This window comes from Panthera pardus, unplaced genomic scaffold, assembly GCF_024362965.1.
Source record: "Panthera pardus isolate Hobbes unplaced genomic scaffold, ASM2436296v1 HiC_scaffold_8, whole genome shotgun sequence".
NCBI lineage: Eukaryota > Metazoa > Chordata > Mammalia > Carnivora > Felidae > Panthera > Panthera pardus.
The window spans coordinates 126,200,941-127,354,373 of NW_026527013.1; the positions used below are offsets into that span (position 1 = coordinate 126,200,941).

A 1,153,433-nucleotide genomic window follows, 5' to 3' on the forward strand; every position below is an offset into this window, starting at 1 on the left:
AGGTGCCTCCCTAAGGGAGGAATTGCCTCCCTGAAGCAGTTCTGCCTCACTGAAGAGGAAGATGGCGGAACGGTTCCCCTGGAATTATTCAAGGGCACGGCCTCTGAGAAGTCTTCCTGCTGAAACTTTCTACTTTTCATGTATTTTAAGCATGTTCGTAGGTGCTCACTGAAGCATTTTTACTATGGTTGCTTTAAAATTCTCATTTGGTAATTCCAACATCTGTGTGATTTCGGTATTGGCATCTATTGATTGTCTTTTTTCATTCAGTTTGAGATTTTTCCTGGTTCTTGATTTTTTTTTTAAGGTTAGTTTTATTTATTTTTTTTTTTATTTAAAAAATTTTTTTAATGTTTATTCATTTTTGAAAGAGAGAGACAGAGCACAAGCAGGGGTGGGGTGGAGGGGGGGTTGGGGAACACAGAATCTGAAGCAGGCTCCAGGCTCTGAGCTGTCAGCACAGAGCCCGATGCAGGGCTCGAACTTACGCATCATGAGATCATGACCTGAACCCAAGTCGGATGCTCAACCGACTGAGCCACCCAGGCGCTCCAAGGTTAGTTTTATTTTTTAAAATATTTTATTTGTTTTTGAGAGAGAGAACGAACGTGAGTGGGGGAGGGGCGGAGGGGGACAGAGGATCCAAAGCAGGCTCTGTGCTGATAGCAGACAGCCCAATGTGGGGCTGGTAATCAAGAACTGTGAGATCATGACCTGAGCCGAAGTCAGACACTTAACTGAGCCACCCGGGTATCCTGATATAAGTGATTTTTAAAATTGTACCATGTATGTTTGGGGTGTTATATTATGAGACTCTGGATCACATTTAAATCTTCTGTGTTAGCAGACCTCCTCTGACACCATGCTGGTGGGGAGATGGGGGGATTGTTTCTGCCAGGCGGGTAGTGAAAGTGCAGTTCCCCACTCAGCCTCAGTTGGCAAGAGGGGAGGGGAGGGGCTCCTTGTCAGTGCTGGTGGGGGTGGGGTGCTGGCCCCTGCTAGGCTTTGCTGCATCACTTTGGCTGGGATGGAGGGTACCTGTTACTGTCCCTCAAATGATCAATACTGACACCCAGAAAGGGAGGGGAAAGCCTTGTTACAACTGGATGGTGGTAAGAGGTTCTGCTTCCCCTTGGCTTCTTTAGACTCTGGCAGGGAGGGAGAGGGATGCCTCATTACCACTGGGTGGAAGTGGAAGCCTAGGCTCCCCACGTGGAGTCTCCTGACACAGTAAGTGTGCTTCCTTACAGCTAGTGGAGGGTAGAAGTCCAGGCTCCCCACTCTGCCTTTCCTGGCATGGGTGGTAGTGGGGCCATGTTTTCTTCTGTGGTATTTGGCTAGAGTAGGGTGGTTATTGTCCAAAAGTTTGCTTTCTTTCTAAGTTGCCACTTTTCTGCTCCTTTGTCTAAAGACAGCTGGCTTTCCTTTGCTGCCATTGGCATTTCTAGGTTGCTTCTCTAGCATTCAGTCCAGAATATATCACATAAAAAGAAAGTGCAGAGAATTTACATCATGTTGTTCCTTGGGTCTCAAGGTCTCTAGATAGGTTTCCTTTTTCTTTCCACCTTTTAGAGCCTTCTGATGTTTGTTTTATATAATGCCTTGGGCTTTGGCTGTGCATAAAGGAGGAATAGGGAGAAATACATCTACTACATCCTGGTTCCACTGATTGAGTTTTAACAGTCTGTAATTTCCAGAGTTCTCGAGCACATCTTGTGGGGCTTAATTATGTTAATTTAAATGATCCTCTCTATTATGGAATAATTTTTTTTCTTTAATCAATTCTATCAAGAAGTGTCCCAAAGCTGATGAGCTCTTTTTAATTACTTAGGCAATTTTGGTAGATTCTAGTGAGGTTGAATATCTTTCCATGTGTTTATTGGCTCTATGTATTGCTTCATTTGTGAATTTCATGTTTGTGTCTTTTGTTTATTTTTCAATTGTCCATGTTAACCGATTTATAAGATTATATGTTAGGGATATTAATGCTTGGGTATATGTGGTTAGATCTACAAGCAACTCCTTTATTAGCTGTGCATTCTGCAGCTACAAATTGGATATTCTAGTACCCACCACAAAATCTGTTGGGTACACTAAATAAGACAATCAATGTTAAGGCCTCAGACCAGTAAAAAGGCAAAGAGTAAATCCCTAATACGTGACAGCGATTGTTTATTGTGGAATTAGCAGCCCAAGAAGATCTGGACAGAGGCAGACATAAATCTGGTTGGACTAGCTATGTTCCCATCAAGCTTTCTACTCTTGCCCTCTGCAGTTAGAGGTTGCTGGGAATTTGAAAGTGGCTAGAAATTCTCTTGGCAAAGAATAACACTTTCTGGCATTATTGAAGTTTTGTCACAGAGAACATAACCGTAATACTACAATTTTAGAATTGCCTACGTGCAATATAATATTTTTGTGTGTGTTTTCAAGACCTCCTTGAGGAATTAAAACAACTTTTACTTCTATAAAAGGATGCATAAAATAGACTTAATTTGATTTCTCCCAAAAGTTAATTTTTTGTGTGGATGAAGTGATTTCAGAAAAATGACATGTACTTCATAAGATCCTGGAGTTTGGGTGTTGCATATGAGGTCTAACAAAACGTGAGGCTCCAGGCTGGAAAGAGGAAGACTAGGAGGGGATAGAAGATGTATCCTTATGAGCATTCTGGAGATGCTGCATATTACCTATGGTTTTGTTCAGAACATTTAGAAATGTTATGTGCCTCTGGGGACTGGTACACAAGGTCCAGTTTGCTTGACTCTGCTTCCCACAGTGCATTTGAAATAAGCATTATAGGGAGAGCATTTTCCCATCTTCTGGTTTCAGATTGTACTGGAAAACTTATAATAAAATCTTAGAATATGAAGCCCCAAACAAGGTAGTCCAAATCAAAGCAAATATTAAAGTCAATGAGAAAAAAGTACATAGAGCGTTCACTGTACCAAACAAAAACTTGTAGAAATGCAGGAATTCTTATATAAGAAGTCTGAGAATAAAAACTAAAGGAAAAATACAAGCTGATCCAATCATTCACCCACTTTCTGGTTACCCAGTTGAGGAAGGAAGAGCATAATGAAAGGGCACACGTTGGTGCAGAACACACAAAACTAGGAGGGTAAAGAAAGACTTGGGTATGAGCTTCTTTTCTATGGCTTAATTCTGTGCTTACCTCATTTCAAACTACTCTGTTGCTCTGAAACTCTGGCTTCCTGATTTGTAAAATGCAAGAAAAGCTCTAGAGGTTTTGTGATGGGAAAAATCTTTTACGATGCTTCTTGACCTGGCGCATGCAGCTGTGAGCCCCTTAATGGAAAGAATGAGGTATTGCTCATTAACCGAGAAGAGGATCAAACACAAAGGTGTGGTACACACGTTGGTGCTCAATCAATGTTTATCAAGGAAGGTGCATTAAACCAATCAAAATCTACTGCTAATTTGAATGTGGTCTTGGATAAATCACATTCTATAGGCTTCATAGAGTTTGCCTGTAAAATTATCAGACAGCGCTAGGAGATCTGTAAGGGTCTTTACACAGAATTCTACTGTAGCAAAGTTCAAAAATGTGTTTAGCAGTGGCTCACATCCTCCCCTCCTCCCATCTTTTTTTTTTTTTTTTCCCTTCCTCCTTTTTTTTCTGTGGATTAGGTAGGAATTAAGAAAAAGGAACTGGATTCTACATCCAGGTCAACCAGGAGAAAAGCAAACAGAGTTACTTCACATGAGAAGAAAGGAAAATTTAGAACCCAGCAAGGACAGGAAATTGGGCCGTGGGAAGCTCTTGGAAATAGGCAGAAATCGTGAGAGCACTGGAGGCACCAAAAGATACTTGACTGAAGCCAAATTTATCTCAGTTTTATATGACCTGCAAACCATCACTGACCATTAAGCTTACAGGCACATCTTACCATTCTGACAGTCTTGAGTTCAACCTGAGTGATTCTTCGAATATCAACACACATCAAAGACAGAGAGAGAGATTGAAAACAATTTTCACAGGCAAAAAAAGTCTCAGAAAAAGAGACTTTCCTTCCACTTAAATACAAATTGGCTTTTAAAAATTAGTGTTTTTTTATGGCCCCCCCTCTTTTCCCCCCTCAAACTCCAGCACTGTCAAATTCCACAGCTCCTGCATAGGATAGTCAGTCTCAAAGTGAGAAGTCTTTGGGGCATATTTGTGATGTGCTGAAGCTAATTCTTATTGGAAATTGTATGCATCTGTTCCCAAGTCCGTGTTTAACTAATGTCAGTCTGACAGCTTGAAATCCATCATGGTGGAGGTATTTATAAATACCAGGGAGACTGGAAAACACTACAAATAAAAAATCAGGTTCCCAGTTCCCTCCCATGATATACCAACAGACCACCGGACATATCTCTACTCTTGATGGGCAGTGATTTAAGGCTGATGTGCCTTCCTTCAAAATTGATTTTGTTGTTACTGTGGGAGATGGGATACCAGGACTCACGATTAGCCAGAAAGGAGATTTTTAGCTGGGAGGTTGCCATTTCAGAGGCAGGTAAATGTTTTGAATGGAATAGCAAGGCTGGTGCCATGGAAGATAGTAAGGAACGTCTGGGCCTAATGGAAATGAAGTGGAGACATGACCTGCTGGTAAGTAATACTGAAGACAGAACGGGCTGGAGAACTGTGCATGTGATATAGCAAAAAACATGCTGATTCCTAGAAAATTCCAGGATTATTTGGTCAGTTTGACCTGGTGGTTTCTGGCACCCCATATGTGGACATTATGGGGTCACTTTTCTGCCTAACTAAAATGTGCCAACCTTCAAAATGAAATAGCCAATTTTACCAGCAAAATGAATTTATTTGGGGATAACAGAGAAATCACAATTCAGGACATGCAAGCTGTGGCGAACCATAGGCAAGTCCAACAACACAAAGGGAAGGTGACCTTTTTTTAGGTTTAGGAGGATGCCAGGGAGGGCTGTTCTGAACAAAAGTTCGTTTGAGAAGAACAGGAGCTCCAGGTGGTGGTGGTTGGTGCTTTGTTGGATCTCCCTTACTTTTCTTAAAGGCAGGAGACAAATTCCTATGTGCAAAGTCCCTTTGCCCTCCCTTTTCCAAGTGATTCTGTTTCTTCTTTCTGTTGGTAAGCAGGCTGCAAGGAGTGGTATGTATGTGAGTGCCCGCTGCAGGGCTTGCCGACTCTATTTTTAAGTGAGGTTTCACTTATTTTCACAAATGTAACCTCATTGTTGGACCTGAGGTGACCAGGAACACCATCTTCCTTTTCTCCATGTCTCTGAAATTGCAGCCATTTCTACACGGGACCCTGTAACTGGTGTAAGCAGCAACGATAAATTATGTAGATTTTCTGGGACTTCTTCCAATGGTGACCCAAACATGATTCCTTAGATACATGTGGCTGCACTAGACTGTGTTCTGCACAGTGCACACTTTCTGCTCCAGCTGTTTGTACCAATGGCAGCTGTTGTTATGATTTGAACTTCATGTCTTGTTGAGGCTTGGGATGCATCTTTGGGACTCCCCAGACTTCTCCTGAGACTTCTTCCCTTTGCCGTCTGGCATTCTTCGGTCCCACCCATTGTTGGGAGGCAGTTCCCACGGCTCTCTTGCATTTCTGTCCAACTTGCACTTCTTTTGCAGGGAGAGGCACTGACTACTTTTGTTCTGGACAGTCCTTTCAAGGATGTTATATAGTGAACAGCCTTGGAAGATAAAGCATCTGCCTCTGGAGCAAAGAGCAAGTTTGCTTGGCATACACAGACAGTGTTGTTCTCAAGTACAAAAAGGAGACTTACTTCTCATTATAAAAGATGTAATTTTCCTACGCTAAGGGCTCCTCTCTGTAATGCAATGCAGAGTACTAGCAGGTATTATCTGGCATTCTTTGTGTTGCCCTGGGAGCCAGCACAAATGTTGATACTTTGACTAATGTTATTGCTATAATATAGTACTTTGTCTCTGACCCAGGAGTCCTGTATCTTTTGTCAGCATCCATGAAACTGTGGCAGGCCACCTGGTGAGTGACAGTAGGGCAAATCTCAGACCCTTTACCTACCTGAGTTTGTCTGATCTGCCTCTTGTTTCTAAACACCAACCTGGGGTAAATATGGAGATGCAAGGAAAAAAAAAAAGCCTAGATTGTGAGAAGCAATGTTTACTGAGGACTGAAGGACACCCATTTCTAAACGTTATCCTCAGAACATGTACTTTTGGCTCTGGGACTTGTACTAAATTGTGTTTCCATTTTTTGCCATCTGCCTATTTTGATGGACATAAGAAAAAACAACGCAAAATTTACTGTTGTAAATATCGTTGGGATAGTTTCAAGGACACCGACTGCAACATCATGCAGTGTCCTTTTTATGAGAGCCCACGGGAGAAATTCGTCTCAGGTATCAGGAAAAGCTGCATTTCTGCTGAACATCTGTGGTGTGTTTGTCCTATGGACACTATAAATCTTATAACTGATTGTGTATTTCTATTGCCCCAGTATCTTGGAAGAATGGAGCCAAATTTGTGATCCAGCTCTTGGAATTAATTGAGGCCAGACAGTATGTATCTGAGAGTACTAAATTTACCCCAGGTTATTTTCTTCACTCCATTTCCTCATTTATTTCTTTTTATATTTTTGCAATGTATGTTATTAAAAATTATCTTAATCAAATTTTAAGGGTCTGATATTTTTATAAAGCTTATCATAAGACCACATCTCTCCCCCTTTCTCCCCCTTCCCATGGCCCCTCCATCCTGTCTCTTTCTCACCTTTGGTTTAAGTTCTGTTTTGGGAAAGATGCTGGGAAGCATATTTATGGGAGCTAACTTGTCCAACAATGTCATTGGTCTACTATCACACTTAATGGGTGATTTGGCCAGTTATAGAATTCTAGACTAAAGTTTTATATAGACTTTTGAAGACTTTGCTCCATTCGCTGTTGGGTTCCAGCTTTTCAGTTGTGTAGTCCAAAGACATTCTGATTCTAGATCCTTTGATGAGGCCCCTATAGTGCACACCCTCTTACACCACAAATCTCTTACTTAGTCTTTTGCTTTCTTCTGCAGTTATGGGCTAATGTGATTACACTGGCCCTACTTGATAATCCAGGATCATCTTCTCTTAAGACCTGAGGTCCCTCCACCACAGCAGCATCGAGGTTAGCATTTGTATCATTAGGGGATGGAGATCTTATCAAGACACTTTTGGAAATCTGTTTATCACACTCCTCAGCTATATATTGCAACTCTCTTGTTTCCTGAAAATTTCTTTTTTATAGTGTTCTGTTCTTGGGACTTGTGGACAATATCTTCTTTTCCTTTGAGAGTCTTAGTGAGTTTTTTCAAAGTTTTCTTCCTTCTGCATTTCCTATTTCCCTAGGTTTCTTCTTTCAGTTTGTTAGTGTGGGGCTCCCTTTTTCCATGTTACAGGCTTTCCCCAAGTGTTCAATGTCAATCCGTGGCTATCTGTCCAGGTGTATAACTAACTTCTGAATGCAAACTCTTCATGGCAGGCTCCACCGAGGCATCATCAGGTGGGACATTTCACTGGAGAACCTACAAAGTCAGTATACATGGAATTTTTTTCTAGGACTGGTTCAAATCCCCAGAGAAGGAAGTCCCAGTCACTTGGTGGAATACCTGACTCCCAACATGGCAGGGACTGTTGGGACATCTCCAGATTCAATGGGCAGGCTTCCCAAGCCCACCTGTTTCTAGCACGTACCTTAAACCTCAGCTCTGCCCAGTGTTTGGGGGCAGAGTCCCTCCTGCTCCCTGTTTTCTAAAAATCAACCCACGCCATTTTGCTGAGGCTGGGGAGGGGATTTAGGGGATCTACTGCATCTTACTAGATTTTCAAGCAATCCTCCTGTTTTCAATTCTGATTTTACTCCAATTTTAAGGTACCTGGCGCTCCCTGTCTCTGAGATTTTGTGAAGTTCTGTGAGGCAGGTTGCTTCTGGGCTTCCTCTCTGCATGTTTGGCTCTCACCTGTTTTGGGTTGATCTAGTCAGCTGCTTTTTTACCTCAGTCTCCATGTGCCTTGTGAATGTTTCCTCTCTCATTCACTTTGACCCTGTAACTACATGTGTCTTTACAACAACCTCATTGCTGTAATTTCATGGGCCTCCAGGAGACAGCCAAGGTGAACACATCTGTCCAATGAACCATCATGAATCAGAAAGGCCTACGTAGAGTTATTTATTTATCTATTCATTCATTCATTTATTTATTTTAGCAAAATCCACACCCAACGTGGGGCTTGAACTCACAACTCCAGAGATTAAAGTTACATGCTTTACTGACTAAGCCTGCCAGGCACCCTCGGTTTTATTTTTAAATGAAAAGCCTTGAATCCCTTTTGGAATGTGGTAAGGAAAAAAAGACCCAATTCATTAAATACATTAATTAATATTGTATTTGGGACTCTGGGAAGTTACTTAGCTTCTGAAATGAACCTCATTTTCTCATTCCTGAAAATCCAAATAGTTTTGTTTGTAAAGATACAATGTGATGATATTTGAGAGTACCTAGGACAGCACCTGACACGCAGTTGACATTCCCTTGATATGCTTGTTGAATGAAGGAATAAAACGCATTCACTCAGAACTAAAAGGAAAAAAATAATACTGGGACTAGATATTGTAAACAGGGGCTGTATGCAGACATGAGATGCCCAAGGCAGATTAGGAATGTGGGCTTTCTCCAAACCAATGGACTTCCCATGTTTGCTCCATATTCATTTAGTTGGTAGCTGAAGGAAAGAAATTGATTTTCTCTTATAAATATTGTATGTCCCTTTCTTCCAAATTTAGGGCTTATTATTTAGCCTAAATGTAAGATAATATTTTAACTTCCTTAGAAATGTCTTTCATTTCACAGTTTTCCCACCACTCAACTCTACAGAGTTATCCATGCCTAATGATAAAGGATAACAAATGAATATAGTTGTAAAATTTTATTAAAAAATATTATGGGGTGCCTAGGTGGCTCAGTCGGTTGGGCATCCAACTTCGGCTCAGGTCATGATCTCAGACCTTGTGAGTTCAAGCCCCACATTGGGCTCTGTGCTGATGGCTCAGAGCCTGGAACCTACTTCGGAGTCTGTGTCTCCCTCTCTCTCTCCCTGCCCCTCCCTCACTCACTCTGTCCTTCTCTCTCTCAAAAATAAATAAAAACATTAAAAAAAACCCTTTTTATGACTTTCACAATAGCAAATATGTTCCATTTTTTGGTAGATCCTGTATTCTTCGGTTTTATTTTTTTCTGAATCAGTGTTTTGGGTGACGTATTAGAGGGTTACAATATATACAGCAAAGTAGAAGAACCCTCACTCTGTTGACATGTGCCAGAGCGTTGCCTGACTTTGTCCTCATCATATGACTGTGACCCTATCCACACTCCATCACTGATGGATGAATAAGTGGCTTATGGGAGGATTTCTTTTCAAATGTCCACTTCTACTTTGGGGGAATTGGAAAGAGCAGGACCGATTATAGTTTTCTAATAAAGCAAGGAACTACATGCAAATATCTGAGCTAACTGGCACCTTTCCTCTTACTCCAGTGATACCTTGGTGACTATAATGAGTTGGCACCTTGAGCAGCCGCCAGACTGACCTGCCCCTTGATCTGGTTCTGTCCTCCACTTCTGCATTTTCTGCCTGCTCTCCCAGATGCTCAGTGTCCTGATAATCTCTATCCCACACTCCATGAAATAGCTTTCAGTGCTATTCACACTCAGGTATAAGTGCTTGATAACAGCATAAAGACCTATCATTTCTCAGGGAGTTCTGAACTTTAGTAAAGATCTAAACTTGGAACCATATACATGGCATTTATAGGATGGATTTTTGGTAATCAGCCCAGAGAAGAGCATCCAGCACCAGTAACTATTTCCCATTGTCTTTGAAATACACATTATAGATCCCCTCTCCCAAATTTCTAGTCCTGTGGCATTCCTTTAAGCAGCACCATTTGCTTGGGAAATACCTTAGACCACATGAAGGTAAGCTTCAGGGTAGATTTGCCATTTAACACTATGAATCACCTTCGGCCACTTCCTAACTCCTTATTCTGCCCTGAGTCAACCTTCCAAAATACTGTTTTTGCTGCTTTTTTCTTCCATTTGCATCTTGGTTCCTCTTTGGGTACAGTACTTAACTCTATTTGACTTCTGTGGGCTGTAATTTTTCACTAAGCTAAGCTGCCTCAGGTGAGCATCCTTCCTAGTTTCACTTGGCCTCCTATTTTGACCTTCCCAGGCCTTATGTGTAGGGTCTAGGAAGCACATGAAGCTAGGCCAGGATACACACCCGAGAGCCCCAGCCATGTAGAACACATTATATGCAGAGTAATGCCTAGAGAATCTGTCTGAGGGACCACTGGCTTATCTTCTGGGCAGCTAAACCCATGGTGGTCTATACTGCTAGATGCCTACCAGTGTTTATTCTCTCTCTCTCTCTCTCTCTCTCTCTCTCTCTCTCTCTCTCTCTCTCTCTTTTACATCAGAATTGCTATATAGGGGCGCCTGGGTGGCTCAGTCGGTTGAGTGTCTGACTTTGGCTCAGGTCACGATCTCACAGTGCATAAGTTCGAGCCCCGTGTCAGGCTCTGTGCTGACAGCTCAGAGCCTGGAGCCTGCTTCAGATTCTGTCTCCCTCTCCCTCTGCCTCTCCCCCACTCATGCTCTGTTTCTCTCTGTCTCAAAAATAAATAAACATTAAAAAAAATTTTTTTAAAAGAACTGCTATATAATTGGGCAAGGTGTGGGGGTCAGAAGGGTAGGGCAATGTGCTGAGCTAAGTTTAAGACTATATTTCCTAATCTCCCTTGTATCTAGATATGGCCATACAACTTATTTCTGGTCAATGATATGTAAGGAAGACTCAAAAGGAACTAACAATGAGGGGAATGTTTTTCTTTTTCCAGCTCTTTGGAATAAAGGCATGATGACTGGAGCTACAGCAGCCATATTGGATCAAGAGGGTAGTAGAGGCCATGTCCCGAGCACAGTAAAGCATAAATATAAAATAAACATAGGTCCCTGATAGTTTAATGATGCCACCACACCTTCTTAGACTATACCTCAATTTTCTCATATGAGACAATAAACCTTTGTGGATTTATTCACAAGGTCGCCATTGCAACCTTGGGTTTTCTGCTATATATTGCCAAACCTAAGCCAAATTTACACCAACAGCTTCCCTTTCCCTACTTTTATCTTGTTGCCACCTCTGAAAGGGAGAGGAACACCTGTATTGATGTTGATAACACAAGATCTCGGATTGCTCTTCTAGGCTTGCTGTCATCACTACTGTTGAAGCAAAAGTAAAGCACATTGTTTTTTTTTTTAAAGATTGTAATAATATCCATGGCCAGAGACTCTGAACCCCACATACTCAACATACTGGCATCTACCAAAAATATCTAAGTACTACTCCTTAACTCTACCTTTTACTTGTGGAAGTGTCTCCTGCTTGGAAAATGTGCACATAATCTTTGCATATAAGCAAAGGTTTGAAATCACTTTATCAAAGGCAGTGTAGGAGAGTAAGACCTCTAATGGGAATTCCTAGTATTTGCTGAAAACGGTCTGTTGTTCAGGTTCACTCTTCCTCCAGCCTCCAACTTTTTACTTAAAACAAAAATTTTAAACATGCAGAAGCATTCCAAGAACATTAAATGAATTGTAGTCATATTCCTACCCCTGAGATCAATAGTTGTTAGCATTTTGCCATATTGCTTTCTCTATATACCTCCATATTAAAAAAGGTTTTTTTTGACATTTATTTATTTTTGAGAGACAGAGCATGAGCATGGGAGGGGCAGAGAGAGAGGGAGACACAGAATCTGAGACAGGCTCCAGGCTCCGAGCTGTCAGCACAGAGCCTGACGTGGGGCTCGAACTCATGAATTATGATATCATGACCTAGGCAGAAGTCAGATGGTCAACCAACTGAGCCACCCAGGGGCCCCATATATATCTCTCTATTTTTAAAGCTGAAATCTGTATCTAAAATAGCATATTTGGACCATTGAAAGTAAGTTGCAGACATTATTTTTCCATTCTTAACATATTATGAATTTCCAAATTGTGTTTTACCCGGTCAAGACAGATTTCCTAAGTATTTTCAGCCCAAGAGTGTGTGGGGGCTTTGAGGAGCCCTTTAGCATGGGCATGGGTCAGGGGAGAAAAGAAGAAATCCAGAGAGCAATGTTATAAAGTGAATAGCTGGAATATCTGTGCTTTGTCGACTTATTGTAGGGAAATACTTGCTTTGTTCCTAAAATATTGTAAATTTAACTAAATTCCACCAAATCAGTTCAAAAACACCTGAGCCATAATGTTGACTCCCAGATAGTACTGGAAAGCCTTAAGTAGGATGACCAATTTTTCCTGGTTTTCCTGGGACTTTTCTTGTTTTAGCATTAGGTGTCGTGGAGAGCCCTCGTCCTGGGAAAAACTGGCTTATTGGTTACCCTACTTAAAATAATTCTCTGACTTAAACTCCCCAGGGAGAGACCTGACAGTTGTTTTTTGATTCACTTAACAAACTCTTCTGGAACAGTGGTTAGATGTGGCCCCGGGCTGGCGATGCGCTACTGTGACATGCCTCTGTTCTGGAAGGTCTGCGCGTGACCCTCTATATTTGCTCCAGCTAGGTGATGACAAGCGTCTGTGTCTCAGAATTGAAATTTCCTTTCTGTTCAGAGTCACATGGAGGAGAAGGAATGAGGATGGATTTATAGAGAGAATAGTCCGGATACTTGAACACATTTTGTCCAATTGTGGGGAATTTAGCTTTCTTTTACCTTATATTTCCAGCTAGGGTTCCTCAAATAGAAAAGTCCCTGAGGAAGAGAAACTGTGGCCACAATTGTTTGGTGTCTCCTGAGAGCTTTCCCACTCTTCCGTTGCTCAGTGCCTTTGGAAAGAAAACCTGCCGGCTTTTCACAGCCTAAGAGTCCATTTGCAAAAAAAAAGCTGATGAGAGATTCCTGGCAGGTTTCTGGAACTCACTAATTAATGAGGGTAGTGGTGAGATACTAAAACCAGTTGAAAGAGCACTCAGGAACTAAGGTATTTAGACATAGTGTTTGGGTAAGTTTGCTGGGTTAGATACAAAACTGGTTAATGTCCAACAGGCAATAAACCCTTGGGGTTATCTGTTCTACTAAACATAAATTATTTGCATTTTCACTAGACAAAAATCTACAAATTAACCTCTGCCTCCAAAAATTTGTGAAATGGCTCATTCAGTAGGAAGTCGAGCCCAGCACAGTACCGCACAAGCACCCTATAATCTTTTTCATCTACTTCTACATCTTGGATAATTTCAGATGGTTGTTGAGACATGACTTTTGGTTGAATTTGAGAGACACATGAGGAGAAAGCTAACATTCTCTTCCTTTAGTGAAGAAGGTACAGGGACTGATGGCAATCTCTTTATGCACCATTCAGTTTCCTTTCTTATGCCACATGGGATACCTTATTGTTGTCAACAAGAGATACACATGCCACTTCAAAACCTTCAGGAGATCTGTCATCAGCTTTCTTGTGTAAAGATAAAGCTGTGAAAAGCTTTCACGATTGGTGAGAAAAATGCCTTTTGAAACACTATGTGATTACTACTCCAGAAGTCTTATGTTCTCATAGTAACTCAGTGAATTTCTACTTAATTGAAATTTTAAGGACAAAAAGCAGATGTTCTCCTATATTAGACAAATTGTATTTACCTGAACAGTTTTATCTGCTATAGTGGAAAGAGTGAACAGAGTTGGACTTTTGCCAATTAGATGAACTTATTTGAACCTTTGTTTCATTATCTAGAAACTGGTAATAATAGTGAACTAAATACATTCTTCACTTTAAAAGCATGATGAAGTGTCTCCTAATCTTTATGCCATAAGTAGCACAATATTTAGCCAAAATATAACTGGACGATTTTTATTTTAAAATATCATGCCATTTTCTGGTAAGATCTCTTGGGGGATGTAACTTGCTTTGGCTAACTAGCCACAACTGATGAAGGTCCATCCATTTTAACTGCCCCATAAAGTTAGAAGTTAACTTATAGAAAGTTAATGTGGGCTGTGTGTGTGTGTGTGTGTGTGTGTGTGTGTGTGTGTGTGTGTGTGTTTTGACCTGATAGAGGACAACCCCAAATATTATGGTATTATTGCTCTAGAGAAAGTTCATCGGTTTTATATCTAACTAGACTTTCTCATTTCTGCTTTCATTTTCCCACTGACTGCTACATCCCCATTTTTCAAGTGTTCTTTTTGTCAGCTCTTCCATTTGTCTATTTCCTCCTTAAAAAGTTACGTAAAACTTTGCCATGTTTTCTATTTGTAAGAGAAGTAGATTTTTGTCAGTCTGAGAATTAAACTTTTAACCAACTATACAGAATCCAAGAAAAACAATAACCCACACCTGATTCCAAAATTTTTGAAGAACAGTGTGGATTTTTACTGAAGAATATTCTCAGAGACGGAGTACAAGGGATTATCATGCCACACTGACAAAATGTTCCCTATAAGTTTCTTTGTGTCTCCCAAATCCCAGACCCTTAGCTAGCTACCTAAATTCCCTGTGTCTCTCCCAACTCATTGTCCCCCACACCCTACCAGTCAATTCCTAGGCTCTTCCAGCACCTCCCTTCCTGGGGCAGACACATCCTATGGTGACCCCCCCACCCCCAAGTGAGATACACATTACAGACAATCTCCTCCCTGGGGGAGTGTGGAAGGAACCTGTGACCTGCTTCTAACGGACAGAAAACAGCAAAGTTGATGGGATGGTACTCCCTTAATTAGGTTGTGTTATATGACAAAGGTGATGGAAGGTCATTCCCATGATTATGTTATCTAAGACTCTGCTGTAGCAGGTTGGAGAGATACACTTCCTACTGGTCTCTAAGAAGCAACCTGCTCTCATGTGACCTGTCTATGGAGAGGGCCACAGGGCCCTCTAGGAGTCGAGGAATTCTGCCAACACTCATGTGAGCTTAGAAGAGTACCCCAAGAAAAGAAAAAAGAGAACTACAGGCCAATATCCCTGATGAATATGGATGCAAAAATTCTCAACAAGATACTAGCAAATTGAATCCAACAGCATATAAAAAGAATTATTCACCATGATCAAGTGGGATTCATTCCTAGGCTGCAGGGCTGGTTCAATATTCGCAAATCAATCAATGTGATACATCACATTAATAAAAGAAAAGAACCATATGATCCTGCTAATAGATGCAGAAAAAGCATTTGGCAAAATACAGCATCCTTTCTTAATAAAAACCCTCAAGAAAGTCGGGATAGAAGGAACATACTTAAACATCATAAAAGCCATTTATGAAAAGCCCACAACTAATATCATCCTTAATGGGGAAAAACTGAGAGATTTTCCTCTGAGATCAGGAACACAACAAAGATGTCCACTCTCACCACTGTTGTTTAACATAGTGTTGGAAGTCCTAGCATCAGCAACCAGACAACAAAATGAAATAAAAGGCATCAAAATTGGCAAAGATGAAGTCAAACTTTCACTTTTCACAAGCGGACATGATACTCTACATGCAAAACCCAACAGACTCCACCAAAAGTCTGCTAGAACTGATACATGAATTCAACAAAGTTGCAGGGTACAAAGTCAATGTACAGAAATCGGTTGCATTTTTATACACCAATAATGAAGCAACAGAAAGAGAACTAAACTGATTCCATTCACAATTGCACCAAGAACCATAAAATACGTAGGAATAAACCTGACCAAAGATATAAAAGATCTGTACAATGAAAACTATAGAAAGCTTATGAAGGAAATCAAGAAGATGCAAAGAAATGGAAAAACATTCCATGCGCATGGATTGGAAGAATAAATATTGTCAGAATGTCAATACTACCCAAAACAATCTATAAATAACGCAATCCCAATCAAAATTGCACCAGCATTCTTCTCAAAGCTAGAACGAACAATCCTAAAATTTGTATGGAATCACAAAAGACCTCGAATAGCCAAAGTAATATTGAGGAAGAAAACCAAAGCAGGAGGCATCATAATCCCAGACTTTAGCCTCTACTACAAAGCTGTAATCATTAAGATAGTACGGTGTTGACACAAAAACAGACACATAGACCAATGGAATAGAGAACCCAGAAATGGACCCACAAATGTATGGCCAACTAATCTTTGACAAAGCAGGAAAGAATATCCAATGGAAAAAAGCCAGTCTCTTTAACAAATGGTGCTGGGAGAACTAGACAGCAACATGCAGAAGATTGAAACTAGACCACTTTCTCACACCATTCACAAAAATAAACTCAAAATGGATAAAGGACCAGAATGTGAGACAGGAAACCATCAAATCCCTAGAGGAGAAAGCAGGGAATAACCTCTTTGATCTCAGCTGCAGCAATTTCTTACTTGACACATCTCCAAAGGCAAGGGAATTAAAAGCAAAAATGAACTATTGGGACCTCATCAAGATAAAAAGCTTCTGCACTGCAGAGGAAACAATCAACAAAACTAAAAGGCAGCCGATGGAATGGGAAAAGATATTTGTAAATGACACATTGGATAAAGTGCTAGTACCCAAAATCTATAAAGAACTCACCAAACTCCACATCTGAAAAACAAATAATCCAGTGAAGAAATGGGCAGAAGACATGAATAGACACTTTTCCAAAGAAGACATCCAGATGGCCAACAGACACATGAAATGATGCTCAATGTCACTCCTCATCAGGGAAATACAAATCAAAACCATACTGAGATACCACCTCATGCTGCTCAGATTAGCTAAAATGAACAAATCAGGAGAATATAGATGCTGGAGACAATATGGAGAAATGGGAACCCTCTTGCACTGTTGGTGGGAATGCAAACTGGTGCAGCCACTCTGGAAAACAGTGTGGAGGTTCCTCAAAAAATTAAAAATAGAACTACTCTATGACCCAGAAATAGCACTGCTAGGAATTTACCCAAGGGATACAGGAGTGCTGATGCATAGGGGCACTTGTACCCCAATGTTCATAGCAGTACTTCCAACAATAGCCAAATTATGGAAAGAGCCTAAATGTCCATCAACTGATGAATGGATAAAGAAGATGTGGTTTATATATACAATGCAATACTACTTGGCAATGAGAAAGAATGAAATCATGCCATTTGCAGCAACATAGATGGAACTGGAAGGTATTATGCTAAGTGAAATAAGTCAGTCAGAGAAAGACTGATACCATATGTTTTCACTCATATGTGGATCTTGAGAAACTTAACAGAAGACCATGGGGGAAGGGAAGGGGAAAAAAAAGTTACAGAGAAGGAGGGAGGCAAACCATAAGAGACTCTTGGATACTGAGAACAAACTGAGGGTTCAAGGGGTGTGGGGGAGAGGGGAAAGTGGGTGATGGGCATTGAGGAGGGCACTTGTTGGGATGAGCACTGGGTATTGTATGGAAACCAATTTATCAATACATTATATTAAAAAATAAACTTTAAATTTCTAAATTCATCAGTATAAAATAAAGGAAGAGGACCCCAAGTTCCAGGAAGAAACATAACCTGGCTGGCCCCTTGATGTAGCCTGTGAGACCGTAAGTCAGCTCAGCCAGCCTGGACTCTTGATCCACTGGAATTGTGAGATAATAAATGGGTGTGATTTCAAACTTCTTAGTTTGGGTGAATTTGTTACCCAGCAAGCCCCTTTAGCCCTCTTGGCTTCTTTCAGATAAAATCCTCTTGGTCTCCTGGCTTCTTTCATTTGTATTCAATCAACTGCTATTTCCCATCAAAACTCAAGGATCTTCCTTAGGATCCACACTTCTGAGAAACCAGGGAGTGTGTGTGTGTGTGTGTGTGTGTGTGTGTGTGCGCGCAGGTGCGCACATGTGTGTATATATCATAAAAGGGCCGCACGTCTCATTTATATATTAATATTATATCAATATATATTATTATTAATGTATATTAATCCATCTAACTATATTAATTTGCTCATTCCCTTGGTAAAATCTATTGATTAACAACCACCCAGATGCCAGTAGGCTGCTTTCCAATGTGTGTATGCATTTCTGTTTCCACAAGCAAATGGCAGAAGAGTCAATGTGGTTTGTTCCCAAATCTGATCATATCAGTTGTAAATGTTTTTGTAAATGATATAGTTAGATCTTACATAAAGTGTGAAAAGGGAAGTTTTTTTCTACAAGAACCATGAAAGGGTCTATAATATTAAATAGAACAGAGGATGGAACACCTGGGTGGCTCGGTCAGTTAAGCGTCTGCCTCTTGATTTCCGCTCAGGTGGTGATCTCACGGTTTGTGAGTTTGAGCCCACGTGGCTGGCTCTTTGCTGACAGCATGGAGCCTGCTTGGGACTCTCAACTCCCTCTTTCTCTGCACCTCCCTTGCTCATACGCAGGCGCGCACGCGCTCTCTCTCTCTCAAAATAAATAAATAAATAAATAAATATTTAAAAAAAAGCAAAACAGAGGAAAATAATAGAAATCTAGAAGACTTTGCTCTGCGATTATTTCATAAGTGTCTTTAATTTTTTTTTTTTTTTTTTTTTTTTGCACAGAGTACATTGGTTGTTTATATGAGGAAGACGCGGTATAACTCATTCTGCAAACTTCTGCTCAAAGAAAAGGGCTTGTCCTTGTAATATGTTTGATGAATGAAAATGAATATTTGAAATGTGTGTGCAGTCTTTCATAATGCTTTCCCCGTTTAATTGGCTTTTTCAATTAATTGATTGTGTTAGACAAAAAGATTCTTTCTGAATTTTAATTTTAACATTTTTTCCTCTGTCACAATAAGATTGCATAAATTTCTATTCTGTCTTTAAGAAAAGGACTATTTTGTGCTCACCAGCTGGAAGTATTTTAGGAAAAGCTCTGAGGCCTTGTCATAAAGCTGACTCTTGAAATCTGTTTGTCTTAGAGCAGCAGCAAGTATAGCTGAAGGGTTAAGCGATAGGTTTGACAACAAAATAGGAAAGTCATTTCCAGGTAGCTCTTGACATGTTTTCACATGAATAACATAACAGGGTTGGAAGATACTGTCATTGCCGACCTTGAGAAAGAATTACTGGCTAATGGGAATTAATTTATAAAAGGTAAATAACAAAGGACTCCCAGGAAGGATTCCCTTCCTCCCTCACTTTCTCCTTCCCTCCTTTCCCCTCTCTCCCTTCCTTCCTTCTTTACTTCCTTCCTTCCTTCTCCTTAAATCTATATAACACACATTTGTCTTAAGGCATAATGAAATCCTGATGGCCAACACAAACACATAGAATGACTATCTCTCTGGAACTAAAAATCCACATAACTAGCTTACCAGTAGGGACAGACTATTTGGAATCGGGACATTAACTTCATTTTTCCTATGGATTTATATAAAGAAGGGCTTGTGACTGTTGCTAAGAGCATTAAGAATCTGAATTTGGACACTGCCTGAAGGAGTGCCTGCAATATTTCTATTCTATCCATAGGCAGGCCTTTGGAGAAGACAGATATGTCTCTTAGCCAAGGGAATATTCAAAATCCTGCTCCAAAATCTGCACATAAGAGGCGGTTAGAAAGTGGGAAAAGGGCATTGTAGGAGATTTACTTCTTTAGGAAGATTCAAGAAAGTGGCTTCCCAGACAATAGGGCCCTTTCTTTGGGTTCCAACCCCTTCTTCCTTTAGCTCACCTCCAACCATGCACTTCCTCTGCAAGGCCAAGGGGATACCCATCCAGACCCTGCATCTCCCCTTCTAGATCGTGCTCCTGGCAAATGTGTCTTCAGAATCCCTTGCCCAAATGACCAGAGTCTGCTTCTAGAGGCTGTTCCAACCTTTCCCCTGGGTCATTCTCTCAAGGGTCAACCATGATGCCTGTGCTTCCCTGACCCTGAGAGGTGGCTATGCATAGGGTAGTGTGAAAAGATCTTGGCGGTGTGAGCTGGGGTGTCTACAATATGTGAGTACAAGGCCCCTGAATATGATACAGAGACAGCGATGGAGAGAGAAGTTGGCAGCTGCAGACCAGAGGCTGCTCACCACATTTTGACACAGAACTCTGAGAAATCCATGGTTTCTAAATTCAAATCTGGACCTCCAGGTCCTCAGGAAGGTGTATTCATCATGGCATCAAAATAGAGCATACATAATTTATTTAGCAGCTTGTTAGTTTAATTTATAAGTTTTACATGTGCTTTTATGTAAACAGTATAGAGGTCTTCACTGTACTTTGTCCCAGACCCTGCTTAGAGTTGAATTGCTGGTAAAAATACAAAGCAGGACACCCTGCATGGGGCAAGCTGTCAGTATGTGTCAAAATTGTGAAAGTGTATCCTCCAACTCAAGAAATCCATTTCTGGGAATTTGTTCTACAGTACAGAATTCTGACCCACAATCTGTAGCCACGAGGTGAGAAAAGCCACTTATTACCTACAAAAACCAGCTCAGGAAGGCAGTTTGCTACCCACAGGCCAGTCAGGCCACCATCTCCACCACCTGATCCAGGAAGCCAAACGATAACCTCTGTAACAATTGGCCCCAAATGGTTAGAACTCTGTTAATACCTGTAGCTTCCCTAATGTTTGTTCCCAGTTCCAATTTAAGACGAAGCTGAGAAAACGAAACATGCATCCCTCGCCAGTCACATGGGATGCTGTATTTCTAGTTGGCCTGTCTACACTTCCCCATGCCAACAGCCTCCAACCAGGGCATGCCTAAGCCCTCCCTTTTTCCCCACCAGAGAGCTGTCCCACTCTTCTGCCTGCCTTTACCCTCTGCTCACACAAGTGATGGTGGCTGACTCCCTTGCTATAGCAATCCCTAAATAAATACCCTTTGCCTCTTCTCATTTACATGGTCTTTGTTTATTCCCACGATTACCACAGCTTCTCTGATCTCCCACATTCTCACATCTAACCCAAAGGCAACATTTTAATGTTCAGAATAATTACTCACAATATCTGTGTCTTTATTACTTACTTAACACATTAAGCCCTATTTAAAGTTTTCTGAGGCAGAGTAAAAGGATTCCAAGTATTGAATGCTGGGGACCTGGGAGTATATATACGTGTATTTTAATTCTTATAAACTAGTTCTTTATAAACCTTTTTTCATTTGAGTCTTCTTTCAGCATAGACTTGGCGAATGTGAATTTGCAGGGCTGAATGTAGAAATCCTGGAAGGAGGGCAGCACTTGAAGAAGGAACACTGGCTGGTGGATCAATAACCTGTCTGGCGTAAGGTCTGAGTTTGTTAACAGCTGAAGGTTGTTCACGTCTACTTGCAGTTTTCAGTCTTACCAGAGGATGGCGCCAATACTTCTCCAGTGGGTCGTGCCAAGCTGCTTTGGTATCCTCTCAAGCGGCATTTGAGAGACACTGAAAAGATTGGTGACTTATGCTCTTAACCAAATAAGGTTTTTATTATTAATTCAACTTTATATGTAGTTAAAAATGAGTATACATGTATCACATCCTTCAGAACCATTTATGCCAAAGAATTAAGCAGCCTGAAATGAATGGAGAGCTACTTATTTCCTGTAAATGTACTCACACTTTATATTTAATTTATACAACTTCCAAAAACCAGTTTCTACAAGCGAGATCTTTCCGAAATTTCCATTTGCGTGCCATCTGCTGCATTTTAGACCAGCCATTTAATATTAAAACTTGTTCAGAAGCTGCACTCTTTAATGCACACACCGGCACACCAGGGTGTTTCCTGCAGCAGGGCTGTTGGGGTGGGGTGGGAGGTGGAGGCAAAGGGGAAGTCACTTGTCTATCTTCTCGGTCTTCCAGATGGAACTGAGCCATGGGCGCAGCCATTCCTCTGTTTCCCCTTCTTGGACTCCACGCATTTGTTCAATGGTGTCTTCTGAACAGGAGTGGTTGTAACTTTTCCTCCTTAAACTCTGTGTCCTGGAGACTCAAGGGCTGTCCGGACGTAGCAGATGGGTTTGCTCAGAAACTGTGCTTCTCTTTTGGAAGATGACCCCAAACTCACTGGTATTCTATAATGCACTCGAAAGCAACCATAGTCAACCCGCAAAAACTGTTATAAGAGAAACTGAATCCATACATATCCAATCCATGGTTGGTGCAAAGAGCCCAACTAGAACAAGCACTGATGAGCTGTCCATGAATTAAAGACTGCAGCTTCGGAACAACTTTTAATAGGGGGTCTTAACATGCCATGAAGCAGAATAGAAAATTCATAAAGTAATCATAAAATAGGGATGTCATATAGGTTCACTATACCTTATCTGAAATTCTTGGGACCAGATGTGCTTTGGAATTCAGAATATTTTGAATTTATAAAGCTAACATGGTCTATATGCCATATATCATGCAATACTCCAGAAGGGTCCAAGGCAGCTCCCTGTAAGCAAAACGTTAGTATTTCTTCAGAGACAAATGAATATTCACATCAAGTGGGATAAATAAATGCGAACTGGCCTCATGTCAGGGTACAGGTCAGGTTTTGCCTCCAAATGAATTAGGAAATAAACCTTGGTTGTAGGAGTTTTTGGATTTGGGAAATGCAAACAAGGTATTGTGGGGCTGTAATTAAGTGCTTTACGTGCGCTATTTCATTTAATTCTCACAGGTGGCCTATGTTAAATACAAGGACATAAGAACATGGGGAACCTGAGTGTCAGCGTGGTTAAGTAACTTTCCCAAGTTCACACAGCAGAGCCAACGTTCAAACCTTGGCCTGATTCTAAAAGGCAAAATGCTACATTGCTTTCTATGTGTAATATAAATGCTAGATATTCTAAAATAATGAAAACTCTTTCACTTCCTTGTCAACTTTTGGATTTGCACCCATATTCTGCACTATTCTTTATTTTCCCTGTGGTCCTTGAGAAAATATAAGATGGCAGAGTGAACTATTCCACCCTAATGGATGGAGGTAAAGCCTCTGTCTGGCATCCTTTCAGAGCAGCCTCGCCTGCTTAGGGAGGCAGCAGGTCTGCAGTGCTGAAGAGCAAACAGTCAATGCCCCAAATGTCAGGTTTTCCAGCGGTTAGTTTCCTGTTCTGTACTTGGTCTGTGCAGCTGATCAGCCTTGATGTCATCTGCAATATGATCCAAACATCTAATTAATGTCTCTGGCCTCCTTTTGCAAATTTTGCACCAGCCTGGCCTCCCATAAAGGGATTCTGCTTCTTTGCATTGATCGGGATATCAGAAGTCACTTGGCTTAATAAAGTTGTCAGCAGGGAGGAATCCTTGATTTTTTTTCTGTCCGTTTTCTCGTGATGGGAATGAATTAAGATAATCATATTTTAAAATGGTGATTTCAAGGCAATTCATGAGCCATGTTCCCCCCTTTTTTTTTTTTTTTGCATTGTAATTATCCCTTTTCTCTTTTCCTTTATGTCTTTCTCTTTTTCAAATTATAATCCTATTTATAGTCTAAAGTTTAGGAGCTTACAGTCTCTTGTCCCCCATCCCCAGGGATATTTCTTTCTTGTAATGAAACCAATAGCTTAGCAATTGCATGGACACAAAACTCTTTTTATATTCCTGTAAAAATATTACAAGTCACAATAAGCTGTGTAACATTTTAATGGATTTTTCCAGTGGCCTTTTATAGACTTTCAAGATCTGTTAGAAAAATGATTCATCTATATAGGTGTACATATATCTATCTGTCATGCTTGAGGTACTTAAAAAAAAAAAAGAACCCTTGACATATTTTTATAAAGGAAGCTAGCAGATACAGGCAGTCCTGCATTTGCACACCTTGCCTCCCATCTGGCCATAAAATTCACATACAATAAAGTGTGCAAATCTTAAGTGTTTCATTTTGATAAGTGCGTGCCTCTGTGTAATGCAAAACTTTTATGAGGATAGAACCATCACTCCTCAAAGTTCTTTACTGTTCTTCCTAGGTTCCCTCACTTTAGGCAAACACTTTTCTAATTTTTTTCATCATAGTTTTGCCCGTTCTAGAATTTTCATATGTATACACATACATACAAATTATATGGCGTATGCTCTTTTGTGTAAGGCTTCTTTTCTTCTGCATAATAATTTTAAGACTCATTCTTCTTGTGTGTGTCAGTAGTTTCTTTTATATCGATGTGTTTACCCATTCCATTTTCCTATTGATAGACATCTGGACAGTTTCCAGATTTTAGCAATTATGAATAAAGCTGCCATGAACATTCTCATACAAGTCTTTTTGTGGACATATGCTGGTAAATAATTAGGAGTAAAGTTGCTGGGCCATGGTGTAGACTTACAATCAGTTTTGTAAGAAACATTTTTCTTTTTTAAAAATTTTATTTCAATGCTAGTATAGTTAACATACACTGTTATATTAGTTTCAGGTGTATAATATATTGATTTAACAATTCTGTACATTACTCAGTGCTCATCACAATAAGTGTACTCTTTAATCCCCATCACCTAGTTTGCCCATTCCCCCACCCTCCTCCTCTCTAGTAACTGTCAGTTTGTTCTCTATAGTTAAGAGCCTGTTTCTTGGTTTGTGTCTCTTTTTTTCTTTGTGCGTTTATTTTGTTTCTTAGATTCTACACATGAGTGAAATCATACGGTGTTTGTCTTTCTCTGACTGACTTTAATTACTTAGGATTAAACTCTCTAGATTCATCCATGTTGTTGCAAATGGCAAGAGCTCATTCTTTTTTTGGGCTGAGTACTATTCCATGGTGTGTACATACCACTTCTTAATCCATTCATCTATGAATTGATGCTTGGGCTGCTTCCGTAATTTGGCTATTATAAATACTTCTACAATATACACAGGGTGCATAAATCTTTTTGAATTTGTGTTTCATAAGCAACTTTTTCAAAAGTGCTTCTATGTGAGAGTTTCATTTGCTCCACATAACTTGCTAACACTTGCTGCTGTCAAATCTTTTCATGCTTTGGCCATCCTGGTGGATGTGAGCTGATATTTTATTGTGGTTTTAATTTGCATTTCCCTGATGACTAAGGATGTTGAGAACTTTTTCATATACTTGTTGGCTTTTCATATGCCTTCTTTTGTGAAACATATTTTCAAATCTTTTGCTCACTAAAAAAAAAAATGGGTTGTCTTTTTATTATTATAGTTGAGTCGTAGGAGTTCTTTAAATATTCTGGAGTCATCTGTCAGATACACATTTTGTGAATATTTTCTCCCAATCTGTGGTGCCTTTGGATGAGTAGAAGTTTTAAACTTTTGGTAATTTAACAGAATAATGTTAATTCTGTCTAAAGTTTGTCAGGTTTTTTAATTTTTATTTTTGTTAATTATTTCTGTGTCTTGGCTAGAAAACTCTTACCTATCCCTAAGCTGTGAAGATATTTTTTTTTTTAATGTTTTCTTTCTAGGGGCGCCTGGGTGGCTCATTCGGTTAAGTGTCGACTTTGACTCAGGACATGATCTCACAGCTCATGGGTTTGAGCTCTGTGTTGGGCTCTGTGCTGACAGCTCAGAGCCTGGAGCCTGCTTCCGATTCTGTGTCTCCCTCTCTCTCTGCTCCTTCTCCGCTCATGCTCTCTCTCTCTCTCAAAAATAAATAAACATTAAAAAAATTAATAAAATGTTTTCTTTCTAGAAGCTTTTTAGGTTTAGCTTTTACATTAAGGTCTATGATCCATCTCTAATTAATTTATATATATGGTATGATATAGAGGTGGAAAGTCATGAAAAAATATCCCCTTGTTCCAGTAATATTTATTAAAGAACTTTCTTTTTCCCCTTGCATTTCTTTGGCAACTGTGTAAAAAAAATTAAATGACCATACATATTGGGATTTGTTTCTAGGTACTGTGTTCTGTTCCATTGAGTTATTTGTCTGTGTTGATGTCAGTAACACACTATCTTGATTATTGTAGCACTATAGTAAGTTTTAAGTCAGGGAGTAAAAACACTTCCACTGTTTTTATTTTTTTCTCTCTGAAATTTCTTTGGCCAACCTAAGTTCTTTGTATCTCACTATAAGCTTTAGAATCAGCTTTAAATTTTATTAAACAAATCTCTGCAATTATGTTTAAAATTATGTTGAATCTATGGATCAATTTTAGTAGAATTGACAAGCTAATAATATTGAGTTTTCCAGTTTATGAATGAGGTAGATATCCCCACGTATTTAGGTCTTTTTAATTTTCTTCCAGCAAGACATTGTTTTTGGCAGAGAGGTCTTGCCTGTCTTTTGGTAGGCCTGTACAACCCACCACTGGATGCCTTTTATGTGAGAAACAATTTTCTCTCTTTTTTAAAGCACTGTTATTTTTTCACACATAATGAAAAAATACCAGGATTAGCTGAAACTAATTGGAGAGATTCTTATACCCTCCAGCAGATTAGGTGGGTGTCTGTATCTTTTCATCTGTGACAACAGTGGGGCAACCTGGGTCTTGAAGAATGAATAAGAGTGTTCCAATCAGGGGTACCTGGGTGGCTCAGTCAGTTGAGCATCTGACTTTGGATCAGGTCACGATCTCGTGGTTGTGGGTTCGAGTCCCTCATTGGGCTCTGTGGTGTCAGCACGGAGCCTGCTTTGGATCATGTGTCCCCCACTCTCTCTGCCCCTCCCCTGCTTGCACTCTCTCTCTCTCAAAAATAAATACAAGCATAAAAAAAGAGTGTTTCAATCAGAGAAGGGAGTGAAGGCTGAGGAGACAGTCTGTGGGAGGACATGGTGCTGTGAGAGATCTAGGCCTGTGTTTTGGTTCACTGTTGCTGCATAACAGCCCCCTCAAAAACTCAGAGGCTTGAAAGAAGAAGTGGATGATACCCCATGACTCTGTAGGCTGGCTGGGCTCCATGTGGTCTCGGCTGGGATTGCCCGTTGGGCTACATCCAGCTGGTGGAGGGCTGGGTGGGAAGTCCCAAGAAAGCCTCTTTCACGCCTCTGAGGTGTGGCCTCTCTCACGCCTCTGAGGTGTGGCCTCTCTCCTCCACATGGTGTCTCCTCCACGAGGGCCTCTTTCATGGAGGCAGAGCCTCAACTTCCCTTAGGGTGGCTCTATGACCCAAGAGGTAAAGAGGCCACTCTGCTTCCTTGTGCTAAGCTTGGTGTGGAAGTGCACCTCCTTCTCTGTGCCAGGCCAGCTTCGAGGGGTGGGAATAGATGCTGTGCGTCTTCGTGGAAGGGGTGGCATGAACATGCAGGTGGGGGCAGCCATGATTGGCAGCCATCTTTGGACACCTACCCACTGCCTATGTTTTTAATGACAAGTTTTCTGTGGCTGGGATGTAGGATAAAGGAAGGAACGGACAGGAAAAGAGGGAGCCTGCATAGGCCTGGGCTTTGTCAGTTGATGAGTTCTGGTTTTACTCTTTTTTTTTTAAATTTTTGTTTTTAATGTTTATTTGTTTTTTGAGAGAGAGAGAGAGAGAGAGAGAGAGAGACAGTGCAAGCTGGGGAGGGGCAGAGAGAGAGAGAGACAGAGAATCTGAAGCAGGCTCCAGGCTCTGAGCTGTCAGCACAGTGCCCGACGTGGGGCAAACTCATGAACCATGAGTTCATGACCTGAGCTGAGTCAGACGCTTAACAGACTGAGCCACCCTGGCACCCCAGCTAGTTTTACTCTTTAGACAAGGCAGATTCCAGCCTGTGTGGTGGCCAGACTCCATCCTGGTTGTATAGACCATCAGCAAGTTCCGAGTGATTACTTGTCATGTTGGACACACATTATCTTACTTAATAAAAGCGGTGTTGCCTAGAGCAGTATGGAAACTGGAGCCAGAGGGCTTGACTTCAAATTCTTGATTCATCATCTATTAGCTGTGCAAACTCCAGCAAGTTACTTAACTGCTATCTGCCTGTCTCCTTACTGTGAAAGCAGATAATCATGGTAGACCAGCATTATGCAGCTGTGTAAGGGTTAAGTGCGATTATATATGTCACTTAGCCCTCTGTAAGCACCAGCTTTTATTGTTAATGCTCACAATAGTGCTGGGAAACAGGTATTATTGCTCCCATCTTAAACAAAAAATGACTGAGGTACCAGGGGCTTAAACAACATTCAAATGCAGATGAGTGCCTCCAAAGCCTGTTGCCATGAAGTTCCCACTCGTGTTTTGATGTGTCTCTCAGCTCCAGCCGGCAGCAGGACAGAGTTTTGGTCTTTCCATAGGAGTTGTATGAGCCTGAAGTCTCCACTTATTATCCCTCAAAAGCTCTCTGCTTCCCCAGCAGCCTCACTCAAGGTCCATGCTCTGGCTGATATTTACAGTGTGGAGGTCACTGTAAAAATATTAACACTTTTTTTTTTTTTTTTCCTGAGCCTGTGCAAAGCGTGAATCTCTGAGGACCGAATCCTCTGGTGAGACTGCGAGTCTCTGGGGTCTGAAGCTGCCTGAAGCCTCTCCTGCCACAGAAGCTCTGGCTGCGCCCTCCCAGCCGTCCTTCTGCTGCGGCTTATTGACTGCGGCTTTGTGAACCCGCAAGTTACATTTGTAGCAATCCCAGGCTGAAAGGGTTCCTATAAATGCTCCGTGTAATTAATTATAAACAAAGCAGCCAGCCAGAAGCCCAAATGCCCAAAGAAGTCCTTAGCAAGCCTCATTGTGCGCTCTTTATTTCTCCTCTGCATTTCTATCCATGCAAGAGCTTCAGAAGCGTAACAATCCTCCTTAACGACAGATTCGTGATGATGAAGCCATTATTGTTTGATACTGTGGTTCTAAGAAGTGACCCAGAAACAGCCTTCGAAAGCAACCTCTCTCCACCCCCTTTACCCCAAGCAAAGGACCAGATTAAAAGAGCCCTAGCTTGTATGAATATTTATGCTAGAACCTCTGCCAGATCAGATTAGAGGAGTTCATCCTGCCGGGCAAACAGCGATTCTGTACTCCGATTTAATGAGAAACTGACATGTTAATAGCATACTGATGCATCCATTCATCAGCAAATCCATAACGCACAGTGAATGTGCCGTGCCTCTCAGGGGCCCGGAGAGGTGATGCTTTTGTCGTTTTAACTTCAACCAGGAAAGTTGTTGCAGTGAGAAGGATTGCAAAGACATTCTGCCTTACAGAAAAGATGAGGGGTGGGATTCTAGTCTAGATATGCCTGGGAAATTGCTCTCTCACACTGCCAGTGAGAATGTTAGACAGAGGCTAATTCCTCTAAGCAGGATCTCCCAAGGTGGTTCCATAGAGCATGGTACCCACAGGGTGTTAATAGCTATCATACAGAGAAAAGGCTTTAAGTAAAAAATGTGGCGTAAATGGTGAACTGAACAAATTTCTTTACGGTAGAACTTCCACCCTGTGACTTTGCAAGGAGCAGAGAAATTATGCTGTTCTTCCAGCTTTTTTGGACTGTGGAGTTCTTCCTTCGAAAAGCACCACCCCCCAAAGCATACATCCTTTTGAGTTCCCAATCCCTCTGGCAGGCCGGGTAAGGCTGGGGAATCCTTTCTCAGAATAAAGTGGTTTTTTTAAGTAGTGTCTATACCCAATGCAGGGTTCGAACTTACAACCACGAGATCAAGAGTTGCATGCTCTATGGACTGAACCAGCTGGGATCCCCAGAATAACATTTTTAAATGCAAAAAATATAACACATAGGATTACAAAGGAAACCAATTGTATTGAAACCAAATATCAAACTACTAAAAATACGTTGAAATAGTGAGAAGCTAAGATGGCAAAACAGCATGGAAGTTTTTTTGTTTCTCGCATCCATGAAATATAGTGAAATACAGCCAGATCAACACTAAACCACACTGTACACCTAGAAAACTGATCTGAGGATTCACACAACAGTCTGCACAACCTGAACCACGGAACTCAGCGGGTACGCGGCGCAGAGAGGTAAACTGAGGGAGAGGGAAGCCGCGGAGGGCAGGGAGCCGATTTTGTGTGCGGAGAGAGGACGGAGACGGGGGTGGGGGGGATACAGGAAAAGCACGCCCCCAAAAAGCAGCTGGAGAGAAAGTGGAAAAGTGTAAACAGCCACAGGGACCGAACTAAAAAGGAAGAAAGGAGAAAGGAGAGGGTTTAACTTCCATTAAGACTGTAAACAGGGGAGGGCAGAGTCTGAAACGCCGCAGCTCCATACCTGGCGGTGCTCTGGTGGGAAGGGCGAATCCCCAGGAGCAGAGTGGAGTCCGGTGTTCTTCAGGCCACACGGGGAGAGGCGGTTCCCCTGCTGGGAGGACTCCCCACACGCAAAGGTCCCAGTGGACTCTGGAGAACAACCACATTGCTGGTGCTGGAACAAGGTCGTTAAGGGTGAAGCCTGGTGCCAGACGTGTGCCGTGATTTTCCATAATCCCTGAAACGCTGCTGCTACATGATCGCGTGAACTTTTTCTGGGGCAGGCTGGCACCCGGCCGCAGTCTCTGGGCATCAGCAGCAGCACAGACCTGCAAACGTTGCTGGGTGCGGCTGGCACACGGCCATTGCCCGGTGAGACCCTCTGCAGAGGGGCAGCATGGGTCAAAGCCATAGTCCCTCAGAAGTAAGGGGTCGGGAAAATCAGCCGCATTGGAGACAAAACTCAGGAGGGAGGTGCTGCCTGCGGCTTGGTCACGGACAGTGTAAAAGCGGAGAGTGGAAGAAGCCGGAGACAAAGGACGGGTGCGCAATTGCTGACCCTGGAGAACAGAATTCTGACATTGGAGGCTGGGGCGCTGGGTGTCGCCATTTTCACCGGTCTCACGCATGCGCATACGCATGTACGAGCACCACAACAATCTACCCCAGTAAGCCAAGCAGCGCCATCTAGTGGAGAACAGAGACGTTACACTAAGCCCCACCTAACTGGGCCAACCTCGCTCTTCAGGAGCCTAAGTCTCTCCACCTGCTTAGTTAACGGACTATGAAATACTTCATAGGTTGACTTCTAGGAGAAAATGATGTAATTTCAATCATATTTCAGTTTGTTCGCTGGTCCATCTATTCAATTTTCTTTTTTTTCTTTTTCATTTCTTTTCTTTCTTGAATATAGAAAGAGAAAAAATTTATTTTTCTTTTCAGTTTTTATTAAAATATTTTTCTTTAAATTTTTTCTACTATAGTTTTTACTTTTTTGTAAATTTTCACATTTTATTCTATTTCATTGTATTCATTTTTTCAAATTTTCAAATTTTTTCCTTTTTTTTCTTTTCCCCCTTTTTTTTCCTAATACATCAAACCCCTTTCAACATCCAGACCAAAACACACCTAGGATCTAGCATCATTTATGTGATTTGTGTGTGTGTGTGTTGTCTTTAATTTTTTAATTAAAATTTTTTTACCTCATTAATTCCCTTTCTTCCTTCAAAATGGTGAAATGAAGGAATTCACCCCAAAGAAAGAGCAGGAAGAAAAAACAGCCAGGGATTTAATGAACACAGATACAAGCAAGATGTCTGAACCAGAATTTAGAATCACAATAATAAGAATACTAGGTGGGGTTGAAAACAGATTAGAATCCCTTTCTGCAGAGATAAAAGTTAGTCAGGATGAAATAAAACTGCTATAACTGAGCTGCAATCTCGATGGATGAGGCAGAGCAGTGAATCAGTGATATAGAGAACAAACTTATGGAGAACAATGAAGTAGAAAAAAAGTGGGAGACTAAAGCAAAACAGCATGATTTAAGAATTAGAGAAATGAGTGACTCATTAAAAAGGAACATTAGAATCATAGGGGTCCCAGAAGATGAAGAGAGAGAAAAAGGGGTAGAAGGGTTATGAGAGCAAATCATAACAGAAAACTTTCCTAACCTGGAGACATCAAAATTCAGGAAGCACAGAGGACTCCCATTAGATTCAACAAAAACCAACCATTGACAAGGCATATCATAGTCAAATTCACAAAATACTTAGGCAAGGAAAGAATCATGAAAGCAGCAAGGGAAAAAGAGTCCTTAACCTACAAGGGAAGACACATCAGGTTTGCAGCAGACCTAATCACAGGAACATGGCAAGCCAGAAAGGAGTGCCAGGATATATTCAATGTGGTGAATTGGAAAAATATGCAGCCAAGAATTCTTTATCCAGCAAGCTGTCATTCATAATGGAAGGAGAGACTAAAAGTTTCCCAGACAAACAAAAATTAAAGGAGTTTGTGATCATTAAACCATCCCTGCAAGAAATTTTAAGGGGGACTCTCTGAGGGGAGAAAAGATGAAAAAAAAAAAAAAAAAGATCAAAAGCAACAGAGACTAGAAAGGACCAGAGAACTCCACCAGAAACTCCAACCTTACAAGAAACATAATGGCAATAAATTCATACCTTTCAGAACTCACTCTAAACGTCCATGGACTAAATGCTCCAATCAAAAGATATAGGGTAACAGAATGGATAAGAAAACAAGATCCATCTATATGTTATTTACAAGAGACCCACTTTATACCTAAAGACACCTTCAGATTGAAAGTAAGGGGATGAAGAACCATCTACCATGCTAATGGTTGCCAAAAGAAAGCCGGAGTAGCCATAATTATATCACACAATCTAGACTTTAAAATAAAGACTGTAACAAGAGATGATGAAGGGCATTATGTCATAATTAAGGAGTCTATCCACCAAGAAGATCTAACAATTTGCGCTCCAAATATGGGAGTACCCAAATATATAATTCAATAGCCACAAACATAAAGAAACTCATTGATACTAATACCATAATAGTAGGGGACTTCATCACCCCACTTACAACAATGGACAGATCATCTAATCAGAATCAACAAAGAAACAATGGCTTTGAATGACACACTGGAGCAGATGGACTTAACAGATATATTCAGAAAATTTCATCCTAAAGTAGTGGAATATACATTCTCCTCCAGTGTACATGGAATGTTCTCCAGAATACATCACATACTGGGACACAAATCAGCCCTCAACAAGCACAAAAAGATCGAGATCATACCGTGCATATTTTCAGACCACAACTTTATGAAACTCGAAATCAACCACAAGAAAAAATTTGGAAAAGTAACAAATACTTGGAGACTAAAGACCATCCTACTAAAAAAATAAATGGGCTAACCAAGAAGTTAAAGAGGAAATTAAAACGTACATGGAAGCCAATGTAAACGATAACACCACAGCCCAAAACCTCTGGGATGCGGCAAAGGCCATCATAAGAGGAAAGTATATAGCAATCCAGGCCTTCCTAAAGAAGGAAGAAAAGTCTCAGATACACAACCTAACCTGACACCTAAAGAGCTGAAAAAATAACAGCAAATAAAACCCCAAACCAGCAGAAGACAGGAAATAATAAAGATTAGAGCAGAAATCAATGCTATCAAAACCAAAAACAAACAAACAAACAAACAAACAAAAAACAGTAGAAGGATTAATGAAACCAGAAGCTGGTTCCTTGAAAGAATTAACAAAATTGATAAACCCCTAGCCAGTTTAATCAAAAAGAAAAAGGAAAGGACCCAAATAAATAAAATCAAGAATGAAAGAGGAGAGGTCACAACCAACAAAGCAGAAATACAAGCAATAATAACAGAATGTTATGAGGAATTATAAGCCAATAAAATGGGCAATCTGGAAGAAATGGACAAATTCCTAGAAACATATAAATTACCAAAACTAAAACAGGAAGAAATAGAAAATTTGAACAGATCCATAACCAGCAAAGAAATAGAATTAGTAATCAAAAATCTCCCAAAAAACAAGAACCCAGGGCCAGATGGCTTTCCAGGGCTTTCCAGATGGCTACCAAACCTTTAAGGAAAAGTTAACACCTATTCTCTTGAAGCTGTTCCAAAAAATAGAAATGGAAGGAAAACTTCCAATCTCTTTCTATGAAGCCAGCATTATCTTGATTCCAAAACCAGACAGAGACCCCACTATAAAGGAGAACTATAGACCAATTTCCCTGATGAACACGGATGCAAAAATCCTCAATAAGATATTAGCCAACTGGATCCAACAATACATTAAAAAAAAGTATTCACCATGACCAAGTGGGATTTATACCTGGGATGCAGGGCTGGTTCAATATCCACAAAACAGTCAATGTGATTTATCACATCAATAAAAGAAAGGAAAAGACCCACATGATCCTTTCAATAGATGCAGAGAAAACATTTGACAAAATACAGCATCCTTTCTTGATAACAACGCTCAAGAAAGTAGGGATAGAAGGATCATACCTCAAGATCATAAAAGCCATATATGAAAGACCCAGTGCTAATATCATCCTCAAGGGGGAAAACTGAGAGCTTTCCCCCTAAGGTCAGGAACAAGACAGGATGTCCACCCTCGCCACTGTTATTCAACATAGTATTAGAAGTCTTAGCCTCAGCAATCAGACAACACGAAGAAATAAAAAGCATCCAAATCTGCCAGGAGGAGGTCAAACTTTCACTCTGCAGATGACATGATACTCTATATGGAAAACCCAAAAGATTCCACCAAAAAACTGCTAAAACTTATCTATGAATTCGGCAAAGTTGCAGGGTATAAAATCAATGCACAGAAATTGGTTGAATTCTTATACACCAACAATGAAGCAACAGAAAGAGAAATCAAGGTGCATTTACAATTGCACCAAAAACCATAAAATACCTAGGAATAAATCTAACCAAAGAGGTGAAAAACCTATACACTGAAAACTATAGAAAGCTGATGAAAGAAATTGAAGAAGACACAAAAAACGGAAAGGTATTCCATGCTCCTGAATAGGAAGAACAAATATTGTTAAACTGCCAATACTACCCAAAGCAATCTACATATTCAATACCTATCAAAATAACACCAGCATTCTTCACAGAGCTAGAACAAACAATTCTAAAATTTGTATGGAACCAGAAAAGACCCCGAATAGCCAAAGCAATCTTGAAAAAGAAAACCAAAGCAGGAGGCATCACAATCCCGGACTTCAAGCTGTATTACAAAGCTGTAATCATCAAGACAGTATGGTACTGGCATAAAAACAGACACTCAGATCAGTGGAACAGAATATAGAACCCAGAAATGGACCCACAAACGTATGGCCAACTGATCTTTGACAAAGCAGGAAAGAATATCCAATGGAATAAAGACAGTCTCTTCAGCAAGTGGTGCTGGGAAAACTGGACAGCGACATGCATAAAAATGAACCTGGACCACCATACACAAAAATAAACTCACAATGGATGAAAGACCTAAACATAAGACAGGAAGCCATCAGAATCCTCAAGGAGAAAGTGGGCAAAACCTCTTTGATCTTGGCCGCAGCAACTTCTTACTCAACACGTCTCTGGAGGCAAGGGAAACAAAAGCAAAAAAGAACTATTGGGACTTCATTAAAATAAAAAGCTTCTGCACAGTGAAGGAAACAATCAGCAAAACAACCGACAACAGAATGGGAGAAGATATTTGCAAACTGATGGAATGGGAGAGATATTTGCAAATGACATATCAGATAAAAGGTTAGTATCTAAAATCTATAGAGAACTTATTAACCTCAACACCCAAAAAACAAAAAGTCCAGTGAAGAAATGGACAAAAGACATGAATAGACACTTCTCCAAAGAAGACATCCAGATGGCCAACCGACACATGAAAAAATGTTCAACATCACTCATCATCCGGGAAATACAAATCAAAACCACACTGAGATACCACCTCACAGCTGTCCGAATGGCTAACATTAACAACTGAAGCAACAACAGATGTTGGTGAGGATTCAGAGACAGAGGATCTCTTTTGCACTGCTGATGGGAATGCAAGCTGGTGCAACCACTCTGGAAAACAGTGTGGATGTTCCTCAAAAAATTAAAGATAGAACTACCCTACGACCCAGGAATTGCATTACTAGGTATTTATCCAAGGGATACAGGTATGCTGTTTCTAAGGGACACATACACCCCAATGATTATAGTGGTACTATCAACAATAGACAAAGTATGGAAAGAACCCAAATGTCCATTGATGGATGACCGGATAAAGAGGTGTGGTAAATATATACAATGGAGTATTACTCGGCAATCAAAAAGAGTGAAATCTTGCCATTTGCAATCATGTGGATGGAACTAGAAGGTATTATGCTAAGCAAAATTAGTCAGTCAGAGAAAGACAAATATCATATAACTTCACTCATATGAGGACTTTAAGACACAGAATAGGTGAGCACAAGGGAAAGGAAGCAAAAAAATATATATAAAAACAGGGAGGGGGACAAAACATAAGAGCCTCTTAAATATGGAGAACAAACAGAGGGTTACTGGAGGGGGTGTGGGAGGGGGGATGGGCTAAATGGGTAAGGAGCATTAAGGAATCTACTCCTGAAATCATTGTTGCACTATATGCTAACTTGGATGTAAATTTAAAAAAATAAATAATAAAAAAATAGTCATTAAAAAAACGTTGAAATATTTAAAAATGGGCATACATTAATACATGTGCTTCTTTTATAATGGGTCTAATAATGACAGTTATTTCAAAATATTTATGGCCATAAATGATATTTTAAGAAATGGTCAATCCTCATTATTCAGGATTCTGTATTTGTGAATTTGCCTACTTGTTAAAATTTATTTGTAAGCCCAAAGTCAATACTCATGGCACTTTTTCAGTTATTTGAACAGTGAAATTTTCGGTCATTTGACCTGTATGTTCCCAGCTGAGGTTGAATCAGGAAGTGCTCTGCCTTCTTGTTTCAGCTTTTACACTGTAAATAAGTGTCCTTTTCAAGGTATATTTATTGTCATGTTCCGGGCATTTTTATGCTTTTCATTGGTGGTTTCACTGTTTAATATGCAAGCGCAGTGCTAAAGTGTTCTCGGGTGTTCCTAAGCGCAAGAAGGCTGTGATGTGCCTTATGGAGAAAATAGCTGTGTAGATAAATTTCATTCAGGTGTGAGTGAAAGTGCTGTTGGCTGTGAGGGGCACCCGCTTGGCTCAGTGGGTAGAGCGTGTGATGGTGACTCTTGATCTAGGAGTTGTGAATTCAAGTCCTATGTTGGCTGTGGAGCCTACTTTAAAAAAAAGTGCTCTTGTCTATGAATTCAAGGTTAATTAACAACTATACATTAAGTAAGGTGTCTTTAAACAAAAGCCACACATGAAACAAGATTATGTATTGATTGGTTGATGATAATGTTGTGACCAGAGGCTTGCAGAACAGAATCCTGAATTTCCCTTAGGAGCAATGTTTCACTATTTGCTAATTCAGTGTTCAGGATGACTTTATGGAACATAACGCCTATGAATAATGATAACTGACTGTGTCTGCAGCAAATATAATGTGCTATGTAAAATATTAGTGACAGAACTATGGCTGTCTTGTTGCCTACATTCATAATAAAAGGAAATGCTCTTTTAGAAGGTCTTTTACTTTTTATTTTTTTAAATGTTTTATTCTTTTGGAGAGAGAGAGCATGAGCAGGGTAGGAGGCAGAGAGAGAATCTTAATTTTAAAAAATCTTTTATGTATTTTTGAGAGAGAGAGAGAGAGAGAGAGAGACAGAGGGACAGAGTGTGAGGAGGGGGAGGAACAGAAAGAGAGGGAGACACAGAATCTGAAACAGGCTCCAGGCTCTGAGCTGTCAGCACAGAGTCAGACATGGGGCTTGAACCCAAGAACCATGAGATCATGACCTGAGCTGAAGTCAGACGCTTAACCAATGAGCCACCCAGGTGCCCCATAGAGAGAGAGAGGGTATCTTAAGCAGACTTCACGCTCAGTGCAGAGCCTGATGGGGGCTCAATCCCACAACCTTGGGATCAAGGCCTGAGCCAAAATCAAGAGTCAGACCCTCAACTGACTGAGCCACCTAGGCACCCCAAGAAGGTCTTTTTTTTCCCCATTCAAGTTCATAAGCACTCTTAATTCTGGGGGAGTAAGGTCCCCATGGACTCTAGTTAAGAATCTCTTTTCTAGTGGGATTAACTTGGTGAGAAAGTAGGGTGGGGAAGCAGTTCAAGTTCCTGGGGCTTAGATCCTGCTATGTTGTGTATCAATACAATCTCATATAAAAATTTTTTAGCCGATCTACTTTGGGGGCCCTGGAAATTTTTTTCACCAAGGCCCAAACCCAAAAGGCTCTATCCCAAATGAAAAATGCCTAGCAGTGGTGGTGGGGAGATAAAAGTTCTTGATAATTGTTAATGCAGAAAATGAGGAGCTCTATTTCAATAGCAAAGGGTAGACAGGTCCTTCATCTGAAAACAGGAGAAACAAATGACAGTATAGTGTTGAGGTATTTAAATGAAGATTATAAAGGAGCCCATGCCTCCCCACCAAGGGTCTCTGGGAGGATGGCATCTTCTCATTGATTGCTTTCCTTTTTTACACTTTCACACTTTTTACCCAAGTGTGATCCCGTGAGGCTAATTTAAATATGTCAAAAAAGAGGCTCCTTTTGTTTTTATTTTTTTTTTAAATTTTTTTTTTTTCAACGTTTATTTATTTTTGGGACAGAGAGAGACAGAGCATGAACGGGGGAGGGACAGAGAGAGAGGGAGACACAGAATCGGAAACAGGCTCCAGGCTCCGAGCCATCAGCCCAGAGCCTGACGCGGGGCTCGAACTCACGGACCGTGAGATCGTGACCTGGCTGAAGTCGGACGCTTAACCGACTGCGCCACCCAGGCGCCCCATCCTTTTGTTTTTAAATAGCAAGAAATAATGGTGTGACTTGGAAGGCAAAATTAATGTCTCATTCATTCACTCACTCATTCATTAATGTATTCACTCATTCACTCATTAATTCATTCATTCATTCCCTCTTCATTTAGTACTTCTTACTGAGCACTTATTGTGGGGCAGGCATTGTTGTAAGGCTGTGGATACAGGACAGGATATAAATCATGTGAACATGACTGACCAGGCGGTTATCTCCTGGAGCTTCTGTTCTGGTGCATCTGTCCAGGAGACCACTACAGGAATGAGGAAAGGGGATGGAGAGGGATGTGAGCCACCCTGAGGAAGTCTTTCACTTGCCTCCCAGAGGCTAGTACTCACACACTGATTCTGAAAAACTGGAGGCTGAAGACAGTATATCAAGAGGAACCAGTGCAGAAATATAAGAATAAAGCTGTCCCCTACAGCTATCTTGTAAATTCTGGACACTCAGAAGTTATAGGAAGTACACAAAGCACTTTATGGGGACAGGACACCCCTAAGCTAGAGAGAAAGACGTGGTTGAATCTCAAAGAAGGAACATGTCTGGAATGGAGTGGAATATACAGATGGAGGCAGAAGTGGACATACCTCACCTATGGGCTCCTGACCCCAGGATGAGGGTCTGGCCTTGGACTCTAGTTCTTAAGGAGATAATAGTATTTAGTACTTATTTCATGCAGTATTTGTGATATATATATATATATATATATATATATATATATATATGATGGGAGCACCATTCTCTCCTTTGATTTCATGGGACCATGCTGTAGGAGTGAGGTCAGGGCTCAGGATCCAGGCACCTCTGCCTCCCCACCTGCACCTGTTCAAGTGGAGAAGGGGAATGGTGGTACCGGTGATATTATTCCCCAGGGTGGGGGCTTCAGTCCCTAAGAGAATTTAAATAGGAAAAAGTGGCAGGGACAGAGATAACCTCTAGGGTTGGAGAAAGAAGGTGGTTGGCCTCAGGATAATTCAGTCTGGGAACTCCTTCCCTGTACTCTCTGAATCTCCCTATATACTCCCTCTAGTTTCCTCCAATTTTAAAAATAACTCTAGTCCTTCAGGGCCTTCTGGGAAATGACTAGGTCTAAAATGAATTCTCTATCCCCCCAACAAGAGCAACAGCAATACAAGATTACCAACTTCACAAGTAGTCTGGGAAATAGAAATTAGAATAGCAATAAAGTAGCTTGGAAGCATTTTAAACAGAGGGAAGTTGAAATAGAATTCTTTCTGAAGGAATAAAAAATTTTACTGCTGTGTTCCCTGGGTATATCTTGAGACTAAATGATTAAGATTTCAGATTTAAAAAAATAAAACAACACTACAACAAGTATTGGTATTTTGGTGCTTAAAAAAATAACATGAGATATTGAAACACCAAAACCAATGATGTACTTACCAAGACCCTGTTAGGGGACACATCCCGCAAGAGGAGACAGATATACCAGGTTTCCAGAGCCCCACACTTCCACACCTCATAGTCTCCAATTCGTTCCCCTCATCTGTATTTCTTGCTGGCACCAAGCAGTCTCCTGGCAGCATGTTGGTCCCCTGTTGATCCGCCTCCCCGGGACGTGTACTGGTCATGCTAAACCAAGGATTCTGTCCAAGTGACATAAATTAATGGTTTGACAACATTTTGAGTGTTTTGGCCCCTAAAACTGAAGCTTGCCCGCAAACTGGCAAATTAATCTTGTGAGCAGAGGCAGACTGACCATAAAGCTAATAAAGATTAAGTTTTAGGGTCCCTTCCAAAAGCCTAGAAGGGGACCAAGCAATGTGTTTGCATGGTTATATACTTTGTAAAATTTGCAAAAGTGGGATATTCTATTTTTTTTAACGTTTATTTATTTTTGAGACAGAGAGAGACAGAGCATGAATGGGGGAGGGTCAGAGAGAGGGAGACACAGAATCTGAAACAGGCTCCAGGCTCTGAGCTGTCAGCACAGAGCCTGACGCGGAGCTCGAACTCACGGACCGCGAGATCATGACCTGAGCCGAAGTCGGCCGCTTAACCGACTGAGCCACCCAGGCGCCCCAAAAGTGGGATATTCTAAACACAATTGCTTCTTCTCTGTTATACTTTCCTTTACATCTGGTGGCTGTGGGATAGCCATGGGCATTTGGAGTCAGTTGAAGTAGAGATCCATTTAGGTTGGATTTAGGTTGAAATATTTATATGGTTTGCAGTCATTTCTGTGCACAGCTGGGTTACTGCTAGCCATTGTGGTATAGGTGGGGCTTCCAGGCGTGCCCCTACTGTCCATCAGTATTGTGACAAAGGTGCAGGGCCAATGGGTAGAATCACAGTATGAAATTATGCTACAGCTCCCAGCGTGGGAAGTGTGTGGGTCATGGAGGAGAAACAAGGCGTGAAATGCACAAAGCTAGAAGCTGGTCCATGTCAATTGATGGTATACAGTGAGTGGGAGATTTGGTTTGTATTGGTGCCTAGTCAAAACAGAAGTATAGGGGCGGGGGAAAAACAAAAACAAAAAACCAAACCAAAACAGAAGTATATTCATATGAGGAATATATTCAATAATAAAGCATACACTATTATACACACACCAACATTTTAATTTTGTCTTTATTGAGACAAGGATTTAGGTGCAGGTGGTTTATTTGGGAAGCATCCAAGAAAGCAGGAATGAGGGAGTAATGAGTGATAGAAGGCAGGAGGAGGCACCATCGAAGGCATCATTGCCATGAACAAAGGGGATGATTCTGTCCCTGAGAAGCACACTGAATGCCTCCCAAACTGACCACTAAAGGAAGATGCTGATGCATTTATTCACGGTTTCCTGGGACCACTGGGGTAGACCTGCCCCACATCTCTGGGCTCTGTCAAGCAAGTTTTGAGGGCAGAATGTGGGAAGATGTGCTCATGTGAGGTGGGATGCTGGCAGTGTGATGTGGGTCTCGATATACAGCCACTGACCCCTGAATCCATGGCTGCATCAGATATGGGCAAGGGAGGTGACACACCAATGAGAATGGTGTGCAATAGAATTTACCAGAATTCCTGTGCTTATATGGACGCAAAACTTTAACAATACTTGAACAATTCTACAAATAGGGAGTGTGACTGTAACAGATCCTACTCAAAAGAAATTGGATAGAGGTCTTCCCAATGTGACAATTCTAAAAGTTTACATGACTTTACCAATAATGAATTGTGGAGCTGCAAGAAACTCTTCTAAATTATCAGTTAAAAGCAAGGCATTTCACTTTTCTGTCCTTTCTTTAGACAATGATATCACCAAATCATTGTTCTGGGAAAAGACGATGAGATTGTGCAGCCAAAGAAAGTAAGAAAACATTTTAAAGAAAGAAAAATTGTCACATTTTTCAATCATCTGGATTTTAAACAAATTTGTAATTTGTTGTGATTTCTTTTCTCATTCTAAATAAACATTCAAGTCGGTAACTAATTTTGTGTTTATAGTCTTGTGCTCTGATGTGAGAGTCCTTGGCAGCCAGCCACAGCCTCCCTAGGGGCAGTACCCACTTGCTGGCCATCTTGAAGAAGCAGCAACAGAGCAAGGGCAAGTCCTGGCACACCAAGACCCGGGGTAAGGTGCTGAGCACTGCTGGACTTCTCATTTGTTTTTAGAACAATTAGCTGTGAAAGGGCACACTCTCTTGTTTGGAATGGCATCCAAAACACTTTATTAAAGGTTACTTGGAAGGTCAATTGGAGGGAACTGATCCTTGAAACACACAGAATCACATGCTGTCATTTAGATACACTCCAAAATCAGAGAAAATCACTTTTCAAAGTTGCTGCTGGAGGAACCAATGAGTCTGTCAAATGGCAGCCCTATAACCATTTGTTGAATGAATTTACCCAAGTTTTTGCCTCACTGAGCTTTCCAGGAATGCATATCCTGAAGGCACTCAGTGGCCCCCTTGATCTCCAAACACCTGTTCAATCTGAGGGTTGAATGGATTCTCCTTTCCCAGAACCTGGGGCCAATGAAGTTCCACTTTCTTCCATAAGCGATCTGCCAACAGCAGCAAAGCCACCTGCAAGAGAGAACCCAAAGGAGGAATAAAAGGAAAATTACAACAAAATAAAGAATTTAGCAGCAGGATTTATTGTATTCTTTGTATGGTGGGCAGACTCCAGAATGGTCCCCATGATGCCTACATTTGTGTCTTTGTATGATCCTCTTACTTTGATGTGGGTGGGACCTATCACTTGGTTCTAAACATGGGATATGGATGTCACTTCAGTGATTGTGTAACATTGTCTAAGACTCTGCTTTGCTAGCAGTCTTGCTTGGGAGACTCTCCTTGTGGGATTGATGAAGTAAGAAGGCTTGTCAGGAAGTCCACACGGCAAGGGGCTGACATCCAGCAAGAAGCTGGGTCCTCAGTCCTACATCCACAAGGAAATGAATGAATTCTGCCAACAACCCAAGTTATTCTAAAGTCAATTCTTCCTCAGGTGAGTCTCTGGATGAGGACGTGGCCTGGATGACACACCTGGATATTAGCCTTGTGAGGTCCTGAGCAGAGGAGCCAGTTAAACTGTGCCAGCACTCTGACCCACAGAAACTGTGAGTTCTGGATTATTTTGAGCTGCTACCTTTGAGGTGATTTTTTATTTAGTAACAGACAGCAGGTGCACATTTTCATTTATCTGTGGGCAGCTAATACCGACTGCAGGCCTCAGTCTTGGTTGGATCTTGGGATGGATCCTTCCTTCAAGGAACTCCAGTCTAGGGAGGGAACCAGACATGCAAAATGACATCATCAAACCCACAGGGGGCGCTGTGCGAGGCTGGAAGGGGAGGAGGTGCCAACTCTGCTGCGGGGGGGCAGGGAAGGGGGGGCAGGTCCTCTCTGAGGAGGGTGATGGTGGAGCTGAATTTTCAAGGGGAGTTCACCAAGAGGGATTATGTGGGAAACATTGCACCTGGTCGAGGACACAACGTGTGTAAAGACAGATGGTGTGGGAGAGAATGGCATGGTGGGCAACTCTGGGGGTCTGGGAGATGAGGCTGCATGGTCACTGGGTTGAAGCAGGCTGTGAGCACGAAGAGTGTGGCTGGGGTGCCAGGGTGAACAATGATTGGCTTAATGCACAACAGGCCTGTCTCTGGCTTTCCCAGCTTAATGCCCACTCTCAGGTTGCTTTGTTTTACAGCAGGTCTCCCTTCACTCGTGATGTTAGCAGGATCCATTCTTGGTTGTCCCATCCTCTGGCTTGTCATTAACATGCTTGCGATGAGGAGTCTTTCTCTGCAGATAATGCCTTATTTAGCAAATGGGGCCTGGCCAGACATTGAGGCCCTAGGTGGCTACATCTCCAAAGGGTTTTTTAATACTGAAAGATAAATGTGATTGCTGAAGACCTTAGGGGGGGCACACATTATTCATGGCAGATGCTCAGGGATGTCCCCAACTTTACTCAGAAGCATGTGGACTTTGCCTCCAAAGGGCAGGTCCCGTTCACCATTCCTATAGGCAGGGCCTCCAGCTCCCCGTGTGATGTTTGGCAGCCCCCTTCTACTCTCTCGGCTGCAATTCTCTCACTTGCAAAATGAGCGGACTAGAGCAAACAGTCTAAAGACCTTTCTGGGTCTAAATGGTGTGTAAGGTTTTAGCAGTTGTTAGAAAAAACTAGAACTGGCTAAGTTGCTACATTAAATAGCCCCAGTATTTTAATACATTCCTGAGCCTTCTGAGGTACACCCGAAATTCTATCTATCCAGAAATGTAATCTTGATCATATCCATGTGGTGTCTAATAGAAACTCACCCTACCCACCCACCACATATACACATACCACATACACACCCCTAACACCACACACATCACATCACACCACACACACCATATCCACCCTCTTCCCCCACATCACAGACACACACACACACACACACACACACACACACACACCCCTCTACACTCATACCACCCCTCCCCCTAGGCTGTCAAGCCAGCAGATTCCTGGGAAGGGGGTGATCATCTCTCACACACTAAGCAATCAGTGTCTTCAAAGCTCTTGTGGCTGTTTTTCCTGCTATTTCTCAATGAAGGAGGCTGCTGCCATGTCTGTGAAAGATCACTGCTTCTTCTTTTATGTTTTTTGCCTTTCTACTTGGTACACTTAAGCTGTCTTCTTAACAATTATGTGAAACCAAGGCATTTGTGGTTATTTATTTCCCAATCTAAATTAATAGAGGAGGAGATGGGGTGAGGATATGAAAAGGAAAGTTAAAAGGAAGGAGATCAGCTTTCAGCATGTGGTAACTGTTTGGTTTGAAAGCAATTAGTTGGCTGTCACTCTAATGGAGATGAAAATATTTATGAATGTGCACTGCTAATACATTGGGTCTAAAGTGAGAGTGGCATGGCTATTATTAAACTAGAGACTTGTGACAAAATGACCTACTATAATCATTCACTCATGTGACAAACATTTATTGAGCACCTACCATGGGCTTCTCTTATAACCAACTTCCTATTATAACTCCCATGATGCACAGGGCAAGGCACAGTCACCCTCTACCCTCATTACTCCAACTTAGCCATTCCTTGAACATGAACCTTCTTCTGTGCTTCCCTAGTCATAGTTTAAAATAGTAAAGCAATACCTATTCACTGGAGAAAAATTTAAAAAGACAATTAAGCAGAAAGAGAAAACAATAAAAGTCATCTGTAATTATAATAGAGGTAGCCAATGTTAACAGTGGGTGTAGAGCCTTGCACGTGCACACACATACACACACAAATTGAACCCTTCTGTAAATATCATTTTATAATCTGCTCTTTCTGAGGTATGATTTACACACAGTAAAATTAACTTCCTGTGATAAACAGCTTCATGAGTGTTGACAAATGCATACACTTGAATAATCGCCCCCACAATCTGTAATCTGCTTTTATTTACTTTGCTTTATATTACAAACATATTTCTGTGTCACTAAAGGTAGATCTACATCATTGTTTTTATTCAGTGCACAGTACTCCATCACATGGGTGCAAGATAATTTACTTCACCGGTGGAGACTTTTGTCACACGTCTCCCTAACATTTGTCCTCAGGACAAGGGACAGGGACAGCCTCCTCCTGCCAGCATACACAACCTCTGCAGCACGGAAGGGGTTCAGAGGCTGCCTTGCTCAGTAACCCTACCAAACACATGCATGGGATGAAATCTGGTCTAGCAGAAGGCTAGCTAATAGGAGGTTGTAGTTAAGTGGGATTTTCTGGTTAACGGAGGTAGGCCCTTCAGAGTCTCTTCCTTTGCAGTTGACTCAGCTGCCTGCATGCTCTTGCACGGCCCCAGCTGCAGTGAGTCCAGATAGCTGCCGCGTGGGTGGTGCTTCTCTGGCCCACACACCACTGCCAACTCCAGCAGGTGTGCCCCTTCCTCTGGCTAAGCCCACATCTGAGGAGCACTGGTGCTTTTTTTGCAGGCACACCTGCAGCCTCAGTGCTTTTGTGGGATATTGCCACGCACCTGTCCGCCTGCTGCTGCTGCTGTTTAGGGGCCCTCATGCTACCAAATCCATGTGGTGGTCAGGGGTCCACCGCAAAGGCTTCTCTTTGAGGTTTTCATGAAAGGAGCAACAAAGCAGGGTGACTTAACGCCCCAATGTCCTATGTGAGTTTGGCAAAACAGGTCTTTCAGTTTTTGTCTGTAGCCCCAGAATCTCTCAGGATTGAGGTGTGAGTCCAGAGAGAGGAGGATGGGAGGAAACTGGTGTAGTTTCTTGATTGGATTCTTGCTATTAGCCACCATATGGCTTTTAGAATCTCTCTCCCTTCTGATGACAGTTTTTAAATTGAGCCACACTTCTTTGCTCAACCACATTTATACTTATGCTGAGTTCCTCTCCAGGAGAGCCTCTGGTCCTCCAAGCAAACATAACTGTGTGGGGTCCACCCCACAAGTTCATGAGACACATCTGGACACAGCAGAAGCCCAGCAGTGGTCACTGCTGCACATAATCCAGGATTCTTTCACGTGCCTGTTTCGTAAACTAATTTCATGTATTTTGCTACAAAAATAGAACTCTTTAGTAAGACAACTATAAAATCAAACCCTAAACAGTAACTACCTTTTTGCAATATTTAAAAGAAGAAATGCAATTCAAAGCAAGATTACATAGGTTTTACCAAAAGCTTATCATCCCTGATCCCTTTTAAGTTGAACCCTGGCTAAATTTAACTCTGGGGTTTTATGAGACCAAAGTTAAAAATGCACTCTGAATTTATTTTTCCTGTAGGAAGAACATTTCTGGGCTATTTTGGTAAGATTGCTTTTTAAACGCCTGCAGGGAAGTCCTAACTAACCACAGGGAAGGCATGGCTTTGCTTCTCGGGGCTCTTAATCTGCCCACAAACACAATCTATTGGGCCTGGTTACCTTTGGTCCCAATTAATTTTAAATTTGTAAACTGACAACATGACAATGATGTAAGATGGATTTAAACACTGACATCTATGGAAAAAGGTAAAGTCCCGGCTCTAGCCCCTCTGTGCTGACTCAGTGTGTCATTCCAGAAGCACTGCTACTAGCTGGCTTCATGTAGAAAGCAAAGTGAAGAGATATGGTCCCTGGTGCCTAGGCAGGGCCAGCCTAAAATGACTGGGTTTGAGGGTTCCCTGGCCCAGAAGGCCCTCCTCTCCACCCTACCCACTGCCAACATTGCTTCCTTCTTAGAGGAACTCCACAAGTCTGCTCAGGACTTCGGGTTCCCAGGGGCTTACATGCTGAGATAAACAAACCCCTGCAGACTATTAACATTTAATAGCCAATTATATATATATATATATATATATATATATATATACACACACACCAAGTATATATATAATTATATATAATAATATTATAATATATATTAATATATAAAAATATATTATATATTATAATATAATATATTAATATATTATATATTAATATATATTTATATATAATATATTAATATATAATATATATTATATATTATATATTATACATTAATATATATTAATTATATATATTAATATATATATACCAATATATATTTACAATACAAATTAATATATATATATACCAAGTATATATATAATGCAAAACCAATCCATTGATTATTTATCTTTTGTCTGACTCTAGTATTGTACAAGGTCCAGGGCTCAAGAGAAGGTGGAGATGATGTCATGGAAACTTTATTGCTTGCAACGAGAGGTTTAGGAGGATGGTTTGAGTTGCTGTTGGCTTTATGAGAGCAGAGGGCTGTGCTGGGCAAAGCTGCTAAGGCAGGAGGGGTCAGGTATGTTTAGCTGAGTGGTCTCAGAGTAGTCAAGGAATCTGGACTTGATGTATGTCTGTGGCTCTTTCAGCATTTTTTATTTACTATTGTCTGGTTTTAGGCAGAGATCTCCTAAGTGTCTCTTCAGAGGCTTAACTTCGCAGATATTTTAAAAAGTGATTATTTGAACTGGTAGAATTGTTGCCACTTCTACAGGCCACAGACCTGGGTCTTGGGTCTTTGCAATATCATTTCTTTTATAAGTCAGGCTTCCTTTGCATTTTGTCAGCAGTTTGGCTGCCATTTTCCCCTCTTCACTACATCTGCTCTTGCTGGAGGCAATGGGCAATGGCCACAATTTGATCCCGTGGCCCAATCCATCCTTGAGAGTGCTTCCAGTTCTCAACTAGATGCTGGTGATTTCCAAACCTGTGTCCCCTAGCTGGGCCCCTGTCCTGAGATCAGAACCCATCAATTTGATCTAATGCTGATTTAGACAATTCCATCTGGATTTTGTGCAGGCACCCCAAATTCAGAATTCTCAAATCTGCCCCTTCTTCTTTGGGGTTCCTTGACTTGTTTTTTTTCATTTCTGTTCATCCAAATGCCCAGTCCTGTGAGTCATCTCCTTCCTACCCACCAAACCCCATCAACCATCATGTCCAGCATTATAACCTTCTATGTCTCCCCCTCATACTAAAGAAGTTATTTTTTAAATTTCTGGTTCTACATTTGGGAAGTGAGATGAAAAGATAAAGCAGTTCTCAGTCTATATTGGGAGTTTTCCTTTGCCTGGTTATTTCCATTAAAATATAAGCAAAGATGGTGGATGTAATTTGGTTAAAAAATTATAATGTATCAATCATAACACAACTCATGTTTGTACTTAAACTTGTCTTCCTAAGAAAATTGGAGAAGTTGAGTCAATAGTGGTTAGACACTTCCGCTGCTTCTCTAGCAGAATTTTAGGAAGAATAGGCCAATAAGATAAAGCCTGTTCCCCCTTTGGTGGTTAAGGGACCAGGACCAGCTGTTTTTGCTTGGATAGGAATTGGTGAGATGGCATTTGAACAAGTCCCGAGTCTACTCCTTTGGTTGGTATTCTGTCCATGCCATTAGCATGAGGTCCTTAAACCAACATTGCCCATCTTGCTCTTTTAAGATGGAAAAGATGTGGACTCCCATAGCTGACCATGTTTTGTGGACCATGTGCTTGTGTGTGTGTGTGTGTGTGTGTGTGTGTGTGTGGCAATTTTAAGTGTTAGTTTTTAAACTATTAACATAAGGATCTAAAAGGATCCATTAACACTCCCTCTGCTGTAAGGTGCTTCATTGGGAGGGGAGTTTGCAGGTTCCTCCAGAGGCTCCTCTTCAAGGCCTCAAGTCACAAGTCTATCCTGATGTGCTCGCATCTGCAGCTCCCACCCAGACCCCTTCCTGAGCTCTAAGCTTGCATATTATCTGCTAAAAGGACATCCTCATTTTGGATGTCCTGTAGGCAACTTGAGTCCAACATGTGACAAACTCCTCAAACCACTCCATCCTGTGTGTTCTTTACCTCAGTGAGCAACAGAATCATCTATCCAATCTCTCAAGTCATAAAAAGTGTTACGCTAAGCATCTCTTTCTCTTTCACCCTCACATCCAATAAACGACCATGTTCTGTGGACTTAACTGTGAATGAAACTCAATACAAACCTTTCTCTTTCTGCCTATTCCTCCTGGGCCATCACCTGTCACACACAGAAGCTTCTCCAGATGGTCTCCCTCCCTCTAGCGGGGCCCTACTGCACCATTCTCCAGGATGCTACCACAAGTCTGGTTATTTTTCTTTCTTGCTTAAAAACCTTCAGTGGCTCCCTCTTCCCCACAGGAAAAAGGTCAAATCCCATACAGGCATTACGTAATCTGGTCTCTGAATACTTGTCTTGATTCCTCTCTCTCAATCCCCCTCCCATACTCTTTGTCCTGGCCTCACTGCGGCACTTTTACTTCCTCCAACATGCCCTGTTGTTTTTTTGTTTTGTTTTTTTTTTCATTCAGGTCTTGGCCAGTGCATTTCCTCTGCTCAGAACACTTTGTGCAGACCCTCCCTCTTCTTTGCACTTGACTAGCTCTTGGTCTTAGCTCTGAGTGGGCGCCTCTGAAAACTCTTCCAAACACCCCTCTCTCCCATCCCATCCCTCACAGTGCTTCCATATACCGGGCTTGCACAAATGGAAGCATCAACCACTTTCTATTTAATTATCTGTTCACTTGTCATTCTTTCCCTCTATACTATAATCTCCTTAGATGGCAGGGGCAGTTTCTTGTTCACTCTTGAATTCTCACTGTGTTTGATATGGGGTGGGCACTCAATAAACATTTTTGGATGGCACGTTGCAGTCTGGACTCTTCAGTTCAATATACATGATGAATAGGCAGGTTTTCATCATGGCTACCCATTGGTGCCCACTTGCAATGTGGCTCCACCACGCCATCATCCACTACCAGCATGTGAACAAATCTCTCAGGAATAACATACAATTATGGCACATACCGATTTTCAGCTTTTTTATATTTATTTATTTATTTATTTATTTATTTATTTATTTATTTAGAAGTAGGCTTCACGTCTGACATGGGGCTGGAAGTCACAACCTTGAGATCAAGAGTTGCATACTCTACTGACTGAGCCTGCCAGGTGCCTCCCTGATTTTCAGCTTTTGACCCTGTTCTCAATAATTAGTTATAGGCAAAACTGTTTGAGTGCAAGATAAAGCCTTAATTTGACACACTTTGAACCCTAATATTATTTTAAGTGTCAGGGACAGGATGGTCTTTTGATGGATCAGACAGATAGGTCCAGAAGGATAAAACAAAGCTATTTTTGACCCTCTGCTTTTTAGTCTGTTCCTAATTAACTCCTTCTATATTTCTTTATATCCTCAATTCTCTACAGAATCAGAAAGGTAAAATTCTGTGACTTGTGGGAATAACAAGAACCACTACCTAATTATTGCCACAAAGAAAGTCTCCATATTAAAAATTACTCTATAATGAAAGTCATCATTTCTGTGGGGAGAAGAAATCTAGTATTTAGCCAATTTCTAGGCAATAATTCTGTTGGATCAGTTCATCCAAATGAGACACAGGAAAATTAGATATTCTGAGGTGGATTACTTAGATTTATTTATTTATTTATTTATTTTTGGTTGTTGAAAACAGGGAGATGGGTATTTAAATGCTTACTTTAAATTTTCCCAGCATTTGTGGGACTCCACTGTATATTCATCTGTCAGTGGAGCGGCACTTTTTTGTTTTTCCCAATGAGGCAGTTCTTAGCCCTGTCTGTAGGTGCTCCCTGGAGCCTAAAGTGCATTTCACTCAAGCTCCTGAGGGGATGGTCAGCTCTCCCTGTGCCCCAGCTGACCACCGAGACAGGGGCCATGACGAGAGCACACCAGGATGCTTCTCTGGTTTAGACCCTTGTCATTGCCACACTGTACCCACCAAAGGCTAGGCCAGAAAGACTACAGTTGCAAAGGATTGCCAGCTTTCAAAATTTGAAAAGTGACAGAATTACCCCCATACTTATTCATTTGTTTTTTAAAGGAAGATACATCATGAGCAAGTCTAGTATGTATAACAGATAAAAGTGGAGCTTCCCTTGTTGAAGTTCGGATAAAGGAGAGCATGTGGGTAGGAAGGGACAGAGTCCCTCCAGCTCCCCTTGCTCTGGGAAGAGGCCAGAGTAGAACTACTTTCTAGAATTGTACCTTGGAACCCTAGATAAGACACAGCTCTTACTGCAGGATATTGCTAAGGACACTGTTCTCCTCTCATTCAGTGTCCTTTCTGGAAAGATCCATAGAAGAAATTTCTCATAGGTCTCTCTTCCAGGAATCCTTGTGATTGTTTTTGAGTATGTGACTTATTTATTTATTTATTTATTTATTTATTTATTTATTTACTTATGTATTTATGTATGTATGTATGTATGTATGTATGTATGTATGTATTTATTTATTTATTTTAATGGGGGCCATGACTTATGCCTCTTTTTACATCAGTCCCTAGACCACACAGCTGATTTTGTAGGCTCTCACCAGCAGTTTCTCAGGACCACCCTGCACACATTTTATCAACTGTAGACATTAAGTGAGGAAGCCAGGTATCATTTCTATCTTATTGGCTTTTTACTCTGATTTTCACTTTATTTTACTGAATCTTCTATTTTACACATGTGTTTACATTACCTCAAATTTTTTCTGGAACAAAATGGGATAATGATAAACATAGATGCATAACTATATTTTAAATGTAACCCAAGATATAGCCTTCAGCCACTGCTGTGTGATTGCACTTACCTTATTGGGGTGGAATCCATCCACTGGTTCAATGAGCTGCCAGGGCTCCCCGCCTCTCTTCTGCCACTCCTCTGTCACTGCAGGGCACACACACAACCAGAGGATTAACTGCATGCTTCTATGAGTGACCAAGTGACTGCCAGCTTTCGATGTTAGAGAGCAAGGACCAAGTGGAAAATGTCAGAGCTGCCCACCACCCCTGGGGTGATGCTTACTCAATTGTGGCTGCTCTGGGCTATTATCTCTGTCTGGAGGCTTTCTGAATGGAAGTGATCTTCCCATTGTATGGTCTTCTTTTTCTTAACTCAGGAAGAAAATGTGTGAGGGTATTAGGTGAAGATGGTTTGTGCAGTGAAGAGGGTGGTGAGAAAAGGTGAGCTCTGAAATATTCAACATCAATGTAAATTCACCTCATTTCTCAGTGGGTGAGTATTGCAAGAAAAGGAGGGAAAATTAAACATTTGTTAACATCTCTTTATGTAGGCTGCCATTTCCAGATACTGCCTGTGTATGTCAAGCAATCACCATTAAAAGTCATATAGTTTGCCAGAAATATAATTACATAAAATTATCTCAACATCACATTTAGAGTGAGTATGGCAACAAAGGAAATATTATGAGCCCCAAAGTGATGAAAAGCAATAAAACTGCCCTTCAACAGGAGTAAGAGATCAAGAATATCAGTTGCTCCAAGGCAACAGCACCATTAACTCTACAGTGTAATACTACACAGCCAGGAAGAACTCCTCAAGGAAATTCCAAGTCCCTAGAGAGCCTCCAGAAATAAATATTTGAAATGTACTGCTCCCAGCATCACCAATACCTTCACTTCCTTGCTGTCCAGAGAGGGGAGCAAGACATAGATTTTTCCAGTTCTTCCCCCTCCACCTGACAAAGACTCAAGAGCAGGGATGTGCGCTCTCTTCGTTCCCCCATGCCCCTCATCTCACCCCAAGGGAAGGAATGAAAATTCTACTGGAAGCTTTGACTGGGCAAGTGAAGCTTGTTCCAGAGCTGAATCAGTACATTGCTGCTTTTGTAATTAGTCCTAATATCACAGTGTGCCACCCCTGCTTGCTATCCAATCCCTGTACTCTGAGGGGCTGCAAATACTGCTGCTCTTCTCAGAGCTCAGGGAAAAATTCCTGCTGGTGGTTTGAATCCCTAGACACAGGATCACCTATTTCTGTTGTCTTCTTTCCTGGCAAAATGGCCACCCTTGAGCCATTCCTTCATATTTTGCATCTGGATTTTATTGGGAGTCAGTGACAACATATTCCTTCCTTCCAGGAAACATGTTCCTGCTGCTGCACAAGTCCCCATCCCTCACCACTACGAGGGAGTCCAACTTTAGAAGAACTGGCTTAGCATATAGAATAATCCAGTAAGTGTTAAAATAAATGCCACAGGTTACCAAGGCTACGATCAGACTATTAAGAGTGAAAACCATTGTTTTCTCACATGATTATTGTGTCTGCAAGGGTTACCAGTCATTGCACATCTGCAGACATCAGTTTTATAACACTCAAAGGGAGAATCGATAACTCACAGGCAAAAGGCTAAGGTTTTACCTGTGTTGTGCCCAGTGTTAGAGCGACCCTTTTACATTTGTTTATCTCAGGGAGAAATTTTGCTTTCTTAGAATAAATGCAACACCAGACAGTGGTCTTATTTCTTCTCTGATTTTAGAGGTGGAGGTCCAAGCAGGGGCAGCATGGGAAGGTGGTCTGTTTTCCTCCTACTTGGGACCATAATTAAAAATAGGTAAACAAATTGCTATTTGTTCAGAAGACCCAAATGAAGCTTCTTAAATGATTATGAATGATCTCTCAGGATTTGGTGCATAACGTATTTTCTGTATCTGCAAAGTCAAAGTAACTCTGCTAATGACCAGTTTTTCAAAGATGCAATAGAAATCAATGAGGAAGAGTCACAAAACACTTGATAGCATCTTGATGAACAGTAACACTAGTAGATATTTAAAACAAGAAATCTGAGCTCTGGTCAGTACCATGAAGTCATTGTTTGTTTTACAAACATACACATGGGAAGAACTAAGAACCCAGTTTACCCGATTGAGTTGTCTTGGAAACTGAGGGCAGGTGGTATATTTAAGCTGTCAGTGTAAAAATGGCCTTGTCGGCCAAGCAGCATTTTCCTTCCTCTGTTTGGGAGGTGTGGTACAGACAAAGAAAAAGGACATCACCTGCTCAAGCTGGCATTTCCTGAAGGAAGGAAAAATTGCTTCCTCTGTTTAGCTTATAACCAGTGAGAGGATGAGTCAGCAAGAGACAAAAAAGAATCTTTGGAGATGAGCAATAGCCTTTCACGGTGGGACTGAGGCTGTCAGAGTGGAGAACAGATAGGTCTCATGCCTGCCCTCAAGAGACAGGGACCCTCAGTTGCAATTTGCTCTGCCACAGGGTGTGGACATGTAAATTTTGTATGAAAAAATGAGGATATTTGTGATGCAACAGTCAGCTCAAATACAGCACTGAAAGGAGCGGGGAGATTTTCTTGTGACCATTAAGACTGCCGGTTTATTTTGGGATGAGCACTGGGTGTTGTATGGAAACCAATTTGACAACAAACTTCATATATTGAAAAAAATAACTGAGAACAAACTGAGGGTTGATGGGGGGTGGGAGGGAGGGGGGGGTGGGTGATGGGTATTGAGGAGGGCACCTTTGGGATGAGCACTGGGTGTTGTATGGAAACCAATTTGACAATAAACTTCATATATTGAAAAAAAAAAGACTGCCGGTTTAATATGTGGCTATGCAATTTTTGGGTCTGGTAACAGAAGACCGCAGTGCCAATGAGATACATTCTACCACAGCTTCCTCTAGGGAACTCAAAGTGATCCACAGGTATGAGTGGTGATAGGAGGTGGGTTGGATGTTGGAAGAGAACCAACATTTAGTCTCCTTCTATAATAAGCCTTAGAAGAACATACTAGGTGCTTGGCATACACTGATGGCAGTGGTGGTGGGAGGCTAACAGAGTTCTCAGTACATAGCAGAGTTGGCTCTGTGTTCACATAGCAGCCCTCCTCCCCAGCTTAGTTCTTGCTACCTTACACAAAAGAAGACAAAGCAGACTGGTTATTTAATTTACTTAAGGTTGGTTACACAGTCATTCTGTGTCTGAGCTGGGCTAGAGGCACAGTTATACCTGGGCTCTATCATAGCACATTGCAGCTACAGGATTTCTGGGACGGTGAGCTGCCCAGGTGTGGCGGTTACCATGGGGATGCATCTGGGAGTAGATGATCCCTCTGCTGTATCAGATGTTCACTGGGGGGCAGATCCCAGGCCACCATTTCCTCTGCCTGCACCATCCCTCCACTGTGCCCGCTAACTTCACACGGAGAAGCCAAAGAAGGCCCTCGACCAAAACTGGGTCTTCAGATTTATTTTTCATAAGTGCCTCTCAGGAAATTCCTGAAACTATTGATGAGAGTTGCCAAGCAAGGACAAATGCCAAGGAGGTTTCTCAGTAATAACCTACTGCCATTTTGGTTTAGAATGCTCAGTTCAGTTTAACTGAACGTTTTGCTTCTTTGATGCATTTATTGTTGCTGTGAGGACAAGAATGGGCTGATGAACCTCAACTTCAAGCCTGTTAGGTTACCAGTGGAAAGCTGGTAGTACTAAGTCAAGGGTAAAGCTCTTCTCTCTGTATCCTTCATGAAGATAAGGACTGTTTTGTTTTTCTGACAGCTGTATCCCTAGCACCTACACGGTACATAGTAGGACTTAGGAAAAATCGGATGACTAAATCTTAATCTTGTAGTATTATAGAGCCCCATTTATTAAATTTTAACATGCATATGGTTCATCTGTGGATTATGTTAAAAGGCAAAATTCCAGTGAGGTAGGTCCTAATTAAAAGTGGGGCCTGGGAGCCCTGCATTTGTAACTAGAGCCCAGGTGGTGTGGATGCTGCTCATTCTGAACCCCACATTGAGTACAAGGGTGTGAGGGAACGGTGCTCTTTCCTGGGCACTGACTATGTGTGTACCAGGCACAGCACTTAGGAGAATTACACATTTGTTTCATATAATCATCACAAAGATCTGTTATGAAGATATGGTACCCCCAGTTCCAGGTCTGGAAAGGAGAGTTTAGACATGTTCAGGGAACTGCCTACATTCCCAAAGACAATAAACGACAGAGCTAGAGATTACTTTGGAAAATGAAAAGTCCCATGTGAATGTTAGACATTATTATATTTTTAATAACTTTATCTATATTCAAGGTTGATGATCATCAAAGATCACTTGGTGGTGCATTTGTTTACACCAGGAATTCATTAATGAGTCCTTAGCTCTGCATTTTAATGAGAGGTTATTTATCAAAATGTCTCTCCCCATGAGAGAATTATGTATCACCCGGGCAGGAAATCTAGTTAAGGGAGATCAGTCCTGTTGAAAAGATGTTCAGACTTGAAGTGTTAGAGTGTGCAATGCAGTACTTGTCAGCTAATGTAAAATTTGATAATTCATGATGGCCATCTGCTTCATCCCAGATGCTGGGGCTGGGGTTGTTGGTGGTGGGGAGATGGAGATGATAAACTCTGGGTGAGACACCTTCCATCATTTGCATACGCTGTAAAGCTTTCCATTAGCATCATCTCAGCTGGCAGTCAATCAACAGGAGGTTTTTCTCTTGTATAACAAGTGCTTAGCAATGAAAACGAGGCTGAGAGGAATAAAGTCAATAAATAACCATTTTTCAGAGTCAAGATGTAAAGGATAAATCAGTAGCTCCGATAATCATGCCTATTTTTTGCATGGCCGTCCATCAGTGACCCCAGTGTCTGGACAGAATGCTAGGAAAGAAACAGTGATATTCTTTCCAGAAAGCTGAGATATGGATTGTCCACTTTACCACAAGCAAATCTGAGGTCCCTCCCTTAAAGACTCTCATAAGTTACATCATGTGTGGTGTCTGGGAGTCTGCACTGCTATTGACTCTGTAGGTAATTTCATGTGCATCTGGGAGGCACCACCTTATCCCTCCTTCCTGCCACACTCATCTTTAGGTAAGCAAGGCATTGGTAAACAGGCAAGAATGAGTTAGGTGATTCCACTGATCTGCTGGCTCCTGGCCCAAATTTGTTTCCCACTGGTCATGGCTCTGTTGCTTCAGGAATTCTAAAACGATGCTGAAATGAATAGGTGATGGTAAACTTCCACTCTCCCAGAGAGGGTCTCACACTTCACCTTTTTCTAATACTCAGAGCTATTAGTATGTCAGAACATACAGGAGCCTCCCCACCCAACCTACTGCCTGTTGCCTTACAAACACGTTGCCCAGTCAGGCTCTAAACTGTAGCTGCTACTTCTGTCTTGTGCCAACACCTCCTTCCAGCAAAACTTACCTTCTTGGAAGTCAAAATCTGCATAGAAAAGATCGAAGTTCGTAAATTTCTGGCTGGTTGCAATATTTTTCAGTGTATTGGAGAGTTGTTTTGCTCTCTGAATACAAAGGAAACAGGGAGAATTCTGTAAAGCCTACACTTCAGTGAGACAATTCAGGCAGAACAAAGAAATTGATAATCATCACCCTCACTCCAAGCCCTCAGCAGTGGGTTGCTCTGCACATTACAGTCTAGTCATGTACAAGTGGCTAACGAAGACACAAAACTGTTAAGATTCATTAGGAATAAATCAGTGAAAATTAAAGTAATAAGATACCACTTCTTTCCCACGGGATTGGCAAAGAAAAGATGAATAATCATGATAATACAGAATATTGCCACGGAAGAGGTGACTGAGAATGTCAATTCGTTTAAACTTTCCAGAGAGCAATTTGGAAATAGGGATCAAACCCTTAAACCTGGCATACACTTTGACCCAATAATTTTTCTAAGAATTTGTCTGAAGGAAATAGACAGGGCATAGAAAAAATATATACACACAGAGGTTCATCACAATGCTATTTTTCATATTGGAAAATTGGAAACAACCTTTATGTCCAACACTAAGGTGAGAAATAAATCATGGTATATTCATATATTGTATACTTTAAAATGATTATAAAATTATGATGTGGAGAATAACTTATTAATGTTAGAAGGCACAAAACAATATGTGTATTCTGATACTATGTAGGCAAAACCCCCAAAATATCTATGAAGGTAATATTGGAAAAACATACATACATATTGACTTTGGGTGGTGGGATTTTGGGTAATTTGTGTTGATATTCTTTGTGCTTTTTTACATTCTCCAAGTTTTTTTAATTGAAATATACTTCTTTTGCAAAAAAAAATCAATAAATCTCTTACAAAGAGATTATTCACCATCAGTGAAAGAAGTGTATGAACCATGTATTCCATCAGAGAAGAGAGGAAGGCTATCGAGTACCTGGTCCTCGTGTACCTTGGGAGAACACCAGTCATACATGGGCCTATCCTTGCTCACTTCTCTCTATTTCTACAAATACGCCTAAGACCAGCTTCAAAAGGGGTGTATGTGTGTACATGCATGCACAAGAGAGGCAGGCACACACAGAGACAGTGACCGAGAGACACAGCAAGAGCCAAAAACCCAGAGCAAGGCAGAAAGAGAGAGACAGGGCACCCCACATTCTCTCGACTTCTCAAGAACCCTAGAAGTTGACATTTTTATTCATCAGTTTGGAGGCCATTGCCTTGCCCAAATCCCATTCCCAGCAGAAATGCTGCAGTAAGCACCAGGAAGGAATAATCAAAGATGGCATCAAAGGACCTACTACAGTCCTACCTCTGAAGTGAGATTCCGGAGTGTCTTGTTGGAGGACATCCAGCTGTGGCAGGGGCTGACCTGAGAGTAAGAAAACACCACTTTGATGACAGAGGAACAAGGCCTGTAACAGGGAATGTGGCCTTGGAACAGGTCAGTGTGGGCTCACCTGGAGACAGTTCAGGAAAGAGTAGAAATGTGCATAGGTCACATCCTTATTCAGCTGACCTGGAAGACAGAGAGGTCTGGTGTGTTGTACATATTCAAATCTAGCAGCCAATGAAACACACTTGTGGGTGACCATGTCTCTCCTGCAGAAGGGCAGCACTGCCAGGGACCTCCCCCGATTTTTCATTCAGCATTGCTCTTGAAGAACACTTGTGCATTCTTTCTTTCTGAGCGCCCTACAAATTCAGACTGAGCTGGGGAGTGGCCCTAGGGACTTTACTCCCATCTCGATCTTCTGGAGTGACTAGGGCAGGCCCTGAAAGGCCTGACCTTATTTGGAACCTAGGTAGAAGGATACAAAGATACCATACAGACTGAAACGCCACTGACAAAGGACTTGTGGAGTGGTGGCTTTCTCCTGGCAATGATATGAGATGCTAAGTTCCCCTGGGGCACAGGGAGCATTCAAGATGGTAGTTGATCAAACCCTTCTTTTCAACTTTATGTAACCCAATTATCTGCCCAATTATCCCATGCTAAGGACCTGCCAGGACATTCTGTGTGTCTTAAGTTCTGACCATGCACTGTCCTGCAGTTTAGTAGACTGAAAGCCTACAAAAGAGCTTGGGTGGCCATTGGATGGGAAAGGACAGTACATCATATCCCTTCACAGCCCAGTGCATATCTTATTTGAGCCCTAATTAGTAGATATACCCTACATTTATTTTTTGGTGCAGGTTAAAGAGGTACATAAGAATAAAGATGGGGGCACCTGGCTAACTCAGTGAGAAGAGTATGCAGTTCTTGACCTCAGGGTTGTGAGTTCGAGCCCCACATTGGGTGTAGACATTACTGAAAGAAATAAAATAAAACTTAAAAAAAAAGAATGAAAGTGTTAAGTGCTATATGTGAGTTCATCCAGAGTCTTTCCAAACATCAATTACAGACCCAGAATCTGTGGGGGTTATTTCTTCTCTCTCCCCACACACCGCCCCTCTCTCCCCACCCCCACCTCCCAGCCTATCCACCCAGGCTTTCATGCTGGGGCTGAGACACAAAACCCAGGCCCTCCCAGATCTCAGGGCTGAATAACTGATGTCTCATCCATTAACACTTCTCTCCCGCTTGAAAAAATAAAGGAAAATAATAGGACCTATCTCGGAGTGAAGAGAAAGATTGAAGGTGACGGAACACAGTCTTATTTTTCACTTATACCTCAGATCGGTTAGACTGAAAGATAGATTCAATTTTCTTGTCATAGAGGAAAAATATATTCTCTCTGTGTGGGTGAGTGAATCCAAGACTGGAAAACCACAGGCTTATTACCACCATTAAAGTCACAATGACACGCCAGGCCTCCTCTCTTCTCCAAAGGTGCCTGCATCTTCATATTTTAGATAAATCCCAAGCCACTGGCTTCTGTCTTTGCTTTCATTTTCTGCTCAACATGGAGCCCTGAGCTCCTGTCTTTCTCCAAGATCCTGCTTTCTACCACTGAGGCTTCTTTTCCTCTATTGTGTGTGTGTGTGTGTGTGTGTGTGTGTGTGTTGTAATTTGTCTTTGTGGGGGCGCCTGGGTGGCTCAGTTGCTTAAGCTTCCGGCTCTTGATTCTGGCTCAGGTCATGATCTCAGGGTTTATGAGGTTGAGCCCTCTGTCACTGCAGAGCCTGCTGGAGATTCTCTCCCTCCCCTCCCCCGCACTCTCACACACTCTCATTCTCACAATAAAAAAACTTAAAAGAAAAAAAGTGTCATTTGCCTTTCTGTATGTGTTCCCATCTGTCTTAGCCTAGACAGCTGCAGCGACTGACACCTCCAATCTCCACTCCCTATCCTCTATCCTCTGTGTCCCAGTGACTTGGCTCTTGCCCCCTGCTGGTACTACCTCTGAGTAGTAGTACTACCTCTGCAGCCTTCCCTCTGCCATCTTGTTTTTTGTTGTTGTTGTTGTTGGGCTGGGGCTTTGTAATAAACCTTAGGTAGCTTAGCTGGGGCCCTGTCAACCTGCTTGGCCCTGATGAGTCCCCTCTCCCTGAGAAGTGGCCTCTCTCTCTTTCCCTTGTCCAATGGCTGAAGCCTTTTTAACCTGGGGGTGATGGCACCTAAGGCCTGACTATAAGTAAAGCTCTTGCACCTTCCCCTTTCCCACCTGGATTACTCTGCTATCCAGAGGGTCCAGAGACTGTCCTTCTCCTGGATATTGGGAACTCATCTGCTGACTCTCCTCGAGGGGTTAAGTCTTGACATAGCCTTGTTCCATCCTGGCTTACTCTTCCCTCCCTGCTGTCCTACTGCTGAGGTCCCAGCACACCTGAGCATGAGACCACAAGATGTGTCTTTCTAGGCCTTTTCCCAATCCCTGTTCCCTCCCCCCCCCCCCATTTTCTTGCTTTTCTGGCACTAATTTTAATTAGACAAGTCAATATAGGAAAAATCCTTAGGTGAGTAGGTGGGTCTGTTGAATGGGATTAAGGCATTCTAGCTGTACTTGGGGGAGGTAACTGGGAAAGATGTAATGAGTTGGTTTCCCTTCTCTCTGGGATTTCTGCTGTGGAAGGTAGGGTGACTCTGGGCTGGCCATGTGGAAGGTCAGTTGGGAGTGCTTGTGATAGGCTTATGGTTTAAAGAAAGGGAAGGGGGGAAGTAGTTCTTTTCTCCACTTATTGGTGCTGTCAGTTCACTCTTTCTTTTTAGGTATTAGTTTTTATCTCTGTAATTTTAATGGTATTTTTGTAGATTGAGGAGCCTGGTATAAAGAGTGATCCTACCTATGTGTCATACCTATAAAGAGGCAGTGTCTGCAACATCCTGTTTAGAAAGTGAATCTGGTGAAGAAAGCTGGTCAAAAATGCCAGGACAGGGGCAAGAGGACTAGAATTATCAGGGCTGAGGAACTAACAGTGTGTGTGTGTGTGTGTGTGTGTGTGTGTGTGTGTGTAAGGGGTGGGGAGCCTGTGGACTGGCATCCAAAGATTAAAGGGCATGTTTTACCCCTACTGCCTAGAGTAGCAGCTTGTGTCTCAGTCATTTGTCAGTTCTTTAGGGCAGAGTCTTTGGCATTTACTCAATGCTGGGACCGTAATTTAAATTTTAGGCACCATACCAACAAAGATCAGCTACACCTCCATGAAGTACCATCTGAATGTATAAAACCTTAGTAAAACCACATGAAATCAGACAGGGAGTAAGCCAGTAATAAAATAAGAGGCATACTACAAGGTATTTTAGAATATATTAGGCTTCAAGTTTAAGAATAATTGGGACAAAATTAAGCTGTTGTTGATGTTTTGTGGCAGAGGTCTTTGAAGGAAGGCCTACTTGCAGGCTTATTTGTAGCCAGAAATCCTGAACTTTTTGATTATATAGTCTAATCCTTCAGGTAGCTCCCAGCCTATGACTTGTACCAGTGTCATTGACACAAGGTGATTTCACTGTCAGGATCTATATTGTATTTTCCCCAATGGAGTTTTCTTTTCTCTCTCTTTTGAGGACAAGGGCTCCATTTTAGTATCGTCTTTACCTCCAAAGTGCATAATAGGTATCTCCAACATATTTATGGAAAGATTGCCTTTCTCATAGACTGTGCCCGAGAGGACTTATCCCTGGTCAAGCTTGAAAAGATCTATGTAAGTAGAATCCTAATGTGTGAGATTTACTTTCTGGTGATTCTTCAAAAAGCCTATGCATCTTGCTAGGAATTTTAATTGCTGGTAAGGATTGTGGGGCTGTCACAGACGTTGGCATTGAGGCATTGACTGGGTAGTGACTCAAATAGGGCTAAAAGATGCTAAGAGGGATTTATTATCCCCTTCTCCTTGGCAGGAGTGAGCTAGGAATCTATTCTTGCCCCAGGCCTCCATTACCTGCCAATCTGATGTAGCATTGAAACTTTTCCTAGGTGAATGGTCAGGCTGAGTTCCTACCTGTCCTACTGAGGCAGCAGAGAATGTATCACTGACCCAGGGGTTCTCCTTGACCCCTTCTGCTTCCTGACAGCAGGCAGCCAGATGTAGGGTTTGAAATCATGAACTGTGAGATCACGACCTGAGCCGAAGTCAGAGACTTATCCGACTGAGCCACCCGTGCACCCCCTGACCTCTTTCTTGATCCTTAATGGGTGGCTACAGTCAAGTCTAGAGAGTATCCTCATCGTGTTTCTAGGCTCAAAGACAGAAGTAAATGGAACACCCTGTTTATTCGCCTACACAATCCTTAGCACTGTGCCCTGGGAATCAGACTTGGCATTTGACTATTGACTAAGATGAGACCGACCCTAACCTAGGCAGAGCAGCCAAACCCTGAGGCTGGCCCAGAATTAACCTGCTTTATTGCTGGCACATGTCTGGTGGGAGTAAAGGTCCAAAGATTAGATTTGAAGCCAGGCAGAACTGGGACATAGGGTGATAGCCCTCCCCTCAAGCCTCTCATCTTATGTGAGTTATGTGCCAGCTCAAGGAGAAATGGGGAAGCTGGGTAAATCCCACCTACTTTCCTGGGCTGTCTAGGAAGGACACTGATGCTTCGTTGAGGAATTTATAATTTATTTCCCATGGCAACCAGGCAGCAGGGATAATTTAAGATATGAATAATAACTTAAAAACATTAAACAAATTTTAGAGGGTTTCAACTTTCTTCCTAATTGGATTTTTTTTTCCAAAACCAGGGTTGTTTATATGTAACAAATTTGTTCTACCTTTTCCTTCTTCCTCTTTTGTACTGTGAAATGCTAGTGCCTGATTAGTGGCTAGAGAAAGGCCATTTGAGAACAGGGCAAAACCTAAATAAAACAGGGTTTCTCAACCTTGGCACTATTGACATTTTTAGTTGTGGGTGGTTTTCCTGTGCATTGTAGCATGTTTGGGAACATCCCTGGATTCTACTCTTTAGATGTTAGTAGCGTCCCCTCTCCAGTTGTGATAATGAGTAGGATGGGTAGGTTGTCCCTGGATGAGAACCACTGGCCTAGGGACTCCACCAAAGTGATTGATAAGTCCCCCAAGTCAACTTCTTTCCTTCCCTTGTTCCCTTCCAAATTGCATGGTGTCATTATTGCATACTGTGGTTGAGTGAAGTGAATTATGTGTCATATATGAGAGAATTTATGGAGTTGTCTAACCGGAGTTCATGGGAAGAAAATGGAATTTGAAGTCAGAAAACCCAAAGTCAAGTCACCGTTGATGTGATAGAGTAAATTGGAAGCACATCTCCCCTGCCCTCAACTCTTCTTCCCCAGGCATTTCTTAGTATGGGAGAAATCTAGGAATCTGAAAACATCTGTTAAGGGAACTGAAATTTTCAACCCCAATGACTCAAAGAGACATTCTCGGCCCAAATAGTTGTCCATGGCATGTTCAAGGCAGCCCAGAATGGAGTTAAGCTCTCTGTGTAAACATGTTACTATCTCTAAGGGTCAGCATGAAAGCTGTGGGAACAGAAGGAATATGTTTTCCTTGTAGGAGCCTGGACAGTGTTTTTCTTGGATGAAAATGACATTTGGGGCACACTTGATAATTGAAGAGCAAAATGACTTCAGTCTTATTGGTGGGAATCCTAGAAAATGGGTATTTATTGTTGTCCCCCTGGTGACGGGACCAGACTCCTTTGACAAGTGGTTAGAGGGAAACTGCTCATTTTGTGTGTGAGGAGGGGTGGAACTTTCTGAGGGAGGTGGTTGTGAGGGGTTGGCTTAAGCAAGGACTACAGGAGGAGGAGGAGGAGAAGATACTGGAAAGATACAGAGAAGTTATTAATACAAGGGAAAGCTCTCCACCTCCACCCTCTAAGGTGGGCACTGAGGAAGGAGTTTCAGGTTTTTCCCTTTAAATTGCTCGTCTGACTCATTAGAAACTGCTTGGACCTCCAGAACACTTTAGTAGGAGTTGGTCTAAAGAGGAGGCTATGGCAATACCAGGGTAGGGGCAGACCTTTTAATGAGAGATTGGCACAGGTGTTGTTGACGTGGGGCTGAGGGGAGGGTACACAGGCCCCTTGTTGTCGGTGCCTGTCAGAGAGGACTGAGGCCAGCACTTCCCATCCCCCTTCCCTACTTAATTTTCTCTAATAACACTTATCATCCTCTGACATGCTCCCACTGGAATATAAGCCTATTGGTTTTGATTACTGTGTTCACTGTTAGTTATGCAGTGCCCAGAACAGTGCCTGGCATATAATAAATATTTCTTGAAAGGACTTTCTCCCCCCAAACACCGAGAGAGCCCTGCTACACCCACGTTACATATACAATAAGCTATGCAACATTTGGCAAGGTGCCTGCCTGTCTGAGCCTTAGGTTTTTCATCTATAAAATGGAATTAATGAAAACATCTTACAGGATTGTTTTAAGGATCAGCATGTCAGCCCTTCCTGATGTGAATTACTACTACTTTTACACTGTGTATAAAGCGTATGGGTGCTAGAGATGCTATTGGAAGTTTCTGGAGATCTTTAAAGCGTTTTAGAGCCAAGGATTCCGAGTGAGTGTGGGAGCAGGAAGCAAGGCCGCTGGAAGATGTGTTGCGTAGAATTTTAACTGTCCACCAGAGTCCACAGAATTTGTTAGAATTCTGGCCACCAGGGGGCACTCACCATTGAGATTTGGAGAAATCCTTCTCTTCCACAAGAGCTTTATCCGCTCATTCTAGATTTCACTTTTTGTTAAAGGAGTTTCTTGACTTAAACTCTTACCTTTCAATTTGTCCTAATTCTACATTAAAGATTTCTGCCCTTTCTGTCTTTGGATCCGGTTCTGCTCACCTTTAGATACTGACCTTTTATATCCACACCTCAGGGCTCTTGTCCTTACCTGTTCTGACCTGTGCACTGTGGTGGCATTTTAGGTGTATTCCTATATGGTTCGGACCACATATATTTGAACTATGTATAGCTAACATTGTTAGTTAGTAAACTAACTATATGTAACTAACATTGTTAGTTAGTACAATTAGTAAAAGTATCTTCAAACTAATACCGAGAGGATAATATCTGTTGTGCAAATTATCCCAGAGAAACGTTCCATTTGGTAAGCCGTATAAAATAACATGGCTGCCATTTGGCAGGTGGGAATTTAGATACTTCAGAGTCTTCATGACACTGGAGTATAATTTCTTAGGAGTAGTCATTTCTGGGACTGGGTCAGCTTTCCTGTTGGTGAAAGAAACAGAAAATATTTTAGTAGATAAGGATAAATGTGTACACATACATGATCCCCCCCGGCCTCCTCCCCATGCCCCATACATACAATGTAGTAGCTATTGGTGCTATTTGCAAAATACTTTGGGCTTCCTGACTCTCTTGTGGTTGGGTGGGCCATGTGACTGGTTTAGCCTATCAGACTGTGAGCAGAAGTGTCATACGTCACAGTTGGTGATACGAGAGCCACTAAAATGCTCTTTGCCATGAGTCTGCACTATGTTCCATATAGCAGCTGCTTCACTAATCTGAGTCCTAGAATAGAGCCCCATGGTGATCCCTGGTGGACAGTGGAGTATGAGTAAATGTTTTTTGCTTTACGCGACTAGGATTTGAGGCTGTTTGTTCCTGAAGCATGAGCTTACCTATCCTGACTGATATACACAGTTAATGGAATCATAGGAGTCTGGTATTATTATTTGTTTGACCCTTTGAATTCTGTAACTTCGTCTTTAAACTCTTCACATATATCACAGTTTGGAAAATACAACCTCTCTGAGAAACAAAATGACATTATGTATCCACACAACATCCTTCCTTTCTACATTGAATGTGAACATACACACATTTAGGAATATATCAAGTTTGAATTAAGGTACTAACTTGCATTATCCTGGGAGTAGATTATAGAATTCTCTAAGATTTTCATCTACTCTTTAGGGTTAAAACTGCCTTTTGTTAACCTAAATGGAATAATAAGTTGTTTTCTATTTTGAGCCCTTAAAATTCCAAAGTTACATAATAATGATCTTATAGTGGTTTGAGTGGTGTCCCTCAGAATGTGATCTTATTTGGAAATAAGGTTTTTGCAGATATTAAGATGATGTCAAACTGGGTTAGAATGGGCCCTCAATCCAAAGACAAGTGTCTTTATAAGAAGAGAAGGTGTTACACAGACACACAGGGAAGAAGGCCATGTGAAGCTGGAAGCAGAAACTGGAATTATGTTGCCACAAAACACAAGGAAGGATTTTCCCTTAGACCCTTCAGAAAGAGCATGACCCTCCTGAGACCTTGATTTTGGACTTCTAGTCCCTAGAACTGTGAGAGTTGTTTGAAGTCACGGAGTTTGTGGTATTTTGTTATGGCATCCCTTGGGAACTTAACACAGATTCCAAACCAGGCAAAGGAAGTCTATTACTCACAGGCTGGACTCAAGGCATGAGTGACATGGAAGGAAGGGACAGAAAGAAGCCCTGGGTAGATCCACTTTAAAAACTTTTTTTTTTTTTTAAGATTTTAAGTAATCTCTCCACCCAAAGTGGGGCTTGTACTTACAACCTCCTGAGATCAAAAATCACAAGTTCTACCTACAGAGCCAGCCTGGCATCCTTCCACTGTTATGTTTTAAGGGAGCTTCTAAATGACATCGGAAATGTACCAACATCTCAAGTTGGCTTAACTTTTGACCTTGAAATTTATAGTAACATTTCCACAAATGTGCAAAGATGTACATATAAGTATTGCAACATTGTGTGAAATAGTGTAAAGTTAGAAAATGCTAAAAAGCCTGGCTATATAAATTATAGTACACTCATGAAGTAGAATGGGATACAGCCAGTAAAAATAATGAAGTAACTAGATACAGGTGATGGTTACACAACACTTTGAATTACTAAATGCCACGGAATTGTTCACTTTAATTTAATTTTTTAAAATTTGCATCCAAATTAGCATATAGTGCAACAATGATTTCAGGAGATTACTTAATGCCCCTTACCAATTTAGCCCATCCCCCCTCCCACAACCCCCAGAATTGTTCACTTTAAAAAGGTTAATTTTATATTATGTAAATTTCACCTCAATAAAATAAAATTTTTTTTAAATAATGAAGTAATCTGTAGGTGTTAGCATGGAAAAGTATTGTTGATTGAAAAGAACAAATTATAGAGTAGTAAGCATAATATTATTTCATTTCAATGAGCATTAATCAGTCTGTAAATTAGAATTTGCATAGACAAAATCTGGATGCAAATACGTTGAACTGTTTCCATTGGTTAGCTTGGAGCAAGGTGGTGGGGTGGTTGGTAGGCAGTGATGTTGGGGAAACTCACTTCCTATGCCCTGTATTATTTGAACTTTTCATAACAGATGTTATTTTGTAATCAGAAAAATAACAACAATAAAACAGATTCTCATATTATTTTTATTCTTTCTAAAGTAAGGGGGGGAAACTGGACTCTACCTAAATTTTAATGGGAGGAGCAGAAAGCATTGTAATTTTACGTCATTCCCCCCCCCCCCCCCCCAACCTAGTTCACTTAGTCAAATAAAATCACTTTCTAAATTGCTGCTATCCAGAAGGGACAGGTTGATCCTGGATGCGAGGTTCACTTTGGCTAATTTGTGACAAGCAATATATACCCATACAGAGGAAAAGGCAGAGAAAGTCTGATTTAGGGCTTGTGGGTAGGGTGTTAGTTGTGGATTATACACATGCTTCTACACTACATAACAGGTTTCTTAGGCCCCCTCTCCCCTGCCAAATAAAAGAAAAAGAAAAGAAAAGAAAGAAAGAAGAAAGAAGGAAAGAAAACGTTGTCCTATTTTACCCTAGCATATAGAACAGACTGCTAAATTCATGTTTTTTTACCTTGGGAAAAAATATACTACTTTATGAGTAAAAATCTTCCTAATTTGCATATAAAGCTCTCATAAGGATTTGACAATAGGTTGCTTACCTACCAAGCGCAGAAGGCTGTGTAGGGGTTTTGGCTTGACTTGCATATGTGTAGAAGTGCTAGAAGGATCTCCGTTTGTGAAGGGGATTTAGGCTGCCTTGTGGGTTTGCTCAATGCAGGAGGACCCACCCAGAGTAACTGGTTTTATTTCACTGTGTGTGTTGAATGTGACCGTGAGGATGAAAGGGAAGCAAGCTGGGTGTCTATACCCTATGTTCAATCACCAGTGAGGGTACCACATACTGCTTATTAACTTTTGCCTTGGTACCTCAGTTTTTTGTTTTTTGTTTTTTTCCTGCTGATACACTAGCACTTTGGCACGAAGCAATTATGCTGGGCTATGGCTCTCCACTCACATAAAGCCAAGATGAGTTAAGATGGAGAAAAGTCTCCCAAACTCCCTATTTAATGATTATTTTTTGGCTAGAGACACAGCCCTGATGATAACAAAGAATCTGAGCTAATTTGTGCTTTTGCACCAGCACCCCATAACTGAACCAAGCATTACCCAAATGACTAATTACTTAGTGAAATCAAAATGGAAGCCTTGGTGTTGCTGATGGAACATTCTCCAGTCATCTTTGCTCCATCATGTACAGCACATGGATATGTGCATTGTCAATCAAACCCTTCGATGTGCATAGCAAAATTACCTGATTTTTAAAAAATTTTTCTTAATGTTTATTTATTTTTGAGAGGGGGGAGGGGGAGGGGCAGAGAGAGAGGGAGACAGAATCTGAAGCAGGCTCTAGGTACTGAGCTGTCAGCACAGAGCCTGACGTGGGGCTCAAACCCACAAACTGTGAGATCATGACCTGTGCAGAAATCAGATGCTTAACAGACTGAGCCACCCAGGTGCCCCCAAATTAACTGATTCTTAAAAAAATTTTTTTAAGTAAGCTCTAGGCCCCATGTGGGGCTTGAACTCATGACCCTAAAATCAAGAGTCACATATTCTACCCACTAAGCCAGATAGGGACCCCAAAATTAATGGATTCTCAGTTCAGGCAGGGGCACATGGGTCTAAGTGATAGGTGGTGGGTCACTTCTTCTGGATGCCATAGAAGGTGCCTTCTGACTCTGTCCCTGAAAAATCCTCAATGCCATTTTGGTCTGGGTACTGTTTCTCCTCCAGTGGTTTTTGAGGAGAATTAGCATTAGCGTTTTGGAGACCACAGTTCCAGTGGTTTGGGAAACATCTCTTAGGCCTTCTCTGATGTCCACCAAAGGTTGAATGGGCTGAACTGCAAGCGTCTAACCCTCTTCAACCCACGTTTTCTGGAGCCTGTGTGGGGTCCACTCTGCCAGCCTGGATTTGCCTGCACACCCCAGCGCCCTGCACCCCTTCTCACTCACTGATGAGCTCCTGCCAGTCACCCAGACGGAGAGGTGAGGGGTTAGGGGAGCTGAGCTCACAGAGGGAAAGCCTGGGACATGTGAGGCTTCCACCAGGGAAAATGATGAGAGAGCAGCCGGCGCCCTCGGCTGTGCTTTCAAAGGTCAGGAACACACGGCGGGGGAAAGACAAAGAGGCTCACCTCCTGGGTGGCTCAGAGCCTGTCCTTGTCCTAATGAATTGCGTCTGATCATGAAAATAAGCCCCGTGACTTGGGTGCAGGGCCGGCTGTGATCTTTTCATTACCCTGGCAGCTATTCCAGCCAGATTTCATCCGGCCGATGCCAGAGAGATGTGCCTCCTCCTAAGGATGAAGGCAAACAGCCTCTGTGGAAAATAGTTCCCAGAACCTGAGCGAAAGCCCAGAGGCTTGTCATGACTGAGTGCTCAGACCTCATGCACAGCTAGCATTTGAGCTTCTAAGCGGCCAGGCAATATAGTCAGCCCTTTCTGCAGGCCAGCCAGTTGTAATCACATCTCTGGCCTCACACTCAACCCCCCTCTAAGAGGCGTCTTGCCGCAGACTGGGAAGGAGATGGGAACGCACTGGGCCCGCACTACCTCATGCCTAGAGATCCTGGGTCCCTGGAAGTGGGTGTGCCTTGGAGCATGCTGGCTGCTTGGGAACCTCCTTAGCCTTCCCATGGCCACCCATGCCTCAACTGAGGAGGCCGGAAGATAGAAATGCTCTGAGCATTTCTTTCCCTGCTGGTTTTCCTACCATTTGACTGGATAGAATGGATTGTTTCCCTCTCCTTGGGGAGCACATTGGTACCTATCAGCACATTGACTGGTTTCTTCTTAATGCAGTGCTGATCATCTGCCCTAGGTGACATCAGAAACACTGACATTGCAGACAAAAAAATAATGCTTGGGGGCAGGGGAGGCAGACAACCTGTCATAGGGGGGCCCTGGTTCTTTCCATTAGGTGAAAAACGTACAATTAATTATTTCTAGGTCCACTATAAAGAAAAATGGACCATGTCAATCGATGTGGATAGTACTGGATGTTTTCATAATTCTATCACATTGCTGACAATTGCAATGTTCTTGTCAGGGATGTCATGTTGGGATGGGGGCGGAGGAAGGGTTTATGATTTGAGGCCCTTAAGGACATTCCCATTTCCCATGCTGCCCCTGCAAGGTTCTGCTGCTGTAGCTCACTCAAATCTTCCCTATTTCCAGGAATTTTTCTCCTTCTGTATCACTGACCTTCCATAGCTTTTAAGGGCAGTGACAGGAAAGGCCAGGGGAAGCTGGGTTAGCTTTGGCCAAATTGACTACAATCACAATGAGAAAGCTGGATGTGTCTATGTTACCTTTCTTCTTAAATTCCAGATACTAAAAGCTGTCTTCCAATCCTGGCCTTCATTCATTTAGCAAGTATTCATTGAGTAACTGCATGAGTTGAGTGAATTGAGAAAGAAGCGTATAGCTACATTATTTCAGTATATCCTAGCTAGCATCCTCATGTAAAAAAAAAAAAAAAAAAGAAAAGAGAAAAGTCAAGCAAATATCCCCAAACTTGTTCCAGGATGGACTTATTATGCAACTCATTGCTAGCTTGAGCTTTTTATGAAATTGCTTTGCTCATTTTGGTTTGTCTACTCCACCTTGACGTTCTGGCAGATGGGGAGGTATAGCTGCCATCTGCCTTTATTTTTCTAACCCCACCACAGGACATTGCAAAGTGGGCACCACAGGGACATCCCACACTGCCAACACTGTTCTTTCACCCAAATGCTTGCTGCTTATCTGCCCAGATCCCTGGCGGGGGGAGCGGCTGGCACAGGTCTCTGGCTGATGTCTGCCTTGCCCTTTGGCTCTTTGGAAAAGGAAAAGCAGGACTGGGCTGGAAGGGCCTCTGAGTAAGCAGGTTCTGTTGCAAAAGTGCAGTTTCAGGGGTTTGGACTCTTGGAGTCAAAGCTGCTTTCCACAGGTGTTCTTTACTCAGTATCACTGGTTTGCTCTCTATCCCCCCCAGGGGAATATGATCCAGAGGCTATCAGGGCACTGGCTGATCTGACATGGGTTCAGTCTGTGTGGTGATAGGACTGGGGTTCCTGAAGCTCAGTGCTTCTCCTTCTAGAAGTTCCTTGTGATCAGGCACTGTGGCCTGTTTGCCATAATGCCCCAGAGCCTGGCACAGCATTTGGCACATCATAGGTCGTTAATATATACTTTTCAAAAAGCGACTGTCTCAAAGAAAGCAAATAAGGCAAGTGTGGATTGTGGAAAGAGCACAGAACTGAGTCAGAGAACCTGGTCTGCATCTCAAACTTGCTACTCATTCAGTATTAGTGAGTTCCTTCACCTTGCCGAAACTGTTTCCTCATCTGTAAATTGGGGACAATCATACTTTTGTCTTAAGGCTGCTGTGGGGATGAGATAATATAGAGTGGTGCAGCTCTTGGCTCATGGAAAGTTTTGTGGGTGTTTGTTATTTACCCAGAGAGTTCCATGTGGCTCATCACAGAGGTTGGGACTTTGGTCCCCAGTGTGTTGCTTTGGGAGTCTTGGGGTTCTGGGGAGGGTGGTAAACCAGCCCAAGGTGTGCCAAAGCAGGGTCTGGCACTCCATATCTTTGCAGGACAACATGGTATCTCTTGGCCTGAACTCACTTCACTAATTAAGTTTACAGCTCCTTCACTGTGAGAGTTCCAGGGCTCTCACAACTTGTGGAGTTATTGGTGAGGGCAAACACATTTTCATAATATTGAACTGGGTCTTTAACACAGACTTAGAAAGCTTGGTGAGTGAAAGCAAAGGGTGGGCAGTGAGTAGAATGACCTATTTCTAGTACCACTTGGCTTGGAGGCCAGATCTGCCATTAATCAATTAATCAAGCAAGTCACATAATGTCTCTTGGCTCTGCTTTTCTGTTTTCTAAAATGGTGGGTGGGTGGGTGGCTACTGGGGAGTTGTTCTAGATCTGATCTCACCTTTTTTTTTTCTTTTTGGCCACAATCACAGGACAGATGGCATTCACATGTGCAGCATATTCTTAGGGGTACACACAATTTTTGAAAAACCTTCCAAAATGGTGTGGGGGAACTAAGGCATTCAACACTTTGAAATCACTACTGATATTAGCAGTTTAGCAAAACTGCTTTCTTACTGTGGGCCATGGGCATACATAAAATTGGCCATAAATGATACACAGTCCTTTTGCAAATGCTCTAAGCCTATGCTGTCTCTGCCATGAGTACCTATATCATAATATAAGTGAGGAAGCTATTCTTATGGGGTAGCAGAAATTCAGCCTTATTTTATTTAAAAGGCCGTTATATTCAGTTTGGATTCTTGGCTAGTAGCAGCATCTATCTTGTGCTACAATTGAGAACTTGTAGCATGGCATACCCATTTGTTGTGAGTTGGAACAGAGAATTAATGGATCAGATCTTTTTAAAAGGGCCTTTCAGCTTTACAGGTTGGTTCCGTTGATTTCACATATGTCTGGGACTTGCTAAGACAGAGAAATTCAACTCAACAGCAGGTACTGGGACACAGTGGAGTGCAGTGGAGGACAAGGAATCCAGAGTCCAAGAATTTAAAACTTTTTTTCTCCATAACTCACCCATTGCAGACATCATTTCCAATCATGGCGTATATAATGATGGCTGGATGATCCAACAGTGGGTCCCTGGACAAACTGAGAAACATAGATGGGATATGAATGGCAAACACTCAGAAGCTGTGCTTTGGAACTGATGTCACAGCCTGGATCTGTGAAAGGATCTTTGCGTGCCCCCCCTTTTGGATAACATTTTGCTATTTTTCTTTCATTCCAGTACCACCATTCTCTTTCCCTCTTCTTGTGTATAATCTGTAACCCACCTCCCCATTAGGGAAAGACCACAGAAGTAAACAGAATTGAGAAGAGTGGATTGAAGTCTCCAGTAGGCACACGTGATGCCATCTTTTTAGGACCTTTCCAAGTGTTTTTCATCAAGTGTTACTTGGTTACTTCTGTCCAGATTTGTAGGACATCCCAACATCTGTGTATTGAACTTCAAATTCAAGGTTTTCTCAAGCTTTCTCTCTGGAAACCCAGGGCCTTGCTTCTGAATTTTAAGCTCAACATGAGCACATAAAGCAAGAAAATGAAATACATTTTTTTGGTCTTTTGTTCAGCAACTTTGGCCAGACCTAAATTTGATCCCCTTTGTATGCGTTTTTTATGATTCTTCTTAAAGAACATATGCAAATTAATCACTTCCTATGCCCACGGGTCCAAGAAGTGATAATGTCCCAATGTTTGGGAGTGTCTAGTAAGGTACTGGTACTCAGTACAAGTGATTACAGGGTAGCCACAGAGGGTTTTCATTCTTTGTTTTTAAATCAGAAACCCAATCTAAAAACAACTTCTTATATCCCACTTTCACTTACCTTTCTATAAATCTGTCCAGGTTTTGGGAAGATGCACCTGAATAATTAAAAGACAATAATTAAAGGTAGTGAGCTCAATTCAACACGAGTGGGATGATAGTCTGATTGACTGAAATCATGGAAAAAGCATCACTGTGCAACCAGACATTGTCTGCACCATCACACAGATGGGAAAGCTTCATTCTCCTTAAAGAGTTTTCTGTTTATGTGGCATTATATTAACATGATCCTAAATTCTTTGGATTTCCAAGTCTCAAGATATTTCCTAAGCATGAATGAGTAAGCTTTCTAGTAGATGTGAGAACATGATATACATCTATCACCAAAGAGAAACTACTCCAAAGATCGTTAGGTGAGGAATGAGAAGAAGTAAAAAAGGATTCTTTGAGAACTAGCCATCTCCTTAGAAAGCCCCAGTTAATCACCTGCTGGGATCCCTGCTCACTCCTGAGGCTCCTCCTGGCTGGCTGGTCTGTTCAAGGTTCAGATTGTACAGCTGATATATTTAAACTCTTGTGATGAATGACCACCCTCCCCCTCTCCTTGCTACCACCTGTAATGTATCTCTTATGTGAAAATTGTATTTATTGGATACTCATTTTATTGTGGACACACTGTTAGGTACTTATATAATTAGTTCATTTACACCTTGGCACAACTGTGTGAGGTAGGTATAGTAGCATTCCCATTTTATAGATGAGAAAAGTGAGGCTTACTTAAGTGAATTGCCTAAAGCCACACAACTAATAATATGGAGAGCTGCTTAAACCCAGTCCCTTCTGTCTGTAATGCTGAGCTCTGGCACTGCTCCTTTAGGTTGGGGGTCTAGAAAGAGTGAACCCATATAGGTTTATTGCTAGTTTGTCCCTTGGAGGCTGGCCGGCAGTAACAAGTAATCACCAGCTGGGTGACAAGGGACGAGGAAGATTCTCCTATAATTTCCAGCCTTAGAAGCCTGGGGACAGGTGCATCTTATGACAGAGTCAGTGAGTGTTCTTAGAGATCTGCAAAGAGAAAAGGAGAGTGCACAGCCATGAAGGCCATGATGGCCCGTGTTTCCCTGAATCAGTGTGACCACAAAGTGACTGCCTCTTCTTCAAGTGCAGTAGAATCAAGCTATATGGGCAGTGCTCATGTTCCCTTGGTTGACTCAGGAATGTCAGCACATTAAATGGATGTTGCTTTATTTCCCTTTTTTTTTGTGGTAAATATACAACCCATAAACTTCACCATTTTAACTTTTTTGAGCATCCAAGTGGCTTTAAGTATATTCACATTATTATGCAACCATCAGCATTATCCATCTCCAGAACTTTTCCAGCATCCCAAATTGAAGACTTATACTCATTAAGGAATAACTAGGTCCCTCATATAGGTGGAATCATAATATATTTGTCTCTTTGTGCCTGGCTTATTTCATTTACCATAATGTTTTCATAGTTCATTTGTAACATGTGTTAGTATATCCACTTTTTTAAAGGCTGAATAAGTTTCCATTGTATGGATCTATACATTCATCCGTTGATAGGTACTTGGTTTGTTTCTACCTTTTGACTATTGTGAATGATGCTGCTATGAACATTGGTGTGCAAGTATCTGTTTAGGTCCCTGCTTTCAATTCTTTTAGGTATATACCTAATTGAAATTGCTGGACCATATGGCAATGCTATGCTTAATTTTTTTTTTTTGAGGAACTGTCATACTGTTTTTTTATTCCCTTTATGTTAGTGAGGTAGGGTACATTTGATATGAACACAAACATAGAAATTAAGAGCAGTCAATTCATCTCGGCATGCATGCATCCATTTACCCTCTCCATTGGTTTGCTGAACACCTACCATGTGCCTGACATACAGTAGGGAGTTGACAAATGGGTTGGATGCAGACTCTATGTCTGAGGAGCAGCATTTAAAGGGGGTAAACACATAACTGAGTGCTGGTGAAAGTTTTAATGCCCATCCAAACCCAACGAGAATGTGCCAGATTTTACAACACTGAGTCCTAAATGTACAGACTCAAAGACTTTCTGGGTGTTAGAGGGCTCCCATCATTCTCAAGAGGAAAGAGAAGGAGGGCAGCCATTGCCTGCTGACATATCCCATGGTGTCTCACTCATCTCATTGGCTGGCCTTTCATTCAGTTCCAGCCCCATGACTCTCAACTTCCCATTTTCAATAGGATAACAATCAAGAGGTGTTTAATTCTCACTCTTTGATTTTTCTTTTAATGAGAAATGAAAACTAATGAAAGCTCAAGCCATGAGTGGGAAAAAAATTAAAGGACCAGGTCAGGCCAATAATTTTCCTCATTATCCAGACTGCAGCTGGGAATTTGAGGTGCTGAGCACCCACAGAGCTGGAGGGAAATGAAAATGAAAACCTGTCATGGCTTGCCACATGGGCCGCCCCCTCCCAGTGCCCACACCACCCACATCCCTTTGCTGCTCAGGACAAGGATGGCAGGCCAATTGCAACTGGGTGTGGCGAATTTCAAAACAACAATCACAAACTTCCACTCAAGGGGAGAGAACATGCCTACTCTTCTTTACTCAAATGTTAAGGGTTTTTTTTTCTGCTGAATATTTATAATATGAGCACAGAATTTTCTGTGCTCCAGAGTTGTTGTGCCTTCCATGATTTATATTTCCTTTTGGGAATCTCAGTTTTATGAAATTATGTAATTAGTTTAGGTAATTTCCACATCATTCTCTCTTCTTAATTCCCTTTTCCTGTTGTCCTGCTACCCTTTTTAAGCCCCATCAACATTTGCTATCTCTCTCCCTCCCAAGCCCTCTTGTCTTCCTCCTCTTGTATATAGACTTCTTCTCAGCTGCTGATTTTACTGCTGCTGTTGTAGAAAATACTGAAGCATTTGGAACTGGAAGATGTGAGCAGGAAAGAAAGACAGCCCCTAGCCTGTGGGATGTGGCAAAACAAGGGGGACATTTGAAGAACTGTAACTACCCTTAAGAGATCCATAGTCTGGTCTCTACAATTACAGTTCAGAGAGATGGAAAAGGTGTGACTATGAAATAGGGACATTTTATTTATTCATTGAAGTGGTCCAATGGAGAATTAAAGGAATTCTTTCCCCAATTAAAGGAAGAAGGGGGTCTTTTTTGGCCATCAAAGTCTGAATTCTGGCTCATTTAGTGCCTTTTTCCCTAACATTTATTTATTTTGAGAGAGAGAGAGAGGGGGGGGGAGGAGGGGCAGAGGAGGGAGGGAGGAAGAGAGAGAGACAGAGAGAGATAGAGAGAGAGATAGAGAGAGAGAGAGAATATCCCAAGCAGGCTCTGCACAAATTGTGAGATCATGACTCACATTGAGCTGAATTGAGCTGAAATCAAGAGTCAGAAGCTTAACCGACTGAACCACCCAGGAACCCCTCATTCATTGCATTTTAAATGAGGAATTGTGGGGGCTCCTGGGTGGCTCAGTCGGTTAAGTGTCTGACTTCAGCTCAGGTCACGATCTCACGGTCCGTGAGTTCGAGCCCCGCATCGGGCTCTGGGCTGATGGCTCAGAGCCTGGAGCCTGCTTCCGATTCTGTGTCTCCCTCTCTCTCTGCCCCTCCCCCATTCATGCTCTGTCTCTCTCTGTCTCAAAAATAAATAAACATTAAAAAAAAATTAAAAAAAATAAATGAGGAATTGTGCATTGCAAGGAGAGAAGAAGGGTTTCACATAATCTCAGCATTGGTTGTTCTCCCATAAATAAATTTCAGTGTACATTTCCACTGCTGGATCAGTGTTGACCATAGCAGCAATTCCTTCATATTCTGGGCATTCAGATCAACTGGTAAGATGCTTTTCATGGTCTTCTAAATGAGCTTGTAACTTTCTGTGCCTGGCCCAGAGCGGAAGTGCTCTGTCTCAAATTCTTCATGGGAAAAGATGAAGTTTATTTAAATACAACAGGTCTTCAGAAATTAATGCATTAATTTGACAGCACTTATGGACTACTTCCTGTGTGCCAGGCATTGCAGTAGATGCTGGGGACACATCAGTAAGTAGAACAGATACGGTCCCTATTTTTATGAAGTTTATAGTTCTGAGGCAAATAATGAACATAAAGTGTGAGGATTCAGAGAAGCCCTGAAGAAGTGTTAAGCTGTGCACTGAAAGAAAACTAGGTGTTTCCTTTCTTGATGTTCGAAGACAATAACTTGTTAATTAATTTCTGATAAAATATTTGATGCTTTTTTATACATGATGCAGAAAGAAATCCCAAGTTTAAGGCCATTTTGTTATAACTGTCTGAATAGGACAAGGGAAGATCCAGGTTTCAAGTTCTAAAGCTTATATAATTTGGGGAATCCTCTTTAAGGAAAAGGACACAAAACAGAAAAATGAGACCTGACATAAAGGGAAGCCAAAGTGGGAAGAGAGAAGGGTCTGAACCAATTGTGGTTAGATATCTTAAGTTGGAAAATTTTACAAATTCATATGGTCGCCAAGCTTGGGAGGCCCTCAAGCTAGAATATCATTAGCTTCATAACTCTGCCTCTTGATGCTCCTTAAAGGTCATGTGTGAAGTCTTGGGGCATCAGTGCCAGGTGGGACCTCCAAGAGCATATGATCAGGCAGCCCACTTTCCAGATGAGGCCCAGGGGCAGAAAGAGACTTGCTCAAGGTCCTACAGCTGGTAAGTGGTAATCCATTTCAGATGTCAATTTAACAATACACATTAGTAATGATTGAACTAGATCATTTTAGTTCCTATATGAGAATATGTGAGTTATATTATTCGTTCTTCTATGAGACCCTGTCGCTGCCAGGAGACCCCTTTCCTACTTCCTGAGTGAGAACTGAAGGTTTTTTTCTCTGTGCCTCTGTCCACGTCCGGGTTTTGGGGAGCCTTGAGACTAGGTCGGGAGGTATCAGAAGACAATAAAATGCTAACCTCACTGCCGGTTTGGTGGTACTCATTCTGGTCTTCTTCTTCAATCGACCTGCTACTATTTACTTTTCAGAGTCTTCTAGCACCTGCTCCATACTTTCTGACAAGGCTTTAGAGCAGCTTTCAGGGGGGCAGGCTGGGTGGAGCGTACTTACTCTATTGTACCCAGAACCAGAAACCTAAGAAGTGTTATAGAAAGTATAAAATGTTCATGGAAAATGTGCTATCATACACAGACATAAAGTAAATCTAATAATGTTTTTTAACTTTCATTAGATTTTAAATAATGCAGATTTTGCTCGTATTTTTATAATTGAAGCATTTTGAAGAGTATGATGTATATAAATCCAGTTAAAAAATCAGCCATAAGAAATTTAAATTCCTTCTTTTCTCTAAAAATGTTGCTTGCAATGAGTAGAAACATTCAGACTAATACATTGACCTTGAGCTCAAAATAGTAGGCACTTAATAATTGTTGTGACAGTTTCTGCTGGTGTTTCTACTACTGAAAATGCTTTCAAATTCACAAGTGTGGTTCTGAATTTCTGTGACAAGCTAGATAAATGATTCCCCAAAACATATATTTTTTAAAAGAATATAATAGCCTTCCCAGAATGGCTCTGATCTCCCTCATAGTCTGATAACTTGACACAGCTTCACAAGCATCCCTCAGCCACGCTGAACTTCTCTCATCCTCTTTCTCAAAGATATTTTGCCCTTGGAGCCTCTTTGCACTGAGTCACCATCTCCCTCTGCTTTTTGGATTCCTATTTTTTTTTTCCTGCAGGGAAGTCTGCTCAAACGTACCTTCTCTGTGAAGTTTTCCTCTCCTTCTCCAGGCAGAGGTAAATATCTCTCACCTCCAGAGACCTCAACCTACCTCTATTTTAGTGTCATTTCAGAAGAACACTGATTGTCTCCTTATTTGTCTCTCTTTTCCGTGTAGTTATGATCTCCTTGAAGGCAGGGGCTTTGTCTTGTCCATCTTTCTATTTCTAGCACCTATTACAATATCGGAGAGGAAACAGAGGGAGTAGTGGGGGCAAAATCAAGTGGAAAATGAGAGGATGGGAAGTAAGAGAAGACCAAAGGTAAAAGGCACATGCCAGCATGCTTCAGAGCTGATAAAAAAACATGGCAAATTCATTTAAGCTATCAACACAAGTAGCAGGGAGCTTTCCCCACAATGTCCTTTATCTCAAACCCTAAACAAAAGAGATCTACTGAGGGGCCCCTGGGTGGCTTAGTCTGACTCTTGATTTCAGGTCATGATCTCACAGTTCATGGTTTTGAGCCCCATGTTGGACTCTGTGCTGACAGCACAGAGCCTGCTTGGGATTCTCTCTCTCCCTCTCTCTTTCTTGCTGACCCTCCCCCACGTGCACACTCTCTCTCAAAATAAATGTTTAAACATTTAAAAAAAGGGGGGATCTATTGAAAGGAAACCCCCTAGGACTTCAGCAACCTTTGCCATTGACAATTACATAAAAAAGTAGAAGATATTTGCTTCTGAATTTGCCTTCTGTAGGTGGGCAGATTCAAGAGGTACAGGATGGAAATCTTGACCTAACAGAAGAAATGAAAACTCATTCTCTTCACATTATAATCATTGTCAGGTGCCCTGCTTCTATCTAGATGAGTTGCATGGAACAAGGAGAAGCCAGGCAGGGCTGCGTAGATAAGTGCTAAGAAATAGTTCCACTTGGATCAGAATGTCTCCACTGTTTAATGATTCTTTGAGATTGAAAGCCTTGAAAATATTAAAAATGGGAATAAATCCTGCTAACATAAGGAGGGAAATGTGCCCCTCTATACAAAGTGTATCAAATTGAAATGTTTTTAACTCAAAAGTTTCTATTAAAATCAAACAGTGTATCTTGGAGATACGTTTGGTCCTTAGGATGAATAGGAAGTTTTGATACCTTGCAGGCATTGAGCATATCTGCATTTACCTTTTAGATCAAGCAACTCAAAAACTGGTATTAAAACCTGGCTTTTTTTTTTTTTTTTTTTTTTTTTTTTTTTTTTTTTGCTGTGAGCACACTGGATCATGGCTCCCAAATAGAAACATCCCAGTTGTTTTGTTATAAACAATTTCTCTCATTGCCTCCCAACATTCTGGGTTGAGATTAAAAACTTGACCCAGTGGTTGGGTTTACTAAATACTTACTGAGGGCCTACTTCTGCTTGGCAAGATAATTTCTTTGCTTCTCTCCTGTGCTCTGTGGCTTTTAAAAAATTGTTTTAAAATTTCCATTTTAAAATCATTTCCAAGAAGTTAACATAATTTTCAAAGGTTGAAATAGTTTACAAAAGTTGCAAAAATAGAACAAAGCATTTGCACATATCTTTTATCCAAACTCCCTGAAAGTGAACATCTTTCACAGTCATGGTACAGTTATCAAGATCAGGAAATTCAATACTGTTGTCAAATCTATAGGCCTATTTAAATTTCACTGATTGTCCCACTCATGGGTCAGTCCAACTCAGACCCCACACTTTCTGGGTCAGTCCAACTCAGGATCACATATTGTATTTAGTTTTATGTCAGCCCAGTCTCCTTTAACCTGGGCTAATTCTTCAAAGTTTTATGACCTTGACACTTTGGAAGGGTACTGACCAATTATTTTATAGAATGCCCTTCAATTGGGTTTGTCTTATGTTTCCTCCTAATTAAATTCAGGTTGTGCATTTTTGTCAAGAATACAATAGCAAGTGTTCAGACCGCTAGTTAAAGCCACAAAATCTGTTTTGTTAGAGAATAGAGATCATGGTGGGGGGAAGTGATAATAAAAATAATATGTTCTTGTATGTGTAACTGAATTCAGCTCTACCTGGATTAATACTCATTTCTAGTTTGTTTCTTCATCCTTCTTTTACTTTTTTTTTTCTTGCCTCTCCCTTTCTGAGAGGACCACTTTTGATAAAGAGGGAAGGCTAACAGAGTGCTGGGTCAAGGTATCTAATTCTGATGTTCAGCTGCCTCTGGGCAGGTATGGGTCATCTTGACAGTGTGACAGTGAAGTGAAGATAGTGGCTTTAGAAGCCAGAATCTGAAAGAGGGACAGCATGGCATGGTTGGGAGCAGGCATAGACACTCTCTGACATGGCTTGTACGAGACAGACATGGGTTTACACTCCACCACTGATTTTGGGTGAGTTATTAAACTTATCTAAGCCCCAGTTTCCTCACCTGTAAAATAGGGTTGCTTTGTGGATTAAATGGGGATAAAGTATGCAAAGTACTTAGCAGAGTGTCTGGGTGAGAGAAGGTACATTTTATGAACTAAATATTTGTGTCCCTCCAAAATTTATACGTTGGAACCTAATTCCCATCATCATGGTATTTGGAGGTGGGACCTTTGAGAAGTAATTAGGTCCAAAGGATGGAGTTCTCATGAATCAAATCCGTGCCCTTTAAGAAGAGGCAGAAAGCTAGGGTGCTTTCTTTCTGCCATGTCACAAGAGGATACAAGGAGAAGTCAGCAGTTTGCAACCCGGGAGGGGGCTCTCACCCAGAACTCCCCCTGTTAGCACTCTGATCTTGAACTTCCAGCCTCTAAAACTGTGAGAAATAAGTTTCTGTCATTTATAAGATAGTCTATGTTTGTTGTTGTTGTTGTTAAAGCAGTCTGAACTAAGCCTGCGGTACTTAATATCAGCTAAAATCTATAAAAGTAGTAATAACAATAGCAACCTCAAAACCTCTCCAGCTAAATCCACCCATCCTGCTAATGGATGCTCCTGGGGAATCATGCCCTGACCAATGGTCCCTCCTAGATGGTATTCCCCAGGTAGAACACATGATTAGCTGGCCAGGGCCTGAAAAGACATCGATGTATTCTTTCTGGCTTGGAGCAAGGCCTGAATGGTGGTGTGTCTGTGTCCAAGGCAAGCTCCTTCCACAGTTCTTTTGCTTGTTGAGGAAGCAAGCTGCTTTCTGGCAAGTCTCTGCAAGTCTAACAGCAGGATGGATGGTTCTCTCATGTTCACTCTTATTAGAACATCCCCCAGAAGTGTCTTCTCTCCTTCTGCTTCTCACCCCGGGCCTGGTCACCTTGTAGGAGCTCTTCCCACTTTTGACTTGTTGTACATTGAAGTCCTACTTTTACTTGCACAGTCCCTGGCCACTTAAGACTTGGGAGGGGGTCCGAAGCCTCAAATGGCCACAAGGGCCAGGTAGCTAAGCCCATAGTCCACCTGAAGGGCAGGCCACTACTCAGCTCCAACCAATCGTTGCCAGGCAGGGGTGTGGCTGTGTTGCCAGATTTTCATAGATAGATAAAAATGGTATTTTTATGCAAGAGCTCTTGAGTTTTAAATATGAGCAACAAATCAGATTAAAAACAAAACACTTAAACATGGAGTGACCCTGAAGATTGCTGGTCTAAAACAGTCTGATTTAGAATTTCAGAGTCATGGAGCTTGGATGGAAGTTGAGATTATCTGGTTAAAACCCTTTATTTTACACAGAGGGAAACTGAGGCTCAGAACAGGGAGGGACTCACGGAGGCTATGGAGCCAGCCAGTGAGAGGTCAGGACCTGAATGTGGTCATGCATCCGTTAATGGTTAGTCTTTTTTATCCTTTGTGCCTATTACAGCAGCTGGTGCTCAAAAACACCAGCAGACTTAATATCAGCATGGAGATGAGTTTAGGGTTCGCCTCTCCCCTCACTTTTCACTGGAGAGCAACAGGAATGAGTTGTACTGTGCTGCGGTGCATGAATGAGGTGATTTGCTTTGCCAGTAATCTTGTGGGGTTCATCTCAGAGCAGTGATTTGCAGAAGAAACAGTTGAGCGGCCATCAGGAGGGAGCACAGAGCTGAGCTCATAGCCGTCATGGACACGTAGTACCCTGCTCTCTTCTTCCTCCCTCTCCCCTCCCTCTGCTTCTGCTCCTCACCCCTCTGCTTCCTGCCACCTCCCGCTTAGCCTTCCCAGCACATTACCATGTAGATGGCCTGAATATAAATTTCATATGCTGCCCTGAATTTTGCCCCTTTACCCTAGTTTCTCTGGTCTGCCAGATTCTCTCCCATTCTCTAGATGGTTTAATGCAAGCTGAAAGAAGGGAACCAGCAAGTTCTTGGAGTGGGGGAGGGGCAGTGGAGTTCAAGCTCAAATCCGGTTTGCAGCAAAAGGATTGAGGTGGGGTCAGGTAGGTAAGGCTGTGACACATGCTCTGTGGCAGCATGTTAAAATTCTCCAAGTTTTGGGGAGCCTGGGTGGCTGAATCGGTTAAGCAACTGACTTCGGCTCGGGTCATGATCTCACGGTGCGTGGGTTTGAGCCCCACGTGGGGGCTCTGTGCTGACAGCTCAGAGCCTGGAGCCTGCTTCAGATTCTGTGTTTCCCTCTCTCTGTTCCTCCCCTGCTCGTTCTCTGTCTCTCTGTCTCTCAAAAATAAATAAAAACGCTAAAAAAATTTAAAAAAAAATTCTCCAAGTTTCTTATCTATATACTTCCAGCTGGTCCCCTGCTCCCACTTCTGGCGTGTGGGGGAGCACATGCGTGCACAGAGAGGGGTGGCCTCACACTGTGTGGGAGATCAGGCCTGGAAAACAGAATTCCTGTAAGCACTTTTGACTTTCTGAAAACAAAAGGACTCCAAATAGGGGTTTACACTAAGGTTTTGCTAAACCTGCAGAATCAAAGTGAGGAAGGCTACCAGTGACAAAAGACATTCCAGGCTAGTAAAGTCCCTTGGGAAACTGTGGAGATGCTACGCGTGGCCCAGGAACGGGTAGGTCAGAGTGCCCACCTCTGTAGGCTGTGTGCTGTGGCCATGGGGGCTCAGGGGCTGGGATCTGTGTGTCTTTTAAAGCATATGAGTCTTGTTTATTTTAGAAGTGGATGACTTGTGAATTTTTATTTACTTAAAAACACATGTTGAATACTCCTTTAACATTTGTTTCTCTTCTACCTTTTATTTTAAAAATGAAGTGCCAATCGTGGCTTTTGCCCACTGTGGAGGTATTCAGGTTGGCAAAGGATTACTGTGTGTGCTTTTCTTCTCTTCAAAGGCTAAATGTAACTCCTGAGAGTTATTCAAGTTTATAAGAAAAAAAGTGCGTTGGCTTGACTTTTCCCTACTACGTGCAGCAGAGGCTGAGCTCAGTGCTAGAGTACAAATATGGTTCCCTCGGGGCTCATGCTCACTGTTGCACTGGAAAGTTCCACTTGAAGCAGCTTCAAGCCAAATAAAGGGTGACCAGAGGCAGCAACAGAGGACTTGTGTAAGGTGGCAGGAGTTTGGCTCTGCTGGACGTGTGAATGGGAGCAGTGAGATCAGGCAAGGACAGTGAGGGCTAAAATAAAAGCTAGCATTCATTGACTCTTTACTGAGCATGAGGCTTTGAGGCCCAATGCCAAGGTCTCCAAACGTGGAACATGCAGCATGGGTATGAGAGGTAGTTTGGGGGTCCATGTTTGCCTCACTGGACTCTCAGATGGATATTGATTGGCATCCACATTTATAGGTCTAGCCTCTGAGAGGTGATCATCTTTGAAAACCTTCATCTGCTCCTCCACCTTCTAGAATATTCTTGGGCTCCCAGCTCAACCAGTCAAAGCTTGTTTTCCAGACTCTACTACCCCACAGCTTCCATCCTTTGCCCCACCCATCCTTACTGCCCCATACTGTAGCTCTCACTTCCCTCCACCCCTATCCTGCCTTTGTCCTACTTTCCTCCAGCCTTGCAAGGGGAGCCCTAGCCCGCTGCCCAGGATGCACCCATTCCCCAGGGCTCCCTTGAAGTCCTGCCCATTTCTCCTCTGTTCCTGGCCCCAGATCCCCTCAGTCACTCTCAGACCTGCTGTCCACCAGGCTCCAATCATTTCCCATTCTTATCCCTTGCTCAGCCTTTTCCTCCCAGAGGAAGAGCCCTCTTTTTCTGTGAGATTCTCCTGGTCCAGCCAGCCGCCCCTCACCCATGACCCTGCCCACTGCTGTCTTGAGGGGCCTGTAGACCCAACCCCAGATATCCCCTTGTTCTGTCCTTACACTCGGTGAGCAACAGGCTTTCCCATCATGGACGTTCATCTTTTAAATGTATTTTTGTGTTTTCAAATCTACTTTTTTTTTTTTTTAAGAAACAATGTACATTGAAAAAGTGACTGATTTTTTAAAATGCTGAGGAAATAATAGGACAGGTGGTAGGTGGAGTTTGCAATGATGATGGACATTTAGAAAGCACTGTGTTTTTCCCATTCAACCTTAAATAGCCCTGTGAAGTTCAAGTATGTCCTGTTATTATCCCCACTGTGCAAAGTGGGCCCCATCTGGGTTTTGTGATGAATTCTGCATGTCATGTGATGTAGTTTAAAAATTGGCTTTATTGGAGAAGGGGCAAACATACAAGGCAAGGCTTGTTCCCCGAACCCCATCACTCACTGACTTTGGGCGCAGCCTTTCCCTCCGCAAAATAGGGTGAAGGCAACCTACTGGGGCTAGCTTGTTGTCTAGGCAACCCAGAGTGAGATCCCGGGTCAACTTTGGCAATTGTGTGCATTGAACCATGACCCACATTCTATATAGATGCAGAAACAGGCCAGGGAAATTAAACTATTTGTCTAAGTCACACACCAATTCCAGCGCCTAAATTCAAAACCAGTCTACTAGTTTACACGGCAAGGAAATGAGATGATTTTAGGAAGCAACAAGAGTGGGATAGCTCTGCTGTTTGTTCTCTGGGAATCGCTTTGCATCTCTGAGAAGTGAGGTGACATTCTGTGAGGACCCAGCCAACCACAAGGTGTACTGACCCTTTCCCTGTCCCTATGCGGCCCCGCCCCGCAGGTCCTCTGGGCAAGCTGGGAGCTGTAGGAGTTTGCTGCAAATCTCCTTTGCCCATTGTAAAGATTTAGCTGGAAGCTTGCTGGGCAATCAGTACCCAACTTAAAGATGACTTTGGCATTGTACATCTTAAAATGCTTTATAATCACTGGCAATGGTTCATGGTAGAGGTAACTCTAGACATTTTCCAGGTCTTGTTCAGAAACATCAAGATGAAACTAAGAGCTGTTTCTTTAATTCTTACTACACAGTTTTTAAGAAAGTCTTTAATATTCCATTCAACTCTTTCTTCTCTTTCTCCTTTCTCCCTCTCTCTCCACCGCCCGCCCCCTCGCTGGTTCTAAAAAATAAGTGTAGCCATAAATATGCAGGGCGTAGAAGGCTGACTTTTCCTATATCCAATAAAAACCCTGGGGAGTAATTGAAATAACTTGGCACAGCTAGTCAGGTTACATTCTGCATAATAGCAAAGAAAACCCATAGTGAGGAAAAGCTGCAGTAAATAGGAAGAAAGGCTGGAAGTAAAACCAGAACATTAAATAATGAGTAATTATGAGGGACTAAAACAATAACAACAGCAGCAATAAAAACCCTTGTAGAATTCCATCCTTAGAAAAATAGTCAAGGAGCATCTTCAAAGAAGTTATACTAGACAAAGTCTACATTTTAGGCATTTCTAAGGACTGCAAATTTAAAGAAAAGGAAGGAAATAAGCTCTCCCCCCACTTACACTCTGGCACCTATTTATTAGACTTAACTCTGACAGAAGGCACAGGTTTTGATCCCATTTTGACATGCCTGTTTTTTTTTTTTCATGATTAGGCTTCTCTCCCATCTCTTTTTCCCTGTTTTATCTATCTTCACAATCTGAATTTTAAAGGAATGCTGTCAAGACAGCATACCACAAAAGGAGAAACATCTACTACAAATTGTACTTTGTATTTTTGGAGCATCTTACTTTGGTCTTTTTGATTTTACAAAAGATCACTGCATTCATTGTGGGTAGAAAGTAATGTTGAGTTGTCAAGTCTGGGGCTTGGGAGAGAGGGAAATGCTGGCATCGTAGGCACAGGGAGGGTGCAGCTTAGAGTCCTATTGCTTGTTCCTGTCCTAACCTGACCCCCTCAGCTTTGGGATCCCAGGCAAGCCCTTCACGGTTCCTGTACTCACTTTCTTCTAGGTTTTTTTTTTTTTTTTTTTTAAGTTTATTTCTGTACAAACATAAAATCTTTAGGAAACAGAAAAGTATATATAAAAAAAAGATCATCCATAATTGATCAAACATAATGATTTTGGTATATTTTCTATGATCTTCATATGTGAAGCTAGTTTTTTCTCTTATTTAAAAAAAAATATAGTAGGGGTGCCTGGGTGGCTCAGTGGGTTAAGCATCCGACTTCAGCTCAGGTCATGATCTCACGGTCTGTGGGTTTGAGCCCTGTGTTGGTCTCTGTGCTGACAGCTCAGAGCCTGGAGCCTGCTTCAGATTCTGTCTCTCCCTCTCTCTCTGCCCCTCCCCTGCTTGCAGTCTGCCTCTCTCCCTCTCAAAAATAAATAAACATTAAAAAAATGAAAACAATAAATAATACACTATAAATTAAACTATACCATCCAACTTCGTATCCCGATTTTTCTTTTGGCAGTGTTTTGTCTTTCTAAATAAAAATATATGGCCTCTTCACCATCATTTTCTAGAGTGCATGATATTGAGCACAGGTGTTTTTGTTCTTTGTGTTTTATTATACATTGACAGAGAGCTTTTGACAGCTTTGGGGCTGTTTGTTTAGCTCACTAAAGGAAAAGAGAAAGTGCAAGGGGCTGATATTCACTTTGTGTATATGATGATTCATAGCCAGGTTCAATTCTAACTTTCCACTACATTGTCCATTGTGTTCATCTGCAGAGAGGTGAGGCCAAGCTCTTTCTGTAGATCATCTTAGATCACAGACCAGTGACTGTGGTATCTTTGTTGGTGTCTGAGTGTGGTGTAACAATCTGGCTACAGATCCCAGCCCTGCAACCTTCTCTGTGATCCCAGGCCATGTTCTTGGTCTCTGTATGTCTCTGTTTTCTCAGCTGTAACAGTGTGGATATCTATCATTAGAATTCCTCAATTCTGAGAAATACATTTTAGCACATTTGACATTGGGTTGAGTCCTGCAATCAATGTGTAAACTGTAATTCTTCCTTCCTTTTTCCTCCCTCAACACCCCCTTGAGCTATTATAATCAGTGGTATCATAGAACTGAAGAAATATACTGATACTTGCCTTACAGTTTGTTGAAAAAAAAAAAGCTGAAATATTATACGTAAAGTATTCTTAGCACTTGGTAAGAGAGTAATAAATAGCAACTGTTATTTCATTAGTAAGAAAACTTATATTGTTCTTAGACTAGCAGAACATTTATTCTGTGTAGAATACGTATGATAAGACATACATTATTTGCTGCTCATATATTTGGTTAAAACTTGTACTGCCCGGAAAAAGCCTTAGCAATCTTGTGAATTAGAAATGGCACAGGGATGGCAAATAGGTTTAACTTTACGTGCCAAGTCTAACCTGTTGATGGTGATTGTCAGATGTGCTGTATTGTAGGAATTGCTGAGGCAGAATCTGGGTGTAGCAGAGAGGAGCGCCAAGGTTGACTAGTGACATCTTAGGAAGATGGAGTGGCAACACCCACCCTAAGTGTCTGCCATCTCTACATCACGGTGTCACAAAACATTACTTGGCAATTCATTTGGCATTAGCCAGGCATTGGTTCATCAGTCAGGAGTTTCACTGAAATCCTGTGGCAATGGACTGTCTCTGGGTCCAAGGTGGGAGCTGAGAACCATGTAGGTGAGAGGCAAGGACACTGATGTCCTGGGAAACATGGGAAACTGATGGAGACCTGCAAGTCTCCACAACACTCTGAAAATACATTCATTTTCTTAATGGCTTTGGGGATTTCAGATATAAACACTTAGCCATTTATCTTAAAACTCCAATCTCAGGGGTGCCTGGATGGCTCAGTCCGTTAAGTGACTGACTTCAGCTCAGGTCAGGATCTTGCGGTTTGCGAGTTGAAGCCCTGCGTCGGGCTCTGTGCTGACAGCTCAGAGCCTGGAGCCTGCTTTGGATTCTGTGTCTCCATCTTTCTCTCTGCCCTTCCCGCACTCATGCTCTGTCTCTCTGTCTGTCTGTCTCTTTCTCTCTCTCAAAAATGAATAAACATTAAATAAAAAAACTCCAAATCCCAGTAGAAATGTGGGAGAATTTGCATCACAAGGAAGGGCAGAGCCTTTGCAATGATCTTGATTTTACTCAGCCCTTGTTCTGCTAAGGCTTGCTTAAGTCTTGCCTCCTGAGCCTTGAATGCCCTGCCTTTCTAGAACTATGCTTGTGGATGACTGACCTGCTCCCTTGCCTTGGTGTACATCCTCACCACATCTTTTTCTTTCTCTCCTCTGCTGTAGGTAAGATGCTGTATTTGAAGGGCCCTGGTGCTGGAAAGGGAGACTGTTCATTTTATTAGGTGGCCCTTGTTTTCTAACTCAGCTTTTGTGGAACTTATGAAATAAAATCAATCAGTAAAGGCACACTGCTGAAGGCTTCGATGGAAAGCTACATACCATTTCTTGAAATATTCTGGTAGTCTCTGTGATTGCAGTGGTTTCTTTTCCGTAAGCGAAGGTAAATAGATTTTTCTTTAATTCTGAAACAAATTACAAAGGTGTATATCAGGACAAATACAAAGGTGTATATCAGGACATTCACACAAGTTCAAAAACCTTGATTTTATTATGATTTTTCAAAATGGATGGTTCAAATGAACTCAGAAGATCAAATCTTTGCACACATGTTTTCTCTAAACTGTCAGTACATTATTAAGAGTTGTGGGGTGCCTGGGTGTCTCAGTTGGTGACAGCTCAGAACTGGAGACCGCTTTAGATTTTGTGCCTCCTTCTCTCTCTGCTCCTCCCCAACTCACGCTTTGTCTCTCTCTCACTCAAAAATAAATAGACATTAAGAAAATTAAAAAAAAGAGTTGTTACAAATAACAGTCCTATAAAATGGTTTGCATCAATGTAGTAAGACTAAACTTTTTCACTTTTGTGAAGTTCTCCAAAGTCATCCCTTTCTAATCTTTTTACCAAGAGCTACTATAAGTTGCTTGAGCAAAGGTCATCTTGACAACTGTGTCCATTTTTAAATTTTATTAGGTTTTTAAAAATTTAATTCCAGTAGAGTTAACATACAGTGTTATATTAGTTTCAGGTGTGCAAGATAGTGATTCAGTGATTCCTATACATTGTTCAGCGATTTTGAACCTGACCTTCTTCCCTTTCTTCTTTTGGTTGCTATGAGGCCGTGGCACACACTCTTGTTGTCCTTCAGATCTAGCTCTCCCCTTCATTTTAATAGAAGTTTTAGTAGGACATGATAATGTCACAGTGATGACTGCTTTACTCAGCTTCCCTTACAGCCGCAATTGGCCACCTCACTAATTTCTGGACGATCAGATAGAAGGAGAAGTATCCAATTTCTGGGAATATTTCTTAGGAAACAATTGGCAAGTGCCCCTTGTTCCTTCTTTATCTTCTTTCTCCATTTTGGTGCCCAGAGTGATCCCATCTTGGACTATGGGGGTATCTCCTACATTGGGAAGGCAGAGGGGTGAGCTGCAAGAACCCCGAATCCTTGAGAACCAGTGGAATTGAGCTCTCACACTAGAGCTGGATTCCACATTTCTGAAATTTTACGTGTGAGAGAAATAAACTAAAATATTATTTTATTTTAACCACCCATATATTGAGTTTCTTTGTTTACTTGTAGCTAAATCTAATACTAATGGACACAGAGTTTAGAGACAAATTTGTGACCAGTATCAGCTTATAACTGCATGTATTTTAAGTCGTTTTCTTGGCTTCTCTTTGTCCCATCCTTGATTTTCTATCTTCTCTTGCCAAGGTTTAATTTAAGTGTAATTTAATGTTATATCCTTTATACTTTTATAGGCTTCCCTAAAATCTTTTTTGAAACAAGACCAGGTATAGACTAATGAATGATAATTAAACTCAGAAGTACTTGATTACTCCTCAAATGTTTGTATCTTCTCTTTATTATAATAACTTCATATCTCACAACCTTACATAAATCATCATTTATTTTTAAGTGTTATGTGAGCCTCACTTATTATATTTTAGTGCTTGCCAACTGTCTCAGTGTTTCATAAAGGTAAACATGTATCAGGTTGGGAACTTGGGATGCACTGAAGGAGTATTCATTTCGAAGCCTGAGAAAATTAATGATAACATTTTTTGATAGACGAGCAAGTTGTATGAGCAATATTTAAGTATGGGATTTTTACTTTGTGGTAGAATTTTTAGGCGAATGATTTATTTTATTTTTAAAAATCAAAGCTACCCATGCAAATAATTTTAAAAAGCCAAAGTTGTTTTACTTGAGTGATGTTTAATGGGCCCTACTATGTTCCAGAGACTGCTCTAGGCACCTGGGTCATACTGGTAAATGAAGACGATGAAGACCACTGCCCTGTATTGTTGAAATTCTATCAGGAAAAAAACAGTAAGAATCCTGAATGAACAAATTAGAGAGGATGCTAGAAGGCGGTAAGTGCTATGAAAAAAAGGAGGCAGAAGAAATAGGGTTAGAGCGGTCAGAGCAAGGCTCAATGAAATGGTGAACGTAAGCAAAGACAGTTAAACTATTTATGTCTATAAAGCTTAGAGTGATTAACAGCAATCCCACACTCCCCTACCCTCCCCATTTCTCCATTCCCAGAGGCTACTAATTTCAGCCTTAACTGACTCTTTGGGTATATTCTTTCTTATCTCTAAATAACATACTTTCAAGTCCACTTCTTGATTTGTAGTCTATTTACTTCCCACCATAGAGCAGGGGGTTTGGCTATTCACAATTGATGTATGATTGCTTTCTCTTTCCTTCTAAATTCTTTTATTTCCCTGGAGTTAATAGTTGCCTTTTGTTTGTATGCTTAATTTTCTAAGTATTTATCATCAATTTACCCTCAAATTTTTTACAGTTGTTTGATCACTTTTGAATATACTCTAATGGATAATTTATTCATTTTATCTTGCAGAAATCTCTCCTGAAACCTCTGAACCTGCTTCCTCTGGACTTGCTTCCCTCTCACCCTGGTGCTCAGTAGATATCCTGAGAGCCCCCATCTTCATCATCCTGGAGATTGTCTTCACTTCTTCCCAGCTTAGTAGATCTATTTTCTAGAAGACCACATTTTTATTGTTTCTGATGGAGAATATTTTAAAGTAATGTTTGAAGGATGTGGGGAAAGTAACTTATTTTTTTTTATCATTTGTATATCTAAAAATGTTTCTATGTTTTGAGTTGGTGAGGTATAATGTGGGCCCAGAAACAGCTTACACCGTAAGTATAAACATAAATAAGGTAAAAAAAAATTAAAAACATATATAAGGTTAATAAGACTTGTTGGGGAGAAACTTCAAGTTCCACTTGGTCTCTGAACACTCATTATCTTATACAAAGGTCTTTAAAATTTTTTTTTAATGTTTATTTTTGAGAGAGAGTGGCGGGGGGGAGTATAAGTGGGGGAGGGGCAGAGAGAGACAGAGACAAAGAATCCGAAGCAGTTTTCAGGCTCTGAGCTGGCAGCACAGACCCCGATGTGGGACTTGAACTCACAAACTGCAAGATCATGACCTGAGCTGAAGTTGGACATTCAACAGACTGAGCCACCTAGGTGCCCCTAGAAAGGTCTTTTAAACAGGACATAGCTAGACTAGATATATCAAGGACAGCCTACATATTTTTAGGGAAAGAGGGTTCTGGTGTTTGTAAGTCACTATTTAACAATAATAGTAGATTTATGGTATAGGAGATTATCTGTTAAATAGGAGGAGTCCCAAACATGATGAATCATCTTCTTGCTAGGGAATCAATAGGAAGAAGGAAATAAACCTCTGAGACCATCAGAGTTTGTCTCTCATTGACTGGTGTGGTAGATTAAAGATGGCCTCATTATCTTTGACACCCTTACCCTTAAATCTTGGCTGTTAAATGACTTTTTGACCAGCGGGGTACATTAGAAGTGATTCTATGCCAATTATGGCCCCATTTTTAAGATTCCTGGCAACTTTGTTCTCTTGAAGCCCTGATTCACCATGTAAGAAGTCTGACTATCCTGCTGGAAACCATGTCAAAAGATCCTTCAATGGAAATAACCAAAATGTCTTTCAAAAGGTGAATGGGTAAACAAAATGTGGTGTATCCATACAATGGACTATTATTCAGCAGTAAAAAGAAAAGAGCTATCAAGTCATGAAAAGACATGGAGGAAGCTTAAATGCATATTGCTGAAAGAAGCCAATATGAAAAGGCTATATTCTGTATGATTCCAACTAGGTGGCACTCTGGAAAAAGGCAAAACCATAGACACTGTAAAAGATAAGTGGTTTCTAGGGATTTGGGGAGAGACAGGAGGGATTAATAAATGGAGCACAGAGGTTTTTGTGGGTAGGGGCAGTGATACTGATATATGATACTGTAATGGTGGATACATGCCATTATGCATTTGGCAAAACCCATGCAAGGTTCAACATAAAGAATACACCCTTAGGTAAACTGTAGACTTTAGTTAAGAATAATATATAAATATTGGCTCTTCATTTATAACCACACTAATGTACCACATTAATGCAAGATGTTGATAATAGGCAAAATTGAGGAGGAGATGACAGAGTATATAGGAACTCTGTACCTTCTGCTCAATTTTTCTGGATATCTAAAACTGCCCAAAAATTAAAGCCTTTTTTTAAAGTCTCTATCTGGAAAGGAAACAGGACCCAATATTCTACAACAAACCCAATATTCTAACTCTCCTTCTCAAGCCTCAGTTATGTGAGTCAAGTCATATCTGACCCTTTAACCCAACCACTAGGTAGATACCATCAAGTAACCATGGTCAATATCACATGGAGAGGAAGAATTGGCCAGCCACACTCTTCCTGAATTCCTGATACCCTATACTGTGAGAGGTAATGAAAATGGTTGTTGTTCTAAGCCACTAAAGTTTGGAGTGTTTTGTTACACAACAATAGTTAACCAGAACAGATGGTTATAGAATTCTAGGTTAAAATCATTTTCCCTCAGAAGTTTGAAGCTATCAGTTCATTGGCTCCCAGCCTCCCAGTGTTGTTGTCTGAAGCTGCTCTGTGCCTCCATCCTTTGAAAACCTGCAGTAGCATCTGTTCAAGAGTTCTGAAATGTTGTGATGATAGGCTTGGGGTGGCTCTATTTGCATTCACAGTGTTAGTCACCCAGGGACCTTTTCAACCTGGAAATTCACATGTGTCAGTTCTGAGAGACGTTCTTGAATTATTTCATTGATGATTTCTTCCTTTCTTTTTTTCCTTAGAACGCTTATTATTTGTATATTGGGTCAGCTGGGCAGGTCTTCTAATTTTCCTAGCTTTTCTGCCCTATTTTCCATCTCTTTGTCTTTTGTTCTATTTTCTGGAGGATCTCTTCAATTTCATCTTTAATCCTTTTATGAAAACTATCTTATGCCACTAGCATAACTTCCAAGTGATATTTTTTGTTTTTTGAATATTTCTTTAATTTTAGTGTAACATTCTTGTTACACGAATGAAATATCTTTTCTTATCTTTTTGGAGATACTAATTCTAGTTATTATTGTAAAAATTTTTTTTAAATGTTTATTGATTTTTGACAGAGAGAGAGAGACAGAACATGAGTGGGGGAGGGGCAGAGAGAGAGGAGACACAGAATCTGAAGCAGGCTCCAGGCTCTGAGCTGTCAGCACACAACCCAACGTGGGGCTTGAACCCACAGACCGCGAGATCATGACCTGAGCCAAAGTCAGATGCTGAACTGACTGAGCCACCCAGGTGCCCCGAATTCTAGTTATTTTTTATAGGTAAGATATTAGAGTCTAAGAAAAATGTTTCTTCCTTAGAAAATAGCAATAGTTTATTTTCTTGAAGTTGCTTCTTCTCTTTTTGTGTTTTCTTTCTACATTCAAAATTTCCCTCTGATGTCCGATGATCCTGGATTGTTTGTTGGCTTGTACTTAAAAGTGGAAGCTGGTTAAAAACTTCAAAGCTGATTGGAAAGTGGACCTCTGGGTGTGGCTTTTTGACTCAGATCCTCACTGTAGCATGGGCTGGTGGGGACTTTCTCGGGGAAGCCCTGCTGTCAGTGTCTGGGGCTTTCCTCCCTGGGATGTGTAGACTCCCTACAGAAGGATCTTCTGCCCTCCAGCCAGGTTACCAGCACCCTGGGGCTAGGGGTGGGTGGTTCGCAGCATTCAGTATGCATGTGGAGTGGGGTGCTCCTCTCTTCACTTATGTCTGGTGTCCCTCAGTCCAGAAGCTTTTGATATTAGCATCTCTAGAGAATAATAAACCTCTAGACTTATACCAGAGTAAGGAGAGGCAACTGCCCACCTGTGTGAAGTTGGGAAAGAGTCTCAGGATCTAACTGCTTCTTCAACAATCTTTCAATCGACCCTTGTTTTTACTCTCACCTCAATTTCTAGAGCTACCAAATATAACCAATCCTCAAGTCTTCTGGGGAATCTGCAGTGTAAACCAGGTTGCTTCTTGACATTCCTTCCCACTGGCTTCAGATGCAGCTTTCTGAGTCAACTGAGTCAGTTACCACTTGTTCTGCTTTCTGGTTTCCAATGTTTTGTGGCTGTTGGCTCTTCCTGTTCTCTTTGTCCTTGTGGACAGATTCATTTACTGTCATTTCAGTGGAGTTTCTCAAGGGACAGAAGTAAATGCTTTGCTCAATCTGCTATCTTACCCAGAAGCCTGAAATGAATACTTTATACTCTGTGTCATTTACGCCCTCTGCCTTGACTGTTTTATTATATTTTGAAAAAAGCAGATGGGAAATGGACATTAGATCTGAGTTCAATCCTAAAATAATTTCACGGTCAATAAAGAGGGGTTATTTTACTTTGGGAAAGTAATTGTTACCAATATTTAGCCATAAATGTATTTTTGATAATTCTAAAAATGGAATTTATGTACCGAAATACTGTTTTGCTCATGACCTGCTCATGGAGAGCGAATAGTGTATATTAATATTATAGAAACAGTTAGTTGCATCTGTCTTTGCAATAATACAAAATCTTTGCCAATTGGTGAATAGTTTCATTAACATTTCTGACCAGAAATAGTATCTAGACTTTTGAGATTAAGGTTTTGTACTAGGCATTAGCAATCATTTCACATAATCAAAGATATCGTTTTCTTTCATCCCACCTCGAATGCATAATCTGTCTTATAAATACTAGGGATTGAATTTCTCATGGAGTGTCCAGGAATCCTGAGGAGACAGAACAATCAATACAGTACTCTGAGAAGCCCATAGCACAATATTTTTGAGATGCTAACAAATTGAGAATGCTTGATAGAAAGGCATCTGTATACAGGGTCAGGTGAATTTGAATTAATAGGAGAAACCAAGGATACTGTGCATAGTAAGGTTAACTGTGATGACCTTTCTGAGATTTGAAACCAGTCCAGTCTACCCCTACTTGGACTCAGGTTTTTCAGTGTGACCTTCTGTTTTTTCCCTTTGCCCTCTGTTGTACATCAAAACAAAGCCCAATGGGCTGGTAGAAGAGGTGATAGCATCAGTGCTGTAGTTTGATGGGGGCAGAGAGGAGTACTTGAAAGTTCTCTTTCTCCCACCTTCCCCAATGCCCAAGATGCTGGTATCCTCAATGTACGGGGCTGACGTGGAAGCATGCCATATTCAATTCCCGCTGTGACTAGCTCTACCTACTCCAGTGCCCAGGAAGTACAGGCATTTCACGTGAGGACACACTGGTCCGCTTTTGATTTCTAACATCAAAATTCAAAACAGGTAAACCTAACACAGAATGTCTACTGGTTGCTCTCCCCAACATAGGTTCAGGTAAACACACATACACACACAAACCACTTTCTCTGATAGCCTTCTTATGACCTACCACCACCATACCATTTCACTATGACCAAATGGAAAACAAAACAAAACAAAGAAGAAGACCAAAAAATGAGCCTTATGCATGATGCAGATAAATTAAAGGAGTCGAATTTAAAACTGAAAAAAGTCATCACCTTCTATGTTGACTCAAAGCAGAATGTACTTGGAGAAAGGCAACAGAACAGCTTCCCCAAAAGGCTTAGCATATCCGAGGTTTTGGGGATAAATCAAGTCTGATACTATGCAAACAACAGTGATGTATCAGGTCCTGGTGAAGTTTCTGAGGCTATTTCTGTCTCTCTGCAGAGCACTGCTAGTTTGGGTATAAGTTCTGACACCCTAATTAAGGCGAATCGTAGAGAATGAGACACACGAAAAAAAGACTAGGGCATGTGGAAGACTAGTAGCAGGGACAGTGAGAGATACATGGTAACATCTAATGTGAAGGGTTAGGGCAGGGGAGTGGATTAGGATAAAACTGAATCATTTAGAGACCAGGCAGGCTTCATCCAGGGACCACTACTGCTGGGAAGCTTTAAGAAAAGAGTGAATAGTTTTCTTTCTGATGTGGGTGGAAGTCAGACTAGCATGGGGCCGGGGAGATGGATTAAAGAATTCTTAAAATTCCTTCTAGTTCTTTGATACTAGATCCCTGTGTAACCTCTAATTCACCACATCATGGAACAATGAAGATTTCAGCCTCAGAGAGAGATAAACATGTAGAATATGACTCGTTGTGTATTCAGAGAGACTAGCAGTGGGCTAATTATGCAGGGGTGTGTGTGCAGTGGTGAGGCTGGCTATAGAGGAGGTCCTAGGAGTTCAGACATGAAAAGATTAGTCAGACAGCATGATAGATTTTGAATTTGGAGCAGCAAATAATGCAGGGAAATAGACTTCATGGGCATTGTGTTCAATAATTCATGAGCTGCGGTACTCAGACAAGGCTTCTTACCTGTTAACTTCCCACTAAGGTTCCTTCCTCTGTCCTCTGAACTTAGAGCAGCTGTAACTGCTTCCTTCCTGGCTTTTCTTGGCCTCAGATTTGATTGTAGGCCACTGCATCAGCATAAATATTAAACTATGATAAACTGAGAGATTTAAGGTGTTGAGGCTTATAATGTACGAAGATCACTTGTGATACACAAAAGATTGTTTTAATAATCTAAACAGCACTTCTCAAAGGATGCTGTGAAACACTAGTTTCTTGAAATGTATCTTTCTCATTAAATGCATACATATAGAGAGAAAGGGAGAGAGAGAGATTTTCTACATAGTTCGGCGGTCAAATAAGTTTAGAAACGGTTTCATATTATACCTTGGAGATACATAAGGTTTTTTGCCTTATTAAAGGCTCTAATAAGCCTTATACTGAATAAATGTGTTTCTCCTTATTTAAACCAGCATTTCCAAAACTTAGTTGCCCTAGGAATCTTTTAAAAAATATGTATGACATCTTGTGGAACTAATGTTTCACAGAAGTATGTTGGGGAATATTGATGAACTATTTCTGTGCTCTCTATGTAAGCATTGAGATGGCCTAAAATCTCGGGTTGAGTTGGTTATAGTAATTTTGCTAGAGAAATTTGGAGGTTGTTCATTTACTTTGATCAATCTGGATTGAAAAATTATATCATTCTGGACAAAACTTCACACCGAGGCTTGACTTATCTATTATTGACCAAATTCACTTGTTAGCAGATCTCTCATTTGTTTTATTCCTTCTATCTGGCTATTGAGTTGATTATTTTACTTGAAAATTGTTCTCTCCAATTTGTTGACTGTGTGGTTATTTTAATACTTAAATGAATTTTGCTAGTTTCTTGTAGAACATTTATTATAGAACATGCTTAAAAGTCCAAGGGCTTAAGCTACACTGATTTATTTTTACATGCATCACATCATGCAGCTGGTGATTCAATTCATTCTGTTTATATTCCTTTTCCCTTATCCCTAGCGTTTTCCCTGAAATGTTAATTCCTGCAAATCTGACTTGATTTAGGCAATCTGAGGAAATGCAAGGGAAGGAGCCTTGTAGATTGTAAAGCACTCTACAAATGTAAAGTGATATCAATATGAACTTATTCAGTTGTTCTCTTTTACTGAGTACCTATTATGGTGCCACATAATGTGTTAGGGTCTAGGGCTAGAGAGCAAAGTCAAGCCTAATTCCTGTACTCAAGATGCTCAGAGTCTGGGGTGGGGTGGGCGGAGTGGAGAGACAATAAATAAACTGTTTTGACAAGTGAGGTGACATTGAGGTTGAAGGAGCACACTAGGAGCACAGGAGAGAATCATCCACTCAGGTGGGGGTTGGCCTGAGGAGGCTGTCTAAAGGAACTGATCCCTGGGTGGTGAGCGTGGAAGCGTGAACAAAGGGTAACTAGATAAGACAAAGGTGAGTGTGAGTGCTCATGAAGAGATGCTCAAACTCACTAGTAACCAGGTTACATATTATCAGAATAACAATAAAATATTGTTAGATTGGAAAAAATTAAGAAGATGGACAATCTTCAGTATTGGCAAGGATACGGGGAAACAAGTATTCTCACAGACTATTTGTGGGAATATAAATTGGGATAGCTTTTTGGGGAGATTATGAAAAATTAAAATGTATACATTCTATACATTCAGATCTATCCATTTTTTCTTAGATGTTTATTTATTTATTTAGAATTTTTTTTAACATTTATTTTTGAGAGGCAGAGACAGAGCATGAGCAAGGGTGAGGCAGAGAGGGAGGGAGACACAGAATCTGAAGCAGGCTCCAGGCTCTAGCTGTCAGCACAGAGCCCGACACGGGCTCGAACCCATGAACTGTGAGATCATGACCTGAGCCGAAGTCAGATGCTTAACGGACTGAGCCACCAAGGCGCTCCTCTATCCATTTTTTTCTAAATAAATTGTCACATGTATTCATAAAGAGAACTGTAGGATGTTCATTATGGCATTATTGGGTATCGTGAGGATTTGGAATGGACTGTCCATCAGTACGATGCTATGAAATACCACGCAGAATTGTTCAAGAATGGAAAGTGCTTTGAGAAGTATTGTTAAAGCAAAGCATTAATTTACAGTGTATTATACACTGTTTAATGCCACTTATGGGGAGATTTTAATGAAATATTTCTTTATGTACCGATTTACACATGTAATCACACAGAAGGGATCTGAACAAAATCACGCTAAATTGATAATAGGGCTTTCTCCTGGGAAAGGGGGTGGAATTGGGGGAAAGCTTTGGCTTTTTACTATAAATATACCTCAGTATGTTTTGTAAGATGAAAATGTATTCATTATTTGAGTAATTAAATTAAAAAGTGAAAATTTAGAAATGAGTGGCATCAAGGGAGAAGTTTTGCAGATGGAGAGATTTGTCAGTATATGGCAGGAAGAGTCCTTGGCTAGGAGTTACGGCTTCTACAGATGGTCCTTCTGGCCCAAAGGGCAGTGCCCTGAGCCTTCATTCCATCCCTTCTTGCTTTCTCCATCCTTCCTTGCTTCCTTCCTTCATCCACCTTTCTTTCCCTGTTGGAACTTCCTCTCACTAACAGCATACTGTAGGATTTCTCATCTAAAAATGATTCCCCACAAGCTATCACACCTTTTCTCTTCTCCCTTTAATGGGGAAGGTTTTAATTTTTTATTTATTTTAATATTTATTTATTTTTAAGAGAGAGAGACACACATACAGAGCATGAATGGGGGAGGGGCAGAGAGTGAGGAAGACACTGAATCCAAAGCAGTCTCCAGGCTCTGAACTCTCAGCACAGAGCCCGACCGGAGAAGGTGGAGAAACTCGAACTCAGGAACCTTGGGATCATGACCTGAGCTGAAGTCAGGCAGTTAACTGATTGAGCCACCCAGGTGTCCCAAAGGGAACTTACTAAATAAGTTGTTGATGCTCACTTCCCTTATTACCTCCTGGAAACTACTCTCTGCAGTCAGGTTTCCATCTTCCCCCACTGAGACATCTCTGGCCAGTCTCCCTTGATCACCGCCCTGCACCCACAGTCCTCTTTCTCTGTTCCAGTCCTCCTCTGCCTCTGGCAGCATTTGGCTGAAAGTCACTTCTCCTTTGGAAACACTTTCTTCCCTTGGTCTCTAGGCTGCTGAACCCTTCTAGTTTTCTCTCTACTTTGAGAGCTATTTCTTCCTTTAAAAAATTTATTTAGCGGTTTATTTACTTAGAAAGAGCATGAGCAGGGGAGGAGCAGAGAGAGTGAGAGAGAGAATCCCAAGCAGGCTCTGCACTGTCAGTGTGGAGCCCCATGCGGAGCTTGAACTCATGAACAGTGAGATCATGACTTGAGCTGAAATCAAGAATCCCACCCTTAATCCACTAAGCCACCAGGCACCCCAAGGACTATTCCTTCCTTATCTTCTCTTCCTGAACCTCTAAATGTTGGCACCCCTCCCACCAGCTTCTGTCCACAGCCACATTTCTTTTTCCCACTCATTCTCTGAAACAGAAGTTCTCAATTTGTTGCTCTCAGAACCATTTTATACTCTTAAAGTTACTGAGGAACCCAGAGAGATTTTTAAAGAAAATTAAATGTGAATTATACCTGTCAATATTATATGTTAGAAATCAAAACTTAGAAATTTAAAAGAATATTTAATTATTGATTCATTTAAAATAATAATAAAAATAAACCCATTACATGTTAACATAAGTAACATATTTTTTTCTGAAAAATATGTATTTTCCAACCCTTCCTCCAATTAGTGGGAAAAATGGCATCGTCTTACACTTTTTCAAGTTTCTTTGCTGTCTGACTTAATAGAAGACAGTCTGGGTTCTCATCTCTGCTTCTGCATTAAATCTGTAGTGGTATGTTGTTTTGATGGAATTATGTGAAGAAAGTCTCATCTTCAACATATAGTTGTAAAAGGGAGTAACATTTTAATATCTTTTTAAAAATGTTTATATTTATTTTTGAGAGAGAGAGAGCACAAGTGTGTGCACACGTGCACATGCATGGCAGAGGGGCAGAGAGAGAAGGGGACAGAGGATCTGAAGTGGGCTCCATGCTGATAGCAGAGAGCCTGATGGCTGGACTTGAACTCACGAACTGCAACATCATGACCTGAGCCGAAGTCAGACCCCTAACCGACAGAGCCTCCCAGGCACCTCTACTTTTTTAGATAAGTATGGACAGTCTTCTTTGATTCTATACCAAAACTTGAGATGTGGTATTATTTTAAAGATTGATTAGTTGTCATGTGGAATCTGAAATTATATCAATGAACTTTTGTACCACATCACATTAAAATGCATTGGTCTATCTTGTACTTTGAATGGATCTTTTACCCATGCATGGTTTTATACATCATATACTGGTCATTTAGAAAATATTGGCTCACTGAGTTATGTGGATATTTTAAATGTTTATACATTTTATGATACAATATTGAAAAATCATACTTGTTGCTAGCACTACATATCAGAAAAGTTTTGGGTATTAGGAAGCTGTCAAGTTCATAACAGAAAATACAAGTTTTCAAAAACTCAGAATTTTCTTTGAAAGCTGAAATTTTATGATTAACGGTCAATACTGTCAGTTGTTTTCCTTGAAGCTCCTTCATTTCAGATACACTATCTGCCACATATCCAATCTGAATAACTATAATTTATTTTCTAGATCTTTTAAATAAAACCAGTGTTCCATGAAAAACTGACTAATTCAGCTCTCAACTCCCTCACAAAAGTGCTTTTTCTTAAGAAAATCCTATTTTTTCTTATGCAGTACAAGTGCTTTATGCATACCTCCCATTTCATCTGATGAAATTATTAAAAAATCATGGAAATACTTTAAAAAAATTAATAATTCTTCTGCTCAATAGGTGAACTTTTCAGGGGAGGCTGCCCTCCACCCCCGGGCTATGTTTTAAAACGAGGGTTGTGTAGAGGTGAAGATCACAGTGACTATAAACATAGTTTGGCGCCACTGCCTTTATTCATGCTCAGATGTCAACAATTTCACCCACCATGTTTTTGTGCCATCAGTACCAATGGCTACACGGTGCAAAAGGCAAATACTGTTTTGGTACTATGTGAAAGTAATTTTTACCTTGTGGATCCCTCGAAAAGGCCTGAGAGACCCACCTCCCAGCAGTCCACAGACCACACTTGGAGAATCTCTGATGTAGACTGTATTTCACTCCAATCAGCCTCACCTAACTTCAAATGACCACCTCTCTGGCTAATTATTTGTTTTGCAAAGTATAATTATAAGATGACTAATGATTTGCACTTACATCACATGTAATTTTTGAATAATGGATTTAATAAGGTTATTAAGTCCACTAGTGTTTAGTACTTACATGTCTTTTTTTAAAACATGAAATTAGGTTAGCAAATCTTAGCTGCAAATCCCTTCTCTCCAATTTTCTGTTTTTAACACCCCAAGTGACTTGGTTTGGAATTATACACTGCTTTTCAAAATTGTTCTCTCATATAACGTCTATTGGGTTGGAGAGAATAGATAACCTTTAACACTCAGATTCTAGGACACCGCTCATCAAAGATGTGTGTTTAAATGTCCTTGAATAGCATTACTGTGCCTCTTTTCACAGTAGCTTTGTCTATTTCTCTCTAAGCGTGTACTATGTTTCTGGCCCCAAATAGCAAATCTAAGCCAGTGGCAGAGGGATCAACATTTGTTCTACAAAATTCCATGTAGTTGGCACCCACTTATGTTGACCTACTGATCTCACTCTTCTCTTTCCAGCTTGATATGGTAACTTCGGTAATTGCTTTTGGTTCCTTTGGCTTTCATGATTTTTAATGGCTAACTTCACCTTTTATTTTTAAAGCTCTGATTACTGCCCTGTTTTTCCTCCCTCTGCTCTCCAGCTTTGAAGGACTTCTCTACCACTTACCCCTGGCCTGCAGAACTCCACTGACTGGACCATCTCCTGGACCCACTTTCAGAAGGGGTTTTGGGCACCATAAATGCTCACGTTAGATGTGGTTAGGTTCAGGTGCTTATGTTTGTTAAGGGTTTGGAGTTACTAGGTTCTCTGTCTGACTTTTGCTTAGAGGAAATAGTACCCATAAAGGACAATCAATTATGGAGTGCTACTTAAACCAGTAGCTGGTCAAGTAGCCAGCACCACACAGTGCAGGGCTTATGATGCAGATGCTCAAACTTTATGGCACAACAACCCTGGCCCTAGAGAAACATGGTTCCTAGAAAATTTCAGGCTCTGACCCATAAAATTAACCAAGTCTTATCTGAAGGCATGGTCAGTTAAGGGGTGGAGAAAAGCATATTTGGTGGGGAGAAGCAGGAGCATATTTTCTCAACAGCTTCCTCCAATGCTTCTAAACCAAGGAGCATCAGGAGGGTAGGATGTGGACTTCAATAACACGTTGCCCTAAAGCCACTAAACTTTAATACTGGGGAGAACTTCAGAGATTGCTAGGTGCAACTCAACTTCAACATATAAATGAGGTCCAGGACTGCTGTATATTCCACTGAAGGCCATGCAGAACCAGAACCCTTATACCTGTAAAGGTGGTCTTCCTCCTACTCTACCACACCAACTCACAGGGCTCTGGAGTTTTAGATATTGCTTTAACTAGAAGTCCTTCCTTCCTGAATTTTGGTATTGTTTCCCATACTTCCATATGTGTTACTGGGCCTTGTGTTCTTTAACTTAAATAGGATTTTTCTCTTACATTAATTGCTTTTGAACATGATCTGAACATGAAGTACTATTTTTAATTAAAAAAATACCCATTTCTTCTCACTTACAATTATAGTTCCCTTCTCTAATGTTGGCTATTGGGCTCCCAGCTCCCATGCTACCAACCTCATAGGGTGGGTTTTTGTTTTGTTTTGTTTTCGGTTTTTTTTTGTCTTTGAACCACTCAATTACTTTCAGAATCACATTGGGAAAACAAAATAAAACACATGGTTTTAAACGATATTGTTTTTTGAATTTTCTTGAGCCTAAGAGTCAAGAGAACAGATTTTTGTTAATGTCGAATCAACTGAAGGATGTAAAGATTTGTGAAAGTAAGGGGTTGTATTTGTCTTTTAATGCATGCATGTAATTTCAATTAGTTACATTTACCTCATAAAAAATATTGAATTTTGAGGGAGGAGGGTATGTTGGAAAAAGAAAAGGAAGGTAACCATTTTCTCTCCCAAGCAACATCTTTTTGCTTTCTTTCTTTCTTTTTCTTTCTTTCTTTCTTTCTTTCTTTCTTTCTTTCTTTCTTTCTTTCTTTCTTTCTTTCTATCTTTCTTTCCTTTATTTTTTAAGTTTATTTATTTATTTTGAGAGAGACAGAGAGCACAAACAGGGGAGGGGCAGAGAGAGATGATAGAGAGCCAATGCAGAGCCAGATGTGGGGCTAGAACTCACGAAACTGTGAGATCATTATCTGAGCCAAAACCAAGAGTCTAATGCCCAACTGACTGAGCTACCCAGGCACCATGCATCCTTTGCTTTCAAAGGTACATTTTCTTTTTTTTTTTTTTTTTTTTAATTTTTAATTTTTTTTTTTTTCAACTTTTTAAATTTATTTTTGGGACAGAGAGAGAGACAGAGCATGAACGGGGGAGGGGCAGAGAGAGAGGGAGACACAGAATCGGAAACAGGCTCCAGGCTCCGAGCCATCCGCCCAGAGCCTGACGCGGGGCTCGAACTCACCGACCGCGAGATCGTGACCTGGCTGAAGTCGGACGCTTAACCGACTGCGCCACCCAGGCGCCCCTCAAAGGTACATTTTCTAAAGAACATTGTTAATACCCAAAGCATGATGCTGATCACAGATAATAAGAAGCACTATCTACAGATCCAGTTGAAGAGAGAAATCCATAAATTCTATCCCATTTTGATAAGCATTTGGACTCAGAAGGACATGCTCAAAATGCCCGTGGAAACTGCCCATGTCGTTCATACACGTTGCTTTCTGGGTCAATATTCTTTTCATTCTCCTGATTCCAGCAGAAGAGGATCTTCTAATCTCTAATCTAATCTTCTAATCTCTCTAATATTTTTTACATGCTTTATAAATCTTTGTTATTTTAAGAAGGGATTGGCCCAGCCTAGATTATCTGCAGTATATAATTTGCATGAGATTATAGAAATGGTTTAACAGGACCTACTGCTGGGAGGGATGTCTTGAATGGTGACACACACATGACTATCATGCTGCTATGTGTCTGTTTACTGGCGGAATCTGCTGCAACTCAGATTTCAGAGAATTTCCTTTTCTGTCAAAAGGAACTGAATATATTTCCCCCATTCCAGCTGGGTGGCAAAGAACACAGGCATAGTACACACAAACAGGTGGCAGAAAGAGCTCTTGGAGAGAAACGACTAGATAGCCTGGGGCCCCACAAACACATAGAGAGAAAAGCCCTTGCAGGGTATGTGACCCTACAGCATGCCAGCTGTGCTGCACACATCCTTAGAAACACAACAGATAAGGACAGTACCTGGAGTCAGTGATGAGTAAGTTGCAGAACCAGATGGAAGTTTTGTAAATGGCAACACAGAGCCTGATACAAGAAGGTGCTAAGTCAGCACCAACTAGCTTAGGATAGGGATGACTTTCACCTAACGCACACCTAGCCAGTCACCTCCTTTGTGAGATGGTGTTAGAATGTCTCTGCACAGCCCTTATAAGGATTATAAACCATGAGTGGCTAAAGACTGGCAACTCTCCTCTCCCTTTCTCCCCACTGCCTTTCTCCTATGGACATCTGTCTGCTGCTGGGCTCTGATAGGATGGTGGTGGATGCAGCCATGGGACTGGAGGGCTAGTGGGATTTCACACTGAGAAGGGAGCAAACCCCTAGTCTGAGGACAGAAGAGACACAGAAGGACATTGGCTCCCCCTGTCACCCCCTCACTAAAATCTAAAAACAACTGAACAGCCTGCTTGGGAGCAGGAGCTATTTTGGGGCAGAGTTTTTGGGAAAATTAGATGTAGGAGATGTGGGGCAACTGTTGGTGAGTGTGAGCTATAAGTGGAAGAGATAAGGAAACCAGTTTTCCCTTCAACTGGGCCCTGCTGAGTGGATTCTTCTTTCACCCTTTGGATGACTCCAAGGAAGATTTAAACTACTTGGCAATTGTTTTATTTTTTATTTTATTTTTTTAAATGTTTATTTTGGAGACAGAGAGAGACAGAGCATGGGTGGGGGAGGGGCAGAGAGAGAGGGAGACACAGAATCCGAAGCAGGCTCCAGGCTCTGAGCTGTCAGCACAGAGCCTGACACGGGGGCTCGAACACACAAACCATGAGATCATGACCTGAGCCGAAGTCGGTCGCTCAACCGACTGAGCCACCCAGGCGCCCCATTGGCAATTGTTTTAAACATCAGACTGGCATTTCCTCAATGGCAACCTTGTGAAGCTTTAGGTCAAAAGGTGGCTGAATTTTATAGGGTTCAACATAAAGTTAAACTTCCATTAAAAGTGTAATAAACTATATCCATTTCTCATTCATAATGTATTCCTTTGTTGTTGTCATAAAAGCTTTAATTTAGAGAAATCTCCAGGTGTTTTTGTACTGGATTGGTGGAGGCCAGTTAAATTTTGTTTTCTCACTTTCAGTGTTGACAGTGGGGAGATAGGTAAGAGTCTTTTTTCCAGAAAGCTGCTTCAGCTTGGCTATCTCTGGATGTGTTCCAGGCGACAAAAACAATAGCAAGTGCAGCTGAAGAAAGAGAGGCTAAGCCTGGTGCTCAGGGGGCCCCAGACCACCGGGAGTAGGGGGCCCATAGAAAGGGAGCCCCTGATTGACCTTTGAAACAATGCATGCCATGTCTCCCCGTGGAGAGGGCTTCTTTGATTCTTAGTCATTTCTCCATCCCATCGCTATTCTCTCAAAGTGACAAAGACTACAGAGAGCAACATTCCTGCAGGTAGAATGAAAAAAAAAATCATACAGTTTGGGCATTGGGGACCAGGAGGACCCCTGCTCACCAAATTACTCCCTGGTATAGTGTTCCATGATGACAGATCCCACCATTTCACATTAATGTGGGTCCCTGGTCAAGTTTCTTAACCTGTCTATGTAACCCTTAGATTCCTCAACTGTGAAATGCAGAAATTAATGCCAGCTCCCTCACAAAGAGATGAAATGAGAAAAATCTCTACATAACACTCAGGGTAGTGATTTGCATACAGTGAATGTCTCATGAAGGTTACTTCTTGCTCTCCCTATCACTGATACTGTTAACATTATTACACTAACCTCATTTTTCATGTGATTAAACTTGAAAACCTACACCTAAACTTGCAAATGCATCCCCTTTGCTTTCCCTATATTCACAGATGATTTCTACATTATTGTCAATGCCCTTTCCTGAAGATTGGTTATCATTTCCTGTTTTTTCTCTACCTCTTTCATTACACCAATCTTGTAAATCCTTTAGGGTTTGGGCCCCTGGCCTGACACCCCAAAAGGAAGAGGCTATTGACTAATTCTATGAATTATTTCTTCAACGAATCTGTAGCTCTGTGTTGAGAGTTGTCTTGTGGCACATCTTTCTTGTATTATCATTATTTGTACATTTGTCTAATCTGCCCTATTTGATTTTAATTGGTTGCAGAGATAGGTCAAACCCCATTTACCTTTGAAACATCTATAGCATATATTCCTGATTAGGTAGTAAGTATTTAGTAAGTATTTTTAGATGAATGAGGGAAGACAATAAGGTAATGATCGAATAATTTATTTATGATATATAATGTCCTCCATTAAATAAAAAAATGGGGTGCTAACCTATGAATGGCTGCCCCCAGGCTCTGAGTCAACGCCTAATCACACATAGCAAATTGGGTTTGTGTGTCACTCAGATTTGCCATACATTGTCTCTACCTTCAAATCCAGAGCATTGAAGCCAGGGTGATTCCAGGACCTTGAGACTTGCCTATTAATTTTAGCCATTACCTTTATGGATATTAATTTCTGAGAGTAAATAATCAAGTAAACTTTCTTGTCCCTTGAATGAGAAAAAGTCAGTGATGTGTTTATGTCTTATCCATTAGAGGTCAACTCTACAGCCCCTGCAATGAGAATATTCCCTCCTTGTGAACACTGATAAAATTCAATTTGCATTACATCCCCCTGCATAGTGGACTCTATGTCAGTGGTAGGTTTCTTGTATGTTACTCATGTTCTAGAAGCAATTCCTAATAATTCTCGTTTCAACATCTTGGGAGCAAGCCCCGTCTCTTGTTCTTTCCTTACACAGATACGTTGAAATGTTTAAAGGTACTCAAACATACATACCCACTAATGGAGTCCAGAAACCCAGTAGCACCAGAGATTTGGGGCCAGTTGAGCTCATTGGTAAGAGCTGTTGGTAAATTGACGAAGGATTTCTAAAGAAAACATAAAGTGGTGATTATAAAAATGGTCATTTGTTTTTTACAGGTAGTAACATTATCCATTGCCTAGGCGGCATTCTCTGTCTTTCTCACTCTCTTTTTCTTAATCTATTTCTTTAAGAGGCTTTGGTATATAAAGCGTATGCCACTCTATCATCAGGGACTTCACAAAGATCAGCATCACTCATGAACTGGCTTCCATTCAGCTTCTGTGAAAGATGTGAAATGTGTGGCAGCTTATACTCATCCCTCATTTGAAAGGGATGCTTCAGTAGATGGGTAAACTTTCCACTCTTTTAAATTTGCTGAGATTTTCTCCATATTTATTTTAGATATTCAGGAAATCAACTGCTCAAACAATAATAATACCCAAGCCCCCAGCAAGAATGCCTTCCCTGAGTTCAAAGCCATGTCCTCAGTCAATAAGATAGTGTCTCCTGACCTCCTTGGGAGTCTCAGGCACCTTTGAGAATCTAATTTTGGTTTCTTTCCTCACAAAGATGCACATATATTCAACACGGCCTATGATTTCAAGGGGTTCACATACCCCCTGTATCTCTTACACAGTCTCGGGTTCAAGAACTGTTGACACAGAGTGTTGACAAAACCAGGATTCATTTGAACCATGTTTCTATGGCTTGTGCAAAATCATAGAGAAAAAACATTGCCAGCTATGTCCCCTTATTATTCCTTTTATAAATGCCCTCTGGGGTAAACCTCTACTCTGGTCTAATTTCTACAAAAAGCTTATCTAGACTGATGTTTTCAGAATAGGGTTGCCAAATTTAGCAAATAAAAATAGAGGATACCCAGTTAAATTTGAGTTTCAATACACAAAATGTATGGGGTGCTGTTGGTTAAGCATCTGACTTCAATTCAATTCATGATCTCACGGTTCATGGATTCTGGGACCCATGTAGGGCTCTGTGGTGAAAGCTCAGAGCCTGGAGCCTGCTTCAGATTCTGTGTTGTCCCCTCTCTCTTTCTGCCATTCCCCTGCTCTGTCTCTCTGTCTCAAAAATAGTCTCAAAAACAAAACCAGGCGCCTGAGTGGCTCAGTCGGTTAAGCGTCCGACTTCAGCTCAGGTCACGACCCTGTGGTTTGTGAGTTTGAGCCCCGCGTCAGGCTCTGTGCTGACAACTCAGAGCCTGGAGCCTGCTTCAGATTCTGTGTCTCCCTCTCTCTCTGCCCCTCCCCTGTTCACGCTCTGTCTCTTAATAATAAATAAACATTAAAAAAATTAAAACAAACAAAAAAACCCCACAAAAAAACCCCCAAAATGTGGTGTCTATATACAATGGAATATTATTCAGTCTTCAAGAAGAAGGAGATTTCTGACCCATGCTAAAACATGGGTGAAACTTAAGGACATTATCCTAAGTGAAATAAACCAGTTTCATAAAAAGATAAATACTGTATAATTTCACTTATAGAAGGTATTTAGAGCTGTCAAATTCATAGACACAGAAAGTAGAAAGGTGGTTGCCAGGGGCTGGGAGTGGATGTAGAATGAGGAGCTGCCATTTAATGGGTACAGAGTTGTAGTTTTGCAAGATGAAAAAGTGTCGGAGATTGGTTGCACAGCAACGTGATATACTTAACACTAATGAACTGTACACTTAAAGGTGGGTAAGATTATAAATTTTACGTTGCAAGTATTTTATCACAATTAAAAAAAATGAGTACAAAAAGATTGAATTTCAGGTAAACAAAGAATAATTTTTGGCATAAGTGTGTCCTGTGCAATGTTTGGAACATGTTTATACTTAAAAAGTTGTTTGTTATGCATCTGAAGTTCAAATTTAACTGGGTGTCCTGTATTTTACCAGGGGATCTCAGTTTGGATACACACTCTGAAATCCAATGCTTCCTTTTTGCCCTGGCTGACAGGAAGCCTCAATGCCTGGCTGCAGGAAGCAGTTTATCTCAGGTACATAGTGTCTTCTCCTCCATGTGCCCTTGAGCTTCTCAACATTGAAAACCTATGCCTCCTTTGGATAAACATGAAAACCTTGGGTCCTCCTTTAATGTTTATTTTAAAATGAAAAATAAACTAAGGATAATGTCTAAAGGCAAATCCTATCAAAGCAATTGTGGCACAGAATACAAGTTTTCAAATTGCATATGGCCCTTCCCCTGCTGGCTTCCTTGCTTATGATGATCCTTATCCTGTCTCCTAAAGAGAACCTAAATGTGGAGGCTATGAGGGAAGGAAAAGCCACACTTCTCTCTCATTAACCACTTGAAAATGTATCATTATTATTTTTTTCTGATTACAAAGTATACTTGTTATAGAACTGAAATATATAATAATTTACAATATAGAAAGTCTCTCATCACTTCCCCTTAAGAGATAATCATTATGAGGTAACCACTGTTAACACCTTGTGAGCTACCTATCGACATCTATATCATATCTGTATCTATGCCTATATCTATCTATATCTATATCTATATCTATATCTATATCTATATCTATATCTAAAGCTATCTATAGATGAACATTATATATGTGTTCAGAATAGGGTTGCCAAAGGTTATGAATCTACAATCATTCTTTAAACTTGGAAAACCTCAAAACTCAAGTAGTTTTCCTAGTGTCAGAGTGTGATGGTTCCTACCATCATATAGAGAATGAGTACTCAAAATAAAATAAAATTTATTTCTCAACTGTGGACTGTAATGGGTTGAATTGTGTCCTCCAAAAAGGCATGTGAAAGGCCTAACCCTCAACATTTCAGAATGTGACCTTATTTGTAATAGGGGGCCATTGCAGATGCAATTAGTTAAGATGAGGTCATACTGAAATAGGATGTGTCCCTAATGCACTATGACTGGTCTCTTCACAAGAAGAAGAAGAGACACAGAGACACAGGGGCAAGACCATGTAATGATGGAGGCAGAAACTGGAGTCAAAGAACAAGTCAAGGAGCACCAAGGATCGCCAGTGATCACTGGAAGCTAGAAGAGAGGCATGGAACAGATTCTTTCTCAGATCTGTCAGAAGGAAACATCCTGCTGACACCTTGATCTCAGATTTTCAGCCTCCAGAACTGTGTGAACAATTTTTTTTAAAGCCATTCAGTGTGTGATACTTTGTTGCAGTGGTCCAAGGAAACTATGGCATGGTCTGAACTGGACAATTTGCTTGCAGTTCTTATCATTCTTATTCAGAGGTCCAAGATACGAACCTTCTACTGTGTTCATTTACTTCTCAAAATACGTCATGTAACAAATAATTCACACGCAGCAGTTGTCCTGTGGTGCCTTGCCCTGTTTTCCTTGGCTCTGTGAGCTTTCTCCTTCCACGTGTCAATCCCAAGGACCCCATCCTTATTCTTATCCCAAGGGTGATTTTCAGCACAGTGGGGGCAGGAAGTGGAAGAGAGGTGACCGGAAAGGATGGCTTCTTGGGATTAACTATGCTGGTTAGCAACAAAATAATGTATTATCATTAATAATTATAATAATTATGTATTAATAAAATAACAATGTGTCAATTATGGTTTATCTCTATCTAAGGAGCAGAAACAGGCGATGGAAAAGAGGCTCCTGATGAATCTTGAAGCACCATGCAGTTCCAGTGACTGGCACTTTGTCACCCCTTAGCAGGAGGCACCTGCCACTTTCTGCTCAAAACTCCACCATTATTGTGAGTCAGATACTCTCTGTTTTGGTTTCTGTTCCTCCTGCCACTATAACTCAAATGTCTTCTCTGTGTTTTTTTAATCTTATTTTTTCCCTAGGTCTTGCTGTTTACAATGTGTGTTTGCTGTTGGATTTGAGAATATTCAATTCATCCAGAGAAGACAAGAAAAGTAAACAGAATGGATGAAACTCATAAGATTTGTTAGGCAGAGATAGTGAATAAGCAGGTGGCTTGTGATATGTAGACAGAATACGTGAGCTGTGTTAAGTGAGTCAGTAGCCTATAGAGCATATTGAGTTAAAGGAACAATACAACACTCCCCAATACCACACACTCTCTCTCTCTCTCTCCTTTTTCTCAGTCCTCTGCATCATGACAACCCCAGATTTGGGGAACTGGGCACAGAACTAGGCTTCTGATTTGGGATGGGCCTGCTCTCTCTTTCATAGGGAGTTAGACAGGAACCCTGATGGCAGGGAGGTGTGCCTGATGCTCTCTGCAGCCTGGAGCAGTAACGGAGGGGATGGCAGTTCTGAAGCGTGCCAGCCAAGTAGGGAAAGGCTTTACTCTAAAAATGCAGAAGCTCTACTTCTGTGTCTGGCTCTACAAAGACAGTGAAACTCCACGGTTTGGATATGACACATTGGAAATGGGTTCCATAGTCTATCCAGCCCCATTCTCAGTCAGGGGTGGGTGATAAAGTGTTTATCTTCCCAGTGGGGGGGGGGGGAGCAGATGTTGAGACAGAGTTAGGACAGAGGAGAAAATGGCTGGCAGCCTTGTTTTGGGTAGTGGGGTCTCTCAATTCAGTCTCTCTGGATCAATCCCTTCAGATCTCAAATATCTGGGAGAATCCTGGACTTCTTGCTGCTCTTGAAAAAAGCCCCAACCAGTCCTGGAATCATCCCTACCAGGATTTAAGCTGGAGCAGATGGCAGCTGATGCTGAATCACAGCGGGGACCAGGGTGGCTTTGTATCTCACAGACGAAGTCCTGGAAAGCCCAGGAAGGTCAGCTGCATAGGTTTGTCCTGGTCACTCAATTAACCTTGAAATAACACGCATTTGTGCTTTCCTGGTTAAATGTTTCAGACTTCATTTATGGTGTTATGGTGAAGTTTTACCATTCTTGGCTGTGCAAAACCAGGGGCTTTACCTTTGTGTCAGTTTTGGTATCTCCGATGGCTGTAGAATATTACTCTCTTTAACAGGAATGTTGGGAGGGTCAAAGGACAGTGAGGGGAGCAGCCTGACAAGTAGAAGCCCCACACTGTGTAAAGAATCACGTTTGGGTGGATTATGTAGTGTCCCCTCCAAGTGGATTGTCCCCCGTTTAAGAGGAATGAATTTTATTGCAGATAATAGAAAACATTTGAGCAGACAAATAGAAGCCCCAACATACTTTTTCTTCCTTAGTAAATTTGGTAGATAAAAATGAGAAGTAATGGCCATTAATAGCAAAGGTTTTATAGACCCTAGCAAAAAGAGAATGTTTAAGTCATATCACATTAAACACTAAAAGCCTTATTCACGCAACATTGTACCCAAGATATTTCAGGCATTTAAGGCAGGAAAGATGCAAATTAGGATCTCCCTCATCAACTCCTGCTTATTCCTCTTGAGCATTTATGTTCTCAGAAAACTTGTCTTAAATGTACCTTAAATGTACATATGTAGAAAGACAATGTTTACCAAGAAAAATTTCCCAAATTTGTAAAGAGCATCAGAAACTCAATGAGTGATAAGCCAACTGCCTCATTGCTTCAGATTTTCTTCTGATTTTATCAATGATACACAATGTTTTATGTCATAATTGACATGTATATACCATTTTTGTGTAATATTTTAACATTACTCTGTGTGTGTGTGTGTGTGTGTGTGTGTGTGTGTGTGTGTGTGTATTTCCATGAATTGAGAAAGCCCACTGGTTCTCATTTTTAATGCATATTCAGTAAATATAAAACTTTGGATTTGGGAATATTTTAAGCCCTAACTTCAATAAGCAACTTATATTTGGGTTTCTTAAAACCATATGAAGTGACGGAGAATAATGGCATCAACCAGAAGTTCATTTGGTTCTGCCAATCTTCCAATGATAAAGGGAATATTCTTGGAGCCTTTATTTCACTGTTTCCATTTGAGCCCTCTCTGTCCGACAGTGCCATGGACAAATTGTACAGTGTATTCCCTTCTGTAGTACTGTTAACTGGGTTAGATCTAAGTTGTTTATTTTCAAATAATACAAAGTCACTTGGAGGAATCTGTAGCTAACTTCTGTTGGAAAAAGATATGAAAAATATCATCAGTTAAATAAGTTTTTAAAAATTTATTTATCAGGAACTAAACTCTCAAAGCAGACAGGTTTTGTTGTTTTACTCAAAGAGGAAAATAGCTCTTAGGTTGGTCTTTTGATAATGGAACAAGAATCTCAAGGCCTAGGAATCAGAGATCGCTGTTTAGTTTTGGGACCACGAGCCTCCCAGCCCTCTTGGTCGGCCACTATTTCACCTGTCCTGCAGGTGGCCTAGATGAGGCTGTGCTCCTGCTTTGTGCCTTTTTCCCCCTCCTTTGAAAAAATTTTAAATTTACTTATTTAAATTCAAGTTAATTAACATACGGTGTCATCTTGGCTTCAGGAGTAGACCCCAGTAATGCATCTCTCACAGATGACATCCAGTGCTCATTCAACAAGTGCCCTCCTAAATGCCCATCTCCCACTTAGCCCATCCCCCTCCACCTCCTCTCCAGCAACTCCCAGTTTGTTCTCTGTATTTAAGAGTCTCTTACAGTTTGCTTCCCTCTTGGTTTTTCTTATTTTTCCCTCTCTTCCCCTATATTCATCTGTTGTATTTCTACACCTTTCAATCTCACAGGCCTGCTCTATGACCTCCTGCCTTCTCAGGCCACTGCCTGGGACTCAGTCTCATCATCCACCCTCCCCCCCTCCTATCTCCCGCCACTACCTTAGTGCATTTCCTTATAGAAATACCAAGTCATGAAACTTCAAGGGCCCTCCTTGTCCTTCGCACAAACTTTCTTGCTCTGGTCCCTTTCCTTTAGGCTTTGATATGTGAATAAATCCTATAAATGAATGTATATTCCTTCATGATGCTTGAATGTGCTACATTTCCCAGGTAACTGCGTTTTAGGCCAGAGGAGAGAAAGGACTAATAATGAATTCCCCCTATGTGCCAGGCACTGAGACGGGAAACTTGTACACACTGTGTAACTTCATCAAACAACTCTGTGAGGCAGGGGCTAGTCTTCTTCCTTCCTTCCTTGGTCCCTTCCGCAAACACTGTTTGAGCAACTACCATGTCTCAGATGCTGGATACTACCTTTTAGAAAAGGAACAAGCATCCAAGCCTCAGATGAACAGCAGTAAATTAAATGAGCACACCTCAACCTACTTGGAGATACTAGAAAAAGCCCATTTTGTGGTGGCACCTCTTGTCACTGGTCCCGGGCCACAGAGGACTCTGTATTTTCTGTGCAGAAACTGGGCCACGTGGGACTCAGGAAAACTGTGGCAAACAGAACTCAGAGGGAGTTTGGGTGACTTGCCAAGGTCACAGAGCTGGTACGCAGTGGGGCTCGGATTTGAACACAGGTGCTGGTGGGATTAGGAAGGGAGAGGCTTGGAGCAGGCCAGAAGAACCTCAGCTTTCAGTAACCCCTTGTATCTGGTCCTTGGTTTCCCCCTAAGCTGCCAAATCTCATGGAATCACAAACTTGGCTAAGCTGGATTGGCTAGTTGTTGAAAATGAGGCTTCCTGGGTGTCTACTGAGAGGATGGTCTCTCAGATACTACTTTGGGTAAAAGGTTCAGAAATCTACAGATAATCCAGGAGTGGCTGCTATCTTTTCCTCTCTGTTTCTCTTATGTGGAAGCCAAGCATACCTTAAGAAGAGTACAGAATGGATATTTTTGGGATACATACTGAAATGATATGTGAGCCTACACAGACACATACATACACACCCCACTCACATATTCCCAGGGTCTGTTCTGTCCTCACATCTGCTGGGGAAAGGCAGACTCAGAGAACCACTACCAATCTGGAGGTTTATCTTCCAGTGCAGCTGGCAGATGAAGGTCTGGGAGAGCAGGGGAAGTATATTTCCTCTGGTTTCTGCCTCTCAATCTCAGACTTTACTCAGTCAGGCAGCATCATTCACATAAGCTAATACTTTGATATAGACAATTTCAAGAATGTAATTAAACTCTGAGTTTGATTCATAAACCTTAGAATCCTGTACACAGTGAAATGAGTCTCCTATTGATGTCCTGGTGGCCCTATAATTCATTAAACATACAGAGAGAGAGAGAGAGAGAGAGAGAGAGAGAGACAGACACAGGGAGAGAGAGAGAGAAACACATCAAATGCCATCCTGTGCTAGGCACTCTGTTTACCACTGTACCAAGCAGTAGTAAGTTCCTCCTTTGTGGAGCTCACAGTCTAGAAAATAAACATTTCCCAGCCGGGTACCTTGAAGACTTTCTTTACCTCTTCTGTATCTCAGTTTCTTTGTCTATATGATGGTCTAATAACAGCACCTATCTCATCGGGTGGTCTGAAAAGACAATCCATTTAGAATTATAAGTGTTCAATGAAAGTTAGCTCTTAGTGGTAGTGATAGGGAAGTCCAGAGTGATAGAAAGGACACCTGTCTCATATGTGGGGGTTTGAAAAGGAATCTTGTAAGAAATGTCATCCCATGTGAATCCTGTGAGGTTACTGAGAGGGAGCCAGACAAAAAGGGGCAGGGGAAAGAGTTTAAGCACTGGCAATACCATATACAAAATTCCACAGCTGAATCCATCCTATTACATACAAGGAAGACCAACAAACTCTGCCTGTAACAAACCCAAGGAGCATATATGCCAGTTCTCTATTGCTCTATCTATTGTTATGACCAGTAACAACTGCTCAGCTCCTGGGATGATACCTATTGAAGGCACATTTAAACTTTAGCAAGAGCTAAATAAGTAGTTTTCAGGTAAAAAACGTATAGCATTTCATCTTTGACCCTATGCCAGTCCAAAGCCTTATGGGGCAGTGAAGAAAGTCAAATAAAGATTTCTAGCAAATGTGACCAGTAGACATAAAGAGGACAGAATGGCAAGCAACAATCTTTCATCATTTTGCCAGAATATAGCTCTTTTTATTAATCTATTTTTTCACCTTGTCAGCTCCTCTTAGTCTCTTTCATTCCCCTTTTCTTTTATTTATTATTTAAGGTCTAACCCCATCATTTATTTATTCGATGAATGAGTTGAGGGATGCATTTATCTAATCGCCCCATACCAAATGAAAATGCATTGTGCAGTTGGATTTCTTCCACAAAATTCAAGTCCTTCCATCATTATTTCTAGAGTGGTTGAAGAACTGTATCCAAATTCATAAAACTGAGAAAACAAGAGTTTAAAGTGTCCTGCTGCTATGCAGAAAAAAATCACAACCTTTTCTTTCGTGGAGCCAGTGGAACACATTTTTTCACAAACAGAAAAAATAACTATTCTAAGGGCCAGGAACAGGCAACAAGGCACACATATCATAAAATTTCACTCTTCAGATACCTTCATTTGTAAAGGTTTGGTCATTTTTTTGAAGCATTCAAGCTGCTGTTTGTCTGGGGTGGGGTAGTTTTCATTTTTTGAGAGGTAACATCAAACATTAGACTCTAGAAGCCCAAAGTCCACAGCCAAGCTACAGGGGAAGCCATCACGGGGGCACCTAATGACCAGGCCAGAACTGGGCTGTCACTCCCCACTATCTAGCTCATCAAAAATGATCTCATTTTCTTCCTCTCCCCTCTTCCACCTTATACCAAGAAGCTATCACAAAATCTCGCTGATTCTATCCTTCCAACTTGCACATGTGATGGTCCTGGGTTACTGCCACAGCCTCTGGCCAGGGTCCCTGCCTTCTTACACTCCCCCTACCATCTTCAGAAGTCTATTCTAGAATCTTGTTGGGGAGCTTTGTTAAGATATGGATCCTGTTTGGGTAGATTTGTGGTGGGGTCTTAGAATTTATTTTTAATAAGTGCCCTAAATGGCTGCAGTGACTGGCCCGGTTTGGGAAACACTGCTCTTTGGGCTACAGTAGCTATTCAAAGTCATCCTCCACATGGCACCACCCACTGCCCCAACTTCTTCTCACATCCCACTCAACTACCTGTGGGCCACTCAGACCTTCAGGCCTGTCACAAGCTCTTCTTCCTACTCTGCGGTCTTTACTTATCAATTGCTACTCATTGGTCAAGCATTAGCTAAATCCTGACTTCTTTGGCCCTCCTTCCTTTGTGAGGTGCTCTTCTCACTCTCATCACACCCTGTGCATGCTTAGCTAATTACACCTAACATGCCAGCACTAGGGTGGAGTAGGCCAACTTTTTAGTATAAAGGGGCTTTGGTCTCTGTTGTGACTACTCAGTTCTGCCATTGTAGTGGAAAAGCAGCCACTGACAATATGTAAATGAATGTGCATGCTGTGTTTCATTGAAACTTTATTTACCAAAAAAAGGGAGGGACCACATTAGGTTCAAGGGTCATAGTTTGCTGACTTCTGCTCTAGGCTCCAATGTATTCAGTTTGTGTCTGGGCCCCATGTTTAACTGCATTATCTTGGGTAAGTTAGTTATCCTAAGTCTTCATTTCTTCATCTATAAAACACACATAATAATGGGGTCACTTCAGTGCTTTTTTTTTTTTTTTTAGAGAGAGAGAGACAGAGTGTCAGCATGGGAGTGGGGTGATGGGGGGCAAGAGAGAGAGAGAGAGACAGAGAGAGAGAATCTTAAGCAGCCTCCATGCTGATGTAGGGCTTGATCCCACAACCCTGGAATCATAACCTGAGCTGACATCAAAAGTCAGACACTTATCTGACTAAGCTGCCCAGGGGTCCCTCATTTCAGTATTAAATGAGATAATACTAAGTACAATGCCTGGCATTTGGTAAACATATGGTAATATTTGCTTAATGTAATTATTATAATTGTGAGTTAATCTATCTTTCCAACTAGACTTTAAGCTCCTTGAGGTTAGAGACGGCTTTTCATGTCTATGGCCTGAGTTGTTCACCCTTATCTATTTTCTGTGCCTTTAATAATAGAACTCCCACAGTGTTAGCTGGGCACATGGCTGTACTTCCCAGCCTCGGTTACAGCCTAGTGTGAGCATGTGACTGGGTTCTGGACAATGAGGTGTGTAAGAGAGTAACACATGCCACCTCTGTGTCAAATACTTCCAGAGGATGTGTGTGTCCTCACTTGGTCCTTTTTCCTTCCTACAGGAGGGAGGTGAACAAAGCAGGAGCAGCCACCGTGAACCCAGAGGTGGAAGCTGCATGTTGAGGATGGCCGAACTATCCTGCCAGCCCTGGAGTGCTTCCCTCTGGATTATTATATGAAAGGAGACCACATTTTCATCTTAAGTCACTTAATTTGGCGATTCTTTGTTACAGCAGCTGAACCTATACCCTGCTTGATTAATTACTAGTCTTTTAAGAAGGGCTGACCCACCTGCTATTCTTTCTGGCTCTCAAATATGTTACCAACATGCAAACATGACCTTTTTGATCCTTATTGATCTATTTTTTCTCGGGGTCTTTATCAATCAGTCTTTAAATTATTGGCTCAGTGTTGCTGTCCTCAATTTCTCTTCCTGGAATCTTTGGACCTTCTCTTTCAGAATGCTCCCCTTGGTTTTCTTCTAGGAATTATGGCTTAGCCAATCTGACCAATCTGTGAGCCATTGCCTTGAATAGAAAATCCCTAGGAAATCACTCAGAAGCCAGGCATTTGGCAAGGGCTAGGCTGGGTGATCTCCATTCTTTTTACCCCAAGGAATGGCATGGAGGGAATTAGCTGAATGAACTAATGAATGACTGGAGTGTAGCAATCAATTCCAGTCATCCAAAATTATTTCTAAATGCCAGGGTTTTCCTCTTTCCACATCCTAACTGATTCAAGACTCTAAATGTTTTTCCTATGATGAGTCAGTTTCCTGAGACCCAGTTTATGGTTGAGGAACTTGAGGGAGAGCAAAGCTAAGTGGTAAATATAATTAACTAGGGGGCAAGAAATTACATCTAGTCTTCGTAGCGCGCTGGATCACACAGGTGTTTACCGACTCATGCTGCCTCTCTCTGAGCAAATCTCCATCTAATGTGCTGGGAGAGCAGGCATATGGGCTGAGTAATTATAAATGCCTTTCAGAAGTACGGTGCTTAAAATAATTTCCTCTTATAGTTTTTCATAACACCGGGTGTTTGTCTTTTTAATTCTTGCAGAAGGCAGTGAGGGCTAAGATCACAAATGTTTTCAGAAGAATGAGCCTGCAACAGCATCCTACTTTGCTGGCAGATAAGAGCCCCAAACGCTCACCTTGAGTGGGAAGAAAAGGGCATTACATTGATCCGGCCTCAAGGCAAGAGCCCGTCTGGCCTGTGCCCGTGAACAGAGAATGGGAATAGAACACTCTGTCTCTTGTGGCCTGATAGCTGCTGGAGAAAAGGATTCACCATGGTGAATACAACTCTCTTTTTCGGGCAGAATAAATGAGGAGTAACTAGAATTGAGACTTCTCTTCTCACTGTTTAGCATCTTTAATCTACTAGCCGGCAAGGTGTCTAAGGGGCAGAAAATATAATTTTGTCCAATTTTACTGAACTACAGTCTTTCCTCATCTTGAAAAAATAATAATAATAAAGTACTCTAATTCTTAAGTATTTCTGGAGTTGACATGAATCTAGCCGAGGTAGAATTTCCATATTTTATGTGCACCATGAAAATCAGCCTTTATGCTTAATAGAAGCTTTGGGCTCACTGTTAAATCCAGAGAGCAGGAATCAGGGCAGGTTAGGGAGAGTCAGGGTGAGAGCTTTGATACTTGCCTGTGCGGTCTGTGGGCTAATAAAGGTCAACCAAATTTGATCTACACACTCATCTCAAAGAGTCCAGTGAAGCACATGTGGGCTTGAAAGACTGGAGCCGCTTTGCTCTTGGGTGAATATGCATTTTCTGCAGCCAGATTAAGGATTCATTTTGTCCTTGACACAGCACGAAATTCAATCTGCGCCTACTTACCCTACAGACAACAGCCTGCCGGGGGTCGTGCTAAGATTTTATAATAGTACAGGCAACAGCCTTCGCTAGCAACATAAACATTTGGGAAATTGTATTTCAGAATCTCTTCTCCCTCCTCTTTCCCCCAGCCCCAACCCGTCATGCAATTCTGGTTCAGTGAAATGCAGCATTTAATATTTTGGAAATAATTTTCGAACAGATGGGGAAGAGGCAGGAGGGCAGCATCTAATGCTGGCCTTGATGATCTCTCTGCCTCCCTTCCGTTCTCAACAAAACATCTCAAGCAGTGAATGTTTTTCCTTTGAAGGAAAAAAAAAAAGCACGAAAGTGTTTTCAAATCCACTCGTTTTTCTTTGCAATCTTTCTAAGTTGAGATCTTTCCTGTGGCACGGGAAGCTTATTCTGGATCTGACTACTAGGAGACCTCAGAGAGAAGCTAGGGTTGTTTAAGGAGGGAGGAGGGGAAAAACCAGCTTTCTGCCCTCAGCCGAATGAGGCTCAGAACCTTTGTTTCTGCAGAACCAGTAGGGTGATTCTTCACACTCTCTTTATTGAACTACAAATATCTTTCCAGATGAACACACTCCTAATCTAATTAGCTGTAAACAGGCCTCTCGGGTGCCACACTGCTTAACTAGAGGATGGCAAGAAGGGCGGAGAAGAGGAGGCTGTGGCAGGAAAGATACCCACCACTGTGGATTCCTTTCCATAGGCACAGTTGGGATGGGGTGATGTATTTGCAGCAGTGTTTTCTGCTTTTAGGGAAGCAAAGGCCAAGAAATGTTGAAGTCTCATAAAGGGCAGAATTATGAAACAATGAGTAATTGGGTTTCTACAGCACTTCCCTCTCTTTCCAGATGATATGATGTATTCCTTGGCACAGGAGAGAAAGCCAGGGCACCAAAAACATGGGGTCCTGAAGGGTTTTGGTTGATGGTACCTATTCCCACTGTCGAACCCTGAGTGAGGCCACACAGCTGGGTGTATGCCACAGTTCCTTACCCGAGGAACCTTGAGATTCAAGCATCAGTCACATGCCTTCCTCTAGCTTCTGGTAAAATCCCATCTTCCTTTTTGTTCCCTATCCTTGGTGTCAGCAATGATTAATCTCTTCAGAAACTGCCTTTGAGTTCTAATACCTATGTAATCAGTTGTGTGTATGAAATGCAACTCCAGTGTAGCCAGTCTCCTGTATTAAATCCCTTTGGTTGGAATGCTTTTATTTTCCTGATTGGTCCCTGCTAAATGTTGACTCTGACCCTGACTAGAAACCCAAGGCTCCATCTGCTGAATTAGCCAAAAGTTTGGGGGCTCTCTTCCTTTGTGGTGACATTACTAAAAGACTCTCAAATAGTTAGACCCACGGGCAGAGGGTGCATTCTCAGTGGACACTCTCTTGGGGAATCTCACACATTCTAATATGCTCTGGAAATCTTGGGTTGAGAGGCTAGTCCACACTATGCTGAAGGAGTCCCATTTTACCCTAAAACATTTTATCTTAGAGTACCTCTTTCCTGGCATTTATAGATGTAAAGAATTTGGAAAGCCACTGCGGTACTCCACAACCACTTCTTTCTTTTGTAAATCCTCAAAATTTGGACATTAGAAGCAGTAGGAAAACTGTGACAATGGTTCTCAAAATACGGTCTGGGGGATCACTGGGGACCTTTGAGACCCTCACCAGGAGTTCATGAGCACACTATTTTCATCATAATACTGAGACTTGATTTGCCTTTCTCACTTTCACTTTTATTTCATTCATGAGGGTACAGGGTAGTTTTCAAGAGGCTACATCCATATATATTAAAACAGATTGAAGAGGGAAGCAGATATAGGGATCCAGCTATCTATAGGCAGATACCAAAGAGATTCACAAAAGTGGGAAAGAAAACTACTCTTCTAACTTATTTTGTTGTTTGTTTTGGAAAATAAAGTTATGTCATAAAAATATGCCATTTATATTGATGTATTTCTTATTGTTATTGTCAAATGAATTAATGAATAATTCATGGCTGAAACTTCTGACCACAGAGGGTGGTGGGCGGAGGGAGAAGAGGTACAATCAGATATGATTCTTCTGGCTGGGCAGATGTCCAAAGCTGGCTCCCTATAACGAGGGCTCTGAGAGGCCCTGCTGGGAACATGGGACTAACCTCACAGGCAGCTAGTGCATTCTCCTAACCCCATCTAGTCTTTTAGGTTTCATGCTCCAGGCCCTGGTCATCTGGAGTTTACCCTCCACAGTGAAGTCATCAGCAGGCGATCTTCTCCAGGATTTTTAATGATCCAGGCTGGCTCTCCCTTCCTGGGGTCCACATACTTGCCCCGGGACACACACTCTTTCTATCTTGTTGCCTCAGTCACCATGCTTACACTATTCACGAGAGTGTCAGACACCAGCCCTTGTGACCCCAGTCTCTGGAGACAGCTATCTGAGTCTGCTAGTGGTCACCTACACTGAGGGGAAAACATGTTCACCCTTCCCCCAAGGGGAGAGCTGAGCTCCACTGCCATGCTGACTCCAGCCATTCCCTGCCTCAACTCATAGACCTCCGAGGTTGGGCCTTAAGCTACAGGTTGCAGAAATGATTTTCACTCCCTTCTTTTGTATGTCCTGTGGAAAGTGGGAATAGTTGGGGCCTCAGTTGAAACTTAGGTAGAAATAAATACCCCAATTTGTAATATCCTATTATAAAACTATCCCAAATTTCTGATGAGATAGTCATCATTATTTATATTTTTTAGATGAGGAAATTAATTTCAGAAAGGATAAGTGGCTAAGCTAGGACTCGAACTCAGATTTGATTCAAGGTCCAAAATTACTTTAAATAGAGATAACTTAGGGGCTGGAAATGCCCCTCTGGGCACTTGCTCTTGACTCAAGGTGTCAGTTTCATACATGGCTCTCATGCTATCAGTTGGGTGGCCATACATCCCAATTTGTCTGGACCAATCTAGGTCAATGCCCATTGTCCTCATATAATTATCAGTCATGATCCCTCTTCTCTCAGGTTTGGACAACAAATTACAAGTTCACCATAACCATTAGGGGTTGGGGGTATGGTGCAGAAGAACCAGAGGCACCAGAAATTTCTTAGGGGGACAGACTCTTCCAGAAGAGTCTTCAAAAGCTGGCTTTGACACTCTAGGGAAGATCTGCATTAGAGGGGTGAAGTCAGTGAGGCAGTCTTTCCAGATGCAGGGATGCCTGAACAGCCCTGAGTAAAGCTCAGCCAGGTGGGACACTGGCTCTGGAGGGTGGTCTCTTCAGGAGCTGGCTGTAAAGTCCACAGGGTGGGAAGGGTACGAGAAAAATACATGTCTACTGTTAATTCCAGATAACTTCTGCATTTGTCCTTTTCTTTTCTTCCCCATTGTACTCTTGTAGCTTAGGACACTTTCACTAGAAGATGAACAACTAGCTGGTCTCCTTTCCTGTTTTCCTCCCAATCCAATCCATCCTGCTATTGAAATCGGAGTGATTTTTCTAAAATTCAAATAAGACTGCTACTATTTCTCAGTTAAAAACCCTTTGGTGGCTTCCTATTGCCTTCAGGATAAACTCTGAATTCCTTAATGTGGCTTCAAGGGCCTTTGAGATCTGGCTCTTATGCACCTTCCTAGACTCTTCTCGTACCTTCTCCACCTTGCTCCCACTTACCATCTAGTTCAGCCACACTAAACTTCCCAGAATGCTGAACCCTCTTACTTGTGAGCCTTTGCGTGTGCTCTTTCTGCTGCTAGCACACTCCTCACTGCTAGGACCAAACTGCCTGAATTCCTTCTTTCCTTGGGTGTGGGGAGTGTGTATGCCTCACAGCAGCTCTGGAATTTGCTGGTCTGCATTTCCCCCCAAGGCCTGAAGCCCTCTGAAGACCTGGTTCTTTCCATCTTCTTCACCTCTGTGTCATTAGCCCCTATCACACGGCTTGGCACGCAGCAGGTCCCAGGTTAGTATTTGGTGACATTTTGTTTACTTGCCACAAGCATTAAAAGCCAAATAATCAGGGTGCCTGGGTGACTCAGTCGGTTAAGTATCCGACTCTTGATTTCGACTCAGGTCATGGTCTTATAGTTCGTGAAATCAAGGCCAGCGTCACTATCAGTGCAGAGGGTGCTTGGAGTTCTCTCTCTCTCCCTGTCTTTCTCTGCCCCCCCACCTCAAAATAAATAAATTAATTAAAAAAAAAATCCAAAAGCCAAACAATCAAAACACAAGACATCAGAACTCAACATACCTCATGGATGTCTGCTAGGCACAGTACTCATGCATACTCTGACTCCCTGTGCAAATGAGGAGGTTGTATAGATAATAGGTTTTAAAAATGAGAAGTTTTTTGGGGGGTGCGTGAGTGGCTCAGTTGGTTGAACATCTGACTTTAGCTCAGGTCATGATCTTGCAGTTCGTAGGTTTGAGCCCCGCATTGGGCTCTGTGCTGACAGCTCAGAGCCTGGAGCCTGCTTCTAATTCTGTGTCTCCCTCCCTCTCTGCCCCTCTCCCCACTCACACTCTGTCTCTCCTTCTCTCTCTGTCTCTCAAAAATGAATAAATGTTAAAAAAATTTTTTTTAAAAATAAATAAAAATGAGAAGTTTTTTTTTTTTTTTAAAAGAAGTGTGATCCAGAGTAGCCCAGAAATGAATCAGCTCAATATCCAGTCATGAACAGATGGTTCAGTAGATTATGGCTTGTATACTGAAAAGGATACTATAGAACCCTGACAAATATAATGAATGTAAAGACTAAGTAGCAATGTAGGAAAATGATTATAATTAGTGCTAATTGAAAGAAAGAAGAATGGCCAATTGCATACTTGCTACTCTTGTGACTACATAATGTGTGTGTGTGTGTGTGTGTGTGTGTGTGTGTGTGTGTGTGTGTAGTGAGGGTGGAGTTCTGGGAAGGAGAGGAAAAATACTTCTAAATTTAAGATGGTGGGGATGTTTTTTTTTTAACCTCTCAAAATTGGTTCTAATATTGACTTTAAATCTTCTTTTTTTACCCCAATAAGAATAATATTAAAAGAATACTTTTAAAAACCAATCTGATACTCCAAAGTGTTAAAATGGTTCTCTCTGGGTGGTAGAATTAAGGAGAATTTTAATGATTTCTTAATAATTCCTATATTTGCTTATTTTTCTCCATTGAATGTTTAACATTTATAATTAGACAAAATCAATACTACAAATATTTACTTTCTTTTGTCTCTCTCTTTGGGAAGATATACTTCTTTCCCCATTATCTTGGGCATGGCCATGTGACTTGCTTTGACCAATACATTGATGGTGGACATGATGCAGCAAATGTATTTGCATAGGGGGCCTTGCTCTCTTGCATTTCTGCCACTACCATGAAAAGAATATGTTCTGGATAGATTCTAGGAAAAACCAGGAAAAATGAGAGACACGTGGAACAGACCTAGACCCAATCTTTAGCTTGGAGCCAAGACCAACAGAGTCTAAGTTAGGACAGCTGACTCTAGACAACCCACAGATGTGCTAGTGAGAAGAAATGTAGATTGTTGGAAGACATTGAGACTTGGGGTGGTTTGTACAGTATTATTTTGAGAAATAATATTTTGATAAATCTTCATTTTTAATGCTAACTTTCTAAGCAAAATCTCTCTTTTATTCTTGTCACATCTTCCATCATATAAAAGGCATTCCACAGAAGTGGCCCAGGCTTGGAATGACTGTGCTAAATTTTAGCTTGAAGAAGAATGTTAACCTAGGGAGAACTTCTAAGAACACTAGAACATCAGAGGCTTGACGACAAGATGACAAAATGACACTAGAACTGTAGTGTTGTCCCTAGCTTCAACGCATTATCAACATATTGGTGAGATTCATGAATCCCAATTACTATTATGCCCGATCTGTGTTCCACATCAGCTCTATGTTATTGTCATTCTCATGGTCGTTTCTCAACACTACTTATTTATTGCCAAAATGTGACAGGGGATGGGGTGGGAACTACAGGTTTCCCTGGCTATCCAAAAGCGGAGTGTTCCCAAAGCTCAAGTTAGGCCACATTGCTTTTCTCAAAGACCTACGTTAGTATGGTAACAGCTTTTTTTGTGAAAGTGAAAATCTTCTTTAGATTTCTTTTGCTTGGCAAGAAAAGGGGACTAATATAGGTCTTCTGTAAAGGCAAAGAGGCATAAAACAAACTTTCAGAAAGCAGGGCATACCTATAACCTGAACCCCAACCAACAAATGCCAAGTTGCAGGATTTCAAATCAGTTTGTTGTCGCAAATCCCAGATTAAAAAATGTTACAATTCAAATCCCAATTGTCAGAACTCCAGGATGGGGCTAGCTGCTGGGCTTTTGAGAGTGATTTCTTTTAAAGTGGCTTCTCAGCGGGTCTTTCTCTTCCCCAGAAATTTAGCACACTGCAGAACGAGCTGCCAGTTCTGGTGAGAGTTTGTGAGAGGCTGTTCTTTCCAGGAGAAACCCAAGGTGAGAGGCACCGTTCACCTCAGCCTCCAGAGGCCTGGGTGTGGGGTAAGGAGGACAAGCACCAAAACATGGACCAGTTTGCTTAGCTGCCACCACTGCCCTACATGAGTGCACGTCAATCTCCTTTTTATTTGGGTTGAATCTAACACAGATCTCCAAAGCGTTTGCACAGCCCTCAGATCACTGAAGCCGCATGGCCTTGCCTGAGATTGTTCCTACCATCATTTATAGAGTTTCTGGTTACGTGGTTTGTTCAAGATGACAATTACAGGAAGTGATTCTTCCACCTGTTGGCTGTGTGGCCTTAGGCAGTCTACTCAACCTCTCTGAGTATCTGTACAGTGAAGTTACGTTCTAACAATACCTACCTCAGAGGGCTTTTACAAGTATTAATAAAGCAGTACTTTGGTGTTCTTTAGCTATTTGCTCAAAACAAAACACAACAATCCCCCAAATCTTGGATTACAATATTTGGTACATACAAAGTACAAATCCACTGAAGAAAAATAAGAAAAAAAGTTACCCAGTGCTCTACGATCCAAAGATACCAGTGTTAACATACCAATCTACAACCTTCTAATTATTTTCTGTTTTTTTATTTTTTATTTCTAAAATTTTTTTTCTCATGTTTGCTCTTAAAAGTAATTCTTTGATGAATACATGTATATAGATTCTTTGGCGAATGATCATTTTTAGAGGTAAATTTCCAAAAATAGAATTAATGGTCCAAATCACAAATGTTTTAATATCACTTTATATGTATTATCAAATTGCCTTTCAGAGAAGTTCTAGCAACATAAACACTGTTGGTGAATGAACATCTCCATTTCACTATATTTTTGGTGAAACTAGTCCTTTATCATTTTTTAATCTTTATCTGTTTAACAGATGATAAATGATATTCCATTGCTGTTTTAATTTGTCTTTCTTTTGTTATTCTTAAAGATGAAACTATTTTTCTTTTCTTTTTTTTCTTTTGCATGGATGTTTGTTTATTTATTTATTTATTTATTTACATCCAAGTTAGTTAGCATATAGTGCAAAAATGATTTCAGTAGATTTCTTAATGCCCCTTACCCATTTAGCCCATCCCTCCTCCCATAAGCCCTCCAGCAACCCTCTGTTTGTTCTCCACATTTAAGAGTCTCTTATGTTTTGTCCCCCTCCCTGTTTTTATATTATTTTTGCTTCCCTTCCCTTATGTTCATCTCTTCTGTATCTTAAAGTCCTCATATGAGTGAAGTCAAATAATATTTGTCTTTCTCTGACTAATTTCACTTAGCATAATACCCTCTAGTTCCATCCACGTACTTGTAAATGGCAAGATTTCATTCTTTTTGATGGCCAAGTAATACTCCATTGAAACTATTTTTCTATTTAGTGGTTATGTTCTTGATTATTAAAAAATAAAATTTATTATTTCCATGCAGGAACTGTTTGCTATTAGGGGATTTAAATGTTGCCTTATATTTTATAAATTTGTCTTAGTTTTTCATTTGTCTTTTAACTTTATGGATTTTTTGACATTGCATACATTTGAAAATGTTATATAATGAAATCTAGTAATATCTGGAATGGTAATCTGGAATACTTCTTAAAATAATTTGTTTTTTCAGAAGGGCATATGCCTGTTGTTTTCTGAATCTTTGAAAAACTGAGAATAAATTTCTGTGGCCCTCATGTAAGAACAAACAATATCTTGGCAGTTAGGGCCTTTTTCACACACAATCCTCAAAACATCATAGAAACCACTCCACTATTTTCTGAAGCTTAGAATTGAGAGGTAAGTCTGATGCCAAAAGGATTTTTTCCTCCTACTGTGTACCCTGTTTGTTGTTGTTGTTTTGGGGCAGAATGATCGCAAGATGTTTCTTTATATTTGGAATTAAAAAAGAAAAAACAAGACATGGTAAAGAGATGGTCTATTTGATACTTTGGCCTGGTGCTCAGTGCAGGTTTGGGGTTGAAGACAAGGATTCTCTCAACTCAGGAAAGTTACCTTTTATTATTTATTTTGTCACCACTTCCTCTCTGGCTGATGTGTTCTCTTTTTTGGGGTTCCTATTCCATCTCCAGAACCCATCCTGCATGCCTCTTTTCTGAGTTCCAGAATTTGCCCAGCCGGTGGGCTGGTTTGCCTATCTTACTTTTTGCATTGTCCAACTTGCTAGTCAGTGTTACCACTGGATTCTCACATCAGGTCATTACTGTTCTTTCTCCCAAAAGTAGTCTTTCCTGATCTCAAATTGCTCCTTTTTCATGTGTACAATCTTCTCTTGACTATTGTTGAGAATCTGAATTTAATATTTTACAAAATGTCACTCTCTCTCCTATAGCAAGCTTTTTTTCAAAAGAGCACTCTTCTTTTGAGATCACGAGCATTTTTTTTATATGTCCAGATGTTTCCCTGTCTGCTCATCTTTACAAAGGGAGGGCTTCTTCTGAGAAGAAGAGGTCAAGAAAGAATTTATAATTCCTGTAATTTAATTTCTCTGAATCAGAGTTTCAGGGTTCCAGGAGAGGAAAAAGGGAACCATACCCAGAGATGGCCATATGACAAGGGCTTCCCCATTGTGCCGAAGTTTCCTTTCCACCTGGCGGGGCATCATCCCCCTTCTCTAATGGACAGGATAGTTCTTGTTATGAACCTGTGGTGACAATGCCCTCACATTTCTTATCACATTGTTTGAAATGAACTGAGCTGAAATGGCTGTGGATGTGCCTTTTATAGCAGATTTTGCTGAGGAGGGAAATTTGCACCTGTTTGGAGTTGGCATCCCATTTACAGAAAGCAAGGGGGAGCAAACACAAAGGCCAGCACATCCGGGATGATTACTGCCAAAATTACTTACCAAAGACATCTGTGAAGCTGTGATCCATTCGGGAGAGATGTGGAAATGAGCCCCTGCTGAGTCTCCTAGCAAAATGATTCCCCTGGGCTGTGAACCTGGGTGGGACAATTTATTTGCATTATTTATGCACTCGAGTAGTTTGAGCCTCCAGATTGGGTGGTTAGGAGACTAGATACCCTGGTGTGTATTTCATGCACAGAGCATCATAACAGTGATGCATTGCCGCTTTTCAAGTGTTGGGGAGTGAGAGAGATCACATTTTGGAGCTGAATGAGATTTCTAGGCCATCAGAACTGCTAGCTAAGCTGTACAGATGCAGGTGTGTTTCCTAGCTCAGCATAAAACAAACTGCTGTGCAACATCACGAGTGAAGGATGGATGAATAAATAAATCAAAACTTTATCTGAACTCAGAAATACACCCTAAATTTTAGTTTTGGAAATTGCTCTCTTGAATTCTGTTATAATTCATTTGAAGAATTCCTCTTATCATGGAGCAATTTTGATTCTTCAAAAATGTTATGGTCTTTTAAAGCCCTTAATCCATGTACACAACAGCACTGGATGGACAATCCTGGCTGATTCATGGGAGATGAACATAAAAAGGTACCTGCGCAGGCCTATTTGGAGGTTAGGAATCACTTAATCTGCTTCTGAGGCCCATCTACACAATCCATTTACTCGTGGGTGATGCATGTACTCTTTTAAATCCCTTAAGATGCTGAAAGAATCAACTGATGCCTCCCAGAGTCAGGGACGCCTCTCTCCCCTAGCTCCAAATCCCCCAAATCATGCTGGAGGATTGTCTAGCCTCATTTCAGTGGCTCCTTATCTTGGGCATCAGTGACAATTAGCTCTCGGACTGAATGCTGAGTGACTGAGCACCTGGACTGAGAAGGTCCAGGACATCCAGGAGGGCTTGGGATGTGGGGTGTCCAAGAGGCTTCCCACAGTGATCCCAGAGCCTCACATGAAGATCTTTCGCTTAGATCTGAGTTTGTTTATTTATTTGTCATTTGTTCATTCATTGTTTATTCATCCAATAAACATTTCTAAACTGCAAACTATGCACTGAATCTTTACATTTTCTATTCCCTTTCTACCCCTCTGAGATTTTAAAGACAATTAGACTAAGTTGATTGAGGTCAAGGACTGTATCACGTTTGCCCAGGAAAACTCAGAGCCAAGTATAGTATAGCTTTGGTGCAGAATAGGAATAGGTATTCAGGAAATATATGTTGGATGAATGAATGAATGAATGAGTGAATGAACAAATGATTGAAATGCTTTTAAGTTTTACGGAAAAGCATTGCATAAACATAAAAAGCGGTGCTACCAGAGGGTATTGTTTGAGATACTTTAGGTATCACCAGGAGCATATTTTCAGTAGTGTGTCGGTGATTATAGGTTTCTCCTAACAGTACTGGTAGCTCAGATGTCTGGGGAATTTGGGCTTTAGAATGCAGAGCTTTTGCTCAGCTATTTTTGGGAACTCTCAATGGCTGTAACTTGGAGGTCTCCCTCAAGTCACCCAGATACGAATCTTTAGCCCAGTTGACACAGGGACTCAGTCAGTATAAGCCTGGATGTCTGACCTTGTAGTCTATTGAGAAGGACATGAAGAATATGAGAAATGATCACCTCTATTTGTTTTCTTATTTGCAGAAGTGCTAGATTTCAGTTACCTTGTATTCTATCCTACAGCCCTTTCTGGCCTGATCGTTATGGTTTCCAATCCCCACATAAAGGAGTCAGTTAAACAAATTCAGTTTTGCTTTTTCTAGATCCATTTTCTCTTGTCTCCATTTTCTGCAATCTTGTTCATGTCTTTTTCTGATTTTTTCATGAAAATAAAGGTCAAATGGTCAACTTTAAATTGTAGCATCAGGCATTTCCTCACTTTGGGTGGTCTGCTCCCTTCAATCTGACTCAGTCTAGAAAAGTGTCCTGTTGTAATAATCACACGAATTTACAATTCATACCTTCACAGAACTTCTTCTCATATGGAATTCCATCTTTTGGATCAACACCCTTTAAAAGAGAAATGATGAGATTAGCTGTTTGTTTTAAGATTTATGAGACGCATACACTGAGGCCTTCCCTAATGGCTTTAAAAAGTACAAAGGCAAATCGGTGGATAAAACCCATTAATGTCTTTTGAGCCCTTAATTCAACGTAGCAACACTGTGTAAATGAGGTGGGCTTTAAGGAGCTGGGGCAGGAATGAGGAGGGATCCAGAAGCGGGACTAGCAGATTCAGGGCAGCGTCTGGAGTGCTGCAGTGTGACCGCGAGGGGGCGCTGTGGACCCACCGGGTGATGGGGCCACAAGGTCAGTGTGTATTCTGCAGTCTCTGAGCTGGAGCTCTAAGCGTCCTGACATCTCCACTTCCTAAGGACTGATGCTTCCAGAGCAGCGATTCTCGCCAGGGCTGGATCCCTCCCCACTCCCACCCCCCATGGACATTTGGCAATGTCTAGAGACATGTCACAACAGGGGGAGGGGGAGAGACTGGCATCTAGTGGGTAGAGGCCAGGGATGCTGCTGCACATCCTACCATTTCCAAGGGACCTGAATGTCCAAGACTCCAGTACTTGGTTGGGATTTCTTCTATTGTTCTAATTACTTATGTACTTTCATACTTGATTTTGTATTTTGGTATTCTTTTCCTTCATGAGGACTCTCAAATCCTATATTAGCTCAAGACATCACAAAACGTGGGGCTGCTGCCATTGTTGTTCTCAGGTAAGTGCTTGGCCTTCCTCCTTTCTTCCCTCTTTCTGCCTGAAAGCTGAAAATCTGATATTCATAGAGAACTGGGGCACCAGCATTAGATGTCTCAAGAGGTGGGTAGTGGGATAACTACAGGGGAGTTTCCACCCTGCCTGGCTAGGTTCATGAGACAGAAAAGAAATGGCTGGATGGTGTGGTGGCAGCAAGAGGTTTGCTCCAATAGCTGGGTCGCCATTTGGTAACAGCGTTCTTTATTTAATGTCCTATGACTGAACACAGAATAAAGGGGTTAGCGGTGGGTGATCTTAGACAAGCTTAACGGGGCTTTGACTGAGAGACCCTCAACTCTCATCCCATCACTGACATCATGTACGATTGGAGTCTATCCTCCTCTTTAAAGTTGCAGAAAAAGATTTGCTTTTGTCTGTCACCTCCTTCTTTAGGTCTGACTAAAGCCAATAGGTTTTTAAGGAGGGCAGAAAGCAAGAGAACAGGGTTAAATTTGAATTTAGTTGCTTACCCAAATGCCATTACAGTTTGAATCCTCATGTACATCCCAGTTATCTGGCCTAAGAGGAAAACATCAACATTGGTTTTCAGCATATACTTGTTGCTCTGCGAATGTTAGCTGAATGAATGAATGAATGAATGAATGAGTGAGTGAATGAGTGCTCAATGAAGTGTCACTGATAGACAACAGGTTCTTCAAAGAGGAGTGACACACATTATTGTCAGTGGCACACAGAAGCCTCCACTTGGCCTTGTTGCCATGATCTTGATTTTGGATATTTTCTGGGCACCCTGGACCAAATCCAGCCTTTTAACAACGGCCTATATTCATGCACTGTGTTGTTGTGGAACAGTGCTGATGGGCAGAGTGAATGAATCTGCCGTCCGCCTTATTTACATAGGCGAAGCCATTACAGTGATGCCTCTAAAATCCCACACATCTGGTAAATTGAATGCTTTGGCTCTGTAATCACAGCTAAAATGAAGATTGGCGTATCCCCGCCCCCCCCCCCCTTTTTTTTTGGCATATCCAGTTTTTGAACATCAACCTGGGACTAAAATGTGACATGTGCTCCATTCACAGACCTCTGTCCTCACTCCTAGGGGGAGAGGCTGCTGTTTCTGGGCTCAGTCCTGTATGCAGAAGTCGTGCAGAAGGCCAGACACATGTCCACCATAGCCTGCTGCCTTGCTTCTCTCTCCCACTAGATGGTAAGCTCCGTGAGAGGAGGCCCTTCTGCCATTTTGTTTACTGCCCAACATGAGGCAGAGTGTTGACAATTAGCAGGTGCCCGATGAGCACTTCCCGGACAGATGATGAACGAATGCTGTTCTTTCCTCACTGAGCTTTACTTCAGTAGGGACAAGGAGGTCCCTTGTCTCTGTAAATACAAATCCCCTAGGCTGGGGATGGGATTACACCTCAGGCCTCCTTTAAAGAAGGTAATTTTCCAAATCAGTGACCAGCAGAGACGTACCTCCTGCCCGGGTATGCCATCTTGTTGCTGTCATTGCAATCCCTCCCTCGCCAGTGATAGCCCCTCAGCGTCTGAAATTGAAGAGCACACACAGGAAGGGTCATTTCCACTGTTATTATCCATGAGGAAGGACAGTCAGAGCTGTCTGAGGGGTACTGACATGTGCAATTTTTAATTTGCATGCAGTCTAGGAACACTAGAGATTACTAAGAAAATGAAGATTAATATGCTAAGTCATGCTGTGTGAGGTGACCAGGGCTAATACCAGGTAGTGTGTGTGTGAGTGGGTGTGGATGTGCTGTTGGGTGTGTGCCATACATGAGAGCATGGGAGTGTAAGTGTGTGAATGTGTATGTATGTGGGCATGTGTGTACTCACAGGTGCGGTTATGTGGATGCATGCTGTACACACGTGTATATATGAACATGCATGTGTTCGTGTGTGTGTGTCCACTTCCACAAACAGCAGGAACGTCCAACTCTCTGAACTTTATTAATCACCAATCTTCTTAGCCTCCAAAGCAATTTTTTTTTATTTGGTCAAATGATGAATTGTTTTACTGGACAATTTCAAAATCTCTAACAAAACTGGCTAATTGTGTGGATTTATTATGTGATTGACCTGCCTTGATCCTTGATTTGAAAGAATCAAGAGTCATGATAATGTCAAACAATGTTTTTGTTTCCCCCATTCCCAGGTAGCATATCTGAGAATCCCACCAACTTTGGGGAGTTACATCTGTTTCTTGCCTGTTTGCTTTCACAGCGAACATCCTGATATCCAATGTGCTCTAAGTCAAACATGTACACACTCATAAACACACACACGCACGCTCTAAAAGTAGGCTTAAGAATTTCCCAAATAATTCTCAACACCTTTCAAAATAACTGAAACACCCAGCTGGGAATGGCTTCAGGAGACAAAAAACAGCCTCAGCCTAAGACCCACTCTGATGGTTCATGTATTATTAAGATGACAAAAAAGTGCATAAAAATCATAAAATAGTGCATTATCAAATAATTAATACATTCAAATTGAATTCAGTCTTGTCTTATTAAAGGAAAGATATTTGTAGAAAGCAGTACAATATTTAATGAACATCTGGTTACTCTTAACAATACTTACTGGAAAAACACTGTATTTGTCTGAATCTACATCTTTGAATGGCACAGAATTTTTTATAGCTCTAGAAAAAAGAAAACAAAACAGCTGGTGAGCTAAGAAAAAAAAGAAACTGTGTTTGTGAAAACAAACAGAGACATTTCAGATATGGCTATGTTGAGTATGTGTGATAGAAGTCCATTCTAAAAATAAAATTAAGTGCCTCCATGATATGGAAGAGTGCCCGCCAAAGTTTGCCAATCTCTGTTCTCCACCTAATTAGAACTATTTTCTCTCTGATATTAATTTGGCCCATATGGGGAAATGAAACAATTGAATCAACATTTTGGAGAACATGGGATATTGAGGTTGAGATGCCCAGAAAAGAAGGAGACTGCATTTTTGGTCCAATGAGCTCAGCGCCACGGATTGAATTTGTGCCATTTTACACATTCTGTGATGGAAGTCTTTTCTTAAAATTCTACTCTTTTAAACCACTAACTCTAAGAATCTTGAGGCGCTTTAGCTGGCAACGTTCACTCCCATTCATGAGCCCGGAAAACCAAAGACTGATGTGATTGATGACCAAGCAAATTCATGCTAAAGCCACAGACGCCTCCCCCAAGTGAGGCTCTCCCCCTGCGTCTTCCCTACCAAACTTGTCCCAGCTTCTGCAGGGCAAACACTGCTTTCCCTCTCTTATGGGGTAGCAGGGTAGTGCCATCATATGGCCGGCTGAGGCTATTTTTAGAGCCTAGAATGTAGAGAGCAACATGATCCTTTACAGGATTTGTTAAATGGTCTTTTGAATCAGCAGTTGTGAGAGCCTCAAGGCAAATGGATTCAGCAAGAGCCAGCACGGAGACTAATTGGTATCACAGAGCCTGTCTTATTAACTCTGGGATGGTGGTCCCACCAGAAGTCTAGGTGGTAGGCCTCTCTCGGTACTTTTTCCCCATGTACATATTTCCCCCATGTACCTCTTGGACAGCTATCGTAGTCTTTAGTTGAGAAAAGAAGGACACACACACACACACACACACACAGGGTATAGACCCAAACAGTCATATTTTCAGTCTGGGAAAGATGTTAGGTGAAAGGTCACAGTTAGTCTGCCACCCTTTTGCCATCCTGAGGATGAGAGTTTGAGGAAACAACGAGTTGCCTCTAGAATTAGAAAACGAATTCATTAAATTAAACTTCATCTGCTTATTTTAAAGGCTCAAAGTAACTAACCAAAACCATACTTTCTAATTTTTTTAATGTTTTTATTTTATTTTTGAGAGAAAGAGACAGAGTCCGAGTAGGGGAGGGGCAGAGAGAGAGGGAGACACAGAATCCAAAGCAGGCTCCAGGCTCTGAGCTGTCAGCACAGAGCCTGACACGGGGCTTGAACTCAGGGACCATGTGACTTGAGCTGAAGTCAGACGTTTAACTGACTGAGTCACCCAGGTGCCCCTCAAAACCATACATTCTAGACACAAGGGGGTTGATTGGTCATTCAAAGTAGCATAAACTGCAATTTATATAAACTCCACAATCTCTTATTCATAGTCTCCAATCCAAACAGCTATGAAACAGTTTTTTTTTTAACTTTGCAGAAAATTCATTGGTGGAAAACTTGATCTGAACTGATAGAAGGCAATTCATAGGCTTTACCCTACTTAGTGTGAATATTTATACATTTCACTGCTGAAATACAAATGTGTTTTCTCAGAAGGTACTGAGAGTGTTAGGTGACGTAAGGTATATGCACCATATGTCACTTTTCTTAAAATCCGGAAAATTCTGAATTTCCGATCACATCCGGCTCCAAGGTTTTAGACAAGACATTGTTTAACGCTAACATTACCTGTGCAAAACTGTATCTAAATTTGATACTTCATATATCCTTACAGGTGTCTAGTTGTATGCTGGAACATTCATTCATTCATTCATTCATTCATTCATTCATTCATTCATCCCACAGGCATTTTTGGAGTCTCTGCTGTGCACCAGACATGATACTAGATGTTAGGGGAGAATATATTTCCAGAAGAGCTTAATGATGGGTAGGAGTAAACAATGCATCAATAGATAACTACAGTATGATGGAGAAAATGCTATAAAGTGTTGTGCACCAAAAGGGAAAACACTTCTAATACTATACAAGGGAGGAAGTGATCTTAAGTTGAGATTTAAAGGATGAGAAAGCATTTTCAAAGCATGTAATTGGGTGAAGAATGTTCTAGCAGAGATGTAGTAGAACATAGCAGAGTTCCAGAAGAAAAGTCATAGGAAGCCTCTTAACATAGTTCTGGGTTCTGAAATTAGACTCTCTGGGTTTGAATCCCAGGTCTGCTCTCTACTTGCTATATAACCTTAGACAGATTCATTTCATCTTTTGTACCTGTGTTTTCTCATTTGTAAAATGGGGCCAGTATCCGTGTCTGCTTCCTAGAGCTGTGGTAAAGACCAAGTGAGTTGGTCCATGTGAAGCATGAAGATCCATGCCAAGGATGTGGTAAGCACTCACAAAACATGAGCTCTTTTTGTTATTTTGTGCAGTGGTAACAGTTATTCCAAGGATAGTTTCTAGGGCTGGGCAAACAGGAGTCAGGCATCTGCTCTTATGACATTTTAGTTTCTGGAGCCATCTCAAATCCAATCCATGGACCCTCTTCAGGCTTTCAGATTTCCAGGGACACAATATTCTACTCAATGGTCTTGTTGGCTGGAGCAGCTAATCACCCACTCGGGGACGAATGTAAAATACATTTCCAATAGAGCCATTGCTCATTACTGCCAGTTGTTGAGCTAGCAGGCTTGATCCAGTGAGCAACTGTAATTGCAGGTGAATATTATTCATTACATAATAGAATAGCTATTCAAGTTCAAACTCCCTAAAAGCATTTCATGAAACTGGGGCATGACAACAAAAGCAAACTAGGGAGAAAAAAAGTTTCCACGTGTAGCTGCCTCACAACTGAGTCCCAGGCAGCACTCCAGGGCTGGGAATGGGTCTGTTTCATATGCATGTGGCTGCATTACACGCATCCCTGCAAGATGAAATGAGAGCAGAGAAAACCAGGAAAGAATACACCATGGCTCACCTTGGTTGTGGGGATGGGGACTGACATGGTTGGAAGGAGTAGGTCATGGGGAAGAAGGAACAAGTAAAAAAGGCAAGGAAAATAATGATGAACTACAGGGAATTAACATAGGATAGGATAGTCTGTCCATGTTTACGTGAAATTATCCATATGCAGATTAATGCATATGGAAATTAAATACAAAGAAGAGATTATTAAGAGGGGACTCTCTTGACTTGCCATTGTTATGATAAAAAATAGTATGTAGGCACTGTCAGTGCTGACCAGAACAAAACAAAACGAAAACAACAAAAAACTTGATTGTCCCCATGGTAGGTAGTAGTCTGGTATCTTACACAATAAAATAGTGTCTTTTTTTTTTTTAATTTTTTTTTTAACATTTTATTTATTTTTGAGACAGGGAGAGACAGAGCATGAACAGGGGAGGGTCAGAGAGAGAGGGAGACACAGACTGAAACAGGCTCCAGGCTCTGAGCTGTCAGCACAGAGCCCGACGTGGGGCTCGAACTCACGGACCGCGAGATCATGACCTGAGCTGAAGTCGGACGCTTAACCGACTGAGCCACCCAGGCGCCCCTAAAATAGTGTCTTTTCTTGACTTATGCCCTACTAATTGCAAAGCACTGTGGTAAGTACAAGGATAAAAGTTTTGCTGAGAATGGTGTCCCTGATCTCCAGGAGCTGTGGGTATGTGGGAACCTGATGGGAAGCTGCAGTACCAGAGCTTGATGCAGGAGCAGGCACCAGTGAGCTCAGGGTACTAAGGGCGAGCCCAACGTCTAGTAGCAGAGCTGGAGAACTTCCCACGGTGGAGATACCTCACTGTATTTGGCAGGCTTTAGACCAAACAGGATGCGGGCGGGAGAGGCACAGAACAGGAAGGCATTCCTACAGGAAGGGAGTCTATCAAAGGATTATCTAATAGAAGACACGTAGGTCTTGTCTCTACCACCTGCTCACTGTGCTTAGTGGGTCAGACACTCAGTGTGCTAGAACCTACTTGCTCATCTAAAAGTAGGGTTAAGAGTCAAGGGACAGACAATTGGGTGGCTCTGAGAATGGCCTTTGCAATCAGGCTGCCAATTCAAATGTCAGATTTATTTATTACTAGCTCCATGACCTTGGGAAAAAGACTTTACCTCTTTAGATAGGGAAAAATAATGCCATCTGCCTTGTAAAGTTGCATTGACAAGAGTTCCTGGTGCACAGACCTTACTGTCCAGTTATCCAACTTTCAGTTATTGTTATTACTGAGCCACAGGTTGTTTTGAAGAATAAATGAGGCTGCATTTAAATGTGCTTTGTAAACCATAAAGCACTGAATAAATTGTGTTCTGGTGCAAATTATATTCAAAGCACAATGATTTTTAGAAAGAAAATACACCCTGCTTTTGCTTTTTCATAAAAGAAAAATTTCCCTTTTAAATTGGGCCAGGAAAATCCCTGGCCACAGATGCTCTTGAATTCAATTTTTCAAAGGTGGTTCAATTGAAGAGTTGTCACTTTGGGTCCTGCTGGCCCACGTTTGACATAGAAAATGCAATGATGCCTTCAGCAAGAAGGGGACAGGTGTCTCAATTCAGCAAGATCTAGGCATGATGAAATGACTGGGGACCTGGGGAGCTGGCTGCATCTCAGCCTTCCAGCATTTTCTTTCATGTCTTCTATTTCCCCTCCACTGCCCACGTCCTGGTGCTGTGTCCACCCCTATTCATGAAAAGTCATGTTGATACTGTTTCTGGGACCCAGGCCAGCATTTTGCACAGCTGGCTTGCAGGAGCTCATGTGGGCAGATGAACCAGGAAAAGTTTTTCAACTCTTGGATCTCCAAGAAGCTTTGAATATAGGTCAGAAGATAGTTTTGTCCTCTCCTGGGGAACTTTCACAGCAGAGGGAAGATGTTTAGTGGATTTAGCTGCCATGAAACTCATGAGATGAAGGATGGAGAAATGTAGGAAAAGTGAATGTTCACAAAGAGTCATGTTGAAATTCTAACCCTGGGTCCCTGTGAATGTGACCTTTGTTTGGAAATAGGGTCTTTGTAGATATTATGAGTTAAGATGACACCATTAGGCTGGACCCTGATCCAATATGACTGCTGTTCTTATAAAAGGAAAAGGTGGACAAACAGGGGAGATGGCCATGTAGGCTGGAGGCAGAGATTGAGTGTTGCATCTGCAAGCGAAGGAACACCAAGGATTGCCGGCTCCACCGGAAGCTAAGAGGCAAACTGGGGCACCTGGAGGGTTCAGTCCATTAAGCATCCGACTTTGGCTCAGGTCATGATCTCACCATTTCGTAAGTTTGAGCCCCATGATGGTCTCTGTGCTGACAGCTCAGCCTGCTTCAGATTCTGTGTCTTCTTCTCTCTCTGCTCCTCCCCCACTCACACTCTGTCTCTCTCTCAAGAATAAATAAACATTTAAAAAAGTTACCAAAAAAAGAAGCTAAGAGGCAAGGAAGGATTTGACCCAGTATCTCGGAGGCAACCTCAGAGGGAGCAGAGTCTCAGAGTAGTCCCGCCAGCACCTTGCTTTCAGACTTCCAGCCTCGAGAACTGAGAGAGGATACATTTCTGTTGTTCTGAGCCGTCCAGTTTTGTAGGTATATTATTACAGCTATGCTAAGAAACTACTGTAGCCTCTCAGTCCAGATGTGCAGCCCAATTCATCTCCAAGCCCTCACAAGGAGAGCCAGTCAGGACCAGATACACCTGGCTGCTGAGAGAAGCTATCTCTTTAAGACTCAGTGTCCTTCACTGTGAAATGGAATAATAACAATCTCTACTTCGTGGAATTGCGAGGACTGGATACGGAAATGTTTGCAGGCTCCATGTCCAGCACCTAGAGCAACGTCCGTGTACTATGTGACCCTCTTAGCACACCGTTCCATCTTTTAAAGTTCTGGACAGTGATTCCTATGACACCCAGCACAACCTCAGACTCAGAGTAGAGCTGGGGTATGGGATTTTAAACGGAGACAGGAGGTCGTGGGAATTCGGGACAGTGTTTTGTTGTTGTTGTTGTTTAAATGTTTATTTTTGAGAGAGAGAGCATAAGCGGGGGAAGAGCAGAGGGAGAGGGGACAGAAGACGCGAAACGGGCTCTGTGCTGACAGCAGTGAGACCGACATGGGGCTTGAACCCACAGACCGTGAAATCATGACCTGAGGCGAAGTCGGATGTTCAACCTACTGAGCTACCTAGATGCCCCAGGGACAGTGTCTTTGTATTTGCAACCCTGTTCATACACATCTGAGTCAGAGTCTTTAGGTAATAGGTTGCACCCTGTGATAAAATGGTCCCTTTGTAGCCTCATGAGTGCCTTGCACAAAAGATGTTGAGTCCCTTCCATGACGAGTTGCTAGCCTTGACTGTGTCTTACACAGCAAGGAGGGGCTGTCCCCACATGCAGCACGGGTGTGCACCAGGCTGCCCAGAAGTTTCACGGGTCCCAGCCCAGGATAGAAGTCAGGCCTTAAGGTTCAAAGATAACTACTATGCAGTGTATTTCCGAAATGATTTGTTCAGAGCTCATTTGTCCTTTAGTCTCTGTACAAGTCATGAGCAACAAACACTTTCCCCTTCAGGAAGACACTTTTAACATCTGGCGATCATTTCAGTCACTGGAAAACAGAGACAACCAAAGATGCCATCTCATGCCAATACTTGGGGAGATAGAAATAGTATACATACAATTTAATCTTCTGACAGATCTTGGCCAAAAACGGGAGGGAACAAATATCAGCACTGCTTCTGGAATATTTCTGGAGAGAAAAAAAAGATGACAAAAAAGTTGCTTAGTTCAAGGAATAGCCCCACAACTTGTAAAGGCCCTTCTTCTCCCGCCGGCCCTATAGTCTGGATTTCTGGACCCTCTTTCCTTCAGAAACTGGGCCATTGTATTTAACTTAATTTACTTCTTGTTCCTGTGCCCACACTCCATATTCACTCCGTCTCTGTGCCTTTGTTCTTGCTGGGGGCTCAGCCTGAAGGCTCCCCCTTCCTCACACAGCCAGCCACTCCTACCTTCACGTATTCTCCACTTCTTCCCTAGAGGATCTGGCCCCTCGTGGTCCATCCCACTTGGGCAACAACATTCCTCTCCCTCCTTGTACTCAAGGCTTTGGGAAAGGGTTGAAACAAAGAACATTTTCAAATAGAATAAGCCCAGCCTATTAGGAGAGAAAATAAAGACTAATGGGGAGACATGCCTTGGGGAGAAGGAAGAAGGAAGTCCCCTTTCCTTGGGGCGGGGGTGGTGGGCAGGAAGTGGGGGCAGGTGAGGTGTGCAGATGAAATTCCTCAAGCTTCATGAGCAAGGGATTTCAGACAGCAGTTTCCAGAACTCTCTAGCTGTGGGACAAATTAAAAGCCCCGGCTTTTTACTGGGTGGTACTCTTACAGTGATTGTGGTTTCCATGATGTTTTCCTCAGATGAAAGAAAAAGACAACACGGTAGAAAAGTTAGAAAGTAGCATTTATCGGTGAAGGAGGAGAGATCGTTGATTTTGCCAGCCTACAGAGTCCTTCAGGTGGCTATGAGTTGTATCAGTGGTGTTGGTGATATATTAACCCTGGCAGAGGAGAACAAGGCAACCTCCTTTTCACATTATAAATGAAGTTTTTAAGTATCTTTGTGAAGTTTGCCTAACTTTCTAGGATGAGAGAAACAATCCTGATTGGTGCCTCCATCCATATGCACGACACGGAGACAGAAGAGGCTGTCCTTGTCCTCACTGCAGTCACCGTCTAGTGGGGTGGAGGGGTGAGTATCTCAGCTCTTAGCATGCTTTGTGAGGTTTGCAGGGGTCTAGGCATTAACGTGGCTATCTAGGAACCCAGAGGAGGAGGCAGGAGATGAGCCAGAAGTCAAGTAGGAAGGTAGATGTTCTAGGATTTGTGACCTCAAGTCTGGTCCACAGACTTGCCACAGGTGCAATGTGTGAGCCCCACCCTGATCCAATTAAGGAATTGGAAAGCCTGGGGTGGTTCCCTGGAACCAGTGTTTGCATAGCTTGCACAAGGTCATTCTGGTGCTCGCTGAAGTTTGCGAACCACTGCTCTAGCTCCTGGCTGATGCAAATGTGATCACCAACCAGGAGCATTGACCTTGTCTGGGAGCTTTGGGAAATGCAGAGTCTCAGGCCCCACAGCAGAGTCCACATTTCACCATGGTCCCAGGTTACTGGAGCCATCACCGAAGCAGGAGAAGCGTGGCTGCTGGCACAGGGAGCCCCCCACACGACGCCATGGGAGTATCATCATGCCGGGTGTGGCACCTCGGGGGGCGGCCGAATGTTTCACCCTGGCTGGCGTGTAGGGAGCCACGAGGACATGGTGAACCATGGAGGGAAGGAGACATTAGGACAAGTCTAGGATGCTGCACTGTGTGTTATCCTGTGGGGAATTCCTGAAGACATTAAGCAGAGAGATCACATTTGTATTTTAGAAAGATAACTCTGGGGGTGAGAGGGTGTCCTGGAGGAGGTGAGCTGGGGCAGATGGACCTGTTGGCAGATAAACACCCTGAGGCCTGATCCTGGGGTTTCTAATCTCAACACTACTGCTATTTTGGGCTGAGCAATTCTTTGTTGTGGGGCTGTCCTGTGCCTTGTGGGATGTTTAGCAGTATATCCGGGGTCTAGCCACTAATGCAAGCAGCCCCAAAAGGTCCCCAGATGTTGCCAGATGTTCTCAGGGGAGGGGTGGGGAGGACAAAGTTGCCACTGGTTGGGAACCATGGTTGTAAAGATGAAAGGAGAGGGTGGTTGTGAAAAGGAGGGGTGTTTAGAAGGTTGAGTCCAGAGACCCGGCTGTAGACAGACTGTCAGACAAAAGCCAACATAAAATTATACTGAAACATCGGTGGCAGTTTGGAAATACAGACACATTCAGAGTTCAAAGTCAGGTTGCATTTGAATGTTCGAGCTACATCTTTTAATATTTACTTGAATCTGAAGGCCTTGGTCTAATTAACCTAATGACAAGGTAGATTTTAACACAGATGTAACCAATTCATCAAAAAAAATTATATGGACAGTCTTATAATTATTGCACAAGAGGTAAAATAGAATAAAATGTTATAATTGCACAGCTGTTCACTGTCAGAATTCAACCTGAAGGCTGCAGCTGTCTTTGACATTCATTGGGCAGAAACTCAGTCTAGGATGTGGACAATAGATCATGGGGCTTGCCCAGGGATGTCTCCCACCCCCAACCCCACCCCGAACTCCTCCCATTGAGACAGAGGTTTTAATAACCCAGTCCTTTCAGTCCACAATATGGGAAAGACTAACCTCTTCTAATTTACTTGCAAAGAGGAATGAGACAGACACAGAGGGACGTTACTTCTGCAACCCTCCCTTGTAGTGTGCCAGCCCCTTCCTTTCAATTTGAACTTTGCTAGACAGAGGCAAAATGTAGGCTGTGATTGATTCAGCAATGGTTTTAAAATATTGCATCTGGCTGCACGTAATCCCATTTAAGTGAAAGTCTCAATCTGGGCTGTCCCTGGGCACAGAGGTCATGTAGCATCTTCACTTAGCAATCTATTTAAACTGGTTTCTGCTTGTATCTTGAGCTTTTCCACACACCAGGGTGTTAAATGAGTACAGAACAATACACAGGGGTTGAATAAAGAAAAAATGTGGTGACTGGGGTACAGAAGGCCAAAGGGGAGAGAAGAACTATTCTTGCATACACAGCCAAACTGAAGTTGAATTTCTGCATGGTGAAGTACTTTGCAGCCCTTGCCATGTATTATTTTGCTTGAGTTTAATTGCACTGGGGAGGATGATTCTATTAAGTTGGTAGGTTTTCGATCAGGGATGTCATGTACAGCTGCACAGGTCGTGCACTGCACAGTTTTAATATCTACATAGCCTGTGATGTGAATGGTGCTTCCTGAAATTTAGTACTGAGGAGGTCTGGTTGAGAGCTGCTGGCATAGTGGAGAAGGTAGGAACTCAGAAGTAGCAAGATATGGATTTAAATGATGGGTTTCTCACTTACTAGCTATATGGAATGAGTGAATTACTTAACATATCTGGTCTTTACTCCTCTCATCTGTAAAACGGGGTTGATAACAAAAATATTATTGATTGTGTATGAATTTTTGTGAGAATTAAATAAATTGATTCCATAACTCAGGTACTCTAAGCCCTTAGATGCTCAGTTTTCTGCCAGCCTCACTGAGATGCAGATGTTTTCTGGAACATCCCCTTCAACAATATTTAACCTCCCCCCAGTCTAACAGACTGCGCTGAAATGACATGCAACCTACTGTGTGCTGCTTTCTGCATCCTAGCTGGGTCTGCAGGTATGTCAGCCATCACAGTGGAATTAATTGCAGCCAATATCATCTGAGCAGTAATTCAGAGTCACTTATTTGCATTTTCTGATTCCTTTTTCCTTGATCGCTTAAATCCAGAGGGTAAATACATTGGAAGAGGTTTTTGAGGAGTTTTGTATTGTTGTTGGGTGAAAAAAAAAAAACAAAACTTTTTTTTTTTTTTTGGCTTTTCACAAGGAATTACTGGAATCCTGCTCCATGGATTTATGCTTGCAACTCTGATGACAGAAATGAAAAATTGTAAAATCCTAATTAGCCTTTGAGCTAATGCCAAGGCAGTTTTTGCTAGCGAAGTTAACAACGCTGGGAGAGTAAGTTTCTAGAGGCATGTTGAGAAGAAGGAAAGAAGAACCATATTGTTCTCTAGTTTTGTTCTGAAGGTGGTCAAGGGTTGCATGTGGTGTTTCAATTTCTTGTTCAATGGCTTAAGCAGATTAGCTAAACTGGCTGCTGTTAGCCTTTAATTACTCACTGAATTAAATAATGATTGGCAACACAGACATTGTGATTGATTAATTGATTGTGTAGAAATGCCGGAATAGTGCCATTCACCACGTCTCAGCCTTACATCAAAACCCATCTGCCCCCCATGAGCAGGGTTGCCAGATAAAATATTGCACTGAACATACTTACACTAAAAATTATTCACTGTTTATCTGAAATTCAAATTTAACTGAGCATCCCCTATTTTTATTTGCTAGATCTGGCAAGACGAGCCATAAGGGCTTTTCCTCCTCTTTATTTCTGTGTTGTCAAATCAATACCACCTGAGATATATCGCATCAGGGTGAGTGGCGAGCAAGGTGATGAGGCAGAAGCCAAGGACGAGGGCCGTGCCTTCTCATCTCTGATGAATGCTTCCTTATTGCTGGGATCTTCAGCCTCGAGGGAAACCTAGTTCTTTAAAGGTTTTCTTTTCTGCTTCCTTTTCGCGTTGGGGCTGATTTGCATTCAGGGCCTAAGTCCCATACTTGACTCCATGATAAATGATTTAAACTAAACATGGTATTGATTGAGTGCTTGGTAAGTTCCAGGCGTGCCACACATCAGCTCTGTTGGTCCTCACACCTATGCTTTGAGAAAGGAACGCTGCTGCTGTCTCTATCTTGCTGACAGGAAAACCGAGGCTCTGCTCAAGGGCAAGTATTTAGGAAGTGGAGGGGCAGGAGGATACAGCCTCCTCCAAAATGGTCTACTGGAGAGCAGCACTCCTCAACTGTGAGTCCCAGAGGACTTTTGGCAAATGCAGGAGACAGTTTTGGTTGTCATGACTGGGGAAGGGCGTCATGGCTGCTGGCATCTAGTGGGTGGGGGGCAGGGATGCTGCTGTGATGTGCAGGAGGGTGCCCACAACAAAGGCGTAACTAGCCCCAATGTCCGTAGTGCCCAGAATGAGAAACACTACTGCGGAAAAAGGGGGAGGGGCTCACCTTCCTACCTCAACCTCACTGCAACAATGGTGGAAGCAGGCTTGGATCTGGAGTAGCCCCTGGTCTTTGGGGCACGCGAGCAGGGGTGGGGGAAGACCGATGCGTCAAGGAGAACAGAGGCACTGTCCTCAGTTGCTTACCAGAGCTGGGGACTTCTTGACAATCTGTCTCGCCTTCTCTAGTGTAAATTTCCATGCCTCCTACAAAAACAAAGTTAGACAACATTACTGCTTGTGTCTCATCTTTCCTTTCCATGTCTTTTCCAAAGTTAGGATCTTTAAAGTCTGTAAGTTTGCAGTGAAGAGATTATTCCGTAGATTTGTGATAAAATAATTCACAAGAAGGCAATTTCATGCTAATAACCATCTTTATTAAGGGATTTGCTCTGTGCCAGATGCCGTGCTAAGTACTTTGCAAACACGGTCTTATTTAATTTCACAACAGCTCTGAGAGAGATGACCTTTTTATAGATGAGGAAATTGAGAAGCAGAAAAGCTAAGAAACTGGCTGATGATCGCAGCGCCAGTGTCTGGAGAGACGTAGTCTGAACCTCTGCCTGCCGAGCTACGCTGATGTCTTTAAGTAACCGATCCTTGGGTCCGGAAGCATCACGGCAGGAGGTGGCCAACGGTGAACCTGCTGGTGCAAGGTAACACCCCCGTCTCTCGTTCACCTCCTCTTCCAGTTCAACATCCCCATTTTTTCACCATTTCTAGAGCATCCAAGTGCATCTTCTTAGTTTACATTGCAAGTATAAAGAGTTTGCTAACTGTGACCAGTAACAATTGTTATAGAATTCCATTTTTGTAGACTTGTGGGCAGTTTGGGGGACAAGTAGCCCTGGGGGTGAGGGGTGGGGGGTGGTCTTTGCTCCCAGCACTGCTTCCCAGAGCTTTCGTGCTCCCAACACGTCCTGACCCTGCCACAGTCTTCCTCGTGCTGCTTTCTGTGAGACCTGAGCATGGGTGATGGTTTGCACATCTGGGTTCAAACCCCGGCTCTGCTGTTTATTAGTTGAGCAAGTTATACTCTGAGCCCTTCGGTATCCACAGAGGTCCTTCACATGTAAGAAAGCCGTCTTGTAATCATTTGCAACATGGGAATTGATATCCACCTACCTCATAAGGGTGCTGTGAGGATGATGGGACATCATTTATGTAAAGCCCTAGGCCAGAGCCTTCCCCAGTAATCCCCACTCAATAATTGATAAGTTGGTTAGGAAACTTTGGTCTCTCAAACCCTAGATTTCCCCTTCCTAATCGATAAGGAAACTGGATTAGGGAAGAGTGTCATGGTTCTTACTGCAGGAAACTGAGGACATTGTCCCTGCATTTAAGCAGAAAGAATAGGTACCAGGGGCACCTGGGTGGCTCAGTCAGTTGAGCATCTGACACTTGGTTTCATCTCAGGTTACGATCTCACAGTTTGTGAGTTCAAGCCCCACGATGGGCTCTGTGCTGACAGCACAAAGCCTAATTGGATTCTCTCCCCGCCCCCCACTCTCTCTCTGTCCCTACCCCCTCTCAAAATAAATAAATAGCCATTTAAAAAGAAAAAGAAAAAACAGGTACTGGAATGGGACCTTGGAGGTGGCTACCAGCAGGAGAGGCCTCTTGGGAGATGTGACCGTTGTTGCTAATGCATGTTCAGGACTTGTGTCCCTGCTTGGCTCTGTTGTGGATTCTTCCCTCCTGGGAGACACCTTCTTCCATTACAGAGCTCTGTAGTATTCTGAAGACCTCAGCCATGCTGGGTGAACGTGGGCAGAGGAATGAACGCTCAGTGTGAACTTGGGTTGGAATGGATTTTCCAGCAGGTGCTTCAGGAAGGAAGGTAGCAAAGCCAGCCACAGCACAGCCTCTCCGGGCTGGCTCTGAAACCCTCTCCCTGGCTTCTGCCCCAAATCACACTCCTCCAGCTCAAGTTCAAAGGATGGCAAACCATGGCTCTTGTGTCAGAGGCAGCAGGACCGCTGACATCTAAGAGCGCATGTTAGCTACTTGAGAAAGGAGGCTGCTCTCCAGGTCAGTCTGGTCACCAGGACGCTCTCGTACAATGTATGATTCTTAAAACATTGAAACGCTAACGTGTCGGTTGGTGAACAATTGTGCCCCTGAGCCCTTGAGTGTCCCCACCACAGGTCTGGTCGTTCAGCCTCTCCCTAGGACTCCCTAGACTTCCTTAGGATCAGTTCACAAAGGGTCAAAGTTGTGGTACAGCCTTATTGGCACCTGCAGACTGGGCTCCATCACCACACCCAGCGTCCACTCTGATCGGCTGACAACAGGGACAAAACAGACCAATGAAATCCTCACTTTAAAAACATAGATGCATGAATGCAATTTTGGCTTTTTCTGGAAATTCTGACAAATCCTGGAAACTCTCTGGAAAGTCAGCATCTCGGGCAGAGATCTAAGCATCTCGGACACTAGATCTAAGTGCAAATTTCTGTTGTGGTGCCCTTTCTTGGCTGCTCTCGTTAGCCTAAAAGTCATTCTCTGCGTTACTGAAACATGCTGTTGGTGCCCCTCTGCCTTAATTACATGCCCTCTGCTTCTCTGCCTTGGAAATACCTCTTTTGTTCTAAAGCCCAGCTCAAGCCTAATACAGTCCTTGCTACATGCTAGGTGCTCAACACATATAGAAATAAAAAGTGAAAGAAAATAGTTATGATATTATGTTAACCCAGGAAAACAGGCTACTAGATTTTACATGCACAGAAGAAAAGTCTTGCAAAGAAATTTGCCATCATACTTGTGAGTGACAACTTTTTCCTTTTGGTTCTTTCTTGTGTTTTCTAAATTTTCAATAATGAGCACAAATTCAGCAATAAATGCTTTGTAAAGAAGAACTCAATATATGTTGCCCTGTTTCTTACTGAAACAAAACAAAAACATGCTTCCAGCATAGAGATGCAGTGAGGACCCTGGAGATCTGGTGGTGAAGAGACATTCCTGCTCTCCCAGAGTTGCCAGTCTGGCGAGGAGACAGACCAGGAATGAGCATTGCGAGTGCAAGGGGCCAGAGAGATGGCCTTGGCAGAGTCTTCATAGGACAAGCCGCTTGGATCCCCTTCAGAGACGTAATCTGAGTTTCATCCAGCTCAGTTCTCTGAGGGGATCAATGTGTAGTGAGGGACAAAGACAAGCAATCCAAACAAACAAACAAAAAGCCAAGTGGCAAGTGTTTCACCAAATGCCTTCTGACCCCCTAGTGCTGTGAGTGACGATACTTGTGGGGTTGCCCCTGGGAGCCCGAGGGCAGGTTCATCTAGACTGGCTCAACCAGAGCACCACTTTCTTCCACAGTTCAGGTGCATAAATGCCAACATAGAAAAGAGAATCTAGATACCAGGCCTGATCTTTTTCCTCCAGAAGAAAATGGATGTAAGGATTCAAAGACATTTGGAAAAGCTCATTTTTTTCTTGTCATTATGATAGGCAAATGGGCAAATTGTTAGCAATGTGCAAATGAAGATAATTGCTATCTCTCCCCGGTAACCTTTCACTGTTGGCAAAGTACTGCTTAAGGCATCGTTTCTAAAGTATGAGGACCACTCTTCTGTCCCCTGAAAAATTAAAACTCAGAATACAGATGCAACTGTAATTGGGGGTTGGAGAGAGAACTTGGGAATAGATGGTGAGCTGGTTATAAAACTTTGCTGGTTGGAAGCCATACTGGTGTTTATGACTCGGCTAGAGCAATCTTCTGAGGCATGGCCAGATTCTCCATCAACAATGAGGGGCTTGGTTCTGAAGTGCTCATTTGATCCTGAAATTTTTATGGTTAACTCCTTCCAGTTTCTCATTACTTTCTCCCTCTGGTTATAGTGTCCCCCTTATTACCACTTCAAATTCCCTCCAGGGTCTATTTAACATCCTCATGAGTGGGTTACTGAGGAGGCCCTCACATCGGCTTGCAAGATATAAGCCCTCAGCATGGGAGCTTAGAATCTGAAGAACCATGGATACGTATATTGGATTTCTTTACTCAAGAACTTGGAAAATTCCAAGGACATTATGGCATGGTGTCGTAGTAGGCTACAAGAACAGAGAGGCTGACCGTCTGCAACATCATCAGAGCACATAGGAACACAAATCTATGGTAGTTCACGGAACACTTTTGTCTAGAATGATTTAAGTGTTCCTCCAAACCAGAGCCAGCCCAAAGTCTTCAGACAAGAGGAGAGGCTTGGTAACTACTGATCTTCAGTGGAAGATATTTAAATATATAGTAGATCATGGTCTCCGTTGTTATTTTCTATTTAAAATGCATTTGGACTCTAGAGTGTTTGTGGGTGTGAATGCTAGCTTTGCCATTTACTAGTTGTGGGACTTTGGGCAAGGTACTTAAGCACTCCAAGCCTCACTTTCCTCATCTGCAAAATGGGGATCATAACAGCATTTGCGTGTGTGAGTATTGAACAAAATAGCACTTGGAATAGTGCTTTGCATATAGTAAGCATGGCATTAGTGTTAACAATTGACATACTTATTTTGGGTTGTTATGCCACCAACACATAGCTGGAAAAATTACAGTAATGACAACATCAGCCTCTAAAAATGTATGCTATTGTTTCCATGATCTTGAAAACGACCCTGAGAGGAAAGCATTATTTTTCCCTTTTACAGATGAGAAAACAGAGAAGAGAGGTTAAATATTGTAACCATGGTCGTTCTGCAAGCAGAGCTAATGGTGCTGAAGTCTCTGGGCTCCAACTCCTTTCCCACCATTGCCACACTGTTTTCTAAGAATGAAATAAGCCCAAAATTTTAACACAGGCAAAGAAATTTGACTTCTAAGGTTTCATTGAGGCTTAAGGGAATGGCAAGGGAAATTCACATGGAATGTGGATGGTTTAACGCAAAGGATCACATGGTCAGGGGAGAGAACTGACTCTGTACACCAGGGACCTACGCACCTGCAGTGAAACTCATGTACAAGCATAACAGCCAGCATGTGACTGATAGTGAAAGAGAAAGAAATAGTCGTTCAGTCAGTCATTGCTTTGTGCAATCATTCGTTCTATTCATTCATTCCACAAACACTTATTGTTTGTCTATGTTGTGTGACATATTACATACTAGAGATGTAATAGTGAATGAGACATAATCTTCTCAACAAGGGTGTTATAACCTGGGAGAGAAGATTGGAAATAAAATGTAATTAGAATACAATGTAGCAAGAGTTAAGTAATAATTATTATTCCTATTTTATAGATGAGGTAAATTAAGTCTTAGAGTGGATAAAGTTCAAAGTCATAGAGCCAATGAGTGGCACAATCCAGATTCAGTTCAGACCCTTTTGGCACAAAACCCATGCTTTTAATCCCCCTCTGGGGGACGTTAATAGGTATGCTAGACAAGAAAGTTGTTTTAAGTTAAAAAAGTTTGGGAAATCTGCGAACTAAATACTCCTCTGAGAGAGCCATGACACACATTAGTATTTTCAAGGCTTTCAGCCACTTTGTGGTAAGAAGTACTATGTAGAAAAGCATTTCCCAAACATTTAAATGTTTCAGCCAAAGCATAGCATTGTATTGTCTACGGTAGGGGAAAATGTAAACAAGATAGCGTACCGGGGATTCTCCAGAATTCAGTATAATTTCTCTTGACATTTTGGGAGTATTGGTGAATTGGACAAGACACATTCATTAATTGGGTCTTCTCAGGTTTTGTGATGTTAAAGAATTAAATTCTGGTACACTTAGGAGTGAAGGAAGTAAAGAGAAATAGTATTTTTAGGCACAAGTTTCTACCGTGAATAACTTTTAGTGATTGTGTTCTCTACTATCAATTATAGCAGCAGTAGATTTAAAAATTACAGAAAGTGCCTTTTGTTCACTTCACACTTTTGACAGCAGTGACAGGTTCCCACAAAGGAGAAAGCCCCTGGGAAGTGAAACGAAGATTTTAGGTGCATGTTTTTTATTGTCCAAGAGCAGGCATTATGCAGGGGTGGGGAGGTGTTGAGGGTGGGGGAAGATCACTGATCTATTCGGATCTTTTCTAAAAGTTCATTAGGACAGGCTTTTCCACACCTCTAAATTTAATTGTATAAGTTGATTCACAAATGGAGCCAGATTTGAGAGAAGCTGTCTCCAAGGATTTGACCACCCACTGGAGGCAGTGAGTACATAAATAACTGCCGAGTAAGGCAGACTAGTAGAGCCAAGAGAAAGGGGGGAAAAGTGCTTTGAGGTGACTTCAATTCAGTAAAAAGACAAAGGCAGGAAGCTCCTCTGTTTGTAAGGTTTTATCAAATAGTGTCATATCTGGCTTTTGGGTAGGATTTGCTCATCTATTATTGTACCTACATTCCGCTGTATCCTACAGTGGCTATTTTCCAATATGTAGGATAAGGCACACCAAAGCCCAATTTGATTTTCATGTTCTGACAATTCCCAGCTCTGAAGGGCATTTATGATTTCTAGATGTGTGGAAAGAATGAAGTCAGTTCATCCCACTTTCTTCTTCCAGGGACAAGAGGGAGGGAAGGAAGGAAGGGAGGAAGGGAAGAAGGAAGGGAGAGAGGGAGGGAGGAAGGGAGGAAGGAAAATGTAAAAGAAAAAAGCCACTATATTTAAATCCATTCCCTTTGATCACTGAATATCTCTTCCTCACACTCATTTTACCATTAGCTAAAAGTTCTTCTTTCCTATTAGTACCATCACTATATTTAATCATACTATCCACATCCTTTCCCCAAGACAACACCTTTTTAAACAGCATTATTTTAAATGGCACTCTTCCCATCCCAATATTTTTTCCCCCGACATTATTTTCATTGATTTTACCACCATCACCTCCAGCAGCATCAATGCGCACGTACAGAGGTTCTTTCTTCAATGCTGCCACGTCTGTGCCCAGGCATTGTCTATGCTGCATCTCTACACTTTATACCAACTCAGCCAGGCAGGGATTAACAGTTCTCATCCCACTTTAGAGATAAAAAGTCAAAGAGCCAGTGCTGGAATTGTCCAAGGCTTCACAACCAACACTTTTGTTTCATTTTGACTGTTTCTTCCCTAGCGTCTGTGTATGTGAGGAAGCTCTCCAGCGCTAGACTCTATGGGCTGTTCTTATTACAGGAAATTGTCCTACTGTTTAACCCCATGATTTCTAGCAAATCATTGGGTTAGTTAGATAGTGAGTGTGGTTCAGTCATTGGGTTGTTTTAGGCCAATTGTTTTGCAACATAATCCATTATTGTTGTTGTTGTTATTGTTGTTGTTTGACTATTATTCTGTTTGCATTCAGGTTGCTAGATAAGTCTTGCCCAAGGTTTCACAATTAATTTGTATTAGTTTTCTACTTTGCTTAAAGCAACACAAATTTACTATTTCATAGCGTGGAGGTCAGAAGTCTGAAATGAGTCTGAGGAAGTTAAAACCAGGTGTCAGCTGGGCTAACAGTCTGTAGTTTCCAGGGGGAATCTGTGGCCTCCGCAGTGTCTAATGGCTGCACCCCATACTTAGCTGATGGCCTCATCACTCTACTTCTGTTGTCATATTTTCTTCTCACATTCTGACCCTCCTCCCTCTCTCATATAAGGAAGGACCCTTTTAATTACATCAGGCTGATCCAGATAATCCAGGATAATTTTCCCTCATTTACAGGTCTTTAACTTAATCACACCTGCAAAGTCCCCTTTTCCATGTAATGTAACATTCACAGATTCTGGGGATTACGACGTGGACCTCTTTGGAGGGGGAGCATTGTTCTGTGCACTATAGTGTTCATTCAACACATACTTATTAAATGATTAATGAGTACAGTGAGTTGTGCTGGCCTTTGGGGAAATTGCAGGGAACAGCATGTGTCTGGGGAATAAAACAGCTAGGTTATCTGTTCTCATGGAGTTTATATCCTAGAGCAGATGTTAAACAATAATTTTACAATTATGTAGTGTAATGTACAATTGTTTGATTATAACTGTAATACATTCTGAAAGGAGGAGGTATGATGAAAGACAAGAAGTTTGGAGGGTCTGGCTTAAGTTAGGGCATCAGGAATAGCTTCTCAGAGGAAATGACTTGTGAACTGAGCTCTAAAGTGGGTGACTAATTAGATAAAGACGAGGGTCAAGAGTGGATATTGGGAGACCACTGATTAAAACCTTAATATTTAACATATCTTTCAGAACTGTTCGAATTCACTAGTCTTTCTTTTTCTTCCTTCCTTTCCTTTCTTTTCTTCCTTCCTTCCTTCCTTCCTTCCTTCCTTCCTTACCTCTCTCCTTCCTTTTCTTTCTTTCTTTCTTTCTTTCTTTCTTTCTTTCTTTCTTTCTTTCTCTTTCTGTCATTAACTTTTCTTTTTTTTTTTTTTTTTTTTTTTTTTTTTTAATTTTTTTTTTAACGTTTATTTATTTTTGAGACAGAGAGAGACAGAGCATGAACGGGGGAGGGGCAGAGAGAGAGGGAGACACAGAACTGGAAGCAGGCTCCAGGCTCTGAGCCATCAGCCCAGAGCCTGACGCGGGGCTCGAACTCACGGTCCGTGAGATCGTGACCTGAGCTGAAGTCGGACGCTCAACCGACTGAGCCACCCAGGCGCCCCTGTCATTAACTTTTCTTGAGCTTAGGGAAGAAAGAAGCATATGATGAAAAAAGAAATACTTATTTTTAAAAACTTTTTAAAGTAGGCAAAAAACACTTTCAAATCTTGAATACCATATAAGCATCTTTTTTAGGATCATTTCTTCTACCTATCAGAAAAGGAAATTAAAAAAAATTAATGTTTATTTACTTTTGAGAGAGAGAGAGAGAGAGAGAAAGAGAGAGAAAACACAAGTGGGGGAGGGGCAGAGAGAGAGGGAGACACAGAATCCGAAGCAGGCTCCAGGCTCCCAGCTGTCAGCACAGAGCCCAATGACGACAGGGGCAAGGCTGGGGCGGGGTGGGGGGGGGGGAAGCAGTGGAGGAGCTAGAATTCAGGAGCTTGAGATCATGACCTGAGCCAAAGTAGGACACAACCAACTGAGCCACCCAGGCACCCCTCAGAAAGGGTAATTTAAATTTTCATTATTTCTGCTATATTTTGAAGATTTTTAAGGTCTCTATGAGTTTAATGACTGCCAGATTAGTCTTTAAGCAAGTCTAAGTAGATAAATTCTCCAAGATTCCTAATATGGGCTTACACCAAAATGCAGCATGGAATCTCTATCAAGATACCGTGAAATGCCCAGAGAAATGATACAACAGTAGACCGTACATCCAAGCACAGCATCTAATGCTTTCCTCTGTTCTCTTAGAGTTTTAATCCTCTCAGTCTTCAGGGAGCAATTTAATTTAGTGGCCTCTGATATTTATAGTCTTTCTGTTTCTGCGATAATTTCTTATCTAATGACCTTCAAAGGGTTTTGTAGAGGCAAAAGACATAAGAGATAGTTGGAATCTCATTTAATTTTCACTTTGTTAATTATGAGAAAAGGATCAGTATTTCCTCCTACAATTTTGGTTCTTTGATCTTCTTTTTCTGTAAACTAATTGTTTGTGGACTTTTCTAGACTTTTTTTCTTTTCAATTTTATATAAGCTCTTTGAATTATGGAAAAATAACTTTGTGTGGCATATTACAAAAACATGTTCCAGTTTACCATTTTTTTAACTTTGTGTATGGCAGGTTTTTTATTAGTCACATGTATTCATATTTCCTTTTGCAACTTTTGTGTCACAAATTACAAATAAAATTGCTTAGATTTTTCTTCTTTTATGGTTCCATTTTTAATGATTCAAACTTTAATTCATTTGGGATTTACTTTGCTATAAGAAATAAACATTGAGCTTAAATTTTATTTCCAAATGGCTGGTCTTTAGTTCCATTGAGTGAATAAACTAGTGTTGTACCACTGATCTGAATGTTATTTTTATCAAAAACAAGAATGTGTTTGAGTTTATTTTTAGGCAGTATATTCTGTTCCTCTTTAGGCTGACTCTTCCACATCTAGAAGGCCATATTCCCCTGTCATTTATCTCATTGTTCAAAATCTCCTGAGATGTTTAAATAGGAATTTTAAAAACATTGCCAAATAACTCCACAACCGACAATTTGCTTGAATATTGATCTCTCCTCTGTAAAATTAGGATAATAAAATAAGCTTGCAACTGTGTGGAAGGACTTTAGATGCTATATGACAAGTGCCTAGGCCAGCTTTTGTTATGTGTGTCGCTACTTAAATTGTGTTTGCCATTTCCTTTTATTTTTCAGCCCCTAATGTGTGTCTGTCACACAATGGGGGCTTAGTAAAGGTATATTGCAAGAATAGAAGAATGACTGTGTATGCCTAAAAACCTATCAATTTCACCCAAGTCCCTTTTGACCCTAGTACCATTTCTGATTTCAGTTGTCAAAGATATGATTGTCTTCTGGGCACAAATATGGGTTTATTAAGGAAGGTAGTCTGCAAAACTTTATTAACTCTTCCAGAGTATTGAGGTAGTACACACACAAGAATGCCCTGAAATTGTAGGTTACTCTTTCCCTGGAATATATGTTCCTTTCACAAGTAACATTTGATTGTCTAATAGTTTGCCAAGTCACAGTTAAAGATCAGCCATCACTCAAGAAGGAACTTTCTTTAACCTGAAACTGATGATCACAAAAAATGGCTTCTTTATTATTTAATATTTTGTTTTCCCCTAAGCTTGGACATGTGAGAAAACACTCATATTATACAAAGTTATGATGGAGAACAGAGGAAGAGCAAATATAAGCTGGAGAGGTTGGCCAGACAACCAAATAGGAAGAGAACCTTAGTTATTTCTATTTAGTTTAGGCTTTGAGATATTAATTTGCTAGAATTGTCCATGACAGTAGCCATGGAGGCTCCAATGTAGTGATGATGACAGAGGAAATAATTTTTTTCCCTTGTTTCCTTGTTTTTCCTTTTTTTCCTATTAAACTGAGAGTGCTGAATTTATTTTTAAATTCTGTAAACATACTCCTCCCCCCAAAAAGGCAAGTCATAATTATAATGTTGAGAGGATAAAGGCAGACTTTAGAGACTTGGGTCTTATAAAACAGAGATGGAGTAGAGAAATTTACCTAAATACACACACACACACACACACACCCCACCATATTGGACAAAATGGGACTCACTCAAAAAGTTTGGGGAAGATTAGATAACACATTTAGAAGCACAGTGTGAGTTCACAGAGCTAACTAAGCTCATCATTATGAACAGAAGGGCACTGTTGATTGTACCGAGTGAAATTTAGTGATTCATGAATCTTAGAAAATGTTCAACTTCCTATCCATTTGTAATCTTTCCTAAGCCTTATTACCTGAGATTTTCAATTAAAATAGACACCAGATGTTTTATTCTACACTTAATGTTTAAAAAATTAAAGTAAGTTCCTGGGATCAGCTTTATTTCTCAGTTGAACAACAAGAATTTGTCATGTGAAACTTTCTCATAAAAAGAGTGCAAACTTCCTCCTCCTCAAACCCTTTTATGTCAGCTTCATGGTAATTTGGGTCCCAAGGAAGCATGAATTCTCTGTCTATGCATACACCCCCACACACTCAGCATTGGAGAGCCCTGGTTCCAGCAGCAATCAGACTGATCCTGGAAAAGCCATTTCAAAGTCGGGATTGCTTTCCTAAGGCAATGGTTCTCCCTCACAGTGGTTTATTTTATTATTTTTTTAAATAATTTTTAACTTTTATTTATTTTTGAGAGAAAGAGTGTGTGGCTGCATGCCCATGTGGGGAAGGGACAGAGAGAGAGAGAGGGAGACAGAATCTGAAGCAGGCTCTGCACTATCAGTTGAAAACCCTACATGGGGCTTGAAGTCATGAACCGTGAGATCATGACCTGAGTCGAAGCTGGATAATCAACCTACTGAGCCACCCAGGTGCCCCTAAAATAATTTTTAAAATTGGTTTTAATATGGTGTCTGCATTAGAATCACCATTTGCGCAAGATGAGACAGGGAGATGAAGACAAATGAGAAATAACTCGGAAGTTTTTCGTGGCTCAAAGATGACATCATTGATAGATGTCATCATTGATAGACTTAAAAAAAAAGATCATAATTGTATTTCATGTTTAACCCCAAATAAACTTTATGTAGTGCTTATTTGAAACAATATTTTATTTTTACATTGGAGTATGTTTAAGGTATGTGTTAGCGTATTTACATTTTACTTATATTTATGAATTTTTGTATTTGAAATGTATTAAATACTCCGATTTACTGATTTCAAGTACTTAAAATATATTATGTGAAATAAATAGCAAAGTATCCTGAAATTTTACTCCATATCTGAATGACTCTTCAGTTTGGCATCAGCAGCCCTTCCTATCTGCCCCTTGTCTACATTTCCAGCCTCCCTCCCCCATCCCTCTCCCAGGGATAAATATGTCTATCTATGTTTCCTTTCCCAAATAGAGCTCGATCTGGCTACCTCTCTTCCTTTGCTTGAGACCCCTTGTCCTACCTGTGGTGTTTACATTGAACAAGCACAACTGGTAGAATAGAATCTTAAAGCAAATTTATTCTTGACTCCCCCTCCCACTGCCTCACAGAACTTTAAATGGGTTGAAGGCCCTGGGGAAATAAAGAGAATCTATCTCCACTAGAGCACACACTCTGAATATAATTCTCTTTTAATGTAGATCAAAGTGATGTGAAGTAGGTCTTGAGTATGCCTTTGAGATATCTGTGAATGTAGCATGTCCCTGCAGCTCAGGGGTGGTTAGGAAGGGCGTCTGCTGCATGATGTAGGGTGTGCCTTGAGGATCTCAGTGTTAGGGGACCTAGGAGCGAACAGCATAAAGCCGAGGAGGAGGCTCCACTCTTGACCCAATGGGTGCACTCTAACACTGATCTAACAAAGATGATTCAAGGTACACATGAAGGAACTACGTTCAATTTTCAGTGTCCAATTCCTGCTTATGAACACACACACATACACACACATACACATTCCAGCAGCAGGCAATGCCTTGTTTTGTATGCAAATGTAAAGGAGCATATAAATAATCCCCTCAAAGTAGGTAACACAAAACCATCTGGGTGGTCTTTACCATGCAGTCTGCGATTTTCTTCTTTCTGTTCCTTTCCTATCCTTGTCTTGTCCTCCTTTCCACCTCCCCTCACCTCCCCCACCCCCGCCCCAATCCTGGTGCCAGCTGAACACTATAGATTGTTTCTTGCTCAGTTAATCATGGATGGTGTTTGTCATTTTGAGAACACAGTAGATAAAGGTATGAGCCGTGGCTAAAGGATTGGCAAAAACTGGGCTTGGAATGTCAACTGCACTGTAGATGATGAATAGGCAGTTTGCTGAGATCCCTAAATGTGATTCCACTTTTACTTTTGATCCTACCAACATCAGACTCCATTGCTCTGCACTGCTAGGTTCTGCCATGCCAGCTCCTTGGAGCAGAAAGGCCTCCTTCTTCCCTCCACCCTGCAGCATGCATTTCACAGGGGCAATGGCTCCTGTCACTTCATTTGTATTTTACCAGAATCGGAAACACATGCAAAGCAGGTTACAAGCAGAGTCTTGCTTGTGAGGAATTACTGGCCCAGGAGCAGTGGTTCAATTAAAAGTAACTATACCCCAGGAGTAGCAGTGAGGCCTAGAGCACCATGGGGAAGAACTTGGGCTTTCAAGACAAACAGGCCCAGGGCTGAATCCTGTCACTTATTAGCTGTGTAATCTGTGTAATTATTGTCACTTATTAGCTGTGTAATCTGTTAATTTCTCCTGGTCTCAATTTCCTTATCTGTAAAATAGACCCCTACCCCGCAAGAGCACTGTTGAATGAGATCACACGCGTCAAGGTCAGTGCTGATGGATTATCCAGATACCAGGCATGTGCCTTGCACAATGGAGACAGCAAAGACGGGCAAGATGCAGAACTGCCACCTCCACACGCTTACATCTGAGTGAAGAAATCTATGTAAACTTCATATTTTAATATCTCTGGGCCTTCCTTTCCTCCTCTATAACATGCAGACAACAATAATACCTACTCATAAGATTAAATGATTAATATATGCAAAGCATGTAGGGCAATATTGGCACGTTGTAGTATTTGAAAAGGAATTTAGGATGACGGTGGAGAACAGAGTTAAATTTTGTGGAGAGGGTTAGGAATCATTCTACAGAGAAGTTGACAGAGACATGAGCTTGCAGGACGGGCCTGGTCAGCTGAGTGGAAGGGATGATTGAGAACAAGGGTGCAGAGGTAGGAAGGTTAAGGTGAGCACAAGAGAGAGCCAGTCACTCCATCTTGACTGCAGCAGGGGGTCCACAAGGATAATAGTGGAAGTCCAGGAAGGCTTTTGGAGAATTCTGAAATGCTAGGTGAAAATGTGTACCTAATTGTGTAGGCAATACTGAGATCATAAGCTGGGGGAAATAATATGATCAGAGATAGGCTCTGGGAAAATTACTGTGTCCATGAAGTAAGGGAAAGCAGAATTTCCGTCAGGGGTGCAAACGAGAAGCTAGTGGCACTTTGTTTATTCATTCAACAAATATTTCTTTGTTATGTGTGAGGCACCATCCTAGGTGTTGGGCTTACTGTGGGGAGCAAGGTGGAGTCTGTCCATGTGGAGGTTATATCCTAGTGGGAGAGATGGATAGACAGGCAATCACCCGGGTATATCATTTAAAACAAGGCAGGTTCAGTGGAGGGACCTACAAGAGCTTTGACAAGAGGGGTATGTAAAATGAGTCAGGGATGGACTCCCTGAAGAAGCAACATATAAGGTGAGATTTGAGGGATGGGAAGTCCATCAAGGTGAAAGATGAGGGAGAAGGAGAAAATGCTTCCCACGTAAAGTCATTGAGTTGGAGTGACAAGATCAAATTTATCTCATAGAAAGGCCTTTCTGGCCTTGGTGTGGAAAATTTTTTGGAAAGCAGGCAAGAGCAGAATTTGGTTGGACTAACTAAAAGCTAGAGCAGGAATGACATCCAAGGATGATTGTGAGACACCTTCACGCAGGAATACCATTACACACCCAAAACACGATGAACCTTGCAAACAAAAGAAGCCAGACACAGAAGAACATACTCTATGATTCCATTTATATGACATTGACGAACAGAACTTTATATGAATGAACTAATATGTGGTGAGAGATTTTAGAACAGTGGCTACTTTGGGGGTGAGTATTGACTGGGAGAGTCGTGATGGAGGCTTCTGGCAGCAGGCTGGAAATCATTTGCATCTTTAGTAGGTAGGTAATTCTACCCACTAATTCACACCTGCTTTGTAGGTGTAATTTGTGTGCCAAGGAAATGAAAAGAAGGACTGATATACACCATTAAAAATACACACTCAGAGTGTAATGTTAAGGAGGAAAAATTATATATATAACATTATCATAACTCTGAAAAAATCAATATAATAATATTATTTATTTACAAATTAAAAGGTAAACATACAACATTTTGATATTGGTTATTTCTGGTGGTGGGATTTCAGCTGATTGATGTGAAGAGACACCCCAAGAAGGATTTTCAGAAACGTAGCCAATTGTCAAGAGACTAAACCAACCACTGTCAGCAGGACAGGGATATGAATCCCAGTTCTAGTCTTTCCTAAGGGAGTGAGCTTCAGCAAATTACATAACCTCTTCAGCCTGGTTTCTGCAACTTTATAAAAGGGGTCATAATCAATACTGGTGCCTCTATCCCAGAACTGTTTGGGGGACTAAATAAAGTGAAGTGTAAACACAGTGCTACGTAGTGTAGTGAGTCCTCAGTAAATATTGCTATTAAAGAAATCTTGCAGGCAGAAGAGAGTGGAGCTGCCCACATTTGCATGGACTGCCCCTCTTCTCCAGGGCGCCTGTGGGGACGGGGATTTGAGGAGGACGGCAAAGTCCAGAACAGCGACTATGGAAACATCAAGCTGACCCAGGAGCATGCCCTGCTGGGGTGCAAGCTGAGCAGTTCTGGGGTGAAATACCCCCCACTCCATCTCAGCCAGCAAGGATGCTTAAAACACTCCCGAGTCAGGAATTGCAAAGGGTGTTGATGGGAAGACAAGGAAATGGTATTTCGAGGATAAACTCCATGGAGTACGAAAATAAAGAATGTCATTTTACATGGGATAGTTTAAAGTTGAACATTTTGTGACTATGTATAACTGTGGGTGTGATGTATATATAATGTGATGTTATTTAAGGAAATGACAAAAAACCCTTATCATTTGCCTTTGTACATAGAGACACGTTTCTCTGTGCATTATCCAATAGTGAATATTATGATACAATATTTACATGCTATTTGAATTCATGAAAAAAGATTTTTTTAATTAAAAGTGCCTATCTCTTCTAGAAACCAGTGGACTCCAAAGCTTCTCAGGTGGAATTAAGGGAAATTTAATTGGCACATAGTCAATGACTGAGGAAGCACGTCATGGACACATGCTCCAGGTATTTGAATCTCTATCTTCCCTCTCAAGGAGACAAGCTTATGATAGTTAGGCAGCAACATCAGGTTCACTGGTTCAGGCCACAAAATATTAAACTGACTTTATTTCCTTGAGAATAAAAAGGAAATCACATACAAAACAGAAACCTACTGTGTAATACACAGAAAAACTACATTTCTGGGACAGGGGGCATAGAATTTTCTTTTATTTTATCATTTAATTTTATTTTTACAGGCAGCTTCTGAAAAATCAATACTTTGAGGTGGAACTGGATTTAATATTATGCTCTCATTCAGAATGTGAGCTGAGAATTGTGTCAACATTTGCAGCCCTGTCCGCCTGCATTTCAATTGAAAATTGTCCAACATGATATAACACACATGGGGGTTCTGAAGAGCTATCTCTGAATAATAATGATATTGATAATAATTATATTGGCTACCGCTTTTATCAACACTTTTTAATGTAGCAGGTATTGTGCTGAGCATTTTGGATGTATTAGCTCAACTGTTTCCCACAACAAACCTATGAGGGAGGTATTTTAGGCATTTTATTATACCCATGTTATGTGTGAGGACAATTAAGCTCAGACTAGGGTGACCAATGGCTCAGGTTTTCCCAGGATATGAGACTTCAGTGCTTAGCCCGGGAAAGTCCTGGGCAAACTGGATGAGTTGGTCTCTGTGAAAGTGATCTGCTTGATTTTTTAAATAGCAGAGATTTAAGGTCTCCTCTTCTTGGCTGGTTAGATTTCCCACCTACTGCCAGCTGAGCTCTAGATTACAGTCTATGATAGTTAAGTAGCCAAAACATTCTTTGGCAGCATGGGGTGAGGGTCTAGGTTGAAACTGGGGAATATTATTTCACACGATGTAATTGGAAATGTCGTCTTGTCTCTCTCTGTCCCCCAACCGTTGAGCCAGTGAAGCTGAACCTCCCTTTACAACATGTCCAAAGGGCTTGCAGGTTACTGTAATCTGACATTCAAAGTGAAAACCCACTTACCTTGGGAAGTGGGTAGAGATGACACAATGGTTGGCCAGGGTCCTGCTTACAAAACTTCAGGGTGTGACACACCACATCAGCATTCATATCTGTGCTAAGCCTGGAGGGAAATGGGACAAAACAAAGGCTATTTAAGATCTCTCAGGCATTTAGGAAATAGAACCTATTTCAAAGGAAGGTAAATCCCCAGAATGGATTCTAGCATGGTCTTTGAGTCCAGCCTGAAGTAGCTGCCAGATCAAAACGATTTCCTGCCACGTTGCTCTCTTTTCTGTTTGAAGTAAGGTCCTGGGGGTGGGAAGAGGGCATGGACAGCACTGAGCTGTGGTCATCCTCTCACATGGGCACTGTGATTCTTTTCAGGAGAAGCCACAAATAAAATTGGGAAAAGAAAAATGGATAGGCATATAATTTGATGGAAGGAATATTTTAAAGTTTGCTAGGTCTTATAGCAAAAAATCATTTATAATAAAGCCTTAACACCTAAAATTATTTTCTTAGGCATAATCCAAATCATCTGTTTCCCTTTATTTTATTTAAAAATTTTTTAATATTTATTTATTTTTGAGAGAGAGAGAGAGACAGAGACAGAGTATGAGTGGGGGAGGGGCAGAGAGGGAGAGGGAGACACAGAATTTGAAGCAGGCTCCAGGTTCTGAGTTGTCAGCACAGCTCGAACCCATGAGCTGTAAGATCATGACCTGAGCCGCAGTCGGACGCTTAACTGACTGAGCCATCAGGTGCCCCAATCATCTGTTTCCCTTTAAAATAAATATATTTCTAGGGGTTCCTGGGTGGTTCAGTCAGTTAAGCATCTGACTTTGGTAATGTTGTGATCTCACAGTTCGTGGGTTTGAGCCCTGTGTTGGGAATCTCTGCTGTCAGCACGGAGCCCTCTTGGGATCTTCTATTTCCCTCTCTCTCTGCCCCTCCCTTGCTTATATGGGTGTGCTCTCTCTTTCTCTCTCTGCAAAATGGATAAATATTTAAAAAAATAATAAATTAAATATATTTCTTTACCTTATGGGAGAAAATACAATATGTTTGACTTTCCACACCCCAGGATGGTGTAAGGAAAGTGCTCTTTAAACATTTTGGTTTATGTCTAGTTTGAAGGTGCTAACACAAACCTTCCATATGCATTTAATACCTGGCACTCCCAAAATTCTTCTTACCAAGAAGAATGAGTACAATGTGCTGCTTCAAATGAAGGAACAAACAGAGTATGGATTTTTAGTAACTTTTCCCAGTAAATCATTGATTCAAACCCAACCCAACCAACCAAAACAACAAAAAGAATCCATAAACATACGTTGGTCATACCTAGAGACTAATCTCAGAAAAACAGTTCTTGATTTTAGAAGATACTTTTTGGGATTTCTTCCCAGCTCACATGATCATTTAACTGACCCCCTTCTTCCACAGGGGTAGGTTCCTAGCAACTATGTTGTACTTACTCCCTATGTCTTGGCCAGTTGATTGGACCTCATTTGATGACTGTTCAAGTAGGATCAGTCAGATTCTCTCCTATGGAAATTTGGAATTGGTATTAACAACTTCAAACTCATTCTGAGCTGTTCCCAGAATAACAGGAGCTATAGTAACTTGGGACTGTAATGTCATTTTCTGCCACATGGACTGAGAAGTTGGAAAGCTAATCTGTAGGATAGGATTCAGGGGTCAGAACCCAGTGTGTGCAGTGAGAAAGCCTGGGGAGAATGTGCCCCTGTATTCCTGGTGGCTTCCAAGTCCTGCTTCCATCCCTGTCTGAAGCCTGGTAAGATGGCTTCCCAAGCTTTTGTGAGTACCTGAGTTAAGAGGGAAAAAGAGAGTCATCTGTCTGGCTCCACGGTTCCTTGGTGAGAGGTAGAGGGGAAGGTAACTTAAAATATAAAAGGAGTTCACATCTTCTAAGTTGTGGGGCAAGCTGTATGTAGCAGATAAAGTTCATTAGCAAACTAATGTCTACCAAGGGTCAGTAAATCAGGAGAGGTGGCTGTTTTCACATATCTTTTCTCAACTTAATGGTTCATTTATTTAACTGATGACTGCTGTCTTTATGGGGGTTTGATATTTAGTGGACTCAAGAGGGTGATAAATAGGCTCTGCTTAACCTTTTTTTCCCTTTAAACCCTATAGCCGTCCCATCTGTGGTAATCCAGGACCACTAACTAATCATATGATATCCAAGACGTATTCTCTTTCTCTGCAAATAGAGCACAATTTCAAGTAAGTGAACTTGAATATGGGAGTGGAAATGAAAACCCCACAGACAGTGAGGTGGTCTCTACATTGAGGAATAGGAGAGGGGAACAGGCATATGGTGTTCTTCCCAGGGTCCTCTAAGATCAGATCTTTGTCATCAAAAGACTGAAAGTGAGAAGCATTCCTTTGGACAAGAATAGAAAATGCTGAGCCTCATAAATACAGACAAGTGTAAGACCATTAGAATGTGCAAGATGTAAGGAAGTGGCAAAATAGCACATGTGCTCTTTACCAATTGTGGGATAGAAAGCCTAGGCAACACATAAGATGTGAAATCCCTAGGAAATCTCCAAATTCAGAATATCCATTCCCACTCAACATTGTTTTCTTTTTCCCATAGTAGCAAAAAGACCAAAATGGTCACTTTTTAATTTACTTCCTTTTACTACCCTTACAGGTACAGAGGTGTGCAGGAATGAGGCATGTGGTGGGGGACTGGGGAGGAGGGAAGAGGCTTCAACACATTTGGCGGAGCTAATTAACAAGTCTAATTAAGATCATGGTAGAATGAAGTCAATGATGATGATCATCACCATAAATCAAAAGAAGGGAGCAAGGTCAGGGTTAATAGACAGAGTAACAGCCTATGGCAGGGAGTGAGGACAGGGACTTCCACACATGAAAGCTCTCAAATTTAGACCTTGACATCACTTTCAAAGAAAGTTTATATATTAACATATAGTCACAGAGATATATTCACAGCATTGAAAGAAGATCTTCCTTATGCAACTTAATACTTTTATCCCATTTCTGGACCACACGCACAGTGTACTATGAATTTATTCACTTCTATAAATCTTGTACGGTAGTCCCTCTCTTGCCTGTGGTTCTGCCTTCCATGGTTTCAGTAACTAGTAGTCAGCCATCGTCTGAAAGCAGATGATTCTTCTTCTAACATATCGTCAGAAGGTCAATAGCCACCTAACTTACCTCACAATGCCTATATCATTCATCTTCCTTTATCTCATCACGTGGGCATTTTATCATCTCTCATCATCACAAGAAGAAGGGTGAGTACAGTGCAATAAGATATTTAAGAGAGAGAGAGAGAGAGATACCACATTCACATAGCTTTTATTACAGTGTATTGTTTTGTTTTATTTTATTATTGTTGCTAATATTTTCCTGTGCTTAATTTATAAATTAAACTATATCACAAGTATGTATGTATAGGAAAAATAGTATATATAGTTCAGTACTATCTGGTTTCAGGCAACTAGTTGGGGGGTCTTGGAATTTGCCCCCTCTGGATAATGGGGGACTGCTGTAATTATCTTGTGAAATGGCACTGATATTGCTTTGTGTTTGGGTGTCTAAAAACACATTAATTACATCTAAGGTGTACTATGTTATAAATTCTGTTTCACATTTTCTTCTAAAAAATGTTAGTAGTTTAGGCCCCCCATGATCTCTGAGACCTCCTAGTTTAGAATACAAGAGTTTATGATTTAGAGGAAAGTAGAAGTAAATCCCAGGAAGTAAGGTGAGATGAACAGAAGATAAGGATCAGGCTTGCTATGGCAACCAATGGCACAATGGAGGTCAAGACCAGGCAGAGGAAGACCCAGCACATGGCTAAGACTTAGCACTGGCTAGGATTGGCCTCTCCTGGAAGCAGCCCCTCCCTGTATGATCCAGGTTCTTGGGGGAATGCCTGAGTGCTCAGGTGACTCACTTCCCAACAACATCCTGTGGCTTGCCCATGGGTAGGAAATGTAATTGCTGAATAATTAGTCCATGAATCATTGATAATTGACTGGTGTGAAATAATGAGGAGGGATGCCTTCTGGGTTAGAAAACACATTTAATACTGGAAGCCTGAAATTGAGGTAAAACTAAACCATAAGATTGTCATTTTCAGCACTTATAACAACCCCAAACTGTATGTGATTGATTAAAAGAAGTTGTAATAAGAGCACACCATAAGAGGAGAAATGTCTATCAGCAAACACCTAACACAGGTACTGGAAAATTCCTTGCAAACAAAACTAATGGTAGACAGAACCATGAAGGGGGATCATTTATTATATCTGTCTTTCTTCAAATGGCCCACCCCTACTACTGAGAATTAGTTGTCTCGTGACTTTGAATCATCACAAAGGAAAAAAATGTCACCCTTCCCCACCACCTACTCAGAGAGTGGCCCTCTGTTTTGGTGACTTGCTGGGCCCATTCTTCTTTAACACCTTGTGTTAATTTGCTGTTATTTGAGGTGGGACTGTTGTTTGTACAGTTCAAATCTGTAGTACCTAGGACAGTGTCTTGTCTGTCCTCTCTCATCTTTGTCTTAAATGTCTCTTACACTTGCCACTCTGGCCAACTACAGAAGAGCAATGGGTTTCTTAATCAACCCAGGCAATGGCCCTTTCACTGCCAGCATGCTTGGTAGCTAATCTCTGGCTCCCCCTTTTGGATATCTGCATGCACTCTCCTCTTTAGCTTCTATGACTTTTTTCCATGTACCTCTCTGGTTCCATGATCTAGGCCCAACAGAACCTCCCCGCCAAGCTGACATTTCTGCCAGAGCACCAAACTCATAATAGGTATATAGGCAGACTCAATAAATAGGCTAAAAAGTTTTTCTTTTCCTGTTTTAATATGTTCAACCAATTTCTTTGGAGCTATCTAGTCATATCATCTGCAGTGATAATTTTGTTCTTTTAAAATAATTAGTTCAACAAACATTTATTGAAGGACCTCAATATATATTGAAGGCTCAAATATAGCACCAAGCCCTGAAGATACAAAGCCCTCTCCTTCTCCTCCTTCCCTCCCTTCCTTCCTTCTTTCCACATACTCAGTATTTTGCTAAGTATCTGGAGATACAGAGATGAATGAAACGCATCTCAGAAGGTTTTCAATCTAGTTAGCAACTCAGAAAAAGTAAATGGAGAATTAAATTACAAACAGATGTGGTAAGTGCTGTGCTAGGGGTTTGCACCGGATACCAGGAATGTGTGTGTGTGTGTATGTGTGTGTGCACATGCACGTGTGCATGCGTGTGTGTGTGTGTGTGTGTTGATGGTGGTGGGAATATCATCTGTCTTATCCCACCCTAAGGGCTAAGGTCAGGCAAGCTTCCAGAGGAAGTGACCTTGGAACTGAGGTCTAAAGAAGTAGAATTTGTCTGGGGTAGAGGTTTTGAATGAATCAAGCATGGGGGAACGTCTTATGCAAAGGTCCTGAGGCAAAAACCTCTTGGTGTGTATGAGGAGTTACAAGTGGTTTGGAATGTGGTGTGCTGTGGAACAGCCAGGGGTAGTCTGAAGATGTCCTCAAGGACTGATTTATAAATAGCCTTGTGTATGTGGCTAAGGAATCCTGCAAATAGTGTGAAGACTGAAGAATTTTGTTAGTGCCATATTAGTTTGGCATTTAAAATATATTTGGCCAGCTAGAATGTGGATTATTGACTTGTGCCAATGGGCAAGTCTGGAGTCCAGTTAGGAGGCAGTAACAGGAATAGAAGTATGACCTAAAAAGAAATGGTCCCTGCCTTCCCAACACTTGCACTCAGCGGCTCATGAGAAATCATTTACCATAATAGCGTGAAATACATATTAATAGAGGCAGGTGCACAGCATGACCAAACACTTTGGACTTTATGATTTTAAGCTCCTTTTTTCTTTAAAATTCTGCAACTCTAGGCTACCTAGTTGTGGGGAATGGTGCCTCTGAGCCTATCTGTTTTGAGGCTAATGGCATATAAAAGAGGAACCACATAAGAATGTTCATTGTAACACTGTTCACAAGACAGAAAACCAATAAACAACTTAAAAACCCATCAATGGGAGAGTGAAGGAATAGATTCTTGTAGAGACACAATGGAATATTCTATACAGGCAGAGTGAGTGAATTATAGCAATGACACAACATTATGGATGAATCTTAGACATATAAACTCAAGTTGTAGGTCCCATAGACATGTAAACCCAAGTGGTAGGTCCCCTAGACATAGGAACTCAAGTGGTTAGTCCCAAAAGATTACATACAATGTGATACTGTCTTCATAAATTTAAGAAATGATTAAAACAAGGTATATTTTAAAGAAATATACATAAGTACATTAAAATTCTAATTATTTTATGTAATTATATATTACCATTAATTATAATTATTAATCATCAATACCTCAATTCATTGATATTTAATTAAGATTAATTTTCCATATTACATATTGATACATATTTCTTATATATTATTATACATAAATATACATAAATTTAACATATTAACATAACTCTGTGTGTGTGTGTGTGTGTGTGTGTAAACTATAGAAAAAAGAAAACAAGAGAAAGATGAGCATGGGATTTATTACTTGGGTAGAAAAAAGCATGAGAATGAATGAAAGAGGGACTGGGTGGTTAGAGTAAGTTATAACCTAGGTCCTAGATTTAGTTTTGGGTGGTAGGTTTAGATGCTAGTTACATTATTCAAAATAACTAAGTAACTAACTAAATAAAAAATATAAGAAAGTCATGTATGGATTCTTGTTGAGAAAATGTTATGAACAAGACGGGATAGGATTTATCTCATCCAGTGCCCTTGAGCTCAAAAAAGAAAGACAGAGAAGAGAAAGAGGGAAGCAGACATGTGATAACGGCACACGCAGGGGATCCTGAGAGGCAAGGGCTGGGGCTAGGGAAGTAGGGAGGGGCCAGGAAACCCATGAGGGAGGACAGAGGAGAAGAAGCTAAGATGATGTGGCCTTGGAACCCAGTTGGGATTGAAGGGAAAGACTAGTACACTTTGGGGAGCTCAGGGTAAGGGGCCAAATGCCTGGGTCTGGACAGTAGGATCTAGTCACTTGTTAGTAAAATTTCTTCTGGAAGGCTCTTGAGGAGAAATAAAATCAGATTCCATACTGTAATTCAAGGGGAGCCTTTGCCTCGAATGATAGTAGACCTGAGTCAGGTCTGAATGTTCCACTATTAACAAGAACAGGAACACAGCTCAAGTCCTTGTTCAGTGAGTACATCCTGCTGGCAGAGGAGTCAGCTGCCTCTCAGCTTTCCTGTTTCACCCATGTCCCAGCAACTGAGTAAGGTCAATGTGCCGGCATACTCACAGTTTTATGATGTCTGGTCCAAACATTTCTATCACTAAATAGCAGGTTGTCTTCAAGAACAGCTTTTCTAAAAAAAAAAAAAATAAAGAAGGGGAAATAGATTATTTTCATAATCATCTTTACTAAGGATTGATGATAGATGATTAATTTATCATTGATTCCAGTGATTAATTATAAGGGTTTGAGGGAAATGTTACAGTTAATGTATTCATTATTTCAGGTTTATGTGAATGCTACTTTGTTTACAGTACATGACAAAGATTACCAGTTTATTACAGTTAAATTTGGGGGTTTTATTTTCTTTTGTACAGCAAGGAATGTCTGAATGTTGGTGAAGATCTCCTTTGTTGAAATAAAAGAAACAGGATTCACGTTAAAGTAAATAATTTAAAATATAGCTTTGCTAAAAATACTCTTTTCTGGTGTTCATTTGGAAAAAAAGATTTCACTTTGCCTATTTAGTTTTTGCTGTTAGTATTCCAGAGATAAAAAGAGATGGTCAAAATGTCCCTGCACTGCCATCTTCACCAGAGATCACACACACACACACACACACACACACACACACACACACACACACACACTAACAAAGCAATCTCCTTCCTCTCCATTGTGAGAGTACAGGGATGCTTTGTGAATTGATCAGTTTGCACAATGAAGCCTGTTTATTCTCTGGTCCTGTTTTTCCAGTTTGTAAGTCCACTGTGGAGCCTTGGGAATTAGGACCTTAGCACAATTAGGACACATGGGCTGTTCTGGGAAGAGATGGGAGTCTGTCTCTGATGAGAATTTATCTCGTCATGCTCATCTCAAACTGCACTACCCACACCTTGCTTGGAGGGTAGGGTAGTAAAAGAATAGGATAAGTATGGGAAACACTGTCTGGTACTTCATTTTTACTCACTAGTAAATAATGTAAATATTATTGTTACATTACAATAGATCTATTCATAGGACCTTTTTTCCTACAATAAAGCAATGACTTCAAACACGTTGCGTTTGAAGTAGGAACTTAAAATTATATCCCCACATTGACTTTACAGAAGTGAAAAGAACCATGGGGGAATACTATGACATTGCATGACCGCACCTTAGTTAACTAGATGAGATGGACAAATTCCTAGAAAGACAAACTGCCAAAATTGACTCAAAAATAGACAATCTGGATAGATCTATAACAAGCGATTGAATTAGTAATATAAAGCTTCCCACAAAGAAAAGCCCACAACCAGATGGCTTCACTGGTGAATTGTACCAAACACCTGAAGAAAGCATCTGAATAGGTTTTCTCCAAAGAAGATATATGGATGGCCAAAAAGCACATGAAAAGATGCTCAACATCTTTAACTATTAAGGAAATGCAAATCAAAAACAAAATGAGATACCACATCATACCCACTATGATATACTATAATAAAAATGACAAATAATAGGGGCACATAGGTGGCTCAGTTGGTTGAACGTCTGACTTTGGCCCAAGTCATGATCTCACATCACGAATTTGAGCCTCACTTTGGGCTCACTGCTGCCAGGGCAGAGCCTGCTTCGGATCCTCTGTCCTTTTTCTCTCCACTCTTTCCCCACTCATGCTCTGTCTCTCAAAAAAAAATTTTTTTTAATGACAAATAATAGCAAGTATTGATTTGGAGAAATTAGAATCTTCATACACTGCTGGTGGGAACATGAAATGGTGCAGCCACCTTGGTAAATGGTCTGACATTTCCTCAAATGGTTCAACATGGGGTTACCACATGATACAAATCCACTCTTAGGTATATACCCCAAAGAATAAAAAATATATATAAACACAAAAACTTGTGCATGAATGAACACAGTGGCATTATTTAAAATAGCTAAGAAGTGGAAACAATTCAACCCAGATGTCCATTAACAAATGAATGAACAAAATGGGCTACAACCATACAATAGAATATTCAGCTGTGAAGAGTAATGCAGGTCTGCTACATGCCACACATGGGTGGACATTAAAAACATTATGCTAAATGAGAGAAACATAATTCCATTGATATGAAATGTCCAGAAGAGGCAAATGCATAGGGACAGAAAATAGGTTAGTGGTTGTTTAGGGCTGGGGAGGATGGATAAAGACAACTTAGAGGTGTGAGGGTCCTTTCTAGTGTGCTGAAAGTGTTCTAAAATTCACTGTGGTGATAAATGCACATCTCTGGGAATATACTAAAAGTCATTGAATTATACATTTTAAATGGATGAACTGCAGAAGGCGAGAGAGAGAGAGACTCTTAATTTGGCTTCACACCATGGGCAGAACCCAACCCAGGCTCGATCTCACAACATGAGATCGTGATCTGATCCAAAATCAAATGTCAGATGCTTAACCAAATGAGCCACCCAGGTGCCCCCTCAATAAAAAGGTTCTAAAATAAAAACCTCTCTTTCCCCTGGGTGCTCCTTTACAGGGGCAGTGCAATGGAGAGTATCAAGAATCTATGATGTCATAGGATTCAGAGACCTGATTTCAGCATCCATGGACCTGCTTCTGACCTTTGATTGCTTACCCCTTCTGGGTTTCCATTTCCTCATCTGAAAAATGTGGGAATGGAATTCAGTCTCCTTCACTAGACCATCTAGGGAGTTTGGAGAATCATGTAACAGATATTGAAAATTACATGAATTGGCAAAGCACTCTGGAAGCCAGTTTCAAGTGTGGCCAATGTAGAACTAGTTGAACCAAAAGCTGGGCAATATTTACTCTTGCAGTACTGCCTAAAAGCCAGAGGAAATTCATCTTCTTTCTGGTACAATAAGAGATGTTGGGGTGTGTGTGTATTTTCTTAGAACCTTGTTTTGTTCAAGTTGAAATGAGTGGCTGCAAGTTTTCCTCGCTCTCTGAGTAGGACCATCTGAATGATCAATTTCTCAGACAGATTCAGTGATCATTTCTCAGATGGCTTCTGCAATGGTTAAGAGGGAGAGGCTCCTGGAGCAATGGAAGAAGAGATGGCCCCTTGAGAGCTAAATTATAGATCAGCACAGAAAGGTACAGAGTGGAGATGTGCCAAGCCTCCAGAGCAAGCCAGATAGGGCCCAGTCAGCATGATCAGATGCCACCTCACCGTTACTGATACAACCACAGAAAAGATTGGTACTAACATATTGCTAGTCACCTATCTGATATGAAATTGTATACAGTTAAACCATCTGTGACCAGCAAGGTACAGAGCATTGAGTTTCTACAGTGTCAAACAGACTTGGAACAGCATAGGAGGGGGAAAAAAGTGGCCATTGTCAAGGGCAAAGGAGGGTGAAAAAGGAGCAAGTGAGCAGTTGTCACACATTAGATGTACACATGTGTGTGTAAATGAAGCCCAGGACATTCTAGGTTGTAAGTCACCTTCATGTTTTCCATGACGAAGTTTCTCCTAAGACCCTTTGGAGGGAGTGTTTATGTTTACTCTCCTTCTACTTTCCTTCTAGAGAGTTATGTTTACTCTCTAACTAGTTCCTACTAGTTTGCTTGTAGACTTTCAGAACCTAAGAAACATGAGGAGAGTTGCCTTCCTTGTTTTAAATCTACATGTGTTTTTAACTATCATATTCCACAAAGATAAGATTTTTGCATAGGCGACCCTTTCTTGGAAAGGGTCACTTCTAGTGAAGTTCTAACCAGGCTCTCAGGGCATATGAGTCTGCTAACCCCTAGTGAGAATGATTCCATTAGTCATTTTTCCATTAACAATTCTGATATTCTTCCAAGGTGTTTACTAATGAGAGCCAGAGGCAAAAGCAGCAGGTGAAACTGAAGGTCGGTAATGCTTCGCACAATTCAAAAAAATCGTCTTCCCAGGCAAAGGCCAGCCTGATTTACTGAGTGATTATTCTCAAGAATGTCGCTTACATGCTTTCAGACCGCTAAGGTTATGTCTTCTGAACTAGTTCTGCTTTGGAGGTAAAAGCAATACTATTTAAAAATAATAACTGTGTGTTGAAGTGTGTAATTTCACTTCCTCTGTCCCCCACTCTCCTGGCACACCAGGCAGAAAGCAATACTGGATGCAAATAGGCACTATGGCTCAGGCCCATTTCGTTTTCAAGAAGGAGAAATCCTGAGCTAGGAGGCACACTATCTTTGTCACCCTCTACAGTTTGCGTGACCATCCTACACACAAATGTACAAAATACATTTATAAAATGGAAACAGTAATGCCTGCCATGCCTTTATGCATGTCAGGTGAAAGAGCTTTTAAGCTGAACTGAATATATTATTTCTATCCACAGGTAAAATATTAATTAATAACATGAAAACAACTGCAAGCGGCATTCTTAATCCTTTGAAATTCCTCCAGTTGAAAGGAAACCCACCACTGGAAACTGAAATACCAAGTTCGCTTCTCTTGGGAAGGCGTCAACTTTTATTTTACCAGAATCTGACTTTCAACCTCTTATTCACCTTAGCAGACTCTGAAGTTTCCTGTGATGAGTCAGAGGGAGCCAAGATGGTACCTTGCATACCGGCGATCTTGGTCCATGTTGTTTTTCGTTTTGCTAGTATATTAGGTGAAGATAATCTAGGAAGAAGGATTTTTGCTGAGCCTTTCATTTTTGAGCGACATAACTTTGCCTAAATAAAGAACAAAACTGGGTGTCTCCACGAACCCCAAAACACAGTTAGGCAAGGATAAACCACTCACATCCGCAAGACATGTGGGTTATCAACATCTGGGTGGCAAAAAGTAAAGGGAAGCAATAGAATACCAGATAAACCTGAGAATGGGGGCGTCTCCAAATAGTACATAGATATTGCCTAGAAAGTATGTGGGCCAATTAAAGAAGGGAAGCTGAGACTGGGTGGGGTTTTGGCCACTGTGATGGCAGATGACTACAAGGGTCTTAGGGGTAGAAGGACTAAGGGGCTGGCATGGCCAGGCATCTATGATTTCTAGAAAATGACCTACCAGAGATTCCTTTTAGGATGGCATCCATGCTGAGGAGAAATTGCTGGGTTTGGAAACAAAACTGAGCTGGAGAGAAGCAAAGGAAAGAAAATCCAGACAAAAGTGGGCAAGGGAATAGCCAGAAACACCAAAAGTATGCTCCCGTGTGTGTGTGTGTGTGTGTGTGTGTGTGTGTGTGTGTGTGTGTGTTAACACTACATAAGAACAACAGAAAAAAGTTCTGTGCATTTAGAAACGTACCCTGAACCACTTCTCTTTTTAAGAGTTTTAGAAAACTAATTTCATATAAAAATGAGCAACAGAAATGTATCTAGGTCAACTCCCATACAAAGTTATTATAAGAAAAAAAAGAATAAGGAACAGAATCCCATCCCTATAGAGAGCAAAAGCATGCCAGAAAGTCAAGTCCAAAAAAGGATTAAAACATAACATAGTATTTCAAAATGAGCTAAGAAGCATTAATAAAATGCTTTAAGTCATGAAAGAACAACAGAAATCAAAATTAGAAAACTCAGACATGGACTAAAAGAACACAGGGAAGAATACAAGATTATAAGAGGAATGAAATCTAAACGAGAATGAACACAAGAAGTGAATACAACAGCTAATGTCTTAAGAAAAACTTTCAAGATAAAAAATAAATGAAAGGATAGTAGTATTCAAGCAATAGGCAACATATCAAGGTTAGGCAAAGAAGATTCAAAATATGGATACTAGAAATCCCTGAAAAAGAAAACCAAATCAAGGAAACTGAACAAGTAAACAACTTTTCTGAAATTATTTAAAAAATGTATTTGAGAGCACACTGCATGCCTGAGAACATCAATATACCACAACAAACACTGAAGCATATTCTAGTTAGATGACTGAATTTTATAGAAGAAAGGAAAAAAACCTCCTTTGAACTTCTAGGCAAAAACAGCAAGTGACTTATAAGAAAAAGGAAATTAGATTATCAGTAGGCTCTTTAAAGACACATTTAAGATACTTAGAGAAAGAAATTATATGGCAAGGATTTATGTATCCAGAAAAACAACTGACTTTCAAGTGTAAAGGGCACAGGCAGCTTGTTATTAAGATGCAAGAATTCAGGGAATAGTGTTCCCGTGAGCCTTTCCTGAGGAATGAGCTGTAGACAAGTTGACTAGAGAGGCATCCGCATAAGGGCTGGTAGTGAACGTCAATCAAATAGTTGCTGATGGGACTGAGACCAAATGGGGGTGAGAAGGGCATGGATATGGTATGGAATAGCCGTATGCTCAGGTCATAGAGAACAATGATTTCAAAGGGTGGAAAAATGGGAACAGTATACTTAAAGGGCAGTTTTGGTTGCCTTCAGTGATTATAAAGTATATTAATGGTAGCAGTACGAGGATTGATATTGATATTCTGAGACTGTTATATGTCTAATGAGGGATAGGTGAAAGAGTAATTATAGGGTATTTTGTCCCTTTGTCCTTGAGAACTAGGACTTTGGCTGTGGAAAGAAAGATATGGATATGACACAGGAGAGATTAAGAAGAAAATCCTGCTAAAAAAAATCCTATAGTCCTGAATTTGAATTTGAAGTGTCAGTATGACCTCATGAGACATGAGACATGAGATATATATCTATATCTATCTATTCTGTATCTATGTATCTATCTATATATCTCTCTATATATCTATATCTATATATACATATCTCATTATATTGTTATAATGATAGTTTTTAAAGAAAACTAATTGACTACTATGGGACAATAATAGAAAGGCAGCGAATCATTTGAAAACTGGCAAGTAAAGCAAAGGAATCAGGCATTCATCCTGCCTTTCCTACTATGAACAATACCATTATGGACTGTGGGGAAAACGTCTCTAAAATACAATGGGAACACGTGGGTGGCTCAGTCGGTTAAGTGTTCAACCCTGGATTTTGGTTCAGGTCATTATCTGATGGTTAGAGAGTTTGAGCCCTGCATTGGGCTTTGCACTGACAGTGTGGAACCTGCTTAGGATTCTCTCTCTCTTCCTCTCTCTGCCTTTCCTCTGCACGCTCTCTCTCTCTCTCTCTCAAAATAAATAAATAAACTTTAAAAATTCTTTAAAATATGATGACGACGAGGCAAAGTGTCTCTAATGTACTTCCACCACTAAAGATAATATAAATGATATATTAGAATAGCACAATTTTGCAACCCCCAGTGAACTAAGAGATCTGGTTAGTGACCATCGACAGCTGCTAATGTCACAAAAAGAGAAAGCCACTTATAATGGCCTCCTGACTAAAGAAAATATCACCACTTATAGTCTTGCCAAAGAAGTCAAACTGGAGTCTGATCAAGCCTCTGGATCTAGCTGCAATTTTCAGGAAATAAAGAACACAGAGCAATATATTCAATCATACCACAGGGAAGCAATCAGCAAAACCCAGCCTGTGGGAAACTCTACAAGGCAAATCCCACAATTAAATTAAATGGAAAAGGAAGGGATGGAAAGAAAACTTATAGATTAAAACAGATTTAAGAGACATATCAAAAAATATTTTTTGAGAGTCTCATGTGCTACCAGCTGAGCTAGCCGGGCAGTCAAAAAATATTTTTTTAAATGTTTATTTATTTATTTCTGAGAGAGAGTAAGAGCAGGACCAGGGGAGGGACAGAGAGAGAGAGAGAGAGAGAGAGACCTAAAGAGAATCCCAAGCAGTCTCCATGCTGTCAGCAAAAAGCCTGATGCTGGGCTCAATTCCAAGAACCGTGAGATCATGACCTGAGCAGAAACAGCCAACTGAGCCACCCAGGCATCCCAGGCCTTGACATATCAAAATTTTAAGACTAGGCAAGACTAGGGTATAGCAAATGCCCACCTGGAAGATAAAACTATAAAGCAATGCCAAAAAAAAATGAGTACAGTAAAATTCAAGATGTTGTTCCTTTAGGCAAAAGAATGGATTTATGATGGAATGGGGCTTCTAGAGTAGCTACCTATCTGTTTCTTCTTGACCTGGGCTATGTTTACAAGGGTATTCACATTTTAATAACTAATAAAGTTATACATCTATTTCATGTGGTTTTCTAGGTTTGACTTGTTTCCTCCAAAAAAGGTTAAAAGATTACCCACTGAACAATACCATACATTGTTTATGGATTCATACAAGTGAATATGAAAGTATTAAATTTGACAAGAACAATACCCATAAAGCTCATGTGAGTGGTTCCCTCTGGGGAGATGGAAGGAGAATGGAACTGGGGGTGAGAGGAAGCCAAAGGCTGCTTCAAGTCTATCCGCCACGTTCTAATTCCGCAAAAGAAAGACGATGTAAATAAGTCAAAATCTTAGCAATGATCAATCTGGGACATTGTAAACACTTGTGTTTGTGTATTATTCTCTCTTAGACTTTAGACTGAATTCCAAGAAATTTAGCTTGTGAATGCATATTGTGACTGAATGCAATAAATTCTCTGAAAATGCTTTGGTGCTACTGGAACAGCATGCTATGGAAACCAGACACAACCACCATTAGTCTGGCTTCCTTACTTTGAAAAAAATCGTCCTTGATGAATTTGTTCCTTAACATTCAAGGAATGACAATTTGACTCTCAAAGAAGTTTACTCATTGTGGCTGTTCACCTAATAGTATTCTATAAGGGAAATAGAATCAATATTTTTTCAACTTTGAGGAGATGGAGAGAGAAATATACTATTTGTTTAAATCATCAATCCATTCCTTTTTTTTTTTTTTTTTTGAGTATGGGTCAGATGATTTTATTGAGATCCAATTCAAATCCGTGGAAAGTTCCCAGATTATTTTCCCATTTGGGTTTTTTAAAGATCAGTTGTCCTCTCAGCCTAAATAAAGCTCTGTGTGGGTAAGGCTGTACATGTATCTGGGAATGTACATGTGGTTAAATTAACATAAATCATGGAAAATTATTCATTTTTCATTATTTTGACCTTCTTGGTACTTAAGGCAATGAACTCCAGTTAGGCAAATCATTATAAATGTGAGATATGAAGCAACAATTGGCCATTCTACATTTTATTTCCTAAATGTCCTCAACAATCTCATTCTGCCATGGTGGAAAATGAATGTCAGGGGAAAAAATTGCCTCGAGTGGTGTGTGTGTGTGTGTGTGTGTGTGTGTGTGTGTGTGTGTGTGTGTGTATTTGTTTTAATTTCTATGAGCCCCATAAGAATATCAACTCACACAAATAACTCAGTCATATTCTCCTCCATAAGTGTGTGTAGGGTATAAACTCGCTCATGATGACTCAAAAGTCAGAAAACAAATCAGACCCACAGCCACATGACCCTTTCTGTATTTACCAGGAAGGTAGCTGCACAGTCTCTCCATTGAGGTCTCCACCGTGGAGTTGTGAACTTGAGCAAGCTGTTCAATCACAGATACCACCGCCACACAGGCTGCAAGGAGACAGAAGAACATGTCAGCAGTGTCATGTAGAAAACTGTGCTGGAGGGCCAGGGGAAAGGAAGGGATGCGCGTGTGTCCTTGGGAACACCAACCTTTCCAAAACACAGAACTTTTGTTTGCCAAGCCTTTTAACATCTGCTGTGTGCATAAAGGCACCATGAGTTGTAGTGAAATGTAAAGTGTGCTAAGAAGATTGTATGTTTGAGGGTCAGAAAGACTGGTTGTCAGTTCAGTTTTGCCACTTGTAAGCTATAGGACTTTGTGGAGGTAACTGAATCTTTATGTTCATTGCTTTTCAATCGCATAGAAGACAGACATGGCATTTAAAGGAGACAGTGTGGAAATAAACAAGTCAGCACAGAGCAGAAGCTCAATAGACACTGGTTTCTTTCCTCCCCCCTTTTCTTCCTTTCTGCAGCAGCTGGTTTCATTGGGATTAGGATCATCCCCACCCCATACATTCTCAGCTGTGACTTAGGGTCAGGTTTTTAATTTTAGAAAAGTGGTGGAAACTGCTCAGCCTTTAGAGTCAGAAGACCTGGAATTGAGTCCTGCTCTTGAATCTTGGACTCACCATCCAGGCTTTCTAAGACTTGGTCTCCTCACTGCAAAGTAGGTAATAAGTTTCCTATAAGAGGCTGTAATGATTCAGTGAGATAACAGTGCAATTGAACATGCCTTTGAAATCATAACACGAGTGTAAAGTATCATTTCACCTCCCAGCTAGAAAGCACTCTGCTTGAAAGCATATGCCAATATACTAAGTGTCTAAAAGGAACCTCAGATTAAATTAGAAATATATTACTTCACCAACCTTGGTGTATATATGTGAAGGCCCAGAAATGCCAGGCTGACATCCCTTAGAAGTTTCTATCACCAGCCTTGATCTCCTGAATGCCTGGGAAAGCCCAAACTTCCTTTTTCCAAAGAGAGGGGACTCTTTCTTCTACACACAAAGGGTTGGTTGGTCAAAGATCAGTAAGTCTGTGAGAGGAAATTGTTAGGCCTCAGAGAGACAAGAGTGGCATTTATTAGCAGTGGTTGGTTTCCAAGGAGGAAAAAGAAGGCTTATATCCCAAATGAAGAAGTTCCAGGGTGCCTGGCCCAGTAGTAAACTCGCCATTAACCATCTGCTCAAGGTGCTGGGAACCCAAATTCACATGCAGTGTCATTAAAGCCAGATTTCTACCAGGACTCCTTGAGGGAAGGTGGCTGGTAACAGATGTGATAGTACAATTGAGCATTTCTAGACAGAAAGAAATAAAATCTTCTGTAAAATGCAGGATTGTCAATGAGCGAGAGACTTTCCCCTTTCTAGACACTGCAACAGCTGATGAGGATTTTGGCCTCGATTGCTCTGTATCCTCAGATAAAGCCAGACAAAGCTAGGCTCACCTAATCTGAGCGTGATCTTGAAAACCACAATCTCACTGCTCTGAGAGCACCTGCGCATTTATCAACACCAACTATCAAGGTTGATTAGATGTGCTTTTAAGTAATCCATGCATTGAGGGTTCTATTACATGCAATGAATTTAGTAGCTGATACTTATTAGCACTTTATGATCTAAAAAGCATTTTCATGTGTATTTTGTTTTATTTTAAAAATAACATTTCAAAATATAATGCAATGCAATCTCATTTTAGAAAACAAAAAATACCGAATATTGTAAATAAAATAAACATCATTTAACTCACCCAGAGATAAACCAATTTCACTTTTACTTTAAATATACAAAATATACTTAACATATGCGAATATTTTCAACATTTATAATACTTTTACCCCCTAATTTATGCCTCTGCCAATCACCTCTTAAGTAACGGGAGCTAAATAAATTTTAATAACTGCAATTGAAAGACAATGATAAATAATGAGATTGCAGTGTGGTAAGAGGATGCAGTGTGGTATAGTTGAAAAGGGAGAGGCTTTGAATTAAAAAATAAACTTGGGTTCAAATACTGGTTGGATGAGTTACAAACAGTGTAACTTGAACAAGTTACCTCTCCACTGGAACTTCATTTTTACGAGTTTAGATTTGGACCAGAAGTTCCTTGAAGGTGGGAGAAGGGTCTTACTCTCTCTAACTTTGAATGCCTGATGCAGGGTGTGGTTTGGAGTCAGGGGACAGAGATGTGTGCTGACTTGAAGCAAGCTGACTGGAGAACCGGCAGAGTGACATTTCAGTTGTCAGTTGCTGGGGGTCTCCGTAGGAAAAGGTTAATGAGTGCACCTGAAGTTGTGTTCAGACTCAGTCATCTCCCCAACAACGTCGCTTACTCTCATTCCATCTTGTTGCAGGGCATGACTGCACTTCTCATTCTGGTGTGAAACAACCAGTGCCAACTCTTGAGTCAGACAGTGGATCTGATAGCAAATAGTCACGACTTGCAGCTGGGGATCACAGAAGGCGGTGGACATGGGGTTGAAATCTTGCATAACAATCACTTTGTGTGGCATCTCATCAATGAGCTGCTTCACCCAGCATGGACTTGAAACGAGGTATGCATTTGTTTTAATCCAAGGCTTGCAAGGATCAATGCAAAGAGAATTGTGCCACTCGAAACCTCAACCTGCTTCTTTGTACTTATAGATACGGGTTTTTCTTTTACTCAGAGGAATCCCATCAAGGACTCTTATGACTTTGGTGGCTCCTTAGCACTCCTTGCTAAAATTGGAAATCATTAGATAAAAGGAGCCAAAATAAAAAAAAGTCAGCTGTCTCTGATGGGATGGACCTTGACATCACCTCTGCTCTGCCCAGTGAAGAGTTATGATCAAAAGGGCTCTGAAGAAAACTGGGTAATGGGGTTTGAAATATGTAAACGCCCAGGTTGGACTCAGCTTTGATTTGAATCATGCTCCCTTAGACATCCTCACCCATATCCAGGGGCCTCAACTCCCCTTCCAGCTGGATTGTTAATTTAGGGTCTGCGGCGCAGTGTGTTCTGAATCCTTTAGTTGGCAAGAGTGGAGAAATTGACTTGGCTATAGTTTCTAATAAGAGGTTCCACTGTCTTGACAGGCTAAAGAATGTTTTCCCTTAGACACATGGGCAGAGTAATTCTTCGCATTACAGACCATTCTCTGGCTGCTGATAAAAGGCCTGGCTCTGCTAAAGTGAGTTTGTCCAGGCTACTGTTCATCTATAGAGAGTGAGAGCGGTACACTTTGCTCAATGGTCACCATTCGAAACCTCACATATGGAAAATCTCTTCTCACGTGGCTTCTGAAATAATGAGTGTAATAGAAACAGACACTCCTGATATTGTAGGAAAAGAAGTGAATGGGCCCCAATAAAAACATCTGCCACAAGGATCTGCTCCTGGACACATTCCTCTGGTAGTTTGCAGACTATACCCAGAATCCTTTTGAAATGAAACAGGACTCTTGCAAGTCTAATTATAATCATAACCATGCTGGCTGGAAATGCAGCCAACTGCAGAGAGACGGCTACAAGATTTCCCATTTGTGTAAAGCCCACACTTCATCGAAAAGCCCAGAAAGCACTAGGCAGTTGTCAGAGACAGGGTCAGCATGACTATCCTTCCTTTTTGACCCTAAGTGGACACATAAATAATTCATCACATGGCTAGAGTGTGCCCTGCAGTTTTCAAAGTGTTTTGCATACATTATCATCTCATTCAAACTTCACAACAACTCATAGATGTAGGAATCATTGCTCTCATTTTACAGACCAGCAGACAGAGGCTCAGAGAGGTTAGCTATCTTGCCAAGGATGTGGCTAGTTAACAGGAGAGCTGGGACTGGAACACAGTATGTACTGAGTTCCTTCTAGATGGAGGCACTGTGCTGGGCTGTGAGTAGGTGCTGAAAAAAAACTGATACGGTTCCTGCCCTCTTAGAGATTATGCTGTAATGGAGAAAAGTGATGGTAAACAAACAAACACATAATTATAAATAATTTTTAAGAGCCATGAAGAAAAGGAACAGGGTGAAATAGCAGAGGGTAATGAAGATGGGGTGGTATAAACCTTCTTAGCTAGAGCCAATAAAGAGGGCTTATCTGGAGAACGCACACAAAAAATGGCTAATATAATGGAAAGGATCATAAGGAGCTGGGGGCAAGCTTGGTAAGAGGTGGGGGGGAGCTGATGCCACTTCATGGCCTAAAGCTAGGAAAACCTGGCACCAGAACCCAATGGTGAAAGATGAAGTGCAGGGAAAGGAAGATGTCAGTTTCATGGGCTTTGTAGACTGCAAAAGAGCCAGGGATTTTTCCAGAGAGCAATGGGGAACCATGGCTGGGTTTTGTGGAAAGAGCTGCTGCTATTTGATCTATGTCTTAAATTATCACGTTGGCTGTCACAGGGAGGAAGGTACTTAGGGGGCAAAGGTGGGAGCAGAGAGATGAAGTAGAAGGCTATTTTGGTACCGGAGAGAGATGGTGGTGGATTGGAGAGTAACGAGTGGCAGGGGGGACAGAGAAAAATAGACAGATGTGGGATCTATTGTGGAGGTTAACCCAATACAATTTATTAATGAATTGGCATGTGAAGGAAAGAAGTATGAGGACAAGTGAGAATCAAAAATGATTCATTTATTTGTGGTTTGGGCCCCAGGGAAGGGTCGAGCACAGGTTTTGGGACCATACCACACCTGGGTTTGGGTTCCTGAGTCCCTATGCACCCAGGTGACTTTGTATGTCCCACCTCCCACCACAATAGCGCTCCTCAAGCAGCTAAACTCTGTTTTCCTCATATTTCCCTGCTTGTGTGGGAGCAGAAGATATGGCTTTACATGTTTACACTCTCCTAGGCCTTTCTCATGTTGGTGAAAAGAAAAGGAAATAAGGTATGAAAATAGTCACTTAAAATTACCTTCCTACCAGTTTTGTTTCCCTACGATAGTAGTTACTAACTAGTACACAACCCAGATATGAATATTACACCTTCACCCTTTTCTTTTCCTCGTCTCATGAGTCCGGACATGGATAGGGAGAGGTTGGTAAGAAGAAAAGAGAGTGGAAGGAAGGAATGAAGGGAAAAACTATGTTATAGTAGAGAGTAGAAGAATTTGGGGGTCAGACAGACCTGGGCCTGCTTCTCTGACTTATGAGCTGAGGTATCCGGCAGGATGATTAACCTCTCTGGACCCAGATTTTGTCACCTACCAAATGGAATAATAATGCTCACTATTAAACATGGCCATCTATTCCAGTCTTCTGAATCTGGCCTTGTAACTTGTCTTATCAATAGACCATGGAGGAAATGACAGCATGTCAGATCTGAACTCAGGCCTCAAGAGGCCTTGCAGCTTCCATTTTTGCCCTCTTAGAACGTTATACCTGTGAGCTTGAACCAGCCTGCTGGAGAGGCCACACAAAGGAAAATCAAGGTGCCCCAACCAACAGCCTGCCAACATTTGTGAATGAGGCCATTCTAAATCATCCAGCCGCTGTCATTCTGCCATCTACCAAGTGAGTGCAGCAGCAAGAGTGAGCCCAGGGGATCTCCAGTGGGAGGATCACCCAACTGTGTCCAGCCCAAAATTGCCAGCCCATAGAATTATGAGCTAATAAATGATTGCTGTATAAGTGTGGAGTAGTTTGTAACTCACCACAGGTTGTCTGCCATACCTGGCAAAAGCATTGTGGGAATTAAGTGATACAACCCACAAATGCATATGCTATCTAGCAGAGTAGGCATTTAACAAATATCTACTGTCAGTTTCTACTCCAGCTGCTGAGACCATTCGGCCAAGACATATTCTCTGTGATTCTTTTTAAAATAAAAACTCAGAAACTTATCTTTGAAAAACATATTGCTGTACCAACAGTGTTTTTACTTTTCTATAGCTGAATTTGCTTTTATTGCCTGTAGGTAGTATTTTCACTACATTTGGGCAGATTAGGGTCTGTGGCTTAACCCCACCATCACCTAGAACATTGTCTTTATGAGAAAATGTGCAGTGAGTTCCAAACTGCCAAATTTCCCAAGAACACTGACAATGAGAGAGGCACTGTATTGGGCAATTTCCTAGTGAGAACAGAGGCTGGGGGTATTCAAGGGTGAGGAGTATTGGTGAGAGGAAATAAGCAGACTGTGTTGAGAGATCCAGGATGGTTGGCTTGACTAATTTAGAAATATATAAAAAGCTAATAATAAAGAGATGAGAGTAAAGACAGGAACCATTCCATTCTGTTTTTAATTCAACACATGTTTATTAGCACCTACTATATGCTCAGAAGTTTGAGGATACAAACATGAATAAAAGAAATCACAGACCAGGAGGAAAGCCTGATGATGAGAAAAACAGTCTAGTTATGGCAACCTGTGAGTGCTATGGTAGAGGGACCTGTTAGTGTTTTGGAAGCAGAGAGGAAGAAGAAACTAACTCTGGGAGGGTCCAAGATTGCAGAACAGCATGGAAGGTTTTTTGTGTGTCTCTCATCCTTGAAATACAGCCAGATCAACACTAGACTATCCTGAACATGTACAAAACTGACTTGAGGATTAACACAACAATCTGCACAACCTAAACCAGAGAACTCAGCAGGTATGAGGTGTGGGGAGGTGAACTGGGGGAGAGAGAAGCCACTAAGGGCAGGGAGCTGTTTTTTGTGCAGAGAGAGGACAGAAACAGGGGTGGGGGCAGGGGGTAGAGTAGGAAAGCAGCTGGAGAGAAAAGAAAGAGTATGCAAGGGACTGAACAAAAAAAGGGGAAAGGAGAAAGGAGAGGGTTTAAATTCCATTAAGACTCTATAAACAGGGGGAGTACAAAATCTGAAACTCCACAGCTCGATACCTGGTGGTGCTCTGTTGGGAAGGGCAAATCCCCAGGAACAGAGAGCAAGGTCCGAGGGGGTCTCAGTGGACCCTGGAGAACAAACACATTTGCTGGTGCTGGAACAAGGTCATTAAGGGTGAAGCCTGGTGCCAGATGTGTGTCATGATTTTCCATAACCCCTGAAATGCTGCTGCTACACAATCACGTGAACTTTTTCTGGGGCAGGCTGGCAGTCTGGGGCAGGCTGGGGCCACAGTCTCTGGACATCAGTGGCAGCACAGTCCCGAGAATGTCCCTGGGTGGGGCCGGCACTTGGCCATTGCTTGGTGAGACCCTCACCTAGAAGGTCTGAGCAGGTCAAAGCTTCAGTCCTTCAGAAGTGAGGGGTTGGGAAACACAGCCGCATCTGAGATAAAACTCAGGAGGGAGGTGCCACCTGGCAACATGACAGCTTGGTCACAGACAGTGTAAAAGTGGGGAGTAGACAGAAGCTGGAGACAAAGGACAGGTGCACGATTGCTGGTCAGGGAGAGCACAGAGTTCTGATACTAGACACTGGTTAGCTGGGTGATGCCATTTTCACCCCCCCACGCATGCGCATACACAACTACGCCTGCCACAACAATCCACTCCAGTAAGCTAAGCAGCCCCACCTAGTGGAGAGCAGAGCCCTTACACTATGCCCCGCCCAACTGGGCCAACGTCACTCTTCAGGAACACCACAAGTCTCTGCACCTGCTTAGTTTACAGTCTATAAAGTGCTTCATACTTTGACTTCTAGGAGAAACTGATGTAATTTCAATAGTATTACAGTATGTTTGCTGGTCCATCTATTCAAACTTTTTTCTTTTCTTATTCTTGAATACAGAAAGAGAAAATATTTTTATTTTCCATTTTTATTAAAAATAGTTTTAATTTTTTCTACTATATTTTTTACTTTTTTGGTAAATTTTTCAAGTTATATTTTACTTACATCATTTCACTTTATTTCATTGTATTCATTTTTTTCAAACTTTCAAACTTTTTTTTTCTTATCTTTTTGTTTTTTCTCTAATCTATCAAGCTCCTTCCAACAACCAGACCAAAACACACCTAGGATCCAGCAACCTTTATTTGATATTTTTTGTGTTGTTTTTAATTTTTAATTTTAATTTTTTTACCTTATTAATTCCTTTTCTTCCTTCAAAATGATGAAATGAAGGAATTCACTCCAAAAGAAAAAACAGGAAGAAATGACAGCCAGTGACTTAATCAACACAGATACAAGCAAGATGTCTGAACCAGAATTTAGAATCATGATAATAAGAATACCAGCTGGGGTTGAAAACAGATTAGAATCCCTTTCTGCAGAGATAAAGGCTAGTCAGGATGAAATAAAATATGCTATAACTGAGCTGCAATTTCAAATGGATGCCATGGCGGCAAGGATGGTTGAGGCAAGCAGCGATATAGAGGACAAACTTATGGAGAACAATGAAGCAGAAAAAAAGAGGGAGACTAAGGCAAAAGATGACGATTTAAGAATTAGAGAAATGAGTGACTCATTAAAAAGGAACAATATCAGAATCACAGGGGTCCCATAACAGGAAGAGAGAGAAAAAGGGGTAGAAGTGTTATGTGAGCAAATCATAGTGGAAAACTTTCCTAACCTGGGGAAAGACAGAGATGTCAAAATTCAGGAAGCACAGAGGACTCCCATTAGACTCAGCAAAAACTGACCATCGACAAGGCATATCATAGTCAAATTCACAAAATACTCAGGCAAGGAGAGAATCATGAAAGCAGCAAGGGAAAAAAAGTCCTTAACCTACAAGGGAAGACACATCAGGTTTGCAGTAGACCTATCCACAGAAACTTGGCAGGCCAGAAAAGAGTGGCAGGATATATTCAGGGTGCTGAATTGGAAAAATATGCAGCCAAGAATTCTTTATCCAGCAGGCTGTCATTCAAAATAGAAGGAGAGATTAAAAGTTTCCCAAACAAAAATTAAAGGAGTTCATGACCACTAAACCATCCCTGAAAGAAATTTTAAGGGGGACTCTCTGAGGGGAGAAAAGATGGGGGAATAAAAGATCAAAAGCAACAAGACTAGAAAGGACCAGAGAATACCACCAGAAACTCCCAACTCTACAAGAAACATAATGGCTATAAATTCATACATTTCAGAACTCACTCTAAATGTCAATGAACTAAATACTCCAATCAAAAGACATAGGGTAACAGAATGAAAAAGAAAACAAGATCCATCTATATGCTGTTTACAAGGGACCCACTTTAGACATAAAGACATATGAAAGCAAGGGGGTGGAGAACCATCTATCATGTCAATGGTCGCCAAAAGAGAGCCAGATTAGCTGTATTTTTTTATATTAGACAATCTAGACTTTAAAATAAAGACTGTAACAAGAGATGAAGAAGGGTATTATATCATAATTAAGGGGTCTATCCACCAAGAAGATCTAACAGTTGTAAATATTTATGCTCTAAATGTGGCGGCACCCAAATATATAAATTAATCACAAACATAAAGAAACTTATTGATAATAATACCATAATAGTAGGGGACTTCAACACCCCACTTACAACAATGGACACATCATCTGAACAGAAAATCAACAAGGAAACAATGGTTTTGAATGACACACTGGACCAGATGGACTTAACAGATGTATTCAGAACATTTCATCCTAAAGCAGCAGAATATACATTCTTCTCCAGTGCACATGGAACTTTCTCTGGAATAGATCACATACTGGGACATAAATAAGCCCTGAACAAGTATAAAAAGATCGAGATCATACCATACGTATTTTCAGACCACAATGCTATGAAACTCGAAATCAACCACAAGAAAAAATTGGGGAAGGTAACAAATACCTGGAGACTAAAGAACATCCTACTGAAGAACGAATGGGCTATCCAAGAAGTTAAAGAGGAAATAAAAAGTACCTAGAAGCCAATGAAAATGATAACACCACAGTCCAAAACCTCTGGCACACAGCAAAGGCGGTCATAGGAGGGAAGTATATAGCAATCAAGGCCTTCCTAAAGAAGGAAGAAAAGTCTCAGATACACAACCTAACCTTACACCTTAAAGAGCTGGAAAAAGAACAGCAAATAAAACCCCAAAACCAGCAGAAGACAGGAAATAATAAAGATTAGAGCAGAAATCAATGCTATCAAAACCAAAACCAAAACAAAACAAAATAAAAACAAAAAACAAAAAACAACAACAGGAGAACAGATCAATTAAACTAGAAACTGGTTCTTTGAAAGAATTAACAAAATTGATAAACCCCTAGCCAGTTTGATCAAAAAGAAAAGGAAAGAACCCAAGTAAATAAAATCAAGAATGAAAGAGGAGAGATCACAACCAACACAGCAGAAATACAAGCAATAATTAGAGAATATTATGAGCAATTATACACCAATAAAATGGGCAATCTGGAAGAAATGGACAAATTCCTAGAAACATATACACTATCAAAACTGAAACAGGAAGAAATAGAAAATTTGAACAGACCCATAACCAGTAAGGAAATCGAATTAGTAATCAAAAATCTCCCAAAAAACAAGAGTCCAGGGCCAGATGGATTTCCAGAGGAATTCTACCAAACAATTAAAGAAGAGTTAACACTTATTCTCTTGAAGCTGTTCCAAAAATAGAAATGGAAGGAAAACTTTCAAACGTTTTCTATGATGCCAGCATTACCTCGATTCCAAAACCAAAGTCCCCAAGCAAAAGGAGGACTATAGACCAATTTCCCTGATGAACATGGATGCAAAAATCCAACAATACATTAAAAAAATTATTCACCACGACCAAGTGGGATTTATACCTGTGATGCAGGGCTGGCTCAATATCCGCAAAACAATTAATGTGATTTATCACATCAATAAAAGAAAGGACAAGAGCCATATGATCCTCTTAATAGATGCAGAGAAAGCATTTGGCAAAATACAGCATCCTTTCTTAATAAAAACCCTCAAAAAGTAGGGATAGAAGGATCATGCCTCAAGAGCATAAAAGCCATATATGAAAGACCCAATGCTAATATCATCCTCAATGGGGAAAAACTAAGAGCTTCCCCCTAAGGTCAGGAATAAAATAAGGATATTCACTCTCGCCACTGTTATACAACATAGCATTAGAAGGCTTAGCCTCTGCAATCAGACAACACAAAGAAATAAAAGGCATCCAAATCAGCCAGGAGGAGGTCAAACTTTTACTTTTCACAGATGATATGATACTCTATACAGAAAACCCAAAAGATTCCACCAAAAAACTACTAGAACTAATCCATGAATTTAGCAAAGTTGCAGGATATAAAACCAATGCACAGAAATGGTTGCATTCCTATACACCGATATTGAAGCAACAGAGAGAGAGATCAAGGAATGGATCCCATTTACAATTGCACCAAAAATCATAAAATACCTAGGAATAAATCTAACCAAAGAGGTGAAAAATCTATACACTGAAAACTATAGAAAGCTGATGAAAGAAATTGAAGAAGACACAAAAAATGGAAAAATATTCCATGCTCCTGGATAGGAAGAACAAATATTGTTAAAATGCCAATACTACCCAAAGCAATCTACATATTCAATGCAATCTCTATCAAAATAACACTAGCATTCTTCACAGAGCTAGAACAAACAATCCTAAAATTTGTATGGAACCAGAAAAGACCCCGAATAGCCAAAGCAATCTTGAAAAAGACAACAAAAGCAGGAGGCATCACAATCCCAGACTTCAAGCTGTATTACAAAGCTTTAATCATCAAGACAGTATGGTACTGACACAAAAACAGACACTCAGATCAGTGGAACAGAATAGAAAACCCAGAAATGGACACACAAACATATGGCCAACTAATCTTTGACAAAGCAGGAAAGAATATCCAGTGGAATAAAGACAGTCTCTTAAGCAAATGGTGCTGGAAAAACTGGACAGTAACATGCAGAAAATGAACCCAGAACCCTTTCTTACACCATACACAAAAATAAACTCAAAATGGATGCAAGACCTAAACATAAGATAGGAAGCCATCAGAATCCTCGGGGAGAAAGCAGGCAAAAACCTCTTTCATCTTGGCCGCAGCAACTTCTTACTCAACACATCTCTAGAGGCTAGGGAAATAAAAGCAAAAATGAACTATTGGGACCTCATCAAAATAAAAAGCTTCCGCACAGCAAAGGAAACAATCAGCTAAGTAAAAGTCAATCAACGGAATGGGAGAGGATATTTGCAAATGACATATCAGATAAAGGGTTAGTATCCAAAATCTATAGAGAACTTATCAAACTCGACACCCAAAAAACAAAAAATCCAGTGAAGAAATGGACAAAAGACATGAATAGACATGTCTCCAAAAATTATATATTATATGTATATATACACACAATGAAGTATTACTCAGTAATCAAAAAGAATGAAATCTTGCCATTTGCAACTACGTGGATGGAACTAGAAAGTATTATGCTAAGCGAAATTAGTCGGAGAAAGACAAATATCATATAACTTCACTCATATGAGGACTTTAAGAAACAAAACAGATGAACATAAGGGAAGGGAAGCAAAAATAATATAAAAACGAGGAGGGGGATAAAACATAAGAGACTCTTAAATATAGAGGGGGGATGGGCTAAATGGGGAAGGGGTATTAAGGAATCTACTGAAATCATTGTTGCATCATATGCTAACTAACTTGGATGCAAATAAAAAATAAATAAATTATTGATTAAAAAAGAAACTAACTCTGCCTTGGTAGCCAGTGATAGTTTCCTGCAGGAGTTGAGTGTTAAAAGAATGGAAGGACCTTATTTGACAGAAAAAGGTAAGAAAGGCCTTCAAAAAGAGAGGAATCTCTTTTTTAAAGACTTGGTTGTGAGAAAGAGAAGGGTTGGCCAAGGCTAGAGCTCAGGGTCCATGGGAAAGACAAAGTGAGAGAGGTAGAAAGGGATCCCATTGTGAAGAGCCTTGAAGGGCAGACCATAGAGCATGGGGTCCAAACTCTGTAGAGTCTACAGTGTAAACCAATGGTTTCAAACATTTTACCTTGTACCCCCTAAAGGAAATTTGAGAAACTATGTACCCTTTCCACATTTTAATGGATGTTAATGTAATATTAATGGATATCAATTTAAAAAGATGCAAAGAGTATGTAATTCTAGGCAGACTATAAATATTAATGGTAGAAATCATACATTAATCTCTATGTATCCAAAGGAATCTAAATACTGTAGTGATTCATACCTACTCTCATCCACTTAAAAAATATAACCTCAAGCACTTTTTTCACAATGAGAAATTTATGTTGATAATCCCTCTCCTTGAAATCATATTTCAATAAAAAGTCTACCTCCTTGAATTTTTCTTCCAGTATAGAATTGTATCCCAATGTAATATATTTTTATGGTTGAATGTATTTTATTGATGGCACTGTTATACTTCTTAGCACTAAAAATATGAATAAAATTTAAATGGAAATTTTAATTTCCTGTGAATATAACTCTAAGTTTTAAAAAATTCTTCTGGATAGTTTTCATTATTAGTAAAATTAACTTTTCTCAGCAATATGTATTATTGTCAATTTAACAATTCCTAAATAATAAAATTAAAATTTTATTGGAATTGCACTTCTTAAAGAGATGATTGCCCTTTTCAATTAGTACTTATGTCTGATGAAGAATATTACTTATTCATGTAAACAGGCAAAGTTCAACATCATGTCTGTTCTTATTTTTCATTTTTAAAGAGGCAAGTGCTGAGAAAACATGTTCACTTAAGTAAATGAAATAGAAGGACTTTTGGTAGAGAAATGTCACTTTATTCTTTAACTCCTTCTAAGTTAAATGTCAAAAGTCTTAAAGTGATCTATCATTGGCAATTATTTCAAATGATCTATCACCTGAAAATTCCATTAAGTGCCCCTTCAATCGTGTTGAAAGCAAAGAACTAGAAACCACCTGACTTGCAAAAACATTTGTTACCAAATCAATGAAATCTTCTATTTTCTCAATTTCTGGGATATATATATATATATATATATATATATATATATATATATATATATATGTGTGTGTGTGTGTGTACATATACATATATATGTATATATATGTTTTACTAAGACTCTTCTTTTAATTATATCTATTATAATTCACCTCGAGAGAACTTGTTAGAACTTAATACACTCAGAAAGAACTGGGAAGTTGAAATACTATTCTTTTCAATACACTTTTGCGTATATAATATTTTAAGTAAAACCTTTTATCTAAATGCATACTTCATGTATATTTTTGTCAAATTTGGAGCTACAGATTTAGTTCATCAGGTTATGAGAAATGTCCTCTGTATAAACCTAAATGGCAAAGTCAGACCTTATCATTAAAGTAACTAATCAGATTATCTTTCCAAAAATATATGACTTCATGTTTCCTTTCACTTTTATTTTTGAATTTTAAGATACGTACTTAGAGATAGAGGATGGATGGATAGAAAAACAAATGGATGAATGGCTGAGTGGGTGGGTGGATGGATGAATAGAAAAGGATAGACTGATGATGGATGGATGGATTGATAGGTAGATAGATTAGATAGATACGTAGGTAGGTAGGTAGGTAGATAAGATAGATATAAAAGATGAAAAAAATTGAAAAATTTCCACTTGCTAGCAAAGACTTATTACTACCAAAGTTCTTTTATTTTTAAACAAAGTTTATTTATTTATTTTGAGAGAGAGAGTGAGTGTAAGCAGGGGAGGGGCAGAGAGAGAGAGAGAGAGAGAGAGAGAGAGGGAAAGAGAGAATCCCAAGCAGGCTCCAAACTGTCAGCACAGAGCCTGCAGTGGGGCTCAATCCCACAAACCCGCAAGTCATGACCTGAGTCAAGACCAAGAGTGGGATGGTTAACATCCCACTGGGCCACCCAGGCGCCCACCAAAGTTTTTACAAATGTTTTCTTGAAAAAAAAAGTGTTGATTTTAGATTGTCTACTTAGCCATCCAGATTTAGAAATCAAACAAAATAATAAGACGAGGTCCCAAACTCCATAAACACATACCCAGACCTTTTTGAAAGGAAATATAGCAAAATATCAATAGTGATCATCTGGGTTTGGGGATTACAGTTGATTTTATTCTTCAAAAATATTCTTTGCTGTTTCCTAAAATCTCTATGAAAGCCACACATTCTTTTATAATTAGAAAAAACCAATACATAGTATTTTATCAGATAATTTCTCATTGAATAAACTTTTTAATAGTTGCCTTCTACCTTACCAAGTTCTAGGAAAATGTGAAATGCCATTTTCTAAGATACTTTCATTGTTTCAGCTCTCAGCTGCGTGTTTTTACAAGCTATATCTCATTTAATCTTCACAACACCCTCATGAGATTGGTACTTCCCATTTTACAGATGAAAACTAGGAGGCGCAAAGAAGTTAGGCAACATACCCAAGGCCTTTTAGATAAGCAGCGATTCTTCTACCAACTGGCTGACTGGTGATTTTAATCCAGATCAGTTGAACTTTGAAATACAAATGCTTCTAAGTGTCACAATGAACATATTAAAATATGGGATTTTTAAAGTGAACATTATCAATAACATCAATTAAAATAGTCATTGCTATATTGAAATCTACATAGTTTGTGCATATTTTCTCACAATATTCTTTTCAGTTTCCAATGATGTTTCTGGGAGAGCAAAAATGTTTAAATTTAATAAGGTGCGATTTAGAATTTTTTTAAATTTTTGTATGGTTCTTTTGATGTCATATTAAGAATCTTTGAATCCAAAGTCACAAAGATTTTCTTATAGAAGTTTCATAGTTTTTGCTCTTACCTGAGACCCAGAATTTATGTTGAATTACTAATGACAAGTGATCTGAAATAGGAAATCAGATAGTGTCAGTTCTCCAACAGTGTTTTTCAAAATTTTTGACGATTATAGTTTGTGTTTTCATATGAATTTTAGGACCAGCTTGCCAATTTTTACCAAAAAAGGATGTTAGGATTTTGATTGAAATTGTGTTTATAGATACAATTTGGGGAGTAATGCTATTTTAACACTATTGAGTTTTCCAATCCATTAGCATGAGACATCTGTCCATTCCAATAAAGCATTCTTTAATTTCTCTCAGCAATGGTTTGTAGTTTTCAATGTAATCACATTTCTTTTTCTAAATTTATTCCTAGGTATTTTTTTATTATATTGTAGATGGAATTGTTTTCTTCATTTCAATTCTTGAAAATGTGTTGGTAATATAAACAAATGTAACTGACTTTTATATTAATCTTGAATCCTGCAACCTTGTTAAGCTTTCCTATTCATTACAGTCATTTTATTGTTAATATCTCAGGATTTTCTATATTTAGGATTCTGTTGTCTGAAAATAAAGACAGTTTTACTTCTAAAGATAGTTTTACTTATTTCTTTCCAACTTGCATGCTTCTACTATTTTTATTTCTTTATTAAACTGAAGAGAATTTTCCAAAAAATGTTGACCAGCAGTGGTGAAAGTAGACACCCTTCCTGTGTTCCTGATCTTAAGAGGAAAGTATTTAAGTCTTTCATCAATGAGTATGAAGCTAGCAATAGGGTTCTCACAGATGCCCCTTATCAGGTTAAGAAAGTTCCTTTTTATTTCATAATTTGTTGAGAATTTTTGATGTGGATGGGTGATAGATTTGCCAAATAATTTTTCTATTTCTATAGGGATGATAATGTAGTTATAGCCTCTATTCTATTAATTAATGGGATATGCCATTAATTGATTTTTAGATGTTAAAACGACCATGTATTCTTAGGATAAACCCCACTTGGTCATGGTGTATAAATCATTTTATATGTTGCTGGATTCAGTTTGTTAATATTTTGTTAAGGATTTTTGCTGATGTTGAATTTTTCTGTAGAATAAGGGTATAGAATTATGAATTTGGGAGGTGGCTGGGTGGCTTAGTCAGTTAAGCATCTGACTCTTGATTTTGGCTCAGGTCACGATTTCAGAGTCGTGAGACTGACTCCAAGTCAGGCTCTGTGCTGGGCATGGTGCCTGCTTAAGATTCTGTCTCTCTACTCCTCTGCCCCACCTTGTGCACACTCTGTCTAAAAAAGAAAAATAAATAATTTTTTCTCTAAACACTACTTTAGCTACATTCCATAAAATTTGATATATTGTGGTTTTTCATTTAAGCCAAACTATTTTTTTAATTTTCCTGTGATTTCCTGTCTTATTATTTTTTTACAGAAGCGTGTTGTCTTATACACATTTGATTTTTTTCCAGATTTGTTCCTATTGTTGATTTCTAATTTAATTAGAAAAATATTTGTATGATTTCCCATCTTTAAAAATGGATTGATACCTGTTTTTTTGCCTAGTATATGGTCTATACTGGATAATGGGCCATGTGTAGTTAAAAAACAATGTATATTTTGCTGTAGCTGAATGGGGTGTTCTATAGATGTTAGTTGGGTCAAGTCAGAATTGCTCAGTCTTCCACATCCTTACGTACTTTTTGTCCTTTGTTCTACCAATTACAGAGAAAGGAGCATTGACATTTTCAACTGTATTGTTGAATTGTATTTTTTTCTAATTTTTTAATTAAATTTTTATCTCTTGGGGTTTTTTTGGCTCTATTATTAAGTATATGTACATTTACAATTATTACTTCTTCTTGATATATTGAGCTCTGTATCATTATTAAAAATACCTCTTTGTCTTAGGATGATTTCATATCTTAAAGCCAATTTTGTCTGATACTAATATATTAATTCCAAGTATCTTCCATTCAACCTTTTTGTGTTATTGAATCTAAAGCGTCTCCAGCAGACAGAATATAGTTGGATCTTGCCTTATTTATCTAGTCTGATCATCTTGTCTTTTGACTGGCGTGTGCAGTTCACTCACATATGTCAGAGCTATATAAAATAGCTGTATAAATAGAGAGATGGATACATCATAGCCTTATGGGGATTTTACTCAGCTTGATGCTTTGCAACATTCTTTTTTTTTCCTCTTTCCCATAGTACAATTAATCTATGTTCTAGTTTCACACCCTCCCTCCCCACTAAAATTTATTCACATTCTGCCTGAAGAAAAGCATACTGTTAACTTGAGTTCTTTAGGTTTTGCTCACTTTGTGACCTTTCCCCAAAGTGGTAGATCTCTCTCTATAGTGTCTTTATTGGCCTTTCTTTTCAGAGATGTGACCCCCCAGAACAGTCCAGGAAAATAACAGGCAAATGTGGGTATAGTGAAAGTGTAGATGATCAGAAACCTAACATTTGTGCCAAGGTTGGGGTTAAATTCTATGATAATGTAGAAATAAAAGTATGGGAATTAAGGAGGGGAGAAGGTGTGAAAAGTGGGGGGCAAAGTGCAGGGGGCTACAGCTATAGCTGGGAACCAGTAGGTGACAGGCTAGACCAACACAATCTGAAGGCCCCAGCGGGTGACCTGGGGGATGGTGGGGGGATGGAGATGAGCAGATGCTCTGAGAGCAACAGTGGATATTCCCTTGCTGAAAGGAGCCCATGATCTACACCAGCCATGACCATGGGGACAGAGGCCTGCCCTCAGAGGCCAAGAGCTGTAAATGTCAGAATGGTACATAAGCCCTCCTTCAGAATTGAGACCAGCCCTAGCAAGGAAAGAAGAGAGCCCTGAGGTACCCAGAGGAGACCAAATTTAAACACAAAGCGGTAAGATGAAGTGTTTTGTGCTATCAGCAGCAACAGCAGCTTACGAACAAGTGTTCAGTTACAGAGAAAGAGAAAATGAAATTTCTGTATATAAAATTGTGATCATAAATTTTCAAACTTCTCTGCTGGCTCTATCTAAATCTTTCCTATTTTTGTCGGTGACACTGTCATCTTACCATTCACACTGGCACCCCTTTCTCTTTATCATGTAAGCTATTAAGTCACTCTATGTGAGATGTGGGGGATGGGGAGATGGGGTTTTAACTGACTCTGAAGGTATTTTATATATTTAACCAAACATAGATGAAGGGTGGGGGGAGGTAGGTGTTTTTTTTAACCTTTTATAAGTGCTTAAAAAACAAACAAAAAACTCAATGAATTAATTTAAAATGTCAATGACTTAGAAACATAAATATTACTTTGCCCCTAAATCACCCATGGAAAGAAAATGATGTTTTGTAAAAATGAACATGGCTTATTATTGATTCCATAACATTTGGAAAGTGGCAGAAAGAGGCACTGCTTGCTCAAGCACAGTTGAATCAGCATTTGCTTAGTGATCAAATGGGATGTATGGTTCCATGCAAACAAATTGTGGTAAATTTGGAAGGGGGCCACTGGGGCTTTGCACAGCTTAGTTCTGATTTTGGAATATATTTAAGAAGGTGCCCTCCAGGTGTATTGTTTCGTCCTTCCTGCAAAGTCTTCTCGTGGGACTGAAGCTGAAGGTGTTTGCTTATGACAGAGATGTTGGTGCAATCACTCAGTAACTTCTGTGATGGTTTCCTTTAGAGTATCTCTCCAGTCCCAGCAATCCTCACTTCTTGGAGAGCTGTCTTCTCACCCGTGGCTCTGACAGCCACATGTGTACAGCGAGCTCTCCTCACTCCCACTTGCCCCTATTCAGTGGTCTAAAGACTTAGCCCAGTTTCTTTCTGCCAGGAAGCTGGATTAACAACCAGAAGGAGAGTCCATCTTGGTGTGGACTGGACAACTGCAGGCAAACTCTGGACTGTGGGAGCCCATAATTGGCCAAAGGGCCTAGAGCAGTAAAACAAGCTAGTCTATATAGGGTCAGAGATGGAGGTACTGAGAGGCCAGAAAAGTACTCCTTAGGACACTGACAGCCATCATTTTTTGGCTCCTGGCTCATTTTTTAGGCCTAATTGTATTTTTCTGCCTTTTGGTTCTAAAATTCATTCCTGGGATCCTCATAGGAAAGCTTTCTCTTTTTTTTTTTTTTTTTTCTCAGCCTAGCTCAAGTTGATTCCTGTTACTTACAACCCCAGCAGTTATATTCTGGGTCACTAAAATGGTAGTTAGAGACCCAGTGTCTGACAAACAAGGTAAGGGGATGGGCACATGACAAGAAAGAGACAATAGTTTCAATAATTTTTTTTTAAATATGGGATTTAGATATGATACAAGAAAGCCCAAGACAAAAGAAAAAAATAGATAAATTGGACTTCATCAAGATTTAAAACTTTGCTCTTTCAAGGATACAATCAATAAAGCGGGGAAAAAAAACCCCATGGAATGGGAGAAAGTATTTACAAATCTTGTATCTGATAAGGGATATATATCTAGATTATATAAAAACTTTTATCATTCAACAATAAGAAGACACAACTCAATTAAAAAATGGGCAAATGACTTGAGTAGACATTTTGTCAAAGAAAATATGCAAATGTTCAATAAGCACACGGAAAGATGTTCAACATCATTATTATTTTGGGAAATGCAAATCAAAACTACAATGAAGTGTCACTCCAAATCTACGAGGATGACTATAATAAGAAAGATGAATAATAACAAGGTATTGGCGAGGTTGTGGGAAAATGATATGCACTAATAGTGGGGATGTAAAATACTGTAGTGTCTCTAGAAAACAGTTTGGCAGTTCCTTAAAATGTTAACTACAGAGTTACTGTATGACCCAGAAATTCCACCCAAGAGAAATGAAAACAAATGTGCACACAAAAATTTGTACATGCATGTTCATAGCGGAATTATTCATTATAGCTAAGAACTGGAAACAACCTATATGTCCATCAACAATGAGTAGATAAACAATGTGGGGCATATCCATACAATGAAATATTATTTATTCCTAAGAAGAAATGGGAGTGCCTGGCTGGCTCAGTTGGAAGAGCATACAACTCTGGATCTCAGGGTCATGAGTTGGGTTGACCCCGGGTCAACCCGGGGTTGGGTGTAGAGATTACTAAGAAAAAAACAAAAACAAAACAAACAAACAAACTTAAGAATAAATGAAGTTGGTACATGCTACAACATGGACAAACCTTAAAACATTATGCTAAGTCAAAGAAACCTATACAAAAAAACCATATATTGTTATCATTCCATTTATAGAAGTGTTTATAGAGATATAAGAGAGATTAGTGATTTCTAGGGGCTGAAGAGAGGAAATGGGGAGTGACTGGTAATAAATATTGGGTTTCTTTTTAGAATGATAAAAATGTTTGGATTAAATATTGATGATCAATATACATACAACTTATGAATATAACAAATAAACATTATACTTTAAAAGGGTAAACTTTATAGTACATGAATTATATCTCAATAAAGCTATAAAATAAAATAGTATTTAAAAAAATGTGAGGAAGAAATATATTGCCCCTACCTAATCACTGAAAAAAAAACCAAAAAACCATAATCACACTGATAGTGAAATCTAAGGCCAACTTTTAACTGGCTGCGTAAACTTGGCCAAGTTGTTTATTTCTCTAATTCACAGTTGTTTCTCCTGCCAAGTGGGAATAATGATAATATATATCCCATAAGGTCATTTTAATGATTAAATGAGATACTTCATATAAACTTTTTGGAAGACTGTTAATTGCACATACACGCTCAATAAATGTTAGCAGTCTTATATTTATTAACTTAATGAATGTAATTCTTGTCACTGAAAAACCCTCACTTTCTTTATGCACCACTCCAATGAGCCCAGATGCAACTCAGAGAAAAGACACAGGGCAGCAGGGAGAAATGCCAGGATGCTGCAAGAATGGCTGCAGACCAGTAGCAAAAAAACTTTCATGAGTAAGAAACAAATATGATCACTAAATGCGCATCTTCATAAAAATGGATGGAACACAATTAATTCAGTTGAGCTCCAGGAAAAACTGGGAAGCAGAACTACTTCCATGTGTTAAGAAGGTGACTATAAGTATTTTATTTTATTATGCTTTTATAAATCAAGGCAAGTGTATACTTTTATAGTCAAAGTAAAACTTTATTTTGGAATGGTAATTAGGAGATCCCTAGCTGCTAACAAAGATGATCCCTTACTGCTCAATCGGATGATCAGAAATCCAACTGCCTAACCAAGTTTGCTCAAGACTTCTGCAGCCCAGCATCTCTCATCAGGAAGGTAAATGCAAGTGAAATCTTTGGGAATACCTGAAGCTTCCTTCTTTGACTGGCAATACTTGGGTAGAAATATTTCTAAAGTTCTAAAACTTCACCCCACCCTTCTTCCTATTTTCTCCTTGCTCAGTGATGTTATGACTATGATGAGGTTCTTGCAGTCACCAGTTGCCTGCTTCGAAATGGTTTGCGTTTGCTCTGTGTTTCTTGGCTTTCTGCTGGCTGTACCATGGGTGCTACAGTTCAGAGTTCTTTGACAGGTGGAGTATTATTGTGAGCACTAAGCTCTCAGTTTGTGCTTCATTTTAAAGAACTGTAACCTTTACAGCCCAGAGTTTCATTGTTTTCCCCCCTAAACTGAACAGTGAACTTGCTGAGGACAGAGGCGTTTTAAATATTATTCTCATTTGGGGCACCTGGGTGGCTCAGTCAGTTAAGCGACTGATTCTTGGTTTTGGCTCAGGTCATGATTTCGCTGTTTGTGAGTTGGAGCCCCACATTGGGCTCTGTGCTCACAGTGTGGAGCCTGCTTGGGATTCTCTCTCTCCCTTTCTCTCTGCCCCTCCCCCACTTGCTCTCTCTTTCTCTCTCTCTTTCAAAATACATAAACAAACTTAAAAATTGTTAAACACTGTTATTCATTCATCTTTGTATCTCTAGCCCAGAGCACAAGGTCTGGCATGTGGTGGCCATTCAGTGACCATGTGGAGAGGGGACACATAGGAATGTTTGGGAAGTGACTTTGTGCCAGTGAGTGTGAAGTCAAATAGTCCTGCTTTTTTTCAGAAAGTAGTGGAAGCCCAACCAGAAACTCCTTGTATTCTCCTGCCTCTCTTCCTCTTACCTGACGCTCTTCCTCCTACCACCAGCTGCGAATGAGCTAACCCCACATTCAGCCCTGCAAACCCGAGCACCCTCATATCCTCATGTCCCCTTTCAGGAGACACTCCCTCCCCCCGTTGCTGGGACCGTCGGTGCTAATGGCTCCCAGCTAGTGCCTCTGCAGGTATTGCCTCCACTGAAAGGAGCTGCCCCCTGGGGTCAGTTCATATCCAGTGACTGTTCACTGTTGGCAGTTCCAGTGTCTGGACCCACTGCAGGCCACTTTGAAGGGCCATTTTAGCTCCAGAGTGGGATTGGCGTGCGTGTGTGTGTGTGTGTGTGTGTGTGGCTGTTACATAGCCCATATTTTCCTTCTGCCTATTCCTGCTGCTTTACTCCCTCCTCATGGTGTTTTCCTCAAAAGCACACCTCAATAAACACCCCTGTGTGCAAATTTCTGAGCCTGTTTCTCCAAGGAACCAACTCAAACAGTGAGACCCCAGCTGGGACAGCCTGCAGCCCCTGGCTCAGGACAGTCATTGCCCAGTAAATGTTGATCACATGATGGACACATCTTGCACTCACCTTTCTTCTTAACCATGTGGAGTGGCCAACAACTCCAGGCAGTTAGCCAGAAATTGAGAATTGTGGAAGTGGGTGCTAACCCGTCATCAAACCCAAGTAGCAATAGACTCCCTGAGCTCTGGGGGCCGTGGAGTATTTGTATGGGCATCCAAACGAACACCCATGGCTAATGAGGATGGCCACAAATTCCTTAACCTTCCCATGAAAAGGAGGGAACTATGTCTCCTACCACTGAGTCTCAGGGGAGGAACCAGGAATATGGCAGAAGTCATGCTGTCTGATGTCAAAGACCACCTTCTTTCTACTGTGCAACGCTGCCTACTGTCCTGAAAGGGGTAAGAATTTCAGGCTTTTCTAAGGGTTGTCCCTCCAAGAGAAAAAAAAAAACTACAATCACCAGCGAGGTGGAAGACTTACACAACTAATTCAAACTAGCCACTGGATAGCGTCCTTCTGTGCACACATATGTGCTCACTCTCAGGCTCAAGGTTTTCTATGTTGGGGAGGTTATTGTCACCTTACTTGGAATTCAGAGCTATTGATGTCACTAAATAGGTGATTTACTATGCAAGCAAAGTATTTGACCCCATTGTTATGCCCACATAAAAAATATGCAAAACACTTACGTACCTAGACAGGTGTGGCCATTGGGGTTTCTGGTGCTTGGGGAGTCATCAGAGGCTGGAGACGCCGAGGTGCGAAGCGGCAGGAGTAAGAACAGAGGAGTCACCAAAAGGATATTCCAGGGGGACTTCATCTTGGAGCTGTGCACCACGAGAGACCAGCCGGGCTGCAGAGGCTGCCCCCTGAGGGACTCTGAAGCTGAGGCCACAGAATCTGTCAGTCTGGCTTCCCTTCTCCACTCTTCCCTCTCTGATACACACACACACACGTCCCGCACTCTCACATACAGACTTTTCATAAGTGTGAAGGGAATAGAAAAACATACAAACACTCACAGACCCACTCCTTCCTTTTGCAGAAGCCCCGAGAGAGAGCCAGCGGCCTGGGCCCCGGAAAGAGCTGCAGGGAGTCCCTGGTGAGCAGGTTTTCTGAGTTAAAACTGAAGCCAAAGGAAAAACCCAAATGGCAGCAGCTGCAGCCACATACCCTTTTATATTGCTGGCTGAAGTCAGTCGTAAGCCTCAGGAACCTCGAGTCTTGCCGGAATCATCCTGTGGGGTGGTTAGGAGGCCTTCCTCTTTCATTCTTGCCAAACAAAGCAAAACTAAAACTGAAGAAAAAAAGACCCACAGACACACAACTCTAGCAATTTGGTCAGCCGTGTCCACAGCCTGTGGAAATGATAATTTGCTGTATTCACAAGTTATTTCATTTTGCTCTAAACAATTTTGTGTGGTAAGATCGAGCTCCTTATTTTGTTGCTAAAGAATATTCTGGTCAAGTAGCTGTTTTCCTCTGGAGGAGTTGGACTATTCCTTCCAGGGTCAAGTTTTGCCAAGGCCTTCTGTTTGGTGTGCAGGGAATAAGCAATGCAGACAAGAATGGACTGTCAGCATGGCTGGATTTTAAACCTAACGTGAAAAAAAAGATGTGCTGTAATTAACCCACTTGTAGTTACTCAGCTGTATATGATGCATCTCTTTTCTCCAGAATTCCACAACGTGTTTATATTTCCCACCTCACATGATTTGTTCGTTTTCCAGAGACTGATTTTCTGTTTTGAAGATGAGAACTGAATGCAGTTTTTCTGGAGGAAAAAAACTGAACCAGATCATAGATAGAGAAAAGACATATCATCTGAATGCTTTGTTCTAAAACAGGATACAGCGAAGTCACATGCCATGCTCAGACGAGATAAGGGGATTGGGTCAAAGTACCACAATCTAGATATGCCTGGGAGATCCTGCAATTTTTACTCTCCTTGTTTAGGCTCTGAGGAAAGCTTATTATAAACTTTATGAAATGTTATGAAAGCTATCAGACTTGGTAGACATTTCTCCTTCTCCTCCTCCTCCTCCTCCTCCTCCTCCTCCTCCTCCCTCTCCTCCTCCTCCTCCTGCTTTTACTTAAGGAATAGCATTTTAAATAGCAGGCAGAATTTTAGAGTTGTATTCTTTCAAGGATGTAGGAAATACCAATTTTTAGGCTTTGAAGAATTCTTTGTAGGCATTAGTTTAACAAATGCTAATTCATCAAAGCTCTGAATCTGCAGCAGAGATATCACACTCCAGAGTGTTCCGCTGCTTATGTCCTGGCACACGTTGGGCCAAACAGATGCATGATGTCCTTGGACCTGTGACTTTCTTTGAGGCTGAGCTGCTGGTTCTCAAGGTCCCTGACTCTGTGACCAAGGCAAGCTCTGGAGGTCACTAGGACCACCACAGGAGGCAGGGCCTAGAGAAGTTCCAGGGACTTCCTGGAGAGACAGACCAATGGAATGATTATGAGCATATACTGCAAAGACATATGTGCTCATGTGTCATACTGAAAGACCCATGTTCAAATACCATACCTATTGTTTACTTCTGAGTAATGTATCATGCCAGTAATGTAACATTTCAATGCATCAGTTTCCTCACTGATATTGGAATAATAATGATATTTGTCTTACAGGGTTGCTGGAAGGATTAAAATAGATGATGTATCCAAACTATAAAGCAGTGTACCTAGTAAGAAGTAAGTGCTTAGTAAATCAAAGCTCTGGTTATTATCCCAGTAGGAATGTGATGAAATCTGCACCCCAGGCCAGCCTTTGTGAGAATTATAAGACATCGTGGTAGTTTCAGGCCAAGATGTGGGGAAATGGCATGGATTGGAAGAGGCAGCATTTATTGAATGCCTTCTATGTGCCGGGCAGAACTCCAGGAATGCAGTCTAGTTTGCTAACCCATAGGTCAGTAAGGAATTTTCAGGCAGCTTCCAGAAGAGCACTTGGCACAGGCTCTGGGCCTCCTGAGGTTCTGTTGGTTCTAGATTTATAGCTGTGTGCAGGCTGGAAGCAGTCTTCTCAGGGTGAAAGGAGTTTCTTAGTGGAAGGCTGTATGCAAACTTTAAGCCTTGTTATTCACGTGGGTGACCTGGGCAGTTCTAACCACAACCACCCCAGGAACAGTGAGCCTTGAGACAACCTGGTGTGCTCAGGCTTCCAGGCTGGCCAAACTAGGAATTCCTGGTTTAGCTGTGCAGCAAGAAGCAAGTCATTTGCCATTTCCAAGGGTGAGATTCCTCAGCTGTAGAGGTGTATCCCAATTATACTTGACACACAGTAGGTTTTCCATAAACAGAGTGATTTTCATGCTTGAAGATCAAATTCTTACTGGGCAGGGTCAAAAGAGGAACCCAGAAACCAGGAAGTGATTTTGCTAACTGATGCTGAAGTGTGTGTGCCTGCACACCACCAGACAAAACCTTTGTGTCACCAAGGTGGTGTCCCTCACAATGGCGTCCCTCGCAATGGCCCGTCTCATTTCTCCCAGCAGGGCTGCCTTTGTTCATCAAGCATTGAGTGCAAATGACCCAGGATCCCTGCACAACTTGCTGACAGGCCCTGGATATACCCGTGGTTTATAACAACTAGCTGGGCCCTGTGTGATATCCCTAGAGGACCCCTGCTGTCAGATGCTCCAATTCCGATTTTCTCAATATCTGCCTCTGGGAATAAGATTTCTTCCTTGCAGCATTTTGTTACTTTGCTCAGGGAGTTTTGATTCAAACCACAGTCCCTGCAGCAGAAGGCTGAGGGTTTATAATTCCCAAATACTACACCTGTGGTTCTGGTTTGTTCTGTCTGAATATGCTTCCTGATTACTTTTTGACCTACATTGGCCTCAGCTATCTCATTCACAGCGAGTCCTTTAATCAGGGGAAAGAAAAAAAAAAGACCCTAATGACAGGAAATCTTGTAAAAGCTGGTGCTATCACAAAAGCATGTCTTTGACTTTCTCCTGTCTCTGACACCAAGGGTACCTTTTTTTGCTTCTGGTTTCCCAGGATTCTCTGCGGTGGTCCCTGGCTCAGACCCACCAACCCCAGACTCTGTGCTGAGCCTCTTCTCTCCAGTCAGAGCTTATTTATTCTAGCTGTAGCCAATCCTTCTTTCTGTTATGTGGTAGGGAAATAGCAAATTAATCTATAACAAGCCTGCACATCTGCTAATTAAAAGAGTTATGAATTTAGGATGCGGGGACCTACATTTTTACTGTGGCTTCATCACTTCCTAGCTGTGTGCCCTTGGGCAAATGGATCCACATCTCTGGGATTAGTTGGTTTCACTATAAAATGGGTCATAGAATGCCAATATTATAGAAACATTGTAAGGATTAAGGAGACAATGAGAGTAAAAAAATAAAAATTAAAACAAAACAAAAAAACAAACCCTAACAGTAAAGGTTAGATAAATGTAAAGCTAACAATCAATTAACATTATCCTTCTTAAGTAATATTGGAATTTTAACATGCTTTGGCTTTGTACATTTTCGGAGGACATTTAAAGGCATTTCCATTTTAGTAATGCACATACGTAGATACAAAGTAGGAATTCAGAAAGCCCCAGGGGAGTGGTAAGATTCCCCAGTCCAGGGAGACTTGTGATGCAATTTGAGAAGTAAGCACTAGGTGGGCGGTAGGTGAGTGTGGAGACAAGGAACCCCTCTCCCAGAGGTATGCTGGTAGCTTCCAGTAGGAAAAGCCATGCACCAGGAAATAAGCCAAGGATCCTCTAGTGATGGGTGGTCCAGCAGCAGTGCAAAGCAACCCAGACATACAACAGGATGTGTGCTCCCACACTCCCCACTAACCCTACCCACTCACTCATGTGCTTCTAGGTGGTTGAGATTTGTAGAGATATTTATCTGGTAGGGGTGTGCCATTTATAACCATGGCCTTCTAAGGAGGGTGAATTCTATTAGATATAACTTGTTTTTGTCTGCTGGGCACCTGATAAAAGTTTGGAGAAAGGAGATGCTGTGAATGAACTGCTTTTTATAAATGAGGCAAAAGAATGTGGACATAATCCAGAAGGAACAGGGTAGGAGTAGAGAAATGAGAGCAAAGGGAAAATAGGACAGATGACACACTAGGATCTTTCTGGCAAAAAAAACTCCAAAAAACAAAAAAACAAACAAACAAAAAAAAACAAACCCAAAAAACAAAAACCAGAGAGAAGTGCTGGGAAGTGGGGAGGCAAAAGGCTGAGCGAATAGAAAGGTCTGTGGTAGATTTGCAAGTTGTTTGCTGTGCCACATGGGAAATGATACTTTGCCCAGATCTTGAATGGATTTTTGTGGAAATCAAAGGGAACAAGTTTCTTGTTTGGATCAGGGCTGGGAAGAGCTAAGAATGTACCCATAGAAGCAAGTGCAGAGGCAGAGGGACCAAGAGAACAAGAGCTCAGGAGTTCATAGGTGTCTTGGGGAGGGCTTTGGATTCTCATCTGCTATAGATTGGGGGAGATGATGGTCTTAAATCACTCTTACCTACATCTATAAAGTGGAGTTAAGTTTTCACACAGAGTAAGATAAAATTAACATTGCTGAAATAAGTGAGAAGCTCATTCATTCATTCTTTTATTCATTTTTAGATAAAAGAGGTCCAAGGGTAGGCAGTTCAGTGCTAGTCTGACAGTCCTGTGGTGCCTTCAGGGACCTAAGCTCCTTATTTTCTGTCCCACCCTCCTAGAACTGATTTTCATTCTCAAGATCAGCTAAAGATCTAAAGTAGCTGCTAGAGCTCCAGCTATCTTACCTATATTCCAGGACAGCAGTAGAAGAAAGCAGAAGGTGAGTGGAACTCACACCTTCTCTCATAAAGGCGTTTCTTCCCAAGTCTCCCTCAACACGTTTGCTTACATTTCATTGGCCACACCTGGCTACAAGGGATGCTGGGAAATAGAGTCATATGACCACTCGTAGCTGCATGGGAAGCTAGGGCAGGTGGTCTCTATTCTTGTGGTGATGTGCTCAGCTAAAGATCAGGGTTCTTAAAAGAAGGAGAAATTGAATTGGAGGAAACTGCCCACCATGTGTATTATACATAAATGCATGTAAACATTTTTCTTGCTGAGTTGAATATGTTTGATTAGGTTGTATGAGTTTTTGGAAGGTAGAATGAGGAAGCATACTAGCCTGTCCTATTCCTCTCAGTGGAATTTTCTTTGAATACTGAGAAGACCTATGCTCCCCAAAGACGCTTTTCTCTCCAGCTCTTATCCTAGAGAGCTCATGGAAAGATGAGCTGACAAAAATCCTCATGAAAATCACAGCTGAGATGAGATGGGCTAACTTGTCGTGGGGGACCATCATGAGTAAGACAGGCTCCCTCCGTACTGGGGAGTTTGCCACTACATTATAAAAAAACATGGAATAAATCTCTTCTGGAAATACTTTAGTGAAGGAAGACCAAGGAAGATGTAGTAAGGTGCAAATTAAATATAAACAAAATGCTGAACACAACTTTGAGGTTCTTGGTGCAGGACGCCGCACTTGTAGAGGGCCCTTGGATTATATGGTCAACTAGAGTGGCCATGGTCAGATGTCCTGGGAGATTAAGTGGCCAAACAAATGGCAACCCTGGGAACTGGCCTCAGTCTGAGGGGATGCTATTTCATGGCGAGGGCCCCAGATGCACATGGCAAGATCAGACCACCAGGTCTATTGAAGGCTTCTTCCCAGCTCCTACAGCGAGCCTGGAGGTCTCTTGCTGATACATTGAAGTCATTGTATCAAGAGTCAGTGAAAGCGTGAAGAGAGAGGATCACGAGATTGCTTTGCCAGTGCCTGGCACAGAGCATGCTTCATGGGCTGCCTCGGAATTCCTGCTGATGTTTCCCACGAGAGGATCGTTGAAGGAAGAGAGGGTGGGGATGAACACACTTGCATGGATTTGGAAAATAAATAACCAGAATAAATATATCTCTGAATGACCTTGTGTTAAGATAATATGAGCCTTTAGAGAAAAAGAAAGACATGAGGAGCTCAATTAAATATAAAATGAGAATTAAAGAAAAGTAGTAATCTTAGTCAAAACACAGTCCATCATGTTATCCCGTTGCTTACAACTGCTCAAAGCTCCCCAGGGCCACCAAGTGAAGGGTGAATTCCTAGTAGGGCTCTCAGTGCTGCTCATCATCTGGAGACTGTTGCCTCCCCGGCCACATTTCTAGTCATTTTGTTACATGCTCTGTGTTCTGGTGACACCAAATTACCAGTGATGTCCCTAGACATGCTCAGCTGTTCTATGCCTCAGTGCCTTTGCATGAGCTTTCACTCTACCTAGAGTGTTCTCCTCTTTGTCTTCCAGGATAACGCCTCCTTTTCCTTCAAGGCCACCTCTTCTCAGAAGCCGTCCCTGTCCCTTGCCAAGCACGAGTGTATTCTCTGTCCTCAGAGCCCCCAGAACAAAATGGGCAAGGCTCCCCTGGCTCTTGCTTCTGTGGCATGGCCTTTAAGGTGGGCATCTGACTCCCCTGCCAGCTGCTGGATAGTTAGCACTGTCCCCACAGAACATGCACCTGACTCAAGGTAGGAACTCAATAAATGTTCATGAGAATAGGAGTGAACAAAAGGAGAAAAATATTTTAGCTGTTATAGCAGAATAGTGGAGTAGAATATATTTTTTTACATGTTTAAAAATGTTCTCAGGAGTTGTATGTGAAAGGAAGAAACATTAAAGGCAGGCACCATATTTGGGGTTCAGAACTAGACCCTAGCGCAAACGCTTCCAAATCGGATCAGTGAAGGGCCGAGCCACCAAGCAGGATTTGAGTGGCAGTCCCAAGCCTGGGCAGAGAGAAAACGAGAAGTGAGAGCATGATGCAGTCAGGGGTAAAATCTAGAGTCATGCAATTTCCTCCTGGTTTTTCACAGTTTCTGTAAGAAGGTGATAAGATTTATTTCCCAAGAGACTGTGGACCTGAGCTAGCAGAGAGGAGTGGGGAGAGGGAAGCAAGGGTGTTGCCTTGCTTCATTCCAGAATGAGCTGCTCTGAGGAGCCGGGAGGAAGGGTTCAGCCAGCCACAGGCACTGGAAGACAGAGGAGCCTTTGTCCCCCCACCGGCAATAGCAGGTCCTCTGTGCAGCTTGAAGGTGCCTGAACCGCCTTTACAAATTACTTCTTGCCATGACTTGGGATGGGAGGAGGAAGGCCGACTTAAATGGAGATTACAGAAGAGCCAAGGGAAGTGAGGGTGCGGGGGGGTCCTGGGGTCCTGCCAAAGGGACTGGACGATCAGTTTGAATTGGCCTGCATCTTTCTCCTCCTCCCACATCCTAAGTTATGCTTTAAAAGTCACTCTTTCATCAAAAAAATTTTTTTTTATTTTGAAGTTTTAGTGTATGTGTGTGTGTGTGTGTGCGTTGATGTGTGCATATGTATGTTGCAATGACTATGGTCCCAAATTCTTCAACACTCCCACTATTGTGAAATGGGGTTCATTTGCCCTCCTCCTGAATCTGGGCAGGTTCATGACTGCTGACCAATCAGTCTGGAAGAAGTGTTTCTGGGCTAGTACCAGGCCCAGACTGTCAGAGGACTGACAGCTTCTGCTTTGGTTTCTTGGAATTCTGAGCTTCCATGTAAGAAGTCTGATTGCTCTGCTATAGAGACCTCGTGCAGACCCTGAGACCATATGGGGAGGGAGCAGTCCCCTGCTGACTCACCTTTCCAGGTGTCACTCCAAAAGCACAGACATGTGAATGAGACCAACTTTGACCTTCCAAGCAAAAGTGACCCTCCAGACTAGCCAGCTCAATACCGACAAAGTCCCCCACCCCTAACACCAGTTGATATTACTTGGAGCAGAAAAATCTACCCAGTGGAACCCTGCCAGCAAAGAGATAATTAAATAGTTGTTGTTTTAAGACCTTAAATTTGGGGTCATTTGTTATTTAATAGTAGATAATCAGAACAGTGTGTGAGACTGGAGACTGAATTATGGTTGGCCAGCATGCATCATCCAGGTTGTTAAGGGTTTGAGCATATTTGCCCCATTTCTTTGGGTCTGTGCTTTCCAGAACACCAAGGTCCTTCATTTTAGATCAAACCAATCCAGAAACACTGGACTTTTCTAGTGATCAGAGGTGGTTCCTGCATGTCCCAAAGGGACAGCAATCCAGACTCAGAAGATGAAGGAACCATGTAAGACTTTCAAGGACAAACATCTCCAAATTGCAAGCAAAGATCACATTTTCTGACTCACACCTTTCAAGTCCCCTGACAACTCTTATGTTGCTTGCATGGGTATGTGGGTTTTTATTGCAATGAAGGTAAGGAAAGGAGAATGAGGTGAAAGAGAGGTTATCTGTCAGAGGCTTGTTAATATGTTGCAACTGGAGAAAAGACTAGGTTGTAGGATTCTTTGTTAACATTTGCTACCTTTGAACTAGGTTAAGATAACACATAACCTACTCTCAAGCACCACAAGGTTGATAAAAATCTCAGAGCCAGCAAACAAGAAAGAACTTTGCCCTGATTCCATTCTCCCCAGAACTCAAGAGACACCATGTCTCTTGAATTAGGATAGAAGCAGGAAACACATGCAGAACATTATAGAACCTGAAGGCCAGGAAGGTCAAGATGACTTTTCTGGAGTCGAAGCCCAGAATGGGAATCCCATTACTGATTTTAAATCCAGAATCCTTTATGCTGCTTTCTTCTATTCTGCTTTCAGGGGCCATTGTTTTTTATTTTATTTCATTCTATTTTATTTTTTAACTTTATTTTAGTAAATGTTTTATGGAACAATATAAAAATTTAAATATATTACATATATACACACATTATATATGTTACATATATATACATTATGTATATTACATTTATATACATTATATATTACATATATACATTATATATTACATATATACATTATTATATATACATTACATAGGGATACACTATATATATTACCTATACATATTATATGTTACATATATACATTTATATTATATATACATTATATATGTTACATATATGAATTATCTGTTATATACACATTATCTATTACATATGGATACATTATATATATTACATATATACACATTATATATATTACATATGTGTAGATATATATACACTTATATATATATATATATATATATATATATATAATTATTAAATATATATTGTTGTTAAGTAGGAACCGAATGTCAAAATACAGCCAGGAAAAAATAAATGTGTTGTAGTATAGCTACACAATTTTTAAATTCAAAATTCAAGGAAATCATTTATGCATATGTTTTGCTAAAATAATATCTCTTCTCTTCTGTTCCATGTGTTTAGGCAGTGAGTCCCAGACAAGGGCATTGCCACTGGGCAAAGGTCCAGGTGCAGGTGCAGTTGAGTTCAGCCTCCTCATCCCTTAGACAGTCTGGATCTGCCTGAGACCTTGAGGGACACACAGACCCAGGTGAGTTGCTTCCAGGCTGATGGGAATGTGAGTTCCCTTCAAGTGTGTCAATCTTGCATCTCCTGCCTTTTCCCTGAAAGGGCAGTCCTCCCAGATCCTCATCCACTTTATCACAGAGCAGGAAGGTAGGCAGATAGCTGCAGATAGAGGAGTCTGAAATCAAGAACTATTGTATGACAAGGCTGGGAGCTTTGGGGTGAGCCCTGGTGCCACTGGTGAGCCCTGGAGCCCTGTGCTGCCTGCTGGCTCAGTGTCTGGGCCTGACATTGCTTCAGTCCCTGCCAAGTCTCCCGGCGCCAAGCTGATCTGAATTCCCATTAGGCTCCTGACACCATTTGAGCTCTTGTCCCTCTTTATGGAGCTAGAAGGCCTCATCCCCCGCCTTATAGATAGCTGTTGGAGCCTCACTGTGCATGGTGTGACCTCTCAAACCACATCCCCTCTGTTCACACGACTGTGTGTGCTATCCATTGTCTGCATTTCAGTTATGCCTTACCCTCTGGACTGTACCTCTCCCGGGTTCTTGGTGTCTGTCTGAAATAAGCTCTGGTGCTCTATGGCCATTAGGTCTTGAACTTGGGCCCCAATATCTGCCCTGATAAGAGCCAGCCTCAGCAGCAGCATTGAAGCCACCTCAACGTTGTCTGTCTTGGTCTTACAAGCTTTTCCATCCATCTGCAAAGCTGAAGTCCAATTGGTTTTGCATCTGAGGATATCTGAGACGCCTGAGTCCCAGGCTTCCCGTTACTTTAGGGTAAAACTGGAATTTTGCATCATTTAAACACCTCCTTCCTCCCCCTGCCCCGGAAAAGGTGTAAATGCTGCTGATGGTGGTCAGCTAACAAGTCAGCTGACCTCTCAGACATGACTAATTGCCTTTATGCAGAGTACGTCTGCCCCGTTGACTCTGACCAAGAGTGAACTCCAAACCCTCATCTCTTAGTATCCTGGGACTAGACTCTTGAAGGCCATTCATTAGACCTGCCCCCCCCCCCCCCCCACCGCCTCCATCCTGGAATTCACTGCTTTGCTGGAGTATGTTTCAGGAGTGATTTAGTTCCTCCAAAGCCATCATGTCCTCACTGCTCTGTGGCAGAATACTTTCCCAGAATTCAAGCCAAAAGAGAACGAGACCAACTAACCAGTGTTTTTTGTAATATGGCTCATTTGAAGTCATCTCCCTGCAAACTGACCTGTGCAGGTAAAACACACAGCCAGCACCTTGGTTCAAAAGCTCTGGTGAGACATCTGTCCTGGAGGGTCTGAACCTCATGGCTACAGGTCACAATATAAGAAATCTACTTAATATCTGTCTCAGAAACTTTCCTTATACTCTTTGATGTGAGAAAGTGATTAGACTTCAAAACAGACCTGTGGGTTTGGAAGGCTGCTATTTGGCGGTTCGGATACAAGAAACCCACATGGAAATGATCCATGCCCAGCTTATCTCAGCTCTGCCAAAGACAATCCAGTTAGCACATGACAGCGGGAATAAGGCACTTGAATTCCACCAGGCAGGGAAATAGTGCATTTTCAATCAACAAGACCAGAAAACTTTCACCCTGTCACTGTTAGCTCTGAAACCTACATCCGTTATTTCCATGGGGTCAAAAGTCCTAAATTATATGATTATGAATGGAAAGAATCAGGTAGTGATTTTCTTTTGTATGCAAATTTTTACTGTAAATAAAATAAGTATATAAATAAACAAGAAAATACGGCATTGATGAAAGTCAAAATGTTTCAGTGAACAGCTTTCAGACTTTCAGCATGAAAACAATTATAAATAAAATATTAAAAGCTTCTACTTGATGCCAATAGTGCCTTTTAAATAAAATCGAATAAATTTATCAGTGGTAGAATGCATTACAAAGCCAGCCGAATTTAATTGGACCCACAGTCTTTGTAGGGTTTTAGAAAACTCTTTGTTGATTGATTCATTCCGTGCATATTTATTGATTCCCTGCTATTGGTCAGCTTGCAGGCGTGAGAGTTAGGAAAACTTACGAAGATTTCTGTCCGCATTGAGTTGACATTTTTTTTTTTGGACTCACAGTTGACTTGCTATGCCGTCTGGAAAATACATTTATTTAAATATGGTTACATCGCTTCTGCTTTTTGTGATTGTTTATGCACAGGGTCAGAGCAGGCAGCTGTATGCACAGCCCCTCCTTGGGAAATTCACACCCCCCCACAATTTTCCCAGAGCAGAAAGCCAGCTTTCTTTGTATTACTTTAGCCTGATATAAGAAGAAACAACTTCTTATTTCAGGACACTGACACCAGCCCTTTTTATCTTTCCCTAACTGATCACCTCATATAAAAATTTTGTTTTTTAGAGTCACAGACCTCACTGACAATCTGATGAAAGCTATGGGTCCTCTTCCTAGAAAGAAGTAACACACCCTTATTTGTTTTCTAAGGTTTCATAGATCCCAGGTCAAGAACCCTTGGTTTGGATGGCCTTACTTTTCCCAGCTTCTTATTCTGTGTTCCACATATGAGAAACTGCCATGAGCTGGAGTTTTCCTGTTTAAATTTAGCCACTTGGGTTGAGAAATTGTGCAAAATTTTGGTCATACCTACTTCTGTATTAGCACTGTGATATAAGCTCTTCCTATTGAGCAAGGGCATCAGGGCGGACACCATCTGTCATCTGAGACGGAGGCTGTTGTCATGAGGCAACATGTGGGAAGGCCCAACCGGAGGCCTGGTCTCCTTTACCCAAGCCAGATACCATACGCTGGCTTTCATTTTGTCTTTTCAGTTTGTGGCAATAAAACCAAAGTTCCTTTGTATCTTTACTTCACGTATTTGAGTGACTCCTTTTATTCCAGTTTGTATTCCCCTTTTTTGCCTTTTGCAAAATCTGCTGGACACCCTACTTTGGGTGTTCAGAGAACGAACAGGTGGACACCCACCAGTTATAGGCTGTCTCCCTTTCTCCTGCCATGAGGAAATGCATTCAGGGGATAGAATGGTGACATTAATTTAGAATTGGTTATGAAACCCACTTCTCTCTTTTTTTTTAATGTTTGTTTATTTTTGAGAGAGAGAGACAGAGCATGAGCAGATGAGAGGCAGAGAGAGACACACACAGAATCCGAAGCAGGCTTCAGGCTCTGAGCTGTCAGCACAGAGCCTGACGTGGGGCTCAAACCCACGAACTGTGAGATCATGACCCAACTGAGCCACCCAGGCGCGCCTTGTGTGTGTTTTTTTTCATGGTCTCTCTGTTTCCTCCTTCACTGTGTTCTCATAGACAGTATGCATGCCTCCCTGTTTTTGGTTGACATCTTCATTCTCTTGTGGGCTGAAAGCCAAGCAAATCATGATTAACTTTAAATTTTTTTAACGTTTATTTATTTTTGAGAGAGAGAGAGAGAGAGAGAGAGAGAGAGAGAGAGAGAATGAGTGGGGAAGGGGCAGAGAGAAAGGGAGACACAGAAACCAAAGCAGGCTCCAGGCTCTGAGCTGCCAGCACAGAGCCTGATACAGGACTTGAATTCACAAACGGTGAGATCATGACTTGAGCTGAAGCTGACTGCTTAACCGACTAAGCTACCCAGGCGCCACTGATTAACTTTAAAAAAAAAAGAGAGAAAGAGAGAAATAGGCTTTGCATGAGAGCTTAAGGAAATTTATCAAAGGACCACCTGACCTTTAGGGGTTTTACTAAGGCATCCCTTTTAGGAAGGAAATCACATAAAAGGGTTTTGGGTCAGAGAGAAAGGACCGGGAATATCATATTCCTTTTGAGCCGGCAAAGTAGAGAAGAAGAGTATCAGAGAGCGGAGCAAGCTCAGACATATATAAAATGACTCGTCTCTCTCCAAGCCCTAATTGAGGGTTGTGGGTGTTGGAAAGGTTGAGGGGGCAGCCAGGATCGCAGAGGTTTTACCCTGTTTTGTTGTTTGGGACCCTACACCATCCCACAGAGAGAATCTCTCAGCTGCATGAGGTGCCTGTGGCAGAGTGAAAAGTGTGGTGCATCAGATGTGGCATGGAGGGGTCTGAATTAGTGTCCCCCAGCTAGCCTTAGCCTAAGTGTTGTGTACTGGGGGGACTCAGAGATTTACCCATGGCATGTAGACAAGGCAGAAGTTGGCTGAGGATGTGGCTGATGAGGTTTTCAAGGTACAAAGAGATAGTATGGGGCAAAGAGATCCAGGAGCCAAAGGGGTGGGGCAGTAGCAAAGTCCAAAGTGGGGCCAGTGCTGTGAGAAGGGCCATGTAGCTGACATGGAGCTCAGAGACCAACGGCAAATTCACCAGCTATAGATTTCAGACTCAGAGGCCAGCAGCAGTGCAGGGGACATCCTTGTGAAAAACAGGACAGCCAAAGGACACTGCAGGAACTGAGCACGTATAGTAAGAGTCCACTCTTTCCCACGACCCTGACATCTCCTCATTTGCCATCTTGAAAAGGAGAGGGGGGAGATCCAGAAGATTGAGCATATACCCAACAGAGACATGGTCATTCCAAGAGAGACTATTCCAACTCACAGAGACTGAGATGTTACTAATTGGCAAGTGAGAGGCCTGAGAAAATTAAAACTTAAAAGCTTAAGTTACGGGAAACTGAAACCTAACCAAGCTTAACCAGCTTGTTCCGCTTCTGTACAATTGCTTGGCGCGCCCATGTATTCCTGATCAATCATTGTTGCCTGGCACATCCGTATATTCCTGATCAACCATTGTTACTTGGCACATCCGTGTACTCCTGATCAATCATTGTTGCTTGGCACATCCGTGTATTCCTGATCAATCATTGTGATACCTGTACCCCCGGTTGTGGTCTGACCTAAAGGCAGGAACCAATCGAATACTGTTAAGTGTCCAACTTTAAACACCAACCAATCGCAGCTCTGTAACTGTGGAAAATTCCTGATTTCCCCATGACTTGTTTGTACCTGTCTATAAAAGGGGTGTAAAAACCTCTCTCAGGACCTCTCGGCGTCACCGGCAACGAGGGCGCAGAGGTCCAGGTTCGAACCTGCAATAAATGACCCTTGCTGCTTAGCTTTGACTCTGGACTCTGGTGGTTCGTTTTTGGGGGTCTCTTAGACTCTGGGCATTTCACAAGTTTAAATGGTAGCCTCCATTATACCTGTTAGAGTGGCGAAAATAAAAAAGACAAAGAAATAACAAGCGTTGATGAGAAGGGGGAGAAAAAGGAACCTTAACACACTGTTGGTGGGAATGGAAATTGGTGCAGCCACTGTGGAAGAGTGTGGAGGTTCTTCAGAAAGATTAAAGATGGAAACACCATATAATCCAATAATTCCACTACTGTGTATTTACCCAAAGAAAATGAAAACATTAATTTGAAAAAAATATATGTGGTGTTGCTTATAAGTCTATTGTAGCATTATTTATAATCGCCAAGATATGGAAGCAACGTAAGTGTCCATCAATAGAAGAATGGATGAGAAAGAGGAAGACGTGGGATGAAGATGTGAATATATATATATATATATATATATACACATATATATGAATATTTATATGTCATGGAATATATGGAATTCCTAATATATATTATGGAATATTACACAATCATAAAAAAGATGACATCATGTCATTTGAGACAACATGGATGGACCTAGAGGGTATTATATAGGTGAAATAAGTGAGACTGAAAAACACAAATACCATATGATTTCACTCATAAGTGGAATCTAAAACAAAACAAAACAAATGAACAAACCAAAACCAAAATTATATTTATAAATAGAGAGAACAAACTGGTGGTTGCCAGAGGGGATAGAAGTGGGGAGTGGGCAAAATGAGTGAAGGGGAGTGGGGGATACAGGCTTCCAGTCAGTATGGAGTGAGTAAGTACCAGGAATAAAAGGCCCAGCATAGGGTACATAATCAATGATATTGTAATAATGACATATGGTGACAGATGGTAGCTGCATTGGGGAGAACAAAGCATAACATATAAACTGGTCAAACCACTATATTATACACCTGAAACTAATATAATATTGTGTGTCAACTATGCTGAAAAAAAGATGCAAACAGAGTAAACTTCACGTGCATTATCCACAGGTTGAAAGGAAGATTCCATCATTAGTCGAAAATAAGGAACTCACATCTTTTTCACATAAACTGGCAGTGTGTACAATTTTGGATCCCAGTCAACAGGGCAATGATAACAAGGAAGAAGGGGTGTGTAATGAAGTGACCCAGCCCTTGACCTTGAATTACGATGTCTGAGTCCAGGTTGCGCGTGGCCACAGAATGAAGGGCTAGTGCCATGGCAGGATCACGTCAGGAGGACTGGGGAGCAGAGTCAAGGGTGGCTAACTCAGCTCAGGGGACAGAAGGACCTCACTAAGGGAGATGGTACAGTCCTGGGGTTGGGGAGTGTGCTCCCTTCTTGCAGGGTGTGAAGCTCCTCTACACCAGGAAACCTGTGCATTCCTAAGGCTCTTTTGGTTGTAAGTTACAGGAACCCATGGGAGCCAACTTGGGCAAAACCTAATTTTCAATGGAAAGATACCACAGAAGCTCTTGGACTCCAAGAACAGAAAAGCCATGGGGCCTCAGGAAGCATGGGACCCAGACACTCCATAAGGAATCTGCATGGGTATCTTTACTGTTTTTCTCTTAGCCTCCATTTCATCCTTCCCTTTGGCTTTGGACAATCTTCCCCAGTTTCCAGCCTGTAAGGCCACTGACAGCTCTTGAATTTATATGTTGCAGTCCCAGTTTCTCTCTGCCTTGGGTGAAATTCTTCATGAAGGGATTCATTTACCTCTTCTAGATCCGTCTACTCTGGCTAGGAGAGAGGGAGGTTGTGTGCAAAACTGCTCCCAAAGCCACGTTGTGTGTAGAATGGGAGGAGCGAGACATGAATAAGAGATCTAGGTTCTTCCCTCCAGGCCACTAGGAAGGGTCTGGTTCTGTCTCCACAGGGTTAAGCAAATTCTAGAGAGCAGGGAGAATGACTCAAGGGAGGGGAGGGGGCTGGGCAGAGGAAAGCCCTCTCCCACTTTCCCTGGATGGTGGGAAAGCAGAGTCAGCACTCTGCCCACCATAAGCTGAGAAGTAAAGGTATGGGGGATGTGACTCCAGGAACCCTGGCACATTTTATTTCACTATTTCTTGATGTCACCTTAAAGAAATGAAATGAAACTTTCATTAAGGGAAAAGAAAATTAATGGTGGGGAAGTTATCCGAAGGCAGAAAATTTGTTAAACGCTACACCGGGATTTCACAAGAGGTTGAAGGGCTGATTTTCTCATGGCTCCTTAGTGAGTCTTAGGGAAAAATCATGATATAATTTTAATGTGATTTTGATTGCTTTATTCTTAGGTCAGCCTGATACGTTTCTCATGATGCTAAATTATTCATTTTTATAAGAAGCTTTCATAAATAAAAGTATAAGGCCTGAGGTGTCCAGGAGTTTGGAGAATGAGGATGGAGAAAGTGTGGGGAGAAAGTGAAAGGTAGCCAGAGAGAGTGGCTTTGCTCTTTTCCAGAATCGTGGCATCAGAGAAAGCTAGCTTCAGGCATTGCATACAGTCTGACTTTTAGCATTGCCCTGCAGCCCAAGACCACCGGAGTCCACTTGTAGTCAACAAAATTATTTGTATTATTAATCTTGCAGCAATGGAGAATACATATCCCGAGAAGCTCAGGAGCCTCTCAGAAGGGAGGATAAGGAGAGAGGGAGGGGTACTTAAGAAGGTTTTAGGGGCTGGAGTTAGTCACAGGAAGGTCTTGGCAGGATTTGATGAGATTTTGTAAACTAGGGAGTGTCTGGAAAAGCCAGCAGTCTTATCTTTGGGACACACAAGTCTGTGCAGAGTTACCATTAGGGCTGTCTCTCCAAGGTCTTATGTCGGTGCACAGGAGTCTGGAGGAGCTGGTGTTTAAAGACTGAGCCCCAATGGTCTGTCACGATTGATCTGTTTTGTAAGGATAGCTTATGTTTCATAAGTGTAGTTTCTGTTTTCATTCTCAGGCCTCCCCACTTTAGTCTGGCTGTTGGCGGGGTCTGTTTTCATTTTATCCCTATTTTTCTGTCCCGTCGTCACGGTTGTACAGACATGCAGCACGTGTAACGTAAAGAGCTCTATAGCTCTGTAGCTGAATAACCTCCCACAAGATGACTTCCTTTATTTGCAGTGGAGAACCAGCCATAGTGCTCACTTCCAGAAATTCGGCACTCACTCAGCAAATTATCCGATTTGATCACTCCCCCCTCATAGGTCTACACCTTAACTGTGCATGTGTGCATGACAGACATAGTATGTCTTAGACTTAACACACAATTAAATTCAACAAATGGCCATTGCAGGAACCAATTATGAGTTCTAAGAACTATCCTCTCTCCCTCTCTGTTCAGACTCTTCCTCAGGAGGCCTGGCCAGGATGCCAGCATGGCAGGCCGTTTCTTGGGGCTGGATCCTATAGTGCGTGCGCTGGTCAAGAAGTTCAGCAGAACCACAATGAAATACCACCTCACACCCACTGGGATAATTATTATTTAAAAAAAAAAAAAAAGGAAAAAACCAAGTGTTTCCAAAGGTGTGGAGAAATTGGAACCCTTGTGCACTGTTGGGGGGAATGTAAAATGGTGAAACCACTGTGGAAAATAGCATGGCAGCCCCTCAACAAATTAAAAACAGAATTACCATATGATCCAGCAGTTTGACTTCACAGGATATATTACCCAAAAGGATTTAAAGTAGGGTCTCAAAAAGTTATTTGCACTCCCATGTTCATAATGAAGACATTATTATAAGTGAAATAAGCCAGTCACAAAAGGACAAATACTGTATGAGTCCACTTATAGAGGTACCTAGTGTAGTCAAATTCATAGAGAAAGAAAGCAGAATGATGGGTTAGGGAGAATGAGGAATTGTTTAATGAATACAGAGTTTGTGTCATAAGGGAAGCTTCTGGAATTCAAATGTTCTCTATCTGGATAGTAAGTACATGGTACTCACTTTGTAAAAATTTAAGTCAAGATTTATGGACTTCACTATATCCATATCACACATTAAGATTAAAAAAAAGTGAAATAAACACACTGTTTCTAGGAATCACCCACTGCCCACATACCAAGCCATGCACCAACACTCTGTCCATATTTGGCTTACCTGTGGCTTTTAGATGCAGTAGGTCCCTTTTGATCATGAATAAAAGGAATATGAGTGAGACATTACACACACTTATCTTGGCCCTCTCTTTACTCACAAGTCATTGCAGTCATTGCTCTGAGTTCAGAGTCAGTCTAGACTTCAGCTCAAGCATTGCTATTATCCTTTGCTGTTAATCCTAACCCTTCTGAGTGCAGCATGTGCTAGATGTCTAAGATGGGAATGATCAACATTACTAATAAAATTCTCTACTAAGAACAGTAGTGGGTCAATCTTTTAAGTTAGGCTTATGCTTGGAACATATTCACCATACCCACATATACAGGTACTGTATTAGGAAGAAGAACTTCCCAATTCTGGAGATGCAAAAACTACCCAGTTCTGATCGTTAGGAGACGATACATTTATCTCAAAGGATTTGCTAGCCATGGAAACAAAATGAAGCTCAACAATGGAATGCATTCAACTTACCTTTATTGGGCAGTGAAGAAACTGGGTTTCACTTTTCTTCATATGCATGTACACTCAGAGGAGGCATGGATGTTCAGATATTGTTCACAAGCCACTTTACTCCTTTCAGTGACCAACCAAAACTCTCGGTATGGTCTGAGTGTAAATCAGACGTTCAAGAACATCAACTCCAGAAAGGGCTTAAAGTACTTTCTTTACATGGGCGCATGCTCCAATGGTGTTAGTGGCTCATCTATTTCCTCTTGGGTTGACTGAGGTGACAGTGGCCTGGACTCTGAATGGCTGAGAGGTTGGGGATGGTTATACACAGGAAGCTGCCTTATGGCTTTAAAAAATTGCTAATAGTGTCCTTCCTAGGGGATCTTCAAAAGTTCCTGAGCTAATGTCACAGTCAGCAATGTCTAATTGCTCAAAAAGGACTCAGAAACATCAGCCTTGTGGCTAATCCACATTACAAATTATTTGTGGCAAATGGACTCCTAGCCTGTCTGCCTTTCTCCTCAATCCTGGATTTGTTTCCATCTCTTCATTTCTCTAGACTCTCTGGGAGTAAGGTATACAGTCATGTCATCTGTGAATAGTGACACCTTTCCATCTTTCTTCCAAGTCTTCCTATTTCTAAATTTTTCTTTTTGCTTTTTTGTATTGGCTAGGACTTCCAGTTCAATGATAAATGAAAGCAGTGAAAGCAGATATTCTTTTCTTATTCCCAATCTCAGGGGAAAGCTTTCAGTATTTCCCTGGCAGATGTGATGTTTACTCTTTTTTGTTGTCGTTGTTTTATTTTTTGTATTCCATAATTTCTGTTAAAAAATAGACTTAAGACTTACTGTAGAAAATGTATCTTTTTTCTCTGACTGCTTTCAGGATCTTTGCCTTGTCTCTGGTGTTAAACAATTAGTTACTTGTGCCTAGATGTGGTTTCCTTTGTATTTATCCTAATACTTAGGGCTTGCTGTGTTTCTTGAATCTAGCCTCTCCTTGTTGTTTTTTTTTTTTTTTTTTTTTTTAAAGAAACTCAGTTTTGGAAATTTCTTTGCCAATCCCTTCAAATATTATGTCTGTCTTATTCTCATTCTTTTTGTCCATTTTTTTTTACTTTACCAATCTTATTTATTCATTTTAATTAAATTAATTAATTAATTAATTAACTTACATCCAAGTTAGTTATCATATAGTGCAATAATGATTTCAGTAGATTCCAGTGGCTCAATCCTTATGTATAACACCCAGTGCTCATCCAAACAAGTGTCTTCCTTAATGCCTCTTACCCATGTAGCCCATCCTCCCACCCATAATCCCTCCAGCAACCCTCAGTTTGTTCTCTGTATTTGAGAATCTCTTATGTTTTGTACCCCCCCGCTTTTATATTATTTTTGTTTCCCTTCCCTTATGTTCATCTGTTTTGTATCTTATATTCCACATATGAGGGAAGTCATAAAATATTTGTCTTTCTCTGACTGGCTAATTTCACTTAGCATAATACTCTGTAGTTTCATACATGTAGTTGCCAATGGCAAGATTTCATTCTTTTTGATTGCTGGGTAATATTTCATTATATATATATATATATACACACAGATATATATCACATCTTTATCCATTCATCTGTTGATGGATTATCCATTTTTGAACATCAATTATACACTCCCTGAGTGTCTTCACTCTTTTCTGTATTCTTATTTTCCATCTTTTTTCCCCCTCCATTGTTTTCTCCTTGTGGTTCACTCCAGATATTTTCTGTTGGCCAACTTTCTGTTAAACTAGTTCATTGTTCTTCCATGTCTAACATGCTGCTAAACCCATCTGTTGAATACTTAATATCATTTACTACATTTTCTAGTTCTGGGATTTCCATTTGATTTTTTTTCATAGATTCCAATTATCTGATAAAATTCTTCATTTTCCAAGTTTTTTTTTTTTTTTTTTGGTATATATCATAGTTATCTTTAAGTTTGTTTTTGATAACTCAAACATCTATGCGATTCTGGGTGACAGTCTATCTTCTGGGACTTTTGTCTTTTAATCTTCAATGATTTCTTTCTATTTCCTATTATTCATATCAATTTTTTATTGAATATCAAAATGTATGAAAAATAGCAGAAGCTCCAGATGATATTTTCTTCTGAAAGATGTTGCTTACCTCTGGAAGGCAGACAAAGTATTGGCACATCATCTGTGTTCAGTGGCATCAGATCTATTTCTGGTTTCCCCTACTTATAAGTTGTGTCTTTTAAGAATTTCAACAAAAACTTAGAGTTTTATCAGGGCCCCTTCTTTGTGTGTTCTCAACTCATTTTTTTATTCTTTTTTCTCTCTAGCATTTCCAGAAATCAAAGTTTCTGCTTAGATTTTACCTTCTCAAAAATTTCTTTCTTCTTTGTTTCTCAGTATTGAGCTCCACGCAAACACAACATACGGGACAGAAAATACCTCAAGAGCACAGAATGTCCAGCTCATGTCAATGCATTCCCTTCTCTATAGGATTTTCATAGTGTGAAAATTAGGCCTTGATAAGGAAGCATGGTGTCCTTGTTTTTTCCCTGATGACTTCTAATAGTTGTTATTTTATCCAGCTTCCATAGTTGCTTTCAGTGGGAGACTTGTTTGACACCAACTACTCCATCCATCAGTCAAAAGTGGAAGTACTCTTGTGTTCTGGCTTCTAATTGATTCAACATTACAGACCCATTAAAAGCTCAAGATGAAAAATGTGAAATATTTTATGTCATTTTTATGAATGTTTTTATTTTTCTGCCTTCACATTTTTGAAGTATGATTGCCTAATGCAAAATGGGCCAATCTTAAATGTGTAGTTCAATTAGCTTTGACATGTGTATACCCATGTAACTGTGTCATTTAAGTTTTAAATACATTTTCTTTATATCACCTAGCTTCATCAACACTAAAACAGCTTGGGCATGATAGTCAAGGCTCATAAATCAAACAAATTTTCATAATTTGTAATTTAACAAGGTTTATTTAAGCGACTGTGTGAATTACCAGTGTTCCCTACACCAACACACAACCACGCCTGGCTCTTAGATGGATAAATGTCTTCTGGATTGAAGTAAATGGCTGGCTTTATTTTAAAAATTAAGTTGCTCAAGTCTATTCCTTCAATAATAAATAACTCTAAGTTCGGCAATTTTATTTGAGTTATTTTTAAACTACTTTTTATTATACCAATAAATCAGTATTATTGTTCAAAGATGGAAAAATGTAGAAAGGCTTCCCCCAAATTTCTTAACCAGCAAGTTTATTCTAGGTATAACCAGTGTTTATGGTTTGGTGTATACTCTCCCTGTCATTTCATACATATACCTTTTTTGAAATAAAAAATAGTGTAATATTTTTATAAACTTTTTTCTCTTGAAAATTTACAAACAAACATCCGTCTCATGTCAACAGTTATACTTCCATACTTCCCTTTTAAATAGATGCGTATAGTGTATTGTATGGAATTTACTTTAAAAGTACCCAATTGTTGGCACTTTGGATTATTTCTATGTATTCTCCATTAGAAACCACACTGTGTTATACATCCCCAAAGTGAAAAAAATTCTCAATCTACTAATTATTTCCTCAGGATAAATTTGTACCAGTGGAATTGCTTAGTCACTGTTTTACACATTTTAAAAGACTTTTTTCACGCAGTAAAGTTTCCCATGAGGAATCTTTGCTAATCTGCACTTCATCAGCCTCATAGGAGAGGTCTTAATTCACCCCTTACTTCACCTACAAAGGCAGAAAATATTCATTGCCCTTTTAATTTGTATTTCTTTTGTTACTATGATGGTTGGGCTTTTATCCCTTATGTTTATTCTCCCTACATATATTTTTCTGTTTTTGGATGGCTGTTTATATATAGATTTTTATTTGTGGACAGCTCATGATTTGCTTACTGATCCATAGTAACTGTTTACATATGTCATATGCATGAAAACTGTCGGATTTTTATATATGCTACAGATTCTGTCCTGTTTGCCACTTGCCTCTGCTTACATTTCCTGCTGCAGGGCTGCGGGCAGGCCCCCAAGCATGAGATGTCAAGTCGGAGGGTGTCAGAGAGGGCTGAGGCTGGAGAGCTAGGCACGGGCCAGGTCACCCAAGGCTGGTTGATCACTCAAAGGACCCGGGAGGTTCTATGGAAGAGGAAGGGATTTAAAAATACATAGGGAGTGTGGGTGCCTGGGAGGCTCAGTGGGCTAAGTAAGGGACTTCGGCTCAGCTCATGATCTCGCAGTTTGTGAGTTTGTTCCCAGAATCAGGTTCTCTTATGATAGCTCAGAGTCTGCTTCAGATCCTCTGTGTGTCTCTCTCTCTTCCCCTCCCTGACTCATGCTCTTCTTCTCTTAAAGGTAAGGAAAATTTAAAGATATCTAGGGAGGGAAGTCTTGAGGTTTTGAGGTAAGTGAGAGGGATGGAGGTTATGAGGACAAGACTCCAGTTCCTCGGGGTTGTGGGGGGGGGGGTGGCGGGGAGACAGTGGTGTCTTGATGTGGGGGAGGGTCACTAGGTGCAAGCATGCCTGGAAGGAATGAGATGAGCATTGGAGTTGTTGCCTCAGTGTCTTTGACACTCAGGTGTTCAGTGGCCTTTGGGGCCCCACAGCTGAATACAGTCTGTGTACACCGTGGATTGCCCACTGGGTCGAATTTAATTAAAGAGGAATTCATCGTCAGCCTCCATCAAGTGTGGTCTGCTCCTCTTTGGTGCTACTTGATCTCTTGCCTGGTGCCAGCAACCTCACGACTAAATTTAAGAATCTCAGTTCTGCTTCTTGAGAAGCCACAATCCCAAGAAGAATGAAGAATCCCGCAGATCACTTTCCCTTTACATCTGGTTGAGGGCCAGAACTTGCCTAGGGGCCTTATTTACTTTCCTTCTCTATTCTGGGGTTTATGTGGCTAAAGGTAAATGTTCCTAGAGTTGTGCATGGATTTCCTGGTGGAATCTAACCCATGGCTCACCTGTTTTCAATTTTCAGCAACTTCTTTGACTCCAGTGAGGCACATCCTGCAGACGATCTTGCAGCCTCTGGTGAATTAGTCCCTGGAGAAGGCACTGCTCTGATGGACGGTGACACCAAACACTGTTGCCGCACAGACAAGTTTGGGGCACTGCAGGTCAGGTCATCCTGGTGGGCTCGGGGTGAGAGAAACGGTCTTGTAGTTCTGGGGGGAAAACAAAGACAAGGTGGGTGTGGGGTGGAAGGAGGGTGTATAAGAGTGGGATCTAACCAGAAAAGCTTGCAAGAGGTTCAGAACAAAACTTCTTAATTCTGCAGCCCTCCATATCCACAGCTATTATAAAGCTCGCATTTGGGCTCATTCTACAAGTCATTAGTCATCCACTACCAGGCGTACTAGCTCGTGGTCACATTAGAGTTCTATGAGCATTTAAAACTTCTTCCTTGCATGCAGAATGGCCTGACAGGAAATCTCTGGAGAGTTAGTCCATGCAGAAGAGGCTCCGCATCAGTTCTGTGCCCGAGATCCTTGGAATGCATGTGTGCATCTTCTCTCGGTTCCACTAACAGATCTAAAGATTCCGCAGCCTGCCAGGCAGCTCTGTCCTGGGTGCTGGAGAGGGGCTGGAGTTTGGGGGAGAAAGGAATGTGGTGTATCCCATAAGAAAACTTTGCATCCCTCTGATACTTCATACTACTCTTCTGTTTCATTTATACTTAAAACACTACCAGCACCTACTTTGAGCCACACCATTCCAGGCATGGAACATTCAGAGAGAAATAAAACACAGCCCCTGCCCTAGAGAAGCCAATGGGCAAGAGGAGGCCATAGACACATCAAAACTTACAGCTCGGGGTCATTGTTTCTGTACAGCTGCTTGAATAAGGTCCTATGGGGCCATGAAAAATAATGCAAGTAGCTCCATGTGTTCAGGCTACACAGACGTCTATGCAACATGGACGTTCACAAGTAAGAGGGATTTCAGCATGCAGAAAGTGTGGAGGGAGAAACTGCGAGGCAGAGGGAGCGACAGTGTGTGTAGACACACGAGGGTGCCTGGCTGGTGGCTAGTGCAGAGGCTGGTAAGAGGGGAAACATGGGGAGATTGCAGTTGGGGAAGAGGCTGGAGCCACAGGTGTGCACTTTCTGCTGAAGAAGGGAGAAGAAGTGCCCCTTGGGTCATCTTAGGTTGTGTGTAGCGAGGGGTCTGGAAGGCCATACAGAAGTGGACGTGACATAGAGGGCTATTGCCCATCCTTTAACAGACAGTGGCAGTAGAAACTGGAGAGCTTATCCTATTAGCTTTTAATTTCATTTCATTATCGACATCAAATATTTATGCAGCCTCCGTAGGGAAGTGAGTCCCACAGTCAGTCAGGGGTAGAAGATATAGAGGTTAATCAAAAGACGCAGTCCTTGGGTCCTTATGTTTGCAATTTAAAATGGATACCCTGGGGTGGAAACGCATGAGAAGAATTAATAGTGGGACAGATACAACAGTTTTGCTAATCAAATGTTAGCTACAAGACTTTGCTGTGTTCTTTTATTTGGTTAGCACCTTAGCACAATGGCTTTTAAACACTTTTAACAATGGCCCAAAGTAAGAAATATATTTTATGCTGTGACCATACAAAATTTTTTTGTATGTGACCATACAAAATATATTTTGTATGTGACCATACAAAATATATTTTATGCTGTGACCATACAAAAATTTCACCAAGTACTATTGTGATGCACTCTGATATTTTATATCCTCTTTTATTTTACTGGCTTTTAAATGCTGGTCACTGACCCTCTAAATCAATTTCATGACCCCTTGATGGATTATAACTTGCAGCTTGAAAACTGCTGCCTTCCCATGTCCGTGAAGGGGAGATTTGAGGGGAGAGAATGAGATCACAGATTGGGGGGGGGGGGCACAGTAAAAGAGTAAGCATGCCTCTAGTGAGGGAAGGGGTGATATGCACAATCGTCCCAGTAAATTTATATGTCCGAAGAGGGGAATGGAAGATCAAGGGGGACTGCACTAAGAAGAGAGATTTGCTTCAAATTGGAACATAATTTCTTGATATGTGATAAAGGTATGAGTAGTATTGATGAACCTGTGTTGTATGGAACACTTGGAGATAATAATAGATATTCCTTAAAAGAAATCATTGAGTGAGGTAATAACTTTGGGAAATGCTAAAATTTATCTCCTCAATTTGGATTACCACAAAGTATATTTAAAGAGCTGAGAACATTTCCAGTAGCAAAATCATTTTATCCTTTTTTTAAAACCCAGGATTTGATTTACTACAGAACTTTTTCTGCTCCGTAGAACACCTATTACCATTTCATAGAGCAGTTTGGGAAGCTTGCATGTAGACAGACATCACTGCAGAAGACCGAGCAGAGGATATGGAGTCAAATGGGAAAAGGTTAGCGTCCACTGGAGCCTCCCTTCTTGTGAAGGTTCTAAGCAAGGTGAGCATTTTCTGTAAAGGGCCAGATAGTAAATGTTTTAGGCTTTGTAGGCCACTGTCCTCTGTTGTAATTTCTCAGCTCTGCCGTTGAACTGTGAAAGCAGTCATAGCCAATACATAAGGGAGTGAATAGGTTGTGTTTCAATTCAACTACATTTATAAACACCGAAATTTGAATTTCATATGGCTTTCCTGTGTCAGGAAATCTTATTCTTCTTTTTATCTTTTTCCCCAATCATTTAAATATGCAAACACCATTGCCTGGCTCACCATGGATTTGGTCTGCCAGCCACCGGTCTAAATCTTCAGCGCTTGCCTCTTCGCAATTGCGAGGGAGAGTCCAAGATCGGTAGACTGTTCCCTCCCCCCCCCCCCCCCCCCCCCCCCCCGCCAGCTGCAAAACTCTGCTGAAGTAGCCTTAACCCTGGGAGGAAAAAGTCCCAACATGCCTAACCCCCTAAAGATTTCTGCTGTCAGTTTTAAACTTGTTTCTCTTTCTCACACTAGTAGGAAACAGCATGGATTAGGCTGGGAAGACCTGGTCAAGGAAAAGTCTCCTTGTTTGAGGGCCCTTCATCTGTCTCCCATCCTCCAGGGGCATGTGTGTCTGGCTCCTCTTGCCCTGCACCTCCATATCTGGTGGCTGCTCTGGCCAGCAGCTACTCAGGGCTGCTCCTTCTCGATAATTTCCGCCAGAGCCAGAGGAAAAATGATTTGGAGTCTCCAATCTTAAGAAAAATAAATTTCAATTCTGGATCCTACTCCGTGACACTTACCCTAATATAAAAACTAATGTGTTTTCCTCCCCAGGAAGTATTCTAGTAAAACCAATGCTCCATGAAGGGCCTTGCTTACCTGGTTTGAATATCAACTCCCAGCACAGCACCACTTACCCTATGTGTGGAAGTATAGGCTTGTGTGATAGATTGCAAAATCCTAGCACTTAGCACCCAACAAAATCTGGTCCCTGCCCATCTTTGCAGACTCCATTCCCACAAAATGTCTTCTGCTTATAGACGTGAGCCCAGGTGGCAGCCCTTCAGAAAATATTCATGATCTTGTAAGCTGATGTGATTTCTGTTGCCTATGGATCATAATATTTCTATTTGATGTATTAGTACATATTTATACATCTTTTTTTTTTTTTGCTAAATTCTGTCATAAGCTCCTTGAGGCCAGAAGCTATAATTGATAATATGTATATTCTATCTTCCTATGGTAACAGATTCCAATGTGTTCTCCCATAATCCTTGACTCCCAACATATACCCCTTTGTGGAATCCTTCCCCTCAAGTGTGGACTCAAGCTGTGACTTGCTTCTAACCCACAGAGTATAAAAGGTGATGGGCTGTCATTCCTATGATTACCTAAGATGTTGTCATGCTAAGTAGACTCACCCTAGAGATGTTCCTCTGGCTTGTTGAAGTAAGAGGCCATATGGGGGGAGGGGAGGTCTAGGTGGCAAAGACTACAGGTAGCCCCAGCTGACAACTGGCAAAAAGCCAGCGCCTCCAATCCTACATCTATAAGGTAACCTCCGCTAACAATCTGAATGAACTTGGAAGAGGGTTTCCTCCAGAGCCTCCAGTAAGGACTGTACCCCAAATGATACCCACCTGGATTGTAGCCCTAGGAGACCACAAGCAGAGCACCTAGGTAGGATGTGCTTGGATTCCACTTGGAAACTGAAATAATAAATGTATGTTGTTTTAAGCAGCTAAATTTGTGGTAGTTTGTTATATAGCAATAGAAAACTAAGACACCCCCCTCCTCCTCTGGACTGCCTTGACAGCTGTGCCTTGTATGAAGGACATGCTCACTGAAGACTCACACCATGAATTCTTCCCAAATTAGCTTCTAGCTCTCCACACCCGTAACAGATACAAGCCACGGTAAAGTTTGAGGCAAAAACCTAAGCTTGTGCCACATATTTGTTAGTTTCTTTTCCTGCCTCGACCATCCTCATATCCAGGGACATATAAACAACATAGTTGAAGAAATAAAAGTAGGAAATCAAATCACTAGAGGAAAAAAAAGGAACACGAGGGCTAGTGTAGTTGTTATGATGAATCATCTCACTCAAAACCTGAGAGTCCTGGCAGCTCGGTGAGGAAGAAGAAACAGCTGTGAGACAGAATGGCCGTAGCAGCCCTTCAGAGGAGACCATATTTTGTACTGGATCTGGATTTTTTTCCTGTTGTCCTTTAGGGTTAGAGCATGACCTGTAAAATTGGACTTCCTCTGGGCAGAGTTGCCTTATGCCTGAGGGATGAGTATCTTTGAAAGTTCATTGAAAAAGATTACATGTGTGTGATATATATATGTATATGTGCATATGTATGTGTATGTGTTTGTGTATGTGCTTGTGTATGTGTATATGTTTGTGTATGTATATGTGTATGTACATGTGTTTGTGTTTGTGTATATGTATGTGTGTGTGTGAATGTATATGTGTTTGTGTTTGTGCATATGTATGTGTATGTGTGCGTTTGTGTATGTGTATATGTGTTTGTGTATGAATATGTCTATGTCTATGCCTATGTTAAGAGCTGTAGAACTACTTTTTGTCACATCACTACTCCATCCAAACCTCTTCCTACACTAAGATGACCAAACTCTGGCAGGGCTTCTAGTAACATAAGGCCATGTCCCTAAGATGACCCAGTTCTCACTGCTTTTTTGAGAAAGTTCAGGGCTGCCAACACGGTCAAGCACTGGATGAAACAATGATTTACTCACATAGAAAGAGCAGAGACAGAGCTAGATCAGCTCCAATAATGAGTGTTGGACCCCATGGCTAGTGGAGGTCCCCGACAGTTGACACGAGGCAATGGGGCTGTGCTCACCTATCTTTTGCTGCGGTGGAAGGGCCTCCACTCTTCCCCTGGAGCTGGAAATACTGAAGGCTGAAGGTGTGCCTGAGGATGGCTGACACATGCTGACACAGAAGGAGCACATTACACCTGAAACAGGGGAAGATATTCCCACACAAGGTGACAAGCCCAGGGCAGACTGTGTGGGCCCCTTATCTCCCGGCAAGGACTGTTCCAGGCCCAGGGCCCTTTCTTATGCGGCTGAGCAGACTGTACACATGAGATGCCTTGCTTAACAATTTACTACAAAGGGCTTACAATTGACAATATGTGGCAGTGGCATCTTTCTCAAGGACCTGAAAGCGATTTCTCTGGAATGTAATCATCAGGAAGAATAGGGCCTGTGTGCCCCAGTTTCTGTGGGAGGACAGAATCCTCATTTGTCAGCCTCAATTACCAGCCAGCAAACACAGCTGACTTGATGCATTTAACTGACCAACCTGTTGTAATTTTTCACATCTCTGACCACCCCTCTCCCGATTCCCTCATTCCACTTTGAAATGCCCAGTCACCACTGCACAAATTGGAAGGGAGCTCAGCTCTTTCTCAGCTATCAATAGTTGCTGAATAAAATCTATTTTAGCATTTTAACGTCTGGCTTTGTTGATTTTTGACTATATGTATATGTAGGTATATGTATGATATGCACAAGATTTTATAGGAGACCAGAGGAAGAGTCTCCACACTCACCTAGGGAGGCAGGGATGGATTTCTGAGGGTTTTAAAACCATGTCAAGAAAGTCTGTTACTAGAGTATGTGGGAGAAAAATAATTATGTAAATACTGGCAGCCAAATTCTTAAAGGAAATAAGCCACATTTTTGCTTGTCGTTTTGTTTTTATTTCCTCCAGCAATTAACTTGGTAGCATAATTTGGCCTATTAGATCAGGATCAATCAGAAGTGGAAATAACTGCCCTGCAAATAAAGTAGAAAACATTTTGCACTTCCAAAGGCAATGGGGGTAGGGGGTTAATGGAGAGAGTGAGGACCCAGAGAGGCCAGGAGGCAGGATTTGGGAGAGTCCACACCAGAGAAAAGTTCCCAGTGGCAGGTCAGGCAAAGGATGTTAAAGAACAGGGTTCAATTATTCAAAGTTGTTTGTTGTGTGTGCATCCCTAGCCCCAAATCTGCACATGTAACCTGCACACCAATGCCCCATCTTTTGGCTCTACTTTTGTTCCACAAGAGGCCTGACGCATGATGCAACACTTAATTACATTCCCCAAAGGAAAATCCAGTTCACAAACATCATCGCAGATGATTCCAGTGGAAGAATCAGAAAGAGGTTTTACATCATGCAGTCTTCATCTGTTCCCCTCTGATCTGTCCCTTCTTCCCCCGGCCTCACACACCTGCTCTGCCAGCCAGCGAGAGGAAGGACAAAAGGGGTGTACTTCTCCAGAGTTAGACTCAGAGGCTCGTGAACTGTGCAGTCACATAAGGGCCCAGGAGCAAAGAATCCCTTTTGAGATTTAATGCTCTGCTTTCATCCTCTTAAAACGGTTAATATCCTATCTGTGAATCTCTGTATTGTTAGTCTGATAGGACAATAGAGCCTGTGCCCGAGCACAGGAGACAGGTGTAGTAACACATCCACTGTTCTCTGCCTCCCCATTCACAGTCAGTGTTTGCAATACCCCCATTGGTACAGAATTTCAGTGGACCCTGGTGCATGGGACTTCAGCAGGACTCAAAGAGAGAACAAGCCAACAATTTCCATGGCTTCCACTCAAACCAGAACTTGTTTTGAATGCAGAAGGAAGACAATGGTGCTCTAAGAAACATGAAAGACCAAAGAACCCCATCATGTCCTTGCTTACCTGTGTGATGTCAGAGCAAGATGCGATCAGGAGAAAAGTAAGTCTTTCAGGAACCCCAGGAGATGCTGGTAGGGATGGGGGTGGGAAGAGGAGAGCCATGATTTCCCCCTGAAGTATGAGGGAATTTCAGCCTTTAAAATGAAATATCAAAGATCAGGGAGTCTCCAGACAGCTGGAGGACATCTGAACAGTTAATGTCTGTGGCTAAGTCCCCAGGAGGATGAACGCTATTATTGGAAGTCAGTTGTTATTGGTTATGGTAACCCTGGCTGCTGAAACAACCCCTAGATATAATAAGAGTTCATCTCTCCCTTTCCAGAATGGAAATTCCTGATGATTAAAGGGTGGCTATCCTTCAAGTGGAGATGAAAGGACCAGGATCGCTTCTTTATTGTGGCCCAACCACTTTATCACTCAGCTCTCCTGGTGCTGTGGTCCTCTGCATCAGTCTGCACAAGGGAAAGAGGTCTGTTGGCTCAGGCCTATAGGTGACACTGATGACTTCTGCTCTCATTCTATTGGCTAGAACCCAGTCGCATGGCTACAACTTACAGCAAGAGAGGCTGGGAAATGTGGTCTTACCTGTGTAGCCAGGAAAAAGAGGAAATGGATTTGATGAACACTAGCCAATGAAGAAGTAGGGAAGGTACTCCAGTAACTAAAGAGATGGAGGGCAAATGGCTGTGCGGAAGCAGGGAACTCCAACCCTACTGTGGTTTTTGGAATGCCTGTAACAGAGTTCTCAGCCCTTCCCCACCCCATGCCCACCTGCACGGGACTAGAGATGGTTGGAGCATTTAATGTGAAGAATGATATGAGTATCTGTAGAGGATGGGTGGGAGGCTCTCCTCTTCTCCTTCCTGCCTTCAAAGCAGTAAAATCAGTAAGGAGAGAATCTGCTAAGAAGTCCTGTGCTTCTTGACAACACAATCTCAGTTTATCAGACAGAGGCTAGAAGTCAGTGCTGCAAGTATAAAGAACTGGCATTTGGCTGGTATGTTCTTTGTCTTCTCTCCACCTTGAGCCTCAGGTGTGCTGGTGGTTGACACCACAGGAACTGAAGGCAGGATCAGATTTCAATGGGACTACCAGCAGGCACCTTACAACCTAATCTGTTCTCCCAGGCACACCCAAGTTACGCTAATGGTTTTCTCAGGCTGGTGCTGCGCTGTGCTATCTTCTCTTTCAAATGCCTAGAGGAAGAGCCCAGAGCTTTCCAGGGAGACTGTGACATCCTCCCAGAAACATTATCCGTGGCCAGGCTGAGGTGTACTAAGGGTGAAGGAGCCGGCCATCTGCATTAACCAAGTCTAGCCAAGGAAATTGTTTCTGTCTGCTGGGGCTTGACAAATCAATTGATCTATCACGCTGTTCCCTGGGTTTCCTGAGAGGAAGGGCTCAGCTTTGCTGCACAAATACATCCAAGTAGTGAGCTCGAGTAATAGACAGAAGGTTATCAGCAATCATATGAGAAAAGAGCCTTTCTCTAACATCACTTCTCAGCACTAAATTGCAGAGAAATCCATGCAGTTTAAAGGGATGAACCTGCCTCTTTACACTAAGCATCTCTCTTTAGTGATGCTGTCCCTGTCATTCCCGGAAAGCTGCACAAGGGGCACTGCTAAAGGCTACTAGTCAATGCCCCCACCTCCCTTCCAGATCCCTTTCTCCTGTGTCGCCTTCAGTGATGTTTGTGCAGTTTCTCAGCCTTCGCCACTGCCTCCATCAAGTTACCACCAAAACGTCCCAAAGCCACTTGAATTGACGGCTGCTGCAATCACAGGTGGGGCTGGCTGCATAATTGGCAGGGCCTACTGCAAAGTGAAAATCTGGGACCTCTTGTTCAAAATGCAGTAAAAAGTACCATTAAAGGTCCTAAAATACAAAGCTTGTTCTTTCCTCCACAGTTTCTCTCTTACTTTGTTATGGTATTTAAAATTTTTTTGGTTCAGTAGTAATATAAGTAAAGAAAAATGAAAATTCTACATTATTAGTTTGAATTTACTATTTGTACTCATACTGTGCAATACCAATGTTTTTTTAAAAATGTTTATTTATTTATTTTTTGGAAGAGAGAGTGTGGGGGAGGTGCAGAGAGAGAAGGAGAAAGAGACAGAATCCCAAGCAGGCTATGGCCGGCACAAAGCCTGATGCCGGGCTCAAACCCACAAACCATGGGATCATGACCTGAACCGAAACCAAGAGTGGGACGCTTAATCAACTGAGGCATCGCTGTGCAATACGAACTTTAAATGCAAATATAAGAGCATTTACCTCATATGTGAAATCACCAAAATTGCACAATTTTTATTTCATATCTCATATACATACATGTATATATGTTTCATTTTTATAAAACACTGGAAATGCTGAACAAAGAACCCTCACTATTTTATTTCACTTTATATGTGCAAATCTACCAATATTCTCTATCTTTGGCTCCCAGATTTATGAGGAAGGAGTGAAAGAAAAGGTACTATGGGGTGCCATATCTTTTCCTTTTCCTTATATGTGATCATTTTCAGTACATGGTTGGCTACTGCAGGGAAGTGAGAAGAGTAAGAAAGAACATGACAGGATTCCTTGGCCATTCAGGTTTCTTAGAATGCGATTGCCTTCTTTTTGTATTCAAAGCAACTTCTGGCTTGAACAGAGAGCAGAGGCTCTCGGGGCTGTCAGCACCCCCTCTCCCTCCACTGTAGACAGAACATGCTTTTTTGTACTTGCTTGGAGTCTTGCTTGACTCCATGAATGGTGGATCCTTCTGGATTCTCTGCTCATGCACATCTCAAAGGCTACATGCAAATGGTGCAGCAGAAGCAAGAACACATGCATACAGCACCTGTCACTTCTGATCATTCCCGTGTTCCATTGCCCCATTGGATTTCACATACAAAACACAAAGTCAAAGATAAAATTATCAAGAATTTCAGAATGAAAAAAAAAAAGAATTTTAGAATGACCACAGCAGAACATTAAACCAAGGGTTCTTCAGAACGTGACCCTGTGTGGCTGCATAGGTCACCCATCTGTAAAACCAACCCTGATGGTGAAGCACACCCAGAGAGAGTCAAGCCATATTATAATGGCTGGTCCTGCTTAATTTCCCCACCAAAACATTGACAGCAGTAGCCAAGGGAGAGCACCGACATTTGCATCTTACTTTACTTGCATGGATTTAAAAAAAATTCTTGGATTTTGAGAGACAATAAAATATGAGGGCTAAAAATCCTGCACAGTCACGACAGTGTTAACTTAGATGTCATTATAATCAAGACTCCCTAAAGAGCATCCATGGGGTTCTCATATTAATTTCACCAAAGGACTGGTAAAAAGCCTTAGTTTGGTATCACCAAGAGAATGTTCTAGTCTGTTCCAAACTGTATTTTGGTGTCAAAAGGCCTACTCCATTCTCGTTCCATAGCAATCTTTGCTGTAATGTCTACAAGGGGCTTTATCCTCTGCTTCTTCTTATAAACATTTGCATTGTTCTTACTTAAGTGGTCTTGTTATCATAGAATGAACATATTTTTTCCGCCTTTTTCAGGCATAGAAATAAAACATATTTGTGGTTAAAGATTAAAATGATACAGATAGTATGGAGAATTTGGAAATTTCCCATCAAATAATCTGTAAATATAGCAGCCATTAACATTTTTGTGAAGATCTTTCCTGACTTTTTCTATTCACACACACCTGTACTTCTATATTCAGCCCCCCCCACACACACACATTTTATTTGTTTTTTTTCCAAAATGGTAGCATTCTCTACATACCATCAGCAGCTTCTGTTTTTCATTTCAGTATTGTGATCATTTTCCCATAGATCTACAGATCTCCCTATTAATACACAACATTACAATGCATAACTGTAATATTGTTTCTTTATCCAATTATATTGATTGATATTTAGGTTGGGTTTTTTTGTTATTTTGTTTTGTTTTTATGTCTACAAAGTGAAATAAGCACACTTAAGGGATATAAAAAGAAGGAATAAATTCTCTTCTTGCTTATCTCAATGGAGATGGATGATGATGTCTGAATTATCCTTCCAGTCACCACATGATCAGATGACAAACATTCCAGTCACCTGCCCAGTGCACTCCTGGAGCCCATTCCTGGCCTTGCCTGCTTGGGCACCTTCTCCTGCACAGACCCTGTAGCAAACTCCAATTGGGTCGCTCCTCCAGCCTACTTCTTTTTCATCCTGCAGCCAGAGTGGTCCTTCTAAAAATAGTTTTGCTGGTCTCATCTCTACTTAAAAACCTCTTCAAGGGCACAAGGTGGAGGGGTCATGCACAGAAGCTTTTGGTGTCTTTCTTTCATCAGGTCCTAGTCCAACAACCTCTTTCTGCTCACTTTATTGTTGATGTGAGTGGACCTGCCTTATAACCTTCATGTCTCGTTCTATAAATCATTGGAAGGTGAAGTTCAGATCATTTTGCTTCCCTTGTCTTTTCTTTTGACACATTGGCTCATCCTCCAGGATTCAGCACTTGAAATGTGCTCTAGCTATGGAAACTAGTTTGAATGGGAATATTAAGTGGAATTAATTATTGGCCAGAAGTTAGATTTTGGAAATTTTAGAAACATTTTCTACTTTTTCGCCACCTGAGACTCAAATTATCGTTGTTACTGGAAATGGCTCTGATTGATTAGGCCAAAAGTAAACAGAAAGAAAGAGTTACAACAGGAGGAAGTTAGCTCAGTGAGTTGAAGAAAAGGCTGACCAACTTGAGTTTGGAAAGTAGGAGAGCTCAAGCATGGTCAATTTTGGACAGTGCCATTGCAATGTCTGCTTTGGAATTAAGATTCCCTGAAGAGAGAGAGAATTGGTCTACTGGGGGTGGGAAACCTATTGGCTTGGGGTATCTTGAGATCAGGGTATTAATTTCTCTGGCTCCCTCCTTATGCAGGTTAGCAGTGGCTGTAATCCTTACTGGAGGTTACAGCTCTTTCTCAGTCCCCATAACTATTCCCTCTTCTTGAGTTCCAGGGGTTGCTCCCTGATGTTGCTAATCCTGTGTGGCTTCTCTATCCCTTATTGATTTCTGTTAAATCTACCCACACCTTTGTAAAATATCCCTTTATTACATTCTCCAATTACCCTAATTTGGATGTACTACTTGTTCCCTGCCAGAATCTTGACTTACATAGTAATTAGTACTGGAAGAAGTGGGCCCAGGACACAGCCTCTGAAAAAAACAAGATTCCAAGATTGGGTTGTTCAAAGTTGAGGAGTGCATAGATAACCTCCTCGATGGGAGCAGAGGGAAAGGGATAAGCCACTAGTAATCATTGGCAAGCACAAGTGTCTTCTCTTACCCAATTTTCATCTGGTTATTTTCCCACTTCCAGAAAAGTGATATACTCAATTGGCAGAATACTCACATTAGCTCTCTATTATGTGGAATGAAGATTGTATGATAGGAGGAGCCAAGTGGAAGCCCCAAAATAATAAGCTCAATGCAATGTGGCACTCTTTGGAGGAACTGCAAAGATTAGTGCCACCATCAGAGACTTGGGAGATGCAGGGGTGATTATTCCTACCACATCCCCATTTAACTAGTCTTGCTTGGCAGATCCAAGAGCCAGATGGGTCTTAGAGAATAATGGTAGATTGTTCCAGACTTAATAAGGTGGTTATGGCAATCACAGCTGAGGTTTTGGATATATCTTTATTAGGAAAAAAATCAATAACCACTCCTGGCACCTGGTTTTTCAGCTATTGATGTGTAAATGCTCTCAATAAATAGGTAGGAAAGGTGGCTGTCAGTCACTCTCCTTTTTTTGGCAACATTGGTGCTTATTCAATGAGCCCATGTAGAAAGTGGAAATAGAGGCAAAGATGGAGGCTTATTATGGATTTCTTATCCCCAAAGCTTATTTGGCCAGAGCCACTGTTGATTGCCCAGCTTTTCAGCAGCCATGGTCTTTAATAAAGCACAGAGTAGACAGTGATTTGTCCTCACAGGCATAAATGTGTATCTCAGATACACTTTTGCTTTATTTTATCAGAATTCTTCTGCTGGCATTCCTATTTGTGGACCTACAGATGCCTTATCCATTGACATGGTATCTCACAAAAGCACTTATTTGGTGGCAAAGGATGTGTGGCAAAGGGCTCTTACCTTTAGCATTTATGACTCTCCTGTCACCCAGAAGCAGATCGCTTGATATTAATGGAATGGCCTGATGAAGAAAATCTTTCACAAGCAGGTGTCTTAAACCAGTGGTCAATAGCTGGTGGTATGTTCTCTGTAGCCATAATGCAAAGGCCTGGGAACTAAGAGAAATGAGAGTGGCTGGAGTATTGTTTGATGTTATCCCCAGAACTTTAAGAGCTGTACTCTGAGGAGAAATGTTCCATCAGAAAACAGCATCACAGTTCAACTAAATTGGGAGCTGAGGCTATTCCAAGGCCATTTTTGAGCTCTTCATGTCACTGAACTAACAAAGAAGGTGGGAAGTGGTCCCTTTACGGTCTGGGGTAATTGATATAGTGAACTTGTCAAACCAACTTCTGAAAATACTGAAATAAATTCACAACCAACTGAAATAAATGTTTAAACAAACTACCACAAAAGGAAGTGGATAAATGTGAAATATTTATCAAGGACTTCTTCAAAGAAGCAGAAAGTAAAGTCCCAAGAGTAGGGAAATAATTACCTTATTCCCCCTCTTCCAAGGGAAATATCTGCCAAGGTGTTCTGCCATCCTGGCACATATGCCTTTCGATTTTGCAAGGCTTCCATGGCCATCTTTGTAATTGGTTCTTCATATTCTACATAATCTTTATTCATAGCCACATCAGGATTTGATGATTGGCCCATAAAGTAAATACTGAGCCAAAAATTTACAGGCTTTAGCCAAGACTAAAATAATTGCCAAAAAATTCTTGTTTGGGAAGAAGGCAATTTTTTTCTTATTGGCATCAGTGTTCTACTGCTTTCTATTGCAGGATGCCTTAAGCACCATGATTCTGCAAAAACACTGCACTGACTTGACATCAGAGGGAATGACCACTAAACCCCCTGGACTATTGGCTAGTGGTCTGCCAAATATGGTGTGATTCAGATTCAGATTCAAGGTCATAGATCAGGAGTGATAAAGCAGTAGCAGTGAGACAGTAGTATGGTCTGGAAGCTGGGTTGTTGTCCATGACTGGAGACAGCTTGGCAAGGGAAAGATCTTGCCATCCTTTGAGGGTATACAGTGGTATTCGGAGAATCTGCAAAGCTACATTAGGAGCCATGAGCAAAGAACAGTTGTGATTATACCAGCTAGATGAGACTCATGGCTATAATGGTTTCAATAGTCACCCAAAGGCTACTGCCAGCTTTTAAGATGAAGCTACCTGCTCAAGTCTGCCATGTCTGGCCAGATTGTACACATGTAAATGGTCTTTGATGATTATGCCCTCACTGTCCATATCTTCTGACAGAGGCAGTATTATCAGTTGTTTGGAACTTGGGTTGAGCATATAAATCCTAACTCTGACATCTACTGGCTGTGGGTCCCAAGACCTATTACATAACATTTCCCCAATTCTCAGCTTTCTCATAAGAAAAATGGGAATCATATTTCACAGAACTAGAACAAATAATACTAAAATGTGTAAGAACAAAAAAGGAATCATAATATTGACTTCATAAGGATATTGGAAGCATTAGATAAGATCATGTTTGTAAAGCACCTTAAATAGTGTATAGTGCATATCAAGTCTCGATAAATGATAATTTTGTTTACCAGCATTATCATAACCATGAAGGCAGTTTCTCTAGAGTCCAGAGGGGAGGAAGATTCAAACAGCCTTGGAGCTGGTCTTCTCTTTGATGCATCTTTCATGAACTGGGTTGGGCAAGAGTTACACTAATAAAGACTCTGAGATGGTGAAAATGAGAGGAATATATTTGAGTCATTGGTATGACCAATGTATAGTATAGTAAAGACCATGATGATTGAAGGCTACCTGCATTAAAGAAGGAAGAGATATACCATGGCAAGAATACTCTTAGGAAAATGACTAAGGTTAGAGGAATAAGACAACCAGAATAGGAAATGTACTCGGAAGAAAGCCTCAATGGTATTTCTAACACCAAAGAAGAAGCAACCTAAAGAGTGAGGTGTCATTCAAAATGAGGACTGAGAATGCCATTGAATTTGGCAGGAAGGAGGTCTCAGTCTCATTAAATGAGCAGTTTCCATGAAATGGCACATATATTGGTCAGAGTTCAACTAGAGAGGAAAATCCAGTAGGATACATATGTTGATTGTAAATATTATGGATTATAATATTTATTATAATTCGTATACATTATAAATATTAATATAAAATGTGTTAGTTATTGGTTAATTAATAAAAATATTAATGATAAATATAATATGCTAGGGTGCCAGTGTGGCTCAGTCGGTTAAGCGTCTGACTCTTGATTTCAGCTCAGGTCATGATCTCAAGATAGTGAGCTTGAGTTCCACATCAGGCTCTGTGCTGACAGAGGAGATCCTGCTTGGGATTCTCTCTCCCTCCTTCTCTGCTCTTTCCCTGCTCTCTCTCTTTCTGTCTCTGTCTCTGTTTCTTTCAAAAATAACTAAACATTTAAAAATGCACACATAATATGTTAATTCTTCTTAATATATTATGGTATTTATTACAAGAAGTTGAGTTACATAATTGTGGGGACTAAGTTAGCTACCCCAAAGTCCATAGGATAGGCAGTTGAGAAGAGAAGACCATGTCAGGCTAGAAACCCACGGGTCCAAGCTGAAAGTTATTGTCCACAGGCAGGCAGGTAGGAAGGAGGATCTAATGGGAAAGGGGAACCATTGAGAAGCTAGCTGCTGTCTGTGGTCTCTAGCTCAGGAAAGGCCTAAGCTCTCTTTTAAAAGGCTTTTAATTGATTAAGTAAGGCCCATCCACAATCATCTCCCTTTTGTTGAATTTCAAGTCAACTGATAAGACTGTTTACAGTTTACATCTATAAAATCCCTTCACAGTAGCATCTAGATTGGTATTTCGTTTAACTGGGAGAACATGAGAAAATAGCTGCTTCTGTCCTTCTGTCCTCAAATTCACAGAAGGGAATATCCCTTGTAGCCTGCCCTAACTAGAGATACTAGAAAGGTAATTTTCTGGTAGTTCAGAACAAGAAAGAGAAGCAGCTCGAAGAGATATGTGCAAGGGATGATCTCAATGGAGAGCAAAAGAATGAAACTGCAGTTGGAGAGGGTAAGTAGGAACAAGACCTCATTGTTGTCTAGAGAAGGATTCAGTGCTGGGAGAGGCAATTCACCGTGGGCCCTCAGCCTCCCTACACATTCTTGCTGGGTATGCCCAAAATGCAAGGCCCAGCCTCCTCCACACGTAGGATGTTTCTCAGAGTTGTGTTTGCAGAAGGCAATCTTGAGGGATGATGGTAACATCTCCCCCAAACAAAGAATAGTCTTGCCTTCACTTGCTATAAAAGCAATAAATCCCTAGTTTTAGTGTTCCCCTCCTGTAATGTAACCCATACCATGTGTGGGCACTCACCATGGGCTTTCTCTGTCTCCTTCATGGGCCTTGGTGGTGGGGATTGGGAACCAACCGACATAAACCAACATAAAGCTCTGACTACTACTTTTGCCATGAATCATAAAGGCCTTTGTCTCTTTGGCCACGAGTCTTATGTCTTCTGCCAGCATCCACAAAATAGTAACAGCCTAGTTAATTCGTGTGTAAGCAGGCTAAAATCTCAGACCCTTCATGATTCTTGACACCCAGATGAAGAGAAACACACTTCTCTCTCCCTCCTTCTCTGCTCCTTCCCTGCCCTAGTAACTACTAAAAGCACTAGACTTTAAATCTAGCAGAAAACCATTCCCAACAAAATTTTTAAAATTTAAAATTTTATTTAAAATATTGGTTTATTGGTCTTTATAATCTGGAAAGAAAACTAAGCATATCCTCACCTAAGCTCCAAAGTCTAGCTCAAATGTATTTTATGGACAGTGGAATAGTCTAGCGATCCAGTTGTAGAATCTTAAGATCTTGGCTTGACTGTAAGCACTGAGCCTTGTTTTCCCCAAGTCTAAACTGGGGACACTAATACCTGACATTCGCAGCATTACTTCATGGGTTATGTGAGAGCATGCATGGTATACAAGTGAGATACTGTGGACATCTCACAAGTGTTGGTTCTCTTTTCTTCTCTTTCTTCTCCTATCCCACACACAGCCTTAGAATTGTTTTCTAGTTTTTGCATAGATTTTGCCTATGTTTTTACTCAAACCACTGACATTCAGTATTGTCTGACCTTGAGATTCCTTATAGAAGATCCAACCATTAACTGATTTCCATATTTCTCTCTCAAGAGTTCAGTGACTTACAGCCTAGCTTCTCCTTTTCAGTCTATGTTTCAATCCACAGTCTTTTTTATGGTGCTGCTCTCTATGTAATAAGTGCCATTTTCAAGCACTTAACATTTACAAAGAGTGTTCAGAGCATCATGTTATATATGGCAACAATAGGATAGTCATCCACTCTATAGACCATTAAGTGGAAATGTTACGCTGTCATCCAAGGTTGCACCTTACTTTTTCCAAGGTCGTTGGTAAATGGCAGAGCTGGAATATAAACCCTGCTGTTCTGACTCTGAGTCTTGTGCTCTTCCCCGCCTTATCGCCTGCTATATCACTCTGTTTTCTTCCTGTGTCTGTTTGGCCAACCTCTGGGTTGGTTTCTGAGGTCTCTTTTTGACAGTGTTTTTGCAATAACCCTGTGTATTAGCCAGGGCTCTTTCAATTTCAAGTGACAGAAATCCCACTTAAAAAAGATTTATTGGCTCATGTACAGAGAAGGATGGGGAATAAGTGGTGTTAGGCACTGCTGGGTCTGAGGGCTCAGAGATGTCATTAGGGTTGTTTTGTTTTTTGTTTTTTTTTTTTCTCCTCTCCACTTCTCAGTCCTGCCTCTTTCTGGTTTTGGCCCCATTCACTTCCTGCAGATGTGTTTCCTTTTTGTGGTGGCAAACATGGCGGGCAACAACTCCTACATAGCTTTCCACTGCTTCTTATTCTAGGGGAAAGAAAGTCATGTTCTTCATCTGTCTGTATGAAATTGGCTCCATTTGGATCATGGACCTATCCATGGGGCCAATCACTGGCCAGGGTGAAGGCGTATCATGATCAGCCAAGCTGGCATCACACATCTATTCCTTCACCCAGGAATTGGCGTTCTATGTCTGGCAGTTCATGAGGGTCGCGTCATTAGAATGGTGCAGCATGACTCAGGGGTAAGAGTCAGGGAAGGGGATACCTGAGAGCAAAGGAAAACAAAACACAATAGAAGCAAACTGCACCCCTCCACACCAGATGGCCACCAAGCCTTACAGTCTAGATTGTCACCGATAATTCAAATTTCAAATATTATAAAAACTGATATATGTTTTCCCTGAATTTTTTACTTGAGATTTTATTCTTTGCAGCAAAGACTATCCACTAAATTTCATGTGATTTAATTTAATACCTGTGAAAACCTTTTCATAAAACTAAATTAGAACTCGGGAGAAAACGTGCTTGTCAGACCACACATCCTGATTTGGAGCTCATAAAACGTGATTCTGCTCAGTAAGGACAGCAGAGTTGATGGGCTTGTCGGGGGGGTGGGGGTGGAGGTGGGGGTGGGGGGCCGTGGGGGTGGTGTCTGTCAGTTCCTCCACCTGCCCACCTACGGGACTCCATTTCTTGGCGGGGAAGGCAGCCTGCTCGAGCGCTCATTGAATATATATTTAATGGTGCGACATTTACACGATGCCAAGGAGGCTTTGAAATGACTAAATTTAAAATAGATCTTAATACCTAAAGCAAGAGAGAGAGAGAGAGCAGAAGGAAATGAAGCACATTCTGTGAGTTAAGAAGACACATTACAAGAGAGCTAAAACCAAATATGCCTGCAGATTTCCAAAATAGACATTTATTGTGTTGTTTGCCATGTTTTTGTCTCTGTCTCTTCCTTCCCCTCTACCCTAGAGGTATTGGGCAAATTAGTGAACAATAACAATGACGATAATAATAACAGCAATTACTCCTGTTCACAAAGTACTTACTCTGTGCCAAGCAATTTACCAAGATTTTTAGATACAATATCTCATTTAATCCTCACAATCACAGAATGAGTATGATCCCTGTCAATAAGATGAGGCAGGAGGTTTAGGGAGATTAAGTGTCTTGTCCAAGTTCATTCAGTTGGTGATAACTTTTATTCGTTTTCTCTTTCTATTGCAACAAATTACCACAAATTCAGTGTCTGAAAACAACACGTGTTTATCATCTTGCAGATGTGGAGGTCAGAAGTGTGAAATGGGTCTCACTGGGCTAACATCAAGGTGTTGGCAGGCCTGTCTTCCTTTCTGGAGGCTCTAAGGGAGAATCCACTTTCTTACTGTTTCTAGCTTCTAGAGGCTGCCCTCATTCCTTGGCTCACGGCTGCTCTTCATCACCAAAGCCAGCAATATTAGACTGAATCCTTCTTACCCTGCCATCTCTCTGCTTTCTCCATCTTTTGCCTCAATATACCACTTTTAAGGACCCCTGGAATTACACTGGGCCCACTAGATTATCCAGGATAATCTCCTTATTCTAAGACCAACTGATTAGCAGACTTAATTCCATCTGCACCATTAGGTCTCCTTTGCCATGTAGCCAAACACATTCACAGGTTCAGCGGTTTGGGACATGGAATATGTAGGGGCCATTATCCTTCTTTCTATAAGACTGTCCTGATTACTCTCCTCCTGATCTCCCTTGCTCCTGATCCTTGGACTTGGCATTTGAACCCTTAGTCCCAGCTTGCTCCTTCAGCACTCTCTAAAGATACTGGCTACACTCCCAGCCTCTGGCTGTTAGGCTCCTGGTACTTCTGTTAAAATGGCTCAATCCCAGACACATGTACACATATTCACAGATACACACAGACTTCTTCTAGGGAAACTTGGAACATACTGAGCTTCTCTGACTCCTCACTGAGTACACATTTGCTGAGCCCCAACTATATGCCAGAGATACAAGATCACCTCTGCCATCAAGATGCTCATAATCAGAGGGAAAACACACAGGTAAACCAGTGATCACAGACCTTGTGGTAAAATGCGCAGAGTGCTGTGGGGGCAAAGTACGGGGGTGAGGGGCATATTAGGGAAGGATTCAAATGGGGACGGACACTTGACTGGAGTCCTAAGTCATGAATAAGAATAGTAAGGCAGAGATAGGGGCAGACTCTAGACAGAGGGAACAGCACGTACATAAACATGGAGAGTTTGTGGACGAGAACGTGGACGCTTTGGAAATTCAACTAGCCTGGTTTGAATGGAACACAGGATCCAATTCAAGATGAGGGCCACATGGCATGAGGAGAAACCAGTTTAACCAGTTTCAGTAAAGACGAGGGTAAAGTAATAACCCCAAAGTACAACACCCCAAATAAGATAGATCTTCTCTCTCACAGAGTTGTCTTGCTAGCCTAGACTGGTGAATAGCTTTGCTATGTGATGGTCAGGAGCCACCGGTGCATAATTGAGAACAGGTCACTGCAATGTCTGGTTCCAGCTTAAGGGAACAGAAAGTGAAGAAATCTGGGGCAAGCAATTTCCTTTTCAGCAAGTAAGGTGGGGCTGGAATAAGAGGATATTATCAGCCATGTGACAGCATTTAAACTTTATCCTGAAAACAATAAGACATCATTAAGGGGTGACAGATTTCATTTCAAAAATGCAAATTCTAGCACCGAGCAAGAAGAGTAGACTGGACAAAGGCAAAACTAAGAAGTAGGAAATCCATTTTATAAAGATGCCTTTAGCAGAAACCCAGGGGAGAAGTGATAAGAAAAGAGTAGATGGAATTGAGTTTGTGGAAGCAAATACATGAAAGAGTTTTAAAAATGAGAAAGTATTCAATTGTTAAATGCTACAAAGATGTCAAGCAAAAAAAGGACTGGGTTTGGCATTAGGAGGTCATTGATCAGCTTGCTGAGAGGACTTTCAGGGGAGCGTTGGCACAGAAGGGGGTGGAGAATTGGAAATAAGGAATATAGAAAAATTTCCAAGATGTTTGGTTAGGACATAGGCATATAAGGTAGTAGTTTCTTTGTGGTTTTTTGTTTGTTTATTTGTTGGTTTTTGTAAATATGGAAGAGCTTGGAGATGGAAGGTTGAAGATAAATGTGAGAAAGGGGTGATTAATGAACAAAAGTGGTTAGCAGGAGGGAAAGAACAGGATCCAGGGCCCAAAAGAGGAAATAAATTCAGTGACAGAAGATAGATCCAGAGCCATAAAAAAGCCCATTTTTCCCTTCAACTGAGACATTTAGAGAAAATGCCGGAGAGGCTGCCAACCGTCAGCATAATGATGGAAGATCATAAACCAAGGGCAGTAAGGTCCATCTGTGGTCTAAGGGTTTACTTCCCTTTCAGAAAGTTAGTACTGGATGCAGGACAATTTTCGGCGATTAGTAAATTTGACCACAAGGCAAGACTATGATATGAGTGGAGTCTAACTATTACTATGAGATATAATTAATTCCCTGCGGGTACGACCAGAATTATCTTAACAGCCACAAAGAGAAGGACTGGAATGTCAATTTGCTTCCTCTCAATCCTCTTCTTCCCACATCCCCAAGTGTTTTCCCCTTAAGTAGATTCTGTACTAAATCATCATAATGATGGGCCCTCCTTAACTCAGTTTGTTCTTCTGCCTGTGGCATCCATTTCCGCTCTCCTAATTCACGGAGTTCCACGTTGTTATTGAAGCATTTCCCTGGGGATCTTTTAGGTGTCTACATCCTAGTTTCATTTTAGTATCTTCATTGTATCTTTTGCATTACATCAACAGTCTGTTAGTTTCAGACTTTGCCTTATGGTACCAAGTCGATTAATATATGATTTTGAAAACGTAAATATGCACACATACGACAAAGTGCATCAAAGTCGACAGAACAAAAGAAGCGGTTTGTGTTGGCCCACAGGCTGCAAAATTATGCCGTATAATAAGCACAGCACCTATAAAGAGGAATTGGGTTTGGTTCCTGCCCACTCAAATAATGTATATGAATTTCTCGGTGGGATTCGTTGCAGGCATTCAAATGCTAGTTTTCTTTCTTTCTTCACTCTCACAGGGTTCACTTTCAAATGGGGGAGACGTAACTATGGCATAAATACTTTTAAAAGGAGGGGAAGGGAACTATAGAGAAATAGGATTCTATACATGAAGGAACAGAGACAGGAAAAAGCTCACAGCAAAGAAGAATAAGTAAAAACAAGTCTACCCTGCAGTGTTCTCCAGGACCTTGTTAACAACCACATTCAGATGTTAATAAATCATTTTTACTGAAATTTTTTGGGGATGGGAGAGGCACCTGGATTAAAGTTATTTTGTTTTGCGACATCACCAAATAAGGATCTAGGCTATTAAATTACACAGCAAATGCCCATTTTGATTTGGCTTGGTTGGCTACTTATTTATTTATTTATTTGGACAAATACAGTCTGGATTTCATTTCCCAATGTTCCTAGTGGCAAACTTCTTGGTAATATTTGAGAAACATGCTTTGGTATATGACACTTATTACCTAATAGCCTTGTGATCTGGGTTAAGTTATAAAATCTTTCTTCCTCAATTGCCTCATTCTCATAAGGTTATTAGGATTAAATAAGATAACCATATAAAGTCCCCTGGCACATAGTAAGTGCTCAATAAATGGTAGTCACATTGGAGGAGGTAATCAAGAGGACATGACAGGCAGCTGACTTGAGAGTTGGACCCAGGCAATCAGAGGCTCCTCATTCCCAGTCCCGTCCTTGGCATATACACTCTGCCTATCATGCCCACGGTAGGAACAGCATGAGGCATCAGTAGAGACAGTCCGCCATGTATACATGCACTCTCTCACACATTTGTGAAATGCATTACATTTAGTGTGTGTATGTGAGTATGTGAGAGAATTAGAATTAGTATGTGTCTCCTTTCATTCTGCCACTTTATATTCATAAGAAAAAAAGAAATACTGAATAAAATGTTAACTAATTTCCCCAGATTACCTGGTCAATATAACAGTGTGTGGGGAAAGGGATACTGATAGCAGGGAGGCCCTGCAACAATGGCAACAATGGATTGAATATCCCTTTAAAACTAAGCTGATCCTATGATTATTGTGTTTGTAATCACAGCCATAGCTCAGGGGTAAGAAGAGTAGGCAAAGCTCTTTGCCATTACTCTAAAGTATCTAGATAATAACAATAACCCTGCTATTGAAGTAGCAAAAATTATAAGGATATCTTTTATAGCATGGTTAAAAGTAGGGAATATGGAAAAGAATTTAAATTTCCAAGAATTGGGTAAACAAACAATGACAAATTCATACAATAGAATATTTTTCAGCTATAAAAATGATGCTGCAGAACGGTAGGCAATAACTTGGAAAGATATTAAAACATACTGTTAAGTGAAAACAGCAAGTTATAAAACATGTACATTCGATTATTTTTGGCTAGGAAATACCACCTATCATTTATTCACCTCGCTTGCCATCAATCACCCACGTATTGAAGTGTATGCATCAAACTGTGAAAACTAGTTATCTCAGTATGAAAAGATTATTGGTCATTTTATGTTTTATTTTCTTTTTGCTTATCTTTATTTCTTTGGTATTTTTTCTATGTTGACTATCTCTTACTTTTTAGAATGGTAAGAAAAATAAGAAAAAAATAAGAAGAATAAATACTATGGACTATAATGAGAGAGACAGTGAAAGAGAGTGAGCAACAGTGTGAGAGGGAGTATGTTTATGAAAGAAGAAAGAGAACATTCATTCAAAGACAGACTGGTGTCTCCGGGCCCGAAACTCTGGTTCTGGCTTTCAACCTACCTTCTACATTAAAGTCATTCAAGCCTTGTTTCCTGATGGATAACCAATCCTTTTGGCTATGATGTGTCTCCCTATGGCTCATACCTATAACCTAAAACTGACTCCAGCCTACGTTCAAGCCCTGCTTGGACCCCACCTCCCTAAACCTATGTAGTTATGATATGAGAAGATTTTGCTCTAACTTGGAAGTTGGACCTTAGATGATATACCAGCTGTGTCAATTTTATGATTGGTGGGGATTATTTACAATACATATACATATACATATACATATACATATACATATACCTATACATATATATACATGAAGTAAACCTCTAGTTGATAATGGAGGTATAAATTAATTGCCAATTGTCATTTATTAATGCTCTTAGCACTTTTTTTTCTTGACACCTAGATCAGTTTTCTGAATTATATTACCTGCCCCTGATCCCTGGCATATATTATATAAATGTGAGTATAAATTTTTGTAAATTAAAACTTATTTGTAGATAACATTTCAGTAATTGAAATTTTAATATATTGGGAAGTGATTTTAGTATTTATAGCTTTATTCCTTAATGTTAAAAATTAAACATTCAACATTACTTTAAAGCTGGTTTTCTAAATCTTTTCACTTATTCACCGATAATGAAGAACAAAATTTAACTCATCTGGTTCAATTTTTTAAGTTTTTTTGTTTATTTCTGAGAGAGAGAGAGAGCACAAGCAGGGGAGGGGCAGAGAGAGAGAGAGAGGGAGGCATAGAAGCAAAATCAGAATCTGAGCTGTCAGCACAGAGCCCGATGTGGGGCTCGAACCTACCAACCAGGAAATCATGACATGAGCTGAAATCAAATGCTTATCTGACTGAGCTACCCAGACACCCCTCATCTGGTTCCATTTTAATGAAGGGATGGTGCTATGGGCTGAATGGGTCCCCCTAAAATTCATATGTTGAAGTCCTACCCCTCAAAATGGTGGCACTAGGAGGCAGGCTTTAAGATGTGATCAGATCATGAAGGCGAAGCCCTTCTGAATCGGATTAGTGACCTTCCCACTAAGAGAGATCTTTCATCCCTTCCACTATGTAAACTTAGAGCCAAAAAACAGCTGTCTAGTAAGTGGGTTCTCACCACAGAATCAGACTACACCTTCACCTTAGATTTCCCAGCCTCCAGAACTGTGAGAAATAAATTTCTGTCTGTTAAGCCACCCAGTTTATGGTATTTAGTTATAGCAGCCCAAGCTTACTAAGACAAATGGTTTGCTGAGACATGTGCAGGGTCGAAGGAACAAAAAAGGATGTGGAGACATCCAGGAACCAGCAGTGTAGGAAGTTGTTAATTGGGTCTTAGACCTAAAGGGGTAAGAGGAGACAGTACAGCTTCTGGAGCCTAGGAAGAGCTGGTGCCATAGAAAGGGGCCACACAATGGGAGCTGTGGTTGTGGAGGACACAGCCATACCAGAAGCAAAGTGCAGGAGAGGGGCACGGGAAGAGGTACTTACTGTGTCTGTCTTTCCATTTTCCAACCTCTCATTGCCTGTAGCCAACGGGTGGCCACCTGGCAAGAAAGCCTGGGCGATGTGGTCTACAGGGGTCAGGACAGGGACCAAAAGAAGAGGATGGAGAACAAAGAGTGAATGGCAAACGGGGAAATAAAAATAGTGTATTCACTCCACACCTTTTTTTTTTTTAAACTCATTGCTATGTTCCAGACGTTGGACTAAGTGTACTTGATTTGCCGAACTTAGTTTGAGGTTTGTGAATAGATGAGTTGGGCACAGCTTTAGAGGAAATCTCTGTTTTCCTGAATATTATTTCTATTTACAGTATTTCAATAGGGACAGTGCTTCGTGGATTAGACTTTCAATGAGCTTTGCTACCTTTTGCTTGTGCTTGCTGTTCTACATAATGGCACACTTTGAAAAGCCATAAGTATAGAACAGGCACGACTTTGTATAATTAAGCTCAGGAGTAAAATCTTGGAATTTTACATAAGGGATGTTTCTTGGCTCTTTGTTGGCTTTTAAGAAAAAGGACAAATAAGGACACAGAACACAGGAGATAGGAGGCAGGAACCAAAGCAAATAACTTAATGAGCTATTCAAGAGGGAATTCACAAACTGCTTCCTAAGCCTTGATGAAAAATATGGAGGCATGTTGGTGAGGAGCTCGTATTATTATTACTGGGAACATGTTGTATGGAGAAAGGCAATGGATTCTCAAAAAAGAAACATTCTGATAAAAATCAGAAATTACAGAACATGTTGCTTCATTCAGAGCTATACAATCCACACCATGGAGTACTGAATCGGCTGTATTCTGCCCTCTGGCAATTTTGGAAAACATTTCATTGCTTTTTAAGCACTATCCCCTTCCCTCCCTTCAGAGAGGCCAAGCAGAAGACTTTGGATAGTACATCTTGTATCACACAGTTGATTAATTTCTTTGCTACTTTATAGAAACTAGTATTTCTTAATGAATGTATAAGGTTTGAAATTTAGAATATCCACCTTCTGATTCAGGTTCCGTCACTGTGTAAACTTGGACACGATACTTCATTTCCCAGGGCCTCAAGTTCCTCATCTGGAGAGATCAGCTGGAAAACACAGAGTTTACCTAAGCTTTATGAAGTGATTAAATGCATGAGTTGTAAAGAAAATTGTATCAGTACGTATCTATGTGTACATGGTCCCACTTGCGAATAGGGGATCAATACCATTCATCAGATTCCCCAAGAACTTTGTGTTCCCTAAAAACAATTATACAAATCTGAACCAAAAATATTAAGCAGACCCCATTTAATTTTAATTTTTAATTTTTTGAGAGGGAGAAGGTGCACACACGCACAAGTTGGGGAGAGGGGCAGAGGGAGAGAGAGAGAGAAAAAGAGAGAGAGAGAGAGAGAGAGAAGAGAATCTTAAGCAGGCTCTATGCTTAGCACAGCTCAGAGCCTGACGGGGTAGGGGGGCTCGATCTCACAACCCTGGGATCATGACCTGAGCCGAAATCAAGAATCAGACACTCAACTGACTGAGCCACCCAAGCACTCCAGGAAGACCCTGTTTTAAACTAAGAAATTCTACAACTTCATAAAAAATCTTTGGTTTACATAGCAATTTCAGAGCTGTCTCAAGTCCTTTTCTTGAGCTTCAATTTATAGCGGTTTTGCCAATTCTAGCTTTAAGCTTCTATTCTCTTCCCAGTTTTAATGATCTATAACCAAATAAATCAGATTTTTAACAAGGAGATAAGCCATCAAATATATTAGAAATATTCACGTTTAGAAGATCATTTTTAATATTAGAAACATTCACATTTAAAAGATCATTTTTACAATATAAGTAAATATGCCCTATTTTATCTGTTTTAAAAATCATCATTTTAATATTTGGTTTCTCATAACATGCAAGGAACTGTAGCTTGAGATATTTAATAGAATTTTGGAGTAAGAAGTTCTTGCAGCAGCACTGTCTGAAAGAACTTTTTGAGATAATGGAATGTTCTATAAATTTGTACTGTCTGATACAATGGCTGCTAGTCATATCTGGCCACTGAGAACTTGCAGTGTGGCTAGTGTGAATGAGGAATTAAATGTTTGATTTAATTTAATTTAATTTAAATTGTCACACATGGCAAGTGACTACCACATTTGATAACATAATCTTAGAGGATGCCCCATGTAATACATATCAGGAGCTAAAAACCTCACGGCACGTCCTGTGATGCAGAATTTCTCAACAGAAACACTGTTGAATAGGGCCAGATAATTCGTTGTTTGCAGGGAGGGAGGTTGCCCTGTGCACTGGAGTGTATTCAGCAACATCCCTGGCCTCTCCCCACTAGATGCTGTTATTACTTGATCTCCAGACGTGACAATGTCTGCAAACATTGCCAGTTGTCCTCTGGAGGTTATAGTCGTCCCAGGCTGAGCACTACTGCCTTTAAGTAAGTTTTCCTTGAGCTCTGTCTTGAAAGTACTCAGGGACCAGGCACCTTACCAGATGGACCAATTCTGTATTGGATTCTTGAAATTATTAGGACATTATTCCACATAAGTGGATGCCCATAAAGTCTCTTCTCTGGACTTAGTTCTTGTTGGCAATTCTAGTAAACTCTTTGTTGAGGAAGAAGGCGGAAATAAACAAGCTAGTTGAAATGTGTATTAACAGGAAGCTCAACACATAGTGGTTAAGAGTGTGAGCTCTAGAACTAGAGACAGGGGTTCAATTTCTGGTTTTGTCAGGAGCTAGCTGTGAGTCACTTGTAAGGTAATTCAGTTCTCTGTTTCTTAGATTTCTCACTTGTAAAATAGGAATGATAATAGTAATGAGAGTTGTTTTAGAATTACATGAGATAATGTGAATAATATGCTTGGTTATTATTATTGTAAGTAATAATGACAAGAATATTCTACTATCGTGCTGTGTTACTTGTTATAATATTTTACCACATGTGATCCTCCCAATGATTTTACAGATAATGGTGTTCCATCTGATAAATGAAAAATGTGGAGGCTCTCATAATTTCAGTGGTGTGCCCAAGTACATGCTTGGTGAGTTGAGAAAGCTAGATTCAAACCCAGTTCATTCAGTTCCAATGGTAGTGTTCTTTCTGCCATACACAAAGAATTCTGCCTGATCTCACCATCTTACATTCTGTATCTGTGAGGGATCAGTCTATGTGTACCAGGTATGGAGAGTTTTACATAGTCATCAGGGATTTATTTATGTAACCTCTGGAAGGGCCAAGGTGTGAAAGTCAGAGAGGCAACCCTCCATGATCTCAGCATGAAACACCAAAGCCAGAAATTCTCAAGAACTGGTGGAAAGCTGTTGTGAAGCTGCATCTGACCATGCATCTAGACACAATCACCTCTGCAGGATAAGGCCTCTGCTTCTCTTCTGCTTCCAGATATCTCTCACTGATGCTTTTACCTGGATCCTGCAGAGAATGGCATTCTGGGAAATGTAGTTCCTGCTTTGCTTCTGCAATGCAGAGGAGACGTAGATGGGGATGGTAGTGATTCTGAGCTGGCAACCAAGAATCCAGCACCTAGCTAAGGCATTCACATAGTCACCAGTGGATTATATGACCCAGGGTGATATGTGGGAAAGGTCATGGGACCAAATGCTCCCTTTAGCACCAATAATTATCAGTGAGTAAGTCATTTCACCTCTCAGGCTCTTTGCCTATCAGAATTGAGTAAAATAACACACAGTGAATGATTCTCACAGAATCTGGAACACAGCGAATGCTCAGTTAGTGTTGGTTGTTGCTCTGCACAGCTATAGACAGACAGGTATATTCTGAAGGCTATTTTCCCTGAGTGTTCTAAATGGTTCAAGGGAGATGATTTTGGGGCAGAGGTTACTAGTTGCCCCAATATCCACTCTTCCTTTCTTCCACAGTGATAGCCTGATGAAGATCATATTTCTGGCCTCTTTTGAAGCTCGCATTCTCACCTGCAGCTGTTGGGGGAGGTGCTGGTGTACCTTCCAAGTCTGGCCTTTGAAGGGAACTGGGCTTGTGTTCCTCGTCCTCTCCCTCTTTTGGCTGACTGAGATGCCGCCATGTTGGTGACAGCCAACTGTGGGCTAGCAGCCATGGATTGAAGGCAGCAGAACAACAAGCCAGAAGGAACTGGGCTCCTTGTCCCTCTGGGACTGCATGTCAGCCAAGACAGCTTGGGCTCAGACTACTATGTGAGTGAGAAATACACTTCTGTCTTGTTGCCACCACTGAGGCTTCTTTGCTGTAGCAGCTTGGCCTGTCTTCTAACTATACACCATTGGATGCAGACACTCCTACATAATTCCTCAATTATTACATGAAGGCAGCTTTCTGTAGGGGTGTGAATGCTCACTTGAGACAGATTTCAAGCCAGAATGGCCAATATCTCACTTACCCAGCTAATTTTATTTGAAAGACAGGTCCTGAAAATGGTGGGTGAACAACAAAAGTGCAAAAAATCCAGGAGAGGCAGAGAAGCGTCTGGAACCAATGCTGAGGGAGCTCAGATACCTAGCAGGGGAAGCAGGCAGCCCTTTAAAACTACAAGGTATACTGTCCATGATGACAGTACAAGAGGGCTGCTAATAAATGCTTTCAGTGAAGAATTCAGGGGCATTTCTTGGCTTTCACGAATAGTGCTAGTATTAAAAACAAACAAACCTGACGAATAGAGCAATGCTTCCCTCAGCTGAATGACTGGGTGATCATCTGTGCTTAGCAGAGCAGCAAGCATGCTTCCAATAATCGTAATTTAAAGATTCCAAGTGGTAAAAGCATCACATTGAAATATCTGTTGTCTGCATGCTGCCCTGGCTACACAGACACAAAGAAGTGAAAGGTACTGCTGCAGTCACTGGGATCTCGGCTGGCACGATTATCGTGGCATTTACTACGTCATAACCTCATCTGTTGTATAGACGTCCTTTCTCTAGACTGTGAGCCCTCTATGAATTATTTGCCTTTGTACCTTCTGCTCCTATAATGGTCAATAAATATTTAAATGGATGAATCTGCTCAACCTCTTTACTCTTCTGTGACTTGTTCAAAGTCAAAATTAATAATAGAAAAAATCTGATTGTTTTTTTTTTTCTTCTATGTGAAGTGTTCTATTTTTTCCAGGGGATGAATGGCTAAATCTCTTATTAGGCATCCGCTAACCCAGATGCACACACGCACACAAACACCAAGGCATATAAGCAAACACAAAACACACGTAAACACGGAGTCCCACACAGCACACACAAATTCACACACAAAAACATGGGTTCTACACTTGAATTTCAGGCAAATGATGAGCAATATTTTAGGATAAATGAGTTTTAAATATTGCATACACAAACACACATATGGGGCATACTTACCTGAAAAGAATTATTTGCCGTTTACTTGAAATTCAAATTTTACTGTGTGCCCTGTATTTTTATTTGCTAAGTCTGGCAACTCTACCATGAACATACACATGGATATATGTGAAGAAACACAGACAGAAACACATAAGCAAGTACACACACAGACACATACACCCCTAAGATTTAGTTCCTCCTAATAGATCTTGCCACTGCCAAACCGGTCATCAGATGACCTATCCCAGATTTCCTTAGACAATTGGGACATGTCAGTGTCTTGGGAGGGAAGCAGAAGGCTGATTCTCCACTCATAGTAGTTCTGCGTGGAGGAGGGAAAGGGGAGCCTTATTCTTCAGTTATATGACCAGTTGTTTTAGAAAGGGCATACTTCCCTCCAAATATTCTCTCTCTCTCTCTCTCTCTCTCTCTCTCTCTCTCTCTCTCTCATGAATATCCACCCCCCCTTCCGCCCACTCCTCATAATCAAGCACCACTTTGGCCATAATTAGCAATTCCTTCTACATGATTTTGTAAAGAGAGTCAAGCTCCAGAGAGAAGATTGTTCCCCCCCCCCCACAGAAATCTATGACACTGAGTTTACAAATATGTTTGGCGATGAATGATAGGGTGGGTTTGTATGAAATTCCACATCTGTTTAGGGTGTAACTGTGTACCTTTAACTTAGAGATCCTCTGGGTAATTCTTGACACCACTTACCTTATCACCATCTGTCCCATAACCCTTCACAATTAGTGCCTTAATGTCTATTGAGTCCATCTCAGCAATGTCTTGGATATGCTTTTTACCCTCCATTCTCATGGCTACTGGCCATTCCTTACCTCTTACCATCTCTCATCTGGATGTTGACCTCAGCCCCTACTGCATCCCCCTAACCTGCCAACTAATTCATCTTCTGCAAAGATACTCGACTAGAACTCTCAGTGTGCAAGTTTGATCATGATCCTCCCTTCCTTGGAATCTTTTGATGGCACTCCATTTTCTCCACCATGAAACCTGAACTTTCAGTATGTCCTGAAAGGCTCTTCTCTCTCAGAACCCATTCCAACCTAGTTTCCACTTTCACCTCAGATATTCAGCCTGATCCCACAAAAATGAATGATTTTTCCCACAGATGGTCACTTCCATTGTTCAGCCTTTCTCCCATCATCATTCTCTGTGCGTGAAGCATTCCTCACCTCCTTCCTTGCCTACTGAATTAATTATCCTTTAGATCACATTACATATCCTCTCCAACCCCATCCCACAAGGCCTTCCACTCCTGTAGAATCAATTACTCCCTCCTCTGTGTACCCATGGTCTTTGACATATACTTCTCATTTACCACTATAATTATTTATTAATATTTACAAGCCACTCTCCCCTCATCCTCAAGCTTGTGAGCTTTTCTGGGGTAGAGGTTAACTCTTATTCGTATATGAACCACCAGTATTTAGGATAGTGTCTGCCACAGAAAAGGGTCTTAGGAAATGATGTTGTTGGTAGAATGTTACTGGGCAGCAGTGTGGGTTGGGGTTACTAGCAGAGGCTTTGGAATCAAGAGACCAACATTTGACTCAAGAAAATACCATTTATCGGTTCCATGACCTGTAGCAAGTTATGTGATATCTCTGTGGTAGGCAGAATAATGTCCCCCATCTGCCCCCTGAAAAGAGGTTCATGTCCTCAGCGTCAGAACCTGTGAAAATGTTACATGGCAGAGGGAAAATAAGATTGCTAATCAGCTGACCTTAAAAAGGGGCGGGGTATTCTGGATTATCCAGGTAGCCCCACCATCATCACAAGTGGCCTTAAAAGTAAGAAACTGAGGCAGAGAGAGATCAGAGTGATGCAGTGTGAGAGGGCTCAACCCACCATTGCTGGCTTGGAAAATGGATGAGGGTCAGGAACCAAGGAACATGGGCACCCTCTAGAACACTAGAAAAGAGAAGGAAACATATTCTCCCCTGGAGCTTCCAGTAGGGCATGCAGCTCTGCCAATACTTTGGCTTTAGCCCAGTGTGTCCCATTTCAGACTTCTGACCTCCAGAACTGTAAGGTAATGACTTCGTGTTGTTTTTAAGTCACTAAGTTTGAAGTAATTGTTACAGCAGCACTAGGAAACTCATACAAGCTCTAAGCCTGTTCCTTCTTCGGAAAATGAAGACAATGATAATTCCAGTCACACAGGGTAGTGTAGGGAACCAAATAAGCTAATTATGTAATGCACTGGAATAGTGCTTTGCATGGAAAGGGTGCTGAAGAAAGGCAGGAGTCAAAGTAATAGCTATAGTATTAGTACTCCCACTAATAATGTTGTCATTTAAAGCAGGAAGGGGGTAAATTGGGACTTAAAAGAAATACCAAGGAAGCAGCAGTCTGATTGAGTTGTTCATAATATGGTGATGAGAAGGGACTGAATCTGCTGCCCTGGAGATGCCCCAGGACCCTCTGCAATGACAACAAAAGGAAATCACCACCACTCCCCTTCCCATTTGAAATTCTATAATAATTATGGCTGTGCATTTGTAGGATGTCATTGGTTACACAGCTCTTTATATCAGCCTGTAGCTGGTCAGGTAGAGAGTCACTCTATTTCTCAATGATTTTTCTTGGATGGAGAAATTTCTTACCTTTGCCTTTTGAGAAAGCTCAGGATCTTACATATGTTTCAGGGCTGTCATAAAGGTAGAAGAGCTTGCAGCTTACATTCATTCGAGGATCAGATACTGTGGAAGTTGAATACAAATGAGCATTATTGTTGGTGTTGTTATTTATTATTATTATTATTATTCAGTAGGGAAATAAGCCAGATTACATTAACCAGGTTATTCATTATGTATTTGATATGAACTTAGTGTGTTTAATATGTGTTTAATATTGTGTTTAATATGACTTTCAAGATTAGAGGTCTGTATCAAAGTCAATGCCATAAGACAACAAAGACTAAACATACAACTCTTTAAGAATCTATTCTAATTAGTTTGCACAAACACTTAGGTGACTTGTTTTTTTAATTGTGTCTCCTGGCTCTAACTGGATGGAACTGGATAAAGGCATGATGTGTCAAACCTCAGGCAAATTTCACTGATGGGCAGAGATGTTTATATTCAGGAGAAACCCTTAGCTAAATTCTTAGCAGACTAGTTAGCATCCACTCTCACCAGTACTTTGGTCTTCAACATAGAAAGCTTTGTTAATGTAAATTTTCTGCCTTTTCCCATCTCACTCCCCAGTCTCATTTGGAGGGGCTATGGAGCAACAGAGTGGCCACAGGAAGCAAGGAAATGAGGCAGTGAGGGAAGGAACAGGGTGAAGAAAATGGGGTAATTGTTGAGCCCCCAATCTATATTGGGCTCCTACTTTGCAGATGTTAAACCCATTGAAACTTCCTATGGTCCTGCAAGGTAGCCCCCTTGTCACATACGGGATCCTGCCGAACTGTAAGCTTCATAACTATATCATCACTGTATCTCCAGGGATTAGTATGTACATTAATGTCTCAGTTGAATGACTTGTCAGAGGTTGTACAGACAGTGGTGGAGCCAACTTTTAGACCCACATCACATTTTGTCTGCACATCAACCCACAGTGACCACATCCTGGACACCTGAGTTTCCCAGCCAAGACTTTAAACAGGGCAGTCATGGCACCTATCTTGCAGTGTGAAGAGTTATGGCATGAGGTGCTCCTTCTGACCTGCCACGTCTTCACTCACAGCCTGGGTCTGTGTGTGTTTGCACGTCGGGAGGCTGGCTGATCCTGGGAGAGAATGGAGATATATGGGAGGTGGAATCATGAGCTCCACTCCTGCCTACCTGCCTCCTTCAATCGAACACACACATCTGTACTATAGTGTGCAGTTCTGTCGCTGTAAGAGTATGTGACATCTCAGGACAATATTACCCAAATTGCTTTAATCCTTCTGCTAAGAAGAAAAAAAAATAAAGCTGGTTTTCCCTCCCTCCAAGCAGTCCCATGGACTCTATGTTAGTCTAGTTCCTTTGAATAAAAGTTTACCCTGACACAGGAGTCAGTGTTGATGGGCTCTATAGGGTGGCTAGTTCAAAGACGATGGAGTGTCAACCCTCAGGCAAAATTTCTCCTGGGGTGGAATTAGAGGGCTGAAACATCACATGGTAATGCTATTAGATTTGAAACACTAACGGAGGGACTATCTTTGCTTTTGCTTTTTCTCTAATAGAAACATTAAACAGCAAACAAGTGTCATTTCTAGACATAGAGCTAGTGCTCAAAGAAATTTTGCAAACATTACCCAGTCTTTCTGGGTAGGAATATAGAGCTTGGAAAAACTGCCACAGTTTATTAATTCCATTTGTTTTCAAAGAATAGGATGATTTTTCATACGGCAATGTTAAAGAGCCCTAGCCCATAAAAAGTGATTTTCCAAGGGTTTTCCTATACATATCCCAATTGTGATCATTTGTTTTTCATGTCTTTTAGTTTTCCTCTATTTCTGGACTAACACAAGAAAGTGTTATATGAATGTTATTTATTTTTTTGAGAGAGACAGAGAGAGAGCATGAGCAGGGGAGAAGAGAGAGAGAGAGAGAGAGAGAGAGAGAGACACGGAGGGTCTGAAGCAGGGTCTGCACTGACAGCAGAGAGCCAGATGTGGGGCTCAAACTTATGAACCACAAGATCATGACCTGAGCCGAAGTCGAAAGCTTAACCAACTGAGCCACCCAGGCACCCTAAAAAAAGTGTTATTTGACATGGAGAGGTGCATATGTCCACTGCAATTGTACTCTTTTCCATTAAAAATAAGCTTCTTTGTTTTATTTAATCCTTTGCCTTAGATTCTATATTGTCAGATACTATTGCCGCCCCAACTTCATTGTATTTACTTGGTGGATCTCTACCTCCTTTCATTTAAAATTTTCAGATTATTTGCTTTAGTTGTATCTCTTGTTGTTGTTGTTGTTGTTGTTTTAAATTCCTGTTCAATGTGAAGCCTTTGTCTCATCATAGGGAAAGTAACTGATTTATATTCATTGTTTGATCTCTTTCTTGTCATCTCTAAGAATTTAATGTTTTTATGTTTCTACAGTAATATATACTTTTTCACACTAAATGATGTATATTGTTGTTCTCTCTCCTTTGTTTTCTTGGTTGGCCTGCTCAGAATTAAATCCATTTTATCTATCAGTTCTGTTTCAAATTTATGAATTTCAGTTTATATGTTTATTAGTCCTTTTTTAGGGTCAGTATTTGGTAAAAGCATAGCCAAGTATTCTTACTCTTCTTGAAATGTCTTTGAGATAGCTTTGGCCATACCCCATTAAAATGAATCCATTCTAGTCATTACAATGACTTTCTAAATCATCCTTAATTGCAGTTTTGATTTCTTCTTTGGCTCCAGTGTTATTTAGCTGGGTTTTTTTTCACTTTCCAAGTAGAAGTTTTCAAAACCATTTGCCACTAACTTTCAATTTTATTGCACCGTGATAAAAAATCAGTTTGTATAATGTCTTTTTTGGAATAATTGAGATTTGCTCTGTGGCTCAAGATACCAATTTTTATAAATGTACTATCAATAGTTGTAATTAGTGTAATTCATGATAGATAAAAATAGAGATACAAGCTTATTAATTATATTAATTTTGTAAACTTTATAGTTTTCTCTACTACTCTCCAGATTCTTGGACATCCATAGTGAAATTTCCTATTTGTCATATTTTCTGTCAATTTCTCCAGTTTTATATTTTTAAAATATTTTATTTTTTTGTTTGTAATACTTCTATATAATATATTCATATTCATTTTAACAATTAATTTCTTTCTGAATTTGTCATCTTATTTTGTACTTTTAAACATATTTTCCTCCTCTTTTGCTTTTTTTTCTTTTCCTATTTTTCTCTTTCATAGGACAAATTTTCCTAATTTTTTCCTTATTTCTTTAGAAATTAAAATTTGTCATTTTGGCATGCCAATGATAGTCTTTAAATTGAAAAAGTGTATATTTCTCAATTAATACCAAGGATGAAATAATGCATTTTTGATATTTGTATAAACATAACAGATTATAGTACCCTTCTCTTTCCTTCCTCCCTTTTTGCCTAGCATCTCTCCTTAGGTTTTGTCAATAGATAGTGGGCTTTCCATCCAGATTAATAAGAATTGTCATGATTTTTTATGTTATTGATGAGGGAGCAGGGGGCAAGCTGAAGGCAAAATACAGATGAACAGCATTCCCCTCCCCATAAGGTGGAATATGTGTGATATTCCTCGGACACTCCTGGCTACTCAATAACAAAGGAAAGGGGTTTAAGTGCTTGCAATGGTAATGTGGGAAACTAAGGCAAATGAAAAGTTGAATTCCCTTACTGCCTACAGTCCATTGACAAGTCCTTGAAACTGGCAGAGTGGCCTCCCCCTAGGATCTCAGCTACCTGGATTGATGACATTTTACTAGGGGCAAAAGAGAATCTTAGCTTAACGTTATCCCAACCTCGAGGATCCTGTGAGTCTACTTCCTTTATCTTAACTCTCCCAAGACAGATGCTGGCAACCATACTCCAAGCTTATGGCTTCCTGATATACATCTGAAGTGTCTCATGACTGAGGTTTTATTAAACAGTAATAAATGGTGTTTCCCTAGCAACAGCTAGCCTCTCAAGGTCCTGGAAACCTCGTTTCCAAAATTCCTTAGAGACTCATTCTACCCCTGACCCCCTCCCAACCTGAGGGTATATAATGTGTTACCTATCACAACCCCATGCAGCTCTTCCTGCCCCATGGGTCCTATCCCTGTGCTTTAATAAAATCACCTTTTTGCACCAAAGACATGTTCAAGAATTCTTTCTTGGCCATTGGCTCTGAACCACCCCTCCATCACCCCAAAACCTCATTATGAACATTAAAGAATTACTCTTAACATTTGCATTGTTGTATTCCAAGTTAATATCAATTATTTAGATGAATTCAAAATTTTACTTATTTTATTGCTCATCTCCATTAATTTCCTAGCCAACTTCCAGATTTAAGTTTTTGGTCTGGAGCATTTGTGCATCAATACTTCTTCAACTAATTTTTATTAAGGAAAATATGTGGATGCTATGCTTCTTAGTTCTTACATGTATGAGACTCTCTTCTGATGGCTCCTGCACATGTTAAATATCACTTCATTAGATGTGAAACCCTTAGGTCACATATTTCCCTCTCAAATGCTGTGGTTACTCTCTATTGACTTTCAGCATGTGGTATTTTTAACAAGTCTGGTGCCAACTGAGCTATTTTTATATTTAGGAGACAACCTGTTTTTAATCCTTGAATTCCTGTAAGATGTTTCTCTTTGTCATTTGAGTTTAAACCTTCTACCACATAGATGTGCATTCCTTTTCAGACATTTTGCCTAGAGACTCTTTTGTATTTCTTTTCAGATATTTGTACTTAGAGACCCTTTTGCTCTGAAGCCTCCAGTCTTTTCAAATCAAGGCATTTTTCTTCTATTATTTGTTTAATGATTGCTTCTGCTCCTTTGCTCTGCCTTGCTTCCGGAATCTCTCTTTCAGATGAAACACACATACATACACTCACATAATCCTCTGGGTCTACTTTTCATGTCTTTTATATTTCTGCACATTGCACATTAGCTGTTTTTTTTTTTTTTTGGCCTGGCTTTTGGGAGTCTTAATCTCATCTTCTTATGCACTCACATGTGTCTAGAGTTTCCCCATCTGCTGAAGGCAGCTTCTATTGCATGTTTAAAAAGAACAAACTATTGACTTACTTTTAGTAATACAAATAACAAGTTAATTCATCTTATTAAGGTTAAAGCGATTCAAGTAAAACGAAAAACTGCCCTTAACATCTTCTCAACCCACTTCCCTTCCCCAAATTAAAAAGATGTATATGTATGTGTGTGTATGTTTCTATATCTTTTTCTGTATATTTACATCCATATAGAAATGTATGCTTTTGGGTTTTCTTATCATTATTTGCAAAGAATCTTTCTATTCATGCGGTTTTGCAATTTGTGTTTTTCATTCAACAAGTAGTGGAGGTCATTGCATGCTGGCTTGGGTAAGGTTTCCTGGGAAACAGAAGCCTAGGGCGAGAGCTGCGTGTAGGGGGTTGATTGGCTACTGCTCTTAGGAATTACACCTGTGGGAGAGGAGAGGAAGGAGATTGAACAGAGGGAGAAGGTAAACTGCAATGCAGCCACAGCAAAGCTCTCAGTCATCTCTTAGGGGGCTTGAAAGCTTCTCAAACTCATCTCAAATTGGGGTAAGGGGGCCATTGGCACCAGAAATTGGATGCGAACTACCCCTAAAGGGGCCATGACCTGGTGTGAGGCAGATCCCTTGACCAATACCTACAGGTCTAATATTACAAAAGTTATGTGTGGTAACTTTTGAAGTAGATAATCCAAAAAAGAATACTCTGTTCCAGAGGCTGCTCATTGTAGATCAAATGATGAACACATCCATTTTGACTGAAATGTTAGTGATATAATAAAAAAAAAATTAACATGAACATTTTCAAATACACCAAAAGGTAAAGAACAATACAACAAACCCTCATATTACCAGCACCGAGATTCAACAATTATCAAGATACTGCAATATTTTCTTTACTTTTTTTTTCTTTTTTTGAAGTATTTAAAAAAGAATCCCATCAAATATATACCATGGTGACTATAATTAACAATATTGTATTATATACTTGAAAATTAAGGGAATAGATTTTAAAAGCTATCACCATGAAAAATGATAATTATGTGAAGGGATGAAGATGTTAATTAACTTTATTGTAGTAATCATTTCACAAGATATTCACATGTCAGATCATCACGTTCCAGACTATTCCTTAATTTTTTTGATCTTTATCATGGAAATTAGGGAAGCAAGGGAGTTAAATATGGGATTTCTCATAGACCTCATCAAACCTACCAGTTCAAACAAAAAAACCATTTTTTTTTTTAATTTACACAAATGCAATGGGTTAGTGAGCCATTACTTTTGCTTAAAAGTCATACATACAACGCTCTGGTTAGAATATGTGTCAAAAGAGTATAAATACCTCCTGTGTACTCTAAGTTCTGTTACTAACTTAGCTATTGAAGCTTTTATTTTAAAATATTTGCTTATTCACCTTTCTCTCCGTGTATGGGGTTCCCAGGGTTTCACAGCTTTGTGTTTCCTATAGCAAAATGTACTCTTACTATGAAACAGAGGTGTTCATTATCTCCTTTACTTCTTTTTATTCCTCATGTTGCTCCAAAGTTGTCAAATCGTTTATTTTTTTCCTAAGAAAGGAGCACCACCTGAAACTAGAAGGCTCAACTCTCTGGAGACGGTTTGTCTTTTCCTCTTTAAAAAGCCTTTAATATGGTAATGTACAATGTCTGTCTCCCACTGCACCAGTTAATTTGGTTTCCTAACTCCTATCCAACCATCACTGTGCCAGGGAAATACTTTGTTCTGGGTCTTGCTCTCTAGGGGATTAACCCAAACAATTTAATTTCAACCCAGTGACATCTTTAGCTTTTCAGAAAGTCCTGCCATAATATTACTGCATGATATAAATATGATTGGCGGAGTCACAAATCAGGGAGTCATGTGACCTACCCACTCTGTTCTCATACAAAGGCCAAGATTACACAAACCCCTAAAAGGCAGACATCTCCAAGGGAAACTTAAAAAAGAAAAAAAATCATTAGAGAATGTGAGCATGAGAAGTAGAAATAACAGGGACTTAGGAGTTTGACTTCTTTAAATTTCAGCCTTGCTGAATCTCAGATTCCTCTTCTACAGAGTAGGGATATCAACAATATTGCCCAGGACAGGTCAGAGAAGAGCCTCAACTAAGTATCCCATCCCTCAGTAGTTCTTAAATTTTTCATGTGCAAGTAATTTATTGGAATCTGTTTTACCACTTTCCATTGCAAAGTTACTAATTAAAAAAAAAAACTATTTTGTGGGTACTTAATATGTGCCAGGTTCTGCTTTAAGTCCTTTACCTGCATTGTCATGGCACTCCTACAGAATTGGTGCTGTTATTATCCCTGTGGAAATAAACAAAGGCCACCCAAATGAGAACAAACAGAAGCTGTTCAAGGCTTGCTGTAGGAGAGGAGTCAGTCACCATCACTTGCATTAGGTAGATTCAGAGGCAGTCAGAGGGGTGGGAAAGCTTTAAAGACGGGCAGTCTTCAGGTAGGCTCTGACTGGAGGCTGTTGGCAGGGGAAGCAAGAGGTGGGCTAATTTGACGTCGCACATCTTATGTGATTTGTTTGGAGAGTAGACTTGGCTTTCTCTGGTTGGTTCTGAATTGGAAGGAAGGGTAAAAAATTAGAGAAGCTGGCAGTCATTGGCCACATGCTCCAGACCTTGTGGTTTGGCTTCCTGGACTGGTTGCTGCAGATGTAGAAGACCAGAGTTCTACTGTCACACGTGGTCTGACCATTGTCCGTCTGTATATTCGGTCTCTCATCCCCACCTTACAGTTGAGGACACTGAGGCACCGAGAGCTTAAGTGACTCGCTCAAGGCATTGCAGCCAGTACGGGCAGAGTTGGGATTTGGACCAGGCAGGTGGGTCAGAGTCAGAGCTCAGCTCACCAGGCTCCACCCCGGCTTCTTCCTAGCAGCCCCGGGCCTCCCCCAGCTCCTCCCCTTGCCGCAATGTTGCCCAGAGAAGCTTGCGTCACTCTCCTTGCCTCCCTTTCCTCAGCTAGAAGATAATTAGAAAAAATAAAAGCCAACCCTTTCACGGGATTTTTATGAGAATTCAAGGAGCTATCTGCCATGAAGTCGTGGCACACGGTAGATGCTCTGAATGTGTATCTTACTTTTGAGAAAACAAGAATGCACTTTGTAAATACAGACTGGTTTCTAAGTCCAGTTTATAATTATCTGTATCTTCAAATCTTTTTGTTTTTGACAAGGAGGTTGGGGAAGTTTATTTGAAATGTATTTTAGGCAGCTTTTCTCTGGAAAGAATAAGGTGTTATGGCTATACATGCCCACTACTACTTTTAATAAAATACAATATCTAAAAACTTCCTCATCACTTCTTCAAATCCTTTGCATTGAAACTGTCCCAGCTTGAAGCATTTCGGCTGTTTTCCTTCCTCTGGCAGCCCCACGGCAACATCTGCTTTCTATTTACAGAGCCGAACCCGCAGCCCCGAGCCAGTCTGATTAATTAGAAATTACCACAGCAGGGTACATCCCTTCCTGCCCTCCCCAAACACAACAGTGAATCTTTTTTAATCCTCTCAATAACCAGTTCATATCCCCCAAGTTAAAGCACTTGGCCTTTATAGTCATCTTATTCCAGGCCGAATCAGAGGCCAGCGACTGGCCTGATCACATTCCTGGTTAGGCTGCCTGAGTTACTTTGGGGAATGAATGGTCCAAACCAGACTCCTGAGAACCTCAGGCAAGTGGGAGAATTGATATGCAGGAATATGGGATTCTCCAAGAGTTAGTACTAAGCTCATAGGGACAGAAAATACAGGGGAATGAAGGTTGAATGAGATCCAGAAAGTTATTTAGAGCGGACATCTCCTTCCAGCTCTGCACACACATCCTGTGTAACCTACGAATAAGTCACAACCTTAGTACAGCATTCACCCTCCATGGTCGCCAAGGGGTTTACATGGAATTACAGATACAAGTGCCGTGATAAACTCCACCCACTCCAAGAAGGGCATGATATTTTTCCAAGGAAGTCATCTTACCAAATTGTACAGAGATTCCACAGCTGTAATTCACCGGTGCAGACCATAGTCTGAGGCATAGATTGGCTCATGTTATCGTCAGAAGACTGATTTTTCTAGAAAAGAAAAATGAGAAGCTGGTTTTTTAACCTGCGTCGTTTAACCCCCAGCCACTTTCCATAATGCCTCATCTCTATAAGGAACCTGGAACACATGGAGGAAGAAGACTGGAAGCAAGCTAAGATGAGGGGACTCTGAGTTTGTGCCTGACTGTGTGCTTGACATTATACACCTTTTGACATTTTGTCACTTAACACAACAACTCGATGGGTTCAACATCACAAACAAGAAAACTGATGTTGATAGAGGTTATGTGAAATGCCTAAGGTTACACAGGTAGTAAATTTCAACTGAAACTCTCCTCAAGCCCATGAGCTATATGATACACTGTCTCAGAGGGAAACATTTGCTTAAGCATGGAGAATGTAAAATTAGCAACATTTTTTTTTTTTTAATTTCTATGCTCCCAGTCCCTTCCATACCTTTTCTCTAATCCTCACCGCAACCCTATAGGAAAAGTGTTTTCAATTAAGAACTGCTGCTGAGAGGGACTGGCTTTCCCCGTGTTACACAATTAAGTGGGAGAGATGGGATTTGAAGCCAGGTCTGTCTGCTCCCAAAGGAACTGCATCTTTTCACTACATCACACGAAACGAGACAGACTGAAAAGTGATACTCACTCAGCTCTAAGCCAAAGAACGTCCTTTGAAAACATTTCTCAGTGCTCGAACTCTTGGCCATAGCAGCTCTGGGTCACAAGGAGAGGGGCTGGCCGGGCAGAGGGGCTGACAGAAAGTCTCTGGTCTGTAAAATCTCATTTGGCCTTTCTTTGTACTACCTTGTTCCCTTTCTGCTCTGCCATTCTCTCTCACTATCAACTTTGCACGTACCATTGTCCCCGTGAGCCCATGAGCTCGTGAGCCCAGGAGTTTTCTTTTATTTCTCTGAGAATCTTAACTTTGTGGCCAACTGCACATAAAAAGTTCTTGGTGCAGATATTCAGATGGCAAGGGAAGGAGGGTTATCACTGGAGGAGGGCCTGTAGGCTGTATCCTAAGAGGACTGGGTCAGGAGGGGATTTTAGCCAGTCCTCAGTGCAGGTGGCTCAGAAACCTGACCTAGTCAACACACAGTGGGTGTGGCTTCATCTCTCAGAAGCTGAGTCACACTGGTCACACTCATGAGTCTAATGGGTTGATATATAACTGCCAATTTACTTACTGAACTGAGGACTAACTGTACGGATATAGGAACACTTGATGCTTACTACGGTTTTCTGTCCGCAGGATTGAACCAACATTTACTAGAGATGTCCTTTGCTATGCTTTCTTGCCAATGCATTCCCATCCTTGGAGACATGAATAAGTTCTGCCATGTAATTTTCAAGTCTTGAACCAGGGAGCTATATATTTTTTTTTATAACTTTAAAGTAAATCTATATATCTCCTGTAGATCAATTCGGTGTTGATCTTATAGTTTAAATCTAAACGTAATGTTCCTTTCATTTATAAGTTATGGCAGGAGAGGGCATCAGACTGCAGGTTTTAGCTACTGACAACACTGAGCACTTGTTGCATGAATAAATTAATCACTAAATAGGTGTTTATTCCCATCATTCCGATGAAGCTATTCTTGTCAATATAGCCAGTGACCACCAACTGCTAAAATATTGGTTAATTCTCAATTGTAAACTCAACAGCATTTCACACAGCTCATCTCTCTTGTCCTTGATTTGGTTTCTTCACTTGGTTCCTATATCAATGGTTATCCCTCCAGAGCCTCTTTTACTGGTTCATTCTCTTTTTCCCAACTTCTTTACATAGACTGCCTCAGACTGTGTTCCTTTCCATACAAGGGAATCTCATAGTCTTATGGCTTTAAATATCACCTTCATGTGGACACTGCCCCATTTCTATCTCCAGCCTAGACTTCTCTCCTGAGCACAAGGTTCATGTGTCCATCTAATTATTTGACATCTCTACTTGGATACCTTATGAACATCTCAAACATAACATATCCAAACCTAAATTCCTTATCTTGTGGCTTATGTAACTGAGTTTTGGCCTGTGGAATGTGAGTGGAAGTATACAATTTTCTCAGTCTAGGCCATAAAAATTTTTTGTGTAATCCTCTGTTGATTTTATGTCTTCTGGCTGGAAGTTGAATCCATGGGTAATCTTGAATGAAAATGGATCCATACCAATGCACATCATAATGAAATGTAAAAACACTGACTATAAGCAGAAATGTTTCCTAAGAGGAGAAAATAGATGGCCTTCCCATGAATTCTATCAAATATTTAAAGAATTCACACCAATTATTTGAAACATCTTCCAAAAAATAGAATAAGGAACACTTCTTAATTTGTTCTAAGAGGCCAGCATTACTCTGATACCAAAGCTAAAGACATCACAAGAAAAAGTAAAACTACACACCAATATCCTTATAAATATAGATGTAAAATTCTTAACCAAATACTAGAAAACCAGCAGCATATCGAAAAGTTTTTACACATGACCTAGAGGAATTCTCCCAGAATACAAAAGTAATTAAACACACAAAAATCAATCAACGGAATATACCACAATGACAGAAGGAAGGGAAAAAAAAGACCTATATGATTATCATGATATATACAGAAAAAGCATTTGACAAAATCCAATAGCTTTTCATAATAAAAACACTCAACAAATCAGAAATAAAAAGAGAATTTCCTCAACCCAATAAAGGGCATTTATGAAACAGCCACACTTAACGTTTTTAAGGGTGAAAGGCTGAAAGCTTTCCATCAGAATATGACAAGAATGTCCACTTTGGCCACTTCAACTCAACAATGTGCTGGAAAGTTCTTGCCTGTGCAATTAAGCAAGACATCTAAATAAAAGGTATATTGACTGGAAAAGAAGAATTAAAACTGTTTCTAACCATAGAGGACATGTTCTTATGTACAGAAAACCCTAAAACAGCTATCAAAAGTGATTAAAATTAGACGAGTTCCTCAAGGTTACAGAACAAAAGATGGACATACAAAAATTAGTTCTATTTCCAAGTACCAGCAATGAACACTCTGAAATGAAATTAAGAGAACAACCTGATGTACAATAGTGTCAAGAAGAATAAAATACCTATGCATAAATTTAAGCAAGGAACCGCAAGACTTGTATACAAAAATCGTAAAATATTGTTGAAGGAAATGGAAGAGGCCCAAAATAAATTGAAAGAGATCCTGTGTTCATGGATCAGAAAACTTAATATCGTCAAAATGCAATACTCTCCAAAGCAATCAACAGATTTAGTGCGTTCCCTCTCCACCAAGGCCTCTCTGATGGCCTTTTTATAGAAATGGAAAAGCTCATCCTAAAATTCACATGCAGGTGTAAGGAACCCTGAATAGCCAAAACAGCCTAAAAAAAGAACAAAGGAGTACTCACACTTCCTGATTTCAAAACATGCCATAAAGGTTTGTTTTCAAAGCTAACACACACAGTATGGCAGGAAGACAGACATATAGATGAATGGGATTGAACTGAGAGGCCAGAAACAAACCGATGCATACAAGGTTAGCTGGTTTTCAACGGGCATGCCAAGACCTTTCAATGGAGAAGGAACAGTCTTTTCAACAAATGGTATAGAAACAACTGGATATTCACATGCAAAAGAATGAATTTGAACATCTACCTCATAGTATACACAAAAAGTAACTTGAATAGAAGCGCAAATGTAAGAGCAAAAACTATCAAACTCTTTGAAGGAACTGTAGGGGTAAATCTTCACGACCTCAGATTAGGCAACAGTTTCTTAAATATGACATCTGAAGGACAAACAATAACAGAAAAAAAATAAAATGGACTTCATCAAAATTTGCAAAAATTGTGCATCAGGGAATACTATTGCAAAAGTGAAAAAACCCACAGAATGAGAGAGAATACTTGTAAATCATGTATCTGATAAGGATCTGGTACTAGAAATATATAAAGAACTCAAACAAGGATGCAAAGACAAACAACTTATTCTAAACATGGGCAAAGGACCTGACTAGACATTTCTCCAAAGAAGATAAACAAATCAACGTCAGTATCCATTAGAGGAATCCAAATCCAAATCACTTTTACAGCCATTAGAATAATAATAACAGCAGTTTAATAAAATGGAAAATTAGAAGTGTTGACAAGGATATAGACAAATTGGACACCTTGTATACGGGTGATGAGAATGTAAAATGTTGCAGGTTCTGTGGAAATTAGCTGGGCAGTTCTTCAAAGTGGTAAACATGCAGCTAGCCTATGACAGCAATTCCCCTCCCAGGTGTATACCCAACGGAACTAAAGACAGATGTTCACACAAAAACTTGCACAGGAATATCTGTAGTAGCATTACTTATAATGACCAAAAGTAGAAACAACTCAAATGTCTATCAACTGATTAATAGCTAAAGAAATGTGGCGTATTCTTACAATGGAATAGTATTCATCCATAAAAAGAATAAAGTACTGATATGTGCTACAACATGGAAGAACACTGAAAACATTATGCTAAGTGAAAGAAGCCAGCAACAGAGAGCCACATATCGTACGATTCTATGTATATGGAATGTCCAGAAGAGGCGAATATATAGAGACAGAAGGTAGATTTGTGGTTGGCAGGACTGGGATTAGGGAAGAATGTGGAGTGATTGCCTAAATGGTAAGGAGGTTTTTTTCTGGTGGGGGAAAGGATGAAAATATTCTGGAATTAAATAATGGTGAAGGTTGCACAACAGTGTAGATATACTTAGCGCTGAGTTTTACACCTTAATGTGGTTAAAATGGTACCTTTTATGTTATGTGAAGTTCATCTCAATAAAAAAAAAAAAAAAAAAACAATTCCAAAACGAGGGTGTAAACCAAACAACAGGAACTTGGGATCCAGGAATCAGAAGATGAAAGAGGAGAGAACCCAACTGGATGACGGTGACGGAGAGGGCAACCGGCTCAGAGGGCTGGAGAGTATCCATGAGAAGATGATATTGACATCATTCCCGGCATGGCCTGAAGTACTGGGGGAGATTTACAGAACTGAGTCTGGGCAAATACAAAGCAAACCGAATTTAAAAACAAGCCAGTTTTTAACAAATAGTTGTGCATATTCTACGTGGCTCAACTGAGAGTTATGTTTCTATAGTTATAATGTCAATGTTAAATACTGAATTAATAAAAAATTTTGGTGTAAGTGGGATCTGAAGAAATGAGTGTGTGTGTGTGTGAGAGAGAGAGAGAGAGGGAGAGAGGTGAGAGGAAGAGTGAAAAAGAGGCAGGAGAAAGGCATTTTATGCTGCCTTCTGCTGAAAAATGAGTAGCCTTAAAAGTAGCTTTAAAAGCACTATGTAACTTACTGATGTGAGGGTGAAAAACAAGTAATTTGAGAAATGTGAGACTGTGGGTGGGGAACAGGGGATTGTTTCGGCTTGATTTTGGTGATAATCCTGGTAGGACTATTTGACTCTATATGTATAGATGTATAATTTTGATAAAAATAAAAACTAAATTATAAAAATTATGGTATTTGATCAGGAGAAGATCGGTAACATTCTCCTTCTTTTACCTCTTAATTTATTGTTCTGTATGAACTCCAAGACTGAGTAAGGGAGACAAATTCTTTCTGCATGTGGTCACGTGAGTCTGGAGTGTGTGTGTGTGCATGTCTGTCCATGTGTGTTCATGGGCGTGCTAAGATGTGCTTGTTCACTTACATGTGCTGAAATGAAGGAAATACATCATACATATTAATGTAGACTGACTCATTAGCACCAAGAAAGTAAATAATGTGATAGTTATAAGAAAAGACAAGAAACAAGCTAAAATAATGGAATTCATTAAGGAACCACAAGCAGATATTAAGTTTTTAAAAATCTAACTAAACAGCTCTCCTTTAGAATGTATTGGCATTGAGCAGATGAAACAATTGAGATATGAGCATGACTATTATTTTGTTTTACATATTCATTTTCTATAAATAGGGCAATCTGATAATTATCATTGTTAAAATAATCTGTTACTTATTATAAAACTTACAAACATAATTACCAGTAAGTTCTTGTCAGCTTCGGAAACAAATCAACCAAAGAAGCACTGAATGAAATAAATATTTAAATTCCATCTGATATTTTTAAAAAGAAAATTTGTATTCCAAGTATATAAATTTGGGTGATTAAAATCTAACAACAGTTTTACAAACTGTTTTATTTGTGTGGTAGCTTGGTGTTGGAGACTGTTGTATACTCCCAGAAAGAAACAAGCTTTGTCAAGATAGAATTCTGGAAGAGAAAGTGTGCACTGGATTTGAACCCTGGAATTTTGACTCTCCCTGTCTGGTAAGGAACCACCCAGCCCTAAAACTTTCTAGCTCAGACTGGATACAGGTGACCAAAGATAACCCTACCCTGTTAATGAAAACCACATGTGGCTGATGTAAATGTATACATATAAACAATAAACTACAAAAAAAGTAGACAAAGAAATCTGAGGTTAATCCTTGGCTTCTTCTCTCTGAGAGAAGAAAACAACCATTCCCGGATGTTCCTTTCCTGGATATTACACATTGCTCTTGACAAAGGAGATGGCCAGTTGTTCTCCTGTGCTTCAAAACTTTATTAAGAAGTCTTAGCATTTGGTTGTGTTTCCTACAAATACCATATTTGCATTCTGAGTCTTCCTCACTGATTTCTAGCATGGGCATTCCTTGCCTCCAGTGCACTTGGCTGGTGCTAACTGTGGGTGTAGATTCTGTGATTCTCTGTTCTGGCTGTTACACCCGGGGCTCTCAGCTCTGATGACCATGTGCTTGGCATACTGTAACAAGTTGAAGGATGTTTTAAACTCCTTTTGGAGGGTAAAGTCATTTCCGGCTTGGGCTGGAGCTGAAATCATCTCTTGTAAAAAAAAAAAAAAAACAAAACACAGGCACCAAGGTATTTTTTTAAGCAGCACCGTCATATCCTCCCAGCAGCAGGGATTCAGCATGACATCATTCAAACATTTCAAACTTCGTACCATCTAACTTGCAGAAGGGGCTTGAAGATGTCGTGTAACCTATTCTCTTTTCCTCTTTCCAAGCTGGATTACACTATTAAAAGCTACACACTGAATAGATGCTGGTATAATGCCAGCAACTTCTCTGTGGTGTGTATATGCATGGGCCTACCCTGTTGTCCTTTTCCCTATCTTCTGGTAATAAATCCCTTTTACAGTGGAGAACCCACTCCATGAGGTTTGAGAGGGTCTGATTTCCTATTTTAGGGTCTGATTTTCATTTTCCCCTATCCCAGCTGTTTCCAAACTTGTTTGATTGTCAGACTTACCTGATCAGCTTTAAACAAGAGGCAGATTTTAAAAATGAACTTGAAAATTTAGGAATGAAGCCTAGGAAATGGATCTTTTTCAGAAGCTACCCACAAGGTTCTTAATAGAAGCCAACTTTGGAATGCATTGGTCTGCTTAAACTGTGGCAGCCATTAATTAAACCATTAGTTAAATGACCACATTTCTGATGGTTGCAGAAAGGCGGATAGTTGACAGGGTCACATGACTTTCACAGTATCATATTTGCCCATTGCAGGGTATGACCTCAGCTCAGACAAAGGGAAGCAGAAAAACCTCTTACTTCCCACGAACAGAGCAGGCTGAACCTAGGACAGACGCTGAAGTGACAGAATAGAGATGCTCCAACCACAGAGCAGATAGGTCATATCTTACAACAGAACCCACTTTAGGATCAAAGCAATTAGTGGCCAATGTTTTGCAGGTTGTACTGGAGGGAAGTAAAAATCTTTTTATCATTGAAAATGGAAATAATGAAAATGGAAAGTGAACTAGTTTATAACTTGAGGATGAGAAACCTTGTTTCAAAACATAGACATCCCAAGGCAGATAGCATGGAGCAGGACCTACCATAGATGAGCAGCAGCTCTTAGACTATCCAGAGAGAAGAGCGAGCCAGAAGGGATCAGAAGGAAGGGTACTCTCTTTGCCACACAGGGCATCCAGCCTCCAAGATGGTCCCCAGTGATCCCTGCCTCCTGGTATTCACACCCTGGTAGAGTCCCCTCCCACAGTGTACCCAGTTGGTCTGTGTGACCAAGAGCATATGGCATAAGTGATGATATGTCATTTATGAGATTAGGTTGTGAAAGGCTACAGCTTCTATCTTGGGCACTGTCTCCTTTGCCTGTGCGCACTCTCCCTCTCTCTCAGATCACTTGCTCCAGAGTGGTCCATGTTGTTGGCAGTCCTATGGAGAGACCCACATGGGGAGGAACTGATGCCTTCTGCCGAGAGCCATGTGTGTAGGCTTGGAAATGGATGGCTAAGCCTCATTCAGTTCCTCAGAGATGACAGCCCCAAATGACAACCTCATGTGAGCCCTTGGGAAGGAGTCACCTAGCTAAGCCACTCCTAGATTCCCAATCTTCCAGAAGCTATAAAATAATAAATGCTTATTGTTTTCACCTGCTAAGTTCTGGGGCTACTTCCTGCAAAGAAACAGATAACTGATACACCATGACAGCTCTGTAGTGAGGAGGTCTATACACTTAACATCAGAAACTGCTCTCTGTCTATTACAACTTGTAATATGTTGATGCTTTAGCCAATTTAAAGCATATTATTTATATTCCGGAATATTGGCCAGTAAATCTCAACTAATCTTTTTGTCATGCTGATTCATTAACTCAACAAATATTTAATCACCTACAATACCGGATTCTGTTTCCAGCTCCATGAATAAAGCATGAACAAAAGTGACAAAGTCCCTACCCTTGTTCAGGGTTCATTTCATTGGTGACAGACTATAAAAAGTAAACAAGGAATTTAAAAGGTAATTTCATATAGTGCTCATTTTCATGAAGAAAAAAATGAGTGAGCTGAATGAGAGTAACAAGCTGCAGGGCTGAGGTAAGGCAACTTCTCTTGGGGTGGGCAGGAAGGTCTGTCTGGGGAGTGGCATTCACCCTGAGACCTGGGAGTGAAAAAGAGGGAAGGCGTGGGAAGAGAAGCCTGTTGGTTCAAACTTTCCTCTGGAGTTCCCAGGGGTAATCTGAAACCAGTTCCCTTTGTGAAGGGCAAAGAGAGACCCAAGAAAGAGGCAGGCCAGTCCAGATTGGTAGGTGATAGGTCTAATAAGCAAGGGAATTTATCTGCATGGCCTGTCTTCGGATAGTAGATCTCCACACCCACCTGCCAGAATCTTAATAATTAAATGGACGTCTTAACTGGGCTTAGTCATGTATATCATCCATGGTATACATGGTCTCAGCACTACATCACTATACTGGTAGCAGGGAAAGCAAGCAGAATGCAGATTCCAAGGAAAGGGGAGTGGTGAGGATCCTGGGTCCTTGATTGCCCAGGTCGGGCTCAAGGTCAACCGGTGGTCACGTTCTGTCGAACACCACTGCCAACAGGCTCTAAGGTAGTGAAGTAGACCAGAAAGAAATCCTTCCTTACAGATTCCCTATCTAAACTCAGTGGCTCCTACCTGATGTAATGCTCTTTGCCACATAGGGTGGCGAATTGATATCGATGCCCAGGTGAGCAACATTCTCTTCAGCATGTTGCTAATTCACAACATAACATCCATGTGTTTGGCTTTGGCATATTACTAATCACAATTTCCTCTCTCCTCCAACAATTGCCCTTTTTGAAGAGCAATAGGAAATATTCTTATAGATTATTTTACTGGGATGTTGTTTTACAGGCTAGAAGAAAGATATTATTGCCCACTTTACTAGGTAGCATTTGAGAAATCCCTGGCTCCCCGCATACGGCAGTATTTATTTATTTATTTTTTTGCTGTATTTACTCATCTACAGAAATTTAATATTTTTTTTCCAATATATGAAATTTATTGTCAAATTGGTTTCCATACAACACCCAGTGCTCATCCCAAAAGGTGCCCTCCTCAATACCCATCACCCACCTTCCCCTCCCTCCCACCCCCCATCAACCCTCAGTTTGTTCTCAGTTTTTAACAGTCTCTTATGCTTTGGCTCTCTTCCACTCTAACCTCTTTTTTTTTTTTTCCTTCCCCTCCCCCATAGGTTTCTGTTACGTTTCTCAGGATCCACATAAGAGTGAAACCATATGCTATCTGTCTTTCTCTGTATGACTTATTTCACTTAGCATCACACTCTCCAGTTCCATCCACGTTGCTACAAAGGGCCATATTTCATTCTTTCTCATTGCCACGTAGTATTCCATTGTGTATATAAACCACAATTTCTTTATCCATTCATCAGTTGATGGACATTTAGGCTCTTTCCATGATTTGGCTATTGTTGAGAGTGATGCTATAAACATTGGGGTACAAGTGCCCCTATGCATCAGTACTCCTGTATCCCTTGGGTAAATTCTTAGCAGTGCTATTGCTGGGTCATAGGGTAGGTCTATTTTTAATTTTCTGAGGAACCTCCACACTGCTTTCCAGAGCGGCTGCACCAATTTGCATTCCCACCAACAGTGCAAGAGGGTTCCCGTTTCTCCACATCCTCTCCAGCATCTATAGTCTCCTGATTTGTTCATTTTGGCCACTCTGACTGGCGTGAGGTGATATCTAAGTGTGGTTTTGATTTGTATTTCCCTGATAAGGAGCGACGTTGAACATCTTTTCATGTGCCTGTTGGCCATCCGGATGTCTTCTTTAGAGAAGTGTCTATTCATTTTTTCTGCCCATTTCTTCACTGGGTTATTTGTTTTTCGGGTGTGGAGTTTGGTGAGCTCTCTATAGATTTTGGATACTAGCCTTTTGTCCGATATGTCATTTGCAAATATCTTTTCCCATTCCGTTGGTTGCCTTTTAGTTTTGTTGGTTGTTTCCTTTGCTGTGCAGACTTTTTATCTTCATAAGGTCCCAGTAATTCACTTTTGCTTTTAATTCCCTTGCCTTTGGGGATGTGTCGAGTAAGAGATTGCTACGGCTGAGGTCAGAGAGGTCTTTTCCTGCTTTCTCCTCTAAGGTTTTGATGGTTTCCTGTCTCACATTCAGGTCCTTTATCCATTTTGAGTTTATTTTTGTGAATGGTGTGAGAAAGTGGTCTAGTTTCAACCTTCAGCATGTTGCTGTCCAGTTCTCCCAGCACCATTTGTTAAAGAGACTTTTTTCCATTGGATGTTCTTTCCTGCTTTGCCAAAGATTAGTTGGCCATACGTTTGTGGGTCTAGTTCTGGGGTTTCTATTCTATTCCATTGGTCTATGTGTCTGTTTTTGTGCCAATACCATGCTGTCTTGATGATGACAGCTTTGTAGTAGAGGCTAAAGTCTGGGATTGTGATGCCTCCTGCTTTGGTCTTCTTCTTCAAAATTACTTTGGCTATTCGGGGCCTTTTGTGGTTCCATATGAATTTTAGGATTGCTTATTCTAGTTTTGAGAAGAATGCTGGTGCAATTTTGATTGGGACTGCATTGAATGTGCAGATAGCTTTGGGTAGTATTGACATTTTGACAATATTTAGTCTTCCAATCCATGAGCAGGGAATGTCTTTCCATTTCTTTATATCTTCTTCAATTACCTTCATAAGCTTTCTATAGTTTTCAACATACAGATCTTTTACGTCTTTGGTTAGATTTATTCCTAGGTATTTTATGCTTCTTGGTGCAATTGTGAATGGGATCAGTTTCTTTATTTGTCTTTGTGTTGCTTCATTGTTAGTGTATAAGAATGCAACTGATTTCTGAACATTGATTTTGTATCCTGCAACTTTGCTGAATTCATGTATCAGTTCTAGCAGACTTTTGGTGGAGTCTATTGGATTTTCCATGTATAATATCATGTCATCTGCAAAAAGTGAAGGCTTAACTTCATCTTTGCCAATTTTGATGCCTTTGATTTCCTTTTGTTGTCTGCTGATGTTAGAACTTCCAACACTATATTAAACAACAGCGGTGAGAGTGGGCATCCCTGTCGTGTTCCTGATCTCAGGGAAAAAGCTCTCAGTTTTTCCCCGTTGAGGATGATGTTAGCTGTGGGCTTTTCATAAATGGCTTTTATGATCTTTAAGTATGTTCCTTCTATCCCGACTTTCTCAAGGGTTTTTATTAAGAAAGGGTGCTGGATTTTGTCAAAGGCCTTTTCTGCATCGATTGACAGGATCATATGGTTCTTCTCTTTTTTTTTTTTTTTTTATTAATGTGATGTATCATGTTGATTGATTTGCGAATGTTGAACCAGCCCTGCATCCCAGGAATGAATCCCACTTGATCATGGTGAATAATTCTTTTTATATGCTGTTGAATTCGATTTGCTAGTATCTTATTGAGAATTTTTGCATCCATATTCATCAGGGATGTTGGCCTGTAGTTCTCTTTTTTTTACTGGGTCTCTGTCTGGTTTAGGAACCAAAGTAACACTGGCTTCATATAATGAGTCTGGAAGTTTTCCTTCCCTTTCTATTTCTTGGAATAGCTTGAGAAGGATAGGTATTATCTCTGCTTTAAACGTCTGGTAGAACTCCCCTGGGAAGCCATCTGGTCCTGGACTCTTATTTGTTGGGAGATTTTTGATAACTGATTCAATTTCTTCGCTGGTTATGGGTCTGTTCAAGCTTTCTATTTCCTCCTGATTGAGTTTTGGAAGAGTGTGGGTGTTTAGGAATTTGTCCATTTCTTCCAGGTTGTCCAATTTGTTGGCATACAATTTTCCATAGTATTTCCTGATAATTGTTTGTATCTCTGAGGGATTGGTTGTAATAATTCCATTTTCATTCATGATTTTATCTATTTGGGTCATCTCCCTTTTCTTTTTGAGAAGCCTGGCTAGAGGTTTGTCAATTTTGTTTATTTTCTCAAAAAAACAACTCTTGGTTTCATTGATCTGCTCTACAGTTTTTTTAGATTCTATATTGTTTATTTCTGCTCTGATCTTTATTATTTCTCTTCTTCTGCTGGGTTTAGGCTGTCTTTGCTGTTCTGCTGCTATTTCCTTTAGGTGTGCTGTTAGACTTTGTATTTGGGATTTTTCTTGTTTCTTGAGATAGGCCTGGATTGAAATGTATTTTCCTCTCAGGACTGCCTTCACTGCGTCCCAAAGCGTTTGGATTGTTGTATTTTCATTTTCGTTTGTTTCCATATATGTTTTAATTTCTTCTCTAATTGCCTGGTTGACCACTCATTCTTTAGTAGAGTGTTCTTTAACCTACACGCTTTTGGAGGTTTTCCAGATTTTTCCTGTGGTTGATTTCAAGCTTCATAGCATTGTGGTCTGAAAGTATGCATGGTATGATTTCAATTCTTGTAAACTTATGAAGGGCTGTTTTGTGACCCAGTATATGATCTATCTTGGAGAATGTTCCATGTGCACTCGAGAAGAAAGTATATTCTGTTGCTTTGGGATGCAGAGTTCTAAATATATCTGTCAAGTCCATCTGATCCAATGTATCATTCAGGGTCCTTGTTTCTTTATTGACCATGTGTCTAGATGATCTATCCATTTCTGTAAGTGGAGTGTTAAAGTCCCCTGCAATGACCACATTCTTATCAATAAGGTTGCTTATGTTTATGAGTAATTGTTTTATATATTTGGGGGCTCCGGTATTCGGCGCATAGACATTTATAATTGTTAGCTCTTCCTGATGGATAGACCCTGTAATTATTATATAATGCCCTTCTTCATCTCTTGTTACAGCCTTTAATTTAAAGTCTAGTTTGTCTGATATAAGTATGGCTACTCCAGCTTTCTTTTGGCTTCCAGGAGCATGATAAATAGTTCTCCATCCCCTCACTCTCAATCTAAAGGTGTCCTCAGGTCTAAAATGAGTCTCTTGTAGACAGCAAATAGATGGGTCTTGTTTTTTTATCCATTCTGATAGCCTATGTCTTTTGGTTGGCGCATTTAATCCATTTACATTCAGTGTTATTATAGAAAGATACGGGTTTAGAGTCATTGTGATGTCTGTATGTTTTATGCTTGTAGTGATGTCTCTGGTACTTTGTCTCACAGGATCCCCCTTAGGATCTCTTGTAGGGCTGGTTTCGTGGTGACAAATTCCTTCAGTTTTTGTTTGTTTGGGAAGACCTTTATCTCTCCTTCTATTCTAAATGACAGACTTGCTGGATAAAGGATTCTCGGCTGCATATTTTTTCTGTTTAGCACACTGAAGATATCGTGCCAATCCTTTCTGGCCTGCCAAGTTTCAAAAGAGAGATCAGTCACGAGTCTTATAGGTCTCCCTTTATATGTGAGGGCACGTTTATTCCTTGCTGCTTTCAGAATTTTCTCTTTATCCTTGTATTTTGCCAGTTTCACTATGATATGTCGTGCAGAAGATCGATTCAAGTTACGTCTGAAGGGAGTTCTCTGTGCCTCTTGGATTTCAATGCCTTTTTCCTTCCCCAGTTCAGGGAAGTTCTCAGCTATTATTTCTTCAAGTACCCCTTCAGCACCTTTCCCTCTCTCTTCCTCCTCTGGGATACCAATTATGCGTACATTATTTCTTTTTAGTGTATCACTTAGTTCTCTAATTTTCCCCTCATACTCCTGGATTTTTTTATCTCTCTTTTTCTCAGCTTCCTCTTTTTCCATAACTTTATCTTCTAGTTCACCTATTCTCTCCTCTGCCTCTTCAAGCCGAGCTGTCGTGGTTTCCATTTTGTTTTGCATTTCGTTTAAAGCATTTTTCAGCTCCTCGTGACTGTTCCTTAGTCCCTTGATCTCTGTAGCAAGAGATTCTCTGCTGTCCTCTATACTGTTTTCAAGCCCAGTGATTAATTTTATGACTATTATTCTAAATTCGCTTTCTGTTATATTATTTAAATCCTTTTTGATCAGTTCGTTAGCTGTTGTTATTTCCCAGATGTTTTTCTGAGGGGAATTCTTCCGTTTGGTCATTTTGGATAGTCCCTGGAGTGGTGCGGAACTGTGGGGCACTTCCCCTGTGCTGTCTTGAATAACTTGCTTTGGTGGGTGGGGCCGCAGTCAGACCTGATGTCTGCCCCCAGCTCACCGCTGGGGCCACAGTCAGACTGGTGTGTGACTTCTCTTCCCCTCTCCTAGGGGCAGGATTCACTGTGGGGTGGCATGGCCCATCTTACTTGCACACTGCCAGGCTTGTGGTGCTGGGGATCTGGTGTATTAGCTGGGGTGGGTAGGCAAGGTGCACGGGAGCAGGAGGGGCAGGCTCACCTCGCTTCTCCTTAGGTGATCCACTTCAGGAGGGGCCCTGTGGCAGCAGGAGGGAGTCAGATCCGCTGCCGGAGGTTTGGCTCCGCAGGAGCACAGAGTTGGGTGTTTGCGCGGAGCGAGCAAGTTCCCTGGCAGGAACTGGTTCCCTTTGGGATTTTGGCTGGGGGACGGGCAGGGGACATGGCGCTGGCGAGCGCCTTTGTTCCCCGCCAAACAGAGCTCTGTCGTCCGGGGGCTCAGCAGCTCTCCCTCCCTTTGTCCTCCAGCCTTCCTGCTTTCCGAGCAGAGCTGTTAACTTATGACCTCCCAGACGCTAAGTCGCGCTTGCTGTCGGAACACAGTCCGTCAGGCCCCTCCACTTTTGCCAGCCAGACTCAGGGGCTCTGCTTGGCCGGCAGGCTGCCCCTCCGCCCCGGCTCCCTCCCGCCAGTCCGTGTAGCACGCACCGCCTCGCCGCCCTTCCTACCCTCTTCCGTGGGCCTCTCGTCTGCGCTTGGCTCCGGAGACTCCATTCTGCTAATCCTCTGGCGGTTTTCTGGGTTATTTAGGCAGGTGTAGGTGGAATCTAAGTGATCAGCAGGACGCGCAGTGAGCCCAGTGTCCTCCTACACCGCCATCTTCCTATCTCCCTCTCCGGCAGTTTTTAATAAGCATTTTTTATACTCATCGTTTCTTATCTGTTTCCCCAAAACTTTGAAAAACATTGTGAGTTTTAGTGACAAGATCAAATCTATTTTGTCACATCTTTTTGAGCCATTCTCTTGCCTAGCCTCCAGGGAAGCAAACCTACTGCCCTCAGTCTTAGCATTCCACATCTGCTATGTGACCTGAGGAGTGCAGCGGGAGTCGATACATGTCATTGTGACCATGCCTCTCCTTGCCTTGCTGCCACTAATTCTCCCATGGTCCCATTTTGTGAGTCTTGCCATTCTACTTGATGCTTCGAGAACTAAAAAGCCTACGATCGCTGTGAGATGGAGCTGCTGTGCTGTGAGGCCATGAGGTCCTCCGATGCCCTGGCTAGCTCCTCCAAGCATCCGATGAATCACTCCTTCTTTGGCAGTCTGGTTGTGCCACTCTGTCCAATCTTATTATTTAGCAGCAGTTAATTTGGTGGAAGGGTATGTTTTGCATTTGCAGTGGGATGCAGTCTATCATCACTGTTAGCTTGATGCAAATACTGTGTGTACCAGGGTGAGCCTGGGAAGGCACTGTGACCCTTGGAGAGAAGCTGGCCTGTGCACAATCCTTCTGTTTCATATGACAGTGCAATGCCATTGAAAATCTGGCTAATTTCTCTTTCTTGCCCCCTAGACTCCCTGTGACATAAATTATAGTGGTGTTCAACGTGTCACCAGATTGGTAATTGAAAGAACACTTGGCATCCTCAAGAAGGGTTCAGCTGGAGAGATAAGTCTATTGCAACATGGTTGATCTGTCCTTCCCACAGATTTCCTACTCCTGCCTGGATGGTTACAAATAGACTAATAGAGTCATGAAGTATGGTTTATATTTAGATAAAAAGAGATTTAGGAATCAAAATTAATTGTTGCTGAAATGATGACGATGTATAAGTTGGAAAGGAATTAGAGACACAACAAAAACACTAAGTTGAGAGAAACCCTGGATCAGTTTTCTTTAAAGGTTAACAGAGAGAAACATGTCAGCACAGAGCCCGAGGTGGGGCTCAAACTCACGGACCACGAGATCATGACCTGAGCTGAAGTCAGATGCTTAACTGACTGAGCCACCCAGGCACCCCATGATGTTACTTTTTGAAGTGCTGAAAATATTCTGAAATTAGATAGTGGTGTTGTGCAACCTTGCGAATATACTAAAAACCACTGAATTGTATATATTATTTATTTATTTATGTATTTATTTATTAATGTTTATTTATTTTTGCGACAGAGAGAGACAGAGTATGAACGGGGGAGGGGCAGAGAGAGAGGGAGACACAGAATCGGAAGCAGGCTCCAGGCTCTGAGCCATCAGCCCAGAGCCCGATGCGGGGCTCGAACTCACGGACCGCGAGATCGTGACCTGAGCTGAAGTCGGAGGCTTAACCGACTGAGCCACCCAGGCGACCCTGAATTGTATATTTTAAAAGACGAATCTTATCATGTATGAATTACATCTCAATTCTTATAAACCCTCTACAGTGTTAGCATATTATATTCATGAGCTTGTATTTCCACAACCATGAAGACATGCAAATTCTTTGTTTTACTGATTAGCCAACACAATCTGCCTGGCTCATTTGAACTACAGATTCCCGATGGTTTGAATGCATGGACCAGGAATCTTAAACTTTTCTTTTACACAGATGACAGCACTACCATTGAAAGCTTTGTGGATCACCAAACAATTTTAAATATTTAAAGCCAAACCAATAGATTGGGGGAGGTGAAGTGTTATGTACACTGAAGAGCATTAAAGCTTGGCTATTTCTAATTATTTGTAATTCATGTGCCCATAAACACATGTCTGTTACAGAATATTTGTCTAAAATAGGTCAACACTTGCCTGATGAATGGACATGAATCAAAGTTCTCAAAGTTATTCATACTCTTTGACCAGTAATCTTACTTCTAAGAATTTATCTGAAAGAGTTAATTAGAGATGCTTATTCAAACTAACCGCCCAAATAATAAAGGAAGAACAAAGAGGGATGGAGTCAGGGCCTCCAAAGACACAATAGTGATTCTGAGCAGTATTGAGTCTGAGGGAGTCCACCTGCCCACCCTTTCCCCAACTCCCACACACTTACTGGAGAATAGAGAAATGTTGGTAACAGGATAGCATAAATACCAAGCCAGATATGCCCAAGGCACTAATTCAAGTGGACCTTCCTCTTCCCTTCTCCTCTTCAGTCTTGCTGTACTTACTTCAGTTGCTTAGGGCCTGATGCTCCCGAAAATCCCGAGAGAATACTGATAAGCTTTTGGCTTCCACCAGTTAAAATCATCTGGGGAGCTTTGATCTGCAAATATCTCTAGAGGTGGCATGGGGCTGTGTAAATAAATGTTTCGAAATAGGACAGGGAAAGCAGTTGAAGTGTTAAAACAAGGACATTCTCATTCACTCGCACCAATGCATTCTCTGCCAAAATGTGTGATCTCTATTCTGTGGACACATAGAAGCTAAGTGAAAAGAATGGAAAGAAAGAGAAACTGGGCCACCTTGTCCCTCTTCGATTGGCTTCCAATTCTTTGAAGAGGAACATGGAAAGGCCAGAGGGGGTGAATTCCCTTAGTAGTACTCCATGGAATTCTAACTTCTGTCTTAATGTAGCAGGAGACAGTGTCAGTACTTCGTGGCTACATTCTTATACTCGTTCTACTTTCTATTTTAAAGTCAAAAGAGATTCAGACAGCATAAGGCAACATCCAAAGTGGTGTCCAATAACATTTTAAAAATTAATTAAAGCTATTATTATAAAAATAGCACATGCTTATTATTTAAAAAGTGATATTTGGGGGCATCTGGGTGTCTCAGTCAGTTGAGCATCTGACATCGGCTCAGATCATGATCTCACTGTTCATGAGTTCAAGCCCCGTGTCAGGCTCTGTGCTGACAGCTCAGAGTCTGGAGCCTGCTTTGGATTCTGTGTGTGTGTCTCTCTCTGCCCTTCCCCTGCTCGCACTCTGTCTCTCTCTCTCTCTCTCTTGATCTATCTCAAAAAAAAAAACAACAAAAAAACATTAAATTTTTTTAAAAAGTGTTATTTGCCCCAACCACCCTGTCTCACTCCCCAGAAGTAATAATTATCCATAATAACCTCAGTGTTTTTGTATAGATAGATAGATATAGATATAGATAGACATGTTTTAGTACAATAAAGCAATTGCTCTCAAATTTTAATGTAAATGATACAATCATCTGGGAAGTTTGCCTAAAATGAAGATGAGGCCCAGGTTGTTGGGTGATTTTGATTCAGGTGGTCTGCCCACCAGTCTCTAAGGTGGTCCCCCATCATTTACAACTTCTGGTGTTCATGCCCTGTGATTTCCCTCCCATATTGAACAGGACTGAATTTTGTAACCAGTAGAACATTATAGACACAATGAAGTGTCACTTCGATAGCTCCATCAGGAAAGTTGTTGTAGCCCCCACCTTGCATACTTGGATCACTCACTGTGCAGGAAGCAGCAGCTATGTCCTGAGGACAGTCCAGCAGCAGTATGGAAGGTCCTTGGGGCAGGGAACTGAGGCCTCCCAACAGCCAGCAGCAACTTGCTAATCATATGAATGAGCCACCTGGGAAGCGGGTCCTCTAGCTCTAGTCACGCCTTCAGATGAACACAGCCCCAAGCCAACGTCTTGACTGCAGCCTCAAGAGAGACTCTCCACCAGAATCAGCCAGCTCCGCCCTTCCTGAACTCCTAAGCACAGAAGCTTATGAAAAGATAAATGTTTGTTATTTGAAGACACTAAATTCTGTGGTATTTTGTTATAGAGAAATAGATAACTAACAACAGTTACATATTTTGCATCATATATTTTATGCCACAGGTGACTGAGTGACAAGTTAATACTCAACATATCAAGGCTAAAGTTGTTTTTTTAATGTTTATTTATTTATTTGGAGAGAGAGAGAGAGTGGGAGGAAGGGCAGAGAGAGAGGAAGAGACAGAATCCCAAGCAGGCTCTGTTCTGTCAGTGCAGAGCCTGACACGAGGCTCGAACTCACGAAACCATGAGATCATGACCTGCGCCGAAACCAAGAGTTTGGACGCTTAACTGACTGAGCCACCCAGGTGCCCCAAGGCTAAGGTTTTTATAGATGTAACTTATTTTGCTTCCAGATGTTAACAGTACTAAACATTAACACTTTAGAAGGTGATCTTTCCTGCTTTTAGTTAACAATACCATAGTTCTCTGGCAGAAGTTAGACATAGATCTCAAAACCCCCAAGAGATGGGTTTTTTTTTTTTTTGTCAGTGATAGGCCCAAGTATATCCACATGAATAATTCATTATTTATTACCAACCACTATGCTATGAAATTCAATTGTATTATCTCCAGTTTGTACTGTTCCTTCACTAGGTAAGTATTACCAACCCCATGTTAGGATGAGAGGGCTGACGTTCAGAGAGATGAGTTAAATGCCTACACTTCCAGCTGGTAAGAGGAGGAACCAGAATTGACTATTTTTACAATATCAGATCCAGGTTTTGTTATTGGCATTTGATTTACTACTGTGGCCATAGGCTTGGGTGGGAGTTGAGGTAGGTTATTTGCACTGGAACATTCTTTATACATAAGCAATCAGAAAATCAACAAATATTTTTTGAGTCCCTTTTGTTTGCCAGACACTGTGCTAAGGGCTAAGAAGTGAAAAAATGAAGGAGTGGGCTCTCCTTCTACAAAGTGTATAAATTGGGAGGCAACTTACCCAGATGTTACCCTTATTTTTTAGTAGAAGTCACAGAAGCTAAGAATTCCTTTAATAGCAGATGTTCAATACTTGCTAATAATAAATAAAGGAATATGAAGTGGTTTTTAAAAGCATGAATGGTACTCAGAATACATCTAGTCCAACTAACTTGTTTACAGAGGATGAGCCTGAAGTTCAGAAAGGGCATATAGCTAAAGAAAATGAAGTCAAATCTATGCCTGCTTGTGAGACTGAGTCCAGAGCTGCTTCCACTGAGGTCAGGTGGCCTCTAAAATCTGAGGGCTGTGACAGAAAGCCACCTCAGTTCTCTAACTTGTTATGAGACTGTAGACTGGCTGATGTCCCACCTCCAACTGCTTCCTTGCAGTGGTTCACAAACTTGCCTTGCGTGTTTGCCCCGACTGAGAAGCTTTTAAAACTCCAAAGCCCAGTTTGCACCCAAGCCAATTAAATGAGAACTTCCAGAGGTGGGCCCAAGTGGCAGGACTGGACAAAGCAGTCCAGGTGGTTCCATAATGTAGCCAGGTTTAAGAACTCCAGACTCAGATTTTGGTGACAGAGTTTTGCAGGCTCTTATAGGTTGTTTGTGTTACTTTGCTTGTCACCTTATAATAGGTTGGATAGTGTCTCCCCAAAATTTATGTTCTTATCAGAACCTCAAAATGTGGCCCTATTTGGATGTAGGGTTGTTGCAGATATAATCAGTTCATTTAAGATGAGGTTACACTGGAGCCCAGTGGGCTCTTAATCCAGTATGACTGGTCTCCTTAAAAGAAGAGGAGGAGGGCCACAGAGAAGGACACACAGGGAGGAGAATGTCATCTGAACACATGGACACAGAGAGGAGACAGCCCCGTGATGGCACAGGCAGACGGGAGTTACACGGTGCAAGCCAAGAGACCGAGTGTTGCGGGTAATCCCCAGAAGATAGGGGAGAGGCCTGGGCCTGCTGACACCTTGATTTTGGAATACATTTCTGTTGTCTGAGGTCACCCAGTTTGCAGGTTTCTTATTACAGCCCTAGGAAACTGCACATACTTCCAGACCAGTCTGGGTGTGTTTGCACACTGGTTTGCGTTTGGACGGTGCAGTTCCAGAAGACCAGGCCTCGGCTCTCCCTCAGTTGCACTCAGACAGCCCTTTGCTCCCTCGTGGGGCTTCTGATTAGCCAGTTGTTCATGGTTTGATCCGCTACTTTCCATTCACCTCCAGATCATCCCAGCTGCTGAAGAACCTACCGGGCCTCCTCTGTCCCTGACCTGTAGGACCCCTCAGAGTTCCCAAATACCCTTGATGATGGGTCTGGAGAACATTTTCCATATTCTACTTTTTCCTCTGCAATCTTTTGCTCTTTCATCTTTACCAAGGGAAGGGTAGAGAATGGCATTTGCATACAGATGCTAGAAGCAGGGAGAACTCATTCATTTTCTGGCTCCATCATTTAGTGTCCATGTGGTCATAGAAAAATGTTTTGACTTCTGTGAGCTTCAGTTTTCTAATCTGTAGAATGGTAGTAATACCTTCCATGCGGGGTTGCTATTATAAAGATGGAAAGGGGCCATGTTTACAAAGCAGATAGGGCAGTGTCTTCAACACCGAGTAGGGGTCCTGTAACTTCTCTCTTTCACATAGCTCTTCCCAATCAACCCTGACTTAGCCTTCCAGTTATCTCTCCTAACTGGTTCCATTTCCTCTTCCATGGCTCTCATGACATGTATTCTTCCAAATGAGACTGTAACCCCTTGAAATCCTTCTCTTCTATGGTTCTTTGAATTCTCTGGAGCCAGAGATTATAAAACTCACAGCTCCTCGTAATGTGGTAAAGTGATAAACTGTCATTCCAGCTCTTCAGATGTCCCATCTCCAGAGGCATCATGATTGGTTGTGAAGGAATTTCATTTTATAAGGTAAGAGGGGTGTGTGTGTGTGTGTCCACTTTATTTTAGAATTGTCTCAGAATTTATTTCTAAAAATCTATATTGCAAACTGTATTGGAGCCAGATGGAGAGGAAGGGGGTGTGCCCTTAGAAGGGAAAAGACATCCAATCTCTGTTTAGCATGGGACGTGGGGGAATTATTTCCAGAAACGTTTTGCAACAACAACAACAGAGGGAGCAAAAACGACTTCAAGTTAAGAAGAAACAAAAAAAGACATTGAAAGGGGAAAACCTAGTAAGAAAGTGATTGGGAGGGACAGGCTAAGTTTAAGGGTAGAGATTTTGAAAAGGAATAAAAGAACATAAAAGAATTTTTACATGAATCAGTAAATGAAGTAAAAATGTGAATGGATACAAAGGAAAGGTTTAGAGATGAAAATGTAAATGATTAAAAAAAACCCAGAGCTAAAAAGCTAAAGTAAAAATCAAAACAAATTCAAATGTATGGAATGGAATGGAAGGCATCATGTTAATGAAAATACAAAAAGAATAACAAAGGAAACTGTCTCTAAAACTCAGAAGGTTAAAGATTAAATAGGAAAGCAGGTAAATGAGATGAGACATTTTACTTATTTACTTAAAAAATTTTTAATGTTTATTTCTGAGAGAGAGAGAGAGAGAGAGAGAGAGAGAGAGCAGGGGAGGGGCAGAGAGAGGGGGAGACACAGAATCTGAAGCAGGCTCCAGGCTCTGAGCTGTCAGCACAGAGCCCGACATGGGGCTCAAACTCACGAACCACGAGACCATGACCTGAGCCGAAGTCGGACACTCAACCAATTAAGCCACGCAGGTGCCCCAAGATGAGACACTTTAGAAAGGAGGATAAAACACACTAAAATGACAGAACGAAAGGTATTTTAATGCTGATATAATAATAATAATAATAATAATACCACTAATGAAAAGCATAAGCAAACAAGTAAGTTGCAGCTGGTGCAATCTGCTGACTCTTCCAGGCTGCAGGTCTGGACCTTTAGGGATGAGACTGAGGTTCTCATAACCAGGCCTGGAGATCTGGAGCTATGGCTATTCCAGAGCTTGAAGACCAAGTCCCTTAGGCAATGCCCATTTTTGGTTGATGTGCAAAGGCAAGGAAGAAACCAATAGTCTTCTTCCTCTCCCTCCATTTCCCCCACCATGAAAAATCTTACACTAAGACCCTGACTTACCGTTTTGCTTTAAGGTCACCTTCCTATTTACAAGAAATCTTCATTAACAACAGAGCAGTCATTGGGCTTGCCCCAGTGGTTAGGGAGAATGACAGGGAAGTCAGCCTTTCTTGCAGACGGAGCTGCTCTTCTCTCACAGATACAGCTCCTGGCGTGGCCCTCAGTGTTCCAACCCCCATGACCTAAATTCAACCACCCATCTTCCTGCAGATGTGTTCCTCCCACACCACCCTGCCTACCTTGAACTCATTCTGCTGTTTAATGTATACCGTTGTTCTAATCAATGAAGCGAGTAACCTCAGAGTCCCTCTGGACTGCTCCCTCATGTCTACTCCCACACCTGATGGGTCACCAGGCACTGCCTCTTCTACCTTCCAAACCTCTCTTCTGGCTTTATCACCTCTGCACTTGTCCAGCCCTCGCTGTAAGTGAGAGCAATCCAAAGAGATAAGCAACGGTCCAGACATGAAGGACTTTAGGCTCCTTGTTTTCTTGCCAGGAATTTGAGAAGACAGTTTACAGAGATGTGTATTGTCTCAGAGGCAGAGGATATGAAGGAGAAGGGAAAATTGAGAGTCAGAAAAAGAATGATTAGCACTGGACTCAGGTCAATGTGCAGACTCCAGAAATGATTCCACAGCCCTGGGCATGCTTGGTGTTGCCCCACTTGACACACTTTAATGGAAGTGGTGTCATCTTAAGCAGTGGAGGTAGAATGTCAGCTTCTCTGTTGGTTGAAGGGGGTCTGGAGAGACAGTCTTCAGGGCTCCTGTCTTGCTTAACATATGTTTTATTCAAAGAAAAATCAGAAGATCTGAGAGACAGCGGAAGGCTCTGGGGCCAGGAGGCTTTTTAACAATCTGGTCAATCCATCTCTGCCTTTATTCCTCCACAATGGAGGAATGGCTCTTACTGTTATTAATACAGGAGGATCCAAGTCAAGGGACCTCAGGACACAGCCCCAGAGCTTTTTTTTCCCTTCACTAATCTGATTAGATACTCCATCTTCCGTTGCTATCTGATTCAGGCCAGCGCTGAGACACCAAGGCCTTGGAGGGAAGCGTTGGCACTTTCCTTGCATGGAGGCACTTTGAGTTTATCACGCTGTGAACTCACCGCATCTGGAGGGGGCTACAGGGTTGGGAGAGGAAGACATAGCTGCAAAGACTTCTGGCAACACCCTCTGACACTGGCATCCCCAGGAAAATCGCTGTCACTTGTTTGAAAAACAGCTTCACATAGATGTCGTGCTGATGGTAATCAGATTTAAAATTAGCCTTAACGTGCCTTCATCAAGGGAGGCTTAATTGCAGGGACCAATCAGTAGACAAAATACTACAACGACAGTTTTGCTGACAAAGTGATTCTAAACAAACCAGAGGATTTCGAAGGGGTAATATCTTCTCTGTGGAATCACTCAGTTTTGGGTGTTGCTAAAGCCCACCCCTGTTCAGACCCATCTCCTTATGCTCCAGGATTTATAAGGCTTATAAGGCTTTCCTTTGTGCAAACTCTAAGAACTCTTACCTCTTAGCTGGATACAGCAGGGGAGGGTGGGAAGCCCTCTGTTTACCAGCTCTGTGATCTCCCAGCAAGTTACTTATCCGCTCAGCCTCAGCGGATATATATATATATATATATATATATATATATATATATATATTCTTATCCCTGAGCTCCTCAAAGGTAAGGAATGTGCCTTACACACCTTCCTTTCTCATGAAGAACGTTTGAAAGAGCATTGGGAAAAACACTGAAATGGAATTTCTCTGATTATTGAGTGTAAGGTGGGGGAGATCACAATTCAGACTGACTTGGCCTGCATTTCTTTCCTCTTTGGTCTTCCGGTTGGGCTCTGTTAACATTTCTCTAATATCCTGATTCATCTAATTTCCATTGACTTTTCCCAATTTGATTTATGGGATTGACTTGCTAGCCTTCCCATCAGCTAGTACCAGACACAGAAACATAAGAGATATCCTCGTATAAAAAGTTGAGGGTGCTCAGACTGGCCAGGGGACTTTTTCAGAAGTTGTGGGGAGTGGCCACATGAAACAAGATGCCAAACACTAGAAAAAGATGGATAGAGTTTCTGTATGGGACCCCAAGGAAACTTGGCTAAACTGTGGGCAGAGTGATAGGAACAGACTCATTTTCCCTGGCTGATTCCACTCAGTTGTAGGTACAAACACATATAAATATATGGCATATTCTCAATTATACAGTATCTATCTATCTATCTATCTATCTATCATCTATTTATCTATCTATTAATATACAGAGAAATGCCTTGAAGGGGAATATATTAAAATATTAATAATCAATATCTTTATTAGATCATTTTCCCCTGTGTACATGGTTCTGAATTTTCCAAATTTTCTATAAGTGTTTTATAAATTGAAAAACAACAGATATTATTTTTAAAAAGAATGTAAAAAGCCATTTTCAACATGTCTGCCTGAACCTTATATTCGGAGGATTTCTCCTTCTCTGTAAATTGCAAGTGAGATGTTGGCAAGCTGCCGCTAACAGATAAATTGCTCTCCCACCGCCCCAGCTAGGAGTCACGTCTGGGTAACAGCTGCTTCAATAATGACTTTATTTGGTGATAGATGAATTCATGGTTGCTTTACAGATGTTAAAATGACTTAGGCCAAACAAAATTGCACATATGACTCTTTATGACTCCTCGCTTTGCTCATAGTAGGTGCTAGAAAGAGACAGCCCCTAGATGGGGCGGAAAGAATGATGGGACTCAGACGTTCTCTTCACAGAGGCAGGGTCAGCCCTGGGCACTTGCTCTTGGAGGGCTGTGCATACCTGGTAAATGGGTCAGCACAGAAACACTACCCCACAGCAGGCTCTGCTGAGGCCTGAAACTCCACTCCCGTTCTGGCTCTTACTCCCTCTTCTGCTTTGCATTCTGTGGTGATAGCATGTTGCTCTTTTCCAAGCGTAAACAGGAAAATGAAAAATATGGTCTTGAGAGGGAATGGTCTTCTTTCTCAAAGAGCCACTAGTCTGAAATGGGGAAAGTGCTAGAAAGCTGATTACAGGAAAAGCCATGGATGTTCCTCTTCATGAGGGAATGACTCAATGGCACCCAATGATAGGGCAAGTGTTATTTTTTAAAATGCTTATTCATTTATTTTTAGAGAGAGAGCATGAACATGTGCAAACATGGGGAGGGGAAGAGAGAAAGAGAGGGGGAGAAAGAGAGAATCCCACACAGGTTCCGTGCTATCAGTGCAGAGCCCATAGTGGGGCTCTATCTCATGAACTATGAAATCATGACCTGAGCCTAAGTCCAGAGTTGGATGCTTAACCAACTGAGCCACCCAGAAGCTTCACTTTTTTCTGTTGCATTTGAAGCACCTCCTCACAAGTTCTGGGCATATATTTTGGAATAAAATCTTCATAAATACCTATCCTGGCAGCTTTAAAGGACCATGATGACCCCAAAGAAAATGGGGAGGTAGCTAACGAAGTTATCTAAGAGCAAATATAAAAGAGAGAGATAGGCCAAGAAGAGAAGAGTTGGTGGATCCAGGATAAATAAATAAAGGTTTGTGGGGGTATTTTGAGAACAGTAAGGAAGTTCTGTTACAATTAATTACCAGGGTAAGACATTACAGACTCCAGATGAAAGATCTAGAACTGAGGCAGCTGTGAAGACTTGCTCAGATGTGAGGCTAAACAGGTAAGGCATGGCTTAAGGGACCAGGGACTGCAGCACCCAAGCAGGCTGGGGTATAGCACACAGTTCATGGGGTTTCTAGAGAAGCCTAGTGTTTTGGAGGTAAGGGATTCCATCAGCAAAATGTGATTGCCCACTTTCCCCCACTGAAGGGAGAACTGAAGGTTCAACTAGGATAAAAAAAAATTGCTTGGGTATCAGAGTGTGAAGGTCCACCAAAACCGTCCCTTTGAGTTAGTAGAGCCCATGGAGGCAGAGAAAACCACACTCAGCCCCAGATTCACCTCCTTCCTTATTGTGTGACCTTGGAGAGTGACCTAAATTCTCAGAGCTTTGGACTTCTCATCTGGGAAATAAGTAACACTACCAACCTCTTGGAGATGGAAGGGACACAATGAATGCATGGAAAGCATTTTGCACAATGTCTGCCACTGGGTGGTGAGTAAATGGCAGCCACGGCCACACAGGCACCACATTTCTCACGTCCAATAAAGGCCAGTTACAGAGATTACCCCATTATCCTTGGTGCCTCTTGGAATAACCCCTAGCTCCTTGCTTTCACTGTCTGCTGGCAATGCCTGACTCCTGCATGTTGACTCATTTTCCACTTTTAGTTCTATTCCTGCAGGTTGGATCACTGATCCTGGGTTTCCAGATAATATCCAGAGTCTAGCCCACTTATTCAGTATCCACCACTACCACAGAGGAAGGTAGGGGTAAGATTTGAATAGTGAAAATTAGGCTTCATAGTAATTCTTGAAGAAGAGTGTGAAAGTTATAGTTAACTATGAGATCCATATGGTCAGCAGCTAGCTTTGGAGGAAAAATGGAGTGTGTCCTGATTCTCAAACTCAAAGGGACCGAGTGTAGACATGTGTTTGCTGTGGATGTCTGAAAGGTCTTCTGTATTTATTATTTACTATTTTGACTATTTACTATATTGTAGATACTTTCTTACGAAACTTATAAATATGAATTAATATAATCCTTCAACAGTTGTTATAAAAGGATTTTATAAAGAAAGCTTTACAAACCAGAAAATAATTTACCATAAGTCACACAGTCAGCACGCATTACAACTGGAATTTGACATAGGATTTCAAAGCTTATATTTTCTTAACAACTCTACCACCATGACATTGCACAAGACCTGGGATTTCTCTCTCTCTCTCTCTCTCTCTAAAACACACATACAATTAGCTAGAAAAGCACTCATGAGTTATTATTTTTGGGTTCCTATTTTGTGCATTTTTTAAAAAATTATATTTCATATTATCAGAATTTCATATTTAGCAAATATGCTAAATCTCTTAGAATATTTGGTCAATAGTATTACACGGTTCTAAAACTCAAATGAAGGACATGAGTGGGAAGATGGTGGCATAGGAGGGTGCTGGGCTCACCTCGTCCTGCTGATCACTTAGATTCCACCCACATCTGCCTAAATAACTTAGAAAACTGCCAGAAGACTAGGAGAATGGCCTCTCTGGAGCCAAGCGTAGACAAGAGGCCCACGGAAGAGGGTAGGAAGGGTGGAGAGGCGGTGTGTGCTACACGGACTGGCAGGAGGGAGCTAGGGTAATGGAGGGGCAGCCAGCCCGGCAAGGCAGAGCCCCCGAGTCTGACTTGCAAAAGTGAAGGGGCTGGACTCCGTGAGTTCTGACAGCCAGCGGGACTTAACATCTGGAATGTTAAAAGTCAACAGCTCTGCTCTCGGAGAACTGGGAGGGTGAGAGGACACTGGGAGGGAGAATTGTTTAGCCACAGAAGGACAGAGCTCGGCAGGGGAACAAAGGTGCTGGCAAGCGCCATTTCTCTCTCCCATCTCCCGGCCGAAATTCCAAAGGGAACAAGTTCCCATCACTGAACTTGCATGCACCATGCAAACACCCAACACTGCGCTTCTGTGGATCCATCCCTCCTACAGGTCTGCCTCCCTCCTGGTACTGCAGGGCCCCTCCTGCAGGGGACCACCAATGGCAAAGCTAGCTAAGCCTACCCCTCCTGCCCCTGTGCCCCTTGTGGATCCACTCTGGCCAATATGACAGATCCCATCAAAGCAACACCACAAGCCTGGCGGTGTGCAAGCAGCTCAGACAGGGGCCACACCACTCCACAGTGAGTCCTACCCGTGGGAGAGGGGAAGATAAGGTACATACCAGTCTGACTGTGGCCACAGTGGTGGGCTGGGGACAGACATCAGGTCAGACTGCAGCCCCGCCCACCAACACAAGTTACTCCGGAGGACACAGAGGAAGTGCCCTGCAGTTAGTAGCCACAGCAGGAACTACTCAAAATAATGAAATGGAAGAACTCTCCTCAAAAGAAACTCCAGGAAGTAGCGACAGCTAATGAATTGATCAAAACCAATTTAAGCAATATAAAGGAACAAGAATTTAGAATAACAGTCATAAAATTAATCACTGGGTTGAAAAAAGTATAGAGGACAGCAAAGAATCTATTGCTACAGAGATCAAGCGACTAAGAAATAGGAGGAGCTAAAATATGCTATAAATGAGGTGCAAAATAAAATGGAGGAGACCACAGCTCGGATTGAAGAGGCAGAGGAGAGAATAGGTGAATTAGAAGATAAAATTATGGAAAAAGAGGAAGCTGAGAAAAAGGGAGATAAAAAAATCCAGGGGTATGAGGGGAGAATTAGAGAACTAAGCAATGCAATCAAATGGAATGATATCCATAACATAGGAATTCCAGAAGAGGAAGAGAGAGAGAAAGGGGCTAAAGGTGTACTTGAACAAATCATACTTGAGAACTTCCCTGATCTGGGGAAGGAAAAAAGCATTGAAATTCAAGAGGCACAGAGAATTCCCTTCAGACATAACTTGAATTGATCTTCTGCACAATATATAATAGTGAAACTGGCAAAATACAAGGATAAAGAGAAAATTCTGAAAGCAGCTAGGGATAAACACACTCTAACATATAAAGAGAGACCAGTAATACTAGTGGCAGACCTATCTACTGAAACTTGGCAGGCCAGAAAGGAATGGCAGGAAATCTTCAATGTGATGAACAGAAAAAATATGCAGCTGAGAATCCTTTATCCAGCAAGTCTGTCATTCAGAATAGAAGGAGAGATAAAGGTCTTCCCAAACAAACAAAAACTGAAGGAACTCATCACCACTAAACCAGCCCTACAAGAGATCCTAAGGGGGATTCTGTGAGTGAAATGTTGCAAGAACCACAAAGTACCAGAGACATCACTACAAGCATGAAACCTACAGACATCACAATGACTCTAAACCCATATTTTTCTGTAATAACACTGAATGTAAATGGACTAAATGCTCCAACTAAAAGACATAGGGTATCAGAATAGATAAAAAACAAGACCCATTTATTTGCTGTCCACAAGAGACTCATTTTAGACCTGAGGACACCTTCAGACTGAAAGTAAGGGGATGGAGAACTATCATGCTACTGGAAGTCAAAAGAAGGCTGGAGTAGCCATACTTATATCAGATAAACTAGACTTTAAATTAAAGGTTGTAACAAGAGATGAAGAGGGCTATACAATAATTATAGGGTAATTACATCAGGAAGAGCTAGCAATTATAAATGTCTATGCACCAAATACAGGAGCCCCCAAATATATAAAATAATTACAAACATAAGCAACCTTATTGATAAGAATGTGGTAATTACAGGGGACTTTAATACTCCACTTACAACAATGGATAGATCATCTAGACACAGGATCAATAAAGAAACACGGGCCCTGAATGATACATTGGATCAGATGGACTTGACAGATATATTTAGAACTCTGCATCCCAAAGCAACGGAATATACTTTCTTCTCGAGTGCACATGGAACATTCTCCAAGATAGATCACATACTGGGTCACAAAAAAGCCCTTCATAAGTATACAAGAATTGAGATCACACCATGCACTATTTCAGACCACAATGCTACGAAACTTGAAATCAACCACAGGAAAAAGTCTGGAAAACCTCCAAAAGCATGGAGGCTAAAGAACACCCTACTAAAGAATAAATGGGTCAACCAGGCAATTAGAGAAGAAATTTAAAAATATATGGAAACAAATGAAGATGAAAATACAACAATCCAAATGCTTTAGGATGCAGCAAAGGCAGTCCTGAGAGGAAAATACATTGCAATCCAGGCCTATCTCCAGAAACAAGAAACATCCCAAATACGAAGTCTAACAGCACACCTAAAGGAAATAGAAGCAGAACAGCAAAGACACCCCAAACCCAGCAGAAGAAGAGAAATAATAAATATCAGAGCAGAAATAAACAATATAGAATCTAAAAAAAAAAAAAAAACTGTAGAGCAGATCAATGAAACCAAGAGTTGGTTTTTTCAAAAAATAAACAAAATTGATAAACCTCTAGCCAGGTTTCTCAAAAAGAAAAGGGAGAGGACCCAAATAGATAAAATCATGAATGAAAATGGAATTATTACAACCAATCCCTCAGAAATACAAGCAATTATCTGGGGTGCCTGGGTGGCTCAGTCGGTTAAGCGGCCGACTCCGGCTCAGGTCATGATCTCATGGTTCGAGAGTTCAAGCCCTGCGTCGGGCTCTGTGCTGATGTCTCAGAGCCTGGAGCCTGTTTCGGATTCTGTGTCTCCCTCTCTCTCTGACCCTCCCCCGTTCATGCTCTGTCTCTCTCTGTCTCAAAAATAAATGTTAAAAAAAAAATTAATAAAAAAAGAAAAAAAAAAGAAATACAAGCAATTATCAGGGAATACTATGAAAACTTATATGCCAACAAAATGGACAACCTGGAAGAAATGGACGAATTCCTAAGCACGCACCCACTTCCAAAACTCAAACAGGAAGAAATAGAAAACTTGAACGGACCCATAACCAGCGAAGAAATTGAATCAGTTATCAAAAATCTCCCAACAAATAAGAGTCCAGGACCAGATGGCTTCCCTGGGGAATTCTACCAGACATTTAAAGCAGAGATAATATCTATCCTTCTCAAGCTGTTCCAAAAAAATAGAAAGGGAAGGAAAACTTCCAGACTCATTCTATGAAGCCAACATTAGTTTGATTCCTAAACCAGAAAGAGACCCAGCAAAAAAAAGAGAACTACAGGCCAATATCCCTGATGAATATGGATGCAAAAATTCTCAATAAGATACTAGCAAATCGAATTCAACAGCATATAAAAAGAAGTATTCACCATGATCAAGTGGGATTCATTCCTGGGCTACAGGGCTGGTTCAACATATGCAAATCAATCAATGTGATACATCACATTAATACAAGAAAAGATAAGAACCATATGATCCTGTCAATCGATGCAGAAAAAGCATTTGACAAAATTCAGCATCCTTTCTTAATAAAAGCCCTCGGGAAAGTCAGGATAGAAGGAACATACTTAAACATCATAAAAGCCATTTATGAAAAGCCCACAGCTAATATCACCCTCAATGGGGAAAAAACTGAGAGCTTTCCCCCTGAGAACAGGAACATGACAGGGATGTCTACTCTCACCACTGTTGTTTAACATAGTGTTGGAAGTTCTGGTATCAGCAATCAGACAACAAAAGGAAATCAAAGGCATCAAAATTGGCAAAGATGAAGTTAAGCCTTCACTTTTTGCAGATGACATGATATTATACATGGAAAATCCAATAGACTCCACCCAAAGTCTGCTAGAACTGATACATGAATTCAGCAAAGTTGCAGGATACAAAATCAATGTTCATAAATCAGTTGCATTCTTATACACTAACAATGAAGCAACACAAAGACAAATAAAGAAACTGATCCCATTCACAACTGCACGAAGAATCATAAAATACCTAGGAATAAACCTAACCAAAGATGTAAAAGATCTGTATGCTGAAAACTATAGAAAGCTTATGAAGGAAATTGAAGAAGATATAAAGAAATGGAAAAACATTCCATGTTCATGGATTGGAAGAATAAATATTATCAAAATGTCAATACTACCCAAAGCTATCTACACATTCACTGCAATCCCAATCAAAATTGCACCAGCATTCTTCTCGAAGCTAGAACAAGCAATCCTAAAATTCGTATGGAACCACAAAAGACCCCGAATAGCCAAATTTTGAAGAAGACCAAAGCGGAAGGCATCACAATCCCAGACTTTAGGCTCTACTACAAAGCTGTAATCATGAAGCCAGCATGGCATTGGCACAAAAACAGACACATAGACCAATGGAATAGAATAGAGACTCCAGAATTAGATGCACAAAAGTATGGCCAACTAATCTTTGACAAAGCAGGAAAGAATATCCAATGGAAAAAAGACAGTCTCTTTAACAAATGGTGCTGGGAGAACTGGAGAGCAACATGCAGAAGAATGAAACTAGACCACTCTCTTACAATATTCACAAAAATAAACTCAAAATTGATAAAGGACCTGAATGTGAGACAGGAAACCATCAAAACCCTAGAGGAGAAAGCAGGAAAAAAACCTCTCTGGCCTCAGCTGCAGCAGTTTCTTACTTGACACATCTCCAAAGGCAAGGGAATTAAAAGCAAAAATGAACTATTGGGACCTCATGAAGATAAAAGGATTCTGCATTGCAAAGGAAACAATCAACAAAACTAAAAGGCAACCGACGGAATGGGAAAAGATATTTGCAAATGACATATTGGACAAAGGGCTAGTATCCAAAATCTCTAAAGAACTCACCGAACTCCACACCTGAAAAACAAATAATCCAGTGAAGAAATGGGCAGAAAACATGAATAGACACTTCTCTAAAGAAGACATCCAGATGACCAACAGGGAAATGAAAAGATGCTCAACATCACTCCTCATCAGGGAAATACAAATCAAAACCACACTGAGATACCACCTCATGCCAGTCAGTGGCTAAAATGAACAAATCAGGAGACTAAAGATGCTGGTGAGGAGGTGGAGAAACAGGAACCCTATTGCACTGTTGATGGGAATGCAAACTGGTGCAGCCACTCTGGAAAACAGTGTGGAGGGTCCTCAAAAAATTAAAAATAGATCTACCCTATGACCCGCAATAGCACTGCTAGGAATTTACCCAAGGGATACAGGAGTGCTGATGCATAGGGGCACTTGTGCCCCAATGTTTATAGCAGCACTCTCAACAATAGCCAAATTATGGAAAGAGCCTATATGTCCATCGACTGATGAATGGATAAAGAAATTGTGGTTTATATACACAATGGAATACTACTTGGCAATGAGAAAGAATGAAATATGGCCTTTTGTAGCAATGTGGATGGAACTGGAAAGTGTTATGCTAAGTGAAATAAGTCATACAGAGAAAGATGGATACCATATGTTTTCACTCCTATGTGGATCCTGAGAAACTTAACAGAAACCCATGGGGGAGGGGAAGGAAAAAAAACGTTAGAGAGGGAGGTAGCCAAACCATAAGAGACTGTTAAAAACTGAGAATAAACTGAGGGTTGATGGGGGGTGGGAGGGAGGGGAGGGTGGGTGATGGGTATTGAGGAGGGCACCTGCTGGGATGAGCACTGGGTGTTGTATGGAAACCAATTTGACAATAAATTTCATATTAAAAAAACTCAAATGAAAAGAAAATAAAACAAAATAAAAGAAGTTGGTGTCCTTAAGTTTTAATCATGCAAAAATATTCTGCAAATTAAGTAAGGTCTCACTTACTGGACTGTCAAAACACATTTAGAAAAATGTGATTTTTTTAATGGTTTTTTTTTTGTTCATTTTTGAGACAGAGAGAGACAAAGCATGAGCAGGGGAGGGGCAGAGAGAGAGGGAGACACAGAATCGGAAGCAGGCTCTAGGCTCTGAGCTGTCGGCACAGAGCCCGATGCAGGGCTTGAACTCACAGACCATGAGATCATGACCTGAGCTGAAGTCGGAAACCTAACTGACTGAGCCACCCAGGTGCCCCAAAATGTGTTTGGTTTTAGGTGACATATTTTGAGTGGAACACCATCAAACTAGAGTGTTTATTGATGGTGAGCTATAACCCATGTGTCTTACTCCTTTCTGGCTGTTATATCAAAATACCACATACTGGGTGGTTTATAACAACAGACATTTATTTCTGACAGTTCTGAAAATTGGAAGTCCAAGGTCATGGTGCCAGCATGGTCAGGTCCTGGTGAAAGCCCCTTTCTGGGTTCCAGACCACTGATTTCTCCCTCTATCTTCACGTGAGGAAATGGATAAAGTTGCAACCTGGGGTCTCTTTTATAAGGACACAAATCCCATTCATGAGGGTTTCACCCTCATGACCTAATCACTTCCCAGAGCCCCACCTTCTAATACCATCACCTTGGGCACTATGTTTTTAACATATGAATTTTAGGGGACACAAACATTCAACCTATAGCACTATGTCATATAGGAAGGGTCAAAAGAAATAGGAAAAGACTGACAAGGACTATAATAGCTGTTTTCAAATATTCAGAATATTTCAGATATTTTCAAATATTTAAAAGTTGTCATGAAGAAGATGGATTGAATGTATGCATATGGCCTTAAGCGGTGCACACAGGATGGTTAAATGAAAGGTAGTAAAGGTAATGAATGTTCTTTTATTCTTATATCTACAGTAGTCTCCCATTATCCATGGTTTCACCTTCTGGGGTTCAGGCACCCCTGCTCAACTGTGGTCTTGAAGCAGATGATCCTCTTTCTGACATCATCAGAAGTTCAGTGGTAGCTTCATGCTGCTGCCTGCATCATTCACTTCCCTTCATCTCATCACGTAGGCATTTTGTCATTTTACAAAAAGAAGGGTGAGTATGATATATGATACCTTGAGAGAGAGAGGGCCACATTCACTTAACTTTTACAGTGTATTGTTATAATTGTTCTATTTTAGTATTAGTTGTTGCTGTTAATCTCCTACGGTGCCTAACTGATAAATTAAACTTTACCATAGGTATGTACACCTAGGAAAAAACTTCATGTAAATAGGTTTTTGTACTATCTGCAGTTTCAGGCACCCACTAGGGGTCTTACAATGTACTCAGATAAAGGAGACTGCTGTGTTCAGATTTTTCTGCATCAGTAGGGGGCATTTTGGTAACCATTTGGGTTCTGGGCACTATAGTTTTCCAGCACAGGCTTGCTTGATGATGGTCTTCCCACACCTGGATGGTCGGTTAGATTCATGACTACTGATATGACTTGACTCATTAAATCTCATCATCCAAATAGGCAGATTAGGGGCACCCGGGTGCCTCAGTCAGTTAAGTGTCTGACTTTGGCTCAGGTAATGATCTAACAGTTTGTGAGTTTGAGCCCCGAGTTCAGCTCTGCACTAATAGTGAGGGGCCTGCTTGGAATTCTCTCCCCCTCTCTCTTTCTGTCCCTTCCCCACTCCTGCTCTCTCTCTCTAAATAAATAAACATTAAAAAAAAGCAAAATAAGTTTTTCTTATTTCAAAGGCAGGGCATATATGTATTACAAGAATCTGAAACAGAACTGGCAATAAACAAACAAGCAAACAAATCCTCAGAATTCCATCCAAATAGAGAAAACCATTAAAAACACCTTGGTATATATTCTTCTAAATCCTTTTCTAAGCATATTTAATATACACAGTTACATTTAAAAATAAAATACACCTTTCTTTGAGTGTGTGTCGCGTCCATGAAATATAGCCAGACCAACACTAAACCATCCTGCACACCTAGAAAACTGATCTGAGGATTCACACAACAATCTGTACAACCTGAACCACAGAACTCAGCAGGTACGTGGCACGGAGAGGTAAACTGGGGGAGGGAGAAGCTGCAGGGAGGCAGGGAGCCGCTTTTGTGGGCAGAGAGAGGATGGAGACGGGTGGGGGTGGGGTGGGGAGGAAGAATATGGGAAAAGCACCCCCCTAAAAAGCAGCTGGAGAGAAAGTGAAAAAGTGGAAACAGCTGCAGGGACTGAACTGAAAAGGGAGAAATGGAGAAAGGAGAAAGGAGAAGGTATAAATTCCATTAAGACCATAAACAGGGGGAGCGCAGAATCTGAAATGCCGCAGCTCCATACCTGGCGGTGCTCTGGTGGGAAGGGCAAATCCTCAGGAGCAGAGTGGAGTCTGGGGTTCTTCTGGCCACACGGGGAGAGCCGGTTCCCCTGCTGGGAGGACACCTAGTAGTGACTGTGAGGGTCCCCCAAAGGCAGGCCCCAGTGGACCTGGGAGAACAACCACATTCGCTGGTGCTGGAACAGGTCATTAAGGGTGAAGCCTGGTGCCAGATATGTGTTGTGATTTTCCATGATCCAGGAAGTGCTGCTGCTACGCTATATTGGGAACTTTTTCTGGGGTGGGCTGGCACCCGGCCACAGTCTCTGGGCATTGGCAGCAGCATGGTCCTGCCAGCATTCCTGGCTGTGGCTGGCACCTGACCATTGTTCAGTAAGACCCTCTATAGAGGGGCAGAAAGGGTCAAAGCCACAGTCCCTCAGAAGTAAGGGTTCGGGAAAATCAGCCGCATATGAGACAAAACTCAGGAGGGAGATGCTGCCTGGGGCTTTGTCACAGACTGTGTAAAAGCGGGGAGTGGCTGGAGGCCAAAGACAAAGGACAGGTGCGTGATTGCCTATCTGGGAGAACAGAGTTCCGATACCAGAGGCTGGGTAGCTGGGTGATGCCATTTTCACCACTCCCATGCATGCACACACATACCTACAAGCACCACAACAATCCACCCCAGTAAGCTAAGCAGTACCATATAGTGGAGAACAGAGTCGTTACACTAAGCCCCTACCAACTGTGCCAATCTCGCTCTTCAGAAACACAAATCTCTCCACCTGCTTAGTTTATGGACTATAAAGCACTTCATAGTTTGAATACTAGGGGAAAACAAAGTAATTTCAGTCATATTTCAGTCTGTTCGCTGGTCCATCTATTCAATTTTCTTTTTTTTTCTCTTTTTTGTTTCTTTTCTTTTTCTTAAATACAGAAAGAAAAAATTCATTTTTATTAAAATATTTTTCTTTATTTTTTCTACTATATTTTTTACTTTTGTGTACATTTTCCCAAATTCTAATTTACTTCCATCATTTCATTTTAGTCTACTTCAGTGTATTCATTTTTTCAAATTTTCAAATGATATCCTTTTTCTTTTTTTTTCCTTTCCCCTTTTTTCTCTAATCTATCAATCCCCTTTAAACACTCAGACTAAAACAACCTACGATCTAGCATCATTTATTAGATTTTTTTGTGTGTTTGTTTTTAATATTTTAATTTTAATATTTTTTAAAATTTAATTTTTTTAAATTTTAATTTTTCTTTATCTCATTAGTTCCTTTTCTCCCTTCAAAATGACAAAATGAAGGAATTCACCCCAAAAGAAAGAGCAGGAAGAAACGACAGTCAGGGATTTAACCAACACAGATACAAGCAAGATGTCTTAACCAGAATTTAGAATCATGATAATAGGAATACTAGCTGGAGTTGAAAATAGATTACAATCCCTTTCTGTGGAGATAAAGGAGATAAAATCTAGTCAGGATGAAATAAAAAAATGCTATAACTGAGCTGTAATCTCGAATGAAATCCACGGCGGGAGGATGGATGAGGCAGAACAGAGAATCAGTGGTATAGAGGACAAACTTATGGAGAGTAATGAAGCAGGAAAAAAAAGAGGGAGATTAAGGCAAAAGAGCATGATTTAAGAATTAGATAAATCAGTGACTCATTAAACAGGAACAACATCAGAATCACAGGGGTTCCAGAAGAGGAAAAGAGAGAAATAGGGGTAGAAGGGTTATGTGAGCAAATGATAGTGGAAAGCTTTCCTAACCTGGGGAAAGACACAGCCATCACAATTCAGGAATCACAGAGGACTCCCATTATATTCAACAAAAAAACGACTATCAACAAGGCATATCATAGTCAAATTCACAATATACTCAGGCAAGGAAAGAATCATGAAAGCAACAAGGGAAAAAAAGTCTTTAACTTACAAGGGAAGACACATCAGGTTTGCAGTAGACCTATCCACAGAAACTTGGCAGGCCAAAAGGAGTGGCAGGATATAGTCAATGTACTGAATCAGAAAAATATGCAGCCAAGAATTCTTTATCCAGCAAGGCTATCATTCAAAATAGAAGGAGAGATAAAAAGTTTCCCAGACAAACAAAAATTAAAGGATTTTGTGACCACTAAACCAGCCCTGCAAAAAATTTTGAGGGGGACTCCCTGAAGGGAAAACAAAACAAAACAAAACAAAACAAAACAAAACAAATAAAGACCAAAAGCAACAAAGACTAGAAAGGACCAGAGAACACCACCAGAAACTCCCAACTCTACAAGCAACATAATGGCAATAAATTCATATCTTTCAGTACTCACTCTAAACGTCAATGGACTAAATGCCCCAATCAAAACACACAGGGTAACAGAATGGATAAGAAAACAAGATCCATCTACATGCTGTTTACAAGAGACCCACTTTATCTAAAGACACTTTCAGATTGAAAGTAAGGGGATGGAGAACCATCTATCATGCTAATGATCAACAAAAGAAAGCCAGAGTAGCCATACTTATATCAGACAATCTAGACTTTAGTATAAAGACTGTATCAAGAGATGAAGAAGGGCATTATATCATAATTAAGGGGTCTGTCTACCAAGAAGACCTAACAATTGTAAACATTTATGCGCCAAATGTGGAAACACCCAAATATATAAATCAATTAATCACAAACATAAAGAAACTCATTGATAGGAATACCATAGTAGTAGGAGACTTCAACACCCCACTCACAGCAATGGACAGATCATCTAGTCAAAAAATCAACAAGGAAACAATGGCTTTGAATGACACACTGGAGCAGATGGACTTAACAGACATATTCAGAACATTTCATCCTAAAGCAGCAGAATATACATTCTTCTCCAGTACACATGGAACATTCTCCAGAATAGACCATATACTGGGACACAAATCAGCCCTCAACAAGTACAAAAAGATCAAGATCATACCATGCATATTTTCATACCACAACACTACGAAACTTGAAATCAACCACAAGAAAAAATTTGGAAAGGTAACAAATATTTGGAGACTAAAGAACATCCTACTAAAGAATGAATGGGCTAACCAAGAAGCTAAAGAGTAAATTAAAAAGTTCTTGGAAGCCAATGAAAATGATAACACCACAACCCAAAACCTCTGGGATGCAGCAAAGGCAGTCATAAGAGGAACGTATATAGCAATCCAGGCCTTCCTAAAGAAGTAAGAAAGATCTCAGATACACAACCTAACCTTACACCTTAAAGAGCTGGAAAAAAACAGCAAATAAAACCCAAAAGCAGCAGAAGACAGGAAATAATAAAGATTAGAGTAGAAATTAATGCCATTGAAAGCAAAAAGCAAAAAACAAAAAACAAAAAAACAAAAAACAGTAGAACAGATCAATGAAACCAGAAGCTGGTTCTTTGAAATAATTAACAAAATTAATAAACTACTAGTCAGTTTGATCAAAAAGAAAAAGGAAAGTACCCAAATAAATAAAATCAAGAAAGAGGAGAGATCACAACCAACACAGCAGAAATAAAAACAATAATAAGAGAATATTATGAACAATTATATGCCAATAAAATGGGCAATCTGGAAGAAATGGACAAATTCCTAGAAACATATACACTACCAAAACTGAAATAGGAAGAGGGGCGGCTGGGTGGCTCAGTCAGTTAAGTGGCCGACTTCAGCTCAGGTCATGATCTCGCAGTCCGTGAGTTTGAGCCCCGTGTCTGGCTCTGTGCTGACAGCTCAGAGTCTGGAGCCTGTTTCAGATTCTGTGTCTCCCTCTCTCTGACCCTCCCCCACTTGCACTCTGTCTCTCTCTGTCTCAAAAATAAATAAACGTTAAAAAAAACTGAAACAGGAAGAAATAGAAAATTTGAACAGACCCATAACCAGTAAGGAAATCAAATTAGTAATCAAAAATCTCCAAAAAAACAAGAGTCAAGGGCCAGATGGCTTTCCAGGGGAATTCTATCTACTAAACATCTAAGGAGGAGTTAACACCTATTCTCTTGAAGCTGTTTCAAAAAGTAGAAATGGATGGAAAACTTCCAAACACTTTCTATGAGGCCAGCATTACCTTGATTCCAAAACCAGACAAAGGACCCACTAAAAAGGAGAACTATAGACCAATTTCCCTGAAGAACATGGATGCAAAAATCCTCAATAAGATATTAGCCAACCGGATCCAACAATACACTAAAAAAATTATTCACCACGACCAAGTGGGATTTATACCTGGGATGCAGGGCTGGTTCAATATCCACAAAACAGTCAATGTGATTCATCACATCAATAAAAGAAAGGACAAGAACATATGATCCTCTCAATAGGTGCAGAGAAGGCATTTGACAAAATACAGCATCCTTTCTTGATAAAAACCCTCAAGAAAGTAGGGATAGAAGGAGCAAACCTCAAGATCATAAAAGCCATATATGAAAGACCCAATGCTAATATCATCCTCAATGGGGAAAAAATGAGAGCTTACCTCCTAAGGTCAGGAACAAGACAGGGATGTCCACTCTCGCCACTGTTATTCAACATAGTATTGGAAGTCTTAGCCTCTGCAATCAGACAACACAAAGAAATAAAAGGCATCCAAATCAGCCAGGAGGAGGTCAGACTTTCACTCTTTGCAGATGACATGATACTCTATATGAAAACCCAAAAGATTCCACCAAAAAACTGCTGAATTGATTCATGAATTCAGCAAAGTTACAGGATACAAAATCAATGCACAGAACTCGGTTTCATTCCTATACACCAACAATGAAGCAACAGAAAGAGAAATCAAGGAATTGATCCCATTTACAGTTGCACAAAGAACCATAAAATACCTAGGAATAAATCTAACCAAAGAGGTGAAAAATCTATACACTGAAAACTATAGAAAGCTTATGAAAGAAATTGAAGAAGACACAAAAAAATGGAAAAGTATTCAATGCTCCTGCATAGGAAGAACAAATATTGTTAAAATGTCGATACTACCCAAAGCAATCTACATATTCAATGCAATCCCTATCAAAATAACACCAGCATTCTTCACAGAGCTAGAAAAAATCATCCTAAAATTTGTATGGAACCAGAAAAGACCCCGAATAGCCAAAGCAATCATGAAAAAGAAAACGAAAACAGGAGACATCACAATCCCGGACTTCAAGCTATATTACAAAGCTGTAATCATCAAGACAGCATGGTACTGGCACAAAAACAGACATTCAGATCAATGGAACAGAATAGAGAACCCAGAAATGGACCCACAAACGTATGGCCAACTAATATTTGATAAAGCAGGAAAGAATATCCAATGGAATGAAGACAGTCTCTTCAGCAAGTGGTGCTGGGAAAACTGGACATTGACATACACAAGAATGAACCTGGACCACTTTCTTATACCATACACAAAAATAAACTCAAAATGGATGAAAGACCTAAATGTAAGACAGGAAGCCATCAAAATCCCATCAGAGAAAACAGGCAACAACCTCTTTGATTTGGCCACAGGAACTTCTTACTCAACATGTCTCTGGAGGCAAGGGAAACAAAAGCAAAAATGAACTATTCGGACCACATCAAAATAAAAAGCTTCTGCAGAGCGAAGGAAACAATCAGCAAAACAAAAAGGCAACCAACAGAATGGGAGAAGATATTTGAAAAGGACATATTAGATAAAGGGTTAGTATCTTTGATAAAGAACTTATCAAACTCAACACCCAAACAAGCAAAAAATCCAGTGAAGAAATGGACAAAAGACATGAATAGACACTTCACCAAAGAAGACATCCAGATGGCGGACAGACACATGAAAAAATGTTCCACATTACTCATCATCAGGGAAATACATATCAAAACCACAATGAGATACCACCTTACACTTGTCAGAATGGCTAACATTAACAACTCAGACAACGACAGATGTTGGCGAGTATGGAGAGAAAGAGGATCTCTTTTGCGTTTCTGGTGGGAATGCAAGCTGGTGTAGTCACTCTGGAAGACAGTATGGAGGATCCTCAAAAAATTAAAAAATAGAACTACCCTACAAGCCTGCAATTGCACTACTAGGTATTTATCCAAGGGATACAGGGATGCTGTTTCAAAGGGACACATGCACCCCAACGTTTATAGCAGCACTATCAACAATAGCCAAAGTATGGAAAGAGCCCAAATGTCCATCAACTAATGAATGGATAAAGAAAATGTGGTGTGTACACACACACACACACACACACACACACACACACACACACTGGAGTATTACTTGGCAATCAAAAAGCATGAAATCTTGCCATTTGCAACGATGTGGATGGAACTAGAGGGTATTATGCTAAGCGAAACTAGTCAGTCAGAGAAAGAAAAATATCATATGACTTCACTCATATGATGACTTTAAGACACAGAACAGATGAACATAAGGGAAGGGAAGCAAAAATAATATAAAAACAGGGAGGGAGAGAAAACATAAGGGACTCTTAAATATGGAGAACAAACAGAGGGTTACTGGAGGGGTTGTGGGAGGGAGGATGGGCTAAATGGGTAGGGTGCTTAAGGAATACACTCCTGAAATCATTGTTGCACTATATGCTAACTAATTTGGATGTAAATTAAAAAAAATAAAAATAAAAATAAAATACATCTATTCCTACTATTCTATAAGCTACTTTTTTAGTTAACGTTTTTTAAATTTACTTTTTATTTTTTTATTTTCAAGTTACTTAACACACAGTGTAGTCTTGGCTTCAGGAGTAGAACCCAGCGATTCATCTCTTACATATGACACCCAGTGTTCATCCCCAAAAGTTCCCTCAATGACCATCACCCATTTAACCCACTCCCCCACCCCCTCCAGCAACCCTCAGTTTGTTCTCTGTATTTGAGTCTTATGATTTGCCTCCCTCTGTGTTTTTATCTCATTTTTCCTTCTCTTCCCCTATGTTCATCTGTTAAGTTTCTCAAATTCCACATGAGTGAAATTATATACCTGTCTCTCTCTGCTTGACTTATTTCGCTTAGTATAATACCCTTCACAATGCTGCAAATGGCAAGATTTCATCCTTTTTCATTGCCAAGTAGTGTATGTATGTATATATGTTTGTATGTATGTATATATATACACCACATCTTCTTTATCCATGCATCAGTTAATGGGCATTTGGGCTTCTTCTATAATTTGGCTATTGTTCATACTGCTATAAACATTGGGGTGCCTGTGCCCCTTCAAATCAGCATTTTTGTATCCTTTGGATAAATTCCTAGTAGTGCAATTGCTGGGTCATAGGGTAGTTCTATTTTAATTTTTTTGCACAACTTCCGCAGTGTTTTCCAGAGCGGCTGCACCAGTTTGCGTTCCCACCAACAGTGCAATAGGGTTTCCTTTTCTCCACATCCTCACCAATGGCTGTTGTTTCCTGAGTTGTTAATTTTAGTCATTCTGACTGGTGTGAGGTGGTAACTCATTGTGGTTTTGATTTGTATGTTCCTGATGAAGAGTGGTTATTGACATCTTTCCTTTTAATGAAACACTTCATATAGTTTTGAGAGCCAGTCATGTGCCATGGTAGAAATGGATGTCGCATAAATTATTTAATCCTGAGGTTTTAAAGTTTTATTTTTAAACACCGGAATCCCTTCTTAAAACAAAATCATACACAGCAGCTTTGCGTGTAAAACAGATAAAGCAAAACAAACAGAGCAGCTCTGTTTGATGAGAATTACAAGGTCAGAGTCAGTCATATTTTGAAAACTTTGTATATATATTTGCCAAATTTTCTCTCCGGGAAGATTGTGAAAGTCTGTTTCATTATCATTTGTCATTGTTGAATGTATAAAAATTTCGTTGACAAAATTCTGTCTTAAGGTATTAATAATATGCCTTTTAAAATTATTTGTGACCATGAACTTTTTCTTTTTTCAGTGTCTATTCATGATTCTTTAAGGGTTTACTTACTCCCATTGTTAGCCCACATTTCTTTTGGGTTATTCTGTGTTGGGTTATTCTGTTTTTCTTATTGACTCATTTACATATTAAGAGAAAGAACGTGTAATGATATAGCCATTTGCCAATGTAGTAGGCCAAATAGGCATCTCATTTTAATGTGTATTTCTTCACTTTGTATGGCGGTGAATATTTTTTCATTACTATACTCATCATTCACCTTATATCTTGTTAATTGCCTGTTGATATCCTTTTCACATTTTTCAATTGGAGCGTTCATTTTTTGGGTGCTCCTTCTGTTATTTATTATTGAATTGACTTAGTTTTCTTTATTACATTTTTCTTCTATTGATAGGGAAGTCACACATTTTCATTTCTAATATTTTCAATAGTTAATCCTCAATTTCTAATATGCAGAATTGATTTAAAGCCTAAAGATGATCAGTATTCCTAAAATACTGAAAAATAAAAGATTAAAATGTTTCCAGTTACATTATGCCCTTTAATTTTATATTATATTCTTTTTCTGTATTTTAATTTCATGTTGTTTTAATACACCTTGAATTAGTTGTTACTATTGACTTTTACACAGCCCTTTGCTGTTAGATTTGCCCCCAACACTTTCCATTTTCTTCTCACTCTTAGAGATCATCTGCCTGTGACAAAAAAAAAATTAGTTTTTTTTTCACTCTTGATTGTCATTTTAACTGGAAATCGATTTCTAGTTTATAATCTTCCACTTACTATGGATGGCTTCCAAGTGTTGTTTTACCTTTGATTCTGAGCACACTTTTTAATAGCATTTGCTTTTCCTATGGAAATCCCTCTTGGCTCATAGAGGGTCATACCCAGAAGAGCTTTTCATTTATGTCTGCCAGGAGTCCAGCTCTGACCAGCCCAGGACCGTGTTTTATGTTAATCTTTCAAGTGGGCATTCTAGAACACATAGAAGCGGTATAAACGTGAACCCTAAAATCACATAAGTCACAGGCTGAAGGTTTCAAGATCTCATGTTGTCCTGTACCAATGGATAGATTTCTTTCCCCTTCTAACCTGCAACAGAGCCCTCTCAGGAGCCTGGCTTTTATGGGAAGAGCTCAGTTCCATCACTCATCTGGCTTGCACATGACCCCTGGTATCCAACCCCGCCTGGACATGAGAGCCCACACCCTTGTCAAGGCATCAACACCCTTAGCCACAGTTCATTGCTTCCGATTTCAGTTCTCTCTTCATCGTGGGCACCTGTGGATTTCTTTCTTTAGTACAAGCTAAAGTAAATACATTTAACCTCATTTTTTATTGTATTCAAGTTTTTTGTTGCATTTAAAGTAATTTTGGGGAGAGGATGTGTTCTATATTGTCATGGAGCCAGAAATCCTTTATACTTACTTTCTGCCTTACGTTATAATGATTTTCTTTGCTGACAACTATAGTTAATTTTGAACATATTCCTCAGATATCTGAATAGTGTACATTTATTGTAGATTATATATATTGAAATATCTACTGAATCCAGTTAATCGTCTTAGTTAAAGCCTAATACCATTATTTAAGGTCTCTACATAAAGTATGGTGTTCATCAATTCTCTTGTGTTTATAATAGTCTTGGTTTGTGTATTTCAGGACAGTTTTATTTGGCATTAGACATTCTTGTCAGTTACATCAACATAGCAAATTGTACCAGTGTCAAAGAGAATTACAAAATGACTTTCATTGTCCACAGCCTTTTATCTTCTATTTTACTTGCCTGACATTTATTTGCTCCTTCCTTGCCATCTTCTCTCCCCATGTGCACCACTGTGACTCTGAATTTGCTGGTATATCTTATCTATCTCTGTATTTTCAATTACTCCCTATCTTTTTTTTTAAAGGCAGACTATCTTATAACTAGCAATTTGTCCAGATTTTGCTTTTTCCGGTAGCCTGAGGAAGATTTGGTCTTACATCTATTTTTGTATTTATACATTAGACTTCAAAAATGTATTCTTTTGCCTTTTATTTCTGTCCTTGCAATGATGGTTAAACTTCACCTCTTACAGTGCCCATGTCTATAATCTCTGTGGGACTCAGTCTGATCCTAGAAATTTGACTGACTGGCATGGTCAGCCTTCTGAAAAGTGAAGCACCTCTGACACAGGTTCTGCCTGATTGCCCTGCCTCCAGACCCACACTTCTTCAAACTGTGTTTTGCACTGCTGCTGGTATGAGTGTGGTGATATCAAAATGCAAATCTGGTCCTGCCAATTCTCCTACGTGTATATGTCAGTGGTCCCAGCTCACATACAGAATACACTTACATGGGGCCCCTGGGTGGCTCAGTCGGTTGAGTGTCCAACTTCGGCTCAGTGCATGATCTCAGTTCATGAGTTTGAGCCCCATGTCCAGCTCTCTGCTGTCAGTGCAGAGCCCACATCAGATCCTCTTCTGTCCCTCCCCCCTGGCTGTCTCTCTCCCTCTTTCTAAATAAATAAGTAAACTTACAAAAATAAAAGAATACACTTGCAGCTGCTTAGCATGCTATTCAAGGCCCGTCACCCTCTTTCCCAAGCTTGTTTCCTACTGTTCTCTCTCCCATGCTCATCTCTGTTCCAGCCATAACACATTTCCTCTTTCTAGGGCCTCAAACTCTTACCTCTTCCAGGAATGCCCTTTATCAATTATTTCAGAAAGTATTGATGGAGTCCAGTTACACGCCTGGCACTGTGCTAAGGTAGTAGACAAGAGTGGTGAGAACAATCAGCCTGGTTCCTCCTTCACTGAACTCCTGGCTAGTGGGGAAGGTAGTGAAAGCCTCAAACAATTGTGACAGGGTAAGGAGAGGTGTCTGTGGGAGCACAGAGGAGTCCCCAGCCCTGACTTTGGGACCTAGGGAATAACTTCCAGGGAAAGTGATGACCAAAGTGAGGTTCAAAGGACAAGTAGGGAGTGAGCTTGGCCTTCTTTCCCTTATCACCTGGTGGCTTCCTGTCCCCCCTCCAAGTCTGCCAGACCTCACTTCCTCTGGGCGGGGGCAGTCAGTTCCTGTTTCAAGTGCTAGCTCAGTATATTGTACATTATGTTCTTCTTAGCCAGGGATTGTATTCATTTGCCTCTCTTTCCCGTTTCAGGCTATGAGCTTTTTGAAGGCAGAGTCTACTTCTCATTTATTTTTATATCCCTTTGCAGTGTGCTTGGTGCATAGAGAGTGCCCAAAGGAAGTCTTGTGGAATTTGATTCCTGGACCCTGCTCCTCCTGCCCAGCACCTCTTCTGGCCATGGCTTCACTCCATGCTTTCCGAACCTCTTTCTTTGTCCAACCCTTCCTCAGTTGCTCTACTCCCAGGATCCTCTTCTGATTCTTCTATCACTTTGTCCCTAAACCCCCTCCAGCACCCAGATGGTCCCTTCTCTGGCACCTGTTTGCTTCCATCTTTCAAGGGGCTGTAGGGGCAACCCGTTTCTTCTGCAAAACAGAAAGACAGACAAATAGCACCTGCTAAGAGATGTCTATTGAAGGGATAAGTGCTTTTAATAGCACGTCTCCTCCAAAATTTGGTGCCAGGGAAAGGTTGTTTTCTTATGATGGAATAAAACTTTTCCTTTTACTAAGAACATGAGAGCTATACATCCCAGTTGGCTTCCTTATTTACACCAGCTTCCAGGAGGAAATTCAGATTTAGCGTTCAAGTTGGCAACTCTCTTTACATGATGTTTCTGGTAGAATTATTTCCTTCCTTCATCTGGCTGTGTTCTAATTATTTCTGTGAATTAAAAAAGCCTACTTAACTTGAAGTGTTCATTTTACATTTCGATGTCAGAAAACATGTAATTACATTAAGAGAAAAATTTAGAGTAGAACTGTATTTTCATATGGGATTATACCATACCTCCTTTCCCCCAAATTTATTTTAAATTGTGGTTTTACGGCAAGTTACAGAAATCCTTATCTCAAGAAGTATGTTACAATTTTCCATTTTTCCTTCCTTTCTCTCCTTCACTCTTTTATCTTTCTCAGAAAGCAGGCTGCATTGGTTGAAATACGTCATTTTGTTTGAGCTACACTAGAGATGGTTTGCTCACACCAAAGGAAAGAAAGGGGTGGGAGGGAAGGGGAGGCCATACCTGGGGAGGGAGAGGGACTTACTTCTTTAGCACTGATGGCTCTAGCCGCCCCATCCACAGTATTCTCAAGTAATGAGATTTCCATTTTATTAATGAGGTAAGCAGCCTCACAGTGGTTAAATGACTGTCTCAAGATTTTCTTTCTTTGTTTAGAGAAGTCCAACAAACCCAGTTTATGATCTCATCTTCTTATCATTTCCTAAAATCTCTTGTTCCTCCTCTCTTCCTGATTTTAGAGCCAAACAGCTCTGTTATCTGCTTATTCATTCCAGAAGCCCAGGAGTCCTTTGCATTCTTTTCTCTCCATGACTTCAGAGACAGCTATCCTGCCTCTTCTATACCTTTGCTCTCCTCTTTGCCATCGCCTATACCGGAGTCTGGGCACAGTGGTTCTGGCTTGAGACTATTTCCATTCACTTTTTGCTAACATCTCTGCTTTCAATTTCTCCTGCTCCTGTCTTTCCCCTACTTGGGTGTTTTGTCATTGTGATATTTCCGAATGGTATATCTGACAACATCCCTCCTCTGACTGTGCTCTCTTGCCCTCAGGTAAAAGTCCCCTGCAAGCTATGTCATGATTTTCATGATTTGTGTCTCACTCCTCTGCAGTAGTCTCTCCCATATGCATCTTACATACCAGTCACACCTAGTGACTTATGGCTTTGTGAACGGTCATGGGTTTTCATGCTTCCATGCCCTGTACACTTTGCTCTGCCTGGAGTATTCGTCTCTTGCATGGGGAACATCTGCTCTCTTTTGAGACCAGACTCAAATATCTATTCTTTTCTTGCTTTACTTAATCCCATTATCAAAAGTGTTGAGCACAAGCTCCTTTCTAGTTCTCTACCTTGTACATATTTATATAGTACTATTTGTCACACTGTGCTGCAATTATTTGTTTTGTATTTGACTAGCTTGATTATACGTTTCTGATCTTACAGATTTCGTTCTTATTTTTGCAAACTCTAGATTTATATATCTTATTCTTGTTATATTCCTAGTGCTTAGCTCTAAGCACTTTTTTTTATTAGGGTATGGATGTTTCATTTCCTTCAAGCTAAAGGTTTATATTAATTGTAAAATATCGCATAACTATAACAAAACGGATGAAAGGAATGTATGTCATTGGAATACCTGCTGAGTTCATTGTAAGAGCAGGTAGTAGGACATGCTTTGAGAATTGGAAGATGGCTTAGGATGGATTTGCAAATAGACTCAAGAAACATTAGTCTGGTACTTTTCCTTTCCAATGACTGTTAGGTTTTTCTACCCTTGTAAGTAGTTGAGTCTGAGGGGGCCAATTAATTATCCTTCCTGCTTTAGGTTCTAAATAAAAAATTAGACAGGAATTAAAATATCAGCAGATTCAAATGCAATGACCAGTTTTATTGCAGGTAAAGCTGAACTGGGGAATGCGGTGTAGACCTGATGATAAAATTGGGCTTCCTACTTTACCCCTCCCTGGCTTTGGCCGATTTATCCATCCAGGCTTAGAAACCTGAGGCTGCAGGGGCTGAGCTGGAGGGGAAGGCTTGCTGTGTGGGAAGCGCTGTCAGTCAAGACACACAAGATGAGCTGTCCAAATATTGACAGCAACCCTGCTTCATATTGTTGCAAAATGAAAAAATGGTGTCATACTCTGGATCTCATCCATCCGCAGAGGAAGGGGGTCTAAGGAGAGTTAGGAGAATGCTCTCTTCATAGTCGAGAAAGGGTTAGTTTCTATTTAATGTACCAAAGCACGAGTGCCAAAAAAGACAGGGGCTGGTTCTTCCCAGCAAGGGTTCTAGAACAGATCAGTCTCTTAAACCTGGAGTCAGGACCTCAGCTACCTTGATCCAAAGAATTCCCCTTTCAAGGACAGATCTGGTAACTTCAAAGTAAAAATAGTATGACTCTGTCTACTTTCTTTTACCTAATATTTATCATTTTATCATGATGATGGCTGGATCAATAAGTGTGCCTGACAGGAAGGACAGGTGGGTTAACGTCATTAACGCTTAATGACAAAGGAAGCATCTACTTGACAGTCAGGTGTGAGTGTTCTGATGGGAAGCATAATCGCCTGTGAATTACTATGGATTCTAAAGGACTTTTTTTCCCCTGCAATTTATGGAGGGCTCTGGACCATGTCATCTCAACTCAAGTCAGTCTGTAATTGCACATCTTGATGATGGTAAAGAGCAGTGACCTGAAGGCATCTAACACTTCTGCAGCAAGCCCAGAGTGACTTGTGCTGCAACCATGCTTAATTTGCACGCTTGGACCTTTCTGACATCCCTTCCGGCCCTCGGAGTTTATGATCCAGATACACCTCCAGTGGAAACCGACCTCAGAAAAATCCTTTGCTGGGCTCTGACCCATATCTTATTAACTCATAGTTAGGCTTATTTAGTTTTGACTTAATTTATTTCCGGTCCATGGGTTTGCATTCTTTTTCATAGCTAAATGTGCTCCCTCAAAGTATGATGTGTTGAATTTGGCCAGTTCTATACATTATACAATGGTAAGGAAGAAAAAAATAAAAGAGGAAAAGTCCTGGTCAGGAGGCAACAGTGTAACATAAATAGCCATATTTTCACATAGTGGGTCTGATTTTCTCTATCAGTTGAGATGATCTTCTTAGAAATAACATTCCTTATTGATGCTCAGAGTCTACGGTGACATAGCAGTGGTTAAGTCCCCTCAGCCAGTGGGGGATGTGAATCACCTGATTCTGAGGGCTGGGGTGGGGCCAAAGATGCCACATTTCTGACAAGCTCACGAGTGAAGCTTATGACCGAGTAGCAAGCACCTAAGTTACCAAATCAAAACACAGGCTCCCCAACTCATCACAATTAATTTTATTCCACAGCATGTGTAAGGGAATGTTATTCTCAGGAAGATGTTTAGGATTAAAATAATAATTAAAAAAAACCTTGAAAGTACACACATTTATGTATCTCTTCTTTTCATTAAATATATATCTGTTTGGCAAAAAAATGTTAGACTCTTTTGTACAAAAACAAAGCAAAAAAAAAAAAAAAACAAACAACAACCCCAAACCCTTGCAAATTGTCAATACTTGTAATAATTACAGTGATGTAAACTTGGATGTCTGACAGCTTGACCATCCCGTGGAGCCTGTTTGCAGCAGAACCCCCAGCACAAGGTAACACCAAACCTTTAGACAGGGGCCGCCTGCCACAGAGGCATTAGGTTTAGTATATTAGAGATGGGGACGACAACTGATTTCACCATTTGTGCTTTCAGCGAAGGGGCCAGAAAGGTGTGAGGCATGAAGAAGGCAGGTGTGGGCTGGGGCAGAGAGAGGACACCCAAGACTAGCTGGCGAGGAAGGAAGGTAGGTCACAGTCACAGTGCAGATGTGAAGTGGGCATGGGACCTGGGACTGTGTCCGGGAGACCCGGTGCTGGCAAAAGCTAGGACGAGGCTGCTGCTGCTGCTCTTGGGACCAGAGAGGAACAGCACGAGGCAAAGGCCTGGACGGAGGAGGGAAGGGATTTGGAAGCTGATTTCCATTCACATGGAACTGGTGGTGTGAGCGGACTCTAGAGAGAAAGGGAACGAGGAGGTGGTGTTTGGTCTTCTCGAGAAGCTAGGCTGTTTCTTCCAGACGCAAGCACTGGGGCACTCCCTTCCGTCTGGCGGGCAGGTTTGGGGGCAGTCTGGAGCTGCCGGCTTGCACATTCCGGGGAGAGAGGATGTGCCTGCTGGGGGATAGGACGGAAGGGCCCTTTGGATCTCTTATTGGCGGTGGGTTTTGCTCTGCTCCCACCAGTAGACTGTAGCAAGGGAAGTGACCTAAAGCAATGGAGTCTAGAAACAGAATCAGGGCAGTGAGCAGGATGCCAGGTAGGGGCAGAAGAACGCTGGGGCTAGAGGCGAGGCCAAAGAAAGTGTTGACCCACAGCTTCTCTTGACCGCGAGAGGGTTCCAAGGCGTGGGTGTGTTTTCATTCTTCTCTCCCATTAGCTAGATTTTCCAGTTATGGAGGGGGTGCTTCTGGGCCCGGCCACTTCAGTTACAGTCATAGACGAAGTCATAGTTGCTGGGCTCCTTGGGGATGGGTGGAGGTGCGTCAGGGATCTGAATGTTTTCCAGGTCGAGGAGGCGGAGCTTGATTTCCATGCTGAGCAGGGTGTCCAAGTCATTCCGGGTCAGCTCACTCATCATGTCTTTCCCCAGCAGCGCATTCAGCCCATCTGTCCAGATACAGTACTGGTGGAAAAGGAGGCGACAAGTGTAACTACTGATGACAATCACAAGTGTGGTAACAATGGTTAACACTGATTATTCAACATGTGCTAGGCTCTGGAGAAGGTGCTTTGCCTAGATCATCATTTCATAGAGTTGACACTTCTGTTATCATCTCTGTTTTGCAGTCAAGGGAACCAAGGCCCTGAGAGGCTGAGTAACTTGGTAGCAGGTAGTGGGATTCGAACCCAGGCAATCTGACTCTAGTGTCTGCATGCTTCCATGCAAATAATGCCTTCTTACATAATAGCAGGAGGATTTCGGATCTGCATGACTTTGCAACATGACGTCTCTAACATCCCACCAGTGAGTCTGATTTTAAGCTTTTGGTACAATATATTCCAACACTACTGTGCTCGGCATTACATTGAGCTTGCTTCTTTCCTGACTACAAGCATGGTTCCTAGTCTAGTGGCTAATCTCTGCCTCTCCTACGTGGTTCCTAACACTCACTATGACAGTCCACACCTGCCCTGGAGCCAAAGGTAGTCCCACCTTTGCATTTCTCAGCAAAAGCACTGCCCAATGTCTGGTGGACAAAATGGCTAAAATTATTGGGTGATTTTCATGGGAGGTGGGTTGGCTGTCTGTCTCTTCTGCCTGAGTCGTCAGTTTCCAGAGCTTTTCTCCTCCATATCTCTGAAGCCTGGTTCCTGGGGACATGGCTTTTCTGGGAAGGCCCTCCAGAGCACCGAACTAAGAATTTTATTCTTCCTTTCTCATTAAAAGGAACCATGCTCTTTGTTTCTCCAGTTGACTGTGAACTCCTTGAGGGAAGAAACTGTACCTTGTTTATCTGAGGACCTGCTTTGTTCTTGTCAGCTTCCCTCCCAGGGGCTGTAAGTTGGGGACATGGTATTAGAGCCATGATACCTGGTGGAAGGAGTAGCTTCTGCTGCCAGAATCTGAGAAAACCGCCTGCATTCTGGATGCTGTGTTCTTCTCACCTTTTAGGATATTCTAGTCCTACGGAGGATCTCTGTGATACCAATTGCTCTGCTCCTACTGTCAGACTAGTCTTCCTTCTAGAACATGCTCTAGATTCCCCTTTGTCCTGCCCTCACTCAGTCAAGTGACAATTCCAGACCATACTTAGCTTGTCCTTTGCAGTGTGGTCACCTGGGCTGTGGTGAGGAATATAACATATCTCAACATAAAAGGTACTACAAGACTGCAAGGACTTTACAAACCTTAAGTCACAGTGATATGGAAGTCTCACCATGGTGCCCACCGATGGCACCACTTTCTCAGCTGAGGAGAAGCACCGTGGCTGTATTATGAGGTTGTATGTCTTAGTAGTGCAGCCCTGAACTGTAGAACTTTGCCTTGGCTATGTGAGCTCTGCCAAAGCATTTAACCCATCTAAATACCAGTTGAGCGCTAAGAGATCTCTGGAAGTATTAATGTCCTCAGTAATACCTTAGATATATTCTGAACTCATCTTAACATCCATTTCCACATAAATAGCTTTGATAAAAATAGATTCTAAGGTCCTGCCCTGGAGATCATGAACTTGCATATCTTGGGTAAGTAAATTTTATTCAGAAAAACTTCCAGTGAATTCTGATATACCTCCAGATACTGGTACCACTGAACTCCATGCTCTCTAAGGCCCCTTCCAGCTCGAACGCTGTTTCATTGTAAATCCCTAAGTGCTGGGATTACTGCTTTTTGTACAGCCATGCCAGTCCTGGCTAGCTTCCTAGTACAGATTAATGTAACCCACAGGAATACTTCTGTGGCGCCTTTCTTTTGAGAAGGAGCTGGCACAGAAAATTTTATTAAAAAGTACATCAACCAATAAATAAAAACTCTGTAGTACAGAATCTGAGTTTGAAGTATCAAGATGAACTTACAATGTATTTTGTCTTTTAAAAAACACCATAGCTCTTAGCTTTGCCCATAAAAAGACCTAAAAATAATGATGGACCAAGTAATAGTAAGCACACCTAATGCCCAGATTCTGATTGCTAAATACCATTTTCTACCAAAAAGGGACCAAGACTCCAAAGAGAGAAAGCAGAAAACATGCAAGAGGAGCCTGGAATATTTTGTCATAGCAAAATGACTGAAAAGTTGTCAGAGACATCTGGGGTCATGTCAATTGGACACAGAAGTCAACCAGAAGGTGCTCCAACTTTCTCTAGATAGGATAATTTGGACATTGATAATGATAATAACTGCAACCTATTAAAACACTGATATGTTTACATCCATTACTTTATAATGATGCTCAAACGCCAAAACACTTCATTGTTCTCATTTGGAAGATAAGGAATTATTTTGAAGACTAATAACAGGAATCAAGTATTTATCCTGCCTATTATATATAAATTGTATTACCTCAAATATGGGGCCAGTTTCCTGCTAATAAATGAGAAGGGAATGATAGAATTGAGATATTAACCTTTTCCAATGTCTAATGGGTCCAAGGATCTAGGCAATAATCATCAATGGCTGCTAACATCTCCGAAAGATAGACAACCAAATACAACACCACTGTTGCTTAAAGTTGTGCCTGAATTAGATTAATCCTCTAACTATCACCGAACAGGAAACACAGGAGACAGATAAACATGAGAAGTAACAGTGCAGGTTGCAGTAGGCAGAATAAACTCTCCTTTTAAGGGCAACCATGTCCTAATCCCTGGAGCCCGTGAGGATGTTGGGGTACACAGCAAAGGGGATTAAAATTGCTAATCAGCTGATCTTCAAGTAGAAAGGTTATCTGAGATTGTCCAGGTGGGCCTAATGTAATCACAAGGGTCCTTAAAACATGGAAGAGGGAAACAGAATAGGAGTGAATGAGAGAGGGAGTTCTGACTACAGAGAAGGAGGAGGTTGGAATGAAGTGCTTTGGAGACTCAACCTCCGTGGACAAATGGAGGCCGTGGCTAAGGAATGCTGGTGGCCTCCCAAAGTGGAAAGGGCAAGGAAGATTTTCCCCTAGACCCTCCATAAAGGAATTCAGGCCTGCCAATACTTTGATTTTAGCCCCCAAAGACGTGCATCTTCTGACCTCCAGAATTGTAAGGTAATACATTTATGTTGTTTTAAGCCACTAAATTTGTGGTAATTTTTTGCAACAGTGACCACAGCAAACTAATACACATACTTATAATAAAGCAAAATCTAGACTCTCAGCAAGGTTACCAGACAGATGACTTGTTTTTTTCAATGAATAAATTGCAAAGGAAAAAAAAAAAAAGCAAAAGCAGATGCTCATAAGACAGGGAGATAGAGAGAAAGAGAGGAACCTACAGATTCAAAGAAACTGAAGAAACAAGTTAATCAATTTCTGTGCATGGACCTTATTTGGATTCTGATCGGAACAAAGTATAAAAGAAACACACACACACTCACACACACACATACACACACGAGGCAAGTGGAGAAATCTGAAAACCGACTACTGATGGTAGTATCAAAATGTCTAAAAAAGTCAGGTGTAATAGTGGTATTGTAGTTAGGTTTCCAAATGGATGCTATTTTCAGAGATGCACACAGGAATATTTGCAAATAAACACTATAATTGGATTTACTTTGATAGGAATCTGGAGGGGGCAATTGGGTGTGGGTGGAGGTACAGGGGAGACCAGATTGGCCCCGAGTTGATTAACTGCTGACACTTGGTGACAGGCAGTGGCAGGAAGCTGAGTTCAGGTCCTGCTCTCCGCCTTCCTGGCTACACAGTGCAGGGGCCAGGGAGACGGGGTTTCTGGAGCAAGGGTCCTGTGGTTTAAATTCCGGCTCTGTTATGTACTACTTGTTTGACTCTGGACAACTTTCTTAACCTCTTTGTGACTCATTTCCCTCCTTTATCAAATGGGCATAATCACAGTTTGTTTCTTTCAGAGGTATGTGAAGATTAAGTGAGGGGAAGTACAGAGGATGCCTGGCACAGGGCAATCCACACTGGTTGTAAGTACTACAATCTTTACTAATGTTGAGGTATTCGATTTTGGGAGGCCACTCTCCTTATGTGGTAAATGAAGATACCTGTAATAGAATGTTCTGTTTTATTGACCGAGGATGCAAATAAAATGAGGTAATACATATGAAAGAGATTTGAAGACAGCAAAAGTATTCACAAGTGTATGGCATTTTTCTCCTCACTATGTCAATAAAATGTGGCAGTTACAAATAAAATTTGGCAGTCTCAGAACATTTATCCTTATCTGGAATTAATGCAAGCTGGAGAAAACAGCCTTGCAGAGATTTAAATAACATCCACATTTCTACATTTTAAAGCAGTTTTCTATACTACTATGTATAAGCTGTATATGTCTTAAATATGGTGGCCTGTGAATAACCACAATTTTGTTTAAAAAGAGAAATGGTAGGACACAGTATCTATTTTCAGAAAGATGAAGACAAAGTCATACCCTTTTGCAAACTAAATGTCAAGTAACACAGAATTACATTTAAGCACCATTCTAAATGCAGGATTTGCATCTAATCTTTCCTCTCTCTTTGGGATGTACAATTTTATGCAAAAGCTTTAAACCAGTGAAAACTAGATACTGAATAACTTCTAAATGAGCAGAGTCTCCTAGGGGAGATGGGAAACAAAAGTCAGGTTCCATTAAAATGTTCCCTTCCTTTCTAAAAGCTGTTTATGCAACCGCATGTAAAACAAAAATTTGAATGGTATCATCTAAAAATAAGAGTTTCAAACATAATATTGGGCTCTGGTTTACAAGAGAACAAGTTAAATCAACCATAGCTGCTATTTCACCTTACAAATACATTTTCCTAGATCTATGCTAAATATTTTAAATATAGCTGACAGCGTGCTTCAAGAAGAGAAACAAATTATACATATAACAAGATGTCAAAAAGGAATAAAATCATCTCAAAAATAAAATTCCAACAGCAGAGACAGCCCAAAACTCTTAAAATAACTTAAAGAAACATGGTAGAAAACCTACTTCATCAAATGTTTTAAAGAAGAGAGACACGTTTATCTTGGGAAGATCCTGACTAAAAATTAAATACTCAGTGAAAACCAGCACTTGACCAGGGCTGATTCTTCTTCAAATCGACAATTATGTCCTTGCTGAGTATGAAGCATTTGTACATTCTTTTTCTTTACCATGAACTACTGGTCGAGCTAGTAAGAGGTTGAATTGGTTATAATGGGCAGTTTTTAAAGAAGTTTCCATTCTATTCCAAATCAACAAGATGTTCCTTTGTTCATGATTTTTCTCAGGCAGGCTTTTTTTTTTTAATGAAATTTATTTCCAATATTTCTCTCTTGCTTGCTCTTCTAGAGAAAATGTGACACTCTCTCACAAATTAACCCCACTGAGACCCTTACCTCGTGTTTGTCAGGAGCTATGAAGTTCAGCTGGCAGTTTGAGTCATACAAGATCGAGAAAGCAAGTTCAAGCACCTCCTGCAAGGGATGAGAGAAAGTACCACGTTAAGAATGGGTACATTCGTTCCACAGTTACAAATGGTTGCGGACTGACAAGAGGGGCTTGTCAGTGAGGCTGATGGGGGGAAGGAGCATCCTTTATTCCCAAGGTTCACAACACTTTCCTTCTATTCAGGGGAAGTCTGCATGAACCATCTTGTTTAATTCTCAAGATAATCCTTGCACAAGTGTGATAATTTCTCTTTTATGGCAGGGGCTTGGAGAAGTTAAATGACTGTCCAAAGCCATATAGCCCCAAAGCCATGCCACTCTTCTTTCTTCAGCATCTCCTTTCCAGGTCCAGGGAGGCCTTGAGAAATAGTAAACTCTTCCCTAACCAGCAGATTAAGGGCTGCTCTATCGTTGATTACCCCAAATACACAGATGTCCATGTGGGTCTGAGCTTCCTAAAACATGAAAGCTACATGGGAGCCCATGAGGCTTGTGGGTGAACTCATTATCTTTAGGCCCTTTGTTCCTTAAGCTACTGTAGAGCAAAGGCCACATGAAACTTAAATTTTATCCAAAGAGGCTGCAGAGTATAAAGGAGAAGCAAGGGCCCAGTGTCAGAATGCCCGGGTTCCTTCATTGGTGAGTGACTGTTGAGTGCAGGCTATGAGTCAGAACAAAGGGCCAAGGACTAAACACCACTGCCATTTCATTGTAGCCGTATGACCTTGGCCGAGACACTGTCATGTCTAATATGTATGTATGTCTTAAGAATTTAATTATATGTGCTGTACAGTATTGGGCACAATGATTATTCTACTAGTCTGAGCAGTCAGCAGGATACAATCTTTGCAAGATGAGAGTCATGGCACATCTCAACACCCTACCAGCTCCTAATCTGGAGAAGGGCCAAGTGTATCCACATTGGTGCTCTACATTGTTATAACACACAGATATTGCATAATTTCTCAGGAGGGCATATCTTTCCACATTACTCTCTGCCTAACATCTATCAGAGGATTTGCCTTTGGCCACTCATGCACAGCGAGAATGCCCCAGAAAGAAGATGGACCTCATCTGTCTAGATGAGGTCAACACCACCAGATTTCAGAATTTCAAATGGGTTAAAGAGTTCTTGTCAAGTGAATTCTGAAGGCTTAGCATTAGCTGGATGCCTCTCCTGACAAAGTCAACCATCCGGCTATTTGGGCTCTTGTGAGGTTTGTCTGTATCTGACTCATGAAGAAGGAACAGCTCTTGTTCTGAGCCCAGACCTACCAGTATCTCACACTCTTTCGGCCTCCTCACCCTGCCTGAAGTAGGAGCAAGTGAAGGAAAGAATGCCAAGTCAAGAATGGGAGCTTCTGTAAAACTACCCCATCCCCATTTTCCTTTCTTCTCTCTCAGGCCCCCATTCAGGTCTGCCCAGTGAAGGTCAATAATATTAAAATGAAACAAAAAAGAGCTCACCAAACGAAACAAAAATATTTTTTCCACTAAGTTTGGCATCTCCCTTGGGTCTTTTAGTTTGTCATGAGCCCTACATCATAAATTGGTGTTATCTTTTTAAAAAAAACCATTCAGGCAATCCTTATCAAGAACCGGGGATCTCATTCCTGGGATTATTCCTAAAATTCTCAAAACCAAGCAAAAACTGTATACATTATTACCTGTAATAATATGAGAACCAAATAAATGTCCTCCCCACTTTGGGTAAACAAGTAAAGAAACCACAAATGAGCAGAGAAGTATATTCAGCCAGCCATTCAGTATGATAATTATGAAGAACTGATCTGATGTGACAAAAATCAAGAAAAATGAATGTTATTTACATGCTGATCACAATAATGAACAATGTCTACCTGTGAACAGAGATTGGAGGCAAATTATGTGAAATGAAAATCATGTTAAGATGCTGGGATTATTTTTTCTTTCAAAAAGCTTAAAACTTTTTTTTAATAAAATATAAGCTCTGATCTCATATATTCATGAAAAAATTGTTCTTAGATTAGGAACATTGATATAAATGATTTTTTACAAATTTTAGTAACATTCAGGAAAACCCTCTGACTCATGCTTGAGCGATTGGATAGAAAGGGGAGGATAGGCTTTGCTTGTGAACGACCAGTCAGTATATGGCAGCCTGGCAGCCGCCCTAGGTGAGCTTCAGAGGTCACTGGAAAAAGGTGAAATTCACAAACAGATTTCTGGGCGGATGCTGGACAACCGGTCCTCTGCTGAGGGCAGTCACGTGAATCATCCCCTTGCAAACGACAGCCAGTGTGAACACCACCAGGGCCCAGAAGCAGCCGCTTGACTAGGTGCTAAAGTCACTTGAGGCCAGAGTGTCAGTGTGGTTGTCCTTGTGACACCGTCTGTTCTGCAGAGGCACAGAGAAGGAAGAGAAAGGAGGGGGCCTGCAAACTTCAGGCTCTGCCCTCCTAAGGCATAAATCAGTGAGGACGTGAGTGAATGAACGGAGCTGTCATGACCTAGATTCCTGATAAACACAGGCAGGAAATGGGAAATTCGTGACGATGTCAATCCCCACTTTCATTTCACTAAAGCTGCCTAGGAGGGGTGGGAGGAATTAATTCTCGGAACCACATGACTGCATTAAAGGCTGCTATCGCCTGTAATGAGTTTTATTGACGTCTCTGGCTTGTTGTCATTGAGTCGTTGGTGGAGGTCAGCTCTTCAGCACTTCAAGCACAGAGGCTACAGAGCTGGGAGCGATGCCACCTCTCGGACTAACACTCCAGAAGCTGCCACCTGTCCAAACTGTCTGTGAGGAAAGAGGTGCCAGGAGATGGTAGAGTTGTGGTCATGGGTCTGGGGAACGTCCCCCTCTTGGGTTTCATCACGCTCCATGGCACTCAGACATCTGATGCTCTGGGGCTTTGCTATCCACAACCTAAGGTCTTTTATGCCCTCTGGATTTAATTCAGTGAAAAACAATGTTCAGGAGCTCCTTATTTTCATCTTCTATTCCATTAATTCACATCTCTCAGCATGTGAAGGAAGTCCTGGGATGGGAGAATTCTGGGGATATGGGAGGCAGGAGAAACTGAAGATTCCCCCCCAACCCATGCCCTGGGGCCTCTGACCCCATCCTCAACTCCTGGGCCCTAAGACCAGTGATAAGGCATGCTAGATCAGGGGAGCTCAGAGAAATTCTGGGCATGGATGGCACCTTGTTTTAAGGATTGCCATTTTCCAGGGGTCAAATGATGGACGGACTGAACACAAGAGTAGAGTTTGATACAACATATTTTCAGTATCCAGTGTTGGCTGCCATTCCTTTTATTGTTTTGGGGTGACATGCCTTATTTGGCGATCTTTCCCAGCATTCACTTGAACTGTGTTGGTTCTCCACCATGTATCCAGGTCGTCTTGAGGGCAAAGCATTTTGATTAAAGACATAGGGTACAACTTGGCGTGTGTGTGTGTGCTAAAATTGGCCATAGGCATAGCAGTAGATTTCATAGCTGTAACACACTGCTGCTCATCTATATCTCTATGAGTTTGAGTTTCTATTTTAGAAGGCAAAAATTACTCATTCATGTAGTACATAATAATAGAGGATACTGCCTTCTTCAGGCAGCTGTAACTTTCTGGCCCCAATCTATCTTAGCATTATCAGCCAATAGTTCTCCCACCCATTTTCTTCTGTCTCTATCAATCCTATACTATAAATTCAATGTCTCTCAATCAGAGGATATTCTTTCATATATTGGAAAGCCCCTGTGCCTTTTCACATACTCTCTCCTCCTCCTAGAAAGTCTTCCTCTTGCTTCTACCCCTGAACAATTCCTTTTCAAAACTCAGCTCAGATACCATTTCCTCCGGGAGCCTTTTTCAAGTCTCCCAGACTCTCCCTGTATTTAAAGGTTCTGGGGCATAGACAATATTGGATTATAATTGCATGTTGGCACATAAATTTTATACCTACTAGACACCCAAGGCCAGGGGCCAGGTTGTGCTTATCTTTCAATTCCTAGCTCCTGGCACTGGCATGGTACAAGGAAGATACTCGATGTCATATGAGTATGAATGATGAATAAAGTAAATCTCAGTAAAGGGCTTTTGGGTTAATACCAGGGTTTTCAAGCTGATGCTAGAACATTAGCTTCTAGTATAATCTGCTTCTTATTTCAGGTTCATGAATCACATTGGAAAAATAAAAGCTGGATTCTAGGACATGGTGAGAGGGAAGCTTCTGCTATGTCAAGGATAGTCCTATCCATATCAGTGATATCTGGTCAGATCTTCCTTCTGGGGACTATGTTCACTGTTTACGCTCAGAGCTCATCTTGACTGGCATCCAATGCTGACTGAGTGAATGACTCTAGGAACAAGTGCCTGTGCCTTCAGGGAAAGGTTTGGTTCCTTTCCCTTTCCTATTCCCAGGACCTTAGACAGTGCCTGACATATCAGATGTTGAATGAGTGAGAAGTCCTGTCAGTTACCAATATATTGCTATTAATGAAGTGTCTCCCTTATGGACCCTAATTCTCAGTTTGTCTTGCTCAGCGATTAAACTAACCAAAAGACCCATGGCATGAAATGTCAGAACCTACCCTCTAGTTGGAAGAACTGTCTGAGAGCCAGCAACACACCTTAGTTATTTCCTCTACCATGTACTGACAGATCTCTTGTGGACACATTTTGGTCAGGTCTCCTTTTAAGCTGCAGGTCTCCCCTTTTCTACCAGAAGTTCCAGAGGTAGGGAGCAACAGCCCTGTGGAGTACTAGGAGAAGGGGTGTGGGTGTGTGGGATTGAGGAAGGCAATTCTCAGAACCCACGGTTTCCTCTTTGCCTTTTGATGTTTTGCCTGATGAACTGGGTGTGTGAACACTATAGATGTTGCAAGACAAACAATTTTCATGTGTATGCAATGAAAGAGCCAGGCTGGCAGACATACTGCCTGTCTCAGCCCTCAAAGTAGCCTGGAAGAGCTGGTGGTGACCAGAACATCTAGACCAATGAATACCAGGAAATAGCCTCTACTGGCTATTTATCTATGTGTTTATAGCACTGGGCCCCATTTATCCATCCATCCATCCATCCATCCATCCATCCATCCATCCATTCAATTTTCCATGAGTTCCATGACAAAAAAACCAAAAACCAAAACCCAAAATAGATTGGAAAACGCCATTTACTCAGTTTGTTTTGTTGATCTCCTCTAAGGGGAGAGGAGTCTGACACAGGAAGGCCACATCACCCACACATATCATACGCTCAAATGAGATCATCATCCCCACACCTGTTTTGATATTGGTAACTTGTGTCTTTTCTCATTTTTTCTTGGTTAGTCAGGCTGGAAGTTTATAAATTTTATTAATCTCTTCTAAAAACCAAGTTTTGCCTTTGTTGATTTTCTCTACTGTTTTCAGTTTCATTGATTTCTACTCTAATATTAATTATTTCTTTTCTTCTGTTTGCTTTAGGCTTATATTGCTTTTCTCCAGTTTCCTAAGGTAGAAAATTTATTGATTTTAAATCTTACTTCTTTTCTAATATATATGCATTTAATGTTATAATTTTCCCTCTAAGCACTGCTTTTGCCCCATCCCACACATTTTGGTAAGTTATATTTTATTTCTATTTAGTTTATTTTGTAATTTCCCTTGAGATTTCTTTGAACTATGGGTTATTTAGAAGTGTGTTCTTAAACTTCCAAATATTTGGGGAGATTTTCCAGCTATCTTTCTGTTACTGATTTCTAGCTTAATTCTACTCTGGTCTGAGAACATACTCTGTATGATTGTTATTCTTTTAAATTTGTTAGGATATATTTTATGGCCCAGAATCTGGTCTATCTTGGTGAAATGTCTCTTGTGAGCTAGAGAAGAATGTGTAGTCTGCTGTTGTCAGATGGATTTTCTACTAATGTTAATTAGATCAAGTTGACTGATGGTGCTCTTCTGGTCATCAATATCTTTACTGATTTTCTGTCTGCTTCATCTATCAGTTACTGACAGAGGGGTGTTGAAATCCCCATATAATCATGGATTTGTGAATTTCTCCTTTCAGTTCCTTGTCTTTGGTTTTCTGAAGTTGGCATATTCCATGCCCAAGTGGTTTTTGTTTTTGTTTTTGAGTAGTTATCCTGCTTAGTGTCCTCTAAACTTCCTGGATTTGTGATTTTATGTCTGTCATTAATTTTGGATTGCATTAGCCATTCTTTCAATATTTCTTTTGCTCCATTCTTTTTCTTCTGGTATTCTAATTACACATATGTTATACCTTTTGCAATTGTCCCTCAGTTCTTTGGGGTTCTAATGTTTTCATTTTTTTCCTCTTTACGTTTCAGGTTAGAAGTTTCTGTTGACTCATCTTTAAGCCACTAATAGTTTCCTTGGTCATGTCAAGTCTATTGATAAACCTATTAGAAGCATTCTTCAATTCTGTTACAGTGTTTTTACTGATAGTCTTTCCTTTTGATTCATTTCTAGAGTTTCTGTCTCTTTGCTTAAATTACCCATCAGTTTTTTCAGGTTGTCTACTTTTTCCATTAGAGCCTATGGCACTTATAACCTAGTCATTTTAATTTTTTTAATGTTTATTTAATTTTGAGAGAGGGAGATACAGAGCATGTGTGGGGGAGGGACAGAGAGAGAGAGAGAGACAGAGAGAGAGGGAGACACACTCTGAAATAGGCTCCAGGCTCTGAGCTGTCAGCCTGACATGGAGCTCAAACTCACGAACCATGAGATCATGACCTGAGCTGAAGTTAGATGCTTAACCAACTAAGCCACCCAGGCTCCCCCAACCTAGTTATTTTAAAATTCTGTCTGATAATTCCAGCATCTGTGTTATAATGGAGTCTGGTTCTGATGATGATTGCTTTGTTTCTTCGGGCTGTTTTTTTTTTTTTTTTTGTGGCATTCCTATAATTTTTTGGTTGAGATCTAGACATGTTGTGTCAGGTAATAGGAAGTAAGATACATAGACCTTTAGAGTGATGATTTATGTTGATCTGGCAAGGAATTGAGATATGTTTAACATCTGCTATAGATAAGTGCCACATTCAAATTCCTGTAATGTCCCTGTTTTTGTCTCCCCTACTGACTTGGGGTTCCCTAAGTACTCCTCCTCAGAGAGAGTTTATGCCTTGAAGATCTTTCAGCCCTGATCCAACATTATTATCTTGGAGTCTTATTAGTGTGGTGGTAGGACATGGGTGAGGGACAGTTTTCTATAATTTCCCACTTAAGTTCTCATCTTTTAGGGGCTCTATATCTTGCGGTTGTCACCTTCTCAAGTTGCATAGCCTTCCCTTTCCCCTCATACCCCTCCCCTATTTCTTGGCTGCAGAGTTTCCTATCAATTTCCTTGAGGCTCTGACTGCTGTTGACTGTTTCTCCCCTACCCCCAACTCCACAGTTGAGGCAGAAAGGCTAAAATGGGGTAAAATGGGAGAAACTGTCTTCACCTAGATAGGAAAAAGGGCTTTGTTATGAAGAAGGCTCTGGCATATTTTACGATTACTCTTCCCTTTCCCCTACCAGAGACATGAGGAGTGGTCCTTCTCAGTTCTTCCCTGCAAGAATCTCTAGGGTTCCTGGAGGTAAAGCTCATGAAAGTATGACCCCCAGAAGACTGAAACCCCAAGTTCCTCCCTCTCACACTAGCCCTCACTCAGCCTAAAGCAATTAATCAGAATTGTCACTTAACTGATCCTACAATTTATAGCACTGATGCATTTTGCTCCTGGTGAGCACATCTGGCTGTGATTCTTTGGATACACCGGACTCTCCAGATTCTGGGGGTGGGGGGTGGTTTGCCCTGCAACCTCAGTTCTCTGGTAGGTCCAATAAAATTGTGGATTTTCACTTTATTCGATTTCTTCTTACTATAAGGATAGGGGTGAAAATTCCCAAGCACTTTATATGTTGGGACTGAAACCAATCTCTCCACACATATTTTACAGAATTCTCTCTATCCCTACTCAGAGTCCATGAGTCCTGGCAATCTGTTTTGCCAGCAACTACACCCCTCCTGGTCTTCTCTGGGTTATAAACTCTTGTTGCTGTCAATTTCCCCTCATTGTTTCCTGCTCAGCGGCAAGTGTTATATAACCATGGGACCAAGTGGAGCCAGTGCTCCCTGAGACTGTGTTCTGCATCTCAGTGGGTAAAGGAGGCAGACCGTGAAGGCTGGTATAGTTAGTTTGCTGGTAAAGTTAAGGATGCTCCTCTGAAATCTGATGAGAAGTACAACACCTGTTTCCCAATATCATGAAGAAGAGAGAAATGCAGTGTAACGGATGACCCACAGACTCTTAGGCATATGCCCTCGTGTCATTACGCTTGTCAGTCAAGTGAATTGCATGATGGTGTTGTGACAGGCTTGACAAAGAAGGAATTCACATAGAGTTGAGGTGAGTAATACTTATGTAACTTAAAAAACAATGATCTTGCCATCGGCCTTCTTAGTTGTATCTGCTCCCCTTTATCTTCCTATATAGTACTTTCACAGCACTTTTGTTTTTCCTTAACCATAGACAGGGTCATCCTATGCAGACCTGGATTCCCCTTTGTCTTACAACATTTGAAATTACAAAGCAGAGATTGTTCACTTTAACGCTGATTGAGAAGGAGATGTGTATAAGCTTTACATTCCTCTTAGATACAGACATGGACGATGAAGGAGAAACCTATCAATCTGGGTGGTATTTTTGGTGCCAAGGTGGCTGGAGCACCCAGATCAATCTGAATAATTTTGTTCATGGATGGGTACTATGTATTACAAGATGCTGAGAGGGAGAAACAAATAATTGGCTCCCTGATGGCCCTTCCAAGGGCAAATACTTCCAAACTGAGGGCAAAGGAAATTCTTCCATCTTTTCAGATAATGCCTCCTCCCCATGCCCTCTAGTATGGAACATGGTCTGTTAGGATGATCAGTTGGTTGGTAAACTAGGAGGGGAGGGTGAAAAATATTGTGACATGAAGGAGATTTAAGCAGTATTCACCTTTGGGGAAGTTTTCTCCTTTAAGATGGGTTTCAGTTATTTCACAGTACTTTCCATGATGGTGAAGGCTATCAGGCCCTTAAGTTTTCTAAAACATTTTGAATCATCTGGTCTCTGCCTTTCCCAGGCTTCATAGAGACTCCAGAGAAGATACTAAGAAGGTAAGGACAGCAGAAGAAAATGAAAGAGGTTGGGGAGGAAGTCAGGGAAGGGAGAACATGAACATAAAGGAGAAGTTAGGAGAGGCCCTGAGAATGGATGGGGATGAGTGGAGAAGGCTTGAGAGAGGGCTGGGTGACAACAATAAGGGACAATTCCTGCAGTTGGAAGGGGACAGGAAGTGAGAAAATGGAAGAGGTGGTGGGGATTCGAAGTGATGAGGTTCTTTGAAAAATTAAAAATAGAACTACCCTACAACCCAGCAATTGCACTACTAAGTATTTATTTATTTATTAAAAAAAATTTTTTTTGATGCTTATTTTTTTTTGAGAGAGATACAGACAGAATGCGAGTGGGTTGGGGCAGAGAGAGAGGGAGGCACAGAATCTGAAGCAGGCTGCAGGCTCTGAGCTTTCAGCATAGAGCCTGACGCAGGGCTTAAACTCACGAGCTGTGAGATCACGACCTGAGCCGAAGTCGGATGCTCAACCGACTGTGCCACCCAGGCGCCCTAGTCAGTAATTATTTAAAGGATACATGAGTGCTGATTCGAAGGGGCATATGCACCCCAACGTTTATAGCAGCACTATCAACAATAGCCAAATTATGGAAAGAGCCCAAATGCCCATCAACTAATGAATAGATAAAGAAAATGTGGTACGTACACACACACACACACACACACACACACACACACACAGGAATATTACTTGGCGATGAAAAAGAATAAAACCTTGCCATTTGTAACATGGATGTGTATTATGCTAACTAGAGTGTAGCATACTAAGTGAAGTCAGTCAGAGAAAGACAAATATCAAATGATTTTACTCATATGTGAAATTTAAGAAACAAAATAGATGAACATAGGGAAAGGGCAGAAAAAAATAATATAAAAACAGAGAGGAAGGCAAATCATAAGACTCTTAAATACAGAGCACAAACTGAGGGTGGCTGGAGGGGTGTTGGGTGGGGGGGTGAACCAAATGGGTGATGGGCAATAAGGAGGGTACTTGTTGGGATGAGCACTGGGTGTTATACATAAGTGATGACTCACTAAATTCTATTCCTGAAATCATTATTACACCATATGTGAACTAACTTGGATTCAAATAAAAAAAAAAGAACATGAAGAAAAAAAGAAAGTGATCAGTGAAATCATAAGGCTGAGAGATGTAAAAGCATTAGGAAAGGACAAAGGAGGGCGGAATAAGTGATGTGCAATAGCACACGCACGCGCACACACACACGCACACACACGCATACACGCATTGCTACTAAAGCAGGGCTGGGCCCACCACAGTTGCTGACTGCACGGTGTGGATAGAACTATTTGCAATAATTTCGGAATCATACCTTGTTTTGTTTAAGGGCACCTTTCTCTTTCATATGAGGGCAGTCCTTCCCCGTCACCACCGCTTTGATATCTGCCACCGGCACTGCAATTCATAAGAGAAAATGAAAGTAACTACACCATGTGAAAGCTGAGATGTCAATAAAGAGTCAGGAGTGAGCACTGAGTCGGCGGGCACAGTTGTCATTCTGAGAAACTACGCAGAAAGAGGAAATAAAAAAAGAGGCAAAAAGAGAAAGAGGAGTCAGGCAGGGTCCCAGGGACAGAAAGGAAAATAGTCTGCTAAAAAGCATCCCTGGGGAGAAAAGTCTATGTTCACAACCAGAATTTGTGAAACAAATACCCATTTGTGAAACAAATACCTAAGAAAAGCTATCATAGTCATGTAAAAGTGATGGTACTAGAATCAGTAGTAATAATAATGATAATAATACCAGTGGTGCTAATCCTGATATTAGGCAAGACCCCTTTTGCTAGGAACAATGCCGAGTGCTTTGCTTCTGAGAAGCTATTAGCTTCTGAGTTTTGGATAATGAGGAGAAGCAACCTTACCACAAAAAATTGATCTGAATCTGAAGAGTCACTCTCCAAATCCTCACTCTCTACCACCTTGTTAATTCTCACAACTCTGGGAGACAGATTTTTTTAATCTCTGTTTTACAGACAATGAAAGTAAACTCAATTAAATAAAGGGAACATTCCTTTCTGATAGGGAGATGGTAGCCGGTATTTATCTTGGAGAATAATGCAGTTAGATAAAATGATGTTATCTCATGTCTTACTCAGGACTCGGAGGAAGATAAAAGACAGGTTTGTGCATTTCAAACTTTTGTCAAGATCACCTGAGAGAGGGAAGGCAGTAGGATGGTTTGGAACCATAGCTTAAAAAACTGTGAAGTCACCTGTCCCTCTCCAATCCCTAATCTTGTAGTCCCACAAGGGACTGTGAATCTAGAGGCCCACTTAGGATCTGCAGAAACTTCAAGTAACCAATGCCTTAGACTCCCTTAATGGAGAAGATGATGAGAGATTTCATAATTAAAATTCCCCTGCTTTTATTGGGGAATTGGGTTGTGGGGGAGAGATTTAGACGAAGACGAAATTATGAAATATATAGAATATCAAAATGATACAACAGGAAGGCCTTTTAAAAAGCTAACATTTTTCAGGTACCCTAAAATTCCTAAGACTTTGTTCAAATCTGTCGATATCCCCGAGAGCTTTCTTTAGCCCCAGAGAAAAGTGGGGTTTTGATCAACTCTTCCAGGAATCTCTGCATATACTCCCTGCTATCTGTCCCACCATGTCTGCTCCTTCATCCCGCAGTCCTGATTCTAGATCCCTTCAGCAGAAATTACTTGTGCTGAGTGGTATCCGGCTTTCCTCCCTTTCTGGACATATATATGGAAGATTACACTTCCCAGCAACCTTTGCAGTTAGGTGGGGCCACATGATTATGTCTGGCCAGTGAAATGTGAGAGGCAACGGCATGCCAGTCTCTTCTAGACAGAGGCAGTAAAAAGTCACTGTCCACCAGAATCTCTTCAGAAACTGAACAAGCCATATATTCCATCCAGATGGCATGCTGTGGGAGGGCAGAGCAGTCACTGGCCTGTGTCCCTGAGTGACTATGTGGGGCAGCACTTTCACACCCCATGTCAGTCACGTAACATGAATGAGAATATACTCTTAGCGTCATAAGCCACTGTGATCTGGGGGGGGTCACTTGTTCCCGCAGCATAAGTCAGCAATGCAGCCTATCTTCACTGGCAGAATCCTTTACCTGGGATGTCTTTCCTGTCTCTCTTTGGCCCCTTTGAATTGGCAGCTTCCTAAAGACAGTCTCCATAATTCCCGGACCTACTTTTGACCACAACCACTGACTTCAGTTCTTCTGAGATCCATTTTTTATAACCAGTGATCAGCCCTGTTCCCCTCAGTGGTCAATTGGGTTGCCTAATCACTACCCCAGGAGTGGACATTTGGGCCCTCTGGGAAGTTGGGTCGACTCCGTGTTTACTTTTCAGTTGAAAACCCGCCACTGAAGTGAATTTGTGAAAGAGTTAACATCCTAAGTCAAAAGCCTTCTCAAGCTTCAGATGGGGTTTGAGTCACAGTTACTGTGCAGAGAGTCTTTTGTTGTATCATATATAACATGGTCAACGAACTAGAAAGAGTTTCTACAATCTATAAATACTAAGTTACCTTTTGGCTTTGAAAAGCCATCATATGGAACGGGACAAGAGTAACACAAAGGTCTACAGTGGGAGTAGTCTTCAGAATCTCTAATGAGGAGGCTTCGGGGAAGAAAAGGCACTTTTCTACTGTGCTTGTGGCAGTACATATTCTGTTTTTTATATGCATTGTCCCCTGTCAAGGAGACAAGCTGCTATATTACTCACAGGATTATGGCTAAGAGGAAACACAAAATTCTAAAAATACAGCATGGCTTTTAAAGGTTGCTCTTTGCATAGTTTGTCTCTAGATGCATTGGAAGATTAGGCATCAGAAGGCTAGAATGCCGTCCTTTCTATTCCCATGAGCAGAATCAGACTCACGTCTCTTGAATCTACACTCTGAGGAGGCAGGAGCGGGCGCCTGATTACTTCAAAGTCAGGCTAGTGTTTCCATTAGGCATTTTTATGTGGGAGCAGCATAAAGAAAGGGTGCCCAGAGATATGGGAATCAAAAGGGTCCCTGCTGGCACCCAACAGTCCACTCTAAATCTTTGGAGGTATGGCCTCATTTCTTTCTGCCCTTTTTTCTCAGTTTGAGCTGGACTGAGATCATCTCATTCAATATGACCATTTTACAAATGGGAAGACTGAGGCCTCAAGAGAGGAAATAAATTATACAAGGTCACATAGTTAGTGGAGGACAGAGTTAGGACTGTTTTTTCTTCTACCCTACCCTCCCTTGCTTGGTCATGACTACTCCCTACGTTTGGAAGCTGTCAGAATCCTCAAATCATGCTGAACAGAGCCCCAGATGTGGTTATCACTTCAGACTCTCTAGGAAACTCTTGAACTGCTGATATCTGTGGAAGGATCTGTAATTGTGATTCAAAACAAAAATACAATTGAAAAGGCACACATGGCCACCAACATAGTTTTAGCTTTCACCACTGAGAGCCACATTGAGGCAGAAACCACCCCAGGAAGTAGCTAGTAAGCCATGAGCCCTTGCTGCAGACACAGCTCCATAGACGCTCTGGTGAGTGGTGACGCTCAGAGGAGGGACAGGCTGATCCTATCCCTGTTCAGTTCAATGAAGAATCTGATCTCTATCCTGGCAGCACAGAGTGGTGGGAAGGGCTGTGCCCTTGGTATCAGACTGGCTTTGAATTCTAGATCCACCTATTGGTTGTACCACTTTGGGCTTAAGTTCTTGGAGCCTAACCTTCCTCATCTGCAATGTGGAAACTATGGCATCAGCTACTCATATGGTTGTTCCAAGAATTAAGTCCTATTGCAGGAGCCAGGATCATTGTTGGCTTCTAATCGAGGCAGCACAGGTAGTGGGGAAAAGCTTGGGCCATGGAATTGGATGGCTGCAATCAGATCTCTGTTCTGTTTCCCGGCCACGTTTTCTGTACCTCTGTTTCCTTAACTGTAAAACAAGGGCAATGATGTCTACCTCTCCAGGTTGGTGAGAGGGTAATTTATGTAGAGCTCTTAGCATAGTGCCTGGCATATAGTAAGCACTCAATAAATGTTGTCCACGATTATTCTCATTACCAATAATCAAAGTTAAATTGTCTCTATAGATCAAGGGACCTGAAGTATTCACTGTGCTTCAGTGACCCAAATTGCCCACTCTGTTTTGCTGTCTCAGCTGCCCCTCCCACCCTCTGTAATAGGCTTAATCGCCTTGTGCAAGGGAGTGGGCCTTCTCTCTGGCCCCTTGGATGTGGGGGTGAGAAGCTCTGGCCTAGATTCTTTCAAAGGGAGGCACTGAGGGGCCTGGGGCACAGCTGGAAAGCAATGGAGTCTAGTGTCTAGTGAGGGTGATGCAAGCCTGTAAACTTAGCGGGAGAGATGTAGGGCCATATCTCCTGCCAAACAAAAGTAATATGAGAAGAGACTTCCTAAACCTTCAGGGATGAAGACAGCCAAGGAGAGGCCCTCAATCTTTACTCGCACTCTCTATATCAAGAAGATTCAATTACACTATTTGGTTCATCAATATCTCAATATTCAGCACTGATTAACTCAAGGGGCGGAAGACAATTTCCCCCTTGGTCTCAAGAGAGGGCAATCGTACATGACAAGAGCAAGGCACTTGAAATTAATTAAAGGAACATTTCATTTTTCTAGTGGAATGAGGTTTATGACTTTTAAGGGCTCTAAGATGATGGGCAGAATGCCCATGGAATTGGAATTAAAGGCAAACCAGGTGCCAGGCCTGAAGCAGCAGACTTTAGTTTCCCAAGATGGGGCTTCTCATCTCGAGCACATACCAGGTTCATTTTACTTATTTACGTGAATACACCCCCTACTTGGCTCACATGTGCCTACAGATATAATCTCAAGAACACACACACACACACACACACACACACACACACACACACACACCCCTGCATGCATACACCTGTACAAGTATGCATTCCTGGTTTATTTTTCAATGGATAGACTGTTAATGGAGAAACTCTTTTGAACTCCGAAGTACTGGATTTCAAAGGCTGCAGAGGTGAGGTAAGGTAAGGTAAGACTAGAGTTTTGGAGCCATTGTCAGAACGGACGATTGTAACCCTTTCCCAGGACCAGTATCACTCTGCGGCCACTACCAAAAGCCGTTTAGAGATCTGCAGCTCTAACCTTGCTCCTCTGTGAACACCCTGGCAAGCTGGTTCTCTCTGGCATTGGCACTCCTGGCTTATATCCGGTTACTTTTACCCTGGGCTCCTGGGGGTGCAGGCCTTGGTAGAGCTGGGGGTAGGGGCATCAGCTTGTGGCCAAGCCCAGGAACTGCCCCTACAACGTTCAGGAGCTGTCCACCCCTTGACCTTCTCTAGGAGCTGGGCTACCAGTTTCCTAAGCAACAGAAACAGCTAGAATGGGGGTGCTGCATATAACACCTGTAAACAATGCCAATCAAATGCCTATATGTGGGTTGAGAAGTGGATTATATCCCTATAACTACGGGAATAAATAATATGTCCAGTGAGTGGGAAAGCTGATTCACTGGTCCATGCGGGAAAAAAAAATGAATTATGCTGTGTGCAAATGTGTTTGAGTGTGTGTGTGTGTGTGTGTGTGTGTGTGTGTGTGTGTGTGTGTTTCCCCAGACCACTTTCCCTATTTCGTGGTCAGGTGAAGAATGAGACTGTGGCAGACTGTGTGTAGAACTGGTTGCAGGATGCTGGGGTGGCTCAGTTGGTTAAGCATCCCAACTCTTGATTTCAGCTCAGGTCAGGATCTCACAGTTTGGTGAGTTTGAGCCCCATGCTGGGCTCTGTGCTGACAGTGTGGAGCTTACCTGGGATTCTCTGTCTCCCTTTCTCTCTCTGTCCCTCCGTAGCTTTGTCTCTCTCTCTCTCTCACTCTTTCTCCCTCTCAAAAATAAATACATAAACATAAAAAAAAAAAAACCAAAAAACTTCTGCTTGCTTTGAGCAATAGTCACCATTAACTCTTCATTTTCCCACTGTAGCAGTGATTCCAAATTGCTGGCCTCTGGACAGTTCCAAGTTCACGAGCAAAGTTTTGCCAGTAAGTTTTCACCAGTGAACAGCAAAGAGAGGAAAATGAAGACCAAGCTGTGAGTTTTTAATAAAGCTAATTTAATTTAGTAGAAGTAACTGTCCTATATTCCAAGATTAGGTCTTTCAGCTCTTTCTTATTGTTTTTCATGATTAAGAGCCCCTCCCCCTTCTTTTTTTAATGAAAGGAATGTGATATTAAATTTTAGTTAGATCTTATTTCTTACTAGACATTTTTTACCAAAATGAAAAGTTGGCAACCCACTGTCAAATCACTTTTTTTTTTTGTTCTTTTACAATATTTACTTACTGGTAAAGCCAAATTTGGGAAATCATCACGAAGATTATCAGGCAGTATGTAGCTCAGCAGTTCTCATTCTGAGTGTACATCAGAACTGCCTGGAGAGTCTGTTTTAGACAGAGGTTGCCAATCCCTGTCCTCAGAGTTTCTGATTCAGTAGGACTGGAAAAGAGGCTGGAGAATCTGTATTTCTAGTAAATTTTCAGGAGATGCTGCTCACGGGTCAAGGACCATACTCTGAGAACCACTGGCCTGGCTTGTCCATGGTGGAATGGGGGAGGCTTTCTGAGACTTGAAGGGAGGGTCCTCATTATAGGCAGAGGCCTGGAACGCTGCCAATGCAGAGACACTGTCCCAGACGCTGTAGCTGTGGGCTTCAGATTTCTTCCACCTTCCACTAGCGAGGCCAATAATGTGGGTCAGAGAAGCAGTGCTCCTACGAAAGCAAACAAGCTTGCTTTCTGAGCTAAGTGACTCTACAAAGACTAGACTGTTCCATTTCTAAGCTGGAGGAGGAGAGAATGTTCTAGGTTGTCCACCTGGTATGTCAGCGCAGATTCTGAATGTGTCAGGAATTTCTCACTTGTGGTTACTTTTTGCCTTTGGTGGCCATGGGCTGCAAGGAAGGTAGTACAGAGCTGACTTCCTTGGGCCCTGGGGTGATGAGAGGAAAGACCTTGGGGCTTGGGGCTAAGGATTCTGTCTGTGACATCCTGCTGAGATGACTTATGCAGGGTCAGTGTAACTTTTGAAGGCTACTTAATAGTGTTCTTTATTTGTTTTCTCACTCTTTCCCACTCTGATTTCTCTAACTGGGATGTCCTCTGAGGTTATGTTCATTTTATCTCATTTTTCTTCCAAACGAATGTATCACCCTTATGTATTTTAATGTTTATATAATACTTGGTTTAATTCGCACACTTAATACTGTCTAAGAACCTGGACCCTGGTTTGGTGTTGGGCTAAAATAATCTGGCAAATTACTGGCTCTTCAAAAACATACACATTAAAATAGAATTGTACAGAAACAGCAAATAAATACAAATAATATGTGTTTCAGGGATATGTATTTTAGCTGATGATAGAACGTAACTGATCATAAATGTTCTAAGTGTCAGGGGCCCCTGGGTGGCTCAGTCGATTGAGCTACCAACTCTTGGTTTTGGCTCAGGTCATGATCTCATTGTTCATGGGTTTGAGCCCTGCTGACAGTGTGGAGCCTGCCTGGGATTCTCTCTCTCCCTCTCTTTCTCTCTGCCCCTCCCTGTCTCACACACAGGTGTGTCCTCTTTCTCTCTCAAAATAAATGAACATTAAAAAATACAAATAAATGTTCTAAATGTCTGAGTTACTTCTCTGAAGCAGGTTAGTCATCCTGGGGTCTACCATTAGCTCTGCATTCCAGTCATGGGATACACTAAACTATAATGAGTACATGTGGTAGGGACCAAGTACATGATTCATGGAAAATTATTCTGGGTCAACAGAAAAAGGCAAGCGACAGAGTCAGGTTTCTATTGTCTTTGCTCCTTAAAACAGCAACTGGAGAAGTAGTGTGAAAGTGGACATCTGAAACCCAGCTTTACATTTTTCAGGAAAGATATGTGAGCATTCCTTCTGAGCCCTCCCCTTTTCTGTCCCGAAGCCCCAGTCCATCGGGGTCTCGTGCGTGACGAGAATGCTCAGGCCAGGACCTACGACAAGATGAGACACGTCCAGTGGATTTATTTGGGCTGGTAGTTTTCCTGTGTGCTATTTTGTGACCAGAAAGAGAAACAAACAACCCAAACTCAGTCCTCCTACACAGGAGAGCCACTTACATTTGTCCTGCAAGGAATCGTGGGGCACTTCTCCCTGAGGACTTTCTTCCAAGTCTCCATAATGCAGAACCTTGTGGTTGGGTGAAAGTCGACAGTACCAAAACTTGTCTGAAGGAAAAAAACACACAAATTTATAAGGTAAGTGATTCTGATTTCTAAAAGTATCGACATCCCGGGCGCCTGGGTGGCTCAGTCGGTTAAGTGTCTGACTTCGGCTCAGGTCACGATCTTGCGGTCAGTGAGTTCAAGCCCCGCGTCGGACTCTGCTGACAGCTCGGAGCCTGGAGGCTGCTTTGGATTCTGTGTCTTTCTCTCTCTCTGCCCATCCCCCACTCGTGCTCTGTCTCTGTCTCTCTCAAAAATAAATAAACACTAAATTTTAAGTCTTCAGGAAGGAAGGAATTCTAGAGCCCTGGGCAATAGGCCTCTTGATCTTGATATTTAGTTAGCACCGTTCTGACTAAAATACATTGGGTAACCACTGGGGAGGTTATTAAATCCTTCAGGCATAATGGCAGCAGGTGTTCTGCGGTGGTGGCTTCCAGAGCGTCATTTCATCAGTATTTATAATGACTATGGGCATCCTTCCCTATCCTCTTAGGTCTGGCAAAAGTGGGGAGGGAAATGTAGAAAAAGCAGCTTTCTTGGAATTCCTCTGCTTCCATTTTCCTCTCCGAGATTTTAAAACTGTTGAGGTAATTTACTTGTGCCACATCTTAGTTGCTATACCGAACCCCCACCCCTGGGGCTAATACATGCAAATTAATCAACAAATGGATTTTTAGGATGCCAGTGATACACATAAGGGGTGGAGTTTATGAGGAAACAACCTAAATGATTCAGGGATTTATCCAAAGAATGAGGATATTCACAATCATCTCCTCTCTAATTCCTAGAGTGTAGTCCTCTGAATAGACATGACGAGAAGGGGATTAAGAGGTGCAGTCTTCCCTTTATAAATGAATAAGAATGGGGATGTAATGTATGGCACAGGGAAAACAATCAGTAGTATTGTAACAACTGAGTATGGTGACACATGTAACTACACTTACTGTGGTGACCATTTTGTAATATACGAAGTACTGAATCACTATATTGTACACCTGAAACTCAAAAAATAAAAAAAAAAAATTAAGACAAAAAAAAAAAATTTAAGACAAAAATAAAGAACTAGACATGACCAGGGTCTTAGGACCATACTTACAAATAACTCCCTCAACTTAACCTCCTCTGTGTTCCAAGGTAATAAAAATGAATAAGCCTGAGAGGTAGGGGGGAGGCAAAAACACTTTTTATAGATAAGAAATTTAAATTGTGACAGCAATCTTTGTGAAGCTCTCGAGCAAGGCTGTGCTTAGATGCCTCCTCCTCCAGGAAGCCCTCTGTGATTACTACTGCTGAAGGAACTCTCCTCATCCTCTTGGATGCCCCAGTGTCTTCTTTGATTATTAGTGCCCCCATGTTAAGCATCTTAGTATTTCCCCTTCTTTACCACAAACCCTAGGCAACTTGCCCTCGCAGGTGTACTGCTAACAATGACTGATGGAAGAAGAGGACTCAGGATACTCATGAGCCTGGACAGTGTGAAGCCAGAGCGCTCTAATGACAGCCACTGTCTTCATAATTGCACTGTCCCAATCCCTTGGCACAGTGCCTGGCACATGGGGGTTGCACAGTTGGTGTTGGTTAAATTGATAAATGAGGACCCAAGGGGACTTGGTCAAAATGCTTAAGGCACAAAGCATCTATGACCTTGAAAGCATCTATGACCTGTAAGCCCCTTTGTGCAATGATGCAGTTGGCAAACATGGCGGCCTTGGTCAAGTCACCTCATTACTGTGTCTACAAACATGTATTGCTTTGAAACTGCTCTGACTAGAAAGCTATCACAACATTTTAAAGAAAGGGTTTTTCTATCTAAAATCGCCTGCACTGCAAAGCTTATATTTTAACTAGGACTCTTTTAATAGAAAAGAAAGATTTAAAAATGGAACTAAAAGCCGCACAATGAACAAAGAAAATGCCCCAACTTGATCTACAAAAGCAAAACACCTTTGGGATTCCTATCTTCCTCATCTATAAATAGGGTTTGAGAACTCTTGAAAGTACTCATAATATGGCAATCCACATATTTAAAAGAATCTGAACTCTGCTGGAAAAATCTGGGAGGAAAGGAAAAGTTATTTTCTGGCTAGGGAAACATCTGGCGTTGCTCAATTTTCAAAATTATATCCATACACACAACATAGGTCATTTTCCTGGGAGAGTATTTCAAAGGCAGAGAATAAAGTTATTCCCTGAATAATTCACAGTCATTTCAATTAGGCAAACATGTAATCATCAATTTTCCATGAAGAACACATTTGGGAATCGGATTTGTAATTCACAATAGGAACTGTGAATTCCAAGGGAGCAGGCCATGCTTTGGCCGTGAGTAGCAATAGTGCTCAGGGGGTGGGGGGCCTGAATGACAGGCTGTGGAGGTTCCTCCTCCCCAAAGGGAACTTTCACCTTGCCTACATAGCCTGCGGAGACTGTCCAAAGCCAGCTGGAGAGATTTTCTACGAAGCTTTCTTCCCCTGATACCTTGGCGGTGTGATTTTTAGCTAAGTGAGCAACTGAAGGGTGACAGAAAGCCAGCAAGGAGTCAGTGAGCTAGCTGTGCACTGGGATATACAGGTCTTATTTAGAATAAGGTCCCAACTGGTTCTTTCCAGGGATCCCTGGCTTCTTGAGCTGGGATAAACTCTAAGGGTAATGGTAGGAACCTAAAGCCCAAGGGCCAGTATGATGCAATCAAAGATCAAAGATCATTCATTCTCAATATACTGGTGAGTGTTAAAAAATTTAAGTGGTATAACCAGATATCTTGTGAAGTAAAATGCACAACTTGTGTTCGTTTGTAAGACTTCAAAAGTTTTTGCTGCATATACTTTCAAGGGAAGTTTACTTATCCAGTGAATATTTGCAGAGTGCCTACAATGCATGCAGCACTCTATTAGGTACAGCACAAAAACTGTTAGGGTAAAAGGCAGACAATGAGAGACAAAGCCAAGAAGCTCTAGGGCAACGGGCTCCCTTAGTTCTTAGCGGCAAATAAGAGAAACATGGTGGAAACACTTGTTTCCCAGGTTTGGGAAGTAGGGACAGGGACTCAGGGACTCTGGCCATACTGCAAGGAAAAACAGGGACAGGGAAGGTCTCTTGTGTAACATACGCTTCAATTCAGAAACGAAGACAGACCCGTGGCTGTCTGTCAGGGTTCCTGAAGGCCAAGCAACCATTTTTGCAAAGTTGCCGTTGACATCTGCTTCAAAGGAACCCAAAAGGCTACCCAGAATCCCACCTTAACAATAGCTGGTGCACAACTGACAGAATGTCCTCCTTCCAGGAGGCCTAAATTCTCTTGACTTTTAGGATACCACACTCCTCTAGTTTTCCTCCTTCCTCTGGCTAACTCCCCTCCTATCCTCTAGAAGTTCCTCTTTCTCAGTCCCCTACTGCAATGGTAGAGAGCAAAAAGATCGGTATGTCACCGACCTAAGTGATTGCTCTGTTGCTTCCCATCAAACAGGAAATCTTGGAAGGATGACAAAATGTTGGAAGAGGGGCTGAACTGGCTTGGGGAAGCTGTTTTGACTCATAAACAAATGGATGGATACTGTGCCAGTATCTTCCTCAGGATAAAGGCTGGGGTCATTAGTTCTGGGAAGGTTTCAAGGCATCATAATGTGTGTATGTCGGTCTCAAAGGTGGAGCTGCCGTAAAGCACAACAGGGCTGCCAGCTCTGAGCAGCGAACACACCGGCTCATCGCGTGAGACGATTTCAGTGTCAGCCGGCAGCAGCAGCTTGATTTGCAGTTTCTTTTATGGTAAGAAAAATATGTATTTCTTTTCAAAGCCCAGCATGATGTTACTAGTTCCTCAATCCCTCTGGGCAATGAATGAATGGATTATGTCATTAGAAGCAATTAGCAGGAGGCAGTGAGAACATTATCAAAGATTGTTTACTAGCATTTAAAGAATAAACAGGAGTTAATATAGAGGTCTTCCAGTCAATTATGAGTATTAGCACATTAATAGCCATTTCTTCATTCCCCAAATTCAAAAACTGACAATTTGGAGACAATTTTGTACTTCCTTTTCTTGGTCTGTCTCTGTATGTGTGCGTGTGCGTGCATGCATGCGTGTGCATGTGTGTGTGTGTGTGTGTGGGTGTGTGTGTGTGAAGGATGAGAGAGGAAAGCTGGTTTCAGAGCTCACAAGCCTGCTAAGAAGGTCTCCAGGGCTGATTAAAGCTATTCCCAATGTCACATAGATCATTACAGAGCTAATAACCACTGACAACTGTAATTCTTGCAGCACTGCTTGATAGAACTTTCTGTAATGATGGAAATACTCCACAGATCCTTATCCAATAATAAGAAAAGAAGAATTAAATTTTATTAAATTTCAATTAAATTAGCCATAGGTAGCTTTATCCAACAGTACGACTGATCATCTGTCTTCATCATCAAGGCTGGAGACATGTTTAGGGCTGGCCAGTAGGACCGTAGGGGAGGTGAGCAAGCTGAATAATAGCTACCACTGTTGAAAGTGAAATGCTGGGCAGTTCAGGGAGGCACAGGTCAGCTCTGCCATGGACTCAGGGGGACATCTTTGCCTTGGGTGCAAAGCCCCCAGTTGGCTGGTGACTGCTGGCACAGGGAATCCTGAGAGACCTGTGTTTGGGAAGCAGGTGGCCTTTACTAGAATAAATTTTTAGAGCACTTCCCTTAGGATTTTGGAGCTTTCTCAGGTTAACCTAAAATGTGCAACGTCTTCAATGTGTTCAGGTCTTCCTCCTGCCTAGGCTTGAAGCTTTCCAAGTCACAAAACACGAGAGACTTCAGCAATGCTTTTAAAGGGAAATGGTGATGAGATACAAGATTCCTCTGTTGGTCTAATAAAGGAGGACAATGAATATAGATACAGACAAAGGTCATCCTGCTTTTCAAATCTTCCTCATTTCACCAATCTCCAGAAAGAGACAGGTGTTTTGATTCAGAATTCTGCCTCCCTAGAGACTGCTGTCTCCTTTCACAACAGAAGATGACTCCAGAGCCCCAAGTCCTCTTAAAGATGGTTTGGGCTAATCTGCACTTTGGAGTCAAACAGACCTGGGCTATGCACCTGGCCCTCACACATCATCTAAGTGGCCTTGGCCGAATTATAAGAACCTTAGGGATCCCTGTTCTTCTTTTATTAGGTAATGTTAATAATTATATGAGTAAAACATATATAAGATATCCACTTATGCACCTTTCACAGATCTGGCTCACAAATATTAGTATCTTCCTGTTCTTCCAGTTAATGGTAACCCTCCTGTCTACTACTGGTCCCTCCACCTTTCGAGAACAATGATTATCTGTTATTTTCATCTGCAGGAATGTGCTCTGTCCCTGAAAATCAATTGGATTTTCTTCCTTTGAAAATATGCTTTTATTTTCCCCTTTTTGTTAGAAAAATAAGTTATGATAAGGCTTAATTAAGCCTTAAAAGAAAATTTCAATCAAGGACAGTGGAAGAAACAGCCTGCTCCTACAGGGGTTCTGTGCATGAATAGACCACTTGCCACTAGGTTTTCTGGGTGAGCTAAAAGACCAACGTAAGGTATATCACCCTTGGCAGCAGTGCGGAAGTCTGACAATTCCTTGGGGGGGGCATGTTTTGGTCACTCCTGAGCTCCAAATTAAGTTTGTTATGTTAGCGCTTAGAGAAGGGATGCTGGCCAACAAAATGGACAGTGTTTTCAATGAGAAGCAAAAGTTTCATGTTGTCATTTCTTGAAATGACACAACAATGTGTAGCCCTGGGCTCTTGGCAAGACGATGCAACATGAGTGATTCTGAAAGCCCCTAATCTCTATCTCTGAAATCGAAGGAAAATAGGGAGCAGTTTCTGATCCTGCAGATTCTCATGATGCAAATAATGGCCCTAACACAAACAACTTCTGGAGTTTCATCCGAACTGTCTCCTGCAGAAGCAAGGCAATCTATCTCATTGTGAAGCAGTCTGAACAAGAGCCTTCCATACTCTGTGGTAGGAAGAGAATGGAGTGAGGTTGGCATGTGATATCCATTGCCAATCTACCATCTGTGTTTAAAAACCTATATTCTGAGGATCTACAAGCTAAAATTAATGATAACTATCACTAATGAATGTTTGACAATGTGTAAAACACTACAATGAGTGCTACAGATGCAGGGTTTTATTTAACCCTTATAACTGTTAGATGTAGAAACCATCATCCTTTGACAGATGAGGAAATAGGAACGTAGAGCGATCTAGCGGGTTTCCCAAGACTACCCAGCTAGTGAGTGCGGAAGCAGGCACAAGAATGCAGCTTGATGTGTTTCACATGATTTACTGCGGTTCTAATGTGGTCAGAATTCCAGGAAACCCAGATTTGCGAACATCTACCTCAGTCTAACCAAGTAGCAGAGCTGTGACTGAGGCAGGTAGAATTATGGGTAGGTATTAACGCAGGTCTTCTGGCCAAACAGTGTGGTAAAGGACTCTGTCTGCTTCTCCACTTTCCAGTTCTGTGGGACAAAAAACTCTTTCATATTTTCCCCTATAAAGTTAATACTTGAATCAACTCATCTATATCCAAATCACTGTTGGACAAGTTTCAAGGGAGTGCGGCCGCCATTCCTTCACCGCGTGTTTGCTCTTTAAGCTGTGACGCCACATGGCTGCTCCCCTCTGAGAGCTTCTGTGGAAGTACACCTCTTTCAAAGGATTAAAATGATTTTACATCATATCCTCATTAATCTGTGTAAATCTAAATGGAATGTTTTGATGGGGTGATAGGAAACCAATTTCAGCACAGTCTGCTTTGAATCCCTACTTTTAAGCACACAGACCTAGTCATCAGACTAGGATCTTGTGCCGAATGTGGATCTTGTGCTTAAATCCATTTACCAAACACCAAAAGGCCTTCCTTTCTGCATCCAGAAGGATGATTTTATATTAAACACAGATGGCCAGGCTCCCTAGGGAGCTTAACTAACGAATTTATAATCTAGGTGCTAATATTTCTTCGTTCATTAGCGAAGTCATTTTTAGAAAACTGGACAAATTTTCAGATAACAGACTAACACCTCTTTAGGCAAAAAACTTTCATTATTATATCTAGAAACAGGATTATTCTAGAGTCCACTAGAATAATTTCACCCTAAAAAGGGAAGACTCATGGCAAAGTAGACTGGAAGGTTATGCTGACTTCTTTGAATTAAGTTCTGGAGGATCCTAGCTGAACATCAGTGGAGGCATTGGACGGTTTGTGTCTATGTGCCACTTCTCCCCTCCTCCTGCCACTTCTATGTCCTTTGCCCAAGCTGAGTACATAAAAGCTTTATAAATCATCTTATGGGAGCATATGTCCTGACTATTGAGTTTTTCAAAGGTGATGAAGAAATCAGGCATGGAATTGACTCTGGCTAATTGGGCTAAGAGATCATCTAGTCCTATTCTCTCACTTATTAGATAAGAAACTGTAGCCCTGAGAGGTCATGTGTCTGCCTAAAGGCACCCAGCTGGTTATTTAGAGTTGGGAAGCCTAGAATTAAGTCTATTCACTACCAGCTCATTGCTCTTTTCCTACACCATCTCCCTGAAGAGTAGGAGCTACCCTTTGTTTAAGAGCTACATTCATGATCACCCTCCCTCCTTATGCTAACTTCAGGATACAGGCCTTGTTAGCTCCATTTCAGATGGAGAAACTGCCCACAGTCATGCAGCTGGTCAGGAGAAGAGGCAGGACTGTGCCCATTTCATCTGGCTCCAGGTCTCCTGTCCTCACCACCATGCCACATTACCTTCCTGGAATAGGAAGATGTCCAATGCAAGGAATGTGGTGAGAAAGATGTCAATGCAAGAAATGCCCTCTTCCACTGCTCTCCCAAAGTGAGCCTTTCTTAGCACCAGCTGCATCTCAGCCCTTATTATTATTCTGCCCATTGTCCTCTCCCCTGAAGCCCCCTTTGAAGCTCACTGCCATAGCTTTTCAATCTCTGGGAACAACCCGAATTTTCATTCCTCAAGGAAGTTCCGCCATTGGAAGTTCTTTAATATGATTTTTAATGGTAATATTTGAAATAGTTTGAATTTACTCAACATTCAGCACAAAGGCCATTTAAGTAAAGGGCCAGGGGGATGGGCTCAGCAAAAACATGAAATAATGTTTGTCATTAGTGGGTGAGCTCTGTGTCTGAGCAGAACATCCACTGAGTTTCAAAAAGATCTGCCAGAGTTTCTCCTGGGTCGTAACTGGTATCTGTTCTTGGTATAACTGTTAATTCTGATGCTTGTTCCTGGCTGTCCCTCAATCTCTTCACCTCTCCCCAGATCTTATTTTTCAGTTTTACTTTCTGTTTGTTTGTAGGACAATATGATAGGAGTACTTTGACTTTTCAGTCAGCAGCCTGTCAAAAGAAAAAGAAAGCAAATAGTGGGACTTCACTTCCCTAAAAACAGCTGGAAGTGCTTCCCACCTATTGGAACTACTCTAATGGTACCCATTTTGACAAGATATTTTTGGATTAAAATTCGTTGAGACAATTCTTGCAAGAATTGTCAATAGAAGTTCTTCTTGCAAGATTATCAAAACTGATTCTATCCCATCTGGGTTCACTGTTACCAGCATCTCCAAATAAAGTAATTTATATCTAGAAGAGAATCAGTATTGGGATTTGGGAATAAGGGGCATCCAGGCTGAAAGTTTCAAGATCAAACCCAACACTAGGTGCCAGCTCTCCTGACAGCAGAGTGAGTCATTAAAAGTAAGGGCCATAGGGTTGCTGGAGTATGAATCCTTGCTCTTCTGCAAGTTGCTCTTTGAGCAAGTTACTTACTTGAGTAAGTTACTTACTCCTCAGTGCCTTAGTTTCCTTATCTGTGAACTGGGCATAATCACAGGATTACCTATGGTTACCATGAGAATGAAATGCATTAAAATAAGAGCCTGGCACATGGTAAGTGCTCAGTACATGTTAGTTGTTCTTGAACAACAGTTCCATGGGTGTTCTGGTAATTCTTTGATTCTCTCTGGGTATGCATCAGTAGTCAAATCTTACCTGGACTGCTATTCCTGTTCTGAGTACAAGGCTGCACAGCCTACTTGTAAACTAGCACCCGTGCCCTGTGATTCCCCATGGAGTGGGCCACGGTTCACCCTAGCTGAGGGTGGAGTGGTCCCAAACACAGTACCTTGCCTCCGTCGGCAGTTGAGTTTCCTAAAGCAGGTCCCTTCCACAAGGCGGTTCAGGCGTTGTTGTTTGATCAGCTCCAAGATTTCTGGCTGAATCTTCTCCTTTAGTTCCCTGTGAAGGACAAACATATATTCCATAGCATGCCTTGAGAACAGCGGTTGGTTGAAAGGGCATCATGGGCATGGCTTTCCAAGGACTTTCCGTGGTTTTAAATGCTTACCAAACATTTAAAGAAGAGTTAATACCTATTCTTTTGAAGCTGTTCCAAAAGGTAGAAATGGAAGGAAAACTTCCAAAGTCATCCTATGAGGCTTGATTCCAAAACCAGACAAAGACCTCACTAAAAAGGAGAATTACAGACCAATTTCCCTGATGAACATGGATGCAAAAATTCTCAACAAGATACTAGCAAATCGAATCCAACAGTACATTAAAATAATTATTCACCATGATCAAATGGGATTTATTTCTGGGCTGCAGGGCTGGTTCAATATGTGCAAATCAATCAATGTGATACACTACATTAATAAAAGAAAGGAAAAGAACCACATGATCTGCTCAATAGATGCAGAAAAAGCTTTTGACAAAATACAGCATCGTTTCTTGACAAAAACCCTCAAGAAAGCAGGGAAAGAAGGAACATATCTCAACATCACAAAGGCCACATATGAAAGACCCACAGCTAATATCATCCTCAATGGGGAAAAACTGAGTTTTCCCCTTAAGATCAGGAACACGACAGGGATGTCCACTCTCACCACTGTTGTGTAACACAGTATTGGAAGTCCTAGCCTCAGCAATCAGACAACAAGAAAAAATAAAAGGCATACAAATGGGCAAGGAAGAAGTCAAACTTTCACTCTTTGCAGACAACATGATATTCTATGTGGGAAACTAAAAGACTAGACCAAAAAACTGCTAGAACTGATACATGAATTCAGCAAAGTCACAGGATATAAAATCAACATACAGAAATCATTTTGCTTTTCTATATAACAATAACGAAGCAGTAGAAAGAGAAATCAAGGAATCGATCTCATTTACAATTGCACCAAAACTGTAAGATACCTAGGAATAAATCTAACCAAAGAGGTAAAAGATCTATCTCCTGAAAACTATAGAAAGTTTATGAAAGAAACTGAAGAAGACACAAAAGAAATGGAAAAACATTTCATGCTCACAGATTGGAAGGACACATGTTATTAAAACGTCTATACTACCCAAAGCAATCCACACATTCAGTGCAATCCCTATCAAAATAACACCAGATTTTTTCACAGAGCTAGAACAAACAATCCTAAAATTTGTATGGAATCACAAAAGACCCCAGATAGCCAAAGTAATGTTGAAAAAGAAAACCAAAGCTGGAGACATTACAATTCCAGACTTCAACCTGTATTACAAAGCTGTAATCATCAAGACAGTATGGTACTAGCACAAAAACAGACACATAGATCAGTGGAACAGAATGGAGAAACCAGAAATGGACCCATAAATGTATGGCCACTAATCTTTGACAAAACAGGAAAGAGTATCCAATGGAAAAAAGACAGTCTCTTCAGCAAATGGTGCTGGGAAAACTGGATAGTGACTTGTAGAAGAATGAACCTGGACCACCTTATTACATCATATACAAAAATAAACTCAAAATGGATGAAAGACCTAAATGTAAGACAGGAAGCCACCAAGATCCCAGCAGAGAAAACAGGCAACAACCTCTTTGACCTCGGTTGCAGCAACTTCTTACTAGACATGTCTCTGGAGGCAAGGGAAATAAAAACAAAAATGAACTATTGGGACCTCATCAAGATAAAAAGCTACTACACAGCAAAGGAAACAATCAACAAAACTAAAAGGAAACTGACAGAGAGAAGATATTTGCAAAGGACATATCAGATAAAGGGTTAGTATCCAAAATCTACAAAGAACTTACCAAACTCGACACCCAAAACACAATCCAGTGAAGAAATGGGCAGAAGACATGAATAAATGCTTTTCCAAAGAAGATATCCAGATGGCTGACAGATGTATGAAAAGATGCTCGACATCACTCATCATCAGGGAAATACAAATCAAAACCAACTGAGATACCACCTCACACCTCTCAGAATGACTAAGATTAACAACTCAGGAAACAACATACGTTGGTGAGAATGTGGAGAAAGGGGAACACTTTTGCATTTGGTGGGAATGCAAACTGGCGTAGCCACTCTGGAAAATAGTATGGAGGTTCCTCAAAAAATTAAAAATAGAACCACCCTATGATCCAGGAATTGCGCTACTAAGTATTTATCCAAAGAATGCAAAAAACTGATTCAAATGGGCACATGTACCCCAATGTTTATAGCAGTGCCATCAACAATAGTCAAAGTATGGAAAGAGCCCCAATGTCCATCAACTGATGAATGGATAAAGAAGATGTGGCATGCGCGCACGCGCGCGCGCAGCGCGCACACACACACACACACACACACACACACACACACACACACACACAATGGAATACTACTAAACGATAAAAAAGAATGAAATCTTGCCATTTGCAAGACACTAGAGTATATTATGCTAAGCAAAATAGTCAGAGAAAGACATATCAAATGATTTAACTCATATGTGAAATTAAAGAAACAAAACAGATGAACATAGAGGAAGGAAAAAAAAATAAAAACAGAGAGGGAGGCAAACCATAAGAGACTCTTAAATACAGAGAACAAACTAAGGGTCGTTAGAGGAGAAGTTGGTGGGGGATGGGCTAAATGGGTGATGGGCATTTAGGAGGGTGTTTGCTGGGATAAGCACTGGGTATCATATATATGAGATGAATCACTAAATTCGACTCCTGAAACCAATACCATACTATATGTTAACTAACTTGAATTTAGATAAAAATAAAATAAAGTAAGAAACAAAAAGAAAAAGAAAGGGCATCATGGGCAGATGGGGCAGGGAAGTGCAAGTTGCATCTTTCCACGACCATCCCACTACCTCCCAAGTTGGTGCTTTAGAGAATTATTTATTAAGAGTTAGTGGATGGGGTTATCTGTTATAACAACACTATAGATTCTCTGACATTTACAGAATACCCACAAAAGCACCAGGCGCTTCAGTGACGTTTTTCTAGACCAAAGTCTCCTGAGAAATTTCTTCCGTTTCACAAGTCATAGATATAAATGCATGCAGAAACTCACTAGACTCTGCCAAGACAATAAATATTTGGTCACATTTCCCCCCTACAGCAGGTAAACTCATAGACTACACCTACGATCTGACCAAATAGCATTACCGGTCAGTCCCGTAATTACTAATTCCACAGCAAACACTATATCCTGGGCAAACCACAGGTATTCCGTTCTGTCTCACAGATGGGAAAAACACATCGCCCCAGACTCCAGCCTACAGAGATTGGGACAATCATGGGATAAATTAAGGATTATTTGCATCTGGTGTAGGGCTAATATAAAGTTGTTTTAGATGTACTATGCCATAAAGAGATCAGAAAGAGTACAATGGCTTCTAAATCTTTCTTTAAAGAGCATAATTTTTTTATCATGTGAAATTTTATGTAGCACCCTAGTGTTTGAGTCTGGTAAAGCTAGAGCTGTTCTAGCTGATGCTGGGCAGGAAGAACCCTCAGTAGAGGTGAAGTATTGATTTGAACATAGATCTAGAACTCAGAAAACTAGGGTTTCAACCTAAACTCTGCCCATGACTCATTTTTCATGTAGGTCTCAGCTTCCCCATCTGTAAAACGGGGATAAGAATCTTTTCTGGGAAACTGCTGTGACTCACAAGGGACACAGTATGAGTGCAAATGCTCTATAAGCACCGGACAGGAACACAAGGTATTACTGAATTTGCTTTGATAATATTCTCTCCTTTCCTCAGGCCACCTCTCCTTGTGACCATATTTCACTGTAGTCAAGGCTCACATATCTGTCAGCTTCAATTTTAACTCTGGACCTGTTCTGGACTGTAGGCAAGCTGTCTCCACACGGTGTTTGGTTCACGGGTGGGGAAGGCACTCACTCTGGGTAAGTGTCTGCTATGAGCAGCTAGTGTCCTGTCCCATTTTAGCTCATCCCCTTCCTGTTTTCTCTCAAAATAGCTCATGTTTTGGGAATATTTATCAGTGTCATTAGTAAATGGGCAGTATTTCCATTTTACAGGTGGAGAAACAGTTCACAGAGGTTAAGTGTGGAATAGGGGTACAAACTTAAATCTTCTGCATACAAACTGCTCCTATTTATATGTGAGAAAAAGAGAATTAACAAGTTACATCAGGGTGCCTGGGTGGCTCAGTCAGTTAAGTGTCTGACTCTTGGTCGTGGCTCAGGTCATGATCTCACAATTCATGGGTTTGAGCCCTACAAGGGGCTCTGCACTGGCAGTGTGGAGACTGCTTGGGATTCTCTCTCTCTCTTTCCTTCTCTCTCTGTCCCTTCCCCAACTCATGCTGTCCCTGTCTCTCTCAAAATAAATAAATAAACTTAGAAAAAAATTTAAAAAGTTACATCAAAGGATCTGGCCATTATCTAATGGGGTATGCCAGTACACTCTGCTAATACATATTTTAAACTCAAATGGCTTCAAATCTCTTGTCATTTGATACTGTTCCAATTGAGCATTTATAAAGCATAATATGGAGATTCATCCCTAATAATACAGCTTGGTATATTTGTAAAGCTGTTCCTGTGCAGGCCTCCAGGGTCTCATCTCAGGCTTTCAGATCACTAAAGCTATTTATTATCAATGCTCAGCTTTTGTAAAATGGACTTAGTATATTGCAGCTTTGATGAACCCTGCTCTGAATGGGAGAAGAAGGTGGGGGAATTGCCAGGGCAGTCATACACAACAATAAATCACTGCTCCTGACTTCCAAGTCAGGGCGATGGGGCAGAGAGGACAAGACTGTACTGCGGGATGAAGAAATCACTGGAGAGAGGGTTTGGGAATTTCTTTGATTTTTAGGTTAAGATGTATCTTTAAAGAATAGTTTTGGTAGGCTAAAACTCAATTATTAAAAAAAAGGAGATAAAGATGCAGAGAAGAGGACTAAAAGGAGGAAATAAGTGAAAGTACTTCTGAGTAATTTTAGTTGATGATTTATGACATCTTAGTGTGAGCCCCAGATGTGCTCATCATGACACATTCCATTATGGAACCAGCCCCGGGAGACAGACCACTGGAATGAGTGAATCTGCTGCTGCAAGAGTTAGCCTTTCCTTATTATGAACCCCAAAGGCCTCCAAAACATGAATGGACAATGAGAAAAAGGGGACAACTTTTCTGTTTTCTAAGTGATTTTCCTCTTCTTTCCGTGCAAATGGGACTCAGTTGCTATAAAATTCATTCAAATTAGGAAAACATAGGTAAAACCCACATGGTGTGTCTGTGGATGAGATCTGACCTCAGAATAATCCAGGCAACAACACCACGGGCTAGATTTGGGGTTTGAAATTCTCAGCTTGGGGTGAATGAGGCCAAGGTCATGGGTTCACTGCCTTTGCTTTGATAGATATCCTTCTTATTCTATTTAAAGGCCTTGTAAATAAATAAAGGAAGAATGATTAAAGGGGGTAGGTTAAATGAATGTGTGAAGGACAACTCCAAGTCCAGCATGTTTCTGGAAGAGGATCCCAGGTATGAGTCCAGTGAGGCCAGCACCATATACAGAAGACAGACGTACCACTAGACTGGTGCGATGCCCCTCTGCACCTGTGGTCTGCCCTACTGAGCTGCTACTCAGCGCTCACCTACAGTAGAGGTTGGCTCACTTTTTCAGTAAAAGGCCAGGTAGTAAATATTTCAGGCTCCATGGGCCATACACTGTCTGGCAACTACTCAGCTCTGCCATAGCAGAGTGAAAGCAGTCGTCAGTATGTAAACACACGAACGTGGCTGTGTTCCAATGAAACTGCATTTATAGAAACAGGGAGTGAGTGTGATTTGGCCCAAGAGCCATCTATGCTTTGCTGACCCCTGATCTAACATGGCTCTGTGAAGACTTTGGGTGGGTTGAATGACAGTGTCTGTTTCATGGAAATTGATCTGTCTGTGTTGACACTGGAGGGCCTCCAAATTCAGTCTTTGTACTTCCTCTGCTCTTTATATTACAGACTCAGGACTTTAAATAGCAACTTTATGCTGACAACTTCCCAAATTTGTATTTCCAACCTGGACCTTTCCGTTCAACTCCAGATTCATCAATCCAACTGCCTATTTGGATGTCTCATAGACACCTCAAACTTGACAGGTCCAAAGCTGAACTCCTGACCCCCTGTGCTAACATCTTCCACTCTCTCTATCCTTTAGTTGTTCAGCCCAAACAAAACCCTGAGCTCATCCTCAACACCTCTCTTTCTCTTACACCCCACATCCAATCAATCAGGAAATACCTTTCTTATCTTCAAAATCTATCTAATCTATATCATTTTGTTCTTGGATTATTTAAGTAACTTCCTTACTGATCTGTTTCCAAACTTGCCTCCCTGGAGTCCATTCCCAATATAGTAGCAAGAGGGATCATTTAGAAACCCACGTCAGAGCATGCCAATCTTCTGCTCAAAACCCTCCAATGGCTCCCCAACAAGGCCCTCCATACCAACTTCCAGCCTCTTCTCTGGTCTTACTTCCTATTGTTCTCCCCCTTGCTTACTCTTTTCTAGCCACTCTGGCCTTCTTTATTGAGCACCTGGACCTACTCCTACCTCAGGGCCTTTGTACTGTTGGTTCTCTCTGCTGTATTCTTCTCCTAAATGCACACATAGCCTGCTCCCTTAAACATCTTTACTGAAATGTTACCATCCCAACTAGAGGGATCTACTCTGACCACATTATTTAAAACTTCCAGCTCTCCATTCCCATGGTCTTTATCCTCTTTTAACATGCTATCATCTTATTTACTGTGTTTATTGTCTGTTTCTCTCCACAACAATACAATCACGATAGGGTGAGAATTAAGTCCTCTTTACTGCTGAATCACCAACACATAGAACAGCATGTGGCAGGCATTTGATAAGTATTTGTCAAGTGCACTGAACACTGAAAATTGTGTAACTGACCAGACCATTCTACCGGCACTGGTTAAGAGAAAGCATTGAGCAAAGCTTGTGGCCAGTCTTTAGTGAGGAGGCAGATATGCAGCATAGGCATTGGCCTTATTTCTGGCTCTGTTTGATTTTACTTTTTCTTTCTTACCTATACTTCTCCTGTACCTTCCGAGATAAGGCAGGGGAGGCACATACGAAGACATTCATAGTGTCAGTTTTATCATTTACATTTCAACAGTGTGACCACATGTTCAATTCTGGTTATCAGCTAATGGGTAAGAGTGAACATTTCTCTTAGTGGATATTATGTGCCAGGCATATGCTAAATGCTTTTAAAGAACTAGGTCATGCACATAACGATGCAACAATGTATACGCTTTAATCATCTTCCTTTTTAGACATTAACAACAGCAGGCTTAGGATGGGTTACGTAACTTGTCTACAGAGCCATATTGGTAGGTGGTGGCCTTGGAGTCTGATTCCAGATCTGTTAGCTGCCTGGGTGTGGATCTGCTACCTTTTGCTACTATGCTTCATTGGTGTTTATCCCTGCCTCTCTTCTCCCCAATATAGTGTTAAATGACCTATTTTTGGACTATTCAAGCTTTTTATATCCATTAACTCGGATTAATTGTGTGGATGGACTTATTGTCCCTGTAAAGTCATGCTAAGTGGAGAAAAACAAATATCTCCTCTCTGAAACAATGAGTTAAGAGCTAAGAAATAGAACAGAGCTTCTTCACCCCACTGAATATCCCCCCCCCCTAAATAATTACTCATACAGGGTGTGCATTTTTCTTCTCGGGAAACATCAACGTTTTATAATAATGGGATGTGTGCCTCAAAGCATCTTTGTGGCACTTAGGTTTGCCACCGTGTTGTGTGCGATAGTCACAGAGGCGACCAGGCGAGGGGGGGTGCACTATGGGGGTCAAGAGGCTGGTGAGGGTGTGGCCAGTGGGGTTCAGTCAAGCCCCAGGTAAGTCATTGTCCCAGTCCTCAAAATGAAAAGCTTAAACTGGATGACCTTGAAGGTGCTTTTCAGTTCTAAATTTCTAATATCCTAATTCCTGAGCTTGGGTGAGATGTGTCTCCTCTATGTTCTCATGACAACCCCTACCCGTGCTTCTTCCAACCAAGCCCAGTCTGTGGTAACCCTGCAACCCCAGTTTCACAATCTTGGACAGTGGGAGGTCAAGTGCCTCTGGTTCTCTGCCTGTCCCCATCACCTTGGGCAGAGCTGAGAAGGTAGGAGTCATTTGATACATATTTGTTATGTGAATTAATGAATGAATACAAACAATCATACATGTGTTGGCTTTCTCTCTGTTGACTTGAGTTTGTTCTCCGAGCCATTTTGGCAGCTTTTAGGCTTCCTCCAATCCCACACTGAGTTCTTGTCTAGTTGGTCACTCAACAGACAAAGCATCACTGGACGAGAAGCTGGAGGAGGCTGGCTGCCAACTGCCCATCTCAGAGGCCAGGACAATGATCAGGCTGGTTCATGGGCTCCACCCCACTTAAATTGCTATAGTTTCTGACAAGTCTTCATGACTTATTGCAACTATACCAAGAGCTCTAGTGAGCTGCGGTGCTTTTCAGTTCTGTGGCCAAATGATGCTGCCAAAGCTACATACATACCCAAGATTTCCTTTATATTTGTATGGCTCCCCCTTATGTAATAAATGTAAAGATAAGAGCTTCTTGTAATCAAGAGAATACTTCAGAATGTCACGGGCAGAGCCTCAGGAGATAAAGATATGAAGCCAAAAACAGGTGCAAAGGATTCACACTTCACATGCGGTTAACATTTCTACTTAGAATAAAGTCATGGTCAAACATTAATTGGAATCCCTCGGCCTCAACTGAGTGGTCTCTTAAAGTCTCCCTTTAGGCTTTAAGAATTGGTGTCAAAAAATAAGTTTCCTCGTGTTTACACATCCGCTGAAACAAACCTTATGAAATCCAACATTTCAGGACTGTAGGCCCTGGGATGGGGTGAGGCAGAATTGTCCCCCTCTGCAAATAAGAAACTATGTCTCTGAGGGGTCAATCATTTATGTGAGGGGCTTTCTTTCTGGTAGGACTAGCTGGACCCTCTGGCTGAGGACCAGTGGCAAAGCCCTGGCAATGCCTGCTGCACAGCTGGCTGATGCTCAATGCAGGTGTGATTCAAGTCTCACGATGCAAGCCAAAGACCCTCAGGAAGCGCTTCTCTCCCTTGCACCTAATGTCACCCTCACTAACATCTGCAGTTCCGCTCCACAGCCTCTAACCGTGGTTCTTAGGGCCTGAAAATAAACACATAGTAGACAGCTTGGCTATTGTCTTTTCAGACCTGTGAACTTTCTTTTTCTTAAAAAATTTTTAAATGTTTATTCATTTTTGAGAGGCAGAGACAGAGTGTGAGTGGGGAAGGGGCAGAGAGAGAGGGGGACACAGAATCTGAAGCAGGTTGCAGGCTTTGAGCTGTCAGCACAGGGGGCGTGAACTCATAGACCACAAGATTATGACCTGAGCTGAAGTCAGACACTCAACCAACTGAGCCATCCAGGCACCCTGACCTGTGAACTTTCTTAAACCTCATCTTAGTCTTGCACTTTGCAAAGGAGCTCTGATGGGGTGGACAGAGTATTGGTTGAGGGATCAGTGGGCTGGAGTTCAAGTCCTGGCTCCTCACCTCTCTGGTCTATACCTGCTCCTTGAATGGGAGTAAGATCTACCTACTTCATATGGATGTGAGGAAATGAAATAGCGGGAGGGGCTGCTTTGCAAACTGCCAAGTATTAAAAAGGCCAAATATTTAAGAGTAAAAGACAGAAAGAGGGGTAGAAAGAAAAAGGATAAGAGACAGAGACCGAGAGGGTTAGTTAATGTCATAATGACACCTATACTGTAGGTTTGCTTCACCAAAAGTTCAGAAGAAGCTGTGTCCAGTCTTCTGCAGGAAGAATGAGAATAAATATCACTTTCCTTACCACTCCCTGCCTTTTCTCCTGTTTGCTTCTGTATAAATTATAAGGGTAACAAAACTGACCTGGCTCTTAGAAAAAGACAAGGGAAGATCAATAGGCCAGTTCTAAGAAAAGATGAATCAAAAAAAAAAAATCCCCAAAACAAAACAGTCTCTGTGTTGAAGGTGCAGGGCATCCCCAAGATAGAGGTATGTGAAACGGCAACTGGTGCTGCAAAGTCCTATAAAAAGAGGGCCTGCTTCCTCTCCTTCTCAGGCCTGCAGGCTGATGGGCAAGCAGGTGATGCACGATGCTCTGCCACGAGGCAAAGCTGAGGGGGCAGGGAGAAGTCATCTCTCTCTTCCTCTCAATCTGTCTCTTCCACCCATGACTTCAGTGATCATATTGCCCGAATTATCAGTGGCCCTTGCTCTTGTCAATCAAAGGGACCTACCGAGAATAGCTACACAGGCAAAAAAATTTTGTCCCGGGTGTTAGGAAAGGTCCCCCCCACTTTTCGACTATGAATTCTCAGAGGACTCGTCAGTCACCAGGCCACTTCCTGGTTTGGGTCCTGCTGCCAGCACTGTGCCTACCTTCCCCTCAGCCAGCCCTGCCCAGCCTTCCTTCCTCAGGGAGCTGCTGAGACTTGAGGAACCCAACTGACATTGCCTGGAGTGTCTTTTGTTGGCCTTCTGTAAGGATCTCATGAGACAGCCCACGACAGGCCTTCAGACCAGAAGTGTTGGGTCAGAGCCTTCAAGGAGACAGAGGACAGCGGTTACTTACAAAATCGGGCGAGACTGGAAATCTTCCTGGTTCATCCTCTCAGACTGGCGGATTTTCAGGATCTCGGTGTAGCTCAGGTTCTGCAGTTTGCACTTGAACTGATCCAGGGAGCTAGGCTTGGTTGTGAGAGCTCTCATAACCTGCTCCTTCACCACCTGCATTACCTGTAGATGAAAGGAAGACCATAATTTTCCTGGGGGCCGTCCTTGCCCATTGGAAAAAATCTTCCGGAGATAATGGCTCCCTACCTCCCTTGACTTGCACTCTCTGCCCAAACCTTGAGAGTGCTTTTCCAAAGAGTAGACTACCATGATGTACATCTTCAACTTTGTCTTGTACCTGTAGAACCACAAGGAAGGAGATGGATGGACTAACTTGGGGTTGGGGATGAGAGGCCTGGCTGGGAGGAGTGGTCCATTTGCTCGATATATTACATGTCTGTGCTGAAGCCAACACCACGGACAATGCAAACTTGAAAAGCAAAAGAAGTCCAAGAGGCAGTGAGGACTCTGCATTACCATTATTTTTTCTGGAAGAATATCACTGAGACACAATCAACTGTGGAAGTTTGGTTGGCACCGGTTCAAATGAACGCGAAACGATACTCACACTCGCCCTTCCCAGAATGTTTTCCCCATGTAGTTAAGGCCTGAGTGTTCATACAAATGAGGGATTTGAAAATGCACACATGCCTTCTTGAGCCAGGCACAAAAAAAAAAAAAAAAAAGAAGTCTATTAAATAGAACAGACATATCCCACTGGAAGCCTCAAGAAAAAAAGAATATGGTAATGTGCTATCCAGCCCACAAGGAGGCAATTAAACATTGCCTCCATTAATGTGGATTCATCTTCATCAGAATTTATAAAGCAGGGAAAGACTAGAGAACACAGAGGCATCCAAGACACTTGCAGTAATCTCCCTGCTTCTTTTTTTATCCTCTACTGCAAATGAAAACAATTGTTACCATTGACAAGGTAGTTACTATGTGCCAGATACTATGCTGGTGCATTATATATGTTCTCTCTCTTAATCCACTCAAATTTATGAGTTAGATGTGATCATCATTCTACTTAGATATAAAGAAACTGAGGCTTTGAAATGTTCAGTAACTAGTTCAAAATCCTCTGACTGGTTGGTGGTGGATGAGTTGGGATTTGAACCCTAGGGTGTGAACACTCTACTACACTGCCAATCATGCCACCATCCTTGGGGTCAATAGGTAACTTAAAAATACGAAAAATATCACAAATGCAACTCAATTATATGCTAGATTTTGTGCCAGGCAGATTTTTTATTCATCATCTCATTTAATCTTCCTTCCAATCCAGCAGAATAGGTGTTATTACCACTCCTTTAAAGATGAAGAAACTGAGACTGAATGATGGAGGACTTATCCAAGGCTACACATATCTAGTTGAGTTCAATGGCATCAAGCAGTCCAGTATGGTGCATACAGCAGGCACTTGATGGTGAACAGCCCTGGGGTGCCATGTGTGTGCCTTCATCACTATGAATGTGATCCCAGCATATTCTTTATGGCTTCTAATCAGTTCTTTGTTGAATAAGTGATGCATGGTAGATACTTGGTAATTGCTCACTGACTAGTCCTACACCAAGATGACATTTTCATCAAGTGTTATTGTAATAGAGGTAACAATTTTACAGCATGGAAAAGATTGTGGCAAACCTGAACTTCCAAATGTGCCTGAGTGCTAGGTGATGGGAGAATCTCACCGCCTTAGAAAATACTACGCAGCTAAAACGTCCTCTAAACACTTAACAGCTCCTTGTACTTGCTGAGCTCTTTGATGGTGTGGGTTGCTAAGCAATCTGCTCAGGTTTCTTTCTCCAAATATATGTCTCTCTTATAGCTGTCCTGTCCACATAAGGACCTGTTCACTGACCTGCAGGGGTCTAGAAGACACTGGGAGGTAGCATATCCTCCTTGATAGTGGAACTAAAATGGCCTTCAGGAAAACCTGGGGGCTTCCCACCAGAAGTCTGGTGACCCCAAGGACATAAGTCCCCTACCTCAGGTATGCCAGCTGTCCTTACTCTTTACTCATCTGCTGACCCACTGCTTTCAGTGCCCCCATGTTCCAGGGATCCCAGGTCAGGCATATTTTCCTTTAGTCAATTGAAAATGGCTGAACTGAAGAGAAGATGAGTCATAGGTGACAGGAATAAAAACAAATCTATCTATTTTTCAAATTATATCAACCCTCACTTTTCCTTATATGCTTCTGACATTTAGGAACCCAAGTTCACAATGAGAAGAACCTCCATTAGGTAACATATTTGCATTTTCAGGAGGACTTTCTGGGAGGTAGTGTCTTATCACAAAATGGCAGGAAATTTCAGGAAACTACAGAAGAAAACTTGGAGGATGACAGATCTCTGTCATGTACTCATGAATCTGCTTTATCCAGTAGGCACCACAGAGGCCCTGTGTGCCACAGCTGCCCTATGAAGGGGAGGGGTGGTTGCTGGTGACAGCAGTGGTTTAAAGACATGAAGGCAACTGTCCTTTTTTTTTTAAATATGAAATTTATTGTCAAATTGGTTTCCATACAACACCCAGTGCTCATCCCAACAGGTGCCCTCCTCAGTGCCCATCACCCCCCCCGCTCCCTCCCACTCCCCATCAACCCTCAGTTTATTCTCATCCTTTTGGACTCTGATTCATGGGAGTTTCTAGGACCATGGCTGGGTCATGCAGTCTAACTCCACTGGTTACCAGCTTACCATAAAGCAGACGATATTGATTTGAAGCAATTATTACAAAGTTGCTTGAGAAGCATTACTTACAAAGTCAATACAACAAACATCCCTGAATACTTATCATGTGTCTATACTGGGTGAGGCACTAGGAATTCAAAGATGAATAAGGTATGGCCCTTGCCTTCTGTAAACTAACAGTGTAATAAGAGCTAGACATTGGACACAGGCAATAATTGTTACAATAGAAGTGTGGATGTGATAGAGAAGACAGACTGGTGGTCTCTGGTGGCAGACAGGGAGGAGCGGGTGTTCAATGCTGTGGGAAGAGATGAATAACCTGAACATGACACCTAATTAACCCCTTTGAGCCTGGGCTGCATCTGAATTGGAGCCAGTTACATAAGCATCGTTTCATGCCCCCAGCATAATGGCATAAAGGAAAATTTCCAGTTGACCTTCCACCTGATCTGCTGCTTTTTTTACTCAAGAAAAATGCTAAATTTGGGATGCTTGACAAATTTTGAAAATTATGACCAATTTATATTATGTGGCATAAATGGTGGTTAAATTTGGTCAAGGTTGAACTATAACAGTTTGCTGTTTCACGAGAGGGGCATCACAGGAGCTGTCTGTCCCCTTCCCCATTTAGAGAAACTCAGAGTCAAACCAAGGAGATAATTATCATCTCCCAATGTTATTTGACCCTCATGTGGGAGGTAGAGGACATGTAAGAGAGACTAAGAGCGATTAGAATACCAAAAATGAAGAAGCAGTTTTTAAATAGAATCAGGTTAAAGCTGGGGAAGTTTTAGAGACATCTCCACTTCCCTAATTTTATAGATAAGGAAAGAGGGCCAGGGGATTTTCCTACTTCTTGCATTTCTTAAGAGGCTGTCACAGAGATGACAGTCACCAGACCACATATGATTAGACACAATGATTACACTAAGTGGGCATGTGACCTCAATTAACCAATCAGCATCCTTGCCAGACTTCTGACTTGATGTGAAGCAGAACTGAAGCATGCTCTTTTCCCCTAAAATTGACAACTACAACACTGTCCCTTAACATGCAGGAAGAATGGGAGATATTAAGACTGATTTCGTTCAAATTAGACAGAAGAAAGGTGTGTGTGGTGTGTGTGTGTGTGTGTGTGTGTGTGTGTATGTGTGTGTGTGTGAGAGAGAGAGAGAGAATGTGCTAATGGTTAAATTATATTCAACCATAATGTTAATTCAATCCTGACATTTGCTGGTTTTGTTACGTGAACCTTTTTTTTCCCCATTTGAATGGAATTCTTGTCACTTACAACTTAAGATCTCAATGAATACATATAATGAAGTCAAAGAGGAATACCAGCTTATGGGTTGGAGGTTGTCCAGACTGGGGAAAAGTAGGAGAAGGAAGCTGGATAGAAACAACAAAGGTGCTTTAATAAGAAATACGTTTTAAAAATCATCCTCATTTATATGCACATGGTTGTACCTTTGCATGGAAATGATGATAATCCCTTACGGTGGTCTGGGAAATTCTTCAGCTCCTACTTCAATCTTATGCTTAAAGTCTACTGTTAAGAGTTTCAATTCCTCTAGCTTAAGACTTTGATCTTTTGCTAGATGTAAGAATCCATAAGTGGTACAATCTTTTAAATTCCCAACAATCACTTATGATTCAGTTTAAAAGAAAACACAGACCATTTCCTAAGAGTAGGTTGATAGGATAAGAAAAAAGATAAGGATAAGCCAAGGGGCACCTGGCTCCAGGAAAAGGGGTGCAAGTGGTTGGTATGTATATAGCATAGAACAGAGGTTAGGGAAGACAAAGACTGGCTTTCCCTGATTTACTTCACAGTTTTGCTTGGCACCAGCCCTGAGAAGTTCTATGGTCACTCTGTGTGCCAAGGAAAATGACCCCAGTGAAAAATGTTATTGATTTTTTTTTAAAGAGACAAAATAGTTAAATAAATCAAATATCTCTCTATTCCTTTGCAAAATACTTTCCACAAAGGCTACAATTAATAATGTTAAGTCTCCATGAATGCTCTATGTGTGCAATTTAAATCAAGACATTCACAACCACCACGTTTGACTCTGTCTTCTTCGGAAAATATCAAACTTTTTATCATTGTTTGGAAAACCCACAGATGGTGTAGCAGAGGCATTAGCAAATCAATGAACTTAAAACTTCTTAATTACAGAATATGCTTTGCCACAGACAGCAAACAAAACATGCTTTTAGAATCTGCATTCACTTACTGCTATTGACCGATTATTTCATCAAGGTCAAACTGTGCCTGTGGTGTGTTTCTGGAATTTTTCCGGCACATGTTCTCTGTGATAATGTCACACATTACAAAAGCAGTGGCAGTTCCATAAGACACATGTACATCAAATGGAGAAAACCTTTGGGCTCCTTGGAAGGTTGGGTTAATGGTGTTAAGGGCTGGGGAACTCTAACTAGAATCAAACATGCTGGTAATCTAACTGTGCTCCTGTTGTACATTGAAATGTGCTCCTGTGTTTTATTCCCAGATCTCCTGAGCCTCCCTGTGCTCCTAGTCTAATCACCAATTTGACCACACCTTTATACCCACAATCTTCATCCAGCATTATTCATCCGTTCATTCAACAACTGTTTTTCAAGCACCAACAATGTGCAAGGCACTGTGAGACATCTGAAGACTTGTGTCGAATGAGCACCCAGTCTGGGAAAGTGGATAAGACATGTACATACTTGCCTCCTCCAAGGGAGGAAGTAATGTCACAGTGAAGTGAGGGCAAGACATTCATTCCTCAAATACTTGGTCCCTCTCAAGTGCTGATGGGCTGACAGCACAGTACCAGGACTTTGGCTGGGGCTTGAGGAGAGACCAGATGTGGACATGATGAGAAGCAGAGAAGGAGCTACCATTAATGGTGGAAGAAACAGCATGAGCCAACGCTTGGAGAGGGAAGAAGACATCCCTGGGTGGGGAGGAGTGTATGGTGGCTTCATTTAGTTGGAAAAGTGAGTTAGGGCTGTGAGGTAAGCCTGAAAGTCAGGCTGGGCCAGACAGTGGGTGGTTTTGTTGGTTAAGATGAAAAATTTGGATTTTTTTTTCTATAATTAATGATAAGTCACCAGGGGATTTGGGGGCTGTGTGATGAAATTCAATACTATAAAGTATGTTGGGACGCATACAAAAATTGGGAGAGATTCTGCTTGGAGAGGGGTCTGGGGAAACATTACTAAAGAGCCATTATCCCTGTTGCCACTGGGGTGAGGAAGGATGTCAGCAAGTCTGCAAGGCCAAGACACAACTGTGGCTGGGACTTAAAGGATGGATGGGAGTTACTGAGGGAAGAAGAGGGGCAGGAAGTCCAGGAAGAGGTACCAGCAAGAGCAAAGGCTGGAGGGAGGGAGTGCATGGGTCAGACATTAGACAAAATATGCTTTTGGAGTCCATATTACAGCTTTCAGCAAATGGATGCTACTGGTTGCAGGATGGCTTCTCAGCCTTTAGGGCCCAACATACATGTTAGAAATAAGCCCACACACCCAATCAAAGGAGGGACACGGAGACTCAGAGCACAGTGAAGCAAGGCTTTAATCAACATTCTTGCAAAAATGGGGGACTGACAGACATGCACACTCAGGACAATTACAGCAGACAATTTATCTCCTAGCATGCAAGTCCCTCCCTTGGTTCCTCATTGGCTGAGTACTAGAGGTTATAACCTTACCCGGATATTGTCTATGCCCATGTAAGACCAAAAATAGTCTGACGGAAACAAGTGTATATTCCCTGAGGTGACTTTCAGGGACAGAGACTTTCAGTCCTTCCCTCATGCTCATTGCAAAGCCCACAAAAATAAGCCCACGAAATGGAGAGGGGAAGAAGAAACAGGAAGTGAAGTGTCTAAAGATTTGAGACTCCATTGTTGGGGGGGTTGGTTCATACATATTTCCAATAGATTGTAAACCTATTGTTAATTAGATAGCACAGCTTTTATTTGGTATTTCTGAAAAGGAATAATCTCCCTTACTTCTCATAATACACAACTGTGAAGCCAGGCTGTGACTTTTTCCAAGACAGTCTATCTCTCCCAGACTCAGTTTTCTCATCTGTAAACCATAAATACTAATCATTTAGAATTTGTCAAGGTGTTGTTCTTTAGATAAAGCCTCATACCATTTATGGTACCTTGGACCATACATGGGTTTCCCTTCCCAAGCCTTAGTCTGCTCACTATAAAGTGGAAATAATAGTTCAGAGTTCATAGGGTTATTGTGAAATCGAAATAAGATATTATTTCAACACACCAAATAGAACATATTAGACACACAACAAATATGATGTCATGCTCCCTTGCCTTCTGAGAATGAAATGACTTATATCAGAGGTTTCTCCTACAATAAAATATCCTTGAAAGAGTGTTCCGAGACCACATCTGTATCATTTGGGAACTTGCTGGAAATGCAACTTCTCAGACTCACCCCAGATCTACTGAATCAGAAACTCAAGGAGTAGCACCCTGCAATCAGGGTTTCTCAATAGCTCCTCCAAATGATTCCAGCACTCACTAAATGTGAGAAGCTTGGTCTCAGCAAACATTTAGCCCCACTTCTCAGCCTTCAGTGTGGCATCAATGGCAATTCGTGCCATATCCCATTAAAGGAGATAAGTCAGTTACTGGTGTACCTTTCTCCAACTAGATTGTAAATCCCTAGAGGGCAGGTACTGTTCCTTATTTGTATTGTGGTCCCTAGTACTTAACACGGTATCTTGCAGACTGTAATAATGGTTGATATGTTTAATGCCAAAGATTCTTAGGCTCCCACATTTTATCTGTAGAATTAAACAAATACATCCTTAACACAGTTATAAGACTGTTAACATGGTTTTCAAAGTGCACTTTTACAAAGTCTAAAAAGTAAAGTCCATGGCTTTGAAATGCTGTCTTAGGTTTTGAGAGATCGTTTTGGGCTTCCTTTCCCAGGTTGAGTTGGAAAAGGCTGGTCTGTGAAGAGTAGAGAGTTTCTAGAAAAGCCACTATTGGGCATTATCACTAAAGGAGGGAGTCAGCACTTACAAAAATGTACAATCTACCCAATCAGTAGTGACCCATTAAATGGATTTATCTTCATAATGAAGAGAAAAGGCTGTCTCAGAGAAGACAGATGTCAACACAGTCCAGCTTAAAAATGAGTCATGTGGGAGAACTGTCATTGCCAGGTTTTAGGACTGGACCATTTTTCTTCCTAAGAATGTTCCTTACACAAAACAAAATGACTGAAGACTCATAAGGACCAAAAAATTGCAAGGATTCTGCCTGGAGAGGGGTCTCACTGCTCATATGCAGGCAGAATAACTTCCCAGAGACCAGAGATCACTTTGAAGGGCTAATCTCCAAGTTTAGGATGTGGGGAGAAGAGGCCTTGCCCAGAAAAAGTGCTAGAAGTTAGGGTAAAAACTGATGACATTCTAGGCAGGGACAAATATTGACCTAGATGCAGGCTTTCAATCCCCCCCCCCCGCTGCCCCCCCCCACTCCAGCCCCCTAGAGGTCTTTAAAATTAGGACACCTTCTGGAAACTAAAAATGGTTTTACTTTGTAGTTTTGCCACGGCTGGGGAGTGGACTGCCTAGGCTAGTCCACGCAAATGAGACTTTTTGCTGAATGGTCTCAAATGTATTAAATGAAGGGGAGAGAAAAATTAAAAATGCTTTCTGGGCCCAAGGAGAAGCATTTAGGTTTTCTGTATTTATTCTGGGGCAGTATGGGCACAGAGCAGAGGTTGGCAAATTTCTGGTAAGGGCCATATTGTGTCTGCTGCAACTACTTAGCTCTGCCTTGGCAGTGTGAAACTGGCTGCAGACAAGAAGTAAATGAGTGTGGCTCTGTTCCAATAAAACCTGATTTAAAAAACAGGTGGTGAGCTAGATTTGGTCTGTAGGCAGCAATTTGGCAACCCCTGGTATAGAGGAAAAACACCTGGCTTTACAGATAGGCCATGCTCATTTCAAAGTCTTGTTCCATGATATGCTGAGCTAGGTGAATGAATCACTCAGCTTCTCTGAACCTGTTTCCTTATCTAGAAGGTGGAGGTGACCAACTTTAGTCAGGATTAGGAGATGCTGAGCATTGATCCCTAAACACTATCCCCATCATTAGGAGGTTTCCTGTGAATCTTAGTCCTCATGACAGCTCATCCAAAAAATAAAATAGTCCTTGCGGTATGAAGACCCCTTCATGATGACACAGGGTGTTTAGAATGCATGGAGGGCAGTTCAAGATTATATTTAAGTTGCACTGAACAGAACTGATTCCAATATTTAAGTTTTTGTTTTCTTGAAAACAGTGTTCTCAATTGTCCCCCTGAATGGTTTCAGGGCCTCGAAGATACTTTTTCCTGTCCTTGCTCCATCCTGCCACACGTCCTGCTGAGGTTTGACCAATGCAGTCCCCTAATGAAGGGCCCTGTGGGGTCAGGCTTAATGTAAATGGCCAGAAACTGTTCTGAAATCACAGAGGATCAGCTTAGCTGGTGTGCAACCTCCAGCCCCTCTCGATTTCATCATGTGTCCTCAATTATGCAAGATGAATTTGAAACATTTTATTCATGAATCAAATGCAATAATAAATGCAAAAAAGCTCCTTCGCATTTCACAATGGACATGGCTGAATCTTGGCAGGCGGTCATAATGAGAATCAGCAAGTCATTTAGCTTAGTTTCTCCCTTGCTGACTCTGTTTCTCCAGTGGGTCTCTAACAGTCCTCTGAGCTCTCAACTCCTAGGATATCTGTCTGAGGGGCTGATGATGACTTCATTCAGAGCCAAAGGCCACTGCGATGTGTGATGTGAGGAGTGAGGTCACTGTAACTCTTCTTCCCTAAGATAGAATTTCTGAACCCCACACAGGTTAGGCTTGTTGTGCATTATATCAAAGGTCAAGATATGTACCCAAGAGCTGAGAAAAAGGACAGTTCACTGCAGACCAAAACCTTTTCCTGGTTTGACTCCTCTCAAGATAGAGCCTGGAGTATAAACTGCCTGACAGCCAAGGCCTGCTCTTTGGGGGCCATCCATCTGTACTTGTGACCGAAATGCAACTCTGACTTGCATTATGTCTTTAGTGAGTGATGGAAAACTGTGCAGCAATGATCAAAATAATGGAACTACCTGGGCTTGGAAGTTGAGAATTTGGCTCTGAGGATTACACTTTTAAGGGTGTTGTGCTGTCGACTTGCTTCTTGAATACAAGAAGCAATACATTGGTCTACATTGAATACATTGGTCTACTCCATGTCATTTTCACTAACTCCTCCTTGGGCCTCTGGCCCATCATTACCTGTCCTGATTTACCCAAAAGCCTCTGATTTTACCTCTGTCCCCTTCAGACCCTGCCCACAGAGGCTAGATTGTTTCCAAAATGCAAGTCTGATCATATCATTTACCTGCTTAGAACCTACAGGGGTTCAGCACTGCTTGTGGATGACCAGCCTCTCTAGTGTGGCCATGAGGGCACACGTGGTTGCCTTCCAACTCCCGCTCTAGCAGATGCCTCCTCCTTGGCTTCACCCCTCACACCCCATGATCTAGTCACACTGAGATCCTTTCAGTGCCTCGAACTTCACCCCTGTGCCCTCATTTGTGTTCTTCCTTTAACCTGTGACTAAAATCCTCCCAATACCTGCTCATTCTTCAAGTCTACAAAATCCTTCTCTGACCTGCTGCCCTTCCCTCATGTCGGTGCTGGTTCCCCCATTCTCCCATCATGGGATCATACTATGTAACATCATGAACAGTGTCCTTCATTAACTAATGCATATCCAGGGTCTGCACAATCCACTCACATAGTAGTAACTGAGAAAATGTCTACCTATTTATTACAAATGGACCCATCAAGTGATTAAAAGAAATAAATAGCTTTAAAAATCAGCAATTCCCAACTCTAAGTCTAAAACAGAATTTAAAGCAGACTTTTGCCTGGCCTCACCCCCAGAGATTCTGATTCATTTGGTCTGGAATAGGTTCCAGACACTGGGCATATTTTTGAAAGCCCCACAGGGGATGCTAGTGTGTGGCTGGGCTTGAGATCTACTGGTCTAAATGAGGAGGCACAAGAAGACAGGAAGGAGTGATGACTGCTGTCCTTCCAGGGGAAAGAGAGAAGGGACAGGCCTCTTCCCTCCTTCACATGCCCAATGCAACTTACAGATGAGGAACCAAGACCTCGGCTTGCTACTGCCTATAGTTCCCCCAAGGCTTGGTCTTCAGATATTAGCCACAGTGTGAACAGGATGAGTGCTCTCATCTAGGACAGTCAGAGACAGGGTCAGGGGACCATGCTGGCTCTGAGCATACTTTGAGAGGCCACCTTTACTCAGGAACCAGACCACTGTGCCTGGGCTGTTTATCACTGAGGCAGCCAGAGCCACTGTGGTGCTGTGGGCATCTGCCTACCAGGATCAAGTGCTGCTGAGGGACCCCTTTAGCAAGGGCAACCACTTTGTTCCCAATGGGCCGACAATTCCTTGGGTAGCAGTTAGCATCAATGTTCCCAGACACAGGGCAGCAGCCTGCGTGCCAACCTGAGTAGGCAACCTGCAGCCGGTAGTGTCGACACGGGCCTGGGGAACCTGAGGGACAACTAGTATTAGATACAGTATGAAAGGTGACTTTTCAAACATGCCCTGAGAGCAAAGAAGATGGCCCTGGAGCAGTTAGAAAGGGAAGCTAGCTGCCCAGCACTGTTTCCTTGCTTTGTGAGCTTCCTCTGATTTTTAGCCACTAATAAAATAGGAATTGGATGGCAGGAGACAGAGAGATGTTCAGACAACTTCAAGTATCCTGAGAATCTGATCATAATCCAAATTGAGAACTCTGAGGGCCTTGGTGTTAGTCTCCCAAATAGCTCGTTATACAATGCCTGACTCCGTGGTTCCGTGCAGGTGCTAACTGGGCGATTTCACATTCCAAAGACTAAAACACAAGGCACTAACAGCTGTCCTGTTCCTCATGAGAAGGCATTTTACTTAAGGCTTAAGGCATCTTTATGGCCAGTAAAAAAATAAATCTTTCAACCAGGAATTCATCTTAAAATCAATTAGTGCTGGGTCTGTTGAAGAACAATGAATATAGAAGCAACACATTTCTCACTTTCTTCAGCATCTACAGGAAACCAGTTCAAAAGAGGAGAAACAAAGGTGAGGTTTAGGATCACTACCTTCTCTCCGCAGCCTGCCCTTGAAGGGACAGCAATTGAGAGGCAAATAGTGATATGACCAAACTTCCTTTCTCTACTGAAAATAGGGAGCCAAATTAATATAGTAATCAGGGCAGACTTGCTGGTCAGCTAATTGAAGGCCCTGGTTGACAAGAGGGAGCTATTTTCACCAGTGTCTGATGGAGTCAGCCTCAGGCAAGCAGTCTGAGCAAATCACATTAGTGGGTGACATTTAATCTACAGCTTTGAATAAACAACATGTCAAACAAGTCAGTCAAAACATGTGACCATGCGTGGAGAAAGAGGCAGAAACAAATGGGGCTGGTTTTCTTACAAAAGTTGAGAAACTCTTTTCCAATAGGGTTGGGGGAAATGGTTAGTTTTTCTTTTAATACTTATACTACTATTGGTTGACTATTGCTCGCTCACTAAAGTTAGCCATATTTTGTCAAGCATAGATGTTGAAAGCAAAGTCTTTGGCAAATCTTCTGAAAGTTACAAAGAATGATCTTCCCAGTGGGAAAGTCTCCCAAGCTGGAGTTGCTACTGAGGTGTTGTGCTCTTGCAGCCATGGCTAAGAGTGGTGGTGGTAGCACTTGTGGAATAACTCTTCGGAGAGGTCCCCCAAAGCAGAGGAGGAACTTCATTGAAAAAGTAACTGAGCCTCAAAGGATTTTCCTTTTTGAAGTCACACAATCATGAGGCTAAAATACACAGTGCTAAATGATGAGCAATTCTCAACTGTCCTTGTTTATGGATAAATGGCATCCATAGGTAGCCCTTTAAACATTATGGGCTCTTACCAATAAATCTGAGATGGACTCACTGTTCCTTCTTCACTCATTCATTGTAATGTAAGGTGTGAAGGAAAGGAGTGAATGGTAACGTCTGCTCACGTGTTGATCTACCTTAGTGTGTCTCAACCTCTGTGGATGGTGGGATTTTACCCAATTCATCTCTGTGTGCCAGGATCAGTTTCATAAATATGTGTAGAGTCACTGAATAGGGCTAAAGGAAGATGGAGAAGGGGAGTATTGGTGGGCACTGATAAATTAGCCTCAGACTACTCTGAAATTAGTTGCCATTTGGAAAGAAATGAAACATCTACCGTCTCACATGGAGGTGAGGCCAGAAGTTCTGCATGTTGAGGTTTCCCAGCATGTTCTGCATAAACTGTTAAATAGTGACAAATGAAATGGGACAGCCTGCCCCTCTGGAAGGGATATTCAATAAACTTTTCATAAGCAGACTGCTCAGGCAAGACCACAAGCAATACAGAGTGGGAAAAGCGAGGTCTGGATCCTATAAACTAGCTCTGCCATCAGGCAAGGCTGATGGACCCCAGGGAAACCAGAATTATTGCTTCAGCAAGTCCCTCTGGGAGGACAGCGCCATCAAAATGAAGTGTTGGTGGGTGCTCCTCAGCAGACAGATGGGGCAGTGGAAACAGCCACACAGTGGGAACTTAAAATTTAGCAGCACCCATTGTCTATACTCTGTGATATATATGGGGAAGAGGTGTTCTGAATCATCAACAGAATATATTAGGAGTAAATATATTTTTACTTTCTAAATTTTACCTAATGAATTGTCAATTTCTGGTATTAAAATATTTAGAAGCATCCTGTACTTGCTCAGCTAACATTTATTAGGCACTTAATACAAGCTAAACTCGGGGTGAAGTGCTGGGAATACAAAACCAGACCCAGTGCCCACCTTGCAAAACTTCCTCTTAGGGGGAAGAAGGTGTGCAAATAAATAATAATGTTGGACTTTAATAAGTTCTATTGTAGGTATGGGCTAACAATATAATTTGGGGGCAGGGAAAACAAAGTGATTATTAAGTATACCACTGGTTTTTGTGCATACAAATGTGTTTCTATTCTTACCCTATTGTTTCAACAATGGCACCTCTTAGAGTGTATCGAAATTATGCATTCACTACTGGTCTCCCAGTAGGACACCTTGAGCCTTCAGAAAGAAGGGACTATACCTCATTTATCTTTTTATCACTAGTGGATTTTAAAATCCTACATACCTGGAAAATTTCCCACTCAGTCCAGTAAAGCGAAGGTCAACCAGACTATATTTCTGAGTTACATGCTTTAAAAAAATGATTTCTGGTGCGTCTTTGTGAAGGCCAGGGATGAATCCCTGTGATAGTTTTAAGCAGAAGGAAAGAGAGGGTTTATAACAGTAGCAATGATAGATTAACTCTGGTTAACACACTGCTATACCAACGTCCTGCTGTATTTTTCCCAGATGGTTGTAAATTGGGACACCTCATAAATCCCCAGGCCTTTTCTTTTCCATGGCTGGTTATTACAGTGTCCCAGGGCAGAGGAGCACTTTCTAAACTAAAGTAATTGTGAGCCATTTATTATCTTTAAAGGAGAACCTGTCAACCACCACAGCACAAAATTCAGACAATTAAAACAGCCCAGACTGCTCTGATTCTGTAAAATCCCAACAGTCACTTGGTGGTTTGGAGCCAATGAGCCCAAGGAAGATCTGAAATGGCTCCTGTGTTTCTCCACTCATTTCCTCTTCCTTTTTGCCCATTTGCTATTATCTCTCACAGCTGGATGAACACAGCTGTTCCCGTGGTTTCCCCAATCCACTGCATCTGCCACGCTTCGCCTGAATGTGGTCCCTTGCCCTCCTATGCATCCTTTGGAGAAAACCTCGTAGAAGGTAATGATGTGGCATATATACCATCATTGCTCTCTCCCAGGTCAGTGGTGGGCATCATTAATCTATCAGGACACTTTATTTTCTGCTGGACCCAGACTCTGCCTGCAGGCAACCACCAACAACCAGTTGAATTAGGCATTCTTGGTGGCACTCACCCTCCATCTCCGAGGAAATCAATGTTGATAAGCAACCGTTACTCTTACCTAACATATTCAACTGTTCAGTAACCTTGGATCAGAGTATCTTAAAAGTCCCAATGCCCAATTTCTTTGAAGACTAACCATAGGCGTTTTAGGGCCTGGACCTGTGTTCAATTTTATGTACCTCTGAAAGTTGTTCAATCCAATAACTACACAGACTTTCTATCTAACTCACTATCTTGGCAATCGAAACCAATACTAACACCTCTGAAAATGATATACTGTCTGCAGTAAGGACCTAGTCATTGGTTCTAGAACAGTGTCAAACACTCAGAGCTGACACGTATTTATTGACATGGTGAAACAGTGGGCAGACAGGGGTCTCCTAGTTATAGACCTCCTAATTATAGACCTGATGTTAAACACAATCACCTTTTTCTTTCTTTTCAAATTTCCATGATTTTATAACTCTGGAAAAATTTTCTATGACCAATGTTTATGGAAATTGCCTAGCATTTTAATTAGGGTGAAATTCACTGAGGATTTTTTAGAAGTAACATCAGTTTCTATAAATCCACTTGTTCCTTATTTAATAAAAACAAATGAAATGATGTCTAAAAGAATACAATGTAATGTATTAGGGTTCAGGTATATTGGAGAGTCAATGTTCTGCTCTGTTCCTTTTTTAAAAAGAAAGTGTGAAAGAAGGGAAAAAGGCATGAATCGTGTAAAGTGGTACAAGCAAAGGAAGCTTCAAAAAACAAAAGCACATTAAACTACACCTATGACGGTTCTCAATTTCTCACTTAAGAAATGTACGCATGTTATGTTGGATCTCACCAGGCATCCCATTCTTGAAGCAGAAAACATACTCCTGAACTGAAAACAAATTTAATATCCACTCTCTGTCTCACCTAATTAGGCACAGTCATAAGAATCAAATGGGATGGGTGCTCACAAAGCACCTTTTATCTATCAGAGGGGATGGAATGGCGGCTCTTAGCACCTTCTGGCACTTTACTCAGTGGAGGTACATGACTCTAAGCTTGGTATCTTTCCTCTCATTGTATCCTGACAACAATCCTGCCGAAGAGGGACCCTCCATTTCTTTCAGTTCCCAAAATTGAGGCTTAGAGAATTTACACTGGTAACTGACAGGGGAGAGATTAAAAAAAATTTTTTTAATGTTTACTTATTTTTGAGAGACAGAGAGTGACAAAGAACGAGCAGGGGAGGGACACAGAGAGAGGGAGACACAGAATCCGAAGCAGGCTCCGGGCTCTGAGCTGTCAGCACAGAGCCCGACACGGGGCTTGAACCCATGAACTGTGAGATCATGACCTGAGCTGAAGTCGGACGCCCAACCGACTGAGCCACCCAGGTGTCCCAACAGGGGAGAGATTTGAATCCAAGTTCTGAGTTTAGAAAGCCTATGCTTTAAATTATTAAAGTCGAAATACCAAGATGCAGTTGATTTCAGAATACGAGAGTTAAATGAAAAGATGTTTGCAACTTTTACCTATAGTTGGCAAATGCTACCACACTATGTCAGGGAAAAGAGTAGCAAGTTAAAACATAGCTCCTTGTACCTAGGAAGTGCTCAAGTAGCAAGCACACTAGGAAAGTGTTTAGAAAAAAAAAAATCCAGGTGAGAGTTTTACATTTATTATTACTGTCATAAGGGCGTCTGGGAATCAGCATGAACATCTGACAAATGAAAAATGCAGTCTGAGGAATTTGCTGAGGGTTTGCAGGGAGGAAGATGTCATCTACCTTCCAGAATGGTGTCTGCTGATGGGATAAGCAGAACTGCCATCTGCTAAAACAAATGTCTGAGGACCTGCAGGAGTCAAAGGGGACAAGTGTCACTAAATGTGGTATAGAAGATGATAGTCCTTTGAAACCAAAGTTGAAATATGGTGACTTAAATTAACTGATAACCATTCTTTGGGGGGTGGAGCAGGTTGGCAACGTCAGGCTTGTATGTACAGGTGCACAAGGATTGAGGAGAAGCTGAAAACACTGTGAGACTCCAAATGTTACATGGTGCTTACTGGTATTTGTGCAAACTTCTTTTTCTGGGATCTCATCTTGTCAAAGAGACTTTTCCTTCTGTTTTATCTGCTTTGGGTATAAAAAAAAAAAAAAAAAAAAAAAAAAGCAAAGTCCTTGCCCTCGGGGACTTAAGCCCAAAAGTGGAGGTGAGGCCTCTAGAAGATTATGGTGCTTCCGAGATCAAGGCTGAAATATCAATGCTCCGTACATAAACGAACGAATGACTAGTGAATACAAAGAAGTATAGGACTCAAAGCATACAAGAAATTCTATATAAAATACAACTTCAGAATCTTAGAATTTTTGCCTGGATGGGACTTTAGAGGTCAGGTTGCAGCACATGCTAAGAGAGAATTAAGTGATTTAATAAAAATCACACTGGCAGAGCAGGGATTTGAACCCAAAGCTCCTTCCTGCCTTCTACCTGCTTCATGTTATTTGCTCTGAGGCATGATGTCAAATGATCATTCCCACGTACTCTGTGGTTCAAAGGAAGGGAGACCGTTTCCAGTTGGGGGATTAGAAAACATTGTAGGAACAAAGTAGGTTCTGGGTGGAGTTCTGCAGGATGGGGGTACGATTTAGGTCTGAAAAGAAGAGTGAGGGGGGTTAGGGCTCTCCCCATCAATAAAAAGGCAACTGCTTGGGGTGCCTGGGTGGCTCTGTCAGTTAAGGATCTGACTCTTGATTTTGGCTCAGGTCATGATCCCAGGGTTGTGGGATCTAGTCCTGCAATGGGCTCTGTTCTAAGTGTGGAGCCTGGTTAAGAGTACCTCTCTCCCTTGCCTCCTTCCATTCTCAGCTCATGTGCATATGCATGCGCTCTCTCTCTCTCTCTCTCTCTCTCTCTCTCTCTGTCTCTCCAAAAAACAAAAAAGGCAATTGCTCAAGATCACTTTGAATGTAAGGAAGGTCAAAGGAAAGCAGCAAGCACTGGAGTCAGGCAGAACTGGGTTTGAATCTTGGCTCTCACGTTCACCATCTATGTGTTCTGGGGTAAGTTTTTGAAACTTTCTAAGCCTGAGCTCCCCCAATAAACTGGAAATTACAGTATAGACTTTGCAACGTGATACAAGGATTAAAAGAATATTTATCAAGCAACTTTTACAGGGCCAGATATAAATGATAGTTATTGTTTATGCTTATTCACTTAGGAAGGGGGTAGGATAGAGTGGAAGATGGGTCAGGATCAGACTATGGAGGCCTGTAACTGCCAAGAAGAATTTGTTTGAACTGAATTTTGCAGGAAGTGGTGAAAATTTAAGATCTTGAGAAGAAGAACTCCGTGATAAAGTCAAAGATTAATAATTAAGCCAGAACTCCTGGTGCTTACTGGGCTTTGCATCTTTCTTCTTGTGCTGCCTCCTGTGTAACCCTGGGCACACCCTCCTACTTCTCTGTTTTTTTTCCACATCCCCAATGAATAAAGGCATCCTTGCAACTTTTGAATTGAGCATTCTGGATGGGCTGGTGAAAAAAAAAAAGTCCTCTAAACAATGGGTTATCTTCAGGAAATAGGTATTCATAAAGTCTCTGGCTGGGAGTTGCCAAGGGAACTTTATATATGTTTTCCATTAGTTCCCTGTCAGTAATAGGGAGAAAGAGTCTATTTTGGAAAGGACTACAAAAAAATGTGTTGTGCCAGCTGTTGGCATGCCACAAGAAGGACAGCAACCCAATTAGAGCTAAGACATCTTCTCTATAACTTCAATATCAACATGTCTCTCCTCATTGCCCCACTCAAAGAACAGAAAGAGGCAAAAAGGAGAAAATTTGAGTAAAGAATGGATGCCAAACCCACATGGTGCAAGAGGTGAATGGAACGAGAAGGAAAAACAAGAGATAGGAAGTACGTAAGCCAAGATAAATATTATTTATCCTACACTTAATATTACTACACTCAAAGCATTGTTTTTCCAGTGTAAGATTGATTTGGTTAAAAAAAAAAAGTAAAGCTATAAGTGCTTGCTCATTTAGCATAAGATCTTCAAAAGGAATGTTGCAAGATACTTTACTGAGACACCTACATTTTGTTTGAAGGTGACTGGGAAGCAGGCAGGCTCTGTAAGCCCAGTCTACAAATGGTGAGAACCAAGGAACAGAGAAAGGTTGTAGCTGGATAGGCACATCAGTAGCATGCCTCACACCTTATCCTGGGGTGTGTATCAAGAAATAACACCCCAAAGCATCATCTACTATGGAACCTGTCCCTTCTCTAGTTAGGGTAACCAAAAGTCACACTGGTGTTTCTAAATGACTCCCGTTTCTCAAGAACCCACCTCTCATGCTCCCATCAGACAACTTACAGCTATTTGTCTTTGGGTAACTAGGTTTCTACGATGTCTCTGCAAACTGCTCACTCCCCACACATCATTAATCAGTGCCAAACTAAACAGGCTCCAGGTCCAGCTGAGAATACAGTGGCTTGGCTCATCACCCCAAGACCTAATGAACACACATGAGTGATGACTATTGGGTAAATACCACACAGAGAATGCAAGTAAGCTAAGTGGCTATTGCTTTAGATGTTATACCTAGGAAGGCTGTGTGACAAATACTGATATCCAAATTGTTTCAGACATATAGTAATTTTCCAAAGCGCTGAAGCTTGCTGGCATTTATTTAAAGTGTTAAATTGAAAGGAGGATAAGATTTGGGTCATTTAGGGAGTATATTCAGCAATTTCTATGATACTGGATAAATGTAGCTGAGATGTAATAATTCCCATCCAGTAAAGGAAACCAAAAGTGTGGGTTTGTTAGTTTTGTTAAAAAGGATATGAGAGAGGGGGTGCCTGGGCGGTTCAGTTGGTTAAGTGTCTGACTTTGGCTCAGGTCGTGATCTTCTGGTTCATGAGTTTGAGCCCCATGTCAGGCTCTGTGCTGACAGTTCAGAGCCTGGAGCCTGCTTCAGATTCTGTGTCTCCCCCTCTCTCTGACCCTCCCTCCTGCTCATGCTCTGTCTCTCAAAAATAAACATTAAAATTTTGTTTTAAAAGGACATGAGAGGCCCTGAATGAAAAGATGCCAGCCATGTCTATGTCTTATTAAAAAATGTTCTTCCTTTATAAAAAAGATGGCATGCCCATGGACGATCACCCTATAAAGGCAGCACACTTAATTATATCTAATATTAATGCTACCAGGGATTGGGTAACTCATGGGAGGAAGACAGGGGACAGTTGCTGAACCACATCCAGAGGGATTTTTTTTTAAACTATCAGGATAGTAATAATAGTTGCAGCTGGTAAGGGACAAACCCTAAGGATGTTCCAGGGTATATACTTAACCATAATGGGAAGGGGGAAAGAGACAGATGAAGTTAAGAGAAAATTGGAGCATGAGGTGGTGACTAAAGTAGGTCATATTCTTCCTCACTTCATTGTTTTGATGTATTTCCTAAGCTTCTTTAGCTATATAGAGTGGAAATAAGGAGATCTATGGTAACTTGCTTATCATCTCTGAGCCTTAATTTCCTCCTATGTAAAATAGGGATAAGACTTACTTTAAAACATGATTTGGAATATGCAATTAGACAATGTAAATGAAAGTACCTAAAATAATTCCTGATACATACTAGGTATTCAGGAAATGCTGTTTCCACTTTGCTTTACTTTACATTTATGGCATGTATCACATCTAGCTTCCATTGGAGCTTTTTTTTGGTCTATCTTTGTTAAGCTGTGAAAGTTTCTCAAGTTCAAGATTTTTTTTGTCTGAGTATCTACCTCCACAGCACCTTGCAGCCGCTCAGGAGGGGTACAACAAATGCTCACTGAAAAAGGCCTGAGTACCTGCGTCACACAAGGGATAGTACAGCCTGCACTATTTGACATCCTGGGTCCCACACCTCTACTAACACAGTGATCACACTGTGTGTGATTTATAAATCCATATTTGCCTCATTCATTAGACTGGATTCCTCAATGGAGACCTAGTACATAGCAAGTACTCAACAAATACTAAATGAGAAGATACTTCATTACACCTTTGTATTTGTTTGGGGGACTCTGTTAACGTGAAAGACTGTTGCATTAGAGGAAAGGAATGCCAACAAGGTTCACTGGGAGAATAAAATGCACGAACAAATTTATTTCAGGGGAACTTGTACAGAGCTTGTAGAAAAACAGTCAAAATATAGAGGTGAAAACTGCACAATGTTTATTGTAAAGATTAAAAGTGACTTAAGTTCTGGACACAGGTAGAATCTGACCAACTTGAGCAGAGGATACAGTGGAAGATGGAGCTTGGTTGTCCTCACAGTAGGATCCCCACTGTATGACAACAAATTGTAACAAGAAAGACTACATGCACGTTGGTAAATAGTAACAGAATCTGAACACGTGTTCTATCAACTATGCCTTGGAGGAGAATCTGGGGATGATTTTATGACACAGGCAAAGAATGGGACCATAATAAAAAGATACTAAGTAGCGTATGGAAAAGTTAAAATGAGCCTGTGTGCTACAGTTTCTGGGTACTGCTGTCCTTGGCTGATCTGCTATTGACTTGTGTTGATAATAAACCACATGGTTGTAACTGGACTCCTCCAATCACACCACAGCAGCAGAGGACCCTTGAAAGTCTCCTAATATATGACTTGGGAGCTCAGAGATTTGCATGGAATTTTAAAGCTTCAGGTCCTATTTAAGGCAAAGATTATTAACTTGGAGTTCTTTGAATTACCTGAAATTGTGTGTCATGTCTCATGAACATGACATGAGACATATGTGTTTTCCCACTCCGAAGTGAATCTGCTGCTTTCCTCAGATTCTCAGAGTTGGTCATGATGAAGTCCATAAGAGCCACTGATTTAAAGAGGTAGGGTGAGAAAAAGAATGATGGAAACCAGAGCAGAATCTGCATTTCTAGCCTTGAGCTACAAATGGCTTTGTCTATGGAATATTTTCTTCTAGAAGTGTCCCATAAGCACTTCTCATTCAACATTCTAAAGCTCAACTTATTATCTTCCTTTTAAAATGTCCTTCCTGAAACATTCTCTGTAAGAGTTTATTTGTATCCTCCTTTGGACCAAAAATAATGAAGTCATCTTGGACACATTTTCCTTTCTCGCACTCTGTGTCTAATCATCAAGTTATGACTCTACCTTCTCCATGTTTTTGTGTTTTGCCTTTTTCCTTCCACCCCTCCTTCCTCTGCTAGTTGAGGCTCAACGTCCCTTATCTGGACTCTTCAGAAGCCTCTTAGCTTATCTCCCTCCCTCCGTGTTCAACCCCTGCCATCCCTTCTCCACAGATGACGGTGTGATGAGCTGACCACAAATCTGACCCCTGTGGATTCAGGTGCTCAGCAGCACAAAAGCCAAACTTTTCAATAATGAAAACAATGTTCTCCATCACTGGGCCTCTCTGCCTGTGTCTCCTGGTCTCATTGCCTACCATTTCTCAGTTCAGATGCTGCCTTCTAGAAAACCTGAGTTACTGGTAATGTTCTTGTTCGATTATGCTGAGTTCTCTTTTTGAACTGCCCCTCTTTAACAGGCTAAGTGCTCATCCTTCACTCAGGTACAATTGTCACCCCATCACAGCTCGATCTTATTGTATCAAAAGACTTAATTTAAGCCAACATCCCCTCCACCCTCCACCATATGGTTATATTCTTTGGGCAAGGACTCTTCCTATGAATCATGCTTTCCCCGATACCTAAAATATTGCCTAGTCTACTGACAATGGGTAGGATATTCATTTCTTCTGGTTGGGGTATCCTAAAAGCATCCTGGCTGTTCTGGGGGCTTGGCCAACAGCAGCTAGAGGCAGAGAGCTATCCTTAAAGGAAAGGGTAGGGAGAAAAACAGTTCACAAATAAAGGCCCTGACTTTTTACCTGGAGAATAGAAAACCCTGCTTGATTCCACGAGTCGTGCCCTGCTGATATTCAGACATATGGGTCAGCCAGCTGAATGCCATTTCAGTGTTATTACCTCAACTTTTCTTATAGATCAGTTCTCCCAAAGCCAACATTATCTCTCCATCCATGCAGCACTGTTTCTAGAAACAGAAGCTAATGACTTGCATGTACTAGGTCTAGGTGGCTCTGCTGAGTCACCTTAATAATAAAGCAGTTTTGCTTTATAATAAAGCAAAATGCCTTATTGTAAAGTTCAAGGCTTTTTGCATCTGAATTTGCTTATGTGAAATAGGGATGATAAAACTTAGCCCATAGAGTAATTAAGTTAAAATAGAGAACACGTATGAAAACACTTCATCAACTGTAAGGTGCTATACACATAAGGGTACATTCTCATCCTCCATGGTTTTAGAATGGTCAGAGACATTGGTATAAATGGCCTCCTAGTGTAAAATACAAGATTCCAGAAGTTCAAGTTGTGAAATCAGAGAGCTTTAACTTAACAGAGCACAGTTTCTTCAACTATTTGCCCTAATAATAAAGGGCTAAGGTTAAATATGCCTATTTGAAGTAAAAATACTCAGCAATATTATTCTATATGTTTATTCTTTTCTTTAGGAAACAGAAGGGGAAAGACCGATTTCATGGTTTGAGAGATTTTCATTGGAAGAGCGAAACCGAAGCTAACCAAAGCTGACACCACATTCGGCCCCCATTTGTGTCCCAGATGTGCATCCTCTGAGAAGAGAGAAGAATCTTTCAAACATGCAACCCTCCTCAGCTTGCAGCACAGAAAGAATTCATGAATGAAGAGAGAAAGCCAAATCAAATCAACAACTTGGAGAGCCAGAAGGCCGGACTGCTGTTTTCCAATCTTCCTATCTGAGGCAAAACCGAAAATAGCACGAGCTTGTGTTGGAAACCCAGGAAATCAAAGCAGGAAAGATGCTAACAGCTGAGTCATGGCAAGTGACCTCCTCAGTAAGGAGGCTGAATGCAGCTATAAATGACAGATGATGCGGCTTGATCCAAAAGCAGGAGGTAAGGACCTGAGGGAGGGAAGAAGGGAGAGCATGGGGACATGAATATGATGCCTGGCTCGATGCAGAACTACTTATGAAGAACTTCTTTCCAAAAATAATAACTGCTTACATAAAGTTTGGGGAGGCTAATTTTTAAAAAAAGATGCAATGCTTCTGTGGGGGCATTCTTCTGCAGTGGCAAGAGTCCTGATTTGGGAGCTGGAGAACTCTGGGCTATAAGCTTTTCCAACTTAACCTAACATGGTTCAGTTTCATCTCCTTTGAAATGGATACAATAATACCTCCCTCCCAGGGTGGCCGTAGGCACCCAGCACAGAGACCAGAGTGTGGCAGGAGGTCAATAAATGTTCCTCCCCCAACAGACAAGAGGCTTACTGCAGGTCATTCTTCTGATGTTGCTTTCTTCTCTCATCATTTCCAGATATAACATCTCTGTACAAACACAGAGATTAGAGATCATCTAGCTCTACCTTCTACCCAAGCTGGTGATAATCTCTTGACATATGGCCCTTCAGCCTGCCTGCTAGAATGAACGGGTACCGCAATACGGAGCTTCAATTGTGGGAAAATTTTGCTGCAGTTGTTTAAATATACCTACCTTACGGGATTTTATAATTTCAGATCATGTTAAAGTGTTTTTCAAAATGTAACGCACTATATAAATGTGACACAAGCCGAGAGATGAAAATGTATCAGTTTATATTAAGTAGTCCAGCTCTCCAAGGCACTGCTTCTCCCCCCGCACCCCCGCTGCCCCTTTTAGCAGCAGAATCCTTTTTTCAAGCAGATCTTACATATCACGCAGTACACACAACAAATAAAGGCAAAGCCTGTCTGGGTTAAATGGCGGCGGGGGGGTGGGGGTCTGTGCTCAGCCTCCTTCCAGTCCCCAACTTCCTCCAACCATTCCTCTCGTGGCCTGTGAGACACTTGAGCTGTACCTCAGGGATCCTTGGAGAAAGACAGCTGGAAATACCCTGCTCTAAGGAGAGACAGAACTCTGATGTCAGCCCTGTGTTTCCCTAGAAAAGGCAGAGACAGCACAGAGAAAGGACTGGCTTACGGTATTACTTGAGTGAAATGGCTCAATATGAGTACAAGTAGTAATTAGCTTAATGAAGGCCAAAGCTGTAATTACGACTAGTTGTAATGCAATTGGAGACACTTTGCAAGAATTTCAGGGCAGAAAGGAAAATTCTGTGAAATCTGATGGAGAGAAGCTGTAGGTTGCAAATTTTGAAAGATTGCTTGTGTCGATTGCAAACAACAGTTGATGGCTTTAAAAATGCTGTGAATACCATGATTTAATGTATTAATAGCTAATGATTGTTTCCAATCATGCTACTGATGGTGTGACAACGTACAACAAGTCACTGGGATCCTGTTTCCTTGTCTACATAAATGGAAGTCATAATACTTATTCTAAGTGGGGAAGTATTTCATAAAAAAGATCCTAAAATCACTTCCTGTAAGATGGAAAATTGTTGGATTTGCCCATGTTAGTTAGTAAGGATTTTTATTCAGATATAGAAATTATTGGTCAGTTATCAAATAACTAACTGGGAGTTAAGTATTGCAGCAGCTCAAGCTGACAGGGGATTAATGTTTCAAATATAAATAAGAAATGGAAAAGTGGATAAAGGACATGAAAAGGCAATTCACAGAAAGGAAAATCCATATATGTAAAAAGCATGCTCAAACTCACTAGTAATCCAAGGTAGAAAAATTAAAACAACAATGACTCTTAGCTATCAGAATGACCAGAATTTAAAAGATGGTTCATACCAAATGTTGGTGGGGCTGTAGGGAGATGAGAACTCTCATGTACTGTTTCCATTTAGGAAAACAATCTGAAATTAAATATGTGTATATCATATGACTCTGAGATCCAACTCCTGGGCACACATCCCAGAAGTCATTCTCACACAGGTCCCCAAGGATCACAAATGAGGATGTTAGTTGCAGAATTTTTTGTGATAGTGGGGATCTGGAGGTAGCATGGGTGTATATCAACTGAGAAGGATACAAATAAAATGGAGTGAATGCAGACAATGAAATACTATGCAAATGTCAGAAGTCTACACAGCAATAGGGATATATCTGAAAACAATGTTGAGCAAAAAATAAGAAAAATTCTTACTTTTTAATAGTCTATTTATATTATATATTTATCATTTATGTGAATGACCAATATGCACATACAAACACAATAAGATACATTTTATAAGGACACTTGCACATGTTAGTGCTGGCATATTTAGGTAGCTCTCCTTTGGGGAAGGGGAGTGGGTATGGGAAGCAGAGGTAAAGAGGAAAATAAGGGGAAAGTCTTTCAGGGGCTTATGACAATAACAAGCTATGAACTGAAGAGTCTGCATAACTCAGCTCTCTGAGGGCCAAATGATTCTTTAAATTTTGTTGAGTTCTGTAAATATTAAGTGAAATTCATAACCAAATCTCCTGGCTAAGTAGGGGGTGCTCAACACCTATTTGCTTCCCCTATGACTCTCAGAAGATATAAAAGGAATGAAACTGTCTTTCCTTTGTTTCTCTAGTAATTTAATAGGTGGAAATAAAGGTATCAAGAAAATGAGATATAAGAATCACACTCATATGGGTATAGAAGTTGTTTCTCAAACCTGGGTGCACATCAGAATCACCCAGAAGATTTTTTAAAAATACAGATGACCAGGCTCCACTCCTTCCTCCAGGACAAAGTGGATTGGCGTCTCTAAGGGTGGGAGGCAATGGGGACCAGGGCTGGGGTTTGCAGAGCAGAATTTGAAAAGCATTGGCATTATGCCTGAGGGTCTGTCCACTGTGATCTCAGCCACTCACGTCTTTTGCATCATTGCTTTTAAACCCTTCAACGGCTTTTGCTAAATAAAGCAGAACCAAATTGCTCAAAAAGAAATGTATTTCAAAATATATGACTAGTGTATACAGTATGGTACTCCATCTGCTCTTCCAAAATACTTGAGTTTTAGAAAATAATGTGTAGATAGGTCTATAAATTGCTACCTCCCACAAAACAAAGTAGACTCGCTTTAGGGGGTATGGGAAAATATTTTTTTCCTTCGGTTTATCCGTAGCAAGAAAGCTAATCTATAAGAGCAAGCCAATGTGCCTTCACTCATTCATTTAGTCATCCAGCCAACACCTGGGCTAAAATAAAGTAGTGAGGATGTACTGGGGATGGTTCAGCTAACTCTCTGTTGGATGTCACCATGCGCTTCATGGAAGTCAGCATTTGGTTAGTACTGAGGAGGGCAATCATTCATTTCTATTTTATTTCCCACGGCATTTAGCACCATGGAGTCCCTGACTTTTCCAGTGCTGCTCAGATGTAGGCTGGAACCTTGGAGCCTTAAGGCTATCACCAATAAATCCCTGAACCAATCTCCCTCACCAGTGTGTGAGGCCATGACAGGCTTGAGAGAAGCAGCATTTAGTAAAACAGGAAAAATGTGGGCTTTGGAGTCTGCTAACCCAGGGTTTGAAACCTGACTCTGTCACCTACTGGCTGAGTCTCTGCCTCTTTATCTGTGAAATGGGATGATGACATCAACCTTGCTGGGTTGCTGTGAGAATCAGACAATGAAGGCAGAGTGCATGCAACAGTGTGGGCCTGGGAAGTTTGGAAGTTAGGCTGCTTGCTGCTCCGTGTGTTGCCACAAACCCAGTATCTCGTCTTCTGATGAAAGCTCTGGCCCCCCAGTGCTCACGGAGCTCCAGCTCTTATGTCTACACTCTGTGATACAGGCTGAGCTTCTGCGAAAGAGTTTTGCAATCCAAAGCTCTCAGGAGAATGAACGCTCCTGAACCCACTCTACTGCCAACCTGGCTGTAATGGGACAACCCATCTAACCATTTGCAACTATCTTTCCTTGGAGTCCTAGCTCCTAACATCACTAAATCTCCGGACAATGTCTGAAACTGGTATCATAGATTCTGTGGACCATTCAGAACTAAACTGTGTCATTACTGGAAACCCTCCATGGGGTCAAAATCCTCCTATCCCATGTGACATCAACAGTGATATGATCAAAATGCTTGGCTCTTCCCTTTGGGCATACAAGCCCTGACTAATGTCTAATAGCTTTCTCCTCCAAGGGCCAGCCTTAGACTTTATCTTCTAGCCTGGCCTGGAAGACCCAGATCCCACACCTTCGGCCAAGCCATTCCAGAGCCAACATATAGGGTTTTGAACCTACTCAAAAAATATTTGTTGATTACAAGTCAGTGAGTCCATGAAAATAAATGATGGAGTGAATAAGATGTGTCACTCTTCATTTCCGAATGAGTTTCGGATTGATTGGGTAGTTGGACTGTTGCCCAGTGCAGGCAACCGTCACCTGGCACTGCCTCTGGAGAGAGATACTGACCTCATATAGCTCTGAAGGTTCATGTTTTCCCACTCAGCTGATGTGTGGATATTAAAACAATGTCCAAAACTATGTAGTTCTTTAAAATTTAATTCATAACCTAGTGCTTGGTTTGTATCCTAAAACATAATCTCTCACCCAATACATTAATTTACATACCTACATAATGAAATTCCTGCATATATATGTGCACATCTTTTAATGAATATCATTAGATTACTGTGGTTTTATGCATAAAAGTTTTTTTTTTTAATCTGGTAATATTAAATCACCCTTCAAAATGGAAATTTAAGAACAAAATTTTCCATGTTGTTTTCTGTCATTTTACCTTTTGCTGTTAGATTGACCATCTTGCCTCTCCTGAAATGTCACCTCATTTGACTCCCTGACTAGTCACTCTATTCAGTGTACATCCAAAGCTTTCTCTGTAGGCCTCTATGAGCACATTTAGATGATTCATTTCAATGTCTATGTCCTTGAGAAGTGGTGTGGCTTGTGGTCAAGAGCTGGCCCACTGGATCAGAACTTCTGCCTGTAGAACTTAGCTCTGCCACTTACTAGCCATGTGGCCTTGTCAAGTTACTTAACCTTTCTTGGCCTCAATACTTCCACAATAAAATGGAAATAATATTACCCTACCCTGTATTATTATTATTATTAATATTTATTGTTATTATTAGTATTATTATTAGTACTAGTACTCTCTTCCTCGTCTTCCTTGATGGCCAGATGAGGATCTTTTTCTTGCACCTGACTCAAGAGTCAAGAACAATTGTTGATATACTGCAGCCATTCAATAACTATTAATTGCATTCTCTAGAACCCCTTATTTTCAATACAGAAAATTTCCCAAAATGTTCTTCAGTGGACAAAGAGTCCAGATAGGAGTCCGTCTTAGTCTGTTTGAACTGTTGTGACAAAATACCATGGACTGGGTAGCATACAAACACTAACAGAAATTTATTTCTCACAATCTGGAGGCTGAAAGTCCAACATCAGGGTGTTAGCATGGTCGCATGAAGACACTCTTTCTGGTTCATAGCTGGACTTTTTTTCACTGTGTCCTCAGGTGATAGAAGGGGTTAGAGATCTCTGTAGACTCTCTTTTATAAGAATACTAATTCCATGAGGGCAGAGCACCCCAACTTCCCATCTCCTAATACCATCACCTATGAGGGTTAAGGCTTCAACATATTATTTGGGGAGGGGGGCACAAGCATTCAGACCACAGCAGATACATTGCAAACCCCCCAGATTTATGGCAGTCATTTATCTTTCAGCGTTTTGTATCTCTTGAGAAAATGCTCTGAAGAAGGATATCAATCTCTAGGGCATTTGCTGGGCTTTAGCTATTAGAAAGTGCCCGGGTAAGATGAGACCATTCCAAAGGGTGGGAGAACTTCTCTACATAGGCCTACTTGACACCGTCTGGATTGGATTTCCTTCTGTTTCTTGGGGAACTTTCCCCATTCTCCATAAAACACTTAGAATTCTACATATTTGCTTCTTGATGATTTTTTTCTGTTCCCTTATCGGAATGAGGCAGATTTAAGGGAAACAAAGTATGATATTTACTTACAGTAAAACAGTTAACAGGTCCAACACTAGTAGGTACGTGGCCAGGCATCCAATTGTACAAGTGAAGCAATTTAACTTTTATAAAAGAGAGGAGGCTAAGGTAAGTGATGCTATTCTTTTTTTTTTTTTTTTTAATTTTTTTTTAACGTTTTTATTCATTTTTGAGACAGAGAGAGACAGAGCATGAATGGGGGAGGGTCAGAGAGAGGGAGAAACAGAATCTGAAACAGGCTCCGGGCTCTGAGCTGTCAGCACAGGGGCCCGATGCGGGGCTCGAACTCACGGACTGCGAGATCGTGACCTGAGCCGAAGTCGGCGCTCAAGCGACTGAGCCACCCAGGCGCCCCTAAGTGATGCTATTCTTGAAAGAAAATCTACAGATACACTGGCTGTTTTACTACGAATACATTTTCTTTCTACCTGGAAATTCACAGAAGTTCATGAGCTTCTATTTATTATCTTGCTTCATATCCTTAAGGTTTTTTTTTAAAACTATTTTTCCCTTTTAAAATCAGATATCACAGACTGAAGAAAAAACAACAGATAATTGAGATTCTTTTATCAGCCTCCTCCACTAAGCACTTTAAGAGACATTTTATTTATTCCTGGCTTTTGGGAAATTTTCAGCCCACAGATTATTTGTCATTTTTCTCATTTTGGTTAATTTGTCATTATACGCAGTTTTATTCTTGGATTCTGGGATTTTTTAAATTGAAGCAAAATTGACATACAATATCCCATTAGTTTCAGGTGTACATAATAGTCATTCTATATTTTTATACATCATGAAATGATCCCCATGACATCTTTTTTTTTTTTTTTTAAATTGAAGTACATGGTATATCTGGGATCTTTTCTCTCTAAAATTAAGAAACCTTCACAAACATGATTTGACAGAGAAAGGAAAGAGAAGGGAAACAAGGAAGACAAAGAAAAATATGAAAACCTCCATCTTATAAGTGAATATGACTCAACGATTAACTTGCTTCTGTTGGGAAGTATCAAGGGGAAATGAAAGGGTGGCTGAATTCCAGACAATGATACAAGCTTCCACTCTGGCTGCTGCACTTGGCTGCCAGCAGGAATTAAGGTCTGAGTAGCTCCATTTCACATTCATCTTTCATGATAGTTTAAAAAAAATGGCAAGCGTCAGCTTAAAACTTCATCCCAATGACACATTTCCTATAGAAAGTGCTCACAGAGCCTCTCATACCTGCTGCCTTCCTTACAGGTGATAATGAGTAAGAATAACCACGATTAAAGTAGTTAAGGAGGATGAATGAGAAGAACTGATATGGAGAGGGGCATGCCACAGGCATCCAAGGACCTCACCTTTCCCAGCCCAGTCCCTCCTCTGTGCTGTCTGTCTGGACCTTCCTGCAAGCTGTCTCTCCCTCCAATAGGCTTTCCCTATTCCCAGCACATGATTATGGGAGCATGTTCCCTGGACAGTGGAGATATTACATGAAATAGTTATCTCACTGGACTGTGGTCTCCCTGGTGGTGGAACTCTTTTTGTTTTCTGCATCCACTAGATGCCAATTAATTAATGAATGAGAAGAAACAGAGATGAGTCAAATTCATTGGACAGAATACAACTTACAGTATTTATGGGTTTGTTAACCTAACAAGTAAAATTCCTTCTGAAACCAGCTCACATCTTGCAGAAAAACCCTGTATGTCAATATTATATCTTCATGTAGGAAAAAAAAGGGTAGAAAGGAAACCCAATCTCATTTTAGGGAAAACAGTGCCCAAACCACACATAGAGGTAAACCATGATTAAAAACCCATGTGGTGGTTGGGTACACAGCAGCAAAGGGCCTGGCCTATCGGTTTATAATTGGCTGGGATTTCCAAAGAGGAAGAGGTTTGGTGGGAAATCTGGAATTTTCAAGCACCTGCTAGAATTTAGAACTGAAGTTCTAAAATGAATGCTTTAAAAAAAAACCCTCTCAAGAATAACAAATCTTAAATGACTTCTATGGGACTGGGATCATACATTAATTCATTCACTTACATTCAGGGAGTGCCTACTTTGTGCTGAGTTTTGGAAATTAGAAAAAAAATCGTATATAATTTGAATATGTCATGAGAAGAACCATAATATATCACAGTTTATTAGGCAGTGATGTAGCACCACAGATAAGATGTTTGAGGTAGGTCAAGAATGATGAGAAGGAATTGTCCAGATTGAGAGAAGAGAGAGACAGTCCAGGAAAAGGTATGAAATAGCCTGGCACATTGGGAAAACTGGAAATAATTGTGTATAGCTGGAACACAGAGAGTGAGGGAGTTGGTCAGAGGGGAGACTGGCAATGAGGCTTATATGGGCAAATCACAGAAACCTTATGTTCCAGGCCAAGGATATTGGAGTCCTCCTGCAGGAACCACCAAAGAGCTCTACACAAGGAGTGACAGGGCCACCAAGTTGTGTGTTAGGACTGTCACTCTTCTAAATGCTACCTATTTCAGCCAGACTCAACTTCAAATCCTAAGTTTGGATCTTATTAAAACATTTAGATCTTAGACTGTTGCCCAACAGCCCTGGCCTTGACCTCATGGTTTAGTTCATCTTTTCTAGGACAAATGCCTTTCTTTATTCCTTGGAGGTGTGTTGAATCTGGGTAATCTGGGTGCAAGTGTACGGGATGGAGGCTGTGCCCACTCAGTACAAATCACCACCATCTTATATGTAGGTGCTTTGAAAGTGGGGTCCTCCCTCTGGCAGAGCATGTCTCCATGCTCGCATTCTGGGGCCTTAGATAACTGGAGGTATAAAAGAAACCTAACACTGTACAAAGAACAGAACCACAGAGATCTCAGGATGAATACGTCCTCTTGGCATTGCCTGAAAAAACACACGTAAACAAAACCAAATGGAAATACTGAGTGGAAATGTGTTTTCTCCTGCAGAAGCAGCACATTTGGCAAACTTCTACTTAAAGGACATATAGTTGGTAAATACAATGCAAACGTTTCATGACAAGTAGCAGGCATTAAACTTACTGCATGTTGGGGGAGATAGGAGGAGGGTGGAATGTGTTTTATCTTAGGGAGGCAATCAGAGAATGTGCGGGAAGGAGTGGGGAGTGCTCCCTCAGGGGTGAGGGTGGCGGTGGACAACCAGAAGGAAAGTGGGCACAAGGGAGACCAGTGGTCTGGGGGATCAACCGTTCACTGAAGAAAAACTGAATGCAGGGCTATGGGAAAGACTGTTTTCTGGGCAACTTCAGATAATTTTGCCAACCCCCCCCCCCCCCCACCAAGGAAACATTTGGCCATGTTTGGTCATCCCAACTGGAGGTGTGGGTGCTACTGGCATCCAAGGGCACTGCTAAATAAACATCTTAGGATACACAGGACAGCTCCCTCAACAAAGAATTATCCAGCCCCAAATGTCAATAGTGCTGAAGCTGAGAAAACCCTGATACCTTACAAAGCTTTCGCCTGTGCCCATCCTTGGCAGCGTTATTCTACTTTCCACGGCTGCATCTGAAGACAACTGCCAGTAGATTTTTTTTTTAAAAAACACCGTAATGTCTAAAAATAAAACCATTTTTATACTTCAAGGAACAAACAGAGCGATCATTTTTTCATGACTCTCTCAGCGCTTGAACATTTCCAAAGGCTGGGGACAGCAGCCTTGCAGTCTCTCCACAGCTCCCTGCCCCTCAGATCCCTGTGCCGAGCCGAGCCTGGCCTCTCTAGGCTGGCTGCTGCAGCAAATGATAAGACCTTAATTTATGAAAGGATGCTATTCCTGGCAGGTAACAGCCAGAAACTTCCAGGAAAGGCGTCCTTCCTAATGTCCAGAATCCCTTCCACCCTATCATTCAGTCCCTAGCATCTGATCCCTATACTGCCCCCTACTCATTGCAATGTTCCTGGGCTCTAATTCCAGGCCTGAAAACCCAGCAAGTTGTCTATGCCACTTTGCCCCAACCCCTCTGACTCTGATTGCAAAGATAGGGCAGAAAATGAATTTCCTAACAGGCAATTTTTTTTGAAGGCAAAAGGTCTATGTGCCATTAAGAATCCAGAGCCTAGCCTGGCTATTACCTCAGACAAATCACATCCTCGTAATTTTCTTCCAACAAATGTCTGTGAAGGCTGCCAGACTAGGGCAGAAATTTGTTTAATGACAGTCTCTGGGAAATTAAACACTCTGAACAATGGTGATGGATGTGTTCCCCCCTCCAGCCCACCCCCACGGCCTCTTTTCCAAGGGTAGACCCAGCAGTCACACAGAGGACCAAATACAGATGAATGCCCCAGGCCAGAGGAATCAATCTTGATTTTACGTGTGCTCTGTTCCTTCCCATTTCCCTCCGAGTCCCCTTCATCTTCTTCCATCTCCGGAACCCAGCGTGGTACTGGCTTGGCCACAACTTCTGGGTAATATTTTTACCTTCCTGCCCTCCTTTTCCTGACCATGTTATGTAACGAAGATCCCAGCTGCCCAAGGCAAGGAGGTGGAGGGAGGGAAGAACTCTGAATTCGTGATGGAGAGTCCGTCCTCATTTCTCCCCTGCTGTGTAGTGTCAGCACAATTCACTGTCATCAGGACAATGGCAGTCTGTCTCACAGGAGGGCAGGGCTAAGACCCAGGCCTGCCCCTCATCTCAGCTGAAGAACCTTGTATGGGCAGGGAGTGACTTGCTCAAGGTCACACACCCTCTCTCTGGAGTGTATGGCCGTGAATTTTCAAACTTGAGTGGACAAGTTTTCCTTTTGTCTTATGTGTGGTAGGTTTAGAGGCCCTTTGCATGGTCCCTCAGGGTCCCATTGGGGAAATGACTCACTCACACTGAGGCTGGGATCTCGGGTCTTTGCCTTTTTTAGCTCTGACCTTTAGTCGGGATTGCACTTAAACCTCACATGATTAAACCTTTCCCCCTCCTGCCTCTCCCCTCCTGTCAGGAAGGAGGAGATGGAGAAGAAACACAGTACTCAAGGCCTGTGCTTACTCCCTGGGGGGTTGCATTCATGTGCGTTCCCAATACACAGAGGGGCAAGCAGGAGCCATATGTCTACTCTACTCTTGGTGCTTCATCTCATACGTGAATTTCTGAAGCCCAGAGACCTGTCCTTCTAGTTCCCAAACTATTATGTTCAAATTCCTATGGACTTTTATGATTTATACTTTTCTATATATCTAATGCAATGGAATCCCATAATTTATTGTGTTTCCTGCTTTTTAAGTTAATTTTGTCCTAATTCCACACACACTGGAGAAAAATAAATCCCTGTATATCCTAATTAATCTACTGATTTTCCTAGATTCACTCCACTATTTTTGTTGAAGTATCTAGGAACATGCAAAAGGTACACTCAATTTTCCATCAAACCAACCAACCAACCAACCAACCAACCAACCAACCAACCAAACGAGTGGACCAGGACTTGGAAAATGACAAATGAATGACTGAGACATTCTGTGCATCTATGCTCCTCCTGTCTTTGTTCACCCTCCTTAAGGCTATGGGAATTGCTGTTCCATTTCACTTGAAGTGGATTTTGGCTCCATAAAGAATATGAGTGATTCCTGCTAGATGAAGCTTCCAAATAGCATGTCCAGGCTCTTGGCACTTTTGGTAACCAAAACCCACGGTCCAGTCAATGGGAGAGACACAGGACTATAGGTAATGTCAATGGATGGATGTGGCATCCTTGGAACAGGCTCCAAGTCTCACAGGTGGGGTGGGTGCTGCTGTTGCTTATCTTTTAAAATGAGTTTCCATGTTTTATCTGTGAGAGGGACCCACAACTAGCAAGATTTACTAAACACTTAAAATCACCAGTTGTAACCCCTGATAAACAGCTGAAATTTGGGAGTTTCAGAGTGATTTCTGAGGTCTAAGAGGGAAGCAGGGTGATGCAGGAGGGCATGCATGGAAACTGGTGTCAGGCAGAGCTACGTCCAAATCCTAAACTGACCTTTTTAGTTGTACGATTTTGAGAAAGCTGAGTCCAAACTTTGTCACATGTATCATCAAGGCATCATTTTGCACATTTCTTTTTGGGTGTGACTTGAGTAAAGAACAGAGATGGCTTTTCTTGCTCCCAGCACCAAGACACCCAAATGCAACCCCAGGTATGGGGCAATAAATATTCTGTGAATGAAGCAATCTGTATTTATGAGTGCCCTGTCATTCCCCAGTGTATCAATGTGATCAGCCTCTTTCCTTTATCTGCAGTCTGCCACATCCTACTCTTGACCAGGATTACACAAAGCCTGAGGCTGGAGTGACAGAGCTAAAAGCTTATGGTACATAAAGTGGCCCAGAATCGAGAACCCCCCGCTATGGTACCACATCCAGTCTTATTTTCGGGAGACAGTACCAAGCTGTTTAGTTTTTTGTTGTTGTTTGTTTTGTTTTGCTTTGCTTTGCAAAACACATGGCCCTTCCTTCCAAACCATTAGTATAACTCCAGAATTCAAACCTGAAGAATTAGATGACAGTCGAGTATGAGTGATGGACAGAGGCCCATGGGCTGTTTAATGCTTAAAGAAATTGGTTACTTTTAAAGACTGTCATTTCAGCTATTGTAATAGGCTCAAGGGAGAGAGATTTGGGGGTTCAAATAGCAGGAAGTAGGTGACTGGTCTCTCAGCTCTTCTGGGAAGCCAGACTTGAATTTGACCTAAATAAGGCATGCCAATCAACCTCTGATTAATACAAAACCCAAGCTTCATCTCTTTGTTTCATCACTTTTCTTGGGTGTTGGTAAATCTCTGAAAAGCTCAAAAGGCAAATCAGGAAAAAGAAGATTTTAAAGTTCCATTTTTTTGCCACTTGTTAACCAAGAAGATAAGCTCCTTTGGTTCAGGTGAGGCTTCAGGATTAACTCCAGGATTCATAACTGTGTCTTCCCTCTGCCCCAGAAAACAGAAAGCTGGCTGTCTTTCGTCACCTGCACTTCCTATCCAAGAATAGGATTATTTTAAGACACTCTGAATCTCCTTCTACCTCCTATCCTGTGGACTCCAGGGCTTTGGCAGTAATGCTCCCCCTTCCCCTTCCATTCAATAGGACTTTAAGCAAATCATTTAGTGTAACCAGTCAAAAAGAACCATCTGTAAATCAGATGCAGAAGGCAATAAAAACAGCACCAGCGACACACAAACAGCATTCTATATTTGACAAGTTGAGCCTCTGATAAAAACAGTATATTTTGTCATCCCCCCCCCCTCAATCCAGGAAGCACTGACAAGAAAAGCAGTAGGAGCGGCAACACCCTGCAACAAAAAGATAATGTCGACAATCTATTTCCAGCCCTGCTTGGTTCCCACTGCCTAGTTAATAACACTTGCCTCCAAAGAGTTGGCCAGCCATCCTCCCAACCCCATTCCCAGTCCACATGGTAAATATTAACTATGGTCTAAGATTCAGTCAGTCATCCCACCCATGGGGCTGTCTGGAGAGACTCCAGGAATGAGACAGCGCCTGCAGAGCAAGTAGGAGCCTTTTTCTACTAGATTGAATGTGAATGGCAAGAATATTCCAAAGTGAACATTCTGTACATCTTTTCATAATGGCAAGAACATTCCAAAGTATACATTCTGTACATCTGATACAAACAGAGCTGCAGAGTGAGTATGTACACTTGCAGATGCACAGTCATGGACCATGGACTAGAAGGGCCACACTGACTGAGAGCAAGGCAGAATAGCCACTTTCATGGAAGGTTTTGTATGGCCAGCCACTGAGCTAAGTGCTGTACCTGTCCTAGTAGTGGAGATGTTGTTATCGCCACATTACCAAGAAAGGGCAATTGAGAGATGGTAAGAGCTTTACTCGAGGTCACATAGCTAGTAAGTATCAGACTGGGAACCAAATAGAGGACACAGGAGACAGCAAAGCACATACTCTTTACTGCCATACCACTGAGCCTTGCCTGCCCTCCTGTGTGGCTGAATGAGTAGGTGCTGTTATACCTTCTTAGTTTCCTAGGTTCTCTTCTTCTGTTGGGCCTCCTGCCTCCGGCATCTTAGTTTTATGAAGGAAGGGGACTACATAGCAAGGTACTAGTTAGAAACTTTCTCACTCTAGGTTGGAATTAAACTGTCATATAACTATTTCTTAATGGGCAAACATACTATGACTCTCAGAATCACCCTCCAAACCTTTATTAGGCAAACTGCAAAGTCCTCTAGCTTCATATTCAGTGTGGCCCAGCTCTGAATGGTTGGCACTCAGTAAATACTTGTTGAATAAGTGAACAATGAATCGTTCAATCAGCTGATAGATTTAAAATAGGTAAGTCTGAAAGTCATTATAGCAGAAAAATATAAAGGTAGCTGGCAGGGTGTAGTAAAATATTAAACAGTAAAGTCTATGATAGCCAAATCCATTGTATTGGCCTCCAAATGAACTTGAAAAATACTGTTTCCCAGTGAGTTCCCTGGACACGGGCCAATGCTTGCCTGGTCAATGAGTTACTCCCAAAGTGTAAGTAAGGAGGTTCATCAGCTTTGCATACCCCTTCAGGAGCAATTGAGAAAATGAATAGTCTGCTCCTCCATGAGATCCAAGTGGCCTAATGGAATAATGCAACTCCACAAGGGCCTAAATTATGTCTGGGGATTATGTTGCTCATTAGGTAGCATCCCTGCTGTGAAAACTGGTCAACCCAATGCAAAGAGGTGGGAAACACATCCAGTGGATGAGGAGCCATGAGCGCTCTCTCTGTATTGTAACGAAACTGTCCATCCTGTTGTGCAGGGTGTCCCAACCCACAGGCCAGCTGCCATTGACCAAGGAGTAGCCATGGCCCTGGATGTGTCTAAAAATGCTAAGTGGGCTATTTGGGGCCCAAGGAAGTTCTGTTAATAATATAAATAGCAGGCCAATGTTGGGAAATTCAAAAGCTATATTTTGCTTCCAAATTACAGATTCAATAAATTTTATTCCACATGCATATATTATAATATTTTAGAATGTGCTTTTTTAAGATAAAAAGAATTTAAAGCCTACCTGTGTGCAATTCCCCCAAGTTAAAGCTAAAATTTCCTAACCTTTGAAGGTTCATTTCTCTTATGCTGTCATTAAAATTACTTATGCCTTTAATTTGCTGAGTTGCAGTTAGTGGGAAATCTCCCCAGCCACACACTGTTCTCCGTTAGTCACTCCTGGGTTCTGAGGCACTGCTCCTTATAAGAGTAAGCCATAATTGAAATACCCCCTAAAATAGGATAAAATCATCTTCTACAGAGCATGCTCAGCTACATACTTTAAGTAAACTTGGCTCTGTGTTCCGCTCTCGATGAGAAGGTCTATTATTCCAACCATGTCATATTTGCAATTTCAGCTGTTTTCCAATCAGGCAAGTGCAAATAAATAAATAAATAAAAAGAGGCCAGAGTGTGCTCTCTAGAGTGGTAAAGGTTTGCCTCCTCTACTTCTGCACAATGAGGGCATGCAGACAAATTCAGTGACTTTTCACACAGACTTACTTGTGAGGTGAGATTATGAGTACTTTTAGTTTCTTTCTCTCCGTCTTCATCTTTATCATGTTATTAGTTCTTTTAAAAAGTCAGAATGGAAATGAGTTTCTGGCTTTCCTACTGCACTTGATCCATTAGCATCAATTTTACAGTTGATACATTGGGTCTTAAAGAATGCAGAATTTATAAGATGGAAACTTTGGCCGTGATCACACTATTGAGTACCAATCAACTTATAGTAAGAAAGATGGGTTCACATTTGGAAATAAAAGCGCTTCCCTTAGAACATAGAAGGCAGATTTTGGGGGGATTCTTTCAAGAGGGTAAATCTCCTAGGACTGGGACTGGCTACTTGAGTTATACTGAGTGCTCTCAGGAAAGGGGCCTGTCATGTATGAACTCGTGGCCTTACATAAAACTCATTTATCTTCTCAAGGCCTCAGTTTCATAATCTCCCCAATCACAACACTAATATAGACTCTAGAGAGTTGTAGGATTAAATTATAAACACATGGACAGCACCCAACACACGGTAAGGTCCTCAATGTGTGTAACTTAAACATAGATTGAAAACTTGAGCTGTGTGACCTTGGGCACACACAGAATTACCTCCATGAAAAGGAGAATGGCATTACCTCACTCATAGAATTCTTTTAATGACCATCTGTAGGTATCCAATAGTAATTGAGCAAATTTTATGTGCCAGGGACTTTTGTGTATATGTGTCTCTCTTTAAGCATGTAAATTGACAATCAGAAAGCTCTGTATAGTACAAGGTATTATTTCAGGTAACCAGATACTAAATATAAGAAATTGCATGGGCTCAGGTGGCAAACACACACTAAGACATAAGATGACCTGCTCTTTAGAAGGTAAATCTCATTCATTGATTCATTAAACATTTATTGTGTGTGTGTTAGGAGGCAGGCAAGGCACTATTAGACACAGTTTAATAAAACATGGCCCCTGTCGATGCATGAGACAGAATTTACACACAGCTCTTGGCTTCATATCTTTAACTAGAAGTATTAGTTTCCTTCTTTTCCTCCCTCAAGGAGATCTCTGATTAACTGGGAGATGAGTGAAAATCAATTCAAGGACTGGGTGGTAAATGCTAAAAGGCAGCAATATGCCTAATGCCCTCCTGTCACTTCCAGATTCACGGATGAAGGTGAAAAAAGTGTGTCAGGATTGAGAAGTCTATATACTTCTAATGGAATCTTGAAATGCGTGGATAAAAAATGTCATTAATTCAGACCCTGTTAATTGAAAAACTTTGTAATTTAGAAGAGGGTAGTCTACGATTACTTTTTAAGTGGTGGGAGGAACAGAGTGCTACAGAAAATACTAAGTGAAACACAGCTGGAAAGTTCTACGGGCATATGTTTTTGTTGACTGGGGAGAAAAAATGGGCTGAGAAGATAGAGACTAGAGTTAGAGAGAAAGGACAAGAGCTCATTGTGTTCTTTCCTCTAGGTCTCAAACATCCAACAATCTCTTGGATGTTTCGAAGATGAAGATTCCCCATAACTCTTCAGCCTTCTGAGTAACTTGATAACACTTTCCTCTGTGATGCATTTGCCTTTCAGTGCCCAATATCAAGCTTGGTGGCCAGCACAGAAAAGGCTCTGTAAATGTTTGTTGACTTGGCAGATGAATGGGAAATGCCTGTGTGATGCCTCAGGGTTCTTACTGCGTGCAGCAGAGATGGTGGATGGAGAGAAGCCTTCCCAGAGTTGGTGCTCCAGCCAGGGCTCAGGATTTTTGTTTGGATTGGCCTTGAAAGGACAAGAAGAATGAGTCTTGCTCTTCACAGCTATCCAGAGAGGGGCTACACTGATAGAGACACACTGAGGTGTTCATTTGGCTCAGTTAATTCCTGCCTCAAAGCAGCTCAGAGCATGTGTGGCTGCAAATGACTTTTTATGCCACTTATGGCTGCAGGCTGGGAGTGAATGCACTCTACACTTGCTTATATGGGACTATTCACAGTGCCACAGATTTTGTGTAGCTAAAACTTTATAGGAACAGGGTGCAACTGTAGCATTTTCATGGACACTAATCTATTTGGTTCACGGCACCCCAGACAGGAATGACTAGTCACTTTTTTTTCTAGGAACATCAGGCATTTTCTAGTTAAAGAGCTGGGAGGACCCTAACTCTATGCTCTTTTCCTGGAACATGGGTTCTCACCAACACTCCAAGGTGAGATTTAGTGGTGAAATCACAATGATATGAGCAACAATGACCCAAGCTTGTCTATCCAGACACATTTTCAAAAGCTTTCTGTGAAAAATGTTCTGGGCTTGGAGGAGCTATAGTGAGCAATACAAGTCTTTGGGAGGAGAGAGGTCCAGAACCAGGGCAGTAGGATAGGGGCAAAGCTCTTCTGCATGCAAGGGCTAGATCTCTATGGGAAGAAGGGAAGTTCCATGAAACTCTTGCAGGCACATTAACCTGGGGAGGTTTGGGGTCTCTAACTGCTAGGCAGAGAGGGCAGGGAGCTGGGGAGCAGAATGCAGGGGGACCTGAGGGCCCTAGCTAGGCAAGCAGTGATCTCGTGCTTTCAGGTCTGTGGTTTCTACACTGTGTTCAAAGAGGTGAGAGATTCTACCTGAAGGACCAAGGGCCAAGAGCTCAAGTTGTCTCCTCCCATTTGAGTGGGAACAGCTTTGCTTTTATCTCTATTACTTAGGGAACAGCTTTGCTTTTATCTCTATTACTTACTGAGCCTCCTAGTCTTTTTATTTTTAAAGAAGGGTTTGGCTGTGGACATGTTTGAAATATGTTGATCTAGCTCTCCAGGCTGGATCCAAGATGCTTTGCGTTGAGTAAGGGGCTGGTGAGAGCCCTGTGGGACTGAAGTCAAGGGAGCTGGGTTGAGGTCAGGCCTCACTCTTAGAGGAAATTTGTAGGGAGCAAGGTCTTACAGAGACTGGGCCAGCACAGCAAGGGACAAAAATGTGGAGAACTGAGGATAACTCAGGTGGCAAGTCACATTTCTGGCATTCTGCAAATTAGGTTTATTATGTGCAAATTTAATTCGGCCCTTCCCCCAACCTACACAGTAGGACCCAGGCTGCTAAAATACTTTCCCAGAGTGGTCTGAGGAGCAGATATCTGTCTTTGCATTAGAAATTGCATGTGGGGAAGGGCACCGGCTTAACAGCATTCACACTACATCCCTCTCACTGCACATACCTATGAAACCCAACCTGGAGGGAGTGCCTTCCAAAGAGGAGGAGAACTTTTGGGTGTGGCTAGGGAAGGCGGGGAGCTGGTTGCTTTTGGGCAGTACACAAAATTAATGACATTGGGATTGTTTCTGCTTTGGATACAAGTAATTGAAATGATTGAAATGGAAATGAACATGTGCTTTTGATGATTAGGAGATGAAAAAGAAACAATTAGCATGAAGATTAATAAAGGGCAAAATAATTTTTTTCTCCTTGACAATACAGATGTTCACAAGAGAAAACGTCTTCGAAAAACTTTTCAATTTGGCCACCCTCCACTGGAGCCTGGAGGCACTAGAAAAAATTTCAAATAGTCAGGGCCAGACAAATTCTAAATAAAATTCACAGAAGTAGTTCAAGTAAGGGTTAGAGCCAAAAATTCAGGTTGTCCCCAAGGTCTGAGTGTGAAGAAACTCTTTCCACATTTCTCATCATTGGGGTGAGATGCTGGGTATACAAGAAAAGTTTCCTTCCTTCTACCTAGGGTTTCCTGTTCTGTTCAATCACAGTAAACACCCCCATGGCAAGTTTCTCCTGAGAGGTTATTCAGGTATCGCCTTGTCTCTTCTAAAACAGTACCCAACCAGCCTAACTGCAAAGTTGTAGGGAGTACTCTCCTTCTCTCTCTCTGATATTTTAGTGAGCTAGCCTGCCTAATATCTTGATCATAGTGCATTAAAGCAGAAAAATGTGCCTAACAATTCAGTGGTCCTACTGAGGCCATCTATGAGTTGGGAATCCACTCCCCACCCCACCCAGCACAAGCCCTCCTATTCTCCCTTGACACTCAAGACCTCAGCAGCATTTTTCACTCATTCTGCATAATGAGGCTCTTGGTGCTCTTATTAGGAGGTACATGGTCAAGGGTGCAGAATGAAGTTTCTTAGAAGCAGAGAGTAGGCAGTGACTCCAAAAAGCAAAGGAAATGCTTTGTCCCTCCTATAAGAGAATTGGTGGTAGCATGCTAAATGGCAGTCAGAGACATTTGGTGCTGTTAGCCTAATACTCACTCACGAGTGGTGTGATTTTGGAAAGGATTAACTTCCCTAAATCTGAGATATTTCATCTGTACCCGGGGTCTGCTGAGGTGGGCAATTGTTAGTGGCTTACCTAATAGCTGCCTTCCTTCTTCTTCCTACTTTTATTCACATGTCTGTCTATCCTCTGGGCAGTCCCTGAGCCTGAGTCAATGTGGACCACCCCAACCCAGATGTGGATCTGATTGGTCTGAGTATAACCTCCCCCTTCTTTTATATAGCATATGGTTCAGAACTGGGTGTGTGCTCAAATTCAAGCCAAGGAGATAAGCAGAGGGAAGACTGGGTCTATGAATGTTCTTGCTTCTTCTGGGGTCATATCCTAAAGTGACTCCTCTCTCTTTCATGGGATGATATGGTGTGCAACATACATCAAGAAAGCTGCTACACAGAGGAGGGTAGGGCCCCCAAAATTGTAGAGAAATGAGCTGAAGCCCCTGGATTAAGCCAGCCCTGAAGTCCACAGTATTTCTACCTTCTAGTTATATGAGCCATTTTTCTTCTTGTTAAAGATAATAATTGTTAAGTTTTCTGTTACTTGCAAATTAAAGTATATAAAATAATAGAGATAGCTATTATAATTTGGGGGAAGATAAATAAAAAATAAAAGAAGAGATGTGTTGCACTTAGCATAGAACTCAGTACAGAGTAAGCACTCAAGACATGATAGCTCCTTTCACTGTGGTATCTTTTCTGGGTACACTGCCTCATCTCAATTAAGGGATTCTCCCAGAGGATCTATTTCAGTTTTATTCAAGCATAGGGACATCTCCAGGATTATAAATGTTGAGAAGTTTTGTTCCACTCATCGGCCGTTTCTAGAAATTGAGGGTGCTGGGGGCAGAAAGAACTATATCTAGAGGACCCTTAATGCCTGTTATGAGTTGAATTGTGTCCCCCTCCAAAATATGTTAAAGTCCTAAAGCCAGTACCTCAGAATGTGACCCTACTTGGAAATAGGATCACTGCAAATATAATGAGTTAAGATGAGGTCATACTAATCCAATATAACTCGTTTTCTTAGGAGGAGATGGCAATGTGAAGGCACAGACACACAAGGAGAAAGAATGTCATGTGATGATAAAGGCAGAGGTTGGTGTAATATACCTACAAGAAAGGAACACCAAGGATTGCCAACAAACCACCAAGAGGAAAGGAGGGATTTCCCTATAGGTTTCAGAAGATTTTCAGAGTAGGTTTTAGGGGCATGGCCCTGTCAACACTTTGATTTTGGACTTCTAGGCTTCAGAACTGTGAGATATTTAATTTCTGCTGTTTTAAGTCACCTGTTTTGTGGTATTTTGTTATGGCAGCTCCAGGAAATAAAGACAGTGTCTGTTCAGAATTACTAACAAATCGGGTGGAAACCATACATTTTAAATCACCTATCTTTTTAAAAGACTTACAAATGTTATCAGATATCCTCTACCTATGATAGCTCATTCCAGACAGCTAAAAGTTTAACATTCTCTCTCTAAAAGCATCCCAGTATCCCTTTATTTAAAGGTATTACCAATCTCCATGTCTTAAAGAACAAAATCAAAATCAAAGTATACAGATGTATAAAAATAGATAAAAGTGTAGCGCCTACAGGTTAAGGATTTGGGGACCTTCAGATCTGCTGCCAACTCTCTCTTATGATCCTTAATCACCCCCAAAGAACCACTAGGGTTCCACAGCACTTAGGCTGAGAAACACTGTTCTAGGGAATGCAAATCATGGGTGCTTACCGCCACATTCGGAAGTACACTAGGAGTTCTCTTGAATGACGGCCACACAACTGATTTGCCAGCTTAAGAAATGTTCTCCATCCTTTCTGTAAAATATGGTGACAGACACCCAAGCTGAGACTGCAGGCTGTGCCCCTGTGCTTCTGCTTCCACCAGTTGAGATGTGAGCTTTTGGAGTCTGTTTTCAAACCTGTTTCTGCCGGTTGCCTTATTCGTGTAATTACATAATTTGGTTGCAGATTATATACACTGATGAAATGTAAGTGTGAAAAGAAAATGCTCTAAGTTGCATGCTTTGGAACATTGGATAAAAAAAGTTGCTAAAACAAAATCAAAACTGTTGGCAAACCAGGTGTGGGTGGGTCAACCCCAAAGACTGGAAGACTCTGTACTTAGATTGCTTCCTAAGTGCCTTCAAGATCTCACTCCATTTTAAGTAAACTGGAACTGAAAATTGCAGATGGTGACTTTTAGGTATGGTTTACTGGTCATTAAAAACTCCAACTGGCAAACCTAAGAAATGCTTTGGTCTTGTATGAAAAAATTGGTGAGTGAATATGTGTTTATATGCTTTAATTCAAAATAAAACATTGAAGGTACACACATATCATGTTATGATTAACCATAACCATTTTCATGGGTTTTTTAATTAGCTAATCAGTTGGCAGGTCCAGATGCATGGACTGAGAGAGACTTTATGCAGTTGCCTCATTTTGGATGCTATATTTTTTGGATAGGCAAATTCTACTTTTTTGTCTTAGTTGTCATCAATGGCTATCTAGAATGTAAGCTCCATGAGGGAGGGAATACTTGTTTGCTTTGTTCAGTGATGTCCATTTTTAAAAAAATTCTACTGATTCAAAACATCATAGATATTGTCAATAAAACAAAAGGAACATGTGTTTACCTGTCTAATTTTTAAAGCTACTTAAAAAATGGAAAACGACCTATAAATCATCTCCTGCGGGTATGATTATACATTGGGCATGAGTCTCAGAAAGGACTTTGTTGGCTTCCTGGCCATATCATATCTAGGTCAAAGACTCGGCCACTTACCAGAGACAGAACACTAGACCTAACCTAGTCAGGTGTGTGTGGGGAAAGGGAAGCAGCTTAGAATGGCTGTAACTGCCATCTCTGGGCATTTCACCTTCTGCAGGTAAAAGTCTTTAGAGTGTAAATCCCACCCCAATTTGGATTTAGGTTTTGATTCTACTAACTTAAAAAGAATTGCATTTTCTGAACATTCTCAGAAATGAAGTAGTAAATAAAACATATCAGTGTACTGCAATGGTTCTGGAAAGCCATATGCATAAAACGGTACCCATCCCCATTCAGAGTCCAGATAAAGTCTATCCCTGGGAAGATGCTCCCATTCTGAGAAAGTCAGGCTAAGAAGGAGAGAGCAGGAAGGGTGACAGCCATCCTGCTTTTAGCTGAGGAGACTAGGGGCCAGAGGGGCCAAGTGGCTTGCCTGCAGCAAGTGTGGGGTGGCATCTGATCTGGAGTGAGAACTCAAATCTCCTATTCTACTCCCCATACTGTATGGCCCTAGCAAAAGCAAAAAGGAAGAAGAATCAAGATGACTAGGAATGAGTTCACAATGACATCCTATCTTACATGTGTCATGTGCCCAATAAATACTGGTTAGTTTGACATCCTGACCCCATGGGTGGCAATAGGCTGAAAGTCACTGGGTGTGGAAATCATCAAGACTTTTTAAATGAGAAGAATCTGGAGTGGCATATGTTGTTGGCATCCTCCTAACCCCATTAGCAGCTGGACAAGTGGAGAGCAAATAGACAACCATTTCCCAGTTCTGAGGCCATTCTCTCTGGAGGGACTTTCTAAAGGAGAATACTGCCTAAATTGGCAATTAACCCAAACTTAACAAGGGCTTATAGTCACAGCAGGGCAAATCTGGTGAAAGCCAACCTCAGACAGAACAGGCCAAAGGGAACCTTCCACACTCAAACTGTAGGAGGAAAAGCATTGGCTGTTGGCCTATAAGTCTTTCATTTCTGGCTGTGATTATCTCTACATTGGAACTTAATGGATAATGGGGAAGTGCAAAGGTATTTCTGAGGCTGCTCTTTTGGATTGTGAGGATTTGTCTATTCTTTAGCCCCAGACAGGGCAATGCTTAATGATCTGCAGCACAGGTTTGGGAAGCAATACCCATAGTTTGGAGTACTGGTACAGGTTATTTATGATTTCTTACAGCCTCAGTTTTTTATTTGTATACTGAAGGGAAAAGGTATCTACCTCAGATTTGTTGTGAATATTAAGTGAAATAATAAATGCAAAGTGCGTAGCACATAGATGTTCAATAAATATTAGCTAACTAATAACTGATTAGTAACAAATAATAAAAGTAAATAAATAATCTTAGGGAAATATGAGAAACTCTCTCATCAAGTCAATCATCTGAGTGCCTAGCACATGCAAACTCTTTGCTAGACATTGTGAGGCTCTAAGAAGCACTCCACAAGGGGAGTTTCTTCATCAGCAGGGGAGATAATCCATGTACACAATTAGCTCTAGTGTGAGGTGGAAAATTATAAATGCACAAGAGAGGCACAGGTAAAGTTGGTGACAGGTTGAGAGGAAGAAAGGACAACTTCTAACTGGAGGATTGAGAGAAGCTCCATGAAGGAGGTGGCACTTGCCCTCAGCTGTTTTATGAAATATCCTTAACCAATGTAAACTAAACTCCAAGTTAGTTTCCAATTATACAATAAATACACTCTTGGGATATATTCCATTACTCTTATCCACACTGGCTCTAGAAAAAATAAATTGATTTCTGAAATATCAGCTAAACAGAGACCATGTGGGAAAAGAGCCTACTGCTCCTATCACCTTCACTTACTATATGGTATATTCAGAAGTCACATATTTGTACTTTATACATGGTTTGGTATTTGGCATTATCTCTGACACCATGCCTTTCTACTACTACAGGTGTAAAGAGCTGAGGGCAGTCCCTTTAGAATTCCTTGATTCACTTTTCAGAGTATGCCCTGGGTAGCACTAGTTCCATGGCATGCTGCGTAGGGAAAGAAAAGAAGTAGAAGAAGAAGGAAAGAATTCTGTGATGTAGTTTTGAGAAACTTCATTTCTTGTATCTCCCTCTTGGAGGTTCACTACACATATTAGCATATACAAGTTAAATCTATCCAACATATTACACCTAGGATATCATAAACCTATATGGGCATATAAGACTTTTTATCCTCTGGCATAATACCTAATCATTTTCCATTTCACCTTGGAAATTGAGAGATTGGCATAGCATGTCCTAAGAGTCATTAAAATATCATGCCAAACCCCAAACCCATTTAGGCAATCTGGAAACCTAGGGAAAAAGGTCTGTGGCTTCCAGTCTTGTGATTACTCCCGGGTAGATGATCAAACATGAACTTCCAAAGAATTTAACTCATCTTCTCCATTTGGAAGGCACTGCATTATTCACTCTACAAAACACCCTTACCTTACTTTTATAACACCCTGTGAGGTGGGGCCTTATTCCTCTCCTTTTCACAGATGAGCAAATTGAAACTCAGCGATATTAACCAACCTATCTAAGATTGTACCACTGGGAGGTGGCAGGACTTGAATTCTGTTTCCTAAGCCTCCCTGTTCATTTCCTAAGCCTCCCTGTTCATTTCCTAAGCCTCCCTGTTCATTTCCTAAGCCTCCCTGTTCAACACCAGTTGCCGTGGATTCACATTAGTGTTAGAAAGCTAGCATCATCTTAGTTTGGCACTGGGTAATTCCAGTGAACAAGTTAAACAAGTTAAAATAAACAGTTATCTACAATTTACATAAAGCCAGTGGATTATACATTCATCATCTCATCAACAGATATTTAGAGAGAGAGATTTTTAAGGTCACTTAAAATCGCAGAGGTCACTGAGCCATACCCAACTCTGATTCACTAAGTAGCCCCCTCCTCTACTGCGTCTAGAAAATCTCCCATCTTCTACCAGGAAGTGCAGCTGCATGTTACTTCTAAGACCCCTCAGCTATAATATCTGGAAGAAACAAAATGATTTTGCCAAAACATCAGTCAACAACCCTTGAAATAGAAACATGAAGTGATTACAAATGACAGTCCTCAAATTGTGCTAAGGCTCAAAAGTGGCGCTTTCTTAGTCTCAGGAGACAGGGTGGTGCCATTACCATCTAAGAAAGCTTAGGATGTGTGATGGGGATTTCTGGAGAGATACGGAGAGAGCATTTTCTTTGCCACAGACAATGGATTTTCTTGGTTACAGGAAAGCCACAGATTTACACCATGAAGGAGTAAATCTGGATAAACAGCATGATTTATTCCTCTTAAAGGAAGTGCTTACTTTGATGGTGAGTCCACTGTGTTTTAGCCAGAAGGAATTATAATGTGACAGCATACATGGCATTGCATGCTAATTAGGAGGTTTACTGCCTCAGCCAGGATAGTTTTTAGCCTCTGTGAAAAAAAAAATCTATGATGAATACTTGCTAGAAAAGGAACACACGGTAAAGGACGCCCAAGAGTTGTTATACAACTGATAAGATGCTCCCAAGAAGGAGGGGAGAAGATGCTCTAGGAGCCAGAAGAAAAAACAGTGGTTGCTATAAGATGCCACTGAGAAATCCCAGAGTTGTCTTGCATTGATAAATCATCATGACCAACCACCTTCAGATCACAATTGTAGTAAGTTGGCATAGCGGGATAGTGTACTGTGACAGGGACTGCAGCCACCTGGGGAGCCCGGATTCCCATCTTAGAAGTGTTCCCTACGAGTGCTATCCCTTAATTCTCTCTGAGCTTCAGTTTCTTCATTTGTATAGTGGGGACACAAGTGGCTACCTGGTTCGAGGGGAATGAATAGACAAATGGGAATGAAACACACTCATGAAGTCCTCCCACTGTGCCCATTCATAATCACTTATTTTTTTAATTCTTAAAATTTCAAAGTAACACTGGCATTTATATTAACTCAATCTTCCCTTTGCCACATCCTCTGTTATGCTCTGCTCCAGCTAAGGTACTACACTCGTCCTAACTTAAAGCTAACTGCCTTCTCCTTGTCTATAATCTTCCTTTTGGTATTCTGGATCATCATTCATGAACAGATCTTGTCTAATTTCTTGTGCTCTCAAAATTTATTAGCTGACATTGCCAACTTGATTGGAGTTTTGGTGGGAGGCTGGGGGCAAAGACAGTTGTGCTCCTATTTCTGTCCCCAGCACCTGGCATAGGGACCCACTGTACAATTGTTACCTAAGACAGTTTGAATAAAAAAATGAATGAAGTATCTATCAACATCTTGAATAAATAAAGTGTATCATATGCCTCCAAATAGTTCACTCGCCCCTTACTGGATAAACGTGCATTACTTTGGTTTTTAGAATACTTTGTACTTTATTTTTCAGTTAAAGAACATACTTTCATAACAACAAAAAAGGAAGAAAACCCCAACTCCAGCTCTGTGTAACAACACCCTCCCTTCTCTCTCCCGGAGCCTCAGAGGCTTCCTTCCTGGATTTATGTGGAAGCTGACACACTCCCCTCTTAGCGAGGCCATGTGTACTAGATAATAGCTGTGCAATCCTTTATGAAGATGACAATAGTGCGGCTGGTTTCACGATTAATAAAATGATCAAGAAATTGTTCAGGAAAGCAGGAGGAGAGTGAGCGAGTGAGACGGAGGAAAAGAGCATGCGAGGCAGGGCGCCCCTTCTCAGGGCCACCTGATACTGTCATAGGCACACACTGAATACTTACATGCCCCGCTGTTCTGAGCACTTTGCATATATTATTTATTCCTCACAGCAACTCTCTCCATTTTAAAAGTAAAGACACTGAGGGACAGAAAAGGTAAGGGATTTGCTATAGATCACTCAGCTACTAAATGGCAGAGCCAGAATGTCGACCTAGCAATGTGGCTCCAGCATCCCTGCTTGCAACGGCAACATTATGCTGCATCTTGGAGGCCACGATTCTGAGAATTCGATTATTAGCCTGTATTTTTTAAAAACAGAGAAGCCGAGATTCAAAGAGACTCGATAGCTTGGCCAGAGTCCACCAGTTCACACGAAGGAGTGCATAATTCAAAATTTAGTCTGCCTGATTACAAAGCTACTGTATTATATGCTCCATCCTTCTTACAGATTTAGTGGAAGATGACTCATTATTTTCTATGCAAGCATCTTGCTCAACAATACTACTGAATATCAAACAGTAATTTTACCCATGAAAGATTCTTCTGGTCTCTCCCCCAATATGGAAATTAGATTCCTCTGATAACCAGAGCTCACTGTGTCTACTCTACTCTACCAACATTGATCTGTTGCCTGCTGGATGCCAGGCACTTTATAGAGTGCTTGGGAAGTAGAAGGCATGGACACATGCCAACTCATGGTATTCATAGCCATTATTAAAAACATAGATGGGCACCTGGGTGGCTCAGTTGGTTAAGCATGTGACTCATGATCTCATGGTTTGTGGGACTGAGCCCTGGTTCGGCTCTGTGTTGGCCGAAGGCACGGAGGCTGCTTGGGATTCTTTCTCTCCCTCTCTCTCTGCGCTTCCCCCGCTCATGCTCACTCTCTCTCTCAAAATAAATTAATAAACATCACACACACACAAAAAAGCCATAGACATCATGCATAGAGACAGAACCGGAGAAAAAATCCAAAGCTCCAAACCCTAAAAAATGAGTACTCCTTCTGAATGTAGAGTTATAACTAGAAGGTAACCCCACCAGAAAAGCAAAGGAGATCAGTTGCTTAGGAGCAGGAATAAAAAGTCTGGAATTCACTCTGTGAATACAGAGCACAGCAAACACATGCTATATTTTCTAATGACTGCTGACCCGTGTCTGCTTTGCTCTCCTCTCTTGGGATAAGGCTAAAAAAAACCACTACAGACAACTCTGTTTTGGGTATGACACCTCATTACTTCATTATTCACATGTTATTTTCTACTGCACTTCTCCATATTTTTCTCTTAATTTTCTATCAACAAATTGTCTATTGCACAATGTCTATTATCATCACTTGTTTTCTCCAAGCCTTTGTAGGAGGAAAAAATATTATTATTTTTATTACTATTGTTATCTTAGACACCTTCTAGAATCATGTGATTCACCTTCTCTGATTTATACCTTGTCTACATCCAGAAGAGTTTAAAGGGGCTTACAATAAAATGCACTAAATCAATTAGCCCAAAGAAATAAGAAGCAGAAGTAAATCAACATCAGGGAGAAAGGGAACTAGAGTTCCCTCCTTCTCCAAACTAGAATTCAGCCACAATGACAGAGCATTTAATTTAGCACTAAGCTTTCTGGGCATCCCTAGAATGATCGTATAGAATGCCATCACTTCAGTCAGAATTATTCCAGCTATGGGCCCTTAGCTCAACATTTGAGAAATAAGAACGGCTCCATATTTTTCCAATGGTGGCTCACTACATTCTCGTTGGCTCCCTGGATGGGGTGAGATGGTAACTGGGCAAATTTCCCCAGCAAGAGGACTCGCTGGTGTGAATGGCTCCCCACTGTGCAATTCCCCTTCAGGTCAGTGTCCATGGTGTGCCCATAGACAATAGCCCAACATCTGCCCAGAGCCCTTGACAATGCTATTTTTAGCAATGCAACCACATGGTACACAGTGCAGAGTGGCTACATGTCTCATTTCAATTGATTTTCTTTTCAATAGGACCAATTTTAATCACAAGGGGCCATCCAAATCCCCATATCAGACAAATCCCCACTTTTGAGTGCAAAACCTGAAGTGACATTTTTAAGAATGTCTTTAAGAATCCCTTTACAATGCTGGCATGAAAGGCACTGAAGGCAGGTTACTGACATGACTGATCTCTGTCTGTCCCTGCCTCTGCCTGCCAAAGGAGGATAGGATAGGGACAGGCTGCAGGCACAGCAGAGGCGGCCTGAGCTCGCACCGAGAACAGCAAAGCTGACAGCTGTGCTTTCCTGCACCGAGCGCCCTGGGAAAATCAACGCTTGGGCAGCCTTGCTGCCATCTGTGGAGTTTCTACAGCAGACAGGTTATTTATAGAAACTTGTTTGTGCAAAGCCAATATTTACCTGTCGGGGCTGTCAAAATTTACAATTCATCTGTGCTATTAGCCTGCTGTTTCTCCGTCAATAATGGAAATTTCCATCACCAGGAAGAGAGGTGTGGGGTAGCTACGAGGGTTACACTCCCTCCGGTAGGTAGGAGAATGAACAGTATTAATGGTTACAGGGAAAGTGCATCTGTCGTCCAAGTGGCCACTGGACCCTCCTGCTATGCTGTGAAGATAAAGGGTTGTCAGGACAAAAAAGTGGAATTCTATCACCTCTTTGCAGTTGAAGTTTCAAAGCCACTCTTGGTCAAAAGCAGAATGACCTTTCCTGCAACAAGCTCTATGTCGTGTGTGTTGTGTGAGTGTGTGTGCATGTGTAAAGGTGTGCATGTATGTGTTGCTCCCTGCCTTCCAAGGGAAGACCGAGATCTATAGTAGGGATGGGGGTGGGATGGTTTTCCATAAAAGCCAACACCTTCCTTCTGAAACCATTAGGGTCCTCCATTTTCCACTGAAGACAGCCATTTCGTCTACCTCTCTAATCATCCTCAGATGGTGGTGATCTCATCACCAAAATAAAATGTCTTGCAATTTCAGCTCACGCTTGAGACACCAATGTTGTATCTTCAGACCCTCTCACTCACCTTTGCTCATTAGGCTCTCTAGCTTTGAGTAAGAGATTGTCTCCATTTGGATGTGGAACTGAAGCACTTCACAGCTAGCTCAGAAACTGAACTCAACTCTTTCGCCCAAATCCTGATTTGCTCTTACTCCCATATTTTCTAAGTTGGAGGTTCCAATATCTGCTAAGAAGTCATCCTGAATTTCTCATTCTCCAACTCACTCTCAATTCCATCCAATGAATCGCCCAAATCTGCTGATTCCAATAAACATCTATTGACCCAGTTCCCAATTTTGGCCACTACTTTGATTCAGGCCCTTTATCATCTCCTGCTTGGATTAGGCAACCACCTCCTAAACTGGTCTCTCCTCTAGGATTCTTGGACTTTTCAATTCAAGAGTTCTCTTTTAAAGGCACAATTCTGATCATGTCTCTCTTTGGCTTAAATCATTTCTGTAATCTTCAGGAACCTTGGGACAAAGCCCAAACTCTACAGTAGTTTATACAAGGCCCTTTCTAAGCTGACCTGCCTCACCTCTATAACTGCATTCTTGCCCCTCACCTACTCACATTCTGACCAGTGACCTGGAAGGCCATGAGGAAACCACCCGCCTCTACCTGGAATGTCCCATAAGTGCCCTCACACCCCCTAGATTCTTTTGGCTGACTATCCTCCTACAGGATGTAACCCAGGTATATCAGTTACACAATATGACAATTCATGAAGGTAGGGTTCAAGTGACAGAAGATGAGCAAACCCTTGTCCGTGATAAACACAGTCAAGTAGGGGGTTATGTGATGTTTGACTTAATTTCCCCAGCATCTATGACAGTTCCTAGCATGCAATAGAAACTCAATTAATGCAAATTGAATACAAGTAGTAAAAAGTGGTGAAAAGCACAACTAGAATGAATAGGATCTTGATTTTACAGGAAAACTTATCTTAGAGCAGCTTAGGAATACTTTAAAGGAACGTGTCCTTAAAATTAGTGAGATAGGGAAGGGGGAGGAGGATTTGCTTCTGTGCACTGATGGGGAAGGTGAGGAAAACTAAGGCAATATGTGGGATCCAAATTCACATAACTGTGGGCAGAAGGGGCTGGGCTCCTTCAGCTAAATTCTGGAGCAAGGAGAAGCTTCGGCATCTGGTTAGAATGTCAGCCAGGTAAAGGCACTTTGCATATACTATCATTTTATCCTTACAAAGGTTCTACCATGAAGATGAGAAATAAAGGATTTCCAACATGGCTTACTAGACTCTCCATAAATGGGCTGGGCTTCTTACCTCTGACTTCTCTGCCTGCCACAGCCCTGAACATTCCCACTTCACCTTACCTGGTACCTTGAACCCAGATAGAAGGCATTAAATGTTTGTTTATAGCCAGGGAGACTCAGATGAGAGCTGAAATTATAGTTGGCATTTCACTGAATTTCCTCATCTTGTTTCTCTAATGACTGACCAGGTGACATACCTTTCCTAGTGTGGATGGCCACATCCTCTTCGGTGACAGCCACCAGACCATGCTTTCTTATCCTGTTCTCCTCACATGGCCTAGCCCAGGGTTTCTCAACCTCAGCACTACCAACATTTTGGTCCATATAATTCTATGTTGTGGAGGCTGTCCTGTGCACTGCAGGATGTTTAGTAACATCCTTTGCCTCTCCCTGCTAGTTGCTGGCAGTACCCTTGCCCACCCACCCAACTGTGACAAAACTGTCTCTAGACGTTGCTAAGTGCCCCCTGTGGTAAATTCTTCCACCAGTTTGAGAACCATGGGCCTTAAGTGCCAATCGCATAGACAATGTAAACATATTTCTTAAGCAAATTCCCAAAGACCTCCTGTGTAAGCTGATTCTGCTGGATCAACCTCCCAGCTTGTTAGGTCATGGCTCTTTTGGCCAGAGTTAGCAAGCTCTCGATTCTCTCTGTGCTCCTTTGCATCTTCCTTACATCTGCCTCATCCCCATGCCCTATATCTCACCATCTTTGTCAGGGTTGAAATCTAGAAGATGCAGCCACCTGCACACTCCACACATGTTAAATGTGGGGCAAGGTGCACTTCGTGGTACACAAGCAATAAGGCGCGTGGACAATTGGAGGTTTGACTCCTGACTGGTTGGAATGACTGACATGCTCATTGTTCACAGGTATGGGAGAGGAGGTAATGATTCCCTTGCCTCATGAGCAAGACTCGGGAATTGAGCAGCCCACAAGCAGCTTTTTATGTAACCAGCCCACCTTCTCTGCAGGAGATGCAAAGAATTTCAAAATCTGTTTTCCTTCCTATTCCCTCCTGCAGTTCCCTCTTCATGGTGGGTGACTGAGCAAAGGGTCACTCACCACTGAGCCACAGATTTCTCTAATTTCCACCTTTGCCCTTGGCCACTCTGATCTTCTGCTTCTTTTGGTTCAAGGCCTACTAGATTCTAGGGCTGTCTCTGCTTCGTGGATCCATACAATTTATTTCTCTTCTCTCTACTTCTTTTCTCCTTCCTAAAGTGAAGATAACAAATATGCACCTCTAAACAGGGCCAGGGACTGACTCAACTCTTTTCTGAAAGGGACACTGCTTTACACACAGGCACAGTCATTTAGGTATTCCTGAAACCTTCATGCACACAAGACCTTGTGTGGAAGCGATAGAGCCCTTGTGAGGATCAGTAAAATGGACCTGTCTTGGGGGTCTGGATGGGACTGAGGAGGTAGCCTGTGAATCAAGCTAAGGATAGGTTTTCTGATGCAGTTGGCAGTAAGATGCCTGCCAAACACTTTACGGAGAGTCTGAGATAAAGGCCAAGAAGGCATGCCTGCCCCCTTGCTTCTTCAGAGCAGTAATTAACACTTTTATCTACCCAGATACTTAAGACAGAAACAGGGAAGAGCTGTGAACCCTCCCCATTCCACAGTTGCTCTCCACCTATACTCAGACCATCAATGAGTCTTTTTTTTTTAAGTATCTATTTTTTATTTTTGAGAGATAGAGACATAGCATTAGTGGGGGAGGGGTAGAGAGAGAAGGAGACACAGAATCCAAAGCAGGCTTCAGGCTCTGAGCTCTCAGCACACAGCCCAATGCGGAGCTCGAACTCATGAACAGTGACATCGTGACCTGAGCTGAAGTTGGATGCCTAACTGACTGAGCCAGCCGGGTGCCCCTAATGTTTTAATTATTTTTGAGAGAGAGAGAGAGAGAGAGAGAGAGAGAGAGAGAGAGAGAGAGAGAAAGAAAGAAAGAAAGAAAGAAAGAAAGAAAGAAAGAAAGAAAGAAAGAAAGAAAGAATGAATATGAATGAGCAGGGGAGGGACAGAAAGAGGGGGACAGAGGATCCAAAGTGGGCTCTGTGCTGACAGCAGCCAGCCTGATGCAGAGCTCGAACCCATGAACCATGAGATCATAACCTGAGCCAAAGTTGGAGGCCCAACTGACAAAACCACCCAGGCACCCCTATCAACGAATCCTTTTGAACTTCTCCGAAATATACCTTGGAATTACTTTCTTACCTCTATCTCCATGGCTACCACCTTAGCCCAGGCCACCATCATATACTGCTTGCACCAGTGTATCAGCCTCCTAACTGGTCTCCCCACTCCCACTCTGAAGCCATTCTAACCTGCTCTGGTTTCAGCAATGGAGATCATCTTAAAAGTAATTCAGATCGGTGCATGGTATTGCTTTAAATGCTTCAGTGCTTTCTCTTTTTAACTAAGCTAAAGTCCAAACCCCTTCCCCTGATATAAGAACTGGCATGATTTGACCCTGCTCATGATACTAACATCATCTTCTGCCATTTTCCCCCTCACTTCTCTCTGGCCAAAGCAGTCTTGGTTTCTCTTCCTTGAGTAAGCCCAGCTCTTTTTCTTGTCTTGAGTCTTCTGCCCCGTCTTCCAGTTTACTCTCTTCCACACTTTCATATGGCTACTTCCTTCCCATCATGTAGTTGCAACCTAAATTGGTCATTCTCAAACATGAGTGGGCATCAGAATCATCTGGAGGGCTTGTTAAAGCACAGACTGCTGCTCCCCACCCCCTGCCCCAAGTCTTTGATTCAGGGAAAAGGGGAACAGTCTGAGAATCTGCATTTCTGATAGGTTTGCAGGTGCTGCTGCTGGTGCTGGTCTAGGAAGCACAGCTTTCTCCAAGCACGCTCTTCAAACTAAGGCTGGCCAGCCCTAGTGATTCTGTCTCTGCCCCTTTTTTGTTTACTTCATGGCACTTCTTACACTTGAGACCATTTTGCCTTGTTTACTCCTTTGTTTTGTTTTTGCTTGTCTCCCCTGCTAAAATGTGAACTCCGCGGGGCGAGAACCATTACTCTTTGGTTCAGCATTGTGTCCACAGGGATTGGTGCAGGGTCTGGCACATAGAACGTGCTCAATAGGTATATGTTGAAAGAATAACTAAATAAAGGGGGGATTTAAAGGCAGAGCAAGGGAGTCTGAACTCAAAGACCCATATATAGAAGTTAGAAAGTGGATTGAAGAAGGAAATGGTTAGGAACCAGGGAGGAGAGTCTGGGCACCAGAAGGATGTCCCCAGAAGAGGGATAGTGCCTGGTGAACAGGTGTGTCTTACTGGCAAACCCACAACATACAGATGCTCAGTCTCATGCCAAGGACCGTCTCTACCCCTGGGGGCTGCCATCTGGCTCAGTGTAGAACACGGATCCTGAGAAGAAGTTCCCAGAGGATCTGGGCAGATTTGAAAGGAAATCAGTCAAAGAGGCCATCAGAGGGCCTTTAATTAAATGTTCTGCTCGGTAACCTCTTAGTGATCTTTCGTGTCCCCAGGGAGTCAAACACAGCACCTGGCCACGGGAGGTAAGAGAGAGTGATGGCGCTGGCCACCAAAGTGTCAGTGGAATTTTAATGAATGCCGCAGACAGTGAGCAGAATGGGTAGACAAGAGCAGTGAAAGATGACACTAATGAATCTTATCCAGCTGTGCAGGTTTATATGATTAATGCCCAGCACAGAGGAAACGTTTGATTAATAAGACAGCACCTCCATATCATCGCTCTCACCTTCGAGGTCCCTAGGTTACAGGGGCTGTTGTAAAGGAGCTGAGGCACTTTCAAGCAAGGTTCAAAGAAAAAGCAATCACTCTAGACTCAGTTATGAAAATGAATAGAAGGAAAGTGGGGATTGTGATGGTATTCTTAAAGAGAGAGAGAGAGAGAGAGAGAAAGAGAGAGAGAAAAGACAACACATTCTTTTCTATCACAGAGAGCCTCGAGAGAGGTCCACTTACATAAGAGAAATTCTCCTGGTGTGTGAATAGATGGGGAAGAAATTAATACAGACAGCATAGGAATACCAAAGTTTCTTCTGTTCCTTCTGTTCTTGGAGGAGACAAATCTCCTTGTTACCCCCACAGTACAGCTTAGGGGACCCACAGGAAGATGGTAAGACTCCCATGACATTTCAGTATAATGAGGACAGGGTGTCCAATGGAAGAAGATACTGCCTTCTTGACATAAAGATGGGCATCATACAAAAGCCTTAAACTAGCTGCACAAATATTTTTTAACACTGAAGTTAACGTCTGAAAGCCCCAACTGTTTCAATTGGTTAGATATATTTATTACGCTAGTGTATTAAATTCAATCTAATTAAGTTAGAAAGAATAAATAAACAATATTTAAAAAAATGATCTCCAATCCTATCCCCAAAAAGCACTGTTAAAAATTTCGATGCATATCTCTCTAGAAATTTTTATAAGAATAGTTTTAGTATAATATTGTATAATGTGTATTAAAACCTTTTACATATAACAAATAAACACCTTTTCTATATAAATAAATATGCTAACACACCACCATCTTTAAGGAAAGCACAGTTTTCTATTTATTTAACTTTGCTCCTATTGCTGAACATGTAGATTATGTCTAATTTTAGCCTATACAACACGGACCCACTGAGAGTCTGGCACCTCATGGGTGTATATGTTGGATGTTGCTAAACAAATGACTGGGGTGCCCTATTTCTTGCTCCAGGACTGGGATAGTATGTAGGGTGTGTGTGTGTGTGTGCACATACACACATATGTGTGTATACGTGTTTTGTCACTTCAAGGAGAATTTTGGAAAAAAGGAGAATTCAATGTTTTTTTTAATTGTTTTTAATGTTGATTTATTTTTGAGAGAGAGAGAGAGTGCGACAGGAGGGGCAGAGAGAGAGGGAGACACAGAATCCAAAGCAGTTTCCAGTCTCTGAGCTGTCAGCACAGAGCCCGACATGGGACTCAAACTCATGGACCACGAGATCATGACCTGAGCCGAAGTCAGACACTTAACCGACTGAGCCACCTAGGCGCCCTGAAAATTAAATGTTTTAATCCAAAATTACCAACTTTATGGCCAACAAACACATGAAAAGACGCTCAGTGTCACTAGTCATCAGGGAAATACAACTTAAAACCACAATGAGAAACACCTTATACCAGTCAGTATGGGTAGTATTAAAAAACCAAGAAATAACAAGTGTTGGTGAGTATGTGGAGAAAAAGGAAACTTCATGCACTGTTAGTGGGAATGCAAATTGGTGCAGCCATTATAGAAATAGTTTAGGGGTTCTCCCTAAAATTAAAAATAGAACTACCACATGATCCAATAATTCCACTACTAGGTATTTACCCAAAGAAAATGAAAACACTAATTTGAAAAGATACATGCACCCTTATGTTTACCACAGCATTATTTACAATGGCCAAGATATGGAGGCAACCCAAGATTCCACTGATAGAAGAATGAATAAAGACATCATACATGTTCATGCACACATGTGCACGCACATACACAGACACACACACACATATACACACAGGGGAATATCATGCAGCCATAAAAAAAAGGATGCAATCTTGCCATTTGTGACAACATGGATGAACCCAGAGGGTATTATGCTAAATGAAATAAGTTAGTGAAAGACAAATATCATATGATTTGACTTATATGTGGAATCTAAAAAACAAAACAAATGAATAAACAAAAAGCAGAATCAGACCTATAAATACAGAGAACAAACTGATGGTTGCCAGAGGGGAGTGGGGGTGGGGGATGGACAAGACAGGTGAAGAGGAATGGGAGGTACAGGCTATTATGGAATGAACAGTCACAGGAATAAAAGTCACAGTACAGGGAATACAGTCAATGGTACTGTAATAGCGTTGTATGGTGCCAGATAGTAGCTACACTTGCGAGCTGACCAAAACATATAGACTCGTCCAATCACTATGCTCTGTACCTGAATCCAGTGTAACACTGTGTGTCAGCTATACTCAAATAGCAACACCCCAAATTATCATCTTTATTCAGAAGCCAACAGACTTCAGGTGAAAATTTTAGAGCCGTTTTCTGCTCTTGACTCCATGCCTAAAGCTCAGAACCTTGCTCGGACTCCTAGGCAGCCTTGTCACATTGTTGTTGCTCAGAAGAGCGTAAACATCCAAGTTGCTGTGTGGCACAAGCCCATCATGGTCTGGATGGCGGAGCCCACACAGCAGGTTCACAGGGAGCATTAAGCACATCTCATTTCATCTCCTAGCTAGCAGAGCTGCAAGCTAGGTTATGTCATCCTCATTTATGGTTGAGAAATGGACACTGGGAACGTAAATGAACTGATGGAAGTCACAGAACTGCTGAGTATCAAAATGAGGGTTCAGGCCAAATGCTTAGAGTACCTTCCTGATGGCAGATGCCCTTGGGGAAGGGCTGGTGGAGAGGCAGGGGAAGGAGGGGCACCTCCAGAAGGCAGACTGATGCTCAGCAGGGGACAATGCAGCCCCAAGAAGGATTAGGGCAAGAGCTGCAGTTGCCTGAGGGCCACAGCCTGTGCTCTTCAATCCTCACTCCAAACACAATCACCGTGCTTCAAAAAGGTCATCACTTCCTTGACTTGGCTCAAGGTAGCCAGGCAAACTTAAGCTAGGACACCTTGGTCAAAGAGGATCTGCAGAAGCTCAACAGAGTACCTTACCTTCTCTCAGAAGGTAAGGACCCAAGGCTTTGTTAATAGGCTGGGCACTTTCTGGCCCCATTTTGCTGGATGCATCTATCTTTTAAGATTTTTTGAGACAGTTTCTCTAAAAATGGTCTCCTTGGATTACTTTCTTTGGAATCACATGGGCTATTTGTTTAAAAAGCAGATTCCTAAGCTACGTCCCTATTCAGTCCTACTGGATTGGAAATTCTGGAGGAGGTTCCCAAGATTTGATGTTTTTACAAATATACTAGGTTAGAAATGTTTGGGGACATCCCCAAAGTTTGAGAACCATTCTCTAGGTTCATTCTATAATTTATGACCCTGGAGCCTTAACAAAGCCAAGTTTACAACTCAGAGATTAGTATCACCACCAACTCTCAAGGCTGTTGTGCTAAAGGGCTTTCCTGTTACCCCATATATGCTGTAATATGTCTCAGAACAACATACCAGTTGTCCCTCTACAGAGGAAGGAATGAACTCCAGGAGGTCAGGTGATTTTAGGGCCATCTGGCTCATAACTGTTCCCACTAGGAAATAAACACTCCTCCTCTACTTGAACTCTTGTTCTTTCTCTACACCACCTCATCATTCATAATTCTCATCACTATGCCCCTTCGCTCCCATTCACCAAAAGATGGAGAATCCCTTCTTAAGAACAAATTCCCAAGTAGAACTATGCACTGAGCAGGTGCAAAGCCTTCCTTTATGAAAGCACCCACCAAATGAATTATTTAGATTCATTGTAGAAAAATTATCCAATTTCATATCATTTCAGTTCACTTCTAACAGTCTCCAGGTAACAAAAGTGAGTGTTTTCCATAATGTTTTAGAAACATGTATACATCTTTTTATTTTCTCTAAAGCTGTCAAAGGTAGGGAGCCAGGAATCTCTGTCAGAGGTCCCTTGCTGACCCCTGAGGGTCGCAAAAGCTATCCTATTCATGCCTTCATCTTTTGCTCAGGCTGTTGTCTCCTCTCTGAATTCCCTCTCAGATGACCCCTACTCCACTCCTGTCCAAAAGGTTTGGCAAATTCTTAATTATCTTCCAAAGTCTAATTCAAATATCTTCTGTTCTTGGTAGGTTCCCAGCTCCTCACCCTCCAACACCTACCTATTAACTTTCCTCCCTCATGAGGACCCCACACCCCTTACTTAAGTCTAATGGAACTCAACAGTTATTGGTTTATGCGTTTGTCTCCACTGCTAAACCATTTGATACTTGAGATGAGATCCTTTTTCATTTTTATATCTCCCTCTTAGTCAGTACTTGACACATAAATAGGTGCCTGATCCAAATTTATCTATCTCAATATCTATTTCCTTTCTAAAAATTTCTCGTCTAGAGTGTCCTTAAGGCCATAAACATTTTGATTGAGGAACAGGCTAAAGAAAAAATCTATAATTCTCTTCAAATTCTGAATTTGCCTTCTCTTTTTTGAAGGAAAATAATTAAGTCAGAAACTTCCAAAACAAGGTCATGTTCTCTTCTATATCTAAGAAGTAATTTTAGACCCAAATGCCATCAGATCAATCAATGTATTATAGGTTTGTAAAGGACAGTTCTGAAATCGGCTAGACTGCATGTAGGAAAAAAGGTCACTTTATCCAATGAGTTTTATTTTACAGCTCAGAAATGCACCCAGGCGTATAAGAAAACTAATTAGACTTTAAGACTACCAAGTGAGGCCATCTTGCAACAGCCTGTAGTGACAAAGCTCTATAGCAGTTGTTGGAAAGACTATCATCAAAAATATGTTTTCCCTACAAAAAAACCATCAGTTGGGCAATTTTTCAATGACTACTTTGAAACAGGAAAAGCAAGAAAGCTGAACTTATAATAGGTAAATAATAAGCAGTCTATAGATTTGATTATAATGCAGGAAAAGATGGCAAGAAATCATTATTTGAAGTAAGTGCCCATTGTTCTTACACATTAATTACTTCTTGGGCAATCTGAATTTTCTAAGACCAAAATGCCTAGTGGTGAGCAAAGAAAAATATCATTTCCAAGTTATGTTCCATGGTAATGTTGTCGATTTCCCACCAACTGTGATCTCCCCAAGAGATAGCCAAAGCTATTTAGGTGCTGTCAGCCTCATTTCTGTGGAGAGGAATAGCACCAGCTCTTTTCCAATGTAAATTTGAAGTGCTCTCCATGAAAATAATATTTGTTGAAGCATTCAACCAACCTAGTAATTCTGAAATACATTCAGGCAAAGACTTCAATCACTAAATGACAATTTTCCTATCTAGAGAAGTTAATGGACAATTGAAGGAGTACGGTTTTTGGAAACTTTGAGGCTGTCCTTGACAAGATTGAGGCTAAAGCCCTAGGGCTCTACAGCCCCTGACAGACTACTCTCCTTTGTGTCCAAGGAGTCCTCAACAATGCCCCCGCCTTCTGGTGCAATTTCCATTCTCTCCGATCCAGTTCTTCCACCTCACCATGAGAACCACCAAAGAGACCAGTCCCAACAAGTAACAACTTTTAGTATTGAGTATCCCACTGTCTCTAAGACTCCACCAAATCAGCCTTATACCTCAGTCATGAGCACACACCCAGGACTCCAGCTCATCCTCCATCACCAAGACTCTCACAGATCTACATTCCCAAAGGTTCTCCTTAAAATGCTTGAAGCTCTGACCATCCCTGCCCCCATCTCCAAATCTTTCTAGTGCATCCTCTGAAACTCATCGTCTGCCATCAGTAAATTCTCCTGTATCTTCTCCAAGCATTTGTTTCTCTTTCCTGCCCTGATGGAAATTTGGCTGACTTTCTTTTGAAAGTTTCTCTTAAAGTCTTGTCAAGTTTTTTGTCCCTCACTTGATACCACTGATTTTGGAGCCTGGATAAGGTTGTCCTTCCTGCTCTTTGTTGCTGCTTCCAGACCACTGTCTTTTCTACTGTTTAAGTCCCACCCAGTTCCCCTGAGTTGCCTGCCATCAGACTGTAGTACCCACTATCTCTCCTTATGCTATTAGCTCTCCTCCTGGTCATATCCACAATTTATTGAAGATTTTCTTACCTTCTTTATCTTTGCCATCATTCTGTTATCATTCTTAGTAATTTCAATATCCACCCAACCTCTAGTCCTCTAGTTCCATGGCCACCTCAATTCAATGATCTCAACCATTATACTCCTCTCAACTACCTTTCACAGTGATACTCTCCCTTACATTCACTCTCAAATCCCTAGAACCTCTTCCTGCATTATGTTTGCCTAGCAAAACATTGATTTCCCTTAAATCTTGTTCTCTGCCTCCACTCACCTGAACGTGGCTGGAGAAAAGCATACAGTGGTGCTCATCTTAAACTTATGGCCTTAACTAGCAAATGAGTTCTTAGTTCTGTTTGGCAATCTTGCTGTTATTTCCCCAGTTGGTTCACTCTTCACAGCTTCTCCTCCATTAGCAAACCTTTGGGGCCCACCCCTACTTCCTCAGTTTTCATCAAATAACTTTGATTCTCATTTCACTAAGAAACTAAAACCAATCACAAGATAACTTCTTTAATCAGGCAGCGAATTAGAGCTGAAACTGCTCTAATCATGGGCAGTGACCTCCATTAGACCCAATCTGATAGATAATGTATAGTCTTCACTTTACAATAGCATTTGAAACAGATGATTACTGCCTCTTTCTAAGAATGTCTTTCTTCTCCCGGTATTCATAATATCACCTTTTTGTTGTTGTTTGTATACTTCCTACCCTCCAGTATTTATTTCTTCATCTCCTTTACTGAATTTTTCATCATCTTCCCTACCTCTAGCTGTTAGAGTGCCATGGGTTTGGTCTTTGGACCTCTTTTATGTCTTTATTCACTCACTAGATGATCTAATCTGGTGCCATCTATGTGTGGACAACTCCCAAATTATATCTCTTCCTGGGACTCAGATGCATCTATTGCAATGCCTCTCCACATCTGCACTTTTAAGTTTATCAGGCATCTCACATCCAACAGGTCCAAACTCAACTCTTTCTTCTTCCCTTGCCTCAGTCTGTTCCTCCCAAGTGTTCCTCATCTCTGTAAATGGTGCCATCAAAACCCAGAATCATACTGTTGGCTATGCCTTGAAAAAAAATTCAGAACATGACTGCTCTTTCCCATCCCCAACCTTCCCAACCCCTTGTCTAAGCTATCAGTCAGCCCTTGGCTAATCTGCAGCAAGCAACAGCCTTCTCATCTGCTTCATTTCACCCTTACTCCCCAGCAGTCACAGTGACCCTTTAAAACCTGTCATATGTCACTCCTTTGCTCACAACCCTCCAAAAGTTCCTAGTCTCACTCAGAACAAAAGCCAAGGTGCTAACCATGGCCTATCAGGCCCTGCAAAGTCTGACACCTGGTTGGCTCTTGGGACCCATTCTCCTACCACTCTCCTTCTTTCTCTCCAGGCAAACTGTCCTGCTGGTTTTTTTTAATGTTTATTTATTTGAGGGAGGGGGGAGGCAGAGAGTGAAGGGGATAGAGGATCCAAAGCGGGCTCTGCACTGACAACAGTGAGCCTGGTGTGGGGGCTCGAAATCACGAACCATGAGATCATGACCTGAGTCGAAGTCAGGATGCTTAACTGACTGAGCCACCCTAGGTGCCCCTGCCCTGCTGTTTTTAAACACACCAAACTTATTCCCACCTCAAGCCCTTTGAGTTTACTCTTCTCTCTTCCTGGAATGCTCTTTCCCAGCTATCATTATGAAACTTTCTCTTCTCAGTGTCACCTCCTCACAGAAACCATCCATGAGCACTCTGACCAAAAAAGCAGCTCCTATACTTCTCTAACCCTTAACCTTGTTTAATTTTTTTTCCATAGCATTGTTACTACTTGACATAACATTATCTATCTAAATAATTATGTGATTTCTATTAATTATTATTATATAAGTAATTATTAAAGAAATAACCATTTAACAAACTGAAAATGATGCTTTTAAGAGGCAGTTTGGAGATTTTTTTTAAGTAAGCAAGATGTTGATGGAGACCAGTGCTATTCAATGTGTGGTAGTGCAAGTCAACGAACTGTTTTAGAGCTGTCCAGAACAAGATAAAGAGCTTGCATGAGAATGAACGTCAACACCCTGCTTCCTTCATTGACAAAGTCTTATCAGGAAAAAGATATGAACTGAACTAAACTGTACTCAATGACATAATTGATTTGCATTTTATTTTAGTACAAGCTCCTGTTGCAGATCAGTTATAAAGAGCTTGCTGACCAGCATTTTTTTTTTTTAAATTCTTTTTTTCAACGTTTTTTATTTATTTTTGGGACAGAGAGAGACAGAGCATGAACAGGGGAGGGGCAGAGAGAGAGGGAGACACAGAACCGGAAACAGGCTCCAGGCTCCGAGCCATCAGCCCAGAGCCTGACGCGGGGCTCAAACTCACGGACCGCGAGATCGTGACCTGGCTGAAGTCGGACGCTTAACCGACTGCGCCACCCAGGCGCCCCACTGACCAGCATTTTGAATAACACTGATATAGATTATCTAGCTTAGTGTCTCCTGCAATTTCTTGCCTATCGTTTTGAAAATGATTTTTTAATCTATTGACCTATCTGGAGATCGGGGAATGTGTTGTGAAGATGTTACCCCTACCACATACATATAAAGTACACATTGATGACAATTTCAGAATATATGTATTGACAATGTGTTACAAGGGTGATAAGATAGGATAGATAATAGATACAGAAGAAGACAAATAGACTTTCTACTGAGAATCAAGCTGCAATGTACACAGCATGATAATAATTTGATAAATCAGATAGATTTGAAGAAAAGGTATTCTGTACTATTATAAGCTTCCTTCAGGTTGAGGATCAAACTTCTCTCTCCTCTTATATCTCCTCAGAGGAGTATGCTACACAAAATCTTCATTCTTTGGCATGCAAACATAACTCAGCAGATATTTAGTCCAAGCCTACCATTAACCAGGGCTGCAGACACATTGTGAACAAGACAAAGACTCTGGCTTTGTGAAAATTATGTTTTAGTGGAGGAGACGAAAAGAAAAGTAACCAAAATTGTTTTAAATCCCAACTCTGCATCTTTCAGGAGTAATATTAATGATATTAATGATCATATTAACAATGGGTATTCACATTACCTGCTATGAAAATTAGGGATTTTAGTCCATCAAACTCCTTAAGGATTAGCAAAAGAGGAGATAAAATAGCCCACTATTATTGTAATATTTCTTCAGTTTCACAAATGTAGTTTTTTTTTTTAACTTCACCATTAATCCCAAGGAAACACAGAACTTCTCAAAAATTTTTTTCTTTTCTTTTTTTTAACAATTTGATGATATGAATACCCTTTCCTATTAGAAATACAAAGAACCAAATGGCTTCTAAGTATTTTTCTAAGGAACCTAAAATTTAAATGTCTTCATTGAAAAAAACAAAGTTTAACACAGTGCTTTAATAAAATCTAAACAAAATCTCCTCCTGCCCTTCTGTCCCATAGAGCAATACTTGATGCTCTGAACTTTGATACAGTCAAGCACGTGGTAGTATCTGGGGCCAGTCTTTAATTTCAACTACCTGCTTTGCATTAGCCTCGAGTAGAAAATCCTGACTCAGCAGGAAAAGCTTCCATAGCTTAAAAATTGTCACTTAATTAAACTAGGCTTCCTAAATGGAAATGATTTTCTAATCTATACTTGCAAACATGTTGCTCTTTGGTAGAATGCTTTTGAAATTTTTCCTAAAATAATCACAGTGTGCTGGGTCATTTTAAGCTGTGGCTGAGGGAAATTCCTAGCTGCAGCTGGCCTCTGCTCTGGAATGGGTTCCAAGCAGAGGAGCACTTCCTAAGTGCCCATCTCGGGACTTGTGAAGGGCCGGGCTGCTTCCACTGAAATCAAAGGGAAGTTTTAAAACATACAGATTCTTAGGACTCAGTCCAGGTGACTTGATCCAGAAATAAAGGCCTGTATGCCAAGCCGTGAGTTTGAATTTAATCTAGAAAGCGATATGGAGTCATTGCAAAGTTTGAGGCAGAGCACTGGCATCATCAGATTTACATTAAAATGAAATATGAAAGACGGATTAGAGGGTGAGCCAAACCCAATAAGATAAGAGCATGTAGGAAACTCTATAGGGACCCAGGGTTATTGGTCATGGCCTAAGTTGGAGGAGGGTGGCATACAGATTCAGGACACTTTTTAGGAGGCAGAACTTAAGGAATTTGGTAACTAATTGGATGCCATCCATGCTCTGGCTTAGGTTATTGATTTAAAGCAATCAGTGGGGTTGAAGTGGGAAGAAAGGAATAACAAATGACAATCTAAAATTCAGGGACGTGTTCGGTGCTTTGAAGCCTGCCTCCCCCCACCCAGTTCTGTAAAAAGGATAGCTTAGCACTGTCTGTTGTTAGAGCCAGTGAGTAAAAAAGTCTTAAGCAAAAGCTTTGGGTATTTGTGTGATTCGGTTAGAAGTAGGACAGTTACCAAAAATCACTGTTGTCTCCACTTCTAGAAAAGTATTACAGAAAATTGGAAAGTGTGAAAAAATGTATTTCAAGGAATGTTCGTCTCAGTATTGATTCTAGTGGTGAAAAATTGGGGACAAGTTAAGTATCAATTCCAGAAAATTGGTTAAGTAATTTATGATGCAATTATACACCACAGTGCCATGAGGCAATTACTAATGATATCAATAATTGCATGTCTTGAAGTTTAAGGACGCTAGAAAAGGGGGCCACAGAATGGTTTGGATGGTGTGATTCTCTCCCTATCCACATTCATAGAAAAGTGTCTGAGAGGACATAGACGAAAATATCAACAAAGTATCCCTCTGGACAGGTGGATTATAGGCATCTTTTTTTTTTTTTTTCTTTTTGTGATGCCTACAGTTTCTAATTTCACTTAATTTTCATAACAAAGCCAATTGGTCACATACACATTGGACATCCAAAGTACGGATGTCTCTAAATTAGCAAGGCAGAACACCTGCCTCAGGCTCCTGACAAAGAATCACCTTTGGACTGAATGAGGACCAGCTCCTGCCTATGAGAGGAGACAGCAGAGGAAGACAGCCTGAAGACTCTGCCCTGGGCACTGCATGGGAAATCCTTGGATTATGGAAAAGCTATAAGCCTGAGTGGTTACTTTAACGCTTTCTTCTAACCCTTAAATGCTTCCAGTCATGTTTTCATGTTATAACTGTTATGCCCATTTCTAGGTACTCCAAAAAGTAAGATTTATATCTCCTGCCTTGTAGTATAGTTACTTGTGTACGTTTGTTACATACCGCATTAAACTACAAGCCCCTGGAAGGCAGAATTTGTTTGATTAAGGTTTATATTCCCTAGAGTGTCATACAGTTTGCATGTATTAGGTATTCAATATTCATAAAGGGAATTATTGATGTTTCTTGTATATGCCCAATGGAATACATCATGTTTAGAATTTATTTTAGAAGCTTCTTCCCTTAAGAACAGATATAGCCTTACCTTTTAACTAAACAGAATTACATAAGCCATCATTTTCTTTCTTTCTTTCTTTCTTTCTTTCTTTCTTTCTTTCTTTCTTTCTTTCTTTCTTTCTTTCTTTCTTTCTTTCTTTTTCTTTCTTTCTTTCTTTCTTCCTTTCGCCCTGGTTCTGATGGAACACAGAACTACCTTTTTAATTCTCAATCCCACTATCTATTACTTCATTCACCTGCTACACGGTCTTGAGCTTTTATTTGAATGGACCAGTATTAAGGCATCATGTATGTGAATTAACTCAAAGCCATCTTGGAAGTCGGTGGAATAAAAATATAAAGAGCTTAATCACAAGTAGTTTAAAAGTAAATAATTAAACCATGATTGAAAATGAATTTAAAATAAAATGTAAAAATGGAACTTCCATCATGGCTTACTAGACATCTTGTAAAGGAGTTTGCTTACCTCTGACCTCTCCCACAGCCACCAGAACTCCCACATCCTCTCTGTGACACTGAATGTGACTTGAATACCCCTGCCTTAGGGATTTCAGGGGCTTTCTTTGCCTGAAACACTCCCAAGCTCTGGATATGGCCACTCTTCCTCAGCACCCAGGTTTCTTAGACAGACGTTACCATTCTCCCTGTTAACTCTCTCACTAGGACCCCTCTCCTTGCCCCTCCTTCCTTATCTTCTCCATAGCACCAGACATGTCCTAGATGCCCCACTGTCTCCCTTGCTGCCTCCCTGAGAGCAGGCTGTTGATCTTTCCTATTCACTGCTCCATCCCCGGTGCCTAGAAGAGGGCCTGACTTATCACAGGCATTGAATACACACTTGTCCCATCAAAAAATGAATGAATAATTAAAAGCATTTCCCCCACCCCTAGAGATTGTGGAGAAGAAATCTTGTTTTTTCTCCCAGAAGACTATTTTCAAGCCCTGCCATGGGGAGAAGTGGGAGAGGCACTGGAATAAAAGCTCAGGGGCAGGGGTGGGGCAGGGAATCTCTGAGATGTGCAACCTGGTTTCCATCATAGAGTTGCACTTTCATGTGTTTACATGTAAGGGTCCACTCTGTTGAAAATAAGGGTTCTGTGGCTAAAATAAAGTGTGGAAAGCAATGATTAACACAAATGATATGCCTGCAAAAGAATCCTGCCTCTAGTTAGCACTGAAAATTGCGATCGAGTTGCTGTAAGAAACCTAATCCCAGTCACTGTCTGTGCCATGTACAGATGACAGTGAAAAGACTCAAATGCTGAAGCCCATTCAGAACAAAATTTCCTCTGCACTACCTAGTAGATCATTAGCACCTCTTTGAAGCATCGCATTTGCCTATGTGATACGATCTTAATTGGAAGCAAGCATATCTATCCACATAAGGAGTGCTGGGCTATTAAATAGATACTGTCGGATAGAATGCTTACATTTTCATGTCTTGATCCCCCCCCCCCATACTGTCTGTGTTAGTTTTTCTTTCTTTTTTTTTTTCCTTACAGAATGCCTTCAAAGCAAAGCTCTGAAGGAAAAATGAATACAGCTCATTTATTTTTAAACTCTGCCAAATCATTTCAGTCAGGCAATAGAAAGGAAAAGAAGAAAATGCTTGGTGTAATAGAGCCATATTTTTTTTTCTGCAGCTCCTCCATTAATTCTCAGGACCTCTGGCTGCCTTCCTTTCAGAATGCAACCCCATTCAAATCTTACATTATCTTGCCTACTTTCAGACATTCATTATTGCAGAAGTCATGCCATAATGGCATTTTGCCAACATGACTTTTAATGTCACTTTTATACAACCTAACTGTATACTTTGGAAACCATTTGTGAAATGGGAATCAGACCTAAATCTGTGGGTCAGCTCAAAGGTTATTTATATTTGGAATCCTTTGCATAGCACTGAATATTAAGACCACAGGATTTTCAAGTAAGACTCCTGAAAACTCTATCCATATACACTGCTCCCCAAATAGTGCTGTTTCATATGACAAGAACACTCCTTCTTGAGGCAGACACAGCAATGGGAACCACCAGTCTGTGGTTCCACAAGAAGGCTCTCTCTCCTCTGTCAATCAATAATGATGACAAACCTATTCTCTAAAACTTTATATGTAAATGATAAATGATTTGGGAAGCATGTTGATATTAATATGAACAAGTCTCCTCTCCCCTGTGTGTACAATGAACATTAGTGGATTGAATTAATGTGCCATTTGACAGTTCTGAACAAAGAAGTGGTAAAAAGGGATCACCAAAGACCACAGAGAAATAACGAAAAGAAAGTTTGGCCATGAAACAAACTATTCTACAAAAGGGATCAGAATAGAAGCACCAGTTAGAATTAGGGCCAGTTTTATTTAAGAGACCCATTAACCATCTGGAAAACATGATAAGCAGCATGTTGATTAAATCGGCGAGCTGTTCCAAATGGTCTGGCTGTCTAGAAACTGGAGAGAAAATCTAAGGTGTGGAAGATGTCTAGAAATACGAATGGAGAATAATAAAGCAACAATAACCAGGTATAACCCATTTGTTTGTAATTTACACTCCCATATATTTGTAGATAGCATAAGGAATAAAAGCAGAAGCTAGTGTTCTCACAAGTGCTCACTGTAGGAAATTAATACAAACACCACTGACCTCTATTCTTTTTTGGAAATTAATACTAGGTTAGGTTACAAGAATTTCTTTCTTCTCACATTGCCTCTCTTTTCTACAACATTCAGGAATATATGATCTAGGTCAATAGATTCCACACTTGAATATCTTAATCAACTAGGCTGCTTGTTATTAAGAGGAATACATATTTCTGAGCCATACTCTTGAGGTGGAGCCCAGCATTATGTTTCATTAACAAGTGCCTCAATTAACTGAGGCTGACATCAGTTTTCAGCCCTGGCTCTTTGGGCAAGTTATTTTAGGAGATTTGTTAAATTGCCACTAGGGGGAGTGTTGACCAAACTTTATGTATCTGGTAAAGGGAGGGTGCTAAGTGCACCCTCACTATCACTGGTGATACCAAAGACCTCAGGTTTTGGAAAGAACATGTCCTCACTAGTACCTTCTCCCTCCACCTCTCATACATAACCTCTTCCAGGCAATGGAAAAGTATACTAACTACTCACTGAACATTGAGGGTTTTGTGGCATTCTCAGTCTTGATAGGCTATGAACATCATGCTTTTTGTATGTGCTTTTCCTATTAAATGTTTTCCTATGATTTTATATTAAAATTTCTCCTTTTAATTTAGTAATTTTATGGTCTAATTACAAAATATTGCAATCTCATTGAAGAATGAAAGTACCCCAAAATACATAGAAGATAAAGATCACTTGTAAACCCTACACTCAAAAGATGAGTGTTATGAACATTGTAGTGCAGTCTTCCAGAATTATGTCAGTTCATAATTACATGTTTTTTTCTAGATGAAATCATTCTATATTTGCATTTTCCCACACAATCAGTAATATCAGCATACTCCCATGATATTAGTCTTCTTAAACTGTCTCCTATTAAAGAAATTTTTTCCACATTTCTGATTTCCTTATGATAAACTACTTGATTTAGAATAAGAGGGTCAAGGATCATATAAAATTTTAAGTTCTTAATACACATTGCAATTTTCAGGAAGATCACACAAATATATATCTCAACCAACAACACACATGTACCCATGTGTGTGGGTACATACTGTGCTTTTCCAGTGTATTGACATATTGCCACCCATCAAATTCATCAATATTATTTTAGTCATCTCTATGCCTATTTTAATATCATTTTCAATTATAAATTTATTAATTCATGCTTCCTCCATATTTTCTTTGACAAAATTGACAATGGTTATTAGTTATTTAATAGAAGTAGTTCTTGGATTCATTTTAAGATTCCATTATTTTTCTGTTTCCTAGTTTATTATTTTTATTATACCTTTCCTCTTGCCTTATTTGTTCTTTGATTTTTATTTTCTTTCTTTTTTTAATGTTTACTTATTTATTTTTGAGAAAGAAAGAGCAGGTGGGGAAGGGGAAGAGAGAGAGGGAGACAAATAATCCCAAAGCAGGCTCTGCATTGTCAACTCAGAGCCTGATGCAGGGCTTGAACTTGCGAACTGTGAGATCATGACATGAGCCAAAATCAAGAGTCAGATTCAATTGCTGGGGCCATCCAGGTGCTCCTTTATTTTTATTTTCTAACTTAATTTAAATCCTTACTTCATTTTTTCTTCTTTCTATAAAATAACACTTGTAAAATAATGATTTTTAGGGGTCTCCCATTTGAGGACAGCTTTGCCTGTATCTTGTAAGTTTTGTCATGCCATGTTTTCATGGTCATCATTTTCTAAATAGTCTCTAACAGTAGTTTTGATTTTCTCTTTGATTCAGTAGTTATTTACAAGATTGTTCCTTTAAGAATGTATTAAGGACTTTTGGTCATGTAAGTGACACATTTATTTTAAAGTTCCATGGGTACTTGGAAAAGAAGGCATACTTTCAGCGGAAGATGCCAATTCAATATGTACCTATTGGTTAACACTTATTAATTATATTATTAAAACATTTTAGAGGTTTCATCTGAAATAGAAAAATAATGCAATGATGTTTTCTCAAAGCTATATTTTTGTCCATTTCTTCTTGTATTTCTAGTTCTTTCTTCTTATTTTGGTGATACTGATATGTTGTGAATAAAGATTCATGACTGCCCTCATTGTCTTTCAGTTTGGATGCTTTATCTATGAAATGATTCTCCTTCCCATATAAAGTTTTTTGGCTTAATTTCTTCTATGATATTTATATTGCCATTCCTATTTTCTTTTTTTCCTCCATTTGTGTGTTACATTTCTCATTTTAAATTTTTTTCTATCGTTTATTTGGGTGGTTATTTGGTGAGTAGAACATGATTGTATATTGTTTTTCAATCCAATTTAAAATTATTATCTTTTCACAGGTGTAACCTAGTATGTTCATGGACACAATGGATAGTTTTTGTCATCTTTCATTTCCTCTCTAGTTCTGTACTTCAACTTGGGGCATCAGAACCACTTAGGGAAGTGGTGGTGGCAAGGTGTGTGTGTGTTGTTTTTAAGTACACTTAACTAAACCTCAGTTGAAATTCTGTTTTATAAAATTGGGGTAGTTCTGGGGCTGGGTGTTTCAATTTTAAAAGAATCAACAGGGAAGAATCACCACAGGATGAGAATTAATGCTCTTAGTATTTACGAAACAAATTCTAAACTGTTTTTCTCCAATAATTAAAGTCAAGAACATATACACTTTCCTATATTATAATATTGTATGGCATTTTAATTTTTATTAATATTTTATCAATATATTTTAAGAATCCATTATCACGGTTAAATTAAAAATAGATAAATATAGGGGCGCCTGGGTGGCTCAGTTGGCTAGGTGACTAACTCTTAATTTTGGCTCGGGTCATGGTCTCTCAGTTCAAGAGTTAGAGCCACGTGTTGGGTTCTGCACTGACAGCAAGAAGCCTGCTTGGGATTCTGCCTCCCTCTCTCTCCAACCATCCCCCACTTGCTCTCTATCTTTCCCTCTCAAAATAAATAAAAATAAACTTAAAAAATTATTTAAAAATAGATAAATATGAATATAAAATTTTCAGTAAAAATAGTTATAGGAGAATATCATATTAAAAATAATGGTCCTCTTTCTGGGTTCCCCAGCCTCATTTTCCAGAGTTACCCATTGTTGTATTAATTTATTATTCATTTTCCCACATATATGCAAACACACACAAATCTATTCAGACACTCAAAACATACAAGTGCACTCACACACCCCATGGATCATATTCTGTATATCCTACTACCTTCTTTGTTCACTGAGAAATGTTTCTTGGTCATTTTTCCTTTTCAAATACATATACAGTTAATTCTGTATAATAAACTCATATTATCATAATTCATTTAGACAGATGCCACTTGGTATCAGACACGATATCTTGGTTTGGGAAAGCCCACGCAAGTGTAACATATGGTGCTCTTCACCATGGGATATTTTTTCAAACGAACTAGTTACAGAATAGTGGCCTAGGACTTGGTTCACTTGAAGCTTACAATTCTGTTATTAACCAGATAATGCTATTCAATATTGTTTACTGTCTTATAAGCTTTTCACTGTTTTCTAAGATCCCTGAGAGCAAAGTCTAGATTATATTCTCTTTGGATTCTTCCTATTTACCAAAGCACAGGGCTGGGCATTTAGTATTCACGTCACAAATGTTTTTTGTCAATGGATATTGATGACAATGCAAAACAACTACACTTCTACTCTTCTGAAAGAAGAGCTAAACCATTTCCTGTTTTCTGTTTTCTTGAATGCATGAATGAAAATGAAACCCTAATGAGAGGTATGTGGTTGTGCAATGTCAGAACTGACATTCAATCTGGAATCCCTTTTCCTCCAGAAATCTGCCCTGTGGCATGGGGAAGAAGCAGTGATCACTCAGAAGATCATGGATGCACAGCGTACGGATGCACAGCGTAAGACTGCCCATGCAAGGAGACATTAGAGGAGACCAGGAGCCTGCCCAATAGAGCGGGACACCAGGATAGGCACACCAATCCAGCTGCCCTTACCAAGGGGATGGTTGGCCCCAGGGAAAGACTCCCCCTGCAATTCCCTTACGATTCATTGGTGAGGTTGTGCCTATTACAGTGTAAGAATAATTTCAACTAACGGGAGACTACTTGGAGAGGTCTTATTTAGCAAAGAATGAAAGATCTAAAAATACTGAGTTTCACCAAACATTGTCTAAGAGGATATGATAATTATCTACAAGTACTTAACAGGCCTTAGCACCAAGGTGAGGCATGAACTGTTTAAGGTGATTTAAGGAGGTGTGACAAAGTCTTGGCAGGTAGTGATAATTAAATTAAAGTAAGTAAAATTACATTTCATCTGGGGATCTAGGAAAGTCTTCCTTGTCGTTAAACAAGGGTCCCAAAGGATATGCTTAAGTCATTTAAAGTCAAACTGGGCCAGTTATTAGAGAACATCAGAGAAAGAATCATCTTAAATGGTGGTGGTGGGGGGTTAAGTAGGGAGGAGATAGCCGGTTTAATTAGTCACATTTTCCCTTTTGTTTCGAAGGGTTGTAAACACCTCACTTCCAACTCTGGCTCAGAAGGAAAGATCATCGAGATTCCAGTGACTCAGAAAAGCAATATTACTGAGAGATCTAAGCTTGGCATTATTTACCCACCAAATTTACTCTTTGAAATGTGTTTGGTCAGCTGTGTTTGGCTTCTGTGACTAGCTGTATTTGTCCAAAGGCTAATTAGCTCGAAGGGTAAAAAGATCAGTGAGTTAATCCATAATCTCGAGTGACTGATGAAATCTAACTGCCAACTGGTACTGGAGCAGATACTTTTTAAAGGATTAATAAAGCATGCTAGCTATTCTCAAATATGAGACTTTGTAAGAATAAGACAGGATAACACAAGAGAAAAGACAATCTGAGAATTAAAATAAAAAACGCTTCTAACATTTATATGGCAATTTCACAAACAAGGATTTAAGAATTTTAGGGGAACATGTGGGTAGTACTTGCTAGGTGATTCATGGGTCTGGGTAGATCTTAGGCAGAGGCTGTTCTTTTTGGTCCTCCAATAATACAATGAATATTTTATTGTTGAACAATTACTATGCACCAAGCACTGAGTTTTATATGTTATTAACTCAGTAGGTCCCACAATAACCTTACAAGGCAGGTGCTGTTATTCTTCCATTTAACAAGTGAGGCCATACAGGCCCCAAAGTCACATAGCTAGTAAAATTTAAACCCAAGAGCTCTGGCTCCAGAGCTTTTGATCTTAACTGCTCTGCTGAACTGCTCTAAGGGGAAGGAAGGAGACTAGGGGCCAGGATCAAAGTCTCCCTGGTTCCAGTTCTCGGTCTTTAGATGCATCCTGAAAAAAAAAAAAGTAGTTGTGTTCTGATGGACCATGTCATGTAATAATTTCAAAACATAGCTAAACATAAAAATCACTGAGCTTTGGAAAGTCCATTAAAAGAAGCTATGCTTTTGAGTATACGGTACCACAGCCTGGGTCCAGCTTAAACAACAGAAACTTACTGCCTCCTAGTGTTGGAGGTCAGAAGTGTGAAACCAAAATGTCTACAGGGTTGGCTCCTCCTGAGGGCTGTGAGGGAGGGATTTGTCCCAGTCCTTTAGCTTTGGCCTGTAGGTATCCGTCTTCTCCTTATGTCTTTTATTATTTTTTTTATTTTTTTAATTTAATTTTTAATTTTAATAAATAAAAATGTTTATTTATTTTTGAGAGAGACAGAGAGTGAGTGGGGGAGGAGCAGAGAGAAAGACACACACACAGAATCCAAAGCAGGCTCCAGGCTCCAAGCTGTCAGTACAGAGCCTGACGTGGGGCTCAAACCCACAAACCGCGAGATCGTGACCTGAATTGAAGCTGGATGCTTAACCGACTGAGTCACCCTGTGCGTTTTCATTTTCTTAAAGTATGTCTTTCTGTGGGTCCAAATTTCTTCTTTTTATAGGGACACAAACAGATTAGGGCCTATTCTAATGACTTCACTTTAATTTGATTACCACTGTAAAGACCCAATCTCCAAACAAGGTCATAGCCTGAAGTATTGATGATTAAGACCAGTATCTCATTTCTGGAGGAAGACGGAATTCAACCCAAAGCATGCATCAAGGTTGCTAAGCGGGTTTAAACATCCATCTGTGTGGTGCAATCCACCATCAGTGTGGCTGGAGGACAGCATAGGCTCTCATCAATTCTACAGGTACATCCTAAAAAGCCCAGCCTCTACCTCCTGGAATGGCATTGCTGTTCTTTCTTCCTCCTAGTTGGCCAATAGAAGGGCCAACACAGGGACTTGCAAAGGATTTTTCTGATCTTTAAGACAGCCCAGACATTTAAGAGACTGCTCTTTGACATCATCCTGTTAAACTCCAACATTTCCATCAGGTACCCATCAAGGTTGTGGAAGATCAGCTGGAGTGAAGGCTGAGGTATTCACATGGAGCTCGATTTGCTCCATATAAAAAAAGACAAGCTCCCATCCATCATACGATAGCCTTAAATTATGGAAAGTCACACCTTTGATCCTGTCTTTAAGGGCAGTGGTCTCTTAATTCTCTGTTTTGAAAAAAATCTATGTACCCCCCTCTATGTACACATTTTTAAGTTGATGGCTGGACTTTTTTTTATCACAATTGAAATAGCTGCAAAGAATATAATTTTCAGTGTATTAAAATATTGTTGTAAAAAAATAAAACCGTTACACCACTCTTTTAAATGTATCCTTGGATATACATACATCAGGGACTTTATACCCATAATTACTCACTTAAACATACATGAAAAAACTCTTCTTTATAGTTGGAGATTTTACATCATTTTTCTCCTTTAATAACAGGTCCTCAAACTTTCTATGTAAAAGGCCAAATACTATTTTAAGCTTTCCAAGCAGTCTCTGTCATAGCTACTCAACAATGCCATTGGAGCACGAAAGCAGTCCTAAACAATACATAGATGAATAGGCATGGCTGTGCTGCAGTACATTTTATATACAAGAATGGGCAGCAGACTGGATGTGGCCCATAGGTCACTGCCACCCTCTGTCTTAGAACTCAAATTCCCATTCCACTTCCCACTTTTCCCATTCTTTTTTTTTTTAATGTTTTATTTTATTTTTTGAGAGACAGCATGCGCACAGGGGAGGGGCAGAGAGAGAGGGAGACACAGAATCCAAAGCAGACTCCAGGCTCTGAGCTGTCAGCACATAGTCTGATGCGGGGCTCAAATCCAGGATCGCGAGATCATGACCTGAGCCGAAGTCACAAGCTCGACCGTCTGAGCCACCCAGGCACCTCCCCCTCCATTTTTCCCACTCTACCTCAATTCTACTCATACAATTTTATCATGATAGAATGTTATGCTTAAAATTCAACTCTTAATCATACTACTATACTTCTCTAAAAGAAAAACATATATATACCAAAATTTAATTTAAAATACATTCTCTGTGAACAGAGGGCTATAATAAAAATATTCTTCCGCATTGAGTTTAACAGTACAATTATTAATATAAACTAATTAGAATAAATATATTACAAATGTTGATGATTATTAAGCCCAAAGAGAAAGATTTTATTGGGACTCCATCTCTTATTGAGATGGGAACCCATTTTATGGATCTTTATTTAAGGGAACTGACACATGTCTCTGGCTCTCAGAGAAGGTTTCCACGCTTTGGGCCACACACCATTGTAGGACCTAATGGAGGCGAAACGAGGCCTTTCTTTCATCAAGAGGGAGCAGGCTGCTGGGAGGGTCACAGGTGCCATCTCAAGATGGTCTGTTTTAAGGTACATGTGGAAACTGAGAATATGGAAATGGATTACCTTAAAGCTAGTCACACCTGCCTTTCCCTTGAAGAGTTTTCATGCCCCTTAGGAGAGTGAGCACCCCACAATGAAGACTACTTTTCTAATGCATTGGTTATAAATCAATATACAGGTGGTAAGACTGAAATGAAAGTATTAGACGTCAGTAGAAGGAACATGGGCTTGTGAATCAGACAGACCTGGATTTGAATTCCACTCTACCACTTACTGGAAGGATAATAAGCTAACTTCTTCACATCTGTTTCCTTATCTGTAAAAGGGGATACAATGCCTTTTAACATTGCTCTGAATGCTGTAAGGAAATGTGTTAGGAAACAGGACGGAGACTGAAAATCGGCATTGAAGCCTCCCTGAATCCTGCTTTCTGTCCTGTGAGGCTGGGGGATGCACTCTTTGATAAAAACTTGTATCCTAAGAAGGGATGGTATATATGTACAATAAATATTATTCAGCCATAAAAAAACGAGGAAATCTTATCATTTGTGACATGGATGGACCTTTAAGCCATTATGCTAAGTGACCTAAGGTAGACAGACACACATAGTGTATGATCTTACTTATATCTGGAATCTAAACAAACAAACAACAACAAAATACCAAACTCATTAAAAAAAAGAGAGAGAGAGATCGGGTTAGTGGTTACCAGAGGTGGGGGTTGGAGGGAAGGGGAACTGGAGGAAGGTGGTATGAGGTACAAACTTCTAGTCACAAGATAAATCAATACTAGTGTGTGATGCACAACATGATGACACAAGTAACCTGCTGTGCAGTGTACAGGAGAGTCAAGAAAGTCAATCGTAAGTGTTCTCATCCGAGGAGATTTTTTTTCTTTTATTTTTATTGTATCTATGAGATAATGGATGTTAACTAAATCTATTGTGGCAATCATTTCACCATATATGTAAACCAAACCAACATGCTGTACTCCGTAAACTTATACGGTGATGTACGTCAATTATTTTGCAATAAAACCAGGAAAAAATTGTACCTTGATGGACCGCTGCAAGTAGTAATTTCAAAATAATATCTACGTTAAGAATAACGATTAAAAAAAAAGGTTTGGAAAATTCCATTAAAAGAACCTATGCATGTGTAAAGTGCCTCGTGCATAGAAGGCACAATTCTCATAACCATCAGACAAGTGATTCTGACATTGCTCTGGCCTTGAAGCAGGTGACTGAGGGTGAGTCCATACAACTACACCAGGGATGGGAGAGACAGACAGTGCCACACACATTATTATGATTATTGTTACTACGGTGCTCAGAGGACTAAGACATTTTCTCACCCACTGCTTCTTACAGCACCACCTCTCCCCAGGTGACATGAAATTACAGCAGCTCTCCATAATTGCCAATTCTCTCTCCCTTGACAATTCTAACAGTTCAGAAACCTTTGGTTAAATGGAAAATTTTCAGTTCACCTACGTTTCATCTTCTAGGTTGCTTTGCAAAAGTAGGATAGTGTACGGCTCTTGAGTTTGCTTTTAGGGTTCAATTTTTCTTCATTGTTCATTTTCACCTCTGTGCCAGCAAGGCCATATAAAGTAGCAGATCAAGGGGAACAAAGGCAAAAATCAAGGACAGTTACTGGCCAATTTGTTTTTTATCAGTTACTTTCAAGTTGTTTTCAAAGAAGTCTTACAAAAGTCCAAGTTTTGAAAAGTGGGGATATATTCTTTATGTAAATGGACAGGAAAATGAACGCATAAGTGAACGCACAAATGAGTGAATACAGTTGACCCTTGAACAATGTGGGGGTTAGAGGTGCCAACATAGTTGAAAACCTGCATATAATTTTGACTCCCCACAAAACTTAACTACTAATAGCCTTACTAATAACATAGTCAATTAACACATATTTCATACATTATATGTGTTATATGCTGTATTCTTACAATAAATAAGCTGGAGGAAAGAAAATGTTATTAAGGAAATCACAAGGAAGAGAAAATACATTTATAGTACTGTATTATAAAAAATCCACTTATAAGTGGATTCAAACCTGCATTGTTCAAAGGTCAACTTGTATAAATAACTAGTTTTTTGGGAATTTTATTATCATAGCCTCAATATTCTAGGCAACTTTGAGGCTAATGATTGCATGAAAAATAAGCTTCCATGCAGGTTAATCCATTAATGTTTACAGATTATTTATGTTCATAGATAATATCAAGGCCTAGAACTGATACACAGGCATTGGGCAAATAGTGGTTGTTGACTAAATTGAGAGAGCAAGGAAATATAAATGTTGTCCCTTGTTAACAGACATATTAACAAGTCGACTAATTTCTCTAAGCCTTACTCTCTTCACTTGTAATAAGGTAACTGTACCCTGTCACCCTTCCCTCCCCACCCAAGGGCCCCCTGGCCCCAGATGAGAGCTCCACGCTGCCACCATTCAAGTACCTAAGTTGTCACCAGATGGAATCTATTTGCCATCCCTGGGAAATAGATCTGGGAATCTATTCTTTAAGATCTGGGAAGTGATTGGTTTATAGTAAATAGATAACCAGATGCAACAAAGGAAGACATCACCCTTTTTTCTTTTTGACAGAATACATAATCCAAGGGTGTAAAGTGCGTGGCTAGGGGGGAGGAGGCAGAGAATAAAGCTACCAAGAAGTGGCTAGGAACCTCCATATGGATGAACCAAAACCAAGCATGTTTTCCAATGCTTTATTATGTCTTCATGAAGAAGAAAGACAGAGTTGGGGCAGGATAGCTAAAACCCGGAAATACAGAAAGATTTGTGGGCCATATGCAGAAACCAAGAACATCTTGACTTAACAAATGTAAAAGCCACCACTTATCTATGACAGGTCACGGCCTTCCTGAATGCCACAAGGCACCTGCCAAGAAGCACAATATCGTTTGAACTTGACTGGCTTCCAAAATCAGGAAAACATACATCACTATCCTGGAGCTTCTGTGACTCTGGCTCCAGAAACATGTTTCCAATGATTCTTCCTCTATAAACAAGGTTGAATTGTTAAGAGATATTAGATTTGAAATAATAATAGTAATACCTTATGTATTACCTTATGCACAATCCACAGAGCATATGGGATATGTTAATTTTTTTGTTCTCTAAACATTTTTATGTATACTATGGGGTAGATATTATCTATATTTTGTACATGACAAAAAAGGATTATAAAGATTGGAAAGGTAATATGGCAAGACCTAAATTTTACTAGTGACTAAGCTCAGGCTTTGTTCTAAGGGCAGTGGTCTGTACTCTCTGGGTGGCCTCCACTGCCAGCAGAGTTGGGGTAGTCTCTGAGGATCCAGGAGAGTAGTCTGAGAGCAGACAGCATGTGCCCTCCTAGCACTCTGGTTGCCCAATTAGAGATTCTTCCACAGCCAAAGAGCTGAGCTAGACATTCTGCAAGATACAAAAAGTAAATGGCTTCTACCCAAGGAACATAATCATACTATTTTCTCCTTGCATAGTGCATTATGGTGCACTAATCACTTATGCAGACACCATAGTTTAATTTTCATTCATCCACAGCCTTGTTAAAAAAAGCCCCTTCCATTTTTACAGATGAGGAAACTAAGCTTCAGAGAGGTTAAGTAGTCATCTACCTAGTCCTTAAGAAATTTTAAGGGAAGAGAGAAGGATCTCCCATAAGGTGGTTTTTACAAACTTCTTGGGTCTACTCTGCAGAGATGTTTGAGCCTGGCTTATGGAATCCAGAATGAGGACTTTTTCCCATTGACCCCAACTGTTCTCTAAAGCTGGAAGGGTGTGAGCACTAGAAAGAGTGCCAATGGACCGTACCAACATAACATCCCCAGAGCCCAAGCTTTGGATTAAACCCTTAACATTAAGTAGTCTAGATCTATGTGCAGTAGTAGCAGTGTTGGTGGCTTTCAGACCAGTTCTTGCTTTGATATCACTCAATGCATATTGTACATTGTTGGTCCATTAGACATTAAGTGAGCTCCATCTCAGCTGCTGGGACCTGTGGCCTGGCTGGCTCTACTTAGAAACGATTTGCCCAAAGGTCAAGTCTATCAGTATGGGCTGCCAGTATGAAGGCCTGAGTCCATTAGCTGATGGGTGCTTCATTCCAACCAGGCAAGTGGATGTTAGAACTGCCCCAGATGCTATCTCAAATGTTCAGCTATAAAAATTCCAACCAAGTCAGAATGAAACTTTATTTCATTATGCTTCCAGGTCTGGGAATGATGCCAGTGAACTGCTCTCCTTGACAGGTCTCTCATCACTTATAGCTCAAAGGAAAGGAAAAGTGAGCTCCCAAAGTGCCAGGCTGCAGCCCTCCTTGTCAGATGGCAACACCTCCATGGAACAGCTGAGCAAGAAGATGAGTAAAGAACTGTCGTTCCATTATCCCTGAAACCCTGCATACTGATAATTCCCTGTATGTTCCTTTTCAAAGTCTTGCACAATGCAGAGCTGAGAAAAGGACATAGGAGAGGGATGAAAAATCAGTTTCAGCTGTAAGCCAATTCTGACTGCTTGGTAGTGGCTGACTTAGTGCTGTGTTAAGAAGGATTCTGAGGCTCCATCTGGGTACAGTGGGAAAGATTGATATGATCAACGAAATATGGGCCCTAGAGAATAGATTGTTTGGAAGCTTGACCTTGGAAATCACCAGGTCTAAACTTCTCTTTATCCATGTGTAGGTGCTGTGGAGCATAAAGGTTAAATTATTTATAAAATTTAGTTGCTAAACTATACAGAATAATTCAAGGTCTTAGATTCTAGATTACTGCTCTGTCATCTATACAAGTACTTTTCTAGTCCTGAATTTCTAGAATATCACAGATTTAAATTAGCTAGCAAATTAGTGGACTTCAAAATCCTGTGGTAATGCAAAGACAATTACTGTAATGCTGATCACACCAATGCAATATAAAGCTATTTCCCAGCGTCTCTGTGCTCACTGAAATCCCACAGCACTTCTTTCCACTCATGACAGTCTTTGGCTTGGCCAAACATCAGCAGATTCACAAAACAAGTCATCTTGCTCTTGGATTCAACCCTGCCTGTGGTTTAATCTACTTGGTCTGTCAGCGTTGCCTCAGCAAAGATGATAAAGTCCTGCCATGAAGAGAAAGAAGTTGTAAAGGGGCCACACAATGTAATCCAACACATATTTGTTGAGTACCTATGTGCACAAGGCATCCTCCTTGGGAATTCTGTCCAACATGCAGGAAACAAGTATAGTTGGACCAGAAGGCATCACTGACATTAGAGATCATATTGAACTACATGGATTTTCCCCACCTTTCTCAATGTTTTGTGAGATTTCTAAAAGACCTCTTTATTAACTGAAGGTTTAAGAGGACCCAGCTTAGGGGCATCTGGGTGGCTCAGTTGGTTAAGCATCCGATTTTGGCTCAGGTTATGATCTTGCAGTTTGTGAGTTCAAGCCCCATATCGGGCTCTCTGCTGTTAGCGCTGAGCCCGCTTAGGATCCTCTGTTTCCCTCTTTCTGCCCCTCCCTAGCCCGTCCTCTGTCTCTGCCCCTCAAACATAAATAAACATTAAAAAAAAACACACAAAAAAACAAAACCTCAACAAGAAGACCAGGCCTAGAGGGAGCTTTATCACGTCTAGTTGCAGATTTGGCTGAAATTATCAATGTCAGGACATCTCTAGGAGGCTGGGACCAGATGCCTCTAAGAAGGCTTTGCAGCATGATTTTGATCTAGTTTACTTAAAAAGTTGATTACATTCTCATAATTGGTTTTACATTAAAAGAAAAGAAAACAACAACCTTGGGGAGTGGATAAATAGAATAGCATATGATGTTGAAGGTAAGGGTTTTAAGACCAAATTAAGTGTAAGAACTACTTAGTCAATATTTTCCAACTAAACAAAATTTGGAGAATTGAATAAGATGACAGCAATTAAATCATCCCTTACCCTCAATTTACACTTGTCTTCATAAAGAATAATGTTTGCAGCAGACTTATCTTCTCAATCAAGGTTTGCGTAGCTTATTATTAAAACTAAACCCGTGTTTTCTGAACATGCTGAGTTGAAGGTGGGGGCCCAAAGTACAGTGAATGGCAAGGCCACAATATCTGGGGACAGAAAAATGCCACAGAAGGTAGATGCTGACTTTCCACAATAGGAAATGGCACACCTTTTAATTCCCTCTTGCCTAACAGAGTAATGGAAAAACCAAGATTTAGCTACATGTTGAGTTTTCTATGTACAATGGTTAAGGGCAAAAGTAAACAAGGTTGGGAATGCTAATGTTCTGTGCCTCTCTCTGTTGCCTGAGCAACAAGTGCTTGCAGGTACTTCATGGAGGTGAAAGAGATGACAGTGCCATGGCAGGATGATGTAGTGATAGAAGTCACTGGCCTGTTGTGTCAGGAGGGTTCTTTGAGAATCCAGCACTATACTGTCTAGCAGAGTAATCACTAACCACACATGGCTACAGAAACCTTGAAATACGTGGCTAGTAGGACTGCACAATTGAGTTACAAAGTTTATTCAATTTTAGCTAGCTTCAGCTATTGAAAAACTTTCATGTATGTTCTAAACAAGTTTGGTATGGGACTCTACTTTTTTAACTATACATTTTATGAAATCTAAAAACAGATTTCCTGTGAAAATTCAGTATCCAAACTGAGCTGTGCTGTAAGTATAAATTATATGTTGGATTTCAAAGACTTAACATAAAAAAACTGAATATAAATATTTTGTTAATAATTTTGTAGTTGCATGTTCAAATATTTTGGGCATACTGGGTTAAATACATATATTATTAAAATTTGTAGACCCACTTTTTTTTTTTACTTTTTAAATGTGATTACTAAAAAAATGGAAATTACATACATAACTTGCATTATATTTCCACTAGACAGTGCTGATCTAGAAAGAAATCTGCCATATTATCCCTGTAGGGCATTATTTTTTTGAATAGCTATTGAAATTGTCTTTTACACATTCACATACCTAGTGTTAATAGTAGAAAGTGCATAATATCAGGCATGCATAGCAAATAATCCGTTTTTAAAACCTGCTCCTAAGACCCCTACAGATTCCTTTTCCATCTAGCAATGTGATCTTGCTTATATGCTCTGGTCTGCTATTTCTGTATATGTCAAACTGGATATTTTAGGACATCAATAGTTTTTCTTCTTCCTTCTAGTGGCCTAACTCCTTCCACTTCATTTCCATTAGTAAGTCTTCCATGGAAATGCTGGTTGGTAAAACAGATAGAAATGGAGGGGCGGCTGGGTGACTCAGTCGGTTGAGTGTCCGACTTCAACTCAGGTCATCATCTTACACTCATGGGTTTGAGCCCTGCGATGGGCTCTGTGCTGACAGTTCAGAGCCTAGAGCCTTGCTTCGGATTCTGTGTCTCCCTCCCTCCCTCTCTCTCTCTCTCTCTCTCTCTCTGTCTCTCTCTCTCTCTCAAAATAAACAAACATAATAATAATAAAAAAAAATTTGGGAGGGCACCTGGGTGGCTCAGTTGGTTAAGTAGCCGACTTCAGCTCAGGTCACGATCTCACAGTCTGTGAGTTTGAGCCCCACATTGGGCTTTGTGCTGGAGAGCCTGGAGCCTGCTTTGGATACTGTGTCTCTCTCTTTCTCTCTACCCCTTCCCCACTCATGTTCTCTCTCTCTCTCTCTCTCTCTCTCTCTCAAAAATAAATAAACATTTAAAAAAACATTAAAAAAAAACAGATAGAAATGGAGATGCTCTGAAGTGGGAGTGGAGGACTCACTCGCCTCCCACCCTGGTTCCACACTGCCCCAGTCCTGTCAATGTCCCCAACTCTGAGCGACTTTGTTTGAAAACTATGTCACATTCAAAGATTTTCAGGCCTAAACTTCTAAGTTTCCAGTTGTTCCATCAATGTATATCCTCTGGACCTACCTAAAATCTCTTTCTGAGTTCGGCCTATTCACAAGGTCTTCAGAAAACATGGTAGCCCTGGTGATTCCCACATCCACTGTGGGTGACGCACCCCCCAAACCAGCTGCATTGTTGTTCCTGACCCTTCATGACCCTCACTGTTGCTATGGCAATTGCAAATCATTCCTGGCAAATGTGAGCAAAGGGCAGCCATAGAACTGATGACCTTCCACCTCTTGCAGATGGCCCAGGAGGAGCTGGTCTCATGTAGAAACTGGCCTAGTTCTCATTAGTCAAATAAACGCTCCTCAGAATAAGGTAGCACATGATACAATAACACAAGGGGATAAACAAATGGGACATTTTGGTGACAAGGTTTTACTCAAACATCTTTTCCTAAATGGTACTATATATAATTCACCCAACCACCATAAAATGCCTTTCTAATTCGACTTTAATTAATACAATGATTGTTGAATTCAATTCCGTGTGGCCTGGTTCCACTACACAGACAGCCGAGGAGACCTCCTTCCCCTGTCCATCCACACTCCTTCCATCCATGGATGCAGCAAACAAGTAAATCCACATGTGTGAAAATACAAACCCCTTGTCAGTTCCTAGCTTTGTAAACATGGTCAAGTTCCTCAATATTTTGGAGAGTCCATTTCTTCATCTAGAAAATAGGTATAAAAGGCATCCTTTTGGGGCGGTTGTAAAGATTCAGAGAGTTGTTACGTCTACATAAATTGTATTGAACAGTGTCTGGCACACAGTAAATGCTCAAGGCAGGTTAGCTTTTCCTGCTGTGATTGATTTTATTCCACTCGAGAGGAGAAATGAAGGATTCTACCCTTCCAACTCTCAGTGCTGAATTTCAGGGACTGGATTTAACATGTTTATGTTTACTTTGACGTATGAGGCAAGTCTGACGGTCACTTGAAAATCTGAGGGAATTCATTTTTACTTATCCTTACATTTATGTTTATAATACGTCCTACATCTTACAAATGCCATGAAGAGGCAGTACGGAGAAGCTTTCTTCTTCAGGAGTGAACAGAACAGGTACAAGACTGCAGTTAATTCTGGTATTTGAAAGAGCATGTTCATTTCAAGCCCAGTGATCCTAGTTACACCAACACTGCAAGCTGAGAAGTGAGGAAATCTAGATCTAGAATTATTTCCAAGACTTCTTAATTTAAACCTTAACCATTCTAACTTAGAATGCACAGGACCTCACCAGTTACTGAAGCCACTGCATAAGTCAGCAGTTGATTGGCACAGGGCTATGGCAGGATTTAGTGGCCCCTTCTCAAAAAGGAGATAATAAACTTGAGGGTATAATAAATTCTTGGCTATTCACCCAGGACAAAGATCCTACATGACCCTGAAATGGGCTGTCATCAGAGTATTATGTGATTATGCATTAATATATTTTCTTAGGGCAAGAGGAGAGTTTCATAGCTTTCAAATTCTTGGACTTCCACGATCCAAAAATAGGTTAATAACTACTCCTGGTTTAAAAAAAAAACAAACAACATTTCTACTGCTTCCATAAAAGGCTGTTTCTTCTCTCACTCTTGCCAACAGGTGCCAGTACCTCACTCATATAAGTGACGCTACTTTGGGAGAGAAGAGACCAAAAGAGGACGGAGGGCCGTTCTAATGAAATGACATCACTTAATGCACATCCACTAGCAACCAGACTTGCTCAAAATTATACATGCATCCAGGTGTGCCAAGGAACGACATGTAATAGGGAGACTTTACGTGCACACACTTGCCTCCGATCAGGTGGAATTCTCAATTTGGTACACCATCTCGAGCCTCTTGGGATCAAAGGACAGCCTACATTCCAGAGGGGCCTTCAGCTAGCAAACAGGTCTTTGACCTCGTCAAGTTACCAGGTTTCTCCTAGCTGTGACTGTTACCCACAGTGAGAAAACTTGGCCATCTCCTCCTGTGGTATCAGGTCACAAGAGCAGGTCTCTTCCAACTACCCTTGCCCTGCTTTTGGGTCTTCTGGAGGCAAAACCTTCCTCGCTCTTTTGTTTCTTTACTCGCTCATCACAGATTGCATTTAGGACACAGCCAATTCCATTCTACAGCCACATGAAGACCTGTAACACTCTCTTCGGTCAAAAGGACATTGTTATAAAGGACAAGCCAATAAGATTTCCCATGTTCAACTATTTCATGTGCATATATTTTTGAGCCAGATGATAATGATTTATCCTCTTTTCCTCTCTGTTGTTTGAACCCAAGTGAACTGTAAATAGAAGACATGCAGTATGCCTGTTTTCCTGGCACATAAGATAGGAAATTACATTTAAAACAAAGTAACAATGATGAAGCCTCAAAACCAGCAGAGACGCTGAGGAGAGGTTCTCAGGCAGAGATGGAAACCCCAAGTTCAGCCCCCGCTCTCTGCACCCACGCCAAAAGCGATGCTTCTCCTCTCCATGTTCAGAAAGATTATAGTTCCTCTGGAATCCTACACTGTGCTTGAGTTCTGTCTTGCTACATATATTTTTTAAGTTTGCAGCTAGAAGCCTCTCTAAAGGCAAAGAGTTTCCCCCTCCCCATACTGCCCCTCCATTGCCTGTTTACAGCACTGCTTTCTTATTTTTCCTGCTTCTACCCAAAGAAATCGAGAATTTCATCACCAGTGTCAGAAAATTAAACCCCAGGGAGCAAAGCAATAGCTCAGAGCATCCCTTCCCTGGCAAAGAGCCAATCCTTGAATATAACTTTGCAAACCCTCTCTGGTTTTCAGGGGTTTAAAGGGATTCAAAACAGAGTCATTTCGAGGCATGGTTTTTGACAGCTAAAATCTCTCTGTCTGCACTTCAACTCATCTTTGAAATTAATTTTCAAAAAGCGAGAGAACATATTTTGATTTAAAGACTGGTTTCATGAAAGAAGTGAGGGGCATGACCTAGCTCAGTTGCACACTTCCAAGCTGAGATCAGCAGTGCGTGCAGAAGAGATGCTTCCTTTTGTGGTTGGGGGTCTTAAGAAGTGTTTGACAGACCATTGTAATAACATCTCTCTTCACAATGCAAACACCAGTAACACGGTCAAGCAGCTCACCGCTCAGTTCCGTGCTTGCACCTTTCTCTCTCTTCCCAGCAATGCACAGGGTTGACTCCGCTTAATTTAGTTTTAAAAACACCTTCTTTTGAACTGGATCTATACCTAGGGAGATAAAGCAAAACTCCACTCCTCACACTAATCCTTATCCTTACTAGACAGACCAATGTTCCAGTATAATACACAGTCAACTACAAATCCAATCATACCCAAGCAATGCATGCAGGCTTTGGAATACAGAAGCTCACACATCACGGGAACCCCAGAACGCCTGTTCTTCCATGTGCTTGTTCCAATTCATAGTTTTCTCGGCAGACAATAGGACAAAGCTGCATTTTAGCTCAGGCTGCTAATACCAGCGGACAGATGTGTAAGACTGAGGTTTACTCACCAAGCTCCCGTAAGTCCATCTTTCCCAACTACAATACTGCTGCTAAGCCGCCACCAAATGACTTAGAGTCGTCCCCTAGAAGAACAATGTGCTGGAATACCAGATGGTTCCTGAGTAAGCTTGTTCATGAAATAGGTTTCCAGTTGAGCCATGTGAATGGAGACCTGCCGCACACCTTTGAATGCTACACACTTCGAGTCCAGAAGAATAAGCATGTAGCTTTGCTTATGTTTATGGAGCTGGAGCCCAGGGGTGCTCCGATTGGCAGGAATCGCAGAAAGATCAGCCAATCAAAGGGAGCCTCCATTTCAGGGAAACTCCTGCTCATTTATTTAGCATCTTCAGAGATCATCGGCTTTTCTAGGAAGAGCTTTTCTCTTATAGTATCACAAGAGAAAAAATAATAGCTTCATTTCAATTTTAGTGCCCTATGCTCTTTCATCAATATGTATTACATAGCTCCTCTTCTCGGTATTCCTCAATACCTCCACTTTTCCTATAAAGAACTTTAAAAAAAAAGAAAAAGAGGAAGAAGAAGAAAAAGAAAGAGCTGGTGATGGGCTAGAGATAGTTCATATTCATCAGCCTCCACCTTGTTGCAAGAAAGGAGGGGGGAGCGCCTGGGCTCAATAATTACTGATTCTGTTGCCATGGAAACAGACTGGCTGCAGCGAGTTGGATTCGTGTAGAACATCTGCTGCCAGACCCATAATCAACTGCAATCTCATCTCTCCCCCTCTCCCTACTTTTATTTGATTGTTAGTTTGCTTTCTCTCTTCTTGTCTTCACATTCAGTTTTTGTCCAGAAATGTCATGTAACTGCCTTACTTTGTACACATAGCACACACATGCCAGAGGTGCTCACATGCCCAGAAATGTGTGTACACAGGAGTGCATCCCAGCAGGATTCTTACGGAAGGATCTATACTCTGATTCCTATTCGGGATGTAAACGAGCATAAATACTGTGTCTCCACCCCTAATTAAAATTTACTAGAAGTTAACCTAAAGAGTTAGTGGGGCTCTTTAAAAATATTTGTCATCTAATGGCCCTGAAAGGCTCCAAATAAAAGTTTGCAATGGCATTTCTCAGGGGGCACTGTGAATTAAACTGAGAAGCAATTAACCTGAGAAGCTTATAGAAGATTTTTAAGCACAAAATCTTCTTCTCTTGCCCTAGCAACTCACAAGGCACCCTGAACACTGGGGGTCCCCTTGGGGATTTCCTCAGTCCATTTACATCCCCCCTGACTCCTCTCTTGTTTTCTCCAAATTCTGCTAGTTACATGACCAGAGTTAATGTCGGACTCTGGATGTGCTATCTTTCTCATTAACAGCAGGGGCCACCACTGAGCTGCATGGCCAGGTCAGACCCAAGAGGGGACTGAGAGGGTGATAATCTCATCTGTGTGTCTGTGGAAGCCTTCAACTCTGTACAAAGACTGACTGAAGATGTCAAGTGTCAAAGAAGGCTATGATTCTGGCATAAGTTAGAGAATCCTTCAAGAATCCGAATCCTGGTTTTCCATTTTGTCTTTTTGCCCTTGTGATCTTGGGAAGGAATTCTCACCCATGTACTGACTCTCTGGCACCCAAATCCAACTCTGGCCATCTTTCTCAGCATTGTCCAGATGATCTCCACCCTCCAGGGCAGTGGATATTTTGGGGTTTTTCTACTACCTTTCTGGAACATCCCTAACTTCTTCTGCTTACTCTCCTCTACCATGAGGACACCTACCCCTTGCACTGTCACCCTCCTGAGACTGTTCAAATCACCACTTTTTAAATACAGAAACATGTCATTCCAACCTGGTCTTCCCTCAAGCAAATGTAATCAATTATTCCACTGTATACAGTGAGTGTTTATGTGCCAAGCACTGTGCTAGTGACAAAACTAACTGGCATGGTTTTTGCCCTATGGCAAAATAACTTTACTAGAGGAGGCAAAAAAAAAAATATGAAAGTATAACTTTTATATGGGATATGAAGGAGAGCACAAAGGAAAAGATTTAACCTAGTGAGGTTAGGAAAAGTATCTCAGAGGAGGAGATACTTGAGCTAAGATCTAAAGGAAGAGTAAAAGTTGAACGAAAAGTGAGGGGAATAGTGTCTCAGACATAAGGAATGGCACATGTGAAGGGCCTGTCTAGATGCACACTGCCTAGGAGGGAGTGTGGCCTCTTTGAAAACCTGAAAGAAGCCAAATGCAGCTGACTGCAGTGAGAATGATTGAAAGGATGGAGTGAGATGAGCCTGGACGGCAAGCAAAGGCCAGACCTGTAGGGTCCTAGACAATCACATTAAGGAGATTGTTTCTTATCCTATTAGCAATGACAAACCATTGTACGACTCATTAAAATGATTCCCTCCCCCCAAAATACCTATACAACTCAATTTATAAAATAATCTATTTCAAGGCATCCATAATTTGTTGGCCTGATCTACCTAACATTCATTGAGCAATTAAGAGTCCAGATAGCATACTAAGCACTTTATCTGAATTAACTGATTTAATCCTCACAAAAACTCTGTGAGGTATTTTTATTATCCCTATTATACAGAAGGTGGAAACTGAGGCATAGGAGGTTAAATAACTTGACCTAGTTTACCAAGATAAAATGTGGCAGAGCTGCGATTTTGAACCAAGGGATTCTAGCTCCAGCTGTAGTATGATCTATAGGGACTACCTGTGTCAGAACCATTTGGGATTCTCCTCAAAATAAAGATTACTGGGATCCTTCCACAACCCTCCCAAACCAGAATCTCAGGGAATGGAGTCTAGGAACATTTCCCCAAGTTCTCCAGGGGATTCTCATTCACGCCACAGCTTGAGAATCACTGCTAAGAGACGTTTGCATAAAGGAAATGAATTAATCTTCAATGTATAAAATGGAGAAAGTTTTTTTTTTAAATTTTTTGAGAATGGGGGCAGGGGGTTTCACTACTGTAAGCCATCCCAAAGGATGCATCTCTATTAAGCCAAGTTTACCTCCCTTTGATTGACTGCAAACTCTCGAGTTGGGTGTGGGTACCATAGCACAGTGGGTACTGAGCATACATAGCTCAATAGCTTCTAGGAGTACGTATGAAGAAAGAACATGGGAGTTATCATTTTTTTTAATTTTTATTGTTTATTTTTGAGAGAAACAGAACATGAGCTGGGGAGGGGCAGAGAGAGGGAGACATAGAATCTGAAGCAGGCTCTAGGCTCTGAGCTGTCAGAGTCTGACAGAGAGTCTGACGCGGGGCTCAAACCCACGAACCATGATATTCATGAGCCAAAGTCGGACACTTCACTGACAGAGCCACTCAGACGCCCCAGAACATGGAAGTTCTTAAAGACCAGATTCACCAGTGAGGCAGAGATGCTAGCAATAAGACAGGTAGGTCATGTAGTATTGTGGACACTAAGGAAGGTTGTAAGTTTTCTTTGGGTAATTTTTCTCCCAGAAAATTCACTTTGAAGACAAACTGCAAGGTGGACAGAATATTTCTTTGAGTCTGTTCCAACCCTCCTCTTCTATTCAAAAGCAAGTACGCAGGATCTCTGGTTCACCAAGCTGGTCACGGTTTTAGTTCTGAAAGATAAGCAGCCTCATCTACATTTCCATAAGGGGTCACTTTATACCAAACAGCCACATGGTCTTTGGAGAAACTTGCAAAGAATTTTTCCATAGAACCTTGTCCAGTAGTTGTGTTGCTGAGATCACAGACTATCAGTTAATTTGGCCACTGCTGTGTATTCTTTCCTTTCTAGACTGTGCAATGAAAGAGTCTACACAAGCCTCAGAGCTGCTGCTGACCCTCAAGAAAGAGAAACCTACATTTAATTAATTGGTTTATACCTGAACGAGCCCCCAAGAATTGGTACGAAGTGTAATGGACCTGCACTACAGAGGCTCAAAATGCACTATTGGTGGCATGTCATCAAGCTTCTGAACACCTTTGTATTTATCACGTGCTGTGCACAGATCGTAGAAGGGAATCAAAGCATCAAAACCTGGGAAAGAGGGGAGGAGGAAATCACCCCTGGGCATCTGGATAAAAATCAGAAGAAATCTCTCCATTTCAACTCCCACATTATAGCCTGTATTCTCTGTTCCGTGCTTGCTAGGTATTTGCTAGTACCATTTACACTGCACTTTCTTGGCGGCAGATTCAAGCTAATTAAATTCGATTTCTTTCCATAAACATGATTTAGTGAATACATTATTAGCAAATTTAGTGTAGAGTTCACATACCTTTGCAGTGCTTTTTAAATAAATTCACAAATCAAAAAAGAATTGCTGGGTGATTTGTATTCGGGGGTCAGAAAATATAGTGACTGCTGTAGAATGATTTCTAAACTAGCTGGCTAAATTTCTCTTAGTTTACCTACCAGTCTTAACTAAAATGAACACCATTTACAAGGAGTATTTAAAAAGGAGCTGAAGGGGATTCCATGTACTGGGCTATGGGAGGTGGCGCTAATAGCAAATCCTTCCATTTTCCAACTCCTGGTCCCAAACATTATTTCCACAATCTGCACCTTCATTTCATCAGGATGCATGTTCATCACTGGCAATAGATGTGATGGTGATGACTTCCTTAGTTCATGACATGGCTCCACTGAATCCCAGTTTTTCTTTGGTCAACTGATTCTTAAGGAGGTCATGAGGATCACATTGAGCCTCAAAAAAATTCTGAAGAAGTAGGGTGTATATTGTTGAAGGCTTACCTCTAACTACATCTTAGCCTTCCTTTTTTTATTTAAAAAACTTTAACATTCATTTATTATTGAGAGACGGAGAAAGACAGAGTGTGAGCAGGAGAGGGGCAGAGAGAGGGAGACACGGGATCCAAAGCAGGCTCCTGGCTCTGAGCTGTCAGCACAAAGCCCGACATGGGGCTCAAACCCGCAAACCGCGAGATCACGACCTGAGCCAAAGTCGGATACTCAACCGACTGAGCCACCCAGGCACCCCTACTTCTTAGCCTTCTTAAGGCATATCCCCTCTCCTGACCATATATGCAAATATGCACATACATGAGCATACACACACACACACACTCTGACTTTACTTCCACCCCAAACAGAAACAGGCCCAGTGCAGACCAATCCAGATCATATCTTCCAAGGATGTGAGGTCAGAAGTAGTGACTCTGCCCTAATAGGTCAGAAGTATAATTACTACCAGCTCAGTTCAACTGTTTTATTTCATTCAAGAGACGTATTTCTTTAGGTAGTTGGGTTAACTAGTAGATCATTATCTCTGATTTTTTTTTTTACATGATGCATTTTAAAATGAAAACATATGCAAAACTTCAACTAAACATGGCCAGAATACCTTTTACATATCCTTTTATCCCCATGGGGAGATAATCATAACAATATTCCATAGAAAAATCCTCATACAAAAAGGTAGATGCTTCTCTTTCCCTCACCCTTATTGGGAGATGACCATAAGCAGAACTTACCAAGTCTACTTAATGGCACTCTATCTTTAGGTCCCTGGATGCTAAAGATTGTATGATACAGTGCTGACATCTGTGGGAGGATGAGAGAAATAATAGCAAATGTATATGCAGTGCTTATGATGGGCCAATACCATTAAAAATGCCCATTTTCCAAAAAGGGAAACTGGGACCTACAACTTTTAAGTAGTGCATCTACAGTCACCATCCAGTAAGGGTGCAACTCAGGATTCAAATTCAGGTGTCCGTGAAGTACCACAAGCAGTTTACTACACCACAGGCTCAGAGCTCCTACAAGCAAGTTGCTGGGGCAGCTGGGATGATTCCAATAGCATCCTAAGGGAGAGTTCCATTTCGTAACTCATATTCATGAGACATTAATAGGAGTAGGTTTATTTCCCTGGACTTGGCCATTTTTGTATTCTCCTTCAAAATGCCTAAAATATAAACAAAACCTACAAACACCAAAATAAAACCAGATCTACAAAATGCAAACATGTCTATGAATAGATCTTCTATTCTTTCCTCTTCCAGACGTTGACCTCTGATGTGTGACCATGACTGGCATTCATAGGGTTGGAGAGTTGAGGTTTGGAAGTCCTTGAGGTGTGATTAAAGTTGGGCAAATGGGGTGGGCTGACCTGAGAACAACACGGAGGCCAGAAGAGCAAGGCCCAATATCATGCATCTCTTATAATTCTGGAGTGCCTTCAAGGGAATAGTTGGTGAAATTCTGAAAGCTTATCATCTTGCCAGCTTGAATTTTCCAAATATACCAGGGAAAGGCATTCCAGAAATGCAGGCTGATGAAAAATCACGCCAAAAGGAAAAATGAAAATGCCAAAATCCTTAACTCAGCTTTGCCAAGCATGTCCACTGGCAATATGGTGGCAAAAAGCTACTGAGCCAAAGGCAGGGTATTCTTTAGGTGACACAAAATGAGAAACAGCTTCTTCACCATCAGGAAAAGGGAAGCTTCGGGGCTGTTATCACATTCTTCTTGGTTTCCAGATCTAACGCATGAGTAACCCTCTTTCAATTCTGAAACACATATCAATTTCACACACAAGTAATCTACCTTTCGAGAAAAAAAATTAGTTTCTGATATTCTCAATAAGAGAACCAATTTCACAGCAGTTGGTAGAGATTAAATCTATGTCTTATAAAATAGTAACATTCGATGCCGTTCCTTTCTCTGCTCTTTCTACTCACAGATTCACGGATAATCTGTGGCCCTGGTCTCTTGTTACAACAGGGATTATATTGCAACAGAACAGGGCAAGCCAGAGAAGAGGGGGAAGAATGCAGGGTTTGCTGTGCAAGAGAGAACCAAGATCAAGATGAGTAGATGCAGTACATCCAGGCAAGGATGTAGGAAATGGGGGTTCCAGAGATATAGGGAGTCAGTTCCTGAGGGTCACGCTCTGAGGTATGAAAGGGGAGAGAGGCAGAGCAGAATGAGTTTGAGGGCTTGAAAGGGGGCCCAACAGGTCTGAATGGGCCCAGATATGGAGCCACAGGTGAGGACACCCACAGGACCAGAGGTGATCACCATATGGGATTCCATGGCAAGTCCTGTTTAAACCAGTTATTTTTATATTGTCCATTGGTAAAGAAGTTGACTCTGGGGGCGCCTGGGTGGCTCAGTTGGTTAAGCATCCGACTTCAGCGCAGGTCATGATCTCACTGTTTGTGGGTTTGAGTCCCGTCTTGGGCTCTGTGCTGACAGCTCAGAGCCTGGAGCCTGCTTCAGATTCTGTGTCTCCCTCTCTCTCTCTGCCCCTCCCCTATTCATGCTCTGTTTCTCTCTCTCTAAAAAATAAACATAAAAAAATTAAAATCATTAAAAAAAAGGAAGTTGACTCTGGCAGAGCCAGTCAGTCACATCTCAACTATGTGCCCAGAGTTTCAATGAGTATCAGCAACAACCCAGCACCTCCCTAAGAAAACCCACTCGGACTGTGCCTGCTCCTGGCAAACCAGCATTGTCACCACAAGGACAGGTCTGTTCTTCAACTCATTTTTTCAAATCCATCAGCTTGTAAGAGCCAGACCACTTCAAACGGCTCTCTATTGTACTTCCAATTAAATGAAGCTTTGAAATGTGAACCATAACCTCTAGACAAATGATATTGACAGGCTATTCCCAACTCTCACAAACAATGAGCCCTAAAACCTAATTTGTGCAGCAATTAAATTCACACAAAAATATAATTTTATTTTATTGCTCAGTGCTTGCCTGTATCTTTAAGCTAGCAAACTGTAGGAAGGAGTTAACTTGATAATATAAATAAAAATTGCCCCCAAAAGGCAGTAACCAATCCATTTATATGCAAAAATGCTCCTCTTCCAAGTCATCCCAAGGCAAATATGAAACATGATTTCCGAAATGCATCGCCTACAATTCTCTCGACACAGTGACAGGCATGAGAATTGTGGAGCAAAATACTTCCAATAATCACACAGCTTCCACCATGAAAAAGTGCTGCTGCTTATATTTTGGGGGGGGGGGGATCTATTGTGTGTTAGACGTCATGCTGCTGCTTATATTTGGGGGGATCTATTGTGTGTTAGACATCGCAGCGGTTCTTTGCATATACCGAAAAAAAATATTTTACCCAAAAAGTTCAGTTTGGAAGTACGGAATTGGCCTCCAGTCATTCAATTAATGTTTAGGAAGTGCCAATAATGTGCTTTTCACATGTTGCCTCATGTTCCTTTCATGTCTCGGGAATCCAAGGATGCAGCCTTAATATCTTGAAAGTAATAAAGCACCACTTACTAAGTTTTCTCTTCATGTACTTCTTAAATTTCATGGTTTTGTTTGTTTGTTTGTTTCCTAGTGAACTCTGTTCTGCTCACCTGGTAAGTTTCTATTCATACATTAAAGTCTTCCAAAGTAAGGAATTCCCTTCTCTGAATTACTTCCATACAGTGCATTGGACTTTTGCTATTGCACGTGTCATGTTATTTCATAATTATCTCTTTGGAGAGCTATCCCCAATACTGCGAATTCCTAAGAGTCAGACTATTAACACAACACCAGGAATACTATCTCTAGAGATCTTTGATGCCTTAGCCAAAAATACAAAAGCTTATTGCAAACCTTTATACTTATGGAAGTTACAAAAGCCTTCTGAGCACTTGTCGGTCATTCTACCCAACATCATGGATAAAGTTAGGAGACAAGGATAGCTTTGAAAACAACTCAGTGAATCATCTCTTATGTCTCCCATTCCTCCCTCCTCCCAGCCCTGCAATCCCTAGCCTGAGAGGGAAAAGCATGCGCTGGGAACCACATCTGAAAACTCCCTTTCGGAAACCCATTTTATTTATCTATGTATTTATCTATGTATGTATGTATGTATGTATGTATGTATGTACTTATTTATATTCTTTTTTATCACAGTTTTATCTTTTTATTATTTTTTTAAATATGAAATTTATTGTCAAATTGGTTTCCATACAACACCCAGTGCTCATCCCAACAGGTGCCCTCCTCAATGCCCATCACCCACCCTCCCCTTCCCCCCCACCCCCTATCAACTCATTTTATAGGCAGTCCAGGTGCAGGGCCCAGCCCTGTCTGTTATCTGGTTCATTTTTTCAAGGATGTCACATCTGTTCACTACTCCCTTCCAGTTAATGAGTCTTCCTTGAATAGAGCCTCAGAGGGCTTTTGATCTTTGTACCAATCAACTTCAGGATAAAGATACAGGACACTGACTGAGCTAGTACAGCTGGCTTAAACCCATGCTTTATTTCAAGGAAGAATAAACAAAATTTAGCCTGACTTTATAACATGGGGTGTTGAGATCAAAGAATTCCCTCCAGACCAGAACTACTAATCATACCAGATTTGGAACTTGGTGACCGTTCTTCATCCCAGTATTTTAAATTTTTTTTTTAAAACTATGAGTGTAAGAACATGCATGCTCAGTGGAGAAAATGTATAATGTTAAAAACATAATAAAAGTGGGGGACACCTGGGTGGCTTAGTCAATTAAGCAGTCAAGAGTCTGATGTTTAACTTTGGCTCAGGTCATGATCTTGTGGTTTGTGAGTTTGAGCCCCACATCAGGCTATGTGCTGACAATGCAAAGCCTTCTTGGGATTCTCTCTCTCCCTCTCTCTCTATCCCTCCCCTGCTTGTGTGCTCTCTCTCTCTCTCTCAAAATAAATAAAGTTAAAAATCACATAATAAAAAAGAAAAAAATTATAATTAATCACATCACGCAGAAGAAACCATTGTTAAAAAGAAGGTCTAAAACTTCTTAGTTTTGGGACCACCTGGGTGGCTCAGCCGGTTAAGCGTCTGACTTTTGATTTCAGCTCAGGTTGTGATCTCAGGGTCGTGGGATTAAGCCCTATGTTGGGCTCCGTGCTGAGAATGGGGCTTGCTGAAGATTCTCTCTCTCACTATCCCCCTCTTCCCCTCTACTTGTGCATGCTCTCTCTCTTTCTAAAATAAAAATAAACAAATATTTTTTTAAAAAGCATATTAGTTTTTATTTGTATTTAGTAAGATAAAATTTTACATTTTGCTCCCCCACATTTAATATAATATAAAAAATATTTTCTTATATTTAGATATCATTCACATATGTCATTTTCAATGACTGAAACATTTAACATATTAATAAATGTGCCCATAAATGAATTTATCATATCCTCTTTGCTGAATTGTGGGTTATTTTCCATTTTCTTGCTGTTATAAATAATAATGAAATGAACATCTACATACATAACTTTCTTTTTATCCCCAGAACATCTATGATTCTAAACAGCCACATTGTATTGCGTGACTTTGTAAATGAAGTCATCAATTGTTGGTGAATTTCCCAAATGCACTTTGTCCTAATAGCTTTCTTAAAATTCTATTGAAATGTCAAGGTTTCTACCAGCAAAGTGGTAGCAAGGGGCCCTTTAATGTCACTGTGGATGGCAAGTCTTCTGTTCCTTTTTATCGAAGGAGCTCCAGGGTCTCCTGTCCCACATAAACAAGGGAGGGGCAGAGAGGGGGTAATTAACTTCACAAACAACCAGAAGCTTGTTGTCCCAGGCCCAGCCACAGCTTGGTCTGAGATGTGAAAGTTTCTGCAAGCATCTCAGCCCCTGGTCTATGTGCAGGAGTACATGCCAGCATGAAACATCAGTTAGCTTTTGTCAGGAAGTAAATGCCACCACAACAAAATCTAAAAGTGTTTTTAAGACACACACACGCACACACACACACACACACACACATACATACACACACACACAATTCCCTTTTTTTTCTCTCTGTCTTCTGGTAATGCCTTATTTTTTTTTCCTGGTCCTAAAAGAAATCATCACACTGAAGAATCACTTCTCCTGCCATACCTTAGTCACACAATGCCCTTCACTTATGGCCTGAATTTGTTGTATAGTTTGCAAAGTTTGTTCTAGAATGTGATTTTTCCTTTTAAAACACTATCAGCTTATTAAAAAGAAAGACATTATTATCTTCTTTCTTTTCTCCATTAATGGCTGGGTGAAGATTCAATCCAGGTCACATGTGTTGAGCACGTATATAATTTTTTTGGTAGGCCCCCGTGGGGTAGAGGGGTGAGGAAGAATTTGTCCTTGTTCTGAGGAATAAGAGCGATAGAGTGTGGATAACTAAGTCTATGACCGTGGTTTTCAATGGGTTTGTCTAAGATTCTGCAGTATTGTCTCAAAACAGCCATGAGGTGGGCCAGGGACCCATTTTAGCAGGCTAATTTGCTAAAATAAGTTTTCAAACTCAATGTATGGCTGAGTACGTTAAAGTGCTACAAGAGAGGTAAAAAGAAAGTGTGCCTGAGAGGAAACAGTTAATTCTGCTTCCATGGAGGGGTTCCACAGGGCCCATGAGCTGGACGTTGAAGGATGGGCAGAATTCCAACCAAAGGGAGAAGGGTCTTCCTTGCGAGGGAACATGGGTGAGGACAGAGACTTGGAAGTACAAGGTATGTCAGGGAGCCATCAATATGATTAATTAGAGGTTAGTAGGGGTGTGTTGAAGAGTGCAATAGGCATTTTGTTTGTCAAAGTGGTTCGCAATAGAATGAAAAGGTTCAGTTACCATGCTTGAGAAGAGGGAGGCAAAGGTTTTTGAGTGTGGATGCATTATGAGAAGCATTGTATTCTAGAAAGGTGTTTCTGGTAGGGGGAAGAGAACTTACACATGGGCTGAGTCCAGATTCAGGGAAAACAATAAAAGGACAGATAGAGTCCATGTAAGAGATGACGGTGTCAGGAAACAGGGCCATAGCAGTAAAGCCAGATGGCTCCTTCTTACACACGGTTGGATCCACAGGATGTGGGGACCTGGCAGGAGAGGATAGGAAGCCAGGGATCACTCAGAGTTCCACGTCTAAGAGATGAGGTGAGACGCCATGCATCTCCTGGAGTTGAAGGATGGTTGAAGATGAGACACTGTGGGTGGAGGGGAGGAGGTGGGAGAGAAATGAGAAGAAGGGCTTGAGAAATGGGCAAGTTGAAGGGTCAGTGAGAAGTGGCAGTGGTGCCTCAGGAGTCAGGGAATAGACCGGATTCTAGGAAGCACAGGCAGGGCACACAGTGCTTCAGGGAGACGGAGCAGGATGAGCACTGGGAAGAGACCTGACACTCGGGAGGTAACTGCTGACCTAAATAAAGCAGTTTTAGTGGGTGGGCGTGGGTGAGCATCAGACCACAGTGAGTGGAGGAGGCAGGCAAGTGGAGACGGCATTCTCTCTTGGAAAATTTGGCAGTGCAGGGAAGGAAAGAGATTGGGTAAGAACTTGAAAGAGGAACAGGGGTGAAAAAAAATTTTATGGATAGGAGAGATTTGGGTAGCTTTTTAGGTTGAAGAGACAAAATTGAGGGGGAGGAAAGGAGGATGCCAATAAGCATAAAAATGTAAGGGATAAAAGATTTATTTTTACAAATTTTTTGATGTCTATCTTTCTCATCAGAGCAGGGAGTCATAACAATGTGACTTCTTTCCAGTCTTAAATTAGAACAACTCAACAATTCCTCTCAATCTCCACTTGTCTCTTAGAAATCATGTCTTTTGTGGCTGAAGAGGTTTCTGAGTATTCAAAATACGTATTAGTGCATTTTAGAGGCAGGTTTCTTTTCTTGAGCTTAGTTATATATTTTAGTTACCTTTTAATCTTTTTTCTAAAAATATCACTGTAACTGGAACTATGATTATTATCTTATTTCTTCCTTTAATATAGATAGCATATCATGTATCTATTTTGTGTGTGTGTGTGTGTGTGTGTTGTGTGTTTATTTGCAAAGCCACAGGAAGATGTTGTTTAAGAAGGAGAGAATCAAGGGCTGCAAAGAAGGCAAACAAGACAGATTTTAAAATGTCCACCAGAGGCCATTCTTGACTTCGTCAAAACCAATGGCTTTTGTGGCTAAAGAGGTTTTCAAGTATTGACAGCATAAATTAGTGCCTTTTAGAGTCTTATCGCTCTTCTTCTGCTTTAGTTATATTTTTAGGAGGGCAGAAGACAGGTTGCAGTGAGGCGTGAAATTACTGAGACGTGAAAACAAGAGGTGGCAAAATGAGGCAAGTATGTGAGGAAATACGGCTTGAGGTGAGGGCTGGATGGAAGATCAAGAAGGTGTTATTTGTTTTTTCAAATGCAGGAGATGTGAGTACATTTATATGCTGGTAAGAAGACAGCATCAAGAGGACAAGATTGATGATGTAAGGACCAGACTGTGTTAATTGATCAAGTGGTAGCCCAGAGAAGATGAGAAGAGAGAAAATTCAAAGGAGGAATTCAAAGGCCTCCACCTCAGTGGCTTCCAGGAACATCTTCGTCCAGAAAAAAAAGGGGGGTGTGTGGTGAGGGCAGATGAGGGACAAGAGCCCAGGGTTGTGTGGTCAGCTCGAGGCAGAGCTGGAATAAAATCCATGCTTCCCCACACCTCGTCTGGAGCATTATGCCATCCTTTTTGTACTTTTCTTTGTGGAAATGGCCCAAGTGCTTTATATATACTAAGATGAACCATAAAGAATATTTAATTTTCCAATTCAGAAATGGATCAAGTATTGTCCATTTCATATTATCATCCTAATACTGGCTCATTTAACCCTCACAACAGCATATATTAAATTCCATATTTCACAGATGAAAAGGCTGAAAAAAGGGGGTAAGGATATTAATGTGCCCAAGGTCACCCAGTAAGGAAATAATGGAGCTCGGGTCTGAAGCCCAGTCCTTGAGTCCAGGATCAATGCTCCTGACTTACTGAATCTATTGACTGAATGTACTGAACTTATTGATTGAACTTATTCTTCTTTGTGAATTTCCAAGTTCCTCAGGCACAGGAGGCAGTTGGGGAGGGAGGGCGTAGGGAGGGATGTGGAGTGAGGGGTGAAGGTGGGGAGCCGAGGCTCAGGCTGTGTCTGTGGCAGCTTCGGTTCCCCATTATCATCCAACTCTGTCCTAAAGCGTTTTGTAACTTGAAAATTCAATGAATACAAAATGCTGGTAAACTGCATCCAAAAACCACTGATATCTTCTACTCACAGTCTTATTTTTCTGGTATGTGCACAAGTGAATTCTTATCTATCTGAAAAAATTCAAAACCAACTCTACATCCCTGACTGACCAGTGTGTGCTTAGTTAAGGCTTGGAAGCAAAAAGCCAGGATCGCCCATTCCCCTGACCACAATAAAAGAAGTCAACAAGCCAAGCAGCTTTTTCCAACACACTCGAGAGCAAGAGCATCTCCATTTTATATGCACTTTTTATCATGATCGACACATTGTAATAGGAACAGTATCTCTGAGGCATGGGTCTTACCCTTTTCTGCTTCTGCTTGAAGGACTCCTAGTGGCCTGGGAGCTTTCGGACAGAATCTCATGGCTCTGTGATTCACAAAATGGAAATCTGGCATTATATGCCAGTGACATTCACTTCTGTGGCAGCTCAAGCAGCAAAAAGCCATATGCCACACACCTCAGATCCAGCCAAGCCACGCAAACGGAAATGTGAAAGAGAAATAAGGAAATTGGGACCAGAAACGCTCTCGGGAGCTGACTGCCTCCAGCACCTAAAACACATAATCACTGTGGCAAGAACCACATCTTCCTACTCTTACGACACTCTTGGGAAATGTAATTTTTTTTTCCTAATTTAAGAGAACTTTGGGAGATGAAGGTAAAATACAAAAGACAATTTTTTGTGAATGACACGGGGAGCTCACATTTACTATTTAACATGACTGCTACACAGGTACATGTCTGCCGGGTATGTAGTCACCTAAATGGGTGGACCTGCCGGCAGGCACATTTGTCTTCTGCACTGAAGGTCTCTCAGCAGCCATCCTGTGAAAGGATGAGCACCATTATTGACGTTATTTTCCCTACTGGCCTGGGAATAAGACTAGTGGGAAACAGAGTACTCCCCAAACGGCCACCGTATGTGGTTTAAGATCAAGGAAAAAAAATTAAACAGAGGGATTTCTTTTTTTAACTAGGGGTTCTAACCACTCTCCTTGGAAAAAAGAAATTCAGTTTATTTTGTGACTCTTCAATGTCTTTGAGGCTCTCATTTACCTTATATAAAGCTACATAGGTGGAAAAATAATTACTACCACTTTTGTTAAGAAAGGAATGGCAGGTTGCTTGGGTGGCTCAGTTGCTTAAGCATCTGACTCTTGATTTTGGCTCAGGTCATGATCTCCTGGTTCGTGGGTTCGAGCTCTGTGTCAGATTCTGCACTGACAGTGCAGAGCCTGCTTGGGATTCTTTGTCTCCTGTCTCCCTCTCTTTCTGCCCCTCCCCTGTTTGCTCAAAAATAAATAAATAAAACATTTTAAAAAATAATGAAATGGCAAAATAATTTTATAATTCCCTCCAAGTATTGGCATCTGAAGAAGACGATCTGACTGAAGGATCTAGAATTGTTTCTCAGTAAGGCCTACTGGCATTTGGGGTAAGAAAATTCTTTACTTGGTAGAACTGCAGAATAATGAGTACCTATGGTCTCCAGGAATTGAACAAGAGTGACCATTCCATATTAAAACAGTGTAAATTAATTCATCTTATTGGCTAGGTGGACTGTTTTAAATAATGTGTGAATTAAACATTTCTGGCCACTTATTCATTCAATATTCAACCCAAAGTAATTGGGCAGCTACTATTTCAAAAATACCTGGAGAATATTAGGACTTAAAGTTATAGTTCTTGCTCTCAATGCTATATTGACTTAATTTAGAAAGGTAAGTTTGTAAATAAATAACTACTACTATATAGCTAGAAGATATTTTCCAAAAGAAGTTCACGCTTCCATGTTATGGGGGCAGAGTAACAGAATTTCATTCTGAATGAAAAGGAGATGGTAATCAAACAAGGTAGTATCCCTGAGGTGGCAATGTGTAAATTCCTAAAACAGAATTTCAACAAGCAGATGAGGGAAGGGTGGCAGAAGGAATGAGGGTGAGTACATATCTGCAACATGAAAGTACCATGGCATACACAAGGAACTGTGGGCAGTTCAGAATATTACAGAGCTTAGAGCAGGTGCAAGGTGAAGATATGAGGACGAAGCAAGAAAAGTACATTAGGTTAATTAAAGAGATATCTAAACATCTTGCTAAGGCCATGAAAATTTATGAGGCAGGTAATGGACAGCCATGATGGATTAAAAGCAAGAATGATATAGTCAGATCTATGTTGGAGGACACTTGGAAAGTAGGAAGGTTTCAAAGCTGGAAGATAAGTTACTGCAATAGCTGGTGTCTCAGTCAGCTACTGCCATAGTCTGTGTAACAAATAATACCAATAGCTAAGAATTTCTTCTCATACTCACAGGTCTATAGATCAGCCAAGGTTATAGTTTTAAGCTGTAATTCTATGGGATGATTGGGGAAACTGTACTCATATGCCTCATTCTGAGACCTACATTGAAGGAGGAGTGGCTGCCCAGGGAGTATACTTCATATCATGATGAAGGCAGAAGTGCAAGAGCCCACGCCAACCACACATGCAATATTCAGGCCTCTGCTTGCTTCATATTTGTGATCATTTCACTGGCCAATGTGAAAAGTTAAAGGGTATGGGAAATGCGATTCACTCCCCATCGGACTGTGGCAAGGATGTATAGATATATCACCCCTATGGATCAGTAAAGGACTGCAACCAGACATCCCATCTATCAGATTTGGAGAAAAGAGGAAGATCTGAGCTAAGGCAATGATGAGAAGGCAGAGGACCTTAGTTATTGTAGCGGCTTTGGCCACCAATTGGCTTCACAAAGAGGAACTTGTCCATAAACTTCCAAATAGAAACTCATTAGACTGCCAGCTCCAGGAAGTCAGAAACCACCTATTCAGTTCACCTCTGTATTCCCAGTGCCTAGCACCATGACTTCTGTGTTGTGGATACAAAGTAGTATTTGTTGAAAGAATACACAGCATTTGAAGTGTAGGTGAAATAGTGACACTATTTACCAAGATATGGAACACTAATGTGGCCATGCTGTGTGTATGATGGTTGTGGGATAGTAACACTGAATACTGTCTACATCCGAGGCACTGAGTAGATCCTGAGAATACAGAAAAAGCAAGGAACTGCTCTCAAGAAGACTATTAAATAGACAACTTCAGTTCATGGTGGTTAAGTTCTAAGGTAATGGTATTATTAGGGCAAAAGCAAGGGGATCACTTGAGGGTCATCTGAGTATGTCGTTGGCACAAGTGACAGCGGCTGGCTTGAGAACTTCCCCAAGGAAGATGTACACCTAGTGCGGGAACAATATCTGACTTAAGTACCTATCTAAATGACTTCTTCCCACATAGTTTCACTGAGCACCTACTATTATTTTTAATTTCAACAGAACTGTGTGGAAAACACAGAAATAATAAAAGGAAGGGGAAAGGGAAGGAGAGGAGAAGAAGAAACTAGCAGTTTAGAGTTCTCATCTCTCTGATTCAAGTATTCATGTTTACTTTTCTTCCTATAACAAATTTAGTCTTGCTTTGGTACCCTCTTCCTTTGTTCCTGCTTTTGACCTGTTTGTTCCTCTCCCCCTTTGTTCCTGCTTTTGACCTGTTTGACCTGGTGGCTTAGCTCTATGCTGGACATGGAGAGAGCAGCTAGCATCTGGCGTTGAACCAGCAGGTGAGGGTTTTAGTTTCTATTTGGTAAAATAAAAGTGGACTGCTTGACCCATCATTCACTGCTGCTCAGATATAAAAGCATGGTTTTGAAAACCCTGCATAGACATATACGCAATTTAAATCAGCAGGCGAATTGTACACATTTAAATAATTAACTCTATTTTAAAACTTCTGACCCCTTAGATCTGGTATTTCTGCAGGAGATACTTAGAAATTTCACTTGGGATCTTCAACTTCTCCCGGCTCTTATACTGGAGTCTTAACAAACGGCTTCTGACACCACTCTCTTGTTCTGACTCCCTGTCTCATCTTATCTAGGGCACCTCTTTGCCTTCCATCCCTTGCCTCTTCCTAACCTCTGGCACCGTGAGTTGGCAAAAAGAGCATGTAAATGACAGTACCTTTACGATCTTCTGTTCTACCTTAGGAAACACATCCCTTTGTAGAACTGTGTTCTCAACTCCCATATTACATATAAACACTCACCTTCTTTGCAATTACAAGATAAATATTTTCTTTTAAATCAAGGAGGACTCATATTTCATAAGAGATTCTTAGCTGTCCAACTCTGATTCCTACCTGCCCTTTAATTTAAAATGCCTAAATCTCATTATGCCTTACTTAAAATGTAGGTAACTTCTTTTTAATTGGACATATACTAATAAAATGATTTCTGTGCCATTATCAAATCCCTAACACAATCCACAATGGAATATGGAATCCAGGTCATAGGAACCAGTTAACAATTCATTCAGCACCCCAAAGTGTAGTTAACAAAAGGGAGAGAAGTTTCAGAAGTCGTTGAGCAGAGTTACGTAGAGCAGTTAACTTAGAGTCACTATTATTTTCATGTTCAGAGACGATCTGCAGATGAACCGAGGGACTGATGTATCTTACTGCTGTCCAGCGGAAGAACCTATAAATTTTTTTGTCTCCTAATTAGCAAGTGTCAGTTTAGCACATGTTATGCATATAAAGAGACACTGACTCCAGGAAGACTGGAAACTAGGAGAACTCAAAGCTAGACCCTGCACCTAAAGGAACCTCTAAAATGTAGATTTACTATTGTCAGGCTTATCCAAAATTACTCATCAGACTCAATCATGGTAATTATCATTTTTGTAAATGCTCCAGTTAATGTTAAGAAAGAGAACATCAAGAAAGAAAAACACATTAGCAATGTTTCAGCCAACTAAACCTAACAGTTAATTCTTAAACAAATTTTAAACAGTTTAACCATTTCTTAGGGAAATTACATAAACAAAGTCAACAAAATCTAACTCTTTCTGGATGACTCAGGATATAACCCCTTCAGAAGGAGATACCCTGGGCTATTAATGGCACGACCTGGGACAATCCCTAGAAATGGACCACTTTATGAACACTCTCACATTTCTCATAAAAGTCATACAGACCCTGTGCAGCTGGGACCACGAGGACAATATGGTGGGATGGGTATTCTATTACCTTAATCACTAATCCACAGGAAAAGCTTGTTGTTGTTGTTGTTTTTTTTTTCTGGAAATGTCTGCTATTAGTGTTGCCATAACTATCCTTTTCCTTTTCAGAGGCATCTAGAAACATGTGTCACCTAGTGGTTGCTTCAGGCCAGACTGAGCCAAGTAGTTTATCTGCCCGATGTGGTCCAGAGAGCTCAGAGCCCGCCTAGGGGCAGTGATTTCCCATTCTCATCTCACAGATGAGCAATCTGGAGCTCACAGGGCTGAATCCCTTGCACAAGGCTATGCAGCTGGCTGGGGAGAGAATGACAAGTGTGCTGTGCCTCTGAGATTTGGCTAAGCTCCTCAGTCACTTGCAGGGTATCTGTGGGCAGGCTGGGGAGGGGCATCCCTTGTGATCAGAAACACACAGAGAGGACTTCCTCCTTGCTCAGGAATCTGTCCTCATTGCAGTCAACATCTCCTTTTGCAGCCAAACCAAAGTTCAATGGATTTTCACACAGAGGTATGGAAAAATCTGTATTTATAGGTATTTGAACAAACTACCTTGGAAAATCAAAGCAGGCCAACTATACTACACAACCAAGTGCAAATGACTGTCAGTTTAGGTTCTGACTGTTGAGACCAGCACATGGTCCCATTTGTATGGGCCAATTTACAAAGCCAAGCTTTAAGGGCCTCATCTTCTTCACTGTGATTTGGGGAAATATCATTGTTATTATTACTATTGTCGTTATTGTTATTTTTGCTACTGCCAGTTTAAAGATGAGAAGGAATCTAGGGGCTAAAGGACATTCTCAAGGACACACTGCCAGTGGGGAGTGGGGAGCCACTTGGCCAGGATTGCCACCAGATACTCCAGCTGCATTCAGCCTTGGTTCTCTCCTCTCCAACCTTGCATTCTCAATGGGTCAGGGAATCGTGCCCCCAGAGGGAGAAATTTGGTTCTTGGAGGAGCAAAAAAATCTTACTTGGTCTCTTTCTCAGTCTTCCTGCTGCCTCTAGACAGCACAGTTCATATTGATGAGGAGAGTAGAAGACATATCTTGCTTACTGTCCAAATGGAAGTGGCAAATTCCATAAAAAAGAGTAACACTACCTTAAGTGAATAACTTAAAAGCATTCATTTAAACACACACACACACACACACACACACACACACACACACACACACTCAAAACCTTTTGCTACCTACCCACCAGGAAGCCTCAAAGGAAAAAATAAATCTATTCATATAATGCATTTGCTTCTACAGGAAGTACGATTTCCTTTGTGTCAAACCTTAAAGACCTTTGTGAAACACGAGAAGCTTTTTGAATAAATACTTGTAAATGGCCTAGACAGCTGAAAAATGGATAGCCTCCTTGTACATCAGGGCCCTTTAAAAGAATTCTCCTCTACTTAAATATTCATGTTTCAATTAAAACATACACCTACTTTATTAGCTAGCCCAGGCCTGGTTCAGATCAATAACAGCAGCCCTAGATAGAATTCTAATGAAGATAAACAACTCCGAGTCCTCCCCAGCTTCCCCTGGGCACGGATGCACAAAGCCTCCTTTCACAACTTGCTCCAAGATATTTTACAGTCACCTGCCTCATGCAAATGAGGAGATTCATGTTTATTCATGGCGAGAGTTACAGACCACCTTTCATTCCCTAGGCCAGCTTAGCTAACCAACAAGAGCGCTGTCTGCACCACTATGAAGTTGAGCTGGCCTAGGAAGGGGACTCCTGAATATATAATTGCCCCCTGAAAAGCATGCACAGAAAGTCAGTAAACTGGAAACAGTTCGGGGAGTAAACATACTTCCCTTTCTTATTCATGCCATCACTGCCTTTAAGCTTTCAAACAATCCCTTTTCTACACCACACCGTAATCCATTAGAAGTGACTAGTTAGTGGCTATTTTCCATGGATAATCTTCCAGAGGACTTCCCAGGATGTTTCCTCTGTTGTGCTCTCCAATCCTTCCTAATTGAGATTTTCTCCCACTGACTCAGACGGAGCTCGTAGCCTAGCCAGGGGCAGCTGCGGCTTTGTCTGAAGGCCCTGGGTTCTCTCTGTGCACAGCCTCTCCTATTTTAAGGGGTGATTTCTCATCTGCAAGCCTGAGATCCTAACCTCTATCGCATGTGCTTTGCATATTATGCTGCTGGGTAAAGTTTTAAAATAGTGCTTTTGCTCTAGAGTGACTGCATTTTTCAAATCATTAATTTCTTCCATTTTGGCAATTTGAAAGTATGGCAAAGTCATTTGATCTCATTTTTAGTGCTGATTTGGATAACATCTAAAGTAACCCCAATGCCATGAACAAATATTTGGATGGTATCTAGAAGGTGCAGACATCCCCAGAGAGGTCTGGGCTGCTAGGTAATGGCTAGAGAGGCCTTAACTCTCTCCAGCTATTAAACGCCTGATCTTTGTGAAACCTGAGTTTTAGCCTGCTGCTCACGGCCTGTCACATGGAAAACTAAGGGACCGAAATTTTTTCTGCCCAAATCCATGAGATTTTCAGTTTAAACCCTATTTCTGCCAAAGGTAAATGAACTTCATGCCATTCATTCCGTTCAGAACTCAATCTGTGGTACATACGCAGCTTCACTTTTCTCATTGTTTCCTTCTTTGTTTAACATAATGGCCAAAAAAACCCACTTTCTTTTGAAAAGGACAATTTATTCATTTCTCATAGACAGGATTTATCTTATTACATACCAAAAGAATACAACTGCATATGACATTTTACTTCCTTGAAGCATTTTTACATTTAATACTTCAATTTAGTATCATAGCACCACAAGAGAGGGCAATGGGATACTGGTATTCCTGCCTCCTCCCACCCCCTGACCTTTTTATTTTCAGGCATAGAGTTCCTGAGTAGCACAACCAGGTCTTACAAACCAATGGGCATACTACTTCATCGATGTATACAATATGTACTAGTTGGTGATTTGTGTTACATGTATCCACTAATGGTCATTCCACAGATGTGATTCACCTTTAGCGATCAAATCCACCTTAATGAAAAATCTTCATGAGAGCTTTGGCCCCACCCCAAAGATGTAATTGTTATGTTGTGCAATTGGGCACTGGGATAACAGAAGTTTCAAAAGCCCTGCAGGTGATTCTAATGTTCAGGCAAGGCTGAAAAACACTGCTACACATAAATATCAATTTTGAAGTGTATTATACTCTTGTTAGAATTTTTAAAGTGGCCAACAAATGCTTTAAATAAGATTCCCAGACCTGAACTACCCAAATCACTTATGTCTTCTTTCCTACTCTGCTTAAAAAATGAGGGCTTCAATGAAATGATTATGGGGCACTTGTGTGCCGAGGCATTCAGCTGCATTTTGAGCTCTTCTCTAATGCCCATAAAAATGAACAATGCATGCTCTAAAATATTGGTAACAAAAGGCAAAAACAGAATACAAACTCAATGGCCTGAATCAATGGATTATTCTGCAGGGACTGCTATATTAGGAAACTGAAAGAAAGTACTTTTCAAACCATAAATATTTTAATCAGTCTCTAATTCTACTTCTTTCATATAAATAAAAAACATCCCATCTTCGGCTTCCCAAGTCTGGAGCAGCAAGAAGAGTGATGCTTTTCCAATCATTTGCTCCCAGCAGAAGCAGTAACCACTAAGCACGAGATATCTATAAACTAGTGTCCCAAGCAAGGTGGGTTGTAGGAGAAATTCCTGCATCTGCTGGAATCCAGTATTGTTTGTAAAATCAGAATTTTGGATTGAGGAATACTGCTTCTCCAGTAATGAGCTAAAGAAGGCAGATAGCTAAGTCTTTCTTACAGAACTGGGGGTCACAGGTCGACAAGCAAATTCGCCGTCCATGCCTCTGTTCAAAGTGGCAACAGTCTGAGATGGTGGCCAAGAAAGTTCAAAAGAAAGTGTGTCTCATGAAGGGCTCTTTTAAGATATTCGGAATTCGCATTTGGGGAATCTTTGGAAACAAGGAAAGCATTAAACCTACCAATAACCCCAAATCCATGTGTGTTCCTAAATTCGATAGCTTCTGCTACAAAGTTAATAGCAAGAAGAAAAGTGAATTGATTAAAATTTCAGCCCTTCTCTCTTTTCCAACTTATTATTTGGCAAAGTAGAGCAGTGGTTGATAGACAAGCAGCAGGAAAAAAATCAGGAAGACACTGACCTAGAGGCCCTCATACAGAGCCCATCTTTTTTCACAAGGCTGGTAGAAGAAGAACAGAGACATAAAAGAAAAGGGACATAGTTAAATCTGTGCTTGAGCAACCACTAGCAGAACTCTGACTGATATGCTGGTCTACCAGCAAATAGAACAATAACAACAAAAAGCTCATCCGTCCATGTTTCAATATTTTAAATTGACATGCATAAATACGGATACAAATTTAATATACCTACAAATTAAACATATATTATGGTAGGCAGACAAATATCCCCCTGCCCCACACTGATGTCCATGTTCCAACCCCTAGAATCTGTGAACATGTTACTTTACATGGCAAAGGGGAATTCAGGTTGCAGATGGAACTGAAGTTCCTAATCAGCTGACCTTAAAATAGGGAAGATTATCCTGGATTACCCAGGTGGTACAATGTAATCACAGGGGTCCATAAGAGTGAAAGATCCAAGCCAAAGAGGGATCAGAGTGATGAGGTGTGATGTGGGAAGGATAGGACCTGTGGTTGGCTGGCTTTGAAGATAAAAAGGTCAACCAGCCAAGGAATGCAGGTTGGCTTCTAGAACATGGAAAACGCTAGATGGATTCCGCACCCCCCCCCCCTCCAGAGCAGCCAGAAAGGAACACAGCTCTGCTGACTCCTTAATTTTAACCCATGAATCCCACTTCTGGCTTCTGTCCTATGGAACTATACATAACATAGTACATTTGTATTGTTTAAACTATGAGGTCCATAGCAATTTGTTGCAGCAACCATAGAAAACTAGTACACACATGATAAAAGAGTACATTAACTGATACACTCTTCCGTTTACAAAACTAAGGCATGTGTAACACTAAAAAGAAAAAAGCAACCATAGCAAAAACATTTAATATGGAAAATTTAGATCCCTGGTCATTTCCATCACTGGTATTCACTCTTGACCAATGGATATGTATGCATAGGATGAGACCCTCTGGCTCTCAGGCTTCCAGCTGCCTACTCGCAGCCATAAACCGCCATCACTACTTGGCAGCACATATGTGACACTGAACATCTACGATCGGCAGATGATGCAAAAAGACGGCACTAGGGCCACGATGAAGCACTATCCCCCAAACCTGCTGAAGACATCTTGCTGAAGACAGTTTTTACAGCCATATAAGTCAACTATAAAAAGTTGCAGAGTTGACACGTCAGGGACCTCACCCTGCACAGGCAGGATATCATTACCACTGACCCAAGCACATGGCCACGATGAACCACAGGGACCTGAGAGCCATGCTCACTTCCTAAAGACAGAGGCCTCTGGTCACCTTTGCCAACAATGTATTCTTGGGGCTCCATTTTGTAAACTACATGTTCTGTAGGATTTAAGCATCTAAGTGCTAACCGTCTTGAGTGATTCCTCTGCAGTAATTTGGTAATATTTTCCAAATATCTCATCTGTGCATATGTCAACAACAATAATATATACATCATTATCATTGACAAAAATGCCAATTTCTGTAATTCAGAAGAAGCAGAGTGAATGAAATCCTCTCAGAAAGCAGACAGACAGGATGCCGGGGTCCAACTCTTGATTTTGGCTTAGGTCATTATCTAATGGTTCCTGAGATGGAGCCCCGTGTTGGGCTCTGCACCGACAGCATAGAGCCTGTTTGGGATTCGCTTTCTCCCTCTCTCTTTGCCCCTCTTCTGCTCCTGCTCTGTCTCCCTCTCAAAAATAAACTTAAAAAAAAGAAAAAGCAAGCAAGCAGGCACCTGATGCCAGAACACAGGCCAGCCAGTGGATTACCTTCTCCTGAAGGGACAGGTGGCCCATGAACATAGAAGCTGAAGACCAGATGGCTTTCAGAAACACTGTAGTACATGAAGAGTTGCTCTGATCCAGGGGCAGAGTAGCCTTGGCCATTTCAGAGACTTTTTAACTCTCTCTCTCTTTTTTTTTTTTTGGCTTCATTTGTACGAACGTCTCCCCGCTCCTTCATTCCTCTTTCCAGAGGATGATTTGTACCTGAATTGCCACGTCCCTCCTAATCAAGTGAAGTACACTTAAGAGACTACAGAATTACTGGGTTTCTCTCCTTCACCTCCCTTCTTCAATCATACCTGTGCCTGTGCATCGCTGCTGAGACCCTTGGCAGCTCCAGTTGTAGCTTACGCATCAGGGCTCTCCATGTCCCTGGGGCCTATTTCAATGGATTAAATAGATGGCCCAAGGTGACCAAGATAGAATGGCATTTGTCTGCTACAACTGCAGGTGAGATCATTATGCTGATGGGGACAGTCAGGTTAGAACCTAACTGAGGCTCAGCAAAGAGTATCATTTCCTCTTCATGGTTTCCTTTCTTTTCAACTGCTATCAGTTCCAGATGCCACAAACCAGAAACATAGTGGTAAAGAAGGATGGGCTGTAAGTTCAAAGGAAAGGTGACAGGGAGGTAAAGACCAATAAGAACATGAAGCACAGTTGGAATTCTGATATTATATTATGCCCCAAACACAAGCTATGAAGTCCCCATAGGATGACTGTGAGGTCAGACCCTTCGACTCTTGGCGACAACACTTACATGCTCAGTACCAGGTCAGCAGGTATGGGTGATGGAGCCAAGCAAACCCAGATCCATAAACAGTAGCAAATTAAAAGTGCTGAAGAGCTCTCCCAATATACCTGTCCTGAATACACCTGTCTCAACCATCAGTTATCATTAGCGATGTGATTACTGTTAACAAGGCCTCTACCTAAGGATAAAGATTTTGTTTATCGTGAAAAGTTTACATGATACTTCTGCCTTCTCTAAGTTGGTCAACACTCTTCTTGGTACCCAACATTCACTCACAAACAGAAATGGGAAATTTACACTCTTATAGAAAACCAAAGAAGATGTCCGTTCAAAGAATTAAACGCTTTCTGCAAACTAAAAAAATGTTCCATATAAATTTACTAAACTCCCTGAAAGAGATTTTGCATTTTAATAAAAACTCTTTTTGACACAGCAAAGGGCAGATTATCTCAACACATCCATAATCCACAAAGAAACCAAGTTACCTAGAAAGAGCAGCCTTCCTGATCTCATTCTTTCTCCAACAGCCACTGCACAGGGGGAGAGAGAGGCATCCAATGGGTGTTGCAATAACAAGTCATCTGGACTCATGCCGGAATAAGTTAGTCTAGATAATATTTTTCAAGAAAGGGTCTCTGCTGGTGGCTCCAGTTTAGTTAGTCAAAAGGAACAAAACTGCTCCAGGCTTATCCCTAGAGAGATGAGAACATCGCCAACACAAGCTTCCCATCTATACAGGTATGTCTTTCTTTTTTCATTTGCAAGGCAACCTAAAAATCACAGTCGTCCCCATTCTCCTGATCTGCCTTCCACACACAGTTAAGGAACCATGCAAAGGTGAGGCTCCTTGGGAGACAAAGGAAGCTGCCTCTGCCTCAGATTCACCTTACCTTGTTGAAGTCTTCAGAAGTTGCCCTCATTTCCTTCCATGTCTTGTTCAGGAGCTGGATACAGATGCAGAAAAACTCCTCAAAGGATCTGTCATGGGTGAAGAACATTGGGTGGAAGTCGTTGCAGGTCTCACTAGCTGGAAGAAAGAGAAGGGAAATAAGAGAGAAAGTTTGCAGAGTGAAATGAGAGAACACAGTCACATGTGGGTGTCCCAAAGAGAGATGATGGGAGGCACGTTTGGCTCAAGCCACAGTGGAAGTAAGGCATTTTGAAAAAGAAACCTAATGATAGTGTCCATGGGCAACTGTGAAGTTGAAGGTCAGACGGTCAGACCTATCCCAAGGGACATATTTTGACTGAAGGAAGTCAGCTCCTAACCCACCCTAAGACATGAACTTATAGCTTTTGTTCCAGGATCCCTGGTGTTGAATATGGGCTCTGTATCTGCCTTTTTGACGTTATAAAGATGATTCAAACTACCTTCAGTCATAGCTCCATCACTCTTAATTTCTCCTTTCTCACCAGAATAACTGGCAGAGGATGAGCTTTCCCAAGCACACAATTAATTGCAATTTTGAAAATAGCATCCTCGATTATTTCTCCAGGGGGCTCTTTTCCCTCTTATGGCAGTAAGCAGGGGGACATTTGAGATCATATACCATCTGATGCCATTAACCATTTGTTTTACATTTCCAGACACAGATGGCTGGAGGTCAAAGCAACCCAAATGGCTCTGAAGGCCGTGAATGGTCCAGTCCTGGACCAAACCGTGAAGTCAGCCAGACTGCCTTCCTGCCTCCCCGTTGCAGGGTTTCTGTACATCAGACCCAGTGCTCTGAGCTCGAGCTGTGCCTATTTCTCTCCTTCTTCCCAGAACAGTACCGCAGCCACTCCCTTCTTCCCTGCTAACTGTCAAGCTTACATTTTTGTAGTCCTTTTACATACGTCTCATTTGATCTTTACAATGCCTCTTATGGTTCATGCCTTATGGATGAGGACACTAGAAAGAGCCAGATTTTGTGTTCCCCCCAAAAACAGTACCATAAGTTTTTTTTTAAATATAAGCTGTTATGTATAGTGAAATAGTTCCTATTTTAATCAGAATCTCTTTAAATGCCAATTAGTCTTCAGGGTTCCAAATGGTAGAATTTCAAGCCCTAGAAGCCCGGGAGAGGAGTGGCTGCAGGGCATGAACAGGGCTTACAGCAAAGACCTTCTGTACTTGTGGAAAGCCCTGTGCCTGCCATGTGGTTGATTCTGCTTGGAGAGAATCCTCCAGTGCAGGCCCAGCAATTGAACCCTAATCAAACCTAAGCAAACACACTCCGCCCTGGCAAGGCCACAAGCTCTTATGTCCCAAGCTCCTCTATCTTAGTGGATTCCAGTCCTCTATAAGGGTAGATATAAAGCTACACAGAGGCTATTTTATTCCAGACAAGGTAAGGGCACAGGCTAGCAGCAACTTGCAGTCATGTAGAAAAGGTTTGGGTCTGAGGGCAGAAGAAGATGTGGGTTTAAGTCCAGCCCATGCCAATCAGGAGCAAGCCACTTCCTGAGCCTCAATTTTCTTTTCTTTTCTTTTTAACGTTTATTTATTTATTTTGAGAGAGAAAGAGAGAGAACTCTCGGCAAGCAGGGGAGGGGCAGAGAGAGAGGGAGAAAGAGAGAATTCTAAGCAGGCTTCCGAGCCGTCAGCGTGGAGCCCAATTCGGGGCTCCATCTCACCAACCGTGAGTGAGGTCATGACCTGAGCTGAGATCAAGAGTCGGAGGCTTACCCAACTGAGCTACCCAGGCACCCCATGAGCCTTGATTTTCTTAACTAAAAAAATGGAAATGAAATCTCCTTGTCCTTCTCCACCGGTTTCAGAGAGATCAAATGACATGGCTCATGGGCAAGTGCTTGGAAAGGATAAAAGTTGTCACCAACATGGAGCAAGGTGGTGGTGATGATAAAGAATGTTGTGCCAGTGTATCATTTCCAGGAACATGGGTTGTTCTTTGATTTCCCCCCAGCTCCTAGTCAAGCCTGTTCACATCTGAGAAATCAGCAGCAAGAACATATGTCACCCCAACCCCCAGCCTGTGTTACTGGCAGAAAAATGGCAAGAGTGAAGTTCTGACCTGGGACACAAAGCTATTTAAAGAACTTGGAATGTAAACACAGGTGGATTGTGTGTTTGCTGCCCTGGGCAATGAGCTGTCAGTCTCACTTTCCCAAGCACTGAAGCCAATGGAATTTACAAGTCCACAGAAGCACTCTAAAATACTACTGCCATCCAAGTACTCATTATTAATCACATTATCACAGTATCTTTTGGACCCAGTGTGATTATGTGTGTACTTTATGCCCTAGTTAAAGTTTTTATGGGATTACTGAAGCTGAGATAACCAAACAAAACTGAGACCAACAAACCCTGCACTTGCTTAGGTGAAGAGAGAGGGAAGTAACATCATTAATAATAAAGAATATTTATTGGGTGCATATAATGCACTGGGGGCTCTACTGGTATTCTCTTCCCAACAACCTGGTAGGTAGGCATGATGGTTATCCTCATTTTATATATAAGGAAGGTAAATCTTGGAGAAATTACACCTTCCATCATGAGCTTTCTTTAGGTGGCCCTAAATGAGCATTTGAAACCTGCAGTTTAGTTGACCCAGCAGGCTTCCTGCATTAGTTGACAAGAGCTCAGGACACTTCCTTATGACTGCTGATTTGAAAATTAACTTCTCCACCCACTCTCCCAGATCTTCTTGCACTGCTCCTTCAACAGAAACCAGGATCCTGACCCCCCAGTCCAGTGGGACTCACAGCAAGTGTACAGCCAGCACCTGCTGATGGACAACATCTAGCAATGTGACAGTACCAACAACAGCCACTGCCAGACAACAGCCATACCACTGCCACAGCCATATGTCAGGCACTAGGTCTACATTGTTGTTAGTTGCTACAACAAGCACACGAGGAAGATATTATCAATTTCTTTTTTTTTTAATTAGAAATAGAGTTAGATGGATGGGGAAGAGAAAAAAGAAATAAAGAGTTAGAAAGGTTAGGTGACTTGTCCAAGGTCACAGGTCACAAGGCTTGCAAGTGATGGAGCTGGGATTCCAACTGCCATAATCAAAGCCCATCATTGTCTGTTGTTCTCATTTTCTCATTCTGTTTCCCAATTAACTCTTCCTCTGTTGTGCCTCCCCCAGCAATACAAATATTAAAGTACTGCTTTTATATCCAGAGAAGATATTTATGAAGTAAAATCTTACAAGTAGCATCACCTTAACTATTAATGCTTAGAGTATATTTAGAGTCTAGGATTCCTCTGCTTTCTTCCTACCAGTCCTGATCCAAGTAGAGTTGGATTCAAATCACTGGGTCACACTCCTCTTCTAGATCTTACCTTTCTTTTCCCTGGGTCAGGTCAAGCTGCACTCCTGACAACTCTTTTTTTTTTTATTTTTTTTTAATGTTTATTTTTGAGACAGAGTATGAGCAGGGAGGGGCAGAGAGGGAGAAATAGAATCTGAAGCAGGCTCCAGGCTCTGAGCTGTCAGCACAGAGCCCGACATGGGGCTCAAACCCATGAACGGTGAGATCATGACCTGAGTCGAAGTCAGACACTCAATTGACTGAGCCACTCAGGTGCCCCCTGACAACTCTCTTGAATACCCGACATAGTCTACCTGGTTCTAGCTTTTAGTCCACCAACTCTTTCATCTTCTCAAGATATTCTCAGCCTCTGGAACACACCAAGTTTCCCCTAGTCAGTCCCTGGGGAAGAGTCACAGTGGATGAATTTATTTGACCTACTTCAAGAAATTAACAGGTTGGGTTCCATGTTAACAAACCCCAAATTTGTTCATTGCAACAATGCACCCACCTAAAAAAAAGTACAATTTCCAGTCTCTCTTAAGAGTGACCATTATGTCCCAATCACAACCAATGATAGATACAGGGAAAGTGCTGGGTAGAGTTTCCAGGAAAGACCTTTACAAGAGGAAGGACACTTGACTGGCTTGTTCATTTTTCCTCTGCCTTCACATCTCAACTTCTTCAGGTTCAGAACACAACTTCATGTCCAGCACAAAAATGAAGGCTATGCCTTAGAGTAGACAATTAGAAGGAGCTCCTTGGCACTGTGGAATCACCATATCAATCCTGAATTGAACTCCTAAGGAATTCCTTGTATATGATTTGTTTAAGTCACTGCTTCCAGGCTTTCTATTACTCTTAGACACATGAAATTACTGATATGGAAACCTAAACTCATGCAAGCACACGGATATTAGCATAAGAGAACACATGCTCAAGATTACCAGAGGCTGGGGAGAAAGGAGAAAGTAAGAATGAGGAGGCAGGATGGTATAATGGTTACAGTCAAACAGAACTACATTCAAAGACCAGATTTGATGCTCCCTAGCAATCTATGTAGCCTCAGACAACGAAACTCCCTGAATCTGTGAAACATATGACCTTATAAGATTTATAAGCATCAAATTAGATTATGTTTATAAAATATGTGATAAGATACCTAGCACATAGATAGGTTTAGTAAACAATGGCTATTAAGTATTATTTTTATCATCATTATCATTGCACTATATGGCTTCTTAAAGACTTTAACATTTCTAGGAGATAAGGACGGGAAGAAGAAAAATCTGGTGAATGGTCTTTGGGATCCTATTGATAGGGAGGGGTTGGGGCCAACCAATCATTCTTGTTGATTAGATCAAAATCCAGTGGGAAGTTCAGATCCTAAAGCTGAAATGTCACATGCTGAGTGTACATGCACCCATCAACACTGGCCAATCAACACTGTCTCCAGAGAAAAATAGCACCTGACTCTTTCCCACTGGGTTGTATTATGAAAAGAATATAAATTTCAGAATCAGGTAAGCACTGATTTGAATTCTCATTAGGGTTGGTGATACAAGCATCTCTCTCCTTGGCTTCCTCATCAGTAAGATAAACATGTTACTAGTTACCTCCTAGGGCTATAGAGGGTGAAGCGTCTGGCAGAGGCTGGGCCTTGACACACAGTAAGTCTAAGTTTCCATCCTCTCCTTCAAACCTCCAAATAATATGCAAGTCTCATAGGTTCTTTTAAGCTGGTAATATAAGAAATGCTGCTAATGCTCATTAAATAGTACAGGAGGGGCACCTGGGTGGCTCAGAGGTTAAAAGTCCTGCTCTTGATTTAGGCTCAGGTCATGATCTCGTGATTCATGGGTTCAAGTCCAATATGAGGCTCGGCACTGACAGCGCTGAGCCTGCTTGGAATTGTCTCTCTCCCTCTCTCTGACCCTCCTCCCCCCACCTCAAAAATAAATAAATAAACATTAAAAAGAAAAAAAAAAACAAGTACAGGAAACAGTGAGATTGTCCCCAGGCAGAGGGCCACACCCCTGAAGTCAATGCATTAGGGCACAATTCCCTCTCCATTCCAGCGAGGGAGGAAGGAAGAGGCAAGTGGTGGAGGCTGGGCAAATGGAAGCCACACAGTAAGGATCCTGGGGAAAGTACTCTATTTTATTCTTTTGTGTTTTGAAACCACAGGCCTAAGTGACTAAAGAACACTGAGACAAGACAGCCATTGCTAACAGCAGGATCAAGTTAGCATCAGAACACATTCCCTGCAGGAGTGATTCTCCAGACTGACTAGCAGTCATGTCTGTGCTCCTTGTTAGGAATGGCAGCACTGGAAAACACAACTTAAATGGATATATCATGGGGGGATAAAGGGGACTCAAAGAGCAGAAATAAAGAAGGGCACTTGCCAGCAATTACCTAAAGTTATGTGCTGGCCAGGGGTGCCGGGGTGGCTCAGTTGGTTAAGAGTCTGACTTTGGCTCAGGTCATGATCTCGTGGTCCATGAATTCAAGCCCCGTGTCAGGCTCTGTGCTGACAGCTCAGAGCCTGAAACCTGCTTCAGATTCTGTTTCCCTCTCTCTCTGCCCCTCCCCCACTCATGCTCTGTCTCTCAAAAATAAATAAAAACATTAAAAAAATTTTTTTAAAGTTATGTGCTGGCTATTGTTGTAAGAGTTTCACTTGTCCTAACTCTGAATCCTCAATAACAACAAGGTCACTGTTATCACCCATATTTCACAGAGGAGAAAAGTGAGGGCAGTGAAATTAAGTAACTTGCAGTGACAGGGCTTAGAATCAAACCCAGCATTCTCTCACCAGAGACAGTGTTTGCATCCTCCACAAGAAGACACGGGCTTGTCATCATCTAATACTTATTTTTTTTTTAATTTTTAATGTATATTTATTTTTGAAAGAGAGACAGTGCAAGCAGGGGAGCGGCATAGAGAGGGGGACAGAGGACCCGAAGTGGGCTCTGCGCTAACAGCAACAAGCCTGATGTGGGGTTTGAACTCACAAACTTTGAGACCATGACCTTAGCCAAAGTCGGATGCTCAACCAACAGAGCCACCCAGGTGCCCCCATCCTACACCCCTTGAAAAGACTCATCCCTTGCAGTGAGGAATGGGCAAACAGCTCTGAACTATAAAATAAATAAGGCTAGGGGATGCAACGTACATCATAGGGCATACAGTTAATAGTATGTCACAACTTTGTATAGTGACAGATGGTAGCTAGATTTATCAGTGATCACTTTGCAATGTGTATAAATGTTGAATCACTACATTGTACATCTGAAATTAATATAATATTGTGTGTGTCAACTGCACTTCAATAAAAATAAATCAAAACAATTTGTTCCTTGACATGTCATACAGGGAACGAGGAAAAGATTCTTCTGTATTTTGGGGTTCATGACTCCTTGTTTAAGGGTATTCCAGTATGAGAGGTAAGGATAAAGCATTAAGTATTAATATGTTTTTCTTCTAAAATGTTCAAATTGCAGATATTCAAGACCGACGATTATCAGGCAGGAAAAACCCATCCAGGTTGCCTGATCTGCTTTCCTTTCTTGTCATTAAGAGCAGTGAGAAAGGCACATCGGGTTGTCCAGAGTTCACCAAGGCAGAAAGGGGGTGAAGACGCTGGGAGCAGACCGCCAGGTTCCAATCCTGGTTTCTTCACTATTGCTGAGTCACCTGGGCAAGTCATTTCACCTGGGCATACCTCAGTCTTTTTATCTGTTCACCGGGGCAACAACAGTATAAACTCCATTAGTTTGCTGTGAGGATTCAGTGGAAACAGTGACTACAAGAGGCAAGGTCAGTGCAGGGGTAAACCAAAAGAACGATGATGCTTATCGGATATCACGTGGACCCTGGGCCAGGCCATCCCACTGAGAAGTGGGGGCTTGCATCAGCATATAGGGATGGCCTGAGTCTCCAGAATAGAGTTCTTCATTCAGAGGTTTAAACAAACAAACAAACAAAACACAGAGTGTGAGGCTTATTCTGTTGTTCTTTTAAATAATAACATTAAGAAAAAAATATTTAGCTACTAGGCAATGCTTTTATAAATGAAATTTAGAGAGAAACTTTCAATGGGACAAAAATAGTAAGACTTTTTAAAAACCAAATTGTTTTCAAGCACACTATTTTTAACACAATGAGATTCTACTTTGTAAAAAAGAATCAACTTAATGGTCTTTTAAATCTGGAATATTAAGGTATTTTCAGGGCTGAGGGTAAAATGGGTTCTTATTAATTTGCTGACATCTAATTCACTTATAAATAGGCCAGCTTTGACAGCAGCTATAATCCATGCACGTAAGTTTTAAAAATAAAAATAAGAATGCTGTACATACTTTTGTCACACTTTGCCTTTCAAAGTAGATTTGTTCCTATTTTCCGCTGGATAATGTGAGATGAGGTACGTATTGTCACTGGAGTGTCAGAGGTCAAGGGCTACCACTGAACAGGAAGTAAACAATGAAAGATGAGTACAGAAGATGGGTTTTAGTGCTACTTGTAACCTCCAGAAGGTCATGTTAGCTCCCTGGGTTCCACAGTTTTTACCTGTGAATGAAATGGGCCGGTAAAATTCCTGCCAAGTCTAAAATTCTAAAACTACATGTACACTCACACACACACACACACACACACACACACACACACACACACCAGATAATGTATTTTCAACTCCCTAATGCCCAACAACAATTATACACCTTGCAGACTGCACCTGCACTGAACTTACAATTATTTCCTAAATTATTATTTCCTTGAATGACAGGATGGCTACACATTTCATTTAGGGTGTTAAGGCATCAAAATGACATTTGCTAGGCTTCGGAAATGTTTGATGAGCTAGTACTTAACTCTTTTTTCATAAGAAAATTGTTAGATGTTTTTATACCCTTTCAGACCTATTAATATCACCTAATGCAGACCATTACATAAGAAAATTACCTGACTGAAGATAGAATGGCAAGACAACACAGGCAAATGCACAAAATTTCTGCTATTTCATAGGAATTTTGTAAGATAAATATAATTTTTGAGATGCCAAAAAGCTCTGTTCCATGCTGTCTATGACCCTTGTTATGTGAATCCATTTGCGGGTACTAGAGGGACACAGATTCGGGAAGCACTAGGCAAATTCTGATTATTTTTACCAAAAAAGAATTAAGCTCTGGCTTAACACAAAATGCATTTTGTTTTAAAATTATGAGCTGCAGGAAGAAAGGGATAAATCATATACACACAAAAGCGTTTAATACCTCAAAACTGCCAGAGCAGTTATACAATCTTACTAGCTATCTGCAGCATGAAAATTCAAATCAGACCTATTTGTGGCTCTAGGGTCAGTCTAGATAATATATTTATGAATTCTCAGATGCAAATGTATACTTCTACCTTTATACCTTTGTAGAAATTCTTACCCTTGTAGCCTTTGAGTTTTCTATTTTTAGACCTGGTATTCTGTAATGGCTTGGTTTTGGGGCTTTGGTACTGTGTGGGAAGATGTTGAAAGTTCAGAACCTTTTGTAGGAGGGAGAAGTGAACAAAGGAGAGTAAGGGCAAAGAATTTGAAGTTCCCCAACTGCTGCTGAGTTCCACCAATATAGAAGCTAACACCCCCCCTATTTCAGGACAGGGGATCAGAGGCTTGAAACCCGCTCAGCTCTTTCCAGCTCCTGAAGCCTGGTTTAACAGAACTCTAGATATTCTTTTCTCTCCTCTATCATGCCTAAAAATAGTATGAAATCCACACTGAAAAGACACACAGTAGCTAATCCAATGCTTCATTGTTCATTTTCCCTATGGGCTTTTTTTAAGGACATGGAGAGAGGAAAAAAAAAAAAAAAAACTGACTGTAGTGTTAGGGCTGAAAATCAGACTCTAGCACCAAAAGGCGGCCAATTCAGCAAGAAGGACCCAAGGCCTTCCAGGCAACGCAGTGTGTGGTAATTAAAGAGCAGAAATTCTGGAGCGAGGTTGGCCAGTGCAAAACTTGGTGTCACTGCTTAATAGTAACATGACCTTGATCAACTTCTACTACCTCTGAACCCCAATTTCCTCATTATAAGAAAGACAATGCCTCCTATCTCATCAGATTTTTACAAGAATTAAATGTATAGTGATACATGATTCATATATTAACTGGGATAAAATGAGCACTTAACGAATGCCAGTTGTTACCAGATTTAATAGCAAAATAATTATTATTGTATGTAGCTAAAATGACCAATTTGGAGAAATTATACTTTCAGATGCAAAGACATTATAAAGCTACAGTAATTAAAACAGCTTGATGTTAGTCTATGGATGGAAAAACAGAAAAATGGAAGAGAACAGTGAGTTCAGATACAGACCTGTATATACAGACACTAGATTTATGAAAAAGGGGACACTGTAGTGGATTTTCAAAAGCTTTTGCTGGGCCAATTGTATATGCATCTGGAAAAAAAAAAATTATGATTCCCTACCTCACACTATCTACAACAATCAACTCTAAGTGGATTACAGTTCTGAATGTGAAAGGAAAGACAATGAATCTTCTACATAATATAAAATACATTCATGACCTTGAGGTGACCAAAGTTTTCTTAAACTGGACCAAAAAATCATTAATCTGAATGAAAATATTTGATTGGATTATATTAAAACCAAGGACTTCTATTTATCAAAAGATATAGTAGGATGGCAACCACAGGAGAACATTTTCAACACTATCTGACAAAGACCTGGTATCCATGATATATAAATACCTGTGTAAGTCAGTATGAAAAAGACAGACATTGAGAAATGGACAAAATGTAAACAGGCACTCCATGCAATAGGGTATCTAAGTGGCCAATGAACATATGAAAAAGTGCTCAGCTTTTTCAGTCATCAGGAAAATGTAAATATAAATGAATAAACTTTCAAACATCCACTAGAAGGGCTACAATGAAAAGGTAGAAAATACCAGGTGTGGATACAAATGTGGAACAAGAGGAATTCTCATAGAGTGTTGATGCAAGCGTAAAGTGGCTCAACCACTTTAAAAACCAGCTTAGTAATATTTAGCAGAGGTAAAATTTCATACTCTATGACACAGCAATTCTCCCCAAACATATAAATACAATAGAAATGCATACATATGTGCCCCAAAAGAAATGTACATGAAATTTCAGAGCAGCACTGTTTGCTATAGCCCTAAACTTGAAACAATCCAAATGTCCATCCAAGAGATTAATGATAGCTTATTCCTACAGCAGCATATTTACCACAAAGAAATGATTTTTTAAAAATTATACTATCCATAATAACATGAACGAAAACATAATGTTGAACATTACAAAAGAGAACATACTATATGATCCTGTTTATCTAAAGCTCAAAACAGGCAAAATTCACCTACGGTAGTGGAAACAGGTTATTTTTCCAGATAAAAATCGGGGGGAGGGGGGCAACCCAGAAGGGTCTCTGATGGTTGTATAATACTCTCTATCTTGATCTAGATAGAAATTAGCTAACTAGCCAGTTAGTTGGTAGTTGGAAAATTCATTGAGCTGTGTTGTGCTTTTAGGATTTGAACACTTCTATGCATTTAAGTTACGCTCATAAAAAGTTAACTTTAAAAAATAGAATGTGGGCTTTCTAGGTGATCAAAAAGGGACAATAAGATTTTAGATGATAAAACTACTGCAGATAACTTAGATGGGCTTCTCAAAAGTAGTGCTGTGTTTGCCCTACTCACCATCTCTGGAACCAGGGATTTGGCACTTTACCTAGCCAGGTTGACTAACTGGATAAAAAAGCATATAACCTGTCTGTTTAGGCATCCTAGTCCAACTACCTAAAGTGGTATTAGCTTCTGAAGTTGGTCAGGTACAACTCTCTACACCCAGACTTCAGTATAATGTCACCTGTTGGATAGTTAAGTATATGCTTGCTGTTTTGCAAATGAAGATCCTGACCTCAGTGAAGAGTACTGCAGGTGCTGAAAAGCTATCACAGGTTTGGCTGGTTGCTTCATTCACTCACTCATTCACAAATCTTCCTTCCTTGCCCTTTCCTTCCTTCCTTCCTTTCCCTTTCCTTCCTTCCTTCCTTCCTTCCTTCCTTCCTTCCTTCCTTCCTTCCTTCCTCCCTCCCTTCCTTCCTTCTGTCCATCCATGTGTCCATGTCCACCTGTTATCCATCCATTCAACTAGCAAGGTGGTTAAGAACATAGTGCTAGAGCCCATCTGTCTAAGCTTGGATCCTGGCTCTGCTGCTCATAATCTATGTGACCTTGACCACATAAGCAAAGATAGATGAATAAAAGATGAGGCTGAAGGAGCAGGCAGGAAACAGATCATCTAATTCTTTGGAGACCTCATTGAAGACCTCAGCATTGGAGACTCAGAGTGATGAAGTAACGCCTTCCCTTCTCCTTTCTTACTCTATTTTTTCTCTTTTTGATGGAATTAAAATTCAGGTACTTTGAGGGTTGCTGTTATTCGGGAATCCATTTACTTGATATTTTAGTGCATTAAGGACAAGTGGTAAACCAGATAAGAACTTGAGAGCTAAAGTGGCTAGGATCGTCAGTTGTGGAGTTAGGACTAGGGCTAGAATTCTCCCTCTGCACCTTCACTGTGTATCTCAACCAAGCTCTTTAATGTCTTTGAGTCCTTTATTATGATGACAATAACAGTAACTCATAGTTTGTAGAACTGGGTGAAGACATAGTGAGAGGATTCCCATAAAACACTTAGCACAGTGCCTGTCATATAATAAACACTCAACAAATGTTAATCATAAAACCTCGTGCAGAATACAAATATGATGTGTAATTCTCCCCTCCAAATGTTGAATTGAATACAAGGGTTAGCTTGCGGTGAAATCTTATTTATTTTTAATTAAAAAAAAATTTTTTTGAGAGACAGAGAGAGAGAGGGGTGCGAGGAGAGGGAGGGGCAGAGAGAGGGAGACACAGAATCTGAAGCAGGCTCCAGGCTCCAAACCGTCAGCACAGAGTCCAACCCGGGGCCCAAACCCACGAACCATGAGATCAAGACCTGAGCTGAATTCGGACGCTCAACTGACTGAGCCACCCAGGCGCCCCTCTTATTTATTTTAAAATCTTATTTTAACTTGCCTTCGTGAAGGTACTCAGTTCCTGTGGAAAGTTATAGAGCAGCAGCACCATCCTCTCTTGTGAGACATTTAACAAAAAGAAAAAATGCACAGAAATTCCATTAAATTAAGATTTCTGATAAGAGCAAGCTAAGTGACCCCTGGAAGTTTGCTTATAATTAAAAAATCGTCTTGCTGATATGCTCTGCATGCACATTTCCTTTGTCCTCTGGCTGAAACAACTAAGACATTCAGGAGAAGGGAACCTGGGTCCTTGACACCTTGTCTCTTTATCTGCAAAATAATCATTTCTGGATCCATGTATAGGTCTAAGAAAGGGGTTTTTTCTTGGCCCAAAAAGGAAAAAAAAAAGAGAAGAAAAAAAATGAATTCTCTGGGAAGGAGTATCAAGTTTGTGGTGTGTTAGCGATGCAAAAACCAAGGGCAAAGCATACTTACCTTGCTAAATATATTTTACCTACTTTTCTGGGGATGGTGTGGCTGCAGCATTGTGGGGGGCGCGGGTGGTGCAGTGGAGGGTTGGGAAATAGGAAAATTCTGGTTGAATGGTCAATAATCCAGGGCAGGGCAAAGAAGAACATATTCAAAAAGCAAATTTCTGCCTGCCTTTGTTAAAACTTCCTTTATAAGGAAAATTATTCTGAGAAGCGGCACATTAAGAGACTGTCATACAGCAAATTTAGCATGGATATAAATAATTGCCTGTCCAACCATGTGAGATGGGCACTCAAAGGTTATGCTGGGATAGAGGCAGATTCAGGAGCAGCTAGGATGTGCCTCCCTGAAAGTCCAGCAAGAAGCGGGCACGCCATTGCGTGACCACGGACTATACCTTGACCTGAGGCTCAGAGCCTTTGCCAGAGCCAGAGAGCTGGCAAAAGGGGCCGAAAATAAGCAATCCTGAATTCAATAAATGCGAAATTAAGGGAAGGGGACATGCCAGGGCTTGCTCCTCATACCATTCTTTCTCCTCTCTGTTGCTCAGTAAATGACTCTCCTTAAGATCTCAGAGACCACCTGTAGCTCTTCACATAAAACGCGCTTGCTTTAGCAAGTCATTCAGCACCTGTCAGCCTGACCCTACTTCCCCGCCTCTAACTTTTCTTTGGCCTCTGAAGGAAGCCTGAAATCAAGCCCAGTTTCTACCTCTTTACCTACCAAGTTAACCACCCCTGCTTGTATTTCTACGTGTTAAATTTTGGAGTTTTCTCTTCATGGAGCCCATGGAGTTGTCCTCCAAAGCCCATCCCTTTGCTAAGGGCACTTCACTCAAGCCTTGCCAGTCTGCCCCTTCCCTTGTGCCTCTACAGACCTTCAGTTTTCTCCACCTGGTTGGATTCCCCCTCCTGACTGCTGCAGAAACAGGAACCTCTAGTAATTTCTGCATTCCCACATGGCCAGCCTCCCACTAACACCTACCTGCACGTCCCCCCCTTGTGCCTCCAGTGACATGCTTTTCTTCCCTATGGTTTCCATTATGTGCCACTTCATGCACTGCTTAAAGGACAGGATGAGGGATGTCCCCGACTTTTGTACAACACACATCTCAGCACTTGTGCTGTGATAAGGGCACTTGGAAGGCTCCACTCAGGCTTCCCTCTCTGCTTTAAAACTATCAGACCTGCAAAAGAACCCAGTCCTCCTCCTTCTCTCCCCCAATTTTCTGAAACCCAAGCATAGGTGTTCTCTTAGGAGAACAATAAGGAACCATATAAAGAAGGCAAATTAATTACACATATTCAACAGGGAAGAAAACCAAATCTGATGACGTTCCTAAACTACAGAGATGTAACCTTCCTCTGCAGATCAACAGCCAGCACCGAGGCCCTGGCAGGGGGTTTCCCCTTGCCATTCCCATCCCGCCTCATTTACCACACACCCATTCAGACCAGGAACACTAGGTCCAGTGCTTGTCTTGGGCCCTTCTGGGACTCTGTCACAAGGAACATAAGGCCTCAAGGATTGCATAACAGTGTTAACAATGCGTTCACCCTGGGTGGTGGAATTAAGGGAGATACGGGGGATATTAAGGGAATAATCCACTGACAATCATGCTTTTGCCAATGTGGGATCTGAGAAGATGGAGATTTATATCAGTGAACAAAACCAGAGTTAAGTCCCTAATATTTTTGCCTGTATATAGTTCCATTCAGTCCTCTTAAAAAAGAAAGCATGATAAAAAGCACATCTCTCTCTTGCCCGGGATTATGTGGGCAGGCCTGTGTGGAGGGACAGAGAAGCCCTCAGTGTATGAACAGAACACCAGGCCCTAAGAAGCACATCCTCAAGCACTGTGCTAATAATTTAGGAAAAGGTCAAACTTCACACAGGCACTTGACTGAGATTTACCAAAAAAGAGGAAACAAAAGGAAAAAACATTAAATACCAAACCAGAAACAGCTGGCTGGAAAACTTGAAAAGGACATAATCTGAATAACAAGACACCTGGGGAATCTGCTTCAGCAAATCAGAAGGTGAGCAGCCTAGAACAGGGTGTTACTTACTTGAGAATACTGCAGTGAGCATGTGCCAAGAGCTGTTGTAAGCTCCTGGCAAGTATTTGCTCATTTAATTATCATAACAATTCCACGAGGTTGGTGCAGCTACTATCATCCCCACTGTACAGATGAGAAAACTGAGGCCCAGACGAGTGACACGGCTTGGCTCACAGAGCTTACAGGAGGTACAGCCAGGGTTTAACAAGGGTTTGGGTCCAGAGTTCTTGTCCTGTCACTCACTGGGCAGCAATTACCCTCCAATGGAAGATTTTTAAAGCAGAAAGTGAATACTTCCTAGAATTCCTCTTTACTGTGATTTAAAAATAAATTTGATTCCATTTCCTTCTTCTCAGACCCGCCATTTTAATGAAGACTTGCTATTGCTAACTAAGATAATTTTTGGATATGCGATTCTTACAGTTGGTATAAGATGGTATTCCTTTTGCCAATTTATCTATAGCAGACATGTATTCCCATTGAAATGTTACTCTTTAATGCTGGGAGGAAATCAACAATTTGTAGACTCTTAATTTCATGGGCATCGATTGGCTCATTGGCTTAATAGATCCTTATCCTGATAAAGAAGATACAAAATTTATCTTTTTTAATGAAAGGCTAATATCCTGAAAGATTAAGAAATAAAGCTAGTCAGACCAATCTGTTTTTGTCATCAAACAATTATATAGTGCTTCATATATACCAGCCACCATTCTCAGTGCTTTAAAATTATAAAATGATTTAATTATATGAAAATTAAGTGTGAGCCAGGTTCAATTTTCATCTCTATTTCACAGGTGAGAAAACCAATGCACAGAGAGGCTAAGTGACTTTGTCTGAGTCACACAGCCAGAATGTGCTTGCAGGAGGCAATCAGCCTACAGAAGCTATGCTCTGAACCAAATATATGCGTAACCAGTGTACTCACTCAGAGGTCTCCTTGCCCCGGTAGCTTTTTACCTACGTAGTTGCTGCTGCTGCGGTCCTAACCATTACACGGTTATATAAGAATTTACATAATAAATTCTTATTCACAATCTAAGGCTGCTGGGCCCCTTTGACCCTGACGGATCACACACAGATCCATGACTACCCCAGGTATATCAGATCTTAGAATCTCTCATCAATCGGGGCGCCTGGGTGGCTCAGTCGGTTAAGCGGCTGATTTCGGCTCAGGTCATGATCTCGCGGTCCATGAGTTCGAGCCCTGCATCGGGCTCTGTGCTGACAGCTCGGAGCCTGGAGCCTGCTACAGATTCTGTGTCTCCCTCTCTCTGACCCTCCCCCGTTCATGCTCTGTCTCTCTCTGTCTCAAAAATAAATAAACATTAAAAAAAAAAATCTCTCATCAATAAAGAGCCAAATTATATCAAATCTACTCATTTAAAAAATCCCACCCACTCTGATTTTTTTCAAAAAAAGATTATGTTAGGATTGAATCTCTTTATTTCACAGAACCAAACTCATAAGCAAACAAACAAACAAACAAACAAACAAAAAACCAGCTGTCAGTGTCTTGGTGGTATCTTGAAACATAAATTTGAGTAGCATGTGGCACATTCACTAGGAATGCTCCCAGAATGCTCCCAGTTTTGCAGTTGATAAAAACTATTTTACTATTAAAAAGCACTAGGGGCGCCTGGGTGGCTCAGTCGGTTAAGCGTCCGACTTCGGCTCAGGTCATGATCTTACAGTTTGTGAGTTCAAGCCCCGCGTCAGGCTCTGTGCTGACAGCTCAGAGCCTGGAGCCTGTTTCAGATTCTGTGTCTCCCTCTCTCTCTGCCCCTCCCCTGCTCATGCTCTGTCTCTGTCTCAAAAATAAATAAACATTTAAAAAAATAAAAAATAAAAAAAATAAAAAGCACTAATAGAATTAGGTTGAAGCTCTTGTTACTGCTTTAATGAGACTATTTTTTTCATCCTACACAGCATTGTGGACTAATTGGTATTCCAGTGAATTGAACATTGTTTTACTTTTTAAATTTTTTTCAAGTTTATTTATTTATTTTGAGAGAGAAAGTGCACACAAGTAGGGAAGGAGCAGAGAAAGAGGGGGAGAGAATCCTGCACTGTCAGTGCAGAGCCTGATGTGGGACTCGAACTCATAAAACACAAGATCATGACCTGAGCTGAAACCAAGAGTTGGACGCCTAACTGACTGAGCCATCCAGGTGTCCCAACATTAGTTTCTTGTTCCTGGACCAATGGGATGGATGCATGCATAGATTGTACCTTAGGAATGTGTGTTTCTGAAGAATTCAGTCCTAAACTGATGGGTGATGATACATTTTAACCCTTCATTAATTATCTAAGTTCTTCTTATACTGAATATCTGCTACTCCCCCTCCTCCTACCCTGCCTTGCTGATATAAAATGATAATTAACCCCTGCAATATATACAATATAGTCCTTGCATATTTTTGGGTGATTGTTATGCAATTGCAGACTTTGCTCCACTTGAATTCGCCTTAAACCAAATTCAGTAAGAGTTATTTTGGCCTCCAGCTTCTTGGCCATCATCTTTCTCAATCTCTCTCTTTCTTTTTAAACCCTCACCAAAAGGAGGTCATTTTAGATAAGGACACATCTTAATGAAAAACCCAAATAAGGATAAGACTAAAATTAAGGTGCTTTTCACCCCAGTAGGAAGATTCTGATGGAAATTCTCAGACCTTCCTTCTACATGATATAACAGTTAATGCTCTCAGGCACTTTAATTCTCATTTTTTGTAGACAGCTATTTTATTTTAATTTTTGGTCATTCAATTTTGTTCTTCATAGTTTGAAAGCATTCTCTCCTTCTCCCCTGGTAAACATACTCAGGAACTTCCATTTTATAAAAATTTTCCAATTCTCTAAAAACAGAGACCATTTCTGTTATTAGGGCTATTCTCTTACACATACAAATGACTGGGACACCACGTATGGTCACTGGAGTGTACCATAAGATATCCAATATGACACCATATTTCCTACTAAGAAAGTCATTATATCTAGTGTGTATACATGCAAGTGGATTCCTCATGAACGCCTTCAAAATTATCCAACAGCCATCAAGACTTTAGAGGGAAAAACAGAATGACAACAGTTCACTAACACTACTTATATGCTCTTCCCAATCTCACTGTACTCTCTTGTCTCCTTCATAGTCTTGTTCTTTGTTTTCGGGTCTTCTTTCTACCCAACGTCCTGTTCTCATCTTTCTCTTCTCCTCTCTCTTCACTCTTGCCCTAGGAAAACTCATCTAGTCTTGCAACTTCCATGCTCACAGCTGCCAAATCTCCATTTCAAGCTCAGGTAGTCCCCCAGAGCTCTGGACAACCAGCTCCTTGCTGGACATGGTCTACCTGGATGTCCCTTAGTCACCTCAAACTCAAAATGACCCAAACTGAACTCATTATCCAGACTTACTGGGTTTCCCACCTCAGGTATGAATCTACTTGGCTATCCAGGTCAGCCTTGGCTTCTCTCTCACTCCCCTTCATATCCTAAACATATTTCCTCCTTTCCTTTCCCTGCCACTTCTCTTGGCTCAGGTGCTCATCGCTGCTCTCCTAGGTTAGGACAAAAGGCTTCAAAATGGTCTCCCACCGTCAAGATGCATCCGTTTTCCTCACTGGCCTTCATAAGGAGGTTGTTCAAATCTAACTACAGCCACGGCAAGACACAGATATAGCAACAACAAGAGTTTAGTTTTATCAGTGCTTTTCATAGTGAAAATAATTAAGCCATTCTGCTTAAAATCTCTCAGATAAAGTCCAAAATCCTTAATAAATGTGGACCCTGACTAGCTCTGAATCAGCCAATTTCAGGGCAAGCTTTTAAAAAGAAAACTTCCGGAATGCATTTATGAGGAGAGGGAGAAAACAATCTCAAAATTTTGAGAACAAAATAAAATGACGAAAAAGCTCAAATATACCATTTGCAAGACTTCCAGACTTGAGCATATGATTTAATGTAGGACTTCAACACCCTTCCTCAGCTCATTCCCCTTCTTAGTGGTAAGTCCTGTAGGTCTTTAAGATCCAATGCAGTTGTTAGCTCCTCTATGGAATGCTTTTATTACTATTACCTACTGGCTGACACTTCTAAGGGTCTCCATCTCACCCTCTGCCAAGTTCCCAATTCTGTGTGCTTTTGTGTCTCCACATAGGAATCCTAAGAATCTGGAGACTCAGGACCCTGCCTTCTCTGTCTTTGTATCCTCAGTACTTAGGTCTTCAAAAAAATGCTTGTGGAATGCATGGTTCATTGTAAAGTGGTTCTTGTCTGATGGCACGAAGTTGCTGAAGTCACAACATTCAAAAATTCTTCATCTCCTTACACTGAAGTTTTGCACTGCAATCTACTCTTGCCAGTGGCTGCTAACCACTAAACATGCATCCCCACTGACAAAACAAAACATGACCACAGGAGCAGGCTCTGTGGAGACCGTGCCCACACATTTCAGTGGCTGTGCTAAAATAAGCATGTAAGTGTGTAGGACTCATCATCAGATTGTACCAGGAAACGCGCCCTCCCAGATTTAAAAATATACTTGTTTGGCTTGATTCGGGCTGCTCCTCATTCCAGGCCTGCCTGAGTCACTGGAGAAACATCCTATTAGGGTGCACCCCCACTGATTGGCTTCCTTTGTATGTTCTCGATGAGTTAGGAGACATGACTCACAGTTCACTGTTATGACAAAAAGAACTTGCTCTCCCTTCCTTTTCATTACTGATGTTTTGTGGGCTGCCTTGGCACCTCTTAGAAACATCTAAGAGAGCCAGGGGCAGCTTGGGAATTGGCATTATTTATTTTTAACAAGCGACTCTGCTTGAAGTGCCTTTCATCAGAGCAGCAGATACTCTGACGACCTGGCATGTCTAAAGCTCCCACTACTCCCGAGAGGCCAGTAGCTGGCCAGCCTTGCTCTGCCCTGTCATCGATGGGGAGCAGGAACACTCAAAGGAGGTGCAGACACTGCACAACACCCTGCAGGTTTGGCTCCTGAAGCTGGTCTCCCAGAGCTGCTGTTGATAAACGGCTGGCTGGACACTCTTTCCTTGGTTATGATACTCGGATGCTCAGCCAAGGACAGAGGCATTCTCCAGCATCATCAGTGGTCAAGTAGTGAACATGAAGCAAAGTGAGAGGACAGTCAGATGGGTGCCATCTTCTTCATGTCACCCAGGGCACTCCAGAGCTGCCGCTGGAAGAATTTTTAGGCTCCACAATGGTGATACACAATAGAGGTTAATTCTTTTGTTGTCATTCCAGAAAAAAATTTTGAGTGGCTGTTTGCAGAGGTGAATCAGGCACAGACTCTGCACAGAGGAGCAGCAGAATTAAGTACAGTGACTTAAATACCACCAAGGGAGAACATGCAAAGGGTTATGAAAAAATCCAGGGAAAAGATGGGTTTATTTTCTTACAGAAATTGGCAATTGAATTGGACTTTAGGATGGGTAGAATCTAATTCATAGTTCTGAATGTGTTTTTCTTTCAGAACAATTTCCCAGTCAGGCTCATTTCAAATTCCACTTACATTCAGACTCCAAATTCCATAATCAACGTCTCTTGGAAGCCATTTAAATGCATGCATATAAGTCTGCCTGCAAAGATGCTTCTATGCACAGTTCTACCAGGAGTAGGTTTATGGTGGCCAATAAATGAAACAGAGCAGAGACTCACTAAGTCCAGATCGCTCTGCTTTCCAGGGGATCCTGGTGCAGTGAATTCTGCCTCGGCTTTAATAGAAAGCGATAAAAATACTGCCACCCACTTACCTCAGAGGCACACTGCAAAGATGGATAATGTTCACATCACTTAGGATTTTTTAGGAGAAAAGTGCTCTTACGAAAATAGAGCTTTGTTATCATGAATGTTGGGTGAAAATGAAGCAAAAACAATGTCTAGAACATGTGTTTAGGAGGAAAAATTCCAGACACTAGATTATAACTTTCAAACAGGTCAGCATGCCATAGCCAAGGCCCGGATGTTCATTCCCAGAAGGTAGGGGTATGTTGAATCTATGAGGATATGAGGCAAATGCAGTGTCTTTGATGATAGGGGTTTCTATCAGAATACAGAACATGAAACGGAATTGCAAAGCAATTTGTCCCATGATCAGGTATGAACATCCACATCCAAGATAATCAGAATTGATTCTCCAAAAGCCAAGAAAAGGACACACAGAGGACACTGAGAGAAAAACTATCCAATGCCGAAGGCAGCTTCAAAGGGCTAGGTGATCCAGAACATTCAGTGGTGCAGAATAAAGACAACAGAAGATGAAGAAAGGGTGTAAACAGTGAGTGAATCTCTGAATTATACTGCAGCACTGTGCAAAAGAAAGAAATCAGACTTAAGTAGTGGTCCACTTTCCAACACAGAACAGACATATGTTTTCTGGGTGAATTACTTAATTTCTCACAACCTCGCACAGCTGAGAAAATCAAAGAAAATGTATAAAAAGTATCTTCAAAGATGTTCCGGTATCACATGTGGTAATTGAGCTGAGTTCTAGGAATTATTAAAAATCAGAAGAAAGTTCACAAAAAAGAGCCATGCATTTTGGTTGTGGAATTGTTCCCTCTTTTTCAAAATAGGTGCAAGACTGGGGTTGGAGGGAAGCTTCTGGAAAGGATCCAGTAACCTGGAAGTGATATAACCAGGGTTTGGACGTCTGTGAGAGAAATATTCAAAACGGATTTTCGATAAATTGAATGTGGATGAGAAGATGAAAGAAACAAAGATCACTTTGAGAGCCTGAGTTTGCAGAAATCATAGGAGAATAAAGTGGTCAGTGTAAATGGGAGGTGGGGTAGAGGAAAGAAGGTGGTAAAATGGGGAGGAGTGAGGACTTTGCTAGTGAGAAATACCAAGGAGGTTATTACTGAACAAAAGGTAAGCTTCTAACAAAATAATAAAATGAGGAGTTGAAAGTTTATTGCTGGAATTTTCTACATCCCCTAGTCAATCTCACGGCAAACAAAATGGCAATTCTCTTGTGTAAAGAGAGTAGCATATGCCATTTAATGTTTTAAGAAAAGAAAATCTGTGATGAAGAGGTTTCTTATGGGAATAGGTCTGATGCAACAGTTCCTGTGCATTAAGTGGGGGAGTCACACATGTTTTACTATTATTTTCATTAACCCTTAAAAGCTTTTGTTTTTATTCCGGTTGATATTTATGTTTACATTTTCCCTTTCCAATTAGGCCAAACACCTGATCAGCCACTCTTTGACTGGGTTCTGGCCAATTCTGTCCACTAACCCCTATAGCCAAGGAGACTGGAAAATAACTGGGCTACTATCTGGGAAGACAAAACCATCTCCCGTGGTGAGGACTCAGCAGGCAGTGCCAAGAGCCAGGCCATGAAGGGCTTGAGCAGACTGGACGCAGGCCTGCAGCCTCTGGCAAAGGAATGTGACAAAGACAAGCAAGGCCGTCTTTGTTCTGGAGAAAATTCAGACAGAGGGAGAAGGAAGGAGGGGAAATGAGCTGAGGCAAAAAAACAATCTGTGACGGAACCCACAGAAATTGGTCACTGGCCCATCTCCCTCACCAACCCAAAACCAAGTTCGAGAAATCAGAAGTCAAGGTTGGGTTGCTCTCTAAGTGCATGAAAATAAATGTCAGTGGGGATAACATTTAAAATCTGGATCTGTTGATATTTCTCTTCTCTTCTCTTCTCTTCTCTTCTCTTCTCTTCTCTTCTCTTCTCTTCTCTCTCTCTAACGCTATTATATTCCAAACTTCTGAGTGTTTTTCTTACAGAATATAAACCCTTATTAACCAGACAGGCCATTTTCAAAGGGCTTTTTGTTTTTACTTCAAGACATCATCTCATCTTGACTGAATGATATCAAAATGTTCACACAGATACACTAATCTATGGCTTCAGCATACAGTTAATTGGGCAGCTGACACCCTTAAGTGTTAAATATGAAATAAAAAGAACTGTAGAAATTATGGAAAAGTCAACCTATTTGAAAGACACTGATTAGAGACTGCAGTCAAAAGTTTTCAGAGATGACAGCTCTGACTTAACAGACACAATGCTTGAGTGCACCCATCTGCTCTGTCCATCATCCACCAGATCCCCAAAAGATGTATCCCTTAACTGTCCTGCATGGCCCTGTGCTTTTCAATCAGGGAACCACACAGACACCTCAGTGGAAGCCAAAGGAAATGAGCGTCAGGCTATGAGCTTCTTGGCAACAATTGCTGGGGAACATCCAGCTTTACACGCACCCTTGCACTTCCCTTCCCATCAGTTCCAAAGTCTCCCTTGCTTATAACATTCTTGCCTTTTCTCCTGCCTGCTTGGCTCTAGTCTCATGGGACACAATGTGCCTCAGCCCCAGGTTCATCCTACCCTTGGATGCTTTAGGTCTGTGACCTGCCTGTGCTGACTCATGTCCTCGGAACTCCTCCCAGATGTGCCCTGGTTTCACAGGACAACTTCTCTTATGTTAGTACAAACCTTGTGGAACCAATGAATTAAGCCCATGACAGTAACCCAAAGGATGTTCACAATATTTTGGGATAGACTTTCCAGTCTCTTCTTATTTCTTACCATCGAAGTTGTTACTTTTTCTAAATATTCTAAGCATCACCTACACCTTGAATTCTTAGCAATGGAGGCTGGACATGAAAAGATATGACAAGTTTTTTTCTTGCTTACATGTTTTCTTTCTAATATTACTTTCCCAAACTCAGGAAACTCTAATTTTGTTTTTTTTAAAAAACATATTCAAAGGATTAGGAAAAGTTCTGTGTCATATTTAAAGAAACAAATCACTACTGCTATAAATAGATGTGACTTCATTTGTAAGAACACTCACATGGGCACACACAGGCTCACAACACGGGTGGCGTCACATATTTTCAGAGCGTAAGATGGAAGATCATGACATGCCGCGGTCTGAGGTAAAATGGTTTCTTTGATCTACTCTCTCTATATGATCAACATAATGATGGTTTAAGAGAAAATGTAGGCTCCAATCCAGGATAATTAAAAATGCAATGACTTAAAATTTTCATTTTACTTAGGAAAGATGTTACATTATAATGCTGTCTAGCAGAGCTTCCTGTGATAATGGAAATGTGCGTGTGTGTGTGTGTGTGTGTGTGTGTGTGTGTGTGTGTGTGTGTAATGTGGCTAGGATGCCTAAGGAAATGAATTTTTAAATTTTATTTATTTCTACTTAATTCAAATTTAAATAGCCACACATGGCTAGTAGCTAACATATTGGACAGTGAAATATTAGAAAGATGGATGCTCAGCCTAGACATCTACTATCAGACAAAACCAATCTCAGAGCATAAAACTAAAGCTGAATAGAAAGAGTTTGAGATCATTTTACTCATGAGTACTCCCTTTGGCACAGGTTAAACAGGTGACTTTTTTCAAGACAAAAGTAGTTGTGATACTGAACAGAGTTTTTGCATGTTAGGTCTTCGAATCCATGACCAACAGAAGTGAATTCCCATGGGAAGATCTAGTATTAGTATGACGATAACATTTGACTGACACAAAAATAGCAGAAATATAAACACTAGAGCATCTGGCTGTTATGAGTATGTGCCTAATGTGATGTACAACACTCTAAGAGCAGCAAATCTCTCCTCCTCCCCAAGAAATGACTCCATTTATAGTGGGCCCTAGAACAAAAGAAGCCAGTATCAAACTTAAAGTAGTGAATGTTTCTCACATCATGTTACCGCCAGTTAGTGTATTTCTCTACCAGAGAAGGAGGGATGGGACATTATAAAGCCCACCCCATCAGCCAAAATATGGTGAGTGTAAGGAGTGCCTGGGTGGCTCAGTAGGTCTAGCATCTGACTCTTTGTTTCAGCTCAGGTCATAATCTCACAGTTTGTGGGATCAAGCCCCACATTAGGCTCTGTGCTGATGGTGTAGTCTTTGGGATTCTTCTTCCCTCTCTCTTTGTCCCTCTGCCTCTCACTCTGGCTCTCTCCCAAAATAAATAAACATTTAAAAAGATATATATGGTGGGTGTGAGAAATAGGTGTTGTGCCTCCCTTATAGGTGTATCATCAAAATTCTATATAAGTCTGAAAGTTAATTGGGGATAAGAAGTTGGGGAGATGAAAGAAAAGTGTAGCATATAGAACAGGTGATGTTAACATTCCTTATAGGAAAGGAATAAAGAAAAATAACACTCAGTTCCATCATTGCACCACCTTGGCTGTCCGTATAATGTCTTTAGGGAAAAGGGACAATGCAAAGATTGTTACCATTTGTCATTTTTTAAATATTTATTTATTTTTGAGAGGGGGAGGGAGACAGAGAGAGAGCCCGTGTGTGAGCAGGGAAGGGGCAGAGAGAGGGAGGGAGACAGAGAATCCCAAGTAGGCTTGGCACTGTCAGTGCAAAGCCCAACATAGGGCTCAAACTCGTGAACCGTGGGATCGTCAGACGCTCAACCAACTGAGCCACACAGGTGCCCCGCCATTTGTCATTTTATAGCCATGGAGCTTTATTTATAGTGGATGGGCTATAGGCACCTGAAATATATAAGGTATATATATAAAACAATGCTGTTCCAAAGATAACTCAAGAGCTCACTGTTGATCAGCAAGGTAGGCAATGACCTTCCTGGTTGAATGTTCTGTATAGATAGTTATATATATATTCCAATTTCTCCCAGAAATTCTCAGCCAGAGTGAGGGAGTTTGAAGCAGGATGGAGTCATTGTTTGAAAAGTACTACCAAGGAGACAAAAAGGATGAGTTTTTGACATAAGTTTAAAAGAAATGCAGCGAACAAGAATGAAGTCACAACTCCTGAAATACTGGCCAAAGAAAGGGGAGTAAAAATGTGAGTATCAAGCTATGCACAGTGATGACCTTGCCCACAAGAGCACACAGGTCAATATGGCGGAGCAACCACCACGCAGGTGCACATCCTGAACTGAGCTGCTGTCCTTCGAGTTACCCAATGTGGTCCTAGGTGTTCTTCATTCTGTTTGCTATCCTGATGAAATACTTGTGGCTAATTACACTTTTGAAAATAAAGACGTTCATGTTTTATGTTTCATCACGTAGGTACCTTCTTTCATGTGGTTTCAACAGCTCTGTTTTTCTCAGGAGAATTATGCGTTCACAGGTGCTTTTAATTTTCACATTTTATTTTGCATTTCACTGTAAATGTATATGCAGAGCCAGATCTTTTTGTAAAACCTGGTTTGTTTAAGGCAGTATTGTAGTAATTAATCAGAAGCTTCCCTGTTAACCCCATTCCTACTTCTTGGTACTGATTTTTCTCATTCACAGCCTCATCTCTCTCTTCCCTGGGTTAATCTGCAGGAGCATGTCACTCAAGCTGACCTACCCAGTTGCCACATTGGTGATGTCAGGTTTGGGTTATAGCTTAACATCTTTGGGCTCAGCAAGCTATAATAAAGATTCAGGTTATATGGGGAGAGGCCAGTGGAAATCTACCACAAGAGACCATAAGTTCAATTCCACAATCTGAGACTTCTGCACTTCCCCTGGCACTCCATACCCGATCCACTGTAAATCTGGAGGGGTCACTTCTCACACGTCTACAGCATCAGTGGGGCCACTGTTCTCTGTCCCCATGGTAAGGAAACCACTGTCGTCTCACCTCACCAGTCTCTTAACTAGTCTTCCTCAATTCCATTCATCCCCACTCCACCTGCTATAATGCATTCTCCACATGGCACTCAAAGTGAGGTTTTAAAACGCATTACAACGTGTGATTTGCTGCTTCAAATCACATGCCTATTGCACAGAGAATGAAATCTACTTAGATGTCATTCTATGAAGCCCCAGGAGCTCTGCCCTCTGTCCACCTCTCCCACCTCATCTCCACTGCCCCTCCCTTGCCCCTACATCTAGACACTTTGACCTCCTGCTGTCCCAACACCCACGAATTTCATTTCCAACTGTAAGGTCTTTACACTAGCTGTTTCCTTGGCCTGGAACATTCCTTAACTCTTCATGGCTGCTTTCCTTGTGACATTCAGGTCCTGACTTAACAATGTGACCTCTTCACATTCATACCCAGTCTAAAGTAGCCTCTATCAGATCACCCCATTCAGTTCTGTGCACAGCATTTTGTAAGACAACATGACATTTTCTTCCTTGTGTAGGTTTTTATTTGCTGATTGCCTATCTCCACCCACTTGCAGTAAGCCTCATTCAAGCAGGGACATTGTACATGCAGCCTACTGTTGTGTCCACAGTGCTGAGAACAGTGCAGATACCTAGAAAGAACTGTGTGTGTGTGTGTGTGTGTGTGTGTGTGTGTGTGTGTGTGTGGTGACCACAAACTGCACCGGGGCAGGAATGGGTGGTCTGCCTCCCCTGGGCAAAGTCTCAGAGCCCCCTAGTCACTCCATTCCTGTCTCTCTTCAGACCATGACTAAAACAAAGACACAACCACAACAAACACAAGCAACAGACCGGTCTTCTCTCAGCTAATAGTCATAAAGGAAGTCTAGTTATGAGATAAACTGATGGATTTCCTGAATGTATTGACAAGACACTGCAGCCTTCCTCCCCTGTGTCCCTGGATTTTATTAAAGGCTGCCCGGCAGCTCTACTGACCACAGTTCTCAACCTTGGCTGCAGACAAGAATCACCTACGTTTAAAAAATACTGATGCCACAAAAAACAGATAAACAGTCTCCAGGATGGGGTAGGGGGAGAGGTTGACTATAAGGGCACAGTGGAGTTTGGGAGGGGGAGTGTTACAAATAGTCTATGTTTTGATTGTGGTATTGGCTGCATGACTCTGTGTGTGTGTGTGTGTGTGTGTGTGTGTGTGTGTGTGTGTCTCAAAATTCAAAGAACTATACACACAAAAAGGGTAAACTCCACTCTGTATAAATTGTATCTCAATATACCCATTTACAAAAAAACTGCTGAGGTCTGAGTCTACCCCAGATGCTCTAAATTAAACAATCAGAGCCTGAGCCAGAACATGATTTAAAAGCTCCCTAGTTATTCTAACATGCAGCCAGGGGACTGATGTGAGTTCTGTGTGTGTACAGAACTCGTGGCAATAGAACAGTCACACGAAGGAGAGGAAACCAGTGGGGAAGGGGCCAGGCCAAAGGCCAGATGTGCTGCCAGCTCCAGAGAAAGAATTCAGCGTTCTCTTTTTTTTTAATGTTTATTTATTTTTGAGAGAGAGAGAGTGAGAGAGAGAGACAGAAAGACAGACAGAGACAGAGACAGAGTGAGCAGGGGAGGGGCAGAGAGAGAGGGAGGGGACACAGAATCAGAAGCAGGCTCTAGGTTCCAGGCTATCAGCACAGAGCCCGAACTCACGAACGGTAAGATCATGACTTAAGCCAAAGTCAGAGGCTTAACCGACTGAGCCACCCCGGTGCCCCAACAGGGTTCTCATTTTTGAGGTTTGTGAGATGTGTTCTTCTGTCACTTTATTACAGTGATGTTATCCCTACTGCCCAAAAAGGGGCTAGAAATAATGAGTAGTCTTTTTTATACGCATTGGACACGGGCAGAGGGGAGAAGCATGGGATGTTTGTATATATTTATAAGGGAAAAGTGCTACTACCAACTCATTTATTTTTTAAATAATTACAATAAACAGGCATTTGCTTGTATTTTGTTTTGCTTTTGTTTTGTTTGAGATACAGCAAATAGCTATTTTGGAGCAGATGTGAAAATCCTCAGTGAGGCATGGACAGGAAAGAGCTCTGTCTCAGTGTCCTTACAACTTTTCTCTAACCTGCCTGATGGTGAGTGTGCTTACTAACAAACAAGGACAATGATTGTAATGGCCATTCCTGTCTCTCAGGTCAACTGGGGATGCTTGGAATAACCAGTGGGGTGGGGGTTGGGAGGGGTGGTACCGCCTCTCAGGTGAAATAGTAAGTCCCAATTAGTGAGTTGTTTGATTACTTCTAGCTTTTAAAAGATGATTTATAGTTCATCTGTATACTCCACAGAAAGTTCTAGAAAAGTTCCTGTGAGATAAGCAGAGCCTAGATTTAGACATTGAGTTTCACTATCCACATCCTTGAACACTTATACATTCCTATTATCAAGATCATAGGCGCTTTTACTCATCATGATGCTGAATTCAAAAGCTTTTAAAATCGTTAAAAGAATAACACTTTCATCCACACTATCTTCTGGGTCTCCTGACTGAGATTTATTCTAGGATTTTAAGTAACCTTCAGCTGTTTATGGGTAGTGGACTCATTTTGAAAGCTTCAAAACATTCTATGGTACAAAAGGTGTTAGAAATGTGTGTAAAAAATAAATAAGTATGAATTAGAGAAGTAATGCTAGAAGTGATGTTCATGAACATGGTTGACACTCTGTAATTTACTGAGGCTGTTCCAGGCTATTTTTAAATGCCCATAATAGGTTTTGCCTATGTTTTGCTCAGATAAAGTGGTTATACAGCTGAGCTCTGGAATGGAGGTAATTTTACTCGCTCATTATGAGGCTCTGAATGCTTTACAAGGATGATCAATAAGAGACCCTTAGAACCTAGGACTACATTCTGGACTTACTAGAGTATAAGTCAATGACAGAATATAAAATGGTGTCTGGGGTAGGTTCGTGAAAGAATATTAAGTAAAAACCAAGGAAACATGAAGAAAGTATGCACTTTAGTTAATATTACTATTATTCTTGGTAACAAATGTATCATACTAAGATAAGAGCAAAATCTGGGAGCAGAGTATATGGAAACTCCTTGTACTATCTTCTCATTTTTCTGTAAATTTAACAGTGTACTAAAAGATATAGTTTGTTAAAAAAAAATTAGTGGTACAAGAAGCTAAGATTTTGCATTCTCTACTTATTGCCCTAAACTTCTGACATATCATCATTACAAAAAAACTTCTCTATTTTGATACGATGGTACATATTTTTTTCAAATCATAATAGTTCAAAAGCTTTTTTTTAAATGCTTTTTTCCCTTCACTGACTGCTTTTGCTCTACAGCAATTTCCCTGTCCTTTATTCTCTATTAAATCTTAAAAATACCTCTTATTTGAACTTGGGAGGAGGAAGTTACTTATATATTTATGCATTGCCTCATTCCACAAAGGAATTAAGAGAAAAGGAAAATAGTTCAATAAAGTCTTGCTTATCCTAAATTCCCTAAGATAGTCTAAAATTACAGAATAGTCTATATTTCCATGATAAAGAGTATATTTTATGCAATACTTCAGAGTTAACAAAGGATATCCCCACACATTATCACACATTAGGTAGCTACTGTGAGGTTTAGAATAATCTTTATTTTGAGATGAAGAAAACTGAGGCTTTGAGAGGTGAAATAAAACCTTCCAACCCACGTGAAGCTGTCTGCTCCCTGCAGGCCTCATGACCTCTCCTCCACCCTGCTGGCCCTGGAGCCACATTGTTACACTAGAGGCAGCCTTCTGTGGATAAAGCCTGCAGAAACATCTTGCCAAACTCTAAATCAATCCTCAATTTATACTCGTGGTGTCCACCTATGCCTACATACCACTTCCCTGCTTCCTGAACATAAGTAAAGCCAAGAGTCAGCTGATCTTTCACTGTCACCTAAAACATATATTTTACCTGTCTCCTTTTTAAATTATAGACTATGTACAACTGCCCAGCAATTATACACAATTTCAACAGACCAACTCAAGGTCAGCCTTTGAAAGGGAGAAAAATGTTTTCTATACATACATAGTAATATTTGTTAGAAGTCAGAACCATCTCAGATGATTCTACCAGAAACATCAATCCTTCTTGTATTAGCACTAAATAATGAGAGAATAAAGGGTCCCAGGCCTCTGACCAGCCACCTTCTTGTTGGAGAATGACAGCACTGTAAGCATCCCACTTGGGGCTGCCCTCCAGGCTTTAGATCGGCCGAGGAAAGAACCCTAGTGTGTCTGCTCTCATTAGAGCAGAAGTTTAGGTTTGATGTTTTGATAGTTTATAATCATTGATGAATCAAATGGGAGAATGAGAATGATGAAAACAAGACAAAACAAAAAATCAAAGCATGAGACAAATCAAAGACCAAGGCACATGTCTGCTAAAGTTAACCCTAACAATCTGAAACTCATGGAGAGATCAAGGTGAAAGCAACAATATGTACCTTGCATGAGATTTTGATAGATCGAGAAGGGAGATCTTTGAGAGATCAAGGGAATTTCTGGAGCAACATAACAGCTGATATAAATTTGCTTTCTGATTTTTTTAAAGGGAACCTGGGAACTCTCTAAACAATTCCAGTACAAGGCACAAAGGGGTTTTCAAGATCCTTTCAGTTTGTGGAAGAGATTGGGAAAGGCTGGGGACAGCTCACTGTTTGCTTATAATGAAACAGAAATTCTTCTTTTGTGTTTATAAGTCACAGATTCCCATATAAAGAAATTATGGCTTAGGAACAATCAAACATAACCCTTAAAAAAGAGTCTGCACAATTCCTCTTCAGTAGTTGATGTTGGTATTTCTTTAACTTGCAAAGGAGAAAAAAAATTTTGAGTCATATAAGTGAATAAATGTCTAGAAGGGCAGGGCTAGGGCTGGCTCACCCTTCTGTCCCCAGCCTCTAGCAATTTGTCTGCAAAACATGTATGTTGAATACAAATGACCTGGCATTGCATTTTATAGCCTAACTGAACAAAATAGCTTGTTACATACAGAAACAGCTCATTAATCAGGGTACCTGCGTGCTACAGAATTTCTTCTCTATACATATCCGACTTTTGGTAGCTTGTACGAGCTTTAAAACACCACCGAGAGAGCGGGGCTGATCACGAAAGCGGGTCTAAGCCTCAGTAATGAACAGGAACACCAGCCTGGCCCCAGTTAAGTGGGGCCCATTTTGGCCTGTGGTCACTTGAGGCATAACAGGGGATAAGGAGGAGAACAAATACCCAATGAGTAGATGCAGCCACCTCAGTGTCACTTGCTCCCTATGGGATCAATGAATGCATCAGCATTCAAGGATCTGTCTCAATAAGAAGATTCTGGCTGCACCACAGCTGCAAACTCTTCCCCCATGACTAGGTCATGGGGTCTATTCTAGTTAAGTGCCATATGCATAACCATACCTGCCACCATAAACATATCTGAATTCTGCTTAACTTGCAAATAAACATACCCTGTGATGAGTTTGAGGAACTTCCCCAAGTTAAAGCATACGAACTTTAATACTTGAATTTGAAGTTATCTGTTTATCACTGTCTGCATTCGGCTGACACTACTGGGTAAGTGTCCCCAGGAAAGGAATAGTGATTTTTTTTTTAAAAAAAGGTATCTTAGGGGCGCCTGGGTGGCTCAGTCGGTTGGGCGTCCAACTTTGGCTCAGGTCATGATCTCGAGGTCCATGAGTTCGAGCCCCGCATCGGGCTCCGGGCTGACAGCTCAGAGCCTGGAGCCTGTTTCGGATTCTGTGTCTCCCTCTCTCTCTGACCTTCCCCCGTTCATGCTCTGTCTCTCTCTGTCTCCAAAATAAATAAATGTTAAAAAAAAAATTAAAAAAAAAAGGTATCTTAAAATAAGAGAAACTTGTTTTCTTTGATCAAACTAGAACTCACCGTGTTAAATATTTACTATGGCGGTTTATCTGAAAAATCATTATACTTTATCAAAAATTATGGCTTTCACCTTGGAGAACTAAATATTCACATCTTAAAATTTATGATAACAAGTTTTACTGATTAAGGCAAGGGTTTCTCAACCTCAGTACTACTGACTTTTGGGGTTACATAATTTTTTGTTGAGAAGGGGCTGTCCTCTGCATTGAGGGATTTTTTAGCAGCATCCCTGGCCTCTCTATTCCTATGATGCCAGCAGCACTCCCCACCAGTTGTGACAAACAAAAATGTTTCCTGACATTACCAAATATGCCCTGGGGTGCAAAACCAACTCTACTTGAAGCCACTGATTTAGTCATTAACATCTAGTGGAAAACCTACTTTATTATACATTATACACTCACAAAATACATTTCCTTAAATTATAAAAAATAATCTCGTTATATTTGTAGAAGCTGATTTTAATTATTTTATAAGACAGCAAATGAAAAACATTTTTTCCTGTGTATTTGCACAATTATTATGACTATTCTGTTATCTGAAATGCTGAAAAAGATTCTTGTCTCTGTTTATTAGAGAGCAGAAGCTGTTGTCTTGGGATCAGCTCCCCATCCAGCTCACAAAACAAAGAAATAAGTAAAAGTACTTACATTTGAAAGTTGTGGTGGAAGGACTTAGCCTGAACACATGTTTAAAAATATTCCATGAGATAATCATCACAGCGATTCCTAAGTTCTGTAATATATTCAAATTACTTTCAATGAGTTGTCTCTCTTTGGACTCATGTAGCCACTGTCTTCTGTAAGACAGAGCCTAAGCAGTAACCTATCTGGATAATTAAACATAAATTAAAGACCAGTTGACCCAGAATATTGTGCATTCACTGAATGGGCTTGGGTTACATTTCGTGATGTGGGCATTTTTTTTTTCCCTTTCACAGATGTGAAAATGGATGGAAAGGGCTATTCTAGTGATGTGATGCGGCCAGACAGACCCACTGGGAAAGCAGGCACTTGCTTGCTGCTCTCTTTTTTAGCCCTTTGATTTATTCATAACTTGGTACAATTTGTAATTATTTAATTTCTCTTTAACTTGTTTTTTCTTGATCTTCCCACCAGAATGTCCGCTTTTAAGACAGAGAACACCACATTTGCCTTGTTCAGGGATAAACAGTAAGCACTTACTGTACTACTTTGGACAAAGCTGGCACTTATTACATGTATATTGAGTGAACTGGAGAAATAAATACAGGATCTAAGTTGGGGGGATAGGGAGGTTTCCTGCAGCCTGAGAACTGCCAGTGTTGCTCTGGGACTCTCAGGGCCATCTCCCCACAAAGTCCCTGGTTCAGCTTTCCAGCAAGGATTCTCTTTTGCCTGCATCACCCTCCCATGAAAAGACCAGTCTGCTGCAGAAGGATTCAGTTGGTGGCCCTTTAATACTAAGATACAGGACCTGTTCAATGCCTTTTCCTTTGTGCAACTCAGCTTTCTCATTGTAAAGGAAATCAGGTTGGGGGGTCGGGGGGGGGGGATGTTAAAGGTCCTGCTTTCCTTGAAGAGCTTACAGAATTTTGTCTGATTTCTAATCACATACTTGTATAAGTGAATTAGCTGATCTTCCAGGTCAGCTCAGAGAAAGGGTGAATGAAGAAGGGCTTATTGAAGGAATAAAATGGACTCAATTTTCCTTAATATAGTTTTGGGGAAAGAAATATATCCTCAAATGGGATGGTTAAATTTTCTCTCATAAAGACTTCTTATAGGCTCTGAACTTTTACACTGAAGACCTATTTCTATTCACACTGTCAGTACCAGCAAATGCCCCCATGCCCGATGACTGGCATTGCTGAGGACTTTCTCTAAGTTAAGCATTCTGGGGGCGCCTGGGTGGCTCAGTCGGTTAAGCGTCCGACTTCAGCTCAGGTCACGATCTCGCGGTCCACGAGTTCGAGCCCCGCGTTGGGCTCTGGGCTGATGGCTCAGAGCCTGGAGCCTGCTTTCTGTGTCTCCCTCTCTCTCTGCCCCTCCCCCGTTCATGCTCTGTCTCTCTCTGTCTCAAAAATAAATAAACGTTAAAAAAATTAAAAAAAAAAAATAAGTTAAGCATTCTGGAAGACGTTTTACATACATTATCCCAGTTATCCTCACAACAACTCTAGAAGGAGGTCTTCTTATCTCTACTTGAGAGATGAGGAAACTGAGGTGCAGGCTCATTAAATAACTCACCCAGGGCCACCCAACTATTTACCATAAAGTCATAGGGATCTGAACCCAAGCCTTCTTGTCCTCAGTGCCTATGCTGTTGGAAAATATCACTTTTTCACCCCTCAAAAAAATGAACAGCTTTACTGAGATATAGTTTACATTACATAAAACTCACCTATTTAAGTGTGAAATTCAATGTGTTTTTGGCGCATTGAGTTGTGCAACCATCATTATATAATTTTAGAACATTTTCATCACCACCAAATGAAACCTCATACCTATTACAGTTACTTTACATTATCCTCTTATTTTTCCACCTTCTATCATTTTGACCACTGAAAAAGATCTTGTTTTCCTTATAAATTTTCAATTTAGAATTACATCAGACAGTCAACACTTGCGTCTCCAAGGTGGCTTTCTCCTGGGAGTATGTGTTTTCTTCCTCTAGGACAACTGGATAAGCCAAGAGCTTTGTTAGCAGCCCTATTTGTCATATTCAATCATGGTATTCAAAGTAAGCCACCCTGTGGAGCCTCCCCTCAGGAGAAGATGGATCCATCATAGACTTTACTTAGTATGAAGATGTAAGACTTTCAGGGACAAATGATACTTAGGTGTTTGGCAAAAAGAAAAACTTAGTTTGGGGGCGCCTGGGTGGTTCACTCAGTTAACCGTCCAACCCTTGATTTCAAATCAGGTCATGATCCCACAGTTCGTGAGATCGAGCCCTTGTCGGGCTCTCCGCTGACAGTGAGGAGCCTGCTTGGGATTCCCTTTCCCTCTCTCCCCATCCCTTCCTGGCTTGCTCTCTTTCTCTCTAAACAAACAAACAAACAAACGTTTAAAAAGAACTTACTTTGTTAATTTTCTTTTTTAATACTGCTTAACAGAGCTTTGAGAAAAAGGTGGAAAAAACCCCAATAGTTATTGTGCCCCTACAATGACCCAAATGCCTTAGAGCAACTCTGTGAGGTAGCTGATATGACCTCTGTTTGATAGATGTAGAAGCCACATTCAGAGGCTAACTTTAAGTGCTTTCATAACAGTCTCATCTGTGTTTCAGTGGAAGAAAGTCCAACATTTGTTGCTGATATTTAACCTGCTCCAACTGAGGTTAATTACTGCTAGGGAGACTATTTAACCACAGGAGACAGCACATGTGGAGGGCCTACTTTAAGGGTTTCAGGCAGGGTGCCCTGCCATCAACGTGGAATTTCCCATAGGAATTCTTTCTTGGACATGTTCAGCTTCCTTCCTCCTCTGGCTATTACATAGCACTGGATCAAATACTGCTTTCTTTCTGAGTGGATATAAGTAGCACCAAAATGTCTGAAACAACTGTGGTGTTGAAAAATAAGGGGTGGAGGAGATGATGAGAAATGGGCCTTTCTATTTGTTTATCACATTGGGTAATATATGAGAATAAGGGCTTTTCAAGTGGACACTGGGACACCTTAGCTCTAGAGAATATTTTATTCAAGAAAAAAAAAAACTTTCAAAGAGAATTATTCAATAAATGGGCTGCCTCTTTAGTGGCTCTTCCCAATTTGTATAATTTTTCTAAAACTAATAAACTTGCCCTTGAATTTGACCAGCTACTAAAAGATTGGTCTAAATTATGAAAAAGTGTAGATTCTTTCACCCTCAAAGTTCTTTATATGAAATATTATTGAATCACAAAACCTCACTAGATGAATCTTGAGGATTAACTGTTTCATTTGTTGTATTTCCCAAACCATGTTTCTATTTTCCCCCTTAATTTAAAGGGGATCTTCTTCTCTTTCAATCAAAATCACAGGTATCATGGAAAGCATTTACTAACTGCATAACTGGGTACAGCAATATTTTATAAATTATAAATAGTGAACTTTGAATGAATCCTTTCCTCAAGGAATTTTACCATTAAAATCTGGCTATATAATTTATGAACCTTAAGTGGTTTGGCTTCTGTGCAAGTTTTTATACAAGTTAATTACCATTAAATGTAAGAGATTTTCAGGCTTTTCCTTCCATTATGCATCATATTCTTCTTTTCCATTAGTGTTTCCTTTTCCTCTTTTAAGTTTCGGTTTCCAAGATTCTCTCATTTGAGCTCAATCTTAGCTCCCTGGGTCTACAGGGAACAATGCTCCCATCAAGTTCTCTATGTCTGGTGAGACCCGACAGAAGGATAGAAGACTTTTCCACGCTATGCCAACAGTGTCCTCTCATCTGCAGAGCATGACTATTCTGTAAAGCCCAAGTTTATCAGATCTCTGCTTCTATCGTCAAGATGTCCTATCAGTGTGGTTCTTCTAGTTATCATGTGGTGACCTTTACTAAAAGCTTTTCATTTGCATGCAAAGCCATGGTAGTGTAAAGAATTGATATCTACAGCTACCAGGAACAGTGCTTTATATGTATGAGAGAAACCAAATTGTAAGTTAAAAATTCCCATTTTTATGTCTAGTTCATCAGTGGCCTCATCATACCCTTAAGACTCTCTTCTTCAACCAGATACCCACCTTGTCTAATATTTGCCTTCATGTCTATGTCTAAGAATCATTATATATATATGATTATATAATCATTATATATATATAATCATTATATATATATATATATATATATATATATATATATATATATACCATGAGTTTTCAAGTGATTGGAAATTTAAATGCTTAATAAGAGAGATATATGAAAGTCATGTTTCACCTACTGCAGCTCTTCCAAACTTCAAATTTCAAATCTCTTCCATAACTCATCTTTCTTGAGAGGTCAGTGGATTGGGGTCAAGGCAGGCTGGGTGCCAGATTTAAAAAAGGCGGCAAAATGATAAAAAAAAATCTTGATGTAAGGATGTAATCCAAATGGCATGGAGCCATAATATGAAGTCAACTCAATAGGCAAGAGTTGCAATCTGAATTGCAGCAGGGTAGAGATAAGTAAAACAAAAACAGAAACAAAAACAAAGCAATACAAAACACCAGCAAATCTTAGTCAGGGAGGAGGCCCAAAAGGCCCAAGCCTACATTTAGTACCAAGGAGAGTGGCAACCACAGGCCCTGAATATCAAGATTCTCTAAGGATGGCAATCTAGTCTTCTCCACAGAGAAAGCCTGGAACCAGTATGTGGTTTAAGGAATGTTCAACAGATGTCTTGGAGTGGGGCGAGTATCAGGTAGAAATAATACATCTCTTTGTTTTTCTATCTTTGGAGGTACATTTGTTAGAATATCCTAACAATTTGCATTTCCAGACATGGGGGAAATCCATTTTTAGAAACTTCTTAATTAGTAACATCCATGAAAGATTGGCATGTAACTTTGGTTGGCCAGGAGCAGTGCCTCACAACGTTGTTGTAAAATTTCGTGTGTTTAAAACAAACAAAAACCTCTTGTCTAGTTTCCTGAAACTTCCACACATGTTGGTCCTAGTCTACCCTCTAGAGTTGTATGCAGTACATCAAATACCTTTCCACTTGACAATCTTTGAAATACTTGAAGAAAGTTAATGTGTCTCTTCTCAGCTTTCTCGACTTGAGGCTAATCATACCCCATTTCTTCAATTGTTGCTTAAAGACATCATTACTTACTTCTCTATATATGCTCCTGGCTTGCCAAAGACCTCCTTAAAATATGTGTCCTAGAATGATTCCTAGTATTCCAGGCATGTCTGAGGAAAGTATATTTATCATGAGACTTTTAACTCCCTCCTTGGATCTGGAAACTCTATTTCTGTAAGTGTAGTCTGAGACTGCACTGGTTTTACTTAACAACCATTTGCCATGGAATTAGACTGACAGTGTCATCAACTGAAATGCTCAGGCCCTTTGCCCAGAGTTATTGATCAAAGTCACCTCAGTTTTAAACTTGTGCAACTGATTTTTTTAAATACAAGTGTAGAATTTTATAAAAGTTCCATTAATTTTGATATTTGTCCCAAGTTTTCAGCCTATTGTGACATTTAAAAATCTTTAATTATGAAATGCTTCTCTTAATTTGAGTATTCTAAAAAGTCTGATGAGTATAATTTGCATGCCTTCATTCAGATTATAGATTCAAATCCTTAAAAAGATACAGCCAAGGATAGACTCTGTTTCCTCCAAGAAAATGATTCTAAGAAATTCTTAAAACATGCCCTCATGTTACAAACTAGATACACTATATTTAGGGCACCTCTAATTTATCATGTTAACATTTATGACAGAAAAGAAAGTGGGTTTTGGTGGAAATTAAACCTAGGGAACCCCAAACTTCTCAAAGTATTTATTACTTTATCTTCTAAAACCAAACACTACTCTTTTGAATAATCCATTTAAAATTTTTTATCAGTGATAATAGTTTTCAGAATCTACTTTTAAAGATTGTGAAAATGATACCATTCACCCTCAGTCCCTCAGCAGATACTGATTACCTGCCTGCCATGCAGATGTACAAGAATTGGCCTCTGTTTTCAAATATCTGTGAAGAATATGGAATTGGTTATAGGCACAAGAACTTCACTGTAATAAATAAAGTGATTTGTGCTATAATAAAGTAATATATAAAGTTAAAGGGCTACTTTTACCTTGGGGATACTTATAACAGGCAAAATGTACCGATATTTTATTATATACTTTAAGGAAATCTTAAGAGATACTGTGAAAAGAAATACAATTTTAGCTTCCTGTATCATCTTAATTCAAATTAAATTTAAGAATTTCTGTTTACTCAGACTATGCTCATGTATCTGGGGGATCTGTATAACCTATACCTTATACAATCATAGGATTTCAAGATTCACAATAATTTTATCCAAGCCCTTGCAAATAGTATGCATGCCTATGATAATTCATAGGAACGCACCACTATGTAGCAATCTCCAGTTTCTGGCACCTCTCCCATCTTCATTGAAAACCTGCTAAAAAATTTTCAATTTCCATTGCTTGTAAATGTGAAACAGACAAGCTTCTTGGGTTCAAACATCTTTCCAACCATTCATGCACATATTAGCATATGTATTGCATTTCTTGTCCTAGCAATAATGCTACCGCTTACAAACAATAGAGCTGAGTATATTCCATCACCCAGGAAACAGATTTCTAAGAAGCTTATCATTTAGCTCCCCCATGATACCTGTGTCTCCCTGTCAGCCATGTCAAAAAACAGTTGCAACTCATCCCTCAATGTAAATACTGAACATCAAAATGAATACGAGAAAATGGTTTCTGTGGCCAGTGGACAAATACACAGAGATGATAACAAGAAACAAAGAGCTGAAATGTCTATAGAAAAAAAAAAAATTGTTCAAACTAGAAGCAGCAAAGCATACTACAAAGAAAATGGGCTTTAAAGATTTGGGTGAACTCCATTTCTATAACTAACTAGGTACGGAAATTGGGGCAAACAGAGTTCCCTCTCTGAACCTCAACTTCTTCAAGTTTTGGCAATTGATACTATAGCAGGAGCCAGACAAAGACCCCTAGGCCCGTTATCAGATAAATTTAAGAATTTCGGGTTATATGTTTAAGCCTAGAATCAAGCTGTCAAGATACCTACCCTTCCCCTGAAGACTCACTGCCAAGATACTCTCCCAAGAACCAACAAAGCATGGTCACTATCTTCCAGGAACTTCCCCAACCAGCTTAAATATATCAGTGTTCAAGCCGGTGTTAGCTCCAGCCCTTCAGTAGGTAGAATCTCTCATAGGTTCTGTCTCCTGAGTGTTTGAGAATTAGAAGCTGTCTCGGGAATGCACCTGCATACCACATCTATGTTAAGTTTTATTAGTCATGGCTCCTGCTGTGCCCACAACTGCACTACAGTATATGGCTGAGTGGTGCCCAATTCTAGGGGGCACCATAATTACTACTGGCCACATGAATGGCACACGTACAGATGGTCAGTACCCAGCAATACACTGTGGCTATCACAGAAGGTGCGCTGGATTTTCACGTTTCATTTCATGTAATTCATTAATATTTAGCATTGATATTAGTTAGGAAACAGTCACAAAACATTTAATAAACATTGGTGCTTTGAGAAGTACAAGATATATGTAAAGACACAATTCTACCCAAAAAGAACTTATGATTTACAATAGCCTTGCCTCCCTCACTAAAATTTCAGGAAGTATTTTAATTTTAGCAAAATTTGTGGAGTAATTCTTTCATTTTAGAGGAAAGATGATTTACAAATACAAGCTATATTTATTGACTATAGATCCCCAGCCAGTTCTTTATGAGGTCAGTGTACCCAAGAGTAAAGATATGCAGAGATTAAAAAGCAACAACAGTTGTGGTTTCTTCTAAGTGACTCTCTTGATAGAAGCACTAGGTGGGGTCTGCTTTTCATGCATCCATTCATGAGATGACTAATTCTGACAGTGCTACACTTTCAGAATTCCTACTGCAACCACCTCAATCAGACCAAGCACAGTTCCCGTGAAAAAGCTTAAGCCCAACCATGGTCCACTGGACGGAATGCCAGTGCCTGTTAGAAAACAAAAAGGATATCCCTATCACAAATTTGGTCTATTTAATCTGGCAAGTTTTAAATATGAGAGGGATGACATGGAAAATGAAAGAAATATCCATTTGCCTCTGTTTCTTTCTAAGCAAGTAGATTTGATTACCCACCCTACTTGGGTTATAAGGCACTAAAGGTGGGACCCCACTAGACACTAAGAGGAAAGGTATTTTAGGACTAACAGATGGAATTGCCCACCATCAAAGTAGCTTCTTTTGACTCTGTGTGGGTGTGTCTGTGGTGGTGGGGAAGGTAGGAGGGGAAATGAAATGATACACTCAGGGCCAAGATGATGGAATCCAGTACGAAGGGCAAGAGCTTAGAGCCAGAGTCCTGAGTTTCACTTATTACCTGGACCCTTTTAGCTGTGCAATCTTGTGCTGGTCACTGGACTTGTGAATAAATTCTCTCATCTCTAAAATGAGATTAAGATAGTCATGGGATGACTAAGTATTAAATAAGGTAATAGGCTTAAAAATTCTTAGAAAATATCTAACACATGGTAAGTACTCAAAAATATTAGTACTACATTTTCAGTTTATTAGATAAAATACAGCGAGAAGAATAAATAGGCTGATTAATAAATGATTGCTATATGGATTGAGGCAAACATGTAACAAGACAGACATGAATTACGGTAGTTTTGAGGGAAACTTTATTATTAATGGCAGGTTTTTAAATGTTTATTTATTTATTTTGAGAGAGAGGGAGGGGTAGAGAGAGGGAGGGAGAGAGAGGGGAAGGGGATAAGAGGGAAGGGGAGAGGAGGAGGAGGAGGAGGAGGAGGAGGAGGAAGAGGAGAAAGAGAATCCTAAGCAGCACAGAGCCAAATGTGGGGCTCAATCTCATGAACTGTGAGACTGTGACCTGAGATGAAATCAAGAGTCCAATGCTTAACTGACTGAGCCACCCAGGTGCCCACCAATGGCAGTTTTTATATTACTTTATTCCTTTTATACATTCTTCAGTGGGTTTTGCATCCTGGCTCTGATTTAAGGTTAAAATCAATGATATTATGGGGCAGATCTGTCATGCTTTTGAAAAAAAAAAATTAACAACTATTTGTACAAATGTCTACATTTTTAGGATTAAAGAAAATAAAGGGTTAGAAAGAGACTGACTCTTTTAGTGACTTTCACCTGGATTGCTCTTCATACAGTAGGTGTCCTGCCATCTGTTATTCTAGACAGAAAATGGTAAAGCCATTTGGACACAGAAGTCAGGCTCTCCCAAAGCGATGAGGCGCTCATGAAATTGTCTACAGAAGAGATTCTTTCATGACTTTTATTTCTTACAAGGCCTTCATCATTCCTCCTTTACAATGTCTCCAAAATATAGAAGCACTAGCCAGCTCAGTAATACCCCCTCAGCCAGGAATATTTAGAGCATTATCAGAAGAGGAGAGGTTAGTTTAAGCTTTTGATGTACATGAGTGTATATGTGCACACACACACACACTCTCTCTCTCTCTCTCTCTCTCTCTCTCTCTCTCTCTCTCTCTCTCAAAGAGCTGAACATGTATCTATAAGGAAGGGCACATGTCTTCACATTTCTGAGCTTCATCTAAAGAGCTGAGTTTGGTGGGAAGTGGTTGCTGGCAGTTCTGCTAATTAATGTTCTCTATTTTGGGCCTTTACAGAGTAGCAAACATTTTCTTTTAAATTTGGGAACTGGCATAATGTTATAAACTTCCCATTGTGTCAAGTAAAACCATTGAAAAAGTCCTCTACTGTTATCACCAACATTTAATAAAGAGCAAGACATTTTAAACCCTAAAGAAGTTGTCAGGGCACAAATACAGAAAAAAGATTAGTCCTTCTGTGCTATAAGACAGAGGGCAACTTTATACTAACATGCACAAACATACATTATAGCATATATCACTGGCTGCTGAACAGTGAAAATTCTGTTCAGAGTCCTCAGTCCAGAGTTCTTTGTACTCCTTCATGCTAAGATCAGATCCCTACTTGCTCTCACTTTCTTTGATTCTGTGGGGCTGGTTTCATGCAAACGTTAAATTCTTCAGGATATACCACTCAAGTCAAAGCAACAGAGTTATAAAACAAAATAATTTTTTTAAAATCTTCCATTCTTGTGGGAAAGATTTAGCTCATTCATCACAGTTGCATTGTACATTTTAAAATTCACTTTAAAAACCTGAAAGGTGAGGAGCCATGTAGCAACTGTTCTCTCTCTTGCCCTTAAGGGCACTCCTACACTGCACCCCGCACTTTGCTGCCACACTGGCGAGGGTGGCCAGGCATCCATACTCCATCAGGGAAGAAAGCGAGGAAAAGGAATCTTACCAAACTTTCATCAGACTAACCAGAGGAGGTGATGGGAAGTGATTCTGTGTTGCACACGGGTCAATAGACAACTCCCACAGGTTCAACGAGGACTAAACACCTTTCACTGGAGAATCTTTCAGAGAATCTCAGTACAGGGACCTCTAGAGTGGCTTCCCAAGACCAGGACAGCCTCTAGGTATTGAGTACGGTATGAAGATACTTCTAGAAATCCAAGAGGCCCTAGATTCCACATGGATAATATCCACATCCAAAAATACTTCCTTGAAGGATTCCTCAAAGATTGCAAACTATTTGGAAAGTCTAGAGTTGGTGGTCTGAGTTCACCCATACTGAAAAAGGATTTCTGAAATCCATGGTAGGATCCTTCTTTCTGGGGGTCATGGGAGGGGCCAATGCCCTTCAGGCATAGTACCGCTATCCATGAGGTATCCTGTTGGCTTGAGATTTCCCACCAGGGCCACCTGAGGCTCCTGAGGTTTCCTGTAGTTATAGTCTCAGATGAGAGCTGGATGCTAGACTCTTTTCCAGTGTCCAGCGAACCATCCTGAGACAGCTCCCTTACCTTATTAACACCCCTCTGTGCTCACATTTATGACTTTTCTTAATGAACTGAAGGGGGCTAATTCTGATTTGCCCGGAACAATTACCACATCAGTTAGGGGACTTTTACATACAGATGTTCTGTAAATCAGGGAGCCTGGCATGCCTCCATTCTTTACAGCATCTGTCATGAGTGTCAGGTTAAAATGATTTCAAAGCAGAAAAGTGAGCTTAGGGCCAGTGTATCAGCTCTCTGCATATGGAACACCATAAAAATTGGGTAACTTAGCCTTGTTGAAAACCAATAGCATGTGTGTCAAACTTTTAGTATACAGTAGTAGAAAATGTTCTATAGCCTGTTAATTAGCTGTTATATTTTCCTCTTTCATTGTAAGGCAGAGGCCATTTCTGTGTTTCACTGCTTTCCAGTGTTGCCATCAATGGTATCTCACAGAGCCAAAAAATGATTCACTATTATGTTAATCATTAGGAATTATTTCTAACTGGCAAGGAGATTAAACCTTTAACACCCACTTAAGAAAATGTGGCTTTGAAGTCATATGAAGGAGGCCCTAGATAGCACAGCTTAATACTGAGCAGGATTCTTTTTTCTTTCTTTCTTTATTATCCTTTTCCTCTCTCAAATTTTCCCACATGAGACCTCATAGCACCAGAGCAATAATGATAACAATGCCTTTCATTTTCTCATTAGTTCCCAATGGCTCCAAATTACCAATCTGAGATGGAAATGGAGAAAAGGCAAATGGATGATGAATACATGACTTACCAAGGGCAGGTACAGACTTAGACCTCACTGCCTGTTGGCATTTTAGTTTTGGCAATTATTACTTCTGGACGTTTCTGTGATATCACAAGAAGAGGAAGGAAACAAGGACAACATGCACAAGAGAAAACATGTATTGAACACCTACTATGGATTAGGCCCTCTGTTAGGGGCTCTTATCTTTGATCTCCTTTGACCTTTACGTCAGTCCTATGAGTGGGAATCATGTCCCATGCTTCTAAAGGCCAGGATGGAAGGGTTAATGTAGATATTTGTCCAAGGTCACAGATTCAGCAAGAACCCAAGGGGTGGGGGGGGCATTTAACCATCTAACTCAAATTCTGCTGTTAAAAAAGCAACAGAAGTATCTCTTGATGGGGCAAAGCTCCTTTCTCTGTGTCTAGTTAGAAATGGGCCTACAAAATTTTAGGACAATTGACCAAAATATAAAAACTTCAGCCAACAATTCTTTTGAGTTTTACTATTATGTAATATTAGATCACTGGCTTTACTTATAAAGTAAAAGTAAACTGAGTAAATCAATTAATGTGTCAAAATTTTGGATTAAAGCCCCAAGTCACCTGATTCCAGTCCAATGTGGTGATGGTCTGGGGCCAAAGGAAGCACAGAAAAGGAGAGGAGCACTCACACACAGAAGGTTTGTGATCTCACAGGCTCCTCCAACAAAAACACAGATTTGCAAGCATACATCCGAATGACTATTTTGGTCATCAATAGGTTTTGATCTTCTAAATTTGTTTATTGTTTGTATTTTGGTTTGGGAAGGTAGATACCTGACATAATATCAGGCTTCTTTTAGGATAAAATGTTTTACCTTCAGTCGTCACTGATTAACAGAACAGAAAACTCTGAAATATGTAGAATAATGGGGGTGGAAGGTCATTTTGCATGGAGATCAAGTAGGATAGGATCTTAGGGATTAGAAAGAAAGAGAACTTAAATGGTGATAAAGGACAGTTGGTCTGCTACCTACAGTTTACTACAGGAGAGATTTATAGACAGGTAGCCTCCCTTCAAAGCACTAGATACAGCCAGAATTCATTGATCTCCTTTATGGAAAGGCATGTTCTAGAGAGAAACCTTGCTTCATTCTTACTATGAAATGGTGGAAGAAATGACTAGGGCTGCCCAGAATTCAGTACCACAGTGGTAGCACTTTTTAGCCCAAATTTCTTCCTCCCCCCACCCCCCATTCCTCCATCTCTCCTTTCCTCTTTGTGTCCCTCCCTGCCTCCTTCCTTCCTTCCATCCTTCCTCCCTCCTTCCCTTCCCTTCCCTTCCCTTCCCTTCCCTTCCCTTCCCTTCCCTTCCCTTCCCTTCCCTTCCCTTCCCTTCCCTCCTACTACAATACTTTCTTACTGGGATATACAAAGCAGACACCAAGTTAGACTAAAGGAGAACAGAGTGGTAAGTCAGACAGTGCTCTCCAAGGAGGGCACATGTAAGCAGTCAATAAATGAATGGAGTAGTTTGGCAGTGGGCTAATTTAAGGAGGCTGCATTGTCTGCTGCATTTTACTATGAGCATGAATTATTTTATAAGAAATAAAAAAAAAGAAAGTATGTTAGAGTAAGTACAATGAAAGACATAAATACTCATGGGACTTTCTCTGTGACTCAAATATTGAAGATTAATTACCAACCTTAAAAGTTTCCACAGTCTAATGTATTTCAGTCGGGATTTTATTCTTTTAATCCCTAATATTCTGTGACTAATATCACCACAAGTGTTAGATTCATCATCTAACAAAAGGAACAACCACACTGAAAGACAACCCATGACTTTGGACAGAAATAAACCCTAGCCAGGTTATATTTCATTCTATGGAAAGTGCTCAGCATTCAACCTGCAGCGTCCTGGTTGACACAGCACATCCTGTAATTACCCCTAAAGGCCATTTGATTTGATAATATATTCACCACCATGTATAATTTACATAATGTTTTACAATTATCCATTAATATGCAAATGTTGGGCTAAAGATTATGTGGCCTCGAAATGCAATGCAAGTACTTCTCTGACAATCACACTCGATGTGCTTCGAGATATCTAACCCAAAAGGCCTTTCAATTTTACTGAAGAAATGATGCATGGCGGTCAAGATGAAATGTGAATGAACACAACTTACCATAGTACACAAAGCCATGTTAAGTTCAATAAGCAATTACTCTATTTGGGGCAATAGGCTGGGCACCAGGGGTATGAGGATAAACAACATTTTTCTCTCCCTCACTGTGAGGGCCTCCATGACATTAGAAAGCCTGTCAAAACTAGCACAAACTGAAGGTGGGAAGTTGAGTGTAGACACACACAACCTTTGAACATGGGACTACCATGAGAACAACCGGCCGGGTGAATATGATGACACACTAATCAGGTAAGTAATCAGGGAGGTCTGTGAAATTAACTCCTCCTTCTCCTTTGCTTAACAATAATCCATCTATAAAGGAAAAGGACCTCAGAGTGGGGGAAAGGAAGATGTACCTATACCACTATAGCATCATAGTTGATGTGTTAAGTGTACTAAAGGAAGGAAATTCAGTTACTGTTCCCATAGCAACTGCAGCTCGCTTCCTGGACCTTGTAAATTAAGTCCCACTTGGAGCACAAGGAAACACTGCCCCTAAGCAAGGGAACTCACAGTTAGGTCAAGGTTTGCATTAACAAAGCAGCACAGTTTTCTCAAGATGAGGTCCAGGGCAAACAACACTCATGTCAGTAACTCGCTACAGGAAGAGAAATGTTTCCTTCCACCGGCACCACCCCACCAGGTGATTGTATAGTGGGTGTGAGCCCTGGAATTCCAGAGGGATCAAAGAGAATAAACAGACACCTTTTCCCTACACACCAAGGCTTGGAACGTGATTTTATTTCATCCAGCCAGTAAGGACACTGTAACCTACTATTACTTATGAATGCCAATTCTCTTCAGGTTTCAGTGAAAGCTCAAGAGACAAAAGGGGGCAGGGATCTGACACTTGTATCAAAGTTAAGGTTTCAAGTATCATGTGATTGTCAACCCAATTGATGATGTTCACACCTGGACAGAGCCTGATTGTACCCTTCCCTGATAAACACAATAAATTAGTATAGCCACTGACCCTCAAAACTGTCAATTAACATCAGCAATATTCAAATGTTATTCATTAAAAGATGTTAAATGACAAGTTATTTAATAATAAATATTCTAGAACCAGGATCACAGCCCTTCTTTCCATCACAACTTCTGCCTTTACCCTGGACTACTTAAGGTCCACACATATGGCCTTTGGCCTGCCTCATCTTCAGTAACTCTCACTCCCATTCCACGTTTGCGATTCCCTTCTACAACTATACCTGAAGTGAAAATACTGAGGAAGAACGTGTGCTGTAACAACCAGTATCAATAAATTTCAATGCTCACGTAGCCTCCTTTCTTACCTCCCCAATTAGTTCAACTGCTATAGTTCTTCAACCTCCTCAAAACCTCAAGTCCAGCAGCCCCCTCCCACCTCCATATTCTCTTACTCCCATCCTGTGTCCACAGTGCATTATCTTCCAAAGTCCCTAAACTCCTCTGTCCTTTCCATCTCCTTTTCTATCCCTGTGTCATAAGCCTAACCATGGAGGAGCCCTACAGGCCACTTTCTCTGTGCCTACCCAGAATAGCTGAGGTGACTGAAGCTATAAGATCCCACTGATTGCCTCACTACACAGCCAGCCTTCTCTAGAAAGCCTGCTCACCCACAGGCCATGTCATTTTACGTATTTCCTACTTTCCTTAAATGTTTCTTATTAGCTCCCCTCACTCTGAGGTGTTATGGATGTCTCCGCATTCTTCAGAGAGAAAACAAAGGCAATCAGCAGAGAACTTGCATCAACTTCCTGCTACAGAATCTCCATATTCTCCGGGAGGTACTAGAGAGTACAGAGGCCACGCACAAGGGCTGGGGCAGCAGACCGCTGAGTTCAAATCCTGGCTCCTTGATACAAAAATCTTAGGTCTGGCAGACTACTTCACCTCCCTGTGCCTCAGACTCCTCATCTATGAAGACCTAACGATAATACCTGCCTCGGCGTGTGGCTGTTATAGGAGATAATCCAGGCAAAGCACGAGGAAAATGTCTGGCACACAACAGGCACTCCGAAATGTTAGCTTTGATAATTACTGCTGTTCTTAAAGTCTCAGTTTTCTCTTCTCTCGTCCTCTTTTCTTGGGTTCCATTAAAATGGAGGTCATATCCTTCCTGCTTTTAAAAGCCAATTTCTCCATAGAGAGTTGGATTCCATCTCCTTCTCCATCCTCAAAGACCAGGCCCCATCAGCATCTCCTCTCTCTCCTCTCTAGCGGATCCTGTCTATCTATATTCAGGTATCTCCAGAGGTATGCTGATAACTGTTTAACCACTAGCTCTTGGTGTTGAGAGGCGTATTTGTCTGTTAGTTTCTCTGATGTACGCAGTCCTATTGTGGCCAATTTTAAACTCACAATTGTTTAACAACCAGTTACCAAACTTGCTGAAAATTTAATAATTGGCTCCAGCACATCATTGACATATGCTGTAATTTCTCTCATCTTTAAACAAACAAAAACCCAAAGACCATCACAAACAAAAACAAAACAAATAACTTCCCAGGATTCATCCTCCCCCTCCTCCCCCCCCCCCCCCCCACCTGCTATTGCCCTCTGGCTAGGCACCTAGAAGGAGCTGTTTCCCTCTGGGCTTCTCCAAGTCCAAATCTCTCCTCCACTCTATGCACACCCTTCTCTGCCTTCTAGCTCTGTTTCTCTATGGAAGCTGCTCTGGTTAAGATCTCTAATGTCCCCCACACACATCTTAGTCCTCTTCTGACCTACTTCTTAGCAGTATCCTCTGGTGCTTCTGTGTTTCTGGTTCTGCCCTTCCCCTTACAGCCTCCCCATCACATGGTCCTCTGCTCCCTCTATGAGGCTCCTAAATGAAGGTTTTCCACGGTGTTATAGCCTGGACTCCCGCTTGTCCTGCTTTAAATTCTCTCAAGACAATCTTAACTGGTACTGTGACTTTAACACCAACTCATATGGCAATGACTCCCAATTTATTATCTCTAGCACAGGCTTTTCCTCTGTGTTCTCTGACCTGATCATGTATCTGTTTGGACAGTGAAAACACAATAATCCTGGTAGACAGAGGGAACAAATCAAGAATAAGAATGCTGCCTGCCTCAAACAGCATTAGGCTACATGGGAAAAAGGAACAGTCAATCTTGTAAATCACTAAGGAAGAGTTGGAGCCAAAGCCATAGGGTACTGAGCTTTGTGGTTACCACTGGATGTGGCATGTCCATTAATATAAACATTTATGCTTAGGTGTGGGGCCCAACTCTTCTGAGTCTATGCAGCAATTTGAGGGCAGTGGCAAGAACTAGACAATATGGAATCTTCCTTGGCACAAAGTGGGTCTCCAGGAACAAATGCAGGTTCTCTGGCTGCAAACACCAGGGTGTTCTGTGGCATCCAGTACGCAGGTCTTCTGGGGTCATTCCCTGAGAAGGCATTGTGGCTTCAAGTCAGTGGGCTTTTAAGTGCCTCAAAGAGCCACTGATACAGAGAAAACTGGACTCAAGGGCTCATACCAGTTTTAGGGCAGAATAAAATTAATTTTAAAAATAAACTGGAGGGGGGGCACGCCTGGGTAGCTCTGTCAGTTGAGCGTCTGACTTCAGCTCAGGTCGTGGTCTCACACTTCATGAGTTCGAGCCCCAGATTGGGCTTGCTGCTGTCAGCCTGTCATCATGGAGCCCGCTTTGTATCCTCTGTCCTTCTCTCTCTTTCCCCTCCCCGCTCATGCTCTCTCAAAAAATAAATAAAAACCCTTAAAAATAAAAAAAATAAAAAAATAAAACAAGCTAGAGGGCAACATATTTGTGACTTGCTACTTGGAAATCCATTTGCATTACCCAGTTAAGAAGAACAAGTAAGCTGCAATAACCTATAAGATTTTCAACTGATTGAACAGAGATGCCAATAAAAAGGACTTGGGAATAAATATCTGAGCAATTTTAGGGGCAGAAACAATTTTGCACAAGTAGTTATGAAGAAAACCTTGCTAGAATTTAAACAGGACCCAATAAAAACTGGGATCCCTGTATCCTATGGACACTCATTCACTGGGGCACCTGGGTGGCACAGTAGGTTAAGCATCTGACTTTAGGTCAGGTGATGACCTCATGGTTCGTGAGTTCAAGCCCCACATTGAGCTCTGTGCTGACAGCTCAGAGCTTGGAGCCCGCTTCGAATTCCATACCCCTCTCTCTCTGCCCCTCGCCTGCTGACACTCTATCTCTGTCTCTCAAAAATAAATTAACATTAAAAAAATAATAATAAATAAAAGAAGAAACCCATTCATTCATTTTTTAAATAAAAGTCTTAAATATATGGATGTTACCAATTACTGAGGGGCAATAGACAGCCCAGGCACTGACCTGCACATATGATACTTCAGAAGGAAATATTTCGATCAAATGTTGCTAAAGTGCCCCATCAACTGAACAAAACATGAATAATCAATGTGAAAAAGACCATCCAGCCCACACAAGTGTGCAGGACATCTTAACAACTTAAAGAAAGTCTGCTGCATGCTGGGATACAAAATTTCTAAGTACATGCACCAAAGGCTGGGAGAACCACAAAGTACATTAAAAATGGCTATTTGGGTGATATGTTTTTTTTTTTTTTTTTTTCATTTTCTAATTTTTCTTTTATGTATAAGAGCCTGTTTCACCACCAGGAAAAAAAAGTCATTTTTGTTTAAGAAAAAAATGTCAAAAAGGAGATAATTTCAGAAATGGATTTAGATTGTTAAAATATTAAAACATCTTTGCTTCTAGGTTATCTCTATTAACTCAGGAATCAGAAAATTAAAAATCCAGAAATAGAAACTGTTAGTCTAGACCATCTTGAAAACTCACCTAAAATTTAAAAAGAAAAAGGCAGAATTTTCTTCCATTACTAACACTGTGAAGGTTAAAAAGTTTCCTGAAAATGAAGGTTACATGGCTGATAAATGTGTTCTTGAAAGCTCTCCTTGGATTGGATTCATTCACAAATCTCAAAAGGATGAGTTTGAAATATGAACTCTAGGCAGGTTATTCTCACTCATAAATAAAATAGTTCAACCTCTGCCTGATGTTATGGGAGTACCAAATTTAGCATTCTGGAGGTACCCAAAATATTTGCATTTGAATATTCAAAACAAAATATGAGGCTAAGAGAAGAGACCAAGAGGTAATAACAGACCACAGGTTGCAGTGGCACATACCATTGTACCAAAGATAAGCTGAATGTGGGTCACCTATTCCACTCTGACACATATGAAAGTTCACAGGCCTCATCCATCCTCCAGGTGTACCCTAAATTAAAGCTGTGGAGACACAAGATGGGCTGTGTAGTTAGGTAGCTCCCAGCTGTAGAGGTGAAACTCTATCTCATTCCCTCTCAAGCATATAAAAGCTTGCTTTATCCATATCTTGCAAGTCTGTTCCTAAGGCTGATCTATCTAAAAGAAAAAAAATATGTTTCTAGATCCAAACCACTGGAGTTAGAAAGTTAAATCTCAATCAGACTGATAATGAAAAACCAAATTGCACTCCATCACTTCCGAGCCCCTTCACCTCGGAGACAGGATAGAAATCCAGAACGAGAGCTAACTAAAAGCGGAAGGTCTAAGAGCTGCATGCATGAAATGAAGAAATTTCTTAGAAGAGAAATGCTCACACTGTGCCTTAGCACAGCAAAAAAAATGTGAACTGCTAATAGGTGCTAAAATCTCTAATGTTTCACATCTCATAATGTTTCCCAAATTTATTTCATAACAAGCATTTTTAGGTCAATCTTTGGGAAATTATCTCAAATGGAACCCACTCCAATGTTACACCAAAAGTTAATGAGAAAATGGGTCTCAGACTTAGTAATCAACTTTGCTAGAATGTTCCTACTCATTCTGTTAAAAATTATGAATTGAAAGAATTCTGTAGTCTAATTATGGGTTATATTCTATTTTGCTCCGTTTCACCAGCATTAAGTTGAAATTTTCCTTATGTGAAGTTAGTCCGATTTCACCCTTTTTAACTTTGAGAACATGAGTTAATTTGTGTGCTCACTCTGCATATTTATATCTAAATCCGAGATTTGCTTGGAAATGTGAATTTTATCAGTTGTCAGAGGCAACTCAACATGGGCTGGTGCGATGGGGAAAAATCAAATTACATTCACACGGAACTTAAGCTGGCTCCCATCTGGCTAAACTTTAAGCTTAAAATAAATGCAATTTTCTTTTCTTCACCTCATCCGATTAGACATGGAAGCTATTCCTCCAGGGGGTGAGAAGATTGCAATCAAAGCAGGTAAGAGAGAGGACACTACAACCGTGCCATTTTCTATCCTCATTACCCCTACTTTTGTGGCAGTGACAGCAGAAGGGGCCATGCCGCTGAAGTCACACCGTTCTTTAGTGCTTCAAGAGCCTTCCATATCTTGTGGGAGTGCCATAAACAGACTTAAAGAGGATACGGTAGGCTGAGAAAAACTCTTTAAAGATGGTATCTTTTCTTTTTTTTTTCATTGTAGCAGAGGGTTAAGACCTCTTATTTATCAACTTGCTTAGTTCACTGAAAACCACATGCCTTGTTAACTTTTACTGACATCTGTGAACTTGTGGGCCTGTGTGTGTGTGTGTGTGTGTGTGTGTGTGTGTGTGTGTGTAATATTCAGAATGTGTATTTAAGTATCAAGCTTGGATAATATCTGTCAATCAGGAACAATGATTAGCAAATGAGGTAGGTTTACCCTCATGTTGTCATTTATGATCCCTTGCTTTCTTGAACAAGGAATTTGGCCAATATTGACTTCTAGTTAAAGATGATATGATGAATTTCAGAATGATGGACATCAGTTTTGCTTTGTTGTCAGGGAGGGGTTCGGGCCCATCCTGTGGAACCACCACACCTGGATTAAGCCAAGTATGGTAATCCAGCGGAAAAAAACAAAAACAAAACAAATGCAATATTTTCTCTACTGTGATATCCCTCTCTGTATGATTCACAAGGGCGTAGAGGGACACTTTCATCAAGGAATAGCTGTGTAAGACTAAAAGCTGAATATATAAGATTACTGGAGATTTACGTTAGTAGAGTTAGATTTACCATCACTACTTCCTCCCCATTCTCTACTAGCTGAGAACTACTGATCAAAGACAAAACAAATTATCATGAAGAAACTTTTTGGAGAGACGGAAATTGCCTATATCCTGATTGTGGTGGTGGTTAAATGACTACACATGTTTTTCAAGACTAAAGAAGTGTATATCTAAAAAGAGTGAACTTTACTATGCTAATTATATCTCAATAAACCTGCCTTAAATAAAGAAGGGAAAAAGGAAAATAAACTGAAGCTTACTTGGTACTGAAACAGTATGTGACAACCTGGATGACTCTCAAAAACATTATGTGGAGTGAAAGAAGCCAGACACAAAAGGCTACATGCTGTATAATTCCATTTACATGAATGGCAGATAGAAGAGAATAGCTCATTCATGCCTCTCATCCACACACACACATACACACCTCCTATTCCTCACCACGCCTCCAATCCTAGGAAAAAAATGTCTCTTTTCCTAAAGTTGGCCTCACGCTCTCAAGAAGAAACTAGCAAGGGATTTCATAAATGTATTTCAGAGTTTTGAGTGGGACAATTGTTCAAGAACATAAATTGATCTGGGATGTTTTGATTCAACTCTCCTAGACAGACTTTCAAGGGACCTAGCTCCTTGATGGTGCACATTCAGTTTATTACTCCCCTCCCCAAATTTAATTAGTCTCCTTAAGTTAGATAAATTTATCAAGTATAGAGGATAATTAAGTTTGGCATCATCTTTCATTATTTGGCATAACTTAAAAGAAATTCACTCTACCATGTCTTCTCTACTAACATTAGCCAAAAAGGTCATCTCTTGGGCCCTTCACTTCCTCCAATAGATTAAAATAAACAAAATTCCCTGTAGGTAAACCTAACACTGTTTGCACTCACATTTAAAGAATTATCTTAGAATTAGGCATTGCTCTAAAATACTATCTAGCCATTAAAAATAATGAGTTCTATAATATTACACACACACACACACACACACACACACACACAACACAACACATTAGCACATGCAGTTAAAAAGGACTAGGAGAGCCCATCAAATCAAAGGAGATGGGACTCAAAAAGAAACAAGTCGAAGATGGAGAGAAGTATTCTCTTTATTTTAAATGTCTTACATAAAATACAGTTATCATGTGCTACTCTCTTTTTTTTTTAGTTTATTTTGAGAGAGAGTGCAAGTGGGGAAGGGAAAGGGGGGAGACAGAGAATCCCAAGAAGGCTCTGCACTGTCACTGTAGAGCCCCACATGGGGCTTGAACCTACAAACCGTGAGATTATCACCTGAGTCGAAATCAAGAGTCAGACACTCAACTGACTGAGCCACCCAGGTGCCCCCATGTGCTACTCTTTTAATAAAAGTATTAAATAAAAAAGAATCTAACACTTAAAAATTTAAATACTACCCCAACTATGCTATAGTCTTTTGGCAACTCAATAAAGAGAACAGTGCTCCCCAAAGTGATGAAATGCCTAAAAAAGGGTCTTTTTTGCAAAGTGTTCCCTCTGAAAATAGGGATTGGGTCCTCACAACCTAATCTGCTATTACTTCAGAATGCAAGTCAGTGTATAGCTCCTCGATATTAATGCTTTTAAAATAGCCTGAAATATGTAAGTAAAATCATGACCCTATATATTTTCCAAATTCGAATCACCCATGCTGATTACTTCAAAGAATCAATATTGCAAATCCCTGTATAAAAATCACATGCCACACTATAGTGTCATAGTTTTCTCCTATTCATACCACATAAGGAATGTGCAATTCTCATGTAATTAGAACAGAACTGATAAACAAAATGTAAATGGCCAGTATATACATCAAAAGCTGTTAATTTGACATAAGACAGCCAAGAATAAGACAACATTTTGAACTCTCGAATTAAGAATTTCTTGGTTTCTTACTTAGTCTTGTTCTTTTTATGACAGTCCTTAGTATGGTAAACAGGTACTCTCTCACATTTGGTTGAGGGACATACACACTGAAATGACCTTTTCAGAGAATAGCTGGGCAATAGGTATCCAGAGCTTAAGGGTGGACGTGACTAGCAATTTAACTTCTAGCAATTTATTCTAAATAAAAGATTAAAGATGAATAAAAGATTTATCTACAAGAATAATCATCCATCCCAGAGGTGTTTATAATAGTAAAAGTTAGGAAAAACTTCAGCATATAAAAATAAACTTCTATGTCATAAATTATGATAGATCTACACAATGGAATGATACTTAGTCATCAAAGAATATATTGTAAGATAATTTAAGATATATAAAGATGTTATAGATATGACCATTTTGAGTGAAGAGAAAAACAGAACTCTGAACTATAGAGGCAATATGATACACATTTTTTCAATATACATGTAAATGCAAACATATGTATAATAGAGATAATCTGAGGATACAAATACAGATACAGTAGAGGGTAGAAGAAAACCTATCATTGTGCCTATAGCTGTTATCTCAGGGTACAGAATAGTGAGTGGCTTTAATTTTATTCCTGAAAATCTTTCCCATTTTGTAAAACTTCAAAAACGGATGTGCACTTTTTTTAAAGAAGATTATTTTTAATGTACTGATTTTATAATCTTAAATTATAAGATTTATAATTTTAAATATAATTTTATAATCTTAAATTATAAGACACTGGCTTCATGTGATTTTTTTAGTAGAGAAATGACAGAAAAAAATCAAGGGCAATTATTTATATAGTTATCATATCACATGTATATGTGATACGATGCTGGTTTCAATGTGATTTTTTTTTTTTTTTGGTAGAGAAATGGCAGGAAAAAAATCAAGGGCAATTATTATGTGATCATTTACTTAAAAAAATTAAAATGCTGATCCTTTCTAAAACTTATAAAGTAAATTTCAAAATAAAATATTTGGTATAAAATATCACTTGTCTAAACAGTGATAGAAATCAAAGGATTACTATGAGGGAAAATAGCCTTATTCGTCTTTTGTTTGTTGCTAGAATATAAGTTAATGAGGAACATAAAGATAATTCTACATCTGACTTTGAGATTATCTTCAACAGATCAGCAAAGTCCCAGTGCCTGGAACAAGATGTGGGACATCACAGACACTCAGGAGATATCTAATAATTCTGTAAGTTGCTATCATATTTGAGTACTGTTCTTGGTATGTGGCAGGTGGTATGGTATGACAGGTGATCAATAGAAGCACACTGAATTCAGATTAGTAGAGAGGGTCCCCAAAGGTTTTGTGGCAGTCACCTGGGCCACAGAAGACAGGTTGGTATTAGACCAAAATCAGGTGACAGAGAAAGTGCCAAGGAACCAAGGCACAATGGAGGTAGTCTGACTTGTTTAGGGAGCTGCAAATGGCCTATATCTAAACAAAATGCAAGCCAGTTGTGGGAGTTGGTTTAGGGGCATAAGGTCAAAAGAGCAGACAGAGGCAAGATTGTTTAAAGGCCCCAATAGCGGGTTTTCCACAGTCCTAGGCTTGCATGGGACAGAATGACCATTCAGTGATTTTCTTGTTAGTCAGGGCCTGGAAATTGCTTTCTCATGCCCCACTTATTCTCATTCACGTTCCCTCAACTGTGTGTGAAGGAGGCCCAGGAGGAATGAAGGGCATTTATCACTGAACCAGACATTTCTGCTTGGGTTTCAGATACGGGCTTTTACATAAATGGTGGTTGATGGCTTTCCATTTGGAATTATTTGAAACAGAATATATTCTCTTTCAGACACAACACTGGAAAAACACTGAAATAAATCAGAAACACAAAAGCTGTTTTAAGGCACCAGTCATTTTTGGCACAAAGCACTGACACTGTCCTTTCATTTAAAGACATGTCTTGTGGCTCCCTCTTATGTATACACAGGAGATGTCACATATACAATTCTCATTTTCTAATCTATAAAGAAGCCCTTCTAAGAGGAATAAGCCTGAAAATTCAGGGATATCACAAAGAGCCAGGAGCAGTACCAAGAGAAAAGATGTGAGCAAGAATCACGCAGGAGATGTCTATGGATGATAATCAACCTCACTTGTATGATTGAGTGGCAGGCAACTCATCCCTTAAGATAAACTCTGACAGAATAACGTGTTTGAATCAAAAAATGTGTGATGTAGACATTAATGCAAAAACAGACAACACTCTATTGAGTAGGGAATTTCAGAGTTAATTGTCAGGCAGGGGGTGGTGGCTTTCAAATTTTTTGAGCTGTGACCTACAGCATGAGACATACTTCGTATTGCATCCCAGTACACATGCAGATGAATGTAAAACTGATCTAACAAAGCACTTATCTTTGCTACTTGTGAGGCACTCTAAACATTATTTTCTTCCATTTTTTAAAACACTATTCAAAATTCACTAAAGTGACTTCATTACCCCTGATGAGTCACTATTTGCAATTACTTCAAGAGAGTAATCCATTTGACTGCCTCCTTCCAGATACATATTTTTCTCTTCTTTCTTGACATAAAATACCTACAACCACATCTCATGAACTATTCCAAGTGAGAAGTCATATGACTCAAGGTCATGACTCACAAGGAACATTCAAGAACAAAAGAAATTATGTTATTTTCTTAAGCATAAATGTAGGCAACCACCTGGCACAGGAACTGGTGCATTAAGAAAAAAGATGCCAGAAAAAGAAAAAAAAAAGGTCCCAGGGTCCTTTTCTTACCATCTAACCAGCTACGATGACCAATGTTCTAACAGAAAAGCAAAATGGGCCCAAAGACAGAGGATTAGATGTAGTTTGGGTTTGTCTGATTTTTTTGTTTTTCTTTGCTTCCTCATCATTTGTTTCCTGAAAACCCAAACCTCTAGCTCAGTAAGTGTCAAGAGCTGTGATTCTGATTTTTCCTCAAGGCCAAGAGCATCAAAGAAACTTGGGCCCCCATCACATAAAGAGACAAAGAGCTTGAAAGTCTAGCAACCAGAGGATTCATTCGCCTGCTGATTTCTGACCTCTGTCTGACTGACAGTAACACATGTGGCCCTGAGGCTGCTCCACCACCCAGCAGGCAGCCCACCCTGGTAGGCTGGATTCCCAAAGCCAGTGCCATCAGGATGATGGTGACAAACATGCTGAGCTCTTCCTGTATGTCCCACACTGTGACTGAGACCTGTCCCACTGCCTTCTGTCATCCCACATGGCATTGCTTGACCCGAATGAGACAGTTTATTGACAACTGTCCAAATTGTAACCCCAGAGACAATGGATTCAACTTTATAACAAAACTGTCCTGGAGCGCTGGAGTGGCTCAGTCAGTTGAGCATCAAACTCCTGATTTCAGCTCAGGTCCTGATCTCATGCTTCATGAGATCAAGAGATCGCGTTGACAGTGCAGAGCTTGCTTGGGATTCTCTCTCTGCTCCTCCCCTACTCTCTCTCTCCTTCTCTCTCAAAATAAATAAATAAACATTTAAAAACTTGAATTACATCCAGTCCTATATTTTGCTGCCACCCATGTGCCCTTTACAAGCTTCTAACCCATGTTGATTGACGGAAAACCTTACACAAGAATCTGGATGGAACTGACACTAATTTTGAAGCAGATGGAGCTGGAGGGAGAAAATGTGCAAAGACAGACAAGTAATTTCCATCTAGTGTGAGATGTGCCTCAATGGGGTCAAGCTCAGCCCAGTGGAAGGGTGTTTTCAGGGAGTGGGGGCCAAAGAGTGTGTCTGAGGTGGGGACACAAAGCAATGGGGGATGGGTGTTCTAGAATGAAGAGCCAGTGTATATAAAGGTCAAGAGAAAACAGAAAGTACACCGTGTTGCAATTTCTGGAGCGTGAGTATGGTCAAAAGAAATTTGGACTTTGAAAGAAAACAGAGGCCTACAAAAGCCATCTTATTTTAATGAACGGGATTAAACCAATCTGATTTATGCCTTAGATAAAGCCCAGGTTACAGGGTGGAGCAGGGATGGATTAGAGGCGCAAGTGTGGAGGCAGCACCACAATGGTGTAGAGGAGGGTAATGGCAGTGGAAACAGAACAATCAGGACACAGAAGAAATCTTTAGTGGTCAAAAGGTGCAAACTTTCTGGGGGGTGTAGTGTCCAGCATGGTGACTATCATCAACAATATTGTACTGTATATTTGAAAGTTGCTAAGAGAGTAGGTCATAAAAGTTCTTATCACAACATGTAGAAATTTAGAACTATATGAGGTGCTGGATGTTAAAATTATTCTGGTAATCATTTCAATATGAACATATATCAGCTCCCTTACCAAATCATTACATTTGCACACCTAGAACTAATACAAAGTTATATGTCAAATTACATCTCAGAAAACACACACACACACACACACACACACACACACACACACACACCTTTAGGTGCTTACTGGATAGGACTTGCATCACTGACCGGCTATGGATGTGAGTCTGTGACCAAGCATGATATCAAGTCTCAGGGTGAACAACTGGGTGAATGGTGACACCAGAGATCAGGAGTAGAAGCAAGTTTGGGAGGAAAGCTGGTTAGATTTTACTTTTCCTCTTACTTTTTTTTTTTTTTTTAAGAGCAGGATCCAGGTCTTCTATTACAGTCCACTGCTAGGAAGGAAATGGGATGAATATAAGAGAAAAGAGGAATAGATCTTCTCCCTTTGTGGAAAAAAATAAAGAAACCTAGTAGGGACCATGAATATTTACAAATTTAGTCTCATACTTTTCTCTTTTATTTTTTGGTCCTAAGTAATATCTATTATTAGAAATATTAAAAGCATAGGGGAGCCTGAGTGGCTTAGTCGGTTAAGTGTCCGACTTCGGCTCAGGTTACGATCTCATGGTTCGTGGGTTCGAGCCCTGCGTCAGGCTCTGTGCTGACATCTTGGAGCCTGGAGCTTGCTTCAGATTCTGTATCTCCCTCTCTCTCTGCCCTTCCCCCAAAATCTCCCTCTCTCTCTCTCTCTCTCTCTCTCTCTCTCAAAAATAAATAAACATTAAAAAATAAAAAAGAAAGAAAGAAATATTAAAAGCATAAGGCAGTGTAATCTGGGCTGACCCTGTCCATGGGGCAGGGCAGGTATAGTTCTGAGGGCATGGAATTACTTTAGAAGCCCATAAAATGTTTTCATCCTAATCACTTTTAAAATTAGAAGAGAAACATAAATAGGATAATAATGAACATATAATAATGAATCCAGCCTGGATAATATTCATCTTTATAATAATGTAGTAAAAAATATAAATTTTTATACAGTTTTACAGAGGAAGGAGTTCATGAAAGCAAAGTACCTAGGGCTCATGAAAGTCATAATGTGCCTGTGGTATAGAAAAATACAGATCATATCTAGCTTTATCAATCTCTGTCATGTCTGTTATCTATTAGATATGTGTTTACCTGTCTGAATGTTTCCCTATGTATCATCACCCAAATCTCACCATCTCAGGTTTCTTCCTCAACCCCCAATTTTTTCAGTAGTTCAAAAAAATTGTGCTACACCTTGCCCCTAAATCAACATGCCTGCTCAGTGGGGGTGTAGATGCTTCAGCCTTTCTAGAGGTAAACTGTAAAGGAATAAAAAGCTTTAAAATATCACACCATTTGACACAGAACTTTACCTTCCAACAATTAATGCTGAGGAAATAGTCAGATGGAATTACAAAGATGTTCATCGCAGTGCTATTTTCACTAAAAATGGAAACATCCCAAAATATCTTGTAATAAGAGCCTGGTCAAAATAATGATGGTTGATCCATACAATGAAATATTAAAGAGGCATTAAATAATGATATAAGTATATACTTATTGTTGTAGGAATATAGTCCCAGTATATTAAATGGAAAGAATAGAATATTAAAAACAATATAATTTAATCTCATTTTATGGAAAAAATACCAGTCTATCTTGGTGGTAAGATAATGGATGATTATTAGTTTTGCTTCTCCACGCTTAAAAATATTCCAACAAGGCACATATACTACACTGGATTACAAAAACACAAAAACCATATACTGTAGGTATAGTAGGTAGTGAAAAATAAAATAAAACTGAATCCCTAGAAAAACATTCATGGGCTTAAATGCCATGGCATGTCAAACTGCTACAAAGGTTTTGGAAAGCTGACCGCACTACCTCCCTTGTAGCACACTGCAGACCATGCCGGGTAGCACTCCTCTGTGTTCACGGCCCTAATCCCTGCACCGTCACTTGGTGTTAACCCATCTAGCCAGGCTCTTTTCCCACCATCCCAGTGAAACTGCTCTTGCTCAGATCGCCTCTGACCTCCATGTTGCTAAAATCAATGATCGACCCTCAGTCCTCATTCAATCCCACAATCTGCAGCATTTCATCTGTCAATCTGTCTACCTGTAGTTGAAATTTCTCTTGATTTTCTTCTTACATCGTTACCTTTCCTCTTCTCCCTAACAAGTAACTTTTGGGGTGTTTCAGGGCTGAATCCTGGAGTCGTGGATGCTCTCCAATCTCAGCTGTAAATATTGACTCTCTGTTGCTGATGTCCTATGTTAAATCTCGGGCTCAGAACCCTCCCCTGAACTCTACACATATATATCCAACTACAAAATCAACATCTCCGCTTGGATGTCTAAAAGGCATCTCAAAATAAACATAACCAAAACAAAACCATTGGTCTTCTATGCTCTCCATCAATCTCACTGACAAGTCCATGCTTTTAGCTGTCCATCCTTGACTCTTCTTTTTTTTTTTTTTCTTTCCCACCCACATCCAATCTGTTAAGAAAATCCTGTTGGCTCTCTCTACCTTTAAAATATATCTGGAATCCAACCACTTTTCAGTCTACTGTTAACACCCTGGTTCCAGCCACTATTACCTCTCAACTTGCTGTAGTGGAGTGTGTTAACTTGTTCTCCGTTATAGTCTAATGTCCATAGATCATCCAAATAATTATTTCAAATTGTAAGTTATATAATGTCACCTGTATGCTCAGTTCATCACATGGCGTCTCTTTTCACTAACAGTAAAAACTAAATTTGTTACAATGGCAGAATGTTTCCACTCTCCACCCCTACTTTTATCTCCTGCTACCCCCCCACCTAGTTCTCTCTGCTCTTGTCACATTGGCCTCCTTCCTCTTCGTTTCCCATGCTGGATACTCTTGCCTCAGGACCTTTCTACTGCTGTTCCCTCTTTTGGGAAAACTCTTGTCCAGATACTGTCTCGGCCCAGTCCCTCACTACATTCATATGTTTGTGATCAACACAGTCTTTTCAGTCAGGCAATGCCATGCATCCTCCCTGTTGTGATTTTTCTTCATTGCATTTTTCCACCATGTAGCAGAGATATACTTATTTCTTTATTGTCTGTTTCTCTCCAAGTAAAATAAATATATGAGACTTAGGGAAAGAGATGGTGTTCTGTTTTATTTCACTGCTACAGCCCTAGTACGAAGATGTTAATTAAGTGTATTTACTGAGCAAATGTTCATCCAGGTGCCCTTTATAGAAACAAAAATTTGTAAGCAATGTAAATATCTGTTAATAAGAGACCCATACTTTCATAAAACGGGATGCTATTTATATCCATATCCACAATATGGCCACATGCATATGAAATGAAATACTATTCAACTACTGAAAGTTTGGATAAACTACAAGTGAATACATTTACTGAAAAGAAAGAGGTCTGCAGCACATTAAGTGAAAAGAATCAGGTTACAAAATGGTATGGATGATATTAGCTTATTTTTAGAATACAATCGAATAGGAACATTTGTTAACGCATAGGCCTTAAGGTAAACTCTTAATCTAAAACAAAAATTTTTAAATGATTAGTCAACCCACGAGGCCTTAAATTTGAGGTTTTCCTCTGACAACATTAATGACACAGAGAAGCAGCAGGATTAGTTCTGACCTGGGCAGGTTGGGATGGGAAATGAAGTGTGGACTCTGGTTGGATTCTTCTGGGCTCCAGTACAAAGCGATTCCTCAAATCGTTACATAGCCAATAAAAGCCAAAGAAGCATTAGGGCTGTGTTTCTCGGGGTATAGATATGACTTGCAGAAATGTTAAGCAGCATTTGGATTTAGGCTTGGTTCTTCTTCCAACTTTCAGGATTATTTAAGCTCTCCTGTTCCCAAGTGATGGGACAATGCTGCTGCTTCAGCCAACAGCCCCACCACAGCATGGAGAGGCAAGAGCCACCAAACCCAGCTGAGAAAATCAAGGTGGGAAACGACAGTGTGAAATCTGCTAGGCAGGGAAGAATGAAGTCAGAGGAATGGTTTTTTTCTTTTTTCCTTTTTGCCATTTCCTTTATCTGTTCTGGCAAAATTAAGGTTTAATTCTTCTCAAAGAACTCTTTGCTGGCAATGAAGTTGATATTTCAAAGGAGGAAAGAATTCGGAGTGGGAAAAGCACATTAAACTAAACTTTACACTTAAAAAGTGAGAGCAGTCATATTTGTACGGCAGACAACAAAGCCTCTGTCCATGCTGCAAGGTTGCCTTGTCACTAGGAACCCCTCACAACAAGGTCTTTGGGCATTTATTTCTCTTGCACAGAATCCAATACCACCATGTCACTCCAGAACTGATGATGGCAAAGTTTCAGGCAACTTATTTAGTGGTTACGGTCACTATACTGGGTCCATAAAAAGGTCTTTGCTTAACACAGCAGCTCTGGAGCTGGTGGCCACCTGGGCAAGAACTGTTTTATGCCAGAGGAAACTAAGGACCACACAGGAGAAGAGGCTTGTCTAGAGCTTAGAGCTGGTCAGTAAGGGAGCCAGAATTAGAATCTGCACCTTCTAGGATACAGGAGTACTGATGCATAGGGGCACTTGTACCCCAATGTTTATAGCAGCACTCTCAACGATAGCCAAATTATGGAAAGAGCCTAAATGTCCAACAACTGATGAATGGATAAAGAAATTGTGGTTTATATACACAATGGAGTACTACGTGGCAATGAGAAAGAATGAGTGTTATGCTAAGTGAAACAAGCCATACAGAGAAAGACAGATACCATATGGTTTCACTCTTATGTGGATCCTGAGAAACTTAACAGAAACCCATGGGGGAGGGGAAGAAAAAAAAAAAGAGGTTAGAGTGGAAGAGAGCCAAAGCATAAGAGACTCTTAAAAACTGAGAACAAACTGAGGGCTGATGGGGGGTGGGAGGGAGGGGAGGGTGGGTGATGAGTATTGAGGAGGACACCTTTTGGGATGAACACTGGGTGTTGTATGGAAACCAATTTGACAATAAACTTCATATATTGAAAAAAAAAAGAATCTGCACCTTCTAAGGCCCAGTTTAGAGCTCTTACCACCCCATAAAAATATCCATTTAACCACGATCCAAATTACCATAAAGGAGTTCAACAGAGATCCCCAAACTTAGGAGAGACCAGCCAGCTGCCTAGGAATGAACTGGAGAGTTGATTAAATATACTGATTTCTGGATTCCATGGCAGGAAATTATATTCCCCAGAAGCTCCCTCAAATGAGTCCGATGTACAGCCAAGTTCAGAAATCACTGGCCCAGATTATACAAGACACAACAACAAAGAAACCAGCAGAATTCTATTAAAAAAAATGCAAGTCATTCTCCTTACTCTATGAAAAAACAACATGAAATATGCAATTATAAAGCTCAAAATAGCTTCTTCAGAAAAAAAAAAAATGATTCATACTTCTAAAGATGCTCAGGCCACAGCTGCAATCTGTTCTCGTGGCCAAACCCTTGGAAAGCCGAATTAAGGGAAGCCACATTGGGCCTGATTGCTGGGATCCAAAGCTGTGTCCTGCTCCCTAGAGGCAGGGGAATGACCACACTCCAGGGAAGCACACAGGCAGCTGGCATTAGTCTCCAAGGAGCTGACAGCTTACTTCCTAGCCCCCAGCAGCCATCCCAGGAAACCTGGCTCCCTTCAGGTTCTAGCTGCTACGTGCACCTGCTTAGGCAACAGGCATCTTTGGAGGAGCAGTCCACTGGCTTCTCTGCATCCTCATTCTGGACTGGTTAAAATTTGTCCCATTTCCCACATCCAGGGGGTGGGTAGGAAAGAAGCAGCAATGGAGAGCTGTCTGGAGGCAGTTGGGAATACAATAAATTAGGAAGTCACACAGCTGTGTGTTCTGAAACACAAGATTGAAAATAGAAAATTTTTTCCTCTTTGGGGAACATACTGTAGTGTTGATATTTTCTAATTCAAATTTGGACTCAGTAGGCCTTCTCACTAAATTATCCTGAGGAGGAAGAGAAGGGGGAGGAATGAGGAGGCACCCCTTTGTAGAACTCATTCTTACTTTATTAGAAAATTTTAAAAGGATGGTGTTTGAGAAGTTTCAGGGTAAAACAGAAAGTTCATAAAACATTTAGTGATGGCTGAAAAATATTTTTGGAACTAACCCTCAAGCAAATAGAAAGCTACTCCATTCATGAAATAAATACTTATTAACTGCAGACTGAATATAAATCCCTGGACTACAGGGTGAGATGGGAGATGAATTCACTCTGAGTCTAGTGCTCAAGGAGCTTACAGTCTGTGAGGAAGACAAGACATTTTAAAAACATGAAAGCAGTGGTTTGCAGCATTGCGCAATAGTTCCAAGTAAAGGGAACAACATTATCCCACAAAAGGGAACTGTACCTAATGCCTGTGTGGCCTCAATCTACTTAACCTCTCCCAGAGTCCCAGGCACTTCGTTTGTAAATGGAGATGTTGAAAGGGTTGACAGAGTATTGCCTTCAGTATTGCCTGCCATGTAGAAAGCATCTAATAAATAAATAAATTGGTCATTTTCGTTTTAAAAAAATAAATTCTTTCTACTGATCTTTAAATCAGCAAGTGGTTTTGTTTTGTTTTGTTTTGTTTTGTTTTGTTTTGTTTTGAGAGAGGGAGACAATCTTAATTAAGGAGGTTCCATACTATGGGGCTCAACCCCACGATCCTGAGATCCCAAGACCCTGAGATCACAACCTGGGCCAAAATCAAGAGTCAGACACTCAGCCAACTGAGCCACCCAGGTGTCCCTAAATCAGCAAGTGGTTTTTGACTGAAGTTCAAGTGCTCAGGGCTGAGAGACTCCATTGGCATCTACCCTGTTATGTATTCCAACAGCCAGGAAAATCTCTCCATCCAAAGGCCTGAGGTTAAGGATGAGAGGCTGTAAAAGGCATCTCGACCTGTCTGTCCTCTGCTACTCTCTCAACCTCTGGGGACTCCCTCAGGGGAAAACACCTCTGCGGGAAGTGAGTTAAAGACCAAAGCTGTGAGCATTGCTTCTCGGTTTTGTGTGTATTTGTGTTTGATTTACTATTGTATGTTTTGATTTTAAAAACCTTACAGAATAGAAATTCACCATCATGTCAGTGCAGTCCCGCATCCTGATTGCTGTTATTTTAATTCCTTTCTCTTTGGGGTCGACTTTACTCTACTTTACCATCTGTTGGCATCTTTCTGCATTCTGCTTACACTTTCTCATTTCATGCTCATTACTTACTATTCTACTTTTATAGCATGCTGGGACCTTTATGCTCATGGCCTGGTACATCTCAATCTTATGATAAGTGCTGAGGAGGCTGATTAGATTATTGCTTCGGATAAAGAAGAGCCTGTGGGTCCAAGTCCAGGGTGTGGAGCTAGCGAGAGACGGTGTTACACCTTACATTTCTGAAGTGAGATTAGTAACTTTAATACTAGACTGATTTCACAGATGAGGAGCGAAGGTGCTGTTCATACTAATGGCATCTTTCATCTATTGGGATCCTGTTACTCTAATGTGTTTCTTTTTTTTAACTGACGAGTTGGGAGATCATAACCTGAGCTGAAGTCAGATGTTCAACTGACTGAGCCACTCAGGTGCCCCAAAAGGAAATGTATTTTTATGTCCATTCACTTACTGCTGACCACATCAGTCCTTCCTTACCAATTTCCCTCCTTATTCTTCCAAATGAACCCTACAGTCATTTTGTAGAGTTCTCATCCCAGTTTCTGTTAGTACGTTGGAATGATATGTGAGCCTACGCTGATTTGGAGGAGCTCACATCTTTATTGCAATATTAATGTTTTCCTACCAGGGATAAAACCTTTGCTTATTTATTAATTTACAACTTATATATCTTAGTGAAGTCTTATAGTTTTCTTCACACAAGTCCAAGATATTTTCTGTTAGTGTTATTCTGAGGTAGTTTACATTTGTATTGCCACAATTAAAAAGAACGCTTTTTATCCATTTTATGATTAACTAATGACTGCTGACATATGGAACTGCTACCAATTTTTGTTACCCACCGTGTAGCTACATGAATTCTAACAGCTTGTTCTTTGCTTCTTCAGGGATTTCTGGATAGTTTTATTGTCTATAATTTAAAATACTTTGTTTCTATCAATGAACTATACCTCTATTTATGTCTTCCAGATCAAGGAGAGATACAACTGGTGAATGTTAGCACTCCATAGCACCCTACTTTTAGTTCCAGTTTTTAATGGGAAAGCTGTTTTGTTATCACCATTTTAAATATATGTTGGCTTGCTGCTTTACAGGAGCTTAGAAAAAAAAAATAATGCTAAGAAGTTGTCTATTCCATCATCATTAACAAATGATATTAAATGTTATCAAATACTATTTTAGCCTTAACTGAAATTAGCATTTGGGTTTACACACTGAGCTTCTTCATGTGAGATGTGTACTCATGTGTTTTCTTTATTTTATTATTTTTAATGTTTATTCATTCTTGAGAGAGAGAGACAGGGAGAGCATGAGTGGGGGAGGAGTAGAGAGAGGGGGAGACACAAAACTGGAAGTAGGCTCTGAGCCCCGAGCTGTCAGCACAGAGTCCAACATGGGGCTCGAACTCACAAACTGTGAGATCATGACCTGAGCAGAAGTTGGATGCATAACCGACTGAGCCACCCTGGCATCCCACATCTGTTTTCTATTACTGAGCTCCTCCTGCTTCCCTGAGACAAATCTTTGAGCCAAATTCAAAGTCTACCACTAGTAAATACTAAGGCCTTTATAACATGCTCTTTGCAAACATTCATAATCCATTTTAATTATAATTTTTACTTGCCTTTGCTTTTACCACTTATTTATTTTGAAATTATCTTTATACTTTACTATAAACTACCTCAATTTTTAGGAATTAAAGGAAAAAAAGTATTAGTAAACAGAAGAAAGTATAACAGAGAGGCACCAGTAAAGTGCTATGGGAGTTTCCAGGAGAATGTGGTGCCCTCCCCAGCAGAGAGTCAGGAGGAATCAGAATGGTCACTCAATCCCGATGTTGTACATGAGCCTGGTAGACAAGTATTTCTAAGGTGGGAGGGAAGACAGTGGGCATCTGTGTTCTTTCAACATGTCTGTGTCTGTCTCTCTTCATTATGAGGTTGGGCAAACCTACCAGGCTCACCCCTCAATCTATAACCTAAGAGACAACAGAAATGGATGCTGATTGTTTCCAGCTACATATCTTCTCAGAAATAAACCAAAAAAGAGCAAGCCCTAAAAATGCCTATGATGAATATAAGTTATTTTCATCCATTTAGAATTGGGATGTGCTTGAGATAGTCTTTTAAACTACCGAGTTTAATTTCTCGCAGCAATCTCTTCCGAAGGAGGTAAGAACTACCTTGAGATTTTAGAAGTACCCACAAGTACTGCCTCCTGAAACACCAGCAAGTAACCACAGAACTTCAGGTTCTAAGGCAGCCACTAAATGCACAGAGTTGACTTTGCTACAGGAGGAGCCACACCTCGGTGTCTCTAAATCTGCATATTTCTGTTGTTGTCTCCTTCACCAATAGGGTATTTCACATTTAGCAAAAAATGTGAAACTTTTGGCACTTTACATTTAGCAAAACACTTTAACCTATATTTCTTCATCTAGTTCTGAGATGAGAATAATGATGATGGCAGTGGTGGTGGTGGTGATGATAATGATGATGATGAGAGTTTTCCCAGGTTACAAATGGGAGACAAAGGAGCAAGATGGCTGACCATCTTGACAAAATCCCTTACTTGTATCAGCTGCGCCAATTGCCACGTGCTTCTGATTCTGAATCAAGAATCTTATGCAAGATTCTTGAATACAAGAATCTCTGAATACAAGAATCTTACATTAAATCCTCCTGCCTTGCAATAATGCTATTACAAATCCTGAGATCAGTTCTATAATTATTGTAAACAACTACTCTCGACTGACTCTTATACGTTCTCCTTTGACATTTTTAATTTGGGCCAAAAGTAGATAAAACTTTCTAAATGAAGGGCTCAGGCCTTGAACATTTAGTGTATTTATTTTTGTTTGTTTTTACGTTAAGCTGCAGGTATCATATGAAAGCAGAAATAGAAAAATGAAGATTCAAGACAGAGTCAAGGTCTGAGAAGCTTCAACTTTCCAGGGAGCTTAGGAATAAGCTAGTATTAAGAGGGCTAAAGAAAGTCCCTTAAGAGGCTTAATTGTTAAAAAACTACTTTTCTTGAGTTTTCTTTAGCCAGAATGTTCTAAGAATCAAAGTGATGGATGGTACTTCTCAAAGTACGAAAACACCAATGTCCCAGAGTTAAGTGTCTATTCTAATTGCTGCTGTACTCCAAAGAGTCCTTCAGATTGCTCATCTGTGTTATTTTTACTTGCTAAAGCAGAGGTGTCTGGGTGATGAATTATACAAGGTGCTTCACTCAGCACCACTGGTGTGTTGTAATAAATATCGTCACTGAAAGACAAAGTAAGGAGATGCTGAATATTTCCATAGCATGTGATGTACATTTCGTTCTTGTTTTTTCAAAGCAGAGAAGCAGTTATTAAGTTTTAATCTAATTATATATGGTCACATAGGTGAAGATGGAAAAACTATTTCAGGGAAATATGAGAACCTGAATCACAAATGTATGTGTCCATTCTGCCCTTCAAAATACACCTGAGAATAACCCACATACAAAAGCATAATTGAGGAGGTGAAAAATATACATTTGCTGAAAGGAAAGTAAGGTAGTGGAGCCCTAGCATCTTAGTGATGAAAAATGAAATACATTATAATCAAACCTCAATTACCATTTTCCCACAACCTTTGATATTGCTACATTAAAAAAAATACTAATGCATTCCCCAATTCCCAGTAAAGGCAAAATGACAGAGGGCTGTAATCTGACTTCAATTTGTTATAGTTTTTTGCAGCAGTAAGGAAAATGCAGAGGAGAGTTTTGAAAGTAAAGAGACAGAATTAAGGGTTGCAAGTAGCTATTTTCCCTATTTTCTTTAGCTATCTATCATCCTGTGGTCATATACTCAAGGAAGGCTGGCTTCATACCCTGTCTCAGGAGCACCTAATGATTGTTCCTGTTCCCCTTATCAGTGACTCGGGTAGGTGAGAGTTTGCTGAAGAACTTTTGGAAACATTTCCACAAGTCTAAAAGAGACTCACTAGAAGAGACAGCTTCTTTTCCCCTGGACCATGTGACGGCAGCTGCCATTTTGCTACCTGCCTAAAGACAAATTTTATACATCAAGGATGACAGAACCAAAAGGTAGAAGAACCTGGGTCCTTGATGAGATTACTGAACAGTTAACCATCTCTAGGACTTACTCAACTCTGCAATTATGATACTCAATACAGGTTCTTCTTTGAGTTGGGATTTCTAATACTTGAAGCTGAAAAGCCTCCTCACTGCTATACTAGCTGGGCTGAAGTTACCTTGTCCCTGATACTGGCCCTGTACTCACAAGTTCTTGTCACAGCCAGAAGACAAAATCTAATCCTAGAATCTGATGCCTAGGACTAGGGCATTTTTTTCTGATTAAAAATCCTTCTATCGGTTCTCACTGCCTACATGGTAAAGTCCAAGCTCTTCTGCATGGCAAATCTTTATGATCTAACTCTTGCTTTTTCCGTCAGCATCTCCTCCGTTTGCTTGCTCCCTCAAGGCCCCCCGCCCTGCCTTAGCCATATAGAACTAGAATTCTCCGACCCTCCAAGTCTTTTCACCTACATCTCACTGCCTGGAATTTTTAACAGCTGCTGCCCACCATACACACACCTGTGCTTACCTGGGTATTCCCATCTCTGTGATTCCACATACTCAAGTATCTCCTTTTCTGTGTCAAACCTCCCAAGATTCTCCCTTCCTTAGCCTGTCTAGCTTCCTATGGACAGAAAGAACGAACCACTGCCTCCTAGTGATATTAGTGTAACTTAAATGTAATGTTCTAAATGACAATGTGTTTTCTAATTATTTGTTTATATGAAGGACTCCCCAGTCAGAATGTAGGCTGCTTGAGAATGGAGTGTGTGCTCTATGTCCATGTCATCAGGGATTAGATCCTGTATAGAGAAGAAGCCCTGTGTATCATGAATGAATGAATGAATGAATGGGAGACAGAAAGAAATATCCTAGCCCTACTTGATATTGGAATATAACTGGATCAGGGGCTACATATCCCAAAGATAAGTAATTAACCTATTGTGTAAAACTCAAGGTTTCCTTGTATCTCTCAACAACTTACTGTTTTGGGGGACAGTGCTATAATAACACAACAGTTACCATTTTTTAGCCCCAGTTAAGAGCTAGGTATCTGCCTAAGGACTTCACATCTATAGCAAATATCTTTGTATTTGTCTGTGAGATGACTCCCTTCTTCTGTTAGCGTACCACCTCCCACTTCCCCACACCCTTACCCACTGCACACACACAAATACACCTCTTCTTCTCAAGACTTGCTCTTCACTCTACTCCAGTCCTGTTCTTCTAACTGGAACTGTCAATTATACAACCCAGCCCAATGGGGATCTGTGGCCACCTCCGGGTCCATTGGTATTCTTCTTTGTGATTTTTAAGATTGAAACTAAGGGAAAACAAGTGTGTTGCTCTCAAAAGTGACTCATGAACAAGCAGGTTACAAAGAATAATTTTAGACAGAATGTGAAGAGTGAAGAAACAAGAGTCATTGTTCCAGATTCTGGTTCCAGCTATTACTTAAGTCAGAGCATTCTCCTTCTGTCACTTAACCTGCAGTCTGCTTATGGAAAGTTGAGATTCTATCACCTGCAAAAAAATCATCTACCTTGCAACTAAAGCAGCGCCCATTATTTTATTTAATCTTCCCAACAACTAACTGTGTGCAGCAGGTATTGCTTTATTTTAGATAAGGAATCTGAAGCTCAGAACAGAGGAAGAAACATGCCCAAGGCGTGCAACTAGTAGCAGAGCTGTAATTCAAAGATGGGTCATCCAGATGCCAAAATGCAACCATTCTACTTTTCTGCTTCTTTCTGTACTATTCTTTGGGCTTCCTGAGCACTGATTTGAGCCCAGTGACCCCAGACAATACGCAGTGAGTCTATGTCTTCTCTTCATTAATAAACATAGATGCTATTGATCTTGATTAACTACTGGGGGTGTTATGGGGCTTCAACTAAATAACCCTGATAAAGTGCTTTAAGCATATAAATGATCAGATATTGGTTTTTATACCACACTATTAAACATTCACCTCTTGCAATGTTAATAATTGGGAAGCAGAAACATAGTGCTTTTTAAAAAGCAATCTTAAAAAACTGCATAAATACTTGGTATCACTAATTTAATTGAATATTAGCATGTTTGCTTTGGACATCAAAATATAACCAGTATTTCAGAAGTGGATTTCATCAAAGACCGTAGTTAAATCAAAAAACAAAGCGTTTGTAGAAAATTGAATCTTTCTACTCTTGTATATGTCTTTTTTCTCAATCAGTTAGATTTTTAAGTGGAACTTCTTTGATCTCTGCACTTGCTTATAGATCTAGTACAACCATGATCTTCCAGATCAATTATTAACACAAATATGAGAAGAACCATGAACTTAGAAACAGAGAAAAGCAGACACATTGAAACCAAAGGAAGATGGATTTGTATGTGAAACTAATTTTCCCCAGAAGAAAAACAGATATTTCCCTCAACATCAGGGTGCACTCAGATTTGTTTTCCATATTAGCAACTTATTTACTATGGCAATGGGCAAAAGGCAATCCATTAAAAAGCAATTTTCCTCTTACCAAAGGGTGTTTCATCATTTGATGTCTAGCACTCAATCAGAATGTAGGAATCCTTTAATATTTTATGAGCAGAAAACATCTCATTTGGGCATGGAGACTTCAGAAATGTGGAGTCCTCCATAAGCCTTGCAAAACGTCCAGAACGACCTTTGCAGGGCAAGCAATAGGCCAACCTAAAACCTCAAACTATCAGAACATTGGCAAATTCTACTTTAGAATAGACAATGGGCATTTAAAATAAATATGCAATCATTTATAACTAAGAATAGAAGATATCAGTCCCAAGAATTTCTCAAGCGCAAGCTTCTGGAGGACAGGGATCATAAGTGGCTCACCTTTGTATCTGCAGTGTTCAATCACAGTTCTTGGCACATTGTAAGTAATCAATAGATTTTGATTAAACAGATGAATAAATGCATCTGTCATCTTGGATGAAAGGAGCTTGCCATTGGTATACCAGGCCCTAGGTAACCTAGTCCAACTTTGCTGCAGAGATGGGCCAGACCAGGTACTAAATGAGTCATTGCAGAAGGCTGGAACCTTCTCTGCAGTGGAAGGTGAGATATGGAATAATGTACAGTGCAAGAGCAGCACCTGGAACACCCCCAGGGATCCTCAAGGTATTTACCTTCATCCCCACTCTTTATCTCAGTCCCTAGGAATGGAGTTCTGTCCTAGTTCCTGGCTTGATGTCAGGTCCTCAAAAGTCTTGCAGAGCTGCCCTGCACCAGCCAGAGGTCAGTCCCTAGTCTGTGTCTCTACCCCTGGCTCCACCCCCACCGCAAAGCACAGAGCTGACACTCACCTGAGCAGAACCGTCTGCTCAGACTCCTGCCACCATGGTCCCCCGCTGCTGCCCGCCAAATAGAGTCACACTGACATGGATGAAAGTCCAAATCAGATCCATATTTGCCCACACACAGTCTAGAACCTGGCCATCTTTTCCAAGTTGGTCTCCCTAGGCTGAATACGCTCTATTCCCAGTGTACCTCTCTGTGCCCAGGCCAAAATGAACACAACTACTCAAATCATCACCCCAAATACTACCAATCTACTTCTGGGGAAAATGTGGAGGTGTAAGAGCATGGTGAAGTTTGTGAGGACATTACCCAAGGCCATGAGGATCCTAAGTGGCAGAGACAGAACCCAGCTCCCCTTCACTCCCAGCATCCTCCCTCCCTCGGCTCCTCTGTATCTCTGTTCTGTGTCAACTTTTAGCACGATAGATATGGGTCAGTTGTCAAAGAAGAAGAGCAGAGGCTGGATATAGTAGTGAAGCACAGAAGAATACACTCTATACACTTTCTACAGCCATGAAGGTAAGAACTGGCCAAAGTAGGCCATAGGGAAAGGGGCAATGTGGGGTGATAACCTAGACAAAGCAAACACCAACGAGACAGAGCATGACTGTTGTCCAGTTTCTGAAAATCTTAGCGGGTCTTGCAATGCTTCTTAGCAAGTGACTTCCTGCAGCACCCCCCATAAAATTGCGATAAACATGAAACAGTTACCGCTGTCAGGATGAGGAATTCAGTAGGATCTGCTTGACTCAGGACTTTAATCCTTCAACTGAATAAACAGTAAGCTAGGCAGCAGACATAAATCTCAACAAGTTAGTCTGATGGAGAGTAGGAAGGATAACTCGGGTCAAGGATCCAGGTAAATAGGGGCGCCTGGGTGGCTCAGTTGGTTAAACATCCGACTCTTGGTTTCGGCTCAGGTCGTGATCTCGCGTTTCTTGAGTGCTAGTCCTACATCAGGCTCTGTGCTGACAGCACGAACCTGCTTGGGATTGTCTCTCCCTCTCTCTCTGCCCCTCCCCCCTCTGAAAATAAATAAATAAACTTTAAAACAAAAAAAGGATCCAGGTAAACTGAAATGTTAACCTTGGTGAACAGTGAACCTGAGCAGAGTGACACAGAAATCTCTCGGTCAGGCTACTACTCTTCTAATGCACAGATGACCTAGTTTGGGCTCATAAGTAAAGAACTTTCATGGCAGTTTCATGTCAATTTCAGCCTCTTTCCCCCATCCACTCACACTGGAGGATGACAATATTTGCTGTGCTTGGTCGAACAGACTTAAATTCCTCATTTTTCCTCCCTAAGCTCTCAATTTTCTAGTTTACCTGAATAGTACCTATAGTCGGTTTTTACAATGTAAATAAAGCATAACCTCCTTTCCAATTTAATCATTGGATTCCTTTCCATTAATCATCTCAGACCATTATTTTAAACTCTCAAGCAGGTAACTGAATATTTATGCTTTCACAACAAATACCAAACATCCAACATTCCTCTGGTATAAACAGTCTTCTCTGGCGCCCATGTTATTAAGCCTACAAGGGAAGATTTATATGTGTGTCAGCTCTAGAGATATTGGAGGGAATGGAACTCAGCCACTTTAAGGAGGCTAAATGTTGACAATGACTGCAAGCCAGGTTAAATCAGACTCATCTTAACAGGTTAAACCCAAATTACACCAGTGAGCAAAAGGCAGGAAAATTATCATACCTGCTTTTTCTGGGTGTCCTCTCCTAAATTTTGTAATATAAATAAGAAAAAAAGCAATGAGCATATCTCTGACCACATTTGTCATGATCAGCTACCCATTTTCTTCTATAATTCCTTCTCTCTTAGAGAAAATATTCTAAACAAGTGAGATATTGGGAGAAGAGGATTTTATTAAAGTGTTCAATTTTTCTTTACAGAGAAAAATTGTTTCAAAAGAAAGAAAAGAAAATAATCTACTGGTAGGTTAAAAACCAGAATTTTAAAAAGGAAATCCATAGATCTTTTTCCTTAACAGATTACTAAATGCAGGACTATTTTAATATATACTCATTCAATAACATTTGAAATTCAGCCATCATACCTGCAAATTTTTCTACTTGTAGATAACAATAATGTGTATTTCCAAGACAGACACGCAGAAATACATGCACTGGAAGCCTGAGCCAAAGAATGCTGGGTCCACAGGGATGCCCATGCACCGCTGGCAGCACCTTGGGAATTCTTTGCGTAGGTCCAGGCACAACCCTGGAAGTGGGGTCCCTGCCAAGCATCATGCGCATGTGGGAAACAAGTGTTACTTACGCAGCTCGCCCACTTTCAAGATCTCACACAGCATCTTGGTCAGCTCTATGCTGCTGCGGCCAAAGGGACATTCATGCTTATCCTCCCGGCTACTGTTCTCAAGCACAATCTGCAAGTGGAAAGGGAACAGGTAAGTAAGGGAAGCCAGTTTGTAGAAAATGTTGAAATGGTGGCTCTAAGATGGGGCACCTGGGTGGCTCAGTTGAGTAAGCATCCAACTTCAGTTCAGGTTCGCGACTATGAGCCCCGTGTTGGGCTCTATGCTGAGGCTCAGAGCCTAGAGCCTGCTTCAGATTCTGTGTCTCCCTCTGTCTCTGCCCCTCCCCTGTTTGCACTCTTGGTCTATCTCTCTCTCAAAAATAAAAAATAAACATTAAAAAAAAAACTGAAAAATAATGTTGGCTCTGTGGTAACAGAAACAGATCCACCCCAGATTGCCAAACAAAGGGTTGGGGCCAAAACACAATTGTACTCTAAGCATATACTCAGTATATAGTGCCTAAAACTCACATGGTTTCCAAATCTCCTAAAACTTTCCACCCCGTCAGAGCAGATTTTGCTTGCTGGTTTCCACTTGCACAGAAGTGCCTATGGATGGAGAGGTTTTCAAAACAGGACAAGAAAGACCTTTTACTGAAGTGATAAGAACCATGCTCTCTCCCCTTAGTCTTCCCTTTCCTGGTGAATAGCAGCTCTTCTGGGCCTTCAACTCCTACATTTTATTATTTTTTAAAAAATTTTTAAGTTTATTTATTTATTTTGAGAGAGAGAGAGAGAGAGAGAAACACCAGTGGGAGGGGCCAGAGAGAGGGGAACAAAGGATCCAAAGTAGGCTCTGTGTTGATAGCAGAGAGCCTGACACAGGACTCGAACCCATGAGACATGAGGTCATGACCTGAGCCAAAGTCTAATACTTAACCAACCGAGCCACCCAGGCACCCTTTAACTCCCCATATCTGCCCACAGAGGTTCTCATGTTCTTACAGGATCTCACCCCCCATATTAGTTGACTGAAGCATGCCTAAGGGACATGTGACACAAAAGGAACCAACCAGAGCTTGTCCCTGAGACTTATCATACAAAAGGGGAAAAAAACTGGCCCAACTGTGCTGACAGTCCACAACGTATGTGAGCACAGGAGCTACCTGAATGCGAACCTGTAATAAAAAAAATTTGGCGGCGGGGTGGCACCTGGGCAGCTCAGTCGGTTAGGCATCTGACTTCGGCTCAGGTCATGATCTCGCAATTTGTGGGCGCAAGCCCTGCATCAGACTCTGTGCTGACAGCTCAGAGCCTGGAGCCTGCTTCGGAGTCTGTGTCTCCCTCTCTCTCTGCCCCTCCCCGACTCTGTCTCTCAAAAAATAAATAAATGTTACAAAATTTTTTTTTAAAGAAAAGCAAACACAAATGCAAAGGAAAGCAGAGAGGAAAGGCCATAGGAGAGCCTTGGGAACCTTTGCTCCTGCAGAAAAGCTGATTCCCTGTCCTTACAGTTTATTTGCTCAAAACTTCCTCTGAAAACTCTTTGGTTGGTCTAATAATTCTCCTCTATCCTTAAGATACTTTGAAATGTTCCTACCATAATTAAGGGAGTGTGTATACAGGGATTGGACAAAAGTAAAAACAAAGCAAGAAAACTCTATTTCAAAGTCACTAAACTTCAAATTCATGTGTCAACAAAAGGAATAACCACTTTATCCATCTCTGGAACCATCTCAGATATAGTTGCCTGGTACCTCCTCAAGAGCTACACGACATCCTGAGTAGGTGGGTGTCTCCCAGTCTACATCAACGCTGTGCACCGACCTATGTTGTTTTACCCCTTAGGCCACAAAATCTTCAGTGGCAGAAATAGTGTTTTATTCATTCAATCAATAATGGTAATTATCGACTAGGAAGAAGCCCCGCAAAGTAGAGAACAAGATAGACCAGGGCTCCGACCTCATTGAACATTCATTCTAATTGAGGAAGACAGATAAAAACAATAGGTAATTAGTTTATCACAAGTGTTATGGGAAAAAAAAAATAACTGGTTGAGGTGTTAAAGAGCAATGGGGAAGGCCTGCAGAGGAGAGTTTAGATAACTGAGTGACTGCTGGGAATTGGGGATGAGAAAGAGCTGCCAAGTCGAGGTCTGGGAGGAAGAATATCCCAGGTGTAGGTATCAAGGACAGTGCCCCTGAGTAGATGAGTAGGATGTGTTTGGGACAGGCCAGCAGACTGCCTGGTCTATAATGGGTAGGGGTCTGGGCTTGCCCAAAGAAGCATTTGGGGTTCCAGGAGCTGGAGAGGGGGAAAACAAACCTGGGGAGCATAGAGGTGAGCCAAGACCTCTGCCCCAGGGCTGGGTGGGGTGTCACTCCAAGATCCTGAGATGCTAATCACAAGGTTTAGGCAGACGAGTGACATGGTCTGATTTGTTTGGAAAAGATCTGAGTGCAGAGAAGGGATAAGAGGGAGTAAGAAAGAAAGGGGGGCCTGGGCAGCATCCCTGGCAGAGATTAGGGCAGCTCAGACTGAGTGTGCATGGGACACCCGGCATGTGATCATAGAAAGGTAAGGAGAGGCAGACAAGGAATGAAGAGGACAAGGAGGGGAAGGCTTTTAGGAAAGTGAGATAAAAGAAAGAATATTTGAAAGGATGGAAGAAGAAAGGAGAGAAGAAAAGGGGGAAGAAAGAAAAGTAAGTGAAATTGCTATCTTATTGATATGGACAGGGTTCCAAACAGCAAAGTGATGTGAGGGAGTTCAATATCAGGTGCATTGCTTAGAACCAAAGGAGTAGGATTTTAACAAGAATGTGCTCCGATTATTTTCTGCACAGACACCAAAACACACATATATACGCCTCTTATTATACGCACCGACAGTACCCCACTAACAAATCAACTGTTTGGGGAGATTCCTACCAGGACTGCCTTAAAACCCAACCATAGTCACAACATAGTCTGTGTCTTCAATCTCCTCCTGCATTTGTTGTGCCACAAGCAGTTCTCACAGCCTTCACCATTATCGCTTTACCCCCCTCACGATTGTCCAAGAAGTTGATGAACCGTACTGTTTACTGAGGCTTTTCAACCATTTGGAACATATGCTCACATAAATAATTATGTACTGAATATCATCATGAGCATAACCTTTATTGTCCTTGAGATTTATGACAAAAATTCTTCCTTGCAGTGTCTTTAGGGAAACACATGTTATGAGTTGATTGTTTTTTCTCTGAGAAAGCTGAACGTAAACTCCAACTAAATCCCTTCTGCAGTCAAGCAAGGAAGGACGGGTGCTCGAGTCTTTGAAAGGCTCATTCCCTCTTCACAATCTCTTCTCCACAATCTGCTGAGCACAAAGACTCGTTAGTTTAATCCTGAATCACCCTTCTCCTTTTAGAGGAATTCATTCTAGTTCTAACCAGGAATTCCAAGTCAGCGAAGCAGGAGGGGAGAACAACTAAATTCCCATCAATCAGTAAATCTTTCTCTTTTAAAAATGTTGTATCTGGGACGGCTATACATATATTAAGGAGCAAATCCAAACCTCCTGATGATGGGGGAATTAATGGAAACAACAGAGCAAGAAGAAGACAGAACATAAAGAAAAGACAGAAGACAGGTAGTTTTCAGCCAGTCCCAGCTCCCACTGAGGAGATCCCCCTGCATTTCACATTAACATTCTATTAACATTTCATGAGCACATCAATATTTAATGAGGATGTGATCTGCATACACCGGAGATAGAATTACTGCAGCCAATAAATGTTCCGGAAACATTTCCAAGGCACTGTTTATTAGCAGGCACTAAATTAAGGAGTAATTTAAGTAATCAATATGTAAATCAGCTTTGAGAAGCCCTTCTCTTTATTCTTTAATGTACCATCCATCTTATCATATTTACCCACCTAAAGAAAAATAAACCTCCTTCTGGAGTGGTTTCTTTAGACAAGGCAGACAGTAATTTTTAAAGTTACCTGTGTGCTTTTTAGGGTCAATATTCCGACGGAAATATTCAGAGAAGTCTATGATCGTGAATGTTACTAATAATAGATTACTAGACAGTAACTTAAAAAAAAAAAAACATTTGGGGCGCCTGGGTGGCTCAGTTGGCTAAGCATCCAACAACTTTGGCTCAGGTCATGATTTTGCAGTTTAGGAGTTTGAGCCCTGCATCGGGCTCTGTGTTGACAGCTCAGAGCCTGGAGCCTGCTTCAGTCTGCCCCTCCCCTGCTTGTGCCCTCTCTTTCTCTCTCTCTCTCAAAAATAAATAAACATTAAAAAAATTAAAAAATAAAATAAATTAAAATAAAAACATTTAACTTTCTGTTCTACCTATGTTCAGCATTCTGGTATTAACCATGCTCACCTAAGACATCATTTTGAAAAGTTCCATTTGGAAATATCAAGGTCTATTTTCCATGTTTATGTTTTCCTCACTCTAGTTTTAAGAGCAAACATACTGGAACAGAAGCCATGATAGATGAAGCACAAAAACCTGTTATTATCACTCATCATAGAATACATCATACCCTAAAAGAAGTTTTAACTGTCTGCATGTCTCGTAAAATAAAACAGTGGATACTTGTGCCATATTAAGTATAAAATGTTTTTTAAATACTTTCAGGTTTTCAGGGTATATATACATAAGTTCTATCAACTGATCCCCCAACAAGTCCTTAAGGCTGATAAGGCAGGTATTACTATTAGACTCTTAAAAAAGTACTGGCAACAAGGCGAAGCATTGGCTTGCTTAAAGCATGGAGCTAGCCCAAGTCAGTCATAGAACTCCATTTTTAAGTCTTCGATTTCCAAATCTCTTCCTGTGAAAATGGTCTTCACATACATATTATCATAAACCTCAATGGATTTCATGACTAAAGTGGTGAAGTAACTTTGATCACCCAGCTCCTTCTAGACAAAAGTATAAGGTTCTCTCTTATCTCATTTATCCCGTGAAGATCAGTAACAATTGCTCAGAGTGAGTGACTGAGGCTGCATGGAATAGCCTCCAGGCTTTCCCTCCCTAAATTCTGAATAGTCCTCTGAGTGTTCTGCATTTCTTCTTCTCCAGTGGTTCAGATCATGAACTTTTTTGGCTTGGGCATTTAAGCTCTGAATACAAGGCCAGCCACACTCTAACACACACTCCTTCTTGCTCCTGGGGCCACCCTGGCCCTCTTAGCCTCAATATCAATCACATTGCTGACTTATTCATCTACTTGTCCTGGACACATTTTCCTCTACTTTCTGCTGAGCTCTCTACTTCTAGGGCAAGGCCAATCCATTCAGTCTTCCCACTCCAGCCCTGGAGTGAGAGCCTTGACAGCTTCTTCCACTACCTCTCATCTATGAAGTCTTCTTTCATATGCTGCTTTGGCTCTGGGAGTCAGACACGGCACAGTGGCCTCTTCACAGGCCGCCAAGGACAGGGTGTGAACTTGTAATGTGTTCTCTCCAAAGAGGAGGGATTGTCTGTCTTGTCCCAATTCTGACACAAAGCTACGGGAAGCATTGGCAAAACTAGTTTAACTTGCACAAGGCATTCCACCTCTTTCTGAAACATACAGAAGTTATAAAAAACTCACTTCCCAGGACTTCTGTGCAAATTAAATCACAAGACAAAGGCAAAGTGCCTAAAACAGACTTGACCCAGTTGTTGTTTATTATCTCTTCGCTGTCCCCCCTCTTCCTATTCCTGTGTGACCCCTTTCACACAATGCCTTTACCAGCAACTAAACCAAAATCATGACTTCAGTGAGGCTGGCTCTGTGGGGGACATCTGAAAGTAAGCCAGAGGCGCTCACATCCTTTTAGCACGAGAACCTTATAAAAAAGTGTCCTCACCTGCTTACACCCAAGATGCCGGCAGGAAGCCCCATGTGCTCCTATTTCAGCAGGAGTCTCCCACAGGGATACGGGGTGATACAAGGGCAGGAATGAGCAAGGACCCTGAAGAATAAGTCATGGCCTGACACTTTGGGCAATGCAGTCCCAATATTAAACTGTCACGGCCACCACAGGACACTTGTCTCCAGAGTCTTGTCAACCTTGTAGGCTCTGTTAAAACTTATCTCCTGACCCACCACAAGAAATTCCAATCTTCTCTCATATTAAACCAATGAATAAAACAAAAAACCTTATTTGTATCCATGAGGTTCCCTCTGCAGCACAGAAATAATTCACATTAGTAACAGGATCATGAATGAAGAGTTAGCGCTTAGATCACATCACCAAGATCCAGACCTCTTCTGAGGTTAAAGTATAAGCCCCGCTTGGGGCACCTGAGTGGCTCAGTCCATTGAGCGTCTAACTTTGGCTCAGGTTATGATCTCACAGTTCATGAGTTCGAGCCCCGTGTCAGGCTCTGTGCTGATGGCTGAGCCTGGAGACTGCTTCCAGTTCTGTGTCTCCCTCTCTCTCTCTGCCCCTTCCCTGCTTGTACTCTATCTTTCTCAAAAAATAAACATTCAAAAAAAGTTTTTTGAAAATTAAAAAAAATAAAATAAAATAAAAGTGTAAGCCCAGTTTGAGGTTCTCTTATGGCGACTTGGCGGCCACAAGGGAACACTTTTCCTGTGTTCCCCCTTGGTGCTAATGGTAGCAGGTGCTAATGGCAATTGGTCCCAGAAACCCAGAGAGAAGCACTTGAAAGTACATTGAGCTGCCTCAAGGGGGCTACCCAAGAACTTAATTGTGATCATGAATTTTGAGCAAGTCCATAAACCCAACAAATATGCCAAACCCTAATAAGATGATTTCAAATGGGCAGAGAGTAAGGAACATTACCGAAAGTATGCCAAAGAGGAAAACAAACCCGAGCAAATCTGAATCCCAGCTGCTCGTCTACCTGATCCACTGCCCCCATTTTACAGATAAGGGAAGTGAGGCCACAGAGAGAATGGACCTTAAAGAGATAGCTTTAAAGGTGCAAGACAAGAGAACAGAGAAAGATAAACCGGAGCTAATATTTATCGAGAGCATTTATTTCCTAGGCCTTGTTCTAAGCACTTACATTGACTGTCTCATTTAAGGTACATATACTACCACATGACAGAAATACTGAACTATCCCACTTTAAAGATGAAGAAACTGAAGCAAGAAGATGGTGTGTAATTTTCCCGAGGTCACACAGCACAGAAACAAACAGACGTTGCTCAGGAACTTAGGTGACCTGACACCAGAACACACGTTCCTAATTACTGATTCCCCTCAAAACACATTACCCCTGTTCCTACTGAAAAAGGAGAGGGTGAAATAGTAACAAAGTTTTGATCAAGAAAGTCCTTACCATGGTAACAGATGAGCAGATAGCATTACGACTCCAGACAGAAATGATTTTCCTGGATCTACTTCTAACAGACCTGGTGACTTTATGCACATTCCTTAACCTTGGAGGAATACCTCTCCACAAAGGTTGTAAAGATTAATGGAAAAAAGTGATGGTAAAGATACCTTAGTGCCTGAGACCTCCCACACACTCAATGATAGAGACAACTGATCTACCATTGCTATACATAATTACATGAGCTCTGGTTCCAGGGTGTTACTACTTGCTTCACTGAAATATTCTTATCATTCTAGGGCAAAACTGTTGAAACACACACACACACACACACACACACCAGAAAACAAAACAAAACTGCTACCGAGATTATTAATCTTTGTTTTTTGTCAAAGTAAGGACTCGGATAAAACAAATATTATTTCTTGACTTGGATGGGTTCCCTAAGGTTCTTTCAGCATCTCAAACCTGAGGAGGCATCTGAATCATCCCCACAGGCTTGGTAGATAGAGACTAGAAGGCCAGTCCCTCAGAGTTTGATTCAGCAGGTCTGGGGTGGAACCTAAGAAAATACATGAGCAAGTAAACCCAACCTTAGATTCCTCTGAGACACTAGAGGGATTGACGGAGAATGTGTTACAAAGCATTTCAGAGAACATTTCAAAATTATTTTTAGCAGCATACTCTTAAAAAAAAAGAAAAAACCTCCATCCACACATCTTTGAATTGCACATATAGAAGCTAGGTGGAAGAAGAAATAAATCTGATAATAAAGCTGTCCATGGTACGTCCACGTCCAGGGCTAAAGAGCAGACCTCCAGGCCATTGGACAAGGCTGATGACACCACGCAGCTGCATTGGAATGACTGAGATAAGAGTGTGACCAGGGCACAGAACACCCATAGCAGAATTTGCAAACACTTAAAGAGCAGTTGCCAAGGGCAAAGGAACAATGCGTCCCAGGAAAAGGAGAAAAGGAATGTATAAGAGGTCAGATTAGTGGGCAAAAAAAGTAGAAAGTGCACACAGGGAACCGAGATAAATAACAATCTGGACAAATGAGAAGAATGGTATAAAACCCAGCTAATGAGGTGAAATCCTTCCAGAATAAAATTAGGCAACTGCACATACAGAGGCATAATAAAAGCCATAAATATAAAATGGCAAGGAATTGACTGGGTAATGGTGTAGTAATTAAAGCCTGGAGGTTCATAATAGACCTCGAATTGAACATTAATCAACCAAAAAGAAGCACTGCCTGCACTTTGATATATGTGTGAAACACACCAAGCAATCACAGCTATGATCTGCTGAAAAGTCCTCCCTCCCAGTGTGGGGTTGGGCAGCACAAAGACGGAAAGACGAAGTAACAGCAGGGATGACGTGGGTGTATGCCTGCATGGTGACCCCGATGTCACTGAGGGAAGCCGAGACATCAGCTCTGTTGACTCTTCCAAGGGCCAGAGGATAGCAGGAGTGATTCCCCCGCTGATGCCTGCATCACAGAAACTGAGCTAGAAGACCTCCTCTCTTAGACCAGGACATGTGCTCCGGGGCCCAAGGATGGGCATCATGACGCGCTCGAAGAGGTAACATCTTGTTTACTTAAGGCAGCGGTTCTGTAACTTGAGCTTGTGTTAGAATCATCTGGAAGCTTATTAAAAACACAGATTGCTGGGCCCCAGCTTCCGAGTTATGATTCAGTTGTCCTGGGGTGGACACAAGAATCTACATTTCTAACAATTTGCCAGATAGCATGGATGCTGCCAGTTTGGGAACACACTTTATGAACCACTGATTTAAAGTTATGCCACGTCTATATTCTCATTTTCCATCATTAGCGAACCTCCTGTTTTTAAAGACATGAAAAGCAAGGAGAGTAGATGAAGGAAATAAATCTGATTGTTTTCATTTTTATTTTATTTTATTTTATTTTATTTTATTTTATTTTATTTTATTTTATTTTATTTTTTTGCTGTGACTAATGAAAACTATCATTAATGAGTTAAAATCCATAGAGGGTGCAGATTGGCAGTTGCCTGGGGCTAGGGGGAGAAGAAATGAGGAGCAATAGCTTAATCGATGCAGGGTTTCCTTTTGGGATGATTATAATTAATGTCTTGCAACTACATAGAGGTAGTGTTTGCACAACGTGTGAATGTACTAAATGTCACTGAATAGTTCACTTTGAAATGCTTTATTTTATGTTATGTGACATTTCACCTCAATTTTTTTTTAAAAAGTGAATACAGATGGACTGATTATCTTGTGCAAACTGTCAAGTGTTTACCTCATTTGGTCCCCACAAGCCACTGAAGCAGGACCACTTGTTACGGATGAGGAAACCATGCCTTGGCGCTTGAGTAATGTGTCTGCCGTGTAGTAGTTAAATGTGACGTGCCGGGCATCTTCAGGCAAGCCTCGTGACTGCTGCGCTGTGGTCTGCACTGTTTCTCGGGTGGCAAAAAATATTTCTATTTCCCTGCTGGGGTTTAGGACTGACCAGATGGAGGCACTAGAGGTTCAGAAATAGCCCAGGATGATAGTTCTAGAGGACTCTCAATGACAGCCACATGGGATCTGTGAGGGGAGTAAAGCATGAAGTACATACAAAGCCCTCAGGATCCACTGATGGGAAGGGGATCCACTGCACACTGCTTACATGCAAATCACATGCACTTCCTTGCATTTATTCGTGAAAGCTCTCGTCATCATTATTTTCAGACACATACTACTATAGGTCTTCTCAAACTTTAAAGCACTCGTGGATCACCTGAAGATCTTATTAAAATATAGAATCTGGGTGGCTCAGTCGGTTAAGCACCCAACTTCGGCTCAGGTCATGTTTCTCGGTTTGTGGGTTCGAGCCTGCTTCGGATTCTGTGTCTCCCTCTCTCTCTGCCCCTCCCCTGCTCGTGCTCTCTCCCCCGTCTCTCAAAAATGAATAAACATTAAAACTTTTTTAAATATAGAATCAGATTCAATAGACTGAGTTCAGCCTGAGATCCTGCATTTCATCAGAGGATGCTGATGCTGCCGGTCCAAGGCCCACATTTTGGAAAGCAAAGTACTATACTTCCCAGGTCTGTCATACATATAAATTCTCCTCCACTCTCTTCCACACCCTTTGGTTCGTTCGTTCATTCATTCATTCATTCATTCACTCATTCATTCATTCAAAAAGTATTTCTTCAAGCATTTATTATTGCTAAGTAACTTGTTAGATGCTAAAAATACATATATGAACAAAACACCATCTTTAAGGGCTTGCAATCTCTTTGGAAGATGCAAGGGGATGGGATTTGTAGGGTGGATAGGCTTTCACTTGCTATGTACCTCTTTTATCTACTTCTATACTGTTTGCATTTCTTACAAGAAAGTATTACTTCCTGGAACGAAGGTGCACGTGAGACGCAATGGGCAAGCAGAGTCAACTTCACAGAGGGGGAGAGACTTGAAGGAGAAGGAGCTGATTCCAGGCTCTCTCCTGAGCAATCTTTTTAACATTCCAGACCAGAGGGGAGGTATGGAATGTAATAAAGATTAATTGCAACTGGGAAATGGATGCTGAATGAAGGCAGAGAAGCCCCTGTGCATCTTGGGCAGTATTAGCAATAAATCACAAGATCACAGGGCAGAATTTTGACTCATTCAACATTACATTACTGCATACAAATGCCTTCCATCTCCTTCAATGGAATGCAAAGACACCGAGATGCTGGCATTGTCTGACAGTCACCGTGGGATGAAAAATTAGGCTTGACATTTCTCAAGCCTGATTTCTTACTGAGGGATTGTCACTACTGCCTTAACAGCTATTGCAGTCTTAAAGGTAAGTTATGCTCCACATACATTGTCTGAAACATATTTGGACATAACTCGCTTTACTAAACAAACACATTCCAGGAGAGCTAGTCATAAAATGAATCCCTGTAAATCAGATCACACATCATTTTCTCACTTAGCTCATAGATTTATAAATTCACTCTGGTTTGAGAGAAAGGACTTGCAGGGATGGAAAGGTGAGGAGAGAGAACTATTTATTTCCCATCACCTTCTTCTGGACAATTAATCGGACTTTTCAGAAACATTGTCAAACAGAAAATGTTGATTTTCTGATTATACGCATATTAAAATAGCTACGATGGGAAAATTATTTATTGAAACTCAATTAAGAAATTAGGCCATATGTGGCTTTACTTGAATTAAGGGCATGTGAAAAAGAAATCTTTCTTTTATTATATCTAGCTTTTTAAATGGAATTCATCTCATTATATCTCATTCTATATAAGCATCCCAAAATCTTGGCTACTTCTGTTAAAAGATATCTTCTGTGGGGGCAGCTGTCCTTCAGAGGTGGGTGCAGATGTGGGTAGCTCTCCTGCAGAGGTGGGTCCAGATGTGATTTCCTTCTTTAGAAATTGCTTCCCCTGATACCATTCCACCCTACCCCCCCTTTTCCCTTCAGCATTTGTCTAAATTTCCCTTCTCCTTTGGACCCAACTCGGTGTCACTTTCTTCATAAAACCTTATGCAACTCCTTCCTCTAAAACCCCACAGACCTTTATCTACTATATCTTTCTTACAGCAATTCTTTCTTGCCCCAAATTGTGGCAAAGTATATGTGTCTTATTTTCCCTAGCAGGTAGAACCACATCTCAATCGCCTGTGAATCCCTAACAGTGTAGCAAAGTCACACATGAACTAGGAGCCTATTAATGAGACGGCTACTAAGCAAGTGAATGGACACTACACGATAAAGCTTTGGCCTCTAGTTGGGCTGGCAATGCCCACCAAGGGTCCAGTAGGCATCTCTGTCCTTCCCGTGAGCATCAACTTGCTTATTTTTAACACGAAAAATGTCGTCATTTTTTTCTGTACATTCACATGCATCTTCACTGAGACACAATCATCTTATCTCTTCCATCCATATTTCCCTGTGGACTTTATCAGTGGCAGTGACCTCTGTGATGCTCCCAGCAGCCTCTAACCTCACCCTTTCCTTCCTCATGAGGGTGCTCAGGACCCAGAAGCTACTCCACGGCTGGAGCACTTCGCCACACATGGAATCCAAGTGGTGGAGGACAACTCATTTAGAAACTCTGAGCCTACTGAAAGTGCCTGATGTGTCCCCAGGGAGGTGCGGCCACGGTGAAGGACCAACACAGATGCAAATCCTCACTGGGCCGAAGCTCACATTTTCCAAGGCCTGTTTAGGGAAACTATACTCACCTTTGTTGTGCGCTGTGAAAACAAACATTTACAGAGCTGTTGGAATGTGTGAAAAATGTCCTTAGTTGTGTTTATGGAAAACACTTGGCAAGTATTTGCTATAAATGCTTTCCTGTAAATACTGTGAGTGAGAACCAGCAGGAAAAAATGTATGAGATGACAGGGAGCCAGCTTCCACAGCAAAAGACGTTCCCTGCAGATACCCTGCAAGGGTGTGCTGGCTCCACTCCTTACTCTCCCATCACCAGGGAATCCTGCAGGGGTGCTCTGGGGCAGAGGAGGGGCAACCCTCCCATGCTGGGCTGGCATCCCATGTTGAAGTACTGAAAGCAAAACCTATTCGTGTTTCCTAGGTGCTGATGCCCCTGGCAGGCCCTCCTTTTCCTCTGTGCATTTTGGGTACTGGTTCTGATTGCAAGTCCCCTGTTCTAGCTGGAAACAGGCCCTCAATATGAGCCCCATTTTCCCTACCTGATGCCTGGCCTCTCTGTTGATTTTATGGTGTTTTCAGGTAAGACATGAGAAATGGAAAATAAGACACTCAAAAATATTCCTTTATACTGAGATTAATGAGATTTCTCTTAATTACTCTATAATAGACAAAGATCTCTGAAGATAGGGATAGAGAGGGGAAGAGAGTAAGGCAAGCCAAAGCAATGCTTGTAGTTTTCCCAGGAAGAAACCTTGACCAGCCCAACATTGCCCTCTGGAAGGGACCAAGCCCCTCTTATGCCGTACAAGGCACACACTGGATACCACAGAGAGGATGGCTATTCTTGTGCCCAAGCAGCCAACATAATACATAGCATAAGTATTTAAATATCAGAAAGATCAATTATCTCACAGTTGTTTTATCCAAAAAAGACTTTACTTTTTCCTTCATTTCAGAATATTTTCCTTATTTAAAAAAAAGATACAAATCCTAAGGTACATAAGGCTGCCAGGGCAAAGAGAAACAGCTGTCTTGCTATAGTATTTCCATTTGCACAGGTGCTGAGCTCTGCCCCTTCACTCACATTCTTGGGTCCTGACCCCTCCCTCTACCCCAACATCCTCTCTTCTGCACTTACCCAAGCCTAATGATCAACATCCCTGTGAAGCATTTTTTATATTTATTTACAAAATCATTTCCTTTATGTAAATTTCTAGAAATGGACGTGTTAAGTCAAAAGATCTCAGTATTTCTGCCATTTAAAATATACTGACAACCCATCATCCAAGAAGCTTGTGTCATTTAACACTCCATTTAAATGGAAAAGAGTTCCCTTTTAAAGTCATTTCACCAGCAAAATCCACAAATGACAACCAAATGCTGGTGAGGATGTGGAGCAACAGGAACTCTCAGTCTTTGCTGATGGGAATGCAAAATGGTGTGATCACTTCGGAAGACTCTTAATAGTATGGAAACATACTACCACCATACAATCCAGCAGTAGGACTCCTTAGTATTTACCCAAAGGAGCTGAGAACTTACGTGCACACAAAAACCTGCACTAAGATGTTTATTGCAGCTTTATTCATAATTGCCCAAACTTGGAAGCAGCCAAGAAGACCTTCAGTAGGTGAATGGATAAATAAACCAGTACGTCCAGATGATGCAATGTTATTCAGCACTAAAAAGACATGAGCTACCAAGCTACGAAAAGACATGGGAGAAACTTAAATGCATTTTACTAAGTGAAAGAAGCCAATCTGAAAAGGCTACATTCTGTACAATTCCAATTACATGACCTTCTAGGAAAGGAAAACTATGGAGACAGCAAAGAGATCTGTGGCTGCCAGGGGTTGTGTATGGTGGTGAGGGATGAACAGGCAGAGCACAGGGAATTTTTAGGGCAGTGAAAATATATAATACCATAAAGGTAGATACAGGTCACTATATATTTGTCCAAGCCCATAGAATGCACAACACCAAGAGTGAACTTTAATGTAAGCTATGGATTTTGAGTAGTTATGATGTGTCAGTGCATGTTCACTGATTTGTAACAAATGTCCTATTCTGAAGGATGATGCTAATAACAGAAGAGGTTGTTCATGTGTAGAGCCAAAAGTGAGTCAGTAAGAGAGAGAGTGCCCCTCAATCAACTCCATCACTTATTGACGCTGGGAACTTGACATGCTATCCACCCATTGAAAAGATGAGGACACTTAGGTTAACCCCACTAACTCCACATAGTTCATCATATTGTGAGAAAAGCAAATGGAGATAATAGATGTGAAGGTGAAAGCATCAGAGGGATTGAATGCATGGTGTGCTAACACAAGCTAATCAGCAATTGTTTAACTTTAAAAAATTGCAAGCCAGAAACTATCAGTAGCTGGAAATTAGTTACAGTGGAAGTATTTACACCATAGACATTGGCAAATCTGTTTTGTTTTGTCTTCTTTTTAAGCTTATTTACTAGCATACCACTGAATTAAATGTAGAGTACTAAAAAGTTATTACCCCAGAACTGTCTGGTCCAACTTCCCAGTCTGCATTTTACTGTTTATAACAATGAACAAGTGACTTCACATCTCTGAGCCTCAGAGTCCTCATCTGCAAAATGGGACAACCTACAGAGTTGGAAGAATTGAATGAGGTAATACGTATAAAATATTCATAACAGCCCTGGGCACATATTCATTACTCAATATTTACCTTTTATTTGTTCCCACCATATACAGAGTGTAGCCCCAAACTACCAAGCTTTCAGCAGAACTGACCCCACGGCCAAAACAGTTAACTAAATTTTGGTCTTCTTAGTCATATTCTCATACAGAACTCCTGTCTATTCACGTAGCATATACATCTTCTTATGGCTTTCATAAGTAACACATTATGTGAGGCTTAACACCATGCAGCTCATCAGTCCTAACAAACTATGCCATTTAGATGATCCCACCAGCTCACTGAAAGACAGATTTCTTCCAAGTCTGCTTTCAGTTTTGGTCCTCTGACACATATCACTATAGCCATGAAAGATTTCTCTTTTTTTTTTAATTTTTTTAATGTTTATTTATTTTTGAGAAAGAGAGAGAAAGAGAGAGACAGAAAGACTGAGCATGAGCAGGGAAGGGGCAGAGAAAGAGGGAGAGACAGAATCCAAAGCAGGCTCGAGGCTCAGCTGTCAGCACAGAGCCTGCCCGACAAGGGGCTCGAACCCACAAACTGTGAGATCATGACCTGAGCTGAAGTCAGACACTCAACCGACTGAGCCTCCCAGGCGCCCTGGCCATGAAAGACTTCTGAGGGGAAAAAAGGGGAATGACGCTGGTCAGGGATTCAACATACCAAATCTTTCATTATTCACTTAACAAATAATTTAAATGGTCCAAGGCTAGGGAGTGAGGGCAAAGGACAAAAAAGATAATGATCAAATAATAAAACATATGATTATACAATTTCAAACTGAATAAGTGTTGTAAAAGAAATAGCAAGGAAAAATAACCAGTAAAAGAGGAGCCTTAAGGATGAAGTCCTAAAGACTAAATGGAAGTTAAGTTAAGGGGTAAGGGTGGAGAAAAGAGGGGCTGAGTCAGCGGGAACAGCAAGTACAAAGATTCTGTGGTACAGGAGCATCACTATTCAAGAACTAAAAAGTCAGCCAAGCTAGCTTCCCTCATCTTGGTAACGGTGAATTTATAGGCAGGTATGAATGATCTACATTGGAGCCTTGTATTCTAAAAAGCCTCCAAGTATAAAGTATAAGCACCCTTATACAGAATAACATTTACTAAACCAGTCTGTGAGAAGTTTTAGGGCTGTTATATCTATTACTATAGTGTTTTAATTGCTTTATAAAATACAAGAAAATATGGTCTATTATTTATGATTTTACACTATATTTTGGAGTCTTGGGTTTTACCAGTGCAGGGAAAAAGTAGATATAATTAAGGTCAATTTAAAAATAAAATTACCTGACATGTCAAACACTCTTGGGTATACCAGGTGTATTGCATGGTTCCTAAGGGAAAAACTTATTTTCATCAAATACAATGGGGCATTTGGGAACATTACCACCTAAATTTTATTATACTAATACAAAATGCCTTCTGATTTGGTAGGCAAGTTGCTAATACTAGCTGGACTCTGGTCATAATGAATACAACTTAAAAACAAAAGTCAGCAGTGATGCACCCAAGTATAAACATCAGCATATCTGGAGCAAGGGCTTTTTGAGGCACACCAGTATAACCGCTAATTTCGTTTCCATTCCAGGATGGACAAAGGCCAGAGGATAGCTACAACCAGGAAGGTTATAGCATGTTCCAGGTGGAAACCTATTTCCATGGCTTCCTACCTTGGAGTAACTGGCAATCCCAGCCAGAAGGCAGAACACCAGTACACAAGTGATTTAGGCACTCATTTAACAGATATGTGCTGAGTGCTTTCTGTGTGACTGCCACTACTCTAGGCACTGGGGCAGAGCAGAGACAAACACATAGTATCTCCCCTCATGGAGCAGGAAATGAACACAAAGGTAAATTTAGAGTATATAAACAAGAATTACATTTAGAGAAAAACAAAGGGGGGATGGGTGGAGAGGGAGCAAAAAAGATGATATTACTACTTAATATTTGGTGGTGAGCAAAGGCCACCCCAAGTCTAGAGGAAATGAGGAAGGAAGCTAGAGGGCTAACTGGGGAGCAGATTCCCAGGAGAGGAAGCAGCTAGTACAATGCCCAGAGGCTGGAGTACATCTGGTATGTTCAAGGTCAACAGGATGCTATGGACTGAACTGTGTCCCCCCAGAATTCATTTGTTGAAGTTCTAGCCCTCAGTACCTTAGAGCATGACTGTATTGGGAGATAAAAGCCTTTAAAGGGGCAACTAAGTTAAAATGAGGCAATTAGGGAGCAGCTCTAATTCAATACCACTGGTGCCCTTGTAAGAAGAGGAAGAGACACCAGCAATGTAAGGTACAGTCCAGCAGGATGACCATGTGAAGACACAGCAAGAAGGCAGCTGTCTGCAAGCCAGGGAGAGAGGCCAGAGAAGAAACCATCCCTGCTGGCATCGTGATCTCACACTTCCAGCCTCCAGAACTCTGAGAAAATTAAATTTCTATTGTTTAAGCCAGGCAGTCTGTGATATTTTGTTATGGCAGCTCAAGGAGACTAACACAAAGGAGGTCTCTGAGGCTGGAGTGAGCAAGGAACAGATGGACATAAAGAGAGACAGGCAGACTATCATAGAGCCTTTGGGGCCATGACAACGACTCTGGATTGTACTGAGTGAGATGAGAGCCATTGGAAAATTTTGAGCAGACAAGTGACATGAAGAGAAAAATGTTTCAAAGGATTGTTCTGGTTTCCTAATATTCTGGCCACCGTGTGGAGAACAGACAAGAGGAACAAGGGTGAAAGCAGGAAGAACCAATCAGGAGACTAATACAATATTACAAGAGAGATATTTAATGAATTGGATTATTATAAAGGAGGTAGGGGTAGGAAAAGAGATGGGGCTGTGGATTTTGTAGGTAGAGTCAACAGAATTTGCTGATGGAGGTTAATGGCAACAGAGTCTTAATGAAATGAAGAGCAATCCTCTGAGCCAGAGATTTGAGAGTAACTGGAAGGGTCTATTGTGGCAACCCATACTCACTGCCATGAAACATTTAAACATTAATGTTCTGAGTACAGTTAGCCAAGCTTAACCCCTGAAGAAAGTAGATCCCAGAAGGAAATTTGTAGGAAAAGAACAACTGAGTACAGGAATATCCAGCAATGGAACAAAATTGTGGGCTATGTTTTGTTTCATTTTGTTTTTTCTTCCTAAAAAACCAAGAAGGGGATTTCTGGTTCCCTGTCTAACATGTAAAAAGCTTGGAAGTTGTCACTCCCACACTCACAGCAAGAAAAAAGGCTGAAGAAACTAGAAATCAACACCTCTTCTTAGTTCCATTAGAGAATTGAGGTCACAGGGTAAACTGTCACCCTCAAAACTAGAGAAACAGGGAAATACAGAAGATCACGGCTTACTAGGAGCAGAAGCCAATGCTGGAGCCTGCTGGGAACACTCAAAAGGTAACTGACATTGCAAGAGACTAGAGGTGCCTTAAGAGGGAAAAACTCCTGGGGGCTCAGACTTCAGGGAGTCCCCACACTTTCATGAGTTATACCTCTAGGAGCTCTGCCCTGTTTTCAAGATGAAGATCAGAGAAAAATCCTCTCTTGCTTCAAAGAGGGGGAGGGAAAAAGTAAGCATTTTGGACTAAGCTCAGAGCATTCCATTCTCTTTAACAGTGGCCTGCCCTCAAGGGAAACTATTTTACCAGAGCCTAAACTATCTGGATTTCACCAGAGCCTAACCAATCTCAGGGAAGGAAGGGAAATACCAGATCATAGCCATGTTTAGCCCTCTTGTCTCATCTAAAAGAGGAGAAGGGAACTGAGAAGGACATGTGAAGGTCACAGTACAAGGACACGGGCTCATTAAAATAATAAAAAAATAAGACCTAATCACAGGACTATAGGACACTTCCCTTCTCCCTATATTTTACCATCATATAAACAGGGCTCCTGTATAATAGCAGAAGAGCACAAGATCACAGGTAAAAAACTACAAGCCTCCAGACCCTATTTTTGGACGAGTCTCTAAGGAAAAACAAAGACAACAAAACAGACAAAAATAAGGACACCGAAGGAAATTCAGCCTCTGACACCACAGCTACAGCAAACATAAACACAGATAATTCCTAACTAGATAAACAAAATCTCACACCAAAGGCATATTTACCTCAGTTCACGTTGCCCAATACATCATATCCAGCTTTCAATAAAAAATTACAAGAAATGCTAAAAGGAAAAAAACGCAATCCAAAGAGACAAATAAAACATTTGAGTCCGACACAGATATGGTAAAGATTTGGAGCTTTTCAGAGCAGGAATTAAAAATAACTATGATTAACATGCTAAAGTCTCTTAATAGAAAAGTGGACAACAGGCAAGAACAGATGGGCAAGGTAAGCAGAGATATGGAAACACTAAGAAATAATCAAAAGGAAATACTGGAAATAAAAACCACTGTAAAAGAAATAAAGAATGTCTTTGATGGGCTCATTAATTTACTTGCCAGGGACGAGGAAAGAACCAGTGAGTTAAGCACAGGGTAATACAAACTTCCTAAGCTGAAAAGAAAAAGGAATTCTGCATCTCAAACCCATTCCTGCTGCAGGGCTCTACACCAAACCTCTTCATCTCTCATCTGGACCATTGCAATTACTCTGCCTCTAGTTACAGATACCACCAATTCATGCTCTGTGCCTCTACCAGCCTGTTCTTTCTTAAAGGCAAATCAGACCACATCATTCTCTGCCTCAAAGTTCCTCAGTCATTGCCATTGTCTATAGCAGTTTTAGAAGTAGACCCTGTATCTACATGATATCTTCACACAGAAGTACAATATGTAAAGCAGACAAATGCAGAAATGTTTGTTGAATTATGTAAACGACTTAGCAAAGCATGTAAGGTCTTTCATGATCTGCTCCTGCCTGTGTCTCCAGCAACATCTCCTAACTCTATAGAATTAGCATGGTTTGGTGGATTTAAAAAGAAAAAAGAATTTTAAAAAATAGAACAGAATATCCAAGAATTGTGTACAACAAAAGTTCTAACAATCATGTGATGAGAATACCAGGAGGAGAAGGAGGAGAGAAGGTGACAGAAGAAATATCTGACGTAAACATGGCTAAGGGTTTTCCAAAATTAATGAAAGACACCAAAGCACATATCCAGGAAACTCAGAGAACAACAAGCAGTATAGATACCAAAAAAAAAAAAAAAAAACAAAAAAAACCCCTACACCTAGGCATATTATATTCAAACTACAGGAAACCAAAGACAAAGAAAACCTTGAAAGAAGCTACAGGTAGGGAGAAAACACATTACTAACAGAGAACAAGGATAAGAATCACATCAAACTTTTCTTCAAAAATCATGCAATCAGGAAGAGAATGAGTGAAATATTTAAAGTGTTGGGAAAAAAAAAAAAGCACAGAATTCTGTGTCCAAAGAAATAATCCTTGAAAGATAGGAGGAATAAAGACTTTGTCAGACAAACAAAACATAGAGAATTTGTCACCAGTAGACCTGTCTTGCAAGAAATATTAAAAGAAAATTTTCAGAAACTTAAATCTTTATTGGGAAAGAAAGAACATTAGAGAAGAAATAGATGAAGTTAAAATAAAATATTTTTAAAATTTTAACTTATCTAACCAATAACAGTTTGTTCAAAATAATAATAGCAATATTGTATTGACAGATTATAGCTTATAGATAAATGAGTTAAGTAAGGGGCAGGAGAGAAGAATTGGGAATACTCTCTTATAAAGTATCTGCACTACCTGTGAAGTGGTATTATATTATTTCCAGGTGAACTAAGATTAGTTGTAAATGTATATTACAAACTCTAGGGCAGCAATTAAAATTCTTTAAAAGAAGTATGATTAATATACCAAGGGAAGAGAGAAATGGAATCATAAAATGCTCAATTAAAGCCAGACAAGGTAGAAATAAGAGTGAAAGACAAAAGAAAATACACACACATGCACACATGAAGGAAAAGGCAACAAACAGAAAACAGAAATAAATATGGTAAATATTAATCCAATTATATCAACAATTTCTTTAAATGTGAATGATCAAACACACCAATTAAAAAACAGAGACTGTCAGGGTGAATAAAAATCAAGGCCCAACTAAACATTGTCCACTAAGAAATCCACTCTAAATATAAAGATACATTTAGTGTAAAAGTAGAGACATGGAGAAAGACATATCATAGTATAGAGGCTGCTTTCAGGCAACAAACCTGAGCAAGGAAAAGCTGAGTAAGGTAAAAGGGCCCACAGCAACCAGCTCGCTGGTTGCAAGCTGAATGCAAACAGGCAATACCAACAGACTCATTTAGGGACCCACCCTGAAACAGCCACAGGCCCTAACTGACCAATTACACCAGGCACAGTTCTTAAGATTACCACAAAAGGGAAAACTCCATACATTCCCATTCTTCCTCACTCTGCCCTATAACTGTGGCCCCTCACCACCTCTTGGCTGCAGCAGTCTCTCCTTTGCTGTCCTACCGCTGCTCCCTTGGGGTATATTCAATAAACTTCTCTTTTGTTCTGCCTTGGGTGAATTTTTTCACCCCCTATGCTGCTGGCTCCCACCCAACTGGGACACCCCACATTTGGTAGCCCCAATTCGACTGGAGCACCCCACACATGGTAACATGAATCAAAAGAAAAATGGATTAACTATATTAATTTTACACTTTGTGAGCAAACTTCAAAGCAAGGAAAATTGTCAGAGAGAAAAGAGACACATTAGATGATGACAACGAGGTCAACTAAGAAGACATACTAATCCTTAAATATATGCACCTCCTAACCACAGAGCATTGAGTTATGTAGGGCAAAAACTAATAAAACTGCAAGAAAATATAGACAAATCAGCTACTATACTCAGAGACTTGAATATCTATATTTTGGTAATTGACAGATACAGCAGGCAGATAATCATTAAGTATATAGTTGAAATGAACAGTACCATTAATCAACTGGATCTAATTGGCATGCATAGAATACATCATCCAACAACAGCAGAATACACATTCTTCTCAGACTCACATGGGAGATTCACAAGATAGACCATATTCCAGGCCATTAGACACATATTCACAGAAAAAAGAATAGAAATTACACAAAGTATGCTCTCAGACCACAATAGAATTAAACTAGAAATCAATAACCAAAAGATAGCTGGGAAACCCCAAAATATTTCGAGATTAAACAGCACTCATCTAAATAACACAAGACTTAAAGAAAAAGCCTAATTTTTTTTTGAAAATATTTTAAACTGAATGAAAATTAAAATACAGCTTTTGGAAATTTGTGGGATATAGCAAAACCAATTCTTACAGGGAAAATTATAGCATTCGATACATAAATTATAAAAGAAGAAAGATGTAAAATCAATAATCTAAGCTTCCACTTTAAGAAACTAGAAAAGAACAAATTAAATGTAATGTGAGTGGAAGAAAGAAGTAATAAGAATTAGAGCAGAAATCAATGAAACTGAAAACTGCAAATCAACAGAGAAAAATCAATGAAGCCAAAAGGTGGTTCTTTGAAAAGATCAATTAAAATGATAAAACTATAGCCAGGCTAACCAAGAAAAAAAGAGAAAAGATAACTTATCAGCATCAAAAATGAAAGAGGAGCCATCATTATAGATCCAATGACAGTAAAAAATAATAATCTTATAAACAACCCTATGCCCACAAATTTGATAACTTAGATGAAAGAGCCCAATTCCTCAAAAGACAGAAGGAGACATAAATAATCTGAATAGGCCTATATCTATTAAAGGATTTGAATCAATAATTAGTAACCTTCTAAAACTGAAAGCACCAGGCCCAGATGGTTTCATTGGTGAATTCTACTAAACATTTAAAGAAGAAATAATACCAATTCTCTATAATCTGTTCCAGAAAATAGAGGAAGAGGAAAGTTCCTAATCCGTTCTATGAAGACATTACTCTAAACCAAATCCAAAGGCATTATGAGAAAGGAAAACTACACACCAACACCTCTCATGAACACAGATATAAAAAGCTTAACAAAATATTATCAAATAGAACCCAAGAATTATACTCTATAATTAAATAGGATTTATTCCAGATATGCAGGATTGGTTCAAGAATGAATTAATGTAACTTACCACAGCAAAGAAAGAAAAATCATATGATAATATTAATGTACATAGAAAAAGCATTTCACAAAATCCAACATCCATTCATGATAAAAAAAAAAAAAACTCTCAGCAAACTGGGAATAGAGGGTGTTATGGGCTGAATTGTGTGCTTCCAAATTCACTTATTGAAGTCCTAACCCTAGTACCTCAGAATGTGACTACATTTGGAGACAGGGCATTTAAATAAAATAGGTAATTAAGACAAAAATGAGGTCATTACAATGGGTCTTAATCCAATATGACTGGTGTCCTTATATATGACATAGACACAGACAGAAAGAAGACCATGTGAAGATACAGGGAGAAGACAAACATCTACAAACCAAGAAGAAGATCTTAGAAGAAACCAGTCCTGCTGACACCTTGATCTCAGATTTCTGTCCTCCAGAAATCTCAAGGGATAGATTTCTGTTGTTTGAGACACCCAGTCCATGGTCCTTTGTTATGGCAGCCCTAGCAAACTAATACTGATGGGGAACTTCGTCAACTTAATAAAGAACATCTATAAAAAATCTACAGCTAACATCATACCTAATGCTGAAAAACTTGAGTCTTTCCCCCTAAGATCAGAATCAAGGCTACATGTCCTAGGTAATGCAATAAGATAAGAAAAGGGCATAAAAAGTATACAGACTGGGAAGGAAGAAGTAAAACTGTACACAGATAACATGATTATCTATATAGAAAACTCCAAAGACTCAACAAACAAGTCCTGGAACCAATAAGCAATTATAGCAAGGTTGCAGGACATTGGCTTATCAAATGTAACTAAAGGCACTGTGTGTACGGGGGGCGGGGGGGGGGGTGGGCAGGGGATACCTGGGAAACTTCTTTACCTTCTGCTCAATTTTTCTGTAAACTTAAAACTGCTCTAAAATATAAAGTCTATTATTTAAAAAGCCAATGAGACCTATAACACCTTCCAAGTCTATGCACACAAAAAAGAGAGGATTCCCAGAAAACTTTCCCTCTTAAAAAAACAGAAATAAATGAGCTGCAACCCCTGGAACTTCTGCATTGCAACATGGTGCAGCATGAGTGCAAAAAAGGGAAGAAACAACAGCAAACTCCCAGCACAGCAGCTACTGAGCTCTGCACAGTGAAGGCGGAAAAAATGTGTCATCAAAGATGGAAGTGTGGTTAATGACAGCAGAAAGGAGGCAGCTGGTCACAGAGTAGGTACTCAATAAATATTTATTTGTTTAGCATAGTGAGACATTAAAATGGATAATGTGGACTGAGGGAGAGCCAGTTGGGAGAAAGAATGCGAAGGTATTACTGAGTCTAAGATAGAGACATCAGAACAATGACTGTCGGCTGAGGACTTCACTGGTAAACATGAGGCTGTCCCTAGTTTCTAATCTTGTAATTCACACTGGGCTTAGGTGTGCAGTGTGTCAACTCCATAGAGTTCATTATATAGCTTGGTTTCAATGTTTTTTTTCAAGCAATCCATCACTGTGTTTTAAAGTCCTACTGCATTAAAAAAAAATAAAGTCCTACTGCTTTTTAAAAGTAAATACAAACCAGAAAAACCTTCAAATATAGTTAAATAAAAAAATTCTGAACCTAATACCCAGCTTGGGCTGGTAGCAAAGGAGAATGAAATAGATATTTATCATGCTTTAGACCTACTGAATCCAGTACCAAAAGAACTCAGGTGCATATACTGTTACACCCAGCAGTTAATATATGTGGAACCTGCCCGCCCTCCCTCAGATGATGGGTCTTCTGAGACAAAACCAAGCCCATGTTGAACAATGATCTCATGCTAACTCCTGAAGCATCCCGTTCAAATCATTGACTTTGGAAGTCAGAAATTCTGCCTTCCAGTGCAATTACTAAATCTAATCACATATATTCACTCTCTCAAGGGGTCCTGACTGGCAGTAACAGCTTGGTTATTCACAATCAATGAAATTAATGCCGCTATTTTTATAACATGAAAAAACTACATGAAAATAAGCCTCCAGGCTGTGGACCTTGGTCAAAGAAAGAATAAAAATAAGAGCAAAGGATAAAGTATGTAAATGAATTATTAGACAAAGAGTCATTTTAAAGTCCCAGCAAGGCTGTGCCTTGGGGTCCTTGTTATTCCAAAGTGATTCTGTGCTCCAGATCACCTAGAAGGAAAACGCCATTCAAATAAAAAAAAAAAGGTTCCTTTACATGAAACTGTGTATTTAACTGGCAACATATAATTTCATTTAAAAAAAATTAGGAGCAATTGCTGCTAAAGCCACTTCAGGGACAAGGGGAGGGGAGAATCTGTCAGCACTGTGGGAACAAAAAAAATGATGTGCCACCAAGCTTTATTCCAATCATTTGCTTCATAGTTAAGTTTAATTACACATTACACACTGTCCTGTAATTATGTCGCTTGGGAAACTGCCAATTTCCCCCTTGAAATGTTAAAAGTTCCTTAATTTATTTTCAAGACTCAGCATTGCCTCCATCAGCACTCTGCCTTAGTGCATGTAGGATACTCGGTCCCCATTCTCTTTAAATGCTGGCTGGTGGGCACCAAGAAGCTGACATACAGTGAGGAGGGCTGACCATGCTTAGAGCCCCCAAGAACACTGGTCCAGTGTATTTATAATAAGATCTGATGACTTTTTTTTCCTTAAAATTTACAACTGGAGAATTTGAGAAGCATGCCTATTCCTTTTGCCTGCCCTTGGGAGGATGAAATTTAAGTCCTTTATTCTCAGCAAGAGAGAGATGGGACATTAATCAAACACAACTTTATGGACTGGGAAAGGGAAAAAGCAAATAAAGTGGTTTGAGCACCTATTGTGTACCAATAATGTATTCAGAACTTCAAAAGGTCACTGCAGACCACCAGTATCAGTAATCACTAACTCAAGTCCCTCAGGTACAAGGCAGATAACTAGAATGCACGAAGCAGCCAGGCGGAAAAGAACAGAGTTCTGGGGCTCATGGTTATTTGAAGAGGGAATGCATGCCCTGCCTACAGGCAATTCAAATTCTCTTCCCTTTAAAAATACTGTGCCGCTTGAGCAAACACATCCACAGGCTCATCTGAACTGTAGCTGTGAACCCTATATGAATCTATAAACCTCTAAAGGCCACTAGAAGCAGACTACTTGGCTTTATATTCAGCTCTGGCATCTTCTTAGCTGGGTGATCTTGGGCAAACAACCTAACTCTCTGTGTGTCAGTTTCCTCATCTGTAAAATAGAAATAACAACAGTGCTGACCTCACAGAGGTGTTGTGAAGGATGAATAAATGTGCCTAGCATAGTTGTCAGCTCATGGCAAGCTCTGTGTTTGCTATCCCAAGTACATTTACACCCTCTGACGCAGGAGAGAGAAGTCAAAAGCAGTTTCCCCAATGTGGCATTGTCTCAGCAGACAGAGAGATCTATATATTGGAAGAAGAGGGTACAGGGGTCACCTTATCTTCCCAACTCGGGGAGCACTAAAGGGAAGATTACAAATAATGTATGTTAAGTACTCCAAATATGTAAAGGTTTCAAAGATGGTAGCTTTTCTCATACGAGGTCATCTCAGAGCATTTTCTTTTCAGTACTGCCTCTACACCCAGACCTCCGTCTCAGTGGTGACATAGGGTCTAAACCAGTATTTCTCCCAACATTTTTTTCAAAGTATTGTTTACTTTGTATGCATCATGAGGAAGAAGAATCCGTTTAAAGGTTTTGGAATAGTGTAAATACACGTTACATTTTTCATCTGTTAAAAAAAAATGGCTGTAATGAAAGAAGCTTGAGAAACTAATTCTGAAGGACAAATATCCATCTTTTCCCATAATCAAATTTACTTGACATATAAATATTTCTGCTCTGATTTGGTATAATATTAGAAACATACATATGCCCTGGCTCAAAACCACATGAAACCATTGTAATTAATCTTATTTTCAAAGGGATTTCTATTCCTACCCCCCTACCTCAGGAAATCCATTATCTTCTAGCATCATCACCCAGTGTGCAAAGATATTCCAATTGGATGAGATGCTCATCATAAATTATGAGGGATGTTGAGGCAAGAATTGTAGGGTACATGAAGAACAAGTAGTTTCTAGTACCCACTTGCAATTTTGTTACTGGAAGCCTCAAGATTTTATAAATTCTGTGTTAGTTGTGTAACAGCTTCCTTAAGAAAACATTTTATTTATGACAAACATCACACTAAAGAAAACATACAAGAGGGGTCGGGTTTGTTCTAGTCCACACTGACCCAACACCAGACTATTTCTCTAACAAATAGTGCCGTTGCTGAAAAGTAGGTCACTGGGAAAGAAGGCAAGTCCTAAGTGATTCTGATGTGGTTAACCAGTATGATAATTTATATAAAATGGTGAAATGTTTACCTGCTCAGTATATTGTGGAAAACTGCAAAGAACTATCAAGTAAAGGTTCTGGGACTTGGTAGATGGGCCCAGGATAGATCACATCTAAAAATCCAGAAGGAAACAAGAAAAACCCAAGGGGGAGAAGAATAAGAAAACACGATAAAACAATCTCTACTCTCCGTTTGCTTGCTATTCTATTTTCTGATATCTAAGAACTAGACTTTGCCTTTTTTGTTGACCACCGCATCCACTGTGCATGGCACCACGATGGCAGATGGTAGGTGTTTGATAATATTTCCTGAATGAGTCAGTGAATGAATAAATGTAAATGTTAAAAGAAATTTCTCTTCCTTTAGTTAGATGCTTTTTAGCATCTAAGAAGATGGGCTGTTTTTATTTTTTGTGTGAGTTTTTTTCCTCTGAAAAAAATGGAAGCAATAACAGAAGTATCTCATTTGCATGCATTTGGCTTTTATTGTCGCACATTTAAATAGCTTATCTGACGTCTTTAGGGCCTGGGATTAATGCACAGCACGCATCTGTCTGGCTGTAATGCCAAGAGGGAGACAGATGACTGACGATAGGTTCTGAAGTTCCCCTGATCTTCTAAATGTCACTTCTCATGTCACTAGACTGGAACTTCCAACCACATCTGAAATCTGGAAAGCTCTACAGTGATACCTTTGCCAGGCTCATTTATTCCTTTAAATACCATCATTTGAGGCTCAGTCAAATATTCAGTAATATGACAACATATAGGAAAAAGCCTTAGTTTTCAAAGGATTTACAATTTCATAAAGACAATGTGATGCTGTATACAAACTTTGTAGTTAAACATAAAGTAATGTACCCTCTCTTACTTTTAAGGGGGACTTTCTGATTATGCTAGATCTAGGAAGACCCTAAGTAAATACAAACACTTCCTTAATGGCATCACCAACTTTCCGTGTCTTCTAATCATTTGTCTTAGACTGTCCTCTTTTCCTCCACGTCAAGAATAGCTCTCTTGTGTCCACCACACCCCAAGCCCAGAGACAAGAAACTTCAGACTGGAAAATGCCTGAAACTTGAAGGCCAAAGACCCAAGTTTAAGTTTCCCTTAATATTGGCTATTTGACCTAACCAATGGAACTCTGCACCTCTCTAGATCCCAGTTCCTGAATCTATAAAATAGTGGTTAACAATGCTTACCCCATAGGCTTTTCTTGAAAACTGAGCTAATCTTTGGAACATGTCTTATATGCTACCCAATCCACTTTAGGCACACAGTTACTCGGATCAAATGGGATGACAAATGGGACCATGCAAGACTGAACTGAAACCACTCTTTCCTTTAGTTGCAGCATGTCTTAGTATTTTTGATGATCCTACTTCTTCCTCAGACCTGGCCATTACATGTTTTGGAGGCCTGAGGTTTCCTCATCATCATTTCCTGCTTTATGGCTCAGTCTTGGCTCCCACAATAGCCAGCATGAGTCTTGAACCAAACGTAAAACCAAGTCATTTTGGGGTTTCTCACTAGCTCCCAATAAATAATTAAATAAAAGAATATATAAGTCCAAAAGTTTTATTTCCAATGGAGTCACTAATTTTCTTTCTTCCAAGGTATTTAGATTTGCTACTCCAGGGAGGGGATAAAAAGCAAAACAAAACAAAACAACAACAAAAGCAAACACATTCAGTTTTATACCATTATACTGTCTGTGAAAAAATGACGGCAGGATCATAGGAGGGAGCCAAGTGCTACCCCCTACCTCTCAGAGAGAGAGCTGTGGTGGGGAGAACTGGGGAATGAAGCATCTCCAGAAAAAGTAAAAGCAATTATGCCCAGGGAAAATAAGACCCAGAAGTCTGAAATCATTCTATGCCTCCATATTTTACTCCAGGCATAGTGGGATGCTCAGATTTGCAATTCTTCCTTGTGTTCTGTGCCTGTCCAAGTGTGGGGTACTTCAATTACATCCAATGCTTCCATTAGTACACACTTACAAAGTATATTTAAATCATACACAGGAAACCAGGTTGCCCATTAATAAAGCCAAGTTGCGAAATTATACTTTTATGTAATTGCTAAAAGGAACAACGCCCATGATTCTCAGGTGATAAAAATGAATTAATCCTTGGCAAGAGACCATTTAAATAAAAACTAGAGAAATTCCTTACTCAATTAACAAGAAACTATTAAAAATCTACTATGTGCCTGGTACCACAAGAGGTAGGCTCGTGGGGCAGGGGTAGTACCCAAAGTGTCCTGAACTCTGTTTAGAAAGATTATCCTAGAAGCTGGCATAGAAGATGGGTACAAAGATACCAGATTTCAGCTGGAAGGCCACTGAGATAATATGGCAACAATCTAGATGAACAAATTAAAGGGAATGATCAAGTTTAAGGATGTAGAATATACAGAATGTGGCGTCTACACGGGTTTGAGCTCTCCTGCCCACACCTCATTGCCTACTAGACACATCCAGCTGGACAGATGTCCTACATGCATATAAGGGTCTGGGCATCTCCAAATGACTACCCCTACAGATCTGCACTCTCTGTCTCATTAATGGCACTACCTTCCTTCCATTCACTCAAGCCAATCATCTTTCTCTTCTTCTTCCTCTTCATCAGAGAAAGTCCAGTTTATTTTAGCTCCAAAATAATTCACTCAAACCGCTTCTCTCCAGTGCCACTGTCACTACCTTAGTTCAAATTACTCCCAATTTTTATTTTTGTCTCTAGTCTTGATTTCTCACATTTGTTTTCTGGCAATAAGATGATTTTTCTAAAATTAACTTACATCATCTTTACTTAAAACACTTCAGAAATTCTTCAATTCCTTCAGGCTAAAGCCCAAACAAACACCTTAATACGGCATGAACACCTTAATACAACTTAATACCCATCTTAATTAGGGTCCCTAATGAACTAGCCCACATGTGTCTCAAACCATATCATATTAACCACTCTGTTTTAGCCATACTATACTATTTTTGGTTCCCTAAAAAAGGCACACACCTTTACATGCTTGTTTACACGTTTCCCTCCACTCAGACTTGCTCTCCATGCCCTCTGACCTTCACCTGATTAACTGCATTATCCAAGTGGTCTTAGTGCAGAAGCCACATCCTCCAGGAAGCTTTCCAGACTTTACCCCCACATCTGTGTTGGTGACTCTCCTCTGTATCCCCTTCCTTTCCAATCAGAATATATTCTAAGTAGCTCAGAAAGTGCCTGGTATTTAACTCTTCACCCCGCCTCTCCATCTCTAGACAGTAAACTCTTCAACGACAAGACTCATGAGTGACATGTTCCTTGAGGATCTCCATCACCTAGCTCCTCGCTGGGCATTTGATAGTTACTCAGTAAACATGTGCAGACTGAGTCACTGAGAAGAAAAAAGGTCTACAGTTGAGTTCTTGGGATTATGTACATTAGATGGACAGGCAGAGGGAGAGAAAGCTACCAGAGAGACTAAGAGAAATGGACAAGGAGAGAACCAAGACAGACAACACTGGCTCCAGGCAAAAAGAAAGAACTGATCAATGGTAAACAGTGTCCAGTGTCAATAGAAGGACAGATGAAATGGAGGAAGGGGGAGCTGTTCTACATTTGGCAGGAGAACAGTTTCTAGAAAGTGCTGAGTGGAAGCCTCATTGAAAAGGTGCAAAGTATTCAAATTGAGTGGCAGATAATTAGAACAGAGGGCAAGAAGACAACTCATAAATACAAATACATAGTGTTTGAGGAAACATGATAGCTGGAGGGGGGGTGTCAAGGGCAAAGAGGAAATACATATGTATGCGCCTGTATGTGTGTGTGTGTATGTGTGTGTTACAATTCCTTTTAAAAATCTCAACTGTAAATCAGACTAGCAAGTGAATGGTGAGGCTATATTCAGGTACAGAATAAGAGTTTAATGAATGAAAGATATAAATAATAAGTGAATAATTGTATTCAGACAGGAGATTTACCTGGCCAAAAACAAAGCAAATTTTTATCAAAATATAAACTTATTTTTAAAAAGAATCTATTTCTGTATTTCAGAAGAGACCATTCAACTCATAGATCGAAATTTAGTTAGCTGTCTAGGATGACTATTTCTACCATCTATACTATTATTTCACTATCACTATGATAACTTTTTTCATAGTCACCCCCAAAACTTCCTTGCAGAAGTCCTTGGACCTTATACGATCCCCTAACCCCAGTCATTCATGCAAATAGCTTTAGCTTTCCAATAAGGACTTAATGCCCCAAAGTCAGATGATATCAGGAAAGTGACACTTCTGAGAAAATAACAGACATCTTAGTTATAGAAGTATAAATATAGATATTATCAGATATAGACATGGTCTAATCAGTAAAGAAAAGGGGATGTGGACAAAAAGGGCCACATTTTTCTTTACAAATAGGTTTTTCTTTTAAGTCCCTATCAGATGTAAAGTTCTTTCAGATTGCCACATATTAAGTTTACTTGTAAGAGTTTAGAGACTGCATTGAGGAAAATGGGCTTCAAACATTAATCACTTTTCATGAGGCATAGGCTTCCTGTGCACTCAGCATCAATACACTCTAACTTTAGAAACATTCATCTACAATCATTAATCAGTTAATGCTAAATTCAACTTCTATTTGGCTTCTCCTTTTCACACTCAACTCTCCAAGGCTATACTATATGGCACCTCAAAAATATTTAATTTACTTTGAGTGCAGATTATATTCCTAGTAAGGAATCTGTGCAATAAATATATACACACATAAGCCAAATTAAACTTCCATGAGCAAATAATTTTCCTATGAAGGACTGCATTTCTGACCAAGCACCTGATCCCAAACCTTTCACAGGAATGCATAACATCTTTTACATAATCATATTATAAAGAATATTTCAGTATAAATCAAAGCTTGTCAAACTGCATATATAGAAAAACACGTAAAGTTAAAATATAGTGCCTGCAGGGAACTCAGAACCTGGCATGACTTTTTTCAAGGGGGCTGCTACTGGGTAGAACAATTTTTCACTGTGCAGACTGTCCCATGTATTATAGGTTTTGGCCAGTCGTACCCCATTGACATAGTGACTAGCATTGAAATCCACACACACATTTCCAAATGCCCCTTGGGGGAGTAGCACTCCCTTGTTTGGGGAAGAACTTTGAGCCTAGACAAAAGGAACTGCCCACATTTACATCACTAGATAATGCCAGGTCTTGAACCCCAGTCTCCAGAAAGCCAGTCCCATCAAGAGGGATCCAACACAGAATGTCAGAGTAAAGACTCATCTTATTCTAGTGTCAGCCTTATTCTTTCTGCATTAGGCAATTCACTCATCAAAAATTTTCTAAGCTGAGATCTAATCATAATTTTAATTTTATTCACCAATTCTCTTGTCACATTTATTCTTATCTTCCCCCATCTCAGCCTTGGATGAGGATGCCTCCCCGTCGCTGAATCTGGACTCCTCTCCCTGTGGACACGGGATAGGTGTCAGCACAAACAGTGCATCCAGTGGAGCAGCCCTATGTCGCTGTCCCTAGGCTCCTGTTCTTTCACATTTAGCCCTTCCCACACCTGCACTGCCCACTCAGCAGTTGGCATCTTCTAGCTTCCTTATGCCTCACCCACAAAGGAGTTTCTCCTGGTAGCTGGAGTTTCACTAGTTTGTTAAGAAATAGGAGAGAAGGCATTTCTTTTCCCTCCCCATCTCTCCCATTCTTTTCTTTCTTTTTGTTTATCTTATTGTGTCTCCAGCATTGGATTGAACGGAAACAGAACCAGAGAGAATCCTTGGTCTCTTTTGCAAAAAGCAGAATAAGCCTAAGGGATCTTTGCTAAAGTTGGGATTGTGCAAGTTTTGAGTAGATGGTTCATTTCTCTTTATTGTTATTGAAGTCTAAGAATTTTTGTCATAATTCACTGCTGAACTATATAAGACATCATTTTCCGGTAACTATTGTGTGTTTTGTTTTTTTTTTAGATGTCATCATGTGAGAACATTTAAAAGTTAAAAATCCTGATTTCAGGGCCCCTAGTGATTTCATTTAATTTTAATACTTACTGAGTGATGAAAGGCAAAAAACTGGAGACACACATCTAAAGGTAACCCACTCCATATCTGTAAGTCTGAAATTCAAAGTCAGTAGGAGACCTACATCAACTAAAAGGTGCTACATGCTTACCCGGATGTAGGCATCCTGGTGGTGCTTGGCAAAGTACAGCATATTGTCCAGGGCTAACATCCCAGGAGGGGTCTGGGTAAAGTCCATGGCAGGGTTGACATGATTCTGTGGTTAAAACAAAATGTTTGATCAGGTTAATTCTTCAGCAGATTTCACCAACCACCAGAAGTCTGGTTTCTCTTCTCAAGACCAAAGTACCACCAGCCCAGGTCCAAATAATCAAGTAGGATGACATTTTTTATCTTCATGTGAACCTACATAAATTTATCATTTTGACTTTGATACATTAGATTTTCATAGACAGAAATAACATTTAAAATGTTGGTATCAGCCGAGTAATTTCTGAGGGCTAGCACTAGTTTGTGTTTCACATGGATTATCTAATAAACAGGCAATAGGCATTATTATTAGCCCCCCTGTATGGATGGGCCACTGCCACTCAGATGAGATGAGAAACTTGCCCAGGGCCTCACAGCTTTGATTTGGCAGAGCAGGCGATGTCTTGTTTGGACAATATGTCTCAGCATGCTTTTGTTCCTACTTTGTTCTCTACCACTGGTTTATAAGTTGAATGCATTTATTTTGGTACTGCTAGCATTTAGACTTTACATAGCCTGAAAAAAGTTTATTTGAGAAAAATGTAGGCTAATCAATATTAGCTGCCATGAACACGTTCTGGCCAACAAAGGAGAATATGCCAAATATGAGAGGAAAACATGACATTTACTTCAGACCTATTTCTAGCATTGGTCTGAGTCCATTCCAAAAATAAACACAGGAAAAGGAAATCAAATGACGAAAATTAGCTCCTCTGAATCCAGTTCGAACAACCCCCCAAAGCTATGTCAGTGAAGCTGTCCAGGCAGAAGGTCCCCACGGCTCAAGGGTCATCAGTCTTGTTTGAATTGTGATCCCAGCATCCTCTCGAAGCCTCCTATCAATCACACTGAGGGTATCAGATACAGCACTGCTGCTCTCAAGAGGTCTTACAGTTAAGAAATAGTGAGTTTATTTTTAGGATTCTTTTAAAGAAACATACAGCTATTTCACAAACAGTCCCAGTAAAATAATGCCTGCTACGTATCAGGCATTATGTAAAGGACCTTGCATATGCTAACTCGATTCCGATTCCTCCCAAAACTCCCACAAAGTAGGTTCTATTATTATCTTGCTTTGAAAGACAAGGAAACAAGCTGAGCATCTGAGTGGCTTACCCTAAGTTTCAGAGCCAGTGTGTGGCTGGGCCAGAATCCGAACTCCAAGTACAGGCTTTTAACCAGGATTTTAGTGCCATGTCATTGGTCCACTGGACACCAGTAGGGATTTCACAAAGATGACCAATGCAGGTCCTCAATTACTTCAGTCCTCCTCAATCAAATTATTCGCTCAGGCAAAGTGGGCCAGCCTGTGATCCATCCTTTTTAATAAAAGCTATAATTTGTCTATCCCTCCCAGACATAACAGACCCAAGTCTCTCATGCTCAATAAACCATGCCCTATTGTCTCCCACAAATAGGCTCTTACTAAACAAAAGCCAATTAGAAAATTGCCTTTGATTTCCTCTGACTTGCCCTAAATTATAAAGCATCACTGTATTTTAGATGAAAAAAAAAATTTTTGTATTTGTGGGTGAACTAAGTGCTCGCTCATTCTTTCTCTCTCTTTCTCTCTTAACTGCAGGTATCATTTTCTCAGTTTCCCTTTCCTTGAAATGCTTGTTTCCTTTTTCTCTTTTGGTTTTAATAGCCAATGAAATGACTCTACAATCATGAATGTTGAGAATGAAAAAAGTATAAGAATTATACTGCCAAAACATTTGAAAGCTTTCTAAACTGTGACAAAAATACTCTGAGAATCTAGCAAGGCCAGCAGTTCCCCTAACTCCTTTCTTATTTATGAGGTGCTCTGGATACAGATTTATTTTCTTTTCTTGTTCCATGTTATTTTTTTCCACCTGTCTTGAAATGGAAGCTGCAAGAGCTTTGATAAATAGCTTGAAATTTTCCCTTGTTTTACTGCAAAGCCTGTGTACCTCTGTACATCCTTCTGAGATGCCATTTGTTAGTTCCTGTAGAAGCGCTGCTCCGTGAATCACATGAGACAGCTCTCGGCCCCCAGAAAAAGGAGTAGTGTCTGCCTCCCCTTCCGAAGCACCAGGAATTTTCACTTTGGGAAAATGGTACTAACCAGTTGAAGAAAGCACAGTTTACTTTATAGTGAGCATTCTGTGGGGTGTTTGGGTACAGAGTTCCCAGAGATCTGGTTCTCTTCTGTTACCCCCATGCCAGGTTTTTGGCTGAATTATTTGATTCACACATCCAAGGAAAGGTTCAAGGTCTAAGACAGAGAATCTTCCAACCTGTTCCAGGCCATACACCAAGGCCAGTGGAGAGCTGGAATGGACTTCAAATATTATCTGGGCTGGTAGCATTATTTTATAGATGAGAAAACTGAGCCCTGGTGGAGAGCAGCGATGCTCAAACTTGAGCAGCCATTCAAATCTCCTGGAAGGCTTGTTAAAGCACCAATTCCAGGTCTCACCCAGAGTCTCTGATTCAGAAGGGTTGGAGTGGGTCTGAGAATCTGAATCTCCAAACAAATTCCCAGGTGATGCAGATGCCGCTGGATGGGGACCACACATTGAGCCCCGCTAGTGGCTGAAGTGGCTCATTTCAAATAACACAGGCAATACAGCAGAATAAGATCTAGAATCCAGATCCAATGATTCCTCAAATCCCATGCAACTTCTTCTACAGCACACTTTGAACCCACTAGTTCCAAAGGACAATGCATTTTAAATATACTCAATGCTTATCTGCTCTGTGCTTTGGCTTCTCATTGAGAAAACAGACTCCTTTATTCAGAAAAAAGTAATTATAATTTAGAAGCCTCTCGCTTCTTCTATTGCTCAAATTTCTAACTAAAATAAAATGCAACGGTACCTCCACAGGGGGGTAGGGAACTGTCATCAGTCAATATTTTCTACTCCCAAATGCTTCTGGTTGGGGAAGCAGGGCTGGCACCAGCCTGAATGATTTTTAAATGATCTGTGTTTTTCAATTACCAATGCCATGCTAGTCCTTCATTAGTGTGGATAATAAAGAGATGATTACAATAATGCTTGCCAGATGGCATATCGTGGGAAAGCCTTTGAGAATTTAGGAGTTAATATTTGTGCTATACGAGTGTCTACGTTTGCTGAACAAATATAGCGTTAAAAGCAACCTTTAAGACAAATCACATTGAGTGAATATTCAGTCTACAAAAAGCCATCTCAAGGATATTTTGTGTGGCTGGTAGTTTAAGGTCATGGTCTGCAAGTAATCTGACTAGTACAGCAGATTACTTGGGAGGTCTATCAAACCACATGCCTCCCACTCCTCACCTCTCACCCAGGAGCCTCACAACAGGCTCCCTAGAAGTGCAGTTATCAATCCTGGACACACCTGATGAAAAATCCTGGCATCCAGGCTGTACCCCAAGTGGGTTAAATGAGAAACTCTGTGGGTAGGAACAAAGCAACTAGATTTTTAAAGCTCCCCAGATGATTCCAATGTCCAGCCAGGGTTGAGAGCATGTTCCTAAATCAGTGGGTCTCAAATTTGAGAATGATCAGAATCTCCTAGAGGGTCTGTTCAAACAGATTGCTGCCCATCCCTTGCCCCCGTTGCTGATTCAATATGTCTGGGGTAAGGCCCGAGAATTTGCATTCATAGAAGGTCCCAGGCATTGCTGATGGTTGCTAGGCCATATTTTGAGAACCACTGCTCTAAAGTCACAGTAACCCAATGCAAGAGTGTTTGAGGGACTTATATCCGCCGGCCAATGGAGTTGGAACCTGGATTCCCTGTACCAAGTGTTTGGTTAGGCAGAGACTTTATTGAAATGCCTGCTCTGGGGGGGTCATGGAGGCCCCACAGCTCTATCACTTGGCTACTTCACATATTTATCTAAGGGGGCTCTCAACGGCATCTGACTTTGTGACCCCCAACATAAACAAATGTTCCAAAAAGTTAGAAGCAGCTTCTAGAAATCTATGGATCCTGGCCCTGGTCTCTCTCCATTAAATTCTCAATAGCTGGGATGAATACAGAGAAAACGCCCTATCAAATCTGCCTTACAAGCGGGCAAGATGGCAAATACGCTGAGGAGCAGAAAAATAACTGTGACCAGCTGGGACTGGTACTGGTGGGCATCATGCCAGGCACTCCAAATGTGAGATTTCATTTAATCTTCCTGACTACCCAGTGAGGGAAGTATAATGAATGAGGTCAACATTATCTAGCTTTTCCTACAGATGAGGGTCAGAACCCCTGACTTATGCAAGATCATGGCTAGTAAGTGGCAGTCACCACTTCAGTTCTGTAGCTTTTTTTCCTATTTAGGTTCGAAAGGTCTTTGGAGAATAGGAAGATAGGCCCCATTAGCGAGAAGTTTAATCACAAAAATGTAAAGTCCTGTAAAAAATTTTTTTTAAAAAATTCAAGCACATATCTACAGAATGAGGGAAATCTGGCTTATGAATAATTCATCAGAGTCCAGCTCCTCATCATTAAAATTTGATTCTTTTAAGTAAAACACAAAAGATCTGCATGGAAGAAACACCCAGTAAGATGCTAAGAGTTCAGGACAGCAGATCCTGAACTACCTCGCTTCCCCACTGTAACTCCCTTTCAGCTGCACATTCTCTTCTCCTTACCTGCCCTCTCTAATACCTCTGCTGGCCTCTGTCACTCTGTTCCCTGACCTGCTGCCTCCTGCCCTTCTGCCCTTCAACCTGGCCACTTCCCCTGGTTGGAGAAGGCCACCCTCATCATTCGGATGATGGACCCTGATTCAACTGAGCTCTAGGACCACCTGAAACCACTAAACGTGCCCCCTCCCAGGAACTGTTCTGAATCCTAGGAGAGTTCAAGACCATTGATATTACCATGAACGAGGAGTTAGAGTTGGCAGTAAGTCCAAGAAGAGTCAATTTCCCATGGCAGTCAGAAGTATCTCACACACTGGGTTTCATTAACCCACAAAAGGAGCACAACAAGAAGAACAAAGGAGGTTGCACAGACTGGGCCCAAGTCAGGGCACATCTGGCACATAGGCACACGATTCTAGCACACACACAGCGAGCCAGCTCCTGACACATGGGAAACTGTGCATAGAAAAGTGGCCAGAGAAAAGCAAAAATGTCTAAACATAAGGCATATCAGAAAGGTTGGGGGTGGGGGAGACTTCAGATATTTAGCACGGGGAGAAGAGAAAGGGTTGTGTGGTGTGGTGTTGGAGGTGGGATGGGCATTGTGGGTTGAACTATTACGTCTGTCTGCAGGCATCTGAAGGATGAATATTATTCTGTGCAGCTAAAAGAAAACAGGATTAGCTGAGAAGTTCCTGTCCTTAGAAATACTGAAACAAGGGCTGAGTGTACAGGAAGAGTGCTGTGGGGACAACCAAAGGTCAGAGGATTGTAGACAAGGACCTCCTGATGCCTCACAGCCCCTGCTTCATTCTCCCTCTCATCAAATAACATTGGCATCTATGACTATGCAAGGCACGAGGGGCCTGACATGATCTGCTTCATCCAAAGATGGATTTAAAATGAAATAGTCTTTGAATATCTCTGTTGTACACCTAAAACTAATATAACACTGTTTGTTGACTATACTTGAATTAAAATATTTTTTGTTTCTTTACTCATTTTTGAGAGAGACAGAGAGCGCAAGTGGGGGAGGGGCAGAAAGAGACAGGGAGAGAGAGAGAATCCCAAGCGGACCCCACACTGTCAGCACAGAGCCTGACACGGGGCTCTAACTCGTGAACCGTGAAATCATGACCTGAGCCAAAATCAAGAGTTCGATGCTTAACCAACTGAGCCACCCAGGTGCCCCTTAAAATAAAACAATTTTTAAAAATAATAATAATAAATCAATGAAATGAAATACTACTTGCCTTCAAAAAGTCTCCATCTCAGGAGTTATCCAAAGTCTTTACAATACACGTTTTTTGAAATACACACATACACACACACATGTACATACACACTCATAAATAAACCCATACGTGCACACAATGGAAGATCACACCAAAAATTCAGGATTTAATGCAAATTTACTTAGTTAAAAATGACTCTTAAGAGGTCAGAAAAAGCCATGCACTGCCATGTGTACAATTCAGAAAAATCTGGGTTTCCTCTCACTTCATCATTTTGAACAGGCAGAGGCGAGACTCGCTGAATAAAAGGATAAGCGTGAATAGTTTATTTGGAATGTTGATTCAACAGTCAACACAAAGAATTACCATAAAAACTCAATTAAAAATGCCTTGAGAATAAATTCCCTTTAAAATGAAGCTGGTTATGGTTTTAAAAAAAAGCCTTCATGAATAATGAAGTAATGCTGTCAAGGTTTATAAAGATATCTGCAATTTTTCTATGGAGCTGAGCACACAGGATTCTGAACAATCCAAGCACCGTGGCTCACACTAGTGACTCCCTACTGGTTCTTCCCTCCAATTCCGGCTCGTTTTTTTTTTTTACCACTTTGTTCAGAACCCCCTTTTCTCTTCTCCTTTGTCGCTTTAAAACAGGGCATGAACTAGCACCAGCCATGTAGAGCGGGTTTCTCCATCTCTCCTCTTCACCCAGGAAGAGCACAGGGGAAAGGTCCACCAGAGGACACAGAACGTGTGCTACCACAGCCCCAGAGCAGCCCTAGCTCATCGGTCAGGAAGCCTGTTTCCCTGGATTCCAGCACAACTCTCCAAGCAGCCTTTGGAAGGCAGCTCTTTGCCATGATGGAGCCAAGTGCTGATGAAGCCACAGCTGCTACAGATGGATTCCCAGGAGGTCAAAGGGAGGCAAGGGCTGTGTGCTGCCACCCTGGCCTCCTCCAGGGCCAGCACTGCACAGCCCTAGAATAGAGATGGTGATGGTGGTGATAACAACTCTAATTGTGGGGGCAGCAGCTAACACACACAGTACTTAGTGGGTGCCAAGGGCTATACGGAGCCAGAGGTTATGACAGCCCAGGGGCCAAATTGGGTCCACCTCTTACTTTTTTTTTTTGTAATATTTATTTATTTATTTATTTATTTATTTATTTATTTATTTATTTATTTATTATATAATTTATTGTCAAATTGGCTAGCATACAGTGTGTACATGTGCTCTTGGTTTTGGGGGTAGATTCTCGTGGTTCATCGCTTACATACAACACAAAGCGCTCATCCCAACAAGTGCCCTCCTCCATGCCCATCACCCATTTTCCCCTCTCTCCCACTCCCCCATCAACCCTCAGTTTGTTCTCTGTATTTAAGAGTCTCTTGTGGTTTGCCTCCCTCCCTCTCTGTAACTATTTCCCCTCCTCCATTCCCCCACGTCTTCTGTTTAGTTTCTCAAGATCCACATATGAGTGAAAACATATGATATTTGCCCTTCTCTGACTTATTTCACTCAGTATAATACCTTCCAATTCTATCCACGTTGCTGAAAATGGCATGATTTCATTCTTTCTCATTGCAAAGTAGCATTCCATTGTATATATAAACCACATCTTTATCCATTCATCAGTTGATGGACATTTAGGCTCTCTCCATAATTTGGCTATTGTTGAGAGTACTGCTATAAACATTGTGATAGATGTGCCCCTGTGCATCAGCACTCCTATATCCCTTGGGTAAATTCCCAGTAGTGCTATTGCTGGGTCGTAGGGTAGTTCTATTTTCAATTTTTTGAGGAACCTCCACATGCCACCACTTACATTTGCACGGTTGTGAGTTTAAAGGAAGTTTTGAATCTTGTTTTTAATCAAAAGAGGAATAATAATCGTGACATGTGAAAATTACATGAAATTCAAATTTCAACACATAAAGCAAGCTTTGTTGGAACACAGCCATGTTCATTTATTTACATATTCTGTGGCTGCTTTTGAATATGGCCTGCAAAGCCTAAAATATTTCCTACCTGGCCTTTTACAAAAAGACTTAGCCTACCCCTATTCTATGCATTTTGTCCTCAAGGCAACCCTTTGAGTTAAGAAAATCAGTCCCTCCTTCTTAACAAAAGTTAAAAAGCTCAACTAAAAAATAAATGTAAATGTTTTTGCTCCCTAGACAACACCATGGCTCCTTTGTAAATGTTCCATGCTTTACTTACCTGGATAAATATGGTTAATTATTTTCAAGATTCCCAAGGACAAATTCTATTATGTTGAAAAGAATGTTTTCAGTAGTCTTAAACTCATGACTCAATGCCCCACCCTAGTGTCTTTGGGCCCCTTCTCCCCTCCTAACCACAGACAAACCTTGCAGTGGGCCTTTGATATACTCGGATATAGAAGCCTGCCTGCAATTTTCATCTGTTAGGACCCTGGATTGTGGCTGGTACGTGTTCTTCCTCTCTTCGATGCAGCTCTCATAAATGGCAAAGTCTGGCTTTAAAATTTGGAAGACTATGGTCTCTTTTCCGCAACAGAATAAGTAGAATTCTTATGCCCACTTTAAAAATGAAGAAACAGAAGCATAGTGATGTTAAGTATCTTGCCATGTACATACATACAACCATCTTGCTAGGATTTGTACCCAATAGTCCAGTCATGTTTTTTTTTTTCTTTTAGAGAGAAAGCACTCGAGCAGGGGAGAGGGGCAGAGGGAGGGAAAGAGAGAGAGAGAGAGAGAAAGAATCTGAAACAGGCTCCACCTCAGTGTGGAACCCAATGTGGGGCTTGATTCCACGACCCTGGGATCACGACCTGAGCTGAAATCAAGAGTCTGATGCTCAACCGACCGAGCCACCCAGGTGCCTCCAGAACTCATGTTCTTAACCAGTATTCTAAAAGGAGAAATGGATAACTACACAATGGTAAAAAAGAATCACTTGATAAAATACTACACAGCTGTTAAAAATTGTGTTCACAGAGACTTAGTTATTGTAAGTGTAAAAAATAAGAATATAAAATATGTATTGTAGTCTGTGTAAAATTTCTACAGTTGTATATATTCCTTGGCAATGTGTATTTTATCTAGAATACTCTCTCTGTATTCTCTCTCTATATACACATACAGTATATATACATTAGCAATATCAAGATATAGACTTAGCATGTAATTAGGAATTTTTTTTAATGCTTTTAAAAACTGGAAGGAAATTTACCTAAGTACTAATAGTAATTATTTGTGGTAGTGGGAAGATGGAATATTTTTTCTACCTGTCAATATTTTTCTTATTTTCTCTAATGAAAATGCATTGATTTTTACTTATATTTGATTAGAGGTGTGCCCACTATTCTCTAGCAAAAGGGAACAGAGGTCATTATGCAGAAGAACATGAGAAACAGTTGGAATTCTTGTCCTTGGACCCTGCTGAAAACCCTCTGCTGAAGCCTTCCCCGTAGGTCAGTATCCAGGTATGCCAGAGGGATGCACTGGGCAGAAAGGCTCAGCTCCACCTGCCCAAGTAAGCCCTATGCAGGCACGTGTATGGCCTAGTTCCACAAACAGCATTTCAGACACTGTGATATGAGAAGGGTTTCATTCAGATGGAAGAAGCCAGGAATAGGTCCTGTCTGATCCAAATTCTCAAAACCAGGGGCAATCTCAGGTCCTGAGGCCTCTTGAACTTGGGCCATTTCAGGGTGTTTCCTCAATATGCCGGCCCTGCCAGGGTATAGTTCTCTGGGCTTAAAGGACCCACCTCATTTATCCCGACCCTATTAAGCCAGCACCAGCTAGAGCCTGACAGTTCACACCACACCTCACAGTTTGTTAGGGGACTGTACTAGTCACTTCACCACCAACTGGACAATCCTAGGCCAGCCACAGGGTGATCACTTATAAATGTTGGCAGTTGGACAACTATATTATCTTGATGAAATTTATCAGCTCTAAAGTTCTCTGACCTGTAAATGTTTAGGGTTCCCCAAACTTATTGTGTTAAACAGACATCCAACCACTTTTGACCTACAAAAATGGTATTGCACATGGTTCAACCTAGTAACAATTGAGCTAAACAGATGCATTCACCCCCAGTGATCTTGAAAGTTCTTGAAAAGAGAGGCTCCTTATTTTAGAGAATAGTTCCAAAAGGAACTAGCTGGAGCTGAGGTTAAAAAGATCAAAGGTGTTACACAGTTTTGGTTTAAAAATCAGTACTGAAATTAAATTTTTAAATAAACATAAACGTGCATCTTGGGCCACACCTCCTTCTTCTATGAAATCAGCAAATACCAGGGAGGAATTATCTCTCCTCCTGGGTGTCACTCATCATAGCCAGTACAAATGCAGGCCACCCTTTGGTCTGGTTTCACCCTTATAAACCTGCTCATCTGCGGAGTGACTGTGACTTTCTCATTCCTGAGAATAAGGACCTGATAAATAGGAATTCGACACCATTACCAACCAGAGAGGCAATAAACTCTGTAAGAGGATGAGGACTATTGGAAATGTTAGGTAAATAGCATGTGAATACCAAGTTGCCCCTAACCTTAGCAAACAGATTAGACAGAATTAAAAACTACTGTCTTAAAAAAATAAAATAAAGTAAAAAAAATAAAAGCTCTTGTCTGTCCTTGTGAGCCTAATGTGCTCCAGGAACCTTGTCTGGAAGCCCCTCCCTACACACATACACACACATACATACATCTGCAAGGTTCTCCAAGGGGGAGGGTAGGAGAAACTGGAACTAACTCCTTAAAGTCTAACTTATTTTTTGGTAGTTATTTTACGAACTTCAACTTCCTCTAATAACTGGGTACTTTGGGAATAATACCTTCCAGAAAAATAACTTAAAGAATAGATACATGGCTTTAAACTGACGCGGTTATCACTAAATGCTATTTGTGAAGAAAATTTCATTCAAAATGCCCACAACCATTTTCTCAAAGTACAAAAATATGCAGGGAAATAATACACATTTGCACCCTGACAAGACAAGGGAGAGATGGAAGAGGGACAGACGGGAAGAGGGTTGGATGTCAAGTGAATCTGTAATTTCTTGTCTTCTCAAGAGTCCCCCTCCCAAAATAAAGATGTTCAAAGAAACCACAGCAAAATGTTAGAAGCTGTTAAATCTAAGTGGTGTGTGTGTGGACACAAATGCCTTTTAGATTTTGCTGTTTTTCTCTCATCAAAATATTCCATAATTAAAAGTTAAATTTAGAAAGTCTGCGTTTTATTAATCTTATTTGACCCCAGCAAACGAAAGTAGGTTAATCACTTTAGGGCTCTGCACCTTAAATATTATGGAATAATACAATGTAAGATCAAAAGTAGTTGTTGCCAGAAATGCAAATGGGTGCTTGCGTCTGGTATTACTTTTATACTGATTATGCTATCTTTTTCCCCTGCTGTATGCTGGCATGTGAAGGAGAACTGAAATATATCCTCAACAACGAAAGAGGAAGCACAGTATTAAAGAAGACCCTCAGATATCAGTTTTTGTATTACCTTTTCGTGAAATTCAGTAGACTCCTCTGTTTCTCTCAGATAAGGAATATTAATAGGAACATTTCAATCCTGCACAAATGAATCTTTCTTGAACAGACTCAGTGTGTATACGGGTAGTTTTTGTAAAACCATTCTGAACATATTTCTATAAAATCCTCCCTTGTCTCCAAAAGAGCCTGATTTGCTCTCCTATTCCCCATTTTGCAGTCAAGGATCATTTTTTTTCTTCAGCACCCCGACATGAAGGAGTTTTGCCGACTTCTCACATGTCAGACACCATGCAGAGGGAGCAAAATGGGTCTGCTCATTCACAAAGCACTCATTCTTCATCTGTAAGCTGGCAGAGGTAGTACCTCCCTCAGTGACCCTGTGTGTAGGGGGTGGGAAGGGAAAAATGAAGGAATAGCTCAAAGGAAGTACAGCCACCCCTTCCCCTAAAAGATCCCAGAGACGCCCACCCTGGAGAACAGTACTGGGAGAAAAGACTGCTTGGGTCTTGTGCCCATGTTGTTCATGGGGCCTATAAATGGCCTCCAGATGCTCCCCACCGACCTGGCTCTGCACAGATGGGAAAGACTCTGGTCCTTCACGCCCAGTAGCGCTCTATCAGGAAAGAGCCTGACTAACCACATAGGGCTGAACAAGCATACATAGGGGGCAGCAAAGCATGGGGATAAGCAGCTCAGACTTGGAGAGACTAACCCAAATTCCAATGCAATCTTCAACATTAGCTGATGTTCTTAGAAAAGAAATGTCACCAGGGCGCCTGGGTGACTCAGTCGGTTAAGCACCCAACTTCAGCTCAGGTCATGATCTTTGGCTCAGGTCAGGGCTTATGGGTTCCAGCCCTGCATCGGTCTCTGTGCTAACAGCTCAGAGCCTGGAGCCTCCTTTGGATTCTGTGTCTCCCTTGCTCTATGCCCCTTCCCCGCTTGTACTCTGTCTCTCTCTCTCTCTCTCAAAAATAAATAATAAAACATTAAAACAATAAAAATAAACAAGAAAAGAAATGTCACCTTTCTAAAACCCACTTCTTCACCTGTGACAGTATAGTTATTGCCTCCTTCAGTGGCCTGGTATGAAGCTCAAATGAGATAACATATAGAAAACGCCTTGAACAGAGCCTTGCACCAGGTAAGCTCCAGGGAAATGGCACCTGGGAGTTATTCACTTTCCATCGAGAGTGGCATCAATGTCCTCTGCTACCTTCTGCCAGAGCTTCAAGTTCAGAAATCCTAGTCTTTATTGTAGGTGTAGGCCTGGTTGCCCTGAGGACATTGACTGACCTTGAGTTCTTAGGTGTTAGCCATCACTAATTGAAGTCTGGCTTTCTCACTGGTTCCATGGTTCTGATTCCCTGCACTACTCTCAGCCCACACTTAGTTCTCGATCTCGCCAGCAATATGCTAAAGAGCCCATCTTACTGACACTGCTAAGCCATCCCCCTGCCCCTGGATCAGACATCAACTAACTAAAGAATTAAAATGTCCCCAAAAGATGCTGGAGGATATTTGACCTTCTCCATTTTCTTGCATTCAAGCGTGGAAAATTTCAGTCTCCCACTGGATGGTAATGTGTTCTATTTATAAGGACTTCTGGCAAAGAAGAGTCAATAGCTTTTCTCATTTTTCACTCATTTGTACATTCAGCAACATTTTACCTGACTTCCAGGTGCTAAGTTATATAAGATAATGCAGCCTTGCACTTTGAGTATTCTGTTGCCTCATAATGGCTTAGGGATACCAAATAGGTGATCAATGCAATACTCAAATACATAGGAAATTTTGTCTTCACTGATGTGTGTGTGTGTTTCACTGATTGGCATCTGCTGTGAAGGCTCCAGGGCATTCTAGAAAGGCCCGAAGTAATCAAATGAACATATATCCAGTTAAACATGATGTCATCTTCCACACCATTTCAATAGAGGGAGCATTTGTAAATGGATAAGGAGGCAAACAGAAGAAAAGGAGAAAAGGAGAAAAATGGGACTGAGGGAGGAAGGAGAGAGATAATAAAAGAATAACTGGGGGGGGGGGGACCCAAAATAAGTGAATTTAATGTCTGATAACTCCCTGAAGGACAAAGGTGATAACTCCAGGGAATCACTACACACATGGATGAGAGCTGAGGAAACCCCTCTCCTGGTTTTAATGGAGGAAACCCCAGCATCTGTGTCTGTGGGCACTCCTGCGCCCCTAGGCTGCTTTCCCGGAATGCTGCTCACCATTCTGTATATAATCCCAGCTCTGGCTGAAATCCCATAATTCCTTACACAAGCCCAGCTCCAGCTCCTGAAGCTTTTTCATCCACACCAATGAAATCATTTGCTAATCACATTGGAACCACTGGATAAAGGCTAACTCATGCATGGTCTCAGCAATCTACTTTTGAATCGGGTAAACATGCATTATCACGCCTTCAGGTGGCTACGGACTACTTACTGAGCACACTTGTAAATCCACAAATATACATCACAGTAACTGGCAATAACTTCTGTTTCATTTGGGAGATTTAAGTCTTGATGAAGTAAAATTTTCAGAAAATTAAAAACAGGACTCTTAGAAAAATATAGGCTAACCATGTGTCAAGATTTCTTCAGCACCATAATGAAGAAAGCGGCAGGGTGAGAAAGCTGCTTCAAAGAGCATTGAGGGGGAAGGGGTTTGCAGCATTTTCAAGAATAATTTTAGTGTAAGATTGCTAGGTTACCTACAAAACTGGTTAACGTCTTATAGAGCACTTCAACATTTGGGGTTAGCTTTCCTAGTGGACAGCCCTAACAGCTACAAATCTACACATTAATGTATCATTTCCCAGTGTCTGGGCTCTAACAGCAGTAAATAACCAAGTCAAATATAAGGGTGTTCTCCTAGAAGATTAAATAGTCCTTGGTCAGGCCTATTATTATTATTATTATTATTATTATTATTATTGCTATTATTACTATTTTGACTGCTTCAACATCACATTTTTGCCTTATTTCCAAGTTTTGAATAATTTCTCTTAGTAATGTGTAGGCTATATTACACATTTAAAAGAAAGGAAAAACAGCTATGACTTAAGACAAGCTGAGCTGCAAATACAGATTTTTTTGTTGTTCCCCTTTTCAATTGGAAGATCACCCTTAAATCTGATTTTTGGATTTCTTAGAGTAAAAATAGATAGTTGACTCATTAGGGGGAAAAAAAGATTTTTTAGGGGCGCCTGGTGGCTCAGTCGGTTGAGCGTTCGACTTCGGCTCAGGTCACGATCTCGCGGTCCGTGAGTTCGAGCCCCGCGTCGGGCTCTGGGCTGATGGCTCGGAGCCTGGAGCCTGCTTCCGATTCTGTGTCTCCCTCTCTCTCTGACCCTCCCCCGTTCATGCTCTGTCTCTCTCTGTCTCAAAAATAAATAAACTTAAAAAAAGATTTTTTAAACTGCCACTTAAATATTCAAACTGTCTCATTTCAGGTGTTTTGAAAAAGGAACGTATTCTCATTATTTGTGAGCATACTAAGGAAGGGGAGCTTCACACTTAAGAATCTCAGGTATTTCACAATCTCAAAGCTTAGTACTTATGACTTAGGATATTGATTTATGAGCACTACAAAAGTCCACATTTTAGAGATACTTTTCACATGAAAGATTAAAAATTCTAGAAATTTTATTTTTAATTAATAAGATTAAAATTAATATTACCATCTTCCATTAATTCTAAGATGCACTTTTTTTCACATATTAACAGTTTTAAATTTGGGTAGAATTTCACAGTCAATGGCATCTTTGAATTGCTCTCGATCAGACAGGCAGTTATGAAGTAATTTTCTTTGCATGGTGTGAATACTAAAAACGCGAGAACCACACTAGCAGAATGGGTAACAGGGTCTAGAATAAACCTGTAGACAATGTTAGTATGCTTTTCAATCCCAAGCACCAAATGGTTGTGGGGAGTACAAGGGATGGGGAGAGCCAGGCCTACTTCAATACATTTCCAGCCCAGTGATAATCAAAAGTGTGTTAACTCTACAAAATTATAGAAGGAGGGTGTCTTAAGAGCTCAGCACCAAAAGCTTTTCATTCTTTTTAAACTGAATTGCCAAGGCTCTTGATGGCACATAGGACAAATTGTGTGGAAAAATACAGACAATGAAGAGTTGAGTCAAAAGTGATTCAAAGAAGGTGGGCAAGTTTCAGGAATCAAACTTACTTAATTTACTTCCCTGTATTTTCTTTTTTTTAATGTTTATTTATTTATTTTGGAAGACACAGAGACAGAGCTTGAATGGGGGAGGGGAAGAGAGAGAGAGAGAGAGAGAGAGAGAGAGAGAGAGAGAGAATCACAAGTAGGTTCCACACTTGGCATGGAACCCAACGTGGGGCTTGAACCCACAACGTTGAGATCATGACCTGAGCCAATATCAAGAGTTGGAAGCTTAACCAGCTGAACTACCCAGGAACCCCCCTGGTATTTTCTTTTTATGTGCTTACAAGAGTGTTCAATGATAAGCATCTGTGTATCATCAAGTCTAGCATGGCTCTTTCAATAAACATAGTATTTTTTTAAATTCTGAAATAATAGGGAATACTGAGTAATAGTTAATTGCCTAGGTTTTTTTTTCTTTTTTTAGTTATACATAAAATGTATGTCTACTGATCAATGGCATCTTGGACAGTGAAATATGGACAGATAAATGTAGGTACAGCAGCAAGAAGAATTACCTATGAGATTTCTAGGTAAACTTATGTGAGTAGCTAAATATGATCCATTAGTTTATTATTACAACCAGGCCTTATCCTCTCTTCTAATACATTTTAAATTGATGGGAACCAATAAAGCACATCTAGTATAAAGAGCTACTTATACCCCATTAGGTCCTAGACACAATGGCCTCCGAACCAAAGACTAAAAATAAACAAACAAAGAAAATGGGAATAGGATTTATTTGCCTCTGGAGAAGGGAAAACAGAGGATGGAGGAAAGGGATGAAAGGAACAGTTTTTACAATTTTTTTTTACCTTTTGTAACTTTTGAATGTTGTACTATCATCTATTCAATACATAAGTAAAGTTAGAAAAGATGTTCTTAAAATAAAAAACTTGTCATTTAGAAGAACATATTTTCACCACTTAAAAGATACAGATTGTGCACGATGATAGAAGCTAGGAGTTAACAGAGGCTCGGACGACCAACTTGTAAGAAAATTCTCAAAGATGGAACAGAGTCTCTAGGACTTAGAGTAAGTACAATATCTACAGGAAAAGAAAAAGCAATTCCATATGGAGAGTTTTAATTTTAGATGGCTTCTCTTGTCAACTTCATTTCTATTTCTCCTCTCCTTTGAAATTCTGTAAAGGGTTGAGGGTGGAGAGAGAATTGTCTGTGCTTTCATTAAAAAAAAAAAAAAAAGACGTCATTTCATACTGAAATCCTCTTCAGAGCCACTTAGGATATTTCAGAAAAGAATTTTACTCTCAATATCTAGGAAATGTTTTCTCAGCATTTCCTTTTACATAAGAAAGGCTACAAAAAACATTTCAATGCATCCCTCATTTTGTTTCCTCCCCACACCCCTACCCAAAATACCACACGCCAAAATCAGTCTATCATTCTCCCTATCTTTTCATGGACTTCATCGGCTAAGTTAAGAAAAGGTAAGATTTGGTGTGACATTAATGTAAAGTGAAGAGCTAGTCTGCTATCAGAAGGTACTAACAGCCTTGATTGGAATTTTAGAGTCTACAGCAGCCAAAAAACTCATCTCAGATGGAGGGCACATCACCAACAATACCAGAAATAGAACTCAAGTCAACTACTCAATTACCATCAAATTAGTACATGTATATGCTATGCCGAGAAGGAAAACTGACATCTTAGTTACAATGCTGGAGCTAAATAAATAGGCTCCATGCATGCATTTAAGTACCACATGCTTGATAGAGCAAACAGAGGTTTTCACTGACTACTTTCATTGAGTCCAAATTCCCCACAACTGGCAGAGGGCCCTTACTCATCTCAGCAAGCTCCTAGCAGATTGGATTTTCTAGTGTGCAAGGAGTAGAGAGAGGGCAGCAAGAACACAGATCTTGAAACAATGAGAAAACTGAGTCGAAACAGATGCCCAACAACCTTCTGTTATAGTAAACAACTTTCACAAGACTTGACTTTCATTCCAATGAAATGTGAAATAGCATTTCCTGTATCTTAATTTAATCTTCCTAATAAAATGTCTCGAAAGATTACATCATCTGCAACTGTTCAGAATTTAAGGCAAACTCATTTAATTCCAGAGATATACTTTTTGAAATTAGATCTAGTGACTACAGTAATATCCCCCTATTTTCAGACCTGGCAGGTATGGGTGCATGGGAAAGCATCTATCTCTTTCTGTGCCCCCCCTTTGAACCCATGTCATCATTGGAGAATCCAAGAACAGAGACCACTGAGGAATTAGGGGCCAATTCATGACAGTCCTCTTTGACAGAAGGAAGCAATGGAAGGGATGATAGAAAAATTTGCTTCTAGAATTATTTCAAAGTAAATAGCAGTATTATTTATAATAGCCAAGACATAGAAGCAACCTAAGTGTCTACTGACAGATGAAGAATAAAAAGGATGTGATATATATATATATATATATATATATATATACACATCAGTGTGTGTATATATATATAGATGCATATATATATATGCATCTATATATATATATACACATATATATACACACACATACATATATATACATACACACATGCATACACACACACACACACACATACACACACTATACATATACACACTGGAATATTACTAAGCCATAAAAAAGAATGAGATCTTGCCATTTGCATCAATAGAGATGGACTCAGATATTACGCTGAGTAAATTAAGTCAGACAAAGACAAATGCCATATGACTTCACTTATATGTAGAATCTAAAAAAAAAAAAATACAGACTCACATATACAGAAACAAAATGCTGGTTACCAAGGGGGAAGGGTTAGGCAATATAAGAGGACTAAGAAGTAAAAATTTCCAGTTACAAAATAAATAAGTCATTGGGATGTAAAGTACAGCATGAGGAATATGGTCAATAATATTGTAATAACTTGATATGATGACAGGTGGTCTTACCAAGGGGGCCATTTTGCAATGTATAGAAATAAATCATAGGGCACCTGGGTGGCTCAGTCGGTTGTGTCCAACTTCAGCTCAGGTCATGATCTCGCAGTTCATGGGTTTGAGCCCTGCTGTGGGCTCTGTGCTGACAGCTCAGAGCCTGGAGCCTGCTTGGGATTGTGTCTCCCTCTCTCTGTCTCTCTCACTCTCTCTCTCTCCCTCTCTCAAAAATAAACATTAAAAAAATATTTTTAAAGAAATATCAAATCACTATAATGTACAGCTAAAACTAATAGGACATTACATGTCAATTACACTTAAATAAAAATTTTCAAAGGTAACTAATGAAGCTAAATTGCAAAAGTTCAAATAGCTCCTCTCGCATGCTGCTGCTTCTGAGTGGATGATTAAATAAATGAATCTGTAGGGAATTCAGGACAGCCCAGGTTGCCCATCCTCTCCCATCGGGGCTTCTCCTCCCTCCTCCTGGGCATGAAGCATAAACCCAAGGTGAATGTCTTCTTTTATGTCAGTTTGTTAAACTCAAAACTTATTTAGAGAAGAGAAAAGGAATGTTTTCCTTTTATTTTATTTTTTTTAAATTTTTTTTTAACGTTTATTTATTTTTGAGACAGAGAGAGACAGAGCATGAACGGGGGAGGGTCAGAGAGAGGGAGACACAGAATCTGAAACAGGCTCCAGGCTCTGAGCAGTCAGCACAGACCCCGACGCGGGGCTTGAACTCACAGACCGCGAGATCATGACCTGAGCCGAAGTCAGACGCTTAACCAACTGAGCCACCCAGGCGCCCCGAATGTTCTGCTTTTAAAGGGCCTGCCTCTCTCCTTTGAGCCCCACTCAGGACCACTAGCCCAAACCCAAATGTGCAACACAGACAGCGCTGGCTCTGTTGGCTTTCATGAGGTTGGACAAAGATAAGTCACAATAGCAGTGGCTCCCTCAGACTCTAGGAATTCCAATGATTACTGATTGACTACTTGGCCATATCTGCCCAACTTCTGGTGAAACTAAAGTCAACTGGCTTATGTCCTGAATAATACCTTAGTGATTATTGGAAGACTATTTACATATTTATCCACTGAATATGTCTGAGCTACCTTACCAAATTCCTCAGTTAGTAAATGAAACCATGATTAGCGTGTGTATGCATGTGGGGTGGGGAGGAGTGGGTGTGTGTGTGTGAATTTTCTGCCCTGTACCCTCCCCATTCTATCTCAATCTATTTTATGTGTCTCAAGTAAATGAGTTATCCGTTCCATGATTAATAACCCCCCACTTCTTTTTTTCTATGAATGTGCCTGGCAGTCAGCTTATTTTCTGTTAATCAATATATAACACAATGCCATGAGAAGGACTGAATTCACTGCAACACTCATCAAGGGAAGCAAACCTACTTCATGACATGAATCTCTGTCCAAGGAGTTCAGGGTTAGAGGAAATCCATTTAGAAGTCCAGTTTAATCACCAAAAATTGAGTGCCCCAAGCTTTGGCTAAAAAACAAGTTAAAATGTCTTCTGATTATTTCCAAACAGCCAACACAGATGCTGTGCCTGAAGAGAAAAGGGTCAGCTTGCCCCTAGGCTCCTGGACACGTCAGCCTGCAGCTTCAGAGCTCATCAGCCATCTGCATTGAGCAGCTGTCTGGGGATGCATGTCAGAGCTCTCATCACCCAGCATCAGGCAATTCAGTTTAAATGTCACTCCTGGCTAGACATCCAGGCATAGCCCATGCCCACTGGGTCCCCTGGGTAAGACAAACTTTAGGCACCAGTACGTGGTATTATTCATTGAACTGCACTTACTTTATGATCTGTGGCTGGCACACTGTTAATTACATGGCAAGGAGAGGTCAAAATCAGGCTGAAATCCAGCTGTTCCACAACATAATCAAGTCCACCTGAGACACTGAGCCATCACCCTTAAATCACCCCCATAAGCACTAGCTCCTGCAGCCTCTCTTCATCCATAAGCCACAAATGCAGTCCCTGAATCCTGTAGTTTTTCACTATAAAATGGCATTCCCTCAGCACACTCAAAATTTAAAGCCTATTTTCCCAATGGAACAAGAAGGGAATTAAGAATGGCAGAAACCAAGAAAGAAGGGAGTTCTAAAGATGAAACAGTGGGGCGGGTTGACCTAGAAGAAGAAGAAGAGGTATGGAATGGGAAAAAAAAAAAAAAAGAGGCAGGGGGGACAACATTTGAAACATCAGAAAAGAGACAAAGAGGTAGAAAAATAAAAAGAAAAGGAAGAGAGGAAAGTAAAAAAGAAATGAAGGCTGGGTAGTTGTTGAGAATGAGCATATTAATAAAAGGTTTATCACTTCCAAATGCTGAGTATGGGCTTCAGAGCAAGGCATCATATACTGTCAACACCTCACCCAGTACAAATTCATAACTACCCACGGCTCTTTAAATTTGTTCAGCAGATTTTCAAAGTGTCTGATTGAAATGGGATAACAATGGTCAACGATCACAGAAAGCATCAGTGGTATACACAGTAAGTCCTCTCCTTGGGACAAGTGGAACCAAACAGAGGTTGAGAGAGGACCCACCCTGGAGTGGTATCAAAGATCACACCTTCAAACACATCTCTTAACTCTACAGAGATGCGTTGCTTTCACTCTCCGCCAGGCCCAACTCAAAACCCAGCAGATCACTCAAGATCACAGCAGAATGGGCAATGCCTCTATTCTCTATGCAGAAGAAATGTGGCTATACGTAATTGCAAGTTAAGACTACAATTCTTGAAAATGATTTTCCACAGCAGATTGAGATTTGGGCAAGACATAAAAGAAAACTTTCAAATGATATTTGGAATCATATACAGGAGACCAAAGCAGGTTTTAAAATAGCTTTTGAATACTGTTAAGAATACATTGTTAGTCACTAGGAATAATTTCAGTATACATTACAGTGGGCTTGACAAATGAGTTTCAAAACGGCCTTGTACGAGCCAGTGATTTGACAAGCTCCCCAAGACTCAGTGGCTGCTTTACTCTCACTACTTCACTAAAAGACATCATCGGAATCCCAACAATAATATCACAGAAGAAGACTGCTTCCAAAACAGGCTTCCTTATCATCACTTCATCCCAAGACATTGACAAAGTGCCTTCTTATAAATGACATTGTGCTAAAAACAAACACAAACAAAACATAGCATAGAACCTAAAAAGCATGAAAATCTTCAAGCAATTCGGTTAGTGACCTGTCCCAGTGAAGTAATTCGAAAGGAAAGGCGAAAGCTAGAAGAACAAAGAAATCCTGCAACATTAAATGGCCAGCAATTGAAAATATCTAAATATATGGCCATGTGTCAACTCAATGAAACAAATGGTCATGAGGATGACGGCGAGGTAACAACATGAGAAAACCTTTATGATAATGCTTCAAGTAGAATATAAAATAATCTGTCCTTCAGTAGTACAGTTAACTTCTACATGTGGGATCAAAACTAGAAAGAAACAGAACAAAAATAACTGGTTTGTTGTAATGAGAACACACAACTTATTTTTCTTTTGTTTTCTTATTACTGTATGGTTCATGCAGTAAACAGAAAATGAAAAAAAATTCAGGAAGGAAAGAGGCAAAAGCCTCATTTCATAGCTCTTAGAAGAATATACAATTGGGGCGCCTGGGTGGCTCACTCAGTTGAGCATCCGACTTCAGCTCAGGTCACAATCTCACAGTTTGTGAGTTCGAGCCCCGCTTTGGGCTCTGTACTGACAGCTTGGAGCCTGGAACCTGCTTCGGATTCTGTGTCTCCCTCTCTCTCTGCCCCTCCCTTGCTCGGCTCTGTCTCTCTCTCCCTCCAAAATAAATAAACACTAAAAAAGTTTTAAGGGGCGCCTTGGTGGCTCAGTCGGTTGAGCATCCGACTTGGGCTCAGGTCATGATCTTGAGGCTTGTGAGTTCGAGCCCCGCGTCAAGCTCTGTGCTGACAGCTCGGAGCCTAGAGCCTGTTTTGGATTCTGTGTCTCCCTAACCCACTTGCATTCTGTCTCTGTCTCTCTCTTAATGTTTAATAAACATTAAAAAAAATAAATTAAAAATAAATTTAAAAAAAGAATATACAATCTATGTCAGACAATACTGACATAGACCGATGTGGAATACACAGCTTAATGAGAAAGTATGGAGGTAGCAGAGCAATTAAAAAATGATAAGGAAGAAGTGTAGATGCATATTCCAGTGGGGAAACCGACCCACTCATGCAAGCAGACACTGCATGTTAAAACCCAGACAGAAAGCGGACGGGAGAGTTCTCAGTGGAACTGAAATTAAGAGCTTCAAGCAATTTAAAAAGATCACCTTTCCAATTAGAAACTTTGATAATCATTCCTCTGAACACAGCGTGTTCTTGTGGAAGACTACGGGCTACAGATCTGAGCTGCTGTGTCCTGTGCCCCATCAGAGCACCTTCTGAACATATGTGCCTTATGAAAGCTCACGGAACTCAGCTCCATGGTGATGGCTGCCAAACACGTTCACGCATCATGCGAGAAATATTAGCAATTACATGCATCATCTGCAAGAGAAAGTGCAGGGAAGTGGCATGGAAATAGTGCTTGTTTTGAGAATCCTCAAACTTCAGAGCTAATTAAATTTCTTTTCTTCCTCCTCCCTCCCCCGCCCCCCCAGCCAATTGGAAGCATAGGGAATTAGTGATAGTCAAGCTTCACAATAATAATTCAGAATGTGTTCTGGGATCCATAATTAGAATTAAATCTCAGGAAGTAAACAAAGACAATCTCCCTTCTAAAGATTAATTTTATTTTAAAATTTTATTTTATTTGTTTTCTTTTGTTATGGGTTTTGTTTTATTTCTGTCACTCTGTGTTCCAGAAGACATCACTATAAAAGATTTTTAGAGTGCACCACTAATTAGAGAAGGCTTGAGAGTGACAATTCCAGCTAGTGGTAGTCACGCATTGACTATGCTTTGTGGATTAACTCAGGCCCTTTCTCATGTGGACTTATTGTTTAATATGAACTGTAAACTAGGACTTAGAAAGCTCATAAGTAAAGGGAAATGAGATAAATCCACACCTGAGTTAGTCATTATATTTGAAGGGGAGGTTTATGTTAGGATTAAAATCAGCTTTCTGAAAAAATAAAATAACACATAGATTCTTTGAGCCAAAGAAACACCCTCACTGAAAAGTCAGAGAGTCAAAGTTGGGCCTCAGTGGAGAGTTCAGAGTCACAGAACTCACTCACTGAATCACTTATATTTCTCATGCACGATGTATTCCAATGTATGAACCAGTCCCAGTTCATTAAAAATAACCTTAAAAGAAATCTCAAGATTTGGTATGTTTTTGTCCATGACTCTCTAAACACTTTATAAAGTGGCATACCCATGCTTCTCAGGTGGATTTGAAAGGCTGCAGAATTTGAGAAAGAGGAAACGACACTGATTTGATATACTTTCACGTCGACAGCCCACATTATACAGAAAACTTAAAGAGTTCTAAGGATTTTGCATCAACAATTCTTTAAGTGATCCACAACATTCCATTTTTAAAAATATTTTTAGTAACCATAAAAAACGTATTTAAAACTGAAAAACAGAGAAAGAAAATAAGAACATTTAAAAAGTCAACAAAGGTATCATGCACCCTCCATATGATGCGATGAGAATGGCATTTCACCTCAGTCGTATTCTTTCCAAAAAGCCAAAAATCCCATGAGAAAACAGTCAAACCCAAATTGAGAAAAAAACTTATGCGAAATGTCTGACTAGACCTTGATAAAAAGTGTCAAGGCCATTATAAACAAGGAAGCCTGTTTCATATATATAAACTGAGAAGCTACCATAGACCAAGGAGACTAAGAAGACATAAAATCTAAATGTATCCTGGGATCCTGGGAAGGAAAAAGGACATTAGTAGAAAAGCTGGTAAAATCCTAATAAACTCTGTAGTTTAGTTACTATTTAATATACCAAATTTAATTTTTAGTTTTGATAGATGCTATGATTATGTAAGATGTTAACATTAGGGGAAGCTATGTGAAGGGTTAAGTAACTCCCTGTAACTATAGTTGCCACACTGTGTTAAGCTAAAATTATTTCAAAAGTAAAAGCTTGAAAGCTAAAGGCAACACAGAGGAATTTTTCTTCGTGGGAACAGACTAGCCAGGGAAATTTTGTCCGTGTGACTTAAAAATAATCCAAATTTATGGGGCTCCTGGGTGGCTCAGTAGGTTGAGCATCCAACTCTTGATTTCAGCTTGGGTCATGATCCTAGGGTTGTGGGATCAAGCTCCCCACCAGGCTCCACACTGAGTGTGGTGTGGAGCCTGCTTGGGATTCTTTCTCTCCCTCTGTCCCTCTTCCCTGCTCACACGTGCTCTTTCTCTAATCATCATCATCATCATCATCATCATCCTCTAAATTTCATCTGCATTTGGTTTTTCACTTAATATTTAAAACAAAAGCCAGAGTACTTTTGAGAAAATCTGAGTTATCAAATAATCAGGATGGGAAAAGGAAAAGCAAAGATTTTGGAAGAGGGTGGATAAAAGGAAAAGATAAAAGTAGAAAGGCAAGTGATTTCCTTGGGTCTGCTTCTAATGGTAGCTATAAAAACAATAATAAAAGTCATAAGAAATTAGCCATGTATAAAAATTCACACCACTGATTTCCTTTTTATTATTGGGGTAGTAACATATTTTTGCCTGGCAGAGGGAAACTGCATTGTTGAGGAAATGAACTGCTCCATTCCCCCTGGATAGGGGTGCAGGAGCCCAACAGGCAGACTCAAGCTTTCTTCACCATGCCCTAGAAGACTGACTTAATTATCTTAACAATTTACATTGCAAAGTGTCATTTTCTCATTCAACATCTGACAAGTGAATGAACATACAGTAAACTCCATTTGGCTCCACGATATCAAAGAACAATGATTTTAACACAGAGGGCTGCACAGCATGATTCTCATTCAGTGCCTTCCAGTCTTGAAGTCATCAACCTCCACTGTAATGACTTCTGAATCCACATGGCTACTGACTTTCAGTGGTCTCAGGGAAGGTAAATCTAACACTACCATTGTAGCACACAGGGTTAGGGCATCTTCACAACATAAAGCTGGAAAAAAAAATGCCAACTACATGCAACTGCTGGCTTTTGAAAGAGTCGCATGATAAACAGCATTCATAAATCCTAGCATTTGGAAGTCAGGACTCATTTTTCCATGGGGGATTGTATAAAATATAATAAGAACCTGAATCTAATCTTGGAAAACATTAGCCAAATTCAGAATGAGAGACACTATACAAAATAACTGGCCAGTACTCTTCAAAAAATATCAAGGTCAAGGGGCGTCTGGGTGGCTCAGTCGGTTGGGCATCTGACTTTGGCTCAGGTCATGATCTCAAGGTTCATTGGTTCAGGCCCCACATTGGGCTCTGTGCTGACGACTTGGAGCCTGGAGCCTGCTTCCAATTCTGGGTCTCCCTCTCTCTCTGCCCCTCCCCTGTTCACCTCTCTCTCTCTCAAAAATAAATAAACATTAAAAAATATTTTAAAAAAAATATCAAGGTCAAGGGACAGAAAGAAAAGCAGAACTGGTCCAGATTAAGGGAGAGCAAAGAGGATTGCAACCAAATGCAACATATGATTGTGGACTGGATCTGGATTGGAAAAAACTGAAGGTATGAAGGCCATTTGATGAAATTCGAGTAAGGACTGTGGATTACAAAATGGTACTTATCAATGTTAAATCTTCAGATTTTAGTGATTATATTATGTAACCTTATTAGTATATAAACATAGATACTAAAGTATTTAGTGATAAAGAAACACAGTGTCTCCAACATGCTCTCAGATGGTTCAAGGGGAAAAAATATATACATATATACATTCTGTGTGTGCATGTGTGTGTCTCTCTCTATATATATTACACACACTATATACATATGTAATATGCCTATGTACTATACATATTACAGATATGTAGTTTCTATATATTAACCCTATGATATCACCTATATTACCTACATTATATGTGTATATACATACACACATATGCATGTGTGTGTGTGTGTGTGTGTGTGTGTGTGTGTGTGTGTATGTGTGTGTGTGGACAGAGAGAGAGAGAGAGAGAGAGAGAGAGGGAGAATAAGCTCACACAGCAATGAGCAAATGTAGAAAAAGGTAAATGTTATAACTGAATCTGGCTGAAGATTATGCAGGAGTTCCTCATATTATTCTTGCAACTTTTCCCTAAATTCAAAGTTCTATCAAAATACAGGGTTAAAAATATAATCATTTGGGTGAACTAGATAGCTGGCTGTCCAACTCTGTAAATGTACTAAATGAATTATTTACCTTAAAGTGGCTAATTTTGTTACGTGAAATTCGCCTCAATAAAAATAAAAATAATAACAAGGGTCCCAGGGGAGTCTCTGGGGCCACAGTTGCTCAAACTCGAAATGGAAACAAGTATCAGACCTAAATTGTTAGCTGGAAAACTATAGACATGCCCAGCGGCCACAGACAGCCCTCCTCAAACAAGGCTCAGTTCCTTGCCCTAAGAGCTCCATTCCAGAGCCCACTACTCTGCCAGGCTAAGCTGCTGAGAACAAGGATGCCCACCTCACGCCCTTGTAAGCGAATGTACCACAAGGTAGAACCTTGTAGGTTACTCCAATTTCACTCTCCACAACTTAAATAATTTGACACTACCTGAAGTAACTTGATTTTATACTTCCAGATCATATTACCTTTGAACCTCCCTGCATCAGCCAGGGCTTTTGACAGAAATACAAATGTATTTACAGAAATATGAGGTCAATTTATATGAAACCAAACTGGGAGGTGTATATAAAGACCATCTTCTACCTGTTAAAAAAAAAAAAAAAACAAACAAAAAAACTCCTCTTTGAATTAAAGAAAACATGAATATATTATAACCTCACGGTCACACAGCTAGTAAGTGGCTAAATTGGTGTTTCAATGCAGGTTGGCAGACTCTAAAATCAGCACTTTGGACAGTGGGCTTTAAGGAAAGTGCTATAACCATGTACGATGCCTTCTGACACTGCAGTGCTTCTTTAGGAAAATAAGGCTTAACTTGTGGTTGAGACATACACTGAGCATTGCAGCTGTGGCAAAGGGAATAGGTACCCCCTACAGAGGAAGGAACCCTAAGCACACAAAACACATCCGTTCACCTAAAGTACAAAATATTTTAGTGTGTCTGCTCACATACAAGGACTATTTTCTTTTCATTGCCTTCCTCAAAAAACAACACTGAAAACAGGTTTCTTTCACCTTGCCTAATTAAAGTTGGGTGGTCAGGCTTGGAGGATAAGAGGTGAAGAGGTACCAGGTTTGGGGTGAGCTTGATGACAGCACTGCCCACTCCCCCACAGGCCCACTAAGCAGGAAACTGTGTGGAGATGCTGCCCCCTGCTGGCAACCTGAGCAAGCTGCCTAGCAAAGACCAGGGTTTCTCACCCTCTCCCGACTTCTATAACACTGGTCATGCGTCTTACACACTGGTGTGTTTTATACACTGGCAAATACCATAAGCAGGTTCATGATAACAATTTGGAGCTATTCACTTGAACTCTGATGTGTCCTTGAGAGTGAGAGAGAGGCAGCATAACAGCTCTCAAACTGTAGGAGGGGTATATATGAGATCCATCATGTACTTTCAGAGTGGGAAAAGGTTAAAAGTTATTTCAGAGGAAGCTAAATCAACAACTCTTGTTCTATAACCATTTTCTTAATTTTAATTCCTGAGTTCTCTTAACCTATTTTTTTAAGAGAGAAACAGAGAGGGCAAGTGAGTGGGGGAGAGGGGCAGAAGACGGGGGGGGGGGGGGTGGAGAGAGAGAGAGAGAGAGAGAGAGAGAGAGAGAGAGAGAGAGAGAGAGAATCTCAAGCAGGCTCCTCAGTTAGTGCAGAGCCCAACACAGGGAGGGTCCCACGACCTTGGGGTCATGACCTGAGCCGAAATCAAGAGTCAGATGCTCAACCAACTGAGTCACCCAGGTGCCCCCTCTTAACCTTTTATTTCGCAGAGATACAGCCTGGTTTAGTGCCAAAAAAAACAATGGCTTGGGTATGAAACAAAATTATCACTGAACCCTGGTGTCACTGCTTAGTGTTTGTGAGACTCTAGGCAGGTTAGAGGAGGAGGGACAGGTCTCTGTGTAGTGATTGACACCTTCACTTTCCCAGTGATTAAATATATTGCACAAAAATAAAACCTGATTATTAAAAAAAATGGCAAACATTCTGCCATTGTACTCTGTAAATAATATTGTTTCAGTAACCAATGTAATTTATAAATCACCCTAAAGCATTTGCAATAAAGATATGACAAGTATGAGAAAAAAGCAGGGGGACAATAATAGCAGCTGACTGGCCCAAAATCTTTATTCATTCATTCAGTACACATTCATTCAACTCCCATTAGCTAAAGAGATAAGAAAGATCTAGAAGATGACCTCCTATTATTCAGGGCTCATCAGACAAAAAGAGATAAACTAGGAGATGAATTGGAATTTGCTCTGTGAAGAGTGGCTAAGGTATGCACAGAGTATGGAAGTAGCATCCAGGAGAGAGGGGTCCAAGACTGTGCTATGTACTCTCCACTTACTGATCTCACTTCACTACTTATATTCCAGAACTCTTTTACTTCCTCAAAGCTAACTCCTTAGAAGAAGAAAAGATGGATTGAAATGCTCTATCTAAAACTATAAAACTCTAAGAAGAAACACAGATATAGATCTTTATGATAATTTCTCATACGACACCAAATTTACTCAAAAAGAAAAAAATAGATGTCCTTAAAATTAAAAACCTGCATGCTTCAAAAGACACTAATAAGAAAGTGAAAAGACAAGTCACAGAAAGGGAGAAAAATGTGCAAGTCATAGACCTGATATGGAATTTAATCTGGAATATAGAACAAAAAGAGAAACAACCCAGTTAAAATCGGGCAAAGGAAAATTGGTGCAGCCACTCTGGAAAGCAGTGTGGAGGTTCCTCAGAAAATTAAAAATAGACCTACCCTATGACCTGGCAATAGCACTGCTAGGAATTTACCCAAGAGATACAGGAGTACTGATACATAGGGGCGCTTGTACCCCAAAGTTTATAGCAGCACTCTCAACAATAGCCAAATTATGGAAAGAGCCTAAATGTCCAACAACTGATGAATGGATAAAGAAATTGTGGTTTATATACACAATGGAGTACTACATGGCAATGAAAAAGAACGAAATATGGCCCTTTGTAGCAACGTGGATGGAAATGGAGAGTGTGATGCTAAGTGAAATAAGCCATACAGAGAAAGACAGATACCATATGGTTTCACTCTTATGTGGATCCTGAGAAACTTAACAGAAACCCATGGAGGAGGGGAAGGAAAAAAAAAAAAGAAGAGGTTAGAGTGGGAGAGAACCAAAGCATAAGAGACTGTTAAAAACTGAGAACAAACTGAGGGTTGATGGGGGGTGGGAGGGAGGGGAGGGTGGGGGATGGGTATTGAGGAGGGCACCTTTTGGGATGAGCACTGGGTGTTGTATGGAAACCAATTTGACAATAAACTTCATATATTGAAAAAAATAAAATAAAATAAAATAAAATCGGGCAAAGGAGGGGCGCCTGGGTGACTCAGTGGTTGGGCATCTGACTTCACCTCAGGTCATGATCTTGCAGTCAGTGAGTTCGAGCCCCGCATCAGGCTCTGTGTTGACAGCTCAGAGCCTGGAGCCTGCTTCTGATTCTGTGTCTCCCTCTCTCTCTGCTCCTCCCCCACTCACGCCCTGTCTCTGTCTCTCAAAAATTAATAAACGTTAAAAATTTTTTTTAATTGGGCAAAGGATATGAATAGATATTTCTCCAAAGAAGATATACATATGCTCAATATCATTAGCCACCAGGGAAGTGAAAATCAAAACCACAATACCCACTTCACACACCCTAAATGACTCTAATCAGAAAGACAAATAATATTAAGTGTTGAGAAGGATGTGGAAAAATTAGAAACCTCATAGACTTTTGGTCAGAATAAAACTTACTGTTAATGCTTTGAAGAAGCCTGACAATTTCTCAAAGCGTTTAACATAGTTACCATGTGGTCCAATAATTCAACTCCTAGGTGTATAACCAAGAGAAATAAAAACATACGTCCACAGGGGTACCTGGGTGGCTCAGTCAGTAAGCGTCTAACTCTTGCTCTTGGATCAGGTTACGATCTCATGTTTGTGAGTTTGAGCCACACATCAGGCTCTGTGCTGACAGTGTGGAGCCTGCTTGGGATTCTCTGTCCCTCTCTCTCTCTACCCCTCCTCCGCTCATGCTCTCAGACGTGTGCGCTCTCTCTCTCTCTCTCTCTCAAAAATAAGTAAACATTAAAAAAAAAATACATGTCCACACAAAGACTTTATACAACCCTTCATAAGCAGCATTATCCCTAATAACCAAAAGCGGAGGTACCCCAAACACTATCAACTGATACATAATAACTAAAATGTGAGATAGATACGTACATATGTATATATATACGTATCTATAATACATATATATGCATGCCAGGTAGTTTTCTCACTTTAATGGTTCCTAGCACCTGTGACAAGAAGCCCCATTCACAAAGTTTTTAAAAATAAAATCATCAAAATCTTATTTCCAATGGCAATTGTTGTTATCATTTGCACAATGCTTCAGAAGTTACAAATCATGCACATACACTATCACCTCTGATGTGTAACAATTTTGTAAGGGGGGAGTATATAAAATCACTGTCACCACTTTGCACGTCAAAAAGTAAGGACACAAGTCATTCTTAAAGAGATCCCAGTGACTTAGGCAAAAAAAAAAATTTTATCTGAACTCCCAACCTTCAAGAAAAGTGAGTCTACCTAACTCCTGCTATATAACTCAAGAAAGACAGTGGGATCTCATGAGAATCCAAGGACAGAGACAATGAACATTTAGACCTTACAGGAACTGAGGATCAGAGTCATGAGGAGAGAAGCCACTCTCTCAGAGGTACAAGGGTGTATTATTTGGGTCATTCGAAGAGCTGATCTTCATGACCTTAATGGAATCAGATAAGTATCTAGCCTAACTAATGAATTCCCAAAGGAATGAAAAGATACTTTTCCAGGGAAAAGTGCTTAACAAATTACTGCTGAAACTTGAAAAAGAAAATAAATGGCAGTAGATTTTTGTGCAATAAAGTCAAGTCCATCTTTAGCATGGTATTTGATAATTTGTAAAGCACATGCAAAGCACAATCACTGTGCTGTGTAAAATAAACATGTGATGTTATTGTACTCACTCGACATTTTTATTTAAAAGAGAACATATTATCAGCTTGGATTTTATGGATAAGCTGGAATGCAAGTCCCTAAGGAAATCTGAGGGATTTATGTGGGTAGACTACCTTGGATTCGAAATCTTTCTACAGCCATGTCCAATCACCAGATACCTAGAGACTTACTTTATTGTTTTGTCCTTCACCTACAAAAAAAAAGATATTTATCAGAAACTCTAATACTAATGAAGGAGCAGCAAACATCAATAGTTAGGTTAATATTTATAAACTATAATTCAGGTGATAAGAAGTCTGCAAATGCATAAAATAAACATTATGCTAATGACAGACTGTTGATCATAAAAAATTCCTTTGCTCCAGGATAACACCTTTCATTTGTTCTGCAGGTAGCATGTTTATTTGTCTCAGAGAGATATTAAATAAGAGTAATAATTATCATTTAGTAGCCCTAGGACTAACGTGGAGAGAAGTTTCAATTCGCTTTCTATAGGAATTATTTTTATTATCAAAATTGTGTACCTGAGACATGAAAGAAAGAAAACTTCTCACAATGCTCTGTCAGATAAAGGGAAGCATCTACTAAAATAGCACAATAAACTCTCCGAGCCTAGTGTTTGACTAGAAACCTTATAAATAAAACTCATCTTGAAAATTTAAAAAGTAACCTGTAGGATCACAATTTTAGTAGAAGCATATCTATCTATATAAATATAGAATATCACCAAGATTGTAACAGTACTTATATATGAAGGAATATGGCTGATTCTTACCTAAATCATTTTGGTTATCTACACTCCTGAATCCTCTGCAAGAAGCAAGTCTTGCTTTTAGAATTAAAATGGTTAGTTTAAAGAAAAAAGTAAACAACAAAAATTCTGGGGCTCCTGGGTGGCCCAGTCAGTTGAGCAATCTGACTCCTGATTTCAGCTCAGGTCATGATCTCACCGCTCGTGAGTTTGAGCCCCACGTCGGGATCTGTGCTGGCAGTGCAAAGCCTGCTTGAGATTCTCTCTCTCCCTCTCTCTCTCTGCCCCTCCCCTGCTCACACACACATTCTCTCTCTCTCAAAATAAATAAGCTTTTTTAAAAAACAAAAAAAATTCAAATAAAGTAGTAGAAACAATATGAGTAAAAACTGGTTCATGGAAAGCAGGGAGAAGGATTTTAAAATAGGAAGTACAAATACACAAAATTATAAATGAGAGTTTCAAAAATGTCCTTACATTTTGGTCCATGAGTCTAATGATCCCTCCTAAGGAAATAATTCTCAACACTGACCCATAGTTATGCACAGTGATATCTACTGAATCATTTTTTGTAATATTTTTTTAAATCCTTAATAATACAGGAGAAGGCCTAAGTAAATTATGGTTCAATCATTTCATGAAATGCTATCCAGCCACTACACATGATTTGCATCAAGGATTACTGATGACATGTGGAAGTGAAAGGAAACTGAACACAGAGTTTAATCTCAACTTTGTAAAGAACAGAGGTCACAGAATCAGCAGCAAAGAAACAGGCTAAACAGTAGCAGTGTCTGCATGTGGAGGCTGGGATATGGGTGCCTTCTTGTGGTTTCCTATGTATTTGTTTGCTTCTTCCTGATGTTCCCTCCTCTCTAAAGTTTCCATAATAGGGCCACACCAAATCGAATTGCTGAAAGAAATCTTATTAAAAAGTGGAAAGAAAAAGTGTATCAGTAAAAGCAAAACCAAAAAGCAAAACCAAACATTGCAGATACGTGTTCAGATCTGGTGAAGGGATTTTTAGGAGAGAGATTTGAAGAATTTAACCTGACAAGTAATGCACTACCTGAATTTAACCTGACAAGTAACGTTTGCACTACCATGTAAATACTGCCCAGGACTTCATGAGCGCTTTGACCGCCTTCCCCTGGCTTCTTGACAAGGGAGGAAAAGAACACACCTGGGAAGTACGGCTCCGGGAGGCTAAGCAAACACAAGCCAGACAGCAGGTTACAATGCACAACCCACAAGATGCTGCTTATCTAACCCAGGCCCCCTGGCTTCCTGCATTCTGCCAGGCTCATATCTTCACGGACATCTCTTATAAGATGGACGTAATTTTTTCTGACATGTAAACTGAACTGAAAACTAAAAGCTGTTATGTAAGCCATAGTGGAGAGCAAAAAAGACAGAGCTGTCAACCACCCAGGGTAGGGATATGCTCTGCCAGGCTCAGGGACATCAGAGGATGACCTAGAACCATAGGCCACTCACTACTCAGGGTGGCTGCCTGCAGCACAGGGAGCTTAAAGGTACAACACCGTTGGTAAACAGCCGTCTTATGGCATATATTCATGCCCAGCACTAAAAATAGGGTGGCAAAATACATATATATACACACTGATACATCACTAGGAAACACTAAAATAGGACCCTGCAAACGGTCTTTTATAGGAAGAGTATTAATTATATTTCCTAGCTCTTACAAATAAATTGGGAGAGTTCTGGCATTACAGGCTACCCAATTTTCTCTAGGCATCACTTTGTCTCCTGCTGGTATATGGGGACACACAGGGACACATGTGTGCACAAACATAATGCACATATCCATGCACATGCATAAACATGTAAGTCTGCTACTATGTTCTGCTCAGAAGAATCCACCTCGGGTACTCAACACAGTTCTATTCCAGGACACCCATTAGAGGTTCTATAGCAGCCCCATGGGTATGCACAGCAAACAGACTAAGAGAATATGTACCGAAAGGTCATGTTTATACTACCAAAGGGAAATCCTCAGATTTCACCACATAATCTCCTAATTTAAAAATTGTCAAGTATTGGAGCACCTGGGCGGCTCAGTCAGTTAAGCGTCTGACTGTTGGGTCTCAGCTCAGGTCATGATCTCATGGTTTGTGACATCACGCCCCACATCAGGCTCTGGGCTGAGATTCGAGCACAAGCAGAGCCTGCTTGAGATTCTCTCTCTCCCCATCTCTGTCCCTTCCCCCCCTCTCAAAAAAAAAAATTATCAAGTATTATCTAAACACCCCAGCACACAATCTTTCGTGGCCTGTTATCAAAGGAACATTGTCTTAACACTCTTCAGCCTCTCCCTGCTTGTCACCCATGCCCCTCCCCCACTATCCCAGCTCACTTATGCTCGTTCCTTTGTTTTTCTTCTAATTCCTGTATGTCTAACATTGCCCATTCTTTAACACTCATTTCCAATGTCTCTTCTATATAATTTCATGGATTCCTCAAACAAATCCTTTCTGTTCCCTTTTGGAATTTCAAGGGCATTTTCTACTCTGTATTTTTCTCATATTATACATCAACTTCCACCTGGTATTACAAACCGACAGACAGCCGCACGTGCGCGCGCGCGCACACACACACACACACACACACACACACACACAGAAATGCATCTCCCTTTTTGAAAGACAGAATCATTAATTAATTAATTAATTAATTAAACACACACTTACCATATGCCTATCCAGTGTCAGTGTTAGGGACTGTGCTGGGTACAAAGGATGCAATGGTGTGCAAAACAGAAAAGGGTTTACCCCTCTAGGGAGACATCAGACTAGTGAACAAGGGTAGTAGGTGCTGAAACAGGAAAAGATCCCAGACCGCCCATCAAACTCACCTTTTCTAGTCTAAGAATGTAACATCCCACCAGAATCACAACTGGACTGAGAACTGCAGGGGAGAGGAGTAAGAAAGAGTTCGAGCAAAGGGAATAGCATGCACAGAGGTCTAGAGGTACAGGGAATTCGTTAAGCACTAAGTTCCACAAAGGTCTTGGCTTCTGCCTGGCTCACCTTTGTGACTAGAAGTTTATTGGCACAATGCCTTAAATATAAGAAATGCTTGTGAATATTGGTTGCATGAAAAAAATGAGTCAATTCATTAGTCCCTTATTACTCTAGATTTAATAATATGCCTCTATTCCATTGCCTGATCCATTATTACCAAGGAATTCTATAGGTGCCCACTGGGGTTCCATCTTTCAGTGACCCACTCAGATCAGACAGCTGAAGTTCAGGCCATATCTCCTCCCATGCCTTAGATACCTACTGTGGGTGTTCAGCCAAGCTCAGCCAGCTGGAGGCGGGGCTCCCTTAAGTGCACAGAAATTGCATGGCTCTGCAACGCTTTCCCCGGGCAAGAGAGGAATGGGCCTCCTAATGCAGCTTTCCTGTCAGGGCTACCGTAGCTCTTCTCCTAACAGACTTGGTCCCAAATATGCTGTTTGTGGTGAATTCTGCCCCCAGAACAAGAGCCGAACTGCAAGGATCTCCCTCTCTGTTCTCCATTCTCCAGCCTATCCCCTCTCCCACACTGCTCACAAGTGACAAGGATTGGCCACAGTAGGAGTATGGGAGAATCCTTCCAGGGAGCTAAGAAGGAACATACGTGACATCTCAGACAAATATATAAAGGGTTAGATGGCTGAGAGAAGCAAAATTAACATAGTTAATATCAGGTTCCATGAGCAGTAGGAAGCAGAAATTAAGGCCAATTTCTGAATTTCCATAAAGTCAGGTAGATGAGAGCATTCAGGACTTGAGTCATCAAAGCCCTTGCTTTCCTTCATTACTTTGTTTTAATTATGCAGCAAGGTGAACATTGGTGTGGTAAAGAGAAAGCATCTCTGAGCAGAAAAGGCTCCCAGTCTGGAGGAAGAAGAGAAGGGCAAAGGAAACTCAGAAACAAAATCAATGAAAATTCAAATGACTGGAAAACACTGAGGTAGCTGGCAGAAGCAAACAACCAGAGAACAGAAACAAGGCCTCCCTGTTTAACCAGAATTGAATCCAGAGGGAGGGAGACCTTTCATCTAGCATTTCCATGTTTCCTTAAATAGACAGACAGCACAGCCTAGAGGCAGACGAGGAGACTGCAGTCAGGCGGCCAGGATCCTGGACCCCGCTGCTGCCACTTGCTGGTCCTGAGTATTTGGGAAGATTTTCTAGGATTCTGGAAAACTGGAAGCAACACTGTTTTCAAGAACAAGCAAGCGCTACTCTACTTTCTACCCCCAGACAAGGATGTGAACTTGTTTTTGCTAGGTTTGACTTGAGAACAAGCAAAGTCAATGGTCTGCCCACATTCCCTTAAAACAGTTGGTGTGCATTCTTCATTCACAGTGATATTCTGAGCATAAAAAGGCCACGGTGAGACAAGCATTTGGTAGGTTTCTCAACGCTGGCAGGACTCTATGGGAGTAGAGAAGGTCTCAGCTTTGCACACCCACTTAGTGCTCCTAGAGGCCAGAAAAAGAGCCATGCCACGATGCGCTACATTCATCTATTGCCCCACCTTGCTTCCACTGCAGTCTGTACCCTTGGCTAAACAACTCAAGGGGTCACATACAGTTTGCAAAAGTGTCCTTTTCCTGCCAAAACAATGCATGCCCCTTGGCAGGTGTTTAGCCTCCTAAAGCTAAAAAGCCTCATTTTCTGCATCTCTAAAATAGGAATAATAGTAGCTGTGCCTTGTGCTTTGCAGAGATGAAACTAAATACTGCATAGGAACCATCTGACCCATGCCCCCAAGAAGAACCCCAAAATGCTGCTGTTTGTAGGGGTGGCTGCTGTTGCTGTTTTGTTACTGATGTAAAACCAATGGAAAATCCAATGGGCCACCTAAAAATCATACACTCCCAGCAGGCTGATCAGTTTGGTAAGCATTTAAAGAAGAGGGGCAAGAATAATAAGAAAGGGTTAAGAAACACCTGTCACCCTTTTAACTATGTCATCTGCAGAACCATCTCAAGAGGGTGCATCATTTCTCAGCAGAGGGACTGGAGGTTTGCCAGCATTCACAGAGAATTCCTCCTGCTCTCCTTCTCTCCCCTTCAGAATGAACAAGTACAAGAACTGTGCCAAGATGCTTGTACCAGGACAGTTCTTACATAACCACATTCTTCTCAAATTGGTTCTTGTCCCTTCCCATTGGAAAGGTTTTGACAGTCTTCCTACACATACAAAATGCCGTCCCCAGAATTAGAATCCCACACCATGAAGCCAGTTCCCGGTGTATAAATTACTTTGTCCCAGACTTGAAACAGGTCTGGATGTCACGCTCACACCCCCTCCCCAAGGTCACATCACACCGAATTCAGAGCTATGAGACATATTGACAACTGGTGTCCATTTGGAAAAAAGAAAAAGAAAAAGAAAAAAAAGTCTCAGGAAAAAGAATAAAAATAGAAGGCACCCTAACTCCATGTGGAGCTGTTCAATGGCTGTCCAAAGCAAGGTCAACAGCAAGCAGGCAACTGTATCAGCAACTGACAGTTTCTTCACCCTCTTGCCTGCACCCCAGGAGAGCCAGCTGTTCTCGAGGGTGCTTTGATATGATCCTACCAGAGGCAAAATCACTAGGCCAGGCAACGACAGCAAAGCATAATGGGAAGAGGTGACGGATGTTTCCAACAACCCATCGTAGACGCCAGGATGCCATAACTGCTCATCCTATTCTAGACTCTGATCAAATGCTCTGGTCTCGCGCTGTCCAGACTAAGTCCACGGTACTCTCAATGGTTATCTTGGATGGAGTCAGCCAACTGAAAAGTGTTTCCTGTTGTGGACAGCAAAACTTCTTTGGTTTATCTCATGGTTTTGAGCCCTCCCTGCCTTTGAAAGTTCTCACAGAAGCAACTACTGTGTACTGAGTACTGTACTGTGTACAGACTGGATCCATAAGGACATACCTAGCAGTAGGCCTGTGTGCTAGCTGCTCCTGAGTAGCAAAAAGGCAGAGGAAAAAGAACCACGTCTTCATTAAAGAGGTTCTTTGAAGGGTATAAAATTCCTGCCTTGATAAGCACTCATAAAAATTCTCTAGAATTCACGGACTTTGGGACACGTCACCCCTTAGGATTAGCTTTGCTTTTGAAGCTAACATATCTCTACTCTCTGAACCCATCTGGTTATGGTCTAACAGAGAACTGTCCCAGTTATCCAAGGGGGAAAATGTGGCCCCTGGACTCATTATGGCCATCAGATCTAAATGGTTGTATCAGTAATTACATAGAATTTATTAACATTTTCTCAGTGCCAGGCAGGTTTCTAAGAACTTAACCATATCAACTCATTAATCTCCATAGCAAGGTAAGGCAGGGACTATTACTTACGCCCATCTTACTAAGGAAGATAGTGAGGTATATAAAAGTTAAATCGACTGTCCAAGGTCACATAGCTGATGAGCAATGGAGCTGTGATGCAAAACCAGACAGTCTGGCCCAGGGGCTATGCTCACAAAAGCTGTGTTAGTCTTGAATAAAATGGACTTATTTATATGTCACTAAGCCTACATCCCCCAAGTATCATCCTTGCACCTGCTGGATGGTGCCCTTTGGCTCCAAAGTTCCATGTATAAAGAAAGGATGCCAAGAAGGTGTGCACAATATGCTAAGAGGTTAATGACTAACACTCTTCAATAAGTTGCCGCCTTCTGCCACAGCCATGTTTAAAAGAGGACAAAGCTCTTGTGGGTTTTAAACTATAAATGGAATGTGAAAGGTCTTGGCTGGGGCAGAGGTTCTTGTGAACCTTTCCTAAAATTACCCCATTAAGTACTCCACCTTCTCAAGCACATCTGAGTGGCTCTTTTATAAAGACATCTTCAGCCTGGATAGCAACTAATACACATGCCTTTGTTAGGAGCGCCCCCTAGTGACAGAAAACAGATCCAGTTCTAACAAGAGATCTAAATGGCCCTCCTCTGGTACAACAATGGGTGCTCAATAGGAAAGGATCTGGGAAACCTGTCTTCCTCACTCAGTTTTCAGTAGTCATCCCTGAAAAATTTTGAGTAGAGTTAAAATAAATTACAGTAAAAAACAGAAGAGGAATATGAAGCTCAAATATTGTTATTACAATGAAAAAGTTCTCTTTTAAACTATTTCCTTTAAAAATATCAAAACGTGGGGTGCCTGGCTGGCTCAGTCGGTGGAGCATGCAACTCTTGATCTCAGGGTCGCGAACTCAAGCCCCAAGTTGGGTGTGGAGACTACTTAAGATAAAAAATTAAAAAGAAAAATTTAAAAAATATCAAAAAATTTCACAAGTATAATTATTTATGTGTCCCTGGTCAGGGAGTAAGGACCGATGCACTTTTCACCACCTCCAGGGGGCATCCATAGCAGGTAAATGCCAGATGTTTGGGGGCTGATTCTGAGGGGAGATTATCTGCCCCTCCAGGCTCCTGCCCCCCCCTAAGGTGGGGCCAAGGGGAATAACATGGCACATACATAAATCACTGACCTGATGGAAATGGCGGGGACAACATATGCCTTAAGGCAAGAGAAGGGCAAAGGAAAAGGGGGCCCACCCTTTACCTCCCACAGTGAGAGCACATGCTGGGGCTGCCCCTGTAAGCCACACTGGGCCACTTTTAACTTCCCCAATCCAGCCAGACAGCAAAGCAAGATCAGGGAAGAAAAGATTTGTAAGTATTCCACATGGAACTTCTTGATGTCTCTCTCCATCACTAGGAAGAGTGATGACACTAACCTGAGATAGAGGTGGCCATATGAGGCTGCACCAACCTAAAGAGCCTACTTCACAGGACTCTCTGTCCCAGTGATCTGCTCTGCTGGGTTCACTGATGGCAAATACAACCCGATATCTGATCTCCCTGGGTTCTGCCAGAGATCTTTCCAGAGCTAACTTTCCCTCTTCTACATGTATAATTAGAACTTCAACAAAGCTATAGTCTCTGCACTTAAAACCAAATGTGAAGGCAGTGTGTGCCATGTTATGTATCATGTAACCAGGAACATTCATGAAAGAACCACAGAACCTGGACATGTAAGGACAAGACACTGGTGGTCTTCTCTTCACCTGTAAGGAAGGAGTCCCTTGGAAAGACATGACTCGCACTCACCAATCAAGAAAGTGAACAACATAGCTGTCTGCAACGTTTGCCTCAACTGTTGGCAGCCTCATAGAATGCCCTCATTTGGCTGCTTTCCTTTCAGAACCCCACCCCCCCACCACCCCGCCTTGCTCTTTGTTGGGAGTGAGGAAGGCACAGAGATAAATGCAAAAAATGTCCAAGAGGCTCAAGTAGTCCCTATCATCAAGGCCAAAGTCTCAACAACATCTTTGAACATACAACTCAGGAAGTGGCTACTTAAAAAGTTGAAAAATGATTCTATAAATTCTATTTACCTGAGAAATGTATATTAAGAATCAGCTCAGAGTTCCCTACACAGCTCTGCGCCCCATCCCAATAATGCTGGTTCCCTGGGGCTCCACCAATCGTCCCTACCCCTTCCATGTTATTGCTGTCATGTTTTGATTATGGGTGTTTTTAACCTCAAAATACATTATTACTATCGTTTCTACAGTCCATATGCATTTAGCTTTTCCATTTCCAGTGCATTCTTTCCTGCATGTCCATGTTAAGACAGAAGATAATACTAGATGTACAGACCATTATACCTCATATAAAAGGCCCCCATGACAGCATGAGGAAAAAATAATTGAGAATGAGAGTCAGGATATGTGGATACCAGAGAAAAGCTCATCTGCCACGAACAACAGACAAATCTCAATTAATAGAGAGGCCAGCTGGGCATCTTGGGGTGTTCCTACCCCCGAAAGTCCCCAATGAAGGCTAAAGAGAGCCCCCACCCTCCGAAATCCTAAGGCTCCTGTCTTGGTCCTACAACTTCACCCTCTGCAGGCTGATAAGCAGAGCTGCAATGTCACTGGGTGTCCCAGTGGCTGTTTGCCCAAGTTTAGAAGCAGGATGAGGGTGGGGGTTCTGGTTGGGAATCAACGGCTGTGATTTTGCGCCACCTGGTGGCTGATTCTGCTCCAGCTTCATAATAACCGGAATCTCCCGGGTTGGTTACACTAGCAAAAGTGCAAATGATTAGGACTGGGGCTTTGCTGCATCTCAGATAGGGAAAAGGGGTGTGTGACCAGAAGGGACCAGATCGTAGCGCCCACGAGGCAGAATATAGAAGACTTGCCTCCAAGGAACGGGCACACACAGTGTCTGCCTGCAAATTCACTAAGACTGAACCATGGCAGTGTCTCAGTCACTGGTAGGCCCTCAACTAACATCCCCCAGGGGTCTCTCAAGTGGAAGGGATGGTCTGGGGCTGGATGGACTGGAAAGGATTGGCCAGAGCTTCCTGGAAGAGCACCGCAGCCCACACAGGGACCTCCTGAATTGTGTATGGCTAAAATTTGCAGAATTTCAATAAATGACAATTCAGAAAAATACTAGTTGTCCCTTTTGCTTTTCTGACCTATTGCTTATGGGTCACATATTTAACTACTTGAAAGAAAAGTGTTCGGCTAGGAACTCTATCCTAATTATCAAATCATTCATATGGGAAAATGTGACTTTACAAAAAGCTGCTTTACCTTGTAGTTACCAGAGATGCCTTGTTGCAAAGGTGGGGGGAGAGATGAGGAGAATCACAAAATTAGGTACACGTCAAAATTTACATTCTGCAATTCCCACAAATGTATTCTGGATTCTTATTGTCTCTGTGCTCCAAGGAACCAAATCACATTCTCAGCGACAAAACCTTATGAGAAAGTCCTGTCAGGAATGATGCAGAAATAGAAGCCAAGTCTCCCATAGGCAGGGTTCTCCTCTATGTACGGTCATTGTGGAATGAAAATTCCCCTGATCTCAAGAACATGGTATTTTTGTACAGCAGCAGTTTCTAGGGAGCTTCTGACTCCAAACAAATGCATCAATGTCCGCCATGTCTCCTGAGCAGTGCACCAAGTGTTGGGAAGACATTGTTACACCTCACACGCCTGTCAGCTAGTGGACAGTGGGTTTTCTCTTCCCCACTTATCATGCACAGGCCACGGGCTGGGAGGGGACTGAGCCTGAGACTGCCTGAGGTCCTCCTCTCCAGGGCTTACCCCTGACTGAAAGCTCCCCAGGCACTGGTAGTGCATTCGATTCTCCTTATTTCCTGTAGCCATGTTCTATGACATCATGGAAAATCCGGATATAACAAATACTGAACCATTGCTTCCTAGGGGAAATACAGTGTTAGGCTATTTCCAGTCTCTGGTCACATGATTTTTGCCAACCAATCGATACATAACCTTGTCTTATGTATTTTTTAAGACAACTTGATTAATACATATTGTTGGTTCATTAGCAATGAACCCACGGCAACAACACTGGAACGTCGGCCTGACTGACCTGAGTTTATCTAGCACACACATTTCCCCCATAAGGCACATCCCAGCTCTGTGCACTTACAAAACCCAGCATCACGACGCTTGGGGACCACTTTAAATAGCAATATCACCAACATAAAACACAAGTTTCAAAAATTGAGGCCTTGGCCAGACTATGAAAAGGACTCCCTCTTAAAGTATTGTAGCCAAAACAAGAAGGTGGAGCATTCCCCCCCTTGTTTGACCTCATGTCTGCAAATGACTATGAAAGCAGGAGTATTGATTTGGGGGTTACAAATAAATTCTAGTGAATAGTTGGATTTGCAAATATGGAATCCATAAACAATGAGGACTATTTCAAACCCCTCTGAATTTAAAATTCTCTATAATCCGTTCTCTCTTGCAAAGTCAATTTGACTTCTCTCTGCATGCAAGCTAAAATGTCAGCCCATGACACATGCTTGCAGTTTCCCAGGTACACATTGTTCTTCCATCAGTAACTTTTATTTTGAACCATGCATTTTTTCACTATCCTCCTGGGACAACTTATGACTCTCCCATCCCTCATCGCCAATAATAATACCAATAGTAATTGTAACATCGGCATACCTGCATCTAAATTCATAGTCTGTTTAATAAGCGCCATGCACTATTTGGTGTGATTTACAAGCATCTACTAATTTAATTCACACAAATCTATTGATAGAGACAACTCTTATACTCCAGATTTAAGATGAGAAAACTAAGACATGAAAATGTCAAGTTATCTGCCCACATCACTCAGCCTGTGATCAGGGGAGTCAGGAATCAGCCCTGGACAGCCTGAATTCAGACCCAAGTTTAATCCTGATGTCACGCTACAGTTATGGTTAAATTCTAGCAGCATTTAGACCAGGAGGCTTCCTCTTGTGATAGGGAAACAGGGACAGGGATGGAGGTGGAGGAAGCCATGGATAAAGACCCATCTCACTTCATTCCCTGCCATCTGTATTTGAGAAAAAATGTATTAAAATGACACCAAGCCCTACATATGCAATTGCATATGATTATACTTGTGTAACGATGTATAATTTTCTTCTATCATTTGGAAGTAGAAAATCCTCTAAAAATTTTAACATGAATCTGTATTAATCATTTAAAATTTTTTTTTTATATTCTCTGATCCTTTGCTATCTTAGATCCTTGCCAAGAGAAGAGGAACTGCCCTTCCCAGGGTTAGCTGATTCCTACAGACAGGAAGCATGCCTTCTATATGCAAACTAGCCAATCCAGATCCCAAACCCCAAGGGATCTCCTTCATCAGGGTTTTGCACTCAGGGCCACTGTGCCCCTGCCCTAATCACAGGGCCAGGTAACAGGCAACTAAGGGCGATCTCTAGGAGATTATTCAAACCTGCTTACACTTATCTTGCCTTGACTTTTTTCATGGAAACCACAACAAAGGCTCTTGTCTATGTTTTCCCCTCACTCCCTCTACCTCCTGACCACCACCAGTGCTTTCCCACATGGTCCTGTGTGGGGTGACACGTTCCCTCTCTTGATAACAACGAGTAATACAGTATCTTTTCAACAACCATCATCTCCAGGTGAGGTGCTGGCCTCAGCAAACCTGAACGCGATTAAACCTACATTTTAAAAGAGAATCTTGGGGCACCTGGGAGGCTCAGTCCGTTAAGCGTCTGACTTTGGCTCAGGTCATGATCTCAGGGTCTGTGAGTTCGAAACCCGCGTCAAGCTCTGTGCTGACAGCTCAGAGCCTGGAGCCTGCTTCTGATTCTGTGTCTTCCTCTCTCTCTGCCCCTCCCCTGCTCGCTTTTGTCTCTCTCTCAAAATAAGTAAACATTAAAAAACGTTTTTAATAAATAAAAGAGAATCTTAATTCTGAAATAATATTTTTCTCAATGCCTTTTTCCACTTTGACATCTTAGTCACTTCTTTCTCTTAAGACAATCTGAAAATGTTAAGGGAAAGGGAAATATTTATCAAAACTTTTCATATTAAAGCACATTATATTGTTCAGAAGCAGTTTCTTTTAAAAATGAGTTTATTTTGGTCCCAAACTAAAGGAATGGGGGAAGGGGGGGCATCTAGAAAAAAAAAAAACAGCTTTGTCCAACTTCAACACCTGCCTTAGTTCAAGAGAGATCAGAAAAATGAACTACAGGGAGCCTGGGTAGCTCAGTCACTAAGCATCTGACCTTGGCTCAGGTCATGATCTCACAGTTTGTGAGTTCAAGTACCACATCAGGTGAGTACAAGCCCCGCTTCAGGTAAAGCACAAGCCCCAGGTGAGCCCCACTTCTCTGTCTGTCTGTCTCTCTCTCTCCCCCCTCACTCACATGCACCCTCTCTCTGTCTCAAAAGAAAGAAAGAAAGAAAGAACAAAAGAAAGAAAGAAAGAAAGAAAGAAAGAAAGAAAGAAAGAAAGAAAGAAAGAAAGAAAGAAAAAGAAAGAGAAAGAAAGATGAACTACAAATATGTCCTTTTTAATGACTGTCCCACAAACGACAAAGGTAAAAATCTTAAGCAGAGAAGCTACCAATTCGAAATCTGAAGGGTTTCTAGCCAGGAACACAACTCTTCACAGAGTATGAATACCATTTGACACAGTTCTTGACCATTATAATCAACAAGGTACAGTTTGTTAGCAGGCATTTCCCCGGTTTTCAAAATAAAGTCATTCTAAATAGAATCTGCCTTCCATCACCTTGAGAAATACATGTGCCCTTCCCTTCTTAGTTCCAGTAACCCTGACCCTCCCCCCACCCAGGGACGTGCAAAGGCATGTCTACTTGGAAACTAGAGAATCATGAACTGAGAGATCTTAGAAGATTAAGCAGCTTTGTTTTAGAAGCAGATGCTTTTCTGTGTTATGACTAACCATACACGCCATTTAGCCACTTTAAATTGAGATTTCAGAATTATTTCATCAGAAAAACCTGCTCTGTCGGGATGCTGTGCTGAGAAGAGACGTAAGGCCATCTGCCTCCTCAAAGGTGTTGTGCTTTATTATCCTTTAACTGTTCTGCTTGCCTTGTGGGAGCAACTGCCCCTCCTGCTTTGGAAAACTGAACAAGCTGCCTGTGATTTCCATGATATGTGCTCTCCACAAAGCAAGGAAGGGAAGTGGTATTTGCTGGCCACATCCTCCGTTCCACGTGCTGGGCCACTCACTAACAGATGATCTTTAATGGCCTTCCAACAACCTTGAAATAGAACAGTAGCTGCATGGTTGAGGAAACTGATGGCCGAAGAGGTGAAAATAACAGGCCCACTGGTCCAATGGCTTGTAATTAGGAAATATGGAATTAAAATCTAGGCCCACTGAACTCCAAAAACTTGTCATTTAACACTTCCTAGGCATTGCCTCCTTAGGAGATGTGAAATGAGAAACAACAATCTTCATCTTATGAATTGAAATTCTTCCTCAAAGAGATCCAAAAGATTGTCCAAATCTCAAGTGCTCCTAAAGGAGGAGACAGTTAGGAGTTCACTAAGGGAATGGGCAAGACTATTCCTCTTTCAGAAGCACAGAGAGAATTGTGCATCAAGACAGCTTACAGCACCTAGAGATTTTATGGCCACTTGTGTCCCGCCAGCATTTTTGCACGACGGTCTCTAGGTGGCGCAATGAGCGCATGATTCCATTTACTGAGGCTTGTCTGTTTCTGGCGGACTGGCCTTCGAAACTGAAAATCTCTGCTTGTCAAAGCTGTTGGAAAATTTCCACCATTAGAAATCATTACTAACTCGTCTTTCCAATTTCTCAACTCTCTTATGCACGACAGTGGCCTAGAAGAAGTTTCAGGGGAAGGACTAAAATTGAAAACCAAAAAAAGAACCATGGAAAAATAAAGGAAACCAACACTCTCTTTTGGTTATTCTATGTTCCAGGTCTCTGCTTTTTCTAAAATGACTTTTCAAGTCCTTTGAAAGGAGGCCACATAAGAGCTAAAGCCTTAAAACCACATCAAATTAATTTTAAGTGAAAAAAATACATTGTTTTTCCTAAAGTACTTGAAGCAGAACACTCAGTAGACACTGAAAACTAAGACAGATATATTCTAATACTAAACTGTGGAAGGAATTAACATCATGTTAACACAGATGGAGCTACATTGAGAAAAGTCACTCAGAGTTTGGCTCATGAAATACTCTGATTATTTCACATAGGACCAGAACACGAAAATAAAAAGGTAGATGTTTCATATGTCCCACACCCATTATATATACCCTTCCTACAGATCTGGCATAACCCTAAGAACCTGTAATAATCCAAGTCCTGGTAAGTGTTCTTCACCTGACTTCCCTCTCTCCTCTGTCCTTCACACACGTCGCCAGAAGAAGAAATGACACTGTGCATTCTGGGATCCAAATTCCCCCTGACAAAAACCACTAGGACCTGGGGCAGAGACACAATGAGTCCTGGGTGGCACCATGTAGAAAGAACTAGCATTGTGTATTTTCTGCATAGTTCAAATGCACTGGAAATCCAGGCAATAGTGGAGGAAGACAACGAAACGGTAGCAACTCAGGCAAACCCTACACCCAGGCTCTCCACCAGGATAAGATGTCAGAATCAGCTGGGGATATTTTGAAATACACATGCCTTGATCTCTTCCCAAGCTATTTTGATACGATTTGAGGGTAGGAGATTGGGTGATTTTCCAAAGCTTCCCTGGTAATTTGGATAGACCTCGTTCAACATGCAAAAGTAAACCTGTAAAGAACTGGGTGGGGAAATAGAACGTGAGCCCCATCCACATTCCCTCAGCCATATCCCTGATAAATAGGCTCTGCCAATGCACAGATGCATGAGAGCAGGGCTGGGGTCACCTACAAGCCTCGACCATTGATACACAGCAAGTACAGGGAAATCTCACGTGGTCCTTCAGCCATGAAACTTTTTGCTAAGATTTTAAAAAATAGATTCAACTATAAAATCAAATGTAGTATCAGTCAAAATATGAGATATGGGAGAGCCTGGTGGCTCAGTCAGTTGAGCGTCTGACTCTTGATTTCAGCTCAGGTCATGATCTCACCATTTGTGGGTTTAAGCCCCGTGTCGGGCTCTGTGCTGACAGCATGGAGCCTGCTTGGGATTCTCTCTCTTCCTCTCTCTCTGCCCCTCCCATAGTGGCACACTATCTCACAAAATGAATAAATATACATTAAAAAATATGAGATATGATGAGGTAAAAATGATGTCACAGTACCTCTGTACAGTAAGTTGCAAAGCAACAATATGTTTGACAAGTATACTTATTAGAAAACATATATTAAGACTATCACTATAAAAACAATAATTTATCAGATTTTTTTAGTTTAGGAAACATTAGAAAAGTTTAAAAAAATAGTCACTCTGATCCATTGGATTAAAGTGGAAATGACTCAGTGTTTGTGGAAAGGAAAGCCATTTGGTAATAACAACAACCTTAAAAATATATGCCAAAGAAATGACAGTCCCACAAATTTATCTTAATAACTTGATCATGGATGTGTATAACTAATGGGCGGCAAAGATGTTAACTGTAGACTTATTGGTAATTTCAAAGCATTGAAATGCTCAGTAAAAGGGTTTGATTAAATAAAGTGTAGTCCATCCAAATAATGAAAAAGTCTTCAGTAATGAAAAATACAAATAAACTCACGTGGAAATATTTGCAAAGACAATGCCCATGAAAGGCAAGGTTTCCCAAATACCATATAAAGCAGGATACTGATGTATATAAATATTAATATTTGTGCGTGTGTGTGTGCGCGTGTGTGTATTAAAGGAGAGGGTATCCGGTAATATAAAGCAATGCCTGGTGATTTCTAATCCCTGAAGCCAAAATCTCATTTTTTGCCATTTACAATGGAGGCTAAAATGGAGACCTAATTTTACAGCCAGAGAATTTGAGATTAATTAGCTCAAAGTCACAGGAGAAATGCAATGATGATAAAGGCAAGAAAGGAATCCAAGTTAAAACAAAAACAACAGATTATATTCCAGACAAGCTATGTTCTGATCTGTAAACTGAAAAAAAGAAAATCTAGGAGCCCATAGCAAGTGCCCATAGCAAGGCAAAACTTTTAGGAAAATATAAATCACATAAATCTGCCCGTGAATACATGTCAGGAGCCTCCCAATTTGACTTTGATACAAAATCCATGTATGTAAGTAATCCAATCACTAACCCAATAATAAGATCCATCCCACAGTTGCCATTGCCCATTTAATTCGAATAGAACCTTAAGCATCTTGTGAAGTAGATTTAATGAAGTCTAGATGCATCCCGGGCTAACTACACTTAATCAGAACCGAATAAACAAACTCAGTATTAGTCACACTTGTGCAAGTTATTCCGCTTCACTGCAGCCAGAAGAGATTTTCATGTGATCCTGTTTAAACAGCTAAACATCTGGAAAATATGGAAACTATTCTGTGAGGCGCAAGAGGACCACACGCTCGGAGGAGCCATCAGTTGTGTGGCTGGGGTCAGGCCCCTGATGTTGGAAGGAGAGCACTTACTGGAGACAGCTTACTTACAATGAAGCCAAGTTTTTTATAATCCCGTGTGTACATGGACTTGCGTTTCTCCATGCTGCCACTGCTGTTATTAGGTTCAGACTCTGCATCAAAAGCGATTCTTCGAAGTTCAAATATGATGTCCCTCTGAGCCTGAAGGCGTTAGGGAGAAAAAAAAAAAGGAGGGGGAGGGAAGAGCTGCTTTCATTGTGTGACATTACATACACTCCCTCTTTCCCCAGGGTCTAAATGAATCACTGCTTTCAGGCAAAAGAAAAACAGATAAAAGACAACCAATGTTCTAAGTTAGGGCTCTGCATAGTCCCCCTGCCACTCTCCCTGCTGGTCAGCCCTGGCAACCCTCCACGATTATCCTCATGGCCAAGTCACTTGGAATACTGGTGTCAATTGCCTAGTCAAGTTCTAAATGGAGCCCCAAGTATGATGGAAGGCTTGGGTTCAGAAAAGCCAAGTTCAAGAACCTGGGACTTCCGCACTGTTCGAAACAAAGTGAGAGGCACAGAGGTTTATGAACAGCATTCAAGTGACAAGGGGTCCCGGACTCTACTAAGAAGTGACTTCATGGAAACAAATCCTTCAAAATGGCTAAAATGGTTAACTTTCTTGTTATGTGTATTTTACCATGATAAGAGAAAAATGTATGTTTTAAATAAATAAAAGGAAGCATTTCCAAACAGAGAGGGCTGTTCCACATTAAGATGCATGGCCTTCCATCACTAGAAGTGGTAGGATGACAGTCTCATCTCTCTGGGATGATTACACTTGGCCTTGCCAAAAGTCCAGGGCATGGCGGACAGCCTCTCAAAGCCTCTCCATCATTCTTAATCGCATGGCCTCGTGCCATGAATGAAGTGCCGTGGCTGTTACACACTTCACATGTGCAGTTCACATCTGCAATAGATCAGGCCCTCACGTGCCAATAATGAGTGTTTTCCTTTCCAAAGCTGCAGCGCTGTTTAAGTTGAAAATGTGCTACAGCAGGATTCCCAGCTGTTTCCTCTCACTCTGCCCTCACACAGTAAAGTTCCCCAAAAGCCTTCTGGATGGAGACATAACCTCTCACACACAACAACCAGAGACCTTGAGAGAATTATAACAAACAGCCAACCAATAAAAACGCAAGCCCAGAAATCAGGTGTCACCTGGGACCCCCACCTTCGGTAATGACAACGGGAGAATGGAAATCACTTCCTCAACCTGCAGGGTCATTATGACACAGAGCAACCAAATGGCCCTGGTTGTCCAGGAACTTGACTCCAGAGTCATTACCATTGAAGGTATTGGGACCAAAAGCCAAGATCTGTGGCTGTGTGACATCAGGCTTTCTTATCCAATAAAGGAAGAATATGCGTGTGTTCGATGTGTAATGGAGTAATCCATTTGCTTTATTCTCTGATCCTAAATTTGCCTAAATCTTAAATGCATTCCCCCAAGTTCTAAGATGATGATAAAACAATTATCATCACCTAAAAATTCCTGGTTTGGGAGTAGCCCCAGAAAAGATTTTAAATAACTTTTTCTCCCTTATGTGCTTTTGCTGCTGTCTGGTGAGCACTCACCTGGTCCTGGGGGTCCATCTTGGTCATCATCCTGTCTTCTAGAAGGTTAAAGGTAAGCACCTGTAGCACATACAGCTGGTGTGCCATTTCATTGTTGATGGCTCTCTGAGCTCGGATAACATTCTGTAGAGATAGTTCAGAAAAAATTTAAAAAAGAAAAAGCAAACAATCCCCATCACTATGCCAGGTAGAGCCCCAGAATTCTCCATTTGGAGGCACAGGGAGTGTGGGCTGGTGGGTGGAACCGCCCTTCGGAAGAAAGGGGGGCATGGAGGTGATCTCAGAGCTTTTGTTTATGTTCCAGAGCCCAATAACATTCCTGCTATTTGGGCCAGAAACCAGGAAAAGACCTACTGTGTGAGGGAGGGAGAAGAATGGAAGGCACTAGAAATGCACTGGTCATTGCCACAATATGAGTCAAGAAGGTGTGCCTGAAATAAGCTGAGAAGGAAGACTGGATTTCTGCAACAGAAGCATCCCCTGCAGGCCAGTAGAGGAGCGAATGGTGCATACGTCTTGTAAGCAATTTGCCATCATTTTACCCTACCATGGTCCCTGACACGTGATCCCACTTCTAAATGTGGAAAAGTTTTAGAAGCAACACAAAAAAGCAAAGTATCTGTCAGGCCTGCAGTTAATTCACTGTGGAAACTATCCAGAGACCACCACCACCACAATGCAGTGAGGGAATGCATGTGCTTAACTTTACTCGCCTACTAACAATTAAATGAAAAATAAAATGACCCTTCCCCTTAGAAAGAGAGTGAAAGTGGAACAAATATAAAAGAAATGGCAGGAGACTAGATATGGAGGCCTTTGCCCCCACCAGAGCTGGGTCAGAAAGGAGACTGAATGCTTGGGCCTAACATGTATCTTCTTTAGCAGAGACCGTGGTTGTGCCTTAAAAATGCCGAACAACCAAACAACCGGTCATTGTGGTGAAACGACTATTCAAATCAGTGGTTTTGAATGTGATAGAGCCAACCACATCTTGCCATCTGAAAGAACTTTCTCTAGGTTAGCTCCCAAACCCAGCATGCATTGGACTCCATGTCCTAGCTGTGAGCACCACATCAAAATAGCCAGTTAAGGAAGACAGGCAGAGAGAAAAAATGAGGAACAGAAAAAAGTCACTGAACCAAAATATTGGGGTTGTGTGGGTGGGAAGCTAGTCAGTGAGATGGAGAGGTGGAATGAGACCCCATACCCTTCCATTTTCAGAACTGAATGTTACTTCATAGTATGTGCCTCACATCCAAGGTGTATAGCCATCTTTTTTACTAACAACTCAAAAGAATCTGTGCTCCAAGTTTTTGCCTAAGAATAGGCAAATGCCTTGACCTTCCAGCCATCAAAGTCTCATAGGAGATTTCCCACTGAAGCAAAGTGATCTTCCAGACATGGCAGCCACAGCCACTTCCACCCATGCTAATTCTGGGCATTCTAACCCCCACTGCCACACCCAGGTAACAACCATGGGCTAAGACCTTAATTTAACATTTCTCATCCTTTGTCCCTCCACCCTCCTCCTCTCACACAAACGCCTTCACTGAACTACATCTGGTAGTGAAGCCTCCACTTCCACTGAGAGCCAGGACAAAGATGAACCATATCATGAATCCCCCCTCTGCAATCTCTACCAGACCATTATTGGACCAAGAATCTACTAGGATGCTCAACAAACACCCATTTCATATTCCAGTTCCTGGGGGGAAAAGTGTGTCATCCCCAAAGAACTGGGGTACCTCTTTCATTAAACAATGAAAATTATACTCATATGTTTCTTTTTATCCTGTCAGCCAGGAAATTTAAAATCAAACTTGATGACAAACTGTAGTCATTGCCATTGGCTTTGGATTCTAGAATATTTATTGTTTGCCCTCATAAAGGTTTTTAACTTTCAAAAGACTCATTATATTGGAGTGTGTGTGTGTGTGTGTGTGTGTGTGTGTAATTGTGAGCTTGTAGAACTCTTTGAAATCACAGAAACAGAAATTGCTTCTTTCGTAAGCTGGAAATCAATCATGCATGTTTCTTTCAGCCTTTGGTTAAAAGTCAAGCAACAGATAAGGCCTCGGGAAATCATGCTATTTGATTTATTTTGAAGCATTCACAACGTAACATGTAGGGCTTCTTTTCCACTGACATTTCAGGTCATTTTTGCATTGCAGTTCACAAGTAGATTCCATGTATGTCTTTCCTGCCTGTGTCTTGCAAAGGGGCCCAGGAAAATGATGGTCAAAATTACAGGGCTTCTGTCAGTCTGAGAAGGTTTCCAGCTAGCTTCCTCATTAAAAGCTGTATAAGCTCACACAAGTGGATTTTTTTAAGTCAAGGAGCCCCTGATTTCCTAAATGTAAAGCTAGAGTGATGGTAACTGTAATAAACCTGCAGCACTGGGAGAGATTTCCACCCCTTTCTGCCAGAATGTCTTTCTAGAGCAGTTCCAGAGACTCCTCCTTACAACCAAAGGAGGCCATTCCTGTGGGAAAGCCTTGTTTATTCCAGTTCCAAAACCACACTTCTTCCTTTCTAGTTCCTACTGCTTCCTCACAGAAGCAAGTCATAGAACACACCACGAATGGAAGCCAAAAGAGGAGATATCTGAACACACCAGACCATTCCCACCCAACGAAGAAGTCACGGCACGTAGGTACTCACTGTTAAAATGATGGAACGAAGCTGCTTCTGAGCCAAAATATTCGCCATCTCCTGTTGGAGGAAAACACACCCACATAAAACCTAAGGTTAGAAAAATCCATTTCAACATGGCCACAAACGACTTTATCCTGGGTGTGCTTCCTAACTGTATATCAGCAGTATTTCTTATGAAGGAATAGACACCAACAGGCAGTGGTATTCAAATGACTTTTTGAATGTTCTGTTTTGATAACAAAGCTTTGTCCAAAAGCAGAGGAAGGAAATCTGGCACCCACAAACTTCTCCTTTTTTTAGGAATTTCCACCTTCCAGGAAAAATTGAGTACTGAATTAAAAGTGAACGCTCCAAAGGAGAGCAATGGCTCTCCATTCCAAAGGCTCATCAGCTTTTATTAGACTATACACGTGTAGGGAGGTTTCACTAGGAGACACGCCTGCCCCCAAGGAGATCCCCATGGTAGGGAACCATCATTTTAAGGACCTAAACCTTCTTAATCTATGCAAAACCAAAGAGGGAGTGGTACTTATCCCAGGGCTTGAAAACAATCTAGGCAAGTGAACCGAGCAGCTCTTTAGGGAAGGACAAATATCTGAGCAAATGCAAAGCTCTTAGAGCCCACACTCCGCACTGCTAGGCATCATTTCTACAAGCTGTATTTTGGGCTTTGGGCTGCCTGGCTAACACAGAGGAATTGCAGGTGACTTTATTAAAAGAAATGATTCATGGACACTCTTTCTAAATATTGAGAAACAGATAGTAAGGAGAAATTATAAAGTTGGGTACAACCACGGTACAAACATTCAAAAACAAAAATACTGCTCATATTCAGGAAGACACCTGTGTGTTGTTTTTTGGGCAGGGAGGGGCTGGATTTTAGGGTTGCTGCTCTTAACTGAGTAGAGAAGAAACTAAGCTATGATTCAAACACACAACCATGAATTCATTCGAGGTTAAAATAAACTTGCGGGAAACAAGGAGGACCCAGAACACAGGGAGAAAGTGCAAGGGGGACACGCAAGCAGGCTTGGGCAGAAACAGAATGTGGGGACTTACAGTCAGAGGACAATCAAGGATGTCAACACTGCTCTCTACACCAACCTAATGGTGCCATCGTCACCACAGAAAGGAAAGCAAGTAGGAAAAAAGAAGGGATGGAAATTCAGAGGACTCTGTTAGAGGTTACAATTTTAGTTTAACACCCCTGCTGACCCACTGCATTGCAGAGAAAAGTGCATAAACACTGTGAGGTGTTTCAAATCACCTTCCAATCTCTTAAGAATAAAAAAGCAAGGACAATGACACACACAGAAACAAGTAAAAGAGCAGCCTGGAAAGAACCTGTCTTTCTATGGTGCACACAGAAGGCAGTACTTGCTTCCTAATGCAAATAGGAAGGTCCACTTTTTTTTCTTGGACCACATGAAAAACAAAGAACCCAAAGGACCCTACAGTTCTTTTAATTTGTTTTCTTTTATAAAAATGAAATTACTGCCTAATCACACACAAAAAAGGAAAAAAATTCTCTATTTTAGCCTATTGATTGATGAAATTTTAAATAAGTTAAAAAGGACAATTTATTTCCAGTATCTACAGCAATTGTTGTAATTATCTGTTGACATTATTTATCTTTTTCTGTAAGCCTATGGTCACCTTAAGGGCACCGAGACTGTCCTTTTCATCTTTGTATTCCATGCCTGGAGCACTATGTCTGGCAGAAAGTAGACAATAAATGATTGGAAATGAAAGAACGTTTTCTACTACCCTTGTAAGGAACAGAAACTTGGTCAGGGAGAAAATAAAAAATCCTTGTCTCCAACATGGATTTGTTGTTGTTGTTGTTGTTGTTCAATATAAGAAAACTGAGTAAACTTGAGAGTCCATAGAGAATATTTTATACCGTTAAGATGATATAAAAGTATAGATAGATATAAATATGGATGTAGGGGGGGGGCCCTGGGTGACTCAGTCAGTTAAGCATCCGACTTTGGCTCGGGTCATGATCTTGCAGCTCATGGGTTCAAGTCCTGCGTTGGGCTCTGTGCTGACCACTCAGAGCCTGGAGCCTGCTTCAGTTTCTGTGACTCCCTCCCTCTCTCTCTCTCTCTCTGCCCCCTCCCCTGCTCACACTCTGTCTCTCTCTCTCAAAAATAAACATTAAAAAAATTTAAAAATAAAAAAATATGGATATATGTATATTAACATGGAAAGATATTCACAAAATCCTGTTTCATTTTTAAAAGCAGTTAAAAAAATAACCAGTGCATGTAGTGAAAAAAAATCATGTATGTAGAAGAGGCTTTGCTTAGAAGAAAGCAGGAAGAGGGGCCACACAAAGTGTGACCAGTTGCAAGAGTTCTCTCTTGGGGCATGCAATTAGAGGTTTCATTCAAACTTCTTCCTTTGAATCTGTATTTTCTGATTTTCCCACCAAATCTTTTAAGTTTTAAAAAGGTTTTTGTTTAAATAATACTTATGAAAACCATAAATATTTAGAGAGAAATCTGGAAGGGACCTCACCAACATGTATGCCATGAAAATGGTAACATGAATAATGGCGTGTAGTTGTAAGGAAAAGGATCCGTTTGCTCCCATCCCCAAGAGCCCCCTTCCCCACACAAGTACCCCTTCCCTTCACCTGTGCAGAGACAGGGAGAATCTCCCACATCCAGGAGGCATGGGGAAGCAAGAGACCCCTCCCTTGTACCACCACCTTCTCCCACACCCCCAAAAACCCCCAGGGGGCCTTGGCAAAGTGGGAGGTTCTGCCCCAGCCCCCTCTAAACCTAGCACTCTCTCAGGCCCACTCAATGAACACAAAACAAAAATATCGCTCCAGTCTGCCTGACAAGTAAAAATATCTGACCATGGTGGTATTTTTCCTCAGTAAAAGCGAAAAGAGGTGTTTAAAATCCATCTGAATTCATTTTAAACATTTTGAAAAGTAAGGAAAACCCAGTTAATGGAGTCCTACCAATGTGTTTGGCCCAAAGTCTGGAGGAGAAGTTGAAATAAATAAAATTTTTTCACTGAAGTGGAATCTGTCCAATGTCCTAAGGCTTTAAAACAAACAAACAAAGCTGTTCCTATAAATCCAATAAATAAATGTTTAGATTATGTTTTAATCTAATTAGAGGGAGAAAATGGGCTTGTGTCTTTCAGGCTCCAGAGAGTTCTTCTCTCGGCAAACAGGGGACAATTCTGTGGGTGACGCCTCCCTGACAATGGATGCTCTGCAGAGAACAGCAAGGTCAAGGTTGGGATTCTAGCTGTGACTCTTATCTCCTCAGCAATTGGTCAAATTCTTTACTCCCTCTCACTCTCATTTGTAAAGAGGCAATAATAAGGCTTTCAGAAGATATGAGAATTCAATGAAATAAGACACAAAGCATTGAACACTGATCCTGGCACATGGAAAATTCTCAAAATATTATCATTGATGACAGGCTTTGGTAAATTTTCCTATTTACCCCCAAAATACAGAACATTTAATTTTTCACAAGAAAAGCCAATAACAACATATATAATAGAACTGAAGTGATATCCCCAATTAGTATGATCTTCTGCTTTACAAGCTCCACTAACCTTCAGGAAATAACATCAAACTTTTTTTGTCATGTACTTGAAATTATATTTTTAGAGCCAACTCTCTCTTAATGCACTGAAAAACATTTTTTAAATTAAAAATCTAAATATTCCTTTTCTTGACAAACAATAGTCACGGACTCATCTTAAATTCAACACAATTTATAAAGTCAAAATTAATTTTCTATGTTGTCGCTGTTTTTATTTCAAAGACTAAATTACAGTCTAAATTTTTGGCTTGATTATATATACCCTATCTTTCTTAGTTGGACTGTTTTCTTAAATTATGTAATGTTATTAGACTATCCTTTGTGATTTATTATCATTATAGCAATATATTGCCAATCCGTGTCATCTCAGTCTCATATTGCCTACTTTTCAAAAAATAAAATCTGATTCACAAAATCCAAACCTAACATTATGTTGGTATTCCATTATATTTTCATTGGTGTCATTATTCTGGAGTCAGTACAATAGGCAACTGATTCCCTATTTCTCCATGGTCATTTGATACAAATTGAGAAGATTAACAGTACTTCTTGGTGTACCAGGAAGATGCAAAGTGTATGCATCTTACACAGGTTTAGATCTAGGGATCCAAGTGAAATCATAGCACTTAGGGTGGGCATGAGTTTTTGCTTCCCCAAATCCAACCTCTTCTTCCACAGGAAAAAGGAGAAGCCCATGAGGTCAGACCAGATAGCAGGTTTCTTGACCCCCACTCCACACTCAGCTACCAGTTTGCCAGGTGTCCTTGATCTGGCCAGTAGAAGGATCAAGCTTTTCCAATGCCTATGTCAGGACTGCACATGTAAGAGCTGTCAGGCCATTCGCTGGGCTGCTGGAGGTTATCATGAGCTCAGTAATTTGTATTTGGACATTAAGAGGGCAGTGCCACCTAGGATTCCACCGGCCACGCTCCCCTTAAAAATCCACCTTAAAAATCCCCTTAAAAAAGCCTGGAGCACAGGCTTAGGGAGGGCAGGCAACCCCCCGGCTCTGGCTCAGGCCAGCACCAAACCAAACACAGGAAACAACAAAGCCACTCCCTTCATTGTGCAAACAGAACCCCCTAGGAATAAGCAAATGATTCTAAATGAAAAACCAGAAGCCCTCACATTTAGTCACTGAGGTTTAAAATCCTTGGCAATGAAAAAAAATAAAATTAAAAACTAAAATTCTTGACATGATGTCCAGTAGCATGCTAGCTTCTAAGTTCTGCTAAAACAATTTAGTGGTAACTGTCACAGAGCTCCCGCTATACTTGCTATTGGTGGAAACATCTCATATTTCCAACCCATTTTTAAATGAAAGTGAATTGTGACCAAGGTAACACAATATATGTTATGTTGATGGAAAAAACAGGAATGGATTTTGAGGTGCAAGCTATATTCCAAGACGTGCAAAATTCTACTTCTTCCACAGCACCATCTATAATGATCCTTTACTTCACTGCAGAAGAACCAGAGATCTGCAGACAAAGGACAGTATCAAAGGACAGGTTTTACATAGGTCCATCAAAGGGTCCCTTCCCTTGTTTGCACAGAAGGGAAATGTGTTGCTCAGTCCTCCCCACCACATGCATGTGTGGACAACAGAAATGTCATGGAGCAAAGAGCTCCCCAGACATAGGAACAGTTATCTCAACCAGTAGCAGCCATCTGCGTGTCCTCCCTCCTGTCCTTGCCATCTTAAACCTCCATGGGCAAAGGAGAACAGCTTGCAGGCAGGAAGAAATACCTCTCTTGCCCTAGGAAGCATGCAACGGCATGACAGAAGATCTCAAGGCTTCTACCTCTGCTTCCACCACAGCAGTAACACTTTCATCTCTTTATGTTTCGAGTTTCTACGTTGGGTTTCATTTGATGAAAGGACTCTGCCTCCAGAGCCTTCCGAGTGTTCTTCCTGAGACAAGGGCTTGCGCACCTCCAACTAGTGCCCACTGGATCTGTGAACGAGCCCAGGCTGGCCAGCTGGGCTGCAGAGAAGCAGGGATGCCCAAGGACTCCCCAGGATGGGAAGGAAAGGGCACTCACTGCCCCAAAAGTTGCCAGTCCCAGGTACAGTCTTAAGACAAAAGAAATCCAGCTTACCTGCCTTCTCTCATCAGGAGCCTTCAGGAAAAGTGCATTAATCACTGCAATGGTATAGGTTTGGATTTCTTGATCTGTCCTGTAAAGACACAAACAATACAGAAAGTCAGAACAGGCTACCTCTGAGTCAGACCATCATAAGGGTCGTGATCTCCCCAAAAAAAGATGAGAGAGAAAGACATGGCCTAGAAAATGCAGTTGTCACTGAATGAGAATGTATTTCAATCATCATCATGAGGCAGGAAACACAGTGGGAGGGTGGGGGGTACAACTACTGTTGCTAGCTGGACAACACACTGTTCCCTGGGGATAGGTGGTCAGCCGGCTCTCTCCCCTTCTCCTCTATTAGGCTTAAAACATGAACCCAGGGGCCGTGTGTGTGTGTGTGTGTGTGTGTGTGTGATTTTCTGTCTGCTGCATGAAGTATATAGGGACCAGACTTGCCTGTCCCTACACTCCTGGACTTATTATAAAGGATACCACTTTTATCTCCATGGCAATGATATTACATATTCTAAATTTCTATTTTCAAACAAAAACTTTTTAAATAATAAAAACAACAGGTTTTTATTTTTTAAATTTACAAATTTTCTTTTTACCAAAATGAAGTCAGAAATTCCAAATGAAGCAAAAATCTCATGGAAGCTCCATGGTAAAGAGTAAACAAGAAGGACCCAAGGCACAAACAAAGAGCAGCCGGAGAGCTACATTTAGAAATAATTTAGGGAGAAGCAAAGTTGAGAACGCAGCCCTTGGAGGGATGAAATCTAAAGCCCAGTGCTCCGCAGGCTGGCCATGTAGCCTTGGAAGAGTTCATGGGGTATCCCCAAAACACCGTCTCCTCATCTGTAACACTGGGTGAGAACCCAGGTTCTTAAAGGTATTGCTTTTAGGATAAAATTAGTTCATGTATATAAAATCCTCAGCATGGCACTTGCCAAATAAGAAACTCTCCACTTTGGCAAAATGTACCGTGAATGCTCAAGTATGCCCTCGAGATTCAGAGAAAAGACACAGACTATAGAAATAATGCATTTCACATTCAGGGAAATGTGAAACTGGTATTATTTCTAGACAGGTTTTGCACAAAATCATCATTTTGCACACAATCATCATGTGCTCATTTTCCCTGAGGCCACAATCCATAGCTTGTGTGACTTAAAACCTTATTACATCCTGGTCACCATCCCCCCTTCCAAATGAAAGAAACATCTAATGCACTTTGGTAGTTTACATTATAAACATAACAGGTAACATTTTTGGCATATTGAGAACTAATGAACATTCCCTCACAGCCCCAGCCTGCATTCCCAACCCCAAAAGGCCAATCAGATTTCCTCTTGAGAACTGGCAAATGTGTCCTGAGAGACCAGGGGTGGTAGTTACTGGGAGCCAAGTCACTTTAGTGCCAACCAAAACACAAGAGAAAAGGCCTGTTGTGAGGACTCCGAGGAGGCCATAGTTTCTATCCTTGTCAAGGTTTAGCTACTTAAGTCATTCCTGGGTTCTAGAAAGTGTACCAGTATTCTTTCAGTAAACCCCTGGTCTTGTGTAAGCTACCGCAGGGGGTTTGTTGCCACCTGCAACTCCAAATAGGTTTATTTATAAAGTAGCATTGTACAGGGGGGGTGCTTCTCAGAGGCAACCTTACTAACTACCTAAGAGTAGAGAGAAGGGAAAGCCTACAGGCTGTTCAGGGCCGCATCTTAGAGCTCAAGCCGCTAGAGATAAAACACATACGTTACAAAATACAAAACTGAAGCTCACTGTAATCACCTTGAGCCTAAGAAAGAAGCCTACCTTTAAAAATTCCCAATTATCTATGAAAATACTCATCACAGAAAACACTATTTTTAATGACTAAGGAAAGATACTGTTGAGAACTCAAGAGAACAAATTGTCCTATTAGGCCTCGTTAAAAGTAAAATTCTACCGGTATCTACCACATTCATCAAAACTGACTGCCTATGAAGAGCCAGGTACTGGGAACAGGCATGCCCCCCCCCACCCCCGCTCCACTCCACAGGCAAGTCACTGTGCCATTTCAGTGTGATGGGGGATGTGTCTGGTACACGGTGTGCCTATATGTCAAATCAAGATTCCTTTTCTGCCTATTTAATCAAACCAATCCAAAGTGTTTCCCAGAGCTCCATGGTGGCTGTCTACCAGAACCATTTCCCCTCCTCATGGAGGGGGTGGCAGTGGTATGCTTACCCTTGAAGATGTGGGATAAGTTGTCCAATAGTGATCTCCTGAGCCACCTTCTGGTAGAGGTCATGGCTATTGAGCACCATTGACTCCAAAATGGCCAAGGACCGTTGCAGGATTGAGATGTCCATGCCCGATTTGTTGACAAAACTTGCTATCTGAAAATCCAAGAAGGACACAATTGACTACTTGAGGTAAACAGAGCATAGAAATCCAGAAGGGAGCAAAATAAGGAAATTAGGAGCTCACTTAAGAAACACCAGACACAGAGGATGAAAAGTATCTAGAATTATAGCAGGATAGTAAGGAACACATCAAGTCAGCGATGATTGCTCATATTACATATTACAAAGCAATATTTATATCTTATTTCTATAATTCAATAATAAGCAACTTTAAAAAGGAGACAGCTTCAAAGAATTATTTTCTGGTTTTTCTGGGATTTTTCTTCTGGGTTTTAGCTTTCAGAGGCAGATGATTTCAACACATATATTGTGAGGACTCCTGTGTTTCTTTGAGACAGTAATTTCAACATATACTAATAGCCATTTCCTTCCATTCCCAGGCTACTCCTTCCCCCACACGATTCATGATTTTTATGTTCATATTATGACCCTGGTTATATTCTTAAGGGATTCACACAAATCACACTTGTCAACACAATCCAACTGGCAACTTCTTAGGCACTGGCTACGCTCCTCATTATTCAACAATGAAACACTCTTTCCCCCATCCTTCCAATTTCTTATGGTTAAAATACATTCCTTTCATCTCAAATTTAGCAAACAGGAGAACATTTAAATGAGCAGTGCTAAAAGTTAAAATAATAGCTTAAGCACTAAAATATATTCCCTAAGGAATGAATCACTAAGGCCTCAAACACAATAAATCACAATGTAAGAGGGAAGTAAAATAAGGGTTAGAATAATGGATCACAGTAACCCAAACACATGGGTACCATAAAGGTTTTATTTTAGAGGTCTCATTAAAAGTTATTCCTGTCTGTTGACAACTCACACTAAAAGGCTGTTATTATATCAACATAATGACTACTTTCTTAAAAGCTAAATAATTTGGTTCCATGACAAATCGACACTTGCTGCTTCCCCCCATTGGCACTAATTTCTTCTTTCTGCTGTCCCATTGACCCCTTCTCCTCATCCCCTCTCCATCCTTGTACAAGATTAAACGCAAAGGTGCCCATGGCAACCACAGTTACCATCTCCACTGTTTCTAGCTAATGACTCCCTGGTGGAAGTAAGGGTAGTGGATACAGATACCAGTACCCTCTCTGGCCCCAGATACGTCTGGATCTCAGGGGTGGCAAATAGATGACATGAAGAAGTATAGTATGGTAATATTATGGCTTTATATTCCAGAAAGCTATTATTTTATAGCATAAAGCACAGGAAGAGTATGAAAATTTTAAGATTCTCAAAAGACTGCTTCAGCTCCTTTCATGGCTAATAAACTTCTCCAATGTGTTTACTGTCCCTGGCAAGCCTTTGCCTTAATCCTCACAGTCTGCTCCACTCTGTCCAATCTACCAAGCTAAGGCCATCTTTTTCTGACAAAAATCCTATTACCCTCATCCTGAGCCCACGGTTTAATACTTCACTTAGACCTCCTCTAAACAGAATGTCAATTCCTTGACTTCTTCACCAACACCACCTCAACCATTTTCCATTATCCCAGCATAATTCCTGGTACCCAATTAAAAAAAAAAAACGCTGAAGAACTCACAAATAAATTTGTTGACAGTACTTCCGATTTTTCTCAGCACTATCTCTCCGCCTTCCGTGCTCCTTTTCTTCCCCCATTTAGTAAATTTGGATGTACCTTTAAGACTTCCTGGAGAAGCTTCCACCTGAGAGCCTACTGTCAATACCTGCCCCCCTACCTTGTAGCTTCCACACACTCTTCTCACTTATTCAAGTACTAGTATGGATTGTGTGCCATAAAAGAGGCTTACACTGTCCTAAGATCTGGAAATAGGTAAATGAGCAAAACCCACATGATTTTTTAATTTCGAGGACCTTATAGTCTAGCAAAGACAGAAAAATAAAAAGGCATTTACTATGAAGTACATTAATTGCTTATTCTTGGCATCCAAAAGTATGACTCCAAGTAGATATTCCAACAAAGCCTAAATTAAAAGGTGTGAAAACCAATCTCATTGTCTTCTTAATCCTCCTTTCTCAATTATCACCTTTTTCCAAGTTTGCCATAATCATTAGTGATTATAATTCCAGTCCCCTATTTTCTATCGCTACGAACACATTTTGCGATGTCTCCCCTTTGATACGCATTCAGTTGTACATGCACAACATCGGCCCAGGGGCCAACTCATTCTTGGATTACTAAGACTGCATCTTCACTTTCCTTTATGTTCAAGATTCCCCTCTAATACACATTTATCCTCTACTTCCATAAATATCCTTTTGGTAACATTTCCTTTCTCAAAATATCCAACCAGAACTCTCAATATTTTCTGAAACAAACTATACCTTCTTTTAAAGTTTCCTACAAATTATTGACCGTCATGGTCCCAGGGGGCTTGCTCAAATGTTGTAAAAGAGTTTGTGTTCTCTGCTCTAATTCAGGCATATTTGAATTACATATACATATTCCATTTCCCTTTGCCATTTCTATCAATTTCTCTCCCATAAAACTAACCCCTTACTTTCATCAAAATATTCTTAAAAATTAATCTTTTCTATACTTCACCTCTTTTGTGAGATATGGAACCTATCATTTCAGCAATCCTAATGCAGCTTACAAAAGGAGCATTCTGTGTAACACACTTAGCTGAGTCCTGCCTCGCAGACAGCAGGCATGCAGATCGTTAGAAGTCTATGTACAAGTCTGTGGCTTGAGAACGTGAAAATACTTGTACTAGTATTTTGTAGTACTAAAATACTAGTGGCTTTTTTAAACTAACTGCCACCTTTTGCCTTTATCTGTCAGTGGTTCTAACCAGACATTTAAATGACCCAATCTTTCCATCTAATAAGTACCAATAACCAAGGCATCAGGGCTGACTGAACAAACATAATGACTGTAGACAGGCTCCTTATTAGGGCATGTACAAATTCGTCAAAATACAAGCATTATTCTCTATGTCTATTTTAAATAACTATAGATCTTAGTATAGTTACGGAACAGTAAAGATTTTCTGGTTAAATTTTTAATTTCTCTTGCCCACCCCCAAAGAAACAATGACTTTCTTTGCCTTTAGATTACTTCTGGCTCCATTACTGTACTTTTGGCCCACACAGGTGAGCCAGCCCTAAGCCAAAGCACGGCTGTGTGAAAGTAGGTCTGTACTGTAAGAAAGAAGAGGTAAGAAGAGTTAGCAATAATTATATATACTACCACCACATGCTTGCATTCATTTTTAAATGTTACCTAAATAATACGGAGGAGTATTTGTGTGGCTTCTAAAAAGCTAAGGGGCATCACAGTGCATGCATCAAAGATATAAACTATTAAAATCACATAAACACTTCTTAGAATAACTTAGGGCGAGATCTTAAAATTCTTCCATGCTGTCAAAACTGAAAAGAACCACAGAGAGCCTGCAGTTCCATTGCCATATTTTAAATTATCTGGGCACAGGCCCATGAATCTCTCTAGTCTTTTAAGAGGTAAAAATTACTGAGTCTCTAAACTGAATTGGCTGGATGTCTGTCCAGGTGCTGAAAACTATGTAGGGTGAACCAGGCCCTCCTGCAGAGCTAAGGCTGTAAGAGCATTTGTATGAAACGCCCCTTCTGAGAAAAGGCACTGATGTTATACTTGGCTAGGGGAAAACCAAAGGGTAAGATAGAAAGTTCTAGTTTTTTGTTTTGTTTTTCTTCCCTTTCTTTCTTCTCCACAACTTCCTACCCTCTCCCTAAGTAGCCAACTCTTTAAAAAGCAACATTACATTTTGTCATCAAGGGATTCTACCTTTCAAAATGTTTATGAAATGATGTTATTTATTGCAGACAAAGTTTGTAAACGAGAATCTCCATCCACACATAAGAAAACAGATAGTAAAGAAGAAGACAGGCTGGCAGGGAAAAAATATTTCTCCAAAGTGGTATGAATTTGGCATTAATAGGAAGCCAAGTCTGGACCACAGAGATAAACATCTTTTGTCAGGGCATTTCCTAGATGAGTTTTGTTGAGATAAAGCTCCATTTAAAAGACAGTTGCCTGCATACAATTCCTGGGTTGTGAAAGTGCTGAATTTGATCCAGCTAATGAATAAAAAAAGTTAACCTTACAAAAACTATCAATTATAAAGTCATTTTGTGATGGCCATTTTTTCAGATTCTCATAAGGGACTGAGATCTAAGTAGCAATGCAAAGGAAAGAGAATGGCAAGGAATGAGAATGTGAAATCCATTAAATGTATTGCCTTTTGAGAAAATATTTAATTTTTTATTTAAACTGCCAAGACCGCTAGTCTTTGCTTCCTTAGACTTTTTAATTTAATTTCAATGAATGAAAACCATTTTCTTACGTAATTAGAATATTAAATTATTGTTATTCTCTCTAACCACTTCTCACATCATTTAACGAAAAAGTTTTCAAATCCCTGTCCATTCACAACTGAAATTTTACTTGAAATAGAGTTAAATACGGTGTTACTATACTCCTTCTTTTCTTCAAGTTCTAGAGTTTTAAAAAAATTCTTCCAAAACAAGTTTCATTCATTCATTTCACACAAAGGTATTACGGTCTTCCTCTGTGCCAGGCCCTGAGGATAAAGTCATGCAGAAAGCTGTGGTTCCAGCCTCCTAAGACTCATGGTCTACTGGGAGCCAGTAAAAAAAAAAAAACAAAGAATTCACAAAAACGGGGTAAGTGTTTGCACAGGGACAAACACAAGATCCAAGGAGAATGGAGAGCAGAAGAAATCACTTAACTTCTTACCAGTGAGGTTGGGGAGGGCTGAACAGAGGCGATACTGGTTCAACCAATCTTCAGAAGCTATTTTTCCCACCATTTGAAAGCACAGGTGTATAGCATGAGGGGAAGAAGCCCTTAACCATGGGACCAGTGACACTCCACTCCCTATGACATCACTTAACCTCCCCAAGCCATTGTATCCTCCCCTCCTGACCAGTAATAGCAAGACAGTCTGCTCTGTTCTGGAAAGGATTTCTGGAGATCAAAAGAGATAATGTGGATGAAAGCACAATACAACCTCAAGGAATCTGCATTCAGAACAGCACTGTTTTTAGAGCAAAAGAGGCTCTAACAACAGACAAGCAAGGCAATTTGGATGTAGGAGAGAAAGGCCTGCCATAATCCAGTATGAGTTAACATTTTTGTTAAGTATGAAAAATCCACAAAACCCAGTATCTTCAGATTTGAACTTACTTCTCTAGAACTTTTATCCTAGAAAGACAGAACACAGCAATTTGTTCTTCACATTCATCATTCACTGCTTACGTTTCCTTGGCTTTCTCATCTACAATCGTTTCTTTTCTTTTTAGCAATTCGTACCACTGACTGAGGCTTCCTCTTCTAGTAGTTCCCATTAATCATCTCCTTTGGCTTTATGCCCTTACATAAGGGAAGAGAATTCAGAGGTCTGTTGAGAAGGCCCTGGTTCCCAATCAGCTCTTGTCTGAAATAAATATGTATCATGTAAGCATTCGATCTCTGGGGCACCCAATTCCAACACCCTCATTTGACAATCTAGGGGCTTTTCTGTGCCCTTTGATTCAAGGCAGTATCTCCCAGAAGATACTGATTAACTTCAAAAGGGAAAGAACTTCACGGTGAGTGGACCCAGCAGATAGCACCTCAACCATGTAACCAAGGTCAACACCACCATTAATAACACATGTCGACATCATGTACCCCGATACAATGTGCCGAGTGAGAAAGGTATGACACTACTTCTCTGGCATTCCTGCCAAAAGTGCGTAACCTTAATTTAACCATCAAATACCAAACAAATCCAAAATAAGGGACACTCTACAAAATAACTGACCAGTAGTCTTCAAAACTTTCTGTCATGAAAGACCAGGAAAAACTGAGGAACTGTCAGATCAGAAGACTCTAAGGAGACATGACAGCTAAGTGCAATGTGGGATCCTGGGTCAGGCCCTTAGACAGATAAAGGACATGAGTAGAAGAAATGGTGAAATCAAATAATGGTAATAGTACCACTGTTAATTTCCTAGTTCGGTAACTGTACCCTCATTATGCAAAATGTTAACCTAGGGGAAGCTGCATGAAGGGCATTTGGGAACATTCTGTACTGTTTTTTGCGATTTTTCTGTAAGTCTACCATGATTTCAACATGGATTAAAATAACAAGGTTTAAAAAATTCAAGTGACTCTTCTGGATTTTGCTTTGACTTTCCAGCTTTTGCACAGATTCTCTGAAATTCTTTATTTTACATAACCCTTCCCAGAAATCTATACTTATAAAGTAAATTTATAAGGGAACAGTGGGGGCTCTTCTGCCCTCTGTTCCCACACCAAGTCCACCTTGCCCACCCCTTCATTACCTTCCTCCTAAAGAAGGAGAAATCAATCCCAGAGACATTTACTGCACCATGATTACAAGTGAGCTTGACTTAAGAAGCATGGACCCAAGCACACCTCCTTCTCTTATATCCCTGCTTCAAATCCAGGTATGCAGGAAATCAATATGCTTTCCCTCTTTCCCCTTCCCTGAATACCTGATTGAGGGCAGAGAAGGTTGAAGAAGGATAGAAAAAACTCTACTTAGGTCTTGAGAATAACTGAATCCTGTCCAGGGACTCCTAAGGGACTGCGTCTGTAGTGTAAACAACGTGATTCCTTGATTTCCCTTGACTGTGGGTTCTCACATACACACCCTTTTGATCCTGGTGGGGAGACAATGTCATCTTCACATAGAAGTTAGGTGCCCAGACCCCCACATGCATAATATTTTCAACAACCACATCTATCTTTTACACAAATAACTATAAGAAACAATTATAACATATCCTCAAAGCAGAGCAAAATATCTATGAAAGTAATTTAAGCCCTGAAAAAACAATCTGCATTACCTTCTTAATAAACGCCACTGAAAACGTATCCCAGGATACTATTCCATGGTCCATCAGCTCAACAAAGGCTGTCAGGGTGAAGGACAGCATGTCTCCAAAGCTGGAAAACACAGAGAAGATTAATGGAGATGGAGAGCTGAGCAGAAGCACAGACACAGAAGTGAGAAAGCTTTAAATAAGTGGATACAGAAGAATTATAAAAGATCATTGAGATACACAGCTAGGCCTCAGGAAACTTCTTAAAAAATGTGAGTCTACGGAAAGGAGGAAGGTGGGTTTTATGGAATAAGCCAGGGCCTCAGTTGGACAGACCTGGGCTCTCACAGATTCTCACTCTGGTGAACTATGTCATACTGGGCAGTTCACAAATCTCTCTGAGCCTCTGTCTTAGCTGAAAAACTGAATAGTGATACCTATTTAATCACAGGGCTGCTTGTAGAGCACTTAATCACATGTGTAGTATATAAGCATTCAGTAAATGATAACTTAAAGAAAAGCTTTTCAGCAAATGAAAGTTAGAGTAACCAAGAGAGGGCAATGTGCTTCTTTCATTATTCACGGTATCTAATAATTATAAATAATTCTATTAAGAGTATTAGCACTTTGCACAGGATTTGAGTGGGGTGTGTGTGTGTGTGTGTGTGTGTGTGTGTGTGTGTGTGTGTCAGTGCAGACACACACACAAACACATAGGTACAAATATATATGTAAGTAAGCATATTCATTTCTGTTACCCTGGACAGCATTTTATTAATAGTCTTTATAGAATATCTGTAGAAATAATGACTGTTTGCTGTAGACTTGCTGTGATTTGGAAGGCTATAGGAAGGGTCTAATGTTTGAGTTAGAAATCAAAACAGAGATGAGACAAACAGTTCCACCCATGACCCTTATCAGACAATATCCTAGTTTCTAATGCGTTCAAAACCACACTCAACAGACACTCAGAATATTTTACAGAAACTCACCTCTACTGTAAATCATCATCATAATAAACATTAACTGTCAAGATAAGTACTGTCTTCAAGTACATTGAATTATGCCCATCAGGATTTCTGCATACTATGCAACCTCACAGATTCATGTGCTTGATTTTTAAAAAATATAGTTCAGAATTTGAATCTGTAAACTCATATATACAATTGCTACACTACAAAGTCTCATAGAATGTTTAGATTGAATTTTCCCATCTATTCTCAGTTAATAGTATAGAAAACAGGCTCGTGTTTCTTTTTTGTTTGTTTGTTTGTTTATTTATTTACGTATTTATTTATTTTGATAGACAGAGAGAGCAAGCAGGGGAGAGGCAGAGAGAAAGGAAGAGAGAGAATCCCAACCAGGTTCCACAATGTCAGCGCAGAGCCCAGCGCGGGGCTTCAACCCACAAACTAGAAGATCATGACCTGAGCTGCAACCAAGAGTCGGATGCCTAACCAACTGGGTCACCCAGGTGCCTGAGGCTGATGTTTCTTTTAAAACGGCTTCATATGGGGCGCCTGGGTGGCTCAGTCGGTTGAGCAACCGACTTTGGCTCAGGTCATGATCTCACGGTTTGTGATTTCGAGCCCCACTTCGGGCTCTGTGCTGACAGCTCAGAGCCTGGAGCCTGCTTCTGATTCTGTGTCTCCCTCTCTCTCTGCCCCTCCCCCACTCATGTCTGTCTCTCTCTGTCTCAGAAATAAATAAACGTTAAAAAAAAAAGTAAAATGGCTTCATAATTTCCCTTCTTCCCAGTTCTCTCAGCCCAGCCTCAGTAATGGCCTTGGGAATTCTGCATCACTTTCCAAGCTGTGATGCAAGAAAGAAACCTACAGAAGAGGCAACGGCTCTCAGAAGACCATGATCCAAAGCTCCCAGAGATCAGAGATGATGAGATGCAACAGATAAAAATAGATAAAAATGATTATGTGTGCAGATTCAGGAGTCAGATAGCAGTTTTCCCCTCCAATTCTAAGTGGGCAAGCTACTGATACATTCTGTGCCTCAGTTTCCTCATTTATTAAAAATGATGGTGGTGGGGCATCTAGGTGGCTCAGTCGGTTAAGCATCCAACTCTTGATTTCAGCTCAGGTCATGATCTCATGGTTCATAAGATCAAGCCCCATGTTGGGCTCTGGACTGAGCATGGAACCTGCCTGAGATTCTCTCTCTCTCTCTCTCTCTCTCTCGCTCTCGCTCTCTTTCTCCCTCTTCCCCTCTCTCTGCTCATGCACACTCTTTATTAAAAAAAAATCAGTGGTGGTGGTGGTGGTGGTGATCACTCAGGATTTTTGGGGAAATAGAACAAGCTACCACACTTTAAGCTTGGGTGTGGTGTATATATACAGCAACATGTGAGTGTTAGCTATGATCATTATGCAAAAGTGATCTTCTAGAAAGATAAGCAAAGCCCATGATCTTCAAATGTTTGCCTTCAAATATTCTCTGTCCTTGGAGCCAGGGTTGAGGGGGGGGTGGAACGCAAGGAAAGCCAACCCATGCAGGCCAGAAATACTTTTTTTCAAAGGCTTCTCTGACTCACAGATTGGCAATACTAATCTTACAGGGGCCCCTTACATGGTGTGCCCCCCAAAATAAGTCCCAAACCAGAAAACTCAAACTTACTTGAAGGACAGAACCAAAAAAAAAAAAAAAAAAGTAGAAGGATGAAAAACGTGTTAAAAAGAGGAGCAAGAAAGGTCAAATTTTAAAAAGAATTCCAGAAATGACTCATTCTACAGACAATGAATGACAAAATCCAGACATTAGCTTGAGTGAAATTAAAAAAAAAAAAAAAAAGTAAATTGCATCAGGAAAATAAGAGAGCCAGGTATAAAAACAATTAGCAAGATTTATTAATAGAGTATGTTGGTATCAGTATTACTGTGAAAACATTATTACATAATAATGTATAATATTAGTAAACAATATTAGCTAATGTATTATTTTACCATATCATTATCAGTAAACACTATTTGCTAATTTATTTTCCTTTTTACTTAAAAGAGCGGAAAACAAACATATAATAGTTGCCATTTGCTTATGCCTGGCATGTTAAAAGATCTCAACGGCTCAAAGTCCCCCATATACACGACATTGGAGAACGGCACCCATGGCCTCCATACAGGCAAAACACTGCCTCACTGTTGTCACTAACAGCATGAGCAGTGGGACAGGCAGTGACAAAGGAAAGCACACACTCTTGGAATCAAACTTGTCTTTATATTCCCTGGAGCTAGTTGAGGCTGAGAATAGAGATAGTATTAGTCTTCCTTAACTGCCTTAGAAACAAGAAATAAATTATATTTATGCTCTCTAATTATCTGAAGGAAAAATGACTCTGTCCCCTGCTCAATGGGCCCATAATCCAAGTGGCCTGAGTAACATCTAGGATTGTCCTGCTTCCTCCAATGCTCTAGAACTCTGCCCACAGACTTCTCAGACAGGCTGCAAGGACTTGAGAGAAAAGACGGAGAGAAAGTGTATCATTTGGTTTTCAAATCTCCAATCTGCTTTTGGGGCCAGGATTTTAATCTCCATGGTTGTTAAGGAGGTGGAGCACCATTTCTGCCACTGCGATAGGCCTTTATGTGCTTTGTAGTTTCCATTAGTGTGAACGGTTGGTAAGTGAGAGAAGCTTCTTTCATATCACACACCAAGGTGTCCATGGCAGGGATCGCTCCCTTGGTCCATCTAATAACACTTTATATACATGTTATATTATTGATATTCATATTTTGTAGAAATATTATCTAATAACATTTTATTTATACACATCATATATTTTAACATATTCTATATATTCTATAGATATTCTATATATTTTATATAGATATAAAAATCTGAGCATGGAACCTGCCTGAGATTCTCTCTCTCTCTCTCTCTCTCGCTCTCGCTCTCTTTCTCCCTCTTTATGTGCTTTGTAGTTTCTATAGATATTCTATATATTTTATATCGATATAAAATATCTATAGATATTATATATATCTATATAGATAAATATCTATAGATATTATATATATCTATATAGATATATATCTATAGATATTTTATATCGATATAAAATATCTATAGAATATCTATAGAATATATTCTATATATTCTATATATCTAACATATTCTATATATTTTATTAGACCATATATAGTCGGTTATACTATAGAACAGAACATATATATTCTATTTAATATATTCTATATAACATATGTATGTGATTAGATATATTTATACATGTTATGTATTACAATATAAAAATATATATACACATGCAAATATAATATAGCATATATATAGTGCATATATAACATAAATATAATTCATTACGACTGGTCGCTGGATGGCATACTAGGTTTCCATGAGGGAGGATTTTTTTTTTGAAGGAGAATTTTTTTAAAATTCAACCTCAAACCCTCAGTTGCAAGGAGAAGATGGCCATCCTAAAATTTTATTACATTCCAAATCAAGGAACTCAATCACCTAATTTCAAATGATGCAGGTATAAAAGCCCTTATTGAACCCTGACATAGATGTTTAGTCTCACTCCTAGAGGACTGACTTACGCTCCAAGGAGAGAGGGCAGGAGCCAAGGCTCTGAAATCAATGCCGCGTGCAAAAGATCAAGGCTAAAAGGGTTACAAATATAAAGCAAGCACATGGCACGTGCAGAAGCACTTTTATTTGTTTGGTTTATTTGTTTTTTATAAAGTGCTAAGCTAAAGATTTTGCAGTACTGACTGCCACAGATTAAGCCGACTGCAAACTACATGCTGGTCGAGAGCTATGTCACAGCCAACACACCATGTGTGCTGGAATGATTCAACTAAATGTTTCTCATCAACTCAGTAGAGACCATCTTCATTCCAACAAAATTCAGCCAATCTTGAAGCATTTCAATTTAAGCTGCTAAATTTATAAAAGAACAGTGCTTCCAAATGTTTTGATTGGGTGCCAGGCAGAAGTGGAGAAGAGATGCAAGTAAAGGCCACTTTTAAAGTTTTTGTTAAGTCATACTCAATATATACTTAATTCCCAAAGTTAATGAATATAGTTCTGTCCTGCCCTTTGAATTTCTCCAAATGTTTTTTTTTTGTATGTGGTAAAAAGTATATACATAAAAGGTTATAAATTTATAAATCACCCTGTAGACATTCCCTTGGCCTTCAGATCATAGCATGAATGTGCCAACGTTCTTTTCACTCCTTTGGTAAAAATTTAACTGTGGATCAATTCTGGAATCTATTCTATTTCTTTGATCTATCTTTCCTCTTATACCAATATCACACTGTGTTAATAACTTTATAGTGAGTCTTGAAGTCAGTTAATGAAATCCTCCAACTTGGTTCATCTTTGTTGTTTTTTCGAAACTGTTTTGGCTACTCTAGGTCCTAAACATTTCCTTTAAGTTTTAAGATTGGTTTGTAATTTCTTTTTAAAAAATAATATTGCACTGAATATTACTGCACTGAATATTGCACTGAAGACAATGTGTGTGTCTTCCAAGAAACGGTATATTCTCTACTTATTTAGGCCTTCAATTTCTTTCAGTCATGTATTTGTCAGTGAAGAGATGCTACATGTCTCTTGTTAAATGTATTCCTAAAAAATTTATAATTTTTGCCACTTTGTAAATAGAAATTTTCAAAATTTCATTTGGCTATTAATGCATACCTATACATCACTTTTATACACTGATGCTGTATCCTGAAACCTTGCTAAATTCAATTATGAGATCTAAGACTTTCTTTATAGATTTACAATTTTCTACACAGATAATCATGTCTTCTATGGTTTTACTTCTTCCTTTATGATTATTATGTCTTTTATTTCTTTCGATTTATTGCTATAGCTAAAAACTCCAACACAATGTAACAGAAGTGCAAAAAGCAAACACATTTGCTTTATTCCCAATCTTTAAAAGGGCAGAAGTTGGAAGGAATTCAGTATGCCAACATTAAGTATGATGTGTTTTTTTGTTTGTTTGTTTTTTAGTAGATGCTCATTATCAGGTTGAGGAAGTTCTCTCTATTCCTAGATTGCTAAGAATTTTTATGAATGGATGCTGGATTTTATGAAGTGCTTTTGCTGTATCTATGAATTATTTTCTGTATCTATTAAGATCATTTTTCTCTTTAAGCCCTCTCCTTTGTTTTACTAAACACTGAATCACAGTGACTGCTTTTCAAACATTGAGTGATTTCTGGGATAAACTCTCACTGGCCACAATGTATTATCCTTTTTATATATCATTTGATTTTATTTGTTAATATGCTGCCGGGGATTTTTGCACCAGTGTTCATTAGTCTCATTAGCTGGCACATTTGGTATCTAAAGATTAAAATTTATTGGCATAAAGTTATTCATAACATTCTTTTATTTCCCTTTAATTTTCAGTGTATTCTGTAGTGATATTCCCTCTTTTATTCCTAGTATTGACAATTGGATTTTTCTCTTCTTTTTTCCTACTAAATATTTTCAAATAATCTGTTCTAGTTTCAATTTTCTCTATTATTTATGTGTTTTCTATTTCACGGATAGTTACTCCTTTCATTCCCTCCTCCCACTTTTGTAATTCACACTTATTTATTCTACCTTTTTAAGGTAGAAACTTAGATCACTGATTTTTCTTGACCATTCTTCTTTTCCAACATAAGCACTTAAGGATATAATTCCCCTCTACACACTGTTTTAGCTGCATCCACAAATTGTGTTTTGCTATATTATATTTTATTATCATTCAGTTAAAAATATACTGCAATTTCACCTGGGTGCATTCCTTGACTCCTGGGTATTAAAGAAGTATGTCTTTTAATTTCCAAACATCTGAGGCTTTTCCGCAAATTTATTGTTCCTGATTTAAAATACAATTTCCTTGTGGTCAAAGAATGTAATCTGTATAATTTCAATCATTTGAAAATTCTTGAGACTTTTTACAGCATAGTATATGGTCTGTTTGGTGAACATTACACATACACTGAAAAGAATATGTATTCTGCTATTGTTGAATGTGATGCTCTCTATATAAATGGTGACCCAAGATATTTTACAACGTTGGTCGAATCTTGTCTACCCTTACTGATTTTGCCAGTTTTCCTATCAATGAGAAGACAGTGTTAAAATCTCCAGCTATTGTTAAGGATTTGTCTTTTTTTTTTTTTAATTTTTGAGAGACAAAGAAAGACAGAGCACCAGTGGGGGAGGGGCAGAGAGAGAGGGAGACACAGAATCCGAAGCAGGCCCCAGGCTCTGAGCTGTCAGCAGAGCCCAACACGAGGCTCGAACTCATGGACTATGAGATCATGACCTGAGCTGAAATCGCATGCTCAACCGACTTAGCTGGGGGACCACCCAGGTGCCCCACGGATTTGTCTATTTTTCCCTTTAGCTGTCACTTTTTGCTTCATGTATTTTGAAATCTTATATTAGGTACATAAACATTTAACACTTTTATGTATTCCTAATAACGCAACCATGTTTTATTATGAATTATTTTTATCTCTGACAAAATATTGTCTTGAATTGTTATTTTGTCTGCTATTGATAAAACAACTAAGTTTTATTATTATTCGCATTTGGGGCACCTGGGTGACTCAATCAGTTAAGCGTTCAACTCAGGTCATGATCTCACAGTTTGTGGGTTCGAGCCCCGTGTTGGGCTCTGTGCTGAATGCTTGCTCAGAGCCTGGAGCCTGCCTCAGATTCTGTGTCTCCTTCTCTCTCTGCCCCTCCCCCACTCACGCTCTGTCCCAATGTCTCTCAAAAATAAATAAATGTAAAAAAAAATTTATTATTATTCACATATACATGTATGTATTTTCAAGTTTTGAACTACATGCACCTTTGTATTTATAATACATTTCTTATAAATGGCACATAGCTGGGTCATGCTTTTTCAAATATGATCTGAAATATTTTAATTGCAGTGATTAGTCCATTTAAATTTAATTTAATTATTGATATGATTAGGTTTAGGCCAATCAATTTATCATCTGTTTTCTGTTTGTCTCAGCTGTGTTTTGTTCTGTTTCTCTTTCCTTACCTTCTTTTCTGCAAATATTTTTTATAGTCCCTTTTAATTCCTCTATTGGATTTTGAGTTATACTTCTTTTAGCTTTGTATGGCCATATGCCTTTTAAAGAAATATGAGGGCCACCTGGGTGGATCAGTCGATTAAGCGTCAGACTTTGTCTCAGGTCACGATCTCACGGTTCCTGACTTCCAGCCCCGTGTCGGGCTCTGTGCTGACAGCTCAGAGCCTGAAGCCTGCTTCAGATCTTGTGTCTTTTTCTCTCTGCTTCTCTCTCTCTCTCTCAAAAATAAATAAACATTTTTACAAATGTAAATAAATATGAGAAATTTTAAAGACAAAACTGTATTTTGTCTTTTCTAGTTACCCACATATCTGTAATTTCCAGTGTTGCTCACTCCTTCCTGTAGAGCCCAATTTCTATCTAATGCATGTCCCTTCAGGCTGGAGAACTTCCTCCATATTTCCTGTAGTGTATGCCTGCTGATGATGAACTATCTTAGTTTTCCTTTATCTAAAAGTGTTTCTATTTCACTTTCATTTTCAGAAGATCGTTTTACTAGATAAGAATTCTGGTTTGACAAGTTTTTTGTTTTTTGTGGGGTTTTCTTTGTTTTTGGTTTGGTTTGTGTGGGGGTTTTTTTGTTTTTTGTTTTTTGTTTTTTTTACACTTCTAAAATATTGCTCTCTGGCCTCCACTATTTCTAATGAGAAATCAGCTCTCATTCTTATTCTTACTCTCTTAATGTAGTAAGTTGTTTTCCTCTGGCTGCCTTTAAGGTATCCTTTTTATCTTTAAATTTCAGAAGTTTGACTATGATGTTTCCAGGTATAGTTTTCTATTTATTCCAGTTAGGATCACTGAGCTTCCTAGCTTTATAAATATATTTTTCAACAAATTTTGAAACTCTCATTATTTCCTCAAATATTTTTCTGGTCTCATTCTCTCTTTCCTCTCTTTCTGATACCACAATTAGATGTATTTTAGACCAATTATTTCTGTTTCACAGGTCAATTACTATTTATTTTACCTATTCTTCGGATTGGGTGATTTGTAATGATTCATCCTCAAGGTTATTGTCTCTTCTTCCATCTTCAACTCCCATAGAGTGAATTTTTCATTTTAAGTATTATACTTTTCAGTTCTATAATTTCCACTTGGTTATTTTTTATGGTTTCCATTTCTCTGCTAAGACTCCTCATCTGTGCACTCATTATACTAATACTTTCATCTTCTAATATGTTTATAAGCATTGCTTTAAAAATCTCCATTAGCAGAGCACTTGGGTGGCTCAATCAGGTAAGCCTCCCACTTTGGTTCAGGTCATGATCTCACAGTTCGTGAGTTCAAGCCTCGCTTCGGGCTCTGTGCTGACAGCTCAGAGCCTGGAGCCTGCTTTATAATCTATGTCTCGCTCTCTCTTTGCCCCTCCCTCCCTCCCTCCCTCCTTCTCTCTCTCTCTCTCTCTCTCTCTCTCTCTGTCAAAAATAAATAACATTTTAAAAAGTCTCCATTAGCTAATTCCAACACCTGGGTCATCTCAGGGTCAGTTTCTACTATCTGCTTTATTTTGTTCTTAAGAATAGGTCATCTTTTCTTGTTCATTTATCTAGTAATTTTTTTATTTTATTTTTTTACATTTATTCATTTTTGAGAGACAGAGAGAAACAGAGCACAAGTGGGGGAGGGGCAGAGAGAGAGGGAGACACAGAATCTGAAGCTGGCTTCAGGCTCCGAGCTATCAGCATAGAGCCTGATGTGGAGCTCGAACTCACAAACCACAAGATCATGACCTGAGCCAAAGTCAGATGCTTAACCAACTGAGCCACCCAGGCGCCCCTAGTAATTTTTGTTATATTCTGAACACTGGGAATAAAAGATTGTCAAGTCTCAAAATCCAGTTCTGTTTTTCTGAGACTGTTTTGTTAGAGCAGAAATTAACCTAGCTAGAATCAAACTCCAAATTCTGCAAACAGCAGCAGTTTAAATCTCTTCTCAATTCTCTCCACTCCCAGTAGATGTTTTTACCAGGTCCTTTGGGGTTCTCACACACATACACACTCACACATGTACATTCATGCTTCTGATTTGGGCAGATTTTATAGGTGGATCTATATGAACCTGTAGAAATGAGGTCTCCTACCCTCTGAGCTTCTCTTCTTTCACAGATTGCCCCTAATAATCTAGCTGCTCTGCCAGCCCCCAAACTATATCCTCTCAGTAACTTACCAAGACTAAGGCTGCCTGCTGCCCCGTGCTAACTGGATGAGCGGGTACCCTCAGGCAAAAGCTACAGTAACACACAAATCTCATCTGAGACCCATTATGTTCTTTCAAGAACTGACCACCCTCTTTCTGTCTACTTTGGGGGGTTATCCAGTTCCTTCAAGTAGTTGCTTTTAGGTGTTTTTGTTCACACTACTTTGTCCAGATTTAACCATTTTTATCTGTATTAAGTCTAATTAAGACATTCCACCATTACCAGAACGAGGGCCCTGAGCACTGATTTTGTCTACATTTGATAAATGAAAATCATGGTTAATGTGTAATCCCACTTCCAGCATCCCTACATACCAAGTGATTAAAACTATTGTCAAATAAACTTTAAGAAATTATTTTGGCTTCAGAGCCCCCAACTTCCTCTACATTAGCAAGTTGCATGAGGTTGTTAAAGAAAAACTTGGTTTGATCCCAGCTCCATTACCTGATTTTAACCTCTGCATCAAGGCAATAATTCTCATTATACTGGTCTTATGTGTCAGATATGAGTGTGTAAAAGTAATGAATGTAAACATTGAGACAGTGCCCAGAACAAACTCTCATGAAAGATGGCTTCTGCTTCCATTACCATTAAGTGTTTCCACTATTGCAAACATATATCTCAAAATAACGTTTAAAAAAATTTACCCTCAAATCTCAGTAGTACCTTTTGCTTCATTAGAATTTAATAACTGAAGAGAATATACGCTTTTTTCTATGTGGGAAGGGTAGGGGAAGATGAATGACTTGAGACCAGTATTGAACACTGAAGTGGTCAGAATTTTCTCTGAGGGCTTAAAAAATAAGGTGCACATTTTCAGATACTGTTCAGTCTTGCTTCTCAAAATGAAATTATCTGCTTAACAACTTGGTGAAGTGGAAATTTGTTCTGCCTACTGTAGAGAGTTTGCTAGGCCCCATTTGGATTCACCCTGTTTAATGGATAAGAAAGGCAGTGACGGGGGGGGGCGGGGAACTCTAAGAAAGAAGTTCTGAGATCTCCATACACAATTAACATGCAATTCACTTGACAGATGACTACTTTCTGAGACTCAAAGTAAATAATTTTCATTCCATACTTCAATCCTGAATGTTTTTTTAATGTGTATCTTTTTCATAGTAAGTCATTGAAGAAAATCAAAGACTTTTGACTTTGAACATCACATAGGCCACAAAAAAGGAAGTTTTTGTTTAAAGTAGTACATAAAATTATGCCTAGCCTTGCTCTAGGAGAAGGATAGCAATTCTGATGTAATCATTTTGTGGCCACAAACATAAAATATCCTTTCTACCACAAAGCAAAAAAGTGGGAAATAAATTTTTGAAAAACCTGTTAATAAGAACATGAAACAAAGAATAAAAAATCACTCACTTAAAATATTTAGATGCATAGTTATACAATCAGTCAGAGGACAGGGTTTAATTATGCAAAGAAGAAGGAAGTATTACATCATCTGTATTAATTGATCATAAATTCTTACCAAGGCTTCATGATCTTCTGCAATTTCTGGTATCGTCTGCAAAATTTGAAAACAACCATGTGAGGAGTATGTTTGAAAGCAATAATTTTTACACAAAGAATATATCTTGAAGAGAGCTCAGGATTAGACATAGGGAAGATTTAACTGCCATGATGTACAAGACTTTATTTATTGCAAAACATTATTCAAAGTACCAAATTGGTATTCTCTAATGATAAGAAACAACCAAAAGGCAGAGATTAAACTACTGCAACCAACCTATTGCATTTACTTGAATAAAGGCAATAAGAACATTCCATTTGGATCAAAATGGGTAAACATTTGATGAAAAAAAGTAGAGCCCAAAACTAGACCAGTTCTTAAGTACATGCCGAACAATGAAGAAATAATTATCTTTCTTTGGGAAAATGCCCACTAATTCTATTTTCCCTTTTCTTGAGAAAAGATTGCTTCTTTGAAAAAAAGACATCATAATAGACTCCAATAGTTTTGGACAACAGATGGAACTCTGTGATGGCAGCCTGCAAAAAAGTGTGCAATAGACAAATCTTGTCTGCAAGAAAGGGCAATCATGCTTCTTAAAAACCTGGGGTCAAGAAGATAAGGAAACAAGTGATGTTCATCCTCTCAAACCACTTCCCATCCCTCCAGTCTGCCAAATATCTCTGGCTCTAGGTATGTTCTTCCCTGTTTGGAATACCCTTTCCCTCTAACCAACGTGTCCAACTAGCTAAGTTCGACTCCAAATTCACCAGATTCTCGGCTCCTCTGGGAAGCCTCCCTGACCTCCGATTTCCCCCACATGACCAGACTGAAGGTGGGACTCACATCTGCACTCACTGAGAAACACCAGCTGTATGACTTTGGTAGGGCACCTCACTGTCTTTCCAGCTTTCTGAAGGCAGGGGCTTGACACTGTGACTCAACTATAATGTCAGGCACATGCAGAGCAGATACTTAGTAAGTGGTTGATGAATGATTTGGCTCTTCAGATAAAGTTAAGTTTCATTTTCATCCACATAAAATGTAACCACTTGAGAAACCTAACTGACCACAAGGAGATCAGATCTAGTCTCTGGTAAAACTGGGGGTCAGGGGTGGGGGTAAAAATGTATACAGCCATCTTCTTCTTCTTCCTCCCATCCCTTTCCTTTATCTGTCTTTAAAAAAAATTAGCTTCCTTCCCACCCTCCTCCTTCAAAAAGCCAGTGGGAAGAGTGAAAGTAGTAGGTGGTCACAGGCGGGCAGACCTAGGACACTACTGTCCACTAAAAGGAACTGAGCTCCTTGTAAAAATGACTCCTTGGGGCGCCTGGGTGGCTCAGTCGGTTGAGCATCCGACTTCAGCTTAGGTCATGATCTCACGGTCCGTGAGTTGTAGCCCCGCGTCGGGCTCCATGCTGTCAGTTCAGAGCCTAGAGCCTGCTTCAGATTCTGCGTCTTCCTCTCTCTCTGCCCCTCCCCTGCTCACACTCTGTCTCTCTATATCAAAAAATGAATAAATGTTAAAAAAATTAAAAAAAAAAAAAGACTCCTGATGGGACTGAGACAAGGAAAGATCTAGATAACCCTGGAACACGTCACTGCACCAGAAAGTAATGAATGCTCAAAAAATAATGGGAAGGACAGGACAGGTCAGAAGGACAACCAAATCTGGGACAAACCAAGCACCAAAATAAATAATAATAGTGACAGATGATAGCTTCCTGAATTAAACAGGACTGAATGAGTCCGTGTTGTTTGAAAGACTGGTGTGCTGGTATTGTTGCAGAACCAAATCTCTGGGGGAAAACATACCAACCTGATTTACACTGTTTCCCATTTTTTGTGGTGTAACTACCCAAAAGAAAAAAAAAACAAAAAACAAACAAAAAACTGTTACAGTAGAGACATCTGGAAGGTACTATTATAAGGGCCTTAAGTCAAAGTGAACACGAGTAACAAGACAAAAAGACATCATGTGCCATCAATAGGTTGCAATGAAAAAAAACAAAACCACACACAAACATCTCTAATATTCCAGACAAAGACGTATCATATGGGTTTACAACAGGAAAACAATACAGGATAAACATGTAGAAAAAAAAATTGTTCCAATGGAAAACTGTACAGTGTCCGTTGCAAACTCTTCTGAATTAGCAGATTCCAGCCCTGTTGTCTCTAAGTTGTAGGTACCTGATGAATATATATACTTTGTCCTGTCATGTGGTGCTCTAATGGACTTCCTCCTTGCAGGCGGAAATCCAGGTTGTCTCCATTTGCAATTCATTTCACCAACCCTTTGCTCCATATAAATCGGTGCCCTTTTGACTTTTCCTTTGAAACTGTTAGAGCATCTGCCTCATTCCCTCATGTCACATGAGTAAAATGTCTTAACATATGTTCATTTTTATATCTGTATGAGAGCCATGCTTTTATCTTTTTCTTAAAAGCACCTTTAATGAATTACCTTTTAACAAACCCAAACTGAAGGATATTCTAAAAGTGGCTGATATATAATCTCAAAAGGTGCCAAAATCATGAGAGAAAGGGAACCACTGAAGAATAGTTCCATGGTGGGTGGGGGAGGTGGGCGCCTGGGTAGCTCAGTTGGTTAAGCACCTGAATTTGGCTCAGGTCATGATCTAATGGTTCGTGGGTTCAAGCCATGCATCAGGCTCTGTGCTGACAGCTCAGAGCCGGAAGACTGCTTCGGATTCTGTGTCTTCCCAGCTCTCTCTGCCCCTCCCCCACTCACACTCTGTCTCTCTCTCTCAAAAATAAATATTTAAAAATAAATAAACATTTTAAAAAAACTCAAAAATAAATAAACATTTAAAATAAATAAACATGTATTTATTTTCTCAAAAATAAATATTTAAATAAATAAACATTTTAAAATAAATAAACATTTAAAAAATTTTTTAAAAAGGGATTATTCCATAAGGAAAAAGATTAGGAAACAAGAGGAAAGTTGGTGCAAGGCGCTACCTGGAGTTAGATATCTGTATTAAAGGACACAACAGACACAAATGTTCAAACTTGATCTTGCAACTCTTCCATTTAGTAGGGGACCCTTCAGTTAACTAAACAAGGAGGCCATTAACTGAGGTGGCCATAAGGCCAGAAGCCTCTAGAAGCACACCAAAATCTAAGCCTGTAAATGCTGCAGGGTCACACACACACACACACACACACACACACACACACATAAAAAGAAAAAACAAAAAACCGGTATCTAAGAACAACCAATCAGGAACACCCAATGAGGCTTTAAGCTGCAGCCAGTCAAATAGGTGCTTTCCTTCCACCTCTTCTCTATAAAAGTCTTCCCCCTGCCACAGGTGCAGCAGAAACCTAACCACTTCCAGTTTGGCACTGACAGCTTCCAATTGATTTTTGGTCAAATAAATTCTTAAAAATTTTCATATGCCTCAGTTTATTTTTAACAGCACTGGTTCAAAATAAACGTGTATGTGGGGTGTGTATCTGTGTGCGTGTGTGTGTGTGTGTGTGTGTATAATACATAAACCTACCAGTACAACTTTTCAAGATAGCTTTCTGGCCTAGTGCCTGAACACCTCTAGGTTTTTATATGTGTTCCCCCTGCTATAGCAGACTCTGGCCGTGGACGGTTCTCCCTGACCGGTGTTTCTTCTCAGCCTCCTCACTTTTGATTCAGATTAAGCATAAAGAGAAGGCTAACTTTTCATTGTTGATGTCTCTGGCTGAGGTTCTCTCCTCTCTTTCTTTCTCTCTTTCTCAATATAGTCATTTTTAAAATAAACATGCCCAAGGGGCACGTGGGTCACTCAGTCAGTTAAGCATTTAACTCTTGATTTTGGTTCCGGTCATAATCTCAGTCGTGAGACTGAGCCCTGCATTGAGCCCCACGTTGGGCTCCACACTGGGTGTGGAGCCTGCTTAAGATTCTCTCTCCCTCTCCCTCTGCCCCTCCCCAGCTTACATGCACTCTCTCACTCCAAAAAAATTAAAGAAAGAAAGAAGGAAAGAAAGAAAGGAAGGAAGGAAGGAAGGAAGGAAGGAAGGAAGGAAGGAAGGAAGGAAGGAAAGGAAGAAACATGACCAGAAAGAAATGGTTCTAGAAAGGCTGCTGTTTCAGAGTGGCCAGAGGCCTCTCACCTGAGCTCAAGGTATGGCATTCTGTTTCCTAGAAGAAGATAATCTCTTCTTTAAAACAGGCTGCGTGACCCCTTCTCATTTCCATTTCCAGAGGGATGCTGGATAGCTAGTTTGTGCAAGTACACCCGAATGTCCCTGTTAGTAACTCTCTGGAGAATGTAGAGTCCCACCTCCCTCTATATTCCCATCAAACAGAACGTGTGGAAGAATGTGTTGTTCAGCCTTTAAGGTCAGGGGCTCCTGGGGGTGCCCAACCCAGAGTGTCTTCTTCGTAACAGAGAGTGTCCAGATGGGCAGGCCTTGATCCCCTTGGAACACTGGCTGCGCAAGGAGGGAAAGGTTGCAGAGAGCTGTTGAGCTACATTGCTGCGCTATCAAAGCTTGCGGCACGCAGATCCCAGCAGCAGACTCTTTCTCCAGTTGACTGCTTCTGATCTCCTTATTTGTAAGTTCCCCCAATAAACCTGTGCACCTCGATCGATCACTCTCTCCGGATCTTTTCTTTGGCCTCACCAGACCATCACCCACCCCTGACTTAGAGTCTGCTGGTCTATGACTGCACAATTGGACAAAGACCCAGAGACAAACTTAGAGCAGTTGGAAGGGGGAAGATCCAGTTTAAGGAACTTTCTGCCACACAATGGCTGACAAAGCACAAGATGATTGACCCCTCTGATTGTGATGTAAATCTCTGGCAGGGCCCCAGGAGGGCTGTTCCAGTTGGAACTCCCTGAGCTCTGCTGAGTGCAGGCTCCAAGAAATCAGGCAGAAGGATGTGGGGAGACTGGGCAGCCTTCACAGCTGGGGCCTACAGAGCACACAGAGCATTTTCTCTGTGGTCCTGGGAGCTGCTTGCTCCTCCCTGGGCCTCATGTCTAAGGTGAAGTGCAGGGCATGCACTCTGCGACCTGTGCTTAGCTTCCAGTCACTGAGTCACTGACAATCTGGCCTGGCTTGGACCTTCCAAAACAGCCAAGGTTTATAAGGGACATCGAATTCTTAGAAACAAGAGTATATGTTAGAGCTGATAATCTATGTCCATGGAGGTTAACAAAGTTACTTTCAAAAAACAAAGTCATGTTTTGTGTGAAGACAAAACATCAAAAAAAGGTCACACATACTCCCCACCCCCTCGCCCCCAGAACACCTCTTCCCATTTGCCTAACCTGGTGTCATAAATATTCAGCACTCAAATAATACACACTTTGCCAAATGAATAAAATCTGTAAATCCATTGTCAACTGTGGGTGGTAGGCAATATCAGAGCCAAGACATCATTCAGGTGCTTAATTCAAGTCATACATCAATTTTCACATCTCCTAAGGAATGGCTACAGCTCTTACTCTGGCCAGGAGAAAATGGTGTGACTAATGAAAGTTTCATATGAAACCGTCTGTCTGTTAATGAATGATGACAACAAATCTCTTATAAGTGAAAACACACAGAGCTATACATACATCTGTGTCATATGTATGACAGATTGGGAAGGGGACTAATAATTATACAATTCACATTGTTTATTTTTATGACAATTACCTAAGAGGTTTACATATCTCTAAAATAACTATGGGACTCTTTCCACTGTTCGTAATCCCGCCAAATTTTGGAGAAATGACTTGAACCAAAAAAACAAAAAGCGCTTATAAATTCCCCAGATTAGTGAGAACCCCTCCGCTATCTCACTACTATTTTTCTTAGGAAAGCTAGAATCCCTAAGGGAACCCCAGCCCAGTTTTGGCCAGGGTGTTAGAAATGGACATGTTTCTACATGAGTGGTAAAGTATAAATGAGGACGTTTCAGTGGGCTTCGGGCTGTTCTCACTTTAAAACAGCTTTAAAATGTGTATATCCTCCAAATCAGGAATTGTACTCCAACAAAGTAATTTAAATACTCACAAAGATTTTACTAGAAGAATAGCTGATTAGAGAATGTTCACAATCATGAAAAAACCCTGAAAACAATACAAATGTCCAACAATTGTGGGATGGTTGACTACACTGTGCACATCCTTCAGATTATTAAGTTGCATATCAACTGTACTTAAAGTTTAAGTGAAACAATATACAAATGACAAAAATGATAAAGGAAATCATATTAATGACATGGCAATGTTGTTAGGTACAAAAAGCAGGCTACAAAGATATGAGCATTATAATTATTCTACTTTTGTAATAAAGTAATTATATATTCTACTTTTGTAATAAAGCCTGTGCATGTGTGTGTGTATCTAAAAGAAAATACAAAAAGGGTATATACCACAATGTTAAAAAGGTCTCTCAAAAGGCAGGTTACAAATGATTCTTATTTTCCTCCTTCTGCTTACTTATATTTATTTTTTAAATATATATATATATATATATATATATATATATATATATATATACACACACATACATATACACACACACACACTTTTTTTTTTAACTAAGGAGAGAAAGCTAATTCAAAAAACTGTCTTGAGGTCTTTGTAAATACATAAATTTAACTTTTTCAGTCTCTTGACTTTTCTGCCCAGGGTGGTGCTACAGCTTACTCATATTCCAACAGCGTAATTTTCCTGTCACATTGCCAAGTGGGAAGGAAACTATAAGAATCCTGCCCTTTCGTTCTTGGAAATGTTCCCCTGTTCTTCTGACCATTTAACACTGGAAAGACACAGGACAAACTGTCCCACTGTCTGTGTGCACAGAGGCATAGACAAAGAACACGGTGTTTTATTGAAAGCCAAAGAAAAGCAGTGTTATTCGCTACATGGGATTTGGAGTTGCAGGTATGATTTTTTCTTTCAAATAAAATAAAATATATCATCTGAACTTTTTTTATTGAGACGTCATTGGCATACAATATTATGTTAGTTTCAGGTGTACAACATAGTGATTCCACATTTGTATACACTGTGAAATGATTACCACAGTAAGTCCAGTTACCATCTGTCACCATACAAAGCAAATACAATATTACTATGTTCCCCCATGCTGTACATTACATCATTGTGACTCATTTGTTTTATACTTGGAAGTTGGTACTTGATCTCCTTCACCCACTTTGCCTACCCTCCAAACCATCTCCTCTCTAGCAACCACCAATCCATTCTCTATAACTCTAAGTCTGGGTTTTGTTTTGTTTTTTAGATTCCACGTGGAAGTGAAATCACGTAGTATCTGTCTTTCTCTGTCAGACTTATTTCACTTAGTATAATACCCTTCAGGCCCATCATGTTGTCACAAGTGGCTGAGTAGTACTCCATACATCTCCTATCTTCTTTGTCCATTCTTCCATCAGTGATCAGTGGATACTTAGGCTGCTTCCATATTTGGGCAATTGTGAATAATGTTGCAATAAACATAGGAATGTGTGTATCTTTTCAAATTAATGTTTTCACTTTCTTCAGATGGATACCTAGTAGTTGAATTACTGGATCATACGGTAGTTTTGTTTTTAATGTTTTGCGGAACCTCCATGCTGTTTTCCAGAGTGGCTGTACCAATTTACATTCCCACCAACCATTCACAAGGGTTCACTTTTCTCCACATGTTCTCCGGCATTTGTTATTTCTTGCCTTTTTGATAACATTCTGGCAGGTGTAAGTTAACATCTCACTGTGTTTTTGATTTGCATTCCCCTGATGATGAGTTATGTTAAGCATCTTTTATGTACCTGTTGGCCGTCTGTATGTATACTCTGGAAAAATGTCTATTCAGATCTTCTGACTATTTTTCAACTGGGTTGTTTTATTGAGTTGTATGAGTTCTTTATATGTTTTAGATATTAATCCCTTGAAAAATCTTTAATACCCATTTTTTAGTAAACACTGTCCATTCCTGAAATTTCCTTCCCTGAAACCATTTCCTTGCTCAGATTGAGCTAACACTGAGAAGTTTCCTCACAACTTCATTTGCTTCCACGCCTATGTCTCAAGCTTAAACTGGGAATAGAATTTCAAAATCCCACAAGGATGGAAAAATTCAATTCAGGTATTAATCACTGCATTCTGCCAAAGTGACACTCTCCATTGCTCCTTTGTTGCTAATTTTGCCCAATGGCCCCTCCTGGCACCAATGAGGGAGACCTTTAAAAGCTCAGCCTTGAGTAACGACAAGCAGGTGAGTAATCTTTGAATCTCATTATAGCTCAAAGTAAAGAGAAAAATTCCAGCTGCATTTCTTCAATGTTTCCTAAAAATTTCCACAGGTCCTGCTTCACAAAACCTCTGCCTTGCCCAGCTGGAAATCTGCCCAGAAGTCATGACCAAATGCCTTCCAAATTGCAGGATCCATTTAATTTGTACAGTTTCTATTCCAAAAGTTTCCTGTTAATTAATGAATGTCTTGCTAGAAGTTTAATTGAGAAGCCAGGTTTCCTTACAAGAAAAAGGTCTTTCTCTTTTGTTTTTAATCTGAGCAGAAGACCTGAAAAATAGCTGTGCGACAAATGAGCAGCTCTAAGATGAGTCGCAGGACCCAGCAGAAGGAAGCAGGGTGCCTCCTCCCTCCATCCCCCGAAGTAGCAGGGCTTTGAACTCATATAAGATGGTGAGGAGGACACTGAAGATGATCCAGAGAGATATCATTCCTTCCCATAACATAATGTGATGGGACAGTGTAAGAGATCAATGCAAATGAGAACTCACCCAAGATCTGGCCTTGAATCATTTGTGTGTCTGAAACCTGGCTGCATGGAACAAATCAACATGGCTTCTGGATTATAAATAATTAAAATGCTAATTACTTTAATACGCTTTTTTAAAGCAGGAATTCAATTACTGTAGTTCACATAAAGTACATTCAGTGTCAACATTCTCTCAGGTTATACGTGTGCAACATGGAGATACAATTCAGACGTGCCATCCTCAATCCTCATTCTGAGGATTAGTGTGGTTCTTTTGGGCCCCCCTAGAGGTCAAGATGGGTTACAGAGTAAGGCAATGATACAGACAATAAGTAATAATTTAGACAAGACAAATACATGGCATCAGTTTTTACTCTTTTCCTTTTCAAGCAGAAAGGGCAGTGTCCCCTTAATGAGTGTTATGGGCTAAATTGTGTCCCCTCAGAATTCATATGTTGATTCCCTGACCCCCAGCACCTCAAAATGGGACAGTATTTAGAGACAAAACCTTTAAAGAGGTGATTAAGTTAAAATGAGGCCATGAGGGTGTGTCCCAATCCAATCTGACTGGTGTCTTTATAAGCAAAGGAAATTTGGACATACAGAGAGATCCTAGAAATAAGCGCACACAGAAGAAAGACCACATGAGGGCACAGCAGGAAGGTAGCCATCTGCAAATCGAGGAGACCTCAGAGGAAACCAACGCTGCCAACACCTTGATTTCAGACTTCCAGCCCCCCTAACTAAGAGACAATAAATTTCTGTTGTTTAAGCTACCCAGTCTGTGATATTTTGTTATGGAAGCACTAGCAAACAAATATAATGAGAAACTAAAATACTGGCGCTCCCAGCATGCATTTTTCCTCATTGTCAAAATCTATAACTGCCGCCCTTGGGGGTCTCAGAGCTCTGCCTCAACCCTCTATTCAGGGTGCAAATCACATGGACCCCTGCTTTCAGTGTATTTCACATTGTAATTGTAATTATGATCACAATTCTGCAAAATCTGGAGGCATTAACACAATAGCATTCTGAATATTCAAGAGCTTAAGCCCCTAGAGACCTAGGTCTGTGGTAGAACCGCCCAATATTAGCAGGTTACATTACAACTGGCTCTAGTACATCGCTTGTGATACATCAACGTCTGGGACTTAGGTAGTAAATGTGGGGCCACTTTTACGTTTTCTTTTTTTTTTTTTTTTTTTTTTCCCAACGTTTTTTATTTATTTTTTTTGGGACAGAGAGAGACAGAGCATGAACGGGGGAGGGGCAGAGAGAGAGAGGGAGACACAGAATCGGAAACAGGCTCCAGGCTCCGAGCCATCAGCCCAGAGCCTGATGCGGGGCTCGAACTCACGGACAGCGAGATCATGACCTGGCTGAAGTCGGACGCTTAACCGACTGCGCCACCCAGGCGCCTCTACGTTTTCACTTAACATGCCATAAATGTGGCTGAGGCTCAACCCCCCAGGGCTCACTGTCCCACCAGAAGCAGTGATGGGCATGAAGCAGGAGTGGCAGCCATGTGAAGTCGTCCACAGTCACCAGTGAAGGTGTTCATAATCCCAGCTCACACTCTGCTGCTCATTAGCCCCAAGGAATGAGGGATCTGACACACTCCACACTAGACCTCAGCCTGGAGCTTCCAACACAGACAAAAACCCTTTCTCCTTTTCCTTGGTCAAGTCTTCTGGATCCATAAACTTATTCAACTTCCCTTGAGCTGTTTCAAACTCCAGCTCCAATTTATAGTAGGCCTGCTGGGATGCTGGTAACACCCAGAATTTGAGTTTCCCCACCCTGCTGCAAGTTGATGTTCCCCCATATTTTAATGAGCAGAGCTTTAGTCCTCATTAAAAAAATAAAATGATAAAAAAAATAAATAAATAAAATGATAACTGTCTACAATCGACCCTTTTTCAGATCATCCAAGTCTGTTTGCCATCTAAAAAGAATCTTTCACTAGTGCCAGTTGCAGAGACTAAATAATGCCACATGTAGGAGGAGATGGAAGGAAGGAAGGAAGGAAGGAAGGAAGGAAGGAAGGAAGGAAGGGAAAGGGAGGGGAAAGGGACTGAAAGAGAGGGCCAAGATAGGTCTCCAATATGCAACGTCATCCATTCATTCTTTGAATCACCACGTACTGAAGAGAGATCTACATGACCCAGGCTTAAACCCCAATTCCCAGTGACATGTATTCTTTCCTAATAAATATCTATCCCAACTCTGCATATCATTAATTTAGCATACGTAATTAACTGCTTTGGCATTTTCATAGGCTGTAACTTACATGCTCTAATAGTCTATGCTAGTCGCACCTGACCATATAGGAATGAGTAGCTAGCTACCTATGGACCCTACCCTGGCGTTTGGTGGTGAGGGGAGTCATCTGTCCACATGTGTAAGAGCTAGCTCCCACCCGGCTCCTTACCCCCAGGTAAGGAGGCTCCTTACCCCCAATCACACCACAGAATTAAAGCCTTCCCTGAGAAGGTGAGCTCCCAAGGAGAAATGTCCATCCCTTTCCTGATCATGATGGAACTCAAACTCCTTAAAGGCCCATTCACTGACACCCCCTCTGTCAGCTGTAACTGGTCCCAGCCCTCACAAGGAATTATATCTCAGTTGAGGTCTGCCTCCATAGATTTTTTAATGGCTTGGCTCACAACTTTTTAAATTCTCCCAACTTCCACTCTTTATATGCAGTAAGTATTTGATAAATATTTATAGTATTTATAATTTTAAATAAGCATTTCATCGTTGAAATGACAATGTTGTAAAAGATTATTCAGGGATGCTATTTTGACCTAGTTTAAGACTTTGAAACATAGATTTTGTTTTTTTGGTCAATTTCTGGTCTTTAAAACTAGAAATTACAAGTACAAGGAAAGTAACAAATCCCCAGAATGCGGGAAAGAATAGGACAGACTAGAAGTCTGGATAAAAGATGCTTACTCGGTGCCGCTTTCGACCATCTGCGTGAGGAGAGAGATGCCATCCAGATTTATAAACTCCTGGGCAAATGTGACATCCCGGGAGAGGCTGGCTAAGTCCTTCAGGGCTTCCAGCTTGGCATCCATACTTGACGACTGGATTCGTTCATGGAGCTGCTGGGCGTTTTGAGCCTCATTGAGGACAAAAATAAATGGAAGAGTGTTCACAGAGGAAACCACAATAGACAAAAAACTACTGTTTCATTGAGAAAGGAAGACAACAGGGCCCAGAAGCATAAGACCATGTGCATTCTATATACCAAGGGCAGTTTTCCAACCTGCATGACTCCACCTTCAAGCAATGTCTGTTAATTTAATGATGGCAATTGGTTGCCTTCTTGACAAAGCCCACGTTTCTGTCTCTTGGAAAAGTAAGAGCACAAAAACAGTAAAGCCCCTGAAAGGGAACAGGAGTGGCAGTGAGGAGGGAAAAATGGGAAAATGTTTACCTTGTAAGTAAAATTATTGTCTACAAATGACAAAAAGCTATTTGCTTAGTTAAGCCATTACGCAAATTTATACAGAACATTCATGCGTTCAGTCAATATTCTGAGCAGTAACTGCCTACACAGAGTGTTCAAAAGCTTCACTAGACATTATTTCATTAGAAATAATCTTTCCCAGTTACTGAAAATCTTCTAGCACAACACACAACAGTGCTTATAAATTTTGCTTTTCAACATGTGTTTCACAGGCATTGGCTAATTACTGCACAAATATAAAACAAAATAATTAGGAAACCAAATCAGTAGCTTCGCCTAAAATTAGACATATTTTTAAGGCCTCTGCCCTTGGCTACTACATGCCGGACAGGGAGGAATGGAAATATATTGGATAATAACTTGCAGTTTATATTTCTCGTTCTTCCAGTAAAGATTTTCACAGCTACTTTTCAGTTGGGGCAGACGGTAAGAAAAATAAAATATTAAATTTTTCTGCCTCTATTTTTGCCTAATGGAAATAACTCAACATCTGTGGCAGTTACTATTTAACTCAAAACTGCAATGGGTGAAGCAATGTACTATCCTCATATTCTCCTTCTCAGCCACTTGTTTCTCCTTTGAAACTTGTTATATTTCAGAGAAAGGGGAAGAGGAGGTATTTGTCCCCGGAAGCGACGTATCTTCTGAATGGAAACTCATTAGAACTATCAGAGGAGCCCCGAGTGGACTGTAACAGGGTTAAGATTGCAGAGTGAAGGACGGGAATCCACACAGGTACTGAGACCCCAACAGGCTCCACAGTCAAGGTCCCCTTCCTCCCTGCCCAGTTCCCCCTTCCCTGTCACCTGAAAGTAGCCCCAAGGAGAGAAGGGGACCCAGCAAGGAAACCAATGCCAACACTTCAGATGCCGAGGCAGGAATGGAACCATGCCCCCATCACTTGGTCACAGAAGCACAGTGGTCTCCCATTGTAGTTATAACCAAAAAACTGACACTTTGCATCAGAAATTTTAAAAAAGGAGGAGGAGGAAGGTGGGGGAGAACCAGAACTCTCTCTACTCATTCAGTTTCCTGGATATCTGAAAAGTCACCCGAACCCTAAATCCCATGTTTTTTTGTTTTTTTTGGTTTTTTTTGGTTTTTAATTTTTTTTTAACGTTTTATTTATTTTTGAGACAGAGAGAGCATGAACGGGGCAGGGGCAGAGAGAGAGGGAGACACAGAATCGGAAGCAGGCTCCAGGCTCTGAGCCATCAGCCCAGAGCCCGATGCGGGGCTCGAACTCACGGACCGCGAGATCGTGACCTGAGCTGAAGTCGGACGCTTAACCGACTGAGCCACCCAGGCGCCCTAAATCCCATGTTTTTAAGAGGGAGAATGGAGAACTGAGCAAGAATCACTTTATCTTTTAAAATCATTCAAGGATACACTTTTTTGTAAATTTTTCAAGTGCACAGACAGCACTGACATATATTTACCCCAAGCAGATCACTTTGAATTCCTCGAAAAGTACAATCTCCTCCAAGCAGGAAGCCTGCATTTATTATACAGATTATGATAATAAGGAGTACTCAAAAATTATTTCATTGTCAGTATTAATGGTAACGGTGTGTGGTACTTCTAGTACCAGTAATAAAAACATCTAAGTTACCTGGGGCTTTTTATGAGCCACTATTCTAAATACCCCCATGAAGGAATTCATTTAATCTACACAACAATCCTACCAGGTGGCTGTCCTCATCACGTTCGTTGTACACAGGAAACTGAAGTGCAGACAAGTTATGTAACTTGCCCAAGGTCACACAGGTGGAATTCAGCGCAGTTGCACATTACCTAAAGCAAGAGTGTGTGCATGTGTGTGCACGCATAAGTGTGCACATGTCGGTGTGTGTGCATTTTGTCTGGCTACAGAAGAAGTTCAGCTGAGGTAGAGGAAAGAATCAAACATTTTTATGGTATGACACCATTTGCTGATTTCTTTATGGTGCACTAACACTTCCTGGCAAATTTGATGGAGACGGTTACATTTTTTAACATTTTTTTGTGCGTACATGAAAAGTGAAAGAGTTAGCATATGCTGACCCATATTTTTCAGTTAAACGCAAAATAATAAAAAACAATCTACTGACAGCAAGTGAAGTTTTTACAGATCCAAAATATCCCACTTAGAGTAATGCCCAGTTCTAGACCCTGTGGCTACAGCCAAATCATAAAATGCTTGTTTAAAATGAATATAGATTCCTGGACCTTGTTTCCAGGTATCATAATTCAGCTTCTCAGTAAAGGCCCAAACAACCGCATTTTTAAAGTTCCACCAATGATTCGGGTTTGGAAACCACCAGTCTTTAGAATACAGACACCAGTCTCTTGTAGGTGGACTCCATCTTATGATATCGCCTTGTGCACTGGCTTTCACATCTCACCATTCACCTTGCTGGGAATGTGAAGGTCACTACCAGAAAAGCATGAGCTATCGGGACGCTGAAAAACTTTACCCTGACAAACACCTAACCTTCTTTCAAGGAGTAGCTTATGTTGTGGAAGTTTTGTTCATGCGCCCATGGCAATAAAAAAGAATGAACTTCTTCTTTGGCTTAGATGTGAAAACTGAGCCTTTCTAATTCTGAGACCTAACAAGGCAAGGTGGACTCTTTCTGCCCAGCCAGCAAATGAGTAATTGTAACAGGATAAACAGAAACTACAAAAACCAAATGAAATCACGGTCTCGAAAGGTCAAATTAACATTAATTCATGCTGACTGAGGTAAGGTCAATGCTAAGTCAGACAAAAATGTCTCAGCTCATCATGTGGCCATTGAAAAAGGAGTATGAAATATGATTTCCAGAAAGTGGAAAAGAAGGCACCAGAAGACAGTTTGGCCAACTCCCACGATGCACTCTGTGGAGCTTATCACTGTGTTTAGGTTCAAGATGTTGTTGGGTACAATGTTTAAGAGTTTTTAAGCCTCTCTAATGTAATTTTCAACCAGAAGAATGTGTGGTAGTTACAGTACCCACAATTTAAGTTTAGCCAGATGCTTTTCCCAATTTTCAAATTTATTTTTAGCCTACCACATGGCTTTGGTAGAAACTGAAAATAAGAGTTAGACACAGTTTTCATGACATATGCGGAGTGAAAATAGTAACACTTGGTGTATTTTGTGCACGATATTTTTTAGGAAAGCAATAAAATGCACTGTGAAATAATACAGTTTAAATATGCTAATGCTACTATCCAAAGAATCTGCAAGCAAGTAAGAGAGACGAAGATAAGCAACACAGCCAGCTACAGTAGTCTAAATATTCTGGAGCGCTTTGTTTAGCTTTTGAAGTGTTTCATCTAGAATCAGCTGTCAATGAAACAACCTTAGTGGCCAATATTTCTCAAATTATATTATTATGAGTTGTCATAATCACTGACCAAAACTAGAAAAACGCTTAAACACTCTCTCTTTTACACACATACACACCCTGACTTTAAAGAGAGGTAATCATAGGCTGTCTTTGGTTTTGTTTGCTTTGTCCGTTGGCTGAATTCGCTCAGATGGCATTAGGTGTATGTGTGGGCAGGTGGGTAAGACCAATCAGTACAACTGAGTTACCCCATCTGTAATATGAGAATTGTTGAAGTGACCACCAAACTCAAACCTTATAGTCAATTTACTTGCACTGAACCTGAAATAAAAGTTTCCTCCTCTGAAATGGGAAATACAAGGAAAGGCATTACTGCTAATCCAGGATCTGCATGTGAGGACATTCCAGACACCTTCTGTCTTGCACTAAAGTTACCCTCAAAAATTAATAACCCAGGGGCACCTGGGTAGCTCAGTCGGTTAAGTGTCCGACTTCAGCTCGGGTCATGATTATCATGGTTCGTGGGTTCGAGCCCCACGCTGGGCTCTGTGCTGACAGCTCAGAGCCTGGAGCCTGCTTCAGATTCTATATCTCCCTCTCTCTCTGCCCCTTCCCACTCACACTCTGTCTCTCAAAAGTAAATAAACATTTAAAAAATTTTTAATAAATAAATAAAAATTAATATCCCATAATCACATATAGCAGAACTGAAGACCAAAGCATTTACTAGAAAGCTATAAACTAAAATCAACTTACAGGAGATGTGGTTAATCGAAGGATAGTGCCATTTTTTATTTCATTGCGATTCTGGAAAAGAAAAATAAAATCTTTGTAAGTCTTCAAATTTTAGAAGCTTAGTAAAGAAGAGAGAGCAAAGGCAAAAATAATCTAGTAGTGATACCATATAATAAGAATTCTTATGATTCAGTTTGTCACTTTATTCTCATAATTCTTGAGTGATTTTTAATTATTTCTACAAAGAACTTTAAACTGGGTCTCAGATGTATTAACTTTATAACAAGTCACAGACAGCATTCAGCACAGAAGTGAGTATAAGTCCAGAGAGTAGGAATATAGGGCCCAAGAAGAGCAAACCAAAAAAAAAGCAACTTTGAAAGGTTATTTAGAAAATACAACCTAACCAGTTCTGCTAGATTAAAACACACATCTGCACAAAAACTTGTACATGAATGCTCACAAAAACGTTATTCATAATAGCCAAAAGCTGGAAGCAACCCAAATGTCCAGCAATTGGTGAACAAAATGTGGTATACCCATTCAACGGAATATTATTAGGCAATACAAAGAAATGCTGATACATGCTACACCATGAATGAACCCTGAAAACATTACACTAAGTGAAAGAATCCTGACACAAAGGCCACCGCTGTTATGGTTCCATTTATATGAAATGTCCACAATAGGCAAATCCACTGAGACAGAAAGCACACTGGTGGTTTCCAGGTGCTGGCAGGTGGCGGGGGCTGGGGGGAGATGAACGCTAATGGTTGCAAGGTTTCTTTTCCCAGTGATGAAAATGTTCTAAAATTGATTGTGGTGATGATTTCATAAATCTAGGAATACATCAAAAACCACTGAATTGAGCACTTTAAATAGTGGATGTAAGGGAATGTGAATCCCATCTAAATAAAGCTACCTTTTTAAGGTTATATTAAGGAACTTGGTTTCTTAACATTTGCCAGCTCTGTGTGTCACCTTAGAGTGAAGAACACAGCATAAATAAGAAGAGCCCAAGTCAGTCTTTCTCCACTTGGCAAGCATGTTGGCGGTGAATGTCCTAAAGCTGTCACGTAGAATCTTTGGCATTGGAAGTAGAATCTCACTGGCAGTTTTATTTCCTGCCACCAGAGTACGCACCATTCTCAGCTTTCAGGAGGAGACCTTACGGGAGTCGCACATCCACATGCCCCACCCTGGAGCACAGAGGCCAGGAAGTTAATAAAGCGCCATGAGGATCATTCTCCTGCATCACTTAAGAGGAGCCACAATCTGGAATGTGTTCAGCAGGCACACGGAGGTGGTACAAAGCTTCTCAGGATAAGATGCCAAAAGCACACAGAACACACTCTCTCTCTCCCTCAGCCAATTCTGACTACTTATTGGAAAATGAATTTTCTAAAACGACTACCTAAAAGAAAGCAGGCCCACACTGTCTCCCAAAGAAAACTAATCCAAACGTTTATACCAAGGGCAGGATGGCCTGAAAGTTCAACTCTGTCAATTCCAGCTCAATCTAGAGCATCCGCAGGCAGACACCCTGGGCTGCCTCTGGAGAAAGCAAGCTTCTCATTATTGGAAGTGTCAGGCAAGGCCCGAATGACCACCTGGTCGGCAGGAAAGGTGAAATTAATTTCTGTCATTTAAAAAATCTTTCAACCCTAAAATTCTATGACTCTCTGCCAAAGGAGAGAAAGACAGCAAATTCTCATTATAAAACATTAAGGAAGCTGAAAACATAGCATCCCTCTTTCTTGCTCAGGTTCTAAATGAATTGAGAAATAAGAGAGTCAGAAGATGAAAACCTAAAATATCCCCTTTACTAGTTTTTACGGAAAACAAGGCTCAGGGTAAGAACCAACAAGACAGCTAACTGGACCCTCAGATTACCTGTTGAGGTCAGACCTAAAGCAGTTTCCTTCCCAGAGAAAAAGGGGCCCACTTTATTCTTCCCAAATAACCAGTCAAGAAGAAAAAGCAGCCCTGTGAACACAAAGAGGCCGGAAGGACTTAGGATAATATTTCCTCATGGAAATTTGGAGTGAGGGTAGGGATTCCTAATAATAGCAATAAACATTTATTGAAAGGCACCGAGCTGGGGTATTTTAGGGGTTTGCTGTCATGCTTATTTAACCATCATAACAACTCTTTTTTTAAGATTTTTTTGTTTTTGTTTTTGTTTTTGTTTTTTTTTTAATTTTTTTTTTCAACGTTTTTTATTTATTTTTGGGACAGAGAGAGACAGAGCATGAACGGGGGAGGGGCAGAGAGAGGGAGACACAGAATCGGAAACAGGCTCCAGGCTCCGAGCCATCAGCCCAGAGCCTGACGCGGGGCTCGAACTCACGGACCGCGAGATCGTGACCTGGCTGAAGTCGGGCACTTAACCGACTGCGCCACCCAGGCGCCCCTTAAGATTTTTTTAAAACTAGTCTGTATATCCAACGTGGGGCTCAAACTCACAACCCAAGATCAAGAACTGCATGTTCCACTGAGTGAGTCGGCCCTCTGCCCATTTTCTCTCTGGAAAAAGACCAAGATTTTGCATTTATCCTCAGAGGGGAATTATCCTCATCAACTGGTCAACGTACATGAGAGCAAAGAAGTAAGTATGGTATCAGCAAACGCCCTGCAGGTTCTCAGGGGTTCCCTGTGAGGCCCACAGTACAGGACCCTAGGTGGGGGTATGACTGGGGTAAAAGTAAGCAGCTGGCCCCCAGGTTGACTCCTGCAATGTTGGCTCCTGACTTTTGGGGATCTAAGTATGAGTTCTTTAAAGAAAGAGTCTTAAGCACTGTGTGTTTAAACCAAAAGCAGCATCAAAACCACCGACAGGAGGAGCTGGGTTCAAATTCCCCAACTTGTGCTCAGTGCGAGGTCCTTAACCACATGGATGTAAGTCTTCTCTTCCCTAAAGTAGGGAGAGCGAGCCATTGCATGGGGAACAAAGAGTAAGAACAAGAGGTGATAAATGCGCTGAGCCCAGCCTAGAAGTGGCTCAAAAATGAGAGGGACAGCCACCATTAACTAGACAGCAGCTCTCATCCCTGTGCCTCTGTCTTCTCAGCTAGCAGTTCATTTGCCTTTCTGGCTTTTCCTTTCCTCTGAAAAAAATGTGTTTCTAATCAGTGTTTTGCATTTTGGAATAAAAGAAGATAAGGGGAAGAGCTATTAAATTTGCATTAAAAATGTTAAGGTCCTGGGGCACCTGGGAGGCTCAGTCGGTTAAGGGCCCAACTGTCGATTTCAACTCAGGTCATGATCTCACAGTTCGTGAGTCTGAGCACAGAGCCTGCTTGGGATTCTCTCACTCCCCCTCTCTCTCTGCCCGTCCCCTGTTTGCTCTCTCTCTCTCAAAATAAATAAACATTAAAAAAGTTATTTTAAGTGTTAAGGTCCTGTCAGAAAGGTAGATGAGACTCAAAGAGAAAGGCAGTACAGACAGACCTGTGCTTCAGAGGCTGTGTTCTATCAGGAAAATCAACTGGATGACACCTCTTCGACCACAGGCTGATGTCACCTTCCACTCTCCAAAGAATGTAAAGTTGGTCAGCAAAGGAAAAGGCTTATGCTTTCTCTGATTCTATAAATTTCATCCAGGCAATGTAGAGCATCACTTAAGAGTGGGGTCTCCAGGGGCGCCTGGGTGGCTCAGTCGGTTGAGTGTCCAACTCTTAATTTCGGTTGAGCATCCGACTCTTGATTTCAGCTCAGGTCATGGTCTCATGTTTGTGGGATTGAGCCCCACGTTGGGCTCCACGCTGTCAGTGATCCCTACTTGGGATTCTCTCTCTCCCTCTCCCTCTGCCCTTCCCCATTTGTACTCTCCCTCTCAAAATAAATAAACATTTTTTAAAAAGTGGGGTCTCCTTGGGGCACCCCAGTGGCTCAGTTGGTTGAGCATCTGACTTTGGCTCAGGTCACGATCTCACAGTTCATGAGTTCGAGCCCCACATCAGGCTCTGAGCTATCAGCTGGCACATTAAGGTCCAGCTATCAGTTCACAGCCTGGAGCCTGCTTCGGATTCTGTGTGTGTGTGTCTCTCTCTCTCTGCCCCTCCCCCTTCTCAAAAATAAACATTAAAAAAAAAGAGTCTAGGATGCACAAAGAGAGTAAAGATATGACACTTACAAGGTAGACTGGCCTTTAGCCACTTAAAGAGGGAGGGGCAGGCATACATGAGGTGAAATTCTGGCTCTGATTTGCAGTTTGTGAATGTGTCCTGTCTCTGCAGTGGCCAGTTCGACAGTATGGTAGCCATATTTGTGTTTAATGCTTCTAGTTCATAAATTAAGAAGAAATCACAAAGCTCATGCTTTGGGAACAAAAGTGTATGTCTTCCTTCATTAGAAAAGAGTGAATTTCCTTATAGGAATTTCCTAAAAGGCCCTCGTAAACTCTTCAGTGGAAAACATCAACTGTTTGCATCCAAAGATTCTTTGAATCCCTCAACTGGAAAATCTCTGCTGTTAACACCTATCCTGGACTGCTGTACCATATCCATACATGCTTTGAAAGATCGGCCTAAATCAAATTCCAATTCTCAAGAAATTCTGATATTACCTTCTACGATAGTCTTTTGATATATCAACTTGACTAGTCTGCTCTCCCCAATTATTCAATCAAATATGCATCTAGGTGGTGTTACTGTAAAGGTATTTTGCAGGTGTGGTTAAAGTTGATAATCAGTTAACTTTAAGTAGGAGAGATTATCCAAGATAATCTGGGTGGGCCTGATTCCATAAATTGAAAGGCCTTAAATTCTACCAGTGGACAGCAGATTCAACTTTTACCCCAGAGTTCCAGCCTCCTCTTCCTGAAAGCATGCCCTATGCATTTTGGATTTGCCTATCCAGTCTCCACAATCACGTAAGCCAACTGCTTGCAATAAACCTCTTTGCACATATCTCCCACTGGTTCTGCATCTCTTGTTGAACCCTGACCAATACGCCTGCACCTGCCGAGACATTGCCCAAGCTTTGCATGGCTGTGTTTTCCCTTTACCACAGTGAGCAATATACTGGCCAGCTTTGTTTCATCAACAGGTTGTACTGGTGACCCCTGGAGAGCAGCTTCCAATGGGGCCAATCCAGCAGCATTCAACCAGGTCAGGGTCACTTTCCCAGGCTAGCCAAGGAATAACACCACCAAATGACATATAAAAGCATGTGGGGAAGAAAAGAAAACAATGGACCAACCTCCCCCCGCCCCCAAACAGAGAGGGGCATTCTGCAAAAATGAAGAATGTATCCATCGGGTCACAGGCCAAGACACTGCCCCCTGCCCCTCTCTGAGAAATCAGTCTTCAATCCTCCATTTTTTTGTATGACCGTCATATCATCTCTTTTAGAGTCACCATAAGGGCACATTAAAATACTGGTTTCTAGGGCTCCTGTTCCCTAGCCACTTTCTCAGGGATGCTCATTTTCGCTATAATCCTAAGTAACTCTGAGGCACAATAGTTTAGAATCATCCCAGTCTAATCCGCAAGAACACCCAGCACATTCAGACTAAGTATTGTGAATTTCAAGGAAATAGAGTCTGAGGCAAACAAGACTAATGCCAGCACCTCAAAAATGAAGAGAAAAGAGGCAGCCAGAACATTTGTGCAGTGAAATGTCCCAACTGCACACAGTGTACGAGAAGAAGTGGCCCAGTGAAAGCCAGCTAAAGCCCCACTGTCATATTTACTCATGCCCAGCAGTTCCTGACTGTACTAGCCCCTGACATTCACAGGCGTCTCGATAGGATGTCTTTGTGTTTCTTCACAGAACTAGCTCAGCGACTCAGTCTCTGTGTGGGTTGGATAATAAGATCCTGCTGAAAAATGTCACTGTTCTCCTATTTTTCCCTCTGAAATTTGTTTTTCTCAGTATGCCAACTTTCTATCTAGCCAGACAAATTAAGAATTATTCCCTGGTCAAAAAGCAAGGAAAGAGAAGGTCAGAGGGGGAGAGGGCGCTTACGACCCCAAAAAGCCAGACTCCTGGAGGGCAGGCAGCTCCGGGGTCTTTTTTTCCTCTGGCTCCCTCTCTCCTCCTCTCTCCTTGTCTGCTTCTCTCTCTCTCTCCAGATGTGACAGGGCCCTTACTTTGGATGTATTACTACTAAATAATGCTGTTTTTCACCCCCATTACTCAATCATCACAAACACTGATTTTGCATGTAAACCTGACCCTTTTTGTCCTTTATGTGTCCATTTGAGTGATCTTCAAATCTTCAGGCTGAAGGAATAACTGAGGACAGTACATGATATGCCGGTTGCTAGGTTACGCAGCAATGCCTCCAGACAGAGGACTACGGGTCTAACATTTGAGGAGCGATGTTAGAAATACCCTAAAATAAAAATCTGAACCTCCAAAAACAGGAAAAAAAAGAAGGCTGGGAGGCGGGGGTGAGGTAGAAAGATGAGAATGTGTGGCAAACTGTGGTAAATGCACATTCACCGTAATTCCCATTGTGGCCTTCCCCAGGTTCGTTTACCATCAGAGACCATGTCCCCATCAACCCCAGACAGCTTGAGCAATTCATCTTCACCCATTAATCGAAGGATCTGGGCTTGACTTCTTGTCCACTCTATTTTCCTGCCCCTAACTCGATTCTATTCTCAGTTGTTTTTCTTCCATCACTTTCCTTTTCACAGAACACAGGCATCCTTTACACAATTCCCAACATCAAGAGAAGACGGAACGAGGCAGGTATAAAGGAAGATATCTGCTAACTACCTATTTGTGATGTGTAAACACAGACCACGGAAGGAGGCCGAGGGCATGCTGCACAGGAATGGTTTGCTCTCTTTCCATATGTAATGAGACTCGGGGTAAAATGAGCGGAGAGCTGCAGGTAGACAGCTTGCAGGGGCCCAGGGAGTCTCCCGGGATGTCGTGAACCCCAGGGGAAGAACATAGGGAGAATGCTGGTCCCCCTCAGCATTTTAATCAACCACTTGTAGAAGACAGAGATGAAGAACAGTATGTTTTTCTGCAGAAGAACATGCTGTCTTACCTTAAAGGAACAAGCACTATTAGATGTTCACTCTTGATGAAAAACAGGCACCCTTTTTTTGCTTGCTTCCTCAGCCAAGTTCACATGGTAGGAGTGAGCACACACCTATCTTGGTGTCCAGGCCCAGGGACCAAAAGCTCAAGGTTGGACCCAATCCATATCCAGGTCTCCCTGACACCCTAGGATAAGAATTGACTGAGTACAATTTGCTAAGAAATAATGGAAGGTCATTATTTAGAGATGAGTCTTAGACTCAACCTTGAAGTCAGAGTAGGCAGCCCCCTTGAGCACAGAAGCTGAGGGGGACAATTTTAGCAATCCAGACAGCGGGATCAGCACCAGCAATGGCATAGTGTGGTCATCTGAGGAATGAGGACATGTATTAAGAAAATCTCTCTCTCTCACTACAGGCCCTGGGAGAACAGTAATGTCACGAGCATGATGGACCAACAGGGGTCTGGGAGCCTAGAAAGTGCAGTAGACCACAAGGAAGGAAGCCCAGGTTGGGCCTGAGCCATCTAACTTCCCATGTGACCTTGGGCAAGTCGATCAGCTTCAGTTTCCTCATCAACAGAATGGAGGCAAGGGGCCCAGCACCAAAGGTCAATTCTCTTCTCTTTTATTCTCAGTACAACAAAGAGGAAACATTTAAGGTTTCTGAGCAAAATTACTGATTATGATGAAGGGAATGCTTCAGAGAAATGAATCTGTCAGCAGCAGTGAACTGGAGTAGAAAGGAAGTAAGTTAAGGAGGTTGGCTGAGGTGATGAAGGATTCTAGCAACACACTTCTAACTACGATCACTGCAGGGCTTGGCACTTAACTGAGTCAGCCCGCAGGCTCCAGCCCCAGGCCCACCTGCCCTGAGCGTCTCCAGTCTCCAAGTTCACAATCTGATACAAGAACCCAGATCTGAAAAGCTAGTAAAAAGTTCTATGATAAAAATTTATGCCTTTCCTCACATGCATAACTTGAAGGAGAGTAAATATGGCCCAATTTTTGGTGGGTGATTTTATAATGTTTAACAAAAGCCTTAAAAATGTTCAAAATCAAATTCTAAGAATTTGTCCTACAGAAACATCAGAGGTACCGACATCTTACAAGGGCTGTCTAAGGCAGTATTAGTCATAATGGAGAAAAAAAAAAAAAAACCTAAAAGCAAATCCAGTGCATTATTTATTGTTTCTTATCTCAAAGCCCAGCTTTCTTGGCCCCACTTTGGAATATAAGAGCTACACCCAAGCATTCCCCTTTGCCACCTGACAGAATGTGAAGCTTCACCAGTGGAGGGCACCGGAATGATCCTGCCTGGTCAGAAAAAGGCTGCTGGCTTTCCATCCACCACCATGATTCTTATTATTTGATGTGCAAGTCCTCAGGCCTCCTGCCCTACTCCGCCTACAGAGGCCACTTCTAAGTCACTCTGCCTACTATAGACTCCTTTCTATAGTCCAACACAGGTGTGTATCCTTCACCTTGGTGGTGATGTCCCTGTGGCAGCCATGCTCTCTTCGAAGAGCCTTGGGGAGGGGGGCAGTTCCCTCTCTTGGGCTTTAGTTCTCAAACTGCCCACTCCTCAGACTAAAGGCCACAGCTGGTTTGCTGCAACTGCTTCTTCAGCATCCTCTTTTACCCCTTTCCTCGCAGTTAACCAGTTCCTACAAGGAACCATTTTTTAAAATAAAATGCTCCTGTTCAAATAATGGTATGGTTTCTATACCCTGACTGATACACAAAGTCTTCCAAAGGTTCTCTAATATGAAGGAAAATTGAAATGAATATAGTTAAGCAGCCCAATTATACATAACACAGCCATTAAAGGGCTGGTATAAAAAAATGTTTAATAATATCAGAACATGTCACATTGCATTGTGCAGCAAAAAATGTAGGTTGCAAAACAGTATTGTAATATGAGTCCAAATTGTTGGAATATAACGTGTGTGTATACACCAAAAAAATACCAGTGCCCGTGTGTAGATAACTACAGGAACAATGTTCCTCGTGTGCAACAGATGAAAAAAGGAAAGAGAGCAGGAAAAATGTCTGATATTGTGGGTATTTGCCCAACCCAGCTAATGAAGATTGTCTATGTTTCTGCAGGAGAAAGCGACCTCCCTGGTTTTGACAGAAGGAACTAGCAAAGCTGGAGTGAACCACATGAAACAGCCTTTCCCCTGCAGTCGTGTTTTATCATCCATTTGAGACAGAGACTTGATTCCCCAGCCCTTCTCCACTGCCATCAATTTTAACTTAGCCCCCAATCAAATGTCACATTGCACATGTTTAAACCGAGGTTACAATGTTGCTGGCAAGTTAGAGCCTGTGGCCTCAGAAACCCACAAAGTGCTGGAGAGGAGAGCTGCACTTACAGGAAAGAAGCTCATGCTTGCAAAACATACACATTTAAAAGGCCACCCCAAGGGCCCTGGCAGGGATCACCAAGGATGCCGCTACAGCAGTGAAAATGCCAACCCCACAGCTGACTCTAGCCAAAGCCAATGCAAACAACAGACTATGGAGGGAGAACAAGACGGACACCTCTGTAGCAGACAGCTATGGAACAAAGTGGGATGGAAACATCAGAGAGGGAGAAGTGAACAAGCTCGCTGGCTGGCATCAAAGAGACAGCACGGTGTCACATGATATCCCAAAAGTAACCTGCTGCTGTGGTGTGACCCACCTACACACTGGTATCTGAAGGGCCTGACTCAAAGCGTGGCTTCGCCACTAACAGCTTTGTCTCCTTGGACATTTGGCACAGCACCTGGCACATAGCTGGTGCTCAGTGAAATTCAGTAAATGAGCTACATGTACATGACAACATCTCTGGACCTCCCTCGCTGCCACATGAAGACAGTCATACCTAGACTAAATGGTATTGCTGTGGGGATTAAATTAGTGCTAACAACGCCTCGGTCTGGCACACAGAATGGATGCAACACATCATTCGTAAGAAGGGGCAGCTTCGCTACTGAGCACCAAAAATATGGAAAATCTGCCTGACAAAGAAGACGGAAGAGGATCTGAGGCAAAGGGAACACAGGTCAGGGCCATTTTGTTCACCTGCCTTGAGACATCGCAGTACAGCGATTCTTTTTCTTTTCTGTTTTTCCCCATGATCGTGGATGTGTTAGCAGTCGGGTGGAGCCTATGGACTTTTCTCTGAATAAGGTCTTTAAATCCAGAAATAAAATGCATACGCTTGCAAAAAAAACCCGATAGTTATGCAAATATTTTTAAAATTGTATCATAGTAACATATATGCTGCTTTATCAATGTAGTTATCAGCAACTTTCTCCAGAAATTGCCAGATCGTACATATTTTAAGCATTGCAGGCCGGAAGGGCTGCAACAATGATACATAAATAAATGGGCACAGCTGTGTTCCAATAAATTTTATTTACAAAAACAGGTGGCAGCCTGGATTCCACCCAAAGGCTATAGTTTGTTGATCCCTGTATTAATGCATGAAATAACAAGATACATTACAAGGTCTAATAACCACCATAATTTCTAATTAAGTGTAATGATCATAAATTACATGTTGAAGAAGCTGTAATAACAGTGATAAATGGAAATATCTATGATTTCTACTGGTAACATTGGCACAGATACTGCTTTACTACTGTGGCTTCTTGCCTATATTCATGACTGAAATAATGCAAAATTTATATTTTCACAGAGTTGTAACTTTCTTTCTGCATAAGTTCATGGACTCCAGGTTAAAACGGTGGTTTTCCACTGTACTTTAGAAGAAAATTCAAATACCTACTATGCTTTAAAAGACTCAACTGGATGTGGCCCCAGCCAACCTTTCCAATCCCATCCGATCTACTTCCCACCCCCAGCTCACTATCCCTATCACACCAAGTCCTTCATGCTTCAGGGCCTTCACACTGGCTATTCCTTTTCCTGCAATGCTATGATCTGCCTCCTTATGATCCACAAGTCTTGGCTCAAATGTCTCCTCTTTAGAGACATTCTTGATGCCTTATGGCAATCTCGGCCAAGGCCCACAGATGGACATCCAGGGCCTTGCAGGGAGATCCAGATTGCCCTGGAGCTGGCTTGACCCCATGAAGAAGACCCAGAACCAAGACAGTAACCCTGGGTAGCAGAAATCCTTACAGGAGAATTACTGCTTAGAGAGGAGGCATAAGTTTTCTTCTCGGGGCTCATGTGTTAGAAGAAGAAAGGTCCAAAGCTCCTTATTCTGGAAACCACATCCACACTGCTGTAGTTGTATTTCGTTTTTATCTGGTTATTTGTTAACTTGAGCCAAGCCAAATCATATTTCTGACCTGTTCTGGAACCTATATTCTACAGCTGGCCTAGCAGGCTGAACCTCAACTGTAACACCTACCACACTCTGCCCCCATATGTGTATCACAGTACGTTACTCACTTCCTTCATACCACATACCCCAATCTCAAAATAAATACCTTGTTTGTTTTTTAAAAATTTCTCGTCTGTGTCCACACACACAAGAACATATGCAAGAGAAGAGTGGGAATCTTCACATTTTATCATCATCAGTGCCTAAAACAGTGCCTGGTAGGTGAAACGTGTTCAATAAATACTTTTTAAGTGAATGGAATGGATATTTTAATCACAATTGAGAGTAAGAGCCAGAATATATTTGTAAACTAAAGCTAACTGCCCATTTATGTCTTCAAAGACAGACATACAGTCCCTTTCTTCCTTGTGCAATGCGAATAAATTTCAAACTATCTTTCCTTTCCTTCCCTATTCTATCTACAACCTTCTGTCCACAAGAGGATATTTATTTCATGCCTACTATGAGGCACATGTATCATTAAGCATTTTTTTAAAACAGAGAATTGACACGTATTTGCTCGTGTTCCAGTACCAATCCATGTGTCCGCAACGGTGTCCTGAATGGAAATGAGCCATATTCCACCACACTGGTCACCTGGGCCACAGTACCAGGCTGCCCAGGCACAGGAGCAAGGTCACAACAGCACTGAAGCTCTCCAACACCCAAGCTCTGCAGCTCATGAGGCTGTCCAGAAGCACTCCCAGAAATCCACCTGCTCCTGCCCTATGGGGAAGGGCCCCGTTAAGAGAAGAGGTGGGATGGATGCCCGAGGAAGGCAGGCTGCGGATTCAGTGCGGGAGACAAAGTACCCAACAGTGCACACAAAACAAAGAATGGGCTTCAGTGGACATCCACAAGAGTCTGCTTCATGCCATCCTCTCTTCCCTCCCTCCTTGCACCAGGAGGGAAATCAGAGTTTATTTTCTTTATTTTCTTTTAATTTTAACGTTTATTTATTTTTGAGAGACAGAGAGAGACAGAGCACAAGGAGGAGAGGGAGACACAGAATCCGAAGCAGGCTCCAGGCTCTGAGCTGTCAGCATAGAGCCCGATGCGGGGTTTGAACCCACAAATCGTGAGATCATGACCTGAGCCAAAGTCAGTCACCCAACCAGACTGAGCCACCCAGGTGCCCCACGAAATCAGAGTTTAAACAGAGTCTTCTAGAGGAGTTAGTAGGGATAACAGATGCAAGGGGCAGGAAGTAAACAGTCAAAACTTTTAAAGTTTTACAAACTCATCTGCATTTGAGCTTTCCTCTGCCTTTTTTCACTAGAGCACCCACACTGCACTCAGACATCCAGGCCTTGTCTCCAGAAGCTGTCTGTCTTGTCAGGGTAGGCAAGGGAACTAACTCTACCTTCGTGGAAAGCACTCATGACATAGTCAGCAATAACAAGACTGTGCCAATTCAGTTAAATAGGGCTTTTTTCTTAAGAGTTGATCCAAAGATAATTGCCAAAGAAAGCATTTCTTTTATAGACTTATTTTCTGGTGTAAGTATGTCCAATCCAGATGAACAAACTAATTGGTATGAAGGGACAACTACTTGGTGAATTAAATAAATGCCTTTTTCACATAGAGACTTGATAACAAGGTTTTGGGTTTTTTACTATAAAAAAGATCCTGTGAAATAAGATGACATATATCATAGAAACAGCAGCTGATTTAAAAAGCCATTTACAACATGGCTTTTAGCAAAAGGTAAAGGTATAAATAAAACTGAGATAAAATCCAGGCTGTACAATTAGTCATAGACAATCATATTCAAGTTACCTCCTTTCTCAGACACTTAATTTTGTTTATTAAAAAAAAAAATGGGAAATACACTGATAAATACATGCCAATGTTTGTAGAAATTAATTAAACTCAACAGAATGACTTGTAAACAGCAAATGCCCAATATATAATACATAAATAGCTATAAACAATGAAAGTGCATAAACACAGATATAACTTATGATGGATACATGAGGTCTTAGGCATACATTTTACTAAATGTACACTAAATGTCTACTAAATTTAATTGAAAAAAAATTTATAAGACTTTCATTGGAAAATGTCAAAGAACATTCTAATGAATTAATAAATGAAGATAAATCGTTTTCATGGATGAAATAGAAAAATACCATAAAGAAAGCAATTTTCCCCAAAATTAATCCATAAATTAGTTCAATGCTAATTAAAATCCTAACAGGATTTGACAAGCTGATGCTAAAATACATATAAATGGCACAGTATGGACTGGGAAGGATAATTTTGATAAAGAAAAAGAAGACAGGTTCATTCTCCTGGTATCAAGTTTTGTTACCAAGTTGTAAGTGATCGAAGGTGTGTGGTAAAGAACCAAAAAGCCACAAAGATACCTATACTCGAGAAAACTTGACTCACAACAGAAGCGATGATCAGAAGCAGAATCATGGGGATGGGAAGAAGGGCAATGAATTAGTCAACAAATGGTGCTAGGACAAAAAAGAGAAAATTAGAGCCCTGCCTAATGCATATGCATGCGTGCATGCACACACACACACACACACACACACACACACTTTCAAAATTGATTAATTACCTATATAAAAATCAAGACTTCATAGCTTTCGAAAGAAAACACAAAAGAATACCTTTATGACATATGGCTAGAGAAAGTGCTTTTAAACAAGACATGGGAAGCCCAGATATTAAAGGTGGGGGGGAGGAGATCAATTTAATCATCTTAAAATGAATATTTAACTTATTTTTAACAATAGACACCACAGGAAAGTTAACAAAAAGCTATGGACTAAGCGGAGCTATAGAAAAAAGAACTTGTGTCCACTTCCGATAAAGAACTCCTGTCAGTCAATGAAAGTACAACACTCTGCTCCCACTGCTGGACAAAGACTGGACAGGCAGTTTGTAAAAGGGAAATCTGAAGAGATAATAAACATAGGAAATATGCTCAGCCTCAGCAGTTAGGGAAATAGTAATTAAAACCACAAGAAGCCGCCCAGCATCCCCATCCACTTGGCTAAAAAGACTGTGACAGCAAGCACTGGTTAGGAAGGCGGGAATACGAACTCTACGTTATGGGTGGCACTAGGCCGGCTGAAGGTCGTTGGGCAATTTCTGGTAAGGCTGAATCGGGGCGCACCCTGCAACCCAAAGGCTTTCTACATTCTGTAGTGGAGAAACTTTCAAGTGAGGGCACATGAATACATGTACAAGAATATTCATTACAGAACTATTTGTGATACCAAAATTGGGGAAACAACTGCTTATCAGCTGGGTTTTATTCATGCCATGGGGTATTATGCATAATTCATCTCAAAAATATAACTTTGGATGAGAAACTTAAATTGGAAAATATTACCTACAGTATGATAGCAGTAACTTCAATTTTAAAATGCTAAACAATTCTCTATATTATTCACGAAAACATAAATATGTAGAAAACCTATAAAACATTCATGAGGATAATGTACATCAATCTCAGGCTAGTACTTACCTCTGGGGAGAGAGGAATAGAAAGAGAAACAGGAAGAATGACAGAGTAGGGCTTAAGCCAGACTAGCTTTTTTTTTTTTTAAAGATAATCTGAATCAATAGGCAAAATGTTAATATCTATTAACATCTAGATGATTGAGTATATGGGTGTCAGTTATATCATTTCCTGTGCTTTTTTGATATGTTTGAAATATGGCATGATTAAAAAGTTTTAAATTACTATTTAAATGATTTCTGCTTGACAATAATATCACTAGTCTAAAATTCATTGGTCTGAGTCAAAAGCAGTGGCTGGATTTCTTACATCTATGCATTACTCTGTAATGAGGGAATAATTAAAGATATAAGCATATATTTAAAAACAATGTGCTGACTATAAATTAGCCTTGCACAATCTTGTTCTTCTTTTCCCTGCCAACAGTTACATTCTTAAAACAACCAAAATGCAGTCTTTTTAAAAAGTGCCTATTAGTCAAGCCAGTGGTTTTCAAATAATGAAATGCTTTTGTTCTAAAAAGGGGATAAAAAAAATCCCTCAGATGATGCCTCAGAACCTAAACTAGACAAAGAGGCAGTGTATTAATATTAACATGTTTTATGAGCTCAAGTTTGTAAATGTGTATTTTATCAAGGTCATCAGTAGGAATTAAGGAAGCTTTTATAGTAACATAAAAATTCAATATCTGGTATTGTGGATGATTATCACAATAATATAACAAGCTTCCACATTCAATTTACTTTGTGTTTTATTATCTTACTCACTGTGGAGAAAATCTGGATGCATTTCCACGTGTACAAGTTTTCTACTGCTGTGTAACAAATTATCACAACCTTAGAAGCTTAAGACAACACAATGTGTAATGTCACAGTTTCTATGGGTCAGGAATCTAGAACGTTTTAGCTAGGTCCTTTACTTGGGTTTTTCAGGGCTGAAATCAAGATGCTGGTTGGCTGAATCCTAATTTGGTATTCAGAGGCCTCTGTCAAATTCATTCCAACTGTTGATAAATTTGTTTCCTTGTGTATGACTAAGATCCCTCTTCCCTCCATTTTTAAGCTAGCTATTGACAAGGAACCATGCTCAACTCCAAGGGGTTGCTCTCCTCCCATCCTTATCCTGGAGTCTTTTCCATAACATGACAATTTTCTCCTTCTCAGGGACAATAGGAGAGCATCTCTATAATGCTTTAGCTTCTCTTAAAGGGCCCCTCTAATTAGGTCAGGCCCACAAAGATAATCGCCCTTTTGATTAACCCAAAGTCAAGTGATTAAGGACCTTAACTGCATATGCAAATGCCTTGGAACATACAGTATGAGATAATCACAGAAGTGACATCCCATCATATCCACGGATCCAGACCATATTCAAAGAGAGAGAATTATACTGGGCATGTAACACTAGGGGGTGGGTATCTTGGGTGCCACCTTGGATGCTGCCAACCACACACACACACGTATGTACCTGTCAGTGGTAAATGTTTTGAGAGCCTAACTCGAAATCTAAGGATTCTTGGAAAAGGTACAATGGGACACCTTTTCTTTCAAATCTATATAACTAACATCTAATCTCAACTCTCATTCCTGATAAATATTCAAATTCAGACCAAAAAAAAAAAAAATCCAAAACTCACAGAAAGGAATCAAATTAGATTTTCACCTGTTACTGGACACCAGCCATGCTCCTAAGCCAATATATCTGAACCACCCCTGATCTATGTGGGCCAGCACACAGGTGCAGCAGCAGTAAACCTGCTTAATGATTTTGCTTGAATGGATGGATTCATGCCTGATTTAAAATAAAACAGTACAATCTTCCCAGTCAATGACACATTTATAAGCAGTGTAAATATATGCACAGGGATGGAGGAAATGAAATGCTTCATATTGATGTCTGTTTAAAGTCAACTTAACCTGGCACCTTAATAATGATGAAGCTCTTATTACAGTTTCTGTTGATTCTTTTACTTATGTTTAAAGAACTCAAAATAATATTTTAAAAGGCTGTATAAACTAAATACATCTGCAATTCCTGAACCACCTCTGAAAACCCCTGAAATGGAACTTTCTTCATAATAATACAGAAGATCTTCATTTCAATTCCAAAATTCACCGCCAGAAGCTCTGCAACCTAAAACTCCAAAACCCCTAAGGCTTCTGTGAGCCCTAAATGCTTAAATGAAATCATCCATTAAAGTGCCTGGTGCCTAGGGGGTCCTTAACAAATGGTGACTGTATAAGCCAGGATGACCCCGTTTCTTTGACTCATCATTAAACTTCTATTTTCTAAGGAAACAGTGAAAAAAATCACAAAAAGCCTCAGGTTGAAGAATGGACGCTATTGTATTGTTTTAAAAAACCAAAAGAGAGAGGGGCATCTGTGTGGCTCAGTCAGTGAAGCATCCGACTTTGGCTCAGGTGATGATCTCACGGTTCGTGAGTTCAAGCCCCATGTCGGGCTCTGTGTGGACAGCTCAGAGCCTGGACCCTGCTTCAGATTCTGTGTCTCCCTCTCTCTCTCTGCCGCTCCCCTGCTTGTGCTCCTCTCTAAGATTAGTAAAACATTAAAAACAAAAGAAAAAATAGAACAGAAGAGAAAAAAGGCAAGTAAAAAGTCCAAACAAAAAGAACTGATTTTAAAACTGAGTTGAATACTTTCAGCCATGAAGAAAGTTTGACAAATAAATAGAAAATATGACTCACTGAGGGATGACCACAGCTAGGTGACTTACATATTGTCTTGCTAGTATTAAGCCTTTTATTCTTCAGTACACAATGAAATAGGCAGAGTATATTAACTAACATGTTAAGATGTCCAGTATGTATTACGTTAAAATGTAAATTATGCTGGGGCACCCGGGTAGCTCAGTCAGTTGAGTGATGGATTCTTGATTTCGGCTCAGGTGGTTATCTCAATGTGGGATCGAGCCCTGCATCAGGCTCCACACTGTGCGTGGAGCTTGCTTAAGATTCTCTCTCCTTCTGCCCCTCTCCCCTAACTAGTGCTGTCTGCCTCTCAAATTTAAAAAAATGCAAGTTATGAAAAAATGTGTATGCTATGATCTCATTTTGCAAGAACAAATATGTATCCAAACTCAAATATGTATCCTGAAATGTTAGTTTTCTCTAAGTAACAGGATTGTGATCATTTAAACAATTTTGACTCTTCTTTTTTTAATATCTCTCCAATGTGCTTACCTTATTTGTGTAAATTTTGTAAATGAAATTTGATTACTTCATATCAGCTTGCTTAGGAGCAGCAAATACTGAGAAAAGACTTTTATATAAGTTACACTAAATTAGTAAAGTGGCACCTCATTATTTTTTTTTATATATCTAAAAACCTAAACCTACAATGCTTGCAAGTCTGAAGTTACAAGAGATAAGGCATCTGAACACAGGGGAAAAGAAAGAAAAGTAGATGAACAGAGCCCGGGAAGAGACATTTTTTTAAAAGATGGCTAATAACCTAAAGATGATAGTGAGGAAAGATAGAGTGAAAGAAAAATGAAGTCACAGAGAGACAGAAAGGAAAAATCAGCAGGAAGAAACGGGATCACAGGAGGGAAAAATAAAAGTCAGGGAGCAAAGAAAGAATGGCAAAAGGGAAGAAATACATTTTTAAAAACCATAATGTAAGAGGAAGCTATCCCTTCCTAGTCATCTCTTAATGAAATGCAAAATCTTAAATAAGGTCATAATGAATCATTTTTAAACTTATGTTTTGGTTGGGGTTTCCCCCCCTCCGACAGGAGTGAGAAATGACAAGTGTGCTTGATAGCCAAGGTTGACTTGACCTCTATCAGTACCAGAGATTCGACAGCACTGCAATTAACCCACCAGGTCTCTTTCAGATCTTTCTCTGTAGCTACAGCACCAACTTCATGATCGTCTTTGAAAAATGAAGAGTGGTTACTTACTGGTTTACAAGTGCAGTTGATGTAACAAAATGCTCACTTTTGTATTTGGACTTGAAACTTTAGGTGTGGTAAAGGAAGTGAACCAATTTCCCCCAAAATTATTCTCAGAAGAAGGAGTAAATATCAAAGTGCCTAATAAATTCCCTTTATTTTCCTGTGAACACTTTCTCAATTTATACAATCACTGTCCCCCCTCCATCCTCAAAAAAGAGAAGCAACAGATCTTTTCGCCTCTTGTATCCTTTATCGAAGTGGAAATTGTCTCATTGCTACTGTATGTTTTAATGATGTAAACTTTCTTCTACTTTTCTTCTTTTATATTTTCTTCTTCCTCTTAGCTTAAGCAGTTGAAATCTAGCAAAAGTGAAAAAACACATTTTAATCTTTGGATAATCTCTGGAAAGTAGGAAACCTGTCTCACAGCTCTTCTCTGAAAGAGAAAGCTAAAGAGATGTTGCATACGGTGGTTTCATGAAAAAGCCCCAGAGTTCTCTGCCACTCCTTCTATAGAGAGGGTGGTCCCTTGTCCTCTGCTCTTGATTGTGGGCAGGCTTATGACTGCTTCAAGCAAAAGAGTATAGCAGAAGATTCCAGAGAACTTCTGAGGCTAGGTCATCAAAAGCCATGCAGCTCCTGCTTGGCTCTCTTGAAACACTGGCTCTTAGGAAGTACCGTCGCAGGGAGCTTCTCAGAACACTGCTACATGCTGCAAGGAAGCCCAAGCCACATGCAAAGGCCACATGTAGGCACTTCAGTTTATGGTCCCAGCTGATGGGTGCCCACCCTTTGAGTCATTCCAATCCAGAAGCCAAACAGACCAGTGAAGAAGCTTCCAAATGATTCCATCTCCCAGATATTTGTGTCCTTCCAAATGAGACTCCAAGCAATGAATTACAAGTCATCAACCTTGCTTTGCCATGTTCAAATCCCCGACCCAGATTATCAATGAGTATAACTAATCATTTCCACTGATAATGGGTTTTTGTTTTATGTTACTATGTTTCGGGTGTTTTTTGAAGCAACAATAGACAGCTGGAACAATGGAGATAAAAAAAAAAAGGTCAGGCAATAATTATTACCGTAACTTAACTCTGATCACAGTGGAAAGAGTGGGCAATCTAGAACCCTTATGTCACCCAGTGTCACATCCAGAAAACAACTGCAAAGAGGTGGAGATTAAAATCTCTTTGCTCTCTCCAGTCTGTCTACCAAACTTTCTTCCCTTTTTTTTTTTTTTATTTCTCTTTTTTCTTTTGATCTTTGTTTCATGCCTACCCCTTAAGTCTGCCCTTGGGTCACTGACTTACTGTTCTAGTGGGTAGTCATTTTTCATGAAACAAATATCTACTGAGCACTGTTCTAGACATTGAGATTAAAAGATGAGGAAATCTGTGTCTGGGACCTTGTAATAAAATGTTTTTCAAACTGTGGATCACAACCATTAATAGTCATGAATTCATCCTGATAGGTCTTCCCAAACATTTTAAAAATATAAAATAATACAGAAAATAACATACTAAAAATAACAAAAAAAAAAAAAAAAAAAAGGCTTTCCGGGGATGCCTGGGTGGCTCAGTCAGTTAAGCATCCAACTTCAGCTCAGGTCATGATCTCACGGTTTGGGAGTTCGAGTCCTGCATTGGGCTCTGTGCTGATAGCCTGCTTCAGATTCTGTGTCTCCTTCTCTCTCTGCTCCTCCCCCACTCACGCTCTGAGTGTCTGTCTCTCTCTCTCAAAAATAAACATTAAAAATAAATTTTTTAAAGGCTTTCCAAATAGTATAAGTGACTATTGTTACATTAATCTTTTTTTTTTTTTTTTTTTTTCCCCTAAGTAGGCTTCATACCCAGCGCAGGGCCTGATGCAGGGCTTGAATTCATGACCCTGTGATCAAGACTGGAGCAAAGATCAAGCATCAGACACTTAACCAGCTAAGCCACCCAGGCGCCCCTGTTTCATGAATCTTTTATCCTTTGACACAAACACATGATGTCTATATTGTTTCCAGCCTAAAACTTTGAGAAAATGTAGTCTAATAGCTAGACAAAAATAACCTCATTTCTGAAAGAAAAAAAAAACAAAAAACCATGAATGAGATTGTGCTTAGGAAATCTGCAGTTAAGTTGCTGGCTTTGGAACACATTGTAAGAATCACAGAGCCTTTCTCAGAACTGTTTTCCTCCACTGATAACTGGTTTTGTTTTTTACTATTGTTAGTTTTGTTTAGGAGTATTCTAGTGTTTCTAGGGCCATTCTTGGTAAACAAGTGCCTGCCTTCAGAGTGTGTCACTCATTCTGTATCTGAGCATGACACAGTTAAATGTTTGAGTACTTGAGTCAACCTATTCATCGGTTTAATAACTAAACTAGAGAACATGGAATTATCATGACCTCTGGCATTTATCTTTGCCTGCAATTCTAGAAGCAGTCCTATCTTACCAAACCCAAGCTAGGGAGCCTAAGCAAAAAAAAGTTAGCTGCCTGTGTAATCACCATGATAGCCTCTATCCAACAGTCAGTGGTAAACATTAAATAACATGTCATAAAACCACTGACATCTGAGTAATTCCGATGGCAGTCAGTACCTCCTCTCTCCTGCGCCCTCTCATTTATGTGACTCAACTTAGACTGGCTTTTTTTTTTTTTTCTTCATCCTGAAATAAGTATATATTCTTCCAAGTCTTCCCTAGAGGAAAAGCACCAAATGATTTAAAATGATAGCTCCCATCCAATTCCCAAACTCTAATTAGGAAATTCTAAAACCACCCAAAAAAATGTTTTTACAGAAAACTTCAGAAAGTCTACTGCCGATTTAGTTTGAGTCACTGAGAACAAAATACCAGGATAGAGGTGAGATGACATTCCCAGAACAGGCAGTGGCTGGCCAAAGCCCAATCCCAGGGCTGCATAGCTCGTGAGGAAGGTCCGGACGGTCTGAGGAGTACATACACATGTGTGGGTGTGTGTGATTGTGTGTGTATTCCAATTTTAATAAGTTGAGCTTGATGGGCTGAGGAAGGGCTGAGGGAAGCCAAGCAGTACCTACCACTTCATCCTAAATAACATCACAGGAATCAAACACCCAGGTGTGCCATAGGGCCATCATCTTGCCCATAGCTCAACCCCGGCCTTCTGTCTTCATCTACTGAACTGGGAAAAATCTAGTATGTTCTTTAGTAGAATTTTTTTTAAGTCTATATATTTGAGAGAGAGAGAGAAAGAGCGTGACTGGGGGAAGGGCACAGAGAAAGAGGAAGAGAGAGAGAATCCAGCAGGCTCTGCACTGTCAGCACAGAGCCTGATGCATGGCTCAGAACTCACGAACCATGAGACCCTGACCTGAGCCAAGATCGAGAGTTGGATGCTTAACTGACTGAGCCACCCATGCGCCACCTAAATAAAGTAAATGTTAATAATATTAATAATCTTTTGGTTCCTGACTTGGAGAAATTCAAAATGTAAGGTCTGGGGAGTAATTATAAAAAAGTGTTGGTTCACATGTGGCAAGATACTACTACAGAGTGAATGCTTCTGTCTCCCAAATTTGTTTGTTGAATCCTAATGCCCAATATGATGATATTAGAAGGTGAGACCTTTAGGAGGTGATTAGGTCATGAGGGTAAAGCCCTCACGAATGGGATTAGTGCCCTTATAAAAAGAGACCCTCTGGAGCTTTCTCTCCCTTCTGCTATGTTGAGGGCACAGTGAAAAGATGACCACCTCTGAACCAAGAAGCAGGCCCTCTCCAGACACCAAATCTGCCAGCACCTCCGTCTTGGACTTCTTGTTTCCAGAATTGTGAGAAATAAAACTGTGAGAAATAAAATTATAACAGCCTAAAAGGACCAAAACACAAGGCAACACAAAATGACATTATTTCAAAGCGTTTTTTGTTTTGGTCAAAATTCTGGCTCCAACCTCTGTTCTTGGTGACATGTTTTCACCATATGTACATGTAAAGCCAACTGCAAACAGCTGCATTCAGTTGTTCACTGGTTATTGGAAAATGGGTCACCACAGTGGAGTGTGACTATCATAAACTTCTCCTTCATGTAATGAAAAAGAGTGTGTGGGGGTGGGGTAGAGAATGCCAACAAAGTTTCTAAGCCATGGCCCATATTTTCCTTCACGGAAAGTCTGAAGCATTCATTTATTTAAGCCTAGAATTCTCTCTGCTCTCCTGTGACTACTGCTTCCTTAGAGTCAATTGACTAAAGTGAAGAACTTATGATAGGTGAGCCACATGAATATTAATAGATCCCCAGGGTGAAATAAAGTAAAATACACTTTCTCAGAATTGAACAATCACATAATTTGGGGTAAATTATCTTTCATAAGTATAGTTTGATTCTTAGAGGTTGTAATTTGCTATAATGAAAATAAAAATGATAATGCTGACTAAAATTATATTACTGTCTGATTATCTGCATAATAATGATTTACTTGTATACTGTAAGGTACAGGGGGGCTCTTATTTTTCCCTCCCCATGGCAATTGCAGTGAACTAGAGATAAATTCCTAAAGCTGACCATGTTCTCAGGAATAGGTCATTTATTCCAAATAGGGAGTACTTCAATCCATAGAACTGATTTAATTATTATGAGACTTCATGAACCCTTAAAAATTTTAATTGATATTCAGCAATGTGTGAATATCAAATTCAGATGTGTGTGTGTGTGTGTGTGTGAATATATATAGTGTACTTATTTTAGAGAGATAATTAATAAGCTGTGGGGGACAAAAAGCCAACCTCAACTTTTTAACATTGATTTAAGACTCTTAGAGAAGCATTAAGATTCATTTATTCACTCTACAATTCCTCCATGGTGAATAATCTGAAAGTGTATGTGCCTATTCTGTTAATTGAATTAACCAACATCATACATATTTATTAAGAGACTAATCGTACTTTCTATCTTACAGAGAAAACTGCATCACATTAAATCAACAAACAGTACTCAAACACCTATTTCTTTTTTGTTCAAGAAACCAGGTGAGACACTGTAAGAGGGGTCTAGAGGTGGAACACAGTTTTTGATTGCAAGGTGTTTCGAATCCCATGGAGAAGAAAATACAAATTAGCACACAAATAGTTAAACATCATTTCAAGGCAACAGCAAAGACATGCAGGTTCTGATTCTCTACAAATGAAACTACCAGACAATAACTAAAGAAACAATGATTCTGAAAGCAGTAAAGATGGGAAGAAATTTACAAGAAGACTGAATTAAGAAACTAATCTCCAGAACTGGGGTTAAGATTCTTTCAGGCAAATAGCCAAGGTTTCTTCCAGCTCAAACAATTTAGGATTGGTAGGGAGAAGAGGTCAGCTGTCCTGAAATGGCAGTTATTTTAATAAGACTGCTTTCAGTGTGTGTTTGTTGCGAAAATTCATCTCCCCAGAAGCAAAGAGTATGTTATTTTGTGTCTTTATCCAAAGCACCTAGTCCTGTACCTGAAACACGATAATAGGAGGAAGGGGCGGGAGGAAGAACAGGACTGAATTCCAGAAGCAAGGTTTATTTAGAGTTTATTCAGGCAGGTTGTCTGAAGTTGAGAAAACAAGACAAACAAGCAACACTGAAAATGTTGCCTGGGGCGAGACTGTGACACGCCTTGATGGCCAGGTTAAATAATAAGAAATTGGACCTCATGCTCTCTCAGCAACAGTAAAATGATGCCTCCAGTTCAGGGAGCACCCAGGCCTACAGGCCAATAAGATTTCATAATGTGGATTTTCATCATACGCAGGAATAAGGGGAAAGATCCAGAACCTGCTCACACTTCTAGTGGTAGTGTGCAATCATGACCAACAGCCTTGTTAAAAATGCTCGAACCCCAGCCCTCATCTACGGAATCTAAACCTCTAGATTTGACACGTGATCTGCATTTAAATCTGAGAGCTGTTGTTTTGGAAAATGAAAGTACCCCAGGTGGACATGACACAGACTTACTATCTAAAAAGCAAAACACTACATATTATATTATAAATACACTAAAACCATTGCAGTATATACAGTAACTGGGCAGATTTTATGGTGTATGAGTCAGATGTTTAAAAAATAAAGCATAAGATGGGACGCCTGGGTGGCTTGGTCGGTTAAGCGTCCGACTTCGGCTCAGGTCATGATCTCACGGTACGTGAGTTCGAGCCCCGCGTCGGGCTCTGTGCTGACAGCACAGAGCCTGGAGCCTGTTTCGGATTCTGTGTCTCCCTCTCTCTCTGCCCCTCCCCTGTTCATGCTCTGTCTCTCTCTGTCTCAAAAATAAATAAACGTTAAAAAAAAATTTTTTTTAAATAAAAAAATAAAAAAAATAAAGCATAAGAGTTCAGATTCTACTTAACAGATTTTTTAAATGTGCACTGAATCACATAGGTCCACAGAGGATCAAATTATAAACCTAACTGATTCAAAAATCATATTCCCAATAATCTTTTCAAACATGACCCTCATCCATCATCAATTGGTATCTATCTAGTTTATCTCTAGACTGAAAACTCTATGAAATCAGGAACTTATCTTTTTCATCCCATCACATGCTTAAATGTCAAATCTGAGCAAATAGATTTCTCCCTCTTTCACTCCTATGCCCCAATCTACAGGAAATATTAAGATTTTTTTCTACTTATTTTCCTATGAATGTAAGTTAGAAAATGTTTTATGTTCTATATTAGGAGTACCCAAAAGGGATGTTAAAATTGAGTATGTTAGTCAGATAATTATATTAACATTTTATCTGGCTGTGCAAATCAACAAATTTATCAAGAAGACAGCACTGTGGAAATAAATAAAGAGAGCAGTTCAATTTAACTGCAATATGTTATTATTAACCTTAGCCAAGATATCAAGGAGGTTAATACAAAGCAAGCTTTTTTTTTTTTAGTTTAGTTATTATTTATTTTGAGAGAGATAGAGCACAAGTGGGGATCAGAACGGAGGGGGGGGGGGGGCGCGGGGAGAGAATCCCTAGCAGGCTCCACACTGTCAGCACAGAGCCTGATGCAGGGCTCAAACCCACGAACCATAAGATCGTGACTTGGGCCAAAATCAAGAGTTGGATACTTAACTGACTGAGCCACCCAGACGCCCCTGTGGCAAGCTTTTTGAAGGCAGACATTTCAAGAAGATTCTTATCTGGTCCTATTTTCTCCTTGGAATCAAGAGAGCTACCCAGCATTTGATGTCAATCCCTAGATCTATTTCAAAATACCCTTGCATTTCCTTCCTCTCCATAGTAAATGGTTTTCTGATCATTTCTAGCATAGGCTGACCACTCTTCCAGTATGATACATTCAGACTAATCACAGGGAAGTCTGTAGTCCTTTATGGTTTAGCTTAGAACCATAACGCTCCCCAATGCCCTTAGAATAAAATTTAACATCTTTAATACGGCCTTACAAGGCCTTGAGAATTGAGGCTTATGCAAAACTCTCTAGCCACATTTTGCCCATTTCAAGGGCCTCCCCCCGCACCCTTGTCTTAGATATCTGCTTAAATGTCACCTGCTCCAGGCTTAATTAGGTCTGGATGCTTACATTTGTCCTTTGTGACACTTAACAATTATAACTGGCTAATTTGGACTAAATATTTATTTGTCTTTCTTCCCTCCTGGACTTTGAGAATCACGAAGGTTGGAACTATCTTGGGCTCAACACAGTGCCTGGCACATCCGGGAAGTCCATACAAGTTTCTTTTATCGAACATACGCATGCATAGTTTTGTTTTGTTTTTTTTCCTCCTGGCATGGCTGTTTCTGCTTGACAGCCCTGGGTTATAAGCTGGCAGATCCAGTACAAGTAGCCTATCTAGGAGAGTCCAGTGCTTTCCAAAAGCTGGTGACAGGCATTCCAGCAGCCATCAGGGCAAGGAGCGTCCATAATAAAAGTCAGGTTCAATCACAAGTTAAAAAAAAGGGAGAACTCAGCAGCAAGGCACATGTGAACGTAGAGTCTTTAACAAGGCCACAGCAGGCAGCAGGTTGTGAGAAAGGCACGGGAGAGAGCAAAGGGGCAGCACGGAAGAAATGCTTAGAGTCAGGAACCCCAGGAGAGCTGAGTGGACAGGGCAAGGTGAAAAGCAGGAACATTTTTCTTTGCATTCCTGCCTGCTGAGACCCGGTCCTGGGGCACTGGCTCAGGTCTGCAGGTGGGGGACCGTGCCAGTCACACCTGGCAGAGGGCAGCTTGCAGAGGTGGCAACAGTGGCTTCTGTTGAACAAATCCAGAATCTTGTACCGTAGGCGGCAGAAAAGGGAATGTGGCTGGGTCAGGAAATTTACAACATTCCTGGGCTCTGGTTTGCTCAAATTAAAATGCCTATCCCCGTGAAAGTTCTTTGATCAAGAGTAACCAAGACCAACATAAAGTGGTTTAAGTAAAGGGGTGGGACTGAAAAGCCCCGGCAGGTCCTCTCTCAGGGGTGCAAAGACAGGACACAGAAAGCAGAGAGGGAAATCAGGATGGGAGCTTCTCCCTCTCCACCGCTGCTGACTCCCTCGGGGGGCCTTCATTCCCACTTACCTCAATCCTTCCTGCAGGCTGGTTTTACTCAGTGCGCTTACAGCTTGCTCTACCAACTATTTGACTTGCGGGATGATTTATCTGCCATCAGATGTGATTCCATATGACTGTCTGTTCTGGCAAACACCACCACCCAACTCACCCCTGAATTTCAGATTCCCAGAAGAGAGTATGGGGGGCCCACCTAGGATAATGTGTCAGCTCGTGGTGCCGTTGGCTCTGTGACAATAGGGAAAGGACACAGGGCACCAGGCCATAGAGCTGCCGTCTGGTTCCTGCCCAGGAACCAGGGGCAGGACAGCTTCCCAGGAAAAGACATGCCTCAGTTTGCTTTGTATATTGTTTGGTGGCAGTGTTGGTGGTGGTCTGTGGATGCGTGACACTTTCTTCAGGGAAGAACACACTCCAATCGCGAGGCTTCCTTAAACTATTTCACATACAGCCTTGTATTTATTCTCCCTAGCGAACCCTCCCTTGTAATGATCTTCAGTGACTCTCCAACACTTCTGCCCCCAAGCCAAGGCAAAACTAAGACTATACATGTATTTTATGAATGTATGAGAAGCAAAACAACACATGCAACAGACTGTTATTTTTGTTCTCTATTACAGTCCATTCTTAAAGCTCTTTCAATTGACTAAAATGATGTAACTCCCACTAATGAGGGATGATCTACAGTTTGAAAACCCCTACTATTAATTCTATTGTCCTAGAATCTTATCATCCAAAAAGTTTTGCACTTTCACATTATACCTAAAATAGAAGAAAGTTCCCCAATCTTTTCTCAGAAATACCTCCAACCCCACAAGATTTTAGCCACTTTTAGAAGATGAGCCAGGTTGACGTGAGATGTCTTGTGCTTCAGGACACCAACCCAGAACAGAGAAAGATGTGGTTAACAAAAATGCCCCTGCTCTCTCTTTATTAGACAGCCTACATCCACCGTACAAAAAAGGGCACGTTTGAAAAAAAATTACCCAAGGCATATGCACAAATTTGAACTGTTTTGATTACAGCGATCTTGAGCCAGCCACAGGACACTCCTATTCTCATTTTCTGTAGCGACCGATGGAGACGCGTACCCCTGTGTTAGCCGACCCAGTTCAGAGGTGTCATCCACCATCTCTGCACAAAGCTGATCCTCCCATACAGAGATGAAGCCAATTCCCCTGGACTCACTAGCTTTGCTCCAAATGGAAAAGAGGCTCAACTGGTGATGTGTGTACCTCTGCAGAAGTTTTAAAGCAAACTACTTGGCTCAACAATGCTGATCAAATTGGGTTATTGGGTCAAGGATGTATGTCGAGTCAAGGGCTTTCAGGAGGTCAAGAGCTGGTAGAATGAGGACTTTCAGCAGAAGAAACTAGGGAGGCAAAAGAAGATGATGAAAGAATCTATTTTCATCTCCAGCACCAGAACTGGTATGTCTCCCATTTCTGGTACGGCATGATGAGGCGTGCCGAAATGCCTGCCTCACAGCACAGCCCAAGAGTGTGGGACACTGGCTCTTGAGTCAGACTTCCTGGGTCCAATCCCAGCCTACTTCCTTACACCCCTGACCCTCAGCGGTGCCCTCTGTAAAATGGAACATGTAACAATAAAACCCGGTTCACAGGCTTTCCATGAAGATTTAATAAGACAAACAGTCCATGCGAAGCGCTTAGCAGACAGCTTGCCACAGAGCAAGCATCCAACAAATGTTCATGGTAGTTGTTCCCCCCACCAGAGCACTCCTGAACTGGCCTGCCAGGATGCTAAAACCCACAAAAAGAGTGTGGTCTTTAAATGAATATATTTCCCAAATTCAGATCAGACATAGTTAGCCTGCTCAAAGACCCATTTGGTGACCTCCTCCCTCCTATAATTATTCGGTTCTTTCCTCTCCTTCCTTAAAACCTGTGCCCATTTCAAGACTATGTCCCCCCACTAGAGAGTGAGATCACAAATGCAGAGAATGGAACATATTCTTCTCACTAGGCCCTTTGTGGAGCCCAGTACTCAAAGCATGACAGTTGAAGTGAATTCCACATGGTTAACTGAGTGATCTCCTGACCGAGTAGAATATACAAGTCCCAGGGACACAATCCTTATCTACCCAGGTTCTGGGAGGCTCAAGGCCTTTGAGAACCAAGAGCATCTGGGAAGTGAGAATGGCATAAAAAGGGATGCCCCACAAATGACCCCATTTCCTTCCCAAAGGTTGTTGCAGCCAGCTTGGCTAAGAGAGCCCAGATGAGGCTTGGCCATCTCTCTTCCTACAAAATAAGAATTAATCTAAATAAGATCCTACCAAGGTATATCACTATACTTCAGACATTCTGAAACAGGTCTTAGTAGGGGGTTAACAGTGGAACATACAGTCTACCAAAGGCATCCTTCACTATGCCCTGTTCTCTCTTAATGCTTAGGTTTAAGGATGACAAAGCAACTTTCCTAAAAAGAACGGTATTAGTACAATAATACTACTTTGCACAATTATATAATCCATACAATCCAAATGAAAATGTACAGTTGACCTGTGAACAGCATAGGAGTCAGAGGCACTGATGTCCAACTCAGTCAAAAATCCACATATAACTTTTGACTCCCTCAAAACTGTACTATCAATGGCTCACTGTTGACTGGAAGCCTTACCAACAACATAAACAGCTGAGAAACACATATTGTGTATGTTATATGTATTATATACTGTGTTCTTACAAGAAAGTAAGCTAGGGAAAAGAAAATGGTGTTAAGAAAATCATAAAGAAAATACATTTACAGTACTGTACTATATTTATTGAAAAAAATCTATGTATAACTGAACCAGGGTAGGTCAAACCCCTGTTGTTCAAGGGTCAGCTGTACTCTGCTAATTTCTAGGGAGTGGAACACTACTTGTTACAACTTCCTCCAAGTTACCCTTTTAGGGAATAAGGAAGCCACAGACTGAAGCTGGTAACAAATGCTCACAAGAAGCTGGCTGTAACTTCCTGTATGTATTTTCGTGAGGCAATTACCATCAGGATCAGTGGTCTGGGGTCCACAGAAAAGAATCATAAACAAATTGGGGCCTGGGCAGTGGGGACAGAATGTTTCCAGGAGATGGCCTAGAAAGCTTTGAAGAAAGACCCACCCAGGTCCAAGACTCAGCTTAACCACTGCCCATCTGCGTGACCTATACAACCTGTTGCTTAACCTCTCTCTCGGTCTCACCTTCCTCGTTGTAAAATGGAGACAATAACACACACACCATCAGACTGAAATGAGGATAATGAGCTAGAATGCTTATTAGCAGTCTCTCTATATAAAAATTTTTTGGAAGACAAATTCCACCAGAGTACTTAAACACACAATTCACAAAAATAAACAAGTAGGATATGTCTAACTAAAAATCTTCATAGTAAAGGAAACCATCAACAAAATGAAAAGGCCACCCATGGAAAGGGAGAAAATAATTGCAAATCCTGCATCTGTTAAGGGGTTAATACCCAAAATATATAAAGAACTCACACAACTCAATGGCAAAAACAAACAAACAAACAATCCCACTTAAAAATGGGCAGAGAAACTGAATGAACATTTTCCCAAAGACACACAGATGGCCAATAAGTACATGAAAAGGTACTCAACATCATTCATTATCAGGGAAATGCAAATCAAAACCATAATGAGATATCACTTCACACCAGTTAGAATGGCTACCATCAAATAAATAAACAAGTGTTGGCCAGGATGTGGAGAAAACGGAACCTTCATACACTGTTGGTGGGAATGTAAATTGGTACAGCCAATAAGGAAACCTGCATGGAGGTTCCTCAACTCTTCAGAAATAAAACTATCATATTAACGAACAGCCCCACTTTTGAATATTTATCCAAAGGAAATGAAAACAGGCTGTCAAAGGGATATCTGCACTTCCATGTTCATTGCCACATTATTCACAACAGCTATGGTGTAGAAACAACCTTAGTGTTTGCCGATGGATGAATGGATAAAAGAATATGTGGCATATACACAGTGGAATATTATTCAGCCATGAGAAAGGAGGAAATCTTGCCATTAGCAAGGACATGGATGGACCTTGAGGGCATTATGCTAAGTAAGATAAATCACACAGAGAAAGACTGATACTCCATGGTATCACTTAAGTCCAGCTCATAGAAACAGAGAGTGGAAAAGTGGTTTCTGGGGCTGGATAGGAGACAGGAAACATAGGGAGAGACTGGTAAAACAACACAAACTTTCAGCTATAAGATGAACAAGGTCTAAAGATCTAATTCAAAATATGATGACTACAGTCGATAATGCTGTGTAATATAACTTGAATTTGCTAACAGAACTTAAATGTCCCCACCAAATAAATAAATAAGCACATGAGGTGATAGATGTGTTAATTAATTAGATGGGGAGAATCCTTACACAGTGTATACATATGTCAAATCACCATGTACTTTAAAGATCTTACAATTTTGTCAATTATACCCCAATAAAGCTGAAAAAAGATACACAATTCACTTTTTATTTTTTATTTTTTCCTGCCTCTGTCTCTCTCTTTCTCTCTCTCTCTCTTTCATTCGGACATCACCCTGAAATATAAAAATATCTGGGGCAGAATTTGAGCTTGTGAGTAGCTAAACCTTAACTTTCTGTAAGGATTTCTATGCTATGCTTTTGCTGAACACTGCTCAACAACATAATATTCTCTCCCACTGAAAAACCAAAGTTAATGGCCCAATAAGCAAATGAGACTATTTTGGAAAAATGCACTTGGATAACATGAGAAAAGTAGGGGAGGTGCCTTCCTGAGGATATTAGAAGAGAATTACAAGCATCCGTCCATCAGTCACAAAATGCATTAGCTTGTCGAGCCTGGAGAATTTTTCTTCTTTCAAATTACAGGTGATATTTTATCTCTGGCAGAGGGGGGGAGACCACCTCATATGCAAGGGGAAATCAGTAACTAAGAAGAACATGTACAAGTTTCAAAAATTAGTCACCAGTTACCATGGTAATGCAAATATTACCTAACAACTCACTGGGCTGTAAGTAACCAAAATGAGGCTAAAATGGAAAATGGGCTCTATGTATAGGAGTATTTGCACTAACCTAACAGCAGACTGAAGGCAGCCCAGGTTTGCGCCTGTGACCCAGGATCCAAGGTCTCTCCTGCCCTGTGCATGACATGTGAGTTCTGTATCACATGCACACACAGCTGTGCCCACTAACAGCTGCAGGAGGAAGAGTGATGACATTCTATTTACAAACAAAGAGCGATGATTGGGAAGATGAGTCTTCTCGTTCCCTAAACTCTTAATAAAAGAATAATCTCTGCTACTGCCCCCTGAAGACAGACAGACTGGATGACAAACAAAGGTGGCGGTCCCTTTCAAACTCAACATTAACAATGTTCTCAGGCAACACAAGATTTTCTAAAAAACAACTAAGATGCCTGATAAAATAACAATTTTCCCAGGGTGCCTGGGTGGCTCAGTTGGTTAAGCGTCCAACTTTAGCTCAGGTCATGATCTCACAGTTCACGAGTTCAAGCCCAGCATTGGGCTCTGTGCTGACAGCTCAGAGCCTGGAGCCTGCTTGGGTTCTGTGTCTCCCTCTCTCTGGGCCCCTGCCCACTTGTACTTTGCCTGCCTGTCTGTCTGTCTGTCTGTCTGTCTCTCTCTCTCCAAAATAAATAAAACATTAAATATTTTTTATTTTAATAATTTTCCCACTGTTCTGAGTGGTTTGAATTTTCTGTGTATACATTAATTTTCATTAGAACAAAAGCATAAATATTTTATGAATTTTTAAATTATTCCAAGAATTGGCTGCACACACACTTCTAAGTCAAACTTAGTGCATAACTTCTGTGGTACACACAGTACTGGTACCAAAAAACAGCCCCAGAGCTATATCCCCCCAGGTGGTCCTAGGGTTTCCATTAGAATTCCATGGAGGCTCTTAAACTGCAAAATCCTAGGCCATATCCAAGGTCAGCTCAATCTGAGTCTCTAGGGGTGGGATCTGAAAATGTCCATTTCTAAAAGGTTCTCCTTGCAATGAGTATGTTCTACAGTCTGAGAATCTCATCCTAGTCATCTACAGTACACTGAGGTCTCCTGCCAATGATGACAGGTTACAGCACAACCACCAGGGGACACAAGTCAATACAGATTAACCAAATGCAGGGATATTGTGATTCCGTGACTTTGGGCTGTGGTTTACCACAACCCAAGGTTAAAAAAAAACCAGCACAATACACATGTCCTGTATATGTGTGTGTACGACACAAGGATTTACAAACAACACAGGTGAGGGGCGCCTGGGTGGCTCAGTCGGTTGAGCGTCCGACTTCAGCTCAGGTCATGATCTCACACTCCGTGAGTTCGAGCCCCGCGTCGGGCTCTGTGCTGACAGCTCAGAGCCTGGAGCCCGCTTCAGATTCTGTGTTTCCCCTTCTCTCTGCCCCTCCCCTGCTCATGCTCGGTATTTCTCTGTCTCAAAAATAAATAAAAACATTAAAAAAAAAAAAAACAACACAGGTGAAGTGATGTGATCTATTCTATTCTCATTTTTTAGGCTGTTGCAACCAACAAAACTGATAGCACTGCCCACTAATTGGTGATATTTGAAAAATCCATTATAACTTCTATCGCCCTATAATTATATCACTCAATACTTTTTACACTTTTTCGTATTATGCTCCAATAGTAGGAAACCATCCAATCTTTTCTGATAATACCCTAAAAGTTGTAATATTTTAGTTATCTTTAAAAGGTGAACCGAGTTGAAATGAGACCGTATTCTGCTTAAAGATATCCACAGCAATATGTTTAACTGCTAACATTTAACTTACTTATTTATACCCTCTTTACCTCACGAAGAAGAGCATGCAGATTATATAAATCAGTAAAGAATCAATGAAAAATAGTAAGAAAATGAAGCTAAGGGAAAATAAAGACAGGAAACTAAGTGTTGGTAGAAAGGAACAAGTAAAATTAAATATAACACAGGCCAGGAAATCTAGTCCACTTGTTGACTCTCAGCTTTCTGTCAATTAGTAGGAAGAGAAAAACACGATCAGTTATGAAAATTCCAGTGTCCATCTGGGAAGAACAAAGCAATTTCTGAGAAGCATTCCCAAGTCTGTGGCTATACTCCTACTGGGCTGGACTGAATTACCATCTGCCCCCAACCCCCATACACACACACTCCTCTGGGGACAGCAAGCCCTCACGGTAACTGCAGGACCCTCGTTACAGCCTCCACCTTGCACAACCACTTGATTCACAGGTAAACTGATGGTCGCTCCAGGGACTGCTGATTGGGAGGAACAAAGTCTGGAGCCTGAGGTCACCCAATAACCCGCTCCTCTAAGAGCACTCTGTATTCACTTCTGTCCCAGAACTGACTACCTTGTTGTCATGAAAACTGTTCAGGGGGCTTGAGCCTTTCCTCCCCACCAAGTCCACAAGGTTATAAAGTTCCACGAGGACAATATTGACTCTATGTATTTCAGTGAATTCTTCATTAAACTAACTAAACACTAAGCTCTTCTAGAAATTCCCAAAAGGCAAAGTGATTGAAGCACAAAAACCTAAACTTATTTTTTGATTGTATCATTTACTACTCGTGAGATATTGGCCAAGCCATTGGACTTTCGTGGTTCAGTTTCTTATCTGTGAACCAAAGCCAATACTGTTTACAACACAGGTTAGTCTTGAGGAAGAAACCCACAAACGGATGTAAATGTGCCTATCCCAGTTCCTTGGCACACAGTAGGTGTTGAATAAATATTAGTTTTCCCTTCTCCTGTCAGGGATCTCTCGGAGACATTGCTTTTACTTGCTGCCACAACCACGTTAGTCCTCACCACTCCCTCCTTCTCCTCCAAGCTTCTTAAAGAGTAAAAAAAAAAACAAAATCCCCCACGAAGAATGCAAGGTTCCCTGAGCCACAGAATACTCAGTGTCTACACAATGCCGCCTTTGAAAAGGTTTCTTACCATTGTTTCCACTACTTTAAACAGGACTTAAGAGATTGTTCTTAAAAAAAAAAAAAAGCAGTCTGAGAAAGGAGTCATTAAACATCAAATAAATGCTGTAACCAAGGAATAAGAATGACTAGTATATGCACAGTTAGAAGGCAAATGTAGTTGCTAAAACGTGATGCAGAAACATATCTGGTCTTCACTCCTGAAGACGCTAACTATTGCCTTGTTCATACTAAAGTAGCAGTCTTTGCTCTGCACACTCTATTTTTACAGATGATAGAGGCTTAAAATTTAAATCAGCAGGTCTAGTCTAGTCCTGAACACAGGAAATATCAGTCATATTTTAATTTTTTTAAATAGAAGTGTCCCAGATTAAATAATGTGGTTGACCTACCTTTTCTGTGATATAGAAGTTGGAACTATCGGCGTGCTGCAGTGCAAAGTACTCATGGTTGGCAAGGGACCACCTTAAAAATATAAGCATAAACTGATCAGAAAAACAAAAAAACTGGGTCATTGTCATTTTTACAGTGTGACAGAATTAGAAGGATGAAGCACCCTACACTTGGAATTTGGCCAGTACCCAACACACCCCCCAGTGAGCTTCCTAACACTGGAATGACATTAGCCCACCTTGCATCGCCCTGACCAATCATTTCCTCTGTGGATCATCGTGGTCCTATTGCACACCTAGTGGATGGAATGTGGCTCACCTTGAAGCATTTCATCTTTATGGCTTTGAGGCAGGGGTGTTTAAATACAATGTTATATTCCTCCCCCATTTTGAAGGAATGGAGCAGAAAGAGGAACACAGAAGAAATGAATGCAATTTAAATTTTTGATAATTGTTATATTCCAATGGTCTCTGTTCTGCAATCCCTAATCACTATGCTTGCTGCATATGGAAACATTCCAATCAAGTATCCCAGGTCTTAAATAAACTCCAAGTTAACACTGTCTTCATAATTCTGCTTTGGAGCAGAAAAACCTCATGCAATTCTATATATGCTTTCCCTTTGGATTGTTAAGGCTAGCCAAAGAGAGGTAGGAAAGCTGTAACACTGTCAAGTTCCATGGGGCAGCAAAACCACACACTGACTTGTCCTCTAAATTCTTTCGTCTTCTATGGGAGCCTGAATGGTCCTCTCAATTTATACCAGATGAGGTGTGTATTTAACCTCAGGAACTTCAGACTGCTCCCTGCTGAGTAGGATGAATGAACCACAGCTTTTCAAAATAAATAAAACCGGCCCCAATGTGCACACACCAGCCATTTCACACTTTCTGCTCTTTGAGGAACAACAGTAAATTTTTGGTGTAAGAGGGCATGTAAATTGTACAGAGTGATTCTTGATGTCTTTGCGGAGATCAGGTAGTAACTTATAAATAATGTTATAAATAAAAATAATAATAATAAAGCAATAATAATTGCTCAGGAATATTTTATTAGCTTCCAGTTTGTGGACTGAAGCAACTCACACATATCCTAAGTAACACTTACCCATCACAGACTTCCTTTATTATTGCAGACAGTGGTTTTTTCTGCAAAAATAGCAAAAAAAAGGAAATGCTGTTAGTTTCATTTCATCATTTTAAATTAAAAAAAGAAGAAGAAAAGGAGCCTAATAAAAAGATATCTAAGTAAGGAGAACTTCCATTTGCTATTCTTGGTTGTTGTCAATGAGTCTGGTGTTTTTCTCAAGGTGTAATCTACCAGCCGTCACTGCCCGATATATTAATGATTTACTATCCTTGTGGTCCCATTTTCTATTCTTAACATTATTAGTTGAACAAAACATGCATCATATTTAACGTAGCTGCGTTAAAATCAAGATGAAAACAGAGCTCTGTTCAACGATCTCACAGGCAATGAGAGCCCCAAGGTCAAACGATAACCAGAATTCCTCAGGATCAGTACACGAAGCAGGCAACCAGCAGTGTGGTGTTACGCAAACAAGCTTGGATTCAGGACATTTTTATGAGAACGTGTGGCAAATGGAACAGGAGGCATTGCGAAATTGTTCCTACAAAGTGCATAGAATTCTTCTCCTAACCGTGGCCCTGACAAATGCCAATCATGCAGCAGCTTGAGCTGGACACACTTGAGTAATGAGACCATGACACCATGTGCCATGGTGTCAACTGGCCGGCTGACTACAGCTGTGCTCCAGGCCTAACAGCCACAGCTGTGTTCCGCTCTGCCTGCCCCCAGAGAGAAGGAATGCAGCAAAGAGAGAGACCCATACAGCTCACCCAGTGATGTTGAAACCTCTCTACTTTGGACGAAAACAGACCCCCTATCTATCTCCGTCTGGGGTGGGCAGTAGCATGTCAACCAAAAGAACAAATCACAGGCAAGAAATAAAGGGGGCAGAAAAATCAAAGAAATACAACACATGGCCTTGGATTTTTCAGATACAAACATATAAAAAGCTGTCTACATATAAACATGTTCTGCTTCTGTCCCTCTGAAGGGCAATGTGTTATGGGGAAATGAATACTGAATCAAGCAGAACCAATTCAAATCCTAGCTCCTTAACTGGTCTGCAGCATAACCTATATAATTCCCTTAATTTGCTGAACCTCAACTAATTTATCTGTAGAACGGGCATAGGACCTATCCATTCCTCAGGGCTACTATAAGAAATAAATGAGAGGGGCGCCTGGGTGGCTCAGTCGGTTAAGCGGCCGACTTCGGCTCAGGTCATGATCTCGCGGTCCGTGAGTTCGAGCCCCGCGTCGGGCTCTGTGCTGACCGCTCAGAGCCTGGAGCCTGTTTCAGATTCTGTGTCTCCCTCTCTCTGACCCTCCCCTGTTCATGCTCTGTCTCTCCCTGTCTCAAAAATAAATAAAACGTTAAAAAAAAATTAAAAAAAAAAGAAGAAAGAAAGAAATGAGAATTAATACAAAGAGCAAAAAAATCAAAAAAGGGTTAAGGGTTAGGATTTTGCCTTATTACTCTCTCATGTCACAGAATAGCCCTGAGACATGATGTTGCCATGTCTGCTCTGACAAATTAGTGAATTCTGACCACTGTTCACAGTCCCTTCTAAGGGCCTCCAGCCCTAGCTAAAAGTTGACTCCAGCTCAGTCCACAGTGTTCCTCCAGTGAACTCCTGCCCACCAGAGATCTAGTCTCTACGACTGAGTCCACCACCATGTGTTCAAAAGAATGTCTGACTAAGCTAAAAATCCAGTGGGAAGAAGGGGAACCTAGAATCATTGAAGAGTGGAAAGCTGCTGGGTTATCCCGACATCCTGAGTTGGTCTCCTTTCTAATAAGATGAGAAATGGAGATTGGGTTCTCCAAAGAAGTTACATGTTATACAAGCCAATGGCTTCACAAGAACTTATCCACTGTTTATGGCTTTAGCTTTAAAGTGGAGGGGCAATGATATTCTCACATCCAAAGGACAAAGGAATTTTAGGAGTAAAACTATGCCCATAAGATGAGGATTTTGCACTTCCAACTGCCAGAGCCTTCTCCAGGCTATCTGTATTTTATGAAGACTTACCACTCCTAGCCTCCTAATCTTACTTTTTGCACCCTCAAAACTGAAATCTAAATAACAAGACTGGATGTTAGCCTTGAATGACATTGAAACAACAGATCAGACCAAGAAAGCATTGCTACTGAGGTAGGAGAAGGCATCTAACACAATAGCTCCCAGAATTAGATTTCCTAGTTGAGGTGTCATAAAGTAATTTCTTAGATTTTCCTTCAGGTCTGACTCATAGATTCAGAACCAAATTTGAACCGACAGAAGTCTATGGGGTACTATTATATCTAGAATATTCTCAGGCTGGATAGATGAAAGGAGTAAAAACCATGGAAGAACTTAGAGATTTAGCAAAGATTATACAAAGGCTCTAAACCACTGATGAAAAGGAATCACAGTTAACTGAACATAACGCACCCATAAGGCAGCCTTAACCCCTCAAAATAAATGTTATGGCCCACGTCCCACACCTGTCTCCTCTATTCTTCTTGCTGTTCCAGTGAAATATTAGCTCCCACCACCCAAAGGTAGTGCCAGTGAACTTTCACAGTCCTCCTCTCCCTTAATTCATCTACCTTATTTGACACTATTACTACTGCCTTCTTTTGGAAACCCTCTTTCCAGAGCTTTCATGGTATTTCCTTCAGTCTCCTACAGTGTTAACCAATACACCATCAGTAAAAGCCAAGAGATCCTTCAATTGTTTCTCTTTTGCCTCTAACTTCCTAACGCCACATTTCTGTTCTGGTCTCTTCCGCTTTTGCTTAATCGGTCAGTTCCTCATTCACTTCAACTGCCCACAGTGTAAAGTTCTGGCTCCAAATACTCTCTTGCACATCTCTGACAGCTTGCTAGATACAACATTTAACTCTCCTTCAGGAATCTTATTAAATACACAAACAAAAACCATCACTCTCACCCATCAACCTGCCCCAACAACAGCAGGATCTCAAAGGTCCCGCACCCCACCAGGACGTCTCCCTCTGGTTGCACCGCTTCTGCTCAGAAGCACCTACAGCCTTCGTTTCTTCACTCTCCAGCTCAACGGAGTTAAAGGCACGTCATGACTTCTCACCTCCTAACTACTCTCCTAACATACAGACACTCCCCATCCCAACTCCTGCTATCAGACAAATATTCCCCCCAATCCCATTGCCTCTCATTCTTTGTCCCTAGTCCCAACCACTCCGGAGTGCAACCCCTTCATTACTGATGACTCACCACAAATCCTCAGTCCAATGCTCCACTGGCACATCAAACTCTGATTCCTATCTGCCATTAGTTCCTACACTGCTTACATGGGGCAGTTTTTCACATACATTTGTAGAGAATTCATCCTTGCCTTCCCCTTTTCTTTACTCTATTTTGTGATATATGCATTTCCACTGAGTCTCATCATTGTTGCCTCCACAAACTGTCTCCCCTTTATCCGTTCCAGACCTTACTACTACCTCTGTAGAGCTCTCAGGACACGGTCACCAGATCCTTGCAAATAAGTCTCCACATCCCCAGCTTCTTTCTCTCCAATCCCTACATTAGCCATAATTGGGTAAAATCTGACTTTCCCTACAAACTTTGCTCAGGTCACTCTTTTTTGCCCCAATATCCTCTGTAGATCCCCAGTGACCATCACCAATATGGTATAAATCCCTTAGCTTGTCATCCAAGGCCTTCCACAATCTGTGCTCATGCAGTCAAACTTTCTACTAATGCTGTACATGTTATTCATGCTTCTGGATTAGTCCATGATTCACCAAAAAAAAAAAAAAAAAAAAAGGAAAGAAAAGAATCCCACTTCCATACTTACACTTTATACCATTTGTTGAGTGTCCCTCTCCTTTCTGTTCCAGTTCTAACAATGAACTCTTACTACCAGTAATACCCATTTCAAAGCAGAATATCCACCTTTAAGCAGATGTCTCTGATCTCCCCAACCACACAGACAGAAGTCACTCCCTCTCTGTACTTAGCACATTAAATAAGTCACTCCCCAAAACTTTGTATCTCTGTCTTATCTTCTTGTCCCTTGAGAACAAGCCCTCTTAATTCATGTGGGTTAATCTTCTCCAGCCCTCAGTACTAGTTACCATAGTATATAGGTGCTAGTAGAATCTAAAAGGAGACTCAATGCATTTCTGTTGAATGGAAAACCCATACATTCACTTTCTGTCAAAAAACAAACAAACAAACAAAAAGGCTTGAATAAAGGAAACTATTTGAAGAATAGCCTGGATTAACTAGCACACCCACCCCACCCCCCCTTCCTACCATGTAAACTACACTGGGTGGCTCTAAGCAGCTGTTGGCTAGAAGTTGTTAGACACGTGAATGCTGTCACTACTCCCTGCACAGATGCCTCTTGAAGGAGTTATGTGATTCATGGCTTGGAAAAGCACTGAGCGAGCTAGCTGATGACGAGTGTAATTCAACAGGTGATAAAACAGATACCCGTCAAATCACCATCACCATCCGTTAGCAAGGTCACACAGGTGAGCAGCACTATCATAAACTGGGACTGAACAAGATACCCAAACAGAAAACACTAGTCTGGTGCCACCGCTTTTCTCATTTCCTATACAAAGCCCTTAGTCTGACGTGAGTTTCCTTGTGCCACTTACATTCCAAGCCAAAGGCCAGCCAGCTCTGCCTATGTTTTGGTTAACATTTGCTCAAGTGGCATAGGATGCTTCTGCCTATCTCCCCAGTCTTCTAAGTCTTGGGAGTATGGTGACACTTTGATTGCTTTCTGTAGAACTGAGGAACAATTTGTCTTTCACTTCATTGAGAGAAAAGGCTCAGGAGAAAAAGAAAATTTGGTCTAAAAGGCAAAAACTCGTTCTTCTTCCTGATTCCATAAAGCCTAAAGGAGCTAAAAATAAAATTCTATACTCTATTTGAATCTATCAGGATTTAGAATATTGAGGCAAAATTATTTTAACTACCTAAGTATGTTTTCATAACTTAAAAAAAAATCGTAACTGCGGCGCCTGGTTGGCTCGGTCAATAGAGCGTGGAAGTCTTAACCTCAGGGTCATGAGTTCAAACTTACAGGTTGTGGAGCCTACTTGAAGTTTTTTAAAAAATAACCAAATTCCTTAAGCTTTTTGTTTTGAAGGTCAAAACTATCGTCTTGGCCTCAGCAGTGAGCTGAGATGGGAAGAGCAGGAATGTTTTTAAGGATAACCAGGAGGGTTAGACAGTTACCAGACTGCACCTTGCAGGTGGTTAGGGGTGGCCCCAGACCACCACACTCTTTTCCTCATTCCCCTTAGCAACAGTGAGGTCATCTTGCAGCATAGAAAAGTATTTCTTCATTTTATATTTTTCTGGGGAAATTTTAATGCTGGCAGAAATATTTTTATTTGCCAAAGTATGCATTTCCATATGAATCTGATTGGCAAAGTACCATGTGCCAACAGTTATATTCAAGGAGTAGCTTTTTTTGTTTTTGTTTTTTGTTTGTTTTTTTAAGATTTATTCCTCCTTTTTGACTTTAACTCTTATTCTCCAAAAGAATTCCCTTATCTAATGGAATTTATCAAAGACAGCGAGTCAGGAGAGCAAATTTCCTATACAAAAAGATTTGTGTATCTACTTTTCATAAGATCAGCTACATTTTTGCGAATGGCCAAATTCTCTAGCAATTCATTTTTAATCTTGTGTCTCTGGCAACACTCTCTTCTCTCTATTCGTTAAAGTGGGTGTTGGTCTTTGCTTTCCTTTTTATTATCTCTCCCTTGTCTTTAATGAAATGCCAGTATCATAAATTCCTGAATCCATGCCTCCCACTCTGACCCTCTTCTAAGGTCTGGTCCAGCAATACCAATAACCCCTCGGGCAGATCCACGTGGATGTCCTGCCACCCCTTCATGAAAGCTTAACACTTCATCTTCTTCCTTACTAAACCAGATCTTCCTTTTGGCTCCCTTTTATCTCTTAAAAAAAAAACTATGCTCTCACACAAACCACATGGTTCTTTTAAGGCATCAGAGAATCCCAAGAAGAAACATCCTTGGGAATCTCTGCTTGTTTGTTTAGGGGCAGGCAGCGTCCAGCCTGCCTTAAGGCTCCTTCCCCTGGAAAGAGCCCCACAGTTCTGCCACATCCATGTCCCTGTCCCTGACATGCCTCCTATGAGCACAGTTCCTGTTTAACCACCTGTTCCTATCTGTTGGCAGAGGCATCTGTCCTGAAGACTCACCCAACCCAAAGGCTCACCTCAGGGCTCTTAAATCTGTCCATGCACACACTGCTCCCTTGACACTGACCCATAGAGGCTGATAGCACCCCCAGCGTTGTGACCACATGCTGCGAGCACCTACGGATTGTGGGCTGGAGTTCTAGCCTCCGACAGTCACTTGTCAGGCACACATTTGTCCCAAAACGGACATCGCCCAGAAAACACAGCCTGGTTTCACTGAAACCTCACTCATTTCAAATGTTTTTAATGACACAGGGGGGAAAGTGCTTATGTGGTGACATTAAGTTAACAGACACCAGGAAAGCATTGGGAATGCTGAATTTTTATCCACTCCCTGCTTTTCTAGATCTTCCCTCAACTATGAGCTCTCATCTTTAGAAAATGACCTGGGCTTAAACTCCAACTTCTGCAACTCTGGGTTTTGTAATCCTTAGGTTTATGACTTCTCTCGGTGATTCCATTTTCTCTACTGAAAATAAACACAGTACCTCACACACTGTAGTATCATGAAGATGAACTGAGATGGCACAGTGCGGTAAAACCTTTGAGATAGCACCCAGGACAGAGTAAGACACTGCATAATGTTATTTATGAAGAGCTTCTTTCAAAATTCTTGTATCCTGTGTTGCCACTTTACAGCTACTTTTTGTAAAAGTTGATGAAATAAATACATGAATGAATATCCAGTTCCTCTTTCTTCTTTGAGTGACTCCAGCCCCGTTGTTGCCTTTGGATCTCATCTCTTCCTATTCATTCTTCATTCTTCAACTCATTTTCATTTTGTCTGCCAACTCAGTTACACTTGCTATGGAGGCAGAGACCACCTCTGAGACACCTCTGTCACTTCCCAGGCGAGTGACTGCTGGGCCCCCGCAAAGCGGGCAATTAGCAAATATTGTTTCATTAAGACCACGTCTTCTTTTTCCAGACTTTTAGCTTCTTTCCCTTTCTTCTGGTCTCTTTCCGACAGCCGCTAAAGCTCACGCAGGAGCTAAAGAAGGAACATAGCAAGAGGAAAACAGAAGCAATCTCCAATCCCCACCATGCGTCTGCCCTTCCATACGGCCAGCGTCTTACAGTCCTTTAATTGCAAAACTATTTTCCACAAAGACTTAAAGTTTTTGGTTTCAGTGTGTTAAAAAGCTTTTCTCCAATGCTTTAAAAGAATGTGACAGATGCTTTATTCTGACACTTTGAGGCGATACAGCACAGCACTTGGGATTTTACTTTGCTTTTATAGATGGAAATTCATTGAACATATTCTGCACAGCAGTTATGAGTAATGTTGGCCCAGAAAGAAAAGAAACCCAGCTTCCACATGTCAGGACACCTCTGAGAAGGGATACGCATGTTAACTACGACTTAGCCTACAATAGGATTTGGAGAAACTTTAATGTACAGTAACCCGCCTAGTTCCCAGAGGTGCTTCCTGACATTGTGTCAATGACACAAGTCATCTTAGAACAGCTTTATCCTCCCACCCCCACCCCAAGGAGCCCTATGATGAGTCTCCATGCTTCAGAGCCATTTACCTCCATACTTTTGTATGGAGGAATGTGATGCGCTCTGAGGGGGGTGTGTGTGCCTACTGTCTTCCTATGGACAGCCTGAATAATCTGAAGGAGAATGACAAAACCACACTTCCCTGGGCAAAGTTAGCTGGTTCTTGGAAAGCAAGTATTTTGATAACAGTTCCAATGTGAATCACTGGCACAAGATTCCATTGTCGGAAGTGACAAAGGGCTTTACAACTACATCTCCAAAGTAGTACAACCATGCGGACCACATTAATTTTAAAAACTGAAAGATGATAGGCTATGCCACCTTTTTCTTGACAAATGATTTGTTTCAGAAATGGTTTCTTTATAATGACTTGTTTCAAGCTTCATGAAACTAATTAAATATCACATTTTAGCAAGATAAAGTAGAATCTTTGTGTCAAAAAAAATCATTGGACTGTGTAAATGAGCAAAGACGTAAATAATTAGCACTTTTGTGTGTTAGTGGGTTACACACAAGTGAAAAAAACCCTTTCTCTTTGAGGTATTCTGGTATTCCTCCTCAGTAGAAACTGTATTTCCCTTCAATTGGAAGGGAAACTGAAATTTCAGAAAGTGACTAAAGTATGAAAATGAACAATGCAAAAACAAAGCACGACTGATACCAATTATCTTTTTTGATTCTCCTTCCTAGTCCCTATTTTATATTGTCCTAATACCAATGTTGCTAGGGACATAAGAAACATATTTTTCCCCCAAATTTCAGTATCTCAGGCAGCAATAACAACCAATCTCTTATTTCCTATCTCCCTCTCAACTTTCCCTAATATCAGTGCTTTCCAAGAAGTATGCCCAGATGACTCCCCACTGGCTGGCACACCACTATACTCCACACGCTTGCAACCAAGTGTTCTCTGTGGAAAGGAGGGATTTGTACTCCAAACCAGCTGAGGTCATAAGGTCGGCCTACCCTCACTCCTGTGAAATAGTCTACTTGTTTGTGTCAAATTCATATGTGGAAGGTTAATAAGTATTTATGTGCATGATTTAAAATTTAAAGGACAGGCAGGCTCAGTAGGATAAACAGAAATGACTGTGGACCCACATGAGTAGGGTATTATCAGTCTAGGTGAGCAGATACAAGAAAGCCAGAACCTTACTTTGTTCAGGTTCAATTTAAAAACAGGATTATGAAGGTTTATCACCTGCAAAGAAACCAAGATTCGATATAAGACAGCAGTCAAAAGCACACTGAGAGGAACTGGTGGCGAAGGGAGTTTTTAAGAAGTGAGTTTATTTTTTCAATTTCTCCCCCTCCTTTATTTCTTGACTCTCTTCTTTATGTGGTGGGTTTACTTGTTTGTGAGTGGATACACCAACGCCAATTCATCCTTCTTTCTTGAATGGTAATGGATGTGCTGGGACATCTGCCAGCCAACAGCAGAAGGACATGGACTTTCAAGTCTCAAATAGATGTCCCATGAATGGGGCAATGGTAATCTAACCATCGGTTAGAACCATATGGTTCAAGGCGGAACCATAGCCTTGAAGAATAACAAAACAGGCTCTTCTTGAAGGGTTTGGAATATGCAAACAATGGCCACAACCTCATGCACTTTCTAAAACTCCCTTAACTTTGAGACATCATCAACCTAGACTTTTATTATCTATCATCACTTGGCCAGGCCTTCTGACACTTATGGTAATAGTAATAGCTACAATTTATTGAATGACTATCGTATATCCCCTATAAGATGATACTACTAAGTCTATTTTACAAATGATGAAACTGTCATAGGATCTTGAGATGTTAAGTAACTTGCTCAAAGCCTTAAAGCATCTAGAACAAAGCCAGAATTTGAACCTGGACCTATGTCATTTCAGAATCCGCGTTCTTTAACTCCATCCCAAATCTGAAACCCTGGCAACCATGAACAACAAGACCAAGTGCCCAGAGCTAACACTCAAGGGGAAGGGTGCTGGACTTCTGGGCATCTTGGTTCCTGGCACATAGTGAGTTCATGATAAACATTATTTTAATGCATGATGTTTCAGCACTTCCATGAGAATAGTAGATGACACTGCCTTGTGACGAAACCCTAAGTGAACACTGAGACTTCTGACATCCAGTGGAAGAATTCTCTGTGCTCTGGTCCCCTTCTCACCTTATGCTCAAATCCAACATCCAGCCCTCACTTCTGTGTAGTTCCCTTCTGTTTTGGGCCATTGTAACTTGAGTGTGTATCCTTCCATAACCTCAGACTCAAAACCTACCCCAAACTCTTTCCTAATTTTCAGCTTTTACTCATCTTCTTCTAGTTTGCCAGAAAATAAGCTTGGAATCAACATTATACCTTCCTTGCTCTTCATATTATTGGCTCTTCAGCCCCACCAAGTCAATCTCACAGGTGACTCACTAAACCTTCTTCTTTATTCTGCTTCTGGGTACAGAGGAGCAATTAAAAACAGATGATATCTGGGTTGCTTAGGGTACTTTTGGTTATAAGTCTAGCAAATGCAAAGCCATGGCTCATGTGGCATATGAACAGTGTCATACGCATGAATGAGAGAGGGGTTAAACAGGCAACTCAGAGGCAAAAGATGTCTAAGTCCTATAAACAACTCTTGATGATTAGGACCCATCCTGAGTTTTTAAGCAGGAAAGTGACATAGTCAAGTGCATTTCCTAATGACAGGTGATTGCACTGGAGGTTGAGAGACCAGTTAAGTGGACAAATTGGCCAGTGCATTGAAACCCAAAGAAAATCTGAAAGGAGGTACAGTCATACAGATACCTGCTTTATTCTCCTGTACCCATTTGTGTAAGGTTTCCATGAAGACTGTGAGTCCACCTAAATATCCCTCCACTATCTTGATAGCTGCTACCACCATTTGCTATTCACACAAGAAATCTCGGAATCATCTTTAACATTTCCCTCCTCTTCACCTGACACCCTCTACATATAATCAATTATCAATTTTGTGTCAGTTTAATCCTACTAGACATCTTGATGAGACATATGCTTCACTTCTTTCTATCTCCCATCACTATCCTAAGCCACGGCATATCACTCCTTGCCTGGACTATTGCAAGGGCTGTCTAAATAATCTCTCTTATTTCATTTTACCTCTTGCAAAACATACAAATGCTTTAGAAGAGAAAGACAGCAAACCTATTTCTCCCCTCAACTGAGAATTCCGTTTAACTGAGCAAGAATGACCTCTAGCATTCTGCTTTTCCTTCTGAAAATGAATTGCAGATTTTAGGCTGCTTTCAGTAGGGACATCTTCTAAAAGTACAAATCATACCATGCCAATCCCCTGCTTATAAACCTCCCCTTTTCTTGTGGCTCTTGGATAAAGTACTAAGTCCATTTAGCTCTGAATAGCAGAGCCTCTACTCATCCAAGCAGCCAAATCCAGAGCCTCTGTTCTCTCCCACTGCAGAATTTCTCTTCAGTTCCAGAGAAGTAAGATATTAGCTAGGATTTCCTCAAATATTGCCTCTCCACCATTCATTTTGTCCTTTTTTTATGTTTATTTATTTATTTTTGAGAGAAAGAGAGAGAGGAGCAGAGAGAGACAGAGACAGAGACAGAGACAGAAAATCTGAAGCAGGATCCACGCTATCAGTACAGAGCCCAACATGGGACTCAAACTCACAAACCATGAGATCATGACCTGAGCCAAAGTCAGATGCTTAACTGACTGAGCCACCCAGGTGCTCTGCATTCTTTATTAGTAGGACTGCCAGCTAGACATAGGTTACAACTTCCTAATGCATCCTTTTAACACAAATTCACAATCATATTTTTCATTCATCTTTTGAGCTATGTTCTGAATGAATTCCTCATTCTCATTCTCCAAGTTATCAATTTTCTCTTTAGCCAAATCTACTCTAGGGTTACTCTGTCTGTGCATTCTATTGTTTTTACTTATCTTTTGTAGTTTTCCTTCTTTTTTTATATTTCACTTACCATATGTATATTTTCCATTTCTAACATTTCTAATTGATTCTTTCTGATACCCATATATTCCTCAATTTCTATCTACCTCCTTTGTGTTCATAATCTGCTCATGGAGATATCGTCCTCTTGCTTTTAAAGTTCTCCCTTTGGGAGATATCTGACACACTTATTTTTAAGTCCTCCCTTGTTGCTCTCTCTGTTCCTCCACATTGCCCAGGGAAAACAGGGCCAGCCAGAGCAGCAGCAGCATCAGATGTGATAAAAAGGGACCAGATGCAGGCAAGTTTACTGAGGTAACTGATTGGACAGAAAAGCCAATGGAGAGGGAAGAGCCTGGGAGGACATACAGTTTCAGCTTCAGCAAACTACGTGTATGTTCTCACCTATCACCTGGAAAAGGAAAACATGAAGTTTCCGAAGCAAAGCAACACAGGTCTTGGAGTAGAAGGCATGATAGGCATGATAAGGCAGTTTTGAATATATTGAGTTTGCAGGACAAGGGACATAGATGGCCAAGGCAAATAGGCTGATACGTGGTTGTTTATATGGGTCAGGAGGTCAAGAAAGAAGTGAGCCAGAAATAACCAGCATCCTATCGTGATGATGCTGACAAACCCAAACAGATCACCACAAACTTGTCCCAGAGTAATGGTCCATCTACAATCATTCTGAAAATGGATATATCTTATCTCAAAGCCATTTGGTTGTCTTTTGATCATGGATGGCTTTGATGGAAGGACAAAAATAAATCTTCCCAAAGGTAATTAATAAAATGTAATAATATATAGAATAATATATAGAATATATATATAGAATATATAGAATAATAGAATGCATGGTGGGAACAAGGAAAGGCACGTTCCTCTCACCAGGGCCACACCCTTGCAGAAAGATTTCTCTGCTGAAATCTACCTAGAAAGCAAACTAAAATCTGCAATTCATTTTCAGAAGGAAAAGCAGAATGCTAGCATTCATTCTTGCTCAATTAAACTGAGCTCATGGTTGAGGGGAGAAATAGGTTTGCTGCCTTTCCCTTCCAAAGCATGGCAAACTCTATTTTATGAGGTTATATAGACTCTGTCACACAACGAGAGGGAGCTAAACCAGAAAAGGAAATGGCCCAGTCACTTTATTTTAAAGGAAGTTTAAGTAATAACAGCTACAATACCAAGTCCAACAGTTGCAAAATCAGATGAGGAATGACTATTCCTGTCACAGTGTCATTCTACCTTTATTATGACATCACACAAAGCAACAGTGCAGCCGCACACAGGCTTTGTCACATCTTTGTCATGTGGAACAGAAGGAGCTCCTGCAGGTGCTATGTTTGGACATTGTGTAAAGTAAGGAGAGGTGAAGAATTAGTAGGACCATTTTACTGATGCGGGTACTGAATCACACACTGAAGGTTACTGTGGGAACCAGATGAGTCGCCAACAGAGAGAGTCAGAAATTTAGAGGGCCTCACAACAGTGATTTCCAAATCTGGCCCCAAGAGCATCAGCATCACCAAGGAGCTTGATAAAAACAGGAATCCCTGGGCCTCCGAATGTACCTACAAATAATCCTCTCCGTATGTTCAATATGTTTCGTAAGTGATTCCAGCAAAGAACCAAGCTTGGGAACCACCGATTTAGTCCATTCTCAACAGAGAGAAATTCATCAATTGCCCAGGGGACATGTGGCAATGTCTAGAGACATTTTTGGTTGCCAAAACTGGGGGAGGGGATGCTCCTGGCACCTAGTGGGTAAAGGCCAGGATATAACTTAAATCCTACAATGCACAGGACAGCACTCGTAACTAAGAATCATCCAGTCCAGAGGGGCCTATGTGGCTCAGTAGGTTAATCATCCGACTTCAGCTCAGGTCATGATCTCATGGTTCATGAGTTCGAGCCCCACATCAGGCTCTGTGCTGACAGCTCAGAGCCTGGAGCCTGCTTTGGATTCTGTGTCTTCCTCTCTCTCTGCCCCTCCCCGGCTCACACTTTGTCTCTCTTTCAAAAATAAACATTTAAAAATTAAAAAAAAAAAGAATCATCCAGTCCAAAAGTTCAGTGGCTCTGAGGCTGAGAAATGGTGATACAATCCAACAGTCAGGAAAGAACCGTCTAGGAAAATTACAGGACTTTTAATTTTTGTAATATAAAGTTGGAACCTCGCTTTTCAGAAATCCAATCTCATTTTCTCGATTCTACGGGATTTTAAAACTTTGTGTATTGTGGTAACCTATACACAACATAAAATTTCCAGGGGCACCTGGGTGGCTCAGTCGGTTAAGCTATTGACTCTTGATTTTAGCTCAGGTCATGATCTCATAGATTGGGGAGATCGAGCCCCACATAGGGCTTTGCTCGGGATTCTCTCCTTCTCTCTGCCCCTTCCTGGCTTGCACTCACATGCTTGCTTGCTCTCTCTCTCAAAATAAATAAACTTAATATGAAACATAAAATTTCCACTTTCAACCATTTTTATAAAGGTTTTTTTAATTATTTATTTTTGAGAGAGAGAGACAGCAAGCGAGCAGGGGAGGGGCAGAGAGAGGGAGGCATAGAATCCAGAGCAGGCTCCAGGCTCTGAGCTGTCAGCACAGAGCAAAATTCAGGGCTTAAACTCACAAAATGTGAGATCATGACCTGAGCTGAAGTCAGACGCTTAACTGACTAAGCCACCCAGGTGGCCCTTACCATTTTTAAATGTACGGTTCAGTGGTATTAAGTACATTCATGTTGTGCATTCTATGTGCTATGTGATCTTAAAGTTCTGAATTCAAAACATATTTTGAGTTCAGGTGTCATTTTAGCTCACCAGGCTGTCAATATTTAAATGTCGCAGGAATTATGGGTTTCCAGGCTACAGAACTGACTTTAATGCAACTAAGTAGAAGTTTGTATTATTGCTTCCAGTCTTGCCTGGAACACAAAAAGCTTGTGCCAATCTGAAAACTCATAACTGACTGCTAGTGGTTACCATTATTAAGCAGAGTGCTGAATGATGATCTCACTGAATCCCCACAATGCCAGGAAGGATGTATGAATACTGCCAATTCTTTCTTACAAAGCAGGAGGCTTGCCCCCAGTCACACAGCTCTCAAGTGGCAGCCCAGACTTTCAGGCCCTATCAGTCTGCCCACTGCCCATGCCTATAAGCACCAAGTCAAACTGCCTTACCAGTGTCCAGCCTCAACAGGATGTCTCATTTCAGGTGGCTCCTTCTGGAGTAACCTAGGCCAGTGGCCACATTGCCCCTCATTTTTAAAGAAATACCATCTTTGCTTTCATAACACAGTGTGTCCCTGGAAGTCACGTCATTAGTGGCTGGAGCAAGCAAATTTGGCAATGGTGTATGTGTCTGCTCAAATCAGACTGGTGTTAATGGTTGGAACAATTAGGGAGGAGCATAAGAGATGGAGAATCTGAAAAAGAACTACTTAACAAGTAAGGTAAGTTAAATAAAGGCAAATACTACACGATATCACTTACACATGGGATTTTTTTTTTTAAATCAAACTTACAGAAACAGAATAGAAAGATGGCTGCCAGGGACTGGGGAGGTAGAAGGAATAGGCAGAGGCTGGCGAAAGGATACAAACTATCACCTATAAGATGAATAAAGCTTAATGTAAAACATGGTGACTACAGCTGATGACAGTGTATTGTATAATTGAAATGTGCTAAGAAAGTAGAACTTGAACATTCTCACACACACACACAAAGATAAATATGTGAAGTGATGGGTATGTTAATTAACTCTATGGGGGAGAATCCTTTCACAGTATATCTGTATATCAAATCACCATGATGTACACTCTAAATATCTTATAATGCATGTCAATCACACCTCAATTAGGCTGAAATGAAATTTTTAAAAAAGAGCTACGAAACAGATTTATGGTTTAGTAGAAATGGCCTGGGTTTTAGTATCATGCAGTGTTGGATTCAAATCAGTAGCTTCCTAGCTGTGTGATCTGAGGCAAATTAATGAGCTTGTGAACAATTATGAACTAGGACATCCAAAGTCTTTTTGGGGGGATGAAATACTCCATTGCAAGGCATTTAACATACTGCCTGGCATATCGTATGTGCTCATCAGATGGCCCATGCTATTATTTCTACTGCTACTGTTATTATTATGTACAGAATGAGCAAAACTCCAATGTCAAGCACAAAAATTTAAATGTGCTTTATGGGGGCGCCTGGGTGGCTCAGTTGGTTAAGCATCCGACTTCAGCCCGGGTCACGATCTCGCGGTCTGTGAGTTCAAGCCCCGCGTCGGGCTCTGGGCTGATGGCTCAGAGCCTGGAGCCTGCTTCCGATTCTGTCTCCCTCTCTCTCTGCCCCTCCCCCGTTCATGCTCTGTCTCTCTCTGTCTCAAAAATAAATAAACGTTAAAAAAAATTTTTTTTTTAAATAAATGTGCTTTATGCAATTAATGAGCTTAAAAAGGTCTTGGGTAAATCAAAGTTATACATATTAGATTATATCTTAAATATCTACAGAGGGGTGCCCAGGTAACTCAGTCGGTTAAATGTCCGCCTTTGGCTTAGGTCATGATCTCATGGTTCATGGGTTCTCCGAACCCCACCTCGGGCTCTGTGCTGACAGCTCAGAACCTGAAGGCTGCTTCGGATTCAGTGTCTCCCTCTCTCTCTGCCTGTCTCTCTCTCTCTCTCTCTCTCTCTCTCTCTCTCTCTCTCTTGCTCTCTCTCTCTCAAAAATAAACATTAAAAAATGTAAAAAAAAAAACCAAAAAACAAAAAAACATATCTACAGAAATAGGATAGCTAAGGGGAAAATGCAGGCAGTCATTTTGTACACGCTTGCCTGAAAACATATCACGTAGGTTTCTCTTAGGGAAATAATATCCCCGACCATATATAGGCAGAGGATGCTACTACAATTTTTCTGCTAGGAGGATGGAGAATATCAATGGTTTATTCTCATCCTTACTGTTCATAGTTCAAACCTAAAGTAGATACACACAGAAATAGAGATCGATGTAAGGGATCACAGGGTACAAATACATGTAAAACACAAGCTGACTGATCACCGGGAGCATATAATCTACTTCAAAAGACATGGGTACACTAAAAAAATGTAAGCAACATTATGTGCATACTATATTAACTGAATAAAAGCTACAGGCAAAGAAAATGGTATAAGAAATGAGAAGGATGGAAAAATAACTGCATTATAACACACTCAGCAAAGGTTTGAATACAAAGAAGGCTCTGGGCAGTGTTAGCAAAGCCAGGATTTAAAGGAATGAAGGGCTGAACAGAAGCAGGAGGAATTCAAGCAGGTTCACTCTCAGAAAGAAACTGCAAGAAACGAACCACATGCATGTGCAGGGACATACTTCTAAAGGGGAAGCTTCTATATAGCAAGATGGTACTTAAAAATTGCACACAGCAGCTTTGAACCCTGGTCAATACAAAGATACCTTGCACCGTGGGTAATATGAAGGGAAATCATGGAGGGGACATCAAGTCAAATTAAAGAATCTGACTCAAGGGGCACCTGGGTGGCTCAGTTGGTTAAGCATCCGACTTTGGCTCAGGTCATGATCTCACGGTTTGTGAGTTTGAGCCCTGCATCGGGCTCTGTGCTGACAGCTCAGAGCCTGGAGCCTGCTTCAGATTCTGTGTCTCCCTCACTCTCTGCCCCTCCCCAGCTCATGCTCTGTCCCTCCCTCTCTCAAAAATAAATGAACATTAAAAAAAATTTTTTTAAGAAAAACTTAAATAAATAAAGAATCTGATTCAAGTCTTAGGATCACTCAAGAATCATCCATGACTTACTTTTTTTTAGTTGTATTATACTCTCCTCAAACAAAATCTTTTGCAAAAGCATGCAAAAATCAAAAGGCCGATATAAGCTGCTGTTGCAGGAGTGAGTGTGAAAAGCCTTCAAACACACTGCATACACCCCTCACCCCTGAAGCATTTGGGAAGGATTTGAGAAGGATCCTTGAGAATGATCCAACTAAGGTTAAAAACCATGCGGGGCACCTGGGTGGCTCAGTCAGTTAAATGTCCAACTTCGGCTCAGGTCATAATCTCATAGTTTGTGAGTTGAAGCCCCACATCGGGCTCACTGTTATCAGCATCAAGCCCACTTCAGATCCTCTGTCTGCTTCTATCTTTGCCCCTCCCCGACTCTCACCTGCTCGCTCGTGCTCTCTGTCTCTCTCTCTCTCTCTCTCTCTCTCTCAAAAATAAACATTTAAAAAAATATATGCATCTCTCCCCATCATTGTTTCTGGGCCTGAACATGATGTATAACAACCTTCCCAAGGGCTTGTCCGGTGCACAGATATTAGAGACGACCCAGACCCCTTGCCCGCTGGGATGGCTTAGGCTAGCTTTTCCTGAGTAGAAGTGGGCTTTATTTCCTTGTATGGACAGGATGGAGTCTGTACACTTGGGGTTGTGAACAACACATCTAACCCATCCTTCTTCTACCTGAAATAACTTCCAAAAGTTGGTAACACCTATCACACCACCTTTCTGCAGGCTTACATCTGCACAGTTTCACCAATCACTTGCTTGTATTCTGCAGGCACATGGAGGCTTATATAGAGGCATAACGTATCTATCAAATGGAGAAGACCTGGTGGCCAGCCAGCAGGGGCACACTGGTGACAGAGCTGGTGTTACTTAGATAGAAGTTATACTTCAAGCCAAGAGAGAACATGGAATCTAGACAAAGAGTATCAGTAGTAAACACACAGACCAGTGGGCTAAGCACTGAGGCTGGGGCAAATTTAGAAAGGAGAAAGTCGTGAAACCATGAAGGAAACTCACAAAGACTAATCAGACAAGGAGGGAGAATCTCAGGACTGCAGCTTAATGAAGAACAGGGAGTTTCAAGAAGATCAGAATGAGCAGCTTTGCCAAGTGTAACCAAGACAGCGAGGCCAAGCAAGGCGGAGGGAGGACCACTCCATTTAGCAAAGCAGAAGGCACTGCAGCCATCAGAGAGCAGCTCCAGGGAGAGGAAAGTTGTTACTCATTCTCAGATTAAGTAGATACTGACACAGCACAGGTCATGGTCTATACTGACAACATTTAAATCAACTTGGAATGGAAAGACACAACCTAAATTACACGCTAGCAAGAGAGTTACTAGGTCAAGAGAAGGGCCTTCCAAGGCAGGAACAGAAGAGCTTATTGGTGAAAGCAGAGAAGAAAAGAACAACTGAAGACAACAGTGATGGGGCAAAGCCTCAGGTAAGGGGAAAGGACGGGTTAGAACACAGGTGCAGCCAGAGAGTCGGGGGATGGGACAGACTGAATGGCCTGGGACAGGGGCAGGACCATCCCTTCCCTCCTCTGCTGGCAGTGGGTGCGGGTGTGGGCGGGAAGAGGATGGCAGGAGACAAGGGCATCATGAGATCCTGGAGGCACGCAAACCCATAAGCAGAGGACTTGTAAGGCGCAGACAGGAGTGGTGGCTTTCTGGCCACAGTGCACTCCTTGGAAAGGAAGGAATGTGAGGCAGGGCAGACAGGAGAAACTAGAGGCCTGAGGCGCATGTGTGGGAACAGAATATCTGCTGCCCAGAATGCTGGCACGTGGCCAAGAAACAGAAGAAACTATCAAGGAGAAGTGCTAGGGAGCCAGTGAATATTCCACAGCACAACTGGTTGCATGTCCAGTTAGCATTCTCCCTTATTACTAGGTGATGCCTCCCACCTACCCTTTAGTTGTCTCTCTTCCTAAACATTAAAAACATTAGGCAGGAGTGCCTGGGTGGTTCAGGCAGTTAAGCGTCCGACTTGGGCTCAGGTCATGATCTCATGGTTTGTGAGTTCGAGCCCCACATCCGGCTCTCTGCTGTCAGTGTGGAGCCTGTATGGGGTCCTCTGTATCCCCCTCTCTGCCCCTCACCCCCCCACTCTCTCTCTCAAAAATAAACATTTAAAAAATTGTTTAATAAAAATAAAAACATTAGGCACAGAAAGAAGGAGAAAGCCAGGGAACCATTCTTGACAAAGGGCAGGTAAAAAAGAAAACCAGCGCATCTCATTTCCTAATCTAAGGAGAACTTGCTTAAACTGGCAGAAACAGGGCTGCCTTTATGGAGTAATTACTCTGAGCCAGGCGATGTCCTACATTCTTTTTCACACATTTTCTTTAATCTTCACAACAATCATGAAAGTGCAAAATTATTATGTCAGCTTTGCAAAATGAAGATACTGAGGCTCAAAGAGGGTAACAGAGCCTCTCACAAATATGGGGGCTCCGGGGCCCCAACCAGGTTTCAATGTCCTGGAGAGTGTACTGCATTGCTTAGGCCACACTAACTCTCAGCAAACGCCTCTCATCAGAGTGTCGAGGGTTCTATACTCTTGATTGAGAAAAATAAGCTGTTCAGAAAATAGTAAGTTAACCAGGACAGGGGGTGGGAGGCTTTAAGGCTCAGTATGTCCAGACAACCACCGACTGGTGGCTTCAAGTGGCCCCTGAGGGTGAAACTCAGCAACAGACCATAAAGGCCAAAGCAGAAGCCACCAACGAGATAGTTTACAACTCCTCTGACGGCTTCCTATGGTATGGCAAACTCTTCTTGTAAAAATCCCATAGGGGCTTTTCCTGCTGAGTGGAAAGGCAGAATTGTCTCTTCACAATCTGGAGAGAAAACAAACCAGTCGGCTCCGTGCAGACATCCCCTTGAACCAAACAGGCATCAATAGAGCAAAGCTGAGCAGAAATGTGCTCCTTCTTCCAGTTATTCATTAATTAAATATCCATTGATTAAGGACGGACTGTTCTCTAGGCACTAGAGAAACTGCACTCAAAGATGAAGCAATTTACAGGCTCATGACGGTTTCTCACGAGCCCCTGGATTGGGAGGTGTGGGGGCCCCTGCATCAACCTCACGTAGTGTTCCTCACAAAGCAGAGGAAGGGCCCCACCCCTGGCGACAGAATCAAAATCTCTGCAGCTCGGCTGGAAATGTGCATTTTTCACAAGCTCCTTGGGTGATCCTTGGGCACGCCCAAGGTTGAGTCGGACCACCGGTTTAAGGTGACAGACAGGGACAACACAATGGGATAAGCGGAAGGACACTCAAGGTTTTAGGAGAACAAGGGACAGCAAAGCCGAACCCAACTCCCAGAAATAACCTTTTAGTGAAATAGTAGCTACCCAGGGTCAAAAGGAGCAAAGAGCTTTCTGAACAAAGGTAGCCTGCCACAGGAGAGAGGCAGGCTATGCGACCCTCACTGAACAAGGTAAAAGATCAGAAGAAAAGTCCAAGTACGAATCATGGCTCAAGTCTTTGTTGCATGTGCAAATACATTTCCAATTCTTGGGCCAATTTCTGACCCAATCAAGAAACAACACCTGATGCCAGCACTGCCATGAGTCTCACTCCAATCTCAGTAGCTGCAGGGCAATAAGGGGTTAGGTTTCTAATCCTTTGTGTAGTCTCCATACGGCAATACCACAAGGCCCACAATTTAGCCAACTGTTTAAAAGTTCAGTCTTCAGAGTAAGAGAGACCTGGGTGTGTGTCCTGCTCTCATGAATTGGCAAATCACTCAAATACTGTGAACCTCATATCTGCATTTGTAAAACCGGATCATCACCAAGAACGAGACAAGGAAACACCAGGTGCCTCCTGATACAGTGCCCGGAAGAGGACACAGCATCATCTCTCTGGCATTTCACCTGATAATGCAAAACCTGGGAAGAAAACATCAGAGAGACCCAAACTGAAGAATATTCCACAAAGCTGTCCTGTACTCTACAAAATTGTCAAGGCCACAAAAGATAAAGAAAGACTAAGGAAACATTCCATGTCAATGGACACCATCGGGACAGGACAATAAATGTAATACATGAGCCTGGAGGGATAAGGGATCTTATTGGGACAACTGATGAATCTTGAATATGGACTATGGACTTTGAATTAGATGATAGTTTTGAACTGCTGTTCAATTTCCTGGCTTTTATAAAGAGACTATGGTTATGTAAAAGAAGGATTCTGTTCTTACACTGAGTATTTAGGAGTAAAGGGGGATGATGCCTCTAAGTCACTCTCAAATGGTTCAGAAAAAAAGCTATATATTAAAAAGAGAGAAAATGGAGAAAACAGTCACGCATATGAAGCAAAATGTTAATACTTAAAGAACCTGGATAAAAGGTAGACAGAAGTTCTTTGTACTAGTCTTGCCATTTCTCTGTTTAAAAACTGTATTGAACTAAAGTTACTGCTCAAAACTTTCAAGCCATGAAATAACAAGGAAAGACTGAAGAACTGTCAAAGGCTGGAGAAGAATGAGGAACCATGACGACTATATTACAATGTGGTTGGCATTCCTGGATTAGATCCTGGAACAGAAAGAGGACATCAGTGGCAACACTGCTGACATCCAAATAAAGTTTGTAGTTTAGTTACCAGTAATGTGCCATGGTTAATGCCTTCATTTTGGGAAATGTACCAGTTATATTAAGCATTAGGGAAGACTGAGTGAAGGGGTTATGGAAACTCTCAATAGACTCTTCACGATTTTTCTATGAATCTAAAATTGTTCCAAAATAAAAAGATAACTAAAAAATAAGTGTTAAGGCACACACACACCAAAGGCCATCCCCAAAGGCAAGAACAGGACACTGACTCCACAAACCCCTAAGAATGTGTATCGGGAGCTATTGCCTGATAGCAGAGGTTCCCGGAGCCACGGCAGAATCAAACGGAAATAATTTAGTAAACCACTGACTTAGAATCACTTGAGGTAGAAGCCCCAAGAACATTTAAACAAGTACCCCAGACCTGGGGTACCAGGGATCCAGCTCAGTACTTCTCAAACTTAACTAGACACAGGAGTCCCTGGAGACCTAGCTAAAATGCAGATTCTAGGTCAGGAGATCTGGGGTAGGGTCTGAGACTTTGCATTTCCAATGAGCTCCCAGGTGAAGCCCGAACAACCAGCCTCAGCCACACATATGCAGAAGGCAAAGCAACAAGACAGAAGAGGCCTGCCTGGGTTCATGTCCCCGGAGCACCACGCCAGCCCAGGACTGCCATGTGGATGTAAGAGGTCAACTCCCCTTTGAGGCCGTTGGTTCCCTTAGCCAGTAGCAAACCTAGTCCTAACTGTATTTAGTCTGCACCAGGTAGTCCCAAGCATATTTTAAAATTCAACTCACCTCCTCTCTCGAACAGCACATGAAAAAGGACAAACATCTGTTACCTGACACAAATGTATATAAAACTACCGGATGGGCTTCTCTACCCACATGGGTTGCTTCTAGAGCTCCACAAAAACTGCCTCGTAGAGCAGTTAAAGTGACAATGAGGAGCTGGACCGATGACACCTTTGTTGACAACAATCCTAGAATTTTACCCTTTCTCAAATTCACACTCAAGCTCAACTAATTCTGATTTGACCTTTATAATTTATGTCAATAGTCTTTTGGATCCACACAATGCCATACAACTCTTACAGTATTCTTCAACCAGATAATAACATCTGACCAGGGGAAAGAAAATTATAGATCATAATCATAGAACAATACTGAGAACATATATAAAAAGTGGAGTTGCCATGGTAGCCTAATTGTGAAAATATTAAAAGCCACCTAGAATTCTATAGTATTTGTTTTATGAAACTCTAAGTGTACATAAGTCTCAATTTTTTTTCCTCCTTAAATTATTTGCTCTAGTAACCTTCCTGAGATAACCTGTAATCAAATCAAATCAAATCAAAGCCACACCGTAAGACTGTTGAGACCCAAGCTAAAGGAGGCTTTTAAAGGTAGGGCCATATTAAAAAATCTTTTGGATATTTTTTCATTCATTAAATACGTATTGAGGATGTATTACATGCCAGACAATGCACTACACAGACAGTGCATTTTACATTAATAATAAAATTACAATTAGCTGGGAGGCAAGCCCAAGCCCCTCTATACTAATTTCACTATTAAGCTGTTACTGTAATGTACTTGTTGGCTGCTTCTGCAAAAATCAAAGGGGAAAGTGTATCAAAAAATTAAGTTTCGTGTTGCCTAGGATAAAACAACCTGCACCTACTCATGAGCACTTGCCAGGCAGGGCCGGGATAGCCTCCACTGTGCCAACTGCCCGGAACCTAAGCCACTGGGCCCTGCCGCCTCTCACCCAGCTTCAGACACAAACCCTGTATTCACACAATCCAAGTAGATGTTGAACGAGCATAAAAACCCCATCCGTCGTCACTGTGTGTGGTACACAAAGCAAACTACACTGCAACTATTATTGCACAGATTTTTCAGCACAGCCAGAGAGAGACAGGAGGACAAAAGAGCTAACCAAAGTCTGTGAAAATTCCAAGACAGAAAGAAGACTGAAGAGAACCCCCAAACTGCTGCCAGCATGACTGACCTGATCGATTTCCATGAGTTTGGGGTAGGCGCCGGGCCATTCTATGGCCACCTTGACGATGTCCGCGGGGGGCGGCATGGTAATCCCAGGGAGTCCAAAGCTTATAGAACCGGGATCCTACAGTGCAGACGGCCACACGTGTCTACACCTAATGAGGAATGACAAAAAGAAAGAAAAGTTGCTCAGTGCCGATGCAGGGCAAATTCTGCTTCATCACTTCCTGTTTTCACTGGTGGTTTAGGTATGAGAAACGGCTCTGGGTATACAACACACAGGGCACCAACTGTACCTCCGGCTGCTCCTGAGGAGAGAAGACAGATGACAGGAAGGAGCCAATGCCCTAGAGTCGAAGCCTTCAGGAGACGTGGTCCCCGCAAGGGGCAGTTTGTCCCTTACCACGGGGTTCGGCTCCCAGTGGTGCCCAGGGTCTGGATGAGCTGGGCTCACTCTGTCCAGAAACGCACATAAACTTCTCGCGCTCAACAGTCTCCGGAAGAACAGATTGCCCAGGAAGTCATGGTCAGGAAGCAGCATTTCTTTAAAGTATTTTCTGTGTGTCACAAATAGAGCTCCGCACTATAGCAACCAGGATATCATGAGGAAGAAAAAATGCCCTGAGGTTCACACACATGCATACACACACTCCCTCCCCAAGGCCAGTTCACACACTGCGCCTTCAGGAGGGAAGAAAATTGACTGATGTGGATAGTGCGGCAAACAGAACGGACCTTGAATTTTCACTGTAATGAATAGTGTTGCTTTCACAAAAGAAGTAAGATTATCCTCTGCTGCCTCCCCTAGATTATTGGCCTGTTTCTTTAGGATGACTTTTTTAACTTAATATTTTTGAACGGATAACACATTCATGTGACTCAAAACTTAAATTTGTGTGTGTGTGTGTGTGTGTGCGCGCGCGCGTGTGAAAATATAGTGGAGAATCTCCGTCCTCTTAAAGTTGCACATCCACCTGGACGAATATTCTACAACAGGGACTTGTTAAATAATTATGGGGTCTCATATATGCAAGCACAAGTAGCAAATCTGTACTGGGGTATTCCTCTTCATAGTCTCTATGCTCCTTTATTCACTAGAGAATTCTATGGGCAATGTATTATGTCTGTACCACATCACTTCAATCCCAACCAGTTATACACCCTAGAATAAGAATCATGAAAATAGGTTCTAACGTGAAAATAGACTGTAAATACCAGGTAAACAAAGAACACACGATCCTGGGGATCAAGAGAATAATGAAAATTAAAATGCATTTTGAGCACCCTCCTCCCACCTCTACACAAAATAGTCTAGAATTACACTAAAAGAGGTCATCTAACCACCCAGGAATCAAAAGCCAAGGGTGCTTTTCTTCCCCTTTCACTGGTATTTATTCCTCAAAGACTGTTGAGACAAAACCTGTTGAACAGGTGAGAATCCAATGATGTGGCTCTCCCTGAGTCTCTGTGGAGAATAAGATGACAGCAGTGGACAAAGGAGCCATTGAGAGAGCCAAAAGGCTACAAGGAATCCCCTGGGAATTCACTTGACAAGTGTGATTAGACTTCATCAGTGTTACCCACACTAACAAACAGCACAGACGGCGCTCCAGCAGGGAAGAGTCAGGTGCACCATTTCAGAATGAATAATCCAGTCCACATTGTTATCCTCAGAAGTCCACATTTTATCCTCTTGAATTTATATTTCTGTGAGAGAACAGTTAATTTTATCTCATCAGAGCCACCAGCAGTAAAGTGGAGTCTAATGTTGTCAAAATTGCCCCATAAATATAAGGTTCATAAATTTTGGTAAACAGCCTAATATAATAATTCTTATGCAAACTAAAATTTAAGACCCACTAAAGGGAAGTCTGTGCAGCTGGCTAGACACTCCAACCATTCTGCCTTGTAAGGTAACTCTCAAATCCCTGGAGGCAACTAGGAAACGGGTGGAGAATTCTGCAAGGTCCCTGCTTGCCTGCTGATTGATTTACTTGATTCCATTTTTAACATGAAAATTCTACAACCTTAATATGCACGTCAAATGGCTTTGCTTATAGTTGAGCGAATTTAATGAGACAGAGGAGTTAGTTGCTTTTTATTTGGGAGTTAGTTACTAAAGTCCCCGTGTCAGTTACACGTGACTCCATAACCCTTGAGCAAGTTGCAATTTTCTTTATCATTCTGCTGAAGGTCTCCTTCTTAGCTTTAGGTCACGTTTCCAAGACAACAGAGAGAAACCGCTCTTGATTCCCATCTAGAAATCTGTCTGTCTCTACACATTGGTCTATGTCCAAAGTTCTTTATATCTCTGTTTGAAGCTCACCTCATTGTAGTCTCCTAAAGATCTGTTACATCAGCACATGTTTTTCCAGTCAGCTTGATTAGGTCTTGGGAGCATAAAGTTTCCAAATACCTGATCCTTCCCCCCCCCCACCACCACCGAATTTCCCATATAGTTTTAGCTTCTGGTCCCTGTAATGGCTTTAAACCCTTTTATCCTATTTCTAGTCTTTCTGTTACACCAGCAAATCCTATTAAGAGAGGGGGGAAAAAATCAAGCCTATGTGGACATTCCTATAGGAGCTGTGTAATGGAAAAACTAACACACTTGCCCTGGTGAACTGTGTGCCCCCACAACTGCACTGAAAGAGGCTGACAGATGGGCCAGTAGAAGCCAATAGGCGGATCAATGGGAAAGAAACACCAAACAGCTGGGTAAATGATTTGCTTCAACTCCTCTGTCCCTTCATTCCTCCCCAGGAAAGTTGTCCTCTGCCCACTGGCCATCATTATCTACTGGTGACAAATAATAGGTTTATACTGATTATGGGAATAGTGGAGAGGGAGCACCAATCTCATATTTCAAATGCTCAATGCTCCCTTGTAGAAAAAAAAATAGACAACCTTTTCCCTTAGTATTCAGGTTAGGTAAAGAGGGAAAAGGCCTAGAGGCACCTGAGTGGCTCAGTCAGTTAAGCATCTGACCCTTGATTTTGGCTCAGGTCATGATCTCAGAGTTCAAGGGATCCAGCACCACATCAGCCTCTGTAAGAGAAGGAAACAGAGAATCCCAAGCAGGCTCTGTGCTATCAGCACAGATTCTTGGGATTCTTGAGATTCTCTATTTCCCTCTCTCTCTCTGCTCCTCTCCCGCTCTCACTCACGTGCACAAGTGCGCATACACACTCTCTACTTCACATTCTCAAAATAAACAAACATTTAAAAAAAAAAAAGAGAGGGGTGCCGAGGTGCTCAGTCGGTTAAACATCCAATTCTTGATTTCAGCCTAGGTCATGATCTCACGGTTCGAGCTCCATGTCAGACACCACACTGACATTTCAGAGCCTGCCTGGGATTGCCTCTCTTGCTGCCCCTCCTCACCTCTCAAAATAAATAATTAAACTTTAAAAAAAAGATTTAAAAAAAGAGAGAGAAAAAGAAAGGGACTCTGAAAGTAGCACTCTTCTGAAAGTAATCTTTCATTCACTTCATCCATCTAGAGAGGAAGGGAAAAAACCTATCCTCAGCTCTCTTAGGTTCAGTGGCTGGGTAGTGCAAACTAAACTAACAAAGGCAAGATTGACAGAAGGGAACAAATGAGTTTACTCATGCAATGTACATACATGCAGGAGAACTCAGTGAGAAGTAACTCAAAGGGGTGGTTAGAGCTTGGAGCTTCCATACCGTCTCACACAGGGTGACAAAGTGTGGACAAGAGGTTAGACAAAGGCAAAGGGGTTTGGGCTCCTGAGGGATACAAGGGGTGGAATGGTGATTTGGAAATGTATGGTTAAAAAACAAGTTGTTCAGTTGGTTTGCTATGCAGTCTCAAATCCTTTCGTGGGGTTAAGAGTGGTGTCTGGAGTAGTTCTCTTCCAGGTTTGGGAGAGGAAGATATCTTTACAAATAGAAATTTCCTTTAGAGATCTAAATTTCCTTTACAAAAGAAACATTTATGCCCTGCTTTTAAGTAGAAATGAGAATGGCAGAGAGTTCCTCCTGTGCTGCTGTTTCTAAATTGATTTCAGCTCAAAACAATCCTTACTGCAAAGTGGCATCTTCTGATCTCCATCTATTACTCAGGCTTTCCTGAGCCCCCTACTTTGTGCTTTGGAGGACACAGTCTTGCACGGTGCACTGTGCCTCAGGAAGGCCTACTTCTTCTCCTCTTCTTTGTACAACATCCTTCTTATTCCAAACAGAATGATACATCCCAACACCCTTACTGTCTAAGCCCAAGAATACGGTAAGAGACAGATGCCTCCCACTTCACCTTATCCAGGATGCTATGATTCATCCACGCTTGCTGAACTCTGTCTTTGTTTCCCTTCTCAAACATGCATTAGAGGACAGACGTTCCTCTTTCCAAGTCGCATAGATGAGCGATGACGGCCAGGGAAGACCATGAGAGCAGGGATCCTCCCCTGCACTGGAGGATCTGGATAGATCGATAGATGGTGGGAGTGCCATTTCAGAGTCTCTTACTCCATCAGGGAATTAACATCCATTCTGACAACAGCAGAGGCCAAGGAGGAAGTTTCATGGCTTCAGGAATAGGGGAACACTGTGCAAGACATAACCATTCAGAAGAAAGAAAGGAAGAGAGAGAACTGAATCAAATATTCCATGTTATGTATATGCTCCTGACAAAAGCCTCCTAAGGTAATCTTAGTAATAACTCAACTTGCCAGGTGCAAAACGTGCTATTAGCTATCCTTTTACAATATGTTGCAAACTTGCAGAGAAAAGTCTTTGCTCTCACAACAACTGGAAATGTCATCATGGAGGGCATGGGACAGCTGGTAGAAAGGAGCAGGGGCAGAAGCTGAGAGCAGGCATTGGACTGGAAGCCTGAAGCACACACTTGTTTCCTTACCCTGCATCCTTCCCCTAGTGATACTTGGCACTCCTTACAGTAAACGAATGAAGATACTAAACCTTACTGAGCTTGGTAACTTCCCCCAAATATTTACATATTCCCAAGGTGTTGGAGGCCCCTCGAACATGACTGTGGGCTACTGTGTTCGCCAAAAATTCATATGATCAAGTCCTAACCCCCCGTACCTAAGACTATGGCTGTATTTGGAAACAGAGCCTTTAACGAGGAAATTAAGTTGTAATAAGGTCATTAGAATGGGCCCTAATCCTATCTGACTGTTGTCCTTGTAAGGAGAGGAAATCTAGACACAGGTACAGAGGACAACCATTTGAGGAAACAGTAAGAGAACGGCCATCAACAACCAAGGAGAGAGGCTTCAGAAAGAGCCAAGCTGCCCACACCTTGATCTCAGATTTCCAGCCCCAAGAACTAGGAGACAATACGTTTCTGTTGTGTAAACCATCCAGACTGTGGTGCTTTGTTATGACAGCCCTAGTAAACAGGCATAACACTGAAGACAGAAAGCATAAAGAAGAGGCTGATGATTTGACACAAAGACGCTTAAAATCTTCACCGTTCCAAAAAGCACCATAAAAATTTAAAAACAAATAATAAGCAATCGAGAAAATACTTGCAACAGCTGTGACCTAACCTAGTATCAATATCCTTAACAATGATCTCTTATAAATTTTTTTTTTAGTTTACAAAGTAATCCACACAAGAGGAAATGTATGGTCAATAAATACCCAAAAGGTCACTCTTAACAGTAATAACAGAAATGCAAATTAAAGCAGCAAAACAGACCTTTTTTGTCTATCATATTGGTAAGAAATAAATGTTCATTGATTGGTGAGAATGTGGGCAAAATAACACTCTCATACACTGATACAATCAAGAAAAAAAGCAAAAGCCCTTTAGAAATAAATAAAATTAATTTATTTTTAATCCATAAAATGTAGACTAATAAACTTGGCCATGAGAAGGTCTGTTCTCCTGAAACCACTAAAGCAGGGCTTCTTAACCACAGCATTATTAACATTCTGGATCAGATAATTCTTTGCTGTGGGACTCATCCTGGCCTCTGCTGAAGTTTAGCAGCAGCCTTGGCCTCCACCCAGTAGATGCCCGTTTATACAATCAGATGCTCACTTATAAAATGGAGACAATCAAAATGTCTCCAGACATTGCCAGATGTCCCTTGGGAGTCAAAATCATCTCTGGTTGAAAAGCAGGGCACTAAGGTGACTGCTTCTAATATTGCTTTTAAACAAACTTATTGGGGTGCCTGGATGACTCAGTCAGTTAAGCATCCAACTTTGGCTCAAGTCATGATCTCCCAGTTTATGAGTTCAAGCCCCGCATAGGACTCTGTGCTGACAGCCTAGAGCCTGGAGCCTGTTTCCAATTCTGTGTCTCCCTCTCTCTCTGTTCCTCCCCCACTTGCACTCTGTCTCTCTGTCTCTCTGTCTCTCTCAAAAATAAAGAATAAAAAAAACTTTTTAATAAAAAAACTTATTACATAGACCAACTTCACAAAGTGGGCAGTAATAGTCATAAATATAATATTTTAACTGCAAAAAAAAAAAAAGAGAGATGAGATGTAGAATAAGGACCACTTGGAGAAATAAAAAAAAAAGTAAGTTGCTAAAATCAACAGGAAAGGAAATTTATATAAAAACATGAAAACATTGATATCATTTGAGGACAATTTTGTTACCTTCTACTCTAGCACATTCTCCCTCACATACAGCTCTACTGAACTCTTGTAGCTTTGGTTTTTGTCTGTCTAGTGAGCTTTTCCACCTCTTCTCTTCAGGTAGCAGGTCCTGTCCCACAACCAAGATTGGGCATTTGTGGGGCCAATGACAATGCCCCTTTCTCTGGCAAGAGTGATTGATCGGTCCAAGGGACAGACACATGATCTAAGCAAATCAATTTCTGGGGACTGCTCTATGAGGCCTGGAAGGAAAGAGTTCTCCCTTTCAATGGGGGGTTGTTAGGCCGCCATCTTCTATCCATGTGGGAATGGGCTGTCTGCAATAGGAAGGAATGTGGCAAGGAGAAGCAAAGACAAAGAGAAAAGAGACAGGAGAGGGGAAAAGAGAACAAGAGTCTTAACTATGTTGAGTATTCTGGCTCCTAACACTTTTTCTTCCATTCTTTGAGCTCTCCTAATATTCTTCCTAGATATATGAACCCATAAATTCCCTGCTACAGTAAGTGAGTTTGAGGTAGGTTTCCATCACTTGTAATTGAAAAACTCCTAACTAATACATCAACCCTACCATATCTGTCTACTGCCCTCAGTTATAATCTTGCCAGTCCCTCAAGAGACAACTGAACCACAAAACACAGACTAAAGTTACACAATCTGACCTTGGAGCCAAATGGGAATGATACTTTATTCCCCAGTCCTAGAGCTCAATATCTGCATGTCCACATTTCTGATGGAGCCCTCAGTGCCTAGAAGCTGCTTTCCCTCTCCTGGACTGCTGCCAGGAATCATGCAGGCATTTCAGGAATTAGCCTTAGCCTGGCATTTCCCACACAACACTACTTCCTTCAGATATTAAGTAATGTAACATGAAAGAAAGAAAGAAAGAAAGAAAGAAAGAAAGAAAGAAAGAAAGAAAGAGAAAGAAAGAAAGAAAGAAAGAAAAGGAAAAAATAAATCTCTTGTAAAACATCAAATGAAATAACAGCTAATTATGGAACCAGCTAGTTCATGTATCATATACTTTTCATAACAACCTTATGAAATAGGTACCATTACTAAACCATTTTACAGACTAGGAAACTAAAATGCACAGACATTGAGTAACTTGCCCAAGGTCTCATATCCAAATATGGAGCCCAGCCAGAACTCAATCCACATGTGTCTGATTCCACAATCAATGTTTTTAATCACTATACCACATTTTTAAAAAGGTTCCTTTACTATAGGACTTATTGGGCCTTTAATGCAATATATATGTACCGTGAAATTTTTGTATGCAGTATATACTATTTCCCAAATATATCTTTCTAGAAAATTCTTTTTTTTTTTTTTTTTTCATGGAGCATCTTGTGGCATTAGTTTCACATGGGACACAGTTCGGGAAACGATGCTTTGAAACCATTTACCTCCTCCACTTCTCAAGAAAAACAGAAGTGCTGAATAGTCTTGGCCTGAAATAGAGTGGAAAGTGGCAGAGAAAACACTTTCCTTTAGTCCCATATTGAATTATCATCACCTGCATCTATGGGATTATCTCCAGGAAAGCAACCCAATTCTTTTGAGTAACTCTTTCCAATTCACAGAGGACAGTAAAAATTCAATTAACTACAGCTTTCTACTGTGCAAACTAGCAGAAGATAAACAGCAAAAGAAACAGAATATTTGGATTTGTGAGAGCTTGAATCTCAAGCTTTAAAACCTTGGCTGGTGATTCATGACCTATAGCACATCAACTTCCCACAGCCTGGTTCCCGCCTGCCTCTGAGTACCAGGAGACACCCTCCCCCCACCAATGCATCCCTGAGCCCCACCCACAAGCACACACAAGCGAGGAGTCTCTAAGTCGTGGCAAATAGGTTCTTCTTTAAGATCATCAACAGTCCTTTTGCAGTGGCTGTGGGTAGCACTGCTTAAAGAAGGCAAGCCCCAGACTGGCCAAGCGAGGATTACTCTCGAGGTGTGCCACAGTGTCCTGAGAGGAGAGGAAAAGCACCAAGACAAATATTGGCTTTCCTTCCTCATCAAACTGCTGGCCATTTCCTGGGCATGGCAAATTCTCTTGCCTCCCGCCTTTGTTCTCAATGTTCCCTCTCCCTGGAATGTCTTTCCCTTCCACCCCTGGGTTGGCTTCAAAAATTCCCACCTAGACTTCAAAGCCAATCTCATGTGCCAGTTCCTCTGAGAGATTTCCCTGACCCCACAGCCTCCCCAGCTAAGAAGCAATGGCCCCAACTATCTCCTCAGGTGCTTACAAAGCTCCTACCAGAACACCTTTCCATACCTTATGCTATTAGTTTATGAGTTCCCCAAGGGTAGGGATCATATATCTTATCCATCTCTGTACCTCTAGTCTAGACCAGATGGCATGGCAAATAGCAGCTCAATAAATACTTTTCAGACAAGTGAATGAATAAAACGAATGAATCACTCTTTCCTTAAAAGCAAATTCAGACATTTAAAAAAAAATGCACAGGATTACTCAAACCAATGATGCATTTTTAAAATCCAGAATTCCTTCCTCAGAAAACCTTCAGGCACTTCTTCAAGCAGCAGCTACTCGTGTGTCCCATTGGACAGAAATAGAAATAGAGGCGCTCAGAGGTGAGAGCAGGGCCTATTCCAGATCTGTTTTCCTCCCAGAGAAATTCTGTCAAAAACAAGATGAGACACAAGCTGAGCTGCTGGTTCTTCCCCCTTCACTAGGAGCTTTCTCTCGCACTTTGGGAAGCAGCATCTCAACTGGAAAGTTCATTATTTTACAAACTAAGGCACACACTTCCTCCTTTATTCTGGTTTTTGGATATTTGCTTTTTAAATTCCTTTTTGGCTGTTGTAACGTCAGTGACTGCTCCCCTCCTGTCCGCCCCCCTCAGATCCCCCCAAGCTCCCCTGCTCCCGGCAGGCAAGCCTTGTCACTCGTGATGTGTGCTGACATTCCCCGGTGGAGGAGACAAAGCTCAGGCCCAGTTCTCTATCTCACAACCCAGACTCGAGGCCACAGGAAATGCTGGAGCGTTTCCACCATCCTGTGAGCCAAACACTCAAAGTTTCCAAACCTGCTGATCAAAAAACAATATGCGAAACTTCTTTCTCCCTCTCTCTCTCTCTCCAGCAACAGCAGAGCAGCAAAGGCCACCCTAGGAAATTCGATTGCATCAGATGAGCAGCAAGGGCCTTCTGTGGCAGGCGGAGGGCTGGGCTGTGCGTCCACAGGCTGCCACCTGACAACTCAGCACAGAATTAGTCATCCTGCACAACGCGTACGTGATGTAATGCCGCACACGCAGGATGGCACTAGCCTCTGCCTCTTTCTCCCTCCTCGGGTCCTTCAGGTTTAATTCTCCAGACGGACAGGAGCTGGTGAGTGAGTGTGAAGGTCAGGTGTCTGCCTGGGTGTTAATTCGGGCCCTGACCTACTCACAGCTCTGTGACTTTGGACAGTTACATAACATGGCTAGCCCTCGGTGTCCTCTCTGTAACACTGGAAGAACAATAGAACCTTTCTCATAGGACTGTTGTGAACCCTGAACATATAAACAATTGGAACAGGGTCTGCTAGGGTAGTATTATGATTATGAATCTGGCAGGCATGGGGGACCTGGACACGGCAGCCAGTAGCCTCCCTAGCGAAACACACAGAAGTCCCACCGCACGGTGGTTCTTTTCCCCTTTTAGCATCACAACCAAACTGGACAAACTGTTCTGAGGAATGCTAACTTGGCTTCAGGTCCACGGAGGGTTTACAGATACGAACACTTTTTCTTTCTTCTGGGTTTTAAAAGATGAGCACCAAGCTTCCAGGTGAGTGACTGGGTTGGAAGGAATAGGAAGAGGAAGGATAGTGTTAAGATTCCGGAAGAATCCTCCTGCATTTCAAAAGCAGAAATGCCTGGGCAGATAACCTGATGGAACGAAACGGACCCGATTTCTCTCCCGACCCACGTCTCACAGCCAAGTTCTGTAAGAATAGCGAGGTGACCGGGACTCAACTGCGTCTCAATCCTTTCTCTCCAAGAAGTGGATGTGGCCTTCAGGTATTCGATAGTTACAAGACCCTCAAGAAGGACCAAAGGGGTGCCCTCTGCACAGAGAGGGACCTGCCCCACCACTACTGCACAGCTTCCCCAGTTACATGTCACTCCAGCCCTCCAGAGTGAGTTCCAACTCTCACCTGTCTGAGGGACACCTCCATCCAGCTGCCCCACTCACTGATTTCGCTGTCCTGCTCTCCAGGTGAGTAGCTCTAAAGTGCTGAGGCTCCACCCACCAAGCTGACGGAGGGGAGGCACCTGGAGCCTGATGAGCATGGCCCGCCCCACCTGGGCCCAGCTGCTCCCCAGAAACTGGGGTTTTCATGGGCACTAAGTGGCCGATGATGACACAGCTCTACTACCGGGGGTATCATATCCTGGCTAGACACAGAAGAATTCTGAAATGTTTCTCAGGGAAGTTTCCGTTAGGAAACATGAATTTCCTCCATTTTCAGGGTTTTAGATAGCTTATCCCTCTGGTTATTAGGCACAAGCCCACAGGCCCAACAAGACAAACAAAGACCAAAACGTGGTTTTTCTCTCTTACCTCCTTCACCTGAGGAGGCTCTGCCAGGACTCCCAGGATTGAATGATAGAGATCTCTACTTCTGGTTTTTGTCTGGGTTCCCTCACAAGTTTGTTGCAATTTGTCTTAAGATAAAACACTGTCTGGGCACATGCTATCAGCATAGACAGGTGGCCACACTTTGAAGAGTTTTTCACACAAACACCAAGATAACAGTGGATCCAATGGGCCACTGTTTGCCGTTGAACAAATGGACTGCTCTTTCGGGCTCCTGGGTGACTCAGTCAGTTAAGTGTCTTACTCTTGATTTGGGCTCAGGTCATGATCTCACTGTTCGTGGATTGCCTCCCCCCCCCCCCCAACTCAAGCACTCACCCTCTCTCTCTCTCTCAAATAAATAAAGATTTTTTAAAAAATCATTGCTCTTCCATAGGCATATATGTGAATCCAGAAATTCCTTACCATATTCATTTAAAAATAAAAACCAGTACAAAATGGGGAAAAGGCGGCCTGCAGTTCTATCCTGAAAACCAATATTACTGGTTACACCCTGGAGTTGCCAGTTGGCTTCCTGCCAACCCGAGGATCACGTTCTGGATAGATTTTGTTGTTGCCTGCTCATTTCCTCTTTGCTTTCCCTTGGGCAGAGATCCCCCACACTCTGTCTGCATGCTCTGGGAAGGGCTGAGATTAAAAGCTGATGAGAGGAAACCAGATAGAGGGACTTCCAACTCAGTGCTGGCAGTTTGCTAACTGAGTGCCTTTTAAATTTTACCTTGGTAAATTAACAGGATGCTGATGATTTAAAATTCTTATCCGCACTCAGTTCTAGCAAACTTGGGACTCAACCAGCTAATATCTGGTTTGATAAAGACTCAGTCAGGCAAAAACCCAACCAATAATAGTAAAAATAACCACATACACCAAAAAAAAACTTTTTTAAATAACCTACGAGATTAGTGAGCGAGGTTGCAGGGAAAAAAAAAATTAGAAAAGGCTGCTATGCATCTTATCATTTTCCTATTATGATACGCTCTGCCTTGCCTAGAAAAGAGGTCAGAGATTATAAATCTTTGTGGAACACTTGAGTTCTGCTGACGGGTCTGGTAATGGGGTCAGATTCTGGGACCTAATTATCTGAGGCATGAATGTAATGAATGAGGTCAAAGAAAACCTGATTCTACTTGACACCTAAGAATCTTACTTTTTTCATCTTTGCAAATCAAAGCTAACTGTTCCAAACTTTCTTCTGCAAGGTGGCAGAAGAAAGAAGGCAGGTTTTACAATCAGACAGATCTGGATTTGGATGTGAAATGGGTAATGTTTTAGGCCAGGGCACAAGATTACAAGATTTGCATTTTGCCTTAGGCTATGAGTAGAGCAGACTGGAATGGAGCAAGGAGGGACAGACTGCTGGAGACTGGAAAGAAAGCGACTGATGACAGTGGCTTCGGCTGACATGGTGCCTTGGAGATGGAGAAGGTGAGAGATTTATGAGATATTTAAAAAATAAAAATCAACAGGAATTGATGACAGACTGCATACAGGGAAGAGGGAAAAGCTGGAGTTCAGCATGACCCAGGATTCCAGCTGACTTAACAGAATAGATGGTGATGCCAATTTATTGAACTAGGACCACTCCAAATAGAAGATGCACTCTCGGTCACTTCGTTGACCACTATCATGTCAATGAATGTATAGACTCATCCAGAAGAACCAGTGGTAAAGTCCAAGCCCCCAGTACAAGAGACACCCCTCTTACTCATCTCTTCCTTATGGACCTATATGCTTTACTGCAGATTACACCTAAAATTCATAGCCGTTTCTTTCTTTTAAATGGAGAGGCAGCAGAGCACAGCAGTTAGGGCCACAGATTGGACTCAGACTACATGTATTCTAATCCTAGTTTCATGGCCTCTTAGCCTTGTGGCCTTCAGAGGATTGCTCTCTGTGCCTCAGTTTGCTCAACTGTAAAATGGGGAAAACCACAGTACCTATCTCACAGCTTTCTTGAGATGAGTAATAAGGTGATGATGGTGATAGCTAGTGTTCATATGATTTACTATGTGCCAGGCACCCCACTGAACAGTTCAGATATATTAACTCATTGAATCCTCCCAATAGCCCTAGGAAATAGATGCTGTTCATAATTCCCATTCTAAAAATGAGGAAATGTAGTCTCCAAGGAAACCAGCCACTAACTTGGCTAGTTAGCAGCCTTGCCAGTCCAAAGTCTTGTGTTCTGTGCCATTACACTGAATTTCATTCTATCTTAATACACACAAAATGCATAGAACAGGGCCTGGCACACAGTGAAAGTCAGTCAACATTAGCTCTATGAATCGGCAAATCCAGGATTTTACAACAAATATGGTTCATGAGGAAGAAGGAGGCTATAAGTACTTTTTCATTATGGATCCCTATTGTACCTTCTCACTTGGTATAACATAACATTGATGGTGACTTACCAAACTTGCATCCAACCTTGACTCCATGGAAGGAATCACATGGCCAGAGCCGTTCAGGCTCAACACAGACTGACTTCTTGAAGCTGCGACAGAACCTGCAATTTGATGCAGCTCCTCTGAGAGCTCTGCAGGAAAAACACCCCATGGCTCAAGCATAACTTCCGGTGAGGTAAAACTGGGATTTCTTGATGACCTCTATATTCTTACCTTTCCACTTAATGAACGGATAAACTTTTGCACAAGTTGAATATACTCTCCTATGTCCCTAGAGAAAGGATCCAGAGGGACTCTTTTATAAGCAGATAATACAATTTTATTTCCACTAACAAGGAATAATCTTAATTGACATCTAGCTCTGTCAGAATATATAGCCTCAGAACAAGTACTCAAAACTGAAATAATGACTTTTTGGTGTCGGGCTCCAACATTTAATGAGCTTATTATAGCAAAAACCTAAATAGCAAATCAATTCACTCAGGTATAAGACAGTTCACTGGGAAGTTACACAGCTTAAAGTAGAAGTTTACAAAACCTGACAGAGATTTTTTAAAAACCGAGGTACAGGGGCACCTGGGTGGCTCAGTTGGTTATAACAGTGTCCAACTTCGGCTCAGGTCATGATCTTGTAGTTCATGAATTCAAGCCCCGCATCTGGCTCTCTGCTGTCAGCAAAGCCTGCTTTGGATCATCTGTCCCCCTCTCTCTCTCTGCCCCTCCCCTATTTGTGCTCTCCTGCTCTCTCTCTCTCTCTCTTTCTCTCAAAAATAAGTAAACATTAATAATAAACAACTGAGGTAGACATTTAAAACATTTACTTAAAAATTACCCAGACAAAAATTAATTCACCTACATGTTAAGGCACAAATTACTTGGAGACCAAGAGACACAAAATACTTTTTAAGAAAATTCCAGGATGTGCCTGAGGGTACTCCTTGATGTACCCATGAAGAGGCAGGGTGGCTGCCCACTCAAAAGTGGGACTGAATTAGGCGCATCAAATTTCAAAAGGATTTCAACCCAATCCCCAGATCAACTGAGTAGGAAAGGCACATGTCCTAGCAAGTAACTGCAAATAAGAGTAAGAATTAATTGCACTCTCTACCTTTACCAGTAAGAGCAATATTGAATTTATTGTCTTCTCCACAGACGGTGACTGCTCTGTTTTCAAAAGGAAATTTTTATAAATGGTCTTAAGGTTTAATAATAGGAAATCCATTTAATAATTTATGGTAAGGCCACAAGACAGAATAGTAGTCATTAAAAAATCATATCTAAAAAATCTATGACACTAGACAATATTCCCACTATACTTCATTGATTTATTTATAACCATTAACATTTAAATATTAATAAATATTTATTCCAGTAGACACTCACTACAATGGTAAGAACTCAGAACAACTAGAATTCTCATACATTGGTGGTTAACTAGTAGGTCTCCTTTGGGGAGGGACACCTGGGTGACTCAGTGGGTTAAGCACCCAACTAACTCTTGGTCTCAGCTCAGGTCATTATCTCACAGTTCCTGAGTGAGATTGAGCCCCCATCCCACTCTGTATTGTCAGTGTGGGTTTCTCTCTCTCCCTTTCTCTCTGTCCCTCCCCCTGCTCATACTCTCTCTCTCTCTCTGTCCCTCCCCCCACTCATTCTCTCTCTCTCTCTCTCTCTCTCTCTCTCTCTCTCTCTCCTTCAAAATAAATAAATAAGCATTAATTTTTTTTTTTTATTTTAAAGAAACAGTTGGGGCAGTTCTTACAGTATTAAATGTACAATTTCCATATAACCCAGAAATTCCACTCCTAGGTATATACCTAAAAGAAATGGAGGCATATGTTAACACAATGACTTGTAAGTGAACGTTCATAGCAACTTTCTTCATAAAAGCCAAAACTAGAAACAACTTCAATGCCCATCAATTGATGAATGGGTAAGCACATTATGGAATATTTGAAATACAATGGAATACCAGTCAGCAATAAAAAAGAATGATTTACTACCCACAGTAGTAAAAATGAATCTGAAAAGCATTCTCCTAAGTCAAGGGTCAGCTCTCTTCAGCCTACAAGGACAAATCTGGCCTTCTCCCTATTTTTGTTAACAAAGTTTCACTGGAACAGAGTTACATACATTCATACATTCGCTTATGTATTTTCCAAAGACTGCTTTCATGGTGTAATCAGCAAAGTTGAGTACTTTCAACAAAGACCTTATAGCCTGTAAGAATATTTACTATCTGAATCTTTACAGAAAAAGTTTGCCAATCCCTATGCCAAATAAAAGAAGCCAGATACAAAAGAACACATATTGCATGATTCCATTTATATAAAATTCTAGGATAGGCAAAATTATATTGATACAAAACACATCAGTGGCTACCAGGGTCTGGGGAGAGGGATTTGACTGCACAGGGCACACAAGGGAACTTTTTTAGAGTGATGTAAATGGTCTGTTTCTTGATTGTGGTGATACATGACTCTATACATTGGTCAATACTCATTGAAGGGAAAGGAAAAGCAATTAATTTTGTTCTATCTCCACAAAGCTGACCAGAAAAAAAACAGACTAATATAATATAATATAATCTGATATAATCTTATATAACATAATATAATTTATCAATTACTACCTCCTGCTAGTCCAGTTTTACCAGGTACCACTTCTTTCAACATATTCTTCCAGGTGCTGGGAAAGTGACATTGAATATTGTGTTCAGACCGTTTCTGCCCAGACAGTACAGTATAAAATGGCAGAATCTCACCCTGAACCATAAAGGACCCACAATACAGCATAGCTTAACCTAACTAATACAGGGTTCATTTCTTCATCCTAGTCTTTCTCTAGACACCATCTCTATGCAATCTCATACAATCCCACAGATATACTTTCAACATATATACAAAACCCAAATTTTCCTGCCTTCTTCCTTCCTACTCTCTTGGCCTCCTTTCCTTTTTTCCTTCATTCATTCCTTTTTTTCCTTCTTCCTCCCTTCCTCAAATATCCAACTGCCTACTTGATATAGATATTTAGTTTTTCACATAAGCATCTCAAACAGCATATGTGAAACTAAACTCTTTCCTCCAGAATCTGCTCCTCCTTCAGAGGAGATATTGAAGACATTAAATGGAGATATGGAAATATTAAAAAATGGGTTTGTGGTAGACCTTCACACCAAGTTTTCTGTTTCTCCTCTTCTGAGTATACTAGGGGGTTACACTTCCAGCTCCTTGAAATAAAAGGGTATAGCCATACATAACCCACTGTGGACAACATGTGAGTAAGAGTGACAGAATAACTGAAGAGTCATGTCCTCTCTTCCTTTGTCACAGCAAACTTGGTAGAACCAAGTCTGTTAAAATGGTGGGCAGTCTGACCACTGAGTTCAAAGGGCAGCTGCCTTGGAGGGTCAGTTGGATGTATGGCCCACTTTGCAGGCCTGAAAACGTTGTGATATGGGCCTGAGATTTTGAGGCTGTTGTTACCACAGTGGGACCTAGTCTTTCCTGACTAACACACGGACTTCAATACTCATGCCAAAACCCAGGTGTCCTTCTTGACACTCCTTCTCCCTTACCTGCCGCCTCCCGTCCACCACCAATCTAACTAAACTCTCTCAAATATATCCTGTTTTCTCCATCTTCACTGACGCTCCCTGGGCCAAACCAACATCTCTCAACTGGACTTATAACAAGCCTCCAGTCTCTTCTCCACACAGCCACCAACGTGGAAAGCACAAAAATTTTTTAAATGGCTCTTCTGTTTAAGTGCCTTTAATGGCTCCCCACTGAGGGTGGCTTAAATCCAAAGTCTTTTTTTAATGTTTCTTTATTTTTGAGGGGGGAGGGATAAGGAGCAGAGAAAGAGGGACACAGAGGATCCCAGGCAGACTCTGCACTGTCAGCAGTGAGCCTAATGTGGGAATTGAATTCAGGAACCGCAAGATTATGACCTGAGCCAAAGTCGGATGCTTAAACGACGAGCCACCCAGATGCCTCCAAACTCAAAGTCTTTGACAGTTTCACAAAGGCCTACATAATCCAACCAGTGCCCGCCTGTCCAGACCTCATTCATATTCATTCTCACTCTCCCCCTCTCCATCTCTCTCTCCCTCCTCTGCCCCCTCCCTCTATTCCCAATCCCATTTTAGTACCTCTGGCCCTCTCTTGGCTGCTCTAGTATGCCAAACTCCTACTATGGAACTTAGTCTCCCTTCCTCTCCATTTTTCCTTTCTGCCCCCAGCTTCTTGAAGTCATTCCAAAACACATTTACTATTCCTTTTACTTCCTACCTTTCATTTCTTACTAGAAGGGGAAAAATAACTCTGGAAAATCTCAAGAAATGATAAGACTAATTTCTCAGAATCCATAATACCATAAGATCTAAACACTGGCAGAGGTAGAAAGAGAAAGGAAGTTACCTCCAGGGCTCAGGAATTGGAGAAAGAAATGAAACACAGTGAGCAGGAAACCAAAAAGGCCAGGGAAGGGTTCCCTGAAAAATTATACCCTAGAAGGACGCTAATGACTTCATGACCATCACCACGCCCTCCCATCTATGCTTCTGTATTTAAACTCAATCCCTCAAGAATCCCCTCACTTAATTTGGTTCTAACTAAGACCTTGCCCTAGGCCAGGTCTCTCAGAAGTAAAGAAGGCTCCTCCCCACAGAAGGCCAGAGAATGCCCCCATACATCCCCATCTCTGGGCCACTATGGTGTCAAAGGACGATATCTTCCCAGCAAACCAAACTGGAACCCTCAATACATTCTTCCCTTTGGATTAAATTCTCAAACAGTCTTTATCTGTGTCTTTATCAAAATAAAACAAGATTTTAGAGATACTGAGGGGACCTTAATATGGCTCTGTGTCTAATATCCATTCTGCCAAATATAGTATTGTATCCATGACTAAAAGCATTCACAATGTCAGACAAAAATCAGAATGCTGAAACATACTTATGCTTAAATTAGAAATTTCCTAAAGAGTTTTACTCACACTTGACCATTTGGGCTTTCACCTAAATGTTAATCCAACTGGAGAAAGAGACTTTCCATGTTTGTTTGTTTCAAAAATCTAGTGAAATGGAAAAAATAACACATGAGTTCTATAAGGCATGATTTAGTGCTTTAAATTCTGGACTTTATTTCTACTATGGTATTTTTTTCCAGAATTCTTACATTTTGTAATTAAGATAAGAAAAAATTCAAGTCAAACCAAATTTGCTCTTCCTCTCATTTCACCATCTTAAGATTTGGCAAGTTTTGCTTAAGAAAGAAGAGAAAGTAGAGTGCTTTTGTGGACAAATCCTGTCTTTCAGGTGTAAGACAGCTAAGGATATTCCCTTTTCTGTCACCATTGATAAAAAAATAATTCAAAAAGGAATCTTACTGAAGACACGTCAGAAGTATCTTCTTGGCAAAGCTCAAAAAGTTTCTATCAACTCTTATATGTCTAGCACTGGAACTTGTTAAAGATTATCCCTGGATGGCATCCAAACATTTTTATATTTGACAGTTGTGAATGACTGTCATAACTTGTGAGGAATACGGGTAAGTTTTTAGCTTTTATCAAATAAAAAGCTCTTTGACCCCACAGGTTTACATCTGAGCCTCCATGGAATGGGAACGTAATAGTAGTCTGTCTACTCCCATAGATTGGAAAACACATCCACTTTTACTGAAATAACTTCTAATATCAGGCCACATTTTCACTTTCTGTTTTAAATTCTATGATGTGGTCCTAAAGTCTTACGGTAATCAAAGGCTGTGAAACTTCACAGAGTGAAGAGTCCTTCAAATGAGCACCTGGAAATGAAAGAATTTGTTTTGGTGAATCAATTCCCAAGCTTGCTGCAGGGGATCATGCTGAAGTGTGGCGAGAGGAGTGAAGCCAAGAGATTCAGAGCTCAACAGGAAAGAGACGGTATCCAAGCTTCCTCTAGTTAGTGAGGGCCAACACCAAACGAGCAGCAGGACATAAAGGGCAGTAGGAGATCTGCTCAATATTGGTCCCTGAAGAAGCTCTCCTCATTAGGAGAAACAGAAGAGAAAACTCTCTTCTATTGTAGAACCACCAAAGTGCCAATTCTCAAATACAAACTACTCATCTCAGTCATAATTTCTTACAACCAAGACTTTGATCTCAGTGATCATAAAAGTTCAAACCCAGTGTGAAGACACAGGAGAAAATGTGGCTTCCAAGGTAAAGTGGAGAGCTAAAGAGCTAACCAACTAGTTAATTGATGCAGACAGTCTAAAAATTCTTTTCTCCAATAGTAGACTCTTCTCTCTATTACTTATAATTATTCCATCTCATCGCTTATCTTTTCCTAGGCATACAGACACACAGAAAGTATCACCATGGCCACCGTTCTCCTTCCCATGTTGTCATACTACTAAATATGTGCATGGACTTTAAGATTCCTAAGTATGTACAACAGTTAATAATCATTGTATAGCCTACTAAAGATTACAATCACTATGCTGATAAGAAAACATCTGATAAATGAATCACCAAACTAAGATTTCACTTCCAGCCACCACTCACAGGGTCCTGTCCACCAATGAGGTTTCCAAGGTGATTAAAATGATCTAGGGGCACCTGGGTGGCTCAGTCGGTAAAGCATCTGACTCTTGACTTTGGCTCACAGTTCATAAGCTTCAGCCCCACATCAGGCTCTGCGCTGACAGTGCAGAGCCTGCTTGGGATTCTCTCTCTCCTCTCTCTGCACCCCCCTCTCAAAAGAAATAAATTTTAAAAAATTTTTAAATAAAATTATCTAGAAATTGTTTCTGAATTCTAAGCAGCAAATCCCATCTTAATCAAAGGGAATAAAAGATAAAAAGGAAAATTTAGGAACAGCTTCCTTACTTTTACCCCTCAATTTTCATATCTGTGCCATTCTTCTATAAGACAAAGGAAGAAATTATAGTCACATCTTTTAGGAATGCAAAATCAAGAGTATTTTTTCTTCAAAGTTAAATTATGTTGTATGCAACAAAACCAACATTATTGGTAATAACTACAGTCTATCAGACTATATTTACCATACATTAAAATAGACAAACCAAATTTCTAACATCCATTTCATTTCATCATACATAGAATCTCTATGAGGTAGGACAGCAAATACTGTCACATAATCTCACCTTACAAATAGGTGACTAAGGCATAGAAGTTAACATCTAGCTCTGAATCAGATTCATTCCAATATCCTAATACCTAATGTTCAAAACAGTAGCTGAAGTAAAACAAAGTTATGGGATCATGTACGAATCATTTACAGTTACCTAAGTTGTATGTTTCTATTTGAAGAGAGGAAGTCAGAGTTTGAGAATTTCCCACCCTCACTGAAACTGAAGAGTTTCATCCATAGAGCAACTCAAGGCTAGAAAGACACGTGGCTAACACCTACCCTATCCAAGGTTCATTCCTCTAGCATCTGCAGAATAGCAACATCTCCCAACTTGACCCAAAGAACCAGCCTCAATTAAGTAACAGCACTCCCTAAACTCCTCCAAGGGGAAAAATATTCTCTGCTCATTTCACAAATATTAACAAGGGCCTTCCTTCCATCAATCATGGAGCTTGGAGATTCTGACACAAGAGTTAAGTAAACCCTGGTTGCTGCTCGCAAGGCATTTACATTCTTACTCTCAGCAACCCAATAATGGACTGAAGAAATCATTGAAAGAATAAAAGAACAAACATATCAGATGCTACTAAAATACTTTACACCTACATAGTTCCATTATATCAATAAGAATATGAAAGCAGAATCTCTTTGATGAGTTTTTACCAGCCCAACATTTTCTGGCCTCTTCCTCTTTCTCTGTCCCCATCTCCTACTCCATTCTTCCTAGCTCATTCTCTTCTGGCCATGTGGAACTTCTTGTAGTTCCTCAAAAATACTATGATTTCCACCCACTGTTCCCACAACTTCCCATAGCTTGTTTGCTCACCTTATTCAGGACTACCCAAATGTCATCTCCTCAGAGAAGCCTTCTCTACATAACCTAACGCCAATAAAATTGGCATACACGCCAACACACATACATTCCCAATCATCCTCTTCCTCTCTCTCTCACTCTCCTTCACTCACCACTTATCACTACCTTGTACTATATTGCACACTCACCTATTTGTTTATTGTCATAATTCCACTCTAGAGTGTAAACTATGAGGCAGGAATGCTATCCTCTTCACCATTAGACCTCTAGTCACATAGTAGGCTCTCAATAAATATCTGCTGAATAACTAAATAAATAAACTGATTAGATTCGGGGTAAGCCAATTATTTCTTAGACGCTTTAAGGACATTCCTCAGAAGTACAGTGAAAAACAGCAGGCTGCAGTTTCAACTCAGTAAGTGTGTGACCTGGAGAGCCTGGGGAAGACTACAGAAGAAAGAATTGGTTACTTAAGCATGGTACATATTAAGAGTCACCAGACTGTAATAGAAAAAAACTGGTGAGCATTAGACCTGGGCTCCAGTCACAGTAATGGAATCAGAATCCTCTAAATAAAAACAAAAACAAAAAGCTAGAAATCATAGCCAAAATGTGGTAATTTGCATGAAATTATTTGACAACATATAAACGGGCAGAAATAAACTATAGCAACCATATGCTACTTCCCTCTATCACCCCTTCTCCACTAGCCACCACTGCAGGCATCATTATCAATCACTGATAATAAATCTAACTCCTTTCCTGCCATGGGTGAACAGGACATCAGAATCACTAACACTCTAAGTCAATCACAATTTCTTAAAGCCTTTTAGAAAAAGTAGACATATTGGAGTAGAGGGAAACTTCCTTGGTAAAATATATCTAAAAAGCCTATAGCTTTTTTAGCCTAGCAATCATCATGCTCAATTATGAAGCATTGAGCAGTCCTTTTAAAATTGAAAACAAGGCAAGGAAGTCCAACAGCACAATCTCTATTAAATATTGTACTGGAGGTCCCAGCCTACACAATAAGACAAGAAAAACAAACATTATAAGGATTGAAGGGGGAAAGCAAGTTTGTCATTAATCAGACAATATAATTATCTACCAGAAACCTTATTAGTATTAATAAGATAGTTTGTCAAGATTTATTAATATAAGATCAATGCATAGAAGTTATCTGCAATTCTATACACCAGCAATAAAGAATTAGAAAGAGCAATCTTTCAAATATACAATTTACAATAATAATAACAATAATAATAATAATAAAGAAACTTAGGAATATACCAAACAAAATTTTACAAGATCTTTCTGTACAAAATAATAAAATTTATTGAAAAATTTTAAACACCCCAAAATAGATGGAGAGATATAAAGTTTATGACTAAGAGGAACCAATATGGTAAAGACATCAACAAGGATATGTAACAAATATAGAGGCTGGAGGAGGACCTAAGCACAGATGAGGGCTTAGTAACTGCTAAAGCTGACACTGCAGACTACTGGGGGGGGGGGGGGGGGGGTGGAGGGGGGGAGAATTAACCATTTAATAAATAGCACCAGAACAATGTGGGGAAAATTAAACTTAACCCCCACATCACAATCTACATTAAATGAAACAATTCCAGACATTAAGTATAAATTAATAGAAAGGTAAGTCTTAGAATATATATATATACACACATACACACATACACAAGAATATCTTAATTATCATTACTGAAGAAGGATCTCTTAAGAAGGATACAAATAGCCCGACCAAATTGCAGATTCAACCTCCCCCAAAAACGTAATCTTAACTGGTCATTCAGGAGTTTTCTGGTCAGCATTAATGAAGGTAATCTGTCACATGGACCCTCTATATCTCCCAAAGGAAGATTAGGTGATGTACATGAAAAGACCTCCTTGCCTAAAACAATCCTTTCCTTTCTTTTGCTAGTAACTTTCTTGCCCCACCCTCCTTCCTAAAAAAACAAACAAACAAACAAACAAAACTTGCATTTTGTACAGTTCTTTGGAGTATTCTTCTACTTGCTAGAAGGGATGCTGCCTAATTCATGAATCATTTAATAAAGCCAATTATATCTAAAAATTTACTTGGTTAGGGGCACCTGGGTGACTCAGTTGGTTAAGCGTCCAACTTTTGGTCTCCACTCAGGTCATGATCTCAGTTTGTGAGTTCAAGGCCAGAGTTGGGCTCTGTCCTGACAACAGAGAGCCTGCTTGGGATTCTCTCTCTCCCTACCTCTCTCTCTGCCCCTCCCCTGATTGCTCACTCTATCTCTCTCTCAAAATAAACAAATAAACTTAAAAAAATTTTTTTAATTTACTTGGTTAATTTTTTAAAAATATTTGTAAATCATATTTTTTTAAATGTTTATTTTTTTTTTAAAGAGACAGAGACAGAGAGTCAGTAAGGGAGGTGCAGAGAGAGAGAGGGAGAAAGAGAATCCCAAGCAGGCTCCAGCTGTCAATGCACAGGGCTGTACAAGATCAATTTCATGAACTGTGACATCATGATGCTTCATGTGCTCCTGGGAGAATTTATGGCACAACTACTGTGGGATCATGATGGCACTGCCCAGTAAGGTGGTAGGTGTATAAACCCCTTACAACACAGCTTCTCCTCCCCAGGGATACACCCTAGAGAAACTGTTACTCATCTGCTCTAGGAGAGGTGCACAAAAATATTCATAGCATCATCCTCACAGCAAGATACTGGAAACAACTCAAATAAATGTCTATCCTGAGAAAAATAAACGGTGGCATATTCATAAAATGGAATACACACTATAAAGAATGAAAAGGAAGTACAGCTACATGTATCAACATGGGTGGATCTCAGAACTATAATGTTAATGTTGAACAAGGCACAGAGAATTTAATACAAAATATTTCCATTTTTATAAAGTTCCAAAGTTACTGTCTATATTTATGTAATCCTAAAAATAATAAAATAAAATAAAATAAAATAAAATAAAATAAAATAAAAAAATAAAAAGAAATCATGAATTAAATATTCAGGACAAAGGTTACAAAGATGAGGGAGAGGTATGGGATCAGGGCTTCAAAGGTACTGTAAAGTTCCATTTCTCAGGCTGGGTGGTGGGTAAATGAGTATTAATTTTTTATTATTCCTCATTAAACAATACGTATGTTATATATCCTCATTTGCCTATATGGTATACTTAAAAATGTAAAATTCTATCATAATTTATTAAAATGAAAATGTTAATAAGAGGTGCCTGGGTGGCTCACTCAGTTTAAGTGTCCAACTCTTGATCTTGGCTTAGGTCATGATCTTGGCATGGGAAGATGGAGCCCCACATCTCGATCTTAAGAATCTTAATTGGGGGGCACCTCGGTGGCTCGATCGACTGAGCATCGGACTTTGACTCACGTCATGATCTCATGGCCTGGCTCCCAGTTTCTGGCCCCGCGGTGGGCTCTGTGCTGACAGCTCAGAGCCTGGAGCCTGCTTCAGATTCTGAGTCTCCTTCTCTCTGCCCCTCTCCCACTTGTACTCTCTCTCAAAAAATAAATATTTTTTTAATTTTTTTTAAAAAAGAATGTTAAAGGAGCTTAAGATTCTCTCTTTCCCTCTGCCCCTCTTCCCCACTTGCTCTCTCTCTCAAAAACAAAAAAATTAATTAATTAAAATATTATGTTTTGGTATTTATTTACCTAGAAAATTAACTTTTGTGAAATACCAGATTTTAGCATGATAACAAAAGGATGAGATGTCCCTATAGCAATAAATAATGGAAGTACATTTAAACTTTCTTGTATATATTTAAAGTAGCTACATCTTGGGGCCCCTGGGTAGCTCACTCCATTAAGTCTCCAACTTTGCCTCAGATCATGATCTCATGGTTAATGGGTTCGAGCCCCTTGTTGGCCTCTATGCTGACAGCCCAGAGCCTGAAGCCTGCTTCAGATTCTGTGTCTTCCTCTCTCTCTCTTTCTGCTCCTCCTCCACTTGTGCTCTGTCTCTCTCAAAAATAAATAAACATTTTTTAAAAATTTTAATAAAGATAAAGTAGCTACATCTTAATAAACTGCACTATGTAAAAGAATCTATGATCTGCTAAAGAATGGATCTTTTCTTTCCTAAAGGAGGAAGGAGCATGTTTTCTAAGGAGGCAGAGTTAAATAACCTTCACATTTGAAAAGCACAGAATCAACAGTCTCTTCCTGGTTCTCTTCAGTGGCTTGTCTCTTATTCCTTGCCTGAAATTCCCTCCTCTCACGCACCCGTTGCATTTACTCATCACTCCCTTGATGAGCTGATGGCTTGTCATATGATTATTTAGCAACTCCAGAGTACGACGGGGTGGGAGGAGGGTCATACAGACAGAAATGAGAAAGCAACTGAGATGTGGCTCAGAAATACCTTCTTTCCATTTCTCTGTTACTAAAACTGATACAAATAATTGTCAAAAGTAAAATCCTGAAATGACTTAATTTGCTACAAATACTTGCTAGTAATTACCACTTAGTCATTGTCTTGACCTTTTGCAGTAAGTATAGGATAAACATTGGGTCTGCTCAGTTTTTTTTTTAAAAAAAGCAATGAGTTTCTAGTTCTAAAACTCACTGATTCATTAAAAATAATTTAGTCCTGTCCCCACTGTTTAATTTTTTTTTTAATTTTTTAAAGTTTTACTTATTTGTTATGAGAGAAAGAGAGAGAGCATAAGCAGGGGAGCCACAGAGAGAGGGAGAGAGAGAATCCCAAGCAGGTTCCTCACTGCCAGCAAGGGAGCCTGATGCAGGGGTCGACCCAGGAACCACAAGATCATGACCTGAGATGAAACCAAGCATCGGACACTCAACCGACTGAGCCACCCAGGCACCCCTGTCCCCACTTTTTTAAAACAGGGAAGGTAACTGGAAAAGTGACTGAGGCAACTAACGCATCTTTGTGTGGTTAAAACCTTAATCTCTGAGATCACTAGCACTAACTGGCTCTATAACTAACCACCAGAGTGACTAGGCAAATCCCTTAATCCTCAACGTCTCATCTGTTAAATGTGGGTAGGACCACTATGTCACAGGTGTGCTGTGATGATTATATGAAGTCAAGTGCTTCCATGAGACACTGGCACATGATAAATATACAATACATGATCACTGTGTTTAATGTTCTAAAATCATAAGGCCAGGTAGGTCCAAAATAGGATTTTCCATAGATTTCTTTTTATCCTCCCCTATCCTACACATCTCGCTTTTAAAATTATAGCAACTAAATAACACTTTTTATAACTTGCAGTTGTACTAATAAACTCTTCTCTCCTCCCCAGGGCTAACTGAAACATATGTAAGTATATTTCAAACTAATAAAAATGCAGTAATTCAATAAATAACGGCCACTGTTTCTGCCAACCCCTTCAGTCTAGTTTACATATTTAATGGGTATTTTCAGCTGTGTTCCTAGATAAATCCCTCACTCTTTAAGGGATCTGACAGTCGGCGCTTCTCTTCAGCGCTCTTTTCTCACAATTATCTTTCTCTTCAACTTGGCGTTGAGCAGAAGAGAGCGATTATCAGGAGACATCATCTCCCCAGTCTGACAGGCTCTTAATGACGGCAAATGTAGCCACAGCCAGCCCGGTATCCTGAGGCTTGTAAAAGCAACATCCCCCCTCCACGCTTCTGATCTCACCCTTGGTGCTGAGCAATAGTCACAGTGTGCTGTGACACCTAAGGGAAGAATCACCTGAATGAGCCTCACCTGAAATCCCGCCACACCATCTGCTTTGCAAGTCAGCATGTCACATCACAACAGGAGAAGCAGATGTAAAGCTGAAGACAGCGCTAGGGGACATCTGTTCTGGGAAAGGCACACTTGCTTGCCCTAAAGCCAAAAGCAAACAATCTAACTAAACCAATATGCAAAAGAGGGAGTTTAATAAATTTAGACTTTTGCGGTAAATCCCTCTGTTGGATATTGTGCTTCATCGTTCCACTGCAAGGAGTCTATGGCTTATTTGTGCGTGGTGCTATTTTAATTTAAGCAGTGCTGTTCTTTTAAACAACTCAACACGTTATCGTAAACGCTTAATGGCTATGCAAACAATTTTTACTCACTTTAAGCCAACACAACTATGGATAGAAGCTTGAAATGTAAATAGAATCAATCCATATTTCCCAATTCTCTCCCTTCCCTGCTGCCGTAGGAGGCCTGCTCTGAGTTCAACAAAGGCTCATGTTTAAGGGACTAACAAAGCAGGCACATCCAGTCAATGAGAAAATAAAACATTATTTGTTACTTTATAGTTCTAAAAACATACTAAGGTCATCATCATGAGAATATGTGCACTGTGTTGGATTTCCTGACACTTATTTTATGATTGTTTTTTATTTTAATTATATGTGGGGGGGTGGGCACCATGCACAAAGTTCCCGAGGAGCTAGCTGGCCCTAGTCCAGCTTCGGCCAGCCTTCCCCAAGAGCTCTAGTTTATTATACCCTGAGACCACATGTGAAATACTTAATACCAGCACAGGGTCCACAATGACCAATCGTAATGGATGCTGGCCACGACTGGCACACCAGTGAGTCCTGGCTGAAGGCCAGAACCTTGGACACCCAAGCAGCCCAGGAAGGAAAAAGAAGGAGGTGGTGGCTGAGAATGAGATTGTTATGCAACCATTTGTGTCTGACTGTATCAACATCCAGCTCCCCTTTCTCCACGTTGTCCAAGAATTTATTAATACATTTCTGGAAGTCTTGCAAAAAGCTGAATAGACTGTATCTGAGGCTTCCTTACCACTCGCCAGATAAAGAGAACACTAGTTAATCGTTTTTTTTTTTTTTTAATTTAGAACTTCTACAAAGTAATTTTTGGTTCTTTGTTCCTATGTCCCTGATTCCTATAGTATTTCCTCTCCTTAGAGGCAAAGCAGTACTCAAAAGCACGCATAATCACATCTTAAGAGGTTACTCCTCTCCCTGCTAAAAACTTGGTAAGTGAAAAAGAAGGGAAGCCTTCCTGGGTTTATGAGCTGGTAACAGATCAAATTCTTCCTAGCCAAAAAGCACAGATTCATGCAGCTTGAGAGGGAAGGGACAAACCAGTTAGCAAAGGTTTAGGATTTTACCTTTTATCAAAGCTGACCTCACCTAATGTTCACTGTTTTTTAAGCATTTTTTATCCAAGATCAAAAAGTTGCAAGAAATCTGTGAACCTGTAATTTGCAGCATCTCTTACTTACCCATTAGTTAAAAGTCTCTGATTCCACAGGATGTGGCAGGTCTTACAAGTTTCGAAAAAGGGAAACTGCCAGACCATGTGTCTGTCTGTGAGTGGACAAAGATAAATCACTATAAGCAGATCTTAGTTTAGTGATGAGTAAACAAGGTGGCCTCACACAGTTATGCAAATGAGGGGTGAACTAGTACCACTGACTAGAGGGAGGAGGAGTGACCTTCAGTGACCTGAGCAGGGTTACCCCTCTCCAGTACTCCTTGATAGGCAGAGTAGATCAAGGACGAGAAGGTGGATACATGTGCATAAGGATAGAGGAGCCATCCTCTACCCACAGGAAAAAAGGGATCCAGAATCCCTCTCTTAGGACATTCAATTTAATGAGACTGATGGGTTTGGATTGTTCTGACAGAAAAGGAAACCTAGAGTCTGAAGAGATTAATTAACAGCCCACCAAAGAGGTATTAAAATTACTGCAAACTAAAAACATCAGCACAATCAGCAACCACAGAAAGAAAATTATCTAAACTTCAGCAGAGGCTTCACAAAATACAGCCTACAGTACAGACGAGGCCCCTTACGCCCCACCACCCTCTCTGCCTGGAGAGAGAAGACTAACCCTTAGCACCAGGACAAATGAATTCAGTTGTGCATTAGCATCAAAAAGCCCAACAGAACTTTCCATACTTCCCCACTGAAGCTCTAAACATCTCTTATTTTGTTAAGTTGGTATATAAACCTTTATCTCTGACTATTCGGCAAGTTAATCAATACTGAGTACTCTTGCATGCACATGTAAATAAATCTTTGCTTTTCCCTGTTAATCTATTGTCAGTTAAATGGGCAGGACCCAGACCTTTTGAAGCTAAGTGGGTAGACAGAAGTTTTCCTCCCAACAGATCCCAAAGACTAGAGGAGTTAGAAGTATAACCCAAGTTCAAAAACAGGATCTGGAGAAAGCTCCCAAAAAATCAGTCATGCTGGAACGGGGAGCCAGCGCTGCAGCAGCTGAGCTCCCGTGTGTGCACTAAAGGGCTGCACCCTTGGAAGGCCAGAGTCAGACCACTCTGTGTGGCCTGTGTAAGAACCTGGACCAGATAACCAGATGAGGCCCATACTTCTGTCTCTTCTGGGCAGCCTGAAGCAGATCTGAAACCTGGACCAGGAAAACCGCGTACTTGTGGACAGTGGCAGAACTGAAGACATGGGGTATTAACCGACTTCCAACTAATGTGTGCAAAAGAATGCTCGGAAAATTGGTATGGAAAATGAAAGAGTAGTAACCAGATTTGGACACCAATATGCACAAACCCACAGAGATAAAGAGAGAGGGGAGAAAAAAAAACAAACATCATTTTAAAAATTGTTATTGCCAGAAATAAAAAGGGGGAAAAAACTAAAATTTACAGATGGTCTTCTATGTAAATATACTTATATCTAACTTACTAAATGCTTGACTCTGCTCACCATAATGGTTCTCCTTCAACATTTCTCTTTTCAGAAAACGGACTTCTATTCAAGCAATCTGAAGATCATTCCTGATAGCTTTTTTCCTCATTCCATACATTCATATTCATTGTCAAGACCAAGAGAACTGAACTCCTAAGTACGTCAGTCTTCTTTCACCTCCACTTTCACCATCATTTTTGCTGGGACTATTGCAGTAGCCTCCTGACACTTCCCTTGCATTGACTTACTCCCCCCTCCACTCCCAATTCCATTCACTACAGAGAATTTTTTAAACGTCTTATCACTTCCCTATTTAGAATCTCTCAAAAGATTCCCATTGCCCCTAGAATCCTTAACAGGATGTTATCTTGCATCATTCTCTCCTCATTCATTAGTTTTCAGCTGCTAAGGTCTTCCTAGAAAGGGTCAGGTTCGATCCGACCTCATGCTCTACCTGGAAAGTAGGAGATGGTCCATAAATATTTGCTGAGTGCTCCTGAAATTAGGTATTTTAAGCTCCATATTACCTATGATAGGATGACTATATGACCCAGTTTTCTCGACAATAATTGTTTAGACTCGGTGAACCAGCATACTGTTTGATAAATTCTCACTTTCACTCTGGGCTGTATGATGAGTTAGATATATAGGCACCCTATCTATAAGGAAGCTGAAATTCAGAGAGGTCAAATATAAAGTCACTTCTCTCTATTTGCACTAGTGATACTCTCTATAAAGTCACTGGGATCACTGAATTGGCAAATGCTGAACTATTGCTCCTAAGGGAAATACACAGTTAGGTTCCTGTGAGCCAACAGCCACATTTTTGTCAGCCAATCTATACACAATTTTGTTCTATGTGTGTTTCTGCCTAAAGATATCTTATTTAATATGAACTGTTGATTCGTTAACGTTGAACTCATGGCAGCAACACTGTAACTTCTGCCTGAACAAGCTTATCTAACACGGACATTTTTCTCTTAAGCATGGCACAAACTTTTGCACTTTAGAAACACTAGACAGCACTCTGTCATTACGCTTGGAACTAATTTTAAAGAGTGAAATCACAACAAAAGGCATAAAAATGTGAAAAACATGGCACCAAACAGACCATGAAAAGGACATTTGTTTACATCATGAGAGCTGAAACAAGAAGGCAGAGTGTTGCTTTGTTCGACCTCAGCTGGGAATGTGCTCACTGGGCAACTCAGAATTTTCACTGTTCAGTGCATGTTTGTGAATAACTGTAAAAGCATTAGAAGCACTGATTTAGAGTTATAAATACTCACAAGTAGGCAAATTCATAAATATAGAATCCACAAATACTGAGTATTGATTGTAGCTTATTTAAGGTTCTACAGCTGCTGTAGAGTGAGGACAGACCCCAGATAATGTCCAAGTTCACAGCCTTTGTCCATTCATTAGATCAGTACTACCAACAAAAGAACTGCTCTTTCAAAAACAGGGTACCATTACTCTAGGTAGAGTGGTCATAATGAATAAAACCTCGGGATTGCCACTTTATCAGAGTTCCAGTAGAAAGTACAGGGTGAAAGAGGCAAAACTCTTCTTCGTGAAGTGGACAACAGTCTGTATAAAATGAGCCACAAAGCTACACCATCTCTGAACAGTAAAACTGCAAGAACTAGCTACTACTTCTTAAGTGACAATTCATAAGGGAGCCCCAAGTTATTTATAATAACAACAGGTGATTTCGCACTGTGACGTAGGCTCTAAGATTAACAAAAATGTGAGTTTATGCAATTACACATATTTTTAACAGTCAAAGCTTGAACCATCTACAAACCAATGTCCAGGTAAATTTATATGTAGAACATTAGAAATCAAATATTCGTGCCTCCTTCTAGTCTACAGGGGTGGACAGAATCTTTGACAAGTTTCCAGATCACTGTCACTATTCAGGAAATCCCCTATACAGTGAATGTCTCACTTCTTAGTAAATTTTTATGTCCTCTTTTAAAACACATTCAAAACAAGGAGACAAATCTTCAGATTTATGAGCAGTATGAAGTAAATACTTTAAATTGCACATTAGTTTTCTATTCAAGAATTGAAGACTATTTAAGGCTATGTAAGAATCAAGTATAAGAAAAATACCTCCCACTGGTCCACTTAATTTTAACTGGCTCTCTCGGCATGTCAAGACTCACACTGCTCTATTGATACGTGATAATGTTGAAATGTTTTTAGCTAATTGACAAAATATTTAAGGCAATCTCAAATACTTGCCTTATATTTTTAAAAAAGAAGCCTTCTTTCTACCATTAAGAAAACACCAAGGGCACCTGGGTGGTTCAGTCGGTTGGGTGTCTGGCTTTGGCTCAGGTCATGATCTCGCGATTGGCGGGTTTGAGCCCCACATTAGGCTCTGTGCTGACAGCTCTGAGCCTGGAGCCTGATTAGGATTCTGTGTCTCCCTTTCTCTCTGCCCCTCGTCTGATCATGCTCATGCTCGCGCTCTCTCTCTCTCCCTCTCCCTCTCTCTCACTCTCTCAAAAATAAATAAACATTAAAAAAAAAGAAAAAAAGAAAACGCTAGCTTATGGGGTGTTTGAAATTTGGAGGAAAATACACTCCTAAACTCAATTTAGGGTTCAAATTTGAACTAATTGGAGACTTAGAAAAAACCCCAGTAGGAATATGAAATATACTCTTTGCCCAGATTCCTCTGATACTAACATCTTATCACAGTAGCTTTATCTCTTTTTCTTGTATTATTTCAAAAGAGTGAAGGAGTTCAGAGTATACCACCCCCAAAATGTGCTGGTCTAGCATCAGGATTACTGTGGGCTGAAGGCAATTTTTAAAAAGGGCATACATGGGATGAGCTTTCTGCCCTCTGCCAATCTGCCTGACAACAGAACACAAAATCCCCCATAAAGGTGTCCCCTGCTTTCCATACCAGGATGAAGACAACCTTATCACCTAATATGAGATGGCACCAAGATGTAACTGCATAAACAAGCCTTACTAAATTAACCCTTATCTTCCAGTTGCCCCACATATTTATCTTCCCATAGTTTGCTACCCTTGAAAACCTAAAACCCTTTTCCTTTGACTTTATCACTTCTTTGAAACTTACTGTTCTTTTGTTAAGATGCTATAAAGCCCAAGTTCTAACCACCCCTTTGAGTTACCCAACACTGAGTTTCTCCTATGTGTATGCATGCTGCAATAAACTTCTGTTTGTTTTTCTCTCATTATTTCATCTTTTGTCAGTCTAATGTGCAGAGCCCCAGCCGGAGAACCTAGGAGGATAGAGGAAAAAGAGCTTTTCCTCCTCTGGCACTATCTATGAGAAAGTTGCAAATGTGATGCTCCTTTATCCTAAATGCTTTAATGTGCATGTCTAGAGATCAAGAACATTCACTTACATAATCACAGCACAATTATCAAAATCAGGAAGTTAAAATTGATACAACACTATTATATAATCTACAAGCCTTATTCAACTTTCACTAATTGCCCCAATAATTAAAAGACCAGAGTTTGTTTCCCTGGTCTAGGAGTTAATCCAGGATGACTTATAGCATTGAGTTACGTAGCTCTTTGGTCTCTTTCAATCTAGGAGAGTTCTTCAGTCTTTATTTGTCTTTGTGACATTGACATTTTTGAAAGGTAAGGTAAAATATACAAAAGTTATTTTGTAGAACGTCCCATTATTTGGGTTTTCCTAATGTTTCTTTGAAATGAGACTCTTGATATGGATTTTTGGCAGAAATATAACAGGAGTGGTATCATACCTCATATCAGGAGGCACATGCAGTTGGTTTATCCCATTGATGAGGGAGGGTATCAACTTTGAGTACTTGGTTAAGATTGTATCTGTCCAGTGAGTTCATGAATTTTTACTTACCCTTTGTTACATAGCATCTAACACAAAAATTTTGAAACACTTCACAAATGAATCTACATAGACATTTTTTGTTATATTTTCAGTTTTTATTTGATGGCTCATCTTTGTTTTCTACCTATCTCTTTTATTACCAAGTACAATGTTTCTACTACTTTCCCTTTTTATCTTATAACATGTTACAGGAAAAGTGTAAAACCACCTCCCAAAGGCCACCACATTGGGGATTAGACTTCAACACACGAATTTTGGATGGACACAAACACTTAGTCCATAACAGACATTCAATTACTTACACTCAAACGAGATGAAGTGATACACATGCAAATAAAAAGTGCCAGTCATTAGAAAAGATACAATACTTACCAACAAGAGGGATCACAATAATTAGATTATAGGAAAACTGGAAATTCTCCATTTGTTTGTCAGGAAAACACTAAATTCTAGATCTACTCAATAACTTGCCTCAAAAATTTGACCCCTACAAATTACTTCCATTACTGTAACCTGTAATAAAACTAACAAGGGTTGCACACAAGAAAAGACAGCAATACAAAAGAACACAAATTTGTTTGAATTTATGGTCTTGTTAAAATAACACTGCAGCTATCATATTTTAAAATATACAGATTTGACAAAGTGTAAAAAGTTTACATTCTGTACTTTGTTTTGATGTTCTAAGCATAGCCAACACTGCCTAGGAATTGGTTTACTACTTTTCTGGGAGCAAATGAATAAACCTCCTTGGACAGTGCCTGAAAATATACCTCTTAGTGGGCCTCCTTGGGACTCTGGGATTTGGCTGACAATGGTCAATAAATTCTCCAGAGTGATACATTTAGTACACAGATCAGATCATGTCACTCCCCTGCCCAAAACTTTGCATCCCATCACACTTAGAAAACATTCAAAGCCATATGCGTAGTCTGTCAGCCTCTATGGTCTGGCCTCCACTCCTCTCTGCACTTCTGTCCCTGTCCAGTCCACTCCACTGGCCCTGCTGTTCTCCAGCACACCAAACACAAAGCTCTCCTCTGCCTAGAACATCCCCCCCAACCAAACTGCTCTGTGACTTTCTCCCTCTCTTTACTCAGGCTCCAACATTGTCTCGTTGGGGAAACCTGCTTTAATCCCTAACCAAAACAATGTCCTGTCCTTCCCACCTGCCTCCTCTATATTATTTTCTTATTACTGCTCCTCAAAGTCTGACATTATGTCAGGTATTTGTTTACATGTTTATTTTCTGGATTCTTCACTAGAAAAGAAGCTTCAAGTGAACATGAGTGTTTCATTCATGCCAATATCCCATCTAGAAGAGAGCCTGGCACACACTGACATGTGTGAATGAAGCACTGAATGAGTGCTTGGATTTCTACATGACAAAATGCATGCATGCCTGCACCCATACATGCATGCATACATACAGACTATTAAGGGTGGCAAGTCTGTCCTTGCATTAGAGTAATCTGTAGACCTTTGAAACACCAAACACCAGCTCTGACCCCTGGAGATCTGGATTCAACAGGCATTCCCAAGGTTAATTCTGATTCAGAGCCAGGAGCCAGAAAGCTCTCACAAGAGAGTGGGCTACCTATTAACCTAAGATCAGGCTTGTCTTCAATTTGGGGATTTCTGGGTAGTATTTCAGATGCTGTGCTTTAGCTGCCTGTTCTTGGCTAAGAATGACTTCACCTATAAAAGCAGTGACTGCAGCCCACAGTGGTATGGGCCACAGTGACCTCATCCTCGGCCCAGAGCCCACTTCCTTAAGGAATAAACACACTCTCTTAACCAATGTTTTTTTTATTTGTGAAGAAAGGGTGTGCATACCAAGAATGCAGGTTTCCTTTGTTTTGAATGTTGTGATTGTTATGAGCAGGCAGTTGGAGAGGGAGGGAGGAATAAGGAAGAGTAATGAAGGGATAGGTTTGGATAAAGGACAGAAGATTACAGGGACAGATTGTTCTTGCCTTGGAAGACTCACTGAGAACAGGATCACAGGGTCTCCTGAACATGTTCACCAAGAGTCCTCAATGCTTATCTCTCAGACCCTGAATTCAATACTGCTCACTGAACTCTCATGATACAGACTAAACGTCTGTGTCCCCAGAATCCCTATGTTGAAACCTAATCCCCAGTGTGATGGTATTTGGGGGGGTAAGGGTGGTCTTTGGGATGTCATTAAATCATGAAAGTGGAGCCCTCATGAATGGGATTCGTGCCCTTATAAAAGGAACCCTAGAGAGCTCCCTTGGCCCCTCCACCATGTGAGGATACAGCAAGAAGATGAACCAGGAAATGGGCTCTCATCAGACACGAATGGACACCTTGATCTTAGACTTCCCAGTCTCCAAACTCTGAAAAATAGGTTTGTGTTGTTTAAAACCCACCAAGTCTATCATATTCTGTTACAGAACTCTGACCTCACTAAGATACCTTACAGCAGCCTTACTGGATAATCATAATCCCTACTGTATAAATGAGTAAGCCATGGTATAGAGCCACTAAGTGACTCTTACACAGTCACGGTAGGTAAGTGGAAGATCCAGGGTTCAAACCCAGCTCTTTGGCTTCAACAAGGGACCCACTATCCCCTGCTGAATTTTGGTTGGTGCTTCCATCACCCAGCCCCCAACCCCCCCTGACATACACTCAGCCCTTGCTGCCTTCAGTAATTCCTAACCCTGCTTGTACCTTAGAATCACCTGGAGAACTTTTAAAGGAAATACTTGAGCTCTATACTCTAATATGGTACAGACTCTATAGTCTCAAGTCTAATATTTGAGACTATAATTAATTGGCCCAGGGTGGGGCCTGGCCATTAGTATTTTTTTGACTTCCTGGATAATTCCATTGTATAAAACTAGAGTTAGGAACCAGTGTTCCAGGTCAATGGGAAGAAGGTGCATGCCCTAGTGGAAGTACCACACACAGCATATATAAAGAATGAACCGGGACACCTGGGTGGTTCAGTCAGTTAAGCGTCCAACTTTAGCTCAGGTCACAATGTCACAGTTTGTGAGTTCGAGCCCCAGGTCGGGCTCTGTGCTGACGGCTCAGAGCCTGAAGCCTGCCTCGGATTCTGTGTCTCCCTCTCTCTCTGCCCCTTCCCTGTGCGCTGTCTCTCTCAAAAATAAATAAATATTTTTTAAAAATTAAAAAAAAAAAAAAAAAGAATGAACCCACAATACAGAAAAGATCAGAGAAGAGCTTGGCTGAGAAGCTTCTAGAACTAGGAATGTGGTTCTAGCCCACCCTGAAAACAAGCCTGAGATACTGAGCCCAAGTCTAAAATGGCAATGTTTGCTAGGGCTGCCATAACAAAGTACCACAAACTGAGTGGGCTCAGCAGCAAAAGTGTGTTGTCTCACAGTTTTGGAGCGAGAAGTCTGAGATTAAGTGTGGGTAGAACCATGCTCCCTCTGAACATGCTTAGGAAAGATCTATCCCAGGCCTTTCTCCTAGCTTCTGGTAGTTCCTTGGCTTGTGACAACATAACTCCATCTTCACATGGCACTGTCCTACGGTATGTATGTGTCTATGTCCAAATTCCCCCTTTATTAATCGCCCTGGTCATAATAGATTAGGGGCTCACCCTACTCCCATATGACCTCATCTTAACTAACTACATCTAAAGGACTTTATTGCCAAATAAGGTCGCATTCTGAGGTACTGGGGGCAAGGGGAAGACTCTAAGATATCTCTTCTGGGAGGGACACAATTTTAACCCATAACAGACAGGCAGAGCCAAATTTTGAGGCAGTGTTCCCTAGGCATGCACTTAGGAGCAGATACCTGTGCCAGATGTCTACTCCACTCACTGTCCTGACAATTTACAATGTGCATATATAAATGTTAAAGGCCCAGAAAAGTCCTTCAAGTAAAGCAATCTGTTAGCTTTGTTTATCCCAGTGTCTCTCAAATTTGACCATAAAACCCTTTCCACATCACATCTATTAACCACCTTTGGAACACAGTTTAGGAAACACCATAACTATCTAAGTATGGATTAGCCATGATGAATTAAAGCCTCTCACGAGGACACAAGTGTCAACACCAAGGAGTGGACCATCTGATATGGAGCAGCGGGTCTCTCCTTGAGAAAACACCAACAGAAACTAAAAACAAAAGATGAATTATCATGAATTGCCATTTTTTACAGTACTGTAATAAACAATCCCGAGTCATATTCTACAATCCATGAGGCCAATTTTTTGTAATATGATCATTGATTTCGCAGAATGACAACATTTCAGCCCTCTAGGAAGCTGAGTTTGGGGTACAGGGATATTGTAATTTGAGGTAGGCCATATTGTAGCTGGAGAAACTTAATGTCATCCCAGCTCCCCATCAATATCAAGCTGCTGCCTAGAACTAAATGGAAGTTGAAGAAAGTAACTTTTGCCTTCTTTACCTCTTTCCCCCATCAGAAATCCATTCTGTACATAACATAGCACCTTATTTTTTTTTATTTTTAAATTTTTTTAATGTTTATTTTTGAGAGAGAGAGCACACATGCATGAGTGGGGGAGGGGCAGAGAGAGAGGGAGACACAAAATCAGGCTCCAGCTGACTCCAGACTCCAGGCTCCAGGCTCTAAGCGGTCAGCCCAGAGCTGGACGCCTTGAATTCATGAACCCATGAATTCATTATGAGATCATGACCTGAGCTGAAGTCAGATGCTCAACCGACTGAGCCACCCAGGTGCCCCTCTAGCACCTCATATATACAGAGGAGACCACACAAAACACAGATGCCACCTAAGGAACGCAAAGTACATCCTGGATTGGAACAAAAACTTTGGAAAAGGCTACCTTAAGTAGCACACAAATAATCCAACACACAGTGTGGCTTCTAAACATAAAACCATGTAATTTACATACTTCTGAAGCAAGATTAGCTCAAACAGTTCCTTGAACATAGGGGAACCATGGGCCATTTCAAAACTGAAAGGCTTACGTTTTTCAGGTTTTCTCTTTTGAGCAAACTAGACTTTCTAAACTTTTAATTCAAGAGAGAAATTACAATGCAACACCAAAGCAGTCCTTTCCTCAGCAGCAAATTAGAGAGGGCTAATTTGTGGGCACAGCCATGCCCTGTTATCAGTACCTTGTCACTTTAATTTAGCACAACCAAAACCTCACCATTCCTTTCATTTTTTACTTCTCCACATAGAATTTTAGCCTTCACGCTGGGTTTCAAAGAGTCCAAAATAAAACCAGCCCACATTAAGCAAAACAGCCACATAAGACCTTTCCTTTATGTGTGGAGAAAAAGACTTTCAAAGTTCAGAAGGAGGATTTTTTTTAAAGCACTACATAGTCTTGGTAATGTTTTTAAAGATCTATTTTAAAATGTTGAGATTTTTTTTCCTCCATTGTGCTGACGTGCATGTGGACAGACACGTGGATTTCCTCCAACAGAAGCAACAAAGCTGTTACTTGAAATCTATACACTTTGATCCACTGCTAAAACATAGCTATGCAAGCACCTTAAAGATCCATGAATTGTCAAAGCTGGAAGACATACCTTCCATCCTCCTGCCCTGTGGAGCATTAACGGGCAAAAATGACAGCCTGGGCGCAGGGGACGTGCTAGTCTCCAGATCCTCAATATCCTGCTCTTACAACAGCGACTCTAGTCATCCTTCAGCCAGAGGAAATAGACTGTCAAGAGTTGTAGAAGAAACGAATGCTACCGCGTCAAGCTATGGGTGTGCATAAAGCATGAAGTGCAAGTGCCCCCCCAAATCCTTTATTAACTCTCTGGCACATGCTACCTTCATTAGGGAGAGCCGCTCTCTGAAACAAAAATTAATTACTGTAAACAGAAAATACCTGTTTCCCACAGCCTCACAGGTGTTCCTCGGCTTCCAAAATCTGATAGCCTTCACCATCTCCACCTGCCTTTCTTAACCTCTTGAAATTCCGAGCAGATTCCCCAGCACTTCCCTCCACCCCCAACCCCCGGCAAGGAGCAAAAAGCCTTAAGTATATATATATATCACCTGCGCTCTCGTTCCGCAAATCATTTGGTTAGAAATATTAGTAACGGGGGATGGCTATATATTGGCCACCACAGTGGCAAGTTGTAAAAATGCACCATAGGCACGGAAATGTAGGCTCTTTGCAAACTCAAACGGTAATTGGAATTCTGAGCTAGTGCCCCGCCGTAAATTGGTACCTTGCAGCTGTCACTGGGAGTAAAAAGTCTGCCTCTTGACTGAGCAGGGACCCGAAGCCCATTCCAGGGAACATTTCCTTATACAACTGTCAGCCTCACCACGTGCAAGGAGAGGGCTCAGTTTCACATCAAGCCCACGCCCCCTCACCGCCGAGGGGAATGCCTGGCAGAGCTGGAAAGGGCAGAGCTCTTTCCATCAAATAGGAATCCTGACTGACAGAGGCACAGCTTAGTAGGGTACCCCAAGGATCACATTTCTTGTTACAGCCTGCCTTTATTTTATTATTATTCTCTGACTCCCAGATGCAAGGAGGCCCAGGGATGGAATGAAAGTGAAAGTTATAGGTCCCTGAGCAGACTACAGTCCTACCTGCTCTGAATAGCATGTTTCAGGTGATTTGATTCTATTCCTTTCTCTGGTCCGCAGAGTTTGATAACTCATCACAGCCCCTGACTTGGTAAATAAATTAATTAATTAATTAATTAATTAATTAATTAATTAATTAAAAAAAAGAAAAAAAGAAAAAAAAAATCACACATATAGCAAAGACTAATTCCAGAATTCATGTGGGGCTTGCAGTGTTACTTTGTTTGCAAATGGAAACCAAGTCTGCTCCTTGAGTCTTGCAGACACTCACCACCCTCCAGTCTATTGTGTCTGTTCACCAGATCCCAAGAGCTCTTCAGGAGTACACAGAGGGTCAAGCTAGGGCTCAGCAGCTGACCTGGTGACCACGTAGATGCTGCTTCCCCATCCCCAACTGAACCTGAGGTTCAATTTCCACGTCATGGAAGATGCCAAATCAGGCATGTTCTGGTTATCATTTATTAAGGCATTTGTATGAAGGGCCTTATCATTGCATGGGCAAAGGAGAAAACAAAATATAAAATCACACTAAATTGAGGACCCTTAAGTTGGACTAGTGTGGGCCAGTCCATATGTGTATATGCTCTTCCTTTGCAAAAATCAAAACAACCTTCTAACTATCCTTTGAAGAAGGATACGGAGTTCGTGCCTGAAAGCACGCAGCCCTTCATCACTCACGGAAGGACCCAGACCCTTTTGTCTGGTCTCTAACTGATGAGCCAGACAGAACCATAGCTTCTTTCTGCAGGCTGACTTACATTTCAGATTTTAGGCAACTCTTCAAAAAACAGGTTGTGGCACTCAAGAGCCTCAAGGTTTGGGTCTCCTGTGACACCCCCCAGGAAACAAATGGCTTTTACATACAGAGCCATTTGGAACCTTAAGTTCCAGGGCTAAGTACCTGGGGGTCGTGAAGTGCCCTAGCAGAGACTTGACCACCTGTGTGAGTAACAACAGAAAACCTCAAGAGGCTGGGGGGGGGGGGGGCGGCGGCGCGGGGATGCCAGGAAGTCTCACTCCTGAGAGAGTGCTACTCAGCCGTGGAAAGAGAGCTAGAATCACCAGCCAGCCCCACATAGACTTTGCACCAAAAAGCTGAATACCTTTGGTTCACAGCAGAGGGCACACTGTTCTCAAAAGGGAGAAATACCTATTTTGGCTAAATCTCTGAAACCTGGGGAAGTTCAAGAACTCTAGAGATAACAAGATATTCCAAGAAGGTAAGCCTTTTTTTTTTTAAGTCTTTCTTTCCTTTTACATGGCTCCAGACTTTAAAAAAAAATAAATAGAAAAAGGGAAGTTGCTTCTCTAGAGCGTAGCCTCTCTCTACCCCAAGTTCCCACGTGGCCAGTAGTGGCCAACGAGGACCTCTAAAGGAACTCAAATAAAGTGAACAAATAAACTCAACCCAGGAGTCAACACAGAATCAGAGACATGCAAAGACATTCAAGAGTCAACAACCTGCCTGACACTAATTCCCTATTTAAAGCAAGAACACATCAGTCAGAGGCAGAGAGGTGGCCAACCATGGAAGCAGACAAAAATAGGAGTCTAAGAAGCCACCCAGCTCCCCCCAAGGGAGTACAAGCCCCACGGCCAATTCACGCCTCCACATGCCATTGCCAAGTGTGATGTTCCCATGCAGGATGGAGGAGTCAGGCTCCCCTCACAGGACACCTCTGGACACTAATTCCACTGGCTAGCTCTCCTCACTGTGATTCCTTGTTTACCTCGCACTCTCCTGCTTACCACCAAGCTTGCCTTGAAGTTTGCTATACAGAGGAAATCTGCTCATCAAAGAGTGCCAGTGGTCTGGCACTTACACATCTCACAGTAAATCATCAACTTGGCATCTTACTAGAAGCCTGCCAATTGCACCTGTCCCTGGGAGGTAGCCCTGCTCTGCTGGAGCTGCCAGTCTGTCTTTTGAGCCTGTTTTCAGGTAAGGCGACCTGCTGAGGACTGGAGAGGTGGCGGGGGCAGTGGGGGGGCGGGGATGACACAGGATCCATGTTTGCTCTCCACCAGGCCCCTCAACTTCACCCTTGGCTCACAATTCAGCTCAAGGAAAACGAAGCCCCTCTTCTGCACAATTCCCTCACCATAAATACACCGAGAATCACATCTCATAAGGACAACCTGTCCATGGGGACAAGTCCAAGTTTGTTTATTGACGTTTTTGCTTTAAAATTTTTATTTTGAAGCAATATCAAGTTTACAAAAAAAAATAGCAATTTTAATACAAAGAACCTTCTTTCTTAACCTCCTGAAAGTAACTTGACAACCCAAAGATGCACCACTCACTGATACCTGAGTGTGCATTTCCCACAACAATAACATTCTCCTCCATAACCACAACACAACCATTAACATCAGGAAATTAACATATAATACATATTACATTTGCTCCTTGCACGCCATTCAAATTTCACCAAATGTCCCAATAATGTACTTTATAGCAAAAGGATCCAGTTCAGAATCACAGGGTTCTTTTAATTGTTAATGTCTTTTTGGTCTTCATCCTAAAACACCTCCCCCCTCTAAGTCTTTCCTTGATTTTTCTGACCTTGACTTCTTTTTTTAAATTACAGACTGTTTATTTTGTATAAAGTCCATCAGATTGGCTTTGTCTGATGCTTCCTGTGATTATAGAGTCAGATTATGAGTTTTTGGCAGGAAAATCACGGAAAAGTGAAGCTGCATCCTTTTCCTTGCACGTTACCAGGTGGTATAGGATTCTGATTTGTCCCATTGCTGGTGATGTTCATTTCCACACACACACACACACACACACACACCCAGCTTGTGTGTGTGTGTGTGTGTGTGTGTGTGCATGCTCAAATCCCCTCATGTCTATGAAGACTGGCTTGCCTATTTCAAAGACAGACCGACCTGGGGGAGGGGGCTTGGGCATATCTTGGTTTGTACTCTCTCTGCTCCACCGTTCCTGCCTCCTCCTTGGAGAGAACTGTAGTAATAGTGATAGTAATGACATCTGAGTTATACAGACACATTTCTAGAGATGGGATAAAGTAGAAGAAAAGAAAGAAGAGATGATATGCTTTTGTGAACACCTTAGGTCTTTCTCACACAAATATTCCAGAGCTAAATAAAAGTTAGTTGCATTAACTTTTTCTTGCCAGAAAGGTCCCATTTCACTCATTCATTCAAGCCACCAACATTTATGGGGAGCTCCTCCCTGTTAAGCACAGAGACACCAATGTATAACGGACACTGCCCTGCCCCCAGAACACAGCATGGTCTCTTACAGAAAGGTTATAAATAAAAAGCTACAGTGCAGTATTGAGAAGGAGATGCTTGACCCCATCCAGGTTGAGAGGGAAGCAGTCCAGGACAAATGGCTGGCTCAACACAGTCTGCAGGTTCTGCTTGAAAGCAGATGTAAACAGATTCCAGATGAGACTGTGAGCAAAGGTGAACTACAGGAGAAGGGAGGACTGGAGAACAAGGTGGACCGGGGCTGAGGCAAAAAGGGCTTGGATGCTCAGCAAGGGTGTGTAAGCCACGGGAAGCCACTAAAGGATTCGAAGCCAACTGGCAAGATCTTACGGACATTTTTGCAACAATGCGAGGAACCCATCTACAGAGGGGAGGAAACAGGGCACAGAGGGAAGGACGTAGGTTAGTAGACCATTGCAGCCATCTTCAGACCAGAGGCTGAAGACAGTTGTTAATCTAGGTCAGGAACAGTGGGAAGGAAACAGAAGCCAGATTCTTTAGAAACACAGGATGCAGTATCCATGGGATTTCGCAGGTGTGTGAGAAGTGCAGGAGAGAACAGTATCGGGAGTGTCCAGAGGGCTTCTGGATTAAATGGATAGGAGCGGGGGTGCCTGTAATCAGGATGCAGAATGTAACAACAGTAGGTGTTGCTGACTCAGCACTTCCAGACACAAAAACCAATTTCCCAACCTCCAATCTGGAACCCCACTGAAGTTATACGCAACCTGGTTAGTAGAGTATTTCAAGGACAGAGTCTGCTGCTACGGATGGATACCATGGCATGCTGAGTTTCAGGCCTAGTACTTTAATTACATTTAAGTTCCTAACGTTACCTGCTGCAGTGATTACTGTGGGCATAGCTGAGAGTAGTTTTACAGGGAGAGTGAGAAGGAGAGAGAGATGTTTTAAGACTTGCTCACCCTTGCCTCTCTCACTACCACCTACCACTTATGTCTCCCTAATCATTTCCAGTAATCCTGGGCCTGAAGCAGCATATTGTTGATTTAATTTCATAGCACATCCCTCATATGTTTATTTTTAAGTAAAGTGAATTATAACCAATTTTGTTTTGAGAACTTTATGAGATCCGCAAGAAAAACTTAAAACACCACACGGTATTAAAAGGCTAAGCTTTGGAACTGGACATTTGCATAGTGAAAGATGAAATCCCAGTGTTTGGCTAGATCTAGAAGCAATCACAGTTCTTCTCTCCCAATGCTTTTTTTGTCTCTTATTTAATGTTTTATTTATTTATTTGAAAGAGAGAGAGTGCGCGTGCACAAGCGTCAGAGGGGCAGGAAGAGAGGGAGACACAGACTCCAAAGCAGGCTCCCAGCTCTGAGCTGTCAGAGCAGAGCCCAACTGGGAGACGGAACTCAGGAACTGTGACATCATGACCTGAGCCCAAGTCGGATGCTTAACGAACTCAGCCACCCAGGCACCCCACCTCTCCCAACATTTTGTTTTGTTAATGTAAAAACAAGCACCTCTGCTACTTCTTCTAAACCACTTCTCTATATATACCCAGTAAGTAAATATTCAGGTCTGGGGTAGGAGATAGGGACTTTCCAAGTCAAATCCATCTGATTCAACCATTGCATAGATATTCTGCACACTTTAATTTTGCCCTATGGGGAGAAAAAACACAATAGTATCATAGTTATTTTGTAGGTGATCTCAAACTTTTTTCCTTCACCTATTTCTTCCTTTCATTTATCCATATTCTCTTACGCACCGTACTAGGTCACACTTGTCACTGCTCTTCTCAGTGAGAAGCACATGACTTCTCATGGTAACATGGCGAAGCTGACCTTGATTCATATAAACCTGGGCTCACCGGGTGCCTCTACATTACACCCACCTGAACACTCTTAAGCCTATTTCTTCCTGAGTACAATTAGAGACGATGATAAGCTCACCTAAGAGGATTTATGTGAAGATTAAGTTGCATTATTCGTGTTACAAGGATTCTCTCCTTGACCAAATTTTAATCAGCCTCCTCTGAGTCCCCTGCTCAATAAAGCCTCTCCATGAGCTTCCACCTCTGACCCTGCAGAATCCAATTTTAACAAGAATCCTGCTAAAATCAGTTTAAGAGAAAATTCCCACCCTCAATATCTGACCAAATTCCTCATCCACCATTACCCCCCAGGTGATAAATGATCACCCTGGTCTGCCTTCAGCAAGAATCCTGTTGTGTCAGTTTCACAAGAATCCCCTGTTCTTGATGTTTCCTCTTAGTAATTTTCTCTCTCTGACCCTCTCCCTGATCCTTGGCTATAAATCTCCACTTTCCTTTGTGGCATTCGGAATTGAGCCCAGTCCTCTTTTTCCCCTATTGCAATAGTTCCTGTAATATCAGTTTTCCTGTTTTAACTAATGTCCAGCTCTGGGTCTTTCTGACACATGTGAAAGCCTCTTATGTTGTTCCTAGTGTGAATCAATTTTCAAAACATTAAAAATATGATCCTTATACAAACACAAAATGAATACCTATTAAAGATGTATTTAATTCAACGAGAAAACCGACAGGATAGAAAAGTTGTTTCAGAGGGTTCTAGGAGAGGAGACATATTTATATATAGTCCCTGAAAGAAGCATTCCAAAATAAGATTTTTAATGCCTTGCAGGGCAGCAAAGTTATATTTTGGGGGATAATCTTTTCTTGTGGACAAGAATCATTTGCATTGCACCATTTCCTATAGGTATTAATCTACCCTCAAAGACTTGTAAAATACCTTAACCGACAATAAAAAGTAAGTCCAAGAAAAGCAAAGAAAGGCAATACACCTAGAGAATCAGATAATCCTTAGGTGGGGCCAATAAGCTAGCATGATTTTGAAGGAACACACAGCCATCCTCTTGCCTACTGGCCTATTTTCAAGTTTAAAGTATAGGATGTATATTTTTCCTTTATACTAGAATATCATAGGTGTTCAACAAATCTTGGCCAGAAACCAATTATTTTAAGAATGCTATATACAAAACCCTAGAGGGCTCAGGCAAAAAAGTAATTAAGAGGAAAATTCATAGCATTGATTGCTTTCACTGAACAAGAAAAGGGGGAAAATAAAAGATGACTGCATCATGTTATGAGGATTATTAACCTAAATCTGATAGCTAAGCCCTAAGAAAGACAGATGAGTACAGACTGAAGATGGGAATTTTCATTGGAAAGAAACTGGCTGGATATATAAAATTGGGCATAGTCTTAAACTCTACTGAATAAGGTAGAATATCCGCAAAATATATAATCAATTGAATTTTAATTTACTTATATATTAAGACAAGAAATAAACTAAGACCCAATAGAAGGTCAAAACACCTTTTTTATGGCCTCTCACAGTATAAACTTTCCTCATTTCTTCTTTAACTTTTCTATCCCTTTGAATAGCAATGCTTAAAATACTTCATGCTCAAAACAGGAAGGGTCAGTTTTCAAAGGCTGAGAAAACTGAAAGAAGGTTCAAGCTCACCTTTGAATCAATATGTCAGGAACACATAGGGGTAAAAGGAATGACTGTAAGAGGCATCTGTAAGACAGCTCCATTCGGTAGCACACACACACTAACAGGGGCATGGACAGCATGTTCATGAAGACACAGCTGGAATGCCTCAGGTCCATTTACCAGTGATTTCCCTTTGAGCAGTGCCTATAACCTCTCTGAGCCTCAATTGTTTCATCAATGTGGCCAATGACACACATTTCACCAGGACTGTAGTGAGCATTTTAAATGAGCTCACGTTCATACAAACTCTAGCACAGCCCCTGAGGCCCAACAGATACTAGTAAATACGTCCTATTTTTTCCTGCCCCCAGGGTCACTTTTTAAAAAGATGTGTAAACACATGAAAAGCAGGAAAGGGTTTTTGAATTCTATTCTCAAGTGCCCTGAAAAGTAGGGAGGTTAATATCTCTTTCATTTTTATTTTCCCTTCCTATCTCTAGTACTTTAAAGTTTCTTTCACATGAAAACTCAATTGTATATTCATTTAAATGTAAGCATTTAATTAATCATCACAAGTCCTTTCTTCTAAAGCTCTTTTCACTGCTTAATACGAGAAACGGGATAAGGAAACTCAGGTAGGAATCAGAAAGGGACTGACTTCACCAACTTTATTTATCTTCCTTCTCTGTTTCCAGTATTTTATTTACCTCCTGTCATATGATTCCTGGATACTTGAAACAAACAAAGCAAACAAAATAAAACAAACAAACAAACAAACAAACAAAAAACCCTTTGCTAAGTAAGGAAACCAAAGGGCAAAAATTTCCTCCCCAGGGAATGATAAAGAAAGGCCAGGGATCAGAAGAGAGCACAGGCTTCTGTGTATAGCTGCTATTGTCACAGTCTCACCTTCTTCCATTAATCCTACTTGGAAAATGGAAAGAAAAGATGACCTGAACTGTGGCACTGTGATACTACTTCTTCCTAGACTTAGTCCCCTGATAGACCTGTTAAACAGGTCTGTGCCCAGTGTATAAGTCCCTCCCCTCACTACTTCCCAGGGCCCCCACCCCCAACCCCACAGGCACAGAAAAGCTTCCTGTTTCTGGCACCTCTCTGGGAAACACCACCCTCAGTTTAAGACTCTGACCTCCTAAAAAGATCATTCCCCAACTTCCTGGCATGTTCCAACCCAGAACTGATTTTCCATTTCAGATGTACTGAATTACTAGAGGAAGCCAGCTTCATTAATGCTAAAGTTCAATGGGACAAGGAGCAGACCCTTCATAGGTACCCTCACCAACCTAACAAGGCAACTGTCTAACATCTGCCCCTGAGGCCCTCCAGTCCAGATACCATGTTCTGCCACTTGGCTGGACAAAGACCTTCAGCCTCCAGCTGGGCTTCTGCTCTCCCATCTGGAACCCACCTCAATCCATTGCAGGTTCTGGTTCCTCCTTGATCTGTCTTGCTGGATATCACTAGCCCACCCATGCTCTGCCAGAACATGACTATGAGGGCTGGGATCATGCTCTTTATTGAACTCACTCAACAAACTTCTTGGGGGAAAGGAGAGCGGGAGGAGAATGATTCTCTCCCAAGACTTGGGGGTTGGAGGGGGGGGCGGGGGAGGTGTGTGTCAGGCAATTTTTTTGCATGTCAATCTCAATTTTTATGTAGACATTATCAGCCAGTGAGTCCTCACTGGAGGAACCACCAATGTGTTTTTCACCAGGGCCTGAACCCACTCTTAGAAGGCCCTGTGAAGAGTTATGCCATGCCAGCACATCATGCCCTCCACTTTGGCCCGAGTGCCAGCCCATTGCAGGCAAAGAAGGGGATCCCAAGGACTGTGACTATGAGCCACTGTGAAAGTGTATGGGAAAGGAGGAAAGGCTGAAGTTTTTATCATTTTTTTTCCAGTAGACAAACATTCACCACCACCCCCACCTTTGGACAACGCATGACTGTGCCATCAGTCATAAGAATAAGCTGAGTGACTATGTTGGGGGAATTTTATAAATCCACAGAAGCTGGAAGCAGTGTTATCAGGAGTACCCTTTGTCCAACATCTTCAGCAGATTTTCACATGTCCTGGAAGGACATATCTCCTCTACAATTCTCAATCCTCAGTTTGCTGCAACATAAAATGGGGATAATACTGTAACCCCCATACTACATGCCAGCATAAGCTCTCTTTTCCCTAGGACTGTTACAAGGAGGAAACATCTTTAAATGCGCAAATTATTTGGCACCAAAAACAAAAGTGTTCCCCAAAATTAGTAAGTCTGAGCAATGCCAATTATTTTGGAAGGGCAGAGCCACTGATTTAGTGGCAAATCTTCAGTCTTCTGGGAAGACTTCATCTCCAGTTCTGCCACCACTTCTTGGCTATTTAATATGGCACAAGTCTGGTATTTCACGGTGTTCCACTGCAAAATGAGAGAACACATCTACTTTGGAGGGAGTTATGCATTGTAAATGAGATGACACTTGTCACCATGAAACATCAGATAGCTTGTGCTCACGTACAACTGAGGCCCTTTGTCTTTCACACAGCAGGATTTCCGTATTTAAATACTGTACCAGTAAGACCAGAAAGACACAAGCTGCCCAAGATCAGGGGGGCATCCCAGGCTGGTATCAGCTGCCAGCACCAGCATGCTGTCCATATATCACAGTGTGCTGCATGGACCGTGAAGCCACCGGAGTTATTTCCAAAAAAAGAAAAAGAAAGAAAGAAAAGAAAAAGGAAAAAGAAAGAAAAACAAAAACAAAAATATGTCAGCTTCACTCACCAGCAGATTCACACATTGCTCCTTAGGGAGCACACACCTAGTTTTGGGGGTTTTTTTGTATTTTATATTCCATAAAATTTCATAAAATCACTTCAGGGCATAAATGCTGATTACAAAGCACCTTAACTGAAATATATTTTAATGGCCCACAACATTTTCCAGAACACACACACACACACACACACACACAAACATAACTACATCAAATATAAAATGCCCATCTGAAAGGCCACAAATTTCACATAAATATAGACAGGAGTTAGAAAAGAACAGAAGAGAACACAAATCATCGTTTTTTTGCTCAAGGACATTAGATATTTACGTTTGAAAAGACTAAGAAAGATCAAATTTTTAACTTTTCAGAGGTAACACTCAAGACTGCTGACCATCTTATCTTCCACCTCCAAACCACCTCCTTGTCAAGGAAGAAGTAAGATTTAAACCACTTTCGAAATGGCAAAGTCCTCTTCCTTCAGGACAGAGAACAAAACCAGTTTCCTTTCAGCCGGCGCACAACATGTGCATTTGGTAAAGCTTTTGAGACAAAGTTCTAAGGATTTTACAAAGCACTTAGGGAACGAATAGCCTTGTTTCACCTTGGTCCAAAAATCTGACTCTTAGAATTGAAAGAGACATTCACCATCATCCAACCCAGGATGCTTTCACACTGAATTTTGGCTGCAAAAGCCTTATTCAAAGGAAACCCTCCGGGAGCCCTAACCTGTAAGGAAGCTGGAAGTAGGCTTGTCCAGGAAGAAGTGGGAAGGCAGAACCCGGCTCAGTCTACCCCCATCCATTTCCCAGCAGAAAGCACCCTAAGCTCATCTCCAGAAGCTTGGGGCTCATGGAAACACAGTTGGAAAATGAGTGAATACCCCAACCCTCATACAACAGAAGAAGGACACTGAGGCCAAAAAAGCTGACAAGTAGCAACAGTCCATTGGGCAAATGGAGGAGGCCTGGTCAAACATTAGAGGGGCTCAAAACAGCCACTTCCTGGCCTCCAAGCAGCTGGAGTGACTCTATCACCCATTTGAGGCCAATAAGGCATCAGAAGAAATCTGCTAACAGTCGCTTTTCTGATGACAGAGACAAAGTAAGAAGAGAACTAGTGGTGTTTCTTTTTCCTCCTTATTCTTGTTGAGCCTGTGAGGACATGACGCCTAGTGTTACAACAGCCATCTTCACATTATGAAGTGCAAGCAGAAGACAAAAGGCCAACATGCTGAGTATGGATGAGCAAAAGAGGAGAAACGAGCTTGAGCTATTTAATGAATCTGAAGCCACTTGCTCCTGACTTTGGTTAAGTAAACAATAAATGTCCTTATAGTAAAAGGCATTATTCATCAAGTCTTCTGCTCTTGTATCCTATCGAATCCACTTCTCCAGTTACTTCAGAATCAGTGCGCGGCACCTTAAGTAGCATCTGCATTTCTCCACAAATTACCTCTATGTTCTATTTCCAAACTAAAGTCATGTGGAAAGTTAAAAGGCAAGGAGGAATGGTACAGCCATCTAGGAAGACAGTTTGGTGCTTTCTTACAAAGCTAAACACTTAGTCTTACCATACAACCCAGCAATTGTGCTGGAGCTATAAAGGCATGAAATGACGTGGATGAGTCTTAAAGGCGTAATTCTAGGTGAAGGAGGCCAGTCTGAAAAGGCTATAGACTATTTGATTTCAACTATGTGACATGCTGGAAAAGACAAAACTATAGGAACAATAAAAAGATCAGATCAGAGGTCGCCAGAGGTTTGGAGGCTGGGGGGAGCAGGCGTGAGGATGGGAGCAGTAAGGAACAGGAGAAGGACAGGAGATTTGGGGGGGCAGTGAAACGATTCTGTACGAGACTATAATGGTGGATACATGACATTATGCACTTGTCAAGACCCACGGAACTGTGCAAAACGAAGACTAAATCTTAATGTAAACTATAGATATAATGAATAATAATGTATAAATATTGATTCGTTAATTTTTTTTTCAATGTACCACACTAATACAACATGTTGATAACAGGAAAAACTGTACAGAAAAGGGAATGTATATTGGAACTCTCTGTCCTATCTGCTCAACTTTTCTGTAAATCTAAAACTGTTCTAAAAAAAATAAAGTCTATTAATAGAAAAAAAAAGAAAAAGAAAAAGGGAGGAGGGGATGGGAGGGGAAAAAATCCCTCATATTGTAAGTTTTCTTGTCAAATCAGTACAGAAACTCACTCGATGTAAAGAGGGCATGGAAAGGTTTGAACCAGCACCTTCTGTCCTCTTTTCCACAAACCACCTCCCCCTAATCCTACCAAGAGAGACCCGTGACCTGCACCCTAAGCGGGTCCTCTCTTTCATCTTCCAATTACTCCACGTGCTGCAGGATGCTCCTGCACATGCCCAGTGCTCTCCAGCGGGACATGCCAGTATTTCCAGTGGTGCTCATGCTCTCTGCTCATCTCTGCCACTCCCTCCATTTTCCAGGGCATCCCCAGGGTTCCCATGTCATTTTTACCTGCGATAATGACATCTCTGGGGGGAAAGAAAGCATCCTTCAAATGCTTCTCTGCATTAATGGAAGAAACAATCTAGTAAATAATAAATCCCTCAGGCCCTCCAGGGAACCCCTTTCCACAGGGGTTCTCCTTTACCCAAGTTGAAAGCAGTGTTCAAATGCTCCCCAGCTGCAGAGCCCAGAACTCGAACCACTGTTGAGATGTAACTTCTCTGTGGAAATGGAGCAGTTTCTGAATTCAGTAATAAAAAAAAAAAAAAAAAAAAAAATGGGGCAGGGGGGCGGGGTGGGGAGTCTCACACTCCAGTCCCAAATGTTTCCTGGATATTTTCTTCCATGGTTTTCTCTGGGGGTCTGGAAGGCAGACTTCAAATCTTAGTTCTAAATAGACTGAGGTTGTAGCTGGATAATTGTTACTTGATGACAAAATAAAATCTCTAGTTAAAAAAAAAATCAGTGATTGCTTGGCTCAAATCTCTTTCCCTCTTTTTTTTTTTCCCCTTTTCTGAATAAAATGCAAGTAGGCACATGATCAGCATCCTCACTAAAAGTGTGGACTCTATGAAACTGGCTGGAAGAAGGCATTTGCTGAGCAACATTCCCTGGAGAGAAGTCACCATGGCTAGATCAATGAAGTACTGGCAATGGGGACCACCAGCTGGGGACTAAAATACTTGTGTTAGGTAGCATAATGGGTGATAAGATTTTATCTGAATGAAGTATTCCCAGGAGCAGGGCATGGGTGTTTTCAATACATTCAGACCAAACAACAAGAATGAATCATAAATAACAATTCTCCCCCAAAAGGTCAGGCTTTTTCACAACTCCTTAGCCTTTGCCCATACTATTCCCTCTGCCTGGAACACTCAGCTCCAGCCTCAGCCCCACCCCTGGTCTCATCTGTATTGCATTCACATTCATTATTCAGGGTACAGCGAGAAACTTGTAACTTTAGCAAAGTGGTTATCCCAAAGTTCCTCCCCTCTGCCCAGTGTCACATGGTATCTATCACCTTTCACAGTGACTATCTGTTTGTGCATCTTTATCTCCACTTGACAAAAAGCTCCCAAGATAAGGCCTCCCCCTTATCTGTCTTTCTAGCTCCTGGACCTGGGACAGCACACTGCCCACAGTAGGTCATCAACAGATGCCTACTCAAAACAAGAGTCACAGAAGAAATAAACACACAAATGGACTTTATGGCATCCTCCATGTGGTAGCTTTAAAGAGTGTTATTACCAGAGTCTCTTTCAGCAAGAAATATTTTTCAGTTTGACAAAATATTAACATGCGTTTATGTGCATCATTTAGCATAAAAATAAGCCCACAAAGTTTAACTCTAGGGAAAGCTTGATTATCTGCAGTTATTCTTCCAAATCACAAAGTAAAACAAATACATTTCCATGCTGCTTTGACTGACACAAATATCTGTGATGCAATGAATTACACATAATCACAAATGCATTCCTTGTAGGCAATACATTCCTTCGTTTTGCATCTTACGCAACCACAGAGCAATTAAACTTGCATGTGCGTGGGGCACTGAAATCATTTTTGGCATACTTACCAGGACTCAGGATGCTGGGCTCGTTAATGGGAATGAGGTTGTCTGGAAGATACGCTTACTAGTGTCGTGGCAGTTACAGCAGACTGGCTGGACCTCTTCCAGTTTCCAGAGGCCGTCAGAGGAAACTGCGTGTCCTTGGGGGACTGTGCTCTATCCCAGAGGGTCAACTCTGCTGGTCCTAGCAGTTGGACTCTGGGAGGGTAGCCTCAAGAGGACTGCCTTGAGGAGCATGGGTCAAAATTCACTGGGAAACCAATCATTAATAAGCAAAATGTTGACACTTCCTTCCCTTATCAGGAATTCCTAGGTCTACTGTGGGTAAAGACAGAACAAGGAAATTAAGCTCAAGCTGCAGGAGATGAGAAAAACCCAGCTTTAAGGGTATTTGAAAGCTGCTCCTAGGACTTTGACTTTAGCTCATTACATCTCAGGGTTCATTCCATCATTCATGCAAACTCTTAAGTGCCCCTCCTGAACAAGGCCCTATGGCCAAACACAATCAGTTCAGTAAACAGCCATCTTCTTGGGATGGCTGGTAAATCTGTACTATCAAAATTCTTCTTTTTTTCTCTACTTACACATTTCCCACCTTCGCTGCAAATGTGAAAGCCTTCCACTTAATTTGAAGTAGAATTCAATACAAGACCATGAGGAACATAAAGCAATGAGACAGAAAAATATTCCTAGTAAATAAAAATAACATCAAAGAAGTAAAACCACATTCTTTGGTTTTGTTTTTGTTTTTTTTTTCATCTTAAAATGCACTTGACTAGAAGATCCCAAAGGTCCATCCAGTTAAAACTTGATGACTCACTAGGAATCAGGAAATGTAAATTAGTAGAACAATAAGATACCACGGAAGATATTCAGGGCAAAGAATAAAGAATTCTGAAATATCAAGTGTCAGTAAGAATATGGAGTAAACAGGATGACATACACTGCTGATTGGGAGTTTAAGTTAATAAAGTCTGTCTGGAAAACAATTTGGTAATTTATAGTAAAGCTGAATACATTCAACGGGGCTTTTCTTCAGTGCCTCTGATAATCACATACGTGCTCAGGGGTGACATGGACAAAAACATTCACCGAAGAATAATTTTTAATGGCAAAACTGGAAACAACTTAAACAACTTACATGTCCATCAACAGATAAATAAAATGTCATACAGATATAGTCTACAGGTGACCCAATATATATTACTTAAAGGGATACACTATACTTACGTTCATGGCTGAAATACAATGACATAATAACAAATGGACAAAACAAGACACAGAACAAAACATAAATTCCATGTGATTTATTTAATTAGAAAATAATACTGTATATATATATATATTTTTTTTAAATGTTTATTTATTTTTGAGACAGAGAGAGACAGAGCATGAACGGGGGAGGGTCAGAGAGAGAGGGAGACACAGAATCTGAAACAGCCTCCAGGCTCTGAGCCATCAGCCCAGAGCCCAATGCGGGGCTCGAACTCACGGACCGTGAGATCATGACCTGAGCCAAAGTCAGATGCTTAACCGACTGAGCCACCCAGGAGCCCCTATACTATATATTTTTCAAGTATATGTATGTGTGAAAATATTTGTATAAAATCGGTGGTTCTCAACTAGGGATGACTCCTCCTTTGCTTCTTCCTTGGGGACATTTGGCAATGTCTGGAGACATTTTTCTTGCTTGCTTGCTTTTTTTTTTTTTTAAACACAGAAAGAGAGAGGAGAGAGAGAGTGAGTGAGTGAGTGGGGGAGAAGGGCAGATCTCACTAACTGTGAGATCATGACCTCAGCCAAAACCAAATGCCGGTTGCTTAACTGACTGAGCCACTAAGATGCCCCAATTTAAGTCGTGTTTTAAATGAACTAAGGTACATCTTTACTTTGAGGAACTTATTATGAAACTTTCATGTAGTTTTTTCATCATATAATAATCCCAGCCTAACGGATCTGCTGCATTAAGGGTTAATGACTATACTTCACAATCTGTAGCAAGACACACATACATTGAAGTCAAACCTGTCCCAAACTCTTGAAGTGTTCTCATTTTACTCAAGTTCACTAAAGTGCCTCTTTTTCTGTTAGCCATTCAAAACTTTGCAACACGGCTGGCAAAACTTCTTTGTATCTGAATTCCTAAGAAGAAAATGTTCCTGTTTCAAAAGGTACATGAAGATGCTCATTCTAACTAACCTGAGACTGGACCCATAAAGGAACATCAATCGAACAATAGCCCTCAAATTATACTGACCCAGAGACAAAATTAGATCAATAACCCCAAGTATATTTTTTAAAAAAAACATATGTCTGAATAGTGGTTTCCAGAGATTAGGGCCGGGCAGGGTTTGTGGGGAGCATGTAACTATAAAAGCAGAGCTCTAGGGAGTGTCTTTGTGGAGATGGAACAATTCTATATCTTAATTGTAGTTGTGATTACATGAATTCACATAGACAATAAACTTTACAGAACTATAAACACGCACAAAAATAGAATCCATGCACAAAAAACGGATGAAATAAATACCAGTAAAGTCTACAGCCTAGTTCACCGCATTGTGCAATGTCAATTTCCTGGTTTTGATAAAAGTAAGATGTTACCATTGGGAAAAGCTGGATCAAGGGATGGCTCTATACGTGGGGTTTTTGTTTGTTTTTGTGTGTGTGTGTGAGCCTCGAATGAGTTCAATATAAAATTTTTAAAAATAAAGACTAAAAACATTTTGCATATGAAAAAACGATCAACATTATATGTCATTGGAGAACCGCAAGTTAAAACAACAATGAGATAACATTACATATCTATTCAAATAGCTAAAATCCAAAGCGCCAACAACACCAAATGCTGGTGAGGATGCAGACCAAAAGGAAGTCTCATTCATTGTAATTCATTTGCATTGGGAATGCAAAATGGTGCAGCCATTTTGGAAGCCAATCTGGCAGTTCCTTACAAAATTATACAAACTCCCATAATATGATGTAACAATCACATTCCTTGATATTTGGTGAAAGCTTATATCCATACAAAAACCTACACACAAATGCTTATAGCAATCTTATTAATAATTGCCCAAACTCGGAAACAACCCAGACATCCCTCAATAGGAAAGCAGATAAACAAACAGGAGTCTATCCACACAATGGAATAGTATTCAGCCATTAGTTATCGAGCTACACACACACAAAAAGAACAATGAGTCTTGGGGCACCCACATGGCTCTGGCTGTTGAACATCTGACATTGCTTCAGGTCATGATTTCATGGTTAGTAGGTTCAAGCTCCATGTAGGGCTTTTTGGTGACAGCACAGTGCCTGCTTCGGATTCTCTGTCTCTGTCCCTCTCTGCCCCTCCCCACCTCACTCTCTCTCAAAAGTAAATAAACATTAAAAAAAATTTTTTTAAAGAAGGATGAGCCTTATATGCATATTTCTAAGTGAAGAAGTCAGTCTGAAAAGGCTACACACAGTTTGATTCCAATTATATGAAATTCTAGAAAAGGCAAAACTACAGAGACAGTAAAAAGATCAATAGTTGCCAGGGGCTCCTGGAGGGGGCATAGAGGTGAGGGATGAACAGGTACAGCACAGGAGATTTTTAGGGCAGTAAAACTATTCTGTATGATACTGTAATGGTGGATACAAGCATTATACATTTGCCAAAATGTACAGAACAACGCAAAACAGAATGAACCCTAATGTAAACTATGGTCTTCAATTACTAATAACGTGTCATTTATTGGTCCAACTGTGACAAATGTAGCATACTAACACAAGATGTTAACAACACCTGAAACTGTGCAAGGAGAGGGGAGATATGAGAATTCTCTGTGGTTAGTCCCTGATTTCTCCATAAACCTAAAACTTCTATTAAAATAATAACATCCATTGGGGCTCCTGGGTGGCTCAGTCAGTTAGACGTCTGACTTCAGCTCAGGTCATGATCTTGTGGTCCATGAGTTCAAGCCCTGTGTTGGGCTCTGTGTTGAAAGCTCAGAGCCTGGAGCCTCCTTTGAACTGTGTCTCCTGCTAGCTGCCCCTCCCCAACTCGCACTCTGTCTCTCAAAAAATAAACACAAAAAATTAAAATAATAACATCTATTAGTTAAAAAAATAAAGTAAAAAACTACATCAAGCCTACTCATAACTGAAGCTCACTTTGGTAGAGAACATGAATACGATATTAAATGCCAACAGCTGCATGGAGGTTACATCCATAATTGTATCCTCTGTTCCCCATATTAAAGAAATAGCCATCATTCAGCAAGGGTTAAATAAAATAATGCTTGTGAAACTATGCTTTTTTTTATGAATATAACTTATTGTCAAATTGGCTTACATACAACACCCAGTGCTCATCATAACAAGTGCCCTCCTCAATGCCCATCACCCATTTTCCCTCTCCCCCCCCCATCAACCCTCAGTTTGTTCTCTGTATTTAAGAGTCTCTTGTGGTTTGCCTCCCTCCCTCTCTCTTTGTAACTATTTTTCCCCCTTCCCTTCCACCATGGTCTTCTGTTAAATTTCTCAAGATCCACATAGGAGTGAAAACATATGATATCTGTCCTTCTCTGACTGACTTATTTCACTCAGCATAATACCTTCCAGTTCCATCCACATTGCTGCAAATGGCATGATTTCATCTTTCTCATCGTCAAGCAGTATTCCATTGAATCTATAAACCACATCTTCTTTATCCATTCATCAGTTGATGGACATTTAGGCTCTTTCTATAATTTGGCTATTGTTGAAAGCGCTGCTATAAACATTGGGGCACATGTGCCCCTATGCATCAGCACTCCTGTATCCCTTGGGTAAATTCCTAGTAGTGCTATAACTGGGTCATAGGGTAGTTCTATTTTTAATTTTTTGAGGAACATCCACACTGTTTTCCAGAGTGGCAGCACCAGTTTGCATTCCCACCAACAATGCAAGAGGGTTCCCATTTCTCCACATCCTCTCTAGCATCTGTAGTTTCCTGATTTGTTCATTTTAGCCACTCTGACTATATTTCCCTGATGATGAGTGACATTGAGCATCTTTTCATGTGTCTGTTGGCCATCTAGATGTCTTCTTTGGAAAAGTGTCTATTTGTGTCTTCTGCCCATTTCTTCACTGGATTGTTTGTTTTTCGGGTGTCGAGTTTGTAAGTTCTTTATAGATTTTGGATACTAGCCCTTTATCCAGTATGTCATTTGCAAATATCTTTTCCCATTCCGTTGGTTGCCTTTTAGTTTTGTTGATTGTTTCCTTTGCAGTGCAGAAGCTTTATCTTGATGAGGTCCCAATAGTTCATTTTTGCTTTTAATTCCCTTGCCTTTGGATATGTGTCAAATAAGAAACTGCTGCGGCTGAGGTCAAAGAGGTTTTCCCCTGCTTTCTCCTCTAGGGTTTTGATGGTTTCCTGCTCTTATTTAAGTCTTTCAAACATTTTGAGTTTATTTTTGTGTATGGTGTAACAAAGTGGTCTAGTTTCATTCTTCTGCAACTTGCTGTCCAGTTCTCCCAGCACCATTTGCTAAAGAGACTGTCTTTTTTCCATTGGATGCTCTTTTCTGCTTTGTCAAAGATTAGTTGTCCATACATTTGTGGGTCCAACTCTGGGTTCGCTATTCTATTCCATTGGTTTATGTGTCTGTTTTTATGCCAATACCATACTGCCTTGATGATTACAACTTTGTAGTAGAGGCTAAAGTCTGGGATTGTGATGCCTCCCACTTTGGTTTTCTTCTTCAATATTACTTTGGCTATTTGGGGTCTTTTGTGGTTCCATACAAATTTTAGGATTGTTTGTTCTAGCTTTGAGAAGAACGCCGGTGCAATTTTGATTGGGATTGCACTGAATGTGTAGATTGGTTTGGGTAGTATTGACATTTTAGCAATATTTATTCTTCCAATCCATGAGCACAGAATGTTCTTCCATTTCTTTGTGTCTTCTTCAATTTACTTCATAAGCTTTCTATAGTTTTTAGCATACAGGTCTTTTACATCTTTGGGTAGGTTTATTCCTAGGTATTTTATCGTTCTTGGTGCAATTGTAAATGGGCTCAGTTTCTTTATTTCTCTTTCTGTTGCTTCATTTTTGGTATATAAAAATTCAAACCAATTTCTGTACATTGATTTTGTACCCTGCGACTTTGCTGAATTCATGTATCAGTTCTAGCAGTCTTTCGGTGGAGTCTTTCAGGTTTTCCACATAGAGTATCATGTCGTCTGTGAAAAGTGAAAGTTTTACTTCTTCTTTGCCAATTTTGATGCCTTCTATTTCATTTTGTTGTCTGGTTGCTGATGCTAGGACTTCCAACACTATGTTAAACAACAGTGGTGAGAGTGGACATCCCTATCGTGTTCCTGATCTCAGAGGGAAAGCTCTCAGTTTTTCCCCATTGAGGATGATATTAGCTGTGGGCTTTTCATATATGGCTTTTATGATGTGAAACCATGCTTTGAAAGCAAGGAAGAGCCCTTCAAATAGAGGTGTAACTCTAATATTACTCAGGTTACACAACAGATATGCATGCTGAGATGAAACCCCTGGGAAGAACGCCCCAATATGCTGGGCAGCTTGACCACCTAATGATGTACAACTCTCTAAAATATATTGGGGGAAAAATGGCAGTGAACACAAATAAGCCCCTCCCCCTCTCAAATACATTTTAGTGAGGTTCTGGTACTGGTGGAAGGTGGAAAAAATAACAGCAGAGCAGTATTTGTGCCTCCATGTTCACTGCACCATTACTCACAATAGCCAAGAGGTAAAAGCAACCCAAATGTCCACTGGCAGATGAAGGGATACACAAAATGTGGTACATACATACAGTGGGATAGATATCATTCAGCCTTCGAAAGAAGCACATTCTACCAAATTTCTTTATGCCCAAAGAACATGCCATGACATGGATGAATCTTGTAGACTTGATGCTAAGTGAAATACGCCAGTCACAAAAGAATAAATACTGCATGATTCCACTCACATGAGGTCGTCAAACTCTTAGAAACAGAAAGTGGAGTGATGATTGCCAGGGACTGGGGGCATGGAGAATGGAGAATGAGGGGTTACTGTTCAATAGGTATGGAGTTTCAGTTTTGCAAGATGAAAAAGTTCCAGAGATCTGTTGTACAGCAATATTCAGCTCCACTGAAATGTATACCTAAAAATGCTTAAGATGATAAATTTTATGCTTCTTACCACAATTTAATAAAAAAAATTTAATAACATCAGGAGCATGACCTTCGCAGAATATTCTGGAAGTTTAAAACCTTGATTATGAATCTGGTCATGACACCGAAAGCTTGAATGAAACTCTGGATCAAAGGAGGGCAGAGTCTGGCAGAGTCAGTATCATAAACCCAGGAGAAAAGAACTCTGGGAAGCTGATACACAACAGAATTTTTACAAATGACAAAAAAATGAACAAAACAAGTTCCTTAAAATCTATCCCATACCAGAAGTTCAGGAGGAACTTTAGATTGTGACCTCACTGTGAACTAATGCTGATTTCCATTAAATGCTTTGAATTGATGCTGATTTCCATTATCTTCTCAACTAGTAACAATAATGAAAAGAACTACTATTGTGAAGCATTAGTTTTGTACTGGTTTATAAGCATCAATTCATTGAATCCACTTAGCAACTTTACATGGCAGATGTCCTGGTTATTTATTGCTGTGTAACAAACCATCCCAATAATCTGTGGCTTCAAACAACAACAATCATTTATTTTGCTCATGAAAATATAATTTGGCAGGGTGGAGGTATGGCTGGTCTATGCTTCATGTGGAGTCAGCCAGGACAATTCACCTGGGGCTTGCTACTGGATCCACTTTCAAGATGGCAAGCTGTGCTAGCTGTCAGCTGGGAGCTTAGCCAAGCCTGTGGGCCAATGTCCTCAATTCCTCCCATTTGGACCTTTCCATGAGCAGCTTGGGCTTCCTCACAGCATGGTGGCTGGCTTCCAAGAACGAACACCACAGAACAAGATGGCAATGCATAGCATTTTTATGATCTTGCCTTGCAAGTCATAGAACACCACTTATGCTATACTCTGTTGGTCAAGTGGTCACAACTTTCCACTCAAGATCAAAAAGAAGAGACAAAACCCTATTACTAAGTGAGTAATGACTGTCAAAGTGACATGCGTAAGAACATGTGAAATGAGAGATGCCGGTTTGGCTATCTTTGGAAAATACAATCTGCCACAGTATTATCAATATTATCCCCATTTTGCCGATGGAGAAACTAAACCTTGGAAAGGCAATTAACCACCCCCCCCCATAAAGTCACAAAACTACTAAGTAAGAGAGCCAAGATCCAAATCCAGATATATTTGACTCCCACAGTCCAGAGCCCTTAACTACTCGACTACTCTTAACTATTCTGTTTCCCACTTTCTCTTCAATTCCCACTCTAATTATTCCAGCTCCAAAGATATTTACTTTCTTTGCATATTAAGGGTCTATTTTAGGTAAGTAACATGAAAATAAACTTGAACTGCCCAACTACACTGACACATACAAAGCTCTCTAAATTGTTGCTAAATTAGATATGTGTTTTCTTTCCTGTACTAAACTGTAAACTCCTTGAAAGAAAGGATCAGGTTTAAAATAATGAAATTTGGTTCATGTCCTTGCACCTATCAAGAGCTGGATAAATGCTTATTTGAAATGTACTTACTCGTTTACATGTCTATCTCTCCACCAGACTGTGAGTCACTAAAAGGCAAAGACAAAGGGCTGGATGTCTAGGTCACAGTAGCCTCCATGCCCCATGCCCCATGCCCCACCCCATGTACAACCCTACACAGTGGGCCCTCAATAAATGTTATGCTGAACAAATGAATGAATGGATGGATGGATGGATGGATGGATGGATGGCATATAGGACATACACGAATGAAAATGGAATGATCAATAATCCAAGTTTCTAATAGTTTTCTTCATTCAAACAAGATAAAACTAGAACAGTTAGAGAAATAAGATACCATCGTTGGGCCTGTAGGTCCAGCCCTACACGAAGGCAACCTGAGTTCTACGCTGGTGAAGAGATAAAAAACAGTGGGTCGCATGTTGGGGAGAAATAGATAAACCTACAAAGGTTAGAAGACGTAAGTGAAAAGATTTTGAGCTGAATGAAGAAAAGGATGTTATTCATAAGCCATCTGCTCTGGGGCTTTTTGACACCCTCCCTACGTAGATGCTGGGGTAAGTGCAGAAGGCATCAGGATAAGGAAAGGTGGAAGGGAATTAATGTTTACTGATGCTATTCCATGCCAGACACTCTGCTAGATGAGAGCTTGGGCTTTTATTCCCACGCATACATTTTCATAATAAAACCTGGAACAGCTACAACAGGAAGAAAGAACAAGAAGTAGCACATTTTACTGGCTCTTAGAAAACCATTTTAAGAAATAATTATGGAGACAGAGCAACTAATTCTACCTTACCAATATTCTAAATGGGAAATCCCACAGGTATTAACAGCGATTGGTAATGGAGGAATTCAAAGAGCAATAATCTCCTCCCACACACACATCTTTGTAAAAAAAAAAGGGGGGGGGTGAAACAAACAGAATCTTCCTTCTTGAATTGACAACCAGCCCCTAGTTTCTTCTAGGCTTTCTACATCTACTACGACACTTCTTTAGTTTAAAAAGAAATCTGTGCAGCAAGCTACATGTTCTTTCTTTCCAGGAACAAGTAGGTAAAGTTCAGCGTAGCAGCAATGAAAGTGCAAAGTGATGGTAGAGAAAAATTAGTATCTTCATGCTTTTCATCCTCAAATTTCTTTAAATAAAATATAATGTTGCTGGCTATTGCCCTTTAAATGTGTTAAAGAGAGGTAATGTAATCTGCTTTTCCAACTTCTCTATTAAAGGGTCTCTTTTCATGCACACAGTCTACAGAAATGGCTTTTTAGGGAAAGGGACCTTAGTAGTATATTGTTATGTTGAGAAAACTAATATTCATATGACTAAAGAGTATAGTTTTCTTTATCTGGTTCATAAAAATTTCCCGTTACTTCTGGAAATTATCAAGAACGCTTACACAAAAGTACGCATATTCTCCATTCTCAGAATTTTGCCTCCCACCCCGGCAGGTAATACTGTGACTGTCTGAGGCTCCATGACCATGGACGGCTTTTAGTTTTGACATCACAGAGAATGGTGGCTCGTGTCTTTCACTGCTATAACCACCCTTTCTCTTCAGTCCCCGGGTATGTACGTAACTAATATGTGCTCCACAGAGAGGGGAGTTCTGTTCAAATTAAAGTCCTCTTCCTCACTCTCAACCACCTCCCACATCCACCCACAAAACATGCATTTTGAATGAAACAATACTATCATTGGGTGCCATGACGCAACCACATATTTAAAATGCCGAAAATAATTCTTAGGATTAGAATACATTTTTTTAATGTTTATTTATTTTTGAAAGAAAGCATGAGTGGGGGAGGAGCAGAGAGAGAGGGAGACACAGAATCCGAAGCAGGCTCCAGGCTCTGAACTGTCAGCACAGAGCCTGATGCAGGGCTCGAACTCACAAACCCTGAGATCATGACCTGAGCCGAAGTTGGACACTCAACCAACTCAGCCACCCAGGCACCCCAGGATTTGAAAACATTTTACAAAGCAGTTTGAAATCATGGAATAGGAAAGAGTTCTTCAAAAGAACAAACTGAATTCTTAAAGAAAATAAAAAACGAACTGGAAGGATCTGTGGCATGGCTTTCAAGCAGAGCTCTAGTCTCCAGGGTCCCAGTGTTTATGGGTCCTGATGGGTGCTCAGGGGAGGCTGCGCCCTTCCACTTCCACCCCAGCCCGGGGACACTTCTGCTTTATCTACTACCTTATGTAGTAAGTTTCTGCTACAAGAAACCTCTTGAATTAAATTACCAACTTTTGTTTTAAATAACTGGTTTAGTAGATGAAAATACGCTTAAGATATTATTTATGCCATAGTTTACCAATCAAAAATAACCTAACATGCCAACAATATGAGGAAAGACTATGTAGAAACAACTAAAGAAACTACCACTAAAGAAAAATAAACGCAAACTAAAGAAAAAAAAAAAAACTACTGCAATGCAACTGTTGTTTCTGCTTCTGTCATTTTTTTTTTTTTCCCATTCAGGAGCAGTATAGTTTTAAGTATCTGTGCACATTCTTTGAAACTCTTCCCTTTATTTATTGACACTCCCCCCTTTCAAAGGTGACTCCTATTTCCACCTTCCCTTAGACTGGGCTTTTCTAATACATAGAATCTTTGGGAAATGATGCTGTGTCATTTCCAAGGCTAGATCATTAAAAGGATACAGCTGCCACCTGACCAACTCTGTCAAACTTCTGCTCTGGGGGAGGCCAGCCATCATGTCAAGAAGACAAGCACCAGCTTACCAGCCATGTGAATGAGTTACCTTGGAGCAAATCTTCCAGCCCTAATCTGACATCTGAGTACAACCTCAGGAGAGACCCTGAGCCACAATTGCCCAGCCAAGCTGCTCCTGGATTCGTGGCCCACGGAAACTATGAAAGGCAACAGGAGCTTCTTGTTGGGTTAGCTGCTGAGTTTTGGAGTAACGGTTAAACAACAATAAATCCCTAGTACAAGAAGTGACTCGACTAATTTGGTGTTTTCTTTTTTGACTGCCTCACAACATCTAGGCTCTAGCCAAACCAGATTATTTATCCTTTTGCTAACACTTCCTGTGTCTGAAGTCCCCAGTCTTCTCTCTTCCCCCACTCACACAGGACTCCTCAGCCCTCCAGGAATCTTTCCCTCCTCTCAGCCTCTTAGAACTTGTTTTGAGCCTCCCTCCGCACTTGATCCTTTGTGTTAGTTATTTGTGCACCCTGTCATCTCCCTGACCAGACTGAAAGACCAAGAAAGCTGTGTTTCTAAAGAAAGTCTCGATCAACTTAGAACCCATACAAAATACCTTGCACATAGCAGGCACTCAGTTGATCAACTGAACAATAGAAGGAAATACCAATTGGTGCAACATGGCAAATAAATAGGGCAACCAGCGAATGAACCAGGTCATCTGAAGGCATTTCTCACTTCTCAGAAGAAACCCCATGGCCAAAAACTGGATGTCCATGTGACATGCAAATTTATAGCCCTTAGTTCTCTTTTTTTCTCACTGTTCCCAGCCTGTCAGTCAACAAAACACCCTTCAGCACTTCTCTGAGAACTGAGAAAAAAACATGCGAGCAGTATAGTGAAAGGGTAAATTAAGAGAAGTCCATTTACATTCACCAGGTCACTTTCACATCAAAATAATATTAAGTGTAAATATGAATCGCATGGCTATGGATGGGTATAATGTCATTCTAGCGCTCCTTTCACTAAGTTTAAAACTTTTGTGGATGTTAGCAGCCAGCACTGGTGTCTTACCAGATCTCTGGTATGGCTACATGGGAAACTGAAATATGCAGAATGGTACCTCTGAGCATGCTGCTGGAAACTTTTTGTGTGTTTAGAGGGAACTACAGAAATATTCACCAGAAACATTGGGGGCAGGGGGATCCCCATACACCACATGTAGAACGTCAACACATGCAAGGCAAAGAAAACATGGAATTAATATCTTCATCAATCTAAATTAGGCATAGCTATGCCACTGGCCACGGTGGGCATTTGTTGATGCCTCTCAAGCAACCATGCGCCCGTGCGTTCTTCCTAAAAATTATCAGATTTTTCTTCTGGCATTCTTTGGTCACCACCCTGTTCATTTGTGAGGGGAATCTGTCCTATGCCCAGATCCAAAGTTCAACTGTGGCAGGGATAGAAATAAAAACAGAAACCAAATCCTAAATGCCTAGGGAGTGGCTGAATTAGACTAATTCTATAGCTCACTATACCTCTAACCTTTGCACTTATATAGCTTTTATTGCTTAAGCCACTTGGCACTGGGTTTTCTGTTACTTACAGTCAAGGCCATCCTAACCCCTCCACTGTAACAACTTAAAACAACATGTGCTAAATGCATTAAGACTAATCTTACCTGTCAGAACAAAATATGAACAAGCAAGCAAGCAAACAATTGTCAGGTACATTCCAAAAACACTTAAGGCTCCTTTTATTCTCTCTTGAGGATTGCAATGCACATAGGATATACTAGAGTCCTTGAGAAATTCCACAAGTACAAAAAAAAAGGGAGAGGAGGGCAGCTCAGTTGGTTAAGTGTCTGACTTGGGCTCAGGTCATGATCTAGCGGTTGGTGAGTTCAAGCCCTGCATCAGGCTCTGTGCTGACAGCTCAGAGCCTGGAGTCTGCTTCGGATTCTGGGTCTCCCTCTCTCTCTCTGCCCCTACCCTGCTGGCGCTCTGTCTCTCTCTGTCTCTCAAAAATGAATAAATGTTAAAAAAAATTTTTTAAACCCTATTTAACTTTTCAAACCAGTTATCTGAGTGGATTTGGTATTATTTATTACACAAAAGCAAGTAACGTTCTATGTTCAGAAATACATACTCAATAACAAGTTGAGTCAATCCTCAAGGTTATCTAGGTATGAAACCTGTGAATTTCTCAATTCCATGCTAATATCTCCTGCAACCCAGAGCCTTACTGGGATATCTCCCACTGCTTTCAGCTACTGCCTGTGCAAATTAGCACAATGTCAACCTGAACAAAACAAATTAAACACAGTGAATCCAACCACTGGCCCAAAATTCACACTACATGAAAATGCAGAGGCCTTCTGAATCGCTGAAAAATTCTAGATTGCATCTGAAGTTCCCTGAATGCAAAGAATGGACAGTGTCTGCAATATCAAGAGTACAGGGTGGAGGGCACAGGATCCCGAGTGGGAGTATCAGGGCTCAAACTCTGGCCCCCCCACTTTACAAACATCGGCCAATCTGTCTGCCCAGGCCTCAAACGCTCGTTAGAAAATGTGAATTCTAACAGACACTACTTAAAAATCTAGGATTGATATGAAATTAAATAATAATACTAATAATCTATCTAGAGCAGTTAGCACAGTGCCTGGCATATGGTAAGTGTGTAATAACATGCCTTGCTGTGGTTGTAATAATACTGAAAAGGAAAAGAATGCACAAAAAAGTGCATGGGAAGATTTATCTTCCAAAAGACATGACAGCTTCAAGGAAAAAGGAAAATAAATTAAAGTAATAAGAACTCTCAACATAAAGTAAATGAATCTCACTTAAAGTTAAACAGTAATTCTTGATTATTTGCTTTGGGAAGAAGAAAGAACAGAGTATATTAAAAATAAACAGCACCTCAACAGCTCATAAACCAAATGGCTACAGCACATCTTCAATACGAGAACATCTTCAAAATTCTATAGCACAGCTTCAAAATTCCCAGAACATCAATAGACCCACATAGATTACATTCAAAGTAACTTCCATAATGAAATCTGCAATCTTTCTAATAACAAGCATTTCAGATGATCAGCTCCACTAAATGAACATTCAAACTCAAGACCGTATTTTCAGATTTGCAACTGACTTATACCAGAAATAAGTGAATGAACTGATAGAGAACTCCTTTACTGGAGTTGTCTTAAGCTGTGCTTTATTTAGGCCTTCAACTTGTAGCACCTATGTTCCACATCAGATGTGCTTCCAACTGTGAAACTGATGACACAAACTTCACAGTGACAATGTGGGGAAAACAAGAGCAGTTTGATTTGAGGACAACTTATAGGTTCTACCTTGATGGATAATATACATATTTATTCTGCAAAGCTACGGAATATGGAATCTTTGAATCTCTGGAGTCCCATTTCTACCAACTAATTAAGCCAGTAGAATACGTTTCAAGTTTCACACCATGACTGGTGGTACCCACCAACCAACCTCATGCAACCCCGGGAAGGACCCTCAGCCATCTGAGGGCTGTGTTCCCTGAAATGCTTGCAGCAGTGCCATTCACACAGGCCATATGGATGGCACCATGGAGCTTGGTGGTGCACAAGCCACGTGTCTTACACGATGACCCTAGAGGATAGACCCATTTTTCTCAGCCCAGCTCAAGGCCTAGATTCTCTAGACCTTGCCCAAGAGAGTTACACTGCATTCACCTTAAAGAGTAATGTAGAAGATGTCAACCAAGCTAATACTCGGGCAAAAGGAGTACTGACAACAACACTGTAAGCAGAATTTGTGTGCAGATGAATCCCATGGGTCACAGCCTGGAAAGAATTAACCTTCTGCTTTACTGTAACTTTGTGTGTGACTCAATTCCTCCATGAACCAGCTTGTGAAATCAAAGGACTGGACGTGACTGGCCATAAGAGCTAACACCCTACTGAGCGCTGTCTATAAGCCAGATACTCTCCCAAGCGTTACCTCATTTAATGCTCTCAACAACCCTTTTAGAGGGCAGTACTGTTATCTCCACTTAAAGCCAAGGAAAGTAAGACTCAAATAAGTCCTGCTGGTGGCCACACCACGGAAGTGAGTTCAGCAGGAGTGGATCAAAGGCAGCTGTTACGGGTCGAATTGTGACTCCCAAAAGTTATACTGAAGTCCTAACCCCAGTATCATGAATGTAGCCTTACTTGGAAATAGGGTTTTTGCAGATGTAATCAAGTTAAGATGAGATCATTGGGGTGAGCTCTAATCCAATATGACTGGTGTCCTTATAAGAGGAAAACACCATGCAAAGACAGAGACACACAAGAAAACAGCCAAGTGATGATGGGGGTAGAGACAGGAGTCCTGTGCACAAACCAAGAAATGCCTGGAACCAAGAGAAGCTGAGAGAGTCAAAGAAGGATCCTCCCCTAGAGACTTCCCAGGGAGCAAGGCCCTACCAACACCTTGATTTTGCACTCTTTGCATCCAGAACCCTGAGAGAACAAATTTCTGTTTGCAGCCACCCAGTTTGTTGCAATTTGTTAAGGCAGCCCAAGGAATCTAACAAAGCAACCCAGGCTCTCCCTGACAACATTTTTCCCTGCCCACACTTTCCACTTAACCTGACCTGCCTGTTAAGGAAAACACAGGAACAGGAACATTCCCATCCCAGGATACTTTTAAGGGACTTGAAACCGTTCCAGGTAGAAAGTGCAACATACTTTGCACCGCCTTGAATGATACTTTTAGCCACAGCTGAAATAAGAGGATTCTACCCCTAAGCATAGATGAGCACAAGCTATCTTGCTTACCCGCCTTCCAGCACTGCCTTCCAGCAGTGGACAACTTCAAAACAGGTTGTCTTTTCAAAGTGCAGTATCTGGTGACCTGGCCCAGTTAACTGCAGTGAGGGAGGGAAGGCCCACAGGAGAGTCCAGAACCTGGAATCGGATCTGCCCAGGTCCCTGGGGTGAGCAAGGCCGAAAGCAAAGAGAGAGGCAGCTTTGGTAGCTTGAAGGGAGTGCACTGCACCAGCAGACTCCTGAACCTGCTGGATGTCCACGCCAAGGATGCCTTTGGGTTTGCTCAAGTAACCAGGTCAGCATCCAAGGGTCAGACTTGAAACAGGAAGCAGCAGGCCAGGCCACGTGGGGAGAGGGCAAATCTAGAAACACAATATTCTCAGGTATGGCCTGGTAGTCAGAATCAGGGAAGTCTCCATGCAGGCCTTTATCAGGAGACATCAACCACCAGGTAGGAGTGGGAGGCAGACTTCAGCTTCTGCAGTAAAGGGCTAATAAGGCAGGAAGGAGGGTCTGGTAGGAGCCAAGCGCCCAGTTCTCAGTGGGTCATTCTGGTGAGGATTCTGGCACTTGGAACAAGAAAGAAGCCAGATAAAGAACACTAGTCAGCCAGGGTAGAAGAGCATGCAGGATGATCTGATTAGAAGGTGTTGGTCCCTGTGGTCCTAGAGGCTGTTCCAGCAACCCCACTCCCCAGGCCTGGAGTGCTAGAGCGCAGGGCTGGGCCTGCAGGGCAGGTGGGGGACAGGGAGCCCAGGAGCCCTGCTTGGGAAGCAGGCAGGCTCTGACCCAAAGTGTACTGCTAAACTCCTTGGCTGAAATGCAGACAGCATTTCCTGACAGAACAAGGCTAGGGTTCCAAGCTGTAGTCTAGAACCTCCATGAAAAATTAACCCAAACTAATACTTTTAAAATATTTGTAATGAAAGATCTAAACAGAAGGCCGTATTAATCGAGAAGAGAGCAGTGTTTTTACCTTTGTTACAGTGCTTGGTGAACAGCAGAATTAATTAGGGAATGTAAGGAAAAAGATAGAAGTTTCTGTGACTATGCTATCTGGAAGTTTCAAAAAATTCAAAGTTCTCAGTGGCTGGATGGGTTTGCTTTGTTTTATCCATTTTCCATTAAAAACGCAAGGTTTTTTCTTTTTTGTTCTCTCAGGGTTGTTGTGAAGATTAAATATGAAGTGACAGCACTTCAGAAACAGTAAAATAACCAGGCACATTTAAAGTTGTAATATTGTTATTTATAAGGGAAGATCAGTAATATTGTTATCTAAACAATTACACATAATTTGTGACATGCAGAAAGCTATAAAGATGAGCATAAAGTTTGGTCATACGTCTATCATCCAGAAATTACCAAGGCTAACATTTTCCTAACTTCAGTGTTTTTTAATTTACTCATTATTTACATAATTGGGCCACACTGTTTCCTATCATTATTTTCACCTGTTATTTTACATGCATTTTTTTTTTCCTTGCATAAAGCATTTTACCATCATTTGTAATTACTGTAACAGTCCACTGTATGATGACATATAATTCAAGCATATACCTGTCACTGGACAATTAGAATATTTTCATTTTCTTACATATGACTAATGCAGATTGAACATCTTCAAACATAAATCTTTGCCTAGTGTGAATGATAATAAAAAATAGACCACATGTATTAACTTCTTACTAAGTTCCAGGCACTACGCTAAGCACTTTGATGCATTATCCCAACTAACCCTGATATTAACACACGCTCGGTATATGCCAAATTTATAAATGCGGGCAGGGGAGGATGTTCGGTCTGGAACCCAGTGGCTAGGTTACAGTCACTCTGGATCTGCCTCTGCACCCCTGCCCACAGCCCTGTGCAGGCAAGCTGAGGAGGAGAAGGGAAGATAGCTGAGTCAAAGTACATGAAGGATCATGGGCATATAGCCAAGTGGCTCCCCAGACAAGCTGGAGCAGTGTTCACACTGGGGGGCAGGGTGGGGTAGCTGGCTCCACGCACCCTCTCTAGCACAAAGTGCTCCTTGGGGGTTGTATGGAGCAGGGCAGTTTGGTTACAGTTCAAGCAGGGGAAACATCCATTTTCTATTGGGACATCTAGGGGCAGAGCTACCTTTATGGTGGCACTAAGAAACCTTTATCTGCATGGCCTCTTGCTTGATTGAGCCCTTCCCCTTTCACTGTAAATGAATATTCACTTTTATACGTAATTTCGTGTCATTTTCTAAAGCGAGCCTCACACCTGCTTAAGTGTCAGGCCCCACAACACCTGGATCCACAACTGTTTGGGAAGAACATTTTAGGGCTGTGGTAGAGACAATACTATGTATTCAGTAAGTCCCCGCATTTCCACAAGCACCTCACTAACCACATTTCCCAATCTCCTCCACATCTGGCCACTTTGATGGAGTTCGAGAGAAAGAAAGACAGGTAGAAGATGGGTAGTGTGCTGGCTAGGTGTGGATGCCCCGGGTGACCCCACTGACCAGCACTGGACTTTGAGGTGATCAAACACGACACTCTTATTGTGTTGTCACTGATATTTTAGGATCACTGTAACAGCATTTACCACTAACAACAGTGGCTACAGCAAAGCCTTCAAAGAATTAGCCACACCTCTTGCTTGCGAGCCTGAGTCACAATTACCTTGCTGACTTGGCATCTTTCGTTCTTATTTCCAATCAGGCAAGCAAAGCTGATTGGCCTCAAGGAGGTACACTTGAATCTGATGGCCTTATATTTCATTGCTGGAAACTCTTCTGCCACGTGGTATGCAAAAGTAAAAGCCCAGAGCTGTGTGCCAGGTCTTTCTTTAAAAATCACACTGGGAGCAGTAAGAGGCTTAACTCCTTAATGAGGATACAGAGTGGCAGTTACATAGTTTCCACCAAACACTTTAGAACCCTGAGTCTTCTGCAAAGGAGCACAGATGTTCTGACAACAGCCAGAAACGTCTTGCCAACACATCAGCCCATTTCAAGAGAAAAAGAGACACAAATACTAAATATGCGCCAAGTTTTCTCTCAAATGGCTTCTTTTCCCTATTTGCTTATTTTAGCCAACTGTACTCTTTCTATATTGCCCACCACACATTTTCTCATCTCCTAGTGGACACGCATTTTGTAATGATCAGCCAAGAGGGCTCAGGATTGCCTGTACTCATTGGAGACCTACTCTGCTCTATATCCAGCAACCTTGCCAAGCACCTTATCAAAATATCACACTTCATTTGGGCCACGGTCCTCTCTCTCCAGGTACCATAAATCTTTCCCTGTGAGGATAGTATAAGCCTTCAGATTTCAATGCCAAGCAAACTCCAGGCTGGAGATTCTCTAATATAATCACACCTCCTAAACTCCAGGCAGTTCTGAAACTGCCACCTCAATTCAACCCTGGCTTCTTCAGAGTTGAATTTGCAGCAAACGGATGAAACTGCCAAGGGAAAGGATGGAAAATTAAAGGCTTTATCAAAATTGGGAGCTGCAATGGATTTTTCTGAACGCTCTTCCAACAGGCACAGATGAAAGAGCCATGCCTCATAAACAGCAGCAGGAGAGAGCCAGGCAGAAGGGTTAACCACTTTCATTGGCCAAAATTGGCCCCTGTGCTTGGAGGTGACAAATGCAGTGATTTAACCACAAGGAGCTGAGGTCCAAAGTGAATGCCAGCAGTGTTTCTGACCTGAATGAGACCAGAGAGCCAACCTGCACTCCCAAAATGCAGACAAGAGGTGCTTCTGTCCCATACAAATGATGACCTTTAAAGAATGCAGTTCACAATCCAATTACATTGTGCAACTGAGATTTTGTGGCTTCATCTGACTGGTTAGCTTTAATGGTTAGAACATCTGGCTAATAAGATTAAAGCCAATCCCAGCATAAGAAAATTAGCTTTCCTCTATTTCAACACCACAGACTCTTCCTTAGCCCAACTTGAAACTATTTCACATGGCAAGCAAACAATACCTATTGATTACCAATTACATTTATAGCATCCAGAGAAATAAATTCAATAAGGCAATGAGTTTGCATTATTTACCAAAGTCTTTTCCAGACCTGACAGTCTTATTTCTGTTAATTGGGACAAAGAATTTACATATCTCTGGCCAAGAGATCAGATTTTATTGGCTTAATTCATCCGATTCCCGCCCCCCCCCCCAGATCTGTGCTTCCTTTTGGCCTAAGGGACCTGGTACAAGTCTCAACACATCAACAGCATTAATAAAGAAGCTCGGATGGTTTTCCTACTTCTTTTGGAGGATTCTGCTATTGGCAGGAATATACAACACTTTTAGGGAATTTTGTTTAGTCATGAAGCAATTGGCTTCCATGATTTTAAATGTTTTGCTGGATTTTAAAATGCTTAAACAGGTGCACAAACAGGCAGATGGAGCAGGGCAACGCCTGCCTTCCTATTTAGGAAAGGGGTTTTAGAATTAGTTAATGGATTGTGCAAATTCCAAAAAGTCTTATTTTTCACAGGGTAACAAATAAATATAAGATTTCTTTGGAAATAAAAAAAAAAATCAGGCAAGCATGATGCCACACTAAATCAAGTCACAAGGTTTGGAAGCACCTCCAGAGGGCATTTCAGAGCTCCTCTCCAGGTGTGGTGGACACTAGGTAGGTATTTTTCTATTTAGAGTTAATAATAAAAGCTACCATTTACTTATTGAGCACTCCTCACATGCCAGGCCTGCTAAGCACCACATAGCATCTTCTGGAGGTCTGTATTATAATCCTCATTTTATAGATGAGAAAATTATTAAATCAAAACCATCACACAGCTTACTTAAGTTCTCACATCTATAAGTGGAAACGGTGGGATTCAGGCCTGACTCTTTCCATCCCCAGGTATCATGCTCTTTGCCATGCACCAATGTCTTCTACATTACAGATTATTTACTTAAAATATGGAAGGTTAAAAGATCCACCGTTTCCGTTCAATACCATTTACCACCATTTCATCGCTCGTTGTAGTCAGACATTCCTCTTACAGCCTACAGTAAACTCCTACAGATACTATTAAGCCTGTATCTCTTTACCTAACTTCTAAAAGCTCTGCTTTCACTTCTGGGGCCAAATAAAATCTGCAGCTTTCCATTTTATTTTATTTCTCAAATACCTATCCCAATTCCTCTTTGCCTCTTTTCCCCAGAAACAGATGTCTGATTTTTGCTGTGATGCACAGAGCCACGTAGAATGAAATAATTCCTTCTCAGGGAAATACCCTCTTGGGGAAACCTAGATTTCCATGAGAAACCTAGAAATGAATTTGACAGACGGTGTCAGATTCATTTTTTCCTTTCTCTTCTTTTAAATTGTAAGTGCTCTCTACCGGAAAGGCTGCATTTCTAACCATTAAAATGCCCTTCTCTGAAATTAAGATATTTCTTTTTTTTTCTTTAAGTTTATTTATTTTTAGGAAAGAGAGAGATTGCGAGCAGCGGAGGGGCAGAGAGAGAGGGAGATACGGGATCCGAAGCAGGCTCTATTCGGACAGCAGAGAGCTGGATGCAGGGCTCAAACTCAGGAACCTTGAGGCTGAAGTCAGACGCATAATCAACTGAGCCACACAGGCTCCCAAAGGCTGCATTTCTAACCACTAAAATGCCCTTCTCTGAAATGCCCTCTTAAATGATCTGCTTGCGGTGATGTGTTGGGTGCGTGCGTCCTGCGGGCCCCTGCTGAGTGAACCTCATGGGTGGAGGTCTCTCGGGAGCAAGGAGTTCCCACTCTGAGGAATGAAGAACAAGGTCCATCGTGGCACTCCCCCCTCCCTTCCTGGGACAACAAGGCAAACTGTAAAGAGACATGAACATGCCAGTGTTAGATCATCATTTCCTCCACAGCAGAATGGTCTTCCTCAGCCACAAATTCCTTAAGAGAAGGAGATAATGCAAGTAGAAAGGCTATTTGCTTTGTTGACCAGAACCTCTAGGCCAATGGACTCATAGACCCTCGTACTGTACTGATGTCAGCCATTTTTCATATGCTTCACATATAATACATCTTTCCGTTAGTCCTTTTCAATATTCGTGAGCAGAGATCTAGAAGATCACGGTTCAGAAAAATCACCAGATTGCCCAGTATTCCCAGGTCCCCTCTAATTCAAGCCATGAGGAACTGGCCATCTAATAAGATTCTCTGTCCCACCTCTGTTGCATCTGAACAAACTATATACTCCTCAAGAATCTATTGACATTAGCAATTTGGGTAGAGCCTTAGAAATTCTGGCACTTTAGCAACATGGCCGAAAGCCCAGGAATCAAGAAACAGATGTGGTCTGAAAATTCTATGCAATGAAACAATTTACCAACACTGAGAAACCTATAGAGATGATTTTGAAACACAACTTGTCACATAAGGTACCTGCCTTCTAATGACTGTCTAAAGTCAGTACTGTTCAGAACTGTGGCTTCTCAGCAGGGTGATCAATAAACCTACTTCAATCTGCGGACTTCCCAGACCATTTCATTTTTAATTTCCCAAAGAGTAATACACCCCAAAACTATCAGCAATTGCTATTTTTTTAATTGAATGTTTTGTTACATAATAGGAAAGGCCCCAAATCATCAACAGCTCATTTATTTCTTCAACAACTATTTATTGAAAGTGCATTCCTGCCCTTTGCTAGAAACTGGGGAAACAAAGATGAAAAAGGCAAGCTTCCTGTCTTGAAAAGAATGCTGAAAAAGTAAAAATTTCCAATTTTCATAGATTTTACTGTTATCTAAAATTATCGCTTTGCCTTCATGTATATTTGTCTTGTTCATTTGTTCACTGCTATACCCCAAATCACCCTGGGAGGCACTGGATACATACTTGTTGAATGAATGGGTGAATGACACAAACTTTGCCAACAACTACTTTTGACCTTGGCCAAGTCATCATGGACCTCAGATTTCTCACGTGTGTAAAAATGAGTTTAAAAGGATTAGGTTAGGTCCCAAACACGTGCTGCACAGAATATTGGTTCTGCAAAATGTAATACGTTTTATTGGAGAAAAAGGGAACCTATGGTTAACTGAGTTCGAAAACCAAAAATATTACAAGGAAAACAGGTTTCTGACTGCGGGCTGTTCAGCACTTCACATGCTAATACATGAGGAGAATCTCCCCAGGAAAGTCCTATGGGAGTTCCCTCCTGCGGTGAGGCTACCAGACCCTTAATTCACAAGAGTCTTCTTCAGGCAGCTCTCTGGGTCTCTGGTGCCTAGCAGTTCAGCACACATTTTAAGCTCTCAATAAATATTTGCTCCACAGGCCTGTAAGTCTCCTAACAAAAGGATCTCTTCTCCAGAGTCTTCTTTGATGTTAACTATTCTCATTGACCTAAGATCAGTCCATCGTTCTGTTTGGCTCTGACTTTGAACAAGTGATTCGCCCTCTCTAAGCTTTGAGTTTTCTTATCTATACAATAAGATTATTAATAGTGGTTAACTGTGAGAAATAAATAACATACCATACAGAAATCCCTCTGCATGGCACGTATTCGTATCTAACTCCTCAATATCATAGGCAGGGAAACATTAACTTAGAATGCCCAACGTCTTTTCAGTAAAATATGTTGTATCTTCTCTCCTGAAAAATCACAAACTGAACTTCCCAAGGCTAACTTAATTCCCCCAAGGAAGGATCATGGTTCAGAGGATCAAAGGGGTCCTCTTTAGAAACTAGATTCAAATCATTTCACTGCTGGAAATCACAGATGACAAAGGGCATGAAGCTGACTCTGTGACTTTCCAAGGCAAGAATGGCACTTGGAATTCTCGCTTAAGTTCAGATATTTCAACTCTTTTTCTGTCAAGCAAATGTATACTTACTTGGAACAAAATGGTTTGTGAAAATGAACAACCACTGCAGTTCAATTTACAGAAAAAAAGGGGGGGGCATCTCTAGGATGTGCTACATTAGCTGGGAGGTGGGGAGACGTTTTTAAGGTATATTTTGGGCAAAGGCTTCTTCAAACTCTAAAACCAAAATTCACAAAAAGCACATGACAGCATGATGGCACCCAGCCAAGAACAAGAGCCCCTGCTCCACCCCCTCCCCCTAGGAAAAGCACATGGTGAGGAACTTTGACATCTCGGATGAAATAACCCCCAGTCACCTCACCCCCTTGGCAGCGACCAATGCTGAGAATGTGTCACAGCTCCCTCCAATGTGATACCGCCCTCCTTCAGATGTCAGCTAAACCAAAGCCACTAGGACATGGAAGGAAAAAAAAGAAAAGAAGAAAGAAGCCATGAACACTGTAGACTAGTCATAAATAAAATGACCAAGGATTCTATTTTGTTTTGTAAACATGTTATGGCCTGCAAATATTTTCAACCCTTCCCTGAGTAGAAAACAAGTATAAGTGGCATAAAATGCCTTTTCTATAATATCTTCACTCTTACCTGCAATTATTCTAAAGCCCTTTTAATAGCTGTCACTTGTTCATTTCTAGGCTGTAGCAAATTACAGTTAGAGGAGATGGCTGCTGACAGCTCACTTCTGCAAACGGCACACTCTCTTATTTCTACAGGGTCTGTCTGTGGTCCTTCCTTCATGGCACGGCCACCATGAGTATGAAAATCCCTCCACAAGGAGCAATACAGACAACAGGGTCCAGGTCTGCCAATTGGGGGCCCTCGATTACTCCAGCTACCTCTCACAAGACTTCTGTACATTCCTCCCCCTGCTGCAAAAGGGAGAAAAATCAGTTTTCCCCATATGTACTCTAAACACATTTTACCAGTATGAAGGATGCATGTTTGGGAAGCTCTGTGTGTGTGTGTGTGTGTGTGTGTGTGTGTGTGTGTGTGTGTGTGTTGAAGGAGGATGGGGACAGTGATTTCATTTGAAAGGAATTAATATTCCAGGTATTGTTAACATAAATGTCATCCTCTTAGGGCACACATCCCAGGGAAAAGAGAACTGGGTCAAAGGCACAAAGCAGTCCATAAAAAATAAAATATTTTTGAAGCTAAAATAGTACCTAATAAAAAAATCTGAGTGATCACTTTTGGCACCTGGAAAGTGGTACAGCCTGTCCCCAAAAATTAAAATTGTATGATACAAAAATAAATCTTCAGAGGAGCGTTCAGAACTCAGGCTAATGAATCCAGTTATGTTGCTTCTTAGTGGTTTTGACTAAACGGAACACTGGACTCTGGACGGGGACTGGGCAGAACCAATAAACAACAAGAGCATATGCTTGGAGCCCTATCACCTCTGCGCCATCCAAAGGACAATCAGAAACCAGATCGTTGCGATGACATTTCTTCTTATAACACTGGTTCCTTTTCCAAGTCAATATGTAGCCTAAAGATCAAAACAATCAGACGGGAATGCACATTGGAAAGACCCCTAGGAGATCTTTTACAGCCTTTATGTTTTCAAAAATTCAAAGACTCGACAGATGAAAAGCAGAGTGAACACAAATTAATTGCTGCTCAGAAAATGAGCTTTTTTACTTTTTAATTAACGTTCTGTCCTTAATCCAAAAGCAGAAGTAAAACATACGATGTACAGTGCTTACGCACCGCTTAGGGTGAAATGTTACCTTTTCCCTCAGGCTTTCTTTACCAGCATCCAAATGTTTAAATTTAAGATGCAGACTTGGCAATGTGTATAGTTCAGTGATGCAAATAGTGTGGGATGGCGCCACCCAGAACTCCTGAGTGGGAGGGCGACCAGGAAACCAACTTCCCTTTTCTCAGTGTGACTCCATTCTGTCCTCAGGAGAATTGGGGCCCACGTATTGTGGGTCGTCTTTTTCAATTGGGGAAGGCAGGAGGTAAAGAGAGGCGAATGCCAACTAATATCTCGGAAGTCCCTGTGTTTGCAAAACACCTGAGTTTAAGCTGTCAGTTTCCAACGTGTCTCCTTGTCCCCACTTCTTTCAGCAATCCCACGTCCATCCTGGGGCCTTGAGGCTAAAGGAGGGATGCAGGCTCCTCTGTAACAGGCAGGTATTTGGGTGCCAGAGCCGACGCAAATTAAGCAATTCAATGGGCAATCCCAAAGATGCTGGAGTGATTTTTTGGAAACATCCATGAAACCTCTTCAAGGAGTGTTAACAGGCAGTGAAAGGAGCCACTCTACGGTTTTCCCACTCTCCCATCTTGCCCTGTGAACACCCCCCCTTTAGGCGTATTCTCCATGCCAAGCAGTGGGCAGGACACAGAAGATGCAATGGCCAACACAGTGCCATCATAACGTTCAGAAGCTCCAGAGCCAATATGGGAGACAAAAACATACACAAGTACACAGTGATGAGTCATGTTAAAGTTTTTCGGGTTTTGTTTGTTTTGTTTTTTCCACGGAGGCAAGGCCTAATTCCCTATAAAGAGCCAATCAGTCAGAGGTCAAAAAGGCCCTCTGAAGGAGATATTTAAGAGGGTGTTAGGTTGTAAAGATGAGGAGTGGAGCTATAGGGAAGAAGGGGAAGCTAGAAGTCATCCAGGGCCTTCCAAAGGATGCTTCATATGAAAATCAGCCAGGGCAGGGAGTCCTTGTATAAATACAAATTCCAGAACCTGCCCAGAATCAGAAATTCTGAGGTTGAGGGCCCAGATTTTAATTTTGTTAACTGCTGAGATGATTCTGAAGCAGCTGCTCCATGGTTTTTTGCTTGGGATTGATCCATCGTATCTAGCAGCCTCCCTCCACAGTATAGCTAAGGAAACTGAGGCAACCAAGGGAGGCCACAGATTATAGTCCTAGCAGCCATGGAACCAAGACCATGGCCTCTTGATCCCAAATTCCATGCCTGGACCACCAGAGCCACGGAGCTCACCAGGTACATCTTCCATAAAGCAGGCCTTTGGCCAACAGTGACAGTGGTCAGTGCCTACGTGGGGGTATTAGTCACCCTGTATTATGGGTGTCCCCTGGAGGAAGCCAGTCCCTCCCTGTGTATCACACTTCCCTGGCATTGAGTGTTTGACGAATGAGTCAATTAATGAAGTCCACAAACAGAGTCCACAAACAAGACTTTCCACAGCATCAGCTAAGTACTAAGAAGGTCACCTGTCCCATACAAACTTTATTTCTCTAAAGACAGAAAAATAGGACCCAGGAATCAAACACTGGTTCTTGAAAACATAGTAAACTTGAAATTTAAGTCCTAATGCAGAGGACAGGAAATGTGAAATTCTTTTGTAGGCATTACTTATTTTTAACAAAATGGCACTTTTTCCTACAACAGTTAAAATCGAGCCCGTACTTGAGGGACTTCAGCAAACCTGAAGAGAATGGGAAGCTAACCACAAACAGTGCATCCTGTAAGTCCATTTGTGACTCCTAACTCCATCCCTTCCATCCAACCAACAGGCTTAAACACACAATTTTGGAGAAGAGGTTCAAAACGTGTACACCCATTCATATCTACTTCACACCTGCTGGAGCCCAAAGAACTCCATTCCTTGGGGACATTTTCATTTTACTGTGACAACACATGAGCACCATTTCCACTTATACAGGAGGCAACAGGAGTCACGAGAGCTTAATGAATTTGCCCATAGCAAGGAGATGATGAGTAATTTCAACTTCGATCATTGTGGCTGCGAAGCTCTCGCCTGTGTTGCTTCCCCAAGCCAGTTCACTGAAGTGTCTAAGGGAGCAGACAGGTCAGCCCTTCAGCCAGTCAAAGACTCTAAGTACTTTCTAGTGCAGTATGGTTACCATATGGACAGCAGCGTCAAAGACCAATCAGAATAGTTGGATTCACAGAGACTCCTGGAGTCAACTACAAGTGAAAAAGATAGAAAGCCTACTAAATTCTTACTTAATCTGTAGAAGCAGAGAATATGTGAGTCAAGGGGACAAAAGTCTAACCTGAATCATAAAAAGTCATGGCCTCTCCATCAATTCCTGTGCTTAAACCAATTTATAGGCCCAGAACCCCTTAAATGAAGGCGAGACTGGATCCCCTTGAGGAAGGACCCTGGTAGATTGCCAAAAATTCATACTATTAATCTTTCTCCCAGCCTTCCTCCAAAGGGACCTACAGCCTTTCACTAGGGGGAATGTGAATTAGGGAAAAGGAAATAATCAGACCTTCGAGGGACTACCAGGCACCAGCTCTGAATTGGCACTGATTCCAGGAGATCCAAAATGTCACTGGTGGCCCACCAATCCGAGAAGGTGCTAAATGGAGTTCAGGTGATCAATGGAGTTTCTTAGCTCAGAGCCATCTCACAGTCTCTCCAGTGGGTCACAGAGCCCATCCCATGGTTAGTCTCCAGCTCCAGAATATATAATTGAAATACACAGACCCAGCAACTGGCAGAATCCCCACACTGGGAGAGTGAAGACTGGTTTGCTCATTTTATCAAGGGAGAAAGGGGCTGTGGAAGTTCTGAGAATGCGGTTCCAAAGGCCTGAATGTGCTCTACTTTCAGAGTGAACTCGGAACACTTAAGTTTGGGGTTTACTGTGTGTGTGCTATTTGTCTTAAAAGAAATGGGCTTGGCTCAGGTCTTGAACATCAGGATTAATCATTCCAGCAATGAAGAGCCATGACACTTATCAAGTTTCAATTGCTAGCTGAAACCTTTGATAGCTGCTAGAAAAATAATGTGCAATTAGAGTGCAGAAACATAAATTATCAAGGCCACGGTGCTCTCAGAATGTACTAAATGAAATGTGGGTAACCACATATGTGGTAGGGATCCCAACCCCCAGTGTATGTCACGAATGCCTGGTCGTCCACAGGCACTGAAGAGGAAGGAAAAGAGAAAAAAACTCTCAAGCTTCAACATTGGCTGAACTGTGGGGATGAAGGCACAAAGAGGATAGAAATTTCAGGGTTGAAGCCAAGAAATGTTTTCTACATTCTTACAAGTTATGGTCTCTAATATCTATGCCCCACAGGCTTTTCAGTGATGAGGAGAGAATTATAAATACCTACATGAGGTATAAATACTTCCGCAGACAATAACGCAAATGACAAAACATTGGTTTCCTCCTCTGGAAAGTTCATTACATCCAAGGTACACTTGGGCACAGTGGAATGACAGCAAAGCAGTAACCAGGGCCACCACAGGATTAGGGCATTGCAAAGCCAGTGGCCATTTGTCTCCCCACATCTGACATCTGGTCTGGCCCAGGACTCAATCACAGTGACCTCCAGCAGCAGTTGTCTTCAGAAGAAATGAGTACAATGAGAGTTACATCCCCGAACCACGTGTCCTTGGGCTCCATACTCAGGGACAAAGAAGCCATTTGAAAGGGCTCTTCCCAAAAGGACTGTAGGACACAGTGCTCATCTGCATACATAATTGCGCTTCTCTCTGAAAACATACCACGGAGTGGCTCTTATGGGCTCAGCACTGGGAATATGTACCTTCGTGACCTCCAATCTACTCAGCACAGAGAAGCACCGAACGTGTCCTAGGAGGGGATACCAGGAAATCAAGAAGGTTCCCCAAGGAGGTGACCACTGAGTTGTGTCATGTGGACCAGAGGGAGATGTGGGTCCAGGGCACTTTACTCTCTGAGCACCCGCTGAATTGTCTGATGTGTTCTGTGACTTCTTTTCTGCTCTAAGTCTGTCCTTAATATTCATTTCAGACCGATTTCACCTGAGCCAGAATTTTGGCCTCTCCTACTCTCTGGGGAACAGCCGAAAACAATCCCCTTTTATGGTAACTATAGACTGGTCTCACCTTGGCAGAAGGCGCTCAGTCTGGTGCTGTAGAGGGCAAAGTAAGCAAAGCCAAGCAGGGGCTTCTGAGCCCCCTCTTCATCTGGCCGGCCTCCCCCACCTCCCCCCGCCTCCCTGCCTTATAACCTCATTTGGGACTTACATAAAAAAGATTCTTATTAAATGGCAACACAATGTAAAGTAAAATATCAGAGACACAGAGGGAATAAGCCACAGATCTGAGAAAACAGCTGCATATGAAAGGATTAAGAAATAAATTAGAAGAAACTCAAAGGATTTAGAATCCATTTCAGGTGCACTAGAAGAAAATCCCTCCAGTATCAGGAGAACGGGTCCAAGTTAAAACTCCGACAGTAAAGAGGCTCCCTCCTCTATTGGCAGCCTCACAATGTTTTACCTCAAGGTTTATATTCTTTTTTCACTCCTTAGCACTTTTGGGGACAATGCTTCTCAAAGTGGAGTCGGGACCACTGGCATCAGAATCAACTGAGAAACCTGCTAAAATGCAGTTTCTTGTTCCCAGTGAGTCTTAGGCATTTTGAAGGCTGAGAACCACAGAACGAGGCACTGTGCAACATCCATGTTAAATCATTTGGTTAAACTGCTGCTTAAAATTTGAAGGAGACACTAGTGACTACATTGATTCTTTTAGAAATGGTTAGATTCTAAAAGTAGTGAGGCACCTGGGTGGCCCAGTCGGTTAAACATCCGACTTCGGCTCAGGTCATGATCTCACAGTTCGTGGGTTCGAGCCCCTAGTCGGGCTCTGGAGCCTGCTTTAGATTCTGCCTCCCTCTCTCTCTGTCCCTCCCCCACTCTCTCTCTCTCAAAAATAAACAAACATAATAAATAAATAAATAAATAAATAAATAAATAAATAAATAAATAAAAAAGTAGTAAGAGTGCATCCACATTGTGACCAACTTTAAATAATGTAAAACTTACTATAACCAGGAAGATCTTTGCAATGCATAAATCTGATCACATCACTCCCTCGGGTAAAACACTCCAGTGACTTCCCACCACTCTTCTGATAAAGACCCAAACCCCTGATCCCGAGGAGCCCTCCTCCCCAGTCTACTCCAGGCCTGGAGTGCTCCCTGCCCTGGGCACTGTGGTCTCCTGTTCCTTCAACGTCCGTGTCTGCTCTTCACATATGCTAGTCATCTGCACAGACTCCTCTTTTCCCAATAAAGTCCATTCTCCTCTTCCCAGCCCTCTCTGACAACATTAAACCCCTGCCAGGGGCCCTTCTAGCATCAGTGTCTTTCCTCCCCAGCCCTTCAGCATCAGGACCTTAAATGTCACATTTATTTGTGTGATCCTTTGATCAATGCACCTTTCTTCCACTAGTGAATGTCTAGGCAGCCTAAAAGCAGCAATAGGTCTGCTATTTTTTGTAGGAAAAAGACTCACCACTGTTTGTGTATCACATAGTACACCCCATCGTACTTGGCAGGTCCTCAATAAATATTTGTGGGTAAACAAATGCATTATAAAGTATTTTAAAAGGAAAACACTGGAGGCAAAATCAGACCCATAGTAACCATCAAATATACTATGATCCTTCTCCTAAAAATAAGGGGTTCCAATGTCTCTGGTACCCTGAAGACTAAAGTCCTGTGGTAGTGTCCCTTCCCTGTATATGATACTAGATACCTTCTTTGGCACTTCTCACTTCAAATAGATAAGCCCCGGGGTGCCCGCGTGGCTCAGTCAGTTAAGCATCCGACTTCGGCTCAGGTCATGATCTCACGTCTCATGGGTTCAAGTCCCACGTCGAGATCTGTGCAGACAGCTCATAGCCTGGAGCCTGTTTCAGATTCTGTGTCTCCCTCTCTCTGCTCCTCCCCCACTCACACTCTGTCTGTCTCTCTCAAAAATAAACAAACATTAAAAAAATTAAAAACAAAAAACTAATGGATGAGCCCAACTCTACATAACACAATTGCCAGAGTTTGAGGGAAGAGTGAAACTCAATGTTACAACTGCTATTGTCATTTCTCTGGGCCTTGCATTGATCTGGTTATGAATGATTACCCTAAAGCCTGTTCACTGTCTAAAATATGTATTTTGAAATAAAAACAAACCTGGAGATTTTCATGATGACTTCTTATATTTTTGTACCCCTTCACGTGCCTTATCATGATCAGCTCCAGGAGTCGATTCTCAGACTGCTTCATGACATTTCATATGCCAGAATTGTTAGCAGCATATTCAAAGATTTAAAATGGCTCTAAACAAGTCATCGAAAGTCACAACTTCTGGGATGCCTGGGTGGCTCAGTCGATTGAGCATCCGACTTTGGCTCAGGTCATGATCTTGCAACTCGTGAGTTCAAGCCCCGCATTGGGCTCTGTGCTGACAGCTCGGAGCCTGGAGCCTGCTTCGGATTCTGTGTCTCCCTCTCTCTCTGCCCCTAACCCACTCCCATTCTGTCTCTGTCTCTCTCAAAAATAAATAAACATTAAAAAAAATTTTGTTTAAAGTCACAACTTCTATGACAGCAGAATCATGTCTCACAGGAATATAAGTGAATCCACTACTACCGTCCTCTTCTTTCTGCCATCTTGCTTGCAGTCAGCCCTTGGGTCAGGTGATGAACAGTCTGCCACCTGACTGTGTTCTGGCACTAGGTCTCATGGCAAATTGTTCTCCACCCTTCACCAAGTAGCATGGCCACTCAACACAACATCCCAACGTAACAGGTTCAACTGAGGCAAAAATGAATTTGACAAATTGATGGAGACTTGGCAGCAGGAAAGTTAGCATTTGGTGCGCTGCAGAAAAGAGCACTGAATTTGGATCTGCATGATGCTGGGCAGCCAGCCTCTCTAACAGACAAACTTCGTCACCCATAAAATGGGTACAGGGCAAATCAAGGTGTCTGAATCATAGTTAAACTGATACGCAGTTTGCTCTGAATGTAATTCTCCAGTTATTTACTATAAATCTGTGTTTCACTACATAAATCTCTTTATGGGTCTTTAAACATTTATTTAACATTGGATCCTACTTAAAGTTACACACCAATCCTAATACACGTTGTAGAGGTATTGCTACACAGGTGACAATCCAGCAGCTCAATCATCCATACTTATCACCCTGCTTGGGAGAAGAGATAGGGACTGGAAATTTTATTTTACACTGAGAATAGGGTGCGATTTGTCACATACCAAACAAGATTTGCATCTAGAGGAGATATGAGTGACTTCTACAACTACAGCAACGGGAGGTGGGGAAGCCACACTCTTTCGAAGCACAAGTTTAGAGAAGCAGTTTCCGTTTTGCACAGTTCTCTTGCACACTTCTACGTCATGGCAGTTTAGCGCCTGCATTGAGGTTGGTTTTTTTTTCAATCCACTTCGTGAAGGCCATTACCAAGTGACAGGTACATGTGCTACTCCTTAATGAGCTGGTGCATCTGTAAGCCAGTTGTTGCCTTCCTGGAGGCACATAAAGCAGAAAAGTCACCCAAACAACTAGGAAAAGCCAGAAAAAATAAACAGAAATGGAAACAGGTGGCTTCTACTTAGGTGGCCATAAAATGAATTGTCCAACCTGAGACACTTTTGAAAGGGAGAGTTGGCATGCTTCATTACTCTGGGCCAACAGATCGATGCTGGGTCACACTCAGGACTATAGTCATCCTACTTTTATTTTTCTGTTTTAATCCCCAGAGTATTTCCTAATCAGGTTGACAGGTTCAGATCAAAGAAGAAAGATTAACACTTTACTACCACCCACCTGCCATTGAACATTAATAGGTCCCTACTTACTGGAATGTTCCAAATGATTCAAAAAGAGACGTTTACAAAGTGTTATTGGAACCACTGAATTTCCTTAATAGGCAACACAACCGATGAAACCCAGTTCAACTGAATTAAATTCCTGCCATTTGCTCTTCCACCAGTACTCCACTAAGTGGGACGTTTCTCACTGGGCTCCTGTCCACACTGGGCAAGTGCAAACATCCCCCCCCAGAAAACTGGAATCAAGGAAAGGGGAAGAGTCCCAATTAGCAACTTCCATTCTCTCTACATGAAGCAAAATAATAATAAAATAACACAGCAAAACCCCACGTTAGTTCCAAGTGAATGGGAGAAAGAGATCTATTTACAAGAGCTTTTACTTGAGGACCTCAAGTTGCTAACAGGATTCATTAGGTCAGTTCTTTTCATTCACAATTGATCGTAATTTCCCCTGACCTGTATTTCAGCAGCTTACCTCTCTGTGTTCTTGAGCAAAAGAGACATAAATCAAACTAACAGTCTAGCCAGGACCTTAACAGGAATTTCCTGGGCTATTTACAACTCATAGAGAAGATGAAATAATAAATGTATGTCTTTAAAGGATTTTAGCAAGATATTTGAATAAAAAACCTGAATAGTAACTATTTGAATTAGTAATAATAACATCAGTAACAACAGCAAATCCAATGCACTGCTTCTGGGGTACCCTACTTTACAATCATCATTACATTTAATTACCTCAGCAGCTCCAAAAGATAGGGACTTAGATTACCTCCCCTTTCAGATACGAAAACTGAGGCTGAGAATGATAATTAACTTACACCAAGTCATTCAGCTGATAAAGTCAAAAAGATACCTGAATTCTCAGCCAGCAAGTATTTATTTATTTAGCTTTAAATCTCAAAGGCTCCTACTTTTTCCCTTCTCTCCAAAACTAATCAGTCACTAAGTTTTGTTTTGTTTTGTTTTGTTTTCATCAATATCAATATCAATATCCTTTCTCTCCAACCTCCATCCAGCCTTTGGTTGGGGGTGGGGGGTTGTCTCTGGAAATTGTTTCCTTAAAGGAAGAGGATGGCCCACTACTCAGACTAGAAGGTAGGGTAGAGAGACCTGTTTTCAGGTTGCATTTACACCACAAGCATGCTGCTTTACTTATTTATTCATTTGCCTAAGACTGCATGTTTTTCTGGGTAGCCGCAGAAGGAAGAAGCTTACAGCTTCCGTCTGTCCTTGGTACCTCCTTCCTGCTGCCCCCTCTCATCTACCTTCCCTGGGTGCCCTGGCAGTTATATTTCTCATCAAATTCCAATTGTGTCTTTTCCTTGCCTAAAATCCTTTGTTTTTCCTTTCCATTCAATCTAAATGCCCAGCTCCCAGAAGAGTTGACACAAGGCCTCTTCCAGACTTTCTCCTGACTACCCTGATTGATGTATTCCTTGGACATATCATGTTTTTTTTTTTTCTTTTAATACTCAGCTTTCCAGATCTTTCTCAAAGTTACTTTATTGTGAACTCTTTCCTCTGTGATCTGCAAACACTCTACACATACATTCATCACACTCCATTATGAGTATCTGCTAATGGGTCTGTGTTCCACACAGCCCCTCTTCCCATACGGCTCATATGAAGTGGATCTTATAATGTCCAAGAAGTGCCTTGACCTCAGAACATGAAATGCAATTAAAATGTTTGCTGAATAAAAGAACGAATGAATGAACGAATAATGTAAATAATGTGTTATGGTGAGTGCTATAAGTGTAGCAATATTTCAATGTGAAAACATTTATATGCATTTAAGTGTAAGCCACACATTTATTTTTTAAAGTATACTACAATTAACAAATAAATCTTTATTGTGCTTCTCTCATATAAACCCAGGCAAATGTTTCCCAAAACTCTCTACTGAAGAATGGATAGTAACTGAGAAAATAGTTCTAATGAGTTGAAGTCACTTCGTGGCAGTAGAGTAAGTCCAAAAATGATGGAAACATTCATTCCTTGATAAAGGTTCTGATTTAACAAAATTTGTACTGACTTGCTGTAAATATGACAAGCACTGAAGAAAATAAGATTTAGCAGCTGATATAGTAAGTGTCTTTACTTCTAAGACCTTTCATTATTAAGAGAGCTGCATAAATGTATGTGTATGTGTGTGTGTCTTTCTCTCTCACACATACATACACAACACATGCTTACTATTAAGTGTATGATAGAATCAACCCCTTCCCCCAAACCTAAATTTTTGAGTACTCAGTCACTTCCCACAGAGTGGCCCACAATTGGAATAACTGGGGCACAGGGTCTACTCTAAAAATGCTCTAAAAACGGTGAGGCGGGGCAAGGGGCGAAGGTGGTCAGGAGTCAAGTAAAAACCAGGCTTACTGAGTGTGATTGGAATTCACTCTTCACTCGGCCAAAAATACGCAATCTAACCAAAGTCCTTCCACTAGCTCTACCTCCCAAGCCACATGCCTTTTCAGGGCCACGGGCAAAGCCAGCTGTGGCTCTGCATTTGGATTAAAGAGCCTGAAAACAGGAAAAAAAAAAAATATTTTGAAATGCATTACGCTTCAAAATTAAGGGTAATTGTGTGTAGCAGCCTGGAAAATATAGCTCATCTAGTACTGCTCAGCCACAGAACCCCATAGCACAAAATGCTGGCTCTCTAAACGTAATTTCAAACTTAAAAAAAAAAAGGCACAAAGGGCGGAAGGAAGGGTGGAGGGTTGGCATAGGGCTGTGACTTATAAGAAGGCTGCTGCCTTGGGGAGACATAGCCAGCATACAAGCCAGCAATATTTCTACATTACTTAAGCCACTAGATGATGCTCTGCACTATTACTGCAGCCAAACAGTGAAGGTAAATAAAAGGTCGACAGATAATTACATAAGAAAATAAATGTGGCAAGATTAGGACAGAAATCTAATGGATAGAGGGGGAAAGGACTTCACATACAAACGTACCTTAAAGCTTTTCCCCTGACCAGTACAATGTCCTGGTCACACTAATGGAATATCAATATCTATTACTATCCAACTAGCCAAGGTACATTTTACAAGCAATGGAGGAGGTATTTCACCCTGTTAGCTCATTCCCACACAGACACTTCCTTAATCTTGTGACAGAGGCCTCTGAACGTAGCCAAACTGAGCTTTGTTAACCACCTTCCTCATTTCCTTTATCATATTCCCATTAGGTAGAGGTGATGGTTAAGGCAGCAACCAGTGGCCAGAATTCCAGACCTTCTGTGGAAACTGAAACATAAAGTCATGAGCTGCAAGGTTTCTTTAGCCACAGCAGACCAGGAAGAAACACACATGAAATTCAAATTTGAAAGGGAGCTGGGTTAGGAAGACAATTGTAAGACAGGAGGGAAGGAAGCTCCAGAGGAAATTTGAAGATCTAGGGAAAATAAAAGAACATATAGGGTGAGGCCATCTATCTGTGAATACACCACCTCAGGGTCTAAGAATTCAACAGTATCGAGAAAACTGGGGCACTTACAAACTGCTATCAAAAGTCTAGCCTGTCAGACAGCACACAATTAGTCTAATTTACGTAAGGAAACAAAACAATGGTTCTCAATTGGGGGATGAGGGGTTGCCCTCTCAAGAACAATAGGCAATGTCTGGAGGCATTTTTGGCTATTACAACTGGGTGTTGCTCCTGGCATCCAGAGGGTAGAGGCCAAAAAAAGCTAGTATTTCTTACAATGCACAGGACAGCACCCTCAACAAAGAATTATCCAGCCCCATAGGTCAAGAGTCCTGAGATTGAGACTGCCTGAAATAGTCAACATAAAACTGGCAATAGCCAGAGGTTCCTAGGTGGCTAAGTTGGTTATTTCGGCTCAGGTCATGATCTCACAGTTCATGAGTTCAAGCCCCACATCGGGCTCTGCGCTGACACTGCAGAGCCTGTTTGGGATTCTCTCTCTCCCTCTCTCTCTGACCCTCCCCCACTCACCCTCTCTGTCTCTCTCTCTCTCTCTCTCAAAAATAAATAAACTTAAAAAAAAAAATAAAGGGCAATAGCCTGCAAGGAGAAAAAGAACAGAATCAGTAGCTTCAGCATCACCCAAGGGAAAAACCATTCTGGTTGAAGACTCCAGTCTCTGGTTCCCTTAGTTGGTATTAATCTATGGGGCAGAAGTAGCAAAACTTAAGACTAGATGGAAAATGCTGTTAAATGTATTCCCTACCACCGTTCGGTCCCTCCCCACCACCGACTGGTTCCATGCTTTTGCTTTCACCATGACTCACCCACAGAGAGAGAGGAAAAAAAAGTGTTTGCTAAAGAATATGTGTCTATTCTCCTTGGCAAACACTGTTCTCATTTTTGATTAATGAATTCCATTCTGGCTTATATGCTCCAATATCATGAGCTTAGGTGATGGGCATGCTATCCCCCCCACTAGTTTAGCTTCGGAATGAGATATCCAAAGAGAGGCACCAACTCAGCAAAACTTGGTCTCAGGGGCAGAAAGCACATCCCTGGGAGCCATGGCAACCCAAAGCACATCCACTGGAACCCAGGGCACTTCTACCAGCATACAGGAGGGAAGTGCTCCCTGGATGCACTGCAGCCTAGCTCAACATGGGGGTTCTAGCCTCAGGCCAGGCTAGTACAAGAGAACCAACAAGAGCAGGAAATCACCAAAACAGGCATCATGGTGCACGGAAAAGGACCAACAGGGGAAGAAGAGTCAGGAAAGCTCAGATCTACTCTCCAAATATCCCTGTGACATTTCATTCCTCCAAGCCACATCTGTAAAGTAGGATAATACTCTGCTGTCTATTCTCCACCATTTCCAAAGCAGCATTCTGGGAAGAAGGGTGTCAGCTCTTGATGCAAGGAGGAAAATATCGCACGGATCCTGTGACTCCAAGACCACTGAGGCAATGCTCAATCAGGGCTTACCTAATCATGGTACCCTCCAACCACTGTCCCTTACCCAACAAGGACAACCCACCCAACACACAGTAGTCCTGGAGTCCAGCAAGTAGTAAACGTTTTCTAACTGAGGGAAGTTTTATTCCCTGAATTAACTGTTAGAACTAAAATAGCCAAAACTGTAGCCTCAATTCCTAAAATTGAAGTTCCAATAATAATCTTGCTCAGATTCTGGAAATCAGTGTTTGTGGGGGCCTAGAACACTGACTGGGGATCGTCATCTCCTTCTATTTATACATGTGACTAATCTCTCCACTCAGCACTACGCCAGGTTGTTGCTGTGGTTAATTCTATTTAATGTGCTAGCGTTCCCTCTCCCACACAGATTCCTATTGGATACTTCACTGTTCACTTCCTTAGGCCAGTGACAAAATTCTGGTCAAACTGTACCTGCACTTATCCTGTGAAAGTTTAGAAAACACAGTTAACCTAACCCCGGATCCTAACAATGTTTTATGGGCCTCAGGACTGGTTATTATAAATAAGTTAGAATTGTTAATACTCCCACGACCTAAATTTTCCAGGAGATTGAAAACCGCAACCCCTCTGTGTGTTATGCATGCAGGGATGGCTTCGCTGTACCTAATAATGCTGTGCTGAGCATAGTCAAAGGCTTTCAGGGGCCACATGCCTTTCACGGGAGCCACACTCTCTCTCCTGGATGGTTGGTCTTTAAAATCTTTGTTTTGGATGGTGCTAAAGTTCTCACCCTTTTTTCTTCTTTGGTTGGCCAGGCCCAAGCCCAAGTCCTCTAAAATGTTTTATTTAGAAGTACCATGGGGCGCCTGGGTGGCGCAGTCGGTTAAGCGTCCGACTTCAGCCAGGTCACGATCTCGCGGTCCGTGAGTTCGAACCCCGCGTCAGGCTCTGGGCTGATGGCTCGGAGCCTGGAGCCTGTTTCCGATTCTGTGTCTCCCTCTCTCTCTGACCCTCCCCTGTTCATGCTCTGTCTCCCTCTGTCACCAAAAAAAAAAAAAAAAAAAAAAAGAAGTACCTTAACCAATACTTAGTTGGTCAAGCATCTTGAGTCTTGATCTCGACTCAGGTCTTGATCTCAAGGCCCTGAGTTCAAGACCCGTGCTGGGTTCTGCACTGGGCATGAAGCCTACGTAAAAATAAATAAATAAAATAAAATGTTTTATCTAATTATGTATCACAGCAGCGTGGCTGCCACAAGAAAAGATGACTAGTGTCTTTGCAAATGTCCAAAAATAATTAAGATAGGCATATGGGGAATACCGGGTATAAAATATGAAAGGAAAAGTTGATTAAGCTTCCAAAGACCTCCAAAGCACTAAACTAAAACTTGGCCAGAAAAGAGTACATTCATTTTATTCTAAGTAAGGTTAAAGAGTTATTTCCGATGAATCTACTGCCTCACCATATCGGTAAGTGACAAACATACCAACCAGATTTCCAGTTTTGCCAATATGGCAGAATCACAGCCAGGCATATCATCAAGTTCTATAAACAGTAGCATTTTAAAAGTTAAGTCAATGGCTAACACTTTCACTGCATCTAATTGAACATTTGTAAATAGCAGCTCTTGCAGGAAATTAAACCAATAGCATTGGTAAGGGGTGGGAGCAGCTAAATATTTCTTAAAGTATGGCCTTGTGAACCACTTTCATCAGGATCTCTGGCAAATTGGTTGAACATGTAGATTCCTAGGGCCTCCAGAGTTATTAAAATAGACCTTTTAATAGACTTTTTTTTTAACCTTAAGCAATGCATTTGACATTAAGATTCAGTGTCTGTTTTGTAAAACACCCTATTTTCCATTGTACCCTTCTATTTCATGTTTTAAACTGCTGGTTTGGACATGATAAATTGATATTATGGTCTACTCCTGGACTGCAACCCCAAACTTCAAAAACACTAGACTAGCTGACAAGAAGGAAGCAGAGATGGAGTTGCATAATTAGCAGCAAACACTTGAGGCTTTGTGATGTAGACAGGGTTTAGTAATTCCCCACCTTTTCCCAATTCAATAGAATGAATGTCTTAAAAACCAAACTACCCACCTGGATGGTTTCAGGCATTAAAAAGTTGTGGCAGGCTTCCTGTTACAAACCTTAAGGGTACCCAGTGTCTTAGATCAGAACAGGAAATGTCCTCCATAGGAATGATTAGCTCTAAACCTTCAGTGTTAAGAAAGATGGTAAGGTAAGCAACGTGTGCACTCAGTAGAGCCCCTTGGCACACCCCAGCCACATCCTCTCTGCAAGGGCTTCAAAGCACTCTCTTCCTCCACCTCTCCCCACCCATTCACAACAAACACCCAAAGGGGGTAAATTACTTTAAACCACTTAAGTATTATCTTATCTCAATACTGTAATTTCATAAATGCTTATGATTTAGAAGCACTATAGAAGCCCCTCATCTGTTTTCTCCCTTTCATTTTTCTTCTCCTAGACATTTGCCGCTTCTCTTCTTCCTTACGTCCTCTCCTCCTCTGCCTTCACCTCCATCTTCTGGGAAAGCAGAACAAGATATAGTGGCTATCTGACTTCACCCCACTCACAGCAATGCCCTTCTTCCTGAGGGGGTATTTCTTTGAGTAAAGCAACACGTACTTTGCAAAGACTTTCTCCAAGGAATATGATAAAACAAACACCAGATCAGAAGTGGCTACATGTTATCAATAAACTGTACTGGTCTTCTACTCTCTCAAGGAATCACCTCTCTGTTCCTTTCTTCAGGCTAAAATTCTGAGTCTACTCAGGGCAGAAAGAGGTCTGCAAGAAGAATGGCTGGGCATGGTAGGAAGGACAAAGGAAAGAAAGAAAGCAAAAGCCTGTTACCTGGGTTCACTTGCCACTGATGCTGCAATATTTGCCTGGTATATTTCCCATAATAGGCATCTCTCGGTCAGTACATCAGTCTAGGTTCTGGACCTATACACAAGTCAAGGTCCCTACCCTCATGGAACTTCCATTCTAATGGGAAAACAGACATAATCAAATAAACAAATGAATATGTAATGCCAGGGGGTAACAAATGCTGAAGTGGGGGGGGGGGGGGGCGGAACTGAGTTACTTAAGAGGACCATGGAGTGGCTGGTTGCTATTTTACATGAGGTCAGAAAAGGCTGCCTATAAGCTGACAAATGGGTAGAAGAGACCTGAAGTGTGCAAGGGAGTGAGCCATCTGGACATGTGGGGAAAAGTTCTTTGTGCAAAAGGAATAACATATGCAAAGGTCCTGGGGAAAGAACTTGGTGAAAAAGAAGAATGTAAGGCAATCAGATTGGCTGCAGTTTTAAGAAAAGTAGGAATAGGACAAGGGGATGGGGGCGGGGGGGGGGGGGGGGTGAAGATATGGCCACTAACAGGACTACCCATCCTGTAGCCCAAAAAGGGATCCTAAATTCCACCAGACCCAGGTCTGGGACTGCCTCACAACTTCCCCTTCCCAGACACCTGCTAACTTTTTCCCCAGTTCCCTTCCCTCCAGACCCCACCCCCCACTGCAGAGTTCCAACACTGCAGGTCAAGTCATTCCCTCACAATTTCCCAACACAACCAGTCCATCTAATTAAAAAAAAAAAAATCTGAGTAATAAATGTACTAGGAAAAAAGGCAACATTTAACCTGTAAGCCCTCAAGAGATAGGAAATGTACCATAGTAAAGAGCAGAAGTTCAGAAGGGCAACCATAAAAAAAAAAAAAAAAAAAAAAAAAAAAAAGTCTGCCACCTGACGGCAGGGTATCTGGACTTCTGAGTCCCCAGTTCTGTAAACTGAGAAACAAAAATCCTTGAAATAACCTTGGGAAGTGGGTATGGAGGGGAAAAATGAAAAACCACAACCAGAAAAGGCCCTTAACAATAGCTACTGCCAGCCTTTTGATCTAAAAGTGAACCCCAGTGGGGTTATGCCCCTCTAGTTCCTAAAGTTACCCTCAAATGATTGATGCATAAATGCATATCATTAATTACTTTTATTTTATAAACAAACAAACAAACAAAAACCTCCGAAATTCTTCCACCGCTAGCCCCAAGCCACTAGCAGCGATAACCTGGGAGCCTGCAAGCCCCTGCCTCCGGAGGCAGAAACCCTGGTCTCAACCTTCTCTGAAATCTTAAATACAGCGGATTAAGTCCGCATCCTTCTTGGCCAGCGGTGTTAGCAGGCCCATGGTCCGAGGCACAGGGCTGCACAAAATATGCTCAGTGAGTCCTAAGAGCTGTCCAGAGGACCCCAGGGCCAGGTCACTGGGGGAGGCCAAGCCCTGCAGCTTTAGGTCAACGCAGGTCCCACCGCCAACAACCTCTGCCCGGAATTGCCAACTTCAAACGTCCGGCCCCCAAGCGGGAGAGGGTCACTTGGCGGGAAGTCCCAAGCTCGGAGCCCCTCACGATCACACACACACACACACACACACACACACACACACACAGCACACACACACACACACACACACACACGCTCACTTGCTCACACGCTCGCCGCCCTCGCGCGCGCCCGCGACACAACACGGACTTCCCAACCCCAAACACACGCGCGCACCCCAGGGCTGGCAGACTTCTATATTTCCTCTTCCTCAAAGCTACTCTAGCGATCTCCGCCGCCCCTCTCAGCTCGGATTCCAGGACCCCCAAAGCTCCGTTGGCCCCTACTCTGAAGGCGCGCCGCGTGCCCCCCCCATTCCATGCCAGTATCTCCCACAGAACCCCCCTGCCCCCGCCTCCTTCGTTCCGAGTCCCAGCGGGAGACCCCGGCACGTTCCCAGGAGGCGAGTATTTACTAACTGTCGCCCCTGAGGGTCCCAGCCGCCCCAATCGCTTCCTCCTGCCCCTTCGGGCCCTCCATCCCTCTAGCCCATCGCTGTCCCCTCCCAAGAGCGCGATCGCCAAGGGATTCCCTCCCATCTGCGAGTACCAGAGAAAAGCCGGAGCCCGAGCTGCCAGTACCTTCCCAGGCGCAGCCTCTCGGATCTCCAAGCCCCCAAATCCCACACTCCCCTGTCCCCTGTCCCCCCCGAGCCAGCAGCGCAGTCCTTCGGCGGCCCCCACCAGCCGGCCCTGGCCAAATCGCCTCCGCGGGTTCCCGGGCCCCGGGCCCTGCTCTCCATCTCCCGCGCGCCCTCCCTTCGCTCCCACTCCCACTCCCACTCCGGCCGCCCAGCTCTACCCAGACTTCCCCAACTGCTGAGCGCCCTGGAGCGCCCGCAGCCCTCGCCCCGCAGAGCGCCGCGGCTACCCCTGCTCCAGCCGCGGAGCCCCCAGGGAGGAAACAAAAGTGTCTCCGCGGCGCCCAGAGTCCCCCAGAACAGGACGCCTCCTCCAGTGCCCCAGCCTCAGCTCCCTCCCCGGCCGCGCTGAGGTCAGCGAGTCGGGGCGCGGCGCCAATCCAGGAAACTTTACGAACCTGCCCGGGGTCGCAGGACAGCGGTGGTGGCGGCGAGGGTTCCGTGCGACCAGAGCTCTGGCGACCCGTGACCATTGAAGGGGGCCAGAAGCTCTGTCCCTCAGCTACGGGCCGCGGCCGTATGGGTGGCTCTGCCTCTATCCCGTGCCCATCCTCGCCCGCGCACACGCACTTACACTGGGGATCCGCCGGCTGCTGCGCCGCCGGCTGCCGCTGCTCTCACTTCCTCTTCCTTCCTCCTGCTGGCCAGAGACACATTTTGCATCTGCAAGGCATCCCGAGATCAACCGCGAACTCTCCTCCCGAGCGGACGCTGCAGAGTGGCCGCCGCCGCCCCCGGCACCTGCACGCCGGCACGCGTGGTTGGCGCTTTCACCTCCCGCCCGCGCCCTGGAGCCTGCCTACTGCACTTTGCCTGCGGGGTGGAGGGTGGAGGGAAATGTCCACGACTTTTTGAAGTCCCCCTACTTAAAAAGAAGAAAAATGTCAAACACCGTGCACGCCTCAGATCGGCTATAAATAATATGTGTGCAGAGCATGACTTCTCGGATGAGCTCACACGCGGCGCTTTGCAGGCACTAATTAACTCCGTCACCGTCATAGCGCCACCTCCGGGAGGCCGAGAGCGCGTGGCATCTTTTTATAAGCTTTCATTTTTGGCAGCTGGTTTGGAATTTCGAGGGGAAACTTCGGTGGGCTGTTTTAAAGCTACTTTAAGAGGCTGGTGTGTTTGTTCTGACGCTCTGCCTCTACCCGTGAGCAGCGTGGCAAAAATAACAAAACCTTTACTCCCTCTTATAGTCACCTATGCATTTACACTATTTATTTCTAATCAATTAAACCAAGGACTCCCTAATTTTGCATAACTTTTCATAAAGCAAGACGTTCTACCCCCAATTTGGTATTTGGAGTACGTTATTTAATTAATGCAACCTACTTTTGTGACTTTCAAAGCAAAATTCAAACAAATGAACTCCCAGTGTAGCTGCCAGAAGGGAAATGACAGTCCTTGGAAGGTTGCAGGAAAAACACCTGCTTTCTCCAAATTCAGAAGTATATACGTTGGCTCTACCAGAAAAGACAAAGGCAGTTGTTACTTCAAACTGGCAAAGGAGGTAAATCAGGAGCAAGGAGGCATTGGAATATAAGGTGGAAGGTAAAGGTCCTCTTTAAATTGCAATCCCACTCTCTCCCCTGCCAAGAGATTTAAATTTTAACCCTGTGCTGGCTCCTCATTAGCACCCGAGAGCCCCGAGCAACTATCACTTTAAATGTGGCTAGTCCTGAGATGTTATGAAAATATAGACACAGAACTTAGTGTGAAAAACAGAACGTTAAATACCTTGTTAATAATTTTTGTGTTGATTACATCACTTGAACAAATGATAATAGTTTAAGATGTGATGAGTCAGTTGGGTTATTGTATTGGGTTAAAATATAAGTATAAATACATATATATGTAATAATTAAAATATTTTCAATAGCTTATTTTTACATTTTTAATGTGGCTAATAGAAAAAGTAAGATTACACATATGGCTCTCATTAGTGGCTCACATTATATTTCTAATGAACAGCCCTGATCTGACCTCTTATTATATGCATAACCTCTGAAGGCAATATTAGTAGCAGGAAGACTTGGGTCCAGATCATTATAAGCCAATAACTTAAAGTAGGATGATTCCAGAAAAGTAATCAGCCTTCCTCATCTGTAAAATGATAATGATATAATAACAGTAAATAGGTAAGTATCCAAACGAAATAAGTTAATAAGCAGCCAGTAAAAGGAACCTTTACCAATGATGCTATGAGCACTTGTAATGGTAACTATGAATTTGATCCACAACTTTTTAGCTAAGACATATAAAGACTTCAACTATAGTGCAGACATCATGAGCACTCAGTAAATGTTAGCTGTCATAATTGTTCCAAGAGTAAACAGGGAACTCTGTGTCTCTCCTTGCACAGCAATTAGACAAATCCACCTCCTTGTACCCTTTGATCCCAGCTCTGCCCTCTGCAGTTAACATGGAATAAGTCACATCCCTCCTCCAAGAGATACCCTTTTTCAGATTTTTGAAGACAGACACTGAATTCTATCTAAACATTCTCCTGAGGATTAAATGCTCTCTGTTACTCTAACTTCTATGGTTTCAAATCCTATGGTTTCAAATCTCTCTCATCTTAACCATCTTTCCCTTGAAGGACACCAGTCTTGATCCTTAAAAAAAAATCAGTTGTCATATAAATTAATTAATTAATTAACCATTACAAACAATACAGCTAAATCTTGTCAATTATTTTTCGAATGCATCTATCTCACTGCTGACCCAATTGCAAGGCAAAATTCTTTGTTATGTTACTGTTAGGTCATGTCTGTGTTTATGTGGTTGATCTCTGGGACCAAAGACCCTGGTTCACCTTCTCTAAGTCTTTTTGAATTTGATGCAGTCAGGCATCAGTGTCTCCCCACACCCACAGATTAGGTGAGAACAGATCAGGGTTCTGGAAAACACCCCACTAAGTGGCTTCCTCTGCCCTGATAAGGATCAGAGTCTTTGGATTCACTAGTTCCTCTCACTTTTATTCTATAAATGCTGTATAGTGAGACCCTGGTCTTAACCTCCAATTTTTTTCTTAAGCTTTGGGTCTCAGGGTCTAACTGAGGTTTCTTCTTTGGGCATCCAGATTCTAACTCATCCGTTCACTTTATCTATTGCCTACAGTATTAGGAGGCAAAATATCCCCTTCCTTCTATGTAGAACCTGTATTTCTAATCCTTGTTACTAATAAGGTGTGAGGTCCAGGCAAACCCTCTTAGAGAATAGCTCACACTCCGGATTTATCTGTCTCTTGTGGTGTGATTTCACTTACCCCTTTATCCTTTGTCCTTTTTGCTATATGGATTAGGGCTTCAGGTTAAACATTTTTGGTAAGAACATTTCATGAGCGATATGGGTACTCGACACTACATCACACTGGTATATGCATTGTCAGTCTATGCCAGTCTTGGTGGTACTAACTTTAACCGCCTGGGAAATGTCACCACCAAGTGAATTAACTCCAGTGAAAAAGTAAGTTTTCCCTTTACAAGTAATAATAAATCTGTGACAGGATACTTTACACTGTGCAAATATCCTATTCCAGAATGATCTTTTAACCAGTGGTTTTAGCATCTCCTAGCAATCCTCCCCACTTAATTTGATTCCTTCTTGCTTCCTATTTACTTTAGTTTATTTCCCCAGTTCTGAATCCCAGTAACCATATCTTACGTCTCTCCCACCTCCAGGCCCCCTGGCATTAGTATTCACCCCTACTCTCACCTGGTTTTGGACATCTGTTCTTATGTTCTCTTTCAGACTGAACTCATGCCTCCAGTCCTATTGTCTTTGTTTTGCTCCAGTCTTTCTCTCTACAACCAGGGAAGTACTGTCTCCTTCAAGGGTAGAGGGGATTTGGGGATATGTATTAGGCTAAAAGGGCTTATTTCCATCTGGACATGCCATTTACTATGTCAGCACTCCATACTTTTGGGAGGAGTAGAGAGGGCTTCCAGCAGGGCATCAGTAGAAAATATCACAGTGTATCTTGTCATGAAAGAGTCCCAAGAAATGCAAAGAAAATGTTCCTTGTTTGCTTTCTGCTATTGGAGGTAATTTCATGTCTTACCAATTAGTGGAATCAGAGAGAATTTTCCTGTCAATTTTCCTGCAGAATTTCCACACCTGCAGTCTCCACATTCTTTGCTTCTGCATATACAGGGCTAAGTTCTCCTTCCAGACCCAAAGAAGGACAGGGAGCACAGTTGTGTAAAGATCACAAACCAGAGCAGCTGGATGACTCAATTGGTTGAGCGTCTGACTCTTGATTTCAGCTCAGGTCATGATCACCAGGGTCATGGGATTGAGCCCCATGTCAGGCTCCACACTGAGCATGGAGCCTGCTTGGGATTCTCTCTCTCTCTTTCTCTCTCTCTCTCTCTCTCTCTCTCTCTCTCTCCCTCTTCCCCTCTCCCCAATCACACTGTCTCTAAAAATAAAAATTCTTTTTCTTTTTTACAAGTGTAGAATTATTAATAAAAAAAAAGATCACAAAATCAAGTAGGGAAATTTACATCTTACAAACTCAGTGTCAAATAGGTGAGGCTCACATCCCTGGTGTTATGAGGCTCCAACCAGCTTTCTGTAATTTGAAGCTTTGAGAAGTTTCTTTCAAGTTTCCACTCTTTTCACCTTTGGAGTTCTTTATTCTTCTATACTTTGGTCCTTTGGGCATCTATTTTCCCTACTCTGCTCTTTTTACCATCCTCCATAAACAAATTTATTTCTCAGCACTTCCTTGTTTTCTGTGAAAGTAACATCCTTCTATTCTGAGCAACAGATTCTCCCCAGTTTAGGGTTTAAAATGTTCTCTTAAACCAAGAAAGGTTTTCTCGTGCCCCTTTGCAGTCAACCGTTCCCCTCCTCCCTCCCAGCCCTAGGCAATCACTGATCTGCTCTCTGATGCTAAAAAAGCTTTCTTTTCTAGAAATCCACATAATTGGAATCATAGAGCATATATTCTTTTAGGTCTTGCTTTTTTCATTATGTATGATATTTATACCAGTAGTTCATTTCTTTTTTCTGAGTGAGTGGTATTGCACTGTATGGCTATATCATTATTTATTCTTTTATTTATTCATCTGTGGTTGGACATTGGATTGCTTCCAGTTTTTAGCTAGTATGAATGAAACTGCTACATTCACGTAATGTGTGTGTGAACATATATTTTCATTTCTTTTGTATGAATGTCCCGTTTATGATTATGGCAATGATTCCATGGGTGTATCAATTTGTTAAAATTCATCAAAAACACAAAGTTAAAATTAGTACATTCTGTCTTTCAGTGGATGATTAGCTAAGTAAACTGTGGTCCTCTGTATCATGGAATACTACTCAGCAGTAAAAAGGAATGAACTACTGATATTCATAACAATTTGGATGAATTACCAGGGAATTATGCTGAGTGAAAAAAATCCTATCCTAAAAGGGTACACACTGTCTGACTCCATTTAAAGACCATACCTGAAATGATAAAACTGTTGAACTGGAGAACAGATTAGTGGTTGGGAGGGGTCAGAGATGGTGGAATGGGAAAGTGGGGGAAGCTGGGGGGATGGCTATATAAGTACTACATGAGGGATCCTTGTGGTGATAGAACTGCTCTTTACCTTGACTGTGTCAATGTCAATATGTTGGTTTTTTTACACAGTATACAATAGTACAGTATGGTATATACTATATTTTATAATAATACTACAATACAGTATCACAACCAGGATTTTGACATTGATATAGTCAAGGTCAATTGTATAATAGTACAATATTACAATATTTTTTTTAAATTTTTTTAATGTTTATTTTTGAGACAGAGAGACAGAGCAAAACTGAATGGGGGTCTGAACGGGGGAGGGTCAGAGAGAGAGGGAGACACAGAATCTCAAGCAGGCTCCAGGCTCCAAGCTGTCAGCACAGAGCCCGACGCGGGGCTCGAACTCACGGACCGTGAGATCATGACCTCAGCCGAAGTCGGACACTTAACCGACTGAGCCACCCAGGCTCCCGTACAATATTTTACTATAGTTTCACCATTGGAGGAAATTGGATAAATGGTTCAAGGAATATTTCTGTATTATTTCTCACAACTGTGTGTGAATACACAATTATCTCAAAATAAAAATCTTTACTTTTAAAAAAGATGGAGTGCGCCTGGGTGGCTCAGTTAGTTAAGTGTTGACTCTTGGCTTCAGCTCAGGTTATGACTTCACAGTAGTGGGATCGAGCTGCACTCTGCACTGGGCTTGGTGCTGGGCATGGAGCCTGCTTGAAGTTATTTCTCTCCCTCTTCCTCTACCCCCTCCCCTGCTCATGTGCATGTACATGTGCTCTCTCTCTCTCTAAAAAATAAAAATTAAAAAGGTGAATTTTATTGTATATAAATTATGCTTCATTAAAATGGATTTTTAATGGTGCCTGGATGGCTCAGTCGGTTGAGTGTCCAACTCTTGATTTCAGCTCAGTTCATGATCCCAGGGTCATGGGATTGAGTCCTGTGCCAGGCTCCACACTGAGCATGGAGCCTGCTTAAGATACTCTCTCTTTCTCTCTCTCTCTCTCTCTCTCTCTCTCTCTCTCTCTCTCTCTCTCTCTGCCCCTCTCCCCCACTGGTGCTCTCTAAAATTTAAAAAAAAAATTTTTTTTTGTTGGATTTTTAAAAAGCTCTCCTTTTGGTCTATAGAACACCCAGTTGTACCCTCCAGAGACCACTCAGTATTCTCCTAAAACACTGTCTTCTTTTTCCAGGCACATGACACATTAAATGGACACTCTGAACCATTATGCTCTTCCACATTTTTCTTTACATCATTTCCAGGAATCATAATCACATCTTTCCACTTCCCCTCCTGGGTCACCACATACAATTCAGGGGTTAGCACACCTCAGCTGACCTACTAACTTGGTCTCTCCAAGGACATATATACCTACAAAAACTTAGCTCATCTGTAGTTTTATATACATTGATTTTTTTGGATTTAGGGCCCCAGATTGATTGAAGGTTACTTTCAACTCTCAAACATCCACAATGACATCAATTTTATTTTAAGACAGTGTCCCAATTTTTGCAGTTCTTTGTCAACACCCTATATTGTTTGCCCCCAAACATGACCTTATTTCTTCTTTTATTTCAAAGGAAAAAAGGGGGTGGAAGGATGAAATGTGAAAAGATAATTTAGAGATACGGTAGTAATTTTACTGTTAATTGCCAATTTTAAGGCTTTGGACTTGATATGGCTCTTAAGACGTGCATAAAAAAAGTTTTGCTAAGTATTTGGGTTAAATTTGGAGGAATAACATTAGATCTCATGTTAATACAATAGCATTATGACCAAGAAAGTAATTACTCACTTGCAAGCATGTGTATTTGTTCTCCTAAAAAGCCTAGTATTTAGGTTTTGAATGGGGAAAGTAAAAACCAAGTAGGATTCTTTATATATTTACCTGACCGTAAAAATCGTAAATAGCATTTTGTTTCCCTGAGCAAAATGTTTTAGATGAACCTAAAGATGGTAGGCCTTTTTTTCTGGAAAATACACTATGGACTTGAATATAAATCTGAGGTAGGTTACGTGAGTAACATAATTATGTTATCTTAAATACTTATAATTAAGGTGAGATCCTCTTTAATTTGCATGTACACTTATGAAAATAGGAAAGGTTTGTGATATTTGGGGAAAATAATCTATGTTTTATTCCAAAAAGACTAATTATAAAGGAAACATATTTCAGCATTTTATACAATGAGTTGTGGATATGTTACTTTTAATTAAGATAAAAAATAAAACAAGCTACCCCAGTGTTTATATTCCTTGTCTAAATTTCCTCGTCTGAAGAGACAAGAATTAAATCAAGGAAGGGATTTTATTTGTGTTCAATTCACATAAACTAAAGGAAAGATATTTTATTATCCCCACTTAAGGATGAAACACAGACTCAAAGAGGTTAAGTGACTTGCCAAATTCACTATAAAGTGGCAGATGGGGAGTGAAAGCAGATTTCTCAATCCAGAGCCATGATCGTTGTGCTTTAACAGAGATCCATGCCACGCTTCTATAGCTGACCTTATGGGGACTGTTGAAGACTTCAGTTGGAGGCTATCAGATGATAAACGGTATTTGGGGAAAAGTGCCTTTGCAGTTACCGAAATGAAGCAGAAGTGGCATGTTACTGTATATTACAAATGTACAGTACATGGAACTTACACTAATTTAACATTAGGCACAGACTTACTGAGGCCCTAGCCCCTGTCCCATTTTACTCCATTCCTGATAGGAAGGAAAGAGAGGAATTTGAACATTTTATTTGGTGAAATTTATTCTAAATAATATTTGCTTTAGAAATCACCACTGAGATGACAATTCTACAAGGATTACTAGGATGAGATGATATATATGATTAAAGTAAAGGTGGAGGCATTCTAAATATACTGTTTTTCATCTCTCTGCTTTCATTTAAGTGTATTTTTAAAAATTTTTTTTAACGTTTATTTATTTTTGAGACAGAGAGAGACAGAGCATGAATGGGGGAGGGTCAGAGAGAGGGAGACACAGAATCTGAAACAGGCTCCAGGCTCTGAGCTGTCAGCACAGAGCCCGACGCGGGGCTCGAACTCAGGGACCGCGAGATCATGACCTGAGCTGAAGTCGGCCGCTCAACGGACTGAGCCACCCAGGCACCCCATCATTTAAGTGTATTTTGAAACCATTTCAAGGTTAGTAAATACAGATTTGTGTCATGACATAGTATTTCATCTTATGAATTATTGTTGGATATTTAGTTTTAAAACTGTTTCTCTATTATAAATGACAGCTCAGTTAACATCTTTGCACCTACAACTTTAAACACTTTTTCTATTATTTCTTTAATAAATTCCCAAGAGTTAAATTCTTGGGTCAAAAGATGGATGTATTGGGGCACCTGCTTGGCTCAGTCGGTTAAGTGTCCGACCTTGGCTCAAGTCATGATCTCACAGTTCGTGAGTTCGAGCCCCACGTTGGGCTCTGTGCTAACAGCTCAGAGCCTAGAGCCTGTTTCTGATTCTCTCTCTCTCTCTCTCTCTCTCTCTCTCTCTCTGCCCCTCCCTTGCTCACGCTCTGTCTCTCTCTGTCTCTCAAAAATAAATGTAAAAAAAATTTTTTTAAAGATGGATGTATTATATTGTTGTTACATATCACCAATTGCCCTCCAGAAATGTTGTACCAAAGCAATAAACTTATGACTGATCTTCCTGCTTCTATTCTCTCCCTTTTCAATCAATATTACACATTCTCAAGTTAATGTTCCCAATAAGCTACTTTATTCATGTCTAACACATAAAGGTTACCCATCACCTACAAATAATCCTAAACTCTAGCACTCGATGCCTTCTGCTCTCAGGCAAGCCTATCTCTTATGATTTTATCGCTCCTACTTTTCTACATAATTTCTAGGATTTAATCAAATATGTCCACCAAACAACCACATGTTGGAAAAGAAAATCCTGTATTCCTTTAATGTTGGCCCCACAAACACTTGCAGTTTATTGGGATCTTCACTCATCTTCATCTATTTTATTTCTTTCTCTAAGAAAGAAATGTCCTATACTCCATTCCTTATTTTAACTTAAATTTAAATATTCAAATTTAAGCATAAAGAAAAAGTCAGGTAAGTCTCTAAGTTTATTTATTTATTTTGAGAGAGAGAGAGCACAAGCAGGGGAAGGGCAGAGAGAGAGGAAGAGAGAGAGAATCCCAACTAGGCTCTCCACTGTCAGTGTAGAGACCCACATGGGACTCAAACCCACAAACCATGAGATCATGACCTGAGCTGAAACCAAGAGTTGGACGCTCACTGACTGAGCAACCCAGGCACCCCAAAGTCATGTAAGTTAAACCAAGGAGACCACCAAAGAGGCTCCTTCAATAGTCCAGGAACAGACTGGTAAGGCCCTTTCCCCCTCCAACCCACCCTTCTTCCAACCATTAGATCTCTGTTTCTAAGAGGTAGGTCTGATCATGTCACTTCCTTTTTTTCTTTTAAGCCTCCAATTGTCTGTCACTGTATACTAACAATAGTCCAAACTATGAACCATACACAGCTCTTCACAGCCACTTTCAGACTCATCTGCCAGGACAGGGATACACATGTGTCCAGAAACTCCACACTCACCTTGAACCCTCCACCTCCCAAAGGCATCAAATGCTTTAAGGCATCTCTGCCTCTGCTTCTGTCCATCCTGCTGACATAAAGCAAAGACAATTGAAAGGCAAACCATTAGTGAGGAAGATATTTGGAAATATTTGTTACAGATATGATAATGGGTTATGATTTTTGATATACAATGAACTCAAACACATCATTAAAACACTAGAACTCCAAAAAGCAAATAAGCAAGGGATATTAACGGATTATTCATAAGAGGGAAAATGCAGGTGGCTTATGGAATATTAATGGAATTTAAGCAAAGAACTCAAAGATTTCAAATAACTATGAGTAATTGTTTTACTCATTAAATATATATATATATAAAAGTGATGATTATGGTAGTCCATTGTTTAATGAGACAGACACACCTAGAGTTTCCTTGAAGATGTAAAAATTGCTGTAATCTTCCTGGAACATCATCTAACTAAAGCCCTAAAAATGTTCCTGTCCTTTGATCCAGAAGTTTCACTCACTCTGGTGATGTGTACTTAAAACAATCAGAGCAAGACAAACATGGTTGGCACTAAAGTGTATATCTCAAGTTATCTCAAAAGTTGCATTGAACTCAAATGGTCAAAAAAAGGGCAATGCCTAAATAAGTTGTAGTTTAACCACATAATGGAGTATTAAATACTCATTAAAATGGCCTGTATATAAGATGAATTTTTAACGATGTTGAAAATTATATAATGTGGTATGAAACACAACATATCACTGAATGAAAAAGAGACTTTTTAATGTACATTACATATTTCAACTGTACAAATGCATACCCAGAAATATCAGTGCTGAGAATGAATTAAATGTTTGTTTTAATTCTTTTCTTTGCAATTTAAATAGTGGGCAACATATTTCCTTTAAAATTTGTGATTTTTTTTTTTAAATCTGTATTACACCTTTGCCTTAGAGTCTTTGACACTGTTCACTACTCTTTTTTCTATTCTCACAACCACCCTGTTTTGGTATCTGTCACTCCTGTGGCACTTGGCAGATAAGCCAAGGAACTCATCTCTCCTGAAGATCATAAATTCCTCAAGAGCTTGAACTGCCTCTTTGCACCGTGACGTGCTTTGAAAAACTCAAAACCATTTGCAAGATGACTAAATGCATAGACGACTAAATGACTGTGGCCTTAAACATTTCTTAGAGTTGAGTTGTGTCTCTTTGCTCTGTAAATGAGTAGGGCAGCCATTGGTTTGGAGAGCCAGGTGGATTCTGTTTTCAGAGGGCATTCATCCTATTCTGGCTCACACTTCACCTATGTCTTTTCTTTACCTCTATGCATTTGCTGATCTCTTTAGGCCATGCATGAGACTCAACTTTTCTACCTGGATGTTGCCTTATACACTGATGAAATGTGGGTTCTGGTTAGTCAAATGTTTGGGGAACCTACTTTTTAAAAAACGTACCTAGAAGCTATTGCTATAGGCACATTTTCATAAACCCAGTAAATAAAGGATGTACTACTCTTACTCAGACACTTCCTTTATGAATGTCTGGGGCATATTCTTAGAGACCTTTAGAATATTCAGTCTTAAATATTCCAGTTTTAGTGGCACATTGATGGTATTTCCTAAATCTCTGTCCTGCTTGCATTTTAAAAAAAGGGGGCAGAGGGATCACATCAAAGGCTTCTGTTCGTTTATTCTCAGCCACCCACAGAATTATCTAAATTACTTCCGAAGATTATTTAACAAAGACATTCATCTTCTTACCAAAATTATGAGTGAATTGTGAAAGACCATTTCTCTGTAAATGAGGATGTCTTAGATTCTAGCTTTTATCCTGTGTCAGTAATACCTTCTTTCTTATCTCCAACTCTTGTTTTGCTAAGTTTAGGAATGCAGACTCTGAAGTCAAAACTTGGGTTCCAATCATGCCTCTACCACTTATTAGGTCTGTGGTCCAATGTAATCTTTTAAGTCTCCAAGACTTGAACTCCCCATATATAAGACAGGGTAGTCAGAGTACCTTCCTCATAGGGTTGTTATGAGTGTTGAATAAAATAATCTATTTTAATTGGCAAATTTCAGTTGCTCCTAAGTTGTCAGCTATTATTTATTTAGCTGTGTAGGATAGAACAGAAATTAACAAAAAAGTACTGTGATTAACAGAAGACTTCTCCCATATCACACATTTATTATAAATATTCCTATTTGGTCTATTGATTCTTCTTATATTTTGAGTAGTCTTGAAAAAGAAGTATTGTAGTGTGTTCAAAATGTATGTCTTGTATGTGTTATAGACATAGGCAGAAAGTAATTTCTCTGCTCCCCTTTACAGCAAAATTTCTCTCAAAGCTACACCCTTATCATCTCTCCTTCCTCACCTCCATCTCCTTTATAATCCATTCCAATCTGACTTCTGTTCCTGCCACCCTGTCGACACTGTTTTTGACAAGGCCACCAACCAGCTGGGGTGTATCAGCTCAGAAGGAAATCTGTCCTCATTCACTGCGCTCCTAGCAGTATTCCACGCACTTGGCTGTTTGCTCTTTCTCAAATACTTTCCTTTTGTTTTCCTTCAAATCACACTCCTCAACATTACTGACCCCTCCTTCTTGGGCTCTTTTGCTAGTTTTGCCTCTTCCATCTGACCTCCAAACGTTCGGTTGCCTCAGGACTTGGCCTGGGTCCTATTCCATTCCTTCCAAAGTAATCCATTCCAATCCCATAGCCTTAAATACCATGTATATGAGAATATCTTTCAAACTAAATCTCTGAGCCAGACATTCTCATGAACTGCAAACTCATAAATCCACCTGCCTACTTGATTCTTCCACTTTCAAACATACTGTGTCTAAAACCCAATCACATCAACACCCCTTGTCCCACCTTCTTCCCAACTTCAGTAAATGGCACTACTCTCCACCCAAAACACTTCTCATGCCAATTTTTTTCCCCTGTGAAGAATTCTCATTTCTTTTAAAAACAGAAATGAGGTAATGGCACTTCCTTATTTTAAACTTGAATGGTAACTCATGACTAATGGAATTAAATCAAAATTTCCCACTGACTGCAGGGCCATCATTACGTGGGTCCCTCTGCCTAAGTGACAACTCATGCCACTCTTCTCCCTTGTGGGAGATTCTCACCCTCTGCTTGAGACATACTAAGCTTTTTCTTTTCCTTGAACAGGGCAAGATTATACCTTCTTTGGGGACTTTGCATGTGCTTTTTTCTCTGCCTAGAAGGCAGTTGCCTGGTTTCTACATGTCTAGCTCCTTCTTGTACTTTAGGCCTTGGCCTTAGTTTGCCCTCAAGTAGATCTGCCTTGACTACCTATCTTAAGTAGATACCCCCCCCACACACACACCCTACGTATATCATTCCATCTATTTTGGTCATGGCTCGGTCAAAACTAGTCATTATCTTATTAGATAAGCTCGGGAGCTCCCTGAAGATAGTACCACGTCATGGTTCATTACCTGTTCAATGTCACATCCTGGGAGTCTGGGAGAGGGCATACCACACAACTCTACATAAACTGGGTTTATCAAATGCACATGTTATACTGTTCTAAGAATGGGTCTGGTACAGAGGGGACACAGGCCCTGCACTACTTGATAAACATTATAATGACTGTACAATGTGCAATGGAAACCCATAGGTGGAAGAGAAGCTTAATCAAGGAAGTGATATCTGAATTCAGATGAGTATAAAAGTGCTGGGGGGGGGGGGTGGGAAGGACACTTGGGCCAAGTGAACAGCATGAACAAAGGCCTGGGGGTGTGAAAAAGCCTGCCATGTTTAAATTGTTAGCTTCAAGAAGTTTTCCAAAGAAAATAACATTAATGCAGATCCATAGAACCTGGGGGAAGAAAAGTCAGGACCTAAATAAAAATCAGATGATGGAAAAAAGTTTTAAATTTAAGCAGAAAATGCAATTTCACAACTACAGCTCATTTAAGCAACTGGTAATTAAAAGCATATATAGTAACAAACACCACCTGGGTTTTGCAGGTGTGAGTAAACTTTACAAAAATATGGAGGGAGAAATAGTTTGGAATGGCCCAAAATGCAACTAAAGAAGTTTGAGGCTGTGACATCAATGCCTTGTGATCAATAATGGGAATGAACATGGTGACAGCAACAATCATCTGGCAGGATATTTTCATTTATGTCATTTCATTTCACTTGAATGTGACAAACATATAACCAGGCTCTGGGCTGGGTACTGGGAATAAAAAAAAAAAATCTCAGGCTTCAAAGAGATCACTATCTAATCAAAGTACGTGAATAGTTGCTTTTCTAGGATTAAAAAAAAAGAAGATGCCTCTATGTAACCTCAGTTCAAATATTGTGCAAACGATGCTTGATATGCAAATCATTGTTTAAAGTGATGCAGGTTATTTGTTCCAAAAGTCCAGATGGAAGTTTTCACTAAGCCCATTTTCTCATGGGATGTTTAATTGATTCTGCACATAAGGACAGTTCTGATGGTGAATTGTGCAGAGCAAACAAAGAAACTGGTTAGAAAATGCCAATGAGTTTCTTTTCATTTATATATGAAAGATATCTCTTTTAAAATGTTTTCTACATTTAAAATTAATATATGTTCATTTTAGAAACAGTGAAAATTGAAAAAAAAAATACATGTTACATACATTTTTCCTAGACATTTTTTATAACTAAAACTAGGATCACATCACAATATGTCTGCACTTATCTTCACTGATTTGAAGGTAATATATGTTGTCATTTTGTGTTGCTGTTAGTTATCTTTAAGGTTTTTAAGTTTATTTATTTTTAGAGAGACAGAGACAGCACGAGTGGGGGAGGGGCAGAGAGAGAGAATCCCAAGCAGGCTCCATGCTGCCAGCACAGAGCCCGATGCAGGACTCGAACCCATGAAGCCATGAGATCATGACCTGAGCTGAAACCAAGAGTTGGTAGCTTAACTGACTGGGCCACCCAGGCACCCCATAACGTTTTTTTCTTTTTTAAGTTTATTTATTTATTTTGAGAGAGAGTGTGTGCGAGCAGGGGAGGGGCAGAGAGGGAAGTAGAGAGATAATCCCAAGCAGGCTCCATGCTGTCAGCACAGAGCCTGACGAAGGGTGGATTGTATGAACTGTGAGATCATGACCTGAGCCAAAACAGTCAGATGCTCAATCGACTGTGCCACCCAGGCACCCCATCTTTAAGGTTTCTTTAAATAAACATAAAAAAACTATAATCTTCCTACATCAAACTAAAAAATGAAAAGCAATCCTCTGAGTCCTTTTAAATGAAATGTGGAATTAAGAAACCTTTTTCTCCACCATAATCACCCTAATTCCTAGGTTTTGAAACAGTTTTTTATAAAGATTTTGGGAATTAAATTATTGTTTTGTCATATAAATCTTCCTCTGTCAAAAATTATTTTAGAATTTCGTTTGCTATTGTAACTAAACTTTCAATAGTTACTGAAACTAAATGGCACATATCATTATTGGCTGACTTTAAATCTATGATCTTGAGTTCTTTATTCCTGTTTTTCTCTCATTCAGAAGGAATATATCCTTTTTTTAATAAAAAGGTAAGGAGCTAATAATATATTTTCAGAGCCCTTACAACTGGGGAAATATTTTTGTGTTGACCTCACACTGTGAGAAGACAATCCTGCATATGAAAAAACTCTTACATTTCAATTTTCTACCTCAAAATTCTGCCAATACTTTGTCTTCAGCATTTAGTGTCACAGAGGAAAAGGCTAAGGTCAACCTGATTTTTATCTTTTGCACATAACCCACTTTTCAATTTATAGGCTTATTTTTTATTTTCCTGTAGTTCTTGTAAAGCAAATATTTTGTCAAAATGTATATAAGTTTATAGAAATGTGATAAACCCCCGTATTTTCTGGTCTATGAAAGTTTTATACATTTGTGTCTGATTCTTGCTCTTGTTCTGTCCTTCTAATTTCTCTTCAGGTACACCATATAATTATTCTGTTAACTCTCTATTTTCTGTCCTAGACACTTATTATCATCTTCTGTCTTGTCATTTTTTATTTCTTTGTTCTCTTTCTCTGTTTTCTGGAAGAGTTTCTTAATCTTGCCCCATTACTGATTCGATTTTCTGAATTAGCAGTTTTGTTCTTTCCCAGTAATTGTGTCGGTTCTGGTGTTACATTTTTAGTTTTCTTGAATACCTTCCTTATTCGTTTCCCTTTGCATCTCAGACTCGTCTATTTCTTTTTATTTTTCTGCTTCTCTCTCATGAAGGATATGTCTCCTTTAATCCTGCTGAGGTTGACAGTTTTTAACAATTTCCTTTGGTTTCTGAAATAAAGCCATTTCAGAAGCTTGTTTTTCCTCTGGAGTTCTTGACATCTTGTTTGGCATTCTTTATCCCTTGGTAATACCTTTTTTTCCATGGGCATATTTTGTTTCTGTTTTTGTTTTGCTTGCCTATTCAGTCCAGAGGAAGAAAAATCTATACATCCCCTTTTTGGGTTTTAGTAACCAGAACATAAACTGTGCAAGATGAAGGCAAGCACTTCCTACCTTATGGCAAACTGGCATTCATTGAATGAGTCGCTGATCATATTTTTCTATCCAATTCCATCAGCTTCAGTGCTAGAGAGAATTCCTTCCAAACTCCAGTAATAGGCTGGTAGAAAGTCTTAGTTTAAATGTGGCTGAATGTCTCCTATCTCCTGACATCTTCATCTGTATTTTATTTTTGGAGGTTAGGATGAGCCATTTGGGACCAATAACCTGATGTCATTTTTTTTCCTCCTCCATGAAAGTAATTTCCTGCAGGTCCATTTCTGCAAGGCTCTGAACGTCTATTGAGTGGTAAGATCTTCTGCTATTGATGCACTAGGTTGGATTTCCACCTTGTGATAAAGAGAAAATCTTCTTGCTCTTATCAGCAGTCCTAAATCATCCTTTTCCTTCATGGTATGACAAGTTAATGGTCAATAATAAAGCATAAAGCATCCTCCTGAAGTATTTTTCTTAGTACTCAGATAGAGCAAATCACCAGGGCAAGCATGAGGATGGTTCCCTTGCAATAGAAGTAGTTTCTTCACATCCAGCTTGAAACCCTTTTTATGGTTTTGAATGTATGGGTAACCCGACCTTTCAATACTGGAGTTCCACATCATAATGGAAGTCACCAGCTGAAATGCTGGGTTTATTACTCCGGTAAACTGAATCTATGCAAGTGCCTTTTGTATGAAACATGTCTTTTATTTTCTGTATTCTGACGCTTTGACATCTGGGGCCTGGCTGACCCTGGAGGAAGTATCCCTCCCAGGGCTAGCCAATACCTAGAGACAGTTAACAACTGGACATTGAGCATGCCTTTCAAATGCAAACCAACAGTCCAGAGCCATTATCCCCCACCACCTCCTGTCTCTGGCTTTCACACTTTGGGCCGCTATCCTCTTGCGTAAGTACTCCAGGACGAGGTACCAGACAACTAGGGACAGACCCTGTGCCCCAGAGCCCACTGAATTTGTCCAAACTAGCCAATCCTAAGCCTGCTTACAATGCCAGGCCCATTCCTTCCTACAGAAATCACAGTAAAAGCTCTGGTTCACAACTGTCCCCTCTCCCTCTGCCTCCTGACCGACCCTGGCACGTCCCCACGTAGCCCTCCACTGCATGACACACCCCCGCCTCTTGGGATCTATAGGTGTAACTATTTTTCAGTGGCAGCTGACTTCAGATCTGGCGGCCTTGCCATATTAAATAATAATAAAACCTATATTCCAAAGCACCTTTGTTTGTTAACGTTTTTATTTATTTTTGAGACAGAGAGAGACAGAGCATGAACGGGGGAGGGTCAGAGAGAGAGGAAGACACAGAATCTGAAACAGGCTCCAGGCTCTGAGCTGTCAGCACAGAGCCCGACATGGGGCTGGAACTCACCGACCTCAAGATCATGACCTGAGCTGGAGCGGGATGCTTAACCAACTGAGCCACCCAGGCGACCCCCAAAGCACCTTTAAATGGCAGAATTAAAAACATTTTAATCTAGTATTTCATGTTTATCTTTCAAAGCTGAGGAAGTAAAGGAAGAAGGTGATTTATACATAGAAATCACAGGAGTTGGGTGCAGGGTTGAAAAGAGAAGGATAAAGATGGCCCTAGAGCTGCCTTTAACTCCATGTGCCCTCAAACCCTCAAACAGTAGTCATGATTTTAACGTCCTTCCTCAAACAAGTAGGTTGCCAGGGGGTTAGTGAGCATCCCCCACCTTGTCTATACAGAGGGAAAGCGGGTGGTAGCAGTGTGCAGAGTGTAACGTCCCCGTTCACAGGTGGGGAGGTGAATGCCAGCCATGCTGCAGCAGGAGGCTGGTCTTCCCACTGGTTCCAGCTCACTGTGTTTCCACACACTCCATTCTGTTCGCTGTTTCTGTCTCTAACCTTTCCGTTCTGACATGAAACATGGTTTTTCTTTTGTTCCCATTTCATTCTTTATTTTTCACAAACTGAATTTTCCCAAGTGCTTAAATTAATGTGTGGCTTTAAGAAGTAATTATTTCTTCTTCCTTCCACTGTCAGCGGCATTGACTGGGAGCCCAGCTCTGCTCTGGCAAATGAGTGGGCTTGTTAACACTTGCTTTGGTAGGCAGGGAGAGGACATAGGGCTGATTCCTTGAAGGTCACTAATAAACAAAGGCTATTTTAGTACTCTTGTTGTTCAATGGATTATTCCTTCTTTCAACCAACTCCTGGTTTTTATTTCTCTCAGCTCTTGGTGAATTTCATAATAAAATTCTTTATGAAATTATTTAATCATTATTAAAGAATTCTGTGCCTAAATTCTCTTCAAAAATTAAAGCACAAGTGTGATTAGAAGTTAACTGTGGTCCTATTGACTTTTTAAAACTAATTACTTACGAATATGCAAACAATGAATATTAATTGTCTACTCTTTGCAGAGCACTGTTCTAGGTAATGGACATGCATCAGTGAACAAAATTGAATTCCTTCTATCATAATTTAAACTTAAGATAATTTCACCATAGTACTGGCCAAAAGCATATAGAAGCAATTGCCAAAAATATAAATACAGAGATAAAAATCAAAATACCCAGTATTTGCCAACTAGGTTGGTTTAAAAGGTTGGTTTTGGCCTCCCTGATGGGAGAAAGGCAGAACACTTGTCCAAGTGATGACTGAGGGAGACTCAGGTTCTGAGGCAGGGTGGGAGGGATGAAGCTTTTTCAGTCACAAAATATTATGTTGGCTCCCCCAAAGGAGGTTTCGGCTCTTCAAATATTAACTCCACTATTAAGTTAGTGCAGGTGCCATACATACTCTAGTAATAGGTGAGCTGTCTGAGGGTTCGCTGTTCTCTGAGTTTCCATGGGTGTTTCAGGGGGAAACCAGACAAGGCCATGTCAGAAACTGCTAGTTAGATGCCACATGAAACCAGCAATGGCTCATTTTGAGTTAGATTTTCAAAAGCCCATTTATTCTACAATGAAATTTCATTAATTTTTCACACTCCACAGTCTAAAGCTGTGTGATAAAAAATCTTGCTTTATCTCTGAGCCAAGGCAGTATAGATTTTAAAAAAGAACACATTGAATTGTATACTGTATTTTTTTATTTAGTTAGTTCGTTTTTAGTAATCTCTATGTCCAACGTGGGGTTCGAACTCACAACCCCTAGATTGAGAGTCGCATGCTCTTCCAACTGAGCCAGCCAGGTTCCCCTTAGATTTTTTTTAAACAGCCAGAACATCTTGTTGTCACATGTTTGTGTTGAAAGGATTAGGGAGAATCCTAATTTCCTCCAGGTGTTATGGCATCTCTTCATCAATAGCTGGTCGAAAAAGGACTGGAAAGATGATCTCTCCCTCATTGTTAAAAGTGGTAGTCTTGCCTGACCAAAAGAACAAAGGACAGGGTAAGGGTAGGGCAGAAAGTCCTTACCTGACTGCTGGAAGATAACTACATTGTTGCAAACACAGAACTGATGCTTGTTGAGTGAATAAATGGTGACCTGTTCTTGAACATGTACAAAATGCCTCCAGAAGACTCCAAGAAATATTTGGGGTGGGAAGTCCTTTACAGGAGGCAGGTCTTCTGTGAACTGGTGACGTTTCCTCTGTGAGTGAAGCTGGGCTCATGTTTTTACAAAAACTTTGTGAGGCTGGGAAAGTTCAGGATGCTTCTGTTAATTAAAATGATCTAGATCCCCATGTTTCAACACTTGTTTAGCCATAGAATCTTGTTAAGCAGAAATTCTACATTTAGAACAGATAGAAGTGGAGCTTCTCTGGATGAAGAAACCTGGAACACACCTTCCTTGGATCCCTTCCTCCACAGAAGGATCCATAGAATGCAGTTTGAAAACAGAGGCAACAGATCAGTTCTGGGCTGATTATCTAAATCCTGTGAACAGGTTGAAGTGTATTTAATTTGTGCCCTTACTGTACCTCATCCTAAAGTTAAAACTTTGATCCACTGATTTCCTAATCAAATTCTGGAAGGTTACTCAATTTGTTCTTGGCTTCATATAGAAAAGAAAAATACTACCAAACTTAAGCTCCACAGATTGAATGCTATGACAAATGCTATAATATAGTCTGCCATTTGACATCAACTTTGCTTTGAGTCTTCCAATTTTCAAGGCAAATGTATGAGGGATCAAAGTTCTACTTGAGGGGGGAAAAATATCACTGCTTAAGACCCCATCATTAAAATGTTACATGACAGTACATAAGACTTAGGGAATGCATTAGAGGTTGGAATGAGTTTCATTTGATCATTTTCTTTTCATGTTGTTCCTATCATTCAATTTATTGATAATTTCACTGATAGAGTTTCATTTGATAAAAAGTTTGGGTCTTCTAACAGAGCCCAAGATCATGGTGAGTACTTCTTTTTTCCTTTTTCTTCTTTCTTTCTTCATTTCTTTTTTTCTTTTGCAACAGTTTTATTGAAATCATAATTCACATGCCATATGATTCACCTATTTGAAGTATGCAATTCAGTGGTTTTTAGTATAGTCACAGAGTTGTGCAACCATTACGACAGTCATCTTTAGAACATTTTACATCACTTTTAAAGGAAGCCCCTGGGGAGCCAGGATGGCTCAGTCAGTTAAGTGTCCAACCCTTGGTTTCAGGTTAGGTCATGATCTCACTGTTTGTGAGTTCAAGCCCTGCATCAGGCTCTGTGCTAACAGTGCAGAGCCTTCTTTGGATTCTCTCTCTCCCTCTCTCTTCCCTCCTCTGCTCTCTCTTTCTCTCTCTCTCAAAAATAAATAAAAATTTAAAAGGAAGCCCCATTATCTTTTCAGCTATCACCCTTTTATGCACTCTACCACCCTAAGTAGCCACTAATCTACTCTTCATCTCTAGAGGTTTGCCTATTCTGGCCATTTCATATACATGGAACCACATGATTTGTGATCTTGTGACTGGCTTCTTAGCACAACGTTTTCAAGGCTCATTGATGATATAACATGTAATCAGTACTTCATTCCTTCTTATGGCTGAATAATACTCCATTGTATGAAGAACCACATTTTGTTATCTATTCATCAGCTGATGGATATTTGGATTGTTTCTACATTTTTTTGACTATTATAGATAATGGTGTTATTAATATTGTATACAAGTTTTTCCATAGACATGTTTTCATTTCTCTTGGGTATATACATAGGAGTGAAATTGCTGAGTCAAATGCTAATTCTATATTTAACCATTTGAGGAACTGCTACCAGCAGTGTATAAGGGTTGCAATTTCTCCATTTCCTCACCAACACTTGTTATCTGACTTTTTTATTATTACCATTCTAGTGAGTGTGATGTTGTACCTCATGGTTTTGGTTTGCATTTCCATAACGACCTATGATGTTAAGCATCTTCTCATGTCCTTATTGGCCATTTGTATATCTCCTTTGGAGAAATGTCTACTCAGATACTTTGCCCATTTTTAATTGGGTTATTCACTTTTTATTATTGCATCATAGGGGTCCTTTATATACTTTATTTTTTGAGAGAGAGAAAGAGAGGCATGAAAGCAGTGGAGGGGCAGAGAGAGAGGGAGAGAGAGAATCCCAAGCAGGCTTGGCTCTGTCAGCATGGAGCCCGATGCAGGGCTTGATCCCAAGACCACGAGATCATGACTTGAGCTGAAATGAAGAGTTGGATGCTTAACCAACTGAGCCATACAGAATCCCCACGGGTACTTTCTATACTCTAGATGCATGACTCTTATTAGATATATGATTTTCAAATATTATCTCCCATTCTGTAGGTTGTCTTTAACCTTTTTGATAGTATCTTTTGGAAGTACATAAGTTTCTCATTTTGGTGACATCCAACTTATCAATTTTTTCCTTATCTTGTTTATGTTTTTGATGTCATATGTAAGAATCCATTTCCCAATCCAAGGTAACCAAGATTCATCCCTATGTTTTCTTGTATGAATTTTATAGATTTGGCTTACATTTAAGCCTTTGATTCATTTGGAGTTAATCTTTGTATATGATTATTTTTATTATCTCTTTCTTCTTTCACTTTTAGGTATCCAGAGGTGGAAGAATCAAAATCAAGACAACCTGACTGAATAACACGTAGAAATATTAATAAACTGATTATTAGTGTATTGAAGAAGGGGAATATTGAGGCAATGGGGTTAGTTGGTTTTATGTTTGTATGACATATTGTGTGATCTACACATCCAAAGCTTTCTGGGTAAAATTGTGGTCAAACAATATGCAGAATTTCATCTCCACTTCCTTGCAAATGAACACTTCTTCCATTTTACTTATGAATATTCATACCTTGTTTCCATTCTTGCTATACAAGCTGTTTTGAACAGTGCTGCTTACATAACCCAGCTTTTGTTCCTCATTAAAAAAAAAAATCTGCTTTCTCCACAGTCGTACACATACACACTCTCACACACACACACACACACACACACACACACAATGCTACCTCTTTCCAATATGCTCATGTGTTTGCTGGCACAGATGTCCCTACAATTCACCTCTTCTCGTCACTCACCTTTTAAGTCTTGTATACATCTGAAGTTTCTTACTTATTTTTACAGGCGCATTTCAGCATGGGGCCAATCTGGATGATAAGAAGAAAACCCACAATGGTAAGGAAGGGCAAGATAACACACTAGAGTATTTAGTCATTCCTTTGTGTTTTAGTATAGAAATGTAAGATTTAGCCATGGAGTAAGTATAATGCATAATTATCACATTTGGGATGCTAAACACAGACACTGCATTCACTCTGTGCATAGAGTTAGATGTGGTTAATGGAAAATGCAGGTTTTGCATTTTTCCAACAAAACAAGTGAGTGGGGGTGGAAGGAGACTGGCATTCTGATGATTATTTCAGAATACTAATGCCTACAGAAGCCGTAGCAATGTTGGCTGGTCTCCACTGCATTATGTCGACAGAAAAATGAGGGTTTCCCATTCCTCATTAGATGTCTCTTATGGAAGCAGCCCAACAGGTACTTTCGACAACCAACAAGGAATTCTTTTGCCCCTCTATGAAGAAAACATTGTCTGAGTGCTCAAGGAGAGCCAGGCCAGGAAAACTAAAATAATACTCGTGAAGAGACTGGAGGACAATTAAGTATCAGATTATGTGATCCTGAATATAAGGGCCACAGAAGTACAAGGAGGAGGGAGGTCAGTGAGCCTTGGTGGTGGGAGTGGTGGAGGTGTCATAAAGCTTTCATGGAGTATGTAGGTTGGGATTGGGTTGTGGAGAATGAAAACAATTTTTAACATTAAAGGAGGAGGGGAAGAAGGGCTACACCTTATGTGAGGGAGAAGGACAGAAACTAAGCCTGATGATGGACCAGGCACCAGAGCAGGCCTTGTTACAATCTCACTTAGAATGTTTAACAACTCTGAAAGGGGGTGCGATAAGTACCCCTTCAAGAAGTTTAATTACTTGTTCCTGGTCACACAGCTTCTAAATAGTAACATAATGTTTGGATAAAAAGTTCTGAATTTCTTCCCCAGCAACACACTTTATAGCTGCTGTCCTGCAGACTCAGAGACTGGAGCTATGATCAATGCTCTCTGCATCAGCTCTGGTTCCTTCCCACTGCTCTCTCTGACTTACCAGGCAACACAGAGACTGAAAACCTCTGTCAGATCAGTGGGTTCCCAACTTGTGGATCCTTAGAATCTTCTCAGGAGTTTAAAACAAGCAAGCAAGCAAACAAATAGGATCTATTTCTAGACCCCACTCCAGACCTAATGAAACCAAATATCCAGAGATAAGATGCTTAGATCATTTCCAATTGTCCTCCAGCACTCCATATATTACCATGGAAAAGTAGGCCAAGTGATAAATGTCTGTCAAATGAATAATACATTAGCTAAAGTCATTGTTTAATCTAGTGATTTGATGACTGTAAGTTTCTTGTTTGCCTTGTTTTGTTTCTTCAGTATTATACCATGGTCATTCTTTTGGGGAAATATCTATTTCTGAGTGATGAACATGAGGACTGTGGGCTTTTCCCAGCCTGGAGTCCATCCATTTGGAGTGAACCCAAAGTGCACTTCACCAACGCTTACACAAAGGCAGATGTGGGGCACCTGGGTGGCTCAGTCGGTTAAGCATCTGACTCTTGCTTTTGGCCAAGGTCATGATCTCATGGTTCATGAGATCGAGCCCTGTGTTGGTCTCTGCGATGACAGTGCAGGGCCTGCTTCGGATTCACTCTCCCCCCCCCCCCCCGCCCCACCCCTCAAAATAAATAAATAAGCTTAATTTTAAAAAAAGGAACGAAAGGCAGATGCATGTCTCCTGGCACTGTGGGAAGATCCACACACCAACTTGCTTTGCAATCCTGGCTCTCTTTTAATCCTAGTCTAACCCAATTGTGTTAAAACCAGCCTTGACTATTTCTATTTTCCCAGACTAACACATCAATGTTTTGTATCCTCTTTACAATTGTCCTATGGACTAGAAAGGTGCTTGATAGACCCTTGCTGATTTTCCTAAATGCGCAAATCAACAGTGGTTGCTGACTTTTGTAGTAGGGTAGAAGACAGGAGATTGGCAAGTAAGCTTACTTGGTCTTTATTAATTCCATTTGTAATGTGATTTAATGTCCAGTTGTAGATGGGTTTTGGGTTGTATTATGTTCATCAGGTTGATTTAAACATTGCTTGATTTGGTTGCAAAGTGAAGTGCTTGATCAAGTGGTTCTGTGATTTTTCCATCACTTTTCTTTCCATATCCATCCATTTTACCACGCGACCAAGGCTTCCCACTGCATCATCCAGATCTCATAGAGACATGCGATTGGAGATATGTGACCACGTAATTAGAAATACGGGAGTTCTCCAAGTTTAAGAGTGCTTCAGTCATAGACATAATTATTAGTGTAATAAAAACAGGAAAAGTCTAAATGAGATTCACCTCCCTTTAGTATCCAGGGGATCTCAGATGATATTTCAGCTTTGGTTCATTTTCCCTTCTGCATTTATTATTCCCTTATTATAAAATGTCACTTTGCCTATAAAATATTTTGCCTTGCTGTCAAGTTTTATTTGGTTCAGGTTTTAAGTCAGAAGCATTTGTGGCTGAACACTCCTGTCTGTGCCAAAGGAATTTTCCAAGCTACAATGTTTGTTACTTTTGTAAATACACACATTGTTTCTAAGGTAGTGTGGGAACAACATTGGCTTAAAAAAACTACACACTAAAGCAAAAGACACACATTCACAATATGACTCAGGTCTGATGGGAACATTCCTTATCATATAAACTGAACTTTAAAAAATTGCTTTTAGAATTGATTTAGGTGGAAGAAAAGAGGCAAATAATCTATGCCATTCACAGGACAGTAGTCACTAGGGAGAAGAGCAAACTGTTTGAAGCAAAAAGAAAAGAGTTCCTTAAAAGCTTTAACACACACGAGATGATTCAGTTTTGCCACATTAGCCTGGTCTGCTCCACTTTCCCACCCACCATTTCAATTTTAGTGACCTTTTCCTTATCATCAGGCTTTCAAAACCATCATCCAAATTTCCAGCTGCTTCTCCTGCCTGTAAAACACCAGCCAACCTGGTGGAAGCTCCCACCATTGCCCTTTCCTCCTACTGCTTCTTCCTAAATAGAAACTCTTCATTAAATTAATTGTCTCCATCTAGTTTGATGGGCAACAGCCTGTTACCAGGGGTCTATCCCTTTCCCTTAGTCTTTGAAAGGGGAACGAATCAAAGTACTGACTGTAGTGCCATGAGAAACAGTTTTTATTTTTAAAAAATCCAATAGGAACTCTGGTTAATTGACGCATTCAGTATGTTTTAGTTTGTGCCCATAAGATTTGTATGACCAGACAAATGTAATGTTCTACCTACAATCTACCAGATTGCTTTTACCATAAAATAAGCCTTCTTTATTGCTGATGTTTGCAGGGTGCATCCCTTATGCAGTACATAAGAAGAGACATGAATTATTTTTTTTTCAAGAAAGCCAATGATTCTCATATAAATCCAGTTTTCAAGTGTTTGTCAATAGACAAGATAGCTTACCATCACCTATAAGGACATTGGCACTTTTGACAAGAGCATAAATCAGTTAATAGATTTAACTTATTTTCAGAGGAGGGGATTTACTTTAATGAGGTTTTGCTTTTGCTAAATCCATCATGGATGGAATTCCTACCTTTATCACAACTCCGGATGAATTGCTTAGGCCACCCTTTAGAATGTGTCACAATGGCCACTGTCAGCTTTCAGTCACGACAACAGAGGAACACCAGTGATTTGTGGGAAGTACCACACTGATGTGTATGTACTCGTGGATTATCTCCATTTCAGACTCCATTGCTACCAAGCGAGTTGCATTAGGTATTGTTCATCATGACTGAATAACTGTATTTTAAGTTGCATACAACCTTACTGTATGAATAAAGGCTAATAAAGAACCAATGGGGAAGGAAAATCCCAAACTAAGTGTACTAAAAATATTCTACATTTTTTTGTTAATTTACAATAAAATTGAGGCCTTCCGATGAAGCATCAATCCACTTCTCACTGAAAAGCGAGGGTGCGGGCTTGGAAATCATCTCACTTGGTCATAACCAATGCCCAACAGTGAGATCTGATAGATCATTAGCAGGAAAAAGGGAAGAAGTGTGGTTCTAGCTGAAGGTTAGGGAAAGGACTGAGAAGACTTTAATGTCACGCAAAAAATAAATCATGTGCAAAATAATGGGCCCATGTGTGATTGCTCCGTGAGCTTGCTTTTGCGCTTAGATTATCCCTCAATACATTAGACTTCTGGACCAAAAGGGAAGGTGAAGGATAGGGGACAACAATATTTTCAGGTGATCCCAGCCAGGAGAAAATGCAATAACTGTACAGTTGAGTCCAAAAGCCAAGAGGCAGCAGACATCCCTGATTCAGCCACATAGACAGCCCTTTCATGGCAATTTGCAAAGGTGGGTTTTTGTACTGGGTCCAATTGTCTTGATAAATAGTGCAGCTGATAAAAGCCTCCTGGCAAGGATCTTGCAGTAATTGAATAGATCCCCAGGCTGGCTGCCATCCGGGAATATAGTTCCAGACACCAGCATGGCAGGGCCACTGGGCAGCTCACCCTGGTCAGGAGTACCTCCCTGCTCTCAGAGCCAGAGGCTGCATTCCCACTTTAAAGGAGTCTCATTTCCCCCATTTTCCAAGAACAATGGGTTTTCAGCCTTTAGTGTGCCTGGGAATCCACTGAGCTTGGCTCACTCCAATTCTCCCGTGCACAGAATGGACGGTGATTTAATGTGAATTTTCATTTCTGCCTCAACAGAATGGATTTCCTGCATGAATCACCTTTATTGTGGTTTTATCCTGGGCCACTTAGCCAAGTTATAAATGATCTTTAGAGGCATGAGATAAATCTTCTGCCCCTTTGATTCACCAATTCTATGAACCAAAAAAGCTTAGGCTTATTTAGCCATCTATTTTCAGAGACGCCAACAAGGCTTTTGGTAGGCTGACGGCAGAAGACGGATGGGCAGTTTTGGGGTTGTCTATGAAATGGCTCGTGCGAGAATTCCTTGTATTCCCTGCCCTGTCATTTGTCTTCCCAAATTCCCTTAGCAGATCTTCTTCCACCTCCGAATTCATGCTGTGTGCAGGGCTCTATCTTTTCAAAGTTGCAACCTTGTTCCTAATACCACCTTGAACAGGTTCTGTTCTCTGAATACCGACTGGGGCATTTCTGGGTAGGATGGGCCAAAGTGGGTTCCACGAACTTCCAGGATCAGCCTCATTAACTAGGTGAAGCTATCAGGGTTCTATTTTCCCTTCCTCTCTCTCTAAGCAAAGAAACAAACAAAAAGCAGAGATTGCGTTTCAGGCAGTTAGTTGCCTTCCGAACAGATCTTCAATTTTTTCTTTCACCCTCCATCAGTCCTTCAAATCAATGTCTTATTTTGGGAATGTTCCTAGTAGCTCAAGGCGGTTCACAAAGTAGATTTCCTGGGTGAGCATGTGAGCAGCACCCCCCTGATGACAGGGGCCCTGTAGGCTCTTGGAGCTCCGCTTGGGACTGGCCTTGCTTGCCCGAATGAGGCTGCTCTGCTCTTCTCTCCACTGCACGTTCCCTTCCCAGAAGCCAGCACTCGGGTAATCTGTCCTTGTCAGGATCTGGCACTGATGTGTATAAGTAAACATCTAAAGGCAGCAGCCAGCTAAGGAGCATGGCTAATTCCTCCCTGCTCATTGCAGACCTCTGTCTGGGACTCACCCTGTCACCTGGTGAGTTTGTCTTTTTGCAGGGGATAAGTGCCACTAGAGGCAGTTGAGAGTCTTCCTCAACAGGTTGACTTTCATTTCTAATGAAGCTTTTCAGAGACACCCTGGCCCTCGGCTACATACCAGGAGGAGGACATGAGGTAGACCCTCTATGCAGGTTTATGGATATGTTCTGTTGGTCCTTCTATGATAACAATTTGTGCCCATTTCATACATCAGTGCCTCTTCAAAGTGATGGCCAATACCCCAAGAGGGACCTTAGCTGGAAGAAAGTTATCAGCTGCAAAGCCCAGAAGTTCATTTCCCTGGCAAGATGGAAATTTGGCAGTAGTTTAAAACTTTTTTTTTTTGAAGTATAGGCACATGAGCAGTTACAAAAAAATAGTACAGAGTGGCCTGATGTTACCATTATTCAGCTCTCCCCCAGTGATACCATTTTTTATAATATAGTACATTAATACAATTAGGAAATTGGCAATATTTTCATGGCAAAGGAGAATAAGCATCAAAAAGCCTCAAATGTACACTTAGTATCTAGAGTTTTGGTCCAAATTTATTTCTTTACTTAAAGAATGGCTATAGGCGTGCCTGGATGGCTTAATTGGTGGAGTGTGTGACTCTTGATCTCGGGGTTGTGAGTTTGAGCCCCATATTCAGTGTAGAGATCACTTAAAAAATAAAATCTTAAAAAAAAAGAATGGCTACAAATTAGTCACATGGGGACACTCCATGTGTCCCAAAAAAGAAGGTGCCCATTAAAAGCCATTGCAGGCTATTTTGACCTCTACTCTCACACAGAAGAGATTCTATGCAAAAAGTGGTACACTATTCAGAAAGAGAGTCTTTCAAAAATAAGGGCCTCCAAACACTCTTAGTTACCTTTAAAAATAGGTGTTCTTGGCTAATTGGGTCACTCCTGGCATCTTTTTATGGGGTCCAATTCCTCAGATATCTTGACTACTATGTTGGCTAAATGAAGTTCAGGAATAATGGAAGAGCCAGCCTTTTTAATAATCGTGTACCTAGGATGGGTTGGCAGAATGTGGTTGATATTTATTTATTACATAGGAGGTAAGAGCTCAGCTCCTGAACTCAGACAGGACAGGTTTAAGTCTGTCTTAAACAGACTTTCTGATAAAAGTTGACTTTGAACAAGTTATTTGACTGCTCTAAGCCTCAGTATTCTTGAGCATAAAATGAGAATGACATAGTACCTGAGAAATCAGTGCCAATTGATTGGAAAATCTCGGGCATATAGTAGGTGCACAATAAATTTAGCTGTTGGTATGAATAATCACTTTTAATTAGGGTATTCTGGGTAATAATTTTTATTTCATGCAGTTGCTTCAAAGTCAGTCCAGATAATTTGTGAAATATCTTTCAGTCTTATGGTATGAAAAGTAGCTGGAGGAGATTTACTGTTCCTCATATTTGGAGAACCATTTGGATTTCCACTGAAGTTATTATTTTCAAATAGTAATTGCTTAATATCCCATCATGCATTATAAATCATTGCATAACTTCCAGATTAACTGTTTGTTGAAAAGGTATGTGCATAATAACATAGTCTAAAATTGGATCAAAACATAGTCACAAGATTTTCAAGTCTAAAGTTAATATAACTGAGGTCTATATAACTAACTTAAAGTTAATGCATCTAGATCCATATTTACCTGGACATTTATTTCTAAAGTAACAGATACCAGGTTGGCTGAGTGGCTCAGTTGGTTAAGCATCCAACTTTGGCTCAGGTCATGAACTTGTGGTTCGGGGTTCAAGCCCTGCATCAAGCTCTGTGCTGACAGCTCAGAGCCGGGGGCCTGCTTCAGATTCTATGTCTCCCTTTCTCTCTGCCCCACCCCTGCTCATATTCTCTCTCTCTCTCTGTCTCTCTCAAAATAAATAAATATTAAAAAAAAAAAAGAAGGTAACAGATACCATTGGAAGTGCTTGTAACAATAAGTCAAACATTAAGGAACATTAATTGTTTTTGAAAAAATGTGTATTTGTTGTGAAAAGTAGATCTGTTACCATGGTTGCCTATGTCTTGTTTATAATTGTAGGTTTTCTGTTCCTGGGAGTTAAAGTAGTTGAGGAACCAATAGCAAATCTACCCTTTCAACATCAGCCCTACCTCAGTTTATAATTAGTTAATAAATCACTGAAAATTGCATGTAAATAATTTCAGACTTTAGATTTTAGAGTGAATGGAGAAGCATCCCCAAAATATGTTTACACTTCTTTTTAAACAGAATATTAGACTCCCATTTATGTTGGCATAAATTAGTAGCATGAAAAAAAATCTCAAAATTTTTCTGAAGAATTATCAGCAAACAGTGTTGGGAAAATGAAAGGAGGCTTGATTGTTAGGAGGTTTTGTTGCCAGATAATGTGATGCTTTGTAAACAAAGACTGCTCTACAGTGATCTAGCACAAAAGGCAGACCTCTTGGATTGGAAATATGTCATTTTAGGGTTTATATTTCAAAAACTGACACCTCATAAGTAACTCTAGTCTTTTGGCTTCTTATACTGAGAACCAACCCAAGTGAATTCAGTGTCAGAAAAGGGCACTGATGCCCAGGACCAAAACTCAATCCTCTGTATCAAATGATCATTAGCAATGTGTATCTATGCTTTCTTGGTTTTCCTCTTTTGGGGAGAAGGAGCAGACAAAGTTGCTGTCTTGAAATTTTTGTGAACTGTGTTTTCAGAGTAACAGAAATGTTAGAAAAGATCTGTTTCCACTCGGATTCTAACAGTGTGGTCTCAGACAAATAGACAAAACCTGAGGCAATTAGCAAGACTTTCTAGGTAAACAACCTAGAAAGATTGGTTGATCAACACAAGAAAAGGATAGAGTTTTTTTTTTTAATTTTTTTTTCCACGTTTTTTTTTTTTTTATTTATTTTTGGGACAGAGAGAGACAGAGCATGAACGGGGGAGGGGCAGAGAGAGAGGGAGACACAGAATCGGAAACAGGCTCCAGGCTCCGAGCCATCAGCCCAGAGCCTGACGCGGGGCTCGAACTCACAGACCGCGAGATCGTGACCTGGCTGAAGTCAGACGCTTAACCGACTGCGCCACCCAGGCGCCCCAAGGATAGAGTTTTTAAAGAAAATGTAAGTTAATATCAGATATCTGGATATGGAACTACTTTCGAACATAAAATTAGTGATGGAATGAATCACAAAGAAAAATAATATATTTGACTGCTTAAAAATGAACTGTCACAAGGTAAAATATCCTAATACAATTATATGCCAAACAGGAGCAATTTTAGCCACCAATAGGCACAGGAAAAACAGAATATTTTTAATATTTAACAAGTTTATATTGTAAAAAGAGAAGAGTCACTAAGTAGCAAATGATAGAAAGAGACAATTTACACTAGAAGAAATAGAACTGGCTAATAATTATAAGAAAGCACCTAAAATTGCTAATATTAAAATAATGAAATTTAGAAACAAGATACGGTCTTTTCCTTCATGAAATTAGCAAAGAATCAAAATACTAGGTATATAGTGTTACCTTTCAATGTCGTTCCCTCAGTATGGTGAAGGCCAGCGTTCTGGAGGTGAATCATCTGGATCCCAAATCCAGTTGTACGACATTGGAAAAGTTATGCAACTTCTTTGTCAGTCTCTCATCTGTAAATAGGTATGAGAGGATACCTACTTCATATTGGTATGGTTACAGTTAATGATATGACACACATAGAGCATTTAGCACTGTGTCTGGTACATAAGACATCAAAAAAAAAAAATGGTAGCTGCTATCAGCTACTGTTACAGTCTCATTCACTGCTGGTAGAAGTTTAATCTACAAATTGCAATAAAAGCAGAAGGCAATATGGCAATACTTAATCAAAAGCGTTAAAAATAGTCAAGTCTATTTTTAGGAAACCATTCCAAGAAAGTAATCTGTTGTGCACAAACATTATGTGCACATGATATGCACAAACACTATCTTTAGATGGTCATAAAGATAAAATGTTCCAAATGATCTAAATGTTCGATAATGGAGAAATGAATTTAACTTGATTACACGGCATCATTCTATGGTGGAGCACAACATGACTATGAAAATTATGCTTTTTGAGGAAGTTTTAATGACTGGCATACACTTATGAAATAACATGAAAGAAGCAGAATATGAAATTATATTTACAACACACCTCAATTATGTGAACATAGATATACATTAAAGACATAAATACAGAAAACTATGAAGGAAACAACATTTTAGTGGCTGTTGTTTCTGGGCAGTGAGATTATGGGTATTTTTAAAAATATGCTTTTCTGTGCTTACTTTTTCTATAGTGCAGCTGTGTCATTTTTTCCGCAATTAAGACGAAACCTGAATTCAGAAAAGAAGATTTGAGATGGCATAGTGGGACATGTCATTTGTTCCTCATAAAATTTAAAATGTTTTCAAAGCTCTCAGAGGAGAAACAAGAGGAAATAAATCTGTAAGAGACACAAACATAAACGCATTTATGTTTTGATCTTGACTGATGCTTATATGGGATAAACTTAATCTCCACCCACCGTCGAGTTTCTGTTTGCAACTACAGTCAATCAGTTGATTCACAATGTTTGTTTCGGGCCTTCTCTATGCCAGGCACTGGGCCCCGCAAGGGAGACCATGTTGAGCAAAGCAAGACCTGTCTTTACCCTCACTGAGGGGTCAGGGGAAGATATAGAATTCCAGATCAAAGGCTCAACAAAGACACTCAGGCCCTCATGTATTTAGAGATTTGTAAATTTGTTAGAGCTGTTCTTTAGTTAAAAAAAATATAAAGTGCTTTCCCTCCCCCCCCCCCCCCCCATTATAAGGAATGTTTTCTAAAACCAAAAAGAAAAACAAGATGTCCAAAGTGTCTGAGATGCTGGCCTTGTAGATGTGGCTGGAGGAAAAGGTAGCCTGGGTCTCAGGGAGGGAGTTGATGTGTGAGGACACAGGGTTGCTCGCTGTGCTCCAGGTCACAGAGAATGCCATTGTTTGTTCTTGGAAACTGTTGCTTTTGTTCACCAACTCCCCCACCCTGCCCCAAAGGGAGCACATGAGCGATGGCAGTCCTGGCTTACTGTTCCTTTGTAAAGCACCCTCATTCCTTCTTGTCAGCATTTCTACCATTTAGTGACCTTGATAAAGATAATTAAGCAAGCAATAAAAATGGCTCAGAAGAAAGCAGGTTCATATGAAGTTGTTTCCCAGTATGGAAGAATGAGCTCCTTTTTCACTCTGCCCCATAGTAAATACACACTCACATATCTGCATTTATATTTGTACATGTGCACATACACATATATGCACATATAACAATGCAGACAGGCTTTTTAGAAATCAAAAGGCTGAAGCACATGGAGACATTTTTGTTCAGAGAGAAAATGCACTATGCTATTAGTACATGAAAAATAAAACAAGATTTATATACCCTGAGGAGGCCACAAAGCTTTTCTACAAATGTTATGATTATAATCCCAAGTAAAAACAGATTAGAAAGATTTGTTAGAAATAATAGTTCAGGTAACCACCATTCAACCACCTGCAGCTTCACCTTTTGGGAAAATAATCAAGAATGAGAAAATTCAAAAGTATAGCCAGGGTAGACACTTGACTAATGCAGCCTCCCCTTCCCCCACTAGGCCCCCACTCTTCTCACTCGGTACACGTTTCTGACAAACTACATTTAGCTATCAGCCTTCCAAGACCTCTGGAGATTAGACACAGGAGTCCTCCCAACTGCCTTGGTGTATTGATGGCAACATGAAATAACAATTAAAAGTAAGGGGGAAAAAATAAGAAAACCATAAAATGTATGTGCAAAGATTCAAGGAACAAAGTCGCCTGGTTTCATATACCGTAGAGAAATAGTCCTCAGCAAGCCCTGAAGAAATGGCTCCTTAAGTATGCTGTACAGGACACATTTTAACATGCATTGTGCTAAATGTTTCTTTTTTCAGTTTTTTAAAAGTAAACTCTATGCCTAACATGGGGATCAAACTCCAAGATCAAGAGTCGCATGCTATACCAACCAAGCCAGCCAGGCGCCCCACGGATTGTGCTCAGTCTTAAAGAAATGGTTACATTTTATTCTGTATACTCAGTTGAAGTTAGACTAGTGGGAAATTCATCTTAGTATATTGTCCATTTAAAAATATCTTAAAACAAACGAGTTTAAGGGAGCAAGCTTTGACTCAACCAAAACAAACAAACAAAAAAATCTCACTTAAAATAAAAAACAGAGAACTCATTTCCGGAGTTCACACACACATGAACACCCATACGCATATATTCCTATACAATAATTAGCTGCACTTCAGTAAAATGCTTTCTTTTGTGATTCAAGCTAGAGAAAAAAACAAAACAAAACACTGCTTTGGTTTAGAAAAAAAGATTTTTGAAAACATCCACAGGGAACAAGCAATACATTTCTTTAAACTCCGGATATCAATGTAATTACTTCAAAAGGCAGATCAATGTGGCTCGACTTTTGAATATCTAATATAACTACCACCCATTCCTCCCAGAAGAGATTCATTTTCATTGCATTCTATAAAATACATTTCTTTCCCCCATTCTACAAAGCTCAAACTGCTTTCCAAATATTCTATTACACATAGGGCTGAATCTGCCACTCTGATTTTTTTCTTGCAGTGATGGTAACATAGGAAAAATTCCTCTGGAGATTTTATAGTGAAGCCTATAACCCTTGATCTTCAAGATACAAGCTATAGGAAGCTGAAAAAAAAGTTTCTGAACATCAAACACTTGTCAACTGGGGTTTCTTACCCCTGGACAGATTTAGAGCAATCTAAATCTATTTCTCAGAGTTTTGCATAAAGACCAACTCGAGTGTATCTTAGGAGAACAGACTCAGGCTCCTACTTCATCCCTGCTGTTCTGATGCCATAATTGTAAAGTGTGGCGGTGTGGATTCTAGGAATGTGGATTTTAACTGGTACTCCTCGTGGTTGGTGACTTACTCTTTAAGAAGCCCTGTTATCCCCAAAGCTATTTGAACAGGCTTTCCATTCCTCTTTTACTGGTTCTTCATCTGTTCTCTTTATCAAACACACTGGGATTTTAACACAAGATACATATCTGTTTTCAAGTTTAAAATGATACCCTCCTTTAGTTTTGACCTTGCTAAACCAAAGGTATTCATCCATTTGATAGCTTTGTTGGTCTTGACTACACCACCTAGTGTGAAGAGAGGTAATTGCAGGTTCTTTTGAAAACCCTAAATGATTTGAATGCTTGTTTGTATGACTCTAGATAGAGATTTAGCAACCAGAATTTTCCAGCCAATATTTCAATGAGATATGGCCTCCCTATAATTTCTCTAAGGCAGCATTAAATCTTAAGCATTTAGCAGCTATATATGGAATCAAATATTTAAAATTATTCATTATTGCTGGAACAAGTATTTTGTTTAGGGTGAAATTTCGTAAATACTTAGACTGGCATTCCATCATTTTGTATATGATACATGTATATTTATGGTACATTGGCACCTTTGTATAGTCTGCATTTTCAACACATGTACAATTTTGAGTATTTCAGATTCAGGGCAGAGTGTCAGTTAACCTTCTGAATTATTACCAAAGTTGACATTTGAGTCTCTGCATTTGAGATAAGATTGGTGGTCAAAAAAACCCCCTAAGTATTTTGGGGGGTTTGCAATATTTGCTTTGCACTTGGTCAGCATTATAATTCCCAGCTTTCATGTTGTTCCTTCCCCTTGGTGACAATTTGTTGGGTAATGTGGCACACTCTGGTTTTTAAGAACAAGCTGCCTTTAAAAGGGATAAAGGAAAATTACTGCTTTAAAAAGCTTACTTGACAAATGACACCAGGCAGAAAGCTTAATTTTGTGCTGAATATGAAGCCACTAACATAAATGGATAGTATACCATTTCCTGTACTAAGATTTCATGAATAAAATAGGAGAAGCTAAGTTCTGTCCTCATTCCACCCAAAACTGTAAATCAGAAGTGCATTTTTGTACATATTCCCCAAACTATGCCTTAATTTAAAAAAATAGAAAAATATGATAAATGTGATGTTATAAACAAATATATATCATACACATGATATTAGAAATAAAATTGATACTATAAAGAAAGAAGAACCCCCCCCCCTCCTTTCTTCCTTCCTATTTGTGAGGCATAATCATATCTCAGGTTGTCTCAATTAATTGCTGCCCAGAGCCTGACTGTGGTCACAGATGGATGCATTGCAAAATACTTAGCAATCCATTTACACATGCCTCAAAAGGGGAAAACGTTATTCACTGAATTAAAAGGACTGCCTATGAAAGCAGAGCAGAATCCTTAGTAGTGGAAAGGGTGAGGTGAACAGCCATGCAACAGAATGTACTTGCAATGTGTCTGTTGCTTCTGGCTGTGCTATAGTAAGAGCATAGCCCACTCCAACAAAAATTGTCTCTCTATGCCATGACATCTGCATCTGTGCTGTCTGCCACCTTAGCAAAAGGACTGGTTAGAATAAGTCACTCTGCATCTTTCAAAATGTGTGTCTACAGAACTCTACTTACTCCGAGGGTTTAAAAGTATACTTAACAAAATGGCATCATGGTCAAATAACTCTTGGAACCATTGTATTCAACAATGATTCTTCAATTCTTAGTGTAGGATATTTCAGAATATCTAATTTCACGTATCTTTCTTTTCATTGAGTAACTCATGAAACAAGTATTTCTAGGAATTTGCTTTAGGAAATGTTGGCTTCATAGGTTATTTTAACTCAGAAGTATGCACATATATGTTGTATATGCGTATATTAAACACAAATTCAGAAAAAAATTGGGCCATTGTTCTTTGTGCTCTGTAATTTACCACATAGTTTACTGTTAATTTGGTAATAGTGCTTTAAAAAATATTTTAGGGGCGCCTGGGTGGCTCAGTTGGTCAAAGTCATCCGACTTTGGCTCAGATCGTGATCTCACGGTTCGCGGGTTTGAGCCCCACATCGGGCTGTGCTGACAGCTCAGAGCCTGGAGCCTGCTTTAGACGTGTCTCCCTCTCTCTGCTCTTCCCCTGCTTGCGCTCTGTCTCTCTCTCAAAAATAAACATTACAAAAACTTTAAAAAATTGTAAACTATCCATTGTAAAACCGAAATAATCATTCCATGGTGAAATCTAGAGTTTGGAATTGCTACACAGAATATGGGCTTTGTCCTTAAGACACAGCTTGGTGGGAACAGAAGCAGACATGGAAGAGATAGCTTCAGTATAATACAAAGATGTGTTTGAGTTACTGCTACAGAATGCTCTGGGAGACCATAAAAATAGAAATTGCTCATTTGTTGGGCATATTTCCTTTGACGGAAAATAGGTCTTGGAGGAGACAATGCTTGAGCTGAATACTGAAGAATAAATAGGGATAAGTGTTTCAAAGAACTGGAATGAGGTGGGGTCTGTGCTCCAGGCAAAGGGATAGCCCCAGGCATAGAAGAGCTTATCCTATAATACGTGGGAAGTTCTGTTTTATGACAAAGGGAAAGGCAAAGATGAAACTGTAGGTAGGAAGGCACCAGGTCATGGAAGGAGTCTGGACACAGTGGTTCTCAAACATGTTGATACATCAGAACCAACTGATCAGTATACATTTATACATCAGAATATTTACTGAAAATATTGTCACCACCACCACCTCGTCCACTCTGTTACTACCACTGCTATACTCTTCCATTTTCTAAGCATTGAAGCATTTCATTTACACAATACTATGCAATTCGTAATACAACCCTATATGAGGAAATATTTTTATCTCCATTTTTTCACTTACAGATAAATGAAGATCAGAATGATTAAGGAATCTGCCCAAGGTGATGGCAGCACGCAAGATTTGAACTCAAGTATTCTAGTATCCTAGTGGAGATGACAGAGTATTCAAAATTACTTTTTTTTTTTTTTTTGGTTCTTGCAGTAACGTCATTTCAGAAATTAGTGATTTCTTTGAGTATTCAAGACACTTCCTTTCTCTTACCTGATTTTTTTGTAAGCTACCTCCACCCTTTTTTTATTTACTCATCCTCTAATAAATAGTGACTTGGTGGTTGTTGACACAGTAACTGTGGAATGCCCATGACCCTATTCTGCATCTATATAGTTCCCACATTTCCTATAATTTTAAGGCAGACTTTTTAGGCTTTAGTGAGCTTTCATTTAGAGCACTTCTACAGGTTTCCTGATTTCCTGATACTCTGAGCAAATGAAGAAAGTTAAAAACCTATAATCCCTAGGATGTCCTGTTTCCCATGTCCTCTGCAGTTTCTCTCGCACTTCAGTAACTGGACAAGCCCCGAATGCAATGCGCTCTAGTTGCCCTGGGGGTCACAGTTTGTGACTACATGGAGAAAGGAGAGATACTCTGGGGAATGGCTAACCAGAATCCTGATTGCCTTAAAAACCTCTACGCAGACATTTAGCATTAGAAAAGCAGCTGCATGGCAAAGAGTCTGAATCAGGAGGATGAAATTAGGAAAGGATGAAGGATATCTGTCGATATTTTAGAATGAAAGCCTCCATTATTTTCAGAGGTAAAGCACCAACTAGTCACTTGCTTTTGTCTATCATTTGACTTTGACTTTGAGTTAGAGAAATCTCTCCAGGATTCTGGCAATAGTCCTTTAAAAAATTGCATCATGACTATCATTAAAAAAGAAAAGCTTTCTATGTATTTTTGTGGAAAATAGGAGAAGCTGTGTCAGGCTGTTAACCAGATATGAGTTTTAACCAATTATTTTGAAAATTCGTAACAAATAATGAAATCTTGGAGCTATTTATCTCCACAGAAATGAGGACAGCTATTTATTTGATAATTTCCACATGAAAAGCTTAATTTTTAGAAGCATATTATGAGTGCACAGAGTACTTTATTCCAATGTTTATATTCACTTGGACCTTGTAGGACAATTTTAAAGTTACTATTAATAGCTACATTTGATGGATTGAACAACTGTTTTTTCCAGGTAAGGCTGTAAGTTTCGGGAAAATTCTTTAGAATAGTTTGTGAGTGGGTGGAGGGTTTATATTAGGAAATATTGGTTAAATTAGCAGATAAACTCCATGTCTAAATCAACACTGCTGGGTCAAAAATGAACCCATTGTCATCCAGTTTCTATCCATAACTATGTCAGAGACTCTAGGAGATGAAGAGGGTGGCATTTCTGGTTTGAGCTGGAAAAATAACCAGGATGAAGTATCCAATGCAATGTTCTTTAATAACAATCTCATTTTTCAAGGTCATCGTGTTCAGGGTCATCTTTAAGCTATTGTTTTATTTCCGTAAGGTCTCTAGCTCTTCCTTAACTCCAGTTTTAAAAAAACAAGTTTGTCTTTAAAACGACAGCATTGACGTAAGCTGTAGCCACTGGAGTGCCTAAGGGTGAATATCAGCTTGCCATTCCCTGGAGGTGAATACATACATATATTTTAAGTTTTCAGGTTTAATCATCATGCCTCTTCCCTTATTCATTACATGAATAAAATGTCACCTTATTTATAAGATCATATATATTAAAGTATTTTAATCTAACACAAATGAGTCTTTATTAATGAAATGATCTTTCAACCTACATAGATCTTATCCAGTTCTTTTTAAGAAATGTGCAAATTAGACATTATTATTATCCTTACTTTATAGGTGAGGAAATTGAGGACCAGCATATCCCAGTCCATATCCCAGTCCATTGGAACACAGGAGGTAAATCCTATTCCTGTGATGTGACCAGAGGTCCTTGGGATGATAGTCCAGGGCTCTTTCTACCATTGCAATGATCTCTGAATATAGACTGTGTTAGAATTTTTCTCTTCTGAACTGAAAAGCCTCCTCTGTCATAGATTATACAGTAACAGCCTAGAAAATATCACTTTATTTAAAAAGTTTATAAAATCTGCCTAACAATATTACAGCAAGTTTGTTTAATATATGAGGGGAAAGTGGGGTTTTTTTTGTTGTTAAGTTTATTTTGAGATAGAGTGAGCGCACATGGGAGAGGCAGAGACAGAGAGAGACAGAGAGAGAGAGAGAGAGAGAGAATACCAAGCAGGCTCCACACAGAGCCCAAAGCAGGGCTGGAACTCACAAGCCATGAGATTATGACCTGAGCCAAAACCAAGGGTCAGATGCTTAACTGACTGAGCCACCCAGGCACCCTGGTGGAAAAGTGCTTTAATGCCAATGTGGAGGCCCATTTAGGCCCCCCAGAATTAATATAAAGATTATTTTAAAGCAAAGACATTTGGGATTTAACAGGTGCAGCAAAAAGCCTTCCTTTACAGAAACTTCTGGGAGTGGGGCTGCCACGAGTCCAATCTTCAGGGGATTTTTATGTCTGAGAAGAAAAAAAGCTAAGACGAAGTCTGACCTGAATAAACATTATCACAGACTTTCTTATTTCTTCTCCTAGAAATCCATTTGTTCCTCTCATAGAAGCCTTTTCTTCTCCTTCCCCTCTTCAGTTAGGTATATAAACTCCCATTTTTATTTATTTATTTATTTATTTTAATTTTTTTTTTTAATGTTTTTATTTATTTTTGAGACAGAGAGAGGCAGAGCATGAGCAGGGGAGGGGCAGAGAGAGAGGGAGACACAGAATCTGAAGCAGGCTCCAGGCTCTGCACTGTCAGCACAGAGCCCGACGCAGGGCTCGAACTCACCAAGTGTGAGATCATGACCTGAGCCGAAGCCGGACGCTTAACCGATTGAGCCACCCAGGCGCCCCTAAACTCCCATGTTTATATGCCTATAAGATATATATAGGTATATAGGTATATATGTATTTCAGAAAGCCACTTCTTTTTTATATATAAGTTTTGGTTGTTCCCCTGATAACCTATAAGTTTACATTTAATTTGCAGACCTCTAAAACATGAACCTAAGAGGGTAGAGTAAAAATGTTGCCTCTCCTACACCATTACCCCAAATCAGATATTTTTAATTTTTTACTGTAATAAAAACATGTAACATAAATTAGATTATCTTTTTATATATTTGAATCCAGGCTCTTTTATTGACATATTTTGTAGTAATTGCAACAAATCTATACCTTTTCATAGATAATCATTTTATTAGGTACGGTTTATTGGGTACTATGCAGTGCCATAAGTGGAATAAGTTATTTCATGTTTAGCTCATTCAATTTTCTCGTATGTTTAAGGTAGATGTCAGTATTTTGTATACTGCTACTGAGAAATTTGAAAATCGGAATGATTAACCAGCTTGGCAAATTTAATACACCTAATTGGCAGTGAGGATGGGTGCCTTGCTTTTCTTTTATCAATTTAATGACAATACATGTTTCAGTCAAGGGGTCCTTCTATATAGTACATCTAACAACATTTCTTGGACCATTAGTTCCCTTCCAGGCTTCAATAAATAACAGAATTAGGAAGTGTTTTGAATGTTGCTTTTCCCACTATTTGGTTGCTTCTTTAGGATAGATTCTCAGAACGTAGTTCTTATAGTCAAACATTATGGATAATTTTGTGGCTCATGATACATATTACCAAATTACTTTGCAAAACCATTTTTTTTTTAGTCTGTACTGTAGTCACTCTTGAATCTAAGTTATGCTTTGCTATTATCCCACCTTTCTCTGGAAGTCCTTTTTGAGTGTTACAGCTATGAAACAAATTGTAAGTATCCAGGGAGAGGTTTTAAAAACCACTTCACAGATAGCTCCCTAATGGCATGGGACCAATGAAATATAGGCTACACCATTGGCCCTCGGGAAGGTAATCATGAACCAGTGGTGCATTTAAAAACAGATAGGATGCCCAAATGCATAGGCTAAGATAATGTAATTCTCCCATCTTAACCCTCCCCAGTTGGATTCATGCTTTGGTTTTATAAACCAAAAAGGCAAAAATTTGAAAATGATTCCATCAAGGAATCAGAAAGTAAAGCCCATGAATCAAGATCTGAAGAGGTGAAAGGATTCAGTTGGAAAGAATCCCTGCCACCTTCAGGGCAGATGAGAAAGACCAGCTCCCCCAAATGTAGGATATGGTAAAAAAGGGCACAAGTTTTGAGTCAGAGCAACCTGTGAGGCTCAACTCTTTTACCTACTTGCTGTGTGACCATGGGTAAATACTGATCTTCTTGGGTCTCAGTTTCCTCATCTATAACATGGGGATAATAGCCTTTTCAAAGAATTGCTGGAGGGAATGAGATAATACAGTAACATAATCCACATAAGAAAGATACCAAATGCTGCTTCTCTGCCTGGAGGGGGTGGGGGAGTGGTGGAGGAGAATGGGACTCAGGAGAGGAAAAAAGGGAGCTTCCATTTTAACCGGAATATTTTGTATCTTTTATACAAAGGTACAAAGATCTGGAGCAAGTAGGACGAAATATTGACTCTTGTTAATCTGGAGGCAGTGCTTGTTAAATTATTTGCTGCATTTTTTCTGCTTTTATATTTAAGTTTTTAATTAAACTCTTCTCGTGTTTGGCATATAGGGAACACTCATGGATTCAGAAGCTTTCCCACACCCTTTGTCAGAAGCTGGCGTCTTTACTCTGATAAAAGAGTCTTTACTCTGATAAAGAGTAAAGTGGGACCCAAGGAAACAAATTCTGGCTTGTAAACCTGAGCCCAAGTGGAATGTGCCTCTGGGGAACTGCGCACCCACTTTTTGTAATGAAGGTCAGCACATCAAGTTCACCCTCCGCTGTGCAGACTGAAAAAACCCAAGTGTCCCTACACCACCTTCTTCAGCTTTCCTACTCAGTGCAGAGATGGTGGTGTTTTATGTGATCTATAGTCTACAGCTGGATTCCATTTTCCATATGGGGTTTTCTATCAAGGAAAGCTGTTTACATTATAATTTACTGCAGCATGCAACTCCTGCCAATGTATTGTTACCATGATTTCCATATTGGAGCCCTCCCTACCCCACAGCGATGTTTATTTAGTCTATACAGTTCGTTTAGAGTGTCCTCATGGAAACTCTGGATTTAGGGTTATGAAAGTAACTGTTACAGAGCTCCTGAATGTGGTGGACCCCTCTTGAAAGCTGTCTTTCCTGAAGCTTATTACAAACCAGATGATCACCACCTACAGCAGGGTGAGCTTAGTGATGACCTCACGCTATCTTTATGTTGCAACAAATATTCACATAACACATAACACACAACACATGGTTCATCAACTCAGAGGGTTTTCAGCCGCTGAAAACAACACTGGGCTCTTCGGTGGGTTAGTTGTTCTTTTTTGATCTCTGAGCTTCCCACCTTTGTTCCCTCCCATTCTCCCCTCACCTTGACTCTGAGAAAGGAAAAGGGAGCGTTCTGAAGATAGAAATTAGATTAATTAAGCCCAACTTAGTATGCAGTGATGGGTTCTTGTGTCTTCTATTCTATGGAAAAAGACTCATTGTTCACGCAGGCTGAGCTTTGAGAGCAGTGTTCTTCCACTGCCAGAGAAAGAGGAAAATAGTTCCTTTTCTCTCTTTCCTTCTTTCTTGGCAGAATTGATGCAGGAGCCACGTGGCTGTCAGCTCACTCAGGGATATGCACAGAGGAATTTCAGAATGTTTTAGATGTTATAAAATTGCAAGTTAACAGCTGACAGAGGTTGTTACGGAAATTAGACAGTCTTTCACATCATTTATCAGAGTGCTTACAATTCCCGTTTCAAGGCAGGTGAAATAATAAGGGATATTTGGAACTGAATCATATTCAGTGCTTGAAAGAGAAAGAAAATCTGCATCCAAATTATTTGAATAAATGCAAGAAGCGGAACTGCCTGGGCAGATATGCTGCCACCACTGTTTTAACACGATAACTAGCAGCAGCCACGGGAGAAGGCGAGGAGAGACGATGCTCATTAGCATTAAACAAAACCTTAGTCCTGAGTCCGTATGCCATCCATGCTGCTTGAAACCAGAGGTCAGAAAACAATCCACAGTCTGAAATGTGACAGCGAAGTGTCTGGCTTCCTTCAAGACGGAAGAGAAAATGTTGCTCTCTTGCTTGAAAGGGATTCCCTTGGTGTTCTAAAATAATAAAATGGCAATAGGCTTTTAAGCCAAAAAGCAAACTCCCCCAAGTAACTGTAGAGCATAAAGGATAACTGGAAGATACGTTGTAGGAAATCAAGGGAAGGAAAAGATATTTCATCAGTTTAAGTTAATGTGAATGGCCACACTTTTATATTGGGTTATGGAAATGCAGCTCAGCTGGGTGGAAGGAAAACACCTAAAAACCCAAGTCCTGTCAATTTCACAGAGTAGTTCCAACAGGGATTCTGCTAAGATTTAGTATAGTACTTAGTGCCCTTTGTGGGAACATCAGTACAAATATTCATACAGTAATTTGACAAATTATGTGGGTAAATGATATACAACCAAAATAAAACAAAAAAGTCTAGTCAAGTTCAAACCCTGTTACCATCAGAAAACCCAGCGCAGAGCAAATATTTTCACCTGATAATTTAAACAACGTGATAATTTAACCAACATACGCAGTGGGAGAGTGGTTTGTCCTCGAACGTGGCTGTTTTAGAAAGACGTCCACTTTTAAGGATGGCGTTGAATTAAGACAGCAAATTAGAGAAGACGAAAGAATGGTCATAAAACCAAAATTCAGAGGGAAATGCCACCTTGCCTCTCTTCTTCCCTCAGCAAAACTCATACTGCATATATCCTCCTTGTCCAGGAGGGGAAAGTATGTCTTTCTCTACCTCAATTCTTCCTAGAAAACAATGTTAAGGTGGATCTGGATGTGACAAATATTTCCATTCTGGTGAATCTTACAGGTAAATATCATGAGAGTGAGTCAGGTGTTCTGTTCATAAAATTATGGTGAAATACATATAGCATAAAATATACCTTTTTAACCCTGTTTAGGTGTACAGTTCAGTGGCTTTAAGAACACTCATATTGCTTTGCAACCATCACCACCATTCATCACTAGAACGTTCTTCATCTTGCAAAACTGAAATCCTATACCCATTAAATGCTAACTCCCCCGTTCTCCCCTCCCCCAGCCCCTGGCAACTACCACTTTACTTTCTGTCTCTGAATTCAACTACTCTAAGCACGTCATATAGTATTCGTCCTTTTGTGATCTGGCACTTATATTGAAAGTTCATAATGAAATAGGAAAAGCATATCTAGGTAACAGTAAGGAGAGATGAAACTAAAGAGTATATAGTAGGATTTATCAAGCATGGAACGAGGCAGGGCGTTAACATAAACAAAGTGGCAAGTAGATAAGGGAGAAATGCCTGGCAAGTACCTAAGTGTTTCAACTCCTTAGCTCAAAAGAAGTCCCAAATAAGTAGACTGCATAAGGAACTCAGCTACTCTGTGGCAGAGCTTGGTTTGAGTCTAGCTTTTTCTGACCCTAAAGTTCCACTGCATTGATATTTTTATTTTATGAACCAATTTCCTCTAGGGGGGTTACTCATCTTTTACAACATTAAGAAATTCCCCAGGGATAAGGAACACGTCCCTTTCTCACTGTTCTCTCATGCAAGCATTGGTCACCTATCAATTAATTTTAAAACGTCAGACTTCTGAGACCTTGAACCCTAAGTGTCTTCTATTATCTTACCCTTTGTCTCAAACACTATAACTTAAGAGTGGCTGTTTACCTAGAGCTTGGATCCCCTTGAGGTCTCAGGATCTTGACAGTCATTGTCACTTGGGTTTATCCCATTTCGTAAGATTCTTTCAAGGGGCCTGAGGGAAGGCAAAGGTCATCAGAGGTCACTCCCACACTAGAAGTGAGAAGTGAGGAGAAACTTCTAAACTGGAGATTTGTAGAATCAGCAGAAGGATTAGTTGGGACAAACAAGTTTTGTTTGTTTGTTTTAATGTTTTTTAAAATTAATGTCAATTGTTTAATGTGTATTTATTTTTGAGAGAGAGAGACAGAGAGAGAGAGAGACAGCATAAATGTGGGAGGGGCAGAGAGAGAAAGGGAGACACAGAATCAGAAGCAGTCTCCAGGCTCGAGCTGTCAGCACAGAGCCTGATGCAGGGCTGGAACTAAAGGCCATGATGATCATGACCTGAGCTGAAGTCGGATGCTTAACCAACTGAGCCACCCTGGTGCTCCTTGTTTATTTGTTTTTTAATAAGCACAGGTCTAGCCACAAACCAGGCAACAAAAGAAACATTAATTTTGGTGTACTTCCAGGGTTAACGGACAGCATACCTGGTCACTAGCATGTTGGAACAGTGGGAATGTCTCATGGATTCTGCCGTTCCCACCCCCCTGACCTGACTCAGCTCTGATGCCGTCAGCACAGGACTCTAGGCATCTAGACTCTGTATTGGGTTCCCTCCTTGCAAGGGCTGCAAGTCACACTGAAAGTCACAGAGTTCTTATATTCTGCTGCATTTTTAACACTCTAACTGTTGGTGTTCTTGTTTGCTCTCGACAAGTCTGTGCTGTTGCTGGAGAAGCAATGTTCTCAATTTGTAAATCTGTTTAAAAACAGCAGGCAATAGACCATCCTTATTGCTGATGCTGGCAGTGTTGGGGGGAGTTTTATAGTTCTGCCAAGATGGAGTGACATCCCACCCAGTGCTCCTCCCTGAACAGGCACAGGGTGAGGGCTCGGTAAGCCACAGCCGCTGTGGGTGTTCAGCCCCTGGAGCATGCTGGGGAGTTCCCATACAGGAACATGGAGCAAGGGCGACATTTATGTCTATGTTCTCTTAATAAATGTCATCACGGAACCTATTGACATTAGCTAGGCACTGCAGGGGGCTTATCCAGCTCATGTCCTCAGCATTCTTTGGTGTCCTCCTGACACTCCCCATGACTCAGACCCCAGATCCACTACCTTCAGCTTGGCCTCCAGGAAAGTGAGTTTCCAGCACAGTTTAGAAAGAGGAAAAGAAATAAGAAGGTCTTCATTTTTTTCAGGTCATCCTGAAGCAGGACTCTGAGGCAAGAACTTAGGTGCTGGTGGCTTATTGGGAAGAGATCCCAGGAAGCAGAAGCAGGGAGTGAAGTGAGACAGAGAAGGAAAAAGCCAACACAGGACACATGGATGAGGAGGCTGTAGGATATAGTGGGGACTCAGTCCTTCTAGGGACTCGGAGAAACTGTGGAACGTGCCTCAGAACTCTCCCACCCAAGCATGGCGAGGCTGGGAATTTACCCAGGGTCCTCTCCAGGGATCAACTTTCCCACGCCCTGGTTGTACCTATGTGCAACCTGTATTGTTGAGGCCCCAGGCAGATTGTCACACTGTGTGGAAGAAAGGAGTGAAGGTAGAGAAAGCTCAAAGCCACAAAGCCCAGGTCTTTGGCCATGAATCTGGGCCAGAGCCCAGCAGCTGACAGCTTGCCCTTACTTAGTATAAGAAAACGGCCAAGTCCTACTCACATTCTGATTTTAAAATAGGACACAGGGCACCTGGGTGGCTTAGTTGGTTAAGCATCTGATTGTTGATTTTTGGCGCAGGTCATGATCTCATGGTTCATGAGATCGAGCCCCATGTCCGGCTCTACACTGACAACACGGAGTTTGCTTAGGATTCTCTCTCTCCCTCTCTCTGCCTCTCCTCTGGTTTCTCTCTCTTTTTTTCTCTCTCAAAATGAATAAACATTAAATAAATAAATAAATAAATAAATAAATAAATAAAATGTGACACACTCACCCCTCCAAGATCCTCAGAATTATTTGGTCCCACCATTTGCTGAGATAGTAATAGATCTGGTTTCTCATAATCCTTTGCCTGTGGTAGCAGTAGTGGCAATGGCAATAAAAACTCACAAAAGTCATGGCAACTGGGCTGAAGCCAGGCTCCTCAAAACCATTACAAACTGCCTACTTTCGAGGCGGCTTCCAACAAATGTATTTTCTGGTGGCCACTAAGAGGGGCACAGGTGTGAACATTTAGAGTAAATAAGTAGGCATGAATACTTAGGAGATTTCCCTAGTGGGACCGAGGACACCAAGCCAGGGAAAAGGGACTTTGCTGACTTGTGGAAAAGGATCTTAAAGTGACCAGTATGTTTATTCAGTTGCTTAAGAGGTGATGAAAACTCACAGTTACCTGGAGTTCTCTGGCTCCCCTAAAATCCAAACGGGATTAACAGAAGTTGGAGATCATCTCTGAGTATTTTTTGTTGGCCGATGAAAAACTTACTTCATTGATACAAACAGTTGCAATGATGATGCAAGTGTTTCTGGGTCCTGGCAATCCTGAAAAGACCCAGAGGCACCTGTGAATCATTTGATTAACATTACACATCTGTCTTCTCCTCCATCAGCCTAGGGCGCATTTGCCATTTTATATCTCATTCATGGTTTCTTGGCTAGTTTTTCTTGAGCCCTATGCTATGCTGCTAAGGCTGGCATGATTCCTGAGCCCGAAAAAGCAGCTGACAAATCCACTAAGGTAAGGTGCCATCCATGCCGAAAACTGCCAAGTGGGAACTCTCTCACCATTTATGATTCATTCAACTCTGCTTTGACCAAAATGCTGTGTCACAGGTTAGCAGAGGATATGATGGGGAAAGACAGGCAGGGAACTTGCCCTTTCTGCACTGTCCTGTGTTTGGGGAGGTGGGAGTGGGAGTGTCCTAGGGGTAGATTAACTGTGTGGTGGTCTTGGGAGCTCAGGGTAGGCTTGGTAAAATGATGAGAATCTGGTGGCTTTGGATAAAGCCTTGGGATACTATGATGAAGATTCTTAGACCTGAAGGGAGGGCAAAGGTCATCAAAGGTCATTCCAACACACTAGATGTGAGGAGGGAGGAGAAAGAGTGAACAATTTTGTTCTTTTGGTGCTTTGAGTTTAGGGTTAAGCATAGCAAGGAATCTAATCAGAGTTTGGGTTTTGGCTGTCATGTGCTCAGAGATATTAAAATCCTTTTTATATTTAAATTTTATTTTAGCAGGAGCTTGGGTCTATTCTGGAAGCAAAGGTTTGGGGCAGGCAAGAACAAAGTGTGAGGGGGAACTAAACACAATGGAATTCTGGCAAGAAGCTGCCTCTACTCCCATCAGAGCAGCAAAAGCAATTTTGGAAGTGGAGGGTTACGAGTTGGAGATGGCAGCCACATGAGGCATTTTCTCTTCATCTGCATGATCTCTTGCACTCTGGATTGTTCTTTGAGAGCACTAGCACCTATATTAAGTATTTCAACGCCATAGGCAGGACAGCATGGCGGTGTTCCCTATCAGGAACAGGGACATAGACTTGAGAGTGCTTTCAGTTACTTGCTTTGAGTGAAAAAGTTCTAAGTGCCAGAGTAGGACACAGAACCAGGTCTCAGATCTCAGGGTGTTGTGCTTTCTGCCAAGCAATTAAGACGTTTTGTCTCCTGTGTGTTTCAGCCGTGCCTTATATTTGTGTACACCCATCTCTCTCTCTTTCCCTATCTCATTTTCTCCTTCTTTTTAAAAAAATTTTTAATGTTTATTTACTTTTGAGAGAGACAGAGCACAAACCAGAGAGGGGAAGAGAGAGAGACACACAGAATCTGAAGCAGGCTCCAGGCTCTGAACTGTCAGCACAGACCCTGACGCGGGTCTCGAATTCACAAACCATGAGATCGTGACCTGAGCCGAAGTCAGATGGTTAACCGACCGAGCCACCGAGGCAGCCCTCATTTTTTCTTTCTATCCATCCTCTTGTCTACCTACTTATCTACCTACCTACTTACCTACCTACCTATCTCTATCCATTTAGAAAGGGCCTACCAGGCAAGTTAGTCTTTCAAACAAGGGATAAAACTGACTGCTGAACAATAGCTATATTGCTATTGCTGGTAAAACATTTCTTTAATTTGAGCTAAATTCAGAATTTGTTAATAATTTACCCAAAGCAGGGTCGCCTGGGTGGCTCAGCCGGTTGGGTGTCTGACTTTGGTTCAGGTCATGATCTCATGATTTGTGGGTTCGAGCCTCACATAGGGCTCTGTGCTGGCTGCTCAGAGCTTGGAGCCTGCTTTGGATACTGTGTCTCCCTTGCTCCCTGCCCCTCCTCCACTCTCTCTCTCTCTCTCTCTCAAAAATAAATAAACATTAAAAAACATAATTTACCCAAAGCATAATATGAGCTATCTGTCAAGATGGAAATAATTAGTGATAATCCAGTAAAAGGGGACAGTTTTAATTTATTAAAAAAATCATTTAAGAACTTTAGACATTAACAAACCAATGCAATCAATGTTTGTTGCTGTGTGTAAACAATTAACGTACTAAGTACTCTGTCCATTAAAGGCAGTTTATTTCTGTCTCCATTTGGAAACACTTTGTTGGTTATTCGTTTGAGTAACTCTGTGTATTAGAATATGATGTTATTAAGTGAAAATGAACTTGAGAAGATAGGCTATTGTTAGAAATTGTTATTCTATCATGGAATTAAGCCAGACTCCAGCCTTTATTATCAGAAAGCAGAGAAGAATGAGGCCAGGAAATAACACCATTTGGTCTCCCAGGAAGGCATAAGATCCTCTGTATTAACCCACTCCATCCCATGTCACAAGAATTCTAATGTGAATGGATCTGTGTATAAGGATATGTAATGACTCCCAGCACTTTGATGTAGAGAATTTTGAGAAACAAGGAAAGAGGTTTTGATTCCAGGTCAGAATGGAAAGTTTTCCATTTTTCTTTTCCCTTTCTGCAAATTTGCTCTCCTTTCTCCTGGCACTACTTCTGTAAGAGGGGTAAGGGGCTGCCTCCTCCTTCTACCTCCAGGAACATGTTGTTCAGATTCAGATTCCACCTTCCTCTTCCTTGTTTTTCTTTGGCATGATTTCCCTTGGAATGGCTTTGAGTGGTAATACTTAGAGGGCCAGAATATGGTCTGGACTGAAGGGAAATACATAGAGGAAGTGTCTTTGTCAGCTTTGCCTCTCGCTCTCATAGCTGCCACGTTTAAGTAAGAGAGTCACTGAGCCTCCATTAAGGGTTTGATCTTAGGTCTGGGCCCAAAGTCCCACTAGGCGACATTTTGCCTAGGCTTATGCTGTGTGTGTTGATCTATGCTCCATTAAGCATCTATTGGTATATAACAAATTATCCTAAAACTTAGTGGCTTAAAATGTTAAACATTTTTTGTGTCACACAGGTTTTGTGTCAAAATCTAAGATTTCTAGTTTGGATCTCTCATGAGGTGGCAGTCCTAATGTTGGCTAGGGCTGCAATCATCTGAAGGTGGGACTGGGGCTAGAAGATGAATTCCAAGATGGCCTTTTCAGATGGCTGGCGGTTAAGAGGAAGTCTGTCTCAGTTGTTGCTAGCTGTTGGCAGGAGTCTTAAATCCTTATCACCTCAGCCTCTTTACATGGCTATTTGAGTGTCTTCCTGACAGGAAGCTGACATTCCTTCAGAGTAAGTGATTCAAGAGAGAAGAGAGAGTGAGCAAGGAGGAAGTTGCAATGTCTCTTATGGCCTAGTCTCAGAAGCCATACACCATTGCATCGCTTTGCTAGAACTTCCACACTCGAGGGTAAGGGAATTAGGCTCTACCTTTTGAAGGGAGGAGCATCAGGTAATTGGTGGACATATTTTGAAACCACCACACAACCCAAAGACTGCTAATGCTCACTAGTCTCTGTGTCTCCTTTTGTGTTGGGCATGCAGCTAAATTTTATACCCTTACTCCTTTTTGTCACCTTTGTTTTTGGAGTCAGACCCTTACCTCCATGACTGAAATCGAGTCCACGGATGTCAGCAGAAGTGATGCATGCTTCTTCCTGGCCTGTCCTCTCAGAAACCCATGTTGCTTTCCATTCCTTCTTCTCTTTCCATAGTGACCTACAAGGAATGTTGAAGATGTTGCCTCATGCTCCTAGCATCACAGGCTGAAAGGATCCTTGGTGTGACAGGGGGAATGGCTCTGTTGTGTGCAGTGGTCTGCGATCTGGTGAAGTCATACACTTTTATCATTTTAGATGCAGATTTCTGGGCTTTTTTTTTTTTAATTTTTTTTAATGTTTATTTATTTTTGAGAGAGTCAGAGACAGAATGCGACTGGGTTAGGGTCAGAGAGAGAGGGAGACACAGAATCCGACGCAGGCTCCAGGCTCTGAGCTGTCAGCACAGAGCCCGACGTGGGGCTCGAACTCATGAGCTATAAGATCATGACCTGAGCCGAAGTCGGACGCTCAACCAACTGAGCCACCCAGGCACCCCTGGGCTTATTTCTTATAGCAGCTAAATTTATTTACTCTAATAGGCTATGTTCAACAGAGACTTAAGGAAATTATGTAGGATATGAGTATGAGTGTAGGATAACTATGCAATTTTTTATGTATTACCATGAAAAATTTTTGGAAAAATGTAGATTATAGTGTTGGTGGTAATTTGGGGATAGTGTTTACTTCTTTTTAATACTTACTTTTGGGGTATTTTCCAAATATCCTGGTGTTGTAAAAATAGAATTTCTTATCTTTATTAAAATTTTTTATTGATGTATGCTTGACATACAACGTTATATTAGTTTTGGGTATACAACATAATGATTCAATATTTGTATATATTACAAAATGATCACAGTAATAAATCTAGTTAACATCCATCTTCATTCATAGTTATGTATTTTTTTTCTCTTGTGATAGGGACTATTAAGGTCTATTCTCTTAGGAACTTTCAAACATGCAATACAATATCATTAACTATAATCACCATGCTGTGCATTCCATCCCCATTAATTATTTTATAACTGGAAGTTTGTACCTTTTGACCTGCTTCACCCATTTCACCCACCTCCCTCCTCCTGTCTCCAGCAATGACTAATCTGTTTTCTGTATCTATGAGCTTTTTTTTTTTATTTGTTTGTTTGCTTTTAGATGCCACATATGTGTGAGATCATATATTTGTCTTTCTCTGTCTGACTTATTTCACTTAGCATAGTGCCTTCAAGATCCATCCATGTTGTTGCAAATGGCAAAATTTCATTATTCTTTATGGCTGAGTAGTATTCCACACATTCGTTCACTCATTCATACATACATACATACATACATACCACATATCCATGCGTCCATCAATGGACACTTACATTGTTTCTCTATCTTGGCTGTTATAAATAATTCTACAATAAATATGAGAGTGAAAATATCTTTTTGAATTTTTTTAAGTTTATTTATTTTGAGAGAGACAGAGAAGAGTACGAGTGGGGGAGGGGTAGAGAGAAAGGGAGAATCTCAAGCAGACTCTGCACTGTCAGCACAGAGCCTAATGCAGAGTCTGAACCCAAGAAACCCTGAGACCATCACCTGAGCCGAAATCAAGAGTCGGACACTCAATCTACTGAGCTACCCATATTGCCCTTGAGTTAGTGTTTTTATTTTCTTCAGATAAATACCCATAAGTAGAACTGCTGGGTCACATGGTAGTTCTATTTTAAATTTTTTGAGGAACCTCCATACTCTTCTATAGTGGCTGCACCAGTTTGCATCCCCACCAACAGTGCACAAAGGTTCTGTTTTCTCCACATCCTCACCAATACTTGCTACTTCTTGTCTTTTTGATAATAGCCATTCTAAAAGGTATGAGGTGATACCTAACTATGATTTTGATTTGCATTTCCCTGACAATTAGTGATGTTGAACATCTTTTCATGTATCTGTTGGCCATCTGTTGGTATGTTTTCTTTGGAAAATGTTTACTCAGATCCTCTGCCAATTTTTTAATCAGATTGTTTTTTGTTTTTGTTTTTGTTTTTTGCCATTGAATTATATGAGTTCTTTATATATTTTGGATATTAACCCCATATCAAATATATGACTTGCAAATATTTTCTGCCATTTGGTAGGTTGATATTTCTTTTTCTTTATGACTTCCTTTGTGCAGAAAGAAGCTTTTTAGTTTGATGTAGCCCCACTTGTTTCTTTTTGCTTTTGTTGACTTTGCTTTTGGAGTCAGATCCTTAACTTATCATCTTTAAAAAAGCAAAATACTAATTTCGTAAACATGATGAATCTTTATTCTTATTTTACTATTATTTTTATTTTTGTTTATCCTTTCTGTTACTTAGATGACCTATGTTCTTTAACTTTTTGGCATCCAGTGGCCAAGATGCAGCTGCCTACATACCCAAGAAGGCTAATTACATGCCCTTCTTGTTACCTCTTCCCTCAGCTGATATCCCCCAGATAGCAGAGATTCATAACAAGAGGGGGGTAAGTCAGAAGATCTGCTGGGACTTCTGTAGCACAGACCAGGCAGGAGGAAGGAGCCAGGATCTGATGTGCCAGGTGGGGAAACATAGCTGAACTATGAGAAATCGCTGTTTATGGCTCTAATTCAGTCTTGGTTTTGCTTTTGCATTTTGTAATTCCTTGCCTTTTTGTATTTTTTTCTTTCAGCTTCATAAGTTCCTACTATATCTATTCTTTCATCTCAACTCTTCTGTCCTTGTAGTTCTCTGATCCTCTTTTCTGGAGGTTATGCCCTCCATGTCTTTTTGAAGACACAAAGCCAATACCTTTTGATTTTTTCCTTTTTCCTCCCTCCCTCCCACTTCCCTCCCTTCCTTTCTTTCTTCCTTCCTTCCTTCCTTCCTTCCTTCCTTCCTTCCTTCCTTCCTTCCTCCTTGGTTGTTGAAAGACATGTTTATATACATGTTCTTCTAAGTTTTCAGGAAACATTACTTTTTCCATAGGCTTCAGGATATTTTATGAATCACCTCATGTTTTTCATTTGTCTGTTTGTTTCCACATATTTTAATAGGAAAAGATTTTTCTGGGCCAACAGATAATATGCTTAGCCTAGAGGGTATCAAATAGATTCAAAGTTGAATAAGAAAGGTGCCTGCCTCAAAGGCCCACCATCCCAACATTTATCAATATATCCTAACTAATAGTCACAGTACTGAACACTAATCTTATATCAGAGGGAAGAATGGAGCATTCTGGGGGTATAGGGGAGGGAATAATGACACTGCCTAGAGACATGAAAAGAAGGGTATATTTGACCCATATCTTGAAGAATGAGCTATAATTCACTCAGTAGAGTAGAGGAGGAAATAGTATGTGTAAAGTTGTGGAGATGAAGAGAGTAAGCAGTTTGGATAGCAATAGTGGAGGGTGATGTCTGAGGGCAGGAGATGATGGCAGGGGGATATGCAGAAGGCCATTATAAAGAAGCCCATGGCCCAGGCTGATGATTTTAGATTACATTTGGAAGGCAAAAAGAACCAATTGTTGGTTTTTAAGTAAGGGGGTGATGTGAAAAGTTCTGCAGTTTGAAAACATGGTTTTCATCATGGTGGCATGGTGGCAGTGTATGTATCCAAGATGTATCCAAGAGGCTGCCACTGCAGGCGGGGTGATTTCTCATACTCCCTGAGGGACTTCTGCGGACTCAAGTGTCCCCGGGCAGGACAGTACCAATTATTGTAAAAATATGCTTTAATGGTCTTTCTTTCAAAAGAATCCAATTAACCATTTTTCTTCCTTCTATTTAAACATAAATATTCCTGGGGCAGCACCTGAGTGGCTCTGACAGTTAACTGTCTGACTCTTGATTTCGGCCCAGATCATGATCATGAGATCAAGCCACGCATGGGACTCCATGTGCTGACAGTGTGGAGCCTGCTTGGGATTCTCTCTCCCCCTCTCTCTGTGCCCCTCTCCTGCACACTCTATCAAATAACAAATAAATAAATTTTAAAAACATAAATATTTCTGTTATATGAAGCATCTAAAATAGCCCTGGATTGCTCTTTCCAGTTAAAAACATGTTTTATGTGCTTGTATTTTGTTTATAGGATGCCTTTGCCTTTGAATAATCTGAAAATCTCCTCAGTGGTTAAAGTGGTGAGACGTGTTTGGTTTCACTTTAAAACACTTCCAAACCAACTTCTCCTCCTCTGTCTCCCATGTTCTATTCTCTGTACTTGGGAGACATTAACATGCAGGTCAGCTTGTGTCTGTTGCCCTCCCCATGCCTCCTGGGACTTAAGGAGGTGTGTCAGCCTGCCGGTCCCCTTTCCAGGACCCTGTATTCTTGGTCCCATCGTGACATCTGCCAGGCTGTGTTTGTTCACTGGAGCTTTTGGCAGCCCCAGTTCCTTGCGAAGATGAGATGATTTATGTAAGACAAAGGAACGCTGCCAAAATGTCAGAATTTGTGCTGTGTCAGGTGGCTGCAGTGCTCCACACCGAGCAGTCTTTGTTGGATAGTCATTAGCAACTACTTTAAGGTAATTTTCTTAGGCGGGGTGAATCATTTCTCCAGCAAATCCTGTTTGCATAGGAGCAGAGATGCCGAGAGAATGAAATTCTCTGCCTGTGTTCCTTGGTCCTGCGGGAGTCTTTGTATGGTTGAGATTAGGTGATGCCTGGCCTGTTGCTGATCCTTATTCTATAGGATGCTCAAAGGCAGAAGAGTATTTCTCTGCATTATAGAAGCCAGTGACTAGGGAATAATCAATGGGGCAGAAGGAATCCCAGACATATATTTCTTTGAAGAAGGCTATGGGGAAATTTACTGCGCTGAGATTTCTCTTAATTGTGGAAGAGACCTGTTTGGATCTCAATGGCCTGTACTAGCCGCTAGGGCTGCCATAACAAAATGCCACAGACTGGGTAGCTTAAACAACAGAAATCTATTTTCTTGTGGTTCTCAAGGCTAGACGTCCAAGGTCAAGGGACTGCTAAGGTTGGTTTGTGGTAAAGACTCACTGCCCAGTTTACAAATGGCCACCTTGCTACTGTGTCATCACATGGCCTGTCCTCTGTTCATGTGCAGAGAGACAGAGAGCTCTCTGGTCTCTGTCTCTGTCTCCTCCTCTTTTTGTAAGAACACCTGTCCTTTTGTATTAGGGTCCCAGCCTTATGACTTAATTTAACCTCATTTACCTTCATAAAGGCCCTATCTCCAAATGCAGTCACAGTAGGGGCTAGGGCTTCAATACACGAATTTGGGGGGGACACAATTCAGTCTATAACATGGCCTGATCAGGAAAATGAACACAGAACTTGGAAACCATGAAGGCCAAGGACTGGGAATTGGAACTTGGACCTGAGGATTAATTGGATTCCTGGGTATTCTGCTGTAATGAACCCAAGGGCAAATCCTACACCTCTTCAAAAGGCTTTGCCTGTGAAAGGATGTCCCATTGGTCCTTGGCAGGGCCAGAAGGAAAGGCTGTTTAGGAGAGAGGTGTGTCTTAGAACCTCTTTAAGAGATTCTATTTCTATAGAAATACCTACACATTGGATCAAAGTGCAATTTGTGAAATTGGGACCTAAAAAATACCCTGGGAGGAATGAGTTATGTGGACAAATACTTAAGAAAATAGAGAATATTATTTTATTGTCAGAGATTCATATCCCCAAGAGGAAAAAAAAAGATACTGCAAAAACAAAAAACAAAAAACAACCTGTTTAACTTTTCTTAACCCCAAATTTCCTAAAGTTAAGTGACCAGATAAGCTACTTTTCTTTCAAGAGCAGAAACTTCTTTGGAAAATATTATTCCAGGTTTCTTCTGGTCATGTTGGGAATGGGATGACATAAAGAACCCATATCACAAGATAAGGTCCTGTGGTTACATAATTTATTTCCCTCTAAGAGACTCCTTAAGCAATCCCAAAGAAATGAAAATCTATGCTCATTTTACCTACTGTCCACAAGTTCCCTTCCTAATGCCATTGCATTGTCTTCATCATAACCTTCTTCCACACATCAACTCTAAGCTGCAAGAAAAGTGTTCCTTTTCATTTTGTCCTAAACTTAGGAAAGGGACATCTGGTCCCCATCAAGCTACTGGGTAAGAAACTTTTTCATCATTGAAGTTGAAAACTATGATTTCATGGTGACTCAGGTTTCTCCACCTATGCTAAACAAGGCCAGATCCTGGCCTTTCTTTGGGGATCGTATGTTATTTTCTGTATTTCCTTAATACCTGTCTACATTGCCTCACATACAGATTGGGGCAGTAACTAACACCAGCCTTGCCCATCCCCAAGGTTGGTGACAAAGATTAATAAGAAGTTCAAAGATGTACTGTTTATTTGGAAAGGAACTGTAAAAAAAAAAAAAAAAAAAAAAAAAAAAACACAAAAAACAAAAACAAGGTGGTGTTATTACCCTCAGAAATTTACAGGGAATAGTAAAGTCCAAAGAGGCTTCAAAGTCAAATGCAGACCTTGAGTCTGGTTCTGAGTCTGGAAGCACAGGGAGGAAAGTGAGTACTGGAGAAGGTAGAGCTCTAAAGAACAGGAATAGAAGGTCCATACTAGGAACTCTTCACTAGCCCAGTGGTTGGGTGTCTAGTCAAAACTAAAAGACCTGGTCTTGCTAAAATTTGGGGGACACAAACATAATCTAAAATCACTTTGGAGTTTAGAGTCCTAAGGGGAATCATAAAGGAGACAGGCATTCTCTTGCCATATACCTAGATTATAATATGGTTTTGGTAAATTGGGAGAAATATGGTGCTGTCATACTAGTGAGAGCAGAAGCAGCATTAGCAAGCCTCAACCTGTGTCCAGAACACAGGTGAAGAGAAGGTCCATGTGTTAGTAGCCAGCATGGCCTTCATGTCCATGACATCTCAAAGGACTCCCTGAGGGGCTCCCTGGCTGGCTCAGTCGGTGGAGCATACGACTCTTGATCTCTGGGTTGTGAGTTTGATACCCACATTAGGTGTAAGGAGTACTTAAAACTAAAATCTTAAAATTAAAAAAAAAAAAGACTTCTCTGAAATAAACAGATTCTGGGGAGGCTTGGCATTGGTTTTAAGTCCTACAATAGCAAGTAGAAAAAAGTACTAATAAAAGAATAATTGTTACTGTTAATTAGACCCCACTTTGAACTTCAGCCTTTACTCTGGCCCATGGAAACAGATTATAAATTTGAAATCAACAATTTATATGTTGTATAAATTGATACCATATTATATATATAATATATACATATATATAATATGTACATATTATATATACACACATTCACACATATATATACATATACATATATACGTAATATATAATATATACATATACATATGCCCTACTCCCATGAGAATAATATGGATAAAGAGATTAATCACCGGAGTAACCAAGAGTTATGATTTGTGGTAATTAGGCATTCTCTTTTTTTTAACGGTTTGTGCTAGTCAGCACATCAGCACCCCTTTGTCAGAGTGCTATTGACATACCTGCTAAAAAAGCTAACACCCCTGCTCTATGCACGGTGTTCAAGAGCATTTGCTCTACAGCCACGCAGCCACATTCAAATCCTGATGCTTCTATTTACTACCTGTGTGAACTTGGGCAAATTACATCATCTCTCTAATCCTCAGCTTCCTTATCTGTAAAATGGGCAAGTAACACTGCAAAGACATAAAATTTAGTAGTGTTCTGAGAGTGTGCAGAGGGAGCAATTGGCTGAGATGGGCACCTGGAAAATGTTCTTGGACTGAAAATGTTCTCAGGAGGTAGCGAAGAAGAGATAGAGAAGAACGGAACCTGGGAGGAGATGGTGAGACCAGATCAGAGAGGGCATAGGACGCCATCCTAAAGGGTTTGCATAAACTCTGAACAACCCCAGTACTCTTCAGCTATGGAATTGAAGCTCCTAAATGCTATGAACTCGTTTCTATTTTCTGTCTGAATTTCCACCTAGATGGAAAGAGCTCCTTACCCATAACTTAACAGAATACTGCACTCTACCTGCAGAGTTTAGCTCCAGTCTTCCAACACAACTGGGAACAAGAGGAGCTAAACACATCTCTACATCTTTCCATGATGTCAGGAGGGCTAAGGAACTTCCCCAGGCTTCCTTATTTCTGCCCATCTTCCCACCCATTGACCAACTCATCCACCTACCCATGCCACTAATACTGCCTACTCTGCGTAAGGCCCTGTCTGGTCTCCTGGGGATGTAGATATGAATAAAATATGAGATTTGTCCCCAACCAGTGCACAGTCTAATTTGGGGGATGTACATTCAAGCAGATGTGTCACAACCCAGTAGACTAAATGCTATGGGGGCAGTTGGAATACAGAGCGATGGGGTACCTGTGCGAGTGTGGGGGAGCTACACTGAAGACAGTATTTAAGGTGGGTCCTGAAGGGTGAATAGGTGTTTCTTGCGACTAGCCTCTTGAATGTGAATTGCATGTAAGATAACATAACATTTAGTTGTGTTGACTATTTGTTTTCATGGCAAAGGAGAGAAAGCAGCTAAGATTTGCTCAGAGCCTATGTGTGTCAGACATTCTGCTAGGTGCTTCTCTAAAAATCTCATGTTATTCTTACTCCACTGTGAGGTAAGCACTGTTCTTACCTTCTTTTACTGATGAGGAAACTGAGACCCAGAGATGAGAAATAAATTGACTTCAAGGTCAATGGCTTAAGGAGGAAATAAAAGTGGCTTTAAGGCTTTCTATTTGGGTTTAGGAATAATAATAATAGTAATAATAACAACAATGATTTGTTGAGCACTTGCTATGTATCAGCTATGGTTCTAAGCACTTTACATGTGATTAGTTCATATAAATCTTACACTTACCTGAGAGGTAGGGGCAGTTATGATCCTCTCCATACTATAAGTGAGGAAACTGAGGCAGAGAGTTGAAATAACTGGCATTGCACCATTCAGTGACAAGGGTAGAGTCAGGACGTGAACCCAGACAGTCTAGCTCCAGAACATATTCTCCTGACCTACAGTTATAAGATCCAGATAGGGGTCAGAAGAGACCAGCTGATCTCACCCTATCCGCCCCTCCTCCCTCCAGTCCAGGGAAAATTGCAATTCAGGTGAAATCAAGTCATGATAGATACCAAGGGATGTTTTGTAGATAAAAATAAGTCACAGAAGTACAATCTGGGGGATTTGCAGGAAAAAGTGTACGTATGTTTGTAACCACAACCGCAATGATTTATCATCGCAATAAAGCTGATGGGATTTATGTACAAAAAAGTATCTGAGGATGCTTTTCTCTACCACATTCTTTTTCCTGTTAGCTGCCTCCTTGACTTACTGCCCCAATGTCAGTCCAGACTCTAGGTGAAGGAAAATTGTCCTAGCTCATCCTATACTGGGAATTGTTCTGTACCTACGAAAGTCAGCCCAGTACTGGGCCACAAGTCATCTAAATCACAATTACATGGGGTGGGTAGGTAGGAGGCAGCTCAGGTCTGAGCTGGGACTGAACTGACATTTCTTGGGAGTGAGGCCAGAACTCAGTCTGGCTCGGGAAGCACTGAATCTGGAGCGGTGCTTCTTCAACTTTAATGTGTCCATGAATCACCTTGGGATCGTGATAAAATGTAGACTCTACTTCAGTTGATCTAGGGACGGGTCCAAGATTCTGCATTTCTGAAGACTCCTAGGTGATGCTGATGCCACGGCCCAAGGACCACACCTGGAGAAGCAAGAACAATCTGTTATAGACAGAAAGGGTGCCCAGGCACTCCTCCTGGCCTTCAGAAATAGTAGCAGCCTTGAGAAAAGCTGATAAGAAAGGAGGTGGAAGAAAGAATAACAGATGAGCCAGTATATAGTAGAAGTCAAGCCATCCTGCTCATTTCCCTAACCCATGATAGTTTTCAGAGCTATCAAATAGCATGAGGTAATAATTGATATTCTTGATAAGACAACTTTCTTTTGAAAATTGGGCCATATCTTCTAGATTATACACTGAATACGTTCGTAAGATGTGAAATATGCGGTACAAATATTTCCATCAAGAATTGTTAAAAACAAAGAAAAATGGGAGTTGCAGGTAGTGAACATCTGTTAGACAGAAAAAAAAAAGTACTCTTGCAGATTTCCCAAAGGATTAGATAAATAAAGCACTACCTAAACTTGTAAAGCCATTTCCTAAGCTCTTTTGGTGCCATGGGTTCTGCTGTGGTGAGATAAAACTCCAAGAAAACAACAGATGTTCCTCTTTTCTTCACTTTGCTTGCTGCCCCCAGCTTTCCACCCATTGAGTCATTCATTGCTCTGGGAGCTGATGGGTTCAGAATCAGTCGAGTTTCTGAATAGAGTCAACTACTTTGAAAACCTCTGGTAATAGAGCCAGAGCCAAGATTTTTGAGAGAGAAAAAGTTCTTTGAGTTTTTGGAGAATAGGGAGAGATTCAGGATGATGGAAGAGCTTGTTTTTGCTGCGTGGGGGGATTTGAGATCAAGCTTGATTCGCTAGAGGAGAAGGATGCTCGAGGTGGATGCCAGGGAGACTCCCTGTGAGTTTGGGGGCACCTCAGAGCATCCTTCTGGGTGAAGTCTGAAGAGGCAGCAACGTCATAGATCAACGTGGGAGAGGTGCAATAGACATGAAATGATGTGAGAGAAAACCTTTGCATCCCTTTTCCTGATCTCTTGCAATTCTAGGGTGGTACAGGAAGTTATCTGAAAGTTGCCTACGCCCCTCAAAGGGGCTCATAGGTGGCGGAACTGCCGTGCAATGAGAACAAAAATAATCAGTAATGTGGGTGGCTCCTGAGAGCAGAGAGCGGAGGGGGAATTCAAATATTTCATCAGTGGGTACAGTGGAGACAGATGTCTGCGAACAAAGGTCCCACAGGACAAGTAAGACTGTCACAGATGTCAGCATGCAACAGCCTGTATGAAGGAGGTGGGGGGCCCCTCACTCTGCACTGTAAGCCCCCACCTCTCAGGAACGAACTCACCTCCAAGGAGAGGGGGAGAAACAAGGGCCAGATGGGGAGTGGGGTAAAATATTGTATTGACTGTTTGCTCTAAAGGAGAGCCTGCAGGAAAATCCAGAAGGGCAAGGTTTACTTTGGAATATAAAGTTTTAGATTTTCTCAAACAGTGAAAACTGGATTCTGAGACAAAATAAGATGCAATTATGGCAAAACAAGGTTTCATTTTTCCACACGCCCGTTGGTGACTCTAAATTTCGTACCTGCACTCGATTTTGGTAGGCTGTGATAAAGTAGGTGCTAAATACATGTTCATTTGGATCCAGTAGATTTTAACGGAACTCCTAGTAGGTGCCATCAATAGTTATAGGTGCTGGAGAGGCAGCAGTGAACAAAACGAGTTCCTGCCGTTTGGGGGGCTGGGTGAGACAGAAAGGAAACAAATCTGTATGCCACATGTTGAATTCTATGAAGAAAAGTCAAATAAGGTGGGTAGGAGACAGGCGCTTGGTGTGTATTTGTTGTGTGGTGTGTGCATGTGTGGGTTTGTCTGCATGTGTGTATGTTGCACGTTCTCTGGCAGGATTTTATATCAGCTGGTCTAGGAAGACCTCACACAGCTAAGGTGCTGTTTGAACAGAGACCTAATTACAGGGAAGAACAAACCAAATCATTTCGGGGAAAGAGGATCCAGGTAGAACAAAACCATCAAACTTCAAGTCTCTGAGCTCTGAGCAGACTCAAATGAATAAATGGTTCTATTTTCCCTTTAAAAATCACAGATTTTTTGTTTGGTTTTGCCTATTTTTGAACTTGGTACATTTTCTTCTGTGGCTTGTTTTATTTCCTTGCTTAATCTCAAGGTTTTGAGATTCATTCATGTTGACATGCTGCTGAAATTCATTGATTTCCCTTGCTGCAACCTATTCCATTGAATGAGCACACCATCATTTGTCCATTCTATTGTTGATGGACTTTTGGGTGGTTTCCTGTTTGTCTCACTATAAATATTCTTGTATATGTTTCATGCAAAACTTCTTTAAGGCCATGCTTCCCGACCCATCACAGCACACATAGAAAACAACGATATTTAGGGGCGCCTGGGTGGTTCAATCGGTTAAGCGTCCGACTTCAGCTCAGGTCATGATCTCAAGGCTCATTGGTTCGAGCCCTGCATCGGGCTCTGTGCTGACAGCTCAGGGCCTGGAGCCTGCTTCAGATTGTGTGTCTCCCTCTCACTCTCTGCCCCTCCCCCACTCATGTTCTGTCTCTCTGTCTCTCAAAAATAAATAAGAAAAAAAAGAAAACAATGGTATTTGCTCAGCCCATTGGGAGAAGCTCAAGGGGAGTTAGGGGGTATCTCCATGACTATTGGTGAAAAAATAATTTTTTTATATTACATAATTATGTTAAGAAAATGAATTTGTATAAAACTTCCACATAGAATCTTTAAAAAGTCAGGTTTTATGCATGAAATGGCAAAATGCAGTTTCTAGTCAAGGTCTCATTTATTTATTATTTATTTACTTATTTATTTTAAATGTTTATTTATTTTTGAGAGAGAGAGCATGAGCAGGGGAGAGGCAGAGAGAGAGGGAGCCAGGAGGTCTGAAGTGGGATCTGCACAGACAGCAGCAAACTACGAGACCACAATCTGAGGCAAAGTCAGATGCTTAACTGACTGAGCCACGCAGGCGACCCCTGAGCAAGATTTTAAATGATGATCTTTTAAAATTCTTGACAAAAACCATTATTCTCAAGGCTGGGAATAAAAATTTTAACACCATGTAACAACAATTCAAAAATGATATTTAAAGAATCAAACAGCTCTTTCTTGTCTTTCATTGACAAACGTTAGGTTGAAAATGCCTTGGTAATGCAACTGGGTTTTAAATTCAGTTCAAATCGCTTAGATTAATGATTATGAATGAATGAGGAAGCCCTTATTTGCTGAGGAGGCATGGTTAGAGCAGTCACCTTTCAGCTTCATGGGTGTCATAGAAGGAACATTCTGCCACAAACTGCAGGAAGTGACCAATTTGGAGACCCCCTAGACCTCAGCCCTGGAGCACAGAAATGACACTCGTCAGTTTGTACACTTTGAGCAGAGCTACCCACCTAGAGTGTGGGAAAGTCATGGCTGTGCTTTGGGCCAGTGGTGCTGCTGGAAGGCTTTTTTTTTTTTTTTTTAATTTTTATGTGGCACATGAGGTAGACATCCAGGGTGGAGAGGAGCCTTTCCTGCACACAGTGCCTGTGGAAAAGAAGCTTGTGTGAGATTTCGTTCACCCTCCTCTCAGCCTGCCAGGTGCCATAAAATCTGGGCCTCCTCTACTTTGGCATCCTCTGAGAAGTAGCCAAAGGTCACAGGCAAGGGGTACCTCTGGCTGGAGAGCTTAGCTGCACATGAGAATCATCTGGATGTTAAAAAAAATACTGATGCCTGGGTCTTGACTCAAGAATCTAGTCCTTAAAACAATCTCATGTGAAAGTACTTTTTTCATGCTATTTTTATAGGTGGAAAAATAGGCTCAGAGAGGTTAAGTCAGTTGTCCAAGGTCATGGAGCCATGGTTCAAATGTAGGCTGGCTTCAGAGCCTGTGCCTTAACCACTGGGCTGTGCTGCCTCTCTAAATGACTACACGTTCTGAACCTTTATGGTTTCTCACTACTAATTATTAATCACTAATGCCTCTACTGTATTGATAAGCTCCACAGAAACTTAAGCATACAGATTATAAATCATAAGATAATTGGATGATTCCTAAATGATGCCCTTTAAAAAAAAAACACTTTTTTTAAGTATTCGAAAAAGTCAAGAAATCCACAGAGGCCTTCAATTCTTGGAGTCCCCTAATGAGTGTAAATAGCCTGTCACTCAAGTTGGCAGGTCACAAAGTCTACAGTTGCACTTCAGCCTGCCACTTTCACCTTCAGAGTTAGTGCTGCATCTCTCTGTTATTTCCAAAACCAGAAAATACCATTTCTTCATTTAAAAAAATACAAACACAACTTAGAAGAGACCTTGTTCCTCCAAAGCACTGATTGGACCAGAGAGGCTTGGGGCCGGGGACCTGATGCCAGAGGGGAGGCAGCACTTTGGTTCAGAGGTACCCACTGGGCTTAAATCAGGTCTCTGCTGCTGGAGAGGTCAGTGGGAAGCCAACTGAAGTCAGAGGGAGAAGAACATCTGCTTCCTCCTCTTTTCTGAAAGCTGTCAGGCCAGTAAACCAATCTGAGACAAGAGGGCTTTGTGAGAATCGGTTTCTCCTGCAAGTAAGTTGGCATACAACATCAGCTGTTGGCAACTTTAATGACCTTTTGGTTGAGTACAGAAGAAATTGTGGAATGGCTCTAAAATAACTGTGCATTCTGACTTCTTCATCAGCCTGCCTCTGAACAATCTTTCCAGAAGAAAATAAGTTGAATGATACTCATGCCTGTGAGGCCTTTTTATTTCCTCCAGAAGTCATTCGCCCCCACTGCACCTTGCAAAGGCAAGGCACTGTCTTCCTGAATTCAACCTCCCTCCTGCCTCCAACTTGTACATCAGCTCTACAGGAAACCTGGTTCACAGATGTTAGAACCCCAGGTCATTTTCATTTACTGACACCAGTTGCTGCTAGGGCTGGTGGGGCAGGCAAGAGCTGACTATTGAATGCCTTTCTCTCTCCACTCCCACCCCCATAAGATGAGAAACAATCAGACATAAACAAGCCCATCCAGATGTTGAGGATGAATCCAGAGCACAATTCCAAATCTCTCTGGAAACACCACTGTTGAAGACGGGGTGAAAAGAATAAGCCTACAAATAGAATGTGTTTTTACACTGAAGATCCTAAGACCTGGGAAAAGATATGTTCTTCCTTTTATTTTTCCAGGAGGCTGAACATTAATTTCTTCCTGTATGTAGAGAGGAAAGAATTTTGGAAAGAAGATATGAGGCTTGGCTATGGAATTAGCAATAGAGACCAGCTGGGTGTGGGGAGAGGATTGCAGTTCCTCAACAACAACGGGGAAACTCATTCTGGGATTCGTTGGTAGATAAATCTAATGTAATTTTGTTCCTTTTTGATGAAGGAAATTAATTAGAGGCTAAATTAAATATTTGATTTCCATATTTTTCAGATTATTTTATTTTGAAAATTCATAAGTCTCTTGTGAAACAGATCATGTGTTTTGGTTCAGAAAATATGGACACTGTGTCTACCTAGGGCCTTTCTATCTGGGAGCCGTAGGGTGGGCCTGTCCAGGACCTGCCAGGCAATCAAAGTCAGGATCAGCACAGTGTCCTGAAAAGAAAGCCTTTCTTCCCCACCAGGGCTGGGTGAAGGTTCACATGAAAGCAGGGATAGAGTGGGGCATGTGAGGCCATTCGTAATGAGACAATGGGCAAAACCGGTGAGAACAGTCCAAGGTACTTTCCATGGCACAGGATACCTCTGGTCTCCCCGAGGACTTGGGAGAACCATGGATTTAGTAGGGAGAAGCAAGGGCTCATGATGTGAGATCCCCTTCACATGACCCATGCTTCTCTCTATAAGGAAACAGTTGTGCATCTTGTGTATTGCCTTTGGCTTTCCATCCCTTTAACAAAAATGTACAAAACCATTCACTATAGGGAAAGCCAAGAGAAATTAAACAAGTCGTTCCAGGAAGTATAACTTGTTGGTGGCAGAGCCAAGACCAAAAGCCAAGTCCCAGGACTCCCGATCTGTGGCCTCCCATAGCACAGCACTGCTGAGTAGTTGACTGCCTCATCATGCCTTCATGTCATTCTGCTTTAAGAGTTTAGCATTTATACCCAGGCCCATTTTGGTGGCTGGAGGCAGGAGAGGACAAAAAAAAAAATCATATAATAAAGGTTGTATTTCTTTTGTTAGAGGACTTCAGAGCTAGGCAGAGAGGACCAGGGAATAAATAATTTAAAGACCAAGGACCAGAGACATGGCTAAAACCCATTTATTCCTAATCTACACAAGACTGGCCTCTAACTAGACATGTAGCTTCCACCTGCCTTTCTTCCTTTGCGTAGTTTTGCTCTGTGATTCTTTTTTTACTGAATTAAAGGTGCTTATTACACAGTCCAACGGCACTTAATGCAAATGTGAACTATGTGAATTTGAGATAAGGTGACATGAGAATATTAACAAAGTCTCGATTAGTTTCCTAAAATGAAAAAAAAAATACATTCCTCAAATTTACAAAAAAAAAATCACACAATTTCAAAGCAGGGGCCAAATGAACTATATGCCGTGTTCACATTTGACAGTGTTGCTTCAGCTGTTGATGGAAATACCCTGCTTCCTTTGTCGGTGGACTGTGGATCACCCTCCTGTTTACATGCACCAGAATTTCTGCAAAAGATTTTGGTTACTTTTGTGCTGTTATTTTAATAGTCACTGCAACTTAAGCATTTAAAACTTTTCGAATCACATAACAATATCATCCAAGATGTTATTGAGTCATATGGCTAGCGTGAGTGCTGAAAATCGGGTCTGCAAACTGGTGACTTTGCAGTGCAAGTTACATAAAATGCCATTACACAAGCCAGACAACCACTGAGATAGGCCAAGCAGTAAATTTAGTGAACTCTCAAAGGGAAATATTAGCGAAAACACTGAGAGAAGAAGAAAGAAATATTCAAGGACAAACATGTCACATGTTTGTGGATAGATACAATTTGAGATAATAGTCCCTCTCCTGTGCCCTTAACTATTATTGTTTTTCCTTCAGAAAAATTAATTATGAAAACTTTGAAGTACATGAGGTCTTCAGGACTGTATGCTTGACATAAATAAGGATATGTTATACCATAGTGTTATGGGTTGAATTGTGTCCCCACAAAAGATGTTGGAGTCCTAACCCCCAGAACCTGTGAATGTGATCTTATTTGGAAATAAGGTCTTTGCATATGATCAAAATAAAATGAGGTCATTAGGGTGGTCCCTACCCCAGTATGACTACTGTCCTTATAAAATGGGGAAATTTATATAAAATGGGGAAATTTAGATGCACACAGGTATGTACAGAAGGAAGATGATGTGGTAACACAGGGAGAGGACCATCTACAAGCCAGGGGATGCCTGATGCCACCAGAAGTTGGAAGAGGCATGGAATGGACTGTCCATTCCAGCAGCAAGCATTCCTACACCTTGATCTCAGACCTCTAGCCTCCAGTACAGTGAGACAATACATTTCTGTTGTTTAAGCCACTCAGTTTGTGATACTCTGTTATGTCAGCCCTAGCAAACTAATATACTGATTGACCTTTGTAGAAATAACTCATTTTTGAGGAGGTGTACCCATTCTCAATGTTTTGGCCAACTGAGGACCCCGAGGAATGCCTCTTTGGGGAGGAAATGCCTGCCCCTGTCAGGTTACCAGTCTCAAGGGGAGTGCCTTTGCTTTCTCATCTGTCATTTACATGGCAGTGTGACCAGTTCATCAGAGGCACTTCTAAGAGACTTGTTGACTTTATGGTGGAAAGTCAAGTTTTGACTGGGGTGATGAGATTGCAGGAGAAATTGGGGGCAACCCCTGGGTGGACAGTCATACTTACTAGGGTCTGGCTCCCACTTAGAATAGAGCTGGGGTAATCTGGTGGGCACAATAAGGAAGGCTGAAGTTTGCCTAAGAAGGTCAAGGGCAATATAGATAACCTGCATTTTTGTCAAGAGCCAGGTATGTATAGTTATAGAAGAACATGGCTGAATGGAGAGGTGAGGGCAGAGGTGGATGGGTTGAAAAGAGGAGTCAGAGCTGAGGCAGTGGAGGGGTTACAATGAGAGCTACCACATTTTAAAATGCTGCTCAGAAGGGCATCAGTGTCGCTCAGTTGGTTGAGCATCCAGCTCTTGATTTCGGCTCTGGTCATGATCTCATGGATGGTGAAATCAAGCCCCACATGCTTTGAACTCTGTGCTGACAATGCACAGCCTACTTGGGATTCTCTCTCTTTTCTCTCTCTGTCCCTCCTCCCACTCACATTCTTTCAAAATAAATAAATAAACATTAAAAATAATAATAATAATAATAAATAAAGTGCTGCACAGAGCCAGCACACCAAGAAGGATGAGGCTAGGGCTTTCAGTGCACAGACAGGCTGGTGGGGACAGAAGCAGAAGCCCTTCCCTCTGTGCTTGGCCAAAGGACTCCAGCAGTGACATCAGTTAGAAGGGAGGGATCAAGGCTCTCCTCAATAGGCAATTCTGGAGTCACATGTCTCATCGTTCATAAAGCAAGATGGTTTCTTGGGGTGATGTCTATTTCATATGGAGGTTGGTGGTTTTGGAGACAAAGCCTAGTGCCAGTTGGGCTGCTGTGATTTCTGAAGTGGAAGTGTCCAACAGGGACTCTGTGGACAGAATATGAAACAGAGATAATCAAAGAGGTTGAGATACAAATGCATCTCTTAGTCTGTGAATGGCTCAGACCTCTTTTGATCCAGCAGGCACCAAGTTTTTGCTTACATTTCTTCTCCTGTCTTCATCCCTCGCTCAGTCATTATATGAGCACATAAGGCAGCAGGCAGAAATGGTGGTGAGGAGAGTAAGGGATTATGTATCTTTGGGGGAGGGCGGTAATAACAATGATCACAATAGCAACAATGGGAGTCATGGTGGCTGATATTTCCTGAGGACTTTACAAGTGCCAACCCCTGTACCAGATATGTTGATTCTCAGTGTAATCATGCAAGGAAGCTGTCATTACTCCTTCCCTATAGAGGAGAAGCCACTGTCTGCCAGATTTTCAATAAATGCTCTGCGTCACACAGATGGTATGTAGTAGACCATAGTAATGTATGATATTGCATTGTAACATATAGTAAATAGAATCCTTACCACAACTCTCATAAAGTGAGAGATGTCAACCAGATTAGTTCCTTGCTGCAAGTTGTGACCACGGTGGGGAGGCAGGGCTCCCAGGACAGTGTACTCTATCTGTCCTAGCGAAGTCTCACTACAAACACAGGGCTGGAAATGAAATGAGAAGTGGAAGTTAGACTGGTCAAATTCCCAATCTGGGGGAGGGGTTTCCTGTATGGTGAGATCCAGATTTCCTCAGGATGTTCAAGCAACACACAGCATGAGAAAAAGGTAGGGCAAGGGCAATAGCATCAAAAGAAATTCATGGTTTGGTCCACTTGTTCTTGCTGTGAACTGCTGTTCCTATAGATTGCAATTCTGAGGCCCTAAAGAGGAAATTTCAGAAATGACCCCTTTGAGCATTATTTACTGGAAATTGGAGAGGAAAGTTTCCGTATCAAACACTGTTAGAGAGAGCTCGCTTGCTTCCGAGTTCCTTTTCTGCTCCATTCCTCAGATGCCAAATGCTGCCAGAGTTTCGGCAGTAGTTTTGCATGCAGTTGCAAGCTGTCACTTGGGTAATACAGGGGAGGGAGTTTAGCTTGACGGTGTGTTTTCCAACATGGCCAGGAGCATTCTATACAAAGGCAATTATGATTAATGATTAAGCTAGTAGCTGCGTTAGAGTATACAACTTGGCCAAGGTCAAGTCTGGCATGAGGGGTGGCCTGGATGAGGCCATCTGAGGGCCAAGGTGGTGCAGATGAGTGGAAAGCCTCCGAAGAATCCAGGCAGAACCTCCTTACTTGGGGGCTGCAGAAGTGATCCCATGTAAAGGAGGCACAGGAGGCACGAAGGACTGATGAGGATCTGGACCGATGTCCTCTCCACAAAGCCACTGTTCTGACTCTTCCTCTGGCCAGCCTGAGCTATTCTAGGGCCACCATTACTCCTGTAGGCTGCTGTGTTCATTTCCTGTGGCTGCTGTAACAATGACCTCAAACTTGGTGGCTTACAACAGAAATTTACTCTCTCATGTTCTGGAGGCCAGGGAAGAACCCTTCCTCACCTCATCCAGCTGGTGGTGGCTGTTGCCACTCCTTGGCCTCCTTGACTGTATCACTGCAATCTCTGCTCTGTGGTCACAGCCTCTCTTCCTCTTTATGTGCCTTCTCTCCAGTCTCTTATAAGGACACTTATTATTGGATTTGGATTCACCTGAGAAATTCAGGATGACCGCATCTCAAGATCTTTAACTTAACTTCTGCAAAGACCCGTTTTTGAAATAAGGTAACATCCACAGGTTCAGGGCATTAGGAAATGGAAAAATCTTTTCGGGGACCACCATGCAACTCATTATAGGTGCCAAGAGTCAGGGAACTATGAGGACCTATATCTTTGTTGTCTAAACACAATGCTTTTTGGTTTCTGTGTCACAAGTATTGCTTAGGCTTGAATTTGTGAGTGGTGTTCAGTGACAAGGCAAGTCAAACTTCAAGATGCCTTTTAGCCAAAGCTATGCTCCTGAGTGATCTCTAGGGGACTCCTGTCTGTTGGGCATCTCAGTCTAATCTTCTACAGGTCCTCCTCTGCTTGTGCCCTTCAGCCTGTGGTGGGTAAATTAGACCCAACAACTAACAATGCAAGGGACTTCAGAGGCCATCTGATTTACATGGGTTGCAAGTGTTTAGCACCAACTATAACCAACGCTACCCCAGACTCATGACAGATATGAAGCATCTCTTGTAATGTCAGTCCAGCTAGAGCCTCGGACTTCTCAGGCCAGTCCTCAGAGTAGCCACGGCCATGGGTTAGACTTAGCACAGGAAATGAAATCCCTCTGCGATCTCTGATGCCAAACAAGCCTCATTTTTTGGAGGAAACTGACGCCCAGAGAGGATGAGAAAATTGATAAAGGTGGTGCTCTATTCGCATATATCTCAACACTGCATTTCCCATTAAAAAAAAATCAGATTAACAACTTTGTAGTTTCCCAAATTAGGATCTTTTTTTAACCTTCAAAATACCTATGTGTTGACCTGATTTTCTTCTTATTCGTTTTAACAGTTCCGTACCTCACACAGACACATGGAGCCTGTCACCCTCCCAACGTGACTTAGCACACACGGCACAGCCATTCTGCTCTGCAGCTTCTGACCCTGTCTGCTAGCTCATAGAAAATGAAATTATATTAAATGGGATTTTAGAAAATTGTCACGGCCTAAAGTGAACATCATTTGTTGGGAAACAAACCATATGTTGGCAATTTTACTTCTAATTCTTGGCTTGGGGACATTTGAGTTCTAGGGAGAAGAAGGGGAGCCCCTCGCCAGGCCTCACTGTGCCCCTGCCAGTGGGGTGCCTCACTCTGCCATTTCCTGGGAGCAGTTCCCACCCTGAGGCCCCGTGGCTGAGATGCTTACTTCCTCAGACATTTGAATTTGCCCTGTTTGGATCTGTTGTTAGGAAAGAGAGGCCCTAAGACATCATGTTCAACTCAGCTTCTTCCATAGTCCGTTGGTCTGCTACAGTCTGGGGGAAAACTGGCAGCATGAGTTTGGGTAAGAGTTAAGAAGACAGGAGTGAACATTTCAAGGTTAGGGGGAAAAAAATGAAGAAATAAGGCTAGGATCAATCTTCAGCTTGGTCTGTTTGGTCCCAAGAGACTTTCCATTTGTCACAGTGGGGTGACGTAACCTTGATGGGGGGGGTTTTAAGGAAGAAGGAGCTACAATCTGCAGTTACCGAAGGGCCACAGAGATTCCTCCAGTTAAGCTTCACAACAGCCATCTGAGACTGTTGCTCTTGCCCCCATTTTATAGAACAGGAAACCAAGGGTAAGAAAGTTTGTTATTTGCTCAAGGTCAACTAGTAACTGGCAAGTGAAGGAATCGATCTCCAGTGTTGCCTTCTAATTAAGTAAGGTATATCAAGAGGGATCCAAAGTAATTATTGGGGCAGGTTTTCTTCACGAATATGACATTTCTCTATGGGAAAACTCTGCAAGTAAATTCTACAGGGACAGTTATTGAGGAGAGGACATCATTCAAGGCTGAGAGCTGAGATAGAATACAAATTGTGTGATCAACTGTATTCCCTTCACCCCTAGACTGGAGCTCGCTGAATTCCCAAAGTCCTTCTTGAGTCTTTCTATTAATCTGAATGTTGCAAACCTCACCGATGCTTGTTAGTTGCATTTTGGTTATATTTGAGTGACTGTTAGAGCTACCATACTGGATGCTTGGCAATATCTAAGATGGAAGAACTCATTTAACCCTCACAACAATACCAGGTGGATGATCAGTATTGTCATACCCATTCTACAAATTAGGGAGCTAATGCAGGAATTCACATAATTTGCCCCCAAAACAAATCCTGGGGCATAGTGGGATTTCCCTCAAGGCTGTGACTCTCCAGTGTGTTCTAGTTAATGCCCTCTGGTTTGAAACTCCTCTAAGGACAGGAAGAGTGGCTTTGCTTTCCCTTGTTAGTTTCCCTTTCACTGGGGAAGATCGTGTCATTAATGTGTGCCTTTCTCTGTTCCGTGCTGCCTTTGTTCCTTTAGTATCCACTGTCCTGACTCATTCCATTTTGGTTTGGATTTCAACCAATTGAAACCTAATCTCTGATACTGTTAGCTGGGGGAGCAGCAAATGTTAATCCTCCAGGGGAAGTGTTTGAAGAAGGAGACTCTGGAAGGACAAAAGGCCTTCAAGACCCAGATGATCCTCTAATGATCCAGGTGATAGGGAAGGTGGTTTTGAGAGGAGAGATTGCCTCAGAGCGTCAGAACAGGTAGAGAAATTGTATGGTTTATGGACCTGCAGCAGCGTCACCACCTGGGAACTTGGCAGAAAGGCAGAATGTGGGGTCTGCCCTTTCAGAAGTCCCCAGGTGACTTGGGGGTACATTATAGTTTGGGAAGCACTGGTCTAGCTCATACTCTGCCTTCTTTGTCTGAACTCAGGGTGGAACTGAAAGGTAAATTCAAACCACCTTTTCCAGATGCTCAGGTGAGAGGGAACTTCATACAGGCAAGAGCAGCTGAAAATCAGATCTAGGGCTCCCAGATGGAGCCGGCAGTTTGCAACACAGTTAACTGATTCTAAACGAATAAATGGGCCAACCTCAACGTGTGGTGGCTGAGTTAGCAGAAATCTACCAGGTCAGATCTAATTCAAAATGTTTTAGTTTTAGATAAGTGATATCTAGTTTCTCCCCCATGAGGGCAAATGTAAAATAGCCTGAAATCTGTATTAGCAGTTGGAGAGCTGGCCAGATCCCTTTTCCTCTGGGAACCAATGCGTTCATTTCTCTCACGGCTCGGCTCATGAATTAACTATTTCCCCTGGAACTGAAATTGGAAGAACTTCCCTGAGCAAAAAGCAATTTCATTCCCCTCTGATTTTTTTCTAAGTGCAGGTTAACTTGAAGCTCAGCACTGCCCTGCTCTGCAATGCTCCAAGCTGACCTGTTCTCCTCCATAATGTCATCTTGCGGATAAATTGGAATCAGAGGGAAAAAGCAGCTCCAGAGCTTGGTGTTTTCTTAGCTTATTGTATTGTATTTTTGGCAAGTCTTTCAATCTTTAAGTGTTTAAAACTTTCCCTAATATTACTTACCTCGTTATCTCCTTTAAGGATGCCAAGTGAAGGTTAATGAGACGGTGAGGTGACTTTGATCTCCTGGGGAGAAAAAGAAAGCCTATAAATGTATCAAACACAGTGACTAGGTATAGACAAGATTTTAAAAAGACAAATCCTGAACACAGTCACCAATCTACATTAAACTTGCTGCTCCAATGGCGTGGCCATTGGCGTCATTCTGATACCTACCAGTGAGGGCTTGAAGGGCTGTGGGGGGCGGGGGCAGGGGGCGGAGGATCTCTAACAGCTGAGCCTTTTGTTTTGCCGCAGCACACTACATAATGAGCCCTGTTGCCTTCAGAATTACATCTCAAAACTTCAGTTCTTGTGTTTTGATCTTTGCTCACCTCTTCAAGTTCAATTTTTATCACTTCTGGTCTCTCCTTTGCTGTCATTTCTGCTCTCCAACATTACCTGTCTTCAGTGCACTTTCTTATGACATTTACTGTTCTTTTTGCTCAGAATACTCTTCTTATCCCGTCTTCCAAACACCATCATCTGGTTAGTCTTCCTGATCCCTCACATCTCAGCTACCTCCTCTGGGAAGCCTCTCAGGGTCTTCTAAGCCTGAGTGGAGAGAGCCTCATGGGGTCCCATTGTAAACCCTTAAACCCTTTCTAGTAATTCCCTGTGTATTTACCTTTCTCTCCTAGACCAGTAGTTCTCAGCCTTGATTGGACATTTAGAATCATGTGGGGACATTTTAAAACTCCAAATATCCAGATCATACCCAGACTAATGAAATCACAATTTCTGGGAGTAGGATTTAGGTACCAGTATTTTTTAAAGCTCTCCCAGTGATTCCAGGGTATAAGTCAGCTTGAGAACCACTGTAATGGGTTGTAAACTCATGAGACTGCAGACAGTCACACCATAATGCCTGGTACATAATGGCACCCAATAGAGCTCAGTGAACGAATGAGTGAATGAGATGTTGAGGTTACAGCTTGGCAGACCTTGAACTTTGATTCCCAGGTCATTGTTGGAGGATCATTCTCTTAGGTACCTGAGGCCCTGAGATTCATCTTCAACAGAAACCAATTAATCTTATTTCCAGGAAATGTAAACTAAGTTAATCAGATACTTTTATCACCCTTCCTTTCCAGCTCCCAGCCATTAGCTCATTTTTTTTCTCAGTAAGGAAGCCTACATAGAAAGCAAAATTAAGAGTAGATATGGAAAGGGAAGGAAGCTGAAGGTCTTACAGGATGTTTTTTATTTGTGATGCCTGATAAGCATCAACTTTGTACTATATGGATTCCATGGACTGGATATTCTTGATATTTGAGATAATTTATCTGAAAGGGCTCTGAAAATCATAAGGAGGGATTGTTGTTATTATGACCGCATAATTTCACTTATTCCTATAACAAATAGAAGGCCTTTATGATCGCACTGAACAACAGGAATATAAAGGGGAAAAGGGTCATTGCTACTTCTGTGGGATGAGTGTGCTAGAGAATCCTGAGCATGGGTCTTTTGCATGTCAGGTGATAAATCCAGGAACTCAGAGAAAGGAGTGCCATATAGCCATGTTACCTGCCACCCCCCTCACCCCCACTCTGGGTTGTGAGCACAGTCAGTGTGGAGGCTGTCCTACTCATCTGCCTTTGCTCAAGGCCTGACACAATTCAACTCTCAAGATAAGATAGATCAGTTATGGTCCATTTGTTAGGTCAGATTCTTTGGGTTCCAGACACTAGAAAACCAGTTAAGCATAGAAGTATTTATTTATTTATTTATTTATTTATTTATTTATTTATTTATTTCAGTAGTTAAGAAAGTCAAAACCAACATCAGAAAAGAAAAACACAACTTAGAAGAAGAACCTTGGGAAGGCTGTGCCCAGGGTTCTTTTTAGGACTTGTGACTCTGGAAACTAAGGCCCCCTCGGTATCACTCACCTCTGCTTTTCTTGTCTGTTGTTGGGTTCCTTCTCTCTTCCTATAGGGTGGCTCAAGACATGTAACGGGCACAGGGGCAGGCAATGGCTCTGGACTCACATTTTCCAAATCTTCCCTCCAGAGAGGAAAGGCTGTCTCTCTTGAGCTTAATTCCGTGGGAAGGACTCTGACTGCCTAAGATGAAGAGGTTGCCATTGCCCACTCATTGGGGCAGAGTGTGGGAGCACACCTGTAAAAGGATGGGGGCAGGCTTCTCAAGGAAAGGAGATGTTCTCTGAACAGTACCACTTGCTGGCATGTGGTTGTTACAGGGCTCCTTACTCCATCAGGTAATGTGTCCCAGTTATGAAAACAGATAGGATTAACAGGCTCTGTCTATTCATTGCAGATTTTTAAGAAAAGTACAAGAAGTTCTAAATATCCCTCTGCAAGGCAACTACAATTACAATGAAGGAGAATACACAACTTTTGCAAACCCTAGGCTGAAAGCTCATTTTTCTGGAAATCATTCTTTTGTGTTTCTACTAAAATTAGAACATTATCCCATAGTGCCCCAAATCTGGTAAGATATGATTATGATCTTAACTCTTGGCCTGAATGAAATAGCAACATGGTGGAGAAGGCTACCCTGTCCTGGAAAGGGTCTATGCTAGCTACTCAGAGTTTGGCTGCTGCAAGGACTCTCACCCACTGACTGGGGCTCCCTGCAGGTCTGGGGCCTAACGGGTCTGCATCTGAGGAAGCCCTCCTTTATCCAGAGTGCAGGTGCTGTTTAAATATTATTTGGTGTCTCATTTAATAGGGGATGGGAGAGTGAGAACTTTGAACAAGTTTCTATTTCTTATTGTCCTGAAACTTCCACTTTATTGCAAGTAAAGACTCCAAGTTGGTCTCATCCAGAACGAGGAGGTCTTTGGCTAATCTAGAGCAGTAATGTTTTCACAGTTCTTTCTGATAGAACAAGGTTCCAGAAGCAAGGCAGAGTGCATTGGCTTCCCTCAAAGTGGAGAACTGAAATAAACCTCTCTGAAAAAGAAGCATCCTGTGGGAGTTGGGATAGCAGAGGAAGAAATAACAGAGCAGGGATGATGGTCCTGAAGGTTTTCATGTTGCCTGTGAAAGCTGGGTCTGGTAAAATGATGTGAGGGACAGAGGTCACTGAATCCTGCTCTCATAAATGCGGGGACAATGCAGAGAAAACAGTTTTTCCAGGAATAGGTGAGAGCCAACACAGGCCTGGGATGCTGGCATAAAAAGAACAAAGGCCCCAAAGAAAAAGAGACCTAGCATAGTTGTCAGTGGGCCAGTTGAGTGAAATCCCAGTGATAGTGGGGCAGATCACCAGGCTGGGAAAATGGGGCGGAGGCAGACTTCTTTCCATTGTCTCAATTGTCCTCTCCCAGGCTAGTGACCCAGGAAAACCCAATGACAGTAGCCTTTCTGCAGCAGTCTTTGCAGACAAAGTTCCCATACAAATTGCTACTGAGTGTCTGCCACATTTTAAATAGGGTTCTTTGGTGAAGCCAAAGTTCAAGGTAGCAAGAATTTTTTAAATTGCCGTTTAAAATAAACACTGTGTGGATGTTTTTGCCCTCTGCTAGCATAATTGCTCTCAGGGGGCAAATGATTTTTTGCTTAACCAAATGAATTAATAGATCTGTGGCTCTATAGAGGCAGCTCCACCTCCTACCACACAGACAGACATAGAGTTTGGAAACAGGGAAGAGAAGATAGAAAGAAGTGAGTGGTTCTGCATGAAAATTGAGTTGAATTCAGAGTTTGTGTGGATAGAAAGAGGGAGGGAGTGAAGAAGAAAGAGAATCTGCTGGCTGGGAGGAGGCTGGTTCTTGAGGAGGCAGGGTTAGACAAGAGATGACCAGCAGGAAAACTGATGCTGGTTCTCTTGGTGGGAGGACTAGCTACAGAACTTCTAGAAACAGCACCCTTCAGTTGTCTCACTTTATTGAAAATATTACTACAAGAATAAGATGTTACAGTGTATACCCATTTGAAAACCATAAAGGCAAACATTATTTTTGGTTTTGATTGAAAAATATTCAATTTTCATGGGGCACCTGGGTGGCTCAGTCGGTTAAGCGTCCGACTTCAGCTCAGGTCATCATCTCACGGTTCATGGGTTCAAGCCCCACATCAGGCTCTGTGCTGACAGCTCTGAGCCTGAAGCCTACTTTGGATTCTGTGTCTCCCTCTCTCTCTCTGTCCCTCCCCTGCTATTGCTCTGTCTGTGTCTCTCTCTCAAAAATAAATAAACATTAATTTTTTTTTAATATTCAATTTTTCATATATACCCTTTGATGCTTTGCAGTGGAAGCCTGGCCCCGATCACTGCCCCAGGATCTGTGGTCAAAGTGATGGCACACACCTGTCTTGCATGGGGGGCGGGGGGAGGTTGTGGAAATTAGGAAAAAGGGGCTGTAGTCCATGTTTGGGTCTAGCAGAGTGAAGAGAAAGGGACATCATCAAACAGAAAGATAAGGTGATGGAGGGGCAGGCACAGGAAATCAGAGCAAGTGAGCCCTGAGGAAATGTAGGGAGTGTGCTGATTTTCCCGCCACTGGGCAAGGGACTCTACTTACTCTTTTCTTCCTTTTTATTAGTTTTTTTTTTTAATTCCAATCTCTCATAAAGGAAAAGTTTAAACATCCTGACATGTTGAATGAAAGTCACTCTGACTTCCTGTATGCCCACCACACAGAATCAAGAATTGTTAACATTTGACCATTTCTTCATTTCATTTCATTTCATTTCTTCTTTTCTATGTATGACTTTGATTTTTACTATTTATTTTTATTATTTTTTTGTGGAGCCATTGGCACATACATTGCAGGACATCATGACACTTGAGCTCTAAAAACTTAAGCATGTGTTTCCTAAATATAAGCCATTATCACTCAACTATTAAAAGGAAGGGTCAGGGGTGCCTGAGTGGCTCAGTAGGTTAAGTGTCCAACTCTTGATTTCAGCTCAGGTCATGATCTCATGGTTCGTGAATTCGGGCCCCGCATTGGGCTCTGCACTGACAGCGCAGAGCCTTCTTGGGATTCTCTCTCTCCCTCTTTCTCTGCCTCTCTCTTTCTCCAACTCTCTCTCTCTCAGAAATAAATAAACTTGGGGTGCCTGGGTGGCTCAATCGATTAAGAGTCAGACTTCAGCTCAGGTCATGATCTCACCGTTCACGACTTTGAGCCCCACATCAGGCTCTGTGCTGACAGCTCAGAACCTGGAGCCTGCTTCAAATTCTATGTCTCCCTCTCTCTCTCTGCCCTTCTTTAGCTTGTGCTCTTTCTTTCTCTCAAAAATAAACAAACATTAAACATTTTTTTAAATAAATAAACAAGCTTAAATAAAAAAGGAAGGGTCAGCCCTAAGAGCAGGGGAACTCAGAGGTCACCAGGTGGCTGGTACCTGAGTTATAAAACAAGGAGCAGGGAAAAGGCCCCATTCCAGCTTCCAGGAAGTCTGGTGAACCAAGGAGATAAGCCTGCCACCCCTTGCCTGAGCCATTCCCAGCAGGTGTACTTTGTAATGTGAAAATATCTTCCCAGAGATACCCATCCTTGCCACAGCGTTATCATGTCTTCCCTCCCTTCCTCTTTTCTTCCCCATGGCTGTTTTCCTGTGCTCTCTTTTCTTGACTCTGCTTCTTATTCTATTACTCCGTGAAGCATCTCCTTGTCATTGCCAGCCATGGGTTGGGTCACAGTTAGGGACACAGGAGTCACACAGGGCTGATGTGTTTTGGGGGAAGGGGAGTAGGTGAGTGTGGCAGGGGACCAGAGGGAGTACTGCCTGTGAGGAAAAAAAAGGTCACAGTCACCATTTAGCCCCTCACACTGGCTAAGGGGGAACGTGATCTTGGACTGGCTGTGGTGGGTTGTCTGTCTGTCAGCCTGCTCTGCTAGGTTCTGTATTTCCATCCGTGCATCCATCACTCTATTCTTTTTATGCCTCTGACACTATTTCTTTCCCTTCTTGTGTCTATCTCTTTCTCTTCCTTTCTGGCTCTCTCTGACTTTCATTCCTGTCTGTTTATGTGTGTAACCCAGCTCTTCCCTTTACCATTTTCTTTCTTTCTTTTCTTTCTTTCTCTTTCTTTCTTTTATTCTTTCTTTCCTTTCATTTTCTTTTCTTTTCTTTTGCCTTGCACTTTTTAATGCAGAGATCTTACACATATTTTATGCATTCCTAAGTATTTTATAGTTTTTAACATTTTTTAAATTTAAATTCAAGTTAGTTAACATACAATGTCCTTTACCATTTTTTCTATTCCATGTTCAGACGATGCTAAACTTAGAGAAGAAGCCTTTTGAAGCAGGGACAAGATATGCCACTCAACAGTATCTGCTCTTTTTTAGGGATGTTAGTATCCAGACATCTGAGAAGTGCTGTGGGGCCTTTGTAAAGGAAAGCAGTGTGTGGTTGTAAAGAATAATGCTGGCAATAACAAATAAGGACATAAGCCACTTTGTAATTTTGTTTGCTTCCATTTGGGTGTAAATGCTCATGGGATAAGTAGTTATCATTTCAATGGTCAGGATGCTTTATTTACCACACTGCTGTCTATTTCCCTGTGGCCTTCTTGGGAGGATGAAGTCTCCTCTGTGCCAATTAAGGAGTTAGGGAAGAGACAGGCCCCGTATTTCTAGATTCCGGCAGAACAGGTCTGCTAGTTGTGAGCCTGAGGGCAGTGCAGAGTGCAGCCAGCCCCTCCTGGAATCTGCCAGAGCTGTGGTTCCAGCTGGTGTGAGGACATTTGCCAAAAAATTGGAAATTCCAATGGCATCTAAGCAGGTACATCTCCCAGAACAACCACTGGGCACCCTGTAATATGTCCATTCAAGTTCACGGCTCACTACAAAACCCCTCAAGCCTCTGGCTATTATTGCACTGGATATGGCTGGCATGCAGCCCCAGCTGATAAGCTGAGGGGCATAAAACAAAATCAATAGCACTTTTTCTCCCCAGCATCATTTCATCCTCCTAATTGTCTCTAATGTAAACATATAATCGTTTAGCCAGGCCACTTTTAAGTCAAGCACCAGGAGTAACAGGCGCCAATTGCAAGACAGCTACGCTGGGTTTGTTGCATTTGAATTCTGCATTAGACCGCCAAAATCTGATTTTCCTATTATTTAGAAGAAACCTCTAGGGGTTATTAAAGTTAGCTGCAAATAACGTTACAGACCCATCATCTTTACGTTCAATGCAAACATTATTTATTGGGAACCCATTATAGTTCTGCACCATGCTGGTCTGTGGTGGGGAGGATGTACAGATGGCTAAAGTTGACCCCAGACATGAGACAGGGGACAGAATTATGGAAAACTGAGCAGAATCGGGAAGGGAATTGGGAAGCCCTCTTGAAGGGGGTAGGATGATGTGAACAGGGATGTGAAGAGCACAAAGGACTTGCGTGGGTGGAAAAGGGGAGCAAAAGGGAAGCCCAGAGGGAGACCGCTGACAGCCTGAACTGCTGCAGACTACAGCTGTTCCTAGAAGGGGAAAGTAAGAGCAGACAATAGTCTGGAGCTGTTTGGTGGGAGGCTGTGAAAGCCTTTCTGGCAGTTTCTGGGTGTTTTCACTGTGTCATGGGAACCATTAAAATGTCCTCTGCTTCTTGCAAACCAGCAGGGACTGAGTTTATGTGGTGGGCTGACTTTTAGCAATAGGGATTCGGTTGTACGCTTATATTTGAGTAGACCATGCAGGGCTTGGAGGTCAGGGAGACTTTGGTTCCAATCCCAAACTCTGCACATTCAAAGAGAAATTAAACAAGTCTGAGGACTGGGCTGCCCCCTCTGCCACACATTTTCTTTCCTTCCATCTTTTCTCTGTTTTTCTGCTACTTCTTGCCCCTCTTCCTCCTATGGAACATCAGCATCTCAGCTCCGCTCAGATGCCCAGCACTTGCCTGATTCTCTGCTAAGAATCCACTGCTGTTAAAGCATTGGGGAACGATGCAGAAGATGGGAGAGTCCTTAGGGGGCAGAGGAGGGTGTTCACGTCAGATGTTCTGCCGAAAATAACTTTAAGACCTCCTGTTAGACATTTCTGTTCTTTAAAATTACCTCCTAGCAAAATAGTCCCTGGACACCAGCCTCTTCTTCTCCCTTCTCCCTTCATCCACTGCCTCTCTTCTTCCCTCCTCTTCTCTTTCCATTACAATAACTTCCTACTTATTAGGCAGAGCAATTCAACCTTGCCCCAATTCTTTTTTTTTTCTTATTTTTTTTTTTAAGTTTATTCATTATTGAGAGACAGAGGGAGACAGAGCATGAGCAAGGGAGGGGGAGAGAGAGAGGGAGACACAGAATCCGAAGCAGGCACCAGGCTCCGAGCTGTCAGCACAGAGCCCGACACAGGGCTCGAACCCACGAGCTGTGAGATCATGACCTGAGCCAAAGTCGGACGCTCAACTGACTGAGCCACCCAGGCGCCCCAACCTTGCCCCAATTCTTAACTGCCATTTGTACCCAATCATCATGGTGAACGGATCAAGGATCTGTTCTCAGTGGCCATCTAGTGGCATCTTTTGCTATTTGAGCACCCTTGAGAGGTAAAACAAAACAAAACAAAAACAAACAACAAACAAGCAAAACACCTGCATGGGATGCTTTAATTTAGACCCTTATGAAGATGATACTCAAATTTGAAGATAGAGTTAGTCCCTATTCTGTGATGAGAACCCTGTACAAGTTGATGTAATAACTATGGTTATATTTGATTAGTTCTAAAGGATATGCAAGAGGTTTTGATATAAATATCCAGACCTCACTTACTGTGTAACTAGTAATAACCCTTAACCAACAAGCCTAATGGCCTCGTTCTGGGGGAATCAGATCCATTTCTTTCTGTACCTCATCATGGAGGAATATCCCCTACTTGCCTTTCCATAGGCCTTAGCTATTGCTAAAATTACTTAGCTATTGCTAAGTAATGCTGCTACCCCTTGCCCCTGCTTCTGCTGCGTGTGGTGGCACTGCCAGCTGTGTCCTCTTGCAGGATTAGTATTCCACATGCTCTGGTAACAAGAGTGGGAAGATTAACTTCCAACCCCAAACTGAGACCCTCATTGTGTTATTTCACGGCACTGCTAACATCATTATATACCGCCCTCTCCTTATTGTTGCAGATTTAGATGTTATGGTGCCATTACTGCATGCCAAATAGTATGTGGGTACATGAGCTATAGGACCTTGATTTTGAGTCTTTGTTTATCCATTTGTAAAATGGTCATAATAACATTGACTTATGGTGCTGTAGTAATGATTAAATGCTCTCTACACTATGTAAATTGCTTGGAAACCAATAAGTATTTACATATTTCTTTCCTACAAGTTCCTGCAAGTTTCCCTTTTCCACAAATGCTAAGTCATAGTATCGATCACAATATGCATTTAGCAACAGAAGAATCAAGATAATAAACTAATGTTTGTCAAACATGTAACTCACATTATTATCGAAATCAGGATAAAAACTAGAAAAGAAGTGGGAGAACAAAGGAGCAGACCATTAAGGATATCTTTGAGAAAAAACAGTGAAATCATCACTCATCCAACTGGATTCTAGATCAGAGATTATCAATTAGAAACCTGGATAAAGTGAAATATAAGACAGGCCTGGTTTTTTATTTTATTTTTAAAAGACTTTATTGTTTTTTTTTCTGAGAAGTTTTAGGTTCACAGAAGAATTTAGAAGGCACAGATATCCCACCCACACACATACACAGCTTCCCTTACCATCAACATCTTCCACCAGAGTGGCACATTTGTTACAATCAATGAACCTACAGTGATACATCATAATCACCCAAAATCAATAGATTATATTAGGGTTCCTACTTGGTGTTGTATATTCTATGTGTTTAGACGAATGTGTAACGACATATACCCATCATTATAGTATCATTCAGATATGGCCTCTGTGCCCAGCCTAGTCATTTCCCCCTCCCCCCAACCCCTAGCAAACACTGATATTTTTACTATCTCCATAGTTTTGCCTTTTCCAGAATGTCATAGTTGGAGTCATACAGCATATAGTCTTCAGATTGGCTTCTTTCACTTAGTAATATGCATTAAATTTCCTCCATGTCTTCTCATAGCTTGATAGCTCCTTTTTAGCACTGAATAATATTCCATTGTCTGGATGTACCAGTTTTTTTTATTTATTCACCTAGCAAAGTAAATCTTGGTTGCTTCCAAGTTTTGGCAATTATCAATAAAGCTTATATGAACATCTGTGTGCAGATTTTTGTACAGACCTAACTTTTCAGCTCCTTTGGGTAAATACCAAGGAGTGCAATTGCTGGTATTTTATGGTAGGAGTGTACGGAGTTTTGTAAGTTACCACCTAACTGTCTTCTAATGCGGCCCCACCATTTTGCATTCCCACCAGCAATGGATGAGAGTCCCTGTTTTGCTGCACATCCTCACTAGCTTTTGATCTGGGCTGTGTTCTGGATTTTGTCCATTCTAATTGGTATATAATAAGTGTCTCATTGTTGTTTTAGTTTACATTTCCTTGATGATACATGATGTAGAACTTCTTTCCATATACTTATTTTCCCATCAGTGTATCTTCTTTGGTGAGATGTCTGTTAAAGTATTTGACCCATTTTTTTTAACTGAGTTGTTTGTTTCTTTTTTAAATTTTTTTAATTTTTTTTATTTTAAAAAAATTTTTTAAACATTTATTTTTGACACAGAGAGAGACAGAGCATGAACAGGGGAGGGGCAGAGAGAGAGGGAGACACAGAATCTGACACAGGCTCGAGGCTCTGAGCTGTCAGCACAGAGCCCGATGCGGGGCTCGGACTCACGGACTGCGAGATCATGACCTGAGCCGAGGTCGGACGCTTAACCTACCGGGCCACCCAGGCGCCCCTGTTTCCTTATTATTGAGTTAAGAATTGTGTGTATACTTAGGATAGCAGTCCTTTAACAGATGAGTCTTTTGAAAATATTTTTTCCCAGCCTGTGGCTTGTTCTCTCATTTTCTTGACAGTGTCTTTCACTGAGCATAGTTAATTTTAATGAAGTCCACCTTATCAATTATTTCTTTCATGGATCATGACTTTGGTTTTATAAAGGCCTTGTGTTTTCCCCTAGAAATTACTTGTTCTCTCTGAAGAAGGATGGCTTTCCTGGCTCCTGTTATGTTGGTGACCAGGACATAGGATCTTTCTTGTTCCTCACCCAGGATCCCTTCTATGAGCCTTTCCAGAGATTGCAAGATGAACTCTGCATTTTTCATCATGTTTTCAATTTCAACATCTTTTTCCTAAAATGATGGTGGAAAGAGAACTCTGAACAAGCGAGTTTAAATTTAATCTGCCAGTTAGAAGTGAAGTGACCTTGGACAAGTGCCTGAATTTTCTGAGTCTCATTTTTCCACAGTTTAGTAAGATGATACTTGTCCGATGTGAAGTCAGCGAATACCTGATGTGAACTCACTAAACCTTAAACCCAATCAATAATTCCCAAGAACAACATCTACCTTGACCACACATATTTGCCAAAAGGCCAATTTCTCATTTTATTCATTCAGTTCCTTCCCTGGTGCTCCTGTAACAATCTTGCATGCATGTGGGATCTGTGTCTTAAGTGTATGCATTTGATGTGAAGGGGTGTGTGTGTGTGTGTGTGTGTTTGTGTGTGTGTGTGTGTGTGCGTGTAAGGGGGAGTTTATTTGTGAGCAATGGTGAAACAGGACAGAGTTGTCCAGGGAACATTGTGTGTTGTGGCTGAAGTCCCTGTATGCTACCACATTGTCACACACCCGATGTTTTTTCTCTGGAGCTTGTCCCATGCCCTCCTTTGCTGTGGATACTCAAACACTTTGAACCACACATTCTAAATGGAGCCTTGGTAGGTGGGCAGCCACCTCCAAGATGAAACTTCTCATTTCAAACCCGAAAATATAATGTGTTGCAGTGTTAACAGCAGAAGCAGGAGACTTTCTAACTGAATTTTAAAATTCAGGCCAGGTCAGGTCTAGCAAGGTTTTCATCTCAAGTGTTTAGCAGGGAAAATGTTTCGGTGTAATCACAGGCAGCCCAGGAATGCTGCAGACTTACCAGAGACCACAGTTTAAAGGTCTGGCAGGTGTGCCACTTGACTGACGCACCACAGAGGAGTTCCTGTGACCACACTTTTTTTCTTTAGGGCACTCATCTTGATTTGTACTTATACATTCATTAGTGTGACTTCATCTATCTTCCTTCTACACTACAAGCTCCAAGAGAATGGAGACTGTGCCTAGCACAATGCCTGGCACACAAGAGACGTTCTGTTGCAGAAAGGAAGAAAATGGACATTTGCTCAGTATGCATTTAAAGTTAGAACCAACTGAATGTTAAATAGACAAGAAATAAATCATTATTGGATGATAGTGAGAAGACTCAAATGGAAAGAACATTAATATTTGCATAATTTAAATTTGCAAATTTCATACCAAGTCCTAGTTAACCATTCTCCCTTTATTTGGATTTTGAGTTTGTTTGGTGCTCCTGTAACAATCTTGCATGCATGTGGGATTTGTATATAAAATAAGAGAACAGGGCTGTGGATTTCAATATTTTTCAAGACACTAAGTAGAAGCTGCCCTTTTAAAATCAAAATATTTAATTATTTTGAAATATCTATTTTCTCAACTATAGCACAATTAAAGAGTGTTATTTTTATGTAGAAGGAAATGAAAATAAATGAAATATGGGCGTAAGCATGAACTGACCAGGAACCACCCAAAAATCAGAAAACTCGATGTAGGGAACAAAGGGTATGATTTGGGAAAGAAAAATCTCTTGAATCCATTGAATCCATGCTGAACTAGAAATCGAATAATGACATGAATAAAACCTCATTCACAAAACATAAGAGCTATTAAGATAGATGGAAAAGGCAGGGTATAAAATCAGATACAATTCACTTGTGCCGAAAACAACCTTTAGTGGCAATGTTTCATACCGTGGTTAATATAAAATAAGACATTATTTGAAACGAAAAAAGAAAAAAAAAAAGAAAGCTCACCTTATTACATCACATCAATAATGCATTTTCTAGAAACTCATCATGGTTCTTTCTATAAAGGCCAAATAATTCAGAGAAATCATCTTTCATGTCTGCTTCTGCATTCCTGCCTAGGAGGGTTCATTTCATTATTCTGTTTTGGTTCAACCTATAAAAATTCTCAAGGGGTTTCAATGCAGATGAATCCAGCCGCTCTATGTAGCCACCTAAAATAATTCAGGACCAAAAGAAAAAGTAAAATAAACAACCTATTCCCATTTCTACTCTCAATCTCATCCTCATAACAAAGCACTTGTTGTTTTAGTTATCCAGATAATAAGCTCAATTCTTCCTTGAGTTTTGCCTTTAGAGAAATTACCATAGACTATGCGTGTTCTTTTATTCTGTAATTATTAGCATTTACTATGTGCTGGGGGCTGCTGAGGGCGATCCAATAAATCCTTTGGACTTTGGTCTCTTTAACTGGAAAAGGAACATGATAATACCTACCTCATGAAATCTTGGTTAGTATTCAATGAGAGAAAATAAATGAGATGCCCATGGCAGCATCTGCTACATGGAGGCTGGTTCATTCATTCTCTTATTTCATTACGTCTTTTGACAACAATAATTGATCACTCATTAAGGCTTTCCTCATAGGAACTTAGAAAACCTAGTGAGTGGGGAAAGACAAGAAAACAGAAAGTGATATGGGAATCATGAAATGATGTAGTTGTGCACGAGGCACCTGACCCACCAGGCAGCATGTGATGGGTGAGGGAGGTTTTCCAGTAAAGGGGTTGTTGAGAAGTTGCCAGAAGGGGTGTGTGGGCAGGAGCAAATGCCCAGAGGAAAGAATGAGCTTTGCTGTTTGTAGGGAACTGAAAGTCGTTCTGTCCAGCCTTAGACTGCAGTAAAGGATATAGTAAGAGAGCTGACCTGTGGTAAGCGAGGGCCAAATCATGAAGAAAATTATACACCTTCGAATGTACTTTGGATTTGTATTATGAGGGCAACAGAGAGCATCTCTCCGTGTTGCTTTTTTTAAAAAAATAACATTGTTTTTTTCCCCCAGATTGCATAAGTTATACCTGTCCATTAAAGGAAAATACGGAAAGGCTTATAAGTGCAAATATAAGTGAAAGGCCCCCCACAGTCTTCTCGTTGTATCTATTGTTAATATTTTGGTGTAATATTATTCACAATTGAGATAGTACATTTTATTTCTTTTTGTTGTTAGAAACATTGCGTATTATTGTAAAAAATTTTTTCAAATAATTAAAAACACAAATAAAACACACCCCAAATCCCTTCACATAACTATACTTTGCAGCTTAGTGTGTATTCATCTGAGTCGTCCCTGTGAGTCTCTCCATCTTGTTCTTAGTCTCTGTTTGTCAATCTCTGTTTAATGTATCTTAATCTGTATGTTCCTTTTAATACACCAGGAGAGTATTTCCATACCAAAAAATTTCATGCATAGCATAATTAATAATAATGGAAGAAATCATTTTTGTACAATTTATTTATTTAAGTAAATTCCTATTATGAACATTTATGCTTGTCCAAATTTCACTCAAATGACAGTACCATGATAAAATTTTCATAGCTAAACTTTTCACTAAAAGCTTTAGATTTTATTTAAAAACAGTTTTTTAAACATTTATTTATTTTTGAGAGACAGAGAGAGACAAAGCACAAGCATGGAGCGGTAGAGAGAGAGGGAGATAAAGAATCTGAAGCAGGCTCCAAGCTCTGAGCTATCAGCACAGAGCCCGACACGGGCCTCAAACCCACAAAACTGTGAAATCATGACCTGAGTCAAAGTCGAACGCTTAACTGACTAAGTCACCCAGGCACCCCCAAAACTTTAGATTTTAGATCTCTAAAAATTCCCGTGGAATAAAACATTCCCAGAGGCATTTAAGGTATTTAAAGATGTTGGTATATATGTTGCTAAACTTTCCACTTTAGAACAGTTCCAGTCTTTCTCCTAGTGGGTGTAATGTGTCAGTGTCCTACATCACCTCAACCACTGAGGATCATTCAGATTTTTAAACAATTGACAGTTTTATAGGTAAAGCAGGGTAACTCACTGCCAGTTTGTATTCCTTTGCTTAATAACGAAGTTAAGCAATTTTCATGTATCAATTGATTAATTTTTTCTTTTCTTCCAAATTGTACGTTAAAAACCCTTTGGCATTTATCGTATTAATTATTTCCTTATCTGATCCCATATCAAACATAGTTACCCTTTGTAGTTTATATTGAAAATACTTTTTGGTTGTTGGTAAATTATGTTCATGGATATTTCATTGCATAGAAGCTATAGCAAAGAAGTTTTCCAACATTTTGATAACAGAATCTATCAATCTTTCCCTCGATGGGTTCTGCTTCTGGCATTAGGCTTAGAAAGGCATCCCCCACTGCATGATTATATGAATATTACATGATTTATGCTGGAAATCAGATTTTTTATCCACATGGAATTTATATTTATGTAATATATGAAGTGGAGCTCTAATTGTTTCCTTTCTCCCCAAACACTTAGCCAAATGTCTCAACTCTACTCGCTTTTCTTGTATTGCATTTCTTTAGAAAACTTGATTTTCTTTTTGTCAGATTCATGTTGCCTCTCTAGCTATCCAAGTCTTCATTTAGGTCCTTCATCAGAGTTGAATCACTTGTTCAAATAAGTCCATGATAATTTTACTCTTTCCCTATTTAATTCCTATATTTTGTGGTCATTGAATATGGGATATTTTTCCATCTATTTCCTAATAGTTTATTTTTTGTTAATATACTTTTTATTCTTTGCTGAGTAGCTTATTGAACATTTTCATGATTTTATAACATTTATTGGTTGACTTTTTTGAGTTATTTTCCTGATAACCAGTCATTATAAACTAATACTATATATTCTTTTCCTTTTTGTATTTGCTTCTGTTACTTCTTTTTTTGCACCAGTACTCCTGTTAGAATTTCCAAGCATTCTTAAATATGTAAATGTGCTTATTTCCCTTTTTTTGTCATTTGCTGTTTTAACATCTATCAAAATGATCACCTGGCTTTCCCCCTTTCATCTATTGACATTGTTCAACATCTCTCAAACTGAGTTGTAAAGCACATTATTTCTAGTATTAAAAAAGGTTTTATGGGGGCGGCTGGCTGGCTCATTCAGTGGAGCATGCGATTCTCACTCGGGGTTGTGAGTTCAAGCCCCATTGGGTGTAAAGATTACTTAACAAAATAAAAATCTAAAAGAAAGAAAGAAAGAAAAAAGGTTTTATGTTCAACCAAGTTTGGAAAGAGTGAAAACAATTTCTCCTTGTATATGAACAAATTAAGGCTGTGAGGATACTTGTGGGCTGGAAATTTCTTTGACTTTGTTTAATTCAGCTATACCCCTTTTTCTTATTCCATCAGACATTTGAGATATGTTCAACTAATTGAGGATATTACTAGAAATTCCAATATTAATCATTGAATTTCTGAAATTTATAGTGCTGAACTAAATTTTCTATTTTATTTAGGATTTGTGAATTAACATTTACAAATGAGCATGCAATGGGTTTTGTTTTTTCCCTTTGTGTGTTATTTCTATTAGAGTTAGGTATCAGGATTATTCTAGCTTTCTAATATTAATAAGGAAGCTTTATGTCTGTTTATAAGATCAAAAGGGGTTTAAATAGCCAAGAAATAATCTTTTCGTTAAGATCTGAACAAACATGACTGAGAAGTAGCTCCCTTGGGGCCAGCAGCTTTTATGTTTTGACAGCTTCATCTTTTTCTTCCATGATTATTGTTTAGTTCAGAATTTTTTCCTCATCTTGCTTTAATTTGGTTTCTTATTTTTCCTAAAAGGTCATCAATAGTCATGAAAATTTCAGTTTCTCTGCAAAATATTTATTTCTTGAATTCAGAGATATGATCAATTACAAGTATCACCAGCTTTATATCAGCTTCTTAGGGGAAAAAAAAATCTTATTAAATTAGATAAAAAACTACTTTTGAAAGGGTAGGCCTACGCTGGCAGACTCCATCTTGTTCTGTGTCCTTCACCTAGACCACGCCTCCTCCCCTTGAGTAACCTCCTGCTCACCCGTTCAAACTTCCTGATCAAAACACGCCCAGCGACCTGCGCAACAGGACTCCGACCCTTCCCCAGCCAATCAGCTGAGGCCACAGCCATTACCTCACCAACTGCCCCTAGACCCCTATAAAACCTTTGTGCTTTTGAAACTCGCTCTCTCCTCGGGATCTCACCGTTGCGTCGGTGCAGGTAGGGGATTGAGCTAGAGCTAGCTCGAATAAAGGCTCTTTTGCTTTTGCATCGGACTCGGCTCCCTAGTGGTCTTTGGGGATCACGAATTCTGGGCATAACACTTTACTAATTAACAATGGCATACATTTAAATATACAATTGCAAAGTACTTTCTTTAGTGTCTCCAAGTTTACTATGTGATTCTTTTTTCTCATTAACAGTCAAAAGGTTCTAATGAAAAATTTTTGCCTATGAGCAACTGATTGTGTAATATACCATGAAGATACTGTGTTGTTGTTTTTTTGTTTTTGTTTTTGTTTTACAATCCAAGTGCTTGAATTTGAATAATGTATCACATTTAGGTTTAACAGTAAAATTTAAGTAATATCAAATAATGTTAAAGTTCCTATCTCTACTTCTTGTTTGATAAACGGTTTGTTTTGCTTCTTTCCTTTAATTGAATAATTCTAGTAGTTAGTTAAATAGTTTCTACTGAAAGTCAGTCAGTAACTTTTGACAAATATAATTCATTTCCTAAGTGATTAGCTTCTGCATGAACAGGTCATTCTAACACATTTGAGTATTGAAATGTGGCTGATATATTTGGAGATACCCAATGACCAAAACAAAGATAAAAGCATACATTAATAAATAATATCATAAACCCAAAACTTAGGTTTTAAAAGACTACCAGTATTGACAAACCTTTGTCAAGGGTAATAAAGACAAGAAAGAAAGAAAGCACACATTCTTAACATTGAGAAGGACAAAAGAACATCAATACAAGACCTAAAGTTACTGACAAGGTGATGATACAAAATAATGAAAAACTTTACACTAATAAATTTGATCACTCAGATGAAATGGAAAAACTCCTTGAAAAATAAACCTAAAAGATTTATCTAAAATAGCATAATATTAAGTAGAAAAGGTGAATAGTTCCATCTCTCACACAGAAATTGAATCTATAATTAAAAGCCTCTTTTCAGAGAAATCTCCAGGCCCTAATGGCTTCAGTGATAAACATTTTAAAAAGAAATAAAACTAATATTACCTAAGTGCTTTCAGAAAACGTAGGATGAAGGAACATATCAAAACCTGTTTTACGAGGCCAAACCCTGATAATAAAACAGCAGGCATTAAAAGAAAGGAAAACAGTAAAGAAAAACTGGGAAAATGGCAAAAAAAAAAAAAAAAAAAAAGGAAAGGAAAATGATAGACCAATATCTATTATGTACACAGATGGAAAAATTCTTAACAAAATATTAGGAAATTAAATCAAAAAATGTATAAAAAGAATAACACATTATGACCAGTGGGCTTTATCCCAAGAATGCAAAGTTTGTTTAACATTTGAAAATCAATCAATGTAATTCATCATCTTAATAAAGAAGAAAAACCATCCGATCATCTCAGTACATACAGAAAAAGCATTAAACATCCATTTATGACAATACCTCTCAGCAAATTAGAAATAGAAGAAAGCTTTTTAAACTGATCAAGAATATCTACAAAAAAATTGACACCTAACATACTTAGTGGTAAGAGACTGAATACCTTCTCCCTAAGTTTAGAAATAAGGCAAAGTTGCCCACTCTCACTCCTCCTATTTAATATTGTACTGGGAGTCCAAGCTAGTGCAATAAGGCATAAAGATGAAACAAAAGGCATACAGAGAAAAGGAATAATTAAAATAATTTTTATTCATAGATGATATGGTTATATATGTAGGAAACTCTAAATGAATCTGTAAGAACAGCTGGAACAAATAAGGGAATATAGCAAGCACACAGGATACAAGTCAATATACAAAATTAATTGTATTTCTATGTATTAGCAACAAGCACCTGAAAAACCAAATTTAAAAACCAATACCACTGGGGTGCCTGGGTGGCTCAGTCGGTGAAGTGTCTGACTTCAGCTCAGGTCATGATCTCATGGTTCATGGGTTTGAGCCCCATGTAGGGCTCTGTGCTGACAGCTTGGAGCCTGGAGCCTGTCTCACATTCTGGGTCTCCCTCTTACTCTCTGATTCTCCCCTGATCATGCTCTGTCTGTCTCTCTGTCTCTCTTAAAAATAAATAAACATTAAAAAAAAAGTACCATTTGCAATAGAATAAAAAATTGAATATACTTACAAACAACATGTGAGACCTCTATACTAAAAACAGCAAACTACTGCAAAGAAAAATTCAAGGTGACTTGTACCCTGGACATATTTCTATTCCTATGTCAATAGCATGCTTTATTAATTATTACCATTTTACAATAAGATTTAATATCATATAATTAAAGATTTCTAACTTTTTTTCTTCAATTGTCTTCTTTTTCAAGATTGTTTTGACTATTCTAGGTCCTTTATATTTTCTTATAAATATTAAAAATCAATTTGTTAATTCTTACCAAAATGTCAGAATTTCGAATGGGATGGTATTGAATCTACTAGTCACTTTGGGAAAGATTCACGGTTAAACAATAATGAATTCTGCAATACATTAATGTTGTATATTTTTGCAATTGTTGAGGTATTCTTCAGTTTCTCTCTGCATTGTTCTGTAGGTTTCAGTGAAGGGTGTCCATTTTAGCTTTCTTTCATTCTCTCTTAATAACTCCTTTCTCCAACAATGAGATAATAAGCTCTCAAAATCCATTACATATTTTACCTGCTTGATCAATTCCTCTGGATATAATCAATCCCCCATCACCGCTACCACACTCCTCCCCCACAGAGATGACTTCGTCATGCTACTTGGGTGCTGACAATCGATGCTGGGTTTCTTTCTGTGCAAAGATCCTCTGTTCCCTGCTTGGGCTTTGACACCTCATGCCTGGCCAGCCTCATATATACGTGCCTTCCTCACTCTGCTTGGGCCCTGACATTTCATACCTTGATTCCCACACATGAAAATGTCTATCTCCCATTGTTGGGTTCTGATACTTAACATAGGGTCATCATCACCTAAAACACACACACACACACACACACACACACACACACACACACACGCCCTCCAGACCCTACCTGGACTCTGAGAACCTGTGGAGCTCCTTTCCCCTTTAAGCCTTCTCACCCTACTCAGCCTCAGTCCCTGCCACACTGTTCTCACATGGGGACACTCCACTAAATGGCTTTAATAGCTAATTGTTCTGGAAATGGAGAAAAAGGAAGAGAAAGGAACAAGATGTACTTTTTAATAAATTTATCTGTTGGGGTAATTAGACAGCCATTTAGAAAAGGACAACATTGATGTATCCTTCAACTGTGTACTAGCATAGACTCTAAATTAATTAGAAATTTAAATTTGAAAAGTGAAATTACATATACACTAGGAGAAAACATGAACAAACTCCTCTATAGACTAGGAGTGTGGAATACATTCCTATGTGTGACTCAAATCCAGAAGCAACTTTCACATATGTAAAGTAAAAAAGACAAAAGGTCAACTGGGAAAAAAAACCACTACTTATATCACTTCATGTATAAAAAGCTTCTAAAAATTGAGAAAAAAACTACCAATAAAACTTTGCAGGAATGGCTGATTCCAGGTCTGTGGCAGCAAACGTACAACATAAACCCTGACATCTAAGTCTTGAAAGTCAGGAAGTTACTGAAAATCACTGGGGTCATATCAGAAGGACTCTAGAGCTGACTTTAATTGGCTTCCACTGGTCTCAAAAATGGGATAATTGAACCATTGGTAAGGATAATAATGCAATGAGTTGAATCCTTTCAAACATGCTTAAATCCATGAGTTTATAGTGACATTTTGAAAAGAAAAACAAACTTATGATCACCATTAGAAGATGAAATTGAACCCCTTCAATCTGAAAACTGGTAAACAAAGAAAAAGAATTTATCCTGTACTTGCATACAAACTGTTAAGAATATAAATGTATACATACATATTCATATTCCATTAATGAGAGAATGTTCTTTATATGAGAATTCTAACTGACAAATGCAGAAGGAATGATAGAATTAGGAGTATCAACATTTCAGAACCCCCAATGAAAACTAGATCCAGGTAAAGACTATCAAAAACTATGAAAATCATTTGGTGAAAAGCTAATAAAAAACTTCATAATGGGCAGCTCAAGTTGACCACACTTGAATCTACTGATAAATTTTAACATAACACAAAGAGAGACAATAATATTATGTGCCTCGTGATGTGATCTGAAAGGAAATACAAAATGCCAGCTATGAGATATTCTTGCCCAACATTGAACCTGAACCTATCAAGCCTCTAAGTACAACTGTACAGGAAACACAAGGGACAGAAAAGCATGTTAAACAATACCCTATTGACCTATCAGTGAGATCCAGTGAGTGGAAGACTACAGAAAAAATGACCCACTTTCTTCAAAAGATAAATTGCAAATAGAAATACAAAGGAGGAGGCAACTATTGATCAAGAGAGACACCAGAGATATATCAACCAATACACAATGGGGACCCTGGTTGGATTTTGATCCCAATTAGCCAACTGTGAGAATAAAAAAAAAAAAAACACAAAACAACCAACCAACAAACAATAAAAGCATTTATATGACATATTGGGAGATCTGAGCACTGATTGAGTAAGATACTAAAGTAAGATACTAAGGAATTATTCATCCTTTTTTTCTAGGTATAACAATGGTATTATGGTTACATTAAAAGGAAGAGTTCTTATCTTTTAGGATTAACACATTCATGGATGAAATGTTATAATACCAGTGATTTGTTTCAAAGTACTCTACTATTTGGGGAGAAATGGTAGAGGTACAGATGAGAAAAGATTTTCCAGGTGAATGATTTTCAATCATTCAAAATGATTGACGTTTCAGCCAAAAACATCTTGAGGGCTTGCTTATGTTGAGGCCAAACAGATACCTTAGGGGATATTTTTGGAGGTAGGTGCTACATTACCAGAACCCCTTATTCATAGCTATTAAAGTTTGGCTATCTTAGCTTTTCAGTTACCTATGAATTTATCTTAGTGATTAACGCACACTCTTTAAAAAAAAAGTTTATTTATTTTGAGAGAGAGGGAGGGAGAGTGCATGTGCGAGTGGAGGAGGGGTGGGGGAGAGACAGAGAGAGGGAGAGAGGGAGGGAGAGAGGGAAAGAGAGAATCCCAAACAGGCTCTGCACTGTCAGCACAGAGCCCAATTCGGTGCTCAATCCCATGAACCATGAGATCACGACCTGAGCCAAAACCAAGAGTCAGACACTCAACCAACTGAGTCACCCAGATACCTCTAACGCACACTCTTAATTGCCTTTTACGTCAACACTTTCTCCTATAGCACTAAGCAAACACTTGTTTTTTTAATTTTCAGAATTTTATCCCAGCTACAGTTCTCTTTTTTAAATCACAGAAGTGAAAAACACATCCTGGTGAGTCACTATTGTTTTAGTTTGTCTACTGTTGCCTACGTATCATAGGGCCCCTCTTTTCATCAATGCAATTTCTTTGATGAGCATTACTAAATGTTTAATACAATGCCTGCTACATGTCCAAGACTCACAGAGGTGCCTTAGGGAATGTGGAATAAGCAGAATTACAGTCCTTCCCTTCAATGAAATGATGTAGGCAAAGTGCTTGGCACATCATAGGAGAGCGACAGAGGTTGATACCTTTCCTTTCCTGTGTGCCTGTTGTTCAGAAGGGCAGGGTACACAGTCATGGGACACAGAGCGCAGCTCATATTCTCCTAGGTGTTGTATACATGCTGCCACCAAACATAGTATGCGAAATAAGGATCGACCATGACGTACCTGAAAAGCATCCTTGATTTTTCCCAAGACTCTGGCTGTTCTACTCAGTGTTCCAGTGAATATCCCTTCTAAGGGGACATTTCGGCATCATCGTAGGTGGGGCTGAGGCTTTGGAATATTCATGGGAATGATTCTTTCTAAGGGGTCATTACCAACACTGTATTCATTCAACAAACGCATGTGTGCCTACCACGTGCCCAGCACTGTACTCGGTACAGCAATATAATGGAAAAAACCAGACACAATCTTCACTGTTCTATAGCTTGTGGTGCTGTGGTGAAGACAGATGTTTGTCAGATAGCCACATACACACACGTGTATCATCGCAACCTGTGACAACTGCTTTGAAATGTAGGTTTTGTTTTGTTTTGCTTTGTTTTTAAAATGTATAACAAAAGACTCCAATTTTCCTAAGCAGCTGGCTGGGAATCTGAACGCTTCACAAGATTTAACTAAGAGGTGGGATTGTATGGGGGCTGAGGGGTCCCTGGGGGTTGCTGGCGGTGTTGCAGGACTGGGATTGAAGAGCTTGAGACAGAAAGGACAGTCTGCGTGAAGACACTGAGGCAGAGAACAAGGAGGAGATGGCCTGGAGATCCTATTTCAGGCTGATAGGGAATAGGCTAACAGACTAACAGGGAAATATACTCTGCTTCTAACACAAAGAATAACCAACTCAGCTCAGCTATTAAATATCCACGGGGATGAGGAAATGCTGTGGGCTGATGAGCAGAGAAGGTTGCCACAGAACAAGAGTTTTAAGAGACCAGCACATATTCAAGGAAATGCTTTTCACTCCTTTTTTTTCCCCTTTTGTGTCTGTGACTCAAAAGGCAAGATACTCAACCTCTGAAACCCTCCAATTGCAGATGTTTACTGTCTTGAGGAGAAGCCAGTTGCTGAGAGCTGACAGAAACATCTAAGTCATAATTCTTATAGGAGAAGGGAGGAGATGATGCTTTCTTTAAACCACCAAAACAAATTTTAAATTCAAATCAAAATAGAAAAAGGGATTTCAGAGCTATCCCAAGCATTTGGACAAAAATCAGACTGAGGTAGGGAAAGGGGGCAGAACAAAAAGAATCTAGGAAATCAGCACTTATTGTGTGTTTAAATGGATGAATGAATCAATGCATGAATACTGTGCTGAGTATGTTTTATGTATATAGTATATAATATATATTTCTATGTTTATTACATTATATACACATACACCACATGCACACACATATGCACACACACACACACACACACACACAGTTTCTTTAGAATTTTCTTAGAAGAACCTTTCCTGTAAGGTGGTCATTGTAGTTGTTATTATTTTTTTGATCATTTTACTGACCATGAAAGGTAGCTGTTCAGGTTATCTGGTAGACTATGTGCTATTTTCACTAAACCTCATAGGAACAAAGACAGTGTGAGCTCCCTCAGCTATTTCATCCTTGTCAGTACTGGCCATTTGGCTCAGTATAAGGGGCTGGCCCTGCTTTGCCCCTGTGACAGCTAACACCACACGGTACCCAGTGTCATGGTAATAAGAAGTGTTCTTCTCTGCCAAGGCCACTTGGGAAGCAGGTCTTTGCGTTCTCACAGTAGATACGCTTCTCCAGTGTGCAGAAGAGACTGCATTTTCTGTAGATCCTGCCTTGCAAAGCATTTCGGTTCTCCTCTTGGGAAATGTATGTGCAGGCCAGGCTCTGTTTATGAGTCCTTTAATATCTTTGGAGAGTGTTTAGATTACAAGTTGAAAAACCGATTTTTTAAGCTGAAGTTAAGCCAGAATATTATCCCCTCAAGAGTGTCTTTTGTTAGAAACAAAACACACACACACACACACACACACACACACACACACACACACACACTATACACAGAGAAAAAAGCCCACGCCACTAAGACCCATCATGGTCTTGCTGTATATTAGAAGACAGGCACTATTGCTAACAGGCAGTAGCCTCCTGGTCTCCTTGGAGACCACCAAGAGGAGCCGAGCAATGTGAAAGTCAGGAAGCTTGATGGGCAGTGGAATAACAAAGGCTGAGTATAGGCTCTTCAGGTGCAGAGCATTCCAGAGAAACAGCATGATTCAGATCCAGGAGCTATAATTTTGACTTTACCACTGACTGGCTAAGGAAAACTTGCAAGTCACTAAATCCTTTGTGGTTCAGTTGCCTCATCTAAAAGTTGAGGGGGGAAAAGATATTGCTCCTTGCTTCCTATGCATTTATTATTAAAATTCTTAGGAGTAAAGATGTCCTATTTTCAAAGTGATTCAATTTGGAAAGTCAGCAAAGGAGCCCAAGGATTTGGTGGTCATAAAACTATTTAGTATTTGGCCTTTCTGAGCCTCATATGTAAAATAATACCTAACTCAGAAGAGATCATGGATTTGAAACACAACATATAATCAAAGAGTAAACACACTGGCACCCAGTAAACATCTCCTATATAGCTGTTAATATAATAAGACAGAGCACAATGTAATGATTTTTAAAAGGCACATGACTGAGAAACAGATAAGCTTGGGTTAGATTCCTACTCTGCCTCCATTTGACATTGATACAATAATAAACCTTGCTGCTTGCACACCTTTACATGGGGAAAATAGTTCTATTGTGAGGATTAATTATGCAAACCATTTGGTACCATGTCTGATGCATGGGAAGAACTCAAGGAGGAGAGGTTCTGTCTAGACATCCATGCACTCACCCGTCATGTGTCTGTATCTTACAGTTTAGCTTATCATATTCTGAAACACCTGTTTCTCTGAGACCAAAACATATTAGAAATATTGACCCAATGAATTCATGGGGCTGCATCCAAAGCTTAACCCTTTTCCGGAGAATAGTAAGATGAGAACATGCCACAAAATACCTCCTCTCCTTGAAATACTACCACATAGCACAGTGCTCTGTGCATACACTGTGCTATGGAGTGCACAAAGAGAAACATTTGTGATATTTGTGAGTAATTATTAACACTTATCATAACTGCTACTTGACATTACTATCTCAGGTTTTTGCTATAATTCTGGATGCATTATTTTTTTTTACTTGTGAGAATTTGGCCTGTTATCTTTGGAGTTAATTGTGATGCTATTATTAATTACAGACAGTATCACTGAGAGAAAACATGTTGGAGTTTTTCGTGTCCTAAATGTCTGAAGTCAATTTATGAAGCCGGGACCAAGCCCCATGATCAGCACATAGTAACTGCTAATGTTCTCTTTCCCCTCTAACTTAATTTGGTTGTCAAGGAAAGATATGTTCCATGATTTAAGCCAAAGGATGGTTATCCAAACAGGTGGAGTCTCATCGCAGCCAGTATAATGGTTTGTCACACTTGCTTGGTTATATCTGGAGTCTGCGTAAATGGATATATAGTGCTATATATAAAACGTACTTGACTTAAAAACATTTCCACAGAGGGTTTCCTGTAAGGACTTACTCCCCGCTTTCCTTAGCTTTATTAATCAAACCTTTTCCTGATTTTTACTTACTGAGAATTAAATGAAATTAAATTAACTCTTGGAACAAAAATGTTATCTGTTGCGAAAGATGACTCATTTTCAGATCCTGAAATTTCTATAACCATGTCACATGGTTTTACATTTAATACTGTTACAGCAGAAAGGTTAATTATAAAGATAATTAGTTTTGATATCAGTATTGAATTCAGCACCTATTTGGCAGAACTATGCATACAAGACAAAACGATGCAGTTCCTTCTAATAACAAAATGAAAACATGAGCTTTGATCTCAGAATATAAAATCCTAGAATAAACATACTCAGCTAATAATTCTAATAATCCATATCAACTGTATCTGGTGGTATAGAATTTTTTTTACTAATATTTTTATTACTGCCTCAGCAAATCATTTTCCCTCTAGACTATGTAATTTTGAAAGCACACAAAAAGTCAGGTGTTAAAATGGTATTTGATAAAATGAGCTTCAAATGAGATCATCGCAAGTACAGAAATGGGGCTAAATAAATTGTATAAAGAATCAATAGTTAGAATGAAAGGCATAAATTAAAAGGATGGATTTTGCTGTTGGCACTAAAGTTTAAACCTGATGTATAGAATCTGAAACTAAAAGCAAAACATACCATTACTTAGTTCAGTGATTAAATAGGCAGCAGTAGGTTTAATCCCTTTGATTTAGCAACCTGAGAATGAACTCATGTTTACAAGGAAACCACTACTTAACCTATTTGTCTTTCTTGTTATCTGTGGTAGTATCTTAAAGATGGGGGACAGAAAAAAATTGCTTAAAAGTTCAGAAGATAGTTGATATCACTGTATTGTATAATTGAAATTTGCTAAGAGAGTAGAAGTCCAATGTTCTTAGGCCCACCCCAAAAAGATAAATATGTGAGGTGATGGATGTGTTAATTAGGGGAGAATCCTTTCACAATGTAAACCTATATCAAATCACCATGATGCACACTTTAAATGGTTTACAATTTTATATGTCAATTATACCTCAATAAAACTGAAATCAGAAACTGAGCTGAGACCCCCATTTACTGAGTCCTTAAGTCAATAATGTAATAGCTTTAAATACCTATTCTGAATAAATGACTTTCTACTTTTTTTTTTAGGAATTCTGAGTACCTGTGCTGTTTTAGCCCCCCATTTTCTGCTAAAGACTTTACTTTGGGAAGGAGGTTTTAGAATATACAGCAAGACTTACTGCTCCACAATAAAACAATTATACAACTTCTGAGAAGTTGCCAAGAACAATCAAGAAAGATGTTGCTTTTTATGCAGAACACTCACTGAAGAATAGCTTTGCATCTTAGTCAATGTGCAGATTCTCATTATTTATTTAGATTTATCTGGCAGTGATTCTCTGAAGGGCTCATTAGAGTAAATTATTCCAATATCATGTTCATTTACAGACTCATGTTATTTACCCCAGGTTTATTTTCACATTTTTGCAGATTTTACACACTAAATATGTCTTGAATCTAGTCACATCTCTCCATCCCCACCACCATATGCATAGCCCAGCCTATCACTTTTCACTTAGATGAATGGAATTGCCTGTAAAGTGGGCTTTCCACCTCCACTCTTGCCTCCTCCACCTACCCTCTACTCCACAGCCCCCATGATGTCTTTTCTGCATAGAAGCCAGCTGAGATTTTGACAAAAACTCCATTGAATTAGTAGATCAATTTGGGGAGTATTGTTATGTTAAAAATATCAAGTTTCTGATCCATGAATGTGGATGTCTTTCCATTTGTTTAGGTCTTTTCTAATTTCTTTCAACCATGTCTTATAGTTTTAACACTACGAGTTTTGTGGTTCATCTATTGATTTTACTCTTCGATATGTTATTCTTTTTGATGCTATTGTAAGTGGGATTGTTTTCTTAATTTCATTCCCAGATTACTTATTGCTGCTGTATGGAAATACAGTTTTTGTAGATTGATCATCCTTAACCTTACTTAACTCACTTAATAGTGGATTCCTTAGGATTTTCTATAGAAAATATATTCCTTAGGGTTTCTATATAAAAAATAAAGTCATTTGAAACTAGACATAGTTTTAGTTCTTTCTTTGTAAACTGGATGTCTTTTATTTCTTTTTCTTGTCTAATTACGCTGTCTAGAACTTCCAGTGCAATGTTGAACAGAGATGGTAATAATGGTCACCCTTGTCTTGTTCTTTATCTTAAGGGGTGAAGCCTTCATCATTTCACCATTAAGTTATGATATTTGCAGAGAGTTTCTCCTTTGGGAGATGATACCTTTGATGAGATACAGGAAATTCACTTTTATTTCTAGTTCGTTGAATTTTTTTTCCACAAAAGGGTGTTGAATATTGTCAAATGATTTTTCTCCATTGACACTGTCATGTAGTTCTTTTCCTTCTACATTATTCAGATTACATAAACTCTTGATCTATCTCAGGCATATGCACAGCCTCTCTGGCCTCCTTCCTTGGGGATAGTATGGTTTTAGCCAATTCTCTTTAACTGAACTGCCCATTAAGCTTCAGGCTTCAGGCTAACACCTAGCTGTTAGCCTCCACTAAATTAATTGCTGGCTGATTTCTCTACTGTTTTTGACAACACCTTTGGTCATACATTGCTCCACAGTCTGATCCAATTAAAGCTGGGTCTTTTGCAGGGGTAGTCTTTGAGGCTTGAATTACCCCCAGGAGGGCTCTTCTTAGCTATCTGTTCTCTGGTTTCCTCTGTTGTACTTCTAGCTGCTCAACCATCTTTCTTGTTGTTATCAAGGACACTCCTCTTAATTGCTCACCTCTTGAGAACTCCACTGTTTTCATCAGTTCACCATCAAGTTCACCTCTTGAGAACTCTACTGCTTCCCCACACTCTGTTACAAATAAAGGGGTGCTTTTCCTGATTTCTTTATTTAAGCTGACATCACTTGTCACTATCCATTTGCCTTGCTTCATTTTTCTTCTTAGCCCTTACGTTGACCCAATGTTACACTACATATGTGTTTACTTTATTGTCTATCTCCACCATTGGGATGTAAGCTCCCTGAGGGTAGCTTAATGTCATATACCTAGTTCCTAGAAGAATCCTTAGCATACAGTAGACATAATACATAATGGGTGAATATGTGATGCAGTGAATAGTGAAGGAATAAATGTCAACAAATACCACTATCTATCAAAAGGAAAAGGGAAAATGCACAGAGTTCAGTATTTGCATACAGATGACTATTCAGAAAACCTTTGAAGTCTATGATAACACAACAGTGTTGAGAAAATGAAAAGTAGAGTGGGATAAGCAGGTCTAACGCCCCAAATGAAGATGAACTAAAATAATAATAATGATTATAATACTAATTACAATAACAACACAGCTAACACAAACAAATGCTTAAAGTGGACCAAGCCCTATGCTGTGCTTGGGTCCTTGATATCATTTAATATTCACAATGACACTTTGAGGGAGGTACTATTTTGCAGATGTGCATAGTGAACACAGAAAGGTTAAGGAGTAAACACAGGGCACAACCAGCAAATGGCAACATTTTGTGTCCAGACTGCGCAGTTAGAGTTCAGAGCCTATTTTACTAAGTAAGCTGTACTACTCTGCCTAAACATACATGGTACTAGGAATGGGGAAAATGACTGAAAGTAAAGGAAATAAAATCAGAATCTTCTGAGACTCTAACAGCTGCAGATAAAGGTGAGGTCATGTTAATATTAAATCTCAAATTATTTTGGCTCATTACATTATTTCATGGAATATGACTTCAGTCTCCCATGAAGTCCACTTTCTGTAGCCCCCCACAAAAGTTCTGAGGGATCCCCCCGAGGCATGTCACTTGTCTCACAATAATTCCAATTTCTGCACAGGTATTCACCGGGCTTGCACCACCTCCTGCTGAACTTCCTGGTCTTCATGGGGGTCCCATGGCTACTCTGTGGTCTCCATCATCAATGCACTAATTCACAGGGCTAGAATCATAATGGTTAATGGGTCTGGAGCGGAAATGAAGACCATGCTCATGGCACTCTCTCTGTGTTGCATTTTATCTATAGTCAGGGAAGCCAAGCAATGCTGGTCATGCCCAGTTCTGAGAGTGTTCCTTGTAAACAGATCTTTTACCCTCCATACGATTTACAACCAGGCCCATGGACCCAATCTTGGGAAGATACTTGAAGTTGCATCCCATCAGCCCATTTTCAGCCTTTATGTATTCATATAAACCTGCATGCAAGTCCTCCTTTCTCCTCTAAAACCAAAGCAAAAGCACTAGCACAGGTGTATCTATGGGAACAGATGTTCTTTAAGTGCTGTTTACTAATCATGATCAGTGTTGGATTTCAACACTGGTGCAGCCTCAGCTTAAATGGATCACCCTTCTTATCTCCAAAGCTGCTGCTCCTGACATTACATTCTATTTTCACATCTTGTTAATATTTCCAACTTGTATATTATCTTAAGTTTGTGGCACCAGGGAAGCAGCTAGAAAGACCAAAATGGACACATGCTGCTTGTCCTTTCTAGGGTTCTAGTTTCTAAAACTCACTGCTGAAGTGTCCTGTTCAGAATTGTTACTGACTATGCGAATGATCCCTTGGGAAAATGCCTCAGGCTAGAGGAAGGGATTGCATGAGAATGCAGTTTCCTTACATTGCATAAGGAGAGAGTAGCGTCTTAACTCTGAAGAATTAGAGCAATATTAGCTCCGATGATAGAGTGTGGTAAAAACAATGTAAGTTCTGAAATTCGACGCACTGGGTATAGAATCCTGTTCTTTCATGTCAACTGAATTCAGTAAAGATGCATTGAGTGCCTACTGTATATGCCAGCTACCACTAGGCACCACTGACAGCAGCAAGTGGTGGCAAATCACCTTAAAATAGATAAAAATAGACAAAAGGATGTACTAGGTCAAGTGTAGTACAAGTTTCCTACTTATTTGAAATTAGATCAAGTTAATCAAAAGTTCTTAAGCTTTCACTGAATTTCTTCATCCATAAAAGTGATGACCATAATACTTTAAAAGATTATTTTAAGGTTTGGAAAAAATATATCTGTATATATATATGTGTGTGTGTGTGTGCGTGTGTGTATACACATGCATGCTTATACACACAGAGACAGAGAGAGAGAGAGAGAGAGAGAGAGAGAGAGAGAGAAGCAAACCCATATATCTTTACCAAGATTTGCCTTTTGTTAACAAGGTTAAATAACCTCTTGGAACATCTGCTGTAAGTCGAAGGATGCAGCATTTGCATCTATCTCCTCTTCTGTTTCAAGTTCCATTGACGGATGTGAAAAATGTATTTTAAAATAAATAATTCCTAACAGTGATGGAAGAATATGAAAGTCTGCTATCAGTGAAGCAGAAGTCTTAAGGCATTGCAATTACAAAGGAATCAGAACTAAAAGAATAACCCAAAATACAGGTTGGAGACAAATGTCTCAGATGGAATCCCTTCCTCTCCAAAGAGAAATTTTAAAGTCAGAGTCCACAAATGCAGGTAAGACAGCCAGCAGAGTAGTTCATTAAAGGTCTTCCTTCAAAACAGCTGGGCTGGTTGGGGCCCACTGCTTCTCTGCTCACAGTGCCCACTGGGGGGGAGCCCCAGGGATACTGTGGGCTGGACCAAGAGGCAGAGCAGAGGTAGAGATAAAGCTGCACCTTTGGGTAATAGCCAGGAATTAAAAATGAAAAAGGAGCAGTAGATACCAGGCTTTTCCCATAGCTAGAAGCCAAGGCATGAGTTTCTGCAGAGACAGTTCTCATACAGAGACCCCCAGAGAAGCATGTGGTTGAAGGAGAAATGAGGAACCCTACTCTACTCCCTTAGCCTTCTGCACACTCTGCCCAGCATCATCTCCAGACACCCCTCTAAACAAATACTACTAGTCCCACAGCCAGGACTTCGAGTCACAGCAGGGACACAAGAATGCTCCTCTGGGAATGAAACAGACTCCTAATCAACAGAGCTTTAAGTCTAAACCCTCAACTCAAAATAGGAACATAGAGTTTCAAATCTTCAAAAATATCAAGAAAACTAATAACATGAAATGGAGGCACTGATATGAAAACACAAGAAATACACAAGGAAGCAGAGTTAATGGGGGAGAAACAACGAAACACATTAACAAAAGAAGATTCATTGCTGTTATAAATCAAGACAGAGTGCCTGAAAATTAAAAAGAAGATAGTAGATAAATTAAATTGTGAAGTTGATATGAGTGATACATGAATTTGTGGTTTAAGAGACTGAAAGAGGAGTCTCCCAGAAGTCATTGCAGAGAAGAGTAGGCTGACATGTTTTGCAGAGGATGGCTCTGACTTTATGCAAAAAAATTGTTATGTGGGACATTGCTACCATCAGCAAAGCTAGTGTTCACTTTGTGTTTGGGAGGGTGGATACAGGAGGGGTTTGAGACCCCAGTCGAGGTGTGTTTTAGTACTAATAAGGTTAGCTGTGTATTTCATAGGAATTCATTTTATTTCATGTTGTTTCCTTCTCTATGTTAAGGTTTCATGTCTAAGAGAATTGGGGTATGAATCTGTCTGCCAATGTGAAGGGACCATCAACCTCCACCATCCACTGCTCAAAATGCTTTTCTAAGATCAGTGAGGCACTGTGTGGGATGGATGTGCAAGGCTTCCTGATATGAGTTGAACTATTTCTAAATACCTTCTGATGGATGACTGTAAATATGATCTATATAATCTGGAACTCAGAATAGCCTTCCTGTACCTAGTACCTATTGAGGAGGGGAAACAAAAGCAACATCGCTGCCGGGGCTGGAAACTCAGTGGATATAAGTTGCAAATGTTGTGTTTTATTAGAGAAATTGCTAATTTTATGATAGCAACTCTGGACTGTTTATACCATGAAAAACTCATAGAGTGGTTTGCCACAATTTCATACCCTAGTGATGCCTCTGCAGAGGTTATGAGAGTGTTATGTAAGATCATTAAAGCGGAGCCAGTTGGAGTGTGTGTCCCCAGTGAGCTTCCTGCCAAAACAGCCAAGTTAGAGACTTGTCTGAACCTGTGTCCCCAAGATAGGTATTATCTGAAAGAACTTTCTCTGATGTGATAAATATGTGCCTTCTCCCCAGACTTTGCTTATGTGAATAAAGGTGATTTTTTTTATTATGGCAAAGTTTTCTAAAATGACTATGGCACAGACAGTTTTAAAATAGATTTTACTACTCCAGGGAGCTTTGAGTAGCCAAAAAAAGGGGTCACTTTATTTGGGGATATTTTGAGGAAAGAGATGGGAAATTGATCAGGCAATAGGTTTCAAAAATCTCTAAAAGTATAAGTTTTTATGAGATCATTTTGTTTGTAATGATTCAGTTAAGGCAGGAATTGTTGACTGGCTTAACGAGACCCTAAAATTTTAAATGAGTAAGCATACAGCTTAAAATTCATTTCAGAACAAAGTGCCCTTCAAGATTATAACTAGCTATAGGCATTCATACTTCCAAGCAATCTGCAGTTACTCAAATTCCTGAGGAGTGTGGGAGATTTTTATGCACTGTGGCTAGCAAGAGAACAATTATGAAGCCCACTATGTACCAGTTGAATAGATGAGAGTCTTTGAGTTAAAAGAGAAATTTGGGGTGCCTGGGTGGCTTAGTCGGTTGAGCATCTGACTGTTGGTTTCGGCTCAGGTCATGATCTCATGGTCCTGGGATCCAGCCCCCCATTGCCTCTGTCCCCCGTACCCGCATTGGGTGTGTAGCTTGCTTGGGATTCTCTCTCTCTCTGACCAGCATTCAAATAAGATGTTTATTCTGGAAAAAACATTTAAATTAGAGGCTCTGTCCAGTTTATATACTCAAAGACAGTGCAGGGAAAAACATATTTTTCAATCTGGTGAATTTCAGAATATCTGTACCTACTCTCCCACAATCTTCCTGGTCAAGAAGTCAGAATGTCAGTGCTTTACTGAAATGTCTGAGGTTGCCTAAAGAGTTTAACAACCGGATCAAGATTCCAATGATTTGAAATCTTTAGCAGTCTGAACATGTATAAAACTGGATCATATATTACACTCTCCAGAACTGCTTCAACACTTGTTTGCTCTAGAACTATGTAGCTAACTACAGTTGTTGTTGTTGTTAACAGCATAAGTTCACAAACTACATCCCATAGGCCAAATCTAGCCTGCTGTCTGTTTTTTAAATAAAGTATTATTGGAACACAGCCATCTGTGTATTGTCTATGACTGCTTTTGACTCCTAACAGCTGATTTGACTGGTTGTGGCAGAGCTCATAGAGCTTGCAAAAGCCTAAAATATGTATTATGTGTCCATTTACAGAAAAAGTTTGCTAACCTGGAACTAAAGCATCCCATAACAGGACACAAGCTTCCTGAAGTGCTCATTCAAATGAGGGCACAAGAGTGCTGGAGAATAATGTGCTACAAAATATGAATGAGCGCATCAGTGTGGACAACACTCAAACTAAAGTAGACTTTGTTGTGAGCCCATCCAGGGAAGATCCTAATGCCTGCTGGGGTCACTAGCGTGTGACCACCAAAGACACTGGCCATGTTATGGGGTGTACCCACCGACATCCCAGTCCATTGGCACCATAGCTATAGGAGGTTTAATTCTCTGTATGTCTACATAGTTGTGATGCAGCATTGGCTGGTTGCAGACCAGTCTGTGCCACTGAGGAGGTGTGCCTTGGGCTACAGGAAGAACCCTGATGTAATGGGCATCATTTTTCATAAGTCCTACCCAAGCTGGAGAGCAGCCGCCCGTTCAGCAGCATTACCATCTGGATAGAGGCTAAGCAGGACCAAGATATACCACTTAGATTTGTATTTTCAAAGAAGGTGGACTATTTAATAAACAGAAAAGAAATGTGATTTATCTACGAAGGAGAATTGTGGATTGACAGGTTTTCAGTGGAGCTCCCATTTTGTGTGGAGCTGTTATCAGATCCTAGAGGCCTGTTCTGAAGGGACATGCAGAGTGACTCAACATCCCTGCTTTCTGAGTCCTGAGGAGTTTTCTGGAATGTGGGATTTTCATGCTAAACTATGAAAGTTCTGGGCATACCAAGAAAAATTAGTTATCCTAGGGCTATTGCTCTTTAAAGGAAAGTTCTGGAGGAGAGTGAGGTCCGTATCATGGCAGTGTGAGTCGTTCCTTTTTTCCCTCCCCTTTGATTTACAAGTAACGGGGCATCCAGAACCAAGCAAAAGTGCCTCTGCACAGTATGCCAGGACACCTGGGACATCCACCCACATGTGCATCAAAAGTGGGTGGAGATACACAGATGATGCTGTGTATCCACGGGAGTCATGAGCGTGGCCCACCCTCACCTGCTTCTATCGGGGGGGAAAAAGTAACCTGGAGAATACACAATTGGGCACTCATGGGAAATAGGGAATTTGTGGAGGGACAAGCCCATCTGATGGGAGAACTTGGCAAGCCTTTGGAGTTAGATAGAGACAATTCTGTAGTCAGAGAAAAGGGAGGAATGGGTGAGGCAGCCCCACTCCCAAGAGCTCACGCTGCCGGGCCTTGGGATTGTGCTGGTGGCAGCGTGGCAGCTGGGAGCAGCTACCTCTCCCAGCAGAGGAGGTGGAAAGTGATCACAGTGTGCGGTGTGGTCAGCCTGAGAAGAGAAACCAAAAACTTGTGTTATAGCACCACCTTCTGGAAATGAAAAGAAAGGCTTCTAATTGACCACTTGTTAAGGTGTTAGAATCCAAGAAAATGAAGCCTTCCATAAATAAGAAAGGAGTTTCCTGCTTTAAATGTGACAGCACAGGCACATTTCATCCAACGCTATGACAAATCACAGCAATATGGTATCACAAAAGGAAAATGATAATTGTCCAGGAACTCAACTCAAGACACGGACTACTGCAATATAACCAATAAAGAATTCAAAATAGCTGTTATGGAGAACAAACTGATGGTTGCCAGAGGAGAGGGGGGGTGGGGATGGGCAAAATAGGTGAAGAGGAATGCAAGATACAGGCTTCCAGTTATGGAATAAATAGGCACAGCATAGGGAATACAGTCAATATTTCCAATAGCATCGTATGGTGCCAGATGGTAGCTACACTTGTGAGCATAGCATAATTTACAGAGATGTTGAATCACTGCGCAGTGCATTTGAAACTAATGTAACATAGTATGTCAACTATGCTCAGTTAATGAAATTTTAAAGCAAAAAACAAAACCAAAAATTTCCAAATAGCTGTTATGAAGAAATTCAATGAACTACAGAGAACTCAGGCAATTCAATAAACCCAGGAATAAAATTAATGAACAGAAGGACTACTTTACCAAACAGATTGAAATTATATTAAAACAACAACAACAACAACAGAAATTCTGGAACTGAAGAACTCAACGAATAAGATGAAGAATGCATTACAAAGCTTTGGTAATCGCGCAGATCAGATGAAAAAGAAGAATAAACAACCTGAAGGATAGGGATCCCACAATTGTTCAGGAGGAAAGGAAAAGAGAACTAAGATTTTTTTAAATGTGAAGAAACCCTGCAAGAGATATCAGACTTATTAGGAGAGCCAATGTAAGGATAAAGAGTGACTATAGTTGATAATACTGTATTGCATGTTTGAAAGTTGTAAAAGAGTAAATTTTCAAACTCCTCCTCACAAGAAAAAAATCTGTAACTGTGTATGGGGAGGGATGTTTACGAGACCTATTATGGTGATCATTTCACAATACATACAAATAGCAAATCATTACGCTGTACACCTGAAACTAATATAATGTTATGTGTCAATTATGCCTCAATAAAAAATTTAAAAATAAAAAATAAGTAAAGTCAGGAATGATGATGTTAGATGAACCCAATTTATAGTTGGGTTCTCTGATAAAAACACCCCCTTTAGCTGGCTATTTAATTGCCTGGGTGACATGTAAGAGAAAATAAATATATAGTTTTACATTTATATTTATATTTATATATTTAATATATATGTTTAATATTATCATAGCATGTCCAAACCTTGAGGTCCTATCCTAATGCCTATCATTAATGGGAGATAAATTCAGATTAATTTAGTTATGACAATTTAGCTATCTGGATCACTGTCTTTCTAGTAATGAGGAACTGGAAGAGCAACTGTAGATACTTACTGATTTTATTTATGTTGGGTAACACTGTTTTCAGGAAAGCAGAAGCAGAGGTTCTTTGTAGGCTCCACTTCCTCAGTTGACCATGGAGAGAGAAGTGTGAATAAGTGAAAAGATAGTATTTCACACTTCTCATTTACTTTTATTTTTTACTTTCATTTTTAAGAAAGAGAAGGGGAGAGAGAGCTTACAAGTGGGGAGGAGAGAGGAAGAGGGAGAAGAGAGAGAATCTTAAGCAGGCTCCACGTACAGTGCAGAGCCCGACACGGGGCTTCATCTCAAGACTGTGAGATCATGACCTGAGCTGACATCAAGAGTTGGACACTTCCCCGACTAAGCCACCCAGGCGCCCCTCACACCTCTCATTTAAATTGTCAGGCATGTATAGGACACTTTGGGTGTGACAGTAAAGACTAAATATAATGGACATAATAATGGCCCCATCTTACAGGGTTGCCTGAGGACTATATAACATAATGTGAGGAAAATACTTATTGAAGGCATAAGTGTTCAAAAGATGCTAGCTAACAGGTTTATTAATCATAATCATTAATGCAACTCTAACAGAATACCAAGTAATGACAGTATTTTTTAACAATAGCCTTGGGAAAGCTACCATAATATTTCTGAGTTTTCCTTCCCAGCTATAAAATGAGACTAACGATTCCTACCCCTAAAAATTGCTGAGGGGATAATATTTTAAAAATTATGAAATTTTTATTTATTTATTTAATTGAGATACAACTGACACATACCATTATGTTAGTTTCAGGTCTACAATATAATGATTTAATATTTGCATATGTAGTGAAATTATCACCACAATAATTCTAGTTAATATCCATCAAACACATAGTTATGAGTTTTTTTTCCTTGTGATAACTTCTAAGATTTACTCTACTAGCAACTTTCAAATATACAATACAATATTAACTGTTTTCCCTATGCTGTACAATACATCTCCAGGAATTATTTTATATGAAATTCTTTTTAAGTTTATTTTTTTATTTCAAGAGAGAAAGAGAGAGAGAGAGAGAAACAGAGAGAGAGAATGAGAGAGTATGAGCAGCATAGGGGCAGAGAGAGAGAGGAGAGAGAATCCCAAGCGGGCTCCTCACTGTCAGTGCAGAGCCTGATGCAGGGCTCGAACTCACGAACCATGAGATCATGACCTCAGCTGAGATCATGAGTCAGATGCTTAACCGACTGAGCCACCCAGAAGCCCCTATGAAAAATTCTTAACATTAGCCTGGAACATACTAAGCATCCATCCATCCATCCATCCATCCATCAATCCAACCATCCATCAATCTACCTGCTAAGCAAACATTTATTGAGCATATACAATGTGTTTTGTGCTATTGGGCTAAGTGTTGGTCAGTCATTGTAGATAAACCATAATCCCTACTTTCATAGATTTCATCTTCTGATGAACTATAAACAAAACATAAATATTGGCTCAAATATGGCTTTATTATAGTAGATAAATTAAGGTTTTTATTTACAAGTTGGGAATGTTAGCAAATGAGAGATAGTGTGTGAATAGGAAGACTTGTGTACCAAGGCAAAGGAATTTAAAGACAAAGAGGTACCGCCTAGCAGAGTGCTGGCCAGTGTGATGAGACCTACAGTGTTGCACAAGCAGTGGACAAGTTCCCCAGCAAAGGTGGAATCAAACTAATAGTCTCTGAAGCTATGCTGCTAAATACATAAGTACAATGGTACAATAGATGATTGCTGAATAAATTAATAAATTCGTCCTGCAAGAATAAATGCACCATAGAGATGCAGTAACAAAAATAGAACACGAAAACACAAGTGTTGAAAATACAGGAAAACATGGAATGAAAATTTTTTTTAATGACAACAAAAATTTGGGGGCAGCTAAAGGCCCACTATAACTGTCTCTTAAGTTTCTCTGGCAAGAGCTAGCCATTCTTAGGAGAATTCTCTGTACCTCTCACTTGTGGAGTGTTAAGTAAACAAGGAAACCATCACTGATGATGAGTTCCAGGCTAGAGCTCCATCAGGTAGGTAGGCTATCCGGAACTAAGAAGTCAAATCCACCCTCAACTACAAATAGCAAGCATAAGGTCCAAAGCAAAGCAGTCAAGAGCTAGATGGATGTAGAAATGGAAGGTATGCGGGGCACCTGGGTAGCTCTGTCAGTTAAGCCTCTGACTTCGGCTCAGGTCATGATCTTGTGGTCCGTGAGTTTGAGCCCTGTACTGGGCTCTGTGCTGACAGCCCAGAACCTGGAGCATGCTTCAGATTCTGGGTCTCCCTCTCTCTCTGCCCCTCCCCCGTTCACACTTTGTCTCTTTCTCAAAAATAAATAAATATTTAAAAAATTATTAAAAAATAAATGGAAGCTAAGCAAAGAAATTAAGGTAAAGGTCAAGAGAAAATGTCTAAGACTATTTCTGTGAACAGGATTGGGATGTTTGAAGCTTATAATTGCGTTCTGGCCTGGCTTAGCCTGGAATAAAAGTTTTTGCCTGGTGATTCAGTTATTAGATCTATTTGGGGTGTGTGTGTGTGTGTGTGTGTGTGTGTGTGGGTGTAAATTATTGGTGAATAAATACATTGGAAATTGGAATTCTTCCCCCATGTTGTAACACTTCCTAAGTTATAATACCATTAGATTTTCTTCTCTGTGGGAGTTTAGTCTCCCTAAGTGTAGGGGCTCCTATTCTGCTTCTAGAAAAACAAGCTCTGCTTTAAAAATAGTACTGTAGGAGCACCTGAGGCTCAGTCAGTTAACATCTGACTTCAGCTCAGGTCATGATCTCATAGTTCGTGAGTTCCAGACCCTCATTGGGCTCCATGCTAACAGTGCAGAATCTGCTTGGGATTCTCAATCTCTCTCAATCTCTCTCTCTCTCTCTCTCTCTCTCTCTCTCTCTCTCTCTCTCTCTCCCCCTCTCTCTCTGCCCATCCATTACTTTTGCATTCTCTGTCTCTCTCAAAATAAATAAACTTTCAAAAAAAAAAAATAAAGATAGTACTGTAAAACTTGTTTCCTGAGAATTACATTGGCCTGGAATCTAGTCTTTTGTTGACAGGAAGTACAGATTTGTGTTGCGTTCATGTTCGCCCATAAAATTCATTTGTCAACCCTAGCAACACCCTAAAATGCCTTATAAGATCCTGACATGCATATAAATAGGACACCTCATGCTCTGGGGGAAGCCAAGTGAGTGACATCAGTTATTCTAACAATAGAAGCATTAGGGTGTGGACTTCAGGGTGTCCTGGGTATAGCCCCATTTGTATATCAGCACATCATCATCATTATCATCATCGTCATTGTCATCATCACTGTGGTAATCGTCACCCCTTGTAATGACATTTCATTACAGGGGATAATTTTTTTTAATAACTAAATATAGTGTGTGGATGCATTAAATGGTGAAAACCTTGGGCCTCTGCACTGATGAAGATGTTTGATGGTCTCTGTTTCAGAACACTGTATATATGCAGTTTGAAATTCTCTTGAAGAGAATTTACTGGTTTAGACAAGGTCACACAAATCATAAAACAAGCAACATTTAAAAAATTCTGCAGTAGGGGCATGGGCATTATCCCATTGTCCTAATTAATAAAATAAGCCTGAGTGAGTCTATGTGGTCTAAGGATACCTAATTTACTAGATAAAAGAGAGGAACTTGAATGCAGATTAACTTCCAAATCTTTGCATTCTACTGTGAATGCAGAGTCCACATTCTAATTCATGTCACTGGAAAGTTAAGTTGTGACAGCGATATCTTGCACAGGTTACCAGAATGAAGATGAACAATATTCATTAGACATAGGTATGTGGCTTTTTCATCCAGGCATTTGGCAAGGTTGCTGTTGGCAATATTGACATTCTGGAAACACAAGCTGTATGATTTGGAGAATAACTTTTCTTGAAGGACACTCATGAATAGACTGGTGCTCAAATGGAAATTTTTGGATAGGTAGAGACCTTGAACTTCAGTTCTGTTCTGTTAGACATCTTGAATAAAGATGTAGTAGTGAGATTTAGGATCTAAAAAGTTTTGAAAAACCTTGGAGCAAAATAAAATTTAGTAAAGATCAGTGCAAAGGTCTTCTCTTGGCTTCAAAAGCACAGGATGGTAAGAGATGTGGAGGCAGTTCTGAAAAAAAAGTAGCACATAAAGAGAGATCCTTTCACAGGTCTGAGCGCACTGAAGGCGTTTGGTGCAGTCCTGGATGAACCCCTAAGAAAGCAGTTAAATAAACTGAAGGGTATTGAAAGCAGAGAGGCAAGGAGGGTGGAGGAACTCAAAGCTACTCCACATGAGTATTCTGTTAACAGATCGCAGCCCCAGGCATGGAGAAGACGAGACACAAACTGGACAAAGCAAATGTCACCTGGTACTTGCAGAGCTATTGTGCAGAAAAGGGTAAAGCTTTTCCTCGGTGGCTATAAGTGGGGAACTGAAGATGTGGGTAGATAGTATGGTAAGACATTTCAGCTTGTAAGCAATGAATCACTTTAAATGTCAGCACTGTCACAAGATGAGCAGGCAGAGAGTGGATGACTACTTGGAAGGGTGTTTCCAGTAACAGTGTGTATCTTCAAACACTGAGATTCTGAGCTTCACAGATCCCTCCCCTGCTCTTTAAATATTTGACATGCCATCATCACCAGCCTCATTTTTATATAGGGTCCCAATATTGGAAATCGTTCCTTTTATGTTCTTAAGATAATTTTGAAGATCTACAGCAGAGTTCAAACAGAGTTTACTTTGCATATTGATTTAATAGGTAAGAGCAGGAAGCTCACAAATGCCATATGCAAATTTGTTCCAAATGAGCTCTAAAAATGGATTTGGAGCTAATTGTTCAGGCACGTATTTCACTGGGGATGAAGCACTGGCCAAACATATTTCAAAATGAGGAAGAGGATGTGTTAGCATCAAACCCAGGAAAAGGAGCAGTAGTATGCAAGTGATTCAGAAAAGGAGAACATTCCATCTGAAGCCTTAAGGAGAAAAGAGAACATTGCCTGAAGTCTTATTTGGAAACAAAAGAACTGTGAAAATAATTAGTGGCAAATAACTTACAGCACTGCATTTCCAGTATGGGTCATTTTTAAAAATAAAATTTTATTGTTTCAGCATAATCTAGAGACAGAAAAGTGCACAAATTATAAGGGTAAAACCAGATAAATTACCACAAAGCAAGCACATTTGACTACTGCCCAGATCAAGAGATACCACAGAAGTCCTCCTTCCAGTCATCACTTCTACTTGTGACTTATCCTACATCAGTTTTGCCAATATTTAAATTTTATATAAATGTAATCACTCAATGCCTTCTTTTGCAGCTGACTTCTTTATATTAATACAATGTTTGCAAAATCCATCCAAGTTTTCGCGTGTAGAATTACTTCATTCATTTTCATGGTAAGAGCAATTCTATACATTCCACACTGTCATTTTTGTAATATATTTTATTTTTTTTATTGACCTCTGGGATGTTTCAGATTTGGACTGTTATACATACTGCTGTTATGAACTGTAACTTTTTTTGGTACGCATGCGTATGCATTTTCTGTTGGTTAAATATCTAGGAATGCAATTGCTGGTTCATGGTCATTTGGATATTCAGCTGTAAAAACACAGCTTTAGTGTGCCACTTTTCCACTCCCTCTAGCAGTGTATGAAAATTCTATTTACTCCATATCCTCTGCAACACTTGATATTCTGAGGCATTAAACTCTATTCAAATTTTAAATTTTAATTGTGAGGTATTAAATTCTATTTAAATTTTAGCTATCTGATGTACAGTTAGTGGTATTCCACTGCAGTTTTTGTTTCCAGTTCCCAAATCACTAATATGTGTTTATTGGGAAATCTTTTGCAAATTGTCTATTCATATATTTTGTATACGTAAACTTCATGTTATTATCTTTTTATTATTGGTACTTAGTTGATGTGAGTCCTTTGTCAGTTTATGAACTACAAAAATCTGTTCCCACTCCATGATTTGCCCTTTTACTGTCTTGATGATGTCTTTGCTGGGCATAAAAATCTTATTTCAGTGTAGTTCAGCTTATCAGTATCTCTTTAGTGATTATTGATTTTTGTATTCTAAGAAAAAAAATTCTTTCTATATCCCAAGGTCATAAAGATACTTTTCTTTGTTATCTTCAGAAATCTTATTATCTTACCTTTCACATTTAGATCAACTTTCTATCTGGAACTGATTTTTATGTATAGTGTGAGATAAGGAGTCAAGATTCATTTTTTCTTTCATTTGAATGTCCAGCTGACCCAGCCCCATTTATTGAAAGATCATTATTTCCTTCTGTTCTATATTACCACCTTTTTTGTAATTAAGTGTCCATACATGTGTGAATTAGTTTGTGGACTGTATACTCTTCCATTAGTCTATTTGTACATTATTCTGCTAATACTATATTGTCCAAATTATTTTAGATTTAAAATAAATCTTGATACCCAGTATTTTAAATTATTATTATTTTTAATGCTTATTTATTTATTTTGAGAGAGAGAACCTGTATGCATGAGGGGAGGGACAGAAAGAGGGAGAGAGAGAATCCCAAGCAGACTCCAGGCTGTCAGTGCAGAGCTCAGACACAGGGCTCAATGTGGGGCTTGGTCTTATGAACCACGAGATCATTACCTGAGCTGAAATCAAGAATCAGATGTTTAACCCACTGAACCATGCAAGTGCCCCTCTTGATACCTGACATTTTAAATCTTTCAAATATGTCCCTTTTTATCATTGTTTTTGACATTTTAGACTCTTTACATTATCATATACACATTCAAATCATCTTGTCAATTTCCACAGAAAACACTTGTTCAAATTTTGATTAGAAGTGGATTTAATAGAGACAAACCAAAAAACATACTCTTAACTGTAGGGAACAGATAGTTACCAGGAGGGAGGTGGGTGGGGGAATGGGTAAAATTGGTGAAGGGGATTAAGAGCGCACTTACTCTGATGAGCACTGAGCAATATATGGAACTACTGAATCACTAAATTGGACAATTGAAACTGATATGACATTGTACATCAATTACACTGGAATTAAAATGAAAACAAAAAAAGAAATGCATTGAATATAGGTAGCTTAGAGGAGAACAGACATCCTCACGATACTGAATCTTTTTATCTGAAAGTAATATATAGTCTTCCATTCACTGAGGTCTTTTTAAAATTTCTCTCAATGTTATACAGTATCCTACATAGAAGATCTTCTAATATTCTGTTAGATTTATTTTAATATTCTTTGATCCTAATTTAAATGGTATTATTTTAGGGGCACTTTAGTGGCTCAGACAGTTGAGTGCCCAGTTCTTGGTTTCAGCTCAGGTCATGATCCCAGGGTCATGGGATTGAGCCCTGCATTGGGCTCTGTGCTGAGCATGGAGCCTGCTTAAGATTCTCTCTCTCTCTCTCTCTCTCTCTCTCTCTCTCTCTCTCTCCCTTTGTTCCTTTCCCATGCTTGAACACTCTCTCTAAAAATAAATAAATAAGGAAAGAAAGAAAGAAAGAAAGAAAGAAAGAAAGAAAGAAAGAAAGAAAGAAAGGTATTATTTTAAAAACTGCATTCTCTGCTTGTGTGTTGCAATCGTGACATATGATCGATTTTTTTGCAAATTAACATGTAACTGTTTTGCTAAATTAATAAATTTATTCTATTAGTCTGTCTGTAGTCTTTGGAAGTTTTATGTATAAAATTATTCCACTGGCAAATAAAGACAGTTTTATTTCTTTCTTTCTAATACTTACACCATTTTTAAAAAATATTTTATTTTTTTAAAAGTAGTCTCTATACCCAATGTGGGACTTGAATTTACAACCCCAAGATTAAGAGTCACACACTCTACATACCAAACTGAACCAGCCAGGCACCCCTCCAATATTTATACCTTTTATTGACTGTTTTGCCTCATCACACTGGGTGAGGATACTATGTTGAACCGAACATCTAATATCAAGAGGACAGCTTTCATTGTTTCTCAGTGACATATGATGTTTGCTATAGGATTTTGTAAATATCCTTCTATTCTTAGTTTGTCATTTTTCTTTTTTAAATCATGGATGGATGTTGAATTTTATTCAGAGATGTGTTTTGGTCTCTATTTGAGATGATCATATGATTGTTCTCCTTTATTTGGTTTATGTGGTAAATTGCATTCATTGATTTTTCACGTTACACTATCTTGCCTTCCTGGAATAATTCTCACCTGACCGTAATATATTATCATTTTTTTTATATCACTGGATTTGCTTTGCTAATATTTTGTATAGGCTTTGTGTCTATATAAATGAAAGTTAGTCTCTCTTAGGTCTTTATTGTAATGTTCTTACCAGTATTTGCTATCAAAATTATGATGACCTCAACAAATAACTTGGAAAATTTTTCTCTTTTTCTGAGCTATGGAATAGTATATGTAAGGTCAAGTTTATTTCTAAATATTTGGAGGAACTGATTAGTAAAATTGATGGACATGGAAATTTCTTTCATAGGGTTTTAGTTACAGATTCAATTCATTTAGTAGATACTAAATTATTTGCATTTTATATTTCTTCTTGCGCCACTTTAACCGTTTTGGTAAATTATGGCTTTTTAAAAAAAAATATCTATTTATATTTGACAGAGAGAAAGAGACAGAGTGCGAGTGGGGGAGGGGCAGAGAGAGACTGAGACAGAATCTGAAGCAGGCTCCAGGTTCCGAGCTGTCAGAGCCATCAGCACAGAGCCCGATGTGGGTCTTGAACCCATAGCCATGAAATCATGACCTGAGCCAAAGTCGGACACTTAATTGACTGAGCCACCCAGGCACCCCTAAGTTATGGCTTTCTAAATCATTTCATTGAAATTATTACCCCCAAACTGATATGATATCCTTTTGTTTTTATTTCCTTAACAATGGGATCCATAGTTAAGACCCTTTGTTATAAAAAAATCATTCTTGATATTGGTATTTTGTGCACTTTCTTTTTTTCTTGATCTGTCTTTCCAGGGATTTGTGAAATTTATTAGTCTTTTAAAATGTATTATTAGATTTATTTTCTCTAGCACATTTGTTTTATATTTTACTGATATATGTTTTTAATTTTATTATTTGTTTCTTTTTGCTCCTTGGCCTAATTTTTTTTTATGTTTACCACAATAAGTTTATTTTTTTATTATTTTTAATATGAAATCTATTGTCAAATTGGTTTCCATACAATACCCAGTGCTCATCCCAACAGGTGCTCTCCTCAATGCCCATCACCCCCTTCCCCCTCCCTCCCACCCCCCATTAACCCCCATTTTATTCTCAGTTTTTAAGAGTTTCTTATGGTTTGGCTCCCTTCCTCTCCAACTTTTTTTTTCCTTCCCCTCCCCCATGGTCTTCTGTTAAGTTTCTCAGGATCCACATAAGAGTGAAAACATATGGTATCTGTCTTTCTCTGTATGACTTATTTCACTTAGCATAACACTCTCCAGTTCCATCCACATTGCTACAAAGGCTGTATTTCATTCTTTCTCATTGCCAAGTAGTATTCCATTGTAGATATAAACCACAACTATTTAAAAAAATTTTTTTAACACTCATTTATTATTGAGAGACAGAGAGACACAGAGCGTGAGCAGGGGAGGGGTAGAGAGAGGGGGAGACACAGAATCTGAAACAGGCTCCAGGCTCTGAGCTCTCAGCACAGAGCCCAACGCAGGGCTTGAACTCACAAACTGCGAGATCATGACCTGAGCTGAAGTCGGTTGCTAAACCGACTGAGCCACCCAGGAGCCCCTAAACCACAACTTCTTTATCCATTCATCAGTAGATGGACATTTAGGCTCTTTCCATAATTTGGCTATTGTTGAAAGTGCTGCTATAAACATTGGGGTACAAGTGCCCCTATGCATCAGCACTCCTGTATCCCTCGGGTAAATTCCTAGCAGTGCTATTGCTGGGTCATAGGGTAGATCTATTTTTAACTTTTTGAGGAACCTCCACACTGTTTTCCAGAGTGGCTGCACCAGTTTGTATTCCCACCAACAGTGCAAGAAGGTTCCCGTTTCTCCACATCCTCTCCAGCATCTATAGTCTCCTTATTTGGTTCATTTTAGCCACTCTGACTGGCGTGAGGTGATATCTGAGTGTGGTTTTGATTTGTATTTCCCTGATAAGTTGTGACGTTGAGCATCTTTTCATGTGCCTGTTGCCTCAGACTAATTTTTTTAACTAGTGGAAATGGATACTTGGATGATTTATTTTCAGCTTTTTTTTTTCTTTGACAGGAAGCAGGGTTTATTGTGGGCGTGAATAAGGAGCGGGCAGTGTCAAGGTTCTCATGACTGCAGAGCCTACCATTTGTCCAAGGGGCCACAATTAGGGATGTATTTGACCAAAGCCATAGCTATCTGGGATAAGCTACTTTTCAGCCATCATGTCTTCAAATTCATTCACATTAAACTTAGTAAAGCCCCACTTCTTGGAAATGTGAATCTTCGGGCAGCCAAGGAACTTGAACTTGGCCCTGCATAGCGTCTCAATCATATGCTCCTTGTTCTGTACCTTGGTACTGTTGGACATGATGACTTGGCCAATGTGGACCCTGGCCACTGTGCCCTGGGGCTTTCCAAAGGCACCCCACACACCTGTCTGGAGCCTGTCAGCTCCAGCACAGGACAACATCTTGTTGATAAGGATGATGTGGAAGGGATGGAACCACATTTGGATGCAAAAACCATCTTTGCCACAGCTTTTCACCATGTACTTGTTAGCACACATACGGACAGCCTCCAGGGCTTCAGAGGAGAGCTGCTCGTATTCCTCTGGCACTGTGTGGCCACACAGTGGGAACTGCTCCACTTCTGCCTTCTTCTGCCCAAGGTCAAAGATGCAGACCTTGGCATCAGGGACACCTCTGCAGAAACAAGACTTTGGACACCGCTTGTTCTTACAATACCAGTAACACCGGGGTGGGTGGTGGCCCATGGCAATACCACTGGGCCCATGGCCCAGTGGCAAGCCAAAGGAAAAGAGGTTATTTTCAGCTGTTTACTCCTAATAACAGCATTTAAGTATGTCTATAGCTGTATTCTAAAAGTTTTGATACGTTGAACTTTCACTATAATTCAAAGAAAAATATCTCCTAATTTTCATTTGTATTCATTCTCTTAGTGTTTGAATTACTTAAAAGTTTATTACTTTTCAAATATAAAATTTTTAATATTATCTTGTTTCATTATTGATTTCTATCCTAACTGCAATGTTGTCAGAAAATGTGCTCTGTATAATTTTACTTTTTGATATTTTTTAAGGTTTCTTTTAGATTCATCATTTGGTTAACTGGCTTGGCATTTGGTATGAATTTTGCATTTGCTGAGTATAAGGTATGTAAATAAGGTCAAGTTTATTTATTGCATTGTTCAAATCTACTGTATCCATGTTGAGTTTTTGTCTGTTTGGTGTATCAGTTACTAAGAGACATCTGTTAAAAATCTCCCTATGATAGGGGCGCCTGGGTGGCTCAGTCGGTTAAGCGTCTGACTTCAGCTCAGGTCACGATCTTGCGGTCCCTGAGTTCGAGCCCTGCGTCGGGCTCTGGGCTGATGGCTCAGAGCCTGGAGCCTGTTTCAGATTCTGTGTCTCCCTTTCTCTCTGCCCCTCCCCCATTCATGCTCTGTCTCTCTCTGTCTCAAAAAAAAAAAAAAAAAAATCTCCCTCTGATAATGGATTTGTCCATTTTCCTTTTAGTTGCATCATTATTTTGCTTTACATATTTTGAAACTCATTATTAAGTGTAACAAATTTACAACTATAATATTTTGGAAATATTAACTCTTTTATCATAATAAAATTTCCTGTGTTTATTGCCAATAAAGTGTCTTGCCTTATAGTCTAATTTCCCTGAGAAATATATAAAATATAGTTATATTGGCCTTAAAATTTTTTTTCATTCATCTATTTTAGTTTTTTTGTGTTGCATTTCAAGTGTGTCTCTTAATCAACATTTACTGTCATGTACTTTTTTTCATGTAGTCTAAAACCTTTGTTTGTGATTGCTCACTCATTTAGATACTATTATATTAGGGGGTTTGTATAATTCTTTATCTTATTACCTCTTTAAATATTGGTTCTGCCTAATTCTTTCTCTTCTCTCTTTCTAGGACACCAATTCTGGGCATGTTAGGACTTTCCTGTGTCTTCTGTGTGATTTTGTGTAATTTTTATCCTTTCTTCCCTCCTCTGTTCTTCAATCTGATATTTTCTTCTGATTTATTCTAGCTCCATTTTCTGTGTCTCGTCTTCTATTAGCCCCATCAATTGAGTATTTAATTTTATTATTTTATTTTTCTGTTTCAGAATTTCCATTTGAATTTTAAAAGCTAGATTCCCAAAAGAAATGTAAAATTCTCTGCATTTCACCTTATTTCTTCAAACTATTAATCAGTTATTTTAAAGTCCTTCAATCTGTATCTCCTTATGCATTTGTTTCTATTTTAGGTTTATTTTCATGATTTTGGTTATTAGGTCTTATCTTTTGACATAAGTATGCCTATTAATATCAATTGAAACTTGAGGAACTCCCCTCTACTTGCTAGATGGGATGCTGCCTGATTCATGGGTCATTTAATAAGACCAATTATAGGGGTGCCTAGATGGCTCAGTGGGTTAAGCATCTGATCTCGATTTTGGCTCAGGTCATGATCTCACAGTATGAGATTGAGCCCCACATGGGGCTCTGCACTAACAGCACAGTGTGGAGCCTGCCTAGAATTCTCTCTCTCCCTTCTCTCTGCCCCCCTCCCCCAATCTCTATCTCAAGTTAAACAAATAAACTTTAAAAAATAAAGCCAATTGTATCTTCAAATTGTATCTATCTATATCTATATCTATATCTATATCTATATCTATATCTATATCTATCTATATATATTTGTACAGAACCTTGAACAATACATGCAAAAATTTTCAGAGCTAATTTACTGATTTAGAAAGTGTTATCATTCTCTAGAACTTTTTTTTTTGGCTCCAGAAATTACTTTTTTTTTTTTTTTTTTTTTTTTAATTTTTTTTTTTTTTTCAACGTTTTTAATTTATTTTTGGGACAGAGAGAGACAGAGCATGAACGGGGGAGGGGCAGAGAGAGAGGGAGACACAGACTCGGAAACAGGCTCCAGGCTCTGAGCCATCAGCCCAGAGCCTGACGCGGGGCTCGAACTCACGGACCGCGAGATCGTGACCTGGCTGAAGTCGGACGCTTAACCGACTGCGCCACCCAGGCGCCCCCAGAAATTACTTTTTTTAGGTGTTTGTTTGTTTGTTTGTTTATTTATTTATTTATTTATTTATTTATTTATTTATTTATTTATAAAGGGAGAGAGAGAGTGTGTGAGCAGGGGAGAGGCAGAGAGAGGCAGAGAGAGGCAGAGAGAGAATCCCACACAGGCTCCATGCTGCCAGTACAGAATGTGATCTCACGAACTGTGAGATCATGACCTGAGACAAAATCAAGAGTGGGAGGTTTTAACCGACTGAGCCACCCAGGTGCCCCTCCAGACATGACTTTTGCTCGTGGTAAGAGGGAGGCTGTTAAAATGATGATGAATCCCTTAATCTATTCACTGATTATCTATTTACCTAACTAATTTAGTAGATTAGAAATTTGGCTCTAATCTTGTGATGACATAGCATTTCTAGTTCATGCCTTCTCCAAAGGTGAAGTCCTATAAAGGTCCCACTTGAAAGCTTGACTATAAGGGTGCCACCTTCTTTGTGGTCCCTGGACTCTAATTTTTCCCCTAAACAGGTGTCCTTCACTTCTGAGCTTCCTAACTACCCCTTTCTGCTCAATTTCTCTGCCTCTCAGTAGCCACTTACAAATCAGAAACACCTTGAGTGAAAACTAGAATTAAAAATCAGGTTCACCCTTTGTACTTCTCTTTTCCTGGGGATTTTGTTTTTTCAGGTTCTCATGACCTGGCCAGCTTTCTATAGCCTTCAAACCAATAGGTTTTATATCCTATCCTTTTTTTTTTTTTTAGTTGTTCTTAGAAGGTGGGTGTGTCTGGAACAGTCTTCTCTACCATTACTAAAAACTAAAATTCCTCCAGTTTGAGTTATTTTGAAACATATTGAGTTTTTTTTACTCCTATTTACTCCTATAACACAAAAATGGCACACCTGCTGCAGCTGAAGACTTTCCAGACAAAGAGACCTTCCCTTGAAACTAAAAAACAACAGTCAGATGCACTAATAATATTATGCGTAGAACAAGAAATGTGAACAAAAGGAAACAAGGATTGCAAACTGTTTGCCTAGAATATTCTTCAGCATTTGACAGGAAACCGGAAATCATCAGAAATTACCAAAATCATAATTCTAATTAGGGCCTTGAAAGTAGAGAGAACCCAGGGATGGTGTGTTTGATGCTCGCTTTTCTCTTTTTTTTAATGCAGAAATGTCAAATTAGAGCTAAAAACTGGAGTATATTTAAAATGTTGATATTTAACAAATTAGCATTTTAACTCCCAGATTTCTATACAAAATTATCATGTAATTTACACAATAGTTATAATATTTCTAGACTATTACAGTGCTGCATAATAAGCTAGACAAATTAGAGCAGTTTGAGGAACTTATTTTTCTTTCAAATACTTGCCGTTTATGTCTGTGACTGTGTGCTTATCTTCTTTTGGAGATAATGTTAAGAGTCTAAAAAGCAAGGCTGTGGACAAATGTACTCCCTTACTCTGCCACTCTAATGGTCTCTGCTTGAGCCATCCTCTCTCTCACTCTAAGTAAATGAACTGTTCAGTGTCATATCATAGGCAATATTATATATCCATGACAGAGCTAATCACCAAAATACATGATAAGAATAGTAGTTCTAGGTCCCCAGTGGGTGACAGAACAACTCTGTCAATTTTCGAAGGGAAATACTACATATACAATCTTTCATCCCAAACACAACACACAGTTTATCTCCCCTTTTTGTTTTTGATAATATCATTTTTTTCCTTAATGGATTCTTACAGTAGTCCTAAAACCTTAATATTTCTTGACAGTTGGCCTTGTTGTCATTTTGCAACCTGGATTACTGTTCATCTTTTTAAGAGCCTGGTTTTTCAACGCTAGTGTGTTTGAAATAGTTTTGAGGTTTTGTGGTTGCTGTTGACTCTCTTACGGAACTTCGAACACACCAGTTTCCTTTTGCTTTAGTGAACTGGCTGGGCCTTTTGAATGCACGCAGTCCATGGAAGTGCCCAAGCAGACTTATTACTAGAAAAGAATCCCATCTGGAATTCAGACAGGTGGCCCATCTCAGTACCTCCCTGAGAAGTCTGGCTTTTTCAGGTAAGTGCAGAAGACCTGGGGTGGGACGCTCATGAATGAAGGTTATGCGTGAAGAGAACATACTGAACTTACCATTGAAGTTCTAATTCAGAATCTTCAGTCTCACTGTAAAAAGCAAGCTTATTTCCTCTTGATCACAATTCCTCCTTTAGAAAAGGAATTGTCCAGTTCTTTCCATGTAGTACACACTGCTCTGAAGGTGACACCCAGTTTTTATATGTGGTCAAAAATGAACAAAAGTGGTTTCGGAATCTGTCAAAAGAAAAAAGAAAAAAAGAGAGTCTTGTTAAAACCATCATAGAGGCCTTTGGGCATTTGATATTGCATTTACATATTATTAAAATGTTTATATTTTAAGTGTTTTTTTCTTCTGAAAATCTTTAAGCTCTATTATTGGTAATATTCTCACATATGGTTTAAAACTATTCTGGCAGCCTTAATCAATAGAAGAAAACAATCAACAGCAGTCAGGTACTTTGAAATTTCTAAAAGAAGTATATTCAAAGTAACATGTGTAATAATGGTTATTATGATTCTTTTATCCTATTTTTGCAGTACTATATGACAGAGGGAATCTGAAAACAACTTTAAAATCACAGAATTGCAAGAAGTATTGCACTTCAAATATGTGAAATAAATATAATGTAAACTTTAAAAAAGTAAGTCAGTAATGTACAACTTGAGTTTGAGTTTAATCTTGCTTAACAAATTTGTAATATAATTTTGGATGGGTCACTTAATTCCTGGATTTCAACTTCCTATACAACTGCGTAATTATTTGTCTAAGAGATTTTAAGGACTCCAGATTTACAACTCCTTGTTCTATTTTTTATTGGGTTTAAGTCAATCAGTCAATATTATAACTGATCAACAGGAGTAATGAGAAGAACAATAAATGAGGAATCAAGTGGTATGAATTCTAGTCTTCTGTTTTCTAGTAATTGGCTGAGTGATTTAGAAAATATTTTCTAACCATTTTAGGCCAGGGCTTGCCAAATTTTTTCTATAAAGGACAAGATAGTAAATAACTTAGGTTTTGCCATCCAGGAGGCAAAATTGAAGATAATATGAAATCATTCAAAAATGTAAAAACCATCTTTAGCTCACAGGCGATAGAAAAATGGGAGATGAGCTATATTTGGCCTCAGGGCCATAGCTTTCCAACTCCTGTTCTAGGCAATGATTTCCAACAATTATAAAGTGGAAGATGTAGGAGTTTGTGGATGATACATAGGGTGATCCACCAATCCCCTAAAGTTGTATACAAGAGTCTGAGTGTATGTAAATATGCTACTTTTTAATGAGAAAAAAAGCCCACATATTTCATCAGATTTTTGAGGGGTTCAAAACCCAATGTAAGGTCAAGGACCACAGGACTAGATGATTCCTAAAGATGTTTTCCAAATCTAAAATTCAATGAAATGTTTGTTGGATGTCTACTATGTCTAAGCCACCGCGCTAACACTACAATAGATGTTATTAGCACATTATGACCAAAATAACATGTCAAAAATATACTAAAGAAGATTGTAATATGCACAAATCAGTAATATCCTTCCAAATAATAGCTTTGGCAAAAATTCTGCAATTAGTCAGACATTTTTGAGATATTACTTTGCAAATTGTCTTCAAATCTGGTATGAATGATGTCAAAATATTAATCAAATATTCTTATTGTCTTATCTTATTTTTGATGACAATGGTATTAGTCATGATAACCATAATCGAATTTAACCTAAGCAGAGTTTCTTTCCTAAAAATATGACTTCTGTAAGAGCAGGAACTATGCATTTTTCATCCTTGTATTTGGGAACAATGTTTGTCACATACTAAGTGCTCAACATCTCTGGAATGTATATTTGATTGAATGAATGAATGAATGAATGAATGAAAAGACAATCCTATCATGGCACATAATTACGGTCACATTGAAGGCCTAGCACCCAAAACGCTCTAAAAACAATCATTGCTAAGGCCAAAGATTGCTTCTCTTTTCAACTTTGGACATAACCGTGATTTCAAAATACTTGGTCAACTAAAGATTGCAGTTCCTGGGGATTAAGTCATCTTTTTTAACAAGAGTGAAGTTTGTTGAATTTAATTCACATGTTACAGATGTTCCAGTAACCTAGTCTGTGGGAGGGAGTGATGGAGAGTGGTGTTTGATTAAGGAATAGCAGCATGCTCAGCGTCTGAGCCCTTCCTGCTAAGACCAGGTAGTTGGTTGTACCAGCTAGAGCATTACACGTAAACAGGCAATCCAAAAATCAGATCTAATAGAACTTACAGTAACACTCTGTTCTATGATAAAGAAGTGCAGCCTGATTTCCATTGCCTGGCCAAATGATGATGCCAAAATCTGAGCACCATTGACTTGGGATTCCCCACAGCTACACAGGGTAGAAAATGACTTGCAATTGAAATGTACCTCTCTTCTCTATCTAGGAATAATTTCATTTTATGAAAGGGGGATTCAATTTACAATAGCTGGCTAGTGATTCATTCACTACTCTAGGGAAATTTGAATCTTAAGATTTAAAAAATTTAAGAAATGTTAATGAAAAGCCTGCGCAGTCCTGTGTACATCTGGAGTTATGCCTGAAATGTCCTTATTCAAAACAGTGCATCCCACCTCCTTCCCTGCTTTCACTCCCCCTCCACTGCAAAAGCTATTAGGTAAATAGCAACAAACTATTCACTTTGGGATGTAATTATAGAGCATGCCTGTGCAGTGTCATGCTGCATTAAATAACACCACTTGTTCAACTGTTAGAGGTTGTGCTAAAGTCATATTCCTGGATCTCCTTAGGGATTGAGATTAGTCCTACATAGAGTCAAAAATTCCAAACCTTCATAAATGGGATCTCAAATATATAACCCAATTATATTTAAGGTCCAAGGTCTGGCTTAAGTTATGACAGGAAGCTCCATCCCTTCCTGAAGGATTTTTGAGATCTTCTGGGCTGTGCTTCAGTGTTCTATAAGCCCAAAGCAGCGGGTGCCTCTCATCTGACTGCTGCCCTGGGATCTATCTGCAGATCAATTCTGCACCTTTCTTTCTTTTCTTTTCTTTTTTAAAATATTTATTTATTTATTTTGAGAGTGATCAAGCAGGGGAAGGGCAGAGAGAGAGGGAGAGAGAGAATCCCAAGCAGGCTCCGTGCTGTCAGCACAGAGACTGATGTGAAGCTCGATCTCATGAATCATGAAATCATGGTCTGAGCCGAGATCAAGAGTTGGATTCTCAACCAATGGAGCCACCCAGGCACCCCACCTCTGCACCTTTCTGGCTGGCTTCATTCCAGAAAGTGAACAAGGCACCTCTGGTTCCCTCTCAAACACAACTGACTTGAATCTGTAACAAATTTTTCTGCAAACTTTTTCTTGGAAGGACTAGATAATAAACATCTTAGGTTTCATAGACCATACAATCTCTGCCACAACTACTCAACTCTGTAGGTATCATGCAAAAGCAGCCACAGATAATACATAAACAAGTATCTGTGATGAGATAAAAACTTTACTTATAAAAACAGGTGGCTGGTCCACCGGCTGTGGTTTGCTGGCCTGTGAACTATATTGAAGGCTTGATGATAACTTAAAAATTACAATTTTGTAGAAGGAAATGAAAAAGTTAAAGTTAGGATCACCTAATGTGGGCATTACTACTTCTTTGTGGAGGTATCCAACAGCTACCTCTCATTAGCCCTGGGGTGTGGCCATGCTACTGAGGCCTACTCACGATTCTGGGGCAGAACACTTCTCTCCTTACCTTCACATCGACAAATTCAGGTTTCTCCCTTCCTATGTGAAGCTCTGCTTAGAGTGTATCAAAAATAAGTTTGTTCCATAATCATCTCTAAAGAGCAAGGCCCATTGAACAGAAATGCAGTCCATCCACATATGAAGCATCTTCAGTACCTTCTAGTTGTACTACAAGAAAGCTCACCAAAATATCCTTTCTTTTTTTTTTTACATTTTTTAATCTTTATTTTTTTTTCCAATATATGAAATTTATTGTCAAATTGGTTTCCATACAACACCCAGTGTTCATCCCAAAAGGTGCCCTCCTCAATACCCATCACCCACCCTCCTCTCCCTCCCACCCCCCATCAACCCTCAGTTTGTTCCCAGTTTTTAACAGTCTCTTATGCTTTGGCTCTCTCCCACTCTAACCTCCTTTTTTTTTTTTCTTCCCCTCCCCCATGGGTTTCTGTTAAGTTTTTCAGGATCCACATAAGAGTGAAACCATATGGTATCTGTCTTTCTCTGTATGGCTTATTTCACTTAGCATCACACTCTCCAGTTCCATCTACGTTGCTACAAAGGACCATATTTTGTTCTTTCTCATTGCCATGTAGTACTCCATTGTGTATATAAACCACAATTTCTTTATCCATTCATCAGTGGATGGACATTTAGGCTCTTTCCACAATTTGGCTATTGTTGAGAGTGCTGCTATAAACATTGGAGTACAAGTGCCCCTATGCATCAGTACTCCTGTATCCCTTGGGTAAATTCCTAGCAGTGCTATTGCTGGGTCATAGGGTAGGTCTATTTTTAATTTTCTGAGGAACCTCCACACTGTTTTCCAGAGTGGCTGCACCAGTTTGCATTCCCACCAACAGTGCAAGAGGGTTCCCGTTTCTCCACATCCTCTCCAGCAACTATAGTCTCCTGATTTGTTCATTTTGGCCACTCTGACTGGCGTGAGGTGATATCTGAGTGTGGTTTTGATTTGTATTTCCCTGATGAGGAGCGACGTTGAGCATCTTTTCATGTGCCTGTTGGCCATCCGGATGTCTTCTTTAGAGAAGTGTCTATTCATGTTTTCTGCCCATTTCTTCACTGGGTTATTTGTTTTTCGGGTGTGGAGTTTGGTGAGCTCTTTATAGATTTTGGATACTAGCCCTTTGTCCGATATGTCATTTGCAAATATCTTTTCCCATTCCATTGGTTGCCTTTTAGTTTTGTTGGTTGTTTCCTTTGCTGTGCAGAAGCTTTTTATCTTCATAACGTCCCAGTAATTCATTTTTGCTTTTAATTCCCTTGCCTTTGGGGATGTGTCGAGTAAGAGATTGCTACGGCTGAGGTCAGAGAGGTCTTTTCCTGCTTTCTCCTCTAGGGTTTGGATGGTTTCCTGTCTCACATTCAGGTCCTTTATCCATTTTGAGTTTATTTTTGTGAATGGTGTGAGAAAGTGGTCTAGTTTCAACCTTCTGCATGTTGCTGTCCAGTTCTCGCAGCACCATTTGTTAAAGAGACTGTCTTTTTTCCATTGGATGTTCTTTCCTGCTTTGTCAAAGATTAGTTGGCCATACGTTTGTGGGTCTAGTTCTGGGGTTTCTAGTCTATTCCATTGGTCTATGTGTCTGTTTTTGTGCCACAAAATTATCCTTTCTTGACTAAAGCAAGTGTCTGTCCTAAAGACAAATTATTTTCCTGTTTCTTATTTTTTTTTGCTAAAGAATACACAAAATTTACCATTTTAACCATGTTTAAGTGTACTGTTCAGTAGCATTAAATATAGCTACATTATTATGCAACCAACACCACTATCCATCTCCAAAACTTTTTCATCATCCCAAACTGAATCTCTGTACCCCTTAAACAATAAATCCCTACTCTCTACTCACACCCTGGTAACCACCATTCTACTGTCTGTCTCTTTCATGTTGACTATTCTAAATCCTTCAGATAAATGGAATCATAGTATCTGCTCTTTTCTGGAAAGATAAATTCTTGGTTCTATTGTTAGAATCACATGAAAAAATAAATCACCTGTCTATTCTGGCTCCCAGCGATCTCTGGTTTGAAAATATTGGCATCTAGTCTGAGAACACCTGACATGAATTATCTCCCACTATTCTCCAATCTATTGCCCCTGAGATATTATTAGAATATCTCATCTTTCCCCCAATGCATATTACACATTATCTTCTTTGTAAAATTGTGATCCATGCCTAGACCACTGCTGCATCATTTTCCCCTCTGGGACTCCTAGTTGTCAAAACCAGCACAGCAACTACGTCTAGGGCCTTCACTGACATTGACAGATGGAAATGTTCTCCTCTTTTTGTGTCACCTGATGTATTAGAAAAACCACCCACTCTTTCCCTTTTATGGGTGTGTCCTTTACTACTAATACAGAATACCTCAATTCTGACACTTCTGGTTAACAAATGTACAGAGCCTTCTCTTCCCACATCAAGTATTTCTCCACAACACCAGCTGCGGCCTATAATTTAACTTGATCTGACACTATCTACCTGGAGACAGAGTCAGACCCCACAGGTTAAAGGCCAAGTCCCAAAAAATTGCTCCCAGCCTGCTTCAGATACCAATCACAAGTAGTAGGTCCTCATGGTGCACGTCACTCTGTCAGATTTGGCTGCAAAACACAGTCTTCCACTACTCCCTTCTCAGATTTGATTAATTTGCTAAAGCATCTTACAGAACTCAAGAAACACTTAACTTACGTATACCAGTTTATTAAAGCATATTATAAAGGTTACAAATGAACAGCCAGATGAAGAGATACATAAAGCAAGGTCTTGGGAGGGACCCTGAGCCCTGGAGCTTGTCCCTATTGAGTCAGGGGAGATGCCCTGCCAGTGTGGATATGTTCACCAACCTGAAAGCTCTCCAAAGCCCCTACTTTTGGGATTGATCAATTATGAACTCCATTTCCAGTCCCTCTCCCCTCTCTGGAGGATGGGATGGGACTGAAAATTTGGGATTTGGTCTTTCTGGTGACTACCCCCCCATACAGAAGCCATCTGGGAGCCCACCCGGAGTCACCATGTTATGAGTACTCTTATCACTTAGGATTTTACAAGGAGTTAGGAATCCTGTGTCAGGGACTGGGGGCAGAGACAAATATATGTGTTTCTTATTATTTCACAGCTGTACAATGGCACTCATGTAATTTATCACACAGTGCCTAAGACTATTTTAATGCAAGTCTTCTCTTTCCCCTAGGTTGTAATCTCTTTGCAGAGCACTGACCATATCTAGCACAGACTTTATTCTATGCAGGAGCCTGACTTAGAAAAGCTTTAGTTGGGATTTGCACATGATATGCAAGAATTAAATTAAAAAATTTCATCAATCCACTTCCCCCAGTCTCTCTTTCCATACACCACATTATTTACAATATATCCTAAAAATATCTCTACCAAGAACAAAATTGCTAAATTGGCCTGTTTCAGATCTCTTCCCATGAAGCAAATGTCAAATAAAACTTTTTCTTGTTTTCAGGAAAAAAAATGAATAGTAAAATAGGGATTATTATCTACTTTGTTCTTTGTTAATATTATAGGTAGAGAGGCATGTGGAAATATTCAAAGATGTTTATGACCCCTTCTGTCTAGGAGACAATAATATATTTGGAAAGCTGCAATTTATCCATGTAAAACAAATGCAAAGATCATGTCATCATGAGGATCTGTATTTGTCAAAATTTTTATGGCTTCTAAGCAGGAGATAGGTATAATAATCTTTATTTTACTACTAAATTTTTAAAGAAAATTTAATGAAAAGAACTTGAAAGTTTAATGTCAAATTTTGTTCAGAGAAAAAGATCTAAAAGAGGCCAATTCTAAGATGTTGCTCTTGGCAGAGACATTAACAAGAAAAAAAGTGGTTAGATAATTTTTGTTAGATTGCATAAAAAGAAAAAGGATGTTGAGTAAAAATCATTAGCCAGATGATGTATAGGTAGCTTGTATAAGTAGCTAGTTTTCTATACCAGGTCTTAATACCATTAAGGCTTATTAGAAAAAATTGAAAGCATTTTATCAGGAATACTAATTGCTTCCCAAAAGAACATAGTGAAGTGGATTACACAGAAAAGCTCTGTTCCAGGTTAGGTTTAGATAATTTTTACTTTATGTTGATAATGACAAAATCAAAGATTAAGGTCACCTGGACACTGTTGCAGGTCAGGGAAGTGAATTTTGTTTGAGTTTTCTCCAGCAGCCTCTGTATTCGGGCACGAGTTGCATGATGTGGACTCTAAAAGCTGGGATAATTTCATGAGTAGGAAGGTCAGTGAAGACAGAGGGGTCAGAAGGTTGGGACTCTCAACTGAGACTTGATGTGTGAAATTTGAAGGACTGACAAGGAATGTGGCGGTCCATTACATTAACGCAGTGATTCTCCAGGTGTGTCTGTATTGGAAGCACCTGAACAACTTGTTAAAAGCACCAATTTCTAAGTCTCCCCATAGATTCCGATCCAGTGGCCTGAGAGGAGGAATATTCAGAGAGATGATCTGTGCATCCTGGCCCCAATACCCAGTACTGTGCATACATACAAGAGAGTCTATCATAGGGGGAGATATAGGCCTTATTCCTTTTAGCTATGCTTTCTTTGTAAAAAATCATGAGTCTTTCAGCCTTTGTATACTTCTAAGTGGCAAACACATCTGCCATGCCCCACACCTTGGTCAACTCCAACAAGCCTCAGCTTTTGTGTTTGTAAAAGAGAGATCACATCTAACTCAAATGAGAATTGCAAGGATCCAAAGTACTGACATATGCAAAATGCCTAGGACACAGTATTATTCAATAATTATCATCCTTCTTCCCTCCTACAACCACTGTAGAGTTTATAGTTCCTACAATAAACCTGAAACTATTCTCATCTCACTGTCCCATCTGTCAATGACATTCAATCAAAGACCACGTGGATACCTATAGTTTTTTTTTTTTTTAATTTTTTTTTTTTTAACGTTTATTTATTTTTGAGACAGAGAGAGACAGAGCATGAACGGGGGAGGGTCAGAGAGAGGGAGATACAGAATCTGAAACAGGCTCCAGGCTCTGAGCTGTCAGCACAGAGCCCGACGCAGGGCTCGAACTCACGGACCGCGAGATCATGACCTGAGCCGAAGTCGGCCGCCCAACCGACTGAGCCACCCAGGCGCCCCTGGATACCTATAGTTTAAAAACTCTGGTTTATTACTCATTGCAGGGAGGGAGAAAACACACCATGGGGGACCACGGGCTAACTCAATAAGATAGTGTTAGAAACAATCTATCATAGAATTTGGGCTTTGACGGAGTGATTTAGGGGAGGGTTTCAAGAAGTAGGGGTTGGCGCTATACTGGATGTTGCCAGAAAGCAAAGGCCATTTTATGTTTCGGTCATTAATTTTAACTAAGGAAGGGGATGTATGGTACTTCATGTGTGGCCCAGCGACCTTGTTTTTGTCTGTGTTTAAACAAAATTATACAGAGGCCTTTCATTGTCTCATTTTATCAGACTGACACTCCTGACTGCTCTCCTTTGCTCTTTTTCACTTCTGAAATGAAACAGAGTATAGAGGAAAAGCTGATATTCATTTTAATACCTGTTTAAATGAAGAGACTGAACATTTACTGACATTGCCTATGTTTGACATCATGCCAAGCTTTAATTCTATCTCACAGTACATGTTCTATATAAGGTGGGGTTAGAAGCCAGATCAGCTACGACTTCTAATTATAAAAGCTTCCAGTCTTTATGCTGTTGTCTTGTTGGCACCACTGGAACCCATGAATGAATTCCTGCCCATCTAAATAAATTGATTTCAGAGGGCCTGGCTGGCTCAGTTGGTGGAGTGTGTGACTCTTGATCTTGGGGTTGTAGGTTCGAGCCTCATGCTGTTGGCATGGAGCCCACTTGGGATTCTCTGTCTCCTCTCTCTCTGCCACTCCCCCCATCATGTCCTCACCCGTGTGCACATGCTCTCTCCCTATAAATAAAATCTTTATAAATAAATAAGTCCTTCAATTTATAATCAGAGACTGGAAAAAACTTTTTTTTTTGTTAAAAAACATAGTAAATATTTTTGAGTTTGTAGGTCATATAGTCCCTCCCATGATCACTCAACTGTCATTGTAGCAGGAAAGCAGCCACAGATCACACATGAACAGATATGTGTGGCTGTGTTCTAATAAAACTTTACTTACAAAATCAGCTGGCAGATGGGATTTGGCCCTTAACCTATAGTTTGAAAACCTTTTATCTAGATTATAAGCAGTCAGAAATCCCAAATCAACTTGGATTTTTTAAAATGTATTTTATATTTTGTTTTGTTTTGTTTTTAATTTTGTTTTTTTTTTAACGTTTATTTATTTTTGAGATAGGGAGAGACAGAGCATGAATGGGGAGGGTCAGAGAAAGAGGGAGACACAGAATCTGAAACAGGCTCCAGGCTCTGATCTGTCAGCACAGAGCCCGACGCGGGGCTTGAACTCACAGACTGCGAGATTATGACCTGAGCCGAAGTCGGACGCTTAACCAACTGAGCCACCCAGGCGCCCCTGTATTTTATATTTTGAATAGTTAAATGTGCATAATAGGAAAATATGTGTAAATATAAATTTGTGTTTTATTTTAATAAAACTGCCAAAAACATTTGAAATAAACTACCAGTTTCTGAGCATGACAGAATCAGGACGGTCCCTCCTATCATTTGCTTCTGTGATCCTGTATAGTGGGAAGTGGAGCTCAAGAAGCCAGAGGGCTTATCTAACCATTATTCTGTGCTTCCTTTCCTTGCTCCTTGAAGGAAAACTCTTGGTAGCTAAACTGAAGCTCAGAGAGGTTGAATACTTACTTGTCCTCAGTTATCCAGATGCTGGTAGAGCTGGTGTTAAGCCGTATTTGTTACATTATACCCTATGCCTCAACTTTAGTAAGTTATTGAATTGGTGACTTAGGGGCATAAAAAGAGAAAGAGAAAGAGAAAGAGTATATGGTCAGAATAAACATAGGGCAGAAGGCATTTTGTTACAGTTTGACCTTTTGAAAAGTTAGGGTTTGGATATAAATGCAGAAATTGGAATTCAGTACCAAAGCACTGGAAAACCATAGTATGTCCAGCCTCAGCACCCAATTCCCTTTTTATAGATTTCTCTTCTAGTAAGGCATAACATCGTGTCCCAGTTGAAAGCAAAAGTCACCTATCACCACTGTATCAGGTTGTCTCTATCTGTGACTCGTAGGTAGAAAGATGGGGTGGGCATCTTGCAGGAGATGTTTCCCCTCTGAACCTCTCCGACTACATGCTATGCCGCTGCTCTTGGTTAAAAGGAATTTTCAATTAGAATCTCCCATTCCCCAAATGTGCAGAAAAAAATACAAGTGTGTATGGGTAACTGGCACATGAGCATTTGTATGACTTTATGTTTAAAATAGAATATCACACAATGACATTTTTCATGCAAAAATAACAGTCATAAAACTTATACATGAATTTATACCCAGCTCCTATATATTTTTATGGATAGAGCCCACTAGATAATATTCTTTCTTTTAGAAGAGTCCAGCCTATGTTCTTCTTCTCCCACAAGCTTGGTTTAACCCCCCCCCTCCTTAAATAACAATTAAGAAAATGGTACGCCATAAATATTTTTTCATTTATTTAAATGTGTTGTCACAGGAGGAAAGGAGGTGAGTCTTGCTTTGGGACACAAGGGGGACATTTGCTAAGCACCATTATATCTCTGCTCACCTCTGTCCTCCCTTTTATCTCACCTAGAGCTGCCAGATTTAGAAAACAAAAATAGAGGACTCCCAGTTAAAGTTGAATTCTGGATAAATGATAAATAATTTTTTTAGTATAAGTATGTCCCAAATATTGCATGGGATGCTTGTACAAAAATAATTATTTGCTGTTTATCTGGAATTCAAATCTAACTGGTTATCTTATATTTTATTTGGTAATTCTACACATAAATACTTAAGGCTCAGTTTTCACATGGTGGGTTGTCTGGTTTGACAGAATTGAATTCAATGTCCTGTTCAGCCACATATGAGCCCTAGTCAACCTACTTAACCTGAAGGTAATAATTCATGTTGTAGAGAGTTGTCATAAGGATTACAAGGAGAGAGTGCAAATAAATCACTCAGGTCAGGGCCAGGAATAGGCAGCTGCTCAACAAACATTGGCCAAATGTTTATTTCCTTTTCGTCCTTCAAATTCTTTCAACTCTTCCCCTAAACTCTCTGACAAGAGGTTTTTTTCCCCTTTTCCCTCACAATAGACTGTACCTGTTTCTATTACAGCATTCATTGCATAGAACTGCAGGCCTGTTTTGTAATCATGATGATACAGACATATCAATTCCTTCCTCCCTTTTTTTTTTTTTTTTTTTGTTTGTTAGTGTTTGCCTGCTGTAGCTTTTTAGTACTTTTTCTTTCAAACTTTCTAGGTTCTTTTATTTAAGGTGTGTCTAAATAATGGGATTCTAATGGATTTTTAGACATAAAGTCTGATAATCTTTTTTAACTATAGAGTTTGTTCACTGAAATAAATCATTACTGGAACGTGCATCTATTCCTACTCTTCAGTGTGTTATTTGTATATCTTTTTGTAAGTTTCATTCTTCCCTTCTTCCCTCTACCTTTCCTTCCTTCCCTTCCTCCTTCCTCACTTCTTTCCTTCTTTCCTTCCTTTCTTCCTTCTGTCCATCCTTCCTTCCTTCCTTGTTTTCTTTTCTTTTTAACCAATTGAACTTGCCTTTTCTTCATTCCATTTTTCCCCCTTACTGGTTTGGAAGATACACATTATATTTTTATTCTTTTAGTGCTTTCAAAGAAATATGAAATTCCATATTATTTTCAGAGCCCTAGGTTAAACAATATCATATTTTCCTCTCAAACACAGATCCTAGAACACATTGACAGAAAACCTCCTCTCAAGTTATATTTTTGCCCAGTATTTTAGTTTTGTCTTATATTTTACCCCAATAAATTAGATATTATTATTTCTGTTTTATATAAAATCTGGTTAGATTTACCCATATATTTGCAGTTTCTTTGATTAGAAATTTTTTCCTCTGTCACTTCTTGTATAAATTTCCTTCTTCCTTAAATATATCTTCTACATGTTCCTAATGTAAAGAACTAGGTGTTACAATCTGTCAATTTTTATTTGTACAGAAGTCTTTCTTTCATCCACATTCTTGAAAGAATTTTTCTGGGTATACTTTGTACATCAGTAATTATTTTTACTCATTGTTTTTAAGATACTATCCTACTGCATTCTGACCTCCACTGCTGCTTATAAGAGCCCACTTGTCTGTATAAAGGATTTTGTTTTTAGGTGATCTATCTTCTCTAATGGGCTGCCTTTAACATCAGTGGCTCCTTTTCTTTAGCATTCTGCATTCTCACTTTGCTGTGTCTAAGTATGGATTTATCTCTTTTTTTTTCATTCTTTTTTGAACTTACTGAACCTGATGATAGTTATCGTTCATCAATTCTGGAAAAGTCTCAGTAATTATCTCTCAAAAAAAACTGCCTTTACTTTGCTCTATCTTCTCTTCTAGAACAAATTCAGCCTCCACATCGACTTGTTTTTTGTGGTTTCAATTTTCTTGATGATAACATAACATAGTTGCTGAGTAACAAAATTGAAGCCAGGCTCTCTAGGTCAAATATAATGGCTCTATCTCTTCTTAGGTATAGAAACTTGTGCAAGTTACGTAGCCTCCCTATGCCTCAGTTTCCTCATCTCTAAGGCAAGGAAGCAATAGTATTTCTTTATGGGATTATTATGAGAATTATAAAAGAAATTATATGTAAAGTGCTAAAAAAGGTATACAGTCCATTTTGTCTTATTATTTTTCTTTCTGTGCTGTACGATGAGGAATTGATTCACATCCATTATACAGCTCACCAGTTTTTACTTTCTTTGTCAAATATGTCCTTTGGGATGCTGGTTCTATTGGCATATTTTTCATTTTCAAAAGTACAATGTTGGTTATTTTTCAAAATGCCTGGTAAATCTTTTTAATATTTACTTTTAATTTACTCTTGTATGTCTTTACACATTTATATTTGCATTGACATTTGCTTCTCCCAGGTACCTTCTGTGAGACACCAAGAAACCCTAGGCCACTTTGAAAACTGCTTCTATTGGCCTATCCTCAATGTGTTGGGAAAACATATTGAGGGAAGGGATAGAGCAAGTTCTCTCACTTGATACAGCTGATTTGAAATGACTAAGAAATGTGGGTCTGACAAAAAAAGAAACAAGAAGCTGAGGTCAGGTGTTCAATTTGAGATTGAGACAGTGGTTTTTATCTTTGATGCCCATTAGAAATATTTGGAAAGCATTTTAAAAATATGGGTGCCGAAGCTCCTCTCTAGAAGTGGGAGCCATGCATCAGTGTTTTCCCACAACTGTCCAGGCAAGTCTATTGTGCAGTTGGCACAACCAGAGTAATGAAAAAAGAAACCCTGAAACCATTCCAAGCGTTCCAAACAGGGAAGGACATCGTGCAGAGGATCAGATGCTACAACACCATTGGGAGTGCTTGGAGAGTAAAGATTAGGGCAGTTGCTGGTTTTTGTTTTGTTTTCTGAAAACCTCAGGGAAGATATAGCACAGGAATAGGAATCTCAGAAAACTGCCATTGAAAACTACAGCTGCTTTTGATCCAAGGAGGGTGATTTGGAGGAAGACTAACATCCTCCTCCAGAATGGCTTATCTGCTCTCTACAGAAGCCCTTGGGCCTGCATGCTGTTTCCAAAGGAAAGGTGACAGCTTCTCTTTAGTTTCACTTTCAGATTGTCACAGGGACACCGCTTCTTACTAGTAGCATCTAACACTAAACTGTGGCCAGGAAGTCTAGGAGATACAGAGCAGGGGGTTAATGGTGCAAATCGGTCACCAGATTAAGAACCACTGGACTGTGATAAGTAAACTTCCAAAGCTCAGAGCACAGAGGTTCTCAGGGCTCTCAGTAACTGTGGACATCAAAATGCCTCCAAAAGCATTTTTTTCCAGATTCAAGAAGAAGGCTCAAAGTTAAACTCTCCCAGTGGAGAGAACTTTTCTTGATCCTCCAGATCCCTGTAGGTACCAAGAGGATGTAGGGATATCTTTTCCCCCTACAGTGCCTTAACTTTTCTCGCAGGACTAAAGATTTCACAAATAAAGGGCAATAAAAAGAATCTAAGTCAACAAATTAAAGGCAACACTTCGAATCTGGTATTCAAACGGAGGGCTTAATGATGAGTACCGTGAAAATGCAACTATATAAAAAAAAGAAAATGCATCTGATACCAAAGCTCATATTCTTTGTTCTTCATGCCATTGCCTTTTTCTAAGAAAGTGATGGTGTGAATTTTGTAGGGTTCTTTTTTTTCATTTTTCACATGAATCATCATTTAGCACAGACTCTTGCAAAGAAACTGGGCATGGATGAAGGAAAATAAGAGAGGCCCCTTCTCATGTTGGTGGCTCTCCTCCTGTTCCCTCTTTCTGAGAGCGACCACCCACCTGGTGTGTTTCCTACTTCTCTCTCACTCCTACAGACTCTCCCTCTTCCTCTTTGTCTCCTATGCTTCCCCAAGCTTCTTCTCTTCTTCTTCCTTTTATCTCCTTCCTGTCAAAGTATCTGGCAAGTAGAGCTGGGCAGAAATGTGGTTAGATATGTGTGGGGTTTCTCAGGGGTGGGGTGACTACAGATTCTGTGCCCAGGGCAAAAATATTACCCTAGAGGCAGACAGTTGCACCCTGAAACTCCTATACCTTCTCCTGTCATAATAATATTGAATGCTTACTGCTTGCCAAGGTGATGGTACTGTGTTTAAATATGGTGCTTACAACCATGATTGACACATATTTAGTACCTTAGTGCAGTATCATCCCTAAATTTTCACAACACACTTGCAAAGCATATAATCTTATAATTCTCATTTTATAGATGAGGAAATAAAAGTTTAGAGAAATAAAGTAAGTTGCTCAGTTTCAAATAGCTAACATCCAGATCATGTGGTACACATCCCACCTAATTCTCAGTTTCCCTGATTATTCCTCCAATCCTGGCATTATAACTTAAGAAGGACATGGATAGACTAGAGTGTCCAGATAGTCTGGCCACATGAGGAAGGAAACCAAACCATCTTCATCACCTTCATTAATGATGAACATTTATAAAGTGGTAAAGTGCCACCTCTATACCTAGTCCTCCTGTGTGTTTTACGTAGATTATCTGCATGCAAGTGAAACAGTACAAGAACTTTATGAAATATGCCACATTATAACAATCCAATTCACAGATGAGGAAAATGAAGTATAGAGACATTAATTATGTAACTTGCCCAAGACAGCCCAGCTAGTAAATGATAAAGGCAGGACTCCAGTGCCAAAGCTTGTAATTCTACAGAAGGGTATAGAGGTTGATAGGAAAGAAAGAAGATAGGAATATTTCGGTTGATGAAGAAATATCATTTAGAAAGGAAAAAAAAAATTTAAATTGTAAACCTCCCAAGAATAGAACTAGAACTATGGTGGGTTGTTATAGGGAGGTAGACTTCTGTACAATATAATAAAGAACTTTCCGGCAATTACTTTTGTCCAATAATGCTACAGACTGCCACACAAAACAAGAGTATGGATTCTATGGCACTGGAAGTGTGTGGATGTGAAAGAAATTTCCTAAATTGAAAAGAACACTGGAGAGTGCATTACCTCTTAGATAATATATAACCTCTAAGATGCTTTGGATCTAAGAGTCAGCTTATTTAAACCATCACAGCAGCCTAGCAGACAGAACAGATAGAAGGTTGTAATTTTATAAGTGGCCATATTTAAACATGATGAGGAAAAATGGTTGAATCTGAATCTAGTCTCTGATTCTGTCAGCATTTCCTCAAACTGTCTCCTGACAAATTACCTGGCAAAAAAGCCAGCCAAAAGCAGCCTGTGTTCCAATTAAGCAGGACTTGTTGTTCTTCCAGAATTTATTTTTGTGTTAGGAAGACACATTTCTTCCTCCACAGTTTAATGGGAGTACTAATGGTGGTAACAAAAGGAGATGTCATTTGCAGCAAGTAGTGAAAGCTAATACTGACCTCATAAGACCTGGGAAAATGAGTAGTAATGTCATGTCTGAGAGGAACACTGTGTGTGTGGAAAGTCATGTGTCTCTCCCAGCAAAAGACAGATTACTTTAGGAAAATGGTGAGGGGGAACAAGGAGGCAAGTGTAGGGTACTAAACCCAGGCAAACAGGGTCCTTTCCTTGCAGAACCACTGGCGTCATTATGCAAGGTTAGAGCAGGAATAAGATGGCAAAACCCAAATGCCTTTGTTAAAGTACATTCGAATAAGTAATAACAATGGCTACCATTCTTACATTTCATAGATTATAATGCATGTTCAGATATAGTATCTTACCCCAGCCTTCCCAACGTTTTACATACAAAGGAAACTGAACCTAAAGGCTTACAAGGATTCTTTCTATATAGTGTCTCATTTATCATCCAAATGACCTTAAGATGAAGTTCTTATTACACTATATTTTTAACTAAGCCAAGAAAAACTATATTAAATGCACAAGCGATAGTACCTATTCTGAGTGTATCTATGGCTGTTGTTTTGTTTCTATCGTCAAAGTCATAAACATCAGGCAATTAAGAAATATAGGGACATTTATAGAACTAATGTTTAAAAAAATTTATGATTATGAAAATAGTATTCTTATTACAAAAAATGTTTACAAAAAACACTGCAAAAGTGTACGGAAATAAATTAAAATCATTCACAATACAACTGCCCAAACCAACTACTCTTAAATATTTGATACAGTCATTTTCAACACACACACATATATATATATATATATATATATATATATATATATATATATATATATATATTCAGATTATGCAGAGATCAGTGTATAAACAGTCTTCTTTATCACACGAATCTTCTATTTTATTTAATATAAGCATAATTTCAGAGGCTTAATAGGTCATGTGGGTGTAGCATAATTATTTTTTTAAGTTTATTTATTTTGGGAGAGCACGCACGAGCTTGAAGGAGTGGGAGAGGGGCAGAGAATAAGGGAGAGAGAGAATCCCAAGCAGACTCCATGCTGTCAGCACAGAGCTTGATATGGGTCTCGAACTCACAAAACTGAGATCATGACCTGAGCTGAAATCAAGAGTCAGACCCTTAACTGACTGAGCTACCCAGACACCCCAAGATCTTACCATTTTAATTTTCACTTATTTGAAAACCATTGATGTCAGGTCTCTTTACCTTGTCAACACAATTCATTAAAGGCACAGATGAAAGAAGTATCTGTAAAGGGCAATCTTAAACTAGATGTTTCCCACCAAAAGTGAAGATCAGATCACAAGTAGCTGCCAGTGGGCGTGGTAAGTAGCTAAGGGCTAAGGGCGAGGGAGGCTTGGGTATTGAATGTGAGGGCAGGGAGCACAGCAGCAGGGACTCAAGTACATCTGTGTCTGTCAGCTGGCCTCTTGTTCTTCTGCTGGAAGTATTTCTTATTGAGCGAGCAGTTGTTGAGTGCCTATGGCGTGCCCACAAAGCTAGCACTAACACTCTCTAGGCATTTGTTTCACAGCATGGGTCTTCTGCTCACAAAGCCCTCTCTGCAAGGGGTAAAACAAGGGTTGACTCCAAGTAGACAAAGTGAGGGCACTTGAGGATCTGGAGAGACCCCCCCTCCCACTGGCAATGCTTCCTCTGGAAGCATTGGACTTAACCATATTCACTCTTCATAATAGAAAATGGAAGTATATCTATCTTTCATGGTTTGTATTTTGGAGGAGGGAATGTTTTCTGGCTTCATTCTTTTTAGATTACTGATTATAGAAAAATTGAAATACACAGTACAGTAGGGAGCAATGAACCCCCATGCACCCATTACCCAGCTACGACTTGGCTCGCAGCTGCTCTGGTTTGATTTCTTCCTCTCCCAACCCCTACAACTCTATCAATTTGAAGAAAACCCCAGATGTAATATCTTATCCATAAATACTTTGATATGTATCTCTAAAGGATAAGGACTCCTTTATTTTTTAAAAATTGTTTAACGTTTATTTATTATTGAGAGACAGAGAGAGACAGAATGTGAGCAGGGGAGGGTCAGAGAGAGAGGGAGACACAGAATCTGAAACAGGCTCCAGGCTCCGAGCTGTCAGCGCAGAGCCCGACGCGGGGCATGAACTCACAAACCGGGAGATCATGACCTCAGCCGAAGTTGGACACTTAACTGACTGAGACACCCAAGAGCCCCCATGGACTCCTCTAAAAAAAATAACTATAATACAACTATCTTGCTCCAAATAATCCCCTTAGTGTTATAGAAAGCCAGTTATTGTTCAAATTTTCCTGATCACCTCATACTTTTTTCAGTTGGTTTCTTGACTTGGGCTCCAAACAAGGCCTACACACTGCCCTTGTTGATCTGTTTATTACATCTTTTAAAATCTAGAATTCTCTTCTCTCCCTCACTTTTCTCCAACAGGCAGCTCTGGCTTCTTCTAGAGGGAAATTATATTTAAAGCCCATGATCTGGGTGACAGAGATCCTTATTGTTGTTGTGATGGTCATTATTTCTGGACTGAGCTAGGAAGTAGTAGGAAGGCATTTTTGTTTTGCTTACACAATTTTGATTGCTATTTACTTATGTATATAACAGGATAAATTTTTTCCTCCTGAGTTTCAGAATGCCATACCTGTTTCATCAAATATCCCATGTGTTTATTATAACTAGTCGTGTTCTAGTTTCTTTAGGGTGAGAGTGGAGATGACTTACCACAGATCTGGCTCTCAAAGTCTTCCTTTACACTCTATAACAGTCATGAATCAAAAGGGGAAAAAAAGCAGGGGGAGAGATTGATACTATTTGGAGTGAAATAGCAGAATGACAGATCTCCAAAGGCTCTACTGACATCATCCACGTTAACCTCTTCATTTTGTGGACAGAGGGGTGACTTGCTCAAGGTGAATTAAGTCAACAGTCCTCAAATATTAATATGGCCAAGAACCCTCTGGAAAACTTGGTTTAAAAATTGATTGCTGAGCCTCAGCCCAGAGATTCTCATTCAGTCAGCCTGGATAGGGCCCTAGTGAAGTTGATGCTGTCAATGCACAGACTAACCTTGAATGGCACCAATCTAGAGGTTTCCTGATAAATGACCAAAGTGAGCATTTCATTGGCTACAGCTCTGTTAAAAGTACAGATGAACTCACCGTGAGCTACATGGAAAAACACTGTGAGCACATGCTGGAAAAATCAGGTCATAGGGTCCGGAGCAGACGAATTATGAATTGGCTAGATACCTCCCCAAATCTACTGGGTATCTTCAATTTTTCATCAGAAATTAATTCCTGTAGGTTAATTCCACCTTAAAAATCTCGTTCTTAAAATTCTACCTCTGCTAGCAAATTTAAGCCATTGATTTGAATTTAAGCCTATTTGAAACACCACCAGGAAATTTTATATGAGTCTCCTAACTGCAGGAAATCTTTCTCTGAAATCTCACAACTTCTGCCTGTATCCTTTTCTTGGCCTGAATACTTTCTGCACGATATGTTTAGATCTTCTTGAATGAGGTATGATCTAGCAAACTAGGTATCCTAGACATGCAAATTTCCAACTCCAGATAAAGATAAAATTATTTACCTGAATAATAGCCTCAAGGTTTGATTAAATACAGCCAGAAGTGTCAGAGGTCTGGAAATCTGAGTCCTCTGTGTATGATGAAAATAGATGATAGAGGGGCACCTGGGTGGCTCAGTGGGTTAAGCATCTGACTCTTGATTTCATCTCAGGTCATGATCTCACAGGGTGGATCAGTGGGTTAAGAATCCAGCTCTTGATTTTGGCTCAGGTCTCTATCTCATGGTTTGTGAGATTGAGCCCCAAGTAAGTCTCTATGCTGACAGCACGAAGCCTGCTTAGGATTCTTTCTCTACCCCTCCCCCGCTCATCACACGTGTATGTGCGCATGTACATGTGCGTGCACACACTCTCCCAAAATAAATAGATAAACATTTTTTTAAAAATAGATGACAGATACCCAAAAGGCAGGATAAATACCATTACTTCATAACAACTCAGCAATCTCGGAATAACTGACTTATTCTTTAATAAGGTCACCTTATTCAAGATTCTAGAGGCTTTGTATTATAAGTTTCCATAGGTTGTGGGACACAAGAGAGGAGTGACTGAGTTCCTGCCTCTGGTCCCTTTGATAACAGTGACTTATTCACCTCCAAATTTCCTAGGCTTGCCTAAATAGGTGCATATGTTGTTGTATGGAGAAGGACCCAAGGGTTAGTATTGGTGGTTAAGAGACTCAGGTTACTCACATGTTTACCAGTGGGGAGTCAATAAGAGAGGTACCAAAAAGTTTGGAAGAAACAAAAACAAAAAGGGTAATATGGTGATTGACTTTCCATACTTAATATTACTTTTGTTTGGACCATAAAAACTAGACTGCCATTCACTCTTCATATCACCTTTCTCTTCTTCTCTAGATAATGTATAAGTCATGAATCAAAGGACTTTTTTTTTTTTTTTAAAGCATACCTTGACACCTGAAGGATGGCAAACAGTGGTTGCCTTTCTGATGGCAATGAATAAGCAGATAGGGACAATACTTTACTTTTATTTATTTATTTATTTTTTAATATATGAAATTTATTGTCAAATTGGTTTCCATACAACACCCAGTGCTCATCCCAAAAGGTGCCCTCCTCAATACCCATCACCCACCCTCCCCTCCCTCCCACCCCCCCATCAACCCTCAGTTTGTTCTCAGTTTTTAAGAGTCTCTTATGCTTTGGTTCTCTCCCACTCTAACCTCTTTTTTTTTTTTTTTTTCCCTTCCCCTCCCCCATGGGTTTCTGTTAAGTTTCTCAGGATCCACATAAGAGTGAAAACATATGGTATCTGTCTTTCTCTGTATGGCTTATTTCACTTAGCATCACACTCTCCAGTTCCATCCACGTTGCTACAAAAGGCCATATTTCATTCTTTCTCATTGCCACTTAGTATTCCATTGTGTATATAAACCACAATTTCTTATCCATTCATCAGTGGATGGACATTTAGGCTCTTTCCATAATTTGGCTATTGTTGAGAGTGCTGCTATAAACATAGGGGTACAAGTGCCCCTATGCATCAGTACTCCTGTATCCCTTGGGTAAATTCCTAGCAGTGCTACTGCTGGGTCATAGGGTAGGTCTATTTTTAATTTTCTGAGGAACCTCCACACTGCTTTCCAGAGAGGCTGCACCAATTTGCATTCCCACCAACAGTGCAAGAGGGTTCCCGTTTCTCCACATCCTCTCCAGCATCTATAGTCTGATTTGTTCATTTTGGCCACTCTGACTGGCGTGAGGTGATATCTGAGTGTGGTTTTGATTTGTATTTCAGATAGGGACAATACTTTAAAAAGCAAGATGCCTCTTAAGAACAGTGTAGTCAGTTAGCTATTGCCAGCAAAATGCTTGCAATAAGTCATTCCAAGACTCAAAAGCATAAAGAAGCAATCGTTTATCTTTATGGACCTACGTACTGGCTAAGGGTCAGCCAATTGGTCTAGGCTTAGCAGGGTGGCTCTGCAGATCCCATTTCAGCTTGCACCCACTTCTGGTGTCTGCTGACAAAAGCTGGGTTCTATTGGATGGTTTAGTTCCACTTCATGTGTCTTTCACCTTCCTCCTGGGACCAGGGGCTAACCCAGCATGCTCTTCTCCTGGTAATGGCAGAGACAGGGAATATGCAGAGACATTGCTTCTTAAGGTCTAAGCTCAAGACTGGCACACTGTCACTTTCACCTTAGCCTATTTGCCAAAGCAAGTTACCTGGCCAAACATAAAGTCACGGGGGCTGGAAATACAAGCTGGTCCTATAGTGGGAGGGACTGCAAAGTCACACGTCAGAGTGTGTGCACATGGGGTAGGAGAGTGAGGAGGTAGGCAAATAATGCCCCTGCCACAAATATAGTGTGTGCATGTTATCAATAATTAAGTCCAACATTATTACATATTTAAAAATTCAGATAAAATTCCATTGGACTCTGATGCTACTCTATAATGTTTTTTCATGGGTAAATTGTTAAAAAACACTTCAGCCAATATATCCAAGGGTATCTGTTAGGTCTCTTGTTTAGATTTCTCTTCCTCTTTTGTTGCCTAGAGTGTTTTAATTCTTTTCCTGTATTCCACATGGTGCCAATGTTACACTTGTCTGTGTTGAGACTTATGAGTTAATGAAAGTTCCCAACTTCATAGCTTCAATTGATCCATCACTTTAAGTATATGCCATCTCCAGTATATGCTGTCTTGCTGCTAAAGAACCTCCAATTCATGGCTCAAAGTACCCATTAGTTATATATTTTCATGACTGAAACCTTATTTCTCTACTTGAATATTCTGTGTAATTTCAGCTACAATTTATTAACAAATTCCTAAAGCAAGACTCTATAGTAAGCCCTTTATATCCCTTTGTTGTTTCATTTAACACTTTTGCAATATTGATAATATAATATTCCATTATATAAATCGGGGAACTGAACCCAAGGAGATTAAATAAATTGCTTAAGATCAAACTAGTAATAGTGTCAGAATTCAAATATGGTTGTGTTCAGCTGCAAAGCTAATGATTTTCCTATTCTTTTCTTTTTTAAGCTTATTTATTTTGAGATAGAGACAGCATGAGTGGGGGGAGGAGCAGTGAGAGGGACAGAGAGTGAATCCTAAGCAGGCTCCATGCTGCCAGCACAGAGCCCGATGTGGGGCTCGAACTCATGAACAGTGAGATCATGACCTGAGTCAAAACCAAAAGATGGGACGCTTTACCGACTGAGCCAAGCAGGCACACTATTTTCTTTTTTTTTTTTAAGTTTATTTTTATTTATTTTAAGAGAGAGATAGAGAGCAAGCAGGGGAGGCGCAGAGAGAGAAGGAGACAGAATCCCAGGCAGGCTCCACGCTGATAGCACAGAGCCCAATCTGATGCAGGGTTCAAACTCATGAACCATGAGATCATCATCTAAGCCGAAATCAAGAGTTGGATGCTTAACTGACTGAGCCACCCAGACGCCCCTTTCCTATTATTTTCTGAATGACTTTTGTTTCATTCCCCCTCCCCCATCACCTGCCACCTACCCCCAACCTGGGTTCTAGATGCAGTTAAGGTTAGGTTTTATGCCAGGTATTTTGGTGGCAAATATTGTTGGGAATCCTTTTTATTCTCTTGAGAGCCCATGGGTTTGGCAGGGCATGTACTATTATCATTATCCTCTATAAAGCTGAGAGGGCTAATACTTTGAAGTAAAGAGATTTAAACAGTTAATAATCCACAGAGCTGGGACCTAGGCTCAGGCTATTTTTCTCTTATATCACCTAAATTACTACATTTAATCATGGTAATTGGAAAAAATGATAGTATACATTTTTGCTAATAGAACTAGCCAGATAACTTGACTCCAAAGGACTATATTTTCCTATAAGGCTCTAGAAGAATTTGGGAATAATAATAGTGAGAATTCCTCCCACTGTAACAAAATAATTACAAATATCTTGATAGAAGACAGTTACTATGCAGTTTTATAGTGTACTAGGTTCTAGAGTGTTATATTTGTAACAGAATTTTTTAATAACTTGGAACTCTTGGTAGCTAATTGCTGGTTACATAACTTCTTGGACAATTAAAGTTAAAGAATAATCCTAAAAGAAGCCAAACAAACTTGAATTTATCCAAATAACCTTAAATAAATCAAATTGAAGTTTCTTCCTTTACATTACCCTCATTTTCCAATGAACCTTTTTTAACGTAAAAATCTGGCCCAAGGAATCAAGAGTTTACTTTTCTTTGTGTTTTCATCTGCCATTTTTGTAGCAAGCATTGTTGCACCATGGTTTGTTACTCTGATGTGTAGAAACAGGATGTAAGCTATTACCTTATTTGTAATGACAAAGTTTCACAAAAGTATATGAGTCCTGATTTGGTTAGTCTTCTCCTTGCAAAGGCTGGAAGATGAAGTTTCTTTCCTGAGCATTATCTAGTTTTATCCTGAGTTCTTCAAAACATGTTATTACAAGAATTTTTCATTATTGATATATTTCAGCTTTGGGAGTTTATTTGTTTGTTTGTTTTTAAAGACTTCTAGATGGGGAGGAAAAGAAAGGGAAATTATTGAGATTTATGGAGTAGCTGTTCAGTGTTTAGCTCCATGCTGGGTGCTTTACATAATTTATCTCATTCTTGGTCCCATATTACATATGAGGAAATAATGACATTTTTAGTAATGCAAACTGAAGAGAACTCTAATTTGACTTTTTGTTGTTGTTGTTATCAGATGGGCTCAAAATTTGGGATTTTTCCTCCTGTTCTCTTTTCCTCCTGTTCCTATATGTTATATAAGAACATAGTTCCTATATGTTATATAAGAACATAGTTCCTATACCAGATACCTATGCTTGTTTCTTGCCAAGCCGTATCAGCAACATGAGCCTACTGTAATGTTGACTTCTGTTATGCCAGTAAAATGACCACAGCACTTCTGAGTCTCAAATACATATACCTCTAAACAAGAGAATTTGCCTTTGCCCAGCATAGCCAGAAAGAGTCCTGAAATCTTTCCAACTAGACCATCCTAGGTCATACCTCCATCTTGAAGCAGTAATTATGATTAGGTGTGAGTTGGGGGATGAAATGTACTGCTCAGTTTACCTTAGCCCAAGGCTAGCGTCCCATCTTTGGAGTTGAGACATGGAGTCAACGTCTTCAGAATGACACAGATCCTAAAATGGAAATGATGGGTTTTGAGGAGGGCAGAACTGATGTCTGAGGAGGCAGACAAACACAACCATCCACAACATCATTCATTCTTTCAGTGAGCCATGCAAACAACAGTCTTGCTAAGAACTGAGGGGAAAACTAAAAAAAAATTAAACATAGTTCCTTCTCTGGGTATCTATATATTTATTATGTAGAGGGAGGAGCCAAATCAAAAAGCTATACTAAAACTTGCAATGATGTGAATCAAAAGTGATACAACTATTAGAGTGGGAAAGATCATTACGTTTCTGGAGGAATAACAGAAAATTCTTGAGAGAGTTGAAAGATGACTTAGAACATAAAGGACTAGTTCGGAATTTTTTGGGTCATGTGTGATATATTGCTGGGAGAAATCAGGACATAGGAAAAAGTCAGCTTTGTTAAAGGAATGGGATGGACAGAGAAATTAGAAGAACAAGTAATAGGGCTTTAGTAGAAATGTAGCACCCTAAAAAACAAAAATTACCCTATTTCATTGTTTTATTTGGGATTAGTGTTTTTAATAAAGATGGTCAAAAAAATAAGTATATGGATGAAAGTATGATTTCTTGTTGGCCTAAAGTAGTAACTTCTATATTCTTTAGTTGAGTTAGTTCTTTTGCTCAGGAAGCCAGTACAAATTGTTTTTTTTTTGTTTGTTTGTTTGTTTGTTTAAATGGTTCCTTTCTTAAGAATTTCTTTTTTAAAAATGTTCATTTATTTATTTTGAGAGAGAGAGAGAGAGAGAGAGAGAGAGAGAGAGAGAGCGCATGTGCATGCATGTATGGGGGAGAAGCAGAGAGAAACGGAGAGAGGATCCCAAACAGGCTCCACACTGTTGCTATCAGTGTGGAACCCGATGCAGGGCTTGATCTCACGAACCATGAGATTATGAATCAAGAGTCAGATGCTTAACAAAACTGAGCCATCTAGGAGCTCCCTGCCTTCTTAAGAGTTTCTATTTAAGAATGAAGTTTCCATTTTAGTCATTTGCTTGTGTCTCATGTGTTATAAAAGAGCATGTAAAGTTGCTGAAATTTTGGCTAGATTTTCAACTCAAGCTGTGTATCTAAACATTAAAATGAAGTTTTCCCTTATAGACTGGAGATTGATAAAGTGATAAAGTGTTTCCCAAGGGGCCAAGGGTGTTATGAGCATTCATTAGAGACCAGCTCTATAGAAGGTGCCTAGGAAGGTATACGGAAGGTCGCCTAGGTCATGAGCCTCAATTTTTCATGATGGGTATGATTAAAAGGGAACAAGGCCCTGTCTAAACCATGGGGGGTGTCTGATTACAGATGGACCTTCCTAATTATGTGTGTCTGACTATGGTTAACATTTATGTCATTTCTTAAACACATGATACCTCTCAGCAGGGAATGTGGCCAGAAAATATAGATTGAGGCCTTGGGAGAATGAGAAGCTGCTTTCAAATCTACAGAAAGGAAACACTATGCTTCTTTCCTCTAGTCTACAGTATATGGTCTAAAATAGAAGCAATTAAAGAGAAATACAAATATATCTCTTACTGTCACCTCCCTCCCCCCTCCAAAATTAAGTAGATTGAGGACATCTCTGAACAACAAGGACTAAATAATCAAAACTTACAGAGAGGTTGTATATTTGCTGATTGATTTATTCATGGTTTTAATGAAGAAGACCAAGTTGTTCATCAACAAACCTTTCAAAGTTTGGTGTCTGTCTTTTATGGCTCATGTTGTTTCATCCCCTGACATTTTCTGTCTTCTCCTTCTGTCCCCTACTCTCTTTTTGTCTACCAAATCCTTTCCATCCTTCAATTCCATTTCACAAGCAGCCTCTCCGTGAAGCTTTCCTGGATTTCTCCTTCTCCCAGTTTGGCTTCTCTCATCACTCTGCTCTCAACGCACTCTCTCATTCTACCTTCGTGTATTTCTACTACATGTATCTGCCTCTTTCAGGAGAGGATAAGCTGCTTGAGGGCAGGACTGTGTCTTCTTTTACTTTGTGCCCCTAATTCATTACTATATAATCTTTACACATCTCTTGGGAACATATATGCACCTTAAATATAATTGTTCAAAGGTAATATACCAGGAAATCAGTCTCTGCTCTCATAGCCTTGCAATGCATTGTTTCTTCTCTCTGGGATAAAATAGATTAATTACATTGAAAGTTGCCACCATTAATAGATTTATACCTAGTAAGGGAGGTAAAAAGCCTTAAATTCAACAAATATCTAACAAAATATTTAGTGTTTACTATGTATCCAGCATCAGACTAGTAATGGACTAAACAGCCATGGTCACTGCCCTATGGGAGATTCTTGCTTAGTAAGGGAAATGGTCAATCAATATACAAAACAACAGGCACTTTTGCAGTTAGATACTACATTAAATGTTATATAGAAAGTGAATGGTGATTCAGGATGAAATAGAAACTTTAGGAAAAAATGAGGGTTAGAAAATCATTTCTGCTAGTGAGCCTTGATTTGAAGTAAATGGAATGATGACATATGCATTCATGGAACTTCTTGAAAAAGCCTCTCATGGGCAAAGGAAACATGACATTTGCCCTAAGCAGGAATGAGAGATGAACTAATGCTAGAACCTCATCTACCTAATGTGGGTTCTTCTGAGATAACAAGGGTGAGAGAGTATATGAAAATACTTTGAGGATATTAAGTTTCAGATGCCTACCACAGCATGGAATTTGAAGATACAGTATCTCAAGCAGAGCTCAAATTCACAATACTCTTTTGTTGTTGCTGAGAGACAGAGAGTGTGCATCTGCATGATCAAGAAGTCAGACAGAAGTGGGGGGAGAGAGAGAGAGACTGAGAGAGAGAGAGAGAGACAGAGAGACAGAGAGAGAGAGAGAGAGAGAGAGAGAGAGAGAGAGAGAGAGAATCTCAAGCAAGATCCATCTCCAGCGCTGACCCTGTCATGGGGCTTGATCTCACAACCATGAGATCATGACCTGAGCCAAAATCAAGAATTGGATGCTCAACTGACTAAACCACACAGGCACCTCCATAACACTCTTCTATTTTAAGTTTTCCTGGTAAGTTTTGTGGGGGACATTACAGAGGCCTGAAGAGTAAGCTTTACTATTTATAAATGGGGAGTTTCATCAGATGATCTTAACTTTCTCCTGTAATCTGGGAAGGCTGTGGTATGTAGCACAATTTGTACTTGAATATGTCCCCACAGATCTGGGTGATTCTGACATTACAGACCCAGAGGTTCTGCCAGAATTAAGATTTCTTCCCCTTGTGATAATGTAAACATTAAAATTATGGCCACCTGTATTAGTGTCATAACAAATTACCACAAACTTGGTGGCTTAAAACAATAGAAGTTTATCCCCTCACAGCTTTGGAGCTAGACATCTGAAATCAAGGTGCCAGTATGGTCATACTCACTCTGAGGGCTCTAAAGAAGAATCCTTCCTTGCCTCTTCCAGCTTCTTATTGGCTCCAGGCACTTCTTCGCTTATGGCTGTATATTTTCAATTTCTGCCTCTGTCTTCTCATGGCCTTCTCCTCTTCTCCTGTCTCTTCACTGTGTGTCTTTTTTAAGGACACCTGTCATTGGATTTAGAGCCCACATGGATAATCCAGGATAATCTCATCTTGAGATCCTCAGTCACATCTACAAAGATTCTTTTACTAAATAAGATCACATTCATAGACTTGGATATATATCTTTGGGGGCTGGCCAACATTCAATTCCCATCTCACTCAGAAAATATGGGAAAGACAAGGCATTTCTACTCTCATTGTACATGGCAGTTGTAGCCATAAATAAATGAATATAGAATATTAACAGTAATACTAGCATGTCATCTGTGATGAAAAAACATCATCCATGGGAAAATGTTTAAGCCAAGTCAATGACACAAGTTTGAGATCTCTAGTGAATTCTGCCTTTCCCCCTCAGCCAGTCTTGGAACTTTAAGGTCTAAGTCCTTTCTGAATATTCTATTTTAAAGCCCTTCAGGACTGAGGTTAATTCTGTGGCCAGAATCCAGAGAAGCTGCTGATTTGCTATCAGGTACCTTTAAGAAAATGAAGAGTGAACCAGAAAGCCCCAAAGAAGTGCCTTTGGCTGCTTGGTAACCAGGACTACTACAAAGTAGTTCTGTTGTTTGAGATTAAGGTGGAAGTCCGAATGAGCTAAGAGATGGAGTAAGGCATGACTGAAAAAGCCAGGTCTTTGTTGAGTCACAGGATCTCAAGATTGGTCATTTTATTTGACCATCAGATGCGGTGATGAGTCTTCTGTACAACAATCTGCCAAGAAGCTTTCTGATCCATTGTTAGATATCTGGTGGCTCTTCCTTCATCCAGCATTAATAATAGCTTCCTCTATTATAAAATGGATTTTACCCTCTGTTTATTAATAGACAAACTGGCCTTCATTTTCCTGTATAAAGGGCCAAAATGATCCTAGTGACTTAGTTCCTCTCTTCAAAAATATTAAAACTTGGGGCATCTGAGTGGCTCAGTGGATTAAGCCTCTGACTCTTGATCTCGGTTCAGGTCATGATCTCGCAGTTTGTGACATCCATTGAGCCCCCCATCTGACTCTGCACTGGCAGTGTGGAACATGCTTGGGATTCTCTCTCTGGCCTTCTCCATCATGTGCACACTTTCTCTCTCTCTCTCTCTAAATAAGCTTAAAAAAACTTTTAAAAAACATTGAAATTTACCTTTTGCCACACATATCTGAGAGTCATGAGTCACTGTTGTAAGAAGGGTCTAAAATTGTCTAATCTTAGAGTTCACCTTGGCCATGGTTAGAATGTGCAGTTCAGGGGCAGCTGGGTAGCAAAACAGGAACAAAGAAGCTGAGATTTAAACACAAAACTGGGGAAATTAGTGGTATCTCTTACTCTGGGGATTTCAGCAGGATACTATTTCAGTCCCTGTGGGATAGGGTGGGGAATAAACTTTGAAAGGAAGTGGTAAGGAAATTAGAACATAAGGCAAAGATTGAATCTTTCCAGGGATTCTATTAGAAATAAGTTAAGGATGAAGAGAAGCAGGAACAGCCCTTGGAAACAGGGGCCAGCAGGAATAATAGAGGAAGTAGGGCCTAAAGAACTTTATAGTCAGGCTGAACCAAGATCTGAAGAGTTGGCTGGTCCTGGGAGGGTCATTGATCTGAAAGCTACAACTAAATTAATGGGTGAAAAGAATTAATGGAGTGAAAGAAAGGAGTGCCAGAACATGGAGAAATGGATGGGGTTCAGGGAGGCTCAAGATCTAGGGAGTCTGTGAAGTTAATTAGGAACCAGGGAGTCAGAGGAAAGATGTGGCATGATTCGAGCCTGGCACTCCCAGGGGAGGGGTGTGTCCCAGCTGTTTATCCAGGGATTCCTGGGCACACAGCAGCAGATACTTGCAGATACCAGCCCCTTGTGCCCATCGATGGTTACACATGGACTTCCCTGGGCTAGATCTGTCTGGGGTTGAGCAGTTTGACAAGGCCCACCATAACAATCTCTCAGTACAATTTTCAATCTCAAAAAGGGCGGGGTGGTTAAGGACATAGTTCAAAAAGTAAAAAGGAATTAAGAAAAAGTTTCAGGAGTCTATCTTTAGGACAAATTAAATTTTAGTAATTAAATTTTAATTCAGTTTTTTCTATTATATTGCAATCTGACGAACTGCTTCGCAAATATTGACTTTAGAGAATGTTGAGTGGACCTATTTTAATTACTTCTCCAAGTCTCTTGCTAGTATTCAAATTAATTGCCCTTAAATACTCTGGTCACAAGACATAAACAAATGCAGTGGAGAAACAAGGATCAACTGTCTAGCAGATTCCCCAACTCAGAGGAGAGCAGCGATGCAGCAGCAATGGAATGCCCACTTTTTTGTTCAGGAGGACTCTACTGCTACAACCCAGTGAAGTGACACTCAGCATTTGGGCTCTAGTGCTGCCACTTGTTAGCTGAGTAACCTTGGAAAAGTTGCTTAACCTTCTTGAGTCTCAATTTCTGATCTGATACTTGGGATAGAAAATACCCATGTCCTAGACTTCTTAGGAGGATTATAAATAATGTATGTGAAATTTCCATCACAGTGTCAGGAACGGACGCAGGGCAGCTATCATAACCAACACACTGTGTTGAACAGACACACCGTTGTTGATAAAAAAGCATACATTCAGAGGCACCTGGGACTAAAGAAGGGAGGAGAGTGAGCCTTGGCTAATTTCTGACTAAATTGTCTGGCTAATTTCTCAGCAGCTTTGACTTGAGGAAAGTTCTTCTGAGTAAGCTTATATTTTCCATTACCCTTGAAGCTATGGTACCTTCCTACCACAGATGTTGGTAATTCCCAAATGAAATGCCATCTTTCCCTTAATGAAGAGGTTCAACATTCTCTAAAGTAATTTTCCATTCCTGGTCCTCCTAGGTGTTCTGTTGGCCATTGCATCTTGACTTGTTGGTAGATTATATTCAGCTGAGATCAAGGATTTCCCAGAGCTCTATTTAGATATGAAGGGGAGCCATGGTTTGAACAGAAGAACCTGTAGAACTTCTGACAGTTTTCTTTCATTGTTGGCTTTGCTTGTTGAGGGCTGAGAGTATAGTGTAGGATCAAGAATTCATAGCACATTTTAATACCTATAGGCCTAGAGATGTGTGCAAAGTTCTCCCCAGGAATGGAAAGACCTCACAGATTTCTCCTTATTTGGGGAGAAAATAGGTGGTAAATAGTGTGCCAAGATGGCTTACTAAGCAGTGTAACTCTCGCTCTGTACAAAACCTCTGAGTTTCAACCTCATGGGATTCTGACATCAGCTTTCACTTCCCTTATGGGTAACCAGAAGTTGTGAAGTCAGGAACAATGTTTAACAACTCAATTAACTGGACAGATAATAGCTCAAACCCAGAATGTTATTGTTGGCTGGAATTGATTTTTTTGATTAGTGAGACTACAGATGTAACTTTATTTGACACTGCCTAAGCAAGCATTTTTTATAATTTTAGTTGAACACCCAGGAGACTCCTTTCAAACAGAAATAGAATAGCAAAGATGAGGACTGTGAGAGAAGGCAAACATACACACACAAATGTAGGGGGATTTTTTTTTTCATGTATATTACTTAGGCATATAATTCTCTCAAATGGATTTCTGTTGACCTGACATTTATGTTTTGTTGTTTTTCACACTGCCTCTGGTATTTTCGGAAAGATTTTTTTTATTTATTATTTATTTTTTTTTAGCTACCCTGAAGTTATCCTTAATGTGGAGCTCTCATTCCAGAGTCTTTTCTCAAAATATTTTGGATAAAATGCTGCTTGATTTTTCCCAGAGTGATTAAAGTGAATGCTCCTATTTTTTTTTTTTTTCAATAAACATAACAAAATGTAATTTGTTCCGAGGATATCTCACAGGCAGGGAAGCTGTTTGTCCATCAACAACCTTTTCTCATTGTTCCGCCTCTTCTACCTGGGCAGAATATTCATCCTGGCTCCTAACTGATATCTTTGAAGAAGTATCCTTGGGGGAGGGCTTCAATCATGGCTCTGCCACTCAGAAGCTGTCTTTAATGTCTCTGGACCTCTGTACTCTTTCCATAGTGGTCTTGTGTCATGAAAACAGTTCTGGACTAGAACAGGAGACCTGAGGTTTAGATAGTGACTACTTTGTTAGGTTAACAAAAAGTCCCTGTGTGGTCTGCAGTGTCTTCCTCTGTTTAAATGGTGGTAATCTCTAGATTTCATTCTGATTCTAAGATTTTGTGATGTTGTCTTCTGATCCCTGGTACAGGTGTCCCTCTGGCCTTGGTGACACAGTGGTAAATCACACATCTTTTGTGGATCCTTCATTTCTGGGGACAAGGATGGGTGTGAAACATAATGAGGAAAAAGACAGACAACAGTGACAAGTGCTCTTGTTCTCTCATATTGAATGGATTCACCCACAGGCCCATCTGTGCAGTGCGGTAGGAGGAAGTGAATCCAGGGATGGGGTGGGAAGCAAAGAGGAATGAAGTGTAGGGTCAAAGGGAACAGGCCTCTGAGCTATCTGTCTAGCCAGGACTCTTAAGTTACACTTCTCTTCTCTCCTCCCAACAGGAAGGGAGTAAGTTGCTTAGCACCATTGTTTCTGTCTTAATTCTTTACCTTGTCAGTAATAATTCTCTTTCTCCTTCTCATTACCATTTCTCCTTCTCCTCTCTCCTATCTCATTACTCAGTTCAGATAGTTTCTCTCTTTCTAAATAATGGCTTTATTGAGATATTATCTGTATACCATAAAATGCACTGTTTTAAAGTGTACAATTCAGGGGTGCCTGGGCGCCTCAGTCAATTGAGCATCTAACTCTTGGTTTGGGCTCAGGTCATAATCTCACAGTAATGGGATTGAGCCCCATATCAGGCTCTGTGCTGGGTGTAGAGCCTGCTTGGAATTCTCTCTCTCTCTCTCTCTCTCTCTCTCTCTCTCACTCTCTCAAAATAAATAAAATAAACATTAAAAAAGGGTGTACAATTCAGTGGGTTTTAGTATATTCACAGAAATGCATACAATTCTTTTTAGTAAGTAGAGGAAGGAACAATATAGTGATTTCAGAGGTGTCTGCACTAATTTTCTCCTTTTTAAATTTGTCTACTTACCATTTTTTCTTGTTTGTTTTCTGTTTTATTGTTTCCCCTCCCTTCCTTTGCTTAGATTTATTGGCTTTACTGTATTTCATTTTTCCTTATAGTTTGTAAGGCATACCAACATCTATTCACCAAGTTGACCATTCTTAAATTTCATCAAAAGTTTAAACTCATAGTTTTTGGATTCTCTGCAATTAAATACTACCTTTAATCCCTTCCCCAATAAAACAAAAATCTTAACATAGAACTTTTCCTTTTTATTTTCACCACCCCCACCACACTGAAACCATATTTTAGTTTTGTGTGGTAACATTATAGATTTTGCTGTGTTTCACTTATATTTTGGTTCACTATTCTATTTTTGGTATCCCATACATCTTTTCTCATTTTGCTGGAATTTACATTAATAATTCAGGAAAGATCTGAGAGAGGTAAACTTTCTGAGTGTTCATGTATCAGGAAATGCTTTTCTACTCTTCTGAATGCAGGTTTGGTTGCAAGCAGAATTCTAAATTCAAAATCATCTTTCAAAACCATTCAGATTCTTTTCCCCCCAGCATTTAATATGTCAGAAGTCTAATGCTGGTTTGCTTCTAATTCTTTTATAGATTATCTGTGTTTTTTTTTCCTCTATGGGAACTTTTAGGATGTTTGGTTCCATTCATTCAATAATTATTTATTAAGAAGCTACTAGGCACAAAGTGCTATTACAGATGCTAGAGGTAAAAAAGTGAAAAAAACCAGAATTCTTTGTCCTCAAGGACTTGATTCTAGTGGAGGCAACAAGAAGACAAACAAACAAACAAACAAAACATATGGTGGGTCAGTGATAAATGCTGTGGAGAATGATAAAGTAGAAAAAGGAGATGAGGTGTGCTGTGTGAAAGTGGAATATTGACATACTAAATATGAAAGCGAGGAAGTGAATTACTGAGACGACCTTTGGCCAGAGACATGAAGGGGGTAAAGGACAGATCAAGCTGTGCAGATATCTGGGAAGAATACTCCTGAGGAGGAAACTTCATGTGCAAAGGCCCTGAGGTGAGAACATTCCAGGGAAGTTTAAGAAAAAGCAAGGAGTTATTATGCCTAGTTGGAATATACCAATGAAAGTGATAGTTGTAGGAGATAAGATCAAAGAGAGAATGTGGGGGATGTGGGGTTAAATTCTGTAGGGCCTAATAGACCATTTTCAAAATTTTGATTTGAGTCTGAGTGAAATAAGAAGCCATTAGAAAATTGTGATAAGAAGAATGGCATTGAAAGAGCATGCTGGTTGCTGAGTTGAGAATAGACAACAAGGGAGACAAGAGTCAAAGAAAGGAGAATTTATGGGTTTGTCTAATATTCCTAGGGAAAGATGATGCAACTTGAATCACAGTTATAGCAATGTAAGTGGTGAAGAGTAGACATATTTTAGATTCTCCTTTTCATAATTTTAACTTAGAAATAATGTTTTAGGAGTTTATTTTTAAGTAATCTCTACACACAACATGGGGCTTGAACTCACAACCTCCAAGATCAAGAGTCACATGCTCTACCAACTGAGCCAGCCAGGTGCCCTTAACTTAGAAATAATTAAAAAAAAAAATTTTTTTTTAATGTTTATTTATTCTTGAGAGAGAGAGAGACAGAGACAGAGTGTGAGTGGATGAGGGTCAGGGAGAGAGAGGGAGAGACGGAATCTGAAGCAGGCTCCAGGCTCTGAGCTGTCAGCACAGAGCCTGACGCGGGGCTCGAACTCACAAACTGTGAGATTATGACCTGAGCTGAAGTCGGATGCTTAACCGACTGAGCCACCCAGGTGCCCCAGAAATAATTTTGTTTATACCTGTTAAAAGCATAAGAATGGTACAAAGGACTCCAATATACCCTTCACACAGATTCCCCAATTGTAATAATTATCACATTTGGTTTTCAATTTATATATATGTATCTATGCATGCATGTATGTGTATGTATATATACATATATAGATACATATATATTTATTATTACGATTTTTTGATCTATTTAAGAGTAAGTTGAAGACATGATGCCTTTATGATATATAGTGTATATTTTCTAAGAACATGACATACTCTTATATAATGACATAAAATGATCAAAGTCAAGAAAAAAAAACATTGATGCAATGCTATTATTTAATCTAGAGACTGTTCATGTTTTGCCAATTGTCTCAGTAATGTCCTTTATAGAAAAACATCTGGTCCACTAGATTATTTTTAAGGAGGAAGGATTAGGGTTGGTTAAGGAGTGTAGGTTAATTTGGGGAGAAAAAGAAGAATCAAGGATGACTTTCAGGTTTTTTACTCAAGCAACTGGAGAATGTAGTTGCTATTACCTGAGCCTGGGAGGGTATCAGGAAGAATGGTGTATGTGTGCTTGGGAGATGGGGAGGAAGAGCACAGCAGTTCAGCTTTAGATATACTAAATTTGAAATGTTTGTTAGACATCCAAGTGGATATGTGAGTTTGTCTTCTGTGATCTGAAATTCCATCCTGATGTGCCTAATGTGAGTCTTTTCTATTAATTCAGCTAAGCACTGGTTAGATCCTTCAACATAAAGATATCATCTTTTTTTACGTGTAAGGAATGTTCTTCGACTCTTTATCTGAATGTTTCATTCCATTCTGCTATTTCCAGATGATGTTGGAACTTCTAAATTTGCCCTAGGTGTTTCTTAGATTCTTTTTTTTTTTTTTTTTTTTGAGAGAGAGAGAGAGAGAGAGAGAGAATGAGGCAGGGAGAGGAGCAGGAGAGAGAGAGAGAGAGAGAAAGAGAGAGAAGCTGAAGGAGGCTCCACACACAGCACGGAGCCCAACATGGGGCTCAATCCCACAACCCTGGGATCACAACTCCAGCCAAAATCAAGAGTTGGATGCTGAACCGACTGAGCCACCCAGGCACCCCTCTTAGAATTTCTTTTACATCTCCTATCTCTTAGGCTTTTTGTTGTTGTTCCAGCTGTGGGAATCCTTCTGAACATTCTTACAAGCTCACTAATTGTGTTGGTTCAGTACATCTTTTATTCAATAACAACTATAATTGAATTTCACATCATTCTCTTCTCTTTGACAGTATCAATTACATTTAAAGTTACTTTTTCCTCTTTTCTCTTTCAGAAAACTAACTAGACTCTCAGTTCTTTGCCTGAGGGGTTTAATGACTTTTTAATACGGCATTTGTTCTCTTAAAATATTCAGTGACTATTCCTGTCCTTTTATCATTGATTTGATATGAAGATGTCACTATTTGCTAATGGACATACCTGAAGCACACAGTCTTCTCCAACCCCAGAGTCTTCAATTCTGTTTAGTCTGGGTGCAAAAAATTCCCCAAAACTCCCCTAGGTGGTACCAACTTGCACCAATCTTTATGATATTTAAACTTGATCAGCATAATAGCCTCCTAATGGTATCACTCTTTTTGTCTTGCCCCGCTTCAATCTTTTCTCCATTCTGTTGCCAAAACCCAGCTTTTGGAATTGAAATATTAAATGGCATTTTACATTTTAAAATTTACATCTCTCATAATTTTCAGGATAAAATAGGAAATCCTCAGAGTGGCAACATGAGGGCAACATGATGACAAGTGTCATCTACAGACATTTGCCTGTATTCTGCTTATTTGCCTAATGTTCCAGGCACATCAAACTACAGGTGATTCTCTGAACATGGATCCATGCTTTTTATCAGCCTCTTGTCTACACCTGGAGTGCTCTACCTCTTCTCTGCTTCTGGAACTTCAAAACAACCTTCAAGATGCAGCATCTGTTGTACACCTGTGCCCAAGAACTACTCTATTGCCACTACATTCTGTCTCCACTGTGTTAATCACTCCCCTTTCTGAATTATGGTGCATTTTTAAATATACCTGTAGGTGTTATAAATAATTTATGTACGTCTTCTCCCCCCTATCAGATAGAAAGAGATTTTAATGCAGAGGTGTGTTTTATTCACCTCAGAATCTTCACTATGTACTATACATACATAAGAAACATCGATGCGATGCTATTACTTAATCTATAGACTGTGGCAGGGAGTCCCTTAAATGAAATGGAAAATCCCAAGTTGATTATAGCTGCTTTTCTGTTTAGAAAGAAGGGGATCTGGGACCTGATGTCTACGTACTCATGAGGATGTGGACTAATTAATGCCATTTTGTAGGACTCTAACAATTTTTTAGGACTTTCACTTTGAGATTGGTCTCTGATGTTGGCTCTACCATGGATTCCTTATAAAATAGCCACAGAGGCCACTTCCATGTCTCGCTTTTGATATTAAAGTAGTCCTCGAGCCTTGGGCAATGACCAATGAGGCCCAAGCAAGTATGTGGGAAGGGAAATGCCAAGACACAAGGAAACAGCCCCCAGCCAAACCACAGGGTAAACCCAGGAGTTCTGCTATGCGTGGGTTGAGGTCAAAACAGAACAATGAAGAAATCTTTCAGGCAGAGCAGGGGAATCCTGGTGCTCTAGTGGCAGAGAAGCTAGGTACAGAATGATAAAAGTCCAGTGGCAGGGATCTAGCATGGCATGCTAAGAAGTTTATACACCTCCAAGAGAAAACGGGAGGCCAGGGGAAGTTTTTAAATAAGAGATATAAAACCGTTTATCATACAACCTAGACTTCAGTGTCCAGTGTCCAGCTGTACGTTTGGGGTCTGTGGAGAGAAGAAATGACCTGGAGGTTTAAAAGAGAACATTCTAAGAATGGCATGAAGGTCTGTAAGTCCAAGGCACAGGATGAGGAAACAGGGGTAGGGAGAAGGTCATAACAGGAGGTTCACCTTGAAACATAAGTTGGGGTCAGATTGCAAAAGGTTTTATGGCATGGTAGATGTCATACTTCATTCTTTTCACTAAAAGGAACGAAGAAGGATTTTAAAGAGGGGAATGAAAGAGGGCAGAGGGAGACTGGTTTGAGGCCAGGCTTCTTGCTGAGCATCAGGGTTCAATCACAGATAAAGAAGAGATCCCTGCCAAGGCAAGGTGGTTCATGGAGAAACAGGGAGACAATCTTACTCCCTTAGGAGAGTCTGCTCTGGGTCTATAGTTTATTTCTGGGATCTTGACATTAGTTACTGGATTAGATCCAAATGGGGCCCTATCAAGAATGTGTTTAATAAAGTCAAAGCAGTCTTTTACCATTATTTCACTCATTCAATTAACAACTCATGCCTACTATTAAAAAAATAATGTTACTTCTGAAAGAAATCCAGTGTCTAAAACAAGTACACAAATGACTAAAATAAAGAATTAAACTAGGAATTAATAAAGCAGTGAAGAAAGGAATGAGGCACCTAAGTAAAGCATTTTGAGAAAGCAGCTGAAATGTCTAAGGGGCAGGAAGGAGTCCTGAAGGAAATGGAACCTGAGTTTAGATCTCAAGGATACACAAAGGGGATTAAATAGGATAGAATATTTCGAGAAGAGGAAAAACGATGAAGATATATGGATGAGATATCTAAATAGCATCAGCAAATAAATGTTATAGATGTTGTTTAAAGAAATTTCCTGACTCCTTGTACTAGTAATGGATTATCTCCATGGAAGTGCAACTATATCCCTTACCATCTTTCAGGTCCTTTTTTAAAAAAAAAAGAAAAATTATTTTTGAGAGAGAGAGAGAGAGAGAGAGAGAGAGCAAGCGCATGGGCAGAGTAGGGCAGAAAGAGAGGGAAATAGAGAATCTGAAGCAGGCTCTGCACTGTCTGCAAAAAGCCCGATGTGGGGCTTGAACCCACGTATCATGAGATCATGACTTGAGGCCAAATGACTGAGCCACCCAAATGCTCCACCTTCTTTCAGGTCTTAAAGAGATCGGCTGCACTTTTTTTTTTTTTTTTAATGTTTATTTATTATTGAGAGACAGAGAAAGAGCATGAGCATGGGAGGGGCAGAAAGAGGGGAGACAGAATCCGAAGCAGGCTACAGGCTCTGAGCTGTCAGCACAGAGCCCGACGCGGGGCTCGAACTCACAAACCATGAGATCATGACCTGAGCCAAAGTCAACACCCAACAGACTGAGCCAGCCAGGCACCCCCGGCTGCACTCTTTAACAACAATTCATATTATATTAGACAATCAACTAGGTAAATAAAGACATTTGTATAATTTCCAGGTGTAAAGACTTTGACTCCAGGAAAATAGGTATACCCTCTGATCCATCAAATCCACACCTAGGTAAACTTCCAACAGAATACATACTTATTTTTACAAAAGATATTTATAAGAATGTTCAGAGTAACATTATCTATAATAGCCTTATAACTGGAAATAATATATTATCCATTAAAAATATAGCTGTGACATATTCATACAATAATCTAATATACCACAAAAAGAATGAACTAAAACTATACACGTGAATGAATCTCAAAGCATAATGTTGAGTGAACAAAGCTAGATACACACAAACAAAGGACATTAAACTCATATAAAATTCAAAGTTGACAGACCTACTCTATGGTGTTAGTTATGAAGATAGAGGTTACCTTTGGTGAGGCTATGTTTACTCTTAAAATTCATTGAGCTATATACATACAGCTGAGCACTCTACTATATATGCATGTTAGTTTTCAATAACGATATTTACATTCATTTTAAAAATTCATTAGTTTCTGTGGATAAAAGGAAAACATGATTCTTCTGTAGTTAGTCTTGTTTGGAGGCAGCGTAACTGAGAATTATGGTCTATGTCCTAAGTGACATAATAGAAGCAAGCGTGGTACATTTTCCATGGGGCCAAAGAGGAATGGCACACTATCTGAATTGCAAATGGAGATTATCAAAGGCTTCCTGAAGGACACCCTGCTTCTGTGGATTCTTTTTTTTTAATTTATTTTTATTTTTTTAATGTTTTATTTTATTTTTTGAGAGACAGAGAGAGACAGAGCATGAGCAGGGGAGGGGAAGAGAGAGAGGGAGACACAGAATCCAAAGCAGGCTCCAGGCTCTGAGCACAGAGCCTGATGTGGGTCTTGAACCCACAAATGCGAGATCATGACCTAAGCCAAAGTCAGAGGCTCAACCACTCGACCAAATGGGCCACCCAGGGGTCCCCCTGCTTCAGCGGATTCTTAAAGGAGAAATAGGAATTGATCAGCTTTGCCAGGGTTGTTAACTGAAGACAACAAAATCTACTTTAGCTGGTGCAAGCAGGTGTCTAGGGGCTCTTGGGTGGCTCAGTTGGTTAAGTGTCCAACTTCAGCTCAGGTCATGATCTCACAGTTTATGGGTTCAAGTCCCACATTGGGCACTGTGCTGACAGATCAGAGCCTGGAGCCTGCTTCAGATTCTGTGATTCCCTCTCTCTCTGCCCCTCCCCTACTAGTGCTCAGTCTCTCTCTCTCAAAAATAAATGAACATTAAAGAAAAAAAAAAAGCAGGTGTCTACTCTGTAATAGTTTACACAGTATCTTGTAATGTCTGGGAACTAGGGAACAGAGATCATAGCAGTTTATACATAAGAAAGAAGGAGTATTTGAGACAAATGACTCAAATAAGACTGATTATACTTTCTTCTCTCAGAAATCAGTCCAGATTCTAGTTCAATAGCTGAAGAAAATGATGGACAGAACTACAGTGACACATTTACTATTAATTCAGATACAAACACAATATAATTAAATGTTTACTTTTCAAAGGGAAGAATAAAAGGGAAATACAAAGATTACACAGCACATAGAACAAATATAACATGAAAGAATCTTTTAAGTGGGTCACATGGAAATTCTATTCCATGCCCACAAAAGCAGAGGTTTCCTGGGGTCAGGTTATTATTTTTTTTTTTTTAAATTAGTTTTATTAAGGTATAAGTTATATGCCAGGAAATTCACCAACTTTAAGTGTGCAATTTGTTGAGCTTTGACATATAACTAGAATTGTAACCAACATGATATAAAACGTTCCATCTCTGCATCAACTCTCCCAGACCCCTTTGAAGCCAATCCTACCCCTGTTACCTGTGTCCTGGACTACACTCACCTTTTGCCTCATTAATTTTGATTTTCTAGAAAAAAAAAAAGAACAATATGTAGTCTTTTGTGGCTGCCATCTTTTATTTAGTACAGTGTTTCTTTAACTTTTAAAATTATCTCCCCCTTAAAGAACATTTTTAGCCATTTGTTACCTAATTGTTTCTCCCCTCTTTATGAAGTTTTCATGCCATAGATATACTCTTGTCCATTTGTGTACCTATGTATATTTGTGTTTCATACATGGAAAGATTTTTTTCACACCTTAAGAATGGACTTCTGAGAATATATGATTTACATGTACACCAGTATAATGTTTTTGTAATTTATCGGTGGTTCATTTTAACTGCTGGGTAATTTTGATTATATGAAGAGACATCCGTGAAGTGAGTAAGAATAACTGCAAATGTGCTACAAAGGTCAGATACTAAGAGTATAATTCAATCACTGCTCTTCCTCAGATATGATCCTCAGTCTCCCTGGTGTCAGTAAACAGATCTCTAATCACACAATTGTTCAAGTTAGAAATTTGGGAGTGACTGAGATACTTCCCCCCCCCTTCATTTCCCTATATACAATCTATTAAATTCTGTCAATTTCACCTCTAGATCATTTTTAAAATCTGGTCTCAAGGGATCAGATTTTGCCATGACCCAGAACATTGCAGACATGGAAGGATTTTTTTAAAAATGTTTACTTATTCTGAGAGAGAGAGAGAGAGAGAGAGAGAGAGAGGAGAATGCATGCACAAGCAGAGGGGGTGGTGGCAGAGAAAGAGGGAGAGAATCCTAAGCAGGCTCTACACTGTTAGCACAGAGCCTGATGGAGGGTTGGATCCCATTACCCTGGGATCATGACCTGAGCCACCCAGGAGCCCCAGGATTTTTTTACTCTGAAAGAAATGGGAAGCCACTGAAGGAATTTAAATAAGAAAAGAAATGACTTAGTGTAACTAAAGGATTACTAACTCTTTCATTTAATAAATAATAAATTAGAATGTGGATAATGGGTTAGAAGGGACTAAGACTATTTAGGGAAAGGATCTTTTCAGAGGAAAAGTGATAGTGGTTCTTCCACGAATTTGAAGGTGTGGGAATGGGAGAATTGGGAGATATGCTGTGTTTTCAGTGGGACCCATGAGAATTTAGCCAAGGCCTCATTGCTAGATTACAACATAACTATGGTGAGAAATTCACATATACACTCCTATTGTTTATTGCTGCTTCGATGTAGTTGATTTTCCTTGGCCAAACTATTTAGCATCCTAAATGAATTATGAATACTCTTGCATCATTTGCTGATGAGTTGGAAGGAATTAGAGAATTAGAATCATACTTAAAAGAGAAATATTTTGTGCACTTAATGCATCTACTCAACTTTCCTTCCATGCTATAATTTTTCCCCACTGGCTGTCACAGTAATAGTATCCATGTGTCAGCTTCAGATGGTCTGCAATCCAGTTTTATGCAAACTGTTTTGACTATGTACATACATACATGTCTCTGGGGGCCTCTCGATGAAGTCTTTAACCTATTAAAGCTTAACAATCAATGACTTAACTATGTTTTCAGTCTCAAGTATACAGATATGCATATGACATAGTCTTTATTCTTAAGGTACATAAAGTTTATATCATATACACAGATAAGTGACAAAGTCATATTGCCAATGCTAGGAAGGAGATATGAACAAAGCTCTGGAAGTTTTGTCAGTTATATTTGTGTTTTGTCTCTTCTAGGCGACTTCTGAAATATGGCTGACCACAACAGTTCTTCCTGCAGTCCTATATTGACACCCCATTTAACCAGGCTCTACTTCATAGTGCTCATTGGAGGACTGGTGGGCATCATCTCTATTTTGTTCCTGCTGGTGAAAATGAACACGCGGTCGGTGACTACCACAGCAGTCGTTAACCTGGTGGTGGTCCACAGTGTTTTCTTGGTGACAGTGCCTTTTCGCTTGACATATCTCATCAAGCACATCTGGACATTTGGGTTGCCCTTCTGCAAATTTGTGAGCGCCATGCTACACATCCACATGTACCTCACATTCCTGTTCTATGTGGTGATCCTGGTCATCAGGTACCTCATCTTCTTCAAGCGCAAGGACAAAGTGGAATTCTACAGAAAACTGCATGCTGTGGCGGCCAGTACTGGCATGTGGCTGCTGGTGATTGTCATTGTGGTACCCCTGGTTATTTCTCAGTATGGAAGTAATGAGACGTATGATGAGAAACACTGTTTTAAATTCCACAAAGAACTTGCTCGTGCCCACGTGCAAGTTATCAACTATATGATAGTCACTATTGTTATAGCCATTGCAGTGATTCTCTTGGTCTTCCAGATCTTCATCATTATGTCAATGGTGCGGAAGCTACGCCACTCCTTGTTGTCCCACCAGGAGTTCTGGGCCCAGCTGAAAAACCTTTTTTTTATAGGAGTCATCCTTGTTTGCTTCCTTCCCTACCAGTTCTTTAGGATCTATTACTTATATGTGGTGGCACAGTCAAGCGACTGTAACAACACTGTTGCATTTTATAATGAAATCTTCTTGAGTGTAACAGCAATTAGCTGCTTTGATTTGCTGCTCTTTGTTCTTGGGGGAAGCCATTGTAAACAAAAGATAATTGACCTTTGGAATTGCTTTTTGTGCCGCTAGCCACAAACCACAGTATTCAGAATTCCTTTATATTGGGAGTAAAAATGGGCACAGAGAGGCAGGAAGCGTTATTTCCTTACTTGATTAAAACCATGCCTTGATGCAGCCAAACAAAAAGACTATAAAATGTCAGAGCATTCATGCCAGTTCTTATTTAATCCCTGCCATCTCTAAATGATGTCTATAGAAAGACTAGTGATGTTCAGTCCTCTTGGAGCTGCACTACAGCATTATTTTCCAGTATAAAATGTCTACTTGGCCCATGTAGGTACCATGGGTTTAATGGTTTCTGAGTTTCACCAGCTTATTTTGGTTTCATCAGTTTGAAACATGGTCTTTTTCAGGCTTTGGACAGATTTAGCCCTCTAGTTCTTTTCATTCCACTTAACCTTAGGTAAATTAATCCTGGCAATGAATCAGCCCCAAAGGCACAAACTCTAATTGGTTAACCAGATAAGATGTCCATTCAATTCCCACCCTGACAAATAACAGATAAGGGTGGAGAGCAGTAAGACATTTTTCTAGATTATCATAACTTTGGTAGGAAGTCACTTATCTAGCAATAAAGAGAAACAGAACTCCTTGCAGCCTTCTGCGGTAACAAGGCTATCTATATTTGTCCTTTAAAAAGTCAAGTTTAAGAACATGGGATCAACATCCTCAATAAATCCAAAAATCATTTAAAAGTTTACTAAACATATATAAATGAGGGTGAAACTATAAGTTAAATAATATTCCTCACCAATATGCTGGTAAGCATTAAAATGAGTTCCTAAGGAAATGATTAATTTTTTTTCCCTTTATGTTTTTTGAAAATAACTCTAGATGTCTTGAGCCACAGTTAATTTAGATTTTCCTTGGAAACAGAATGTTATACTTTTTAGAGTTACCTTCTACTCTTAAAGTTACAAGTCTTTAAACAAAAACAATATTCTTAAAAAAGACCTTTTGAGAAATCTAAATAAAAATTAATTTAAGGGGCACCTGGGTGGCTCAGCAGGTTAAGTTGGCCCTTGTCTGACTCTTGACTTTGGCTCGGGTCCTGATCCCATGGTTCCTGAGTTCAAGCCAGACTCCACGTTCACAGCATGGAATTTATTTGGGATCCTCTCTCTCTCTCTCTCTCTCTCTCTCTCTCTCTCTCTCTGCCTCTCCCCAGCTCATGCTCTCTCAAAATAAATAAATAAACTTAAAAAAAAAAAAAAGGAAAAATTAATTTAGACTATGAGATTAGGCTGCTAAGTTGATACATAGGTTTGTGGGTTTTTTTCCCTTCTTGCTCATATTTCTACTATTTTCCCCAAAGTTTTATAATTTTGAAACTCTCCGAGGAACTGATGCAGTTTCATTTTTAATATTTCAGAAAACCTAAAGTGATTGGTGCTAGGGATAAAAGAATGGAATGAATTAAGTTAAGGTTTTTTTCCCAGCAAAATAAATGTTCAGAATTTAAAGATTTCTCTTAATTTGTTATACTCTATGGATCCATAAATTTATCAGATGAATAAGAAATATCCCTGTGAGTTTCTATGATCACTAAAATTACTAATTCATAGAAAATAATTTTGAGGAAGACAAAGCAGCAACATGCTGTATTGATGACTTGTTACCAAAATTTTCCTGTTTTGAAATTTCTTTTATCTATTCTTTTTTTTTTAAGGTTATATTTCCTTTATTTCTTATTTGCCTTCTTTTACCATTTTTTCTTATTTTTTTTTTCCTTCTCATGACTCATAAAAGTTGTAAGGAAATTTCTAAGATCTACAAAAGTTTTAAGAAAATCTGTTACATCCATAAAACTTGTAGGAAAATAATTAGTAAAATATAACAAAAATAAATAGCATAGAATAATACAAATAGTAAAACATTAAAATTTCCAAACAGTTATTTACAGAAATTACATCAAATTTCTTTTCTTATATATCTATGTCTTACTATCATAATATCTGCTAGCTTGTAAAATAAATGTATTATAACCTCTTCCAGGTTTTTAATATGTTAAGCTCAGACATTATGCTTTTCCCTATATTATTATATATCATAATAAAGGGCCTATTTCTGTGGACCTCTATGAAATATTACCCAAAATATAGAAATGCAATATTCCATAACATAAAATAACTTAATCATCAATATTTAGAAAATAAGTGGACATTTTCAATTTGTCTGTTTGCTGTTTCTCATTACTATGAAAATGAATCTCATGCAGGAGTGGGGGCATTACTGGCCTCTCTGGCCATTTTTGAATATCCAAATCATAAGAGTATACTACTGGCAATTGTGGCTGGGGTCAGAGACATTTTGCCTTGCACACAACTGTCTGCATAATAAATAATTACCAGGTCTCGCTGTGTATTTGAATGTTCTTCCAGACATTTATGAAGTGAAACATATGTAAATAATAATTAGAGCAGTTAGTCAGGTTTTATTCTATTTTCATAAACACATAGTGTTTTTTGGTATAGTTTTAATTTTCTGAATTTTCCAGAAATGTAGCTACCATGGCATGGATATTGAGGAAAGATTTTATTATGTTTTCCTCAGAACTTTACCAAGAGTTGTTCATTCCTTTGTAAAATCACATTATCAATGGTGACACCATCTATGGCATTAAAATACAACAGAACAAACCTGTAAACAATATTTGTAGCTGTTGTATTCAGATAGATACTAGAAATAGGTGCCAACATCAGACTGCCTGATTTTGTCTCCTTTGGTGATGTCTGAGCATTTACACATTGAAATATATTAAATATATATATATATATATATATATATATATATATATACTACTTTATTACAAATAACTGTCATCTTCATTATTCATTTGTTACAGTTAGAACATTATATATTTAATACTGTAAGAAGGTTATATTATCTGTGAATTTTGTTTTAAAATGGTAAAAGTGTTACCAAATATTTGCAATAAAAAGTAAGGTTTGGGGTCTGCAATCATTGAGACCAACTGAGCCAGCAAAGAGTCAATTTAAAAGGCGGATTTATCAATTATGACATTATGAACAGAAAAAATATTCTTATATTTCAGGAATACTTAAACCTCAGGTTGATTCAATTCTAAACTATTTCTTTCATTTCTGCAGTGATTAAAAGAGTAAATGTAACTTTTTAGAAAACATATATGTGTATTTTCTTTTTTGATAAGACAAAGGCACTTCCCTTTGAGGGAACTCACGACTCTCAAATTGGCTCATGGTCAATATCTACCAGATTTTAAACCCAGGGATAATGACAATTTTTTTTTTAAATTTTTTTTTTTTAACGTTTATTTATTTTTGAGACAGAGAGAGACAGAGCATGAATGGGGGAGGGTCAGAGAGAGGGAGACACAGAATCCGAAGCAGGCTCCAGGCTCTGAGCTATCAGCACAGAGCCCGACGCGGGGCTCGAACTCACGGACGGCGAGATCATGACCCGAGCTGAAGTTGGCCGCTCAACCGACTGAGCCACCCAGGCGCCCCGATAATGACAATTTTTGAGGCACCGACAGAAAGATTGTTTCTGGCATCCGTCAAGAAAAGCTCTCTACTCAGCCTTTGTTCATTTCTTATTTTTCCTCTGAAAAGGTCTTTGGGTCCCTTTCCTCCTTAACCTGACATAGATTAGGTAGAAAGAAACTATTTTGCCTGTAATCTTTGTGTGGAATTATTCAACAAGTGGTGAAAATAAGTAAATCCTCCTCTAATCCTCCTCATTGGGGCTGCCAGTAAAACTGCTTTCCTAAGCTAATAAAGGGGTTGTGAAGGAGAGCACTGAGCCAAGACATTCTCAGTCATCAACTCTTGAGTGGAAGGTCAGTGAGGTGAAACTGTGAAATTGCCATTTATTAGATTATGCAGATTTTGCTCACGTAACCTCTAATAAGATGAGGCATGGACTGAGGACTCTCACACCTTTTGGGGGTGACAGGAACAGGAAATTCTCTTTGTAATAGGGGCTGGTTATAGCACTTTGGAGATAGTTGGTAACAAAAGCCCTATGGTAACAGGGCACAGTGATGGTGGATTTACTTGGATAATGCCAAAAAAGAAAACCCTGAAGACTCCCCTCAAAAACTGTTATAATAAAGGAAATCAGTAGTTACAAAATACAAAATCAATAGTCAAAAATCAGTTGCATTACTATCTACTATCAACAAGCTATCAGAAAAAGAAATTAAGACAACAATCACATTTACAATTACATGAAAAAGAATAAAATACTTAGAAATAAATTTAACCAAGAGGTAAAAGAGCTGTACAAAGAAAACTCTAAGACATTAATAAAAGAAACTAAGGAAGATGCACGGAAAGATATTCCATGCTCATGGACTGGAAGAATTATTATTGTTAAAATGTCCATATCACCAAAAGCAATCTACTGATTCAATGCAGAATCAAAACTCCAATGGCATTTGTCACAGAAATAGAAAAAAACAATCCTAAAATTTGTATGCAACTACAAGAGATCCCCAAAAGCCAAAGCAATATTGAGAAAGAAGAACCAAGCTGGAGGCATCACTCTTCCTGATTTTAAACTATATTACAAAGCTACAGTAATCAAAACAGCATAATACCGGCTTAAAAACAGACCCATAGATCAATGGAGAATAGAGCCCAGAAATAAACTAATGCATTTATAATCAATTACTTTATGGCAAAGGAGCCAAGAATATACAATGGGGAAAGGACAATCTCCAGTAAATGGTTGGGAAAACTGGACCACCACATGCAACATAATGAAATGGGACTCTTATCTTATGCCAGGTGCAAAAATCAGCTTAAAATGGATTAGACTTAAATTTAAGATATGAAACCATAAAACTCCTGGAAGAAAACATAGGAAGTAAGCTCCTTCACACTGGTCTTGGCAATGATTTTTTTTTTCGATTTGAAACCAAGAGTAAAGGTAACAAATGCAAAAATAAAAAAGTGGGACTACATCAAATTAAAAGGCATCTTTACTGTGAAGGAAACCATCAACAAAATGAAACAGCAACCTGTCAAATGAAAGAAAATATTTGCAATCAAATAGCCAATAAGGGATTGAAATCCGAAATACATAAAGAACACATAATTCAATAGCAACCCCCCCCCCAATCTGATTAAAAATGGGCAGAGGAACTGAATTGATGTTTTTCTAATTAAGACTTAGAAATGGCCAACTGGTACATGAAAAGATGCTCAGTGTCACTAATCTTCAGGGAAATGCAAAGCAGAACCACAAAATGAGATATTACTTCGCACTGTTAGAATTGCTGTCACCAAAAACACAAGAGATAAATGTTGGTAAGGATGTGGAGAAAAGATAACCTATGTGCATTGTTGCTGGAATGTGGATTGGGAGAGCCACTATGGAAAAAAGTACAAAGGTTCCTCAAAAAATTAAAAATAGAACTATCATATGTTCCAGCAATCCAATTTCTGGGCATATATCCAAAGAAGTTGAAAACAAGATCTCAAAGAGATATCTGTACTCCCATATTCATTGCAGCATTATTCACAATAGCCAAGATATGGAAACAACACAAGTGCCCATCAATAGATAAATGGATAAAGAAGATATGTACAGTTGACCCTTGAACAACGTGAATTTGAACTGGGTATGTCCACTTATGCACAGATTTTTTTCAATAAATACAGTACAGTTTTGTAAATGTATTTTCTCTTCCTTATGATTTTCTTAACATTTTCTTTTCTCTAGCTTACTTTTTGTAGGAATACATATATAAAACAGGTAACATACAAAATATGTGTTAATCAACTTTTTTTTATTGGTGAGGCTTCTGATGGGATTTTAGAGTAATGGGGGTCCAGAGTTGATGGCCAAGAAAAAATTCTTGAAATGTCTTTGGTGCAAAAAAGGTGATTTTATTAAAGCACAGGGGACAGGGCCTGTGGACAGAAAGACAGGCACTGGGATTGTGAAGAGTGACTGGTTATACACATGGAGTTGGGGGAGATAAAATCAAGAGGAAGTTTCTTAATGGGATTTCCATATGCTAAAGAAGATTCAAGTATTACTGGATTACTATTGTCAAGCTAAGGCTGTTTTTTCCTCTAGCAAAGCACTATCATTTAGACAGTGGGGAGTTCCTGGAGATTAGGCTATTGATAAGATTGCCTTTTTCTTGTAATTTACTAAAACATTTGTAAACTGATGGAGACTCATACCTTGCATGACTGTGATCTCTATCAGTTAACCAGTTAACCATTTGTTTTCTTTCCTTTGTTCTTCGGTAGCCAGGAGTGCCTGAGGAATGTCACACATATCCCACCTGGGGGAAGGTGATTTGGGGGGTGGGGGGTCAGCTTGCCTTATGTGGCCTCATCAGCTTCCAAGTCTACAGCAGACTGTAAGTATTAAGTTTTGGGGAAGTTAAAAATTATACATGCATTTTTGACCAGGCAAGGGGTTAATGCACCAACCCCTGTATTGTTCAAGGGTCAAATATGTGTGAAGTTAAAAAAAAAAAAAAAAAGTAAAAGTTATAGAAGTCGAGAGTAAAATGGTGGTTGGTGGGGAAATGGAGAGATGTGGGTCAAAAGGTACAAATTTGTAGTTATATAGGATAAGTTTAGAGATCTAGTGTAAAGGCATGACTATATTTGATTTTGTTTTGAACACTGGAAATATGTTAAAAGAGTAGATTTCAAGTGCATTCCTCACAAATGTGGTAACTATGTGAGGAGATATGTTAACTGGCTTAACTGTAGTAATCTTGCACTATGTATATGTGTATCAAATCAACATGTTATACACTTCAAATATACTTAATTTTTATTTAAAAAATCTTTTATCCTGGGAGCACCTGGGTGCCTCAATCGGTTGGGTGTTCAACTTCGGCTCAGATCATGATCTCATGGTTTGTGAGTTTGAGCCCTACGTCAGGCTTTGTGCTGATAGCTTGGAACCTGGAGCCTGCTTCAGATTCTGTCTCTCTCTGTCTCCCTCTGTCCCTCCTCCACTTGTGCTGTCTCTCTCTCTCTCTCTCTCTCTCAAAAATGAATAAACATTAAAACAAATAAAAAAAAAATTTTAGCGTCTTCCTCTCTGCCCCTCCCCCCTCAAAAATAAATAAACTTTAAAAAAAAAAGGGGCTGCCTGGGTGGCTCAGTCAATTAAGTATCCAACTTGGGACTCAGGTCATGATCTCGCAGTTCCTGAGGTCAAGCCCAGCGACTGGCTCTGTGCTGACAGCTCAGAACCTGGAGCCTACTTTGGATTCTGTGTCTCCCGGTCTCTCTCCTCTCCCCTGCTCACACCCTGTCTCTCTCTTTCTCAAAAATAAATAAACAAACATTAAAAAATTTTTTTTAATATTTTAATGATAGTATTTGCTTTCACCTTTTGTCATATTGAAACCACTGTCAATATAAAAAAGGTAAATATTTTCTTTAACACTAGATGGCAGCCCAAAGTAACCAATTGTATCTGCTTTTCAAAGCTTGTTTACTTGAGTTTTAAGCTTAATTTACTTACCAAAAAAAAAAAAAAAAACAAAAAGGTTGGGGAGAAGAGAAAATTAAGTAAGAAAAATAAACTTTTAGCATTTTCAGAACCCTACACAAAAGATTGTTTTTCTTAAAAAAACTATTTCATAAAAACTGTGTTTTTTTTGTAGCAGGTTGGTTGAGAAGATACTGTTAAAATATATCTCTAGCTATAAGAGCAAAAATAATTCTGAAAGAAAGTATTTTTTTTAGTTCATATTTAGAGGTTTTAGTACTTTATTTTAATAATGGTTTGTTGCAACTAATTTTTTGATCCCAAATTAAGTTAATTCTTAGAAATAATGTATAGAGCACAAACAAAACACCATTGTTTTTGTAGAGGATTGGGATTTTGGTAACCTGTTTTTGTTTCATTTTGTTTTGAATGCTTGCCAATTAGCAAAACATTTGAATGCTTTTAAGACAGGGTTTCTGGGCTCCTGGGTAGCTCAGTCTTTTAACCATCTAAGCTGACAGCTCAGAACCTGGAGGCTATTTCAGATTCTGTGTCTCTGGCTCTCTCTGCCCCTCCCCTGCTCACACTGTGTCTCTCAAAAATAATAAAATAAAATACTAAAAAAAATTAAAAACAAAACAAAACAAAACAGGGTTTCAGGAAACTCCCCTACATTTGAAATCCTGAAAAGGCTAGAGTTTATGAGAAGCAAGCCAGTACCTTACTTAAGTCTTTCTCTCCAATGACACAGCCTTTGACTAGCTCTCAGAACCTTTATTTTTCTAACTTGTAGATAGTGTGATGAGATATTTCTCTAACCACTATGATATGATTTATCACTGCTGAAACCTGTATCAGAAAAAAAAAAAAACAATCCAGGGAAGAGAAAGCAAGTTAAGATTTATCCTCTCTGTCACAAGAATAAATATATGGTGTCCGTTGGATGCCAAGTAGAGAAGTATTCCTGAGGAATATGTATTGTGATTTCTGATGTGAAAAAGTTGGTTGTTGTTTTAATAATCTCAAGCTTTAAGAAAAATTACAAATAAAATATAAGTAACTTCTTTTTCCTGAACAATTTCAGGACAAGTTACTGACCTGTTGCCATATCACTTCCTAATGTTTTAGTGAGAATTTCTCATCAACAAGGTCTGTTTCTCCTATAAATGATTATACAAGCTTAAAAATCAGTAAGTTATTGATTCATGACTACTATCTAATCCAAAGACCCCACTGCTTCTGTCTCCTTCACTCTGGAATAGTTCTTTGGTCATTCCTTATTTTACACGACCTTAATACAAACACGTGTTTTGTAGTTTGTCTCTTAGTTTGGGTTTGCCTCATGATTAGATTCAGATTATGTATCTTTGGTAGAAATATCACAGAAATGCTGCTGCTTTCTTTCTTTTTTTTTCTTAAAGTTTATTTATTTTGAGAGAGAGAGTGCATGTACCAGGGAGGGCAGAGAGAGAGGGAGAGAGAGGGAGAGACGGAGAGAGAGACGGAGAGAGAATCCCAAGCTGACAGTGAGGAGCCCGACACCAGGTTTGGTCTCACAAACCCGAACCTGTGAGATCATGACCTGAGCTGAAACCAAGAGTTGGACACTTAGCTTAACCGATTAACTCACCCAGGTACTGAAAGGGCGGACCTACGCCGCCGACTCCATCTTGTTCTGTGTCCTCCACCTTGAGTGACTATGTCCCCGACATGCCCCTTTCCGGGAAAATCGCAGAGGGGCGCCTGGGTGGCTCAGTCGGTTAAGCAGCCGACTTTGGCTCAGGTCATGATCTCGCGGTCCATGAGTTTGAGCCCCGCGTCGGGCTCTGTGCTGACAGCTCAGAGCCTGGAGCCTGTTTCAGATTCTGTGTCTCCCTCTCTCTGACCCTCCCCTGTTCATGCTCTGTCTCTCCCTGTCTCAAAAATAAATAAACGTTAAAAAAAAAAAAAAAATTATAAAAAAAAAAAAAAGAAAATCGCAGAAACCTCAGACCACGCCTCCTCCCCTTGAGTAACCTCCCGCTCACCCGTTCAAACTTCCCGATCAAAACACGCCTGGCGACCTGCGTAAGAGGACTCCGACCCTTCCCCAGCCAATCGGCCGAGGCCATGACCCTTCTCCAGCCAATCGGCTGAGGCCACAGCCATTACGTCACCAACTGCCCCTAGACCCCAACAAAACCTTTGTGCTTTAGAAACTCGCTCTCTCTCCCCGGCATCTCACCGCTGCGTCGTCGTCGGTGCAGGTAGGGGATTGAACTCAAGCTAGCTCGAATAAAGGCTCTTTGCTTTTGCATCGGACTCGGCTCCCTGGTGGTCTTTGGGGATCACAAATTCTGGGCATAACAGTACCACATTGTTTCTTATTATATCTCATTACCATGAGGTGGTCTACAATTTTGACTTGTCCCATTGATGTGGGAAACAAAGGCAAATGAAAAATTAAATTACCTTACTGCCTACAACCCACTGACAAGTCCTTGAAACAGGCAGAGCAACCTTCCTTTGGGACCTCAGCTGCCTTGATGCTGACACTTTGCTAAGGACAAAACGCAATCTTAGCACAACCCTCAGGATCCTGTGAGTCTTTGGCATATGAAAGTCCTTTTGAAAACTTCCCCTTATCTTTACTTCCCCCAACTGTATAATCAGGTATATAATCAGTCACCCCTCACAACCCTAGTGTAGCACTTTCTGCCCAAGGGTCCTGTCCCCATGCTTTAATAAAACCACCTTTTTGTAACAAAGATGTCTCAAGAATTCTCTCTTGGCTGTCAGCTCTGAACCCCAACACTTCAAACCACATCACCATTACTGATGACAGTCACTTTGGTCACTTAATTAAGGTAGTGTTTGCCAGATTTCTCTACTGTGAAGTTCCTTTTTTTTTCTTTGTAATTAAGTATTTTGTGGGAGCTATTTTGAGTCTATGTGTAATCATATTCCTCATCAAACAATGGCCAACTATCATGGAAAGATGCTCAATATCACTAGCATTCAGAGAAAAGCAAATAACATTTTTATCAGAATATTTTTTAAAGTTTAATAATATTTCTTCATTGTGAGGGTAAAAGTCACTGTTGTTGGAAGGGCATATTAATATTGCTTTTTGGGAGAGGAATTTGGAAATATTTATAGAAGTTTTAAAGGTACCTATCTCTTGGTATAGTAATTCTACTTCTATAAATATGTCCTCAAGAAATCCACAATGCACAAAGATAGAGGATGTATAGTGCAAGAGTATACTGCAGCATTATTTATATTAGCAAAAAGCCAGAAAGGAACTAAATGTCTTCAAGTGGGGTGATTAACTAATAAGCCATGGCATATTCATGTTTTGGAATTGTGTGAATTAACTGAAAACAGAAGTCTATGTTTTGACTTGGAAGAAAACCTCCATATTATTAAGGGTAAAAAAGCAAGTTGTATCCCTTCTTCATATCTCAGGTTGTATGCACACAACCAATCTTTAAGCAGATCCTGCCAAAATATATCCCAAATCCAAGCACTTCTTATCACCATTATCACTCTGTGCCATCATGGCCCAGCAAGAAACAGGTCCTCATTAAAGCACAGTAATTTGGGGAGGGTGTATGAAAGGCACTATTTAAACGTATAAATTGAGTTAGAAAACTCAACAAGAGATAGTATGAAATCTCAGGGTTAGCAACCTTGCAGAGCCCTCATTAGCATAGGTTAAAGGGGTGAATGTTAGACGTTATAGAACCTAGAAAGCAAAGGCATTTGAAGAGGGTTGCCTAGGAGGAGCTATGGATAGAGGCACACATCAATTCCTGTGACCCTGCAGGAAGTGAATCAGGACAATAAATAACCCTCCTCACTCTCTTCTTGCTCTCCAATTTCTGCCAGTGTCCCTCACTGGCTGAATCAAACCAGCCTCCTAGGGCACAAAACACCATGGTGAAGGATGGAAAGTGAATCTGGAGAAGCAAACAGAAAACATCTAGAACACACCTTTATCCAAGGCACCATCTTCTTTTGCCATAGCCTCCTGCAGTTTCTTGATTGCTCTCAGGGCTTTTTCATTTGCCACTATGTTGTCATTTATGTAGCAGTTAAAGGAATCTTTTATTTCTCTGCTCAAAACTTTTTAATGGCTTCTTATCACACAGTAAAATCCAAAGCTACTGGGCATTTCTCCAGCATCATGGTGATCATTCCCTAGGTCACTTCAACCTCACAGGTCTTGCTATTCCTTGAATTTACCAATCAAGTTCCAGCCTCAGGATTTTACACCTGCTGTTCCTGCCTGAAACACTCTTTCCCCAGATATTCCCAGAGTTTTCCCCTTTATTTCATTTACATTTCGTCTAAAGTGTCACCTCAGGGCACCTGGCTGACTCAGTCGGTAGAGCATGTGACTCTTGATCTCTGGGGTTGTATGTTTGAGCTTCACATTGGGCACAGAGCTTACTTCCATACAAAACCAAACCAAACCAAACCAAACACACAAATATCTAAAAAAAGAAGTGTCCCCTCTCCAGAAAGACCTTCACTGATCATCTCATCAAAAATGTACTCCTTTTACACTCTATTCCATACCTTGCTTTATTTTTCTTCACACTATTTCTTACTCTCTGGCATTATATAATTCATTTATTTGCAATTTTAAGTTAATTTTCTCTCTTTAGATTGAATGTCAGCCTCAAGATAACAGGAATTTTTTTTTTTCTGGTTTGTTTATTGTTGCAAACTCAGAATATAGAACAGTTTTTAGCAATACATGCTCATTAAATGTTGATAAAGGAACAAATGAATTAATGAATCCTCCAGGGTGCATGAGGGAGCAATAGCTTCCACAATGCACAGGAACAATCCATAATGTACCTTTTTATATATACATAAATAACCAGAAGTAACAGCTTTTATTATGGCTTTTATTGCATTACAATGTAATCATAAGCCATGAAACAATTTGGTCTGCTCAGTAAGTAAAGTATATCTATATTTTACTAGCCTTAAGTGATAAGATAGCTTTTCTACTCATTTGCCAACAACAGTTGTCAAATACAAGCCATTTGACTATTGATATGGGCCTTTGTGTATCCTGAGAAATGGATGCATTCTATGGTGACTATTATGAACTAATGAAGCCATTGGGCTTTGGGATAGATATGATTTAGTATTTACAAGCCATTTTCTTTAAAAAGTCTGTCCTGGATTTAATTACTTTTGTTATGGCAATGGAAAAACACTTTAACAATTGCCTAATGAGCTAAAAACAAGGCTGGAAATTTCAGTCATTCAGCTGTTTCCTTTCAGTGGGCATGTGAGCCAGTTCACCTTCTCTTATTTTCTTCAGATCTGAACAATTGTGATAGTAGCACTTTAAAGCTACATAAAAAGAGCTATATAGAAACGTGGCATTCATTGAAGGCTTATAATGATTTTTAATATGCCTCAAGGAAAGGACTCTTTAATGATAACTATTTCTTCACATGTATTTTTGTTTGTTTAATGAGAATGATTCCTGGTTGAGCCAAGAAGGAATCAATGACTTTAGATATTGACTGTGTTTTCTGTTGCTATACAATTATTCTTCATTAAAGAATAAAAAGAAGGATTAAAAACTCAGGACAGACACACTGAATTACTTTATATACACTTTCCAATTAAATTCTCACCAAGCCAAATTAGGTATGAGGCTTTTACTAAAAGTAATTTATGATCCAGGATGTTGTTTAAAAAGCACTAGATATTTGGTTAAATTTAGCAGTCATTGCTTTTTATATGTTAACCTTTGTTATATTGTTTATGATCTTATTGGCTAAAAGGGGCTGCAAAGCACAGACTAATCTTAAGTTGCATGAGACACCATGGATATCCAACATAAAGCTTTTTAACACTCCAGGAAGAGATAATTCTCTCAGAAAGCAAATCCTCTATTACAGATCCATTCATTCACAGAGATTTGTTTCAAAGCATCCTGAAATATGAGCTAGTCCAGTATGTTTAGAGCCAAAATCTAAAAGCTCAAGCCTTACATTACAACTCGAATATACCCTTACACATGAAGATGTTTTTATTTTCTCTCCAAGATGACAACCAATAATCAGAAAGCCTTGTTCATTATAATATCTTAAACATAAAAACAAGTTTAAAAATATATTTATTTAGAGAGAGCGAGCAAGCATGTGTACATGTGCATGCAGAAGGGCAGAGAGAGAGGAACAGAGAGAATTCCAAGCAGGTTCTATACTGTCCGTGTAGAGCCCCATGTGAGGCTCGATCTCATGAACTGGGAGATGATGAACTGAGCCGAAACCAAAAGGATGCTTAACTGACTGAGCCACCCAGGTGCCCTTCAAGTCTTTTTATTTTTTTCTTTTTTAAGTTTATTTATTTTGAGAGAGAGAGAGAGAAGGAGAGAGAGAGTGAGTGAGAGTGAGCATGGTGGGGTGGGGAGGCAGAGAGAGAGGAGATAGAGACAATCCCAAGCACTGTCAGCATGGAGCCTGATGTGGGCTCAAACCCACTAACTTCAAGATCATGACGTGAGCCGAAATCAAGAGTCTGAAACTCAAGTGGCTGAGTCACCTAGCTGCCCCTAAAAACAAGTCTTTACCGGCTGAAGACCAGAAATAGTCAATAATATTAAATTGAAATAACTGTGTTGGCAAGAACTGTTATAAATTTTAGAAACTGTATTGTCATCTTAGCTCTGTGGAGGAGAACAAAGTTGTCTAGGATATACCACTTAGCATGTCAGATTTGATGGTATTTTTCTAGGTTCTCTTTCAACTAATCAGGAGTCTCACATAAGTCTTTATAAAGCTAAATGTTAGGGATGTTTTCCATCATTTACATAATAGTCATTGTTCTGGTTATCCTCTGTGTAACAGTCCTAAGCCTTAGTGGTTTAGAACAATAAGCATTTTATTACATTTCAAAATTTCATGGGTCAGGTATTCGGGCATAGTTTGGTTTCTTCTGTTCCATATGGCATTGACTGAAGTTACTTGGTGGCATTTAGCTGGCAGATGGGCCAGTCTGGAGGGTTCAAGGTGGATTCACTTACATGTCTGGTGCCTTGGTGGGTATGGCCACAACTCTAAGCTCAGACTATTAACTGAAGTACCTTCATATAGCTTCTAGAATGTGGTGAGATCAGGATACTCTGACTTCCTATGTTGTAACCGGTTTCCCCAAGACAAAGTGTTGTAAGAGGCCCAAGCAGAAGCTGCAAGGCTTTTTATGCCCTAGCTGTGCAAGTCCCAGAACATTGCATCTGTCACATTTTATTCATTAAGCAAGTCACTAAGGCCATCGCAGATTCAAAGGAAGGTAAGGAATAGGTTCTATCTGCTATTTCTTGATGGGAGTATGATGTGCTTATATGGAGAGGGAAAAAATTGATGATAGCCATCTACCATCATGATAGTACTAGAATCATGATGACTATAGACCAATGCCAAGCAGTCCATCACCAAATGATTACTTTCCAAAAGAAAAGTTATCTTTAAAATACTGCAACTTACAGCAACTGTTATCTTTAGTTTTTCAATTCTAGGTCTGAAATATTTCCAAGTATTTTTGATAGCTATACTGAATTGTTCTAGTCAACAGTTATCCACGACTTACTTGGCATGAATTTTCCTTCATATTATTTTTCATCCCAGCTATAGTTTTGACTGCTTGTCAAATAAAATTTTGTGAGATATTTCAGGTAAACATATATACAGAAAAACACAGTGCACTGCAAATCAGAGGTTAATAACAAATCATACCATCTTGAGCCAGCAAGTTATGTAAGTCACCACTGGGGCTCGTTTTCCCACATGTAAAGGGGGTTAAAGATGTTACTTAATGCAGGGATCAATCAATAACAGGAATAAAAAAAGGGTTAGATATCATTACAAATCCTACAGACATCAAAAAGATAATAAAAGGGTGTTATGAACAAAACATTTGACAACTTAGATGAAATGGACAAAACCTTTGAAAAACAGATCTTTCCAAAACAAACACATGACCAAAAGAAAATATGAATAGCCTCATTTCTATTTTAAAAATTGAGGGGTGCCTGGGTGGCTCAGTTGGTTAAGCCCCTGACCTCGGCTCAGGTCATGATCTCACGGTTCGTGAATTCAAGCCCTGCATTGGACTCTATGCTGACAACTCAGAACCTGAAGCCTGCTTTGGATTGTGTCTCCCTCTCTCTCTGCCCCTCCCTCACTCATGCTCTGTGTCTCTCTCTCTCTCAAAAATAAACAAATATTAAAAAAAAATGAATTTGTTCTCAGAAACCTCTTTAAAAACAAACAAACGAAACAAAACAAAACCTTTAGGTCCAGGGAATTTTGCAACCAAATATTAAAGGGAGAAAATAAGGTAATCCATAATTGAAACTTTCAGGTTTTCTTTTTATTTATTCATTTTGACAGAGAGAGAGAGAGAGAGAGAGAGAGAGAGAGAGAGAGCGAGCAGGGTAGGGGCAGACAGAGGGACAGAGAGAATCCCAAGCAGACTCCACTCTGTTAGCGCAGAGCCCGATGCAGGGCTTAAACCCACAAACCACATGAGATCATATGACCTGAGCCGAAACCACGTGTTGGATGCTCTGACTGAGCCATCCAGGTGCTCCAAAACTTTCAATCTTCTAAATAAAAAAGGTCATTAACATTAAAATAAGATAAAAAAACCCAAAAGACAAAAAACCAAAGGAGTTGTAAGAATGAGTGTGAAACAAACTTTCTGGGCGTAAAGATTTTCTTCTACTTAAGATTTTCTCTCTCCCTCTACCACCTTCACTGCTCACCCTCCCCTCCCCACTTTCTCATGCATGCTCCTGTACTCTCTGTCTCTAAAAATAAACAAACAAACAAATAAACAAATAAATAAAACCAACACAGGAAATGCAGTAAAACAAGTTTAGGAGGAAGAGATAGTCAAACGTGCTAGATACATGTCTCAGGAAAGATAATTCCAAATTATATTTGGTTTCATTTTGCCTTATTCAAAGAAATGTAACTTGCCATAGTTTATGTGGGATTTGATGCTATATTTAAAAAAAATAGACACACTTCTAAGAATGACAAAACAGTTGAATTACTCCAGAAAATGAACTGATACAAGATTTAAGATAAGTAAATGAAGCAAAGTATTATTCAGGTTAAAATGAGCTTTCAGAAAATCCATATTCTTTTATAGTGTAATGAAAGTGATTTTTCATGTCTAAATAGGTAAGTGTAGTTCCCAGAACAATCATAAACAGTAAATATGTGTCACTTTAAGAGAGTCGGTAGAAAACATTCCATGGCAACAAGACCAAATGGCAGGTTCTCTATAAAGCTCAAACAAAGTACACTTAATATGCTCTCAGTTCAGTTGTGAAAATCAAGACGGACTAAAATAAACACTTCTAGAAATAATATATATTTGAAGTTATAGAATAAATGTAGGTGAAGTTTAAACTTCATAAAATAAAATCTAAATCAAGAGATAAATTACTTAAGATGAAGATAATTGATAAAGAATTAAAGGCTTGACTTAAAAAATTTCAACTTAGATTTTAGGTAAATCCAACATAAGGAAGATTTAGTAATCACCAGTAAGGTATCTTTAGCACTACTAGATTTTAGATTTTTGAGTCTTATTTATTTTTAAATCATTTTACATATTGCAATTGAAAACTGAAATCTTGGAGTAAATATTTTGTGACTTTCTAGATGAGGCCTCAAATTGAAAAGAGTGATATCCCTATTCTTAACTATCTTAAACTTCTATTTGCTGTTAACAGGTAAATTTGAGATACACGTTAGGGCAAAAGAGCCAGCACTGAATTAGAATAGGCTTTGAAACTGAGCAATTTAAAATTCTTATTAAGTTAGTGTTCTATAGCATTTAAAAGTAATTAGACATAAGCATAATGCTATATACTTTATCCACCATCTGTCATTCAAATGTAGCCACAAGAGACAGCATATTATTGTGTTTTCCCAAAACTAATTGAGGGCCTACTAGGTGCTAAAGGGGGTCAGATTATGTCACCCCAAAACATATCACTTTGCTTTCAGTTGAGGACAACTGAGAAGAAGCAGACACACACACACACACACACACACACACACACACACACACACACACACAAAACCTTCTGGCTCTCTCCTATATTAGGAAGAACAGGATAATTCGTAATTACCAGAGACAACTCTAGACTTACCAGCATCAGAGTAAGCTACATAAAAGAACTTACTAAAACAACCCTATCTTCCCTAAGTTTCCTCCATATATTTACCTTGCCATAACTTGCCATCCCTACCGACCTAAACCCCTTTACCTTTGTCTTACACTGCTCTTTGTTTTTTTGTTTTACCCGAGAGAGAGACAGAGAGAGAGAGAGGGAGAGAATGAGTGGGGGAGAGTGGTAGAGGGAGAGAATCCTAAGCAGGCTCTGCAACAATGCAAGGCTCAATTCCACGACCCTGGGATCATGATCTGAGCCAAAATCAAAGGTCGGACGCTCAACCAACCGAGCCACCCAGGTGCCCCTCACTTCTCTTTGTTAAGATGCTATATAAGCCCCAAGTTCTGACCACCCGTTTTAGTTACCCATTGCGGAGTTATCCCACATGTATGTGCCATGCACGTGTTCATGTGCTAATAAACTGTTTTTCTCTTGTCAGTTTGTTTCACAGGCCCACACAATCTAAGAAGGCAGAGAAATTTTTTCCTCCCCTATAGTGCCAAAGATGAGTAAGTGTTAATCTCCACTTCTTAGTAACTTGCAATGTAATCAGAGAGACCTGATATGTAAGGTGGTAATTACAACAAAGAATTATCTAGTTATAATGATATAGAGTTTGTAAAGACAGAGGAGTGAAAAACTAAGCGGTGTGTGTGTGTATGTGTGTCCACATGGAAAAGGTGACATTGCAACTGGTTCTTCAGTGATACATAGGCCCCACCACCCATGAAGTTCTTGTTTCAGTTCTGCCCAGATTAACAAAAGAAAGACAGAAAGGGGACATTTGTGGGAATACTTAATCTAAGTTTGGAAGCAATTTCTCCTGTGCCAAACATAACTTGTTAAAACCAAATGCTCCACTCCCTGTTCTTAGTAATGGTGTCTCTTCATCCTCAGTATTTTGCTATTGCTAAAGAAGGAGCAGCTTACCTCACTGTGCCTTGGACTGGCTTTGCTGTCTTTCTCAGTAAAAGGCTTTGTTTACAGTATTTGTCTTCAGGAATGCATTTCTGTGATGATACCCAGTAATGTGCTTCTGCCTGACAAAGGAGATTAGATTATAATTCTGAGGCAAGACGGATTGCTCAGTCTTCTGAGTCTCAGCTCTATGCCCCTCCTATATTCTACCACATATTTTCCCTTCATATTTTCTCATTTCCCAAGTTAATAAAACTAAACTTGCATGTGGACTGTAAGTTAATATGCCAAAAGATGTTTCAGACCTCGAAAGCACCAAATTTTAACATAGCAAACCAAATCTCTCTTTAACATAGTACACTTAGCGTTCCAGGGAGGAATAGATGAATGCTTTCTTATTTAATGATTGTCTGAGGATTATCTGGAAAATCTGAATGAGGCTCTTTGCTCTCCCACCTCATTCCTCCCAAACTCCTTCTCATATTTTAATACCCCATCATTGAACTGATTGACTTCTTTTCTCATCCATGGTTCAGATATGTTCTAGTCTCATGTCAGTAAATTCATTTTCCCTAGACTAAGCATATTGGCAAGTTCAATAAAATTAACCTCATTTCACATTTTTGATATTCTAGTCTGTTGTGTATATTAAAAACACTATGCATTTTTATTAATGTAAAACCTGAACCATGCACTGAGAAAAACAAAGATTAGGCTCGCTCTGAAATTGGCTCCTGTTACATTGCTTCTTATTTTGAATTATATTTCAATAACCAAGAAACAAGTGTACTTAAATAGTATTTTCCAAAAATCAAAATAGTACTTATATAATCTCTGAATTTGTTTTTCTGACAGTCTATATACTAATTTGAACATTAAAATCTATTTTTCAGAAAATATGAAATAACACTGGTTGGAAACTCTTAAAAATTGTGTAGAATTTACCCAGCCCACTTTTGGATATGGGCCGATTTTCCTTTTAATCCCAGTTCTATTCCACAGAGCTAAATTGGTGGGGGTTTTGTGTATTCAAATCTAGAATACACATTTTCTTATGTTTTTGTTGCAGAGTGCTTAGGAAATAAAGTATGTAAAGAGCTTTATGATCTATGGCACAATGTAGAATGTAAGGTATTATTGCATTGTCTAAATTTTTTGGAGTCATTTATCCCTTTTCTAATATAATAGAAATTATTATGGCTTCTCTTTCCAGAAAAATGTCTATATACATAAGATGTCGCATTAAATTTTAGGGGATACAGTGACCCTCCTGGAGACTTCCTAAAGTCCAGACTTCCAAGTTACAAAACTCTTGTCTGGAAGAAATGGTACTTCACATTTACTAGGTACTATTTATAGCATGCCAATGAAAGATTTAAAGTAGCATTCCATATGTCAAAGCTATGTTCTCAAGCTTTTGTGAGATTTACAGAACATTTGTGTGGATTATAAGCTGCAGGCCACTGGATGCTATAATGTCTCCAAATATAAAAAAAAAATTAAAAATAAAGTAGCATTATTTACATTATAATTCAAGTTAGTAATTTAACAGAGCCTGCTTGAATAATGGGGCAATAATGCATCATGGAGCTGCAAATTGGTTAACTTATCTAGTGACTGTCTCAATGTGGAGACAGAATTAGACCCAACAAAATAATTCCTGAAATATGGTTTAGTAGGTGACAAGTTACTTACTTGACAAGTATTTATGGAGCTCCTACTCTGTATGAGAAATTGTGCTACACAATGAAGCTTTTATTAAAAGCATGTAAAAAGCTTATACTTTGAAGGTATGAAAATTTATATTGGGGATATGAGAACAAGTAAAGAAGCAATAATGACGCTGGAAGATAGATATTATGATAGGGAAAAGTAAAGGTAGCTAATAGACTAAAAAGGGCATCTGGAAAGGCAAATGAAGGCTTTGTAGATAAAATAATGAATAGGTCAGTCCTAAAGGATGAATAGAAATAAACCCATTACTCTTAAACATGTGCTTAAAAAGTCAGCATCCTATAAGCCTTGAAACAAAAAACTGCAGTCCTTCTCCATTTCTTACTCCTGAGTCAACAATTTCCAATGACATATGTGGATTCTTTATGTATTTACCTATTTAACTCAAAATAATATGCTTAATTTGCTATTTTTAAAGTTTTTGCATTTAGGCATTATCTTTTGATATCCCGCTACGGTTGATGAGGATTTTGCTTCAATTACATCATCCCACTCCTTGCTCCTGGCCCCAGCACAATTATATATGCACGCCTCTGGATGCGCATGGCACACACACCCCCTGCCCCATACTATCTTCCTAATATATCAGTGTTTATATTGTATTTACATTATTTTAACGATGTACTAAGTATTTTTTAACTATGTATTTTTTAACTACATTATTTTAACTATGTATCTTAGTATGTACTAAGAAATAACGGCTTGACCATTCTACATATTTTGTGTATTTGTTCCGATTTGTTTGCATAGTTTTCTCTGTATTTACTATTAATTCAACTCTAAATTCTACCCCAGTCAGTTATTCCATCAATTTTTATCTTCTTGAAGAACTCCCTGAGCCTTCTGCCCTACTCTAATTTGGACTGGTGGTCAGGCTATTAAATTGGGACCTCCCTTAACTACCAACTTGGGATTCTCTCTGCTTCTCTCTCAGTTTGAATTTCCTTTTTCCTATTTCTAATGTCGGGATCAATTGAATGATAAAATATCATCACAGGTATAATTTTATAAGACAGGCCATTCTCTTAATTTTCTTTTACAGCCTTGTTTCCCTAGGATGCATTTTCCAATAGCTGCCTTAGAAAAGAGAGGATGCTATATTTTGAGACTTTGGATACAGGATTTGATCTTGGAAACCTTTTTCTCATAATTTTCAAATCATTGATCTCTTGTCTTGCTTCCAGTGTAGCCATTCAGAAGTTTGAAGCTGTCCTATTCTTGACCCTTTGTGGATTTTTTCTTGATGAAGTAAGATCCTCTTTTTGTGTCTAAAGTTTTGATTTTTAAAAATGATGTGCCTCGGTGTGTCCCTAATATCACACTTTAAATTACTAGGGTTCTTTTTAATACTCCTTTTTAAAGATGTATTGTTAGGGGGCCCGGGTGGCTCACTCAGTTGAGTGTCGCGACTTCAGCTCAGGTTCTGATCTCACAGCTCCTGAGTTGGAGCCCCGTGTCGGGCTCTGTGCTGACAGCTCAGAGCCTGGAGCCTGTTTCAGATTCATCTCCCTGTCTCTCTTTCCCAACCCACTCGCATTCTGTCTGTCTCAGAAATAAACATTAAAAAATTTCTTAAATAAATAAAAATGTATTGTTTTTGTTTTCAGGTATACAATATACATCTCTTTTTAGCAAGAGTATTAAGTATAGTTTGGTTCTTTCCCCTAACTCTTCTTCTACTTAACAGTATTTTCTCTAAATTGCTGTTTTGTACTTATTTTAGTTGCTATCTCTAATACAATTGACTGTCAACTGTCAGCAGGACACTGATGAGAAACTCTTCACTCGGGGATGAGCCATGTCCATAAGCTTTACTGTAGAGCAATGATTCTCAACTTTTGCTGTATAGGAGAATCACCTGGGAAAAATTTTAAACCACAGATACTCAGGTTTTATACCTAACTGAATCAGATTGAGTAATGAAACATTTTAAAACCTCTCGAGTGATTTTGATGCAGTGAAGGGTTAAGAATCACTACTGAAGAGTGACTTAGCTGGACCCAGCTGGAACTCCCAATGTGAAATCTTGTTTCATCATCACGAGTTTGTCAAATTCCCAAGAGAAAATTAAAAGGTTTAAGTTTGGTTGCCACAGTTCTGGGAACTGAATATATGTTAGAGGCTAGGTTGGAGCTCACTATTCAGCTTTCACTTAATGATACAAATTTTCACTATAAACTTTCACTTAATACCTCTTTTTCAGTACGGTATAGGGATACCCATGATCTTTTCTGAAGAATTTGTTTTGTCCTCTCCAGAGAATAAACTTGCAAACCTTTGAATTTAGGAAAGGGACACCTGCCAAGCTGTGTGAGGACTACTGCTTGTTAATATCAATTCTATTCTTTTAAAAAAACATGTCTTCACACCTCTTCCTCCAATTCCAGAGATACCTGTTGACTCCAATTACTGTCTTTCAGGACTCTGTGATACAAACTGAGTTGCTTTTTGGCTTCTTCACATTTTCTAGAGCCTCTCCATGTGGCTTTGGCTTTTCCAGTATGGTATCAGGGTAATCACATATTTTAGAGGGCATCTAGCATTCGAAGAGATACTGTTCCAAAGAAGTAAAAGCTGCCAACCCAATTAAGGGCTAAGTTTGGAACTGGCTGCATGGCTTTCACTGTATTCTATTGGTCAAAGCATTCACATAGCCCACCAGATTAAGAAAGGTAGAGAAATAAATTTCACCTCTTGATAAGGGAGTGGTAAGGTCACAGTGTAGGAAAGAATATAGAATGAGATATATTCTATAGCCATACTTGGACTTACTTCCTTTTTAATTATATAGGATAGAAAACAGAAAATATTTGAGTGGGGATAGTCTACCACACACACACACACACACACACACACACACACACACACAATTCAGAGATGGCATAGCAGATAATTGGTAAACTGTATTGTCCACTGGAGACATGGAATGTTTCTACGATTATGTAAAGACCTATAACTTTCCCTAAACATTCTAAGGTATCAAGGACCCATTCTGTTAAGAAGGTTCTTGATTTTAAGTGACAAGAATCAAGTAGGCAAATTCAAAATGTTCATCCAAACATTTATTGAGTGAATATTACATTGTCAAAGAAATAAGTGATTAATGAAAATTCTGCTTTATAAAGCTTGCAATCTGGTCAAAAAACAGCCATAAATATCATGAAGTAAAAAAGTATACAGCAAACGCTGTTATGGTGTTATAAAATGAAGCCCCGTAGGAGCAGAGAGAAAACAATTTTGACTGGAAAAAAGGAGATGGAATTCAATCAAATTGCAATTTTGACTGGTTAAATTTCAGGAAGAAAGTCACCTCTATATTTGGAAAATGCTAAATAAGTAGTGCAGCTAGAACACATGATGAAGCCAATCACATAGGATCACATATAGTAACAAGTTTGGTTTTATTCTATAGGTATTCAAGAGTAATTTCAGATTTCTGAGTTGGGAAAGTTAAGTAGTGGGTGGATGCTATAGTTAGATCTATAGTTGAAGTAAAAAGCTGACAGAATCCATAATGATATGGAAGGGATTAAAAATATGGCAAGATTAGCTAAGAGATTGCTATAATAATGCAAGTAAGAAATAAAATTCATCAGAATCCCCAAATATATTTAGAAGTTAACAGGTTGGAAACATCCCGAATTGAATATAGGCAGGCCAAGAAAATATCTTAAATATTTATAATTTATTAAATTTAAAGAAATACAATGAGTTTAAATTATTCCTGAGTAAACTACAACTTCAAACAAATGGAAAATAACTACAATATACACAGTTAAAAACAGAGTTGAAACATTACTTCATAATGACTTATCAAGGTTATTTTCATCTATACTATTTTTATTAAAGTACTGTAAAAATGAAATATAAGAATACTTAAAGGTAACCATATTAATTCTACCAATTATCTGCACACAATTTATGAAAAAATTTAAACTTTTTTCTTTTTTTCTCCCATGAGCACATAAGGACATGTCTAAATCAACTTTTTGTATTTAGCAGACACATATTTATATAATACCAATTAACTTTATCAGCTTAAAAAAACTAAAATGTGGTCAGAAACAATCACCGTGAATTTACAAAACAATTAGTATACTATTTGCTGTGCAGTCAACTAATATTTATTGAGCACCTCCTATCTTCCAGGACCAAAAACATGCTACCTCAAGAATTCTCAAAATCTTTCTTGAATAGTATTTTTTACTTAAAAAAAAAAAAAAAATGAAAAAAATATGAATCACACTGATCAGAACTTGCTCAATACCACCATCAGTAACATTTTAATTATGTGAAGTGACAATTTTACAAGATCTTTTTTGTTTTCACATTTCTGTTGTTCCCATTAAGTCTTTGCTTTCACATTTTAAAAAATTCATATGGATATAAGCAGTATTTTTATTTATATCACCATTTCTCTACTTGCCTAAGAACATCACCAAATATCTATAATTTCTTATGTATTTTAATAAAATATATGTAAGTGGGCATGTAGAATATTAAGTACTACTCTATCATTCTGGAATTTAATAATGACAAAAGCACACATTTTTAAAAGTTACACATTAAACAGATAAAAAGGTATGATTTCTAAAATAAAGTAATATATAGATTTTTAAAAATTAACCTCATTAAAACTTTTGGTTTGCAAATTATAACCTTAAATACAGAATGTTAAGATTAAGTGACTCTGTATTATGATGGTCAGCTACATATACGGTACTGAAATACATGTTCTTTGAAGTTTAAGGTACCTCTTCTATGAACTGGCTAAAGGATGGCTATTTTAGTTCAAGTGGATAAAATTATAAAGAGTACCTTCCTTTGTTACTACAGATTACTATATAGCCAAAACGTCACACACCACAGAATTTTGAGGATAATCCAATAGTTAATAACATCAAATGCTAGCCAATATCTATTATTACGTATTTATTACCTTATAGAAAATTTGTTCTATTAGAAGTACGTGAATAGAAAGGAAAAGAACTATAAACAGACTAGATTTAGGAAGTGCCCTTATTTTACAGATTACAGACTGATATTCAATAGTAACTTGCCCAAGTCATAAGCTAATAGTAGAACCAGGACTGATACCAGAGTCTATTTCTCTTCTGGATCCCTTTCACCATATCCATGCTCTCCCATTTTATGAATCATATTACCATATTATTTATTCACTCTATCTTAACTTTAATTTAGAAGATTACCAAATAGTGAAACTTTTTCTCTACAGCCCAACAACTCTCTAGTTTTTCCCAAAAATGAACATTATAAGAACAGGATACAGTTCATAATATTAGAACACTTAGCTTCATTAAGATGAGAACTTTATACAGGAAAAAAGTTCACTTTACATATAATTTGGTTTGGCTGCAAAAAGCTTATATGAAAGTCACAGCTTTAAAACCTCTTAACACTCTATATCATAGTAACTTCATATGTTGTGAAGTGGTTTTCTATAATCTTGACATTTTCTTCAGATAGCCAGTTTTCTTGTTTTAGCTGCCTTATAAGAGCTTCCAAAGACTTCAATCTTCCAAGAGTCTGTTGTTCTTGTAGTTCAAGAAGAGTTATTTTTGAATGTAGTTTAGAGACTTTCTGCCAGAGATGTTCCTTATTTATATCTTGTCTGCAGTAAGAATGTTCAATTTGTAAAACTTCTGTCTCATAGTCTACATCCTTATATAAGGAGTCTTCAACGTCTAGATCTTCCATTTCCACAGTTTCTTTTTGAGCAGGTACAAAAGAATCAATCGTAGGTTTGGAATTTTCTGTGGGTACAAAAATGGCAATAACAGATTCTTTATTTGTATTTAATTCTTCAACTGTTTGAGTAATTGTACTGAGTAAGAATGGACTTTCCTGTGCTGACTTTATTTCCACAGAATTATTTGTAAAGTTTGCATTAGCAAGATGATTCGTAGTGATTTCGAGTACTTCTTGGGTTTCCAAAGATGGTTGAATATCTTCTGAATTTGAAGTTGTCAAAGTAATAGTTGTAGAATTGAGATTCTCAAAAGATGTGTGAAAACCACCTATGTTTTGGGTAACTGATGTTTCCAAGGTAGATGCTGGTTTTCCAGTATCTTGTTTAATCAGATTAAGAGTTAATATGTTATTTTGTATACCTTCTGTTTTTGCAGCTGGTGGCTTCACCAAGGTAGAAGAATTAAGTAATTCTGTGTGTTCAGGGAGAATATCTGTATTAACTGTATTTTTCTTTAGCTCATTTGATGCAAATGATTCTTGTGACTTGGCTTTTAGGCATACTTCTTTCTCATCATCTAATTTTTTCTTCTGAGATATTTTTTTGGAAGGGTCTTTTTCCTAGAAAATAATATTTTCAAATTCTAAAGATGTCCTCACTAACCTTATTCTCTTATTAGTCAGTGCTGAATATTTAATTATAAATTGGCCAAGCAAATTTATGCAGTTAAAAAAAGTTCTAAGCACATAACAACTCAAATTACTTCAAAGTGTTTTTTATAAAGTATTAAGCACATTCAATATATGATGGAAATATTTCAGATCACTCAAAGACCAGTAACAAAATCTTAGATCACTATCTTATGTCAATAACTTAATGATTTATGCACATGTTATCTTTGGTTCTTAAGGTATGCTTCACAATGGTTTAATTTTTTTTTTTTTTAATTATCATACTTTTAGTAAAAGCATAAATTAGTTCTTCCTTTTTCTCAAGCATCTGTTTCCCCAGCAGTTATCTTTCCCTCTCCCTCCCTTAACCTCATTACCTGCGACCCTGCAACCTACCACCCTGCATTATCCCCCTCTCCCCTATGCTCTGCCTCCAATACCTGATTATCTTCAGGCAAAGAAAATATTGTTGGAATTGCAGTTTGTTTCAAATATCGAATACCCCATCTGATGTCAAGAGAGTCAGGAGTAAAATGGTCACTACACAGGAACTGGTATTTACTGGGAACCCATGAATCACGTTTCATATTCTTTAACCATTTTTCAAGTCTTTCTTTGTCATGTAGAGGAAACCTGAAATTAAAAAAGGAAAACTTTGCTATATTTTTACAATTTTGCCAAGTTTCAGGACTGCATACATAGGGTAACCTATGCACTGAGTGCTGCAAAAGCAAGGCAACAGTCCCTACCATGTAAGAGCATCTTTGTGATAATTACTACATCCCCTCTCGAGGAAAGATGAGTAAGCTCTAAGACATGTAGCCAAAGCTTTTGAGAAGACTGGCTGGTAAAACAGAACTCAGAGTCTCTTCAAGTAAAATATGTGTGTTCCAACAAAGGATAAAATCTACTCATATTTTCTGTGGATTATATTATATTTTTATTTCGTTGTATATTTTGCCTAGAACTGGGAAAGAGCTTGGCATAAACTACAAAGTCCTATCCAAATGTATTCTATACTGATACTATCTATATACTAATAAGTCAAATGGTGTCTTTTCTATATTTCAAGGGAGTATTTAACTTTAGGCCCTTATTAATATTAACATTTTTTAAAAAAAAGTTAGTTCAAGTAAGTGATTTAGTTGACAATGAATACTATATTTTATAAAAGTACTAATATTCCATGCCCTTTACCAGAATCAGCCTCAAGTCTATCCATACATAATTTAGTCTACTATTTCTAAACTTATATGACCAATAAACTAAGAACCCTAAAATTCAAGTTATGAAAGAAAACTGACACAAGAACTAAAAATGTTGTAAAGAACAGGCTCATATTTTATTTTATTTATTTATTTATTTATTTATTTAAAAAAAAATTTTTTTTTTAACATTTATTTATTTTTGAGACAGAGAGAGACAGAGCATGAACAGGGGAGGGGCAGAGAGAGAGGGGGACACAGAATCCGAAGCAGGCTCCAGGCTCTGAGTTGTCAGCACAGAGCCCGACGCGGGGCTCGAACTCACGGACCACGAGATCATGACCTGAGCCGAAGTCGGCCGCTTAACCGACCGAGCCACCCAGGCGCCCCTGAACAGACTCATATTTTATAACATGAAATTGAAATCAAAGAGAAAAGACAGAGAAAAGTAAGACAGTTCTTTTTTGTGCTGTTCCTGGGCTGAAAATAACCTCTGTTTAGAGTTGGTGCTAACATAATGAAATGTGTGTTATAGGCAAAATTAGGCTAATGACAGAATCTGAGAGAAAACTTTTCCTACCAATCTAAATAGGTTTCAGTTAAACTCCATTAAACAAAAGTTAACAGTAATTCATATTTCAATGATTTTATGAGAAGTCTCAATTCTTATTTTTAAAAAATAGTAACGACATAAGGTTTCTTATATAGAAAGCAGCAATTATACATTCCCTCTCAATCCCAACCATTTAGGTTATGCTTTGTAATAGCATGCCTCCCCCTGCACCCCTGCAAATATTGATAACTTTAGAAGATGCTAAGGAGGGGTGCCTGGTGGCTCAGTCAGTTGAGCATCCGACTTCAGCTCAGGTCACGATCTCGCAGTTGACGAGTTTGAGCCTGGCGTCGGGCTCTGTGCTGACAGCTCAGAACCTGGAGCCTGCTTCGGATTCTGTGTCTGCCTCTCTCTCTGTCCCTCCCCCACTCATGTTCTGTCTCTCTCTGTCTCAAAAATAAAGATAAACATTAAAATAAAAAAATTTTTAGAAGATGCTAAGGAAAAGGAGTCTGGGTACTTTGTAGGAAACAATTTTTAACCCAGGTACCCTTATATGGAATAATCAGATGATCTACCTTTGTAAGTTCTTACCATAGATACAATATTCATACATGGCTTGAAAAACTTTTAACCTTGCATGTATCAGTAATTTAGATTGTAAGTATAACACACATAACCAGAAAAGACATTTAAAGGCAAAAATAATTTTCTTTTCAGAAGACCTAAATTCTGTTAGCCATAGGTAAGTTCATACTTTTTCTGCTACATCTAAAAAGGGAATATGCCTTTTACAATATTTTTAAATGTCATTTTATGTATAAGCACACTGTTTGCAGATTTCTATTGTACCTATACTAAGTTACCAAACTAAAAAAAAAAAAATAAATAAATAATTTAAAAAAATCAGTTTGTGCATATCCTCATTAGTAACTGGACTGCAATACTTTCTCAGCAGGTAAATCTCTAAGAAATCTCCTGGAATAGGTTTCCTGAACAACTTCGTATCTTTACAGTGTGGTTCAATTTGCTCAGTAATTTTGTTTCAATGCCATATTAATCCCCCAAAAAGTATAAAATAATCACAGTATAAACTGAATATTATATACACACGTAAACTGAATTATCAAATTAGTATACAGTAGAGCTTATTACAGTGTTAGCATTAACAAATTCAATTCTTCAAGTTTGGTGCTATTAGGGGACTAAAACTAATTCAATTTTTATTTTTCAGACTACATATGGAAATAAAAAACATAAAAAACCCACTTGCAGTAAATTCATAATTGGAGGAAAAAAATCTTTACAATTGACCTCCTCTGGCATTATTATTTTTCCCTCCTTAAAAACAGTAACTATGGAAAGATTAACTTAAAAGAATTTGGAGTCTGGCATTATTCCCCCTAAATCCAAGGCCAAATAAATCTGGGAAATATGAGGCTAAATCAAGTTTAACATGATTTTTTGCTACAAACCTCAGAGTCACAGCTATTGATAACTAACAACTCCTCTCAAAAATCACTCTGCATCTTGTGGGCTACGGGTGGGAGACAATCCTGGAAATATTGCCATATGTAAGTTATTTTGGGTTACCAGGGTTTTTTGGGGGGTTTTTTTGTTTGTTTTTTTTTTCCATTAGTTAAGATCATGGAAAGCAACTGTATCCACGAACACAGAGTTTCTGGTTTAAAGTAAAACAGGCTTCAAAAAATAGCTGGTGAAAATCTACAAGAGTAAAAGAGGACCAGGTTAGAGCTAAACGAATTATTTTTACAAACAAGAAAAAAAGGAAACAAAATATTGCAAATACGTTGATTCTCACATATATTAAGCACGTACTGACTGTCAAGTGCAGCTTTACCTATTTACACACAAAGTGTGAAGTAGGTACAATTAATAACTCCACGGGTGAGAGATCTCAGGCACAGAGAGTTCAAACTTTGCAGAAGGTCATTCAGCTACAGAGTAGGGGAGCCAGGTTGTGAACCTACTAAGTCTGGCTTTGGAGCTTGGACTCCGAGTTACTACTGCTTCCCTCTTCTTCTGAATAAAAACGAACACTTCTGTGGGTTCACGGAAATATTTCGTGGCAGTAGTAGTTTGGAACAACACTTAGCCTGTTGTCTGTACGAATGAAGAGTCTACAGAGCCCTGAGCAGGGCACAGGTTGTAATTCTGGCTTTGTCACAGAACTTCAAGGTAACCTACTTTCTGAAGGGCCTTAGTTTCGTCGGGAGAAGACGGACTTAAGAACATCTATGCAACCTAACTCACAGAAGGTGTAAATTAACTGTGAATGCAACGTCCCACTTGGCGGGTTTGATGTGTGCCTTAAGTGGTGGTTAACGTCGTACAATAAAATGAGATCAGGTGAGGTGGGGAAACGCTCGGAAATCCACGGAGCACCGCCCAAACTCTACTGTTTTAGGGGGCTATTTAACACCCAAAAAGGCCCCTATATGCCTCGCCACCAGCCCAGTGTCCTAGCCCAGGGCATTTCTAGGTAAACTCAACTCGACCCTTAACATCCTCCTCCCGCGCAGTGAAGAGCCACGCCCGGAGAGCCGAGGACGAATTTCCAGATAACCCCAAACCGTGGCTACAACGGCCACAGGACAGTGGCCCAAAGACAAGGCGTCTGACGCTTCTGCTCGAAGGACAACTTACGGATAAAAACTCAGCTTCCGGTCCTTACTGTTTCGTCCCCGACGGTTCTTACAGCAAATCGCTGCGCAATAGCGAGGCATCGCTCGGGTGCGGCCCAGAAGGCCCAGGCCGACGAGGGGCGCTGGCGGAACCTCCTTGCCAAGGTGGGGCCGCCAAGTCCAGGCCGTCCGAGGCCACCGCGCCTGCGCCGGAATAGGCCGAGAGGAAAGACGCTGCAATCGTCGACTCACTTCCGCTTCTTCAGGCTTCAGCACGGCCCTTTCTGGAGGTTGGGGCCGGAAGTGACGCACCGGCTGAGCGGCAACAACAGTTTTCCACGTGCGCGTAGGGCGCCAGGGTCAGGTGGGGAAGCGGGAGCCAATAGGGAAGCGTTTCGTGTAGGTCTTCTCCTGAGGTGGCGGAGCCAGTAGCGGCCGCTGGCCAGTGGGGAGCGGGCTGAGAGGGGTCGCGGCGGCGGCGGCGGCAGGCGGAGCGTCAGGTCGGTGTGCAACCGGCAGTGGGGCGCCCGCCGGCTAGGGGAGGCCGTGGAGACCTGGGCGAACGGCCGGGCCGAGCAGCTGTGCGGAGACGGTCGTCAGTCTCCCGGCGCCTCTGCTCTGTTGAGCAGCAGCAGTCGGAGGGTGAGGATGTGGGGAGAGGCCGGGAGGTCGCGGGGAGGGGTGTTTAGAGTGTCCCCAGGGCTTCGGCCGGTCTTTGTAGACTGACCTCTCGGTGGTCGCCACGGTCGTCGCGAGCGCTTCAGGCTGCCTGGTGTTCTTGAGGGACGAGGAAAAAGGAGATGACCGAACCACAGAATAGGGCGTTTTGTGTTTTGGGTTGGCCGCTGGCTTTTTCGGGCGTCGGACAGCTCTTCCCAGGGCTGGCCTCCGGGCCGCGGACAGCCGCGAGGGCGGTGCCTGGACGGACGGGACGCGTATGGGGTCGTCTTGGGGTAAGGGCTGGACAGTGCAGCCCAACCGCCCACCGGCTCTGGGGAGTAAGGCCCAGGCTGCTGTCCGATGGGTCCCTCTTGGGAAGGAGAAGTATGATACAAAAGTCGGTCTCCTAAAAAAAGTGTCAGATACTAAACTGTGGAGTATCCTTCATTAAACCAGTAATATGTGCCTCCCTGTCAGTTTCAGACCCACCCTCTGACTAGGGAAGTACCTGCAGTCTTTGTGGCGTCCGCAGTACTCCCTCTGCGTTCTTTAGACGGTCGTACTTGATCCTCGGTGCCCGTGACTATGAGTAACTCTCTGGAAAGGAGGAATCCATCTGCTAATTACGCTCAGAAAATGCCACAGGAGAGAAAGGCAGGCAGTTTCCACAAACCGTACTGTCTTTCGTCAGCCTTGTAATGTCATCATAGGTTATTAAGAACTCCTGTAGTAGAGTTCAAAAAACAGGGTCACATTCGTTTTGAATCCCAAGTCATTAAATCTATACTACCCAGAATTCTAAGCTGAATTCTAATGTAAAACTTCTTTTAAGGTTAGAGAGATATTTTAATGACTACTGAGAAGTTTGAAAATAACTAGCTTATCCAAAGTAAAGACTAAGACAGTTCGTTTTTCTGGTAGCCTTAGGAGAAATGTTAAATTCTGTTAATTACAAGTTTTTAACAAAACCCATTTTTCTGTTAAATATTTGGGATGTTACAATTAAAAAATCATTACATTCTACTGTATTGTCAATGCTATTATGATGAGATTTTCCTATTTGCAATACTTGGCTCACCTTGCCAAAACGAAGGCTGAAGTTGGTACATTCTTAGGAAGGGAAGATTATCAATTCAGACCTACTGGGCTGTTTACCTTGGTAATGTACTTTTTCTGTGAAGTTAAATACTTTTATTTTTAATCCTTTTAGAATATGAATTTTTGAAAGGGAAATTGACATCCTTTGAAAAATTACTTGGATTTCCCACCCTTTTTACAATGTTTGCAAATGATGAATCTTCAATATTAACTGGCAAAAATCAGTTATTGAGTATTTTTGTGTCTACTCTGTGTATGACCAGAGTATTAGTGGAAAGGTAAAGCAAAGGAGATTTTTTCCCACTTTGGTTGAATTATATTTGCCTTCAAGAAGATTACAACCAATGTAGGGGTAATAAAACCTGTAAACTGAAATAACATGGAAACAAGTACAAGATACTATATGCTTAACAGTTTTAATACTGCAGGAAGTATAGCTTGTATCCTAAAAGTTCACTGGGTTTCATTTTAAAAAATCTTAACGTTAGCTCCATGGATAATTTTTTTTTTCTTTTTTAGGATATTAAAAATGGCTACTCCCCAGTCAGTTTTCGTCTTTGCAATCTGCATTTTAATGATAACGGAATTAATTTTGGCCTCCAAAAGTTACTATGATATCTTAGGTGTGCCAAAATCAGCATCAGAGCGCCAAATCAAGAAAGCTTTTCACAAGTTGGCCATGAAGTACCATCCTGACAAAAATAAGAGCCCTGATGCTGAAGCAAAATTCAGAGAGATTGCAGAAGGTAAGTAAATGACTGTCTCTGAGGCCTCACAGATATTAACTAGTAAAGGAGAATGATAGCTAAGAAGTGTATGTATTTGGAGATACTGTGGAGGTGGGTGGCAGAGAGGGATCTACATTTAAATAAAGGGAGATTCTTGAGACTATTTTCTTATGATAAGTACTTTGATTCCTGGATGGATGGATAAATGGTAGTATGCATTTTTATTGACATATAGATCTTAAAATGTTGATAATGTATTACTTCTTTCTTTTATTGTTTATGAAGTAGCTTATTGTTTACATGTTAAAAGGAATTTTAGGTTCCCAAAACTTATAAGCTAACCTATGAAACATGGTTTTTACTAAGTATGGAGATTAAATATAAAAATATTAAGTGTAAAAAGTTTAAATAGATTTTGAAATGTGGGTTTTTTCTTCATATATGTTTAAAAACGACATTTGTCTTTAAAGAAAAAATATGAAACAAATTTTAGCTTAAGACTAGCCCTGAAACAAGTTGCACTGAACATATGGTAATTAATGGTGGATGGGGGTAATTGAATAGACAGTTGGAATTAAACATTTACTTCAACTAGTAAGGAAGTGAGAAATCTTAATTCTTCTAAATATAACTAATTAAAGTTATATTGAGCCATTAAGTTATTTAATACAAGAATAGTTTTACCCAAATAATATGAAAAATAACTAATTGTTACCCATATGCTTACCTTTAAGTAATGGTAGCATTCATTTAACAAATATTTATTGGATATTTATTGGGGGCAGGCATATGCTAACGGCCGATACTGTACAGTGAACAAGACAAAGGCCCTGCCTATTGTAACTTTCATTTTACCTTTTTCCTACGTTTATAATGTTTTGGTTTTATTGATGGTATGATATTCTTCCCTAAAATAGAGAATTGAATTCACTTATTTGAAGAGGTTGGGTTATATGTAATTTTGATTACCTTCAGTTACTAATATTTTTATTTCCTTTAGCATATGAAACACTCTCAGATGCTAACAGGCGAAAAGAGTATGATACACTTGGACACAGTGCTTTTACTAATGGTAAAGGACAAAGAGCTAACGGAAGCCCTTTTGAGCAATCATTTAACTTTAATTTTGATGATTTATTTAAAGACTTTGGATTTTTTGGTCAAAACCAAAACACTCGGTCCAAGAAGCCTTTTGAAAATCACTTCCAGACACGCCAGGATGGTTCCAGTAGACAAAGACATCATTTCCAGGAGTTTTCTTTTGGAGGTGGACTGTTTGATGACATGTTTGAAGATATGGAGAAAATGTTTTCTTTTAGTGGTTTTGACACCACCAATCGGCACACAGTACAGACTGAAAATAGATTCCATGGATCTAGCAAGCACTGCAGGACTGTCACACAACGAAGAGGAAATATGGTTACTACATACACTGACTGTTCAGGACAGTAGTTCACTGTTTGTCCTCACTAAATCCAACTAGTTGACTCTTCAATATCTTTGATGCAAAACAGTTTTCTGTGAACTATTTTGACAAGTGCATGATTTCACTTAACTTGATATAGATATTAAATGTATTTAAATGGTTTTTGAAAATTCAGCAACATTCAGTTAGAGAAATAGATAATTATTAATTTTCCTGATTAGGAAACATTCTTTTAAAAAAAAACAAAAGATATTATAATTCTGCCTGGTCTTTCTTTCTCTACTTGCCCTTGGGCTTACTTGCGTGGCCAGTTTTATTACCAAGAAAAGATTGAGTTTGCCTGATACGTATTTAAAAGTTAAACTTTAAAACTTACTGTAGATTTAAATTTGTGAACTTCAGTGGTTTTTGCAGTGAAACCTTTGCTAATTTAAAGTTGCATGCTCTGCAGCATCTCTGATTTGGGTTGCTAAATGTACATGAAACTGCAATTGAGTCACTCAACAAAGGATAATAGTATCTTTCCACTGAAAGTTTCAGAAAGTCACGGTTTAATATTTACCACAGAACCATACCTTTCTGTAGTAAAATTGGAGTAAGGGAAATGATTGTATTGCTTATAGCCATTTAGGCTGAAAGACAGTTGAAAACTTTTGAAATATTGCCAAGACATTGTTACATGTTTGGTCCCTGGCTAATGATTTTGTAGTGTTGAAATCATAGCTCATTTACACATCTTTTCACATTTCTCTTAGTCGTTGGCGCGCTAGGTCTTCTATGGATTTATGTATCTCTTGTGTGTGGCTCCTCTTCTTTGCACTCATCTTTATCTAGAGATTGACTAATACCTCATTCTGTTGATACAGCCAGTAATTTCTGTGCAAACTTATTATGTGCAATATTTTTAAATCCTAAGAAACGTGTGCTTTTGTTTTCATTTGACTTCTTTAGTTCTGCACTTTTTGCATTCTACTCCATATGAGTATTAATCCTATGGATACATTAAAACTAGTAAATGTCTCATAAAACATTGTGTGTGAGTGAGAGAAATATAATATTTACAATATAACGTCAGTTGTCACTTTATTGTTAAGTTTATTCTGTAGTCTGGAGCTATGGAGGATATATAAACAATGGGGCTGCTTATGCTGACCATAGACCATATTCCAGAAATTATTTTTGACCTGAAACCCTGAAAAACTCTTACTTTCTTATCATCCTTCCCTCACAAGTTTTTGTAGTTTAAAGATTTTGTTAATTATGATTTTGATGTATTTGCTTGCTAGGAGCAAGTATTCTTTCCTCTTTAGGCCTGATTGGGAAAAAGAGATTTTACATAAAGCTATATTTGTTAATAATTGTCTTTAATTTTCAAACTGAAGAAAATGGAATTATGCTATTAATTTATGAATCTTAATTATTTCCTGGAAGATATACCTACTACTTTTTTTTTTTAATGTTTATTAGTTTTTGAGAGAGAGCAGGGGGTGGGGCAGAGAAGGAGGAAGAGAGAACGGGAGCACTGACAGCTCCGAGATCCATGCTGGGCTCAATCTCATGAACCTCAGGAACCATGAGATGATGACCCAAGCTGAAATCAAGAGTTGGTGGCTTAACTGACTAAGCTACCCAAGTGCCCCATCTACCTCTTTTGCTTGATAAGAAAATGGCCATACCTTGAATTTTGGTCTGAGGATTATCTGTAGCCTATGAACAGAACAAATGCAGCAAAAAGCAAAAACAAAAAACCTCAAACAGGATTAACTTTACGTTGTCAGCATCTGTCCCCTTTTTCTTCTGGACCAGATTACCCCTTGTTTTCCCATTCTGAACATTGATTTGAATGTCCCCCTTTTTTTTTTTTTAAACCTCCCTTTTGACTCTTTGGTATAATTTTTGCAAGGAAAAAATGGACCCTGAGTCATGCACACCTTAGATACAAACTAAATATCAAAAATATACTTAGGTAATCTATGGGGGTATGTGTATTATGTGTGTATAGTTTGATATATAAGCAACTGGAAGGCCAGGAATCAACATAAAAGTTTTCTCAATAACTTACGTGTTTTCTTCTTTTTAGTCTGTACAGGTGTATGGTAAAAAATAGAAAACTATATTTAAGAAATGATCAATACAATAGCTTAATCTATCTTCCCTACACAAATCGATACATGAAATCTACCAGTCTTTTTTTTCCTTCTGGGCAAAATAGTAATATCTATAACGTGACTTTTAGTCTTTTTCTTGAATGAATTTTTATAATTCTTCAAGTTTTCTGGATTGAATATGTCTTGAATTAGATACTATAGGGCATATAGTAGCCATGAGATTTTTTTGGTGTTCCAGAATTGGCATAATTAACTCCTGATCTGACGGTTGGTTTTAGGCAATTGTTTGTGCTATGAGTTTCAGTTTCAATTCTGAGATTAGTTCTTTGAGAATTCAGGTTGCTGAAGGACAATTAAAAATTTGTACATTCTTAGGGTAGTTATTTTAATTTTCTGAAGTGAAAGTTTATTTAGCAATTAAAAGAACACACTAGGAAAGAAGATGTTGGTACCACCAGTAGATCTCCAAAGTTTTTATATTTATGTTAATGCTGGTACCTTCAATTCCAGATGACAGATTGAGTATAATCAACCATGATTGTTTTCCCCCTTTCTTGGTCCCAATAACAGAAAATATAAGAATGAAGTCCTAAAAGTTCTGGAGAAGAGGAGGATTTTTGAGACATTCCAGGAGGGAATAAAGCAGAAGGGATTGGATTGAGAGAAAAGAGAACCATGGCCAGGTATCCTAGAGACACTTTAAGGCTCAGATTTGGGTGGTGGGGGTGTGGGGAGACAAAAGGAATGGGCCAGTGTTCAGTCATGCTGATTAATTGAAGAACTGCATTGGGAACCCCTGCCCTTCTTTCCTCCAGCTAAACTGCTATTAACTGAGATAGCTTTTTCTTTAGGGTAAAACCTAAAACAATAAATTTTCAAGGAAACAGATTATCCTATTCCCAGGGAGGCTCCTCAGTGAGGGTATTGGGGTGCTATGGAAAGTAGAGTAGAGGTGAAGTAAATTTTCGCTTGGGGAAGGGAAGGATGAGTAATGACACCATTCCACTCCCAGAGTAAAGCCTCCTTACTTGGGCATGTGTAGGAAACAATAGCTTCTGTAAGTCATCCACATACCTGCAGGTGCCTGCTGGTTGAGATGCCCTGACAACTTACACAGAACCATAGCTTCTGTTCAAATGGCTATCTAATTGCTGAGGAAACTTGCTTTTCACAGCAATCTGGAATTTGATGTAGTCCTTCATAAACACAGGTGTCCAAGGAATATCAGACATTTAAGGAAAACCCAACATCCAACCCTGACAAAGAACTATAATTCAGGAAATAATTGTGATACTAGGAGATAATTTAAATTTAAAAATTTAGTAGTACTAGACTTATGATAAAATATTTCATCAGTGAATCAGGCAGAGGTCCTTGTCTTACTTAACCTGCTTCTCCCAAGATTTCTTTCCATGTGATGATGGTGTCAGACAGGATAGATGAAGCGGTATGAATTTACATGAACATCAACTACAACCAAAGTCACTGGAAGATAACTGTAGATGTGTGGTATATATGTTCCCTATCATGCAGGACTTACTTGGACCCTTCTACAAAATTCAGATTCTCCTCTCAACTTTGCTACTCAAACTCCTCCCCTGCTTTTCTCCAGACCTTGCTGTATGGGGAACTACCTAGTGAAGAGCAGAATTTGCCACCTCTAAATATGCCTTTTAGGTCTAAAAAGTATTTTAGGCTGATTACTTTTCTTAAAAAACAAAAACAAAAACTATAGACATGGAAGACGCTCTGAAAAACAAGAGGATGTTTTTGTAAAAGATATTTATATTTGAAAGGAAAATCTCAATTTGTAAGGGTGTCTCCCCTTGTACTAGGAAGAGGAAGATAACTAAATCACTAGAAACTCTGATGAATGGAGAAGACGTGGACTTAAACCTGTGTAATAACCTTACTCTTCTTTACTGTGCTTTATCTGAACATCTTCCATAACTGGCTCCCCCAACCATAACATCTTTTGTCTTTCTCTCGAGATGGTTGGGCCATTTTGGAAAGTTACTCAGTTTTCCTGAGTGTCTCACATGTATACTGGAGGTATACATGTTATTAAATATCTTTGGTTTTTTTTCCTGTTAATCTGGTTTTTTAATTTTTTTAAAATTTTTTTTATTACAGGGTGAGGGATGGGGAAAGAGGAGTCTCAGTCAAGAACCTAGAGAGGAAGAGGGAAAATTATTTTTACTCCTCCATGCTAGATAATTTGTTGTGCAGTCCTATTTATTGTTATTCATTATAATAATAGGGTGCCAGTGCTTACATTCTAGTGGAAGGAGACCTGCAATAACCACAACAAATAAGTAAATTACTATGTTAGGTGATAAACTCTACAGAAAAAATGTAGCACGGAGGAGGGATATGGGATATTGAGAGGGCAGGCAGATCAAGCAATTTTCATCAGGATGGCCAGTGCAGGCCTCACTATGAAGGTGAATCTGCACAGGTTTGAGTTATTTGCATGGAAGATGGAAGCATGTGAGAGAAGTTCTAGGAACAGCAAAGAAGCCAGTGTAGCTAGAGGTCAGTGAACAAGGAGAGTAGCTAGACATGAGTTTATAAATGTGGTGAGGATTAGGAGCATATCACATAGGGCTTTTGCCTTTTATAAAGAAGTTGGCCTTGCAATGTGATGTGATAACTGAGTTATGAACAAATAAATGACTTTATCTTCCATACATGTTAGATCATTTTAGCACTGTGTTGATAATGGGCTGTGGAGGGGCAACAGTGGAATAGAGACATGAGTTAAATTATTTTAGTATTCCAGAATGAGAAATTGGTGTAGCTCATGCAGTGTTCCAGGACGATAGCAGTAGAGATGGTGGAAAGTGGTTGGATTCCACATGCAATCTGCAGGTAGAGCCAGCAAGATTTGCCTATGGTTTGGATATAGACATGAAAGAGAAAAGGATGATTCCAAGCTTTGTGTTTATAGAGAACTGGAAAGATAGTTGCTATTAACTAAGAGGGGGAGGGCTAAAGGAGAAAGACATTTGAGAGGGAAGATCAGAAGTTCAATTTGGACATATCAACTTTGAGAAAATATCTAGAGGGTGGAGATATGCCTGGAATTTGAAAAGAGAGCTGAACTTGAAATGTATACTTTGGAATTGTCAGAATATAATTTAATTGTCAAAATATAATTTAAAATATTTTAAACCTTGAGACTAAATGAAATCACCAAGGGAATATTTTTAGATATAAAAAGAAGCAATCTAAGAACCGAACCCTCAGGGCACTCTAAAAGTGCAAGGAGAAAATGAGGAACCTACAAAGGTACATGAGAAGAAACAGCCAGTGAATTAAGAGTTTTGTGTCCTGGGAGAAAGTGGAAAAACAAAAACTAAAATCTATCAAAAAGTAGAAACTGATTGGGGATGTTTTTACAAACATCCCCAATCCCTGAGAACTGACCATTGTGGGTTGTTTGTTTGTTTGTTTGTTTGTTTTTTAGCATATGGAGGTCAGAAATGACTTTGACAAGACCAGTTCCTGTCAGGTGGTGGGGATGCCCCACCTGTTCGGAGCAGGTTGAAGAGACAATGGCAGCCAAACTAAGTGCTTTCAAAGAAATTATTTGGAAAGTAATTTATAGCGAATGTATTTCTGGACAGAATTCTTAACATGGATATTTTAACTGAGTTTCAGTTATGACTCCATCTGTGTAGCAAATAGCTTGTTGTTCAGAATAGTGTTATATAGGATGTTAATAAGTATGCTGCAAAAAAAAAAAAAATGATGTTTAAATAATATTGTGAAATCCAGGTTAAGATTCAAACCTTGTTAAATATGTTTATAGGTAGGCACTATATTGTGAATTATAAGAAATATGTATTTGGTCATTTAAATGATCATAATATGTTTTTCATATATCCTTGGTTTTTGTCCCCAGTTTTTAGCTCACAGCTTGCAAACCCCTTGGAATTTCCAGTAATGAGAGTGATAACTCTGTCTCTTGTTTTATTAATGAAGTGATTTTGGGACTACACCCAAGAAGGGGGCTGGTTGCCAGGAGAGCCAACCCTGTGTTTAAAGGGTTGGAATTTTCAGACCCATCCCCAGTCCTCCAGATAGGGCACAGGGACAGGAGGTTGAATCCATAGCTAATGGCAATGATTGAATCTATTGTGCCTAAGTTATGAAGTCTCCATAAAAGCCCAAAAAGAGAAGGTTCAGAGACCTTCCTTCCCAGTTGGGGAACACATAGAGATTTGGGGAGAGTGGTGTGTCTAGAGAGGACATGGAATGTCCCTGCCCTGTCCCCATATTTTTCCCTATATCTCTTCCATCTGGCTGTTTCTGGGTTATATCCTTTACAATAACCTGTAATCTAGGAAATAAAATGTTTTTCTGAGTTCTATGAGCTGCTCAACAAATTAATCAAACCTGAGGAGGGAGTGGTGGGAAACTCCAATCATGTAGCTAGTTGGGCAGAAACACAAGTAATGTGCTGGGCTTGCATTTGGCATCTGAAGGGAGGGGCAGTCTTATAGGACTGAGCCCTTAACCTATGGTATCTGATGCTGTCTACGGGTAGATAGTGTCAGGATTGAGCTGAATTGTAGGACACCCAGCTAGTGTCCAGAGCATTGCCTTGTGGTGTGGGGAGAAAACATGCTCCCACGCTTTTGAAATTTGGGTCCCAGAATACACCGTCTTAGTGGCTTCTCAGAGCTTTCAATATGCTAGTCTATATCATTAATCTCTAGTCAATATACCAAGTATTGTTTGCCAAACTTATTGGACCATGGAACTATTTTTACCTAGTGCCTTTAACTATATCCAAGTGTGCCACCAACAAAGTTTGGTAAATACCAACCTAAATTGAGTAAAAAATCATAACGAATCATTTGTGAACACATATTAAATAGTATGTGTTCTTAAATAGCATCTGACTCTTGATTTCGGCTCAGGTCATGATCTCACCTCACAGTTTGTTGGGTCAAGCCCCATGTCGGCTCTGAGCTTCCATGTGGAGACTGCTTGGGATTCTTTCTCCCTCTCTCTGCCCCAACCCTGCTCACACACGGTCATGCTTGTTCTCTTTCAAAATAAATAGACAAACTTTTAAAGAAATCCAAGAACTCAAAGATTATTACCCACATATGCTATATGCTGATTTTTACTTTAAATTACAATGTAATAGAAAGGGTACAGCATGGGAAATGAGACAGTGGCAGGTGCGTATATATCTTCATGAAGAAATAAGGAAAGTTAGAAAGCAAGAGCATAGATTAGAATTTGACATGGGAATTTCTCATTCAGAAAACAAAACTTTTGTTTCCTTCATGGATCTATTACTCAACTTACAATTAAGTTGTAATTTACAATTAAATTGTACACAAGATTTATTTTTATAGGAATTATCTAAAATGTACCTCACATTAGGGAATAGAAAGAGAAAGAAGACAAGGCAAGGTGGAAGAAAAGGTTAGTGTATTAATTATATCATCTTTCATGGTAGGTAATCAATTGATTCTGTTGAAAGGTGATAAATCAAAGACCAGTGATTTAAGCATATATCACTTGGAATTTTAATGATAAACACCAGAACACCTGCTAACCTGATAACTTCTGAGATGTGGCACTGAGAGGGCAGGGAAGACTTATTTGCATTTTACAGGAACCTGTGATGTTTGTCTTTTTTTATTTTTGAGAGAGAGAGACAGAGCACAAGTAGGGGAGGGGCAGAGAGAGGGAGACACAGAATCTGAAGCAGGCTCCAGGCTCTGAGCTGTCAGCATAAAGCCTGATGCAGGGCTTGAACCCACAAACCATGAGATCATGACCTGAGCTGAAGACAAGACGCTTAACCATCTGAACCACCCAGGTGCCCTGAACCTGTGATGTTTGAATTCTGTTTGTGAAAAGACTTTTTTCTACATTAGCATGTATTTAGAGAAAAAAAACTTGGTCTATTACTTAGGATGCTTGCAGCTAATAGAAAACCCCTAAAATTAAATTTACAAAGCAATAAAATGCTTATTCTTTTTTCTAGCAAAGAGTCCAGAGGTCAGTCAGGCAGCTCTAGGAGTTTGCCAGGAATCTGGCTTTGCTTCTTTGTAGTTGTCTTCCTCTGATCAGAGGAAGTGTTGGCTTCATTATGAGCAATAAAACCTTCTCTGGAAGACCTTCAAAAAAAACTTTCCCTCCCATCTTAGTGGCCAGAAATGTTCTATGTTGTTACTTACATGTCCATAGCTAGACTAGTCACTAACAAGGGAAATATGACCACCATGATTGGTTTGGGCCAATCATGACCACCTGCTGGGGCTGGGGCTATTCTCCCCCCTAAAACTCGTGGTGTCCTGCAAAAATACTGACATCTGGAGAAAAAAGGTACTCTATTAGGAATTGGAAGAATGGAGGGGAGGAATTGGAAGAATGTGAATAGTATTCACTATGAATAGTTGAATACTAAAAAACAAAGACTTCGGTAGCCTTGAACGGTTTTGCTTTATGATTTATTCTTCACTATGAGATAGATGTTTTAACAGAGGATTGGGCTCTTCTCGTTGTATCTCCAAGTGGTGGCTGAGTTTTTGTGTGAGTCAGGAACCAACCTCACTTTAAATACTGTAGAATCTTGGCATTGGCATTGGTTTAACATTTATGCTTTCAACTATTTGGAACAGACCTCAAAGTTCCATAATATAGTAATTTGTGATTTTTCTGAAGTACAAAATTGAATTCTCTGCCTTACTAGTCTACTACTATTCATGAGACAGTCATTTAGGTAGAAAGCAGGCCTAGCCACCTATTCAACATCTATATATCAAAAGATCTTCTGATAACTTGTATTTGTCATGATGTAGGCATTTTAAGAGGGAAGTTATTTGCTAAATGGTGTACACTAAATTAGAGGTTCAAGTGTCTTTCATCAAAGTCAAGTCTATTCTATTTTTTTCTTTCTTCCTTTTGTGTGTGTGTGTGTGTGTGAGAGAGAGAGAGAGAGTGAAGATGGTTGCTACCATGGCCCATTAACCTCATCATATCTTTCGCCACCCACTCCTCTCTGTTCCGCCCCATTCTACCTCAGTCAAACCCCAATTTTCCTCATTAATTTGAATATTGGCTTTGAATTTTTATCTACTGGCCTATAGGGAGTCAAATCTACATCTGGATTATTTCCCTTAATCTTGATGCTGCCAACTCATTGTTTTCATCTTTTCCCCCAGCAACCTATGCTGCTGAGGCCCCATGGATGCCTCATGATAGAATCTTTTTTGGGATGTGACACATTATGTAATTATCACTTAATAAATTAGCAGTTTAAATCAGTATTGCAAACATTTTCAACTATTCAATATTTTAAACTTAATTTCCTGTTATTTAAATATAATTTTGCATAGCAATAGTCACTTGAAGCATTACATGATTCATTGCCTATATTAGGGAAAAGTCATTAAAATAAAATTTTCTGCCAATATTTTACAATTGACTTTTAGTTACAACTAAATGTATTAATATGTAGATAATTAAAAGTGCTACAACATTTTCTTGTTTTAAATGAGTTTTACCTTAGCATTTTCTATGTTATATATTTCATAATTAGAAATGGAATGAACCAGAGTTTGCTAATGCATAGTATTTGATTATTTGTGTTCATTCTTGTCATTTAGATAATACCGAATCTCCTTCTCTGACACATAGACCAGGAGCACTGTATAGGCCTACATAGATCTGGGATATAAGATATGGAGAAAAACATTTTTCTTTGCTTTTTCAGGGAAGGCTATGATCAATTCCTCTCTGTTTTTTTCCCTGTGGAGGTAGAGGTGTATGTTAGTTGGCATAGACTAGAGGTAGAGGTGTATGTTAGTTGGCATAGACTAGACATGCTGCAATAATGTATTAGTCACATCCATTTTCTTAAATATTACCAAAATAAAATATGTCTTATGATTTTATTAGGAATACTATATTTTCACAAAAGGAACGGCACTAAACTAGCTTTTTGTAAAGTGTGTAATATGTGTGTTTAATGAAAATAAGAACTCCATAGTCAAATACGGGAAACACTGGATTATGAAAGTCTTAGGACTTCTCGAAGTCATTAATATGCTAATTTATGTTAGATATCTCCATGAAGCAGATACAGTTTGAGGCATTTCTAAAATCTGTCATCAACAAACCCTTTTGCAAGAGCAGCTTGCTGGACCAGTGTGATACTGTGTGATACTCTTTGGAAACCGTGGACTAGACATATCTTTCATTAAAGAACAAACATTTGTAGAAAAGGCAAACTTCTAAAAACTTTACTCTAGAAGCTTTCATTGCACAAGTATTAGGACTAATGTATCCACAGAGCTACTGTAGTTAGTAGAGAGAGATTTATTAGAAGAGTGATTTGAGGAGGGTTATGATGTTAAAAGTGCAAAGTACACATATATTACCTCATTTTTCTTTGTTATGAATATTAGGAAGTTCCAGATTAAACTTGGATGTTGTTATAAAGATAGACTGCCTGTGATTATGGCAATGCCATAATCTCAAAAGTAGAAGCCCAAAAGTCCTCCTTTTCTTATTCCCATAGTGCTCTTTGATGTCTCTGTTTGCCACTTGGAAAATGACATAAAAATTATGAATGTGGAAAGCCAGTACTGGGGAAATTAGAAACTTCACCTGTACAGGAAAAACATGCAAAGGTAAATGCATCCATATTCATTCATTGCTGGAAATCTATCTTCACTGAAAAAAACTGAAGTAATCTGAAAAGAACTTCCCAAGTTTCCCACCATCATTTGGTAGCACAAGCTCTACTCTCTCTGCCTTTGCATGAACCCATTACCATCGACAAACTCTTCATGTTCCCACTTAAAGCCAAGCCCTCCACTGCACTGGGTCATGTCATTCAGAGCATTCAATACATTGCTCCAGAAGTTCTTCCCTTTTATCGAGACTTTGCTTTCCATTCAATAATTCCCACCAACAAACAAACCTATTGCTGTTTCTTCCGCATTAAAAACAAATTCTCTTTACTCTATTTTTCCAACTAATTGCTGTCTCGTATGTATACTTCTTTGGAGAAGTTTAGCTACACCACTCCACCAACACTTTCTTGTCGGGGTTCTCTTGTTGATGAGCTCTACTGTACAAAATCAGTGTCAAATAATAAATAAGTTGATCATTTCTCAGGCCTCATCTTATACAATTCACTTCTCTCCTTAATCTTCTTTCCTCACTTAGCTGTCAGAACACAAACTCTTGGTCTTTCGTGTCCCTCAATAGTTGTTCATTGGCAGTCTCTTTTGTTCTATTCCCCTTGTCCTTTGCATCTTCTTAGTCCTAGTCCTTCCCTCCCTTCCACTTCTTTCTTCTTCTCCTCCCTTTCCTCTTCTTCCTTTTCCTTCCCCTTTCCTTTCTTCTATTCTCTTCTGATTATGCTCATTCCTTATGTGTCCTCTTTTCATAGTTCAAAAACTGTCAATTTACCTGCATTTCCAAATTTCTATCTCCAAGTCAGGTCTCTCCTAAACTCCATATTCATATATCCAACTATATAAAGTACAACTCTACTCAACATGTCCAAAATACAATTTGTGATATTCTGATTGAAATCTGTTCCATCTCAGATGATTGCAAATCCACCTTTCCAGTTGCTTAGGTTGAAACCTTGGAGTGATTCTTGATTCTTTTCATGCTCTTGCACTCGCACCCCATAGCCAGTCCTAATGGCTATACCTTCAAAATATATCCACAATCTTACAACTTTATATCACCTCCAATGCAAATATCATTATCATCTCATATGGATTATTGAGTAAAGGTAAATTTCCATCCTTTACCCCTTATAGTCTGTTATCAAACCAGCAACTAGGATTATTCTTGTAAGGTAAATCAGAGATTATTATTTCTTTACCTAAAACTTTTCATTTACTCCCTTCTCACAATTAAAGCTAAATCCTTTATAATGGTCTACTAATCCTTTATAATCATCCCACCCCTTCCCTTTAACTCACTAATTCTATCCCCTTGTTCACTGTGTTCCTACCATATTGAACTCTTTACCCCTCTAGGAACATGCCAGGCATGCTTCCTCTTTAGGGCTTTTGCACTAGTGTTTCCTCTTTTTGGGTCATTTTTCTACCATATGGCCAATCCTTTTACCTTCTTCCAGTCTTAGCTCAAATGTTATTTTTTCAGTGGACTTCCTGGGCCATCCTATTTAATACCATAGTGTCTGTCCACCTCCACAGTCCTTATCTCTTTTCATCTCCATTTTTTCACAGTACTCATTTGCTTACTTATGTTATCTGTTTCCTCTTGATAGACTGTAAATTCCATGAGGATAGGAATCTCTGTTTTGTTCATTGATGTGTCTTAAGTGCTTAGATCTATGACTGCTATAGAGTGAATACTCAATAAATACTTAACGAATGAATTAGATAATTTACACAATGCACATTATCTCAGCAATTTGATTTTCTGAAACATTACAGAATCCTTCAACTCATGAAAGATTAATCTGAATAGAGCTATTTCGATTATACTAAATAAGGGACATCTGTACATAAAGACACTGATAATCTGACATAGTCATCCAGCATTTTTTTAAATTCCAAGTAACATCTCTTTTACTATTAATTTTTTATCATTATTTTTTTGTCAGATCTTAGTGTTAGAAAATAATTTTCATATACCATCTCCAAACTGTCAGAGATACTATCTCAAGAGATCATTCTTGAAAGGAGATAAATCAGTTTATATATGGATACTGGTGGATCTTTGGATAGTCAGAAAACTAAGACACTGCCCCTCAGGCATAAGAGGATCAAAGGGGAACTTTAGAAAAACTTTTATTGAGTTAAGAAATTAAAGTTGAGTGTTAACTCTTTTTAAATAGACATTCTTCCCTGAATAGGGTTGTGTGAGCTTATCTTTTAAAAACCTTTAAAAGAATCCTACTTCTCCCAACCCCTTTGAGCTATATGCATTGGCACAGACACCTAAACATGTGATTTAAATTTCATTTTAAAGCCATAATAAATGGTGTACTGATAATTTCCCCTATTTGGTATTTATAAACAAAAGAACTTTTTGTCTTTTCCAACACTTCTAGAGTATTTTCAAACAGATCATAAAGTAGGTCAAAAGAAATCTCAATTAATTCATGTTTAGATTATAAAATATCTTTTCTCCTGGGACTGCTAACAGAAAGACTGACGTCAACCTGATTCTGTCAAGAGCTACTTCAAGGGAACTTAAAAAAAGTGTCCACAGAGAATTTCAGGGCCATTTAGCTCTGGATCTAGCTATGCCTGAAGCCAGAACTCCCCTTGGACTCTATAGTTATGGAAGACCAAAGATGTCCTCTTTTTGCTTAAGATAGTCTGAGATGAATTCTAGCACTTGTCACTCAAACCCTTCATGAAGTGTCAGGAGCAGCAAGGAATCACATTAAGTTGCCCCCATAGGAAGAAGGGGTAGTAGACAGGAACACAAGGGAAGGTAATGCTTAGGTAGGAAGATGAATATGTGCTGGTCTGGTGGAGAGAGTGATCCCCTGAGAACGGGAGGAAGTAGGATGGCAAATCAAATGGCAGAGCTTCCCTTCCCACTTATCTGCCTTGGAAGACTCCATGGAGACAGTACATGCTGGTCTATGAGTGCCTCAGCCTTAACAGGAGTAGTAGTGTGAGCCACTATGATCAATCCTGTGGTCAGTGTAGACTGCAGGGGTTCCCAAAAAATTGTGCTGGGGCATGACCAGGTTATCCAGTTGTTAAAAAATAGCCTCTGGGGCGCCTGGGTGGCGCAGTCGGTTAAGCGTCCGACTTCAGCCAGGTCACGATCTCGCGGTCCGTGAGTTCGAGCCCCGCGTCAGGCTCTGGGCTGATGGCTCGGAGCCTGGAGCCTGTTTCCGATTCTGTGTCTCCCTCTCTCTCTGCCCCTCCCCCGTTCATGCTCTGTCTCTCTCTGTCCCAAAAATAAATAAAAAACGTTGAAAAAAAAAATTAAAAAAAAAAAAAATAGCCTCAATATTCCATAAAGTATTTTCATTTTCATATTGTCATAAAATAAATTCATTTCCCCTGTGTTCCCTGGTGTAAAAAGAGGTTGGGAAGCACTAGAAGAGGGTTGCCATGCAGAGCTTCTGTCACAGTGTCTGTAGTAGGTAGAGTAATGGCCCTCCAAACATGTCTGTATTAATCCCAGAGTCTGTAAATATGTTCAGGTACAGAACAAGGGGGAATCAAATTTGCAGATGGAATTAAGATCGCCACTCAGCTGACTTTAACATAACGAGATTGTCCTAGGCTGTCCTCGTGAACCTAATGCAATCACAAGAGTCTCTAAATGGGAAAGAGAGAGCAGAAGAGTCAGATCTGAGAAATGAATATCCTGAGAAGGACTTAACTTTGAAGATGACAGGAATAAGGGCAGCCTCTAGAAGCTGGAATGGGGCAAGAAAAGGGTTCTCCCCTAGAGCTTCCAGAAAAGAATACAGACCTACCAAACCTTGATTTTAACCCATGAGATCCATTTCAGACTTCTGACCTTTAGAAGTATAAAATAATAAATTTGTGTTGTTTTTAAGCCACTAAATTTACACTAAGTTTGTTACAGCTGCAATAGGAAATAATACGGTGTCTCATAGAGAGTAGAGTTTCAGTGCTTAATGGCAAAATCAGGCAGCAGAAGGTGGATGATGAGAGATGTGGACTAAAGGCCAGGCCTGACCTGTTTTGCTGTCACTTGTTAGCCCAGGATTCCTGTACATTTCTCAGAGGGTGGCAGAGTTGTTGTGTTTTTTTTTTTTTTTTAAACCTTATTGGTTGTAGTTTGTTGAATGCTTTCTTTTTATTCCATTCTCTAACTTTATTTTCTTCTAACTTTCCACTGAATTCTAAACACATTATTAAAAAAATACAATAAAACCTTGGTTTGTGAGCATAATTTCTTCTGGAAACATGCTTATAATCCAAGGCAAATTTCAAGAACAATTGGCTCAGTTGTGATCATGTGACATTTGGCATCATATACTACTCATATTGCAAGACTTCACTCGTTTATCAAGTTAAAATTTATTAGAAATGTTTGCTCATCTTGCAGAACACTTGCAGGACAAGTTACTTGCCATCCAGGGTTTTAATCTATATGAAAATTAGCATCTGTCCACCCAAGACACAATCAACAAGTAAAATTAAAGGTCTGAGGGTGTAGTCTACCCCTTCCTATCACTACTCAGAGTAGATGGGGGGAAAAAGTGGTCCAGCAAAAATATAACCAATATAAGAGCTTATTAGTCCAATTAGTGGTATGTTTCCACATGAAATGAAATTGAATGTAATTTTCCATGTTTTTATTACACAGCAGAAACTGAATAAACTGTTTCAAGTCAATTTCTAATTAAAAACTTTGGGCAGTTGCTAGACCAATGACTACCTTGGATTATAAGGTTTGGATTACAAGCATGTTTCCAGAACGAATTATGCTCTCAAACCAAGGTCTTACCAGTGTCTTGACGAATTTTCCACATTAAACTACAGCATAAAGAGTGACTTTGCAGTCTTGCCAGTATTTCTTATTTAAAAAATCACTTGGTATATATTGGTTGAATTGTAGTTTGAAATGTATTGTTTGTTTTAATTAGATGGATTAAAATATATATTGCCTAAAGGTGAAAAGACTTTTTTCAAAATGATCAGATTCTTCACTTTTTCCATTATTACTAGTAAAGAAGAAAAAATTACCTTTATTCTGTTTAGCCTACTCCCTGAGGGACAGATATTTTTCATTGAGTTTCACTGATGCATTAGCATCTGTGACACAGCAGAAGCTGGAACATTACAAATGTCTGTAATTGTTTGCATTGCTGTAGGGAATATAATGTTGTTAATATCTATTACTGGACTAAATGAATGAATTAAGTAGCCAGAAACAAATATGATTGTCAAGCATGATTTAGTTGGCATATAGCTTTAGAACAGCTGCCAAATTTAATATGGAGGGTGGAGGAAGGTTTCATAAATTTGCAACTAACATTTGCAATGTTGGACACCCCTGCTTCCCCACTAGATGGAGGCCTTGCTTTGCTTTAAAGCTATGAGCAGCCTGGGTGTGCTGTAAAATGAATACCATTCTACAGGGTTTTTCCTTTTCCTTCTGTGTTCTATTGCTCTTTCTATTGTTCACCATCAGTTGTGCATTGTGCATGTTCTTGTCCTTTGGAGTAGGCCATAAAAGGAAGAGAGGATGAAGTCAGAAGCGGGGAGAGCAGGGAAATCAGAGGGTAGAACTCGTACTAGTACAAGCTCCCCTGTGAGGAAGGCTGAGGTTTTCTTTTAGTTTCTCCATTTTCCCATCACATCACCCCCACCTGTCCCCTGCTCTTGGACATACAGGACACATGTACAGCATTCCTGATCTGTGTCAAGACATACCTTTTCAGTGTCCTATTTCCTCATTTGGATTCATATGTATATCTGGTTCATCTAATACTGTGTTCATTGAACAGTTTTTATGCATTGAGCTTCTCCGCTGCAATGTTTTGGGCTGCAGGGGTGTGTCCTGCTGATGGAGGAAGGGAGAGGGGAGTAAAACTGGATGCAGACTAAAATTTTAGACTTAAATTTGGTCAGATATTCTGTTGCCCAAAGTGCTTAAAGGACTTAAATGTTTTTATTATGATAAAAGATACATAATAGAAAGTTTACCATCTTAACCATTTTAAGTGTGTAGTTCAGTGGTATTTGGTGCATTCACATTGTTATGCAACCATCACCACTATCCATTTCCAGACCTTTTTCTTCATCTAAACTGAAACCCTGTACCCACTGGACAGTAACTCCCCGTTCCTTTTCCCCTCAGCCCCTTGTAAACACAATTCTACTTTCTGACTCTGCAAATTTGACTACTATAGGTATACTTCGTATAAGTAGAGTCATACAGTTTTTGTCCTTTGGTGACTGACTTATTTCACTTAGCATAATGTCTTCAAGGTTCATCCATGTTGTAGCATGTGTCAGAATTTTCTTCCATTTTAAGGCTGAATAGTATTCCATTGTAGGTACATGTACCACATTTTGTTTATCCATTTAACTGCGGATGGACACTTGGATGACTTCCACCTTTTTGGCTGTTGTGCATAACACTGCCTGTGAACATGGGCCTACGAGTATTTGAGTTCCTGTTTTTAATTCTGTGGGGTATACACCTAGGAGTAGAATTGCTAGATTATGTTGATTCTGTTTAACTTATTGTGTAACTGCCAAACTTTTTTTTCTTAGCGGCTGCACCGTTTTACATTCCCACCAGTAAAGCACAGGGATTCCACTATCTCCACATCCTCACCAACACTTTGGAAGACTTTTTGTTACCTATATAGACCTGAATACCTATAGACCTGCCCAGGATTTCCTCCAAGGGCACAGAAGAGCAAACTGTGAGAGCCAGTGTGAAGAGTTGAGGGCAGTCCAGATAGCTTTTTTCTGCTTGCACTCTGTGTTCTGTGGGGTTCAGTTTGTCCAACAAACTGAGCAGCAGACAGTGGCTGAGGCTGGTCTAATTTCCTCAGTCAATAGCATCCTAAAGTAGCAAGTCTTTTTTCTTAAGAACTAAGAGCAAGGAGGGCCCAGAGCTCTGGGTCATATTCTACCTTTTTACTTCCATGCCTATAGGTCGACAAAGTAAGTAAAGCCAAGGCCTGCAAGTAAGTTTGTTTTGTCCTTTCAATTCTTCTCAAAAATCAAGATTAAAAGATTTAGAAAGAGTTAGAGAGATAGACTCTCACAAATCAGAAATTATCAACCCTCTTTTTCAATTAGAGCCTTTATTTATCATATAGCTGGTTTTGAGGTCAGAATGAAGACCACTAAAATCTGCAACTTAAATATTCATTGTTTCTTTCCTTCTTGTTGTCCAAATTTGTCCTCCTTGGAGTTTCCTGTAGAATTCATGGTGGTATCTAGGTGCCATATCCTATTTCCCCAGCTTTCTTAGTGGTGGAAATTAGTTCTAATTTCATCCTTTTCATGAATTTACTAATCTGTTCATAAAATGTGTTCATAAACTCCTACAGTCATGGTCCACGGTTAAGCAATTAAAGATAGACAAAATGATCATTTTCTGGCTGATAATGACTGAATGAAATAGCTAAGGGCCTAAGGTGAAACCGAGGCTCTCCCACCCAGGATTAACCAGCAGTATTAATTGATAATCCTCAACAGTTATCCTTAGCACTTCGTAAACATTAATTAAACCTCATGACACTCTTATGAGGCAGATTTTGCTATCTCTGTTTTTACAGATGAGGAAACTATCTTAAAAAGACAAACAAATTGCTGAAAGAGTATCCACCTAAGCCTTTGACTTTTCACGGTCATGTAAGTGGGGAAAAATGGTGACAAATAGATCATTTTTCTCTCTCCACCTTCTTTCCCTCAACTAAAAGGCTGCTTGGAATTTCAAGGACGTTTTGAAGCAACACTACTTTTATTTTACTTTTTCTCCTTTTTGCCCAGGTCTTTGAAGAATTTAGAAATCAAGAAAAATCTATTCCCGTAATTAAAATGTGAAGACAAAAGCTATTTGTAGCGGAAAAACATCCCATTAATGTGATTTCCTTGTGGTGGATTGACAAGTTCAAAGCAGGAATGTATGTTGCCATGGGCACCAGATTCTATTTGCTCTGCTGGTTCATTTTACTTAGCTGCTGAAGGAGGAGGGTAGCATTCAGCTAGGAATCACTGAGCATTGTTAGAATAGATTTGTAATTTTTATGTAATACTTTCTCTTTATAGATCTATACAGAAAACAGCAGCAAACTGTTTACAGTCACTTTAGGGGCTGAGTTTTCAGAATCTCTCAGGCATATAAGCTGCGGAAGGGGGTCTGAGGGAGTGCTTTTTCTCCCTTCTCAAACATCTCATCCATAACAGGCTGTAAATAAATATTTGTCAAAAAGATGGGGGATGGATGAATAGAGGACTTGTTATCATGCACCAGCTGTCTGAATTAGACTTTAGGTTTATGGGAAGGAAGGTTGGGAAGAAAGGGAAGGGGAAAAGGAGGAATGTCAGGGGAAGGAAGCAAGCCGACATTCTGGAGTGGTCTGTACTCGCTCAGACACAAGAAGGCAGAATCAAAGCTGTCCTGCAGTGACAGAGGCAGACAGAGCAAGAGTGAGAGATTTGTGCTACTTTCCTAAGGCAACTGAAGTGAAATACACAAAAAGTAGTTAATTTTCATTAGCTCGATGATCCCATTGTCCTCTCTCTTCCATCACTACGCTTATAAGGGTCTAATAGCAAGTGAGAAATGGTGAGGGGTGGAAACTCACCCTCTCTAGAGGCACAGGAGTGGTTCCCTGGCACTGAACCAAAGAATGAAGTTTTGCTTCATTTGTTTCAAGTTATCAGGGCCAGGTGACTTTCATTTTGAATTAGGCATTTTCCTTCCCTGACAAATGAAGCCTTCTGCCAATGCCTTTGAATCAGGAAAGGCTCCTGCCCCTTATACGCAGCAGCAAGCATTTCACAATTTAGAATGATGGTTCCAGAATTGCAGTGGAAGTGGCAATATTTCATAGTGATTTTCTCCCTTCCTTCTCACTCTTATCCCATGTTCAGTGTTGTCTAAGCAAATTCTGGCGGTGTCTTTTGTATCTGCATGATGCCTAAGTAAGCAAAAGGCTGGATAAAGCAAATGTCTTCCAAATCTCCATCTATCATGAACAAGGATTGTAGTCTCAGCTCTTCTGCTTGATGCAAACAAGCTGACAGATGTATTTCAGCAGCAGCAAATCTGATGACTGACATAGCACTGTCTGCTGCTAAATTTACATCTGTATTTTTTCTGGGAAGGGATAAAATTGTGTAATAAAACTATTTGGTGTTAATGCTCCCTGACCTATCTGCTCCACTCTTCCTATTCAGCCCCCAAGGCACACCACTTCAGGAGCTCTAGTCCCCTAACCTGAGAGCTCAAGGGTTGGCTGCCCCCAGGGTTCAGGGTATTCCTTCTCAGTTTGCCTTTTAGTTCCAGACCATTCTTTCTCTCCTTGCATTTCCTACTCAAAGCTCCCAACCACTAGCTGCCACCAGTTACATCCTCTTCTCACTCCTTGGCCCTTGTAGGTAATTGTCGCATCATGATTGCTGATAATCTGATGAGCTAATTCACAACAAGAATTAATGCACAGTAATGCAGCAGGCATAACTTCTCATATGTTCCCACTAAAATCAAGGGGCTGAGGGTGAGGTAGGGCGGGAGGCAGCGCCAAAAGGGTTGGGAAAGGAAGACCAGGGGGGAAACTGCTTCAACATCTATTTTAAATTGCTTACCATTTAGGTTGCTCAGTGCTGTAACCCATCTGAAATTCTCAGCAAAATTCAGTCTTAAAGTGGCTTGTTCATTCTGTGCTTTTCCAAATCCCCAGTACACTGCTGTATACTTCTGAAGGCATGCAGAGGTCAATCCCTATTTCTGAATAAATCTCCATTATCATGTATCCCATCCTTTAAAAAATTTCATTAGTATAAATATATATTACAAAAATAATGTTTGCTTTTGTAAACAAATAATACAGGAGAGTGTGAAAAAAAAGTCCCTTCTTCCTAATTCCATTCTTTTTGGAGAATACCACTAATAGTAATTTACTGGTTATTCTTCAGATTATTTAGGTAAAGGCATAAGATTATATGCTCTATAACTTATTATAAATTACTTAAGTATATGTGTTGGCTTTAATCAATACCGTAGAGCTGATTAGTTAATCTTTGACATATACTAATCAATCAGTTACCATTGAAAGGCCACACACTAGGAGAACCACTATAAGATCTCCAGTCATTTATTTTTTAGCATATAATGGATATTAGAAATAATTTTTTCTTTGTAAAATTATTAGTATTCCAGATGTGTGAATTGGCTAGAAATGTTATGCAGGCACACCTGCACTTGATGAATAGGGAGCAAGAATTTATTAAATCCAATCCTATGCTCTTTGCCTGGCATATGAGGTTGAGGATTCCATTCTGTCCTGTGTGCACTTTGAGCAGAGAGAAGTGAGCATGCCTGTGTTTGTACCTGCATGCTAATAAATTTTTGTCTCTTGTACAAAAGTCCATCTGAGATCTGGGTTCACTGTACCAGACACCCCCTGACAAGGCAGCTGTGGGAAAAGAGACCCTTGCTATCACCTACTTCCAACCTTTAGAGCCCACAGCTGTTTATCAAAAAGAAGCTAACGTTTGTGAACCAACTGGGTTGGGTCAGTTCCCAGCACATGTATAATAATATAAATAAGTAAAGATAAATAAGTATTAGGATATATACTTACTTAAAAGACAAGAAGAAATAGGATTATACAATATATGTATTGTTTGCTCAAAATATGTTGTGAAATCAATTTATAATTATAGGAATTTGGGGCACCTGCAGGATACTGGTAGAAGAGATTTGGGTTAAGACGGACTTTTAAAAGTGTTAAATTAGTATCACATGAGTGAATGTCCTGTGAGATGAGTTATCTCTTCAGAGTAGGCTAGGCATTTACAAACATTTCTTTTTGATTTTCATAGTAAGATACATTAATCATAGAAAGATTGAAAAAAGTCAAGAAAATTAAATCATCCCCAATGCTCCTCCCATCTGGATATAACAATGTTATCAACACTTGGGAGTGTTTCCTTCTAGTGTTCGTGTGTGTTTGTGTGTGTGTGTGTGTGTGTGTGTGTGTGTGTGTGTGTGTGTGTGTGTAGATATCTGTACATACACTCTCATAAATAAAATCATACTGCAGGGGTAGTTTTGTATTATGCTTTCACTTCATTATATAGTGAGCATTTCCCTGATCATCAAAATTACTTGAAAGCCTAATTCTAGGAAGATAACCATCTAGGAAGATGGTTATCTAATAATTCCACCACATAGATATAACATAATTAAACCATTTCCCTGTCATTGGACATTTACATATCTGGATTTTTTGCTTTAGTATTATCATATTTTGACATATTTTAGTACTTAAAGCTTTGTTCTCCTTTCTGATGCTGGAATCCTGCATATTGTTTGGAAAGCATAGTTTATACATGATCTATTTCAACCTTCTCATTCATCTGTCATCTTGCAAAACTAAACAAACAGAAAACTCTCTGACCTCATGCTCTGTCATTTAAAAATATTTGAAAGGTTTTTAGAAAAAAATTAGATTGCTGTAAGAGTATTGTTAGTGTTATAAGTTATGCTTTTGTTTTGAAGAAAAAGAAAAAAGCCTCCTCATTCTCTTTCTGATGGCTAATTCTGGGAAGCATGGGTTTAGGATTCCAGTCTGACTTAACCATCAGAATCCTCCTTATTCAGGTTCTGTTCCAGCTCCATTCTCTCCCAATGGATCCGGCCTGTCCTGCCATTACAATGCCATCCACTGAAGCACCATTCCTTCAGTCACTGAATTCAGATGGTTCCTTCCTTTTTCATTCCTGTTTTTCTTGAGGGGAATAAACACTTAAAGCTTTTGTTGTACCCAGCAGATGCCAGTGATGTCCATGGAGCATCCCAGCCCCAAGCTCTGAAAAGCAGGAGTGAGGTGGCACTAACCATCTTGTTTCACAGTGAAGCAGAGAGAACTCGCAGCTGTTCTCGGCCAGCCCTCTCATCTCGTGAGTCTGTGAAGTGACAGTTTCCATGGGCTCCAAGTAGATGTTAGGAAGCTTTTTAGAGTCCTCTGACCCTGGAAGCTGCTAATTAAGGTGCCACCAAGATGCTTCCATTGGCTCTGAGCTAGTTACATGTACATTTTAAAGAGCTGACCTTTCTCCTTTCTGTCTCTTGTACCCCATTGTGAGTGCTGTGGGTGGTCAGCAAATAATAACAGATAATAACCCTCTCCTATTCTTTCAAACCTCTACAGAAATGCAAATCACTGCCTTCAGAAGGAAGCACACAGGCATATGAATTTTATATCAGCAGGGATTACCAATGAGTCATGCTTGATGCTGTTGTAAAAACTATTCAGGTGGGAAGCCGAGTGCTGCAGTAAGAGAATACAATGGGGAGTGTCTCTCTCTCCTGAATGTGCAATTATCAAAGAGCACACAACACAAACGCAACCACACACTTGTCCCAACTTACAAAAACAATTATATAAATATATGCTGAAGTCTCCACAGGAAGGAAAGCTAAACTCTCCAAAATCAAATGATTCTTACAATGCAGAAGAGAATAAATCTGGAAGATGGTAAGCAGAGTTAATACCTGAGTGAGCGCCAGAACTCATGCAGATGTGTGTTATTTATGCCCTTAATTGTTATTTCTAATAGGTGCCTGGCTGCCAGTGCACGTGAGTTAAGTACTGTAAAATAACAGATGTCACATATCGGAAGAACCACAGGGAGTCAACATAAGCAGCAGCGTAAATCCGATTACTTTAGATATGAGGGGAACGAAGAGAAAGTATACAAAAACAGATGAGCCTGTGGCTGTAATTTATAAAACAAATTATCCCATTCAAATATGTCCTACACTAATTATGTATCTGCATTAAGTACATGAAGGAAGAAAAGCCATCTTGGAATAACAGAGCTTACTTGGGTAACAGTTTCCCTTCATTCTTAAAAGGACAAAGAGAGAATGAATGACAGAGAACAAAGGGAGAGAACTAGCCAAGCGGTGTCATTTTCTAGAGAAAAGCATGTGGATGTAAGAAAAAGACTGAAAAAAGTCTTGGATGTAAATTTTAAAAGCATCATTAATGATCTAGCAGAGAGAATACATGCAATGAAGCTTACAATATAGCACCAAATGACGGCACTAACACCACAGACCAAGATCATTTACAAAGACTGAAGGGAGCTCAGAGATTTGAACAAAAACATAACAAGATTCAACTCAGAAAAGTGAACAGAAATACACCTGGGGAAAATAATCTTAAATAAAGATGCCCAGTTGGAGAAGAAATGTGTAAAGTCTGGACCTGGAGTGAAAGTAGATAGGTAATTCTATCTGAATTGCAAGGTATTACAACAGCTCCATAAGGGGAGAATTCCCTTTGGGGTTTTAAATGCAGAGGTGTCTCATTATGAGGCATTGACAAAGGAACTCATGTCCCTCTTACGCTAACAGAATGAGGTCCTCTTCTGGATACATGAACCTTGTTCAGAATACAAAATACATTCTGGGACATGTAAATATGCACATATGGCTGAAACTGTTCTATCACTTCTACTCAGACAATAGAAATTTGATTATACCAACCCATAATTTTCAGAGCTTAAGGAACTATTTAATAATAATAGCACTTACTACATGCCAGGCACTGTTGTAAGCACTTTACATATTAACTAAATCCTCTTAACAAATCCTCAAATAGATGCAGTTGTTTCTCTTCCTCAGCAAATGAGGAGCCAGGGTGTAGAGAGCTTAATGAAACTTCCCAAAGACATACATTTAATAAATGGTGATTTGGACAACTTAACACCAAAAACCATCCCACTAAAAAGACAGAGAACCTGAGTAGAAATTTTTCCAAAGACATACAGATGGCTAACAGACAAATGAAAAGATGTTCAACATCACTAATCATCGGGGACATGCAAATCAGAACCACAGGTATTACCTTAAACTTGCCAAAATGGCTATAATGAAAAAGACAAGAAATAACAAGTGTTGGTAAGGACGTGGAGAAAAAGAAACCCTCATGCACTGTTGATGGGAATGCAAATTGGTGCTGCTACCGTGGAAGATGTGTGCAAGTTCCTCAAAAAACTAAAACTAAAAATGCCACATGATCCAATAATTCCACTACTAGGTATTTATTTATCAAAAGAAAACAAAAACACTAATTTGAAAAGTTATATGCATCCTATATTTGCAGCAGCCTTCTTTACAATAGCCAAGATATACATATGGAATATTACACATTATAAAGGGTGACATCATGCCATTTGCAACAACATGGATAGACCTAGAGGTACTGTGATAGGTGAAATAAGTCAGACTGAGAAAAGATAAATGCCATATGATTTCACTCACATGTGGAATCTAAAAAAAAAAACAAAAAAAACCCACAAATGAACAAACGAAAAACAATCAGACCTATAAATACAGAGAACAAACTGATCGTTGCCAGAGGAAAGGGGGCATGGGAGGGTTGGATAAAATGGGTGAAGGGAAGTGAAAGATAGAAGCTTCCAGTTATGGAATGCCTAAATCACAGGAATAAAAGGGACAGCATAGGGAATATAGTCAATGGTGTTGTAATAGCAGTGTGTGATGACAGATGGTATAGCTACGCTTATGGTGAGTGCAACATAACATACCGATGTTGAATCACTATGTTGTACACCTGAAACTTATGTAACATCGTGTGTCAACTCTCCTCAAATAAAATGTAATAAAAAATAAACAAGTGATCATTCTGGAATTCAAACCCAGACAATCTCCCAAGTTCATGATCCTTTAGCACTAAATAAGATTTCCTATCTGTGGCAGAAAAGGAGGCTTACTTGATAAGTCCCTTCACTTTGTAGATACACTTTATCTCTGAATGTGACTGGAAGGTCTGACATATCTCTAGGCTATACCATTCATCCTGATGTATGCCTTCTTGTCTCCTCACTCCCAAATATTTATTTCTCTTCCAAAGAGGATTTAAGTGGTTTGTAGGACACAGAATCAAAGGTTAAATTTTGTGATTCCAGTCCCTGGACATTCCTCATATCTGACCCATTGAGCTATGATGGTCTTTATGCTGGAGACTATGAAGAGCCTATTTAGATCTATGATCCCTCATTAATTTTGTTACTTAGTTGAGAAATTAGAACTGTGGTTAATATTAGGAGGTTGTTTAAAATAACTGCAGTAGGTAATTTTTGAAAATTATTCCATGCAAACACATATAAATGTATATTATTTATGAAGTATTGGTTTCTTTGGGGGAACTCTTTCTGTCCCCAGAATCTTGAAATGCAGATAGTTGCCCTGTGACTTTGAAGGAATTGTGTATTTTGTGACTGTGTATTTTGAAGGAATCCCTAAGATTGTCACTGCTGAAGAATGCATTTCCTACTGGGCTGTCATGGTACTATTCTTTTTTTCCCTGGCTTGAGTCTCTTACCAGTAGAGTCATGACTTTTTCTAAGTAGGCTCCATACCCAGTGCAGAGTCAAACATGGGGCTCAAATCCATGATCCTGGGCTGAGGTCAAGAGGTAGATGCTCAACCGACCAAGCCACCCAGGCACCCCTAGAGTCATGACTTTTTAATTAGACAACAGCACCACACTGCCTGTGGAAGAACATCATTTAAATCCATGCACAAAGCATGATGAATGTCTTGTAACCGATCAAGCTTCTCTCTCTGTGCTAGCAACTATGAGCCTCAGAGGCAGAGTTGGGGCCCAACCTTGATAAATGTCTCATTCTTTATTCTCATCATTTTTTCAGTTTCTTGACTTATTATTTTACTGTTATGGGCTGAATTTTGTCCCCCCTAAAATTCATATGTTGAAGAACTAGCTCCTGGTACCTCAGAATGTAACTGTATTTGGCGACTGGGTCTTTAAAGAGGTAATTAAGTAAAATGAGGTCACTAGGATAAGCCCTCATCCAATATGATTGGTGTCCTTATAAGAAGAGGAAATTTTGGCACAAACCTGTACAGAAGGATGACCATGTGAAGTCACAAAAGATGGCCATTTGCAAGCCAATTAGAAGCCTCAGAAGAAACCAATCTAAACTGTGAGAAAATAAATTCCTTTTGTTTAAGCCTCCCAATCTGTGGGCCTTTGTTATGGGCTGCCTTGTATGTCTACCCCCAGCTCCCAAAGCCAGGAAGATACATCTTACCAGAAACTGACTCTGATAGCACCTTGATGTTGGACTTCTACCCTCAAGAACCGTGAGAAAATAATTTTCTTCCTGTAATTATTAAACCCCTATTTCTCTGAGTGGTGCTTAGGGGTCAATGAAAATGGAACTCTGATTTTGAGGAGGAGTGGGTAACCTGGAGTGGATGGATCAGAAAATGGTCTGAGGTCCAACCCAACACTACTATGTCATAGGGACATTTTTGCCATTCACAGTGCAATAGACCGAATGTTTGTGTCCCCCCAAATTCATGTGTTGAAATCCAACCCTCAATGTGGTGGTACTAGGAGGTGGAGCCTTTGGGAGGTAATTAGGTCATAAGCCCTCATAAATGGGATTAGTGTCCTTATTAAATAGATGTCAAAGAGCTCTCTTGCTCTTTTTCTGCCATGTGAAAATAGAATGAGAAGTTGGCAGTGTGCCTCCTGGAAGAGGGTTCTCACCAGAACCCAGTTGTGCTGGCACACTGATCTAGGTCTTTCAACCTCCAGAACAGTGAGAAGTAAATTTCTGTTGTTTATAAGCCACTCAATGTATTTTGTTATAGCACCCAGGAACTAAAACACACAGGAAATGACAAGACTTGGTCTTTTCAGCTCTTGCATGGGAGCCTTAGTGGCGATCCAGTCCAGTGACAGTCCAAAAGGATTCATTTTATTTTTATTTATTTTTTAACGTTTATTTATTTTTGAGACAGAGAGAGAGCATGAACGGGGGAGGGTCAGAGAGAGAGGGAGACACAGAATCTGAAACAGGCTCCAGGCTCTGAGCGGTCAGCACAGAGCCCAACGCGGGGCTTGAACTCATGGACCTCGAGATCATGACCTGAGCTGAAGTCGGCTGCTTAACCGACTGAGCCACCCAGGCGCCCCTAAAAGGATTCATTTTAATGTGAATCTGCTGCCTGCCACATCTACTCTGAGGTAAAATGCCCTAAAGGTATTGATTCCTTTACTTCATCTAAGAAATAACCTCTCTCCCTTTCAAGATACTGAGATTGAGTTCTCCATTCAATAGGTCCATGCAATGAGGTCAAGAGGATTATGCTCAACATTCTATTATGCTTCTGTTTTTCTGGCTCACTCAGAGATCATCCAGAATAAGAAGCTGGAAATACGTTGATAAAACAGCACATGACATACCCACAGAAAAATGAATTGCATGTCTGGTTACCTGAATTTGCTTACTATGGGCATCTTCAATCAGTATAAGGTACCTGGTATAGGTGAGTAACCAGATTTATTATATAGTTATATATGTACATGTGTATGTGTTACAATGCGTATTAGTCAGGCCTCCTTAGTTATAAGTAACCTGAACTGGTTATTGCTAAGTCTAGAGAAAGCAAATTTATTGGAGGGATTCATCATAGAATACATAGGCTTAGAAATGCGATGACTTCCACACAATAATAGAATAAGAACAAAAACCAGGGCAGTCTTGCCAGTCTTGGCAATAGAAAGTATCTGACCATCTTTTACAGGTTCTGCCCTGGAATGAATGTGCCCCAAACTTTGTTTTTTAGATAAAAATTACTCTTCTCCATATTCAATATTTGTAGCACCCCTCTCAGTATATACAGAATACAGGGAGTGGACACAGTCCACCCATTCCATGACTTGGTGCCCAATCTCTGGTTTGGGTAAAGGTACAGCTCCACTCAGACTTAATAGAGAGATGGAGAAGCAATTACCCTGAAGGGACTTAGGGTAACATTAGAAGGAAAGAAGAAATCTTGTTTGGCCCAGCAGTAAAAATAACGATGACAACAACAATGACAGCTGTCCACTTGACTCTAATTCCTTGCTTCAGATCTAGTGATCTGTCCACGGTGACTCCTCTCTGGTGTGTTTCAGGCTACTCTTAGAGCCCTGTCTGCAAGAGCAGGTCTCCCTCTTGCTTTAGGATTTGTATTCCTGATCATAGAGAGTTGTCAGCCTTCAGTTAAGCTCTGGCCCAGAGTATGGTTTTGCAGAACTATCTTACCATCTGCTGATTTTCAGGGCATAGTGTCTTTTCAGTGTCCTGTGGAAAATGCTAGATGCTGGCTTTGCTAGTTTATGGAGGAAGCAGGACTGTGTGAAGCTGCCCACTACATCTCGCCCTGGGTCTGTGTGCTCTTAGCTGACTCTTTTCTAGCTGGATAACCAGGCTACTCTGCCCTAAGGCTATGTGATAAAAGCTTTCAAACCTTGGTGGGAATGGCATTTACTGCCTGGAAATTAAGCTGAGGCTGGGTTTGGTTTAATTACAGCCTGCCACATCACATAAGCTAGCATATGTTACTTGGGAAGGAAGAAGAACATTCTGAGGGTTGATAGTATAAGGAATGATTTCTCTCTAATTAGTTGTCACTTTGAAGGGGAGGGATCATAGTAATAAACTGTGGGTGGATAGGTGATAGCAGAAAATGTAGAGGAAGGCCAACTGAATGGGTCCCCTCTCAGTCCAAGAATACAGAAGTCTAGAATGGTAGGGCTTCCGTGATTCACTGTCAGAGAATTTATGTTCATTCTCACCCCTCGACACTTGCCTTCTTTTATTAAGTACCCAGAATCTTCATGCTCTTTCTCAGTTCTAGTTAGAACAGATGGGAGGTAGTCTAATAAACATCAGTACTCACCAAGGTGTCAAGAACTGTGTTGGTTGCCCCTCCAAGGGGATAGATATTTCATTTTTAAATGGTTGGGGAAACTTATGGCACAATGGAATCAATTTTATTTTGGTGGATTTTTAGTTAACATAGTTGTGGGGAAAATAGTGGATAATTGGGGTCTTCGTCATATCCTTAAAAAACACATGTTATTGATCACTTTCCAATTCTGCCCATGTGCAAACTTAGCTGGAGGTCATACAGCTATTGTGGAGAAAATAAAATAACATTGATCAAGAAAAGAGGCCCCAGGGCACCTGGGTGGCTCAGTTGATTAAGCATCTGACTTTGGCTTAGATCATGTTCTTGCAGTTCATGAGTTCGAGCCCTGCATCCAGCTCCACACTGACAGTGAAGAGCCTGCTTGGGATTCTCTCTCTCCCTCTCTCTCTGTTCCTCCTGCATTTGCTCATTCTCTCTCTCAAAATAATAAATGAATAAATTAAATTAAAAAAAAAAATAAAGGTGCCCAGTTTCATCTGACTACTGGCAAGTAGTCAGCAAGTTCTGTGCCTTTAAGGAAGAGCCAGTGGAAAAGCTGATTTAAGGGGCATTTAACAAATAAACACCCTCTCTTAGTTCTCCTTAACCCCAGAAGAGATCACATACATTTTATTATACTTCTTACAATCATACAAAGACCAAACCAGTCAATATACACTTAGAGAACCTATGCAGATAAACCATAAACTAATTGAAGGCCAATATTATACTTTCAACTCCTTCGTATCACACCCTTCACCCTCATTTATTCAATTCATTTAGAAAAAAAAAATATCGAGCACTTACTATATGCTAGGCACTATGCTAGATTTTAGTAATTCTACATGATTAAGATGTGGTTCCTCTCCTCAAAGAGCTCAGAGCCTAGTGAGGAAGACAGCTGGGCACAAAATAGTTATACAATCATGTGTGAAGCATATTCCTAGTTGTAGGAATAAGCACTATCTTACCATTGAAGAGGAAGAATTCATTCTGTCTGGCTTTAGAGATCTGGCATTTGAGCTAGTCCTTGAAGGACAAGATGGTTCATTAGCTCAGCATCCTGAATATAGCAAGTGTTTTAAAAAATGTCACTGCTTAACAATATCAGAGATGAAGGAAACTAGAATTATTTGAAGGTTGAGTCCACGGTTATTTATCCCAATTTTTTCTTGGATTGAGGTTGGTTATCCTAACCAGTTCACCCTCATTAATCAGACCCCTATATGGTTCATCATTTGCCCCATATAATCAATGCTTTTGAGATTATCACACAGACACTGTATAGGAGTTGACAACTTGAATGCAACATGAATGCAAACATAGCTGTTGAAATTGTCATTTCTTCCCTTATTTTCTTTGACTTCTGAAGGTTTTATATTTTTAAATTGTCAGTCTTGACACCACACTCATAACCCCAGTAATTCAACTCAAAATACATTCTGATGAATGACTGAAATTTGTTGCTGTGATGGCACTTAATCCTGCACCATTGAGAAGTCAACTCTACAGCTGTAAATTTCAGATTTTATAGTGAAATTTTGACTAAACTGGGCCTTTTTTTTTTTCTAGTGAGCTATCCATTAACTAGTGCAGTATTTACAAAATAAATGTTGAGAAGCTTACCACAAATTCTCTGTAGAGTCATTAGCGACTTTATATTTGACAGTAATGATTGCATTATTCTGATGCCTTGAATTTCTATTTTCAGGAACACTAAAAAAGTCAACAATTTAATGCTGTTTGAAAAAAAAATTGACTGGCTACTCCCATCATTTGTTTTTGTCTGCATCTAGATAATTTCATATATCTGGATGAAAAGGAACAGATTCTACAAACCATCAGGTATTTAAAAAAGATCTGAATTTGAATGTTATAGAGAAATCAATGAAATGATTGGCTGAATTTGTCAATTTCCATTTAAACTTGATGCTGAGTATAAATAAGCCTTTGCTGTTCTCTGTCAACCTTTAGATTTCAGAAATAGTAAAAATGCTAATTTTCACCACAAGGGGGAAGTAGAACACTAAAATTGTTATCAAATGGAGCCTAATGAAAGGGAGTAGTATATTTGTGTTAAGAAAAACTGTACTCTGTGGCAAGAAATAAGAACTTTAAAAAATGTTGACTAGAATTCAGCAATCTTTCTAGTATCATGTTCACATTAATTTTAACCTCTTTGTAAATTTCCTACACATTTCACCTTTGAACTAAACATATGGTTTGCAAAATGGACAAAGAAAAGAAGTAACAATTGCCAGTGAGGGAAGTAATTCACATTTCATCTTGAAGGATAACATGTGAAATCTCAAGTATTTGAGAGTGATTATTAGTTTTCTTAAGATAGCTCACTGGCTGCCTGGGGAGTATATATTTTAGGCTGAAATGTCTGTAGAAAATGGATCAGCCAAAGTAGTTGCATGAGACAGTTTAGCATTAAACAGAGCCTAAACTTATCTGAAAGGGTAAATATTTAATCTGGGTTTTTGTGGCCTTGCTTGTAGAGCCTTCTATCAAGAGGGAAAACTGGGCAAGCCTTCTGTTTCTTGTGAAGTCTGACTCAAGATTATCTTCCTTCAAGAAATTTTCCTGATCTCATTCTACTTGAAGCAGATCCTCTTCTTTAGTGTGCGTCGGAAACCTTTGGAAAAGTTGTGAAACCGGATTGCTAGGCTCCTGCCCAAGTTTCTGATTTGGTGAGTCTGGGGAGGGGTCTGGGAATATGTACGTCTAACAAATTCCAGGTGATGCTGATGTTTGGGGTTTGGGACCACACTTTGAGAACCACTGTTTTAGTGTGTATTCCCTTAGTTTATGCTATCAAATATCATCACACCAGAGTCTAGAGAATGTTCCTTCTTTGTTTGGTATGCTGGAATTTGGTTTGCTAAATATTGTTTGAAACCAGGTGGCTGTTGACGGTGGCTCAGAAAGTTTTCTCTTAGCAGTTCTACAGTTGGATTTTATTCGTTAGGATTTGACCTGAATGTTATCACACGCTTTTGGGTACACCGGTTTTTCAGGACATTTTAGGTGTGTATGTTGTGGTTTTTTGAGCACACTGTCACTTGAAGTGGGTCTGGGCCTTTAGTCCCTGTGCTTGCCCTTATGGCCCTGCAGAACCAGTACAGTCCTGGTCTAAAGCATGTTTGCACTCAAATCTTAATATGCAAAACCAAAAGACCAGTACAGGGGCATCTGGCTGGCTCATTTGGTGGAGCATGCAACTCTTGATCTCGGGTTGTGAGTTAGGGCCCTACACTGGGTGTAGAGATTACTTAAAAATTAAAATCTTAAAAATAAAAAAAATTAAGAAAATAAAAAACCAGTACACATGCTACTAAAGTGCAATTACTTTAGTAAGTAATTCTTGCCAGAAATACTAGTACTGATGTGAATGAGGATTAGGAAAGGATTTGGTCTGAATCATTTAACCTATATATCTATAATCATTAGTTAAGTGGAAATTGGTTAATTGTCCATATTTTTTTACCTTTTGCCTAAGTGAAAGAAAAAATGGGCCAAACACTATGCTGGGTGTCAGCATATGACTTCTGTTTGGGTCATGAGTTTAGTGGGTAAATTGTAGCAATGTGATCTCTGTCAGCCTTCAGGAGTGAAATGAAAATAGCCATACTTACCTAAACAGATCCACTGAAAAGAACAACTAGCAGCAGCAACAACAAAATCTTTTGTAAACATAAAGCACTATAAATTTATGTAGTAAAGATAATTCCACACTATGGGTTTCACTGGTCAGATCTATTTCTTTACAAACCACAATTCTAGAAAGAGAAGGATTATAAACAGATGCATGATCCACTGAGGACAATATAATATAATGGCAACCATTTAAAGGTACTGAAGATTAAAGCTGGCTATTTACCAGTGTGGCATAATGGGTGTAAGACTTTATTTGGCACATGTTCTAATTGCTTAACAAATCAACGCTGGCAAAACAGTTAATCTGGTAGGCCCCATAGACTCTGCCACTGATTCCCTGATTCACAATAAGCAATACATTCATCCTTCAGAGATTCTGGAAACATGTAATTTCTGCCAAAAAAAAAAGCTGTGAGATTCCAATTTCTAAATTACCATTGTTTTCTCTCTGCCCTAGGTCAAAGTGCACAATACCCCACAGGGCCATAGGAAGACACTGGGTTCTCTAATACTCCAACCCTAGCTTCCGGGCACTGAGTAATGATTCTTTTCCCAGGGCCACTGTGAAATAGTTTGAGCTTCTCAGATGAAGACATGCTAGCCACATGTTACCACCCTCTTCTCAAGGGTTTACAAGCAGATTTTAAAATAATAGTTGTTCTAAAATGTGAGGATACCTGAAGGAATTCTGACCTGGGGGATTTGCTCTTGAATTACCCATATTTGCCAATATGACTATTTCTAGTTATCCCTGCCTGAAGGTGGCTCATAATTGCAGGCGATTAAAGGGAGACAGGCCATAGCTGCTGGATGTGGCTGAGAACAGGCTTCTAAAGCAGCATCACATACCTACCTGCTGGTCCTGGCTATAGGGCTCAGCCCCTTGAACCTTTGCCCACCGTCTCCTTTTGCCCCTCTCTTGATGTCCGGCCAATTAATTCAGTTTTATGTTCATTTTGACTATTTACTCACTTCTGGCCAGTGCTACCAAGAGGTTCTGGCAAAAGCAAGGACTCAGATGTCAGATGCCTGGATTTAATTTTGATTCCACCACTGGCTTCCTGAATCTCAGTTTTGCCCTGAGACAGGGATAGAATGTATCTCAAAGGTTGTCAAGGGTTGCTGAGATACGTACGATTCCTGACAAATATTTATGCTCAGTATATGCCTCCTGTTGTTATCATTATTATGTGTTTATGCTTTTAAGCTTGACCCTATGTCACTGTGGCTTTATGACCTGTGCTGCTTTTCCTGCTTAATTCTGTGGCACTGAGGTCCTGTCCCAGCTTTTCTTGAGCCGAGGACACTCCGCTCCCCTTGCTTCCTCCCATGGAGACAGGGATCCTGAGCTTAGGAGAACTGCTATTTTTCTATTAGCACCAATACATTATGCTTTGATCTCAGAGGAGAGCAAGCACTCTACAGATCCATTACTAAGGGGCCAGGTGAACAGAGCAACTGAGTAAACACTATAGATCACCTCCTGAATGATTTGGATTTAGAAATCAATATTCATTATCGGTGTGGCTAAAGTGACTGAATCAGTTGGCTATTGTTCCACTCATTACTCATTAACTGATTGATGGTATGATCTCAGAATCCCCATTTCATGAACAATTATTTCAACTCCAGCAAAGTGGACATGAAACTTCCTTTGTCTCCGGCCAAGTTTTAGGTTCAACCACTGTGTGTTTTAATTTTTTATGTCCTCTTGTAGAGAAATCTCATTCAGTTATTAGGTTGAAATATTTTCCTCTGCCCCAAAGCCAAGTATTTGTGCTATTCTGTAGGTTAGAGAGGCCAGGCTTCTGGGGCCTCCAGGAGAACCACAACAAAACTCAAATAATTTCTTTCCTGCTCATACAAAACTGGTGGATAGAAGATTTCTGTCTTTGTGAGACTTTGCAGAATGCATTTCAACACTCTATAGAATTGGCTGGTGAAAAGTGGGGTTAAATAACGAAGAAAATTGCACACTGCGAACAAAAAAGCTTAAAAAAGATTTTTGCCTATAGCATAAGGTATAGAAAAATGCCTCTATTTCCAGATGAATCAATCTTAGCCTTTCCTTAGCATTTCCTTTAACTATAAGTAAATGAGGAATCTAAATCTCCATTAACTTTGAATACCTATGCTACATCACTGTAAGCAATGATTTGTTCTTTTGTCCCATGGATGAGCTGAACACAGGGCCTTACTTTAATATGAAATACACTGATTTTGTTGGATTCTATTACATTCTCATACTGCTAAAAGATCTTTTCATGCTCAAGTTCCAGTGTGTTTTCAAAGTCAGGTTTTTTTCTTTCAAAAGGAAAAGGGTCCCCTGTGGAAGTTTATGAAAGCTGACACATTTTCTTGTAAAATATCCTTCTGAGACCATATGGTTTATCGGTAAGCACATATTTTTGGACCTTTAAAAATGAGTATTATGAAATTAACGTGAGATGTTTTTAGAAAAGTGAATGCCATTGACTCTGTAGGGCAGAATGCCTGTCTCCTTTGTGGTTGTTACTCTTTATAATTCCCTGCAAAAGGCATTTTCAGATAATTAAAAAAGGTATTTGGAACAAAAATACTTATCAAAAGAGGTTATATAACAAATGCATGGCAGCCAGTTGTCAAAGTTAAAAGTACCCATTTATTTTCCCCCAAAGCTATTAGATCTATTACCACCTAATTGCTTGGAAAATTCATTTTCTTTTTCTGAAATCACAACCTTAATTGAGGTCTGAAAGCTCACCACGTGCCTCTTAAATCAGTAAACCTAACTTTTTAAAAAATTCTTCTATAATTTATCTTTGTGGCCAAGAGCATATTTTTTCTTTGAGATAGTTATGGCAGCTCGTCCTAGCAGAAAAGCACTGTTTCTGATAATGCATATTGAGGGCAAGAGTTCGCAGCAAAGTGAACAGATATTATTGCAAGCATATTATTTAATCACACTGAAACCAAAAGATTTTTAACCAATTTTTGTGGTATTTTATCCTAAATGTCAAGATGGGAAACACAAATCTATTCGTCATTCTGGCTGTGGAAATCTGCCCTACATGTCTCCATCAGCAAGAGTAACGTGTGTAACAGATACAACCTATTTGTTGTTATGTAAACTCTGAAGAATGTACATAACAGGAAATAATTTTCAGCTTTGGTTTATGACAGATCAAGCATCAGTGGTGATGAGAGTATCTAAATCAGTGCCTGAAATCAGAATTATTTTTAATTACATAAAGGGGATGAGAATAAATGTGATTAAAATAAATGATCCTAGAAGCAATCATTCAAGTTAGGGTTGCTGTTTCAAGGAATTACCTTGGAAATCTATAAACGAATTTGGAAGATTCTATCAGTTTGCAGAATGTTTTTGAAACTCCTCTCTCAGAATTGCCTCAGAGTTAGTTTATGACCTACTTCTCCTTATTACTTTATTTATTTATTTATTTATTTGTTGGTTGGTTTTAAGAGTTTATCTGGAAAAAAGAAATAAGATTTTACTTGAACAAAAATCAATTGGAACCAGCAGCACCAAACCCAAAGTGATTAGGAGGGCTCCACTGTCAGGAGCTCTGGGAGAGACTTTTATAGGGAAAAGGCTCAAGTAGGGAAATTATTGATTGGCTATGGTGTGGAGTCTAGTTGGCTGTTTGTAATTACTTGTTCTTGAGCTTTGATTTTGCAATGTTGAGGTACTGACGGGATTGGGTTTTGGTTTGCTTACATAGGCTGCCATGGCATTAGAGTCACATCAGTCTAATGGCCTCCTTATTGAATTAATTTGATAATGCCCACCTTTTGGTCATCTTCTCATACATGAGAGATTGACCAAAAATTTGGTATTAACACCACTCTCAGTCACCATTAGAGTTAAGTTGATCTTTTCTCATTGTGAAACTCACAGGTCAAGATGTCAGATCTGGGGAAGAATTGTTTTTGCAGTTTGTCTCTTTGTTTTCTTGTTTCTGTTTCTCCAAGTATAGTGAGATCATCCAATGTACTGCTGATGCTTATGCACATGCATTTTAGACGCATAGGAGAACATTGTGTATCAGGGAGACTACAATGATAACTATTAGGAGGATAATACCAAAAGACTGATGTGTGCTCCTTAGCCAGGGCCCCTAACAACCAAACCAGTCAGTATCAAATAAATCAATGTAATTACCTGAAGTGGATCAACCTGTTTTAGCCAAGTGGCTTGTTTGTTAATTTCCTATATTTACCACAATAGCATAGGTGTTGATCGAGCTACAGCAGAAGATATTTGCCACAGTACTGATTTCTTGTTCAGTCAATAGGTAATCTAAAGCAACTCTATTCTCTAAACCCACCTTAGGAAGAAAATCTAGGGACTTGTGCACCTACAGCCTTAACTATTCAGTGATAGTTGCCAAACTTAAGGAGCACTGTCTTCCCATGTGTGAACAGAGAGAGAGGAAAAGCAAGTAGCAAAAAGGCAGCAGCAATAAAGATTCTATGTTGGAGATAAAGATCTTGATCAGTGATCTTGGGAGAGCTGTCTACTTCAAGATGCTCTCTGCTTCTGGGGAGAAACTTCCCCAATCAATTTAAAATTTAGATCTCCAGCTAGTGTGTAGCTGGAGGAACCCTTTTTGATTGGGGGATGTGGATCCAAGGTTCAAGTATGTGAAGTTTGGCTGCTGTTTGGGTGGTGAGGAGGACCTGGTATGGTCCCTTCCAAAGTGTTCAAGGGCAGTCTTTTTTCTTACTGATTCCAAATCAGAGGGGTGGGAGAAAATTGAAAGTATTAGCCTGGAGAGTTATAGGATATTAGGAGAAAGTAGAGGAATTACTGATCCAGTTTGGTTTATAGATACTTAATAAAAATCAAAGACAATGAATGGCACTAGAATCTGGTATCCACAAAGTTGTGTTATAATTTTTTACAGAAACATAATTTTTCCCTCTACAATCACCATCATCTGTATCAAAGGTAGTGACAGGAAGGCTAATTTGTTTATAAAATAAGTCTGTCGGCCTGATTATTTACAGAAGTACGGCAAGAACAGTGATCATGCAGATAGGCTCTTTTTAAATCTGCTTTGCTGGAACTTTTCATAAAGAATCTTAAACTAGACTTTTAAAAGGCTTTCTAGGGTTAGAAGCCAAGCCAAGAATTCACCATCAGACTCTGCCTGGAATTTCTATAGATTTGGGTGAATTCTTCTCTTCTGGAGGTTGCCTAGATAACCTGAGGTTCCTGGGCCTGCCAGGACTTGACTTTTCATAGTCATGTGGTAAGACTGTTGGGAACTTTGTAAGCCAAGGTACAAGGTCAGGTTTTCCAAGGGGCTTTTATTGGCTCCATAATGTCCACCTTAGTTCCTTAAAACTGTTCTGATTATATCTGATTTTATGCATATTCTCAAATATGACTTTCTAGTCAAAGCCTTAGTGCCTTAGTAAAAACCAATGTTTCCAATTATATCTTGTTACAGGGAGAGCAGATTCTCACTGAACTTATGCAAATAACTGTATTGTCATGAAAATAAGAATATTCAATAGGTTTCTGAATTCTAGATAAATCAGGGACAAAAAAGAAATGTTACAATTTTGTTTACATAGACATACTTTACTGTAGGTCATAGATAGCTTATGAGAAAAGTGAAAAAGGTTTCCTTAAATCTGCAAAAATATAACATTAAGGAACCAGTAATATTTCAAAGAAAATTTATACAAAATATAATCATCTTCATCAGTTCATTCAATGTCATATTGTTGATTCTGGTTCTGCTTGAGTCCAGTTTTTTATTAGTTCTAAAAATTCTTATCTAGTTCAGTTTTGTGATCTTAAAGTTAACAGAAACCTATATCCAGAGTACTTGTCAGAGTCCTTTCCATGAATTTCTCTGAAGATGAAGCACCCTTGCAAAAGAGTAAGACAATAACCAAATGACAAAAAAGACTTTAAAAATGGTCATGGTTAATGAATGATCTGATGAGAATTCATTTGACAAGGAAATGTAGTTATTTCTGTGGCAGACAATAATTTAGGATAATAGTCGGACAATGAGAGTATTGACAAGTTTCCAGAAACTTTAGACAACTTCTGGGATACACATGTTAGTAACATATCCATACACAGATAACCTAAGATCTGCCGTCTCTTTTTATTTGACAATGCTTCCCACATAATTTACCACGCCAAATACACCACCAAATAAACCTAATAGTTTAACATCTCTCTTTTACAAGGTGAGGCAAATCCTTTGAGACTTTTCAGAGACCCTCTGGGAAATGTCAAAGTAACTTTGAGGTAAAAAAGACTCCATTTAGAACTTTATTTTGAGAATTTGTCAAAAGTTTGAGCATTTGACTACATAGACTCTCAGCTCATTATGAAATAGTACTTAGCTCGTTATGAATAATACTGAGCTCTTTCAATATTGAGAAAACTGGCTTTTCTTAAGGAATCAAAGACCTGATAAAGACAGCATGAAACACAGCAAATTATTTTGGTAAGACACAAATCTTCCTTTCCAGGTAGATTACCCAAAAGGTAGAAAAACACCTCTCACATTCTCTTACCAAGAGCAGACCAAGAAACCACTGTCCTTTTAACAGAGAGAAAACAAAAGTCTAATTTTGTGCCAATGTACTTTTGATATTAAAACTCATACTTTGGGGTATCAGTTAAGCGTCTGGGTCTTCGTTTTGGCTCAGGTCATGATCTCAGGGTTCATGAGTTGAAGCCCCACATTGGGCTCTGTGCTGACATTGTGGAGCCTGCTTGGGATTGTTTCTCTCTGCCTCTCTCTCTCTGTCCCTCCCCTACTCTCTGTCTCTCTCTTTCAAAGTAAATAAATTAATTAAAAAAAAACTCATACTTTAAAAACTTAAATCCATTCCAATTTTGTTACATTGATGCATAAAATTTCTTCTCAAAGATTCCTTGTCCATGTCCCTTCTATATACATATATAGCATAATGCATACTTGTTGAGTCTATGCAACAAGTTATGCAACAAAGTCTATGCAACAAACTTACTATATATATATATATATATATATATATATATATATATACATATATATATATACACATATATATATATATACACATATATATATGCATATATACATATATATGTGTATATATATACATATATATGTGTGTATATATATGTATATATACATATATATGTGTATATATATATCTCCAGTCATGTTTTGTCTTATGTTTTTTGTCTTTCTCTTTCTGGAACAACAGTTGTTCATTCTACTTTCCTTACTAACTTTCATACAAAGTGGTTTCCTTTCACCCTTATTATTTTTAAGTAATTTTAATTCCATATATTGATTAGAATTCTTAACTCTTAGAATCCTTTATTCTTAATAAAAACTAAGAAGCAAGGACTGTTACAGTAGCATTCTGTGGATTGGCAACTTGATAAATACATGTCACAATTTCTAGAAGTACATTCTTCCTTGTAATAAATTTTTCAGTGTGGCACAAGACATGTTTACTAATAGATCCAAATATTTCTAGTTCCTGAAATATTCTTTCCTGTAAGAAAGGAAGTCAACAGTAGATAAACCTATGCTCAGTAATTAATGTTTCAGTAACATTTTATAAGTTGATATCTTATTTGGAAATGGTCTGGATATTCAGTGAATATCCATCATTCAACTTATCTCAGTATAACTTTAAGGTTTCAAGTTACCAAAAGATTTTGGAAATTATTGTTAAGTAGACATACCATAAAGCACAATTATTACTGAAGTTTTATTTGTAAACTTTTATTTTACTTACACCTATTTAGTTTATTTGTCCTTAACAATTATGTTTAGAGAACTCATGAAAATTTCATGAGGTATTAAACAGCTAACTACCATCTTACGTTATCTTTCTTGCTAAAACAAATTCTGTAACAGAGATAGCATGAGTTTATTTGACCATTAGGAAACCTAAGTAGAATAAAAGTATTATATTTGGTGTTGGTAACTAATGACATGCCTGTTTTTATTAAATCAACAAACTTAAACTAGCTTTTATTTACCAAAGATTATCCTAGATCATGTAAACTTAAAATTCTTTAGGGTTAGATACTATATTTCTGAGAGTGTACTTGATTTATTTAAATGCTTGTTTGTCTTTAAGTCAATTAAATAGAGTTCTTTATAAATTAACTTTGATAATACCATTCAGAGGTACAAAAATATCACACATCTGTAACATACATACACAGAGGTCTTACAGCTTTCATGTAAAAATTTTAGCCATGAGACAGGTTGAAAGGTAATACAAAATTCCCCAGTTTATAAAAGAATGGTTGGATTAGAATTGTATTTATGGCAGATAGAATAAGTTAAAGTCACCTGCTCAGATGGTTGAAAAAATGTTTTAGTGTTACTCATCTTTGTTTTTTTTAATTTTTTAAAAGTTTATTGATTTTGAGATAGAGAGAGAATGAGAATGAGTGGGGTAGGGGCCGAGAGAGAGGGATAGAATTCCAAGCAAGCTCATGCTGTCAACACAGAGCCAGACACAAGGCTCGAATCCATGAATTTTTTTTTTATTGAAATATATTTGATATACAATGTTACATCAGTTTCAGGTGTATATCATAGTGATTCAACAAGTCTATGCATTATGCTATGCTCACCACAAATGTAGCTATGATCTATCACCATAAGACATTATTGTAATACCGTTGACTATATTCTCTGTGCTGTACCTTTCATCCCTGTGGCTTATTTGTTCCATAACTGGAAGACTATACTTCTTACATCTATCCACCAATTTTGCCCATCTCCCTACTCCTTCCTCTCTGGCAACCAGCAGTTTGTTTTCCATATTTATGGGCTTGTTTCTGATGTTTGTTTTGTTTTTTAGATTCCACATATAAGTGAAATCATATGGTATTTATCTTTCTTTGACTTATTTCATTTAGCATAATATTCTCTAAGTCCATTCATGTCATGAATGGCAAGAACTCTTTCTTTTCATGGCTGAGTACTATTCCAATATTACTATACATATATATATGTATAAATATATGTACACATATAAATATATAAATATAAATATAAATACACACCCATCTTCTTTATTCATTCATCTGTCTATAGGCGTCTGGATTACTTCATATCTTGGCAACTGAAAATAATGCTGCAATAAACATAAAGGTGCATATATCTTTCTGGATTGGTGTTTTCATTTGGGGGGGGGTGTAAATACCTAGTAGTGTATTATTAGAATTGCATGACATTTCTAGTTTTAATTTTTGAGGAACTTTCATACTACTTTCTATAGTGGCTGAGCCAATTTGCATATTCCCACCAACCAGGCACAAAAGTTTCTTTTTCTCCACATCCTCCCCAACACTTCTTTCTTTCTTTCTTTCTTTCTTTCTTTCTTTCTTTCTTTCTTTCTTTCTTTCTTTCTCTTCTCCTTCCTTCCTTCCTTCCTTCCTTCCTTCCTTCCTTCCTTCCTTCCTTCCTTCCTGTTTTTCTCTTTTAGAGAGAGAAAGACTGTACAAGTGGGGGACAGGGGCAGAGGGAGACAGAATCTTAAGCAGGCTCCCCAGTAAGCACTCAGCCCAATTCAGGACTTGATTCCACAAAACTAGGTTCACGACCTGAGCCAAATCAAGATTAGGATGATCAACCGACTGAGCCACCCAGGAGCGCAGTAAAAATTCTTACCTTTTCCTGTTTATTGCCAGTTTTCCGGTATGTAGTCTATAGGTTCTAGAGTGAGTGGGGTGTCTCAGTGTGTCTCATCCTGGTCATCTGAAAGTATAGAGAAGAAAAATAATTTTCCCTCTTCCCTTTTAGAGTGAGCACTTGGCCGAGACCCCTTTTTGTCTAGGGTGCCTCCTAAACGGATAAGTTTACCCAAGATGGTTAAAAGTTCTCCACTGTGAACACTCTAATTCAGCATTAAACAATAGTTTAGCTTAACCTGCTTGTTCAGCATTAAAACAAAATTTTACCCACCTGAGGCCTCATACTTGACTGTGTCCAGTTTAAATCAGACGTAGTCTGTCCTCAGACCCAGTTCGGTTTTTAAGTAACACCTAGTTTGTCCTAGACCCAGTCCGGTTTCTAAGTTGGATCCAGCGCAGTTTCTAAGACAGACCCAGTCAGTCCAAGGACCCAGTCTTTCCTGGACCCCATGAGGCTTCCAGGTTGGACCCAGTCTGACCTCGGATCCAGTCCAGTTTTTAAGTCAGACCTTGTCTATTCCCAGACTTAGTCCTTCCTGGACCCAATCCGGGTTCTTAATTGGACCCAGTCTGACTTGAGATCCAGCCCAGTTTTTAAGTCAGACCCTGTCCATTCCGGACCTAGTTCCTCCTGGTCCCAATTGTGTTTCTAAGAGGGACCCAGTCTGACCCTGGACCCAGTCTGGTTTTGAAGGTGTGCCCAGCCTTAGTTTGGATTCAGTACTGTTTTCTAAGTCAGACCCTTTCCAACTCCGGCTAGTTTCTGGAAGCTGTTGGGGGAGGAGGCCAGAGGTGGGGGCAGGTAGGGAGAAGCTAATATAAAGTCTGAAAACGCATAACGCCAAAGATTTGGAACTAGGATCCAAAATCCGGGAACGGCTTATCCACCACCTCCAGAGGCAGCAAGAAAGCAGCAGAGTTCAAGGTACTTATATCTCGTTGCCTGTTGCTCCTGGGGGCTGCTGGGGGTCTTCTTCGGTTCCCTTTCCTGACACCAGAACTGTTAAAAGATAAACTGAGGAATATTAAACATTTTAAGAATTAATTTGCACACAAATTGATTCTATTTGGGCAATGCCAAATTGGAAGTGGTTTGGAATTCTGTTTTTACTACAGAGAGTGTTGCTCTGCTCAGGTCATCCACTTTATTACCCAAATTTGAGTCAGAATGAATTTTTGTTTGTTTAGAAATTTACAAGGCTGTGGTATAAGCAATTTCAAAAATATTTTTTGTAGCAGCATCCTCTCTGGAATGACTTTGTGCCTCGGCTTCCACCCCAGGATGACTTAGATTTAAAAGTGAGAAGGAAGCTCCGTGATTAATATACATTGCTCTCATTTAATATTCACAGAAGTCCTACGAAGCAAGTATTATCCCTGTCAGTCAGATAAAGAAATAGAATCAAAATGTTTAGGTGATTTTAGGGGCGCCTGGGTGGCTTAGTTAGTTAAGCATCTGGCTTCAGCTCAGGTCATGATCTCGTGGTTTGTGCGTTCGAGCCCCATGTTGGGCTCTGTGCTGACACCTCGGAGCCTGGAGCCTGTTTCAGCCCTTCCCTCTTTCTGCCTTTCCCTCCCTCACACTCTGTCTCTCTTTCAAAAATAAACAGTAAAAATTTTTTTAAAAAATGTTTAGGTGATTTAAGACCCCTTGGAACTAGGAGAGAATTGGGATGTATCTGGCATGAAAGTTCTGCTCCTTCTCATACTCCCTGTTGTTTCCTTCCAGAGTGACAACATCATTTTGCAATGCTAAGCTCTGTTGTGTTTGTGAAAATTCACATTACTTTTTAATTATGTTATACGCATACATCTCTATATGAGCTTGGACCAGTGCATAAGAGATATTTTTAATATTGTTTGTGATTATGCAGCTTGTAGAGATGAGGAAGGTGAAGAAATGCCATTTGTTTATGCATAGCAAGCACTATGATGGAAAGCCAAATAACATTGGGCACCGTCGACAGTAATAATATTTTACTTCCTAGTGTTGCAAACATTTGCTTCATTAAACAAGATGAAACAAATGAGCCAATGTGAAGTAAGCCTATTTCTAACCAGCAGGACTGAAGAGTAAATAAACCAATGAGAAGTGAGTTTGTGATTTTAATGTAGGCACCTTGGGAAGATGGAACAGAGGTGATTCAGGCCTCTACTTTGGATAAGTTTGAGGACAAAAGAATCCATAAGCACATTGAGTCCTGGTCTCAGGATGAGCAATTTAGTGGGGAATGCATCTTGCTCAGCTCAAATGACTTGACTTTTGGGAAAGTAACAGAAATTACAGATATTTAACCATCTATTTATGGTCCAAAAGAACCATCTTTCCATGTTTCGCCAACTACATCAAGCCAAAAAGGCTAACGTGTATATACTGCTTACTGTGTGCCAAGTGAGGTGACCCAACTCATCCTGGTTTGCTTGAAACTTTCCCAGGTTTCAAACTGAAAGTTCTGCACCCTGAGAGCCCTCTCAGTCCTGGGCAAACTAGGACAATTGGTCATTGATGTCAGGTTCTCTTTTAAACACTTCATATTTAGTAATAGTTTTATATGTACTGTTGTCATTTATTATTTAGTATCCTTATTTTACAGAGGAGGAAATGCTTGCATAGAGAGGCTAAGAAACTTGCCTGGGGTCCTACGACCAGTAGTAAGTGACAGGCAGGATTTGAAATCAGGCAGGATGGTTCACTGTCAGGCTGCCTCCAAGTGGACTGCCTCTAAGAGTGTCCTGCTTTGTAACAGAGGAAGAGAAATTGTTGGGGATCAAATAATGGCTAAAAACCTAGTACTGTTCTCGTGGTGCATATGTTGGGTATATAGGCAAGAAAACAGGCAAGCACTGGGTCTGTAAAAGAAGAGAAGTTCCTGTCAGAAAGTAAGTAGAGGGAGCTCTTTCAGCCTGTTGGAAGGTTAATTAACCCAACCTGTGTGGTCAGGGAAGGCATGAAATACTATACAGGAACCCAGTCTCCTGCTTGACATTGTGGTTGCTCAATAAGCCTTCAATAATGGCAGCTATAGGAGAATGGAAACCAGTGACAGTGGCTGCAGAAAGTGGAAATTGTTGCAAGGGAGGAATATGAACCACTCAGGACTACCAGGTCAGCAGAGGACAGCATGGGGAGTTTTGGGGTAGAATCAGTTACACTGTGATGGTCCCTAAGGCCATGGTAGTGTTTCTCTGCAGGTCTGTGTGGCCCATAGAAACCTGGGTTAAATGAATACATAGCTGGGGTTAAGTGATTACTGGGGATTTCTTGGCAAGGAGATTCTTAGACATATCCGGGATGGGCTGCCAATATGTTAACAACAACAACAACCCTACAAAACAACAGACAAACCAATTTGAAATCATTTTTTTCTGGAGGGCAGGAACTGTCCTGTGCTGTGCTCCGTTGCACAGGGATTAGCCAGTTTCAGAGCTTTCCCTGATCTGAAAAACTGTCAGCATTGTAATCTGCTGCTGTTTGTGTGTAATGCCTTCAGTTGGACAATCATGCACAGCCCTGGGGCACATTACATTCTTCCGGAAAGCTCTAAGAAATAACCACATCCAGGCCTTATCCAGACCTTCGTTGTTTTTCAGACATTCCCCAGGTGATTCAAATGTGAAGCCCAGGGTTTGACCCCAATCAGATCATTAACTTAATGAGGGACTATGACCTGAAATTGCTGGATTGTCCTTTTTTCTGTCTGTTGTAAGCAGGAGCCCAGGACACAGAGGGCATTATGGGGCGTTACGATGAGGAACAGTTGATGTGACTTAATGGAAAGTAGCAGATCATTGTACCACACGTGTTAGTGGTATTACCTAACCCAGACCAAATACTCAGGTCTGATACCGTCTTCCTGGGAGAGTCACTCAGTGCTTTATGTGCTAATTAAATGCGGGTAGAATTTAGCATGTTACAAATGTGCACATCATCAAAAGGATATAGTCTCCTTCAGAAAGGAAGGGATCATATCTTGGTAGACATATTAAAGGAAGTTCTCCACCTCCCAAAAGGGTAGTACTGATCTACAAGCACTGTGGACACAGCTCACTTTGCAAGGTGACACCTTATCTCTCATCTTTCCTTTGGCTTCACTTGTAATGGACCTCAACTCTCTTTCTATTGGATCAGTTGTGGTTATCTGTTATATACCACCTTCATCCAACTGACGTGCATACACTTGTACAGGCTGTAGGATTTTATTTCTGCTTCTGCCCTCATTGTGCTAATGAATGCCCTCTAATGTTTGGACCTTCTGATCCTGAATCCCGGTGGCTACATGGAGCCAGTGCTTGCTGAGCCTGGGAAGGTCTGGACAGGCTCTTCTCTTTGTTGCTTTGCCCACTTGGAATGTTTCTGCGTTTTAGCTCAACCCACCAGATCATGCCCACCAGGCTCAGTGTAGGCTGAGTGAAGGTAAGATCCCCTGTTTTCTGTAGCTTTTGTTGGCCTCCTTGCCCTTTGATACCTGTAAGCTGGTTGAGAGCTGCCTTATTCCAGGAAGAACCATTATGCCTGACTTCCTACCTCTCCCACCTTCTCTGAGGGTTTAAATAGATCATAGGCAGAAGTTAATTGGAGATAAAAGTTTACAGTTAAGCAGGCAGGTTGTAGCACAATATCCATATAATGTAAAGTAACTGAGGTTCTCTCAGGGTCATTGAAATGTACAAAGGTATTCTTCCAATGTATTTTTTAAAACCTAGATAAATTGTGTGTCATATAAAATGCATTGTTAAAGTTTCCAATTGAGTCATTGGATTAAATGAACCTTTCAACACCTTTCAGAGGAAAAGAGATGGTATTTGGTGTGATGAAATAGTCAATGCTTGGCTTCATACTTACATGGTGCAGCAATCTTCAGGGAAGACTTTACCTAAAATGAAAAATAAAAAGAAATAAACCAATGAACTCCTGACTCTGTATCAGATATAAATTTTTTTTTTTTTTTTAATGACAACTTCTGGGATATTCCCGGGAAGGAAAATGGTATCTAAAACTCCTGCCTTCCTTTCATCCACTATTAAAATGATTTCTAATCCTCCTCCCCTGACCCAACATCCAGTACTACCTACTAAGTGATTAATTACTCAAATGCTAAAAGCTGTCTGGATTTCTCTCTTCTCTTCCAAAGCAAGTGTTACATTCTGCTAATGTCACAATTAGCAGGAAGCTGGAAGCCAGTCTCTGACTGGTGAACTAATACAGAGGAGTAAGAACAGATGTGATTAGCGTATTAGAAAGGGTTTAATTTTCTTTTCTTTTTAATTTTCTTTATTCCGAACCTATGTTTTAGAGAAATATTTGAAAGATTCTATCAGTTTGGAATCCATTTACATAGTTTCATATTTGTAGAAGAGTTTAGGGTCACTCTTAGAGATGCTTAATGTCCTTTGAATAACACTGTGCTGTTACCTTTATGGAGAATGACTACCGAGAGAAATTCCCGGATCCTACTTTGCCTGCATTCCAAAGTCCACTTGTCTCAAGCCCTTGTTTCCCTTGTCTCACTGTTAGACTTTTTCTGTGTCTTGACCTTCTCACTGATTTAAAGGTTATATTTTGTTCAAGTATTCTTGTCTGCTTGTTCCTCATTTGTGTATCTATACCATGATTATTTTTCTTAAAATTTAAAATAACTGTGGATAGGGGCCTTGCTCCTGCTAACATGGTGCTCTTGCTTATTCTTCATTCATATATCCATATCATGATTATTTTTCTTAAAGCTTAAAGTATCTGAGGGTAGGGGTCTTATTACTGTAAAATGATGATCCTGTAAAATGGAGGGTGATGATGATAAGCTAAAATAAGTAACCAAATTTGTGTATGTTAAAATGATTATATAAAACATTGAATCTTTGGATAAAATTTATATTTTAATTTATCAGAGCTTCTTGAAAATAATACCTAGGCACTGGTAACATTAAAATGTATAAAAATCTAACTCTTAGAATTCACATTTTTATTGAGCACCTACTGACTTTAGCTCTCCTGGGCTGTCTTTTTGTTCCAGTCCTACTTGGATGGGGTCCCAGATTGTCTTGCAGGCCCTAGAGGGGAGGGGGGAAGAGTAAATGAGGTGAGATTCTAGCATGCCAAGAGTTTCTGTGGCAGAGTGGAGGTGACCTTGTAGCTGAGAGCCATGGATAAACCACCTGGGCCAGGACCACCTGCTTTAGTGATAGAAGATGGGTTTAAATCAGATCATGAGGGCTTAAGGAAACAGAGAGAGGTCAGATCATGAATCCTGTCAACTGCCAAATTTAACAACTGCCAAATTTAACAACAGAACACTGAGGGACAGTCTCAGTTTATGATTGCCAGTGCAGAGAAAAGCCTAAGGATGGAGAATGTAAATCCCAGATGACCTCCTACCGTCAGAAGGACACAGGAAACACACCTCATATGCCCAGATGCCCTCTTGCAGAATAGAAGGAAGAATCAGGACCTCTGAAAGACTGGGCATTTATCCAGAAAAGACTGGGTTCTCCAGAAAAAGTAGATTAATTTACAAGATAGGAATAAACTCAGCTTTTATCACTACTAACCAGGTGGGTGCTAATGAGAAAGATTAGATCGGTTACAGACAAAATAAAGAAGCTGAATTTTCTCTGCACATTTGTGTGAAGTGAGTGACATTTTGGTACCCTTTTCTGTGTGTGTGTGTGTGTGTGTGTGTGTGTGTGTGAGAGAGAGAGAGAGAGAGAGAGAGAGACAGAGAGAGAGACAGAGAGAGGTAGGGCAGTCACTGGGCAAAGGAAGAGGAAATAGTGCTATAGAAGGAAAAATTTGCAATTGGTGTTTGGGTAGTTCTGGCAAGCAGTCACCAGCGCTCCCCACCAACTTTCTCCCATTGCACATGAGCGCTGCCATCTGTTAGAATAGAATGAAAGAAGGGCAACTAGAAATAAAAGCAAGACACACAAGGAGTGTTATTAACATGATTTGGGGAATCATGAAAGACTTTATTGAAGAAGTAGTCTTTGAGATGTATCCCAAAAGATAAAGTAGAATTTCAAAAGGAGACTTTTCAAGAGCTCAGAAGCAAGGGAATTTAAAAACATTCTTGGGAATAAATGAAATGTCTAGTTTGTCCAAAGTGTAGAGAACATGGAGGGAGGAAGTGGAAATGTGTAGCCAGAAGAGGTGGTGCGGGGTCAAGCTGGGAGGGTGGGATGAGGAGTTTGCACTTTATTCTATAGGACTTTGGGATCTGCAAGAGGATTTAGCTCATCTCACTCTCTGGCTGAAGCTCCTTATTCACTCCTCTTAGACAACAACCTCATATCCTAGAATGGGTTGAATGACATGTCTTGTGAGGAGCATGGAATAAAAGAGGTTCTGAGTCAGGTAAGTTTGGAAAATGTCCTACATCAGATTCTCCTTTTGGAGATTTACAATACACATTTGCATGTTAAAAGTGCTAAGAAATCCTATGGTAAAGAGATCTGTTTGTCACTGTTTACGTTTTTAGACCCAGCATGTTCTGGATCCATTAGATTATGGCATACTTGGTTTTTTTTTTTGTTTTGTTTTGTTTTGTTTTTAACATCTTTTAATTCTTATTAACATCCCTTAAAAGGAGTGCTTTGCCTCTTTGACTTACATTGCTCCAGTTCCTCCCATGAAAATTGCGAGTTCTTTATGATCCGGTCTCTGTTCAATGAACTTCTTTTCTTTGAGTATTTTCTTTCTTTTTTTAAAAAATGTTTATGCATTTATTTTGAGAGAGAGAGAGAGAGAGAGCGCCCGCGCGTGCGTGCGAGTGTGAGCGGGGGAGGGGCAGAGAAAGAGGGAGAGAATCCCAAGCAGGCTCCATGCTATCAGCATGGAGCTAGAGGGGGGCTCGATCTCATCCACCATGAGATCATGACCTAAGCTGAAATCAAGAGTCCGATACTTAACTGACTGAGCCACCTAGGCACCCCTTCCTTAAGTATTTTCTAAGCTGCAGTATTTCTCAAGACTCACCTGGTGCTTCTTCTTTAGAAACTTTTTTGTTTGCTGACCAAAGAAGAATTGTTTTTTTTTCTTTGGGGAGGGAGGGGTCTCCACTGTACATTTTATGGTATATTTTCTATGATTATTGGTTTTCTCCACTGTTCTTTGGGTCCCTTGAGGGAAGAATACATACCTTGTTAATTTCTATATTTCCATCATTTAAGACAGTGTCTGACACATAGTTTAGATTCAATGTAATAAAGTTTACATCAAATGTGTGTTTTCTTTTTTAAGATTTTATTTTTAAGTAATCTCTACACCCAACATGGCCTCAATCCCACAACCCTGAGATCAGGAGTCACATGCTCTACTGACCGAGCCAGCCAGATGCCCCTACGTCAAGTGTTTTAATAAGAAAGCTTGATACAACCAATATGCTTTGTGAAATTTTTAACCCTAACAACTTATTTCCTGGAGATGCTTTCTTTTTCTGAGGCCTGGTCTTGTAGCCTGCCATTTCTTGCTTTTTTTTTTTTCCCTATGTGCCTTAGGCTCTCAGAGTAGTCACAGTGAGCTCTATACTTTTTGGCATGAAGGATAACTTCTAATTTAGGCCCAACCTTATAGGATTTATTTTGGGCAGAGTATGGAAATTATGAAATCTTAGTATCTGCCTGGCGCTATTCTACATGCTTTACATATATTATTTCATCTAACTGTCATAACATCGAAGGTATATATTTAGTTTCTCCATTTTACAGATAAAAAACTGAGGCTCAGAGAGGATAAATGTCACCCAGCCACAGCAAATGTCAGGATTTTTTTTAATGTTTGCTTATTTATTTATTTTGAGAGAGAGAGAGAGAGCAGGGAAGGGGCAGAGAGATGTGGAGAGAGAGAGAATCCCAAGCAGGTTCCATGCCATCAGTACAGAACCCGACATGGGGCTTGAACCCATGAACTGTGAGATCATGACCTGAGCCAAAATCAAGAGTCGGATATTCAAGTGACTGAGCCACCCAGGCTCCCCAAGTATCAGGATTTTAAACCAGGTCTCTTTGCCTCCAAAGTGTATATCTTAACTCCTTCTGGTTGGATGCATTAATTTTTCTTTTTTAAAGTAGACTTTACTTTTTAGAGTAGTTTTAGGTTCACAGCAAAATTGAATAGAAAGTAGCATATATCCTCTGCCCTCCACAAGCACATCATCCCCTACCATTAACATTCCACACTAGAGGGGTACATTTGTTGCCATCAGTGGAACTTCCTACATTGGAACATCATTATCACACAAAGTCCATAGTTTACATTAGGGTTCACTCTTGCTTGTGTACATTCTATGGGTTTTGACAAATGTATAATGATATGCTACATGTGTTACTTTTGCACCATTTCACATGTTTCTGCAAGCACGGTTCTTTTGAGGACTGATGAAATTCCTGCGGGTCCAGAATCCAGTTTCAAGAAACTTGATGCTCTCAGTTTACTTAGGAATGATGAGCTTCTGGAGATTGACCTTAGGTGAACAAGTCTCGTGGATTTATATCTAAACAAGTGCTAACTTAATGTTCAGTGGGGATTTGCCTTTCTTGTCACTAGAAAACCCTTATCTAAGGCAGCCCTTCCTGTTACCAGACTTCCCAGGGATCCAAGTTGCTGACAAAGAGACAAACATGAACATATGAGATGATGGTAAAATAAATGGAGTAGTTCTGAAGGCTATTTCTTGGGGATTGTGGAAGACACTAGAGAATTACTCCTGCTCTATTAACCACTGAATGTGTATTTCTAATGACTTGTCTTCCACATCTCTCTGAATAAACCTCAAAAAATTATTCATCTTCAACTCTACATTTTCTAAACTTCATGCCGAATGCTACATCATGTTTGCATTTATTGTGAGCATGTGGTCATCCAGGTTATCCAAAGTCAAAGCCCAGGCTATAGTGACTTATATTTGGACTTGAGACCTAAGGAGATTTAGGGACACCCTGATCTTTTTCCAAATGCCTCTCAATGGTCATTCCTGCAGAAGCCTAATCACATTCATTCCACATGAATTAATACAAATTTCAGTTGCAGAGGATGACTTTTCTAATTTTGTTCCCATTTTTTATGGGTGACTTTTACTTACACCTTGGAGTTTGTTATGCATTGATTATTCAAAAAAAGTCAGGGGGACCAAAAATCTCATCTTGTCTTTCCTATAGCAGGGTTCATCTGAGCCTGGGAAGATGGAGATAACATGGTATATATGTGTGGCAGCTAGTATGTGTTTAAGGTTTATTTATGTTTATTTAGAGTCTGGAATGAATGTCTCAGATATATTAAAGTAATACCAAAAAAATCACTTGGCCAAGTGCAAATCTTAGAATAATTAAAATAGCAAAAAATAAAAATAAAAACATCAATCCCATAATTTTCCTCAAAATCTGCCTTGCACCAGTTTCACACTGGCTCCCACCTTAGGCTGCTTGTGACATTTTGACAAAGTAAATTCCACCCTGTATCAACCTCTTTTGTGTACTTTAGGTTACTAGGACAGATTTATTCTCTCGGGTTCCTAAAACCAAGATCTGCCAAATTAAGTGTCACTTTCCATTGAGTATGGGATGTGAGCCACTACCTTCAAAGGGACATGGTGAGAACTCATTTTCCCAGGCTTCCAGGTGATAAGGCTTTTTGTCAGTTTTAAATTATCACACACAAGATCTGAACATATAAAAGAATGTTAAGTCTGTCACCAATGACTGCATTTGGTTCCAAAAATTAGTGGTTTTCTCTCAGGCTATTCTTTAATTATGATACAAAGCAATTGAAACTTCTATTTTAATGTTTGTTTATTTTTGAGAGAGAGAGAGAGAGAGAGAGAGAGAGAGAGAGAGAGAGAACGGGTGGGGGCAGAGAGAGAGAGAGAGAGATAGGGACAGAGGATCTGAAGCAGGCTCTGAGCTGGCAGCAGCAAGCACAATGCAGGGCCTGAACTCACGAACCGAACCGTGAGATCATGCCTTGAGTTGAAGTCAGATGCTCAACTGACTGAACCACCCAGGCACCCTAGCAATCAAGACTTTTTAAAAACACACATCAAAAGTCACCTTTACCTCCTGGTTAAACTTCCATTTAATACTGTAAAACCTGTGCTGGACTGATGTCCCAAGATTGTGAATCTTCTTGACGGCTCTTCCGTTTAAAAAATACATTGCTATTTAATGGAGAAAAAAATTCCAAGTTGGGTGTCTATTTTCTAGTGGAACACAGTCATACCAGTTAGAAAATTGGTCTCTTCTACTTTGCAAGCACAAGAGTATAGGTTTCCTTAGATTTGTCCCTTTTGAAATTAGTGGCAAAATTGATGTCCCCCTTTCTTAATCACTAAGCCAGACTGGTATAGAAAAAAAGGTCTCATCATTGTATGCCTCTTCTCTTTTCCTTAAGATGCAGCATCAAATTAAAACTGTAAAAATGACAGTCAAGAAAATAATTACAGCCTGCTCATTGTTCTTGCCAGAGGAGGGATTGTAAGTAAACAAAGGAGAGCCCAGTTCTTCAAGCTATAATAAGGTTTCCCTTGTGTGTTTTTCCCTCTGGGCAGACATTAGTTGAGGTAAATCCCATTTCACTTAATAACGGCCTGGATTAAGGAAGTTTTTTGAAGAGACTAATTTACATAAAGTAAACTGATTTGAATGATTGGTGCTAGTTTGGGTATTGAAAACAACACACACCTGCAATTTCATAAAATATTTTGGCTTGATTGGCATGCCTCAGGTGTTTCTTCCTCTGTGAATGAGGTTAAACTTTACGTACTATATTTATGTATCAGTAGAGAGGGCTGAAGAGAAATTTCCATACAAATAAATTCTTTGGCAACTAGTTATGTGGGACTTTGCCTAAAAGTCTGTACTTTCTTAAATTACAGAAATGTGAAACCAAAGATAGGAAAAACTAATTCTTTTGAAAGTAAAGATTTAATGTTTATCTTTATAAAATCCTATACAATGGCTAACAGTATTTAGTTTCATAAAAAATTGATTAATATTAAGAATTTCTGTATATTTGGAAGTTAAATGCTTTTTGTGATATTCAAACAAAATTTTGTGAAAACTGTTTTGTTCAATTTTGTGAAAGAGCCAAGATGTAATAATAATGTGTAGTTATGTCTAGAGTTTCATAGCGTTTACGCAGAGGTTCTCAAACTCTCTCTGTAAATAGCAAGTACCCTTAGCGTCTGGTAATTTTTTCACTGTGTCCCTAGGCCAAAAAAATAACTAATATACCTATTTAGTAAGTATTTAGGCCCAAGTAACTTAATGGGTATGTATGCCCTAACATCAAAGAAGCCATTTGGAAAAAATAATACACTTAGAGTAAAAAGAAAAATAATATTTTATTCTTAAATTCCAACAATTATTTACTCATAGTATTGTATGACTGTTGGGCCCTGCATGCATTCTGAAACTGTAAATTCAGATAGAACTAGCACTCTCATTTCTTTTTTTTTTTTTAATGTTTATTCATTTTTTGACGGAGACAGAGCGTGAGTGGGGGAAGGGCAGAGAGAGAGGGAGACACAGAATCTGAAGCAGGCTCCAGGCTCTGAACTGACAGCACAGAGCCCGATGCAGGGCTTGAACCCACGTACCGTGAGATCATGACCTGAGCTGAAGTTGGACGCTCAACTGACTGAGCCAACCAGGTGCCCCATACCACTCTCATTTCTTATTTCACATTAATTTTTGTTTCAATTTGCTTTTCATCACAGAAACATCTGAAAATGTTTCACAAAGATATGATACCATCACAGTAAATCCATATAGGAGATCCTAAAGCTAATACAGTTTTATATGTCAATTATATCTTAATGAAACTGGGAAAAAAGACATTAACATCATCAAAAGGAGTGTGAGTAGATATAAGATTGAAACTGTATTGTTTTGGAGCTGCAGTTTGTATGGAATCTGACAGTTGCCCCTGTGTTTCCTCTGACAATTAAAATATGCTGTTGTCACCCTTAGGAATTTGCTTTGTCTCCCCTGGGTGGCTCTGTAGTTTGAGAAGGGCAGTGTTTAGGACAAGGTATTTTAGAAACTTTTTAAATACATCTTAAAATGGCTTAACTATCCAAAGCTAAATTTCTAGCAGTGTTCTCAGTTCTGGCACTGATGTTAGTCATTGACTGCTAAAGAATGTATTGGCTATATTCATATACTCAATTACCATCTTTCTGTCATAATTACATCAGTCTATTTCAGGAATAATGGCAATGTTTTGCAATTTAAATATTTTCAGAAAGATTGACTTACTTTAACTTTCCAGAAGAGCAGCATATAAGCAGCCCTCAAATGAATCAGAGACCAGGATGGACCCAGTTTTAGAATGGAATAAATGGCCAGATGAAGGAGTGATACCTGAAAGCCCCATTTCCTAAAGTATTACCTGACTCACTGCCATGGCACTCCTGTTTTATGCTTTGTTTGGAATTCTTGTGCTTGGAATTACACCTTTGTGAATACAAGAAACAGAGTGCATGGGGCTCAGGAGATTAGTGCTAATGTAACCATCTCATCTTGGAGACTACAGTGGATCTGGCCTTCTGCCTGGTGTGTTTCATGTGCTTGAATATCAGATTACCTGTCTACTACGTAGAGAAGACTAGAGTTGTGAGGATTGGATGAAGAACAGATAAGTAAAATTCAGAGTGCAGACTAGTCTTGGAGAAGGCAGGATTGGATCAAACATGAAATAGGCATGAAGCAACTTAAAGGCAAGAGTAAGATCAGGGGAAGGTTGAAGAGATAAAGAAGGACTGGGATCTGTAGATGAAATATGCCCATTTTGAATGGAGGAGATGGACTTCTAGGGATCAGCTACTTCCAGTTACTTACTAAACAATCCCATTGGGTAGTCTTTAAATTCTACGCTAATAACTAATAGTGTGCTAGACATCCTCATATATAAATCTTTGTGTACCTCTCTGGGAATTTCTTTAGGACAAATTTCTAGATGGAGAATTGCTAGATCATAGAATATAAGTGTGCTAAGACTTTTTAATTTTTATTTATTTTTATTTTTATTTTTTTTAAGTTTATTTATTTTTGGGACAGAGAGAGACAGAGCATGAATGGGGGAGGGTCAGAGAGAGAGGGAGACACAGAATCTGAAACAGGCTCCAGGCTCCGAGCTGTCAGCACAGAGCCCGACGCGGGGCTCGAACTCACGGACCACGAGATCATGACCTGAGCCGAAGTCGGCCGCTCAACCGACTGAGCCACCCAGGCGCCCCTTGTGTGCTAAGACTTTTGATACACTTTGTCAAAATTTTCCTTAGAAAGGTAATAACCATTCAAAGTCCACCATTAGTGTATGAATCCTGGTGTCTTTGGGCAGGTCCACCCAAGACAGTTATATCTGTACATAGCAATGATAAGAGGGATCCTGCCACCCCTTAAAAGGTCAGAAATTAATTCACTGAGAAATACTAGATTTTCACTAAAAAAACAAAAAGTAAGGTTTAATAATAATTTATAGATACTTCTGAGCATCTGTGAGTACAGTGAGATTCTGGCTACAAGTTGTAGTTCCTCCCAAAGGATGGGAATACCAAGCCAGAGTGGCTGAAGGAGTGGTCTCTCTTTGGTTGGGTTGGGATACTTCTATCTTGCTTAATAGAAGTGTGAAAACTGACCTCATTATTTTACTCAAAAGTCTGCTCTTCTTTCTGTTTTCCTAGCTTTCTGAATAGAACTACTATCCTCACATTTGGCCAACTCATACCTGGGAATTATACAAAAATATTACTTTAAGTCTGCACACAGACCCAGCAGCCAATTTTTACCAATTCCTATCAATTCTATTCCCTGAATATTCCCCAGTTCTAGTGCCCTCATTTACACCTTTGCCATTTCTTGTTTCTCCAATCTATTCCATTGACACTAGAGTGAAATCTCTGAAAGGAATACCAGATTGAGCCATGTTTCTACTCAGGATTCTGAATAGAAAAGAACACTTGCATGGTCCTATATTAATCATAAAGCCCTTTGCCATGTCACATCATTGGTATTACCTGTGCACTGGTCATAGTTTTCGTCCTGAACTGCTTGCCTGTCCCCTTTTGAGGTACCATATCCTGACGTGGGCCTATCCCTCATACTTTTAATGTATGATTTATCTTCCTAGGCACAGCCTCTCTTTCACCTTCCCACCTGATGCTCAGCACTGTGTCTCTAGCTTTCACTTCTTATACACTGTTCTGCCTATTATTGAGAATCTCCGACCTTGTTGTTGAAAGCTTCTGTGGGAAAAGATAGCAAGAGTTCTACTAGAATCAATGCCTCAGTTTTGAGTGAAACTCTGTTCCGACTTGGCCCCCAGCCTGGGGAGGGACAAAGCTTTCCAGAAGAGGTTCAGGGATTCAGTTGTCTGAGCATCAGGATTGAGGATCTCTTGTACCAGAACCAAGGCCAACCATGATTCTTAGGGGCAAAGTTTCATCTTAAAGCTTTGTCTTATTTGTATTTTTTTTCCAAGATACGTATCATAGGAGTTCTGTAGGACAATTAAGCTTTTAGGAACAGAATTTCTTCCGCAGGTTTCTAAAGAATGGTTTCTATTAGCTAAATTATTTGCAAATGAGAAATAGTTTAGGATTTGAAAAAGGAGGAAAGCACAATTTCCTGACTGATCTCTCAGTCCAGTGATAATAAGGCAACAGCTGAAGTAAACTGGCTATCCTAATTTTAATGTTTTTCATGCTGAAATGCAATTGGTTAATGAAAGGAAACAAGAACGTTGCTTATGATAAAAAACATAGACACATATTTATCTATTGAAATACTTTTTCATCATTATGGTTAAAGAAAAATACTTAAAATAAACGCATTTTAAGCCAGTAAAGAATTGACATTAGTGTAGTTTACCTTAATAATATGACTAAAATATTTATAATTTACCTGGTGAGTCTGAAGTGTTTTGCTGCCAATTGCTTTACAAGAATTTATTCTTGATTAGCTTTTCCATGAAAATTCTGACCATTAAATTTTCTTATGTTCATAGAAAATGAATATAAATATTTAAATAAAGTGGTGCCACAAAATGTGCAAATAGGCCTGCAAAAATCAAACTTGTATTTATATCTTTGTTATAGTTTTTCAAATTATCATATATACAATCCTTTCAGTCTAGGAAGATCTTATTGGTATGAATGAATGTTTTTAAAGGTATAAATGAATGAGGATGACTTAATTAGTTCCAAATAAATCAGAGGGTTTATTTTGTCAGGGATGGATGCATGGCAGACCTCAGAAGGAGATCATAGAATGGAGAGAGAAGGCAATATTCATGAAGATCCAAGTCCCAGAGAGGCCACATTAAAGAGATGCTCTCAAACATATGTAAATATATGATCTATAGTTTCACTGAGTGTCAAATAAATATTCACCAGATTAATGGTTAATAAAATGTCAAAGAGTGAGAGATTAGAAGGTATAAGATTACATTTCTTTAATGGGAAAAGAGAGAAAATATTTATGTTTAGGCAAATGTTGTTTATCAAACATATTGTGAACTTTTTCCAGATCAAAATAATTGCCTCTCACTAAGAAAAGCTTTCATTGACACCCCATCTTGAGTAATAAACATATTGTAAAACCCATTCAACTGATTGATAGTTTTTGGCTTTTAGGAGAGTTTTCAATAAGACGAAGAGTGTGGAGTGGAGTGAAAGGAGACCATCTGTTTCAGTGTTGAATGTAATTTTCTATTATTAATATAACAATTAGCAATTGATAATTGTTCCAGATAAAAGCTGAGTTCATAAATATTTAAAACAAGACAAGTGAGTGGGTTGGTTTGAAAAGTTAGAGGGGATTTGGATCAATGAAACCAGAATTTAGTGGTTATGTAGTTTGTGTTTCTTGTTAAATTCTGAGTGGTACTGAGATACAGAATGGCATTAAATTAATTTCTTTTTTTACTCTCATTTTCATGCAATTTCCCACATTATACTCTTTGCTATAAAACATGCCATGTTCGATTAAGGTGTGCTAGCATGTTGAAGCATTTTTCTACAACTCTGTTGAAATCTCATGAATGAGGTCAGCTCACAGGGTCAAACTAATACATGCTAAATGCTTGTATGTAATTTTTTAGCTTGAGACAGGCTCAGAGGCATTTATTTGACGAACTCCTAAGAATAATTGGTTCTCCAAAAACCTTGACAGAACAGGCTTTTCGAGAATAAAATAAGTCCTCTTTCATTGCTTTCCTGTAGCTCATTTTAAGTAGCATCTTACAACAATCCCAATTTTAAAGTTACTTCTATTCACCCAATGAAAGTAACTTGTTTCTTTTGATCCTTTTGGTCCCTGGGTCTTTAAATTGCTTAGAGCTGTTCTTTCAAACTGTCACTGTTAATCATGCATATTTGTTTTGCCTGATGCTATTACTAGGTTGGAATTTACTAACTTCTTTGCATGATCCTGTTATGCTGATACACTTAACATCTGCTATAAATGATTTATTAAGATTTAGTGAAAATTATATTTCAACATATTTCAGGAGTAAACTTCACTGAAAACATAGATGGTTAACTCACATTTCAGTACCTCCAAACCTTATTAATTACAATTAAGATATAATTTTATATCATTATTACTTTGGAGTCCCAAGTTGTCACAACTTATCTTTCCTTTTATGGAGAATTTCCCCCTTACACACATTCAGAAAACTTTCATTTTATCCAGACAAGTACAGGCCTTTGGTTGCAATTTCTTTTTTAGATCAGATGTATGTTTCAGAGTATGGGAGATTTTTAGAGTAATATAAAGACCCAGGCTAGGAATTTAACCCAACAGTTGGAATGCACACACGCACGCACACACACACACACACACACACACACACACAGTGGAATTTGATGCTTATTATTATTTTTTTTATATTGTTCACACCAAAGGTTATTTATTCAAATGGGTAAAATCACTTGGGTCACTGAAGCTAATGTAGTAAGTCTAGCCTTTTATGTTAAAGCATTAGCTTAATGGATTAATATGTCTCTTCTGAATAAACAGCCCTCTTGAGAATGTTTCAGCTTGTGAGTTCAAGAACTTTACCATCCCCCCAAAGCATTAGGCTTAAATAGAGTTCTACTCCCTTGGGATATCAGCCTCACAACTGAAAATCAAGCTTTATAAGGGCCACCCATTGCATTTCCTAGCCCATGTTTCCTTTCCTTCCTTGTGTTCTCACTTGTTTCCAGAGACCTTGCAACAAAGGAGACTCTGTTGTATACTGTTCAAATCTGTAACAATTTTAATTTATATAATTAGTAATTAGAGTATGCTGCTGTATCCCAAAGGCAAAAGCACCATTTATCTTTGGGCAGCTCAGTCTTTTGGAACCTGAACCACCTTATTGTATTTACCATAAGGGAAGGTTGTATATGTTTTTGTGGGGGAAATGGTTAAAAGGAACATCTCCAGAGTTTCCATGGGGAGGTGGATAATGGGGAAATGCCTTTTTAGTTAAGATAGTCTGTTGAACTGAATCCAGTAAATATTAGCTAATGTTAGTATTTTTTATTATTGCTAACAATAATAAATTTGTAACAACTTTCCACTACACTGACTGGATATGGACATCACAAATTGCTGCAGCAAGGCAGAGCACAGACAAGACAGGATATAGGCTCATAGAAAGAAACCCCATTTTAGTATTAGTAAATTAAATGTCACAGGTTGGGTCTTCTTTTTAAAGAGTACATTGAAGCAAGCATCCATAAAAATCTTTCAATAAATTTTTGTTGCTCAAAGCATACTTTGAATAATCATTAGAGACTGAGAATAATCTACAATAGTAACAAACAAAAAACAAAACAAAACAACAAAACAGTTGTAATCTGGGGGTCCATGAGTGAAAATTTTCCCTTAATATGTTTTGCTTGACTGTCAGGATGACTTAATAAATGAATTTGAAATTAAAGTGAAAACAACTTATCCAGATCTGTAGGCTGCTGCAAGGCAGTGTGTAGAGGGAAATTTATAGCATTAAATGCATATATTAAAAAAGAAAAAAAGATCTAAAATTAATAATCTAAGTTTCCACCTTGGGGAGTACCTGGGTGGCTCAGTTGGTTAAGTGGCTGACTTCGGCTCAGGTCATGATCTCACAGCTTGTGAGTTTGAGCCCTGGATTGGGCTCTGTGCTGATAACTCAGAGCCTGGAGCCTGCTTTGGCTTCTGTGACTTCATCTGTCTCTTCCCCTACCCCACTTGTATTCTGTCTCTTTCTCCTTCTCTCTCTCAAAAATAAATAAACATTAAAAAAGAATTTAAGTTTCCACCTTGGGAAATTAGAAAAAGAAGGGCAAATTAAATCCAATGTAAGCAGAAGAAAAGAAATAGTAAGAATTATAGCAGAAATCAATGAAACCAAAACCAGGAAATCAATAGAGAAGATCAACAAAACCAAAAGCTGGTTCTTAGGAAAGATCAGTAAAATCAATAAACCTCTAGCCAGTCTAACTATGAAAAGAAGAGGACACAAATTACTAATATCAGAAATGAAAGAGGGGACATCACTACAGATCCCAGGGTTGTTAGAAGGATAATAAAGGAATACTTTGAACATCTCTATGTCTACAAATTTGATAATCTAGATGGAATGCATTATTTCTTTGGAAGACACTATCTGCTAAACTCACAAGAAGAGTTTGATGATCTGAATAGGCCTATATCTATTAAAGAAATTGCATCAATAGTTAATAACCTTCCAAAACAGAAAGCGCCAAGCTCAGATGGATTCCATGGTGAATTACCAAACATTTAAGGAAGAAATTATACCAGTTCTCTACAATCTTTTTCAGAGGACAGAACAGAGAGACTACTTCCTAATTTATTCTATGAGGTGAGTATTACCCTAACACCAACTAGATAAAAAAAATTATAAAAAAAGAAAGCTACAAAGCAATATCTCTCATGAATATAGATGCAGAAATCCTCAACACAATATTAGTAAATTGAATCCAACAATTTATAAAAAGTTTTATACATGATGACCAAGTAGGATTTATCCCATTTATGCAAGGTTGGTTCAATGTCAAAAATCAACTAATGTAATCCATTACCTCACCAGACTAGAAATGAAACATCATGTGATCATATCAATAGAGGCAAAAAAATGCATTTGACAAAATCCAAAACCCCTTCATGTTTGGTGGTTTCTTACAAACCCAAACATATTCTTGCCATATAACCCAGCAATTGTACTACTAGTATTTTTCCCCAAAGGAGTTTGAAAACTTATGTCTACACAAATATTGGCACAGGGATATTTATAGGAGCTTTATTCATAATGGCCAAAAGTTGGAAGCAGACAAGATGTCCTACTAAGTGAAAGAAGTCAATCTGAAAATGCTATACACTGGTCTTATTCCAACTATATGACATACCGGAAAAGGCAAAACTATGGGCATAATAAAAAAATCAGTAATTGGGGGGTGGGGAATGAATAGACAGAGGACAGAGAATTTTTTTAGGGCAGTAAAAATACTCTATATAATATTATGATGATGGACATATGTCATTATACATTTGTCCAAACCCATAGACTGTTCCTCACCAAGAATTAATCCTAAGGTAAACTATCAACTTTGGAGATTATAATGTGTCAATGTAGGTTCATCCTTGGTTAAAAAAAAAAAAAAAAAAGTACTATTGTGGTAAGTGATGTTAGTAATGAGAGAGGCCATACATGTGTTTGGACAGGGATATATGGGAAATGTCTGTACCTTCCTTCCAATTTTGTTGTAAACCTAAAACTACTCTAAAAAACAGTGTAAAAAAGTATAAAGTATAGTGTAAAAAAGTAAAGTGCCTCCATAATTTAATTTGTCTTTCATGATTAAAAAAAAAAACAAATTTAAATTTGAATTTAAATTACTTCAGTTTGCTACAGACTCCTCAGTGTCCAATGTTTTGAAATTGGCCAAGTTTATATCTTTATATACCTGTCTGGGCTTTATAGCTGGTTGAGTTTATGTTCTCTTATAATCGTGTAGTAAGGGTCCTTTTATCCTATTACAAAGATGTTTGTTTTATTTTTTTAAAGATTTTTTATTTTTAAGTAATCTCTATGGCGAACATGAGCTCAAACTCACAACCCCAAGGTCAAGAGTCACATGCTCCACTGACTGAGTCAGCCAGGCACCCCAATAGGAGGCCTTTTTAAAACAGTAAGAAGTTTCTAGAACAAAAAGAGAAAACTCCTTTAGCTCTGGCTCATTTTGAGTAGGAGCTGGAACTTACTGCTGTAACTTTTCTGTGGAGTATCTATAGATGCTTAGAAGTATTTATAAATGAACATTATTAGTAATGTTCTTATTAGGTCTTATTTTTTAATATAAATCTAATATTTCTCAGTGATCCAACTTTTGGCCTTTAAGAGATGGCAGAATTCCCCTGGCTATTGCTATGTACAGATAGAACTGTCCTGGGTGGACCCCGTCCAAGGATTCCAGTGCCATTTCTGGTATTCATTCCCATATACTGATGATGGACTTTCAATTGTTACTACCTGAGGAGTACTTTGATAAAGTATGTTAAATCTTAACATACTTATATCTGTGATCCAGCAATTCTCCTTCTAGGAATTTGTTCTGTGGCGATGATGTTTATTGTACATAAGGGTATATTTTTAAGGATGTCTACTTCCCTATTAGTTGTAAGAGTGAAAAATCACAACCTAAGTGTGTCAAAATCGGTGTTTATTAAATAAATTCCAGTACAGTAAATTAGAATTTACTACAGAAATTTAAAATCTTGATTAGTATATTTAGTAAGATGGAGTAAATATTTACAATAAAGTATTCTTTGATAAAAGTACATTATGTGTATGCTAATGAACTCACTTGAGTCTTTAAAAAGTCAGTTTAGAGTCACAGAGTAAGTTTAGAACTATGTCCCAAACGTTAACAGTGGCTCTCTAGGTGCGAGGAGTATGGTTGATTTTTATTTCTTCATTGTGCCTTTCTTTCTTGCTTTCTTTTTCTTTCTTCCTTCCTTCCTTCCTTCCTTCCTTCCTTCCTTCCTTCCTTCCCTCCTTCCTTCCTCCCTTCCTTCCTTCCTTTCTTTCTTTCTTTCTTTCTTTCTTTCTTTCTTTCTTTCTTTATATATTTTTAAGAGAGAGAGAGAGAGAGAGAGAGAGAGAGAGAAGGAGAGAGAGCAAGCATGAGCGGGGGAGGGGCAGGAAGAGGGAGACACAGAATCCGAAACAGGCTCCAGGCTCTGAACTGTCAGCACAAGAGCCTGACACAGAACTTGAACTCATGAACCGTGAGATCATGACCTGAGCCAAAGTAGGATGCCTAAACAACTGAGCCACCCAGGTGTCCCTCTTCCCTGTCCTTTCTTATGTGTTCTAACTTTTATTATTTTGTAATGAGAAAAAAATACCAAAAACAAAACCAAAACCAAAAAACTTTTAAAGAGTTATCTGTTGCTCTGATGGCTGATACTAGGCAAGCAGCATCACTTAAGGACTCCTCAGCAGGGCTAGTTTCTGGCTTTGCTCCTTGCCCCAGCCAGAGGACTTGGGCATCAGATCTCTGGAGAGTCTTTTCAGCTACAGGGCTTAATTCTCTGATTTTAAGATAATCATGATTTGTGGATCTCTTGTCATCTAGAGCAACTTTTCAATTGTAGAGGAATTAGAAGCTTTTCACTGTCAGAGCTAATGGTCCATACCAGTGCTGACACCCTGTAGAATAATTATGCTTTTAAGGGGAAAATTCTCTGTTACCCTGTGATGGTTAAGTACAGGATTGTTCTCTTCATTTCAAGAGGAGTGGCTCTAATTTAATGCTTCTGAATGATATTGAAGGGAAGAGATATTTGTTCTCAGAGGGATCTTTTTAATAGGATCACTGGCTTGAAGCAACGTTCCCTTGGAAACTGCTTGATGTCTGTCTGAGCAGCAGGGGTATTAGACTTTTAGAAGGCTGGTGCATGTATATATATGTGAATTTATATTGAAATAATTGAATAAAAGTATGAAAAAAATGCTTTCATATACTAAAATCTCAAATTAAAATGATACAATCATTATTTTTCTGAATAGAGAGATAATAAAAGAAGAAAACATTCAATTATTGTAATGCTTTCAAATGTTTATGTCATGGGGAAAATTTATATCTAAAATACACAACTCCCAAGCTCACACTAATTTTTAAATTCTTCTTTCCCTCCATGCTATTGGTTATATGAAGAAAATAATATATGTCATTGCAAAGTTGCTGGCTTGATAGAAGAGCACTTGCATATACGGTATTTTGAGGGTCTGGGAGGGTAAATTAATATGAAGAGTGTTAATATCTAGTGCTTTGATGGATATTATAACAGGAAAAAAGAAAGCTTATATTCACTAGATAGCATAGATAGATTGCATTAGAGATACAAACATTTCAGTTAATATTTTCAGATCACAATCTATAGAAGGTAAACATACCTACTAAGTATTTAAAGGAATGTTGGAGAATGTCTGCCTTAGTGTTCCTAAATGACCAGTGTGAATGTGTGTCAGGGATGTGCAACAGGGCTTGAGAAAGTAAGAAATCAATTGCTGAGCATTTCAGATTGCCCAAATCCCTCTCTATCATATCAGAGTTAGATGGAGGAATAGGAAGTCTTTTGCTTCTGAATTCTGAAAAATTCCCAGAAGTTTCTGCTCAAAACCCATGAAGTTTAGCTTTCTAAATTTATGAATGCAAATATCAGGATTCAGAGAACTGAAGTGGCATTACATAAAATTACCAAATTAGTGGTTGAGAAAGTTGAGATTGATTTCTCATCTAGCAAATAAACTATTTTAATTTTTAATGTAAAAATTGAAAGGTAGAGAGTTGGATTAAATATTCAATAGATTGGAAATATAGTGCTTCTCAAATTGCTTTACATTTTCTTCCCCAATTCATCCCAACCCTTTACTTGTCACTATGGATGGACTTAGTTGTCATGATTCCTACTGCCACAGCCCTGTGTTGTATCTGCCCTTTTGGTAAAGGAATGAGTGACATTTGAGAAAATGGTCTCTATGATATCAAGATGTAAACTTGATTGGAGGGGGGTTAAACCATGTTGGGAAATGAGTAAAAGAAGTCAAATACATGTAGACTATTGCTTCAAGAAGTTATCACTGAAGAAGAGTGATAGTGGTAGCTGGGTACTAGAGAAGGGTAAAACTCTTTGTGAGATGTAGTGGAAAAAAAATAATGGAGAAAGATTGTAGAAACTTTTCTAGATGGTACTGATATTGTGTATAAAAATACTTTCAGGTTTTTGTTGTAGTAATGCTGCATAACAACTCCCCAAATCCAGTGGCTTGTAACAATAAGTGGCTTCCTTTCTTATGGGCTTGCAGGTTGGATATGACTTGCTGGGCTCTGCTGGGCTTCTTGGGCTTGGGTGCTATCTGTGGAATGGTTTAGGTTTGATCCACATGACTCTTATTTGGGGCCAGAAGCAACTCAAGGCATATTCTTTTCAAGGCAAATGCTAAAAGCATGAGTGGTCATGCCAAATCACTACAGCCGGTTTAAAGCTTCTGCTTGCATAATGCCTCTTTACACAACCCACTGGCCAAAGGAAGTCACATGGCTTAGCCACCATCAGTGAATAAGGGAAGTACTCATCTCTCACAGGTTGAGGGAGAGACCACTTACCTCTTGGTGATGAATTTCAGGGTTATATGTGACAAAGTATAATGTTCCACTGCTCTTCATTGGCATGTTCTTACTATAAAGGTACTTTATACATTGACTCATAGTTTGGATTGGTGAGCTTCTGGGTTCCCACAGCTATGTTCATCATAGTACTTCCTTGCACTATGCAGTTGGAGTGTGCTATGAAATTGGAGTTTTCAAGGAGGCTTTTCTGAGATGGTGGTATTTGAATAAAGTCCTAAGAAAAGCAGAGAGAGCCATATAGGCAGAGATAAGGGCAAGTACAAGGTCAGTGGGCAAGAATGTATCTGTTGTGTGCACTGATCAGCAGTTAAGTTTGAGTGGAATGGAATGAGGGGGAGAATAGTAGGAGATGATGTCAGAGTGGTAAAGGAGATGATTGGTGGGTTAAGTAGAGGAGTGACACAACATAACTTATTTATTTATTTATTGTAATGTTTATTTTTGAGAGAGAGAAAGAGAGCATGAGCAAGGGAGGGGCAGAGAGAGAGAGGGAGACACAGAATCCAAAGCAGGCTCCAGGCTCTGAGCTGTCAGTACAGGGCTCAATGAGGGGCTTGAACCCATGAACTGTGAGATCATGACCTGAGTCAAAGTCGGATGCTTAACTGACTGACCCACCCAGGCACACCAATATAACTTACTTTTAAAGACTCATACTAGTTGTCACATTGAGAATACACTATAGGAGGATGAGGGTGGAAATTTGGAAACTAGTTAGGGGGTTATTATTATCCTCCTTTTAAGAGATGATGGTGACTTGGACCAAGTTGGTTACAATAGAGGTGATGAGGTCAGATTCTGGACATATTTAAAGGTAAAGGCAATAGGGTTGGATGTTGTATGTGAAAGAAAAATTGTGAGAGAAGCAGGTTTAAGGGATAAAATCAATTTTGTCCATCACAAGTTTTGAGATTTTTGTTTGAGATGTTTTTTGGAAGATGCTGTATAGGGAGTTGGTGCAGTAGATTACATTAAATGGCTTCCCTGGGGTAGAGTACACTTCTTTGACTCATTGAGGCTGGGCTTGGCCATGTGACTTTCTTTCTCCAATTAATTGTTGGTAGAAATAACAGTGTGCCAATTGAGCTGAGGTGATTGGTGATATGATAAAAATGTGGCAATTCCTTTGAAGATGTCTCTCTCTGCCATACAAAGAGCATACATAACCCTTCAGGAACTGCTATTCTTGGAATAAAATATATGTGGAATAGACCAGAACTGATTCTGTAGCATGAAGCAGAGATGCCTTGGCATTCCTGAAGATAAATCGGGAAGAAATGCATCATCATAAGTCACTTCAGTGACCTGATATACATGAGGTATGTTACATAGCATTATTAAGGCAGAGTATGCCTAATGTAGTTAGATATTGAAACTAGAGTTTATGGGAGAGGTCAGGCTGAAAATATAAATCTGGGAGTTATCAGCTTATAGATTGATAGATCATTAAGAAAATAAATATGGATAGAGGAGAGATCCAGAACAGGAGCTCTAGGTCCCCTCCAGTGTTGTTGTCATAAAGAGGAGGAGGAGCCAGCAAAGGAAACTGAAGAGCATCCCATTGGTAGGAGAGAAACCAGAGTGTCCTGGAAACCAAGTGAATAAAGTCTTTCAAGGCGGAGGATTGACTCAGTCAGATATTGATTAAGTAATTGACTAAGTCAGATATTGCAGACATATCATTTAGTTTGAAGATTGAGATTTGATTTAGCAAAATGGAGATGAAGTTGACAATAGAAGTATTTGTGAATTGGTAATTTTATACCTAACAGAATGATCTAGTAGAGATGAAAAAATCAGGAAAGAGAGGGGAGAATTTCTGGAGCAAAAGCATTTACTTGAGAGATTATGGTCTCCCGTGCTCAAGTAGAGGAGTTGACTAGATGAAAGCATGGAAAATTCACCTCTGGTAATGGAAAAGTAAGGTGGAATACATGAAGCTGGGGTAGGTAGAGGTGGTAGCAGTAGTTTCTGGAACTCTTCTTTCCTTAGAGATACAGGAAGCAAAACTGAGAGTGAAGATGAGGAGCTGCTGGAGTTTTCAGGTGAAGGAATAGGCTTGAAAAAGTCCTTCAGGAGAATGAGAAAATTGAGCAGAGAAATACGGTTTACTCACCAGGCAGCCCTCAAAATATCTGAGATTAGTGATCATGATTTAAAGATCCAGTGAGATGTTTTTCTTCCACTATATTTAGATTCATAGATGTTAGGACAGAGCAGGTAGAGTGTCAGATTTAACTGTGATTAGAGTTTTGCCAAGTTAGAACCATGGGGCAAGAGGAAGAAAAAAGAGCTGAGGTTCTATGCAAAAGAGAGATGATGGTCTGTGGATTTTAAACTATGTAAAGAGGATATTAAATATATGAATAGAATGTGGGAAAAAGTGATAGGCCCTGATTGGGACTGGGATATTAGAGAACAAGAGGTGATGGTGGGAGAGTGGGATGCTTGATATTGAGCTTATGGGGGAGTTGCTCTTTTGGTAATGAGTAGGTGGCTGGGTTAGGAGGAAGACAAGATTATTAGAGGAGGTAAGTTCAAATGTATTGGAAGGATCATCAGGTGGATATTGAAATTACCCAGAATAATGACAAGCAGGGTGCTGGAAGTGAACAGTGACTTAAGAGATTAATTCTTCAAGGAGTAGAGAAGGACCCAGGTCTGTGGATAATTGCAACAAGGAGGCGTAACGGGTACATAGTCTGATGAGATGAAGCCATGCCATACCCTGGGGAGAAAACCAAGTCAAACTGATGACATATCAATACAAGGGATTTTGCTGACATTTTTTTTTTAATGTTTATTTTTGAGAGAGAGACAGACAGCACGAGCAGGGGCAGGGGACAGAGAGAGAGGGAGACATAGAATTTGAAGCAGGCTCCAGGCTCTGACCTGTCAGCACAGAGCCCGACACAGGGCTTGAACTTGTGAACTGCAAGATCATGACCTGATCCAAAGTTGGATGCTCAACCGACTGAGCCACCCAGGTGCCTAGATTCTGCTGACACTTAATGGTGGATTTCAGAGGACATATTGGAAGTGTTTCAGGACTTGAGGACAGGTGGGAGATGAATTCATAAAAGAGTAAAGACACAGCCATCTGGTAAGAAGAGCCCAGGGATGAAGGCATATGTAGAGGAGGTGAGTCTGGGCTTGTTGAGGTGATCAATGAATCAAGAATAAAGGGATAAGTCTATCTCAGACTCAAGGCAGATAGGTTGTGAGAGTTAATGTAGTGAAGGATGAAGGTTGGTTTTATATGTAGCATGTAAAGTTTGGAAACCTTCCTCTTCATGTCAAGGATAATGTGGAAATAGGGGAAGAATGGTTTTATCTGGTGCTTGTATAGTTCCAGAGCATGGAATAAGGGTGGGGTTTTGTGAGTGTTTGGGGTAATATGTAATATTAGAATCATCTAGCATAATCAATTAACCCAGGCTCCTAATTTTCAAGGCCTTTTAGGTTTAGCATATGGGACTCTTCTTCCTCATCATAATGACTTTTCTCTTGATTATGTCATAAAAGCCATGGCTCAGTAGCCAGGTGTTTGACAATTGAGTTCGAAAACACAATATGTATTGAGAGCATGCATACAAGACAGAGTTACAGGGCTAGTTTAATCTATCGGTCTGTCCATTTCTTTATTTATTGTGTGGAGATATGATTGGGGGTGATACTGTCTACAAATGAATTACAGAGAGAAAAGAATAAATCAGGACCATGAATCCCCTTCCTTCTGTTTCTGACCATATTGTAGCCCTGAGTTAACTTTAAAAGTTGTACTGTACATGAGTTTTTTCAGAGGATCCTGCAGAATAATACCCTTGAAGAAGATTAATTTCACATACCTCATACTGCAAAGAACCTCTTTCCCAATGGAAAGCTAGGAAAGATTGATGGGGTCATTTTGGCTGTTTCACAATAAAAATTTCCTTTGTTTTGCTTAGCAATTGGGACATAAATATACTTTATTTTTAAAGGTACATTTTCAAAGCATTTACTTACAATGTACATTTACTTACAATGGTTAATTTTATGATAGGATTTAAACTTTTTGCCAACTTTAATTTATGGTGTTAAAGTGTTGCATTTGAGTACTTTACTTAATTGGCTTCCAGAGAGTGACGGACGGGCATGGCTTAAGTTAATCAGCTCTGAATCTCTAGAGCAAATTTTCTTTTACCTTCTTTATTAATTTTATGCTTAGGGGTTGTCAGGAAATAGTATAAATTCCTTTGGGAATCCCATATTCTAGAGAAGCTAATGCGCGGAAAGATAATAAACTGTGTGCTTTTTTTGTACATCCCTCCTCCAGGATGAGATTCTTGAATAGTTATACCTTCATAGCTTGAGAAGCACCACTCTATTGTATTTAAAAATGAACTACATTTCAGTTCATTAAGAGAATCCTTTATTTTGGAGTCGTGAGGTAGAGGTTAGAAATACCTCATTTCTTCCTTTGTCTTTCCTGAGGAGAACCAGATCAGAGTTTTATTTTTTCTAGACATCCCCTCACATGGTGGAAGCAGCAAGGGAGTTCTCTGGGATCATTTTAAGGAGAGCATTGATTTCATTCATGAGGGCTCCACCCTCATGACCTACTAACTGCTCAAAACCCTACTTCCTAATATCACCTTGGGCATTAGGATTCCAATATGTGAATTTTGGGGGGAACACAAACATTCTGACCATAGCAATAGCAAACTGTATGTTGGAATTGGTATGTGTTGTTTTGTGGAATTTTATTTCTCAGATGAAAATGTTAGTTGATTTTAGTGCATAACATAGTTTCTATTAGATAGTAAATTTATGTCATGGTTTTATTTGATAGAAATCAGGTTCACGCATCTCAAGTGTTTTCAAATTATCACTGAGCTCACACATGTTTTTAGACTTTTGTAGCAAATTAAAATGTGCCTTTTGTGGTAATTCACATAGTTTTTCTTATATGCTTAAACGAATGAAGTTTAACATCACAAAATCTGTAGGATTTACTAACGAAGTAGAGTATATTGTGGGTTCAGCCAAAAGGTACTTAGTTGAATGAGATAGAAGAGTTATCATAGGAATGATGGGAAGGTTATCATTGAGGTTATCTAGTTTTTCCTAAAGCTACGTGTATTAGGGTTCTTCAGGGCAACAGAACCTGTGTGTGTGTGTGTGTGTGTGTGTGTGTGTGTGTGTGTGTGTGTGTGTGTATGTGTTAATTTATTTGCTATGAGAAATTGGTGCATGCGGTTATACAAGCTGAGAAGTCCCACTACAGAGTCTCCCCTCTGTAACTGGACATGCAGGAAAGCCAGTAGTGTAATTCCAGTCTGCTGCTTTTTGCTCTATTCAGGCCCTCAACACATTGGATAATGCCCACCCGTATTGAGAAGGGCAATCTACTGGGTCCACCACTGACACAAATGGTAATCTCATCTGGAAACATCCTCACAGCTACACCCAAGAATAATATTTAATCTAGGCACCCTGTGGCCAGGTCGAGTTGACACATATAATTAACCATCGTATTATGTAAATACTTAGAGTACAGTTTAAAATAAAATAATATCAACATTCTTTATTACTTTATTTGTTATTTGTTTTCAAATTCTAAACTGCTTCTCATCCATCACTGGAAATTGAGCATTACATTATTGCCAGGAAGACCATCCACATTAGAAGTCCTGTTAAATAATGAAAGGTGATTATGTTAGTTTCCTATTGCCTCTGTAACAAATTACCACATATTTAGTGGCTTAGAATAACACAAACTTATTACCTTATAGTTCACCCTTGACTCCACTTTTCCTTTTTTATACAAGGTCTAATTTTGATTTAGAATTAATATTGTTGAAATGTCCATACTACCCAAAGCAATCTATAGTTTCAATGCAATCTCTATCAAAATTCCAGTGGCATTTTTCATGGAGAAAAACAATCCTAAAATTTGTACAGAAGTACAGAAAAACCTGAATAGTTAAAGCAATCTTGAGAAAGAAGAATAAAGGTAGGGGCATCACACTTCCTCTTTTCAAACTAGATTACAAAGCTATAGTAATCAAAACAGTATGGTACTGGCATTAAAAACAGACACATAAATCAATGGAATAGAATAGAGAGCCCAGAAATAAACCCCACACATATATGGTCAATTAATTTTGACAACAAAGCCAAAAATATAAAATGGGGGAAGAATATTCTATTCACACAATGGTATTTTCAAAATTGGATATTCACCTGCAAAAGAATGAAACTGAATCCCTGTTTTATACCATACACAAAAATAAACTCAAAATGGATTGAAGACTTGAATGTAAGACTTAAAACTGTAAAACCCCTAGAAGAAAGCGTAAGGTCCTTGACATCAGTGTTGGCAATGAGTTTTTGGATTTGACGTCAAAAGCAAAGGAACAAAAGCAAAAATAAACAAGTGGGACTACATCAAACTAAAAAGCTTCTTCATAGCAAAGGCAACCATCAACAGAATGAAAAGCAACCTATAGAATGGAAGAAAAATATTTGCAGATTACATATACAGAAAGAAGTTAAAATGCAAAATGTATAAGGAACTCATAGACCTTAATAGCAAAAGTCAACCAACCAAACAAAAACGACCCAATTAAAAATAGACAAAGGACCTGAATAGGCATTTTTCCAAAGAAGACACATGACCATTCAAATGGCCAAGAGACACATGAAAAGATGCTTAACATCTCTAGACATCAAAGAATGCATATCAAAGCCATAAGGTATCACCTCATATGTTTTAGAAGATCTATTATTAAAAAAATAGTTAAAAAGTTCTGGTGAGGATGTGAAGAAAAGAGAACTCTTGATGGGGAATTTGTGGGCAGAAAGAGCTGTGCTGCAGTTGTGAAGAATGACTGGTTTTATATTATGGAGTTGGGGGGGGGGTAGAGTAAACAGGGAGGCCTCTAGAAGGACTTAAGTATGCTAAAGAGGACTCCTAAGATACCTGAGTCCTTGGCTATTGTCGAGCTAAGGTTGTTTTTCTCTAGTAAGTCATTAACATTAGAATGGTAGGGGGTTCCTGGACAAACATTATACTCTGTATTTTCCTCAAGTATTTGTCTATGGGCTGCAGGTTATAAGGACATTTAATTTTACCTGCCATTCCCTTCTTGCCTTTGTTCCCCACATCACTATGGAGGGGAGGGTATACTAGGGGCTCCAGGAAACTGAGTCTATAGGTTTCTGGAGATAAGTTTTTTGATAAGATTGTCTTTTTCTTGTAATTTACTCAGATATTTGTAAACTGATGGAGACTCATATCCTCCATGACTGTGATCTCTGTCAATTAGCCATTTATTTTCTTTTCTTTCCTTTGTTCTTGGGCATACAGGAGTGCCTGAGGAATGGCACACATATCCCAATTGAGTGTGTGTGTGTGTGTGTGTGTGTGTGTGTGCGCGCACACACACTAGTTTGTGCTTGGCTATCAGCTTGCCTTATGGTCCCTCATCAATGACTGTACCACTTTCATTCAACTTTGTGGATATATTAACAACCCACTATATTAACAACCCACTGTACCCTTTAAAAGGGTGAGTTTTATGGTATGGTTATATTTCAATGAAGACATGCATAGACAATAACTAATAAGGAAAAAAATTATTGATAACTGCTCTGGACTGGGCACTGTTTTTGTTGCTGGGGATTCCTTAGTGAATGAATGAAACAAAGTAGAGCCTAATTTGAATGGGAATAATTCTAGTGGACTTTGTAGTTCAAAGAAGTATCAGTGGAGGGGATGCAAGAGACCTGAGCAAAATTGTAGGCAGAGGAAACGTAGCAAAGGAGAGTGAAGCTAAGAAAATTGTAAAAGGGTTACTCTTGGAAGGGAATGATACTTTCTGAAAAGGGAGAAAATAAAGAAAAAGGAGGTCTAGATATTGAAAAAAATTAAGGTAGCAGTACAAGAATTCAACAGTATTTCTGTCTGGTAGCATTATCTCTGTAGAGAATGATGAAATTTAATTCCTATATTGACTTACTTTTTATATATATAAGGGAAAATATCAGTTTCATAGTCACAAGACTCCACCATACTTCACCCTGGACTCCCGCCTTTTAGAATCTAAGTGTTTGGCATTGCTTGGCACAGGTGGGGGTTTCCACCTGGGCAGCTGTCCTAGTCCAAGCCTATTTTTACCATCAAAGCAACTGACACATAGTTTTCAGCAGGATGTTCAGTCTTCTGTTTTAGGTTGTAAATTTTTGCTGAAGCAAGCTCTGCATTTTCAAGTGCCCTGTGTCCATGCTTTTCATAATAGCTCAATAAATATTTGATACATTATCACAGTTTTCTTAACAGCTACTTCATTTCCAGAAGAGGAATGAATGTGAATTGCTAGGGTATGTATTCCATCTAGTATTTCAAGTTAGGAGGAGGGTACAATAGATACCTCATTTTTTATTTATGATTATAGTTATGCAATACAACCTAGTGATTAAGTCAGAGGTGTAAGTTCGAAGGGACTCTCCTGGGTGGAAATATCCCAGAAATCCACAAGAGGGAGATATATTGCCACTGAAGGAGAGAATGGAGCTAATGAGATACCAAACTTCTAACTTTTTAGAGCCGTATATTTTGGTGTATTTCCCCAACTGAAAATGAGAAAAGGCTAGGCTTTCTAAAGTTTGGCTTTACTGTTTTCTTTGGGGATGAGAGATTAGATTTCAGGATACAGAGTTATTTTCAGACTCTTGGAATATGCATGATATGTCAAGGTTTGTTGACACATCAACAGCTTTAATGAGCATATCTATAGGCTTTAAGGATTTTTGTTTTTGATCTGATTGTGGCTCTTTCAAGGATGGATTGCAAAGCTGCCTTTTCTCTGCTTCCTCTTTTCATTTCTTTGGCAGTGGCAGTAGGGAGTTAGTGCTGGACAAATTGGGTTTAATACCCTTGCTGGGAAGTGCCCTCACTAATCTCACTGTCTCCTTTGGGCATGATGTCGCAGCAGGATGAATCATTTTGGTTTTCAGTCGCCCTTACCTAGCAATAGGCAAGACTGAACTCCAGGAGAGGAACAGAGGAAACTTTGTTGTAAACAGCATATATTTGTACTTTGAAATTCATACCCATTGCCTGACTGCCTCATGTTTATGTGGTCACTGGGGACAGAAATTATAAAGGGACAGAAATATTAAATAATTTCAATATAAATGTTTGAATGCTGTTATTAGATTGCTTCCAAATTTTATTTATTTATTTTTTTAACGGAGAATTTTCTTTTCTTCTCCTGTGTGTTTACAAATGATAGGATAATGATATTTTCAGTGTTTGACATTCCTGACCTCTTCCAAATTCTTAAAACTATTTCTTCTTTGGCCTTCTCAATCCCTTTTTTTTTTAGCTTCGCATTCTCAATATTCTTCAAATGATTCTTTCCTTTCTCTCACATCATTGCTGTCCAGGGTGCCTCTGTGCCCATCAGTGCCCATGCTGTCTTAGGAAGACTGCATCACTTAGAGATTGAGAGCCCAGGCTGGAGACAATCTGTCTGGGTTCATATCCCAGCTGGTACTGATTAGCTATGTGTGACCTCAGGCAAGTTGCTTATATTATCTGTGCCATAGTCTCACAAGCCACAAAAGGGGGATAATGATAATGCCTACCTCATTGGGTTTCTGTGAAAGCATCAGTTAATACATGTAAAGTGTTGGGTATTATTAGTATCAATCTCTTCCATGAGAGACTCTCCTTGCAAGGGCTCATCTACACCCGGGGTCTCAAATATTCCCTATGTATCTTTTCTGAGCTTTAGGCAGATTTCTTAGGATTCTCTACACATTTCCACAGTGACTGACCACAGGTACCTCAGACTCAACATGTTCAAAACGAACTGTCACTCTCCTCTCCTTGCAAACCTGGTTTTTCTCTCTTTCAGCCAGTGGTACTCTTTCTTGTCTGGTGGCCAAAGCCAGGGAACAATGAGTTATCTTTGCCTTCAGTCTTTTACCTCTAACTCACTTGGTTACCAAACTATGTCAATGCACTTATTCAAACTGTACCTGCACTCAAGCTCCTTATTACTATATGGATCCTGAACCCATTTTGTTGCCCCTACTTTTACCTTGTTCTTTCCACCTTGGCCAGAGTGATCTTTTACAAATGAAAATCTGTTCCTGTACCTCCTGAAATGAAAAATTTCCAGTTTTTATAGCTTTCAAGATTATGTATGATCTGACACACAAGATCCTTTGTGATCTGGCCTCTGCTTGCCTCGCTGTGCTGACCTATTGCTTCTCTCTGCCACATAGAAAATGTCATTCTCATGTCAGCTTGGGGACGCAAAGGGGAAACCTCATTATCCATGCAGCAGAGAGGGAGTAGTATCTAAATACTTGTGTTTCATAAATACCTGTGTTTAGTAAAGCACATAGTAGGTACTAAATGCATGTTAATATCTATACGAATAAAGCCTGGACTCTGTATGAATGAGAATTATTTATTGTTTGTGGGCTTTAAAACTGTCCTCAATGTGTTGATTGGAATCAGTGTGTTCCACAGCATAATTAAAATGTGAGAAATGTTTCTAGCACATCAGTAATTGAGACACTTTGAAATAACATCTGAGGAAATGCAAGCTGAAACTTACAAATAGCCTTCTACATAAACAACATTCAGAAGTGCATTTTCCCCTTAATGTATGTATATAACTTCCATTAATACTCTTTGTCTAAGCAGGAAAGAACATCCAATGGAAAAAAGACAGTCTCTTTAACAAATGGTGCTGGGAGAACTGGACAGCAACATGCAGAAGGTTGAAACTAGACCACTTTCTCACACCATTCACAAAAATAAACTCAAAATGGATAAAGGACCTGAATGTGAGACAGGAAACCATCAAAACCTTAGAGGAGAAAGCAGGAAAAGACCTCTCTGACCTCAGCCGTAGCAATCTCTTACTTGGCACATCCCCAAAGGCAAGGGAATTAAAAGCAAAAGTGAATTACTGGGACCTTATGAAGATAAAAAGCTTCTGCACAGCAAAGGAAACTACCAACAAAACTAAAAGGCAACCAACGGAATGGGAAAAGATATTTGCAAATGACACAACGGACAAAGGGCTAGTATCCAAAATCTATAAAGAGCTCATCAAACTCCACACCCGAAAAACAAATAACCCAGTGAAGAAATGGGCAGAAAACATGAATAGACACTTTCCTAAAGAAGACATCCGGATGGCCAACAGGCACATGAAAAGATGTTCAACGTCGCTCCTTATCAGGGAAATACAAATCAAAACCACACTCAGATATCACCTCACGCCAGTCAGAGTGGCCAAAATGAAGAAATCAGGAGACTATAGATGCTGGAGAGGATGTGGAGAAACAGGAACCCTCTTGCACGGTTGGTGGGAATGCAAATTGGTGCAGCCACTCTGGAAAGCAGTGTGGAGGTTCCTCAGAAAATTAAAAATAGACCTACCCTATGACCCAGCAATAGCACTGCTAGGAATTTACCCAAGGGATACAGGAGTACTGATGCATAGGGGCACCTGTACCCCAATGTTTATAGCGGCACTCTCAACAATAGCCAAATTATGGAAAGAGCCTAAATGTCCATCAACTGATGAATGGATAAAGAAATTGTGGTTTATATACACAATGGAATACTACGTGGCAATGAGAAAAAATGAAATATGGTCTTTTGTAGCAACATGGATGGAACTGGAGAGTGTGATGCTAAGTGAAATAAGCCATACAGAGAAAGACAGATACCATATGGTTTCACTCTTATGTGGATCCTGAGAAACATAACAGAAACCCGTGGGGGAGGGGAAGGAAAAAAAAAAAAAAAAAAGAGGCTAGAGTGGGAGAGAGCCAAAGCATAAGAGACTGTTAAAAAACTGAGAATAAACTGAGGGTTGATGGGGGGTGGGAGGGAGAGGAGGGTGGGTGATGGGTATTGAGGAGGGCACCTTTTGGGATGAGCACTGGGTATTGTATGGAAACCAATTTGACAGTAAATTTCATATATTAAAAAAAAAATACTCTTTGTCTCAGTGTTTAGCTTTTATTTTTATGTCTGTTGTATAAATCTGGGTCTTGACACTTTAATGGAAAGATCTTGGTTTGTAATGACATCATATCAAATGTAGAAATGGTTGGATTGTTTGGAAAACTTTCACCTGAAAGTGTCTATTTATAATCCTGAATTCTACTTCTCAAGGGAGCTTCTCCAGATCACAAGTTCCATGTGCTACCTTCAACCCTCCAAATTATATTTCCTTGATGATTTCTTGTCAATCACTGTAGGGAAAAATGGCTTGATGTGGTCCAATCCCACTTGAAAAGCAAAGAACTCAGTCTAGACAGAAATGTTAGACATTGTTATGGCTTCTGTGGGGAAGGGCTGACATGCTGCAGGGGTGGGTGATGAGAAGAATGGGTCATGGGAAGAGAACAACTGTGGCTCTCTTTTCTTTTCTCTCTCTCTCTCCTTCCCCCCTCTTTCTTTTTTCTTTCTTTCTTTCTTTCTTTCTTTCTTTCTTTCTTTCTTTCTTTCTTTCTATTTCCTTATTCCTTCTTCCCCTTCCTTCCTTCCTCCTTCTTTTTCCTCCCTTTCTTTCTTTTTTTCTTTCTTTCTTTCTCTTTCCTTATTCCTTCTTCCCCTTCCTTCCTTCCTCCTTCTTCTTCCTCCCTTTCTTTCCTTCCTTTCTTCCTTCCTTCCTTCCTTCCTTCCTTCCTTCCTTCCTTCCTTCCTTCCTTCTCATCTGTCTGTATTTCTTTCTTGGTATTAGTGTAGTGGTAGAAACCACTCTCATCAGACTTTGTTCTACATCGTATAATCTAAACCTTTCACACCAACTTTGGGGCAAGTTTTGAAGATTTGAATGCACCAAATTTTCCTCAGGTTTCTTATGTTGCTCTGAGATCCTGAAAAATTGGAGGTGGGCATAAACCTTTACTTCTCCTTACTGTTGTCTTTAGGCTTTCCTAACTGAGGGTGTGGCTGTTGGATCCTGCTCATCATAAATGGAAGTCTGAAACCCAGCAGTTTCCCTAGGCTACTTTAGCTCACTTTTCACCCCACCTACGCTTGCATAGCAACTGCCTTGATGAATGATGTGTGGCTTTGACCTTCGTGCTGAATTGTGACCCTAACTTTTTATTCTAGCACTTTGTTCACTGGATCAGACAGAGGATGAGGGTTTTTTTTATCTCAGGGAATACCTTTTTTCCAAATGTGAACCTGAATGGATATTTCAAGGATCATAGAATATAAAGTTGGAATCTAGGTCATTGTCCTCTTATTAAGGAGGAAGAAACTGAGACTCACAGAGCTGAAGTTACTTGCTCAAGACCGATGTAGTGACAGAGCTAAAGGATGGGAGCTCAGTTACCCAACTTCCAGCACACACAACCCCCCTCCATTCCATGTTTCTCTCATTCTCTCTCTTTATTTCTTCCTTCCTCTGTCCCTTCCGTTTGATTTCCGTTATCATAGAACACTTGCACAATGTGGAAGACACAATAATTGTTATATTGTAAAAGTCCTAACAAGAATCTCTTAAATGACCACAAAGTATTATTCAAAGTCATGAAGAGATGGACTTTATATTTTGAGGGTTTTATTCACTATTAACTTTCCCTAACTCAGAGAGTTGAGTCCCGACATTTTTTGCTTTCAGCCTGCTCAGCCAGTGAGGTTCGTTTGTTCTCTTTCATGGCTCATTTTTTTTGTAGCTTGTGAGAGCAACTCATTGTCTTGCTCTCAGCTCGGCCAGCTCTTTTGTGTCATTTAATATCACCGTGACACTTCTCTCTGCTGACAATCATACACTAGCTGCAGCAATTATTTTTTTTGTAATTTAAAAGGTATTTGAAGCATCTAAATAAGAATAAAAAATATAACAGAAACCCACATTATTCACTATCCAGATTTAATACGTATTAATATTTTGACATAACTTCAGATACTTTTCATGAAATACTACATTGTAGATAGAAAGTCCCTTAACCTCCACATGTCCTCAGGGATAAGCATTGTCTTAAAGTTAATGTGTACCCATTTCTTTATATTATGTCTCCACAAGCAATGTATTTTAGTAATTGAAATAAACAGAATCATTGTGTATGGACTCATTTGCAACTTTCCCTTTTGACTCAAAATTACTTTCTTTAGATATATGCATCCTGACAAAGTAATTTGTTTTCATTGATCCATATATTATTCACTTGGACTGCTATGTATGATATCATTTTATTAAAAACACCATAATTTTATCTATTCTGCTATTAATAGACATTGAAGGTACATTCAGTTTTTTCTATTATAAACTATGTTGTAGTGGACATCTTTGTATGTATATTTTTAGCGGACTTTTGTGGGAGATTCTGTGGGGCACCCACCTAAGAGCAGAAATTTTGGTTTGTAGAGCATATTTAACTTTGCTAAATATGCTAAATTATTCCAAGTGGTTTTCTGACTTACTTTCTCAGCAGTGGATGAGAGTTCACATTTTCCTCCATTCTCTCTGTTGTAGTAATTAAGTATTGTTCATTTGTGACTTCTAGTTCATGTGGTGGCTTCTAGGCATGTGGTGGCTTGCATTGCCCACCCCCTTTGAAATTAGGCATAGTCATGAGATTTGTTTTGGGCAATAAAATGTGAGTGGAACCTTAAGGACCAGTGAGAAATTTGTCACATTCTCTGGACTCTGCCTCGGTAAATTTTAATGATCCGCGTGGTCACTTCTTCATCACGTTGGGTCTCAGTGAAGATGACATGGAGCAAAGCCTCCAGGTTGACTTGCAATAAAGTATGAGTTTTAAGTAAATCAGTGGTAATTACGTCGGAAGTTGGAAAACCATGTCCTACTGGCCACACCTGGCCCACTGCCTGTTTCTGTAAAGTTTTATCAGAACATAGCCATGTCCATTTGTTATATATTGTCTAGGCAGAATTGAGTAGGTGAGACGGAAACTATGCGGCCAACAAAGTTGAAAATATTTACTATTTGGCCCTTTGCAGAAAAAGTTTGCTAACCTCTGTTTTCAACCACAGATTCTAAGAGGTTACTTAGAATAACATTATTCTAAGTATGTTAGATACTGTTGTATAACATAGCACATCCTGCCTGATATATCCACCACTACGTGGTATTAAATGACTGTAAGCTTTTTGCCCAATTTAACAAGTGTCTCAAAATATTTCTCATGGGGGAATTAATTCTTTTTGTGAAAGCCATAGATCTATTTCGCTGACTGTCAAGTACCTAATAGCTCTTTTCTTTTATTATTTATTTATTTTTTTTAGTATACATTTTTGAGATAGAGAGAGAGTGAGTGAGCATGAGCAGGGTAGGGATGGAGAGAGAGGGAGACACAGAATCTGAAGCAGGTTCCAGGCTCTGTGTGAACTGTCAACACAGAGCCTGACATGGGGCTCAAACTCATAGACTGCAAGATCATGAGCTAGCTGAAGTTGGATGCTTAACCGACTGAGCCACCCAGGTGCCCCTGGCTCTTTCTTTTTAAATTTCTTTGTTTTTTCAAACAACTTTAGTAAGGTATAACTATGTACGATAAAATTCACCCCTAAAGTGTCTTAACTTGTAGTAAATTTATAAAGTTGTTGCGATCATTACTTTTCAGTTTTGGAGCAATTTCATCATCTGCCAAAGTTCCCTTGCGCCCATTTTCAGTTAATCCCTACTCCCACCCCGTCCCAGACAACCAATAAGCTGCTTTCCACCTATATACATATTCCATTTCTGGACATTTCCTTTAAATGGAATCATACTTTTTGAAGAATATAAATCTGAATTGAATCATGCAGTTTTTTGCATTTTTCTTTTTTCACTTAGCATGTTTTTGAGATTCACCCATGTTTTAGCATCCATAGTAGTTTGGTCCTTTTTATTGCTGAATAGTATTATATGGAGATAACACATTTTATTTATACATTCACAAGCTGATGGAAATTTGACTTGTTTCTACTTTTTGGCTATCTGAATAATGTGGCTATAAACATTTGGGTACATGCCTTTACATAGACATATGCCATCATATCCCTTGGGTAAATTTTTTTTAATGTTTATTCATTTTTGAGAGAGAGAGAGAGAGAGAGAGAGAATGTGAGTGTGGGAGGGGCAGAGAGAGACACACACAGAATCTGAAGCAGGCCTCAGGCTCTGAGCTGTTAGCACAGAGCCCAATGTGGGGCTTCAACTCACAAACCATGAGGTCACGATCTGAGCCAAAGTTGGACTCAACCAACTGAGCCACTCAGGTGCCCCTGTTTCACTTTTTAAAGGAACTGCCCAACTGTTTTCCAAAGTAACTGTGCCATTTTACATTCCTTCCAGCAATGTATGAGAACTCCAGTTTCTCTACATCCTCACCAACACTTAGTGCTGTCTGTTGTTTTGATTATAGCCATTCAGGTGGGTGTGCACTGGTGTCTCCTTTTAATTTCATTTTCATGCCACTCATCAGTAATGATGTTGGGCAAGTTTTCTTATAATTATTAACCACTCACATGTCTTATTGATGAAATATATATTCAAGTATTCTGCCTATTTTATGTTTATTTATTTAAAAATTTTTTTTGAAAATATGTATTTATTTCCGGGAGAGTGAAAGCCAGGGAGGGACAGAGAGAGGAGGACAGAGGATCCAAAGTGGGCTCTGTGCTGACAGGCTGACAGCAGCGAGCCTGATGTGGGGCTCAAACTCAAACTGCAAAATCATGACCTGAGTCGAAGTTGGATGCTCAACTGACTGAGCCTCCTAGGTACCCCTCTGCCCATTTTAAAATTGGGTTGTGTGTTCATATTATTTAGTTGAAATAATCCTTTATGTATATTCTGTGTATAAGTCCTTTCTACAATATATGATTTACACATCCTTTCTCCTAGTCTGTGGCTTGTCCTTTCATTTTCTTAATGATGTCTTTTAAAAGGCAAAAGACTTTACTTTTGATTAAGTTCTGTTAAAAGTTTTCTCTTTTATCATGTTTTTGCTCTTGTTTCTAAGAACTCTTGCTCAACCCACAGTCATGGCACATTTCTTCTAGGTTTTCTTCTAGAAAATGTATAGTTTTAGCTTTTACATTTAGGCCTGTGATCCATTTTGAGTAAATACTGTTTTGAGTACCTGGTGGAGGGGAAGGGACATCAGCGGTGAAAAACTGATGCCTCACAGAGTTTGATAAAGAAAGGAATCAGTCAGAAGCCAGAGAACCCATCTTCCAACTTTCCAAATATGAAAATATAAAACCTTTTAAGTATGAAAATGTGTTTCTTCTGTGGAATATACATTTTAAAACATTATCAGTGTTTATGTGCCAGCAAGTATTAACGAGAGCTTACTCTTTATGTGTGTAAAGTTGTGGATATTTGAAAGGAAACTTTAATTGAAGCTTATGCAACCTTATCTTCCCTTCCGGTTTTACAGACTTCAAGAGAGTTAGGCAAGTCCAGCGAGACTTAAGTTTCCTTCAAAGATTTCAGGACATAACTCAGCAAGGCACGCTTTCATAATTCTTTCATACAACGAGGGGAACACCGATGTCTTTGAGTAGGACTAACACTGCTCTCTATAGAGATTTAATCGTACACGTGGAGATAAGCCTGTTTTCTTTTTTCTTTCTAGCTGCCGCAACTGGAGAGTAGAGTGGGAAATTACACCATGTGTAGTTAGCTGCAGAATTATGCAGTTATGGAACAGTACTTCCCCTCCCCACCAACCTAAAGGGACAGGCATCACGGTCAAAGTAACTGTAGGGACATGAAAAAGAATTCCTCATGAACTCTGCTCACCAGGAAAATGCCCCACCTCCTGCTGTCCCCATGTTTCTCTCCGTCTGGACAGAGTCCTGGGTGCTGTTCCCATTCTCCATCCTGGGCTCATCCAGGGCTGACAGATCATCACCAAGTGCTGTGTTCCAGCCCCTCGGCTCTCTGTCCGCAGCACCCACAGGCCTTGGACTCAAACAGTGACCATGGGCAATCATTTGTCCTCTTTGAGCCTCACTTTCCTGACCTATAAACATGGGACAATAACACACAACTTTCAGGACTGCTATGTGGATTAAAGATGATATAAAGCACCTAGCCCAGTGCCTTGATGGTCATAACACTTTCAGCATAGAAAATAACGTGCTGAGCACATACTATAAATTGCAGCCGAAACAAAACAAAACAGAACAACAACAAAACAGGTAGTTGTGGCAACAGGAGGGCTGAGTCTTCTTTCTTGCTCTCTTCCCTCTCCTCTTCTTCTTCCTTCTCTCCCTTACCATGGACAGATGACATCAATGCCGCAGATGTTTTGATGAGCACCTCTGTGCTCTGAAGGTGAACCACTGTCATTGCCGTAAATGTGTTCTCCTCTCTAGCTAGCGATAATGCCACCCTCTCTACCATTGCCCTGTGCCCCTATAGATGGGGCTGTACCCACCAGAATGAGCAATGCTTTTCATTTCAATGTAGCACAGGCTGAGATGTTGCTAGGGTTGTAAGGGATAAGGCTTTTAGAGCACAGTCTGGGAGCAGAATATCTCTTCTGCAGCCTGAGTTACGCATCTGCAACATGGAGTTTTGAGTGGCTGCTTATCTGGGGAAACCCAGGCTTCTTTCCAATGTGGTCCTCTGGCTGTAATTCTCTCCTCTCCCTCTTTTCCCTCTGGAGTAGAGACATTTTTTTTCTCCATGCTCTGGGATTGCAGTGTCCTATTTTCCATTAATTTTATCACCCATGGATCATCCCCATTAGCATAAGAAAATGCTCCAGGTTTACTATCATTAAGCCACTGCCCTCACCTAACATCTTCCTCCAGCTTGTGCTCCATTTCTCTGTTCTCTTCCCAGAAACAGCTCAGTGCCAGTGTCATTATCAACCCTCACTGTTTTGTCTTCCTCACTGCTGGCCTTTCCATCACTGACTGCTCAGGCTCTGTCCCTTCCCCTCCACTGATACATTTTTCATCGAGCTCATTAATAACGTCCCTGTTGCCAAATTCAACGGTCAATTCCAGACAGAGCTGGAACCAGGGTGAGGCAGTTGTGGCATCTAAGGTGCAAACTTTAAGGAGGCACATGTTGTCAAGGTCTGCCAGTGCCAGGTGGGCACCACATTTGCCCCATCCCAGTCTGACCCTGGTCACTTCTCTGTCTTCACCTCACACGTCTTGGCAGCAGTTGGTAGAGTTGAACTCTCCTTTAAACATTTTCTTCTCTTGGCTTCCATGAGTTTTCATCTCAGGCTCCTTTGCTGGCTCCTCCTTTGCTCTCCCATCTACACATGGTGGTGTGCCCCAGGGCCCAGTCCTAGATGACCTTCCACCTCATTCCTGTCATCTAGTCTCATGTCTTCAGATGTTGGTGACTCCAAGATATTATCCATAATTCCAACCAACCAAGCTCAATGGTCATAAATCTAGCTTTTCTTTGTCCGCTCCTGCAATGGACTAAATGTTTGCATCTCCCTCAAATTCAAATGTTGAAATTCTAACCTGCAGTGTGATGGTAAGTGAGGCCTTTGGGAGATGCCTAGCTCATGAGGGTGGAGTCCTCATGAATGGAATTAATGTCCTTCCTTATGAAAGGGACCTCAGAGAGTTCTCTCAACTGCTTTCTGCCTTTTGAGGATCCAAGAAATTGTCAGTCTGCAGCCCAGCAAAGAGTTCTTACCAGAACCCAACCATGCTAGCACCCTGATTTTGGACTTCTAATCTTCATAACTGTGAGAAATAAGTATCTGTTGCTTGTAAGCCAGCTCATCTGTGGTACTTTATTACAGCAGTCTGGACTGACTAAGGATGCCTCTCCTTCTGTATCTAGAGGCACCTCAAAGTAGCATATCCCAATAAGAATCCTGGATTTCCTCCCTCAGACTAGTTCTTCTTCTGCCTCTCATGTCAGTAAATGCCACTTTAGTCTGTAAATGACATCCCGTGCATCAGCCAGTGTCTCAGTGCCGCCTTCAAAATACACTGTAACTCACTTTATGTAGCCCCTTTGCTACCACTGCAAACCCTAATTCAAGCCAATATTGTGTCTCTTCTAGACATGAGTCTCATTACTGCTAATTCTGCTACCACTTTTGAACCCTGTAATATATACTGCATTTCATAGCCAGCGAGATCTTAAAACATTAATCACACCAGGCATTATCCTACATAAAACCCTCTAATTGCTTTCCATTGCTGTTAGCGTAAAATCCAAACACTTTATCATGC

The 1,153,433-nt window shown here is 40.4% G+C and overlaps 6 protein-coding genes and 3 long non-coding RNA genes across 17 annotated transcripts; 3 read left to right on the top strand and 6 right to left on the bottom strand.

Moving 5' to 3' along the window:
• Nucleotides 1–41,093: 41,093 nt before the first annotated feature.
• AOAH (acyloxyacyl hydrolase) lies at nt 41,094–208,840 on the bottom strand. Of its 3 annotated transcripts, none has more exons than XM_019418121.2 (22): nt 208,448–208,840; nt 207,968–208,159; nt 183,976–184,071; nt 174,736–174,802; nt 167,403–167,502; nt 150,132–150,191; nt 144,904–144,974; nt 138,142–138,202; nt 137,017–137,087; nt 136,050–136,098; nt 134,779–134,827; nt 132,798–132,892; nt 110,646–110,737; nt 90,991–91,073; nt 74,677–74,713; nt 73,865–73,939; nt 65,990–66,162; nt 59,024–59,082; nt 58,876–58,935; nt 57,510–57,606; nt 52,125–52,201; nt 41,094–42,550 (listed from the first exon to the last, which is right to left on the bottom strand). In XM_019418121.2, exons 2-22 carry the CDS (start codon nt 208,092–208,094, stop codon nt 42,422–42,424), a joined length of 1,728 nt encoding a protein of 575 aa, XP_019273666.2. In that variant the 5' UTR covers nt 208,095–208,159; nt 208,448–208,840; the 3' UTR covers nt 41,094–42,421. The 3 variants fall into 3 exon arrangements, with proteins under 3 accessions (XP_019273666.2, XP_019273667.2, XP_019273665.2); XM_019418122.2 differs by lacking the exon at nt 208,448–208,840 and adding an exon at nt 208,301–208,441; XM_019418120.2 differs by lacking the exon at nt 208,448–208,840 and adding an exon at nt 208,297–208,441.
• A 21,413-nt stretch (nt 208,841–230,253) lies between these two features.
• On the bottom strand, nt 230,254–239,680 carry LOC109248426 (uncharacterized). The gene is made up of 4 exons (XR_008420461.1): nt 237,581–239,680; nt 236,351–236,419; nt 232,267–232,470; nt 230,254–231,438 (listed from the first exon to the last, which is right to left on the bottom strand). It is a non-coding gene; the product is annotated as an uncharacterized LOC109248426 (long non-coding RNA).
• A 5,522-nt stretch (nt 239,681–245,202) lies between these two features.
• LOC109248451 (uncharacterized) lies at nt 245,203–274,964 on the bottom strand. Its single transcript, XR_008420350.1, has 4 exons — nt 274,877–274,964; nt 265,800–265,895; nt 258,823–258,908; nt 245,203–245,714 (listed from the first exon to the last, which is right to left on the bottom strand). It is a non-coding gene; the product is annotated as an uncharacterized LOC109248451 (long non-coding RNA).
• Nucleotides 274,965–327,108: 52,144 nt separating this feature from the next.
• On the bottom strand, nt 327,109–861,148 carry ELMO1 (engulfment and cell motility 1). 7 transcript variants are annotated; one of them, XM_019418107.2, is made up of 23 exons: nt 861,037–861,148; nt 759,293–759,440; nt 735,252–735,292; nt 734,145–734,217; nt 698,531–698,581; nt 693,941–694,110; nt 682,255–682,290; nt 670,512–670,611; nt 663,475–663,626; nt 661,261–661,339; nt 656,639–656,683; nt 655,586–655,636; nt 652,925–653,047; nt 651,366–651,497; nt 601,827–601,931; nt 568,077–568,185; nt 490,948–491,084; nt 372,272–372,435; nt 361,478–361,590; nt 352,225–352,332; nt 344,402–344,484; nt 333,858–333,935; nt 327,109–328,501 (listed from the first exon to the last, which is right to left on the bottom strand). In XM_019418107.2, exons 2-23 carry the CDS (start codon nt 759,368–759,370, stop codon nt 328,301–328,303), a joined length of 2,229 nt encoding a protein of 742 aa, XP_019273652.1. In that variant the 5' UTR covers nt 759,371–759,440; nt 861,037–861,148; the 3' UTR covers nt 327,109–328,300. The 7 variants fall into 7 exon arrangements, 6 of the variants coding, with proteins under 6 accessions (XP_019273652.1, XP_019273655.1, XP_019273654.1 ...); XM_019418110.2 differs by lacking the exon at nt 861,037–861,148 and adding an exon at nt 857,545–857,932; XM_019418109.2 differs by lacking the exon at nt 861,037–861,148 and adding an exon at nt 857,369–857,537.
• LOC109248424 (uncharacterized) lies at nt 351,980–379,853 on the top strand. Its single transcript, XR_002072048.2, has 2 exons — nt 351,980–352,362; nt 377,525–379,853. It is a non-coding gene; the product is annotated as an uncharacterized LOC109248424 (long non-coding RNA).
• Nucleotides 861,149–980,293: 119,145 nt separating the features above from the next.
• LOC109248423 (60S ribosomal protein L10-like) lies at nt 980,294–981,615 on the bottom strand. The gene has a single exon (XM_019418119.2). The coding sequence runs from the start codon at nt 981,425–981,427 to the stop codon at nt 980,861–980,863; it is 567 nt and encodes a 188-aa protein (XP_019273664.2). The 5' UTR covers nt 981,428–981,615; the 3' UTR covers nt 980,294–980,860.
• A 3,999-nt stretch (nt 981,616–985,614) lies between these two features.
• On the top strand, nt 985,615–1,031,703 carry GPR141 (G protein-coupled receptor 141). Its single transcript, XM_019418116.2, has 2 exons — nt 985,615–985,792; nt 1,029,706–1,031,703. Exon 2 carries the CDS (start codon nt 1,029,720–1,029,722, stop codon nt 1,030,623–1,030,625), a length of 906 nt encoding a protein of 301 aa, XP_019273661.1. The 5' UTR covers nt 985,615–985,792; nt 1,029,706–1,029,719; the 3' UTR covers nt 1,030,626–1,031,703.
• A 22,267-nt stretch (nt 1,031,704–1,053,970) lies between these two features.
• THAP5 (THAP domain containing 5) lies at nt 1,053,971–1,061,958 on the bottom strand. Its single transcript, XM_019418115.2, has 3 exons — nt 1,061,737–1,061,958; nt 1,057,752–1,057,944; nt 1,053,971–1,057,260 (listed from the first exon to the last, which is right to left on the bottom strand). Exons 1-3 carry the CDS (start codon nt 1,061,814–1,061,816, stop codon nt 1,056,352–1,056,354), a joined length of 1,182 nt encoding a protein of 393 aa, XP_019273660.1. The 5' UTR covers nt 1,061,817–1,061,958; the 3' UTR covers nt 1,053,971–1,056,351.
• Nucleotides 1,061,959–1,062,111: 153 nt separating this feature from the next.
• On the top strand, nt 1,062,112–1,066,693 carry DNAJB9 (DnaJ heat shock protein family (Hsp40) member B9). The gene is made up of 3 exons (XM_019418117.2): nt 1,062,112–1,062,356; nt 1,063,992–1,064,218; nt 1,065,201–1,066,693. Exons 2-3 carry the CDS (start codon nt 1,064,002–1,064,004, stop codon nt 1,065,650–1,065,652), a joined length of 669 nt encoding a protein of 222 aa, XP_019273662.1. The 5' UTR covers nt 1,062,112–1,062,356; nt 1,063,992–1,064,001; the 3' UTR covers nt 1,065,653–1,066,693.
• The last annotated feature ends 86,740 nt before the right edge of the window (nt 1,066,694–1,153,433 follow it).

Excerpts from the sequence above, each read along its gene's own strand:
- GPR141 (XM_019418116.2), top strand. The coding sequence starts at position 1,029,720 with ATGGCTGACCACAACAGTTCTTCCTGCAGTCCTATATTGACACCCCAT.
- ELMO1 (XM_019418107.2), bottom strand. The coding sequence starts at position 759,370 with ATGCCGCCCCCCGCGGACATCGTCAAGGTGGCCATAGAATGGCCCGGC. Across the intron at positions 698,582-734,144 it reads ACTTCTATATCACAGAAAAG|AATCGCAATGAAATAAAAAA; the intron begins GTAGGTCAACCA and ends TTTCTTTTCCAG. Across the intron at positions 361,591-372,271 it reads TTCCAGTCTCGCCCGATTTT|GGAACTAAAGGAGAAGATTC; the intron begins GTAAGTAACCGC and ends TGTCCTTCACAG.
- AOAH (XM_019418121.2), bottom strand. The coding sequence starts at position 208,094 with ATGAAGTCCCCCTGGAATATCCTTTTGGTGACTCCTCTGTTCTTACTC. Across the intron at positions 184,072-207,967 it reads CAATGGCCACACCTGTCTAG|CCTGTGTGGCGGTGGTATCT; the intron begins GTACGTAAGTGT and ends GTCTCCTTGCAG. Across the intron at positions 91,074-110,645 it reads TTTCTGGACTCCATTAGTGG|AATTAAAGAAAAATCTATTT; the intron begins GTATGTATGTTT and ends AATTTGTTTCAG.
- LOC109248423 (XM_019418119.2), bottom strand. The coding sequence starts at position 981,427 with ATGGGCCACCACCCACCCCGGTGTTACTGGTATTGTAAGAACAAGCGG.
- THAP5 (XM_019418115.2), bottom strand. The coding sequence starts at position 1,061,816 with ATGCCTCGCTATTGCGCAGCGATTTGCTGTAAGAACCGTCGGGGACGA. Across the intron at positions 1,057,945-1,061,736 it reads CGGAAGCTGAGTTTTTATCC|GTTTCCTCTACATGACAAAG; the intron begins GTAAGTTGTCCT and ends TTTTAATTTCAG. Across the intron at positions 1,057,261-1,057,751 it reads CTTTGCCTGAAGATAATCAG|GAAAAAGACCCTTCCAAAAA; the intron begins GTATTGGAGGCA and ends ATTATTTTCTAG.
- DNAJB9 (XM_019418117.2), top strand. The coding sequence starts at position 1,064,002 with ATGGCTACTCCCCAGTCAGTTTTCGTCTTTGCAATCTGCATTTTAATG. Across the intron at positions 1,064,219-1,065,200 it reads ATTCAGAGAGATTGCAGAAG|CATATGAAACACTCTCAGAT; the intron begins GTAAGTAAATGA and ends TATTTCCTTTAG.